This window comes from Schistocerca nitens, chromosome 2 (genome assembly GCF_023898315.1).
Source record: "Schistocerca nitens isolate TAMUIC-IGC-003100 chromosome 2, iqSchNite1.1, whole genome shotgun sequence".
Lineage (NCBI taxonomy): Eukaryota > Metazoa > Arthropoda > Insecta > Orthoptera > Acrididae > Schistocerca > Schistocerca nitens.
In genome coordinates, this window is record NC_064615.1 from 934,046,079 (window position 1) to 935,031,975 (window position 985,897).

The window sequence follows — 985,897 nt, forward strand, 5'->3', positions numbered from 1 at the left end:
TAGATAAAGCTGTCCCATAACTGTAAAATAAAGACTGTAACTGATATTCTGTGAAAAATGAGTTAACTACACTGTTTTTGAACAGTCACCAAGGTATAGAATATTTTTCTGTTATTTTTACCGTATTCAGTTACTCAACTGCTAATGGTGCAGGCTAAAGCCACAGAACAGAGATTGAAATGAAAGTGAATTTCTCGAAGTTGCAAGTGCTAGTAATTTAGAAAAACCTTTATTAGAAAAGCAGTCTCATTGTACTGAAATAAGACTGAGTATCAGATTTTTGGAATAGTGTTTCTAAAGCATACATCATTATTCACTGGTAGATATTTAAGATATATTGATGAACTGATTTTAGTCATGAGATAAGAGCATTGTCACCCTGCGAGCTTCAGCACTCAAGTGCTGTTAAATTATTTATACAGTTCCCATCTTCAATAACAGATTTCCTGTTTGATATATGAATCACTGTTTTAGTGTGTGACTACATTTATCAAAAAATTTCAAACAAGGGAAATTAATCTACACAACAGATACAAACAGTACCATCTGGAAGTGATAGTAATAAAAACTGGCAGGAAACTGATGAATGATATGAGGCATATTTCGATTTACTTCTGTAGATGTATTTTTGTCTACAATATCACTTCTTGTTCCTCTTCTTCTTCTTCTTCTTTTCTCCTTCTTCTTCACACCTTTCTCCTAGATTGCAAAGAAGTTCATTAAAGATTGTTCTTACAAAATTATATTTTCTTTCCAGAGTGAGATTTTAACTCTGCAGCGGAGTGTGCGCTGATATGAAACTTCCTGGCAGATTAAAACTGTGTGCCCGACCGAGACTCGAACTCGGGACCTTGCCCGTGAAAGGCAAAGGTCCAGAGTTCGAGTCTTGGTCGGGCACACAGTTTTAATCTGGCAGGAAGTTTTATATTTTCTTTGTAGCTAAACATCTTTTAAATTAAAGGGGTAATTAAGCTTCAGAATTCCCACAAGTACACATTTCAAGAATAAAACAAATGTTTCTTTAAATACATGTCGTCATTGTGATTAAAGTACTTACAAATAAAAAGAGAAAATCCTTGGTGCAAAACTAAATTGAGCTTCATGATTAATGTCTACTTCAGGCCCCTGCAAGTATTTATGAGATTGAGACCAACCAGTTGTAAACCTGTTTAGCTGCCATCTAGACTGAATACAATAACATGGTTGTTGACATTTTCAATGTTGGAGACAAGCAATTTGTTGTAATTTTTATATTTAGAGTGAAAAGCCTCAAAATCAAGTTCACAAATAAATTTTTAGTTTGATTACTAGTTTCAGCTACATGCAAGCCGTCATCATATCATAAAAACATTCTTGCTTAGTGCATTCTGCCACAGTGGCTCAACACATCAATAAAAATAAAAAAAAATAATAAAAAAAAAAAAAAAAAAAACCCTGACAAGATCCATACAGAGCAAACAGGTAAAATATCCTTACATCATTCATAACCAGTCAAGAAGAACAAAGGCTATAAAAATAATATGTTATGGCTTTAAAACTTATTAACTGACACAATCTGATCAACATTAGTATTATCTCATAGCAGAGATCATCATGATTATGTTATTACAATGTAGCACAAATACTGATCAAACAGTGTCAGTTACTAAGTTTTAACAGTGTAATGCCCAAGTTTTATAGTTTTGCATCATCAGCAAACATTACAGTTTTTGAACTACCCTTTAAAGTCGTTGAAAGATCATTTATACAAGCTGTGAAGAACAGTGGATCTAGTGCAAATCCTGGTGTGACACTTCACAATATGTTCCCCAATTCCCAGGTAAGATATGTCCCAATAACACAGTCTTTCAATGTCATGCTCTATTTACCATTCTGAAAGTAATAATCCATTTATGTAAGAGGAATGTCAACACCAACAAAACATTTTAATTTTATCAAAGGAAAATTTAGTCAAGGAAACCGATAAGTTATGAGACTCAATTGCTGGCCAGTATGAATCTTCAGGAGGTGAACTAACTTGACTATTGCCCATTCATAGTTTGTCTTACTGGATACATAAATATTTTATTATGTTATTGATGAGCTACATGGTGTAATGATGCCCTTTTCATGTTTTATGTTCATCTACAATTTCATTAACCATGGTGTCAAACCATTCTCATTTTTGTTGTGCACTACAAGCTAACTTTTTCATTGAGCTTGCTCATTATGCAAGTGCAAGTTACTGCTGGTTATTATGGGTACATCTAGTTTTTGTTCAGTTTGTGCCTCATATGAACATCATTTGAGGATGTTTGTATTGACAACTGAAACCAGTCTAGTCATTATCTTTTAATCCCTATAATGCCTATATGCACATGTGATCTACGTAATTCAAGGATTTTTGTAAAAATATTTTTAAATTTTAAGAAAACACACTTCCGCCATTGGTAATCAACCTATCTTTGGACACACATATTTTACAGACTACTAGATGCTCTTTTTTCTTCAAAAAATTGAGTCCAAAATTCAGGTGTGTCCTATTCTCGAAATTAATATAAAAATGTTTAAAATGCCTTCCATGGGAAACTTATCTCTACCTGGAAACATTAGATTCAACTGGAAGCAACAGTGCACTGATGCAACAAACATGAGCTGTGGGGATTCACTAGGTTGCTAACACTTTCTCCCTCCTGCCCTGCCATCACAAACCCAGAATACTGTCTAGCCTATAATGTGTCATTGCAATCTACGATGCCAGTGAAATTGAATTGAAACTGATTTGAGTTATCAGTAACAGTACAATATTTTTCTTAGAAGCTAGTTTTGTAATGGAAAAAATAAAAGGTATTCGTATGATGTGTGCTATAAATTGAAAGTAATAGCATATGCAGAAGAATATGGAAACAGAGCAGCTGAATGGCATTTCAGCCCTCTGCCAACAGAAAAACCATTTGGAGTTGATGGGTTAGTAAACAAGAACTGCAAAAAATGAGGAAGATTAAATGCGCAAATAGAGGACTAAATGCAAAAGGGCCAAAACTAGAAGATGATGTATTGAAATGGAATCAAGGACACTATTAAAATGGCATTGGAGTTGATGCGAAAATGATTCAAATACATGCCCATGAGCTAGCATCACAGTGGAACTTAACAGACTTTAAGGGTGGATTTGGTTGATGTTACAAGTTTATGAAGCATAATGGAATTAGCATGCAAACCAGAGCCAAAATATCTCAGAAAATCCCATAAGAGTATGTAGAGAAAATATTATCTTTCCATTGCTTTATCATCCATCATCGAAAGAAAACCAGTGTGGAACTAAGCCAAATAACAAATACAAACTAAACACTTCTGACATTTGTTGTGCTGAGTAACAGAACTATTGCCATAAAAGGTGCTAAAACTGTGACTATAAAAACAAGTGGACTGAAAAAAATGCACTACATTGTTGTCCTTTCATGTTGTGCTGATGATACTAAACTTACTTTAATGATCATTTCCAAGTGCAAAACAATGCAAAAACCTTCTGAAGTACTGCCAGGTGTTGTTGTTTATGTTCATGACAAAGGTTGGATGGACAAGGCTTATATGAAATTATGGATTAACAGAGTGTGGGAGAGAAGGAAAGGTGATTTATTGAAGAAGAGTTCCCTTCTTGTGGTAGATCAGTTTAGTAGTCATTTTAAAAACTCTGTGAAAGAGAGATTCAGACAAGGAAATACAGTGCTCACTGTTATTTTGGGAGGATTTACTTCACAACTTCAACCTCTTGATGTCTCAATAAATAAATTATTTAAAAACAAAGATGATGTGACTTACCAAATGAAAGCGCTGGCAGGTCGATAGACACACAAACAAACACAAACATACACACAAAATTCTAGCTTTCGCAACCAACGGTTGCCTCGTCAGGAAAGAGGGAAGGAGAGGGAAAGACGAAAGGATGTGGGTTTTAAGGGAGAGGGTAAGGAGTCATTCCAATCCCGGGAGTGGAAAGACTTACCTTAGGGGGAAAAAGGACGGGTATACACTCGCACACACACACACACATATCCATCCACACATATACAGATACAAGCAGAATGGAACAAACAGATGATGGATGAAACCCAACATGGATTCACTCCAAAGGGAGCTTTAAAACAACCTACAATCAAACAAGTTTGTCAGTGTGTAAAACAGTCATGGTCTAGAGTGAGAGAAGACATTATTGTTAAATCTTTAAGAAGTACATGGTCCAGCACTGATCATTTATTGAGTATTTCCATAACACAAAAATTTGTCAAGTATGATTTATCGATCCACACAGTCAAAGACTTGATCAGGGTTAAAAAAACATAACAACAGAATAATTTTTCATGTTTAGTTCTGCTAGAACTTCACATATATCTGATTGCTTTCTCCATGTAGAATCCTTTCCAAAAGCTAAACTGCAGGAGGTTAACAAGCTTTTCTTTGTCAGTTAAACACTTCAATATTTTATCATAGGCCACAATCTCAAACACTTTTTAAAAGACTGAAAAGAGTGAAATATGTCTGCAGTTGGAGATGATTTGCTTACCTTCAGTTTCATAGTATGTTGTACTGTAGCATATCTAAGTCTGTCTGGAAATAAGTCCTTATTCACTGATTGATTATGAAGCGAACTTAGGTGTAATTATATCAAATAAATTTTGTAATCTCCTCAAGCATTGTACTTTCGGAACTAATGTCTGCTGTTTGTACATGCAGTGTCTGCACAAGTAAATAGAATGCATCTGTGTCATTTAGCAGTGTGTGCAATGTTTGTTACCATTGTGAGGAAGTAATAACTGAATTTGGAAGTATCACCACTTCTGCTATTTTTGGAAGACTCCTTTTCATTTGGATGACTATTTTTGTTTCCTCTTTAACAATCTTCTATATAGTTTTTGCCTTATTTTTTGGTCACAGTATATGAGTCTGTCTTTTTAATGACATACTGGAGGATTTTACAGAACTGGTAGTAAAGGTATATCAACTCTTGACTATGGTTTGTCCTCTAAGAAAGACAGAGTTCCATCTCCCTAGCATAAGATAATTTGATTCCCAGGAATTATTGATCCCTTATTCTTGCTTCTGTTCCATTTTAGTCTTGCTTAATCACAGGAAAACGAGATTTAGAGTGCTATAGGAATATGTCTAAGAAATAGTTGAATTTTCAATCAACACTGTCACCATCATTGCCTTCATTTCCTTGCATCCAGCACCAGACTGTGCTGGGACATTTATGGTACGTCTCCATTTTCCATCATCTTTCCATCATTCTTCTTTTATAACTATTGTGTTCCAGTCCACATTTCTACTTCCTATGCTGGTCTTCATCAAATTGATCCACATTGCACTGGGTTTCTATCTTGCCCTCTTGCCCTCAGTCTTGGCCTCCATTTAATTTTGACATTTTACCAGCTCGTATTTTCCTTACATGTTCAGACCATTTTCACCTACCCCTTCAATTCTGTCATTCTGCTTTTCTATTCCAGTTTCCTTACTCAAATTTCTCAGTCTGTTGTGGCATTTCTCCTATGTATGATGTCATTAAGACCGTATTTTAAAGTCTATCTGTTCGCACTCCTGATCCTGGAAACTCAAAGAATATGAGATACCAGTCAATCTGAAAACACCTGCAATAGGGATCCAACATTAAATCCACAGTATACTGAAATGTTGATACTTAGGCCCTGTGTTTGGATCTGGTGCTCTTCTCTACAAGTAATCTAAAGTTCAGTTTCTCTTACAGTATTTATAAATTCTAAAGAACAATTGGTTTTATTGTTTTACTTCTCGTAATTATTTTTCCTCATCAAAATAAGCCTGTACAGTAAATTAAACTTCAGTTCAGTATTTACACTGCAATACTTTCACTAAAACATTTTCTAGCTACCATGAGGGGGAGGGGGGAACCTACTGTAATGAAATTTATTTTACAGGTAAATACAAACATCAAAAAAGTTTTGCATCTCCTCAGTTCCAAGAGTTCCGGAACCTGTGCAGAAAATTGGAATAGAGATCAACATAAACATCATTTCCACCCTTGTTATTGCTCATGAAAACCACACATTGCATTGTGTACCACCATTCAGGGAGACCTTCAGAGGTGGTGGTCCAGATTGCTGTACACACTGGTACCTCTAATACCAAGTTGCACGTCCTCTTGCATTGATGCATCCCTATATACATTGTGGCACTGTTGGTCCAGATTGTCCCACTCCTCAACTGCGATTCAGCGTAGATCCCTCAGAATGGTTGGTGGGTCATGTTGTCCATAAACAGCCCTTTTCTATCTATCCCAGGAATGTTTGATAGGGTTCATGCCTGGAGAACATGCTGGCCACTCTAGCCAAGCGATGTCTTTATCCTGAAGGAAGTCATTCACAAGATGTGCGTGCCTGGGATGCGAATTGTCATCCATGAAGACAAATGCCTCGCCAATATGCTGCCGATACGGTTGCACTATCGATCAGAGGATGGCATTCATGTATTGTACAGCCGTTACGGCACCTTCCATGACCACCAGCAGCGTACGTCAGCCCCACATAATGCCACCCCAAACACAATTTTCTGGTTGAAGACATATGCGACACTCATTGGTGAAGAGAAAATGGTGCCAATCCTGAGCAGACCATTCAGCATGTTGCTGGGCCCATCTGTATCACACTACATGGTGATGCGGATCCAAAGATGGACCTCGCAGCATGCACCCAATTGTGCACATTTTAATTCATAACATGTTGTCCTGTGGCTGCATGAAAAGCATTGTTCAACATGGTGGCGTTGCTGTCAGGGTTCCTCTGAGCCATAATCTGTATGTAGCAGTCATCCACTGCAGTAGTAGCCTTTGGGCGGCCCGAGCTAGACATGTCATCGACAGTGCCTGTCTCTCTGTATCTCCTCCATGTCCGGACAACATCGCTTTGGTTCACTCTGAGGCACTTGGACACTTCCCTCATTGAAAGCCCTTTCTGGCACAATGTAATAATGCGGACATGATCAAACCATGGTACTGACCATCTAGGCATGGTTGAACTACAGAAAAAAACGAGCCGTCTATCTCCTACCTGGTGGAATGACTGGAACTGATTGGTTGTCGGACCCCCTCCGTCTAATAGGCACTGCTCACGCATAGTTGTTTACATCTTTGGGTGGGTTTAGTGACATCTCTGAACAGTCAAAGAGACTGTGTATGTGATACAATATCCACAGTCAATGTCTATCTTCAGGAGTTCTGGGAACGGGTGTGATGCAAAACTTTTTTTGATGTGTGTATTACATGCTATGTACTGTATGTTCCCTGTCTATATTTCCATGCAATTAAAATTCAACACTAGTCATGATGTGAGTCTTGGCCTGGTACAACATAAAGTATTATGTCAGTCAATCAATTATACAGATGCATGACTGGCTATACGAAAATTAATTTCATATTGTCTTCACAGCAGTGGTGTCACGATGCTCCGTGGTTGCCACAGCAGTCTCTCTACTGTCCCTGTACATACAGACCTGGCCAAGTATTATACCTCCCCCAGCACAGCATCATTATAAATTTTCTTTCTATAATAATTTTATACCAAACTAGCACAAGATAAATCTCCATACTTGTGACATTATCTGGCTACTCACCAGTATACTTCATACACTCTACTATCATTATCTATACATATAATAAAATTGTAACTGGCCAATATATGTACATAGCAGATATTTAAGAAATCTATACCTATAATAAAACTGCAACTGGCTGATGTCTGTATGTAGAAGATATTTAAGAAAACTTAATACGAGGGGTCTTTAAAACAGCAATAGAAGCCAAAATGATTATTTTTATGTTTTTGTTTATTTGTTTGTCCATTGTTTGTATGCACATTACACAAAAACTATTGGATGAAATTGGATATGGTTTTCAAAGTTGTATTTTTGTGGGTCTAACTTAAAATCTGGTACATGTTTCATCTCGATACACTGCCTAGAAACTGATTTATCTATACACACAGAGTGTCTTCTTCAACTGGGGGTCAGTACAGGGAAATCAGAGCCCATATGAGATACAAGGAAACTGTCTTAGAAACCTTTAGATGCTTTTTTGTGAAAACAATTTTACCATAATCAAATTTTTGCTCTAGTATGAGTTGTCCTTGCAAATGAGTAAAATTGGCAATTTTTATTATGCAGATTGACTCAGTTTCATGCATGGATCATTTCATTATATTGGAAGTAGAAAACTGGGACAGTGCAAGCTTTACAAAGCTAAACTAAATAAACAAGGATAGAAATGATTGAATATGTAAAAATTAGTATTTTAGAATTTTTAATCATCATAATAGCAATGTTAACAGTTTAATCCTCTTATCCATAAACATTTTTGAATCCAGTCTTGACTAGATGCAACTGTTATCTTTGATAAGTTTGTCAAGCAGTCGCTACTCTTATCATTGGTAAGTTTGTTGAGTTGATGCTACTATTATTCTTGATAAGTTTGTTGAGTTGATACAAAAATCACTTTCATATATTTCAGAGGAGGAAGTTCGGGTCAGTACACCAAACAACACCTTATTAACAGGAGTTCATTTATTCACCTCTTTACACAAGCAAGGCTTACAAAGAACTGCTCAGGCGGAAATGCACAAAGATAATGTTTAGCTTAGTTCAAAGACGATACTCAGATCGATGCTGGTGTCGACCTGATCGATGCCACATAGCCCCCCCCCCTCGCCCCCCTCCCCCCCAGGCCCCCCCGCAGTACAGAGTACTCTTGAGAGGCAGGAGGGGGGGTGACTATGGCGTCGGCAGGGGTGGTCCGCGGGAGCCGGACCACGGTCAGCTCGACAGTGTCGTCAGGGAGCTGTGTGGGTAGATGTTGTGAAGGAAGGTTTGGTCATCGAACCTGGAAGTCGTTGAAGCGAGCCATCATACTGGGCATGCTGGTCATGTGGCGACAGGCAGGCCGGCGGTTTGTGAGAGAAATGGAGTGATGACTACGATGTCTCCGGTGGTCGTGGCGAACACACGAAGCATGTCCAGGTCGACGTCGGGAGGTGTAAGGGAATGGTGGAGGTTGTGTCATGAGCACTGGATGAAGGGAAACAGATGACGAACAGTGTATCGTCACGTAGTATTATAGAGATGTTGTGGATTATGTCCGGGGGGACAGGCACAAACACCCTGAGCGAGGGCACGTTAAAGATTGGGGGGGGGGGGGGGGCGTGAGAAGCCTTGACAAGGCGAGGCAGGTGATGGGGGAGAGGTTGTAGGGACCAGTGAAGGACCCAGCAGCGAGGGCGTGATAGTAGGTAAGCTCGACGTGGGGAGCATGTGATCACTCGATGGAGTACGTGAGACCGGAGTAGGGGGCGAGGTCAGAGGACAGCTTGACGATTGGAGCTGGAAGTCACTCGACTGAGTGTGTAAGTCTGACCTGGAGGGAGTGGCCGGAGCGTCATCAGCCACAACAGTGAGTGGTGTGGTTGTGGCCTGAAGGGGTGTAGAAGAAGGCTCGACATGAGCAGGCTTAAGTCTGTTGATAGAGACTGTGACAGCTGAATCTTTCATCTGGATGTCATAGGTGTTGGCTGAGCGCCGGAGAACTCAGTACGGGCCGGTATAAGGAGGTTGGAGGGGAGCACGGACAGTGTCATCGCGGAGCATGATGTACTCGCAATTGTCCAGAGATTTCGGGACGTGAACCTTAGGGTGGGAATGGCTGGTGGGCGGAGTGATGTGGAGGTTGATGAAGTGGCGTCTGATGCGGTCCACGAAGGAAGGTAAGTCAGACTGAGGGAGAGAAGCAGAAGGCCTCACGAGTTCACCAGGGAGAACAATGTTCTGGCCGTATATTGAAACGTCCCTTTGAACAATTATATATGACTGTGCTTAAACTGACACATAATATTTTTTAGCGCAATGCAATCTGACTTTCAATAATCCCTACATAAGAATGGCCCTGACTAACATTAACCTATACCTTTCACAAATCACTTACCTCACAAAAATCTTTGTTACTCGAACTACTGCAATACAGCGAGCGCCACTACTGCCAGCTAAATAAAAGATTCAAACTACAGAAGGCACTAACTACTGATAGGCATAGTTAGCAAATGAAAGATTTTAATAGAGAACAAACAATGTATTTACCTTAATAGTGTTGAAAAATCATAATATACATAGCAGTTCATGACATCCAGTCTTACAAATTTCAAAACTCCGCCATTTCTCTCCCCACATCCACCACTGCTGGCGGCTCACCTCCAACTGCGCAATGCTGTTAACAGCCAACTGCCCAACACTACAATGGCGAATATTACAACAATGCTACCCAGCCACAGATTGCACACAGCACAGCCAGTGATTTTCATATAGAGCGCTACATGGCGTTACCAATAAAAAAAACCATAACAGCCTACTTACATAGCCCCCATGGTCCCCAAAAAAAATTTTACAAATTGTTTTGGGCACTGGCCAATACAGATTTGAAAAAATTTTTCATAATTACAATAACAAAGAAATCAAATGCACACACTTATTGATACAATGTTGGTCAAAAGCTAAAATTTTCTCACAGTGCATAAAGACAGTCCTGATCGTTCATCACAGTAAAATAGCAGTGGTTTTCTCAAAGTCTGAGCAGCAAAAGAAAATGCACACGGAAGTAGTGGATTTCCATGCAGTCTTGAAGAAGTAGTGTTGTCCTTCCAACAGAAAGACATTGCTGACTCTTGACATGCAGATAGGTAGTGGGCCACAACAGAGCAAAACCACAGCAGAGTCAGTCGAAGTTGAAGAATATTGGTACGTAGGTCATCACAGAGCAGACCCACAGTAGTCCTGGTAGAGATTATGGTATTGGTGGGCCATCAAAGATGCAGACCCACTGTAGTCCTTGTATAGATGGCCAGCAACCATCTGTTGTGACTGTGCAGGTGCACAATCACCATCGAAGAGTCTTGCGGACAATATAGCAAGTCCATAAACCCCCACTTGTGTACTCACAAAACTTTTTGGAATGTCCTTAGAACCAGCAATGCTGTTATCCAGTCCCTTGCTGAATTATCAACACACCTGCAAACACTAACAGTCCCTACTTCCCACATATTGTCCATATACTATGACCAACAGAAACGTGTGCAGTGAAATGTAACTTACAAGTTACTTAATTTGATGAAAATTTGATGTTATAAGAATACAATAACAAAGGTGCAAAATACATCATTGAAGAACATAACAATACAGATAACATTTGTGGTATTGCAGGCTTTACAAAAGAATAGAAATAAACATGTACACCAGTGTTACAAATTTCAAAACTCCGCCATTTCTCTCCCCACATCCACCACTGCTGGCGGCTCACCTCCAACTGCGCAACGCTACACGCTGTTAACAGCCAACTGCCCAACACTACAATGGCGAATATTACAACAATGCCACCCAGCCACAGACTGCACACAGCACAGCCAGTGATTTTCATATAGAGCGCTACATGGCGTTACCAATAAAAAAACCTAAACAGCCTACTTACAATACGAACTCGGCTATTGTGCTTTTGAGGTCTTCCTTATAGATCACACGAATGTTGAGTAGCACCAGGGGAAGGGCCTCCGTCCAAAGAGAGTTGTGATATCGAAGCCTTGAAAGTGCGGTGCCAGCACTCAACTAGCCCATTACTTTGCGGGTGATATGATGTGGTATGAATGCACCGGATGCCGCAAATGTTACAAATATCATTGAACAGGACCTACTCAATTTGTCTGCCCTGGTCAGTTGTGATGATAGCTGGACATCCAAAACGCGATACCCATGACTCGACAAAAGCTCGAGCAACAGTTTCTGCCGTGATATTGTGGAGGGGGACAGCCTTGACCCAGCAAGTTGTTTGGTTGATATATGAGAGAACATAGCGAGAGCCATTAGAGGGGGGTAGAGGGCCGACAATGTCAATATGAATGAGCTGGAATGCCAAGGAGGGATCGAAAAGGCGCCGAGGGTGGGTGAAATGTGCTTGTGTACTTTGCATCATCGGCAAGCCATGCAGGAGCGTGCCCATTGCTGGCAATCCTTGTTGACATTTCTCCACACAAAGCACTCCACTACGAGGTGGGTGGACGCACGAACACCAGGGTGGGCTAAATTATGCAATGTGTTGAAGACAGCTCGACAGAGTGTGGTTGGGATGAGGGGGTGTAACGTGGCTGTACTGTCGTCGCACCAGATCTCGCCAGAAACGCCAGGGAAGGTGGTGCAGACAAAGTGTAGGGAAGAGGTAGAGTCAGCGGGTTGGAGGCTAGGCAGTTCAGAGAGGTCTAACAGTGATTGGACGGCGTCAACTCGTGAAAGGAAATCAGCAACTAAGGATAGGGCCAATGTTAGTAACGCTCGCATCTGTGGTGATGAAAAGCTACACATTGGGATGATGATGTGTGATGGTGCAGGCCTCGGCAAGAAGATTCTTGAGGGCAGTGAAAGAGGCAGTCATAGCAGGGGTCCATGAAACGGCCCGAGATCCAGAAGTGTGGTTGCCTGCCAAGGCGTCTGTCAGTGGAGCCTGAATCTCCACAGCCTGAGCTAGATGTCGGCAATAGTAATTAACCGTCCCCAGAATGCGCCGGAGCTCTTTGAATGTTGAAGGTCCGGGTAGGTTTAGTATTGTTCGTACTTTCTCAGGGGGCGGTAAAATGCCGTCAGCAGAGACCTGAAAACCAAGAAAAGTGACAGCGGGTTGATGTAGCTGCAATTTGTCCTGGTTGGTCTCAATTCCTGCTGCCGCGAGATTGTTCATCACAGTTTGCACATGTCGAATGTTGTCCTCGACGGAGGAGCTGAACACCAAAATGTCATCAAAATACGCAAAGCAGAATTTTAGTTCGAATAGCACTTCGTTGATGAAGCGTTGCCAGGTCTGGGTTGCGTTTTTCAGACTGAAGGGCATGAATCGAAACTGAAATAATCCGATTGGGGTGGTGATTGCTGTCTTCTCAATGTCTTCAGGTGCCACGGGTATCTGGTGGTAGGCCCGTTTGCAATCAATGACAGAGAACGTGGTCGCACCTGCGAGGAAACTGGTAAAGTCGGCAATGTTGGGTATGGGGTAGGTGTCCATAATTGTTCGTGCGTTTAGTCGACGGTAGTCACAGCACAAGCGCCAAGGCCCGTCTTCGTTGGGTGTCATATGAATGTGCGTAGAAAAGCTAATAGCACAGGGTTCAATGATGCCGGAGCTTAGAAGTTCAGATATCTGCTTTTTAAGGTCGGAGAGACACTCGTGACAAAGTCGACGAGGTTTACTGGAGATCGGGGTACCTGGCATGAGGCGAAGTTTGTGAACCATGGGGTAGGTGTCCATAATTGTTCGACGGGAGCAAAGTGTCCCAGGAGTCAATGCGACAAGATGGCCGCCGGCCCGAAGCAGTGGCACCAAAGTGAGGTGAGCTCGGTAGAGCTCGTGAGCCGTTAGTGAGTCCATTGTCCGAGGGCGCGGCCTGTGGCAGCACGGTCGCGGGTGAAATGCTAGCCTGAGTGCACTGTCTGTGTTGTCAGTGGCGGTCACACAGCAGCGCGCAGGAGCCGAAGTTGCATAGTTTGAGGTGCTGTCTGTGAGGGGAGGGGTAGGAGCTGTCAGTTCAGGAACACATGACGCTCGTTGCTCATGTGCTTTCGTGTCCGGCCGAGTGTCAAATGCTGCCGTGTTGTGGTGGTGTGGCCCAGTGGAACTGTCAGTACACGTTATGGCAGACATTATGAGGGGTAGTGGGAGGTAAGCACACGGAGGCTCGATTGCTGGGACTACAAGCAGATTCAGCGCCCTCACTGACCTTGCTTTGTCCTTGCTGCAGAGTCTGTAATTGCTTTGTTGTGTCAGAGAGCTGGAGCTGAGTTTCGTGGAGCCGGAGGGAGAGCTTGAAGTTTTCCTTGCGTAGGTGAGCGATTTTTTTCAAGCTTGATGAGGCATTTGTGCATTGTTTCTTGTAACGTCATCAACAGAGACGAGCATGTACGGATGAGATGAGCCCGGACCGATGTGTCACGGGCAGGAGGGGGGGGGGGGGGGGGGCTTGACAGAGCACAGGGGAAGTGAGTCTTGGATGGGTGATGAATCACGGTGTTTCACACAAGGTCCAGTGAAAGTTTGTTGTGTTGCAAGAAGTCAATGCCTAGTATAGGTTCCTCAATATCGCACACCAATAAAGTCCACTCGAGTTTGCAGTTTGCGGAGAGTGAGACGACGTGGGAGGTTGAACCCGAGCATTGCAGTTTAGTTGACTTCACAGCTTGCAGTGAAGTATGATGAAGGCGGATGTTCAACGACACTAAGAACTTAGGCAGCAGTGAAACATCGGCGCCTGTGTCCACTAGGAAAAAGTATCCCGACGAAATGTCTATAATATAAAGTTGTCCGTAATTATCTGGTTGTTCCCGGACAGAATGGAGCACTGGGGGGTGCCTGTCATGTTGTACACAGGAGGCGGCACCCGGACCTACCTGAAATTGGCGTTTGGGAAGTAGCAGGGTGGTCTGCAGTTCCATGCCACCTCACCAAACCGTGTGTGGAAGTAACAGTATGGGTAGTGCGGTTGCATTTCCTGCAGAAAGTTCGTTGCCAGAGGCAGTGGCCGAGGTTCAGTGGCCACAGCAGGTTCAGTTACAGGAGGGGGCGTGACTGAGGGCAGAGCCGGTGATGTCGCAGGTGCTTGTTTACTGCTTCCCAGAGCGAGCGGAACAGTCGGTAGAGTACAGCCCCCACTGCGTCCGGCTGCGGGACGAAGAGCCTGAACTTGAGACTTGCCAGGTAGGCAGTGGATGGCAAAATAGAGCAGTGATGCATCTTGTAGTTTCACAGCAATTGTATTTCGTTGCTCGACAGGTTTCGGGAGACCTCTGAGCCAGAGCAAAGCGGATGTGAGGAGATAATTTATCTGACCAGATGGCGAGGAGAGCTGTGTCAGAAAGTAGATCGGCGCTGACCAGGGCACGTAGCCGTCTCCAGAGTTGGGAAGGTTTGTCTTTGCCTAGTTGCTTGATGTGGAGCACTTGCCGTATTGCTGTCTCAGTCGAGCAGTACCGGGTAGCTCAGTCCGGAGCATCGACCAGGTCAGAAATCAAGTCCTCCTGGTCGTGCAGGTGGGTGATAAGGCACAGAAATCTGGTTGACTCATCGAGTTTGTAATGGTCGAACACTTTGTCCACAATGTTGAACCAGGATGTTGCCCTGTCGGGATTAAATGGCGGCAAAGTCAGTAAGCATTGTAGAATGTTCAGAAGAACAGGTTGAGTTGAATTCGTCGGGGCACTGCCTGACACGAGCTCTTGCTGCTGCAGTATTCCAGGAGAGTGTGCCTCCAGGGGATGTGGCGATGAGGAATGGTCGGGTGGCAGCGTGAAGGTGACGCGTTGTGGTTGAGTGCGATCCGTCGCGACGCGGAAGGCCGACACGGGAGAGGCACCGTAATGTGTTGATTGCGGTTGCTGCAGCTCAACACGTTGCGGGTGTGTTCAGATTGACGTGTCACAGAAGACCGACGCAGATGAGACACCAAGATGGGCTGAGAACGGTGGCAGAAGCTCGACTGGAGCTGATGCGGGGGCGACAGGTGAGATGAAGTTCAAAGTTTGAAAACGCGTGCTAGTCAGCGGAAAGCTCAACGTACGATCAGAGCTGGAGCCACCTGTGTTGCAGGAAGGCTGCGGAGGTGCGGACTGTCCAGAAGCGCAGTGCGGAAAATGATTTTGAATGTCGGATGGAATATGTGAATGTTCATTGTTCATAGTCACTCCACTCAAAACGGTGTGCGGGTAAGGTGACTGTCGTGGCACAAAACACTAAGGCACAGCAGTGGGACGGAGATGGAGGTCAGGCACAGATAGCAAGCTATTGTTCCTGTGGCAGGCCCAGGTATCGAAGCAGGAAGGCATGTGCTGATGCTGAACCGAGGCAGGCGTGGGCGTGGTCAGATGCTGAGGAGGTTGACCGGTGAACAAAGCAGTTCTGGCCACGTGGCAGGAATCCGCATGGTACTGCATCGATTGTGGTGTGGCAAATCATTGTCCTGGCAGTGGTAGGTTGTCCAACGAAGCATTTGCAGAAATCGGCATTGGTCCCGAACTGCACGGAGATCCATAACAGGTAATGGCACTGTCGATGAGGGAGGGCACATGTGGTGGGAACAAAGGAGTCTGATAGCCAGAGTCATGCACACTCCTAACCTCACTTATAGTTGCAGGCTTGAAAACGTCCGGCGAAATTTTTGTAATCGTTGAGTGAGAGGCATCATGTTGCAGTACTGGCAGGTGTACATCGCCCGCAACATGATGCGTGTCGATCACAAAATCTGGACTTAGGTGTTGGGCCAAAGCCATTGTTCAAATGTTGTGTTGATGTAATACATGCGAAAATAACTGACGCGGAGGCTGCAGACATAGTAAAACGGCGAAAACGGAAGACGTTACAACTCGGGGTCACCAGTGAGGAGGAAGTTCGGGTCAGTTACATCAAAAAACACCTTATTAACAGGAGTTCATTATTTCACCTCTTTACACAAGCAAGGCTTACAGAGGACTGCTCAGGCAGAAGCGCACAAAGATAATGTCTAGCTTAATTCAAAGACGCTACTCAGATTGATGCTGGTGTCGACGTCATCGGCGCCCCACCCTCATGTCTTATTCACATAAATGAAGTGATACAATTGTTGTGATTTCTTATTAGGGTCTTTGTTCATTTAACTTCTTTCATTCTTGAATTTATACTTCAGTCTGTGTAACTATTATTGTTGATAAGTTTGTTGAGTAGTAATAATGCCTTGCCTATGACTTTGTCCACATGGATCTCGAACTGGCATGAGTTTTGAAAAGTCCTGAAGCTTATTACCAGTGAGAAAAATGAGTATGAAAAACTGAGGGGTGCAGTTGTCAATAGGACACAACGGTAAAGAACTGGTGTGCTTGTAAGCACGCTCTTTATTCTTTGTAATTTCTTTAATAATGATGCTAGGCTGTACCCCTATCCAGGTCTGCTGGAATTTCATAATGCAGATATTTGTATCTGTGCTTACAAACAAATCAATTCTTTACTGTTGCATCTTTTTGAAAGCTTCATCTTTAATTTTTTATATTCATTTTTCTCACTGTGAATAAGCCTCAGGATTTTTCAAAATTGATGCTGGGTTGAGATCCACATGGATGAAGTTGAGAGCAAAAGCTAGTCATTTGTAAGGGGAGCAAATTTACCATACTAACAGTCATCACAGACCAACCATTACACTGTCTCTCCTGGTTTACTCTAACATACTTTTTTTTACAGCCAAGATGGTGGCTAGTGTTGATATACATAGTGTTCATGTGAAAAAAAGCGAAAATAATACCGATAAAAACAGCATATGCATGAATTGTAGTGTTGAAATTGGAAAGTTAACTGATCATGGAAGCAGTATGCAAGTCATCATTATCGTCCTGATGAGCAAACTAAAAAAACTTACATCCAAAAAGTGTGAACTGACAGCAAACTTGCCACACAGTAACCTTGAAATTCCAGGCAAAGTGAAAAACAAAGTGCCACATTCTCAAAGAAGCTTACTAAATGAACCTAATATCATGTTCACAAGCAGATTCAGTGAGCAATCAACTGTGCAGGATAAGAAACATTGTGCATGTGATAAAACTCATTTGCAAGCTGAATGTGAAATTACAAATACAGGGAGTAATACATCCTAAATAATGCTTAACAACTCAATTACTATTATGAAAGAAAAAGAACCTGAAAGACCTGAACACTTGTGTGACTTAAATGTCAAGCGTTTGTCAGCGCTGATGCTAAATATTGTGGCAATAATGCTGGTGGCCCTTCTAAACATAGTACCGAGCGAGGTGGCGCAGTGGTTAGCACACTGGACTCGCATTCGGGAGGACGAGGGTTCAATCCCGCGTCTGGCCATCCTGATTTAGGTTTTCTGTGATTTTCCTAAATCACTCCAGGCAAATGCCGGGATGGTTCCTTTGAAAGGGCACGGCTGACTTCCTTCCCCATCCTTCCCTAATCCGGTGAGACCGATGACCTCGCAGTTTGGTCTCTTCCCCCAAAACAACCAACCCCTTCTAAACATACTAAGATACCTGAACGAAAAAAAGTAGTTGTTATGGCAGACAGTCATGGTTGTGGATTTACTAACCTTCTGAACAGTCAATCCAGTGTACAAACAATAGCTTATATAAAGCCTGGTGCTTCTATGTCAGAAGTTTGCAAGTGTGTACAATCGACAGACTGTGATGAAGCAAGTTGGGATATTTTTAGTTCCCCTCTTGTTTTGCCATCTACCTCCTTAAATTCATTTTTTCATATTTGACTAATTACTATTAACATATGTTAGTATAATCTGCATTTTCATATAAGAGAAAGGTAGGCCCTGAGTTTTAAAGAATATAACATCAGGTCTAATTTTATACTAAGTTTTATGTATGTAATTGATTTTCTAATTTATTTTGACTATTACTAGTTATTATTTTTTGTTATGGAGTGAAATCAGTAATCGCTTCATAACTTAAATTCTTTTGTTGACTAATAAACAAATATAAATTCTGTACTACTAATTGTAAACATTTGGAGGAACAATTAATAGTATTCTTAAAGGATCTATTTGGCTCTATTCGAAAACATGTTAGCAAAGTAGTTTCCAGGTTTGTCAAAATTATTGTTTGCGTAACTATATTTGATAATTTCATGATTTAAACAAATAATATGGCTTAACCCTTGTAGTAGAAGAAACTGTCAAAAAGATGCAAATTTTTCAATGTATTCAGTTAATTTAATGAGTTAAGTTTTAATTGTGATTTCTGTAAATTAAACATCAAATAATGCATAGTTTCAGTGCCTATTATTGTGATAATACATAAGAGCCTGATTTTTGGTCCCAACACAGTCAGTCCATGGCCGAGTTTCAGATGTGGGACCCACATTAGTTAGATCAACAACAATTTATCAACTGTGAAATAAGTGTTACACCAATAGGCCATGTGTTAAAGCAATGACAGTGTCTGTTCAATTTATTTGAAAGGATGTGAAATGTGTGGTTAGGTTTTTACTGCTTGCAGATGTTCAACAGTAAACTATTGTAGCAGTATGTGGATGCAACCTATTAATGAGGCTTGTCGAAAGGTAAACAATAGTGAACTGGCCGTATTAAATGTGTATATTGAGGGGGGGGGGGGGGGGGGGGTGTGAACAGTGAAAGTAAAGAACTGTGAAATACAAATGTGCACCTGTTGGCTTCATCATTTAAAGTAGTCAGTGTTGAACTGTCTGCCCCCAGTAGCTGAGTGGTCAGTGCGACAGAATGTCAGTCCCAGGCCCTGGGTTTGATTCCTGGCTGGGTCAGAGATTTTCTCCACTCAGGGTCTGGGTGTTGTGTTGCCCTAATTGTGATCATTCATCCCCATCGTCATGCAAGTCGCCGAAGTGGCGCCAAATCGAAAGATTTGCACCCAGCGAATGGTCTACCCGATGGGAGGCCCTAGTCACATGACATTTTTTACGGTGTTCAACTTCACCCCCATTTTTCAGCCAGTATAGCAATGCAGTATGTTGATGCTGAGGATAATCAATGAGGAAATAATGCAGGCAAACGTCACAAGATGTTGCGGACTTATTGCGGACTTATCCTCTGAAGACTTTTTTGTGCTATTTGGTGGGTAAAATAACGTGTACAAAAACGAACTAAAAAGATGCTTAGGTCAGTTGACACACATAAATGTTTTAGTACTGAACATCCCACATTGGCATGACTTACCGTAAATAAAGAAATAATCAATGCCAACCAATAAATTTCATTCCTTTACAAACATTTCAGGAATGTACAACTCGTAAATGTTAACAATATTGGATGCAGATTTCACACATTATATGGATTGCATATCAACAGCATGGGGAAAAAACTGCTCGTCAAAAAAATTAAAGAAATTATCAACAAGAGGCATCAAACACTTAAAAGCAATATTCAAAGGAAACAATGCCAGCCAGACCTCAGTCACCAACATCAACAAATGAAGAAACAAGGTGCCTTCAATTTTCAATCACAGCAACAACAATGAATGCAGTGACAGCTCCACCGACTGCAGACCCAGCTCTAACACCAGCAGCAAAATCATCAACAGTTACACACTAGTCACCAAAGTGGCATCAAATTTAGTTAAAATCGCTTCTGCAATGTGTATAACTGAACACTGGCTGCCTAAAGCTGCTATGTCAGTCACAAAACTTGCAGACTTCAATATTTGATCATCATTCTCTAGAAATACTTTCAAGAATTTTATTCACCATAGATCATTTTACAATGATATTGGCTTCGTCATACAAGATGTACTAGTACATACAGAATAACAAAATAAACTTCTGTCAATACATTATAAATACATTTGAAGCATGGCAGTGTACCAAATTACAAAGGATAGCTTTTAAAAGCTAACGCAACAAGCTATCTTATAATCTAATATAATAAGGTATTTTATTGTTTATAGTATAAACTTTGTAATTACACACGATTAACCACAGCACAAAATAATATGTTTAACTACAGACAACTTTTAAATGTTTATATTCTCCTCAGACATCTCAAAGAAATCTTTAATGTCATAGAATGGATGATCTGACAGCCAGCTGTTAAACTATTATTGATTATTGTAACATAAAACCTATTAAACTGTTAGCTGAAGAGAAAGTTTTTGAAGTATCTGCAGTTGAACTCTCTGCATTAAAATTAATAATCATCTGTGTGTATAGGAGCCCTGATGGGAACTTAAATGATTTCTGTCTTCAAATAGAAGCAGCTTTAAACACTATAAAAAAACTTCAACAAAACAGTGATCATATGTGGAGATTTTAATATTGATTTTCAAAAAAATCTCAAATGACCACCAAAGCTTAATGGACCTACTGGAAACATATAACATAAAAGCCACCATAGATTCTCCTACAAGAGTTACACCAACAACAAGCTCAACAATTGATCAGTTATTAATAAACACAAATGTAAATCACAAATTCTGTGCCAGAAATCTTAATATTGGCTTCAGTGATCACTATGCACAATTTATCATTTTCCACACCTCAAGTGAAACAAATGAGAAAGAGGAACTTGTAAAAGAAACAAGAAAATTCAGCAACAAACTAACAAATGTTTTTATGAGACTAAGTGAAGAAACCTGGTATGAAGTGTATACTTGTGAAAATAGCAACATAAAGCTTGAAAAATTCATGGAAATCTTTGCCATACTTAAAAGCTGCATTCCATTAAAAAAACAAAAATGTCAACTTAACTTCAAAAAGAACAAATGGATTACAATAGGTATTAGAATCTCTTATGCAGAGAAGATAAGATTACACAATATAGCTAAGACACAGAACACGCCTCATGAATTTCATTTATACCTGAAGAATTCCAAGAGGATCCTGAAAAATGTCGTAAGGAAAGCTAAACAATGGCAAATGACAAATACATTGAAAATTCAAAAAACAAATCTAAAGCTACAGGGGAAGTTATTAAAAATCAAACAGCTAGTGAAACCAAACAATATAAAAATATAAACTTATGTTACGAAGGACAAATGATTTCTTGCCCAACAAAAATTGCAGAGACTTTCAACAAATATTTTGTAAACGTAAGTGAACAGTTGATGAGTGGACTGGAAGAACACAATAAGATATCACCTCCATAATCCAACAGCATAATAAATTTGTCTACATCATTGTTCCTTTCACCCACAAATACAGAAGAAATTTTATCAGCTATAAAAACCTTGAAAACAGGACACTCGTTGAATTGATGGAACACCAGATGCGATTATTAAAAAATGCTGTCTTGCCCTAGCTGAACCCTTGACACACTTGTGCAACAGCTCATTGGCATCAGGAACCTTCCCTTCATGCTTAAAACAGCAAAACTGAAACCACTACTCAAAAAAGGAATTCCAGAAGATGTTTCAAATTATAGACCAATAACCCTACTGCCTGTATTTTCAAAAAATTTAGATTTTTTTTTTTATATAAGAGATTGTCTAATTTCCTAATGTTGTTGTTGTTGTCTTCAGTCCTGAGGCTGGTTTGATGCAGCCATCCATGCTACCCTATCCTGTGCAAGCTTCTTCATCTCCCAGTACTTACTGCAACCTACATCCTTCTGAATCTGCTTAGTGTATTCATCTCTTGGTCTCCCTCTACAATTTTTACCCTCCACCCTGCCCTCCAATGTTTGTGATCCCTTGATGGCTCAGAACATGTCCTACCAACCGGTCCCTTCTTCTTGTCAAGTTGTGCCAAAAACTCCTCTTCTCCCCAATTCTATTCCATACCTCCTCATTAGTTATGTGATCTACCCATCTAATCTTCAGCATTCTTCTGTAGCACCACATTTCGAAAGCTTCTATTCTCTTCTTGTCCAAACTATTTATCATCCATGTTTCACTTCCATACATGGCTACACTCCATACAAATACTTTCAGAAACGACTTCCTGACACTTAAATCTATACTCGATGTTAACAAATTTCTCTTCTTCAGAAACGCTTTCCTTGCTATTGCCAGTCTACATTTTATATCCTCTCTACTTCGACCATCATCAGTTATTTTGCTCCCCAAATAGCAAAACTCCTTTACTACTTTAAGTGTCTCATTTCCTAGTATAATTCCTTCAGCATCACCTGACTTAATTCGACTACATTCCATTATCCTCGTTTTGCTTTTGTTGATGTTCATCTTATATCCTCCTTTCAAGACACTGTCAATTCCATTCAACTGCTCTTCCAAGTCCTTTACTGTCTCTGACAGAATTACAATGTCATCGGTGAACCTCAATGTTTTTATTTCTTCTCCATGGATTTTAATACCTACTCCGAATTTTTCCTTTGTTTCCTTTACTGCTTGCTCAATATACAGATTGAATAACATTGGGGACAGACTACAACCCTGTCTCACTCCCTTCCCAACCGCTGTTTCCCTTTCATGCCCCTAGACTCTTATAACTGCCATCTGGTTTCTGTACAAATTGTAAATAGCCTTTCGCTCCCTGTATTTTACCCCTGCCACCTTTAGAATTTGAAAGAGAGTATGCCAGTCAACATTGTCAAAAGCTTTCTCTAAGTCTACAAATGTTAGAAATGTAGGTTTGCCTTTCCTTAATCTAGCGTCTAAGATAAGTTGTAGGGTCAGTATTGCCTCACGTGATCGAACATTTCTGCAGAATCCAAACTGATCTTCCCTGAGGTCGGCTTCTACTAGTTTTTCCATTCGTCTGTAAACAATTCACGTTAGTATTTTGCAGCTGTGACTTATTAAGCTGATAGTTCGGTAATTTTCACATCTGTCAACACCTGCTTTCTTTGGGATTGGAATTATATTCTTCTTGAAGTCTCAGGGTATTTCGCCTGTCTCATACATCTTGCTCACCAGATGGTAGAGTTTTGACAGGACTGGCTCTCCCAAGGCCGTCAGTAGTTCCAATGGAACGTTGTCTACTCCCGGGGCCTTGTGTCGACTCAGGTCTTTCAGTGCTCTGTCAAACTCTTCACGCAGTATCGTATCTCCCATTTCATCTTCATCTACATCCTCTTCCATTTCCATAATATTGTCCTCAAGTACATCGCCCTTGTATAGACCCTCTATATACTCCTTCCACCTTTCTGCTTTCCCTTCTTTGCTTAGAACTGGGTTACCATCTGAGCTCTTGATATTCATACAAGTGGCTCTCTTTTCTCCAAAGGTCTCTTTCATTTTTCAGTAGGCAGTATCTATCTTACCCCTAGTGAGATAAGCCTCTACATCCTTACATTTGTCCTCTAGCCATCCCTGCTTAGCCACTTTGCACTTCCTGTCGATTACATTTTTGAGACGTTTGTATTCCTTTTTGCCTGCTTCATTTACAGCATTTTTATATTTTCTCCTTTCATCAATTAAATTCAATATTTCTTCTGTTACCCAAGGATTTCTAATAGCACTCTCCTTTTTACCTACTTGATCCTCTGCTGCCTTCAGTACTTCATCCCTCAGAGCTACCCATTCTTCTTCTACTGTATTTCTTTCCCCCATTCCTGTCAATTGTTCCCTTATGCTCTCCCTGAAACTCTGTACAACCTCTGGTTCTTTCAGTTTATCCAGGTCCCATCTCCTTAAATTCCCACCTTTTTGCAGTTTCTTCAGTTTTAATCTACAGGTCATAACCAATAGATTGTGGTCAGAGTCCACATCTGCCCCTGGAAATGTCTTACAATTTAAAACCTGGTTCCTAAATCTCTGTCTTACCATTACATAATCTATCTGAAACCTGTCAGTATCTCCAGGCTTCTTCCATGTGTACAGCCTTCTTTTATGATTCTTGAACCAAGTGTTCGCTATGATTAAGTTATGCTCTGTGCAAAATTCTACCAGGCGGCTTCCTCTTTCATTTCTTAGGCCCAATCCATATTCACCTACTACGTTCCCTTTTCTCCCTTTCCCTACTACCAAATTCCAGTCACCCATGAATATTAAATTTGCGTCACCCTTCACTATCTGAATATTTCTTTTATTTCATCATACATTTCTTCAATTTCTTCGTCATCTGCAGAGCTAGTTGGCATATAAACTTGTACTACTGTAGTAGGCGTGGGCTTCATTTCTATCTTGGCCACAATAATGCGTTCACTATGCTGTTTGTAGTAGCTTACCCGCATTCCTGTTTTCCTATTCATTATTAAACCTACTCCTGCATTACCTCTATTTGATTTTGTGTTTATAACCCTGTAGTCACCTGACCAGAAGTCTTGTTCCTCCTGCCACCGAACTTCACTAATTCCTACTATATCTAACTTTAACCTATCCATTTCCCTTTTTAAATTTTCTAACCTACCTGCCCGATTAAGGGATCTGACATTACACGCTCCGATCCGTAGAACGCCAGTTTTCTTTCTCCTGATAACGACATCCTCTTGAGTAGTCCCCGCCCGGAGGTCTGAATGGAGGACTATTTTACCTCTGGAATATTTTACCCAAGAGGACGCCATCATCATTTAACCATACAGTAAAGCTGCATGTCCTCGGGAAAAATTACGGCCGTAGTTTCCCCTTGCTTTCAGCCATTCGCAGTACCAGCACAGCAAGGCCGCCGTTTTGGTTAGTGTTACAAGGCCAGATCAGTTAATCATCCAGACTGTTGCCCTTGCAACTACTGAAAAGGCTGCTGCCCCTCTTCAGGAACCACACGTTTGTTTGGCCTCTCAACAGATGCCCCTCCGTTGTGGTTGCACCTACGGTATGGCCATCTGTATTGCTGAGGCACGCAAGCCTCCCCACCAACAGCACGGTCCATGGTTCATGAGGGTAGGCTGATTTCCTAAATAAACATAAAATTCTCTCTCCCTCACAGCATGGTTTCAGGAAAGGCTGTTCAACTGAGAGTGCAATATTTGAAATTCTGAATGAAATCTATGCTAAACTGGATGTGAGTGAGTTTGTGACAGACATATGTCTTCATCTATCCGAAGCTTTCGACATCATTGACTGTAATACCATACTGCAGAAGCTTGATCAATTAGGAGTTAGAGGTATATCCAATGAGTGGCTCAGGACATATCTGTGTGGTCGCAAACAGGTGGTTGAGGTGCAATATACTATTCAGGATATGGAAATGTTGAATACGGCATCCCTCAAGGATCAGTATTAGGACCCATTCTGTTTTTCCCCAGTATTTCCAAGCTACCCTCCAATTTGTAGCTGATACAAGCTGCCTTATTAGTGGGAAAACAGAAGAAAACCTAAAATACTCTGCTATCCAAACAATGAACAGTGTAGAACAGTGGTTCAGCTATAACAAGTTAATTATAAACAAAGAAAAGACAGGAGCACTGAACTTCTACAATCTAAAAGGAAGGCACCACCCAAACATTAAGGGACAGAGTTCTTGAAAGTGTTGACAGCACAAAATTTCTGGGATTCTGGCTCCAGAACAACACAAAATGGGACGTACACCCTGAATATCTCCAAAGAAAACTGATTAAAACCTGCTACATGATAAGAATCTTAAGAAGTTGTTAAATGTATAGGCCCTACTACTCCTATGTGAATTCTGTAATTAAATAAGGCATAATATTCTGGGACAATGCAACAACAAATATTAAACTTTTCAGGATGCAAAAGAGAATATTAAGAACTATTGAAGGGGTAAACAATAGGAAATCATGCAGACCCATATTCAAAAAAATGTCAAATATTCCTCTTCTTAGCATTTTTATCCATGAAACATCAGTTTTCATAAAACAGTATACTGATTAGACACTCAGATATCTTATTAAAAATGAAGATACACATGCATACAATGAAAATTAAAAATCTGATCATATGAAACAGGTGAGAATATCATTGTGCCAAAAAGGCACTCTACATATTGAGATAAAAATTTACGGTAATCTGCCTAACTATATTAAATCAGTAAGTAAACTCAGTAGTTTTAAGCCTGTACTAAAGACATATTTAATTGATCATAGCTTTTACAGTCTGACAGAGTACCTAGAAACCAAACAACAAAAATAAATATGCATTATGAATATTGTTGTGACTCGCTGATCTTTTAAAGTGCCGCCGCGCAGTTACGCACATCCTCTACATGTGGCGCTGTCTGCGAGCCATGCAGCAGCAGCGCCACCTAAGCGGCCAGCCAGCCAGTGGCCACTAGACTTGGACTCAGTTATGATTTGACTGTTAAAGTGTACACACGTCTTACTCTGTTTACTTGATCTGTGACTTTCATGTATTGTGTCTTCCTTGAAATATATTTGTTCAACTTGAAGTTATTACAATTGGTGACGAGGTAGTGATTTTTCTTTTCGATCGTTGACCCACATGTTTCCATGGCTACTTTAGAGCAAATATTGCAAGGTCTCAGAGAACAGCAAACACTTCTCACAAATGCGATTAGTGATTTCCTCGCAGCATCAAATGCGGGGCATCTCTTGTCATTGTCTCTACCTACTTTTCCTCCTTACGATGAGACGGCGGAACACTGGTCTGATTACAAAAAACGTCTTTGACAGCGCTTCTTGGCATTTCATGTCGCGGATGAACAAACATGTAAGTCTCTGTTCCTTTCATGGATTTCACCTCAAATGTATTGGTTGTTGTCGCAATTGGCTCCTTTGGAAGATCCTGCGTCTTTGTCCTTTGCTGAAATGTGCTCACTTCTGTCTGTCTACTTTCAAAAGCAAACGCATGTGGTAGCCTCTCGTGTTGCCTTTTATCATTGTCAAAAACAACCGAATCAATCCTATCGTGCTTGGGCTGCTGAACTTCACGGCCTCAGTAGAAAGTGTCAATTTGTTACTGAAGTTCACAAAGAATTGTACGCCGATTCCATGGTACGGGATGCTATTATCCAATCAGCGCCTGACAAAGAAGTTAGGCAATGTGTCCTTCAGTTGGCAAATGTGACTCTTGATGAAGTCCTACCCATCGCTCAGTCTTTTGAAATTTCTCTCACTGCTGGAGCGCAAATAGAGGCGTGGGGTGATGTTGGGAAAATACAACCTCTATGCGATGTTGCCGAAGTGTGTGGTGTGTCCTCTCCGGCTGATGTGGCCGCAGTATGCTCCCAAGCACAGCCTCGGCCTAACCGTAAACAAACCTCTAAGAAACTGCAGCAAAACCCACGGCAACTTCCTTCACATCCGCGGTGTTTTACAAAACATTCACGAGAAGATTGTCCACAACGTTGGGCCGTGTGTCACAAATGCAAAAAAAATGGTCATGTGTCATCCGTTTGCAAATCCGACTGCATACATGTTGTTCATGAACATGACGCTGATTCTGATTTTGTGTTGTCTGTCAATTGTACTTCTGCCCTTTCAGGGAAGTTATTCCTCGCTGTCCAAATACTTGGTCGAGATGTTCGCATGCAGGTGGATACTGGTTCTGCTGCCACTGTCATCAATTCTCAGACATATCTTCAGTTGGGTTCTCCAATCCTGTCAACTGTCACTAGGCAATTACGGACTTACAATAAACAGAAGATTTCTCTCTTGGGACAATTTGATGCTGAGGTATCTTACAAATCTGTCATTCACACTGTTCCCATATTTGTGGTTGACCATAGTAACGTGGAGAATCTTTTTGGTTTCGATGCCTTTCACGTTTTTGGGTTCTCCATAGATGACTCTGTCAATATCGTCTCTGATGCTATTCCTTATGCTCAATTGGATTCCTTGTCAATGACATTTTTGTCCCTTTTTTCTCCTGGGTTAGGCCATGCAAACGACTTTGAAGCTCATATCACGCTCAAACAGACTGCTCAGCCTAAGTTTTTTCGGGCTTGGCCCATTCCTGTGGCCCTTTGTGATCAGGTCAAATGGGAGCTGGATCGTCTCACTGCTTCAGGGGTCTTGCTTCCTGTCACTTCCAGTGAGTGGTCCTCTCCTGTCGTTGTCATTGCTAAGCCAAATGGTGTTATTCATCTCTGTGGCGATTTCAAAGCCACTGTAAATGCTCACTGCCTTATCGACACTTACCCTATGCCTCGATTTGAAGAATTGTTCACTAAACTTGCTGGAGGCCAGTATTTTTCTAAACTTGACCTGTCAGAAGCTTATCATCAACTTCCTCTCGATGCTGCTTCCCGGCAGTTTCTAGTCCTTAATACGCCTTTTGGCCTCTATCAATACCAACGATTGCCATTCGGGGATGCCAGCGTTCCTGCTCTCTTTCAGCGATACTTGGAACAATTATTGCTCACTGTTCCTGGGTGTATAAATTACCAGGACAACATTGTTGTCACTGGCTCCACCACTGATGAACATTTCAAAATCTCTGCACACTGTTTCATGTCTTACAGACTGCTGGTCTTAAGTGTAATCTTCAGAAATCAAAATTTTTTCAGGCATCTATCACGTACCTGGGGTTTCAACTCTCTCAGGATGGTATTCGTCCGCTTCAGCAAACTGTTGCTGCGATCGATGCCCTTCCTTGCCCTACATCTGTTATATCTGTTAAGGAACTGCAGGCCTTCTTGGGGAAAATAGCATACTATCACAAGTTTTTACTGTCTGCGGCTTCAGTGGCTCAGCCGTTGCATCGCCTGTTGCATAAAAACATGCCTTTTCACTGGTCCGCGTCATGTGATGCGGCTTTCCAGAAATTGAAGACTATGCTAAATCAGGCCCCGTGCCTGGCTATTTATCGACCTGGCCATCATCTTGCTCTTGCCACAGACGCCTCTCAATACGGGGTCGGTGCAGTCCTTGCGCACCGTTTTTATGACGGTTCTGAACAACCCATTGCTTATGCCTCCAAAACGCTCACGGGTGCCCAACAAAAGTATTCTCAAACTGAAAAAGAAGCTTTGGCCATTATTTATGCTCTTCATAAGTTTGATGTTTTTCTCTATGGATCCAAATTTCATCTTGTTACGGATCACTGTCACTTGTTTCCTTGTTTCATCCATCAATGTCACTTCCCGACAAGGCTGCACACCGCCTCCAGTGTTGGGCTCTTTACTTGTCTCGTTTCAATTATGAGATTCATTTTTGGCTGACGGCTCAACATGCAAATGCTGGTGCACTGTCCCGCCTTCCCATGGGTCCTGATCTGGCATTCGATAGGAACAAACTTTTGTGTTTCCTCCTGGATGTTGCCGAGCAGCAGGTTGTGGACGGGTTCCCTATCACCGGGGTCCGGCTGGCGGCTGTTACGGGTTCTGACCCTACCCTCTCCCGGGTTTTACACTGTATTCAGAAGGGTTGGCCAGATCGTCCGTCGGCTAAGACTTCTGATCCGTTGCGGAACTACTATGCTTTGCGTTACCACCTCACAGCTAGGGATGGTGTTATCCTCCTTTCCACCGAAAATGCTTCGCCGCCTGTTGTAGTACCTGCATCTTTGCATGCTTCAGTCTTGCACCTCCTTCACCAAGGGCACTGGGGTGTCTCTCGCACAATATCTCTGGTGAGCTGACATGTGTACTGGCCCGGCATCGACTCTGAAATCGCACACATGGTCGCTGCCTGCGGCCCTTGTGTGTCACAGGCCGCCGCCCTTAAGTCATCTTTGTCACCGTGGCCTTCACCTGAGAATCCCTGGGAGCATATTCATGCTGACTTCGCGGGACCTTTTTTAGGTACTTATTGGCTTCTCGTTATTGACGCCTACTCTAACTTTCCTTTCATTGTCCGTTGCACATCAGCTACCACCGCGGCAACCGCCAATGCTCTAGCTCGCATTTTCTCTTTGGAAGGCCTTCCCTCTACTATTGTTACTGATAATGGTCCGCAATTTGCCTCTTCCAGTTTTGCGGATTTTTGTGCCCATCATGGCTTCATGCATGTCACAGCCCCTCCGTTCCATCCACTGTCAAACAGTGAGGATGAACGACTGGTCCGCACATTTAAGGCTCAGATGAGGAAAGTTCTGACTTCTTCTGCTGCTGATGATGCGCTTCTCCAGTTTCTGGCTTCTTACCGTTTCACCCCCATGGGCGACCACAGCCTGGCTGAGCTCTTGCATGGCCGACAGCCCTGCATGCTACTTCATCTTCTGCGGCCTTCCACTTCACAGCTGTGGGTGCCTTCGCTTCGCCAGTTCACTGCCGACGACCTTGTATGGGTACAGGGATATGGCAGGCGGCCAAAATGGAGTCCTGGCCGCATCTTACGACACTGTGGCCAACGCCTGTATGAAATCCAGACGGACACGGGTGTTGCACTGCGTCATTCAGACCAGCTTCGGCCTCGTGTGCCGGCAACGCCTGTTCTGGATGCCGCTACACCACCTTTGGCTCTGCCTGACGCTCGGGATTACTCACAACGCAGTCCTCTCACCATCATATCGGTGCCAGCACAAGAACTGATGCCACCAGGGGACGTGCCCATGCAGGAACCAGATGACCATCATCTGTCGGAGCAACTCTACTCGCCTTCTTCTCCTACAGATGCGGACACATCGCCCATGTCTCCTGTTATAACAACCGGACTTGCCGCAATGGGCAGATTGGTGCACGGGGCCCTAGCAGATTCGACGCCCACTTCTCCTGTCATCTCGACCCGTTATCATTGGGGACACTTCCGTTCATACAGGAAGCCTCCTCCTCGAGACTTTACGGCCAGTCAAACAACACCTATGGATGTTAGCAATCTACAGGCCACCTCCATCAAGACCTGTGCAAAAAATTCAAAGGGGGGAAAAGTGTTGTGACTTGCCGATCTTTCAAAGTGCCGCCGCGCAGTTACATGCGTCCTCTACATGCGGTGCTGTCTGCCAGCCATGCAGCAGCAGCGTCACCTAAGTGGCCAGCCAGCCAGCGGCCGCTAGACTTGGACTCAGTTATGATTTGACTGTTAAAGTGTACACACGTCTTACTCTGTTTACTTGATCTGTGACTTTCATGTATTGTGTCTTCCTTGAAATATATTTGTTCAACTTGAAGTTATTACAAATATTCTACTTTGTATGTTGTCTCTAATGTTTGTTGTATATATGATTCCTTGCTAAATTACTTAAATATCTAGTCCCTAGGAACGCAATACAAACTGTATTTTATGTTGTAAAACTTAATCATGTCCAATATCCTTGTATATATTCTATACTTGTAGGATTAGAAGGACTAAATAAATAAATAGCATGTTCTTAGGAATTTCATTACCCTAGCATAGGTTCTATTCTCTTTTCTTATTGTCATTGTCCAGGTCTCTGATACATAATATCAATAAGGGTGTAAAGTATGTCTTGTACAGCACTTACTTGCACTTCATTGGCATCCTACTTCTCCATACAAAGCCACTTTTGCTAAGGGAACCTCCCCATCGCACCCCACTCAGATTTAGTTATAAGTTGGCACAGTGGATAGGCCTTGAAAAACCGAACACAGATCAATCGAGAAAACCGGAAGAAGATGTGTGTAACTATGAAAAAAATTAGCAAAATATACAAACTGAGTAGTCAATGTGCAAGATGGGCAACATCAAGGAGAGTGTGAGCTCAGGAGTGCCGTGGTCCTGTGGTTAGCGTGAGAAACTGCGGAATGAGAGGTCCTTAGTTCAAGTCTTCCCTCGAGTGAAATGTTTACTTTCTTTATTTTCGCAAAGTTATGATCTGTCCGTTCGCTCATTGACGTCTCTGTTCACTATAATAAGTTTGGTGTCTGTATTTTGCGACTGCACCGTAAAAAACCGTGCGATTAGTAGACGAAAGGACGTGCCTCTCCAATGGGAACCGAACACATTTGATCGCAAGGTCATAGGTCAACCGATTCCTCCACAGGAAAACACGTCTGATATATTCTATACGACACTGGTGACGGCATGTGCGTCACATGACAGGAAAATGTTGTCGACCCACCTAACTTGTACTGTAGTCGACTGACATCATGTGTTTCGATGTTTGTTTAGGTGTAGTGTCCCCATACTACAGCGCAGTTACCTCGCATCGGATGGACTGACGGACAGATAATAATTGTCTGAAAATAAAAAATTAAACTTTTCACTCGAGGGAGACTTGAACCAAGCACCTCTCGTGCTGCAGTTGCTCACGCTAACCACGGGACCACAGCGCTCCAGAACTCATGCTCTCCTTGATGTTGCCTATCTTGCACATGGACTACTCAGTTTGTATATTTTGCTTATTTTTTTCATAGTTCCACACAACTTCTTCCTGTTTTCTCGACTGGTCTGTGTTCAGTTTTTCAAGGCATATCCACTGTGCCAACTTATAACTAAATCTGAGGGGGGTGCGATGGGGAGGTTCTCTTGTAAGTATTTGAAGTAATCCACAATTTCAATTTCCTGCCCTTTGATTTTTATTTATTTATTTTCTTAGCATCCTTGTATCTCATCATTATAAAAATGATATAGGATTTGTCATACATCGCCTTATATAGAAAATAGGATATTAAAATATTTACAATTATATGTCCATAAATAAAATATTATTACATATAACATGAAACCATATGCGTAACAACATTCATAATATGCTAAATTAGAATAATAGATAAATACAATTTAGTTTTCAATGAGCATTTTGGGTCATTACGCTGAAGGAAATAAGCTACTGTATAATGAATACTGGTGATTTTGGTATTCCTTGACACTATAAAAACTCTTGGTAATTAAAATTTTTTAAATTGTTTTTTGAATATATGGAATTTTGGTATACTTTTAATTTTCTTTGGTAGTGCACTAAATAAGAGTTTTGTCTGATAAAGAACACTTTTTTGATACATAGCTTTTGTGTGACTTTCTCTATGAAAGTCATCTCTATTTATCATTTTGTATTTATGAACTTGACTGTTTAACAAAGAATGTTCCTGGTGTGCCTTCATAAAACATGTACTTTCATAAATATAGATACATGGTAGAGTCATGATTTGTAGTTTCTTGAAAACTTTTTTACATGATTCTCTGTGTGTCATACCTCTGATTATCCTTATTGCCCTCTTTTGAAGCACAAACGAGTGTTTGGCCAAACTGGTATTCCCCCAAAATATGATACCATATCTTAGTGTGCTATGTATGAGTGCAAAGTATGAACATAACACTGCATCAACACTACAGGAATTTTAATTTGTCCTTCTCTATCTACTCTAGTTAGCACCATAGCCTTATTTTTCTCCACACTGCATTTCATGCCATTCAATTTTCTTATACCATCATACTTTAGTTCTCCACAACACAATATCATTCACAGAAAGCTGTAACTTCATCTCCCTACTTCTACAAGCTTCTTTTGCCTCTTCCAAGATTTCATCCATCATCGTTATAAATAATATACTTCCTTTCCTCAGCCCAGTAGCATTCCTAAATCAACCAGTTCTTCCATCTTGGGTCTGGGCACAGCTGAAATTTTTGTCATACATCGCTTGAAGAATTTCAATTTTTTGTTTTCCAACTCTTTTTCCCTCCAAGGTTTCCCACATTTTTTTCTGGGGATATTATTATATGCCTTCACCATGCCAAGAAATGTCATCAGGAGATGTTAAAAAAAAAAAAAAAACTGGTCTTCTTCTAACTGGCCTTTTACTTCTCCCTGCAATTGTCTTTCCAGTATCTTCTCCATTATTTTTTGCTGCTTGTGATATGTGTGTGATTCCTCAATATTTTCACGTACTTTTCTGTCTCCCTCCTGGAACAACGGGATTTTTATTCTGCCCCCCCCCCCCCCCTCCCATTGTTCAGGCACATTTCAGTTTCCATATGTATGTCAGCAATATAACCATTGTAGCCAGTAGGTCCAGCTGCTTTTAACATCTCCACACTTATTTCATCTAACCCAGCTACCTTTCCTGTTTTCATTCTACCATATGCTAGTTCTACTTGCAACATATCTTTGTTTTCACGCAGGTCCAAGTCCACCCACAATACTCCTAATCTCTTTTCATCACTACCTTTCATGTTAAGTAAATTGTCACAGTACTGTTTCCATGTTTTTCATATCTCCTCTGGATGCATTATTAGCTCTCCATTCTCCATGTTCACCAGCTTTTTGAAAGTACACTCACTCCTCTCATATCTTGTTATGACATACAGTATCCTTCTGTACCCATTAATATCCATTTCCAATTCTCCTGTGAATTCCTCCCAACTATTCCTCTTTTCTTCTTCTATAGCTCCTTACATATCTTTTTGCACCACTGGTACTGTCATTTGTTCCTTCCTTTTTGTTATTGCTCCATTTTTGCCATGTTTTCTTCTTTCCTTTAACTATTTTTTTCACCTGCTCATTCCATCTGATAACTCCTTTCACATTTTGTGCTAGGGATTTTAAGCTTAAGTAACTCACTGAACTTTGCCTGTAAATTCCTGTCTTTTAGCTTCCAAACTTTTATTTTTTTCTCCCTTACTGCCTTTATTCATTCTGTTTTACCATTCTCATCTTTTCCATCAGTAGTTAATGGTCTCCATCAAAAGCTTCTTCTGGGAGTGCAATTACGTCCTTTAATTTTCCACAATTTTCTTTTTCCAACAGAATTTAGTTAATGACCATCTTTCTTCTTCTCTCCCCCAAACCATATCTTGTTATATTTTGGCTATTTTTCTTTGTGAACCACATATAGCCTACAATCAGACCATTTCTTTCACAAAACTCATCCAGTTTCTCTCCTTCATCATTTTCTCCCATATACATTTGGACCAGTTAACACTTTCTTTCCTAGTCTTTCATTTCTCACCTGTGCATGTAAATCATGCATCGCAACTGCACCAAGTGGGCAGTGGCATCAGAGCTGGGTGTTAAAAGGCAGATGGACACTTATAAAACATTTATTAAAATAAAATATCAATTACACTTCCCTAAATTTGTATGCCCAAGCAGATGAATTACAAAAAAATTAAAAAAACCTGAAATTAAAATCTTTCACAAGAACCATTACTTCCTATCAGTCAAACTGAAAAACATTAAGTTAAAAATTGTTCACAACAAATTTATGTGAAAATAACATCTTGTAAAATGTCTAAATTCTTATGACATTCTGGTAAAGGTTCTGTTTTGAACCACAGGATAATAATTTAAACAAACTCCATTAGCAATCTATTAGTATGAAATAATAAAATTTAAGAGACAATTTACTCACCTCAAAAGCAAGTAAATATTCAGAACTTATGATACAATCCAATGACAATGGTTTAAACTATTCTAAAATAAGGCTACACCCAAGTAAGGTAGTTTCCTAAGGCCAAACCTCAGTCAACACAATCAAATGGCCTCAGTCCTTGTGGGGCCATATGCTAACAGGTGTGCCTTCCCAGTCAGTGCCAACTGATGTAGGATAATTTCAAAGCCAAACATTTACTGGACCTCCAATGCCCATCCAACACCTAATAAATCATACAGTTCCTTATACAATACAAAAAGAACAATAATTAACACTTGTGAAGCAAAAGGCTTACAACATAGCCATGGTGAGTCCAAAGTGAGAAAATAATTACAATGAAGGCATTAACAAGAATTTGCTCATTCTCAGTTTCACTCATCATAGTAATCACATGATGGTGTTCAAGGTTGGTTAAACACTCACACAATATCTGTACCTTTAAGTAAGCCAGTACATACATAAAATACAGTGTTAAATCAACCTCTCATGTGCTGATCGCAATCCCTTACAAATTTCTGTGTCCTTATACCAACAAGTAGTACAAGCTTTCAGACTCACAATACTTTTTCCCACACATAATAGATTGAAGTGCCAGAGAAACTGATATAGGCATATGTATTCAAATACAGAGACATGTAAAAGGGCAGAATACAGCACTGCAGTCAGCAATGCCTGTAGAAGATAACAATTGTCTGGTGCAGTCGTTAGATCGGTTACTGCTGCTACAATGGCAGGTTATCAAGATTTAACTGAGTTTGAATGTTGTGTTACAGTTGGCACAGGAGTGATGGGACACAGCATCTCCGAAGTAGCGATGAAGTGGGGATTTTCCCATAAGACCATTTTGCTAGTGTACCATGAATATCAGGAATCTGGTAAAACATCAAATCCCTGACATTGATGTGGCTGGAAAAAGCTCATGCAAGAATGGGCCCAATGATGACTGAAGAGAATTGTACAGTGTGACAGAAGTGCAACCCATCTGCAAATTGATGCAGGTTTCAATGCTGGGCAATCAACAAATGTAAGCATGTGAACCATTCAATGAACATCATCATATGAGCTTTAGGAGCTGAAGGTCCATTCATGTGCTCTTGATGACTGCACAACACAAAGCTTAATGCCTTGCCTGGGCCCATTAACACCAACATTGGACTGTTGATGAATGGTAACATGTTTCCTGGTCAGACTGGTGTGCAGTCGGAGTGATACGGGACCCCTGATACACCTTGATATGACTCTGACAGGTGACATGTACAGGAGCATCCTGTCTGATCACCTGCATCCACTCATGACCATTGTGCATTCCAATAGGCTTAGACAATTCCTGCAGGGCAATGTGACATCCCATCTGTCCAGAATTGCTATAGAGTGGTCCAGGAACACTCTTCCGAGTTTAAACACTTCTGCTGGTCACCAAATTCCCCAGACATGAACATTATTGAGAATATCTGGGACGCCTTGCAACTTGCTGGTCAGAAGAGATCTCCACCCCTTGTACTCTCACGGATTTATGGACAACCCTGCAGGATTCATGGTGTCAGTTCCCTTCAGCACTACTTCAGACATTAGTCAAGTCCATGCTACATCATGTTTTTGCACTTCTGCATGGTCATGGGGCCCTACACGATATTAGGCAGGTGTACCAGTTTCTTTGGCTCTCCAGTGTAGCATATTTCATATCAGACCAACAAATCTAGATAATAATGTGACATTCAGAAAAACTATGGCGAGGTGACAATAATATTAAGGGACACAGAATAACAACACATACTGTCAGTTATAATTGGTGTTAAGATTCAGTGAGTGAATAATTTGTGCACGTTTAATACACCAGTAACTTAAGTAACCCAATGCCAGATGTATATCAAAACAGCAGAAGTACTGGATGTAGGAGTGTTCATGTTAATGTGCCAAATGAATCCTTTGCTGGCTATGAATACAGTATCATATTACTTCTATAAGTATGTTCAATAATCTTCAATCTACTCCATCTCAGTCCATGATATTTCCACATGCAGTCACCAGTCCAGTTAAGAACTGACGTAATTCCAAACACAAACCATTGCTATTCACCAGACAATTACTTTAACAAGCCAGCAACCACTCACATGCCAGGGGGTCACCGTGTTGTTGCACTGCCCTCCACCACTCAACTTCACACTCCCTGCATGCTCCATCCCTTTATGACTCCCAATGGCACCACCCACTTGAGTCATGGTAGGGATAATTCACAGATATGTCACTCATCAGCACATATAGTGTAGAAGTATGCTCTGAATCAGCTAAGTGAAAAATCCATGAAGTACACACGTTCATTTATATATAAAAGCTGACTTAGGAGTTTTCCTTTGTGTGAGGCTGCACAAGATTGTGTGCCAATTTAAAGTTATAGATTCGTATATTTTATTGTTCACATCATTTCTGCATAATCTTTCATTGATTGAAAAAATACGTTTGTATTGTGATACATTGTGAAATTTCGAACATTTGCATGTGCCACAACAATCTCATACTGATATTGTCAATTGTAGGCCTAAACTTAATTGCTCTCTTTTAAAACTTTTGAGAAATATAGGTCTATCCTCATTCAAAACAACCATTCTCCAATGTCATTGTACAATTAGATGAGAAATAAGTTATTTTGAGAATTTTTGGATGCTTATGAAACTACATTTCACAAGTTGCTGGTACGTATGTTTTGGATACATAATTTATTTCATAGCAAATCAGCATTTGTGGTTCATGGTTGTGCCAAAGAATACATCACCCCTGAACTACACTGTACATCAACACAAATAAATTTATATTTTCGAAAATTTTCAGAAGCTACCATTGTCCTTTGCATAATCTATGGCTAATTTATGGCAAATCAGCATTTCTGATTTAGTAGCAGATTTTCTGAGTAACATATTGTGTTACATTTAGTCTTTCCTTAAAGAGGAGGAGCACTATATATTAAATGCATTTATCATAAATGAAGTCTGTTTTTGAGTTGGCTAACAACCATAATTAACCTAAAAATGTTTTTAAAAAATTAATAGTTTTTACCTCAGGTTTTTTTTGAGTTGCCTTAATAGAAAATCTTTTGTGTATTTTCTTCAATTCTTGTAGCAAATTAGCAACTTTTTAGCTCAACATATTAAAAGATAACCAGTGGGCTTAATTAAAAGTTATCTGTTCACTGCCTTATAATACACTGCACCAGCCAAAATGAAACCCCACTTGAATGCTGTTCTCAGACATGGGCTGAATTGGTTGATGTTCATAAGCAGCTGGAAATTGTCCTGAATACTGTCAATTGATTGACAGTTGCTGCAAATCAATGTATTGGAAAAGGTCCCAAGAATCACGTACTTGTGATACCTGTACGAGAGGTACCAGAAAATAGAGGATCTGTCATTACTCACCCACTAACTGTGAGTGGCATGTCAGGGGTAGATCTAGGTGTCCTGTACAGGGTGGACAGGAACCAGAGAGGACACAAGGTGTTGTACTGGTCCCTCTAACCAACAAGTCTGAGGTGCTGTCTTTCACTGAAACTGAAACTGAGCCAATGGGACTCACTTTATCTGTTACACCCAGTGTCAGGAGGAGCTCAACACAAAAGGATAGGGGTCTATTAATCATTGGCGAATGGTGGTTCCTCTTAGGGAAATGGCAGCAAGGGGCAGGAAAGGAAACCAGGTACACTCAGTGTGTACACCTGAGGGCCTTATTCAACATGGGAAAAGGCTATTCCAGCAGGCATTGAGGGAACAGGGTGCAACCAACTGCAGATTGTGGTGCACATTGGAACAGATGGTGCCTGTCATCTGGGCTCTGACATCATTCTTGGGTCATTCCAGCAGCTGGCAGAGAAGACTGAGAAGACCAGCCTTGTGTACAGAATTTCAACAAAGCTCACAATTTGCAGTGTTGTCTCCAAAACAGACTGTGGCCCTTTGATTCTGAGTTGAGTGGAACGACTGAACCAGAAACTTTCAAAGTTCTGTGACAAGCTAGGCTGAGACTTCCTGGACTTGTGCTATAGGGTTGAGAACTGTAAGTTCTCCCTAAATGGGTCAGGTGAACACAACACATCAGAGACTGTTACTCAGGTAGCTGACTGTGTGTGTGGTGCATACAATGTTTTTTTTTTTAGATTGGGTGACTCCATCCAATCCAGATAATGACAACTGTAGGAGATCCAGAAGTATTGGTGTAAGATCGAAAGAAATACCTCCCACAGGTGAGGGTATTAAAATCCCAATGGTAAACTGCTGAAGTATCTGCAGCAAAGTGCTAGAGTCTGAAGTGCTCATGAAAAGCAGTGTAGTTCACATAATAGTAGGTACAGAAAGCTGGTCAAAATCTGAAAATGATAGCAGTGAGATTTTTGGGGAAAATTTAAGTGTATATTGAAAGGATAGGCAAATGCGAAATGAAGTAGTGTATTTGTCATAGTAGACAAGAAACTCAAATCCACCAAGGTAGAAATTGAAGCTGCATGTGAGATAGTTTGGACAAGACTCAGTATCAGCGGTAGGGATAAAATGATAATTGGATCCCTCTACACCCACCAGACTCAATTTCTGATGTAACCAAAAACTTAAGAGTAAACCTCAGTCCACTTGTATGTAAGTTCCTCAGTCATTCGATAATCATTGATGGAAACTTTAATCATCCAACAATTAAGTGGGTAAATGACAGTGAGAAGACATCCTGTGAAACTTTACTAAATGCCTTCTCTGAAAACTACCTAGAACAGATAGTTGAGAACCCTATTCATGATGGAAATATATTGGATCTAATGGCAACAAATAGACCTGGCCTCTTTGAGGATATCCACAACAAAACTGGTATCAGTAACCATGATATGGTTGTGGCGATAATGTTACCAAAATACAAAGATCAACTAGCAGAACCCAAGTAAATTCTGGTCATATGTAAATGCTGTTATAGCAACAAAGTTAGTGTCCAGTCCCTAGTGAATGAGACAGGAACTGAAATTGAGGGTACAAAGCAAAAGCTGAAATCTTACCTCCATTTTCAAATGTTCCTTTAGAAAGGAAACTGCCTGAATTTAATCCTCATACCACTGAAAAGATAAATGAAATAAGTATTAGTGGTGTTGAGAAACAGCTGAAATCATGAAAACTGAACAAAGCTCCAGTACCCGATGGGTTCCCTGTCAGTTTCTATACTGAATTTGGGGCTGAGATTGCCCATCTTCTAATTATAATCTATTGTAGATTCCCCAGTCAAAAAACTGTGCCCATTTCCTAGGAAAAGGCACAGGTCACACCTGTCTACAAGAAGGCTAGTAGAAGTAATCCACAAAACTACTGTCCAATATCCTTGACATAAATTTGTTGTAGAATCTTAGAACATATTCTGAGCTCAAACATAATGAGGTATCTCGAAAAGAACGACCTCCTCAATGCCAACCAGCATGGATTTTGAAAACATCAACCATGTGCAACCCAACTCACACTTTTCTCACTTTGACATACTGAAAGCTTTGGATCAAGACAGTCAGGTAGATGGTGTATTTCTTGTTTTCTGAAAAGCATTTGACTCAGCACCACACCTATGCTTATTGTCAAAAGCACAATCATATGGGATACCAAGTGAAATTTGTGAATGGATTGAGGACTTTTTGGTAGGGAGGTTACAACATGTTATCTTGTATGGAGAGTCATCATCAGATGTCCAAGTAATTTTGGGTGTGCCCCAGGGAAGTGTGCTGGAATCCTTGCTGTTCATGTTGTATATTAATGACTTTGTAGACAATATTAATAGTAGCATTAGGCTTTATGTGGATGATGCAGTTATTTATGATGAAGTGTTATCCAAAAGAAGCTGCATAAATATTCAGTCAGATCTTGACAATATTTCAAAGTGGTGCAGAGATTTGCAACTTGTTTTAAATGTTCAACAATGTAAAATTTTGCAGTTCACAAAATGAAAGAAACATAGTATCCCATGGCTGTAATAATATCAGTGAGTTGTTCTTGGAATCAGCCAATTAATGCAAATACCTGGATGTAATTCTTTGTAGGGATATGAAATGGAATGGTTACATAGGTTCAGGGTCATGGGTAAAGCAGATGCTAGATAAACCTCAGTTTAGTAGTAGAATAATATGGAAGTGCCACTAGTCTACAAAGGAAATTGCTTACAAATCACTTGTGCAACTGGTTCTAGAATATTACTCAAATGTGTGGGATCTGTACCAGATAGGACTAACAGGGGATACTGATTGTATACAGGAAAGAGCAGCATGAATGGTTGCATGTTTGTTTAATCGATGGGAAAGTGTCACAGAGATACTGAAGGAACTGAACTGGAAGACTTGAAGACAGACATAAACTATCCCAAGAAAGTCATAGGGATCGTGAAGATAAGATTAAAACACAGAGGCATTCATTCAGTTTCTCTCCTTCATCAGTCTTTTTCCCATATCTGTATGGACCAATTATTTCCTCCTTTCCTAATATTGTTAATGGCCACCTTCTCCCTTCTCTTCCCCAACTAGCCTGTATCTTGTTATCTTTTGGCTACTTTTTCTTTATGAACCTCGTATAGCCTACACTCAGACCATTTCTTTCACAAAAATCATCAATTTTATCTCCTTCATCACTCTTTTTCCCATATCGACATGGACCAGTTATCTCTTCCACTCCTAGTCTTTCATTTCCCATGTTCCGCAACATACTGGGGGAGCAGCATGTACTCTCTATCAAATTACTGTCATGCTTACCAGAGAAAACAACTAACACTAATTTCCATTGAAGAACATATAAAGAATCTAAATGTTCATGGATGGCTCATGTGCTGAGGGCAGTTGTATTTACATCCTCATGTACAAAGAACTGACCAATGAAATTCAGTCAGTAAATAAAAGAAAAGACATAAAATACAAGGAGCATTCAATAAGTAGTGCAACACACCCTTTTTATCAGCAAATTTCAGTTTTAAAAAATGTAGAATTTGCTGTGGGATATCGTGGAATATTCATGCTTATAGTTTCATGAACTTCCAGTAGGTGGCAGCACTAAATATAGGCTTCAAAATCACTTCTGTAATAGAGGTGCATTCCAAGCAGAGAGCTGTCATCGAGTTTCTTTCGGCAGAAAACCAGAGTATCACAGATATTTACAGGTCTATGGTGACGTAGCAGAGAACAAAGACACAGTGAGTCGTTGGGCATGGTAACTGTCATCACTACAACGAGGTTGCAAAAACCTGTCTGATCTCCCATGTGCTCGCTGGCTGCACAAGGCTGTGACTGAAACATGTGGATAAACTCATTCAAGGTGATCAATGGATCACAATAAAACACCTCACTGCTCATATGGGTGTTTCTGTTGGTAGTGCTGACACGCTCGTCCACCAACTAGATAGTCAAAACTGTGGGCCCGCTGGGTTTCTCACTGCCTAAAAGAAGACCATAAACAGCAACAAATAGACATCTGTGCAGAATGGTTCTCACATTACAAGTCGGCTCATGACAATTTTTTGTAAAACATTGTTACAGGCAATGGAACACGATTTCATCTCTTTGAACCAGAAACAAAACAGCAATCCATGGAGTGGTAGCACCTATCATCTGAAGAAAAACTTCAAAGATGCACCCACAGCCAGCAAAGGCATGGTCATGGTCTTCTGTGACTCTAAAGGGGTTACTCTTCTTGATGTCCTCCCTCTTGGTGTAATGATCAACTACAAAGTTTATTGTGCTACCCTCAGAAATTTGAAGAAACGGCTTCAGCCTGTTCATTGCCACAAAAATGAAAATGAACTTTTTCTTCTCCATGGCGATGCAATGCCTCACACAAGTCTGCTCACCCAAGAGGAACTCAAGGAACCGTTCTTCCTCATCCACTCAAAGCCCAGATCTCCCACTTTCCAACTTCCATCTGTTTGACCCATTGGAGGCTGCACTCTATGGGAAGCAGCAGGTGGATGATGGGAAGATTATTGATGCAGCGAGATGTTGGCTCTAACATTGACCAATAGAGTGGTATTACACGGGCACACAGGCCATCCCAGTAAGGTGACGTAAGAGTGTTGCATTGAGTGGAGATTATGTTGAAAAATAGGGTTTTGTAGCCAAAAGAGTGGGCAATAATATGGCTATTGGAATCCTGAATAAAACCAACCTGCTTTCAGAAAAAATTGTGTTGCATTGCTTATTGAATGCCCCATGTATATTAAGTGATTATATAACAAATGTAAAACTACAGTTTTGAAATGCAGTTGATTTGTTCACAATAGATGAGATTATTTTGAGCACTGGCTCAACAGAGAATACACTGATAGAAAGATATAAAATAAAATAGATGATATCTTACAATATTAAGAGACAACTGGAATCAGTTTGATATCATACCAAGAACAAGTTAAATTGGTCATGTATCTCGCAATGCATGTACAACAGTTTGCAGGCAAATCATGTACATGAATCTGAAATGCTATGTTGTGCAAAGAAAAAGGAAACCAGCCACTTATATCTGAACCACTGAACAAAATCACTCAATCATCTACACAAACACACACACTCTCACTCTCTCTCTCTCTCTCTCTCTCTCTCTCTCTCTCTCTGGTTGCCACAATGAGCAACCAGTAACTCAGATTCTGGGGCCTCTGGACTTACACAATGACAGATGACAGACAATGTTAGAGTTTCGTGGCAAACTTCTGCACAAAACTCCTACATTTCTTGGAACCTTCAACATAAACATACTGATACAACCAGGAACACTGCACAGCCTAATATTAGAGATCAATAAACATAAGACAATGATACTTGCCCTGCAGAAAACATGCAGAACAGATGAATACACAATGATTTATGGAAATTGCCATATTTTCAAGAGCAAGACAGAAAAATGAGTCACCAGGGGTGATCCACTTCTGGGCATGGCCTTCATGGTACACAAGGAGATAATTGATTAAATCAGAGACATCTTCCTTGTAAACAATGGACTAATGACAATGCACCACAGTGCACAATAAAAAAATATTCCATGATCAACATACATGTCCCCAAAATGGAGATAACAAAAAAGACCCCACATAACCAGAGAAATTCTGGACAACATTAGAGACAGTGTTGAGCAAGATCACCAAAGATGACATAAAAATTTTGTTAGATGATTCCAAAGCACAAATCAGCTGAGATAAAAGTTGTTGTGTCGATTCCCTAAGGTCTCGACACAATGAGTGGCTAGAAGCACGCGAAACTAACGCAGACGGGCGTAAATTCTGAAACAGGAGACTGGATGAAAACTATAAAGAAAAGAAGAGAGATTTTAATATACTTAACTTTAATGTAGTCTTGTTCTTGTTGAAATACATCTCTTGCATAGTAGTAAGCAATTAGCAATGATACACATGGCGCCTTGCTAGGTAGTAGCGATGGACTAGCTGAAGGCTATTTAATCTGTCTCTCGGCAAATGAGAGGAATACTTGGTAGGTCTAGTCGCAAGCTATGTCGTCCGTACAACTGGGGCGAGGTCATGTCCGTGTCTTGTGACCTGCCATGTGGTGGCGCTAGGATTGCGAGTACACAGTGGCGACACGCGGGTCCGACATGTACTACAGGACCGCGGCCGATTTAAGTTACCACCTAGCAAGTGTGGTGTCTAGCGGTGACACCACAAAAGTCACCAGAGAACAGAGGGAAAGTTTCCTGCACATAAATATACAAGCAAAAATGGCAAGACACTCATTGAACTATGCCAGCATAACCTGAAGATAATGGCAACATCCCTCAGTAAATCCCTGTAAAAACAGAAAGGATGGAGGTCACCTATACAACAGATGGGAGGATTCCAAATAGAAGCTCAAAAAAAAATTTAAAAAAAGAAAAAAGAAAAAACTGTTTACCAGTAACAAACGCTCTCTCTCTGATCACGATGCACAGTTAGTTAGGATAAATAACACAGTGCCCTGCAGTATGGTCACCCCTCACTGGAAATCAGCTAGAATAGTTAATGACTCCAGGACAAATGTTTTTAAGAACAGTTTACAGAAGATTACCTGAAATGAAATTTATAACGAACCAAATGCTATCATAAAATTTAATATATTCCACGATGAATTCATATCATTATTTGAAAACAGTTTTCTGCATAAGCTAATCAGAGATGAACTAAACAACCACGTCAAAAACCACACATCAGTAGAGGGATTAATGTATCTTGTGAAAGGAAAAGGGAAGTGTATCTTTTGGCAAGAACAAGCAGGGATCCTACAGTAGTTGCACACTACAAAACCTCATCAAAATTACTTAGAAAGGTTATTAAGAAATGAAGGAACATGCACATAATGTCAGAAATCAGTAATTCTGACAACTATGTTAGGCTATACGGGATGTAGTGAAATGACAACAAAGACAACAAGCTATAGAACAAGATAACATCACTATTGAACTGAATGGAAGAGCTATAAATGGCGAGTCATAGGTAGCAAATATATTTAATAATCATTTCTTAAACATAGTAGAAACTATAAAGACAAACAGTCAACAGCAGTGAAAAAGTAACTCCCATAAAATTCAATCACATCAATGAATCACCAACATCTCCTTCTGAATTTAAGAAAATTAACCCTTTAACTGCTCTGGATATGTTAACGTGCGCACCTTTGTACCTGTCCCTGTGTGCTCTGAACGTGTTTATGTGCACCACCAGTCCTTCTACCTAGTACTCTGAATGTGTCTACAGACACATTCAGAGTACCAGGTAGAAGGACTGGTGGCATTCATAAACACATTCAGAGCACACAGGGACAGGTACAAAGGCATGCGCGTTAACACGTCCAGAGCAGTTAAAGGGTTAAACATTCTCTCAAAAGAAAAAGCTCATCTGGTTTTGGTGGTTTTTCCAACAGAGTACCAAAGATTTTTTCCCACACAATAAGCCAGGTCTTACATGAAATATGTAATGCATCACTAACTCAAGGCATTTTTCTAGAAAGACTGAAATATGTCACTGTTAAATCCCTCTTTAAGAAAGGTCATAAGAACAACCTCAATAACTGCCAACCTGTTTCTTTGCTGACATCATTTTACAAAATTTTTAAGAAGGTACAGTAGAGTGTCAATTATCCGAAGTAATTGGGGGACATGGATGTTCGGAAAACTGGTTTGTTTGGATAATCGAACTGTACATGTTTATTTGCCAAACAGAAGTACTGTACAGTAAATTTATTCATAAAAACAGGCATCTCTTTTAGTATTACAAAGTAACATACAAAGGCAACTTCAGTAGGAATAAATAGTACGTGGCACAGTTTATTAAACAAAAATATATACATATTACATACGCATTTTGCATCAACAATACACACAGTATACAAAATTAACGTTTAAAAAATCCTTTATTTTGGTCTGTCTAAGCAAGCCTACATGCTTACGAGCAGCTAAGTCATGTACTTTTTCATTACAGATATCAGAAACTGGTCACTGTCATCTTGGGCTTCAAACCATCGCAAGGCAGTATCTAAACAAGTGAATGCCTCAGAAGCTGTTGGTATACTTTCGTCTTCACTTTCTGGAGCACTGATTGATGAGATGTTGGCGGTGTCATCTTTATCAGTGATGACGTTTGCAATCTCACTATCCTGCATGATTTGGTGTCCTGGATCTGCATCATCGATATTCATCCATTCATGAAAGTCTTCTTCATCACATTTGTGGCAATCTACTTCTTTTAGCATACCGAGAATTTCGGACATATCATTCTGTTCGTCATTTTCAATCATACCTTGTGAATTTTCTTCTGTGTCTAAAATTGTATTCCAGGCTTTCTTCAAATTCTCTTCCTTTACACTATTCCATGCTGCACTGATCATGTAAGACACGTCTTTCAAGTCAATATTCTTATGATTTCTTAAGAGACTTTCTTCTCCATCCTCTTCTCTTTCTAACAATAACTTATGCAACAATTCTTTCCTGTAATATCGTTTGAAAGTCTCAATAATGCCTTGATCCATGAGCTGTAATAAGGAGGTTATGTTAGGTGGAAGAAATATTACCTTTATGAACTCGTCTTTTTCGTTTAAAATATCGCATGATGGATGAGTTGGTGCACTGTCAAGGAGAAGTAGTGTTTTCCCCCTCTTCCCATTCTTTAGCTGATGAGCTTTTACAGAGGGTACGAAAACATCCAGAAACCACTTCATAAAAATCGTACTATCCATCCAGGCACTCTTTTGTGAGATGTACACAACAGGCAAGGCAGACATATTAACATGCTTTTACTTTTACCAATGACGAACATAGGCAGTCAGTGACTTCCAGTAGCATTAGCACAAGCCAAAGCTGCTTGTTTTAGGACCAGGTGCTGCTAATTCATGACGTGAAACAAGAGTTTTTCTCAGTAAAGCTTTCCAGTTAAGTCCAGTTTCGTCAGCATTGTAAATGTTTTCGAGAGCATAATCTTCTTCCCTTAATACATCCCTTAGTTTGACTTTGAAAGAATCAGCTGCTGAAGAATCAGCCGACAGTTTTTCTCCCTGTGTTGTAAGCTCACGAATGCCGTGTCTTGACTTGAAGTGTTTTAACCAGCCCATGCTCACTTTAAAGTTTGAAGGCCCTCCAAGTTTTTCGTTGAACTGCATTGCCTTCTCACACAGAATGGGACCTGAGATAGGTTCTCCTTCTGATCTCTTTTATGTAAACCACTTGTAAACAGCATCATCTAGATCTGTGTTAGTGGCGAGGTTCATAGTTTTATGGCTTGTTGATCCATCAGTAGAATCAAGCATAGCTATAAAATTTGCTATGCTCGTTTTTTGTTTTTTTATATCCGTAATTGTCGACTTCCCCACCTTGTACTCATTGGATAAAGTGGCTGCAGATTCACCTTCTTCTAACCTTTTAATAATCTTGTACTTGTCCCTCATAGAAAGGACAACACGTTTATGTTTAAGCATTTTGTATCGTCAAGTTCACTTCTTCACGCATCAGCACACAAGTGGTCGTAACAGAGAACAGAAGGTGACTGTTTGCACCGTGAGAAGCTCTTCTTGGGGGCGTGCAATCCTTCAAACTGTGCGGAGTGGCACGCCTCAACTCTAAGCTGGCGCAGCTGTTGCTGTGAACAGCTTTGATACTGCCACTACTTCTACTGCCAGTGCCAAGCCGACAGAAGTGTGCTGATTGTTGAAACACAGCAACTGGCGGCTTGGCTGGTCAGCAGCACCTTGTGAAGGCCCCATTAGAAGCAATATTACACCAGTGGTGGCCCAGTGTGGCGACTACTGTGGGAAACTTGGTTTGGGAGTGAGGAGGATGATGGACGGTAGGTTGGGAGAGTAACAGGTGCGAGCGAGTACACAGTTTGGTTAAGCGGTCGTTCAGTTGACCGACTTTTGGATAATTGACGCTCTACTGTAATGTATTCTAGAATAGTACCTCATCTTAGCAATAACAATATCCTCAGCACATCACAGTTGGGGCTTGAGAAGGATTGCTCTACTGAGAATGCCATTTACACATTCACTCACCTGATTTTAAAAGCTTTAAATAATAAAATAGCAATGGTTGGTATTTACCGTGACTTATCTAAGACATTCGACTGTGTGAATTGCGGTGTTCTCCTAGATAAACTGAAGTTTTATGGTGCTGTTGGTATAGCCAACCAATGGATAATGCCATATCTAACCAAAAGAATGCAGAAAGTTGTGCTTACCATATAGCGGAGATACTGAGTCATGATAAGCACAATAAAAAGATTCACACAATCATATCTTTCGGCCATTAGGGCCTTTGTCAGCAGTAGACACACATACACACACGTACACACACACTCATGCAAGCACAACTTGCACACACGTCTGCAGTCTCAGAGAGCTGAAACTACACTGTGAGCAGCAGCACCAGTACATGATGGGAGTGGCAACTGGGTGGGGGCAAGGAGGAGGCTAGGGTGGGGAGGGGGAGCCATCCTGAATTTTCCATTGTTTGAAAGTTGTGCTTAATAATTCAACCAGTATAATCCAGGAACATAATTCTGAATGGGTATTTATCACATATGGGGTTCCTCAAGACTCAGTCTTAGATCCACTGTCATTCCTCATATATGTAAATGATCTTCCATCTAATTTACAATGAGCATAATTAGTTCTTTTTGCAAAGTTGTGCTTAATAATTCAACCAGTATAGTCCAGGAACATAATTCTGAATGGGGATTTATCACATATGGGGTTCCTCAAGACTCAGCTTTAGATCCACTGTCATTTCTCATATATGTAAATGATCTTCCATCTAATTTACAATGAGCATAATTAGTTCTTTTTGCAGATGACTCTGGTATTGTAACCCATCCAAGCATACATACGGAAATGGAAGAAATGGTAAACAAAGTTCTTAAAAGTATCATTGACTGGTTTTCTGTGAATGGTCTTGTCCTCAGCTTGAAAACAACATAACATATTCAGTTCTGCACATCTAGAAGTATTACATTAATGATAAGTGTAACAAATGGCAAGGAAATAACAAATTAGTTGGAAATTTCAAAATTCTTACATGTTCACACTAATGAGAATTTAAATTGGAAAAAGCACCATTTGGATCTCCAAAAACACCTATGCTCAGCCACATTTGCACTTAGAATCATTGCAAATCCTGGAGAGCAACTAATCAAAAGTTGACACATTTTGGATGTTTTCACTCAATAATATCACATGGAAAAATGTTCTGGGGTAATTCATCTTTAAGAAAGAAAGTCTTCATTGTACAAAAATGTGCAGTAAGAATAATATGTGGTGCTCACCCATGATCATCTTGTAGATGTCTGTTTAAGGAATTGGGCATTCTGACTACTGCTTCACAATATATTTATGTGCTCACACAGTTTGTCGTAAATAATCCACTACAGTTCAACAGGAACAATGATGAACACAATTACAATACCAGAAGGAAAGATGACATACATTACTCCACATTAAGGTTGTCTTTAGCACAAAAATGAGTGCACAATGCTGCAACAAAACCTTTTGATCACTTACCCAGTGATATAAAATGTCTGACATCCAACAAAGTAAAATTTGAAAACAAACTGAGAAAGTTTCTCCTTGGCAACTCCTTCTGTTCCATAGAATAATTTCTATTGCTATAATGTGTAAAAGGTGGTGATCAGGAATTACTAACTCACATCTATATATCTTTTTTCTCTTTGTAAAAATAAATAAGTAAAAATAAATGTTCATAATGTAACCACAGATACAAACTAATTTGCAATGTGAATGTAAAATGACTCATTCAATGTCATTATGACATATCATGCAAAATGATCCATGGAACATGTAACTAACTAAGTAACATATCCTGTCTAGTCCAGAAAGAGATCCATGACAATCAAGTTCACAAAGGTGAAAATGTTGATTAAAACTACTGCCTAACTTGAATCAAAATCATTTTATACCAAAGAAAATCTATCAGAAATGAACGTGCATGGGAAGTTTGGCATGAAAAAGACAATAGAATCCAATATAAAGCAAACACATGGTAAGAATTCCATAGAGAGATCACGCAAACAGTGAAAGAACTGTTACCACACAAAAAGAACATTAAACACCCATGGTTGGACTCACAGTGTGAAAATGCACTACAAATACACAGTTAAGCTTTCCAGGAGTATAACAGTAAAAAATCCCTGTAAAACCTATATTGTTTTAACAGTTCCAGAAAACAGGCTGCCAAACCCATTAGATGAACCAAGAGAAAATACATGAAGGAGCAAATGGACATTATAGAGGAAAATCATGGGAGGATTCGACAGGACTTTTGTAAGGAAGCTCTGTGGGTACATATGGTTCACAAAAAAGAATGGAAAACTCACATTACCTAATCAAGAGAACTGTCAGGGACTAGCATGCTATTTCTCTGATCCGAACTGGAAACAAGACACCATGGATCACATATGTCAAACCTGACCTAGAAAAAGCAAAAACTGGTCCAATAGAAACTGAAGACAGAAACATATATAGAGGAAGGATATACAACTGGAATCTTAGGTCAGAAAGTGAAGTCCCAAAGAAACTAGGACATGTTGGACCGAGGAAAGAAAGATTCTCCATGGAGAAAAAAATGAAAGAATCATGGAACACCAGAGAGAATCATTGTATGAGACAGAATGCTTTTCACAATCATATAGGGTCTCAATGCAAATAATGATGTTGATAATGATAAAAATAACAATAACAATAATAATAATGATAATAATAATATGTAAACAAATTTGAATTCAGAAAGAACTGTGCCAACACATGTACAGGAACATGTTATGGTAACAACCCTGCATGGAAATAAGAGATATTTACATATTTATATATAGGTGATGTTTACATTTTAAACATTTTCATACATTTTAATAATAGTATCTCTCTGAGCATCAACAGATCAGTTTAAACTGAATTAATTGCCCATTTCCAATTCTCCAACACATCACTGCACATCACTTCACTTCATTGGTTATACTCTCACTGCAATCTTCCCATTGCTACCACAGTATGGACTCCCTTATTGAGTCCCAGCTCCATATGTGCATCAGGAGACCACCTCCCTTGCTTCAAAGTACAACTGTTAGTACATTGTTCTCTTTGTCAGCCAAGCCATGTCCTAAGAAATGTCAGACAAATGACCGAAATCAATAGTTGCCTGTAACTATGACCCCTTGCCTTCCCGGTGATCAGGCTACTGTAACCCTGTGTCCACTGTATGATCTCACAACTGGTGCCACCCCCACTTACCTGCCTCAAGCTCTGGGTGTCTTGTAACCAAATTCTGACACAACTCGGAGACGTCAGCCAACTGGCTGAGGGCATCAACGATAAGTTGCCAAAACCATAGCAAGACAACAACAAGGATGACAACAGCAGCTATGGACAACAATGACAGAACAGAAAGTCTGAAGAGTGAGCCAAGTTGAGAGCCTAGATGTAGAAAGATCAAGAACTGAACAACGATGGGTACAACCTAAGAGACCAGAGTGCAGTCGGAACATGACTGACTTACGAGCGCCTGTGCTGCCGGCTTTATAGGGTTCCCGTGAGTGCCGACAGGCTGGTGTGGCAGGTGTGGCCTGCGCACATTGTTGTGGCAATGACAGCAGTGCTTGCAGGCTGTCGTCTATGTCCATACCTTGTGGCAGGCACTCCAAATCGTCAGACTGGGGTACCAATTCCCTCCCCCACAAAATGGATGCATAGGGCCTGAAGTGCCCTGGCCAATGTTTTAGGAGGTGAACAGGTGGTGTCCTGTCTGTGGAGACTGTGAGCTGGGAGAAGGAACATGGGATGTCGGGATCTGCACTGGGGAACTCCAGTGTGGGGGATTATCATGGGGCTGACAGTGGCTGTGGTGATGTCTCGACCTTCATACCTGTGCCTATAGGATGCCCTACAGCATAAATTGTACTTGTGAGGCAGAGGGACATGTGAGGGCAGGGACACCAGTGATCCACCACTGCAGGGTAGGCTGGAGGTGGGACAGAGTTGGTTCATGTTTAGACAGTCCAAACCTCCCAGGGTATCAACCATCATAAGGCACTGCCCATAAGTGGCCATGACTGTAGCTGGCATCTATGAGGGTTTTGGTCCATGGGAATATGCCCAAACAGCCGGACCAGGAAGGTATCATGCAGCATGTTGGGTCTGGTGTTCCTTGGCCTGGGGAAACATATAATGTAGGAGCGTATGCGGCTGTCGACCATGGAGGAGTTCTGCTGGGCCATGGTCATGGACAGGAGTGGACCTGTACGTGTTCATGGACATCATGAGTGCCACTGTCATGGTAGATGTGCCCATGGCCTTCAACATTTATTGCTTAAATGTGCGCACCATGCTCTCCACATCGTCGTTGGAGGAGAGGTGAAATGAAGGGCTGCATGTGTGTTTGATGTCATGAGCAGTGCAGAACTGTTTGAAAGCCATAGCCATGAAGTGGAGCCAATTGTCAGTTATGATGGTGTGGGGAAGCCCTTCAATGGTGATAATCTGCAGAAGAGCATTGAGGTTGGCGGCAGTGGTGGTGGATGCCATGCTGATCACATAGGGGTAGTTTGAATAAGCACCCATGACAACAAGCCACATTGAGCCAAGGAAGGGGCCAGCAAAATCTAGATGAATGCAATCCCAAGGATGATGGGGAGTAGGCCATGGGGCAAAAGATTGAGTTGGAGCAGCCTGATAGTGAGCACAGGCAGAACAGCGGCACACCGTAGCCTCCATGTCCTTGTTGAGTCCTGGCCACTAGGCATGTCCCCTGGCAAAGGCTTTCATCTGCAACATACCGCAGTGTCCGCGATGGAGGAGTCCCAAGATGTGAGTGCTTAAGGTAGTTGGGATGACAACAAGGTGGTTGCCTGCCTCCATATCCATCAGGAACACAACAGAGACAATGGGCAAATGGTGAGAGAGGGAAGCTCAACCCCAGAGCTCAGAAGCGGCTAACTTTGAAATATAAGTGGGCCAACCATGAAGTACATAGTGTATGGCACGCCACACAACAGGGTTGTGGCATGTGTCTGCCACAACATGAGCAGCAATAATGGGAATCCTATCCAAGGTGTGTTGTCGTTCTGTTATAATTTGAAAACATGAGAGCTCCAGTTGGACAAATACCGGGTCTGGTCCTGAGGGTAAAAGTGAGAGGGCATCTGTGTTTGCATGTTGTGCGGTAGGCTTGTACTTGACAGAGTAATTGTAGGAGCTAAGGAAAACAGCCCAATGCTGGAGCCTTTGGGCTGTCCACTCTGGAAGCCAACTGTGTGGCCCAAAGAGTGCTACTAACAGTTTATGATCTGTAACGATTACATTCGTCCCAAATAGGTACACATGGAATTTCTTTACAGCAAAGATAATCGCCAATGCCTCTTCCTTGATTTGGGAGCAATTGAATTGGGCAGATGTAAAATTTTTTAGACGTAAGCAATGATTTTCTCCAAATCATCATCGTAATGATAAGCCAGTGCTGAACCAGTGCCATAGGGAGAAACATCTGCAGCCAAAACAAGGGGGAATGATGGGGAAAAGGGGATAAGGCAGGGTACAGAAATAACATGTGCTTCAGCTGTGTGAAGGTCTGCTCTCGGGCTGGTGACCACTGAAACAGAACACCTTTCTCCCACAACTGTTTGATGGAATGCATAGTGTGTGCTGCCTGCACAAGGAACTTAGAATAATAATTCACTTTCCTCGAAAAAGCCTGCAACTCCTGGAGGTTTCAGGAATGCAGGGGAGAGTCAATAGCAGAAATACTATGGTCAGTGGGGCGAATCCCGTATTTGGTGAGCAAGTGGCCAAGGAAGTACACTTGTTCCTGGAAAAACTGTCATTACTGCAGATGGCACTTGAGCCCTGCATCACACAGTACAGTAAAGAGGGTATGTAGGTTACACTTGTGGTCTTGGCGCGTAGTAGCTATAACACTTAAGTCATCAAGGTAACTGGTACAAACTAGATGCTCCAGGTATCTCCGGAATGTCACTGGAGCAGAAGAGATCACAAAAGGTAAACACTTGTATTTGTAAAAGCCAAAAGGCACATTGATAACAACAATGTGTTATGAGTCCTCATCTAGCCGAATCTGTAAGCAAGCATCAGCAAGGTCTGAAACTTCCTGGCAGATTAAGGTCTATTACAGAAAAACATTCACCTCCAACAACCTATGAGATGAGGTCCTCTTGACGGGGTATGGGAAGGTTTCCACAAGAGCTTGGGCATTGATCATAGACTTAAAATCTCCACAATGGACCATAACCAGGGGTGTGATCCAAGCACTAGTTTTGATCAGTTCTATGACCCCAGCATCAAGAAGACTATCAAGCTTGAGCTTAATGACCATCTGTAAGGAAACTGGAAGGAGACATCCTCATCAGAAATGGGGCACCGCATTGGGACGTAAAGAAGTATGTGCCTCAAAATTAGTGGCTCAGTCCAGGCCAGGCTCAAACACAGATGCAAAAGATGCACAAAGCTCACCAAGTTCATGGGAGGTGACTGTGTCCAAGACAACCTAAACTTCATTAGTGATGGAGAACCCAAGCAGCGAGAATGCATCCAGGCCGAAAATGTTGCCAGCTGAATGACTGTTGACAACATACAGTGTTAGTGGCCGTGTAACCATCTTGTATGTTGCCATAGTGGTGAATTGGCCTCTGAGGGGAAAAGAGATGTCACCATATGCAACCAGTTTGTGAGAGCAGGGTCAACACTGGGTAACCCAGATGAGTGTATGTCGGGAGATTGACCAGGAAAACTTTCACTCCTGTATTGATTGGGAAATGAACGTCCTGATGGGCAATTGTGAGATCAATATGCAACTTGGAGTGCCAGAATTGCCCTGGGGAATGAGGGCCTGAATTTCACCCACCATCCTGTGATGCAAGTTAGGAGCAGGGTTAGACTGACCAGACAGCTGACAGCAAACAGTTCGGAGATGTCCATCCTTGCCACAATAGGTGCAGTGTGCCCAACGATCAGGGCACTCTGCCCATTGGTGCATCACAAAACAGTCAGGACAAGAAGGCAGACCCCACTGTTTGTGCCAGCGTGGTGGGACTGGCTGCTCAGAGGTCATTGACACATCTGAAAATGATGAATCACTAAGCCACCATTGGGAAGGTGGCTTGCTAGAATTGCTTCCCTGTGGTGGCAGTTGAACTGCAGTGGTCTGGGGGCAGGCCATAAGACATTCATTTGCTGCCTGCAAAATCTTGAAAGACTATGCAATTTTCAATATGTAGCCCGAGGAAGGATTATCAAGCAAGAGGGCTGCAGTGCAAACTTCTGGATCGGGAGCAAATTGAACCACTACATCATGGTTCAGGGAATTGGCATATGAGGTTTTGCTAGACAGGTGGGCACAGATAAAATCACAATGATGACTCAGACCTTGCAAATCTGTCACAAGCGATAAGACTGGCCCACTTTCTTGTGGTACTGATGGAACTCGAGGCATGATGCGACCACATGGAGCCATTGTGAACAATACATCGACAGTAATGAATAAAATTCCTTGAAAGTGAGTGCAACTGAGTTTGAGACAGGCCCACTTCTTAAGTAAGAAAAAAGTCTTTTGAGAAGCCAAGAAAGGAAGAGCTTCCATTGGAGAGCATCATCAGAAACCCAAAAAGTGGTGAAGTGCTGTTTCAGCTGCTGCAGATATGTGCCCCAATCCTCCTTCAAATTGTTAAACAGCAGAAATGTGGGTGAGCAGGACTCTGTCTGAGAGATGACCACAATAGGAACAGTTTGTGAACCTGGTACCTGTAATCGGTCTGACAGCAGATTAATTTCCTGATGCAAAAGGTCCGTTTGCTGCTGGATCTGCTAATGGAACTGCTATTGCAACTGCTGACACAGGAGCAGCTGTTGCTGTTGCTGTTCCATGAGCTGTACAGATTTCGCATCCATAATGCTCTGTGAACCTTTGACCTCATCACCAGTTCTTGTAACTGGAATCAGACACAACTCGTAGATGCCAGCGGACCGACCGAGGGTGTCAACAGTGAGTCTCCAAAACTACGGCAAGACAACAATGAAGATGACAACAACAGCTATGGACAACAACAATATAGCAAACAGGTCTGAAGAGTGAGCCAAATCGAGAGGCTAGATGGAACAAGATCAAGAACCGAACAATGATGGGTATGACGTAAGAGACCAGAGCACATTTGGAACACAATTGACTTATGAGACCCTGTGCTGCCGGCTTTATAGGGCCCCCATTAGCGCCAATATGCTGGCATGGCAGACATGGCCCATGCATAGTGATGTGGCAGCAACAGCAGCACTTGCAGGTTATATGGGCGCATCATAGTGGCTGTCATCTGTGTCTACACCTTCTGGCGGGCTGCCCAAATTGTCATACTGGAATACCAGAGGGTGCAACTTTCCTTGCCACACTAACAAACAACATTTTCTGCCCCCCCCCCCCCCACCCCCCAACAAGATTTCTTCATACACCCAGTGTAATTCCTCATACAAATACAATCACCATAATCCTCTTTTGTAGCAACTAATCTGATGTTATTCAACATATGCAACCCTTCTTCACTGAATGAACCCCCAAAATAACAATTATATTTATGTACAATAACAAATCCCTCCAAAATTACTTACAGCTATATGTAATACATACATCTGTGACACAGGGCAATTTCACACTTCCTATTCATTTATTCCTTCACCATGTATGTTCTCAAGTCAGTTATGTTCTTCAGTCCAAATTATTTTTTAGACACTGGGTACTTCAGTGGCAGATACATATGGGGGGCGTGTGCCCTTCCCTTGCGGGGCTGCTCGCATTGCCACCCACACCGCCCCCGCCAGTCAGCCCACACACTTTTCATTTGTTTCTTTCGTCAGTCAACCCAACTGAATCGAGTTATCGAATATTTTTACTTTCCTATGTAGCATGCATGTCCATGTCATCATATTTTATATGTTTCTGTCTGGCACAAAGATAGCTGACACATACCTATGAGAAAAATTGTGGTCATTCTAATGATCTCAATACATTATTCTGTCTGGCATTTACTCTAGAAAAGTGGTGAATATTCTACTGTTTTCTTGTACAGAGTACCTTAGATATGTAGTGTTATAAATACAGACTATTCACCAAATAGGAAGTTAGTTTACATTCAGAAGCAGAAATATTAAGACTGAAGAATAAATAAGTAAAATGTCCTAGTTGTAGCAAGTGCAAGTGTGAAGATTAGTCAAGAGTGAGAGTGAAGTATTAATAATAGTAATTCATTGTAATTCCTCAGCAAAAATATTGTTACAAGACTCATAACAATATTTTTACTAATAACATAACAATAGTTTCCCATACCTAACTGGTAACATGAGTTAGGTATGGGAAACTATCGATGAGTAAGGTAGCTCAAGATATCTTTAGTGCCCCTTCCTTGAGGTTTTTCTGTATGATGCACTGGAATACTCTAACCTAGAAGCATTAGGTTGATGGCAACCAGTTGTCACAAAGGACCCATGATACAATTCATATAACTTTTTGATTTCGCCTTCAATGTCACTGGATTTTTCTTGGTCCTTATAATATCTTTTCACCCTGTTTGAAAATGGTTGGTTTACACTTTTATCCATTCATCTTCTTTCTCTCATGTTCTTTCTGTAACATCTGCTGTCTGGATAGCTGTATCCTCTCCTGACTTTTCAAACATTAAGGTTGAGGAAGATCTATCTGTTCTGATATCAGATGATCTGGCCTGATATCTTTACTTAGCTCATAGAGTAAGAATCCTGTTACATAACTATTCATTGTGGTCATTAAATCCTCAAACACAGCTATATACTTAGCAAATGTGCTTGTGCTATGTTTCTTACTGCAGTATGTCCAACATAGCTAACTCAGCTTCATTTTTAGGAAGGTTGTTCTCAGGGTGATGCACAGAAAAACTTATATGCTTAATCCCAGTTCTCTGTATAAATTTGTCCCATACATCAGATACAAATTGTGCTCCATTGTCTGAAAGAACATTCTCTCATTTTATAATACTTGCTAAATAATCTCTCACTAGATTATTAATTATACTCTGGCTGATAGCCTTTTTCAGTGAATACAGCTTCACGAACTTGGAGAACACTTCAACAACTAAAAGCACATGCTTCACACACCCTTGACCTGCTGGTAGTCAGCCAGACAGTAGACAGTAGTTCAACATTTTTTTTAGGAATGAAATTATGCATCTCCCTTGAAATGCAACAATATCATGATTTACATTTTGGCACTTGTCACAAGGAGCCAACTGCATGACCTGTCCTGGCCATATTGTCAAAAAAAGTCTTGCAGTATTTCTAAACACTTCTGAGCCCTGTGACGCCCATAGCTGTGGTGAATGTGGTTTATTGATGTTTACACATGCTCTTTTGGAAAACGTGCTTTCAACTCCTCTTTGTCTAAACTTCTGTGCCTAAATAAAATCCCCTTATAAATTTTATAATACTGAGCAATTTTCTCATGACCTTTACTTCCAAAGTTGAATTGATGAACTTCAAGGTCTGGTTCCAATTCTGAAGTCTCCTCATATCCTTAAAGAGGGATATGATCTCCTTCTCCTTTCATGTACAGTATCTGTAACTCCTTCTCTTCTACATTTCCATCATTTTCATCCCCAACCAGTGATAACCTCCATAAGGCATCGGCCACAATGGTGTCTACCACTTTAATGTATCTTATTTCATAGTTAAACTTCTGTAGAAGCATGGCCCATCCCATGAGTCTGCTATTCAATAGCTTACAGCCCTGCAAATAACTCCGTGTCATGGTCAGTATAGACAATCACTTTCTTATCTTCCAAATATATCCTGAACTTCAGGAATCAAAAACCTATTTGTGACAGTTCTTTCTCTGAGATACCATATATTAATGTTTGGACAGCATTCTTCTCATAAAAGCAATTGTCCTGTGCCCTCTCCTGGAATAACACTGATCCCACCCCATAATTGGAACTGTCTGCCCCAACACAGAAAGGCAAAGACATACTAGGTAGTACAAAATCTTGCTATTACTGGAGCTATTCTTTATAGTTTTGAGTTCCCTATCATAATCAGATGTCCAGCACGAGGTTATAATTTTCTTTTGCGCTCTATGTAAGTCAGTTGAATTCAGGCAACAAACACCTATATACTTCCTATAAAATGAACATAATCCTATAAATAATTTCAATTATTTCCTATTTGTTGCCACTTTGCAGTAATAAAATCCTTGTTTTTCTCCTTATTGGGTAAAATTCCGTCAAATAATCAGCTAACCACCTAGAAATAGTAGCTCTGAACAAATTCACATTTACTCAAGTGTCTTTCACTGTTTCTATATAGCTTTGAATACATCCACCAACAGCAGACAGTGCTCTTGCCAAGTGCTACTAGTGATCAAAATGTCATCTACATACACTGTCAACCTCCTCATTAGTTCATCACCACGCACATGACTTAAGGCTATCACAAAAACTGCTACAGATATTAACAGTCCAAATGGTACAACCTTAAACATTTAAGTCTTTCCTTCAAATAAGAAAGCCATGTATTTTCTGCTCTTCTCAGCCAGCTGCACTTATCAAAACCCTGAAGTCAAATCCACACTGGACATAATCTCAACATTACGAATCTTCTGTGTTCATATTCTCTGGCTGATTATTTTCTTTAACCATAATTTTATTTAGCTCTCTTGCATCCAATACTATTCTTATAGAACAATCTCTCTTATTCACAACTAATGTTTGACAGCAATTCTCACTTCTCCCCACCTCTATGATTCCCCAGGTCTGTCTGAGAATACACTACTGGCCATTAAAATTGCTACACCAAGAAGAAATGCAGATGATAAACGGGTATTCATTGGACAAATATATTATACTAGAACTGACATGTGATTACATTTTCACACAATCTGGGTGCATAGATCCTGAGAAATCAGTACCCAGAACAACCACCTCTGGCTGTAATAACGGCCTTGATACGCTTGGCCGGCGTGTACAGGTACAGCTGCCCGTGCAGCTTCAACATGATACCACAGTTCATCAAGAGTAGTGACTGGCATATTGTGACAAGCCAGTTGTTTAGCCATCATTGACCAGACGTTTTCAATTGGTGAGAGATCTGGAGAAAGTACTGGCCAGGGCAGCAGTCAAACAATTTCTGTATCCAGAAAGGCCAGTACAGGACATGCAACATGCGGTCGTGCATTATCCTGCTGAAATGTAGGGTTTCGCAGGGATCGAATGAAGGGTAGAGTCACGGGTTGTAACACATCTGAAATGTAACGTCCACTGTTCAAAGTGCCAACAATGTGAACAAGAGGTGAGCGAGATGTGTAACCAATGGCACCCCATACCATCACACCGTGTGATACGCCAGTATGGCGATGATGAATACACGCTTCCAATGCGCATGTCGGCAAACACATATGTGACCATCATGATGCTGTAAGCAGAACCTGGATTCATCTGAAAAAATGATGTTTTGCCATTCACGCACCTGGGTTCATCATTGAGTAGACCATCGCAGGTGTTCCTGTCTGTGATGCAGCGTCAAGGGTAACCACAGCCATGGTCTCCGAGTTGATAGTCCATGCTGCTGCAAACGTAGTCGAACTATTTGTGTAGATGGTTGTCATCTTGCAAACGTCCCCATCTGTTGACTCAGGGATCGAGACGTGGCTGCACGATCCATTACAGCCATGCAGATAAGATGCCTGTCATCTCGACTGCTAGTGATACGATGCCATTGGGATCCAGCATGGTGTTCCTGAACCCACCGATTCCATATTCTGCTAACAGTAATTGGATCTCGACCAATGCTAGCAGCAATGTCACGATACGATAAACCACAATCATGATAGGCTACAATCCAACCTTTATCAAAGTCGGAAACATGATGTTACGCATTTATCCTCCTTACACGAGGCATCACAACAACGTTTCACCAGGCAATGCCAGTCAACTGCTGTTTGTGTATGAGAAATCGGTTGGAAACTTTCCTCATGTCAGCATGTTGTAGGTTTTGCCAAGGCGCCAACCTTGTGTGAATGCTCTGAAAAGCTATTCATTTGCATATCACAGCATCTTCTTCCTGTCAGTTAAATTTCATGTTTGTAGCATGTCATCTTCGTGGTGTAGCATTCTTATATTTACATGATGAATTTCCTCATTTGAATGACCGATTTCATTTACTTTGTCTTATATTTATTGTTCAGTAAACATTTTATAACTTATTTCATCGAACCTATATAAATGAATCATTTTCTCATCTCCTTTTGGTTCTCCTTTAAATTTTATCCTCTTTCTGTTTCTATCAGCATCAAATTCTACCACTCCATTCTTTATAAATCTGCTGCAGCCATATTTGTAGGGTAAAGGCACCATAATTCATCCCTGCCCCTATTTTTGTCCCCTGGTTTTTCTCACCAATGAACTGCTGCAACCTGCTGGTGACTGAAGGAAATGCTAATGCAGATAGTATTGGTCAGTTGGCAGCAGTATCACTGACATCTAGTGACATCTTTCTCAAAGATGTGATTTTGCTTTAAAATATGCAGTGTGATGCAGCATCATAAGTCTGAAATAATTATATTTCAGTATCAGCGTATGTAATTTGCTGTGCATTATTATCTATGTATAGTCTGTTTTCTCTTTTTTAACATTGTCTAGAGGCTTTATTGCCTTCCTTTTGGTTTTGTTGGAATTGGCAATAATGTTTAAAAGAAACATTCAATCTAATCTCAACCCCTTTGATTGTCCTAATTTCATCATGGGAATGAAATTTGGCACAGCTTTCATTTTATAAATCTGTTAGAGCCTAATTATAATCGATCTAATTTATTCATTTCTTGTGCATATTTCAGATGGGAAAACACAAAGACTGGATACATGAAGCAACGGTGGAGGCAGTAAATGATATAAGAGTAAAAAAGATGGGCTACAAAACTACATCAAAAACCTTCAATGTGCCAAGAGGGACAGTGAAAGACTGTGTCACATCTTCTTATTCTCCTAAGGAAATGGTGAAAAAAAGGATTGTATGGCCACCATTACTGACACATCCAGTTGAGGAGTTGGTTGCAGAATACTGTTTACAAATGGAAAAATGTTTTATGGGCTTACTTCTTGATATATGACAAGAGTGGCTTTTCAGTTATCTATGGCACACAATTTGCCAAATGCATTTTGTAAGGCAACATAAAAAGCTGGCCAAAAGTAGAAAAAATTGTTCCTAAAAAGGCATCCCAATCTTCTTCTGACAAGGCCGGAAGACCTGTCTATGGTTCAAATTCAAGAGTTTACAAAGGGGAATGTGGATGCATTTTTCTCCATACTACTAGTAGAACTTGATACACATAATTATGATGTAATGAGAATATTCAACGTAAATGAGACTAGAATTTTTGTTGTTCAGCACAAGTCTAGAAGAGTAATTGGAAAAAAAAGCTTGGCTTCTGGAGAACTTGGAGCAACAAGCACTTAATCACTTGTGTATGGTCAACCAAGCCTAATCTACCCCCAAGAAAGCAAGAAAGGTGGCAGCCTGAGCTGCTCGATTGTGCACCTCCTGGCTCAGTTGGATCCTGCACAAAGTTTGAATAGGTCAATGGTCCTCTTTTTACCATATTGTTTGAGGACTTTATTAACATCATAAAGGCTAAAAAAGACAAGCCAATTGTTTTGATTCTGGATGACCACTATTCATTTACTCGTAATACAAATGTCATCAACAGATTTCCTGCAAATGGAATTTCAACAGTTTGTCTTCCACCCTACTCCACCAACAAATTACAGCCATTGGATGCTTCCTTTATGTTCCACTTAAACTTATTATGTAGTTGCAGTTGAAAACTGGCTTGCTAATCATCCAAATCAAGTGGTTAAGAAGCTTACAGCGGCTTTTCTTTTTACAGAAGCCTACAGCTATGCAGCAGTGGTACAAATTGCCATCAGTGGTTTTTGCAAGACTGGAATTGCTCCATTCAATGCAGACATATTCAGCAATGCAGATTACTTGAGTCATTAGCAGGAAACTCAAAACCAAATAGTGGGGAAGAGTCATCAAAAGAGAGGGAAGTCTCCGCCCAAATGAATAGGCCTAATGACAATTCTAGGTCAGAAACCCCTGGTCCCAGCAAATCCTCTGAGCCATCTGTTGTTAGTCCAAATGATAGGCCTAGGCCTATCAAAGTTTTTTAGTCCCAAAAATATCAGGGATATTCCAGTAATTACACCAGCAACCAGCACAAGACAAGGTTCACCAGTTATTGTTACTGGTTCTGCACACAAAATTAAGGGTTGGGAGGCAGATGGAAAACTTAATGGGCCTAATCCTTCCACATATGGTATGCAAATGATGCAAAGAAAGGAACAAATTGGGAAATTTCACTGTCAGATGGGAAAAACTGCAGCTGGAAATAAAAGAAGCACTTCTCAACCTGAAACATCAAGATCTCATAAAAGAGCATCTTTAAAGAAGAAGGACCTGGAAGCAGATTCAGCAAGTGAATCAGATGTCCCCTATGTGTCAACAGATGATGAGTATTCTGATGAGGATGTAGACTGCCATACATGTGGTAAAATATTCTCAAGTGATACCAAAGGAGGGCTATGGCTTCAATGTTCTTGCCGTTTTAACTGGTGTCATCAGGTCTGTCTATCAATACTTTTAAAAGTGGAAAATCTCATGTGATTTTCATATGGATCAGTGACTTAAGCTATAATTCTTCCAGTGTTTTCCTCTGTCTTAGAAATTACTAAGATGTATTTTGTGAACCTCTGTTTCTAGGTGCCAGGCAGTTATTACAGTTCTTTTTTTTTTCTAAAAATTAAATTGGTACTGTGCTCAGTTTTTATTAATAATTGTTTTGTATTATGACCTCATGATTATAGAATCTGTTTATTAATATTTTGAGGCTATTTTATGAATTTTCCCACATCATTACCTCTTGTCAGTTTTTAGGCAAAAGACAAAACACCTTAAGGGTTCGAAATTTGGGCAGTCTATCCTACAAGGAACCCATGCCCAAAATTATACTCAGGCCAAACCCTGTATCACAAAGGAACCATACTTAAACAATAACCAGCAATTTTAAATTTCAGTGATAACTATTTGCTGGTTGGTCTACCACATATCCCAGTTACTGTCTTAATTTGACTCTTGTGACCAGTAGTTCTACTAATCCTTAGCATCTAATTTGTTGCCAGAAAGATTCAGAAGTTGCAGACAAACTTGAGCCAGAATATAATAATGCCACATCTGTAATTCCTTGCATATTGATATCAACTATTGGCTGTATCACCACTTCAGCTCTTCCAATTATGATTCCTCTAATAAATCACCCTCTATTTCTTGTCTGCTTTCTTCCTGCAAAATACTAATCTTTTTACACTTATCTCCATAATCATCATCAATATCCACTTCAAACAGATCCTTAATAGCATTTCCAATGTTCTCTTTTCTATTTAACTTTTCCAGTTTCCTAGCAAATTTAAATTTTAATTCACTCAATCCTTCAGGCAACAAAGCTCTGAGTAATTTTGCATAAGATGCACAATCACTCAAATCATAGTCAGCCTCCTCTTTTCCCTAACTACATTGGATGTTGTTCAGACTTCCATGCTTGCCATTTAAGAAAACATAAGTTTCAGTTTTATCCTCAGGGCAACCTTCTGTAGCAACATCTCCACATTGTTACACATTCCCATATCCATATTTGACTCATTAACCCTACAAAAATAATCATCACTACATCCATAGGCACATCAACATTATCAATAATTAACATACCAGAATTTGCAACAATATTACAGACATGACTCACACGACTCTCTTCATCACACTGAACAACTTTCTCCTCACTTTCTACACTATTCTCCCTGTTATTCATTAGTAACATTACCTCTTTCTTATCACATCTGTAGCAACACGGACTGACTAACAAAAGAGTAACTAAAAGACAGGGTGAAATAGTTGTCAAATGAAATAATTTGGATCACTCTAGTTCGGCACAATTCTGGAGGTGTTGATGTATTATTATATTCTGAGATACAGTATTGTTATTAACGGTTGTAGTGTGCCAAAATTGTGTCTTTCAGTGGATTACCAATATTACAAATGACATCCCTATATTACTGATTTCACGTAAAACACATCATGATGAACACAGGGAATGGAGATGGAATTAAAATGAAGGATGGAGTCAACACTTCACAACCATGGAGCAGCAATGCAACAGGTACTCCACAGGAGCAACAGCTTCAACAAGTGGCTCCACAAGGTAGGAATGGAAAAAACACTTAAGTGCCAGCTTTCTGGACTTCAAGACCAGAACTCTGGTTCCTGCATGAAAGTGTTTTCTGCCAACATAGCATGCAGGACAACATGTTACAATTTTATTATGTTGCTGCACACTTAAGTGAAGCTCAGACAATAATTGTAGAGGACACTTTATGAGCACATAGCTATGAGCACTTAAAGCCTGTCAAATCAGACACTTCACACAGTCTCCAGAATACAGGCCCACAAGTTAATGACTGATGATGGATTTGGAAACATGTCCACTACCCAGCTCCTGTGTAGCCTGCACTCACTAATGGGACCTGACATACTTTCTTAACAGACATTCCACATAATGTAGCTCTGCAGGCTTCCAGAGAACATGAGACTTATCCTCACAGTGGCTAAAAATGCTTCACTACAAGTGCTGGCAGACAAAGCTGAAAACATGGCAGCTAGCATAAAAGCATAGCATAGTAGTGTTCAGTCCATCTATGGCCCCAGTCTGAGTATTTTGGTAGTGGCTGTGAACACCAGCCGCAACACAAGTGTGCTGGGGAAGCACCAGCCTCCACATCTGATTAACTGGCCCTAGAAGTTAAATTGTTTGCATTGCAGCAGCACTACATAGAGTGCAGTGCTTGGGAGAGCAGGGCCAAATCAGACAGCGGGATAACGATGAACTACCAAGCAAATGGCAATGGAACAGGGTGAGAAGTTGGTGCTGGTACTACTTCAGGTTTAGTAACAAAGCTCACACTTGCCCACCCCATGTCAGTACCCAAATACTGCTGATGGACACTAAAGTGTGTGGCTGGCCATCAGAATATTCAAGTTGCCCTCCCTCTGCTGCAACTCTCACATCAGAATTTATGGAGGTGTCCACTCCTGTTTTGTTCACAGCATGTCCCCAGGCATATGACATGAGATCATGTCTGCGTTGACCTCTGCATCACCCATTAAGCCCGCTGGCATGGGATTCCAGGCTCATAATGGGCTGGAACAGCAGGGTGACACACTAGCATACAAGAAAGATATCATGTTTCACCTGTTTAGAGGTAAGGAGGTGATTCACACTACATTACCACCTTGCCAGGCTGTGAAATCTGCAGCTTTAAAGAACTTAGATTTTATGGCAGTTGCTACCCAAGAAGTGGTGCCACACGTGCAGAGCATTACCATGTTGGTTTCACCTATTCACAGGAAATATCAAAAACATTCTTTGTTAAGACAAAATATCAGAGACAAAGTTTTTAGTGGACACCATGTCCAACATTAGTGTTGTAGTAATGGCATTGTTTCAAATGGAGCGTATGGGACCTACCCTCCATATCACAGTAGCCAATTACTCACTCATCTTGGCATATGGCTAGAAGAGATTGCGCGTCAACTTAGGCCTATAAGAGCCAATCACATGGAATTTCCTAATTAGTGATGTTGGAGAACCTATAATTGGGACAGATATGCTACACCATTTCCAATTACTCGTGGATGTTTGAAGAGGTCTGGCATCTCAGGCCACTATCACAAGCACCCGACATGAGAATGTGTTTTGACAGATCCTACATGAATTTCCTAGCCTTATTTCATCATCTGGAGATATACATAGAAGAAGACCAAAGACACAGCAATTTATCTGCACAACTCTGGGACAAGTGGCAGCAAAACCTTGCTGCCTCATGCCTGAGAAGACGACCACAGCTAATGCAGACACAGACAGACAAATTAGGGATGGAATTATGCACCCCTCAGAGAGCCAATGGGCTTCCCCCCTTCATATGCAGTCCAAATGGAATGGTTCATGGAGACTATGTAGGCATTATCTGATACTGAATGAGTGAACCACCCCTGACAGGAACCCAATTACCCACATAATGGATATGAACAATGAACTGGCTGGACCAACAATGTTCAGTGTAATCAACTGTGCACAGGCATGCACACAAACCCCATGGCCCTGGGGGATGTGGCAAAGACTGTAAAACGACACCTTATAGTTTATATGAGTGCTTGTATATGCTATATGCATTACAAAATGTTATCCAGATGTGATAACATTTCATACATAAAGTCCTCCAAGTCTAGAGGAGTTACATGGACGATATCCTTGTGCTCTCCCATTCACCGGTGCAGGATGCTAAGAGCCTACAACTGCTTTTCAAATGACTACAACTGGCATGGGTCGTGGTGAACATAGCCAAGTGTGTTTTTGGCCAGGAAAGTGTCAAGTTCCTAGGATTTGAAGTGTTGACAGCAGACATCTTGCTCTCTCTGTATGTCACATGACTGAGAACATTCAAAGACAAGAGATGGTTTTTAGGTATGTTCAACTACTATAGATGCCACCTATGCCATACAGCATTGTTGCCAGCACCTTGAAATCAAAGCATTCTATTGGTTATGATAACATATCAACAAAGTTAATAAAAGAGTGTTCATGTGAGCTAAGTCATATCTTAAGTTATTTGTGTAATCAATCACTTATCACAAGAATATTCCCGGACTGGCTTAAATATGCTGAAGTTATACCTCTCCACAAGAAAGGGGACAAAGAAATGCCATCAAATTACTGACTGATCTCACTTTTGCCAGCTTTTTCAAAAATCTTTGAAAAGGTTATGTTCAGATGTCTACTTAAGCACCTTAGTGAAAATAACACACTGTCAAAGTCACAGTTTGGGTTTCTTAAGGGTTCTGATACTGAGGAGGCTATTTCCACTTACAGTGAAAATGTCCTTAATACATTACACAACAAATTAGAGGCAATTGGCATATTCTGTGACCTGTCAAAGGCTTTTGATTGTGTGAATCACAGCATTCTTTTAAGTAAATTAAAATATTATGGCATCACTGGTAATGCTGTAAAGTGGTTTCAGTCATATCTGACTAATAGAAAACAAAGGGTGTCATTACGTAACACTTCAGCAGTAGGCAATCAGACATCATCTGACTGGGAAGAAATTACATGTGGTGTTCCCCAAGGTTCCATACTAGGTCCACTACTTTTTCTTGCGTATATTGATGACCTGTCATCTGTTACATTATGAGATGCCAAGTTTGTCTTATTTGCAGATGATACAAACGTTGCAATAAATAGTAAATCAAATATAAATTTAGAAAGGGCAGCTAATCAAATTTTTACTGACATTAATAAGTAGTTTATAGCCAATTCACTGCCATTAAACTTTGAAAAGACCCACTATATGCAGTTCAGAACTTCCAAGAGATTTCCTTCTAGTGTGTGTATAAAATATGATGACATGGAAATAGCAGAAGTTGAGAGTAAAAACTTCTTGGGATTGCAACTTGATAATAAATTCAGTTGGCAGCGACATACTAACGAACTGCTAAAGCACCTAAACAAGTCTGTGTTAGCAATGTGAATGACGTCAGACATAGGAGATAGAAATATAAAAAAACTGACATATTTTGCTTATTTTCACTCCATTATGTCATATGGTATCATATTTTGGGGTAACTCCACAAACCGAGAAAAGATTTTTAGAGTACAGAAGTGTATAATAAGAGTAATGTGTAGTGTAAATACAAGAACAGTGTAAATCCAAGAACAGCAGCAGAGGCATATGTAACTCTGTGGTGCAATGGGGCATATGGCAGCATATCCACCTTCATCCTGTGCAACATCTGGAGAGCCATTTTTTTGGCCTCCCATAGCTTTGCACACTGAGGTCTATGGACTATGGTGAAACTGGTAATGAGTATAGTAGTGTTGCTTGGGACTGACAGAGATCACCGCACATGGGCAAAGCAATGGAACAGGTGTCATATCAGGTACAACATCCTTAGTCCACAGGGGTCATTCATCACCTCTTTGGCCAGATTCAGGCATGTCCATCTAGACCTCACAAACACCTTCCTTACTCCTATGGCTTCTGCTACCTGGTCGCCTTAGTGGATCACTTTACCCAGTGGCTAGAGGCCATTCCTGTGACAAACATCACAGTAGCTACAGCAGGTAAGACTATCTTATGGAATTGGATTGCGAGGTTCAGCATGCTATACAGCATCACAACCAACAATGGTCACCAGCTCATGGTGTCCTTACTTCAGGAAACCCTAGGACTATGTGGCTGTTCCAACTTACACATCACCAGCTACCACCTGACCAGCAGTGGTATGGTGGAGATGTTGCACTGTACCTTAAAGGTGTACCAACACTACATAGTTGGATGCATTGCCACTTATCCTGCAGGGTCTGTGACCCGCAATCAAAGAGGATCTGCAACATTCACTGGCATAACTCATGTATGGCAAAGAGCTACACCTACCAGTGGAAATAATAAGCAAAAAGCCTTTCTACCTCCCCTCTCCTGCCTTTATCACAGAATTCAGTTGACACCTTTGAGGAATGATGGCCCAAATATGCTCATCCACACTGCAGTTACACAGTCACAGGAACATCTTTATACACAAAGACCTTGATAGTGTACCTTTCATCTGGCTGTGGGACAACTCAGATCACCCACCTCTCATACTGTCATACAGTGGCCCATATAAGGTCCTATAATGTGAACAACAAACCTTTAAAATTTGATGTGGTGGACAAGACAAAATAGTTTCCATTGAGTGGTTGAAGCCAGTACACTTGAACATGGAGGTGACTGTGGACACTGCTCCAGGACCACCCAAAACATTGCTAATCAGACAGTACAACTCAGAGGAAGACACCCAGACTGGCTGCCACCAGTGGTACCACCTACTTATTCTGAAGAGTACATGATCTTGCTGTACTGTAAAACACCAATTCCCCAACATACTTGGAGCTCTGGTTTTAAAAGAAAAAGGGGGAAGGGGGAGGCTGACTTAGTGACACAAACTGACTAACAAAGGACTAACTAAAAGACAGTGCAAAACAGTTGTAACTGAAGGATTTTGGATTACTATAGTTTGGTGGAATTCTTGAGGTATTGTATTACTATGTTCTGAGGTATAGTGTTGTTACTAAAAGTTATAGTGTGCAAAAATAGAGCATTCCATTGGATCACCAATACCAATAATGACATCCTTATACCTCCATTGCTATTTTCATTATTGCCCCTTGGTTCCATATACACTTTATACACTTCTGTTTCTTCCCTTGATGAAGCTATAACTTTCGTAGTTTGGCTTCACACAAACCAATATTGTTCTTATTTTCATTTGCCTCTGACCTCTCTTCTCTGTTAAACATTTATCAGTGTTAAAATCACACTGATCATTAGATGACATGAGTTTTGTCTCATTTTCCCCTGTTATATGTTTTATTTCCACTCCTGTAATTATTATATCCTCTCAAAATGTTTTTTATTACCTAAGACAGCATCCATATGACAATTCCAATTTCTCTATTTTTCTTGCTATTTTTATTCCTTCATCCCTTCATGTCCTTGTCTTGCCCTGATCATATTATGATCACCAGTCCCTCCCAGCCCCCCCCCCCCCCCCCCCATGTGCCTTAGTAAGGCATCCATGTACGGTTGGCAATTCTTCTAGTCTCACACCCTGCCTATCATTCCTTCTTTGATCAAAATTGTCCCTCCTCCCCCCCCAACCCCCCCCCCCCCCACCACCCAAATTTCTGTTATCTTCTTGTCCAAAGAAATTCCTCCACAGAATCTGTTTTACTATGAAACAAATCCCATTGCAATTGATCTGGTAACCTCCTATTTAGTGTTGAAATTTCTGTCAACACACCTAATAGCCTGTCCAAGTGATTGAATTTATTTAATTCTCTAACACGAAACTCTCTCTTGCTCCTTTCCACTCTTGTAATTAGGTCTATTGAAAAAAGTCATTTTGCAAACTTAGTTGTTTTGTCTGACCTCAGTGCTTATTCAAGGACAGTTTTAAGGGTTTTAAAATCACAAAATATATCCACATTTCGGTTTGCCCACATTTGAGCTGCCCCTTCTAACTGTGTCTTAATAAATTTTATTTTAGTCACATCACTCATCCCTACAATCCTTGCATGCAGCCAAAAAATCAACTGCATAGTATTTATTTTCCCCACTAAATAGTTTTGACTGATATCAAAATCTCAGGGTACTTATTTTCCCCACTTAATAGGTTTGACCGACATTCATATCTCATAGGACACCCCAACAATGCACTTCCATTCCCTGCTGCTACACTATTAATTGTGTGCCTCAATACATTCATTTGCCCTTCTAGTTCTCTCTTATTATTGCTGAACCTCTTATGACACTTAGAAGTTCCTACTTTGACTGATTTAATTTGTACCTCTACCTATCTTTCAAATAATGTGCACTTTTGTTCCTATGACCGCATTTTCCCCACAAGGCCATTTTGCACACTTCCATTTTCTCAGACAATGTCTTTTCTACTCCCTCTACTCTATTAGATGCTTCTTCAACCCTTTAAACTTTATTTCCACACTTATTTTCTACTTCTGCAAATTTATTTTCCAGCTGATCAGTCTTATTACACACCATACTGATTTTATTTCCCAACATCTCAATATTCTTGCCAATTTCAGATTTTCTCTCTTCACATTTATCATCAAAACCAGATTTTACTACCCCAACTAATTTCTCACTCAGTGTCTTTAAGAATGAATTAAATTCACTTAATGGAACCCCTCCTGCTTGTTCCTTTTGTGTGCTAGGGTTGTTTGCATCACTTGCAACATCTGATCCACACCCAGTCACAGTTTCTACAATTTCATCAGACATGGCTGATGACTAGCAACATAATATATAATGCAACTGATGCCTATATCTAGGTTTGCATTTGTTGTGATGCTGATGCTGTAATGCTAAGTGCTACTGCAACACATGGAGTGAGCAACAACATAGATGCTGCATCAGTAGGGATGCTTCAGTGATGGAAATGGCAGCATGGAAACGACATTAGATGGATGGCTACAATGGTGGTGTCAGTTGGGATGCTGCAGTGACTGTTTGGAGATGCTCAGGTGACAGCATGGAGATGCTCAGGCAATGGCATGGAGATGCTCAGGCAATGGCATGGAGATGCTCAGGCAATGGCATGGAAGAGGCTTAGGTGTGGAGATGCTCAAGTGATGGTGTGGCTTGGCCACAGCAAGTGTGCATTTGTTGGCACAGCAAATGAGAGCAGCAATACTGGCCAGCATCAATGTTGTCAGCAGGTGGTCATTACTATTGCAGCATAGACAAGCAGCTGAAGAAACTCGTACAGACCCGCGACATCCTGATTTCATAAAACAGACTGTGGTACAAAATTTGGCTGTGTGAACTTAACATACACTGCAGAGTCTCTTGTGTTGTAGCTTACCATTATATAAAATGTTTACATAAGCACAATGATTGTGCTGGTAGAACCACTACTGCTATGCACTGCCAATAGCTCAGAGTCCCCATACTGACTGTTCACAGGCCTTTACATTTCCTGGGACACCCAATCCCAAAATAATTACTGACTGCAAAGAAGATAATAGTACAATCCAGGATGAGCCTATACTTTCCAAAGACTGGAAAGTTGCACAGGTCACACCAATATTCAAGAAAGGTAGTAGGAGTAATCCACTAAATTAGAGCCCCATATCATTAACATTGATATGCAGCAGGATTTTGGAACATATATTTTGTTTGAACATTATGAATTACCTCAAAGAAAATGGTCTATTGACACACAGTCAACATGGGTTTAGAAAATATTGTTCCTGTGAAACACAACTAGCTGTTTATTCACATGAAATATTGAGTGCTATTGATAAGGGATTTCAGATCGATTCAATATTTCTGGATTTCCAGAAGGCTTTTGACACTGTACCACACAAGCAGCTCATAGTGAAATTGCGTGCTTAAGGAATAACACCTCAGTTATGTGACTGGCTTTGTGATTTCCTGTCAGATAGAGCACAGTTCGTAGTAACTGATGGAAAGTCATTCAGTAAAATGGAAGTGATTTCTGGCATTCCCCAAGGTAGTGTTATAGGCCCTTTGCTGTTCCTCATCTATATAAACGATTTGGGAGACAATCTGAGCAGCCGTCTTCAGTTGTTTGCAGATGACACTGTTGTTTATCAACTAATAAAGTCATCACAAGATCAAAACAAACTGCAAAATGATTTATAAAAGATATCTGCATAGTGCAAAAAGTGGCAGTTGATCCTAAATAATGAAAAGTGCGAGGTCATCCACATAAGTGCTAAAAGGAACTCATTACACTTCGGTTACACGATAAATCAGTCTAATCTAAAAGCCATAAATTCAACTAAATACCAAGGTATTACAATTACGAACAACTTAAATTGTAAGTAACACATAGAAAATGTGTTGGGGAATGCTAACCAAGGACTGCGTTTTATTGGCAGGACGCTTAGAAAATGTAACAGACCTAGTAAGGAGACTGCCTACATTACGCTTGTCTGTCCTCTTTTAGAATACTGCTGCGCAGTGTGGGATCCTTACCAGATAGGACTGATGGAGTACATTGAAAAAGTTCAAAGAAGGTCAGCATGTTTTGTATTATCGTGAAATATGGGAGAGAGTGTCACAGAAATGATACAGGATTTGGGCTGGACATCATTAAAAGAAAGACGGTTTTCATTGCGATGGAATCTTCTCACGAAATTCCAATCACCAACTTTCTCCTCCAAATCTGAAAATATTTTGTTGACACCAGCCTACATAGGGAGGAATGATCACCATGATAAAATAAGAGAACTCAGAGCTCGTATGGAAAGATATAGGTATTCATTCTTTCTGCACGCTATACGAGATTGGAATAATACAGAATTGTGAAGGTGGTTTGATGAACCCTCTGCCAGGCACTTAAATGTGATTTGCAGAGTATCCAAGTAGATGTAGATGTAGAACTGCAATGTACCAGAGTAGTAGCATGCACTCTCTATCAAATCACTGTCATGCCTATCAGAATGAAATGAGACAGAGGGAACAACTTCCTAATGCTATTTCCCACCAAAGGGCAAATGAACAACCAAAACATTATTAGATGGTATGTACACTGAGGCTAGCAGTTGTTTACCATTGCATTTACACCCTTATGTGTACATTTTAATTCTAAACAACCAGCCAATGAAATTCCACCAGTGAATAAAAAAAAAGACAACATATATGAAGTGATTATAAATACAGCTGGAATCAAGGTGATTCTGATGAATGTAAAACAACACTTTTGGAACACACTCAATTTATTCACAACAGGTGAGATTATTTTTAGCACTGGTTCAACACACAGTACACTGATACATACACATAAAATGAAGTAGATGAGATCTTACAATATCAAGAAACAACTGAAATCAGTTCAATATCATACCAAGAACAAGTTAAATTGGCCACGTATCCAGTAGTGCACATACTGCATTTTGCAGGTAAAATATGTGCTAAGATCTAAAACATTAGGCTGTGCACAAAAAATGTAAATCAGCTACTGATATTTCATCCACTGAGTAAAAGCACTCAAACCTCTAACTCCCAGTTTAAAAGATAAAACATTAACTCCTGAAAACACCTTACTAGGCACGTATACACATGCGGCACTTTGCCACCTAAATGATCTCACCAGGTTGGTGTCTACCAGCAAAAGTCCTCGAAAAAACCTCGCCATGCTCTCAGCTCAGTGAGTCACATGACCAACTGCTTCAGTCAAAAATCCACCTACAACCAACCACATTTGATGACAAACAGTTATTTACATCCAGCATTTTAAATATAGCCCTAAAAAATCATTTAAATGCCTTATTTTCTAATACTAGTATCCAACTGCTCATACATAAAAATGCAATGAAATCTTGTCACAATCACTAATGCCGAACCTTAACTGTTTCTTGTTGAGTGATTTTTCTTGGCTTATAGCATTAATATTTAAGTTTTTTGTTTGTAACAAACTAGCTTCACTTATTGTGTTGTCAAATATACTTTTTATTTCCCCAGTCTCATGCATTCACAGTTGTAATTTTAAGAGCACTGGCATATTGTTGTAATCCTATATAGTGAGTGTGCATAAATAAACAGTGCATGTCTCCACAGCAGACCAAAGAGGCCACTGCATATCGGTACAGATAGCGCAGCAAGTGCTGCGTCAAACTGTGCGCTCATGTACTCCTTGGATAAGTGTGTTGGTCCTGATTACTATTTCATCCAGTGTCTCAAGTTTATCTGTTCATGGGGAAGTGGAATAAAAGTTGGTTACAGGGGATTCTGTATTGTTTTTGTGCAGTGTTACACAGTTTTTGGCAATGTGGATGAGATTCTATGCAGTGTGTTTTGTTTCACAAATTCACTATGGCCAAATTGCCAGTGGAAGAAATACTTCAGTCTGTTGTTGAACAGCAGTGAGCTCTTGCCAACCAGAAGCAGGCTCTCTCTGTGGTACTAAACAATTTGACAGCATCATTCACATGACAGGGTTCACCGCCATAGACACAATCCCCACCATTTCCTCTGAATGATGATACTACGGAAGATTGGGATGCTTATGAAAAACACCTATGGTATCCCCAACCTCAACATGTGTAAGGCTCGCTTTCTGTCACTGATTTCTCCTCATGTTTATCACCTTTTGTATTAGCTTGCTCGTCTTCAGGAATCTGCCAATTTCTCTTTTGATGAAATGTGTCAGTTGCTGCTGATTTGACTGTTCGTGATGTTATAACAGAGGAGTTCATGAACACACTGTACAAAATGAATATCCTTCTCTCACAGAGGTTCTGAACATTGCCCAATCTTTTGAAGTATCTAGGAAACCAGGAAATCAGATAAAAGTTTGGTGTTAAGTAGCCTTTGTTGCTTCTCATTCTCAGGCACCATCAATTAGCTCCAGGAGGGAGGGGGGGCGGGGGGGGGGGCGGGGGGGGGGAGATGATATTATGGTCATGTAGTCATCATCTTCCAAGATGCATGGAGCAGGGCCATGCTAAAAAGCAACAGCAGTCAGTGTCACAACAGCAGGGGGACTTATTGTGTCTGTGTAAAATTGGATTTCCTATTTCTGATGCAATGCATCTGATGTCAGGTCAAGTTCCATACCAACTACTGGACGCACTCTGCTGAAAATTTTCCTCACTGATTTCGGAAGGTTTAGAATGTGTCAGCTCAATCCCAATAGCTTTATGGGAGCAAGTCAGATTAGAACCAGATCAACTTATTGGGTGTTATCATGCCTGTCTCCTCTAGTTAATGGTCTACTTCATTGGTAACTCTTGCAAAACCAAATGGCAACCTTCATTTTTGTGGTGATTTTAAAAAGTCTGTAAATTCACAGTCTGTTATTGAAACCTATCCCTTACACTATCAGGATGTACTCTGAACATGGCATTATGGGGGCCAATATTTTTTCCAAAATAGACTTATGAGAAGACTACTTACAACTGCCTCTGGATGATGATACCAAATGTATCCTCATAGTAATTAGCCCCTTTGGGTTATACCAATACTAGCACCTTGCAGTCACCAAAACTACTGCCTCTGCTATTTTCCAGTGATTTTTGAGCAATTCACAGCCTTCATACCAGGATGCATTAAGTACCTAGATGATACTGTGGTCTCTGGTTCCTCAACAGACTAAAACATGCAGAACCTTCATGTCTCGTTCATGGTTTGCTGGCTGCTGGGTTGAAATGCAACTTGGACAAACTACAATTTTTTCAACCATCTATTGTCTGTCTCAGTCTTGAAGTCTCATACGCTGGCATCAAGCCTTTATGCCAGCATGCTGATGCCATTACAGCTTTTCTGCATCCAACCAGTGTCAAGGAGCTGCAGGTCTTTCTCAGAAAGATTGCATACTACCATAAAATTCAGCCCCCTCGTGCTCCCTTATGTAAAGGTGTTCCTTTTCACTGGTTGCCCACTGTGAGCATAGTTTTACCCCTTTCAATTCAATTATCATCCATTTTATCATATACATGATACAGGAATTGTCATAGAGAGAGAGAGAGAGAGAGAGAGAGAGAGAGAGAGAGAGAGCAAGATTTATGTTTTTAACGATTAAGAGAATTAACATTTTCTTAGTTATACTTCACATATTTTGTCTTCTTTTTACAATAAGATGAAAAAAATTTATAAGGTTTATACAAAAAAAATCTATTAAGGGAAGTAACATTTTCTTAATTACACTGTATTATTTTCTTAGTTACACTTCACATATTTTGTCTTCTGTTTACATGCAAGTTGGAAAAAAACAAAGATTTATGCAGAAAAATCAAATGATGAGCACTATCTGTTTAGATAGCAAATAAATTCATCAGCATTATAGAAACTTTGACCTAGTAGTAGCCTCTTTAATTCTTTTTTAAACATATGTAAGTTTTGTATGATTTTTATTTCTTTTGGAAACGCATTGAACATTATTTTGGTTAAATACATCACACTATTTTGGTACAGGGATTTTGAATGTATGTTTCTATGGAAATCATGTCTGTTTCTAGTTTGATAGTCGTGTACTTCACTGTTTAGAGAACAGAATTCTTGATTTGGCTTTAGGAATCATACTGATTTGTAGATGAATAAACTAGGGAGGATCAAAATTTTCAACTCCTTAAAGTGTCCTCTACATGGATCTCTGTAGGCAACACCCTTCAGAATATGAACAGCTATCTTTTGGAGCTTAAAACAACTTTTTGTGAAACCTGCAATCCCCCAAAATGTAATACCATATCTTAGATTACTATGTATGTAAGAGTAGTAGGGACATAGTACTGCTTCAAAATTGCAGTTTTCTTTAAGTTTTCTTAATATATAACAGTATATACTAAGTTTCCTATTCAATAGTTCAACATGCTTTTCCCATCTCAAGTTATTGTCCAGCCATACATCTAAAAATTTTATAAAAGAAGTTTGTTCTATCAGACATTTCCCAATCTCTAACCTTATGTAATTTTTTACTTTGTTCCTTATGTGCCTAAAGTTCATCCAAGTGTTTTTTTTTTGTCATTTATAATTAAGTAATTGTCCTTGAACCATTCAGCTGCCTCATTCATTGTTGAAGCTATTTTTTCTTGTAGGTCAGCTTCACTAGCTTCCTTAATAAAAAGGCTCGTACCATCTGCAAAAAGTACTGATTCTTTTCTTGTTAGATTGTTAGGAAAATCGTTAATAAAAAACTAACAAGATCAGAGGGCCTAGAACAGAACCCTGGGGTACACTACAGTTGACTTTCAGATATGTTGAGTAATATTTTGTGCCATTATGTATTATTTCAACACTTTGAAATCTGTTGCACAGGTACGTTTGAAACCAGCTGTATGCTTTTCCACGTACTCCATAGCAATACAGTTTCTCTAACAAAATATCATGGCTGATGAGGTCAAATGCCTTGGATAGATCTAAAAATTCAAAGTTACACTCATAGCCTTGCTTGGTTACCTTCCAAAGAGGCCAACATCTGGTTTTGGCCACAGATACCTCATAGAATGGCCTTTGGCCCGTTCTCACACACAAATATATGGACAGCTCCAAATGATCTATTGCATATGCTTCCAAAATCTTCAATTAGGTATAAGAATAGTACTCACAGATAGTAAAAGAAGCCCTTGTTATTGTGTATCACTCAACAAATTTCATGTTTTCTACTATGGTTCTAAATTTCATTTGACCACTGATTGTAAACCTCTGACTTCACTTTTACATACTTTGGCATCTCTACCAGACAAAGCAGTCAGTTGCCTGCAATGCTGGGCTCTTTTTTTGTCATGCTATAACTATGAGACCCATTTCCACCACACAGCACAACACACTAATGCAGATGCTCTTTTTCGATTGTCGATTAGCCCCAATCCAGTATTTGATCAGGATGAACTGTTGTGTTTCCATTTAGACATTGAAGCCTAAAACACCATGGACAGTTTTCCCATCAGCAGTTCTGTGATTGCAGTGGCTGTCACAGCCATTCCTGTCTTATTTCAGTATGTTCAATCTGTCCACCTCATCTGGCTAAATAAATCACTAGGCTGGGCATTGTATCCCTTGCGTAATTATTACGCTCTCCACCACTGCCTCTCAGTTCTTGATGATGTGTTACTGCTGGTTACTGGAGAGTTGGCACTCAAGACTGTTATCCCATCTATAATGCAGCATGATGTCATGCACCTTCTCTACCTGCACTATTGGGGCATTTTTTGTACAAAACTACTGGTCCGCCATCATGTGTTTTGGACAAGTATTGACAATGAGATCATGCATGTTGTGTCAGCCTGCCTTCAACTCAACAAGTGGCACCACCAAACCTCTCTTTCCCCATTCCTCCCCCCCCCCCCCCCACACACAAAAAAAATAAAATAAAATAAAAAAATAAAAAAATAAATTAAAAAAAAATTTCCCTAGGAGCACATTCGTGCTGATTCTGTGGGTTCTTTCCTTAACTCCTATCAGGTTGGATTAGTTGACACTTTCTCATAATTTCCTTATGTGGTTCATATCCGTGGCAGCTATGGTCATGGCCTTTGCAAAGATTTTTTTCCTTGCAAGGATTGCTGTAACGAATGAAGGCCCGCATTTTGTGTCTCAGGATTTTTCTACAAACAGTGCCATCTGGCATGTTATGGCCCTTCCATTTCATCCTCTGTCCAGTGATGAAGTGGAGGAGCTGGTCTGTGCTTATAAAACTCAAATGAAAAAATATATTTTGCAATCTTCTCCCAAGGAAGCCCTCAATAGGTACTTGAGCTTACATAGGTTCACTCCAGTTGGCAACCATAGCCTGATGGAGCTGCTTCATGACCACCAACCCCAAGTGAGTGCTGCTTCATCTGCTCCAGCCAACATCCAGCCACCTGCTGGCACCTACCTTTCAGCAGTTCTGTCTGGGCTCTGCCATCAGGGCCTGTGCATTTGGCTGGCACCAGCACCTGTTGCCACCACTACTGTCACCACCTTTGTCTTCTCTGCTGCCTCTGGCATTGAGTGCCTGTCCAGATATGGAGATGGATATTGTGTTTCTATCACCAGTGCTCCCTTATGGTCCCTCACAGGGGAGTGGGTGCTGTGCCTGTCCACACCTGCATCATTTCAGACTGTATTTTCCTGTGACAGCATGACACCCACTCTAGTAGTTGTCCCCTTCTGATGGAGACATGGACATCTCCACAGAGAACATTTTGCCCCAAGGGGGAAGGAGTGCTGTAACCCTGTACACCAGGCATGCATAATTAAGCAGCACACACCTCCACAGTCAGCCTAAAGAGGCCACTGTGCATCGGTACAAACAGCATGACAAGTGCTGGAAGTTGTCAAAACAGCCATATATAAGCCAGTGCATTGCGCCCTCAAGCAGACTAATGTTTACTTTTGAATACATTGTGGGAGTGAACACTACTAGTGATTTACCACCAGAAGGAGGTTCTTACTCATAGGTCTGAAGATGACCACAGTAGTGGTCGAAACCGGTCACTGGAATAAATAAATTGTGATCAAGACTGTTTTTGATTGTAAAGACTAATGTTTATATGATTAATGTATGCTTCACTGTTAAATTGTGCCTTAATGTACTCCTCGGTTAAGTGTATTTGTCCTGATTTACTGTTTCATTCAGTCTCTCAGTACATCCCTTCATGTGTAAGTGGAATAAAACCTGGTTGGTGGGAATTCTGATATTATGTCTGAGCAGTGATACAATACATATTGTACTGGCACTTACTATTATATTTCCAAATCAGTGTCCTCTCCTCTTGGAAATTCTTGGCAAAATTCCTCACAGTACAGATGTTCAGCAGATGACACAGTGCCGTAGCTGTTATGTCTCTGTAATTATGCAGTACTGTCACCTGATACATTACTGTGCCACTATTACTTTCACATCCAAATACTTACATGAACTCCTTCAACCCATTACTTGTCCTCACCCAAAGTTTTTCCATGTTAGAAGCATCCTATATTTTTGCTGGTACTAGCTCTAAAATGCCTCTGGAAGTGGCAACCTCACTGTATAGCCTATGTATGGAATGGTGCTCCATCAACACTGCCTGCTTTACAAATTTCTCCCCAGCATTCTTCACATATCTTTGTGAACACTGTGATTGAGTCATTGTTTATAATTCTGTGACACAATACTCAGTTCTTTATGTGACACATATTTATCATGCAACTGATGAAACACTGACTGAAGACATATCATCAAACTGGAAAGTTTACACAGTTTGCTGTCCAGGGTCACTGATTTATGATATCACTTGCCCTGTTTCCCTTAAACAATGGAATACTCTTGAAAATATAAGTTGGTAGATGTCTCCTATGCTTGTACCTGATCAGATACAACCTGTCATCTTACCTACAATTTCCACTTGCATGTTCATAAATAATTCTGCTAACTGTATAACCAGGTACAACCTTATTTCACTATAGCTAATCAATTGTACTCCTGGAGAAGGAAGAAAGATTGGGGTTTTATGTACACTCCTGGAAATGGAAAAAAGAACACATTGACACCGGTGTGTCAGACCCACCATACTTGCTCCAGACACTGCGAGAGGGCTGTACAAGCAATGATCACACGCACGGCACAGCGGACACACCAGGAACCGCGGTGTTGGCCGTCGAATGGCGCTAGCTGCGCAGCATTTGTGCACCGCCGCCGTCAGTGTCAGCCAGTTTGCCGTGGCATACGGAGCTCCATCGCAGTCTTTAACACTGGTAGCATGCAGCGACAGCGTGGACGTGAACCGGATGTGCAGTTGACGGACTTTGAACGAGGGCGTATAGTGGGCATGCGGGAGGCCGGGTGGACGTACCGCCGAATTGCTCAACACGTGGGGCGTGAGGTCTCCACAGTACATCGATGTTGTCGCCAGTGGTTGGCGGAATGTGCACGTGCCCGTCGACCTGGGACCGGACCGCAGCGACGCACGGATGCATGCCAAGACCGTAGGATCCTACGCAGTGCCATAGGGGACCGCACCGCCACTTCCCAGCAAATTAGGGACACTGTTGCTCCTGGGGTATCGGCGAGGACCATTCGCAACCGTCTCCATGAAGCTGGGCTACGGTCCCGCACACCGTTAGGCCATCTTCCGCTCACGCCCCAACATCGTGCAGCCCGCCTCCAGTGGTGTCGCGACAGGCGTGAATGGAGGGACGAATGGAGACATGTCGTCTTCAGCGATGAGAGTCGCTTCTGCCTTGGTGCCAATGATGGTCATACGCGTGTTTGGCGCCGTGCAGGTGAGCGCCACAATCAGGACTGCATACGACCGAGGCACACAGGGCCAACACCCGGCATCATGGTGTGGGGAGCGATCTCCTACACTGGCCGTACACCACTGGTGATTGTCGAGGGGACACTGAATAGTGCACGGTACATCCAAACCGTCATCGAACCCATCGTTCTACCATTCCTAGACCGGCAAGGGAACTTGCTGTTCCAACAGGACAATGCACGTCCGCATGTATCCCGTGCCACCCAACGTGCTCTAGAAGGTGTAAGTCAACTACCCTAGCCAGCAAGATCTCCGGATCTGTCCCCCATTGAGCATGTTTGGGACTGGATGAAGCGTTGTCTCACGCGGTCTGCACGTCCAGCACGAACGCCGGTCCAACTGAGGCGCCAGGTGGAAATGGCATGGCAAGCCGTTCCACAGGACTACATCCAGCATCTCTACGATCATCTCCATGGGAGAATAGCAGCCTGCATTGCTGCGAAAGGTGGATATACACTGTACTAGTGCTGACATTGTTCATGCTCTGTTGCCTGTGTCTATGTGCCTGTGGTTCTGTCAGTGTGATCATGTGATGTATCTGACCCCAGGAATGTGTCAATAAAGTTTCCCCTTCCTGGGACAATGAATTCACGGTGTTCTTATTTCAATTTCCAGGAGTGTATCTATATCTACATCTACACAATTACTCCGCAGTTCTTAATTAAGTACCCGGGAAAGACCGCAGGAAAAATGAACTCTTAAATGTTTCTGTGCAAGCTCAGATTTCTCTTCTTTTATTATGATTATCATTCTTCCCTATGCATGTGGGCACCAACAAAATATTTTCACACTCTGAGGAGCAAAATGGGGATGGGAATTTTGTGAGAAGAGCCTGCCACAAAGAAAAATGACTTTGTTTTAATGAATGATACCCCAGTTCTCATATCATATCTGTGGCACTCTCTTGCCCCATTTAATGATAGTGCAAAATGAACTGCCAGTTTTTAAACTTTTTCAGTGTCCTCCATAGAACCCATTTGATGTGGATCCCATGCTGCACAGCTATACTCCAGAAGAGAACGTACAAGCATTATAGAGGCAGTCCCTTTAGTAGACCTGTTGCATTTTTCAGTGTTCTGCCAATAAAGTGTAATTTATGGTTTGCATTACCCAAACATTATCTATTATTTATAATTGTAATCCCTAAGTATTTAGTTGAATTTACAGCCTTTGGATTTGTGTGATTTATCATGTAACTGAAATTTAGTAGATTCCTTTTGGTACTGATGTGGGTGACTTCACACTTTTCATTATTTGCAGTCAATTTCCACAGTTTGCACCATACAGATATCTTGTCTAAATCATTCTGTGATTTTTTTTGATAATCTGATGACTTTTTAAGATGGAAAATGACATCATCATCTGCAAACAATCTAAGAGTGTTACTCAGATGGTCTCCTAAATTGTTTATCTAACTCAGAAACAGCAGGGGGACTATAACACTTCCTTGGGGAATGGTAGACTTCTGTTTTACTTGCTGACTTTCCATCATTTACTACAAACTGTGACCTTTCTGACAGGAAATCATGAGTACAGTAGCACAATTGAGACTATATTCCAAAGGCATGCCATTTGATCAGAAGTTTCTTGTGAGGTTCTGTCAAAAGCCTTCTGGAAATCTTAGAATATGGAATCAATTTGACACCCCTTGTTGATAGCCCTCATTACTTTATGAGAATAAAGAACAAGTTGTGTTCCATAAGAGCATTATTTTCTGAATCTGTGTTGACTGTTTGTCAATAAATCACTTTCTGTAAGGTAACTCATAATTTTCGAACACAGTACATGTTCCAAAACCCTACAGCAAATCAGTGTTAGTGATATGAGCCTGTAATTTAGCAGATTACTCCTATTTCCTTTCTTACTGGTGTGACTTGTGCAACTTTCCAGTCTCTAGGTAAGGTCTTTCAATGATCAATTGGTTGTATATGATTGATAAGTATGGAGCTGTTGTATCAACATATTCGGACAGGAACCTGACTAGTATGCAATCAGGACTGGAGGCCTTGCCTTTATTAAGTAATTTCTAAGTTACTTATGCTGGCAGTTGATCTTGATTTGAATTCTGGAATACTTACTTCATATTATTTGGCAAAGGAATTTCAGAAAACCATGTTTAGTAACTCTGTTTTAGTAACACTGTCATCAGTAACATCACCATTATTATGATGCAGTGAAGATATTGATTGTGCCTTTCTGCTGGTGTACTTTATATATGACAAGAATCTTCTTTGAATTTTCCGCCATATTTCAAGACAGAGTTTTGCTGTGGAAAGTATTAAAAGCATATCACCTTTAAGGCCACTCTACATTTTGAGCTTCTGTAAAACTTTTCCAATCTTGAGGGTTTTGCGTCCTTTTAAATTTGGCCTGCTTTTCTCATTGCTTCTGCAACAGTCTTCTGATCTGTTTAGTTTACCATGGGTGACCAGTACCATCTCTTTATTAATTTATTTGGTATATGTCTCTCTGTAGCTGTCAATACTATTTCCGTGATTTTAAACAACATGTGGTCTATGCTTACACAATCAAATCTGAAGGAGTGGAGGCTCTCTCTTGGGAAGTCCTTATGTGAATTTTTATCTGATTTTTTAAAGAGATGTATTTTGCATTTATTTTTGGAGGATTTGTATGTTACAGTATTCAGTCTCGCTATGCCAAGCTTGTGATTATTAATCATATATCCAACATGATGCTCCCAATTTCCTCAGGATTACTTGTTGCTAAGGGGTCAAGAATGTTTTTGCAACCATTCACACTTTGTGTGGGCTTCTGAATGAATTGCTCAAAATAATTCTCTGAGAATGCATTCAGAACAATATCAGATGATGTTTTATGCCTACCTCTGACTTTAAACATGTATTTCCGCCAAGATATCGAGGGCAGATTTAAGTCACCCCCAACTGTAACTGTATGACTGGAGTACCTATTTGAAGTGAGACGCACCTTTTCTTTGAACTGTTCAGCAACTGTATCATCTGAGTCACAGGGTCAGTAAAAAGAACCAATTATTAATTTATTACAGGTGTCAAATATAAATGTCAATAATTACATCATTTTCAATCGAGTTGACCTCCTCTTTGGTCAAGGTTAGGGAAGAAAATGGGCCATATCCATTTCAAAGGGCCATCCCAACAGTAATTGACAAATTTATTTAATTGGATAGATAACAAATCTCCTCACCAAGCAGTGGTGGAACACTCACATAAAAGAATGTTGTAATTGGCAACCTTTCAGGGCCAGTGGTTCCTTCTTCAGGTAGAAGGGTTGAAGGGAAAGGAAGAAGGGTGAAGGAAAATGACTGTAGAGGTCTTAGAAAAGGGGTGATTCCGGGAAAATCACCCAGAACTACAGGTCAGGGGAGACTTACTGTATGGGATGAGAAGGAAATAGTTTGATCAATGTAGTGAAACCATCCAAACTCAAAATCTGGATGGTCAGCTGCAGTTTTGTATAGCTATCCTCTTGAATATGAGTACAGTACATTAAACACTGCATCACCTCACTCACTGTGTACATTTCAGTGTAGCAGTAAGTAAAGACTGCTATCTTGTAGATATTTACATCAGGACTGGCTGTGCCAGTGTACATATCATAACAATTGCAGTATATTAGTAGGTTGCCTGTCCCCATACTTCATGATGCATGCCAACAAGGTCAAGTTTGCCTACAGTACAATGTTAGCCATTATGTACATGATGATGATGAGATCCCATACTCCGAGGAGCATAGGGGACGATGTGGGAGACCTGCACCGCTGACTAGGCAAGGTCCCAGTGAAGGTGGTTTGCCATTGCCTTCATCCAACCATAAAGGGGATGAATGATGATGATGAAGATGACACAATGCCCAGTCATCTCGAGGCAGCGAAAATCCCTGACCCCACCGGGAATCAAACCTGGGACCCCCTGCGTGGGAAGTGAGAATGCTACCACAAGACCACGAGCTGCAGACCATTATGTACATACAGAGTTGTAAAATTGTTTAGCATGTAATCAAAAAGCAAAGACTTTACAGTGTGCACAAAAAAATTATTAAGCATGAAAAACAACCAGGTGACCTTACATTACGAACATGGGTGCACTCAGTGACTGTGATCTGATTTATAAATGATAGAGCACAGCAATCTTTCATCCTTTTTTGCAGGTTTTATTTAGCATATCCAGATTTCAGCTAGTGCCTAGTCATTACCAATGTACTATCTCTAAGTCTCAATGCATATTGGTTCCCTGTTGCTCAGGTGTCTGTCACAGTTCTCTTAATACTACTGTACTGTAGTATACTACAATACTGTATTGTAGCATACTACAGTACAGCAGTATTGAAAGAACTGTGATAGATGCCCAAAAAACAGGGAACCGACATGCATTGAGAGTATGAAATAGTGCATTTATAATGGCTAGGCACTATCCAAAATCTGAATTTGCAAACAAAAGCTGCAAAAAAGGACAACTGATTGCTGTGCTCTATCATTTATAAAACATGAAATATAAACTTTCCAAGACAAATGATATTGAGCTATCAGATGACAACAGCTGTGACACAGACAATATGAAATTAAAATCATTAGGAATTAAATTCATTGAATTTTACAACAGTAGCTGAAAAACAGGGACAAAGATCATCCTTCAAAAGCAGATCCAATAAACTTGCTTACTAAACCACTAGAAACAGTTTTGCAAACTCATCTGTTTGACAGATCAGAAAAATAATTAGATCAGTCTGGTTACAATGGTATCAAAGGAAACTACTAAAATATTGTACTGACTTAGTGGTGCCACCTCGCAGTTACCTTTGTAATCAGTTATCAGCTAATGAGTCAAGGTAGTAAAACAAATAGAGAAATATTTAGATAAAGAATTCCCAAAAACTTTTGAGAAAGTAGCTTACATTAGAATACTGAACCTCTGCCAACAGCTCTGTCTGGCTTCCATAAAGATTTCTCTACTGAGAAAGCAATATGATCTCACAAACTCAATTCCAGTATGTCTAAACAACAAAAATTACCTTGGTGACATTTTATTTGGTCTTGTCAAGGTCTTTGAACATGTAGGTCATAAAATTTTGCTAACAAAATTAAAATGATGCAGTATTAAATGTCTTCCAGTCATATCTTAATGACAGAAAACAGAGGGTCACATTAGCAAATGGTACAACAGGAATATTATTAAATTCAGAGTAGGGAAACACTGGACATGGCATGCTGTGCAGTTTGAAGCTGGACCCACTCTTGTTCTTAGTCTAGTCTATATAAATTCTTTATCAAGGACATTAGAGGACTCTTCAAAAAGTGTAAACTTTGCTGATGACACAAGTATATTGGTAAAATGAATAAACACATCCATACCAGGCACAGCCAGGACAATACTAGAAGAGGCTTACAACAGTTTCACAGCCAACACCTTAACCCTTAATCTGGAAAAAATTCATATCATACAACTTCAAACAAATAAAAATGACTTGTAGGTATGAGAAATAAAGGTCAATGGGCTTATATTGAATGAGGTTCCATGTGTGAATTTCCTGGGTCTCCAGAAGAAAAATAAATTGAGTTGGCACCAGCATGTGAATAAGTTAACTGAAATCTCGGTTCTGTCTGCTTTGCACTCTGGGATGTCTATCACTATGTCGATTTGTAGACAAGATTGATAGCATACTTTCACTCAATTCTGTCCTATGTGGCAATCTTCAGAGGGCATTGCAAGTAAGATGAAAAAAATTTGTACTCTAGAGAAGCATGCAATAAGAATATTGTATAAAGCTGATAATAAAACATCTTGCAGAAGCCTCATTAGAGACCTATGATTTCTAAAACATACATGCCAACACATTTACTCCCTAATGACATTTGTAGTTAATAAAAAGATGAATTTAAGATGAACTCAGGAATATGCAACCACAGAACTAGAAGTAGAAATAATTTCCATCCACCAAGATAGCTAAGTGCATTAAAGCACCTGCATCCAGGACACAGAGGGTGCATGGGACTTGTATTGAAACTGCCTTGGAGATTTACAATGGCAGCTGCTGTGCCAACCAGCCTGCATGTGTTTTTCAGGCAATTTTCCACATCCACCTAGGTATCCCAGCTCAACTACACAACATGCAAACATGAAACTTCCTGGCAGATTAAAACTGTGTGCCCGACCGAGACTCGAACTCGGGACCTTTGCCTTTCGCGGGCAAGTGCTCTACCAACTGAGCTACCGAAGCACGACTCACGCCCGGTACTCACAGCTTTACTTCTGCCAGTACCTCGTCTCCTACCTTCCAAACTTTACAGAAGCTCTCCTGCGAACCTTGCAGAACTAGCACTCCTGAAAGAAAGGATATTGCGGAGACATGGCTTAGCCACAGCCTGAGGGATGTTTCCAGAATGAGATTTTCACTCTGCAGCGGAGTGTGCGCTATATGAAACTTCCTGGCAGATTAAAACTGTGTGCCCGACCGAGACTCGAACTCGGGACCTTTGCCTTTCGCGGGCAAGTGCTCTACCAACTGAGCTACCGAAGCACGACTCATGCCCGGTACTCACAGCTTTACTTCTGCCAGTACCTCGTCTCCTACCTTCCAAACTTTACAGAAGCTCTCCTGCGAACCTTGCAGAACTAGCACTCCTGAAAGAAAGGATATTGCGGAGACATGGCTTAGCCACAGCCTGGGGGATGTTTCCAGAATGAGATTTTCACTCTGCAGCAGAGTGTGCGCTGATATGAAACTTCAGTTTCATATCAACGCACACTCCGCTGCAGAGTGAAAATCTCATTCTGGAAACATCCCCCAGGCTGTGGCTAAGCCATGTCTCCGCAATATCCTTTCTTTCAGGAGTGCTAGTTCTGCAAGGTTCGCAGGAGAGCTTCTGTAAAGTTTGGAAGGTAGGAGACGAGGTACTGGCAGAAGTAAAGCTGTGAGTACCGGGCGTGAGTCGTGCTTCGGTAGCTCAGTTGGTAGAGCACTTGCCCGCGAAAGGCAAAGGTCCCGAGTTCGAGTCTCGGTCGGGCACACAGTTTTAATCTGCCAGGAAGTTTCATATCAGCGCACACTCTGCTGCAGAGTGAAAATCTCATTCTGGAAACATGCAAACAATTTGAAAAATCATGTCATTGCAATAATAGCCCATGTACAGGTCTCTGGCAGGTATGTCTATAACAGGTTGTCAGTGGACATCAAGCAGGAAACTGAAATTTACCAATCATTTATACATAAAGTAAAAGAATACCTCATCAGCCGCTCCTGCTCCAACTTATATGAATACTTGGATGCAGGATCATGAATTCTACCTACTGTCCATGATTTTGGGGTTGTAAATACCTCTTATTAACATTTATTACCATCATTTACATCATCAAAGTTACAAGATTACTAAATTACAATAAAAGCAATATATGAAATTATAAAAAATTTAAACAAATTTAACATTCTAATGTAGAATACTTTTCAATAGCATGTATTTGATTACTAGATTTAATAATTTTGGAGGAAGTTCAGTAGATCTTTTCACTGTCATCAGAGTAAAAACAATACCTGTGTTGAGAATACCATGCGTGGTTTTACGTCCTTTTATTGTCTCATTGTTTTGAGTGGTTTGGTTGTGTATCTCACACATCTTGGTAAATCTATCTAGCTTCTCTTTGACATGGATGAGGCAAAAATAATACATACCTCCTGTAAATAGTCCAATTTTATGAATAATTATCAGTTTATTAGTGTATCCTTGCAGCTTGATTAATGACCCCACAGTTGTAGTCCATATGCAATATGGCTGTGGAATAGAGTGTGACATACAGTTACTAGATACTGGCCTGTAATTACACTTTTGGGTATCTTGAAGAGGTATACTAAATATAAGAGTTTCTTACATACAGACTCAGTGCATCTGTACCAAGAAAGTTAGTGACTAATTAAAATACACAGCGATTTCAAAGTTTTCACATGGTCCAGGTATGTGTTTTAGCTGAGGCTGCTTATTATATGCTGAGTTTTTCTTCATTTATTTTCATTTTATTGGAGATGAACCACTTTTTGGCCTTCCCCAATAGCACACCTGATTTCAAGGCTGCTTGCATAGAATCATTTCCTTAGGCAATAATAGTAATGTCATTGGCACATCATATTGTGGCCATTTTGGCTTAATCATTTACAAAAATATGAAGAAGGAGAGAAGCTATGACAGAACCTTGTGGCACGTCATATTCAGACTTGTGCACCTGAAATGTTGCTCCTTGAAGGTAAACAATCTGCCATCTGTTTTCTCAGGAGCACTGAATGGTAGCTACTACAGCATCACCCACACCACAGGTTTTTAACTTTCTGAGTAAGGTCTTGTGGGTGGTGCAGTCAAATTCTTTGCTAAGAGCACACAGTGTGAGTGCCACAAACACTCTCTCCTCAAATGCTAGCTTTATTTTTGTTAGTAAGTTCACTACAGCAGTAGTTGTGGACTTTCCCTTCCAAAAACTGTGTTCTGTCTCATGGAAGTGATTATCTTTCTCAAAATGATTCAAAATCTGATTATTTGTTACAAAGTCAATTACTTTAACTAGGACTATAGGAAAAAAATCCTCTGAATGATATAAACAATAATTTTATGGAACAGAAACAAATGTTTATGTTCTTATAAAATAATTGCATAATAATTAAACTGTAGGTAAATCGTTTATCTGGAATCCATCAAATTTCTTTCAAAATAATGGTTTTCTACATATCCACATACAGCCATTTCATAGATAAATGGAGCAAAGATGTATCCCTTGATATTCTTTATTCAAATTGCATCTTCTGCACTAGCTATTCCAACCCAACTCATACACACACACACACTCTCTCTCTCTCTCTCTCTCTCTCTCTCTCTCTCTCTGTGTGTGTGTGTGTGTGTGTGTGTGTGTGTCTGTAGACTTTCATTTGAAACATATTTTGCAATTTAATATATGTATAATGCCATCATTCACCTGAAAGCAAAATCTTTAAGCATTATTATATCAGAAAATAACAACTGCTTCTTAGGTATTCAGTACTGTAACTACATAAAAGATGGTGGTGGAAGAAAGGAAAAGATTATCACGTGAACAGTAGGCATCAGGTGCTCAAAATCTATGTTCAATCACGAATTTTCAGTTGCTATAAAGGATTGTTTCAATGAATGGTAAAGAATGATAAAACTGGCCATCAAACATGCTAAAAAATAAATTTGGTATCTTTCATAAACATTGTTACATTATGGATGTAATCGTACCTTCTTCCTTCTTTACATAGTTTAAACTATATTTCAATGCCATGTATTTTTTCTTTATATTGTTAATAACGTGGCTTGGGATTGGGAAACTGGGGCGATACTACTCTACTGTCAATTTCATTGTAATCGCCGTTAGTTCGAAACTTTCATTTCCCTTGCCTGATCTTATCTATACAGCGATTTAAGACTGCTACGCAAGTGATACTTTTCTCATTTCTAAAAAGGAATGTTTATATTGCTTACAGCGTTTGTTTTAAACCTATCTTAATAACATGTAAGCATACGTTTAAATTCTTTTTTCGCGAAAATATTAATTTTGTATCAGAATTTACTTCTCCTCGAGTGCACTTACAGTCTCTTGACGTAAGTTCGTGTGCAAATAAGTACTAAGGCAAATTCGGCTACATGTCTGTGAGTTAATTACGTATTGTGTTCAGTTCAGACGTGCGTTAATTTTTCTTTTCACTTTTCTCTACAGTTCACTTCTCTCCACCGCTTATAGTTGCCCTTGTTTATAGTTAATTACTGTAATTTGGCATAATTTAATATTCGAGCAAAAGTATTTCAGATGTATCAGTTAGCAAAAGAGACGTTTTTTGTGTCATATTTCAGTTAGTTATACAACTCAATTTTCGCTATTTAGTAACGCAAAAGATATAGATTGATGCACAAGTTGCTATGCCTGCACAGGTGCGCCGCTCCTGGGTGTTTGCGGCATTCGAGGACAGCAATGGTTTCCTGCGCAGAAGGATGCGCAGTAAACAGTGCAGTGGAGGTTTCAGTCAGCGACATCTTGTGGTATAGTAGAATTTAGCTAGTGGAATCTGTGGCTATCACGAACATCCGATGTTTATTGTGTAGTATATCCAACAGATAACTGAAAATGTCGTCCAACAACCAGAAGTTGTCCACTACAGAGCGAGTTATCAAAAGTAAGTATATAGTTTAACGAAAAGGCGCGTTTTTGCGATCTTAGTCGGTGGAATTGATTTTCTCTGTCGCCATTTATATCGATTGCATGGTGAATTTTAGCGGAATTCTGCTTTGAAGTATGAGTTACTGAGCCCAAAAGTCATCAGGAAAAGCAGAATTTACCTGTTAATTCATCTGCAACATGCATATGCTGTCGTTATGGGGCAGATCCTATGTTTTCAATGCGTTGCTGATGGGTCGTCTGCTTCTAGGTTGGGTTGTATCGGCTTGACATTTTGACAGAAGGATGTATTTGCGCTGACAGCCTAATTTTGGTGACATAAGGAAAAGAAATTTCAGAAACTAATGTTCATTTGATATACAGCACGGGTTTTATTTTTGTATTTGAAGGACAGTGCATAATACTTTTGTGTGTTTACACACTGCTCGAGGTAAACACTGAAAGTAGCAGTGATTACAGCATTTTCTACTTGACTATTACAGCTTAAATATTTTACATGTGCGATATATGAATATAAAACATTTGCGCTAGGCGGTAAAACACTAGTAACGGACGCATCTTGTCGTTCTAATAGATTTTCCGTGACGTGTGTGTCAGCGCTTCCTTGTAATGGAGCCGATATTTTTAAGAATATTAAGTTTTATGGGTCGGATTCGAGCAAGAGCTTTATTCTTCCGTTAATTTCGTACATGTATCTGCCTTTCTGTTAGACTTATGGTACTGACCATCAAGAGCCCTATCGATGGCATTTCTAAATTACGCACGGACGCTTAGGAAGTCACAGGGATTGTAGAACAGTAAAATTTGAATAGAAAGGAAGATAGAAATTATGAAAAACCAGAAGTTATGTTTAGATCTTTAACTTTTCCGTATCCGTTATAGCTACTTGTCGCGTCTATCTGTAATTTAAATTTTTATGTCAGTATGTCATAAATGTTTTAGTGCGTAAAATTTTTCTGTGGAGAACTGCTGTGCTCATGCTCTATTTTAATATCTTGAACATGCAAAATTTACGTCCGATATTTCAGTCATAAGACAAAGTTTATTTAATAATTATCACTTTCACGATATGCCAGTATAATTATTACAGTTTGTTGTGTAGTAACTGCCCTATGACATCACATTTAGATAAAATTTCTGTTTTACACTTAACTAGGAAAATGTTGTTATAGTAGTAACTAAAATTTATCCGTTCAACATTATTAATACTAGACTGTATTGCACAGAAAAGCCGCTACTAATTCATGCTTTGATGATACTTAAATTTGTTGTGGTTGTATTTTTACTTTTGAGTGTGTAAAATAGATATTGTTAATGTTTATAGTGTGTTGCTTCAGTGTGGTTTGTGTGTTCTACTAGTGCAAACATTTAGGGCTTTAACAGGCTTGCATAAATCGATCTTACCACGAAAGTGTGAAGTGGTTTTTTATTCATCTCTGAAGGTTCATATATTAACTGTCATTCAGTTGTATATTTTATCATGTAATGTTTATGGCGTGTACAGTTACACCTCTGGGTTTATGTGAAGTCCAACCTCATTTCTTTTATTTCAGTTACTCCAATTTTATGGTAAAATTATTCAAACTCACAGGCTTGTTACTTTTATTACCTGTTACTTCATTATTTGAGCCTTGTGACTAATTCTGATATAATTATACATTATTAAAGTTGTTCCATGTTTCTGAGGAATATCTGTTCGCAGATATTCTCTGGGGTATGTCACTTGGGGATTGCAAATATTTCTGAATATCAAGGGACCGTTTCATTGAACAGGTTAGTTTCCTGGTGTAGTAGCGTGTAGGTTTTTTGTACGAGTGGTTTCCAGTGTCAGTATGACCTTTGTAGTGTTTTGTGCAGCGGGGTCTATCATCTGACAAGATGTTATCCTGATGATTGTTGAAAAGGTAACTGGGGAGAACATATCAATTACCACAGAATTAGGCCTACTAACTTGTAGTGGGAAATTTTGAGTGCTGGTATCCATCTGTTCAAATGATTTTTTTTTTTTTCCTTCTCGTTTCGATAGGACAGATACTATGTGTGAAATTAATGCATTTTGTTCTTAACAGTAATGATTTCCATTTAAATGATCATTTACTGTGTAGTAGTGCTTCATGACCCATGCCTCACACAAGAAATGCAAAATTTACTCTTAATTGTTTTGGTTTGTACTTATTTTCATTTGCATGATTGCTTTCTTATTAGTAAGTACACATTATTGATGTCAGTTTTGTCCATGTACAGGTCAGCTGTTCAGCATCAGTACTTGTCAGAATAATCTGTACAACTATTCTGCACATAGTAACTTATCAGTTTGTCAAGCAACATGGGTATTCTGCAAAATACTTTGAAACACTAAAGTTTACTAGAATTTTACAACTCTTTGCAAACATTCCTGTTTACATTTTTGTTTTTCAGTGAAACTATAGATGGAACTAGGCCTATCAGGCATACTGAGTTAATGTCCTGACGTTCTCCTGGCAACAGTTTCTCATGTTGTAGTCATAACTTCTTTTTCTTGTTATGTTATAATTGAATAATAAAAATATATCAATGCAAAGTAGCTAAACTCTGCACAAAGAGTAACTTAACAACATGGTTGTTTGTTTTGTGCCTGCCATTGTTTGTTGCATATTTGCACCCTACCGTACACAGAAATTGTTAAAGAAGTGACGTATAACAACATATAAGGTAATTTGAAGGGGTAGCATTTACTTTCTATTTGCTGAACATGATGCCAGATCTCCCACATGTCATTGGCTCTCATAGCACACACCCTTTAACATTAATTCTCTGAACAGGGTGCTATATAAAGTTATAGTATCCCTACCCCATGGCAGTTAAAAGTTGTCAAAGGTGTTCCAAGTAACTAGTCTTGTTGCATGAGATTTTTATTTCCCTGTAACCATTGCTTTGAATTCAGTTGCACGTACACTGATTGGTTGTGGAGGAGAGAATGGTCAGTGTTGTCTGCAGCCCTCATTTTGGTTGTTTAGCAATCAGACTGAAAAGTTTTTGCTCATTGTTTGTGCCATATCTGCTCACATTATTCTCAGACAAGGCACATTACATTAATGTACGTCATGGAATTTGATATTGTATAAAAAAGTTTGATAAAGTTTGTTTGTACAATACTGTGGTAAAAGTGCATTGTCAGCCATATAATTTTGTCACCAAATTTACCATGAAGCTTCTTTTGGAGTGATTACTGTTTACTGTTCTCAGAATTAATAATTACTGAAGATATCATTATTACTGCAAAAATCAACAAACCAAAGTGGACACAGTAGGAGAAATATGGGCCTGCATTTAAGAGAACCCAATTTATGTTTTCCTTTGTTTCCCTAGATAGCTTAAGGTAAATTCGCGGACTGTTCATTTCACAAAGATCAGTTTCCTTAGTCAATCCAAGTTTGAGCTCGTCATTGAAGGACTGTTAAAACCCCAGTTGGTCAACAGATAGCGTAGTTATATGAAACTAAAATATGAGTGGACATCACAGCTCAGTAGCTGGTGAAGCTGCATGACAGTTAGTCTGGATATTATTAGTGATGAGCTTTTGTTCTGTGCACTTGTGTTACAAATAGCAAAATAACAACTTGAAAAGTTACAGGAGATTTTTTGTTACCCTGTAAAGCAATGAAATTAGCATGGAAGTTGGAGTACATTAATAAGAGTGGAATATTTGTGTAATTCGTTTCACAGCACACCAGTGACTGGCTTAACGTGATTAAATCTACAGGTAGTCATAAGTGTCCATAGTAGACATATCTAACAAACAGATATTGCAAAAAAATTGTTTCTACATCATTTTGGTATGTAGAATACACACGGTGAGTCGAAACCGTATTGTAACAAAATAGTACCTGGTTTTCTGAGGCACCAGTTAATAGATTAGTTCCAACTGACAAAGGAAATGCACCTACTAAGGCATCATGGGAGAGCACAAGCCCAGTGCGATCATTTTCATATAGATTTACTGTTGTTTGCATTGACACTCTTGGTCTGTGGTGGAACAGTACCACCACAAAGACCAAGTATGGATCTGTTGATAAGATGTGATGATATGCTTCTATATTCATGCAGACTATATGCTGCAGTAAATGTTTGTGAAAAATTAAAACTGTGTTTACCTTGGGTGGAAAGTGTTGAGAGGCAACTAGTGGCAACTTGAATTTTGTGATGATTTGTGTGGGTGTACTCAGTGTAATTTGTAGTTCACTGTTCACAAAACCGGGTGACTTGTTAGTCCCAGTTTGTTGTATAAAGTAGTATTTAGTCATTAATATGGTCCCTGACACTTCTGGCGTATGGTACATCTCAAGACATTTTAATGATTTAGGTACAATCATTTTCATCACATACTCTAAAATGGGCGACTGTTTGATTAGTTCTTGTGGACAGTGTTTCTATTCCTTGAATTATGGAGCTATGATTCTGTCCCAGATAATACTACTCAAATCAACAGATAGCAGTTTTCCTATTCTGTCCCTCTCTGTGAATACTGCTGGGCAAGTGCGGCTAAGTGCAGAACACTGAGGCAATATTTTGGCTATGTGGCAGTAACTATTGGTTTCAGAATGAAGATAAATGTTTCTGTGATTCTAATGTAGTTCCTAGTCCATATTCCTTAAAGTTTTCTGCATGAAATGCCAAAAATATTTGTTTTGCTCTTCTAATTACCTGCCGCTATTATTGAGGCACTTCGTGATGTGGCAGTAGTATTTTCTTCATCTCTTTGAGCTTTCTGGAATGGGGTGATATATCCGTAGACAGTTAAGAGACAAAATGTATGTTTTCATGGGGTTGCTATTTATAGAATATATCAGTTATTCCCAACTGCATAAAGTTGCCTATCTTTATTACAACCAATGTTTCTTTCAGCTTGATATTAACGTCGAAATATATGTATCGTAAGAAGTCTTCCATTTGTTTAAAATTTTCCCTTACTCCGCTCCCTGTCTGTTGACCCCCCCCCCCCCCTCCTCTTCGTGGTTCAAATTTTAGTAATTCAAGGAATGTCGATAATTCTGACACTGATAATGTGCCATATTTTCATTTTAAAAGAATTTAACTCGTTACTTATTCTACCTTTCTGTTGTCAACCTGTTTCCGTCGCGCCATTCTTTTCCCACGACTGCTTGTTCATCGAAAGCAGTTGTGTTGACAGTAGGCTAAAGGACCTGTCATTGGGCAGAATCACGACGCCAAGTGACGCGATCGAGAAGAATGTCCAAGTACGGTTGGGGAGGGGCGGCAGTATTATGCTTGGTTATTACGACCCGTTTGGTAGTATTAGACGGTACCAAGGCAGCTGTTTGCCTGCGTGAACACTGGAGGACCACATGCATCCCTTCATACTCGATGTCTTTACCCGGCTGCTATGTCATCTTCCAGCCAGATAACTCTCCGTGTCACAAGCCACAGTCATGCAGTAGTGGTTTTAGGAGCATGGCTATGCACTCAGGTTGATGTCTTGTCCACCAAATTCGCCTGATTTGAATTGAACCCGATGGCGGACATCTGGGACGCTACTGGGCTGCAGCTTCGCGCCCCGCAAACCACGGCGCGTAATTTACGGGAATTATTAGAAGAAGAAATACGCCGGGAAAATTTCAGAAGTCACAGAATGTTTTGTGTTTACAAAGGAACTTTAATAATAATGCTTAAGGGAGCCTGATTTCTATCCAGTGGTCACTACTAATAAGCATGCCTATTTTCTATATGCTCAGTGACACAGTCAGCATCATGCTATATCTCACCTAATATCTTTTTCTCTGTTTCGGTCATATTAGTATTACAAAGCCTCGTTGTCTTGTTAATTTAATTCGTAACTGCATGAAACAGAAATCCTTTGACATGGAATAATTTTCTCAGTATGTAGATAAAATTGTTGAGCCCAAGTATATGCTTTGCAGTTGCATCACTGCGTCTGGTAAGAACCAGAGGAACCTCTTTGAGTTTGCAAGTACATTCACTGAAGTTAACTGACTAAAAAGCTGCTTCGTGCGTTCCCCAGAAGAGTGCATATGATACACAAGCAGCTATTAAGCACACAGCGAAACAGTAACTAGCAACAGCGAACGGCCTTACATAGACATTCTGACCGCCGCAAAACATTTACTAACGCGTTACAAACCAGAGTTAATGGTGTCAAACACGATAGAAAATCACACACATGTATTCATTCTTGTATTCTCAAGCTATATGTCGCTATTAATAGATATATGTCGCTGGAAACAGCTTGTGTGTTTCATTGACTCGAATAATAAAATTCTTTCTCCTATCACAGAAGACCAGAATTAGGAAAAAAAGTGAACCAAGGGTTGTTATCAGACTGTTGTGCTTATCAAGAATACATAGTTTACATAGTTTGTACATACGTGTCAGGCAGAGATGCATTCTTAAGATAGTGCAGATTGTTTTCAAATAAATGTTGCGTCAAACCAGAAATTCTCGCGAAGGTACTCCGACGTCCAAACTGATTTCATGATACTTGTTTTGTGCCAGTTTAATTACAGAGCAAATTAGCGAGAGAAAGACGGGGGCTGACGTAGCACTGTAGCAAAAGAGGTAAACAAGCATAGTATACAAGTAAAAAGTAATGGAAGGAAATTTTTATACTGAATTCTTTGATGTAGGGAAACAACGTTACGATGAGACCCTAATTTGCTTAGATAACGACTGTCCTGTTCTTTGCGTGCCATGGCTCGAAGCTTGGAAACAACTTACATCATTGGTTATGAGTTACCTTTGACCTATTGATGATCGGGCAAACTCGTACGTGGGGAGGGGGGGAAGGGGGAGGATGAAAATTATTCGGAAACCAGAGCTGTGGTATGCACCACAGGGAATTTGGTTACATGTAACCACAAGTGAAATTGCATTAATGACAATGACTAACGATATGCGGTCTAGTGGCTGTAGGTTAGTTTCACGTAATAGCACCGAGAAAGCGTGCTTAGACTTGGCTTGTTTTCTTTGCTGAACAAAGTCTCATTAAAATAGTTCATGGAATGCGTAAACGCTGTTCGTTAACTATAGAGTGAGCCAACAAAAGTGAATTAGTATTTGAATATTTCACAAAATATTTGCATTAGAAGTTGGGTGTAGGTGAGAGGGAGACTGATACGTCGGCCGGAGGTAAACAGCATGCTGTGATTTTATGGTGCCTGTCAAATCACTGTTAAGTGATTGCCTCACTGTAACGCCACTTAGTGATTAATTTCTTTTCTTCTGCACACGAAGATATGCATTCAATGTTTCACCAAAAAAACCTTTCGTAGCTGTGAGAGTTCATTGGGAAGAATTTCAACTTCCATTTTACTAAGTCATTTAAAAGAACACTCGCAAAGAAAACGCCAATTAGGCGTCCAGTTGAGGCACATAAATTTGTTTAACCCTATTCTTGCGCTAGCAGAGTAGTTAAGATTCTCATAACTGCAGGTTTTATTTATCTATTTATTTTTATCTTCTGGTAGGATATATATGTTCTTGTTTAAATAAAATCATATCCTTGTGCAGCGATTCAAGCGCCGTATGATTCATTATGCTCTACGATGCCATAATGCAACTAACTATAGGGTAGTAGGTACTTCAGGGCCGATGACTGGACGCAGGTGCTTAATGTAATAGTGGTACAGGGGTGGTCAAAAATATGGAAACACCAGAAACACAAAACTTTACCATGCCTAAAACGGTGTAAGACACCCTTTGGCGTCCATAACACATTCTAGTCGTCTCGGAACTGATAAACACAAGTCCTGTATGGTTTTCAAGAAAATCATATATCATTCTTCCTGCAAAATAGTGGCAAGTTCAGGTAACAACGATGGAGCTAGATAGCAATTATGCCTCCGTCTCTCCAGAGTAGACCACAAAAGCTTAATAATGTTGAGATCTGGTGACTGGAGACAATCTTAGTGCTCAGAAAACCAGTCCTGAGCGATGCGAGCTGTACAAACTGGGCCGTGTCGTCTTGGAACACAGCATCGCCATTGTAGAACAAATGTTCTATCCTAGGATGTATCTTCTCAGGCAAAATGGTCACATAATCCTTCGCAATAATGAGACCTTGCAATGAAAACATGGTCGCCCAATTCGCCACAGAACCCCTGCCAAGTTTCACTCTTATGATGTAAACTCGACCAGAAGTTGGAAACAGTGTAAAGTAAAATTTATCCGACCAAATTAACATTCTTCCATTGCTCCGTAGTCGAGGCTTTATCGTTTAGGCACAACGTTTTCCTGTTACAAGCATTTGAAAAACTGATGGTTTTGGAATTCCAGCTCGCCTTGCAGTTAGCTAGTCATGGAGCTCCCTTTGTGTTGTTTCGATGCTGACAGGGTTCGCGAGTGCGACATTCAGTTCTGCAGTGACTTCTGCAGCTATCATCTTATTTTCCCTCACAGTCCTCTTCAGTGACCTTCCGCACAGTCACTCAACACACACTTTCGTGCGCGTTATCACTTATTTGATGATACTTTCCCGCTTTCCCTTTATGCGGTATTAATCTTCGATATGGTACCTCTTGAAACATCAAAAGTCACCCAAGATCGAATGCACTGAGCTCCAACACAATGCACTAACTGCTAAACAGACTGCTGTTCTGACCGCGACTGGCACTTGCAACGTGTTGATGACATACCACAGGTGCCGTTCGTGATTAGATGCATCAGTGCAACCAGCAGGGTTAGCTGGCAGCTGCATTTATGCTCAAGTACGTATTTCTCGTGGTGTTACCATAATTTTGCCCACCTCCTCTATACACTAGATCAGTGGTCCCCCCCATCTTACCCTTGAGCATAATCTAGTACGCATATCACCATACCTCACAATCACCGAGGTCGTCGCTTATCTGTTCTTTAGAATGCAAAAAAATTCCTTCGAATATTTTTATTTTTAAAATGACGAAAGGTAAATGATATTGAGTTGTGTAGTTGTTTTATTAAACTACGAACTGGTAAGTTAGACAACAACCTTTTTTATAGTATAATCAAGTAATTCACAGTACACACCTAATGCTACCTACAACTCCTACTCCGTAAAAAAAGCAAACTATCCACATTTTTACAAAACGTGGTTCCCTCCCTTGATTGCTTGACTTCTTACCTCTGAACTGGCAGAAAGTAGAAGACTTCAGGCTGCCAGTGCGTTGTGCCTAACAGCTGCTATTAGGATTATTATACTGTGCTGGCTCTACAGCATTAGTTTCATAGTTATTACTGTATTGTGCTGTCAGTTCATTTACGTATTGCGAAGTGAATGATGGTAGTAATTTGTGATCCATTGCGAGGACTACCTAAAAGTTGAAGACTTTCCATAAAATATTTAAGCATATGTGATACGTGTTTCACAAGTAATGTCATAGATGCAGGGTGCAAAGTACTAAATATGTGTGTCGGAGAGGAATATTTGCTGTAACCTCCGCCATATTATGCCGTATTTCAGTGCTAGTATTTGGAACAAAATGTAATTGTTTGTAACTTACGTAATCAGCATCATTGCCTTACGAATAAGGATAATAATAATGCTTTTTTTAAAAAAATATGTAGTCTCGTAATCAAAACATAATTAACCCCATTTGTTTTTACCCCTCAGAATATTTCATTTTATCCCTTAGGGGTAATTGCTCCCATATTGCGGACCACTGTCGTAGATGTTTCGCCAGTTTGGCAGAACTTTACCTATTAAGCGCGGACTTCAGGTTCCTCGTAGTTGTGCCATTTCATTGTAAGCTAAAAGATCGCGCAAAATAGTTAGAGAAAAGATTCGGTCGCCAATGGTACTTTCAACTGTCAGGGATGGGAATCGGATGACTGGGTCATGGCAAGAAACTGCCGAGGTCCTCCTCCGGTCCCTGCTCCCGGACGACAAGGAAGAGGAAGACACCGAAGAACAAGGCCTAATTAGGCGGACTCTTCGAGAAGATTATCAAAATAACAATGCAGTGTACCCATTCTCAGAGAACGAGGTGACGACGTACATTAAATCACTTAAGAGGTAAAGCCCCAGGACCAGACGGCATCATAGCGGAGGTGGTGCAGTACCTCGCTCCTCAACTAGTAACACCTCTAGCAAGAATTTACAACGAGGCCCTGAGCCTCAGAACGTTTCCCACCATGTGGAAACAGGCCAACGTAGTAATTATCAAAAAAAGGACAGGATAAAGATCCTAAAGAAGTCAAGTCCTACAGACCAATATGTCTGTTGGATCTGCTTTGGAAATTGCTGGAGCGGTTGCTGGCTGGCAGGCTGATGGCACACAGAGTGCTCTGTGGGATGAGCAGCAGGCAATTCGGCTTCCGGCCAGGGCGTTCTGCGTCTGACGCAATCGCCATGGCGGCTGATGTCTGCGGGTCGTCCACACATAAGTACGTAGTTGGCATCATGGTAGACATCAGTATCGCCTTCGACAACCTGTGGTGGCCTTCGCTCTTCTCCCGCTTGCGGGAGAAAGTGTGTCCAGGGCCGCTATATGGATGTCTTAGGAGCTATTGTATGGATAGGGAGGTCTGGCTGTCATGCCCTAGCGGGAGATTGGGCAACAGGGCTCTGTCCTGGGGCCACTCTTTTGGGGCATTAATATGGAGCCTCTCCTTGACACCTTGGAGAACAGTGCAGATGTGCTAGAGGTGATAGCCTAGGCTGACGACCTCCCCCTTCTGGTTGGCGGCCGTAGCCGAGAGGAACTTGAACCATGACCATATTGTCGCATTGGTGCTACAGGACCAAACTTAAAGTTGCACAAAATAAGTCAACCTATTTGCTCTTAAAAGGCCAACTGGCCAGAAACCCAACCGTTAGGACTGAGGGCACACCAGTAATACACCGTCGAGAGGCACGATACGTGGGAGTTATACTAGATGAGAAACGGAGCTTCGCCCGGCACATTGAAGTAACAATACACAGGTCGTTAGAGGTCCTAAATAATCTCATCATGATTGGGCATAGGCAATTCCATCTTCCCCCACACCTCATCAAATTGTATCATAACACAACCCTCGCCTCCATCGTGGGCTACTGATCCAGAGTCTGGGCTCAGGCTCACGAGGTTCGTTCCTGCTATTGCCGTGAGGAGAGTATTGCGCATGCTATCGCGTACGATCGGAGCCTACCGTACATCCCCAGGGGGAGCACTGCTGATTCTCATGGGGCTGTGCCCCTAGATGTAAAAATCAGGGAGCAGGCTGCATGGTATTGGGCAAAATGGGGACAGATTGAAAAGAAACTGAGGACATCATGGAGGTTCGAGTAGGGAATAAACCATCAATTAGAAGAAGGGGAGAGGAATTATGGCAAGAGCTCTGGGATAGGGATGAGACAGGCAGAAGAACATACCAGTTACTACCAAACATCCAGGAACGTCTATGAATGAAACACTTTCAACCTAGTAAGGGACTGCTGCACTTCCTCACGGGGCATGGTCCGTATCCGGCATATCTTTGCCGTTTCGGGAAAAGGGCGACTCCCTCGTGTGACTGTGGTGCCGGTATAGGTACACCGAACCACGTGGTCTACGAGTGCCCCATTTTTGCTCATGTTGCCGCGGATTTAAGGAGCCTGCTGCCAGACACCTTTCATCTGATCAGGAATCCGGTTACCTTTAATATCATCGACAGGCTTGCCAGCGAGGTATACGCCAAAGTCCTGCGAGAATACCGTAGGGAGATAGGATGATTGATGAGCAATAAAATGACATCACACACCTATCCCATTCCGCCGGAGCGCGTATTGGCCGACCGCCGTGACGATCGGGATCCGTCGCGTCCAGGATTAGGGGGAGGGTGTGAACTTACTGATCATAGACACCGCACACTAATTATGACCCAGTAGTTAGAATTTATTAGTAGAAAATAGCTTTTAGGATACTCTTGAAAGACCTGCAGCGATTTTCAATTAAGACCATCCCAGTGCCAGGGGCACGCCCACTGCGATTAGCTCGGTGGCACGGCCAAGAGATAGTAGGTTTGTATTCTGCTGTCACACTTGTAACGCTGCAGGATGTGCTTAGTAGGGTAGGGTAGGGTAGAGTAGAGTAGTAGGTCAAATAGTAGGCATGCCCATAGAGTAGCTAACCTTCCATCCTGTAGTCAATACTAACTACATAAAGATATGGTAAATGCTGCTTGGTAATTAGTACTTTTGTATGTTACTTCGACCCACTAATGTTTTAGGTATAATATTGGTTTTGATGAATAAAGATTTTTTAAAAAATCAATATAATTTTTCTTTAAAAAAAAAACAGCGCGCGGAACTGACCTAGCCATGTACACTAACAGAAATAGTGCGATTGATAGCGTGATGTAATAAAATTATTGGATGTAAGCAGTCGCTATGGCTTTGTCATTGGGTCGATTCTGAATTTGGCTCTTAAAAGTTCTCGGATATATATTCGATTTCGGGTATTATCGACTGCTTGAAATTATCGATTCTGCCCGTCGCTACATTCGAATATTGGGTGCTCCAAAACTCAGCAGAATCACGCGGTTCCTTCTCTTAAGAGGCCTCAATTTAAACCACGAGAACACATCATAACACGCTGCCAGCACCCTATCCTTTACTGGATGTCACGTACATGGTTTTTATGGCATATGGGCTAGCACCGTACTGGCACATGGCACATGGCATATGGACTAGCATCGTACTGGCACATGTTGCGTAGGAAGCTAGACATCGCACAACTCCTTTTCCTGAGGATATATGCTGATACGAGATGAAATTAAAAGGTTTGATTATTAATTTTTGAGGTTCGTTGTCAAATCAGAAATTCAAATAACTGTATTGTGAATCCTGCGTATCGGAAAGCTTCCAGCGTCTCACTTTTAAGAAAGTAATTTGGTTACCGCAGTTGAAATATGCAACAGAAAATCAATCTACCTACTCTAAACTAACAACTGGGGAAATGCTTATGTAATGGATTTATTAAAAGAACAATACCTTAAGAAATCATATAGAAAGGTCGATGTACGGTATAAGGTTTCTAGTTCATTCGTTAGATCTTAGCATGTTCAGTGTATTTTACGTGAAATGTTTATTATTTCAGAAGCGTTTGGTACGGACAGTTCTGAGCTAAACACTACATGTAAACATGTCTACTTTTTACTTGGTGTAGCGTACAGCTGTTTAAATCGTATGTACAGGGCTATTACAAATGATTGAAGCGATTTCATAAATTCACTGTAGCTCCATTCATTGACATATGGTCACGACACACTACAGATACGTAGAAAACTCAAAAAGTTTTGTTCGGCTGAAGCTGCACTTCAGGTTTCTGCTGCCAGAGCGCTCGAGAGCGCAGTGAGACAAAATGGCGACAGGAGCCGAGAAAGCGTATGTCGTGCTTTAAATGCACTCACATCAGTCAGTCATAACAGTGCAACGACACTTCAGGACGAAGTTCAACAAAGATCCACCAACTGCTAACTCCATTCGGCGATGGTATGCGCAGTTTAAAGCTTCTGGATGCCTCTGTAAGGGGGAAATCAACGGGTCGGCCTGCAGTGAGCGAAGAAACTGTTGAACGCGTGCGGGCAAGTTTCACGCGTAGCCCGCGGAAGTCGACGAATAAAGCAAGCAGGGAGCTAAACGTACCACAGCCGACGGTTTGGAAAATCTTACGGAAAAGGCTAAAGCAGAAGCCTTACCGTTTACAATTGCAACAAGCCCTGACACCCGATGACAAAATCAAACGCTTTGAATTTTCGGCGCGGTTGCAACAGTTCATGGAAGAGGATACGTTCAGTGCGAAACTTGTTTCAGTGATGAAGCAACATTTTTTCTTAATGGTGAAGTGAACAGATACAATGTGCGAATCTGGGCGGTAGAGAATTCTCACGCATTCGTGCAGCAAATTCGCAATTCACCAAAAGTTAACGTGTTTTGTGCAATCCCACGGTTTAAAGATTACTGCCCCTTTTTCTTCTGCGAAAAAAACGTTACAGGACACGTTATCTGGACATGCTGGAAAATTGGCTCATGCCACAACTGGAGACCGACAGCGCCGACTTCATCTTTCAACAGGATGGTGCTCCACCGCACTTCCATCATGATGTTCGGCATTTCTTAAACAGGAGATTGGAAAACCGATGGATCGGTCGTGGTGGAGATCACGATCAGCAATTCATGTCACGGCCTCCACGCTCTCCCGACTTAACCCCATGCGATTTCTTTCTGTGGGGTTATGTGGAAGACTCATTGTTTAAACCTCCTCTACCAAGAAACGTGCCAGAACTGCGAGCTCGCATCAACGATGCTTTCGAACTCATTGATGGGGACATGCTGCGCCGAGTGTGGGAGCAACTTGATTATCGGCTTGATGTCTGCCGAATCACTAAAGGGGCACATATCGAACCTTTGTGAATGCCTAAAAAAACTTTTTGAGTTTTTGTATGTGTGTGCAAAGCATTGTGAAAATATCTCAAATAATAAAGTTATTGTAGAGCTGTGAAATCGCTTCAATCATTTGTAATAACCCTGTATAACGGTATTGAACAAACGCGATGGCTAAGGGAAGTAAATTATTATTTTTCAGCAGTCTACAGGCATGGTTACTCATTGCTTCTACAGATTGCCTCTTTTCACAATCGTCTGAAAAATATAGGTGATTTTGACACTGAATAACACTCATTACGATGTGTTTCAAAGCATTTTTTTTTTCAACCAAATATAATCTGGACAATGGGTTGAATAACGAATTAATACGAAGCCCGAGTTATATGAGTTTTTGTCATTGTCACTCCTGTCGTATGTGACGATACCGTATCCTGTAGAAATACCGCCTTCTTGAAAAACAATCGTTGTTGATTTTCGATTGACTCATGTTTAAAATGATCCATCAGTGACGCATTATAGAGCACAGCTACAGTTCTCAGTCTGCCAAGTAATCAGTGAGGGCTATACCCTAAGAAGCCCCAAGATCGGCGGCAACGGTTGTACCAGGTAAAGCTGTCTTGATCTTAGGCACACTCACCTGCCTTTTTCCAGTTCTTTAATTCTTTTAATTCTGGTGTGCAATCCTTCCTCCGGATTGCGATTAAATATTACCAGACGCTGCGTTGAAACATCTTGTAGGTGCATTTTTGGTCGACAGTATTCGCGATACTGTTCGAAAGTGTACATTTTCAGGTTAATTTTTTTAAGTATGACTTTTTGTACTCCATAAGTTGAAATGCTTAACATCTCAGCTATATTGCGCACTTTCAATTCGTAATATTTAGTGAAATTATCCTTACTCCTCAGTAAACTCCATTTTGGTGATCTTACGTGACCGGCAGGATCGTTTTTCGTCGTCTTTGCTTACATAATCATGTGTAAACTCGTTGATGCAACAGTAATTGGGTTTCAGTGCTGCCGAAATCCCCCACTCGGTTTCGACATGCCCAGTAGTCCAAGTCTGCCGCTTCTGCAATTACCGCTCATCATGGTTCTCCAGAAACGACTGCCGGTACATGTTCTTTGAAACTACGTTTACCAACTCTGCAAGACTTAGCAAACTAAGCTTGCAATGATAATTTGTTGAACTGTAAGTGGAAGTTTCAAAATGCTCATTACCAATTGTAATATACTCTATTGATCAGAAGTAGCTGGACACTCCTGTGTAATGAGGAATCGACCTAGATGTCACGAGTGGCGAATAAGCATAACAGCAGAACGGGTTGGTCATGACAGCGTTGTGACTTCGAACGTGGGCAAGTCGCCGGATGTCTCCTGAGTAACAAATTTATCAGGGGCATATCGACCCTACCAAAGTTGCCCAAGTCGACTATTGATGTGATTGTGGAGTGGATACGCGAAGGAACAACCACAGTTAGACAAAAGACCAGGCAGGCTTTGTGTACCGACGGTCAGGGCCCTCTAGGCATTGCGGAGGGTGGTTATAAAAAATCGCATGAAATCAGCGGTGGGAATCGCTCGTGATTTCCGAAGTGCTACCATCAGTCCAGCTAGATCAGTGAAGATGCGTAGGTAAGTAAAAGAATGCGGTATAATGGTCAAGCAGCTCATCATTAGCCATACATTTCACCAGTCAGTGCAAAGCGACGCTTGAGGTAGTACAAACAGCGATGCCACTGGACAGTGGACGACTGTAAATGAGGGATTTGAAGTGGTAAAATCACGCCCTATCCTGTGGAAATCCGATGGAAAGATTTAGATTTGGCGAATGCCAGGAGAGCATTACCTGCCATCATGTTTAGTGTCAACAGTGAAGTGCGAAAGAGGTGGTGTTATGGTATTGTGAGTGATTTTGTTGGTTAGTGTATGGTCCCCTTATTGAGCCAAGGAAAAAGCTAAATACGGAAGGATATGAGCGCGTTTTACAGCGTTGTGTGCCGTTTACAGTAGAGGATCAGTCAGGTGAAGATAATTCTGTCAGCATGAAGCCTAGTTTACGCGACGACATTGGGTTGCGCCACTCGTTGCGATGAATGAGTTGCACGCTACTGGTTTCATATATGACCGTAGACACGGCGACCAGTATACACTTCAGTTTCGTCTTTTTGTCGGTCCCTGAGTCGTGTCTGAAATGGAAGTTTTGGCAGCTGCACGTCGCACTAGTTGTGATGGAGTTAAAGCTTGTTGCGTGGAATCGCTGCTTAAGAAAAAATAAGAAACGTGTTTCGTTTCTTGACTCTGTGAAGAAAAGACGTCAGCTCGGTTGTTCAGCGTCACTGCTGAAATAACTTATAACGGAGGATCCAAGAAGCTCTTTTAATTATCTTAGAATGTCACCAGAACTGTTCATGTTAGTTCTAAATAGAGTTAATTATGCAATAAGGAATAAAGGTACTGTAATGCATGAAGTACTGTCGCCAGAACTGAAATTACATATCATATTGCGTGCATTACAATCGACAACACTCGGCATGCTATAAAATACGGTTTTAGTTGGTGATGACGCTATTTCATTAACACCAATAATTGTTAACATTAGCAACAATAATTATTCGAAGCAGGCCGCTTTAAGAAGATAGATCTGTACAGTGGCAATATTTCAAAATTCTAACATATGTGAATGGAGAGCACTGTAGCGACGTTTTAAGTAGATGAATATTGAATAAAGAATGCAGCTTCTTGAATTTGTATAGCCTTCCCTCCTGTCAACAATATTCCTTAACATTCGTCTTGTAGACGAGAGCATTGCAACAGCTAGAATTACATTTACTTGTATTTTTCTTAATTCAGATGTATGTGTGCTCCTAACTCGATAAATTTTGCCCTGCGGCTAAGATATTGTCAAACCATCTATGTTATGATAGCACATGACGGTCTCAGCGGCAGCAGTATATTGCTTATTTTGGTAATCAGCATCACTGAAATCCCACAAACACTTATCAAAGCATAGATACCCAAAAAGCGAATATTATTCTCAGTTCCCCGCTTCATATTTCAGTTTGTCTACACGCTCTATCACACATAACCTCAAAACTCTGGCAACTAGTGTCGCCAAAGTTGGAACACTCCGAAACTGTTTAGTTTCACCAACGAGTTGCGCAAACGCGCGGGGCGCATGCGCAGTTGCGGGTAGCGCAGTTGCCTGCAACCTAGTGTCGTCGTGTAAACGAGGCTTAACAATGCACCCTGTCATAAAGAGGCATCAGTGAGGCAGTGGTTCGCGAACAAGTAACATTTCTGAAATGGACTGGCGTGCCCAATGTCCCGACCTGAACCCAATGGAACACCTTTGTGAAGAGTTAGATCATCGACTTCGCTCTAGACCCTAGCGTCCAACCTTCTCTGGTTTCGCCTCTGTAGGAAGAAGGGCTGCCATTCCACCTCAGATATTCGGGCGCCTCATTGCTAATGTACCAAGCAGAGTTCAAGTCGTCGTAAAGGCAAAGGGTGGACACACTCCATATTAGAGTCCACTAATAGATGTCCGGATACTTTCATTCAGGTAGTGTACATTTCATGTCTTCCCACCAATGCGACTAGCATTTCTGATAACGTTAATAATGCTAGGAAATAATTATCCCCTCCCCTCCCTTTTCTTTAAGGACTCTTCCCTTGTTTACTACTTCGCCTCGGTGAGCAATAAGTCTGACTTGTGCGGCGAATCAGTCAGTCGGAGATCGATGTGTCAGGGGCGATCAAAAAGTTTCCGGTTCAAGGGCGTACAGTCAAGAATCGTTATGCATATCGGGCAGAATCGCCGTGACTATTGGGGCAATCGTCCCACCGACGCACTAGTTTGAAGATATCTGTTTGAGGAAACACCGTCTCCTGCTGCTCGAAGAGTCCGTAACTGCTTGCTGCACATCCTCGTCCGACAGAAATCGTCGACCCTTCAAGACCTTTAAGGGACCGAAGGCGTGATAATCGCGTGGGGAGAGATCAGGCCTATATGGAGGGTTATCGAGTGTCTCCCACTTCAGTTGGTGTAACTACTGCGTTACGTGGGGACATGTGTTATCGTGAAGCGGCAGCACCCCTTGTCGCAGTTTTCCCGGACGTTTTGGACAGACATTCTGCTCCACACACATTCGTCATTTGGTTGCATTTAGCAACAATGTGCGCGCTCGAATCTCTCTAATTTTACATTCGTGATCTCCTCGGGAGGTATAAGTAGGGGGAAGCAATATATTCGATACCTCATCCAGAAACGCACCCTGTCGAAACCTGGAGAGCAAGCTACACCGCGATGCAGAGCGCCTCTCTTGCAGAGTCTGCCACTTGAGTTTGCTAAACATCTCCGTAACGCTATTACGCTTACCAAATAACCCTGTGACGAAACGCGCCGCTCTTCCCCGGATCTTCTCTATCTCCTCCGTCAACCCGACCTGGCACGGATCCCACACTGATTAGCAATACTCAAGTATAGGTCGAACGAGTGTTTTGTAAGCCACCTCCTTTGTTGATGGACTACATTTTCTGAGGACTCTCCCAATGAATCTCAAACTGGCACCCGCCTTACCAACAATTTTATATGATCATTCCACTTCAAATCGTTCCGCACGCATACTCCCAGATATTTTACAAAAGTAACTGCTACCAGTGTTTGTTCCGCTATCATATAATCATACAATAAAGGATCCTTCTTTCTATGTATTCGCAATACATTACATTTGTCTATGTTAAGGGTCAGTTGCCACTCCCTGCACCAAGTGCCTATCCGCTGCAGATCTTCCTGCATTTCGCTGCAATTTTCTAATGCTGCAACTTCTCTGTATACTACAGCATCTTCCGCGAAAAGCCGCATGGAACCACCGACACTATCTACTAGGTCATTTATATATATTGTCGAATGTCCCGTGTCTCCAGTACTATTGATTGCTGCTGACGTGAAGGTCCCGAGTGAGGTATATCTTGGCTGCACAGAATTTTTCTGTGGTAGCAAGGTTTGTAACGGGATCAAAGCAGCCTTCCGAAACCATCTGAGAAGCTGCTTGGATAAAGAAATGACAACACCGGTATACAATCCGCCTAAGTAATATCAAGTCAAAAGACGCTTCTGGTTGTAAGATGTGCGACATTTAATTCCGCAGAGTAGCCGTCAAATTTATGAAGACTGGCACAGAAACTCCGACATTTCTCCTCACCCTGGTTTTTTATAGGAAAAACTCAAAAGTTTAAAGATACCAGAAAGGTCGTGTTATCGGTAGATTAATCGTTGGTATTAGGGTTGTAGAAGTTAGTCTTGGTTTGAAGTAGTTGAGTCAAAGTAGGGAGAACTTAAGATAGCCAAGTGGTGTGAATAAATTATTTCTCTCTATTGACATTGTTACGATCAAGCATAGTCGCTACCAGGTGACTGATATGCAAGACTCGTGTTCGCAGTTTCCTGAGATCAGTTCCTATATTTGTCTAGGTTTTTCCCCGATCTTAGATACCACAGCGTTATGTTATTGTGTAAAGATGGGTTCTTTGATAAAGTTTGGCAGCAGGAGCACACCTCGAAAATGTTGTTTCTGATTTTCTCGGCCAGACAATCTGGAGCGTGTAGGTTACTACAGCTACAGTAAAGACGGTGCTACTTCAAGCTGATTGAGAACAGCCAAAGTATCTCTATACCAGAATGACTGCACTCAGTAGTATAAAGGTTCAGGATGTTAGGGCTACAATAGCTTGTCACTCTTGTAGGGTTTGCTTCATATTACAAATCCTTCGTTCTTTTTAGGTACTACTGGGAAGGTCATTGTAAAATTATATGAGAATGATTACTGTAACACTTACTTCGCCAATGAAATTACTTCCATTTATATGGAAAAATCCGATTCCTTGCGAAAAATTACTGTTTTTACGATTTAAGCTGCACTCCATATGGCGGCTTAGGATGGTCAGCAGCTCGAGCATGCTAGTGAAGCGCCGCTACAGAGGATTCTTCTGGAGGAAGAAAGTGGGTCTAATGACTGTTGTGCTGTTTTCGTTTTAGTTGCGGGTGATCAATCTGATTCGCTGAGTCAGGCACTGCATACGTTATTCCTGACATTATCAGGCAACCGTAATCTACAATAGCCATTTCCTTCTCTAACCTTTATCAGTCTCGTCAGTTCCTACTTCCTGTCTTAGGCAGGTTAACTGTTCCGTGACAGACTTCGCTGTAGATTGGCATCATATTTATGGAAGCCCTTGACGAAATTAGTGTTTTTAGTTCCTCGCAACATATAGTTTATAGTGTTCAATTATAGGCAAAATAAAAGCAATGTCTGTAGAAAATTAACACGAGGCTGCATCTGCCACCCACAGTGCGGTAAAGAAAGTACTGTTAATGTAAGTGTAGAAAATTCGCGCATCAATCTCCAATGTATTACAGAACCAGTAGTGAGGAGTCACAGACGTTTGAGGTCTGGGGGTGGGGTTGTTTGGGGAAGGAGACCAGACAGCGAGGTCATCGGTCTCATCGGATTAGGGAAGGATGGGGAAGGAAGTCGGCCGTGTCCTTTTCAAAGGAACCATCCCGGCATTTGCCTCGAGAGATTTAGGGAAATCACGGAAGACCTAAATCAGGATGGTCGGACGCGGGATTGAGGTCTGGACTAACAGCGTATCGCAGGTATTGGACTAACAGGACAGTTGTTCCTCCTGGTCTCTCGCAATAGCTGGCAAACAAGTGGCTAGAGAAATGGGAGCAGTGCTGACAGAATCTTTTGTCACAGGCTTAAAATCACTACAGCTAGGAAATTTCACACATAATTGCAAGGATTGCGTAAAGTAGTAAGTGGTATGAAATATATGCTGTAAATACCTCTTGAGCGTAATTTATTTCTTGTTACCTGTTAGGCACAGACTTGGTTCTGTAGCAGCCTGTACGTCTCTTACTGTTACGGCGTAGTTAATGAGCCACGATATCGGACCTAACATACTTCCAACAATCGGCCGGTAAATAGTAGACAGTCATTGTAAATCTAGTAGAGGCATATAGAGATACTTTAACTAGAGTTCCGGCGGCAACGTTGTTCATGGGGAAACATCTGCCAAATTTAGAATTGGAATAATAACTAAATTTCGTTATAGACGTAGGATGGCGTTAAAGGATGTTGTGGCCCAGATGGCTCGAAAGTGACGGCTAAGATTAATATGCTTGTAAAGAACGGTGTCAACGGAAACAAAGGGACGCCAGCTACAGAAAGCATATATTCGTGGCAGTGCTGTTACTGCCAGACCTCCTGTATTTGAGGTGAAATAAAACGAGAATACTTCATTAGCGCAAGAAGCACAAAACTTAGCGAACCGATCAGTGAAAACGTTTAATGTTGTCCAGCGACTGGTACCTAGACAGTACGTGTTTAGCTGGCATTTTGGGCGACTTGATTCACTGCCATAATATTTGTCCCCACAATGGTATTAAATATTCCAAATTAATTCCTCGCCAAAACTGCTGAAAATGTGAAACTGGTATGATGATCGTGAGGTTGGAACAGTTAGTCTTCTCTGACTTGAAGAATGATCACATTTGAATATGAACAAGTCATTGTGGTGTGTAACGTAATGGTAATGACTTGTCTGATTCTTGGCCCAGTTATCTTTCAAGTAATCGAGATAGTTTCTTTGTGGGGAATGGTAAAGAATCACCCTGACATACATTGTGTGTTTAAAAAAGTGAAGCACCCAAAGACATGGTCGGATTCCAATGTAACTTCGCACACGTAGACCTTGTCGGCAGGTGAGTAAATGATGGTTGCAGTTAATCTCTGCGACAGATAGAACGGCCACTACAGTGCATTACTGTTGTTAGTGTTCAGTGTTAAAAGGCCAGGTAGGTCACGTAAGGGCGTGAATAGCGACAGATATCACCGTGAAGGATACTCGTTTGAGACAGCCATATCAGCACCTGACAGAGTTTGAAAGGGGCCCCATTGTGTGCTTCCATTTTACCAGCTTATCAAATCGAAAACCATCCACATTTGTGGGGCATTCGTATGTGACAGTGACCCGGTGTTGAACTGAATGGGAAAGTGAGGGCAGGAATATTCGTCGTCAAGGTTCAGTGATCACATCTGCGGCTGCCATCCAAGAGCAACTAATGGACTCCGTGAAACATTGTCTATCATCCCACAACGTTTGTCGGGGACTAGCAGCAACCGGACTATGTAATTATCGTCTCATGCGTAGGTTATTGGTAACACCACAACAGAAACGGCTGCGTTTGGAGTCGTACCGTGACTGGGAAGCATCGACTGTTGACGAAGGGCGTGGCATTACGTTCAGCGATAACTCACAGTTCTGTACTACTGCGAATGAACCTCGACGGCGATTAAGGCGGTGACATGGGAAGAGGCCCGATTCATTCAATGCTTTGGAGAGGCACAACAGTGTTATTCCTGGCGTCAGTGTATGGGAGCCATTGGTATGGTTTCAGGCGCGGCTGTGGCGTCAGTGTGTGGGAGTCATTGCTATGGTTTCAGGCGCGGCTGTGGCGTCAGTGTGTGGGAGCCATTGGTATGGTTTCAGGCGCGACTGTGGCGTCAATGTGTGGGAGTCATTGGTATGGTTTCAGGCGCGGCTGATAGTGGTTGAGGGAAGCCTTGGAGGACAGCAGTCCATCACAGACACCCTACGTACGTTACATCTCATGCGACTGTATCGTGGTGTTATTTTTCAGCAAGACAATGGTCGTCCACACATCGGCCGTGTCTCTGTGGACTGTCTGTCTGATGCTGAACACGAAATCGAATAAATCATAATTACATTATTCCACTGTTTACGAGCCACCAATGGGCACTGGTCCCCTATACCAAAATACCCAGGAAATATCCCTGGACATCTTCAGAATATGGTTACTGTTCGGGTTAAGCCTGTGTAGTGATTAGCGACCTGTTGAAAATGATCAGCTGCTCGAGAATCGAAAAGATTAACTTGTTGGTGGTACCATACTTACATTCTATAAGAAGCCTACAGAAAAGTTGTATCAGGATGGCCAAGCAAAGATTTTCAGTCCACTTCTAACGTAGCTCTCTGGGCACTTACAACGTAATAGCTCTCTGGGCCCAGAAAGGCACGTCAGTTAAGTCTTAGATTCTGTATTATTGTCTCTCAGAACAACAGATGTTTTCCTCCGCGTTCGTTAATTAGTCAGAGATTCATCCACCCAGTACGACATCTGGGAGGAAACCCATTTCCTTACACAAAGAAATGCAGACACCTGCTTGGTATGTAGCACTGGAAAAGATCAACTGCTTAAGCGCTTGAACCATATCTTGTCAGTCCATACAATGCGCTTTGCTTCTGTCTGAAGTCCCTCGTTGGATGCAAATATTACGGTATGGAACACCAGAGCAGGAAGTGGACATTTCGCACGATATTGTAAAAATTCGGTATTGTGTATCTATGTTTTAATTTTTGCCGCGGGAATATAGGTGTTTTGTACAGAAGAGCCATTTGTTGACATTTTCTTAATGTCGGGCTCCACAGTTGCTCAGAAGATATTAAAGATTAAGTTTACAGCTTAGTGGAATTAAGATTTTATGCAGCATGTTTTCACATTTTCGTCTCTCGATTCATTTTGTCGAGGAGCAACTCGTTTCGAACCTCCGAGCTGCTACGAGTGTAACTGAAGTCTATATATTGTATACATTTAATGTGATGGAACAACGAACGATGTCAATAACTCCGTCTGCAAAGTCGGAGATTTTATTTCGGCAAACCTGCAGAGTTGTTATATATCCTGTGAGAATGTGTATATGGAATTTTACAGCTATTCACCACAGGAAGCAAACGACTTCCTGCATTAGTCTTGCTCCACTAATGTCGTAATAGGCGTGTAAAGCAGCGGCACGTCTTCCTTTATGTTAGCGTGGCACACGCGATGAAAGTACGTTCCTGTTGTTTTTCTTTGTCTTTAGCCACGTATGTGCCAGGGTCCGCCAATGACAGCCTATCGACAATCCATGATTCGTTATTATTTATTTTAACCTCTTCATGCAATAGTTATTTTGAGCGTTGCGACGGCTTTGTCCAATATCTATCTTGCGCTGCCATCTAGCGAATGCCATTCGGAATTTGGGGAAAAATGCTACCAACCATTGGCTGTATGCATAGAAGGCTGCGAGTGAACAAGTGGGCTGATTATCCTTATAGCAGGCACAGCGCCTCTTTTTCATGTTCTTCGCCCCAAGAATGTTTGAAGTGAATAATTGTTTATCCGTGCACATTAAAGACGTTGTTTGAAACATTACTTCAATTATCAGGAATCCTGCTAGTTTGTACTTTTGTAGTTAGTGGGAAGTATATGCCCCAACAAATTTATAAATGTATTAAAAAAACTGTGACATGTCAAAGGCACCTTCAGTTTTTGGTTAAAAATTGTGTTAGATACTTCATGCTTTTGTTGTCTGAAGAAAATACACGTTTGTTGGCACTGATTTCTTATACTTTTCCTTTTTTACTGTCCTGATAAAATCCCTCTAAAACAAAAATTTTTTTCCGAAAATCCTAGGGTCAAATGGAAACCTGGAGCTAATCAGGTTCATGGGATACCTATGTTCCATCACACCCATTTTCAAAATCGGCAAACTTAAATTTTAGTGTCAGTGAAAGTGTAATATTGGTTATGATGGAACAAAGATTTTTACTTTTATTTTTGAGATGTGTGTAAAATGAGTTTTAACAACGAAAGGGTTAATTCAGTTTGTGGATGACCTTTCTGACGTAGCTACGCTCGCGCGCGCGCGCGCGCGCGCGTGTGTGTGTGCGTGTGTGTGTGTGCGTGTGTGTGCGTGTGTGTGTGTGTTTGGAGAAGGGTAGTGGTGTTGGTGGGAATAACAGTATAAAACCACACGTTAGCCGAAAGCAAATTCAAATTTACGCAAGCGCCATACTTGAGTTTCACTAGCACAGGGCGTTCCCCTTTTCCTGCCAACCATCAGTGTTCTGCGTTGACGTCTGAAGTTTTCGCTTGTAACAGATCCTGCTGTTGTGCCATTTGCAATGGCAATCGTAAATGCGTTGTTCTTAGTATTTGCGATAAACTTAATGTAGTAGAACAGTTGTTGAAAGATGCTAGTGGATAAACATGGCATTGGAAATGCAACAGTATCGGACGTTAAAAAGAATAGTGATGCCATTGCAAAATTAGCTAGTGTACGTGACGGTGAAGATGAAATCTGGCACAGGAAAACGACGAACATAGCAGAAAACCAGGATTTAGACTGCGCATAGCTTACAATAAACTCCTATTTGCATTATTTCATTTCATCTAAGGAGACACCAGGATTTGGAGAATGCTATCAGGAAAATATTCGGGAATTAATCGAATGTGAAGTTGATGGCTCTGGCTATCAGATATTGATGAACAATGAAATAATTCTTAGTGTCATCGACCAGGGCTCTAGCAACAATCGACCACGCTGAAAAAGGAGCATCCAGCGAGGAAGCTTTTCACTGCATTGCGACGACTGTGAAGTGGTTAGGAGGTGGAGGAGGAGGAGGAGGAGGAGAAGAAGAAGAAGAAGAAGAAGAAGAAGGTGATGCTGTCCAGTTATTGTCTTCAAAACATATACAAGATGTAGGGGAAAATAAGTGCCTCAGTTCGGCAGCAAAAACTAATTTTGATCTTATTTTCCTAAACTGTAGGTCTACTGTAATAATCATTTAGATTTTTGGAAACTAGGCTATTTAGTCAGTTTTTTATGATTGTAAGACACGATATAAAGTATATGCGAACAGGTAATTGCTCATTTCAGTGTTATGTTTCGTAATTCTATGTACATTGGTATAGAATGATTTCGTAAACACTGCCTTCCCCAATTTTTTCCTATAATTGGTGCTGTGCTGTAATCTGACCCTGTCATGTACATCATTAATGTGAGTGCAATATAAAAGTACAAAGAGTAAGTAAATGTAACTTGGCAAATGTCATAGTTTTGTTGAAAACGTTTGGCACCCTTTAAATGTTTTCCCTTACTATAGAGATGCTTATAATACGTATCGCATCGTGAATGCTCGACCTCGAATTTGTAAAAAATTTGAGCCAGTGAAGGGGGTTGCTTGAGAAATTCTGTTTGGTTGGCAAGAACAATTTTCAAGCAGACTGGAGGTAGTAATTAGAACCTTTTTATGATATCAAAACTGTCTCATATGTACCCCAATACGGACATCTGTATTCAACGGGCAGGCCTATTGAGCTTAACGATATAGCTTCAGCATGTTACTAAAGTTCATTTAGCGCTGCTTCTCTGCATTGAGAAATTCCACGTTAGAAAAGAGAGGGGCGTTGAAATTCAGTGTCTTAAAATCATTAGAGATGAAAGGACCAGCTCGTATTGGACTAGGGCGCGCTGAGGAATCGACCGTAGCCTTGTCGAAGGAATCATCCGAGTGTTTGCTTGGTTTTTTTATGGAAACACATTGATACCACATATCTCGACGGCCTTTCGTGGATTTAAACATCCCTCTTCGAGAATGCTGGAAACTTGAACAGTTCGCTCGGTTGAAACTGACCAATGGGTTACTAATAACTCCTTAGTCTGGTTTCGACTTTTCAAGTTCCTGTAACTTCGAGTTGGTCTGTTATTGTCAGGCGACATTATGCACACATCTGGAGGTCAACTTTATTCTCCATTTTGTCTTACAGTCGTGTAGTTACAAGACTAACGCTTTTGGGTATCTCGACACTTCACATCAACATACGAAGACAGCATCTAAATTTCATCACTGTAGATTAGATTAATCTCTGCCGAGTGTCCTCGTCGTTGATAGAAATTTAAGCGCGGTACAGAACATCTACATCTACAGATCTGCGGAATGAACGAGCTTAAGACTCTTTTTAGTAGGTCGATGATTCTATAGAATTAATGACCTGTCAGATGGTTTTTGGGAACGAATGTTCACGTTGTCTAGAATTTTAGTACAGGTACCTGTTTATCTCCGCTCAGATTGAACAGTTTATAATCCAAAATACTGTTTTGACATCACTGAGATAAGGGATCTTAAACTGATACTGTTAGTCATGACAGATGTGAACATTGCTAGGTTGTTATCGCAAAACTTACGATAATATTCTCAATTTAGCTACCTTCTTGACCTTATCTCTTTGCTGTACAGGATCATGTTTTGTCCGTTCAGAAAATATCCCGTAATAAAGCAGTGAGTTACATCTACAGCCTCTGATATTGCTATCAACTGACATGCACCACTGTTGGGTGGCAAAAAACACACACACACACACACACACACACAGGGAACACCTATCGTCCACCGAAGCCTACCAAATGCCGGTTCGAGTATAATAGTTGTTCACCTCAAAATTTTGGTTACGTGCGACATGAGTAGTGTAGCCTGAGGCTTAGGTTAGGTTGGAAGGTGACAGTTCGTACTTCGATGAAGCCAATGAATGTTAATGTAAAACAAGGGTTGTTGTATGAGATCAACTAGTAGCGCAGTCTGAGGCCTGCGTTCGTCCTTGACAACATCTGCTACGTATTTAATAAGTCGTCGTGATGATGTGAGAAAGCTGTTTTGTAAGTGGCTCAGCCATTTCTAGTTTCGTTATAAATCGGGCTTAGCCAACATTCGATCCATATTTAATGTATTTTTCTTCATAAATAACCGAAACTTACGATACATTTAGAGCCGCTGTAATACCTATATAGCAAATCTCCGATAATTATTTTGGTGCCTATCATGGACATATATAGTACATCAATTATGAAAAATGCAACTGGGCACCACGTAAGTCTTTACCCAAATAAAGTGCCAATGGAGAAATGTAAATGATCAGAGGGACATGACAGTGACGTTGCATTAACTCTAGGCTGAAGGCGCAGAAAACTAGTTTAGGAGTTATCTCTCGTCCCTCCTCGCTTTAACTATATACGTCGCCGTAACAGGCTATTAGCTAGCGCTAATGGGATACAGAGCACGGTGAGGTAATGGTTAAAGTCGCTCACGCAAGGAACCTGAACGTCAGAGTCAACATGGTAGGCGACAATTTTATGAAGCCGTAACGTGGAATATAATGCTGCTGAGTATTTACGAACGTGAACACCAAAACGGAGAACGTCGGAATTTATATCAGCGGTGCCAAACATGAAAAGTGCCATTCGGTATCGTTTCCTACTTCATACGCGGAAACCAGCAGACGCCATGTTGGAGCACAGCTTTCGGGAATTAAGAAAACGTCTCAGGTGATTTTTATATTTCACTTGCGTGCTGAAAAAATGGTGTTTCGAGGCACCGGCACGGTAAATAACTATCAAACACTCGTCTTTTTCGTGTTATTTATGATAATGTTGAGAAGTAGTAAATCGGTGGTTAAGTGTATCGCAGTACGTCTCAGTGCAAACATATGGATGGGAAAAAGACCTCTACAGTCGTTTGGGTGGAGCAATGGCGTGTGCATCTCCACTGAATGTAAAGGAGGGAAAACTTCTTTCGAGGTGAACTACGAATCCGGCCGGGGTGCCCGAGCGGTTCTAGGTGCTTCAGTCTGGAACCACGCGACCGCTACGGTCACAGGTTCGAATCCTGCCTCGGGCATGGATGTGTGTGATGTCCTTAGGTTAGTTAGGTTTAAGTAGTTCTAAGGGGCTGATGACCTCAGAAGTTAAGTCCCATACTGATCAGAGCCATTTGAACCATTTGAACTAAGAACGTATGGGACCAAAACAGTTAGAAATTACAAACTTTGAGGAAGATGATGAGGCATCCAGGAATGAGGTATTTGGTAGCGTACTGCTTATGAAATTAAGGGATCTGTGTTCGATTCGTCGCCTGGTAATAGTTTTACGAATATTGGAAAAATTCCGCTGTTGCTCAAATATATTGTTAGGAACGATTTATATGGGAGAAAATGTGGTACTTTAAAGTTCTCGTTTCAGAATGTCGATAGCCCTTTAATGCTCAGATTTCACAAAATTCGGGGGAATTTTCTGCGCCAATATTAAACAGTCTCGAAAAAGTTACGCTTCTGTTTCGCTTGTGCAGGTTTTTCCTAACGAAAATCTTTGTGGCTGCGCTGCCATATGTTTCGGACAACTGCCACTCGAGAGCTCTGCGGACTCATATCGAGTTGGTGATCACGTACCGTGTGATCGTTTCCTAGTGCCCATCTCCTTCGGAGGAAACCATTTCTACTTCGACATTCGCCTTCACGTTTCAGAATGTGAACTGTAAAAGCACTGAACTAACATTGTGGAAGAGCAGGATTGAGATACCCGTCCGGACATCCGAACATAGATTTTTTTTCCTGTATCGATTATTTCGAATTCCAGGATGATAACGTAGAGAACAACACGATCGACTTTCTTCCTCATCCATTTCTAATATAGGCTAGTGGCTCGTCTCTTTAAGACTGGAACGTAAAGCCTGACGTTCCTTCACTCCTTATAGATTTTTATTCCAGAAAAACTACGTAAAGAAAAGTAGAGCACCAGACTTAAGAAGTCATAGGCCTACTAACAAAGTGGATAGAATTTTCGTTATTAGTTAACGGTGCCCATAAACATTTATTCTGGTAAATGCAGAGAGGAATAAATTATACTCCTTAAATTCTCTTTTAGTTTTGTGTAACTACTAAAGTAGAAATCAACGATAGTTTCTCTAACTAAGATCATCCGTATAGAAAAGGATACCCTTGTCGTTTTAAGTTAGACAGTTCCTAATATTAATTCATAATTTTATAAGCATTAGTAAACTTTTGATTCGTTGAAACTCTAGTTTTCTTTCTCTGTAATTGGAGTACCTGCTTTACGAGGCTCTACTGCAATTAATTTACTACAAAAATTTTGGACTTGATGATTTCATAATTTTGCTTGCTTAGCGGCACACGAAGAAACCACCCCCCTGCATTACACTTAGCGTGCTGTTTTAGTGTATTTACTACCGACAATAATATCAGTGTCTCGAGCTATCATTGAGGTTCTTTTGGCGAAGAACTAGAGCATCGGCAGATATTCATAGGCACTCGCAGAATGTCTGCGGAGACCTGACAGTGAACAAAAGCTCACATGGAGTAAGCTCATTAAGTAGTTTCCAGTCGCAGTAAGCTTTTAGAGGGGCTGATTTTGAGTCGATGTGAAACTTTAGTCACTGAATAATTATGCTTGTTACAGCTGCACGAATTTGGAATATCAAGAACTTGTAGTTGTACTGCATACGACTCAGCATAGCTGCGTGAAATGAAGGTAAATTCCAGCTGGTGTAACGAGGTAGGCTCAACCAATGTATAATTGCTGACCGGAATGTCGTTTTAATATACTGTTTGTCAGTAATCTATCGACAGTCAGTTTATTACAGTTTCAACCATTGCAGCAAGGAACGATCTTTTTTAGTTCATGCACTTGACGTATGTTATACACATTTTCTTACGCCATCCATCACTTGATGCACAACCACAGTTATGGAATGTGGCGCTATTACCTGTATCGCTAATCATCAGCAGCTAGGATAGTAAAATACCACAGACTCTGACTCTTCTCTGCCCCGCCTTATCAGGCCGCACCCGGGCTGTTACGGAAGTAAAATAAATTTGAGTGGGTTCTGTGTTGAAACTTGAGAGCTCGAAAATTTAGTTGGCGATAAGCAGGGCTGAGGCTCCTTCCGAGTCTATGGATGATGCAGAGGTCGTTAAGAAAGCATGGCGCACTGAATATTTTAGTATAATTAAAACTCTTTTTCCAGCTATAGCAATGATAGGGACAGACGTGAGGTTAAGGAATTAGCGAGATCGTTGAAAATACCAGCTCTTGTAAATAATGTTGCGTTAGAAAAGGCTGGCAACATTTTATCACAGTATGCGAGTAAAATTTGTAGAAATGTGGAAACTTTCTGTGTATGTGGAAACCTAATGAGGATGATTTAGGCTGAAATCTCCACACGGTCGTTACGACAGAGTTTCTCTATGGCTCTTCCAAACTGTCACACATGATTGGTAGGATAGTTCTGCCGAGGCCACGGACGATCCAATCACCATTCTTCTCCAGGTGAGATTGTCTGCTACCTTGACGACCTACGTGACAACGAGACACTGTTAAGTTAATCCAGTTTTGTGGACAGTATTAACTGTTTAATCTACATTAAACATTGCATGTGGATAGCGCAGCCCTGCAGTTGCTAACAAAATGTGTAGGTGTGAGCAAGGGACTTCCCCTCCCCCTTCTTCAGTTGCAGCTGAAATCCGGAGAACGTTTAGATCGTGGTGAACCGGGTGATTTCGTAGGCCCGTTTTTGCAAAAGGGGGCTATTATGGAAAACGCTTCCTTACGTAGTTCACTCTCTTGTGTAATGCGGCTGCTCTTTTTCACACTGTGGAGCTTGTTTCCGTACTATTTGTGATTACTCCTTGGAATGTTTTTCGGTCGTGCATTTGGACAGTAGAAGTGAATCTTGTGCTGTTAACGAAGCAGCTGCTGAGTTGACGTCCATGTCTATGCGTGTCCATCGGCCACTTCAAAATCGAGCTGATACTGCGACAGAGCACTGGTCGTCAAATACTGTTATTTATAGGTTCGTAGAGGGCCCAATCCGCTTAAAATAACAGAATAATATACAGAAACAACCTCGTCGTCAGGCATCAGCTAGTTAGCTGTTACAGAGGGGGAGGGGCTAATGGACCACAGGCAACTTTAACACAGGCGAGGCACTGCCCTTGCACAGTGGCATTAACGGACGCTGAGGCTTTTCTTCGTTCATGTGTTCCGTGGAAGCTAACGGGACACCTCGCCGCTTGTCGTAAAAAAGTCTGTTTGCTCCAGTATTAAATCCTGACGCCACGTTTGGTAGTGTGGCATGTTCGAAGTTACGGATCATTCTTGCCAGAACGCTCGGCACGATAGTAAAGCGCGATAATGGATATACCAGATAGTCTTCTAACATTCGAGTCCACACATTTTTCAGCCGCTAGTGTTCATACAGCATGAATTTTACGAGGAGCGTTCAATAAGTAATGCATCACATTTTTTCTCTGCCAGTTTCAATTGAAAAAATGTGAAATCTTTTGTGGGACATCGTGGAGTATTCCCGCTTCACCCGCTGTAGTTTCATGAAAGTCCGACAGGTGGCGGCGCTATACATAGCATTTAAAATAGCGTCTGTAACGAAGGTGCGTTCCAAGCAGAGAGCTATCATTGAGGTTCTTTTGTCGAAGAACTAGAGCATCGGCAAATATTCATAGGCACTCGCAGAATGCCTGCGGAGACCTGGCAGTGAACAAAAGCGCGGCGAGTCATTGGGCGAGGCGGCTGTCATCGCAACATGGTCGCGCAAACATGTCCGATGTCCTGCGTGCCGACTGGCGGCACACAACTGTGACTCATACGGTGTTGGAACATGTGGGCATTATCATTCGAGATGATCGACGGATCACAATGAAATACCTCGCTGGACAACTGGACACCTCCGTTGGTAGTGCTGACACTCTCGTCCATCAGTTGATGTGCTCAAATGTGTGCCTATTGAACCCAACAGGAGACAATAAGAGAGCAACGCTTGCGCGTTACGATGCTGATAGTGACAATTTTATGTCGAGCTTCGTCAGAAGCGATGAAACATGGGTTCATCACTTCGAACCGGAAACTAACCGGCAATCCAAGGAGTGGCGCCACGCCATCTCTCCTCCGAAAAACGTTCAGAAGTCGCACTCTCAGCTGGTAAGGTCATGGCTACCGTCTCCTGGAACTCCAGAGAGGTCATTCTGTTTGATGTCCTCCCTCATAGTGCAACGATCAACTCTGAAGTGTGTTGTGCTACCCTCAGGAAACTCAAACGGCTTCAGTGTGCTCGTCACCACAAAAATGCAAAGACTTTCTCGTGCGCCACCCGACAGGAGCTCACAAAACTTCATTGAACTGTTCCTTCTCTTCCACCCTACAGTACGGATCTCACACCGTCTGACTTCCAACCGTTTTTGGACCAGTGAAGAACGCACTCCGCGGGAATCAGTACGTGGATGACGGTGAGCTTATTGATGCAGCTCGACGTTGCCTCCGACGTCGACCAGTAGAGTGGTACCATGCTGGCATACAGGTCCTGCCAGAAAGGTGGCGTGAGGCCATCACATTGAACGGAGATTGTGTTAAAAAATAAGATTTTGTAGCCAGAAGTGCGAGGAATAAGATGGTGTATTGGAATCCTGATTAAAACCAAAATGCTTTCAGAGAAAGTGTTGCGTTACTTATTGAACGCCCCTCGAACGATGAAAATTTTTACTCTGCCAAAACTTTTGCTGACATGCAGGCGTTTGTAGCAACAGAGGACATATTTAACATTTCTTATAAGTTTCCGACTTAAAACTTCATAAAATACTCTTCCATTAACAATTCAAAAACGAATTTTTTCGTTGTGTTACGGAAGTAGTCCGCCCCAAAAGGTAGAAAATGTATTTCAGAAGCACCGTATAATTCCAGAACACGCACTCCACCCCCATACGCGGCATGTACGGGCCATTCCTGGTATCAACATTCTTGGCGTTCATAAGTGCATGGAGTATACTGGTGTTTTTAGATCGCGGGAGTGTTCGATGGGATGCTACCATAAAACGTTTTTCAGTAGTTAATTAATTCCAGGTATGATTAGTTTTCAGTACAGTGTTTGATAATGAAAGGCGGTTAATGAGCTGCAAAGTTAATAAATTTAACCAGCAATAATTAAAATAATGTTCGATTACGGTATTGAGGAACCAGTAAAAACAGTAGCAGCCGTTGAATGACCAGGAGGAAGCGTCCAGAATGACTTAAAATGGAATGATGAAGTAAAGCTAACTGTAGGGAAAGCTTATGACAATAGTGGATTCATTGAAAGAATCAAAGGGCAATATAATTCATCTACGAAAGAAGTGAATTACAAAACACTAGTAAGACCGATTCTTGAATACTAGTCATCAGTCTGGGACGAACGTCTGGCTGAACTAAGAGAGGTAGTATCCGACGAAGAGGGGTGCGTTTCGTCACAGGCTTGTTTAGTACGGGAGTACTCGACGACTCCAGTCGTAGAGAAACATGCATCACGGAGAGGTGCATTGCTCAAATTGCGAGAGCATTCGTTTCAAGAATTTTTAGACAAGATATTATTTCCTACCACATACATCTCGGGTAATGACCAAGACAAGAAAATCAGAGCAATTAAAGATCTTGCGAAGGTTTGACAGTCCGCTTTTCCCATGCGCTAATTGCAAATAGAATAGGGAAGATTGGTCATTAAATTTGTATTGCAAGTTGCTGCGAGCTGAGTCGTGTGGTTAGTAGTCGGTGACTATATTTCCAATGTTGTGTTTGCGTGAATTCTTGATTTTTCACGACTGGCTTGAAAGAGCAGCTTGCCAGTATGAAGTGTTGTTTTAAATTTCAGAAAACCCAAAAAACCACCAATCGTTGAAGCAAGCTTTTACAGACAATACTTACAGGCCAGACAGTCTTATGACATAAGCGTTTCGACAGCTGACAAACATCGACTGATCACAACGACCGTTCCGGTCGGCCGTCAACTGGTGTCACGCCACGTAATTTCAGAAAAAGACTGATATGATTCTCTAAGATCGCGGATAGACTATCCATCACATCTGTAACACGTAGGGAATAAGTTATCAATGATCCATGTGAACATATTTTGTCCGAAGAATTGGCCGCGATGATTATGACGAAGTTGGTGCCGGGACTGCTTCAAGACTATCAAAAAAACATCGCGTGGGATTGCATAAATATTTTAAAAGGATCCGAGCTTCCTTCGAGAAGTTGGCCTTGTTGACGAAAGTTGGTGCCATGAAACTAAGCAGCAATCGTCGGAATGGAAGAGCAAAGCAAACTCGAAAAGTCAAAAGTAACATTAAGCCAGTATTGATTTTTTTAATTGAATAGATTGTTCTTCCTTCCTGACGAGTCAATCGATAAAGAGGGAGAGTGTGGTAATGCTGAGATAAACGCTATCGTCTTTTTTCTATTGGTTCTCGGCGTATTTCACACCCCATTTAAAGCATCCCTGAACAACTTCCGAAATTTTGGCGGTGGAGTTCGTGTTTACCCTGTATACCGAACGGTAGCGCCCCTACAACAGTCACTTGAAGTACACGCCAAGTTACGAAGGGCGTTCAATAAGTAATGCAACATACATTTTTCTAGAAGCAGGTTGGTTTTGCTCAGGATTCCAGTACACCATATTGTTCCCCACTCTTTGGGTACAAAACCCTATTTTTCAAGACAGTCTCCGTTCATTGCGACGGTGTCACCCCACCTTACGTCGATCCAACGTCATCTTGCATCAATAACCTCCCATCATCCACATACTGCTTCCCGCGGAGGTCATCCTTCATTGGGCCAAGCAGATGGAAGGTGCGAGATCCGGACCGTTGAGTGGCTGAGGAATAACAGTCGAATGAAGCATTGTGAGCTGCTGTCGGGTGCACAGACTTGCGTGTGACCTTGCGTTGTCATGGAGAAGTAGTCAGTTTGCATTTTTGTTTTCGACGAACACGCTGAAGTTCATTTCATGAGCGTAGCACATCTGAAGTGATGTGATCTTTGCAACTGATGGCGAGTGTGTCAGCACTACCAACACACACATCCAATTCAGCAGCGAGGTGTTTGATAGCGATCCGTCGATCTCCTCGAATGAGTGTGTCCGCGCGTTCCATCGTTATAGGAGTCACAGCTGTGTGCTGTCGGCCGGCACGCCTGAGGTCGGACAGATTTGCGCGACCTTGATGCGATGATGACTCAACGTGCTTTTGTTCACTGTGAGGTATCTGTGGGCATTCTGAAAACGCCTATGAAGATCTGCGATGATCTGGTTTTCCGCCAAAATAAATTCAATACTATCTCTCTGCGTGGAATGCATTCTTTATTTTGAAGGCTACATCGGAACTTCATAAAACTATAGGGGCTGACGCGGGAGTAGTCCACATTGTTCCACAACAAATTCCTCATTTTTTCGACTGAAACCGGCCGAAAAAAAGATGTGTTAGATTACTAACTGAACACTTATCGTGGTTTAACATCCAACGATGTGTTTTGTCCGCTAGTAAGTCTTGAAACCAATCCAGTGACAAATCCGGTTGTTCCGCAACATGATCCAGAATAAGAAAAACAGAATGTCGTGGCTGTCAAAGCCATTTGTAGTACTGACTCAATACATCACGGTCCGACGAGTCGCGGCTGTTCCTCTGTTCAAATGATGCAAGCCGTGGAGTACAGAGCCTTTTACCTGCAGTGTGTGGAAGCAGAGTTCAGACGGCTGGAGGTTTTCCTGGGATTTCTTCGTGACTAGGGCTCACCCATTCGGGTTCCTGTGTACATGAACCAGTATGTTTTAGATATTCTCGGTGACCTAGTGGTGCAGACTCTGCTGTTGCATTGATGCATAAATTCTTAGCGTTTTCCCGTAAGTTTAATAAACGCAACAGATATGCGTAACAGAGACTTTAGTGATTAAGTATATATTCTTTCACTATTTACAACTGTATACCAACGCCGAGGTAACTTCTCGATTCCACGACTGTGGAAAACACATGGTTTTCAGGCGCACAACTCCCAGACTCATGTTCGGAGCGTATTTTGATCCGGAAAGGAAGTTTCTTGAAGGTTATCCGATAGAGAGCGGAAAAGGTCAAAATCTGTGGGCACAACATCAGGTGAATAATGAGGCTGCGGAATGACTTCCTAGCGATGTTCCTGTATAGTATTTTTTGTCAGTATAGCAGAATGCGGGCCAGCTATATCGTGGATTAGCATCTTTTCACGCAGTCTTCCTAGTCATTGTCCTCGGGTTGCGTCTACTGACAGTAAATGTCAGCAGTGATGGTTACACTTCGGGGAAGCAATTCGTCTTTTGTGGCTGTGCGCAGATCTTTGTACGGGGAGTTCCTGCTTTGTTAGGCTCAGCCATTCCTTACTTGACCTTATGTTAGCATAAAGACGCCATTTCTGGTTACTAGTAACGATACAAGATAGGAATGGTCGGTGTCGTTCACGAGCCAATTGAAGACGAGCAAGGAGAGATGCACATATGGCCACTAGCTGATTTTTGTGATTTTGGCTTAGAGCATGCGGTACCCATATACCCGAGTTTTGAACCTACTGCATTTCATGCAAATGTCGTACGATGGTGGAATGATCACAGTTCATCACATTTTTTTCAATAATAATTATACATCATAACCCACTTCCTTATGTGGTTAGTGGGTCTTACTTTCTAAATGTTAGTTACAATTAGCAGCTAATTACAATATATTAGATCGTGAGCTACAGCTATACTCTAATTACAATGGGCAGCTATATACACTTATTAGTTTTTTTAACTTCTAAGATTTTAACTATCCCTACTTCTACTTCCTGCAGCGTCACAGATGTGTCAGAAATATATAAACCTACTTTATTGCCTTGCCCATCGAGCTAATCCCGATGGGCGTGCCCCCGACACTGGGCAGGCCAGGATGTTAATCGCTGCAGGTTCCTAATTCTAGATTCCTATATAATTTCTACAAACTAGTTCTAACCTAAGTCAATTCTGGTGCATTGCCCAGTCCTTGTTGTTTTTATTCCCCACTCCCCCTAATCCCGTACGTGGCGGATTCCAGACTGTAAGGTCGGCCTATCCACGCGCAGGCGGTATGGGAGTAGGGCGCGTGTTTGTTGTAATCTGTGCTATTTAGTTTAGCTCCCTCATGTATTCTCTTAGCACTTTTCGTGATACCTCGTCAGCAAGTTTATTGAATGTTCGGAAGGTGTCTTGTTGTCTTATCAGGTGGTATGTGTCATGGTCGGGTAGTTGGTCACGTAGTGTGGAAGCAACATCATTGAAGAGGGGGCACTCGTAAATCACATGATCGGGAGTGCCCTCCGGTTCACCACATTCACACGGGGGTGTGGCCCTTTTCCCGAACCGACATAAGTATGTCGGGTAAGGCCCATGTCCAGTGAGAAAATGGATTAGTCCTCTGGTGGGTTCAAAGTATTTCATTTTTAGTCGTTCCCTAATACTTGGCCCCCCAGGGGGTCCACAACTCTTTTGTGGATACGTGCGTGGCGAGCACGGGGCCCCGAGCCATTGCAGCCTTCTTTCTCTCCCGGGCTGCATTTCCTTTCCCTTCCCCTCCTTTCCCCTCCATGCTCCTTTCCCCTCGCCCTCTCCTCTCCCTCTATTGGTGTCCTTGCTTATGTTGGCCCCCGCTATCCTCCTGGTTCTGTTGGTTTTACACTCCGGCTTTGTTGCGTAATTATCTCCTCCTTTTGGCATTCCTTGGTCCCCCTCTGGGGTTTGACCTCCATTCCAAAATTTCTCTTCCGTAGTGTGAGCCATTTGGGGAAGAGCACCTTACCTAGTGTCTCCGACGTGCGCCCTCCTAGTACATTCCACCTTTTCTTTCACGTCGTTGTCTGATGCTAGGGTGCATAGCCAGCACGGTAGCCAGCCCGTGTGGTGGGGTCGCTATGTACCCTTTTGGTTGAGCCCCCTGAACACACAGGGATCACACTTCTGATACCTGAGCTGTGACCTCCTCATGCATGCCTTGGAGTGGTTGCTCGTCATCCTGGAGCATCGGAACTCCCAGCAATGGCCGCCGTGCCAGACGGCCCTTGCTGTGGCTGGGTGGCGCCCGTGAGGAGAGCCCCTGATCGGAGTGGGTGGTATCAGGGCGGACGCTATGCAGATGAAACGCATACGGGTCCAAAACTCGGGCCGTTCTTCTGCGGCCGTCTCTCTGCGTGGTACTGATTCCTCAAGTGCTGCTTCTCTTGCCCCTTCGGCCTTCCCTTCCATGGCTACCCCCTGGGAAGAGGGTCAGGCCCGTCGTCTCGGGGCAAAACCTTTCCCCCGTTATCTAGTTTGCACTAGGACTGATGGCGATACTTTCACCAGTGTCAAACCTTTATTCTTTGTGGAACACATTGAAGACAAGTTCGGCGAAGTGGACTCCCTGAGCAAGATGCGGTCGGGTTCGTTGCTGATTAAAACTACTTCAGCTGCCCAATCTGCGGCCCTTCGTGCCTGTACCCATCTTGGCACAATTCCTGTGTCTATTACCCCTCACCAGTCTCTAAATATGGTACAAGGTGTGATTTTCCACAGGGACCTCATCCTTCAAACTGATGAGGAACTTCGGGACAATCTCGCACGGCGGGGTGTTCACTTTGTTCGGCGTGTTCAGAAGGGTCCTAAAGATAACCGTATTGATACTGGTGCCTTTATCCTGGCCTTTGAAGGGGATACCCATCCTGAGAAAGTTAAGATTATGGTCTATCGCTGTGATGTGAAGCCGTACATCCCACCTCCTATGCGGTGTTTTAAGTGCTTGCGTTTTGGCCACATGTCTTCTCGCTGTTCCCAGGACCCTCTCTGTGGTGACTGTGGACGTCCACTCCATGAGGGGAGTCCCTGTGTTCCCCCTCCCGTATGTGTAAATTGTCATGGTAGTCATTCTCCACGTTCACCAGATTGCCCAGTATATAAGAAAGAAAAAAAGATACAAGAGTATAAGTCCCTCGATCGTTTAAGCTACACAGAGGCCCGTAAGAAATATGCACGACTGCACCCTGTGTCCATGACATCTAGTTACGCCTTGGTTACATCTTCACCCCTTCCCCCCCTTCCTTACCCCCATCCCGGACCCCACTCCTCCCTCCCACCCCTGCAGCTCCCACACCTTCTCCTCTGGGTGCTGCTCCCCCTCCCCAGCCGGAGAAGTGTCCCACTCCTTCGGCGTCTGCCGGTCAAGGGCGCCTCTCCCGGGATGCCCCTTCCCGGCACCTTCCAGGTCAAAGGTCTGCTGCCGCGCGGCGACCGCGAGAGCCGCGGTCTGTCGGCCCCCAGGTCGCCCGGTCTCTTTCTGTTCCTGATCTTGCTGCAGCTGGCTCCTTTATGCCACACAGCCCTCCTCGATCTCAGCCTGAAAAGAAGAAGAAACATAAGTCCCGGGACAAAGAGCCTCTGGTGTCACCGGAGGTCCCTTCCCCGACTTCACAACCGGATTCTGACCTGTCGTTCATGGATGTCGCCCCCTCCTTGTCTGTGACTGGTGGGGACCCGGCAGTATGACTGGATTTAGCGTGTTCAGCCCTCATTTAAACCATCGTTCTGTGGTTCTCCAATGGAATTGTAATGGCTACTATCGTCACCTTCCGGAATTGAAATCCCTTCTTTCGTCCTACTCTGCAGCTTGTGTGGTTCTCCAGGAATCTCATTTTACTGATGCTCACTCCCCGACTCTCCGTGGGTTCCGTGTTTTCTGTCGAAATCGGGTCGGACCCTTGCGGGCTTCTGGTGGCGTTTGTACGTTGGTCCGTACCGACATTGCTAGCACGTGGATTCCTCTCCAAACTACATTGGAAGCGGTTGCTGTTAGGGTCCACTTAGACTCTGCAGTCACCGTTTGCAATCTTTTATCTCCCTCCTGACAGGGCTCTTATACCTGCTGCCTTAACCACCCTTCTTCAGCAACTTCCTCCTCCCTTCCTCCTCCTTGGGGATTTTAATGCTCATCATCCTTTGTGGGGCAGTGCCTTTCCATCTAGGCGAGGTCTTCTTATAGACCAATTTATTGCAGACCACGACCTGTGCCTTCTTAATGATGGCTCCCCTACTCATTTCAGTGCTGGTCATGGTACCTTTTCTGCCATTGATCTTTCTCTTTCTTCTCCCTCTCTCCTCCCTTCATTACACTGGTCGCCACACGACGACCTTTGTGATAGTGACCATTTCCCGTTAATTATCACGCTCCCTTCCCGCTCCCCGATGGACAGGTTACCTCGTTGGTCTTTCCACCGCGCCGATTGGCCTCTATACACTGCACAGGTCGAGTTTTCTCCCTCTTTGTCGGGTTGTATTGATGACGTCCTACGTGACGTGTCTGACGCGATTGTTCGCGCTGCTAACCTTGCTGTCCCGCGCTCATCTGGACTATTTCGTCACCGGCAAGTCCCGTGGTGGAGTACGGCCATTGCCATTGTCATCCGTGATCGCCGTCGAGCTTTGCAACACTTCAAGAGGCACCCATCCGTAGCCACCCTTACTACTTTTAAACGCCTTCGCGCTAAAGCCCGTTATTTAACCAAACAGAGCAAGCGGATATGTTGGGAACGATTCGTTTCTTCCCTTGGTTCCACTGTCCCTCTGTCACGGGTATGGGCTACACTTCGCTCTCTCCAAGGTTGCCATCGGCAGTCCACCCTCCCAGGCCTTCACCTCCCAGATGGCATTTGTACGGACCCATTAGTTCTCGCAGAACATCTTGCGACCCATTTTGCAGTGGCATCAGCGTCAGCCTCCTATCCAGCTGCTTTCCTTCATCAAAAACAGCAGGCTGAAGCTCTCACCTTATCTTTCACCACTTGTGAGTCAGAATCATACAACGAACCTTTTACTGAATGGGAATTTCTTTCTGCTCTATCTTCTTCTCATGATACGGCCCCTGGCCCAGATTCCATTCATAATCAACTGCTTCAACATCTCAGTGCTCCACAACGGCAACATCTTCTTCGGGTGTTTAACCGTATCTGGCTCCAGGGTGACTTCCCTTCTCAGTGGAGGGATAGCATTGTGGTTCCTGTCCTTAAGCCTGGTAAGAACCCCCTATCTGTTGACAGCTATCGGCCAATTAGTTTGACCAATGTTGTTTGTAAGTTACTTGAACGGATGGTAGCCCGTCGGCTCACTTGGGTCCTCGAATCTCGGGATCTATTGTCCCCTTACCAGTGTGGCTTTCGAGAGGGACGATCTCCAATCGATCATTTACTTCGCTTGGAATCCGCAGTTCGGCAGGCTTTTTCCCAGCGCCGCCATTTGGTTGCAGTGTTTTTTGACCTTCACAAGGCCTATGACACGGCCTGGCGCCATCACATCTTACTAACCCTTCATCAGTGGGGTCTTCGGGGCCCACTCCCGATTTTTATCCGCCAGTTCCTGATCCATCGGTCATTCAGAGTTCGAGTTGGTACTGCTTTTAGTTCTCCACGGACCCAGGAGACGGGCATCCCACAGGGTTCTGTCTTGAGTGTCCTTCTTTTCCTCATTGCTATTGATGGACTTGTGGCCTCTGTCGGTCCCTTGGTCGCCCCTGCCCTGTATGTGGATGATTTCTGCATTTGGGTTAGTTCCTCCTCGATGGTATCTGCAGAACGGCAGCTCCAGGTGGCTATACGGCGTGCCTCTGCATGGACCCTCTCACACGGGTTTCAATTCTCTCCTTTAAAATCGCGGGTGGTCCACTTCTGTCGCCGTACTACGGTCCACCCTGATCCAGAGCTCTATCTCGCTGCACAACGATTGCCTGTGGTTCCACAGTTTCGTTTCCTGGGTCTTCTTTTCGACAACAAGCTCACTTGGCTGCCCCATATCAGACTCCTGAAGGTAGGATGTTTCCGTAAACTCAATGTCCTTCGCTTCCTTGCCCACTCCTCTTGGGGTGCGGACCGTTCCCTCCTCCTCCGTCTTTATCGTGCTCTAGTTCTGTCTCGTTTGGACTATGGTTGTCAAGTTTATGGTTCAGCTGCTCCTTCCACACTGCACGTGCTGGATCCAGTCCACCTTCGTGGTATCCGTTTGGCCACTGGTGCCTTCCCTACTAGCCCTGTTGATAGTCTCCTGGTTGAAGCTGGGATCCCCCCCCCCCCCCCCCTTTCTGTTCGGCGGTCCCAGCTTCTGGTGTCTTATGCCCTCACTATCCGTTCTTCTCCCACTCATCCTTCCTATTCTATCCTGTTCCCAGACCAAGGACGTCGCCCACCCGACTCCCGCCCTCGGGCGGGTTTACCGGTTGGGCTGCGCCTTGCGTCTCTTTCCCGTGATTTTCAGCTTCCTTCTTTGTCCTGTCTTCCTCGCTCCCTCCCCTCCACCCCTCCTTGGTTAGTTCCTCGGCCTCGAATTCGGATGGATCTCCGCCGCGGTCCGAAAGATTCCATCCCCCCGGTGGTGTTCCGTTCCTTTTTCCGCCAACTTTAAGGGAGTTTCGGGATGCTGTTGTTTTTTACACTGATGGCTCTAAATCTGCTGATCATGTTGGGTATGCCTTCACGTCCTCTGTTGGAACGGAAAATCATCTGCTGCCACCTACATGTGGGGTGTTTACTGCGGAATTGATGGCAATTTCCCGGGCCCTCACCTTTATTAAACAATCACAACACAACCGCGTTTTGTTATGTACGGACTCGATGAGTGGCCTTCTTGCTATTGACCGGTGTTTTTCGCGCCATCCCTTGGTCTCTGCCATCCATGACCATCTCGCTGATATTCACCGTGCTGCTTGTTCCATTGACTTCCTATGGGTCCCTGGCCATGTGGGTATCCCGGGTAATGAGCTCGCTGATCGTTTGGCTGGGGGAGCAGTTACTTACCCCTCCCTTTTCTGTAACCCCTCCTGCAGCGGATTTACGGCTTCACATCAAATCCCACTTCGCACAGTCATGGGCCAATTCTTGGGAGGCTACTCCACTGTCTAATAAACTTCGTGCAATTAAGGTGACACCAGGCCCATGGCGTTCTTCCTTTCGCCTTTCCCGAAAGGACTCGACCACACTGTGTCGTCTCCGCATTGGCCATACCAGGCTGACCCATGGTTTTCTTTTGCGTGATGAGCCACCCCCGCTATGTGGTTGTGGAGCCTTCCAGTCAGTGGCCCACATTTTGGTTGAATGCCCCCTTCTTTTGGCTCTGCGTGCTAAGTACAGACTCCCCCACACTTTACCTTTGATGTTGTCTGACGATTCCCGGATGGTCTCTCTGGTTCTTGGTTTCCTCCGGGAGAGTGGTTTTTATTACCAGTTTTAAGGTTTTTAATCTCTCTCTGGTGTTGGGGCAGGGCGGTGAGTGTTTTGGCGTCTCCCACTGTAGGCAGTGTTCAGAGATTCCCGATTCACCTCCCTGACCGGAATCCTCTTTTCTTCCTCTTTTACTCTGTTTTTAACCTTTTTTTTTAAGGCTTGGTTAGTCTTTCTATTCCCATACGTACTTTCTGCATTATAGCAGTTGTACCTTTTAAGTCACAGGTGGTCTTGCCTATGCTGCTTCAGCATAGTGTTGGGTTCGTTCTCTTGCCGACTTCCCTCATTTGTTTTTTACCAATGACAACGTGACTGCCCTTTTACGTTTTTCCCTTTTTCCGTTTTATTGTTCTGACTTTTCTGAGATGTCCCGTTAGCAGAATGGAGTATATTTGAAACAAGGGACTGATGACCTTGCTGTTTGGTCCCTTAAACCTCAAACAACCAACCAACCTAATACTTGGAATCAATTCATATGTCCTACGCCCTGTTTCATCCGTGTCCCACAGTTCTTGCCATAGTTGTTCTCCCCTTTGCCGAATCTCACCCTTGTCCCTTGCCCCAATGCCTAAGATCTCTATTTTTGTTGCATTACCTTCTTAATCCAGAACCACGCAGCCTGCTCTCTGATTTTGATGTCCAGGGGGCAAAGCCCCATTATGACCAGTAGTGTTCCTCCTGGTGATGTTCTGTAAGCCCCTACCGATCTAAGTATCATGTTCCTTTGAACCCTTCTCACTGTCATGGCGGGCACAACCCTTGCGAGCCTGTGTGCCCAGACTCCCGAGCCGTAACCCACTATTTGCCAGTTCTCGACTACAATGATGTGGATCATTGTGGATTAATGCGTTTAAACAATCTTCATCAAACCCCGAATGTCTTCCTGAACGCCGATAGTCACCAATGTCAAAACTATCCTCGTTAAAACGAGAAACCATTTTCTTGTCGTGCTTTGTCCAATGGCATTATCACCACACACGGCGCATGTATTTCTGGCTGTCTCCGCTGCTGTCACTTCTCTAATGAATTCAGACGGAAATGTTCCGATTTCTCCATAGCACTCCATTTTCTTGCGTTCACAGCTTCACTCACTATCTCCAAATGACAAAATGTAGACTTAAATAGCAACAGTGAACTGCAAATAAAACAATGGTAATCTATAAATAAACTCATAACAACTGGAATACTAACATGCAGAACAAAAACTTATGCACCAACCTAATACCTCTTCACTCCGGTCGCCCAAGGTAACAACCATGTTCACTGGGCCGGCTGCACTCATACTTTCCTGCTTCGACGAACACTCACCCACCCTGTCGCATCACGACTGGCCCTTTGAATCACCCGACCTTAATCCCGTACAGAAAGTCTGCGAACACGTGAAGCAGCGGATGCAGCGTAACAATCGACATCCCCGTAATTTGGTACATCTGTGGGATCTAATGCTTTTAGCTGGAAATGACATTCCTGAAGAACTAGTGAACTATTTTCCCTTGCTGAATTGATGCCGTTATCAATGCTAGACGTCTTTAGGGATGGTTAATTTTTTTTTATCCGGCGTTCTTATTTTGTCCCCTGCCTATACGAGGTAGCACTCCTCCGGCGCAGCAAGTGCTGGCGGCGGAGCCAGCGCGGGAGCCCATCTCTGGTAAGAGGCGTCCGCGATGATGGACGAGCCCCTGGGGTGGCCGGGCGCTTCCTGGGGCGGCGCCGGGTCTCGGGGGGCGCGCCTTCAATACTTGATGATCCCGGCGCGAGCGCCGCCCGCCATGAATATTTCAGCAGCGCCGGCACGCGCGCTCGTCCGCCTTGCCTCTTTTGCACGGCCTCGGCGTTGCGACGCTTTATTTCGCTATCCTTGTATTGCCCGCGGTCGGCCTTCTTTGCCAGAATCCGTGATGCACCCCGCAGTTGACCTAGTAAGGGCCGGAGCGCATCGGATGGATCCTCTGATGATGCCGCTGTCAGCCCTTGTCGCTCGTCTAGTGAAGAGCACTCGCTCCCGAGACATTTTACCTTCCATTTGATAAGATTTAAGAACTGTTTGAATGCAAGGTCGGTACACAACGTCTAACAGGCCTCTTATTTGCTCTAAGTTCGTAGCGTTTTTGTTTTGCACGTTGGTATTCCGGTTGCTATGGATTTATTTATCGAAAGTCATTTTTTATTTGTTGCTATTTGAGTTGAAATTTTGTCATTTGCAAATACTCAGTGAAGCTGTCGACGCTAGAAAATCGGAGTGCCAGTCGGAGAAATCGGAGCATTTCCGACGTATTCTTCCGTTTGAGTTCAGTAGAGGGGTGACAGCAGCAGAGAGCTAGAAATACTGTGTGTGTAAGAATTTCAGTGAATGGTGTCATATCTGAACAGCAACTTGTCGCATGTGCATGGGTCTTCAGAGACTTGAGGAGAATCGATACGTGGCATGCACGCATATGACTGGCTGTGACAACAACTGAGGCGTCTTGCAGACACAATTCAAAAACAATGATCAAGAACACTATATGAAGTGATGCTATACCACGACAACGCCCGCACGCATTCTGCCAGACTGACAAAAAACAATATACGTGGGTTGGGTAGGAAATCATTGCGCACCCACCTTATTCACCTGATATTGCGTCCTCAGATTTTCACGTTTTCCGCTCTCTATCGAACAACCGTCCAGTAACTTCCTTTGCGACTGAAAATGCGCTCCGCTTCCCGCGCTCTGGTTCCCGGGTTTGATTCCCGGCGGGGTCAGGGATTTTCTCTGCCTCGTGATGACTGGGTGTTGTGTGATGTCCTCAGGTTAGTTAGGTTTAGGTAGTTCTAAGTTCTAGGGGACTGATGACCGTAGATGTTAAGTCCCATAGTGCTCAGAGCCAAAATGCGCTCCGAACATTGCTCGACGAGTTCTGCACCTCATATCCACGTGATTTCTACAGTCCAGGGATCGAAAAGTTAACCAAGCATTGGCAGACTGTTGTAAATAGTGAAGGAGAATACGTTATGGATGACTAAAGTCTCTGTTACGTGTGTGTGAAACTTCGGGAAAAATGCTACGACCTTATGCACCAACCCAGTAATAGTAGTAACGTAAAGGCATAACGTAAATTTAAAGGTACGCATTTCACGCCACCCATAAGGCGACGTGAATAAACTATTTACTTTGTACTCCATTTAACGTAAGAGGGAGCACTTAAAATGGAACTGGGCAGGCGGACGCCTGGACTTTACGTGTGGAAGGCGATGAGTTGCAAAGAGCGCGAAGTGGCGACGGTAACGAAGCCGCAAGTCATATGCATATGGCACTCGCGGGGGAATGCAGAAAAGTTTCGAATGTTCTAGAACAGTTTTCGCGTAGGTAGACATTTCCGTCAGCTTTTAAGCGCACAGAACGGCTGTGTTAAAATGGGAATCCCTGTACTTGGTCTATTATACAGTAGATCGAGATGTATCAAAAGCAATAAGTGTCACGGAAGTTTTTAAGCATTGGGGTTAAGAACTGTTTATTTTAATAGCAATCCAAAGAAGGTAAGACAGGACAGTGCCTAATTCAGAATCCTCTGTCACATTTGGTAAGTTTTCACTCACTTTCAAAAGCGGTTACATTTAATATGGCTCACGAGCGCTGAAGCGTATGTTCGGTGCAGGTGATGCCAGGTAAGGTGCTGGCGCGCCTACAACAGTGACTCGCTAGGCGGCTTCTTGAGAGGCAGGTCACACAGAAGAGCGCTCCGTAAAAATGTTCATGTCCGATTTAGTATAGTACTTCCGGAGTACTATCGCTGTTTGGACCTGCTCACTGTGTCCAAAATAGCATAGGAGTATCGACAGGTTATTCCGCGAATATTCACGTAGTATTGTGTACGACTAGGCAGTGACTTTGAATGTGTTCACAATTACCATTTCCAACTATGGCGGTTATTAGAACGACAGTAGTACCGCGTTCTTGTGTCAATATTCTGACTCAAAACGACGGTTAAATGATTTCGGATCATGGGTTGCCGCTCGTGAGATTTCTGATGTCTTGAACGCAGACGACCGACTGGTCGTGTGATGGTAGTGTTGAATCCCAATCTTTCATCCAGTTTATAAAGCGCAGACGAGCCAAAAGTATATTCTAAAACCATAATTGAAAGACCCGCATAGCAGTGCAAAATTAATGCAAGTGAAAGTTCCAGTTCGTATTATTTTTCCTTCTTGTACTTCTTTAAAAATAAAAAGTACTTGGGATAGATTCCTGGAATCCTAGAAATGGCTAACGTGAATGAAGTTTCTCTTCACAGTGAGTACTTGATTTGTGAGAAGAATCATATTTGTGAATGAAGTATCATCAAAGGCCGCATAAGGGAAGGCATTAGCCTGATACCGCTGTCTTTTGTGTGCTCTCGTCCAATACAATAGGTGCCAGACACATCTGTAACTACCACTTCCTTGCTAGTGTAACTGATGTTTGAGGGCAGTGCGCGTCTCAGTTTCAACTGAAGGTTTGTTGCAGTTCTGTTTATTCGTGGCTAACCAATACAACATTCCACGCCACCTCCATTTACTTATGATTTGAATAATTACAGTGTGTACTTACAAAAGCGGATAAACAGCGCTATCTTTGAGTGCCTTTTCGACGAGACGGTGAAATATCGGGGTTTTGTGACGCTCGCGGCATGTTACAAACTTTAATGGCCGTTGGCATGCTGCCCGCCCGGGTTGATAGAGAAACAGCACCAGTGCACTCAAGTATCTGGTCACTGGCATCCAAATGATATAATTCAAACATATTTATGGTTCAGGTTGTGAAAAAGTATATGTCACTTCCTCCTAAGTTAGGCCACACCCAACAATAAGTTTCGGACTGTCGCAGATGTTTTCACGTGTGTCGTGTGAGTTTTTGGTACCACAAATCCTAATGATGTGGTGATTCACATGTCCAGAAACGTGGAACGTTGCTTCATCTGAAAACAGGCTCTTTTTCAAGTAGTCATTGTCAGCATCTCTGTAGTTCAGCAGAGAACACAAATGCATATCGCAGAGGACAATCTTTTGGCAGCAGTGCTTAGACCATTTGCACAGTGTACGCAAAAGGCATAAGTACTTCTCTAACACTTAACGGACAGATGAGCTTACTTCCTGCAGTTTGCATGACACGTGACGAAGTGGCTTCTGGGTGCTGCGTCGAAATGCAGCTTGCATTTCATCAACTTGTTTGACCGAGCGAGGTGGCGCAATGATTAGCACAACGGACTCGTATCCGGGAGGACGAAGGTTTAATCCTGCGTCCGGCCATCCTGATTTAGGTTTTCCGTGATTTCTGTAAATCGTTTCAGGCAAATGCTGGGATGGTTCCTTTGAAAGGGGACGGCCGGCTTCCTTCCCTGCCCTTTCCTGACCCAGTGGGACCGATGACCTCGCTGTTTGGTCCCCTGCATCGAATCAACCAACCAACCTGTGTTTTGAGACAAAGGGGGACGAGCACTTCGGTTCAAATGGCTCTGAGCACTATGGGACTTAACTTCTGAGGTCATCAGTCCCCTAGGACATCACACACATCCATGCCCGAGGCAGGATTCGAACCTGCGACCGAAGCGGTCGCGCTGTTCCAGACTGTAGCGGCTAGTACCGCTCGGCCACTCCGGCCGGCTGAGCACTTCGAGCAAGGTCTTTGACACTGCTTCTCTCTCAAAAGTTTTTGAACCACTTCGTTATGATTGTCCTTTTTTTTCTTCTTTTTCACGGTAGTGCCTCCATACCGGCGTCGAACATTGCGCAGTACCGTTGTCACAGTTTTGGATTCTGCGTACCAGATGACACTTCGTGTCTTCGCCAGGTCTGCCGTCATTTTTATGCTCGCAAAGTCTAATCTGCAACAAATAACGAAGGAAAAAACGTGCTAAACGTTTCACAACAACCCACGATTTTCTGTCTTTAATAGTTTCCGAGATACAAGTGTTTGAAATCATAGTGGGTTTTTATAAACTCCGTTTCGTGATCATAGCATTATCCTGACAGTAAGAACCACATAAATGAGTTACATAGAATTTTTTAAAAATATTATGTATCCGTACTGTATAATGTAATAGTTGTTAACCCTGTCTCTGGTAAATGAGTCGAATGTCGTTCCAGGTGGAACGGAAAGTGTTGTGCAAGGAGTGAGGAATGAGTTGCTTAGCTACGTATACACAAGATGTGGGCATTTCGTGACCAACTGGCATGTACTGAGTAGCGAGTTGGCCGCACATGTTCGAAAACTTTCAACACTGTTTAGGAGAAAGTTTTATTTCAACTGTTAATCGAATTTGTTACTGCATAATGGCTGCCCAAGTGTGTGCACTTAGTCGATAGTCCAATCATCAATACTTGGCAACAGATAGTAGTCGGGGTAAACGATTGTTCTAATGCAGAAACTTGTTTGGTTGTATAATTTGGTGGGGTTGTATCGGCTTGACATTTTAACAGGAGGATGTACTTGCGGTGACAGCCTAATTTTGGTGACATAAGGAAAAGAAATTTCAGAAACTAATGTTCATATGATATACAGCATAGGTTTTATTTTTGTGTTTGAAGGACAGTGCTTAATGCTTTTGTGTGTTTACACACTACCGGGGGTAAACACAGAAAGTAGCAGTAGTTACAGTATTTTCTTCTTGACTGCTACTGGTTACATATTTTACATGTGCGGTATGTGAATGTAAAATATGTGCGCTAAGCGGTAAAAAACTCGTAGCGGAAGCATTTTGTCTTTCTAATTGATTTTTCGTGACCTGTGTGTCAGCTCTTCCTTGCAATGTAATGTATCATTTTGTAGCTGTGACCGCCTGTAACCATTCTACTTGTTTCGGTACCACATACCGATACAACCCCATGGCGTGTCAAATTTGGTAACAGAATGGCAAGTGTCCGCCTGACGCAGATAGCGGTCACGTGGGATCTGGCGGGCTCAGTGGTGCGCACCTGCTGAGCCACACCTCAAGCAACTCTGTACTACGAGCACCCTCTGTCGCCACAGTATAGGACGGCCGGCGGCAGCCACTCAGCCCACTCGCTCTTGAAGCGCCATTATGCTACGACACCTTCAGTCGTGCTTCGTCTTTGTTGACATTGCGATACTTGACTCTGTTTCTTGCTGCATTGTTTCTAATGAGTCTTCATAACCGTGGAGAAATAGAAATGAATCTTTTGTTTGTTGCTTTAATTTGTCCGCTTATCACTTCTGCTCCTGTCCAGCTTTCCTATGATAATTGACACACCACTCTGTTTGCCCACCTTTTCTCACTGTTGTGTAGGAAGCCATACACAACACCACAACATCTGTATTATGCTGGACAGACTTTCAGAGGTTGTTCAGAGACTTACCTTCAGAGGTCTCAGATGGCTTGTTACAGACTAATGATGTAAAGATGACTTTTATTCGGTTCGTTCACTGCAATCTCCATTGTTTCTGTGAAAATAACTTCAAAACAATGACGAAGTTTTAATATGAAATAACCAAAACGTCAACACACAGTAATGCCACAACAATAAAACGAAACACAGTACCTTGTGATGTGGTTGTTGTCTCTGTGGGAACAGCTAGCACCTCCTAAAAGAGATGCTGGAACAGCTCAGCATAGCGTCGATATGCTGCTATTTCATTGCATTCAGTGAACCCATCCATGAGGTGCAAATCGGCAACTCTTCATCGTAAACCTATCCATCTTCCTCCATATTGACACAAAATACCACCACCGCCAACCTCGCCACTGTCAGAAATCATAATAAACTTGACTAGAAGACATACACGTATTTCTCCACACGGAGTCTAGTAACAAACTATTACATCGTATTTGCACTTGGCGTGAGCCTAAAAGTGGCACTCTTCAACATTTGAGTGTTTTTACAACAAAATCTTTTACGATAAGAAGTACCTTCGTAAAGTGTGTGCTTATTTAGGTAATTTTAATGTAAATGTAATTTGAAGCACATTTTGCCGTTTTGACTTTGATGGGACTCAATGCCAACATTTTTAGCCGGAAATAATATTAAGCTATTAATATTTTAAGAACAATAGATGATCTTAAGTTTCCAAAATACACCAAAATAATAATTGTAACTGTATTATACATCAAATGGCCGAAATGTGAGCTTTTTAAGAATGTGGGGGGAACGGACAGTGACGAACAAATTTTTGGATAATGCAAATTTTTACACAAGAGTTAGTAAACGAATGTAGGCAGAAAAGGTGGTCATTATTGCATTGTGGCTGTAATGGCCGTAAAATCTGCGGACATGTTGTTCTCCAACATATTAAAAGTTGTAAACATAGTAATACACAGAATAATTAATGTTGTAAAATTCAAAGAAAAAAGTTACAGTGGTATATAATTGGTTCTAGAATAGTAATCTGAGTCCAAATACACGGAAGTAGACGGAGTGAGAAATGTCAACAGAATGATGCAACACTTGGAAATTGTAGAACTAAGACTTCAGTACAAATGAGATTGTCAACATTCAGGAGTTGCCAAAACTTTTCGTCAAAACAAAGATGTAGAATGCCCAGTTCAGTTGGAAACGTACACCACCTCAATTTGGCGAGTTTTTGTTCGTTACGTTTTTTGAAACACCTTCACATTTACTAAATAACTCCAAGCCACGACGAACCGTATGCACCTCTGCTGAGCTCTTTACAATGGCTTTAGGTTATTTACGTAAGTGCAAAACCGTCTCAAACAACCTCATAGCCAAAAAGTTTGCCATATTAGACGGATACTGTTGCTGACTCTCTGTGCCAGGTTTGTAGCTCTGAAGGGCTACCGAAAGTAAAATGCATTTTACTAAACAAATTTTATGTTTCTTTTACAGTATATTTTTTCAGAGCTTGATTAATAATTTGTATCTTACTGGACTAAAAGAATGAAGCCTTTGCCAGATGCCTCTGCAATTTAAAGGGGTAAGAGATTTTTCTTTCACACGACAGAATATTTGAAATGGTTCGTATCGGGCAAATGTGGAGGCCAAGCTGAGGTTTAAATTTCTGCGCGATGCTCATCAAACGAGATTGCATACTGAGACAGGAATAACTTTGTGTGGGTATGTGTACTGAATGAAAGGATGCAGTTGGCGTACTAATACAGTTTCAAAGAAACCTCGTCCATCTCTCAAAAACGATCAGAGTGTATACTACGAGAAAGCAACTCACTATTTTCTAGAATTGATGACGACAAACGTGGACGATATTCCTTAACCCAGCCATCAGCTGGACACAGCTACTACATTCATTCAAGTAATGATCAGCGTTTTTACTTCTCTGTTGCTCAGAGAGCGTCTACATAAAGTCAAAAAGCTGTCATGAAAACGGCTTAACATGAATGTAACGGATAGTAGTAGTAGTAGTAGTAGTAAAAGTAAATAAATATAAGTTTAGTTACCTGTTGCTATAGTCTCATGGAATAAACTAAAATTTCAAGAAAATGATCATTTTTATAGTCCAGCTACACCATCGCATGATTCCTACGTCTAACAACGTCTGTCGAAGAGGAAAAAACTTGAAATCATTTTACCATGTATTAGCCATTTTTCCGTAACTCATGCCAAGTCTTCACTAAACCACAATGTACTGTACACTGAGCACTGGCTGTCATACTTTGTTCATTAACGTAGCGCTGACTCGTGCATTTTTTTCACTTTATGCAAAAAGGCTGCCGATGTAACTTAATTTGAATTCGATGTAGCTACGAGGGTTGTTTTTTAAGTAAGGGCCGTTAGCACGTATAGTCCCGTAGTTCGCGCGGACGCCGCAACAAGCCACCGCGCCACTTGCCGGCATCCTTCTCGTTCACACTGATGCAGCTCTATAGCTGACGTGTACGCATCGCTGTGCTACTTTATAATGTTTACGATTATTGAATCTCCCGCCACGTGTGAGATACGGTCAGTGATACGTTTTTTGACCGCGAGAAGCCTATCAGCTGCAGAAATTCATCGTCAGTTTAACAGAAGTTTATGGCTTGAATGCAATGAGTGAAGGTAAAGTGCGTCAATGGGTTAGAGAGTTTAAAAATGGCCGTCAAAACGTCCATGACGAAGAACGCTCAGGCCGGCCCTCTGTGAGCACTGATGATTTGGTGGCTGCAGTCGAAACAAAGATTCGTGAGGACAGAAGATTCACAATTTCCACTCTTTCTTTGGAATTTCCACAAGTTTCAAGATCGGTTTTGTACAAAATTGTGTCTGAAAACTTAAACTTTAAGAAACTGTGTTCTCGGTGGGTACCCAGACCCCTCACAGAGGACCACAACGGGGAGAGATTTGCCACTTCATTGGACTTTTTGATTCGTTACGAGGAAGAGGGGGATGACATGTTGAGTCAAATTGTCGCTGGAGATGAAACATGGGTATCCCATATCACTCCCGAAAGCAAGCGACAATCGATGAAATGGCGACACACAAACTCACCCGTCAAGGTCAAAGCCAAACAGACGCTGTCAAAGCGCAAGATTATGGCAACTGTGTTCTGGGACCGGCGCGGTGTTTTGCTAGTGGACTTCATGCCACGAGGAACGACAATCAACTCAGATGCCTACTGTGCAACTCTAAAGAAGCTCCGCAGAGCAATTCAAAACAAAAGGCGCGGCATGCTGAGAAAAGGAGTTTTGCTCCTGCACGATAACGCTAGGACTCACACCTCTCAAAAGACTCGGGTTTTTATTAATTCTTTTGGCTGGGAAGTTTCGGACCATGCACCATAGAGCCCCAACCTTGCTCCTAGCGATTTTCACCTTTTCCGGTACCTGAAACACCATCTTGGCGGGCAGTGCTTCAATGACGACGATGAAGTAGTGAAAGCGGCCGTGAACTCTTGGCTGTCGGAGCAGGCGGCCGAATTCTTTGAAGAGGGAATTAAAACTTAGTTGTACGGTATGACAAGTGCTTAAATAAACAAGGCAACTATGTAGAAAAATAGGTAAAAGTGTGTAGAATCAGAAAATAAAAGTTTTTTTAGAAAAGTATTTGTATCTTTTTTAAAAATAAAAACGGCCCTTACTTCAAAAAAAAAAAAAAACCCTCGTATGTTCGAAGTTGACATCAGAACGCGCTGTTTAACTGTATTCTTCATTTCACGATTACTTTCTATTGCTCAGATGAAGACTAAGTAACTTCTTTGCTGTAATTGTAATTGATATGGGGTAACGATTTACTTCGTCGACGCCATTGATAAGATAATGTTCTTAAATCAAGCAATACAAAAATATCACAGATAGATTCCTAAACAAAGTAATTTTCTTAAGGGCAATTTGATTGTGTATGCCTTGGAGATATCCGATGTCACGTCAAAAAAATCGGCGATGGTATTGTAGTCTTCTGTTCAGCGCACTGATTCTCTTTAACTCGCACGTAACTTAAAACATGTACTCAACATATCTGTATTATTACACAACGAATCATAATGAATTAGAATGACTTACACCTGGCAGTTTCTCTCTCTCTCTCTCACACACACACACACACACACACACACCATTTCTGTACCACCCTGCGTTAAATGTTTGGAGGTAGAGTATTCCAGAATAAATATATTTAGCTTTGGTACATATGTTCCCCGACGGCAATTTGTGATACTAGGGACGAATTAAACAGAAGATGGTTTAGCACGCTAATTCCAGCAGTGGCATTCACAGGAACTGCTCGGATGCGCGACCATTGGCACGCATTACATCGACGGACCATTGATTGTCGTGTCTATTCAAAGATTGCTGGCTTGTCCGCAATAGTACCAACAGCGACGGCGCTTCTAGCGACGAGGTCTTCTTCTGCTTCCACAACGATGCCCTACACCAGCATACTTCATATGCTCCCCACTGAGCGAGGCGGCGCAGTGGTTAGCACACTGGACTCTGGTTCGGGAGGACGACGGTTCAAACGCGCATGCGGCCATAGAGATTTAGGTTTTCCCTAAATCACTACACGCAAATGCCGGGATGGTTCCTTTGAAAGCGCACGGACGATTTCTTCCCCATCCTGGAGTAAGTCTGAGCTTGTACTCCGTCTCTAATGACCTCGATGTCCACAGGACGTTAAACCCAATTTTCCTTCCTTCTTCATTTGCTCCCAGAGAAAGAAATCTGACTCATGAGGTTAGGTTACTTGGGTGGCCAGGCCACACGGCCTCTCCGACCAATCCATCGTTTACTGAAGGCCAACGTTCAGAGGTACATCCTTCAGCAGTTGTGGCAACACGTTCCACCGAGATGCGGTATCTCCGCCCGTTGAAGGGGAATGTAAGCAGAATGTATGGCCCAATCAATTTATCACCGAGAATGCTGGCCCACATATTAACACCGAATCACTGTTGATAAGCACGAGGTCGAATACCTTCGTGGATTGATGTGTTTCCAAAGATTCAAATTATGGATTTGAAACAGGTATACAAGATCTCGGTCGGAAATAATTGTAGAAACTATTGTGCTAACTGCACACGTTGGGGAAAATCTTCAGGTGTACTGCTCTCATGCGCTGAAAATAGAAATGATTAAGTTGGTGGTAATGTATCACATTCCACAAAAGGCTATGTTTGACACCAAAGATGTGTGCAGTACGTCGTGCACTTGTAGATGGAATGTCTTCGACGTATCGCAGAATCTAGTCTTCCATTTTGGGAGTTCACGCTGTTGGATCCCGACTTGCATCACACATACGTGCACGGAAAGTGCCTGTTTCAGGCAGCAGGCAATTCAGACGTCCCAACATTACGAACTGACTTCAAGAGACCGTACGTTCCTTATCGAAATATATTTTGATGTTCTCTACCTCATCTATTAATTTGAACGAATAGTCTCGGAACACCTTGTATAAGGGTAGCGCCGTTAGTTTCAGCTGTATCTTTCGTGAGGCACGAAATAATGCTAGAATAAGTACTACTCGCGAACAGTAACTTGCTTGGCACCTGGTGAGCGGGGATTGTAGTGAAAGCGGACATGGTATACTGCGAGGCTTTGGGGAATTGTATGTGTGTGTAGGGGGGGGGGGGGGGCTCAGTGTACTGCACAGTGCAGGCAACATAAACCTGTCTTTTGAGTTTCCACAGGCTCTCGAACTGGAGTACAGAAGGTAAACCCGCGATGAGCTCGCTTTACAGAGCAATCAGATATAGTGCTTGGAACTTCAGTACAGATATAATAATGTAAACAAGAAGTACGCAGGACTCTGGCAGAAAACAGAAGAAACAGTATTCTGTTACGTATTGCAAATTTCATGTTACAGTTTGTGCGACATTTCTTCGTATGGTGAAAATTTTTGTATAAGTAGGATAAAATGAGAGATTGATATTGCCTGACACGAAATTGCTCAAAATCCATGCTGTTTAAGCTCCTTAGAAATGTAGACACTGTATGCGCCATTTGTTGTATTTTTTCCGTTTTCCAATTTTCTGCGTCATTTCGTGACAAAACTTGTACGATTTTGTTCAAAATTGTAACTTGATTTTTATATAACACTGTTATTTTGTGTAAAGATGCAACCAGACTGGAAACATATCGGCTATAAGCAGAGACAATTGTACATCAATTTAAGCATACACGCTCGATGTCAGTTATCTTAAAATCCTATTTGAAATTATTCCATATTTACTGCTGCTTTAATAAAATAACCAGTTTTTCGGCTGTGTTTAATTTGCTGCAGTACATCCATAAGGAATTACATGGAAGTTTCGGTTTTATATCTAATCACTTCGTTACGTTTTTTTTAACTGTCGCATTTTACTTCCCTGGGAAACAGTTGATGAGGTCGCTTTACAGAGTCATCAGATATAGTCTTTGTGATTAAGCTGCGATAGAATGAATGTCACAATTTTTGTGCAGTAAGCATATTTTGATATGTGGGTGGAACCTCACACGTTGGTGTTAATAACGTTTTATAACCGCTTGTGAATAAAGCGAAGAGACTATCGAATAGTTTCCTTTCCACGTTTCATCTCTCAACAAATTGTTAAAGGTCACACAGTTTTTGGCGAAGTCATCGATTTATACTCAGATTTTTCGCGATGCATACACTCACTGTAAAGTACAGTAAGTTTTGAAAGTAAAATATCAGTATCAAATGTTTCAGCATGTTAAACTATTGTTGCATGTAGTATTTTTCCCTTCGGCAGGCTGTGTCGAAATATAGTAAACATTTAACAGATTAAAACTGCTAAATAATCACAGATATTTACAAATTATTCATATTTATTAGTTTTTTTGACCGTGTGGTAACTGGTGTTATTTTTTCTTATTACTGCGACGACTGAAGTTTTGTGTGGAAGTTGTTGTGCAGCAGGGCTGTAGTTTCACCGATTAACATGAAATAGCCGCATCCCCCCCCCCCCCCCCCCTCTGTACTCCCCTGCAACACTGCCCCAATGCACAAGCACGCACTGCATCATTGGCCATTAACCAGACGCAGAGTGCCGTTGCAGGTAGAACATTTCCGCGTTTCATCGTCATTAATTATGCGCTATCTCATCAGGGAGTATTGTTCCGCATACCCCGCTGTGAATCGAGAGCTGAGTCCGGCATTCACGTGGCGTTCGCCCGACACTATTACAGCCGTCCGGGGACCGTTAACGTTGTTTCAGGCCGGCGTGTTGGGCAAGTGGGTAGCCAGAGGCCTGTTGTGTTTATCAAAATATCGAGTCCGTTCATTGTTCCACGACACCGACGAGCTTTATTGCAAAACCAATGGGGCTCATAGTCCCCTTTGTCCGTCGAATATGTTGCTTACACGAGACGCGCTAGTTAACGGACAGAGAAAATAAACAGTTGCGTTTCTACACAAAAAATTGTTTCAGAGTTGGCCCTCTCTTCCCTTCTACCATTGAACGGTGTTGTTTTAGCTCTATTTGTTAGCCCAGATACTGTTGCGCGAAGCAGAAGCTTGCAATTCTCCTAACCGCGTACTCTATTTGAAGCTGTTTTCATTGTCTTAGTTCAGATCTAGTAACACTCATGGCCTCTAGTTTCAAACCGTAATGGCAGATTCTCTCTCTCTCTCTCTCTCTCTCTCTCTCTCTCTCTCTCTCTCGATTAATTCACCAGTGAGGCGATTTTAGTACAAGCTACTAACTTGGTAGTTTCCAATATTTATTTTAATACTTGCAGTTAATCTTAGCAGCTAAAATGTTGACATTGTGTTTCTTTCGGTGTATTCTTCCTGTACAAAAATTTCCGGGCAGGTCTCGACATGTCGGATCGCACCGTTCCTTTGTTGGGCCCGCTTGAGGATTTTTCGTAGGACCAGATACGGAGCAGTCCGAACGGTTCTTGCTAACTTAGAGCTTCGTAGAAATAATACGTAAATAGTATTTCATTACTGAATGAATTTTCTCTGTATTCTTTTTAAATCCGTATAGAAATTTTCTGTATCATGACTATTGTGTTTCTTATTTGTTACAGGTAAGTTTCGCACCTGCCGTACAGTTTGGTGATGGTGAGTACGATGCGCTTAGCAGAATGTCCCGTGGAACACACGCATTTTCTCCAAAAGCTTTTTGCTGGAGATTTCGTTGACGTACTATTTAAATATCTCTTTTTGCTTTGCGATTGTCATTCCTTGATCGCCATTACAATTTCGTAACAGACATTTCGTCTCCCTCTGCGGAGTACGTCATATAATAAAATAATGAAATAGATGATAATAAAATGTTGAAATGCGTGGCTTTTTAAAAATGTATTGAATTAATGAGATTAATTTTTCGGCATGAATGACAAGCACAATAAGCTGAGCTATGTCTGGAAATAAGTTCGTATTAGTTCATATTATTTTGCAGGGCGAAGTAGTTTCTTTCTCCGTTGTAGATTTGTGCTGACCATTCATGATAATGCTACGTTTGGTCGCCGTGTTCACCTTTGAAGTCTTGACCGTGTCCCCATTAAGCTTATCGGATCTTAGTAATTTTCCAAAGTACACAGGTGGGCTTCAGTTCTTGTAATTATTGTACTATTTGAAATAACAACTCACACGACCTTTCTGTTAATAAAACAATACTGTATTTTTCTAAACGGTGCACATATGAAATATATACTCTTCGCTTATTCATAGCGACCCCAAAATGGCGGTCTATAATTACTCGCTAAAAATGGCGTGCTTCTCACTCGTTCACTAGCTGAGCGCCAATCCTTCCTTCCTCCTACTGGTACCAGAAAAAATCCTCTTTTTAACAACTGAAAGTCAAAAAATACATGACGGTAGGCATAGGCTCTGATGGGCTACCGCTTCATCTTCTCTCTTTGCCTTTAAAGAAGACGAAAACATAAAGGAAATGCAAAAGGTTTATCACAGTCACCAGGCGATCTTTTTTGACAGCTACAGATGTCTGCGTACCTATCGGCGCTGGTCAGTCGTATTGGAAGAAAACAGCACTCGTGAAATTCGCATTAAATGAGATGGCACGGTGGCGCAGCACTCGGAGTTCGTGTCTTTTTTTCTGCTAATGAAATTACGCTTTGCGGACCTTCCCGGTATCTCGAGACTAGGTGACCACGATTATCAACTTAGAGTGAAGAGGGAAAAATGTATTGAACGTATTTGTAGTCATCAAGAAGATGCCGATCATAACATAAATTTGTGGCACCGCTCGGCATTCCAGGTCTTACACTCGGTTTTTCTTTGCAGTGTCGCTATACTAGCTTTAATAATGCACGCTGGGCTGAGCTTTCAGCAGAAATCGGAAAAACTCCAAGAAACGACTGCTCATTTTCCCGCAGATCGAAAGTACAACTATACGAAATTTGTCGTAACAGAGCCCTGTGATCAGAATGAGATTTTCACTCTGCAGCGGAGTGTGCGCTGATGTGAAACTTCCTGGCAGATTAAAACTGTGTGCCAGACCGAGACTCGAACTCGGGACCTTTGCCTTTCGCGGGCTGGTGCTCATACCATCACTAGCCCGCGAAAGGCAAAGGTCCCGAGTTCGAGTCTCGGTCGGGCGCACAGTTTTAATCTCCCAGGGAGTTTCAAAGCCCTGTGAGATTTACAGTTGGTAGCTGAATTTCAAATTTTCTGTTCAGGGATAACCGCACCACTTATTAGTTCGAAACAAATGCGCATTCAGATAAAGTAATTGTATGGATAGAACGTTTTCATAAATATCAAGCGGAATTACAGAGTAGATACGACATGGAATCCGTTTTGGGAAGAGCGACTTTCGAAATGTTCGTATAACATAACGCCGTTTAGTTATTGTGGGATCTGCTTAAGTAACTGCAGAAAATTGCCGGGTTTTAACAAGGCCATGGTCGAATGCATTCTTACGCCCTGCTGAATTGGGCTAACGTTCCGCTACCAAGGATTCCCACGTCTGTGGACATAAACTTTTATTTGATTTGAGTTTTTTGCTGGAAGTGCACTAGAATATCAGATCGTCGCTGATTTGCAGAATATAAAGTGACCTAATTATCAACAAGAATCACAGGAGCAGTTGGTAAATATTCTATGAAAGGGAAAGCGGATTGTGGCCAGTAAAATTATGGTGAAACTTCTCGTCCCTCGAAAGACATCAGCCTTTAGGACAGAAAATGAGCTGACTTTTGTTCAAATAAAGCTCTCAGCATCAGAATAGTTCATATCTAGTCTTATCAGTTTTTGTTGTATGTAAAGCATGGAATATGAGTTAATCAGAAAAGCTTTTGAATTACTTCGTATATATTCTGTAGTGTTGAAACTAAGAATGAACAAGATTTTGGCGCGTATAAAAACAGTTAACGTCTCGAAGTTTTGGGAGGAGCTGTTCACAAGAAACACATTCGTGAACCCTAATATTGAAATAAGCACCGCAGTGATCTTTTACACATACTCCTGTGTCAGGTGGTATATCCTTTACTAATGATAGCTTATTAGTCGGCTCATGAGGTTGTAGGAGGTTTTAACCTCAACATGAGATTATTGCTACAGTTTACATTAAAGTGTTTCGTATACAATAAGAAAGAGGAGTGAACATTGTACTCACATTCGGAAACTAAAGCCTAGATAAGTCTGGCATCGAATCACAAATCATTGGTCTCGTGATGTGTTGTATATGTGTGACTGCGTATTTGTTATTTGATTATCATCTCATCATCAGCCGTCAGATAAACGCTTCCTCCAAATTTCTCCATGCTTTGCAATTTTCAGCTACACGCAACCATCTTGCACTTGCATGTTTTCTAATGCCATATTCCAGCATCTAATTTGGTCGTCACTCGGAAATCATCTATCATCGTCCCTTGTCCGTTTCCGGCTTACGAGCACCAACAGTTTATTTTCTTTGCAGTCATAATTACATCTTCCACTCAAACCTATAGAGGTAGCGCAGGAGTTAAGTACACTGGACTTAACAATCGAGAGGGTGGCGGTTCAAATGTACGTTTGCTTGTTCAGATATATGATTTTGTCTGTGATAGATACGAGGTCGTCGTCGTTAAAATGTAGGCTGAACTATCTTTAGTAATGAAAAAGCACAGAACACTGAACTTGAGGCGACTCGAAGGAGTAATCCTTTATCAGAGCTATTCTACAAGAATATTACAAAAGCGACAGAGGTAACAATATGAACAAGAATGTTAAAATATGTTATCATTCGTCTTACACTCGTGTCTTCTTAAAATGTTAAGACACATCATTCGTCCAGTCGATAAAAGAAACTAAAATGAATCGGCGCCTGGAGTCCGTGATACTCAGAGTTGAGTTTTACTGTGCTTCTCTTATTCGCTTAATGCAGATACCGAGCTGTTTCCTTTCTTCATATGTCGAATGGCTTGACACACCTCATTCGGCGTTATTTTCATTATTGAATACCTGCTGTGGGGTCATCTCTTAAACTATTCAGTCAGCTAAAGACTTCTTGGAATACTTCCACAATTTACTTTCGTTATTATGCCAGCGTAATTGGTCGAATGTTATGTCTACCAGTTTCTCAATGTGCCTATTTAACGTCTTGTCGAAGACATTTGTTTAGTTTGAATATATTCCTTCATTCTTATTGTTTGATCAAAACACTCACCTTCTCATTAGCTGATTACTTTTGAGACATTCTTTTCCTTCTTAATACCAGCAACACGTTTCGTTATTTGTCTAAACACTTTCGTTAAATAATAAGTCTTTTCATTTATGTATGATTTTAGTTTTCTAAGATGTAAAAGTTGTTGCTTAATTTAATCTGGTACACATCACTATTCTTAAATAAAATCTCATAATCTGCATTTGACTTCCTGCATGATGAGGTGGTTTTCTTACGAACTCTCTCTCAATATTTGTTCTGCATCGTAATAGTTCATGACGACTTGAAATTTTAAAGGGATTTAGTGTCCTCTCATTTCGTGCAATTACTTTTCATTTATCGTAAGGTATAAATAGCTGAATCTAATAATATTTGATATCATTACAAGTCAAAATGTAGAGTGGCCGAGCGGTTCTAGGCGCTTCAGGCTGGAACCGCGCCACCGTTACGGTCGCAGGGTCGAATCCTGCCTCTGGCATGGATGTGTATGATGTCCTTAGGTTAGTTAGGTTCAGTAGTTCTAAGTTCTAGGGGACTGATGACCTCGGACGTTTAGTCCCATAGTGCTCAGTGCCATTTGAACCATTTTTCAAAATCTAGAAAGAGCGTTTTGTAGTCATTACCTGCACCCGACCGAGCAACGTGGCGCAGTGGTTTGCACACTGGATCGGATTCGGGAGGACTACGGTTCAGACCCGTGTCCAACAATCCTGATTTAGGTTTTCCGTTATTTCCCGAAATCGCTTCAGGTAAATGCCGGGATGGTTCCTTTGAAAAGGTAAGGCCGATTTCTTTCTCTAATCCGATGGGACCGATGACTTCGCTGATTGGTCCCATCCCTCAAAGCAACCAACCAAACTGTTTGCCTGAATTTTACTGCTTCGGAAGTATCTAAATGTTAAATATCAGCAGCCTACAGAACGCGATAAAAATAATTAATCATCGACATATCTGGCAGGTTGTTGTCATTTCAATCGAAGATGACAACCTGTCGCGTGAAGAGATAAGTTACGGCTTGTATCTCTCGTAGCTTAAGAATTTATCAGGTGAAGAGTTGTTTTGTGCCGAGATGAAGTCAATAAGTGAAGACGTTACGAAAGATATCCGGAGTTTCGTTGTTAGGTCGGACCAAAATACGACCACCGTAAAGTTCAAACACGGATGTGGTCCGCTTGCAGCGCAATCACAAGTGAATAGAAAGTAACGTATATAGAGTGGTTGTCTTCGATAACACACGAAATCAGGTACGCCTTCATTGTGTACGCCTCGGCCGCAGCTTCTTCTGGACCCTTCACATGGCCCAAAGGACTCCGTTAACCCTGCGGCTCTCCGCTGTCACCTCCTCTCGATTCTTGAAGTGAAGTGTTCCGGGGCTCTGAAGTGGTTTATACCGACGGCTCGATGGGTGACAGTCGCGTTGGTTTGCATACGTGCACGGTGACCATATTGAACAGCATTCCTTACCCGTGGGCTGCAATGTATTCACTGCGGAGCTGGCATCCATTTCTCGTGCACCTCTGTATCTCCGTTCATGCCCTGGGGAGTCTTTTCTTTTATGTACTGACTCCTTGAGCAGCCTGAAAACAATCGACGAGTGCTACCCTCGTCATCCTTTGGTAGCGTCCATCCAGGAGACCATCTATGCCCTGGAACGGTCCAGTCGTTCAGTGGTGTTCGTCTGGACCCTTGGTCTCGTCGGAATCCCAGGAAATGAACTTGCTGACAGGCTGGCCAAACACGCTACACGGAAACCCCTTCTGGAGATGGACACCGCGCAACTGACCTGCGTTCGTTATTACGCCGCAAGGTTTTTCAGCTTTGGTAGACGGAATGGCAACATCTCAGTACGCACAACAAACTAGGAGCCATTAAGGGGGCCACGAATGTGTGGAATTCCTCGACTAGGGTCCCTTGCAGGGGACGGGGTCTCTGCCGGCTCCGAATTGGCCATGCCTGAGCGTCCATGGGCTACCTCCTGCGCCGTGAAGACCTACCTCAGTGTCGGTGCGGCGCCCGGTTGACGGTGGCCCATATTCTTCTGTTTTGCTCTTCTTTGGTTGCCCTGCGACTTCATCTTCGGTTGCCAGACTCGTTATCATTGATTTTAGCAGACAACGCCTCATCGGCTGATTTAGTATTACGTTTCATCCGTGAGGGTGAGTTTTATCATTCGATCTGAGTTTTAGCGCATGTCCTTTGTCCCTCTGTGTCCTCCACCCTAGTGCTTTTAGGGTGGAGGTTTTAATGTGTTGCAGGGTGGCTGGCTTTTCGTTTTTATTTTCGTGGTCGGCCAGCCACTGCAATCTGCTTCCCTGTTTTACTCTCTTCTGTTTCTTTCATCTCTCTGTTGTTCTCTTGTCCTCTTCTGTTCCTGTTAGTGTTCGTTGTTTCCTTCGTTCTTGTGGTCCTTTCTTTTCTTTCCGTTTTGTGTTAAATGTCTCGTCTGTGTTTGATTTTCACACTTGTGGCGTTGTTTTATTAGGAACAAGGGACCGATGACCTCATAGTTTGGTTCCTTTCCCCCCTCTTTTAAACCAACCAACCAACACACCAAAGATGAAGAGTAATTAAAGTAAAAGGACTGGGAAAACTAACGTGTATTTTGCAGTGAAACTAACTATATTCATATTTCAAGGAGAATTAAAGCGCTCCCATAAAGTTACATGCAATGGAAAGCCGTGAAAAACTTCACAAAGGACTCAGTATCCTTTTGACTGCTGGACATGACAGTTAAGTCACTCATCTGCATAAGACCTCCATGCTGACGTCTTCAGAATATGTTCTGTATCACAAACTGGTTTGATCATGAACAAAGAACGATTGAAAGGATGTTCAGAATTTATAGTAATCCAGACTTAACATTGTATTGGGAAGCAGAAGGCGAATGACGATAATTCTCAGAATGTTGCAATAGTAATACCATGCTCCCAAAGGAAACAGATTCTTTTTCGAACCGCCCAGAGTAACTAGGTGAGAATGCATGGAAAATAAGCACTAAGAAAGAAAAATGCTCTACTTTGTGCCGATAGTGCGAACCAACGAATAGGAGAGGAGGAAGGTATCTAATTCTGATAGTCAATTTCTGCACAAAAAATTTCTACACACGGCTTTTATTTAAACGGTGGTTTACACATTTTGAGACAATTACTCCCATTTTCAGTTGCGTTTTGTTATACCATAACATCTCAATCGTGGTTTTGCGATTTGTGAGATGTACCGTGTGCATTGCCGTTTCGTGTCACGAGATATGTGAATGACATAAAATTTATATTATTTCACGAAATTTAGAATGACCGATTTGGTATCACCTTATACATTAACCACGACGTCCATAATGCTGTCTCTGTTACCTCGCACATAATAAAAACACACACTATATTGACTGAGAGTGTCATGTGTACTATGTTCAGGAGAAGGTTACGTGCGTGTGTGGTGATATCCCTAGTATTTCATGAACTTGACAGATGTGAGGAACGATGTGTTCCCCAGCTGTCAAACAAGCAACGGGGCCATCGTTGATTTTTGCCGTGTCATAAAACTTACGAGCCATCAATTAACCGTGAAAATTTCGTTACCCCGGGAAATGCGTATGAGCAGATTTATTTAAGGCAGCTGAATTGCAGTTTTGGAAAGCTATTGCGGAATTAGAAAAGCTGAATTGCTTTACAGACGAGAACATCTGAAATTAGCTACATGTGCAATCATTAAATAAGGCTTGAAATGATTGTAGACATAAGCAATCCTCTTCCATCAAACTCGCGAATTATCTGATGAGCACCAGAGTAGACGTAGTCCGGGCAAGAAAACTATGGAAGCAGAAATAGGAAATCTGTCACAATCCGATAATGAAAGTTGAAAATTAAGAAAAAGAAAGTCTGAAGAAAAGGACGATGAGCTAATTTTCGTGAACAAACCGCCTATTCTGGGAAGGGAAGGAATGAAGACACAAGAGCTGGGAAAAGAACGAGAAAAACAAGTAATGTTCCCGAAGTGCTTCGTTCTTGGCCTTCGCTGCGTCAGCGCGACACTGATGAAGCGCATGATTGAGCGTGACATTTACGACGCATTAAACGTGACAGCTGGGAAGGCGTTCTTGCTCCTCAGCCCGTTGGCTACGGTTTTTGTTGTGCATCGTGCAGCGGCGAACTGGGTCGCTACAGCCGATTTTGGATACAAATGACGACGATTAGTGAGGCTACGTCCTCTAGCTCAGGACTTTATAGCGGGTGAGTTACTGTTTGATGAAACACTGCAGTTCGTCAGTGTCTTCGGTTGTCCATTGAGTGTCTCTCGATGACTCTACAGAAAGAAATTGTGCTTTATATCTGCGAACTTCATAAACATTCATCCTGCTCTTATGTCGCTGCTCAGAATCTACTAACGTTTGTCATTCTACTACCGCAAGCGAACGCTGTAAAGTGATGACGCTGCAGTCATTACAGGTGGTACGCGTTGCTAAACAAAGAGAAACTGATAATACAGTGCAGGCTGTCACGGTAGGCGTCTTCTTCGGTTAAAGCTTCCGATAGAGACACCCTCATGCCGTTGCGGCAGTAGCTGTTTCATCTCGTAAGATGTCTCCCACAGTCGGAAACAAAACGTTAGGAAGCACTTTTATACATCGGCCACGGCCTCTCAGTCAGAAAGAAAAATTGATCAACAGATAGTCTCCAGTAACTACACATTGTTTATACGCGTCTTTAATGATCCTGTCCACAGAACATTATACCCCTTTCATTACTTTCACGTTAAAATCAGCTTTTTAAGCGAATTTTCCGTACAGTAAGAACTAGCTGCTCCACAAACGTTCTATTATAGGAACTGCCCATTTTTTCAAATCTGTATTTTATTTTAGTGCTTATATCGATACACGGTCAAGTATAATAGCGAACGATAATTTTTCGCGTATGAAATTGATACGATAATCTGAGTGGAAAAGGAAAGGAAACAAATGTTACACTTCAACGTCTTGTCGATAACGAGGTGGTAGGAGGTGCATGCAGGCTCATTTGACGGGGGAGCGAACTGATCATAGCCATATCACAGAAATTATCCTGCTATTAGCCAGAAGTGCATTTTGGAACCACGGAAATTCTACATTAGAATGGGTTTGTGGGGATTTGATCACCGACCGTTCCGTACACAAGTCCATTGTCACACGTCGCAGTATGTCTCTAAATTGACATAACTTTTCATTCTTTTCAGTCCTATTTGCACTATAATACAGGTTATAACTAGTTTCGGCCATTGTGGACCACATTCACTTCTTTTCAGCTTAGTGTTCCCGCGTCCGGCCATCCTGATTCAGGTTTTCCGTGATTTACCTAAATCGCTCTAGGCAAATCCCGGGATGGTTCCTTTGAAAGGGCACGGCCGACTTTCTTCCCCGTCCTTTCCTAATCCGATGAGACCGATAACCTCGCTGTGTGGTCTCTTCCCGTAAACAATCCAATCCAATCCTTTGTAGGTTACATGTCGCTTAGGGTGTAACGGGGGCTCAGCATAAAAATACTGTATTTTAATTTTGAGACATCCATATACACGGCGACGAAGTTCACACGTTACACACACTCTGAGCTGAGAAGATCTGAGGACTGACCATTAATTGTCATTGCTATACCATAGCAATAACCAGCCAGGGAACGAGCTTGTCGCGCATTCTGTTGTGTTCGCTGTTGTCGTATCGCTCTGAGTGATAATTACTGCCGTTAAAATAACTTGTTATTCGTTTTCAGTTTGTGATTAGTTTCTGTCTCATAATTTTTTTATAATACGGAAAAGGATGCCTGCAGCTAGCAGTGACAGCGAGCAGCCAGGTGATGAAGTTACTACAATCCTGCAACGCGAACTCTGCACCATGTGTTAATGGAAAACCTAAGAAATAACGCAGCACTGAATTACACAGCTGACACTACAGCGACTATATTGGGCGTGCGGGTAACTATGACCATATAACATCGCGCCATTTCGTGTCTTGTCAGTCACTTTGTTTTTCTGATCGAAGTACATCAACGAATGTACAATTTGCCTAATGTTAGAAGATACACACTACTGGCCATTAAAATTGCTACGCCACGGAGACGACGTGCTACAGACGCGAAATTTAACCGAAAGGAAGAAGATGCTGTGATATGCAAATGATTAGCTTTTCAGAGCATTCACACAAGGTTGGCGCCGGTGGCGACACCTACAACGTGCTGACAAGAGAAAACTTTCCAACCGATTTCTCATACACAAACAGCAGTTGACCGGCGTTGCCTGGTGAAACGTTGTTGTGATGCCTCGTGTAAGGAGGAGAAATGCGTAGCATCATGTTTCCGACTTTGATAAAGGTCGGATTGTAACCTATCGTGATTGCAGTTTATCGTATCGCGACATTTCTCCTCGCGTTGGTCGAGATCCAATGACTGTTAGCAGAATATGAAATCGGTGGGGTCAGGAGAGTAATACAGAACGCCGTGCTGGATCCCAACGGCCTCGTATCACTAGGCATCTTATACGCACGGCTGTAACGGATCGTAGAGCCACGTCCCAGTCAACAGATGCGGATGTTTGCAAGACAACAACCATCTGTACGAACAGTTCGACCACGTTTGCAGCAGCATGGACTATCAACTCGGAGACCATGGCTGTGGTTACCCTTGACGCTGCATCATAGACAGGAGCACCTGCGGAGGTGTACTCATCGACGAACCTGGGTGCACGAATGGCAAAACGTCATTTTTTCGGAGGAATCCAGGTTCTGTTTGCAGCATAATGATGGTCGCATCCGTGTTTGGCGACATCGCGGTGAACGCACCTTGGAAGCGTGTATTCGTCATCACCACACTGGCGTATCACCCGGCGTGATAGTATGGCGTGCCATTGGTTACACGTCTCGGTCACCTCTTGTTCGCATTGCCGGCACTTTGAACAGTGGACGTTACATTTCAGATGTGTTACGACCCGTGGCTCTGCCTTTCATTTGATCCCTGCGAAGTCCTACATTTCAGCAGGATAATGCACGACCCCGTGTTGCAGGTCCTATACGGGCCTTTCTGGATACAGAAAATGTTCGACTGCTGCCCTGGCCAACACATTCTCAGGATCTCTCACCAACTGAAAACGTCTCGTCACTGGTGGCCGAGGAACTGGCTCGTCACAATACGCCAGTCACTACTCTTGATGAACTGTGGTATCGTGTTGAAGCTGCATGGGCAGCTGTAGCTGTACACGCCATCCAAGCTCTGTTTGACTCAATACCCAGGGGTATCAAGGTCGTTATTAGGGCCAGAGGTGGTTGTTCTGGGTACTGATTTCTCAGGATCTATGGACCCAAATTGCGTGAAAATGTAATCACATGTCAGTTCTAGTATTGTATATTTGTCCAATGAATACCCGTTTATCATCTACATTTCTTCTTGGTGTAGCAATTTTAATGGCCAGTAGTGTACTTGACGTCCCTTGTTATGTGCCTAAGGGTGAAAACGTGAGACTTCTAAATCAATTGCAGTTAAGGCGGAGAGCAATAAGCAAAGCGATTCAGATGTAAAAATAAAAATGATTTAACAGCATCTATTTTACGCTTTCAGATACACTGAGGTGACAAAACTCATGGAGTGCCTACCGGTATCGTGTTGTACATACTTTCGCCCAGCGTACTCTATCAGCTCGATGTGGCGTGGAATCGAGTCCTTCGAAGTCCCCTGCAGAAATACCGTGCCATGCTGCCTCTCTAGCCGTCCATAATTGCGATAGTGTTGTCGGTGAAGAATTTGTACACGAAGTGACCTCTCGACTATGTCCCGCAAATTACCAATAGGATTCATGTCGGGCGATCTCTTTGGCCAAATCATTCCCTCCAATGCTCCAGAATGTTCTTCAAATTAATTACGAGCAATTGTGTCCTGATGACATAGCGCATTGTCATCCATAAAATTTCCTTTTTTGTTTGGGAACATCAAGTACATGAATGGCTGCAAGTGGTCTACACCTAGTCGAACATAACCATTTCTAGTTAGTGAGCGATTCAGTTGGACCAGAGGGCTCAGTCCATTCAATGTAAACACGGCCCACACGATTATGGAGCCATCATCAGCTTTCACATTGCCTTGTTAGTAACTTGGATCTGTGGCTTGGTGTGGTCTACACCACACTCGAACCATACTATCAGTTCCTACCAATTGAAATCGGGACTCATCTGACCCGGCCATGGCTTTTTAGTCGTCTAGGGTCCAACCGACATGGTCACCAGCCCAGTAGAGGCGCTGGAAGCGATGTCCTGCCGTGAGCAAAGGCACTCGCGTCGGTCGTCTGCTGCCATAGTCCATTAAGGCGGAATTTCGCTACATTGTCCCAACGGATACGTTTTTGTACGTCCCATATTGATTTCTGCGATTATTTCACGCAGTGTTGCTTGTCTGTTAGCTCTGGCAACTCTACGCAAAAGTTGCTGCTTTCGGTCGTTACGTGAGGTGGTCGGCCACTGTTTTTTCCATGGTGAGAGGTTGTTATTGTTGTGGTCTTCAGTCCAGAGACTGGTTTGATGCAGCTCTCCATGCCACTCTATCCTGTGCAAGGTTCTTCATCTCCCAGTAACTACTGCAACCTACATCCTTCTGAATCTGCTTAGTGTATTCATCTCTTGGTCTCCCTCTACGATTTTTACCGTCCACGCTACCCTCCAATACTAAAGTGGTGATCCCTTGATGCCTCAGAACATGTCCTACCAATCGATCCCTTCTTCTAGTCAAGTTGTGCCACAAGCTCCTCTTCTCCCCAATTCTATTAAATACCTCATTAGTTATGTGATCTACCCATCTAATCTTCAGCATTCTTCTGTAGCACCACATTTCGAAAGCTTCTATTCTCGTCTTGTCCAAACTATTTATTGTCCATGTTTCACTTCCATACATGGCTACACTCCATACAAATACTTTGAGAAACGACTTCCTGACACTTAAATCAATACTCGATGTTAACAAATTTCTCTTCTTAACAAACGCCATTGCCAGTCTACATTTTATATCCTCTCTACTTCGACCATCATCAGTTATTTTACTCCCTAAATAGCAAAACTCCTTTACTACTTTAAGTGTCTCATTTCCTAATCTAATTCCCTCAGCATCACCCGATTTAATTCGACTACATTCTATTATCCTCGTTTTGCTTTTGTTGATGTTCATCGTATACCCTCCTTTCAAGACACTGTCCATTCCGGTCAACTGCTCTTCCAAGTCCTTTGCTGTCTCTGACAGAATTACGATGTCATCGGCAAACCTCAAAGTTTTTACTTCTTCTCCATGGATTTTAATACCTACTCCGAATTTTTCTTTTGTTTCCTTTACTGCGTGCTCAATATACAGATTGAATAGCATAGGGGAGAGGCTACAACCCTGTCTCACTCCCTTCCCAACCACTGCTTCCCTTTCATGCCCCTCGACTCTTATAACTGCCATCTGGTTTCTGTACAATTTGTAAATAGCCTTTCGCTCCCTGTATTTTACCCCTGCCACCTTCAGAATTTGAAAGAGAGTATTCCAGTCAACATTGTGAAAAGCTTTCTCTAAGGCTACAAATGCTAGAATGAGAGGTAATGCCTGAAATTTGGTATTCTCGGCACATACTTGACACTGTGGATCTCGGAATATAGAATTCCCAAACGATTTCCGAAATGGAATACCCCATGCGTCTAGCTCTACCTACCATTCGGCGTTCAGAATCTGTTAATTCCCGTCGTGTGCCCATAATCTCCTAGGAATCCTATTCACATGAATGACCAGAGTTCAAATGACAGCTGCGCCAGTGCACCGCCATTTTATACCTTGTGTCGCGTTACTGTCGTCGTGTGTGTGTGTGTGTGTGTGGGCGCGCGCGTGTGAGTGTGCGTGCACTGCTATATCATAATTTTTGTCTCATATCTAACGGAGTGAATTTCACTGTTTTCGATCCAGAATGATTTCGAATAAGAGTGCTCATTTTCTAAACAGATAGCAAAATTCCATATTACTGGAAACGTGCCGTTTCCTAACTGTTTTCTCAGTAACTGTAGGATTCTGATGTAGAGAATTTGTATAAACTTTCACAGTGCCTTTAACAGGTCAATAGGCGATGGCCCCTGCATACCACATCTATGAAACAGCGGTGCCGGAATCGCATTCGAATGCCCCTTGTTTAAACTCGAATACGCTGCAGGTAGTGACCCCATTGTGCTACCGCTGGTGCGCGGCAGCAGAAGCAGCAGTCAGTCAGTGGGGGATGGGGTGGCGTTGGGGGTGAGGTGTTCATTAGCGGCGATTGCGCACGCAGATCCCACGGCGGACACTTGTGAGGCCGTGAGGCGGGGATCAGCCGCTCGGGCCGCCGCTCCTGCTGGCGGCTAATGGCGCGCGCGTTTGTCCGACCAAAGCCGCGACCTTCGACCTTTCCTTTGCGCCGAATACTGCCACAGCAACTGATAGCAGCAAGTGTACGTAGCCCGCTGTTCGCCGAAACTTCCTTCTCCTCCAACGGCGGTTCCCTTTCTTAAAAAGCTGGATGCTTTTTTAATATCATTACACTACTGGCCATTAAAATTGCTACACCAATAAGAAATGCAGATGATAAACGGGTATTCATTGGACAAATACATTATACTAGAACCGACATGTGATTACTTTTTCACGCAGTTTGGGTGCATAGATCCTGAGAAATCCGTACCCAGAACAACCACCTCTGGCCTTAATAACGGCCTTGATACGCCTGGGCATTGAGTCAAACAGAGCTTGGATGGCGTGTACAGGTACAGCTGCCATGCAGCTTCAACGCGACACCACAGTTCATCAAGAGTAATGACTGGCGTATTGTGACGAGCCAGTTGCTCGGCCACCATTGACTAGACGTTTTCAGTTGGTGAGAGATCTGGAGAATGTGCTGGCTAGGGCAGCAGTCGAACATTTTCTGTATCCAGAAAGGCCCGAACAGGACCTGCAACATGGGGTCGTGCATTATCCTGGTGAAATGTAGGGTTTCACAGCAGTCGAATGAAGGGTAGATCCACGGGTCGTAACACATCTAAAGTGTAACGTCCACTGATCAAAGTGCTGTCAATGCGAACAACAGGTGACCGAGACGTGTAACCAATGGCACCCCATACCATCACGCCGGGTGTTACGCCGGTATGGCGATGACGAATACACGCTTCCAATGTGTGTTCAACGCAATGTCGCCAAACGCGGATGCGACCATCATGATGCTGTAAACAGAACCTGGATTCATCCGAAAAAATGACGTTTTGCCATTCGTGCACCCGGGTTTGTCGTTGGGTACACCATCACAGGCGCTCCTGTCTGTGATGCAGCGTCAAGGGTAACCGCAGCTATGGTCTCCGAGCTGATAGTCCATGCTGCTGCAAACGTGGTCGAACTGCTCGTACAGATGGTTGTTGTCTTGCAAACGTCCGCATCTGCTGACTCAGTGATCGAGACGTGGCTGCACGATCCGTTACAGCAATGCGGATAAGATGCCTGTCATCTCGACTGCTAGTGATACGAGGCCGTTGGGATCCAGCACGGCGTTCCGTATTACCCTCCTAAATCCACAGATTCCATATTCTGCTAACAGTCATTGGATCTCGACCAACGCGAGGAGAAATGTCGCGATACGATAAACCGAAATCGCGATAGGCTACCATCCGACCTTTATCAATGTCGGAAACGTGATGGTACGCATTTCCCCTCCTTACACGAGGCATCACAACAACGTTTCACCAGGCAACGCCGGTCAACTGCTGTTTGTGTATGAGAAATCGGTTGGAAACTTTCCTCATGTCTGCACATTGTAGGTGTCGCCAACGGTGCCAACCTTGAGTGAATGCTCTGAAAAGCTAATCATTTGCGTATCACTGCATCTTCTTCCTGTCGGTTAAATTTCGCGTATGTAGCACGTCATCTTCGTGGTGTAGCAATTTTAATGGCCAGCAGTGTACTTTCGATCCCAAGTTTCGAAGTTAGGCGAAAATATTAGTTCTTGCCTTGTCATGCACCACCGAATTGTTCTCTAACATAAGGTGACAAAGTCATGGGATTGCGATATGTATATTTACGTTGTTGTTGTTGTGGTCTTCAGTCCTGAGACTGGTTTGATGCAGCTCTCCATGCTACTCTATCCTGTGCAAGCTTCTTCATCTCCCAGTACTTACTGCAACCTACATCCTTCTGAATCTGCTTAGTGTATGCGTCTCTTGGTCTCCCCCTACAAGTTTTACCCTCCACGCTCCCTCCAATACTAAATTGGCGATCCCTTGATGCCTCAGAACATGTCCTACCAACCGATCCCTTCTTCTGGTCAAGTTGTGCCACAAACTCCTCTTCTCCCCAATCCTATTCAGTACCTCCTCTTTAGTTATGTGATCTACCCATCTAATCTTCAGCATTCTTCTGTAGCACCACATTTCGAAAGCTTCTATTCTCTTCTTGTCCAAACTATTTATCGTCCATGTTTCACTTCCATACATGGCTACACTCCATACAAATACTTTCAGAAAAGACTTCCTGACACTTAAATCTATACTCGATGGTAACAAATTTCTCTTCTTCAGAAACGCCTTCCTTGCCATTGCCAGTCTACATTTTATATCCTCTCTACTTCGACCATCATCAGTTATTTTGCTCCCCAAATAGCAAAACTCCTTTACTACTTTAAGTGTCTCATTTCCTAATCTAATACCCTCAACATCACCCGACTTAATTCGACTACATTCCATTATCCTCGTTTTGCTTTTGTTGATGTTCATCTTATATCCTCCTTTCAAGACACTGTCCATTCCGTTCAACTGCTCTTCCAAGTCCTTTGCTGTCTCTGACAGAATTACAATGTCATCGGCGAACCTCAAAGTTTTTATTTCTTCTCCATGGATTTTAATACCTACTCCGAATTTTTCTTTTGTTTCCTTTACTGTTTGCTCAATATACAGATTGAATAACATCGGGGAGAGGCTGCAACCCTGTCTCACTCCCTTCCCAACTACTGCTTCCCTTTCATACCCCTCGACTCTTATAACTGCCATCTGGTTTCTGTACAAATTGTAAATAGCCTGTCGCTCCCTGTATTTTACCCCTGCCACCTTTAGAATTTGAAAGAGAGTATTCCAGTCAACATTGTCAAAAGCTCTCTCTAAGTCTACAAATGCTAGAAACGTAGGTTTGCCTTTTCTTAATCTTTCTTCTAAGATAAGTCGTAAGGTCAGTATTGCCTCACGTGTTCCAGTATTTCTACGGAATCCAAACTGATTTTCCCCGAGGTCGGCTTCTACTAGTTTTTCCATTCGTCTGTAAAGAATTCGCGTTAGTATTTTGCAGCTGTGGCTTATTAAACTGATTGTTCGGTAATTCTCACATCTGTCAACACCTGCTTTCTTTGGGATTGGAATTATTATATTCTTCTTGAAGTCTGAGGGTATTTCGCCTGCTTCATACATCTTGCTCACCAGATGGTAGAGTTTTGTCAGGACTGGCTCTCGCAAGGCCGTCAGTAGTTCCAATGGAATGTTGTCTACTCCGGGGGCCTTGTTTCGACTCAGGTCTTTCAGTGCTCTGTCAAACTCTTCACGCAGTATCGTATCTCCCATTTCATCTTCATCTACATCCTCTTCCATTTCCATAATATTGTCCTCAAGTACATCGCCCTTGTATAGACCCTCTATATACTCCTTCCACCTTTCTGCTTTCCCTTCTTTGCTTAGAACTGGGTTTCCATCTGAGCTCTTGATGTTCATACAAGTGGTTCTCTTATCTCCAAATGTCTCTTTAATTTTCCTGTAGGCAGTATCTATCTTACCCCTAGTGAGATATGCCTCTACATCCTTACATTTGTCATCTAGCCATCCCTGCTTAGCCATTTTGCACTTCCTGTCGATCTCATTTTTGAGACGTTTGTATTCCTTTTTGCCTGCTTCATTTACTGCATTTTTATATTTTCTCCTTTCATAAATTAAATTCAATGTGTCTTCTGTTACCCAAGGATTTCTACTAGCCCTCGTCTTTTTACCTACTTGATCCTCTGCTGCCTTCACTACTTCATCCCTTAAAGCTACCCATTCTTCTTCTACTGTATTTCTTTCCCCCATTCCTGTCAATTGTTCCCTTATGCTCTCCCTGAAACTCTGTACAACCTCTGGTTCTTTCAGTTTATCCAGGTCCCATCTCATTAAATTCCCACCTTTTTGCAGTTTCTTCAGTTTTAATCTACAGGTCATAACCAATAGATTGTGGTCAGAGTCCACATCTGCCCCTGGATAGCGGTAATATCGCGTGCACAAGGTATAAACTGGCAGTGCATTGTCGGAGCTGTTATTTGTACTCGGATGATACATATGAAGACGTGTCCGATATTATTATGTCCACATGACGCGAATTAAGAGTTTGAACACGGAATGTAAGTTGGAACTTGTCGCATGGGACATTCCATTTCGGAAAATGTTTGGGAATTCAATATTCCGAGATTCACTGTTTTAAGAGAGTGTGCCGAGAATACCAAATTTCAGGCATTGTCGTTCACCACGGACAACGCAGTGGCCGACGGCCTTCACTTAACGACCGAGAGCTTCGGCGTTTGCATGAAGTCGTCAGTGCTAAAAGACAAACTCTGCGTGAAGTAAACGCGAAACCAATGTGGGACGTACAACGAACGTATCTGATAGGACAGTGCAGCAAAATTTGCCGTTAAGGTGCTATGGCACCACGACATCGCCCTCAACGCCTCTTCTGGACTCGCCACCATACCTGTTGCACCCTAGACGAATGGAGAACCGCGGCCTGGTCAGGTAAGTCCTGATTTCAGTTGGTAAGAGCTGGTAGTAGGGTTAGTGTGTGGCGCAGACCCCACCAAGCCATGGACCCAAGTTGTCAGCAAGACACTGTGCAAGCTGTTGGTGGCTCCTCAACAGTGTGGGCTGTGTTCATATGGAATGGACGGGGTCTTCTGGTCCAACCGACCCATTCATTGACAGGAAATGGTTATCTTCGTCACACGTGAAGATAATCTGCAGCAATTCATGTACCTCACGCTCCCAAACAAGTATGGAGTTATTATGGATGAGAATATGCCATGTCATCAGACAAAAATTGATTTGAAGAACAATACGAGCGAATGATTTGGGCAGCCATATCTCCCGACATGAATCCCATCGAAAATATATGGGACGTAATAAAGACGTCAGGTCGTGCCCACAATCCTGGACTGGCAACACTTTCGCAGTTCTGGACGGCTACAGAGCCAGCATGGTTAAATATTTCTGCAGCGGACCTCCGACGACTTGAGCCTATTCCACGTCGAGGTGCTGCGCTAAGACGTTCAAAATGGTGGTCGGACGTATTATTAGGAGGTATTCCATGACTTTTGTCACCTCAGTGTAATGTACCCATAGGACATCGTTGAGAAATATTCAACTGGAAAAACTGAGTTTGTGTGTTGGAAAGAGAGTATCCTCTATTAAGATTTGCGATCTATACGGTGTTAGTAACAGCAAGTGAAAGCACTGCAAAAAAAGTTAAAAGAACAGAAAGAGACATGTGGAGAATATGGTATGAAGATCAAAAAGAGAACAACAGAGTGCTTAGTAATTAGCGTAGCAGGCAAAATAGCTGATACTAAGATAGAACAAATTTAAATTAGCTAGCTGACAACTCCCTAGTACCTTGGAAGCAAAATAATAGATAGACTAAATGTTTTGTCTGTGGTGTTGCACTATGTGGAGCTGAAACATGAACATTGAGAAGAGAGGACGAAAGGAGTTCGAAGCATTTGAGATGTGGGTATGGATGAGAATGAAATGAGTTAGTTGGGTACAGAGAGTGTGAATAACGGAGAGGTATTGGAAAGGATAGGGAGAGAAGACTATGGGTACTTCGCGTTTTGCGACGATACTGTTTGATGGTGAATTTATTTATTGGAAGAATTAGTGTGTGGGAGAAGAAACGCAGGGCTAGAGAAGACACAAGATGGGGGTTGACAAAAAAGCAAGTTGAAGCCAGTTAGAAATGAAGAGAGCACCAGAAGACAGGACGACATGGAGAGCAATTATGTGAAGAAGTGCGTAGGATAGAATACGTAATAATAATAGCATTCACCGTAAGGGATGTAAATAAAAATCCTATTTGGAAAAAATTAAGTTACCAGTATAAAAGTCATAACATGGGCCCTAAATTTAGCTAACAAAAGGTTTACACTCAACACGTTTATCCAAGGAATATACATATAATCGTAGCTCGGGACAAGATTCAAAAGCTGTAGACAATGCAAAATTCTTGGGAAATCTATAGAGTACACTTTCATGTTACTTAATTTTGTAAAATAAACTGTCGATCAGTGGCTTAAGAACATAATGTTTTCTCCCAATAGAATTACAAACACTGGGCCTTGTAGTATTAAACTTCCTAACACCTTTTAAAAATATCAGTGTTACCGCCGTGGCGTGGCGCAAATCTGAACAAGTCAGCCCATAGTAAGTATTATGCAACGACATATTACAATCTCATGTTTGTCTTGATTCTTAACAAAACAATAGCTGGTTGCGGTTGTCGTGCCCCTTGTTCTCCCAAGTTAGATCATTTTTGCGCGCCTTCAGCGCAGTCGCGCTTCTCCAGTGTATTCCGTTCTTCGGAACGCGAAGCTGTGTCGCGGCTACTGGTTTTCACAAAATAATCAGTTTAAGGATCGGATCCCATTTGATGCTTTTTTCTGTGCACTCCGCAACCTTTTAAGAATCATTATCTTCGTTTACAAATTTCAGTTTAATTTCAGTTTCAGGAATTTATCACTGATGTGCCCGTATTGGGTATGTTACGTCTAGAAGGGCTTTATCGAGGTCAGTGCGCATGGTAAGCCGAAAGTAAGTTTAATGGTTGTTTCATCAAAACACGACAAAGGAAACTTGACCTACTTACGCAGACATACTTCGGAAAATTTACGGAGTCGCTGTGTAAGCCATGGTTCCAGCGGTGCACGTTCTTCTTACATTTGTTAGCTCTTTTCACGTAGAGACCGATTACTGCTACGACGGAAGAGCTTAAGATGACGTGCATATCGACCAACCTATCTGGCTCTGAATTGCCATGCAACAGCTGGTCGATAAAGCGAATAAAGCACACACACTAGAAGGTGTGCCGAGTCTCTGCACAAGAGGAAGAAAATAACTTCCACAAGTATTGACTGTTGAGCTGAAAGGCAAATTGCTCACCATATTGAATGTCATCGAAGAGCTTTCTCTGGCAGTCCAACGTAGTTTCTTGTAATGACGGAGGGATCAATAGAAGACATTCGTGGCGTGGATATTGAGATATTTGAGACAATAGCAGATATTAATTTTTAGTGATGTAGCAATAACTAATTAAATAAAAGCCTTAAGATCGCACTGCCAGATGTTTGGCTAAGAGATGTAACGTTGCAGCATTTTAGTGAGGAGTTCCTTATTATGTAAAGGAGTTGGCAGCCTAACGCGGTGTAGAACTAGCGAATGCGAGATGTTGCTCGTTCGTGTGAAATGCGCTGCCGGATTGAGTTAGTGCGTCACGTGAGAGCATCCTGTCCCTGAAATGAAATGCAGCGCCAGTGGAACATGAACTTTGTTTCCCCCTCCCCCCCCCCCCCCCCCAAGTGTAGCTGCCCGCGTCAGAGTGCGTGTGTTTGTTTGTTATGGGGCAAGTCGCGACGTCGCTTGATTCTGACGTAGAGTAGGAATATCTGTTGAGTGGGCATTCAGATGCACTGAACGGAATTCGGTAGCCAATAGACGACAACTCCGGTTTTATGTTACTACGGTGTGGCATAAGGTTGCCCGTAAGCACCCTGCAGATTTTGCATGTTTGTACTTCACTATCACAGGCAGATCCCGCTCAGAAGTATCACCTACACACATCCAAAAAAGTTTTGCGTCACCCCTTTATTTCGAAATGCATGGCACAGAAAATAAAAACTGACTTGGGGTCATGCGTATATGTTCATTCGTAATGTCAGGTCACCGAAAAAAAAAGGTTTAAATTTTGTAACGACGAAATTTTCTGTGTCCCATGTGGGGTTTTTGAAACACATCTGAGCAATGTCAGTATGTGGTGGACCAACTCCGTACTCAGAAGGCGGCTTGAATCTGTCGTGGCGTATCATCGATGAGATCATCAAGCCAGCCACAAATCGTTCCACCCATCAGTGGCGATTCTGCGTTAATCACGCGGAACACGTCGTCGTTGACGACGTCAAAAAACAGCTCCTTGCAGTCGATCGCCCACGTTCTTTGGGTTCACGTGCGGGTAACAGGCAGGCGACTCCGTTCTGATGATCCTAGCATGCTGAAGGAATGAGTTAAAGAAAACAACACAGTGAGCTCGCGAGTTGTTATCCATCAAGATGAAATTGTCAGCTAAGTGATGGCGAAATAGTCCCACCGTCGGTTGCAGAGTCTCGTCCCTGTACCTTAGAGCGATGAGACTGTCCTCTACAACCATGAGAGGTGTATGATGGTCCATTGTAATGCCACCCCAGAACATCACGCCGCCACCACTTTGTTGCGCATGTGGGATACAGTGTTGGAGACTTTCTGTTTTACCGGATTGTCTTCAAACATGTCTGCGATTGTCAAGTTACAAACAGATCCAAATTTTGTCTCTGGACAACACCCAGCACCATTCGTTGGTGTCCATCCTGCATAATTTCTTGCCCATCTGTAATGGAGTCTATGATGATGGTTCGGTGTGCTCGCCATCATAGTCGGGAAAGGAGATGCGCATCATGCAGTTTGATGCGAAACGTGCCGTCTGTAGCCTCTTCGAACGCCGAATTCAGTTCTGGAACATTCAGCCCACGGATCCTGAATACAGAACTCGTAGATAACGATCATCCTGTGCGCCTGTCCAACGTAGACGACCTGTGCGATGTACGTCCTCAGTATTACCTGTCTAGTGGAACCGATTCCATATCCACACCACACCACTTTGACTCCGGCGCACGCGTCGGCCAGTGTCTGTGGCTTAGTTAGGTAGCTACGAGGGGCGTTTGAAAAGTCCGTGCAAAGTCCGAGAGATGGCAGTACTGCCGCGTATCGAGGTTATGTTTAGCTAGTAGCATCTTTGGAAAGAACGCACACCAAGTTTCAGCCATATTGGTGTATTTATTTGTGTTTGGCATTCGTCTGAACCAAGGAAGTCGAATGATGGTCAAAAAATGGACGAAAAAGAAGATGGCGAAATAGTCCCACCGTCGGTTGCAGAGTCTCGTCCCTGTACCTTAGAGCGATGAGACTGTCCTCTACAACCATGAGAGGTGTATGATGGTCCATTGTAATGCCACCCCAGAACATCACGCCGCCACCACTTTGTTGCGCATGTGGGATACAGTGTTGGAGACTTTCTGTTTTACCGGATTGTCTTCAAACATGTCTGCGATTGTCAAGTTACAAACAGATCCAAATTTTGTCTCTGGACAACACCCAGCACCATTCGTTGGTGTCCATCCTGCATAATTTCTTGCCCATCTGTAATGGAGTCTATGATGATGGTTCGGTGTGCTCGCCATCATAGTCGGGAAAGGAGATGCGCATCATGCAGTTTGATGCGAAACGTGCCGTCTGTAGCCTCTTCGAACGCCGAATTCAGTTCTGGAACATTCAGCCCACGGATCCTGAATACAGAACTCGTAGATAACGATCATCCTGTGCGCCTGTCCAACGTAGACGACCTGTGCGATGTACGTCCTCAGTATTACCTGTCTAGTGGAACCGATTCCATATCCACACCACACCACTTTGACTCCGGCGCACGCGTCGGCCAGTGTCTGTGGCTTAGTTAGGTAGCTACGAGGGGCGTTTGAAAAGTCCGTGCAAAGTCCGAGAGATGGCAGTACTGCCGCGTATCGAGGTTATGTTTAGCTAGTAGCATCTTTGGAAAGAACGCACACCAAGTTTCAGCCATATTGGTGTATTTATTTGTGTTTGGCATTCGTCTGAACCAAGGAAGTCGAATGATGGTCAAAAAATGGACGAAAAAGAATTTCGTGTGGTGATTAAACATTACTTTAGAAAAGGCAAAACGCCTCAGGAGACTAAAGAGAAGCTTGATTAACATTACGGTGACTGCACTTTCGATTAGAACAGTTTATAAGGGGTTTCAAATTTTTCGGAGTGGCCGTATGGGCACAAGTGATACTGAACGTTCTGGACGCCCTGTGGAGGTTACGACTCCAGAAATATTTGATAAAATCAATGATATGGTGATGAAAGACAGAAGAGTTAAGGTGCGTGAGATTGCTAGTGCTGTGGGCATTTCGAATGAATGGGTACATAATATTTTGCATAAACATTTGTACATGGGTTCCGCGATTGCTCACACGCTTGACCAAACACGGAATCATGAGGTGTTGCAAGGATGGTTTGCAGCTGTTCAGTAAGAACCCGCAGGACTTTAAGCGTCGTTACGTTACTGTGGATGAAACATGGATACATTACTATACTCCTGAGACCAAACAACAATTTAAACAATGGGTTACCAAGGGAGAATCTGCACCAAAAAAGGCGAAGACCATTCCTTCGGCCGGAAAGGTTATGGCGACTGTCTTTTGGGATTCGCAAGGGATTATCCTCATCATCTATCTGGAAAAGGGTAAAACAAATAGAGGTGCATTTTATTCATCGTTATTGGACCGTTTGAGAACCGAGCTGCAAGAAAAACGCCGGCGATTGGACCGCAAAAAAGTCCTTTTCCACCACGACAATGCACCAGCACACACCTCAGCAGTTGTGGTCGCAAAATTAATGGAAATAGGATTCCAACTCGTTTCAGATCCCATCTATTCTCCAGACTTAGCTCCCTAGGACTACTGTTTGTTCCCCAATTTGAAGAAATGGCTGGCAGGACAAAGATTTTATTCAAACGAGGGGGTGATTGCAGCAACTAATAGCTATTTGGAAGACTTGGACAATTCCTCTGATTCGGAAGGGCTCAACAAATTAGAACAGCATTGGACGAAGTGTATAAGTCTAAAAGGAGACAGTCGAAAAATAAAAATAAGGTTTACCCCAAACACGTAAGTAGTTTTTATTTTTGCGCGGACTTTTCAAACGCCCCTCGTATTTAGATGTCCCGTAGATCATTCGGACGATTCTTTCATCGAAATGATACACGAATGGCGGTAATGCAACAATTTTGTTGACATTTGCATTTTGTACGGGCGTTTTTCGTAGGCATACCAATAAATTGCATCCAGTACCTTGAAATGCACTTTGCTTAAAGCTTTGAAGGGAGAAATGCAAGGGCATTTCGCTTCTTTGCGACAGCTGTTACAGCTTATATATTGCTGTTTTCACGTTGTAGAGAAAGAAGGGGTATCCCCCGGTGGTGTGAGTTTTATAATGAATTTTAGCGTATTGGTGCTTCTGTGTTTCTTCCAAATTACGCTGCTGCATCTTTGCTACGTGGCTTCCTATTACACCAAAGTGAAATTGCCCAGAAATTTGAATTTGGAGGTATAACTTGCAGCAAAATCGTCCATTTTTGCCTTTTTAATGTTTTTGTATGTTTAATCCCACATCCTTATTACTCATGACTATACTACTATTACCACAGTTTCTATTGTGACTATACAAATCACAGTTGTTGGAGATCTGTATAATCCCGAAATAATGACGTTCAGTGTCGTGTACAGGGAGTAAAAACGTACATATACAAAATTTTAGTGTGTTTAGAAGAAGCAAAAAGTAACACTCCATGTGACAAAAATTTCGCCGATGCAACGTTTCTGCAGTAAGAGTGTCACGAAAGTTTTGACGCTGGTACTCAGAGACGGTGTTCAAACGACCATGTGATTAATTTTCAGAGATGCTGCCGAAAATGTCATCCGTTTACATCAATCCACATCTGGCATTTCCGCGCAAATGACTAACACGCTCAGTGTTAATGAATAATGGCTGCAGCTTAAGCCAACCAGGCAACGAGATTTTCTGGAGTAGTGTCTGTCGGTGTGTCTTACACGAAACGCTTCATCTCACCTCCAAGGAAAAAAAAAAATCCTGTAGATCAGCAACATTTCTGAAACAGTATTCATCACACGTTCTCTGAATATCACAAGAGTCAAAACCTTCATGGACTTCGAGCGAGGAAATGGTACCCGTGTGACTTATGTTACATAAAAAGATGTTTCTTTTTATCTCTTCTAAACACGCTAAATTTTTGTATACGTAATTTTTTACACACTGTATGAATTTTATCTGGAGGTGAAAAGTACTCAGAATGTTTTTACGTTCAGCAGATTAACTGATAGTACTCCCCCACACTACAGAATTTATGTAGCACTTATCTCCTAACCGTCTAACCTTACAGTCACGTAAATTAGCCCTAAGATTTTATGCCTTTATTACAATGCGTGTCTGTATTAATTAGCACATAAAGCGTCACATACTAGTATGGTAAATGAATTAGACCTTCGTGGAACTTACCTGTGAAAAGTAACTTACCCTTCTCTGATAAATTTCCAATTACATTCCTAGCAGCGACAGTTTAGCATCATTGCTGTTACTGATAAATAAATATACGAAAACAAAGTAAATGTGCAATATTACAGTTTGTGTGTGCATGTAAACAAATGTCATACCAGCTCGTGATTTTCCGTTTTTTGTTTTTTTCTGCGCCTTACGCTGTTTTCACTTCTGAGCAGAGTGGTGCCAAACCCACCAAATGTGGGTTATAATTTGTTTTAAAATGTGTTTGTTTATTCACTGGAAACACTAACGGTTTTTGAACGACTCCCCAGCACCTCAGAGGTCAGTTTGAAACTCCTTAAATTAAGGAAATACCCAAGTCTCGTAGCATCCCGTGTTGTCACTTGAGTCTCTTACTACTGTACTAGTCGTTATCCACTATGACAGTTGAGAACGTACGGTTGAAACATGGCGCCCGCTGTAATGTCGCATTATACGTATGTGTTGGTCGTCGTGGGCGGAGTTAAATTGGGACTTGGCGTAAACACGACGTTGTGCCAGTCCGCGTGCCGCTTTCTCTGTTCATGCTCCCGATGAGTTGGTGATTCATGATTAGGGAAACCTCCTACACCTAAGTACCTGCACCTACATATCTGTGCAGTAAGTCTTAAAACCGCTAAAGGAGATGAAAATCCAGTTGTTATAAACAATACGGCATTACTCTCTTAATTAGCAGCATTATCATCTGTAAATGTCCTTGGGTCAGACTGGACATCTTAGGTTGGGCTCCGTAACTTGCTTACAGATCGTATTTCAGTATTGGCGATGCCTAAGCACTTCTGTCACAGAATTTGTAGCGCTCTGTACAAACTCTGCATCCCTCGTGGCCGTTGCAGTGAGAGCTATTCTATTGAGTCCACATTTATTATTCCGTGAACATACCCTCCAGTGAGTTTGCCGCGGCCGTTACTTGAGTCTGATGACCAGTTTGTGATGTTGCAATTTTACTGTACGAGTGTATAGTAAAAGATCCCGTGCCCAAAAAAATGAGTGATTCAATTACTTTTAGGCGTTTGTACATCTCATTGATCACCCTTACGCCTCTTAAAACCGCATTTTGTCACTTGAGAGAGAGATACGCCAACTTCCGTAAACATCCTGGTAACATGTAGTATGTTTACCGCAGAGCTGACAGCCAGTAGCAGACCTCTCTATGTTATTAAACGGGCCTCCACTGACCTAGTTTTAATATGTACTGACTTAATGAGCAGTCTGCAGGCTATTGACCGATGCTGTTTGTGCCACCCTTTGGTCTCCGTTATTCATGACCTTCTCGCTTACCTTCGTCGTGCTCCTGCTCAGTTGTCTTTCTTTAGGTCTCAAGTCGTGATGCTATCCAGAGGAATGAACTGGCCGATCATTTGGCTCTAGCACTTACTCGCTCCTCGTTCGCTTTGCCGATCCTAGGGGCGCATTTACGAGTGCACACATCGTGGACTGCTGCCTCATATAATAACCTCCGCACAATCAAGGAGACTACAACATCATGGCGCTCTTCCTGTTGCTTCTCCCGGAAAGAATCCACAGTCCTATGGACTGTCCGCATCGGTCATGCCAGGCTAACCCATAGTTTTCTTTTGTATAACTAGCCACCCCCACATTGTGGTGGCGTAGCCATAAAGACAGCTTACATCTTGGTGGAATGCCCCCTCTTTTTGACCGTCCGTGATAAGTATGGGCTTTAGGTTTCAATGACTCTAATATTGGCGGAAGATTCAGGGATACTTGAACTGATTCTCAGTTTTCTCTCTAAAAGCCGTTTTTATTCTCAGTTATAAGGTTTTAATCTACCTCCAGAGCCAGGGGTAGGGTGGTTGTGTATAGGAAGTCTCCCGCCGTATGCTAGTTGTGGGGTTCGCTGACCTCACCTACTTGATCAGGCTACACTCTTACTCTGTTTTAACCGCTTTTAGATTTGGTTTGCATCATTTCTGCCGCACCCAATTTTCTATTGTAGGCATCGTACTTTGACGGATCAGGGATGGGACAGCTGTGGATGGGAAGTTTCCTGTTGCATGCAGAGCTCCGGGGACGACCACCTGGTAACTTCTCTATTTCATTCATTCCTTCATCTTGCTTTTGTTGTTGATGGTACCAAAGATGTCCATTCTGTTTTTAGTCTTCTCGTTTTTACTCTTATGTGTCTCCCAACTAGATAAGAAAACATTCTCGTTGGACGTTTGGACGTTTCTGCTTCTGGATGCATCAGTCTTGGATTGAGGGACTGATGAGCTTGTTGTCTGGTCCCTTACCCTCCCCCCTCCCAAAAAAAAAAAAAAAAATCATTAAACATCCTAAACTGTAGAGTTGTCCCGCCAAAGGCTTGTAAAAACATTAAATACGCTATTGTTGCAGTCGCTTTAAGGATTTTACATTCAAAGCGTTGGATAACAATTTAAACATTACATCTGTGCATCTACTGTTTACTGGAGTAACTGGTTTCTGTCACGACAGACGGATGAATTTCAGCCAAGACGACAGTTAACTCAAGGAGTTAGAACGGTTGGTTTCACAGAGTCCTTTCCCATCCAAACTACACATGTGAGATACGCAGTATGTGGAATGTTTATTCCGGGCATGGATAGCGCATTAGTATCGTTAGTGGGCGTTGAGCGCGTTACGAAATGTTGTATCCGAAAACTTCGTATCTGGCAGCGATTCCGAGAAGAGGCTTCCTCGCTGCTCTGGGATTGTCACTTTGCCAACATTGTTTCCCACGAGTCGTGCTGAGCTTCTATTTTCCGCATATATTTACGCCTGAGGGGGGGAATTCCTCAGAGAATGCTAAGCCCATTTCCACTGCAAGTTATCCGTGAGGCATATTTGGGTAGAACAGATCTTTATCTTGCGAGTGTTTTATGAGTGTGCTGGCTTCTCCGTAACTGTTCTTTCTTAATAAACCTCCTGGAAATTGGAACTGACAAGCTAAAACTTCCGCATGTAAAATAACGCCAATGCATTTTCGTCCTCCGAAGGGGGTGTAAATCGGGCAGAAGCCTTGCTCAGTACAAGAGAGATAAGCTTCTATGACACATTCTTCTCTGATCTGCACTCCTTCACTTTGCGTACACTTGGCACTAGTCTAGCAATGTCAATATTTTATCTTCAGGTGCAATGTGAAACTGGCAGTTTGTCTCAAACTACGTTCCATTTCTGGTCAAGAGGTGATGATGCACCAGTACAAACTTTTACATAAATACCTTTGCAACAGGAAACGAAAAGTTTTTAAATTCAGTATTAATTGAGGAATTATCACGAAGAGCGTAAAAGCATAACTATGTGTTCCTTTTGTTAGTCTTGCTTTTTATTTATACATAATTTACTGTCCTGTCTTCGTTCTGCACAGTGTGAAGATTACGTCACTGACGGGATACAGTTGCCTTCCGACGCCTAAGGTCGTTTGGTATTTTCAAGTGGCAAGTAGTAGTTATGAAAACAACAGGGAAAAGAAAATATGAAAATATTGACAGTAGCGCAATACGAGTTTTACGGAAGCACGTGGAACGTTTTTCTAGAGTGAAAAATATTTTTTTGAGAGTTCTTGGCTTTGTCACATGAAATGAATACTCCCAGCTGCATACAGGCGTTGGTACAAGTCAACGAGGACAGTTGAAAATGTGTGCCCCGACCGGGACTCGAACCCGGGATCTCCTGCTTACATGGCAGACGTTCTATCTATCTTTTTTTCATTTTGTTCGTTATGGTTCGTTGTATTTCGTCGTAGCGGACGTCACATGACATCCGTTGAAGTTAGTTGTTGATGTTTTCACTCAGTTTTTTTACTACAGAGGCCAGCCAGCGCTCTGGCTAAACACGCTGAGCTACCATGCCGGCTGAGCCACCGAGGACATATAGTGCGACTGCAGGGACTTACCTCTGGCACGCCTTCCGTGGGATCCACATTCCCAACTTATTTTCCCGCACTGCCGACCTCCTTTTGAGGACTTGCCTCTGCATGGTGGACCGCTGATCTTTATGTAGGATTACGCATCACTCATAAGTCAAGAAACACCCACACCTGATTTGGTGAAGTTTTCAAGGTACATACGAGGAATTCCCTTGCCACAGTCTCCGCTTGGATTCACCCAGTAGAGCTCTTACTGGATGCTATGAGGGATAAATCCATATGGAAGTCGTTTCCTAACGCCATGCAACTGTGATCAGACACTGAGAGACAATGGCTCAGTATTTCAGCAGAACACTGCACTTCAGCTGAAAACAGCGAGATCGGAAACAAATAACATTAGACTATAGATAATGTATCTATCCGTCATCAAACTTAGTAAGGTAATAAACTGCCTGTGAGATTCTGCGCTCATTGTGAATAATTTTGTGCCTAAAATCTTCTAGATAACTTAAATTTCTTTATTACACAGTTTCGGCTATAGTTACCAGCTAACAAAAATTAAAATTTGCTCAAAACAAGGTTCACTGTGAAGATTAAAAGGGTGTGCCTACATGGGGCGTTACTAATTCCTTCCTAAGTTGTTAGTTGACGCCACGAGTGGGTATAGCTTTTAATCTCGCAACTGGAACTTCTTTTGCAAGTTCTAAGCTTTTGATATTCGATGACAGTAGCCGAAACGGTTTGGTAAAGAAATTTATTTAGTGATACAGACTGTTTTATTCGCAGAATTACGTTAATATATTTATTTCACAATTCATTTACTGTCATGGTGATGATCTTTTTCAATCAGTATCTCCCACTTCCAAATAACAGCAGCATTCATTTTCAAACAAATCACCATTGCATGTTGCTCTATTTCGCCGTAACCGAATAAGGCTGCTGACTTCAGGAAACATCGAAATTTGCTATACTTACATAGCAGTCTATGACCAATCTTTTCCTCAGGTTTCTGTTCAACTACCTGTTTGTGGTGAACGCTTGCTTGGTTATCGCTATTCTCGATCTTATTTCCGAGTCACGTTTTAGCTCCTCTTTTGTAATATTTCCCAAGTATTTCAGTTTCGCAACTTGCTCTTGTTGGCATTCTTTTCCTACCAGTACCATGCTTTTGGTTTTTTCCTTATTTATTTTCATTCCAAATCCTTCGGATTTGCTATTGAGAACGTCCAGCATTTCACTAAGCACCTTCTTGGATTCAGATTGCTTTCCATTCGGTGCCCTATTAGGTTAAATATTAGTCTACCCACATCACCTAATCAAAAGATCTTCTCATATAAACGAACCAACATAAATCTTCCCACTCTTTCTAATGTACTTTTCTTCTAGGACTTGTAAGCCAATAGCAGTTCTGGTGCCTACCGTCCTAAAACCCTCCTGCTCTTTTCCCATGTGTCCTTTCCAGAATATGCTGTGACTACTTCGTCGTCAGCAAATCGAATACTCTGTTTCCTTTGGTGCTGATTTTCACTGTTTGTATTGCACTTTCCGCTGGATTGATGCATAAGTTCGTAACGTTTTTCGGTAAGTTTAAAGCACAACGTATACTCATAACAGAGACTGTTATCAATAATGTATTCTCCTCCACTATTTACAACAGTGTTTTTTGTCAGTCCAGCAGAGCGGGAGGGCGTTACCGTGGAGTAGCATCGCTTCACGCAGTCTTCCCTGTCGTTGTTCTTGGACTGCGTCTGCAGGACGTCTGAGTTGTTAACAAATGCCATCAGTGATGCTTACACCTCGGGGAAGCAGTTCGTAGTACATCACATCGTCCCTGTTCCACCAGATGCGTAACATTATCTTTTGGGGATGCGCGCAGGTCTTTGCTGCTTTGTTTGGACCCAGCCATTCCTTACTTTTCCTTATTTTTAGCATAAATGCAACATTTCTTGTCACCAGTCACGATATAGGATAGGAATGGTCCGTGTTGTTTACGAGCCAATTGATGATAGCAAGCAGAGATGCTCATATGGCCACCCGCTAATTTTTGTGTTTTGGCTTTGACCATGCGGTACCATTACACTCGACTTGGGAACCTTCCCCATTGTATGCAAATGTCGCACAATGGTGGAATGATAACAGTTCATCACATTATCCGGTTCTTGGATACACTGATTTGGATCATTGTGGATTAATGGTTTCAAAACGATCTTCATCAAATCCCGAAGGATTTCCTGAACGTGGAAAGTCACTAATGTTAAAACGAGAAAACCATTTTCCTGCCGTGGTCTGCCCAATAGCATTATCTCCATATACGGCGATAGTGTTTCTGGCTGTCTCCGCTGCTGTCTCCCCTCTAGTCAGCTCGGGCTAACGAAATGTTCCGATTTCTCCGTTTTGCACTTAGTTTTCTAGCGTCGACAGTTGCACTCACTATCTCCGAATGACAGTATGTAAATTCAAATAGCAGCAGTGAATACAAATAAAAAATGACAGTTGATAAATAAACTCATAACAAGCACAGTGCAAACATGCAGAATAAAAAAAAGTTACGAAGTTACACACGAATTTAATGTAAATATGTAAAAGGGTATGGATAGAGAAAACAACCTTGTCTGCCACCTATTTTAACTGTTGCCTGTTTCTCAATGGCGTATATACACAATGAGGTGACAGAAATCATGGGATGGTTTCTAATATCGTGTCGGACCTCCTTTTGCCCGGCATTGCGTAGAAACACGACGAGGCATGGAACAAATCGTTGGAAGTCCCCTGCAGAAATGTTGAGCCATGTTGCCTCCGTAGCCGTCCATAATTGCGAAAATGTTGCCGGTGCAAGATTTTGTGCACGAACTGACCCCTCGATTACGTAAAAAAAAAAGTGCGATGGGATTCGGGCGCTCGAATTGTTCAGAATGTACAAAAAACGAATCGCGAACAATTGTGACATGTCGCATTGTCATCCATAGAAATTCTGCAGTTGTTGGGAATATGAAATCCATGAATGGCTGCAAATGGTCTCCTAGTAGACAAACGTAACCATTTTCCGGTCAGTGATTGTTTCAGTTGGACCTGAGGACGCAGTTCATTTATGTAAACAGAGCCCACACCATTATGGAGCTACCACAAGCTTGCACACCGCCTTGTTGAGAACTTAGGTTCATGGGTTGGTGGGGTCTGCGGCATACTCCAAGCCTAGCAACTGAAATCGGGGCTCATCTCACCAGGCCACGGTTTTCCAGTCGTGTAGGGTCCAATCGATATGGTCGCTGACAACTCTAAGCAAACGCAGCTGCTCTCGGTCGTTAACTGAAGGCCGTCGGTCACTGCGTTGTCCGCGTTGAGAGGTGACGTATAAAATTTGTTATTCTCGACACACTTTTGACACCGTGGATCTCGGAATATTGAACTCCCCAAGGAATTCTGGAATAAAATGTGCCATGTTTCTCGTTCCAACTACCATTCCGCATTCAGAGTGTGTTAATTGCCGTCGTGCGACCATAATCATGTCCGAAAACTTTTTTACGTGAATCACCTGAGTACGAATGACAGCTCCGCCAGTGCACTGCCCCTTTTTATACCTTGTGGTCGCGATACTACCGACATCTGTATGTGTTATCGTTGATCACCTCAGTGTATATTTCTGTACCCCGATTTTCGTTCGGTCGAGAATCAGTTTTTGCTCTCTGTCTTGCGTATTCCAGTTCTATTCAGTTCTCCAGACAGTATCTTCATGTCCACTCTGTCAAAGGCCTTTACGAGCTTAGTGAATGTCGCATGCGTTTTCTTGTTCATCTCAATTCTTCTTTCTAAAACCACCGGTAGTGCCATTGTGACGAAATTAAAGTGAAAGAACTTTTCAAAAATTGAATAGTGAATGCTTAATGTAAAACCCTGTGGACGGTAAGTAGTGTTGAAGAAGACAAGCAGAGGCCAGACCGGGGGCGACTGAGCAGAGTGCCAGGGGCGCTGCAGTATGCGCGTCGCGTGCGTCCCGGCTGGCCCGCGGCCATGAGCCGCAGCCACACGGTAGCTGCAGCTCGGCTTCCAGCTCGCGTCCGCTCTGCGACACCACCGCTGCATACGGATGGCCCCACATACCTGGCTTCTCAAACGGCATTCCGGCTGCGACACCGCTGTCCACTGTGCCATCCCTAATTATAATGTGCCGCCAGTCGTGACATATAAAACCCGCTGAGCAGATCGAGTCACTACAGTAGTGTAAATCGGTATTCAGGCAGGGTTCGTCTGAAAGTAATAGTAACAGGTCTGACGCATAAATGTTTGGAATGTTTTACGAAAGTAATAGACGCACACTAAGGAGCCAAGACATTACTATAACCTGCTTAATAGCTTGTCGGTCCATCTTTGGAACGCAATATCGCACCGACTCTGCGTACTGTAGATGCTACAATTTGTTGGTGGGTTTGTGGAGGTATGTGGGATCAGATGGGTACAACCAAGTCATGTAGTTCCCGTAAACAACGGATCGCTGATTTGTGTACGTGGTGGTTGCTCTAGATAGCAACTCGGAAGGGTTCCATCGGATTCACATCAAGCGAATTTGGTCGCCATGACATCAACGTGATTTCACTATCATGCTCTTCAGATCACTGTAGCACGATTGTGGCTTCGAGACAGGGACAGTTACACTGCTGAAAGATGACTTCACCTCAGGGGAGGCGCCAAGCATGTAGGGGTGCAGATGGTCCTTAGTTTTCAGCGTGTCGTCGATTACTACGATGGTCACTCCAAAAGAAATGCACACTACTTTTTTTAATCCACCTTTTATTCTACATGTTTGAAAGTTTTACAGTGTGTAGATACATCCTTTAGGAACAATATTTTCATTTCTCCACATAATTTCCATCCCTCTCAACTGCCTTACGCCATCTTGGAACCAGCGCCTTTATACACGCACGTTAAAATTCTGGACCAACCTGTTGGTGGAGCCACTGGCATGCACAAGGGAGTCATCATCTTCAAACCTTGTTCCACGAAGAGTGTCTTTCAGTTTCCCAGAGAGATGATAGTCACATGGAGCCAGGTCAGGACTGTAAGGCGGGTGTTTCAGTGTTGTCCATTCGAGTTTTGTGATCGCTTCCATGGTTTTTTGACTGACATGTGGCCGTGCATCGTCGTGCAACAGCAAAACATCCTGCTTTGCCGATGTGGTCGAACACGACTCAGTCGAGCTTGAAGTTTCTTCAGTGTCGTCACATATGCATTAGAATTTATGGTGGTTCCACTTAGCAAGATGTCCACAAGGAAGAGCCCTCCGGTATCGAAAAATACCGTAGCCATAACTTTTCCAGCAGAAGGTGTGGTTTTGAATTTTTTTTCCTTGGGTGAATTTGCATGATGCCACTCCATTGATTGCCTCTTCGTCTCTGGTGAAAAATGATGGAGCCATGTTTCATCACCTGTCACAATTCTTCCAAGAAATTCATCTCCACCATTCTCGTACTGTTCCAAAAGTTCGCTGCATACCGTTTTTCTTGTTTGTTTGTGAGCTGGGATCCCACCTGGCACAAACCTTTTTTAACGCCAACACTTCCAGTATTCTGCAAGCCATCTTGAAGACATGCTGTGACGGTGCCACTCACGGGAACAGGTTGAACTAAGTTTGAAAACAAGCGGGAAGGATGTATCTACACACTGTAAAACTTTCACACATGCAGAATGAAAACTTTATTTTTACAAAAATGGTGTGCATTTCTTTTGGAGTGACCCTCGTACTACTGATCCCATTCAAGCTCAGGAACATAGCATACTGCTGCTACCGTGGCGTGGTGCATGTTTCGACCAGCCGTTCGCGTCGATGACGGCATTTGTTGAGACGACCATCGACTTGGTGTAGCAAGAAACATGATTCATCCGGATCGCCGACACTTTTCTAGTGATCCACGGTCGAATCCCGATGGTTCCGTGCCCACTGCAGTCGTAATTGTCGATGTCGTTCGGTCAACATGGGAACACGTAGGAATTGTCTGCTGCAGAGTTTCATGTTCAACAATGTACGATGAACAGTGGGCTCCGAAACACTTTGCGGGCTCCAGCATTGTGCTCTTTCGGCAGAGATACCACGGATCACCATCTATCTTACTTTACACAGCAGTCAAGTCTCCGAACCCCACGTTCTGTGAAGAGTCTTGGACGTCTAATCACTTAGCGTCTAATGATAATTCCACTGTTGTACCACTTTACGTAGATGCTCAAGACAGTAGCCCTTGAACATACAACCAGCTTGGCCGTTATCGATGTACTTGTTCACAGACTCTGCGTAATCTGCCGTTTGTCTGAGTCGCTTATCGCAATGGATTCTCCATTTGCAGCCCATATCTTCGCTAGGGTGATCCCTCGTCCGTCTCTGCTCCGCTTACATACTCCCCGTACCGCGTCACGTGCCCGCATCATCACCAGGCGACATTGAACGTCGCGTTGAGCTGTGGTCATAATGCTTTGTCCCTTCATTATTTGAGACATAAACAATCATAACGGAACTACGTAGTTTCTTTCATAATACTGTTAACAAAATAAGTCGTTTTAATTTCCTGGGTGGAAGTTGGACTAAAATCACACATTGTACTGTTGTGTTATTGCGTTGTTAGTACTTAGTCCAACCTCCGTTCTTCCAAACTGTCAGAAATTCTCTTGGGCATTGATTTCGTTAGGGCTTGTAGTTCTTGCAGTGAAATAGTCACCCATTCTTCTCGTATCACTATCTTCATATCCTCTGCGACCTCAGATTGCCTTCAGTTGCGATAAACACGTCTTGCAAGTATTCCCCAAACATTTTCCACGGGGTTCAGATTCGGGCTACGTGCAGGACAGGACATCGATGTCTGTGTTCAAACCACATTTTGGTCGTAGCAGTAACATGCACAAATACATTGCCTTCCCTCCCTTAGGTCCTCATACTTCGTAATCAATTCTGTCTCTAACATCTCAGTGCACATGTTAACGTTCATTGTAGTGTGTAGCTAAACAATGCGTGATTTACCTTTAGCGCAGGAGGCTGTCCAAATCATAACACTTCCAACACCAAAATTTCTTCTAATTCTAACCTGCTACTCTGTTCTCCCATCGCGCCAGTAATACTGAAATCTATCCGGCCCATCTGAATTAAACTTCTTCTCATCTCTGAAGATCACTGTATCCCATTCTGAAGTCCATGACATACGTATCTCAATAAACTCCAATTTAGCCTGTTCATGTTGGGGTGTTAGAGTAGGTTTCAGCAGTCGTTTCTTGAATGCAAGATATTTGTCATTTAACAAAATCTATCGTGCACGTCTGGCAGTTATTGGCAACTGTTAATCAGGAACGGGTTGAGAAGAATAACGGTTTGTGGCCCTTGCTTTGCGCAAAAGTACCCAATTCGATTAGGATAATTTTCTACTTCACCTATATGTTTCATTCTGTCAATATTGTGGGCCCAATCTAACGAAATTGTCAACCAGTGTGCTTAAGAGGTTCAGATTCTTGCCAATTTGACGATCAGAGATTCCCATTTCCTTGCAAGCACCGGTATTTGGTTTTTCACCACATGACAGCTATTTTCCACAAGGCATTGTTACACTCCTGCTCTATGTACACAACACTCTGTGTCACTAGTGTCTGTTGTCTGCCTGCAGAAAAAGCACGGAGCCGACTGGCTTCTATCCTCAACCACCTGAATCATTTATTTCTTCTTACATGCTGTACAACTAACATAGGCGATCCCATTTGTCGATATACTGGATCTCTCACTATTGCGTAAACACTGTGCTCAACTATTCCAATTGACGGTGTTAATTTTTCTACAGATATCCATGCCTCTATACTGATTGCCAGTGTTGTAGACGTGATGAGGGAATTAGCAACGACATGAATGCGGTTACTGAAATCAGTAACTATTCCATTTTAGAGCTACAATTTTTTCTTCGGTATGCAAACCCATGGCGTTGAATCGAACGTCCAATTTCTAGAATGAAATTTTACTCTGCACCGTATAGTACGCTGATTTGAAAATTCAGGGAGGAATTTGTGGAGTTTGGAAAGTAGGCGGCAGCTACTGGCGGTCGTAAAGCTGTGAGGGCGGGTCGTGAGTCGTGGCTGGATAGCTATTGATAGAGCTTTTGTCTACGAAAGGAAAAGTTTCAAGTCACAGTCTAGCACACAGTTAGTCTGTCACGCAGTTTCAGTTAATAATTGGCAACCAATGCTGTATAATCGCAATAAAGTAATGAGATGTTCAATTGACTCTTGTATTAGAACATGTTGCGCGTTTCGGGTTTACACCCATCTTCAGATATCACGAACTTCAACTCCTTCATAACCAACTAGGCGTACAGCCTTGACAACTCAGTGTCCAATAACATATGACTCTAACTGCGACACAAGCAGTCTTAAAGCAGTTCTCTGCTACCACCTGCTTAATACCTTGTTGGTCCATCTTCGGAACGCAATACAGCACCGACTTTGCATATAATCGATTCTACGATTTGTTGGTGGGTTTGTGGAGGTATGTGCCTGCAGAACAGGCAACACAGCGGTCGCTTGGGGGACAAGAAACACCCACGATTGGTTGACGCCTGGTCCGTACCACTCGACTCACTGAAGCGTCAACCATAGTTATTTTAACTGAAGTATAACTAAACGTGAGCCAGATACAAAATCAGCCGATTTGAATTTAAGGAAATACGTGTACCTATTCGATTGTTACCATAATTTCTGGTCTGTCAGTGATAGTCACATCAAAGAAATATGGTGACATCCCATTCAAGAAAAATATTTAAACTCTGTGAACGTGTCAAAACAAATCAAAATTTGTGCCGCAACGGATCTTGCATTCCGTGTTTCATTCGCGAGCACTTTCCTTAACCATTAGGCTATTTCAGCATCCTTAACCATTAGGCTATTTCAGCATCCCATTCAAGAAAAATATTTAAACTCTGTGAACGTGTCAAAACAAATCAAAATTTGTACCGCAACGGATCTTGCATTCCGTGTTTCATTCGCGAGCACTTTCCTTAACCATTAGGCTATTTCAGCATCCCACCACGACTAAGTCTTTCGTCGCATGTTTCCTCCTGTTATTTTTAGAGTGCTACACTCAGAGGTTTTTCCACAGGGTATGTGGGAATGGCATCTCCGGGGAAACATTTAGTATTTAATTGCTATCATAGTTAACCGCAAAATCGTCACTAACATCTTTGGTTGATAGTTGACAAAAATTTCTAGTGGTGATGTAGTTTCCTGCGGACGGGCTTACCCTACCATGTATTCAAATTTTTTTATTTGCAAAAGACCTTCCAATGTTTCAAGAAATTATTTGTGCAGCCAGTGAGAGGAAATTTTCTTTGACTGCCGAATGTAGTAAACTCCTAGTTGATAGTGGTATGCAGTTCTATTTACAGCCTCATATGCGGTTATATGCTCAGTGATTCTTCACCAGGTGACTCTCAACGTTGTTAAACCACGCAATATGAATTTTGTGGGCACAGTTTTCTCTATTTATGTGCCGAAGATCCAAATTGTGTCAGTTTTACGTGCGAACTTCCCGTATGAAATCAGCATTATCTGACTTTCAGAGTCGAGGATAAAAAATAAATAAAAACTGCTTTGCGAATTTCATAGATGCAATCAAGTCTCGACATTTCTTGGAGGCACTGCATATTGTTAGAAAATATAACAAAGATTGACCGGCGTGACAACGTTAGCCATAACTGTGCTAAGGACACATGCTCTTGTTCACAACAGCTAACAGTTTAAATGCTAAACTCCACATGGTTCAAAATGCACTTAATACTTTCGGAATAAAAGTGCAGGAAACACTAACGGACGATGTGTTGTGCGTATCGAATTACCGAAACTGTGTGTCGTTGGGCTACGGCACCTTTCCTTACTCTTGAAGTTTCTTGTGAAGTGCGGACGTACATTGGAGTAGAGAATACTGTCGCGTGGCGGTCTTTGATGTGAGAGCCAGCGAGCATTTGGCCCTTTCAGCCAGCGCTGTTATGGCAGCTATAAAAGTCGGCAGGCGCTCCGGTAGGTCATTCCGTCAGGCCACAGGTCGCAGGTGACTGCCTCGAGGGTACCAGGCGCCTCGCAGAGTAGGCCTCTGGGGGGGGGGGGGGGGGGCTCCTCTGCCGCTATAGCTGCCTCCTGTATTGATCCGTGGTCTCCCTGGCCCTGGACGCTCTCGTTCTTAAATACATCGTCCACAACTGGCCCTCTTCCTGACGTTATCACAATGGTACGTCAACAGTCACAGATAATACAATAATTTTCCTGAAATGTTTTTGCCGGAATCCCAAAAATTTGTTTCAAACAGTCAGTTCTTCCTAGGTTTCAAGATTTTTTTTTTAGTTATAAATTTAGAATGTGTATTCTACTCGATTTTTGTAGTATGGCTTAGATGTACAGTAAGTAGTAACACTTTTGCTGACAGCATACATTATTTGGCCTGTAATAAATGCCACTACCCAAATAAACCACCTACAGAATTAAAAAAAAAAATGGTTCAAAAGGCTCTGAGCACTATGGGACTTAACATCTGAGGTCATCAGTCCCCTGGAACTTAGAACTAATTAAACCTAACTAACCTAATGACATCACACACATCCATGCCCGAGGCAGGATTCTAACCTGCGACCGTAGCGGTCGCGCGGTTCCAGACTGAAGCGCCTAGAACCGCTCGGCCACAGAAGCTGGCACCTACAAAATTTAATTCTTTACTGCAAGGAGTTGTAAGCAATATTCTTCAGTTTTGTCTATATCCCCAATAACGTAGCCCGTTGGGCTAACAAACGCGTTCTATAGGATATATAGGGTATTAAGGGTATAGGTGCAGATATTTTTATTGGTGGCTAAGGACTGTGTACGGAATAACATTACATCAGTATGTACTTGATTTTGCGGACTAATAATTATATGTATTAGGAATAATATGTTTTTATGTTGGTTACTACTTCGTAGAGCAAGCCATTAATGCCAATTTTCGCCTGGGCTGCGGGTCAGGTGTTGAAGTGAGGTCACAAAACGTTTAGTCTATACGGACAGGCTTAGTCCACTTCCTGGTGCGGTTACGACCGAGCAGAGAACAGGAGGTAGTAAATTATGTGAAGGTAATGTTACGGGCCCTCTGCTGTTCCTTATCTATATAAACGATATAGGAGACAATCTCAGCAGCCGTCTAAGGTTGTTTGCTGATGATGCTCTCGTTTATTGACTGGTAAAGTAATCAGAAGATCAAAACAAATAGCAAAGCGATTTAGAAAAGATACCTGTATGGTGCACAAAAATTGGAAATAGACCCTAAATAACCTTAAGTGTGAAGTCGTACACATGAGCGCTAAAAGGAATCCGTTAAACTTCGGTTACACGATAAATCAGTCAAACGTAAAGGCCTTAAATTCAACTAAATACCTAGGAATTACAATTAAGAACAACTTAAATTGCAAACAACACACAAAAAATGTTGTGGGGAAGGCTAAACAAAGACTGCGTTTTATTGGCAGAAAATGTAACAGAGCTATTAAAGAGACTGCCTACACTACACTTGCCCGTCCTCTTTTAGAATACTGCTGCGTGGTTTGGGATCCTTACCAGATAGGATTGACGGAGTACATCGAGAAAGTTCAAAGAAGGGCAGCAGTTTTGTATTACCGCGAAACAGGGGAGAAAGTGTTACTGACATGATACAGGATTTGGGGAGGACATCATTAAAAGAAAGGCGTTTTTCGTTGCGGCGGAAACTTCTCACGAAATTTCAATCACCAGATATTTTGTTAACGTCGATCTACATAGGGAGAACGATCATCATAATAAAATATGAGAATCAGAGCTCACCCGGAAATATATATGTGCTTGTTTTTTTTTTTCCCTGCGCTGTACGAGTTTGGAATAATAGAGAATTATTGTGAAGGTGGTTCGATGAACTCTCTGTCGGGCACATGAATGTGAATTGCAGAGTATCCATGTAGGTTTACATGTAGATGAAGACTCTTATAGGCAGAGAAAAAACAACTGGTACATTGAAGTGGGTACGTGTTAAAGTTCGAATTATCACATCATCTGCTCTTACACCACTAAAACTCTTTATAATACGGCCAACCCATGTCTGATGAAGACATCTACATCTACATGGATACTTCGCAAATCACACTTAAGTGTCTGGCAGAAGGTTCATCGAACCACTTTCACAATAATTCTCTCTTGTTCCAGTCTCCAACAGCGCGGGGAAAAACGAAAACCTGTATCTTTCTGTGCGAGCTCTGGTTTCCCTTATTTTATTATGGTGATCCTTTCTCCCTGTGTACGTCGGCGTCAACAGAATATTTTCACTTTCGCAGGAGAAAGGTGGTGATAGTAATTTCGCGAGAAGATTCTGCCACAACGAAGACTCCTTCGTTTTAATGATTCCACTCCAAATTCTGTATTATGTCCGTGATTCTGTCTCCTCTACTTCGCGAAAATACAAAAGGGTTGCTCTTCCTTGAACTTTCTCGATGTACTCCGCGATTCATATTTGGTAAGGATACCAGACGGCGCGGCAGTAATAACTTCTATGTGCACTGGCAACAAAACGCAGTCTTTGGTTTCCTTTCCCGCAACATTTTCTGTGTGTTCTTTCCAAATTAAGTTGTTGGTAATTGTACACTACTGGCCATTAAAATTGCTACACCAATAAGAAATGCAGATGATAAACGGGTATTCTTCGGACAAATATATTATACTAGAATTGACATGTGATTATATTTACACGCAATTAGGTGCATAGATCCTGAGAAATCAGTACCCAGAACAACCACATCTGGCCGTAATAACGGCATTGATACGCCAGGGCATTAAGTAAAACAGAGCTGGGATGGCGTGTACAGGTACAGCTGTCCATGCAGCTTCAACACGATACCACAGTTCATCAAGAGTAGTGATTGGCGTATTGTGACGCGCCAGTTGCTCGGCCACCATCGACCAGACGTTTTCAATTGGTGAGAGATCTAGAGAATGTGCTGGCCAGGGCAGCAGTCGAACATTTTCGGTATCCAGAAAGGCCCGTACAGGACCTGCAACATGCGGTCGTGCATTATCCTGCTGAAATGTAGGGTATCGCAGGGATCGAATGTAGGGAAGAGTCACGGATCGTAACACATCTGAAATGTAACGTCCACTGTTCAAAGTGCCGTCAATGCGAACAAGAGGTGACCGAGACGTGTAACCAATGGCACCCCATACCATCACGCCGGGTGATACGCCAGTATGGCGATGACGAATACACGCTTCCAATATGCGTTCACCGCGATGTCGCCAAACACAAATGCGACCATCATGATGCTGTAAATAGAACCTGGATTCACCCAAAAAAAGGTTTTGCCATTCGTGCACCCGAGTTCGTCGTTGAGTACACCATCGCAGATGCTCCTGTCTGTGATGCAGTGTCAAGGGTAACCGCAGCCATGATTTCCCAGCTGATAGTCCATGCTGCTGCAAACGTTGTCGAATTGTTCATGCAGAAGGTTGTTGTCTTGCAAACGTCCCGATCTGTTGACTCAGGGATCGAGACGTGGCTGCACGATTCGTTACAGCCATGCGGATAAGATGCCTGTCATCTCGACTGCTAGTGATACGAGGCCGTTGGGATCCAGCACGGTGTTCCGTATTACCCTCCTGAACCCACCGATTCCATATTCTGCTAACAGTCGTTGGATCTCGACCAACGCGAGCAGCAATGTCCCGATACCATAAACCGCAATCGCGATAGGCAACAATCCGACCTTTATCAAAGTCGGAAACGTGATGGTTTCCTTCCACGAGGCATCACAACAACGTTTCACGAGGCAACGCCGGTCAACTGCTGTTTGTGTATGAGAAATCGGTTGGAAACTTTCCTCATGTCAGCACGTTGTGTCGCCATCGGCGCCATCCTTGTGTGAATGCTCCGAAAAGCTAATCATTTGCATATCACAGCATCTTCTTCCTGACGGTTAAATTTCGCCTCTGTAGCACGTCATCTTCGTGGTCTATCAATTTTAATGGCCAGTAGTGTAATTCATAGATATTTAGTTGAATTTACGGCCTTTAGACTTGAGTAATTTATGGTAGAGGGAGAGCAAGAGATGAATACAGTAAGCAGATTCAGAAGGATGTAGGTTGCAGTAGGTACTGGGAGATGAAGAAACTTGCACAGGATAGGGTAGCATGGAGAGCTGCATCAAACGAGTCTCAGGACTGAAGACCACAACACAATTTATCGTGTAATCGAAGACACAGACTTCTAAATACTTTGAGCTCGCCATGTAGGCTTCTAAATGCGTTGAGCTCACCGTGTGTGGCTAAAGTCGGGCTTCTTGCTCCAAAACGTCCCACAACAAGGTTTTGAATTACTTAGGGCCATCTATATGTCAGTGGCGTGGCCATCGAAGCGCATAGTGAATGTTATGAAATTAGCGACTGGCGCTGAAAATTTTCCTTCAGGAGCTGAGAATGATTTCAACAAATAATGTAAAACGAATGGAGTAAGCTGTGTGCTGGGCGGCGAGGATACAGCGCGTGACGAAACCGGATGCCACTCGGAGCGCTGTAGGCGGGCTGCCTCCGCGGGAATCTTCACCCCGCCAAGCGTCTGTCGCCCGGACTGTGCGCGCCGAAGAACTACTTCCGTCCTCGCGGTGGAATTGCAGCCAACTGGCCGGGCAGTGGGTAGCGGGCGGCGAGTAGCGAGTAACCCGTCACATAGCCTGCGAGTTATCGGCACCCCACACCCACTACCGGCCACGCGCCCAAACGCGGTGCCTTTCGACAGCCAGGCGGCCGGCTGTGCTGCGCCCACGCTCGCTGCGCAGCGGTGAAAGGAATTGCTGACCGGCAACGTGCCTGAGTTTCACGGTCGGCGGCCAGCAGCCGCCTCTAACGTATTAATAGCCTTTACGCAACTCCTGCAACTACCTTCAGTAGCCAGTGAATGAAACTGCCAGTGGGAGGTCAATCAGTGGAAGCGAACGTTTCAACTGGTAGCTGTTAGACACCCCGATAATGTATCCTAATGGTTCCATCCAGTGTTTCTAGAAGTTCCCATTGAACATCAGATGAATGCTGGTATCATCTTGCATAGTTCCTCTTTACTGGATACCCACTTGGGCGATATGGTAAATAGCAGTGTACATCGAAAAGTCCGGTATAGATCTATCACAGAATACACCACGCTATTGGTTGAAAAATCTAAACTGGCAGGCAGCTGAAGAAAGACGCTGTATATCTACCAAGAGCTCGTTTAGTATGTATAAACTGTTTTTGATGCACTTCTCGCTTTAATTCTCAATGTAAATCCTATATTTCGACAATGACCATCATTGTCTACGTCAGAATAGCAACTGAGTGTCGAAGAAGTAACGGAATCTCAGAGATGTAGTATACGGTGTTTAAAAAATGAATGACCTTTGTGAATACTCACAAAATCTTAGTTTTAGCTATGCTATACAAATGCTCTGTGTGTCCAGTAGCAGCACGAACGTCATTTAAACGATAGCTGAATAAAAAGTTTGTTTGTGTGGCCGTCCTCCGCAACAAGCATATAAATGCTTGTTTTGTAAATAAAACTGCCTTTTCCTGTTGCTAGTTACTTTATGTATCCCATACGCGTTTCGCCTTCTCTCGTTCTGTGGCATCATCAGTGGGATCTATAACGATACAGTTTTGTTAGTTATAGATTATCAAACTGTTCACTTCGCGATTTTTTGTAAAAAAGTAATTACTTACGATTTGCTGATCTGCGTTTCCTCACATCTGGTCTGGAGGTCGCACTTTCATCAAATCAAATGGCTCTGAGCTCTATGGGACTTAACTTCTGAGGTCATCAGTCCCCTAGAACTTAGAACTACTTAAACCTAACTAACGTAAGGACATCACACACATCCATGGCCGAGGCAGGATTCGAACCTGCGACCGTAGCGGTCGCTCGGCTCCAGACTGTAGCGCCTAGAACCGCTCGGCCACTCCGGCCGACGCACTTTTATCACTGCCATATAATCATATCTTTGTGTTCTCGCCTTCCACACATTTTTTACCATGTTTCTCACTCTTTTTTTGTGGTGGAGTATTGTTCTTTTGTCACTCGATACAACTATTTCATCGTACACTGCTTTTCACAGCGTAAATATTGCGACTCCATTACGTGTTTCACCTTCTTTGCTATGTTTACCCATTTGTTGCCAACCTAACGAAGTATATATTCGATACTAACTTCTGTTTATGATGTTTATTCCGTGTGTGTGTGTGTGTGTGTGTGTGAGAGAGAGAGAGAGAGAGAGAGAGAGAGAGAGAGAGACGATTTTTTTTAAGGGGAGATGAAGACATTTCCTTCACATACACCCCCCCCCCCCCCACGAGAAAAAATAGCATGGTGTCATGTTTGGCGATCTTGGAGGCCAAGAATGCAGGACAATGTCTCGAGGCCCCGTCCACCCTATCCAGCGTTCAGGTAGTGTGACATTCAGAGACTGACGTACATTGTTGCGCCAGTGTGGTGGAGCTCTATCTTGCTGGAAAATGAAGCCATGGGAGTCCTACCGAAGTTGTGGAAAAAGGCAGGTCTGCAGCCTTTGAAGATAGCTCATTCCAGGCACTGTTTTCCTAAAGAAGAAGGGACCATACACTTTTTCACGGGGAATGGTCCAAAAAAACATTAACTTCAGTTGGGTCTCTTTCATACTTAGCAGTGTTATGGGAGTTCTAGAGTCTCCATATGCGCACGTTATGTCGGTTTCCTTTACCGCTTACATGAAATGTTGCTTAGTCACTGAAAATTAACCGTGGTAGAAATGTATCGTCTTCTATGTCCTCTAGGAGGGCATTGCTGAAGTCAGCCCGTTTCCTGTGTAATTACCAACTCGAAGAGCTCCAGTTGTGGTCTGTATGGTTCGTAGACAAAACGGCGTCTTAACGCTCGCCAGACAGTCGTACAAGGCATTGCCAGTTCTCTGCTTGGGTGGCGAGTAGACTTTCGTGGACTCCACTCGAAGGCTTGGCGAATTCTTTCCACCATGTCATCAGAAGGGCGAGGTCGACCAGGACTCTTACCTTTGCACGGGCATCCTGTCTCTTCAGGTTGACTATACTAACGACGAATGTTTTTGGGTGCAGGCGGATCAGTGCCAAAACACCGACGAAAAGTACACTGCACCGAAATCGCTGACTCACTCTTTGCAGCCGGCCGGTGTTGCCATTCGGTTCTAGGCGCTACAGTCTGGAACCGTGCTGCCGCTACGGTCGCAGGTTCGAATCCTGCCTCGGGCCTGGATGTGTGTGATGTCCTTAGGTTAGTTAGGTTTAAGTAGTTCTACGTTCTAGGGGACTGATGACCTCAGCAGTTAAGTCCCATAGTGCTCAGAGCCACTTGAACCATTTTTCTCTCTTTGCAAACTGCAGCACACGAAACGCCTTCTGTTGAGCGTACGCCATCTTACTCCTGACTGACTACAAACTGTGAAGATGCATTGACTGACATCTAACGGCGATTTTCTGTAACTCTGCGCCGCCCTCATACAAACAACACACATTTCCTTACTGACACGTCCCATGTTTAGTAATTAGTACCGACCAAAATCAGGTTATTCTTTCTGAAAAATCCTGTACTTCGCGCTGCAACGAGAGATGACTTTGGCGCCAACGATGAAATGTCAATGGCAACTTCTTTATTTCCACCACAATGTTTAACAAGCGACAGAATCTCTCGGTGTCAAGTACGCACTTTCACGCACTGTATGTCTAATAAAGTTGATATATCAGAGCCTCTGTGATGATGGGATAATACCTGTGTCATTTCAAACAAGATTTTGTGCCTGTTCGTAAGGCAGTCTTCGGCAACAGTTAGTTGCTCCAGATATCTGTACTTCATGTGACGCTGACTTTCATACAACACTGGTAAACGGTTCTAACTGACGGTCCGACGTAATTATCGCCTCGTTTAGGTGCAATATTACAAATGCGTGGGACTCATAATCCATGACTATTTCTCTCTGGGAACATTAAGGCGGCCGAAAGACGGTGTTAATTCCATGTCTGATGAAATTTAAGTAGGTGTGTTGTTGCACCGAACGGAAGAAACATCGTGTTCTGGTCTTACTGTATTGCTTGGTTTCCCAGAGATAGCCATTTTGACTGAACACAAGGTTGTATGATTTGTTTTTCGTCGAGATAGTTTTCGTCCGATATGCTTCTAACTCTATACATCAGTGTATTCAACCGAAAAAATTTTGGGACAGAATGATGGAAACGGTGCCTGTTGAGATAACTGTTTGTGTTCGTTAGTTTATGTTCAAAGTGTCTCCAAACCGACCGTCTAACTTCCGCCGAACTAGAACGTCTAAGATGGACAGTCTTTCTTCTTTTTCTATATGTGCAGTGAAGTATATCTTGTGATGTATGCTGTTCATATAACCGATGCATTTCTGCGACGTTTTCTGTGCATGAGGCCAAATCAAAACGGTGTGAACAACACTAGGACAGAAGAACGGGCGAAGAAGAATACTATTTAAGGGATGGTCTTGTGAATCCAATAGTGGCCACAGTTGGTGACAAAGATGAACCCTTCGACATTCCGTCCCGTTCGGTCTATTTTAAACACCATCTTTCAAGACAGAAAAGTCCTGTACGTATCTACCTCAAAACATCGTGTAGATAAAATTTGGTCAACAACAGTCCGTGGAGAATAAAGACAGTCATTCTCCCCAGTTTCCATCCGTGAATGGTTGGGAAAGAAACATTGAAATATGGTGCAGCGAGATTCGTAGACTACTGATGTATATGCCCCAAAATGGCCTGCCGAGGTTCTTGAAGCATTGAGATGAAAACGTATACAGGACATGAAAAAATGTATCAACAAACTTCATTGGGTTGTAGAGGTGTGTCGAGGAACAGTAGACAATAGCAACCTATGTCCGGTGTGTGTTGAGTGCCGAAGTTCCAGATGGGGAACCTACTGTATGAAGCACAAAAATAATTTAGGCCTAAAATAATTACGACGACAAAGGCTGCGCCTCGGCACATGTTCTGCCTTATTACCATCTCTTTATACGCTAATAAAACTGCCGTGTGCTTAGCAGCCTGAGCATCCATAAAAATTTATGAACATTCAGGCTGCAGAAAAATACTCTGTTGCTCTGTGGATAGTACATGAACGTTACAAGCAATAAGGTCACTTATCTTCACAATTTACATTTGGAGTAATCTGCACGCGAATGCCATTTAACCGGACCAGTGTTCCAGTTTGGCACAAACTTTTAACTTGTCGCAAGTTTTCTTAACAAGCATTAATTGTAGTCCATATAGTCACGCCTCGTGGACAACGTAAACATTGCAGAGACAAGAGCAGTCAACTCGACTGGAATGTATAGTTGTAGGTCGCTATATGTTATATGGATGTCAGTGTACTCAAGCACTGCGAATATTGACTCTGTTTGAAATTCCGTTTGCTGTTTGTTGGATTTCCTACTGTTCAGACTTTCCACTATTTGCGATAAGATGTATAATTCTTTTCTGAAGCCATCAGTTCCCCTATTAGTGTCCTGTCGACCTCCAGTGTAGCTGACGAAATCTTCTCGGGCTTCCATCCGGGTAGCTTGCGTCGACAATCCGCGACGTTCCGATGAGTGTCATTCTCGTCATCTTCTGGCCAGAAGATGATGAGAATGACACTCATCGGAACGTCGCGGATTGTCGACGCAGCTAGCCGGATGGAAGCCCGAGAAGATTTCGTCAGCAGTATACACTGGGAAACCCTACATTCTCCAGTGTAGTTGATAACTAATTCTTTCTTTTTTTCCTTATCTGCTGCGCCAAACACACTCAGTAATTCATTTTACACATCTTGATGTTTCTTTGCTGTTGCTCTTACAGGTAAAGTTTTTGCATGGACTAATCCCCGTGATGAATCTACCGGGTGATCAAAAAGTCAGTATAAATTTGAGAACTTAATAAACCACAGAATAATGTAGATAGAGAGGTAAAAATTGACACCCGTGCTTGGAATGACATGGGGTTTTATTAGAACCACCCCATATTGCTAGACGCGTGAAAGATCTCTTGCGCGCGTCCTTTGGTGATGATCGTGTGCTCAGCCGCCACTTTCGTCATGCTTGGCCTCCCAGGTCCCCAGACCTCAGTTCGTGCGGTTATTGGCTTTGGGGTTACCTGAAGTCGCAAGTGTATCGTGATCGACCGACATCTCTAGGGATGCTGAAAGACAATACCCGACGCAAATGCCTCACCATAACTCCGGACACGCTTTACAGTGCTGTTCACAACATTATTCCTCGACTAGAGCTATTGTTGAGGAATGATGGTGGACATATTGAGCATTTCCTGTAAAGAACATCATCTTTGCTTTGTCTTACTTTGTTCTGCTAATTATTGCTGTTCTGATCAGACGAAGCGCCATCTGTCGGACATTTTTGAACTTTTGTATTTATTTTTTTTTTTGTTCTAATAAAACCCCAAGTCATTCCAAGCATGTGTGTCAATTTGTACCTCTCTATATACATTATTCCGTGATTTATTCAGTTTTCAAATTTATACTGACTTTTTGATCACCCGGTATTATCTCTCACATATGGTACCTCTCTTTTCGCACTCATCTACACATTAATTTTTAAGGTTCTTTATTAGTACCATACTTCATGTTTCCAATTTCTTCTCCAGTTTTCCTGCAGTCTATGTTCCAACTTCATAACAATGTCCCACAAAAGTACAGTTCGATGAACTTGTACCCCACTTGCATGTTACGTTTTTAATACTGGTAAGCTTGTGTTTTTCAAGATAACTATTTTCTACTATTCCTCTGATTTAAGAGTACGTATTACAAAGTATAAGGTGCTGAAAATCAAACAGTGCGTTGCCCTATTGCTTCCAGTGAACGATAGAAATAAAATAAAGCATGTACAGAAATGCGATAAAGTCTAATTGTGTGTGATACAATCTTAGTTGTCGTTCAGACTTGTGATGTTAGTGGAGTAGAGTTTATTTTAGTTTCAAACAAGCTCATCGATATGAAGCATAAATTCAGCGCCAATGTTGTTACCATTTCACTGGTTCGCAAAATCCAGTTGCGCATGAGTTCTGTGCCCGGTGCAAGCAGTTAGTGTACCACAACTGCGAAACGCCTTTCTCAGGCTGTTTGAACTGACTGCAGCTTTAGAGCCTGTTGTGTTAACTAACTCCAGCTGTGGAGAACCAGGTTGCTGGAATGATAGTTGAGAAAATGTCAGCCCATTCAACCTAGTAATATTTGCCATGGAGAATCGTACTGGCAGAAGAGGCTGCGTCGGAGAGAAGATAATAGTTGGCCAAGGACGACAGGCGGACGTGTGGCGTCGTGTGTGGTGGGGTGCAGTGTGGCCGTCTATTTAGCGACGATGCGTCACTCTGTAATTGTGATTAACGAGCGCCCCGCTGGCCTGGGCCGTGCTAATTGGTACAGATTCTGCCAGTGCGAGAGCCCTGCTCATCTCGATTAATTGAACCCTACAAGAACAATGCCTACATAAATATCGTCTCTTGACTGTTTACATGGAGCGTCCGTATGTGTAAGGCAGTGGATCGATGTCTGATTATGTCTAACGAGTTTAATAAAGTCACGCCCGCACAGTACTGCCCTGGCCCTTACTAGTAAACCAGCAACTGACAAAATCATACTCTGTGAAAGTGTATTGCTATGTCTTACACATGCAGGGGAGTCTGGTAAGGGATATACGAGGCGCGTCGAAGGAAAAAGGAAACAATTTGAACAAAGTTGTTACGGGCAAAGTACTGTACACTGACAGTAGGTAGTTCAACCTTTCTTACCTTTCTTTAGATTTCACTCCCATGATAATCCATACTTACTCCATCCACATCGGAGCTAACAGGACATCGAAATTCTCGGCGTGAAGCAGAGCATATACAGAAAACTTGCATATCATGTTAAATCATAGTTATAAATCATAAGGTGTAATGTCGTGTGACCCTGGTAAGTACAAACTGTCAAAGAACCAGTCTTCTTTTTCTGTCGAGCCAGCGTCAAAGGGCTGAACATTTATATAGCATCGGAGTGGATGGGAATACTCTGAGGTGCAGTTGTGTACCATAATTTGAACCTTGTTGTGTTTGGTGAAATGGCGAGATAATTACCATTTTTCGCGTATGTAGATACGAATTTCCAGCCACAGTGTGGTCCACAGCAAAGGAAAGTGCGCAAATGTTCCCAGCACTGGTTTCATTTGAAAATCTAAATACAAAAACTTTGTTCCCAATAGACTTTCTTCACTAAAGTCTTCAAGTTTCTTATTGCCTCCTGGAAGCAATGCTTGCAGCAGCAGTAGTTGCAGCAACAGTCACTAAGACTTCGTATTGGGCGACCAGGTGAAATATGTACAGTATTGTACATAAAACCTGACCGCTGGCCAGACGCTGCAGAGGTGGCGAATAAAAGTGGCCGCCCCTCAGAATTATATGTCCGACTGTATGCATGATTTGGCAACACCTTAGGCTGCAACAGTGTCTGGAGAAAGTGTTGTCTTCTTATAGAGCGGTTACAGTGGTGTATCAGTTCGTGGTATAATGGTAATTGTCACGCAATGTAGACACAAAGTCGCGAGTTCGAGTCCACTCCGCCCTCTGTTTTTTAAACCACATTTCGACACTCTGTTAAAGTTAGCAGTGTGGTGGAACTTCAAAGATAATTTGCTTTTCCTTCAAAGCCACCAATAATAGCAAAAACACAGAAATAACTCCACAAAACAGCTCGTGGCTACATTGAAATCACAACAGTCCACGCGAGGTTCCTCGCCCTATAGGGCCTCCCGGCACGTCAGGTGTCGTCTGATCAGGTGACCGCGGTACGACGCTGTAGTTCATTTATGAGCTGCAATTTTCTTGCTGCTACACGGTAACACACACTACTGATTCCATAAACAAAATATCCAGGAGATTGTCGGGGAAGTCATCCCTCACACAAATATTATTCTGATCTTATGTCCTGAAGTGTTAACCTATCCCACTTCTTATCGAACAACCATCAAGAAAATAAGTTTCCCGACGAAAATGTACTACGAACCTGGTTTCACGACATTTCAGCTCCCAACTAATATGATCCTACTACGTGGAATCGGTAAATTACCTGAGGATTGTCATACTGTTCAGACAGTGTGACAGACTATATTGTTGATGATTAATTCCTTTCTGAAGTTTACTGTTGTGTTCAGTAAATCAATGGAGCTCATGTCGAATTGTGCACTGTATTAATAAAAGTGAAGTAAAACTTACCACAGTGAAATCCTACCTTTTTAAAGTGATCGTGATCTTTAGTATGGGAAAGATAAATGGTTTGAATTAGTTTCTGAGGTCTCAAGTTGCGAGTTCAGATCTGTCAGCAAAGAGAGAATCTTCCTGTGTACAATATTCCGTTGCGTGCCTCGATAGCGCAAAACCACAACACGCGGTAGGTACCCAGGAAAAAGAGTGCTTTCTCAACAGACAAATATCTGATGTAATTCATAGCTTTACTTCCATAAATATGTGTGAATTGTAGCGATAACTTAGTGTATCAAGGGAAAGACGTCAAAAAGACTAGGTAGTAAGCAGCTGACTTTTGAAGACAGTTTTCGTGGTATGTAAGGAAAGAGATACTTCAGGCCAAATCGTCAGTTCGCAGTGGTGACGGGGAATCACATAAAGGCAGTCATGTAATCCACATCCGTGTACTAAACTTGGGCTACCGCTTCGGTAATTTGAGTTTTTGTATCGCTTGTATTAACTGATGCAGCATTTCGTTTGGTATCATGCAGCTGAATGCGGACTGATCCAGGGTTACTAGGAAAGATAAATTGGAGGTTGTCATCGTGCGACATCCGTTTCACTCCTACCCCTACCATTGTTAATAAGCAGCAGGCGCTTTGCCTGTGAGCAGTGAGCTCCGTACCTATGTGATAAAACGGACAGAACCATAATACTGGGGGATGCAAAGTGAGGTAACGCTGTCCTTGAGTTAACCTCTTGAATAAGCATTTAGTCTCCTACCTGGTCATTGACCTTCTGACGGCGCCCCTTGCAATCGGTAGCGCTGTCGTGCTCTAAACAGAGTTGCTTCTGGTAGGATTGCGGGTAGCTATCATTAGTAAATGAAAAACAAGGTAAGTAAACAGCGTCATTTTTAAGGAAATAAGCGTCTCATACTACCAAACATGGTTAACTCGAAAATGGAAAATATTAAGACCGTAGCCTGCACTGACGCAGTTGATGCGCCACAAGATCTGCTTCACCTCATCGTACTGTTTCGTACTTCTTCGTATACCCTCGCGTGACTGTCCCCGTCGTTTATTTAGCAAAACTTGAAGTTCACTGCACTGTAATAGTGCCATAATTACAACCAATAAATTGTAGGTTTCTCCTGTCGTTTTCTGTGTCAAACATGAGTTGTTTCGTTAGTTTTTAGAATTAAGCCTGTTTGGCGCTCATTCTCGGGAACATCGCAATGTAAATGTCAGGTTGTTAAGCTTCCTTCTCAAGCAATGAGCCACCCCGACTCCAGCGACCTGCTGTAAATATTTATGGCGCGACAAAGTTACTGCAAAAGCTATCTCCGGCCGCGAGTGAAACCTTCTTTCACGATCATGCTGCTTTACAAGCTATTTTCAAGAAAATAGCATAATGTGTGAATCACCGTTATATTAAAAAAAACTAATTAAAGAAATATGAAGGGCCCGCTTATAACAAAGTACGTCACAACCGTAATCAAATCCGATAGTCCGCGTCAGTGATGAGCGACGCAAAGCGTTATATCACCCATATGTATTACAAAAATTGATGTATGTATGTGTGTATAAATGAACGTTCCGCATCCCCCCCCCCCTCCCTCCAACCACTGGACCGATTTCAACCTAACTCGGTACACACATCCCTTGCTGTCAGGCAGTAATCACTGTGAGGGTTAAGAACCACCTCCCTAACATAGTTCAGGAGGTATGACGTCATAAACAATGACGCGTGAAAAACTGCCGAATCATGCACGACTACTTCGTCGCTACTCACTCTACTGGCAACATATTTCGCAGACAGCATCCACACACGCCGCTGAATATACCTACACAAATATATCATTGTACGACTCAGTTCAAGAGATACGACGTCGCCAACACTGAGATACGTGAAAAAAATGCCGCACCAGGCATGAAGTTTTCATACATTTTTTTTTTCCTTTACCGCTAGTACACCCCTACAGTCGAATCAACTTAAGAAAACCCCCGACACGTGGCAGCGCCTTTGACAGCTAGCAACTGCGAGGCGCCGACGGCTGTAAGCGAAAACAAGAGCCATTTACAGAGCTATGAATAGGTGTTACCATAGTGATGTTTACAAAATCGCGTTGTAGGCACGCTATGCATTTCTGCCCATCGTACAGGAACTGTGCGGGATCATCTCACACCGCGTCCACTGCAGGAGTACATAAATCATGTTTAGTTTCCAACAGAAAAATGCCGGCTGGGGTGGCCGAGAAGTTCTAGGCGCTTCAGCCTGGAACTGCGCGACCGCTACGGTCGCAGGTTCGAATCCTGCCTCGGGTATGGATGTGTGTGATGTCTTTAGGTTAGTTAGGTTTAAGTAGTTCTAAGTTCTAGGGGACTGATGACCTCAGATGTTAAGTCCCATAGTGCTCAGAGCCATTTTTAGTATTCCAACAGAAAAATGGCGAATTGAGAGTACCTGGGCAATGCCATGTTTGTCAGCTAGTCAAAGATAACGATGAAGTCAGTAAAGACAGGCCGTGATTTATGATAAATACAAACCTGAGCGCACGTCTGTGTGACGTATTCGTGGTCAGCGATATTTATCAAAGCTCTTTGGTCGAATCTTTGACAGTGTAGCTGGGACGCTTTTAGCAAAGATCTTCGATAAAAGTTAGAGCGAAGGCCGTTGTTTACATGTCACCTCGCTTGCTGTAGCGATGTAAAATGAGAAAAGCTATTCTAGCTTGTAATTTAGGTCTCGAATCCCCCAGTGTACCGTTTTACGTAGTATATAGAAACATGTGAACCAGTATATAAATCACTCGAGGAGGAAGTTTTGGTCAAGTAAGTTATTTAGAATACAAATAAATACATTTACTTCAATTTGAACACACTAGGCGTATCATATCCTTTCTTTTTATATGTAAGCTTAACGTCATTCACTTCGAATGCAGCTGATTGCTGCAACTATATCTTTGTAAGATTCCAACTCCTTTTTGTAGTGAGCGTGCTTTGAGTTACGAAGAATTTCGTGTTATTCATATTTTGCAATGATCGCTGTGGTAGTAGCGACGCACCAAAATATGATTAGTCGTTTTGTAGCTTAAATGCGCGAAAGCAAGCGAGGCGACATACAAATACCGGCCCTTCCTCAAACTTTTATCAGTGATCTTTGCTACAAGCTTCCCTGCTACACTGTCAAAGATTTGGCCAAAGAACTTTAATAAGTATCATTGACCACGAACGCCACATTGGCGACGCCACAGAGACGTGCGCTCAGGCCTTTATTTATCGTATGCTACGAGACAGGCTCAAAGCCAGAACGTCGAGAGGGCAGACAGCGACGCCTGCCGCAGGGCTAGCAGCTCTCCCACCACCGCGCGGACCCCGGGCCCGGACGCCTGCTAACGACGGGCGCGTCCTCGACTCCGCACTCCAATTAATCACAGGCGCCTCGCCTCTTAAAACAATTTGTTTCGTTTAGTGCGCCTGCTGGCCGATGAGCGGACTAGGGCGCGCAGGGACCAGGGTTACTCGTGGCAATTAACATCCCATGGCGCTACGGGGCGTCACCCAGAGCACTGCCCAGCCCGGCTAAGAAGAGAGGAGATTCACAGTTCACTGACGGGCTGTCAAGATTAAAAGGGGGTAGCCTCACGGATAAGTATACATATGTAGAGTTCATACAAGAACCGGGGTCTAATTCTTTCACTCTTCTCGGGGTGTACGCTGCGTTTGATTACACTAGGCAACAAATCTTTAATTTTGTAGTTTACTCATTTTGAGTCACAAGGATCGATCTGTGATGATACATTAGAGAAGAGGTGAGGGTATCATCTGGAGTGCCGCAGGGAAGTGTGGTAGGTCCGCTGTTGTTTTGTATCTACATAAATGATCTTTTGGATAGGGTGGATAGCAATGTGCGGCTGTTTGCTGATGATGCTGTGGTGTACGGGAACGTGTCGTCGTTGAGTGACTGTAGGAGGATGCGACTTGGACAAGATTTGTGGTTGGTGTGAAGAATGGCAGCTAACTCTAAATATAGATAAATGTAAATTAATTCAGATGAATAGGAAAAAGAATCCTGTAATGTTTGAATACTCCATTAGTAGTGTAGCGCTTGACACAGTCACGTCGATTAAATATTTGGGCGTAACATTGCAGAGCGATATGAAGTGGGACAAGCATGTAATGGCAGTTGTGGGGAAGGCGGATAGTCGTGTTCGGTTCATTGGTAGAATTTTGGGAAGATGTGGTTCATCTGTAAAGGAGACCGCTTATAAAACACTAATACGACCTATTCTTGAGTACTGCTCGAGCGTTTGGGATCCCTATCAGGTCGGATTGAGAGAGGACATAGAAGCAATTCAGAGGCGGGCTGCTAGATTTGTTACTGGTAGGTTTGATCATCACGCGAGTGTTACGGAAATGCTTCAGGAACTCGGGTGGGAGTCTCTAGAGGAAAGGAGGCGTTCTTTTCGTGAATCGCTACTGAGGAAATTTAGAGAACCAGCATTTGAGGCTGACTGCAATACAATTTTACTAACTCCAACTTATATTTCGCGGAAAGGCCACAAAGGTAAGAGATCAGGGCTCATACAGAGGCATATAGGCAGTCATTTTTCCCTCGTTCTGGTTGGGAGTGGAACAGGGAGAGAAGATGCTAGTTGTGGTACGAGGTACCCTCCGCCACGCACCGTATGGTGGATTGCGGAGTATGTATGTAGATGTAGATACGACTTCTTTGCCAAGATCACTAATAATAACCACCATTCCCGATAGCCGGTTTCGGCTATCGGTGTTACCATCTTCAGATCTCGACGGACAGATTTTAAAACAGCAGTAAAAGTACTTTCTCATGAATTGGCAGGTACGTAACAGAGTAGAAGACTGCTGCATCAGCATGCCAGAACTTCTATATAAACAGTTGTTCACAACATAATTTGTCTTACGTCACTCACTACAGAGCACATCACAGCCGTCGAGATCTGAAGATGGTAAAATTAATTACCAAAACCGGTTATCGAGAATAAAGATTGTTTTTACCAGCGATCTTGGCAAAGAAGTTGTCTTCTGTAATGTTCTTTATTTTTCTCTGTTTTTCCGATGAGTTTACATACAGAAATGTGAATAACAGCAACCTTCGATACTGCGATAACTGACAGCTAAACTGGTACCTTTCCACTTCGTAGCATCGACCAAGCTACAGATCAGTATTTCGCTACCGTTAATATATCGTGTTCACATTTGTTGGCTTCGTCATCTCACCACCAGAATGTCACCCTTCAAGCAAACATAGGTATCAGCTACGCTGTAGATCAGTCTGTCACCACCACGTACATTACAATGAGTAATAAAGATGCAGAAAACAATTGTCGGTGTTCTGTTCTTTTCCTGTCACGCGTCACATCGTTGCGCCACGTGACGAAGCTGACATCTGGGAACGGCAGGTACAGTCCGCAGTAGAAATGTTTTGGTCTTTTCTAGAACCTTTACAGAGTTAATACCCTTAATTCCCATGTGGAGCGTGTAATTGATTTCACTAGAGTTGTTCGATAATTACGTTGTGTTTCAGGTTGAAGTGGCAGACACATAGACAGAAAAATCACATTTCAGTGCTAATAAACTCAGCTGCCACCTGCCAGACGCTATGTCCATTCTCAACCTCCCCAGTTGTTGCGCAGTCAGGCTAAAAATGGACTAAAGCGGCACTAATCCACCCACAAAGTTTCTCCGAGGAGGCAGCGCGTAGTTTATTATGCACACGTTTTCAAAAGTATTTGTTGGTGCGTAAGTTCGTAGCGTTTTTCCATAAGTTAATAACACAACATATACACACAACAAAGACTTCAGTCATCAATAATACCTATTCTCCTTCACTGTTTACAAAAGTCTGTCATCGCTAGGGTACCTTTTCGATTCCACGACTGTAGAAATCACGTGGTTTTGAGGGAAGAACCCGTCGAGCTATGTTCGGAGCGCATTTTCTTCCGTAAAGGAAGTTCCTTGAAAAATTTAGAAATTTGTGGTAAGGTCTTACGGCACCAAATTGCTGAGGTCATAGATCCCTAAGCTTACACACTACTTAATGTAACTTAAACTAACTTACTCTAAGGACGACACACACACAGACACACACACACACACACACACACACACACACACACACACACACACACACACACACACACACATATGACCGAGGGAGGGCTCGAACCTCCGACGGGGGCAGCCGCGCGGACCGTGACAAGACGCCTGAGACCGTGCGGCTACCCCGCGCGGCGAGGAAGTTCCTTGAAAGTTGCTCGGTAGTGAGAGAGGGAGAGATGAAAATCTGAGGGCGCAAGATCAGGTGAATAAGGTTGCAAGGAATGATCGTGTTCTGTTGTAGGGGACAGCTGGTTTTGTTTAAAGCATGTGTAAAGGCTTGGTGTTACCTGTAACAAGATAAAACTAAATTCTAGTCTGAACCTCTTTCTTTGGCGGCAGTGCCCATCATGTAAAAGCGATCGACTCTGACATACAGCTTGCTAAGAGTTGAATTCCAACTCGGCACACAGCTGAGTCGCATAACTTTCCTCAACGATTATTTAAAAAATATACGATATTTTCTAAGACTGAAATCTGCAGTAACAGTAGTCAGATTGCAATGAGACCGGAGACACGTTCTACGCTTGTTTGCTCTAACCCCAAGTTATGTACTCATTAATAGTGATGAGGAGGAATACTGTAAGGCATGACTATACAGCTTTTCTGGTTGAAGACAAGCGTCCGCTACAGAGGTATCCAATATACTTCACAGCGGTGGAGTATAACTTGAAGATACCCAACGCTAATCCTCACAGCGGAATAAAATTTCAGCGTTAGTACCTATTTAGCCAACAATGGCTGTCTCGATGGCGACGTACACATTTTGATATCCTTAGACTGAGCCAATGTCGTAGGTTGAATTCCAAACGGATTAGTCTTACTGGTTATTTTTCGACCGCCATATGTGTTTAAATTAGTAAATGTTTACGTTACAGCTACCAGTCGTAGCTTTTTATTCTTTAAATTTTGTTCATGTGACAGATTTCGAGGAGTGAGTTTCCTCATCGTGCATGTACAAGAATTAAAAAATTATTAAACAATAATATACACGTATTTGTGATTGAGTTGCCTCGACGTGTGCTAATTAACGAGTGGAGCATCGATACGCGGAGAAAAAGTACATAAAGTTTCTGAGAGAATCTTACTTCGTGCACAGGGTCTGTTGTTTGTAAATTAATTTGTATGAATGTTGTCGTTGTGGTCTTCAGTCCTGAGACTGGTTTGATGCAGCTCTCCATGCTACTCTAGCCTGTGTAAGCTTCATCTCCCAATACCTACTGCAACCTACATCCTTCTGAACCTGCTTAGTGTATTCATCTCTTGGTCTCCCTCTACGATTTTTACCCTCCACGCTGCCCTCCAGTACTAAATTGGTGATCCCTTGATGCCTCAGAACATGTCCTACCAGCCGATCCCTTCTTCTAGTCAAGTTGTGCCACAAACCCCTCTTCTCCCCAATTCTATTCAATACCTCCTCATTAGTTATGTGAGCTACCCATCTAATCTTCAGCATTCTTCTGTAGCACCACATTTCGAAAGCTTCTATTCTCTTCTTGTCTAAAGTCGATGTTAACAAATTTCTCTTCTTCAGAAACGCTTTCCTTGCCATTGCCAGTCTACATTTTATGTCCTCTCTACTTCGACCATCATCAGTTTATTTTGCTCCCCAAATAGCAAAACTCCTTTACTATAAGTGTCGACTACATTCCATTATCCTCGTTTTGCTTATGTTCATCGTGTACCCTCCTTTCAAGACACTGTCCATTCCGTTCAACTGCTCTTCCAAGTCCTTTGCTGTCTGTGACAGAATTACAATGTCATCGGCGAACTTCAAAGTTTTTATTTCTTCTCCAAGGATTTTAATACCTACTCCGAATTTTTCTTTTGTTTCCTTTACTGCGTGCTCAATATACAGATTGAATAGCATAGGGGAGAGGCTACAACCCTGTCTCACTTCCTTCCCAACCACTGCTTCCCTTTCATGCCACTCGACTCTTATAACTAGTTTCTGAACAAATTGTAAATAGCCTTTCGCTTCCCGTATTTTACCCCTGCCACCTTCAGAATTTGAAAGAGAGTATTCCAGTCAACATTGTCAAAAGCTTTCTCTAAGTCCACAATTGCTAGAAACGTAGGTTTGCATTTCCTTAATCTTTCTTCTAAGATAAGTCGTAGGGTCAGTATTGCCTCACGTGTTCCAACATTTCTACGGAATGCAAACTGATCTTCCCCGAGGTCGGCTTCTACCAGTTTTTCCATTCGTCTGTAAAGAATTAGTGTTAGTATTTTGCAGCTGTGACTTATTAAACAGACAGTTCGGTAATTTTCACACCTGCTTTCTTTGGGATTGGAATTATTATATTCTTCTCGAAGTCTGAGGGAATTTCGCCTGTCTCGCACGTCTTGCTCACCAGATGGTAGAGTTTTGTCAGGACTGGCTCGCCCAAGGCCATCAGTAGTTCTAATGGAATGTTGTCTACTCCAGGGGCCTTGTTTCGACTCAGGTCTTTCAGTGCTCTGTTAAACTCTTCACGTAGTATCATATCTCCCATTTCATCTTCATCTACCTCCTCTTCCATTTCCATAATATTGTCCTCAAGAACATCGACCCTGTATGAATGTGTGGTGTCTATTATTGGGGTCACGTCGGAAAGAACAGACACCACGCATTAATATAATTGATTCGCCTGGATGGGCAGTGAATCCACAACCTTAATTGCGGATGCACGTTTACGTTCGATCTCATGCGGGAATCTAAAATTGGCGGGCATGGACGACATGGGCGTGGATGAGGACTGCGGATAGGTGGCGCTGGTTGGGAATGAGTGTCGGCCGGGGAGAGTGCCTTGACGGTCCGCGCACTTGAGATAAACTGTGTCCGGATGTCGCAGTGGCTAACGCAGCTGCCTAGTAAGCGGGAGATCACGGCCACGAATGCTGGTCTGGCACACATTTGCGTTCGTCGCCGCTGATTCCGCATAAAGGCAGGATGCAGCTGATATCATTGGTTCCTTTCCTTTCTCCACCTTCAATTTACACAATAAATACATTTCTTTGCAACATCCTCACTCTGTTGTTCTGGCTTGGAGACATTCCAATGGCGCACTATTTCTCCTCCATCCATTGTTTCGACTAACACGCTTTGCCATCTCTCTCTCTCTCTCTCTCTCTGTCTGTCTGTGTGTGTGTGTGTGTGTGTGTGTGTGTACACAAATGTTATTTTCTTAGGCCCGTGCGAGTGATTTAATATAAAAATGCATGAGAAAAATGAACTACGCATACAGTAGAAGTAACTGAATACTTACTTGAAATGCGATGGTCATGTGCAGCAGTAACACATACAAGAGCAGATTTCTATGTATGGTAGTATCGTGCAGAAAGGAAAAGGCAACTACGAGGTCACTCCAAAAGAAATGCACACTATTTTTTTTAATCCATGTTTTATTCTACATGTTTGAAAGTTTTACAAAGTGTAGGTACAACCTTTAGGAACAATATTTTCATTTCTCCACATAACTTTCGTCCCTCTCAACTGCCTTACGCCATCTGGGAACCAGCGCCTGTATACACGCACGGTAAAATTCTGGACCAACCTGTTGGAGCCACTGTTTCGCATGCAGAAGGGAGTATATGCAGTATATACAGTTCCACACAGTAAATGGAATGACACCATTGATAAATATAGACTTGGATCAGAAATCGGTAGCTAAGGTAAAATATTCCAAATTTCTAGGTGTATGCATTGATGAACGGTTGAACTGGAAAAAACACACTGAGGATCTGCTGAAACGTTTCAGTTCAGCTACTTATGCTGTTAGGGTCATTGCAAATTTTGGTGATATACATCTGAGTAAATTAGCTTACCATGCCTATTTTCATTCTCTGTTTTCCTATGGCATCATATTCTGGGGTAACTCATCATTGAGTAAAGTGTTCATTGCACAAAAGCGCGTAAACAGAATAATGCTGGAGCTCATCCAAGATCATCCTGCAGACACTTATTTAAAGAGCTAGAGATCTTCACTGTAGCCTCACAATACATACGAGGGCAGTTCAATAAGTAATGCAACACATTTTTTTTCTGAAACAGGGGTTGTTTTATTCAGCATTGAAATACACCAGGTTATTCCCCAATCTTTTAGCTACACAACTCTATTTTTCAACGTAATCTCCATTCAATGCTGCGGCCTTACGCCACCTTGAAATGAGGGCCTGTATGCCTGCACGGTACCATTCCACTGGTCGATGTCGGAGCCAACGTCGTACTGCATCAATAACTTCATCATCCGCGTAGTGCGTCCCACGGATTGCGTCCTTCATTGGGCCAAACATGTGGAAATCCGACGGTGCGAGATCGGGGCTGTAGGGTGCATGAGGAAGAACAGTCCACTGAAGTTTTGTGAGCTCCTCTCGGGTGCGAAGACTTGTGTGAGGCTTGCGTTGTCATGAAGAAGGAGAAGTTCGTTCAGATTTTTGTGCCTACGAACACGCTGAAGTCGTTTCTTCAATTTCTGAAGAGTAGCACAATACACTTCAGAGTTGATCGTTTGACCATGGGGAAGGACATCGAACAGAATAACCCCTTCAGCGTCCCAGAAGACTGTAACCATGACTTTACCGGCTGAGGGTTAATGGCTTTAAACTTTTTCTTGGTAGGGGAGTGGGTGTGGCGCCACTCCATTGATTGCCGTTTTGTTTCAGGTTCGAAGTGATAAACCCATGTTTCATCGCCTGTAACAATCTTTGACAAGAAATTGTCACCCTCGGCCACATGACGAGCAAGCAATTCCGCACAGATGGTTCTCCTTTGCTCTTTATGGTGTTCGGTTAGACAACGAGGGACCCAGCGGGAACAAACCTTTGAATATCCCAACTGGTGAACAATTGTGACAGCACTACCAACAGAGATGTCAAGTTGAGCACTGAGTTGTTTGATGGTGATCCGTCGATCATCTCGAACGAGTGTGTTCGCACGGTCCGCCATTGCAGGAGTCACAGCTGTGCACGGCCGGCCCGCACGCGGGAGATCAGACAGTCTTCCTTGACCTTGCGGCGATGATGACACACGCTTTGCCCAACGACTCACCGTGCTTTTGTCCACTGCCAGATCACCGTAGACATTCTGCAAGCGCCTATGAATATCTGAGATGCCCTGGTTTTCCGCCCAAAGAAACTCGATCACTGCCCGTTGTTTGCAACGCACATCCGTTACAGACGCCATTTTAACAGCTCCGTACAGCGCTGCCACCTGTCGGAAGTCAATGAAACTATACGAGACGAAGCGGGAATGTTTGAAAATATTCCACAAGAAATTTCCGGTTTTTTCAACCAAAATTGGCCGAGAAAAAAAATGTGTTGCATTACTTATTGAACTGCCCTCATATTCACTTACGAAATTTGTTAACAACAATCCGAACGATTTCAAAAGTAATAGCAGTATACATGGCTACAACACTAGGAGAAAGAATGATCTTCACTACTCAAAGTTAAATCTAACTTTGGCTCAGAAGGGGGTAAATTAGGCTGCCACGAAAGTCTTTGGTCACTTACCTAATAGCATCAAAAGTCTGACATAGCCATATAGCATTTAAAAGGAAATTAAAGAATTTCTTAATGGCAACTCCTTCTACACATTAGATGAAATTTTGGAAATAATAAGTGGGTAATTTCCCCAACACCCACAAAAAAATTAAAATATTAAGTGTCACGTAATATTTTGTGTAATGTAATATATTGTATAGACACATTTTATTAACCTGATACCTTCCACATCATTACGAAGTGTCGTATTCATGATGTATGGAAGAAGTACTAATCTAATCTAATCATCTTCAAACCTTGTTCCACGAAGAGTCTTTTTCAGTTTCCCAAAGAGATGATAGTCACATGGAGCCAGGTCAGGACTGTAAAGCGGGTGTTTCAGTGTTGTCCATTTGAGTTTTGTGATCGCTTCCATGGTTTTTTGACTGACATGTGTCTGTGCATCGTCGTGCAACAGCAAAACATCCTGCTTTGCCGATGTGGTCGAACACGACTCAGTCGTGCTAGAAGTTTCTTCAGTGTCGTCACATATGCATTAGAATTTATGGTGGTTCCACTTGGCATGATGTCCACAAGAAAGAGTCCTTCGGTATCGAAAAACACCGTAGCCATAACTTTTCCAGCAGAAGGTGTGGTTTTGAATTTTTTTTCCTTGGGTGAATTTGCATGATGCCACTCCATTGATTGCCTCTTCGTCTCTGGTGAAAAATGATGGAGCCATGTTTCATCACCTGTCATAATTCTTCCAAGAAATTCATCTCCACCATTCTAGTACTGTTCCAAACGTTCGCTGCATACCGTTTTTCTTGTTTGTTTGTGAGCCATTGTCAACATCCTGGGAACCCACTTGGCACAAACCTTTTTTTAACGCCAACACTTTCAGTATTCTGCAAACACTTCCTTCTCCTATACCAACGTAGCGTGACAATTTGTTCACTGTGGTGCGTTTGTCAGCAGTCACCAATTCGTTAACTTTCTGCACAGTATCTGCAGTGAGTGCAGTACGAGGCCTGCCGCTGCGAGGACAATCCTCAATATTGCCGTGCCCGCTTTCATCACGTAACCTGCTTGCCCACCGACTAACTGTACTGCGATTGACAGCAGCATCTCCATACACCTTTTTCAACTTCTTGTGGATGTTTCCCACTGTCTCGTTTCACAGCACAGGAATTCTATGACAGCACGTTGCTTCTGACGAACGTCAAGTGTAGCAGCCATCGTGAAGACATGCTGTGACGGCGCCACTCACGGGAACAGGTTGAACTAAGTTTGAAAACAAGCAGGAGGGATGTATCTACACACTATAAAACTTTCACACATGCAGACTGAAAACAGTATTTTTACAAAAATAGTGTGCATTTCTTTTGGAGTGACCCTCGTACAGGGAGAAGACTTAAAAATAGGAGCGTAGAAAAAAAATTCTATGGGGTGAGGATCGCTTTCTAGGTATGATACCGTCCGAAAAGATACAGTAGCGTTACTCGTTGCGGAAAATGGTGTGTGTGTGTGTGTGTGTGTGTGTGTGTGTGTGTGTGTGTGTAGTAAGCAAAACCAAACGTTACAGAGGTTGTTGGTACAAACCTTGGGTGATTTTGAAGTGACTGCGTCTGATAAGCATCGATGTCTTCCAAATAGTGTATATGGTCTGGTTACCATAAGCTGTCATTTTGTTAGGCTGCTTTCGAGCGTAGCTCAGCACCTGACCACGTCGATACAGCTTCTTTATTCGCAGATAATAATTGTAACATCGATTATCCAGATAACGAGAGCACGAGAGAGGCGAGAATGAATGGAGCAAACAGAGGCGCGTGTCTCTCGGGAGAGTTGCCGCCTTTTGTGGTGTCAGCAGTGCTGCCTCGGAGTCGTCGCGGATCGAGTTATTGTTCCATAAACTTGGGCGAAATGTATTCTGCGCGTAATCTCGACTCTTGAGGCGACAGACGCTATTCTGCGCCGCGTCGCATTATGTCAGACGCTTGTGGTTGCAGGACGGGCTCGGCTCAGCCGTCTTTGTAAGCAGGCCGTGACGCAGCGCGCTCGCGTAATTGCAGCGTCACCCTTGTGACTCGAGTACAGCGCGAAATGGCTGTAGCGCTGCTGCGCTTGACGTGGTTTGTGTCGTTTTTGTTGTTGGTTCTTGGTGTCGCGACTGTGGCTTACCGCAATTACGAAAAAGATTCCTGTTTTAGTTCTGAAATTTGGTTCTGTTCTCGGATTTTCTTCACAAATCTAAACTTTTGAAGACGGTAGTAACACAACGAGGTGCAGTACGTTCGAACGGAGCTGTAGCTGTGTAAGCTCTTAGACATTATCTGTATATTATCTTCTCCACATTGGCTGAGAGGAGAGAGAATGTTGAACAGGACGCCCGGGTTGATACCGTGTTCCTTGACTCCCGGAAGGCATTCGATGCAGTTTCGCACTGTCGTTTAGTGAACAAAATAATAGATTAGCGGTTATTGGAGAAGAAAAAAATCAACATGTGGTAAAGTAATTTCGAGGGTACCACAGTGGAGTGTTACGAGGCCGTTACTGTTTACGATGAGTGCATAAATGACCTTGTATTTATCTTCGGAAACTCCGTGCTGCTTTCCATGGACGAGGCTGTTACCTGTAGAAAGGTTTGCAACTCCTGAAAGCGGTAGCGAAATGCGGGAAACGTATTGTTGCATTGACTGGTAGTTATGTCTGAACATACGTAAATGTAATGTATAGCCCATAAGTAGGCGGGGAGCTGCATTATTGTCTGATTACACTATTGTCACTATATTACTGGTAACAGAAACAACCGTGAAATACACTTTTAATAAAAAAACGACGCACCAAGGAGGAGTTACTAGAATGGGACGGAAATCATTAGATGTGACGTACATGTACCGGCAACAAATGACTACAGTTTTAGGAAAAATGGATGATTATCTCGAGAGATAGAACTTCACAAATTAAGCAAGTCAGTAAGTCATTGGTCCACCTATGCTCTGTATGCAAGCAGTCATCTTGCTCGACATGGATCGATCGTTTTTGGATGTCGTCCTGACGGATATCGTGCCAAATTCTGGCTTGTCGGCTCGTTACATCGTCAAAATTCCGAGCTGGTTCGAGGGTCGTGCCCCTACTGCTCCAAACGTTATCATTTGGGGAGCGATCCGGCGACTTTGCTATTGAAGGCGGAGTTTGACAAGCACGAAGACAAGTAGTAGAAACTCTAGCACTGTTGGGCAGGCATTATATTGCTGAAATATAAGCCCAGGATGGCTTACCATGATGGGCAACAAATCGGGGGGGGGGGGGGGGGTTAGAATATCGTCGATGTACCGCTATACTGTAAGAGTGCTACGGTTGACAACCAGATGGTCCTGTTATGAAAGGAAATGATAGCCAAGACTATCTCTTATGATTGTCGAGCCATACGGCAGGTGACAGTCCGGTATGTATTCTACGGCTTTCCGGGGCGCCTCTAGACACGTATTCGCTGGTCTTCGGGGCGTGGAATCTCGGTGGCTGGAGTCCAGTTGCCTTCAGTGGCTTCGAACTGAGCCCCAGTGGCCAACAAAAACGTGTCTGTCTGTAACCCGCCATACAGCTCGGTAACCACAAATCTTGGCGTTGGGTGCCATTTCATTTCATAGCAGGACCCCTTTGGTTGTCATCTGCGGCACCTTAGAGCACAGCCGAACGTCGACGATATTCTACGTCCTGTTTTGTTGCCCTTCATGGCAAGCCGCCCTGGGCTTACATTTCAGCAAGATAATGGCCGCCAGTACACAGCGAGAGTTTCTTCTGCTTGTCTTCGTGCGTGTCAAAACCAGCCTTGGCCAGCAAGGTCGCCGGATCTCTCCCAAAAAGAGAACGTTTGCAGCATTATGGGCAAGTGGGCAAGGCCCTGTAACCAGCTCGGTATTTTTAAGATCTAACGGGCCAGTTGGACAGTTTGGCACGATTCCCTCAGGACAACCAACAACTCCATCAATCAATGTTGAACCGAATAATTGGTTGCATACGGGCCACAGATGGGCCAACGAGTTAGTGACTTGCTCAGTTTGTGAAGCTCTTTCTCTCGAAAGAAACGCTCATTTTTTTCTGAAGTTATAATAATTTGTTCGTCTGTACATGCGAGTCATATCTACCGATTTCCACACCTATGAGATAATGCCTTCATGGTGCGTCGGGTTTTTCCCGCTCTTGGAGTATACGTAGGAGTAACTTTCTAGACCGATATAAAATAGAATGACCATACAAAACTAATTGAAGAAAAATCTTATGCCAGGCTGAGATTCACTGACAGAATCCTAAGGAAATGTAATTCGTCTATGAAAGAAGTGTCGTAGACAAAACATACGTGTCAGACTCATGAGCGTTGCTCGTTAGTGTGAGATCTTGACGAAGTAACACAATAATAGAAAAGAGAGATTATTCAACGATGAGCGGCGCCTTCCGTGGTGGTTCCTTTGGTAAGCGCGATAGCATAATGTAGATGTTTATCATCCTTCCGTATCAGACGCTCTAGGAGAGAAGTTTAACATCACGGAGAAATTTTCGGTTAAAATTTCTAGAGCGTACCATCCACTAGAAGTCGAGTAATATTTCTTGCTGCCACGTAAATCACGCGAAATGACCACCGCCAGAAAATCATAGAAATGGCAGATCATAGCGAGATTTACCAACAGTGTTTCTTCCCAAGCGCTATTCGCGAATGGAATGGGAGAGGGGAGGGGGCGGAATAATAGTGTTGCCGTAATTCCTCCGCACCACACATGTGGCTTTCGGACTATAGATCGAGACAAAGATCCGAGCTCAATTCACAGACCGGCTGAGAGAAAGTTCCAATACGTGGAGCGTTGCTCACGATAGAACACATTCAGTTTAGACAAATTGTCGGGCGCGCGGTTTTGGTCTTCGACACTCAAGTTCTGCTGCCCACAACATTCATCTCTTCTGTACCTGTCGTCACTATTCCCATACCGACGAACGTGGGTCACCGTAGATCAAAGTATTCAGTTGGGTCACCATCAAAGCTCGACTTTGTTCGTGAGGTGACGAACTGATGACGCTAGTATATTTCTCATCGAAACGCAGAAACTTAACTTTTTCCATGATTTCGTCAATGACATGCGTCCTGTAAATGTTATGAGATAATCCTGCTACTTCTTGCGTTTCATATTAAAGTCTACTCAGGTTCATTCAGCTCACAGATATCACAAATTGCTTCGAATCAAAATTCTGGGTACGTTTAAAATAATATATATATATAATGTTATAATATCGAATTACAGGTGACTAATAATATACATGAAGTGAAAATGTCTCTGTGAAATTCTGAAACTATCATCCCTTCAAATAACTGATCACTTTGTAGTCCATCTTACCAACTTAGTTTTTAAACTTTTCTGTTGCTGTGTTATTTTAATCGCTCTTCGAAAAGAATAGTTACACATATTCAAAGGATGTTTTGTGCGGCAGTGTCCTATATTACAGCAAGCTCGCCGATTTCACAGAGAAACAGCTGACTGTATTCCTCTGTATTAACTATTCAGTTCTTCAGTAATAACAGTCGTATACGCCCGATTCCTTTTGTAAAGATTTTTCTCCTCCATCCACGTGACAATGTTTCTGGTAATTGTTCATCTAAAGGATTTCTTAGACTACCCCATGCGATGTCGCAATCTCCTATAAAGGAAGCGCAAGACAACTTTCAGCCAGAAAGTTCCCATATCCTGTGAATACAGCTCCAGCTGCTGTGATTGCAACGGGTTGCTTTGAAACGCCTTCTAGAAAAGTGTTGAGGCATCGCATCCAGGGAGCCCAAACTAAACCGATGAGTGCCCATGCGCTTGTGTGTAGTACATCATTCGCGTGATTAATCAACAAAGAATAATTAACAGCTGCAACGTTACCCGAGAAAAAATGCGCTAGGTGACCTGTCTCAGTGGTTTCGCCATTGTGTTAAACGTAAAATCTTGAAATCTTTCTGTGGCTATTCCTTCGCTTTTACGAAATGCTGTCTACATAGGGATGAACGTAATATTGAGAACAAGGCGAAGCCGAAATGATGTGCCATTGGGTTATCATTTCTCTCTAACTGTGAAGGCCTGTGACTCTGATTGTCTCCTCTGAAACTTTTACTTAGTAACAAAAAGTTTTCTGAATACGGAGTGGCCGTGCGGTTCTAGGCGCTACAGTCTGGAGCCGAGCGACCGCTACGGTCGCACGTTCGAATCCTGCCTCGGGCATGGATGTGTGTGATGTCCTTAGGTTAGTTAGGTTTCAGTAATTCTAAGTTCTAGGCGACTGATGACCACAGAAGTTAAGTCGCATAGTGCTCAGAGCCTTTTCTGAATACGTATATGCGTCTGGCCATGCCTAAAACTAAAAGGACACACTTAAAACGCGCTTACTTTTAATTCATTGCTCTTCCTTATAATTGCTCTTGCTTAGAGGACGCGATTTAAATACAGGATGAGTTCTAAAGCAGCTTGGAATGTTGCAACTATTTGATATCGGCTTCGCAAAACGTCAACAGTAGTGAAACAGAAAAAAATATGCAATCGCTTTGTAGAGCAGGTTGCAACAAACGGCCTGCTACTGCTTGTGATGCATACCAAGAAATAACCACGCGTTTCCATACAGAGTTCTGCCATTTTTAAATAATTAAAAAGTCTGTGTGGTTGTTAAGCTGTTTTGTTTGCCCGAGAATTCTCAATGGATCACTGTATCTTCGCCACTCAACCCGTTCCTTCTCAACAATTATTTGTCTACTGAATGCAAGCTTAGTGCTTTGGATACTGAAAGTAGAAGCAAATTGTGTTTTTAAAATTGAATTAAGATGTAATTAAGCCCTTCGTGGTTCCCGAACATCGAATGAAGACTATTGTCGCCAACACTGACCTGGGCACATTGTAAGCATGTGTAGTCTGTAAAAAGAGCATCTTTGTTTCTTCACGCAGATTTTGTTCATACCAGCTTCTGAAAAATAACTGCTTTTCCAGTGGATTCAACTGACTCTCGAATAAGAAACGACGAGACTACGCCAGCAGGTTAATTTAGAGAGATAGTTCCAGTAGTGTGTAATGCAGATTACACTGCGTGGTAGGTGGTAATCTAACAAAATTAGTTTTGCCAGCTCAGTGTTTCAGAAAGGCTTGTGCGTCCCATAAGCAGCGCGTCAATAATGGACGAAGTGTGTATACTGATTTCTGCAAATTTCTGAGTAAAAGTTAGTTCCGTTCAAAGGTTACAGAGCAAAATGATGTAATGCTGAAAAAAAGATAATAAACCGGCATTCACAGGATCCCCGAATAGGAAGCCTGTTGAAAGTTTTCAGTCGACTGTCCGAATCACTTCATACGAATACTGATACAGCGTCTTCGACAAGGCTACGGCCGATTCCTTTTTCCGTATTTGTCCACCTGTACTAGCGGTCAGTCTAATGGTTTTTCCGCAGCAGGTGTGTTAAACTCTAGCCTACCTTAATTTGTCACGCCGCTGTGTATTCTGTTTTATGATATTGCTGATGTATCAAAGGCACAGTTAAACTTGTAGCATTATTGATGTAAATTCAGAATTCTAAGAGAAACTTGCCTCGTTAATTCATCTACGACCAGTATTTTAAACACTATTCTTTTAACTCCATTTTAAGGAGGATCATTCTACTGCCATAAGAAATATCACGTAATAGAAATCGTTCTGTAATTATTACAACATGTGTAGTTCATTTTGTAGTTTCTACTGAAGTGGCTAATGATTTCTGGAGGTAACTGTTGTGGTACGACCTTCACAGCATCCAGGTCAAAACATTTGCGAGTCTACAAGAGTGTGCGTGATTCACCGTCACCCTGTTTTCGGAATGGCACATTTGCTGGCTGCAGGACATGCACATGGCAACAGGTATCCCACCGAGCCATCAATCTGAATGCCCATCCACCCACGCATGGCACAGACGGCAACTCGGTATGCGCCAGAGATATCAGCCGACCCGGCAACAGGTGCAGCTCTGCTGGCAGCTACCTGGCCTGGCCGCCGAGGCCTCGTATCGATTCCGCTGCCGGTCGATACGCGCCCTCGGGCGAGAGGTTTTTTATGCAGCTCACTGGCTGCTGCAGCCACGCAGGACTGCGCTGCTGAGAGGTCACGCTTCGATCCTTGCCATCTCAGCTTCCGTTCGTCTACCTTGCGTTTCTTGGGGGAAGTAGGGGGCGAGAGACAGTCGATTGTACCAATAAATTTACGTGCGCAGTTGCTGCTGATAAAACAGAGGTATATGTATTGCTACTTGATGCCCGTTTCCTCGCTGTAGAGTTAAAACAGATGCCAACGAAGTCCTTCGCAGTGTGACGATCGGTTTACCACTTCCTATGGGCAAGCAGCAATAGAGAAAAATCGCGCACCATCCTAAGAAAGCAGTTAATGTATGAACGACACGCTTTCAAGACATTAAAATTGTACTGCGCACAGTTGCTGGATTCGGTTTATAAGATTTGTTCTTAAAAATCGCCGAATGAGGGGACACAGTGGTTACGGACACCGGAATCGTTTGCAAGAAAAGCAGGGTTTTTATGGCTGCCGTGAATCTCCCCAGGCGAATGCTGTGATGGTTCATTGGAATAAGTAGAGTATAATTTCCTCTGTCTGCTTGCCCAACTGAATAACACCTCGACACCCATTTGCCACTCTGTAGATTAGACATTAAGCTAAAATATTCCTTTTTTCACATGGTTGTTATATATCAGCGCGACACGAACAGACTTAGTTCCTCCAGTGCTAGGTAGCATATCCGGCAACCAGTTTCATCCAGCGAACTCCATCATCTTCGAGGTTTTCAGCTTCATTCCAGTTTATGTCCATGCACTGAAAATCTTTCGCAAAGTTGATTTCCAGGTGTTAAGAGTTCTTGCTCTACTCCTATATTCATCCGTTAGTTTCTTCAACAGTGCTGTTTGAGCATTAGTCTTTCATGCGTAAAACATGCCCCACAAGTTCCAGTCCTCTTTCAGTGGCGAATTTGTGCAGGCTGCGTAAACAACTTCTTCGCTGCATTTTATCATGTTAAATGTGGTCGTGATAATTGATCAACATTCGTCTCAAGCATGACTGATGGAAAAAAAAAACATTTAGCTTGTGTGCTGATATTGCTGATACTTTACAGGTCTCACATGCGTATATGGCCATCGGTATGAGGATAGAGTAGTACAGTCGAAGCTTTGTCGACATACTTGCAGTCTAGTTACCATTTGGAATGCACTCGTTGGAAGACAGCAGAAACTTTCCGAAGTTTGCTGCTGACGTCTGCATCTGAGTCCCTTTTAGTACACATAAGGATGCGGAGACAAGAAAATCGATCCACATCTTGTAGTACCTTCCGTTGCCTTACAGTTTGAATAAATATATTTCCAGTTTTTATGAAAGTTTTTATGTGATCGTTTACTTTAAGCGCTGTAGAACTGGCCATTACATCCAGCTTGGTAGTCATTCAAATTTTGTGTTTTGCCAAAAGAACGTCGTCAGAAAAATCCAGATCCTTAAGCCTAGATTGCCTTGTCCAACGTAGGCACATGTTGGATTGTCCATAGTTTTTCTCGTTATGAAATATACGACTAATTCGACAAGGAATGGAGACAAAATGCATGAAGCATGTGCGATTGCTAAAAGAAAGTATTCCATCTTCAGTCCTTGTACAACAGCTCAAGTCTAGCACAGATTTTTTTATCAATGAATTTTAGGTGCAGTGGACATTTATATTCTATGGATTGTTCCGTTTCGTTTCGGAGAAAAAAATACTTGTTCGGAGCTGGATCTCTCGCTTCGAAAGCCGGCCTGTTCTTTCGTAGTCTACTGTCTGCTGCTTCTTGTATCATTTCTAGAAGAATGAGGCAAAAGACTCTGCCTAGCACTCGAGAAGCTTGATAGCTCTCCAGTTTGTACATTCGGCTGGATTGCCTTTCCTCTGTAATTTTACAGTGACGCCACGCCTCCAGTTTTCTGAAACGTGCCTTTTTTTGCCAACAAGTGTAGCTGAGATTTCATACAAACCAGCTGCTTGACTGTGATGTGGAGGTTTCATTCTCCATCTTTCTGTACAATATACGCATCTTTCTTCATTGATGATGTGGAACTACACCTTTCCTCTCTTTTCTGGCGTAGCTTGATTGCTTGCCTTCGTTTCATACCGTAATTTATGCAAGCTGTGGTGACACCAGGGGAAGCTCTAGCCTCTTATCAAAGCCGCTCATAAAGTCGTATACGCATTAAAAATGCAGTAACGAGATGAAGCACAATAATAATAAATCTATGCGAGACGGCTTTCTATATGGAAACTAATGCAGGGATAGGAGTTCATATTGAACTGTACAACGTGAGCATTCACATACGTATTAAACTCACGGAGAAGTCTACTGTTACACCACTGAAGTAAGCTATAACTATTTGAAGCAGCAGTAGTTTTAGAAGCTCAACTATGTAGTTTTGCCTTAAAACCTCTGTTCAGCTGTGTTGTTACTTTTAAACAAATTACATCTTTTCGACTAAGAACTATAAATTATTGGCGTTGTGCTATTGCTTTCTGCATGCGTTGTACATGGACTGAAGCCTGCAGTAGTTGCGTACAAGTTCTTGGAATGTTACTAGTGATAACATCTTTTGCGGCAATACTGATTGCAGTGGCCGCCTTTGAAGTACAATTGTGTTCGACAACGTGCTGTTATCCACAGGAATCATCACGTAAAAAGATGTTCGTCTTTGTGGCATTATCACGCATGGCTATCGCTTTATTTTATCAAACACTGATAACTTAACTAATTTTGAGGGCACAATCAGGATGTCTCGCAAGCATTCCGCATAATCTCCGTGAACTTCGTCCATGCAAGTCACGCTGTGTAGCGTCGTGCGAACGTACTCCCCACCGTCCGTGTCGGCCACTTCTGATGCTTTATTTGTTCACTGAAAGTGGGAGGGGGTAGGCAGGATACTTCAGCTCTCAAAGCATACAGTACAGATCATCATCATCATCCATTTGACACCCACTGCTGGAAAAGACATTCAATAGACTTGTATGTGCATTAATCTCTTCACCAGCAAGCGCCCATATTACTATTGCATGATACCTATTTTTATCCTCCTACCTTCTATCAGGCCATCGTCTCGGTCATTTCCAGTCTCTAGGCATCCCGCAAATAAGTACCTTTGTTCATCGACCGTCGCTCGCTTGCCTCCATGTCATCACCATATCCATTTCTTTTTGATTACTCATAAACATTTCCTTATAAATTCGTTCTCTAACACTTTAGTTTGTTTTTTGTGTCTCATGTGTTAGTAATTCTCAACAAGCATTTCTTCGGTTGCTCGCTGGGAAGCCATCAGTTTTCGAAAGGTTTACACATCGTAATTCCTTATCTTACTACCGTAATTTTAAACTGGTGAGACACACTGATAATAAACGCACAAATCGGAAGCTTAGTCCTAAGACACCGTTTAGTATATTAGAATCGCTCGTGGCTGCATTCTCTCTTCCAGTTATTTCTTTTGATGTCCGTTCACCCGCCGGCTTCGACTATCCTAAACGCGAAAACACATCAGCTGGCTCGATTATTAATATTCATTATTAATATGTGCTATTTTCTTTTCGATATTCAGTTCTTATTATAACTGATTTTTGAGGCTTTTGTTCAAACTTGCTGTATGTACTTCTTCCATTATTTGGTGTAGTTATATGTGCAACAAGCTGTCATTAAAATATTGTTTAACTGAAGGTGGCTCAGATGTGTCTCGTTAACAAGAGCTGCTTCATTTTCCGTGTTAAGGATAGAACAACTCTATCTAGTTCTGCTGCAAAGAACTTCGGTGATACGATCTCCTTGCCTCCATCCTCTTACAATTTTGGGTTGCGCACTATCCTGAAGAACAGTAGTGGAATGTTTCCAGAATGAGATTTTCACTCTGCAGCGGAGTGTGCGCTGTGGAAGCTGAAACAGTGCCGTTTGTACTTTTGAAGCCGAGTCAAAAACATACTCAGAAATCATGACTCCCAGACAAAGTGATAGAAATTCGTGGGCGTTATCGGACGTCCGCACCCATCTGCTACGTTTGAAAATGATGACAAAAAAAGGCACTAATGTGTGTCTGAACGATTCTGCACTGGAAGGAGTTCTGTTGGTAGTCTCAAAGCGAAAGACTCCGTGCCTCTGACGTATAAAGTGCGACCAAATCACTGTGGTAGCGGGTCTGTTACAGTAGAAACTAGAGACGTGCAGCACGGGAAGTTAAGACACATTTATGTTTTTGAATTCACCCAAGTTCAGTGTATGTCATGACAAGATACGTACAGATTGAAAATTTCGCTCTTTGGCTAGTCAGAAGGCCACTTTCTCACTGTGCCGGTTTTTGTTACATAATCTGAAAATTTTGTTCGCTTGTGATGCGGTTTTTGTGCAGGAAAAGACACAGCTTGAGTGTACTAGGTTCTCGTATTGCATGAAGTCAGTGAAGGCGAAGTGAAAAAAAATTACAGTATATAAATCTTTATAGAACAGTTAGAACAGGAAATTAATAAAATTATTGTATTTGTACCTCAGTACGGCGCGCATACCGCTAGTCGTGAAAACTGCGGAAATGTTACTGCCGCAAAATTCATAAGAACAGCTGAAATAGTGTTCAGTCTTTTGTGAATCGTTTGTCATTGACCTGTCGCGCCGCAAGGCCAGAAATAAATTAGTACATAGGCGTTAACAGCTTGTCCTGGTACTTATACTGCTGGGGCTAGACGTAAATTGTTGCAGTTGAGCTATATTTTCCCAGTACCTAAAACTCGATACTAAATCCACCGTGAAGATCCAACGAGATGGGAAGAACTTTATCTGTAAAAGTCCAGGACCCTGTGATACCGTAGTGAAACAGAGAAGGTAAGTCTATTTGCCCGATTTACGTCTGGAGGAAATTGCTGTTTTTCCCCTCGGAATTGGAATCAGCGTCTTCATTGTAAAAATGGTTGGTTCAAATGGCTCTGAGCACTATGCGACTTAACTTCTGAGGTCATCAGTCGCCTAGAACTTGGAACTACTTAAACCTAACTAACCTAAAGACATCACACACATCCATGCCCGAGGGAGGATTCGAACCTGCGACCGTAGCAGTCGCGCGGTTCCAGACTGTAGCGCCTAGAACCGCTCGGCCACTCTGGCCGGCTCTTCATTGTATGTAGGTTTGGTATCCTCTTTGAGAGTGGGATGTTTCAGAATTGAGTAAGATCATGATAGCTACTACTGCTTTAGTACAAAATACTGCTGCAGTATAGTTATGCTCATTGCCGAATGACCTTGTTAGATATTTCAATAGCATCCATCGTTTGGCCTCAGGTACGGAGGAACCGATGACCACTATGGTGTTTTTCCCTTAAAAGCCCGTAATCAGTCAGTCAATCAATCCATCTATCATACAGTCGGGTGGACACGGGTTAGTGGTTTTTAACTCAATTTTTTATTTATTCAGCATTTTACACACACAAAATGAATGTTAACACACAGCTAAGGATTTCGAAAGTCAAGTTCCCATCATTAGGCGGATTGTGTTTAAATTATCTGACATTTGTGTGTGCCATGTAAGATGGATATAAGACAGACGAAAGTTTTAAAAAACTTTATCTGCTAAAAGCAGTTACTCGAAAGGACTTAGTGATAGTACGCAGCAAGCCTATCAGAGCAATCTCTTCGCTCTCAAAAAATCACAGAGCTCTTCGAGAATTAAATTCCTCGCGTTCAGTTGAGCGTTTTTAGTTTTTAGAATTAGTTGGTTTGCGAAACGTAATTTAACAGCAATTTGCGAGAGAAACAGTTGCTTTGTTGTGTTTGTAAAGCTTTGACCTTGTCGGAGCCATCCTGTGCACTGACAGTGCTCGTTGGCGCTGTCAGTCAGCTGAGAATAGAAAGCTTGGCTCGACACCTGTGTTTGTCACCTGTGACGCCTTTCACGCTGTAGGTATGCAGCGCTGGCAATCGAGGCGGAAGTGCGCCTACATACATCATTTCGACGGCAACGATCGATGCTGTGTTGTCCTTTCGCTACGTCCAGTGTTCCATCTCCTTAGTAGCTCACTATACACGCGTAGTGGCTGAGGTGTTCCCGACGCTGGTTAGCAATTATGACATTATGGATGCGATTCCCGGTTCATCCGAAGATTGTTTTATTCCACGTAGCATAGCAACGCCGCTTACGCGACAGATAGATTTTCGTTCAGTGGCGCGCAGGTGTAGATCAGATCGCAGGTTAGAGGAAATCAGAGTTGCAGTTCCAAATATTTACATTAGTGACTGTTTTATTACGCTTAGCTCATAGTTGTCGGAAACGTTTCTGCCTGCCATCGAATTCTGATTGCATGCAGAGGGTCCAAGGTCTGAGGACTACTCCAGAGTCGGTACAAGGTTTTATTTCTATCATTTTCGATCTTTTTCACCTCTCAAAATGATACAGCAATATGAGCCAAATTGCGCGGGGGTCCGGAGTCTACATTGAACTGTAGGTCGCCCTGCAATTGACTGCGTAGTTCAGGCCGGAGTAAATTAAGGACATACCTGCCCCAACAGGACCACAGTCAAGCGTTACAGTGTTCGAAAATAGCCTCCAGGTTGAAAATAGCTTCACCACTAAGTACATAGGGAGTATGGTGTAGTGTGCGACTAACACGAGTCACGTTTCACGACACGTAACCCGTGACCCTTTTATTTATGATAGATACGACGACGCCTTTGGCCTTGTGAAAGGGATTGCTTACATGTTTGTTTTATTGGGGATAGAACGCAACTAGGTCTACATTCTTTTAGGAAACCCAGGTTTCCTGTACGTCGCAGCCAAATATTAATATAATCATTTTGTATTTCAGGCAACGTGACAAGGAAACGCTGAAAACTATGACACAGTCGTTTCGTATTTGCCGCGTTTCCCTTCAGGGTGACTAAACTGTCGCCCACGCACTTAAACTGATATTTTCTCAACTGGAGTGGCATTTTATTTTGCATATTGTAGTCGTTTTGGTTGAATGCTCCGGAATGCTGGTCTGTAACACTTGTTATTGGCCATGAAAGTGTTTGTGTGTTGTGAGGAAGGGGGAGGAGAGAATTTCACCCGCCAATGTATGCTATGTTCAGCACATATGTCTGATCGTAATCATTTTGTTTCTTTCATTACAGCACTGCTAAGTGTGTGATTGATACTGGCATGTGTATGATCCTAAAGCATGCTGCTGCTGATGATATTAAAAGTGTATGTTTACACTCTATACACAGTTGCTATGCTCTTCTTTCTCGATCGACGGCGACGGTGTCCATTGACGAATCGGTACCAGATTCACTGGGACATTTGCAAGCGCTTAATTTGTATTGTTGCAAGTGTTGTGCCCCGTGCTGTCGCGATTTCGTGTCGACGTACGGTAGCTATAGATTGTTAACAACAGCTGATAGAAAACAATGTTTAGGGGAGATACGTTTTCGCACTGAAGCCATTGTTTTGAAATTTACTTGCAAATACAATTCCGGCCATATTTTGATCGTACCTCATTACTGGAGCAGTAGTGCAATATATGTTACGCAGTTTGTAAGAAGTGAAATCACCTACAGCTAATATCCGAATGGAACATTTGCAGCCGAGTTCAAGCGATATTGGGCAATAACTGGTGGTAAAAAAATATTATGTTGCTGGCGACAATATACAGCACTCCTGACAGCTTCTGCAGAGCACCGACTGTAGTAAGAAATAATGACAAATTGAGATGCTGTTTTTTCCCCTGCGTATTCCTCGAAGTAATAGTAGGATGAAGTTTAACAATTTTCTATCATAAATTGATTTTTCAAGTTATGTATCGATCCCTATTAAACCTCGTCAGATTTTGTTTGCAGTATTAGCAGCAACTTTAGGTGGGTGTTTTCGTATTTTTTCTTGCCTATTAACGCAGTAACTTGTGGCAAATTTCATATCGATGTCGCCGTCGGTTTAGTGACTACTTTCGGAAACACCAACACACACACACACACACACACACACACACACACACACACACACACACAGTTCTATAGCGAGCTTGTAACGGCAGCTTAATTCCACCCATGAAGTCACTGTGGGCTCTCTTCAGGTTGCCAGCAGCTACCACCAACAAACCTCACACGTTATAAACTCGACTGGATTTGCTAATCACTGCAATAATAGCACATACCCTCTGAATGTTTGTTAGAAGTTACATTGTGTTCCAGCCTCGCTGCAAGTTACATTAATTTTAAAGAATAAAGCGTGCTTGTTTAGTTAAATATCTGCATAAGTTGCTATAATCGAACAGTTCTTCTGTCTGTTCCGAAATCGTTGTGTGCTTGCTACACCAAGACCCACTAACTTATAATAGTTGTGACTAGACTCAAGAGGATCCGTTCTGTTAAGTGGGGCCACTACTCCAATAAATATGTACGAGTGTATCTGGTTTGTCATATTCTGCAATGTTGCCTTCAGTATTTCACAGTAAGTAAAACTATGGAGTGTGTTGCACTATAATTTTTAGATATCTTGCAGAAACGTGTGTTTTGACTACGAAGTCTAATTTTTAGACTTAATTCTCTTCCAAGAGAATAACGGAACTGTTTTAATGCGGCACGCATTTTGTGTGAATTAAAGAAGTGAAAATATCTTCAGAAGTACTGTTGTGCTACAGCTGTTGTGGATTTCGTCCTATATTTTTTCCCTTTTTTTTCAGTACTGAAGCGATATATTTCCTGCAGTGCGCATCGCGTTTGGATCAATTGGATTTTTTAGACACATAAGTATAATCCCTTCCCGTGTGGTACTTAAAACAGTGCGTTTGCCGGAACATGAGAAACACTGGTATTAGTCGTTCAGCAGCATATGAAATTTATACTTTTTGGCAACCAGAGGATACACCTGGTGTCTAACTTGGGAGTCGCCTCGTTAATAGCGTGTCACATGCTATCTTCGCGAGTGCAGTAGTGATGTAGAATGCACTGCGGGGCCGGCCTGCAGCCTTCCCATCCGTTGCTCGGCTGCAGGTGGGCGGGCTGTGGCGCTGGCGACCATCCAGTCGCCCGCTTGTGTCGCTAGCCAACTAGTGTTTACTTTGACGCCGATATCACCGCCCGACACAGCCATTTACGCAACACCTCGTCCACGGAATAATAGAGCGCAACGCGGCCACAATCTCAATTCTACCGAGCCAAACGAGTTTCTCGCCACGGCAGTGAATTTTTCGGCGCCCATGTTACGGCCCAGTTTCCGTAGGTCGCAGGCGTGCGAATCTGCCGCCGCGAAAAGGTTTATAGGACTATTTCCATTCCGGTGCGATACTTTCCGTCGTCTCCATCTACATGCCTGTTTCGCAATCTATCCTAAAGTGTATGTGGAGTAGAGACCCACGAGAAAGACAGGGCGTGGCGTTTACCTCACAGTAAGTGATACCGCAGGTATTATGAGTGGCAGCAACCCTCTACGGCAGGGATAAAGTAAATGTTTCAGACGAATTTAAGTTCTCGATAGCACACGACGAAATCAAGATCTTTTTTGGGTATCTTTTCAAATACTGATTGCCTGTGGGCCCTGCACAGAGCCAAGCGTTCGCGAAATGTAGCGGATAGGACTACTAGTGTGACGTCATAAATTCTTTGCAGGACCTGTCTATCTCGTTTGCCCTGGTCGGAGTGTAAACACCCCCCACCCCATTCTCTTGTTACTTTTATAGATTGTCTGTGAGCGAATGGCAGTCTGTAGGTTGCCGGATAAATAAAATATTTTACAGTTTTAACTCCAGGCTCATTGTGCGAGATATACACTTCCTGACGATAAAAAGGAAGCACCCAGAAGAGAAGAAGGTAACGAAATAAAACGTCACAGGTTCAGAGGGTATGTGCTGTTATTGCAGTGATTAGCAAATCCAGTCGAGTTTACAACGTGGCATTACAAGCCCACTTACCGGTATGTTGTTGCTGCCTCTCTTGCCAGGATGGATGCTCTAATTCTGTGGCGAAGCATGTCATAGACCGCTGCCACCTCTCCAGAGGCAAACAGTCGCATAACTGTGTAACTGGTTTATAATATCATAGAAACTGGAACGAGGATAGAGTTGACGTCCGAGTTGGTTCCACATATTCTCTATCGGGCACAGATCTGGTGATCTTGTTGGCCACGGGGCTACCTCGACATAACTCAAGGCAGTTCATACAGACATGTGTGGGCGACCACTGGCTAGTTGAATAATAGCTCCACAATACTGTTACATGAGAGGTAACAGACGAGCACGCGGGTTCACCTCCGAAACATTGGAAAAATGAGACCTCACCAAAGGTCGCCGACATTCGCCGGCGATGGTCATCCCGGATTCTGCAGAACCAGGATTCCTCGCTTAACACAGTGCGACGCCATTAATCAACCGTCCATGCTTCCCAGTCAGGGAACAACTCCAAACGCAGCCGTTTGTGTTGTTAATGGCAGCGTACGCATGAGACTAATGCAATAGTCCGGCTGCCGTTGGTTTCCGGCTAATCCTGGGAGATGAGGCAGGTATGTTCCAAAGAGACCATTACTTGTTCTCCGATGGTAGCAGCAGATGTGAAGGGGTTACGACTGTGGCGATTCTCCCATACAGTGATCAGCCGTCGTCCACCGGAACCTAGAGGATGAGTATGCGAGCCCTCAACTTCCGTGTGACCCAACATCGGGGCATTCCAACGTCCAAGTGCCCCAGAAATGTGGATATTGCACCATTCGAGCAGCTGGTCCAATGGAAACCGACAGTGAGACCCCTCTCAAACTCTGTCAGGTGCTGATAATGTTGTCTCTCATAAGAATGCGGGATGTCTGTCTCCTTCAGTTGATCGTTCAACATCTGGCACTATGTACGCACCTTATATACTCCACCAGGCCTGGTAACAACACTAAACACTCTGGTGGCTCTTCTAACTGTTGCAGAGAATTGTAATTGTAATCGTTTACAGACCCGACGATGGTATCAACGTACATGAAGTTCCAAAGAAATGTGACCATGTCTTCTAGGCGCTTCACTTTTTTTGTCGGCGTATTTGAGAGTAACAGGCCGGGCAGAGCAAGTTCGTTAGCTGAAGTGAAAGCAACTGCTCTAGGGGTAGGCATCCCCGAAATCAAGACCCTGGTCCTCCAGGTTGGGGGTTGTGCTTAGGGCCAGCGACCCTATCACAGGATCCTGTAGGAGAAAATGGATTGCTACGAATCAGAATGACAAGAATGCTGGGCCACCAAACTTGATGACGAACTTGCAAAATTTAAAGGTTATGAATATGGGAACATGGAATGTATTAAGTCTCTATAGATCAGGATCACTGACAAATGTCATACAGGAACTTGAAAGGTATAAAATGGATCTAGTTGCAGTACAAGAAACCAGATGTACGGGTAATGGAAGTATAAACAAAAATAAGTATACAATAATGTATGGGGGAAATGATACACAAATACATGCACTAGGGACAGGATTTATAATAAACAACAAATTGTTACCTTTTATTAGGAAATTTGAGGCAGTGAATGAAAGGATATCTCACATTACGATTCAATGCAAATATAAGACTTTAAATGTTATAAATTGCCATGCTCCAACAGAGGATAAAGAGGACAATATTAAAGAAGAATTTTACAACAAATTGGAACAGTTATATGATACATTCTCGAAAAATTCAATTAAAATAATTCTAGGAGATTTCAATGCCAAGTTAGGACATGAAACTCATTATAGACCTACAATTGGACCTCATAGTCTACATCAGCAGAGTAATGAAAACGGAACAAAACTTATTAGCTTTGCCACTTCCAAAAACATGTTGATCAAAAGTACATATTTTGCACATAAAGATATACATAAACAAACATGGGCTTCAAGAGATGGCATCACAAAAAATCAAATTGATCATGTATTAATCGAAAAACAACATCATAAATGCATATATGATATCAGAAGTCAAAGGGGAGCAGACTGTGATTCGGATCACTTTCTTGTAAAAGCCAAGTTCAAGATCTCACTCTCAAGACATAAATGGTCTAAATTAAATGGTATTCCTAGGTTTAATACAATGAAACTGAAAAACCCAAACATTCTCAACCAGTACATTAGAGAATTAGAAACACACAAACCTGAAGTGGAAAGTAAAATTAACAATGATGATACTAATCACGCTTGGAACGCTCTGAAAGAAAATATCATACAAGCAACTACCTCAGTTTTGGGACATTTTACTACAACTAAGAACCCCTGGTTTGATGCCGAGTGCTCGAACGCTATCGAAGATAGAAAATTAGCAAGGGAAAAATTCCTACAAAAACCAATAACACAAAACAAACTTATTTTTGAAGAGAAACAGAAACTTGCCAGGAAACTCATTAGGAAAAAGAAAAGGGATTTTATGAATTACAAATTAAAAAGAGCTGAGAATGACCGTACCACAGACTCCAGAGGATTTTTCAATAGCATAAATATGTTTAAAAGTGGGAATATAAAAAATTATGGACAGTTCATAACAGACCCAGATGGCTCCTTGCTAACAGAAAGAAGTGACATTGCTAACAGATGGAAGGAATATTTTAATGAGTTACTAAATGCTCCAACTATAAACGTCTCTCAGGAAGATGACAATGAATATCTTACTGCTGACCCATCGGACGAAGAGCCCAGCTTAGCAGAAATTAAAGAAAGCATCAAGAAGCTGAAGAGACATAAAGCTCCTGGAAGTGATGGTATAGACACAGATATATGGAAGCTCAGTAAATTTCCTTTTGTAAACTGCTTACACAAAATCATCACCAACATCTGGAAGCAGGAACAGGTCCCACATGATTGGAAAGAAGTAGTTGTGTGCCCTATATACAAGAAGGGGGACCCAACAAATTGTTCAAACTACAGAGGAATTGCATTACTAAACACAACATATAAAATTCTGACAAATATACTGTTAGCAAGGATAAGCCCTTACGTTGAAGACTCCCTAGATGATGCCCAATGTGGGTTTAGACCTAACAGATCGACTATTGACAATATATATGTCCTAAGGATGTTGGGTGAAAAGAAATATGAATTCAATCAAAATGTACATATGCTTTTCATTGATTTTAAAAAAGCTTTTGACAGTATCAACAGGGAATATTTATGGAAGTGCATGAGGCAGATTGGCTTCCCTAACAAATTGATAAATTTAATAAAATCTTGCACTTTAAACTCAAAATACAAAATAAAAGTAGCCAGCAAACTTTCTGAAGACTTTGAGGTTAAAACTGGAGTCAAACAAGGGGATTCACTCTCACCAGTTCTTTTTAACATAGTAATCAATAGAATAATTCAAAAAGTAAAGCTACTACAAATTGGAGCACAACTGGAAAGCAAAATTAATATTGTAGCATACGCTGATGACATTGCATTATTATCTGACAGTGAGAATGATTTGAAGCTTCTTACAGCACAATTAATTAAAGCCACAAATGGCACAGGCCTCCAGCTGAATACAGACAAAACAATGTACTTTATCTTATCCCGCTATCCATCAAATAATAATGTACTGCAAATTAATAACACAGCTTTCACAAAGACAAATGAATTTAATTACCTTGGTACAATAGTAACCTCTGACAACTCCATAAAAATTGAAATAGAATCACGAATTCAGAAGGCTAACAAATGCTACTATAGTCTCTTGACAGTTTTCAAAAGCAAGTTAATTTCTAGGAACACCAAACTACAAGTATACAAATCATTGATTATACCAGTACTCACCTATGGATCTGAAACCTGGACTCTCACAAAAAAAGAGGAAAACAGATTAAGAGTATTTGAACGAAAAATTTTGAGAAAAATATTTGGACCCATAAGAGATAGGATCAGTGATGAATGGAGATTGCTAAATAACAATGAAATTTACAAATTATATAAAGACTCCGATATAGTGGCCAAAATTAAAGCCAAAAGACTGAAATGGATAGGGCATGTCATCAGAGCACCACCAAACAGGACCATCAAGAAAGTGACTGAAGAGATTCCCACCGGAAGACGACCTCTTGGACGCCCACGCATGAGATACTTGAACAATATTCAAGACGATCTCAGAAAACTAGGACATGACAGACAGTGGCAAATTACTTGTAAAGACAGAGCAAAGTGGTTCAACATTGTCCATTCTGCAGCAAAAAGCCTTCATGGATTGTAATGCTTAATAATAATAATAATAATAATAATATTTGAGAGTAACAAATACGAATAATCTGTCGATTATAATTGAGACACTATTACTATAATGTTGAAGCTAACGAAATAATCAACGGTGTGTCACATTTCTTACCACATTATTTGGTGCTTAATAACATCATGCTGGTTACGAGCTCACTTAATTCATCTTCAGGTGCGGTACTGTAAGCTATTTGTATCTTTGTTTCATATTTACGTATTCGTGTCGACAATCACACGTTTCAGCTGTGGTCGTTGTAATGATATCATAGGTGAAATTTGCGATGGTACGCAGAACTATGCAAGTGTACGAACAGCGCTATAAACCTCTGTATGAACGCTGAAAATGAGCTGAACACATGTGATTTTATTGACTACCTACAAAAACTGTAAAATATTGTCTGGTTTACGTCTTTGGTTTTAGGAAATAATGTCTTACTTGAAACATCTTGGTATAGCCATTTTCAAATTTTTACAGTGAAACATTTTGTGACGAGCTGAGTTTTGTAGCATCAGCCAGTGGAGTACGTGAAGCTTTCACACCGGATAAACAAATTTCACCTATAATACTCCAGCTATCACAGCTGAAATGTGTGATTAGCAACTAAACTTTCTCAGGATTTCTTATGTGAATTTTACTGTAGATCTTGACTTTCCTACGACAATATTAATTTGGCTGCTCCACTTCAAATCGCCATGCGCACGTGGTCAAGCACCTCTACATATCGACGCTTGTGATTGATTGCAGTGATTCCTCGATGATGGTGCAAAAAACGTCGGTTGTATTCATGCATCTGCACACATTTAATTTGATCTACTTAAGTTGAAGGCAAGTCATCTACCATTCCACAACGTCTGAGTGATTTACAACACGTAAAAAAATATTTTTTTGTTAATAACAACACGCATTGTACCACTATGGAAAAGATTTTGTCACCAGAATTTGGCTGGCGGGGAGGGAATAAGCGAGGTGTTAATATGTAGCTTATTTACATGACATTATGCATACCTAATGTGGACAAAATCTCATATCCCTCCGCGACTGCATTAGACGATGTTGTTTACGATCACTGCGTCCATTGTGCACTCTCATCGAATTTCTCGATTGTCATTTCAGAATGCTGAGCGTCAGTATCATGGCAATAAGGTCGCGCAGCCCTGCCCGAAATCGCGCGTGCCGACCGATCTCACACAGTTATGATCCGTCAAATGTTGGAATGTGTGGACACCCTCATTCGAGGGTATCGAACGAACTTCTACTTCGTGGCAGCGCAAGGCCCCACCCAAGTCTGCGCTTCCGAGAGCTGCTCAGAAAACTTCATTGAATTGTTCTTCCTCATCCACTGCACATTCCGGATTTCGCATCTTCCGACTTCCGGATGCACTCCGCAGTAAGCCTACGTGGATAGTGGGGAGGTTATTGATGCAGGAAGACGTTGGCGCCGACGTCGACCGCATTAAGCCACGATGCAGCTGGCGTAGCTCTTTTCTTTTCCATTCTTCACCCTCCACCTTCAGTTTACATAATACGTATCACAGTTGCGGATTCCGGTTGGTTTCTGTTCTTTCCCACGCATTCGTCGACCAGTAGAGTGGCATCATGCGGGCATACAGGCCCTCCTGCTAAGGTGGCGTAAGACTGTCACATTTAACGTAGAGGTTTTTGTAGCGAAAAGTGGGCAATAATACGATGTATTGGAATCCCGAATAAAAATAACCTGCTTTCAAAAAAAAAGTGTGTGGCATTACTTATTGATTGAAACTCATATAACTTAAGTACGCCGGCCGCTGGTGGCCGAGCGGTTCTAGGCGCTTCAGTCTGGAACCGCGCGACCGCTACGGTCGCAGGTTCGAATCCTGCCTCAGGCATGGTTGTGTGTGATGTCCTTAGGTTAGTTAGGTTTAAGTAGTTCTAAGTTCTAGGGGACTGATGACCGCAGATGTTAAGTCCCATAGTGCTCAGAGCCATTTGAACCATTTTAAACTTGAGTACGTGAGCCGTGTTCTAGAAAATGGACTGTTGGATACCGCATTTTCGTTTTTAAAACCCATGTGCTGACACGTTTGTGACTTTCAAAAGTCCGTATGGTACGAACAGAAATAGTTCCCGAAATCTGTTCATAGCTGACTCTGGCCTTGTCACTGCTTTAGGTTGCTACTAATAAGAGTTCTCTTGCTGAAACCTTTTCATTAACGAGTTCAGGCTCGGCCCATCGTAACACTGTTGGAGGAAAACCTGAACCGGAGTATCGTGTTAAGTAATATTTAACTTAACAGTGCTTGTAAACTGTCTTACACCATTTACAGTTCATAGGGAACCTCTCTCGGCGAGACAGGTGAAGCTGAATGTGTGCAGCTTGCGCCGTTGACGTGTGTTGCGCCTGCGTCGGCGGTTGCTTTGCTACCTGGCGGCCAGCGCTGAGTTCAGCAGCGCCGGAGTGGCATGGTTGGCGGCGGGTGGAGGGGGGACGGACTCGTCGGCAGCTAAGTGGCCCACCGTTGTTCCAGTCCCTCCTGCTGCTATCCGGCGCGTTTAGTGCCCCTAATACATCAGCTGCCGCCCACTCAGCGCGCCTCATCGCGTCGCGCGACCGCCGCAGCGCTCCAACATTTTCACGTACGGTAGTTCAACAATTACAGAGGTATTCTGGTCCGAAGGCCACTACAGACGAAACTGTTGTGCTCATTTGTCAGATAGCTGTCTCGCGCCTGCTCGCGCGCACACGCACACACAACTAGTTCCAGACTGCTCGCTGCAGGAAAGATTACTCGAGTTTTACGTATAGTAGTTCACTCCTGGACTGACACATCTATCTCTTGATTAAACACAATTAACTTCAATTATTTTTGTAGGGTGAACCCAATTTCCCAGCATCGCTTTTTCAACTGTTTTATTATGAAGCTTGTGCAGTTAGTATAGCTATAAAAATTACGAGTAAATTTTCCCTGTTTAAGTGCTAGACTACAGACTCGAAGTTCTAGAGCTCTATCCTCGGTTAATCATAGACAAAGATATCGTCAAGTGTGCCCCAGGGAAATGTTATAGGACCACTCTTATTCTCTATATACAAAATGATCTTGCGAACAGGGTGGGCAGCAAACTACGATTGTTCACTGATGATGCTATGGTGTGCGGGAAGGTGCCGTCGTCGAGTGTCTATAGGAGGACACAAGATGACTTAGACAAAATTTATAGTTTGTGTGATGAATGGCATGTAGTTCGAAATGTAGAAAAATGAAGGTTAATGCAGACGAGTAAGAAAAGCAAACCTGTAATGTTCGAGAGTACAGGTTTTGCAGTGTCCTGCTTGACAGTGTCAGGTCTTTTAAGTATCATTTCATAACGTGGCATAGCGATATGAAATGAAACGAGAATGTGAGGATGGTCGAGTTCGGTTTGTTTTAACAGTTTTGTGAAAGTGCGGGGCCGGCTGAAGTGGCCGTGCGGTTAAAGGCGCTGCAGTCTGGAACCGCAAGACCGCTACGGTCGCAGGTTCGAATCCTGCCTCGGGCATGGATGTTTGTGATGTCCTTAGGTTAGTTAGGTTTAACTAGTTCTAAGTTCTAGGGGACTAATGACCTCAGAAGTTGAGTCCCATAGTGCTCAGAGCCATTTGAACCATTTTTGAAAGTGCGGGTCATATGTAAAGGAAACTACATATAGGACGCTATTGCGATCTAGTCTTGAGCACTGGGATCTGCACCAGGTTGGCTTAAAGGAAGAGGCGAGCCGCTAAATCTGTTACAGGCAAGTTCGAACAAGGAGCAAGTGTTATGGAGATGCTTCGCGAACTGAAATGGGAATCCTTGGGGGGAAGGCGACGTTCTTTTCGAGGAACACTGTGGAGAAAATTTAGAGAACCGTTATTTGAAGCTAACTGCAGAACGATACTGCTGCTGTCAACATACATTTTGCGTAAGGACGACGAAGGTAAGAGAGATTAGGGCTCAAACGGTAGCAAGTAGACATTCGTTTTTCCATCGCTCTATATGCGAGAAGAACTGGAAAGGAAACGATTAGTAGTGGTACCCTCCGCCACGCACCGTATTATCGCTTGCGGAGTATACAGGGTGTTACAAAAAGGTACGGCCAAACTTTCAGGAAACATTCCTCACACACAAATAAAGAAAAGATGTTATGTGGACATGTATCCAGAAACGCTTAATTTCCATGTTAGAGTGTAGAGAGGAATTGTGCTCGTGTTTGGTGATAATAAGGCGTTCGGTGTTTGGGCGATAATGTAATGTAGTGTTATATGAATGGGTATTAAAGAAGCAGATGCCTCTTGGAGAGGGAGGAATCTGTTTATAACGTGTTAAATTCTTGTTGCTAGACCCTCCATCTCTATCAGGCATGTGAATCTTAAAATGACGTGTATTCCTACATCTTGTTCGATGCGGTCCACCCGTATGCTCACTGAAACCGAAGTGTGAATGTTGCTCGCGTCGCCGACTGTTTACTGTTCCTCATTCGCTATCAAACAAAAGTTCGCGTACTGTTCGGTCGAAATTTGTTTTTCATCTAACTGCCTCGTACATAATCACCGATTGCGAACATGAAAAATTCATGTCACAGTACTCATTGAGACTGCAAATGGAGTCAGCTTTCCGCAATGAAATAGCAGAACGTCCATGTTCCATCCACAATTAATAAAACGCAGTAATTAGGACGTTTTCTATTTTTTAAATGTTTTTCTCTGTATAAAGTATATCAAATTCTTAAAATAAAGTCACATAAATTGACTACTGAAAACGACACTGTGCGCAAATACGAGGGTGGATTGGAAAACGTTTACCTCTTTTTTTCTGTAACCAAAGTACGCTTGTAAATGCGAACTCAACATATCCATTCCCAGCTCTGGACCTTCTTTGGACCGACAGTGCTTTATCCGACGATAGAGACGCGGTACGGCGCTGCTGTGAGTTGTTGAAGATGGCGATAATGTTCCACACGTCCACGGCGACAGAGCAACGAAGTGTGATAGATTTTCTATGGAGCAAGGGATGAACGCTCATCGAAATCCACAGGTAAATGCAGCCCACATATGGGGAAAGATGTCTCGCATTGAGAAGGGTGAAGCGCTGGTGTTGCGAGTATGCAAAAGGCCCTGAAGACTTGCATGACAGCGTTCGAGGCGGCAGCATTAGTCGCTGTCTGACAGTTTCCGGCGTGGATGTAGTGGTGAAAGCGGATCGGCGTGTGCCCCTCAAGGAGATTTGCTGGGAGCTTGGCATTTCGTATGGAATTGTTCACAACTTCGTTCACGGGTCTGTAGGGTATCTGAAGATACCATGGCGGTGGTGCCTAAGTAGTTGGATAACATAATGAAGACAACGAATGACTGCTTCATTGAATCATCTGCAGCGGTATACCTAGAAGGGCGACAGTTTCCTGAACCGCACTGTTACTGGCGATGAAACATGGATGCAATGTTTCACGCCGAAATGGAAGTAGCAGAGCATAGTGTGGAAACATTTGCGTGTGCCTGTTACGAAAAAGAAAGGGGGAAAAAATCCATTCAGTGCCCTCTTATTAGGAAAGTAATGTTAACGATCTTTCGCGATTGCCGTGGACCGCTCTAGCTGGATTTCATGCCGTTAGGTGCAACCATGGATGGCGACATATATAGTTCCACGTTGTCACGTTTGCGATCTGCCATGAGGAAGAAGCGTTGAGGGATCCTCGATGTGGGCAACGTGGTTATCCTGCAGTACAATGGAAGGCTACATTTGGCAGTCAGAACCGCGTACAAGCTTCGGTCACTTCGTTGGGAGAGTCTGTACCACCCATCATACAGTCCGGACCTCGCGCCTAGCGATTTCCACGTTTTCGATCGACTGAAGTACAATTGAAAGAAAACAGCCCTCGGTCACTATTTTTAACGAATTAACCGGGTTTCAACACTGCTAGGAGTGTGACCATGTTATAGCGCATTCTTTGATTTAAATTCTGAGGAAGACACTCCTAGCAGTGTTGAAACCCGGTTAATTCGTTAAAAATAGTGACCGAGGGCAGTTTTCTTTCAATTGCAACTATTTACGGTCTCTGAACATGCAGCCATGTACAAAATTTTGTGACTGAAGAAGTTCCTGGCGGGACAGTGAAGATAGCAGTCCGACGGTGAACCAGACGAATTCTACCACAGGGGCACCTCAAACTTAGCGCTGCGATGGGATAGATGTCTGAACCGGTGTGGGGAGTGTATGAAAAATAGTGTAAGGTACGAATAATTTACGTATAATTGTGGTTACCTGTATATATCTTATTTCAGCCAATAAAAAATAGCGGCAAAGACTTTCTGATCCGCCGTCGTATTTCTGTACCAGATGACAGAACAGGGGACAAGATACTGTTTGTTTCTTGTGACACGGCTATGTGGCGCCCCCCTTTACGGTTTCAGAACAACACTGCACGGTACCAAACAGCGAGCCTTCAATTCGATCGCCACTGGGCGACATTCATTCTCGTTGGTTTCAAACGTTCGCGCGCGTTGCTCTTCAATTCTAAATTACTGTGTCCTTCTAAAGAGTTGAGATAATTCATTGTTCATGGGAAATCCAGTTCATTTCAGTAATTCGGGTCTTGAATAGGGGAGTGTCCCGTAACCATCTTCTCAAATATAGTCACGTAAATTCAGTGTATCATTCTACTTTCCTCGTATCAGTAGCAGTAAAGGCCTTACGAATGACATTCCGTTCAACCGTATAAAATACCCTCGGTGTTCGACCTGCGTGGTGCCTGGTTCAGAAGATATTCACTATACACTGACGAAAAAGATAGTGATTATCTTCAAAAGTTCGAGATTTAATGCGCTCTTCACGCAGATTGAACAACAAGCGAATGCTACACATGGCTTCGGTAGCGAAATATTTTTGCTGAGAGTTATTTGTTCGTACTCAAGGAGAAAAGACCGTCTTATTATTCGTAAAAACTGCGGCTCTAATCTTCAATACGAAACAGTTAATATTGGTACCGTGTTGATTAAAAACTCCATGGAATGGTATGTAAATATCACAGTATCCTGGAGTTGAAGTTTAGTATATATTTGGGTTTGACATGTAGTCGTCCAGAAGACACAACTAAATTAAAAGAGAAGACAGAGCCGGAAGGCGGAAAATTGAGAAGGAAAGGCCATAAATGGATTTCTGACGGTGTATGAATCAGTGCAGAATAACACTGTTGTCGGAGTATTGGGTTGACTTCGCTCAAGGTGCATCCCGAAGTAAAGTGGTGCCGAGCACTTCATTTCAATTCACCTGCAGGGGGTTCGATGGGTGGGAAGGATGGTATGCTAAGTGAAGATTTAATTTCCTCCATCAATGATGTACTTAATCAAATCCTTTCAGTGCAAGGAAAGAGAGAAAGTTAAGGATTCTGACTCGTCTAGAATTTAAAGTTGATCTAGTCTGCTGACAGGTTCCCCATTTAAATATTTTAATGGTTAGCGGCTACGCTTAAAGTATAGCAGCCAACGTAGGCTTATAATGTGTATTTTCAGTGCCGTAAATGCGTTTGATATGCTTGGACATGGAGACGCTTTGAAGCCTATTTGTGAAGTGTGACACAACCGACGTCAAATTAGCTCTGTACGATCGGCAAGTAGCAGCGCCGGCAAGCAGCCACTTCAGAGTTGCTGTAGGGAAGACGGTCAGACAGCGTGGCGGGATGTTTCGCAAGTGGGGCGGTCAGTGCTCGCGATAAGGCCGACTCTGCGCTAGTGGCCAGCGCCGGCTAACAGCTGGCAGGCTCCTTCTCATTCATGTTGGCCGCGCCCGCGCTCACAGATCGTGAAGTGGGTCTCGGCGCGCCAGTGAGGAAACCCCCAAAGTTGAAACCGGTCCTGCGGCTCCGCGTGTTTCGCTCGACGCAGCAAGCTGCGCTAGTTGCTCTGCAGCGATCTGCATTCACGCAGTAGCGACCTAGTAGCTTCATACATTTTCTCAAACGTCCATCCAGTTAAGTAAATTTCACCCGTGAAAGGAAATTCTGCTGCTGCCTCTCACAATTTTCACTTATCAAATTAAAGTATGTCGTACCACGCACACTTCAAGTCTCAACAATCCAAAGTGGTCTTAAGCATAAATGGGAATTTGATTTGAGGGGTGAGGCGTGCTAGGATAGTCAGTGTAGTTGTACAAAGCCACTGTGTCAGGGTGACGTGTAGTGGTTAGCGCATCTGCCTAGTGAGCAGGAGACCCGGGTTCAAATCCTGGCCTTGGTACAAATGTTCATTCATCGCTTCAATATGCGTATATACATTTTCACTTACGTTGAACCATTTTTTGGGGAAATTTTTTTGCGAAAGTGAGAATTGAAGTTTGTGTTCCGGATCTGAAGTAGATGGTCCACCAAGCCTTATTTAACATACGATCAGCAGTACATGTCCACTGCCGCTGTAAATTTCTCGAAGGAAGTTATTTGCCTTTAATTTTGGCATTAACCCTTTGTATCATTATTTAGCAATTAGCTAATCACCCTCTTGGGCACCGTCAACCTACACCACAGAACAAATCGTTGCATTGTGGCGTGATAATCTGCTCCCAATGTATATATTCGTGCATTATCAAAAGTCTTCAGCTCTGTGAGATGAGATATAAGTTATGGGAAATTTAAGGACAGTATGACTCCTACCCACCGAGATGTACAATCTCTCTCACTACTTTTTGCTGACTACTGGGTTATACTGGCAAGTACGAAAGACAATCTAAAAGGATATTTCTAGCATGATGCAGCAGAGTCAGCAACTGTAAAATATAATTATATTAAAATTCAGCCCCCAGTTGTATAAGCAAATAAACTTTACCTAGGTTTCGCCTATAATAACGCAGAAGGAGGCTACATTATTGCAGCCGAAACCTAGGTAATGTTTATTTGCTTATCCAACTGGAGGCTGAAATTTAATCTACAAGGAGTTCTATGGTCTGTTATTTCATTCATGGCTGCTAGCACAGCAGATACATAGGTGTGATTCAGTTACTGTAAATTGTCAATTAGTGTTTAAAATAATCACGTACTATATGTACAGTTTTGGACTTATCACGGCATTATGCTTCTTTGAAGAAGGTGTTGTGATCTGCTAAACAGATGTTCCAACATAAATGTATAGCCAAGGTCTAAAGATTTGTAATATCCCTAATTCTGTAGGCTCCTGAAGATGACAAATTAATTTTTGTAAATCTGTAGAGAATAACATTTATTTGCAAGTGATGACTGAGACTTACCATGAGAAAAAGTTGTATAGTACTTACATACAATGGCAATCAATATATTATAACGATATTCACAAAGAAAACTAAGTGTATGACATTTGTGGAAAAAAATATCTTAGAGCTAAAATCATAATCGCGAATAACTTACTGGTATATGTTCATGTAGTCACTACGTGGTGTGTGACATCTCTTATGGTTATGATGATGTTTCTGAAAAGAAACTACAGAGATAGTTACAAATGTTACGTGCGGTTAAGAGATTGCTCCTGAACAAATCCACGAAAAACATTACTTAAATTCTATCGTACTATAACTGTACCTTTACTGCTCTTTGAATCCGAAGTATGGACTTCCTGACAATTACAGGGAATTAACGCGGCAGAAAAGAGACTTCTGAGACTTATGGCAGGATTCAAAGTAGATCATAAGAGGAACCTGAGGTATGAGAGGAACTCCTTGTTTTAGGAACAGTAAAAAAGATATCAGTATAGGAAGCAATGGTATGACCATCTAATACGAATGGATCAAAGCCGGATGGATACCAAGGAACACACATGATTGTATGCCCAAGGGCAGGAGGAGGATAGGATGATCACGAAGAAGAATGTATGAACAGCTTTAAATTGCTAGGTTTCGAAAGTGGCAAAGATACCTAACCCCAGAATATACATGTGGTGGTGGTGGTGGTGGTGGTGGTGGTGGTGGTGGTGGTGGTGGTGGTGGTGGTGATCTGTATGGGGGAAGCAACTGTGATGGCGTCCCTAATAAGTTTTTCGCACAACCCCGGGCGCAACATATCCCAGATATGTAATCCATATTTAAAACAGAAAAAGCGCAATCCTTAGGCTGGTTTATCCTTGCAGGCGTCTTGCCGAGAGGGAAGATAATGAAGGCCTACGGCATTTCTAAATTTAAGTTGCAGATCCACAACTCATCAACAGTTACAAATAGGTGCACAAAATCAGTTTCTTTCATCCGTTTCCAAAAGAAAAACATTTTCACAATTATTTTACTCGAGGCACAAATCTTTACCACCGTTATCTCTTCTGTGAACATTACTGTACCGGTTCGTTTGTCCATGGCATAAAGTTATTCCTTCAACTTCTCATTCCGTGACGCTGTGGGCATAGCGCAAATTCTCATGATCTGGATGAATTTAAAATGGGAAACAACTATATTTAATAAATTATAAAAACATTTTGGAGACTGTATTTCCGTCCCTCCTGTTCGTCGGACAGCCTCTTGCAACCCTTGGGTCCGTATCGGTCATCTGAGAAACTAACGCAGCACCTGTTAAGAAGACTGGAAATTTCTGTCTGGAAGAAAAGCGCACAGAACAAGAGAGAAGACAGAGGTTTCTTCAGAATATACCATTTCTCCAGAGACTATCTATCGACAACCTCCGTATTCATAAAATGTAATTACAGTCCATATGCCTTGCGTCAGACAGCTTCTCAGCTAAACCCACGGAAGTCCTGTGACGCTTTTTGTTAGCAACGCATGGATCGTGTTGCCCTCCAGCACTAGTGTGCTAGTTTACGCGTGATCTATCACATTCTCTAGTTCATTTCATGATACATGAATGAAATGAGTGCACACTCAGCGTGGCGTGTTATAACCAACTTAAAATGTTGTTTTGAAAGTGACATTTGGGAGAGTGTGTGTGCTCATGACACCGGTTGTATTCATGCTCCACGTTGCGTGTAGCAGTTACATTTAACTTTTATGATGCCCCGCTTCTCGTGCGTAAACGCTTGGGAATATACACGTGCGTCAAAATTGGTGTAACGCATGCATACGAACTCTAATGTCTGCAAGTTGCCTCTGTGTCCTTCCAGTGTTCATGTACCTGCTTGTTCGAACATCAGACCGTTCTTTGTTGATTATAGTACAAATAAAAAACAGTCGGCTGTGGTTAAAACAATATCTAAAAAATTGTTACTATTAAAATTTCACTAGTTGGTACATGCAGATTTCGGCAGTATGTTTGGGACTATGAGGAAGTGTGTTTAACATAGTTACAAGTGATACAGGTTGTTCCGAAAAGACTCGTTCGATTTCACAATACCACATCTTCTACATGACTGAAGACACCAAACTTAAAGTAAATTTTAAGGTACGCATCGAAACTAAAGTTGGTACTGGCACCAGTTGTAAGTTGACGGTTCTTATGGTTCCTGGTAGGGGTATTACCTGGTGTAGGTAATTCGCGCACTCGTTCGTTATCCAGTGTTCGCCGATTTACGACGACGGTAAAACAGTAACAAAAGACGTTTTGCATTTTCCGTTTCAACAAGTGTGATCCAGTTGCCACTGTGGCGCGTGATTTCCGTGGGAAAAGCGGGACAGCATCTCCTACAGCGTAAGGGGCGTATGGATTTCACATAACACGTTTATCCTCCTAGGTCATTCAGACTAACGATGTGTGATTTTGTTCTTCTTCTTTGCTTTTGCTGTGTTTGTGAAAAACTGTTGTGTGTCTCCCTTCCAACAACTGTGGGTGAAGTGCTATGCCGCTTAGCAACAGCAGAGAATGCGGTAGTCCCAGATATGTTAGAAGAATGTAGGGGACGAGTACGACTATCGTCTGGGTCTTGCCATGCTTCCGGTGGATGGTGTATTGAACATGCGTGAGATACTAAAGAAAGCTTCCATCATAAACGTAGTGTGTAAATGAAACTCACCCTAAGTTCTTGTAGTTGATGTACTCCAGTAAAATCAGGTTGATGTTTTTGAATCACCTTGTACAATGTTTAAATAGATAAGGTAGTAGTAACGCTGCATACCTGGCACCCGCTGATTCGTATACAAGTTTACGCTATTTGTTTCGTATTTCAGAACAAGCATTTCTGCCATTGCTCCAGCAACTGCGAAATACAAGAAGGGTCGTACTTGCGACAGTGTGACGGTTACTAGGATTTTATTACATTTGTAGCATAATGTTTTATTGAATATTAATATTAGTTTTTGTTTTTAGTTGTCACCACGTAGTCTTTCAGACGGCCAGCTCGTTATTGAAATAACATTTCGCGTCGAACTTTCGCATGGCTTCCCGACGCCTGTAGTACTTAATAATAAGTTCATGCTGTGCTTTCTTTTTTTATCGAAAGACATCACTACTAGTCAAAAATAAGCCCCAAAATACGTGACCGGAATATTCTGCGACCTACGTGTGCCCTATAGGTGATGTAGAGTGGCCGTTGTCTGCCAAGAATAACACACATGCAATGAGTACAGGCGTGTACTTCGCAATGTTAAAAAAGTGCACTGCGCTGCGCGAAGTCCATCACGTAAGGCAGCTTGTGGTTACACCTTATCTCTCATTATGTCACAGTTGCAGAGAATATTGAAAATAACTCGAAGGGTGTTGGGGATGGAAATAGAGCCAATATGATGATAGGTCCTAGTCCGAAACTAATTACGGCAGGACGATGAACACCCCTACTTTTGTACGCAAAGGATACATCAATTTCAATTGCATAACAGTCGAGAGAGAGTTCCGCCATGGGACAATGAATAAAAATAAGCTCAGGGGACGCAGTATTTTCAACCTTCTTGGAAGAGCAAACGGGTTGCTCTGGAGCGCTATAGGTGGTGTAGACGTAGTTCCAGGCCATCATGTCATCCTCCATTGCTGATGTAAGTTGCGGCAGTGAGGTAAGATGTGTCTCCCAGTCAGTAGTATGGGCTCAGCACAGTGAGGTGGGAGAAGACGTAAAGACGCTAGAGACTGACAGGAAGGAGATGTAGAAAACACCGTGATTGAAGCTGGTTGATCTTGTATTAACGCGGACTGTTCAACGTTTCTGCAACGAATTGTGTATTACTTTCAGGTGTTTAACACGGCGTAAGATCTGTGGTGGTATATAGTTCCTGACCAACAGGGGCCGAAGATGGGCGTCACCCTTTTTCAGTGACGGTCGGTTTCAAAACCGACAGGAATTGTTGGCAGGACAGTAGCTGACTGGAGACATGTAGAGTGGTGCGAAGAGTTGCTATTCTGCGTATTTGCTAATTGTGCTTGCACCGATTGCGCAATGAGGCGCTTAAGGTGCAGCGTGTGTGGATGGTGTAGTCCAAACTAGAAGTTGTTCTATGATGTTTTGGAGTGCTTCTCATACCATGACGTAATGTCACTCATTCAGGTTACCCTGGGCATGTAGGAGGATGTTGAAATAAGCATTCTCGCGGATCAAGTGTTGCTCTTTCTCCTACATCTTCATGATGAGTGTGCTGTGGACACTCTCCTTCCAAGATGACAACAGTCGTATTCACGATGCAGCATGCACACGTTCGTAGAATACGTCTGGGAACATTTGGAACAGCGGGTGAAACGTAGCAATCGGCCGACATTCCTGCAGGTTAGCAACAGCACAGGATCTGTATATGAATGAGTGGCTTCAGCTGCATATGGCATACATGAAGAACTTATTTTAGACGACCAACGTCTGAACTGCAACAGACAACGCGTTTTATAGCCCTGAATTTAAACTCGTGTCGTAAGCTAAGCGCAGCCTCGTGATAATGCAGGGCATCCGGTCAACATTCTGCGGCAGAACTACAATCACGATCGCTCTGTTCATAGTGATTAAAGCTAATCTCTACGAGCAAACTCAAAGACAGGAAAAAAGGTCCGTTTCAGCAAACTGTAACTCCTCGCTATTATTGGTTATCTGAAACTACCTTTTCACGTCGAATAAATATTTGGGTGTAACATTGTAGAGCGATATGAAGTGGGACAAGCATGTAATGGCAGTTGTGGGGAAGGCGGATAGTCGTGTTCGGTTCATTGGTAGAATTTCGGGAAGATGTGGTTCATCTGTAAAGGAGACCGCTTATAAAACACTAATGCGACCTATTCTTGAGTACTGCTCGAGTGTTTGGGATCCCTATCAGGTCGGATTGAGAGAGGACATAGAAGCAATTCAGAGGCGGGCTGCTAGATTTGTTACTGGTAGGTTTGATAATCACGCGAGTGTTACGGAAATGCTTCAGGAACTCGGGTGGGAGTCTCTAGAGGAAAAGTGGCGTTCTTTTCGTGAATCGCTACTGAGGAAATTTAGAGAACCAGCATTTGAGGCTGACTGCAATACAACTTTACTGCCGCCAACTTATATTTCGCGGAAAGACGACAAAGGTAAGAGAGATCAGGGCTCGTACAGAGGCATATAGGCAGTCATTTTTCCCTCGTTCTGTTTGGGAGTGGAACAGGGAGAGAAGATGCTAGTTGTGGTACGAGGTACAGTCCGCCACGCACCGTGTGGTGGATTGCGGAGTATGGATGTAGATGTAGATGAAATAAGTGCCAGGCCCATGATTCGGTATCCAAACACAAGAAAGAATGCCAGACGAGGAATTGAAAGGGAACCGACCAGTTGTTGTTGCAATACGGCATCAGCGAACGGTTCGAGCATGGTGTTGAGCGCTCTGACTGGAGGAAACAAACTCCAACACGTGAAGAGTCAGCTGTCAAGTAATTTTAATCAGACTGTAGATGGTTCTTCTCTTCGCCGAATCGAAGCCAGTACCAAGGCTAGAGACAGTATTTACGATATTAGCTGGAGTCTCCTCGGTGTGCCAAATTCATCGTATGGCGTCTTTATTTGCAAGGCGCACCTGTTGAACATGTGAAGCACGTTTTGCTGCCGATGTAAGATGTTGCAGTAGTGAAGCAGGTTGCAGGGCTGATTGCACGGGCGACTGCCAGGAGGTGTTTTCAAGAGCGGGAGCGAGCGACACGTGCCGTGGCGCGGCGCGGAGGCGGCAGTGTGGGACACTTGACGGGAGCTGGCGGCTGTGGCGGCCTTAGCGGGCCGGGCTGTATTGATCGCGCTGCTCCCTGCTCCCGCCACACCAGCCGCGGCCGACCCGAGCCGAGCCAGAGCCGGGTCGCCAGCTGAGCACCTCTGGGGGCAGGTGGCGCACGTGCAGCCCGCAGTCGCCCCGACCACCCTAGGCAAAGGCGCGCGGACTTTGGGACTTCACCGAGGGCGCTGCAGTCTGTTGATCGAAGCACTTTCACCAGCCTACCGTAGCTACGTTTTTAACATAATATGGCGAAACTTTTCATCGTAGATACACACTTTGATAAAAGTGTTGGATGCATTTAGACTGGATGATTCTGCGGCCTACAAATTCATCCCGCAATCATCGTAACGTGTTCGCTCATATACAGGCTGTACGAGGGGCGTTCAATAAGCGCAACACATTTTTCTTTCCTTGCTCAGTTTTGGTTGAAAAATGCGGAATTTTTTGTGGAACATCGTGAAATACTGCCACTTCAGTTTCGATAGATGGCGGCGCTATACGTTGCCTTCTAAATGGCGTGCCAGCAGACCGCACACAGCTGTAACTCCTGCAATGCTGTAACGGGCGGAGACACGAGGTGATCGACGGATCGCAAACAAACACCTCGCTGTACAACTGGACGTCTCTGTACGCAGTGCTGACACACTCGTCCACCAGACGGATTATCAAAGGTGTGTCCCCGCGGGATTCGTCGCCAACTAACAGAAGACCATAAAGAGCAATGAAGGTCGATCTTTGCGGAACTCCTTGCTCGTAGCGAGGCTGATCGTGACAGTGTTCTGTAGAATATCGTCATAGGCGATGAAACATGGCTTCATCACAAAACCTACAAACGATGGAGTGGCACCACTCCCTCTCCTCCGAAGAGAAAGTTCAAAGCCACATCCTTGGCTGGTGAAGTTATGGTTACGGTTTTCTGGGACTGTGAAGGTTGAAACAATCAACTCGGACGTGTATTGTGTGACCCTTAGCCAACTCAAGAAACTATTTTAGCGTGTTTGCCGCCACAAAAATGCAAACGACCTTCTTCTTGTCCATGACAACGTAAGGCCTCGCACAAGTCTGCGCACCCGAGACGAACCTATCCACCCCCAGTCACCTTACAGCCCGGATCTCGCACCTCCTGCCTTCCATCTCTTTGGTCCAGTGAAGGATGCACTCCGCGAGAAGCAGAATGTGGAGGATGCGGAGGTTGCTGTTGCGGTAAGACGTTGGCTCCGACCTCGACTAGAGGAGTCGATTTGTGCGAGTATACAGACCTTCCCAGTACGGTGGCGTAAGATTGTTGAAAAATAGGGTTATGTAACTAAAAGAGTGGGAAATAATATTGTCTATTGAAATCCTGAAGAAAACGAATGTGCTTTCAGAATAAAATGTGTTGACTTTAATTAATTAACGTCCCTCGTATCATAATTCGTTGTGAAAATTAACACGGGTGAAAGTACATGACAATAGGTGCAAAGCGTTTCAGTAACCATGGGTCCACAAGAGCCTATTGCGAGATATTTGCTGATACAGTTGCCTTCGTCGTTTTTTTTAGGCATCTCGTCCGCAGTCGCTTTTTTGTATGTTATATTTTATTCCGTCTTCTGCAACTGTAGTGAAAGTCTTACACAGACTGCATGCGTTTCGCTTCATTTTAAAGCATCTGCAAAGGTTTATTGTAACAATTGTGGAGAGATCATAAACAGTTGTCATGCTTTAAAGTACTATTATTACTCAAGTTTTATTAGGACACTAGACCTGTGTTAACATTAGGAATTTAAAACATGACGACTGTTTATGATCTCGCAAAACAGCTACGTAAGAAAACCCGCTATCGGTACAGTGCTCGCAGAAGATTCTTAGAAACAAAGCGAAACACAGTTAATCTAAATAATACTTACATTACAGTCGCTAAAGACGGATACAGTGTGTCCCAGGAATAATGGCCAATATTCAAGGAGTTTTCAGGAACGACTCTTGCAGACAAAAATGTCTATTAAACACGAGCTCTAAAATTATTGCCGTAAGGTCTGTGAGCACTTCTTCAGTAGAAGAGTTCTATTTCACTGTCGCGAAGATGAAAAGTGCCCAAGCTCTTAACATACGCGATTTAGAGCCCGTGTTTACTAGATTGTTTCGCTTCGAATGATCGTTCCTGTCATTTATCTTATTATTGACCATTCGTCCTGGAACACCCGGTATATTCCATATTACTTACAGATGCTAATGTATGATTACGAGCCGCCACGGAGTTCAGCAAGAAATGTTGTCTGATAATACAAACGTATTTTAAATGTAAAACCTTCTATTAAGACCCATCTAATTGGACTCAGATTTCGCTCATGGTTGGGAATGTGATCATGCGTGACGGAACACCAGCACATTTTGCTCCTGGTGTGAGACGATATCCAACACGCCAATATGGTCCAAGATGGATAGGTGTATTAGGCCATGTACCTTCGGATTTTTCTATCTGGGTTCGCCTTATAAGTGAAATGTACCCCACTCCCGTTTATGCAGTTGAACTGTGGCAGGGATCTGTGTAATACTGTCAAGTTCTACTAGATGGCGTGGAGGTTTTGAAGGAATTCGTAAATCACTGCGAAGACGAGTGTATTATTGCATCCAAATGCAAGGACGACGCGTGGAACGCCAGCTTTATCAGATATGAGTGTAGAGGAAACTGTAAAATGTAACTTGCTGAAGTAGTATACTACTTACATATTTCTTTTTAAGGTAGGCGGTGAGTGGAATTTGAACTTGCTTAGATGGGGACTCAGTCGAAAAGTTCTACGTTTCAGATACTTTTGTACCAAGTAGGACAATATATTTCTTACTGGAGTCGTGGACGGTTCGCAATCACACGTTCACAATCGTCAAGCAAACAACTCATTTGCAGAATCGTGTTTTCTGGAACTTTTTTGTTTACGTCATCGTATAGCTTTGTCCGTGACAGTTTCCGCTATTAATTATGACACACCGTGTATAACTGTTCGAGGACATGGTAGATGAGGGGCCGTTATCCCGGACGTTATGCTGGTAACGTTGCACGATCAAGCCGGATGAATGTAATAATTTCTGAGCAGTTTCCCCACCCTAACCTATCGATCTGTTTCGTGCAGTCACTTTTCGCGTTCATGGAAAGAGATATGCAAGTAGGTGTCGTCCTCTCTGCTTCTTTGGCAGAGCTATAAGCATGTCTGTCAAGCGGAGGATCAGAGTTCAATTTCCGGTTCTGCTATTGACTTTTCTTTGGTGGGAGTACTTTGAAATGGGGGCGGCCTGGGGTTTGCACTGAACCTCCTGAAGCCAATCGATGCGCTACTTGAATGAGAACTAGCGTCTCTAAAGGTTGGAAAAACCATCAGCAGCTTGGTGAACATAGTGCTGACCACATTCGCATCAGTACCGCATCAAATGATGAGCACGTGGTTGGTAATGGCCTATTCCGCGAAAAAAAAATCTTACGTTAGCACTCAGAAGTAGCAGAGAATACACAAATGATAGGTAAGTGGCGAAAGTATTGCACGATAATAGGAGGAATTTATGTTCTTGTTTCGGTCGTCAACGCAAAGGTTGGTGTGATGCAGTTTGCAATCCTTTCACTTCGTTCTATTCTCTTATCAGCATAACTTGTGCAACATACGTTATCGCATGCCTGTCTTCCGTATTCATACCTGGGGCTGCCCATATATTTCTTTATTTCATCGACGAGCTAAGCTGAAGTTTTTAACGACGAATCCTAGTATAATACGTGCCCAACCACTGTCTCTTCTTACATTCTCGATCAGACATAATTCTCGTTTATTCCTTCAGAGCTTTGTTCCATATGTAGCGCGACTGGATTATTTTTTTCCTTCACGGTTTATATTTTTGGATGCTAGCCTCTCTTTCTGTTTATGGAAAGTCTTTTTGTGTCGTGCAATCGTTGCTGCGATGTCTTCATTGCGTTTTTCTTCTTTACGTATTCTACTTCTGAAATAGCGAAATTCATCAACCTCTTAAAGTATCTTACCTAACTGTTCACAGTAATATTCACGAGATGTATTACTTCATCTCAGGAGACTGTATGTTACGGCTATTATATGCTGCAGCATTCGCGTAGCAAACTCAAAGCGAATTATTTTGTACTGGCGTCATAGCTTTTGACAGTTACAAGCTGTGAGGTTAGTATTTTACTTGTCTCCGTAAGACTTCTCTCCCTTTTTGCAGTAACGAAGTTCAGACGTCAGTTCGGCGCCGACGAAGTGACCACTTCAGGGCTGTTACTCAGAACTTCGTCCAGCCAGTTGGAGCGAGTGAAAACTTCGACGTCGGTGTGCCGTGTCCTTCACAGGCCAAGTGCAGCGAGATCTTTTTGTGGCAACCTCTACTTCTATCCGACGGCGTGTCTCAGGATGTCCCGTTGCCAACGATGGGCGCAGACTGGCCTTGGTAGATTTATCTTGCCTGTCGAATAAGGACAAGAAAGGGGTACTCTGATCTTCAAATGAGAGCTACGCACCATTATGTCGAAAACGCAGTTCCGCCACATTAGTTCTGGTAAAGATATAAATACTAAAAAGGACATTTACAAAGGTACCCAGCTTAAAATACTAAAAGGTAATCCAAGCAGTCTTACTCCTTCTGTGAATCCCGGAACGTAAATTTTGAAAGCTAGAAATCATATTTTTTATCATTACTCGTAAATAAATGATTTAAATTTTTTGATAACTGCTCCTAAAGACCATAGTAATAATCAAATTGTGTTAGTATGAAGACCAGAGAGGACGTATTACTTCATGAGTATGCTAATCAAACCAATCGTGGGACAAGAGATTATCATTTTAAAAGATAACCTCCTCCCTGCCTCCAGTAGAATAACTATCTGCTACATGAACTGAACAGGGTCACAGGAAATGAATTCCTCAACTTTTCCAATAAACGCAACTTTTTCAAACAGCGCTCCTGTCTGTGAAACACCGACTGAACACTTGTATATGATCTCTTCTCTCATCACAGAATCGCTATCTTGCTTCCTATGATCTCCCAATGCAAGATGGTTCTGCGTTAGGGAACAGTAAAAGTAGACGCGTAAGAAAGCTTCGCGTGTTTGCATTTCTCGTATGTCCCTGATTTGTGCTGGTTTTGACGCTGAAGCTCCTTAAAAGGTTTGCCTGAAACTGGTCTACCATGAACTTTTTTTCACACAACTCGCGTCGTACGGTTGTTCTTAAAACAAAGTTTTGTGAGATAGAAAACGATCAATAATCATTTTCGTGGCAGTGTTCCTTCTGGAAATAACAAATAACATTATTCAGTGCATTCAAGTCTGTAAAGTAATAAACCAACCATCGTTGGGTTTAGTCCAAGAAGTGACTCCGCGACGTAAGCTCACTGTCATCAAACTATATACGCTAGTAGATCTGCGGTGGTTGCTATGAATGCATTAAACAAGCTAGCACCGACTAAGTCTGACAGGACTTCAGAAACATTGCAACGCTTACAGTCGCACTGATGAACGAAGACTTAAAATGGTCCTGGGACAGGGACGCGTAGAAAGGCAAGACATCACTCGATTACAATTAATCACATGTAGCGCGCCATATTTTGCTTTGTTTATTGGATTATCTGTTCTGAAGACAGAATAGCGTAATTATAGTACATGGACTAAGAACTGCGCGTTGGATTAGCGTTACTCTAGACCACTAGGGTATTGTCGCTCATAACTCGGCGTACGTTGTAGCTCTTCGTGGTAACTCTTCTTTAATGATATGATTCTGATTTTACCTTTTCCTTTTTTTTTTTTTTTTCAATCCTCGCTAGTAATTACAATTTTTGGTTGCCTATGGCTCGAAATTCAAAATTAAATTAGACCGAAGATTGTTATTGCAGAGAACAGGTTCCTCAAGAACAGAGTTTAAATTTACGGAAGCGGCTCCTGCACTGATTCATATACAAAATCACCCTCTTATGTCTCGACTTTAGACCGCGGCGGAAAGTAAATGGGCACATCTAAAAAAAAAAGCTTCTTTGTATAATGTCACTTATGAAGAGTCGTACAGGTGAATTGGATAACTGGAATGGGTATATGTTGAGAAGGAAAGTATACGACATTGAAAGGAAACTGTGACTACACTGAGTAGAAAGAGTTAGTTTACTGGATGGTTTAAGACGAAGAAGACAGAAGAAAAGATGTGCTGCCTGTATACGTATGAAGTTGTACTACTGCCATATTCCTCAAGCGAGTTTCAGGGTATGTTTGTGCTGCTCATAGTGCACGAATGCTCCAGCTGTGATTAAAATTGGCAGAAAGAGGGTTCAAATCCCCGTCCACCCAGCCCACACTGATTGGGGGGAACAAGGTTTGTCGCTCCACACAGCGATTGAATGGATCGGTTCGGGCCGCGGCGTTGGTGGTTCAGGACATGATGGCTGTTGTCAGAGATCGACATATCCGTACTGCCTGTGTAGGTGACTGTTTCCCGCTCCAAGGGGAGTTTACGGCATCGGCTAGGTCGTCTATATGTTCGGTAGCGATAGCAGCGGAATATCAATGCACCTTCTGGAGCGAGCCTTTGCGTCTTACGAGGTTCGAAACGAACGGTTAAAGCGTGTTTTATTTGATTGATGGCGTCGTTATTGCAGTACGTACAGTGTAGCGAGCAAGTTTCCAAAGACGTCTCAGTTCAGGAACAAGGAGGAACCGTATAAAGGGTATTAAGGCTATGTATTTGCTGCAGCGAGATCGATCACGCTATGGAATCCAGCACAAGCTCGGTGGGTGCGCAGATGTGCGGTCTAAATTTTACAGTCGGGAAAAGTGTTGGAAGTTACAGGAAAGGAAAGGAAAGAAAATATATAACCGTTATTTCCTGATCCCGCAGTCCTCTTAGAATGGACACTATCCAGTCACATTAACGTGACCACCTGTCAAAAGCCTGAATAACCACCTTTTGCAACGCGGACCGCTGCGAGACGTGCAGAAAGTCAGTGAGGTTCTGGAAGGTATCGACAGGGATGTGAGGCCATGCCGACTCAACTGTCGTGGCCAGCTGCATCAGGTTTCTTGGTTGAGCATCCATGGCACGCGCCATTGCTCAACCAATCAACAGATCATTCGATGTAGTCCTAGTCCCACGGATTCTCAGTTGGGATTAAATCCGGCAAGGTTACTGGCCAGTGGAGGACTGTAAACTTACCCTGGTGCTCCTGATACCACGCATGTACACTGCGAGCCGTATGACACGTTGCATTGTCCTGGTATTAGATACTATCGTACCGAGGTGAAAAATCAAACTGCATGTAGGAAGTGGACATGGTACTCAAGGATAGATGCATATTGGAGTTGTTCTAGAACGACGAGCTCACCCAGGGAATGCCACGATAACATTCGCCAGACCATAACACTCGCGATCTGGAGCCTTGTGATGATTGTTGCAGCGTGTCTGTTTTCAGACGTTTCACGCCTTACACAACATAAAACGTGAGTCATTAGAAAAGTCTAGATGTCGCCTCTCAGTGGACTTCAAATTGCTTCGCTGACGTGCAAATTCCAACCTTCATCGCCTATGAACAGCAGTCAGCATTGATGCATAAACCAGGTGCCCGCTACGGAGGCAGAGTCCCAGTAATGTTCGCTAAACGGTCGTTCAGGAGACACTCTTAGTAGTCCCTTCATTCATCTGGACGGTCAGTTGCTCAACAGTTGCACCTCTGTTGGCCCGTAAACGTCTCGGCGGCCGTCATTCAGACCTATCATCTATAGTCCGTGGTGCAGCATAGTTGACACGGTGCCGGTTTTGGGTCGCGCCAATTTGCCATGCGCGGTGTACAGGGTGTCCGAAAAGTGTTTCCCTGATTATATAAATTGATAACTCAGGCTAGAAGTAAGATACAAAAATGAAACTGGTGTCTAATTGTTTACAAACACCAGTAAACTTCCACATGAGCACCCTTGGTAGCACGCAGCACATCTAGGCGATATTCAATTTCCGTCCACACATTAGCCAACATCACTGGAGGGATCGATTCAACGACTGTGGTTATCCGTTGCCGCAGGGTTTCAAGATCTGGTACACGTGTTAGGTAGACCTCGTCGTTGACATAACCCCATAAAAAGAAGTGTAATGGGGTTATGTCAGGAGAGCGTGGAGTCCAAACCGTTGACCCATCACGACCAATCCATCGCCCAGAAAAGGTCATATCGAGATAGGCACGGACGTCCAAACCTCAATGAGGCGGTGCACCGTCTTGCTGAAACAAGACATCGGGGTGATACTGAAGCAGCTGAGGAACAGCATACAGTTACATGTCCAGATACACTGCAGATGTGTTGGTAGCCTCAGCGAAGAGGAATGGCCCGATAATTAGATCGTGCAATAGCGCGCACCAAACATTCACCTTTGGACTGCCTCTTGTGCACTCCATGACCTCGCCAGGGGGTTGTGAACCCCAAATGCGCACATTATGGCGATTCACTACTCCACTGACAAAAAAGGTCGCTTCGTCGGAAAAGGCAATTCGTCTGAGATAACCACCATCGTCCTCAATACGTGGTAGCATTTCGACCGCAAAGTCATATCGACGTGTACTCTCATTGGGCAACAAGGCCTGAACGATTTGCACTTTATATGCACGAAACAATAAACGTTTGTGTAAAATGTCATGGAGAGAGCTTCTTGGCATCTGTAATTCACGTGAGGCCCTGCGCACAGATTTCTTCGGACTTCGCAGAAAAAACTGCCTTACAGCTTCCACCCTGTCTGCTGAGGTTCTTGGTCGACCAGACCTCAGGAGGCCAGCAACCGATCCTGTGTTCTTGAACTTCTCATACCAGGCTTTAATGCTCTTGACATCAGGTGGATTCCTTCCAAATGTTGTCTGGAAGTGTGTCTGCACTGTGGTTGGTGATCGTGTCTCATGGTACCACAGGACACACTGTGCCTTCTCCTGATCGGTTAACATGGCTTCTTGGGCCCTGCACCTCATCCACTACTTACGTACTGCGAACCTAAAACAGAAAAAAACTTTGATAGTTGTAAACAATTCGACACAAGTTTCATATTTGTATCTTACTTCTAGCCTGAGTTATCAATTTATGTAATCAGGGGAAGTCTTTTCGGACACCCTGTACTTTAACCACAGCGACACGGCGCGAACAGTTCACAAACTTAGCAGTTTCGGAAATGCTTCCACTCTTGGCCCGAAAGCCAGTGATCATGCCCTTTTGGACGTCACGTAAATCGCTCCGTTACGACAACGACTACATCATTTTCCGCGTCCTCCCCCCCCCCTCTCCTCCCCCGGCCACCAACAAGTTTTGTGTGCCCTCCACTGCTACGTATTAGTCTGAGTGGACCGTTTATTGCACAATTACCATAAAAATATTCTGGTTTTGGTTTCATGCGACCGCGCCAATGCCTAAAATAGTTTATGTTCTATCCTTTAGAGTCCAAAAGAAAATCAATCTTCGAACTAGAACTCCGGTTAAATCTTCGAAAATAGAATATTTTTGCAATAAATATCTCTTGTACTACTTCTGTAAATAATCAGTTTTGTTTCCGACGCAAAGTAGACAAAACGTGATCAAATTCACCCTTTCCCCACTCTCTTCATCAGGCCCTTCCGTCAGTGCCAGCAACACAAATGAACGTCTAAGAACAACTAGATTATGAGAAAAGTAAATTTAAGTTGCAATTATAATAAGTTTTATATGTCTGAGGCTGGATTGTTTGTTGCTTCGCCGCCTCCTTGGGGCGGAGACAAATTTTTGTAGTGTCTGACCTTCCACGGAATACATACACTCATGATGTGTTTGCCGCTCCTCTTACTCTTTGCAAGAACCTGAAAAAGGGCAACCGTAAAGAATATACACGAAACAACTAAAAACCTGTGGCTTGCTCATTTATGCTAATCGCGATTATTTCTGTCCTCAGATTTCTCCACTTTGCTAACGACATTGTTGGGGGTGCACTCCCTGAAAATTTCGAACTTGTTGGCGTTATATTGTCATAAACCGTGCGTTAGCTGAGGGCGGTTCTTCCCGAAATAAGACAGTGATCTAGTTGAGTAGTGTTAAGTAATGTTTATAAGATAGACCGCAAGAAAGCAGATGCAGTTTTACAGTAATGATAATGTCACCGTAACATAAACAACAGAACACATTTAAGAAGGGAAATACGGTAAATCACGAAGCCCTTTACTGAACAAAGCGTTTTCGCTCAGATGTAAATACAACAAATTAGACAAAATACTACAGTTAAACGATAAAATTAGTCGAGACAAGACCTATGGATTTTTTTATTGGTTATGCTTTCATTCCCAAGACTCAATTCTTGTGCTATATTAGTTACTGTTGTTTAATACCGTGAAATCGTAATTGTAGATAAAACATCGTCAAATTAACCTATTCACCTTTTTAATCGTCTCTCCATAAAACTCTTCCACCAATGCCAGCTGTCTTGTGGTTAAGAGTAGCAATATTCCCACGTACATTCCTAGTATTACATATGGATTATTTACGAAAGATGTAATAGAAATTGTAGATATCCACCAAGAAGCAGCTTCAGTCCTAAGTCATTTATACAGCTGCAGCTAGAAGAGCGTTATTTCCTTATATATTAATAATATTAAAGAGCAAGGTGGCAGTATATGTAATAGTTTTTGACATCACTTTAGCTAATCAGAGATAAATTACCAAAGTGAAGAAACTCCGTCAAAAGTGATTTCGTATTCTTAAGGCGAGTGGATAGTCGGAAGACGACATGAAGGACGTAAAAGATTTTGTTTCGTTGGTTTTATGCCTTGTCTGATTGAAGGTAATAAGACATTTTTTTAATTCACAGCACTACGCAGATGTTACGGTGGAAGCTATATTGTGCTAGTCAAGGTAGCAGTGATCATAGTAATCCAATGTCACAGCATTAAGAACGTACATACGGTGTCACTTGATTAAAAAAAAAGATAAACATTTCGAAACTGCAGTAGGATGCTCTTGGTTTATTAGTTCAGATTTTAGTTTCCACATTTCTTGACCTGGCGAGCAAAAACATTAAATTTTGTAATCGAATGTGTTGTTACGCTGTTTGTTTTGTTCGCATAACCCTCTAGCTACCTACGTTTCAGACAGCAGTAAGACAACAGAATATGGTCGAATTTGCACAGTGTTTCAGCTGTTGCTCGTGCGTCACTCTGAGTTTTCTTACGCTGTTTACTATTGTCCGTTTTGAAATGTATTTGTTTTTCTCCCGTTCGCTGTGGAAGTCTTCAATGATACGTGTTGCCGTAACGGCATCCACTCGTAATGTCAGTGATGAATAAGTATGTGATAAACAAAAAAACTTTTTTTATAAGCAGTTGTAAGCTAAGGGAAGGAGGTAGTTCCTTAAAGTAAGGGCCCTAGCTTATTTCGAAACGGGATACTGGAGCATGTTGGGCGATGTGGAAGTTCCTTGTAACCAGCAAGTGGCACTCTGCATCATTACGCTTAGACATGCTATAACACATTTCATGTGGGCGGCGCGTGTCTGTAAAGTGTGTCGCGTGTAATGGTAGCAATTATACTACTGCCCAGAACAGGCTCAGAATGCGTTACATGAATCACAAGCGCTCGGCTTTTATAATTGCGGGTTGATAGAGAAGCGGAACTGGTTTTTTAAGTCGAGGTGACCGCCGCAGCTGGTATAGTAAAGCTGCTGTAGTATGTAATTGATGGGGACCAGCCGGCGACACACATTTTGATTATGGCCGCTTCGTAGTTAATATGTAGGCATCTTTTAGAAACTGGTATTTAAAGTGATGATACGTGACAGGTGTTAGCGCTGCTCTTAGCTACGAACCTATTAGCTTTTATTAGCGCGAAAAGTTTTACTTTAGGCGCGAATTATCTCTGTTCTGGATGTTGTTAGTAGGTAGGTAATATTTGTGGCCGGGTGTGTGTATGGGGCAGTCAAATGGAAACAAGACAGAAGGAAAAAATCGTTTATTATTTCAAACGTAATCACCATAATTATTAGTACATTCATCCCAAAGCGATACAGGACGGTCAGTGCCTTCATGGAGTATTGTTTGCGGTTACCTACGGAAATGCGATTGTACCCAGGCGTTCACCTCTTCGTTCAAAAGTCCGCAGCACGTGGTCTCGCGGTCGCGTTCTTGCTTCCCGAGCACGGGGTCCCGGGTTCGATTCCCGACGGGGTCAGGTATTTTCACCTGCCTCGAGATGACTGGATGTTTGTGTTGTCCTCATCATTTCATCATCATTCATGTAATTGGCGAGTTTGGACTGAGCAAAGGTTGGGAATTTGTACGCGCACTGATAACCGCGCAGTTGAGCGCCCCACAAACCAATCACACCATCATCATCTTCGTTCAAAGCAAACTGACGGCCACGAAAGTATTTCTTCAGAGCTTCAAAAAATATGGAAATCGCATGGGGAGAGATCGTAACACTCTACAGGATGTATAAGATCTTCTCAGAGTAGTCCAAACAACCTTCCCAACATGTTGACGGGCATTTTGTTGTCAGAAGATTTCTTTGGATTCGGCCGTAGACTACGCCGCATAAACTGACAGCCAACGATGTTCATCTTTGGTTCCCATTACATTAGTAAATTCGACAATATGGCTTTAGATGATGGTGCTTACACATGTAATGACTGGTTTTGGTGGTTATTTTACGGCACATTTACTAAGTGGATGCCATACATGTTTGTTCAGTTTCTGCCGGACACTTTGTGAACATAATGTCATCTGTGTGCTGTGACAGTTGCTTTATATAACCAAGTTTAATATACAGTATTTCGGTGTTTACAGAAGTCTGATAGTGCTCAACATTGTGATAATTAAAATGGCCAATGTCCGAAATCGTCGTTGCACAATAAAATAAACAATCGATACAGTCAATTGGCGGAACTTTCGTTTAAACAGTATTACATGACTATGACCCAAGCTACGAAAAGATTGTTAGTTACAAACGTATTTCTACTGGAACACAGGTTCGTATATATGGTTAACTGTTAGGTATTTTCTATTTGAACAAAATTGGATTGAAGTTGAGGTTGTTGAAATTTGTAATTGTTTTACGATCTCGTTGTTCTTGTTTTTTGTCGATGGATGAATATCTCCATTTCCATCAACATGTTCATGTGCCAGCTCTTCTCTAAAGTATGCAGGATTTAAAGGTCGTTGTCTGTTACAGCAGTGTGTCCTGTTCAGTCTGTATGCTTCGCTACAGCTGACTTAACATCTTCATCAAGTCTGAAAGAGTCTATATGTTCTACAACACGGGTTTTTAATTTTCTGGTCGTTTGGCCAGTGTTGTATTCGTTGCAATGACTGCAGTCATTTCATAAATTCTTGATTTGCAAGGTTCACAGTTGGTTGTGAGATGCTGTGCATTATTTTCTTCCTAAGTTGTTGTTGTTGTTGTTGTTGTTGTTGTTGTTGTTGGCGGTGGCGGTGGCGGTGGCGGTAAAAGTGATAATGATATCCGTGTTTCTAAGTAAAGACGAAAAAATGTGATTTGAAGGTAAAGTAAAATAACTGTAAAAGAAGAAAAATCACTTAAATATGTTAGCTTGTAAATTACACTTAGAATTGTTACTCTTCGCCCATTCTCCTCAAGTATTTTTACGTCCAGGACGTCCTACATGAAGTTCTAAAAGACATATAGCAAGATGTGAACCACAGACCTGAAAAGATTAGATCTTAGACACTAGAGTGCTAATCATGTTGCTAGCATGAGAAGTGGGAGCTTTCACAGGTTTTCCCTCAAGAGTATTCAACTCCACAGGCAGTCAATGTTCTTCTAAAAAAGCCTTTAAATGTAATTTAAAACCAGAGTGCTTATCGCTTCTACACTCCACACACACTGCCGGCCGACTCCTCGAGTCGAACTTCAGGCAGTTCCATGAAACTAGTTAACATTCAGACCTTTCGACCATTCAGGATAAGGAGCAGAATGTAGGTGTTCTCATTGATAAAAACTTTCTAAGGCGAAGATCGTGTACACATTTCTTTATTTACAAACAACCGGTTTCGACACACTTTGCTGTCGTCTTCAGGTCTTCAAAAATTTGTGTTATAAAATGTATTCATTTCTAATTGGACCTCACGCCAAGTGGTCAAGTACATGAAATGTAGCACGTAATATAAAGGTTCGTTATAAATAAAACATTTAAAACCAAGAAGCGCCTTGTGTACATGGCCACGTCTATATACGTAGCGTTCACAGATGATTTTTCACTTCATAAAAACACAGTATACCATAAAATGCACAGTAGCGCCTCTTTTAACGATAGCTGTGTTCTGATAACTGAATTATTATGTTTTAGAACATATCGAGCTTATGTTAACAGATGTGCTACTGTGCATTTTATTGTATACTGTGTTTTTATGACGTAACAATCGTCTGTGAGCGCTACTTATATGGACATGGCCATGAGCACAAGATGCTTTTTGATTTCAAATGTTTTGTTTGACAGGCCTTTGTACTATGTGCGGCTTTTTACGTACATGGCAATTCGGCGTGATGTCTAAAGCGAAATGAAAACATACGTGAATTTTTGAAGGCCTGAAGATAAAAGCAAAGTCTGTCGAAACCGGTTGTTTGCAAATAAAGAAATTTTTGATGCGATCTTGGCTTTGGAAGGTTCGAAGTAAAACAGATCGCGCCCTCTACTTTCTCAGCATGAGAAAATTCAATCAGTTTTCATTGGCCATTTAACTTTCAGCGTTTCCTCTAGGTGCTGCTTCCTGTGAGAACTGCTGCAGCAACGGGTGTTGTCCGTGGGGAATCATTCGACCTTGAGCCAGACTCCTATACACAGGAGGACTGGAGCAAGCTGGCCCATCAACTACAGGCTGAAGAAACATCCTACTCGTAGAAATCGACCCTGCCGTAGACAATAGCCCCAGGAAGAGCACACAGGCGCGGCCTGAAAAAGTGATGTTACAATTTCCGAGTAGCCGAAGTGTCACTGGCGGCTCCTTTCCCGGAGACTAGTCAGTCGTCGCCCGCCGTTTCTCGTGCCGCCCACGGATCTGATGGCGCGAGGTACGGGGTGCCGCTGCGAACGCGTCCGCCTGACCGCGGGTGCAGAGCGGTTGTCGGCCCCCGCAGGTGCTGGACCGGCTGCTCTCAGCCCGGGCTGGCTGCGCTCTGGCCTGCCGGCTATTTCCAGCCCGCGCGCCAAAATAGGCCCGCGCGGCTGCCCGCGGCTTCGGCGGCAGCGTCGGCGGCAGCGCTAACCTTCGCGCCGGCCGTATTGTCAGCCCCTCTGCTCTTCCGCCCGCCTCGTCACTGTCGCCGTCCCCGCCCACCTACCACCGGTTGAGCCTCGCCGCCGACAAGAGGCGCGCGTTGACGAGCAGCTCGGCCGCTTACAAAAACGTGCCGCGTTCACACCGTCCCCCTCTCCTCACTTCTAACAAGTCAGCAGACCCCCAGGAATGTTGTTGGCGGCGAAATGGAAAATAGTTCCTTTTTCGCGTACACGCTTTCTCCTAGTTCGAGTGTGACTATCGAGCCGTTGGAGGACAGTACTGCGTTGAGCTCGTATACATTACTTGGGTGCGGCTATTCTCACGAATAACAAAAAATGGTTCAAATGGTTCTGAGCAATATGGGACTTAACATCTGAGGTCATCAGTCCCCTAGAACGTAGAACTACTTAAACCTAACTAACCTAAGGACATCACACACATCCATGCCCGAGGCAGGATTCGAACCTGCGACCGTAGCGGTCACGCGGTTCCAGACTGAAGCGCCTAGAACCGCACGGCCACACCGGCCGGCTCACGAATAACAGATCTGCGGATTAAAAGCCTACGACAGTTCGGATATCCGCGGCTGTATCTGCTAGTATCCGACATAACTACTGTTCAGATAAATTATATATTTTAGAGACATGTTAAGTCTCAACTTTACTATAATGGAAAAAGGCCGATTCGATGAATTAAAATTTGTGTCAGTGCGTTTTTTGAACCCGGGTTTCCTCCTCATTAAGCAAATACGCTAACCACTACACCACGCTGGCTCTGCGGCTACCACATCTGCACGGAATACACTAGTATGTCTCCCTCCCTGACACAAACTCCACTATACGCCTCACCCCGTCTTTTTTCGGTCATCAGTCTTCTGACTGGTTTGACGCGGCCTACCACGAATTCTTCTCCTGTGCCATCCACTTCATCTCAATGTAGCAATTGCAACCTATCATCCTCATTTACTTGTTGGCTGTATTCCAGTCTGTCTTCATCTACAGTTTTTACGCTCTACAGCTTCCTCCAGCACTGTGGAAGTCATTCTCTGATGTCTTAACAGATATCCTATCATTCTGTCCCTCCTTCTCAGTGTTTTCCATACATTCCTTACTTCACGTATTCTCCAGAGAACCACCTCATTCCTTACCCTATCAGTTCACCTAATTTTCAACGTTCTTCTGTAGCACCACATCTCACATGCTTCTATTCTCTTCTGTTCCAGTTTTTCAATAGTCTGTGTCCTGCCATACTACACAATGCTCCAAACGTACGTTCTCAGAAATTCCTTCTTCAAACTAAGACCTATGTTTGGTACCGGTAGACTTCTCTTCGTCAGGAATGCCTTTTTTTGACATTGCTAGCCTGGTTTTTGCGTCGTCCTTGCTATGTCCGCCAAGAGTTGTTTTTCTGCCTAGGTAGCAGAATTCTTTAACGTCATCTACTTCGCGATCTCTGGTTATAAGTTTCTCGCTGTACTCATTTCTCCTACTTCCAGTTACTTTCGTCTTTCTTCGGTTTACTCTTACTCCAAATTCTGTACTCATTAGATTGTTCAGTTCATGCAACAGACCTGTAATTCCTCATTTTCACCGAGAATATAAATGTCATCAGCGAATCTTAAAGTTAGTATTCTTTCATCTTGAATTTTAATCGCATCCTTCAACCATTCTTTTATGTCCGTCAGTACTTTTTCGACGTATAAATTGAACAGAAGGGTGTAAAAGACTACATCCCTGTCTTACACTCTATTTTGATCCGTGCACTTCGATCCGTCTACGACAGGGCCGGCCAAAAATTCTGCACGCGTGCGGTGCTCCTGCACATGTGCAACTTCCGGGTCACAGCGTGCACGCCGCAGCCGTCAGCGTTCATGTAGTGCATGTTTCTACGCACAGATGTCGCTTTATCCACTTGCTGGGATACTCTGTACCGGCGCATTCTAGTGCTCTTTCCACAGCTTGCTAGCCAACCATGGGAAGGTATTTCGCGTATTAAACATTTAAAATACTGTCATAGTCTACTCATTGAGACATCTACTTTTATGTTCACAGTTTAACCCAGTAATACAAGTAATACAGTTAACAACCGTGGGTTTTTATTAAGGCAGCTCGACTGACGGCACGTAAATACGCGTAATTTTTTTTTGATGTATTTAAGAAAGAGAGCACTTAGCGACTTCCAACGAACCTTATTCATGATTTCAAATAACATTAAACTAATGCAAGGTTTCCTATAGCTAATTCTCGGTGCCCTCAGTTGCACCCACATAATTTCTGTCTCACTGACCTCTGAACAGAATGATAACCGCAGACCTCTCGATGATCACCTGTTATTTCAATACCATTATTGCTATATCTTTCATCAGTTCCGTCTGAAATCTGCATAATAACCGACAATTAGATGAATGTTATGTTTCATCGACTTCAGCTGAGCGTAGCCCTTCACACATAAAAAAAAAAAACCTAAATGTAAATATACATTGGAACAATCGGTTTAATGACCAACTTTCCTGATAATAATGTAACATAGAGCAGAATGAGGCAATAATGCACAGTTAGTAAATAATAATTTTTAATTATGAAAGCAATGAATCCAAACACGTTTATCACTGGTCATGAAAAATGATAATAGAGTTGATGTGTTTCATCCATTTTCTTAAGGACATTTAATTTTGCTTGCCGTTCTTCACTGTTAAGTACACTACACTCGTCCTTGCGATATGTATGTAGTGTCTTTCAATTGAAAACTTACGCTGGCCGCCTATTATTCGGCGGCACAGCAAACACTGAGTTTTCCCCAACGGCTACAAAAAAGAATTGCAGTTCCCAGTCATTTTTAAACGACTGAGAACATAGATCTCCCGTCCTTTTCTTTTTCACAGTACCTGCCATTTCTCAGTACTTCTCTGTTAAGGTTTCGGTTACCAGGAGTAAACGAGACTGGGTATGTTGCGTTCTTGCTTGTACCACATAAACAGGGAAGTGGAGCCGCCGCCATTAATTTAGGACACAGGTCTAATAACAGATGTCGCTGTCGCTCACGTGCGCACATGTGCAGCACGTCCGCACGTCTCCAAGTCCGCGTTTGGCCGACCCTGGTCTGGGACATACGATGTATCTGAATAGTATATCACCGACGCCTGAGGTACAGACAGGATTATACCCATTTCGTTCAATGCAATATTGCAGAGCCTGTGCAGTACTGATACGAGTAAAGAATAACATCAAGATGGGCAGAGGCGTGAATTGGAGTTCGTATTAGGCAGGGTGACGTACTGGGATTATCAGTGCATCTGTGTTTGGCGCACCGGTCAGGGAACGTGCCTTAAGAACAGGAGATTTGGATTTGAATCCCAGCCTTGAAAAAATGTCAATTCATTGCTTCGGCTTACATTCATTATCGTAACTACCAATCAATTTCATACCATAACATTTTACACCTATTGTGACCATTTTCAAGATATGAGTACAAACAATTTTTTATTCAAACGAGCCAACATATTGAATAACGGTACAGTTAGGCAAATAAGCTTTGTCGTTTTTATGTAAAGAGTGTAAGTTCCGCTTGCACTACTCGAACGTCTGATCGAATAGTGTATGCTTATTTGGCTTACTAGTTTCTGACTGTACCGTGTTTACAAATGTCGATTGGATGTGACTTGAGAATTATTTGTACTCAGATCTTGAAGATCTGCCTGGTGTAAAATATTGTGGTTCCTAACTGGAATAAATGTAAGAACGATAATAACAATTGTTTTTGCTCTGTCACTATTTTTACCTGATGATAAACGGGTATTCATTGGACAAGTATATTATACTAGAACTGACATGTGATTACATTTTCACGCAATTTGGTTGCATAGATCCTGAGAAATCAGTAGCCAGAACAACCACCTCTGGCCGTAATAACGGCCTTGATACACTTGGGCATTGGATGGTGTGTACAGGTACAGCTGCCCATGCAGCTTCAACACGATACCACAGTTTATCAAGAGTAGTGACTGGCGTATTGTTACAAGCCAGTTGCTCGGCCACCATTGACCAGACGTTTTCAATTAGTGGAGATCTGGAGAATGTGCTGGCCAGGGCAGCAGTCGAACATTTTCTGTATCCATAAAGGCCCGTACAGGACCTGCAACATGCGGTCGTGCATTATCCTGCTGAAATGTAGTGTTCCGTAGGGATCGAATGAAGAGTAGAGCCACGGGTGGTAACACATCTGAAATGTAACGTCCACTGTTCAAAGTGCCGTCAATGCGAACAAGAGGTGACCGAGACGTGTAACCATTGGCACCCCATACCATCACGCCGGGTGATATGCCAGTATGGCGATGACGAATACACGCTTCCACTGTGCGTTCACCGCGATGTCGCCAAACACTGATGCGACCATCATGATGCTGTAAACATAAACTATATTCATCCGAAAAAATGGCTTTTGCCATTCGTGCACCCAGGTTCGTCGTTGAGTACACCATCGCAGGCGCCCCTGTGTGTGATGCAGCATCAAGGGTAACCGCAGCCATGGTCTCCGAGCTGATAGTCCATGCTGCTGGAAACGTCGTCGAACTGTTCGTGCAGATGGTTGTTGTTTTGCAAACGTCCCCATCTGTTGACTCAGGGATCGAGACGTGGCTGCACGATCCGTTACAGCCATGCGGATAAGATGCCTGTCATCTCGACTGCTAGTGATACGAGGCCGTTGGGATTCAGCACGACGTTCCGTATTACCCTCCTGAGTCCGGCCCCGGTAGCTCAGTGGTCAGCGTGACGGAATGTCAATCCTTAGGTCCCGGATTCGATTCCCGGCTGGGTCGGAGATTTTCTCCGCTCAGGGACTGGGTGTTGTGTTGTGCTAATCATCATCGTCAGGTCGCCGAAGTGGCGTCAAATCGAAAGACCTGCACCAGGCAAACGGTCTACCCGACGGGAGGCCCTAGCCACACGACATTTCATTTCATACCCTCCTGAACCTACCGATTCCATATTCTGCTAACAGTCATTGGATCTCGACCAACGCGAGCAGCAATATCGCGATACGATAAACCACATTCGCGATAGGCTATAATCCGACCTTTATCAAAGTCGGAAACGCGATGGTTTCCTTGCACGAGGCATCACAACGTTTCACCAGGCAACGCTGGTCAACTGCTGTTCGTGTATGAGAAATCGGTTGGAAACTTTCCTCATGTCAGCACGTTGTAGGAGTCGCCACCGGCGCCAACCTTGTGTGAATGCTCTTAAAAGCTAATCATTTGCATATTACAGCATCTTCTTCCTGTCGATTAAATTGCACGTCTGTAGCACGTCATCTTCGTGGTGTAGCAATTTTAATGGCTATTAGTGTACATTTTCAATACCAAATAGTGTTGTGTGCATCTGGGAATGTGACTGCCGACACGGAACTTGGTACCCAACAGTAAACCGCTCTTAGATTCTGTGGTTTGTCATTTCATTTGTGTGGAATACGGTTTTTTGATGACTGATATATACGCTCATTGTTTGTCGACAGCGTTGTCTTCCATACCCGTTGTTCGAAGGAAGTTAGGACATAACAACTAGTAAGAACGCTGACGGAAGCGTTTGCTAAAAAAACAAGAAACTAAATTGATAATTTGGTAAATAGTTGAGAGTTTTATTTTACATCTTGCTTTCTGTGTCGGATGCTAAATCCACTATAATCGTTCTTGTTAATCGCCTCTGAAACTTGAAGACACGATACTCTTCTTCAGATTCGAATGAAAAGTACTATAAATCGTTATCCGACCAAGAAATTACTTTCGGCTTTAACGCCTACAACACTTGTGTAATAATCATTACGTTACTGTTTTTCGCATATGATGTTATTTTTACTGAAAACTGCTGGGAGCTGAAGTCTTAAGTTTTCCCATTAAGGTGAGAAATGAGTAGGAGAAACAAGCGCTAAAATATCGTACACAAATCAGAAATTCTTACTGCAAAGTTTGTGACATAGTGGCATTGAGCTGTATTGTATCATAAGCTTCATAAAGCTGTCAATTGTAGTGATCACCATGGAAATTATTTAACTGATATCAATGCATACGGCCGATAGTCTAGCTCGGAAGTTAGTTTTTCTCTCACTGATAGGGGCACTAAAGTTACTAAACCGTTGCGAATGTGTGAGGTAGAGAAGGAAGAAACTTCTTTCTACTGGAGGAAAATAACAACTTGCAGATTTCTTAGCGCATTCGTTTCTTTACTTATTCGTAAAACACTGAAAATTTCTTTTTAAGTATTCAGACTGTACAATTGGTTCGCAGCAAATACTTTAATTTCTGCGGGCTTGCGTGACATTTTGTAGAACGGGAACGAATCGATTGGCGAGGTCTCCATCGTTAATTCAAAGAAGCAGACCCGTGTAGTTCGTATCTGCAGCAGTAATGGGGTCGATTAACTTAATATTACACCAAATCATGCACACAAACTTTCGGTTGATTTATTAAACTATGAATGTTATTTTGTGGGCAGGAAGTAATCTGAATAACCATTCGTATAATGCTCGTCGTGGTGGATGTGAGAGTGATTTCAGTAGTAGGCTTACATATTGAATTTGCAGTTGTACTTGTCAGTACTGGGAAAGAACCGTCGAGGATCTAAGACGCATTAAGGAAGCTTGACAAAAGCAAATAACGCGGATAGATTGTAAAATCTAGGCGGTCTTAATATCCTTAATGCATATCTTGGAAAGGTAAACGTTTTATAACGAATTATACGAGATTTCAGGATTAATCAGGATTAAATCTCTCTTGATAAAGACGAATATAACATTGTTGCTGCTTGTTTCCTCGAAGACTTTCGCAGTATTGTGCACCTCTTTTAAATTTCCCCGACAATTTTAAGGTGATAGGATCAGGATGACCGGACGAGGATTTGAACCGCTGTCCTCCCGAATACTAGTCTAGTGTCGTATCACTGCACTACCTCGCTTGATGACACTAAAATAATGCAACCAAATGCCAACCTAATTAAACATCACGACAAACGTAGAAAGACAATTTTTAGGTCAGATTACATGTAGTGCTGTTGCTAATTGGCTCACTCTACCAATCATCCCACGTAGGCTTTCACGGCCGGCGTCTTCATCAGTAGACACTTCCGGGCTAAATTGCCGTGGTCGATCTGTAGAACTATTTCTCCTTGACGTTTCGTTCTCAACTACGGAGAACATCTCCGAGGTGAGTCGACGACTGGCTGCTAGGAGCTGGGGCCGCTGTAGTTGAGAACGAAACGTCAGGGAGAAGTAGTTCTACAGATCGACCACGGCTATTTAGCCCGGAAGTGTTTACTGATGTCACTCTACCAAGTTCATAACATCAAGTTATTGGTTATGCTTGCATCAACGGAAACCCACACCTTTGACATTACCTAACACTGATAAATCTCCTTATTAATCGCCAGCAACAAATAATGATTATTTTTTACTGAGTGCAGGATTTTACTGTTTCTTTACTTCATCACACGGCGCATTTGCATAATGGCGAAAATCTATATTCATATTGCCAAGCTTATTGGTGACGTCCTTTAAAGACAAACGAGATATATAGCCAGCAAAGTTAGTATACATACGACACTTTGGGCGGCAAAGTAACTGATAACGGCCGAAGTAGAGAGGATATAACATGTAGACTGCCAATGGGAAGAAAAGCTTTTCTGAAGAGGAAAAATTTGTGGATAGAAATTTAAGCGTTAGGAATTATTTTTCTGAAAGTATTTGTCTGGAGTGTAGTCATGTGTGGAAGAGACACATGGATGATAAGAGACAAGAAGAGAATAGTGTCTCTTGAAATGTGGTGCTAAAGGAGAATGCGGAAGATTGGGGAGAAAAGAAATGTGTGGCACTGCTTGACTAAAACAAGGGATCGATTGACACGACACATTCTGAGACATCAAGGGGGTCACCAGTTTCGTACTGGAGTGTGTGTGTGTGTGTGTGTGTGTGTGTGTGTGTGTGTGTGTGTGTGTGTGTGTGCGTAGCATGGGGGCAGGGAGGGGGGGGGCGGGTAAAAATTGTAGAGGGAGACGAAGAGATAAATACAATAAGCGTGTTCAGAAGGATGTACGTTGCAGTAGTTGTTAGGAGAGGTGGTCTGCTCATGATAGAGTAGCATGGAGAGCTGCATCAAACAAGTCTTCGGACTGAAGACCACTATACAAACACATTATTGCTTCATTCATCTTACTCCATGGGAACCACGTGCGCATTCTTTCGGAGGTTCTACAACCCCGTTCTCTTCACGCTGTTAAGGTGGCACATGCGCGTGATCTCATTGAAGTTGATTTTACTGGCCGGATACAGATATGCCCAACTGTGGGCAACAGAAATCACAAATTTGGTTTGGATACAGTTTTACACATACAGATTTCGGAAACGTTGGTTTGAGATCGCCACTGATATTTCAAGTTTCTCTAGACGAGATCTTTCCTGCTTCTGTGGGTTACTGAATCTGTTATAACAAATAATTTAAATTATGTTCATAATAAAGATAACTTTCCCGTCTTTTGCAACTGCATTTTTATTTTGTTCTCAAATTAAAGTTTCCACCCACTCGTATTATCTTCGTTTACAAGCCGACGTCTTTCACCTTTTCATATTAGGCATTTCTGCAAGCAAACATGCGCTTTTTTCTTTTCTTTCCAAGCATTCAGTGGCAAAAGACGGATAATACTTGCTCTTGTCGACATCATAAAAGTTTTGAAGCAGTAACTGAGGAAGAATGGTTGTAAATATTAATAATATGTAAATTATTAATATTATGATACTTTGTGGCTCAACTACATGAAATTTAAATAATTTGCATTCAGTTCCATTTTATGACGCGTAAATGAATTTTAATTGTTAGTATGTTACGATTATTTATGTTGTAATCAGTATTCTAAGAAAAAGTATTGGCGACTTTTGTTAAACGTATTTACCATTGGAAAACACACTGCGGGTCTCCTTTGTTTTTCGTTGACATGAATGAAATCGTCTGCCTAGCAGCAACGAAAGGATCAGTTAACATGGTAAACAATATTGTATTAGAGAAACTAAAATGTTTGCTTCCGGTGTCTTTCTGATCATGTCTTTGAACTGTTATCCAGAGACTTTTTTGCCGAGGTTGTTGAGGAAGGTGCGGAGAGCTAGACAGAGGTGGTTAGTGTTTCTGTTCAGTAGTCGAATCCTGGAATTTATCTGAATGCAGTGGGATGCTTCAGACCTGTGATAAGCTAAGAGTTGTGACTTTATAACCTCTTTTCGCGGATTAAACAAAGGTGACGCACTTCGCAAAAATTAATATTTCATTGATACGGTAGTGCACTGTGTTGATCTGGGTCCATGGCTGTACTGTCCCTTCACTTAATTTGATGCAGTTACGTCCCGTAGCGGGATCTTGTGATCGCAAATGCCTGTAGAGCGTGAACTGCAGCACGGACGCTCTTTCACGACACCATAGTGTTGAGAAGAGGTGGAGCAGAGTGTTACAAAGTGAACGATGCAGACGGGTGATAAAAATTTCGTTAAAAGAAATTTCAGCTTGCTATAACAATTAGATGTTTCCGCTACAGTCAGATTTCTGTAAATGATTTGGTTCTGAACCACCAAAAATTTTAGTGTTTATTAGAAACATCAAACATGTTCCTTGCGACCTCTTAATTGAAAAGATGGGTACCGTTTACCCAATTTACATAGCTATTAAACAAAAAAGCATCATAAGTTTTGACTCTGTATTCTAAAATGTTGCAAGATCTACTCCTTGCGCAGTTGACTGTGAAAGTCTGATGCATAGTGACTGTGGCTTCGGTTGACATTGGCAGTGTGGCACGACGCTCGATGTTGGTGCTGCTAGGGCAGCTAGGGAAAAAAATATAGTAAGTGTTGTACGTATGTAAGTGCGTCGGTGTACTGATACAGCTCTGTTAATTTTCTTTTGATAATACGCATGTGTGCAACGCTCGACATGAGTTTCATTCAGATGCATCGGACGTAAAAATAGGATACTGAAAAGAAGCAATTCCTGTGCCAGCCTGAAATATTTTGTTACATAAATGAATGCTATCTGTCTTGTTGGAAAATCATGGAGGCAGTCAGAAGTTTCTGCAGTAGTCAGTGTGTCAGTGTCTACAGAGATCAGTCTAAGCTTCTTTCTTAGTCATAGTAACGATGTTTCGTAAGCGGTGGGGTGCTTCGGTAATGTGCAGATTGACAGAACGCTTTTTAATAGGTCGTATTGCTGTAATTGCCGGAGAAAGGCAACACACAACATATTAGGTAAGTTGTTCCAATACTTTAATTAAATTACAACCTCCAGGAAGTTCAATGAGTGTTTCTATATTGCGAGTGATTTTTGGTTTACCTGAAATGGCAATTAATGTACTTCGATGGTAATGCGCTTCTGGAAACGGCTGTATAAGTTCGGGAAATTGCTGGCGCAGTCGTCTTTACGGACAGCCTGCAGTTGGGTAGTAACATTACGTTGGGTGTCCGGAAACCTCTAATCCTCCAGGACTTGTCAATTTCTGGAACAAGAAAAAGTCCGAGGGAGACGAGACTGGGGAGAAGGGTAAAGTGACACAGTTTCCCTGTTAGCCAGAAACTGCTGCAGTGTGTGGACAGGCATTGTAGTGGAGAGACTTCCAGTCAGTCACCTCGTTCGGCGGCAAATGCCCACTTGCTCTGCTGTTACTCGCACTGCCACACGACCATCCTGGAATAAAAGTTCATTCACTTCATGTACGTCTTCCGGAGTGCATGCGGTTGAGGCCGGCCAATTCGGAGGTGTCCCACCATCTCGGAAGCGTTTAAACCACCCATTAACACAACTGATGGTTACAGCAAGTTCTGCGTAAATTGTTGTCAGCATTTCCTGAGTCTCCTTCGCTGATTTTCCAAGTATTCAACAGAACAGCACATTCGTTCGTTGATCTGTTTTGGGTTTCGACCGCATGCGCCACACCTTCACTGTACAGTGCGCTGTTTACACACGAGAAGTATACTTGCCGCTTTTCGGATATGTCTGGCAGTTTTTGTGTGTAAATCAACGAGCATTGATTTGACTCTTGACTTCCGAACTTTGTTGACCAAGGTGGAGGAGGACTCTACCTTTGTGATGATAGTTGCGTAATTTCAGGATCGTAGCCATAACCCAACTCTCGTTACCAGTGACAGCCTTCAAAATAAAATGTGGATTAGTTGAAGCAGTTGTTTAAGTTCTTTGCAGACGTCAGTGCGATGTTGCTTATGATCGTCTTGAAGCAGTCACAGCACAAACTTCTCCGCACTACTTCCAATATTTAATTCATAAGACTTATTTTGTCGGTGTTGCAGATATCTTGGTCTGTGCACGATCTTTCAGAATCAGATCCTCTACTTTCTTAAAGTTTTCTTGTGTGAAGTCAGTTGACAGCTGGCCGGAACGATCGTCATTAGTCGATGTTCGCCTCGTTCTTGAAACGCTTATACAGGTACAGTCGTCTGAGGCTCTCTGACCTAAAGCGTTGTCTCTAAAAGTATGCTTCAACGTTTGTTGCTTTTCTGCAGCAGTTGTCCATAGTTTACAATTCTTCATACAGACACGGCTCTCTTTCAAGCCAATTATCCCAAAACTGCAAACTCACAAAACAGTACAATGAAACTGTCTTCAGTAACAAAGAACTAAATTATTCTGCACGCAGCCAGTTGTCACAGTGACAAAAGGTTGTATGGGAATGCACGGAGCGCTATTTTAGTTTACTCGCAAGCGTTTACGTGCAAAACTTCTAATTTCGGGAACTTTAGGATACCACCTTGCAGACAGTCACGAATGTTATGCACATGGGCATGGCAGGAAATCTCTTTCCGCCACGAACCAATGACGGTACTCCACTAGACAGCACTTACCAGGAAAAGCTCGTGAATTCTGCTGTCAGTAGTGCCTCACGTCGACGCAGAAGTGGCGCAGTGTGTAAATAATTGATCTTGGGGCTTCGAATCCCCCTCCAGCCATCGTGAATTGAGCTTTCCGTATTTTTACCTTTACGAACTAGGGTGATGACAGAGACTGCGAGGTACGGAGCAATCCCGATCCCTTTCCGGTGCTTCATATCAGCAAATGGCTCGGTATTTAAGGGCCTTTGTGCAGCTGGAGCGTTTTTGCACCCTCGGCCTATCGGAAGAGCAGGAGCAGCGCGGAGTTAGTGGGTGTTGTGACACGGTGCAGGTAGTGCACCTGCCGAGCTTGGAGCGTGGGGCGGGCCGCGAGGGCGATAAGCCGCGCGTAATCGCTGTCGCTGGCTCGCTGTATGGCATAATGCCGCCGCTATTGACGTTTTCCGCGGCGCTCAAGCACCGTTTAGTATTCATGAGGCCCGCGTTGCTGTCTGCTGGCCTCCATTTTCATCCCCACGCCCACTCCCCTGCATTACCGGTCAACTGCTGCTTTACGCTCGGATCTCGCCGTTCCGCCGATACGACAACTGGTGGCTGTATGTGGAACTAGCCATCGTCGGAGAATTGCACGTGAGATGACAGGACCCTTGGCAGCAATTTCTCCTTTCTTGTTCCTGGTCTTGGTAGTTCGCATATTTAACGTGTTTAAGTGCCAATTTAACATCCTTTAACTGAAACTTCCTGGGAGATTAAAACTGTGTGCCGGACCGAGACTCGAACTCGGGACCTTAGCCTTTCGCGGGCAAGTGCTCTACCAACTGAGCTATCCAACCACGGCTTACGCCCCGTCCTCACAGCTTTACTTTTACCAGTACCTCGTCTCCTACCTTTAAAACTTTACAGAAGTTCTCCTGCGAACCTTGCAGAACTAGCACTCCTGAAAGAAAGGATATTGCGGAGACATGGCTTAGCCACAGCCTGGGGGATATTTCCAAAATGAGATTTTCACTCTGCAGCGGGGTGTGCGCTGATATGAAACTGAGGTCTCGAATTCGAGTCACGGTCCGGCACACAGTTTTAATCTGCCAGGAAGTTTCATATCAGCGCACACCCCGCTGCAGAGTGAAAATCTCATTCTGGATCCTTTAAATGGTAAAAATGAGGTTCTCCGCAGAATCGGGGAGGAAACGAATGTATGGCAAAGCACTAACAACGAGAAGGGAGAGGATGATACATCAGGGAATAACTTCCTTGGCCTAAAGAGAGCTGTAGAGGGTAAAAACTGTAGAGGAAGACAGAGATTGGAATACATCTAGCAAATAATTCAGGACATACGTTGCAAGTGCTACTCTGAGATGAAGAGGTTGGCATAGGACAGGAATTCGTGGCGGGCCGCATCATACCAGTCAGAAGTGTGATGACTCAAAGAAGTCAAAATCTTTGTCTTTACTTGTGAACGTCTGCATATTGAGGCGGCGGCAACTGAAAATATGTAAAATTCACGTAACAAGCAGCGTTAGTCGGGTAACACACCAAGATAGGAACATAGGTTTTGAGAAGAAATGATCACTAAATGCTTGAGCACTTAATGCAGCGCGAGAACAGGCTACGTGCAAAGTATCTTCCCCACCAGAAGAAGTGTCACTCAGTTTGTGCAGAGAAGTAGGATCCGTACGAACTGACTTGTGTATATCGACGGTACGGACGAGGTACTGTGCTGGGCGCTCCAGGGATGTAGGCGGCGAACAACGGCGTATGCTGCAGCGGTAACAGAGTTTCACTCCTCCCGGGAGCCATCAAATTGTTACGCACCGTACCGTAATCGATTCCCGGCGAAACGGGCTAGGAGGGCGGAGCGAACAGAGGCGCTGCTAATAAAGTCCGGGCCAGGCGAAGAGCAGAGTAGAGCAGAGCGGGGGCACGATAACGGCACGGCGCGGAGTACAGCACGCACAGCCCTACCTGTCCTCGCACGCCTCCGTTCTGCACACTTGCCAAACGGTCAGTTTTTACCGCCTCGCTATCGGCTGACACTTTAACTGCGTTATTGCACTAAACTGTCACACGTACCACTTGAAATTTCTACTGTAGGTATTATCTGGCAAACCAACTGAAGACCTGACCAGTGTGACAGTCCCAGAAGGAGGGTGGGGAGGTGGTAACACACAGGAGCAACGTCGCTTACTACACACCTTCAAGGCACAGATCTGTTGAACTTAGACCGTGACGTTGATAATAGTTCTCGCACACTGTCACTATGATAACATTTATTCAGAAGGTAATTGGAATGAGTACATGTTTCCCCTGAATAAACCGACCGTAGCGACAACTATGTCTCGTGACTAGGCACGTCAACATAACACTTTAGAGCCGAGCGTGGTGATACCTCGTAGTGAAAGCACGGAATGTGATTACGGAATAGACCCTTGCCGGCAGCCACTATAGCCTGCTGATAACATGAATAAATTTATTGACAATAAGGGGGAGATAAGAATCACTGTGCTTACGTGGAACATGCCAGATCATGCAATCAAAACGTTAAAGTTAAGTATGTGGTAAGCAAACTACGGCAGGAGAGATAATACTGAGCGAATTTGAATTCAAGTATCTACTCCGAAGGAGGCGGCAAACTGCACAATATATATATATATATATATATATATATATATATATATATATATATATATATATGTGTGTGTGTGTGTGTGTGTGTGTGTGTGTGTGTGTGTGTGCGCACACACACACACAATAGGCTCCATAGATGAATGAGATATTAGGCATCAGTTGCTGCAATATTCGTCTGTAGTTGATTGCCATGTGGAGGGCACGGTTTAGATTCCCGGTACTGCTACGGTTTGTTCCGTGGTGGGTGTACTCGAACAGGGTGCACTCACAAGGGTACCGTGCGAGCTTACCCTCTCCCACTTGATTCATATTGGCAGATTGTATATGGCCTAATTAGAACTACAGCGTATGTAGACAGGAAGACGCAACTCTCAACCACTTAAGAGAAAATTGAGTTTTAAAATTTTAGGCGTGCTGATGTACTTTGCAGGGTCACTAATATTCAAGGAGTCCGTAGCCGGGGGGAATAGACGCTTAGTTTCGTAAGCACAAGGTCGCTGGATCGAATGTCTTTGCAGGTAATTATTTTTTTGTGAGCCATGTGCACCAGTATTCGGTGATATGCGTCGATATGCGCGGTACGCGCAAAATGGTTTGGCGACCCAGAACCGTTTATGAGTGTAAACAGAATTTGTTTTGCAATAGACACATTGAGGGAAAAAAATGCACTTGCAAAACTTGACAGCTCATTACACATGTTGTATATCGAAATTATCATTATTTTCCATGTTTATACTGTTAGTATAATCCTGATTCGTGCAGTGCTTCATATGTCATATTCTCGTCACAAATGTATATACAATAGCATACATAAAATGACTATACTGATTTGAAAGTACTCATATATCCTTTTTTTTCCAACTTCCACTCCCTTTCAGATGTTTTCGCGTCTTCTTTCAGGGTAAAGATAGGGAAATATGTGAATTATTGAATATTGATAATTTGCACAGCGTGGTGAAACTGTTGTTAGAATTATGTGGGAATAAAAAACAAGCTACGGGCAGCGAGATTCGATCCAGAGATCTCATGCTTGTGAAACTTAAGCGCTTACTAAGGATCGCACGTTAGAAAAAGTAGCAGAAACCTCAATAGATGAAATATTTAAATGGTAGTGCAAAAAAAAAAAAAACCATGCACTGTAGGAGGAGTGGGTAGTGGGAGTGGGAGGGAGGGTGAGATGTCGTGGTTCTCGTATACTTTTATGCTCGTAATAGTAAACAGCTATAGATGCCTTACATAGAAACTGCCTATTCAAATTACCATCAGCAATTTAATTGCCTCCCAGTTCTCTCCCACTTACGGAATTAGAGCAAAAATGCCAAAGCTGCCATTGGCACTGATGAGATATGAAATGCCAGTATCAACAGCAACCGCATCGCAGCCACGCGTGGGTATTAACTTGCAGCTAATTTGAATATATGCAGTCCATCCGCAGATTTCATTACGCATTTGATTTAAAGTTCAAAGGTATTTGCATGCGTAATGATTTTTATGAAAATCTTCTTCGTGCAGTTCAATCTCTCTCTCTCTCATTTCGTTACTCGTAAAGTGAAATGTTTGTAATACGAGTATCTGCAGAAAAATTAAGAATAAATCTGACCTATTTTGAATTTTATTTTTTTTTAAATACTGAATACGCCGTAGTAGTACTGCTACATTACGGCTTGTGCAAGCTGGCAAAGCTTTTAAATTTCATTCAGCTATTCATAAAGGTTTGGTATTGCAGTTTTCTTTCATCTAAGTGCTACATAAGATTTTCCATTGCCCTGTGTACTGAGGGTACCCTTTTGTAGGACACAGTTTGTAGCATGAACTCCTCGGTATTCTTGGCGTATTGTTCACGGTGACATGATCGGCATGCAGCCGAGTTCAGTTAATTTTATGGGAATGTCGCAGCATACATTACAGGGTTGACTAAACTGTTCACAAAAACTCAGCGAGCGCAGTAGATAACGTTTTCCATTCTAGTTTCCTCCTAATCCGAAGAGCTGAACACAGTTTCACGGAAATATGTCAGAGATTATAACCGCTTTATGCCACCCACGATCCCTTTTGTCAGAAGCTATATTCATTTAGTAATGTATCCCTTGGTCGTAGTAAATAGATAAAGAAATGCGATGCACGCTGTAGGTTCCATGTTTTCCACTCGCATTCTGTTGTCTCAAAATGTTACTGCGGTCAGCCCTAATTTGCAAAGATAAATATCCTCTTTCGAGACGTTGGTTCACTCTTTTCTGTCCGTTTCTTAATTTCTGGAGCTGACGGTGATACTTCGACAGACGTGGCTTACAGTTAAAACTGAAATAACATTTCCGATGTGATATACAGGGTGATCAAAAAGTCAGTATAAATTTGAAAACTGAATAAATCGCGGAATAATGTAGATAGAGAGGTACAAATTAACACACGTTCTTGGAATGACATGGGGTTTTATTAGAACAAAAAAAATACAAAAGTTCAAAAAATGTCCGACAGGTGCCGCTTCATCTGATCAGAATAGCAATAATTAGCAGAACAAAGTAAGACAAAGCAAAGATGATGTTCTTTACAGGATATGCTCAATATGTCCACCATCATTCCTCAACAATAGCTGTAGTCGACGAATAATGTTGTGAACAACACTGTAAAGCATGTCCGGCTTACGGTGAGGCATTGGCGTCGGATGTTGTCTTTCAGCATCCCTAGAGATGTCGGTCGATCACGATACACTCGGCGACTTCAGGTAACCCCAAAGCCAATAATCGCACGAACTGAGGTCTGGGGACCTGGGAGGCCAAGCATGACGAAAGTGGCGGCTGAGCACACGATCGTCACCAAACGACGCGCTCAAGAGATCTTTCACGCATCTAGCAATGTGGGGTAGTTCTAATAAAACCCCATGTCATTCCAAGCATGTGTGTCAATTTTTACCTCTCTGTCTACATTATTCTGTGGTTTATTAAGTTTTCAAATTTATACTGACTTTTTGATCACCTGGTACTTCTACAGACTTGGGGGACAAGTTCCTTATAGTAACGCACAGAGAGACATAAATACCCTATATCCTTGCGCACGGTCGGCGGTCACTCATTGTAATCCCAGAGGTCATGCATCCACCATCATTTTTTCGGAGCAATTTAAGGTGAGACAACCACATAAGTCTAGCCATAGGGAAAGCTAATGCGAATTTGATATTTCTCGGAGGAAGTTTAATTCGTTCACAAAATAGATAAATTACAAAACTTTATTTTGCTAAGTACCTTAGTATTTTCGTTTGCAACGTTCTTATAGCAAGTTGGGTTAACAGAAAAGACGGAACAGATTTAAAGAAGAGGTTTGCGATTCGTAACTTTCTCTGCGCTAAGTCGTTCGAAACGCCCAACGAATTCCATTGGGGGCAATTCGCGTAATGATTAATAGGGCAAAATTAAATTGGGGCTTATGCAAAAGGGAGTCGACGACACTTTGTGAGCGCGGACCATCCGCAAATAGAGCGACACAGGAGAAATTGTTGTTTGTACACAAAAGTACCCTCCGCCATACATTTTACAATGGCTTGTGCAGCACCGACGGGAAGGTGGGTATTTTCAATGCTTAAATATTCAACTCAGGTTTCAGTGAGAACTTGTATTTCCAATGTTTCTTGAAACCAATTAGGAAATGACTTAAACCTAAGCTGTGAGTTCATTTTCGGGTAACTCATCCCTTCTGATCAGGTGGTGTTTTCTAGTTAAATACGAACAATATTCGAGCAACCAGTGACATCCAACGAACTAATCAACCAACAATATTCCAGCATGAATCATGCTACACCTGATTGTGAGCCGTTGTGAAACTTCCGGACAGATTAAAACTGTATTTGAAAAGTGGGTTTGACGGTTTGCGAGTCGTGTCTGGATAGTTCACTCGGTAGGAGCATTTCCTGCGAGTGACAGAGTTCTAGGTTTGTGCACCGATCTGATACAAGTTTTCAGTCTGCCACAAAGCTTTAACCAGCGGTACTTTTTTTTTTTTTAGCTCCGTTCTTTAAATTTCCGACGTTAAAATACAGTGCCTAATGCTATTGTAGTCAGGTGTAGTGCCGTAATACTGTTACTCCTATAAATTTTTTATCTCCTTCACATGTCAACTGTGGTCTGTTACTGCTCTCTTCGTTCTCTGTGTTTAACACTAATATCCAGTTGCGTATTTTCTTCAGTTGGAAAAACAATGTATGAACGCTTCAGTTTAAGGAACCTAATATGCTGATTAAGCTCGGTAGTCTTTTCCGCCGGCCGCGGTGGCCGAGCGGTTCTTGGCGCTTCAGTCCGGAACCGCGCGACTGCTACGGTCGCAGGTTCGAATCCTGCCTCGGGCATGGATGTGTGTGATGTCCTTAGGTTAGTTAGGTTTAAGTAGTTCTAAGTTCTAGGGGACTGATGACCTCAGATGTTAAATCCCATAGTGCTCAGAGCCATTTGAACCATTTTTTTAGTCTTTTCCAATTGAATCTGAAAATAGTTGCTTTTGCGCAATTAGAAACAAAGCGAACGATATTCTGTAGCCGGCCGCTGGTGGCCGAGCGGTTCTGGCGCTACAGTCTGGAACCGCGCGACCGCTACGGTCGCAGGTTCGAATCCTGCCTCGGGCATGGATGTGTGTGTTGTCCTTAGGTTAGTTACGTTTAATTAAGTCTAAGTTCGAAGTTCTAGGGGACTTATGACCTCGGCGGTTGAGTCCCATAGTGCTCAGAGCCATTTGAACCATTTTTTTGATCTTCTGTAGTGCAAATAAAAGTTGTTCTTTCATCAGAAATTTATGTGAAGCATTTTTGAAAGTTGTAGACTCCCGATGACGTACTCCGTAAATCACTCGGAAATTGGCTGATAAATGCAAAGATTGGAATGATACGAAGGTGCTTGCTGTGGAAATGAGAATTTTTACGCTACGTAGAACTAAGTATTGCCGTGGGAAATTACCTCATTATTGAATTATTAGCGGTGAGCAGCTGCACACGCTTTATTTCTCGTTATAACACACAGACCGCCTGTATAAATGATTTGAACCGCAAATCAACATTTCATCTCTCAGGCATACGAGAAACGTGCAGACATAATGGCTAGCCCATTAGAAACGGCGCAGTGACTGGGAAGAGTCGCCGAGCGCGGCTGCTAGCGCCCTAGACGGACGGCCCTATAGCGGATGAGCTTTAATCAGGAGAGTATCGACTTCCTTTCATATCGAGTTAGACTTTCAATTTGTTGCTCCGTTCCAAGTATTAGGTGCCATGCCGTCCTATGTTACATTTAAAAGCGTCATTCAGATCTGAAATATCGGCAACGGTTAAACCAAACAAGGGTAGTGTCGCTTTCCAAACCCATCCCTCTCATTTGAGATGTATCGTGAAGTATCTTGACTCTGTCCCTATCTTCTTTACTTCTGTTTCATAGGTGCTATATTTACGTGTGGGAGTTCGTCAATTTCCAGTAAAAGCGGAACTCCCAGTGTGAATTAGAAATGAAATTGTCATGATTGAAACGTGAAAGACGTCATCGTGTTTAATGGAATGTACCTTCTTCTCACCATGTACGTAAAGAACAAGACGGGCCTTAACCGTTTGCAGAATGTGACCAGTGCCAATGATGGATTGTGTAACAGCTGTGTAGATCTGTGATTTGTCTTTATAATGATGTCTGGTATTTTGTTGACATTACGATCGATCAAAATAGTATTTCGATCACTGATTACCAAGTTCTCAATTTTTCTTTCTGTGCTGATAATAAGCCGGCCGGTGTGGCCGATTGGTTCTAGGCGCTTCAGTCCGGAACCGTGCTGCTGCTATGGTCGCAGGCTCGAATCCTGCCTCGGGCATGGATGTGTGTGATGTCAAATAAATGGTTCAAATGGCTCTGAGCACTATGGGACTTAACATCTATGGTCATCAGTCCCCTAGAACTTAGAACTACTTAAACCTAACTAACCTAAGGACAGCACACAACACCCAGTTGTTTATTTGAAGCAATCGGTATGTGTTTTAAAGTCTTCGAACACCACCAAATATCCATATTTTGCGTATGGAAGAGTTCGCAAAATAGGATTGGTACAGTTGTACGGCTACATCCATCCACCGACAGAATTTTTTTTTACTTATCCCCCTAACATACTTTCACAAATCGACAAAAAGTAATTACCGAGAATCGCTTTTCAGGAGGCAGTTCTCGTTCACCACCTGGCCATACAAGTAATAATTTCTTGGTAGCTGTAACTTTCCTACCTCTCTGGCACAGAGTAGTTTTTTGGTAATAACTTCCGGTCGTCTAATCCATTTACTTAACTCTGATGTAAAATAAGCATCACAAATAAAACTTAGCACCTTGTTATCTCAGAAGTGGAACCGTAATACTGCACTACCAAGGGAAGTCTGTCTACGTTCCCTGTGGAGTAATAGGCACGAATTATTTACCGAATCATGCGGCGCTTAATGTGTGATGTGTCACAGCATTATTGAAGACTGGTCAAGATAATGTAATGCAAGGGTAACATCGTCCATCAGTACACAAAATGAAACAGCTGAAGTGATTTTAGTGCTGGTGATAATAGTGTAAGATATTGTAAATTTGTGTTGTTATTGTTGAAAATATCGAACAATGTATTTGAAGTTCGTACTTGCCAGGTGTGTTCCAGTGAAGCGTAATAAGACCTATAATCTTCTCAGTATATATAATAGAACTAGCAGTACTATAAGATGACGCTGTTGTCTGTAGGAAAGTATCGGCGTTGGATTATTATACGGAAGTGCAGAGAGACTGCTGTAATGACTGGTAGACCCCTTTAAATGTGAATAAATACGGAATACTGCTTATAATGAACAGAAAGGTCCCAAAAGTATATTACAGGATCCGTGGTAAAAATCTTCAACACGTCACATTGTATGAGTATTTAAGGATAATTCTAAGAAGGGATATGAAAAGTAACGAACATTAGGAAAGGCATGTTGAAGTCTAAGATTTGTTGTGAGATTCTGGAAACGTGCAGCTCATCTGTAAAGAAAAATGGCTAGAGAGCGCTAGTGCGGCCAATTTCACAGTATTGTTGGAGCATTCAGAGTTCGTAAAAAGTAGGCGTGGCAACAGACATCGAACGAAGTCAGAAATACACTGCTAGGGTCAAAACAAGTCGGTCAGCTCATATGAAAGTGTAAAAGAAATGCTTAGGTAACTGGAATGGGGAATCCCTGGAACAAATACGACATAGTTCTCTTGAAACCCTATTGGGGAAATTTAGAGAACCTGTATTTAGCGGAAGATACTGCGACCGTTATGCTGCGTGGTGCCAGTATATCTCTGTTAGGGATCATGAAGACAAGATAAAGAGATCAGGGCTTCTACAGAGGCTAAGAACATAACTTTTCCTTTGCTCATTACGCAAATTTAATCGGACGGAAAATCGATCACATAGGTGCGAAGTACCCTGAGTTACACACTGTACAGTGGCTTTCGTAGTATATCATAATGTTGAAGCGCTTCACTCATGTTAAATTTCAAAAGTGGTGCTTTCAATGACCACATTTTGTAATTTACGCTTGGATAATACGGTTCATACGCGGATTGCAACAAAAGAAAAAGATTTCTTAAAAGATAATCAAGGCGTCCGAAAACTGGGCATACACAACATACTGCACCAGCGTGAAGCACCGTAGGCCGAAATAACACTGTTTCACACGTCACAAGCAGTCATGTAAGTAAATTCTCGTCGAAGGTTGCCTTCGCTGTGAATACGAAATGAAATACGAAAACTCTGGCATCTTCGTGCAGTTAGCGACATTTAAGGCCAGTTTAATAAAAGAACAGTTTAAATAAAACGTGGATCTAGTGCTCAGTTTTTACTTTGGGTACTTGATTGAACTCTGTCTGTTGGACAGAAAACAAATGTTTGTCTTCATAGGATGGTGAAAGCTAATTGACTGGAAGTAGTGTCCCTTGACAGCTACAACCATTTCCCACTTTTCGGTTAACAAACGGATCCCGCGATAAAACGTGCAGGTTATTTTGAAGTGACCCACTCACGGAGACAGTTTTCGAGGTCGTTAAAAGATGGGAAGTGTTGTTCAAAAAGGTTATGTTGGATGGACCGAAATAAGTGGTAGGCCTAATCGGAAGGGGGCGATGTATAGAGTATATGGCGGGTGGGAAAAGATATCCCATCGAAGTCCGTTCAAGGTTTGCTTCACTCAGTTTGCAACATGTGGTGTGACATTTTCATGAAGCAGAATGACCTTGTCATGCCTGTGGACATATTGCGGGCGATTATCTTGTGAGTGCGCGATTCAGATTTAGTAATTGTGCTTTGTAGCGTTCAGCAATCACCATCTGTCCCCGTTGCAGCAGCTCATGGTACACCACACCGACCAGGGCTCATTTTGTCACTGAGAATATTTCTCTCTGAATCGTCGAAACCAATCCCTCCACACTGTTTCAGACAGCGTGTGTTCTCCATACGCTTCCACTAGTAAAGGACGACATCCGCAGCAGATTTCTTGAGATGAAAGGAGAAAAGTAACACCTCCAGCAAATGCTTTTTTGTAAATGAAAAACCGACACGTTCGGGTACTAAATAGGTATGTTCTTTTCACTCCACTCGAAAGTTACACACAGATCTGAGAGCCTGATATTTCTGCTATCAAATAGCTCTCGCGTCGCTGTCCGCTAAGCTGCGCTAATACAACTTCTGCCCTCTCTTCGTCATCAGCGAGAATTAGTTCAAACTACCAGTAAAAAAACTACACAACCTAAAATTGGCGTCTTTGTTTGGAGCGCAGACATCGATCTACGTAGATTTGCGCTCGACTGCCCCGTGAGGACAGCGAGGAAAGCTGTCGACATATGCAAAAGGGCAATACATGTTATTTTAAAATAAGCATATTATTAGTGTCGACAGGAAAGGTTGAAAGATCGTTGGGATGTTTTGAGTGACATTATTTACAGTCGATAGTAGAACAGTCCCTTGATCTGTGGGCGTCGTTTTTAAATTTGTCCCTACGAAAAATATTACTTCTTGTTGTTAACAGAGAATCCCTGTTGTCTTTGATTCTAACAAGGCTTTAACATAAGGCATAATCGTTATTTTGTACTGTTTTACTTGAGAGCGTTAAAACTTCGGATCAGAGATTCGCTCACTTTTTAATCTTTTAAAGCCCGTGGGGGCGGGTGGTATGTTGAAGCAGTTTTCAGTGTCACATTTAGAAAGAGAATCTTAGTAGAGAATGTGTTTTTAATTCGGCACCTCGCTTTCCTATACGCTAGCCCAATAAATTATGCTTTAAAATACACCTTTACGAGAGTATGTTCACATTATCATACATAGAAACTCTAACCGCTTCAGCACCTGCGACAATATTGGTTCCAAGCTCGATTTACAGTTGAAAATGTCTATAGTGAAGTTACGCTAATGAGAGAACATATCCTCTGTAATTTTATCCTGTATTCGTGGATGAACGGAAATGTCCATGATCGCTGATGATATACTAATGTTGGTAACGTTGTTTATAGATGAAAAGACGTAACCTAATAACATACAAATATGTCGGTGCGAGAGGCGAGAAAACAAGGATGAATTCATCTCCGCAGAATGTTGCGGACACTTCGAACTGTTGCATGATACGGGGACTTGATACCGTGACCCGACGTCCGACGACTGTCGCTGCCACGTAGACGGTCAGGCTCGCACCTGCTAAAACTACACTGCAGCTGCTGTATGCTGGAGAATTGCAGTAGGAAAGAAACCTCCTCATGTATGATACGAAGACGGCAACGTTTATTTGTTCATTACATAGCATTAGGACATCGAACGATCACAGATGTTTGATTCCAACATACACTACCGGAAAAAACTTAGTATACTTGGAAAGATAACGTCGATTTTGATCCGATGACTGCATATGCCACCTGGAGGTTAGTAAAAGTACTGATAATCGTTTCAACGTCATCCGCCAACAGGTAGCGTACTGGCATAGCTACCAGAGCGCCATCTGTGTCTACCCTTTGATAGGGAATGTTCACAGCCAGAAGGCTCAGCGTAGTGTTGTGAACGCGTGACTCATGCAGTCAACCATGCCACAGACACACTCGTGCTTCCTACAACTACTGAGCAAGTCTGAAAGGGGTCAAATTGTGGACTCCCTTTGACCATCAAAATTCTTGTTTATCAAACTTGCTTCCTCAGCATCCTTTAGTATACATCGGAAACATGGACTACCTGTGTCAAAGAAGAACGTCGCCTGAATGCTTTCCACATGCGGTGCCTGAGATCCATCCTCGGAGTAACATGGAAGGACCGAGTGACCAACGAAGCATTGCTATCTAAAACTAACTGCAACATTATTTCAGCTATCTTGAAGCAGAGACGACTCCGCTGGCTGGGACATGTCCACCGTATGGATCCTGACAGATTACCACGTGAGGTGATGCTTGGAGAGATCTCTATAGCCAAAAGACCTGTAGGACGTCCTGTATTGAGGTTCAAGGACTCCTGTAAACGAGATATGGAGAGCTTTGGAATCGACACAGAGGGGACGCACGGGCTAGCATGAGACCAGGGTGGCGTGATGATATATCATCATGTCGAAGCCTGGTGAAGGCTTGTTAGACAGATTAAGGCAGAAAAAGCTTCACAATGCTACCACTGCTCCTGCCTCAGCAGACAGATACACTTGAGACAATTGCGGCAAGAGATGCCGTGCTGCCATTGGCTTGACAAGTCATATGAAAACACACAGACACTTAAACAATCATCTACCAAGATGTCGTGGCCAATATATATAGTGGCGGGATGGTCCTTTCGGAGAATCGCCACACAAGTTGGACGTGCTGCATCAGTTGTGTAATGATGCTGGTATCAATGGTCATGTGAACATTATCGTATCCACAGATGAAGTTCTGGATATCCACTAAGTACAGACGCCTGCCAGGATCGTCATATTGTTAGTGCAACAGTGGTAAATCTTACAGCTACCTAAGCGCAGGTAAGAAAGCTTGTAAGCTTAGACTTGTCAACATGAACTGTTGGGAACCGGTTCTTAGCAGTGCAACTACGGGCATGCCTTCCACTCACGACACAACATCGACGACGTGCGCTGCTCGATTGGTGCCGTCAGAGGATCACTTGGAAGATGGAATGGCACGCCGTAGTCTTCGCCGATCAAAGCAAATTCTACCCGCAAACGAGTGATGGTCGTTTGCGTCTTCTCGTAGAGTGCATTCGTTGAAGTCACTGGCCCCATCGCAGGCATAATGGTCAGATTGTGCAATAAGTTATTACTGTCGCTCACCTTTGTTGTTTCTGGGCGGTACGCCTACCAGTGATAGGTACGTGCAGAAAGTTGTTAGACCCGTTCTTTTGCCTTTCTGGCAACTGGAAGGTGAAGTGTTGTTCCAACATAACGTTCACCTACACACTGCGAGTGAAACTCAGCGTGCACTGCGAGACGTGCAACAGCTTCCCTGGCCAGCGTGATCCCCGGACTTGTCTATAACCGAGCACGTGTGTGATTTGATGGGACAAGAAATGACTCGGGTGACTCGTTAATGACTCTTACAGAGCTACGTGAACGGGTCGAGCAAGCATGGAAGAGCGTACCCCCGAATAGGATTCGACACCTGTACGACCAACTTCACGCCAGAGTCAGCGCCTGCATTGCCGTTCGTGCAGGTTACACCAGTTTTCAAGAAGGGTCATCGAGCAGATGCGAAAAACTATAGGCCTATATCTGCGTCATCGATCTGTTGTAGGATTCTGGAACATGCTTTTTGCTCGCGTATCATGTCGTTTCTGGAAACCCAGAATCTACTCTGTAGGAATCAACATGGATTTCGGAAACAGCGATCGTGTGAGACCCAACTCGCTTTATTTGTTAATGAGACCCAGAAAATATTAGATACAGGCTCCCAGGTAGATGCCATTTTCCTTGACTTCCGGAAGGCGTTCGATACAGTTCCGCACTGTCGCCTACGGAATATCAGACCAGCTGTGTGGCTGGATTGAAGAGTTTTTAGCAAACAGAACACAGCATGTTGTTCTCAATGGAGAGGCGTCTACAGACGAAGTGACCTCTGGCTTACCACAGGGGAGTGTTATGGGACCATTGCTTTTCACAATATATATAAATGACCTAGTAGATAGTGTCGGAAGTTCCATGCGGCTTTTCGCGGATGATGCTTTAGTGTACAGAGAAGTTGCAACATTAGAAAATTGCAGCGAAATGCAGGAAGATCTGCAGCGGATAGGCACTTGGTGCAGGGAGTGGCAACTGACCCTTAACCTAGACAAATGTAATGTATTGCGAATATATAGAAAGAAGGATCCTTTATTGTACGATTATATGATAGCGGAACACACTGGCAGCAGTTACTTCCGTAAAATATCTGGGAGTATGCGTACGGAACGATTTGAAGTGGAATGATCATATAAAATTATTGATAAGGCAGGTGCCAGGTTGAGATTCATTGGGAGAGTCCTTAGAAAATGTAGTCCATCGACAAAGGAGGTGGCTTACAAAACACTCGTTCGGCCTATACTTGAGTATTGCTCATCAGTGTGGGATCCGTACCAGGTCGGGCTGACAGAGGAGATAGAGAAGATCCAAAGAAGAGCGGCGCGTTTCGTCACAGGGTTATTTAATAAGCGTGATAGCGTTACGGAGATGTTTAGTAAACTCAAGTGGCAGACTGTGCGAGAGAGGCGCTCTGCATCGCGGTGTAGCTTGCTGTCCAGGTTTCGAGAGAGTGCGCTTCTGGATGAGGTGTCGAATATATTGCTTTCCCCTACGTATACCTCCCGAGGAGATCACGAATGTAAAATTAGAGGGATTCTAGCGCGCACGGAGGCTTTCCGGCAGTCGTTCTTCCCGCGAACCATACGCGACTGGAACGGAAAAGGGAGGTAATGACAGTGATACGTAAAGTGCCCTCCGCCACACACCGTTGGGTGTCTTGCGGAGTATAAATGTAGATGTACTAATACTGGTGTTTCAGCATGTGTCGATACGTGGTATCTCAGAACCGCTTGTGCTGTTGAATAAATGTGGTCGTTTATTGTACTCCGTATGCACTGTTGCAACAAATCTTGAGTGAATTGAAGCCTCTACAAGGGTGTACTAATTTTATTCCGTCTGTGTTTTGATGAGGGTTTGTTAGTTATAACAAACTAAAAGATTCGAAGAAAAGGGGAAAATGAGCGCACAGTTATCGTGAGTTGTGCAACAATGAAACTGTATCGTGCACTGCCCTGCGGGCGACTCGAGATTCGAGTAAAGAGAAGATAAGCGGCGTGGCGTCGCCGGGCAGACTAGGCCGGCAGCAAGCAGCGGCAGCTGCAGCTCTATTGACCTGCCGCCGCACGCCACCACGGGCGGTCGCCCGCTGCCCGCAGAGGCGCCAGTGGCAGCTACCTGCGCCACCGCCTCTACCGCCTGCATCGATATATATATGTATATATATAGGGCTCCTTCTGTTCCCATTATTCGCCTAACAACTGGAAGTAATTCTCTACCTCGTCCCCCCCCCCCTTCCCCGACTGAACTCTGCTATTTATCTGTCTAGGAGTTTCCAAAGGCATTCAGGATTAGGACAAATTATGCCCCTGCACCTAGTACGGTGTAGGAGTGACTTTGAAATGCGGAAGAGCATGACTTAACCTAGAGATTAATGTATGTTAATCTTATAAGTTTGTCAGGGGGATTTTGTACTACTTCTTGCGAATAACCAGTTCAAATTCGTTGAGAGTTACCGGAGGTTGGCAAGGAGCTTTAATCGCTACTCGATTGTACACTTCGGTGAGAAAAAGTGATGGGATAGTGATACATACATATACAGTTTGCCGTAGTATCGTGTAGTCCATATATAAAAAGGCAGTGCATTGGCGGAGCTGTCGCCTCTACTCAGATGATACATGTGAAAAGATTTCCCACCAGATTATGGCCGCACGATGGGAATTACGAGACTCTGAACGCGGAATAGTGCACTACTGGCCATTGAAATTGCTACACCACGAAGATGACGTGCTACAGACGCGAAATTTAACCGACAGGAAGAAGATGCTGTGATATGCAAATGATTAGCTTTTCAGAGCATTCACACAAGGTTGGCGCCGGTGGCGACACCTACAACGTGCTGACAAGAGAAAACTTTCCAACCGATTTCTCATACACAAACAGCAGTTGACCGGCGTTGCCTGGTGAAACGTTGTTGTGATGCCTCGTGTAAGGAAACCATCACGTTCCCGACTTTGATAAAGGTCGGATTGTAGCCTATGGCGATTGCGGTTTATCGTATCGGGCCATTGCTGCTCGCGTTGGTGGAGATCCAATGACTGTTAGCAGAATATGGAATCGGTGTGTTCAGGAGGATAATACGGAACGTCGTGCTGGATCCCAACGGCCTCGTATCACTAGCAGTCGAGATGACAGGCATCTTATCCGCATGGCTGTAACGGATCGTGGAGCCACGTCTCGATGCCTGAGTCAACAGATGGGGATGTTTGCAAGACAACAACCATCTGCACGAACAGTTCGACGACGTTTCCAGCAGCATGGACTATCAGCTCGGAGACCATGGCTGCGGTTACCCTTGATGCTGCATCACACACAGGGGCGCCTGCGATGGTGTACTCAACGACGAACCTGGGTGCACGAATGGCAAAACGTCATTTTTTTCGGATGAATACAGTTTATGTTTACAGCATCATGATGGTCGCATCCGTGTTTGGCGACATCGCGGTGAACGCACAGTGGAAGCGTGTATTCGTCATCGCCATACTGGCATATCACCCGGCGTGATGGTATGGGGTGCCAATGGTTACACGTCTCGTTCACCTCTTGTTCGCATTGACGGCACTTTGAACAGTGGACGTTACATTTCAGATGTGTTACACCCGTGGCTCTACCCTTCATTCGATCCCTGCGAAACCCCACATTTCAGCAGGATAATGCACTACCGCATGTTGCAGGTCCTGTACGGGCCTTTCTGGATACAGAAAATGTTCGACTGCTACCCTGGCCAGCACATTCTCCAGATCTCTCACCAACTGAAAACGTCTGGCGAATGGTGGCCGAGCAACTGGCTCGTCACAATTCGCCATTCACTACTCTTGATGAACTGTGGTATCGTGTTGAAGCTGCATGGGCAGCTGTACCTGTACACGCCATCCAAGCTCTGTTTGACTCAATGGCCAGGCGTACCAAGGCCGTTATTACGGCCAGAGTTGGTTGTTTTGGGTACTTATTTCTCAGGGTCTATGCACCCAAATTGCGTGAAAATGTAAGCATTTGTCCAATGAATACCCGTTTATCATCTGCATTTCTTCTTGGTGTAGCAATTTTAATGGCCAGTAGCGTAGTTGGTGCTACATGCAGTCGTTAGGGAATTCAATAATCCGAGATACACAGTGTCAATAGTGTGCCGAGAAATCGAATTTCAGGAATTACTTTACACCGCGGACAATGCAGTGGCTGACGATTTTCGCTTAACGACCAAGAACAGCGGCCTTTGCGTAGAGATGCCAGTGCTAATAGACAAGGAGTAATGCCTCAGATAACTGCAGAAATCGATGTGGGTCGTACGCGAACGTATCCGTTAACACAGTGCGGCGAAATTTGGTGTTAATGGGCTGCGGCACCAGACGACCGATAAGAGTGCCTATACTAACAGCACATCTCCTTCAACGCCTCTCCTGGACTCATGACAATATCTGTTGAAACATAGACGACTGGAAAGCAGTGACCTGGTCAGGGGACGCCCGATTTCAGTTGATAAGAACTGATGGCGAGATTAGTGTGTGGCGCAGACCTCACGAAGCCATGGATCCAAGTTGTCAACAAATCACCGTGCAAGCAGGTGGTGGCTGCGTGTCGGTGTTGGCAGTGTTCACATGAAATGGACTGCGTCCTATGGTTCATCTTAACTGATCATTGACTGTAAATGGTTATGTTCGGATACTTGGAGACGATTTGCAGCCATTCACGGACTTCATGTTCCCAAAGAATGATGGAATTTTTACGGATGACAATGCGCCATGTTACTGCGCCACAGGTGTTTGCGATTGGTTTGAAAATCGTTCTGGACGATTCGAGCGAATGATTTCGCCACGCAGATCACCCGACATAAATTCCATTGATCATTCTGGAGAAGTAATCGAGGACTCACTTAGTGCACAAAATCCTGCGCCGGCAACACATTCCCAATCATGGACGGCTATAGAGGCAGTATGACTCAATATATCTGCAGGGGACTTCCAACTACTTGAGGAGTCCGTGTCAAGTCGAGCTGCTGCACTGCACCCTGCAGGAGATGCTGCGACATTATATTAGGAGGTATTCCATGACTTTTGTCAAATGGTTTAAATGGCTCTGAGCACTATGGGACTTAACATCTATGGTCATCAGTCCCCTAGAACTACTTAAACCTAACTAACCTAAGGACATCACACAACACCCAGTCACCACGAGGCAGAGAAAATCCCTGACCCCACCGGGAATCGAACCCGGGAACCCGGGTGCGGGAAGCGAGAACGCTACCGCAGTGTAGATTACAGTTGCTCGGAGATACTGCAGTGTGGGCAGTCTGGTCACCAGGTAAAACATTTTATTTTGTGTTTTATCAAACCGATCTTGCATTTTTGACCGTGTGTTTGGGGACATTATCAACATTCAAATAGCAATTCCTTGCTGAGAAACAAATCTGTTGTGTCGACTGAACATGATGATGCTTCCATAGACCTTACAAACATTTTCTGTTTTAGCGGAAACTTATATCACCACTGAAAATCGGTGTTATCACACCCCTTACCATGCATAACCGCCACCTTATTTCACTGTTGGACGAAGTGCGTTATATGTTACTACACAGCGACAGTCCAGCTTCTGTATTCCTTCTACCACTGAAGCCCCTTCATTACATTCATTGTGTTAGCACGATACTGGGCAATACATAAACTAATCTCTGTTTGTTTATGCCGTCCTCGTCGCCTTTTTACCCGTTGGCACTACCACTGAGAAGCGTATTCAGCTTAGGAATCACTTTAATGATAGTGGTCTCCTTACTACGAGAGACAAAAATCCTCTGTATTGCGCTCCTGTGTATATCAGTGTGTATAATCTACTTCCCTCTTCCATTACAGTTTTTAGCAAACGCCTTCCGGTATAGCTTGAACTATGTAAGGTACCGTAGGTACACTAATTGTACATAACCTTATATACCGGGTGGTCCATTGATCGTGACCGGGCCAAATATCTCACGAAATAAGCATCAAACGAAAAAACTACAAAGACGAAACTTGTGTAGCTTGAAGGGGGAAACCAGATGGTTCTATGGTTGGCCCGCTAGATGGCGCTGCCATAGGTCAAACGGATACCAACTGCGTTTTTTAAAAATAGGAACCACCATTTTTTATTACATATTCGTGTAGTACGTAAAGAAATATGAATTTTTTAGTTGGACCACTTTTTTCGCTTTGTGATAGATGGCTCTGTAATAGTCACAAACGTATAAGTACGTAGTATCACGTAATATTCCGCCAGTGCGGACGGTATTTGCTTCGTGATACATTACCCGTGTTAAAATGGACCGTTTACCAAATTGCGGAAATGGTCGATATCGTGTTGATGTATGGCTTTTGTGCTGCTCGGTATCCTGGACGACATCATCCAAGTGTCCGGACCGTTCGCCGGATAGTTACGTTATTTAAGGAAACAGGAAGTGAAACTTCCTGGCAGATTAAAACTGTGTGCCCGACCGAGACTCGAACTCGGGACCTTTGCCTTTCGCGGGCAAGTGCTCTACCAACTGAGCTACCGAAGCACGACTCACGCCCGGTCTCACAGCTTTACTTCTGCCAGTATCTCGTGTCCTACCTTCCACACTTTACAGAAGCTCTCCTGCGAACCTTGCAGAACTAGCACTCCTGAAAGAAAGGATACTGCGGAGACATGGCTTAGCCACAGCCTGGGGGATGTTTCCAGAATGAGATTTTCACTCTGCAGCGGAGTGTGCGCTGATATGAAACTTCCTGGCAGATTAAAACAGTTTTAATCTGCCAGGAAGTTTCATATCAGCGCACACTCCGCTGCAGAGTGAAAATCTCATTCTGGAAACATCCCCCAGGCTGTGGCTAAGCCATGTCTCCGCAGTATCCTTTCTTTCAGGAGTGCTAGTTCTGCAAGGTTCGCAGGAGAGCTTCTGTAAAGTTTGGAAGGTAGGAGACGAGATACTGGCAGAAGAAAAGCTGTGAGACCGGGCGTGAGTCGTGCTTCGGTAGCTCAGTTGGTAGAGCCTGCAATCAAATCTAAGCGACGTGGATTGCTGTCAGCATGTGTCCTTTTGCAAGATGACAATGCAAGGCTCCACACTGCCCATACAACATTTGCAACAATCACAGACCTGCATTTGAGTGTCTTCCTCATCCACCATACTCACCAGATCTTGCCCCAAGTGATTTTCATATGTTTGGACCACTCAGAAGCGCAATAGGAGGAAAGATGTTCCGTTCTGATGAAGAGGCACGCCACGCGGTGCATGAGTGAGTGGTTGCACGGACTACCAAAAGAATTTTTTTCTAAAGGAATTTATGCACTTTGCAAGCGCTGGAGGACTTGGATTGAGCGTTGGGGAGATTATGTTGAAAAGTGATACAGCTTTGTACCACTTCTGCACAATCAAGCTCCGGTAAGACAACCCACACCACACATTTACTCCTGGCAAATTCACTGCTTTGTCTACATGGACGTTCGGATTTTCGGCGGCCAAGTAGAAGCAGTTGTGGCGATTTACTGTACCATTGAGTTTGAACTCTGCCTCATCAGACAACACAATCATCTCTGCAAACTCTTCATCGTTGCGCACCATTTTATTTAACCACTCGCAGTACTCCATTCTACGATCTGGGTCGTCCTAGTTCATTGCGGGTAGCAATCGTGGGATGTACCACTTCCACTTTGCTATCTTCAAAATTCACCGAACATTTGAGCGACTCACTCCAGTATCACGGGCACACTGTCTCACAGACTTCTGTGGTGAGCGAGTGAATTGTTGTAATAGACAACGGGAGTTAGCTGGACTTGTTACTGTTCCAGGTCGTCCAGATCGTTGTTTGTGTACATCTTCAACACAGCCTTCGGCTTCAAATTTGTCTCGAATGCGACGAATCGTTAAACGTGTCGGTGGCTCTGTTTGATTCTCATTTCGCCATTGCCGTTGAACCTCATGAATATTTTCGTACTTAAAATACCACTTCAAAACTGACTTCCTTTCATCGAATGTAAGCCTTGCGCCAGCCATGTTTACTCGAGTAGCTAGGTGCAACTAAGAACAAAACAGTATCTGGCGACTGTCATCTGACAAAACAAAACAGCGCAATACAACGCTTGTGTGGCGATTGCCGGAACTACAAACTATTACACTACCAAAGATGAGACAACTCCGTCAGTTAGTTTGCCAATTATTAACTTTTTAACAGTGGATACATTTTTTGGACCCTTCTGTATGTATAACAGCTGCGGATTCCGTGTCGTGTCTGTTCTTTCGGACATGTCTGAGAGAACAGGCACCACGCATTCGTACTGAAGATACTCTGATGCCGTATTAACATCGTAGGAAAAAAATACCTAACTATTTGCGGAACACATTTATGGAAGGATGTTCATGTTTTACACAGTCTAAAGTTTGATCTGCCCTACACCATTCCTATATAAATTGAAGAAAACGGCATTAAGGACTCAAATTAATGAATGTAATTGTGTCTTTCGTCAACAGTGCAGTACGAAAAACTCACAGTAAGAAAATGAGACTACCCCGAAACTTCGTTAAACATAGCAAAAAAGATATTCACGGAGACTGCACTGCCGCTTAAAATTTGATTTGTATAATAACGGATGGCGATTGTAAGTACTGTTAACTAACACATTCTAATAAAATTCGATTTCCAAGTAAGCAATATTTTTAGCATGTCTGTTCCTTAGTAAACATAACTGAATTTCATCCTGTCTAAAATGTCAATATACTCAGGGCAAACATAAAGAAATTCAAAGTTAAACTATTTACGTTATATACTCTCTCCTCTGCAGCCATTTGCTATATAAATGTTTTTGTCCCGCGTCATAGTGCAGTGGCTGATATTTCAATTATTTTTTACATTATTAAATCCTTTTTGTAACTTTCGAAATAAACTTTGTGATTTTAAATATTTCTGAGGAACTCTGATTCATTGAATTGCGCGAGAAAACGGAGTTTTTGAGATTCTGTGATAGCATATTTTTTCCATATTAAAAAAATTCCATTAACAGCTAAGTAGCCTCAACCTTACTGAAATTAAGTATAGCAGACCTGTTAATGAGCTAAACCTACTGAGTCACCAATGATGAAATTAGACTCGATTCCTTTTTGGGTCTGCAGAACAGTATGAAAATATTTGAATTCTTTTATCCAAGGACGCCTTTTAACAATGCGTAAGTCAATAAAACAGTCGAAGTAGCACCTTTTACCATACCTTGCAGACTGTATTCTCATCAGTCAGTTATTGTTACTGACGGTCAGTGAAAACTGCTTCATTTTTCGCGCAGTGTTTGTCGGTGCAGTTTAACCCGAAGTAGAATGAAGAAGGCAGAATGTCAACAGCAGCATAGAAATACAAAGATCCGTTTATGTGTAACTGGTAGTGCTTTGGAGCTCCGCCTGCGGAAAGTGCGTGCGTTATCAAGCTCGCTGTTAGTTGCCGTCGCTCGCACTGTTGGCCACTGCCGTGAAGAGGAAATGGAGAGGCCACGAGACGCTCAGCGCAGCGGTCCCAAGTTGCTTCCAAAAGGTTATAGCTGGTTGAACGATCTAGACAACAGTGGAAAAATTTTCCATTAGCTATGCACAATTTCTTCCTTGAGCTCCATCTCAAGATACTGTCATCCAGCTCGTGAGATCAGTCACATGGCACTTTTCATACTCCCGCTTCCGAAGTTTTGTGATTCAGTCTGTCCAGTTAGGGTCTCATTTTATTATTTTAGTTAAATATTTATGTTTTGCAGAAAAACGAGTACTCCGACACTGAGCAGTATCTGTTTAGTTGTAGCCAGTTTAGACCGATTTCTGTCGGGATGCCGTTGGTAGTTAATAGGTTTCTTATTTTAATAGTAAATTGATCACCGTGTCTTCTAAAACGTAAGTTTAATCTTTGACGGAACTATTAAGGTAGCAGTCAGTTACTATAACGACAGCATTGAAAGGACATTCAGGTGTCCCTGCACTTCGATGAATATCACAGCAAATTACTTATTAGGGTAAGGTGGGGTAAATCCGACCTGGTAATTTCTTGTGGCTATAAAACGCTTATCCGAGGTCGGATCTTAACGTTATATACGTTAAATTATAGGTAATATAAAGGAGCATCTGTTTGCAAAATATTTTTGTTATACCATCAATAGTTTTTGAAACACCTATTTTTGCCATTTGCAAAATTGGTGGGGTAAATACGACCCCCTATTTCTTTGGCTGATTTTGCACAAAAATAGTTCTAAATGAACGTTTTTTTTTTTGGAAATAATTATAAGCAGTTGTGTTTTTTACTTAACTGAAGAAAGTTTATTAAAAAATAACAACGTTTAGAGTACTAAATGTACTGGAAGTTAAATGAATGTAAATTTTAATTGAAAAAGATGATTTCACTGCATGGCGGTGCAACAGCAATGTCGATCTCGGAATGTTAAAATCACGTAAAGACATTCCCATTTGCATTGCAGCAACTGTTCGGCGAACATCGTTTTGATTGTGTTTTGTCGTTTTTCGTTTGTAATTTCGCACCATTTTCCTAAAAATAAACAAATTCACTTTGTTTGCATAAATAAATAATCCCATACACATAAACGATAAAAAATATGTGGTCGGATTTACCCCACTATTTAGCGGTCGGGTTTACGCCACCATGCCATTTTTCGTTTAACACGCATAGAAACAATTCACACGAAATTTCCAACAGAAACGATACGTACACTGAATAGGTCACTAAATGCACTACAAAACACTTACCGTTTGTTTTGCGATCGTTTTATTTAATAAGGTAAATCTAGTGATGCAATTTGCACAAAAATTAAATTGAAACAACCGAAAAAACACTCGTTTTTTTAGTGTCTAAATGTCAAATGCAACAAAACTGTCAAGGTGACATTTTCGTTATTTCGAATGCTCTGTATGGTAACACTAATGCGAAATCGCTTCACTTTGCCGTTTCTCACGAGTAGAGGGCGGTCGGCTTTACCCATCCGTTCGGATTTACCCCACCTTACCCTACCTCCTGCAAACTCCCTATAGAGTTGGCTTCTCGTCAGATCTCTTCGCCATGATTTGAGTACCACGTATGAACAATTGGCGGATTTGTGAGAAATGAAAAATTTCGAGTGAAATTTATTTCGTGTTACGCAACTATTTTCCAGAGTCCAGCACCGTACCTTAGTGTGTAAATGACATGTCTAGAAAGATCGCTTTATTTTTTATCATCTCAATGACGATTCGAGGTGAAGAAACACTGACTACCTTGCGAAAGATGGCTTTCAGTAAAACAAGAAAAAATGTATTTTACGTGTAAGAGACGCACGGTACACTTTTTGTTGCATAACTGTAAAATACAGCGTGAGTCAAAACGGACTTCACAACTTTGGACTGATGTAATAAGTGAGATAACTTACAGAATTGGTAGATGTTGGTTTGTAGCATATAACCTGAGGTTCAACATAAGCTTCATTTTGGTTCCATGTGACTGTCTTTTGTGATACGGCAAACATCCCACCGACAATCAGTTTCTTCTCATAATCGATGTGGCAAATTGGGCGTAACTCGTGCAATGGCATCGTAGATTCGATTTTTCAGGTAGGCTAAATTGTTTTTAGCGGAGGATCGTACCCACGGTCTCTAGTGGAACCCAGGGAAAAAAGTCTAGTGTTTTCAAGTGTGCGGAGCAGGGTGGCCATGCGACTGGCCTTTCACGGCCAATCCATCGACCTGGTAAGCGATTGTCGAGGAAGCCTCGAACTTCGTATTGATGACTACGTGAATCAAACTTGATGTTCTCTGCTACAAAATGACATATCTATCGATTCTGTAAGTTACCTCAGTAAATGTTTGTATCACTCAGACCGTGTAAAGACCTTTCTGACTTACGTTGTATATAGTTTCGTACCATGCACTTATGTACAGTGGAATGTTAAGCTGCTCGCCTCGGTGAAGCGTACTATCACAGCGAATTAATAGTGCAAACTAAGAGATGCGAGATGATTTAGTCTCTGCGCCGGAGCCAGATTTCACGCTCTGGCTTTTCTGTCAAGCACACCGACACAACCATACTATATGCGTAGTCAGATATTCAAAAGTGTTTCGTATTTATATCTGGGACGTTTCTCCCAAATTCAAAATGAAATACTTTCAGTCCATTGGTCCAGACTTCGGTTTGCAGGAGGTTTCGCCTGGTTTTAAAACAATTGCCGGAACTGGTAATCCCCTCCTAAATATTCGCAGCTGGGAATTACAGAGCCCTACTGCCGCCTGTCTAGAATTTGGTTGAAAAAGATCGAACTATAATGGGAACAGGAACTCGGACAGTTTGCTCTACCCTTCTGAATACAGAATGAAAGTGTTAAGTAATAAATCCTTCCCAGTTTTCCTTTTTTCCATCTTCCAAACGACATTGCTGTAAGCTTCTTCTACACGAGAGGAACGCTAAGCGTGAAAAAAATTAGCATATATTAAGAAAACTAGTTATACGTAATTCGAATTGATACATGAATGTCTCCGAATTACTTTTCGTATGTAGAGCAATCGTTGGTCTTTGTTTTTGTACTGGCAAAAACTTTTGTGCAATAAGTACAAGATTATTTTAAGCGATTCTCGGAGTTTCGTGACTTTAGCCATGTACAAACAAAATCTCAGTGTCTTGTTCTTCGTCGATTGTGTAGGAGCAATCAAAAAGTTTCTATTCGAAGGGCGCGTAGTGCAGGATCGGTATGTAAATGAGGAAAAATCGGCGTGAGCGTTGAGGTAATCATCCCACGGACGCATCAGGTTTATCCTGCTGCGTGAAAAATTCGTACCTGCCTGCTGCATACTCAGACAGGAATCGTTAATCACTGAAGGCCTTCTTTAATGGATGGAAGGCGTGATAGTCACATGGGTAACCACTCCCCAGTAATTGAAACACCAGGTTCCTTGAAATCAATAAGCTTTGGAGTCTAGGAAACAAAGAAGAGGGTGAGTATCACCTTTACAGTAGATGGCTGGCTGTTGAACTTTTATGGACGAGGGGACGATGGATGACACCACTGCCCGTACATATTCTACGTTGTACGATGCATGTGTAACGATTTTTGTCCTTCGGCCTCTAAGAAAAGAATGACAGCACATTGGTCCTGTTTAAACGCGTTTGGTAACTAACTCGCAATAGCTCACATTTCCGTATTTACCACACGCACGCCGGGAAGACATGAATACCACACTAATCCCTCGCCTACATTTCGGTGCTTATTTATCCACTTCGGGGTCGCACTACTTTGCATATACGCTGCAGCATTGTCTTCAAACAGAAACTTTTCATAGCTCCTTATAGTTGCTTCAGTTACAGTCGGATGTCAGTTAAAACATTAACATGTGTTAACAAAACTGTGCCCATCGATAAAGAAAAAGCGTTTTTTACTCTAATATCATCAGTTCATTATCGTAGTGCAGTGTCACTTTTGAACGAAATGCTGCAAAGACCTTCCTTCTACCAACTCTGATCACAGATGACGATCTACATTTGTGAAGACGGCTTGTTTATGTAAAGGGCGAAGCGGTGGGCGTCCCGCTGTGTCAGAATCGTCGGTAAATGGGATAATGGTGGCTTATGTTAGTAGACCTAAGAATCCGATCTCAAGAGGCAGCAGGGAAGTGAATGTAACACGTACCACATTTTGGCGTGTGTTGGGAAGGCGCTTGAAGTTAACCAATTTCGTTTCCAAGTGAGCCAAGCTTAAACAGGTACAGATGTCTACGTTCAGAATTCAGCATCGCATTGCAATATCTGGCAGAAGAAGGTTTTCGTTAAAGACTTCTTTTGAGCGACGAAGCAACGTGGAAAAGTGGATAAACGAAGTGTTCGCATCATTTGGAGAGCAGAAAACTCCATCGTTCCAAGGAACATGGGTGGCATGTGTGGGACGAACTAGACTATCGCATGGAAGAGAGTCGAGTGACAGAAGGCGTATGTATCTGACATTTGCAATGTACGTAAAATAATCGGTGCTAAACGATTTACAAAAATTCTGTTACAGTTCCCGATAAAACATGAGTCGCGTTCCGAAGCTGGTAGGCAGTAGGCAAAATAAATTAATTGCGATTTTAGACTAAAACATACAGTTTTTCGGTATAGTATTCGCCGCTGTTTCACCGACTGTACGACAGAAATGTTTCTTTTAGAAGCGGAAAGAGGGCGCGCGAAGTTTGTCCCACACACGTTGACTCCCCAACAAAAAAGAACGAAGCATGTACGCCTACCGTGACTTGATTGAAATGCAAAACACGGAAAATTATTTTCTGGAAAAAATCATCACGGGTGACGAGACATGGTGTTCTCAATACAAACCTGTCACGAAACGACGAAGTACAGAACAGGTCTCCGACTATTCATCCAGACCGAGGAGGGTGCGAATGTTACACGTGAGTTGAACATCATCCCAAAGAAGGGGTTCTTTGACAGTTTCACATGGTTGTATGAGCGTTCTGTGCGTTGTGTTAAAGTGTGGGGTGTGCGGAAGACTATGTAGAACATCTGGAGCCTGAAAATCAATATGTAAGCCTATATCCATTTTTTTTATTAATCTAGTCTAGAAACTTTTCGGGCTGACGAGGTATTCGATTGGTGGATGCTAGTCGCGTATGTCTTACGACTGGCCCAAACTTGGTAGGAGCGAACGGGGCCTGTTTCGGCGCTGTCTCGATGCGGTTTCGTGGCCGACATTGCGAAACTGTTGCGGCGCGTGCCGCGGGCGACTTCGTAGCTCACGCCAGTTGGTACGGCAGTGACTCACACGGCCCGTGTGTCACGCTACCAGAGCCACGCCTCGCCCAGGGCACACGCACCCTGCATTGCGGATGCATCCATTGCGATCCCACAGCCGCGTGTGTGCCTCGAGAGCCGCATCACCGTTGCCGCCGTCCGCTTTTACCGCTCGCTCGCAGCGACTCTCGGTCACTGCCATTGATTTCGCTGGAACTCGTTATGTAAATTTTCGTGCTTGTAAAGCGTTAAGTCAGGTCGGTCTCTCTCTCTCTCTCTCTCTCTCTCTCTCTCTCTCTCTCTCTCTCTCTGTGTGTGTGTGTGTGTGTGTGTGCGTGTGCGTGCGTGCATGCGTGGGGGGAGGGGGGGGGGCGGGTGGTACCGAACAGGCCTTTACGCCCCCGAAGGCAAGACGCCTCTCGTACACAAACACCTACATCTGCTAGTTCATGTTTTACTTACATAAATGGTTCCGCTTACTGGTTTTACCCTTAATGATAATTTTGATGCGTTTTCGTTAAATATGAACACTGAATAGACTTTTCATCTACCAAGATAGCTAAAATCATGTATTCATATAGGTTACTGGTTTCGGCAATTCTGTTGCCATCGTCGGATCTGCAAAAGATGGAAGCGATAACGCTAGCCTACGGCAGCTGAAATAACAGTATTCACAATTATATCAAGGATTTGCAATGCGTGGAATAACAATATTTCTATGTTTACATCATTACACTATCTTCACCTTCAGTAATCATGTAAACATAGGTGTGTTGTTATTCCATGTAGCCGGCCGGAGTGGCCGAGCGTTTCTAGGCGCTTCAGTCTGGAACCGCGAGGCCGCTACGGTCGCAGGTTCGAATCCTGCCTCGGGCATGGATGTGTGTGATGTCCTTAGGTTAGTTAGGTTTAAGTAGTTCTAAGTTGTAGGGGACTGATGGCCTCAGAAGTTAAGTCCCATAGTGCTCAGAGCCATTTGAACCATTTTATTCCATGTATTCCAAATTTTGGATATAATTTATGAATGCTGTTACGTTAGTTGTTGTATCCTAGCATTTTAGGTTCCATCTCGTGCAGGTCCAAAGAGACAACAGAGAATTGCTGGAACCCATGGACTATATGAGTAAATTATTTTAGTGGTCTTAGCAGTTGAAAATTTATTCTGCGTTCATAATATTACACGCTGACGTCAGAATGATATTCTCAAGTACCATGCTGGCATCTGCCCTCAAGGCAGCATGTAAGCGCCAGCAAACGAGTGCGTCAAACTGCATGGATAAGAGTGTGCTGTTCGTGCTATACCACGTGTTGGAAGAAAGGTTTTTCTTTCTTTGAATGGCAGAATAGTTTTTGTCATGTTCAGGAATTTATTGAAGCTGAAACGTTCTTTTGCTACTACTGGCAAAGATTAACTGCAACAGAGAACTGTGGTTAACAGGATAGGCTGATAAATATTCACATTCTGGCGGGTAGGCGCTTTCACAGAAGTTGTTCGTAGAACAATAATTAGTGACAATATTAAGTCGGTAGTGAAGGAAGGAGTTGCGTGATTGTAGTGAAATCCAGAAAGTGTTATTTTAATTTGTCCCACAAATCATGTATGTTGAGTGAAGATGATCCTTAGCCATACCAGGTCTCGGGCATTTTCTGTTCGTCCTTTGATGGTTTCCATTCTCGTTTAATGCGGATGATAGACAATGCGGTTGCAATATGTTCTGGATTAGCCTGTTAAGCAAGAATTTGTCAGGTTACATCGTGTTTTAACAGTGAGTAAAAGCCATTTGGCATTTCCTTTTTCATTTAATATGAGAATTATCCTCACCTAAGAGGATAAATGAGGAGGCCGAACATTGCAATAAAAAGCGAACTGGACTGCAGTATCTGTACGTACCGACTTCTAACTAACGTAATATCTCAACTACATTTAATATGGTGCAGGTCTTCTTTTCCTCTACCTTCTGAGAGTAGAACGGGGCGCACGCTGGCCCTGGGACAGGCGAGACAATGTCCGACGTAATGAAAAAGTCAGCCATAACAGGCAGCATAAGGTGTTGTGTCCGTGGAAGTTGCATCAACTGGCCGAGATCTGGAGGACCAGCGCTGTTGTTCATTTGGGACTCGTCTCCAGCCTAGCGGCTGAGCTGCGTCGCGGAAGGGGGGTGGGGGAGGTGTAACTTTTATCAGTGGAAGCCATTGATGTGTGTCTTCAGCAGATAAGTCTAGCGCTTTCTTAAAGAAACACGGCATGTTGCAAAATAAGGGCCTAACCTTGATTGCAGTTTTTACTTTCTGAGGACCTCTGATGTGAGTCTAGCTTTTAGGCGTAAATACGCGCGATTGGTAAAAATGTTTATTACGTTAGGAAGAAGGACCATAGGGAGAAATTTTTTTGGAAATGAAGAGTGGATCGAAAAGTGATTGGAGTTTTAACCCAATGCTTTTTTCTTGGCGGGATCTTTTCTGAAGAAAAAATGACGCCATCGGCTGGATGTGTATTATTCAGTGATTCGCGGGTATGCCCTGTTTTTCGGGAAGGAGACAGCAAAGCTGTGAGATTCAGCTAGGAAAAGAAGAATTCTCTCGCGGACAGAGCCGAGTATGCATGAGAGAGTTCTTCCGGATACAGTGACGAGGATGGATCTAGGAATTCATCTAAGGTCCAGAGTTCGTGTCGGTGGAATCACGACCATCGCCCCGTACTTCAGAAAGACAATCATGACGGCAACGCTCAGCACGATTCGTACTGAAAATTCATCGTGAGCATTATTAGCAGCACTGGCACATTAGTACAACACTTGGTCAGAATGTAGTCAGATCGTTGCAGGTATGTGTCTCAAGCCCAGCAGTGCTTTGGTAGATGCTTACTTTCTCGGTCCAATGGTCAGGTCAACAGTCACTGTCATCGTTTATTTAGAAGCGCCTGGGTCATTTTTAGGACATCAGTTGCATCTAAAGGGTACGTTCTCAAGACTTTCAAATAACTCTGAGAACCAGCAGGTTCTCGTGATGAAAACTGTGCAGTGTAGCTTTGTAATATTAACGGAGGTTGTTGCATAGTCAAATGCGTTTCATGTTTGTGTTTTAACTGAATAAATAATGTTTATTTTTATGTTAACACCTTAAATTAATCTAATTTTAATATTATGGAATTCTCCCCATTAAGGTCCACAGTTAGGGCCATAAATCAATCGCGTTAGTTAATCCGTTTGTGCCCAGCAGGTCAATTCATCTTGGGTCTTGAAGGTGTGTCCGGCTCCTTGATTTTCTGGGCTAAGGTAAGCATTTGAAACACACGTGGGGTTGTGCAAGTGGTCCGCTTTAATATCAGTCGCACATCACACTAAAATGCTGCAGCTCCTGCTTATATAAAGGGTAGTCAACTGAAAACGAGGCTGGTTGAAGGACGGTACGTTAACGCTATTATTTCAAAAGTAAGCGCCGTAAGCGTTTATACTTTTATGTCGCTTTGAGACAAGACGGTCACTGCCTTCATGGAAAAATGTTGGCAGGCTTCTGGTTAAGAGTTGCATGCCTGGGTACAATTATGGTTCCGTAGGCAGCGGTAAACATTTTTCCATGAAGGGACATTGATTATATTGCCTCACAGTGGGATAAATATATTAACAATTACGACGATTACTTTTGAAATAATAAATAATTTACTTACTTTTTCCGTCTGTCTCATTTTCATATGAGTGCCTATTATACGAGCTACGTATTTTGGAAACCAGCAATTGACTAAGTAAGTTTCAAAAATATTTTCGAACGATATTCTTAGTATTGCCTATCCCGTTTGTATTCCAATCTTACCTCACAAGGTTATGTAAGAGTAAATCAGTTGAAGGTTTAGCGCAAGCAAAGTGTGCACCATCCACGTTGAGACATCCACACTGAAGGAAAAGTAGCGGCTGGTGTGATGAAAATGCTCGAAAGTGGTCTGAAATAATTATATGTGTTAGTAGCCGTCATTTCAATATGATCTGTAATTATTATTAGCGTTATTGACGCGTTATTTATTATATTGGCTCATGCTTAAGAAACATAACTGAACTGGGAAAATACGACGGGATCACGATTGATACATATCATTTGAAATTATTTTTGTCACACAAAAGTGATAACTGAATTGAGAAATTAAAAAAATGTAAGAATAGTCAGGAACTGCGAAATACCTCTGACAAAAAATTACGGTACTGGAACGAATCGAGGCTTGCCTCTTCAGGTGGTACTGCGATTACAAACGCTACTTTAGGATCAGCGGGGATGTTCTACGACGGTACATTGTATTCTAACGCTATTTGAATACAATAGAGAAGGGTGAGCGTCGAAACAAAAGTAACGGTGCCGAGTTAGATTCAACATGCACAAACAGCATTGGACAACATTTGTGTACGGTGTTTGGTGCTGATGTGTGTGCTAGTGAAGCTTGCACTGGCTTGTAGTTCTGTTGGCCAGCATCTGAATTCATTCTGCGTCTCGAGGCGCGCACACACACACACACACACACACACACACACACACACACGGCGCCGCCTTCCTCTGGCCCCGGAGCCAATTGGCACGGTTGGGGTGAAAGTTGGCAGCACGGCTGCAGGCCCAACGTCGCAGACGGTCCGACCTCCTCTTCCAGGCCACTGCGTAGCTCCGTTGAGATCACACGGTGCAGGCAGGCAGCGTGCCCAGGCTGAGTTATGGTGCTTTCTCTGTAACCTGCATTAGCAATTCTGATTGTTTTCAGTGTAGGGATACGCTGTTTTTAGTGCTGACGTTTTCAGTAATTTACACCAGTTCCCAAAATGCTCAGGAAAAGTTCGCATCCATGGCCAAAATATTTTACTTTCGTAAAGTAACGCATGTAGAAGGATTCACGACAGGGTGTTCCATAAAGAAACCATATTTTCTGCAAACATCATTTGTGTTAAAAAACACTGATTATTACGTATCAGTGGTACACATTATGACCATCTGTGTAAATGGTTGGTTCTGCGGAGGTTCAGAAACAGTGAAGTAGGTTGCCGGTTCGTTATCATGGGTCTGTGCCGCGCACAATTGTTACATACCAACAGCATGTTTGAGCAACAGTGCTGCTGGCAGTAAATTGCAGCAAGCTGTTACGAATAATAGATTGCATTTCCCAAACCAGTTTCTGACGTGGTGCCATCGTCAGTGACTTTCTTTTTACAGTCTCTAGTGGTGTACTCGCTGTGTTCTACCATTAAATCAAAGTAAAAAATCGTCACACAATTCGTATTTCATTCAGTAGTGCCTCTTGTTTACGATTTATTACCAGTGATAGGATTTCATTCTTAGGCCATTGTTACTAGCGACCATCTAAAACTTAAAGCAGCCAGAACTACTAAAGATAGGTTTCATTGCTGACATCGGATTGACGCTATGAGAGATCAATAATTGTCTGTTGTCATTATGACTTTACCTAAGCCAGAGGAAGTTATGAAATACTCTTTGTCCTTTGCGGAAATAATAAGTCGTTTAACTGCCAACTGTGTTATTGTTTTGCGCACACACACACACACACACACACACACACACACACACACACACGCGCGCGCGCGCGCGCCATCGCGGGGTGTGTAAATCATTGGAGTTAGATTTCTCTCTGAGAGGTACGACGACAACCAGAGACCATTATTGTCGTTCGTGTTTAGTGTTGTTAGCAGGCCTGGTAGCGTGTATAAGGGGCTAGAACTGTGACTGGCAGCATACTCAAGTGAAACAGCTTCTGGGGGACTTTGAAAGGAACTCACTGTATGTCTCCATTTGGCTGGCTGGTCGGATCGTTCAATATCCAGATTTGTGAGATTTGTGGACTGCATGGGAACGTGATGGCAGGCGTACTCGTCGTCGAGGTGCCGGTCACCGATGTCTGACCCCATGTGTATAGTACTGTCCAATCCATAAAATCTGAAGGACTCGGATCCAACGGAGACCTGTCAAAGCACTGGGCAGTAACGTGCACAAGTCTGCAATGTGTTTTGGAGATAAGAAATGTCCATCAGTATACTCGATGCGCAAGATATCCAGTGTCAGCGATGTTGCTTCATCATTTTATTTATTTAATGGACACGTAGATTTCCTTCTATTACTGATGTGTTGCACAAACTGTAAGGATTGCCAAAGGCCACTGTTAATATCGGTATGGTGACATGCGTGGATAAACTTCTGAAGTGGTCAGGTGGCTAACACTGGTCGACCAATTTGTGGACTATGCGTTTCTAAGAGCTTATTTTCATTCTAAATCATTAAAGGACAATGGAAAAAACCATGTAGGCACTCCTAGTATCTTAGTTTTTCGGTTGCATAACAATCTAAATGTGTAGTTACTTCTGTTTCGTGGATCATTCTCCTCGCAGCGACAAAATCGACACACACACACACACACACACACACACACACACACACACACACACACAATCAACAGAGCGTAAATGACAGTATCACGATATAGCCCAAGCAGCTAAGTCACTGTGTCCCAATCCCGCCCTCATAACGTCACGGCCTCATATGGGATAATAAACGATGAAGGCTTCGACATTGGCACTGTGTAATAAACTGTCCTGCCAATAGCATGGGACCATAAAGGTTGCAAGAGCGTCGAACAGCAGAAAAACAAAGCAAGTGGGTCTCGGCCGAGATTCGAATCACCGTTAACGAATCCAATCTTTTCACCGTCACGCTGCCTCGCTTAGTCCATCAGCAACACTAATGACTACAATCTCTTCCCTGTGCGTGTAGATCGAATGATCATTGTGGCGTGGTTTGAGAGCTTACCACCAGTTCTGTTGTATGGGGAAGTTGCAGGTGGCACATCGCAAAGGAAGGGGGCAACAGTGCATTCTGGAAACAGTGCTATCATCTGTCCACCTGCCTGAACAGTAGGAAAGAGACCTAGAAAATAGAACTATAATGACTTTGACTTTGTTTAGTGGTGTCGAATGCCAAAAATTGTGATCTGTTAGCAGCCATTGTTAGTAAACGTTTTTCGCTATGGGGCCTTTAATAAATTTGTCAGGTCTTACGGAAACCTAACTTCACTGTAGAGGACAATCGTGATAAGTTTCTTTGCACTTCTGGTTAGCTGCAGAAGCAGTGTTATAAACTTGTAAAAATTTACTTCTCTTTGCGGAAAAAGAGTTTATACTGCAGTATTTCCTAATGTTAAATTAAGTTTAACCGACCACCGTTAAGTTTTATAAATTTCTTTTTCCAGGTGTCGTAGGAAGCAGCTTTTAAACGAACATTTTCGGAGATGAATTTGCTACTAAAACAGCCATTGATCTCATCTGAGTAGAATTTGTGAAATTGGCCACAGGAGGCTGGCATAATTTGATAAGTCTTTAAACACCCGATAAAATGCCATGCAGTTCTACGGTTAGTTACTCATTGTTATCGTCTGGGTCATTACCTGTTTGTAGCCTACCAGTTTCACTTTTAGCCTTACACCACACGAAGCCACTGTGAACGTGTTAACACCGTTTTATAGTTATTTAAGTTCCGTCGTCACGTTCTTAACTTGTAGAAATAGCTCACATTAGTCTCTTTCCTTTGATAGGAAAAACAACGTGAATGTTGCAGTGCTTGTGAGTGAAAAATGAAGGGAAGCCAGTTTCTCCAAAGTTAAGTCGAAATGGCCGTTAAACCACAAACAAAAGATGACCTGTTGACGTTTTGCATTTTGTGTGCAAGCACTGCAATGCCTCGGAAAGCTTAAATTTCCCCGACTTCGCGCTACTGAATGTTCCTGGGCAATAATTGTTTTCTTGTTTGGTGTGTTTTATGTAGTGCATCTCGAATTCTCGTGTACACCATGTCATAGTGGATCATACAAAATAGCTTCTTCCTATTAAATTTCAGAGAAGGGGAAACTTTAGCTGCGTTTTTGTTGAAATATTTTTTGTTACAAGGACTAGCGCCGCATATTCTGCATCTCGCAGTTTTTTTCGTCCAAGTGGATCGACTATAGAAATCAAGGGAAGAAATAGTTGTTTAGCAAAATAACGGTCAAATATTGAGCTCGGCAGAAACTAGCGAAAACAGTTGATTCGTGGAAACAAATAACGCTCCATGAAGATATCCAGTTGTCAGTGAACATTTTTCATAAGAAGAGCTCTACGAGAGCTTCGTAAACTAAGCGTTTTTGCTGGGTCTGTAGTCAAACTTCTTATTAATGAACATGCCGTTGTAAATCATGAAGCATCAGAGAGCCGGAATTCTTAAAAGAAATAATTTTAACTGATTTTTAAGTTCCCGCTATGCCACCGATAACAGCACGGCGTCACATACAAGGACCGTACAAGGAATTTTGTGTTACTGGCTGCTTGATACCCACTGCGAAACCTGTATGCTGGCCGAGTGGTTCTAGGCGCTACAGTCTGGAACCGCGCGACGGCTACGGTCGCAGGTTCGAATCCTGCCTCGGGCATGCATGTGTGTGATGTCCTTAGGTTAGTTAAGTTTAAGTAGTTCTGTCCAGGGGACTGATGACCTCAGATGTTAAGTCCCACAGTGCTCAGAGCCATTTGAACCATTTGAAACGTGTAGGCGCATCTTGAGTGTGTTTTAGAGACCAAGGAACGGTATTGTACTTTCCTTCATCCTGTTATCACCGTTACGAAATGAATTATTGCTAAAGACGACGTGAAAATATCAGAGGATAACGTACATGGGCTGGTACAAAATTTTGTTTACTATTACGGATGCTGGATTTAAAAATGAGTTTGTGCAAACATTTTTCACCGGAGCTGTTAAGTCATGATTCGAATTACAGTGAACTTGCGCACGTCTTGTGATTCGGGTGAGTAGTCCACATCAGTAGTGTTCAAAATCTTAGGAACCAGGGAACTAGTATGGTTATCTCCGCCCTGTTCGCTGAATTTACGTGATAAGCATTTGAAGAAGAACCGTAAAATACACTGTCAGAAAAAAAAATTGCAGCACCGAGAAAGAGTTGTCAGACATAAACGAAAGTTGGAAGACATGTCTGTACACACAAAGGATGATTCCTATTCACATTTCACGCCGGTCGCATAAAAGTGGCGCTAGCAACGCCGCTATGAGGATACGAACCATTTAGCTTCAAATACATGCTGTAACAGTTGTCAGCATTAGTTACCTTTCAGACAGGCGTTGTGAGTTGATGTTATTTACGAATGCCATTAAGGGGGTTAGGACGTCAAACGGGCCGACTTGGAGCAGGAGAGGCACCACAGCACATTTCAGTTTCCACTGTCTATACTTTTACAAATTCATAAAACTTTGTCAGCATGACCAGGAAGGATTCAGAATTTACACTCATAGCAGTAGAATTTTCCAAATATATTAAAAACTGTGGTAAAAATTGAGGTAATTAACTATAAAATTTGTGTTTTTTCTAAACATGAAGTTTAAAATATAACAGTTCATTCGTTTTCTCATAAATTATATAAATTCCAGAGTTTCATACACCTGTGAGTATGGTATGTATGCTGTGCAAAATTCATCGAAGAATCTCTCTAACTTATGAAGAAAAGTGTACGTATAGCAACAAATGCAGCCATTACTAAGTGAGAAAAATGATAAAATTTCACACGTAAAAAATTTATTTTGTTGTGTTTTCGAACTTCCACTGCAATGAGTGTCAATCCTGAATCCTTCCTGGTGATTCTGACAAAGTTTTATGAATTTGTTTGTAAAAGTATAGACACTGGAAATTAAAATGTCCTGAGATGCCTCGCCTGCTCCAAGTCGGCCCGTTTGACGTCCTACCCCCCTTAACGCGACAAAGACGCCGTTATCGACATCTCACTCAGTTTGAACGAGTTCATCTAATAGGGATACGAGAAGCTGGATAGTCCTCCTGTGATACTGCTAGCCATTGGATAGAGCGCTGGCAGCGGTGGTCACGAGAATGTACGGTCGTAAGAAGGCCGGGCTCCGGACGGCCACATGGCACTAACGAGAGGGAAGGATATCGTGTCCGGCCTATGGCTCTGGCACATCGTACTGCATGTGCAGCAGCAACTTGAGCAACAGTTGGCGTCACAGTGACACAACGAACTGTTACAAATGGGATATTGCAAGGACAGCTCCCCCAGAAGCTCTATAGGGTACATTCTGCTGACCCCAAACCACCGCCATTTGCGACTTCATTTGCGTCAAGCGATAGCTCATTGGAGGGCAGGGTGTAGACCTGTTGTATTTTCTTATGAAATCGAGTTCTGACTCGGTGTCTCGATGGTCGTGTGCTAGATGACGATGATATCTGATGATGATATTATCAGCGCCCGTACAAATTCCCAATCCTTCCTCTGTCCAGTCTTGCCACTTTCCCGAATGAAGATGAAATAGCGGTGACAACACAGACACCCAGTTCCCGGACGGAGAAAATTCCCGAGCCAGCCGGACGTCAAACACGGGATCCTGTGATCCAGAGGCAGCAACGGTAGCCACTAGACCACGGGCTGCTGCCAGTTAGGAGGAGCCGCGCGGGATTAGCCGAGCGGTCAAGGTGCTCCAGTCGTGGACTGTGCGGCTGGTCCCGGCGGAGGTTCGAGTCCTCGCTCGGGCATGGGTGTGTGTGTTTGTCCTCAGGATAATTTAGGTTAAGTAGTGTGTAGGCTTAGGGACTGATGACCTTAGCAGTTAAGTCCCATAAGATTTCACGCACATTTGAACATTTGATTTTGTTAAGAGGAGGCCAGACGAGTCCCTGCAGCCAACCTGTTTGCGTGCTAGACGCAGTAGAGTTAAGGTCTGCGGTGCGGTTTCTCATGACAGCAGGAGAACTCTCATGGTTATCCCACGCATCCTGACTGCAAATTTGTACATCAAAAATGGTTCAAATGGCTCTGAGCACTATGGGACTCAACATCTTAGGTCATAAGTCCCCTAGAACTTAGAACTACTTAAACCTAACTAACCTAAGGACATCACACACACCCATGCCCGAGGCAGGATTCGAACCTGCGACCGTAGCAGTCCCGCGGTTCCGGACTGCAGCGCCAGAACCGCGAGACCACCGCGGCCGGCATTTGTACATCAGTCTGGTGATTAGACCTGTTGTTCTGCCATTCATGAACAGCATTCCAGGTGGTGTTTTCCAACACATCACTGTTCGAACTCAACATGCTCAACAGTGTGTTGACATGTTGCCTCGACCTGCTCGATCACAAGATCTGTCTCCAATCGAGCACTTCTCGGACGTCATCGGAGGACAACTCCCGCGTCATCCACATCCACAACCACTGCCATTAACTGTTCCGGTACTGACAGATCAAGTGCAGCACACACGGAATTCCATCCCACAAACTGACATACGGCATCTGTACAACACAATTCATAGACGTTTGCATGCTTCCATCCAATATTCTAGTTGTTACTCTGGTTATTACTGTACCGACAATTTCACATTTGCCGTGGGTTATCTCGCTCTTAACCTGTGAGCTTTCAGTTGTAATCACTTAAATATGTTACCTAGTCAAATGTATTCCGGTAATTTCGTTACTGTAGATTAATTTTTTTTATTGTTGCGTCATTTTCCGTCAGTGTATTCCAGCTGTCTCTCCCAGCCGTTTGTACCTGTCTTTTGCTTAGATGAATGGAAACTTGTCGACGAACAAGTGCGTGATACTGGACTGTTCCCATTATTCTGTAGCGAGGCGTATTGAACAGGCAAAAGCTGCAGGCGACGGCCAGCAGCGAGTTCGCGCCGGACACTTAGCGATGAACAGCGGTCGAGACGGGAGTATGTGCGGCGGTCGCGCACATCCGTCATAGGGGTTAATCAATAGGCGGCGTCGTTATTCACGTTATTCGCGCGCGGCACGGCGCACCACGCCCAAACATGCTGCCAGCCTGCAGTCGCAAATCCATCGGCCTCGCTGATTTAATGGCGCGCCGCTGCAATCCTCGCAGTAACTCTCGCGCCGCCCTGTCGAACGGAAAATGCTCTTACGTTGCCCATTAAGCCTATTTACGTATTTATGGAATGCCAATCCAGCCATGTGTATTTCGCAGCAACGAATCACTGCCCATAACTATGTCCCAATATAGAAGCTTTCAGCTGTGCCTTCATGCTTCCGACGTCGCCTGCCAGATTACGTAATGTCACGTGTTGAATGTACAGTTTTAGGGACTGATGTTAACAGAATGGTATAACTCAGTGGTTCGGAAGTTAAGTGCCAGATTACAGATCCAGATATCTGGGTTTCGTTCCCGGGCCAGATCTAGGATCTTGATGGGCACTTGTCATTGATTACATCCCTAGCAGTGTTTGTTAGCGTGGAAAATTCCGAACTGCACCGTGCTTCGGAGCCCGGATTAAACTTTAGGTCTCCATATAATTGACTGGGTAAATCAGTTGAGAAGGAAGGTAAGGGCCTACAACCTACAGTAGGAACGTACCGGATGGTTCTACACTACTGGCCATTAAAATTGCTACACCATGAAGATGACGTGCTACTGACGTGAAATTTAACCGACAGGAAGAAGATGCTGTGATACGCAAATGAGTAGCTTTTCAGAGCATTCACACAAGGTTGGCGCCGGTGGCGACACCTACAACGTGCTGACTTGAGGAAAGTTTCCAACCGATTTCTGATACACAAACAGCAGTTGACCGGCTTTGCCTGGTGAAACGTTGTTGTGATGCCTCGCGTAAGGAGGAGAAATGCGTACCATCACGTTTCCGACTTTGATAAAGGTCGGATGGTAGCCTATCGCGATTGCGGTTTATCGTATAACGACATTGCTGCTCGCGTTGGTCGAGATCCAATGACTGTTAGCAGAATATGGATTCGGTGGGTTCAGGAGGGTAATACGGAACGCCGTTCTGGATGCCAACGGCCTCGTATCACTAGCAGTCGAGATGGCAGGCATGTTATCCGCGCGGCTGTAACGGATCGTGCAGCCACGTCTCGATCTCTGAGTCAACAGATGGGGGCGTTTGCAAGACAATAACCATCTGCATGAACAGTTCGACGACGTTTGCAGCAGCACGGACTATCAGCTCGGAGACCGTGGCTGCGGTTACCCTTGACGCTGCATCACAGACAGGAGCGCCTCCGATGGTGTACTCGACGACGAACCTGGGTGCACGAATGGCAAAACGTCATTTTTTCGGATGATTCCAGGTTCTGTTTACAGCATCACGATGGTCACATTCGTGTTCGGCAACATCGCGGTGAACGCACATTGGAAGCGTGTATTCGTCATCGCCATACTGGCGTATACCCGGCGTGACGGTATGGAGTGCCATTAGTTACACGTCTCGGTCACCTATTGTTCGCATTGGCGGCATTTTGAACAGTGGACGTTACATTTCAGATGTGTTACGACCCGTGGCTCTACCCTTCGTTCGATCCCTGCGAAACCCCACATTTCAGCAGGATAATGCACGACCGCATGTTGCAGGTACTGTACAGGCCTTTCTGGATACAGAAAATGTTCGACTGCTGCCATGGCCGGCAAATTTTCCAGGTCTCTCACCAATTCAAAACGTCTGGTCAATGGTGGCCGAGCAACTGGCTCGTGAAAATACGCCAGTCACTACTCTTGATGAACTGTGGTATCGTGTTGAAGCTGCATGGGCAGCTGTACCTGTACACGCCATACACGCTCTGTTTGACTCAATTCCCAAGCGCATCAAGGCCGTTATTACGGCCAGAGGTGGTTGTTCTGGGTACTGATTTCTCAGGATCTATGCACCCAAATTGCGTGAAAATGTAATCACATGTCGGTTCTAGTATAATATATTTGTCCAGTGAATACCCGTTTATCATCTGCATTTCTTCTTGGTGTAGCAGTTTTAATGGCCAGTAGTGTAATTAAACGGCAGCTACTCACAGAGGTTGTCCTTTTTGGCTTCAGTACTAAATGGTTCAAATTGCTCTGAGCACTATGAGACTTAACTTCTGAGGTCATGAGTCCCCTAGAACTTAGAACTACTTAAACCTAAGGGCATCACAACATCCATGCCCGAGTAAGGATTCGAACCTGCGACCGCAGCGGTCGCGTGGTTCCAGACTAGCGCCTAGAACCGCTCGGTCACTCCGGCCGACGCTTCAGTACTAAGACAGGTTTGTTGCACATCTCTACGCTATTCTACCATGTGCAAGCGCTTCATTCTCGGAATAACTATTGCAACATACGATTTTAACCTGCTTGCTGAATTCATGTCTTCTTCCCCCTCTACAGTTAACACCCCCCCCCCCTCTTCATTCCATCATTATCAAATTGACAATTCCATTATGTCTCAGGATTTGTCTTACCAACCGATCTCTTCTTTGAATCAAGTTGTGGCACAAATTTCTTTTTCCCAAATTCTATTCTGTACTTCATTAGTTACTCGATCTATCCATGTAATCTTTAGCATTCTTCTGCAGTACAACATTTCAAAAGCATCTATTCTCCTGTTGTCTAAATTAATCATTTTTCACTTTTTACCTTCAAACAAGGCTGCATATCGGACAGATACCTTCAGAAAAGACTTCATGATCCATAGATATTAGATGTTAACAAATTCCTGTTTTTCATCAGTGCCTTTTTTGCTATTCCGACTATTGCCAGTATGCATTTTAAATCCTTTCTACTTCGGGCTCGTCAGTTATTTTGCTGCCCTAATAGTAAAACTCATCTTACGCTTTAGTGCCTTATTCCCTAATAAGCATCGCCTGATTTAATTCGATTGTATTTCCATTACCCTTCTTTTACTTTAGTACTTGTTTATCTTACTCTCTCATTTCGAAACACTATCCATTACGTTTAACTTTTTTTTCAAGCCCTTAGTCGCCTCTGACAGAATCACAGTTTTATCCACAAAACTCTAAGTTTAGTTCAGTTATCAAATTTTTTCTTGATTTCCTTTAGATTGCTCAGTGCATAGACTGAACAGTATCAGGGACTACATCCGTTCTCACTTCCTACTCAACTATGGCATCTCTTTGATGTCCTTCGATCCTTATACCTGCAGTCTGTTTTCTGCAGGACATGTACATAACATTTCCTTTCCTGTATTTTATCCCTGCTACCTTTTGCATTTAAATAGTTGTTAAAATTAAAGTCAACAGGGGCCTACTTCGCAACGTCTCCCATCCGATACCATCGAAAGCGCGCTTTCCGGATGAAGGCCTTGGGGTAGTCCCGGATTTAATAACCACCAAATTGACTTACAGGTATAGTGTGCTCACGTAGTTACTGTTTTACTGAATCAAGATTCCCAACATTTTGTTTTATGTATTTCGTGATGTTTAAATGGATTATTACAAGTATCTTTGCGATTATTATAAGTGTGGAAATTTTGTATCACATTGTATTCTTAGCTATAGTTTCAGCCAATCTTAAAATCATTTGAAAGAATGGCGCTAAATGTCGTTATTATTATACACTAATAAATTTGTGGCGTGGGACATTTGTGCGGTAATTCACTGATATCGCCCTCAACTGAATGATACAATGGGTTGGGGCTAAAATGGGTAATAATGTGACCTACACACGACACAGTGCGAGCGAGACGGAAAATGACAAAATACTATAGTCACAATTTCAATTCGCTGTTCAGAGACTGAAAAATTATCTAAGAACTAAACGGTACAATTATGAGTGTAGAATAAGAAATTATTCGCTTTCGTTATTCGCGCTTGAAGTACTGGTGATGAGTGCGCTGATAGGATTTACTCTAGGGCGTTGGACGTCGGAATTCTGCAAGAAGTGGAATAAAATTAAAAATCGGCAGTAAATGAAATGTCAAACCGTGAATGTAGATACAGGATGATTTTGAACAGTGCGGCTAAACAGCTGGAGACTATTCCTGAAATAAAAAATATAAAAAAGAAAGGCCTAATGAACCATCCACCCGGAAACTGTTACCTCTGCCTTTGTAGATATTTCACGCCCCGAGATCAGTGCAAGCTGTAACGCAGAGAGCCGGTTTGTTCGTAATGGTTTCTTAGAATGCTCAGATGCATCAGTTCAGCAGTGACACCATCCACCTATTCACACCGATGACTAATCACTCACCTACAGGGACGTGTTTACTGCTTCGGTGCGGCGAAAGGAACAAGAACTACAGCAAGAAATACAGTTGCAATTCCCCTCTTACAACGAGGAATCAGAAAAATTTTATTCCTACTACTCAAGTATGTAGGAAATGCAACATCGACGTGGCTGTAGATAATAGTACTCGGGAAATGTCCAGAAGAAGCTGGTACGACATTCTGTTAATGAATACAAGCCAAGGAAGTTACTGTCAGAATACAGTTTTCAATATAATAAACTGAAACGCGGACGAGTAAAGCAACGAACACAAAACTTTAGATTCTTGACATGTTTCGTAGCTTCTTTACAGGAACTGATGCATGGTGAATAAGTATTCATTACTCAATATTCACGAACGCTTTTATTTGTATTCTTACCTTATTTACCAGAAATTAAGTTTCTTGCTGTATTTAGCTGATATTGTCTGCTCTTCACATGCGCTGGAATTCCATTATTTACCAGTGAATTAAGCTATAGAGAACCAAAGAGATAGAACTAGCTGCAAATGAAGCTCATTAACATACAGCTCTTAACATGCAGCTGTATGGTACTGTTATACCTCAGATTTGATTCACAGATTAACTTTTTCCTGAAGTAGCGTTATCATTCCGTCGATATACACTGAGGTGGCAAAAGTCACGGGATACCTCCTAACATCGTGTCGGACCTCCTTTTGCCCGGCGTAGTGCAGTAGCTTGACGTGGCGTGGACTCTACACAACTCGTTGGAAGGCCCCTGCAGAAAAGCCGTGTTGCCACTATAGCCGTCCATAATTCAAAAAATGGTTCAAATAGCTGTAACCACTATGGGACTTAACTGAGGTCATCAGTCCCCTAGACTTAGAACTACTTAAACCTAACTAACCTAAGGACATGACACACATCCATGCCCGAGGCAGGATTCGAACCTGCGACCGTAGCGCCGTCCATAATTGCGAAAATGTTGCCGATGAAGGTTTTTGTGCACGAACTGACTTCTCGATAGTGTCCCAAAAAAATTCGACGGGGTTCATGCTGGGCAATCTGGATTTCCAAATCATAAATTCGAATTGTCCAGAATGTTCTTCAAAACCAGTCGCAGACAACTGTGGCCCGGTGACATGACACATTGTCGTCCACAAAAATTCCAGCGTTGTTTTGGAACATGGAGTCCAAGAATGGCTGTAAATCTTCTCCAGGTAGCCAAACATAACCATTTCCAGTCAATGATCGGTTCAGTTGGACCAGTGGACCCAGTCCATTCCATGTAAATCCAGCCCACATGATTATGGAGCCACCACCAACTTGCCCAGGGCCTTGTTGACAACTTGTATCTATGGCTTTGTGGGCTTTGCGGCTTATTCGATCCCTACAATCAGCTGTTACCAACGGAAATGGGTACTTGACCAGGCTAGGTGTTCCAGTCGTGAGCGATCCAACCAATATGGTGGTCACGAGGTCATGACAGGCGCTGCAGGCGAAGTCGTGCTGTCAGCAAAGGCACTCGCGTCGGTCGTCCGCGGCCATAACCCATTAATACCAAATTGGCCGTACTGTCATAACGGATACGTTCGTCGTACGCCCCACATTCATATCTGCGGTTACTTCACGCAGTGGTGCTTGTGTATTAGCACTGACACCTCTACACAAACGCCGCTGCTCTCGGTCGGGCCACTACTTTACCCGCTGTGAGAGGTAATGCCCGAAATTTGGTTTCCTCTGCTGTCTTGACACTGTGGCTCTCGGAATATTGACTTCGTTAACGATTTCCTGAATCTAGCGCCATCTACTATTCCGCGTTGAAAGTCTGTTAATTCCCGTCGTGCGGCCATAATTAAGTCGTAAACCTTTTCACGTGAATCACGTGAGGGTAGATGATAGCTCCGCTACTGCACTGCCTTCTTATACCTTGTTTAAACGATGCTACCACTGCATGTGCATATTGCTGTTCAGTGATTTTTGTCACCTCAGTGTAAAGCTTATGTAAATGAAACGTGTGAATTCTATGTGCGTTGTAATAGAAGATAAATCAGTATCGTTTTTGAATTTCTAGTGGTAGCACCGCAGAAAAATAAGACCTGTCAATAACCTCTGGTTTCTGTCGGATACTACATGTTACTGTGATGTAACTTCTCGTAGATGGATCATAAAAGTGCATTGTTTCAACATTACGTTAACCACGCATGTGAGACAAAAGGTGAAGGTCCGATTATTTTTTATGTAGTGAAACTAAATGTCCACCTACCGTAGATGTCCCTGAAAATATCTGAAACCGGCAAAGGGTAATAAAATAAATTCGAGCGGTTGCTGCACATAAATCTCAGTACTGCGCTTTACAGTCTCGGGATTGCTTAATTCATTATATGTCAAAGTAAAACATCCGTCCCAACGCACTCTCCTGCAGTTTTTCATTTTTTTAAATTGTCGTCTTCAGTTACAACGAAATGTTCCTTACTCATGCAGTGGTCAGAGTATGAGCTTAACAATAAAAAATGGACATTACTATCAAATAACTGCATTAAGTGCCTTAGCTTCTCAACTGAAACACTCGCAATTAAAGAGAACGGGAGTTACTACATTTATCTTCAGTCTGCTCTAAAGCAACGGTATGTACTTCCAACGATAACTTGACACGAAATTCTTAGCTCAGTCGGTGGATTCCCATATGGCGTGAAAGCGTTGAAAATGAACAGAATCACAGAAACATGAAATGCTATAGTCAAATTCATCTTCTTACCAAGCGTGCTGCCACGAAGATGCTGTCTATGGGCTCGTCCACTTCCCAGTACTGAAAGTGCTCTCTTATTTATACACAGAATAATGAATTCCTCCAAAGAGTGTACTTCTAGCTTTTTTTATTTACTCGAAATTCAAGTTTTCTCATGATACTTTTATTCTTTTTGACTATCATACCTCGTCATTACCGCTTTTGATATCCACGTCTTGTATCAACCTGTCTGCAGCCCGTAGTCTCGCGGTCGCGTTCTCGCTTCCCTAGCACGGGGTCCCGCGTTCGATTCTCGGCGGGGTCAGGGATTTTCACCTGCTTCGAGATGACTGGGTGTTTGTGTTGTCCTCATCATTTCATCATCATTCATGAAAGTGGTGAGTTTGGACTGAGAAAAGGTTGGAAATTTGTACGGGCGCTGAAAACCGCGCAGTTGAGCGCCCCACAATCCAAAAATCATCATGATCCTCTATCAACCTAATTAAAGCCAGTCTACTAGAATGTGCTGTTTTTGTTTGCGTTGAATTTCATTTACGAAGATTGCTCTCCGCCAGTCTCGAAATGTGAATTTCTTGAAGCTATGCTGAAGGAAAAATCGCCTTTGCAACAGCTATTGGGTGTTGCGGCATAAGGCGTTGACCTAAATCTCTCGTGGCACACGGCAACTCGCGTGTAGTTCTAGTCTTTAACGGTAACGTCACGCTCGGTTCGTTGTACCGCTGTTGTAAATCTAATTTGCTGCCTGTGTCCGAAAGTAAAATAGAATTCCTCCAAGACAGGTTTAGGAAACACTGATCTTTTGTATAGTTCGCATTCGTTTTGGTGAACGAACTGTGCATGAATCCTGTTAAGAGACTAGCCCTGCTTAGTAGTATTGCCACTAAGTTAATCACAAGCTCTCCGTACTGTTGGTCATAATTAGACAGTAGCGCCCAAGCCTGTCCAGTCAGCGCTATGGCCTAGTCACGTAAGAGGGGAAAACAGAAACTAATGATCTGTTACGCTTCAATGGAGTACACAGGCCTCCCTGAAGATATGAAAGCTTAAATCCATCGAAGGTAGTACGCACCCTCGACTGATTGTCGTTTGCGTGAGATCTTAGTCCGCATAAGGTGCAAAAAATTTATTTAAAAAAAAATGATACATTTCAGTTGAATAAAAAACGTCTTCGACTGAAGAGAGATTTATTTTTATGGGACGGGGACGGCAATAGACATGAAATCAGCATTTCCGTACGGGAATTTGTCTGCCACTACTGAATAAATTTGGTATTGGTTCATTGCACCACATGAAATAGCTACGATTACGCGTACGTAGCGATTTAAAGTGGAAGGACCACATAAAAATAATGGCAGATAGGGCATATGCCAGACTAAGATTCATTAGCAGAATCCTCAGGAAATGCAGCCCACCCACAAAGTAGGTGGCTTTTAAAACCCTCGTTTGACCGATGTTTGAATATTGCCCGTCACTCTAGGATCCATTCCAAATAAAATTGGTGGATGAAATAGAGAAGATCCAAAGAAGAGCAGTGTGTTTCCTTACAGGTTCACTTGGTAAGCGTGAAAGTGTCACAGAGATGCTAAGACAACTGTAGTGGCAGACGCAAGGGAGGCGTAGTGCTTCGCAGTGTGGTTTACCGTTAAAGTCCCGAAGCCCTATGTTCCTAGAAGAGTAGTCGATCAGTAACTTACTTCCTCCTGCGTATATCTCGCGAGAAGACCACGAAGCTAAAATTAAATAGATTCAAACGCACCCGGAGGCTTAACAGGAATCATACCTCCCGCAAACCATTCGAGACTGCAACGAGCAAGGGGGAAGTGACAGTGGTGCACAAAATATGCTTCGCCACACATTATAGGGTGGATTGCGGAGTACAAATGTAGATGTTGACTGGTGTTTCAGTTCCTCAATCTTCAAAGGGATTGGAGCATTGGCAGAGGAAACAGGGCTCCTGGTGGGCTGTTTATCTGTAGAGATTGAAGCGGGGTAAATAGACGGGCCAAAGCGGTCTGCTAGTGCATGTTCAACGCCATTTCCAATTTATTCCGTGTGTTTTAGGAGGGGGGGGGGGACGTATGTATTCCCACCCAGCTTTTTTCCCCGAGGTCCTTTCGATGGACATGGGGTGGGGGGGGGGGGGGGCTGTTTAGAAACTTTACAGTACTCTCTTCCAGATTATACACTGAGTAACGGGAGGAGAAGTTTGAAGCAGCGCAATGGAAGCAGCAGATAGCTGAAATAAACTATCAGAAGGTGCGGTGCTTGGCTTGATCAGCTCGTTCGGAAACCGCAGCTACACTGACATTCCGAGTACACTGGGATCCGCCTATTGCTCTATCAGTACACACGAATTCTACAAGAAACTAACTGGAAAGCTGTTAGAAAAGCAAATTACTGGTCATCACTAACAGTTGCTCTCGTCCTCGTCAGTGGGAGCGTCAACACTTGATGTTTTCGTAAGGTAATATCTACAGAGTTCTGACCTTAATACTGTGTCCAGATTTGTGTGTAAGTAGACCACAACGTCTCTAAAACATGTTACAAAAATCCTATATTCAGATCCATAAACTTGTAAAATATTTAGTCAGTCGGATGGAATATCCTCTCACCAAATTTTTTATTGTGCTGATAGTTTAGTCATTATTTGAGGTTACCTTTCCATGGCTGTTGTTCCTGCTATGAACACTTCCTAGCTACCTTACGACTACTGCAAAAGATAGTCGAATTGATGATTAGCAACTTTTGTGGATGACTATCCCGTGGAGCAGAATAAAAGCATGTCGAGAAACGGGAACCGGGCCATCTGAGACACACAACATACCCAGTGACCGTCGTTCACCGACAAGGACGTGTAGACAGGAAACCAGGAGAAAGCGGGCAGCGGTACTGTCAACTCCCTATTCGATCTTGCCTCTTTCCCCCCTACCCCTTCTTTTTACCACGGTTCCGCTCCGTCCCATCTAGTTTCCACTCACCCCCCCCCTCCCCGCCGCACCTCCTCCTCTCTCTCTCTCTCTCTCTCTCTCTCTCTCTCTCACACACACACACACACACACACACACACACACACACACGACGTGTCTTTGTAGCTGGCAACCAGCGGTAGCAGACGCTTTGCGCAACGCGAACGCCCACAAACGAAGGCAATTACCCAGGCGCGCAGTACGCGACGAGACAAGATGGGCGCGGAGCCACCTGCGCGAGATGGACTTCATTACACGGTCGTGCAGCGAGCTGCTCACTCTGTGAATGGGAGACGGCTGCGAGTTACAGCAACCGGTATTCATCTGCGCTGCGCGCTTTGCCGCCGTACGAAATCGTTGGCCGTTCGCCAGCCTGCTCACTGCTCCACGATGCCTATGCAACTTGTTCCCCAAGATGTCACACTTTCAAGAATACAGTGTGGCCGAGAAGTCCCCTTATCACTAGGGCAAAACAGTGTATTGTTTGTTGAAGTGCTTGCATACAAGAACTAACTGAGGTGACAAAAGTCGTGGGATAGCGATATGCACATTGATTGATGGTGGTAGTACCGCGTACACAAGGTACAAAAGGTCAGTGCATTGGTGGAGCCGTCACTTGTACTCAGGTGAGTCATATGAAAAGCTTTCTGAGGCGATATCGGGGCACTACGAGAATTAAGACTTCCAACGCGGAATAGTAGTTGGAGCTACATGCATGGTACACACATCAAAAAAAGTTTTGCATCACACCGATTCCCAAAACTCTTGAAGATAGACGTTGACTGTGGATATTGTATCACAAACACAATCTCTTTGACAGTTCAGAGATGTCACTAAACCCGCCAAAAGATCTAAACAGCCATGCATGAGCAGCGCCTTTTAGACGGATGGGGTCTGACAACCGATCAGTTCCAGTCATTCCACCAGGAAAGAGGTACACGGCTCGTGTTCTCTGTAGTTCAATCATGCCTAGTCGCGGTACCGCGGTTAGGTCGCGTCCGCATTGTTACTTTGTGCCAGGAAAGGCTCTCAACAAAGAAAGTGTCCAGGTGTCTCGCAGTGAACCAAAGTGATGTTGTTCGAACATGGAGGAGATACAGAGAGACAGAGACAGTCGATGACATGCCTCGCTCAGGCCGCCCAAGGGCTACTACTGCAAGTGGATGACCTAAGGATGATATGACTCGGAGTAACCCTGACAGCAACGCCACCATGTTGAATAATCCCTTTCTTGTTACGACTCAAACTGTGCGCAATAGGCTGCATGATGTGCAACTTCACTCCCCACGTCCATGGCGAGGCCTATCTTTGCAACCACGACTCCGTGCAGCGCGGTACAGATGGGCCCTACAACATGCCGAATTGACCTCTGAGGATTGGCATCACGTACTCTTCACCGACGAGTGTTGCATATGCCTTCAACCAGACAATCGTCGGAGACGTGCTTGGAGGCAATCCGGTCTGGCTGAACGTCTTAGTCACACTTTCCAGCGAGTGCAGCAAGGTGGAGGTTCCCTGCTGTTTTGAGGTGCCATTATGTTGGGCGGACGTACGCCGCTGGTGGTCATGGAAGGCGCCGTAATGGTTGTACGATACGTGAATGCCATCCTCCTACCGATAGTGCAACCATATCGGCAGCATATTGGCGAGGCATTCGTCTTTATAGACGACAATCCGCGTCCCCATCGTGCACATCTTGTGAATGACTTCCTTCAGGATAACGACATCGCTCGACTAGTGGCCAGCATGTTCTCCAGACATTCAACCCAATCGAACGTGTCTGGTATAGATTGAAAAGGGCTGTTTATGGACGACGTGACCCACCAACCACTCTGAGGGATCTACGCCGAATCACCGTTGAGGACTGGGACAATCTGGACCAACAGTGCCTTGATGAACTTGTGGATAGTATGCCATGACGAATACAGGCATGCATCAATGCAAGAGGACGTGATACTGGATATTAGAGGTTCCTGTGTGTCCAGCAATCTGGACCACCACCTCTAAAGGTCTCGCTGTATGGTAGTACAACACGCAATGTGTAGTTTTCATGAGCAATGAAAAGGGCGGAAATGATACGTTTCTCTCTATTCCCCTCCCCCCGAGAAGTGCCAAGTTATAATGCGCATGTCATAGTAGCCCTATTTGTTACGCTTCTTCCGGCAATGTACAAACAAAATGGTTCAAATGGCTCTGAGCACTATGGGACTCAACATCTGAGGTCATCAGTCCCCTAGAACTCAGAACTACTTAAACCTAACCAACCTAAGGACATCACACGGTAGAGGTCGTGCGGTCCCAGACTGAAGCGCCTAGAACCGCTCGGCCACACCGGCCGGCAATGTACAAACACTGTCACGCTGTAGAGCCGTTCTTTCCTTGTACACTTCGGGAAACGGAGTAATCGCAAGCATCTGAATTCTTACTTAAAATTTTTCAGCTCGACAAGGGATTTATGCTAGAAAGATGAAAATAGAAACTGACATGGTATCGAAATCGTTACTGGCTTGAGAACGGAACTATATTTGCTTTTAGAAAAATTCTCTGCAGGAGTCTGCGTAAACAAATTCAAACTATTCAGTAACAGATGGAGGTGGCGTGGAAAATGCTCCGTCTGCCACATACGAACAGAGCTAATATGAGAACGTGTCTCCACAGTACTCTGTGGATCAGCGTGTTGCTGCGGATGTCGTACAGATGGTTAAACAAATAAGTATATTGAATGTCAAGACTGTAGACAGTTATCAGGAATGTTTAATTCAGTAAATGACAGAAACGACGTGAAAAGTTCCACGAGGAACTTCGGGCATCTCTAGCTTTAAAGACATTTATTGGCGTGGAGCTGTTGATTCGGTTTGGAGTCTTCTCAATGCAAGTGCAAGTAACGAGTGTTCTGCGTTTTTTGTATTCATTCCTTTGCACATTATCACCATCTCTGAATTCACCAGTTCTCCCGTCATTAAAGAAAGCTTTTCATTGTGAACGTGTGGAGCAAAGAGGGCCATCAAATGGTAAAGTTAATTAATCGTGTCAGGTAGATAAAACATTGATAACGATCAAGGAGCCGAATAATGAAAATGTAAGTATTACTGTTAGTAAGTGGAACTTGTTACTGTTTATCTATTGAAATCGGATATGATTGTGTTAAGGTAGTTCATTCACAGTAATCGTAATTCATTCCTTTTCTATGTTGGCTGCTAGCAATCACTAAAGCTCGTCCGGGCGGCGGCCTTCGCGCTTCGGGCACTTGGCAACACACGCTATCCCGCAATGCGTCGAAATGGAACTATTGTCGGGGAAGGAACTGTGGATCGGCGGACGCGGATCAACTGTCTGCGCTGCTGTGTTACTGAAATAGGTTTGATAAGAGTTTCCAGCCCCTCTTCAATCTGTGAGACCAAGTGAAACTAGAACACAAATAATAAATGCCCGCTATCAATCTGTTTGGTCCCACATAAATTCCAAACCCGACTACTGGACTTAAAAAAAATACACCACCAGCACTCCCGTTTAACCTCTGACTGGCTGTGAAATGGCACCAAAGCATTTCAGCACGTCTTCTCTGATTTGCTATAGCGACAACGTTGGCAAATGCTGTTTACCAGACATCAACCCTATGTTGACATGCCCACATGAGTGCGAGATCGCGTACCGTAACTATTCATTTCACAAAACTTAGCTTGTTCCACATACCAATAATGGCAACAGTTGCTACATTGTGAAGTAACACCTTACTATCAGTGGCTTCTGGGCAGTAAGACGGCCATGAACACACACTCTCACTTCCGTGCGGTTGTAGGCGCTACAGTCTGGAGCCGAGCGACCGCTACGGTCGCAGGTTCGAATCCTGCCTCGGGCATGGATGTGTGTGATGTCCTTAGGTTAGTTAGGTTTAATTAGTTATAAGTTCCAGGCGACTGATGACCTCAGAAGTTAAGTCGCATAGTGCTCAGAGCAATTTTTTAATACGTTTACTTCATACACTTGCAATAGTGTAATTACACCTCAGAAACGCTATTCTGATGAAAAGGAAAGCTGCATTCCTAAACCTGATGCTGAGAACTTATAGATGCACAAGAATAATTATTCAAATATTATTATTACAATATTTTCAGTTCATCAAAAATATTAACACCAGCAACACCATGAATTACATTGATAGTAATATTTAAAAGTGAATAAAATAAGTTGTATTTCATTGTTATGGACCTGAGCATAAGGAAAACAAAATATTTGTTTTTTTTTTTTTTGTGTGAAATCTTATGGGACTTAACTGCTAAGGTCATCAGTCCCTAAGCTTATACGCTACTCAGCCCTAAAATAATAAACTGATGTTTTTGATTTAATTGTGAACATGTCTGTATCGTTTGAGTCTTTGGTTGCTTCTAAGTCTGAAATGATTGCCGTCAAAATATGGTTCAAGAATTTTCCACATCGGTTTTCATTATCTTTTCTGGACATTTTCAGTAACTAATTCTTATTGAAATTCAGCCGTTTCTGTGTAAATATGCATTGTCGTTCAATGACTGAATAGCAATGATTCGTTTAGAAGTGTATCAGCTATTTAAAAAAAAGATACAGCAGTGTAAAGATTAGTGCAATAACCTTTTTATCACTGGTTACAAATGAAGAAACAGCAAAAACATACGAAATTTTTCTCTAACTTAGATAATTTTGGTGTTTACATTGCGGAATTTATTCTTTGCGGTACTAATTTGAACTGCTGCTAGAAGTGGCGATCTCGGAAACCGCGTAGGTACGATTGTTACTGAAAATTGTAGGAGCTGGAGTTAATTGGACGACTGTTGCATTGGCGTACGCGCCCGCTCGTAGTTGGTTCGAACGGCTGAAGGTGCAAGTGTAGCGGCAAGCGGGTCGATCCTCACTCCTGTAGCGTGCCCTGCACAGGGGAAGGGGAGAGGGGAGGCGAGGATGCGCGAGTGTGCCAGCCGTGACCTTTATACGCCGCGAATAAACACCCGAAGCTGCCTCGCGCCTCTGCCGCTCTCGTCATTCCTCGTGTACTGTTCACGCCGAAGTGACGTAACAAATACGTCGCTATACCCGTCAAATTTACTCGAATGCGTGTGATTACAACACAACGATAAAATATTTCGCCGTGAGGTAAGCCGAAAATTTGTTGGCCTGGCACAAAATTCGCCTTGATATCAATGACTGTTTTTCATACAGTGATACGCGTGGCACAATTACGTCAGTGGTCAAATCGCTCTAAGCACTATGGGACTTAACATCTGAAGTCATTAGTCCCGTAGACTTAGAACTACTGAAACCTAGCTAACCTAAGGAAATCACAAACATCCATGCCCGAGGCAGGATTCGAACCTGCGACCGTAGCAGCTACACGGTTCCGCACTGAAGCGCCTAGAACCGCTCGGACACAGCGACCGGCGTCAGTGCTCAACTATATCTATGGAATAGCATTGTTTATGCGGCTTTCTTAACACTTACGAAAGTTTCGTGGTAAAGTAAGATCTAAAATACAGGGCCGTCCTAAAAGTTTTTGTTTTGGAAAGGTCCGTCGCCAGCGGAAGCGCGCAATTTCAAAGTTGCTGAATGTGTCTAAGGAGTGTACTTCAGTTTTTACGGCTGACGAAATAGGCGGCTGATTTAGAGGTAGTCATACTTCACTTGAAGATCATCCATCTGACGAATGTCCCTAAGCTGCAACAAAACTTGGAAACATCCATTAAATCCACAATACATTTTAGAAAATTGGAGCTTGAGCGAACATGAAATAGCTGACGCCAGAGACATACCAGAAGAAAGAGTAGTCCCTACGGTACATTTTAGTTTGACAGCTACATTGTTATGAGGAATCTTATCTGCCAAGGTGAATGCCATATTTGTTGAATGCTGACCAAAAGCAAACACTGAATGGGATTTCTGAGTAATATTGGGACTGATTGTGAAAAAGATCAAACTGATAGTGCCCCGAATTATTAAGGTGGAATAGATGTGGGTGCACATCTTCCCGCTACGAACAAAACAGCTTTCACATCACCGAGAGCAAGCTGTTGGCTCTGCGCCAGAAGAGGCGACCATTATTGAATCCGCCCGAAATCGTTACGGCTAGTGTTTTCTGGGGTGCTAAACGGAGTGCTGTCATAAATTCCATAGCAAAGAGAGAGAAAATTGTTGGAGTGTGTCTCGAAAATCTTTTCGGCTAATTGGATGAAAGAAAAAAAGAAGAGATGCCTGCATCAGGGAAAAAACCTATTTCTTCAGAGAAATGCCCCTGCTTGTGAAGGTGCTTACGTAAGAGGGAAAACATATGAAACACACTCATTGGAAAAAGGAAACCACGTCGAAAATTATAGACAGGGTGTTCATAATTAAAATTCCAATTACAAAACGCTGTAGAAAGAGAATCACTGCTCAGAATGACCCCACAGCCAGAAGTCACACGGATTAAGATCAGGTGATATGGACGGCCAGGATGATGACGGCTGATAATTCTAGCACCTCCGAAATGTCTCTGCAGCAGCCGCTTCACTAGCTGTGCAATGTACGAGAATCGTCATCTTGCATTAAAGTGATCCTACTCATACAGCCAAAGCTGTTGAGGGGTTGGAATTTTGGAGTAATTGCTGAGGTCATCGGTCCCTAGACTTACAAACTACTTAATCTAACTTACGCTAAGGACAAACACACACACAAAATATACACATATATATATATATATATATATATATATATATATATATATATATATATATATATATATATATATATATGCCCGAGGGAGGACTCGAACCTCCGACGAGGAGAACCGCTCGAACCGTGGCAAAGCGGCCCAGAACGACGTTCTTAAACACTAATAGCATATACCAGGTAACAGGACCCGCAGAACTTATCTTCTCAAAAAAATACGCCCCTACTATGCACGATGCCGTCAACCCGCACCACACATTCACCTTTGCGAAATAAAGTGGTACCGGTTGATGTGCATGTGGATTTTCCGTTGTCCATATTTGGCATTCTAGGCGCTGGCACCTCCTTGGAAATTAAAATGGGTGGGTTTTTCTGCCCACAGAACGTTGCATGGCCAATCATTGTCCACTTCCGTGCGAGCAAGAAATTCCAGAGTGGACGTTTGTCTTGCTGGCAGGTCAGCAGGAAGCAACTCTTGAACATGGGTGATTTTGTTAGGATAGCAGTGCCGGAAGTTATGTAGAATTTTATGCACTGTGCTCAGGCATGTCCACAGGTCGGGCAGTTCATCGTGCACTACATATCTGCACTCGACCCCTCCTGCAGTGCTGTGGCCACATCTTCGACAGACATCGGATTAACTGCTTTCCTTCCTCTGCCGCATTGCACTTCAAAAGTGCCTGTCCTTTCGAATTTTGTGATCATTTTCTCCAGATCCTTAGCTGACATTGGACCAACGGCTATTTTCATACCCTTGAGTGTCCCGAACTTCTGTGGTGCTACCGTTCTTGTAATAGAGCTTTACCAGCAGCGCGCGATCCTTCATGAAAACAGTCATGTTGGGCGTCCCGGAGGTAAATTGAGGAACAACAGTGTGCCACGCGTCTGTTTATGTGCTTACAGCGCCATCCATTGGTAAAATTCTCGTGGTATTTTTTCGTTTCTCACTGCGTCAGTAATACACTGTTCAAATTTGGCGTCATTATGAACATTCTCTTTCTAAAGCGTTTTGAAACTGGAAGTTTAATTATGGACACCTTGTTTACTTATCGCCTCCCTGTCAGAAACGTTCTCCTTGTCACCATATAAGCGAAGTTAAATAGCGTGAGTAGTGTCGATGGTACTGTAAAGACAAAGATCTGGTAGAGTTTTAGTAAGAGCTCTCAACGGAGAAGACGTTTCGCTTTCCGTAGCTCAGGGAGAGTAATGCCTTACATTGGCTGGTTAAGTGGTGACGGATAGATTAATAATTCCAGGGAACTTCCTCAGCCATGTACGGATGTAATGTCGGCAAAGACCTCACAAACCTCGCGTTGATTTTTAATGAGCGTTTACTTACAGGGGAATATTGGTTTAAAACGAATATTTGTTACTGGCATTTCTTCCGTTTCCTCAGTGTCATGTTTAAACTGTTTCGTCCACGCCGGCCGCGATGGTCGTGCGGTTCTAGGCGCTCCAGTCCGGAGCCGCGCTGCTGCTACCGTCGCTGGTTCGAATCCTGCCTCGGGCATGGGTGTGTGTGATGTCCTTAGGTTAGTTAGGTTTAAGTAGTTGTAAGTTCTAGGGGACTGATGACCTCAGAAGTTGAGTCCCATAGTGCTCAGAGCCATTTTATTTTTTTTTGTTTCGTGCACCATCCACTCCTTCAGTGTAATGGGTGGTATGCCGCGTATTTCGCATATGTACTTCCTCTAGCCAACCTTTCGAACCATGTTTGAGGACGCATCGGTGCACAGTTTCAGTAATCATTAACTTTGTCGCTGTGGTCCTGCTTTGCGGCTATCAGATATGACCCGGTACACTACCTACATCGGCGTATTTTTTAGGAAACCACATGAGTGCTGTTTCTAGTGCCACCGCACGCGCTGAAAACTTTTGATCTTCTGAGATCATTGATAATGGTGTAACTGTACACTGTATTAGAACATCAGATTCCAAATAGCTGCGTGAAGCTACGTACCTAACTAAATATATTCTTTTCCACATCAGTCCTTAGCAGTCTACGGCCTAGTTGCATTCTCAGTATGATCATGCGTATTTACGTATTCATTGATTGTGGTGTTCGGTCATTCTGAACTTACCGCTGTTCGTGGAAAGTTATAATTTTTCCTGCCAATAGAAACAGCTGAAAAGTTCCCTTGTTGACGTCCATCTGGTAACTGTCAAACGTAATAAAATCGCGTTTGGAATCTCAATCGAAAGCCCCTGAGTAGTCTTTAGAAATTCTCATATTAGTAACGGTAAAATAGTTGCTAATGTTTTATGCTTTGCTTTGACTATTAAACACGAAGTTTAGGTAATTCGACTTGACACCTCACCATTTTGCGGCACATTGCATAGACAGTTTGAGAATAACACGTAACCGCGCAATATTTTTCACTACACAACTGTTAGAAAAAAAGCTGCTTCATACTAGCTAGAGCAGGTCCAGAACGGTTAACAGAAGAGTTCAAACGTTCCAGATAAGGTGATCCTCTTTCATTCCATCCACCTTATTCCTAACCTTTGACAGCACTTGATACGTCTTAATCTCAAGGGAGTTTTAAGCAAATTAATGCATTGAAAGTAGACAGAGAGAGAGAGAGAGAGAGAGAGAGAGAGAGAGAGAGAGAGACCATTAGTACTTAACTTACTTTGCCGTGTACCCTTCCCGTTAGTCACAAGGACAGGAACAGGTATGGCACGGGATCTTCGACTTAACGAAAATCTGATCGTAGATGAAGAACATGTGTGCCACGAATGGCAATGCATCTCTTTGTAGTAGTAAAACAGTTGTATGCATATAATACTTACCACTACGAAGCTACGCATAAACAAAGTGTGAGATACCTGGGTTCCAGCGAGTGACGTTGACCTAGAAACAACGTAACTGGCAGCCCGGTGAGCAAAATCCCTGCCCGCGTGTTGAATCTGTTGCATAACTACTTGTCCATAGTCGGGCGCCTAGCCGTCTGACCCACTGCCGCCTTATTTACAGCGGAATAGTTCACACGAATCCAAATCATTTACTTGCGGCACGCCATGAGAGGTGCAACTATGTGCCCGAAGAAACCACATCTAATTTTTCGTCAATACGTGTTGTTTAATTTATTTGGGAAATATTGGTAATGGCCGTTTCTCATAATTATTGGTTCATCTGTGCTCTGTAAGGTCAGTTCGTCGGTTGGTGACGCACTTGGCTAGATTTGCGTTGCACTTGCTCGAAAAATTCACGCGTTATACTGCATGTGCTGGCTGAGTCATATTTGAGCGTCTCGTTCTCGTTTCCTTGTACGATCGACATCAGTGGTCTTTTTAACAATGTAGAACGTTAGGGGAGTTCAGAAGTGCTGTATTTAATCGTGGTTACGACCTTTGATTCAGAAGGCAGCAAAAATTGATGTTGAGCATATTGGAATTCGGATAGCCTGTAGAACAACGTAAAGTGTATCTATTCGACTTAGGGTGAACAAACAACCTAAGGCATAACTGGACTTGACAATACGTTACGTAGTTCGACGCAAGTTCAAATAGCTATTCCATTTTAAGTAGTTATTTCAGTATAGTTGTTACTTGTTCAGTTACAAACCACGTATTCAGTATTCTGTGTTCTTTCTTGTAACCAATTTTCCTTCTCTCCAGTTGATATTTTTCACGAAATATTGTCCTAGCTCAACGTCGAACACTGTCACTTGTGACTCGTCGTGGACGAGTTTCCATCGGTAATTCAGTTAAGTTTTCTTTTTGCCATACTGTAAAGCTCTGAAGCACTAGCGTCTGTGTGGCTTCTTAATTTAAGTGTTGAATTAATTGCGAAACAAAAGGCTCTCATGACAGATACTAGTAGCAACAATTAAATGCGTCAAGAATGCTGTCAGTATGACCCGAAAGTTCACCACCTCATAATTTGCTGGCGATAAGGACACGTCGAACGAAGTGACGAAGCTTGTAAATAACAGCGCTCGTATTGGAGAAGAGCCGAGTTCAATCCTAGTTCGATCTTCTTGATTAGATTCCCGTGTTTCCCCTAAAGAGGTGCAAGCTATTCCAAGTTTGCTTCTGCGTCATACACGCATGTAATTTCTGCTCAATTAGTGCTGCATTTCTGACACCCTCGAAGTCGATATGAAACACTAATCTGTTCTCTTGTGAAAATACGAAATCGTCTTCCAACAATATATTCGAAATGGTTACACGAATTCCGAAATCATCAAAGTAGGGTGTTTCTAGTATATCTTGAAGAGAATATGCACGATGGCTACTGGCTCTCTGCTTCATGCATATCGTCTTCAATTGCAGAAATAGCAACCAGCAACAGCAACCAGTCGACCATAAGAAGTAGATAGGTACATTTCGCCACAGGGTGAACGTCGTAGTATGTGGTAATTATGTGTTTGATTACCGTATAAAGCAACACGAAGTTTCTTCATGTCAAGTTGGTTTGCGTGACGTGTCAGAGCTGTTTTGGAATCTGAGCGGCATCATAGTGTCGCCATTGGTGGAGTGGTCCAGTCCTTTGATACGTCCGGTGACGCAGGCGGTATGCCTTGATCTGTCGATATCTGATGAGATCTGCCGAGCACGCGGCTCTGTCATAGCGCAACTCGTTGTGCCGCTGCCCTTCGGATGTTCAAAGCGATCGGTTCTTTGATGTTCTCTAATCGGCTGCCCGTTGCACAGTTATTGCTGCAAAAAGAGGGCGGGGCGATAAATATCGTTCCCAAACGGGGAAGAACGAACATTAAAATCTGTTCCACGTCCTTTTAGATATCGGGTACACGATGGAAACACACTTTTTTTCTTTTTGCGGGAAGTGTTCGGTCGGCCCTAGGTAGTAATAGTGCGGTTGCACATGGAGGCATTCAACGACTCATACTATAGGAAAACTCTGCAACTTGTTTGTAGCTAAATAAGTAAATGTACATTTGCGTTGCCTCTTGATGACCTTATGTGTAACTAGTTGGTTTCTTTTGTGGAAGTCGTGCCTTACAGCTGACAGATTTTGAAAGTTTTTTTTCCTTAAAATTGGGATAATTTCCTTCAAGAACGGATAGGGTTTGGTGATTAATTCGAAGTGATACTAAAACTGTGTCTCGGTCCGGCACACAGTTTTAATCTGCCAGGAAGTTTCATATCAGCGCACACTCCGCTGCAGAGTAAAAATCTCATTCTCGAAGTGGTACTTTTTATATTCTCAGGGTTTACTTTCTAAGTCTTTCGGTTCCCAAGATACTGCGTGTTCTTTTTTTTCTTTTTAAAAAATAGTGGATGATAGTCTAAAATTGGATGTATTTCTAAAACACGTCCTTGAACTTCACAATGAATATTCTGTTCTCAAGGAGTATTTTGATACTGCAAATTCAAAGAAATAGATTTTAGTAGTGATGTAGACCTCGTATTGGAAATGACAATTATTTACAGTATCATAAGCTGTTGTAAGCTATGTGAAAGTAGCTACTGTAAACTCGTTTTTTCCTACCCTGTTCAAATGCGGAGAAGGGCAAACCATGGATCACCACCTCATCTGCAAACTTCGTCCAACTACATGCTCCCTGAAAGAAATGATGGCAGCTACTCATGAAGCCTGGGGGGTGGCAAAAGATTGTTACACAGCGTTGAAAATGCGTACTATTAAGAAACGTATTTTTGTAGGAAGCTGGTAATGCTTGTAGTACTAGTCTCAAATTATCTGTGTATTGTTTTGATTATATGATTATTGTTTGCTGACACGATTGAATGTGATATATTGTGTTAAACTGAGATGTGCATCTCTTCACTGCCGTAAACCCTGGTTATTCCCAGGTCAAGAATAGTTCAAACCTTCCCATCGGCGTTTGCAAGATTAGTCTCTCAAACAACTTTGAAGTTTGCATAACAACGAAATCTACTGATAACGTCATGGTTTTTTTCAGTTTTTCTCGTCTTATAATAATGTGGCTCTGATCGTAGCTCCAAATTTTTGTGTCTCGAAGAACTGGACATTTTAACTTAGCATGTGTAATAGGTTGGAGATCAAAATATTTTATCTGCTCCATTCGTAAATTATTCAAGCCGACTTTCTTGCTTTAACGCCTTTACATTTCTCCAAAGCCAGTTTCAGTTCGTCTAATGTAAAAGATTTGGAAAAATATTTATTGTTTCGAGTAAGTCGTCATTCGATCGTTCTCTTGTCAGCTGTGGTAGGATTTGTTGGTTTTCCGTTAAGCAAAATTTGATGAAAAATCTTATTTACTTGAACCTGGTGGCTAAGGTCGCTCCTTTTTCTTCTTCGTAGCCTCTGAGCCCGCTGGCTATTCCTCCAGGTGTCAATCAACTTTCTTGATTAGTCAACTTTGATTACTTTCAATCAACTTTGATTACTAGCTTAGCGCCCGCTACTTCGCCCGCGCAGAATGTAAGGTCTGTACAGATCTTCGTTGTTGGTTTTTCCTATAATTCAATTTTTATGTTGTACACAAATTGCAATAGTTTCTAAACATTATAAGCTAATTAAGGCCGTAGCAGCATGGTCTTTTCCGAATGCGCTTCTGACCAAAAAGCGATTCTGGCAGCTGGAATCAAAGGTTTTTATTAATCATGCCTTTTGCGTTATTGTGGTGATATTTCTGTAGAAATATTCGCCACTTAACACAAATTCCATTGTATTTAACCTAGAAGTTTTAACTTGAAAACTTTTCTAACATAACGAAATATTTTCATCCACTATTTAATTCGGTTAGGGCGCTGAATTTCCGAAAAACTGTGAAACAGGTATTTTTTGTTTCTAACAGAGAAGCCAAATACAAATTTTTAAAGAATTAGCTTTGAAAATCCTTTCACAATGAAATATTTCAAAAAATTGTAATAGACTATTTCACTCCCATAGGGGGCTGAAATTCCAAAAACGCAGAAACACATTTGTTTTATTTCTTATCAAGAAGTCATACCAGTTTTCATAGGCGCAGCTTTAAAAATGGTTTAGTCATTCTTTAATAATGATTAAGTTTTTTAAAAAAGTTCTCCAACTATTACACCCGCTAGCACTTAAATTTCAAAAATAAATCACGTGATTTTGTTTTTTCTTTTTTTTTCTCTCCATTCTGACCGAGAAACCAAATACCAGTTTTCCTAATTCTAGCTTCATAATTGCCATAATAGCGACATATTTTCAAAAGGGTTTTATCCCCTGTTTCACTCCCTTCGGAGTGGAATTTCGAACAATCGCTTCTTAAACGACGACTACAGTATAAGATTTCTGCAAATTTCAAGTTTCTGTTGTTAGTGGTTTGGGCTGGGCGATGATGAGTCAGTGAGTCAGTCAGTCGGAATATTGTACACTCCTGGAAATTGAAATAAGAACACCGTGAATTCATTGTCCCAGGAAGGGGAAACTTTATTGACACATTCCTGGGGTCAGATACATCACATGATCACACTGACAGAACCACAGGCACATAGACACAGGCAACAGAGCATGCACAATGTCGGCACTAGTACAGTGTATATCCACCTTTCGCAGCAATGCAGGCTGCTATTCTCCCATGGAGACGATCGTAGAGATGCTGGATGTAGTCCTGTGGAACGGCTTGCCATGCCATTTCCACCTGGCGCCTCAGTTGGACCAGCGTTCGTGCTGGACGTGCAGACCGCGTGAGACGACGCTTCATCCAGTCCCAAACATGCTCAATGGGGGACAGATCCGGAGATCTTGCTGGCCAGGGTAGTTGACTTACACCTTCTAGAGCACGTTGGGTGGCACGGGATACATGCGGACGTGCATTGTCCTGTTGGAACAGCAAGTTCCCTTGCCGGTCTAGGAATGGTAGAACGATGGGTTCGATGACGGTTTGGATGTACCGTGCACTATTCAGTGTCCCCTCGACGATCACCAGTGGTGTACGGCCAGTGTAGGAGATCGCTCCCCACACCATGATGCCGGGTGTTGGCCCTGTGTGCCTCGGTCGTATGCAGTCCTGATTGTGGCGCTCACCTGCACGGCGCCAAACACGCATACGACCATCATTGGCACCAAGGCAGAAGCGACTCTCATCGCTGAAGACGACACGTCTCCATTCGTCCCTCCATTCACGCCTGTCGCGACACCACTGGAGGCGGGCTGCACGATGTTGGGGCGTGAGCGGAAGACGGCCTAACGGTGTGCGGGACCGTAGCCCAGCTTCATGGAGACGGTTGCGAATGGTCCTCGCCGATACCCCAGGAGCAAGTGTCCCTAATTTGCTGGGAAGTGGCGGTGCGGTCCCCTACGGCACTGCGTAGGATCCTACGGTCTTGGCGTGCATCCGTGCGTCGCTGCGGCCCGGTCCCAGGTCGACGGGCACGTGCACCTTCCGCCGACCACTGGCGACAACATCGATGTACTGTGGAGACCTCACGCCCCACGTGTTGAGCAATTCGGCGGTACGTCCACCCGGCCTCCCGCATGCCCACTATACGCCCTCGCTCAAAGTCCGTCAACTGCACATACGGTTCACGTCCACGCTGTCGCGGCATGCTACCAGTGTTAAAGACTGCGATGGAGCTCCGTATGCCACGGCAAACTGGCTGACACTGACGGCGGCGGTGCACAAATGCTGCGCAGCTAGCGCCATTCGACGGCCAATACCGCGGTTCCTGGTGTGTCCGCTGTGCCGTGCGTGTGATCATTGCTTGTACAGCCCTCTCGCAGTGTCCGGAGCAAGTATGGTGGGTCTGACACACCGGTGTCAATGTGTTCTTTTTTCCATTTCCAGGAGTGTATTTTATATAGAGAGAAGATTTTTAAGCCTGAGATCAATAAGAGTGTATCACATACTGTTGAAGAGTTCGCTTGGTGATGATGGCATCTTGATTGTAAATTCTCAAGTACTCCTAGTAACATGTGTTTTTTTCCAGATGTTGTCCTGCGTTGGCAGCTTGTACTATAGCGTCTAGGAACAGCTGAAGCAATCGGATTGGTAACATGTTGAACACAAGATTGCCCTTGCCCCTGAATAGTTGTTTCGGAATGTGTATATGGATCAAACTTATCATTAGAATGTTGGTGTTCATATTAGCCTCTGCGGTATTCTTTTAAACGTCAGGGTACCATAAAATTTGAGCTACTTTATTGTTTATCATAAAACGAGAGAAAGGCGCATATTGTAAGTTAGCATCCGCGCAGCTCCATCGCGGCAGTGTAGGGCTTCCTCTGACGTCAGAAGACGAGAGTTGATGAGGTGGCAGGCGGGTCATGATTCGCGCCGGCAGCACCAACTTTACCTGCCCGTTCCTCCTGCCAGCCGGCCGTAACATTCCTCACCAATTTGCATTTTCGCTACTTCAAGATTTCATTTCGCGAGCTATCTCGCCGGCAGGCTTACTCCTGACACTCCGGTAGAAAACATGCTTCCGCCCGACGTAATTAAAAACAAGGCCGGGTCAGCCAAGAGAGATCTGTTTCCCCAACAATCTAGATCGCAGACCAGAGCCGCGTGCTGGCTTATCTCCGCCGCGCCCTTCTAGTCTGCCCTCGTAGCGTCCCGGCAAGTTTTGCTGAACGCTCATTAAACCCGGCGGTATCGTGCGATGTATGCACTGTAGTGCTACGCCTAACAGACGCCACGATGTGTCGGATTTATTGTCACGCAGGAGCGAGCGCGGGTGCGATGTTCAGACAAGGTTCATATTGTGAGGGATGGCTGAGGTAATTATTTCCTATATCTAACAGGGAGAACACGACAAGTGCAATCACCCGATTTTCCAAGAACTTCTCTCAGCGGAAGACGAGTCAAAATAAGCGAATACGTTTCTCTGCTTATCCGTAGATACTCGACCGTTTCTGGAAAAAAAGGGTCATAGTTTACGATGTATTTTCTTAGATACTTTAGTGACTTTTGCCGCGCGATATCATCAGACGAAATGGTGGCTCAGTGGTTAACGTCGCGGCTTCCTAAATTTTGTTTTTATTTATTTTATGTTATTTCATTTCTGTAGTTTTCATTTATGTATCCATGTCAGTAGAAGGTTATTAGGCGAATGTTTGTTACCAAACTAGAGGACTAAATGGCATTATACTAGTTGAAAAATAACGGGATTTCACAATAAGTGTCACATACTTATTGTATAATACGTGTTTGAATGGTATGTTGTAGATTTGGGCATAAAAAGCCATTTTAATATGACGGGTAAGGATTTATTATTTTGTATTTAATTTATTAGCTAAGAGCCCAAGTATGTTGTTTCAGACGGGTTTCATGAGCGAATGACGTGACTACAATAATATCACGTAAAGTAAATTTCATCAGTTCAGGGCACATATTGGTTGCAATCACCAATGATGGCTGTTAATCTGTTGAAATCGATTTGCAAAAGTGAATAAATAAAACATGATTTTGCGACTGGTTGCTGCATATTTGGTAATTTTAAGTTCAGTAAGTGTCCGAAAGTGATTTGTAAATTCATTTATAGAGCGAGAGTGTACTCAGTGGGTATTCTGGAAGCTAGTTCCCCCAGGAGTGAGCAGAAACTCTGTATTATATCGGATCCAAAGATAGATGATGTCGCTTCGAATATTGTAGAGCTGTAGGAGATGAATGCCAGCACGAATAACCGAGCGTGTTAAGGCACCCGCTACCGGGACATGGGGAAGTGCGGAGGCCCCGGATAGAATCCGTCTCGTACATTAACAGTGGAGACCAGTGTGACGGCAGTGTGGTTGTGGCTTTAGGCGGTTTTCCACACGCACCGAGGCAAAGACCGGGCTAGTTCCCATACCTCGTGTCAGATATACGATTCGCAAACGCACCGAAAAACATTATCATATTTGACCACGCGATATATACTACTCTCTGTCAAAAGGGTTCCTTGGAAGGAGGTAGTTTGTTCTCCGCGTAGTTGGAGGCGTACCAAACCAATCCTGACGCGGGATTGTTTGGACAAAAGGGGTGGGAGGGTGGGTGGGTGGGTGGATGCATGGATACAGGCAGTAGCAAATAACAGGAATAACTACAGAACTGTCGAAGAATCGGGGAACCACTGCCAGTAACGAATACATAAGTTAAATACGGAATCGGGAAACAATAGGAAAACAGCAGAACACAGGTGTGATGTAACTATTACATAATAAAAGCGATAGCACGTGATAATTTCGTCACTCTGCTAGAAGTAACCTAAAATGTTATACCTGGTGTCGTCTGTAGCAGTGCGGAGGAGATCGTAGGAAAATGTCTGTGTAGGTTGTAACCTAAGCGGTCAAAAATAGATAACGATATTGGGACAGAAATTCATGATCATTTTATGGACGTCAAGCAAGCATTTGACAGGTTTTGTTGAGAACAAAAGCTATGCGATATGCTGCTGCGTGTTGTAGATCGAAATCATTCAGACGGGCTAGGGTGGTTGCGCACTTGCTGCGAGAAGGAATTTAGACTTATCAGTTTCTACTAGAAAGGGAGGCTGGCTACAGAGGAGCCCTGAGCTGAAGGCAGCTACATAACTTGAAAAAATCTCCTATTTATCGCGAGCAGTCGCTTCAACCGGGAAACTGACTGAGCTCGCCTACAGGCCCGACTCAAACCTTCATTGTTACAATTTGTTCATACATTTTACTTCTGAAGAACGTAGATGGAGAGCCAGAGGAACGGATGTAGTGGAAGATCCCTGCTATTGCTGCTACAAAAGATGAATACCAATCCAACTGATGTTCTACGAGTGTAATGAGAATGAAATATGTGATGCAATGACATGAAATGAATCAATGACTAGCAGGACACAGTTCGACGAAACAGCGGTGGCTATAAAAGTTGGAAACAAGTCTAGAGGCGTGCTCTGATAGTCTAAAGGTTGAGACGTTTGCCTTCGCCAAAGACATACCGGTGTGGCTCCCTGTCTGATACAAATTTTCTTTTGTCACCACATATTCCTTGCACATCAAGTCCATTATTTACGAACATTTTCACTTACGTTTCATGTTATTGCTCCTTCACTGATTTCGTCACCACGACTCCATTTAATTCCAGTGCATTTAAATCATTGACGAACATGCTGTTATCCAAAGGAATGAGAATGAAGTGTACGACGAGCTACGAATCCACAAAGTGACACTGGTACGTTAATTAGAATGAGTTCACACTCAGGAGTATTAGAGCACATGAAGGGAGAGAGGAAAACAATAGAAGTGATAACGGTCACTTATTTACGGTGGAGGCGTTACTTGTTGTTGCTGCCATCAAATTTACGTCACTGCGGTGCTGCGTTTCTGCTTGCGAGCTGCATGCGCGACTGTACACTCCGCTATTGGACTCGGCAGGTTCCTGGATTTAGGCGCAGACAGCAGTGTGGTAGCCTTATCCTTGTTACTGTCTCAGGACAGGCGACCAGCGCCCTTTGTCGTCGTAGTGCGCAATAAATCAGCGCTCCCTCCTCAGGGTTTCCGCCTTCCTCGTGATGGATGGCCGTCTATTCGTCCGGTGGCTATCTTGCTGGTGCTGGTGCTGGTGCTGCTGCTGTCGCTCGGACCAGATAGAATCGCACGACGCTGGCGGCGTATTCCATTCCCTCGTCACCGCACTGTTGCGCTGCGTAATCGAGTGCGTTCTCCGGGCTCCCTTTGCCAGTACGACGTCATAGGGCAGAAGTATGGTAGATTATAAATGATATTGATCCTACAATTATACCTGTATCTTAAAACACACAACTATTAGAGTTGCACATTCCAAAGAACCTGCATCACTATCTAAATCCCAGAACATTAAAAGGAGGAGGGATCTTACATTGCTGCTAAACCATCTTAAAGTTTAATTCTTCGCTTTCTATTCAAAGGAGGTCATATTTTTAGTTACGCATTTGTTAATTACAGTTATTAAATCTCCAATGCTATGTTGCACACCAAACTACACTACTGGCCATTACAATTGCTACACCACGAAGATGACGTGCTACAGACGCGAAATTTGACAGCAAGAAGATGCTGTGATATGCCAATGATTAGCTTTTCAGAGCATTCACATAAGGTTGGCGCCGGTGACGACACCTACAACGTGCTGACATGAGGAAAGTTTCCAACCGATTCCTCATACACAAACAGCAGTTGACTGGCGTTGCCTTGTGAAACGTTGTTCTGATGCCTTGTGTAAGGATGAGAAATGCGCACCATTAAGTTTCCGACTTTGATAAAGGTCGGATTGTAGCCTATCGCGATTTCGGTTTATCGTATCGCGACATCGCTGCTCGCTTTGGTCGAAATCCAATTACTGTTAGCAGAATATGGAATCGGTGGGTTCAGGAGGGTAATACGGAACGCCGTGCTGGATCCCAACGTCCTCGTATCACTAGCAGTCGAGATGACAGGCATCTTATCCACATGGCTGTAACGGATCGTACAGCCACGTCTCGATCCCTGAGTCAACAGATGGGGACGTTTGCAAGACAACAACCATCTGCACGAACAGTTCGACGTTTGCAGCAGCATTGATTATCAACTCGGAGACCATGGCTACGGTTACCCTTGACGCTGCATCACAGACAGGAGCGCCTGCGATGGTGTACTCAACGACGAACCTGGGTGCACGAATGGCAAAACGTCATTTTTTCGGATGAATCCAGGTTTTGTTTACAGCATCATGATGGTCGCATCCGTGTTTGGCGTCATCGCGATGAACTCACATTGGAAGCGTGAATTCGTCATCGCCTCACTGGCGTATCACCCTGCGTGATAGTATGGGGTGCCATTGGTTACACGTCTCGGTCACCTCTTGTTCGCATTGACGGCACTTTGAACAGTGGACGTTACATTTCAGATGTGTTACGACCCGTGGCTCTACCCTTCATTCGATCCCTGCGAAACCCCACATTTCAGAAGGATAATGCATGTTGCAGGTCCTGTTCGGGCCTTTCTGGATACAGAAAGTGTTCGACTGCTGCCCTAGCCAGCACATTCTCCAGATCTTTCACCAACTGAAAACGTGTAGTTAATGGTGGCCGAGCAACTGGCTCGTGACAATACGCCAGTCACTACTCTTGATGAACTGTGGTATCGTGTTGAAGCTGCATGGGCAGCTGTACCTGTACACGCCATCCAAGCTCTGTTTGACTCAATGCCCAGGCGTATCAAGGCCGTTATTACGGCCAGAGGTGGTTGTTCTGGGTACTGATTTCTCAGGATCTATGCAACCAAATTGCGTGAAAATGTAATCACATGTCAGTTCTAGTATAATATACTTGTCCAATGAATACCAGTTTATCGTCTGCATTTCTTCTTGGTGTAGCAATTTTAATGGCCAGTAGTGTAAGTACAAAATGCCCTGTTTTATACGCTACTGCAATCGTAAATTTTGCGCATCTTTATTAATCTAGGTTTAACGTGGGCGCACATAGGCTGCACGACTTAATCTCACTAAGCTATGCCAGAGGTTTAAATATTGCTTTAGCTTTCAGATAAAATCTAAAATTTGTTAGGTCCCAACTAAATCCTTCCTACTTAATCATCAATCAGTCGTTGCTGAAAATTGTAGTTTAGGTAACGTTGAAATGGAAGAATAGCTGGAGAAGGCCTAGAAATGAGGGAGCTCGTAGATAATCTAGGGGGGCAGTAGTCTCGATGAAATACTTAGCTGGCCACCGACCGCAGTGAAGAACTGTATCAAGCCACCCTTTGGGCTGTTGATAGAAATCACCACCATCGCCGCCAGAATCCTCTCATTAACGTAAGATTCTCTTACTTTCAGTTCCATAAACATGGTGCTTTATTTTCTTTGTATTGATTAGTTTTTCCTTGTTTTGTTTGTATCCGAGACAACACTAATGGAATGGTCTTCTCACATAAGTAACCTGACGTTAAACTCATTCCGTACGGGAACATATTGAAGTCCTGACGAAGAAAACATTCAAATAAAACGGGCGGTAAAGAATGGTTGAGTACCATATTACGTAGGAAGTACAGTTCTAGAAGACTGCACTTCAGTTACCCAATAGCAGTGTAGTTTCACGCGTGGAAGTCCTATCTTAAAGGCAAGGAGGGTAAGGTGGAAGCAGACATTGCCTTACGCACACTGTTAGTCAGCAGTTGTATTCCTTCTCAGATAATTTTGAATAAACCCAGCGTTTCAAGTATATATGATGGACATTAAAACAGCAGTTTACAGCGAACTCGTTTATATAACTTCTAATGTGTCCCTGAATTCTTACGAAATTTACCGTTAAAGTTGCATTTTATTCAGGTATCGCTGCTGATGGTTTTATTTAACCCTCTATACTCTGTAAACAGCACGTTTGGGTTTCTTTCGATGGTGCAAGAGTTAGCCGAAATTTCCATTCTGTTGTGTCTAGCACGTCACGAGCTAGATAAATTCTTGGCGACCATCACCAGTCTGTGCAAAACTAATTTCATAGAAAATTCTAGATTTTAGGGTTATCGAATCTTTCAGATGTATGAATTCACTGATTGAAGAAGAAACAGATTTTTCAGTAATATAACCTGTATTAGAAATAAATTAAGAACTGTTACCGACAAACATTAGCGCTCGAAGCCTAGGGCCAGTGAAAGTTTTAAATATTACTTGTTTATGGTTCATTGGCGCTGTTCGAAGAAAGACGTGATAGCGCCATCAAATTCCAAATAAAGATCACACATTACTGGTGACTTAGATGCTTTCACAGTGATACTCGTTCATTGAAATTAACTGGACACATCGCTACTAACGAAACTTAAAGGAAGGACATTTATTTATTTATCGTATTATGACAGGAGAAATATTGGACAACTAAGGAAGGAAGTTAAACGTTGATAAGTAATTAGGAACATAGGTTGCAAAATTGTGTAAAATAATCCAAGATTCTTACCTACTAAAACGGTTTCCTAAACACAAGTATTCCGTAATAATTTCGGAATGTTCGCATTTCCACTACACTAGAGTTTACATCGAACGAGAAACAAAAAACCTTCGGGTATAGTTTATAGTTCTCAGAAGCCTCTTACAAAGAATAATTGAATAACTTTATCAAGTATGCAGTAAACGGGTCTACTCAAAATGGTGTGTTAGGCGGCAGTGGCGATTGCAAGTAGGAGTGCGGGGAGAGTTTGAGTGATACAAGAATTGTCATTGTTTTCTCAAGGTGTTCAGGACGATCTTCATACGTGTGTTACGTCTGTCAACATTAATTACGTCTGTTAGGTAACGAATGAGAATAAAGCTACTCTCAGCCCAAAGCATGGTTTGAGGACAGCAATACTGTACTACTTTCGATCCTATTGGAGATGGTAGTCTGTGCATTCAAGCGACCCTTGAACTAACGTACCCAGCCTACAGAGAGACCCATAATTAAGAGTATTTCGAACCGGGGTGAAACTTGAAAATCTCACACACTGAAATCATTATCAGAGGTGAAAAAAGCGACACACGAAAAATGTCCCAGGAATGACTAATTGTTCGGGACCGGAGCCCACCCCCCCTTTTTTTCCCTTTTCTTTTCTTTTCAGTCAGACGTTTACTCACTTCGACTTCGAGCCACACAACAGCCAATGGTGTACACATTCACGTGGAGTATCTTTGTTCTCCCAGTATTTACCGATCTATAGTACAGCGACGAGTTTCGAAACGTTTGCTCTTTATTTCTAAAACAACGACTTTCGATTTACAACGCAACTACTTCTTCTTCAGAAAATATACAAAAGAATCGATGTGCTGTTCTAGTAAACATGGCGGAAACATTATTGGAATAGTATCAGGTAACTTTTGTCGTACGCGCGACTTGAAGTACAAGAAATGTCCTGCCGTAGAAGTCAATGAGAGCATAGCCGTGCTGTTGTCGCGATTGTACCTGCCCTCCCGTGGCGTATTTCACGGTATCCGTCGTCTTGCCCACATTCGTCGCCAGGCGGTTTTCCGCCTGTCGTCTTGTTCTGCCCCCATCCCGCAACACGCTTCGTCCTCTCGAGACCACCGCGGTCCAGTGTTTTTGCTTCATTACGCTTTAATAATGCGGCACTGCGCTGAATGTTTCATCGCCCGCCCCGTGTTTGTGTTGGTTGCGTTTGGCGTTTGACTTTCATCCGAAAAGAGTACGTCCGCGCCGCGCAGCACATTAATCGAGAAATGAGTCACATTGCGCGCCAGAGTCGACCAGTAGGCAACTATTTGCAGCAACCTCTGCAGTAACTTCTGCGCGTCGTGAATCCTTTATGAACACGACCAGAGTTTTCCAGCATTATTGTTGTTCACTGCTCTAAAAATTGTTTCAGCTATCCGATTCGGCCACACCTATAGTTTCATCAAGTGGATGTTTTGTAACAGCAGATTTAATTTGTTTTATGTAGTTTCAAATGTTGACGTTGTTTCTCGCAGCCATTCATATCGGTATTCACTCAAAGTTTACCGCATTGTTTTACGCCTAGAGCCCAATCACGTTCTTTCGTCTGGGATGCTATTGTCACACAAATATGCATTCTGGAAGCTTTGTTTTTGTGAAATTACAGAAAAAAGTGATTGCCTTAATAGGTAATTTTAAGACACTTTGTGATACTTAATATTGTACTGCGGGGGACCTATCAAGGCCATGCCGTTGGTGGGATGTGGAGGACTCGGGGTTTTGTTTTCATCTGGCTTTACCATTTGGAGTTTTCCATAGCTTTGCGATTTCCCTAAATCTTTTTACACGAATCCCAGGAACAGTCTTTCGTCAAGGACATGATCAATCGTTTCTCCATCCTCGTTGAACTCAGCTTCGCCCTTACTTACAACTACCATAGCGCCCGCTGCTTCGCTCGCGTAGACTCTATGGTATGCATAGATTATTTTTTATTTTTGTTTTTCCTTTAATCCCATTTTGTGTAGTTAACAAATTGCAACACCTTATGAACTTCTCGCACTAAATATGGCCATAGAGGTATGGTGTTCTCAGAATGCCATTCTGTTAGCTAGATTCCGAGGGGTTTGTTAATCATACCTAATGCGTTCTTGTGGTGATACTTCCATAGCAACTTTCATCCCCTAATACATATTTCTGTATATCTAACCGAGAAGTGAAATACAAATTTTCATGAACATGGCGTTAAATTTTTTTAGTACAACAAATATCTTCTTAAAAATTTTGATCTTCTATTTCACACTATTTAGGCGCTGAATTCCAAAAATAGTGAAACACGTACTTTTTATTTCTAACCGAGAAGCCAAATTTAAATTGTCATGGACTTCGATTTAAAAATACTTTGATAATGAAATACAACATAAAGCATATCATCTCGTATTTCACTCTTTTAGGGGGTTGAATTTTCAAAAACACCGAGACACGTATTTTTTAAAAAATTTGTAACTGAGAAGTCAAATAGCAATTTTCATAGATGCAGCTTTAAAATATTTTAGTAGTTCTTTGATAATGATTTATTTTCATAAAAATCTTTCACCCACTATTTCACCAACAGGTTAAATTTTCAAAAATGAACCCATATTTCTTTATTTCTGACATAGAAATCAAATACCAATTTTTTTAGCTCTAGCTTCAAAATTGCCTTAGTACCCACATATTTTCAAAAAATCTTTCATCCCCTACTTCACCGTCTTAGAGGTGGAATTTCAAAAAATCCCTTCTTAAACGACGCCTACAGTATAAGATAAACACACTGTCCAAATTTCAAGTGTCTTTTCCCAGCGATTTGGGCTGGGCAATGACGAATGAACTAGTAGTGGAGAAGCAAATGTTGAAATCCTTACATCATAAATAATCACCAAGCGAAATAATTTCCTTGCTTTCCTGCATTGAACGTTAATACGAGAAAATGGTTCTCGATAGAATGCTTCGAATAGGTACATTTCCTTGTCTCAGTTTTACCTCTTTGGAAACCGTCCTTGTTTAGCAGGCTTTCTGTTCTCGTTGCAGGGTTTTGCCCGCAAGGTGGATGCTTAAATTCTGAGCCCCCCCCTCCCCCCCCCCCCCCACTTGCCACTCATTTGTGAGTTTGTGCTTGCGTACACTGGGCCCCAACCTTTGTAGCTGCATGTCTATCCTTCTGATATTTTTTTTTCACCTCCTTTGGGGAACATTTCTTGTATATTTTTGGGAACGCGTGTTGCAGTTTTGATAGCCCAGCATCAGAACAGTCCATCTGTTTTTCTTTCTTTCTTTCTTCTTTCACCATCTTCTCCCATTCCTCCGCTTTGGCGTTTGAGTTTTCTTTTTGTTTCTTCCTCCTTCCTGTGTGCTTCTGAAGGCTGGCCCACGCGTTAGACGCGTAACAGGTGACTGGGTAACGCGCAGTCCTCAGCCCCGTGTCGTCAGTCATGGTTCGCACAGGCCAGGCCCAGGGAAGGGTGACTGCCTGAGCTGTTACTTTCCCAATTGCCAGTTGGTCTCTGTCAGGAGTTCGGGAGGTGTGACCTTAGATGCGAACAACCACCTAATTCGGATGAACCCCGCTCTGAGGGGCGCCGTCAGTTGAAAAGAGCGCACAATCGGAGACGCTGACAATCATGGGTGATTCTTTTGCAATGAGCCGGTCACCATGTCAGTCTATATCTACTAAACATAAACGGAATGAGGCTAAAGATTCAAAGATTCTCCCAGATGCACCTCGGGTCCTTGTGGTATGTGAGGGAACTAGACCATGGTCTCACTTCATCCCAATTTTCCGACCCATGGCCGGTCGATGTTCACGTTCAGAGGTTGTGGAGCACCTCTCTCTTCATCATTCGTATATACGAGGTGCGACAATAAAGTAATGAGACTGATTTTCTTTGCAATATGTGGCAACCCTGCAGGTTTGCGTAGGCACAATATCTTTGACCTTGGTCTATAAGCTGCTTCTAGTCCAAGCGACACATCAATGCAACTGCTCAGTCGTGAGTTGTGCTGTAGTAAGTTAACATGTGTTTGTGTCTCTCGTCACGGAAATGGAATCGCATAATATTAATAGTAATAGAATCAAACTGCAGTTACTAGTACATAATCAGTTCTCTTCTCCAGAGCTTACCAATATACTGAAATGTGTGTGATACAAATAAGGATATTTATAGGACCACCAATGACAATTTGAAATCTTGATGGATTTTGTTTTATATTGTGTTCTCTGTCCTGTACGTTATATGAAGAAATTGCGTTCATTATACAGATCATTTTTGCAATGATTTTGTATCATAGTAATAATGCACCTTGTTATTTTCAGTTAACACCACCTTGTGAAACGTTAAAATAAAAAATAACGTGTTGAAAAATAAAACAAAACAAATGGAAGTAACATAGCTTGACAATTAATAAAAACATGCAGGTGTGTGGCGGAGGGTACCTTGAGTACCTCTATCGGTTCTCCCTTCTGTTCCAGTCTCGTATTGTTCGTAGAGAGAAGGATTGTGGGTATGCCTCTGTGTGGGCTCTAATCTCTGATTTTATCCTCATGGTCCCTTCGCGGGATATATGTAGGAGGGAGCAATATATTGCTTGACTCCTCGGTGAAAGTGTGTTCTCGAAACTTTAACAGAAGCCCGTACCGAGCTACTGAGCGTCTCTCTTGCAGAGTGTAACAAATGTTTTCATTTTTCAAAATTAATTAATGGTGGAGGAGTACTTTGCAAAATTTCAAATTATTACAACATCGGTTACACAGTTTTCAAGAATGTTTATTACGTATCACCTTTAATATGAGAAACATCTTTTGGTATTTCATCGTTTCGAAGAAATTTCCTCTAATAGTAATATGCCATATTACCTTTCAGGGTGTGGTTTTACTCGTTGAAAGTGAAATTAGGCACAAACAAAAAATACACGGTTTTGCATTATTTTGCCTCTTCTACACATCCGCCAACTTTCATCAAGCTCTTTTATTGACAAGTAGGTATGTCCCCGTTAGTGATTTTTTTGTATCACTTTATGTAATCCTGCTACAGCCTCAGGAAGTTTCCAACGTTGTTCGCCATTTAATTTATATAAATCGTGAAGAGCGACAACTCCCTTCAAGACTCCTAAAGCTACTTTCTTTCCCAACGATCCCCCCCCCCCAGTAAGAACGGCGTGTTGAGTTCGTACATTGTTATGTGCTACACTATAACCAGACGCTTCACTGAAGTCAAAATCCGCGGCATCAACGTGGACTCAGATTTCTGGTGCATTCTGGATCTCGTGGATGAACAGTGTGTGCTGAGTTGCGCAAGCCAACTTTTTAAGATCCACATCTTACTCGTCCAGGACTCTAGGCCACTATTAGTGACGGCCATCGGTGTTGCATGAAGTATTTCGGTCGTCAGTGTTGTATGAAAACTCGCGAACTGATGAAGCGTTCCCCTCTTACCAGGAAACTGAGTTTGTCTGGCGTTCCGGTGGACTCGCCGCCTTTGTCGGGCTCCGAGAGAGAACCGACGCCTTGCGTATTCAAGACGCTCGCCAGCCAGGCCCTCATTAGTGCGGGCGGTGTGCGGGGCGGTCTACTCCTTCGCGGCCGCGACTGTCCGTCTGACGCCGGCGGCCCTTGTGAGGCTTCACCCACGCCCTTTCGCCTTTCGCGCACAGCCGGCCGCAGGGCGCGCCTTCATTTCTTTTCTCCGTTTCGCCGTGCTGCCCTCTCCGACCCCAGTTAGGTGGGCGCGTGATTACTGAAGGCGCTTTATTTGCGAGGAATATTACCTCCTGGTTCTCGCATAATTACGCTGCTCTTACGTACAGGTCCGTGATTAAAGACGGCAGAAACCATCCCACAAACTGACTCACTATTACATCAAATTATGTGTTTTACTGTTTTAATAGGGCAAACCAAGTCGGAAAAATTATATTTGTGTACGTAGAGCTGCGGAAGCAAAATTTCACTATTCTGTACACGACTGGTATGGGAAATGTTTCATCTACCATTTTGCTTTAGAGTGGACGACAGTGGCGGTGGAACATAGTTGACAGTGTCGGAACAGTTTCAGGAAAACAGTGAACCAGACAGTGCCAGAGGGGAGAAATAAAAAGAAAGTGGAAGTACGTGAGAACCAGTGATAACTAGATACGGAGTATATGACAATGACAGAGGGAAAAGAGATACAGTGATAGTGAGAAAACACACCACAGTGAAAAGAGAGAACAGCAGTACGAAGGAAAGAATGAGATAGTATCAGAGAGAGAGAGAGAGAGAGAGAGAGAGAGAGAGAGAGAGAGAGAGAGAAGACTTCAGTACCAGGACACAACGAAGGGGACTTTGACTGTTAGCCAGGAGGCAGTGATAGTGACAGTAAAAGAGAGACAAAGAAATGGTGACAATGAGTTGGGCGGAGTGAGTGAGTAAGTGAGAAAGGGCAACTGGGAGCGGTCGGATGTGAGCGACTTGCAGCGATTTGACCAGTGGATGTGAGAGTTACAGTCAGGGGAGGTTATGGGAGTCAAAGGTGAGATGCATGTTAAAGAAAAGCGCGAGTATGTTCACATCCCAAAATTTTTGGGAAGATTTTTGAGGGTGCTGAAGAAGGTAGAATAAGGCAGCGGGTACTCACTTTTCAGCTACCGCATTTTAAATAAACAGCAACATATTCGCATTTTTATGCTCCGATGGAAGCATTTTTCCACTGGTTCTTATTACGATCGTTTTCGAAGCTCTGCTGGGTCACCTCCACTAGCTACATCGACCAAAATGACAAAAGTCTAACGCTGATTATCAAGGATAGTAATATACGAAATATACCCACATGCATGTGTAGCTCCAACTCAGCTGGACAACATTACTCTAATGTGAAAGTGGTTTTCGTCAGATAAGACGTTTTCAGCTACATTGGGGGCGGGGCTGCTTGATTGTGGTTGGGGCTGCTTGATTGTGGTTGGGGCGTTTTCTGCCGCCTGCTGGAGCTGGAGGAGACCCTCGACCCGACCTTCTTCACCAGCTACCTTGGTCATACGGCTTTTACTCTGTTTCAATTGCATTTAAGTGCGGTTAGGTTCTGTTGTCCATTTTAGATGGGGCACTCAAATGGCACTGGTCTCCACTAGACTATAACAGGTTGGGAGTGGGACGACTGTGGAAGGGACGAATCCCATCGCATGCAGAGCTCCTTGGGACACTCGTCTGGTCCCACCGACCTACTGAGTTGATAATTTCCCACACATTATTTTTTATTTCCGGTCCAACTGATGTCCATAACGTTTTCACTCTTAAAACGCTCGCTATTACAAACCTTCCTGGTAGAAAACATTCTTCACGCTGTAACTGTCTTTTTCCTTAATTGGGTTGGCGGGAGCCAGATGTGGGTGGGCTTCTTTCGTCACATATGAGCCTTTGGAGACACTTCTATTGTTATCTGCTTACCGGACCTACCCATACGCTTTTACTTCGATTTAAACCAATTCTCAGCTCTGGCATTAATATTGCAGTAAGTTTCTAGATTTCAACACTCCTACATACTTCCATAATTCTGTGAAATTTCTGACCGGCGTCACTAACCCCGTACGAAGTATCTATTAATCGTGGGGCTGATAACGTCGCTGTTCAGTCTCTAAACCCCCAAACAACAAATGACATTATTTTTCTCCCTACACTGCTTTACCCTCCAAGCCGAACATTTATGTGCCATTATGAGTACCCTGAAAATACTACTACCACTTTTATCGAAAATAAATTGTCTTTCGGGATTGTGGAAGTTGAAAAATAACGACGAGAATGTTAGTTGGTTGGTTTGGGGGAGGGGACCAAACAGCGAGGTCATTGGTCTTATCGTATTAGGGAAGGATGGGGAAGGAAATTGGCCGTGCCCCTTCAAATGAGCCATCTCGGCATTTGCCTGAAGCGATTTACGAAAATCACGGAAAACTTAAATAAGGATGGCCGGAAGCGGGTTTGAACCGTCATCCTACCGAATGCGAGTCCATTGTGCTAACCACTGCGCCACCTCGCTCGGTCGACGAGAATGTCTGGTAAGGCTTGCGTTAGGGAGCGCTCTAGCAACAGGAAATTCTCTCTTGATGTATGGACCTTAGTCGACACAACTTCATCGGAGCTCATGGCAAAAACAAACCATAAATAAAGTTAAAGATCTGAAGCTATTATTGTGTGTTTGCTCATCTTTCACTACAGGTTGCCCACAAAAAATACGGCAGTGTAAGCGAGGGCACTATCTTCGTCGAGTAGCAAGTTGTCACGCAACACCAAAACCTAAGGCTTCCCTGCACTGTATTGAATAATGTTTGTTGTTAAGTGTATTTTGCCCGTACTCTAGTCACGGCATATGACACATCGATATCGTGCAGTAACATCTCCATGCTGTGGGCAACTAGAACTTCATGTATTCCGATGCGTAGCACCGACCTCTGTTTCTCACGATCTCGTTATTATTGTAGATGCGTATCTCGTGTATATCAAATTTTCAGTTTACAAGAATGGATTATATATGTGTTAAATCTGACATGTGGCGGTACCATGTAGGGTTGGCTCAAGAAACGAAAGGTTTCCGGCATTTCGCAGTTATTAAAATAATTGTTTATACTGATTGGAACGCGTGTCTTTAAAGAAATTTCATAAGTCTTAAAAGAACAACTACAGAGATACATTGTTGTCAACGTTGGAGCGACACCAATCTCACAACTAAGGAGCGTTGTACAAAACGGAGGATCAAAGCAGGGAGCAAGACATAACTTCACCTCCACTTCCGTGTAAACATTGATTAAAGGTCTGAAAATACTCTTTGTCAACGGACATCAGACTCACACATAGCAAAATGTCAGCAATTTTTGTCCAGCAGGTTTGACTTCTTTGTTTTAGCGATAGTTACTTCACTTCCTCGGCAAATGAAAACAAGTAGAAAATATTACTGGTTACTCCCCCCGTCTCCTGTCACTTCCCTTCAGTGATGTCATTTGTTTTGGTATCTTGCACCGATACGGGAGGCACTTCGTATAAACTTCGTCTAAGGCATATAATGAAAAGAAACTGCTACACTGAGTTCACATATTACGTTAACCTTGTTTCTATTACCAGTCCACGACATTCTGCCCACACAAATTTCCCAAGTGTATTTGACGAGGACGCGACCTTACCCGGTAGCCGTCGGACATTGGATTTGGACGCGTCATCCGCTGGAGCGTGGTTGTCAGTACGTGTCCTTCTTTGAAGTGCACCGAACAGTACTGTGGCCGATTATGCGGGCAACATTGCGCAGCGTGTCCAGGCCAGCGAGCATGTTAGCGCCTCGCTCTACGCGCTGCACGACCAGCGGTTGCGGTGTGCGGGTCACCTCATCGTTGCTGGCTGCGTGAAGATGAACTCGCATGTCGCTAATGTTGCGCCTCTCTCTGCAGCACATCGCCTCTCTGAATACTGTCATGAAATGAAAGGACCTTTGTTGCACACCAATACCAGCAATATTCTTTCCAGCAGAAGAGATATTGAATTTAATTGATGAAAGGAGAAAATATAAAAACGCAGTAAATGGAGCATGCGAAAAGGAATACAAACTTCTCAGAAATGAAATGGATAGGAAGTGGTAAACGCCTAAGCAAGGATGGTTAGAGGACAAACGTAAGGATGTAGAGGCATTTGAGAAAAGAGAACCACCTGTATGAGTATCAGGAGCTCAGATGCAAAACCAGTTCTAAGCAAAGAAGGGGAAGTAGTATATAAAGCGTCTATACAAGGCAATGTACTTGAGGGCAATATTATGGTTTCGGAAGACGACGTACATGAACATGAAAAAGAATTTGACAGAGCACTAAAAGACCCAAGTCGAAACAAGGCCCCGGGAATAGGCAACATTTCACTAGAATTGCTGATAGCCGTGGGAGAGCCAGCCCTGACAGACAAAACTCTACCATTTGGCGAGCGAGATGTATGAGACAGTTGAAATACCCTCAGACTTTAAGAAGAATTTAATAATTCCAATCCCAAAGAAAGCACGTGTTAACAGGTGTGAAAATTACCGAAATATCAGTTTAATAAGTCACGGCTGCAAAATACTAACGCGAATACTTTACAGACGAATGGAAACACTGGTAGAAGCCGACCTCGGGGAAGATCACTGACCCTACGACTTACCTTAGAAGATAGATTAAGGAAAGGCAAACCTACGTTACTAGCATTTATAGACTCAGAGAAGCCTTTAAAATGTTGACTGTCATACTCTTTCAAATTCTGAAGGGGACAGGGGTCAAAAACAGATAGCGAAAGGCTATTTACAATTTGTATTGACACCAGATGGCAGTTACAAGAGTCGAGGGGCATGAAAGGGAAGCAGGGGTTGAGAAGGGAGTGAGACAGGGTTGTAACCTATCCCCGATGTTGTTCAATCTGTATACTGAGCAATCACTAAAGGAAACAAAAGAAAAATTTGGAGTAGGAATTAAAATCCATGGTGAAGAAATAAAAACTTCGGGGTTTGCCGATGACATTGTAATTCTGACAGAGACAGCAAAGGACTTGGAAGAGCACTTGAATGGAATGGACAACCTCTTGAAAGGAGGGTATAAGATGAACATCAAAAAAGCAAAAAGAGGTTAATGGAATTTAGTCGAATTAAATGAGGTGATGCTGAGGGAATTAGATTACGAAATGACACTTAAAGTAGTACATAAGTTCTGCTGTTTGGACAGGAAAATAACTGATGATGGCCGAAGTAGAGAGGATATAAAATGTAGACTGGCAGTGGCAAGGAAAGCGTTTCTGAAGAATAGAAATTTGTTAACATCGAGTATAGATTTGTCAGGAAGTCTTTTCTCAAAGTATTTGTATGGAGTATACCACCGTATGTAAGTGGAAAAATGATAAATAGTTTAGACAAGAAGAGAATAGAAGCTTTCGAAATGTGGTGCTACAGAAAAATGCTGAAGATTATATGGGTAGATGAAATAACTAATGAAGAGGTACTGAATAAAATTGGGAAGAAGAGGAGTTTGTGGCACAACTTGACTAGAAGAAGGAATCGGTTGGTAGGACACGTTTTGAGGCATCAGGAGATCACCAATTTAGTATTGGAGGGAAGCATGGAGGGTAAAAGTCGTAGAGGGAGACTTAGGGATAAATACACTAAACAGTTTCAGAAGGATGTGGGTTGCAGTAGGTATTCAGAGATGAGGAGGCTTGCACAGGATAGAGTAGCGTGGAGAGCTGCACCAAACCAGTCTCTGGACTGAACACCACAACAACAACATTTTTTACAAATCACTTCCTTAACGTGGGTTGATGTTGCTCAGTGCGTGTACTAGAAGATATGTGGTGGATAGAAGCCAACCCAGGGGCCAAAGATCACATTTCGGCGACTGTTTTCGTCTTCGGTCGCATGGCGCAACATGTGATTAGATCATATCGTGCTACTTTGCCAGTTGAACTGGTTCTCTCAATAACTCTCGTCATTCTGGCAGGGCTGGATTAAGTTACGAATGACCCAAGCGTCATTTGGGGTGCCATTGGTGACTAAGTGCAAAATTGGTAAGCAGTGTGTATCATAATTAGAAGTGACAAGTGGGAGTACACGATAATACAAGCAGAATCGTTCCAGAAAACGGATAGTTTGCCAGATAACTGTGAGTGTTTGGTTACAAGCTGTTGCTATTTACTGTACCAAGTATTTTCGTAGTTCGTATAAATGTATTTGAAACGTAAACTATTCGATAAAAGCCCGAGGTAACTCGGCTCATATTTCACCCAAGACCTATAATAACAAGAAATAAAATACTACTTCCGCTCGTTACATGCGGTGAAAGGAGTTTCTAAAAACTTTTATTGATAAATATTTAAGCTCAACAGTTTCTCAAAACAATTGTGTGGACTATCAACTTCCACCATTGAATGTGATACCTTGAAATCTATAGATTTAGAGTCCATGTTGAAAGATTTTGCTAATTTAAAGACTAGAAAAAAAAAATCAGTATCCTATATTGTTTTATCCAAGAAAAACACTATCGACGTGTATGTTAAACAACAGTAGGAATTAAACATGACTTTAAAAAAATGTCTCGTGTCAAACAAAAATTTGTGTTCTCCTTTTCAGTTGCACACATAAAAACTTCGAACATGTTTATCAATTTTTAAAATTTAGGTACTTATTGGTCAGTTTTCTTCGCATATTACATATGACTCACACAGTTAAAAAATTTATTACGTTTAACAGATCAGTATAAAATTAGTTTGTTTCTGAATTTCTGTCCCACATTTTTTTATGGAAAGTGAAATAATTTGTGAATTATTGAATTAAAATGTTTCGTATAGAAACGTTGTATTTACGTTATTCCCACTCAGTTTGAGGGAGAACTCATTGTTATTGTAGTTAGAATGAAACAATAGCCACACTCTTTCTGCGTTCAAAAGCTTTTGAAGAATTCAGGAATATCCTTTAATGAAAATGAGTCGAATTGTTTCTTCTTTCAATGATTGTCACTGAAATAAGATTAGCAGTTGTATTTCTGTGAATAGGAGTGTCTATGCAGCTTTTACTTTGAAAGGAGAAAACCATGTACACGTTCACTAGATTCATATTTATTTTTAATGGTCTTAACAGGATCGTAAGGAAAGACAGCTAAATGTATAAGGGGGGGGGGGGGGGGAAAGAGGGGGGGGGGGGTGCGCCGAATGACATGTAGCTTATGTGAAAGTGCGCTCTAAGACAAAAAGACACGCACGAAGGAATTACCCAAATGGGACGGAAATCGGTAGATGTGATGTAGATATACAGGCAAAAAAAAATGACGCCAGTTTCAGCAAAACTGGATGATTTATTTAAAAATCTCCACAAAAAGAGCAAACAATAATGCGTTGGTCCACCTCTGGTCATTATGCAAGCAGCTATACGGCTTGGCATTGATTGATTCAGTTGCTGGATGTCCTCTTGAATGATATCGTGCCAGATTCTCTCTAATTTGCAGGGTAGGTCGTCAAAATCCCGACATGGGTAAAGGACGCTGCCAATAATGTTGCAAACGTGCTCAATTGCGGAGAGATCCTGAGACCTTCCTGGCCAATATAGGCTTTGGCAAGCATTAAAAATGGCAATAGAAACTACCGCCATGTGTGGGGTAGCATTATCTTGCTGAATAGTAAGCTAAGGATGGCGTGCCATGAAGGGCAACATAACGGGGCGTAGATAATCGTTGACGTACCGTAGTACTGCAACGGTGCCGCGAATGGCCACGAAAGGGGTCCTGCTATGAAAAGAAGTGATACCCCAGACTATCACTCTTGGTTGTCGGGCCGTATGGCGGGCGACGGCAAGGTTGGTATTCCATCACTATCCCTGCCGCCTCAGGACACGTCTTCGCTGGTAATCGGAGGTCAGTTCGAAGCGGGGCTTAACAGTCAAGGCAGTTCTACTCCAATCAATGAGATTATGGGCAGAAGACATATTCGGAGAAGCCCTGGACAATGGTGGGATACTAAGCTGACTCACCCACCATACGGCCTTACAACCAGGATTGATGGTGTGTGGTGCCATTTCTTTTCACAGCAGGACCCCTTCGGTTGTCGTCCGCAACACCCTTACAGACAGCGGTACGTAGACGATATTCGACGCCCCGTTCTGTTGCTCTTCACGAAAAGGCATCTGGGGCTCCAATTTCAGCAAGGTAATGCCCATCCACACATGGCTACTGCTTGTGTTAACGCTTGCCAAACCATACCTTGACCAGCAGGGCCGCCGGATCTCTCCCCAATTGGGAACATTTGGAGCATTATGGGCAGGGCTCTCCAACTACTTCGGGATTTTGACGATCTAACGCGTAAGTTGGACAGTGCAACAGCACTTCTTCTCAAAATTGGTTGAAATATGTCAGGCAAGCTAACATCTTTTTAAGTAGATGAGAAGTAGAAGACAACTGCCAAGAAAATCTCGCGTTATCAGTAATCAAGAGCAGCTGAACAAATGCGTACACGTCCTGCCGCCCCCTCTCCCTTCGTTATATATTTATTCGCTTGAAGGTCTGACTATTACTTCCACAAAATGAAAATTTGATAGCAGGAGAGGACTGTTGTTATGAATAGCAACTAACCTAGTTGTGAAAGCTGCTTCATTTGTAGACCTAATTTGACACCATTGGATTCGATGATACTGATTACTGGGACACACTGAAAACGTTGAATAGCTACTGAATGGATTCGTCCTTGTGGAAACTACTCTATTTTCACTCACCTTCCTTACGGCAGGGCCACCTCGTGGATCAGTTGGGGTCCATGTAGCTATGCGTTGCGGCATTTCTGGATAAAGTTACTCATTGTTTATGTTACTGTGTAACTGGTCTCGCCAGCGTTGTCTTGGTGCTGTCCTCATCATTTTCCATTGCATTGTATATCTTTGCCCTCGTTTCTTCTGCACTCAATATATTCCCAAATAGGGCATTGAAGTTGCGTTTGGGATGTGTAAGGTGCAAAATCCTGTGCTGTCATACGCATTTAGGACCTCCGTTGCGTCTATGAATTGTTTAAATGGATTTCATTACACTGCAGATACACTTAATCCAGTCCTGCCCTGTCAGAGCCTCCGCTACGTCTGTAAGGATGTCGTTGTCAGTGGGACGATAAACTTCGTTCGTCCTTTCTTTCTTCCCTCCCTCTGTTCATTGTGTTGCGACTCTTCGAATGTTCATAACATGGCTCACTATATATATATAAGCGCAGCAGAAACTAAACGAAATATGTTTAGATGCAACCTAGCCACCAAAACTTAACCTATAATACTTCAAAATCGTGGTAAATCAGTTTTCCACAGTCAAAATCTATGAGATGCTTTACTCAGAACCATCGAACTGCAAACCGAAAGTACAATGACAAAAACTTGAATTTGAAATTCGAAGCTTGTTTGAATGATTCATCTGTTTTCTTTATTAGGTTGCTCAACACATGGTCACGAACAAATGGGTTGGATGTTGGAATAAATGATTGAGTTGTCACAAGGTATTTATAAAATAACAGAAATAAAAGATTATGCACATTGATGGTGTGTTGGGGTTTAAAAATGTGGAAGTTTGCCCTTACTCAAACACAAAACACGCGGAAATGAGGGCGTTGGTAAATCTGACATCTTTCCATCAGAACATCGACGAACTGAGGAAAGCTAAAAGGCAAATGACTTGCAGTAGATAAAAGAGCATCTCCTAGAGAGATCACAACACTCGGAAATCCGGAGTTGAACTATAGCAGTTATCGTACAAGTAAAGCTAAATGCTTGAGACGAGAAATACTCTCAAAAAGTTGCTTATCAAGTAGCTGCTGATCTACCGAAGATAAGTTCAGTACACCGTGGCACTCTTTCAGACAAAAATACCGCGAAATGAACGTCATTCTAAAATAATGATACGTGACGCAAAAGAGATTGGAAGGTCGGAAAGATTAAAAGCAAACGTAAGCAGCTGACACGCATTAATCGCGTATCGATTATAGCTATCACTGTTTCCCCATTCACAACTTGTATCTGAAGTAAGCATTACGCAAACCGTTTCGTAATAAGTAAAACGTTCGATGTGGCGCCCGTTGCGTCGTTCGCAGACAACCTGGTTTTTTTTATTCCTGTGTCGACTAACAAGCGAACGAATGAAGGGAAAGCTGCGCACTCTCCACACACAGATACACGTTCATTCGTAGGTAGGAGGTGAGAGAGCAAAATGAGGTGGGGGAGGGGCCTTATGATGCACATCAGCCAAAAGGCGCTTCCAGCCTGACGGGTTGAAAAAGTTTGCAGAGTGTACTTTTTTGCGCTGGGCCATTTATGGGCAGCTTTTTTACTACTACGTGTTCCATTGACTTCCTTGGATTACCGTCTACACAAGGAGCCTAGAAAAATGTTTTCGTTCCCGTTCTCAAATTTGTCGCAATAGAGAACTGTGTAGAGTAGGGAGTGAAATTTATGAATCCTTAAAATCATCAGAAACACTGACACTGTGTGTACCGACTTCGTGAAAGACTTCGTATTCTTTTTTTTCTACAATACTCAGGGCCTATTGTCCTGCTTGCGCTATGAATTAGGAAACAGAGTACGGAAGGCTGATCCTTAGTCTACAACACAATAATTAATCACTTTATATCTTGGCTGAATGTCTGTAACAAAAATAAAATCACACCGGGATAGATACAACTCCAATGATGTAACAAAATTAAAAGGACTGAGACTGATATGTTTTGTTTTTCTTTTTTGACAGTACATCTGCAGCCCCAGTTCAAATTGGTATCATTTTGGAAAATTGTACTGAAATGCAGAAGGATCTGCAGCGAATTGACGCATGGTGCAGGGAATGGTAATTGAATCTCAATGTAGACAAGTGTAATGTGCTGCGAATACATAGAAACAAAGATCCCTTATCATTTTGCTACAAAATAGCAGGTCAGCAACTGGAAGCAGTTCATTCCATAAATTATCTGGGAGTACGCATTAGGAGTGATTTAAAATGGAATGATCATATAAAGTTGATCGTCGGTAAAGCAGATGCCAGACTGAGATTCATTGGAAGAATCCTAAGGAAATGCAATCCGAAAACAAAGGAAGTAGGTTACAGTACACTTGTTCGCCCACTGCTTGAATACTGCTCAGCAGTGTGGGATCCGTACCAGATAGGGTTGATAGAAGAGATAGAGAAGATGCAACGGAGAGCAGTGCGCTTCGTTACAGGATCATTTAGTAATCGCGAAAGCGTTACGGAGATGATAGATAAACTCCAGTGGAAGACTCTGCAGGAGAGACGCTCAGTGGTTCGGTACGGGCTTTTGTTAAAGTTTCGAGAACAAACCTTCACCGAAGAGTCAAGCATATATTGCTCCCTCCTACGTATATCTCGCGAAAAGACCATGAGGATAAAATCAGAGAGATTAGAGCCCACACAGAAGCATACCGACAATCCTTTCCACGAACAATACGAGACTGGAATAGAAGGGCGAACCGATAGAGGTACTCAAGGTACCCTCCGCCACACACCGTCAGGTGGCTTGCGGAGTATGGATGTAGATGTAGATTATTCTATAACTGGTGTTGAAACTGCAGTAAATCTTTATTTCAGTCAACCACATTTCGCTTTATCACAAGACGCCACCATAACAAATACAATTGTGTTTACGATTTGGTTGAACGTGAATAGAGGCAGATGTTACGCTAATTTTGTCGTTACATAATTTTCAGTTATCGTTTACATTCGTCTTCCAGGTGTTACGTCACCGAGCGAGGTGGCGAAGTGGTTATCACACTGGACTCGCATTCCAGAGGACGACGGTTCCATCCCGCGTCCGGCCATCCTGATTTAGGTTTTCCGTGATTTCCCTAAATCGCTTCAGGCAAATGCCGGGATGGTTCCTTTGACTGGGCACGGCCGACTTCCTTCCCTGATCCGATGAGACCGATGTCCTCGCTGTTTGGTCTCTTCCCCCAAATCATCCCAACCCAATACAGGTGTTTTCTCCCAGACACCGTAGCTAGTTTTTCAATAAACTCAGGTTTGCGCGACACAGTGTTTAAAGTTACGATCGCGACGTTTAGACGTGGGAAGTTTCTTAGACATAAAATGCATGTGTGTGTACGTGTTCACCTCTTTCTGTTGCGTGAGGCGTAAGTTTGCTTCATCATGTTTATTCCTGTACATCTATAACTGTTATCTGGAGAGCACCGTAATGTGCACTGCCCACTCACATTAATGTGACCACCTGTTAAAAATCTGGATAATCACCTTCTGCAGCGCGGACCGCTGCGAGACATGCAGGAAGCATGTCGATAAGGTTTTGGAAGGTACTGACTGGTATAGGGAGTCACGGTGAATTCAGTGCCGTGGCCAGATACACTAGGTTTCTGGGTTGAGGATCCATGGCGCAAGCCCGATCGAACTGCTCTCAGAGGTTCGCGATTGGGTTTTAATCTGGGGAGTTTGATGGACAGGGACGTGTTGTAAACTCATTCTGATGCTCTTCGAACCACGCACGGAAACTGCGACTAGTCTGACACGTTATATTTTCCTGCTGGTAGATACCGTCGGACCAAGGAAAAACCAACTGCATGTACAGGTGGAAATGGCCCGTAAGGATAGATGCATATTTGTGTTGATCTATTGTACCTTCCAGAATGACGAGATCACTCAGGGAATGCAACGAAAACGTTCCCCCGACCATAAAGCTCTCTCCTCCGGCCGGGATCCATCCGAAGATCGTTGCAGCGTATTTGCTTCCATACATTCAAGCCGTACACAGCGTAAAACATTATTAATGTCACAGGGCCACCTTTAGCCACTCAGTGGACGTCCAGTTGAGGTATTGGCGTGCAATTTCCATCCTTTGTCGTCAATGAACAGCAGTCAGCGTGGGTGCATGAACCAGACACCTATTGCGGACGCCCTGTGCATCAGAGTTCCCTGAACTATCGCTGAGGAGGCACCATTGGTAACCAGTTGGTTCATCGGAATCGCCCGTACACATCTCCAAAGCTGTCGTTTACCTGTGTCATCTACGGCCCGTGGTGCATCACTGTTGCGTCGGCACCGGTTTTGAACAGCGCCATTTTGCCATGCACGGTATCTCTTAACCACGGCGGTAGCTGGACAGTTTACAAACTTAGCCATTTCTGAAATACTTCCGACCGCCCCTGTCCCGAAAGCCTACGATTATGCCGTTTGGACGTTAGATAAATCACTCACTTTTCGTTAAGACTACGTCGTTTTGCGCGTTCCCCTGATACGTCTTATATACCCTTCATTACTTGTGCTGCCACCTGCCGTCTCAGAGTGGTTATTGCACGTTGGCGTCGAACATGAGCGGTGGTAACATAAATCATATTTTCTTTGATCGAAGCACAATGTAATGGCAGTTTTGCTTTCTTTAGAGTTGGTTCAAATGGCTCTGAGCACTATGGGACTTAACATATCAGGTCGTCAGTCCCCTAGAACTGAGAACTACTTAAACCTAACTAACCTAAGGACGTCACACACATCCATGCCCGAGGCAGGATTCGAACCTGCGACCGTAGCGGTCGCGCGGTTCTAGACTGAAGCGCCTATAACCGCTCGGCCACCAGCGCCCGGCGCTTTCGTTCGAGTTCTGCGATCATAAAATGTGCGAAATTTCTGTTTGACACGCGGCAGTTTCGTGGACCACGATCATTAAATGCTGTTGAAACCTAGTTAGTAGCACTTTTCACAGGCGAGTAACACGTCCCGTTGCGACCGCAAGAACTTCAGGGCGTAGCAGCGCGGCTTTGGGGAAGGCGGCAGCGCTGGTCTGTTTGTTACCACCGACATTGACGTCACAGCGGGCAGTCAACTCCGGCAAACTGCTGGTTCTGTGGTAGCGTGCGCGAGATAAGCGGTCGCAGCGATACTGCTGTGTGCGTGCTAAAACTCAAAGAAACGCAGCGCGGCGCCGCGTCCCTTTCTCTCCACACCGCTCACGGCTAGCCGGCGAACCAGCAGCATCTGTTAGCAGCCTTAACTCGTCTGTGGACAGCAGCACTGCTGGGGAAGTACCGAGCGCTGGTTAAAAATGCAAATGGGAGTGATATACGACGCAGTTTGATTTCCTCTTACAGAATGCATAGCTAGGGGCGTTGCTCATAAACGCTGAATCTGTCCGTGTCGTCGTTTGTGCTTGTTAGGTTGGTACAGAAGTTCGTAGAACTTTCCCACAAATTTCTGAACACCACTTATACGCATACCCGAGACTTCAGACATGAGTATTATATCCTCCTTCACTATTTACAACAGTCTACCAATGCTGGGATGACTTCCTGATTCCGCTATAGTAGATATCACGTTGTTTGGGGACGAAGATCTGGTCGAGCCTTCTTCGGAAAGTATTTTCACCTGGAAAAAAAGTTCCGAGAAGATGAAAATCTGAAGGCACAAGATCAGGTAGATAAGGAGTGTGCGGAATGACTTCCCAACCAAACTCCAGTATAATTTGTCAGTCTGTCAGAATGCGGACGTCCGCAACTCGTAGTCTAGTGGCTCGTGTTGCTACCTCTGGATCACGGGGTCCCGGGTTCGATTCCCGGCCGGGTTGGGGATTTTCTCTGCCCGGGGACTGGGTGTTTGTGTTGTCGTCATCATTTGATCATCATCCTCATCAATCGTGACAGTGGCTAGATTGGGCTCTGAAAAAAATTGGACATTGAAAAAACTTACGACTTTGAACGGGCGCCTGATGACAGCGCAGTTGACCACCCCACAAACCGAACATCACAATGCGGGCGGTAGTTCTTGGGGAGTAGCATCACTTCACACAGTCTTCCTGGTCGTTGTTGTTGGATTGCATCTGCAAGATGCCTCAGTTGTTGACAATAAATGGCAGCAGTGATGGTTAAATCTCGGTGAAGCAATTCGTAGCACACCACACCGTCGCTGTTCCACCAGATGGATAACATTATCTTCGGTGGATGCGCTCCTTTGCTTGGGCTTAACAGTTCATTTATTCTCCTTATGTTATGATTAGAGCACCATTCCTTGTTACCATTAAGGTACAGGATAGGAACTGTCGGTGTTGTTCAGGAACCAATTGATGCCTAGCAAGCAGACTTGCACATATGGCCATCCGATGATTTCTTTTGTTTTGTCGTAGAGCGTACGGTATCCATACACCCAATGCTTGAGTCTTGCCCATTGCATGAAAAAGTCGCACGATAGTAGAATATTCACAGTTCATCGCATTTGCCAACTCTAGAGTACACTGACGTGGATATTTGTGGATTAATGTGTTTAAACGATCTTCGTCTAACCCCGGTCTTCCTGGACATCGAGAGTTACTAGTGAAAACGATCCTTCTTAAAACGAGAAAGCCTTTTTCTTGCCGTGCTCTGTCCATAAACTGTGCAAATGTTTCTGGTTGTCTCCTCTACTGTCACCTCTCAATTGAATTCAAACAGAAGAGTATGTCGGGAGTGTTCCGATTTCTGCATTTGGAACCTCATTTGCCACCATCCACAGCTCCACTCACTGTCTCGAAAAGACAAAATGATACTATTTAAACCCAAATAGCAGTAGGCATACCAATACGCGAAACAAAAACGCCACGAACTTAGGACCAACTAAGTATTTTCTGGAGGCGAATTTCCCATGTTTTATTAAATTGCAGTAGACACAGGTAACTGAGTCACAAGTAGGAAACAAGAGGAGATTTATCGTTGCTCTAGCCAAAACAGATTTGATGACAGCAGTCTGTAGGCGGGTATAGAACAGCTCGCCACCCCAGTTTGTCCCGTAAGGCCTTTTTCTTCCCTAAACAGTTCGGTGCTTTTTGTTGGTTATTCGATATACCCATTCAATCTTCAGCAGTCTTCCATAGGGCATTATTTCAAAAGCTTCTGTTGCCTGCTTGTCTATACTGATTGTCGTCTACATTTCACCCCTGTTTGGCTACATTACCTTACAGACATACACGTCCAGACAGAAATTCCTACCACTTAAACTTATATGTTAAGAAATTTCTCTCGTTTCAGGAACAGTTCTTGCTATTTAGTGTCTGTATGTTGTATAATCCACACTTCTGCCATCGTCAGTTAATTTACTACCCTAATAAAAAAACTCGTCTGTTACTTTCACTTCGTAATTTCCTACTAAAATTTCTTTTACATTGCCAGATTTAATTCGATTGCACTCTGTTATCCTTATTTTAGTTTTATTTCTGTACGGCTTCTAACATCTTTACAAGACACTATTTGTTCCTCTCATCTGACCTTGCAAGTCCTTTGCCGTTCCTGATAGAATTACAATATAATCGGTAAAACCTCGAAGTTTTTATTTCTTTTCACTAAAATATAATTCTCTTTGGAAATTTCACTTCGGCCTCCTTCATTCCTCACTCTATGTACAATTTGAATGACTTAAGGGTTAGACTGCAATACTGTGTCTGCCTTCACAGCTACTGCCGGCTTAGGTGCGTGGAGTCCTACAGTTGCAATCTGGTTTCTGCACAGCCTAAACGCGCGAGTAGTGTTGGACCCGAATGGTAACATGTATCTGTAATAGGCAACACAGGCTTAAGCGATGAAGCTATTGAAGCGAGTTTCTAAGTTGCAGCGAGCATCTGTTCTTTACTAATTCCTAGTAAGCAGTGAAGTGTGCTTTTCTTAGAGGCATCTATACTAAACGATATTCTGAAATATCCGATACTTGTCAAAATGCTGCTAACACCAGGCGAACCCGGTGACGTTACAAGATTCGTCGTCTGAGGATGAGCCAAGAGCAAAGTCACCCTGAGGATGGGTCGCTGGCGCGGCTGTAGGCGTGAATCAGCTGGTGTTGACGGCCTGTCCCAGGCCACGGCCACTTGGAATGCTTCCACATCTCGGCTATTACTGTTGTGCAAGCTGTTGGCCCGACAGGCGGCATATAAATACCACGCTTAAACACGATCTGGAGAAAGTACAAGGCAGCTTTCTTGCTCATATGCTAGAAAAGAAGAGAGCTGTTAACAATTAAGTTTAGTTGCGGATATCGTTGGAGAAAGAGCTCATGACAGAAACTGATTCTCTGTGCAAAAATATTTCGATGACTCCATCCAGTCATTGTCTTAAGAATCTGGTATCTCAACTTTAGGCTGAGTTTGGTTCTCGTAGTCCTTGGTTCCTCTGAGATAGCTACTTCTTGATATGGGCTCTTGAGTGGTCGGTCGAAAGCTGTGTAATGTGAGTTGTTCGGGCGTTCAGGACTTCATTCTGATTTAGTCATGTGTAATTCCATGATTACTACAGGAATTCATATCTGCAAATGTACGTTACTGAGATGGGGATCCACACTGAAGTGGTTGTTTCGAAACTTGATGCTGGCCGTCATTTCCATCACCGCTTTGGTAGTAGCAAGAGGAGAAGCTGTGATTGCTCATCACAAGACACGGGGCCCGAGTAAAATCCCCAACTCGTCACCTGTGTCAGAGTGTTGACAGATGATGCTGACAAGCGACGGCGACGAAAGCCTGAACAATTGTGTGACAGATTGTCGCTAGGTAGCTTGTTTGCTGCTGTTACAACTACGAGACGGCTGACACCGGCTTATACTATTCTCTTGTTTTCTTCTAATTTCTGTGATCAACCATAACAAAAACGCACCACCGTATTACAGTAGTGCACGAAAAGTCATATACGTGACATGGATCCATACTTCTCAAACAACTTCTCTCTACATACCACCGCTCCTTAGTATTTGTTTCACATACATTTATGAAAATAGGCTTCCAATGTTCGGATTCGATCTGATAATTACACAAAACTTCCGATTTTGACTCGTTTTCATAACGAATTATCTTGGGAGGCAATAAACTGTTCCAGTTGGTTTCAGTATGCTGATGTGAGGAACTTTTATTGATACATCGTGTGGGTCGGAATCCAGATGTAACGTGCAGTATTTGTGAGTTTGAAGAATTTAAGGAGTGTTCTTCCACAGGCTGCTATTGATGATTTTACTAGTAGATCATGCATTTTTCTCAAGAATCCCACATAATTGCACTGATATTTGGGTGTCACCAGGAACTAAAAGTGCGAGTGAAATTTCCAGTTAACCTTGTACAAGTAGTTTTCTACTAGTCCTTTTAAAATTCTTCTAGGTTCTGGAAGTTAAAAAATATTTAATGTTTCACTACAACGTTAATAAAAATTAAAAATGAGATGGTTTGTTGTACGGCTGTCTATATCTAGGTTGTCTAACGTTTAGGACAGTCCGCCTCAGAGGTCGTACACGCAGTGGGCTCTTCGTGCTGCAGTGTCAAACGTGTACCATGAGCAGCCTATCTCGATTCAGGAAAAGTAACAGCCAGGAACATTTTGATTATGCGGGATGCCCTCAGTTACTGCATACTGAAACAGCGTAAAGAGGAACTACAGTGCAGCGAGTAACTCTTGAATTCGTTGCCGAGCCTTATAAAACAGTGCACAGCTATGCCATCCAGAACCACCACGTCACTGTCAGGTGCAGTATCCACCGCCGAACACGTGTTCCTCTCAGTACCACATATAACAACATGGACGCAAGCACGTGGAGGTAATGTCAGTTCGATAAACTGCGGTGAGTGTTAACACGCAATACCACTATGACTCTGTTCGGGAATTTGGTGCAAGTATTCTCGTGTGGAGAATGTTCACAAGGAATAGAATGCATCATTTCTCTCCCGATAGCGTACAGACACCTGCTGTTCGGTCATGTGCATTCGTTTGTTTGCCTAAAGAGCTCGGCAGCGACTTGTATCACGTCCGATACGATACAGCACCCCTTGTTTCTAAACCGTATAAGAATGATTTGAAGAGCTATTTACCGTCACCCAAATCTCAATGCGTTTGAGTTCATCTGGAACACCATCTAGTGAGTTTAATAGTGTGCTTTCGGATGCACAGCTGAGACTTAAGAGATCGCGTCGAGTGAGTTGTTTGCGCCACCAACCAAGCTCCTTGAGTTGTGATCAGCTGTTGAGTGGCAATAGATCAGGTTCTTTCGCTAGCAGTATCGGTGTATCGTCGAGTGTATACGGCGATGAAAATGCCGTCGTTGTGAAAGCAAAAAAAGTTGCTTCGCGCTATTATAGGTATGTCTCTCTCATTCGGTTGTTCCTGAGAGTATTATTGCGAGCAAAGTCGTGGTCAGATGGTACTTCACAAGGAGTATAAGCAAATCATGCTGCACTATGATTTGATCCTCGCAGTACTGTTCCGGGGGGGGGGGGGGGGGAGAATGCTTTTCATTAGTACTGAGCTTCTAGGTGGATATAAGATGTAACGTGATTTGTTACTTGTAAATCGTAGACTCGACTTAAGCCCACTTTCTAGCCAATTCATATCTTATCCCAGACATGTAATTGAGCATATGGTTAAATGCGATACTTTCGTAAAAGCGTAAGTGAGCGAGTGTGCACTTGCTCTACAGATCTAAGAAATATTTTTGTTTTGTTTTTTCCTTGTTATCTGTTCCTTTCCGGCCCATAAGAAAGATAATTATAGAATTTTAGTACCGACAGATTTTAAATTTGCTATGTTTAATCTCGATATTCACCATAGTTCGTTAAAAAAATGTTATACTTCAGAACTCGTAAAATCATTTAATTTAGCCTCTTCCTCTGATAGCCTTAGATACTTAGGAACGATTTCCCATCGCGTTATAGTAAGCTCTGTAGTGCTGCATAGCTCACATACATCTTAAATATTTGAAAGCCCTACAAATTAGAGATGAAAATTGATTCGCGAAAAATTAAAGAATGTAGCTTAATGTTTAATTTTGATTTTGGGCGTTTGAAACTTGTCGTAAACGACCTTGCCGGTTTCATTCAGTAAAACGTGTAGTAGCTGAATGGCGTCTTGTATTTTTTCCTGCTCTGCACAAGTTGGCGGAATTGGAAGACAAGGAATTTCTGCCTAGTATCAAAACTTGAAACGCGTAATTAGGTGAACGTAGGAGTATTGTGGACTATGAAATTAAGTTGTATGATAACAGAACGAATGTATTGTTTCAACATCGTCGTTCAAAATAGAAAGAATTTTTAATGGTTCTGTATCCCTTTCCATCTCATTATAAAAGTAGAGGATTGTCCTATAGCGTTACTGGATGAAAATAATCGGTAGAATACGTTTTCGGTTTTTCAAAGACACCTCTTTAGTACCGAGCCGTACTTGGAAAATAAACATAAAGTATTTCGCTTATCTGCCGCCAACGGTTTGTCAGTACTTGAATCTCAAATATGCATTGGCCAGTTCGACGCACTTTCCTGAAAAACCAGCTCAGGAAAATCACCTCACCGAAGGGTTGGGCCCTTCGAAGAGGAGTATATGTAAATAGTCAGCAGGAATAAAACCGCCTAGTAGTGCCAACGGGGAACCACGCCGAGGAGAGATCGCCGAAGCGTCAGTAGAGGGAGTGTGGACACAGAATCTGAGTTCAGCAGACCTACCACTGAAAAGCACGAGCCTAGGTTACCTCATGTTCGCGTTGGTTCTCGTGTTAGGTTAGAGCAACTGGTATTTGTGAGTTTTCTTTCACGACTTTCCACGAGTGTCTGCCACCAAACGTTTCGGGTGCCAGTATACACCAGTTACTGCCGTTGGAGGGACGCGAGAAGCTATTGTCACTCGAAGCTTGCTGGGAAGTGGCGTCAAAATGGCGTGTCTTCCATATTTCGTGGGTAACACTCATTTCAGAAGCCTTCCTGCCACACGCAATATCGGCAGCCGCAGGAACTGTTATCGACTTTCGTTGTCGTACGATGCTGGCCTCTGTCGCATGAGTAAAACTCTCACATGTCGTTAGCGGCAGAAATATACCAAACGGAAGTGTCGTTCGTTTTCAGGAAGAGTAGAGAAATGAGTGTTACTTACGAAATATTTGTGACAAGGAAGACTGAACGTTATTGCTGATCGTTTCTGTCACTGAAATTACGTAAGTCTGTCCTTTTAGGTTCCTGCCGAACCACACACACACACACACACACACACACACACACACACACACACACACACACACACACAGAAAAATCGCTACGTCCTCGGAATCGGAAATAAACAGCTAGATATTTATTTCATCCTTCGATCTCTAATCAGACGGAAATGTTAAATAACATCGAATATTGCAGAATTTACTTGTATTAATTTATGAGAAAGTCCCAGAATGTGTTAACAGCGCTAAGATGATACATAAATTAGCATGTAGCAGGACACGAACCTACATCTATTATACTACGGCTAAGTGTCTTGATTATCATAACAAGTCTCTCTTCAAGGCTAAATCGTTGATGCGTTATTAAGTGACATTTCTGCCTTGGAATGGCATACTGCAGAACAAAACTACTACATATGCCAAGAATGAATACGGCACCTGGCGGCCGCGGTGGTCTAGCGGTTCTAGGCGCTCAGTCCGGAACCGCGCAACCGTTACGGTCGCAGGTTCGAATCCTGCCTCGGGCATGGATGTGTGTGATGTCCTTAGGTTAGTTAGGTTTAAGTAGTTCTAAGTTCTAGGGGACTTACGACCACAGATGTTGAGTCCCATAGTGCTCAGAGCCATTTGAACCATTTGAATACGGCACCTGGTGCATCGATTGTCGATATGTTGGGTATGACAGCATGTCTTGTGGGATGAGAGTTCCCCGCGAAAGTCCACAAATGAATAGCTTTGGAGAAGCCATATTGGATTTTATCGCTTTTACTTACGCTCTATTAATTCACTATCACAAATATGTCGCTCCTGGTACAGTTGTAATTGTCAGTTAATGACTTATCAATGCTAAAAAGGCTTCATGAGGTACCAAGATGAAAGGAAGAAGTTAAAAGAATTCACCATAGTGTAGAGGCTTGCAGTTACAAAGTCGAAAGCAGTGAATTCGCATTCTGTTATATGCAAATATTTTTTGGTACATCTTCGCATTTGTAAAAGACTCCGGGACTTGTTTTCTTACTTGTATTGAATTGTGTTCCCTAATATTCGACATTACATACCTGTAAGTCAGGTCTCTCTGGATTGAGTTAGTTCGATTTTGTGAAAATGCCAAGGAAATTGAGAAACAAGTTGCAAGAATGGTCGTCTAAACGACATCCACATTAACTTCGAAAATTGAGAATGCAACATGGTAATGAATGTAAGTAGTGTAATACAGTCACTAGCAAATATGTAAAAGTACTAGAGTTGTGTACAACTTTCGTTTGTTAATCTGACTCTAGTGTATATTTGGCAACAAATTGCCTTTTTTTTTTCTTTTTCTGCCGGAGCAGTTACACGCGGTTTTGGATTCTACATGCAGTGTTCATTTATTTATTTGCTTATTTATGGTATCGCTGAAAAAATAATTCACAATGTGTTGAGCATAATTCTTAAAATGTAAAATGTTTCAAACATACATCTAGAGCATTTATTAAATTACAGACTTTGGGACTCCCTAGTAGGAAATACTCTGGTCTACCACTGTATGACCTTTTTTAAGCGGGAAGCAGGAAACTGCATTTCATTATTCAGGTGTGGAAGGGCACGTAATAATCCACAAATGTAATTGGAAGATACTGATATTGTATGGTGAATGAATTAACAGACACAGCCTAATTAATTGGAATAGGAAGATAGAAGACTTTTTGATTTATCTATGGTTTAACTAAAAGTTTTTCTTTCTGAACTGACGTCAAAATGAAACATGTGAACTCGTACAAATTCTTATAGTCTTCTTTCACCTCAGGATCTCGGAACGTTTTTTCCGCCGATATGTCAATAAATGACATTTAATTATAAACTCCAAGTGACTGTAGCTCGCCGGCCGCGGTGGCCGTGCGGTTCTAGGCGCTCCAGTCCGGAGCCGCGCTGCTGCTACGGTCGCAGGTTCGAATCCTGCCTCGGGCATGGGTGTGTGTGATGTCCTTAGGTTAGTTAGGTTTAACTAGTTCTAAGTTCTAGGGGACTAATGACCTCAGCAGTTGAGTCCCATAGTGCTCAGAGCCATTTGAACCATTTTGACTGTAGCTCCTCACTAGCAGAAAAGTTCCCCACGTGATGGCGTTACATCAACACGATCACAGTGCCTTTATTGTTAGTGGAGACCATAGCACTACCGAGTCAGCTTTGAATGAAACCCTCCCACCACTCAACGAAATTTGCTTCCCTGCTTCACACACGTTACTTCCGTAAAACTCGATGCGACCACGAAATTCGACAACAGTGGATAAATTCGCTTGCCAAACACACGCATTTTGACATCACTTGACAGTAAGCTTAGAGTGAAACTAGCGTCTCCATTTCGGGGACATGCTAGGGTGAACGACTTCTGGGTGAACGCTACGTAGTCTGTACAGAGGTTTCATCGTGGGCTCTTTGTTATCGGATACTAGCAAATGCAAAAACTTGCGGTACCCGACACCACCTAACTACTGCCCCATTGTACATCATAAAAGTGGAACATTAATTTATTTATTCCTTTGTAGTCCGTTGCCTATAATTTCAACACAGGTTGTGTTCGGTGGTAGTCTTTTAAGTTATTTTTTTCCTGCGCATCGGCATTTAACAGAACACTCAAAAATGAAAAGCAAGTCCTCACGTACCAGGTCAGTAAACAAACAGTTTCCGAGAAATGTAAGGCTACGTGATTTCGATCCGCCGTCGTTTTTACACTTACTTACGCCGTCGTTAATCGTAACACTAGCTTAGTGTTGGGCGCGCACACACATATGTGTGTGTGTGTGTGTGTGTGTGTGTGTGTGTGTGTGTGTGTGTGTGTGTGTGTGTGTGTGTGTGTGAGGGGAGGGGGGCGCCTCCAAAACAACATAACTTCGATTCTGGCTAATTATGTGCGGGCTGACGGTTCAGAATCACAGAGTCTTCCATTGTTCAGGAACTGTCAGATTATCGACCCTGCATGTGAAACTTAATTTCTAGTTAAATCCTGCGCTCTTTTTTACTTCAGTTGACTCGAATATGGATACGTAATGACCTAACTTTTAACTATACTTGCGAGAGCCTTTTGGCTACTATGTATAAACTAATCGGAACCAGTACTACTCACTGTTCGGGTTCCCCTTGTAACATTTCGCACGGGATGCTGACTTCGGGGATAATGAATGTTGCTAGACTTCGAATGCAGATTCTGTTCAGTCTTACTTCTTACCAGTAGATTAGATATAAAATATTCAGTAGAACGCCCACAGGAATCACGGATCTCGCCGCGGTGGGGTCTTGCGTACCTCGACGATACAGACAGCTATATGGTAAATACAACCTCATCAGAGGCCAGCCTACCATGTGATTCATGAAGAGGGGCAGGAGCGTTTGCATTAGCTGCAGGGGCAACATTATTGCTCATTGAATGATTGCCTGACTGACTTGCGACAGTGAACAATGTGTGTTCACAATGCTGGTACTGAGAACAGCTGCTGCTGAAAGTAAGGTGAAACAAGTGCCGTTATATTTCCAGAGGACATTCACCTCTACTGTATGCGCGAAAGTGAAACGCGGTCGGTGAGCATTTCGGACGAGGAGAATATAAGCTTTTGAAATGTGGTGCCATATAAGAATGCCGAAGATAAGAAGGGTAGTTCGTACAACTAATGATTTTATTAAATCAATCTGGGGAAACATGAAATTAAATGGATATGTTGATAGGGCACATCCTGAGGGTTCAATGAATTGTCAGTTTGGTAATGGAGGGTCACTATAAGGGGTAACAACTATAGGGGGAGAAGAAGGCTTCACTACAATAAGCAGGTTCAACTGGATTTATATTGCACTAGTTGCGCAGAGAAGCTTACACAGGGTAAACAAGCGTCATCGGAGTGAATACGATGACAAGAAATCCCAACAACTACTGCGGAAGGTATGTTCAGTTTTCATATCGGTTGTTAATTTTAAAGTTTCTTTTGGGTAAGCGGGAAGCTTTACCTTAAGCTAATACTCCGGTAATAAAGCCATCCGTGTTTGCCCAAAGTCTTTATCGCAAAAGATGTTGTGACGTAATCGTGAGAAGTGTTTCTCATGCAGTGATGGGTTGATTACAGCCCAGTCGTTTGATGTAATGACCTGTAGCTGGTCTTAAATTATTCAGATTTAAAGTGCAGGCGCACGTAAGGACAACTTAAGGACGCTTTAGTTACGACGACAGCTGAGGAGGTACGGCGCCGGTTGCTCTACCATCCGCTGTCACCTTAATCGTAAAACGCTCTCGGCACCGCTTCCCGCTCCGGCGCGCCGGCGGCCGATCTAAAAAGTGGTCTGGCGTCCGCAGTGTGCGCCGGTCGCTTTTTGCAAGTGTGCACGTCAGCCATTCTGAGATCAAAGGCTGTGTGGGGCTATGAAGACATTGCGGCCGGCGGACGCTGCGTGGCGCTGCATAGCTCGCCGCGCTGTCAGGGGTGAGTGACGGATGGACGGTGGGCGCTAAGCGCCGTTGCCCTGCCCTGCCATGCCCTGAGCTGCGCTCTGGCCTTCATTACCGGCCGTGATAGCCTGCCGGCGTCGTCCTGCTCTCCCGGTTTAATACCGACCTCATTCCGGGAGCGTTGTTCACAGCCCTGTCTGCTGCTGCCACTGCCGCCCGCACAGGTTAACGGCTGTGTTAATGAAACGCTCTTCGCCTTGTGACCAGCAAATGTCTGCAACCGAAAACTGTTTTTGATGAACCAGATTGTGAACAGTTCTGACACTAAGATCATTCAGAATCTGATCTGGCTCTGACCTGTTACTTTCTCCTCCTCCTCCTCCTCCTACTACTACTACTACTACTACTACTACTACTTTCACAACAACTACTACTACTTTCACAACAACAACAACAACAACTACTACTACTACTACTACTACTACTACTAATAATAATAATAATAATAAAGAATAGGCCTCCGGTATGTTCTGCCAGTCGTAAAAGGCGACGAAAAGAACAAACCACTAATAGGGCTAACCCCCCTTTTAGTGTGATTAGTTGGTTCCGGACAGAACTAAAGAAGCCTCGGACAAGCGCCGTCATGGTCGGGGACGACGCTTGAACCCTATGCCCGCCCACAATGGTAACGACACTGCTAGCCAACTGGAAACTGATTTAAATCCAAATAGAGGTGTTTTGCAGGATATGCTTCCTGAAACCACCCTAGAAGGAAAACAGACAGAGGATGAGATGGTCAGATGAAGGTAATCGACACCTCATGTTCTGTTATTACCAAGCAACAAACCTAGGAACCAACACAACTGGATACAGATCACAACTATACACAACATTTATTACCAGATACCCAGAATTAAAATTTTTAACAGAACAACGACTAGCTGATCAGATCCGTGTAATAATCAAAAATAACAGGATACCCCAGTCAGAATTAGAAAACATCAAACAACAAGTACAACAAATACTGGAACAAAATAATGTGCAATCAGAAGAAGAAGAAAATACAGTAATGGACTCAAACATCCCAGAGCAAACAAACAAAGAACAACACGCATCAATTAAACAATCAGAGGAAAACGAAATCTTAAGACAGCCACCAGAACAAGTACAAATAGAACACGAAGTGACACACATGTTAGATATCGAAGAAAAATTTCAGCTGACATATATAGAATACAAAGACACAAATACAGACATTAGACCATTCTTGCATAGACCGCCAAATAACCCAAAAGTCGAAACAACAATAAAAACTATCAACACAGTCATACACAACAAAAGGAACGAAAACACAACTATGGAAGAGTTACAACTACTGGTTTATATAGGAGCACTCACTACACTAAATATACACACTAGGCAGAGATCAGAACCAACCAACATACAGAAGAAACCCACAAAACCAGCATGGCAACACAGGCTACAGATCAGAGTAGAAAAACTGAGAAAAGACATCGGACAGCTAACACAATTTATAAGAAATGAAATGTCAGAAAAAAAACGAAAAAGGTTAGGTAAAATCTCACAACAAGAAGCGATAGAGCAATTAGATGAAAAGAAGCAGAAATTACAAGCATTGGCCAAACGACTTAGAAGATACAAAAAAGTGAAAATAGAAGGAAACAAAACCAAACATTCAACACAAACCAAAAGAAATTTTACCAGACAATAGATAACACACACATTAAAATAGACAATCCACCAAACATAACAGACATGGAACACTTCTGGAGCAACATATGGTCAAACCCGGTACAACATAACAGGCATGCACGGTGGATACAAGCAGAAACAGACACATACAAGATGGTACCACAAATGCCTGAAGTGATAATTTTGCAACATGAAGTCACCCAAGCAATTAATTCTACTCACAATTGGAAAGCCGCTGGAAATGATAAAATAGCAAATTTCTGGCTAAAGAAGTTCGCTTCAACACATTCACATCTAACTAAATTATTTAACAGTTACATTGCAGACCCATACACATTCCCTGATACACTTACACAAGGAATAACTTATCTGAAACCTAAAGATCAAGCAGACACAGCAAACCCAGCTAAATATCGCCCCATAACATGCCTACCAACAATATACAAAATATTAACTTCAGTCATTACACAGAAATTAATGACACACACACAACACAGAACAAAATTATAAATGAAGAACAAAAAGGCTGTTGCAAAGGAGCACAAGGATGTAAAGAGCAACTGATAATAGATGCAGAGGTGACATATCAAGGTAAAACCAAAGGTTGCTGCACTACGCATACATTGATTACCGAGAAGCTTTTGATAGTGTACCCCACTCATGGTTACTACAAATATTGGAAATATACAAAGTAGATCCTAAATTGATACAGTTCCTAAACATAGTAATGAAAAACTGGAAAACCACACTTAATATCCAAACAAATTCAAATAATATCACATCACAGCCAATACAGATTAAGCGTGGAATATACCAAGGAGACTTATTAAGTCCTTTCTGGTTCTGCCGTGCTCTGAACCGACTATCCAACATGCTAAACAATACAAATTATGGATACAATACTACTGGAATATACTAACACAAAATCACACATTTGCTATACATGGATGATCTAAAACTACTGGCAGCAACAAATCAACAACTCAACCAATTACTAAAGATAACAGAAGTATTCAGCGATGATATAAATATGGCTTTTGGAACAGACAAATGTAAGAAAAATAGCATAGTGAAGGGAAAACACACTAAACAAGAAAATTACATATTGGGTAACCACAGTGACTGCATAGAAGCGATGGAAAAACAGATGCCTATAAATATCTAGGATACAGACAAAAAATAGGAATAGATAATACAAAAAATTTTAAAGAAGAACTAAAAGAAAAATATAGACAAAGACTAACAAAAATACTGAAAACAGAATTGACAGCAAGAAACAAGACAAAAGCTATAAATACTTATGCTATACCAATATTGACCTACTCATTTGGAGTAGTGAAATGGAGTAACACAGACCTAGAAGCACTCAATACACTTACACGATCACAATGCCATAAATATAGAATACATCACATACATTCAGCAACAGAAAGATTCACATTAAGCAGAAAGGAAGGAGGAAGGGGATTTATCGACATAAAAAACCTACATTATGAACAGGTAGACAATTTAAGAAAATTCTTTCTAGAACGCGCAAAAACTAGCAAAATTCACAAAGCAATCACTCATATAAATACATAGGCTACACCACTGCAATTTCATAACAACCTCTACAACCCTTTAGATCACACAACATCAACAGATACGAAGAAAGTAAATTGGAAAAAGAAAACACTACATGGCAAGCACCCGTATCATCTAACACAGCCACACATCGATCAAGACGCATCCAACACATGGCTAAGAAAAGGCAATATATACAGTGAGACGGAAGGATTCATGATTGCAATACAGGATCAAACAATAAACACCAGGTATTACAGCAAGCATATTATTAAAGATCCCAATACCACAACAGATAAATGCAGACTTTGCAAACAACAAATAGAAACAGTAGATCACATCACAAGCGGATGTACAATACTAGCAAATACAGAATACCCCAGAAGACATGACAATGTTGCAAAAATAATTCATCAACAGCTTGCCTTACAACATAAACTTATAAAACAACAAGTTCCTACATACAAGTATGTACCACAAAATGTACAGGAGAATGATGAATACAAATTATACTGGAACAGAACCATTATAACAGATAAAACAACGCCACATAACAATCCTGACATCATACTCACCAATAAAAAGAAGAAATTAACACAACTAATCGAAATATACATACCCAATACAACAGATATACAAAAGAAAACAGGAGAAAAAATTGAAAAATACATCCAACTGGCTGAAGAAGTCAAGGACATGTGGCATCAGGATAAAGTTGACATTATACCAATTATACTTTCAACTACAGGAGTCATACCACGCAATATCCACCAGTACATCAATGCAATACAGCTACATCCAAACTTATATATACAACTACAGAAATCCGTAATTATTGATACATGTTCAATTACCCGAAAGTTCCTAAATGCAATATAACATATACCGTACAGTTAAAAGGAAGTCACGCTTGATCAAGGTGCGCGTCACTTTCCATTTTTGACCAGACATAACGTCTAAGAAAAGGAAGAAATAATAATAATAATAATAATAATAATAATAATAATAATAATAATAATACGTTGGGAGTGAAAAGACAATGGGCCTTCGAGGACAGCTACTTAAGCAACGGTGCAACTAACACAGTGCAGATATAGTGTTCGTCTTTTTCCTTTCTCTTTTAATTTGTGTCACATGTTACCAAAAGATACCTTCTATGACTTTGGTCAAAAGTCTTTCTTTCTTTTATGTTGGTGTATTAACGTTTTGTTGTCTTCGTGACGTCTTTTTTACTGTTCAGTTATGTATGGATAATAAGTGTTAATCAAATAGTTCAAATGGCTCTGAGCACTGTGCGACTTAACTTCTGAGGTCATCAGTCGCCTAGAACTTAGAACTAATTAAACCTAACCAACCTAAGGACATTACACACATCCATGCCCGAGGCACACATCCAGACTGTAGCGCCCAGAACCGCACGGCCACTCCGGCCGGCAAGTGGTGTCAACACCAGTTAGATTCCAAGTTCCCTTTCGCTGTACTACAGTCAATAAAATTTTACGTTGTGCTACCTGAGAACGCTCGGCAATTTCTTCTTCATATTCGACAGCTCTTAGGATCCGTCTGACTGCGTTAAAGCTTGAGCGCTACTTTCGTTGAAAAAAACACTCGAGATGGTTTATCATTTTCTCGTTAGAAATTTCCGTTGTCCATCATAAGGCTATTTCATTACAACAGGTACTATGGAGAGCGAGCGTAGACTAAAATGGACATAGAAAATGCTTAGTGGTATCGGCTTCTGGCAGATTTTCTTATACGTCACAACCGAGAGAGGTGTTCAGACAATGAAACATCACCAACTTCACCTCAAATTTTAAGGAGAATAAAGCACACTTCCAAGATATCATCTCCAGCGATCGATTCCACGCGAAAATAGTACGCAGTTACGACCTTCTGAGTGTAAAGTCAAGTAGAAGTGCCTGGTTGTTAAACATCTGGACAGAATCCTTGAATAGGCGGAAGCCGAAAACATCCAGCGGTTGATAGTATCTTAAGCCACCTGGTGGTACCGGCAATACAGAAAATGGAGTGTCTTCGATTCGTTCCTTTAATAATTTAAAGTTCGTCTTTACAGATTCTTTACACTTTTCCACAGGGAACTCGTTTCATATACTCCTGTGTTGCGGACAGGGGCTAAGTGGTACCAGACGGTAATACATCTTCGCATCAAGCTTGATGATTACTTGCTTCCTCGTTTATATAAGGAGTGTTCAAATCAAAAGGTACGCAACGTCGTAACAATCGAACCATTTGAAATTTGCATATGCCGCTTTGGGATAACGTAGTGAGACATATAGGGACGCGAAGCATCTGTCACCACTTGCCCCTAAGAAATTCAAAGCTGTGCCCTCAGCGGTCAAGGTGATCCTCACCGTCTTTGTCGTTGTTAGAGGTCCGATGCCCATCGAATTACTCGAGCACGATAAAACCATTGTCAGTGACGTGTGCTGAGAGACTCTCCGTAACGTACGCAAGTCCACCAAGAGCAAACGGCGTGCACTGCTCACAGATGGACTGATTGTGTTCCACGATATCGCGCGTCCACACGTCTCCAGGGTCACACAGAGTGCAATTGGCCAAGTTCAAGTGGAGGCAGCTCAAGCACTCGCCCTGCGACTTCCATTGTTTGGTCCCCGGAAGAAACGTCTCAAAGGCAAGCGCTTCGATTCGGAAGATGAACTGAAGGACACAGTGGAGGACTTGATCGCGTCACAGCCACAAGAACTTTGGTTATTACTTTTGAATAAGGGCTTCAGTTACACTCGCAGTATTGTTTCGTACCTTTTCTTTTGAACAAAACTCACACATCCGTATCCCTTTGTACCAATGAATCAGTTGGACGAATGTGACGGGTGAAAAGGCATCATCGTCATCATCATCATCCATCATCATCGTCACCCTCACATAATGAAGCATCGAATGTCAGTACATTATTTTGCTCTGTATCTAGCAGGTCTTCATTCGTGAAGTTGTCTATGATAGATACAACGAAACAAAGATATAAATAATAGTACAAAAGAAGCGCCGTTCGCGTTCGTTTGTCTTCTATAGTCGGTTGAATAGCGCATACGAGTATGATGAAACTTACCAGTCACTACTTTCAAGAGCTCTCTTCTTTGACGCTTAAACGCTGTAATTTGCCCCCCTCATTGTGTATCGCTTGTTGGTTCACAGACATTATGAACATAAAACCTCTTACTCACTCCACTGTTCAGTAATTCGCTCTCTGGCGTTAAGCGGCTACAGTGAGGCGGAGCGAATGACAACCATTGCGCGCCAGGTTCCAAATATGTGTATTCAGAAAGGTTATCGTGCAAGTGTGCTTTTTGTTCGTTAAAATGAGAGGTCAAGTTTGTAATGTTTCCTTGTAAGTAGCGTTGCGACGCCTGGTACCAAAATTGGCCTGTACGCGAGGCCGTAGAAAGCTGTGTGTGATCGTAAGAACACACAACTCTGTTAGATGCCCGATAAATTAATGTTTCCTCTAGCACCACTATCTCCCCCAATGTTAATCTTTATTTCAACACACCATTACTAAGAAAATATATGTTAACTTCAGCACTCCGGAATGTCACTTTGAAAGCCAACCAAGTAGGGATCTGTTTGGTTATTGCGTATTTGCTAAGTATTACCGTGAAGGGAGTAAGTATGGTTCCAGACGAACGGTTAGTCAGATATCGGCGTTACTGATAAAGGTATGTTCTCTTCGAACAGACACACAAGGCTGGAGACTCAAACGGATAAACGGTTTCAGATTCTCAGTCCGTCCATCATGATATAACTTTCCTACTCTCATCGATGGTTACATCTAGTGAATGGTTGGAGTGGATCGGCTCAGTCTTTTCAACGAGTGTTCTTTTGTAATGTCGTTTGGGTGGAAAATTCGTAGTCAACTTTTTTTCCAGGTGGTCATTACTGATTCCGTCTTGTTCCAGAATTAATCAACTACCAGAAGGTCACAGTACGTGGATAGTTTTGATGTTTCACTGTGAGTTTAAAAAAGATTCGAGTTCGTTTGTTTTGGATCGCCATCTTACACAGCAGCTGTTACGAAAAAGTATTCTTTTGCTCTTCCCCGTCCTAAACATACTGCAAATTAAAAAAAGTCAATACTTGAGTTTTGATGTATTTGTAGAGTAGAGTAGTAAATTATACCAAGTTTTAAGATCCAACCGCTATTGACTACAGAAGGAAAAATCATTTATAACAAAACGTGAAAAGAGGCAATGGACACCATCACCGCTAATAATGCTTCAACAATAAAGCGAAACGATGTAGTGAAACAATTCTCTACTAATCTGTGCACTTACGACGGAAAAAGCAAACAAAGACTTCAGTTATTATCAGATCTCTGGCATACATCGCAGCTCAAGAGATATATTGTAAATTATAGTTTTTACTTAACGCTCTTTTTGTTTTAAAATAAATTCTACCAGCTCATAGAGTGGCACACACCTTACGTATTTAGTTTGTACCGTACTTGTTTAGGGGGTACAGTTAGTGTGGTGGATGCGTAAAGAAAACATATCGTTCTAATTGAATAGAATCATTTCAATTCGTGTTGGCATTTACTTGATTGTTAATGATTTTAAAATCCCTTCTCCCGGTTAGTGAGTTATAAGTTTCGAAATAACAGCAAACCGACAATTTCAAATGTTTTGTTCAAAAAATGGTTAAATTCTGTTAAGGCAGTTATCAGATCATTCTCAGAGCGTTTTCCAGTGAATTTACGAATATACTTTCGAAACTTTTGTTTCACAATAAGTTCCTCGATACTGTTCATATACGCATTTGAATTACCCGATGCTCATCGTTTGTGTACTCTTCGCTTAGGAACGTGTGGTTCCAAAAGCATCATCAGTAATGTCCTTGAATTTGGCCAGAATTTCTTTCGAGGTACAAAACGTGATCGGAAGAATAACAGCACGGTTGAAAATATGTCGAACGTGTGTTCTGTATCACTGTTCAGCTCTTAGACCACAAAAGGTTCACTGCATTCGAAGAGCGCCCGCACAATCGTCGATGTAATTTATTCTGGCGATCGGAAGAAAACAAAATTAACCCAACAAAACTTGAAAGTTTATATTTGAAAATGAAGAGTGAGCTCAGTTGTTTATCACCGCTTACTTGTATGTTCAGTTGATCTCATTCTGCACTACAGATTCATATAAACTTCAGTGTCAGTGTCGGTCCTTTGTTTACACAAGTTATATATTCGATACTCTATGATAATTACGTAGAAACTAGTTGCATGCGCACGCGGACATTAGAGTAGATGGATTCGTGCCACTATGTCATGGTTTCCGTTGTATACAGCAGAATGGCAATAGTTTGACTGCATGACTTCGCGGTACGTGCACTTCGGTACATCAGTACATGTAGAAGAAAACTCTCTCGTGGTAAAGCAAAATGTAGCTAAAGATTAGTATCGCTTATACTTCTGTCTCCATGGTGCTGGAGAGAGGAAGAATATTTACACTTGCTTGATTCGACGGAATTCAATGGCGAGGATATAACGTATTTCCCTATCTTTAAGTTACTGGAGTGTAAGCATTATACCTAAGACTCAAAAGAAAGCAGTTTATTTAGCACTACCAGTTACCCGAAATTTTAGTCTACAATTGTATGTTACGTGAAAACAAAAAGAATATCAAGGAAGTAATAATTTTCTGGAAATGGTTCGAATTTCTATTTTTGTGACTGTCCAGGAATTCGACTTAATATCATATCTGGTAAGTGATGACGTGGTCTGGACTGTACGCTTGCCTAGCACTTCCAGTCTTAGCGAACACAGCAACGCGCAGACATCGGGAGAACTTGCGGCGGAGTAACTTGGGAGTACAACTTGGAGTCGAGTGGTAAACTGTAACTAACTAAGGCAGCCCCTGTGAACCAGCAGCTTTTAGTATTACGGGAGAAGGTTTTCCCTATCTATGGTGTACATAGCAGCGGAACAGCGGCAGGCAGATACATATTGAATAGCAGGGGCTAATGTTTACATTAACATGAACTTCGTAAAAACGGACACAGGCGTGCGTGGCACTCCGCCAGTAGTGTTGTCCGTCCACTGGCTGTTAAAAAGTGGCGCAATTCTTAGGTGGGATAACCACAGGCAGCAGCGTTATCTGTTTGTCCCTTCCGCTTCCCGTTTATGTGGTTAGCTGAAACTGCCTTGTTTTTAATTCTGACCTAGTCTGTCTTGGAAAGTAAGGCATTTCCAGCGATGAAGTTTGTTGGCCTCAAAATAACCAAAGAATAGATTTGTGCAATCTGCAACTCTCTTTCTACCTTGGTTATAAGCTGTCTGTGCCACCCAGCTAATGGTAGCTTTGTAATTTATTAGACGGCTGTGTGTACTGAACCCCGCGTGGCACGCCCTTCACGAGTTCACTGCAATTACTTCCTGTCACCTTGTGCCCTATCATTTAATTTACATTTTTGCGACGTGCATTAAGTTGTTGTGCCGTTATTAAAGGTACAATACGAGCTCTGTAACAAAGATCAGAAATTATTCAATTTTTGTGTTGGATGGGCCTCTTCTAAGAATTGAAAGTTTGATAATAAGTTCACGTATGTCACACTAAATTTAACACAGTTTTAGTACAGTGTACGTAATTCACAGTTCCTTCAGCTTCATACAGTAAATCAGTTTATTGGTTCGCTTTTTAGGTCCAGAATCAAGACTACCCTATCAACTGTTGCTGTCCAACCCATTTTATTCTCCAATGTTTCAAGATTAAAAAAAAAAAAAAACTGTTTAGAGCTCTAGCACAACTTTACCATTGGCTACTTAGACTCCGTGGATCTGTAACTATAGTTTTTGCGTGGCTTTTCCGCAGCACAGCTTCTTGTTCATATTGCAGTCGCCATTGACACGACACTTAATCCTGAAGCGTTCCTTGAACTTCGGCTTCCAGGTCCTTCACAACCGTGGCGCACGTGCGAAATTGACGGGCATCTCCGTATTCTGACACAGTGAGGTGGCGCTGTGGTTAAGGCACTGGACTTAAATTTGGAAGAGAGAGGCGATCAAATATCCGTCTAATCATCCAGATTTAGTTTTCCTGTCGTTTCCCTAACTGGATTAAGGTGAATACCGGAATGTCTCCTTCCACAAAGTCTGGCTCAAATCTGAAGCGCCGGCCGGAGTGGCCGAGCGGTTCTAGGCCCTTCAGTCTGGAACCGCGCGACCGCTACGGTCGCAAGTTCGAATCCTGCCTCGGGCATGGGTGTGTGTGATGTCCTTAGGTTAGTTAGGTTTAACTAGTTCTAAGTTCTAGGGGACTGGTGACCTTAGAAGTCAAGTCCCATAGTGCTCAGAGCCAAATCTGAAGCAAATCAATAAACAATATTTTGTGCAGGCTGCGCGTCCGGTGTGGACAGCAAACCGCGCCGCTCTGCGCAACAGCGAACAAGTTCCGCGCGGCTCTCTTTGGACATCGTTGCGCTGCCAAGAACACTCCGGTGCATTCGGCGTCGCTCTGCGCCTCACGTTCGCGTCGCGTTCAGTGTGTCGCGGCTTAATGCATTCTTATTTGTGAAAACTGATGTATCTTAAGTTTCCACTTACAGTATTCCTAATTACAGTATTCAAAAGACGAAAACACGTGAGCTGCCTTAGTGTTCGCACTTGTTTTCAAGTTGCAGTATGTATTGGCAGAATGTAATAGCGAAAGCACTGTAGTGTTCGAGTTGCATTCTGACGCACTAGGCGAACGTGAGTGGTACGGAAGTTGTCAGCGTCGTGCAAATAGCCATCTTGTCTGGAAATTAAGAACAAGCTGGGGACCTCACCCGAAACAGCTAAGGGAACTTACAAAAAAAAAAGTCTTTTTTTGGGAAGTTAAAAATCTGTGAAGAAATATAGCAGCCAACATGTAATTTATACATTTATAAATAGCTTTATCTACATCTACACGTATTTCGGGCTTGCATCCTCCTTCATTTACCGAGTGATTAAAAAATCAGTATAAATTTGAAAACTTAATAAACCACGGAATAATGTCGATAGAGAGGTAAAAATTGACACACATGCTTGGAATAACATGGGGTTTTAGTAGAATGAAAAAAGTTCACAAAATGTCGACATATGGCGCTGGACAGCAAAACGTCCGTGACTGACTGCGCATGACAATCGTGTATAAAAGAAGCTGTAATGAGAATCAGATACGCCAGCAGTCGGAGCATGTTGACGTTATCTGAAAAGGCGCTTTTAGTGAAGCTGTATAATGAGAATGGGGAATGTGCTAGTTCAGCGTTACGATCCTATCGCCATAGGAAGGGGATTCGAACGGGTAAAGGTCCGTTCACAAATGCGGCTGTGGCGAGAATGATTTCGAAGTTCGAAGCCACGAGTTGTTTAGACGATAGAACCAGTAGTGGCCGACCGAGCACAAGACGTAATGCTGCTGAGACAGTTCAGGAAGAAATGGAGACGGTAGCGGGTTCGTCTATGCACGGGGAAGTCAGCGCTCGTGCAGTCGCAAGTCGCACCGGCATTCCATACACTACTGTTTGGTTGGCACTTAGGCGTACCCTCCGATGCTATCCGTACAAAATCCATCGGCATCATGAACTGTTACCTGGCGATTTAGTGAAGCGGAGGGCATTTGCGGTGTGGGGTTTTCAAAAGATGGCGGAAGATGACGATTGGTTGAGTAACGTGTTGTGGACCGACGAAGCTCATTTCACGCTCCGAGGGTCGGTCAACGCCCACAACTGCAGAATTTGGGCTACCGAAAATCCTAGAACAGTCGTGGAAACTCCATTGCACGACGAGAAAGTCACGGTATGGATTGGATTTACCACATCTACCGTTATCGGGCCTTTTTTCTTCGAGGAAATGCGTGATTCTGGTTTTGTAACTGCTACCGTGACTGGTGAGAGGTACGCCGATATGTTAAGAATAGCATCATCCCCAGCATGCAGGCTGACAAACACCTGCTGGAACGTACGATGTTTATGCAGGATGGCGCTCCACCCCATATTGCTAGACGCGTGAAAGATCTCTTGCGGGCGTCGTTTGGTGATGATCGTGTGCTCAGCCGCCACTTTCGCAATGCTTGGCCTCCAGGTCCCCAGACCACAGTCCGAGCGATTATTGGCTTTGGGGTTACCTGAAGTCGCAAGTGCATCGTGATCGACAGACATCTCCAGGGATGCTGAAAGACAACATCCGACGCCAATGCCTCACCATAACTCCGGACATGCTTTACAGTGCTGTTCACAACATTATTCCTCGACTAGAGCTATTGTTGAGGAATGATGGTGGACATATTGAGCATTTCCTGTAAAGAACATCATCTTTAATTTGTCTTACTTTGTTATGCTAATTATTGCTATTCTGATCAGATGAAGCGCCATCTGTCGGACGTTTTTTGAACGTTTTTATTTTTTTTGTTCTAATAAAACCCCATGTCATTCCAAGCATGTCTGTCAATGTGTACGTACCCCTCTATCTACATTATTCCATGATTTATTCAGTTTTCAAATTTATACTGACTTCTTGATCACCCGGTAGATCTTCATCGGTACCGCATTTTTTATCTATTTTGAACGTTGCAGCTGCCTTCTATTCTGTATTCTTATTCTGTTGCAGTATAAAAGGTAGCCGTTAACGACCAAAATTCAATCGATACAAATGTAGCGTTGACGTGTTACGCCAATTCAAGATGGGTGAAAACCCGCAACACTCTTGTCATGTATAAAAAGTAAATGGTTGTGTATTTTTTCAAGTAATTTAACCCACAGTTAGGGAACTTAGCCACCATTATAATGGATAAATGATTGTTAGGATGTAATATATCATCATTTGGTGTTCAACTAAGTTGCAGAAGGCCCAGGACACTTGGTCTTAGAGAAACGCGGTGCTGAGCTGATCGCGCTCTCTGTCAGTGCCAAAAGTGACGGGATGTTGGCTGGTGGTGTTTTAGGTGTGCCGTTCCCGCCCAGCCGCAAGCTGACAACGGCGGAGGTGTTCGACACGAGGACGGGCAAGCCGCGGCCCGACGTTCTGAAGCAGCACTTCATCCTCGAGGGCCGGATAGACGAGGCGGCCGCGCTACGCATCATCAACGATGGCGCCACGCTACTGCGCTCCGAGAAAACCATGATCGACATCGAGGCGCCAGTCACAGGTCAGTCTCTTCACGTCACCACACTCCATTTCCTCTGCCACTCGTGTCACCCGGGAGTGCACGTATCATCACGTTTCACAGTCGTTGTTGCACCTTAAAAAATCTGAGTACCAGACGAAAAAAAACACATTTTTAAGCAGAGCAAGACGATTTTTAAACAGAGAAACACGAGTGGGAGTAACTGTTTTCAAAATACTTCGGTAACGTGTAAACTTGCCGATATACCCACATCGTCTCCTTTCTCGAAATTCTGTGTCTATAGGAGAAGTTCAAATTATGTGGAAGTAAATACGAGGGAATGAAATCCGTTAAGTCTTCGATCTAGATATATAAAGCCCGAGTATCTTTACTATACCAACATGGTTTGATGTTCGTTTATCTTAATTGCGAACTGTCGGGTATTCAGTAGAGTTGTTGACTCCATTGTTTTGCACGAAGCTTCGACGGCACATACAGAGATTTCTGAATTATGTATCGCTAGCTTCCTGGATACCAACGAGATTGTGAAGTACTGTTGATGTCGTGGCGGTTTTGAGTGCGACTCAAGGCGCCCACTACACCGTTAGATGCTTGTATCACTAAAACCGCCTAGATCGCTAAATAAAACTTCCGTGTTCATAACAACGTTTCGGCTAATGTCATCACAAGATACCAATCGTCCCGATTATTTATTTAACCTGATGTGATTAGGAGCCTCAGGCTTCCTCTTACATCGGAGCAGAGTTTCGCGCATAAAGTACATTTTTTACATCATAGTTACGTAAGTGATAACACTTCTAATGTGAAAGTAGTCTTAAAATGATTTGAGTGTATGTACTGACAGTGTAATACTATGAATCAAAAAAGTTCCTATTGTCAGCTCTTCTTCTTCTTCTTCTTCTTCTTCTGCTGCTGCCGCCGCCAATAATAATAATAATAATAATAATAATAATAATACCCGTGGAGGCCCGGGAAAAGAATAGGCCTCCGGTATGTTCTGCCAGTCGTAAAAGGCGACGAAAAGAACAAACCACTAATAGGGCTAACCCCCCTTTAGTGTGATTAGTTGGTTCAGGACAGAACTAAAGAAGCCTCGGACAAGCGCCGTCATGGTCGGGGACGACGCTTGAACCCTATGCCCGCCCACAATGGTAACGACACCGCTAGCCAACTGGAAAATGATTTAAATCCAAATAGAGGTGTTTTGCAGGATATGCTTCCTGCAACCACCCTAGAAGGAAAACAAAGACAGAGGATGAGATGGTCAGATGAAGTTAATCGACACCTCATGTTCTGTTATTACCAAGCAACAAACCTAGGAACCAACACAACTGGATACAGATCACAACTATACACAACATTTATTACCAGATACCCAGAATTAAAATTTTTAACAGAACAACGACTAGCTGATCAGATCCGTGTAATAATCAAAAATAACAGGATACCCCAGTCAGAATTAGAAAACATCAAACAACAAGTACAACAAATACTGGAACAAAATAATGTGCAATCAGAAGAAGAAGAAAATACAGTAATGGACTCAAACATCCCAGAGCAAACAAACAAAGAACAACACGCATCAATTAAACAATCAGAGGAAAACGAAATCTTAAGACAGCCACCAGAACAAGCACAAATAGAACACGAAGTGACACACATGTTAGATATAGAAGAAAAATTTCAGCTGACATATATAGAATACAAAGACACAAATACAGACATAAGACCATTCTTGCATAGACCACCAAATAACCCAAAAGTCGAAACAACAATAAAAACTATCAACACAATCATACACAGCAAAATAAATGAAAACACAACTATGGAAGAGTTACAACTACTGGTTTATATAGGAGCACTCATTACACTAAATATACACACTAGACAGAGATCAGAACCAACCAACACACAGAAGAAACCCACAAAACCAGCATGGCAACACAGGCTACAGATCAGAATAGAAAAACTGAGAAAAGACATCGGACAGCTAACACAATTTATAAGAAATGAAATCTCGGAAAAAAAACGAAAAAGGTTAGGTAAAATCTCACAACAAGAAGCGACAGAGCAATTAGATGAAAAGAAGCAGAAATTACAAGCATTGGCCAAACGACTTAGAAGATACAAAAAAGTGAAAATAGAAGGAAACAAAACCAAACATTCAACACAAACCAAAAGAAATTTTACCAGACAATAGATAACACACACATTAAAATAGACAATCCACCAAACATAACAGACATGGAACACTTCTGGAGCAACATATGGTCTAACCCGGTACAACATAACAGGCATGCACGGTGGATACAAGCAGAAACACACACGTACAAGATGATACCACAAATGCCTGAAGTGATAATTTTGCAACATGAAGTCACCCAAGCAATTAATTCTACTCACAATTGGAAAGCCGCTGGAAATGATAAAATAGCAAATTTCTGGCTAAAGAAGTTCACCTCAACACATTCACATCTAACTAAATTATTTAACAGTTACATTGCAGACCCATACACATTCCCTGATACACTTACACAAGGAATAACTTATCTGAAACCTAAAGATCAAGCAGACACAGCGAACCCAGCTAAATATCGCCCCATAACATGCCTACCAACAATATACAAAATATTAACTTCAATCATTAAACAGAAATTAATGACACATACAACACAGAACAAAATTATAAATGAAGAACAAAAAGGCTGTTGCAAAGGAGCACGAGGATGTAAAGAGCAACTGATAATAGATGCAGAGGTGACATATCAAGCTAAAACTAAACAAAGGTCGCTACACTACGCATACATTGATTACCAAAAAGCTTTTGATAGTGTAACCCACTCATGGTTACTACAAATATTGGAAATATACAAAATAGATCCTAAATTGATACAGTTCCTAAACATAGTAATGAAAAATTGGAAAACCACACTTAATATCCAAACAAATTCAAATAATATCACATCACAGCCAATACAGATTAAGCGTGGAATATACCAAGGAGACTCATTAAGTCCTTTCTGGTTCTGCCTTGCTCTGAACCCACTATCCAACATGCTAAATAATACAAATTATGGATACAATATTACTGGAACATACCCACACAAAATCACACATTTGCTATACATGGATGATCTAAAACTACTGGCAGCAACAAATCAACAACTCAACCAATTACTAAAGATAACAGAAGTATTCACAATGCCATAAATATAGAATACATCACATACATTCAGCAACAGAAAGATTCACATTAAGCAGAAAGGAAGGAGGAAGGGGATTTATCGATATAAAAAACCTACATTATGGACAGGTAGACAATTTAAGAAAATTCTTTATAGAACGAGCAGAAACTAGCAAAATACACAAAGCAATCACTCATATAAATACATCGGCTACACCACTACAATTTCATAACCACCTCTACAACCCTTTAGACGACATAACATCAACAGATACGAAGAAAGTAAATTGGAAAAAGAAAACACTTCATGGCAAGCACCCGTATCATCTAACACAGCCACACATCGATCAAGACGCATCCAACACATGGCTAAGAAAAGGCAATATATACAGTGAGACAGAAGGATTCATGATTGCAATACAGGATCAAACAATAAACACCAGGTATTACAGCAAGCATATTATTAAAGATCCCAATACCACAACAGATAAATGCAGACTTTGTAAACAACAAATAGAAACAGTAGATCACATCACAAGCGGATGTACAATACTAGCAAATACAGAATACCCCAGAAGACATGACAATGTCGCAAAAATAATACATCAACAGCTTGCCTTACAACATAAACTTTTAAAACAACAAGTTCCTACATACAAGTATGCACCACAAAATGTACTGGAGAATGATGAATACAAATTATACTGGAACAGAACCATTATAACAGATAAAACAACGCCACGTAACAAACCTGACATCATCCTCACCAATAAAAAGAAGAAATTAACACAACTAATCGAAATATCCATACCCAATACAAAAGAAAACAGGAGAAAAAATTGAAAAATACAACCAACTGGCTGAGGAAGTCAAAGACATGTGGCATCAGGATAAAGTTGACATCATACCAATTATATTATCAACTACAGGAGTCATACCACACAATATCCACCAGTACATCAATGTAATACAGCTACATCCAAACTGATATATACAACTACAGAAATCCGTAATTATTGATACATGTTCAATTACCCGAAAGTTCCTAAATGCAATATAACATATATCGTACAGTTAAAAGGAAGTGACGCTTGATAAAGGTCCGCGTCGTCACTTTCCATTTTTAACCAGACTCAACGTCTGCGAAAGTAAAGAAATAATAATAATAATCGTGGTGGTGTTGGTGGTGGGAGATATAAAAAGAATTTATAAGTGTACGAGATAGATGTTTTCTGATATAGCGAGTTCTGGGGAAAGGAAATTTGAGGAGACTGCACTAGCTGAGAATGCTGAGAAATGCGGTAGACCTCGTTGGGAAGAAGGATGTCCAAGGGCAACGAGTGCGTACAGGGACAATGGTAATCCTTATTTTTTCTTCACTAGATATGTCATTACGTGTCTTCTGAACCTGTGGCCGACCGGTTCTAGGCGCTACAGTCTGGAACCGGCGCGACCGCTACGGTCGCAGGTTCGAATCCTGCCTCGGGCATGGATGCGTGTGATGTCCTTAGGTTAGTTAGATTTAAGTAGTTCTATGTTCTAGGGGACTGATGACTTCAGATGTTAACTCCCATAGTGCTCAGAGCCATTTTTTTCTTCTGAACCTGTAGATGTTACTCAGTTCTCTGATATAAAACCTAGGTTATTGCAGGGTCGAATTTCTGCTCTTAATAAGTACTTCGAGCAAGTCGCTGAATGATGGAGATTGTGCTCTGATGGGCACCGGTGTCTCTGCCGCCTTGTTCAGACAAGAGGACTGTGTTAAAGGAAAGAGATGAGGCACAGTGTACGTTGATAAGACAGACGATATTTGAAATATCTGCATTTGTCTGCATGCAGAGGATAGCTCTGAATGTGATGGTGAATTATGTTCAAAAAGTCGAACACCACAAATCTAACGAACACAGGCCTTCATAACCAGTTCCAGGCGCTGTGAACTTTCCTTGGAAAGGCTTTGCAGGTTAATATCATTGTAATCAATAATCAATAATTCGAAGTATATGTGTTAAAGTTTTTTGTTAGGCCAAGAGAGAAGATCTTTTCATATTTTTGTAGGGCTTGGAGATTCGCTGATGCCTTGTTTCACATTGCAGTTACTTGCTCACTTCAATTTAGATTCTCATTTATTACTACTTCAAGATTCTTCGCTGAGGCAGACCAACATTTGTCCCATTTGGGGTTAAAATCGGTAGAGATTCCCGGGCTAATAAGCCTAGAATAACCAACCAGTACTGCTTGGATTTGGGATGGGTTGAGCTCCAATCCTATATCCTGCGCCCATTTTTGGTAGTGCTCACAGGTCGGTGTTAAGATTCTCGATAAGCTTTCTTCAGGTTTATTGGTTTTGCACTTAGATGCAACTGGAAATCATCAGCATACATAGGGTATTTGCAGTGGGACGAAAGTGATGATACATCATAGGCATACATTGAAAAGAATATAGGACCTATTGCCGAACCCTGAGTGACGTCTGATTCTACCTACCACCATTGTGACTTTGTGCTTTAGGACACGACGCATTGGTGTCTTCACATCAGCCAAGAGCGAAAACATTACAGTGTACTTGGGGAGAAATTTAAGCTGCTAAGTTCTACAGAGTTTCGAAGTCGACGATGTCAAAGGCATTCCTGAACTCAAAGAAGCACACTATAGTCGCCTCTTGTGCATCCTTGGCAAGCTGCAGGTCCTCTGTTACCTTTATTAAGGTTGGTGACGCGCTGCGATGTTGACGGGTACGTGATTCGTATTCGTGCAGTAGATTGTTTGTAGTTAAATAATTTGTTAGCTGGTCGTGTACTATATTTTCTGAGGGCTTGGACAGGACAAATGCAAATAGGTCGGTAATCAGAGGGTGCTGCGACAACTTCCTTTATAGGTAGTGGCTTAACTAGTCTGTGTATCCAGGCCTCAGGTAAAGCACTGGTTGTTAATAGTGCTTGAAGATAGGTTATAGTGGGCAATACTGTGTAAGTAATAAGCATCATTTGGACTGTGATACAATCGTGTCCAATTGATGCTGATTTGATACGCATGACGGCTGGTTTGACTGTTTCGCAAGTAACATGCTTTAGATGGACTTTTTCGTGGCTACAGTCATTCACCACCATGAAGTAATCAATGAGTCTCCGTTCCGTTTGCGGTTCTGTTCTGGTTGCAGGAAATGTGAAGTAGTGGTTCAGTTCTTCATCTGGGATAATGGGATCAACTGAAGCTTTTTCTTCGCCGATCCAAGACGACGCAGGTTTTTCCATAGGACAGAGGATCTGTTTGAGTTGTTGGTTAATGTATGGGCATGCTTGATGTACTTGTCACGGCTTGACTGACCCTGTTCTGCCTCTGCTTGGAAGCACTATGATTTTCAGGCATGGGGCGCAGTTCGTATGCCTGGTGTGCAGCGTCTCTAAGAGTCATGAACTGCTTTAGTTCTTCATTTAGCCAAGGTACAGGTTTCTTTCATACTCTTCCCGTCGTTAGGGGAGTGTATATTTTCACGTAGTTGGAGTAAGTTTGTTAGTAAATCCATGAAGTTTTACTCAAGAAGGTAGTAGAAGCCGGCCCCCAAACTGTTTCTTGCGCCTCAGTTTTGAAAGTTCAGAGAAATTAATGGTTTTGAAGTCTCGGTACCTAGTCAGCTGTGGTTTCTTTCTAGACATTCTAGCAAGTAATTAATGAAAAACATGTCATTAGATATAGGTTTTAATATTCGCAATGGGCCTTGTTTCGCATTTTCATACATTTTTAGTAACTGATGATAATAGCCGGAATGTCGTTATAAAGAAAGAAATGTTACTTAGAGATGTAGACGGTTGCATTCATAGAATATTCATGATCGCAATTAAATGAGCGTAGGACCCGGATCCTTGTTTGTGTATTAATCTTTTTTTCGGTTTATTAGGCGTACCAACATCTTTATTTCGATAGGCTCCTTAATTATGCTATTCCAGAAGCTTGTCGTTGGCAGCGCACCACTGTTTCAGTCCTATTTTGTTTCATGATTATGTTGGAGCCGTGGCTACAGCTGGTAGTTTTAGTGGGAAAAGGGGGAGGGGGGGGGGAGATACGGCCGCGTCCGTGGTTTTTCATTGCAACTTTCCTCAACAGTTCTGATATTGTGCCGTCACGTAAGACATGCCCACATTCATACGGAAAGATATGTATACCTGTCATTCGGAGACCTAGATCGTCTTCGTAATGTTAAAGACGACGTCTTGTATTTGGTGGCGGGAGCGATATACACTGGATGTTATGATTCCGTAGGAATCTTTCGATCTTCGCGGAGATAGATAAAAGGTCCATCACTTTTCTTTTACCTTCTCTTCCAACCTCTCCCGGAGGCATTGTAACTTCTTACTCCAACGCATAATAACTGAATCACTCGCATACATACCTTTGATTCTGTTATGGTCTCCAGCGCTGAAAAAAAAAAAGTTGTGTTCTTCGAAGCGTGTTGCAGTCTCACAAGGAGACCACACAGTAATCGAACTACTGTAATTAATTTTATTATTTATTGTATGTGGGTTCGATTCTCAGGCGTTGCAAATTTCTGAATAAAGTTGCATGTTCTGTGAGAACTTTCGCGAATTGATCTTGCTGTAGGATATTAAAGATACTCGTAAAATTTCAAAGTTTATTGTGTCGAGTATTTACGAGAGTGCATCGACCTGCTACGGAATTATGAACTTCATGTAATTTACGTATATTTGCACAGAGATGAATCGTATTATCGATAGTTGCTACAATATTCACACTACTACTCAGTATTTTTATATTTGACAAGTAACGTGAAGATCGTATCAGCGGTTGATAACAGGTTACGTCTTTGTGCAGCTCTCATTCATTTGGCTTCGTTCTGTGCAGTTACCGTCGATGAAACAAAATGTATTTGTTGCAGTACAGTGTCTGTAGTCATCCCTCTTCGCTGAACATAAACAGTGTAGTGGAAAAACGTAATGTCAAAAGGAAAAGGAACAGCTAGATTAGATCGTTTCCAGTCTTGCATTCAGTGGACGCCGCATTTAAGTGGCGCGAATGTTAACTGTGGTAGTATACTGAAAGTTAATGGGCGTCTTCCGCTAAAGCGTTACGTGGAAAAACTAGATTGGGGCAAGTCGCGCTGCATTAGTGATTCAGCTGTCAGCTCGTGATACCATCGATAGCGATGGAAACACACAATCAACGAATTGCCGTAACATGTAATATTCATTACCCCTCCCTCCCGTCTCAAGTTTCTGTTACTTATTTTTTTGTTTGGTGTGGAATAGGCCGTGTAATGACAGGCCGGATTCCATACTTGGCTTCATATTGCTAGTGGTAAGAACTAGAGCAGTAACGGGTAGTTTGTCATCGCTGGAACGTGATTCCCATTACAAACAGCTGTCGTCTGTTTCATGAAAGCAATACAACTGTGTTCAGAGCCACGGAATAGTTACAAAATGTACTTTGAAATTTATGTATGGTAGAGATGCTCCTTTTTACGTTACGGAACTTTCTCATCCCTTACTAATATGGTCTTATCCTGCAGAAAGTTTCTGTTGTTAAGTGTGAAGCCGCACATTGGCTCAAATGGCTCTAAACACTATGGGGCTTAACATCTGAGGTCATCAGTCCGCTAGACTTAGAACTACCTAAGCCTAACTAACCTAAGGACATCACACACACATCCATGTTGGATGGAGTTTCACACTAAAATTAATGTGCGTCTGTAACTGGCTGCGAGAATCAGAATGTGATCGAGTGAATAGAGGGAAAGAATCAGCTACACACCTCTATTCAATCCGTATCGTGAATCTTGGGTGTCATTACAACAAGTACAGCTCCAGCAAAAGCTGTGTTCGTCATATCTTTGCTAAACACTAAAGGTTTTCGTGATTTCCTTATTTAATGTATTGATAATAGCGTGTAAATTGCAGAATGTTGATAATGGCAATTCGTAATTGTGCTAGGTGAAGCATCTACGTCTACAGATTGTGTATGACGGTAGAGCAGTGAAAAGAGCTCTGATACAATGAGATTTATTGCCGAAATTAGATCCAATTGTATTCTTTTAATTTCCTCTGCTAGTATGAATACTACAAACAAATCCAATGCTAAATTATTTGCTTTAGTTAGAATTTGTTATTCAACTGCGTAACATGTGTTGTTTCTGGTGAACGAATGTTGATCATGACACTGCACTGTACCTGCTCCATTGACGCTTCACGTCGCTCGGAGAGGCATTCATCAACAGTGGTAACACTACCTGCAAGATGCTTACGTCTTGGTTGGAGACCCAGTCCGGCGTACAGTACTGCACCTGACGAACATAGCACACACCACGCGAAGAGTAATGAATTAACCATGCTCGTATATTGTTGAATGTGGATCATATATTTTATGTGTTGTATACTAAACTATTTCCTTGAAAACTACGTAAACAATTCAAATGTCCACTCACGATATGGATACATTGGATATAATGGCAAAAACAAAACCTGGTGTCAGTGTGCGTGTGCCAGTTCATTACCAAAATACACATGTACAGTAAAGTAGGTAAAGTGGAGAATTATTATACCTCAAGAAGGAACCTGAAACACCTCTCTCTGGACAGGAAGGTGTAGAGGAACAGTGGCTCACGTTTACAAAAATAGTTGACGAAGGACTGGATGTGTAATACCTAATAGAGCAGTTCGTGATGGGAAGGACCTTCCATGGTATATTGTCGCGATAAAGAAACGCCTACCTTTACATATTACGTGTGAAACAAAGCATGGGGATATAGAGTCTCTGAATGAAACGCGCTTGGCTGTTCAAAGGACATTGCGTGCAACCTTAAACAACTACCGCCGCAAAGTGTTATCGAAGGGTCGCTGACAAAACCCAAAGAAGTTTGCCATAGGTAAACTGCTGTCAGTGAACGCGAAGTTAATATACAGACACACACAAAAGAATATCAGCCGAAATTGAGGGTAGCAAAGCAAGTGACACACAACTGCGAGGGTGAGTGATAGAGGCATTAGTGTCAGTGACGTTCAGAAACAAATGAAATCGCTAAAACTGAAAGAGGATCGATGGAATGTGTCACATGCTATACAAAGATAGCAGCTGCGTTAGCCCCTCAGTTAACTATAAAATGGCGTGGATTCCTTGAACAAACAAGTCGTACCAGTCTGCAAGAAGGGTAGCAAAATTGATTCAAAAAACTATCATCGAATATCATTGACATACATCTGTAGTAGAATCTTACAGGATATTTTAAGCTCAAACGTAATGAAGTATGTCCAATAGATTGGCCTCCACAGTGCCAATATTGATCGCGCGAAACCCATCTCTAGTTTTCTCACACGATTTTCTGTATGCCACGAATCAAGCAGTCGGACGGGTGCAGTGTTTCTTGACTTAAATCTGAATCCAATGATTTTTTTTTATTATCGAAAATACAGTCATATTGGGTATCAAACGAAATACGACTGGATTAAGGATTTCTTGGTAGGGACGAAGTACATTAACCTTGGGCGGAGGCTCCTAGACGGATCTAGAAGTAACTTGCAGCATGCTCCAGGGAAGTGTGTTGGCGCGTTTTCTGTCCATATTGTACATTACTGACCTTTCAGACGATGTAAACGGTAACCTCGTACGTTTTGCAGATTATGCAGTTATGTACAGTGAATTACTATCAGAAAAATACTGCACAATTATCCACTCAAGTTTTGGTAAGATTGAAAACTGTTGCAAATGTTAGCTGCTTGCTTTATATTTTCAGAAGTGTAAAATTATGGACGTCACATAAATGCAAAAACTGCTGTAACTGCAATATCTAGGAGTCGCAGTTGAGGTTAGTCAATTCATACAAATAGCGTAACGTAATAATTTGTATGAATATGAAACGGAATGACCAGGTGCGCCCAATAGCAAATGGCAGACTTCGGTTGTCTTGTAAGGTACTGGGAAAATGCAGCGTACAAAGCGGACTTACCACAAAACGCTTTACGATTGCAAAACGCTTTACGATTGCAAAACGCTTTACGATTGCAAAACGCTTTACGATTGCAAAACGCTTTACGATTGCAAAACGCTTTACGATTGCAAAACGCTTTACGATTGCAAAACGCTTTACGATTGCAAAACGCTTTACGATTGCAAAACGCTTTACGATTGCAAAACGCTTTACGATTGCAAAACGCTTTACGATTACAAAACGCTTTAAGACCCATCCCAGAATATTTTGAAGTGTAATGGCTCAAACTGGACAAACGGAGGTTATTCAGCGTATAGAGTTAGGAAGAGTGCCAAGGACATTTTGAAAAAACCTGAGCTCTCAGGTTCTTGAAGATAATTTGAGGAAGCCTATTACCAAAATTTCGGGAATCATCATTTAAGTCAGGACCGTGAAGACAAGAAGAGACTAATTATGAGGCAGCCCGCTCGGCTAGCCCCGCAGGCTAACGCGCTGCTTCCCGGTCCCCGGCACGAATCCGCCCGGCAGATCAGTGTCGAGGTCCGGTATGCCGGCCAGCCTGTGGATGGTTTTTTGGTTTTTATGGCGGTTTTCCATCTGCCTCGGCGAATGTGGGCTGGTTCCCTTATTCCGCCTCAGTTACACTGTCGGCTACTGCTGTGCAAACACTGTCTCCCCGTACGCGTCCACCATAATTACTCTACCACATTGACATTGGGGGCTACACTCGACTGGTATGAGACGTTCCGTTGGGGGGGGGGGGGGGGAGAGGGGGGTCCAGTGGGGGCCGAACCGCACACTAACCCTGGGTTCGGTGTGGGGCGGGTGGACTGCTGTGGCCGGTTGTGGGGCTGTGAACCACTGAAGGCTACGGCGGGATGAAGCCTCTCCGTCGTTTCTAGGTCCCCGGTTCAATACAATGATACAATACAGTTACGGGGCGCATATGGGTATTTATGCAGAAATTTTTGCCGCACTCCATATGTGTAATGGAGTGGAAAGAAACCCTGTATGTGGTGTAGTTGGAAGTATACTCGTACTCCGCTGTGGGGTTCTCAGTGATACACGGAGTGTGTGTCTAAGTATGAGACGAACTCAAAATCACTTCGCTCCATTGATTGGGTATGTAGTTCATGATACGAGTGTCTACTACTGTTCATGTTTACGTATCGCTTTTGAAGGTAGCACCACCAGCTTCGGTGCCTAAGAAATTGCTCGTTATGGAACATAATCAATTGACGAACGCGGACCTATCGCGCATCGCTCATGAATGTCTCGTAAGAACTGAAATATTTATCTGTAGCCCTTGGTTCCCATAATTCTCAGTTACCAATCCTTCAACGCCTGTAATGTACACCTCGTACACTGACAGGGGGGAAAAATAGCAACAGCAGGGAGGAGACCAGTGACATCAACGAAAGGTAGTAGGAGTGTTTCTCCATCTGATAGATAATATCTATTCAAATTTCACTCCAGTCGCACGAGAGTGGAGCTAGCAGCGTCAATGTGAGGATGCAAATCAGGTTTGCTGTAAATACACGCAATAACAATCGTGGGTGTTAGTTACCTGAGAGATTCGACGTGGTTAGTTGATGTTACTGAATGCGATTAAGGCAAGAAAAAAGCCACATCATCACCTCACTGAGCTTGAACGATGTCGCGTAATACGGCTACGAGGAGCTGGATGTTTCTTCTGTGATATGGCCGGAAGCTTTGGCAGGAATGTAGCCACCGAACATCATTCCTGGCAGCGGTGGTCACTAGAAGTGCGGTTGCAAGAAGACCGGGCTGCGGACGGCCAGCCGGCCGGAGTGGCCGTGCGGTTGTAGGCGCTGCAGTCTGGAGCCGCGCGACCGCTACGGTCGCAGGTTCGAATCCTGCCTCGGGCATGGGTGTGTGTGACGTCCTTAGGTTAGTTTGGTTTAAGTAATTGTTAGTTCTAGGGGACTGATGACCTCAGAAGTTAAGTCCCATAGTGCTCACAGCCATTTGAACCATTTTTTTCCGGACGGCCACATGGCCCTACAGAGATAAAAGACCATCATGTTTGGCGTAGGGCTCTGGTATATCGTATTGCATCTGCATCAGGAGTGAGCAGCGCTTGGCACCACAGTGACACGAGGAACTTCTGCAAATCACTTACTTAAAGAATGGTGCAGAGACAGACGCACTGTAGCATGCGTTCAACTGACCCCAAACAAGTGCCATTTGAGACTACAGTGGTGTCAGACGAGAGGTCATTGGAAGGCAAATTGGAGGTCTATTGTGCTTTGTGAAGAAAGCTGGTTCTGCCTCGCTGCCACTGATGGCCATGTGTTGATTAGGAGGAGGCCGGATGAGGACTGTATCCAAGCTGTTTGCGTGCTTGAACTGTGGTCTGCTGGAGCGATTTCGAATGACAGCAGGAGCACTATTGTAGTCATCCAATGCACCCTGACTGCAAAATTGTACGTCAATCAAGTGATTCGAACTGTTGTGCTGCCATTCATGAACAGCGTTCTAGGAGGTGTTTTCAAACAGGTTAACGGGCACCCACATAGTGCTGTTGTAACCCAACATCCCCTATAAGGTGTCGACATGTTGCCTTGGCCTGCTCGATCACGAGATCCGTCCCCAATCGAACGACATCACCAGACGACAATTACAGCGTCAACCACAACCAGCGTTAACTGTCTCTTTATTGACAGACCAAGTGCAACAAACATGGAACTTCATGCCAAAAACTGACCTGTACAGATCAATGCAAGCACGTTTGCATGCTTGCATTCAATATTGTGTCGGTTACACCGGTTATTAATGTACCAGTATTTCACATTTGCAATGGTTTATCTCGTGCTTACTTTACCCTTTGATCTTGCAATGTTAATCATTTAAATATGTTACCTAGACAAATACGAGGGTCGGTCAAAAAGTAATGCCTCCCATTTTTTTTCTACTTAAAGAAATTAAGTTAAGTGAAAAATTTGAATTTGGCGCCATTCCTCAAACCTTCTTCTGCAATCCACTGCAGTAGTAACTTTCTGTGTCAACAGGTGGCAGCACAGCAGAAGTTTGTAAGATGGCCGACATCGATGTTCGTTTGAGACAGCGTTGTGTGATTGAATTCTTGAATGCAGAAGGTGAAACGCCCATACGCATTCATGAAAGACTGAAGAAGGTGTATGGTGTTGTGACAGTGGATGTCAGCACTGTTAGACGATGGGTTCGTCGTTGTAAGGAAGCTGAAGGGCAAACACCGTTGACTGACGAAAAGCGGAGCGGCAGGCCGGTGAGTGCAGTGACTCCACACAACATTCAGCAAGTTGATGACATCATTCGTGGTGACTGTCGGGTGACTGCAGATGAAGTGTGTCGCATTATTTCTCTTAGTAAAGGCAGTGTGATCACGATTATTAAACAATTGGGGTACTCAAAAGTTTGTGCACGGTGGGTTCCAAGAATGTTAACCGATCAGAATAAAGAGGCAAGGAAAACAATAGCCTCCCAACACTTGCAGCGCTTCCGTTTGGAGGGAGATGAGTTTCTGAAAAAAATTGTGACCGGGGACGAAACATGGGTGCATTTTTTTGAACCCGAATCAAAGAGGCAGTCAATGGAGTGGCGTCACACAAGCTCGCCGAGGAAGAAAAAATTCAAAACTGTGCGATCGGCAGGGAAAGTTATGGGAACAGTTTTCTGGGATACAGAGGGTGTGATTCTGGTTGATTTTTTGGAGCAGGGATGCACAATAAATTCTGTTCAATACGTCACAACCCTCAAAAAACTTAAAGCACGTCTTCAGCGAGTTCGCCCAACAAAATCAATGGCAGATGTTCTTCTTTTGCATGACAATGCAAGACCACACACCAGTCGTCACACCTCTGACGAGATTGTCAAAATTGGATGGGAAGTTTTGCCTCATTCCCCATACAGCCCTGACCTGGCACCATCAGACTTCCATCTGTTCGGGCCACTAAAAGAAGCTCATCGTGGGATTCATTTTGAAGATGAGGAGGCCGTCAAAACATCCGTGCGTCAATGGCTTAGGAAGCAGAGCTGTGATTTTTACCGTGCTGGGATACATGCCCTTGTTCAAAGATGGACCAAAACTGTAGAGATGGGCGGAGATTACATTGAAAAATGACAAAATGATCCTCAATGTTGTGGTTTTCAACCTATGTAATTGCATTTAAATTTCCTGACAATTAAACATAGAAAAAAAAAATAGGAGGCATTACTTTTTGACTGACCCTCGTATATTCCCGAATTTTCGTGATTCTATATTAATTTCTTTTTGGTGTTGCGATTGTTTTCCATCAGTGTATAATACGCAAAGTGCAAGTGGTACTGGGAGTTGAGGCTCTGAATATATTCATCTGTTAGCTCCTGGGTGGCCACTTCACATCCTAATTGAGCTGTCCGCCCGTGGGCGAGGACCTCAACTAAATAGCTTAAGAGCTCCTCTCCCTCAGATAACACTGTATACTTATTACAGGCCTTTAAGTCCTACTGCGGTTCTGTTAATATTTCCCGTATACAGGGTGTCCATAATGTCCCGCTGTGGTTTCAGAAAATCATAATTTGGCAACCATTAGAGATAGAGAATTGTGGTTTGTTGTAAAAAGTTTGACAGCTCTCTATATATAATAGTTGTTAATTCACGATATTTAAAAAAAAAAAACAACGGGACTTCGTGGCCACCATATACTGAGGTAACAAAAACCATGGGATACCTCCAAATATCGTGTCGGACTACCTTCTGTCCGGCATAGTGCAGCAACTGAACGTGGCATGGACTCCACAAGTCGCTGAAATATTGAGAAATTTGGAGCCATGCTGCCTTTACAGCCGTCGAAATTTGGAAATTTGTGGTAAGGTGTTATGGGATCAAACTGCAGAGGTCATCGGTCCCTAAGCCTACACACTACTTAGTCTAACTTATTCTAACTTACGCTATGCGTTTATATCCCATAAATGTTCGATGGGATTCATATCGGCAATCTGGGTGGCCGAATTATTCCCTGTAATTGTGAAGTATCTTCTGTCATGGCACATTCTCATCCGTAAACGTTCCATGGTTGGGGACAGGAAGTCCATGAATGGCTGCAACGTAACCATTTTCAGTCAATGATCGGTTCATTTGTGTAAACAAACTCCACACCATTATGGAGCCACCACCAGCTAGCACCGAGCCTTGTTGAAGACGTGGGTCCATTGCTCCGCGCAGTCTGCTCCACACTCGAACCCTATAATCAGCTCTTACCGACTGAAATCGGGACTCATCAGACCAGGCCATGGTCTCCAGTCGTTTAGGGTCCAACCGATATGGTCACAAACCCAGGAGAGGAGCTGCAGACGAAATCGTGCTGTTATCAAAGGCACTCGCGTCGGTCGTCTGCTGCCATAGCCCATTAACATCAAATTTTGCCACACTGTCCAAACGCATTTGTTCGTCGTACGTCCCACATTGATGTCTGCGGCTATTTCACGCAGTGTTGCTTGCCTATTAGCACTGACGACTCTGCGTAAAGGTCGCTGTTCTCGCTCGTTAAATGAAGGCCGTCAGCCACTATGTTGTCCGTGGTAAAAGGTAATGCCTGAAATTTTGTTTCTCGCACATTCTTGACACCGTGGACCCCGGAATACTGAATTCCCTAACGATTTTCGAAAAGGAATGCTTCATGCTTCTTGCTCCAACTACCATTCCGCGTTCAAAGTCTGTTAATTCTCGTTGTGCGTACAAAAACTTTCGGAACATTGGTAATTTCGCGTCAGTGGTGTATTGGAACGAAATGCGGTTGAATACCTGCACACGTCTGTATTTAATGTATAACTGCCGGAAGTTTGATTGTTGCCTGTTTATTAGTTATTGTTCAGTGTTGTACTGCTAGAACGTTGTGTCGCGCAGTTTCCTTCTTTCGAGATAGCAGAGTAACAACACGTCTGCATTAAATTTTATGTAAAACTAAAGAAAACCATTGCAGAGACACACCAAATGAAGCAGGAATTCTACTGTGATCATTGCTCAAGCTGTAATGGATATTGCGAATGATTCACACGGCCTAAAAATGGCCGGACAGAAGTTAAGTCATCTTCGTTCAGGACGCCCTTCGACGTCTATCGACGACGCTCATGTCGGGAACGTCAACGAAACTGGGCTTGCCAGTCGATGACTGACTACCCGAGACATTGCAAAAAAAAAGTAACATTTCAGTTGGATCATGTCATGAGGTCGTGACACAGCATCTTGGAATGCATCGTGTTGCCGCAAAGTTCGTCCCACGGCTGATGAGTGAAGACCAGAAAGACCTTCGCCTCGCAACCTGTGAAGAGTTTTTGTTTCGCTCAAATGAGGAAAAGATCTTCCGTAAGAGAATCTTAACTGGTGATGAGACGTGGGTCTACCGTTATGATGATCAGACGAAGGTTCACTCTTCGCAGTGGGTCGGTAAAGGTTCTCCAAGACCAAAAAAAGCTCGTCTGGTCAGGTCAAATGTCAAAGCCATGCTATTAGGTTTCTTTGACTTTGAAGGATTACTTCATCATGAGTTCGTGCCACAGGGACAAACTGTTAATCGATGGTGCTTTCGGGACGTGTTGCGACGCCTGAGGGGAAAATGTGAGAAGGTAACGGCGAGACAATTTATGGTTCCTGCGTCACGATAAACGCACCCGCACATTCATCCTGTTACTGCGTGACAGTTTCAGAAAAAAGACGAAATCACTATGCTGCCTCATCCTCCTCTCTCTCCAGACCTGGCTCCTGCGGACTTTTTTTTTTTAATTTCCAAAAGTTGAAAACTCCGTTGGAAGGCGAATGTTTGCAACGACAGACGAGATAAAAGAAAATTCGCAGACAGCGCTTCGCGCGATCCAGCAAGGAGCGTACCAAGCAAGATTGCTTCCAGAAGTGGAAACGGCGTTTGGAGCCGTGTATCATTGTGGAGGAGTGTATTTCGAAGGAGACCATGCACCATAAGTAAAAGGTAAAAACTACTTCGCCTACAGGCCACAAGTTACCCATCGGGACCTTCCGACCGCCGTGTCATCCTCAGAGGAGGATGCGGATTGGAAAGGCGTGGGGTCAGCACACCGCTCTCCCGGTCGTTATGACGGTATTCTTGACCGAACCCGCTACTATTCGGTCGAGTAGCTCCTCAGTTGGCATCACGATGCTGAGTGCACCCCGAAAAATGGCAACAGCGCATGGCGGCCTGGATGGGCACCCATCTAAGTGCCGACTACGCCCGACAGCGCTTAACTTAGGTGATCTCACGGGAACCGGTGTATCCTCTGCGGCAAGGCCACATAAGTAAAAGCTAAGCGTAGAAAAATTTTGTGGATGAAGTTCTCGAATTTTTTGAACAGACCTCGTACATTGTATCATCACACCATGCGCTATTCTCTTGACGGAACCGCGCGGGGTAGCAGCGCGGTCTGTGTGCCTTGCCACGGTTCGCGCGGCTCTCCTCGGCGGAGGTTCGAGTCCGCCAAATTTACAGTTTCTCTTGAGGAACCCGTGACAAGGTAGATAGCCGTATTTTTCGTTAGTGGAAGCTGTGATCTGCGCCTGAAGCCATAAAGTGCATCGTACACGCTCGGAGCTAGTTCAACTTCGGAGCCCTACGTGTACATTATTTTCTGCAGTCCAATTCTACAGTTGGTGACTGTCCCATCACTAGAGAAAGCCCGTCACCAGCGGGTATTTGGTGTTGTGATGGGAGATCACTTCCTTTTACACTCCTACGTTTCAGGCTGTTTGGCGTCTGTGTTGTTCGTCGTCGCAGCAGCGGCGGGCGTGATGCCGACAACAAAAAGGCATGGGAGCTCCAGCTGGCGCTGACAATGCGCTCCCTATGGGGAGAGATGCGCCCAGGCTCGGCTGGCAGAGCCGCGCCTTCCTTGACTCGGGCGCCTCTCCTGCTCCCTCACCCCACCCCCTCCCCCCTCCCTACGCCACTCCTTCCCCGTCGGCTGCTGGGGTAACCTTTTGTTCTGCCCTCAGCCGCGCCACTCAACACTCATTGCCGGAAGGACGGAGCGCCCCTGATGAAACCCGACCCGAGTTCTGCACTGCGCGTCGATACACTGCGAAACAGATGAGCCGAGATGTGCTTCCAGCCGCCACCCCCGCTTTCCTTTACGGTGTCACTGCATGCGTCTTACTGGCCACGTGTCCGCATTGAAGTGCGTCAGCTGACGTTTCTATCGACGTCTTCATTTTGAATCAATTATGTCCTTGGAAATACATGGCGATCCATACAAACCTGAACTATTTCAATTGGTCACAGTCTTCCTTCCGAAATCTCATGAGAAACAAGAAAACTACTGTAATGATCAGTAGCTGTGGGAAAATCAGAAGTGCCGCCCGTTGCTGGCAAGTTGATGGTTGTTTCTGGGCATGAGGTCCTTTATCCGGCCTAACGCCGCGCTTGCTCGCCTCGTGTTAGATCGTTCGTAGCCTCGTCGGTCGCGGTTTGCGAAGTCTGTGAGTGTGTAGTTCGAGCCGCGTGACAATAACGAGCGAATCAGTGATTCGATCGCAGTCTTTAGTTGGCGGAAACATGCATACACACTTTTAGAGCGAGGTTTTTTTTTTGTGAAAATATATTGGAAGACAGTCATTGGTTAAAACACAACGGGCTTTCCGGAGGGAATTCAGTGTGCGGCATGTTCAAACGAAGGCAACAATTTCATCGATTCTAAGAAAGCAGGCGACAACTGGTGGACTAACCAGTGACAGTGGTAAACATAGACCATCAGTGTGTGCAGAGGTTATTGATAGTGTTCGAAGACTCTTGGAGAAATCGTTGCGTCGATTGAGCCAGGAGACGCACATTCGAGAGAGCTGCGAGATGGGTTTCTTATTCAACGTTCAGACATTCTCTCCATAAATTGGTCTACAGATCAGGTATGATTCAGTCTGTCAGGTTACGTCAACACGCAAAACAGCAGATACTGGGCTGGGGTAAACCACCAATCAAACTACGAAACACGACTGCCTGATAAGGTTGGGGTGTGGTGCACGGTGTCTGCTTCCAGTATTGTGGGCCCCACTTTCTTCGATGCGACCGTAGACACTGCAGTTTATGCGGGTATCTTATATCTTCGATACATCTATGAAGCAGCTGGATGACGTCGAAGATAGTGCAACGTGTCACACGCCTTAACGCTTCCATGCCTTTTTTAACTACTTTCTTTGGTGATCGAAAAACGTCAAAAAATTACACCTGATCTACCCCACCCCCCTTCCGGGATTTTTTCTTCAAAATCGAATGTACAAGAATAGACCACGGAGAACTGGGAAATACGCATCATTGCGAGGATACATTTCACAGAACGTCGCGGAATATGGTGAAATCAATTCAGTTTTGCATTGATGCTCGTGGAGGGCGCTTCCATCATTTGCTATAGGGACTATGTTCTGGGTGAAAATTATTGAACTATATGTAAAAAATAGTAAATCAGTTACAAACTACGGCATGCACACACATCATTCAATATGCAAACGTCACTACAGATATTCGGATTTAGGTTATGAGCTGTTTGATACGTCTGCCATCATTGGCGATGATGTGGCGCAGACGAATAGGGAAATTCTGCATGACCCGCTGAAGTGTTGGAACGTCGTTTCCTTTGGATGACCTCCTGAATGGCTGTTTTGAGCTCAGCGATGGTCTTAGGGTTATTGCTGTACACTCTGTCTTTAATTTAGCTGCACAAAAAGGAGTCGCATGTGTACAGATCTGGAGAATATAGCGGCCAATCGAGGCCCATGCCAGTGGCCTCTGGGTACCCCAGAGCATGAACACGGTCCCCAAAGTGCTCCTCTAGGACATCAAACGCTCTCCTGCTTCGATGGGGTCGAGCTCCGTCTTCGATGAACCACATATTATCGAAGTCAGGGCCACTTTGGATAATGGGGATGAAATCATCTTCCAAAACCTTCACTTACCGCTCGGTAGTCACCATGCCATCAAGGAATATCACCGATTATCCCGTGGTTGGATATTGTATACCACACTGTCACCGGTTGAGGGTGAAGAGACTTCTCGATCACGAAATGCGGCTTCTAAGTTCCCCAAACGCGCCATTGTTGCTTATTGACGAATCTTTCCAAATGGAAATGGCCGACAACATATGCATGCGCATACCAATTCCCATCATGCCGCGCGATCAACCGTGCGGTTTGAACGTCGTAAAGCAAACAGTTCAGAAGTTGCGACGATTTTATTTGATATACTTCTGCAACTGTCACCATGTGTGTGTGTGTGTGTGTGTGTGTGTGTGTGTGTGTGTGTGTGTGTATGTATGTAATCTCTCAATTACGTACTATTCTCTCCCAAAATTGCAAGTGTGTCCCACTATTGGGTAAAATGTTACGACAAGTAAATTAGTTCAGGTTTACTTGGATCGCATTGTATATTCCACCGTTTTTTCCAGTGCATGGAATGAATTATTTCTTGTTTTAAATAGTATGTTTGTTAGTGTTCGAGAAAGCTAAGGTAAATGTCAAGGCTATTCAATTTAGACTATTGAAAGAATTGTAAAAGCAACCACATTGCAATTCCGAGGCTCGAAAGACGTGAAAGGGAAGCAGTGGTTGAGAAGGGAGTGAGGGCTGAGGCAACCTCCGTTCTTTTCCGTCTTTACACTGGGCATGCACCGAAGGAAACCTAGGACAAGTTTGGAAAGGGAGAAGAAATTTAAATTTTGCGGTTTGCTGATGACATAGTAATTCTGTCAGAGACGGCAAAGAACTTACAAGAGCAGTTGAAAAGAATGGATACGGTAATGCCTTGATACTAAGTTGAGAGATGAGTGTCAACATAAGTAAAACATGCGTAATGGAATGTAGTCTGATTAAAATAGGCGACGCTGAGGGAATTAGATCACGGAATGACACTGAAAGTAGTAAATGTGTTTTGATATTTGCGCAAAAAAAAAGTTTAATGCTGGCCGAAGTACAGAAGATATAAAATGCAGACTCCCTATAGTTGTCACGAGACCATTGGACGTGCATTCCGGACGACCATGGATAGCAATGCGTCGTACGACCAACACCGTGGACCCCGTTATAGAATGGCAGAAATGATGCAGTATTGTCACCTCTGCAGGATTGACATCGGGAGCTTTTACGGACGAAAATAGTCAGTTTGTACTCTGGTATTCACAACCAGCGTGTTTGGAGACAAGCCGGTAATATCAAACAGTTCCAACACTGTGCCCCACATGAGCAACAAGACTGTGGCGTTGTGATGTTACAAGGTGGTGGGTATTACATGGGGTCGCCATAAGACACTCTCATTGCTCTGCGATACGGGAACAGGATTGTGCAACCAACAGTGCCACTGTATCGCCAACGTTTGGTGACAGTTTCATCTTGGTGGATGATAACCCTGGTGCCCATCGTGCTGTTTCCGTCAGTATGCTAGCGTCACCAGAATTGAATGACCTGCTTGTTCCCCGCACATAACGTATCGAATATGTGTGGGATGGATTGAAAAGAACTGTCACTGGACGTCGACAACGAGCACTTCCTATGCCCGATGAGTCGCCCAGCTGGGCCAGGCCTAGCGTGATGGTCTCATCGATGGTGTGCCACGACGGATTCAGGTGTGCCTGCGAACTAGAGGACGTTCCACCACATTCCTCGGGAACTCTGTGGACCCACCTCCCCTTCCCCTTACCCCCTTTCCCCCCACCCGCCCCGCCCTTGGGGAAACAGTCGATTCTGTCGTTACACAAGTGTTCTTTTACTTTTTTTATATGGTGATCTGGACACAGTGTAGATGAAGACAAATGCTTGCCTCAGAGCCAGTTTTTATTTTCTGTGCCATGTATTTCGAAATAAAGGGGTGATGCTAAACTTTTATTCATGTATTAAGTCCGAAGTGCCATACAGTCCACCCTTTGTATAAGTCATGGATTCGTTGTGGAAACATGTTTGGGAAACGAAACCAATTTACTCACCCGATTAGTCGACGGTGTTTCCTAAAATTTGTAACTCTACAGAGAAGCAGACAGACCGTACCCGTGGTTGTACAACCAGTTCAGTGAATCCTCCAGTGTATTTGTACTGAACACACTATCCTGTAAGCTACCACAACAGTGGTTAGTAAAAATTACTTTTAGGAGAAACATTTTATTAAATGAGAATTAAAGTACAGTAATGGTAATAAGATCAAAGTAAGTGTCCAGGGAACCAATATCACAACGACGAAATTAAACATGCAATAAAATCAATTCTGTATCCCTTGCTTTTGATGGTTAAGTATGAGCAGATACATTAAAACATGTGTAAATGGTCTGATGACATTCATCTGGTCAGGAAAACATGCGGTTTTTTAGCTTCAAAGTACTTATTGTGATCGGAGATCGTGGACGAAAAAAGAGCGAGAAAGAATGTTGGATGCAGACATTCTTGTAATAAATGATCTTAAACAAGTGAATGAAAACACAGCATTTTTTTACGTGAAATTGTGTGGTTTATTTAGGACTGAAAGTTGTGTGTGTGTGTGTGTGTGTGTGTGTGTGTGTGTGTGTGTAGGGGGGGGGGGGCAAATTGACACGATCCACGAACAAGTGAACAGTAAACTGGATTGGAGATGTAGCTGACGTATAAATTAGTTTAATAATCAGGTAGTATCTCCTTAGACTCTACTGTAGATCGCTCAGTTCACTAATGAGCTTCGATAGATAGTCGCAGATACTCTGGACTCACATTAGGGAGGACGGCGGTTCAGATCCTTGTCCGACAACTTAGGTTTACTCCCACCCTTGTCATAGGTTTTCTCTCGTTTCTGCGTCGTGTAATGTGCTAGTTACACCGCAAATACGTGACGGACGGTTGTGTAAACAAGGGAGCTACTGTGTGCTAAACCTGTCTTACAAATTTTCTTGAAGTTAAGCAGTGACTTACCTGATGGCTCGGTAACTCCTTCTTTCGTCATGTATTTCGTTCTTATCAAGTATTAAAGTAGGCTTCTAAGTCGTTGTTGATGTTGTAGCGTGGTAACCCCGGTAACTGTTGGGACTGGAGCGAAGAGTGATTGATGATTACTTCGGCCAAAAGTGTAGCATGCCTCTCTCTCTCTCTCTCTCTCTCTCTCTCTCTCACACACACACACACACACACACACACACACACTTTATGGAATAAAGATCTGCTTCAATTGCCAGTAATTTCTTGATTTATTCCATGAGTTTCGAAACCTAAACCTTCATATTTGATGGCAGTTGAAGTTTAAGCTTTATGTTTCGAAATGGTTGGAATAAATTAAGAAATTACTGGCAACTGAAGTGGATTTTTATTCTATAAATACGAGGATTTGAACTTAAATAGTGGCAACTATTTATTCACAATCGATGCAAAAGAGTTGCATGTTTGCTCCTGTTACTGTCCGTCAAAGTAGTCACCGGCGTTGTGTAGAACCCGCTGCCAGCGATATGGAAGGCGTAGTGTACCGTTAGGAGAGCCTGTTCTGTTGATGGTGCGAATGGAGCGGTTTACTGCCTATCGAATCTCTGGAACAGTTCTGTAGCGAATGCCACGGAGTGTTTCCTTCATCTTCGGAATCAAATCAAAGTCATAAGGACTTAAGTCCGGGGAGTATGGTGGGTGGTACAGCAGTTCACAGTCCCATCGACCGAACAGAGCAGCCACAGCTTGGGCTGTATGCGCTCGCGCATTGTCGTGCAAAATGGTGGGTGGGTTGCGTGGAAAGTGTCGCCGCTTCTTTTGCAAAGCTGGTCGCAGGTGATGCTCCAAAAACGAACAATAATACTTTGCATTGACGGTCTTTGCGAAAGAAGCGGCGACACTTTCTGCGCAACCCACCCATCATTTTGCACGTCAATGCGCAGGCCTATACAGCGCAAGCTCTGGCTGCTGTGTTCGGTCGATGGGACTGCGAAGTACTGTACTATCCACCATATTCCCCGGACTTAAGTCTTCGTGACATTGATTTGATTCAGAAGATGAAGGAACCACTTCCTGGCATTCACTTCAGAACTGTTCCAGAAATGCGACGGGCTGTAGACCGCTCCAATCGCACCATCAACGGAACAGGCTCTCCTAACGGTGTACTACGCCTTCCACATCGCTAGCAAAGGATTCTACACAACGCCGTCGTCGCGTGCTCAAATTCAAGCAGCCTGTCAGAGACAGTGTCGCCAAACCTATTCTTCGTTTGGTTTCATCACATCGAAGAAACTTAGCTTTTGCTCAACTAGCTTAAATTTTCTCTCTTCCGAAAAGCGCACATTTTGACTGATGAGCATTTTAACAATTGGTAATTCAGGGATTCACGGACTCACTTAGGTCTGTTCGTAAACACATTTTAGCGCGTGCATGTGCTTAAATTTGCGCGCGAAATGACCTGATTAGCTGACTTCAGTACTAAAGTACTCTGAAACGGCGCAACGTATATAATTTTTTTGTTAACAATTGTTTCTCAGCACAACTTCCCTTGCAACACTCCTACAAGTTTTTCAAACTGTTCGTGACTATCCTGTATGTATATGAAATGTATTGGCAGCTGCGAATACAACCAACCATCAGCTGTATAATGGAATGACGACAGTGAAAATTTGTGCTGAATCGGCACTCGAACCCGGATTTCTCGCTTTATGCGAGTGGTCGCCTTAAACGCTTTGGCTAATAGAGCACGACTCACTGTCGGTCGTACCTGCGTCACAACCTGTACTCGTACACACATAATGTAATTCCCGTACAGGGGAGAACATATTGATTCCGAATAAAGACGATGTTGCAGTGCTTGTGTTGTTAAGAAGAATGGTAGAATGTTCGTTCGGACATGCATGCATGTTCAGGAACGACGACATACGGACATTTCAAATTTCCAGATTTATTTTATTTGTGCAACCAGTTTCAGTTACATTACGCCATCTTCAGGCCCCTTGACCGCCGTGTAAGAAGAATCGCCCAGTCAAAATAGGGTCAGCATTCAGTAATCGATATCCATAGATTTCTTCTTAACACAGCGATCCTTTCAGTCGGCAGGGACGGTCGAACGGATCGCTGTGTTAAGAAGAAATCTACAACTACCAGTCAGTGAATGTTGGCTCCTATTTTGACTGGATCAGAGATGGGATTCTTCCTACACGTCGGTCAGGGCGCCTAACGACGACGAAACTGGTTGCACCAACAGAATAAAACTGGAAATGCAGACGACCGAATGTGTTGTACATTCTGTGTTGAACAGCCGAGGTCTCACAACCGTCTTATTATAATGTGGCAGAGACTATGGTAGTTTGTGTCTGGCTGTCAGTCGTGCACGGATAGCCAAAGTGGTTACGGCGACCGCTCGCGCAAAGCGGGAAATCCGGGTACAAGTCCCGGTCCGCCACAAATTTTCACTGTCGTCATTCCATTGTGCAGCTGATGGTTGTTGGTATTCGCCACGGTAAATACATTTCATTTGTTTCATAACGGCTGTAGTCGCGGCAGTGTCTGTTCCTTCGGACATGCACGCACGCCTGCCCGATAGAGCATCGCGTTGTTCTTCGTAACAAAACAGGCACCAAAATATCGTGCTCTGTATATATCCTTGTGCGTAAAATGTTACAAAAGTATGCCGTAAATTGTTTAATCTAATTTTTTGACTTTCAGAATATTTAGAGAGATTTTCGAGAAAGGTTTTGTCTGCAGTGTACGCAGTAGCTGGTGATGCTTGCCGAGTACGAAAAAGCCAGCCGCGCTTACGAACGTGATTAGCCAACATAAGATACAAACGTCACGGTTTGTATCATACGTGGGGGGACTGCGCGAGGTCTTTCAGAGCTGTGAGCGGCCGGTGGCAGGGCGGTCGATACGCATAACTATTATTAAGCGGCAGTCGCGTGCGGCTTGACGCGGCGCGGCGTAGCGGCCGGCAGCCGGCGGCCTGCCTTTGTAGCCGGGCGGTGACAGCACCTCGCGTCGGCACAGCACAGCGACAGGCCGGGCGCGTCGCTGACAGCGACACGCGCCACACAGCGCCGCATTGCGGCTGCTGCTGCTGCTGCCGCCGCCGCTGCAGCCACGGACGGACCCGCTGGAACCGCGTCTCGCGCTTCCCCCACTGACCGCGGCCCGCTCCCGCGCCTCACAAGGCGCCGCCGCGCGAACTGTCACCACCCACCTGGCGACGGAAGACTAACTGGACGCGGTTATGCAGTATGAAACCAACTCCAAAATCTACATTTTTAGCTAGAGGTGTTTCAGCACATCTTTACAAACAAAATTCAAATTTGACATTATCCCAAAAGCGATTGTCGCATTATAAACAATTTCTAATGTTTTATCAGATTAATATTGTAGGTCTCAACATTTGTAGATCCACTGAGCGTAGGAGGCCGAAATTAGACACGATTCCTCATTGCTATTGTTAAAATTTAACTCTGGGAATTGGTTCTTGTTGTTCGTTATTGGAAAGAAGGAAAATCAGGCAACAATTACATAACTGAAATAACTACACTTCGGTATACATACCGGGTGATAAAAAAGTCAGTATAAATTTGAAAACTGAATAAATCACGGAATAATGTAGATACAGAGGTACAAATTGACACACATCCTTGGAATGACATGAGGTTTTATTAGAACCAAAAAAATAAAAACGTTCAAAAAATGTCCGACAGATGGCGCTTCATCTGATCAGAATACCAATAATTAGCATAACAAAGTAAGACAAATTAAAGATGATGTTCTTTACAGGAAATGCTCAATATGTCCACCATCATTCCTCAACAATAGCTGTAGTCGAGGAATAATGTTGTGAACAGCACTGTAAAGAATGTACGGAGTTATGGTGGGGCATTGGCGTCGGATGTTGTCTTGCAGCATCCCTAGAGATGTCGGTCGATCACGACACACATGCGACTTCAGGTAACCCCAAAGCCTATAATCGCACGGACTGAGGTCTGGGGACCTGGGAGGCCAAGCATGACGAAAGTGGCGGCTGAGCACACGATCATCACCAAACGACGCGCGCAAGAGATCGTTCACGCGTCTAGCAATGTGGGGTATTTTTTTCTTTCTAATAAAACCCCATGTCATTCCAAGCATGTGTGTCTATTTTTACCTCTCTATCTACATTATTCCGTGGTTTATTAAGTTTTCACATTTATACTGACTTTTTGATCACCCGGTATTTGAACAATTTTTTATTCACATTGTAAATGTGAAGAGTAGTACAGTAAGGAAGTAAATGCAAAAATAGTTGAAACATTATACCAAATTCACTACTAATCTTTCGTTTTTTTTATACAGTTTTATGAAAGTCAATACTTCAACACTTGAGGTAACATTACTGTTACTATGGTTGATTATATAAATATGTTATGCCCACATGATTCTTTTACACGCTGACATACTTGGAAACTACTCCAAGGTGAAATCAAGTACTCAGTCAATGCTATCTTGATCACACACAATGTCAGGGTCTGAAGTTAAGTTTTTATAGAAGTGTGTGGCATCCCCCGGAATGAGATGCAATATCGATTTTCTCCTCTAGAGTTTTTTCAGTAATACTAGTTTACCATCTGGCCAAAAAGGTATAAAGAATGCTGTTAGATGTGGCGAAGATTTTGGGCGGCTTGCAGTACTTCTGTGAATATTTACGCCAACGAAATTCTCATCGATGTTCAGCAAGGTTTCTCTTGGTTATTTTTATTTCACGAAGTTCAAGCCAATTAACTTTGTTGTTGTGTACGTCATGCTTTCTGTCACTGTTTTTTTTCCTAATCGTGAAGTACTCCAAAAGTTTTCCTTTGCTGTACTAAGGATTTAAAGAGGGCGTTCGTTTTTGCTGGTTTGTTGCATGATAGTGATGTACAGCCTTTGTTGCATTTTTAGTGCTTTTTCTATATCACCAAAGTCTCTATTATTCGGTAGGAATGAATGATCGGAAGTAAATTTTAGAATAATCGATGTAAAGGGTGGCACTTTGGTGTAGAGCAGTCTTCAACAATCTTGCGTGAGTTCGGTTCCATATTCCAAATCACTGCCACATCGATATAGCAACTGTTAGTTGGTTCAGACCTCTTTACAGAGCAGTACTTTATGGAATGGAGTGGGTACTGTTTGTATGACATACTATATATATTTTCCTTCACAGTCTGCAACAAAGAACCAGAAATCTGAAAAATGTTAGTTGGTTCCCAATTGCATTACTGCGTCCAATTGATATCCTGTGTCTCAAGTAGTGTTTCTTTGTTTTGCATGTTACCATGATCCCAAAATATAGATGGTTTGGTTTTAACCTTAATCGGTGGTATTGAGTCTACAAAAAAAGGCGTCTCAAACGTTTTGCGTCAAATTGAAACGGGTGATAGTGGGTTCACAACCTATTATATTGATGTGGGGAACCAGTGGTCGGAAATGCATATTTATTGTTTTGCGGATGTATGTAAATGGTGATCATAATTAAAGTTAAACTTTCAAACAACTGTAGAAATAACACTACTGGTGAGAATGACGTCAAATTGTAACGGAATATTATCAGATAACGGGGAAAAAGCATGGCAGAAGAAAAATAAATAGTTACAAAATGTAGCAACAGATGGCGCTGTAAGCATCGTAATTTAATAGTGTTCGACTACAAATGACAAATCAATCATACAACAATGCTTAAGGTGTACGTTTGACATTAAACGAACTACACTACGCAGTGTGCATGGGTGTGCAGGTGTGGTACTATTAGTTGGCCCACCCACCAAGGCAAGGTCATCTCACATCGGATGGGAAAAATCGGTTTTTAATTGTCCTGAGGCAAAAACCGCGTAAAAAGCATCAGTCAAAATGAAATCGGATTATTAATTTCCGCGTGACTGGCAAAACATGTTCAATATGCTGTCCACCGTTTTCTACAACAAATTGAAAGCGAGAAACAGCATGTTCCACAACTGATCGAAGTGTTTCCGGGGTCACGTTCAGAATGTGTTGCGCAATGCGTACCTTGAGTGCAGCTAAGTTTGCAATCGGAACACTGATCACAACATTTTTCAGATAGCCCCACAGCCAGAAGTAACACGGATTAAGACCAGGTGACCGGAACGGCCAGGCTGTAGGGAAATGGCGGCCGATAGTTCAAGAATTTCCGAAAAGCCGCTTCAGCAGCTGGTTAACTGGATTTGCAATATGTGGAGGTGCACCATCTTGCATAAAAATGATCCCATCCACACATCCACGCTGTTGGAGAGCTGGAATGACGTTGTTGTGCAAAAGACACAATGCGGAAGCACCTGTTTCTTCGAAAAAATATGGCCCTATGATAAATGATGCCATAAACACGCACCACACAGTGACCTTTTCAGGATTAAGTGGTACTGGTCGATTTCCGTGTGTATTCTCCGTTGCCCATATTCGACAATTCTGTGTACTGACCTATCCTGTCAGATGGAAGTGGGCTTCGTCTGCCCACAAAATCTTCCACGGCCAATCATTGTCCACTTCCATGCGAGCAAGAAATTCTAAAGCAAAGGTCTATCTTGCTGACAGGTCAACAGGAAGCAGCTCGTGAAACTGGGTAATTTCGAATGGATATCAAAGAAAGATGTTTCGTAGGATTTTGCGCACCCTGCTCACGGTTATGTCCAGTGTTCGGGAAATTCTCCGTGCACTACACGTTTGCACACCACCACTCGTCTCCTGCAGTGCTGTGGCCACTGCTTCCACTGACGTCGAATCAATTCGTTTCCTCCACCACACTGCTGAAGTGCCGAATTTGGTACCGTTTGTCTTATTCGCAGATGAGGCCTCATTCACCCTCGGTGGTGATTTCAACAGCCGTGTCTGAAGTGAAAATCCCCACGCCACCGACATCGGTGGCCACCAGCAACGATTGTCAACGTATGCCCGGGCATTGTCTAGGATCGCCTGAATAGGACCTTACTTCGTGCCTTCCCGTTCGACTGGTCCATGTTACGATGCAGAAAGCGAAACTCCACGTTTTTAACTGACTGCACTATTTTGTTTTGACTCCTCTAGCAACATGCAACGTCATTGTGGCGCGTGGATTTCAGTGTGTACCATTGGTGCAGACATGTACCTGTAAACAAACAACAATTAATTACGTAACTTTACTTTATCGAGGTGATGACTAAAACTTCGACTAACTGTCGAAAAATACCGTGTTTTTGAACCAGCTTACTGCGTTCACTTTTTGGTCTCTCCTTACAGTTTTTACCCCCTACAGTTACCCTCTATTACTAAATTGACTATTCACTGGTGCCTCAGGATGTGCCCTATCAACGGATAACTTAAGTGTATGTTTTCTACAATACGATTCAGTACCTCATTAATTATTCAGTCTACCCATATCATCAGCATTCTTCTCTAGCATCAAATTTCCAAAGTTACTGTTCTCTTCTTGTCAGTCCACGTTTCACCTTCACAAGATACTTTCTAACACTTAAATTTGTATTAGATGTTTACAAATTTGTCTTCCCCAAACAGCTTTCCTCCTATTGCCTGTTTGTATTTTATATCCTTTTTACTTCACTTTATATCCTCTCTGCTTCGGCTATCATCAGTTACTTGACCCCTCAAATAGCAAAACTCATAGACTTCTTTTAGTGGCTTATTTCCTAACCTGATTCCTTCAACCTAACCTGATCGTCGTCTTAGAGTCTATTCCCAAGACTCCATGCATTCCGATAACTTCATGCTCAAAGTCCTTTGTCGTCTCTGAAAATTTCATCGGGAAACATCAAATTTTTTAATTGGTTCTCTCTGAATTTTATTCCTTTTCAAAATTTCTACTTAGTTTCCTTCGCAGTTAGATTACGTCGGGGATAGTTCATTCCCTTGTCAATTACTGCTTCCTTTCAGACCTTTTATTCTTACAGCTCTAGGGACTGATGACCTTAGCAGTTAAGTCCCATAAGATTTCACACACATGCACACACACACACACACACACACACACACACACACACACACAGCTTTCGTCTGGTTTCTGTACGAGTAGTAAGTAGCCTTTCGCTCTCTGTACTGTTCTCCTGCTACCTTCAGAATTACAAGGATTGTGTGGTAGTCAACATTGTCGAAGGCTTTCTGTACATCAACAAATGCTATTAACGAAAGTTTACCTTTCTGCAATCTGTCTTCTACTATGCGTCGCAGGGTCACTAGTCCGTCACGTATTGCTGTACAGGGTGTCCCAGGAGGAATGTTCAGTACTGAGGGTTGTGATAGAACACATTTAATGTACAAGAGGTTTTGGGCTAGTGAAGCCCACGCCTTCGAGAAAAATAGTATTATAGTTTCCCCTTCCTTTCAACCGTTCTCAGTACCAGTATACCCAGACCATGTTGGATGATATCACTATGGCAGATCAGTCATCCAGAGTGCTGCTCCTGTAGCTATTGGAAACGCTACTTCCACTCCTCGGGAACCACTGGTTTTTCTAATCCATCCTGCTGTGTTACACCTACGGTTAGGATATGTGTGTCTTTGAGGCACACAAGCCATTGCACATCGGAAATATCCAAGGTTCATTGCTAAAGATATCAAATAGAAGCAGACATAAACTGGATGCATTTTGTGAATGATCTCCAACAAAAGGCGCCGTTCTCCCAAGCAGGAAATGAGTGTTCACTAACTGATTCAGCGGAGGCTGCTGAATAGCATGGCAGGAAACCTCGCGTTTCAACAAGAAATAGTATGGAGATGGAGACTGGTGTAGTCCAGTGTCGGTCATTATTCGTCATCTGCGGTACGTTTGCTGTGGCCTTGTTGACATTGCGTATTACTGTCACCTCACGTTATGCGTAACTGAATACGAGACAGCTGCAAACCGTGTGGTCCAAGTGGGTGAGAGCTTACGGTATAATTTATCAGTTTGTTTAATTTTAATTCGTTTGAAGACTGGCGTACCGACTGTTCCCAGAAAAGCTGCAAAATTTCCTGTGGGATTTCATTTTACCCCCTCTTACTAATACGTTGACGATATAAATTGTAGGTATACGATATTAATTCCGATAAATTTTATCGTTAATGGAAGACGGAAAGAACGAGATGTGAGTTCTCATTGAGAAGGCGTAAAACCATCCTGTCAGACTCTCTTTCCGCTCTTATCTCATGGACCAGAAAATGGAATATGTGTTACTTCTGTAATACGATGCTGGTGGACTCCTGCAACACACCAATACATTCTATTCCACTAACCCAGTTCAGAAAGATAACACTGCCGCAGACACAATACTTCAGTGAACGGTAGTAATATTACTTCTGTGTGATTCAGGTTAAGCGGAATTACGACATGGTCGCAATTTAGTTCTGAAGAGATAGGAATCAGAATTTTTACTGTATATGTATGAGCCAGTTTATTACTGAGTAATTTATGTATATTCTTGTGTACGATTCGTTGGGGTTAGGCTCTTATTTAGCATATACGAAAATAAGTTCAGATGTTTTAAAGTTTATTGAAGATGCAGGCGTCTGGGTAATTCTATTCAGGGAAAAAGTGTAGAATTTATCAATAGCAGGGGGTAAGATGACTTACAACGGGACCACACGTAATTGAATTTTTGAAATTTTATTTATGTTAGGTGAAGTTTAGGACTCAAGTATTAATTTCCCAAAACAGTTCGGTGCAACTCTCAAAAATTCTCTAGAAAATCGACTTTGACCTTTCCCGACCGTTTTAAATACGATAAACCACGGTCGATTTTTCTCGATATGCTATGTGGTAGAATGGTTGCCTGCCACCTAGGGGTTTCAGGTCGTTTGCCGGCGGATGCAAATTCGTAAGCAGAGTTGCATGTTCTACTTCTAATTTCGTTGAAATTTAAAATACATGAAGACAAAAAAAATCAGTAGCGCTGGAGACTGATCCTTTTGATCATTACTTTTTCCTTTTTCTTCGCGTTTTGTTCGAATCCCTGCGCCATTTAAATATAAAATTCATCAAATAGCTGCTAATTGACAGATACCTAATTGCTATTGTTATTAAAATGCACTTATTCTTATTTCTAATTACTTACTGCACATAAAAATCCATTTTGATAGCAAATATAAATTCGTAAAAAAAGAGAAATTTACCTGGATTTAGCATATTGGAGACTCTCGAAAAACTTCAAAATCGAACTATTTTAGGTGATTAATATTTGAGTTGCGAACTTCACGTACCATAAATATATAGCATTTCAAAAATCCGATTGCCGCGTAGCTGCTTTTAGATCGTCACATCGTTCGCGTATCTCATGAAACATCAGAGCGCCTGTTATATATCCTGCACGCATAGATATTATTCCTCGTTGACGGAAGTGAATTAAATGTAGGTGGATGTAGTTGGCGAAAGTTCTGGTTTCATTCCCTTGATCTCGACTTGCTTCTATTAAAATATACAAATCGTTGCAGGTGAATGCATCAGTGATTACTTTTGTTGTATTCGTTAAGATATGCCTTGCATCGTCTGTCTTCACTGTCACAACACATGCTCCTAAGAATGGGGGAAAGAAAGTAGAAGCTGAAGAATGAGATACTCGTGAAACAAACAAAATTATCACAACTGGTGGGTGCGGTAGATGGCGAACAGAACAGCTCTTCTTCTCCCTGCCTATTCTCGTCTTCTCTCTCCTCTTACGATCGTTGTATCCTTGCTATTGGAAAATAAGATGGCTTTACTTAATACGACAATAGGGCAACAGAAATAGGATTTGCGCCTTTATGTTGCGCGCCACAATGCTTCCTATCAACGCATTGATGGCGAGGCATATTAGAACCAGTCACGGCTATTTTAGATGAATTGCTCTTCTGCGTAAGATTACTTTTCTCGGCCTGTGCCTCAGTGCGTGAACCAGAAAAGCACAATGGGTGATGTGTAGAGTACTACTATACCTTCTCCGCCATGTGGTGGCAGATGAGCTGCGTCAGGATTAAGTTCAGTCTGTTGTTGAGTGAAACACCCAGATTGGACGAAATAGACATCGCATGCGCCATTGGTTTCCTGTGCTGTCGTATTTGGTGACTATTATGACGAGGAACGACTGACTAATTTTCAAATAGATCTTTAACGTCACCGTGCGGGTATTGTACGGCGGTTCTCGATTCCCAACTTACAGTTTCTGCTCTCTTGTTAATCATCTTCGTGTAATTCTCTGGCAGTCATAGCAACACGAACGTCTTCGTACTATCTTCTAGGTGGGCGTTCACCCGTCAGTCTCTCAGTAGGATCCCATTTCCATACTCCTTTCGGCCGTCTACCTAAATCTTACCACTGGTCGTAACATAAGTCGACGATTCGTTTCGATACTCTCTTATTGTCCCCTTTACTCCTACACACACTTTGTGACGTCCCGCAAATGATACATCCTAAAAGTGCTTCTCCAAAACTCCATTTACAGAGTGAGCATTCCGTGACATTGCCTTTTGTTCAGCTCTGTAAGTACGAATTCTCCAAATGTATTATCTGCAACGCAGTAGAGTCTAGTAGTGTGTCCCTCGTTACGTGTGTGCTGCCTGGTAGTGTGTTCATTGGCACTTTTCCCGTGTACTAATTTTTCACTTTTCCCGTGTACTAATTTTTATAGCTTATATCTTCAGCACTATTACTGTTCGATGGGGAGGTGACGCCGCTATGCAGCCCCAAATCCACTCTCTTCCTCATTGCGTCCTACCAGCAGATATTCAGTTTTCTTCTTTTTTGATAACTAAGCCACCATTTATCATTCTCTTACACTGCGGAGTTTGATAAATGGGGCTCTGTTATTTATTCAGAAACAAAAAATAGGCACGAGATAAATCTATACAACTATTTTAAGAAGAAAAGTTGCTATCATGTTTCAGCTTTTTAAACGATCATTAAATTCTCTGAAATGCTGTTAACAGTATCTACTTATCACATTCATATTGAGCGGCTTGTGTTTTCCTTGCTACTACTTCTTACATATTATCTCTTTGTTCTGTGAGGAGCTGCTACTAACTACTTTCGATGACTCCTAATGAAGCGCTCCGAAACACTTAGGTTGAACATAATGTGGATTAGTTCCATAAACCTATGACCTCATAATCTCTATTTTTTTTTTTAAATCTTTCACCTTCCCGACTTCAGTAGAAGTACCGTCTGTTCGCATAGTTTATAGCAACGGATATTTTGCTTTGAAATTGGTAGTTCTAGCTTAGTTTACTTGGGAACTGAATGCGAGCACAGCTCTTGTTATTTTGGAGATTTACGTATGGTTTCTACCTGTAGTAATCAACGTAATTTTTAAGCGTGGCCAACCACAGCTGAAATAGTTATACATGACTGATTGATAATTCAAACAGAAAACTCAGTTAAAGAGGGCTGAGAACTTCGCTTAGCCACGCAGTTACTCTGCAGCATTCTGTAACTACTCCCTACACCGTATGACATAGCATTTATATACACCAGAAGATGCAACTTAAAAGTTGCGAAACCGGTTGTATGGGTCTATAGTTGGCTTGAATAAATATAACTACAGCGGACTATTAGAATTCTCGTTCAGTTTCATATATAATTATTTTGACACTTGTACTAAAGAACTGCTTACTGTATGAATTGTCAATGAGTCATGTGTAATCGATTGGGGGCTGTGGTTTCTGTGTCTCCTCGCCTCCTCCGTGCTGGCGATTTGCTAATAGGTTCTGCAGTAAGAACTGAAAAACACCCTCTCTTCGTGTTCAACACAATGCTTGATTGCTGAAGAAAGCACGCCATTTCATATTTATCCAGATTTAGTTATAACATTTGCGGAAGCTACTGTTTTATCTTTGCATTTTGTTTATCCTTGGGAAACGTGCATGTACGCAGGCGAAGTGACACCATAGTTCGGATGCAAGAAGTTCACAGTATATTCCAGCTAGGCTGTCGTTACAAGGTTTTCGTGTAACAGTTTTAACAGTTCAGCAGAACGCCAACTTGATTTCTACAAGAAATATACTTTAATTCATTTTCCCGTCTTGCTGGTGGATAATCTGTAATCATCTTGACGTCGAGGCAACGCTAACATGATCTACCTTATTTGCTTCAGTGCTTTCACTTTACATAACTGTACAAAGTATATCGCTTCAGTTCCATTAGTCATTTCGAGCGCACAGGAGATATAACATTGGAACCGCTCTACCTGGCGTCGTAATTATTTGGCATTTAATTCGTGCTTGATTGAAGAATGCGCGTATTTTAAATAAAATGTTTTCAGAACCAAATTCATTGCTATTGGACAAAAATACAATCAACCATTAAAACATGTGGGAATCTTCTAAATAATGAAACTTGTGCAGATATTAATTTCAGATCAATATATTTTCCAAAGAAAGACGGTTTGAACATGCTTTATTGGCGTAGGACAATGCGTGATGGCATTAGCATAGCTTCTCGACGCTATAATGAAGTTAGTAACAGATAAAATTCATGTGTTGTATCTCATGGTTCTAACCAGGTCCTTAGACTTTCCAAGGCAGAACTGTTACTATTCCAGCTTCACGAGATGTCTTACACCAGGTCCAAAGTTGCTGTAAAAAGGAAAGACGCTATGTCTAACACCCATTTGCACGTTTGTCGCAGTCGTAAGTTCCCGGATGTACCCAAAGAGAGCGCTTAAGCTGCTACTTTCAAGTATTTTCAGATCAGATTTAGATACACAATACTGTGATTAAAAATATAAATTTAGATACACAATACTCTTATTAAAAAGTTATTCCGATGTTCCACGCTGTATAGACTATTAGAGCGGGCTTGCTAAACACGCTTTGCTCCCCCAGGTGGTAAACTCTTGAACACCTCTCATACATCCGCAGAGGGCCAACCGAAACCCGGTAAAAGGGTTCCCGCATAAAGTGCACGGGAATAATTTACCATTCATCGAGTTGCTACCGGCAGGCTGTTAGAGGTAACCTCGTTAGGAAGCACCTGGAGTGCACTCGCATTTATCTGGATCCGGCGTCTGCGATAAGTGGGCTCGTTGATATACTGTAGCAATATTGGCGGCACACTTGGCCCTATCCCCAGCTGCTGTTGCTGCTGCTCGTGCCGTCGTAAGGGAAGCGTAACGGTCACAAGCCCCGCGGCGGCCATTGTCCGCGACCAGGCAGCGAGCCGAGTAAACAATGCATAATGTATAGCGGGCCGTAGGCGGTCATTAGGCGCCGGGCCTGCGGCACGCTGCGTCTCCCTATGTGCACAGTCTGCATCTTACATTTCTTTGTTAGTGACAAGTTGCACGGCGGCCAAGACGCAAGGAAAGATTACGAAAGCTATAGATAGAGAATTGTGAAATACCATATTCCCCCCCCCCCCCCCCACCACCACCACCACACACACACACACACACACACACACACACACACACACACACACACATTTTTTCTGCAGTAATATTAATTAGTTAAGATTATGCCCGTCCATGAACCATGGACCTTGGCGTCGGTGGTGTGGCTTGCGTGCCCCAGTAGTAGAAATAACCGACCGTAGGTGCAACCATAACTCTGAGGATTTTCTGTTGAAAGGCCAGACAAACGTGTTGTTCCTGAAAAGAGCAGCAGCTTTTTCAGTAGTTGCAGGGGCAACAGCCTGGATGATTGACTGATCTGGCATCGTAACAGACCAAAACGGCCTTCCTAAGCTGGTACGGCTGAAAGCAAGGGGAAACTACAGTTGTAATTTTTCCCGAGGGCATGCAGCTCTACTGTATCGTTACAAAACATGGATAATGGAATGCAGTCGAATTAGATCAGCTGACGCTAAGGGAATTAGATTAGGAAACGAGACACTTAAATGTAGTAGATGAATTTTGTTATTTGCACAGCAAAATAACTGATGCTCGAAGTGGAGAGGGTGTAAAATGTAGACTGGCAATGGCAAGAAAAGCATTTCTGAAGAAGAGAAATTTGGTAACATCGAATATAGATATAAATGTTAAGAAATGTTTTCTGAAGGTATTTGTCTGGAGTGTAACTATGTATGGAAGTGAAACATGGACGATACACGGTTTAGACAAAAAGAGCATAGAAGCTTTCAGGATGTGGTGCTACAGATGAATGTTGAAGATTAAATGGGTAGATCGCATAACTTATGAGGAGGTGCTGAATAGAATGGTGGAGACAAGAAATGTGTAGCACGACTTGACCAACAGAAGGGATCGGTTGATACGAAACGGTCTGAGACGTCAAGGAATCATCAGTTTAGAATTGGGGGTAAGTGTGGAGGGTGAAAATTGTAGAGGGGGGGGGGACAAGAGATGAATACAGTAAGCAGATTCAGAAGGATGTAGATTGCTGTGGTTACTTTGAGATGAAGAGGTTCGGACATGACAAAGTACAATGGAGAGCTGCATCAAATCAGTCACTGGACTTAAGACGACAACAACAACAACAACAACGATTCATCAAATTCCACACGATTTGGAATTGTGCCATATTTCCGCTAAAGGTTTACCCCCTGCATTGGAAAAAAAGTGATGCAAATATATCGATAATGGTGGTGTCTTTTTTGTTTTAGTGATCCCACTTCCATACTCGCAGTTCGGCGATTAATATTGGAGTTATTCCTCCTTTTGCGGCCGCAATAATATCTTATTTCGACAATATGCGTTTCGTTTTTTTTATAAAGGTTCTTCAGTGCTATCTACAAAGAACGTGATTTTGCTTACAGGTCGGTTGAATGACATGATAATCTGTTTACGATTTCGTTAAACCGATTCATAAGCAAAACCACAATTTTTACAGCGACCACTAAAGGTATTTTCAAGAAAGTCGAAAGTTTATGGTCTAAATAAACCTTTTCACAGTCGCAATACACGGAATAACTCTCATATTACTTTCATGATAGGCATTCAATAAGTAATGCAACACTTTTTTTCTGAAAGCAGGTTAGTTTCCTTCAAGATTCCAAGACACTATATTATTCCCCACTCTTTTGGCTACAAAGTGCAGTCTTTCAAAATAATCTCCGTTCAGTGCGACGGCCTTACGTCACCTTACTAAGAGGGTCCTATGCCCGCATAGTCTGGTCAGTGTCGGAACTAATGTCTTGTTGCATCAATTACCTTTTCCATCTTTCACGCACCGCGGAGTGCATCCTCCTTTGGACCAAACAGATGGATATCGGAAGGTGCGAGATTCAGGTTGTAGTGTGGATGAGAAAGAACAGTCCGATGAAATTTTATGAGCTACTCTAGGGTGCACAGGCCTGTGTGGGGCCTTACGTTGTCACGGAGACAATGGCACTGTTGTGTGCGAAATGGCATTCATTGATTTTTACCTTGTTTTGTAAATATTTTGCTTAATATTTTTCTCCAAGCACGTTTTGTACTGCGGAACAAGGTTTTCTAAACCCTCCACATAGAATTCTGTGGCATTAGATTTCAGCCAGTGGAGAACTGAAGTCTTCGGTATGTTAATGTTTAAAGCTAGCAGCACCAAGGGAGAGGTGTGAAAGTCAATGAGTCAACATTAAAGGTTGTTGGAGAAGCTGCTGAAAAGGTTCCATCCAAATTCCAAATCGTTTGAATAAAATTGGCACGAGTCTTCGGACTTACAACAAGCACCACCACTGTCGCCGCCGCCACGACGACGACGACGGTAATCCGAAACGGGCCATCTGCATCGTAAATTGTAGGTTCTCACCTTAGCTTCGTGATGCTATGTAAATTCCGTGCCCTACAGAATGTACTATAGTCACATACTTAATTCTTCTTCGTCTCATTCTTTTTCTTTTCCCCATAACACACTTGCTTTCCGTACCATGTATATATTTCCGGCACTGATGAATTGACTGATGCTCTGCACACTCAAGACTTGAGACGGCGAAGTCATTACCATTCTTTGTGTGTCTGTCCAGAAATTCGTATACAGATGATATTCTTTGTATTTCACGAGTATGCATCGATTTCTTTTATGCCCAGGTTGTATACAATTTTCAAGTATTCAGTTTGTAGGTAAAAGCGGTGCCGCCGAAACGTTCTAAAATTTCGTAACAAGTGGAGTAATTTGGAGAACACGGTTACTGGAAACTTTCATTAATTACTTATTCATTCAATAGCCTAAATAACTCTGCTAGGTACCTTAATTCCTGTTCATTCGCGTTGTATGACTGAGAAGTATAAATAATCAAGTATTCGATACTCTGGAGGCAATAGCAGCAGCGACAACAATCATTAAATTAAAATTCAGTCAGCCACCATGCACCGATCTTGACAAGGCGTCGGTGAAAAATTTAAAGTTGATTTGTACAGTAGTCGAGGGTGTAAAACTTATCAGAAAAAAAGAAAAATGTGGCAGTGTTCATCGACAAAAAGTTTGATGTAGTGCGTGGGATGGAAAAACATTGTAGTTAAGTTATCGCCTATTGTTCATCTGCAGACAACGACGATACTAATCGAGTAGCTAACGAAATTGGCGGTCAATCTGAAGAAGTTTACATACAAAGCAGCGACACAAAATAGTAGTTCGTTTGGAATGCTAGGTGGAAACTTCGGCCGAACAGATGCTGCAAAATCATGCTGCACGTAAATGACCTAAGGATCTGGCTCGAAAGAATCTTATTGATTATTTCAGGGCACAAAACAGTTTTTTTTTTCAATATCTAATAAAAATTAATATGAAAATAACATAAAAGCAATAAGTTTAAAAATAAATATGAGATGGGTACCTCTCACATTAAATCCATGTCATTGTAATTTTTCTGAAATTTCGAGTTGTCCGGGCTTTGGATACTACGAATGATGTACCGTCTTACGAGGTTCCACAGCATTTATAGGAACAGTTCGTCTTGGATAACAATTTAAACATCTTGTAAAGCCGCCTCAGAGTCCATTCAGTCCTGCAGTCGTGCATAGAAACGATCACTGAGGCGTCGGCTGTAATCATATGAAATATTTCTCCCACTACCTGCATCCGTCATCTTCTGACATCTCACGTACAGCAAGTAGCCTCTCGCCTGCTCGTGTTATGATATCGTTTAAATTCAGTTCATTGCATATTGCATGAACTGTACTTTCCGATGTCAGCCGGTCGGAGTGGCCGAGCGGTTCTAGGCGCTTCAGTCTGGAACCGCGCGACCGCTACGGTCGCAGGTTCGAATCCTGCCTCGAGAACGGATGTGTGATTTCCTTAGGTTAGTTAGGTTTAATTAGTTCTAAGTTCTAGCGGACTGATGACCTCAGGTGTTAAGTCCCATAGTGCTCAGAGCCATTTGAACCTTTCCGATGTCATCCTGGCATGTCCGCAGTACCTCCTAACACAGTAAAACGATCGAAACAACACACGAATTTTTCAGTAATTCAGATACAGTTATCAACTTGTTCTCATGTTGTTATTTAGTATCATGTCAAGTGTCAGACGCCGCTAACTTGATTTGGAACTATGTATTGGATATGTCCCATAGTTTCCTCCGTGGTCGTAACGATAGTCACAAAAATGGTCTCTCGTCTCTAGCCAGTGAACCCTTCTGTGTATTAAGCATGCATTCGCTGGCTTCACCCGTCGTCTCAATAAAAGTCGTAGCATCGCTTTTTGCTGTTAGCTGTGATGACAGAAACAAGGTATTTACGTTGGTTTTTGGTGCTGCGTTAAGGTTCGCTTGTCTCATTTGTGCTTGTCGCGTCACAGTCGTCTATACTTAAAAGGGGGCAGACCTCCCAGCTGTCACCTTACATGGAAACGCTTCAGTGAAGTTCATGTGGCTGCGTAAGCCGGTACACCTGGCCTCAGACCTGCAAGATACGTAAGCAGATACATGCAGGGGCTGTAGTAGCGAAAATGTTCGTTTGCTGCTCAGCTGTTTTAGGCGACAAGTTCAGTAGGCTGTGGTACTTGGGGATATTTTGGTTTCAGTTAGTAACGCATTTTATAGCCTTCTCCTGCTAAGGAAGTCACACAAACTGTCGGAGAAGCAACCAGTATTTTTTGCTAAGTAAGTTTATCGTATTAAGACTCGCTATCGAATTAATCCATGACGTGTTTTAACTACCTCTGTTTTCCTCTTACAAATGTAATACTTTGCGTTTCTGTAATTGCACGTGTGCGTTCTTCTCCTGCCATCCAACGTAGGGTATGTGGTACATCGTTTATCTAATCGTCTTTCCACCAAACCACTCCCTCTCCTGTTGCAGTAGTGAATGGTGCACCAGCAGAAAGGCAGGAAGACTGTTGGTGTTGATCTGTAAGCAGTAGCTTTTCTCTTACTGTTACTGTCATGGTTAATTCATGTCACGCACGTGAGGAGAAGCAGTATGTTGGTTCACGGGAATTTGCCAGCAGTTCTTATCGCCATACACTGAACCTATCTTGTACCACCTGCGAATGGAGTTCACTGAACACCTCCGTGAAACTCTGCCACTAAGTGAATAGGTGACGAAACCCGCGAACCTCTTTGTATCATTTTTAAAACTCTTGCATTCATCATCTGTGGCAAGGGTTCAAGATCGACGACCAATAATCAAGAATCGTTGGAACATGATTTTGCAAGATAACATTTTCTTGGGAGATTTAGATTTCCTTACGCTCTCACCAATGACTGTCTGACAGCTCTCTCTGCAACAAATAGTATGATTCGGTCTTCACATAATAAATCGCTCCGGTTACAGAATCCTAGACACATTGTTGTTGCGGCTGTTTCTAGTTACTTGATCCTTTGGTACCATATGCCAAAAATGTGTATTTCCATTTATAAAATCCCAGAACGGTTTAGTTGTTTGAGTGGAGTGTTAGTTGCCTGTCCTCGCACCAAGCGTCATTCATGTGATTATCTGTAAAATGTTCTGGCGTTTTCCTAACGACACCACCACCTTACATCCAGAACAGCGTCACCGAGCTTCAAATGTTAACAACCAGGCCGTTTACTTATAGACATATTGTGAACAATAACGGTCCGCAACTTTATCGGAGCACTTACGAAATGTTCTCTTTTGACGTTTTATCGTGTTCAGAACACGATGGTCCATTTTCTAAGACGTTTTCAGTAGATTTAAGAAAAGATAAATTTGTCGCCAATTAGAATTATTTCCAATAAATGTTGACACTGCGGTTTTGCGTTAGAGATAATTTGCAGTTAGTACCTTGGAGGTTTATAGAAAGTGCAAATAGGTAGTCCCGGTGACTTCATTATAAGCAAACTTAAACCGACATACAATAATTTATAAAATGCCCGTGATGTATATGTTACTGGAAGCTTTTTCGATAAAATTAAGTCATTGTATTTATCGCTTGATTTACCAGCATTGTTCTGCAACTGGCTTAATGGGTTGCTGACTAGTACCAGACTTCATATTTCCAACAGCAGACTCTGCGTTTCAATTTGTGCTCATTTGTATCTGATTAATGTGTATGTGAATAACCCATATGATTACTCAACCATAAGGCATTAATGAGGAATTGTTACCTTTATTGTGAAAATGTACGCGTAATCTGATAGTGTCATGGTTCAGTTTTTAGCAGACATTCTTTACACAACAAATGCTGCTCTCGCTTTATTCACTCAATTTTAGGGGTATTCACTCAATTTAAGGGAGAAAGCAGTAAATTTCCACTTGTTGCGATCATTATACCTCTGATGCTCCCAGTGCCGAAAGCATTTTGAATTCATTCACGCACAGAAAGTAACAGACTGGAACGTTTGCGTTGCGGCAACACCGGAAGTTGTCACAAGGCTGAAAGGAAAATTACGCAGTGTGAGGCTCCCCGTGGATAAGTGACAACCTGCCGCCTGCATGTTTACGTCGGTTCATACATACTTCCTAGCCGAAACTCTGGCTTCTCCTGCTGATTTTGCCATAGCTATTAATAATAAAGTGCCAAGAGACTAGGTATTGGATGAAAGAAATGGCGAACAGTTCAGTAGCACATACTTCTATGGCTTTCTCAAATACACCCCGAACTAATTTCTAACATGTTATCTGAATAGCATGCAAAATCTTAATTCGCGGGACGCCACAGCTGCAGGTGAAGACTTCGCGAAAGATGGTTCCACAAGTTAGTCACTGCATTACCAGTGCACTGTAATACTGCAGCAGTTTAACCACCCATCTCATACCATTATGAAATCGATATTTTCTGACTGTCGCTCCGCTCCTACGGCCTGCTTGTGTAAACGTTGGCAACGAAAGTAGTCAGAAGTGACTTTAAAGTTCATTGCAACAGAATACTATAATTCGAAAATACTTCTCTTGCATGTCTGGTGCTCTAATTAAAAATCAGAAATGTTCGCTGGCCCTCAAGAAAGTTAGAAAACTTTGTTTACAAATAGAGATTAAGTTGGTGCTTAATGAAACTAAGACGGTCGAGGAAAACCGTTAATATAAAATAAGTAGTACTTCCGAACTAAGAAAGATACTCACGTTGTCCTTCGAAAATATTTGCGAAAGTAAAATTGCAACAGTTTATTGTCTAGCTTTTATAGAATTGTATAAGACAGTACTATAAAGTGTGCTGGGGAAATAAAGCTGTTATATTTCACACGGGGACCAATGAGCAGTTACTCATAAAAAAACAGATACAGCACTGTTCTTCCGCATAACAGTCATTACGTTCCAAGATTTAGGCCTGTCATGCTATTAACTTTGGTATTCTTGAAAAGAAACTCTTGCATAACTTTACTGAAAGTGGGGGTCGGATACAGAAATAACAATGTCCTGCTTCACGCAGTCATGTCAATTAAATATCTGGGCGTAACGTTGCAAAGCGATAGGAAATGAAACGAGCATGTGAGGATTGTGGTGGGGAAGGCGAATGGCTGGCTTGGAAACTTTTGGGAAAGTGCGGTGCAATTGTAAAGGAGTCAGCATATAGGATGCTAGTGCGACCGGTTCTTGAGTACTGCTAGAGTATTTGGAACCCTCGCCAGGCCGGATTAAAGGAAGACATCGAAACAATACAAAGGTGAGCTACTAGACGTGTTACCGGTAGGTTAGAGCAACACACAAGTATTGCGAAGGAGGTTCGGGAACTGAAATGGGAGTCCCTCGAGGGAAGGCTGCGTTCTTTTCGAGGAACACTATTGAGAAAATTCAGAGAACCGGCATTTGAAGCTGACTGCGGAACGATTCTACCCACGCCAGCATCCGTTTCACGTAAGGTACAGGAAGAGAAGAAGTGAGTAAACACGGCTCATACAGAGGCATATAGATAGTAGTTTCTCCCTCGCTCTCTCTGCGAGTGGAACAGGAAACGACTAGTAATCGTACAGGGTACCCTCCGCCATTACCCTACGGTGGCTTCAGGACAATTTATGTACATGTAGATCGATAGATAGGACTCACTGTGAGGCATCAAGAAACAGTCAGATTACGATAGGTAGGTTCAAATGAGTGTAGGTGTGCAGAAGTTATGCAGAGATGAAGAAGCTTGTACAGGATAGACAAGCGTGGAGAGCTGCATCAAACCACTGAACTCTTCTTCGGATTGCAGACAACAACAACAGCAGCAGCAGCAGCAGCAGCAGCAGCAGCAGCAAAAGACCATTTTTCCAACACATGCCTCTGCCGACAACAATTTTGACCATTTGTACGGCAAATCCTTAATCTTAAGCTCTGTCGAAAAACATTACTGCCGCCCGGTGTGGCCGAGCGGTTCTAGGCGCTTCAATCTGGAACCGCGCGACCGCTACGGTAGCAGGTTCGAATCCTGCCTCGGGCATGGATGTGTGTGATGTCCTTAGGTTAGTTAGGTTTAAGAAGTTCTAAGTTCTTGGGGACTGATGACCTCAGATGTTAAGTCCCATAGTGCTCAGAGCCATTTGAACCATTTGAAAAACGGTGCCACCATGTGAATTTCTTTAAGAGGGTGAAATGAGAAACTTGGTAAAAGTTCAGGATATGGACAGGATGACCTAAGTTTTCCATCAAAGCTGTTTCAAGATTTGGACCGTACAGTGCGCGGGATAAGAATTATCATGAAACAAATTCTCCTAGGAAGCAGTATGTGTCGAAATTAGTGGATATTGACACGTAGTGTGAAAAATTGTCAGGGAAGTCCCTTGTAGGCTCCAGAAGAACTTACTTCACTATTCAGTCTGTTCGCGTTTTGAATTCATTTGGCTACTTCGATCCAGTGTGCCCACATTGCATCGATTACCTGCTAAGAATCTGATGTGTAAAGGGCCACCTAGTTTACCCCCTCCTTGCCAGTATAGTCCAGAAATACTTCACCTTCCCGCTCATAACGATCGAGAAAATCCCTTTTCCAAATTAAAGCCATTTTTTTCATTGCCCGTCGTTCAGCGTTTTTGGCATTAGACAAACTCAGAGTTTACGGGAATTCGGTTGGTCGAATTGTGCAGTATAAAACGATAACCAATAAACTTCTGAACGTATCCCATGCAGTTCGTCCGCAGTCGAACGATTATCTTCGCGAATCTTATGTTGAGTTGATCTTCGAAGCCTGTAAGTCAAAATCGGTGGCCTCCCACCCCTCTGTTCACCGTATGCGTTTGTGCGACTTGCAACTCCGTACAACAAATCACCATGTGATACCACTTCTTGGTTAATAGCTAGAGTTTTGCAGTAGATGCTACAAGCTTCTCAGCTAGCGTGACAAGAAGACAGTGCGGCGAGCGCAGTGAAGCGGGATCAAGAATGTGTGGTTCATGATAAGACTCAATTTACGCTCAACTGCTGAAGTTCTTGACTTCCGCCTTCACCCTCTCAGGGAAACGAAACCTGCTGGAGCATAATCAATGTGGAGGAGTGATATGTATTTGCGAGTACATTCCTTGAGCCGCAGTATTGATCTGATAACGTGAACTTAGGGAAACGCTTTTGCGCTTTCTCTTCGAGGTGCGCTTTCTTTTCGAATATCACATTCAGAAGAGTTCATCGGAAACAAAGGTAGGTTGTTATCGTGGTCTTCAGTCCTGAGGCTGGTTTGATGCAGCTCTCTGTAAAGCTACATGCTGTAGTTTCCCCTTGCTTTCAGCCGTTCGCAGTACCACAACAGCAAGGCCGTTTTGGTTAGCGTTACAAGGCCAGATCAGTCAATCATCCAGACTGTTGCCCCTGCAACTACTGAAAAGGCTGCTGCCCCTCTTCAGGAACCACACGTAAGATTTTACTCACAAAATTACTTCGACAGTACTTGCTTCCCATGCTATCAGTCTTCGAAACAAGATCCATTGATGTTGTTCCACCCCCACCAGTGATAGACAATTATACTGGGGCATGACCTATCCTCCTGGCTCCTTCACGCGTAACCAGGACGTGATCCAATGGAAGTGCAATGGATATTAATGTTACGTGGCAGAACTACAACAAATAATTGCGTATTGTTCTGTTCCTGTTGCTGCATGAAAGGCACTTCACAGATGAGAATTTTTCCACTTTTCGAGGTTACCCAGTATTCTGTCAGAACCGCACTGATTCCAACAGAACATCTGGAGAAGTCTGTACAGTGGTTTACACATGTCAAGAGTGACTAGAACCCCTCCATACTATGTTGTAAGCAATTGCAGTACAAGGGCAAACTACCCCAGCATTCATGATTTCTAACGTTTATCTATCTCCAGATAGGGCAGTTACTTTGAAGGGAGCGACTTAATCCAACAAATCTCCTCCCTTTCCCCTACTTGGGGCTTTCAGTGCGTGTCTCGTAGGGGCCTCATGACTGATCAGCTCCTTTCCGATCGTGACCTATATCTTCTCTGTGACGGTGCTCCTACCCACGTTAGTGCCACCTTTTTTCACTCTTTCCCCCATGTCCCCTCCCCCTCCCAGTCTAGTGCCTTAGATACCGTTTTTGTGAAAGACAGACCACGTACGCCGTTGGGATCGTCAAAGGGCCAACTGGCAGTTACACACCTCTGCTGTCATATTCACCCCTTCTGTCTAAGTGCATCGACGAAGTTGTGGATAACTTCTCCAGTGCGATCACCAGCGTAGTGGGAACTGCTGACCCTCTTTTTGTGGACCCACTGTGCCACTACGCTGTGCCATGGTAGACCAAAGACATTGCAAGAACTATTTAGGATCGTCGAACCAAAGATAAACGTTAGTTCCCGTAGTATACATAGCTATCAATCAGTTCTTGCTGAACACCTTACTACCCACTTTGCAACTGCATCAGTGTCCCTTTCTTACTCGGCTATCTTTCGAACGCATAAAAAACAAGTTGAAGATACCCCCTATCCTTTATCCACCTCCTGTCAAGCCGAATTATGTAATGCGCCTTTCATTGACTGGAAACGGCTTCAGGCTCCTTACTCGCCATACGGAACATCCCAAGGCCTGATGCGGTTCATAATCAGATAATGTAACATCTGAAAGTTACTCAGAGACTCCATCTATTCAGAGTCTTGAACCGTAGTGGCTAGAAGATGTTTTCCCTTTGGAGCGGCGAAATTATATCATTGTTCCAATTCTGAAACCAGGCAACGTCCCAGCTTTCGATCTCAGCTGCAGACTGATTAATCTCACTAACATGCTCTGCTACCTGCTTCAGAGGACAGTCGCCCATCGATTATACTGGATTCTTGAATCTCGGGGCCTTTTGATCTCGATGTACAAGGGTACGATGAAAAGCAATGTCTTCAAATTTTTAATATGAGAACTCTTAAAGCTTTTGAATACAACAACCGTTAACAACATTCTACACCTATATTCTGCATGTCTCTATCATTGCAGCGTCTGCCGTTAGAGGGCTCCCAATAACAGCGTTTAACAAGGCGGTGTGTAGCGTAAACTGTGTCGTTGCGTGAAAAACAGCGTGCTGTAATCGAATTTCGAATTCGGCGAGTTCGTCCTCGCATAAAGTTCCTCCTCCTTCTTCATGACAGTGTCAGACGACACAAAATGGCTGCGACACCTGCAACAGTCCGACGCCTTGGGTTCACTGCCGTTAATGATCCTCCATACAGTCCCGACTTGCCCCATGCGATTTGCATTTGTTTCGAAAATTTAAAGAACACCTTTGAGGACTACACACTGATGGCGATGAAGCAGTGCAAGTAGAAGTGAGGTTTTGTATCTGTCAACGAAGTCAGACATTCTACACTGACAGCATCAACAAACTGGTCTCTCGTTGGCAGAGATGTTTTCGTCGCCAGGTGTTCAGAAATAAATATGTAGACATGAAGACTAAAGACGTAGAATGTTAATAACGTTTGTTTTATTTAAAAAAGCTTTGAGTTGTCACGCAAAAGATTTCTGAGGCATTGCTTTTCAACACGCCCTTGTACAACTGACAATCTGGTTAGGTTTGGAAGAAGCAATCCGACAAGCTTTCTTAACTGCTTGGCGTTATCACAGTGTGCTTATCGTCCATGACTGGGGCTTTCGGACCTCCACGTCAAATTTTATTACACAATTTTCAGTACACCAATTGTTTTGGGCTAGAATTTGTTACATCACTCAGCTCCCCATAGGTCTAAGAGATCGGCGCCCATCAGGGCTTCCTGTCGAATGTGACCTCTTCATCGCTATCAGTGACCTCGGTCGGATCAGCTGCCATCTGCGCAGTGTATGTTTATGGCTATTGCTTTTGAAAAAAAATTGAAATTTGTGGTAAGTTGTATGGGACCAAACTGCTGAGGTCATCGGTCCCTAGTCTTACACACTACTTAATCTACCTTAAACTAGCTTACGCTAAGGACGACGCACACACACAACACACACACACACACACACACGAGGAGGGGGGACTCGAACCTCCGACGGGGGGGGGGGGGGGGAGCGAGCCGCTCGAGTCGTGATGACAAGACGACCTCTCTTACGCTGCTGGATCTAGGGGCCTCTCGACTTTTGCCAACAGAGTTGGTCATTCTTCATTTACATTATTCTAATTGCTTTTAGGTGCAATTAGCCCACTTTTGTGCCGCCCCGTATTTTCCGTTTTCGGGGTAGTACTCCAATGAATAGTGAGTGCTGTTCCCCTCTTTAACACGAAGACTGTAACTGATCGGGAGTGGAACAACCGTGGGAGGGACGGACCCCACCTTATGCAGAACGTCGCGGAACACTCACCTCGGCCCACCAACGTACTGACCTGATTATTTCCCTCGACATACTTTATTATTGTGTGTCCAACTCATATTCACTACGGTTTTAGCATTCTCATAATCGGGTTGACGGGATCAAATGGGACCCTGGTTTCTTTCGCCACAGATGAGCCCTGGGAGATTCCTCGTTTGCTACCACCTACATTCTGTCCCTACCCATTTAGTTCACTTCTCTTTGAATTATATCTTAACGTTGCCCTCAATACTGCTTTCGAGACCTCGATTTTCCCACTCGTACCTCAATAATTTGATTAGATTTCTTGCTGACGTCATTAACTCCAGGCGAATTATCTCTTGGCCGAGGTACTGATAACCTCAATGCTTAGTCCCTTAACCTACCAACCAATAAAAAAGTTATAAATTCGCCACCTTCCTGTCGTGTGCTAAAGATAAAACTGTCGAGCTCGAAAGTTCGTTTCAAGATCACAGTGCTTCAAGAATCATAGTCGTATTTGAGAGGGTTCGCTTATGGTTCCTCAAACCTTTCAGCTGTATTTAAACAGTTCTCAGAGATTAAAGAAAATATAGCCACGTCACGCACTGTCATTTTGTGCGCAAGACACTCCACATCATGGTAGAGTACAACTATGCACCCACAAATGACCTAGTTACATGTTTCCCCAACATACTTCGTAGAACAAGCTGTCATCAACTTTGGTGTTCTATCAAATGGTTCAAATGGCTCTGAACACTATGGGACTCAACTTCTGAGGTCATTAGTCCCCTAGAACTTAGAACTAGTTAAACCTAACCTAAGGACACCACACACATCCATGCCCGAGGCAGGATTCGAACCTGCGACCGTAGCGGTCTCGTTCCAGACTGCAGCGCCTAGAACCGCACAGCCACTTCGGCCGGCGGTGTTCTATCCGTCTAGTATTACATAGTAAGACTTTAAAAAGATTTAAGCTGCAACCTTCGCTTTATGTTCGATGGGAGTGCAAACAAAGTACTTCAAAATAGCTGCAGTGAGCAGCAGCAGATACAGTAATGGAAATACGTATTCATACACTGCAGCGTGGAAAAGTAAACTGCCTTTATTGACAATACGAAACCAAAAAAACTAATTGGATATGCACTACACACATTGGCCAGTCGCTAATGCAGCTGTGCTGATATATAGAACGAGAATGAACAAGCCTTTACAAAACAAAATACAAAAACGTCTGCCAAGTTTTCTATTGCGCTGGGAATTAAGTATTCATACACAACATAAAATGACACTTTTAACAAAGCCAGAACATGTTTAATACTTCTCGCAACCTCCGTGGCATGGAATGGACCAATTTTCTTGTAGTTTCTGACGTGATACCTTCCCATTGTCGAAGGAGAGCTTGTTTTAAAGAGGCCTTACTACGGATGTCGTGTTTTCTCGCTCGTGTTTCCAGCTCACTCCACAAGTGTTGGATGGGATTCAGGTCCGGACTCTGAGCTGGTGTTTTAAGAGTGTGTGGAGTGTTGTTGAGCAGCCACAGCCGGACTATTTGCTCCGTATGTTTGGGATCATTGTCCTGTTGGAAGTAATAATTTCTAGGGAGACCCAAGGCTTCAACACACTGTTGTAAGTTCTGTTTGAGAATGTTCATATACACAAATCTGTCCATGGAACCTTCCACAAACACTAATTTTCCGACACCGGAGGCTGACATACAGCCTCATACCATCACTCCACCACCTCCGTGCTTCACCGTGGGTTGAATGTTATTTCGGTCGAGGTCTGTATTCGGTCTTCCCCAGACCAAGATCCTACCATCGTTGTGCACGATATTAAATTTGCTTTCATCACTAAACAATACAGTATCCCAGAAGTCTGCTGTCTTCGATACATGCTGTTTTCGCGAATTCCATCTGCCACTTCCTGTTCTTTTTGCTGATGTAGGGCTTTCGTCTCGGGACCCTGGCTCTGTAGCCCGAACGATTGAGAGTGGTACGAACTGCCCTTTGAGTGATGTCCTTTCGGAAGTGGTCATGTACATATGCGGATAGTGCCGTGTCGTTCACTGTTTATTACTACATGTCTGTCCTTATATCGCTTAATGACGGATTGCACAGTCGCTCGGCTTCGTCCTGTGATGTTCGCAGTTTCGGCGTACGACTTGTGTTGAAGATGTTTCGTTCCTCAGTGGTCGTTTCCTTCCCCTTGCGGTCCATTCTGCTGTTCCACGGTACCCACGACCGACGTGCTGTTGCTTCATGGCCGCCACACGACTACACAAGTGTGGCATGCACTCCGGGGCTGCGTCAGCCGTTTGTTTGGTTGAAAGTAGTCCGCTGTATGAATACGTTTTGCCCTGTCGTAGACCGTGCGGAGTGTAACATATTTTAATTTTCCAGAACAGATTCATGGCATACGGGAAGCTTCATTACCAAGAACATGGTTATCTGACGCTGCGTCATCGTACTTATTCGTATCGGCGCTGTGGGTGATTTACTATCCCAACACACCACCGTAGTTTGTCACCAGCTATTGTATGAATACTTATTTCCATGACTGTATGTGTCGGACATTGTCGGAGGACCATCACAATGAGCTAATTAGCCTTCCGCAAAGCTTCCTCGAAAGAAAGTCAGCATCGCCGGCGGCGTAAGGAGTAATTTTTTTCCTCGCGAGGACACGCACTGCTCCTTGTCTCGATATAGTGCGCCCGCGAGCTTATTTCAGCGTTCTTGCACCAACACTCGTCGCGGATAATTGGAACCCCTGCACGTGAAGGCTGGCTGCCGCTAACAAGGGGCCGATACGACGGTACTTGGTGCGCATCGGTATTCCGCCGCTTCTGCCCCGACCCCACAGCGAGCGCGGCTAACTGTGGCGTTCCCTTCACGGTGACTAGGAGCTGACGTGACTCCGTGTCGCTCGCTACCTGTTAACATTCCGCCGTTGACAGAAAGCGCGCTAGCTGCCGGTGTATCCATCACTGCTGACCCGTTGACATATTGAGCGCCGTTGCGGTTGAAACAGGGACAAATATGGCAAAATTGCGGATGTTGACGGTCATGTGCAGTGTGAGCAAGCGCTGCTCACTGTCGAGCTTACCTGGCGAACTGACTGTTCTTCCTATCTTGATGCCCTGCTGTCTCCACACGACGAACTCCCGCACTCCTGGGAAGTAACCGAGCGATTTATTTATTTATTTATTTAGCGTATGGCTCATAACATCACAGTAAAAATTACAGAAACAACACGATTTAAAAAACAAATCACATATGTATAAACAGAGCAATAAATAAAAGTTTGTGTATAAGGACACCACCAATTCTAAATTTACACTCACAGAAGAGCAATCACAAGCAGACGTCCAGCTTTGATAATATATACTCGATTGCTTCTTGGGTCGCCATTAGGAAATCCTATCTAGACGGGAAATAACTAAATCACAACAAACACCCAAAGTACCTTGGGGTTACCCTAGATAGGACACTAACATTCAAAGAACACCTGACGAAAACTGTAGCGAAACTTAAAACACGCAACAACATATTGCAGAAGCTCTGTGGCACCACTTGGGGCTCCACAGCATCTACCTTAAGAACATACGCACTTGGCTTGGTGTATCCAGTGGCAGAATACTGTGCCCCTGTGTGGCTCAACAGCACACACACACACACACACACACACACACACACACACCGTAGATAGCCAACTTAATGCAACAATGCGTATTATATCAGGCACAATCACGCCAACTCCTACAGTGTGGCTACCCGTTCTCAGTAAGAGAACACGCTCTTGTTAGAGAATTTTCAAAAAATCATGACCAACCCTCAATTACAAATCCATGAAGATACTCACGACATCCAAGGAAACCGACTCCGGTCTAGGCATCCTCCACTAAAGACCGTACGGGCTCTGCACCAAACCAACTTTAAAATAAATGACCGATGGAAAGAGGAATGGGAGAGCAGAACAGCAGTAAACTTCCACAGTATGCCATGCAGCTTTGGTAAACCAAAAGGATTTGATTGCCCTCGCAAAGTTGGTCAACTCTTAATCGCATCAGAACCAACTGTGGGCGATGCGCCGACTCCTTACACAGATGGGGTAAACTTCCTTCGGCCGCTTGCGACTGTGGCGCTGAGAGACAGACGGTCAAACCGAGCGATATGACGCAGTGGAAAGACATTGGGCTGTTACTCGGTAGGACAACGGTCAAATCCCAGACCGGCCATCTACATTTACGTTTCTTTGAAAGTGCAGAACCGATTTCCTTCCCCACCCTTCCCACAGTCCATCATGTAATGAGTACGTCATTACTGGGCCGTTAAACCATCATCTCCTTTTCTTCTTTCATGGAAACTAAATACGAGGGATGTTCAATAAGTAGTGAAACTCAATTTTTTTCTGAAAGCACATTGGTAGTATACAGAATTCCAACGCACGATAGTATTCCCTAGTCTTCTGGCTGCAAAACCCTATTTTTTCGACATAATTACCGTTCAATGCGACGGCCTTACTGGGAGGGCGTGGTACCACTCTACTGGTCGACGCCAGAGCCAACGTCTCGTTGTATAGAGAACCTCCCCATCTACGTACAGCTTCCCGCGCTGTAAATTCTTCATTGGGGCAAACAGATTGGAGCTCTTCATGGCCTCCTGCTAGGCGGCGATAACCCCAGCGGACACATACCTGGTGGACAAGTGTGTCAGCACTACCAACATAGACAGACGTCCAGTTACGTAGTGCGGAGATTGTGGTATGTCGATCACCTAGCATGAGTGTGTCCCCACGTTCCTACATTGCAGAGTCACAGCGTTGTACGGCTGGCTGGCACGCCAGAGATCGGACAGGTTTGCGCGATCTTGTTGCGATGATGGCAAGCACAAAAATCTCAGAGCTTTTTTTCACTGCCGGGTCTCCAAAGACCTGTGTTCTCCTCCAAAAGAAAATTACTGACAGCTAATTCCGCATTTTTTCAAGCGAAATTGGCCGAGATAGGAAGCGTTACATTATTTATTGAACGCCCCTCGTACATCCTCGAGTATAACGCGTCGCAACGATGTCCGACGCTAAAAGTATTATCGTTAGCGTAACAGGTTGAATGATAGCCGTTTTAAATGAAAGCATTCTGTTTATCGGCACCACTTCCCAGAATCTAACATACACTTGCTCAGTACGGGTGGAAGTCTTAACTCTTTACAACACACAATTCAATTAAAAATAACATTTTGATTACAGACAATGGGCAGATTATTAGTGAGTCTGAACAGTCCCAATTCCTAGTGTTCAGATAGATGGTAAGCTGTCGTGGAAAGCCCTTTTTCAGGATCTGAAAACTGAATGCTCCTGTATTTATCATTAGAACAGTATGTGCAATAAGTGACAGCCCCACGTGAAAATTAATCTTAGCCCCAAACGAAAATTAATTTGCGGTCCTTATTTTAATTCACTTACAGCATAATACATTATATTCACGGGTAACTCTACCCGCGTAGTTCGAGCTTAAGTTAATGAAAGTATTATCGACCTTTGTTCAGGAGTCTATGAATTGTGGTATTGGCCTTTCAGTGTATTTTTTTAACGTCGTTTGTCGTTAAAAATCTGAACTTATTCCTAAGAATTAGCAGCTTTCGCGCAGTGAATATCACGCAGATATCCAGTCTGCATTTGGATCACACATCCTTGCCTCTTGCACAGAAAGGTTGCATACATTTTCAATAAGCTACACAACAATTACAGAAAAATCTTAGCAGTAATCCTCGCACTTAAAAGTCCAAACTGAAATGTTTCCTCATGGCTCAAGCCTATTCTGTCGGAGCTTGCTGGAGGGGGAGGGGGGGAGGGGACTAATTCCTATGTTATATTGTGAAAGTATGCTAATATGCGAGTATTCTCAGCTGCTTGTCGTCTGCATAAGAGTCTTGTAAATATTTTATGTTTTATTAACTTTTCTGATAGCTTCATGTACTGACTCGTTTCATGACTATTCATATCTGCTCCTCAGTTAGATCCTACGGAATTAGACGTGTTAAACAAACAAACAAATAAATAAATGAAACTTGGGGAACGGAGTAGTTGAGAAGTGCACATGGCACTTGAGGCAAGGCGGTAGTTTTTAGATTATCTGATGAACGTTCACCAGTCGATACGCACAGTGCGCAATTACATCGCGTGCAAAATAAAGACACTTCGAATTCAAAATTTTTAATTTTGAATTTCCGAATAATTCCGTAACAAAGTCTCTGAATTTACAACCCTCCAGAAACACTGTCGCGATAAAATTAACCTCTGAACCGAGAGCCGGATGGAGGTCGAAGTAGGAACCTCCGAAATATTTAGCGGGGCATGAAGCGTTTATTGAAAACACATTCTAGACTCATAGTAAGGCGTGTGGTCATTCCAATTGCCGAAAATATTGGGTTCATCGAAGTTGAAATTGAGTCGGATTGCAAAGTTACATGGACGCGACCAACTGACATAGGTGAAAAGTTATGATCCGATTTTTTATATGCCACCCGATTCCGCCGTAACAATGGCAGAATCGTTCGAAGGACGTCAACGCTCGGTAGCGCGGAAGTACCCCGATCATGAAATATTATTTGGAGGCGTCTTTAACCTACAGAGTATAGATTCAGAGGCATATGGATTCAATGCAGGTTGTAAGGACAGCCAGTGTTGTGAAGTAATTGTGAACACTTTTCCAAAAACGGTCTTAAGCAGTTAGTTTCTCAGCCCACACGCAGTGGAACTATTTTAGACCTTGTAGCTGCAAACAGTCCTGAACTTACTAATAGTTCCAGTGTACAGACAGGGATTACTGACCATATAGCGACGATGGTTTATATAGAAAATAAATCCATCGAGAAGGGTAGGAGAACTTTCATGTTGGAAAAAGCGGATAAGCCGTTCTTTGCGTCATACTTAAACAATTCATAGACATCATTTAGTTCCAATATGATGGACATAGAGGAAAAGTTTAAACTAGTGGCAACCTGCGCTACGGAGAGGTATGTGTGGAGTAAGTGGACTAAGGACGAAAAAGATCCACAGTGATTCAGTAATAAAATTCTGAAAATGTTAGGGAATCAGTGACTGTTCCACTCTAGATCCAAAAAGGAACGTGCAGATGATGATAAATGAAAGTTAGTTAGAAATTTGTGCGCCTGTAAAAAGATGAATGCGTGAAGCGGACAATAATTTCCACCGTTATACATTAGCAAAAGATTTTGGTTAGAAGACCAGGAAATCCTGGTCTACATGAAATCGCTGAGCGGGTCTAACGCTTCTATCCAGTCAACCGACGACGAGTCTGGTGTGGCAGTAGAAGATAGCAAAAGGAAAGTTGCGTTTAAGAAATAACCCAGGACGATCATACGAAGATGCTCTCTTTTGACCGTCGCGCTGACTTCCGTATGGAGGACATAGTTATAGACTTCCCTGGCAAAGAGTAGGAACTGAAAGAACTGAGAAGAAATAAGTCGCAGATCTGGACGGAACCCAAATATGGTTATACGGAAAGTATAGTACGGCACTGGCCCCTTACTTGGTTTCCGTTACCGCGTGTCTCGTACGCAGCACGACGTCCCAAGGGAATGTAAAAAAGCGGATGTGGATCCCGGGTGTAAGAAGGGTAAAAGAACGGACCCGCAAAATTGCAGAACAATATAATTAACATGAGTTTGCTGCAGAATTCGAATATAGTAAATTTCTTTGAGACAGAAAAGCTTCCATCTACAAATCGGTACGGATTTAGAAACTAGTTATTGCATTGTCTGTATTTTGCAGTGTCCGTGTAGTTCGATGCAAATGACACTGCTGACGATTGCTGCAAATTGCGAATACGATTATACATCAGCGGTATACGATTATACATTGTCTGTAGCATGTAGTAAGAAAAACTTGAAAATTTGTGTCGGACCGGGACTCGAACCCAGATTTCCCACTTACCGCGAGCTGTCGTCGCCTTAACCACTTCGCTACCCGAGCACGCCTCCAGGACCGATCCAAACCTCTATATATCCTAGTATCTGCGTCCCATATTGCTTGCACAATACGTGATTCCCGCAGACTCAAGCACATACGGCGGTTTGATCCGTAATGGGGGCGTGCTCGGATAGCCCAAGTTGTTAAGGCGACCGCTCGTGGGAAATATGGGTTCGAGTCCCAGTCAGACACAAATTTTCATGTGTTTCAAGTAAACCGTGCAGCGCATCTATAGTCATATTCGCAATTTCCGAATACATTTCATGGGTTTAGGAAGCATCACTCGAGCGAAACTGAGGTGCCCCTTTACTCTCATGGTACCGTGTGAACCATGGACGAAGAGCAAAAAATGGTTCAAATGGCTCTAAGCACTATGGGACTTAAAACTTGAGGTCATCAGTCCCCTAAAACCTAACATCTTAAGGACACCGCACACATCCATGCCCGAGGCAGGATTCGAACCTGCGACCGTAGCAGCAGCAGCAGCGCGGTTCCGGACTGAAGCGCCTAGAACCGCTCGGCCACAGCGGCGGGAGACGAAGCGCAATAGGCAGGTTACATATTACTAGATTTCCAAAATGCGTTTGACACAGTGCCCCGCTGCAGACTGTTAACGGGAGTCCGATCGTACGTAATAGATTGTCACATAAGAGGGTTCTTAACCAGCTGAACCCAGTATATTGTACTGTACGGAGAATGTTTATTACAGACAAGAAAATGGCCAGGAATACCCCCAAGGAACTGTGACAGGACTGCACTTGTTCGCTGTGTACTCGAAATACCTGACGGATAGGATCAGCAGCAACTGTTTGCTAACGACGCTGTAGTATACGAGAAACTGTCATCGCTGGGTGATTTGTAGGAGAGTACAGGAGACAGACTTTCTCTTTCGTGTGATGATGGGCAGCTTGCTGTAAATGTTGATAAATGTAGTTAACGTAGTTAAGTAGGAATGACAATCCTGTAATGTTGGTATGCTGCTTGAGATCGGTTAAATATCACATCGATTAAATATCTGGACGTAATGTTGCGAAGCGATATTCAGTGGGACGAGCACGTAAGGACGGTAGTAGGGAAGACGAATGGTCGACTTCGGTTTATTGAGAGAATTTTAGGAAAGTGTAGTTTATCTGCGAAGGAGTCGCGTGTAAATCACTGTTTCCTCTGTACTGCTCGAATGTCTGACAAGGGGAGGCCGCCAATTGTGAAATTCAGATTCGATTCATACTGCGCATAATAAAAGCTCATGGCCAGAGGTGTAATGTGGCAAAGCACCAAGATGCACTTCTCAGCCGTTGTCAAGAAAATCGACAGTTAAAAGAAACCGTTGCGGTGAAATACTCTCTACGATTAATAATTTTCTACAGCGTGGTGGCGCAGCGGTAAGCGCTCGGGTGGTGGCGCAGCGGTAAGCGCTCGGGTTCGTAATCCGAAGGTCGCCGGATCGAATCTCGCGCCATGCAACCTTTTTTTTAATATTTGTTTTTTCCCGGCAATCAGTTGCAACAATTATGCATATAATAAGTTGTTGAAAGTCGTTTGGCGTGGAAAAACTGGCGACTTCGAACATCATTATGTTTTCCGCAAACAAAGTTGTACTTCACAAATGTTATTAATTGTCTTCATAATGTTAACCACGTATGGTTAACGGAAGACGTAGAGACGATATTTCGAAACAAATACGTATAGCGTAAGTCAAACGTTCGAATTAGAATAGAGACCCCACGAACACAAATTTGCTGTGGCGGGTATGAAATATAAACTCCGTTACTCGCTCGTTACACTTGAAGGACAGATGTTGAATGGGCCGAAACGAGCCGCCGCATAACAGCGTAGTTGCCTGCTAACTTCGAAAGAAGGTAGATGCGGTCCCTAGCGCAACTTATAACATCGTCGAAAATCAGTGCGGACGGGAGAGCTTTGGTACACCCTGTTAAAAAACGGAAAAATGAAGAAAGCGGTACAATTGGAGAGCGATCCTGGCCATGAGCTTTTATTATGCGCAGTATGAATCGAATCTGAATTTCACAATTGGCGGCCTTCCCTTGTGAGAGTTCCACCGGCAGCGCCGGCCCTAGGCGTCCGCGTAAACGATCAAACATTTTGTCAAATGTAACTCTGCTTGCCATATATTTGACCGTGTACGGCGCTGTTTGACGTGTTTGTCAAGCATACTTCCTTTTTTCGAGAAATTTTGATTGACGAAAAGTTTGACAAACGGCGGGCGTTGTTTGTATCGGTGTGTCGCTACATATGATTAGTGAAAATGCCTTTTATTACAATTTATCTCACTGTATTGTGAGCTTCCACGACTGTGGAAACTATTCTAAAGTATAAAAACAAAATAGCAATGAGAGTTACTGAAATGGTACAGGTATCACATCTTTCCCAGCCATGTGTTACGCATGAAGAGGTCATGAACAAAATCAATAAATAACACGTACAGTAACATACAAGCGGAGTGGAACGAAATAAAAGAAATCTAAGTTCTCCCGTTCTCGCACGGGCAATGTGGGCTCTATGTTTCCACGTTGTGGTATTTTAATGAACTGTCATTAGAGTACCAAGCAGACGAGAATAAATTTTCGTGTACTTCTGTCTTCTTTTTCAATGTGAGGGCGAAGTAATCCTGAGCAGGTTATTAAACGTTTCACTATCCATCCGCAGGAAGTTAGTATTCATCAGGTTCTGAATGTAACATTTATATTAACGGGTTTTCACTTGTTTATTACTCATTATAACCCATTCTCTGGGCCAGCAACTTGATCCTCTTTTTTTTGTGTGCCAGTGGCAGTGTTAGAAATGCTTCATCTCCATTTCTAGCCGTTGCCACTTGTGCCAAAATACAGCATACACGAAAAACGTCTGCTTAAGGGTAAACTGAAAAGCTTTCTTAATACTTGTATGGTCTTGTTTGACACATCCGTGGGTACATAAGAGCGAATTTGACAGGCAAGTTTGCTCTTATAGATGGCTTAACAAATTTTAAAATGGTTCATTATCCATTCGCAGGAAGTTCTTGTAATCATCTGGTTCTGAGAGTAATATTTCCTTTGGCATATTTCTCAGGATAAATCTTACATTTTAAGCCATTCACTGGACCAGAGTCGTGTGTGTTTTTTTTCGTCGTCTTCTTTTTTAAAGACCGAGCCAAAGTTAATGGCAGGACTGCTTTGTCTGCAATTGTGGCCGTTCTCATTAGTGTCAAAATACATACAAACAGCGTGTGCTTCAAAGTGAGGCTAAACTGACAAACATTTTTTGAACGTGTAGGGGCTTGCTTGGCAAATCCGTGGCTACATAAGAGCGACTTCGTCAAACACCTTTGATCGTTTACGGGGGCCTTTAGGCATGCGCAAACGATGCAGTCGCACAGGGCCCCGCGCTTGTTGGGGCCCCACGTAAAACATTATAGGGTAATTTGAAAGCTGTCACCTGTAATTTTGTTGTTACAAATAAATTGAAAAAGTTAAGTAAGGTGTTTCTGAAACTACTTTTAGTATAATGTAATTGAATTATATACCCATTGTGTCATGACTGTGGCCACTGGAGTACGTCTCAGAAAATTGTCCCTTCATCGGAGTCTATGGAACCGGTGGCTATGATACTGATGGGCTATAGTAATATCTGTTGTCAACACATGACTATTACTCCTGCGTAAATTAAGAGACAAACGATTAATTGTTTCGCAACGCCTATCGTCCTCTCTTCTACTTAGTGTTGTGGCTGACAATCAAGCGTTACATTCTTCCGTCAGCAGGTGTTTCCCACAAGTTGATTTGTTCATTGTCGTTAGTTTGGACGTACGGTACTTTTGCAATTCATGCCGTTTCATGTGTTGCCTGTGCACTCTGTGCAGAGTATTTATGCCTGTCCTGTAAAGTTCAAAGTTCCAACAGAGAAATGTCTCGTGAAAGGGACAGATTTAGAAAATACGATTCGGTTGCTCTAAAGATCAACAAATAGTTAAAACAAAGAACAATCTTTGAACTCACAAACAGGCGCTTTCGAAATATTTCTTCGACCAACTACTTCAGACAGACACTAAAGTGTGCTTGAAGGACAATGACATTAACACTAGCGTCTCATCACATGGTGCTTCAGATACAAGTGGACATGAAACTTTGGAAAGTGAACCTCCTGTTGTCCAACTTTCAGGTAGGTCTAATAGTAGCAGTTGTGTAGTAACTACAAATTAGAACCCAGGCGCTTCGCGTAATCCTTTAAAATTCTCCTTGCAAAGAAATTGTATAGAAAAGCCCTACCGATATTCTAAATTTTGAGTAGCCCTGAAATGAGAATAGAAGAAAATTATCAACCCATTTTTGCGTAAGAATTTTACCAAAGGAAGAAAAAAGGAAGCGTAAATGGCTTGTGTGTTCGACGTCTACTGACAATAAACTGTCAAATGATGAACTCTGTGACTAGGTCATTTAGGAAATAGGCTTCAAGAGCATGAAAAATAATTTAATCACATAAACTGTACAAAAAATGGATAGACTTAGAGATATGTTTGAAACAAAAACGTGGTATTGAACTATTGGAAAAAGGAAAGGAACATTGGTGCCAGGTTCTAAAAGGAATTATACTTACCATCGGGTACCTAGCACAACGTAATATGACGTTAAGGGGAACCAGCAGCGAGTTCTATCAAGAAAATAATGGAAATTTTCTTGGTTTGATCGAAATGATAGCAGAATTTGACCCTGTTTTGCAGATGCATTTAAGGGGGGTAAAAACTCAAATTCATCACCGTTATCTTACGAAAAAACATTCAAAACGAACTCATAATTCCTCTTACCAACAAAGTAAAAAACAGCATTGTTAATTTTATAAAAGAAAGTAAATATTTTTGTCATACATGATTGTACTCCTGATCCAAGCCACAATGAATAAAATACATTGATTATTAGGTTTGTAAATTTATCAGAAGATGCAGTGACTGTAGAACAACACTTTTTAGAGTTTCTGAACGTCACTTCAACAACAGGAGAAAGTTTGACTGAAACCCTTTTGACGAAACTAGATCAATTACGACTAGATTCATTACTGCAGAGGCCAAACTTACGATAACGGCGCAAATATGAAAGGCTGTCGATGTGGTGGTCAAGTCAGAATACTAAAGTGCAATCCAAGAGCAATTTTATATGCCGTGTGCCAACCACAGGCGTAGGCTTGTGTTACCAGAAGCAAAAGCATTCAAATTTTTTGGTGTGATTCAGAGATCATACAATGTTGTCAGTGCATGCACTTAGAGATGGGAAATCTTACTGAACAGGATACCAACTTTAACAGTGAAGAATCTTTGCGATACTCGATGGGAAAATAGGGTGGAGAGTATCAAAGCTGTAAGACCCCAGACAAGAGACGTCATATACAGGGTCTTACAAAAAGGTATGGCCAAATTTTCAGGAAACATTCCTCATACACAAATAAAGAAAAGATGTTATGTGGACATGTGTCCAGAAACGCTTAATTTCCATGTTAGAGCTCATTTTAGTTTCGTCAGTATGTACTGTACTTCCTCGGTTCACCGCCAATTGGCCCAATTGAAGGAAGGTAATGTTGACTTCGGTGCTTGTGTTGACATGCGACTCCTTGCTCTACAGTACTAGCATCAAGCACATCAGTACGTAGCATCAACAGGTTAGTGTTCATCACGAACGTGGTTTTGCAGTCAGTGCAATGTTTACAAATGCGGAGTTGGCAGATGCCCATTTGATGTATGGATTAGCACAGGGCAATAGCCGTGGCGCGGTACGTTTGTATCGAGACAGCTTTCCAGAACGAAGGTGTCCCGACAGGAAGACGTTCGAAGCAATTGATCGGCGTCTTAGGGAGCACGGAACATTCCAGCCTATGACTCGCGACTGGGGAAGACCTAGAACGACGAGGACACCTGCAATGGACGAGGCAATTCTTCGTGCAGTTGACGATAACCCTAATGTCAGCGTCAGAGAAGTTGCTGCTGTACAAGGTAACGTTGAGCACGTCACTGTATGGAGAGTGCTACAGGAGAACCAGTTGTTTCCGTACCATGTACAGCGTGTGCAGGCACTATCAGCAGCTGATTGGCCTCCACGGGTACACTTCTGCGAATGGTTCATCCAACAATGTGTCAGTCCTCATTTCAGTGCAAATGTTCTCTTTACGGATGAGGCTTCATTCCAACGTGATCAAATTGTAAATTTTAACAGTCAACATATGTGGGCTGACGAGAATCCGCACGCAATTGTGCGGTCACCAAGACGGTGTGGTAGTTACCTGAACCCAGATCTACATTAGTTCAGTCAATCGCAGTGGACTTCGTGATTATTTTTTTCGCGCAAGAAAAGTATTTAGAAAAGATGTTCCAGAATGTTACAGATCATTCCATCGCGTGCAGCACTTTTACTTTCCATGTTTTGTATGCAAAGAAATCCACTTTAATGTCGACATGGGTAAGAGCCATTTACAGCCTCATTGCTTGTGTGAAACAGTGATTTGCTTGTAGCACTACTAGAAGATGGATTGATCCATTTGTCCAAAGTGTGTTGATTTTAAACTTTCTTCTACCCCGACTCTGCTCACGACTTTCTAAGATGTAGCGAACAGAGCGTCAACGACATTCTGTTTGTATTTACTTACATAAGTGTGCTGATCAGACATTTGTATCACATGGAAAAATTTCCCTGGAGTCTGAAGAAAACAGCTGCACAGAAATAACACAAAATTTCCATCTGTTGGAAAAAATGGCTCTGAGCACTATGCGACTTAACTTCTGAGGTCATCAGTCGCCTAGAACTTAGAACTACTTAAACCTAACTAACCTAAGGACATCACACTCATCCATGCCCGAGGCAGGATTCGAACCTGCGACCGTAGCGGTCGCTCGGTTCCAGACCGCACGGCCACTCCGGCCGGCCATCTATTGGAACATATCGAACACACTAACGTCAGGGATTATGGGTTTTTGTCGCTTCGTCTATTTTGTTAAAGATTATTTACGAAAAGGATGTGTATAGCTATTAGCATTTTTTTCTGATTTTCATGATGGTGAAGGACAAAATTTTCATGATTACACCACTAATAACCTTCTTTATCATTTCAACTAACGAATGCATGGATATGTAAATTCAGTGGCAATGTATATATGTTTCCCCTCAGGATGAACCAGGGATACGATTTGGAAAAGTTGGACCAGGACCTGCGTTCTGGGGAGCAACAGGTTTATGTATTCCGAAAGAGAGATTTCGCAGGAATTACACGCGCTTTGCGAAATAACGATAATGGGTGGTGGGCTGGCACCAAGCCAGAAATTTTCTCTGCTATGCCTTTGAAATGAACTGATACTAGACCACTAGATTCTACAGCAAACTGTCATTTAGACGTCAGACGACATTCTTAGGGACTGTAGGGAATTTTCATTGCTGCTTACATATAGAGATCAGTGATTAAACGATCCGTTGAGAGGTGACTGAACTCCAGTTTCACGGTCGTGCTGTTGTCAGGAAGCCAGTCACCACAATAAACAATGAGAGTCTGGGAGAGTGATGAAAACACCGTCACTGTTGTGTGCAGATGTTGATGGCGGCCTTAAGAAGCGACGAGTCACGGTAAATAATAAGCTCTCAGGTGGTCGTCTGTCGATTTCCCTTATACTTAGACTGTTTTACTTCCGTGAACTGGTTGTAGCAGTAGTGAAGTTCGGTGGAGGTCGAATGAAAGTAGCGTGTTTTATTTCAGGTTTTGGTTTCCGACCAATGATTCTCGTCAGAGTAACTTGGAAGCAGGTTTTATGAAAATAGTTTAGACTTCACCTTTCCTCCTTCCTTGTGGAACTAGTTCAGAATCGCGTCTTTTTCTCTACCAGCCATGGTAACCCTATCCTCAAATCTTTGTTCGAAGACAATCCATGTGAAAATATTGAACCGACCTGCATGTAAAGCTTATCACAAACCCCATCGAACAGTTTCACTATGAACAGAAGAATCTTCTGCATGACGGGTCAGTTCATCGAAAGAACTATCCAGTTTGACTGAGGAAGAATGTATACATTGAGTCAGACATAAGAGAAAAGCCAACCCAACGATTAAACGCCGTGACAGTACCTCGTCTGCGCTGGGCTTTGACCCGACAGTCCATATTCAGCTAACTTGAATCATCCTCGACGAATTAGCCTATGCTTCCACGCAATACAGAGTGAATTGCATTGTGAAACTTTGAAAGCTGATTCTCGATTGTAGACATCCTTCCAAAATGCTGTTAGAATAAAGAATATTAATTACGTCGAATATAACACAATGGTTTAATATTTTGTGATAATCGCTAAATATTCTAGGTCATAACCTTATTGAGCGTATAGATTCGTTATATTTTAGCACTCAAAAGACCAACATGGCGCAGATGTTCTTTTTATGGAGCACTGATTTTGAATTGGGAAAGCGTTACTGCAGGTGTTTCCTGGTCCATCTTCGTTACCGTACTTACGAATTAGTCACCAAGTGAGTAATTTTTAGCAACAAATTAATTACATTTTTGTGTCACTTAAATTATTGCAAACGTTTGTTCATTTCAACATAGTATGTATCGCATCATGACTCCCAAACTTCACATTAAGTCTCCCAGTGCGCACTGTGCAGTTAAAAGATGCCATGGCTTTTAAGGTGTGGTATGTTAATTATGTTTAAGCTTCCAAATAAAATTGACAGTTTCTGAACAATATATGAAAATGCCGCCGTGTCATCAATACCTTGTTGTTAGGGACTTTATAGTGACAGCAAAATATGTCTTTATTAAAATCATTGGGAACTGGGAATGGACCATGGTGTCGTTAAACGTATTTTTATTTTTGATGTTAGTCTGTATCTTACACATTGTAGTACCGAGCATTCTTCACGTACCTGTTTAACATCTAAACGTTGATATTCCATTACGTTAAAACAGGGAGCATTCATAGTCTCGTGGAAGAACTACTTTGAATTGCCCTTTTTCAGACACTCAGGACTAGTTAAAGGCAGCGTGTCTCAATGCTACGTAATGCTTAGTAAAAAGAAGTTAGTGTATGTCCTATACCTGCTTGAAAATTTTTGGAATGTCTTCCACATGACAAGAGTGTCGGGCATATATACTGGCCTCTGCCTACAGCAAACACGTGCCACTCAGTAAGACTTACGTAGGCAAATTCATGAGACAACATATTCGTTTTCAAACACTAAATAGCATATTAGCTTATGACCACAACAAGCTCTGCAGTCTGAGCGTCGGGGCGGTGTATTAGGACAACGGCCAATGATTTACGTTCTCAGAAACTAATTTGAGCCAGCGAGAGTTATACTGAATTTTCGGAATTATCTGAGATCTCCCGCAATTTTGTTCTCGAGGGGCTATCCATCATATATGGTACATGGCGAAAGCTGTTCATGTGAGGACATATCTGGATTTTACCGTCTGATAAAGTGTCTCAGAGCGCGTGGCTGCACCCTTTTGCGTTTTTGGTAACTTCAATACTCACAGCCTTTGTGGGATGGATCGAACACCACTGACCACGATACAACAATCGAAACTTTGCTCACAGTGCTCGATCTTTGTATCCTGGCTATCGGTGCCCCCCCAACACTACAGTGTGGATCATGGATATTACTTGGCGATTGATCTTTCCATTTGCAGCCCTGGACTTCGGCCCTCCATCCACTGGAGAGTCCATGATGACGGGTGTGACGGTGATCGTTTTCCGATTGTCGTGTCTCCCCCTGCCGGCCGCGGTGGCCGTGCGGTTCTAAGCGCTACAGTCCAGAACCGCGGGACTGCTACTGTCGCAGGTTCGAATCCTGCCTCGGGCATGGATGTTTGTGATGTCCTTAGGTTAGTTAGGTTTAAGTAGTTCTAAGTTCTAGGGGACTGATGACCTAAGATGTTAAGTCCCATAGTGCTCAGAGCCATTTGAACCATTTTTTGTCTCTCCTCAGCATCAGTTGTCTGGGCTTCCTCCCAGATGGGCCCTCAACAGTGCTGACTGGGAAGCCTTTGCCTATGTGTTCGCTCTTAGCGCACCATTACACGGAAGTATTGATGTGGCTGTCCAGAGATGTCCAGCCATTCTGTCAGCATTGGACTTACTGACCCCTTATTCCGTGGGAAGAGAGCATCGTGACTGACTTCAGAAATCGCTGTAGCCATTAGAGATTGTGGATGGTCTTTCCAGTACCATATAGGACACCAGTCAATGAAACATCTCATTGCCTTTAAATGGCTCTGTGCCCAGGCCTGTCACCTAATGCAATGAAAGATCAAGAATTCTGGGAATGGTCTGTTACTACAATAAGATCACATATCCCTCCTTCACAGGTTTGCGCAAAAGTTCGATGCCTCTGCAGACACCAGCCCCACACAAGTGTAACTGGTGTCTCCATGAATGTGTTGTCTACACTGACCCAGGTACTGTCGCCAAACACTCTGCTCTGCATTATGCTCGAGCCTCTGCTACTGAGAATCATCAGCTCACGTTTCATTGTCTTGTCAAATAGCAGGTGGAGCGAATAAACTTACTTTCCACCTCACATCACTTAACAGCTGTATGATGCTCTGTTGAGTGAGTGGGAATTCCTCAATGCCCTATCCCTTGGCTCTGCCATGGCTCCAGGGCCATACTCCATACACAGCGAAATGTTCAGACCCTTATTGATGTATTGCCAATGTTACATCCGTGCTATTTTCAACCGTTTCTGGAGTGAGGAGTTCCCATCTCAATGCTAGAAAGCATGATCGTTCAGGTACTGAAACTGGGTAAGCACACCTTTGAGATAGACAGTTGTTGCCCAGATAGTCACACTAATGTTCTCTCCAAGTTGCTTGAACGCTTCGTAAGCCCACAACTGTGTTGGTTCCTCGAATGTTCTCTCTGTCCCAGAGCAGTTTTTGCCAATGTTGTTCTACAATTGATATTTGGTATGCCTGGAGTCAGCCATCCAGTCAGCATTTGCCTGGCATCAACATTTTTTCACGATCTTCTTCGACTACAAAAGGCTTTGACACCAGATGACGTCACCACACCGTCATTACCCTACATGAGTGGGGTCCCCAGGGCCTGCTCCCGAATTTTATCCAGAACGTTTTGTCACACCGTACTTCCTCAGTTCAAGTGGGTGCTTCTTGAAGTACTCCCCCCTCTCCCCCCCCCCCACCATATACAAGAGAATGGGGTCTTGTAGGGCTGTGTGTTGAGTACCACTTTTTCTAGTGACTATCCGTGCGGTAGCTGTAGCTATAGGGACTACTGTCACCCATTCTCTATGCTGATGAGTATTGTATTTACCATTGCTCCTCCACTGTGGGTTTTCCTGAACGACGACTGCAGGGGCAATATGAAAGACGCAGTCCTGGGTTCTCATCCATGGCTTCCAGTTTGCAGCCATCAAGACATCCGTAATGCACTTGTGTCGCCGTCGTACTGTCCATTCACAACCAGAAATCTACCTCAACGACTGATTGCTGAGTTTGGTAAAGTCATCGCTTTCTGGGACTGGTCTTTAGCGCGTAGAAGACGTGGTTTCCCCATCTTCGCCAACTTAAGTGAACGTGGTCACACCTTAATACTCCTCGCTGCCTCAGTAACATCAGCTGGGACACAGACTGCTCTACACCTTTGTATCTTTACGAAGCAGTGGTCCTATCCAGTCTTGATTGCGGGGTTTGGCATATGGCTCGCCGCTGCCTTCAGCATTGCAGTTGCTGCATCTGATACACCATTGTGGGATCCAGTTTGCGTCACGTGCCTATCAGATGAGCTCTGTGAACAGCATATTTGCTGATCCTTGGTTTGCTCCATTATAGAACAGATGCCGACAAGTGCTGCTCACCTATTTGATACATGTTCACTGCTGCCCTGGGCATCCTAACTTCCATGTCCTGTCTCGAGGTAGCGACATCGACCTGCCACAACAGAGGCCAAGAATTGGAGTCATGATCACAGTTCGCATACAGTGTCTCTTCTCTGAAATCCCACTGTCGCTTCTTGTCAGGGAACAACTGCATATGCTTTTTGGTGTGTACCCCGTTCTAGCTCTGTCTTGACGTATCCTTTGGACTGAAAGACTGTTTTGACTCCGTAGTTTTTCTGGCTGTCCATGATGCATTTCCAGATTCATGAGAGTTATACACTGACTGCTCCGTGGTTGACAAACGAACCAGTTTGGCTACACACGCACGCACAAGGTGCTGTGTAGTATGTTCCATGCCTAATGGATGCAGTGTATTCACTGCAGATATTTTGGTCATCGCTCGAGCCCTCAGTCACTTTCATTCTTAACTGGTGAGACGCTGTTAATTGGCACTGATTCCCCAAGTAGTCTTCAGCCTATTAGCCAGTTCTGTCTTCGACACCTGTTCGTTGTGACTCTCTAGAATCTCTTTTCTGACCTCCATGAAGCTGCATTGTCTGTCGTCTTTGTCTGGACCCTAGGTCACGTTAGGATCCCAGGGAACGAACATGATGACTGGCTGCGCAAGTTGTCTACCAGAATGCCGACTTTGGAGATGACTGTATCGGAATGGAACCTTCAGTCGACTCTGTGCCGTCAATTGTTGGAGGCTTGGGTTGGTGTACTTTGGTTTCTCAGAATAAACTGAGAACAATAAAAGCGTCCACGACCATGTGGTAGTCCTCCCTTCATGCTTTCTCCAGGGAATCTGCTGTTCCTTCAGTTTCACATTGGCCACACTTGGCTGACCCATGGCCAGATACTACGATGTATAGATCCATCCCACTACTGGTGTGGGCCTGTCGACGGTGGCCGACATATTACTGAACTTAACCAGTTTGGACAACTTACAGGAGAACCTTAAACTTGCTGACACGCTGCCTCTGATGCTTGTGGACAACACCGAAGTGGCTGACTTGGTTTTCTATGAAGGTGACTTCTACTCCTCTTTGTGACATGGGACACATGGTCCTCGTTGGCCGCTTCTAGGATTAGAGGACTGCCCCTTCGCCTGCTCCAACCCAGGAGCCCTATGGCCGCCCTTCCTACTTTATTAATTATTTTTACATTTCTTGGTGATATCCCATCGTCATTGTTTTCTTTCCTTAGGTTTTGTGAACTTGTTCACATTGCAAGTTTTGTTATGGTAATGGAGGTTTAGGACATACCTGTCAGTTCCGCAGGGTGCGTCTCCTATCATATAACAAGTCCTGGGGCCTCCAGCTGCTTCCTGGGTGGAGCAACTCAACCATCTTCATGCTGGTACCCCTGTTTCACTTCTGCTTGCTTCTCTCGTGATTCTGTTGACTGTCGGTTACAGTCAGATTCTTCATGAATTATTTCGTGTGTCCTTCATCTCTGAGGGCTCTTTCTGGCTTGACGCTTATAGGGTGGAAGGACTGATGACCTCGTAGTTTGGTCCCTTTAACCCAGTCAGTACAATCCAATCCACAGCTCGTCCCAGGAAAATGATAACTGCACTTTCTGCTGGCAACTGTCTCCCCTGTTGAACATGCCTTTTGTGCTGCAAAAGGTAAGTTGTTGCTCTATGGTGGTTATGCAACTCGCTGCCCTCTGAAGTTTGGAACTTAAACACTATTACAGACAAAACATTCCCACTTGCCTGGTGTGTTCTCATGTGTGCTTTCAACGATTGAAACCGACATTGTCAAAGATTTTTTATATCGAGCTACGAGTAGGTGTACGTCCCTTGAAACGCATTACCGGTCGTATTTCTGTATCGGCCTTTTTGCTCTTTATCGTCCTTTTTGCTCTTTATTGTCTCAGGGATCGTCTCGTGCACTTTGTTCCCATTTAGTAAGGTCATTCATTATGTATTATCGCATAAAGTATTGCTGTTTAAATAAGTAACTATGTTTCAGATAGGAATGCAAAAGGAGGAAAAGACAGTTGAGGGTCTTTCAGAGTTGCAGGTTTCGAAGCTCTGCAATTGAGTTTATAGTGACAGACGCTCTTTGAGAGGAAACGTGATGCCGCGGTTGATCTTCCTGAACATGTACCCTCTCTGTGTGGAGCGCGGCTACTTGGTCTGGTGTCACTTAAGGAACCGCAAGCGGCCAGAGGGAGGGAGGGTGAGAGAGAGAGAGAGAGAGAGAGAGAGAGAGAGAGAGCACTTGAGCTACGTGACGGCAAAGAAAGCACCGGGGGCGCAGTGGCGCGCCTAGCCTGCGGGCCGGGCGGGGGCGTGTCGTATCGACTCGCGGCGTCGCGGGGTGCAAGGCAGGCGGCTGCAGAGCGCGCTCTGGTCGCTGCTGCTGCTGCTGCTGCCAGACGCGGCCTCCCGGGGCGCGCCAGTTGCTGCCGCACGTAACCAACCACGTGCAGTCACGCCTCATCCCGACGTCACGTGTCAACAAGTCATTAAACACGATAACGTTAAGCGTATGAATGTATTGTCTGGTAGTGCTTTAGAGTGCTGTAAATGTTGTAGTACTGCTAGCACGCGGTCATACGACCCTCCATCGCTTACTTCTGTCATGAAATCGGAGTCTATGAGACAGTCAATTGCATGGAATAAGCGCAGTAAGGTGGGTCGACGGGTGTGAACATGAAATGGCAGAAATGAACTATCGTGTTTCTATGTGCCCATGACCACACTGAAATTGGCAGTTTTGTCGATTAATCATTGCGGATCTTCCAGTGTGTGTACAAGAAATGGTGTGCCACTCACAAGCGGGTGATCGACCCGATAAGTAACAGGAGACGCGTGTCGTGCCTTGCCAGCGACAGTCGGTATTTTAGGGAAGCTACAAATCTCTCATTATTGTGTGGGGTTGTAGAGATCCACTGGCCGACGTCGTCTACTATTTTCCTAAACTTGTCCCAATCTGCACTTTTATCGATGTTTGCGGGAGTTTTATACCATACAAGATTATGACTGCATGTGTTGGCTTTATTGGGAATAATTTGGCGACATTAATTTTTGTCTTACTTTCGTCGTTCAGCGTTGGTGAGGACACTATGCAGAAGGTTCAAATGGCTCTGAGCACTATGGGACATAGCATCTGTGGTCATCAGTCCCCTAGAACGTAGAACTAGTTAAACCTAACTAACCTAAGGACATCACACACATCCATGCCCGAGGCAGGATTCGAACCTGCGGCCGTAGCGGTCACGCGGTTCAAGACTGAAGCGCCTAGAACCGCACAATGCAGACGGCAGGAGAACAATCTTATCTTCTACCAGACCTCAACTTGACTGCCGCGCGGTTTGAGGCGCCATGTCACGGATTGCACGGCCCTTCCCAGCGGAGGTTAGAGTCCTCCCTCGTGTGTGTGTGTGTGTGTGTGTGTGTGTGTGTGTGTGTGTGTGTGTGTGTGTGTGTTGTTGTTGTTGTTGTTAGCACAAATTAGTTTAAGTAGTGTGTAAGTCTAGGAACCGATGCTCAGCAGTTTGGTCCCTTAGGAATTCACACATTTGAACACACACATTTTCAACTTGTGGGAGCTTGCTGTAATAGACGAAAAGGAGAACCATTACTTGCTTGTATGACAAAAAAAAAAAAATTACTGACTGTCCACAGATGTACTAAATATTTCGAAATTTATTCGCTAACTGTGAATTCCTTGACGTCAACTACGTTAGCTACAGATAAACTACCTATCAGTGATACATGAACATAGTGCTGGGCTGGGACTCAACCCGAATTTCACTCTTATCGCGAGCGAACACCCCATCTGTGCACGCTCCTCGGACCGACCCAGACTTCCACATGCCACATCATCTACACCCTTGTCATAGTTCAACACTCGCAACGTTACTTGGATTCTCACACGGATAGAAAGAGACTACGAGAAATAGAGACTAATGTTGTTGTTATCGTCGTATGCCCGTCTACTCTTTTAATACATTAGTTACATGTCCCAAAGAACAGACGTTACTGACGTTCCACAGCTGTACGAAATATTTCGAAATTTCTTCGTTAAATGCTAATTCCTTGACATTAGCTGTATTAGGTACTCGAACCCCAGTTTCACGCTTATCGCGAGCGGTCGCCGTAATGACTTCAGCTATCGATGCACGTTCTCCGGATTCACCCAAACTTCCATGTGGCACACTGTCTGTATCCTTACGTCGTAGTGGACGGTCTCAAGTTCTCGTACTCGCATTCTCTCTGTGTGGGAATCAAAGTAATGTTGCGAGCATAGGTGACGAGTATAGTGGACTATGACGTAAGGATGTAGACAGTGTGACATGTGGTAGTTTTGGTCGGTCCAAGGAGCGTGCATGGATAACCGAAGCGGTTAATATGACTACTCGTGAGAAGCAGGAAATTTGGGTTCGAACCCTGGTCCAGCACAAATTTTCATGTGTCACTAATGGGTAGTATATCGTACTTCATACAGCTAATGTCTAGGAATTCGCAGTTACGGAATAAATTTGAAATTGAGATTGTCCAGTCTCAGAGAGCCGCTCTATTTCCGTGCTCTACTCTTACTTCGTACCCCAACTGATAGCTGACTGAAAGTCATTATTTGGCGGACTGGGCCAGTAGACTATCGGTGGTTGCTAGATATTAACCACGGTTACGTTGGCGACCTTAACTGCTAAGACAAATGTATCTGCTGATCTGCCCTCTGTACGTTATGACTTGACGTATGTCGTCATTAGTTGTTCCAGCAATGGACAGCCATATATCTTTCTCTCCTATAGAGATCTTCATCGTCCTTAGCATGGGTCTCCTGAATTGGTATTACATCAACAACATTCTCCTACGTTAGACGTGAGCGGTATTTACATTTTGGTGGTAAGATGGACATGGTGGTTAAGGGACAGTTTTGTAAGATGTAACAGAAGTTAGTAGAGTTGTATCCTGTGTCTTATTGGTTATGAGAAAGATTACATGCACCTGTGTTTCACTGCATATTCTCTGCTTCTGTGTAGCAGCACCTATGAGAAACCACCATTGAATGCCCCGCTAATTCAGAACCCAACGACGAAGGTTACAGAATTTGATTTCCCCGTTGCGAAAGATACACACAACCACATCCACGCGGGAGAAGGGAGAGATGAGCCACACTTGGAAGTAGTGGGTTTCTTGTGAACGGGCAGCGTTGTGACTGTGAGGCGGAGGAAAAGATAATAAGAACTGCCCGCATCACGCTTTTAAAGGTGGTCTGAAAGAGTTGCATAAAGCGACACAGAGTGCTGCGGTCTCATAGTGACATTTAAACTTCAACTTGTAAACTCATTGTTTGTGTACATGTAAAAGTTCAGCTGCTTTCTGTTAATGCAGGGCCATTCCTATCAGTTTCGGCGTGAACATCGCGAAGAAGACTATATGCATGTCAATTAGGATTCGAGTATTGTGCAGAAGGCGATTTCTCGCTGCGACACACAAATATGGCCTTATTCAGTGGGCAGAACAACACAACAACTGGGGTGAAGTTGAATGGATATGCAGTGTGGTCTGACTAGTTGCGATTTTGCCCGTTTTCAAACGACACAAGACGCCGAGTGCACAGACGGTCGGCCAAGTGGCGGTTTAAACCTCCGAAGCGTGGAGGGTGTAGTTCCGGCAACGTGAAACTGAATTTTTATTTTAACATTCTCGGTGATCAACTGTTGCCCTTTCTTCTTTATCACCATGATGAGCACCCTGCGCACGCTGCCGTTTTCCAGGATAACAGCCATATTCACAGTGCCGCACAGATACGTTTCTGGTTTTACGAACGCACCGACACCTTGTCGCACCTCGACTTCCCCCTGAATCCTCCCCAACGTAATGCCACAGGATATATCTGGGTCTATTCCAAACAGCAGATGAAACGTAACAATATACGGTTGCCAAGTAAAGTACCTTTACATCAAACCATCAATGGTTGGCGTCGGCTGGATATGACATACCTGAATAACTTGGTGATTCTCTTACTCTACAAAAGGGACCATTATGAAGGATAGAGGTGGAGTTACCCGTTATTTGCATGATGTCTCCTGGGGGATTTTAGAGATAGGGCAGACTTTATACTGTGTGAATTACAGTCCCCAGCCATGGTCTAACAAACAACAAATAATAAATAGTAAACTCCGCTGCAGTATATTGAGATGACAACAGTTATCGTTATCGCAGCATTGCGCACTATGTGCGCGCTGTGGAAGTCTGTGACATGAGCTGTGAAGGGAGATTACGAATAGTGTGTGTCTGCAGCTCAGAACAATTCTCAAAGGTGTCGAAGGCCAAACGCAAGACCGCGCTGATGCATTGCAGGTAACTAACGAATCATGTTTCGGAAATGGTTTTACTGTCAGATCTCTTTACGAGCACATCTGCTAACTTCTCTGCACTGGCCAGAGAAACTGGTTTGGTCGCAAGAACATTACTTTTGAACGCCTGAAAAAAATGCGAATTTTCAGTATTTTAAGCAGATTACAGGATATTAGTAATTATTCTTCTCCTTAATTGAAAACACGCCTTCCAATAATAGCAGAACGGAACCGACGACTCACACAGAAGCATTTTGCCTTCGTTCGTTGCGCCCAATTGTAGGGTGGCCCGCGGTACACTTTGTGCAGCGACTTGAGAGTGCTGCTGTGAATTAATGTCAAGTATTTATGTGGAAACCTGAGTCTCAGACCACTGCGTATGACATCTAAACAATAAACAAATCCTCGTAGACCATCCTGATTTATATTTTCCGTGGTTTCCCTAAAATGACTCGGGCAGATGCCGGGATGGTTCCTTTGAAAGGGCACGGCCGACTTCCTTCCCCACCCTTCTCCAATCCGATGGGGACCGATGATCTCGCTGTTTGGTCCCCTCCCCCGAATAAACCAACCAACCGATAAATAAAAAGGAAATGGCTGTGAAAATTTTAGTAAATAATTTTTCGAATTCTTATTAAGTTGAATGAAACTTGGATAACGCGACGTGTTTTATTCTCAGGTTACTGCACAAATTTTACTTCTTAACTGATTGCTTATAAAATTGTGACTTAGTCATTGGTAGCATTCTTGTGATCTCGATATAAACCGTACCTGTCGAATTTTTAGAAGCCATCCAAATTAACAACTCTTAGGCTGTGGACGTGTCAAGTTACGTAAAGTTCAGTAAATGGCGACTATAATGAGCACATCTAGTGAGTACTGTCATGTGTGAGGTTGATGAAGGAGAATGGAGACGAGGATACCCGATGCTAACACGTTGCCTACGTTTCTCAAATTGATTGATAGCGTCCCATGGACAGATAGCTGTCAGTAGTGTCATATACTCTCACATTTTCAGTCACTGCAGATAGCTTTGGAATTCAGTCTAGGAGGTTGAATCACTTCGGGCCACCACTAAAGAAGGGATCGGACGCCTTTCTCTCTAGTCACTGCGGAGCCTGGTTATTATAAGTGTTAAATGACACATTCGTAATTGTGAAAATGTTACCTCACTTTATAATATACTCGCAATCTACAATTAATTCAGGGCATTTTTCTTGATCGTACTACATCAGACAGTTAAAAATGATAACGCAGCCTAATTTCAACTCATACACCTTCCAGTGACAAGACTGCTAATGCGTGGAACGACTAGATTCGAAGGTGGTAGTTTTAACCACCAAATTATAATTTCCTCAAGGAGAAGGCAGACATATCGCACAGCTCTCGTCACCAGCAGATAGTGTGGGTATCAGTGTTAGTAGTTCGAAATTAAACACCCTGTAGGGGTCTCACCGAGCGAGGGCATGTGACATTGCCTACCCCATCTCCACTAGAACAACAATGTTTACATTAAAGTGTTTCGAGAAGTTATTACTTTACGCAAGTTGTGTATTTTTTTAATTGTCTTTTCACGCATCTTTCATTAAATTTACATCTCCTGCAGCTGTGACCTACCACATCTGTACACAGGTATCTAAATAAAATTAATCGCTTTCGACTGTGTTTAATACCAGCCCTCCCAACGCCGTAAATGTAAAAAATTGAGTCGCCAGACTCAGTATAAAATGTTAACCCAGTGAGAAATGGGTAATTCACTGTGCCTCATCACGCCCTCTTCACGGCTCATTTTCTGAAAAATCCAGCATCCCTTAATTTTTTAGTTTTATTTTATATATTTTTTGCGACCTATTGGGATATCAACACCTGAAAATGAAAAACTCTTCCGTTCACTCACACCTATCTCATACAAAACTTACAGAACGCTCTGGAATGCAGCGACAACACAGAATATCGTAGAACACTTCGAAGAAAGGAAAGACTAACTACTAATAAGGATACATCAGTATGAATTGAGGGCGTTGCTCTTTCATTAAATTTACATCTAAAGTTACACTATTAGACTAATCTTCAGCAATTTCTGGCTTCGTATCTTAGAGAAGTTTTAACAGCTACCTGAGTTACGTATCAATAACACCCTTAGTAGCTCACAGGTTCTCCTGGAAACTAGTGATAGTGTAGGAAAACCACCGATCCTCCGGTCCTTTACCGAAGAGAGTTCGTTCTTTCGGCGTGTGAACCAATTAAGATTTTCCTTCAGCACTGTACAGCGAATTACGCAGAAGGCGTGACTATACTTTCCGCCACTTAGAACTCCTAGCCTCTTCCTTCGTGCACTCTGTTGTCTTAATATCTCCCGTAGTGCTCCTCACTTTCCGATCCCCATTTGGCCAGACAACACCGACTGACTCCGCCCCCTTCTAGCTCCGGTACTCTATCTTGATCTTTCCTTCTTTTGTTTGGTTGTCCCATAATTTTTCACAGAGACGTGCTCATGTTGACCACTCGGCTCCCTTCTACCTTATCACCTTGCTCCCTTCTCCCAGGTGAATTTCCTCATATATTACCTTTAACAGGTAAAACGAAAAAACACTTTGCAGCTGCCGACTCATATCTGTTCGGAGTTTGCAAATAGTCTCCAAGTTACTGGAGCCGATATGGTTCCATAAAATCAATAGGTGTCACATTGGAAAATTGCCATGTTTTTGAACGTGTTAACTTTGATGTGTGCGGCGCTGCCCGGACGCTTGTACCTGAGCGCTGTGATAGGCGTGCCTCCAGACTTCACAGGGACGCAGCAGAAACCCCAACGTTGCCACTCTTTCGCCGGAGGCTATTATCCAGGAAAATACTGTCCTGGCGACGGAGGTAGCAGATTTGCGACATTCCACATTCAACCAAAGAATGGCGGGTATGGAGGTTAGCGATATCTTCAAATTATAGCCTCACTAAATGAGCCATAAAACAGTACATTTTGCTTTAAGTAATTATAGCGTGTCAGAAATTGCTGGATGAAAGTAAACGATATTACGATATGCATCGTGGTAGGGTAGTCCTGCAATCGCGTGGAGGAACCGCTCTGACAAGAGCTCCACGCGACTTTCACACGGTTTGCACATGTTCTGTTTTGTTTAGGATATCGATGGCTGGATATTTTAAAATGGAATTCACAGTGATGGAAGGTTGGTTAATTTTTTAAAGGGATACTATTCAAAACTCAAAACCTGCGTTCGTTTGTAATTAGGGCTTAGTTTTTTCAGTTAGTATACATGGAGCATCACAATGATTCAGGAAAAACCGGTTGCATCGTTCTGTCGTTCGGAATTTCGTATATCGTAAATGAAATGAGATATGAAGCTAGAGATTTTACCCATGTTTGAGAAAGAATTCCGTATTTATGAGGATTTAGTCTCTATCACTCGCCTCGTGTGGCGCGCGCCTGTGTGTGTGTGTGTGTGTGTGTGTGTGTGTGTGTGTGTGTGTGTGTGTGTGTGTGTCGGTTGAAAAAATGTGGAATTGGTTGTGTGACATCGTGGAATATTCCTGCTTCGGCCCCTTTAGTTTCATGAAGTGTGGATAGGGGCGGCAGTGAACGTAACCTTCAAGACGGCGTCTGTAACGGAGGTACGTTACAAACACAGCGCTGTCATTGTGTTCCTTTAGGTGGAAAACCAGAGCATCGCAGATATGCACAGGAGCTTGCAGAATTTCTATGGGTATCTAACAGTGAACAAAAGCACGGTGAATCGTTGAGCGAACCGTCTTTCGCCATGGTAACAGGGTCGTGTAAACCGGTCGATTTCCCTCATGCCGGCCTGCCGCGCACAGCTGTGAATCCTACGGTGTTGGAATGTGCGAACACACTCAGTTGAGGTGATCGACGTATCAAAATCGGACACCCCGTTGCGCAACTGTACGACTCTGTTGGCAGTGTTGACACACTCGTCCACGAGTCGAAGTAATCGAGCGTGTGCGCTCGCCGTACAACCCGCATCTCGCAGTTTCCGATTCCCGTCTGTTTGGCCCAATGAAAGATGCACTCCGTGGGAAACAGTACGCAGACGATGTGGAGGTTTCCAGAATGAGATTTTCACCCTGCAGCGGAGTGTGCGCTGATATGAAACTTCTTGGTAGATTAAAACTGTATGCCGGACCGACACTCGAACTGGTGACCTTTACGTTTCGCGGGCAAGTGCCCCACCATCTGAGCTACCCAAGCACAACTTACGCCACGTCCTCACAGCCTTACATCTGACAGTACCTCGTTTCCTACTTTCCAAACTTCACAGTAGTTCTCCTGCGAACCAGAACTAGCACTCCTGGAATAAAGGATATTGCGGATACATGGCTTAGCCACAGTTTGGGGGATGTTTTCAGAACGAGATTTTCTTTCTGCGGCGGAGTGTGCGCTTTTGGTAGAGCAGTTGCCCGCGGAAGGCAAAGGTCCCGAGTTCGAGTCTCGGTCCGGCACACAGTTTTAATCTGCGAGGAAGTTTCGATGTGGAGGTTACTGATGCAGCGAGGCGTTGGCTCGGACGTCGACCAGTACAGTGGTACCATACAAGCGTACAGGTCCTCCTAGTTGGTTTCTGTAAGAGTGTCGCATTAGACGGAGAGTAATGTTGAAAAATAGATTTTTTTAGCCATAAGAGTGGGGAACAATACGATGTGTTGGAATCCTGAATAAAACGAACCTACTTTCAGAAAAAAAATGTTGCATCGTACAAGCAAATGTGTGCCCGCAGCTGGCAAAGATTAAAGTTTTAAATTTCAGAGTCGATATAATAGTACGGCGAAAATTAGCGAATCGAATTGTCCGGTTTGGTGCAGTGTGAGCTCGAATTAGCCGGCGGAGCGGTGCGGCGCGCAGCCGAAAACTGCAGGCGGACAATTGTGCCAAACTGGCAGCGAGAGAAAGCGCGCGGCGTGGCGCGGCGCGGGTCGTCGGACGAGCATTGATCCGGCCGCCGCCCTGGCCCAGCGCGGCCCGCTACATCTCTGGCTGGCGGCGCGCCCGGCCCACATACTGCACGCGCGTGCCGCAGCGCGCCCAATGGCACCTGCGGCCTGCTACACCGGTCCGTCTGCAGCACGGCGCGGGAATGTTCCCGCACTGCTTCTGTTAATACTGACGTTAACTAACAAGAGGAACGAACGCGCACAGACTCTGCATAGATCACCGCACGGCGCGCTGCACTACACCGTTAGTTTGCGTTTACAGTGACGCCGACAACGGTCGTCAGATGGTGTCGTCAGAGGTCGCCCGATAACATAGACCGGCAGCTTGGTCACAGTGCGTTTGATCGTCACTTTTTGGCGGGATCAGGAAGGTTAGGTTAAAATGTATTCTACATACGAAGTAGGTTTGGTTTTGATCTCAAAGGATGGAGTAGATACCATAACACCCCTGTGCTTGGAAATAAGTGCTCCAATATGCGTTTTGCTGTTAGAAAGATGCCGAATCCATGTGAATGAGCTATATCTGCCTCGAAAAGAACTTGGCGGATACTGTATACTCCGTCCTCACTTATTGGAATTATCAGACAAGTTTTACACGGTAAATGATAACAGCCAAAACAGTTACAGGTTAAAGATTTATTAAAATTCTTGACCACGGTTTCGGTATATCTAAATACACCTTCATGAGAAGAAAAACCGTTCGCATCGACCCTCTGTCCACAATTATGTCCTATAAATTGGAAATGTTTTAACTACTGACGACGCCTTTGGCACAATTGTTTTATGAATCTCCATTGCAGGAGTGATTTTAGTGTATTTTACTTCTGATGAAGGTATATTTAGATGTACCGAAACCGTGGTCAAGAATTTTCATAAATCTTTATCCTGCAACTGTTTTAGCTGTCATCATTTACCGTGAAGAATTTCAACAGTTGCTGTTTCAGCCATGTTTAAAATCTGGAGACAAGTTCTACTAATACATGAGATAAATGGAGAAACGTTCTGTTACATACTCCAAATGATTCGTAGCGATCTTGAAAAGCAAGTTTACAAACATTGTTTTGCTGAATTTATGTGAAATTGGGCGGACATATGTCAGTTAAGCTTCAGTGACTTATCATTCAGGTGAGAAAGACAAACACGAAGTTCGGAATAAATTACTGTGAACACCTAAAGCACTAAAAAGTTGAAGCAAGTATACTTAACTGGGAAACCATTTATTGTGATACAATCACCACCCTACCGGCATAAAACCGCAAGTAAACAGTAATAATAATTGTTGGCAGCTAAAATCTACGTATCAGAAACCAATAAAGATCGACTACAGTAGTTTTGGGCGTAAGAAACACTGTCCTTCTCACTTGAACAAAGTTTTCGAGGTTATAATTTACATCTAAAATAACCGACACAGATTTTGGGTGCTTGTGGTTTGCAACAAATCAGCGATTTCAGCCCATAGATTCCGAACTATATCCCGCTTGTATTTTTCATCCTCAGGACGCAACAAACACCTTCTTTGACTAAACTTGGGTTGTTTTGGGGGGAGGAGACCAGACAGCGAGGTCATCGGTCTCATTGGGGAAGGAAGTGGGCCGTGCCCTTTGAAAGGAACCATCCCGGCATTTCCCTGGAGCGATTTAGGGAAATCACGGAAAACCTAAATCAGAACGACCGGACGCGGGATTGAACCGTCGTCCTCCAGAATGCGAGTCCAGAGTGCTGACCACTGCGCCACCTCGCTCGGTTGACTAAACTAATCAGTTTCTCACAGCCCATGTCTCGTGTTGTGTCGGCCAATATGACCGAAGAAAACAAACTGATTCGAATTGCGCCGATTGTCGCTCATAATCTGTACGCTCGTGCGAGGAGTCCGGCTCCGCTGTGACCGCGCACGTAGTGGCGTACTGATTTGGAAAGATCGGACGTCTTCGGCCAATGTCGGTAGCCGGCGGAAGTCACAGATATTGGTGCCACTGTGTGCGCAGCCTTGGACGGGAGATTGATTGTTAACCATCCAGTACGGTAGTTGTTGCCTTCTTCTGGGCAGTACTTCGTCTCCCATCACAAGCGTTGCTCACTTTTCTACACAGACGAACACTTTTGTGAGGATGGGAGTGGTGGTATTGTCGGATTGAAAGGTATGTTGCTGAAATTCCAGTTTACGTTCTCACTCTTCAAATCGAAACCACGTCTACGTTGGCAACACCTTCGGTTGTAGTGAAAACTTTGTTGCTGTACAATACTTGATAGTTGCAAACGTTTGGCCACCGTTAAGGTAAGACTGCACTGAGTGGAACTGCGCTCTAGCAGAGTGGCACAGCACGACGCAGTTCCCTTTAGTACACCACATTTCAACTGCAGCGGCGCGACTACAGGTTGCAAATTTTGTACGTCGTTCGGCATCGTCCGAGCAAAATCGTAGAAAGTGGCATGGATGTGATGTTAATTTCCTTGTTTATGTGAGGAAGAAAAGTATAAATTTATGTATTTGAACGTTTGTTACCTCGGAAAGAATAGCGATGCAGGGATCTTTTTCACGGTCGATTTAGTAAGAAAATGGGAAACAAATACCTTGAATATAGCTGGCGCAAAAGAATTACCAGGCACGAGAGTTCCACTGCCTCACATTATTGTTGGGGTCGAAGCATTTCCTCTAAAAAACTTTTTGACGAGACCTTATCCTGGTACACAGTTAGACAGTAAATCGGAAAAGGATTTGGTTAGAGATATAAAAGAGCCCGAAGAGCTTCAGAAAACGCTTTGGGAATACTGTACCAAAATTTACAATTTACTATCGCAAGAACTGTCCCAGTCCGGAAAACATGTAAAGAACGTGTTTCTTACCACTACTGCCTCGCACAATTTTTTGAACACGATACAGTCTAGTTTTGACAATGAAGAGTCTGAAGAGATACGAGGTCTTCCTCATACAGGAGGAATTTTCGTAAATAATGCTGTCCAGACGCGGGATGGATTCAGAGATTATTTCAGTTCTCCGCTAGGTAGTTCGGGGTGGCAAAGCGACATCGTAACAGGGGATGTCGCGGAACAGAAAATAAGCAGTAAAAAAACTGTAATAGTAAACATGTAGTCATAAAAAAATAAAGACCTAATCGTCCGTTTTAAAAAATAAACAAAATGTAATTTGTAGGCATTGGTACGTTATGTTTACTCCCATTTGCTTGCCAGTTTCATTCCAAAGGTTGCATTTTCTGATAGTACACATATAATGTTCATTTTGAAGGGCATACAGCCTTGTATGTCCACTTATAAACACAATTAACTTTCATCTGACGCCAGTTTGGTAAAGAAACTTTCGTTTCGCACGTTAAGAGAGCTACGAAATGAATGACGTCCAGTGTCGCGAGAGCGTTCTGTCTCATACGATTTCATATAAACAATGTGTGGTCGTACGGTGGTGCACTGCGCTTCGATTCAGTGCGGTCTTACCATCGAAGTTGACCCGCAGTTTTATTTCACGATACTCCTCACAACCTGTCACAACGTTTAATCATAGTTTAATCCACTATTCGTCCGGACAAAACACTGGCCATTTGGATTTACATTCGTAATTGTTTCCCCAAAAAAAAGAAAAAAAAAGTTGATGAAGCGCTTTATTTTGCCGCCCACTTAGTTATTTCTGGTAGTCCTTATAGCTTCGCAGAAATAACTTCCATACAGCTCACTTAGGCGTATCGTCAATGGAGTACTTACTGTAAGCACGATGCTACCGCTGTTTGTGATAGAAACTCGAAATCTACTTCCGTCGACATTGTGCCAACCTGTTATTCAACATCAACCGTTTTTCAAACACGTTATGTCATCATCTCCGTCGCAGCTGTCGCTCATTTCTCTTCCTCAACAGCAGTAAATTTAACGACTGTCACGCCAAGCTGCGCTTGTCCGCGAAGACAGGATTCGCCATCACCTTCCTTCTTGTACTACCCTATAACAATATGAACTGCCTTCAGTTGAATTTAGAATGTACCTAGTCAATTAATTAAGTAGCTTTCTGCTATGGTTTGCAGTGCAGTTTGTTTCATGGAGTAACACACATGTCGCTAGCACCGATAAATTATTTTTCATTAATTATTCTGATTGAACACACACGCAGTTTCAGCGGTAAACAGTGATTCTGTTATGAGCTAGTAATTCTGGTTCACTTTCCCGTACACACTGATTATAACAACCACACAGAGTACATGATGAGCGGCCTCCCGCAATCTTGCTGACCACATTCCCATCCCCTTGTCCACTTTTCGTACGCAACTCGTGGGACTAGTTCACTGATGCTAATGACTCGCCAAACAAATTATCATCAGTGTATAGGTGATGGCGCCACGCTTCATTGTTGCGCTATGTGTGGTTAGGCTCTGCTTCTATCGCAGATCGGAGAAGGGGGAAATATTCTTCACCGCTATTAGACGTCACTGTGCACCACTGAAACGGTGTTCTAAAACGTTTTGCGTGTTCGCTCTGTTAGAGACACGGGCAAGGGACGAACAAAGTAGGCTAATCATCGTCACCGAGATACAGCACTGAGCTCAGTGTTTTCATATGCCATACACAGCCGTTAAAAATGCAGTAGCGCCGGTGTTTTTCTTCCTTTATGGAACACCTGATGTATTTAAAAATGTATGAAACTCAGTTGTGCGAATAAACAAGCGAACTGTCACGTATAATTGTTTCAGCAGTTGATCCATAGGAGTTAGACTCTCGTCATTCCTGAAACAGTTTCGTAAGAAATTTGGGATGCATCACTGGGAAACAGTCTGATAAACGCAGATAGCAGTAATCTGAAAAGAATGTGTGTTATTAGATTAAGCTTATCTATTACGGATATTTTAGAACCCATGACTGTTAATTGAACGTATGTACATAAAACTGTAACCAGTCACTTAGTTGAATTGCCATTTATTTTTCCACGAACCGGATTTCGAACCTTTTCAGGTTCATCTTCACATGATTTTCTGGAAGTTACATCACTATTTCTAGTATAATGCTTGGTGCTGGCTTCGTGACGAGAAGATGGAACACGCTTTAATGTATCGTCATGAGTATTCTTTATCTGTAGGTATGGATGCAAAATTTTAGTTTTGTACTTACTGCGACAGTATGGGTGGCTTTTTTTTCTGTTACTGTCCATCTGTCTGCTTCCATTTTGATGGCCAGTTGGTACATCACTTCACGCACTTCTACACAATCTGTAAGCATTTACAGTGTGGTACCGAAACTTTGCCAGCTTCCACTATGTGCTATACAACTGTCGCTTGTAACAAAGATCTTGAGAAAAAGATACGGCATAGATCTACTTCGCGAAGAGATGTGAGATATAATTTTTCTTGTTTACATATATTGAAGTCGATGTATGGGCAAACATTTTAATCAGGTGGCGCTAACATGAGGGCACAAAATAAAGTAAGTAAATTAATTACTACAAGAACAAACTTAAAATGATCTGATGTCTCATTTCTATTCGTATATGAACCGATAATATAGTCAGTTTGTGAGCGAATACTTTAATCGTGATTGGCATTAACTTGAATGCCCAGGAATAAAATAATTCAGAGTTGTAGTATTGCCTGGGTGCCAGTGATGGCCGCGTGTTAATTAGGAGGAGGCCAGTTGAGGGCCTGCAACCAACCAGTCTGCTTACTGGACACACTGCACCTACCCCTGGAGTTATGGTCTGGGGTGCGATTTCGTTTGACGGCAGGAGCACTCCGGTGGTCTCCCATGCACCCTGACTGCAAATTTTTACGTCAGTCGGGTGACTCGACCTGTTGTACTGTCATTCATGAACAGCATTCCAGGGGGTGATTTTCATCACGATAACGCTCTCTGTTGTAACCCAACATGCTCTACTGTGTGTCGACATGTTATCATGGCCAGCTCGATCACAGATCTGTCGCCAATCAAACACATATGGGACATCATCGGACGACAACTCCAGTTTCATCCAGAAACAGCATTTTCCGTCCCTGTATTGACCGATAAAGTGCAACAGGCGTGGAACTCTATCCCACAAATTGACCTCCGGCACGTGTACAACACAACGTTCACAACGCTTATTAATGTAGCAGAATTTCACATTTTCAGTAACTTGCCTCCAGCCGGCCCTTGGTGGCCGAGCGGTTCTAGGCGCTTCAGTTCTGGAACCGCGCGAACGCTACGGTCGCAGGTTCGAATCCTGGCTCGGGCATGGATGTGTGTGATGTTCTTAGGTTAGTTAGGTTTAAGTAGTTCTAAGTTATAGGGGACTGATGACCTGAGATGTTAAGTCCCATAGTGCTCAGAGCCATTTGAACCATTTAACTTGCTTCGCACGTACATTCACCTTCAATCTTGCAATGTTAATCACTTATATATGTCACTTAAACACGTGTATCCGAAATCTCATTACTGCATATTAAGTATTTTTTGGTGTTATGATATTTTTCCATCAGTGTATGTTGCTTAGTTCGCAGTTGAAACAAATAACTTGTAGATTTAAATTACAATATACTGTTTCAAAAACTCAGGCTTACATATTGGCAGAGTATATTTCACATTCAGAAATGAACTTAATGTCCCTGGATCGTGAGAATTTGTTTCACACAATTTTGACAACGATAACATAAGCAGAAGGAATGGAAACAAAGGTTTCTATTGTGAAAGTCTACTGATTTGTATATAGCGCTCATGTGGAAGCTCTTGCTTCTCAAACAGTGAGTGCTTGATAATTGTGGTTGCGTGCAGCTAGGTGATATAGAAAGTAATTATGCATTACCTGCCCGCCATTATATGACATTAACTTCCGGTTCATCAAACCTTTCTGTTCAACCGCTGTGTGAGCTCTTACCAGTCTTGCTGCAAGGAGACTCTGTGTAGAAATACTTATATAACCAAGAATTGACAGATATGTGAAGAGAATTCACAAATACTTTTTAGAAATTTCAATTTTTCCTCCTTCATGAATGCGTAATTAAAAAAATAGAGACCAATTTGCGTTACATTAAGCAAACTAAAATGGAAAATTACCACGCTGCTTCTCTGAAGGACAGTGCAAGTACAACATTGTATCGCAAATGAAGCTCCGGCAAACGGCGTCATTAAACGAAGCTAGTGAATTGCTAGGCAAGTGGTGTGATGTAGTCATTTTGTCTATATTTTCGCCATAGTCCTCCTATGCAGTAGCTCTCCTGCTGTAGCTAGATGCTGAGTTTGTTGCAGCATCAGGAAAATAGATTTAATCGTTGGTCGGTTGCTTTGGGGGAGGAGACCAAACAGCGAGGTAATCGCTCCCATCGGATTAGTGAAGGACAGGGAAAGAAGTCTGCCGTGCCCTTTCAAACAAACCATCCCGGCGTTTGCCTGATGCGATCCACAGGAATCACGTAAAACCGAAAAGAGGATGTCCTCCCGAATGAGAGTCCAGTGTGCCAACCACTGCGTCACCTCACTCGGTAAATTAATCGTAATTTTACAAACAATGTAAGCTAAGTGGTAGAGTCTGAAGTAGTGTAATTTTACTCTATTTTACCACACGTTAGAAACACTAATTACAACGTCTGAAATTACCAGTATGTGTGTTCGTAGATACAGTTACCCCTTTGGGGACAAAGCGATTCTGTCACTAGAGTTACTTGTCAATGAATTCGTCCACAGTTATTCTTATAGTTAGGCATATTTTTGCCGGAGTTTTGATTCTATTGTAAGTGTACTGTCATAACGCTGATTTAGTTGTGGAGTATCTTTGCGGGCAGCCGCGCCTAGAGAGTCGAGCATGGGACACGGAACTGTTGTGTAGTGTATAGCTCTGCATGTGAGAGGCATTGTTAGCATGGAAGTTGAAGTGTTGCTACAAGTGTTATTACAGTCAGGTGATAAAATAAGTAAATGATTCAGAGGAAAGTGCGTCAAGAAGTAATATAAAAATGAGCAGTGCATCCTCTCGATGCGTGTCGTACCGTACTGTATCAATCATCCGCGCCGTGTTCGGTCTCCCAGAATGAACTAATGTGAATCAGTAATATTATTTTTTACAAAAGAGAGCATTTAAGTGCCAGTGTCTTCTAGCGAGCGTGAGAACGTGCGTTCGATCATCGCGTTCTGCATCATCAACAATCAGCCGCGCCGCGACGGTTACGCGCACGCTCGTACAACTGAAGAACTGTGAACTGTAAATTTAACATTGTGAACAGTGATAAAATTTATTACTAGTGTCAAGGATGACTGGTACCAAATATCTGTGTATGAGTGACGAGCGTAAGAACTTTCGTGCGACCATTCGGCTTCCGCATCAACAACAATCATCCGCGCCGTGTTCGGTACGCGTACGCTCGTCCAAGTGGACAGATAATCATCAAGACTGTCAGTTGGGATAAACATTTACGACTTACAGTGTAACCAGTGCAACCTGTGATTCCATATCGTCTTAGAATATAGATGTTCATACTAAACGTAGAACAGTGTTGTGCTTAACGTTGAGTGGCTCCCCGTATTCGCTTGCATATTTCGATAAATAATTTCAGGCAAGCCAGCAGCAGTTTGGAGCGGAACAGTACGACCGCCGCGGGATTACCAGGTACGTGGTGTGGACAGGGCGCACGGTCAAGAAAAACATGAAACTACAAACAGTTTAAGGGTCCCCCACCCCCATTAGTACTCACGGGCGTGTTACACTATGAGTGAATGGCAAGTGCCAACAGTAGAATATAATGTGGATTTTGGATTGGTGCAGTAACTACTAAAAGAGAAAAAACATTGACATTTTGCAGTAACCGTAAACTGCACCGTGAACTAAACTCTGGTCTCGCGTAAGCGTGGCCTCCTGATCCCGCTTCTTCTGCTGGGCGTCAAAGCGCCTGTGTTCCCCCACTACGGATTACCGAATGCCCGCCTTCCACAGCGCGGTCGTGTTTTATTCTCGCTGAAATCCCTCCCCCACAGCTTCTGCAATGCTGCTTCAGTGCTTGCGCTGGCAAGCTCAACTACTGGCAGCTTGCCTGCCATTAGTCTGTTTGCACAGCAGTAAGTCTTTAGTTATCCTAGCACTCCCGAGCCGCTACAAACGCTCTAATGTTGGGACACGGTATTTGCAAAATGGCATCTGCAGCACATTCGTAAATTATTTAACTGTAATCTAACGAGCATGCGCCACTTCACATAAAATGCGGCTAAGTGTACGTGACATACTAAAAAAAGGAAATTACGTTGTTCTTCGACTGAGTGAATTAATTTAGCAAAGGGCAATAAATATCTATTAAATGATGGTATTAGTTTGAATTGCGCATATCTACAACGTATTTAGCTGGCTCATGCAACAAATGACGCTACAAAATTTGGAATTTTCGTTTACAGTTCAACCTGCAGACCAATACTGCAGCTAGCTGAGGGTATTACTTTAACTATTTAGATGGTATGCTATACTAGTCCAATTGATTGTCCATTAATATTAATTGTTGTTGCTAGGAAAGTTAATTAGCGCTTTATCTTCGCATTTGTGTGATCCCACATTCATGCAATGTCCAAAATCCTCGTTGCATATCTGTTGAACGTAGTTCCCAAGTAGCGGGAGGGACACAACGAGTTCTAATGGCTCAGTGGGAGAGAGAGCTTCGATTGATGAGCCATGTGCAAGGAAAACTTTTCGAGGACCCATACCTTCATTCGCCTCAGATGTTTGATGGAAATCATGGAAAGACAGAGCAAATATGACCGTACCGACATTCGAACCATACCCCTCTCGAATGAGCGTACAGGATAGAACCACTGCTCCACCACAGCCGTACTCGTAATACTCATTAAGTGGAAGTTTAGCTCGTTTTTTCATATAGTTCAAATGGCTTTGAGCACTATGGGACTTAACTTCTATGGTCATCAGTCCCCTAGAAATTAGAACTACTTAAACCTAACTAACCTAAGAACATAACATACATCCATGCCCGAGGCAGGATTCGAACCTGCGACCGTAGCAGTCGCGCCCTCGTTTTTTAATCTGCCTGAAAGTGAGTGGTGATGGTTCACTAACACACATGACTTCCATCCATTCTGGCTACCGAAGGGAACGTGAATTAGTTACCATTAGCAGTTTAAATGTATGAACGACTGTATTGTTTGGGTGTTTTGTGGTACTGCGGTCGGCCCAATCACGGAATGGACGCTTACTCTTCCCACATGCAATACCAAAGGAAAATGGTGGTCCCAAGTTAATTGTGGGATGTTTTTATAGGCCACCCGATTCCGTTGTGACAGTTCTAGAGTCATTCAAAGAAAGTCTACGATCAGTAGCGCGTAAATACCCAGATAATGAGATTCTAGTTGGAGGCGACTTTTACAAAACGCGTATAGACTGGGACTCTATGGAGTCATTTCAGGGGGTACAGACAGACAGTCTTTGCGAAGCTCTTTCGAACAAGTTTTCCGAAAACCGTCTAGAGCAGCTGGTTCGGCAGCCCACACACACAGATCAGAAGAATGTTGGACCTGGTGGCTACAAACAGGCGAAACCTTACCGATGGCGCAGTAGAGAGACAGGGATTAGTGATCGTGTCGTCATAGCGAGTATGGTTACTAAAGTTAATAAATCAGACAAGAAGGCAGCTGCACGGTTTCTGCTAGATAGGGTAGATAAGCAGTTGTTAGCATCCCATTTAGTTATTGCGTGGAGATCATTTAGTTCGATTATGATGGAAAAATAGAGAAATTATGAGTAGAGTTTAAAAGGATTGTAAATCTCGCTGTGCAGAATTATTTGCGAAGTAAGTGAATTAAAGATGGAAAAGACCTAATGTCATTTAATGACAAAATTCGGAAAATGCTGAGAAAGCAAAGGCTGTTGCACTTTCGGTTGAAAAGAGAATGCGCAAATGCCGACAGGCAAAAGTGAATGGAAATTCGTGCGTCTCGGAAAAGATCGATGCGCGAAGCATGCAACTACCTCGATCATACATTAGGAAAGGGTCTATCCGAGCCCCCGAAAAAATTTTGGTCCTACGTAAAATCGCTAAGTGGGCACACACACTATAGACGACATAGTAAGAGGCATCCCTGGCGTAGAGGAACAATTGAAAGAGCGAAAAACAAATAAGGCACCCAGGCCAATTGGAATCCCAATTTCTACAGCGTTCGCCCATTTCTTATCTTGCGTTTATCGCGAATCTCGCCCAGCGCAAAGTCCCAAGCGACTGAAAAAAAGTGCGTGTAATACCCGTATATAAGAAGAGTAAAAGAACGGCCTCGCAAAATTATAGACCAATGTCCTTGACATCGGATTGCTACAGAATTGTTGAACATATTCTGAGTATAATAAATTTCCTAGTATAATAAATTTCCAAGAGACCGAAAAGCTTATTTCCACGAATCAACACAGTTTTAGAAATCATCTCAAATGGGAAACTCGAACTGTCCTTTTCTCACATGATACACTTCGAACCATGGATGGAGGACAACAGGCACACTGCATATTCCTAGACTACCTGAAACCGTTTGACATGTTGCCCATTGTAGATTGTTAACGAAGGTATGATCATATGTAATAGGTTTCCAGATACAGACTTAGAACCCAGTATATTGTCCTCGGCGGCGAGTTTAATCAGAGGCAAGATTATCTTCAGGAGTGCCCCAGGGGAGTGTGATAGGGCCGCCGTAATTATCCACGTACATAAATGATTTGGCGGACAGTAATCTGCGGTTGTCTGCTGATGGTGCTGTGGTATACGCTGAGGTGTCAACGTTAATATTGACTGTAGAAAGATAGAAGATGACGTAGACAAAATTTCTATTTGGTGTGGTGAGTTGCAGTTAGCTCTAAATATAGAAAAGTGTAAGTTAATGCAGATGAGTAGGAAAAACGAACCCGTAGTGTCCTGATATAGCATTTAGTAGTGTCCCGTTTGACGCAGTCACGTCGTTTAAATATATGGGCGTAACATTGCAAAGTAATTCGAAATGTAAGTAGCATGTGAGAATTGTGTTAGGAAAGGCGAATGGTCACTTTCGATTCATTGGGAGAGTATTAAGAAAGTGTGGTTCATCTGTAAAGGAGACTACATCTAGGGCGCTAGTGCGACCTATTGTTGAGTACTGCTAGAGTGTTTGAGATCCGTTCCAGGTCGGATTAAAGGAGGACAATGAAGCATTTCAGAGGCGGGCCGCTAGATTTGTTACTGATAGGTTGGAACAACTCGCAAGTATTTTGGAAATGCTCCGGGAACTCCAATGGGAATACCTGAAGGGACGGCGTCGTTCTTTTCGAGGAACATTATCGAGAAAATTTAGAGAACCAGCATTTGAATGTATGACTGCTGAACGATTCTACGGCAGACAACATACATTTCGCGTAATTACTGCGAGAAATTAGGGCTCGTACACGTGTATACACGATAGTTTTCCCCAAGCTCTGTTTGTGAGTGGAAGAGGAGAGGAAATGAATAGTAGCAGTCGAGGGTACAAAGGTGTTGATACATGCGGGAAAAAGGGCAGAGCTCAGAAGTTCATGTGAGGTGTAAGATGGTTAATGATGCCACATTCGCAACCCCTTTAAGGGGCTCCGGAAATGCTCAAAATCATGAAAAGTTCAATTTTTACTTTTTTGCGTTTTCTCAATCTGCAGACTATTACCTTTTAATAGATATATAATTTATTCAATTCCGAATACTACAACTATTTTTAAATTTTTTTTGAAATGTGTTCTACATGGGCGTGACGCACTGTGGCGCTGTTAAACTGCTGTCAAATGGTGTTATTATTAACGTCCGTGTTCATCAGATACATTTTAGTGATGTGAGATAAAGTATGTGTTGTGGCTAACCTGTGATGGTTCAATATATATCGCTGGTGTGATTGTCGATTGTTTCATGTTTATTTACTCTGTCGTTATCTCGAAAATATTCGTACTTAATTCTGTTTCTTGAGTCTCTGTTTTGTTGAAGTATAATAATGAGTAAAAGTAAAGTTATTAGAAATCCTCTGAAGGCTTTTAAGAAAAGGAGAAATGTTGGAAAGCCAAAGGTATGTGTTATTACTGTAAACAATAAAGACGATGAAAATCCCCAACATAGCTTGTGTCCCAAAGAAGAAGACAGTTGGTGTAAATATAACAAAGGATTGCTGACTGGTGAAGTGTACACTCATAAGCATAGTCTGCCTCATGCAATAATGGAGGTGATAAAACCTATTTTCAGAGACTTAGCAGCACCTGAACTGTTGAAAAAGTGTATTCACGGAAAAACTCAAAACCCCAATGAAAGTGTAAATAGTGTTATATGGTCGAGAATCCCCAAGACTGTATTCGTTGGAATAGAAACACTTCACTTTGGTGTGTATGATGCTGTTGCGACTTTCAATGATGGCAACATTGTAAGGTGCAAGGTATTTAGAAATATGGGAATGAAGATAGGTTCTAACATGGTACGAGCGATGCTTGCTTTAGACAAGGAACGCCTTCGGGCTTCAGACAGGGCTGTAAAGAGTCTAGAAATACAAGCAAGAGTAAACAGGAGGAGGAACAAGAGGAAGCTGGAGGAGGAGTTTGCAGAGGATGAACATAATCCATCCTATGGACCTGGAATGCACTAAAAAGTTAATCCAATCTTTGTCGCTCGATTCCCAAAACTTTTATTTTCTCATACTAATTACATGTTTTCTAAGGATCTTCCAAACATATTTGTTTCAAACTTTCAGTAAATGTTAACAGTACCTTCTGCATAATTTAACACAGCCTTTTTCCAAAAAACTGTATATTTTTGAATATATAAATAAAAAATTGCAAAAAATGTTGTGAATTTTCATTACAATTGAAAAAAATCATCTTTAATAACTGAACTAAAATTTTGTAAAATCCCTGTGTTAAGTTGTAGCCCATATTCCAATAAATAATCTGTAAAAAGTTCAACTTCCTACCTCAAATACTTTGTGAGGAAAGATGTAATTTATAAGCGTTATTTTAACATTGCAAGTATAGGGCGTTCCGGAGCCCCTTAACGTCTCTTAGGTGGGTTGCCTGTCCTCTGGCGCTTGATCTGCCGCGAGGCATCGCTCAGCTGAGTGGGTGTCGTAGTCTCTGACAGGAACATTTTTAACGTGCTCAACAAAGGTGCGTGTGTGGCACTGAGGGTGTCGACGAAGTGAGGGTGGGGGGTGGGGGCTTAAAGGGATCCTTCGTCGCTTTATTCACTCACGCGTCAGTGTTGCAGTGTTGTATCCCTTCTTGATCCCGCCACAGGACGGCTGGAAAAGCATAAACATACTTTACTGCTTCAGATGACGTTCGGATTTCGCCAGGTTGTTTTCAACGGTCCCTAGTCGTTCCACCCTGTAAACCAGAGCAAAAATAGCAGTCGTACTACACCCCATAGCGGTCATAACACGTTCAGTGGGATTGTAGCCACACGATAATCTCAGAGAAGAATTGAAACCCCCCGGTAGTGGGAGCAGTGTCGAACGTTGTCAAGAACGGCCTCCTGTTGCTTATCTCAGCGCATACTGTCGTTTTCGATAGCGAAATGTGTGGAAAGCAACACCCCAGGGGAAGGGGTAGTTTCATTGACCTTTTTGTGTCAACTCTGAGTGGCGGTGTGTCTGAACGTTTTCCTCAGCCACCCGTAATAAGAGCGTGCGATTCCAACGCTGGGTGTCACGAGTCTGACCTCCGTCGCAGAGACATCAAAGGAAGTGGCGAAATGTGCGTAAAGAGGAGCTGTCACGACCTTCTTCCCATCGTGTGACACGTCTACGGTGGCATTGGGCAGAATTGTGGTGAAATTTTGTGACATCGCTAACCCCACCTTAGGCCTCACATGAATTTCGAAGCCGGCCGAAGTGGCCGTGCGGTTCAAGGCGCTGCAGTCTGGAACCGCAAGACCGCTACGATCGCAGGTTCGAATCCTGCCTCGGGCATGGATGTTTGTAATGTCCTTAGGTTAGTTAGGTTTAACTAGTTCTAAGTTCTAGGGGACTAATGACCTCAGAAGTTGAGTCCCATAGTGCTCAGAGCCGTTTTGAATTTCGAAGCTCTGGTCTGTTTTCCGCGCGTGTCGGGACATTGGTGTTTAACGCGACGACGAGCCCGAGGGTGAGGGAGCAGTGCGCCGTGGTTCGACGTCATTACAGAGAAAGGTTGCAAGCACCTTCGAGCTAAATTTCAAACGTATGCGTCGCAGTGAGAGACAATTACGGCAGACTAATATACGAGGAAGCTTTGTGTATAAGTTTCCGTTAGAGAACGTTGCTCCAGCGTTTATGCAACGTAGCCAGCGTACATAAGCGCCTACATGTAAGCAAGGGATTAATGTCGCATTCGTGTCTTTTTGACGTGCGTACGGTAAATGCGGAAACGTGAACTATGGCGATGTTGATACCAACGCTTCGAAACAGGACCAATGTGCTGTTACTCCTTTCTTGAATGCCGAATGGGTAAGCAGCTGTCTGAGAATGAAGACGTGCTTGGGGGCAACAAGTCTTTTAAAAACCGCGATTGGATTGGTGCGCCAAGCACCGTGCTGGCCGCGATTCTACACAAGACGCCGGTCGATCTAGGAGGCTAGCCAGCTCAAGTGGCGGATATTCGAGAACCCACACTATAGTCCCGATCTCTCCCCATGCGATTCACCGATTCTGGACTCTGGATTGTACGGCCTTCGAACGGAAACTTGCGATCGATCCTTATATATAATTTATTATCTCTACACTAGAAAATCCAATAAATCTGTCATAATAACTTGGCACAAAACGAAAGAGACTGCTCTTCTTGTAAGGTCCAATCTGTCATTTCGTATTAGTGTTTTTATTTTTTTCCGTCATCGATGGAACAACTTAGCGGCACCGTCGAGGAGCAGTTGACTACAGATTTGTACCGTCGGTTCTCCGAAAGGCAAATAATGCGGATCTCCTGCAAGGACAGCCTCGTTGAAAAACTACAAGCGAGTGTGTTTTAAGCACGGGACGAAACGAACGAGCACGAGCGCATTCAAAAGTTGTGCTTTCTTCGATGTCACTCGTTACTAATTGTTCGTATTCGATAATGGTAAAAAATGTGTTGCATCTGTTCTGTTTTTCCCCTTTCCTTTTTGAGTAGTCTAAGTAATTAAAGTCCTCGACCATTGCTGTGGTCTTACAGATTTTTACTTTTAGCACAGCATAATCGCACAGTTCAAGTTTGAGAAACAGTCAGGCACTAACACGCCACAGCAAATAGTCCGATCTATTTTTGTGTGTTGAGGTAGTAGTCTGTCACTATATCCATATTATGCAGGATGTTCCACAATTCATGTTATGCACTTCTAGAGGTCTTGAGGGGACCGTAGTAGATAAAGTTTCATATAGAAACCCATGTCCGGAAGTGTCATCCGACAACGCTACAGAGCGTCAAAGTCATAGGCACTGGTGCATATATATGCACTCCGTGAAGAATGGGCTACTATTCTCCAAGAAACCTTCAAAATTATATATATATATATATATATATATATATATATATATATATATATATATATATATATATATATATATATATATATATATATATATAGTGTGTGTGTGTGTGTGTGTGTGTGTGGTTTGACGGGGAATGGCAGCCCATTCTTCACGGAGTGCTGCACTGAGGAGACTTATCGATGTCGGTCGGTGAGGCCTGGCGCGAAGTCGGCGTTCCAAAGGGTTCTGTAGTATTCAGGTCAGGACTCCGTGCAGGCCACTTCATTACAGGGATGTTATTGTCGTGTAACCACTCCGCAACAATCCGTGCATTATGAACAGGTGCTCGATCGTGTTGAAAGATGCAGTCGCCATTACCGGATTGCTCTTCAACAGTGGGAAGCAAGAAGGTGCTTAAAACATCAGTGTAGGCCTATGCTGTGATAGTGCCACGTAAACCAACAAGGGGTGCAAGCCCCCTCCACGCACACCTTGACACCACCGCCTCCGAATTATACTGTTCGCACTACACACACTGGCAGATGTTCACTGGGCATTCGCCATACCCACACCCTGCCATTGGATCGCCACATTGTGTACCGTCATTCGTTACTTCACACAACGTTTTTCCACTGTTCAATCGTCCAATGATTACGCTCTTTACACCAAGAGGAGGAGGATATTAGTGTTTAACGTCCCGTCGACAACGAGGTCATTAGAGACGGAGCGCAAGCTCGGGTGAGGGAAGGATGGGGAAGGAAATCGGCCGTGCCCTTTTAAAGGAACCATCCCGGCATTTGCCTGAAGCGATTAAGGGAAATCACGGAAAACCTAAATCAGGACGGCCGGAGACGGGATTGAACCGTCGTCCTCCCGAATGCGAGTCCAGTGTGCTAACCACTGCGCCACCTCGCTCGGTTACACCAAGCGAGGCGTCGTTTGGCATTTACTGGCGTGATGTGTGGCTTATGAGCAGCCGCTCGACCATTAAATCCAAGTTTTCTCACCTCCCGCCTAACTGTCATAATACTTGCAGTGGATCCTGATGCATTTTGGAATTCCTGTGTGATGGGCTGGATAGATGTGTGCCTATTACACATTACGACCCTCTTCCACTGCCGTCGGTCTCTGTCAGTCAACAGACGATGTCGGCCTGTACGCTTTCGTGCTGTACGTTTCCCTTCACGTTCCCACTTCACTATCACATCGGAAACAGTGGACCTAGGGACGTTTAGGAGTGTGGAAATCTCGCGTAGAGACGTATGACACAAGTGTCACCCAATCACCTGACCACGTTCGAAGTCCGTGAGTTCAGCGGAGCGCCCCATTCTGCTCTCTCACGATGTCTGACTACTGAGTTCGCTGATACGGAGTACCTGGCAGTAGGTGGCAGCACTACGCACCTAATATGAAAAACGTATGTGTTTGGGGTTGTCCTGATACTTTTGATCACATGGTGTATATACACAAGATGCTACTCGAGGCTGGTGTAAAATCAATAATGAACGTGAAAATGATGATTTGGCCCTCCCTGTCTGACTACCCCGTAAAGCAGATCTCAAGATCTCTTAACGGTGATATCATCTTGCTCTTTAGCATACAAATTACTACATAAAAATACATGAGTGATTAAGGGAATTAGTAACTACAAAATGATAAATGTGGTTTCTGCTTATACATTTATTGTAGATTAAAACTCCCTTATATATTACAAATGTTTATATATCAATGTCCAATGGACATAAAAAGATAAAAATGAATATCCTAATTAAAACGATTGATCAGTTGCCCAAATCTGCCCCTTTTTATGGCTACGCGATCTAATATAAACAACTCATGACTGCCCATCATCTATGTACCTAACACTAGAAGACCCTACTTTCAAAAACGATCTACAGTGGTCTGCAACCTCTGTGGAAATAAATTTTACGTGATCACAGCTGTTTAGCTTTATAGCCCTAATAAGCCGAAGCAATTAGGAATATCACCGTATGTACTGCGTCCGGTGCGTCAGAGTGATGGGTCTCGTACACTTCTGCGACGACGGAAGAACTCCAGTCACAAAATATAAAAAAAACTCATTCAAACACTACGGCAGCAGAATCTGACCTCTAATACTGTCTTCTTCTCTCTGTGTTCTACACACGAGAAATGCGAACTCCCAGTCACAAGGACGGAGTTCAGATAACGTCTCAACATATGTATAGGCAGAATTAGTGCTCTCAATCACTAAACGCTATGTACTCAACGACGACTCCCTAGCCGTGGGCGACGTCCATGATCGTGTAAGTTCGTAACAGTACAGTGCCTGACCGTTCTAACCATAAAATCTCCTGAGAGCAAAGAGAGCAAGTCCGTCTGAACAAACAAAAGTTGTTACGGGCACTCAAAACGGGAGACACCTTTCTCTCCAACGCTGGCTTCCCAGCAAAGCTCGGCTCCTCTCCCTCGTAGCTGCAGAAGGCGAATCATATCCTCGAAACCACGAAATATTCTTCCTCTCTACAGACTCTTCCGAACGCCGACCAACCATGTTTTAGTCTTTTGTCGTCTAGCACGGAAAGTTTGCTAGTGGTACCTATCCCCGTTAATTAGGAATTCATACAATGGCACCCTTCTCAGAGTAAAAGGTCCTCGGAAATAATCCAGCCTGCGTGTTTTCCGAGATAACGCTTCCTCATTCGTCTCTGCTGCGCCCAAGATTTTCAGAGTTTCCGAAGTATTATCCGGTTATCTTTCCGGCCCCGCTACAAAACCGGCCGGCCGCCGCTGTATTGTGCTTCAGCGCTCAGGTGCCCGACAGTCCGTCTTTGCTACTTCCTGTGTCAAGCAGGACCAACACACCTGTGCAGGCTTTTTCACCCAGGGCTTGAGTTACGCCTGTCGTTTAATTTCCACTGGCGTTCCAACCTCTGCTAGTATAGGTAATCATTCATTACGCCGTTTTGATAATAAAGACACTCCGTCACCTTTCATGCAATAAGCGTTAACAATTATTTGCAAGGCGTACTAGACAATGTCAGTCTCCTTTAAATATTCGTATATACGATGTACAACCTATCAAATGATACCTAATTCCGGTTTTAAATTACGGGCAAGTATGTAGATGAATGCTTGTAAGGTGCGAAATCATACCCACCTTGCAATATATATATATATATATATATATATATATATATATATATATATGACGATTTTACAAACTTTCTAGGGCGATGGAGGAGGATATCAATTTGAGGTAAGAGTCCCTGTACCGGAAACGAAGGCGTCGAAAGTTATTAGCTAAAACCGCTCTCTTAACTCTGACAGTTGAATACATGTTCTGGTACTGTTGTTGCTGAGTTTGTAGGGTAGGCAGTTTTCAGAGGTTGCAGTGTGGATCAAAACAAGGGAAAAGTCTAACAAGCAAGGGCCAAGGCCTCTAAAATGCATACCTCAGGAGCTATGAACACTTGTTCATCTTCGCTACAATGAGACAAATCTTATCTATCAAACAAGTCCGCATAGCTCTTAAGGTATCCATTTTAGCGCCATTGTTTGTTGGACATTTTATCTTGTTTTGGCCCATACTACAACCTCTGAATGTTGCCCTCAGTGCAGTGCTAGCAACAATAATACCAGTACATGTATTCCACTGTCTGAGGTATCAGAACGGTTTTCGCTTATAACTCTTCATTCGTTCCTTTCGGGTCCAAGGGTCGTTATCTCAAACTAATACATTTATCCTTCTCTATCATCCTTGAAAGTCTGTAACGGCATCACGGAATGTTCCTTCATATAGAAACATACAAGCGCCGGCGCCCGTAACTTCGACGCTCTGTAGCGTCGTTGGATGATATTTCGGGACATGGGTCCTTAGGTGAAATTTCAACTGCTAAGTTCCCCCTACGAGGTGCATTCAAGTTCTAAGGCCTCCGATTTTTTTTTCTCCAGACTGGAAAGAGATAGAAACATACGCATGGTTTTAAAATGAGGCCGCGTTCATTGTCAATACGTCCCAAAAATGGCAGCACCGTATGGCAGATGGAATTTTACCGCCAGCGGCGAGAATGAGAACTGTTTTAAATACTTAAAATGGCGACGTTTTCCTTACTTGAACAGCGTGCAATCATTCGCTTTCTGAATTTGCATGGTGTGAAACCATCAACAGTTGAAGGAGACATGTGATGGAGTTATGGATGTGTCGAAAGTGCGTTCGTGGGTGCGACAGTTTAATGAAAGCAGAACATCGTGTGACAACAAACTGAAACAACCCCGGGCTCGCACAAGCCGGTCTGACGACATGATTGAGAAAGTTGAGAGAATTGCTTTGGGGGATCGCCGAATGACTGTTGAACAGATCGCCTCCAGAGTTGGCATTTCTGTGGGTTCTGTGCACACAATCCTGCATGAGACCTGAAAATGCGAAAAGTGTCCTCCAGGTGGGTGCCACGAATGCTGACGGACGACCACATGGCTGCCCGTGTGGCATGTTGCCAAGAAATGTTGACGCGCAACGACAGCATGAATGGGACTTTCTTTTCGTCGGTTGTGACAATGGATGAGACGTGGATGCCATTTTTCAATCCAGAAACAAAGCGCCAGTCAGCTCAATGGAAGCACACAGATTCACCGCCACCAAAAAAATTTCGGGTAACCGCCAGTGCTGAAAAAATGGTGGCCGCTGCCATGGAATCATGGCGTCAGCGTTGTGAAAAATGTGTACGTCTGCAGGGCGATTACGTCGAGAAGTAACGCCAGTTTCATCGATTTCGGGTGAGTAGTTAATTAGAAAAAAAATCGGAGGCCTTAGAACTTGAATGCACCTCGTAGAACCTCCAGAAGTTTGTGACATGAATTGTGAAACACCTCGTAAATTTTTTGTGTCAAACCGCGTACGCCAGGAATTTTCGTACCTGCCTAATGAAATCGTGCAGTAGGATCTAAGTTCAAATACAGTATTAATTTTACTATTTCGTGATGATAGTCACAAAGGAGTTTCTCTGTAATACTGCTACTTACTCAAGGATTTGGTAAAACTTCGTGACGCATTATAACTTCGTACCAGACTAAGGCCAGAACCCTGTCCTTTGTCTTTCGTGAACTACGCTGTTACGAACTGAGCTATCAAATTACGGCTACACTCGCCTCACAGCTTCAATTCTGCCAGTACCTTTCTTGTACATCTTAAAAAGCAAGGCATAGTCTACGAAGAGCAAGAGTCGGGGTCGGGTTCCGATCTGTTATATAATTTTAATCGGACAGGATGCTTCATAGCTGCGCACTTTCTGCCGGAATATTGATGTATGAGAATTGCACTTCCGTAAAGGTTCATCTTTGACACTCTCTCATACTAGAGAAGCATATCGAAATTGTGAAGGTCTTACTACTTACGCTTCCTATTGACACAACGCAGTCTTTTGATTATTTGCGATATTTTGTATACGTTATTTGGTAACCCGAAAGTATTGCACTGGTTGGTGGTTGCGTTATTTTGAATGTTAACATGACGTTTCATGCACAGTGGTCATTAAAATAGGTACCGTCAGTGCTATAATGACAGAGAAGTTTCTTCACTGCCTTTGTGAAGGGACCTCAGAAGCCGCTTCACTAACAAAATCTGGTCGTCGAGCCAAGAGTTGACAAGCGCTTTGTTGTAATATATAAGCGGAACCGTTACACATCGCCGTTGTGGCACGTTGCAAGGAACCACTTTTAAAAGCTTCATTTATCTTCATCCTAACTCCCTTTGTTCTGTGTGCGCTCGGGAAACCGAGCCCGCGAACTAAAATCGCAGCCATTGTTAGGAACGCTGCACATTACTGGCAAACTAACTTCAGTCTTCAGGAAGTTTTCGTTGACAGCGACTTCCATTCAGATTAGAACGATAAATATTAAGCGCAAGAGACACTATTAGTCGCTTGTTCGTGTTCCACTGCAATAAGCATTATGCATGCAACGTAGGCACTATTAAGCAAGTATTGTATGGCCCGTGCTAGGGAGAAACTAGGAAGTCGCATCGATTTGCTCTCCAGTGTGGTTTACCAGTTACAGCGCCAGCTTGGAATGCACTCACTCCACAGGGCATATATATGGCTGAAATGCAGTTCACTCCATCTACCGGCCTTCATACAGGTGTTCCATAGTTTCGATAAATCGCTTACGACAAATAACTGGGCGAGTCCTTCACAACGCAACAGCGTATTTCTTTCCTAACGTTAAAGAATCCTAGGTTAATAATCCAACTCTAATGACAAATCGATTGAAAAGGAAATGTAATTTACACCTCGAATGAATCGCTCATTACGCAGCGGAGTGTGTTTGATGGCTTAAAACATGGATTGCTTTTAAAAAGGACGGCGCTGTTACCGAAAGGCTGGTATCCCAGTTTCGATCTCGCCACGGCAAGCAGTTTTTAAATGCCAGTGAAGTACTAAACAAAACAGGTCCGTAGGCTGTGCCAAAGTCAATTGTCTGAGATGTTCTTTCTTACAGACTGCTAGTCGAGAAAGGTATTCAGGAGATACGCAGTGTTGGAAATTAAGCTGTGAAGACTTGTCTTACAACCTACGTAGCTGTTTCTAAGGGCATCGCTTGTGCAAGGCAGGAGTCTGTGTTCGAGCTCCGATTCGGCACATAGTTTTCATCTCATTCCTCCATCGTTCGTTTCATTCCCAAATGACACCAACTAGTTTAAAACTAATGGTTCCTTAGGCACAGGAAACCTCATTTCTTGTCCACGTGCTTATGTAAACAGAGTACTTGGTCAGCTATACTGCTACATACAGTCTCAGACCATCAAGATACCAGACGGAATTAGCCTAACGCTTTTTTGTTTTCTGTTTGTGGGCGCATTGTTCCTTACGTCACTTAACTATTTTTAAATTACTCTAATATTTTACTATAATCAAGTTACTCTTATTGCGTCGCTATTTATAAGTTATGTAGGTTTAATTCTGTATCTTTCTTTTATAATTTGTCATTGTTTGGTGAACTATTCAGTATTAATCAGGTTCTTTGTGTTATGGAATAACAAGCTGTCAGGCATGTTTGTAGTGTTTTTTTCGTATGTACTAATTTTGGCTGGTGCATAAACTTCTGTGTGTTCTTAATCTCTCTCTCTCTCGTGTTGTGGACCCTGTAATTTTCTATTTCGCGTTAATAGCCAGTGTAAAATAGAGGCACACACAAGCTTGAGAAGTTGATTTCCATGGATTATGCAGGATGATAATGCGATGGAAACTTCCTAACATTAAGCTGCGCCAGTTGTTAATACTTGCTGATACCTTGACAGTTACGTAATTTTGTTATGTAGCCTACAGCAATGATCAGCAGTGTAGAAACGAAAAGGAAGAAAAAGCTAAATAAGTTGAACATTTTTCTAATGCCTTGCTATCTATGGAAATTTAAGCCTCATTCCCACGGGTTCATTACTACATTACATGTCTGGCGGGTTACTTTTCGTCTGCTGAGTTGTAAGATACGTGTCATATCTGACGTGATGGAGCTGTGTGATCATTCGTGATAGGAAAGGACTGAGACCAAGAGAAGATTCTAGGATGATTGTCGCCAGCCCAGAGCCTTCTACCCGAATTCAGTATTTCCCTGGATACAATTTTTTTAATCTGCAGGTTAGAGAGCACAGTCTTTTCAGCGACAGTGTATTTGGCAGTCAGTGCCGCCCGGTCTTAGGCGCCTTGCCACGGTTCGCGCGTCTCCCCCCGTCGGAGGTTCGAGTCCTCCCTCGGGCGTGTGTGTGTGTGTGTGTGTGTGTGTGTGTGTGTGTGTGTGTGTGTGTGTGTGTGTTGTTCAAATGGCTCTGGGCACTATGGGACTTAACATCTGAGGCCATCAGTCCCCTAGAACTTAGAACTACTGAAACCTAATTAACCTAAGGACATCACACACATCCATGCCCAAGGCAGGATCCGAACCTGCGACCGTAGCGGTCGCGCGGTTCCAGACTGAAGCGCCTAGAAATGAGGCTTTCCTCTTTGTAGTCGGTGCGTATACCTCAGCTTTATGTTACTAGGATCTTTCTCCGATTGACAGCAGTGCTGTTGCAGACAGAATGTTTACACTATTCTATCAAGGACGGAAAAAGAAATCTACCATAGATCTGTTCACTCCTTGTGGCATTTGCACCCACGTTGTCTCACTATTTTCTGGACTAGTCCAGCAATGTATGCGCAGAATTATATGTATGCCTTTCGTTAGAAATATCATTTCGGCAACATAAGGCCTTAATATTCCACGTAACTCACTATGATGTCTCCATCTCACAGAGATAAATAGGCAACTGCCGTATGATGTGAAGAATCACAACTGCTTACCTTTTAGACTGAGTATAAATAAGTCTTAACTTGGTTTATTTACTTTTTCAACGGATATCAATGTAGGGCTAGCTAAAAATTACAATCGATTGAACATTTTAGAACTAAGAGGAAATCTTCACGAAACACCTTCCATAATACATGGAAGATATAAATGGCTTAAATGTTAGTAAAATCACGTCATTAAGTGTATGAAGAAAGTATTAGTAAAATATATAAACAGTGGCCGAAATAAGTACGCACAGCCAGTGATGTCGAATAAGTCAGTATAAGTACACAGTTTACATTTGTAGCACAATCACTTTCCTTTCACGGGCAGTGCCGTGTCGTTTGTTACCAAAGCACTCCGCACGGACCAGTTCAGTGACTCGGACGTGCTCGTCAAAATCTCCGCTTTGTACCCGAATTGTCAGCCGTGTATTAAAATTGGTGTGTGTGTTATATATTCAAAATCATACCAGACGCACAATGTGGCAACGCTGTACGATGCGGAATTCTGTGTTGTCTTCTTCTCGAGCTGTATGGGCTTGTGGTCTAGTTGTAAACGTCGCGCAATGTAGATGGAAAGCCGCGACTTCGAGTCCCCTCCTTCCTCTGTTTTTTTCAGTCGCATTTCAGCCGTCTGATAACCCACCAGTAATAGCAAAAACTTAAAGAAACAATTCCGTAAAAACAGGTCGTGAGATTTCCCTCGTTCTACAACGGCTACCGGCTACTGGCCACACGCCGCCTGAGGACGTCTGGCGCCGTTCGACCAGGTGACAGCGGAGCGGCTCTATGAGTATATTTATCAACTGTTATTTTCGGTTCGTATTTGAAGCTGTAGTATTTATCTTGGAGTTACATATAGCAGTTTGCATACTTGAAACTCGTGAAAGTTGCTTAAAAGTTGGAAAATAATCGCTAGAGGAAAAAGGTCTAACAAAACAAATTTTCGTGGCTACTGTGCTAGAAGGAGCGGGAAAGCTAAACATTTGGGAGCATAAGGTACGAATAAGTCCATGAGAGATGAATCTGTCAAAAAAGTGGATAGTTTCGTTTGTGAAAGAAGCAGAGTGCATTATCGTGCAGTAGAAACACGTGGTGGAGATGTCTCAGTTTGCAATAAATGTCGCTTGCTATGGATCTGGGGAGAAGTTCGTAGTGCAAAATATCCTTTTGGAACTACCAGATGCAAAATATTACTGTGAACACTGCTCTTTGGTCGGGTATATTTCTACCGTTAGGATTCAGCAGTTGATTTCTTCTGACGAAGTTAATATAGAGGCACCGTCACACGTCAGCAGCAGTGACACTTCGTAGGTGTGCTCTGTGACCGAGCTGATAACTTTCAAGCAAAAATGCTGTAATAGTCACCCCTTTTGAGTTTCGTTGCTTTGAATTACAGCATGCAGTACTCCTACAACCATCTTCAAAACCTAGCCTATTTAATGCAAACGTTCCGCGACGGATAAATGGTTGCAATTCGTCACATATGAGTTATCGGGCCTTTTTGAACCTAGAAGATCGATAATTCCAGAACAATCTTTCTTCAGATAAGAAAAGACATATCTGTGTTACACAAAAGCATTCGCAGCACACACAGGACAAAGGTTCCGTGATGCCTCCACTGCCTCCATCCCTCTATTAAACCCAAAGAGAACAATATGTCTCTAATGTTAGACTTTGTTCCTTTTGATACTCCATTTTGCAACTGTTAAACAACATGCATGAGTTTTAAGTCCGAAAACTTCAGTACATAACTACAAGATAAATACTGTCACTCGCTCGGATGGCGCTAGACGTCAAGCGGCGTGTAGCCGGTAGTTGCTGCAGAACAAGGAAACTGTTGTGTGTGAACCGTTTTGATCTTTATGCAGCCACGAGCTGTTTTTGCGAAATTTTTTGTGTAAGTTTTCTGTTACTGGTTGGTTAGAAAGTGAAACGAATTGTCTTTGAGGTTCTATCAGACTGACAACTTAAGCAGTCAACCGAAATGCGATTGAAGAATGTAGGGAATGTACTTGAACTCGAGACTTAATATCTACAATGCGTGACGCTTATCACGGGATCACGAGCAGATACAGCACTGTACTAGCTCGTGAAGGATGTCAGCACTTCCTCCATACACTTCCGTATCCTACAGTGTTGTCACATTGTGCATATGGCCTGACTTAGAATTCAGAGGGGCGGCCGGCCAGCGGCCATGTTGCATGTCTAAGACTGTATGTTCTCGTCGTCAGTTGCAGCGGCAGTGGCGTACCTAAGGGCACCTAGCCAGTCGCGTAAGGCGCGCTGGTCACATGGAAGCCACAGCACATACTGAGACAAATGTTTCATACAGTGTGACAGCTAGAAACATAAGGTATTCTGCTGAAAGCTGGTGTGAGAAGAAGACTAGCTGGGCTACCTGTGGTACCGTATCAGCGTAAAATCTGCCTGCGATGTTACAGCGAAATAGAAGAGTGGACGAATGAATGATACGAAGCTGCACTAGTGATGACTGCGGATTCTGCCTTGACATTAGTGGTGGACGTTTTCAACCCAGTATTGATGGTTGTATCAGTCAGATACGAATAACCAGCTCTGGGCATAATGGGTGCAGTCATATCTTACCGTTGCGGTGTATCTCCAGAGGGTTTCTTGGGAATCTTCAATAATGTAGGATATGTAAAGTCCATCATACATACAGCAGTGACCCTCTTTCTTACAACGTCGTTGATGCGTGCCCAGCCGGCCGTTGTGGCCGAGCGGTTCTAGGCGCTTCAGTCTGGAACCGCGAGACCGCTACGGTCACAGGTTCGAATCCTGCCTTGGGCATGGATGTATGGGATGTCGTTAGGTTAGTTAGGTTTAAGTAGTTCTAAGTTCTAGGGGACTGATGACCTCAGATGTTAAGTCCCCTAGTGCTCAGAGCCATTTGAACTTTTTTTTTAAATGCGTGCCCATCCAGTAGCACAGTGTGTCTGTCCACACTCTCGCTGTGCCGATACTATATACAAGAATTTTGTCAGCTGGCTAGCAGGGCCACTAAACCTATACATCACTCAGATTGTATTAGGTCTATTACCAATAACGTATTTTTAGCAGGAATTTACAATAGGTCATGCAGCTTGGAACGGTAGTTCCAGACATAATCATGTACTCGATACTTCGTGTTCTACACATCTCTGCTACTGAACAAGGACTCGTAGCTTTAAGGTGTGCATTTTGGAGCTCATGTTTACTGGCCTGTCTTGGTTAGTGTGATCGTTCCAGTCATGTCCCTGAATATTGGCCATTCCTTCTGGGACTTCCGCTACAAGATACTGATATTCTCCATTACAATGTGTTTCTCCTTGGATCATGTAGTAATGTAGAAAACATCATTCATGCGAGGCCATTGCTTAAGACGCTAATATCTAATTTCCCATAAGTATTTACATAATAATAATAATAATAATAATAATAATAATAAGTATATGCACAATGTGACAACACTATAGGATACGGAAGTGTATGGAGGAAGTGCTGACATCCTTCACGAGCTATTACAGTGCTGTATCTGCTCGTGATCTCGTGATAAGCGTCACGCATTGTAGATATTAAGTATATTAATATAGGAGCTCTCACTAGGCAGAGATCAGAACCAACCAACACACAGACGAAACCCACAAAACCAGCATGGCAACACAGGCTACAGATCAGAATAGAAAAACTGAGAAAGGACATCGGACAGCTAACACAATTTATAAGAAATGAAATGTCAGAAAAAAAACTAAAAAGGTTAGGTAAAATCTCACAACAAGAAGCGATAGAGCAATTAGATGAAAAGAAGCAGAAATTACAAGCATTGGCCAAACGACTTAGAAGATACAAAAAAAGTGAAAATAGAAGGAAACAAAACCAAACATTCAACACAAACCAAAAGAAATTTTACCAGACAATAGATAACACACACATTAAAATAGACAATCCACCAAACATAACAGACATGGAACACTTCTGGAGCAACATATGGTCAAACCCGGTACAACATAACAGGCATGCACGGTGGATACAAGCAGAAACAGACACATACAAGATAGTACCACAAATGCCTGAAGTGATAATTTTGCAACATGAAGTCACCCAAGCTATTAATTCTACTCACAATTGGAAAGCCCCTGGAAAAGATAAAATAGCAAATTTCTGGCTAAAGAAGTTCACCTCAACACATTCACATCTAACTAAATTATTCAACAGTTACATTGCAGACCCATACACATTCCCTGATACACTTACACAAGGAATAACTTATCTGAAACCTAAAGATCAAGCAGACACAGCAAACCCAGCTAAATATCGCCCCATAACATGCCTACCAACAATATACAAAATATTAACTTCAGTCATTACACAGAAATTCATGACACACACAACACAGAACAAAATTATAAATGAAGAACATGAAGGCTGTTGCAAAGGAGCACAAGGATGTAAAGAGCAACTGATAATAGATGCAGAGGTGACATATCAAGGTAAAACCAAAGGTTGCTGCACTACGCATACATTGATTACCGAGAAGCTTTTGATAGTGTACCCCACTCATGGTTACTACAAATATTGGAAATATACAAAGTAGATCCTAAATTGATACAGTTCCTAAACATAGTAATGAAAAATTGGAAAACCACACTTAATATCCAAACAAATTCAAATAATATCACATCACAGCCAATACAGATTAAGCGTGGAATATACCAAGGAGATTCATTAAGTCCTTTCTGGTTCTGCCTTGCTCTGAACCCACTATCCAACATGGTAAATAATACAAATTATGGATACAATATTACGGGAACGTACCCACACAAAATCACACATTTGCTATACATGGATGATCTAAAATTACTGGCAGCAACAAATCAACAAATCAACCAATTACTAAAGATAACAGAAGTATTCAGCAATGATATAAATATGGCTTTTGGAACAGACAAATGTAAGAAAAATAGCATAGTCAAGGGAAAACACACTAAACAGGAAGATTACATATTGGATAACCACAGTGACTGCATAGAAGCGATGGAAAAACAGATGCCTATAAATATCTAGGATACAGACGAAAAATAGGAATAGATAATACAAATATTAAAGAAGAACTAAAAGAAAAATATAGACAAAGACTAACAAAAATACTGAAAACAGAATTGACAGCAAGAAACAAGACAAAAGCTATAAATATCTATGCTATACCAATATTGACCTACTCATTTGGAGTAGTGAAATGGAGTAACACAGACCTAGAAGCACTTAATACACTTACACGATCACAATGCCACAAATATAGAATACATCACATACATTCAGCAACAGAAAGATTCACATTAAGCAGAAAGGAAGGAGGAAGGGGATTTATCGACATAAAAAACCTACATTATGGACAGGTAGACAATTTAAGAAAATTCTTTCTAGAACGAGCAGAAATCAGAAAAATACACAAAGCAATCACTCATATAAATACATCTGCTACACCACTGCAATTTCATAACCACTTCTACAACGCTTTAGATCATATAACATCAACAGATACGAAGAAAGTAAATTGGAAAAAGAAATCACTACATGGCAAGCACCCGTATCATCTAACAGAGCCACACATCGATCAAGACGCATCCAACACATGGCTAAGAAAAGGCAATATATACAGTGAGACGGAAGGATTCATGATTGCAATACAGGATCAAACAATAAACACCAGATATTACAGCAAGCATATTATTAAAGATCCCAATACCACAACAGATAAATGCAGACTTTGCAAACAACAAATAGAAACAGTAGATCACATCACAAGCGGATGTACAATACTAGCAAATACAGAATACCCCAGAAGACATGACAATGTAGCAAAAATAATTCAACAGCTTGCCTTACAACATAAACTTATAAAACAACACGTTCCCACATACAAGTATGCACCACAAAATGTACTGGAGAATGATGAATACAAATTATACTGGAACAGAACGATTATAACAGATAATAACAACGCCACATAACAAACCTGACATCTTACGCACCAATAAAAAGAAGAAATTAACACAACTAATCGAAATATCCATACCCAATACAACAAATATACAAAAGAAAACAGGAGAATAAATTGAAAAATACATCCAACTGGCTGAGGAAGTCAAGGACATGTGGCATCAGGATAAAGTTGACATTATACCAATTATACTATCAACTACAGGAGTCATACCACACAATATCCACCAGTACATCAACGCAATACAGCTACATCCAAACATATATATACAACTACAGAAATCCGTAATTATTGATACATGTTCAATTACCCGAATGTTCCTAAACGCAATGTAACATATACCGTACAGTTAAAAGGAAGTCACGCTTGATCAAGGTCCGCGTCACTTTCATTTCGAACCAGACCTAAGGTCTGAGAAAGGAAAGAAATAATAATAATAATAATAATAATAATAATAATAACGAAAAAAGGTTTGGTATTTGATCTAAATTTGAACTTCAAAAAAATCTTAGACGGCTTACAAGTAGAGGACGCCTACTCGTCATCGCCGAATTCGTCCAGACTCATGGTACAAGTACATGTCGGGCGTGGTGAGACATGAAAGTGCCCCAAGTGGGAAATTCAGATGGCCAAGCGTTTAGGAAGTAAAGGGAATTTTGATACGGATGTATCACCATGTGCACATTATCAGTTGCCCGAGTGACAATATGTTTAGGAAGCGGTATTTGGCACAGTGATAAGATAACGGATTCGTATTGGAAGGGTCGCGGGTTCGACTCCACCCACCGGCAAATGTCTTTGTGTTCCTTGGCAAATATACGATGAACTGTTCCAAGATGAAGACGGATTGGCAACGTGCAGTATCAAAGTAATTCCCCCCAAATATACGGTATTAGTGCAACCTTGCGATGTATTTTTTTTATCGTCAGGTAAAAAACCTAACAAAAAAAGGTGAAAACTGCACTTATCGAAAAAGAAGAAGAAATCACTTCCCGAGAAACTTGCATCAAACTACATTCCATTATACTCCTCCAGCTATCGTCGCACGTATTCAGCGACATTCTGCAATATGCGTGGTTCGCTGCTGGGCTGTGCGATGAAAGATGATGATTTCAGAAGGTTGATTAAGTTTGTTTTTATATGGAGACAATAAAAAACCATGTCACTGCAAAAAGGCGGCATTTATAACGTGCGTGGTCAAAATTATTGCTTTCCGTGTTGCTTTGATGAATATCACCCCAGTACATGTAACTGATCAATTAAAAAGAATGGAAGCATCGATTTACATACACGACTGTTCCACGTACACGTTAACTACAATCCCTACTTAAATGTTTGCAGTCCCGCATTTCATCCTATGTCTATACTTGCTGTGCTTATATAAATTAATAAAATAACCTGTATGATGTTGTGGCTGATTTTGATGTCAGTATTGTACGGATTGCCAAGGAGCACAAAAATATTTACCACCTGGTGGAGTCAAACCTGCGATCCTTTCAATGCGAATCCGATCTCTCTTTTTTTTTTTTTTTTACTGATTTTGTTCGAGACTGCTCGTTGGATATGTTCGGGGCGGACGTCCCATTACACCCATTCAAGTTCACTGTCGATCTATTCACTCAGTTTCTTTATTGCTGATCGAACACGCTGACCTACGGTCCCGGCACCGCTGAGCCAAACACCGCTTCCTAAACACAGTGTCACAGGGACAATTGATAAGATGCACGTGGTGATAGATCCGCATGAAAATTCCTTTTATTTCCTAAACGCTTGGACCTCTGGAGTTTCCACTTGGGGCACTTTCTTGTCTCCCCACGCCCTACATGTACCATAAATTTGGACGAATTCGGCGATGACGAGTAGCTGTCCTCTCCTTGTTAGACAAAAATGTGAAACGACTTGCTCAAAAGCCGCATCGTAAGAGCTTAGTGATTCCACCAAGCGTACTGATTAGCTCTCCTGTGTACGCTACGGACTTCGGGATGTGACATTTTGCCGCTGTTGGGGGGCGGGACGTCAGCGCAGCAGTTAGCATCCCAAGCCCATGTAGGCCACCAGTGGCACATAGCGTCCGCGTCCGGGCGACCCACTTGCGTAATTCCGGCTGCCGCCTGACGCCTGCCGAGTTGAGTTTCGTTCCGGCTCGTTGCGCCTCCGCCGCCGCTGTTTTGGAGCCCGCAGGCGTTTCCTGGGGCCGACTTGGCAGTCGTCGCAGTCCCAACGCGGAAGTCTCCTCGCCGCAAACTCACTGCTCACAGAACTGCTGCTGTTTTAGACCGGCGTTGCAGTATGTGTTTCCTGGTTCGTGAACCAGCGTTGCTGGCGAAGGACGCATCTAAAGGCGCTCTACCCACTCTGATAATCAAGCATTGCACTGTACTGGTTTCCCAAGTTATCTTCCGTTACACGACTAAGGATTCTTTTATCTGTTTTCTGCCATCTGTTGAGACCCTTTAAGTCAAAGCTAATCTGTCATTGAACGAGTCGAAATTCACAGAATGCTGACAAGAACAGAACCACTGACCAATTCGTGTGCAGAACGAAAGTAGTATGCCATAAGAAAACCGTTAACTTCGATTTTAAAATTTGGCTTTAGTAACTGAAGTTCTTCAGTCGTTCCAATAGTTACTGAGGTAACAGGCACAGTGGCTAAGAAAGATTTCTACATTTGAAAATATATTACAGGGTATAATATTGTGAAAGAAACTAAACTTCACAAATTTCGCTGCTTCAGTGACAAAATATTAAAGAAACCATCATTCAGTTTCTGATGAATGTTCAAAATGCGGCATCTTCAAAGAAGCTTTCGTTCTTCTTCAGTGCAGAGAATTTGGTGTTTCCGACTTCATTGATTACATTATAATCCTGTGAAAATTTAGTGTAGTTTACTCAAGAGTTCTGTGTTAAAATGGGCGTTTATTTTGCTCTACTCGTACTACATTTAAGAGAGAATGGTGGGATTCATTAGTTGATGTTACCTAGTAAGCTGCTTGCTAAATCATTTACTTCACTTCCAGTGTCTTTCACAATGACAAGTTGTCACATTACCCATGTCATTGATTGGTAACTATCGGGGGAATCAATGTATTAAAAACAGACTCCTGCAGTTATCTCTACTTATCAAGCATTAAGTCAGATCCACAGGCATGTTCATCTGATCGACGTGTGCAGTGCGTATGTTGCTTCCCGTTTTAGTTCTTTATTATCCGGAGTTGCAAGCCACAACGTTCAGTTAGGATCTGATCACAAATAACACATGCGATACGTGCATCGGTATCATCGCCTTAACTCATTGTTAATTTGTATGAAAAACATACCGCATCAAAGCCAGCATTCCTTAAAGAGGCAGATTTGTACAGGACGTAGAGTCCATAACAAGCTCATTAGACACCAAGCTCGGTGCGGGACGGGCTGGAGAAGGAACTTTCTTCGCATTCGCTTTAAAGATGTTAAAGTAGTGTACGGCAACCACGGAACACGTAAACCTGTAGAACGAGGATTTTAACCTTCTGAATGCATATCCAATTTCATACAAGTGGTTCACCTTCATCGGTCTAGACATCTCTGGTACACAATGTTCAAAATGTCGGAAGTCAAGTTTTCGATAGTTGATAGTGATGCTGTCTATTCGTGCTGAGTCAGTTCTCGTGAATTTAGTATTTATTCGAATATTGAAACAAATATTTAATTTTTTTGGTTTGCTAGTTGATCAAATCTAGGTAAGTAGATAGATAAATGAAGAGCACTAACTACGCTGAAAATCTCCCTTGCTTTTATGTACTGTGACTTCTTCAAAGCTGTATTTCGGTGTCCACCACCGTTTTCGAAATACTGTGGGATACCGGTGATATATAGCGTGACTGCAAAGGGCAATTTGAAATTACTGACACCTTGCCGGGCGGTTGCGTGTGATGTGTAGTTGGCATTCTGAACAGGGGCCACGTTGTGATCAATTCCATTTCACTGCTGTATTATGTAATAAGGGGTTCTCGCGTCCGTCGGCCGTCGTAATTTAATATATATATATATATTGTTATTCTTATTATTTGATTGTTGCCGACTTACGTGGTGGGCCTTAATAAAAATGATATTCCATTTAATTTTGATTTTACGATTAAATGCTTTCCTGAAGTTCTCCTTTTTAACAATATTAATTTCAAATTATTTGTTACGTTAATGAATGTTAGACTCGCTGAATCTTAAAACATGAGCATATAAGTTGTACAATGTAATAAACTTTTCATATTAATTTCCTCGGCTAGTCAGTTCACTTTAAAGCATAAGATCTTTAGTTATTAATTAAAATTGCGGCCTACACACGCGCGAGAGTATTCTTCTTACCTCCGTTAACCATTGTATTGTAGTCAGAGTCCTGGCTCTGGGTCTCGGCTATGGTACTGAAAATAAGAATCTTAAAGCTAAGTATTTTCTGCAACGTCGGGCGGCTGTGGAGAAAAATTAATATTATGTTAATAGCTGGCGAGTTTTCCGCTTCCGCTAATTTTTCATAAGTTAATATCGCCACGTAATGGCGTCGGTTGGCTGCATCGGCCGCTGCGATTGTTGAACTGTAAATTACCTGAATGCAGGTTAATTCAAGGAAAGCGGACATGAAATCGGGAAAACCTCTTACAAATTAAAAGTGCACAATAATATTAAATCATTATATTATATGCTTAACTCATACAAATATGCTTACATTTTCCAGCACTCGCAAGATGTCCCTCTATACACATTCAAGACAAAAGAGGAAGAGAAGACGACTAAAAAATTAACAAAAGAGCGTATCTTGTCGTCTCTTTAGATCACTTTGTTATATTTCTTTGCATTGCATTTCTTTGCATTTCTCGACAGAGAAATTGTTTTACGGCTACATGAAAAAAAATCTTACAAATTATGAATGTCTACTTTATAAATATAGTTTTTAAGTCTTTTTGTAATATGGCACTGGGGACGCTATAGGGTGTAAATCATCTGCTGATTAAAAAGTAAAGGAAAGTAAAAAAAACTAGCGGAGTGAATCTCAGTTCCAAAAAATGCTGATACTTTGTTAGAAGTCACGTTTCTTCAGTCATTGCATATGATAGAATATCGCCATCGGTTTTCTGTAGTTGTTCTTTATTACACGTTACTTGTGTGTCTTATTTATTGTATTTACTCTCAATTTATTATAATTTCACAGTGGTGGTGTCGTTTTCACAGATGGCATCATTTGGCTGAAAAAAGGACGGGCGATATTTAAAGTTATTTTAATTATGACACCAAAGCGAATTGAATTTTTCTGAAAGTAGTTTAGCATTCGTAAAATCCTCCCTGTGCTCACTAAAAGCCCTTGAAGTATTTATTTGGAATTTCCGATTATATACATCGAAGTGACGAAAGTCACGGAATAGCGGCATGCACATATATAGATAGCGGTGGTATCGCGCACACAAGGTATAAAAGGACAGTGCATTGGCGGAGCTGTCATTTCTACTCAATTCATTCACGTGAAAAGGTTTCACGGGAATTAACAGACTTCGAACGGGGAATAGTAGCTGGAGCTAGACGCATGGGCCATTCCGTTCCGGAAATCGTTAGGAATTTTAATATTTCGAGATCCACTGGGTCAAGAATGTGCCGAGAATACCCACTTTCAGGCATTACCTCTCACAACGGACAACCCAGTGGATGGCCTTCACTTAACGCCCGAGAACAGCGGCGTTTGCGTAGAGTTGTCAGTGCTAACAGAGAAGCAACACTGCGTGAAATAACAGCAGAAATCAATGTGTGACGTACGGCGAACGTATTCGTTACGACAGTGCGGCAAAATTTGACGTTGAAGGGGTATGGCAGCAGACGACCGACGCAAGTGCCTTTGCTAATGTCACGACATCGCCTGCAGCGACTCCCTGGGCTCGTGACCATATCGGTTGGACCCCAGACTACTGGAAAACCTTGGCGTGGTCAGATGCGTTCCAATTTCAGCTGGTACGGGCTGATAGTAGGGTTCGAGTGTGACGCAGAACCCATGAAGTCGTGGACCCAAGTTGTCAACAAGGCATGACGCAAGCTGGTGGTGGCTCCATAATGTTGTGGTCTGTGTTTACATGGACTGGAGTGAGTCCTCTTGTCCAGCCGAACCGATCACTGACTGGAAATGGTTATGTTTGACTACTTAGAGACTATTTGCAGCCATTCATGGACTTCATTTTCAGAAACAACGATCGAATTTTTGTACATGACAGTGCGCTATGTCACTAGGCCACAGTTGTTCGCGATTGATTTGAAGAACATTCTCGATGATTCGAGAAAAAGATTTGCCCGCCCAGAGAGCCCGACATCAATTCCATCGAACGTTTATGGGGCATAATAGAGAGGTCAATTCGTGCAGAAACACCTGCATCGGCAACACTTTCGCAGTTATGGACGGCTATAGAAGCAGCATGACTCAATATTTTTGTAGGGGACTCCAGTCGACTTGCTGAGCCCATGCCACGTCGAGTTGCTGCATTACGGCGGGCAAAAGAAGTTCCGCCATGATATTAGGAGTTATCCATACACCTCAGTGTTGAACGATGTGTAGTGGATTTAATTCATACTAGCAAGTGGAGGAGCAGCCCAGCAGATACATGCAAGACCCTGCGAAATGTTCACCGTGGCTGCGTCTTGCAGATTAACTGCGATGCTTACGTTCGTCAGACTGGGGGTAAGTGCCTTAGGCCGTTGTTGAGTGGAACACGCGTCTGGGACTGGCTGGCGCCGTTACACTTTCTTCCCTGTTACGAGGCATTTCTTCTTTTGAATTTACACAAAACACAAACATTCACGAATCTACAGAAACTTACTTCAAAATGACAAAGCTCTCCCACTAATGAACATACGCGATGCGATACAACGTGAGCTTAACTCATCGGCCTCCACCGTATCCTGGCGATGAAATTCGGAACTGAGCGCCATGTTCAAATGGTTCAAATGGCTCTGAGCTCTAGGGGACTCAACTGCTGTGGTCATCAGTCCCCTAGAACTTAGAACTACTTAAACCTAACTAACCTAAGGACATCACACGCATCCATGCCCGAGGCAGGATTCGAACCTGCGACCGTAGCAGTCGCACGGTTCCGGACTGCGCGCCTAGAACCGCGAGACCTGAGCGCCATGTACGGAATTCCTTGTATACGAGTATATTTAGATCGTTTACCAACAGTTACACTCGCAAAAAATAATTAAAAGCAAATTAATCGAGCAATACCAAAGTAACCAGTTTGCAGCATTTTCAAGTTAGTTTGTAGATTGAGGGTAGCGAATCACAACAGTTGAACCCTGTATGCAAAACCGGAATTCATTTTCCTATTAAGTAACCACGACTTAGCTAAGAACATCATTCGCATACTTCGTGACAAAAATGCTGTTGACCATTGTTACATTAGGTCGTAGCGAAATTCAGCTGCCAGTTTTTATATTGAGCATTTCTCCAATGAGACAATATCTCTATAAGCGGCTACGCCCTCTATCGTAGAAAACTACAAAACTTAAGTAAATCGTGAATAATTGAGTAATGGCCCTTTCCATTCTTCTTGAAGTACTGTTTTTGCTTCTGAAGATATCTTTCCAAGTAAGAACAGTGGATCAAATTCCATTTGTTAAATAACAGTTGACAGTGTGATGGCGTAAGTAGTTTGGTGCTTTTGAAGTACATATGTTACTAACCAGACGACAGCACAAAAGTGTTTCGCAGTCATTTTGGAAGCCATGACATACCAACTTAGGCTCCGATAACTGCTTCTTTCTGGTTGTCGTGAACGAAAAGAGCACGCTGGGGCTCACAGCGGATTACTTGTCACAGAGGAGCTGGCCGCGTTGACAAAATGTTACCCGAGCTAAAAAGTACCTACAGTGTGTTAACTGTAAGACGGCCGAGTTGCGAGGAGAGTGCGGGGAGAGGAGGATGCAAGCATTGGCTGCCGAGGGGTGAGGAGTCGTTGGGGGGGGGGGGACAAGGCACGCCTACCAGTTGCAGTGCTGGCACTACAAATTGCGCGTCATGCTTACACGAAAGCAGACGAAAGGCTTGGAAGTAAAACTCGCTTTAAATGTTGTTCGTAAACGAAACAAATCGTCATGTACATTAAAATTGAATGTATGTATGTTTGTCTACTATGCGCTCACAAACTATTCATCCGATTGCAATGAAACTTTGGTGAGTTGTTCTCCGAACGCCCGAAAAGAGTAATGGACAATGTTTCAACATTTAGGTCACTGTAGCATGCTTAGCGCAATTGATTAGGTAAAGGCTTGTAATGTAGCGGACCCGGGTCAGATTCCCACTGCTCGCAATGTTTTTTCATTTTATTTCATTCCCCGCAATATTAAACTATTAATTACAATATTTAAATATACTTAAACAGGTCATACAGTATAGCGTAACTGTCAATGTCTATATATAAAAATGAATGTATGTATGTCTGCCCTCTGTGCGTTCCCAAACCTTTTTTTTTTTGTTGTTGTTGCGGACGTCACATGACATCGGTTCAGGTTCGTTGTTGATCCTTGCACTCAGTTTTTTTATTTCAGAGGCCAACCAGTTCTCTGACCGAACACGCTGAGCTACCGCGCCGGCGAAACTATTCATCCGATTGCGATGAAATTTTGGTGATATGTTCTCCGTACGGCCACGAAGGTTCCTAGCCGAAAAAAAAAAGAAATAAGACATATTCTTGAGGAAGATATGACGTCATAAACAATGAGATGCCACCGCGGGAAAATACCCAGATTTATGCATCCGCTATTTGAGAATGAGAGCACTTAGAGACTGGCAACAAATGTTACATACAATTTCAAACCGTTACGAAAATTTTTCTCGCTGACACCCCCCCCCCCCCCCCCCACAAAATAATGAAAGGGAAAAAGGTTGTCGCTTACTACATTTTTTCAGTACATACCGTAAATATGCCGCAGTAGGCATGACGTTTTAATGTATTATTTCGTTACTATTAACTCTAATCGCAACATATTTCGCATACAGTATCCACATATATCAGTAAATGCGCCGGCAAATGTATGTCTCTTTACGACATATAATTCAGGAGATATGACGTGATAAACATCGAGATGCGTGAAAAAGTGCCACGTCAGGCATGACGTTTTGTTCTATTGTTTCTTCACTACTAACACTATTCGCAACACGTTTCGCAAACGTGTTAAAAAAAGTATATAAAACCACGGGCGTATTCCTAAAAAACGTTGTGCCAAAATTTTAAATCAATCGGTCAACAACTTACCGAGATTTCTTCCGTTGCGAAGCACGGGCGTACAGCTAGTGTTCAATAAATATGTTAACTGCAGCAATGAAGTACGCTTATCGCAAGGAAAGGAAACAGTCTGAAATAGAAATAAAATTTACGACGCAATGAATGGCAGATTGTTTTTCGTATTTATTCGAGATGTCATACTTTTGTAAAAACATTTAAAGCCATGTGGTCCATCGCTTTCACAGTCACTATGTTCCGTTTCAGTGTTTGATTAAAATAGAACAGAAATACAATTTACAACAAACTAATAGGAGATTGTAGCAGCTCTCACTGAAGATTTTAAATGGGGTGAAGCAATTTTTTCTGCTCCCTTTCCCTTTCGCAGCATTGAATCACACGCAATATAATTTTGCGAGCATCGCTACGTAATACTGGTTTCCTTCTAACCGTAGGCCTACCGGTAGGGGTTGTTGGCGACTCCCGAGATGGGCCAGCAACTACCTCTTCACTCATTTTGATAATGTTTAGCACAACTGCACAATAAAAACACGCAGAACAGTACAGCGCAGAAGCAGACGACAATGGCTACCTTGTACAACACAGTCAGCTACGTAATGTTGGCAGCAGTCGAAACTGCGTGCGTACCGAAGCCTCTCAACTTTTACCGACTTCTACCGATTCAGGACTAGGGAGAGGTCTGCCATCTAAAAGTTTACACACTGTATGTGTTATTTAGTTCTCCTGCCGCAAGAGTCGACCCATTGTTTCATAAAGTGATAATGATCTGATTGTAGAACCGACATTAATGACATCCATGCGACCAGTGGTGGTTGTTACTGAATATCCGAATATCTGTTACTGAATATCCGAACGCAATGGTTTAAAAAATGTTTCAGACAAAACTTCATTACATTTTTATGGAGAATCCGAATCTGCAATAAAAAAGGGTGTTTCCATTTAAGATTTAAAAGTTGGCCCCGCGCCCCACCCAAGAGGACGGGGGCTGGAGGTCACGTGTAGTATCATTTGATGCCTCCCTGTGAGCTTACGAACTTGTCTTACCCAGTATTTTTACCCGATGTGTAGTTTTTGAGATAATCGCATCCGAAACTTATGTACCATACTCCTCCGGCAGCCGTAGCGTGTAGGTGGGGACTTGGGTTAGACGACAGGCTGTTGGTTTGGGGGAAGGGGAGGATGCTCGGCTCGAGCGTGCCATCACGCTCCGCCGCAGAGGGCGGAATTCGCACCGCAGTCTGCTACTGCTGTTGGCAGTGGAGTCGCCGCAGGCTAGGAATGTCGCAACTTCTAACCGCCACCCCATCTTCCTGTTTGCATTAACTTCCCCTGCGGCAAGAATTCCAAAGCTGTTCCTCGTCACTGAACAACTTCGTTGTTCCTGGTTCCCTTCGCTTTTTTCCTTAAGGTTGATCTTACGATGGGTTCGCCCAAGCTTATTACTGTTTGCACTCTGTGAAGAAACGAGTTGCATTTGTTATATAAGTCGTGTTTATTTCGTCACGATCGCAAAAATTTTTAATTTATGTTTAGTGACTTAGTTATTAGTCATTAGTTCAGAGTGTTCATAATTAAAGTTCCAGTTCCAAAACGTTTTAGAAAGAGAACCACTGCTCTGAATGACGTTCAAATTTCAACAGATATTATTGACGCACGTACTTTGAATTCAGTTGCGTTCGTGATCGGAGCACTGAACACAACACCTTTCAGATAAACCCAAAGCCAGCAATAACACAGATTAAAATCAGGTGATCTGGATGACCAGGCTGTAGGGAAATGACGGCTGATAATTCCAGCATTCCGAAATGCCGCTGCAGCAGGCGTTTCACAGGCCGTCCAATGTGCGGAGGTTCGCAGTCTTGCATTAAAATGATCCTACCCACACGTTAACGCCGTTGAACGCATGGAATGACGTTGGTGCGCAAAAGACTCCCGTAGCGTTTACCAGTGACGGTGCAGGTAACAGAACCCATCACCATTGCAGAAAGAAGTGGCACCGGTTGATGTGCGCTCGGATATTGCCCATATTCTGCAATTCTGCATATTGGCATGTCCTTGGATATGGAAATGGTGTTCGTCTGTCTGCAGAAGATTCCATGGCCATCTATTGTCCACTTCCATGTGAGCAAGAAATTACAGAGGAAACGTTTGTCAACTGCTGAACATGGGTGATTTTGTGTGGACAGCAGTGCAGGATGTTTCGTAGAATTTTATACATCCTGGTCATGGGCATTTCCACCGTTCGGGCAATTCCCCGTGCACTAAATGTTGCACACCACCGCTGGACACCCCTCGCAATGCTGTGGCCACATCTTCGACAGACGTCGGATCATCTGCTTTCCTCTCTCTGCCACACTTCACTTCTAAAGAACCTATCTTTCCAACTTTGGGACACATTATCTTTAGGCTCTTAGCAGATACCGCACCAGTGCCTATTCCTATGCTTTTGAGTGTCCAGAACGTCTGCAGGGCTACTAGCACACAGCCACCGTTCTTGTAAAAGTGCTTTACCATCAGCGTGCGATCCTTCATGGAAAAAGTGTTGGAAACCTCGGACGTAAACTCAGTAAGAGCCGTATGCCGCGCGTCCGTCGGTGTGTATATTCTGGCGCTTAAAACGACGTCTATTGGTCAATTTTTGTTTATTCCACGACGTTTCCCTCTGTGTCAATAATGTGCTGTTCAAATTTGACGTCATTATGAAGAGTGGTTCTCTTTCTACAACGTTTTGAAACTGAATCTGCAGTTATGGACGCCCTGTATGCTAACATTTTTGAAAATGGCAGTATCAAAAAAATGGGTTCAGTGTCGGAGGATGTGTTGAACATAGTACGTGATTAAGAATGCAGAGATATGAAGAACAACGTTGGAATTGGCGAAACTGGCATTCCGTTATGCTAAAATTTGTGGATGAAAATCCTTCATCAAGATCGCAAACATTCCTTTATTGTTAACTAGTTTTTGCTTATTGACGAGTCTTTCTCAGACTTTCAGCAGTTTTCTGCAATCTCCCTCCGCTTGACTTGGCATATTTACATTTTTATTTGACATAGTTCATGAAGAGTAAGTTGATCTGCAGCATAATCACCGACAACCAAGATTGTTGTACCGTGATTTTATGACTCCAACAGGGCATGCTATTGCGAATGTCAAGCATGTGTGAAACCAGTGAAGAGAGTCGTACGCAGCGACGTCTCGAAACTGGACTACCCGATATGAGTGTCGTACATGGATCTTTGTTTTATGGCTACAACAGACCGTAAAGTTTCATCCTAGACGCTCAATGACTGCAGTAGGCAGATAGTTCCACGCAGTCTCCTCGGATTTGACTGTTGACACATACGTCAGAACGCAAAAGCTCCTAAACTGTAACCGACGCGTTAAGTCCCTCCATGGCGTGCCACTGCGAAAACTTAATGTTTTTGAACGATCCCCATTTCAACTTTCCTGCAATGATGGCCGATTACGTGTTAGATGCTACCGTGGCCGCCGAAGTCTTGTAGACAGCATTGTTGAGAATGAGTACTCAGGAGCATAAGGAAGTCTTTCCTTTATCTCATTTCATGACGTTTTAAATTCCCAGATTTTCAGCAAAGAGGGACTTCAAACACACTCAATTTTCGTAATCAGCAATCGTGAGAAGACTTTTAATCCTAAATATTTGTAGAACGGCGCGTATTTAGTATTCAATATAAAATCATCTCAGTCTCACATAATCAGATGTGTGTTTCAAGTGTTCCAAAAGGTTCGTTTATATTCTCGTTCATTATCTTTCATCCTTTACTTTCTCTCAACAATAACACAATTTGCAGACTGACATGCCAGAATAAACTGCTCGTTTGGTATTAGCAAAGTCTCAAAGACAAGCTACAAAAGCAGTTTCGTTATTGGAGGACTTGTAGAGAAAAGGGGAGAAAGTGTGAGGACCCAAAATCAACGGACTAAGGAGTATACAACCTCAATTTATGGATGTGAATTTCGTCATAATCATCATCATCCATGCCTTATACCTGAAGAGGTATTCAACAAATAACCCTGTCAAAACTGATTAAACTCTGGTTTCATATTCGGAAGTTACTCAGATTCACCATGCCGCTGCAAAGAAAATCTGAGCTTGTTTGTTCACCACGGCAATGTCTGGGTTCCCTTCCCATCCTAGTCGATCTTTACTGGCACTTTGACACTAATCGCAAAGATCAGGTGGGAGGTTGAAATCTAATCGTGTTTTCACTTAAATACAAACTTTGATTGGTAGTAATCACTTGGCAGTATTCATAATACAGTTTAGTCAGCTGCACCAAAGAAGTCCAATGGGAAACTTCGAAATGCCCTTTGTTGTACAATACACGGCCCAGCGAAGCCCAACAACAACAACAACAATAATAATAATAATAATAATAGGCCTCCGGTATGTTCTGCCAGTCGTAAAAGGCGACGAAAAGAACAAACCACTAATAGGGCTAACCCCCCTTTAAGTGTGATTAGTTGGTTCAGGACAGAACTAATGAAGCCTCGGGCAAGCGCTGTCATGGTCGGGGACGACGCTTGAACCCTATGCCCGCCCACAATGGTAACGACACTGCTAGCCAACTGGAAAATGATTTAAATCCAAATAGAGGTGTTTTGCAGGATATGCTTCCTGCAACCACCCTAGAAGGAAAACAAAGACAGAGGATGAGATGGTCAGATGAAGTTAATCGACACCTCATGTTCTGTTATTACCAAGCAACAAACCTAGGAACCAACACAACTGGATACAGATCACAAGTATACACAACATTTATTACCAGATACCCAGAATTAAATTTTTTAACAGAACAACGACTAGCTGATCAGATCCGTGTAATAATCAAAAATAATAGGATACCCCAGTCAGAATTAGAAAACATCAAACAACAAGTACAACAAATACTGGAACAAAATAATGTGCAATCATAAGAAGAAGAAAATACAGTAATGGACTCAAAAATCCCAGAGTAAACAAACAAAGAACAAGACGCATAAATTAAACAATCAGAGGAAAACGAAATCTTAAGACAGCCACCAGAACAAGTACAAATAGAACACGAAGTGACACACATGTTAGATATCGAAGAAAAATTTCAGCTGACATATATAGAATACAAAGACAGAAATACAGACATTAGACCATTCTTGCATAGACCGCCAAATAACCCAAAAGTCGAAACAACAATAAAAACTATCAACACACTCATACACAACAAAAGGAACGAAAACACAACTATGGAAGAGTTACAACTACTGGTTTATATAGGAGCACTCACTACACTAAATATACACACTAGGCAGAGATCAGAACCAACCAACATACAGAAGAAATCCACAAAACCAGCATGGCAACACAGGCTACAGATCAGAATAGAAAAGCTGAGAAAAGACATCGGACAGCTAACACAATTTATAAGAAATGAAATGTCAGAAAAAAACGAAAAAGTTTAGGTAAAATCTCACAACAAGAAGCGATAGAGCAATTAGATGAAAAGAAGCAGAAATTACAAGCATTGGCCAAACGACTTAGAAGATACAAAAAAAAGTGAAAATAGAAGGAAACAAAACCAAACATTCAACACAAACCAAAAGAAATTTTACCAGACAATAGATAACACACACATTAAAATAGACAATCCACCAAACATAACAGACATGGAACACTTCTGGAGCAACATATGGTGAAACCCGGTACAACATAACAGGCATGCACGGTGGATACAAGCAGAAACAGACACATACAAGATGATACCACAAATGCCTAAAGTGATAATTTTGCAACATGAAGTCACCCAAGCTATTAATTCTACTCACAATTGGAAAGCCTCTGGAAAAGATAAAATAGCAAATTTCTGGCTAAAGTAGTTCACCTCAACACATTCACATCTAACTAAATTATTCAACAGTTACATTGTAGACCCATACACATTCCCTGATACACTTACACAAGAAATAACTTATCTGAAACCTAACGATCAAGCAGACACAGCAAACCCAGCTAAATATCGCCCCATAACATGCCTACCAACAATATACAAAATATTAACTTCAGTCATTACACAGAAATTCATGACACACACAACACAGAACAAAATTATAAATGAAGAACAAGAAGGCTGTGGCAAAGGAACACGAGGATGTAAAGAGCAACTGATAATAGATGCAGAGATGACATATCAAGCTAAAACTAAACAAAGGTCGCTACACTATGCATACATTGATTACCAAAAAGCTTTTGATAGTGTACCCCACTCATGGTTACTACAAACATTGGAAATATACAAAATAGATCCTAAATTGATACAGTTCCTAAACATAGTAATGAAAAATTGGAAAACCACACTTAATATCCAAACAAATTCAAATAATATCACATCACAGCCAATACAGATTAAGCGTGGAATATACCAAGGAGATTCATTAAGTCCTTTCTGGTTCTGCCTTGCTCTGAACCCACTATCCAACATGGTAAATAATACAAATTATGGATACAATATTACGGGAACGTACCCACACAAAATCACACATTTGCTATACATGGATGATCTAAAATTACTGGCAGCAACAAATCAACAAATCAACCAATTACTAAAGATAACAGAAGTATTCAGCAATGATATAAATATGGCTTTTGGAACAGACAAATGTAAGAAAAATAGCATAGTCAAGGGAAAACACTAAACAAGAAAATTACATATTGGGTAACCACAGCGACTGCATAGAAGCGATGGAAAAAAGAGATGCCTATAAATATCTAGGATACAGACAAAAAATAGGAATAGATAATACAAATATTAAAGCAGAACTAAAAGAAAAATATAGACAAAGACTAACAAAAATACTGAAAACAGAATTGACAGCAAGAAACAAGACAAAAGCTATAAATACTTATGCTATACCAATATTGACCTACTCATTTGGAGTAGTGAAATGGAGTAACACAGACCTAGAAGCACTCAATACACTTACACGATCACAATGCCACAAATATAGAATACATCACATACATTCAGCAACAGAAAGATTCACATTAAGCAGAAAGGAAGGAGGAAGGGGATTTATCGACATAAAAAACCTACATTATGAACAGGTAGACTATTCAAGAAAATTCTTTCTAGAACGCGCAGAAACTAGCAAACTTCACAAAGCAATCACTCATATAAATACATCTGCTACACCACTGCAATTTTATAACCACTTCTACAACCCTTTAGATCACATAACATCAACAGATACGAAGAAAGTAAATTGGATAAAGAAAACCACTACATGGCAAGCACCCGTATCATCTAACACAGCCACACATCGATCAAGACGCATCCAACACATGGCTAAGAAAAGGCAATATATACAGTGAGACGGAAGGATTCATGATTGCAATACAGGATCAAACAATAAACACCAGATATTACAGCAAGCATATTATTAAAGATCCCAATACCACAACAGATAAATGCAGACTTTGCAAACAACAAATAGAAACAGTAGATCACATCACAAGCGGATGTACAATACTAGCAAATACAGAGTACCCCAGAAGACATGACAATGTAGCAAAAATAATACATCAACAGCTTGCCTTACAACATAAACTTATAAAACAACAAGTTCCCACATACAAGTATGCACCACAAAATGTACAGGAGAATGATGAATACAAATTATACTGGAACAGAACCATTATAACAGATAAAACAACGCCACATAACAAACCTGACATCTTACTCACCAATAAAAAGAAGAAATTAACACAACTAATCGAAATATCCATACCCAATACAACAAATATACAAAAGAAAACAGGAGAATAAATTGAAAAATACATCCAACTGGCTGAGGAAGTCAAGGACATGTGGCATCAGGATAAAGTTGACATTATACCAATTATACTATCAACTACAGGAGTCATACCACACAATATCCACCAGTACATCAACGCAATACAGCTACATCCAAACATATATATACAACTACAGAAATCCGTAATTATTGATACATGTTCAATTACCCGAAAGTTCCTAAACGCAATGTAACATATACAGTACAGTTAAAAGGAAGTCACGCTTGATCAAGGTCCGCGTCACTTTCCATTTTTAACCAGACATAATGTCTGAGACAGGAAAGAATAACAATAATTGTTATTGTTATCACATGCTCATACTGTTAGTTTTTTGCGATCAGTTTTTCTCCTCTCTTGAGGTCTTCTTCGAGGCGTTGTAATTTCTTTATGTGATAACCAGTGTTTCGTCTTCTTACAATCACACCATGTGTCAGTTGTTCTGCTCAATCTGCGACTACTATTAAAGCTGGTATTCCCGTAACTTCAATGGCATTAAAAAGTGGGGAGAGTTATTGTTCAACCTTCAGTACAAACAGCGAAATAAAGGAATTGATTGTTGCTACATTTTCGTAATTTTTGTTAGTGAGGCACTCTCATAATGTTGACTGTACAGAACATTTGTTTATGAATTTGCGATCTATTTAGTTTGTTCCTATGAAGAATTAAAAATTGTTAGCGCTTTCAGAAATGTACTCACGGCTGGAGGAAAATACCGTTACCTACATAACTGAAGATGACCTGTACCAAGTAAACATCTCATTCTTGATTCACCTGCCTATAGCATACTTTGCGTTTTTCTTTTTGTTCGTGATAATCTGCAATAGATGCCGCTTGATTCTAGGAATCAGCAATTACGTGAAAGCCGAGCGCTTTTATCTGCCGCTCAACACCACCTTACTCCCCTCACTTTGCTGTAACAACGCACTTTCTCCTAGCTGAGGCGGTGATTTAGAGGCTTAATTACACTGAATTACAGTTTGGTAATCCATCACCTAGCAGGTAGTAAGATCCGAGCTGGAAGATAATGAAGAGTTTGGGGTCAGGCGATAACGTTCTATTAAACTGATGAACGGAGGAAGGGAATCATAAATCGCTTAGCAACTTTCTATGTTAGGTATATGACTCAGTGGTAGAGTTCGTTGTGTAACATGGAAAGTTTGATGCCTGGAATTATAGTGTAATATCGTTTTTGTGTTTACATTATGAAGATGAAAATTTTTACAGAATTATAAAAATACGAAACGAAACATAAGAGAACAGAGATATTTTTCACATGAGTCGACAGTGCTAACTTCTTTACGATGAAGACGCGATTCAAGAATTTCATTGCTACTTGTAGTTTCCGATAATCTTCCAACTACTGCAGTCCAAAGCGCTCCGCGAACTTAATGGATTTTTGCTGTTGAAGACGTCGAGGAACGAGAATTAATGCCGACTGATGTCGAGCGGAGAAAGCTTAAGCGAAGAGGAGATGATGTAATTAAGCCAAGCGGACTGCTTATTGATCAAAATTGATTAAAACCCCGAAAGAGGATAACGAGTTGAGCGAGAAGAGCGTTCTCGAGTTAGAAAGAAATTAAGATTTCAATAACGCCATTAGTCGTCGCTTTAAGAACTACTTTCCCGTATATCGTTGGCGCGGCAGAATTTCGAATTGTAGAAATGCCGGAGATACCTCACCGTAGAAGCGAGATGTCATTTCCTTGTTTGCGTAACAGCAGGTGACATTGTGATACTGACTACATCATGTTATGCGTTTGTTGCTTATGGATAATAAGTTTTTGTTACGTTGCTTTCTAGTATGGAGAATCTTTGCTTTAGAATCCGAACTACACAAATTATCTTTCCACCCCTCAATTTTTCAAAACTGTTGTTAAAATATTTCTTCTGCATACATAGTTACTCTCTGTAGTTGTGGCTAGTTTTTTTGTGATTACAGTGAGTACCAGTAGCCAGTATCACATCAAAATAACGTTAGCATGCTAAATTAATTCACAATTTAACGTAAAAGTTATCTTGCATCTCTTCGGCGCAAGTTTGCGAATGTACGAACACTCAGGTATTCGTTGTTATATTACTTCAGTAAAGTGTGTAAATAATGGTTCGTTGGACATCTTTTTTAAATAAACGCTACAAGCGTCATAATTTTATTGCTTCAGTTCTGAGCTGACTTATTTGGAGTTGTATAGGAGCTACAGTGATGATTGTTTTAGCGATAAACTAGAGCGACGATTTATGTTGAGAGGACACGGAGAACGTAGCGTGATCTTCTTGTGAAACAATTTGGAAAATTTTACCATTAGCAGGTGAAAAGCCAGAGTGCTTCTTGCTGCTGAAGTAGATAATGACGAAAACTATTTTTTGAAGTGATATTGGACAAGAATGAAGTTTCATATCGAGACTTGTGATCGCGTAGTACGTTCCGACGGGCTAGGTAGTCTCATCGGTGACGCCAGTTACAGTTTCCGAAAAATGGTGTTTAATATCATATTCGAGATGTCTTAGCTAGATAGGGAATCTCCTCACATGCCTAGCTGTAGATCTTAAGAAATTTGTAAAAGCATCCATCAAAGTCGTGCAGTAGATTAGGCAATGGGTTGTTCTTGAGAAGAAAAGTAGCTCAAATAGAGAAGTCTTTCCTGACTTATACTTTACCGAAACCACAGAAAAGTTAACCTCTACAATTGAATATCTATGTTTTACCGTTAGCAAGATAGCCACTGAAACTGAGTCCATGAAAGTTTCTCTCGAAATGAGCTGTTACTCAATCTGTAACGAACTTGATGTTACTAGTAAGATGGTCACCTTACTCCGCTGCCTACAGCCTGTTTCCAGCCTCCGAGGGGATGGAAGTTTTGATCTGCTCGTGTATTTATCTCTTGCTATGTTCCCCGACTTGGAAAGTATTATACATTTCCTTGAAAATGGCATACCACTCCGGCCTGCCAATGTGCTTTCGAATAGCTTCACGACAAGTACAAGCATCGAATAAAACTTGGAAAAAACGGTATAATTCTTTAATATCGGCAAAGTTTCTTAAAATGCGTAATTCACTTCACAGAAACATGTGCGCTCTAATGACTGTTCCAGAAATACGTCTAGGTACAGCACCAGTTCGGAGTCCCTGTCTGACATACAGGTTTAGTTAACCAGGAGGTACATGTAGTTCTTAAATAATAAAAAGCATTACTGAGAAGTCATGACAAGTCACGATAGATGGTGAAAGGGATTAAATTGTAAATATGACAGCTCATGGCTTTATATTATTTATTAAAAAATACACGAAAACACTAGAAGAATGAAGAATGGCTGAATATCAAGTTAATTGAAAAGTTTTCAAGTGTCAGAGAAGCAATTCTGACATAGCAGAGCAAGGAAGAATTAAGGAATTGGAGGATACCTCCACAGCAGTTGTCAGTCTAGAGAAATTCAACTGGTTGGAATACGATGTTCGAAATTCTGAGATAAAGAGGTTGAATTACGCATATACATTTGAGAAAGAAACTAAGACAGGGGTGCAAGTTAGTGCCATTGTTGTTTGACTTGTATTCAGAAGAAACCGTTACAGTGATAAAGGAAAGTGAAAAGTATAAGGAACAGATAGAAGTGTAACGTTTTGCAGATAACGTAACCCCTTCGGCCGAAATTAAAGTGGTATTTAAAAGATCTGTTCATTGGTATAGGCAACTTACTTAGAAGAAATAGTGAAGATATCCTGACTTAATAGGAGTGCGATGAGAAGTTACAGAAAACAGACTATCGGTATGTTAGACGTCGCCTTTTCAGAAGATATGGTAATAGAAGTGTAAGAATTCAACTATCAGAAAATTAACACTACTTTAAGCTGGTCAAAGTAAGAAAGATGTCAGAAATAGAATGGCGTTGATAAAGAGAGCTTCCATCATCAGAAGCGGTCTATTGAAATCAAATACTGATGTAGAATTCAGCAAGTAGTTCCGAAAATGTAAGTCGGGAGCTCAGTAATGTGTGGAAGGAAAACGTCCGCTACGGGAGATATGATTAGAAGATTCTGAAACTATTTGATGTTTGGTGCTACAGAAGAGTATTAAAAATGAAGTAGACTGATAAAGTTCGGAGTGAAGTGCTATTAGGAATAATAGACAAGGAAAGAAGTGAAAATCTCTAAGGAATGGACACATTAACGATTATTGCTGCGGTATCGGGAAGTAGTTAGCTTACATGGGAAGCGTACATCCAACGGGTCGCACATTTTGCTTCTCTTTCGCAGGTATACATGTTTAGACGTATCAAATGCTACTCGACTGCGATACACTGCTTAAACGTTTTCAATAAATCTGCATACAAAGTTTCACGAGCTTGTTGAGCACCATACGACTACACGAGCCATCGAGCTTTGGCGTTAGTGCAACCAGTCTAAAATTTCCCGAAGTGCGCTTACGGGTAGCTTTTACATCATTGCAAGGCCAGAGATTGCATCGTGCGTGAAAACTATATTTCAGATACTGTTGCAGTACTCGTTTCTACTTTGAAACACGCATGGTTTGTGTCAAAAGCGAGATATTGAACGGCATTATTTTTTTAATTTTAATATGGCGTGTTTTCCGGTGTCATTTCTAAAAATAAAATTATCAAAATATGGCATTCATAAAAATGTGGTTACCATAAGTCTGTGCTACAGTTTTTAATGTTTTTGTGATAGATAGCACTCCAAATACCGTTGGCCTACCAGTGACGATGAATTATTGCAAGCATAATAATTTCACTAAGATAGATTTTTGAGTAGTAGTAGTAGTAGTAGTAGTAGTAGTAGTTGTTGTTGTAGTAATTGTTGTTATCCTATTCCAAAAAAGAAATGGTTCTTATTAATAGCTGGTTGAATATTAGAAAGCAAGACCATAGTAGATTTCTGGTCTCCCACGCTTTAACTGGTTGCGCTGATACCACTGCTCGAAGGCTGGTGCAGTCGTACGATATTCAACAGTCTCGTAAAAATGAATCTACAGCAGTACTTGTTACGTCTAAGATGTACTACAGTCTTGCGAAAGCTAAGTAAAATCGGTGACTCGTTGGTCGTATATATCGGTAGGAACAGCAAGTATATTGGGGAAGGTATCAACCCGATTTATATACTGAGAGAGAGAGAGAGAGAGAGAGAGAGAGAGAGAGAGAGAGAGAGAGAACATTAATTGGGGGCACCGTGTATTTTTCCAATGCAGATTCATTTGTTGTGTTAAGAGTCTTGTGAATACGATGGTAAATACTTGAACTAATATAGTCTAGACTGTTGACCCAATAACAATACAATTAAGATGATAGCTCTGATTTGGCCCGGAAAGTCCAAATGGTATCACAATTCGTACTAGATAACGTCCGTATTTCCGCCAATCTGTACTGATTTTTAGGTAAATGTTTGTTTCGAATCAGTGCTTTGGAACACGTTTGGGTACTCATGTTATTCACATGATCAGGAATGTAGAGAAGTAGTTGTTACCAAGACTTACGGACATTATAGAAATGATGCGGAGTACTCGGTATTCGCTACTACACTCTAAATTGCCACCCACCTACGCTTCCCGTGGCCACCCTGGATACCAGCGCTGCTCTTAGTGTAGCAAGGGCTGGGCGCAAACTTTGGTTATTACTCAACTGCAGCGAATCCCATAAATTTTGTAGCGGGTCCCTGCGTCGGCGGCGTGTTGGCACTGCTTCAAAGTTGGCCGGCTCTGCGGGGGTTGTTAAGACGGGTATCAGCACTCCGTGGCTGCCCTCCACGGCAGAGTGCGTTACAGGAAGTGCGCGTCTCTCGTTTCTCGTCGCCTACACTGTTGGTAACTAGCACATGTGTGTCTTCATAGAGTTGCTTTTTTCCCCAGATGCGCTCTGGTTTACAGGCAGGCTTCCGTTGTTTCATGTGGTTCCATCCTCCTCGTTCCACGGTCTGTTACGTCAACAAATGCTAACAGAACTAATGCACCATTAACGACAAATTTGTCATTATGAGCGAGGCACTGCAAGTGAAGGCAAATCTGAAGGTAAACCTGCAACCGGATTTTGTGTGCCAATTACAGACTTTCTTCAGCCTATACACATTGTTTATATTGTAATTATAATGTATCCCATTAGTAAAAAAAGTTGTTTAGATTTATAAAAAGTAGAGAAAAATTGTGTTTTCAGTTCTTAAATTGTTCCATATAGTCTCCTTATTCTTCAGCAAAACGCACAGGAAGTCCTCAAGTCCTCCTTTGGGATTTTGATCAACTCGCGCGTCTCATTCGCGTGAAAGTCGGTTACGTCGTCAAAGCGTTGATCCTTCATGTGAATCTCTGAACTTCGTCGTTTTTGTGGTAGATTGTTCTTGATAGCAGAAAGACTCGTCAGCTCTTAAGTTCTTTTTCCAGAAAAAGAGTTGCCCGCGTTTTGGATTTCAATGAAGTTGCGGCAGGTGTCCACGCGGCTTTGTTTATATGTTCGAGAGTCAAGGTGTGCGGGACAAACTTTGCACACACTTCTCCGCTCTTAAAATCATTCTGGAGAATTTTTTGAAAACTTTTTTTTTTGAAATGCTGCTCCATTGGGATTTGTGACATAAGAAAGTCGACACATTAGGCCGAACGTCCACTGCTTCAAACCGCCTTCTGACAACTGACTTAGAATGCATACTGTTTTTTACTTGCCGCGTTGACGTCGCTTATACGCCAGGACTAAAATCAGTCTCGGGAGTAGTTTGAACGGACGGCATATATTTATACTGACTTCATGATGTTTTGAAGGAAGATAGAGGAGGATCGAGTCACCATGTAATATTCCGTTGGCATTCGACCTGAGAAGAGAACCACGGTAGATTTCCTCATACTTAACGTTTCATCTTGTAATAATGCTTCGTGTTTGCGTATTTCACTATTACCGATTGGAAATTTTCCACAGCTGCTCTTTTACTGCTGAGTTGTACGAGGTTCTCCGCAAAATTATATATTTTATTTACTCGTTTGGCTCTCGATCTGGTGTAAGCTTATTAAGTTGACACCGCTAGCGTTTCTTGCTTCTCAGGTGTATTAACTGTGACCGTTTCGGGAACGTAGTTGGTACTTGAAAAGAAGTGTACACGTGTAAGTTTCAGGAAGCTGCATGAGGAAGTAGTGAAGTATCGAAGGTGTAATGTCAGTCACTTAGTGTTGTCAAGTAAGTCAGCATCAGCCTAGCAAATAGGACGTTTCCTTCTATTCGCGAAGGACGTACGGTTAACAAACCGCATCCTACAATTTCGATACGTCGTTAGAAAATTGCATGCAATAAATCCAGAAGAATTAAACGAGAATAGGCTGGAAAAGTATTTCCATTTGTAATAAAGATCGTTCGAATATTCCAGAGCTGAAGAAACCACAAAACGTAAAAAGTACAAATGTCAATTACATGCATTATTCATAGAGTGCTACACAGATACGGCTACGACAGACGGATTGACCGCAACATGATATAGGCCAGCAAAGAGAATAGGTCCCAGTGGTTGCAATATGCAAAAGAACTCAAGGTTAATTCGGGGAAATACGGTCCGATGGACCTGTTTTTTACCTAAGCATTTATTTTGAAAGGAGAAAGGCCAAGTTGTACCAAAAATGTGCCAAGTGCACTCCCTGCAGTGAAACACGAAAGGGTGTCGCAAATGGTTCGATACGTCGCACCCTGATATTCTCGAACGCATCGACTATGGTCATTGCTACCACATTTGAACCAGGTGCTAAGAAACAATAAAATGGTACTCTGAAAAACTCGGTAAGCAAACCGTTTATGCATTCCGGCATGACAGTGACACATAATATACCAATCTAACTCGCACTAAATCATCGATGTTTGACTTTCACAAACAGCTGAAAGCGCCTCTGCAATAATAGTGCTTACCATACAAGGTAGACAAGAAAGCAGCATCGTTGGAAACGTGGGGAAACACGTTGCGTGGTACTACCCGTACCTTACACCCTCTTACAGGTTCTTCCATTGTTTAATGTGGTGTGTCCAGTTTGAACAAAAAGCTAGAATGCTTATTGCTACTGAACGTTTTATATTCCGTTTGAGACACTGTCACACATGTTGCTAGCGCTTTCCATGTGTGAGCAACAATAGCCATAGATTCGGTTGTATATTTGCCTTCCCGTAGCTGAAAGCATCTCATTTAGTTCCATCTTTCTGCAGAAAACGCAAGGTAAGAAACTACAGACATTTAAGTGCTCGTATCCGGTCTGGTTCCGTGGGTAACCTCATGAAGACGCTTGACCGTCTTTTCTCACAATGTGATCAAGGTATTCACAGTTACGGCAATTACTTTCGAAATAATAAACAGCTAACTTTTTTCCATCTGTCTGCCTCTTATACATTATAGAATTTCATTATTATTTTTTTGTTAGATTGAAACAACTTTTATAGCTTAAGTTTCGTGATGACGTAAAATTACTACTTGTTTCTTCTTAAAATTTGTGATCTTATTAGTGCATATGTGCCCTCCTGAAGTGGTATTTACTCGGTATGCGTACCCACTAAGTCCGATTTCCGGCCTTTTATGAACACGTTTCGACGCAGCACCTCACTTCCACTGAGCACTTTGTATTGATTTGGTTTGCTTGCTGTACGTGGTGTTGTTAACTGTGGCTTTGTTTTTCGTTCGTCTTTTGTTTACGTTGTGGTGTCTGTATATAGCTTAATATTCTTTCCTGTTTTAGTGCGGGTATGTACTACATCTCTTTCTTATCGTTTTAGTGGGTTAAATCATTAATTCGTTGCTACTTCTTAGTTGCATTGGACGAGCTGCATCCGAAGAATATGGAAGTAACTAAGGAACGACGGAAAACAAAAAAACGATGAACTGGAGATACATTTGAAAGTCGGAGAGTGCAACCCATTTTTTAAAATTTTTCAGTAGTTTGCATATAACCAAGTAGGCTGTGGCTAGACGTGAGGGCGAGAGAGCTGGAACTAGGAGGTAAATGAGAAACGGCTGTGGCGTGCCGATCTGCAACAGGTCGTGCTTTCTGGAAAGTCCCGTGTTACCTGTGGCTGAGCAGGTGCTGTGTGCGGGGAGGTGACTAGTTCTAACCAGACTTCCTTTTTTCCGTTATTACTACTTATTATTTTGCGGTTATCTTCGTGTGTAACTTAATTCCATATTCTTTTCTTCCCTATTTCATAAGTAAGTTCTACGATACTGCTTTATTGTTATCTGAGGTATCTCTCTCGGCTGATTCTTAGAAAACTGCAAGTTGTCAGAATTACGTTCTATATCGCAAGGAACAGAGGAACGAAAAGGAAATGTATGCGCAAAGAAGGAAGAATTATTGCATGCTGTTAGGCCAACATACTTAGTGTCCATATCTATGCCATAGTGACGTTCTAAAGTGTGCTGTTATTTCGATGTAATCCACAACGTAAGATTTTGTCGGTAGTAACTGTTTAATACGTCCAGTGTTCGAAAAGTACACTGTTCGAAACTTTAGATGCCATTATCTTTTGCTGTTAAATGAATTCTGTGTCCTTAGAAGCTAGCGAGATCTATAAAACCCGAAACGTTTGTGTTTCGGAAGTTGAAATGTGCTGGTAGAGGATGGCTATAACTGACCTTTTGCTATTTAAAAGGCCTCCATGAAAAATGAGTGATAGTAAGACAGTGGAACTTCGTGGAAGTGTTTGTAAGTACACGCGGATGAGAAATAGCGAAAAACCGTGGAAGGAAGACATTTTAATTTCAACATAAGAGGGTAACGTTTGTTAAATGCGTACCATGTTTACGTTCTAGCTTACAAACGTTGCTCAGTGTGATTATCTGTATCCACGACAGCCTGGAACCGCACTAGAGATAGCTCCACTGCTGCTTGAAACATCTCATGTGGGATGTCGGCTATCTCCCTCGCTATATTCATCTTCGATTTCCAGCGTGTGTTAGTGTCCTGTTAATAAACCCTACCCATCAGGTAACGCCACAGACAGAAATCACACGGATTCAAATCTGATGATCTTGGTGACCATGCAGTTTGGAGGGATCGGCCAATGGTTCGCTGGTTCTACACAGATGTGTTACGGAGTAACCGGGTGACCTCACGAGCAATGTGAAGTGGAGCTCCATCGTATATCAAGACAGATGTACCCAGAGCGCCTTTCTCCCATAGAGCAGGAATCACATGTTGCGAAGCAGATTACAATAACGTGTGCCGTTCACGCTACATGTCCTGGCTACTTGGGGCCCGAGTTCCTCAAAGTAAAATGGACTAATCATGAACTGTGCCGTGAAGCCACACCACACAGTGACGCGTTCACTATGCAGGGGAACTTTCCGTCTACACTGGCCCAAGTAGCGAAAGTTTAATGATAACCTCCCTGTTCTGCCACTTGAACTATTACACCATTCACGGAAGGTCCTAGGTTTTACAAGGTGTCCACAATGAGACTCCAACATTTGAACTCATAAAATCAGAGAGGAAACACAATTTATTGACGAACAAATACAAGGAAATCATACAGCAGCTCATCAAGTTTTCATACACAGGTAGACGGTTCAGTACACTTGAACATGGGCGCCACGAGTAGCGCGAAGAATATAATCGATTTCGTGCCATGTGTTGCGGTGCATCTGTTCTGTGACAGAATTGATGACAATTCTTATGCGCTGTTTAAAGTCTTGCAGGTCCTTTACTGGTGTAGCGTATACCCGGTCTCACACATAACCCCACAAGAAAAAATCGAGGGGGGTTATGTCGGGCGAACGTGGCGGCCAAGGAATTGGACCTTCACGGCCAATCCATCGTTGCGGGAATATGTCATTTACAAATTTTACGGACATCAAGGCTCCAATGGGGTGGTGCACCGTCCTGTTGAAGCATCACATTTGGCTGCGGGTCTGTTATCTGTGTCACGGCAAATTGTTCCAACATGTCCAAGTAGATGGCTCCATCCACAGTCGGCTCCTCAAAGAAAAACGGCCCAACAATGCGATTTATCATAAAACCACACCACACATTAACTTTCGGACTGTTGCGCATGTGATTCCTAGGCGCATGTGGATTTACGGACCCCCATATGCGCACATTGTGACGATTGACAGCCCCTGACACGTGAAAGGTTGCCTCGTCAGTAAACATCACGCGTGATACAAATGTCTCGTCCGCGGCAATGCGACCTAACATGACACATGCAAATTCTTCTCGCTTTGGTCGATCATCAGGCTTGATTTCTTGCACAACCTGCGCTTTATATGCGTACAAACGTAATCGCTGATGGAGCACTTTCTCGTGCTGCCTGGTGGACTTTGTTCGAATGACCGCTGCACTTGTTCCATATGATGATCGATGATCCCAGGCTTAACACCACCACGTCCTTTCGCAACACTCCCAGTAGCCAAAAACTGATTACACCACTTCTTTATAGTCTTCAACGACGGGGGCGCTTTCCTATAAACTCGACGAAAGTTTCTTTGCACTTGGGTCGCCGATTTTGTCTGTGCATACCACCAGACCACTTGTGCACGCTCCTTCATGTCCTCCATTTTGCTAAAATATTTCATTGCAGCTCCACTACGGCCACTTTGTGTATCAAATTTGCACACCACAAACTTGATTAGTTGCTCTGTCTGTCCCTTCAGGATTCACAGGTCCACCATCTGAAATGAGAAAGATATAGGATATTAAAATATTGGAGTCTCATTGTGGACACCCTGTAGTTTTGTTATTCTCAGCCTGTCTGCGGACGCTTTCTGTGTCACACTTAGGGACCGATCTTATCGAAAGCTTTTGCCAGGGATGAATATTCAATTTCTACAATTAACCGGAAAGTTATATCGCTGGCGCTATCGGTACTCCCATATCAAGTAGAAGGCTGTATTAGAATGCCGAAAGCACGCAATGTGACAAAAATATTTGGGAGAATAAGTTTTATGAAAGTGAGTCCCTTCTAACCTCCATATTGCGACATAAATTCAAACTGTACGACAAACTATCGGGAAGTTGTATATAAGACTAGAAACAAGCAATCACTGAGTAGCGTCATTTTTCAGGGATAATTAACTGGTCGATGTGCCTGTTGATATTTAGGAGAATAGCACCTCGTTTTGCTTGGTTCGTAAAGTAAGTAAGTACGGACGCTCAGTGTACTGTGCGGCTTTCGAAGGAGGACGATGATGCTTGCCAACATGGTCTTAAGGGACGGGTGGAATACTTACCTGCGCACCTAGCTTGAACAGCTTGCGTGCTATGTTTACGTCCGGGCGCCATGTGACGCGTAGAATGGGTGTCGCGCTAAGTAGCGGGCTGCCGGTATCGCATTAGCGACCGCAGCACGATCGCCACTACGCCTGATGGGAGCGCAACCTCACTAACAACTTGCTAACACGCTTCCCCTCAGGGACATTCAAAGCCAACACGGCCACTACTGCTGGCAACATTGCCGTCTTGCCAAACCTCTCCTGTGGAAAACGATCTGAAGAAGACAGAGACGACTGCGGGATTGAACTTGGTGCTGAAAAAGAATGTAGTTAAAATTTTAACGCTCCTATCATTTATATTCATTTCAAGTTTTCAGTATAATAATGCCGGAAGCGTGTAATTCAGCTACGAATCTTAAACTGCCAAGACTGAGTTATGCATTTGAAAATCTTACTTTTTGACATAGTACTCAATAGACGTGCTGCTCCCTCATTGTCCCTCTTCACCGAGCCGCGCGGGATTAGCAGAGCTGTCTTATGCGCTGCAGTCATGGACTGTACGGCTGGTCCCGGCGGATGTTCGAGTCCTCAAAAATGGTTCAAATGGCTCTGAGCACTATGGGACTCAACTTCTGAGGTCATTAGTCCCCTAGAACTTTTTTTTTTAAAAAAAATTTCTTTATTTCAACATTATTATTTTGATACAAAATAACCTACTACCTTAATACATTAGTAGGTCCTATTATTTACTAATTCTAAGTTTCTTTTGCAGCTATTATTATGTTTAACACTACAGGATTTACTACAGTTTATCACCACTATGGGAATGTTTTGCTACTATCCTATACTATGTTATTTATTTTTTCTAGTAATACCTTGATTTTGGCTTCTAATGTTAAGGTGCTACTTTCAGATGGTTAATTACTATGTCTACTCTACCTGCAGCGTTACAAGTGTGCCAGAGTACAATACAAACCTAATTTTTTGGCCATTCCCACTGAGCTAATCCCAGTGGGAGTGCCCCTGGCACTGGGCTGGCCGGTAACTTGGTCGCTGCAGTTTTATACTATTTCTCTTATCCTAATTGATCTTATGACTACCTATTACTAACCTAAATCTAAAGTCATGATCGGTGCTTGTCAAATCCGGTAGTTATGTACTGCCCCCCAACCTATTCCGAAGACCTGGCGGATTCCAGCCTATTCCACGTTCCGGCGGAACAGGGGGGCGTACGTGACAAATCTGGTGTTTAATTAGTGATTGTTTCGTAGATACTCTTTGAGGACTTTACTTGATATTTCATTGGTTAATTGATTCAGAACGTTGAAGGTGTTTTCATGCCTTAGCAGGTGGTACGTGTCGTTGTTCGGCAGTTGTTCCCTAAATTGGTGTGCAACATCGTCGAAGAGGGGACACTCATACACCACATGGTCTGGAGTGCCCTGCACTGCTCCACAGTCACACGCTGATGCCGCCCTTTTCCCGAACCGACAGAGATATGTCGGGTAGGGTCCGTGCCCAGTAAGAAAGTGCAGCAGTCCCCTTGATGGTTTGATGTAGGAAAGTTCAAGACGTTCCTTTATGCTTGGAAACAGCTCATGCGTTCTTCGGCCAGTTTCATCATTATCCCAGTGTTCTTGCCACAGTTCCATTCCCCTTCTTTTGATGCTTGGTTTATCCCCTAGGTATACCCCCATAATTTCTTCTATCTTATCCCTTCTATTTTTCTTGACCCAGTACCAGGTGGCCTGTTCCCTGATTTTTATGTCCAATGGACATACCCCCATCAATACTGAAAGTGCCCCCCCCCCCCTGGAGTTGTTCTGTATGCGCCTACTGACCGCAGGAGCATATTTCGCTGCACTCTTCTTACGGCCACGGCAGGCATGACCCTCGTGAGCCTGTGTGCCCAGACCGGTGATCCGTAGCCTACTATGGATGTGAGGATGCTGTTGTGGTACAGTTTAATGAGATCAGGTGGGAGGTGAAATCTTTTGTGCCCTATTCCAATTAGGTTGTGTAATACTGTGAGTGATCGTTGTGTCACTGTGTCTATATGCGATGCATAGTTCCATCTTTCGTTGATGATGACACCAAGGTACCGAGCTTCTCTGCGCCTGAGGATTGGTAGGCCATTTATTCTGACAGTAGGGTTTCTTATGAGTTGACCCTTGAGTAGCAAGTAGGTTGACTTGTTAGGTGCTATTGACATTTTTGTTTTATGACACCATGTGGTCAGTATTGTGATTGCCCTTTCTACCTTTGGCTCCAATTCTTCGCGGCTATGGCCGCCGACCAGCAGGAGGAGGTCATCTGCGTAGGCTATGACCTCTAGCACATCTTCACTTCTCTTGAGTTCTTCCAAGAGTGGTTCCATATTTAAGTCCCAAAAGAGTGGCCCCAGGACAGATCCCTGAGGACACCCCTTGGTGATTTTCTTATAACTTTTCCACTAGGGGCCGATAGCCAGACCTCCCTGTCTTCACAATAGCTCCTCAGACAGCCGTATAGCGGCCCTGGGCATTCTTTCTCCCGCAAGCAGGAGAAGAGCGAAGGCCACCACAGGTTGTCGAAGGCGCCACTGATGTCCACCATGATGCCAACTATGTACTTGTGCGGGGCAGAGTCACAGACATCCGCGGCCAGGGCGATTGCGTCAGACGCGGACCGCCCCGCCCGAAAACCGAACTGTCTGTCACTCATCCCGCACAGAACCCGGTGTGCAGCCAGCCTGTCTGCGAGCAACCTCTCAAAGAGCTTGCCCAACAAGTCCAGTAGACATATCGGTCTGTATGATTTGGCTTCTTTGACTTCTATGGGACTCAACTTCTGAGGTCATTAGTCCCCTAGAACTTAGAACTAGTTAAACCTAACTAACCTAAGGACATTACACACATCCATGCCCGAGGCAGGATTCGAACCTGCGACCGTAGCGGTCTCGCGGTTCCAGACTGCAGCGCCAAGAACCGCAAGGCCACTTCGGCCGGCTTAGAGTCCTCCCTCGGGCATGGGTGTGTGTGTTTGTCCTTAGGATAATTTAGGTTAAGTAGTGTGTCCGCTTAGGGACTGATGACCTTAGCAGTTAAGTCCCATAAGATTTCACACACATTTGAACATTTTCTCTTCACCGAATTCTCCCCATTAGTGAGAGGCTGTAAAGTCTACACGCATCGGAGGCTGCAAGAGCATCATTATGTACTTCTACGAAGCGTGTTTTTTAAGTAACTACCGTTTTGAAATTAAAAAAAAAGACTTGCTAAGATATCTCAATTTTATTTTTACATGAAAGCCTGTACCTTAATCAACGCACTGACGCCATTGTAGTCTGATTATTTCTTGTTTAGGTTGTGTACTGGGTGTTTAAGATGTCTCCGATAATCGTGAGTCCCGCAGATTGTGAAGTACGGGCTGTTATAAGATTTCTTAGTGCTAAAGGTCTAAAAGCGATCGATATTCATCGTGAGATCTGTGCAGTTTACGGAGAAAACATTAGGAGTGATGGAATGGTAAGAAAGTGGGTGAGAGCATTTAAAGGTGGCCGCACAAATGTGCATGATAAACAACGGAGTGGGCGTCCTTCGTTCGTCACACTCAACTCGCATTCGGGAGGACGACCGTTCAATCCCGCGTCCGGTCATCCTGATTTAGGTTTTCCGTGATTTCCCTAAATCGCTCTAGGCAAATGCTGGGATGGTTCCTTTGAAAGAGCACGGCCGACTTCCTTCCCTAATCCAATGAGACCGATGACCTCGCTGTCTGGTATTTTCCCCGAAACAACCCAACCCTTCGTTCGTTAATGAATGTTTGGTGCAGGAAGTGGACAATAAGGTGAGACAAAACAGACGGTTTACGATTTCCTTCTTGCGGGATGACTTTCCTAATGTTTCTTGTAGTGTTTTGTATGGCATTGTGACCGAGCACTTGAATTACCGAAAATTTTGCGCACGTTGGGTACCGAAAATGTTGACGGATGTGCAAAGTGTTGACGGATGTGCACAAAACCAAACGCTTAGACAGTGCATTGACTTTCCTTGAGCGGTACCACAACGACGGTGATGATTTCTTAAGCCAAATTGTTACGGACGATGAAACATGGGTGGCCTACGTCACACCAGAATCAAAGCAACAGTCCATGGAAGTTGAGCAAGGGCATCGTTTTGCTGCAAGACAATGCCCGTCCGCATTGTGGCGAATCAGACCAAAGATCTCATCACATCTTTTCGTTGGGAAACTCTAGATCATCCTCCGTACAGCCCCGATCTTGCGCCCAGTGACTACCATCTGTTCCTGCACGTGAAGAAACAACTGGGTGGTCAGCGCCTTCAAGACGATGACGAAGTCAAAACAGTGGTGATGCAGTGGTTAACAAGTCAGGCGGCAGACTTCTATGAGGAGCGTATTCAAAAACTGGTACAACGTTATGACAAGTTCCTCAATATTGATCGAAATTATGTAGAAAAGTACATCAAGGTACAGGCTTTCATGTAAAAATAAAATTAATGAGATATCTTAGCACGTCTTTTTTTAAATTTCAAAACGGTACTTACCTAAAAAACACGTCTCGTATTTATGTGCTACAAATACGCACCAGAAAACTGCTGGTGTTAGGTTGGTTTGCTCGCAGGAAAGCGCATACTACACTGGGAAATCCATTCAAGTATTGTTAGTTATTCTATGAGGAACGGAGAAATGAAAATCGTTAATTAGTAGGAGAGGTTGGGGACCTAGTAGGTGGATCAGTGATCACAGTGGAATGGAAGATGATGATGAAATTGAGGTGGATGCTACCAGAGTCTTAGTTGGTTTTCAAGAGCTAAAAATTCGAAGTGACGGCCTGACAAATGACTGTTTCTTGACACTAGGAAGCGTCACAGAAAAACGTGGAAGCTTTTAGCTGAAGAAAAGTGGACGGAAAAGTCTAGAGGAGGCCTTCATTCAACAATAGTTGTCGACTGACATTACCTATCACAGTGTTGTTTTTTTATTGTTATAGGTTTGTCAGTCAGACTCAGGTCCATGAGCAGCAGCTCACAGTAAACCTTGCAATCAACACGTTGTAATTTCTTAGAAGTCCTATCAAAAGCAAATTTGGTTTTGGAAACTAACGCCAGAATGTGGTTAACTCATTCATCCAGATATTCTTCCTCTCAACAGATATTCTTCCTCTCAAGAGTACTGGTTCAGCAATCTGTACTTAAGTGTTTCTGTGCAGTTCGAAAACTAAGAAAAAGATGGCAGAAAATTTGTGTGTGAGCGCGTGCCATGCACCGTTCCTAGATAACTTCATTACTAAGAGCTCTGATTTAGAATTTCAACAGTGGCTGTTGTAGTCACGAATCTCGACGCAGTTCTAGCCTGGCAAGCAGTTCAGTGGTAGGGCACAATTCCATAAATTACTTACTGACAATGTGATTTACTCCTAAATGTACATCTCGACATACAGCAATACCCATTAATGTACGTGACGAAAGAGAAATCCATGCGACAAAGAACAACTTCGTTTCCGGAAGTGTTTTATCAGTACTGGACTTGCGTAAATGAGCTGAAGAGCTACGCTTCCAGAGGGTAACTGGCTTCAGCATTCGTTGCATTTTGGTTCTTACTTGGAGCCACTTGTCCTACCTGTACCTCAACAGTTAGATTACTGTACTTGAGTGGGTACATCCTGTTTCAGTAGATATTTTGGAGCCGTCCTTGGCTGTAGCACGCAAAAATTCCTTGTTGGTGATATGGGCCGCTTCATCGCAGTCCCTTCGCACTAAAAATCTGGGATGTTATTTTTTTTCCAGTTGATAAATAATATATGCTTTAGACTATAGTCGCAATTTTTTATTTTGCTTTCTAGCTATCGGTTTCGGAGCACAGTACCATCCTGAGGCATGCACTAGTAACGCTCACTTGCCAAGTAGGCCGCACTCAAGAGTGCTGACTGATGAGGGCTGCTGGTAAGTGCTACGATCAACAGTGAAACATAATTTGGAGAGAATGATCGTATTTTGCATCGTGGTTGCCCTGTGAAGTTTGTGTTGTCGATTACGTGCTGCAGCTTCTTCCGTTGCGATTTGTTGTTAGAAGTAATTTTCATTTATTCTGGGTAGTAACTACGTCACAAATATCTGGGCATTATATTTATTCGCGTGGTGTTGATTTCGGCATACATCATTAGCCTGAAAAACTTCATCGATCCGGCACAACGGTCAGCTTGGGTTTGCTGTTTAGGCATCATCTTCCCTTCCCCCATTCACTCACACCTATTAATTTGGCGAATGGCGAGCTGTTCAGTCCATTTTCGCCCTAGAACACCCAACACAGGAACTCGCACAGAAAAGAGCTAACTTTCCCAAGGAGATATTGCTCTTTACTTTCTGCCTTAAGATAAGCTAACGTCTGCAACCTCAAGAAAGGCAGTAGAAATAGTTACAGGTCTAAAGTGAGGCGTCATCATAGATGCAGACCATAAAGCATAACAACACCAGAGAGAAAAATTTTCTGATGCTCGAAAAAACATGTTTCTTTCTGCTCGTAGTTTATTTCTTCTAGTAATACTACGTGGTTTCTGAAGAAACACAGATGTTTCAGCATCGGACTACTGGAGACCAACAAAGTGTGCTGGCCATGAGAACTTTGTGGACCACATAGCAGAAATTAGTTCTCAGATTGAACGCACAGACGGCGAATGGAAGCTTGACATTAATTTAAGCGATTAAGCGTTTAACGGCACCTGATGCTAACAATATCCGAAAGAAGCTTATGGACATTTATTGTGACGTTTTAGGGGTTTATTTCATAATCCGATTATAGCCGGCATGTTGTATTGGATACACATGTTGTGTTTACTGACTCTGAATTCGTTTGGCTCCATTTTTCGGAATTTGGACCTGTAGTGGCCTGAATAAACAGCAAAATCCCAAAGAAAATTGTTTTATTTCATTGAGATACCCAAAGAGATATTGTGCTTAAAACAAAGAAACATATTTCTGAATAATATATTAGCAAACACACTGAATTTATCCGCAGGGACTCTGTCTACGTCCACAAATGTCAAACATGAAATTCGTCTACGTGCTCTTCTGAGGAAAAGACGATTCCTAGGCTCATCTACTACACTGAGGAAAATTGCAGAGTACTTATATTGAGCGCATATATTATTGGTTTGCTAACGTCTTTGTGATGGCGGAGTATACCTCATATTTTTCGTCTTCCTTAAGTTGTCGTTTGCCCGATGTCAGATTTACAGCGGATGAAGCATGTCAAAGGTCTCGAGGCTCTCCTTAGAGCATTTTCAAGAAGGGATGATTAATGACAAGACACAATTTCTTTATGAAAGAACATCTTTGATTTACCTTTAAGTGCAAGTTTCTCTATAATAATATGCGAAAAGTCGTGGATCCAAGCAGCGATTCGATCGGATGTCTCATTGGCACTTACGCTGCAGTAGATAATGTTCTGATTGGGAACTCGTGTCCGAAAATGTGCCGTTTGGATATAGAAGTGGTGTTACTAACAGATTTGCCGCTGTCACTCAGTCAGCAAATGTGGTTCAACCACAATGCCGCTCCCGCGCGTTTTGCAACATACGATGACATGTGGATTGATAGAGGTGGAATAACTCCGTGGCCACCACGATCGCCAGATTTAACGCCTCTCGACCTCTCTCCCCTTATTTTAATGAAGAATCTTGCGTATGAGAGACCCATTCAGTTGGAGGATGATATTGCTCGAGCTCGAATGTACATGCGCGACCTGTGGCGGCATCAGAAATTATTCAGCGGCACCAGGGTTTGTGGGCCGTATTTATGGAAGCATGTACTGCTACACCTTGTGCAACTACGCAGTCGTCACGTGGAGCAGCTCCTATGAAGCACACAGGTCAGGGCCCGGTTTCTTCGCCGTGTGCCTGTGGTAAACGGGAGAGTTGCAAGTATACCGCTGAACTTGTTTACGTCCAAACGGTATATTTCCGGAGATAGCTTTCTCATTAAAAATTCGTCTACTCTCTCTCTTTTACAACCCTTAGCAGCCTGTAACAGGAATTACGAAACCCCACTGCCGACTCTTGGAATTAATTAATATCAGGTCATCCGCTTCAAATTTTTACAAAAACCAAACATCATCTGCACGAGTTAGCTGTTAAAGCGTCTTGTCGGGCTGCTTTTTGGTCTTCTGACGTCCTGAGTGTTTGATTGAATATCTTTTTAAATCATTTACCTGAGCTCGTGTTACGTGTAGCGCGCTCATTTTTCACAGAAAGGATGTGCGTTGCTTGTTACGGTCGCTTGTGGCCCCAGTCCAGCCATATCACTCTCTCAGCTCATAGCCATTGAAGCATACCTTGTCCGTAGACATACTAAAAATAACTAGACCGCTCATTGCGCTAGTGCGGCGTACCCATTCTGAAGAGGAAAAGACGTGCCAAAATAGACGCGTGGGTGTATAACGATTCATAAAAACTGTAACTGAACTTTTCGTCGGTGCTTCGCAGAACATTACATCAATAATAAACAGGAAACACTTCCTAATGTTTGGAAAAATTATGATTTTGCAGAACGTTAGGAATTGTTTCGTGTTTAATATTACAAAAACTTTACATTTTAATTTTACCCATATTTTCTTCGATCGTGACTGTACTTAATACACCCGAGGTATGGATTAAAAAACGCTTTGTCACAACTTTTCGCGTTTATTCAGTACACGATGCATTTCGGCCCTGTAGGTCCATCTTCTGGTGTAATTCGTCTTAATACACGATTTATTTTATTCTCGTGAATGAGATGAAATGCATATTCCTGTCACCAAAAGGTTTGATGTCAGGTTACGGATTGACAGTGGATGGTGTTGTGACAAGGCGAAAATACTTTCGTAAGGCCATAATTGAATGTTCCTCGATTGCTCTGGGAGAAGGATCATCAAACTAGATCACTTGAAATATTATTTCACTTTGTTACATAAATGAATAAAACATTTACTCAACTTTGACAGACTACTTTGTCACAGGACATAGTTACAACTGTTATTGACATTAAAACACCACTTCATGCACAGATTAACAAAATGTTCTCTTGCACTACAATATTCCACATTTAAATGAACGAGTTCTTCAACTAACACGTTAGCCTTATACTATGATGATGCTTGCTGTAGCCAAGGTCTCGAACGGGGCGGGAGGGGGGGGGGGAGACTGTTGCTAGCTCGACACTATATTGAGCCCAGGTGACGGCGCCACTATGCTGAGGGAGGGGAACCGTGTCTTCAGGGGCGCCTCCCATATGTCGTTGCATATTGCAGCGAGTCCTCCCTAATGTGTACGGTATCGATTCGCTTTGCCATCTTTGGTGTGGCAAGGCGAATTCCGTACGGTACCGTAGGTAACCTGTATTGGTGAGTCAGGAATTCCAGCTCCACAGAATCCTGCCAGCTCTGCTGGAAATGTGCGAGGGGGAAAGGAAACGCACGCCGCATTACTATGCGTGGAATAATTTTCAGGGCATTCTGGTAATCAATCCATATTGAATGCTCTGTTCTGTTATGTAGTTACATACAACAGCTCATGATAATAATTTCCTAATCCTTGAGCAAGATAATGTATTTTAACACACATCTGGAAGCGTCCGAAATGTTATCTCTAGGTGCTCATAGATACGTATCAGAAAGTAAGTCAGCCAGCTTCCAGTCCGTTTGACTATTAAGCTCCATACTCTGGATGCGACGTGGTAGCAGCGATAAAGAGATTGCCTTCCGAAGTGGCCGCGCGGTTCTGGCGCTGCAGTCTGGAGCCGCGAGACCGCTACGGTCGCAGGTTCGAATCCTGCCTCGGGCATGGATGTGTGTGATGTCCTAAGGTTAGTTAAGTTTAAGTAGTTCTAAGTTCTAGGGGACTAATGACCTCAGCAGTTGAGTCCCATAGTGCTCAGAGCCATTTGAACCATTTGATAAAGAGATTGGCATGAATATTAGCTATTAATCAAAGTAATGAGACTCTGACTTGTAGAAAAGTGCACTAAACTTTCTGAGGTATTGAAAGTGAAGAAGTTTGTGTGGTCCTGTGACGAGGTTGATGTTGTGCACTTGGGTTCGTGCTGACGTTTTCCAAACAGATGTCTTGCGGTCAGCTTGAGTTTTCTCGTGCACTTAGATGTGAGGACGTCAGACGATGGGAAGCTGAGACGAGCGGTTCTCTCGCCAGCAGAGGAGAGGACTGCACGCCGGTGTTCCGGCCGCGGCTCATTACATGCTCGCCGGCTCGCCACCGCCGCTTTATTGTACTGGTTGGTCGGCTCTTTCTTCCAGCCCGTACCACCCGTTCTCTGACCGGACTTCTTGCCTAGTAGATAATTTACGACGTTGACGTTTCCTTTCCGTGCAGTTATCTTATTGAGATCGTCGCCGCGAGGTAACACTCAACATTCCCCCTCGTCTTTTCTTCTTCTCGCTGACAGCGCGGTCGCAGAATTCTTAAACTGTGAACCAACTCTGTACTGCTAACCGAGCTGTGCCGGGCTGCACCGAACCGGCGTCCGAATAAACAGCACGGAATTTACGGGCTGCGGTGGCGGTTAATCATGGGATTACAGTGTTCGTCGTGTTAAGAGTGTCGGCGTTTTGGTAAAGATATTTCTTTAGCTCGCTACTGCCCTGAATGGCATTACGATTTTTAAGTTATTTATTGGGTTTGGCACATGAGACCGACCTGCAACTCTGCGACTTCTTCATATCGCGATAAATGTTTTTGATTATCACTTCCATTTCCTGCTTTTGAGAACTGTTGCGTGTATAAACTACATCCACTGTTAATCAATAATAAGGAAGGAATGTTTGTGTTGTTGGCTAAGGGAAAGAAATTATTCTTAATGACCTATATTATAAAATTGAAAACTCCCGTAAGATGCAAGCAATACAAGTACTGCAACCACTAATAACATTCTTCAGCAATACTGTTTTCAAGTGTAACGAAATCAGCCAAGTACAGTTACCTTGCGAATATAGACTTACAAGGCGACTGCGCTTACTCGTTATTACAGGTTTCGTACAAATTTATTGTGTGCATACAGGGCTTGGCTAGAAATGAAAGTGACAGAAGTGGGATCTCCAGATGGCCAAGCGTTCAGAAAGAACGGCATGTTTGGCACGGGTTCGGGCGAGGAAAGAACCATTCATGTCAGCCTACTGTCCATGCAGCTGTTGACGCAGGGAAAAAAAAAAGAGTACAGATCTGTATTGTAAGGGAAGTCGAGTCGAGTCCCTTTGAGGAAACATTATTTTTCATTTTCGGTCTTTACGTTACTTACAGTGGAAATAAACCAAAATAATGTTCAATATAGTATATTTATCATTATTTTCGTGAAAGGCATGAAAAGGAAAGGCAAAAGGAAAGTGTGGGATTGGTAATAAATTTCCAAGAAAGGATAGTACGTACAGGGTTCACGAGGACTCTGCAAATAACTTTCCATCAAGGAATTTTAATTAAAGCGTTCTATCAGAAAGGAAACTTGAGAATTCTCATTCGTCGATCTCAGTCGAAATACTCGTTTTAACGTCGCGTATACTAAAGTGTTTACATTCGTATTTTGGCCAGCCGCTGTGGCCGAGCGGTTCTAGGCGCTTCACTCTGGAACCGCACGACAGCTGCGATTGCAGGTTCGAATTCTGCCTCGGACATGGATGTGTGTGATGTTCTTAGGTTAGTTATGTTTAAGTAGTTCTAAGTCTAGGGTACTGATGACGTCAGATGTTAAGTCCCATAGTGCTAACAGCCATTTTGAATCATTCGTATTTTGTCTTTCCAGGTTGCAGGTACCAATCGACTTACAATCCAAATCTGAATCGTCGTGGGGCAAAAGTAGTTCTCGTGAAACGGCGGTATATGACCAAAGTAACCCACTCGTATACAGCGCAGTTTGCTATTACATCTGTGGAGAAACATTGCCTGTAGTCTACGTATTCCTAAAAGAGAACATTGGGTCTTTTGGACCGAGGATTCAAAACACTGTGGATGAGTACGCGGCAAAATATAGGAATATTGTCATTACTTCAACATCATTTGAGAAACTTAAAACGGCCGTATATAAAATTTTTTTGACTGATGCTATGAACCTCTACGTGCAAGAGAACAATTTTTTCTATTAATTGAGTCGTGGGGAGGACAAACAAATGTACAGTTATACGACGGAATTTTTCAGGATATAGATTGCCGTTGTGTAGTATTAGAGTGATTCCTTCCTAAATTCAGTCAGATAGCTGTTTTTCTGGTTACGTAAAGAATTTGATCAAAAAGCTTCAAAACAGCTCTTATTTCATTGAGATGGAATAAGAAATAACATCCAGAGAAGACTGTATCAAGATATATTCCATTATAAATCACGAGCTATCCTCGTCCAATATTTGGCGACATAATGCTCTACGCGTGGTTTGCTGCCGAACTGTGCCATGAAAGGGGTCCACTGAGTGTAAATCGTTGGTTTTCCAATAAAAACTTTAAAACAAGAATGTAGTTGTAAAACTGCGACTTTTGTAACATATGCAAGACTGAGTTTTGGTGATACGAATGTATGCCCACGAGGTTTGGTTCCTGAGAGTCAACATCGACTTCCTGAAGGGCCTGAACGTTCCTGGAAACGAAGTAGAAGCAATAAACCTTTTTGGAAAGCGTTTAAACTTGGACATAGGTAGCGAATAGTGCATTTTACCCATTCATTAAACATAGAACGACTGGAAAAACACTCTGAATTGTAATGTGAAATGCTTTCTTTATAAGCGCGAAACATGGAAGATACGTGGACAGATAACCCACAATTGTGTGTGTTTAGAAGCCGTTGTTTAGGAAAATAACTATCAAATGGTGAGAACTGATTTCAAATAAAGACGTACACTTAAAAAAAAAAACTGGCAAAATGAAGATCGTTAGAACATAAATTAAGGAAACCAGGTTATGCTTCTACTAAAAGGTGCCCGACTGGAGTGTAACGAGTAGCAGAATGCGAGGGAAAAGAGGAAACGCCGTTTAAGATTGAAGAAGGGAAGATAAATGTATAGACCTGGGAAATGGCTGTAAATAAAGCGGACTAGAGAGCTAAGAGCAATACGAATTGGTTTTACTGATCATATTTGAACTATTGACGTAACATCTTAATGTTTTCACTGTACTTGGACGATAATACTTTGTTCGCTTCTTGTGTGACTGGTTGATTTCCCCAACTAACACATCTATCTTGAAATCGATATATACTGTTACAGCCTTGTTTCTATCCCTATTTAAGCTGTACGCACTCTAACTTTGTTATATAAGTCGTCATTCTTCCCTAATACAGTATACTGATGACACTGTTGAATCCTACCCATGTTCGAGCTTGTGTAATTGGTTGTGACGAGTTTACAGTGTGTTGTTTTATTTTGCGCCATTAGATAAGTAGCGTTATTGTAGTACCAATGATGACTAGCGAACGGGTATACGCTTTCAGTGTCACAAAAAATGCAACAAAATTATAAACGAATTTAGTGTTGGAATGGTTCGTACAATGTTTCGCAGCTATAATCAAGAATTATTGAAAATTTCCATAATGTTTTAGAGCTCACTGCTGTATGGACGAAGGAAAGCCTGGTTGCAGATAAAGATACAACCGTGTCAAAAGTCTTGGGTGATGGTCAGCAGGCAAGTGACAAATTGTGAACCGATCATCTGCTTAATAAGTTCCAAAAAAAGTTCTTTCTTTTAATGACGTATTCTCGTTACTCTTAGTTGAGAAAGCGTGCCTGGCCTATCACTTATCGTACCGTGTAGGAAGCTAAAACTACTCAATAGAGTATTAATAGTAATCGTAGTGTGAACCAGATAGCATGCGAGTATGTTTTCACGCAGTTTTTGTCCAATAATTAGAACAGCCGCTGTCAGTGTCACTAACAGTTGGCAAGTTTGTCACGTATCATGCATACTTGTCATTATCTCAGTATTTTTTTAGTCTCTGTTTTTAGAATTTAAATGCTTCTGAACTGTTCTCTAAGCTTGCTTATTGCACAAGCGGCCTATCTTTTCATGACTGCAAACGCGAGTCTTATCTTGGGTACCTTTTGGGCTTTAGATAATATCGCTAGTTCTTATTTATTTCTTTTATTGCCACCCACAGAGCTTTGGTGCTACTTAGGGTAATAACGTTATAAACTGTAAGGTAACCGCAAACAGCGGCACTTATGTTCAGATGTTTAAAGAAGGTACAGAGGTAAAAATAGAATTTATTTTGTTTTCTGTTGGAATCTCAACGATTAAACAATCTCGGTGGGGACAGTATAAAGTGCTACATTGCAAAAAGTCTTTTTCGTAGTCCTACACTTCTCACTGTTTTCTTCAGAAATATCAGGAAACTTAGAAAAACCTGTTTGATACAAAGATTATCTCGAATAATTTATAATTTTTAACTAATTTCGTTCCAGTTGGTGCACTTGTACCAACGAAAACTGATTGTCTCAAGCACTTCCATTTTAACATGCTTTTCCCTTATGCGGTTCATCTTGTATAAACTGCCAGACCCGAACTAAAAATCAAGATTCAAGTGACGAAGTATTTTATAGCTGGTGATAAAAGCGTATTTTATTGGTATTCGTCAAACACGTCATGGCTTTGAAGTTTATTCAGAGGTTCGCAGGAAAGCTTCAGTGAAGTTAGGAAAGAAGGAGACGTAGGAAAGTAGGAGACGAGGTACTGGCGGAAGTAAAGCTGTGAGAATGGGGCGTGAGTCGTGCTTGGGTAGCTCAGATGGTAGAGCACTTGCCCGCGGAAGACAAAGGTCCCGAGTTCGAGACTCGGTCCAGCACACAGTTTTAATCTGCTAGGAAATTTAATACCAGCGCACACTCCGCTGCAGAGTGAAAATCTCATTCTAATGTTAAGTAATATGCATGAACAACACTGTTTATGATACAGCAATTCGTACATCATCTTGCTCATTCTACCTATAGCACTTCCAAAAATGTGAACTGTTCAGGTAAAGGATTTTATTTCTGTGTCACTTGTTTTTTCTGTTCTTTGTGAGTATTGTGTTCAGACGTTTATCCTTAGTCAAAATATGACTTTGACTTCATCTGTTTTTTGGCATCTTACATTCATCAAGTGGAGATATGGAACTGTGTTCATGACATTTCCAGCTTATGAAAAGGATGTAATTTTCTGTGCAGCACACTTTTTACATTTAAAAAATCGATTGCTTTAACTGTGTATTGCTGCCATGTTTATAACGCACCTAGATGTTAAATGAGTAGCACTTTATTCATTTACAATATAGTTTAATTTCCCGATTTATTTAATCATTTACTATGTATTAACGTTTAAGAGCGGATGGTGTGCCACATGCAGACTTAAAAGTAAATGCAGAGGCAAGTAAAACCCACACTGACAGAGTTGGTGCATGGGAGAGCCGGCTGCAAAATGTTTCATCTCCGACTGTGGCCACCTGGCTGCGGTCTGTCTGCAAACAGGGCGCGCAGCTGCCCAGATTGCTTCTTAATGAGTGCCGCTCCAAATGGTGCTCCAGTTTAATGGAAACGCTAATTGGAGCTCGTTGATAATTTTGCACTAACGGTGCGGCACACCATTCGATTGCTGAGTGCTACTCTTTTTTTATCTTCATTTTCCTCCTCCTAAATCGTTGTTTAAAGCGTTGGCTCTTTACGTAGTTGCGAATACTGTGCCAAGGGACGCGTCGGAAAAAGAGTAAAGCTTGGCATACGTGGAAAGAGTGGATCGTAGTTGAAAGGAAATGTTTTTGTACCGAGATCGGGTTAAGGGTGATTCAGTTGGAACTGTATGAGCGTCTCTTGTAGTCATTTTCCATTTCGAGGAAATTTGCAGAGCTATTATATGACCGCTAAAATATTTATGCCTGTTGGTGGTCGCGGATTGTACAGTCAACTTGTTAAAAATCGTCATAGTGCCTTCTCCCAGACAATTTTACTACCAAGCAATAAAGAAATCTCACTTATTGTCTTTTTGTTCATAAAATTATAGTGCGCCTAAAAAGTGCATCTTGTCTTACTGAGATCTTGTCATCTCATTGTTTTGCCACTTACCGTTGACACCGTTTACTGTTGCAGGCCGCACCAAAATGTTCCGGTATACTATTTTTTGTGGTTCTCATTCTCTACTGCAAAGCATAGAGCACGTCGTCCGAGATAGTGCACGCTATAGAGCATAATGATGGAGAGAGGTTCTCAGTTATAGGTAAACAGAATGATTACGAGTTCCGACATTTTCGGTAGAACCAAAGGACGCATCCTAAAGAAGTTCGTCGATATCTTATGATAGGAAATAATTCTAATTTATTTCCATTGTTCCGGTCAAAAATCGAAACTTGTGCCTTTCAATAATTTTTCGTGAACCATGCTATACGCAGCCTAGGTGGTGACAAGAAGACACACAAGTGATTGCTCCACTTTCAAAATCCTCTTCTACTTTTGTTATGAGACCAAGTAGAAGGGGCGTTCAGTAAGTAATGCAACAATTTCTTTTGGCCAATATCTGTTGAAAAAATGCGGAATTTGGTGTGGAATATCATGGTTAGGTGGTGGACTGTACGTAGCCTTCAAAGTGGTTTCTGTAACGGAGATGCGCTCGAGGAAGAGTTTATTTTGGTGGAAAACTAAGAGTATCGCAGATGTTCATGGGCGCTTGCAGAATGTTTACGGAGACCAGGCAATGAACAAAAGGTCTGTTAGTCGTTGGGAGAGGCATCTGTGATAATCACAAGATCGCGCAAGCCTCTCCGATCTGCCGCGTGCCAATCGGCCCCACACTGCTACGACTCTTGCAATGTTGAAACGTGCGGACATACTCATTCTAGGTGATCGACGGATCATAGTGAAACACTTCGCTCCATAACTGGACGTCTCTGTAGGTATGATGACACGTTCGTCCACCAGTTGAGGTACTCAGAAGTGTGTGCTCTCTGGGATTCTCGTCACTTAACTGAAGAACGTTAGGCTCTGGCTCTGTAACGTGCAGGATCTCGAACGACGTGCTCTATGCTTTGCGGTAGAGAATGAGAACCACAAAAAATAGTACACCGGAACATTTTGGTGCGGCGTACAACAGTAAACGGTATCAACGATACGTCGCAAAACACTGAGATGACAACATCTAAAGGCAAGAAGCACTTTTTAGGCGCACAATACTTTTATGAAAAAAAGAAAATAAGTGAGGTTTCTTTATTGCTTGATGGTAAAATTGTCTGAGAGAAGGCACTACGATGATTTTAACAGAATAAAAATCCACGTTGTTGACTGTAAAATCCGCGACCACTAACCATGCGGAACTACGTTCGCGGCACGGGGCAAATGGTGAAAATTTTTTGTCGAACATGGTCACAGGCGATGAAACATGGGTTAAACACTTCGAACCGAAAAAAAGGCAACCTATAGAGTGGCGCGATACCACGTCTCCTCCGAAGGTAAAGTTCAAAGCTGCATCCTCAAACGGTAAAGTCATGGCGACAGTCTTCTGGGACTGTCTGATGTACACCTTCATGGTGCAACGATCAGTTCTGAAGTTTATTGTGCCAACCTCAGGAAATTGAAGAAACGCCTTCAGCATGTCTGTAGCCAAAAAAAAAAAATGCTAACAAACTTCACCTTGTCAATGTCAGTGCCTCACCCAAGTCTGCACACCCGAGAGGAGCTCACAAAACTTAATTGGACTGTTCTTCCTGATCCACCCTAGATCCCGGATCTCGCAACGTCAGACTTCAATCTGTTTGGCAATGAACGATACGCGCTGTGGGAAGCAGTACGTTCGTGATGGGGAGGCTATTTATGCAGCAAGACATTGGCTCCGATGTCTACCAGCAGACGGCATGCGGGCATACAGACCCACCCAGTAGGGTGGGGTACGGCCGTCAAATTGAAGGGAGATTATGTTGAAAAATAAGGTATTGTAGTCAAAAGAGTAGAGAATAGTATGGTGTATTTGAATCGTAAATAAAACCATCCTGCTTTCAACAAAAATATTACAATACTTACTGAACGCCCCTCTTATTTCAACGCAGGTTGCTGAGTAGACAATTGCCTGTACGTTTTTTGGTGTCTTAGGCTTTAATGTGTCTTCGTGTCTTCGATGAGTATAAGATACAGGGAGGTGTCCATTGAGCTATTCTCCTACTCCTGTAGCACAGCCACGCATGTTCCAGGGTTTGAATACCAGTGAAATGAGTTTGTATATAATTACTGAAGTTAAGATAATCCCAATTGTTTACTGAAGTACTAGCCGTTACTCGCGGCTATGCTCGCCTTGTGAGCAGTCTCGTGTTGAGTGATGTTGTGCGTCTTTTCCGGTAAGCTTAGGTAGCGATGTGAGACCTCCTATTCGTTTTCCTAGACCTGAAGGTGTTCTCTTTCACAACGTGCTCGACTGTCTCCGTACAAGTAGATAGTACACTAACATGAAAGCAGAGTAAATGATGCTGTACTCAGATGTACAACGAATATAGCATATTTATTTAGACAGTGGTAAGAGTCGCTCGTTTACAAACACTATCATAATTGGCGGAATGAGTTATTTGTGGTATTAGAGCTCATTCGCCCTCCGCGATTATAGTGGTCGCTATGAAGCGTGAAATATTTCTGCTTTCGTAATTAACTGCAAAAACTTACAAATTTTTGCTCTTACGCTTCTGTATCTTCTAGTACAGGATCCCACAACTACATCATCGCGCGGCATGTGCATTCTGATCATAGGCCTGCGATGTTATGTACGAAAATTACTCTGTCTGACACTTTGAATGAGAACGAAAAATGTGCTAATAAATGATTACGCACCGACCATTTCGTGTGAAATATATGAACGGGCCTTAGAGCAGTTTTTGTTTCACTGCGTCATGTATTGCGCGGGATTGATTGATTGTAAATCCTATGAACGTGCTGACGCAAAGTATTGTCAGAGTGAGCGAATGTTTTGTTTTACGTGAATAATCCGCTATTCTAAAAATTTTGGAATTTGCTCTGCTCTTTCCGTTGTGTGAGTGTAACTGCTCTGCTGTATTTACAGTCATTGAGCTCCACTGGCTTTTATGTGTGCAATGTCATATTTTGATAGGTGGATTTTTCATGACTGATTCACGCAGTTGGCGTTTCTCTGGTTAAAGGGCATGTCTTACTGTATCCAGAGGCAGTAGTCCACACTGATTTGCCACGAGCGTTCTTCAACTGCAGCCTTATAAAAGCTCTGTCTTTGCTGGCCACGAGAAGTGAACCCAACCGTATTTAACATTCGTTTAGTACAATCACAAAATTAATGTAATACACCATCTAGCCGTAGTGCGGAGGTGAATGTTCGCATCAGCCAATCGATCCTGGCAGTTGGAATGCCGCAGTCCATGTAACTCTACATCATTCAAGTGAAGCAGTACCGCCTCGCAACCCTCCTCCTCCGCATCGAGTTTGCAGTCTTCCGCGCCACGCACACTAATTTCACCCACACTTTGTATATTACCGGCGCTGTGACGGCGCCTGACGTTGCATATTATTTACGGACTCGCAGAATTTTTCTTAAAAAGAAAAAAAGCAAAAAGAATAGAAATAAACAACGCTTGAACAGTAAATTAAAGTGCTGTGGGAATCACTCTTTCTTGTGAAGAACCCTCCTCTTCTCCGGGTGTCGCAAACCTTGTTCAAGTTTATGCTGCTCATTACATCCTTGAGCAGTCTGCGTCACGATCGGAAAACGGCGAGCTTTGTTTACTCCATCTAGTCGTCGTCCCAGACGTCCTCTGTCCCTGATACGGTTAAGATGATACATATTGAACGAAAATAATAAAGGTAGCAACGTTCTTCAACTTCTTTTGTGCTACGTGTTCGTGTGGTTCTGGAAATGTCATAACTTTAGTACATCAAATGCAGGAATTCCTTGTGTTCGCTATGTCTATTAAACTGTACAGTGTTACATACACATCATTACAAGCAGACAGTAGACGTGGGCATAATCGCACGCTCGCTTAAATATGTTGTGAGAGCAGTTGTAAGCACATCCTGTTTCGGCCTTCTGTCATTTGACCACGTGTTTCACACGACTTGGCGGCACGATATTTGGACACTGAAGCAAACAAGATACGCCAACCAACAAACGACTGTGGACGCTGGAGTCTGGACAGCTTGTAGACAGGAAGAAGAAAATGGTTCAAATGGCTCTGAGCACTATGGGACTTAACATCTATGGTCATCAGTCCCATAGAACTTAGAACTACTTAAACCTAACTAACCTAAGGACAGCACACAACACCCAATCATCACGAGGCAGAGAAAATCCCTGACCCCGCCGGGAATCGAACCCGGGAACCCGGGCGTGGGAAGCGAGAACGCTACCGCACAACCACGAGCTGCGGACATAGACAGGAAGAACTTATAACAGTTTCAGAGAATCGAAACAGCTACGAAAGTGGTTAAAAAGCATTAGTCTCCATAATTATATATTGTGTGTGTGGGAAGAATCACTGCGTACGCTATTGTGTAAGGTGCTGCAGAATGGCCTACACAAACATTACTTGAAAGTAAAACTAGTTGCCCATGTGATCTTATCTCCGGGCAGTGGTTTATTGCAGGACAGCGTTCAAGCGGAATTCACTGTATTCTGCCCTTCTGCTCCTCTCTCTCTTGTCGAGATTAAAGACTTGAGCAAAGAGAAAGTGGCATACTGTCCAGAGTTAGTCATTATTTTTGCTATAAGTTTTCTTGTAAATTTGGCATGCGTACTTACAAGGAACTCCTTTAGTGCGAGGTCACAAAAGGCCAATGATGTTTACGACGTTCGACACCACACATATTGTCCACCGTGCAACCGAAACATTGGCTGCTAATGGAGGTATCCAGTGGAGAGCACAACATTAGGCTATGGAGCGTTGTTCAACTGTTAGTCGGCAAGTAACTCAAAACAGTGCTACAGTGCTAGTGGTGTTGATACAAAGCAGAGCAAGGGCAACGATAAACAAAGCAAGTATTGCATTGTATCTACGACAATAGTTATCGAAATTGACATTTCATCAGAAAGGAACCCAAGAAATTTCGCAGAGTGAGAAAGAAGTGGCAGACGAAATATTAAAGTTCCTGCAAGATGAGTCTGTGGCTCGTGTGGTGTCGCACGCGCTGACGGTGCGGGCAGTGTACACCAGGAGTATCGCGATGAGGATACGTGCTTAACAAGTCAAAGTGATATTGAAACAGGTGTCGAGCCATGAAGTTAATCATCCCTGTCTGATAGGGATCTACAAATCCCATTTCCAGTGAAACGTAGTAAAGGACAACCGTTGTCCAAGGAGCAGGTACTAAACACAATTACGAGGGTTGGAACTTAAATAGTGGCAACTATTTATTCACAACCTATAGAAAAGAGTTACATGTTTACACCTGTTACTGTCCATCAAAGTCGTCACCAACGTTGTGTAGAACCCGTTGCCAGCGATGTGGAAGGCGTAGTATACCGTTAACAGAGCCTGTTCTGTTGATGATGCGAATGGAGTGGTCTGAAGTTATCGTGATTGTGGTGTACGACTGTGATGGTGTTATCCTAACGCATTACGTTCCTCCACGGCACAACGTCAATACACAGTATTACTGTTCGTTTTTGGAACATCGCCTGCGACCAGCTTTGCGAAAGAAGCGGCGACACTTTCCGCGCAACCCACCCATCATTTTGCACGACAATGCGCGGGCGCATACAGTGCGAGCTGTGGCTGCTCTGTTCGGTCGATGGGACTGGGACGTACTGTACTCCCCGGACTTAAGACCATGTAATTTTGATTTGATTCTGAAGATGAAGGAACCACTTCGTGGCATTCGCTTCAGAACTGTTCCAGAGATTCGACAGGCAGTAGACGGCTCCATTCGCACCATCAACAGGCTCTGCTAACGGTATACTACCCCTTCTACATCGCTGGCAACGGGTTCTACACAACGCTGGTACTTATTTGGAGGGCAGTAACAGGTGCAAACATGTAGCTCTTTTGTATCGGTTGTGAATAAATAGTTGCCACTATTTAAGTTCCAACCCTCGTATGTACAAGGAACATCATCCGCAGCGTAGTAAAAAGGCCGTGCAGTGCATAAGAAAAACTACGGATATTCAAGGGAGGACAAGGCACACTTGTTACAAAATCAGGTGTTTGCTCATTTGAAGGATGCTGGATACTATTTACAGGATGTGCATGATGGTGAACTATTGCGTCATGCACATCAAATTGCGAGCGACATAGACTATAGTGATTCCAAGGAAAATAGTGGATAGTTGCGTAACTTCAAACAGTGCTACAGATTCGGAAGAATTAAGATAGCGAAATATCAACGAAAGCATCAACGCGGCGATGTACTTCAAACTGCGGAATCGGCCCAGAATTGGGTTTGGCCAGTTGCAGGTCGGAATAACTTGATTTCGCTTGATTACTGGTTCACGCATAAAAACTATACTCCTTTAGAGCAAACTATCCCTCCCTGAAAAGTGTGTAAGGTTACAGTTCGTAGCATCTGGAACTACTGGACAAATTCAGCCTCTGGATGTTTGTGTTTTACGTGCCTATAAAACACAGTACCGCATAGTCTGCAGCTACGCCCTAAAATGATAGCCAGATTCGCGGTAAGTACCACGACAGATTGTTTCGCATTAGGTTGCATGCCATCGCCTTCCACGAGTTCTCGTCTCCCCTTTATACCAGTATGATTATACATGCATTCTGTAAGAGTGAATAACTAGCTGAACGCCCTGCACGGTTTGTAACTCCCAAGGAGTTCACCATAGACCTTAATGGTGCGGACCTTCGTGATCACTGTGGCGCGTAATTTTTCATTTGGTATTCGTGGTCCGAGTTAGTGTCGACGATGTCCATTTTGTGAAGTGTAATACAAACATCCCGTAGGAATTTGATCCATGCACCTCCCAGATACTCATCTTCTGTCGTCCTCGTGATACATACGGTGAGTCATTGGCAGATATAATTTTTGTCATGTCATAATTGTTAACAAAACACTTTCAAATGAGCTTTACTAAAGACTGAACTTGCGACCTCTCACTCAAGAGATTACTTTTTAGTTGGCTTGCCTAAATACAGGGAGCACGGAATGTTCGTGCGAGTTCTAATATACATCTCACACGCGCGGCTGCAGTAATTATGCGGTACATGTTTTGTCAAATCTGGGGAAACGTTGTCAGCGCCACGTTTACGAATAATGTTTTCTTGCACTCTTTGCGAAGGTGGACCGAGTTTTGCACTTCACTCCACTGAACGATGGGTATAGTTTTCTTCTCTTTCTTTTAAGTTTAACTGAATACAAGCTCATGTTATTGTTCGTTGTTGTGGTCGTCAGTCCTAAGACTGGTTTGATGCAGCTCTCCATATTGCTGTATCCCTTGCAAACCTCATCATCTCCGAATAACTGCCGCAACCTGCATCCTTTTGCAACCGATTACCTTATTCATCTCTTGGTCTGCCTGTACAAGTTTTCTCCCCTACACTTGCTCATTATATATCCTTTCTACTTAGGCCATCATCAGTTATTTTACTGCCCAAATGGTAAAATTCATCTACTACTTTTAGTGTCTCGTTTCCTAATCTAATTCACTCAGCACCCCTGAATTTAATTGGACTACATTCCATTATTTTTGTTTTGTTGAAGCTTATCTCATATTCTCCTTTCAAGGCTTTCTTCGGTATGTTCAACTGCTGTTCCAAATCCTTTGCTGTGTCTGACAGAATTACAATCTCTCGGCAAACCCCGAAGTTTTTATTTCTTCTCCTTCTCCTTCAACTTTAATTCTGTCTCCAAATTGTTCTTTAACTTGCTTTACTGCTCGCACAATGTTCTAATTGAATAACATTGGGGATAGGGTACAACCCTGTGTCACTCCCTTCTCAGCCCTCAACGCTTACATCCGCCATCTGGTTTCTTTAAAAGTTTAAACAGCATTGCGCTCCCTTTATTTTACCTTGTTACCTTCAGGAGAGAATTTCAGTGAACGTTTTCAAAAGGTTTCTTCGTTTCTTCAAGTCCACAGAAGCAGTAAACGCATTTTTCCTTTCGTGAACCCGTCTTCGAAGGTAAGTCGTAGAGTCAATATTGCCTCGCGTCTTTCTACATTTCTCCATAATCCTCGGTTTATACAGTGTTTCTCAGCCAAGACGTATGAAACTTTTCTTTCGATAATATTCACACCTGTCAGCACGTGATTTCTTTGGAACTGGAATTATTACATCATTTTCAAAGCCTGATGCTGTGTCGTCCGTCTCATATATCTTGCACACCAGCTGGTCCCATTTTGTAATAGCGGAGACAGTACCCGTCTGGTAGTAAATAGGAATAAAGATGAACTGCTTATGATCTGGTGTGAAAGCTAGCATTAAAAGCTCAATGCTATAGTAGATAGGAAATTGTTGCAGAGCAATAGAGCGTTTGAACATTAGTATGCAACATAATTTATGACTGGCTTCACTACACCCCTTTTTTTTTTTTGTTCCGTTTACTGCATGGTTTATTCCATGGATGCGTGTCATTGATTTCCGAACACGTCATTGTTTACACCCTGGCAGCAAACTGCAGGCAAGACAATGCCTTTCCGTACTAAATCTTTACTCCAAGTACTTCACAGAGCTGTTATTATTTCCTCGGCTAGCTTACTGTTAGTCATCGTTATATGCGCTCACAATATTTCTAAAATTAAATACAGATCGTTATATTTTCAAAACAAGAATGTCGACACGTTTATGTGAATTACAGCAAACATTTATTTAATGAGGAAGTAAATGGTTTCTGAACGATAACGGGTATTACTGATGATAAATCAAATGATAAACTGGACATGAAAAATTCATTTTCCGGAGTTTACCGACCAGTTACAAAATATTAATATTTAAATGCTGTCATACGACGTAATCAATTTTGTCACTGCATATTTTACCTGTCGCCTAGCGAGCGTTTAATATTTGCTAATGTTATGCAGATCTGTGCGTTACTGCTTCTGTCAACCTTCGCCACCTGTGATGAGAGTATTTCTCATAAATAGTTTCACCAGCGCTTTTACTAGAATTTAATTACACCCAATTTCAACTTAAAATGCCGGTATTTCAAGGGTGTTGTAATATAAGGGTTCGAATTGAAGATGTTATTGTTGATAATCCGTCAGTTCACCACCAACGCAGGCTTTCGTTCACTTTCACGAATTTGTCGTCTCCATTTACAACTTGATCATATAGAATCCAGCCGTCTGTTCTGTAATGTTTCTTTATCAAGTCGATAAGAAGGGCCTATTGGACGGTTAATAACCATTCGACTCGGTTGTCAATCTCGAGAATACTTTTACCTGACTTAAACGCGGGTATTAGACGGCCTTAGTCGTTGCTACGAAAGCGAGTATCCATTGGGATTTTCGGAAGATGTTATAGACGAGGAGAATCTTGCGTACTTCCCTTTTCGGCAGCCGTGATCTGATGCAATTACTAGAATTCCGAGGGCAATGTGACATTCAGGAAAGCTTTCAACACACGAATATCTAGCTTGATACGATCACTATTCAGTATGTTTCTCGTGGGAATATTTAGTCAAGAGTAGTTCTGTCACAACAGAGGGTAGATATTAGCTATTGAGGCTGCTGGACCAATGATGATGGCCGAGGATGGGGAACAGGCCCTTCATTCTGCTGCGCTGGTGCTGAAGCAGCACTCTAACGTGTTATGAAATGAGCATACATATACCATTCACAGTAAAAAAAAGTACAGGCAAATTTTTTGTCGTCAGTAGAACACCTGCCCTTCCAGATTATTTAATAAATAAATGACAAATGGAAGTGGGAAGAAACTGTTAAAACAAATTTGTTCGTCACTCATGCTCACGTGTTCTTGTCTTTCGTCAGGGAACTTTGTATAGACAGCAGATGGTAGCAGAGTGGCATATGATAACCAAGTTGTGATATTATTATTGGAAAAAGGTTATATTTGTAGATTGACACAAAACGGGGGAGGGACAGGAAAAAGAAATGAATATACATCCTGCTCGTATAACTTTCCTGCATTTTGTCTCTTACCCACACCCATTTTAAACGAAGTAAAATAGATTGAATGTTATTTCACTGTACAACTTTGATATTTTATGTTAGTATCATGATTTCGGCCTTAAGTCATTTCCAGTTAAAACAATGTTGTCTATAATGAGACCCTGTGAAGTGAAGTCATTGTCAAAATGTATTGAAGTGCGTGTCTCAGCGTGTAGATAAGTACAAAATCAACGAAATATATGGCAGACAGTTAGCAGACATCTTTTCCAGCCATAAAACAGTTCAGCCACAGAACGAACGCCACTGACTACTGTATTGGTGTTTTCAGTGGCTCACCTGTTTTATAGCTGGAAAAGATATTTGCTACGTTTCTGTCATATATTTCGTTGAATTTGTACTTACATTCACGCTAGGACACCCAGTTCAGTGCTTCTTGACATAGACAACATTGAACACACACACACACACACACACACACACACACACACACACACACGTCTCGGCCGTGTTTACGTAAATTTTTCCGAAATTCCTAATATTAATGCGATGCTTATCGTTATTGCACGTGGCCATTGGAGAAGTATTTACAGCTACTTTCACAGACGACAGAATTACAGTTATTTGGTAAATGCCTGTTTTTGTTACACTGTTAATCTTAATTCGACGCTTCCACGGGAGTAGAAGACGAACTATCGGTTTTGCACGCAGCATTGGTTTTCTGACGGTTCTTCAACAACATGTTATGAAATATTTTATTACGCTTATATAAAAAATGAAATCCGTTTATATTCATAACGTACGTTTTCCCCATAATAAGCGTTCCCATGTTATGACTTTTGCTTAATCCAGTACAGATACCAAAACAGTGGACGTAATATATTAGAAAGTATTGTAAAGAATTCGTGTAGTGAGTTAGCTATTAACGTTCTGTCATTTTAAAGCGTCAGTTTTTATCTAGTTTTACTTCTAAGGTTCGATACAGATCTAATTTTCAGTTCATGAAAATAACTGTGTAAATATTTTAAAATAGTTCACTTTCACTGCTGAGATTTTCGTCAGGTTACCTAATCTGCAGAATGCAAAACATGACTTACCTGAGCATATGTGAAGCTCTTTACTTCCACTTCTAGTGGAAAGCACAACATTCGATCTGTAACAAAAATGTCATAAATTATGCACTATGAACGTGCAATGACGTAGTGGGCTTCGTGCCCCCGAGTCACGTGATTCACATGTTGGTTTCAGTAAAATGACGTCTCGCGCAATCTGTTACCTATGGCCCGTGGTTATCGGCCATGACCTCACTTAACGAAGTCTAATTATACCCATATTGTTATACTTGATAATGGCTGAAAGCCGCAATCAAGGTAGTAATATAAAATAAAAAAGTTCTACAGTCAAGTGGCAAAAATATCATTAAATATTATTACACGACTATGACCCAAAAATATAAAAAGATCATAAAAATAGATTAGGTTATGTGTAATGGTGTGTAGCCTTGAGATAGCCCTCTTGACTGACAGTTTAAAAACATTTTATTTTTCAATTTGTGAGTGCAACACGAAATATTTCTAGTTAAAAAAAATGAGCCAATTTTGCTAATTAGGAGAATATGTAGTTGCTGAAGTTCACGTTAGTGTATTAATTACGAAGTGATGTTATACACATTTTGGACTCGTGATCAAAGCGAGATAACCAATCCATATTTCGGAGTTAATCGCTTTTCGGATATCTCTCGCGGAAGCTGTACTTCATCGAATACTCAGGCTGTATTTAAAATCTGGTTTGCAATCGGCTGCAATCAAAGCCTCGGAAGTTTGAACGCACAAAAAAGCGTTTCGTCGTATAAACCAATACAGGGAGCGTTCATCATCAATAAATACAATCTTTCGCTTGTGCAGTTTATAAACAATAATATCAGATTCCGGTCGGGTAAACGATCTATTCATCAGGGACGAGAATCGTTTACAACAGTATACAGTATATCCAGAGAGATTTAAGACGAAACAAGCACGTTAATCGTGTTAGGAAAGCAGAGGCCAAACTCGGATTTATTCGAAGGAAGGTTGTAATTCGTTATCGACGTAGCTTCCTTCCAAAACCTTCCTGCCTCGATTCTTGAAAACTTAATGGTCCGGCACCCTTACTAAGATTAACGGTAGGAAGAACAAGAAGGTAGGAGTGGGTGAAATGTGGAGGGAGGGGAGAGAGAGAGAGAGAGAGAGAGAGAGAGAGAGAGAGAGAGAGAGAGAGAGAGAGAAGGGGTTTGAAAAGAAGGTTTAACGCAGACCTATAAGTTTCTTCATAAATTATTTGTATCGGTGAATGGGTGCGACATAAATCCTCAACCAACTCGTCATATACCCCACAGTAACGCCGTTTTTGAGATCGCTATGGTACTTAGAGCCTCTATTTCGAAGGGTATTAATATTCATTTATCCTATCTGTCTTCCGCGATTGGATTAAAAAATGTGGTTTAGTGAAGGCTTGTGGAACGCAGATGTAGGCGAGTGGTAGGCAGTATTTTTATTGCAGAATAGACTGCACTGGGTAGATGGTGCTAAAAGCGACCGCAAAAATCGCAGATCAGTATGTGTTCTGGAGTTTGTTGTTCCTTAATCAATCACTGTCCATTGCAATAGGAAAAAAATTTCTCTTCCTGAGCATTTAACTTCGCCCTGCAATAGTGTGGAGTCTCAGCTTCAGTGCCTGTAAACTCGTTGATAGTCGCTTCCGCTTGTTTCAGCTTAGGAATGAATCTCACGCTATAATCCACCTTCTGGCCAAAAACTTCAGAGGCTGATTTTATTTTGGAGTAGGCTGTAAGGTACATCGCCAGCAGCGTTTTTCCTGGATTCGCGGCCATACACCGACATGGTGCGTGACTGAGCACCAGTAACATCACTGACGACAGCGCGACTATATAAGCACGGCAGCGGGATCTCAACGACAGTCAACTTGACAACGGCAGTGGCGGCCTCTGCCGAAAGCTGTTGGGTAGTTAACCACTTGACGCGGCTTGAAAGCCGAGATTATTTTATTAACTATTAAACTATGCTCTCCATTCATATGTTACGAACTGTCCGCCTTAATTGACTGTGATCTGTACCGTCCTTTCAGAGACTAGCAATCCTTAACTTTCTTACGAAACAATGATTCGTAATGTATTGTGTCCTCATAGTTACTTGACGTTGTAAGTCCATATTCAGTTGAAAGAAACCAAACCCGTGCTGTACTGTATGTTATCACAACTATCAAGTAGTAGAAGGATGAGTAAATCGCATGTGAAGCTTGTTTCCTGTAACGTTCGTGAAGTTTGGCAAGACTTCACTGTGTGTGTGTGTGTGTGTGTGTGTGTGTGTGTGTGTGTGTGTGTGTGTGTGTGTGTGTGCGTGCGTGCGTGGAGATTGTAAGACGATTCCACTTTTCTCACATAATCTGCTTAGGAAATACTTTTTCGTAGAGTACGCATACCAGTACGACAGACTTGAGTTACAAATGCCCAGTGTAGCTTTGAGGACTATTTTTCGTAATTGTCGTCCAAGGGAAGTAGTGCATTGGTTAACACACACTTGGCTCGCTTTCGGCATGAGCGGGTCTCAAATCCCCACCCGGCCATCCAGATTTGTTTCCCATCGTTTCTTAAATGTATTAAGGCGAACGCCAGGGTTGATTTGCAAAGGTCATGGCCAATTTTCCTTCCCCATAGTTGTTCTGTCTGAGCTTGTGCTAGTCGACCGAACGTTAAATCCTTCCTTGTCTTAACTCATTATGCGTGTGTTTGGATAGTATAGTGTAATCTCAAGAAAATAATCAGAGACGAGAAACCGAGGGGCACCAACAGCGCTAAGTATCCACACTCGATGAGAGGCTAAGGTGACAAAGAATATTCACCACTTCTACTGTATAATATTTCCCACCACTAGTAAACGGTGAGCTGCCTCATGGCGGGCGGTATCACTTTGTTGTTGTAGACGACTTAAGTTCGTGGTTCACCACACTAATCTGTCCGGAACAAGCATTTTCATCTTTCGATAACTACTGTAACCTACACTGAGGTGACAAAAGTCACGGGATGCCTTTTAATATCGTGTAGGACCACCTCCTACCCAGCGTAGTGCAGCTACTCGACTTGGTATAGACTTACCAAGTCGTTGGAAGTCCCTTAGAGAAAAACTGAACCATGCTGCCTCTATAGCCGTCCGTAATGGCGAAAATGTTGCCGGTGCAGGATTTTGAGCACGAACTAACCTCTCGATTGTGTCCCATTAATGCTCAGTGGGATTCATGTCGGGCGATCTGGGTGGCCAAATCACTCGCTCGAATTGTCCAGAACGTTAAAAAAATGGCTCTGAGCACTATGGGACTTAATATCTATGGTCATCAGTCCCCTAGAACTTAGAACTACTTAAATCTAACTAACCTAAGGACATCACACAACACCCAGTCATCACGAGGCAGAGAAAAGCCCTGACCAGAACGTTAAACAAATAGCGAACAATTGTGGCATGGTGCATGGTCACCCATAAAAATTCCATCGTGGTTTGTAACATGAAGTCCATGAAAGGCTGCTGGTGGTCTCAAAGTGGCCGAACATAACTATTTCCAGTCAATGATCGGTTCAGTTGGATGAGAGGACACTGTGCATTGCATGCAAACACAGCCCACACCATTATAGAATGACCACCAACTTGCACAGTGCCTTATTGACGACTTGGGTCCACGGCTTCATGGCGTCTGAGTGCAACGGATATGGTCACCAGCCCAGGAGAGGCACTGCAGGCGATATCGTTCTGGTAGCAAAGACACTCGCGTCGGTCGTCTGCTGCCATAGCCCATTAATCCTAGATTTGATCGCATTGTCCTAACGTATACGTTGTCGTACGCCCCACATTGATTTCTGCGGTTATTTCACGCTGTGTTTCTTGTCTGTTAGCACTGACAACTCGATGCAAATGCTGCTGCTCTCGGTCGTTAAGTGAAGGCCGTCGCCCATTGTGTTGTCGGTGATGAGAGGTAATGCCTGAAATTTGTTATTTTCGGCACGTTCTTCACAGTGTGGATATCGGAATATTGAATTCCGTAGCGATTTTAGAAATGGATTGTCGCATGTGTCCAGCTCCAACTGCTACTTCATGTTCTGTTAATTCCCGTCGTGCGGAAATAATCACGTCGGAAAGGTTTTCATATGAATCACCCGTGTACAAATGATAGCTCTTCAAATTCACTGCCTTTTTAACTCTGTACGCGATGCTACCGCCATCTGTATTTGCGCAAATCGGTGTCCAGTGACTTTTGTCACTTCAGTGTGTGTCCATTTGCTCCCGCATACTGCCATCGAGCCGTCGTTGCACTCTGCAGTATTAGTTTCTCCCCTCAGCCTCACACACTTCCCTCCATTACCAAATTTACGATTCCCTGCTGCCCCAAAATGTGATTTCATTCAACTGCTGTTGCAAATCTTTTGCCATCTATGAGAAAATTAGTGCCATCAGCACATCTCAAAAATTTTAATAATTTTCTTTGAATCGTAATTCCCTTTCCAATTTTCTCTTTGATTTCCGTTACTGTTCGCTCAAGATACAGATTAAATGTCGTTGGACAGGCTACAACCCTGTCACACTCCCTTCTCATGAAATTTGTGTCAAATTGTTAAGGCTTCAGAGGCACTTCATGACGAGTTACTTGTAGACGTGCGTGTCGGGATCTTATCCAGACCATTGTTTAGGTGTTTTTTTACGTTTTTCCGTACGAATAGCTAGAATTGTCGAAGAATCGCCCAAAATTAATATTGCCGGAGTAGAGGTTGAATCTGACAGCGCTAGGCACTAGTGCTGGCGAAACGTTAGAAAAACTGCTAAATGACGACCTTGAAGAGGTAATGCCACAAAGCAACAAAGGTTTTTAAAAAGACGCTATTACGGTACTACGTTCCGTTGATGAAGTGCTCGTTACAGATGGAGCTTAAGCTCATGATGTTGGGGGGAAAAAATCTCCAGCGTTCTTCCCATTGAAATCGTTGCGGCATTTGGCTGAGGCGGTTTGGGGAAAACATGATTAATGTAAATTTACATTGATTTCTGCGGTTACTTCACGCAGTGTTGCTTGTATGTTACCACAAGTGAAGACCATCGGCCAGTGCGTTGACCGTGGTGGGAGGTAATGCCTGAAATTTGGTATTCTCGGCATACCCTTGTAATTGTGTATCTCAGACTACTGAATTCCCTAACGATCACCGAAATGGACTGTCCCATGGGCGTAGCTCCAACTACCATTCCGCGTTCAAAGTCTGTTAATTTCCGTCATGTGGCCATAATCACGTCGGAAACCTTTTCACCTGAATCACCTGAGTACAAATGACAGCTGCACCAATTTTATACCTTCTGTAAGCGATACTATTGCCTTCTATACACGTGCACATCGCTGTCGCGTGGCTTTTGTCGCCCCGGCGTATATTCACAAATAAGAAATTATTAGTGGCAACTTGTAGTTTTTCTTTAGGAGTAAGTGACTAAATTTTTCATAACAATGGTGAGACCGAGGTGGAAACTCCAAGGAGTGGACTAATATTCCTCAGATTGTAGTTGTTTTAGGTCTCTGGAGGCCGTGCTTTGCGACAACTGCTGTAATGGGTTTTAATACAATCTGCTGCAAGTTTATCCCATTGTAATGAGCAAATTAAATTGAGTACAATGGCTATAATGAGAAGATCGAAAGTTGTTAACATTTTGTTCCTTTTTAGAGAAGGGCTACACTACGCGAAACAAATAGATTGAATGTTACGTCGTCCGTGCAGACACTGTTTGTAGTGTCAGCGATCTTGTTGCGCCCTCGCTGCCCAGTGCCACGCTCCGTCAGCCCGTCGGCTGTGAGGCTGTCCCCGGCGCGGCTGCCGCGCTTCGCCTGTCAAGCAAGCCGCCTACCCAGCTAATTACAATTGATTTAGCAGCGGCACGCTTCGGCGCCGCAAACTGCGCAGGCAAAAACGAAAAACAAGCGTGGCTCGGCTGACGCGCTCGCTCGTGCGGCAACGGGCGTCACTTAGCCGCGCCGTCACGGCTGCGTGCGGCCCCAGGCGGCTGTTGTTCAGCGTCCACAGCTAAATACGCTCGAATCCCCGTCCACCTACGAAGGCAAGAAAGCGTGGCCGGTCTTCCTCTGTACCAGAACACACAGTGCCCGAGTTTTCATGTGTTCGTGGTTCAGCTGTCACCGTGCCTACCTGCTTGCTACGCGGAGCTGTGGTCGATCTCTTGTACTTACAAGGGATACAACACTCGTCGAGTCACCGGTTTTGCTCAGCTTCCGTACCATCATAGCACATACTCAGATGTAAAGAAAGGTGGTATGTTACGCTACGCTTCTCTATTGTTTCCGAAATATCAAATTTCAGAGTTTTACGACCAGATGAATACTACCAAGAGCTTCGGCCGCCAAGCTGCGTCGTAACCGCAGCCGGGCAAGGCGTTCAGTACGTGCCCCTCCATTCCTTCGGTCCACTGACGTTAATTGCTGAGACTGAACCAAGAGTTGGTAGTTGAGCACTGGTGTGACATAGACAGTCTGCCAAGGAATTAAATTCGTCGTATACTGTGTTTTTCATATGGATTCCCTTAACCAGAACCCACCTGTATAAGTCAGAAGCTTTATCACGCCGCTTCGGGGACTCAAGGAGGATCGCCGGCTCCGTGTCGAATCCACTCTGCGGATTAACGACTAGGCCGATGTAATTATTATGGGGTTTCCCACATCTGACTAGGTGAACACCGGCCTAGTGCCCCCGTTCCGACTCAGTTAAACGATTTGTAAACATTTCGAAAACGTTGTCATACTTTCACATGTATGCCATTATAGGCAAAGAAATGGGGTCCACAGCTCTCGTCCCGTGGAGAGGGGTAGGAAATTAATTTTTGTTTGTGTATTTATTTATTGCAAAGTTAAAGTCGTTATACCTGATAGTTTAAAACGGGTCATACATATTACATCTTTTTTATCTTTAAAATTTAACTCTGAATATATACTTAAAATACAAATAATTTAAGGTTGAAATATAAATAAAATTTGGTTGTTTTAAGTAGAATGTAAAAGGATGATAGGTTAGAGATAAGATTTGTTAGTACCAACATCGGCTGTCGCTGACGATCAATTTCTCGGATTGATTTCTTAGAGCTGTTGACCGCCAGCCACAACACAATAGTTTGTAGTTAGCAGTAGAAAAATGGTATTGCTAATCCTGTGCACTAACGTTAGATATCCATCCATGTAAAACATTGGATGCTTTCTTTGCTAGACTGCCAGCACCTTCAACTACATTTACTCCAATATTCGGTATCCCTAAGTATCATTTCACTGTGCATACTGTTTGCCACTAAATTTTAGCATGTTATGTCTGCTTCATAACTGTTACATCTCCTCGTCGTCTTCGTCCTCGCCACTGTCACTGTTGTTGCTGTCACTGTGGGTGTCTCCGTCCACCATCTGGAGAGTGTTGTTACGTTGCCCTATGGGCATGGCTGTTACGTTGTGTCCACAGTACTCTTCATACGCTGTTTTTGGAATGCTGTCTGTTAATGCATTTAGTTGCTGAGGTAGCGGCAGGAATAGCTGCCGTCCGCCCTGTACAAGTAACATTGACAAATCCGATGAATATGCCGAGCCCGTGAAGATACGGTATAAGGCCAGCCGAGTAATGATTCAGTATGTTGGCAAATGAAGTTGTAGTCTTTGGCTGTTATTGCGGGCGATTCGCTTCTACTCTATATAGGAATACCTTTGTCGGGTAATGTGTTGCATCCATGGTGACACCCTTCAGCAAAGAACTTTACGGAACAGTGCTTCCCTCAGACCAGCGTACTTAAAAGTTGATCTTAACGGAGGGCTTTGCTTTTCTATATTTTGTTATAATAAATGCAGTGTGGCAATAAATTCCTGAAATAGGTAGTGCGCCTTTCATTTCGTCGTTGCCGTCATTCACAACGTTGCGGAAAGTTTTTCCGCCACTCTTTTATCTATGGTGTAGAATTTAACTCAGCAAATTCATTCATCTAATCTTGAATTTAGTATTGTCCTTTTTCCCCTCATGGGCGGAAAGTAAACATTCTGCTTCGACGCTTTACTTTATCACGAGCATGGTTGCTGCATTTAAGTGCTTTCGAGAGCCACATGCAGACCATAAGCGATATAACTTGGGATAATATTTGTGATATGATGCCACATTTAAATAGTCAAATCTGTCTCATCTCATGCGAATGTTGGTACAGTCTATGATGAAGACGGTGTCCAGCTGGTACAAAGAAGTAGCGGTGGATTGCACCTAAAAGAGGAAAGAATAACAAGAATTGACACAGCAGTAACATGCTGCAACCGGGATGTGGAAAGACTCCCGTTACAATGCCGACGTGTCACGCTATTTCATATCAGACTTAGTCCTACAATCAGATATAAGAGCGCTTGCGTGTTTAAGGATTTCTGTATCGTTCACATACGTGAAAATTAACACACACACACACACACACACACACACACACACACACACACACACACTTATTATTTCGTTATCTATACGTGTTACGAATTAAACTCCTCCGCCACATTTTACTGTCCGTATGTGAAGGCTAATCTCAGGCACTACTATAGGGATTTTGTTAGGATTTTCACTAATAGGCCGCTTCACGAGGAACGTTTGTCTACATTAGTTATTACCACTTCGCCAGACAAGTCGTCCGTTCGTAGGTGGTTACTTGTTAGCAGAGGACCGTTTGAACTTCCCTCACCGACTTAATTTTTATTGACAAGATACGCAGGACAGGACTAAGACTTCAATGTATGTAAACAGGAAGACGCAATCCTCAACCGTTTTCAAAGAAATGGAGTTTGAAAATTTCACTCGTACTTACGTAATGCCTATGGCCATTAGTATTCAAGGAATCTGGAGCCGAGCGAGAAAGCACATAGTTTGAAAAGTGCGAGGTCTTTTGATTTGATCTTCCAGTCGGCACCACCTTGTTTTTCTCTCATTTACAATTCTAACAAAAGATTTATTATGACTGTCCAGATTATTATTATTTAATTATTCATTTATTATTTTCATCATTCTAGTCCTGAAAAAAGAAAAAAAATGGTAAACAAATTAGAAATCAAAAAATAACACAAAGTTTCAGCCAAGTCAGTATAGTCATTCTGTTTATTTTATTGTAGCTACATTTGTGAGAAGTATAATATATAACTTACGAAGCACTTCACGAATCAGGATGACGCCGATCATTTAAACATGGAAATCAATAATTACTGCAACATACAGCACTTGTAATGAATGTCAAAATTTTTCATATGCTTGGTTTTTTTCAGCGTGTGTATTGCAAAAAAAAACTTGGTTTACATTCGTATACGGTTCTCGGTTATCGTTCAATTTCATGTCCTACTGCGCATATCTGTTAGTTGAACTAGGTGGGGGGGGGAGGGGGGGGGGGTGGAGTACCGGCAGTGAGGTTCGATTCACAGAACTCGCGCTTACGAAACTGGTGACTATATGGAATATACGAGGTATACATAGAGTCCGGGAACACTTTCAGTTATTTATTGCACAAGAACCTAACATTGTACAGATATCATACATATGTCATTTTGAAGAGAAATCCTGAAAGGGTATTTTTTTTCTCCATTCCATGTGTACCGCCACAGCATAGCTTGGTAATCTGCCGATAGTCAGCGCTAGTCGCAAACACGGCGAGTTCAGGTACGAGCTTTCTGTGTGTTGGGAGTTTGCAAAAACAAGTGTGCTACGGCTGTTCAACGGAGCCGGCCGGCCGGCCGGCCGGCTGGTGTGACCGTGCGGTTCTGGGCGCTTCAGTCTGGAACCGCGCTACCGCTACAGTCGCAGGTTCAAATCCTGCCCCGAACATGGATGTGTGTGATGTCCTTAGGTTAGCTAGGTTTAAGTAGTTCTAAGTTCTAGGGGACTGATGACCTCAGATGTTGAGTCCCATAGTGCTGAGAGCCATTTGAACCATATTTTGTTTCTTGTGCCGGGCAAAAACACTCCCAGTGTGAGTGAAGTGAATGTGGAGCGCTTACGAAAGAAATTCATAAGGAGTCCAAAGAAATCGGTGCGTCGTGCATCCCGTGAACTCGAAATGGCTCCAGTGACAGTGTGGAAAGTCGTGCGACAGGAGCTGTCTTTGAAACCATTGAAATTGGAGCTAGTGCAGAAGCTCAATGACGACGACAAAGAAAAGCGTTTTGAATTTTGTTCCCAGTTGCAACAGCTGAATGAAGATAGGGATGGCGTTGTTGATAGCTTAATTTTCAGCGACTGAGCCACTTTTCAGACTAATGGGAAAGTGGACTGGCATAACTGTCGAATCTAGGGTACAAAGCTTCCACAAGAGTGCAATGAATTTAAGCGTGATTCCCCAAAGGTTCAAATGGCTCTGAGCACTATGGGACTTAACTTCTGAGGTCATCAGTCCCCTGGAACTTAGAACTACTTAAACCTAACTAACCTAAGGACATCACACACATCCATGGCCGAGGCAGGATTCGAACCTGCGACCGCTCGGCCACACCGGCCGGCGATTCCCCAAAGGTAAATGTTTTTTGTGCCTTGTCACGTCGAAAACTGTACGAGTCATTCTTCTTCACCGAGAGTACTGTCGCTGGATATTTCTATTTGGTCATATTGCAGCAATGGCTGATGCCTCAAATGCAGACTCTCCGTTCATCTTCCAGCAGTATGGGGCTCCATTGCATTTTCATCGTGAAGTTTGTGGGTACCTGAACACAGAGCTGCCGCACAGATGGATCGGCCGTGTTACAGAAGAGGCAGCTGTTTCATGAAATGGCCTCCCCGATCACCAGATCTCACTCCGTGTGACATTTTTCTGTGGGGACACATTCAAGAACTGGTGTGTGTACCGCCTCTATCGCGTGATGTTGCAGAGCTCCGGTAGAGAATACGGGAAGCGACTTCCACAGTCGACGTTGCCATGCTGGGACAGGTATGGAAAGAATTCGACTGCCGTATTGACATCTGCCGGGTCACTCATAGTTCGCATATCGAATGTTTGTAAAAAAAATAAAAAAATAAAATAAAAACTTTCAGAGTTACTCGTCAAAATGAAATATGTGTGACATCTGTACAATGTTTAGTTCTTGTGCAATAAATAATTGAAAGTGTTCCTGGACGTTATGTACACCCTGTATAAGCACGCCAAAGATTTTCTTGAAAACCGTTCAGAGGTGCGTCTCCCTGTTTACTTACAAATCCTAGTCGTGCCCTAAGCACCCTGTCAGCATTAATCTAATCGCTTAGGGGAAGCTCTTACAGCTCCCTTGTTAGTGCTACCTGAGCGAAGCAGAGGCGACTCACTAGTATAATATCAACTAATGTCTTGTTCGTAAGAACTATTTTAGAATCTATGTTGACACAATACCTGTAAATCTGAAAATATGAACACAACTTGTACCGAATCGTTCATTATTACAAGTGACATAACACCCTCAGATAGTGCAGGAAATACAATATGTCATATTAGTACGAAAAAAATCGTTAGTATAAAAAAATTTTAAACGGTTTGTTATGGCTTTGCAGTCACACGTCACTAAAATTATAATTTAAACAGTAAAACACAAGTAAGCGTTGAATTTTCCTAAACATCAAGAAAATGGATAGCTTTTCGCCTTTTTTATTTTTGCTTCTACCATTCCACAGATCGTTAATGTTTATAGCCGAATTGTTTTCACATGTTATTGCGTTGCAGTCTTGTTTATAGAAGACAGGAATTACTGACGTTCGTATTAAAATGTTGTTCCGATTCCGTTGACGAGGTTCTGTACTTCGTGCGAGGCTAGAGTAAGATTATTATTATTATTATTATTATTATTATTATTATTATTATTTTGTGTGGCTCAACGGTGGCGTGATGCATATATTTCAATTTTACACCACTTCGGCGACTAGTGTGGCTCCAACCTAACCCAATTATCCAATCGGGGAAAGGGCACCTACAGTTTAACGTGGACTACGAATACAGACCACGTGTAATTTGTGGCTACTAATCGCATCGTTCACAGAAGAAAGTTAGGTTGAAGCCCACAGTGAAAAATACGTGGTCAGTCCGCGATTAGATCCCGCGTCTCGGTATCCAGGCACGCGATTTACCGCTAGATCACTAAGTACTGGTTTATGTTTACGGTCAGCCGTAGTGTGTTGTTTATTTGGTGCCAAATTTTTCCAGTATCGGCTATTGTATTTTTATACTTAGCCGTTTCGCCAATCTCTGTAGTAGGGGGCTTGCAAGAACTTTTTAATCTTTTCAGATCCTAATAATCAAATGGTTCAAATGGCTCTGAGCACTATGGGACTCAACTGCTGAGGTCATTAGTCCCCTAGAACTTAGAACTAGTTAAACCTAACTAACCTAAGGACATCACAAACATCCATGCCCGAGGCAGGATTCGAACCTGTGACCGTAGCGGTCTTGCGGTTCCAGACTGCAGCGCCTTTAACCGCACGGCCACTTCGGCCGGCTCCTAATAATCATTTTCTTTGTAACTGTAACTTTCGTGAAGCACGTTTTTGCCTTTATGGAACGTTATTTACTGTAAATTCTTGCATCGGCTAATACAGTTTCGTGGAATGTGCTTTATGAAAATGGGGTATCGTTCTTAACCCCTCTACAACTAAGACTTTCCCTGTTTTACTTAATTTTGCCTTTTGAATTGTTAAAGCCTTCCACTCCTATCTAGAACTAAAGCGGTGTTTTTAGCTTGGCCAGGAAAGGTGCTCCTTGTAGCGTATTATTCTCACTTTAGTTATGTTAGTTACGCACGTGATTATAATTGTGAATTTTTCTTTCTTTACAGTCTGCGGAGATATCCACGGACAGTTCTACGACCTGATGAAACTTTTCGAGGTGGGCGGCCCACCTGCCTCAACAAAATACCTCTTCCTAGGCGACTACGTAGATCGAGGATATTTTAGTATAGAGGTGAGTAGTATGTTCTTATTCAAATGGGTACATGTGCATCCAACACAGTTTCATGTGAAAAGAAACTGGCGAGCGCTAATGCCACTGCGCGTCCGGTCGTTCGCCGCCCTGGCGAAGCCTTATCTGAATGCACAGCAGAGGCTCATTTGGTGAACCGTGGAAACAAGTGGAATCGCGAATGGTCGGGTCGCCGCATTAACATACAATGCGGCGCCCGAGTGCGTGAATTACCTCGTCACTGGTCGGCGACCTCTAGGCTGGGCTGGGATCTAGCTGGCGTCTTGGGCACGTCCTGCGCACATACGAGAGGGGATATCCTCCTGGAGGGTGCTCGCGATGTGATTGTCTGCTGCATCTTCGCACTATGTATGAATTTAGGAGGATGAGTCAGATCGCAAATTTTTATTATCGCGTACCTGTCGAACCACAGTTGTTTGAACTGTAATATAATCATCATTTTGAGGTGGATTCCATGAGCAAATTGATGATGAATAAAACGTAGTACTGTATAGTGCTCGGCGAATGGTGTGTGTGTGTGTGTGTGTGTGTGTGTGTGTGAGAGAGAGAGAGAGAGAGAGAGAGAGAGAGAGAGAGAGAATTCACCGCAATCTTGAGCACACGCCGTAGTACAAGTACACTGACGAAAAAAGTCGCAGCACCAAAAGAATAATTAGAGTAATGGAATTTCGGGAATAGATTTGCCTAGTTAACATATTAAAGTGAAAACATTGCAAGATCACAGGTTAATGTAAACGCGAGGTAAGCCATTGCAAATGTGAAATGCTGGTACATTAATAATCCTTGTAGCCGCCAGAATGTTTAGTGCAAGTATGCAAACGTGATGCATGCATTTTGCTGTATAGGTGCCGGATGTCAATCTCTGGGATGGAGTTCCACGCCTGTTGCTCTTGGTCGGTCGATACAGGAACAGTTAATGCTGCTTTTAGATGGCGCTTATGTCGTCGTAATATGATGTCCCATATGTCCTCGATTGGAGACAGATCTGTTGATCGAGCAGGCCAAGGCAACATGTCGACACTCTGCAGAACATGTTGGATTACAACAGAGCTATGTGCCCGAGGATTTCCTGTTGGAAAAAAAAAAACCCTAGAATTCTGTTCACGAATGGCAGCACAACAGATCGAATCGCCAGACTGACGTACAGATTTGAAATCAGGGTGCGTGAAATAACTACGAGAGTGCTCCTCTTGTCATACGAAATTGCATCCCAGACTCAAGTGTACGTCCAGTGCGTCTATCATACAGACAAAAAATGGCTCAAATGGCTCTGAGGTCATCTGTCCCCTAGAACTTAGAACTACTTAAACCTAACTAACCTAAGGACATCACACGCATCCATGCCCGAGGCAGGATTCAAACCTGCGACCGTAGCGGTCGCGCGGTTCCAGACTGTAGCGCCTAGAACCGCTCGGTTACTCCGACCAGCTATCATACAGACAGATTGGTTGCAGGCCGACGAGTGGCGTCCTCCTAACCAACATAAGGCCATCACTGGCACCGAGGGAGAATCAAATTTCACAAGAAATCATAACAGACCTTCACCCTACCCTCCAGTGAGGTCTCACTTGCACCACTGAAGTCCCAAATGGCGGTGGTTTGGGGTCAGTGGAGTGCTCGCTAAAAGTGTCTGGCTCGGAGCTATTCTTGATGTAACCGATTTTTAACAGTTCGTTGTGTCACTGTGGTGCCAATTGCTGCTCACTGTTGCAGATGCAACACAATACGCCAGAAGCATACGCCGAACACGATGGTCTTACCTCTCGGTAACGCCATGTAGCCGTCCGTATCACTGTCATGTTTTCCACCGTACATTCGCGTCACCACCGCTGCCAGCAGTCATGTACAGTGGCTACATTCCTACCATCCAACTTCTCGTAGCCCTATTACACGACTTCGTTCAAATTCAGTGACGTGTTGATAATGTCGTCTTTGTCGTCTTAAATGCATTCTTGACCGACAACAACTCACCACATCCAGTCTCAAAGGTAACTAGTGCTCACTACCGTTACAGCGTGTATTTGAAGCAAACATGACTAGCTTCCTAATAGTGGCGAGAAATTAGAATAGACATCTTTCAGATGCGGAAACATGCCTATCAACTTCGGTTCAAGTCGGACAACTCCTTCTTCTTTCTGTTGTGGTTTTTTTCGTCAGTGTATCTGACGATGAATTAAGCGATTTTCAACGTTTTTAATGACCAGTATTTGTGAAAGGAAATGGAAAAATTGGTTTGTTGTCAGGGTTCTGGGAAAATAGTGTATCTGTAAGGAACATCGCATACAGAACTGTAATGCGACCGATTCTAGAAGCAGTCCTTTATCAAGTAGGTATGACAACAGACGTCGAAAGAATTCAGAGATACTCTGTTGGGATCGTAACAGGCCTATATAGCCCAAATGAATGTGGAACAGAAATATTCATGGTATATTAATGGGAATCCTTGGAAAATGGAGTTCTGTTTGCTGTGTAGGTATCATTCAGAATGAGAAGAGAGAGATTAGGCAACATACAAAGGCAACATGCTGAAGGCGTGAATGGAATAGGAAAGAAAATAAATAATATTAGTGTGAAGTACTCCCCACCATGCTCTTTACATTAGCTTCCAGTGTACACAAGTAAATAGATATGTAACGGACTAAATGCCATTTATGGTCTCCACACTCGTTAGGCTTCAGTTTATTATTAGGCACTTTCATTTTTGAGGAATATTATAGGAACTTAAGTGCGTGAGGTCCATTTACAAATTTTTGACAGTGAGCAAATAGTTTTGTCTCTCACTACCTTAATACGCATTTTTATGAATTGCAATGAGTTATGCTATTGCATCAGATGCATGTTTGATGCAAGAGAAACACAGTTGGTGGATGATAAAAGTATAAGCTCAGTTAGTGGGCGCTCTAACGTTTAAATCTAAAACAACAGTGTCTGGCTTTCTAAATAAAATTTGCTCTATGGAAATGCGCATATATTGCAGGCTAGAAGAATATAACTCACACTTGCTGAGCTTGCCCAACGCCGTATTCTCAAAGTCACCAATACACCACCTAATCCTCAACTATCTCCATATGTTATTTAGCTTGCAGTACGAGCAAGTGTGCCATACATTACTTCCAGAATTATTGCTTTTAATTGCAATCTGTTATGAGCTATTAATACCTAGAACTTTCATTTTCCGAATACGTCAACATTACGATTTTTTTTTTCAGTAGGGGAATGTCATACATACGTCCAGCGAAGATAAGGAAAAGGGCTCCTCCATACATATAATATACTTGACCAACTGTGAATTCCGGAAGAAACTTCAAGCTATCGAGAAAAATCGGAATCTATAGTCGACAACGAGGGGCGTATTTAGTGCCATTGTAAGTGCCTTGAGTTATGTCTAACGCAGTAAAATAAAGCTAACGGCACCCGGCAACGATGCTCACTGCGAAAACAAGAGGATTTTTCACAACTGAATTGAAACGAAACGGTGGAAGCAGAGGAGCAAAGCATCCTCCAAGACAGCACTGGCTGCTATACGGGCGTGTAAAACTAGTGGCTGTAAGACATGAAAAAGAGAAAGAAAAAATACGTGTGTGTTTATGTCGTTGAGTATAAGCGGAGAAGTTCAACATCGAAAGAATAATGAAGTCCACGCAAGCACAGTTTTAGGCTACAACCTTGTTAGCAACATGTATGTAGAGTGATAGTACGAGAAACAACAGGATATTTACTTGGCGCTGTGAATAAAAGTTCAGTGTAAGAGGAACTACGGAAACAGTGTGAGGATGAGAGAGACAAAGGAGATAGCCATTCAAAAAGGTATTTGTCTCAGAAGAATTTACGTAAATGTCAGACAACTTTGTCAAATACATTAGACACCGTGTAGTTTTTCTTGATAGTGCAATGCTGATAAATGGGTAAAGGAAAATGAGATAACGAAAATAGTTTCTGAAGTGCGATGGCTGTGGAGAAAGGAAAGCTTTCAGACAAGTTGCGGTAATAGCTTGCTAACAGAACGGAAATGATGAACTGATGTGCAAACCGCTTAACTTCTAAATAATTGGAATGCTAAGAGCTAGAGAATCAACGAATTTCAGCCCTTAATTTCGTTCATCATATTAGATTGTCCGATTTTGCGATTGCAGTCTAACTTAAAAAACAAACGCAAGAGAGGCAGAAAATCACACATGCAACCGTCATATTCATGTAAGGAACTGCACAAATACACTTGCAAACGAGAATAAATTCTCGAAATGCATTGTGCGAAGCATCAAAAAATAAGTAACTGGTGCAGTTTTCATTATTTAAATTGTGAGCTTCAACTCACTACACTATCAGGCGCACCCACGAGAGGTAAAATATGTTTTGTTGACAGATGGTGTAATTCCGTATTTCGCAAACAGAGAGTAGCACAATTTCGTCGAGAATGCATACATCAGTGGCCGTCGAACATTATTAACATTCAGGACAGTAAAACTTGTGGGGCAACGTGTATCGTCGTGCAGAAGAGAGCGAAAGAGAAGAGCCAACGACAACGATTTTCAGTTGCTAACTGTTGTATCATCCGCATCAGCCCAATATACCTGTCTCCATCGGCAGCACTGGACGAGGACTGATGTTACACCGTCCCATAGATTCGATTGAGCCATCTACAAATTGCCGTATCTGCTAACCAATCAGTAAGAGACGCTTGGGAATGACTAAACCTTCATGTACGTATCTACTGTTTTTCGTTATAAATGGATACAAATAAGAATTTTATACCTTCGATTGATGAGCATTACTGGGAATAAGTGTTACACCTTAGAAAACCGAGGTTGTTGGTAAGGAGGACGCACATGTTTGCAGAAAATGTTTGGAGTGAAGCCGAAGAAATTGTTTTGGGATCATGTGATGCATACATGCTGAGCATATTACGAAGGTGAGGTTCATACGTAACGTGGCGTTTCAAAATAAATCTTACAAACTCTCAGGACGCAGAGGGCGCCGGATGGATAATAATTGGAATACGAACGCGGCTCTGGAATCTAACCATTTACGGGCTGTAGGAACAGACATATAAAACAACGTGTTCCAGTTTCTTTCATCTGCTGCTGGGTAACAGGTTGAGAGTAAGCTACTGTGTAATGTGCTATCGTGCTCAGCACCAAAGTACAATGGAATGTTCACAGTTCAAGTATAACGGCGAATTATATGCCTTTTATGGTCACATTAAATGAGTACCCGGCGTTGCCGGATTATATTTATTCCAGTCTTCTCTCTCTCTCCCTCCCCTCCTTCCCCCTCACTCTGTCGATCTCCCCCTCTGTCTGTCTGTCTGTCTCTTCCTTCCATTTCTTTCTCCACGTTACCAACCCTAGCCTCACTCCATTAGGAGGGCAGTGTGTCTTTCCAGATAGTAACTGATATGTATACCAAATTCGGTTGAAATCGATCCAGATGTTTACGAGGAACATTTTACCCGCGGCTTTGCACGAGTACGCGCATAAACCTATCATATATATTTGACATACGACACACGGATTTGTAAACATATTTCACCGAATTTCGCCGTGGAGTTCCATTTTCGCGTAGCTCGGTGCTTAAGACGTAATTTAGGACAGAGCAGAAACTACTGAAATAAATACACTCCTGAACTATATGTGGTACAATGATATAATTTTGAAAGTAAATCCAGTGCTAAATGTGGGTAGTGTACTGAAATGTGTCGGGAATAGAGTTAGTAGTAAAGAAGTAGTAAATTAAAACGTTGTGCCTCATGAAACAGTCCACTGCATGAACAGCGAAAATATAGTACAGAGACAAATTTTTCTCCTTTCGTCATTTTGTGGGGTTTGTTAGCGAGAAAAGTTCTTAAATCTCTCAAATTGTGTGTAAAGTTCGTTGCAGATCGCAAAGTGCTCTAATTCTCAAATACTGGATGAATAAATTCTGGGAATTCGCACGTCGTGGTCCAAACTTATTTTTCACCCCCACCCCATCACCTTTGATTGGTAGGTGGTTATTAGCTCCACAGAGATTCTTTTCCAGACGGCAGGTGATACGTGAACCAAGTTTGGTTGGAATCGATCCAGTCGATTAGGAGGAGACGTGAAAAACACACGCACCCACCCACACCCAGACACGCACCCACACCCAGACACGCACCCACACCCAGACACGCACCCACACCCAGACACGCACCCACACCCAGACACGCACCCACACCCAGACACGCACCCACACCCAGACACACAGGCACCCACACCCAGACACACAGGCACCCACGCACACCCACACAGGCACCCACGCACACCCACACAGGCACCCACGCACACCCACACAGGCACCCACGCACACCCACACAGGCACCCACGCACACCCACACAGGCACCCACGCACACCCACACAGGCACCCACGCACACCCACACAGGCACCCACGCACACCCACACAGGCACCCACGCCCGCGCACGCACGCGCGAGTGCACGCACACTCACTCACTCGCACGCACGCACACACGCACACACACACACACACACACACGCACCCGCACGCACACTCACACTCACGCACCCACGCACGCACGCACCCACGCACTAATTATATATTCCTATTTCACCATCAGTCATCATTAACTATTGATATTCGTTCGTTAATTGGTTCCACAAATCACTGTACATTATTGTCATTTTACGCAGGGGACGTAGAGTTCTTGTTTTTAGTACGGGATCTAACTTGAACCAGATCTTTATAAACGCAGCTGACCGCAAAACCGCTAGAGATTCAGTATAACTGTAGAAACACCATGTTTCAAAATGAGCATGATATCTTCAGTCTTTGTCACGTCTGAGCACGAGAAAGGTGTTGAAGGAAAAGTCTTCACCAGTACGTAGTAAAACAGAAGTTCGTATACTCGTGTATCGTCATGATCATAAGTTGGTTGCGTGTGAGTATTTAATTCCTGTGAAATTCAAAAAAATGTTGTTCGTAGTATTTGAAAAGACTTTGTACGACGGCATGGATGAGAGATCTCATTTAAACAATACTCGTCGAAGCGCATCAATTACGTGTCCTTTGTTTTTAATAAATATTAATGTAGCAGGAATATTTCCTTGTTTTGTACCTATCGTGCAATGGTACAGCCTGCCTCTTCTATTGTGGGTGAGGTTGGGGGATGGGGGAGAACTAAAGCAAAAACAGCAACATTTCATGATGTTATTTAGCGTTCGTACGTCATCACATACTTCTATTGCACAAAAAACCTCCATCAGTGAAAGCAAAAATAGTGAATGAAGTTGGTAAAAACGCGTGGAATTCACTAATTCTTCTACGGTTTTATAAGATACGGGACAAGATGTGCTAACCATATTTTATTGCTGTTTGTTTTCAGTTCCTGTCTTAACTATCATTGTGCAGTATTTTTCGTCTACTAAATTACTTTTTGTAGAACAGTAGTATACATCAAAAGTGTGTGCAATAAATGAAAAAATATTGTAGAGTACAGTTTTTGGATACGTTATTGGCTGCTATTGAAGCAGATAAAATTACGATGGATGAAATTAGAGTTTTACTTGCTAAGACAAGTTTTCATTCAGTAAAGAGCAGTTAGCGTGTTATGGTTAAATGCGAAATTTAACCAATAATAAGGGTTCCACGAATAGTTTGACTCCAGACTAAAAACCCTACGGAGTTCGAATAAACACTGGGCGGGACAAAGGGAACCATGACGTAGAGCAGCTTACAAGTAGGCGGCTGACAAAGTAACATGGCACTTAGGATGCGACAACTGCCTGTAGAGATACGAATTGGTCGCCGGATGGAGAGACGGAAAGCCAAATGCGGTTGAACGAGTGTTGGATTTCTTGGAAATACTCTCAGTAAGCCTACTGATCCTGCACGGTCGTGATGGCGTTATCCTATTAGCTTAGGAATTGAGGGTAGTAAGAGCGAGAGTAAATTTTAATATTTTCCTGGGAACCGCTATAAAACGATAAGCGCCGCGGGCGCCTCGCTAGGGCGCCGGATAATGCAATATGCGAACATTTATACCGGGGCGCGGGGAGTGCGCTCCGCGCAGATATAATTAAGCCGAGAGCAGGCAATTTTAAAAGCGCTTTGGCGGTCGTTACGGGCGCAACGGCGCCGAGCCGCGCCCGGGTTGGACGAACGCAGCCAAACCTCGCTCCTTCGTGCAGCTCTTACCACGTAGTCGGAGCTCGCAGCGAAATTAGTTTACGTTTGTAGTAATTTATATTGCCGGGAAGACGGGGACGGCGAGGGGGGGGGGAGAGGGGGGGGGGGGGGAGCGCCATCCGGGGTCCCGCTCTCAATCTGCTTACCGCCGAGCAGGGTGGCAAGTTCCAACTGCGCCGCCGAACCACTCGCACATGCACTGCAGCTTCCCTGGAGGACATGAACTCGTCTTCGCAACGTTCTTGTGCCTCCTTCAATTTGTCTGACGACGATAGATCCTTCTGCAGCTCGCTCCCCTTCAGTCCTTCCAGAACTCCAGCTACATTCTATAGCTCGACTTACCCTTATTCCATTGCAGATTTCAGAGTGGCAGAACATACGGAATCCTGCATCTGCGGTTATTCATAAGACTACTGAAGTCGTTAAATGACATCGTCTTCCTACACTATGAGCTGCGCTAGAAATATTTATCTGCCAAAACCGGTTTTCGGGTTTATAACTCAACAGCAGTTGCATATTATGTACCTCTATAGCAGTGAGATCATGTCACTTATTATGATAGGATTTAGAATCTGTCACATACTATACAGGTTGTCTTGTATGTTGCTACTGTCAAATCTTAGTTAGTGGCAGTTCTTGATTACATTTGACATCAGTTCCATGTCTACACAATATGACAGTTGTGTAAAACGTAATCAAGAATTTTCACTGCCTAAGATGCGAATAGAATTGGGGAGGATTTTGTGGCACATCCTGACAAGAAGAATGGACCGGTTGGTAGGACATGTTCTGAGGCATCAAGGCATCACAAATTTAGCATTGGAGGGCAGCGTGGAGGGTAAAAATCGTAGAGGAAGACCAAGAGATGAATACACTAAGCAGATTCAGAAGGATGTATGTTGCAGTAAGTACTGCGAGATGAAGCAGCTTGCACCGGATAGAGTAGCATGGAGAGCTGCATCAAACCAGTCTGAGGCCTGAAGACAACAACAAGATGTGACAGCAATAACAAACATGACAACTGGTATAGTATGTGATGGGCAGATTCCATATACTATCGTATTAACAGATAAGGTATCACTGCTGTAGAAGGACATAATGTGCCACTCCTGATGAGTTAAAAACCCGAAAACCGGGTTTGGCAGATAAAAATTTCTAGTGTAGCTCATTGTATATATATGATGTTTAATATCTTAAAGCTGCAGAGCACCAAGCATTCAACATTTTTACTGCTGCGTGTGGTTCGTCGTTACAACGCTCAAAAGTACCCAAGTATGTAATCATAAAAGCTGTTAATAGTGTTACGTACTGCGTGCTAACAGGGTATTTTATGTTCTAGAGTTTTGCTATCTTCTCATGTGCAGACAACAGTTTTCATATCATTGTCCAGGTTCAAACCTGCCTCGAAGATGCAGGAAAGCAATTAGCTGTGTTCTAAATGCCAGAATCATGGATAGGTAAGAACATTTTCTTCACCCGCATGTCTTACGGTCCATATCACAAGTGTTCTACATTGTCCAGTAGGTATTCGCTATACGGTATAGTCACATAGAAAGCAAACTGATTGTGTCACTTTTAAGAGCCACTGGAGACCATGATTTCTTTGTAACTACACGCTATGCGAGTAATACCGCCTTTGGACGTTTGCTCGTCAATTCTGGACTCCTGGACTCGTCCTCATATGGCGCCAGGACGTTTTTGTACAACAACTGGCGATTGAGGAAACAGATTGAACGTTTCGCCAAGGAATGGTATACTTTGCGAGTAATGTTACACACCGCATTGTACTATCATTTAGGATTTGTGTGTATCGATAACCTGGGGCGTCGAAGCCATTCTAAATGAGAAATATGCCCTTGCATAGGAGAGCTCTCCGAAAAAAGTCTCAGGCCAAAAGCAAACCCCACACCTTTTTATTGCTTCTCCTTACATTAATCAGCATTTATAGTATCTCTTAACAAGTTGTCATTTTCTCACAAAATAAAGTTCTACTGCATTGAGAAGTTTAGTGCCCTAGCGATATCGTGCAGAACACCCTGAAAAATCTGCAGAATATTGTCAGCCAGTTCAGATATTGTGAAACGCTGGTCTCACGTAATTCATCAGTTTCCTGTTCATTGCTGGTTACAAATGGACGCTCATCTTAATGAACATTTGGCCTTCCATCCATCAACAAACGACACCATCGATACAGCACATCCCCACATCGTATTCGGTCCATATACAGTACATATTGAGTGATGAATGTCAACAGGTTTGAGATTGGTTGTCACTAAGAGAGATATCACAGAACAGATTTAATATTTGACAGGATTTTCAATTGGCACACTAGAACGATAAACAATGAACTTTTGCGCTATCGCAGCTCTAAGTACACTGATACACACTGTTAGTCAATATAGGGACCGTTCCGTTCACATCACTATTTCCTAAGATACATGCCGGCCGCGGTGGTTTCGCGGTTCTAGGCGTGCAGTCCGGAACCGCGCGACTACTACGGTCGCAGGTTCGAATCCTGCCTCGGGCATGGATGTGTGTGATGTCCTTAGGTTAGTTAGGTTTAAGTAGTTCTAAGTTCTAGGGGACTGATGACCACAGCTGTTAAGTCCCATAGTGCTCAGAGCCATTTGACCCAACCTAAGATACATGAAGACATCACTTTCTCCTAGCCGCGTACTACTTATAGATTTTTTCCCCTTCAGTATTCTCCGTACTAAAAACTGTTACGGAGCTTTGGAGTGTCTGTTCCTTCATGTGTTGAATTTTGCGTTGAATTTGAAATTGTCAGAAGTTTTGGCAATTTTAATTGAGATACTTTACTGAATTGTGGTAATACATAATGTAGCGCTTGGCAGTACCGTTCAGGTATTATTAATTTTTTCTATTTGCCTTGGACGCTAATATTTTTGTTGTTTTTCTTTTGCCTTCAGCTATTGTGTGTTGATCGTCTTATGTGAGATTTCAAAGTTTGTCACAGATGAACCTTATTTTTGGAATATTAACACTCAGCTATTCAGACGAAATAATATATACCAAAAAAATTTAAGGTTGGAAAATAAAACTTATTGTGCACGTTACTCAAGAGTATACGCAGAATGGCACTGTATTTTTCGCCTGAAAAAATTTGTAAAGCTTCCGCGTGATGCGTTGTGGACTGTGACATATGGGGCATGGGCCAACAAGAAATTTCGCTGTGATTCCACATTTGGCTGGACAGATGACTAGCCTTCGAGCAAGCTACTCCCGGGGACGTATAGCAAGAACGTGGCGGCTGAAGAAACAGTAATACTCGTTGTTAATGCAATAACTTTGGTTAGGATGTCATTTAGTAGGTGCCGCGTGACTATCAAGGTGGTAGGCTCCCAGCGCTACGAAAGGTGACTGGTTTATTTTCATAGGTGTTTCTGAAACGTGCGGAATACTACGGTAGCGCTCATCTTCTTCCCTTAGCGTCTGTGTATGTATTGCAAATAGTTACGAGTGGCTATGCAGTTTTGACAGATGGAAATTTTATTGCTGGGAGACGGCCGAACGCGGTTATTTCACACGTCACCGCTAACAGTGCAGCAAAACTTTACTGTGTGAGTCACAGCGCCGAAATTCGGAACTTAACCGAGGCTTTTGTCACTGTCCAATGACTAGGAAAATAACATCGTAATCTTTCACCCCTCGGGTTATAAGCAACTACTTCTGTGACGAGCATATTATCAGTAGCGGACCGTTATTAATGACCTCGCTTACTGCTTTGGGACAGCATGACGTGGCCGAATGACACCTATTCAGTTGTTCACAGCGAAGTCCTGGCACATGTATACCATCTCCGCGATTTGAAATGCTGTTTCCTGACTTTTTTGTGGCATTACCGTTGTCTGTGTAGGAAACCGAGCGATCAGTGGCGATCTCTGTAGAAATACGTACGTTCATTCAGCTACGACATCCTGTGCCACGTTTGTGCAACATGCTGCTGAATACTGATTTCGCATTAGCATCGCAATGCTGCCGGCTCGTCGCTTGGCATTCTGGTCCTAGAAGGAAGCAATAGACTGACTACGAACAATCGTGTGGTATTTGAAGTCTGCCAAGTGTTACTAATGCACTCCGTGTCTGCGATGTCGCTCGTTGTAACTGAAATACCCTAGGAATCAGTGTGTTCGCCATTCATTGTCTAGAGTAACACTACTGAGCCTGTATCTATTCTTGAGCAAGTAACGTTTCGTCATACAGCTGGAGACTGACAAGAACGCCTCTTACAAGTATGCATACGCCGTATCACAAATATAACGTATACATTTCGCATATGAAATAATCCTCAAAAATTTTGCAGTTTTCACAAATTATTCCTTTGGTTTGACCTGTACAATTTATACCTTTGATTCGACGTGTACTGCATTGCGGAGACTTCGTTGTTGAGGCGTCTTGTCACGGTCCGGGCGGCTCCCCCCATAGGAGTTTCGAGTCCTTCCTCGGGCAAAGGTGTGTATGTAGTCCTTAGCGTAAATTAGTTTAAGTTAGATTAAGTAATGTGTAAGCTTAGGGACCGATGCCGACAGCACTTTGATCCCATAAGACCTTATCAGAAATTACTTCGTTGTTGCAGCTGTTAACTACGAGAGTGGTACTCATTCCGTGAACGCGCAGGTACTAAGAATGTGCGATTCGTCAAACTAATTAGATATTCCAGTGTCTGTGTTGTTCAGAAGTAAAATGCAAAGTTCCTTCACACATGCATGTAAAACAGGCCCTCGAATATTGTATTTATCCACCGACGCCGGACAAGCAACTTTCAATTAAAATGTCTCATTTGTACGGGAATATGCAGGGCGAAAATTATTGAACTATATGAAATAAAATCTTCATAACTTCTGAACGGTTTGCGTTAGGACGTTAAAACTGCACGGTTGGCCGTGGGTCATGATGGGAAATAGTATGCGCTGTGTGGTTTGGTTTAGCGACGAAACCCTCTTTCATTTGCATGGGTTCGTCAGTGAGCAAAAGTGGCGTATTTGGGGCTTTCACACTCAACGGGTGAATGTTTGGTGTGCAGTGTGCCGTCACGTAGTAATCTGTGCGATATTCCTTGGTTTGTACTGTGACTACCGAACGGTATGTGAAGGTTTTGGAAGATGATTTCATCCCCATTTTTCAAAGTGACCCTGATTTCGACAAGATGGGGTTCATACAAGCCGGAGAGTGTGTGATAATGTCCTGGAGGAGCACTTTGGGGACCGCATTCTGGCTGGCTCTGGGGTACCCAGAGGCCACTGGCGTGGGCCTCGATACGTCGCCATTTCCCCCGGATCTGAACACCCGCGACTGCTTTTTGTAATGCTGTATTAAAAACAGCCTACAGCAATAATCCCAAAACTATTGCTGAGATGAAAATACCCATTCAGGAGGTTATCTGCAGCTTTGATGTTCTGGCACTTCTGTGGGTCGTGCGGAATTTCGCTGTTCGTCTGCGCGACATATATCGCCAAGGATGGCAGGCATATCGAACATGTCATAACCAAAATCCGAATATCTGTAGTGACGTCTACATGTTGAATAAAGTGTGTGCACGCCATAGTTTGTAACTAATTTGCGTTTTTTTCATATAGTTCAGTAATTGTCACCCTGTACATAACGAGCGTACGAATGCAGATCTTAGACACTTCTTTCACAACGTATGAAAGTTTGTGAGCTTGACCGTGAGTCGTGCTCGTGTCTTCTAATTGTAAGGCGACCGCGCGTCAGTTATACAGCTGATGGTTGTCCATATTCGCAGGTGCCAGTATATTTCATGTTGTTGTTGTTGTTGTTGTTGTTGTTGTGGTCTTCAGTCCTGAGACTGGTTTGATGCAGCTCTCTATGCTACTCTATCCTGTGCAAGTTTCTTCATATCCCAGTACCTACTGCAGCCTACATCCTTCCGAATCTGCTTAGTGTATTCATCTCTTGGTCCCCCTCTACTTTTTTTACCCTCCACGCTGCCCTCCAGTACCAAATTGGTGATCCCTTGATGCCTCAGAACATGTCCTACCAACCGATCCCTTCTTCAAGTCAAGTTGTGCCACAAACTCCTCTTCTCCCCAATTCTGTTCAATACCTCCTCATTAGTTATGTGATCTACCCATGTAATCTTCAGCATTCTTCTGTAGCACCACATTTCGAAAGCTTCTATTCTCTTCTTGTCTAAACTATTTATCGTCCATGCTTCACTTCCATACATGGCTACACTCCATACAAATACTTTCAGAAACGACTTCCTGACACTTAAATCTATACTCGATGTAAACAAATTTCTCTGCTTCAAAAACACTTTCCTTCCCATTGCCAGTCTACATTTTATATCCTCTCTACTTCGACCATCATCAGTTATTTTGCTTCCCAAATAGCAAAACTCCTTTACTACTTTAAGTGTCTCATTTCCTAATTTAATTCCCGCAGCATCACCCGACTTAATTCGACTGCATTCCATTATCCTCGTTTTGCTTTTGTTGATGTTCTTCTTATATCCTCCCTTCAAGACACCATCCATTCGGTTCAACTGCTCTTTCAAGTCCTTTGCTGTCTCTGACAGAATTACAATGTCATCGGCGAACCTCAAAGTTTTTATTTCTTCTCTATGGATTTTAATAACTACTCCGAACTTTTCTTTTGTTTCCTTTATTGCTTGCTCAATATAAAGATTGAATATCATCGGGGAGAGGCTACAACCCTCTCTCACTCCCTTCCCAACCACTGCTCCCCTTTCATGCCCCTCGACTCTTATAATTGCCATCTGGTTACTGTACAAATTGTAAATAGCCTTTCGCTCCCTGTATTTTACCCCTGCCACCTCCAGAATTTGAAAGAGAGTATTCCAGTCAACATTATCAAACGCTTTCTCTAAGTCTACAAATGCTAGAAATGTAGGTTTGCCTTTCCTTAATCTAGCTTTTTAGATAAGTCGTAGGGTCAGTATTGCCTCACGTGTTCCAACATTCCAAGGAATCCAAACTGATCTTCCCCGAGGCCAACTTCTACCAGTTTTTCCATTCGTCTGTAAAGAATTCGTGTTAGTATTTTGCGGCTGTGACTTATTAAACTGATAGTTCGGTAATTTTCACATCTGTCAACACCTGCTTTATTTGGGATTGGAATTATTATATTCTTCTTGAAGTCTGAGGGTATTTCGCCTGTCTCATACATCTTGCTCACCAGATGGTAGAGTTTTGTCAGGACTGGCTCGCCCAAGGCCGTCAGTAGTTCCAATGGAATGTTGTCTACTCCGGGGGCCTTGTTTCGACTCAGGTCTTTCAGTGCTCTGTCAAACTCTTCACGCAGTATCGTATCTCCCATTTCGTCGTCATCTACATCCTCTTCCATTTCCATAATATTTTCCTCAAGTATATCGCCCTTGTGTAAACCCTCTATATACTCCTTCCACCTTTCTGCCTTCCCTTCTTTGCTTAGAACTGGGTTGCCATCTGAGCTCTTGATATTCATACAAGTGGTTCTCTTCTCTCCAAAGGTCTCTTTAATTTTCCTGTAGGCAGTATCTATCTTACCCCTAGTGAGATAAGCCTCTACATCCTTACATTTGTCCTCTAGCCATCCCTGCTTAGCCATTTTGCACTTCCTGTCGATCTCATTTTTGAGACGTTTGTATTCCTTTTTGCCTGCTTCATTTACTGGGTTTTTATATTTTCTCCTTTCCTCAATTAAATTCAATATTTCTTCTGTTACCCAAGGATTTCTACTAGCCCTCGTCTTTTTACCTACTTGATCCTCTGCTGCCTTCACTACTTCATCCCTTAGAGCTTCCCATTCTTCTTCTTCTACTGTATTTCTTTCCCCCATTTGTGACAATTGTTCCCTTATGCTCTCCCTGAAACTCTGTACAACCTCTGGTTCTTTCAGTTTATCCAGGTCCCATCTCCTTAAATTCCCACCTTTTTGCAGTTTCTTCAGTTTCAATCTGCAGTTCATAACCAATAGATTGTGGTCAGAATCCACATCTGCCCCTGGAAATGTCTTACAATTTAAAACCTGGTTCCTAAATCTCTGTCTTACCATTCTATAATCTATCTGATACCTTTTAGTATCTCCAGGATTCTTCCAGGTATACAACCTTCTTTTATGATTCTTGAACAAAGTGTTAGCTATGATTAAGTTGTGCTCTGTGCAAAATTCTATCAGGCGGCTTCCTCTTTCATTTCATAGCCCCAGTCCATATTCACCTACTATGTTTCCTTCTCTCCCTTTTCCTACTACCGAATTCCAGTCACACATGACTATTAAATTTTCGTCTCCCTTCACTATCTGAATAATTTCTTTCATCTCATCATACATTTCTTCAATTTCTTAGTCATCTGCAGAGCTAGTTGGCATATAAACTTGTACTACTGTAGTAGGAGTGGGCTTCGTGTCTATCTTGGCCACAACAATGCGTTCACTATGCTGTTTGTAGTAGCTTACCCGCACTCCTATTTTTTTATTCATTATTAAAGCTACTCCTGCATTACCCCTATTTGATTTTGTATTTATGATCCTGTATTCGCCTGACCAAAAGTCTTGTTCCTCCTGCCACCGAACTTCACTAATTCCCACTATATCTAACTTTAACCTATCCATTTCCCTTTTTAAATTTTCTAACCTACCTGCCCGATTAAGGGATCTGACATTCCACGCTCCGATCCGTAGAACGCCAGTTTTCTTTCTCTTGATAACGACGTCCTCTTGAGTAGTCCCCGCCCGGAGATCCGAATGGGGGACTATTTTACCTCCGGAATATTTTACCCAAGAGGACGCCATCATCATTTAATCATACAGTAAAGCTGCATGCCCTCGGGAAAAATTACTGCTGTAGTTTCCCCTTACTTTCAGCCGTTCGCAGTACCAAAACAGCAAGGCCGTTTTGGTTAGTGTTACAGGGCCAGATCAGTCAATCATCCAGACTGTTGCCCCTGCAACTACTGAAAAGGCTGCTGCCCCTCTTCAGGAACCACACGTTTGTCTGGCCTCTCAACAGATACCTCTCCGTTGTGGTTGCACCTACGGTACGGCTATCTGTATCGTTGAGGCACGCAAGCCTCCCCACCAACGGCAAGGTCCATCGTTCATGGGGGGGGGTATATTTCATATATTAGACAAATTAAGATCGTGTAATACTTCAGATACTGATGTTATTGAATGTCGCCTTGTATGATCTCTGCTTGTCCATCGGCAGCCTAACCAGAACTGTAGTATTTCGCAACTGACAGTGTCATACGGGCCTTTATCTGATGTGTTGACATCCGTCTTTCAGACTCTTCTGCGGTCCTATAAATTAGCAGGAAACAATCATCTGTGTTTATAACGCATGCCAATTATGTGTACAAACAGGGTTTATCGGCACAGTTGTGTTGCTACAAATAGACATGGTCACAAAATTTGTCACATTTTTAGGCTGATTACGTTGGTAAAGAACAATATCCTTTCAACAGAAGTGCATGTTCTAACGGAATGTGTTGCATGTATTTTCTTTACTTCCGCGGTTTTATTTTATAATTTATTATATTACATTGTTAGAGGCTTTACTATCTGTAGTATTAAGCGCTGACTGGTGATTCAGGCGCCACAAAAATGAACGAAGTTAAACCGAGAGAAGCGACGGTGGACAGGATTTCTGGAGGAATATAGTTGTTGAGATAATGATATTGCTCATCCGCTATAAAGAAAAGATTACTACAGAAAACATGACCATAGCTGTTGAGTCCCATAGTGCTCAGAGCCATTTGAACTACAGAAAACGCCGTGGTGATTTCTTCAAAAAGATTACCCGTAGGAACATTTACGTTGCCTGGAAATAAGAGATAATTCCAGATATGAGAAACACAGAGTAGCCCAGTTTATAAACAAGAGAGAGAATTCTGCAGTGGGCATGCCAGATGACATTTGTGGCAAAGTTCTGCAGTCTGCCGCATCCTTTCAATACTCAAGGGTATTTCTACGTTTGAACGTGCGCGTGGAGTTAGTAATATAGGAGGTAAATTGAGACTTTTTCGGCAGATTTTGGTTTGGTGGAATGAAGCTGTTAGAGAAACAGCATTCATTACTATAGGCTGCATTAGTGTGGTGTAGCATCAGTATTTTAGAGTAATTAAAAGTAAGCCTAACAGAAGACGCCGGAGGAATGCTGAGTCGCAGTGATAAGTTTGTAAGAAATGTGTGCAGCAGTACGAAAGTCTAACAAGATGCACGTGAATCTTAATTAAAAATCGTCGTTCTCACGAAATCGGATTGTTGAATCTAGAGAACTGATATTCGATTTAGAGCCTTTGATAGTCTTACAAAAACTGTGTATCTGGTGTATAGGCGATGAGAATTAGAGGAGAGATTAATGCTCGTAACGAGACATTATCAGTCATTTTTCCCGATCCAGATACGGATGGTGTAGGCAACGGAGTTATTACAGATTAGAAGGAACCCCTGCACGCTCTGTACTGCTGCGTGTTGAATACGAGGGTCACTCCATAAGAAATGTACACTATTTTTTTAAATCCATCTTTTATTCTACATGTTTGAAAGTTTTACAGTGTGTAGATACATCCTTTAGGAACAATATTTTCATTTCTCCACATAATTTCCATCCCTCTCAGCTGCGTTACGCTATCTTGGAACCAGCGCCTGTATACCCGCACGGTAAAATTCTGGACCAACCTGTTGGAATCACTGTTTGGCAGCGTGCACAAGGGAGTCATCATCTTCAAACCTTGTTCCACGAAGATAGTCTTTCAGTATCCCAAAGAGACGATAGTCACATGGAGCCAGGTGAGGACTGTAAGGCGAGTGTTTCAGTGTTGTCCATCCGCGTTTTGTGATCGCTTCCATGGTTTTTGACTGACATGTGGCCGTGCATCGTCGTGCAACAGCAAAACATCCTGCTTTGCCGATGTGGTCGAACACGACTCAGTCGAGCTTGAAGTTTCTTCAGTGTCGTCACATATGCATCAGAATTTATGGTGGTTCCACTTAGCATGATGTCCACAAGGAAGAGTCCTTCGGAATCGAAAAACACCGTAGCCATAACTTTTCCAGCAGAAGGTGTTGTTTTGAATTTTTTTTCCTTGGGTGAATTTGCATGATGCCACTCCATTGATTTCCTCTTCGTCTCTGGTGAAAAATGATGGAGCCATGTTTCATCACCTGTCACAATTATTCCAAGAAATTCATCTCCGCCATTCTCGTACTGTTCCAAAAGTTTGCTGCATGCAGTTTTTCTTGTTTCTTTGTAAGCCACTGTGAACATACTGGGAACCCATCTGTTACAAAACTTTTTTTACGCCAACACTTCCAGTATTCTGCAAACACTTCCTTCCCCTATCCCAACGTAGCGTGACAATTCGTTCACTGTGATGAGCCTGTCAGCAGTCACCAGTTCGTTAACTCTCTGCACATTGGAGTGTGTGCAGTACGAGGCCTGACACTGCGAGGACAATCCTCAGTATTGCCGTGCCCGCTTTCATCACGTAACCTGCTTGCCCACCGACTAACTGTACTGCGATCGACAGCAGCATGTCCATACGCCTTTTTCAACCTCCTGTGGATGTTTCCCACTGTCTCGTGTTCACAGCACAGGAATTCTATGACAGCACGTTGCTTCTGACGAACGTCAAGTGTAGCAGCCATCTTGAAGACACGCTGTGACGGCGCCACTCACGGGAACAGGTTGAACTAAGTTTGAAAACAAGCAGGAAGGATGTATCTACACAGTGTAAAACTTTCACACATGCTGAATGGGAACTATATTTTTACAAAAATAGTGTGCATTTCTTTTGGATTGACCCTCGTATTTATGCCGATGTTGATAATTTTGCGAGTAGACAGTACTGAACGTCGTACAACGGTCATAAAGGTGATACTTGCCACCGACCGACTATGCGAGTCGCAAACTGCAGGACCTGCGCGAGTCGCAGACAGCAGTGCTGCTGAAGTTGTGGCAGTCTTTTTCATAAGCTCACGGCGTCGAGAGGGCGGTGGCGGGCAGTGAAAAGGCTAGATGGCGAGGGGAGGCGGCCCCTTTGAGGCCGCAGCGTGTAAACAGGGAGTGCTTGCTTAGCGCGGCTTTCTGCGGGGATGAATTTGTATTGACGCCCCAGGCGTTGCCCTACGTGGCTCGCCCAGAGCGACCGCGCTCCTCGCCGACCACCAGACGACCACACCTGCCGCCTGCCTCCCCATCCGCGCTGCGCACAATCTACTGTAAGACACAAGTTACCGTATCGCGTCAGTAGTAACCGCCGTATGCGGCACACGCGGAAACTAGGTGACAGACAGGTGTGATGCCTTTCGACGGTTATCTGCTTTCGTATTATGTTGCCTGCTTTACTCGTCACTGCAGTTAGGCATTACGGAGCGGACAAGTCGTCCAACGAATTCTACGATGGAGGTATACGTTTCGGAGAATTTGGAGAGTATGGAAATAATTTGGCGGCTTTATAAACTAAAACTTAACTCCGTCCGAACAGGCCACGAAGATCCAACAGCACCGACCGGCCGCCGTGTCACCCTCAGTCCACGGGCGTCACTGGATGCGGATATGGGGTGGCATGAGGTCAGCACATTGCTCTCCGGCCGTATGTCAGTTTACGAGACCGGAGTCGCTACTTCTCAATCAAGTAGCTCTTCAGTTTGCCTCACGAAGGCTGAGTGCACCTCGCTCACCAGCAGCCCTCGGCAGACCAGATGGTCACCTATCCAACTGCTAGCCCAGCCCGACAGCGCTTAACTTGGGTGATTTGACGGTAACCGGTGTTACCACTGCGGCAAGGCCGTTTGCAATCTTTGTAAACTAAACGAAATAAATCCAAACATCAAGAAAGAGTTGTGCAACATAAGCTAAAGTTGGCAGGCGTGTTTCTACATTTGAAAGATGATGTGATGGCCTTTTGTTGGTTATTAGGAGGTGGACAGTTGAGAGCCTGCAACTAACCTGTCTGCCAGCTAGACACATTGGACCTTCTAACAATACCACCACTTGCAAAGTAGATTAGAAATCAGATTAATAATGTTGCTCACGCAGCATATGTTCGCTTTATCGGGCAACAACAAAGTTATTGACTGTGGATGGTATTGTCAGAATGGAAATAATGAATTCACTGAAAAAAGTCATTAGTTTTGGCACTTACCTTGAATGGATTCCCACGTAGATTTCGTCGAAGTTGTTATGGCTCATCTTATTGATTCTAGGGTGATTACACTTTGACTTCTAGAAGGTCCAGATCTGTATTTTAGCAATATTTGAAGACCTAACAAATGCGTTTTTCAGGAAATTCTTAATGATCAAACAATCCCAGATCAGAACAATGGTAGGGTAAGAATAATTTTTGACTTGGTGTTCACGATCCACATTTTTATTAAACTTCTTGTAAATTCACATATACTACTTCTTAATTGTCAGATCATCAAGAAAACAGCTTTGTATCATTCTTCGTATATTTAATTTCCTCGTTAACCAAACACAAGACTTGATTGTTCTTTTACAAAGCGAAAAAACAACTTAACTTCTGCAAAGTGAAACAAAGGCTGCTCTGTGCGCATTCGCACCAAAACGGTTACAAGTAAGTCAAAGATTATGACAGTCTCACAGAAATGAATACACACAAGAACCATATCACTGTAATATACCGATACATCGGAGTACCAATACATTAATGAAACCAAATGTGAATATTGTCACAAAAATGTGTCTGTTACTTCGCAGAAAAGTAGTAGGATATTACTGGTATCGAGAACTGGGGTTGGAGTGCCGTAATGGTCACGTAAATAAAGAACCATTACAACCTGCACCTGGAGTTACTGCCTGGGGTGCAATTTAGTATGACAGCAGGAGAACTCTCGTATTATCCCACGCACCCTGACTGCTGATCAGTCTGCTGATTCGACCTGTTGTGGTTCCATTCATGATCACCTTACCGTGTTGTGTTTTCCAAAAGGATACCGCTTGCCCACATATCTCTGTTGTACCCCAACGTGCTCCACCGTGCGTCCACGTGTTGCCTAGGCCTGCTCGATCACCAGATCAGTCTCCAATCGAACACACATGGGACATCATCGGACGACATCTCCAGCGTCATCCACAAATAGCATTAACCGCCCTGTATTGACCGACCAAGTGCATGGAACTCCATCCCACAAACGCCGGGAGCTTTACAACACAATGCATACTAGTTGGCATGTTTGCGTTCAGCGTTCTAGCAGTTACACCGGTTATTAATATACCAGCATTTCACATTAGCAACGGCATATCTCGCGCTTACATTAATCTGGGATCTTGCAATATTAATCACTTATATATGTTACCTAGACAAATGTATTCTCAAAATTTCATTACTCCACATTAGTTATTTTTTGGTGTTGCGATTTTTTCCGTCATTGCAGTTCTCTTCTACTCATTTGCGGACACTTTGAACTGGACAGTAAAAAAGAGTTTTTTTTACTCCCTGAGGAAAATTGTGTCGGTATGTCGCTAGCTGTATTAACATAAGAGCACAAATTTGCAACCAGATCGATAAGTTATATCCACATGGGTTAATTAATCCTAGATACTGCTGCAAAAGCATTGGCTGAGCCATAAGGATGCCCCTAACATTTTATATTATTACGTTAGTTAACTGTAGCCTTCAGTTCCAATAATCAAAGCATAGATAAGTTTACGTTGTCAGTGCCTCTTTGGGCAACTTCAGTTACTACGTAAGATATTCAATTACGCATAGTTAGGTGTAGATGATGTTCTGATTTTTTAATCTAATTTCTTAGTATATTAATATTCTGCTGTGTCCGTCTTAAAACAGTTCACGCGATGTTAACTCCGTAAGTCGAAACCACGAGTTGTACGCCCGGAGGATGCAATAAATAATGGAAGTTTATAAGACTGACACCATGTTTCAAAGGCAGTACGCCTAGACAGTGTAAATTACACGTCTATCCTAAAGGAAAGAAAGGCGTTCCACTTTGTTTAAACTGATTTCACAATTCCACAACGATGAGTTTCATGTGTTTGTTCCCGTACGGAAAAAAATTGCAGGATAAGATAGTAAGGAGGTAAGATGCACTTTTGTCCACCTGTACCAGTGCACCTTCTTAGAGTTGGAGAAACTTCGTTGTATTCTTATCTGAAATGCCAACTAAAGTTCGCTCGGAAATAAATTACTATGCCAAACACCTGTATTTTGCGATCCTCTTCGAAGTTTCTCTGTTGCATAAAGAAAGTTACTTCCAATAAAATTTATTTACGGAAGGCTGATTCGTGCAGAAAAAAGTGGTCCTCTTCCACATCATGTAAAACTGTAAACGCGAATTGGAATACTTTTTTTATAGTCGCTAGCAGTAACTGCACCCTGAAAAAGTCATTCTTACAGTGTTCTCTCTTCACACTCCTTTCCCATTGTTTTGATTTTCACGGAACGCTTTCTGAACTTTTTTTTTTTAGTTTACTGGCTTTGGAAGGTGCTTTCCCAGTGGCATTTCTCCGAATGTTTTGCTTCTCACCATAGGCAAAATCCACCAGTTACAACAGTCGTCCAGTTCCCTCAGATTTTAGCACACAAGGAGTTATTAACGACGAGAATCTGCGCTAGGCAATTAACTCCATTTTCTAAGTAGACTCAAGCGCACATACAGAATGCTTTGTGAGTCACTAGTGATTTTTAAATTGTTGTCACTTTCTTGTTAGATGACTGTCAATATCGAAACTTAGTTGCATCACTGGAAAATGTTTAGATTGTCGTTGTCTAAATTTCCACAAAAGAACCCATATCGGCTTTACGTTCACAAATTTAACACACCTTCAAAAATCGCAACGTTTATCGTAAATAATTAGTTATCAACGTGGTGACTGGGTTTTCCAGTTCATCAAAGGTTACTGAACATTTCCTCTTCTGCCCATAGCCAAAGCTCATCGTAGCGGGGAAAAAGGGGGGGGGGGGGGGCGGCAAGAACTGAGCCGGCCATTCACATGGACAACGCATGCTAATTCATGAGCTTGGGGGACAATTATGCAACCCAACACGAACGTCATTTGCAAAATGGAGTGTTACACCTTCCTGCATACGTTACAGGTTTTGGCCACATACTAGCTTGAGTATTTATAGGTATATTTCATCTGCCACTGTCGTGCATAAAAGGAAAGGATGAGAATGTAGCACAGTCACTTACGGACGTCCGGCACCGTTCAGCGGAAATGTCCGTATTCTAACTCGGCCTTCGTGTTTGTGAATAAAATTGCAAATATGAAACACAGCCTCGTCCAACAACAGACTGCTGGTACTAGCCATTCAGTCGTACCAACCCAAAACTGAATGTTATTTGAACTGCAAAAAATAGTCACTGGTCATGATATGGTTCCGTTTCCATAAAGAGGTATTATTTCTTCGGAATATTTATAATTACATAACCTGTTTGACCACTTCCACGAGACCATTCAGGCAATGGTAAATTTCTCAGTAATGGTAGCAAAATTTGCGTCCATTCTGAATTCTTTACGCCGACGACATTGTCCGTTAGTAGTAGCTTCAGATCACGATTTTTAACTGTTCGACACCTTTGATCTCCTCAACATCGCGTTCAGTCGTCCTCCAGCTTCACACGCTAACCGCAGATGCTCAAACGCTCCGGCATGTTGGCTGCCTGTTCCATACTTCATTTACCCGCTGTAATTTACATGCAATAAAGAAAAGAGATGCTAGAGAACACCTCGAGTCCAGTGTTGTACTGATAAATTTCTACACAGTTTCTGTTAGTTCTGTTAGGCTGGTACATAAGTAAGTAGCGTTTTTTCATGTTATTTGTAGCCCACTGTTGCCATTTGAGTTCGCATATTGTCGTTTTGTCATTTGGAGATAATGAGTGAAGCTGTGGACGCTAGAAAATGGAACGTCAGGGGGACAAATCTTTTGTCTGATTTCAGTTGACGGGTGACAGCGGGGGCAGCAAGATACATTTGCGCGTATATGGTGATATTGCCAGTCGACAGAGCAAGGCAAGAAAATGGTCTTCTCGTTTTAAGGAGGATACGTTTGACATCAGTGACTTTCCACGTTGAGGAAGACTTTTGGAGTTCGGTGAACATAATTGAAAAAGCAGTAATCCACAGTGATCCATGACATTCGACAACTGCCAAATGTGATGAAATGTGATTATTTCAGCATCGTGCGACATTTCCGTGCAGTGGGGAAGATTCAGAACTCGGGTGCATAGGTACCGCATGCTCTTAGCCACAACCACAGAAATCAGCGGGTAGTCATATATGCGTTTTTGCTTGCACGGCATCAATTGGCTCGTGAACAACACCGACCATTACTATCCTGTATCGTTACTGGTAAGAGAAATATTGTCTTCGTGCAAAAATAAGGAAAAGAAGGGATAGGTTGAACCCAAATAAAGCTGCAACTCCTCGTACAAAGCACTGCGCACACCCACAGAAGAAAGTGTTACGCGTGTGATGGAACAGCGACGGCGTCGTGTACAACGAGTTGCTTCCCCGAGGTCTAAACATCACTGCTGACATTTATTGTCAACGACTGAGACTCTCGCTGACGAAATCCAACAACGACCAGGAAGACCGCGTGAAGTTATGCTACTGCATGATAACGGCCGGTCGAATTCTGCTAGACAGACAAAATAGCACTGTTTAGGAATTGCTTTGGGAAGCTATTCCGCACCCACCTGATTCACCTGATCATGCACCTTCAGATTGTCACCCTTTCCGCTTCCGAACAACGTTCAATGAGCCTCCTTTCCGAACATGGCACGAAGCATTCTTCGCCCGAAAAGCACACGATTTCTACGCTCGCGGAATCGAAAGGTTATCCAAAATTTGGGAGCCTGTTGTAAATAGAATATATTATTGATGGCTAAAGTCGCTGTTACGTGTATTTGTTGTGTTCACTAAACTTTCGGAAAAACGCTACAGACGTGTGGCATCAACTCAAAAATACACTACAGACCATTAAAATTGCTACACCACGAAGATGACGTGCTACAGACGCGAAATTTAACCGACAGGAAGAAGATGCTGTGATATGCAAATGATTAGGTTTTCAGATCATTCACACAAGCTTGGCGCCGGTGGCGACACCTACAACGTGCTGACATGAGGAAAGTTTCCAACCGATTTCTCATACACAAACAACAGTTGACCGGCATTGCCAGGTGAAACGTTGTTGTGGTGCCTCGTGTAAGGAGGAGAAATGCGTACCATCACGTTTCCGACTTTGATAAAGGTCGAATTGTAGCCTATGGCGATTGCGGTTTATCGTATCGCGACATTGCTGCTCGCATTGGTCGAGATCCAAAGACTGTTAGCAGAATATGGAATCGGTGGGTTCAGGAGGGTAAAACGGAACACCGTGCTGGATCCCAACGGCCTCGGATTACTAGCAGTCGAGAAGACAGCCACGTCTCGATGCCTGAGTCAACAGATGGGGACGTTTCGAAGACAACAACCGTCTGCACGAGCAGTTCGACGACGTTTTGCAGCAGCATGGACTATCAGCTCGGAGACCATGGCTGCGGTTACCTTTGACGCTGCATAACAGACAGGAGCGCCTGCGATGGTGTACTCAACGACGAAGCTGGGCACACGAATGGCAAAACGTCATTTTTTCGGATGAATCCAGGTTCTGTTTACAGCATCATGTTGGTCGCATCCGTGTTTGGCGACAACGCGGTGAACGCACATTTGAAGCGAGTATTCGTCACCCCCATACTGGCGTATGACCCGGCGTGATGGTATGGGGTGCCATTGGTTACACGTCTCGGTCACCTCTTGTTCACATTGACGTCACTTTGAAAAGTGGACGTTACATTTCAGATGTGTTACGACCCGTGCCTCTATCCTTCATTCGATCCCTGCGAAACCCTACATTTCAGCAGAATAATGCACGACCGCATGTTCCAGGTCCTGTACGGGCCTTTCTGGATACAGAAAATGTTCGACTGCTGCCCTGGCCAACACATTCTCCAGATCTCTCACCAACTGAAAACGTGTGGTGAATGGTGACCGAGCAACTGGCTTGTCACAATACGCCAGTCACTAGTCTTGATGAACTGTGGTATCGTGTTGAAGCTGCATGGGCAGCTGTACCTGTACACGCCATCCAAGCTCTGTTTGACTCAATGCCCAGGCGTATCAATGCCGTTATTACGGTCAGAGGTGGTTGTTCTGGGCGCTGATTTCCCAGGACCTATGCACCCAAATTGCGTGAAAATGTAATCACATGTCAGTTCAAGTATAATATATTTGTCCAATGAATACCCGTTTACGCACTTCCTCTTGGTGTATCAATTTTAATGACCAGTAGTGCAATAAAGCTGTAGTAAACCGGATGTATGTAGTAACTTACAAATACACATCACTGATGTTATTTGTAGCAGCGTTAGAAGGTGAAACAGTTGTTCCAACTGTAGCGGTGACGCAACCTCTTGCTTTGAAATTGTAGTAGCCACCTCTTTTGTGCCGCAAAGGCAATGACACGGGATTTTTTTGTGGTTGAGTTGCAAACAGCGCCAAGCGAGAATTTCTGTGTGCTCGTTCACGGAGCACGCTCTGGCGAGCGTCGCACGAGGGGGGAGCAGAAGTTGCGGCGCGACGCCGGCGCAGCTGTGTTTGCCGAACTCCCCGGCCGTGTTGACACGCCGGATGCTATCTGCTGGCGCCGCGCCGCGCCTACTTCTACTCGCGTCCTACGCTGTCCCCTGTTCGGCTGCAACAAATACTGTCTGCTGGTAGAGAAACATCAGACCCGTGTCGTCAGGGGCACAGTATGAAATTCAGATTCTGTTGCTATGACTGGTGATCACAACGTTTTAACTATCACTTTGAAGCAATCGGGAAACTTGAGAGTTTGTTAGTCGTTGCTTACATACACTACTGGCTATTAAAATTGCTACACAAAAAAGAAATGCAGATGATAAACGGGTATTCATTGGACAAATATATTATACTAGAACTGATATGTGATTACATTTTCACGCAATTTGGATGCATAGATCCTGAGAAATCAGTCCCCAGAACAACCACCTCTGGACGTAATAACGGCCTTGATACGCCTGGGCATTGAGTCAAACAGAGCTTGGATGGCGTGTACAGATACAGCTGCCCATTCGGCTTCAACACGATTGGCGTATTGTGACGAGCCAGTTGCTCGGCGACCATTGACCAGACGTTTTCAATTGGTGAGTGATCTGGAGAATGTGCTGGCCAGGGCAGCAGTCGAACATTTCCTGTATCCAGAAAGGCCCGTACAGGACCTGCAACATACGGTTCGTGCAGTATCTTGCTGAAATGTAGGGTTTCACAGGGATCGGATGAATGGTAGAGCCACGGGTCGTAACACATCTGAAGTGTAACGTCCACTGTTCAAAGTGCCATCGCTGCGAACAAGAGGTGACAGAGACGTGTAACCAATGGCATCCCATACCATCACGCCGGGTGATATGCCAGTGTGGCGATGACGAATACACGCTTCCAATGTGCGTTCACCGCGATGTCGACAAACACGGATGCGGCCATCGTGATGCTGTAAACAGAACCTGGATTAATCCGAAAAAATGACGTTTTTGCCATTCGTGCACCCAGGTTCGTCGTTGAGTACACCATCGCAGGCGCTCCTGTCAGTGATACAGCATCAAGGGTAACCGCAGCCATGGTCTCCGAGCTGATAGTCGATGATGATGCAAACGACGTCGAACTATTCGTGCAGATGGTTGTTGTCTTGCAAACGACCCCATCTGTTGACTCAGGGTTCGAGACGTGGCTTCACGATCCGTTACAGCCATCTCGACTGCTAGTGATACGAGGCCGTTGGGGTCCAGCACGGCGCTCCGTATTCCCCTTTTAAACCCACCGATTCCATATTCTGCTAACACTCATTGGATCTCGACCAACGCGAGCAGCGGTGTCGCGATACGATATACCGCAATCGCGATAGGCTACAATTCGACCTTTATCAAAGTCGGAAACGTGATGGTACACATTTCTCCTCCTTAGACGAGGCATCACAACATTGTTTCAACAGGCAACGTGGGGCAACTGTTGTTTGTGTATGAGAAATCGGTTGGAAACTTTCCTTATGTCAGCACGTTGTAGGTGTCGCCACCGGCGCCAAGCTTGTGTGAATGCTCTGAAAAGCTACTCATTTGCATATCACAGTATCTTCTTCCTGTCGGTTAAATTTCGCGTCTGTAGCACGCCATCTTCGTGGTGTAGCAATTTTAATGGCTAGTAGTGTACTACCCCCCGGTGCGACACATGTTCTCCAACGATGTGTGATCTGGGGAAAAGTTTGGTTGTGTAATTCTGCATATTGGCCGTTCAGGAAATATCGCTCTTCCGAAATAACGTCGTCGTAATTCTGGAGTTGCATGCGTCGCAGTGGTTTCTCCGTATGAGGAAAGAGGAAGAAGGCACTGATTGCCAGGACAGTACGGTGTGGGGAGGGGAGACGCGAAATCTGAGCTTCATGTGCGACTGATCCTGAGCAGAATGAGCTTGGGCTTTGTCATGGACCTAAGACACATCCTTGAACAGATTCCCACGAAGCGTCCTCTGACGCTCCATTGGCGAGCTTTTTCCTGCTCTGCATGTTGAACATTGTAAGCATAAATATGCTGTTCCTGCGGGGAAGAAAGGAAAAAAAAGCTTACATATATGAATCGGCCTGTGGTGGTAATTTTTTGTGTCTACTGCGAGAAAGTAATTATTCCCGCAGCAGATCTAGTCAACGCGTGGTTGGCCCGCGGTGTCGTTGATGGCCCAGTTCACGGGCGACCCGGCTGCGTTATTGTCCCGTCTTCTAGTCGAAGGATCTCACGGTAACCCAGAATGCCGGCCAGGGTGGCCGAGCGGTTCTAGGCGCTACAGGTTGGAACCGCGCAACCGCTACGGTCGCAGGTTCGAATCCTGGCTCGGGCATGGATGTGTCTGATGTCCTTGGGTTAGTTAGATTTAAGTAGTTCTACGTTCTAGGGGACTGATGACCACAGATGTTAAGTCCCATAGTGCTCAGAGCTGTTTGAACCATTTTCTCGATTCACAACCCGTCCTACAATAGGGTGGATGCCAGTGTCCTCGTGCAGCAGATCAGTGGAGTAGTCTCCCGGAAGACGCAGAGCGGTCTTCAGGGCTCGGTTCTGGGCCCTTTTGCAGCGTTGCGATGAGTGAATCTGCGGCCTTTCCCCACACCACGGCTGCGTAATCCAACACTGGCCGGACCAGCTTTAGGTAAAGTGTGACTCCGTGGCGCAGGGGCAGCGTAGGCTGCAGGTTGAGCAGCGGATATAGAGCGCGAGGGCGCACGATAACTCTCCCTCTGACGTCACGAATGTGAGCGTAGGAGGCGAGTCTTTGGTCTAGGGGTGACCCCTACGTACTTGGCCGTCCTGCTCCATGAGTTGGGTGCTCTCAAGGTATCGACTGGCGGAAGTTTTGGTGGCAACATTATTCGGATGAAGGTTACTGCCTGGCCCTTCGTTGCTTTGAATTTCAGTCGCTACGTCGTCGACCACGAATCCAAAGTGTGACAACCGAGCTGGAGGCGACGTCTTCGTATGTATGTTCACGCTGTGGGTAAACATCGCTGTAGCATCGACATAGTTCTCCAGTTCAACGCGCGTCACCCTTCAAGCGTCCGTAACTTCGTCGTGAGATTTCGGTAGTACGCCTATGCGAGTATTTGCCCCCTTACGAGCACAATCTGTTTGCACTACACCGTGGCAGTCCCAAAAAAAACACCTAGTATCGTCATGCCTGACGGTGGTACGTCTTAGCATTTTTCAGCAGTCGTGAATCCACACTTTTAACACTGTTTCTCTTGCGCGTAGGTCTCGGAGTGAAAGTTACACACTCAGCACTCGTCCGCGGTGATCAGATGGCTGAAGAAGGCACAGTGATTAGCCTGACACAGCTGCAACAAATTTCGCCGCTGCTTCCTTTCGGCGTTTTTCAATGAATATGAAGCCGCGGAACCCAGCGGGTGGTGACTGTTTCTCATGTCCAAAATGTGTCGTAAGAAATTGAAAAGTGTTTCGGGTTAATTTTCACTTTTTGCTGTCACTTCGATTGCGATAAGCCGGTTTTCGAGTTCCAGGGGCTCCACTTCTCTTGCTATTCTCGGTTCTTCGCAGAGAGATTGTCTGCCCCATCGTTCTTCGTTACTCAGACTAATTTGGTCGCAATGGCAGCGTCAACGCCATCTAACCACAATGCCATACGATGGTGCATTGCTGCAGTGCACTTCCACCGAATGAACATGTGTTGTTGCAGCATTCATAAATTTGGACAACGTGGTGCAAACGAGTAACAGCGATCTTGTGACACAACTGTGTTAAAAGAAGAACAGTTGCCTGATTGGTTCATTTTGGTGAGAGGACCAAACAGCGAGGTCGGTCGGTTCTATCGGATTAGAGAAGAACGAGGAAGTAAGTCAGCTATGCCCTTTCAAAGGAACAACCTCGGGCATTTGCCGGAAGCTATTTAGGAAAATCACGGAAAACCTGAATCAGGATGACCGGACACTGGTTTTGAACCGTCGTCTCCCGAGCTCGAGTCCAATGTGGTAACCAGTGCGCCAACTCGCTCGGTTACACAACCGTGTGTGTGTGTGTGTGTGTGTGTGTGTGTGTGTGTGTGTGTGTGTGTGTGTGTATATTTTATAACTACATACATTATATGGCGATATCTATATATTGTAATATTTTTACAATTTAGTGTAATTATTTTCAAGTTGTATGTCACACTGTGCCAGCACCTACGTAAAAAGTAAGGTTTTTGTTTCGTCATTGTGCTTGTCGGCTGGAAATAATTAAGAACGACATCTTTGTAATTCGTGCCAGTACCACTAGGCAATTTTAATACAAAAAAGGCTATTTGTCTGTAACTAATTACCTGTTCATATTCGTGCCTAGTTTAGCTATCTACACTGATGTTTTAATCCCGTTGCAGCATTGTTTCCCTTCGAAAGCAGAAACTAAATTACCGCACGGTACTGCACTTTATTAGTCGGTTGCACAATTTTGTTAGGCTCCAATCCTGGCAGGGCATGATTAAGTGATTATATCTGATGGTAGAATGACGCCCGAATCGAAGCTAGTATGATTAACAGATCACTGGGAAGTGTGTAATGCCAGTTTAATCTATGTCTTAAATGATACGATATAGTGCAGCCTACTAAGTGCTTCATTGTACATTATTTTGCAGTCACAGTTAAGAATGGGGTACGACTCAAATGTAAGCATCATTATGCGCAGTTAAGACACACAAAATTGTTTGATTTTGAAACAAGAACTCAGGGCTCTACTTTGATAGTACCACAAGCAACGGGCTAAGTAACCTCAGTGAGGCCTCCTTGACTCTGGCTCTCGTTGCTGCCTTGCGTTGAATTCTGCAGTAAATTGAAGTTATCGGATGTAATTTTAATGCACTGTTCGTGTTGTTGTCAGTACTTGCAAAGTGAGGGAAGTAGAGAGTTATGGAGTGCTTAGTCACAACTGCTTTTATCGCTTTATGTAGATTTCTCTGCAGAAGAACGATGAAGAGGAAGGAACACCTGAATTCCCAGAATGTACTGCTCTTGGAAAAACATCCTGTTTATAGAAGTCATAGCGACACGTTGTACCAATATACGATGTGTAAAAGACGTCCAGTTCCATTGGAATATGAAGCGAGAGTAAACTGACTATCTGTATACCTTGATCCCGCCTTACTCTTATCTTTTTCGCATGATCCTTGTCAAAGAGATACGACGAGAGCAGCAGAAATGTGGTAGTGTTTCCTTCGAATACCAGTTCTCTAACTTCACCCAGCAGGAATTCTCTAGAACATCGTTGGCTTCATTCCAAAAATTATCATTAAATCCCTTCGCATGTCAGTTACTGTTTCATATGTTCGCTAATGAAGTGATGAAACACTATCGACCCGCTTCTGGAGGACATCAAATACTGGAGCAGTATTCCGCGGCTGGTAGCACTTGCATCGTGTTTGCGATTTGCCTTACAGGCGTATCACACTTTGCCATAACCTTCCCAGCACGTCTTACGTCTTTCATTTACTTCCGGGGTTACGCCCACTCCTGCGCATCTTGATGGCATGATAGGCTCCAGAAGTTTGTCACTAAGGTTATCAGTCGTCGCATACAATCCGGTTCTTTCTCTTCACTCTCGGCAATTAGAGACACAAGCGGATATATTGTACTGGCTGTAAAAAGACGTAGAAATGTTCAGTCAGATCTTGAAAAGATTTCAGTGTTGCAGTGTTTGGCAGATTACTTTAAATAGACAGAAATGTGAAATTGCGAACAAAAAAAAGTATGCTAAGTCTACAATATCAGTGATGCAAAATTACTACAGTCAGTTCTTAATACAAGAAACTGGAAATAACAATTCGTAGGGATATGAAATGGAGTGATAGGATGGTTCAGTCCTAGCGAAAGCAGGTGGGTGGCAGACTTCGTCCCACTGACAGGATACAGGGGAAATTGCAGCTAGTATAAAAAGAATAACGTGTATGGGATCCATATCAAATAGGACAAATAGGAGTACTGAAAAAATACAAAAAAAGGTCTGCACGTATGGTCAGAGGTTTGTTTGACTCTCTAAACTGTTACGGAAATGTTGAAAAACATAAACTGAACACACATGAGTTATTCCGCGAAAGCTTACTTTCAAAAAATCTTCCCTCAAAACTGCTTTTCCGCGAATTCGTGCTGATTCATTCAGATATGGTTCTTTTCCGCGTATCTTAACAGGAATGATCTCCGCTCTACTTCAGTTTTTGCGAGACAATATAGGAATAAGGAAGAGGAATTATCGCACAACTATTTAATGTAAGATGAAATATGGACTCCGTTAAAATCTGATGCCTGATTCGCCTTAATTGGAGATAATCGTTTTTTCACTACCAGACGTGTTTATTTCGATACCTCCGATATGTCGGAATGCGGAAACACATTTTAAATGAGTAATTAAACAGCGCCAGACTGCTCTACCGATGACTGAATCCGGGTTTTAGATTAGTTGATGGTCATTGTGTAGGGTCGGTATGCACTATGATCTATTGATAAATCTCACTATGAACTAACAGTGGAAATTAATGTGGATTTGTTGAAAAGAGCTTTCCTTTACCATTGCACAACTTGCCATAAGTTTCCTGTCTGTATTCTCTTCTGTAGCGAGAGGATAAAAAAAATCCCTGTTTTCTCCAAACGATGCCATTGAACCAAGGTGATTCTTGGCCGTCTTTGTTTCTTATTAGCAGACAGAAAACACAACATGCCATTAGAATGCATCGACAGCAGAGTAATATCAGGAAACAACCTGCTCTGTGCTATCATACGGAGTGAAAATGTTTTGTAAATAGTCTTCACGGGTTCGCCGCCGGATCGCGTTGTGCAAATTCCACAATATTTCCTCGGACCAATGTCCGACATCTTCAGTTGGTTCAACCTTGCTCGTGGCTAGGTACGAGTGACGGTATCCGCACACCTATGCCCCGTTTTTAGAACACGCGCGCGAAGAATGCGCAGCCGCCGAAATCACGCATGCGCAGTGATTTGCCCTATTCCAACTCCCTGCTGGTGAGCAAGATGTATGAAACAGGCGAAATACCCTCAGACTTCAAGAAGAATATAATAATTCCAATCCCAAAGAAAGCAGGTGTTGACAGATTTGAAAATTACCGAACAATCAGTTTAATAAGTCACAGCTACAAAATACTAACACGAATTCTTTACAGACGAATGGAAAAACTAGCACAAGCCAACCTCGGGGAAGATCAGTTTGGATTCCGTAGAAACACTGGAACACGTGAGGCAATACTGACCTTACGACTTATCTTAGAAGGAAGATTAAGGAAAGGCAAACCTACGTTTCTAGCATTTGTAGACTTAGAGAAAGCTTTTGACAATGTTGACTGGAATACTCTCTTTCAAATTGTAAAGGTGGCAGGGGTAAAATACAGGGAGCGAAAGGCTATTTACAATTTGTACAGAAACCAGATGGCAGTTATAAGAGTCGAGGGACATGAAAGGGAAGCAGTGGTTGGGAAGGGAGTGAGACAGGGTTGTAGCCTCTCCCCGATGTTATTCAATCTGTATATTGAGCAAGCAGTAAAGGAAACAAAAGAAAAATTCGGAGTAGGTATTAAAATTCATGGAGAAGAAGTAAAAACTTTGAGGTTCGCCGATGACATTGTAATTCTGTCAGAGACAGCAAAGGACTTGGAAGAGCAGTTGAACGGAATGGATGGTGTCTTGAAGGGAGGATATAAGATGAACATCAACAAAAGTAAAACGAGGATAATGGAATGTAGTCGAATTAAGTCGGGTGATGTTGAGGGTATTAGATTAGGAAATGAGACACTTAAAGTAGTAAAGGAGTTTTGCTATTTAGGGAGTAAAATAACTGGTGATGGTCGAAGTAGAGAGGATATAAAATGTAGACTGGCAATGGCAAGGAAAGCGTTTCTGAAGAAGAGAAATTTGTTAACATCGAGTATAGATTTAAGTGTCAGGAAGTCATTTCTGAAAGTATTTGTATGGAGTGTAGCCATGTATGGAAGTGAAACATGGACGATAACTAGTTTGGACAAGAAGAGAATAGAAGCTTTCGAAATGTGGTGCTACAGAAGAATGCTGAAGATTAGATGGGTAGATCACATAACTAATGAGGAAGTACTGAATAGGATTGGGGAGAAGAGAAGTTTGTGGCACAACTTGACCAGAAGGTAGGACATGTTCTGAGGCATCAAGGGATCACCAATTTAGTATTGGAGGGCAGCGTGGAGGGTAAAAATCGTAGAGGGAGACCAAGAGATGAATACACTAAGCAGATTCAGAAGGATGTAGGTTGCAATAGGTACTGGGAGATGAAGAAGCTTGCACAGGATAGAGTAGCATGGAGAGCTGCATCAAACCAGTCTCAGGACTGAAGACCACAACAACAACAACATGCCGAAAATCGCAGAGCGGCTCTCCCGCACGTGCTCTGTACGCTGCGTTTGTCAACAGTGTGGCCAGACGTTACTCACCAACGGCCGTACTAGACCAGTGTTACGACGGGCCTGTTATCGAAGAATCTTGATTTTCGCGTCGTGGTTTAATAGCAGCCAATGTAGGGTTCCAGGCTGTGCTCAGTTGAGATCCCGTATCCTTGTTGATGAGATTATCGGCTTTGCGGGTATGTATTGGTACCTTAATGACGCAGTCCCAGAAAGATGATGCCGGAGATAATACTTGCGTCTTTTCATAAATCATACGATGTCATGTATTCAGGCAGTGTTCCGCAATTGGCGACTTTTCCGGTTGACGAAGGCGTGTATGAAGCTGATGTTCGTCGCAGCGTTCTTGTACTGTGCGGCTTGTCTGGCCTATTTACACTGCCCCACACAGACAAGGAATCTTGTACACACCTCATTTCCTCAGTCCCGGGTCATCCTTAACCGAACCCAACAGGTTTCTCAGTTTTGCAGATAGATGAAAAACACCCTTAATTCCGTATCTTCCGAGGAAAATGTTTTTCTCGCCAAGACCCGGAATCCGAAGCATCCTGGAACATACTACGTGATTACCAGGAAAGTGTTCACCAGTGATACGAAAGTCATAATTTGGGACATCCTACTGAAGGAAAATGAGCCCACAACTGCTTGCTTGCGCAATATGTTCAAGAAGAAAAGACCTAGGTTCAAGGAATTTACTTCTTCACTGCATTTCACTGTCTCCTCCTTCCTTAAAGAGAAACTAATGCGAAAATGAGAAGGAATTGATGCAGCAGTGCAGATAGTTCTCTGTGCTAAGTTCCCATTTTTATTTGTACATACACTGTGCATTCATATATTGCACCCGTTCAAAATAAATTACCACAGCTACTCTTCTCATAATGTATTTCTGAGTGTAACGTATTTCATGACCTATCGTTAGGGAAGTTCCTTCACGTTTCCTGAATAAGATATTACTTTATAGCGGAGCGGAAATGAAATGAAAAAGAAGCTGGTGAAATTGTGATGTCATGATTGTATGAGCGTTAGCAGTGTTTTGACAAGCATCTTAGGATACCCCTAGTTTCAAGGACGTACCAAGCGAAGGGCAGGTTAGGGTAGCTGCCAACACCTCTCCTCCTCCTCCCCCCTCTCCCCCCTCCCAACCCTCTATACACACACACACACACACACACACACACACACACACACACACACACACACACACACACACGAGAACGCGCGCGTGCTCAGGTCGTGGGTGTCTTTTTGCCTTGTCTTTTGGGAAGGCTATTTTGACGTACACGCATGCGAATCGACATGTCCATCACTACAAAAAATGGTTCAAATGGCTCTGAGCACTATGGGACTTAACATCTGAAGTCATCAGTCGCCTAGAACTTAGAACTACTTAAACCTAGCCAACCTAAGGACATCACACACATCCATGCCCGAGGCAGGATTCGAACCTGCAACCGTACCGGTCGCGCGGTTCCAGACTGACCATCACTACACTAAACCCCGTAGTATACAATCCTCAGCCAAACAAGCGATAAAAAGATTACTTGCGGGTAGCATAACTTGCGTGTGAAATGTCCCGTTTTGATCCGTCCACTCGTTAGGTGTAGTGTCATACTGCAATTCAGTCCATGTTTGCTCGTCGTGTTTCATGTGATAACAGTTTCATGGAAGTACACTAAAGGTGGCTGACTGGGCTTGGGAACACTTCCAAATAAATTTCTCTGTCATTTTGCAAGAGAATTGGCGTCATCACCGAAAATATCTGACTAGATTTCCTCCATGTTCGATTACGACGTACACGTACTTCTGTGCAACGAATCTGTGAATTTAAATTTATATCGGCTGAAAAGTTTTGTTGTTTCGTACATAACATCCATTGTACGCATAAGGTGGATGAATTGTACTGCTTGAGAGAATCTCGGCGAAACATAAAACGTTGCTTGGCGACCGTCGAAATATCGTGAGAACCATCTCCTGATCTTTCTCGACAGCTGAAATAAGTTTCTTATTAAAATGTTGGTGAATAGTGCAGAATACTTTTGACCTATTGTACTTCATTTTTTAGTGATTTTCAGCTTTCACAAGGCCCACTTTTGTGTTGTTATTCATTTTAGTTCCGTGTTGCCCTGAGGTGAAGTGTGTTGAAAGACAGTCTCAAAATCTGATTACTGGGCACGCCTCCTTTAGCCCAGCTGATTTGATAGTGCGTTTCTTTTCAGTACGAGAAATATCATGTCTGCCTGACGGATCAAAAATGACAATGACACCACTTTAGGTTTTGACTCGCACGCTCTTTGTAGTCGAAAACTCAGTGCTGCGAGCAACACTTCGACGTTCTTGAGAACCTTTGCGACACCACTGAATGTGATCGCACCCCTTAATCGACGAAATCTGAACGCGAACCGAAGCAGCAAAGGGTGCTTACGCTTTTTCAGCCCTCCTGTTTTGCGCCTTCCGATGGCATGCTCACGGAGGGATGCGATATTGACACTTGTATGAACAAGACGATAAAGGATCCCTTTAACACCCCATTTTGGCAACACTCATGGTTCCACCCACCCACGTTGGTTCGACACTTTAAATATGCATATGCACATGTAAAAGCCGTGATACAGTCCTGACCGTCTGCTAGTAGCTATGCCACAACGGACAGGTGTCAAGTGGTTGTCTATCTGCAGGCACACCTCAAATGGTCTTCCGAGCTCTGGCCCCTTTTTTGCGTGTGTCACCATCTCCCTGTTCGAAGCGTCGCCGCGCCCGAGAGTGATTTCGTAGGTTACCACGCTATTGCATCATTACATAGGAAGGCACTTTCACGCCAAATTTAAAAACTTAACGGTTCAGTGGGAAGTAATTACGGGATTTCGAAAAAGTGATCCTTTCACTGTGTTGCGCAGTGTACATAAAGAGTGTTCCAGAAATGTTGCGACATACTTCAAGCGGCTCTAGAGGGTGTCTTCAACGAAGCAGGTAGCTCCATCTTCTCCATTGGTGATACTGGCAATCAGTCGCTACCACTGATTACCAAACAACATTGCGAGACGTTCCACCTACGGTCCGGCGACGTACAAAAGCAAAGCACGTTCGCAGCCGAAGGGGGTGGCGTGGTGGCAGGATCCGGCGCCCCTAACTACGACACTCTGTAGCATCGTTCGATGGCGTTTCTGGACAGGGTTTCGTATCCTCGATTTGTTGCTCAAGGCACTCCTCTACTACACTTCGAAGTTTGTCCCCCAACATTTGTGGGACACTTGGCAGCAACCGTCCTTACTTTCCATTTCCCTTCTTTTATATTGCATGTACTGTTTTATAAAAACTACAATGAATACTGTGTAACTTAAGAACAAGATTGTCCTCCAATTCACCATAGATAATGCTCCTCGAGAATGTCATAGACTGAGCAATGTACTGTAGTCGTCGCTTTCATGAAATTCTGGTTCCTACGTATAGTTACTTCTCAGGTAAGATTAAAAACTAATTTTGTGTAAAGGAGCCTACAATTTAGCGCACTCAGTATCTATTGAAATCACACTAACGTAAAACACTATATCGACCATTACAAGCGAATACGCGCTCATTTTCAGAATCTAGTATGCTGGTACTTTATATGACTGTTCAAGATAGTAACTGAAAATAGACGGGTATATGACATTAATATTTGTCCCGCTAATATGCTCAGTGCCTAAATATCGGCGCACCATGAAGATCAAACATCTGAAATTTTCTGTAGCTACGTTCAGGGTAATAGCAGTAAAAAATCACTCAGTGCGTTGGATGAAATTGTGATTTGGGAATTTCAGACTTAAACGTCGCGGTGGGAAATAATTAGGCGGTTTCATAAAAATGATTCTTGAATTGTGTTGCGTAGTGTATGTACGGACTGCGATGACTACAGCACTCCGTAAGAGGCTGATAACTCCGCTGCTGCGAGAGGCGTGACATGGGAAACTGCCCTTAAAAGGCGGAAGAATCAGCTATGATCAACGAGATGAAGACGCAGAAGGCAGTGGAAACCACTGCATCAAAGACACACAATGTGTATCGACAGATCACGTGGCCTGTAATTGAAAAAGTTACGTGATGGTCTCTCCATTGGCAAAAGATTCCGGAATCGTCCTCCATTTGGGTCTCGGGGAACAAACTGTCAATGGAGAGGTGACTACGAGGTAAAGGACTGAATAACGAAAGAAAGGGTAACAGCAGCGGAATACGATATAACTGTGAAAAGTTCAGTGATAGGGATGTTCATCAGAATCTACAGCAAACCAACACCGACAGCGATAGTTTAGGTATACATGCCGACGCTACAAGCTGAAGATAAGTTATATAGAAAGTATACGAGAATATTGAACGTGTAATTCATTACGTAAAGGGAGATGACAATCTAATAGTCGTGGTGGACTGGAATGTGGTTGTAGGGGAAGGAGTAGAAGAAAGGGTTACGGGAGAATATGGGCTTGGTGCCAGGAATGAAAAAGGAGAAAGACTAATTGAGTTCTGTAATAAATTTCAGATAACAATAGTGAATACTCTTCCCAAGAATCACAAGAGGAGGGGGTATACTTCAAAAAGGCAGGGAGATACAGGAAGATTATAGTTAGAATACATCATGGTTAAACAGAGATTATAACACCAGGTACTGTATTGCAAGGCCTACCCAGGGGCAAATATAGACTCACACCACAATATAGTAGTGATGAAGAGTAGCCTGAAGTTTAAGATACTAGTTAGGAAGAATCAGTGCACAAAGAAGTGAGATGCGGAAGTATTAAGGTTTGAAGAGATACACTTGAAGTTCCCTGAGGCTGTAGATACTGCGCAAGGAATAGCTCAGTAGGCAGTACAGTAGAAGAGGAATCTACATCTCTAGAAAGGGCAATTGTGTAAGCTGGAAAGAAAATCATAGGTACAAAGAGGGTAACTACGAAGAAACCGTGGGTATCAGAAGAAAAACTTCAGTTGATCGATGAAAGAAGGAAGTACAAAAATGTTTTGGGAATTTCAGGAATACAAAAATACAAGTCACGTCGGAATGACATAAATAAGTGCAGGGAAGCTAAGGTGAAATGGCTGCGTGAAAAATGCGAAGAAATCGTAAAAGATATGACTGTCGAAACGACTGAAGTCAAAAGAACCCTAGGTGAAATTAAAAGCAAGGGTGGTAGCATTAAGAGTGCGACGGGAATTCCACTGTTAAATGTAGAGGGGAGAGTGGATACGTGGAAAGAGTACATTGAAGGCCTCCATGAAGGAGGAAGACTTGTCTGATGACGTGATAAAAGAAGAAACAAAAGTCGATATTGAAGAAATACGGGATCCGGTATTAGAATCAGAATTCAAAAGAACTTTGGAAGACTTAAAATCAAATGAGACAGAAGGGATAGATAACATTCCATCAGAATATCTAAAATCATTGGGGGAAGTGGCAACAACACGATTACTCACGTTGCCACGTAGAATATATGAGTTTGGCGTTATACCGTTTGACTTTCGGAAAAATATCGTCCACACAATTCTGAGGACTGTAAGAGCTGACAAGTTCGAGAATTATCACACAGTCAGCTGAACAGCTCATGGATCTAAGTTTCTGGCAAAAATAATATACAGAAGAATAGAAAGAAAACTGAGGATATGTTAGACACGATCAGTTTGGCTTTAGGAAAGGTAAAGGCACCACAGAAGCAATTTTGACGTTGCGGTTGACTACAGAAAAATCAAGACAGTTGCGTATAGGATTTGTCGACCTGGAAAAAGCGTTCGACAATATCAAATGGTGCAAGATGTTTGAAATTACGAAGAAAATAGGGATAAGCTGTAGTGAAAGACGGCTAATATACAACATGTGCAAGAGCCAAGAGGGAATAATAAGAGTAGAAGACCAAGAACAGAGTATACGGGTTAAAAAGGGTGAGAGACAGACATATAATCGTTCGCCTCGCCTACTGTTCAAGTTATACATTGAAGAAGCGATGATGGAAATAAAAGAAAGGTTCAGGAGCGTAATTAAAATTCAAACTGAAAGGATATTAGTGATACAGTTCTGATGACAATGTATTATTCAGTGAAACCGAGCGAGATGGTGCAGTGGTTAGCACACTACTCGCATTCGGGAGGACGACGCTTCAATCCCGCGTCCGGCCATCCTGATTTAGGTTTTCCGTGATTTCCCTAAATCACTCCAGGCAAATGCCGGGATGGTTCCTTTGAAAGGACACGGCTGACTTCCTTCCCCGCCCTTCCCTAATCCGGTGAGACCGATGACCTCGCTTTTTGGTCTCTTCCCCCAAACCATCCAATCCATCCATCCATTCAGTGAAAGTGAAGAAGAATTGAATGATCTGCTTGATGTAATAAAGAGTCTAATGAGTGTTCCTATAGAGTATGGATTGAGAGTAAATCGAAGAAAGACTAAAGTGATGAGAAGTGGCAGAAAGCGATAAATTTAACATCAGGATGATCAAGTTAAGGAATTCTGCTACCTAGGCTGTAAAATAACCAATAAGGGGCGGAGCAAGAAGGACTTCAAAAGCAGACTAGCACTGGCATATAGGGCATTCCTGGCCAAGAGAAGTCTGCTAATATCAAAGTAGGCCTTAATTTGAAGAAGAAATTTCTGAGAACGTACGTTTTGAGTGCAGCATTGTTTGGTAGTGAAACGTCGTATGTGGGGAAAACCGGAAAAGACGAGAATCGAAGCATTTGAGATGTGGTATTACAGACGAAATTTGAAAATTAAGCGGACTGATCAGGGAAGGAATGAGGTTCTGTGCAGAATCGGAGAGGAAAGGAATGTGTGGAAAACACTGACAAGGAGAAGGGACAGGATGATAGGATATCTGTTACGACAACAGGGAATGGTCTCCATGGATCTAGAAGGAAGCTGTAGAGGGCAAAAACTGTTGAGGAAGACGGAGATTGGAATACATCCAGCAAATAATTGAGTACGTAGGTTGCAAGTGCTACTCTGAGATGAAGAAGTTGGCACGGGAGAGAGATTCGTGGCGCACCGCATCAAACCAGTCATAAGACCGATGACTCCGAGAAGGAGAGGTGAAAAGAGGGGGAAAGAAGCGCTTCGCACCCGGTCACAGTTTCGTTGAATAGCTTAGGCGGATATTTTTGTTGCCAGTTGCATTTGTTTCTCTTGTATTATGAACAAAAGGTTAACAGTGCAGACAGAAGCAGGTTGAAATCAATAACCGAGTAGGTATAATGTGAGTTTCGTGTGTTTTAATAAACCCTTTCTTCCCACAATATGAAACAAATAACAGATTTTCGGCTAAATTATTCGTTTAAAAGATGTACAAAAAATTACTAATGAGTTACAGATTATAATTTATACGGCAGAAGCTTCGTTTTCACGCATGTACTGCATTGTGTTGTGTGGATGTCTACTGTGATACATTTTAAGATCGCGTCGTATTTTGTGTGATCCTGCATTATTAAAGGAGCCGTCACAAAGGTTGGCAGAGAATTACCAAGCTTCCCTTCTTTACAGATATACTGTAAGTTAATTGTTCAAGCCAGCTTCGTTGCTAAAGGTCGCTGGCACGTTGTTGTATCTCCTTTGTGCTGTTGTACACCGGAATGGATCTTGTCACAGCACAAAGCGTTTAGATTTATGGCAGTAAGTATTAGCAGGCAGCATTTGGTTACTCTTGCAGTTCGAGGAATCGAGGACTGCACTGTTCTTTTCGTTAATTCGCAGCTTGTCTTACTCAGGGCAAACAAGGAGGTCCAATTTATTTTGCACCCCTTTAGTCTGGCGCGTAATTATCCGCTGCCGAACAAAGCGTCTGTGTGGGGCGTACAAAAGAAAGAGGGAAATTAGTGGGACAGCGTGTCACGCATACAAACAGCTGATGAAAACTGGGACGTGAGTAAGGGCCGCGACAGAAAGGAAAAGCACGGGAGAGGTAATTGTACATGTAGCCACCAGAAATGACCGTGGTCTGTGGCTGGTGCTTAGTACATACTTTCTTAATGAAGGAAGCGGATTGACAGCGTCGAGCATATACCAGCAAACCAGCGATTCTTTAAGGAAGCGGCGTCCCATATATGAAACAGCTTTAAATCTGATTATTTTAAAGATGAAGTAATATGTTAAATATTTAAACTGCAAGAGTAACGAAATGCTGCCTGCTAATACTTACTGCCATACATCTAGCTTCAGATATTTAACATATTACTTCATTTTTAAAATAATCAGATTTAAGCGTGAAAAAGTTCAGAAAAGATTAGGAATGATGATTAAAGTAAATTGGAAGTCACTTAATACTCTCATAATCAGACATTGGATGAATATAGTCTGGATATTTGCGTGCGCTGAGTTACACTGCCTTAAGACATAGACACAGTTCCTAACCATAATACTTGCCTGTTATATAAAACATTCTCGGATTTCTTGCCGCATCAATTCAGTAAGTCCGGGAATGTTTTATAAAACAGTGCCGTCGCGAAAGACTTCGTTCTCTGTAATACTAGCCTTATTGTGTTAAATTTTTAACTTAAGATTATATCTCTTAATGGGTTTATTATACAACCAGTTCAGATTTTTAGTTTCAGTCAGCAATTACATGAAACATTGAAACATTGAAAATAAAATTTTTGTTGCTCCTGGAAACCGTTGAAAAGGCAGTCTGCAAATTGGACCGTTCATCATGAACCTTGAACTGGGTAATACAGATTGGAGCAACGCAAAATTTTTTCTTCCGTATCAGGAGCAAAATTTTGTAAAATAAGCATAACGCGATTGCTTGGCCTATTACACCTGTAATTAATCATGCACAAAGTGCTCTCAGTGGGAATATTTGGGGAACTATATATCATTTTACCTTGGTACTGAGATTCTAGTGATTGCAGTAACTTTGGTTTTTGTGGCGTAATAACTTAGACAAAATAAAACTTGATATCCGTAGTAGTTTTGGATATATTGTTTTCGAAGGAAGTCAGTAGCATGTGTTCAGTTCAGGTAGATGAAACGGCGTTCACTGCCGTGTCCCAATAATCGCCGACGTTGGTGAACTTCTATAAGAAGTCTACTAGTTTATTTTTAAAAGTTAAAAGGTATGCACCACGGGGAACGTGGAGACAGTGCGCAGTGTGGTAATGGAAGATCGGTAGTTAGGATTTAACGGAACCGCTGGCACCGTAGGTATATCAGAAGAAATTGTACTGCTCAGTTTATGCGAAGAATTAAGTACAGGAAAACTTTGTGTAATATGGGTGCCACATTTATTGAGTAGCGTCAAGAGCAAATTCAGAAACGTATTTCTTGGCAAAGTTCGGATCGTTGTAAGAAGAATCAAGTTGATTTTGTTAGTAAGTATGAGGTGCCAGTCCACCATTTTACGTTACGTTACGAACAATATCGTAGTAAAGGCAATACACGAACACATCGATTACAAAGCAAACCTTTGACAGAGGAATCTGTTAATGCCCATCAGAACGAGTATTAAGTAACTAGAATCCAAATCAAATTAGGGTCACATAATAATTCGTGTATATATTTGCAGCTCTTGTTTGAGAAGGACGTGACAGATAGTAGGCCGTGGCTTTGTTGTGGAAACCATTCCGGTGTTTGCCTGAAGTGGTTAGGGAAACCACGGAAAACCCACGTCAGTATGTACAAGTATGGAGTTGGATTAGAGCCTCCATCTGTCCGGATACAAATTTAGTTCTTATGAATCTCTGTCCAACGTACTTCCCTTCGAAAAGATTTGATTCTGTATATTGGCGCAATGTCAGCTGGAGTAACTGCATCAGTGTCATGCAAAATCTTTTGTTTCTCAGTACTTGCCGATAACAACCTTGTAGTATCAGTAGGACCAACAGAATACTCTGATCCTACCACCACCACCACCTATTTAGTCTTACGCCCCCGCCCCATCTGGGGAACCAGTGGAAATTCGTTAAGGTCATTCAGGGGAACCCCCGCCCCTCCCCCCCTCTCATCTTCCACTGCTACCCACCCTCTGAACCAATGAGGCTCAAGAAACCCTTCCCTGCCGTCATCTTTCTAACTAGGGCACTGATTGGGTGGGTTTCACCCTGGAGCTGTAAAACATAGGAAGAGGAACTTCTACGACTCACGCCTTGTCCTCACAGCTTTAATTCCGCCAGTACGTCGTCTCCTGCCTTCCAAAGTTTGCAGAAGGTCTCCTGAGAACCTTGCAGGACTAGCATGCCTGAAAGAAAGGGACATGGCTTAGCCACAGCCTGGGGGATGTTGGGAAGGTAGGAGACGAGGTACTGGCGGAAGTAAAGCTGTGAGGACGGGGCTTGAGTCGTGCTTGGGTAGCTCAGATGGTAGAGCACTTGCCCGCGAAAGGCAAAGTTCCCGAGTTCGAGTGTCGGTCCGGCACACAGTTTTAATCTGCCAGGAAGTTTCTTATCAGCGCACACTCCGTTGCAGAGTGAAAATCTCATTCTTATTGGGAGAGGATCGGGCTGTGTGTGTAGTTGCTAATAATGAATTAATCTTATTACGTTCAATCACGTCACACTAGGTCTTTAAGTTAATGACGATTTAATATTACGTGATTTTCATCATCACCAGAGACTACTCAGAAATGGATGTAAGTACTCATATTTTCCACAATTTTACGGATTTTTTACCTGTTATTTCGTATTTTTCCATATTTTTCTGCTTTGCTAAGTCGCATTTCAGTTTTTATCGTACACATGTACAAATTTGAAGGCAGACTGACGTTTGGTCTAAACCAACATATGTCGGAGAGTTAAAGTAAATACTGTACATATATTGCAGGTAATCGAGACCGACAATTGTTTATAAAACTATGCTCTATGTATCTATAGTTTTAATTATTTAACCTTGAAATCGATTACATGAACTACCAAACAGCTATTCTGTCAGTTCTAGATCGTTCTTCAGTTTTGTCTTCTGAGATGTAATAAAAACTTATATGTTGTTGATCAAATGATCATGACAGCTTTTCACTTTTTTGTCACCTAAAGTTAAAATAAATAAGCGTTATGTTTTTGACTGCACGTGTACATGTTGTGGAAGACTTCAGTTTTAAAGGACTATTTGTTAACGGCAGGATGAAATACTATACCTCGATACTCTTCAAAAAAGACAATTTGGACCAAAATGGATCATAAAACTATGCACTGTATATCTATAATTGCAGTTACTTATACAAGGAAATTGATTTCACAAACGGTGATACTTTCTCTGCAATAACCTTACAAACTTTTTGTGCTGTTTCTGACCATCCTGTGTGTACGCTGTATCAATTTATGAGCGTTACAGTGAGGGCTCACACGTACATTGTGAGAGTTTATTTCGTGTTTTTTATTCTACCTATTATACCTGGGAGCACCGGCAGATACCTCCCATCATCATTGTGCTTACAAGTTTTTATGTTTCCAGAATGAGATTTTCACTCTGCAGCGGAGGGTGCGCTGATATGAAACTTCCTGGCAGATTAAAACTGTGTGCCCGACCGAGACCGAAGCACGACTCACACCCGGTACTCACAGCTTTACTTCTGCCAGTACCTCGTCTCCTACCTTCCAAAGTTTGGAAGGTAGGAGACGAGGTACTGGCAGAAGTAAAGCTGTGAGTACCGGGCGTGAGTCGTGCTTCGGTAGCTCAGTTGGTAGAGCACTTGCCCGCGAAAGGCAAAGGTCCCGAGTTCGAGTCTCGGTCGGGCACACAGTTTTAATCTGCCAGGAAGTTTCAAGTTTCTATGTTGTCGCTAAATTTTTACCGATTGCACAGTGTAGGAGGGAACATACCTTGCCAGTATCATGGACACAGGAGGATTGTTAGCTCTCGTACTCCATTTTTACGTGTGTTCTAGTAATGTTACAATCTCTCCAGTAGTAATAATAATAATAATAATAATAATAATAATAATATCAGTACAGTAGCTTATACTGTGTTAAGTGTCTTCATTACACCTGAATCCCTGTTGTTGCAAGTGTTTCGTGATGATCCACTCCTTGTGGTGAGCAGAACAAAAAAGATTCCACCCACGCATATGCTCTAATATTAAAAACGGGATGGTCAGGGGAGGAGGGGGAACTTGTTTCTTTTTAGGCCAGAGGGGAGAGAAAGGAGAGTGCTTCGCGCTTAAATTGATGGCAAGTTTATCTGCAAAGTCGCCAACGGATTTCCGCTGGTGAGCTTGTAGGCGTCGGCGAGTTACGACTGGTTCGCTGTGGCGGGGTGCCCCCTTCCCTGAATGCCTGATTTCGTGGCGGTACATTTCGCGCCAGCCACCAGATTAGTCGCCTCGGAGGCGATTACTCATACATATCGTTTAAACAGTGTTAATTTCTCAACCATTTCTGGGGGAGGGGCTGAAGGTCTGGTGCAGTGTTGACCGCTCAGGTTGGAGTTCTAACGTTTGTGGTCAGGGACACGGTGGCGTTCGCGGCTTCTCGAAAAGTTCCGTACCCTTGCCGGCATCTCACTTGCCTCGTTATCTGGCGAATGCAGCGGAGAATTTCTAGTGATTTAGTTGTATATTTTTAGCAGCATATTGTCATACACACCTTATTAATACATGACTTTTGCCGGCCGGTGTGGCCGAGCGGTTCTAGGCGCTTCATTCTGGAACCGCGCGACTGCTACGGCCGGAGGTTCGAATCCTGCCTCGGGCATTGCTGTGTGTGATGTCCTTAGGTTAGTTGGGTTTAAGTAGTTCTACGTTTTAGGGGACTGATGACCTCAGAAGTTAAGTCCCATAGTGCTCAGAGCCATTTGAACCATTTGAACATGTCTTTTGCTGACAGTCCTGGAAATCGGCAAAACTGTGGTGCTTACAGGATTTTGCTATGACATCACTCATTAGTATCTTACGTTCTATTAGCATTTACCGGAATATGCCATGACATAATTATTTCTACCAATATGAGAACAAGCTCATTGTAACACAGAGACTAATAATATACGGATGAGTTAGCTTGATTTTATATACAGAGCTCCGGTATTTCTGCTAGGTGTTCCTAACCGAGATGATGGTGTTAACAATTCCCAGGAATCTAATTTAGAGGCGACGTTGTGCTTTGTAAATGAACGGTTTTGGCTCTCACACCTTGCTTGACGAATTTTTTCCGCAGTTTTTTCGTAAAACATCGTGACGTCATTAACCTAGCCACACATTGCGTTGTCGTAGTGTCTTGCGCTATAAATTATATTAATATTTGCGGCCACTTTGGCATGAAATGCCATGATGCGATAATTTTTACCTGTAGGGGAACGTGTTCGTTCCTAACATATACTCTATGACGACACACACACACACACACACACACACACACACACACACACACACACACAGGTAATGTAGTGGTGACTCAGCAATGATAAATTATTCGGATACTTCTGGACACCTGCTGCATTGTGGATGGTTGAGAACATCGTGACATCGATCCAACCTTGACGCTACGTTGGGAGCAGTGAGGTAGAACTCGTGTAATTGGATAAAATACGTAATCTTTTGGAAAATATATAAAATTTTGTAAAATACGGGAAAATGCAAAAAAATGGCGAAAAATACGCAAACTTATGAAAAGTACGAAAAATGGGCGTACTGGATATCGCCTCTACTATTACCTGGAGGGACGCGACTTTACGTAATAACATCATTTTATTATTAACAGATAAACACAGCCTGATCATCTCCATATGCTATACATCTCCAGGGCGAACAACAGCTACTAAAATGCCCAAGTTATCAAACATGAAGACGGGAATAGGTTTTTGAATCTCATTGGTCTAGGGGGAAAGCGAGAAACAGGAGCGAAGGGTAGGCGGGGGTCATTGCCTGGATGACCTTGATCAATACCCAGTTATTCCCCAGGGGGGAAAGGGTTCAGTGGCGGGGTGGCCATTAATGTAAGTCGCCTAATTGTGTAACGTGACATAGACAGTCGCTATAATTTACATACCTCTCCTCAAACTATTGTGTGGAAACAAATGAACATTTCTGCTGAGATTATAACACCACGTTACTTCATGTTACGAACTGGGTTTGTCGTTATATCCGTCATAGGACTCGAGTTGAAACGAGCAACTGGGCGATGGAATAAGTCTTGGAGATTATCCAATAGTCACAACGTTCCAGTCAATTCCTGAAGCTAAAATATGACAGTTGTGCACTTCGAGACTGCTTTGTACACTACTGGCCATTAAAATTGCTACACCACGAAGATGACGTGCTACAGACGCGAAATTTAACAGCCAGGAAGAAGATGCTGTGACATGCAAATGATTAGCTGTTCAGAGCATACACACAAGGTGGCGACACCTACAACGTGCTGACATGAGGAAAGTTTCCAATCGATTTCTCATACACAAACGGCAGTTGACCGGCGTTGCCTGGTGAAACGTTGCTGTGATGCCTCGTCTAAGGAGGAGAAATGTGTACCATCACGTTTCCGACTTTGATAAAGGTTGGATTGTAGCCTATGGCGATTGCGGTTCATCGTATCGTGACATTGCTGCTCGCGTTGGTCGAGATCCAATGACTGTTAGCAGATTATGGAATCAGTGTATTCACAAGTGTAATACGGAACGCCATGCTGGATCCCAACGGCCTCGTATCACTAGCAGTCGAGATGACAGGCATCTTATCCGCATGGCTGTAACGGGTCGTGCAGGCACGTCTCGATCCCAGAGTCAACATATGGAGACGTTTGCAAGACAACAACCATCTGCACGGACAGTTCTACGACGTTTGCAGCAGCATGAACTATCAGCTCGGAGACCGTGGCTGCGGTTACCCTTGACACTGCATCATAGACAGGAGCCCCTGCGATGGTGTACTCAACGACAAACCTGGGTGCACGAATGGCAAAACGTCATTTTTCGGGTGAATCTAGGTTCTGTTTACAGCATCATGACGGTCGCATCCGTGTTTGGCGACATCGCGGTGAACGCACATTGGAAGCGTGTATTCGTCATCGCCATACTGGCGTATCACCCGGCGTTATGGTATGGGATACCATTGGTTACACGTATCGGTCACCTCTTGCTCGCATTGACGGCACTTTGAACAGTGGACGTTACATTTCAGATGTGTTACAACCCGTGGCTCTACCCTTCATTCGATCCCTGCGAAACCCTACATATCAGCAGGATAATGCACGACCGTACGTTGCAGGTCCTGTACGGGCTTTTCTGGATACAGAAAATGTTCGACTGCTGCCCTGGCCACCACATTCTCCAGATCTCGCACCAGTTTAAAACGTGTGGTCAATGGTAGCCGAGCAACTGGCTCGGCACAATACGCCAGTCACTACTCTTGATGAACTGTGGTATCGTGTTGAAGCTTCATGGGCAGCTGTACCTGTACATGCCATACAAGCTCTGACTCAATGGGCAGGTGTATCAAGGCCGTTATTACGGCCAGAGTTGGTTGTTTTGGGTACTTATTTCTCAGGGTGTATGCACCCAAATTGCGTGATAATGCAAGCATTTGTCCAATGAATACCCGTTTATCATCTGCATTTCTTCTTGGTGTGGCAATTTTAATGGCCAGTAGTGTAATAGAAAGCGATCCGTTGTACTGCAGGCTATAAATCTCCAATTCTTAGAGATGAATTTGACAACCACCTGGAGTACGAGTGTGACCTAACTTGGGTAACAGTTATTCCACTCTCGCATGAAATTAAGACTTCTGCGAACCGGATAACTTACCCAGTAGTTTTTGAACCTTTCAGTCGAGTTGAGTCGGACACAAAATGAGCTCACGAGCCGATCACAGCAGATTCGGTCCGCCTTGTCGCCCGGGAAACCTTTCGTCCGCTCTGAAGCACCACATCCTGGCCGGCAGAATTGGTCTCTCCTAAGAATAGCTGGCGGGGTTTACCCAAGCGGTCTCGTGCATTTGCGCGGCTTTCTGGCGCCTGTCGCAAGAGTGTCGCCAGAGGAGGCCGCGTGTCGTCCCGCTGCGCCGATCGCGTGACTATTTTCAGGAAGCTTGCATCGCTCTCATCGCAGGCGGCGCGGCGTTCCTGTACGTCCGAAATTACCAGCGTCTCGCATTCAGCTGTCGCCCTGTTGCAGAGTCCTAGAGCATACATTAGGCTCAAACATTAGGACGTTCCCAGAGGACAACGAGCTTCCCTCCCCTCAGAGAATCACTATGGGTTCAGAAAAAACAGATCTTGGAAACACACGACAGCTTGCGAACAGCAGATGCAGTTCTACAGGTAGATTCCGTTTCCCTAGATTACCAATAGACTTTGGGCACTGCACCACATCGTTGGTTACTAATCGAGATACGATCTTCGCAAATATGTGGCTCGTTCAAGCAATATTTGGTTTAAGGAGCAGCATCAGGGAAACCACTAAAACATGCTGTAATGTGTATTTATTCGACGGAGTATTAGTTTCGGTCAAGCAAACGTCGAGTCACGGATGAACTTCGTCAGTTTAAAGGAAGGTTCCTTGACGTCAGATACTTAACTATCAGTTGTAACATCCATTATCTTACATATTCTTCCATCAGTCACTAAATGCACATATCGAGAGTCCATTGCAATGTTCAGCATACCGTGTGACCAAAGTCGACAATTTTATTTCGATTTGGTTTTTCGGTACTATCTGAACAACGTGTAACTCATGAAGACAATTCGTGTACCTTATTTAAGCTACTAAAGAATCGGTGCTTATTAGAAGTGAGTTGCATAAGATTATCCGACGATCAAAATGTTCCTGCAGTTTCGGATTATTTATGTTGTTCCTGTGTTTCGTATTGACATGCTGTTGAGAATTACTCGCCGCTCCACTTTCAAAATCCGTAAACGTCGCCCACTGCTCGTCTTTGCACACGTCCGCCATAGAATCGTGCGAGGAGGAGCCGTTACACAGAGAGAAACTGAGCTAATAAACTACAGAAATGTATAGTGCAAGAACTTAATACATCTGCGTATGTAATTACAGTTATTCCTTCATGCAGCAAAAGTTCAGGGTTAGTCTGTTCCTTCTTTGTTACACGAGTGTCTTCGGACCGAACTGTTCAAGCATCTCACAAAGTACAGCTGTGAGGGATCTATGCAGTAAACAAGGTGTTACAGGTTTTAGTTAGACTGTCACGTCATGTCTACTAGCGTTCCTTTATTAAGTGAAGTAGCGGTTACGGCAGTTGGTAATGCAACCTACTAATCAAAATTGCTGTGAAACACTGACGTAAAATGCCTTCTGGATTCCCATCTGATGGTCCGCCAGTGATACGGTTCGTAGACCCTACTTACATTGAAGAGTTGACGATACCAGTCTGGCATACTCATTCTCTTGCGACGTAGGCCTAATATAGTGTTTACATCTAGAGTGGTAACATGTTATATGCTGGTTGCGTCGAAGAATAATATTGATCTACTAAACGGTATATGACGCCTCTTTAGCAGAGTTTGCTGATACCCACGTAGTGCTGTGACGTCAACTCTGAAGTAAGTATTCGCATGGCCCTCGCGAACATATTTTTAGTTCGTAGTAATGACACATACTTGTCACGTAGTGCAAAAAATGAAGAGCCAGTTTAGTGTTATTTAGCGTAGTTGCTATTCTTTCCCTGTCACTGTTTACAACTGGGTCTGTCATTGCATTTCGAAAAACTCATGTCGTCTCTCTGTCTCTTCCTGCCGCTTAACTCAGATATTTTGTATTGAGCATTGAGGTAATGTACATCTGCCGTATATTGTTTTAGTCTCACGAAAGCTGATCATTAGCAGTTGTTTTGTTGCAGTATACTGTTCAGAACTTTGTGGGTTTCTGTGTTGTTTTGATCCCTTAGACGTCCGTCAGTGTAATCCAAGCTCAATATAAATAAATGACTTGCACATTTAGAGCGGACTCCCGCTCCTCCCACATATCTGTGGGTGATTCACGAGAAATGGGGAAATAAACTTGGCCATTATTGCGAATTTCTTTTGGCTCAGAATGTGGGACGTTTGCCATAGCTATTGCTGTGCTTTCGCGCAGCTGGGGTAACTGGCTGATGTATCGCAGGAGGCAACAGCCACCGCACGCTCGATGGAACACCTCGGTGCTTTTGATCAAGAGCGAGAGAGGTGAGGATACATGGCCTAGCTTCCCCCTCATTTATATTGCATCTATGTCTACTTTGTAGACACTTGAAGTGACGTCCTTTATACATTTTGCGCGGAAGTTTTGAGACAGAAATGAGTGAGTGTGAAGCTTAGAATGGCATTTAGGTTAGAGTGAAAGGCACAGACTTAAAGAACGACTGAAGAACATGAATGGCTGATAACTTCAAAGAGAAAAATAAAAGTACACTTGTGCTTCAAAAAGGTTTTAGTTTGGGAAAGACTACTCGAAAAATATCTTCAAACGAATATGTACACATGTATAGGCAGAAAATGCAGTACCAACGGATTTGAGAGCCAATGCAGCTGTCTAGCTGTCTTGATAAACGAATTGGTATTGTCAGAGAAGCAATAGTGGGAAGAGTGTTGGGGAGGGAGGGGGGCGGCGGCGACGGCGGCGGCGACTTACATCAACAGTGGACACAATGCTATTTCAGTAGGAGAGAAGTAGCGACTGCGCTGCTCGTAACAGACATGAGAAAGCCTCGAGTATTGAGACTAACGTTTGCCTTAATCTCCGGCACTCTGCGGAGCCTTCCAGCATTCTCCAGTCTTTCTCCCTCCCTCTGCGAGATACCCTTAGCGTGTCCCTTCCACGCTGCTCAGCAGTTATCCTTGCTCCCATTTCAACTCTGGGGAGTAATCACCAAAGTTTGTCGCATTCTCCCAACTATGTTTCGCGTTAACCAGACGACTTTCGTGCTTCGTCGAGGCAGTTTTCCTCAGAAATTAGAATAGCCTCCTGTATCTCTATTTTCCTCCGCCGTCTGTCTTGTCAAGAAACGGCGTCGTCTTTTTTCGCAATTATTCCGGAGTGTTTGCAAGTTTACTCTGTAGATTCTCAAGAACGTCGGATTGTAGTGTACGATGAATGTTAGACAGCTTTGTTGGTAATACAGATGGATGAAAGAACCGTCAGTACAACGAATTTCAACTTACAGTGAACCCGTCTCTACAGATTTCTGAACAACAGAGAGTAATAGCAGTGACTGATGGACCTATTTATGCCTTCATTGTGAAGTGTAAAGCGGTTCTCAGAAATAAGGAAATACCCCAGTAATAAATAAGGCGTCGCGGCCACAACATAAACAACTGAGGAGGTGAGCTGGCGTATAATCCAACTACCCTGGGGACCAGGAAAATACTTCATTTCACTCTTTCAGCTATTTGCCAACACTTCCAGCAGATTTTCAAAGTACATAATACTGGCGAAAGACCGCGTACATCTCATACAAGGTAAGCATATACTTATGACATTTAACTGTGAGGAATGATTCCTCATAGTCCATATAGAGTACATTTCATGTGCGTTAGCGATCCAAGAACATGTCACCAGAACTTAACCCTGGCTGGAATTTCTCTCCCCGCTCCTTCCGCAGTCTTCTCATCTTGTGAGACGTTCCACTGTGGCATATGGTTTTGGCCGTCCTCTTAAGTGTAGACGTCTCATCTACATGATGTTGATAGTAACGTGACCTGATAATGTAGTTCATTTACCGCTAAGGATGGATGGATGGATGGATGGATAGATAGAGAGAGAGAGAGAGAGAGAGAGAGAGAGAGAGAGAGAGAGAGACTGTCCTATATAGTGCTCTGGAACCGTTCACAGATGCTCTAAACATTCAAGCAGAGTCAGTCTGAATTCAATCTCTTTATTTTTCAAATCATATCGGAGCACAGCTGACGCTGTGAAATGAATTCGACGTATTCCACAAAACAGTAGAATTCTTACGGAATTGTACATGTTCGCCGGTCGGAGTGGCCGATCGGTTCTAGGCGCTACAGTCTGGAACCGCGCGACCGCTACGGTCGCAGGTTCGAATCCTGCCTCGGGCATGGATGTGTGTGCTGTCTTTAGGTTAGTTAGGTTTAAGTAGTTTTAAGTTCTAGGTGACTGATGACCTCAGCAGTTAAGTCCCATAGTGCTCAGAGCCATTTGAACCAATTTTTTGCATGTTCAATCCTAAAATTGATTTTCACGTTACCTTCACATCTCTGTACTTCATCGTTTGACTCATTATCTAGTTTGCTTACACACTGTCGAAGGATATGGCCAGTCCTTGGAAGCTATATCTGTCGCTCTTGATGCCTTACATACGCAGTTGACATACCCTCACACGTAATTCGCAGTTACTGTAACAAACGACAGTTTCGGCGCAGAATAGTACCATCTCGCAATAATAGTGTCTTGCGGAACATACCCGTCCATCATTTTGATGTTACCAGAGGTTCATTGTAGATGCGAAGATGGAACTGTTGAGCCACAAAGGACATACACTCTATGGAAAATTGCGTGGCATCATGACCGTGATTAGCTTTTCTGTACTCATTATTCTTATTTTTGTTGTACGTTGCGCCATCTTAGTCAGTGTGCAAAATGTGATCTCCAGATTGCACCATAAAGTGTAGTATCTCTTCTAGTTGATGGTAAGTTGGTTCATTATTTCATTGCACAGCATTCGAGACCTTTTTAATGGGTAATAAATTACGTTAACCCACGTAATTTTCTGTCCTCTTTCAGAAGCAGTTGATCCACCCTGTGTATCTGTAACCGCGATTCAGGGTAGTACGTCTGTTACTCCGGAATCAGACAAAAATGTGGCACTGGAAGTTACAGTATGAATTATTGTTGGTTTAGAGCGTCTTAATAGATGATACTTTATTTTATGGAGAAACGACGTTTTACCAGACTTTGAGAAAGCAAACGTCGGAAGTGAGCAATTTTATGGAGTCCAAACGAAACTTATTTCTTAAGGATACTATATGTCGAGCTCAGTGTGATGATACTGTATTAGCTAATGAGGTTTTATAAGTCAGGTCCATAAGCAGGAACAGTCAAGTGCATGCATGATGAAGGCAGCTGAAAGTGCATTTAAGGCCACAGTGGTATTTGATGTACGAGATATGCGCATCGGCTCGAACGTCGTTACTGCAGCAAACACGAACTACGACCTCATTTACAAACGTAATTAAACGGCCCAGCATTCCTAAGCGTTTAGACTTCGTGGCGCGTCGCAGTTTCTGCAAAATGTTTTCATAGCACTGAGCATTGATTGTGACTGCGCGCTCGAGTCGACTAGTGGAGGACCCTTGCAATCGAACAATATCATCATCATCATCATCATCTTACCAGAACTTGTGTGAACAGCTTCGGATTTCTTCGGCGGGAGAGATGGGGATGTTTCCTCTGTTGGCTTTGCCATTTGCCCTCGGGATGTCGGAATACTATGGGACGGAATCATCCTTTTGCACGATAGCGCCCATCCCCAAACTACCAATCGGCAATTTGGTTGGTAAACTCCGCAACAGCTAACGTACACTCCGGGCCTTTCGCCGTGTGATTTTCATATCTTTGGTGTGTTGGACAGACATTGGTTTAAGTCTGACGAGGAAGTGAAAGAGCGGTTGTGGATCCACCGGCGCCGGCCGGTGTGGCCGAGCGGTTCTCGGCGCTTCAGTCTGGAACCGCGCGACTGCTACGGTCGCAGGTTCGAATCCTGCCTCGGGCATGGATGTGTGTGATATCCTTAGGTTAGTTACGTTTAAGTAGTTCTAAGTTTTAGGGGACTGATGACCTCAGATGTAAAGTCCCATAGTGCTCAGAGCCGTTTGAACCATTTTGATCCACCGGCGCCCGACCGCGTTCTACGATACATGAATTGATCGTCTTGTCTCTCTGTGGGATACATGTCTTAACGCGTGTGATGATTGCTTTCGAAGGAACCATTCCACGGTTCCACTATGACGGGTGTTCGGTTTTCTTTTGACTGCCCCTTATAAAATAGAAACCAGAATACTCGAACATTTTCACAGCGTCCTTTCGTGAGCAATAGTTCTCATTTTAATATGTGAAGGTCGTGCGTGTTGGATAGACCCTTATGGTTCTGACATCATCTGCTATGCAGTTTTATCACTATTAAATTCCATTTTTCTCTCTTAATACTGTCACCGCATACAATTCTGATTCTAAGTTTTCCCGTCTTTCCAGTCCTCTGTGTAGGATTAAGTGCCCTTTCTTATACTGCAACAAACACGAACTACGACATTTATTTACAAATGTAATTAAACTGTTTAGGTTACATCAGGAAAGTGGACATCACCAATGATCCACGTACGTGTGAGTCTATTTTTACTTGTAAACGGTCCGGTAGAGCATACTATGAAAGGCAGTCAAATGAAAACCAAACACCCGCCACGATGGGACCATAGAATGGTTCCATTCGAAAGTAATCAGCTCACGAGTTAAGACAGTTATCGCACTGGGCGACCAGACGATCAGTTTCTGTTACCTAGAACAAGGTCGACGGATCCACAATCGCTCCCACTCTTGCACTCCTCATCCGACTGATGCCTATTTCCACGCATGTCTTTCTCCAAGTTGCCAAAGAGCAAGCAAGGTGCACTCATTGGTCCAGTTGTATCATCATTCACTGTTCTATTTTACAGATTGGCTGGTTATAAATAGGAGAAAATTCAAATAAAAACGTGGCATTTGAAACTCGGTGGACTTTTAAATAAGGTAAAAGATCTGTCTGTCTCACACAGAGCTAAATTAGTATCCTTTGATGTCTACAGTTCGTTTTCCAACATACCAGTAGGGGAATGCGTTGGTATTCTGACAGCCGATGTGCATGTTTAATGACAACCGTGTGGCCACTTAAACATTGTTAACCCAAAACTGTTTCCAGTTCCAAGGGACACCGTGCAAACAGTTAGATGGCTTAGCTGTAGTTACTCTCTTAGCCTACTTTTGGCCGAAATATTTATGAACTTTCTTGAACAACAGTTTTTGAAAGAAACGCAAAGTCTTACATGAATCAGGTGTTTACAAACTTATGTGTGCCACGTGTAATGCAGGTTACATAGGGCAAACAGGACGAAAATTAGAAACAAGGTTCCGTGAGCACGTGGCACTTGAGAGGAAAGATATTGCTGAAAAATCGAATTTCGCGGCCCATCTGGTAGCAACTGGTCATGCAACTCGAGATTTGACATCGCAATTGAAATTGTTGCACAAGGGTAAAAAAGGTCGCCTTCTCGACCTTATGGAAGAGATGGAGATCTTTTGTCACAATAAAGCTCCAGATATCACGCTGCTTAACGAGCAAACGATATCGAGAAGCACACATTTTTGGGGATGCTTCTCCGATTTACTATGAAATAAAGTCAACTTGTGGTCATTTATCACAATTTGCAATTCATAGTCAGCTGCTTGTTATCCCTTATATACAACGCCTCAGTCATAGTCGCTACGAGAACACGTATAATGGCCGCTATTTCAACTATCTCAACACATTGACACACCTGTTTTCAGTTTGTTTTAATAACATTACTAATTTCGGTTTTTTAAAGATGCTTCTTTCTTTTTTGTTCTGTAATTTACAGAACTTATGGACGCCTACTGAACATAATTTTACGACAGTCGACATCTCGTAGGCGTTGACACAAAGTAATACAAATCCGGTTATCACTTTACGTGATTATTTTTAATGTATGTTAACAATTCTTTTACTATTTGAATAAGTGCTGGATATCGTGCATAGTTTATGTTTTATTTCTCTAAAGTACGATGTACATTTTGGTATAAGTGACACTATTACTTGTCCTTCCTCATGATGGTTTCTCGATGATTGATGTATACTACTTGTTCGCACCTTACATTTGTACGGCATTTTAATTATTAAGTAACGGCAGTTTCGTACTGTGATAATTTTTTTTATATATTTGACTCCTTGGTATTAACGTTATTATTTTTTTATATATTGACTCCTTGGTATTAAAGTTTGTTACATAAATCACGAACGTTGTACTTTTGACTTCCCACGCCAGATGGTGGGTGTTACGTTTTTAAGAAAGACCTGTGTTGCGCCTCTTTTTATGTTGTTCATTTATTTATTATTCTTTGGCATTATCTTTTGCTTTTTATATGTTCTGCACTCTAACAACTTATCATCGATCTATTTTATGTTTTATAGTTTATAAAAAACAATATGCCAATGTATTTTAGATATTCTCCTGCGTCTGCTTTGTGTTGTACGTACATTTTAAATTTGAATTACTACACCATTCACAAAAGTACAAGAGTTATTTAGTGTTAATAATTCGCAAAACCAGTAATACTATGTCTTCACGTGACACATGTCACATAGAGGGCGTGTCAAGCCCCGTCACACCGAGGTCTGCTGAACAAGTGCAGGTAAACAGCGGCCTCAGTCTATGTGATTGTCGTAAGCTTAGTGACAACAGTGCATCCCAATTTAAGTTATACAATATAGGTTTGTTTCTAACAAAGTGTTATGTTCATATGCAGATGTAATTGTGATTTTCTATGTTGTACTCTCTGATCGTAATGTGAAAATTTTAACTTCTAGCACTGAAGATGGTCACTCAGTGACAGAAAATCGATTTTGCAATAGTAAAAAATATACGACCAATGCTGTCTCTTTTTTTTTTTTAAAAAAAAAAACTAGCTTTGAGTGCGAATTTTACATTCTGAATCAGATACGTAGATGATCTGTGTGCATGGACAGGCACTACCATACAGCACAACACATTTTTTGTTAACTTAAACAGTCAACTTAAATATCTTCAATTCACAGTGGACATTGGAAACAAATCCTTAAACTTCCTAGATCGAATCATTGACATCGGTACATAAATACATAGTTTCAAAAATTATAGGAAAGCTACAACTACAGACGCAAGAATACCAACTTGCTCACAACATGCGGTAATACAAAGACACGCAGCTTTCCATTCAGTGGTGCTCCGTCTCGTTTCTTTTCCCACGTACAAAGATGATTTCCAATGACTACGGGAAGTGGTGTACAATATATCTAGGACAGGTATCATAGAGTGTAGCAAAAACACAGAAATCCTGCAACTGTAGGATTTCCTACTATTTGAGGAAAACCACACCTCAGTGTGTTTTTCATAGCAAAGATAAAACTCAGTTACTAACCAACGGTGAGAGATACAGAATTCCTTGTCGTTATTGTGATAAGTTTTGTATTGGTCAGTCAGGCAGCGATTTAGCAACTAGGCTGGCTGAACATGAACGCAGCTGGAGGTAGTAGAATTATGACTCCGCATTTACTGAGCATGTGCTGAATGAGGGCCACAGCTACCAGCCAAAGTCCCATCCCGTGTCCTCCATTTCGCAAACAGAGGCGAAAAATTCTATCAGTTGGAAGCCCTGGAAATCAACAAACATGTGGCCCACAGTCATAATTTAATATTAACTGACCGAACACAAATCAGTACTTCCCGTCTTCTAAACTTCACTTAATCTTCACAGTTTTCCAATACCTCCCATACTGTCTTTTCTATTCCTACATTTTCCTGTATTTTTTAAATTAATTTTATCAAGTTGGCGTATGTACTGTATAAATTGTGTCGTTACAATTGTCAGTTCTGTCCTTTACACGGTTTCTGTATCATTTTCCTTGTGTAATACCTCTTAAAGTTATTCTTTAGTACTCTTGTCAAGTGCTGATTTTGTTTTATGGAGATTGTGACTGTACTTTAAATTATTATATAGGCACTGTTTTTTCGAGTTTCCTGTTAATGTTTTTTCTGCTCAACTTTTTACCTTTTCAATTGCATTTCACTGCTCTGTCAGGGATGCCATTCACTGTGTGTTCGTGCCTCAGTCCAGATGAGTAACATCTTTCCCTAACTGTTTAAAAATATGCTAGCTTCTTCGACGACGGTAGTCAGTCTGATGGTGACCTTGTAAACCTAAAACCGGTTAACTGAATAAATTAATACTGTACAGCATAGGCAACTTTGTGCTTTTCAATTACAATGTTCTACGTAGACGCGACAAAAAGTCAGTGAACATAGTGGTTTATACTATTATAGAACCCAATATTACAACACTACTTCAGCTTAAGGAAAACAGAACTATTTCTTCTTCACTCTTTATTTGAATGCATTTTAAAAGCCGAAAAGGTTTTAGCTGTGTTAATTTGTTTATTAAATATAGCTATTCAGCGTTTCATTAGCTCTGGATCGTGGCCTGGACGTAGCAGAGTCACTGCGGCACGTACGGATGTGCGTATATACATAAGAAGCAACAGTACAATGCATGTTGCGGGATACTACGTCATACCGTTATCAGAACTTACATTTTCTCTTACTTTTAAGAAAAGAGCGGTGAAAAATGGACGAATGCATTTTCACGCACACTAAATACTCCCACTCCCATTTCCCCGTTCTTCAGGTCCTGTTATTTTAGTTAGCGCACGTAAAGTTACTGATGGAGGTAATAGAATCACTTCATGGTTTGCGCCAAATGCTGTTCGTCTCAATTTATCAAACAGCTTCCCGCGCGAAGATCCAATATACGATCACTGATCGTTTCCGTAACGCACTTTAATTGAACTAGTTTAAAACTCCAGCAAAATTCCAGCATGTTTCCGCCAACGTGCTGGAAATTGCAAATACACGGCAACCCTCAAATACTGCGTGTTGTGTTTGGTCTGCTTGACAACTTCGCTGTTCGTTCATGGAGTTCTGCTAATATTTCAGCCTTCTTTTCGCTCCCATCCATCACCCAACCGTACAGATTGTGTGTATTCATTACACTTGCGATGGATTCGTTCAGATGTGCTTAAATATTTAATCTACGTGATTCAATAAAAGCCTTGCGTATTACGCTGTTCACAGATGCAGTCAGATGTGTTCTGCTATCTAGCGATTACAGAAATATTCCAGGGGAGAATGTAAAATGACACAAGAACTGACAGTTTCGATTCTGGTGCTCGTTATTCAGACGGCTCTAGGCCGCTTGTTACGCTCACAAATCCAAGAGCAAACCTCAGGATTAATAGGTCCTGTGGGTATATTTGCAGCCATGAGCCGCGACAGACCAGCGCCGTAACGCGTACAAATTGCTTTATATGTGGGCTGTCAAATATTTGCCTTGCACATACAGAATTGGTCCGGGGCCTCCGTCTGCTTTTCGGATTCTCTGCGGTGTCCACTTCCACACTGTGGCGAAGCTACGGTCGAATGCTAACCGCATTATCGAACCAGCCAGTGGTCTGTCAAAGTGGGCACATACCTTCAGTTTTCAGACACAAGTTTTCCTATTTCATTTACAAATCAAACATCACGGTGTACCAAGATGATTAACGAGTGAAGAGATCGTTATTTCCTATGTACTCATTATAAGTACCATAATCGTCCGTTGGAGATTGCGAGCCAAAGTAGCTAACACATTGCTAAGAAATTTACCTGCCGAAGAGTTTCTGTCTCTCTCTCTCTCTCTCTCTCTCTCTCTCTCTCTCTCTCTCTGTGTGTGTGTGTGTGTGTGTGTGTGTGTGTGTGTGTGTGTGTGCGCGCGCGCGCGTGCGTGCAACTTTTGTCCGATTCATTTTCATCTGTTTCACTTTTCGGTGAGAATGAAATGCTAGTACTACTTCGACTTTGGTCGATATCGTCGTTTCCTACATAGTGCTTTTATTGGCTTTTGATGTTAATAAGTCATGGTGTGGAGTCTTCTGGGAACTTCCTATTACCGAAAATGTCATTCCTAAGTTCTAGCAAGTAAACTGCCAATGACTTCCTCACTTTACTTTAAAAATCAATTCTAACAGCAGAACTGTGCTTTTGGGCACTCATTAGATATGGTTCCGTGAGGTGTGATTCCACGTCATGAATCTGTCAATTATAGGGCTTGAAAGCGTATTCAGATCTTCACGCTATTTCGGTCCACGATGAAGCTCTCCACCTATCACTGAATTCCTTCCCCAAGATACCTGGCGCGTCATGTTCGTTCGCAAATCTGCGACAATCGTTATCAGTAATACAATCAAACATTGCTACAAAAGCCTTCCTCGCGACCACTGAATAAGGTGGACCCAAGGAAAGTTTCAGTGTTCGATTTGCGACGCGTGTCCGTGATTTTAGTTCCAAATATTGATTTCCATAAATTCGCAATTTATGTATAAAGTCGCCTAAAACTGCATTTTTTTTTATCATCTAGAAGCGTCTCAACGATGTCTTCTGTTTCCTAGCCTCGAGGACTGGCGTTCGACGAGATTCTCTTGCAGTAAGAATTGTACCGACTGAATATTTTATTTTGAAAGGAAAACAGCTAAGATCTGTCCAGTTTGAGCATTTGCGAATCTTTCTACGACTAAAACAAACTGGATTCGTTCGACCTGCCCCTCAGAGCGGCTCATTAAAAAGTACCGCTGTTGGGAGGTAAGCATCCACGTTCAAAACGTGTTTGTATTTTGTTTGTAGGACATTTAAAATTGCTTCGCTGTGAATCGCACATGCTAGAAGAGTACTGATAAAAGGAGTTGAGATCTGAAGGACACGGAACACGGTAAATACCGGACTACAAAGACGGTAATCAAAACTAAGTACTGCCTGTGGTTTATACAGTCATCAGTGGCGCAGATTCGATTCATTTATCTCGGAATGGTTTTGCGTTGGTTTTTCGTAGTTGTTATAGACTATAGGCAAGTATCGATGGAAAAAGTCTGAAAAAAATCTTCCTGTGCAACAGGGTTCGTCCATTAGCAGAGGCGCCATTAAGTACCCAGAAAAAAAGAGATTTACTTCCATCATCACAGACCTGCATTAAATATTCATGGAAATATTTTTGCTGCAATATTAATGAAAAGGGTTTGCCGATTAGCTCTCGAGCCTCGATTGATGTAGGAACAAAAAATACACTCGAGAACTTTACAAATATAGACATAACATTATGACCAGGATGCGTGTTTCAGACTTACGAAAATGTATTGTAATCGACTTAAAACATTTTTTGCTGTTTAAGGCGTTTTGATGATTGTCCAGATGACTTAATCTTAAAAAAATAACCTAATTTAGTTTACTGTTAACATTTTTGTCTTTAATGTGCAGCTGACAATAACCAAATAGTATGAATGTAAGGTCTTACGCACCAGTTGTCAATAAAATGAAAAATAAAATACTTATGCAGAACGTGGCCAGTGGATGAGATAAGCCTAAAAAAATGAGTAAAATTAATGTAAAAAGGAATCTGGTGTGCTGTTTGAAAATTGTGTGTCCACTGGTTAAATCACAGTACTGAATTCAGCTGCAATCTCAAGGACGACTTCATGTAGTCAGGAACTGGACGTGGATCATCTTCGGTAGATTTTTCAGTTGTTTCTGTTTACAATCAATTTCTTTTGTCGTCTATACATTTGGCGTCCCTTGTCCATTTTTTGTGATATATGATCAAGCGCAGTATCCTAGAATGGGTAGCCTATGTTGTTTATGTTGGTGGCTATTGCTTATTTATTATGATTGTTTTTGTGGTAGGCATTTAAATGTTCGTTGTATCTCTTTTTTGAAAACCCGCCCGGCTTGGCCTACATAGAAGGGTTCCCAGATAATACATACTATTCCATAAATGCCTGATTTGTGTGTTTGTTTAACTGTTGTGTGTTAATATTGTCTCAGAGTGTGTTGCAGTTTATATTAAAGAATATGGACAAGGGACAGAAGATGGAGTTAGATGAAGAACTGGAAATACTCATACATGGCACAGTACATGGACACACATTACTAGATGATAAACTTGAAAATAATATTAACGTCTTTAAAAATTTCTTAATGTTGAATGCCTATTTAATTAACAAAAAAAGTCTTTACAAACTACTCGCCTAATATTTGCCACGGCATAAATACATCTAGATATAAATGTCTCAGCTTCATTGTTTTAGCTTTTAAGACAGTTTGGATTGATGTAAACAAGTGATGTGAAAGTGTTCAGTTGTTATGTACTAGTTACTGTGCTCCGTGTGCCGGACAACAAAATTACTAACACAAAATTAAATTCACTAAAAAATGACCAATCATGCCTATCCTACAATGTACACACTATAACACATGTATCTTTCTGAAAAGGCGCCTTTCTCGACACTTAACCTCACTGGCTCACACAGCTTAGGAAACTAACCTCACTTCATGTTATTTACAATGTAAAGGTAGCTGTAAATACACCTGATGACGGCAGTACGCTGCAGAAACGCATCGTGCTAATAAAATGTTAGTAACAAGTGACTTATGCAGTAAATAATATTTCGTAAAAAAGGTTAATAGCTCGTTTATTATTACATCTAAGTACTGAAGCTTATTTTGCTACTATCCGTCATCAGAACAGAGAAAGACTTAATGTAGGGCGGAGTTTAGTTGATTTTTTTATTTTATTGTATTTTTTTTGGCCCCGTTTTAGTCAGCCTTTTATCATAAGACAAGTAGTTCCGCGAGAATGAGTAAAAATGGCAGTTTTGTATTCTGGGACTGCAAATGCAAATTAGTGAAGAGCAGGCGGCTATTAGGAAAGCAGCGCCCTCTGCTCCGTAGCGGCCGATCAACTTGTCTAATTAGCAGGTCGTGCCGTGCATATGATAGGGCGCTTCCCCGTTACGCTAATTACGACATGATCCTACGGCTGGGCCGCGCCCGTCTCGCCGGCATTTAACACAGGTAGCCCGCCCCTTGTATGTTAATGTCAGACCGCCGCGCCATGCGAGCCCATCGCGTCTCCCCAGCAAGCCTCCAAAACGTTCGCGTCTACTCGCAAAGTGTCAGCGCGCAGGCATTTAGGTATGTACAGCAGCTTAAATTAACTGCTGTTCATTACGCTCCTTCGCATACAAAAAGGTGACGAAAGTCATGGTTTAGCGACATGCACATACACAGGTGGCGGTAGTATCGCGTACACCAGGTATAAAAGGGCAGTGCGTTAGCGGAGCTGTCATTTGTACTCCGGTGATTCACGTGAAAAGATTTCCAACGAGATTACGGCCACACGAAGGGAATTCACAGACTTAGAACGTAGAATGGTCGTTGGTGCTAGACGCGTAGGACATTCCATTTAGGAAATCATTAGGTAATTATTCCGAGATGCACAGTGTCAAGTGTGTCCCATGAATACCAAATTTCAGGCATTGCCTCTCACCACGGAGAACACAGTGACCGACAGCCTTCACTTTGCGACCGAGTGCAGCAGTGTTTGCATATAGTTTGCTAACAGACAAGCAACACTTCGTGAAATAACGGCAGAGATCAATGTGGGATGTTGAAAATGGTTCAAATGGCTCTGAGCACTATGGGACTTAACATCTGAGGTCATCAGTCCCCTATAACTTAAACCTAACTAACCTAAGGGCATCACACACATCCATGCCCGAGACGGGATTCGAACCTGCGACCGTAGCGGTCGCGCGGTTCCAGACTGTAGCGCCTAGAACCGCTCGGCCACCCCGGCCGGCAATGTGGGACGTACACGAACGTTAGGTCACTGCAGTGCAGTGAAATTTGGCGTTAATGTGCTATGGTAACTGGCAGTGGATGCGAGTGCCTTTGCTAACAGCAAGGCATCGCCTGCGGAACCTCTCCTGGTCTCGTGACCTTATCGGTTGGACCCTAGACGACTGGAAAACCGTGGCCTGCTCAAATGAGTCCCGACTTCAGTTGAAAAGAACTGATTCTAGGGTGCGGATGTGGCGCAGATCCTACTAAGCCTAGGTGGTCAACAAGGCGCTGTGCAATTAGAAATCGGAAATTTGTGGTACGTTCTTATGGGAGCAAACTGCTGAGGTCACCGGTCCCTAAGCGTACACACTACTTAATCTAACTTACACTAACGACAAAACACACACACACACACACACACACACACACACACACACACACGAGGGAGGGCTCGAACCTTCCCCGAGGTGAGCCGCGCGAACTGTGAAAGGACGCAAAAAAAAAAAAAATAATAATCATAATAATAATAGTTCAAATGTGTGTGAAATCTTATAAATCTTATGGGACTTAACTGCTAAGGTCATCAGTCCCTAAGCTTACACACTACTTAACCTAAATTATCCTAAGGACAAACACACACACACACCCATGCCCGAGGGAGGACTCGAACCTCCGCCGGGACCAGCCGCACAGCCCATGCCTGCAGCGCCCGAGACCGCTCGGCTAATCCCGCGCGGAATGAAAGGATGCCTGACAAGGGGAGGCCGCCAATTGTGAAATTCAGATTCGATTCATACTGCGCATAATAAAAGCTCATGGCCAGAGGTGTAATGTGGCAAAGCACCAAGATGCACTTCTCAGCCGTTGTCGAGAAAATTGACAGTTAAAAGAAACCGTTGCGGTGAAATACTCTCTACGATTAATAATGTTGTACAGCGTCGTGGCGCAGCGGTAAGCGCTCGGGTTCGTAATCCTAAGGTTGCGGGATCGAATCTCGCGCCATGAAACATTATTTTTGTTAGTTTTTGTATTGTTAGTTTTTTAGTTTTTAATGAATTGCTTACGCATGTTGGTGAAGGCGGATCGCTCTCCAATTGTACCGCCTCCATTTTTCCGTTTGTTTAACAAGGTGTACCAAAGCTCTCACGTCCGCACTGATTTTCGACGATGATGTAAGTTGAGCTAGGGAGCGCATCTACCTTCTTTCGAAGTTAGCAGGCAACTACGCTGTTATGCGGCGGCTCATTTCGGCCCATTCAACGTCTGTTCTTAAAGTGTAACGAGCGAGTAACGGAGTTTATATTTCATACCTGCCACAGCAAATTTGTGTTCGTGGGGTCTCTATTCTAATTCGAACGTTTGACTTACGCTATACGTATTCGTTTCGGAATATAGTTTCTACGTCTTCCGTTAACTATACGTGGTTAACATTATGAAGACAATAACATTTGTGAAATACAACTTTGTTTACGGAAAACATAATGATGTTCGAAGTCGCCAGTTTTTCCACGCCAAACGACTTTCAACAACTTATTATATGCATAATTGTTGCAACTGATTGGCGGGAATTATATATATACATTTGAATTACAAAAAACAAATACTGAAAAAAAAGGTTGCATGGCGCGAGATTCGCGACCTTAGGATTAGGAACCCGAGCGCTTACCGCTGCGCCACGACGCTGGAGAAAGTTATTAATCGTAGAGAGTATTTCACCGCAACGGTTTCTTTTAACTGTCGATTTTCTCGACAACGGCTGAGAAGTGCATCTTGGTGCTTCGCCACATTACACCTCTGGCCATGAGCTTTTATTATGCGCGGTATGAATCGAATCTGAATTTCACAATTGGCGGCCTCCCCTTGTGAGAATGCGCGACTACCCCGCGCGGCGCGCTGTGCAAGCTGTTAGTGTCTGCATAAAGGTGTGGGCTGCGTTTACGTGGTATGGACTGGGTCCTCTTGTTAAACTCAACCGATCGTTTCCTGGAAATGGTTATGTTCGGCTACTTGGAGACCAGTTGCAGCCGTTTATGGACTTCTTTTCAAATAGTGATGGAATTTTTGCTGATGACGATGTGCCATATTACCGGGCTAAAATTGTTCGTAATTGGTTTGAAGAACATTCTGGACAACTCGAGGGAATGATTTGGACATTCATGGGGCGTAATCGAGAGGTCAGTTCGAGCACAAAATCCTGGACTGGCAACACTTTCTCAATTATGGACGGCTGTAGAGGCAGGAATTTAAGGAGATAGGACTTGGATGAATTTCAAGAACCACAGGGTCTACTGCGTTGTAGAGGGAGCATTAGGGAACGATTGACAAGAACAAGGGAAACATGTGGGTTAGTAGAAGTCCTTCGTTAACGCGAGAGATATTGAATTTGATCCATGAAAGGAGAAAATATAAAAATGTAATAAGTGAAGCTAGCGAAAGGGAATACAAACGTCCAAAAAATGAGGACAGGAAGTGCAAAATGGCTAAGTAGGAATGTCTAGAAGTCAAACATAAGGAATTACACTCCTGGAAATTGAAATAAGAACACCGTGAATTCATTGTCCCAGGAAGGGGAAACTTTATTGACACATTCCTGGGGTCAGATACATCACATGATCACACTGACAGAACCACAGGCACATAGACACAGGCAACAGAGAATGCACAATGTCGGCACTAGTACAGTGTATATCCACCTTTCGCAGCAATGCAGGCTGCTATTCTCCCATGGAGACGATCGTAGAGATGCTGGATGTAGTCCTGTGGAACGGCTTGCCATGCCATTTCCACCTGGCGCCTCAGTTGGACCAGCGTTCGTGCTGGACGTGCAGACCGCGTGAGACGACGCTTCATCCAGTCCCAAACATGCTCAATGGGGGACAGATCCGGAGATCTTGCTGGCCAGGGTAGTTGACTTACACCTTCTAGAGCACGTTGGGTGGCACGGGATACATGCGGACGTGCATTGTCCTGTTGGAACAGCAAGTTCCCTTGCCGGTCTAGGAATGGTAGAACGATGAGTTCGATGACGGTTTGGATGTACCGTGCACTATTCAGTGTCCCCTCGACGATCACCAGTGGTGTACGGCCAGTGTAGGAGATCGCTCCCCACACCATGATGCCGGGTGTTGGCCCTGTGTGCCTCGGTCGTATGCAGTCCTGATTGTGGCGCTCACCTGCACGGCGCCAAACACGCATACGACCATCATTGGCACCAAGGCAGAAGCGACTCTCATCGCTGAAGACGACACGTCTCCATTCGTCCCTCCATTCACGCCTGTCGCGACACCACTGGAGGCGGGCTGCACGATGTTGGGGCTTGAGCGGAAGACGGCCTAACGGTGTGCGGGACCTAGCCCAGCTTCATGGAGACGGTTGCGAATGGTCCTCGCCGATACCCCAGGAGCAACAGTGTCCCTAATTTGCTGGGAAGTGGCGGTGCGGTCCCCTACGGCACTGCGTAGGATCCTACGGTCTTGGCGTGCATCCGTGCGTCGCTGCGGTCCGGTCCCAGGTCGACGGGCACGTGCACCTTCCGCCGACCACTGGCGACAACATCGATGTACTGTGGAGACCTCACGCCCCACGTGTTGAGCAATTCGGCGGTACGTCCACCCGGCCTCCCGCATGCCCACTATACGCCCTCGCTCAAAGTCCGTCAACTGCACATACGGTTCACGTCCACGCTGTCGCGGCATGCTACCAGTGTTAAAGACTGCGATGGAGCTCCGTATGCCACGGCAAACTGGCTGACACTGACGGCGGCGGTGCACAAATGCTGCGCAGCTAGCGCCATTCGACGGCCAACACCGCGGTTCCTGGTGTGTCCGCTGTGCCGTGCGTGTGATCATTGCTTGTACAGCCCTCTCGCAGTGTCCGGAGCAAGTATGGTGGGTCTGACACACCGGTGTCAATGTGTTCTTTTTTCCATTTCCAGGAGTGTAGATGCATACATCAGTAGGTGTAAAATAGATGCTGCCTTCAGGAAAATTAGAGAGACTTTCGAAGAAAAAGAACCACCCGTATGAATTTCGAGAGCTCAGATGTTAAACCCGTCCTAAGCAAAGAAGGAAAAGCAGGAAGGTGGAAGGAGTACATAGAGGATCTATACAAGTGCGATGTGCTGGGGGTCAATATCATGGAAATGGAAGAGGACGTAGATGAAGGTGAGAAGGAAGATATACGAGTAATATTGTGTGAGGAATTTAACACACCAGTGAAAGACTTACGTCAGAACAAGGCCACGGGATTAGACAACATTCCGTTAGATCTAATGATAGCCTTGGGAGACCCAGCCATGATAAAACTCTTCCATGGTGAGCAAGATGTATGAAACAGGCGAAATACCTTCAGACTTAGAGAAGAATATGATAATCCCAATTCCAAAGGAAGCAGGTGCTAATAGGCGTGGGAATTCCCGAACTACCAGTTTAATGAGTCACGGCTGCAAAAACTACCACGAATCCTTTACAACAGAAAGATGGAAAAACTGGTAGAAGCCGATCACGGGGAAGATCAGTAGGAATATGCGAGCCAATACTGACCCTATGACTTCTCATAGAATATAGAATGAGGAAAGGCAAACCTACGTTTGTAGCATTTGTAGACTACGAGAAAGCTTTTTAAAATGTTGACTGGAATACTCTTTCAAATTCTGAAGGTGGCAGGGGTAAAATACAGGGAGCTATAGGCTATTTACAATTCGTACAGAAACCAGATGGCTGTTATAAGAGTCGAGGGACATGAAAGGGAAGCAGTGGTTGGGAAGGGAGTGAGACAGGGTTGTAGCCTCTCCCCGATGCTATTCAATCTGTATATTGAGCAAGAAGTAAAGAAAACAACAGAAAAATTTGGAGTAGGAATTGAAGTTCAGGGAGAGCAAATGAAAACTTTTGAGGTTTGCCGATGACATTGTAATTCTGTCAGAGGTAGCAAAGGTCTTGGAAGAGCAGTTGAACAGAATGGACAGTGTCTCGAAAGGAGGATATAAGATGAACATCGACAAAAGCAGAACGAGAATGACGGAATGGGGTCTGATTAATCACATTTGGTGTGATTCATTTCAAGTTCTGAAAAACGACAAGACAGACCATTCCGTCTTAAACATTTAATGACTTAACCACGAAGACAACACACAAGTTTTGAAAGCGACTAGCACACGTGATGCATTGACAAGTATAGATCGAGACGTACACAGACCTCTTATTCTGAAGAAGCCGAGATTTAATACACGCTAAACTCTTCCGATAGTTAGGTGAAATCGTCTGGTAAGGGGACCACCCAGCAATCGGATTTTTGGAATTTTTTATAGTTATGCTGCGTGAAGTTCAGAACTCCATCTTCCATATCAGTTTGATGCAACACTAAAAAATTCTCGAGAAAATCAAGTTTGAAGTTTTTCGAGGAATTTGATTCCCTGAAGCTAATGTAAATATCAGTACAGGTCGTGTGACTCCCTCAGTAGCGTTGAAGAATAATAAACGGGTAATCAGTGGATCGGTGGTTCGAATCTCGCATTGTCTTTTTAATTTTTTCGCTTAAGTCGAATAAATATTTCATTTAGAGATAAAATTCATGGTATGTACGCTAGTTAACATACTATATAGTCATCTGTTTTCTAATTATAAATCTCAGGCAAAATTAGTTTACATTCCTAATATAAGTTCTCAATAATCAGTGTTTTATGAGATAATGTTAATAACTCTGTAATTTTTTAATGTAAAAATCTTCATTAAAAATATTTTCTGAAATAACGCAATGAAGAATTTGTATCGGGAACGAAAAAAGGAATTTTGTGTGCAGTATATAATTGGAAACATTAACATGTGCATTTTTAATACATAATTATGACGTGTTAATTAGCGTATATTGCATGTATTTTATCTTTAGATGCTGCAGATATTCAAATTAAACGAAAAAACAAAACTAAAAAAGCTAGATTTGAACCAGCAAGCCCTTGATTACCTGTTGACACTTTGGAGATAGACTACAACCCTGTGTCACTCATTTCACAACAATTGCTTCTATCTACATCGTACGATTCTCATAACCGAGTAAACGCTCTTCGCGTTTTAGTCTTTCTAGCTTCAGTTTTTGAAAGAGTTTCCCAGTCAACATTATGAAAAGCTTACTGAAAAAGTACAATGTTTAAAAAATTCATAATCATCTCACTATCGCTGATGATTCTGTCAGCTATAAACGTTCATATCTTTGGCGTGGAGCACCCAAATACACTCATTCGCACTGTCGTCGATGAGACAATATCATAAATGAAAATTCGTAATTCAGTGCTGTCACGAAGGGTAACAGATTATAGCCCAGACCTAACCGTAGTCGCCACGAGGATTACATGCAGAACTGACAGGGCAGGTGTTTAAAGTGTACGATCGTATTTCGGTGAAAACCGAATAACAGGCTCAGTTAGTCTGTAAACGCAATGGTCAGGATCCCCTGTTACGGAAACGTCTTGTTTTCGAGCACTAATGCCATACATTTGAGTCATATGTCTGTTCTGCAGGCAAATGACGGTGTTACACCCTAACGAAAATAAAGATAAACTCCGAGGTATAGTATATACGAGGGTAAGTCAATTATTATCCGCAAAGTAGTTATAAAATTTTATTGTAATCAAATAGGAAACTTACAAGAACATCATTTTTTGACACAGTATCCTAGCGTTTCAACGCACTCGGTCCATCGTTGTTCAAGCTTCCTGATGTCCTCATAAAAGAAGGTTCTCGGTTGAGCAGCGAGCCAGGAATGCACCGCATCTTTCACTGCTTCGTCCGAGGCAAATCGACGGCCTCTTAATGCCTGTTTGAGTGGACCAAATAAGTGATAATTAGAAGGAGCAAGATCGGAACTATAAGGAGGATGATCCAGTATTTCAAATTTGAGTTTCTGGAGCGTTTCAGCAGTGTGGGCAGCAGTATGCGGACGTGCATTGTCGTGCAACAAGACAACACCTTTTGACAGCAATCCTCGGCGTTTGCTTCGAATTGCAGGTATTAGCCTTGTGCGTCCCAAAAAACCGTTAGCATCAGCTTACCTGCGGACGGTTGGGTCTTGAACTTTTTCTTGTACGGCGAATTTGGATGTTTCCATTCCATACTCTGCCGTTTACTCTCCGGCCCGCAATTATGGATCCTTGTTTCGTCACCAGTAATGATCCTGTCTAAGAAGTTGGCCCCTTCGTTACCATAGCGATCCAAATGTTTTTTGCAGATGTCCAAGCGCGTTTGTTTTGGGACCCATCTTGCACAAACTTTATGAAACCCATGTCTGTTGTGGATGATTTCGTAGACAGAACCGTAACTAATTTGCAGACGGTGTGCCGCTTCGTCAATAGTTCATCGTCTAAGAGAATCATTTCACGTGAACGCTCAATAGTTTCTTCCTTTGTGACGGTAAACGGCCGCCCGGCTCCTTCATCGTGCGTAACACTTGTACGACCATTTCGGAATTTTTCAATCCATTCTTAGGCACTCCGTTGTGGCAAAACACTGTTCTCGTACTGTACCGAATGTCTTCGATGAATTTCGGCCCCTGCTGCCTTCTGACCACAAAAAAACGGATCACTGAACGTTGCTTTTCTTTGGTGTAAGTAAGAAGCGGAGCAGCCATGATTAACAGCGCGGCAGCGATAACTAAACTAACCAAGCAGCTTGAAAATTGCAAAGATATAACAAGAAATAAACAAAGCATGCGCCATCAACGTAAAACGACAGTACTACCAAAATAAAAAATATATAACTAAATTTCGAATCAGAACGCGCGCGCGCGCCCACACACACACACACACACACACACACACACACACACACACACACACGCGCGCGCGCGCGCGACACACACAGGAGCGCTTTATTATACGTTTAAAGATTATTTTCATTCACAGTTAGTACGAGATATCTAAGTACAACGTTTTTAGAGATACGGACTTGTACTCTTTTATTACAAAATAGTATTACTGTACTGGTGTATTTTTCTGCATCATTTGATAGTGTTCAAGTGTGGTAATGAGGTCTTATTGCAAGATGTTCCGCACAGAACTTTTGAGAACAGTACAAACAATTAATAATAGTACCGTCTTCACAATCATACTTCCTGTTTGTAACATTGATTTTAGTATGCTATTGAAATTCATTACTGTTACTTTGTCACATAGGTTTACTAGTTTTTGAAAACCGGCACAGACATCTGGTAATAAACAACTTTTAAGTTCCATTATTAGTTCTCGGTAATGTAATTTATCTTGCGATGCCTCCCAAATAAATGTGTTTGTAAAGGAATCTGAAAGCCTGTGAACAGCAAGTTTATATTGCCTGAAAAAGTAGAGATCGAATGGCTGGTGGATGTATTTAGTATTCCGTGGGGCAAGGGGGGAACGTGGTGATTTCTGTGCGAATACGTTTACCATTTAAGGATGTCTGAATTTCGCATTCTTGAAATATAGCATCATCAGTTTGACTTCTGCTAGAGTCAAGCAACAATAATCTAGAATGAAAACATTTGTAACCAACGGATAACATGGTTTCGTTTGAGTTTACCAGAGGTGCTAGCATCGACAACTATCTTAAAAGTAATTTCTCATATTGTTAGATGTCACACTCTTGGTCAGAACTGCCCATTTTGTTCTTAAAACAATGCTCATTTTTGTAACAAGAAATTCAGGAGGTGACACATGTAGTGGGACAGTATAAGAATATGTTACACATGGAATAGATTTCACCACAGCATGTGTGTGCTTTTTTTTCCACATTCGATAAAATTCGTCCACTTGAATTTCACTTTCAGATCGTGGTTGGTCTGTATTGAAAATACTGTTTCCACTATACACTTCACCTGCGATTAAGGCGTCGACTTTGTGTACAAATTCTGCAGCAGACTTTCGTCCTTAAATTCTTTCATAGAAAAAAACAATCTTGTTATTTTGTGGATAATGAATGAGGTTTTCTCTTATAAACCTGTCTCAAAAGTTTTCGACGCAAGGCATTTGTAAGTGTTTTTTGGCAGAAATAATAGCCCAGTTTCGAAATTTTTATCATGTACAATCCACTATGTCTCCTTTAAATTTTTCAAACATTTCCTTTTTTATTAAAGATTATTGATATGATTTTAGAAGGGATTTTGCAAAACTTTGCCGTTTTATTAACTATAGTCGTTGTACAATTAACTTCTGTGCGGTCTTCGATACATATTTTCTATTATGTGCATACATTTTCTTATGTACCTCTATAGTGGTTTCGTGCCGGCCGCGGTGGCCGTGCGGTTCTAGGCGCTGCAGTCTGGAACCGCGGGACTGATACGGTCGCAGGTTCGAATCCTGCCTCGGGCATGGATGTGTGTGATGTCCTTAGGTTAATTAGGTTTAATTAGTTCTAAGTTCTAGGACTGATGACCTAAGATGTTAAGTCCCATAGTGCTCAGAGCCATTTGAACCAAGTGGTTTCGTTTAGATTTTTTGGTGATGATGGTTCGTACTCGCTTCTAGGATAATCTCCTTCATTCTCACTTCCAATTGCTGCGGCCCCATTAACAATTCTTCCTCAATAGTATTCTCACCATCAACATCTAATGTATAATTTACAGTCAGGAATATTTCTCCAAAGAAATTACCGTTAATGAGTTGGAATAGAGCATTCGCAAAAGAAAAGTCTTCAATTCCAGCTTCCATCACATTACGAAACACTGTTGACATAACTTCGTAAAACGTGCACGTCAAGAACTGGATTGATGTGATGCATGCTGGCTGAAAAAAAAACAAAATGTTAAAATACTAATGTGAAAACTTCGAACTAGAAATATAAATATAGTAAGAGCCGATGGTAAATACATCGCTATTATACTTCAAACATACATGATACTTATGTGCATGAAGCCAGAATAATCCAGGACGTGTAAATACCACTAAATCACTGCGCCGCGTAGTTCCTTGTGCTTGACAACAGGAGTGGGAACTACCTGAATGAAGGTATCGTAAATGCCCCTTCTCAGAATGCCACGTTCCACGAAATGTCGTGGTGGTGTTACGCACACCAAGGACGTATGTTCACAGGTCATACATCTCTATAATTCGATAACTAGGGATTCCTCAATAAGGGACTACCACCACTGCAATTGGTGACACACAACGAACCCAGTACGTATGTTTCACCCAAATACGACTCACACCTTGTGAGACAGGATAAATTCTATAACAAGTACCGTAAAAAGATGTCAAATAGAAAGTAACTGCATTGATTTCTGTAAATTAAGTTTTAGGATAATGTAGTGTCCTTCGATTCTGCTACTATTTTGATGCTGGTGTTGAGTTAATGAAATTTGACGGAAACTTTGCATCATATTGTAGTCAGTACGCAGTGCCAGAGGCTAACCGCCTGGTAGATGTTGTGTATGCTGCCCGCACATAAGCAATGATGCGCGGGTTCTCTGCCTGCTGAGAGCGCGCAGTTCGATAGCTTTACGCTTCTCAGCTCAACCCAGTGATTCATTTGATCAGTAGTGCTTTACTAGTTATAGTCCTCTTGGGGGTGATACACCTATGCCTTCCTTTGACCCTTGAAATGATGCACACAGCGATTTTTAGGTGGAGCTACAGGTCCACGTTGACAGCAAACCACGGTACTTCTTACCATTTTTCACAGGAAGAAGTCATTGCCTGAGATGAAATAAGTATTAAATGACATAACAGTTCTGTGAATAACTGAGAATTGAACTCTGGGCCTATGAATTCATAGTCCAACACTCAATCGCTTAGCCACTGAGTTACACTGCAATTAACGTACAGGCTCTGATTTTACTACTAGAGACACAAGAATGTAGTTAACGTTAACCGTAGTAGTGGCCCTCGCCGATGTTCGGCATACTTACAATATTTGAAAGTCAGTACGCGGACGTCAATTTCCTAAAGCAGACGACACAGTTCTCTATAGTACCAACTGCTTTCGTGTCATTGCCAGGTTAAAGAAATTCGTAAGTGACGTGTAATGTGAACTATGATTTTTCTTTTGTATAAAACGCCTGATTAGTGTATTATTCACAAGAAAACTTCAGAAACTCCATGATCTAGTTACTGTATTGTTCGTGAAACAGAAATGCAGCTTTCCGGAAGGATATATACACTCCTGGAAATTGAAATAAGAACACCGTGATTTCATTGTCCCAGGAAGGGGAAACTTTATTGACACATTCCTGGGGTCAGATACATCACATGACCACACTGACAGAACCACAGGCACATAGACACAGGCAACAGAGCATGCACAATGTCGGCACTAGTACAGTGTATATCCACCTTTCGCAGCAATGCAGGCTGCTATTCTCCCATGGAGACGATCGTAGAGATGCTGGATGTAGTCCTGTGGAACGGCTTGCCATGCCATTTCCACCTGGCGCCTCAGTTGGACCAGCGTTCGTGCTGGACGTGCAGACCGCGTGAGACGACGCTTCATCCAGTCCCAAACATGCTCAATGGGGGACAGATCCGGAGATCTTGCTGGCCAGGGTAGTTGACTTACACCTTCTAGAGCACGTTGGGTGGCACGGGATACATGCGGACGTGCATTGTCCTGTTGGAACAGCAAGTTCCCTTGCCGGTCTAGGAATGGTAGAACGATGGGTTCGATGACGGTTTGGATGTACCGTGCACTATTCAGTGTCCCCTCGACGATCACCAGTGGTGTACGGCCAGTGTAGGAGATCGCTCCCCACACCATGATGCCGGGTGTTGGCCCTGTGTGCCTCGGTCGTATGCAGTCCTGATTGTGGCGCTCACCTGCACGGCGCCAAACACGCATACGACCATCATTGGCACCAAGGCAGAAGCGACTCTCATCGCTGAAGACGACACGTCTCCATTCGTCCCTCCATTCACGCCTGTCGCGACACCACTGGAGGCGGGCTGCACGATGTTGGGGCGTGAGCGGAAGACGGCCTAACGGTGTGCGGGACCGTAGCCCAGCTTCATGGAGACGGTTGCGAATGGTCCTCGCCGATACCCCAGGAGCAACAGTGTCCCTAATTTGCTGGGAAGTGGCGGTGCGGTCCCCTACGGCACTGCGTAGGATCCTACGGTCTCGGCGTGCATCCGTGCGTCGCTGCGGTCCGGTCCCAGGTCGACGGGCACGTGCACCTTCCGCCGACCACTGGCGACAACATCGATGTACTGTGGAGACCTCACGCCCCACGTGTTGAGCAATTCGGCGGTACGTCCACCCGGCCTCCCGCATGCCCACTATACGCCCTCGCTCAAAGTCCGTCAGCTGCACATACGGTTCACGTCCACGCTGTCGCGGCATGCTACCAGTGTTAAAGACTGCGATGGAGCTCCGTATGCCACGGCAAACTGGCAGACACTGACGGCGGCGGTGCACAAATGCTGCGCAGCTAGCGCCATTCGACGGCCAACACCGCGGTTCCTGGTGTGTCCGCTGTGCCGTGCGTGTGATCATTGCTTGTACAGCCCTCTCGCAGTGTCCGGAGTAAGTATGGTGGGTCTGACACACCGGTGTCAATGTGTTCTTTTTCCCATTTCCAGGAGTGTAGTTACCATGCTGTGGGTTAAGTTCTCGTTCGTGGTATCAGCCTTCTCAGCCTCTTTGTCAGTGTAAACTATTTTCTGAACCTGCACCAGCTCATCTACCGTGATGGGAGACTTACAGCGACTTAAATCCGCTAAGCGCCTCAGGGCATGGCAAGAAAACATAAATAAGCCAGGTAAGTGACAGTAAGAGTCCACATTAGACGATACGTGGCCTAATCACGACTAAAGTGCCTTTAATTTTGCATTATCTTGTTAAGATACCAACATTTGGCTAATATCGGGTGATTTTGGGCTAATATCGGGTGATTTTGTCGAAATGTGTGATTAATGTGACTTCAGTATCTCTCTTTAGGTGCAGCAGCACGATTTCGCGCTACCGATAAAGTTACCTGTTTTTAAAGCATTCAGAATTCATGAACAACTGTATTTACGTCAGCATTGTGCGAAGAGTATTCGCAGCTGGTGACGTGAAAGTAGACGCTCATGTACTTAAGTTTGTGGGAGATTCTATGACCAAGAATGCCCTTCTTGCCTTGCTGTGAATATGTAATCGATGTACGGCCAACTCCCGATTTTCCGGATGCGGGTAATCGACTTGACTTTTTATTAGAGTATGTTTCACCGATTTTCGAAAAAAAGAAACCTGAAATATTCTTCTATAATTAGAATATTTTCATTAGAATCCATATTTCTTGTTTTGAAGATGTAGATGACGGCAATATCTGTGAGTGATGAAACGGTGATGCGTATGCACCAACACTTGAGTAGTTAAGTGACGTGGGTATAATTCAGAGTGAGTTCGGAAGAGGAAGATAGCGTGGCGACGTGATCGAGGAACCTGTTGTTACGTACATCGAGTCACGGAAGTGCATTGATCTGTTAATAGAGTAGGCAGGTCATAGTTCGTTTGGCAGTACCAGTCTCTGCGTAAAATGAGACCCATCATTAGGGAACACATGCAAAAGAAGTTGGACTGTTGCTTTCAGAAAGGGAAGTGAAAGCAAATATTGCGAAGTAAAGCGTGTTGCGAAATAAAGTACGTTTTAAGTGCAATTTTTTAATTTTCAGTTACTGGCAAGTAGTGGACTTTCAAATGGAACATGTAACATGTTTCCATTGAAACATGACAGTTTACATTATCCATGTTGTTCAGTTATTCGTGCGGTCTCGGGTTCTCATTAACTCGGGTAATCCGCTGCTTCGTACTCCTTCAATGTATGCGTTGACAGTGTCTTTTCATTGTACGTCATTACTTGGCTCTCGGTACTGTAGTTGTTAAATTAGGTCCATTACTCTCTAACTTTTTTTTACTTCTATGACAACAAACCCATGACGGGTATTCACATCGAGGTGCTTTCTACATCTTGTTTAACCTATGGCTTCTCGAATATACATTAAAACTGCATGCTCCGGATATCATTATCCGCTGTAATTGACAATTTAGCTTGTGATAAGATCTGTTTTTTTATATTTTTTCGAAATAATAGAGATCTGAAGCATGTCCGGTCCAAAAATTTGTTCCAGTAGTGGGTATTAGGAGTTAGTTCAATGGTAGCACTGTTAGTTATTCGTACAGCTGTTACACTACGAATCTCTCTGAGGACTCATCATTCTAGCTACTTCACGTTTTGTCTCTTATTAAATGGTTTTAAACGCGAAACTTCCATCCTTGAAGAAAAAGTAGACATCCTGTGTGCCTCCGCGTGAGGTGCAAAGCAGATCGCGACTACGGTTTCACCTTTAACGTACGGAGTTACTCATCATCATCAAATCTTGCACAAATATGTATATGGCTATACTGGTTTCGGTTGCTATTTTCAATATCCCTACACAGAAATTTTATATAAAAAAAACTGTGTTTCAAGCAAGCATAAAAAGGTACTTCATTGATGTACTCATCCACGTCGCTAAAGATCACAGGATGATTCACGGTGTAAGGTTGCGTCATAATATTTCGCGCATCATCATGCAAGCGAGACACCTACCAGCAGACAGACTCAACATAGCCTTTCTAAGTTTTTATACAAGCATACATCGTTTTAGGAGCGCTTGTCTTTTTGCCTTACTTGGCTGATTTAAAATTAGGACCAATAAATAAAGCCATCTAAAATTATGTAGTAAATGAAATATAAAGAATAAAACATGTTTTAGAACGAATATATAGCGTCGCAACATGGGTAATTAGCTCTTACTCTTATGCAATTGTAAGTAGCGTATAGAATCATAAATTGCACGACGAGCCCATTCTCACATACACATATGCTGAAAGTTTCGAAAATATCGACATATTAATAGATACAACACAATAGGTGGAAAGGTGCAAAGTGGTGCAATTCATAGGGTTTTCTAAAGTGTACTACTAGTATCGTAAATTATACCACTAAAGCAGCAAGCAGTGAAGAAAATCAAAGAAAAATTTGGAGAAGGAATTAAAGTTCAGGGAGAAGAAATAAAAACTTTGAGATTTGCCGATGACATCGTAATTCTCTTACACAAAGACTTCGAAGAGCACTTGAAGGGAGTGTACAAAGTCTTGAAAGCTGGGTATAGTTTTGAACATCAACAGAAGCAAAACAATTATAATGCATTGTTGTTGAATTAAATGATGTGATGCAGAGGGAATTAGATTAGGATACGAGACATCTAAAGTAGTACATGAGTTTTGCTATTTGGACAGGAAAAAAAACTGATAATGGCCGAAGTAGACAGGATGTAAAACGTAGACAGGCAATGGCAAGAAACGAATTTCTGAAGAAGAGAAATTTGTTAACATCAAATATAGATTTAAGTGTTAGGAAGTCTTTTCTGAAGGTATTTGTGTGGAATTCAGTCATGTGTGGAAGTGAAACGTGGACGATAAACAGTTTAGAAAAGAAGAAAAATAGAAGCTTTTTAAATATGGTGCTTCAGAAGAATGCTGAAGATTAGCTGTGTAGATCGCGTTACTAATGAGGTCTGAATAGAATTGGGCAGAAAAGAAATTTGTAGCACAACCTGAGTAGAAGTAGAGATCGGTTGATAACATTCCGAGCAGTCAAAGGGACATCCATCTAGTATTGGAGGGATGTTAAAACCATAGAGGGAGACCAAGTGATGAATACAGAAAGCAGATTGGGAAGGAAGTAGTAGTTGCTGGGAGATGAAGAGACTTGCTCTGTAAAGAGTAACACAGAGAGCTGCATCGAACTAGTCTTCGGACTGAAGACACCACCACCGTCACTAAAGCTTTTCTTAACTGTAGCAGGAAATAAAGAAATTTGGTGACCATGATCAATATTTATTTTAATTTGTAATAAATGCAGTAGAAGAAGAATGGGTAGCTTTAAGGGATGAAATAGTGAAGGCAGCAGAGGACCAAATAGGTAAAAAGAGGAGGGCTAGTAGCAACCCTTGGGTAACAGAAGAAATATTGAATTTAATTGATGAAAGGAGAAAATATAAAAATGCAGTAAATGAAGCAGGCAAAAAGGAATACAGACGTCTCAAAAATGAGATCGACAGGAAGTGCAAAATTGCTAAGCAGGGATGGCTAGAGGACAAATGTAAGGATGTAGAAGCTTATCTCAATAGGGGTAAGATAGATACTGCCTACAGGAAAATTAACGATACCTTTGGAGAAAAGAGAACCACTTGCATGAATATCAAGAGCTCAGATGGAAAACCAGTTCCAAGCACAGAAGGAAAAGCAGAAAGGTGGAAGGAGTATATAGAGGGTCTTTACAAGGGCGATGTACTTGAGGACAACATTATGGAAATGGAAGAGGATGAAGATGAAATGGGAGATATGATACTGCGTGAAGAGTTTGACAGAGCACTGAAAGACCTGAGTCGAAACGAAGGCCCCCGGAGTAGACAACATTCCATTGGAACTACTGACGGCCTTGCGAGAGCCAGTCCTGACAAAACTCTACCATCTGGTGAGCAAGATGTATGAAGCAGGCGAAATACCCTCAGACTTCAAGAAGAATATAATAATTCCAATCCCAAAGAAAGCAGGTGTTGACAGATGTGAGAATTACCGAACAATCAGTTTAATAAGCCACAGCTGCAAAATACTAAAGCGAATTCTTTACAGACGAATGGAAAAAATGGTAGAAGCCAACCTCGGGGAAGATCAGTTTTGATTCCGTAGAAATACTGGAACACGTGAGGCAATACTGACTCTACGACTTACCTTAGAAGAAAGATTAAGGAAAGGCAAACCTACATTTCTAGCATTTGTAGACTTAGAGAAAGCTTTTGACAATGTTGATTGGAATACTCTCTTTCAAATTCTAAAGGTGGCAGTGGTAAAATACAGGGAGCGAAAGGCTATTTACAATTTGTACAGAAACCAGATGGCAGTTATAAGAGTCGAGGGCCATGAAAGGAAAGCAGTGGTTGGGAAGGGAGTGAGACAGGGTTGTAGCCTATCCCCGATGCTATTCAATCTGTATATTGAGCAAGCAATAAAGGAAACAAAAGAAAAGTTCGGAGTAGGTATTAAAATCCATGGAGAAGAAATAAAAACTTTGAGGTTCGCCGATGACATTGTAATTCTGTCAGAGACAGCAAAGGACTTGGAAGAGCAGTTGAACGGAATGGACAGTGTCTTGAAAGGAGGGTATAAGATGAACATCAACAAAAGCAAAACGAGGATAATGGAATGTAGTCAAATTAAGTCGGGTGATGCTGAGGGAATTAGATTAGGAAATGAGACACTTAAGTAGTAAAGGAGTTTTGCTATTTGGGAAGCAAAATAACTGATGATGGTCGAAATAGAGAGGATATAAAATGTAGACCGGCAATGACAAGGAAAGCGTTTCTTAAGAAGAGAAATTTGTTAACATCGAGTATAGATTTAAGTGTCAGGAAGTCGTTTCTCAAAGTATTTGTATGGAGTGTAGCCGTGTGTGGAAGTGAAACGTAGACGATAAATAGTTTAGACAAGAAGAGAATAGAAGCTTTCGAAATGTGGTGCTACAGAAGAATGCTGAAGATTAGATGGGTAGATCACATAACTAATGAGGAGGTATTGAATAGAATTGGGGAGAAGAGGAGATTGTGGCACAACTTGACAAGAAGAAGGGACCGGTTGGTAGGACATGTTCTGAGGCATCAAGGGATCACAAATTTAGCATTGGAGGGCAGCGTGGAGGGTAAAAATCGTAGAGGGAGACCAAGAGATGAATACACTAAGCAGATTCAGAAGGATGTAGGTTGCAGTAAGTACTGGGAGATGAAGCTTGCACAGGATAGAGTAGCATGGAGAGCTGCATCAAACCAGTCTCAGGACTGAAGACCACAACAACAACAACAACATTGTAAGAAATTAACAAAAAAACTTGAACCCCTAAGATATATTCGTAATCTAAGTTATTAGGCTACTTTAGGATTTTCACAGTGCAATTTTAACGTTAGGTACTCATTGAGGAGGAATTTAATAATTTAATCCCTGTGGTCAACTTTTTAGATTACGCTGAACCAACTTGAAAACTTTGTGGCACATTTGGTTTGGTCAGTTTTCATTTTGTTTGGTCATCTCTATCAAGGAGCAGCCCGTTGTAAGGACTACAGGTGATCTCAATTGCAGATGATATTTCTGTGCTTTTTTGTCCTCTCGTTTACCGAGCGAGGTGCGCAGTTATCACACCTGGACTCTTATTGGGGAGGATAACGATTCAAACCCCGTCTGGCCATCCAGATTTAGGTTTTCCGTGATTTTCCTAAAGCGCTGCAGGCAAATGCCGAAATAGTTCTTTTGGAAGAGTACGGTCTATTTCCTTTCGCATCCTTTCCTAATCCTAACTTATTCTCAATGTCTGATGCTCTCGTCGTAGACGGGACGTTAAACTCCAATCTTACTTCCTTCCTTCCTTTCCACTCACTGCTTCTGCAGTGTTTTGCTCCTAAAAGAATGTATTCCAGTTTTAGCATTTTTACGGTCGCACCCTGGCGTTCGACTTCCAACAACTGAGCAATCATTCTCTACTACTATATCTGTCAGCCGGCCGGTGTGGCCATGCGGTTCTAGGCGTTTGTCTGGAACCGCGTGACCGCTACGGTCGCAGGTTCGAATCCTGCCTCGGGCATGGATGTGTGTGATGTTCTTAGGTTAGTTAGGTTTCAGTAATTCTAAGTTCTAGGGGACTGATGACCACAGATGTTAAGTCCCATAGTGCTCAGAGCCAATATTGCTGTCAGAGGTTGTTGAAAGCCATTTGTCTAAAAAAAAATGCTACGTGTAGTGGTTGTAGCCTATGAGTGGTGCGTGTGGTGGCGGCGAAGCGTGAATACAGCGTTAACTCTTGCTAAATTTCAGCTTGAAGATTTTTTTGTATTTGGTGCCTGTACGTCTAATATTACAAGTCATCCAAACACCGCCTTAAATATCAAATTGATGTCAGGTGAAGCTCCAGATTATAAATAAACAGGAAATAATTTCCTTTTACATACTAGCATTGAAGGCGTGGTATTTGTCACCCCGTCTGCACCAGTTACAGCTCCCATTTGGTACTTCCCCTTATTGCAATGAGCTATTGAGGTTCCTGTACTGTGAATCGTCTAGTCTCGTCCGTACTGAACATCTGCGTGGTCTGAAAATCATGTTTCCGCACTAAATCAAAAATAAGTTGTAAAAAATTCGTGACAGCTTATTTGTTGAAATCAAATTCCGTAACGAACGTTCTATATCTCGCACTTCATCTTTACCGCACTGTGTACGGGTGCCTTGGTGGACTGAGGCGTGCCGCGACGCGATTTGCGCGAGCAGACCTGCTCTCCGCCTTTTTAACCATCATCCTACGATGGCGGACTGTTTTCCTTATTAAAAGGTGTGTGCGCAGTGTTGTCGCACTCTTCAGGATAGCAGGAAAGCTAGCTGGGTTTCACTTTCTAGTTCTTTTAACAGTTTTATTCCATCTTCCGTGGTGTGGGGCAACCTTCGTCGGCTCCCCGATTTCCGGCCTGACCATAGCAGATGATGACATTATGGATCCTATTGCTATCTGCATTACCTTGGGCCGCTATTTTGGGGAGATTTCGAGCTATCACCGCAACTTCGGAAACGAGTGAAGACTCGGGTGATAGTCGTCTCCTCTCATAATCGTGAGTGCTACAATGTCACTTTTACTTTGAGGGAGCTACACCATGCACTCACTTCATCCCAGTCTTCCTCCCCAGGGCCGTACGATGTTCACATTCAGATGTTAAAGCACCTTTCTCTTGTGGGAAAGTATTTTCTCATTCTCACGTAAAATTGCCTTTGGGCAGATCGCACTTTTCCCAGACGCTGACGTGAAGCTACTGTCGCACCCATACCAAGCCCGGTAAGGACAAACACCTTCGTCTTAGCTGCCGCACCATTTCTCTCACATCTGTGTTTGCAAGGTGATGGAACGTACGATTCATGACCAGCTGATATGGTGGCTCGAGTCTCGCGTTCTGCTAACCACTGCACATAGTGGATTTCGAGCCACTGCACAAAGTATATTTCGAGCTCGCCGTTCTGCAGTTGATCATCTCGTCGCTATGTCAACACATGTCATGAACGTTTTCTGCGGAAGTACCCGACTGCGGCCGTTTTTTGATTGGGAGAAAGCCTGCGACGCCTGCTGGAGGACTCTATACATGTGGGGCTTCAGAGCCCGCCTGCCCAATTTCCTTCAGGAATTATTAAAGGTCAGAGTTTTCAAGGTACTTGTGATTCGACCTTGTCGGACACTTCTGTCCTGGAGAATGCAGTGCCTCAAGGTTTCGTCCTGAGCGTCGCCCTCTTTCCTATAGCAATTAACTCATAATAGAGGCATCTCCGGCTCCCCTTTCGTCGACAACGTGGCGATCTTTGCAGTTCTTCACGGATTTGTCTCCTTGAGCAGCGCTTTCAGCTGTCTCTCGATCGTCTTTACTCGTGGAGCATCGACAATGGCTTTCGCTTTTCCTGTGACATAACAGTTTGTATGAATTTCTGGCGGCGCAGTGGGTTTCTTCCACCGTCTTTACATTTTGGGTCTGTTGCTCTTCCGTCCGCTGAAATTACGAAATTCCTGGGGCTCATGATTGATAGAAAACTTTCTTGGTTTTCCCACGTGTCGTACCTGGCCGTCCGCTTCACCCGGTTTCTCAGTGTCGTGTGTGCCCTAAACGGTACTTCCTGGGGAGCGGATCGGACCACCCTCGTTCGTTTGAATCGTTCGAAACTGGATTTTGAGTATCTCATCATCTACACGTCCATCTTACGCATCTTAACACAGTCTACCATCGTGGAATATGTTTTGCCACTGGCGCCATTTACACTAGCGTCTCTGGACAGAAGCTGCCGAACTGTCACTGTCATACCAGTGTGATGATGTTTCGGTGGATACGCATGTCATTAGTCTGCCCTGCCCTGCCCGGCCACCCATCCGACGCCCGCTTTTTCGATGACTCTCTTGACCGCCAGTATGGGGCGCGCCCTTCTTTCTTCCGGATTTCGCTTTTGTAAACTACTCCGGCAGTTCACTCTACTTGCCACGTTCCCATTGGTTGTGAACCTTTCACCACCTTGACTTCGTGCGGCGGCATGGGTTTATCCTACAATTTATTCGCTTCCAAGGAAACTACTCGTGTGACCGAGCGGTTCTAGGCCGCGGTTCTGGAGCCGCGCGACCGCTACGGTCGCGGGTTCGAATCCTGCCTCGGGCATGGATGTGTGTGATGTCCTTAGGTTCGTGTACCGACAGAGTACGCTATGGATGCTCTGGTATTGCAAGCTGACAACAGCCGTGTTCACAGGGCTGCAGGCATATGGGGTCTGACGAATACTCCGGCACAACGCACATCGACGCGCCCGCTCAGTCACTCGATCTTCATTCCATAGAGGCACAGTCAATAACTGGGGCTACTTGGAACAGCGTGTGACAAGTAGCAGTCAGAATCATCGCAGCCTGGTAGCTCTACGGGTTCAGATCACCTGTGAATGGCTGAATGTGGCAGAGCTGGAGAAATTTGTGGAGTGTTTTCCTCGCATACTTGAACCTGTTGTCAAGGTTAGAGGCAGTGTGACACGTCATTAGCGTGATGTCTAACTTGAGTTGACTAATTTTTTTGTCCTTCCTGCTTGTTCGTTCCAGCATTTATCACCAGTATAAAAACCACTGTGCGTTTTATTCCATGCTGAAATCTACATTTTATATCACGAATGTTTGCGGGAAGACTTACGGCTGTCGTTTCTGAATGAACCTCTACGGGGCACCATTTGCGTAAAATATGATGTATAGAAGTATTTTTGTCTGTGTACCTTTCCTACCAGATCACTGAATGCTGTGGCACTAGGTTAAACTGAACTTCCGTTAGTAGCTACTTTTGTGAAAATGTAAAACAGATGTTACAGTTCTCGCGATGGGTTGCCAAGTATACTAACTACTGTTGAGACACCTGTTAATAAACGACGACGGCTCGATAAGTAATAAATTAGAGGTGACTGCGGCAGAAGTGTGTTGCGTGCGTCTTGTTACGTAGTGTTTGTTGAGAAAACAATGTGAGCAGCCAGTACCGGCGCCCGGGAGACGGAGCGCTTGCCAGAGTGAACGGTGGGCAGTGTCAACTGGCGCAGCCCAGCTTGCCGGCTCTCGGCCGCAGTCCGAAGGGAGCGTGCCTTCCAGCCTGTTTGTTGTACAGGGAGAACTGTGGACGTCTCACCCGGTTCGCCATCGCCAACATATTTTTCAACATCGCTCTAAAATACGTCGTTATCGAAATAAAACTACAGTTCGAGTGCCACCAGATGCTTCGGATACCAAATAAGCTCGATCAAAGGGCTGACTGTCAGATAACATCTGCCTATCTCTCGCTCCCCAAGAGTACTAAGCAATTCTTTTGTAAAGAACTGCATACGGTAGTTGCATTGTCGATTCATATTATTTTGCATGCATGCTAGATGTTAATCGATCAGTATCCCCTAAGATACATCACGCTGTATGGACTAATGAAGTGTGTACGCAAATGAAATGACAGATTGTCTCTTCAGCTGTTGCGATATTGGAGTGGAACAGAACGAGATGGTGAACCAGCACTGTGCCAGTGTGGCGAAGGTGTTTCGTTATTCACAGTGTTAGACGGTTATAAATTAGCTGTAATGATTGAAACAGAACAATACCCCAATTCTGGAAATTTGTGGTAAGTTCCTATGGGACCAAACTGCTGGGGTCTTCGGTCCCTAGGCTTACACACTACTTAATGTGACTTAAACTGACTTACGCTAAGGACAACGCGGACACACCCGTGCCCTAGGGAGGGTTCGAACCTCCAACGGGGAGAGCCGTGCGAACTGTGGCAAGGCGCCCCAGACCGCGTGGCTAACAATACCGCCAAGGACGACTTGCCCCGGTTGAGCATCTGTAGGACCACCTGCATCGCGGTATTTGCTGTAAATTGTTAGAGACATACACTGGGGGACCCAAAAGAAACCGGATTGCTGTCATAAAAAATTTATTGATGAACCTTTTTACAAAATTACTTCAGTCACCTTCAAAATACATGCGATGCACTTGCCAAGTCTCTTTTCCCAGTGTTGGCAGCATGTTTGGAACTGTTCAAGTTTGATATTGTCCAGTGCCCTTTGCGAAGCTGTTTTTACCGCCTCCACATCGTCATAACGCTCCCCTTTTAGTGTTTTTTTTTTCATTCGTGGAAACAGGAAAAAGTACCACGGGGCTAGGTCCGGCGAATACGGAGCGTGGGGAATGACAGACAGACAACCTCTGAGATGCCAAATAGTGGGTCACTCATAAGGCCGTGTGTGCTGGAGCGTTGTCGTGATGCAGAAACCAGTCACCTGATCGCCGAAGTTCCGGGCGTTTCCTCCTCACATCCTCTCGCAGACGCCTTAAGACATCCAAGTAAAAGTGCTGGTTAACAGTCTGGCCAGGGGGTACGAATTCCCGATGCACAGTTCCACGAACATCAAAAAAGACAATGATCATCGTCTTCACATTTGACCTCAGATGCCTTGCTTTTTTTGGTCTGGGAGAGTTGGGAGTCCTCCACTGGTTTGACGCTTGCTTGGTTTATGGGTCATACCCGTACCACCAACTCTCATCCCCTGTAATGACTTTGTTCAAGAAATTTGGATCACGTGCAGTCTCTGTTTTCAAGTCCTGACACACATTCATGTGGATGGTTTTTTGCTCCTGTGCGAGAAGGCGCGAAACAAATTTAGCAGCAACACGTCTCATGTGCAAATCCTCACTCAAAATCCGCTGGCACGAGCTCCAACTGATGCCTATCTCTGCTGAAATTTGGTCGATCGTTTGGCGACGATCCTCGTTGATCTTTTGGCGAACCTTTTCAATGTTCTCCTCATTTCGCGATGTTGAAGGGCGTCCAGAACGAGCTTGGTCTTCAACACACATCTCACCACGTTTAAAGTGCCCAAACTAGTCGAAAACCTGTGCGTGGCTCATAGCGTCCTCATGGAAAGCTTCCTGAAGCATTTGGTGTGTCTCCGTTGCAGTTTTTTTAAGCAGGAAACAAAATTTCACAAACGCTCTTTGTGCTTTTAAAGTTGCCATAACGACTTCGCAGAGGTAACCCACCAACAGTAAGAGAAACACAATACCACATTTGCACGTTCAGCTCTACACTGACGCCGTATGCACAGCTGTTTCACGAATGTCTGTAGTAACACCATCTAGCGTGAGAACCCTGCAGTACGTCTACGAGTGGCAGCGCCCTCGGAGTCCGGTTTCTTTTGGGTCCCCCCCTTGTACACTTCAGTACCTGTGGGCAAGCACTGCATACAGCACGCTTAACTACACTTGCGGCCTTTTATCGTCACTTAATTGAGCCAGCTTTAGCTCGCATAGGCGCTTTGTTTCTTCAGATGCTATGAGGGGTTCACAATAAAGTGTCGTATACGGGCTGTATTCATACCTAATCGACCTGTAAATTATATATAATAAATATATCCAGACTGATACGACGAATGAAAATTGTGCCAACCCGCGTCTTCTGCTCACCTAGGCAGATACGTTAGCCACTACCCCTCTGCAATGCTGGTAGAGTTCAGGCGGAATACAGTGTGGGCTGGGGCGTGAATGGGAATTGGGACTGGGAGGGAGACGTGCTGGAGTAGTCCTCGCAGTTGTGCAAAGCCATTGTGGCGTAGTGGTTAGCGCATCTGCCTAGTGAACTGGAAACCCAGGTTCGGAATTCGATTCGCGTCCTTGTTACAAATTTTTGTTCGTTGCTTTAATGTTCACACATGCATCATAGATGTTTGAGACGTGGAGAGGTCGAGAGAGGAAACCCTGCGAGAAGGCCCTGGAGACGACGAGGTAGTCGATCGACTGCCGTGTTATCCTCAGTCATTCATCTTCGGAGTTTGAATCTAAAAGTAATCAAGCAAGTATGTATCTCGGAACACGAACACTCTGTCTCCACGTATGAAAGGGGATCGAACCATACACTTTTTCCATGATAAATATCAATCACAAAAAGTTTCCTCACCGATAATCTTGAATTTTGACTAATAATACACTAATTTTCGGCAGATATAACTTGGTTGCTCGCACTTTGGAAGGACGTTTACTACTGCAGTGCAAATTTTTTAGTCGAGTTTCGATATTACTCCGCATTACCCATTCTGTTATTCACGACTGAATACAGCTCAAGCTCATTTTACCCGTTGGATCAAGTGCCAAATGAATCTTACGTCTCTGTAGAAAGGTAACTGCTCGTGGGAGAAACCTTTCCTGCTTTCTGACAGCTGCAGTTCAATATTCACAATTCCTTCAACGGTCTCAGTGCAAGAAGCCACCGTTGGTGCTGTTACAGACGATCAACGGAATAAAATCACTGTTTCGCAGAACTGTCCTTGATTCACATTGTGCAATGCCCCACGAGAGTAAAATTGAACACACACACCTGGAACGTTATTGTAAATTTCTGGCACGACTTCGCAGCTCCTGTTCTCGGATTGTCTCGTTTCTCCGAAGAAGTGGCTCTTTGTTAGATGGCATTGAAACATTTCATTTACTTACGTCTCACACAGTTTAGTTTTCTTTAGCACATTTGATGGAGAGAACGATCCATAAAAACCGATAAGTAATAATTTTCCAACTTTTCTCAGCCCTCCTACCAATTGCAATAAATTGCATAGGAACAAAGAATATTAGATGGCAGTGTGTAATCAGACAATTGCAGTTCGTTTAATGGACTAACTAATGGTGAAATGCTCGGCCTGTTTTGTGCATTATTCATGTAATTTACATCGTGTATCTGAGCCTTTAGTTGGCGGAAAACGATATCGGTATTTTCAGAGAGACCGGTCTATGATAAGCAAATACTTATCTCTTCAATCAGATGTTGCTGCACTTGACTAACATCTCTCTACAGCGGTAGAGATTGTTAAATGGTCCGTTATGTGATATTAGATGTTATCACACATCACAAGACTCAGCGCCGCTAATCTTAAAATCGCGTGCTGTCGTAGAGGACTGGAACATCACTGAATAAAAGACAAGGCTGCGCCTTTTTATATTTCATGATTCGCTGTGTTGGTATCGAGCACACGCTCGCTGTCAGCAGTTGTATATTGTTTGTAAAATAGCATAGAAGATTTTGTAGATAAGTATTTTATATGGTTTTTAGCTCACTCTCCTATTGCTAGAAATGAGGTTAATCATTCACGATTAGCATGCAAACGATCAACCTCATTTATACTAATAACACTGGTCTTACTAAGCACGACTAGCCCCATTCATAGTAAGAGAAGAATGTGCTAAAAACCAAATAAAACTATTAGAAACACCAAAAACTTCTACGAAAGCTTAAAAATAAAATAGATTACCGCTGAGGACGTGTGTGCGCTTGATACTGGTACGATAAATTAAAATATATTTAAAAAAAAGGTCCAAATGGCTCTGAGCACTATGGGACTTAACTTCTGAGGACATCAGTCCTCTAGAACTTGGAACTATTTAAACCTAACCAACCTAAGGACATCACACACATCCATGCCCGAAGCAGGATTCAAACCTGCGACCGTAGCGGTCGCGCGGTTCGAGACTGTAGCGCCTAGAACCGCTCGGCCACCCCGGCTGGCAAAATATAAAATATAAAAAGCAGGTAGCCTCATCTTAATATACAATTTTTTTTAAAAAAAATGCTATTTTTCATTTACATCAGTATATTCGTGTATATAACACTGCGTCTGACAGTTTCTCCTCTTATTTGTATCGGAGCGAATTAATGTTTAACTTTACATATACTGCCTAATGTACTGCCTGAGAACTTAATTAAACGTTTCCAGAAGTAAGCTAATGAAGTTTATATGACGTCCTGCGTATGCGTGGTTTCTGAGGCTTCTGATACACGATAGCTGAAAAACTGTAGTACAACCATTTCAAGTTTCAGTCGGTATGGCAGTGAATCTCTTGATTGTTCGCTAGTAATGCTCATGCTTGAAATCGGGCCGAAATTGCGGTACTAACATTCTCTGTAACTCATCACCACCAGATAAGTTACAACAATACTTGTAAAATATAAACTTTCAGGACGGGAAATGTCTCAATTAATAAAATGTTCCGGGGTATTATGCTGTGGTCGAATGGACTTCACCTTAAAACCCAACGTTCCGTCCCCATCTGGAGATGACATTTTTAAAGGGGATTGTAGCTTCTTTGAAGGTCCGATTTACACCCTGGATCGCTACTGATTACAACAAAATTCCACTTCCACCTCCTTCCGCGCAGTGGCTTGACGTCACATGTTTTGAATACACGAGCACAGTTGGCCATTGTCGACGGCCTCGTCTGCTGTTGCTATCACCCCACAGTGGAAGACTGGTACACATCTACAGCACCGGAATTCAGATATAATTTATTTTACGCCGTGCTTCTTCCTGTAGAAATTCCTCGGGTGTTTTACAATCTCTATGACCTCTCCGTGTAGCCTTTCGTGGTATCCGCTTGTGGCTGCCATACTTGAGTCCTATGAAAATGAATGTTGTGATCTCCTGGTTGCAAAGCATGTTCCGCAACAGCTGATCCGTAGTCGTTTTCTGTCCGTTCATTTTGTAGTACCCACGTGCACATCCCCACAACTACACGGAAATTCTGGCTTTTTCCAGCACCACCCACAACAAAAGCGAGGCATCACGAAAAACTTTGGCGAGTAGAGCAAGGACGTAAGACCACCCCGTAGAAATCATAGCGATGCTCAAGCGCCGGTGAAATCGGAAGTTTCTTGCCAATCATTAGGTACATTACTGACCCCACAGGAAAAAATTTGAAAAAGCGTAACATCGCGGTAATCTATACATCCACACGCAAGATGAAAGATCACCTAAAATCGGCCAAGGATGCTCGCCAACAACTGGAAAAAACTGGAATTATAGGTTTCCGTGTAGTTGTAGGGAGGTGTTCTGGGATACTACAAAAAGAATAGTAAAAAAAAGACTAGAAGAGAACAAGGGCAATTGCAGATGAGGGGAATTGGCGGATCAGCTGTTTCGGAACATGCTTTGCAGCCAGGAGACACCACATTAATTTTGATAAGACTCAAGTACTGGCAGTCACAAGCGGATACCATGAAAGACTATACGGAGAGGTCATAGAGATTGTAAAACACCCCAGGAATTTCAGTAGGAAGGAGCAGGGCGTAAAATTAATGATATATGGATTCCGGTGCTGTAGATGTGTACCATTCTTCCACTGTGGGGTGATAGCAACAGCGGACAACGGCCAATTGTGCTCGTGTATTCAAAACATGTGACGTCAAGCCACTGCGCCCCCCCCCCCCCAGGGGATCCACAACTCTTTTCTGGATACGTGCGTAGCGAGCACGGGACCCCGAGCTGATGTGGCCTTCCTTCCTTTCCGGGCTGCATACCTTCCCTTTCCGCATCCTTCCCCATCCCCCATCTTCGCCCCTCACCTCTGGCTCTTTCTTTCCCTTTCTCCCCCTCTGGGGGTATGGTTTGTGCCTATGTCCGGAGACGGACGCTTGTAAATGTACCACATTCTTCGCCTTCCTTGCTTGTAAGTCTTCATCCTTCCTTTGTCCTTCTCTTTTCCTTACCTCTTCTCTCTACCCTTTTCTCCGCTGCGGCGTTTGAGACCTCTCTTCTTTCCTTTCCCTTTCTCTTTCTTCCTCCCTGTGCGTGTCTGAAGGCCGACCCACGCACTTCCGTGCGTAGCCGGTGACGGGGTAACGCGTAATTCCCCGCCCCGGGTAGACAGGTAGGACACGTACGTACCCCCTGATAACGGCCAGGCCCAGGGAGGGGTGATTACCCGAGCTGATACCTTCCGAAAGTGCCGATTGGTCCCTCCGTCCGTTTGTCGGGAGGTGTGACCCGAGGTGTGAACAATCACCTAAGGCGGGAGTGCCCTCAGAGAGGGCCCCCACAAGGGAGGAGCGCGCCATCGGAGACGCCGGTAATCATGGGGGATTCTTCCGCAATGGTTTCCTCACCTTCCACTATGTCTGCTCACAAACGTAAGTTCACTGAGTCTCAGCCACAGTCAGTTCTTCCATCGTTGCCACAGTTCCTTGTTGTTTCTCGGTCTGACGAAGGTCACGACTTCTCCACAGTCAACCCTTTCATTATTCAGAAAGGTGTCGACGCAATTGCAGGTCCTGTAAAGTCTTGTGCCAGATTACGGAATGGCACCCTGTTGTTAGAAACAGTCAGTGCCCTCCAGGCACAGAAATTGCTGCGTACCTCACTACTACACACTTTCCCTGTCCGGGTGGAACCGCACCGTACCTTAAATTCCTCGCGTGGAGTCGTTTATACACGCTCCCTCGATGGACTGTCTGACGAAGAAATTCAGCACTACCTGTCTGACCAGGGCGTAACGGCTGTTCATAGAGTTATAAAAAGGGTTGACACGAACATCATTCCAACCCGCACTGTCTTCTTGACATTTGACAAAGTTCAACTCCCATCGAAAATCAAAGCAGGCTATGAGATAATTTCCGTTCGCCCTTACGTCCCAAACCCTACGCGTTGCTATCGGTGTCAGCGGTTCAATCACACCAGCCAGTCCTGTTCCAATCCGGCCAAATGTGTTACGTGTGGCAGGGATGCCCATGAGGGTGCTTGTCCACCTCCATCCCCTCGCTGCATCAACTGTATGGGTGACCACGCTGCTTCCTCTCGAGATTGTCCCGTTTTTAAGGACGAAAAGCTCATCCAGGAAATTAGAGTAAAGGAAAAGGTGTCGACCTTTGCTGCTCGAAAATTATTCGCCAGTCGGCAGCCCACCGTGCCTCAGAAAGGAAAATACAGCACTGTCCTTGCTTCTCCTCGGCCAACAAAGGAGGCGGCCACGCAGACTTGCGACCTCACCTTTAGTGCCACGGTCGTCAGATCGGCCAGCGCAAAGATCGCCCGTTCAACCTCACCACTTTCGCCTGCCCACTCTCTGGCTCACCCTTCGTCGAGTTCTGCTAAATCTCGAGCCCAAAAGTCAGACACCAAGACTTCGAAAAAAGAGCATACTCGTGAAGAGTTTTTACGTACGGCAACTTCCCAACCATCGGTTCCTCCTTCCTCTAAACATCATACTTCCAAGAAGGCTATAAAGAAACCCAGTTCCTCTCCTTCTCCGCCAAGGCGTGTCCCATCTACAGCACCACCTGGCGGAAATCGCCCTCGGCCGTCTTCTGTGTCGCCGAGGCGCACTGCTGGCGGCCGATCAACCGGCCGGTCTCTGGTGGCAGGAGCTGCTCCTGACCAACCTATGGATTAGGATCTTCTGCCTTCGGCTGAATGCCATTCCATGCTGTCGGTCGCAAGCTCAGAGCAGTCGTTGAGTTGACAGCGACCTTGGTCACATTCCTCCATTTTCTGTTCACCCTATGTCCATTATCCACTGGAATATCCGCGGTATTCGAGCCAATCGGGATGAATTGTCGATCCTCTTACGATCCTACTCGCCGGTCATCTTCTGTCTTCAGGAAACAAAGCTGCGTCCCCATGACCGCTTTGTTCTCCCTCATTTTCAGCCCGTCCGATATGATCTCCCCTCTGTTGAAGGCACTCCAGCACATGGAGGACTCATGATTCTTCTCCGTGAAACTCTCCATTATCACCCAATCCATTTAAACACTTCCTTCCAAGCTGTCGCCGTCCGTCTTTCCCTTTCCGGATACACGTTCTCTCTTTGTACTGTATACATTCCATCGTCCACACCAATGGCACGAGCTGATCTCCTTCATCTTCTTGGTCAGCTTCCACCCCCATATTTGCTGGTTTGGGACTTCAGTGCCCACCACCCGCTTCGGGGATCTCCACATCCTTGTCCACGTGGCTCACTATTGCTAGACGTCTTCCACCAAGCAGATCTAGTTTGCCTCAACACTGGGGTCCCTACATTTTTGTCTGCCTCCACGACAAATTTATCTCATTTGGACCTTTCGGTCGGTACTGTTCCGCTAGCTCGGCGCTTCGAATGGTTCGCCCTTGATGATACACACTCGAGTGACCACTTTCCATGTGTCCTTAGACTGCAGCCTCAACTGCCCTACATGCGCCCGCGACGCTGGAGGTTTGCCCAAGCCGATTGGACACTTTTTTCGTCTCTAGCGACATTCGATGACCGTCACTTTCCCAGCGTCGACGATGAGGTCACACATATTACCGACGTTATTCTTACAGCTGCGGAACATTCAATACCACGCACCTCCGAATTGCCCCGGCGCCCCCCAGTTCCTTGGTGGAACGAGGCATGCCGTGATGCACTACGTGAGCGGCGACGTGCTCTCTGCGTTTTCCGCCACCATCCTACTTTGGCCAACTGTATCCGCTATAAGCAGCTCCGAGCGCGATGCCGTCGTGTCATCCGCGATAGCAAGAAGGCAAGCTGGAAATTCTTTATTAGCTCATTTAACACCTTCACTCCCTCGGAAGTTTGGAGTCGGCTTCGACAGTTCTCAGGCGCGCCTAGTTTCTCCCCGGTCTCTGGGCTCACTGTCGCGCATGACACATTAGTGGACCCCGTCGCAATTTCTAACTCGTTGGGTCAGCACTTTGCTGAGATTTCGAGCTCTTCAAATTACCCGCCAGCGTTTCTCCCGAAGAAACGTGCAGCGGAAGTGCGACCTCTTGCTTTCTCCTCTCAAAATCGCGAAAGCTACAATACTGTTTTCTCCTTGCGGGAACTCCAACATGCACTCTCTTCTTCTCGCTCCACCGCCCCAGGACCGGATGGTATTCACGTCCAAATGTTGCTGCATTTATCAACCCATAGTCTGCGTTACCTCCTTCGCCTTTATAATCCAATTTGGACCGACAGTACTTCTCCCAGACGATGGCGGGAAGCTATCGTCGTTCCTGTTCCGAAACCTGGAAAGGACAAACATCTCCCCTCTAGCTATCGCCCCATTTCTCTCAGGAGTAGTGTCTGTAAGGTTTTGGAGCGTATGGTGAATTACCGTTTAGCGTGGTGGCTGGAATCCCGCAGTCTTTTAACACCTGCCCAATGCGGATTCCGAAAGCATCGTTCTGCAGTTGACCATGTTGTTGCTCTCTCCACTTATATCATGAACAATTTTCTCCGGAAACGCCAAACAGTAGCAATATTTTTTGATCTGGTGAGAGCATACGATTCCTGTTGGAGGACAGGCATCCTCCGCACACTGTTCTCTTGGGGCTTTCGAGGTCGGCTGCCCCTTTTTCTTCGCGAATTTATGGCAGAGCGCACATTTAGGGTGCGGGTGAACACTACTCTCTCCCGTACTTTCTCCCAAGAAAACGGGGTACCCCAGGGCTCCGTGCTGAGTGTTGTACTGTTTGCCATTGCCATCAATCCAATTATGGATTGTCTCCTTCCTGATGTCTCGGGCTCCCTCTTTGTGGACGATTTTGCGATCTACTACAGCTCTCAACGGACCAGCCTTCTTGAACGACGTCTCCAAGGATGTCTCGATCGCCTCCACTCTTGGAGCATCGAAACCGGCTTCCGTTTTTCTCCCAGTAAGACCGTTTGTGTTAATTTTTGGCGACGTAAGGAGTTTCTTCCGCCCTCCTTACATCTAGGTCCTGTCAACCTTCCGTTTTCCAACGTCGCTAAATTCTTGGGTCTTACGTTTGACAGAAAACTGTGCTGGTCCTCCCACGTTTCCTATCTTTCGGCTCGCTGTCTGCGATCCCTTAACACCCTCCGTGTCCTGAATGGTACCTCCTAGGGAGCGGACCGAGTGGTCCTTCTCCGCCACTATCGCGCTTTAGTGCGCTCGAAATTGGACTATGGAAGCATAGTCTACTCCTCTGCACGGCCGTCTATTCTTCGGCGTCTCGACTCTATCCACCACCGTGGATTACGTTTAGTGTCTGGAGCTTTTTACACCAGCCCTGTGGAAAGCCTTTATGCTGAGACTGCTGAACCTCCGCTGTCCAATCGGCGAGCAGTCCTTCTGAGTCGTTATGCTAGCCATCTGTCTTCCATGCCTACTAATCCAGCCCATGACCTTTTTTTCGACGCCTCCTTTGATGTAGGGTATGCAGGTCGCCCCTCCTCCCTACTACCACCGGGAGTCCGCTTCCGTCAACTACTCCATTCTCTTTCCTTCCGCTTTCCTAAAACCTTCTTGACAACTTGGGGTACAGCACCGCCTTGGCTCCGTCCCCGGATCTGCCTGCTCCGTGACCTTTGTCGATTTCCCAAGGATGGTACCCCTTCACTTGTTTATCGTCGGGCATTTGCTGCTCTATGTGCACAAATGACGGACGCCACATTTATTTACACCGACGGCTCGAAAACATCGTTAGGTGTAGGGAGTGCCTATATTGTTGGCGACACCCCAAATCAATTTCGGCTTCCCGACCAGTGTTCGGTGTATACTGCGGAGCTTTACGCTGTTCTCCAGGCTGTCCACTACATCCGCCGCCATCGGCGGATACAGTAAATTATCTGCTCAGATTCTCTCAGCTCTCTCCTCAGTCTCCAAGCTCTTTACCCTGTGCACCCTCTGGTCCACCGGATTCAGGACTGTCTGCGCTTGCTCCACCTGGGGGGCGTCTCGGTGGCGTTCCTCTGGCTCCCGGGACACGTTGGTATCTGTGGAAATGAGGCGGCCGATATTGCAGCCAAGGCTGCAGTCTCACTTCCTCGGCCAGCTATTCAATCGCTTCCCTTCGCCGATCTACGGAGCGTTCTATGTCGACATGTTGTCCATTTATGGCACACGCATTGGTCGACACTTACCCGTAATAAATTGCGGGACATGAAAGCTCTTCCTTGTGCTTGGACCTCTTTCTCCCGACCGCGTCGTCGGGAGGAGGTAATTTTAACTAGACCCCGGATAGGGCACTGTCTTTTTAGCCATCGACATCTTTTAAGCGGCGATCCTCCCCCACTCTGTCCCCACTGCTCTCAGCTGTGGACGGTAAGACACCTTTTAATTGAGTGCCCCTATTTTAATCCGTTACGCTCCCGTCTACAGCTATCACCTGATATATCGTCGATTTTAGCAGATGACACGCGCTCCGCCGACCGCGTTCTCAAGTTTATTAGTGCCAGTGAAATGACGTCAGTCATTTGAAGCTTTTTTTGGGGACAGTCTGGAACCGCAAGAGCGCTACGGTCGCAGGTTCGAATCCTGCCTCGGGCATGGATGTTTGTGATGTCCTTAGGTTAGTTAGGTTTAACTAGTTCTCAGTTCTAGGGGACTAATGACCTCAGCAGTTGAGTCCCATAGTGCTCAGAGCCATTTGAACCATTTTTGTAAATGAATTTACGTGTCTTTCTCTTGCCGCATTTAGGTAATCCGATTTTCCCCAGTAACAAAACTGGAATTTTTCTGATAAAGGTACGTCGTTAGTCAAGACAGAATATGGCGCGGAAAGAGTTTCATAGTAACGTTAACATTGTTCTTCAACGCTTACTAGGGTTAAAGTCTTTAAGCATCGATGGCATATTGCCTGCCGTTTGTTTGTAAGCTAATCAGACTGCGTTTGGCGCTGATTTTTTTGAATGTTGCTTATAGTCTGAAGAGTTTGAAATGAGGATTGTGGGACCCGAGTCGTCGGGAGGATAGCAGGATTTACACACATACGAGATAAATGCGTTATCCTCGCAGTGAACAACCTCCAATGTACCAGATGGGTCACGCGCCGCTATGTGGGATGCCCGGTTTTCCGTATCTTGCACCTGCTGCTAGTGTCTTCGCGCACCGCTTGTTCACACCCACCCGATAACACGGTGGGCCGACACGTCGCTGCTCGCTCAGCACTCTGTTATCACCAGGTTAGTAGATGTATCTGCCGGCGTCACTTTGGCAGCAGTGCTTAGCTCCTCTCTATCGGAGCGTCTGAAATGACGAGTATCTTCCATTACCCTAGACTGATTGAGGAGGAATTTTTGACTGTGAATTAACCTGACTATAAAGTGGGATATATGAAAATTGCGCCCAGGGGAAACATCTGCGCCCAATATTCCCGAAAAACACGTACTCAAGACCTCGGCCTACCTGCACTCGCAGCGTCCTTGTCCACCGAAAGCACAGTGAGTCTCGGTGTACCGAGACCCCAGAAGTTCTCGTCCTGTCCTGTGAATAACGGCGTGGAAAGCCGCTCTCACTATGACTCAAACTTTCGCAGTCTTCAGTTCGTGCGCCTCGTGTGGTTGTGTGCGTGTAGGATAGATAGGGAAGCGTCAGCGACCATTAGCGGTTAGCCAAGGTTACTCGTTCATCGTAAAGAGAATCAAAGTAGATGACAGTACTGCGCTTTGGCGCTATTCAAAACAGAAATCGATCTGTTGCCGAGAAATGCTTAATAAGAAAGGTTGTAAGGTGGTTAATTAAAACGAGCATCAGTGTGGTTTTCCTCTCGCTAAGAAGTACAAAAGTGAATCAGACGAAGAAGAGACCACGAGAGGAAGAGATTTCGATTTCTAAAATATATACCGAAGAGTTAGATGACCAATGTAATCAAGCGTATGATTGTGTTGCTAAAATGTCAGAACGGCAAGCAACGAAGAGGAAGCTATTCAACAACTGGCCCAAATCACACAGAAATAATAAAGAAGCAGAAACACTACAAGAAGCTGTTCTTCAAGCTTGGATACTAACTTTCAAGTGGCGGCAGCTTGGGCCATGCGATCACAGTTTTTAATGGAAAAGCGGTAAGGGAAGCTCTAAAGACAAGACCGTTTTCCATCACCCCCCAGCTCCCAGAACTCCTGAAGATAGACGTTGACAGTGGATATTGTATCACAGACACAGTCCCTTTGACTGTTCAGAGATGTCACTAAACCCGCCCAAAGACGTAAACAACTATGCATGGGCAGCGCCTGTTAGACGAAGGGGATCCGACAGCAGTTCAGTTCCAGTCGTTCCACCAGGAAAGAGGTACACGATTCGTGTTGTCTGTAGTTCAACCATGCCTAGATGGTCAATACCGCGGTTCGATTGTGTCCGCATTGTTACTTTGTGCCAGGAAGAGATCTCAACATGGGAAGTGTCCAGGGGTCTCTGAGTGAACCAAAGCGATGTCGATGGACATGGAGGAGATGCAAATAGAGAAGAACTGTCGATGACATGCCTCGCTTAGGCAGCCCAAGCGCTGCTACTGCAGTGGATGACCGCTACCTACGGATTATGGCTCGAAGGAACCCTGACAGCAATGCCACCATGTTCAATAATGCTTTTCATGGAGTCACAGGACGTCGTGTTAAGACTCAAACTGTGCGCAATAGGCTGCATGATGCGCAGCTTCACTTCCGACGTCCATGACGAGGTCCATCTTTGCAACCACGACACCGTGCAGCGCGGTACAGATGGGCCCAACAACATGCCGAATGGATCTCTCAGCATTGGCATCAAGTTCTCTTCACCGATGAGTGTCGCATATGCCTTCAACCAGACAGTCGTCGGAGGCAACCCGGTCAGGCTCAATGCCTTAGACACACTATCCAGCGAGTGCGTCAAGGTGGAGGTTCCCCGATGTTTTGGGGTTGCATCATGTCGGGCCAACGTACGCCGCTGGTGGTCTTGGAAGACGCCGTAACGGCTGAACGATACGTGAATGCCATCCTCCGACCGATAGTGCAACCATATCGGCGAGGCATTCGTCTTCATGGGCGGCATTTCGCTCTCCTATCGTGCACATCTTGTGAATGACTGCCTTCGGGATAACTACATCGCTCGACTAGAGTGGCCAGCATGTTCTCCAGACATGAACCCTATCGAACACGCCTGGTATAGATTGAAAAGGGCTGTTTATGGACGATGTGACCTACCAACCACTCTGATGTACCTACGCCGAATCGCCGTTTAAGAGTGGGACAATCTGGACTACTTGATGAACTTGTGGATAGTATGCCACGACGAATACAGGCATGCATCAATGCAAGAGGACGTGCTACTGGGTATTAGAGGTACCGGTGTATACAGCAATCTGGAATACCACCTCTTAAGGTCTCGCTGTATGGTGGTACAACATGCAATGTGTTTACAGGTTCTGGAACTCTGGGAACCCGAAGTGAAGCAAAACTTTTTTTGGTGTGTGTAGATGGCAGTTTCAGATGCTGTAGCAAGTAGTTTTCTTAGATATACACCATTCATGCAGATTTTAGAAGTACAAATAATGTAACAAACATCTATCCAGGTACCTCTGCATTCTTAATAAATTGAAGAAAAGAGGCTTATATCCGTCTGTCCCACAAGGTGATCGACGATGCACCAGAACGTAATCCTAAAAGTCTAAGTTATTTTTGAATCAGCAGCGATATCTGTGATAAAAATTGCGCTCTGATTGGATAAAGTGCATGGATGCCGTTTCCACATGAAAGGAAGTGCAAGATTGGGGACTCCCTTGCGAATAGAGAGAAAATGAGGAAGTAAGGCTGCAAATTGGCCTGTGTCAAGCTCCGGCCATCCTTCGACCCGAAAAGGTCTGTGATCGCTCAGGACACATTCACAAGCATCGGATGTCACCTAGCTTTCTCAGTTTTTTGACTGTTTTGTAGATGGACGGTTGGAAAACCACCAAACCACCAACGCTGCAGAGGATGACACAACAAAATTTGCTCGGTAAACCGAACTCTAAAATTACACACTTGGTCGAGTGTATGAAGACAAAAACTGAGTGTAGCGACAGCATTAAAGAAATCATAATTAAACATGTAAGGAAAATGGAAAAGAAATAGAATGATAGTATGTGGGATTATTGTCCGTCTGGGATAATTCGGCCACCTGGCGCAGTTCTTTATATTTGGCGCCACCTAGGCTACTTTGGCGTCGGTGAAGATGAGATGCGCGCCCGGGTTCCCGGCGGGGTCAGGGATTTTCTCTGCCTCATGATGACTGGGTGTTGTGTGATGTCCTTAGGTTAGTTAGGTTTAAGTAGTTCCAAGTTCTAGGGGACTGATGACCATAGATGTCAAGTCCCATAGTGCTCAGAGCCATTTGAACTATTTGAAGATGAGATGAAATTACAACAGCACAAACACCCAGTCTTTGTGCGAAGAAAATGTCTCACACGGCCGGGAATCGAATCTGGGACTCCGGGAACTGCATGCAGCGACGTTAACCACTAGACCACGAGCTGCGGACTGGCAGATGAAAGAATACAGCGTATTTCAAAATTGATGAAAGGCTAGAAAAAGTGGCAGAAAAGTACGGTAAGGATGGTGACGTCAGAGCTTGTTTGAAAGCAGTCTCGTAAATTTGAATAAACGCAAGGGCTTAGGGTTAGATTATGTACACAAATTAAAAATGTACGGCAGGTAAATATTAACTTACAAATCCTACTTCTAAATTTACATCTACATGATTATTCTGCAGTTCACAATTAAGGCAGAGGGTCCATCGAACCACCTTCAAACTATTTCTCTACCGTTCCCTTCTCGAATAGGCGCGGGAAGAATGAACATTTACATCTATTCGTGCGACGTCTGGTTTATCATAATTTATTACGATGATTATTCGCCTCTATTTTAGTGGGAGCCGACAAAATATTTTCACGCTCTGAGGAGATAGTTGGTGATTGAAATTTCATGAAAAGCTCCTGCCACAACGAGAAATGACTTTTCAGTTTTTGCCTCCGGAACTCGCGTATCATATTCGTGATACTCACCCGCCCCCCTCCCCCCATCAATATTTCGTGAAGATCGCACTCCGGACAGCAATACCGTAGAAGAGGGCGGACAAGCATAGTGTAAGGAGTCTCTTTAAAAGACCTGTTGAATTTTTCAAGTGTTCTGCTGATAAATCACAGTCTTTGGATTGCTTTGCCCGCAAAATTATCTATGTGATCATTCGAATTTAAGTTACTCGTAATTGTAGTCCTAAAGCATTTAGTTGCATTTACAGCCTTCAGATTCGTCTGTTTTATCCTGTAATCGAAACTTAATGGATTCCTTTTGGTACACGTGTGGATGGTGTCGCACTTCTCATTGTCAGAGTCAATTTCCACATTTCACACTCTGTTTAAATCGCCTTGCAGTTTGTTTTGATTGTCTTATAGCTTTAGAAGACATTAAACGACAGCACCATCTGAAAATAATCTAAGAGGGCTGGTCAGATTGTCTCCTAAATCGTTTATGTAGATCAGGAACAGCAGAGGGCCTGTAACACTTCCTTGGAGAACGCTGTATATCACTTCTCTTTTAATCGATGATTTTTCGTCGACCTTTCTGACAGGAAATAACGATTCCTGTTGCGCAACTGAGACAATATCCATAGGCACGCAATTTGATGAGGAGTGGCTTGTGAGGAACGGTGTCCAAAGCCGTCTGTAAGTTTAAAAATATGGAATCAAATTGCCACCCGTTGTTGCCAGTACTCATTACTTCGTGGAAAGAAAGAGCTAGTTGTGTTTCACAAGAACGATATTTTCTGAATCCGTGTTGGCTGTTCGTCAATAAAGCTTAGAGGTAATTCATAATATTCGAACACAGTATATATTCCAAAATCCTACTACAAATCGATGATAGTGATATGGGTCTGTAATTTAGTGGGTTACTCCTATTTCCTTTCGTGGATATTGGTGTGAGTTGTGTAACTTTCCAGTCTTTAGGTACGTATCTTTATACGAGCGAGCGGTTGTGTGTGATTGCTACGTAAAGTACTATTGTATCAGCATACTCTGAAAGTAACCGGAATGTTTCTACAATCAAAATAAAAGAGTGACTTTGGTTAAAAGCTGATTTTAAACATGCTTAAATGACAGAAATTTACTTTTGCCGTTTAGCCAGTCCAACTCCTGCACAGAATGTGATGGAAGTCGGTTTATTACAAAAAATGCGTAGGTGGAACATGATCATTTCCCGGGAAAAAAAGAAAGAGGAAAAAAAAAGACTCGCTCTTGGAGCGCCGTGATCGATTGTTCGATAGTGTATTTTCTGTCTGACGCAATTACAAAATTTTTGCTTATTACTGGTTGTGGCCAACATCAACCATATCCAGAAGCTGCAGTGAAAAACAAAAAAGCCGAATTACATAACATGGAATTTAAAAACGCTATTTCTTCTACTTAACAAAAGCATACTTTATAACATAAACATGAAATAAAGTATGACTCATATCTGTGAATAGTATGTAAGAGACATGTCGTAGAACTTTATGTGAGGCCCTTCTTCCCAGCAGCAGAATGTTTGGTTTACGTTGCTGGTCATTTGCATTTGCGGGCACCAGTCAGCTTCAGCAGACGTGAACCGCAGCACTTCGTTCAGCCGAGCAGATCACCATAAACCTTGAAGTAGGTGTTCGTAGCAAATTAATTTTGCTTCTGTCTTTTTGCAGCGTAGATCCCCGACGTAGAGTCGCCTGTCTTTTTCGTTTGTCTGCATCACTTGCATTCGCTCATCATTGTTATCTGTCTAAATTTCTCTTAGTCACAATGCAAACCTTAACATAGTTTTGTCGCAACAGAAACTATATCCTTTAAGTCGTGTGCTGAAGTACGTTCTTACCCGGACATTGCAGTCGTTGTCACAATCTCGACAGGATATTTTACAAACCCCAAGATTTACGTATTTATCTTCCTTACGTTGTAGATGGTGGTGCAGTAGAACTTTTAAGATTATGTTTCTTTTAAACGCAATTATTCTAAAATAAAGGTTCTGATTTTTCCGATGGCTTGCAAGTTGTTATCCTGTTTTGAAATCACAAACAGAGGACGCACGCATGTAGTGCTAGGAGTGGGACGAGACACTACGTACAGCTTATTTCTCCCGTATACATGCGTACCCTTGGACTTTCAATAGCTATGATAATGCAGCTTATGTACATCACATGTAAAATATGCTGATTCATGGGCGTGGACCGTATTTTGTTTCTTTTTTTTTTCTAAGTATCTTCATTAAGTGGAAGGTATACGTTTTTTTTAAATTCCGTGTTTGTAATTTATTTTTTGTGTTTCCATTGTATTTTCTGAAGATACGGATGAAATCTTAAGATTGTAATAATTTTGCGTTACAATTATTGTTAGAACATCTGCAGTCGTCATCAGCAGTACATTACATCAGAACACTCGGCTCTTGTACCTGTTGTGCAAGTAGAGGAATTCGGACGGGGGATTAGTGGACGCTGCTTCGTCCTTTTCTGGACATAATTTACAGGACCCTGTATAATAAAGCCCTTCAAAATTTTGTTTTCAGTACATTTAATGCATTCTATGGTGACGTTATGCTGTATCTAATCATTTGGCAATTGGCCATGTACAAAGATGGATTTGAAACGTTGAGAAAATGTCGTAAATTTATCAGGTCAGCAACGTTTCTAACGGTAAGCATGACATGATACTGAAATTTCGCTGGTTTACTATTTATTGCTTAGGTAACAAAGTGTCGAATCTGTACTTAGTCAGGTTTGTCGATTACATCTGTGCAGACGAAATTTTTCCCTGAAAAGCCATTGCTACTAGTCACCACCGGAGCCTATAAGTATTCCTAAGCAACATTTGAACTTTTGTCGATGGTGTTAGGATTCACGCTATAGGTGGTCTAGGGAATGTAGTCCATGAAGTACGTCTCTCTAAGGGCTGCTCTAAAGAATGGTTAGTAGGGTGTTTTAGAGCCTGTCGTATGCCGACAAACTGCCAGTGACGGGAGCCGTGGTTCACAGGCTCGTAGCTTGTAATTATCTCCTTGGGTGCGGTCCAGAACTGCTGCCGTGCCAGCCAGCTCCACCAGAATTGGTCGCACCACCGCAGAATGCCGACCCCACCGGGACACTCCCTACCTCCCCCCACCCCTCCTCTTCGTATCCTGACCATTCCGCCATCGCTGCCACGCAATCAGGCCGCCTCCTTCAATTAGCTACCGCGTGAAATGCAGATGGCTTGGGGGAATTTCCTGCCACCAGTAGTGTCTAATTACGAGCGTAACGAGTTCTATCGAAATGGCTTCTCCGTCCGTCCACCAGATTCCTTTGTGGCACTCGGAAGCCTTTCGAATGTAGTAACTTCGGCGACTACTGATTGGGGCCGGTTGTGCTGAACAGTATGGCCCAAGTCTCACAGTGCGAGTTTTCTGCTCTTGACAGCTACTGTGTTGGCACAGTAGGCATCTTGTTCAGTGACTGTTCGTCGCCGTTACTGAAGTTGGTGATGCTGTCCGTATAATTGAAAAGAGGCGTAGTACATGACGGGGTGGAGGGGCGAACTTAGTGCTGTTTGAGGGTTTGGTTATGGATCCACCAACTGGGAGCAATTTGGACCTCACCCTGACCGAAATATTTGGTCTCGTCTCCGATTTCAACAGGTTTTGTATTACAGCATTGGAAAACTAAAAGTTACCATCTTGAAGCAAAGGTTATTCACTGGGTCTGCTCATTATCACCCTGTCATTCGCTCACGTCGGCGTGTCCCACTGGTGGCTCAGTCTAGATCCTCCCATCGGGCGATGTTTGCCACAGGTGGCTCATGATAGACTCTCTCAGTTATGGTACCAGAAATACACTAACGTATGATACATTACCTATCAGCCAGGTGCAACGATCTTCTATGTACACAATTTTTGTAACCGTACAACGAGGGAACTTTCTGCACAAATGACCTGTCACACAATTTGTCATTAATTTAGTGTACAATTATTTTAGGCTATCTCTTGCTTTAAAAGGAAGGGGGTTTACTAATAAAAGATCAGTATATTAAAATAACGCTGTAGGGAACATGAAAAGCAGTGCCGCAAGATGCGGGAAAGCATTGAATACACGCGCCACCCAACAGCGAGAAGCAGTTCTCAGCATCACACACTGGCCAACTCGCTTCAGCCATCACACACTGGGCCAACTCGCTTCAGGACCTGGACAGAATAGAGAGAGAGAGAGAGAGAGAGAGAGAGAGAGAGAGAGAGAGGGGGGGGGGGGGGAGGGGAAGGGAAGGGAAGGGAAGGTGCGCGTTCCGACTTTAGCACCGCGAAATCTTGAGTAGGTTTTAACTGTGCATAGGGGCCTAATGCTGCGGAGTCATTGCTTCTCAATTCGATATGATAAGTGTCGTGACAGTCGACGGTAAACAGGCGAATCGCACAGCGCCAAATTTTTTAAGATGTCGTCTTTGTGGCCTGTTTAATATATGAAAGTGATCCTTCCTAGTTGTTGGCGTAAAATAAGATCGGTAGCACTCAAGAAGGTGTTAATGACGTTTTTAATCGATGTAATGACGTATATCGACTTACAACTGAACTACCGACATTATTCGAAATGGCTCGATACGGTATTTCCTCTGCATGGCTCCACTTTTGTAAATGGCTCATCTATTACGTTGATAGTGTTAACTATTTCAAATGTGTTTGCATGCTCATATTTGCACGTTTTTAGTGGACAGTCATATTTCTGTCGTGTGGCACATCTCTCATTATTGCAGTTATCTCAAACTATTGTGTGCAGAGAAAGTGTCATTAGGATTTTCTGCAGAATTCTTGGGGAACTATTAGAAATAGTGTTCATATTTTTTTTCGGAGTTTTTCCGAGTAATTTATTTTCTTCGCGAAAATATTTTACTCGGAAAAATCCTGCAGAACTATTCAAATGTTGTATAGAGTAGTAATCTAGTCTAGCGTAGTAGTAGTCTAGCAGTATAGAACTAAAACTTATTTATCAAGAACTGTGAAAAAACTGTGCATTTTTCGGACGTCGGCTGTCATATCCACCGGACTAATATTCTACTATAATGCCCGATTCCGACATCAGTCCACATAATTTTGATGCACGGATATGCCACAATCGAAGATGCTTTGTTGTCGAAAGGTCGGCTACCTGAAGGTGCGCACGAATCTCTGATTAAGGATGCCCGGCGTTAGCGTGAAGATTTTACACTCAAATATTCCAGTGGGAGAACGCTGCATGTCATGTTCCGTCGATTTCTGATACACTCGGATCAATTCATCTGAAGAGTGCAGAAAATTACAATTGAAGTTCATAAACAGATGCTACCTGAGGTAAACGATTTGGTTTTCGAACCATCTCCTTGTGGACAATCCGACAGCGACCCTTCTGAAAGCAATGACAGAAGCGACGAATGTGACTATGATTTCGATTGAAAAATGTAAAATATTGAATAAAACTTTCCAGTATGCCAATTTCAGCTTCTTATTCTTTATCAGCATCCTCACAGTGCTTTATCCTCGAAGTTTTTCTCGAATCTGCGAAATTTATAATTTTTAATCCGCCGAATCGGATCCACTATTTTGAATTTTGTAATTCCTACATCCGATTCCTAACCACCAACCCACAGAATCTAAGAAGATCACAGTTTTGTAGGATTTTATATCCATCGCTCTATTTTCCCAGGTTTTAAATCGAGGTTGCCCACTGTGCGGCGGCGTTAATGCGTTAAGTCGTAATCGCCTTACGCTGCAATTCAGTCCTACAGTCGGACTTGTAAGACGATGATTGAGGTTTCGGATGCCAGCTGTGGTGATAATGTTCCTTCCTCCGTCCGATGTAGTTATTGATTAAGGGGCGTTTCTAATAGCTGCGCGTTTTTACGCGACAGCTTCTTTCTTTTTTTCTTTTAATTCCACAAAAACAGTAACAAAAACGGCTAACTTCTGGGTAGGGGAGGTATGCGGCCCCGGTTCGAATCCTTCCGACGGGTTAACGACGAGGGGTCCATGTGCCGGCCAGCATGGATGTGGTTTTAGGCGGTTTCCCACGTCCCACTACGTGACTATCGGGCTGGTTCCCATGTTCCGCCTCAGATACATGTTTGCACACAGAATTTACTCCATGCGCAGAGAGATCGAATGCATTGCTTTTGTCTTGGAAGGGGGTGTGGTGTGAATAGGAGACTGATCTGTTTGATCTTAAACACTTAGTCAACATCAGTAGCAGCAGTAATAAACTGTATCAGGTGTCATCGCACCCATCCGCAATGGAACACACCTATGGCGATCACGTTGCTGGTGCAGGTTACTAACGCGAGAAGTTGAAAGGCAGTGTCTTGCTGGGAGAACACACATTTCTCGCATTGTAGGAACGACTGAAGAATGGACTGAATGTCGGTGTTGGTGCGTCCTACTCGGTTTCGAGGTTTGCCAGAAGGCCTGTCAGTAGGCGTCTCTGGCAGTAGCTCAACTTCTAGCTTTCCTTGTGACCCCAGCTGACACGTAGCATGCAAAAATTGTTACTGCCGACGCCTAGAGATTAAAAGTGATTTAAATGTGTAATTCTGTGGCAATAGCTTCCAGAACCAGTATTATTATCATGTGCTATTATCTTAAATGATCGGCACTAACATCGATACACAACAGACATTTTATGTCCAACGCGTTATTCGAAAGGACCATCCCGCTTCCCACTAGCCCACAGTACGGCCTCTCTGAAATGCAGTTAATTGGACTAAGCGTACTCCAAGATGTAGTCGTCGCATGTCTACGATTTTACTAATACAGTAGGTTGTAAGAAATAACCAAAGACTCTTCCAGCACATCAAATAATAGTGGTATGGACTCAGTGTGTTGTTCTTGCTTTGTAGTGAAAGGATGACGGTTTGTATCGTTGGCAATACTGATCTACATCTTTGCCGTAGATGGATGTAGAGTTTTCACGTCCCAACTTTCATTTTGCGTTAGGTAGAGGCGTAGTAATTACCAAATAGTGTAACATTTTACCGTCCGTAATACTTACATATCTGAAAAAAATATAAAGGAGAAAAAATGAAATATGCCCTGGGTATGCTGCACTTAACATATGAGGAGTCACATAATGAGTAACGAACAGTTTGGATATGATGACGCAGCAGCCGTGAAAAGTTTTTAGGTTGCATTTGAAACCTGGGGAAAGAAGTAGGTGCTCCATTTCATTCACTGTGTACTCCGTTTGAAATCACGTGATACTGAAATTAAAACTGACGATAGTCGTTTTCCCCTCGTTCCATTCGCATGAGAAATAGGAAAGGAAATGACTAACATCGGTACATGGTACACTCTGCCATACACTAGACGGTGGGTTGCAGAGTGTATCTGTAGATGTAGAAGCATATTGTAATCGCTTCACGTCTGCGCTTTCCATCTGAGAGCGAGTAATGGACTTCCTACAACATTCTTTGTCATACTACAGCATTGGTCGGAAATTACCTTCCCGGGGCATAGCCTGAAGTTAACACCACAACACCGCTTGGTGTGGTGCTGTGATCGGGAAGCATGATTGTTGATGAAAGCGTCGGATTGTGTTCAGCGCTGAATCGCGGTTCTGCGGCCGATGGTGTGGAGATGCATGCGGTATGTGATCAGGTCACAGCTGGTACTGGTTAGATGAACTCTGACGGTACAGCGGGTACGTCGTGGACTGCCTGCGCCCTAGCCTATTTCGTCTGTTGCGACTGTGTCGTGGTGCCATCTGTTAAACTGGGGAGTGCTCGCCCACACGTGGCACGTGGCACTATCAACTGTCTGCTTGATGTTGAGGTACTCCCATATCTAGGAAGAGCCACAGATGTGTCCCCGTTAGAACATGTGTTGGACCAGCTCGGACATAAACACTCAGCGCCAGTATCTGAGATATCAAGGACTATTTACAACTGTTGTGGGTCAGCTTGCCTCAGAAGAGGATACAACGGCTTTGTAATATCCTTCCCAATCGAATCGGTGGTTGCATCCAGCTTAGAGGAAGTGCAAAGTCATACTGAAAAGTGGGCTCGCACTTGTCAGTTCGTTGTAAATTTCACTCTATCTTGAAATCCAATAACACCACATACTTTGTCAACCCAAGAAGTATCCTTTCGTTTCCTCATGCATTTCCAGGCGCTTCCCTTTTTTGAGAGGCAGTATAGTTCGGATTTTTCCATTGCAATGTGAACATTTCCACACGAGTGCAAAACAGGAAATATTAAAATTATCAGCTGGGTTCGCAGCTTTTTTTAGGAGAAATGAAAAAACGGTCGTAGTGGCAATAGTGATTACGTAATGATCGTACAAAAACATCTGTACAATCGTAAGAATACCAGTGCTAATCCATTCAAAGGTGATTGTGGTTTTTAATAGTTTTGGCACGCAGTTAATTGATTACAGTAGCACCGCTAGTGTGCCAGGAAACTGATGTGGTATTTCCTGTCATTATAGAGTAAGAGAAATCAAATTGGTGCACAGCTCTGAACGTGTTTGTAGTCAGCAGATAATGGCTGTTCATTGTATAAACGAATTTATTGAGCTGAGCTCTTTGCTGGACTGATCAGCTGTGTGCATACGTACGGAGGGAGCTTACTATATATTACTTGAGCACCCTTCGCAACAGGCCTTCAAATTAACAAAAGGCGTGCTACTCGCAAGACGGCAGACCCTGATTGCGCTTACGTCGACCGGGACAGCATGCTGCAGAGCTGTGCTGGTTCATACGATCCGTGCCCAGGGTGCAGTCCCGCCGCTCTGGCCCCGTGGCCCTACTGCATATCGTGCTCGCACGTCGGCTGTCTCCCGTGGCCCAACTAGCATAACGTTTCCCCGGTGGGAGGTGCCCATGGCTAAAAGCTCACCGTCCCTCCCAAGAGAGCCACCGACGTAACGACACAGCCCCAAGCAACACGATCTCGATTTGAGTATAAGCGTTAATTACTCTGTAGGCTGACTATTACTGGCAGGATAATATCTACTTCAGTCGAGCTTATATCGTATGGAAACACCTTTTCTCTTTCTGTTGCAATCGCCTTATATTCAAGACACCTAATTAAATTTTTAAAAAAATTATTTAATATGTCCCCAGTTGAGAACGCGAATGTATTTAATTATAATCTTGATTTATTCACGTCCCAGAACCATTTTTTATTCTCGTTTTTCTACGATCTTCAGGCTTTGTTTTATTGGGTCTAGTTTCTGGATTGCTACAAAGCGGTAATAATCCGTTAAAATTTAGGCAATAATTGTACACAGTATCTTCCGTAACGTCTGCTTTCCGAAGCTCTTTCTTCAGCTCCAAGCAGCCATTGGTTCTTCATTTTTCAGTAAAAGGTAGGGTAGAGAATTTTCTTGATAAGTCTAGGAAGGTTGACCGCGATATGGCCTTAATATTTCGGCCGTCGCTTGTTGAAAGTATCGAAACTGTTGTTTAAAACGGTTACTTTACTGGTGGGACTATGTCACCATCCACATACTCTCTGCGCTAAGAAACTCCCGTGAAAAAATTTAGCGTTATTTTTTAATTAATTGTATTGAGCGCTTAATATTCTGTCGAATATAATGCTTCTGATTTGATTACTATTGTATGGTCTTAGTTTTTCATTCCGGAGTGTAAGGCGCTCCCCTATTTTATTGCTGTGTATGGATAATTGATAGGTGACTAGTACTTGCTGTAGTGAAGCTCGTTGCAAAAAAATTTGGCATCTGACATTAATAAGGAGCCAGTTGTAGAAGGTAAATGCGCCGATAACTGAAGTTCTGACCATGAGCCTACGTTGCATGCTCTATCGATTCTCCCACAGTCCGGCCGATGTGGCCTAGCGGTTCTAGACACTTCAGTCTGGAACCGCGCGACTGCTTCGGTCGCAGATTCGAATCCTGCCGCGGGGATGGATATGTGTGATGTCAATAGGTTGGTTAGGTTTAAGTAGTTCTAAGTTCTAGGGGACTCATGACCTCAGATGTTAAGCCCCTTTGTGCTCGGAGCCATTTTAACCATTTTCCCACAATGTTCTTTGATTCTGTTCCTCCCAAACTACTCTATTAATAACGAATAAGTTTCAATATGTGATTACTTTTGTGCGATACGGTTATTTTATTGTACCTTGAATTCAAGTAGTACATCCCTACTGGTTCAAATAGTATCCACAGAAGAATTGCAGTGACTGATTTATCACGCACTTGTATGAGTTATCATTGACAGTTCATTGCTAGTTCATTGCTGTACGATCGCCTTTTGTACTGTATATCAAATATAATTATGAGCTTCAAAGCCGTCACACACATACGCATTCTAATCGTGTGTTAACACGGATTCGACGACCAGTACAACTTGCCACTTTTATACGCGATCGTGAGAAACGCATGCACTCGGCATCTCCCCTGTAAGCAGGCTCCGATTCTACTAACAATACGTATTCCACAATATCATAAAACTAATTAACATTTTTACGCGCAATGCGCGGAGCACGAACTCCCGGAACCTGCCCAACAGCCTTTCTCAGGCTCGGCCCATTCACTGCTTCGTGCCAAAAGATCTCCAGGTGCCAATCCCTCCCTTCTAGAACGACGTGGCAGCACGGTCAGCGATGCCGCCGCGCTGCAGCAAAGGAGTGTAAGGGTAAATTCGATCCTTCCAGTGTAGGATCGACAAGGTGATTGACACTACAGAGGGGAAGGGAAGGGAAGGGAAGGGAATAGGGGGGTGGGGGCGACGTCGTCGATTCGCCGTTCCGCACAAGCGCAATATGGCTCCAATAGCAGCAGCTGTTTGTCACCGTACTGAGCGCGCTCATAGGTTCCCCGTTAATCTGCAGTATTCACTTAGCTTTGCCGGATCGTAATAGTCTGAACCCTTATCAAAGCAATTTCACAATTAGCTTCACACATTCCAAAAAGGAAATGTACTGCTCCTAGAAACACGGCATGTAATATCAAACCGCAACAATTACGTTACAGACCACAGGTGACTGGTAGCCGGCAGCTGAGGTAGAAGAGCAATATGAGAAATCTGCGCAGGACAGAACTTCTGCCCAGGCTAGTGCTCTGGTTGTTGCTATGGGCCGTTGCTATGGGCCGTGCGGGATTAGCCGAGCGGTGTCAGGCGCTGCAGTCGTGGACTGTGCGGCTGGTCCCGGCGGGCATGGGTGTGTGTGTGTGTGTTTGTCCTTAGGATAATTTAGGTTAAGTAGTGTGTAAGCTTAGGGACTAATGAACTTAGGAGTTAAGTCCCATAAGATTTCACACACATTTTTTTGTTGCTGTGGGAGCTGATCTGTAAACAATTAGCTTTGTCAGATTGTTATTCTGTTCCAAATATAGTAGCGGTTTGAGAGCGGCCGTTAAAAAAATGAGATGGCTTCTGGGTGGCCACGCCTTTGTCGTCAGTTCAGGACGTGTAGCCCAGAGCTTCATCCACTGCAGTAGTGCTACATTAACGAGTCTAGACCGGGGTCCAATTCCAGAATAATAATTGCCGTGTTGTCTTTTGCCTGAGTATAGCGTGCTTCTGTCTTAGTTAAATTTAATGTAAATATAATGTCTATTTATTGGCTGCACAGCCTAATGACAGATACTCGACGAAGTCTCCTACGGATTTGAATGTGGACATGTCAACTATATTATCGTAACTGAGTTACAGTAGCAGTTCAGATTTCATGCAGTTTTTCAGTGGAATAGATTCCTGCTTCATTGTTTTTGAACAGAGCTAGGTGCTGTACTTGCCAAATAAAGCTAGATCTGCATTTTCACGTTACAGGATTGAAATCTGCGACCCGCCACTTAGACCAGGTTCTCCACAAATAACTACAACGAATACTGAGATGTTCCTTTGAAAAGAATGGGCCGATTCCCTTCCCTGTTGTTGTCCAATGCATCCTTGTGCTCGGTTTCTAAAGTTTCATTTATTTTTCATTTTAATTACCATCTAAAACGGACTATCATTTTTAATATATTTAAGTTTCCATTGTTTGTTGCTTACTCGGAGAAAGCTTTGGAACTGTGCTGTAGTGTTGTACCATTCTTGCACCCAAGCTTCGTGGAGATTGAAGTTATAGTCCACCAGATTGCTAGCTGTACGGAGTGGGGGTTTTCTGGAACGGAGTCTGTTCTTTCAGATAGCAGGTATATTCCCATCAATTGGCAGCTGTTGATTGTTTCAGATTTCGTTATATTCGCTCAGAACGATATTGATTTATCTCAGGTTAGGTGGGAAAATGCAGCTCAGCGCAGGTAGGAAGAATGCTAGAGCAGACTTAATCATGCCACTAAAATCCGCATTGTTTGATTTAGTTGCGCATTTACTAGCTTTGTGCGGCTCCTGCTTATCCAGAAAGGGCCGCAGTATTCTGCCGCTGAGCAGACAAAACCAAGGGCAGATAATAGTAAGATAGAACTTGCAGAAACTAATGATCCACCATATAACTTTTTCAGAATATTGTTTCGTGACACCAGCTTAGCCGCAGTCTTTGTTAGATACAGTTTAAATGACAGCGTTCCGTCAAGTATAACTCCAAGTGGGTATTTGTTACGGGCCAGGCTATTGCCCTGAAGTCAAGTCCAGTTCATGGTTGGCTAAGATATTACTCAGATGAAAGCGTGTGGATTCACTTTTTTTAAGGTTCAGTTAAAGTTGCCATTTACGAAAGTGTTTGCACATTATACTTTGATCTTTTTTATTATATCTCCTGTGACGTCGATATTTTTGTGCTGTGTTGCTATCACCCAGTCATTAGCACCGCCAAACCTTCAGGTTAGTGTATCACGCATGTCTGTATATAAGCTGAAAATAGTAGCGGAGGTAGGACTGAGTCTAAAGGTAGGCCATAGTCAAGGGTCATCTGGTCACTAGCGGCATTGTCTATGATTGCCTCAAATGACCCGTCAGTTAAGTGTGTTTTCAGGAGTTGTGCTATTCCTGTGCGGGGTATTACACAGAGCAACTAATAGACAACACCCTGCCTCCAGACAGTATCACAAACAGCAGGCAGATCAGTAAATACAGCAGAGGTCTGTAGTTACTTCTGGAAGCCAGCTTCTGTGTAAGCTTCAGTTTGGTCGAAATACAGCCTGTTTTGCAGAAACCTTCCCTAGTGTCGCCATACATTTTCTGCTAGACAGTAGCAGCTCACGTAATTCGTACATCATACTCAGAAGGGTCAAAGGACAGTACGTTGAAGGTTATTGTTGGGTTTACCTGGTTTTAAGATACTACTGTGAATAATCGAAAGTAAAAATGAGCATCATAATACTACCAGTGTTTGTTTCCATAAATTAGGATAACACTCCACAGTAACTGGAACTGTGGCAGCTCCAGATCGCCGATCCAATTCACAGATATTAAGAACTTCTAAAGCTCTAATAAATTTAGTATGTACAAATTCTGACTTCCAGCTCAGTGTACTTAAAACGCATTGCTGATCAATAGAACATAAGAAAAACGTCGTTTTATCTGGTAGCCATTGTTTGACACTTCCGTTTTCCACACTTGCACCAGCAAACACAACCAGTACGATTTATCTCGAATTTATTTTATAATGTCCATATGTGATTGTTACAGTCCTTCAGTAAAGAAGATGTTTTGAGTTCGTTGAGGCACAAGTGGACACTCGACCTACAGGAACTGGAAAGCATTCAGAAGAAGTCGTCACATTAATGCTATATCGATATAGCTGTCACGGAGTGATGGTACCATCAGAACACATATAGGCTAAAGCTATTTGCAATCACCCTGCAATTTAATAGTATATGTAGCTTCATAAATATCAGCACATGGGATTTATAAACTTCTAGCTACGTAGCAGTAGAGATATGGGCAAAAACATGTTTTCTCAGCCCCTGCTATATAAGCTGCCCAGAACACCAACTATGTTGTGTGGAAATCGTATCGGCGTGCCTTAACGACCTGCTCTGCATGGCAGCCTATATATAGGGGCCAAAAGAACTGTTTTCAAGCTCAAACGTGTATGCTGAGTGACAGGCCTGATGTCGCAATAGTATAGACCTGCTTTATCAACCTGTTTTGCAATGGGCACAGCTGAGAGAAGGCAGAGGTCGATAGAGGAGAGAAGGGACAAGAGCAGGGCTAGATTGGGAGTGAGTGGTGCAGGAGGGGATGGGCAGATAGAGGGGATGCAGGAGTGGATGGATAGGCAAAGGGAAGAAGAAGAGAGGAGGAGTTGTTGAAAGAGGGGGGGGGAGAGTTTGATGGGCAGAGACGGGGAGAAGATGAGATGGACAGAGAGGGCAAGGAGGTGGTGGGGAGGAGGAGGAGGAGGAGGAGGAGGAGGTTGAGAAGAGGAGTTGGTAATACAGCAGATGAGGAGGAGATGGTAAGAGAGGAGATAAGGAATAGACCTGTGCATTATATTTGACAAAAACATTTGTGGAGGCCCCGTCTGTGGAATGACACAGCTGGGCGAAGGTAGAGATGGGTGGAAGAGGAGACAGAAGGAGAAGTGGGGCAGGAAGAGATGAATAGGGAGAGAGGGGTGGGGGAGATGGGCAGAGAGAGGTGAGGAGAGTAGGGACAGAGAGGTGAGCAGGAGAAGATGTAAGAGATAGGGGGCAGGAAGAGGAGGTTAAGCAGAGACAGGGAAGAGGTGGAGGAGAGGTGGTAGAACAGGGAGATGTGGTAGGAGGGGATGGACAGAGAGAAGAGGTGCTAGGACGGGATAGCAAAGTGTGGGAGGAGGAGTTGATGGAGAGAGAGGGAGAAGAGGATTTGATGGACAGAAGGGCAGGAGGAGGAGGAGTAGGATGGATATTGAGGGTAAAGAAGAGGAGATAGACAGAAGAAAGTCAGAAGATGAGATGGGCAGAGAGAAGAAGGGTGTAGAAGGGGACAGACAAAGGAAGGGGGACAGGAGGATATGGTCAGAGAGAGAGAGATATCGAAGTTCGAGAAGATGGAGGGACAGAGAGAGTAGAGTGAAATAGGTGCACCCTGACAGTGGTGAGGAGGTGTATACGTGTTGTATGCAGAGCAAAGCCCCAGGTAAAAGGCTTCTAAGTAAATAAAATATGACATGGTATAAAAATCTTTTAAGTTTCGCCATAAAATGTTAATAACTTCGGACATCTTCTTCAGCAATTAATTTTTCGTTGTTTTTATTTTATAAATTTTCAATTCGTCCGTCTTTTCGAGTCTGTAATTAATTCGATTGAAGGTGCATATTTGAAACCTAAAATGTAGGCTCAGCCTAACGCACTGGAAGAGCTCTAATTAAACGAGTTTTGAAGGTACCTTTCTTCTTCTTTGGAAAAACCTATACGAAAGAAAGCTCATTCACAGAATATATTTATAAAAGTATTCACTGTCACTAATTAGTGTATAAATGGTAAAAGCAGATAAAAATTAATAAAATACTCGTCACTTTTCCTGTAAGCATGTCCTCTTATAAAAATGTAGGCCATCAGGATTTGTACTTCGGCAAATATAAGCTGCCGTATGTTTAGTGGGAACGTTGGTAGCTACCCAGTGTTAGAAATTCAAATTCTGCCGTGATGACGGGCCGTAATGTACCTAATTTTAGTTGAGATAGAATAGTATTTGTTGGATTTTCGTGTTAAGAAGATGAGATTTTAGTAGAAGCTTAATCCGACGTGCCTGATGTAAAGCTCGTTCTGTATAAGACACTGTTGTGAAAACTTAAGGACGAGATAGATAAAGTAACTAACATATTAATTACTCTGTGGAAACGAAAGATTGTTGCCAGAGCTGTCCCAGTCGTGCACGGAAAGATGGACGTCACCTGCCTTGAAGTCAGCGTGACTACAGCGCCAAATGCGGCTGGCCCCGCAACACGCGCCAATTCAGGGAACGGGAGAAGCCAGTGTATGTTAAAATCGTTCAAATGGCTCTGAGCACTATGGGACTTTACTTCTGAGGTCATCAGTCCTCTAGAACTTAGAACTACTTAAACCTAACTAACCTAAGGACATCACAAACATCCAAGCCCGAGGCAGGATTCGAACCTGCGACCGTAGTGGTCGCGCGGTTCCAGACTGTAGCGCCTAGAACCGCTCGGCCACCCCGGCCGGCCCAGTGTGTGTCAGTCAGCGAGCAGTTACGGCGCACAGTGGTGGTGTTCTTCATAACAACATGGCCCGGAGACGACATTTGCATGACTTCACACGGAGTACAGTCATCAGGAAACTGGAAGGAGGACGAATTGTGACTAATGAAACGCAGGAGTTTGGTATTGCTTACAGCATTGTGTCACGTGTATGGGGAGCGTTCCGAGCTACAAGCATTGCTGTCCGAAGGAGAGAAGGTGGTCTACCGCCTTCAACTACAGCTTGACCGCTACGTTGTGCAGCAATAAAGAAGGAACTCACGTCAAACAAGTGCTGCTACAACCACTTTTATCAGGATGCACGGAATCTCACGCTCTACAGTGGCACGGAAACGAGTAGGTTATGTTTCGTTGACAACCGCGCGTCGGCAGCAACGTTGGCGGTGATGCAAGAGCATAGGGACTGCACCAACGAAGAGTGGGATGGCGTGCTCTTCTCGGATGAGAGCACATTGTCTGAGTAGTGGTTCTGGACGGAGCCTCATCTGGCGAGAGGAGAGAACACGTAATCCACGCGGGGAAATAATCATTTTGGTGGGCCAGTAATAATGGTATGAGGAGGCATAATTTTGCATGGGCGTATAAACCTCCAGATACGTGAATACGGTACACTCATCGGCCAACGTAATTGCGACACAGTATTCCTTCCACATGCGATTCTTCTCAGGGGAACGTCCAGCCCTGACTTCATTTTTATGGAAGAGCGAGAATGACCGTTTCGAACAGCGCAGGTGGAGGATCTTTTGGAATGAAAGGATATTCGGTGAATCGATTGGCCCGCCCGTTCCCCCCACTTAAATCCCATCGAACACAGTTGGGATGCGGGGGCTAGACGTATTGCATACGTCCACATGCACCAACGACTGTCTTGCAGCTTCAACCGCGCCGATGGAGGAATGGAGTGCCTTGCCACAACAACTCCTTACCAACCTTGTGACCAGCTTGGGAGATCGTTGCAGAGCATGCGAGCACACACCCTATTAGGAACCACGCCTCGCCTTTTGTAATGTTCAGAGGATCACCATAAATCGCGGCGACTTCAGTGTAATTATCGTCTTTGAATAAAAGTGTCGTTTCTGTCCGTCTCATTGCTCATTTCTTTCAGTTACCTTCTGTACTGTACTGTAGCATTTCTTCCATTGTATGGTCCAGGTTTCATCGAGCTGTGTTACTGGACAGTGACAAATCATGCGAAAGTTAGTTTCGTCCTTACGTTTAACACACCACTATATTTTTGTGGGCATTTTCGTCATTTGGACGCCCTTTTCAGTGATCGTTGTAAGCCTGTATTGTATAGGCAGTTACAGTTTTCTGTCATTTCCACCCAGATTTCGTTCAAATACATGGCATACGGGGGGCTTGGATAGAAATAAAAAAGAAAAACGAACGTTGGCGCTCCACGTGGCCAAGCGTTTGGAAAAATTGCACTTTCGGCGCAGTTCGGATGAGGCGTGAGCCATTTATGTTAGCGTAGTTTCCGGAGAGCTTTTGGCTCGGGGAATAGTTTGTATAACGGTAATCTGAAGGTCGTGGCGTTGATTCCCCTATGCGTTTACTTTTTATTTTAATTTTTTTTACGTTACTTACACTGAAAATAAGCCGAAATATTGCTCAGTGTATTTTATTTATTAATATCTTCATAAAAGGCATGGAAAGGAAAAGCAAAATAAGATTTATGATTGAAAAAAATTCCAAGAAAGTTTTGTACTTACAGTGTCTATGAGGACTTTGCAATTAACTTTCCAAGAAGAGATTGTAATTAAAACGTACGGAACTTCGTATTATGTTACGTAGTTTAATTTTGATCTTTGAGCAGCCCTCGGCAGCTGCACGCAAACAATAGGTTTCCTGTTTTTACGATGAATATCACCTCAGCACGTGTAATTCAATTGTAAAACAATAAAAGAATTCAATTTTACGTACGAAGCTCTCGTATACACCTTACAATATCGTCCTCGAAATGCATTTGCAATTCCAATTTTCCTTGTCTTTGCTTTTCCTGCTTTTAATGAATATATTAATAATACAATATATAGATCGTTATTTCGGTTTATTTGCGGTATAAGTATCGCAAAAATTGGAAATACATAAATGTTTCCACATACGGATTCGACCTCACGACCCTTGATTTACTGGTCTGAAGTGTTTCCGCTCTGTCAATAACTGTCTGGAAACTACGCTAACGTAAGTGGCTGCTTTGTCGCCCGGCCCTCGCTAAAAGTGCTATTCAAAATTATCGGCAATAGGGAGCTCCCACTTTCGTAACCTTCATTTATGTCCATATACCGTGAATTTGGACGACATGTGTGATGACGAGTAGGTGCGGTCCCCTTGTAAATCAGTAAGTAGGACGAGAACTATTGAAATTGATATACCCACTTCCTACATCAGTATGACAGGTAAGTACGAAAGCCTGATAAATGTAGTTCTCGAATTCTGGAAAGAATACTGCACCGAGAATTACCCACCTAATACAGTTTATGTGGGACGATTTGCTTAAAAGAATAATATGGTTTGTAAGCCTTACTTTTTTTAAGGTGCTGCCATTCATTAAGGGCATGGATATAGCTTAACATGGCTTGCTTCTGTTAGTCTGTCTGTCTTTCGTATTCTGAGTGATTGCTTTTCATGTAGTCCTAGAGCAGAGAAGTTTTCGTGAGTGGTGTGTGTGTGTGTGTTTTCAGTGTTTTTGTAAGCTTTTATTGCCTTTATTTGTTCAGTTTAACAGGTGTGTGATGTCTGTTTTTTCTTTTGTTTGCAGTGTGTTTTGTACCTCTGGGCGCTGAAACTGTGTTACCCAGCCACATTATTCCTATTGCGTGGGAATCACGAATGTAGGCATCTTACAGAATACTTCACATTTAAACAAGAATGTAAGTATCCTATAATTTTGCTATGTAGATCCTTGTAGTTTATCACTTGATTTATATTATTTGCTTTAATTTTATTCTTTGTAAATCCTGTCTGTACGTTTCTCTGATTGTGGCCGCATAATGTGTCTGTCTACAAGGGCTTCTCAGGAGAATGTCAATTTTGCAGTGAAAGTTAACATGTCTGTTACGGTGGCGACCAGTTTTGTGTATTCCATGTTCTTCACCTTGTGCAGAGAAAAAAGATAAATATTCAGCTTTGAAGGTGCTATGCTCTCTCTCTCTCTCTCTCTCTCTCTCTCTCTCTCTCTCTCTCTCTGCTCTCCATAATTCTTAAGCGTGAGAAGTCTGTAGAACAGCCTAGCAGCACCTTAAAATCAATACAGCTGTTGTGTACATACCAGAGTTCGACACATAGAAATACACAGAGGAATAGTAGACACTGCCACCGCCACAAAAAGAAAATCTTCGTTGATCCATTATGGACCGTGGGACAACAGCTGGCATGTATTTCTTGATGAAATAATTTGCCAACAACCGTATGTATTGTAGAAGTATATTTTATGAACTTCTTATTTACTACCAGTTTCGGCATTACATTGATGCCATCTTCAGATCCCACACGTCATAGTCGTGTGTCTGTGTCGCCTGGCCACCAAGAGCTGTTGCATAACGGCATAACGGTTTGATTCACGGATCCAGTTATATGGCTCCTTCCGTGTATAGCGGTTTTACGACTATGACGTGTGGGGCTTGAAGATGGCATCAATTCTGGTAGCACATAAGAAGTTCATACAATAAATTTCTACAGTACATACGGCCGTTGGTAAATTATTGCATCAAGAAATACGAAAAGAAAAGGCGATCGTATTCCGCATGATCAAAACAAAATATGAGGTGAACGTAAATTTGTGAAAACATAACCTAACCGCAAACATAAAATGAGGTGTATCAGTGCAGTGTTAAGAATCAAACGCATGTGTTTATAAGAACTCATGGAAATACGGTAAATCCTCGTTAAATCGAGCCACTGGGTGTGAGTAGAGCTCTTATTTGGTAAGACTCAGTTAACAATAAGAGTGACGGTTTTAAAGACCGTTTATTTAAAAATAGATTCAGAAGTTCATGTCCACAGGATCGTTACAGCAAAGAAAGGTGTTGCACCAGTTAGCATGTTATTTAGTTTGTTTCAGAAATAATGCTCTAGTACAAAATACCGTTTGCATTAAACATATACGGATTACATAAACTACTGTACAACTGTTACTACTGTACATATTTTATTTTCGGAAAAAATCAATAGTTACGTGTTTTTGAGAAAGACGTCTGTTTTTAGCAGCGTATTCCCGCCATCTTCATAGAAGCATAACATCAGCTGGAGTCCCCACATTTTGTTGCTCCACGTGGCACGTTGCTAATTCTAATTCAGGTGTTCTGTTACTATGACCTATATCGGCCTCGTCTTTATCACTAGAATCTTTTATTCCTTTATTTACTATTCCCAAAAGAGCACAGTCGGTCATTTCCTACTAATCGTCTTGGTTCAGCCAGATTTGCGCTTCATTGTCACCTTCATTTTTATATCCAGAAAGCTGTCGTATGAGGTCTGTCAATTGTTCATTTTCTTTTTGTTTTGATAGCGCCATTATTTCTTTCATTATTTTTTCGTTTTCCCAGGACTGTTTCGGTGTTTCTGACTTGATATTGTCCCTAGCTTCTGCAGCCCAGCACCTGTCCGATTTTATCCGTGATATTCTTTTGATATTTTTTAAAGACCTTATAGTCATCCGTCATTCACCTGGGATTAAACGGAGGTTCCGATATCCAGAGGTCGGATTACCGCGGTTTTACTGTAATGTATGAGCCATAAAACGTGAGTTATAAAAGTAATTTAAAACTTGAGAACACAAAATGATCTTGCCAAACAGATTAGTAAGGAAACTCATAGCTGTTGCAGTGACTCGTGAAACTGCTTTAAAATGAAAGGCGTCTGGTCCAAATAAGACATGTATCACAGTCGCTAAGACGAAATAAATTTCATATTACTTGTAAAAATTGGACTAGGAAGAGAGGCCTCATGAAAAGGTAACATCTAAAGCAAGGTCGTTGAACAAAGTACACTGCGATACATCGACAGGCATTACTGTTGTTCACATATTTATAGAAATGGGGCTCGTCGACTCCATGTACAATCACGCGACGTGCTAATATTCAGTTCTTTCGTTGCTTTTAAAGCGTAAAACCTTCCTATAGAATTGCAGCGTTTGGCCGTTGGTACGTAACGTAATTCGTCGATAAATACAACTGTCACTATCAGTTAATCTAATGATAGATTAATGGACTTACTGATATGTACTTTAATTTCCAGTGCGCGCACAGAAAACACACAGCAGCCGGTAATAATGCTGTATTAAGCGGGAGCATTATTCCCAGTAGTGGAAATCTTTTCTCCCAAATACAGAATTGATTACAATGATTATATCAATTTAATTAGTTCTTTATCCGGTTGATTATTATATTCTAAACAATAGCGCAACTTTTCAAAACCGTGCACTCCCGACCAGAAATTCCAGCATGTTGATTCTTCCAAAACATAAAGATAAATTTTGTTTAGACATATCCTTGACAAAAACCCTTTTTGTGCAGGAATGCCGTTTCTAACATTCATGAACCTTATTACAGCTTACTTATTTGTCTCCATCCAGTAGTATGTCCTACTGTCTGAATAAAAGAAAACGGCAAATTCGTTAATTCACTTAAATATCTAAATCATCATGGTAAAAATCGATTAAGAATTCATTGTGTAATGTAACTGGTACAGTGAGTAGCTGTAGTGTCAATGAAATGATTTTCGTTTGTTCCTATTTTGTCCAGGAGTAGACACCATTTTTCGTTTACTTTCCAATCATATCATAATGTCAAGTTTGCAAAGTATACAGGCTGTTCGGAAATTCCCGTTACAATCTTCTGGAACTTGTAGAGGAGAGTGGGTAGGTAATATTTTGAGTAAGAACCCATGTCTGGAAACAACGTTTTACAATCCAGATGTGTATCGCCTCCACGTCTGCTACGGGAAAGAGAAAAGTACCAGAGCTGCTTGTCCTGGTATGCAATAGGGTAGACAGGATCACGTGACTGCGCCAGGCGGATGTTCCGTTGTGTTCTCTTTCGAATTGTTACCTAACCGTTCTACTGCAACACGCCTAATTCAGTTTCTCAAGCAGAAGCGGGTGAGTGAAACTTTCGAATTGAAACTGTCGTACAACGGAAACGGTACATTTACGGACATGGGTTCCTACTCAAAATATTACGTACTCGTTCCCCTCTAAAAGTCCTAGAAGCCTGTAATGGGAATTTCCAAAAACCCTGTATAAAGTTTTCGTGGTGTCACCCTCCGTGGTTGGACTGATCAAATGCCAAGGGAATCTTGATGTCGAGGTGAAGAATAATTGTAGCTGCCAGAAAAGTGATTCCGTAGAAAAACAGAGAAAAGAACGGAACTCAACAATAATTACAACTCTGGTCATCAAAACTGCAATGCCAGTAAGGTTACAAACATCGAAATTTTACATATTGTGCTTATTTAGTATACCAGGGAGAATATGTTATTTACATTATTATATGATTTCGGAGTATACATAGTAGAAAATATAATAAGACAGCGCTACCAACTGTGGTAGCAACAATGAATCTAACCAAACAGGACATGGACTGAACTAAGCTTGGACGACAGCTAAGGGTACGTCATTCCATGGTGCTTCTGCTCTGTGCCAGGGTTCATCAGTCGCAGTGTCTGGCGAGTGGGGGCAGGCCCGTCTCTCGGCAATCCAAGGCCAGATGTCTTTTCCAGGGGTGTGTCTGGAGTGCCTGCTGACCAGTCCAACATTCGAACAGCCTCTGTGTCGAGGTAGGTCAGGAGAACACGGTCAAATTGCGGTCTTGCGTTATCGTAATGGAAGATAACGTCACGGAGACCTGAAGAATACGGAATAGCCCTTGACAGTAAGGGTTACCCGAGCGAGGGGTGGCGGTGTTGTGTATCCAGTGAGATCCCTCACCATCTCGCTCATATGACAATGGCGAATCCAGTTAGTAACGTTCGTTCTCCTTGGAGCCTCTACACACGGATACGTCCACCGTGATACTGTATGCAGAACTGGGGCTCATTTGAAGAGACGACTTGATTTCACTCCTGTCCAGTGTGGCTGCAGCACCACTCGCGGTGCGCCTCTTTCAGTTCTCACTTAAAGGAAAAGCACAATAGGGGTCCCCGTACTAACTGTCCGAAGCGGTCCTCACGTCGTCGCACTATGCGCGTGGATTGTGGATGCACTTCTTGCTACAAGCAATCCCGTTTCACTACTGAAGGCACGTGACGTGCTTGTAAGATTCTGCACCGTGGATCAAACAGTCTTCCCTCTCGGCTGCTTGTCGCTTGACTCCGCTGATACCTTCTATGGTCCTCCTGAACCTGTCGATTCCATATTCGCATTGCACTCAATGGCGAACGTGGTCAGTATCGCGAAACGGTGAACCGTAGTGTCGGTAGGACACGATCCTGTCGCTATTGAATTCCCGCGCGTGCTGATAGATTTTCACCTTTTCTCGCGACTCATAACACGGTCTTCTTTCAAATAACCTATATTCAGATGCATAATCTTTCATTATGTACGGAATGTATGTGGCGTTACTCCTAGTTACTTCCTGCGGCTGTATTGGAATTCAAGTCATTCTCATCCGCGTGTGTGTAGCGCACGTCGGACCAGTTTCACGTGCTTTGCATTCCTCTTCCATTATGTCTTAGGTTTAGTGGCCAGCAGTGTATTACAGGGAATTACAAAAGCTAATTGCCCAGCCCAAGGAATACCGAAAGACGCAAAGCGCATATACAAGTGGCTTTCAATCAGTAAGGTAACAATTTTTTTTTTTTTTTTTTTTTTAAGCAGCTGGGTTTTGTTCAAGACTGCAATTACCGTATTATTCCCCACACTTTCGCTACAATGATCTCCGTTCAGTGCGACGATCTTGGAGCGCCTTATTGGGAGGACCTGTATGCCCGAATGGTATCACTCTTCTTATCGATGTCGGATCCAACGTTTTGCTGCACCAACAACCTCCCTATCATCCACGTACTGCTTCCCGCGGGCAGCATCCGTCGTTGTACCAGAGATGGAAGTCGGGAGGTGAGAGATTCGGAGTACAGGCTGTATGAGGAATAGCAAGTCCAATAAAATTTCGTAAGCTCCTCTTCGGTGTGCAGATCTGTGCGAGGCCTTGCGTTGTCGTGGGTAAGTTCGTTAGCTTGCAGACGCTATTTTGAGGCCTACATGTTGCGCCGCCACCTATCGGAACTTCATGAAACTGCAGGGGCGAAGCGGGAATGTTCCACGATGCCCCTCAAGAAGTTCCTCATTTTTTAACCGAAATTCGCCGAGAGACCAAGGTGTTGCCTTAACTTATTGAACGCCCCTGCTGGTACAAGAAAGGCCTTCGCATCAGAAACACGTGCGCTAATTGTCATGTTGTTCTACAAAAAGTATAACACAAGTATCGAGTATTAATAACTGAACACTTCTAAACTTGTCAATAGAAGGACAAATGTGTGACGTCGTCGGATCTCTGTTACCCGCGCAACGACTGTTTCTGAAGAAGAAACAGCTTTACGATTCAGTACTCAATCCGTTAGCAACCTTCTCGTTAACGTGCGATACTCACAAGGGGAGGCCTCGACGTTTGGAATCGGATTTACCGCAAACTTCGTACACAAAATGTGTAAGCAGTAGTGCGTACTTCTCAAGCGTTATTGAGAAAATCACAAGATAATTTCGGTCGTCAAATATATATCTGAGCATGGCCATTTTTACCATGAAGCTGCGGCAGCCGAGTGGTTAGCGTTCAAGCACCGAAATCGCTGTATGGAGTCCCGATTGTCAGATTTTATTTTTCAACAGCGTCATTTTCTTTACTATTTATATTAGAATTCATATAATGGGAAAAATACGTGTAATCGGATGAACTTTTATTAAATTTACAATGTTATTTGGCAGTCTACAAATTTATACTATCACAAATAATATAATATTCATAACTTTATGTCCCCCCCCCCCCCCCCCCCATGAACCATGGACCTTGCCGTTGGTGGGGAGGCTTGCGTGCTTCAGCGATACAGATAGCCGTACCGTAGGTACAACCACAACGGAGGGGTATCTGTTGAGAGGCCAGACAAACGTGTGGTTCCTGAAGAGGGGCAGCAGCCTTTTCAGTAGTTGCAAGGACAACAGTCTGGATGATTGACTGATCTGGCCCTGTAACACTAACCAAAACGGCCTTGCTGTCTTGGTACTGCGAACGGCTGAAGGCAAGGGGAAACTATAGCAGTAATTTTTCCCGAGGGCATGCAGCTTTACTGTATGATTAAATGATGGCGTCCTCTTGGGTAAAATATTCCGGAGGTAAGATAGTCCCTCATTCGGATCTCCGGGCGGGGACTACTCAAGAGGATGTCGTTATCAGGAGAAAGAAAACTGGCGTTCTACGGATCGGAGCGTGGAATGTCAGGTCCCTTAATCGGGCAGGTAGGTTAGAAAATTTGAAAAGGGAAATGGATAGGTTTAAGTTAGATATAGTGGGAATTAGTGAAGTTCGGTGGCAGGAGGAACAAGACTTCTGGTCAGGTGACTACAGGGTTATAAACACAAAATCAAATAGGGGTAATGCACGAGTAGGTTTAATAATGAATAGGAAAATAGGAACGCGGCTAAGCTACTACAAACAGCTTAGTGAACGCATTATTGTGGCCAATATAGATACGAAGCCCACACCTACTACAGTAGTACAAGTTTATATGCCAACTAGCTCTGCAGATGACGAAGAAATTGAAGAAATGTATGATGAAATAAAAGAAATTATTCAGATAGTGAAGGGAGACGAAAATTTAATAGTCTTGGGTGACTGGAATTCGAGTGTAGGAAAAGGGAGAGAAGGAAACGTAGTAGGTGAATATGGATTGGGGCTAAGAAATGAAAGAGGAAGCCGCCTGGTAGGATTTTGCACAGAGCACAACTTAATCATAGCTAACACTTGGTTTAATAATCATGATAGAAGGTTGTATACATGGAAGAACCCTGGAGATACTAAAAGGTATCAGATAGATTATATAATGGTAAGACAGAGATTTAGGAACCAGGTTTTAAATTGTAAGTCATTTCTAGGGGCAGATGTGAACTCTGACCACAATCTGTAGATTAAAACTGAAGAAACTGCAAAAAGGTGGGAATTTAAGGAGATGGGACCTGGATAAACTGAAAGAACCAGAGGTTGTAGAGAGTTTCAGGGAGAGCATAAGGGAACAATTGACAGCAATGGGGGAAAGAAATACAGTAGAAGAAGAAGAATGGGTAGCTTTGAGGGATGAAGTAGTGAAGGCAGCAGAGGATCAAGTAGGTAAAAAGACGAGGGCTAGTAGAAACCCTTGGTAACAGAAGAAATATTGAATTTAATTGATGAAAGGAGAAAATATAAAAATGCAGTAAATGAAGCAGGCAAAAAGGAATACAAACGTCTCAAAAATGAGATCGACAGGAAGTGCAAAATGGCTAAGCAGGGATGGCTAGAGGACAAATGTAAGGATGTAGAGGCTTATCTCACTAGGGGTAAGATAGATACTGCCTACAGGAAAATTAAAGAGACTTTTGGAGAGAAGATAACCACTTGTATGAACATAAAGAGCTCAGATGGAAACCCAGTTCTAAGCAAAGAAGGGAAAGGAGAAAGGTGGAAGGAGTATATAGAGGGTCTATACAAGGGCTATGTACTTGAGGACAATATTATGGAAATGGAAGAGGATGTAGATGAAGATGAAATGGGAGATACGATACTGCTTGAAGAGTTTGACAGAGCACTGAAAGACCTGAGTTGAAACAAGGCCCCCGGAGTAGACAACATTCCATTGGAACTACTGATGGCCTTGGGAGAGCCAGTCCTGACAAAACTCTACCATCTGGTGAGCAAGATGTATGAAACAGGCGAAATACCCTCAGACTTCAAGAAGAATATAATAATTCCAATCCCAAAGAAAGCAGGTGTTGACAGATGTGAGAATTACCGAACAATCAGTTTAATAAGCCACAGCTGCAAAATACTAACACGAATTCTTTACAGACGAATGGAAAAACTAGCACAAGCCGACCTCGGGGAAGATCCGTTTGGATTCCGTAGAAATGTTGGAACACGTGAGGCAATACTGACCTTACGACTTATCTTAGAAGAAAGATTAAGGAAAGGCAAACCTACGTTTCTAGCATTTGTAGACTTAGAGAAAGCTTTTGACAATGCTGACTGGAATACTCTCTTTAAAATTCTAAAGGTGGCAGGGGTAAAATACAGGGAGCCGAAGGGCTATTTACAATTCGTACAGAAACCAGATGGCAGTTATAAGAGTCGAGGGCCATGAAAGGAAAGCAGTGGTTGGGAAGGGAGTAAGACAGGGTTGTAGCCTCTCCCCGATGTTATTCAATCTGTATATTGAGCAAGCAGTAAAGGAAACAAAAGAAAAATTCGGAATAGGTATTAAAATCCATGGAGAAGAAATAAAAACTTCGAGGTTCGCCGATGACATTGTAATTCTGTCAGAGACAGCAAAGGACTTGAAAGAGTAGTTGAACGGAATGGATGGTGTCTTGAAAGGAGGATATAAGATGAACATCAACAAAAGCAAAACGAGGATAATGGAATGTAGTCGAATTAAGTCGGGTGATGTTGAGGGTATTAGATTAGGAAATGAGACACTTAAAGTAGTAAAGGAGTTTTGCTATTTGGGGGGCAAAATAACTGATGATGGTCGAAGTAGAGAGGATATAAAATGTAGACTGGCAATGGCAAGGAAAGCGTTTCTGAAGAAGAGAAATTTGTTAACATCGAATATAGATTTAAGTGTCAGGAAGTCATTTCTGAAAGTATTTGTATGGAGTGTAGCCATGTATGGAAGTGAAACATGGACGGTAAATAGTGTGGACAAGAAGAGAATAGAAGCTTTCGAAATGTGGTGTTACAGAAGAATGCTGAAGATTAGATGGGTAGATCACATAACTAATGAGGAGGTATTGAATAGAATTGGGGAGAAGAGGAGATTGTGGCACAACTTGACAAGAAGAAGGGATCGGTTGGTAGGCCATGTTCTGAGACATCGAGGGATCACCAATTTAGTATTGGAGGGCAGCATGGAGGGTAAAAATCGTAGGGGGAGACCAAGAGATGCATACACTAAGCAGATTCAGAAGGATGTAGGTTGCAGTAGGTACTGGGAGATGAAGCAGCCTGCACAGGATAGAGTAGCATGGAGAGCTGCATCAAACCAGTCTCAGGACTGAAGACCACAACAACAACAAACTTTGTTTTCCATGTTTTGACGAAAAATACCATCCTGCAACTTGTACTCGTAATGTCGACAGCGACGATTAATTGTACATCTTTCGAAAGCCATGTGAGCCGCTCAAAACTTACAGGTAACAGGTAGTTTCGGGCTCCTTCCAGGTATAAGGGATTTCTCAAAACACGGACAAGCATACATTTTCGATATCACTTTATGCGTTTGTTCGTTTACTAGTCGATAGATATGAATATACAACGCGCAGGTACATATTTGACGACCGAAATTATCTTGCGATTTTCTCAATAACGCTTGAGAAGTACGCGCTACTGCTTACACATTTTGTTGTCCTCTTGGAGTGCTACGAGCGTACGAAGTTTGCAGTAAATCCGCGTTCCAAACGTCGAGGCCTCCCCTTGTCAGTTCGCCTTGTAGAAACTAATAGCCTAATCACTTTCCTCCACACTTCCGCTGCCTGCATCAGACATTGCATAACGTAAAATAAAGTTATTTCCACAGAGAAATAAAACCCAACTGAGGACACATCAGAAGGCACGACGTAACTTATCCTCTGTTGTTGAAAGTAGCCAGCCTATAGGTAGATAGCTGTCAGTTACTTTGTTTTCCTGAACCGGGTATGTAAGCTGATACATAGGTACCCGTTCACACCACTACCATCTGCTTATCGTAATATTGGTAATCTTAAAAGTATCAAAGGGTAATACTCTGAAATCATTGCATGAAATCGGCTACACGTGCATCAGGGGAAACGAATGGAAGACTTCGAGGAGTATGGACGATTTCGGGAAGCTTCAGAGTGATCATTAACGACACTATTGCGACTAATGGAGGCGCTGGGATCCATAGGATCCTAAAGCAAACTACCGTCGTCTTTGAGCTTGTATCATGTATGCGTGCTACTGGCATCTGTTGATCTTAAGGCGAATGAGCGTTATCACTCCTGTACCCCTACGTTGTATATGTGAATATTTGCGAAAAGCTTTCTCACCGAGTTCGCTGATATTCACCTCCATACTGGCCCAAAGCTGTAGAAATGCTCAACGGCTACATTGACGCCTATTGCTTCAAAAAAGCTGGAAGCTCTTCAAGGAAATCCCCACCTTACGTTCCATGGTTTCAGCATTCCATTCTGTAAAATAGACGTTGAGGGTATAAGAACCTATACGGATATTTATCGACTCAATACCAAACCAAAAGATGATGATCTTGGTAACAGTGTGCATTGCAGAAATTTTACGTTGATGCTGTTTCCAGCATCTTGTCATGAACTGTTGTTTAAAGTAACATATTCTTCATTGGAGTAGTGTACTCCAACCACCCTCTTCAAGTCATATTGAGGGAAACAACAATTCATTATTTCGCCACTGTCTATAGATGCCTTGCTAAACCCAGTGCCCAAATACGTAGGTGTAAGGTAAATATCTACCTTGAAACCCGAAGACTTAACGGTACTACCAGATTAAACTTGAAACACATAGACTTAACAAAACTACTAGATTTCTTGCCTAAAGTGAACAGACAGTGTTATCTGAACCTCAAGCCAAAGAGTGTGCTTAATGAAAGTGGTGATAACGAGGACAATAAAGTGTTGGGGTAGGTCACAATTGTGTGTGTGTGTGTGTGTGTGTGTGTGTGTGTGTGTGTTGCATTTAGTATCTGTTCCTTATATTCCAATTGTAGTTTCGCGTTAATTACAAACTATGGAACAGTCAGAAAGACCTATATATGTTAAATTTTTGGATTAACGTTAATAATAATTTTAAATATTAATTAATATTTAATAACATAAATTGGGCACAGTATTTTTTATGAGGATAATGCGATGTTCAAACTTTGTAAAAAAAAAAGTCAAGCCTATGAGACTTACGGTTTGCCAACGATTTCGATATTCACAAACATCTGTTTTTCTCTTAGTTTTGTGTATATGCTTTAGGCCCTTACGATCCTCAGTGTCTCAATTTTACAGTAGTTCTCCAGTATTTGGAATCACTATCAAATGGGAAAGACATCGAACAAATTTAGGAACACATTGCTAGGGACTGTAACTGTTCAGATAGTCCACGCAGAAACTTAATATGAGAAGCGTAACAGAAGTTAAATCTGTATTTTCAGTGTCCGTCCAACCAAACTGTTTCCAAAAAATCTCTGCCCAAAAGCCGTTGTTATTTACTGGACAAATGTCTTCCAGTGTGAGAGGTTCATCTGGCAAGCTGCAATGCAGTAGGTGGCTCTACCTCCCATTCCTCTACACCTACTTCATTCGGCAGGAGGGCCACTTCTGTATATTTGTTTTTCAGCTTGACAGCCCCACCGTCACGCTATTCGAACTTAGCAACAAGGTGCTGGGGAGTCCACTGCCAGAGGCAGTCTCTTCCCGTAGGAAGATGTCCGGGATCGCCAGTTCTGCCCTTCATGTTTCCAGCCGCGAGGACCTGCGTTCTTTGGATGACACTTTCCGTGGATCGCAGGCGTCTGTCAGCGGCCCTTAGCATTGCTCTCCAAGCCTCAGGGTGCGACCAGTGTCAGCCTTGATATTACGGCTATGAATAGCGCTGGTGTCGCTCGCCTCTCCACATCGCACTGAGTTGTCGTAGAGCTTCTCTGTTACTTAAATGGAAAGCGCAGACTTGCTTCTTGACTTGGTTTGCTGAAGGTATGAATTGAAGCTTGTGTTGGGAAGGGCACTCGACTTGGGCTGTTCGTTCAGCAATGTTGACCTGAGTGTTAGGGTGGTGTAATAGTTAGCATTTCTGTCCAGTAAGCAAGAAGACCCGGATTCCAGTCCCGGCCGTGGCACAAATTTTAATTCATTTCTTCTGCTTACATCATGCCTCGAGGAAAATTTAATTATAACATCTATGAAATTTCGTTGTTAAAAGTAGCATTGAAAATGGCCTTTTTTGGTCATTCCGTTTATTTACATTCTTCATTCGTACTTGTTTGCCGGTTATAGAAAGATAAGCCGCAGACATAAGCCACCCCTCCCGGGGAGCGCACGATCATGGAAATCCATCTTTGTGAAGGTTTCTTGTTTGCGCCCCACGGAGGTTATATTCATCAGATCTGTCTAAGAGAGGCGACGGTGTTCTCGTGAAACCATGATGGATAAATGTAGAGAATGAATTTTCGAATTAGACTGTGCAACAGTTCTGCTGCCTCCGCCGTATATCTCGGTTAGTGACCACAACAGTAAGATACCTGTTTTCCCCTCTTCGTACACAAATTGAGTAGGGCAAGGAGTAGCCAGTGTTTTTGTGAAAGGCCTCCTCCTATGCGCTGTACGGTGATTCGCGTATTGTGTAATGTGTTTGTATAACGTAGAAGTGAAACCGCAACTGAATTCCTAGGGAAACATCTCAAACAGACATTACGCTTGCAGACCGGTGTGATGGGTGCTGGGAATATAGGCATGTGTCGTTTCTGTTCTCGTGGATTTCTTTTAACCATTTAAGAGGTGGTGTGCGTTGTTGGGCAGGTACACGGAGGGAGGGAGTGAGGTGCTGTACCTGTCCGTGACGGAAGAGCAGGTGGGGCGCTCCATTTGCAATGCAAACGCCAACGGCGCGCCTCCGCCGGCCGCCTTGACACGCAGCGCCCTGGCCTTCTCATCTCATCTCATCCCATCCCATCCCGTCCCGTCCCATCCCGGCCCATCACGCTTATCTGCCGGCGTTAATGAGTTGCGGTTAATTTTTACGGGTAATGGCCCGCGGAGGTAAACTCGGTGCAGCACCCTTCCGCACGCCCTTCCAGCAGCTGTCTCCCCGGGGGCGCCAACTGCGGCACCACAGCGGCAAACTCATTAGCGGTTGCAGATTAGTGCGGCCTCTCAGAAGCGTCATCGTGCTGGCGCTGCCTTTAAAGCGCTGGCGTGGTCCCCCCCCCCTTCCCCGCCTCCTCCTCCTCCTCCTCCTCCTCCTCCTCCTCCCCCCCTCCCCCCTACTTACTTCTATTATTCGCAGTGTTATGTTTTTCTTATAACTCGAAAAAATTCGATGGAAGTCAGTAATGATAGCTTGATTCATAAACGGTGCGAAAAGTTCTCAAGAGGGCCACTGAAGAGACAGAAACCTCTCCCGTCTGCCACTTAAGCTTTGAACCTTAAAATTTTGCGGAGCAGTCGGAAGTATCAAAACAAGTATTACTACGCGAAGAAAAGGGTGGTTTTCTGTGTGGTCAGTGCTCGTAACTTAATTGGCAGAAGTATTGAAACATAAAATGGTTCTTTAATAGAACTGTGTAGTTTTTGGTGGCTTTTGAGAGTATTTGAAAACAGGCATATAATGCCAAGACGTCTGGTGTAATTTATAGTGAAACATTTCGGGAAAAAGTATAATATTCGTTAACTTCACAAGAAAGAAGACAGAGAAGACATAGAAAAGCTGTAAACTGGCCAGATTCCTCTCCATAATGTAAAGACTATTCACTCAGATTATCTCAAACGACATAGAAAAAAAACAATAGAGTTTAGTGGAACAAACTAAAAAGCTGGCTTTATTCGTAGCAGCAGTTGCAGCATTATTTACCGTTGGCAAGACGTTAACGAGATTACAGATCGTAGCAGTGAATATGAATTGTCACTTTGTCCGGGATACACAAGTTTTGAGGAAACTGCTGCTGCTGCTGCTGCTGCTGCTGCTGCTGCTGCTGCTGATGATGATGATGATGATGGCTATGATTAAGATGATGATTCCAATTTTTTTTTTTAATTATGAAGGCCGAGACGGCCGACACATGACAAACTGCCCCTGTTCTTAGCATACCAAAACGAAACGACTGATACACGTGACTTAAGCATTTAGCACATTCTGCACATCTTTCATGCAAAAGGCATTATTACAACGTGCAATAGTCGTTGTAAAAAAATGTAAATGTACAATTAAATGCAGATATTTAAAAATTGTAATAAAATTTTGTTCAAATCGTATGCTGCACGTGATGATAATCACGTGTTCATACACACCTGGACAGACTGTCTTGAGTGAGTTCAAATGGTTCAAATGGCTCTGAGCACTATGGGACTTACCTTCTAAGGTCATCAGTCCCCTAGAACTTAGAACTACTTAAACCTAACTAACCTAAGGACATCACACACATCCATGCCCGAGGCAGGATTCGAACCTGCGACCGTAGCGGATACGCGGTTCCAGACTGTAGCGCCTAGAACCGCTCGGCCACCCCGGCCGGCTCTTGAGTGGGAATTTGAGTATCTCTCATAGCCTCTTCAGCTGCGGTGCAGTCTTCCAGTGATTGTATAGCAACGATCGTGGAGGTGCCACAAGTAAGGTAGAGCAGAAATGCCCTACGTCTCTTACACTTGTTACCCCGTTTGGTCGCACCGTGTTTCTGCAAGTGAAGATTGGACTAGGCACCACCCTCATCTTGGTCCATACATGCTGAGTGGGGGACATGTCTCGTGATCCTCCTGATTAGTGTTGTTAAACTCCTTGGAGAGTATTGGCTAGTGTGTGTGCGAAGGAGAGTGAGTCCAAAAGTTGTAGGATCGGCAACAGAATAAGCTGTATGATGATCTGGCCATATCTTGAACCAGACTTCTAGTTATTTTAGGCTATGATTCTTTGCGATATGTTGAAAACAGTTAGTCCTGTATGCTATGCTAGATACACACCGGTAATTTATAGACCGGTAATTCTCAGACTCCTCGTCAACACCGCACTTTCAAACTACTATCATTGACTCCACTATAAAAACTGCTCTCGTCGTCGAATTTGAATTGGCGCCATTCTTCGCAGTTGCGTCATTGCCTGTTCGATCGGTATCGATTTTGTCAGTGATAGACAAGAGAGAAACATCCTTAACTGCAGATCAACTTCCAGACTATCGTCCCTCGTAGTTAAGCTGATGCGGCACTGGTTCTAATTTGTGTTGCAGTAGCCGTAAAATAGGCAAAGGATGTTTCTCTGAGACTTGAAACTGTATGCAACTGCCGTCTGTATACTAACAATAAAACCATCGTGTATGGCTGTTCGTCTGTCTGAACAACTAATCTCCAAAAACTACTTGACCAATTGTCATGGCGGTTTCACAGGTAACTTGGGTGTAGCTTGGGGCAACATATAGCCTAAGATTTCATTAAAATCGGAACGCTAAAATAAATTTATCGTAATGTAAAGTTTCATCTAAAATCGTCTGCTCAGCTTAGTAGTTCGGATGTTTAATCGTCAAGGCGTAGTAACTAAAGAGGTAATAAATGGCGCTGTTAGTTTTTTAACTCTGTGCCAGATATACATTCGTAATTTTATGTGAGTGGCAGAATTAAGCGCCGCGACGTTATCTCCACGAATATAAACTTACAGCGAATTTACTTGTCTAGGATATAAGGGTATAATGACTTTGCTTTGTGTTTAAAACTAAATGACATTCCTTTGCTTCTTTACTAGGAAAAACGAATATATTAAGTATGCTTTGTGACTTTGGTGCCTGCTCATTACGTACTGATTTCGTTTTGTTTACGAATAAAAATGCCTTGGAAATGGTGGAGCCTTTCTGAATACACCAGAATGGATCAAAGATTGAGGACTATGCGGTCTCAAAATCCAATGAAGATCGTGAGGCGAGACTCGCTGCGGCTCAAGGCTTGAACTCCGTCTTTGAAAGCTTCTCCTTCAAGCGAGAGCATCATGAGTAATCTCGCTCCTCAGGACCCCTTCACTCAGAGAGGCTTACAGTTAATTACATCCAACGTAACATCATGGAAACGGAAATTTTGACGGGAAATGCCGGAGAACCGCGAGATTCTATATTCTGAATCTTGCGTATTCCTAACAACTTACCATTTCGCTTTAAAGATATAAAATTCCCGATGACATAATGTTATGACATGGCCATAAACAAACGTTGCGTGTTCCTGGCGTGAACATTAGTGTCAGTTGCTTTCCACACGGCCAACCCTATATGGCTCTCTCCCTCGTTAATCAAGCAGACAAGCATTTTGTTCATGTCCTCAATCATTCTTCTTCAAACGTTGTCTACGAAAAAGCTTTATAAGTAATAAAAAATTTCTCGCATACGAAGCCCAGCTATAAATAAATCTGCAATCAATGTTGTGTTTCTGAGCTAGTTGAGAATATGAGTATATTCGCGAAGATAATCTGCATTGCTGCTGGACACAGCACACACATCACGTCTAAAACAATGGGAAATTCTTCAGAATTATCATTCAGACCCTCTCAAGGCCACAACGTGTTCTTGGATAATTTAATGCGAACATGAATTTTGCTCGTGGGTGTCGTCCTGGGATGTCTAAAATATGTACTAACTTGTTTGACTCCTGAGAAGACTTTCAGCCAGCGAATTATATTTCTTGTAGGCTCAGCGTATTAATGTCCAGTGCTTGGTCTTTACTCTGTCTATTCATATCATATCGTTTCCGAGCATGTAGAGATAGGGTGTTGGATTTTGATTGTAACGGCGTCAGGGATTTTACGTTCTTCCGAGTACGACATAATATACGATCACTCTCCGATTAGTCCGTCAAAATTCCTGCGAGCATTGTGGGCTAAGAGGTTCATTGCAGTCTGCATGTTGGACATGTTAATTCACCGCAAACCGCGTTAAATTTCGTCATTTCCTCTAAAATGAGCAGTTACGGTGACTCACAGTGCGTGTTGAATATTTTAGTTTGTCGGTGCTTGAGTGTTAGAGACTTTCCAATGACTTGAGAAATCCTTTCAGGAGACAGCATTGGTTAGAGACCTGCTGTTAGCAGGCGATCAGGGACGACCTCTAAGAATGCCCATATTTGAAGCCAAAATTTCTGAATCTGAAAGCTAATTGCTGAATGGACCAAGTGTATAAAATATTCCAAGAGTATGGTGTAACTCGCAAAACCTACGACTCAGTTGGCAGCACTTCTTGGGCTGTCTTCGGCGGATATACTGCTGGGTACTGTTAATTTTTATATGTGAGAAGTTGATGATCGACAGTGATACAGGAAAAGCTTGAAGGAGTTAGCACAGACTTTCCCTTGCACGGGCATTAAATTCCGCTGTTCTTCTGATTTCGTAGGCGAGTGTCGTCGTCTATTGCCTCGAGAGAAAAAAGACAAGTTTCTTGAATAAATAAGAAGTACAAATGACACACAAGTTGTGATTCTTGAAGTTTCCCCGGGGTACTGAGATTTCGGGATGGAGCCGGTTCATGTTGACACCTTGCCACAATATGTCGGCTGGCAACCGTCCAGCCTTCTTCAGGTGAGTTTCCGCCACTGGAGACTGCTAGTTCACGATGTCGGTTTTGTAGCAAAATTTGGCGCGGGAACGCATGCGCTATGGCGGCCGTTACAGGAGCATCCTCTATCGAAACGCGTGCCCTCTGCAAATAATGTTTCACACGTGGTGAAATTATATGTCCGCCCCCTGTCGGAATGCGCGCTTGCCTCGCTAAAAATAAACGTCAGATGTCGTCAGACGTGTCATTATGAGTAAAATATTTTCTCTCAGAAGATATTAGAGTGATCACCGGGTCCCAAGCCTTGTCCTGTTGAAAGTCGCTCTGCCGATTTATAAGATTTTGTGCTAGATGTATTCCCGCAGGTGACTGAATCCCAAACGGATTTTTGTGGCAGAATAATCCATAGTGTCCTGTGGTCATGGCGCTCATCAAGGTGCGTTGAACATGAACGCCACACTTGTCTTCGCAGCCCAGTAAGTCAGCCGGACCTGAGCATTGACACTGTGGATCTCGGAGAATACATACATTACAAAAAGTTTTGCATCACCACGGTTCCCAAAATCCTGAAGATAGACGTTCATTGTGGCTATTGTATCACAGACACAGTCCCTTTGACTGTTCAGAGATGTCACTAAATCCGCCCAAAGATGTAAACGACCAAGCAAGAGCAGCGCCTATTATACGGACGGGTCCGACAGCCCATCAGTTCCAGTCATTCCACTAGGAAGGAGGTACACGGCTCGTGTTCTCTGTAGTTCAATCATGCCTAGACGGTCAATACTGCGATTCTATCGCGTCCGCATTGATACTTTGTGCCAGGAACGGCTGTCAACAAGGGAAGTGTCCAGGCGTCTCGAAGTGAACCAAAGCGATGTTATTCGGACATGGGGGAGATACAGAGAGACAGTAACTGTCGATGACATGCCTCGCTCAGGCCGCCCAAGGGCTACTACTGCAGTGGATAACTGCTACCTACGGTTTATTGCTCGGAGGAATCCTGATAGCTACGCCACCATGTTGAATAATGCTGGTCGTGCAGCCACAGGACGTCGTGATACGACTCAAACTGTGCGCAGTAGGCTGCGTGATGCGCAGCTTCACTCCCGACGTCCGTGGTGAGATCCATCTTTGCAACCAAGACACCATGCAGCGCGGTACAGATGGGCCCAACAACATGCCGAACGGGCCTGTCAGGATTGGCATCACGTTCTCTTCAGCGATGAGTGTCGCCTATGCCTTCAACCAGACAATGTTTGGAGGCAACCCGTTCAGGTTGAACGTCTTAGACACACTGTCCACCGAGGGCAGCAAGGTGAAGGGTCCCTGATGTTTTGGGGTGGCATTATGTGGGGACGACGCCGTTGATGGTCATGGAAGGCGCCGTAACGCCTTAACGATACGTGAATGCCATCCTTCGACCGATAGTGCAACCATATCGGCAGCATGTTAGCGAGGCATTCGTCTTCATGGGCGACAATTCGCGCCCCCATCGTACACATTTTGTGAATCACTTCCTTCAGGATAACGACATCGCTCGACTAGAGTGGCCAGAATGTTCTCCAGACAGGAACCTTATCAAAATGCCTGGGATAGATGGAGTGCAACAGTCTGGACCAACAGTGCCTTGATGAACTTGTGGATAGTATGCCACGACGAATACAGGCATGCATCAGTGCAGTAGGACGTGCTAGTGGGTATTAGAGGTACTGGTGTGTACAGCAATTTGGACCACCACATCTGCCACATCTGAAGGTCTCGCTGAATGGTGGTACAACATGCAATGTGTGGTTTTCATGACCAATAAAAAGGGCGAAAATGATGTTTATGTTGATTTGTATTGCAATTTTCTGTACAAGTTCCGGAACTCTCGGAACGGAGGTGATGCAAACTTTTTTTTTTTTTGGGTGTAAAATTCCCAATCCATTTCTGAAATGGAATGTCCCATGCGTCTAGCTCCAACTACCATTCCGTGTTCAAAGACTATTAACTCCCGTCGTGCGGCCGGCCGTTGTGACCGAGCGGTTCTAGGCTCTTCAGTCTGGAACTGCTGTGGTCGCAGGTTCGAATCCTGCCTCTGGCATGGATGTGTGTGATGTCCTTAGGTTAGTTAGGTTTAAGTAGTTCTAGGGGACTGATGACCTCAGATGTTAAGTCGCATAGTGCTCAGAACCATTTGAACCAGTCGTGAGGCCACAATCACATCGGAAATCTTTTCACATGAATTACCTGAGTATAAATGACAGCTCCGCCAATGCATTGCCCTCTTATACCTTGTGTATGCGGTACTGTAGCCACCTGTATATGTGGGTGATGCTATCTCATGAATTTGTGCCTCAGTGTATGTGGAGATATGTTCCACATTAACAGTAAGCAATGTGGTGGTTTTCAACTGGGAGAGAGTACATAGCGTGATATGGCAGAGAGCACTTACGTTTACGCGATATCCAAAAAAAGGCGGCACCTTTTTTTCGCCTGCATGCTGATGCAGATCTCAGCAAATTTCCTAGTAGCATGTACTTTGGTTTTGCTGGTAAGGTTGTGTGTCGAGTGTGTTTCGTATGTCATGGTGAACGGTTTTTGAGTCTTTCAAATGGTGATTTCGTGTTATCCTCTTCTTGAAAGTCTGTGAAAGGGGAAATGAGGAGCTTTTGGTCATAGCGGTGGGAAAATGGGGTGTCGTTGGTGAAGGAGACAAAGGGAAGTTGTCGGGGTGAGGAGGAGAGAACAGTAGGGAGAGAGGGGGGATAACGAATACGCTGCTGTATTAGCCAAGTGTGTAAGGCATAAATGTGAGAGAAACTTTTTGAAAGGAACACTCCATGCACCATCTATGACGCGTCGACGTGCCCTTTGTGTGCTCGACTATTCGATAAAGGAGGTGACTAGGCCAAGGGCGGCGCGACGAAGGGAGCTGCCATGTCGTAGGTATGTAAGCTGAACGCGAGTGCCAGAGCTGGCGCGGCCGTAAGTCGTGGCGGGGCACGAGGCGCGACTGTATCGACCGCTGGCGGGCACACTGCTCTGCCAGCCTGCCCACACTCCGTCTGCCGTTCCGCTCGCACTCGCTAATTTGCTTATGACTCGACCTTTGTTCCTCGAGGCTTTCTCCCCTCCCCTCGCCACACTGACAAGCGTAGTGTTGTGTCCTATTATTAATAAAAACTACTACCACCCGGAGTAACAGGCATTTGCAGCACACCCCTCACGTAGCCGCAACTAGTACTCTGAGATCTTCACCGACAACTGAAGCCACGTTCTTTGCAGCGCTCCCTATGAATATTGAACATTGCGTGGCGAAATATTCTAGGAGCAAACACAACAGTCGTCTGGGTCAGACATATGTTCATTTGGTTTAGTATCCGACGAACGTCAAACACAGGGTGTCTCGGCATGTTGTTCCGTCGATTCGCTGGCACTTGCATCCATACGGGAAAGCGCTTTATCGAAAAATCACATCGTTCCTGAAGTCAGCAATCTTCATCTTGGAGCTAAAATGCTATATTTCGAATTATTCTCGGTTGCATCAGATAATCAACGCTTTCACATTCAGCACTGGTCCTATTGAACACCCCGAAGACTGTATACAGCTCAGCCTTTGCTTCCAGAAATAGTTGGCATCTGGATGTTCTACTCGTTCGACCGTCGGACCACTGTTAAGTGAAGAACATTGTAAGCACGACGCCCGTCGTGTGAAAGACCAATGAAAGCGTGCCCACGATATGAAATGAAACAAAATTTGTAAGGCTTTCTCTATTAATGCCATAGTTTTAAAATGTAATGCAGCCAGTCACTGTCTCAATCCTTTTCTTCTTTTATTTCTTCCGTCACTGATGTGTATTGAGTGCAGTGATAAACACGTCTTAATTGTCTGATTAGTTCTGGTCAAACTATAACTTTCTTTTTTTTTATAGCCAGCGGTTCATGTGAGCAAAGAGAAAAAAATCAGAGGGAGCCAGATTCGGGCTGCATGGTGGGAAAATGCTGCTGGACCGTCCTCGTTGTAGCTGCCTAATCGCGAATAAGGACAGTACTTGATGGCAACATTCCTCTTCGCTTCTTTTTAATTGCCCTTCGTAGGCGATTTTCTCGAATCATTTCCTTCCCTGAACCCTTGCATCATAAAGGTCTGTACGTCCTACTATAGCCGGCCGGAGTAGCCGAGCGGTTCTAGGCGCTACAGTCTGGAACCGCGCGACCGCTACGGTCGCGGGTTCGAACCCTGCCTCGGGCATGGATGTGTGTGATGTCCTTAGGTTAGTTAGGTTTAAGTAGTTCTAGGGGACTGATGACCTCAGAAGTTAAGTCCCATAGTGCTCAGAGCCATTTGAACCTACTACAAAGTAGTGTCGGCTCCATTGCCGTACTTTGCTGTCACGCATGACAGTTACGTTATGTCGGCTCCATGAAATCAGGCAGAACTCCTCAACATGAAGTAATCGACTGGCAACACGCATTTCACAATCTGAGGAAGACACTGTCTTTTACGTGTCTTTACGTGCTTAATGTGCCCACAGAATTCAAAATTGTGACGTGACGTGATCGACGGGCGTACTAGACATACTGCGCAACATATTTGCACAAAGCTTCACCAGATATTCGCTGTGATTTTAACTGGGCCCTCGTATTTCTGTTAGGTTTCCTTCTGTTTCCAGGCTGTCCATTGATGATGATTACTTGAATTAATAAAATGATAGCTACAGTAGGTAGCATTTTAACGTAATCAAAAAAAATGTTCAAATGTGTGTGAAATCTTATGGGACTTAACTGCTAAGGTCATCAGTCCCTAAGCTTACACACTACTTAACCTAAACTATCCTAAGGACGATCACACACGCCCATGCCCGAGGGAGGACTCGAACCTCCGCCGGGACCAGCCGCACAGTCCGTGACTGCAGCGCCTCAGACCGCTCGGCTAATCCCGCGCGGCTTAACGTAATCACTTGTAACTGAAATGCAAGAGTAAATAGTGGCTCAGCCAACCATAGATACAATGGAAAAGCTTTTTATTTATTTATTTTTTAATTGCTGAGCATAGACACATGTTTCTTTACAGAACTGACTTACAGTAACATCTACTTCATATATAGTGAGTGCTTCCGTAACGAAGGTGCTTGATATATCAAGAGGTACAATATGGAAGATTTACACCGCATGCAGGGAAAGCTGAAAATCATGATCCGTTAATTCACTATGTGTGTGCTGAGTGATTGTGACGGACGGCTATTGAAGAGGATTGTGACGAAATATAAAATGACGATAGGTGCAGAAGTCGCTGCAGAACTCGCGAAGTCCATCAGCACCAAATCAACACGAAGGGACCTCCATACGCAGAGAATTGCAGGGCGAGCTGGAATTTCAAAACGACCCCTTAGTGTTGTAATTGCCCTTGACAGGAAGACGTCGTGCCGAAGCCTTAAAACTTTGCCTATCGAGTAATGTTCATTTGATCGGATGAGTCTTATTTCACAGTATTTCCAACCTGTGACAGAGTTTATGTTCCAAGAGCGAAACACGGCTGGGGTTGGGTGGTGATTCGGGCAACTACATCGTGGTTTCAGGGACCACATGGAATCTCAGCTAGGTCCCATTACCCCAAGTATCTACATCCACATTTATACTCCACAAGGCACCCAACGGTGTTTGGCGGAGGGGACTATACGTGCCACTATCATTACCTCCCTTTTCTGTTCCAGTCGCGTATGGTTCGCGGGAAGAACGACTGCCGGAAAGCCTCTGTGCGCGCTCGAATGTCTCTAATTTTACATTCGTGATCTCCTCGGGAGGTATAAATAGGGGGAAGCAATATATTCGATACCTCATCCAGAAACGCACCCTCTCGAAACCTGGACAGCAAGCTACACCGCGATGCAGAGCGCCTCTCTTGCAGAGTCTGCCACTTGAGTTTGCTAAACATCTCCGTAACGCTATCACGCTTACCAAATAACCCTGTGACGAAACGCGCCGCTTTTCTTTGGGGCTTCTCTATCTCCTCTGTCAACCCGACCTGGTACGGATCCCACACTGATGAGCAATACTCAAGTATAGGCCGAACGAGTGTTTTGTAAACCACCACCTCTGTTGATGGACTACATTTTCCAGGGACTCTCCCAATGAATCTCAACCTAGCACCCGCATTACCAACAATTAATTTTATATGATCATTCCACTTCAAATCGTTCCGTACGCATACTCCCAGATATTTTACAGAAGTAACTGCTACCAGTGTTTGTTCCGCTATCATATAATCATACAATAAAGGATCCTTCTCTCTATGTATTCGCAATACATTACATTTGTCTATGTTACGGGTCAGTTGCCACTCCCTGCACCAAGTGCGTATCCGCTGCAGATCTTCCTGCATTTCGCTACAATTTTCTAATGCTGCAACTTCTCTGTATACTACAGCATCATCCGCGAAAAGCCGCATGGAACTTCCGACACTATCTACTAGGTCATTTATATATATATTGTGTAAAGCGATGGTCCCATAACACTCCCCTGTGGCACGCCAGAGGTTACTTTAACGTCTGTAGACGTCTCTCCATTGAGAACAACATGCTGTGTTCTGTTTGCGAAAAACTCTTCAATCCAGCCACACAGCTGGTCTTATATTCCGTAGGCTCTTACTTTTTTTATCAGGCGAGAGTGCGGAACTGTATCGAACGCCTTCCGGAAGTCAAGGAAAATGGCATCTACCTGGGAGCCTGTATCTAATATTTTCTGGGTCTCATGAACAAATAAAGCGAGTTGGGTCTCACACGATCGCTGTTTCCAGAATCCATGTTGATTCCTACAGAGTAGATTCGGGGTTTCCAGAAATGACATGATACGCGAGCAAAAAACATGTTCTAAATTTCTACAACAGATCGATGTCAGAGATATAGGCCTATAGTTTTAAGCATTTGCTTGACGACCCTTCTTGAAAACTGGAACTACCTGTGCTCTTTTCCAATCATTTGGAACCTTCCGTTTTTCTAGGGCCTTGCGGTACACGGCTGTTAGAGGGGGTGGGGGGGGGGGGGGGGGGAGGCAAGTTCTTTCGCGTACTCTGTGTAGAATCGAATTGGTTATCCCGTCAGGTACAGTGGACATTCCTCTGTTGAGTGATTTCAGTTGCTTTTCTATTCCTTGGCTAATCAGGTGCATCCCGTGGTACAAAGTTTGTTCCCCAATGGTGATGCTGTGTTCAAAGACGACAGGGCGCCTGTACACACTACTCGCATCGTCCAGGACTGGTTGTGCGTGCTCGAGGATACATTGTCGCATCACCGCTGGTCGCCGCTCACCACATCTCACTATTATTGAGCCTTCGTAATCTGTTTTGGAAAGAAGGGTGCGCGACCGTACCATTTTACAGGAAGAATGGTATAAGATTCACTTGAAAATCGTAGAGGATCTATATTTGCCCGTGTCGAGGCGAATGGGAGCTACATTCATATTATAAAATGTGAACTAAGTTTTTATAAGTTTTTATATAATTGAGTGTAAGGAACACGTAAATTGACGTGCTGGGGTGACACCTAACGGTTTTAGATGGAGGAACGCTTCTTGCCGCTGCACGACAGTGTAACTGAGATGTTCTTAGTGTGCAGTATGTGTGCTTTAGTGGCGCTTTTTACATACCATAATTTTGTTTTGACGAAATCGAAATGGCCATTGGTTTTGACTGCATCATCACATGTAATAGCGTGCTACGTGTAATACAACACGTTTTTACTTGGGTATGGATATGTTGTACAGTTCTTCTATAATTGTTTTCTATTTTACATTCCTATAGTTACGAGTGTTTTGCAGATTATGCTGCCTCTCTGTGCTTATATTCTCTGGGTCTGAAGATGGTGATTACTGACTGAAATTAATAACCTGATTACAAATAAATATTGCGATACAAGACTGGAATTATAATAGAACAAAAATAATTTTATTATGTTCGGATGCAGTGTTAGTTCCGCGCTGCTTGACACACCAGTGTCGATTAAATACCGAGGCGTAACGTTGCAAAGCGATATGAAGTGGAACGAGCACATGTCGGTAGTAGAGAGGGCAAATGGTCGACTTTGGTTTATTGGGGAGTTTTGGGATAGAGTAGCTCGTCTATAAAGGAGCGCGCGTAAAGAACACGAGCGCGACCCATCATTGAGAACTGCTAATGTGTTCAGGATCCTCACCAGGAAGACATCGAAGCAATTCAGAGGCTGGCCACTAGATTTGTTGCTGGTATTACGGGACGCTTCGTAAACCCAAATGGGAATCCCAGGAGGGAAGACGACGTTCTTTTCGCGAAACACTACTGAGAAAGATTTTAAACATGGCTGAAACAGCAACTGTTGATATTATTCACGATAAATGATGACAGCCAAAACAGTTGCAGGATAAAGATTTATAAAATTCTTGACCAAGGTTTCGGTATATATAAATATACCTTCATCAGAAGTAAAATATCCTGAACAAGAAGACACTTTCATTAGCAAAAACTTAGCATCGGAAATGAGAAAGAAAAAACATTATAGTTTAAGTCACCGTAAAATTACCGGAGTATTACAGGCACAAAACCTTTAGTCACTTACTAAAATTACATACTGCAATGGGGATTAATAAAACAATAATCCCAAAGGCGTCGTCAGTAGTTAAAGGCATCGTCTCCATTTATACAACATGATTGTGGACACAGGGGCGATGCGAACACAGTTTAGCTTCAGTACTTCGCCTATGAACTATCGTGACGAGAGTGTGAAAGCCCTAGGGCAGATGGTTTCGCCGGAAGAGGGTACTTGTGGTATGTGCCAGACACTCGCGCACATTAAAATCCATGGACACATACACATGTGCAACAAAATTATTAAAAGTTGTGCTAATTCAATCCTTCTGTGATTAATAAATAAAACATATCAAAACCATATTGAAACATCTATGTAATATAGAAAATGTGCAACCAATTTACCTGTGTCCTAGTGTTAAGTAGATGAAACTTGCGCTATGGAACACATTTAACAAAAGAGGGCACTAGTGAATTAGCACAACTTATAATAATTTTGTTGCTCATGTGTATGTATCCATGTATTTAAATGTGCGCGAGTGTCTGGCACATACCACAAGTGCACTCTTTCGGCGAAACTATCTGCCCTAGGGCTTTCACACTCTCGTCACGATAGTTTATAGGCGAAGTACTGATGCTAAACTGTGTTTGCATCGACCCTGTGTCCACAATCATGTTGTATAAATGGAGACGATGTCTTAACTACTGACGACGCCTTTGGCATTACTGTTTTATTAATCTCCATTGCAGTATGTAATTTTAGTGAGTGACTTAAAGTTTTGTGCCTGCAATACTCTGGTAATTTTACGGTTACTTAAACTATTGTGTTTCTTCTTTCTCATTTCCGATGCTAAGTTTTTGCTAATGAAAGTGTCTTCTTGTTCAGGATATTTTACTTCTGATGAAGGTATATTTATATATACCGAAATCTTGGTCAAGAATTTTAATAAATCTTTATCCTGCAACTGTTTTGGCTGTCATCATTTATCGTGAACTACTGAGAAAATTTAGAAACCCGGCGTTTGGAGCTAACAGCAGTACGATTCTATTGCCGCGAACGTACATTTCACATAAGGTCGCCAAGACATTTATAACTAGGGCTCTCATGGAGGCATATACAGGTAGGTTGTCGTTTTTCCCTCATACAGACAGTCGTTTTTCCCGCGCTCCATCTGCGAGTGGAACGGGAAAGGGAATGACTTCCAGTGGTTCAAGGTACCTTCCACCATGCACCGTATGGTGGCGTGTGGTTTCTAGACGTTGTTGTATAGGGTATTGCAATAAGAAGTGATTCTTTTGTAATCTTGTGAGTTGTTCGCATTAGTCTGCGAATAAAATAAGCAAACACACGTTGTATTATGCTGTTGCTACTCTAGGCCTAGAACCGAGAGCGTTCTCTACAATTAATTTTCTATAGGCATACAACTCAAACGCCACCACTGGTTTCTGGAGCAGTGCTACGGCTTTCTCAGGCTAATGACAAAGACCTGTTTCAAATCGCACAACTCCGCGACTTGGCCCAGTCATAGATATGAGAGGCCGGAGGCGGTGGTTCCTGATATTGTGGAATATAAGTGCTCTTTTCACAATTTCTGCTCGGGGTCATTGGGGCACCGTCACAACGGACGGATTTCTTTCATGCTCTGGAAGCGAAAAGCCTTTCTCTCGTTTAGAAGAGTCATATTTACAGCGTCCTCTCGCGGCGGAAAGCGACAGTATAGCACAGTCTGCGGAAGAGTTTTCAGCTGCGTCGGCACGAAATTTAGCGTAATTAAAAGCGTGATTTATGGCCACTATTATCTAAAATGTTACATAGTCTTCAGTAAAAACTGTATTATTGGGACGCTTCTCTAAGAGAGTTGGGTTCAAATGGCTCTGAGCACTATGGGACTTAACTTCTGAGGTCATCAGTCCCCTAGAACTTAGAACTACTTAAACCTAACTAACGTAATTACATCACACACATCCATGCCCGAGGCCGGATTCGAACCTGCGACCATAGCGCTCGCGCGGTTCCAGACTGTAGCCCCTAGAAACGCTCGGCCACCTCAGCCGGCAGAGTGTTGGGGCGTTCCTATTTTACAGTAATGTGATACGATTACATAGCATACCTTCGTCTCTCATGTGCTGTGTTTCGGTATTGCCATTCGTGTGGTATAAACTGCAAACGCCGAATTGCGCTTCTGAGGTAATTTTGGAAGCACCACTGCTGAGGCATCCCTCGAGAACGGCGGGTACCAACGCGTTTGGCACCATTGTTGTTTGCCACACTCGTATAACGTACGCTGTCTTGAGTTCGTTGCGTTTACGACTGGTTCGTTTGAAAATAGCAGGCAGACTTGGCAAGGGTCGAGAGGGATGTGGAATTGGACAGTGCCGGATTTAGACACGACCAATAAAGCGCGTCCAGTTGTACACAACGGCCAGGCGGACCTACAGCGGCGTTGAGGCACTAACTGCTTCAGCGGACGCAGCCCACCTGCCATCTCAGTACGCCGTCCGTCTGCTTAGGCCCTGTGAGCCGGCGGGTAAGCTGCAGGCTGTCACCCTGCACTGTGATACCGGGGATCATGGTGTTAACCCGCGCTGTACCATTGTTTGTTCCAGCTTCAAAGTCTATTCTCAGAATATCTAGCGCGAGAGAAACGTTACGGTGGATTTTATGAGGTTTCTCGAAGCTGTGCCAGCTGTAATCTATAGTTCAAGGCTAGGACTGCACTTCAGAGCGAAAATTAACGTATTATGAGAAACCATTATCCTGCTTGCCTGACTCCGTGACCTTGAAGCTTGGAGTGTTGTAGGAGATATGAACATTATTAAAATATAAGAACGTAGGCTTCCGCGGCCGGTGTCATAGTGATTAAAATTCTTCTGGGTATTATGCCGCATCATTGCTAAAAACTAACAACAATAATAAACTAAAACCGACGTTTCGGCCGAATTGCAACGGCCTTCCTCAGGGCAAAACTCGTGCCCTGAGGAAGGCCGTTGCAGTTCGGCCGAAACGTCGGTATTAGTTTATTATTGTTGCTAGTTTTTAGCGATGACGCGGCATAATACCCAGAAGAATTTTAATCTCTATTTTTAAAATAGATCGACCGCGCGGCGTTGCCGTTCGGTCTCAGGCGCTTTGCCACGGTTCGTGTCGCTCCCCCCGTCAGAGGTTCGAGTCCCCTCGCGTGCGTGCGTGCGTGCGTGCGTGCGTGCGTGTGTGTGTGTGTGTGTGTGTGTGTGTGTGTGTGTGTGTGTGTGTGTTCTTAGCGTAAGTTCAAGTAGTGTGTAAGCCTAGTGACCAATGACCTCAGCAGTCTGGTCCCATAGGAACTTACCACAAATTTCCAAAGTAGATAGACAGAAAAACAGTATCCTCCGCCTGATTCTGGATTTATCGCGTTTCACTTCCATGGCAGAGATCATTACACAGTTAGCCCATCCATCCATGCATTCACACATCCAAAAATGATGGATGGTCCTCTCACGCTTCACCGGTTCTACTTATCATCGCACAATTCAATACGCCCAAAACTGTCACCACAAATCATTTTAGAAAACGTTACAGCAGCAGGGAAACCCGCAGGAGTGAATCCTAAAAGATAAATTCAATCAATGACAACAGAACTATCAAATCGTTCATTGCGGAAGGGCCCCATCTCCTTCAGCGGAAGCACTATCACAACATCGGCGTACCGTACGTTAAAATATGGCTTTGTAAAATCATTCATGGAGATAAATTTACGCGTAATTGTGATTGGCCAACTTGAAGATGATGAAAGCCAATGAAAACTCTGAAGTTGAGTACCATGTCGTCTCAACCGCGAAGTTTGGAACGACACTAGCAGATATGACTGACATGCATGTAACTATTCAAGGTTCTTATACACTAGCACAGTAAAACAAAAGAAAACGTCTCCTCACACAGGTATGATTACTACACTTCAGTAGTGCAAAAGTCAAATATCAGAGTGTGGGTTCGTATTAATGATACACAAGTAAATTTCTTCTGTAAGACATTCTTCGATGGCGAAATCGTGTTGCTCACCTACAAATACTCGAATTTTTTTTTTGAAAAACGTGCATTTTATTTGTAGCTAAAATTTTTACGATTCTTGATAAGTTACTGGAGATAAATGTTCATGGACACTGGAGGTCTTTTGTAACAAAATGTAGATACAGGATATCTCTGCTAGGAGTCGTCAGGCATATTTTCTCTGGTGTTTCGGTGTACGTTTGAAATTTCGTTTCCGCAATTTGTAGCTGGAGTGTTGCGTACATAGCTCCGCGTAGTCAGCGCGTACACAACTTCACCACTAAAGCGCGCCCCGATGAGCACAACAGCGCAGGCGCAGCGCTCGTCCGTCTCCGCACTACGAGATGGCGCTGCCATAGAGACGGACCAAATTCTGCTTCCGCCGATCCGCGTATTAATATGTAACGCAGCCAATGAGATTGCTGCTAACGTAGAACCTTTTCTCCTCGCGGATTACACTCGCGCAGTGATACATGAACGCGCGAGGTATTATAACGAGTGTACAGACCTCCGATTACCAGTCTGCATTTGTCTGTACCAGTCTATAGTCAAGTTTCAGTCTGCGCCTAATAAGATTACCATATTCCTGTACATAGCCATGAAGATAAATGTATAGACACTTTTGTCAAGTATCAGAGATATATGTGAGAATAAGATTAACGTACCAATACCAAAGGAACTTCAGATTGTCAATTCTAAATAGCATCCAGAACCAAGTTAAGTAATTTTTATGCTTGTTATTTTTTAATAAATGTGTGTAAAAATTAATGAAGTTCTGTTTAAAGTTGGACACCGTCAGTCTGCTATCTAAGCGTGCAAGTGGCATTTCTGTCCTCTGACCTAACGGCAGAAGATAAACACGCAACGATAAGACCACGAGACATATTGCCGACACTCGCGTACTTCGTTAGAGCGACAAGTCAAATAATCTGATGGTGTGTGTACTGAACGCACACCACATGGAGTCAGCCCAAATACTTCTCACCACGTCTTTTCTGTGTCGCCCTGTGTCGGCGGGAAACGTCGGTTCGTTTTCCATTACAAGAAAATTATTTTCAGTGTGGTATTTTCGTTCCCTTTTAATAGAGCGGTGCGAGATTAGTCTGTTGCAATATTCATTTTGTTGACATACAATAAAAGGAACAGTAAAACACAAAGGAGAACCGGCAATCCAGTAGCGGCAGCACTGCCCTGGACCGCGCTGGCCGCTACCGCCTTGTGACAGCGCTGTCCAATCACTGCTGCAGTACTGATTTCATTATTCCTGATATCACATATCGATACGACAGATTTGGCATTAGGCGAATACGGAACCGTTGTATCTAATGGGCACGTAAAATTCTGCTTTAAAAATACTTCTGTTTCTAACGGGAAACGAGCCGATGCTTTCGGTCGTCGCTGGGGATTGCACGAAAGACGTTATGAGCAGTATTTCTATGGACTGACTCCAGCTGCGCACTAAAAACAAAAACGAAATTGCAAATATCTACCGAACCGTCAGAGAAAATACGCCTAACATGGCCTTAAGAGGCCTTGCTTGGCTGATGCCACGAAGTAATAAATGCACAGAAAACAAATACATTCTAAGAAAAGGTTTCTGCAACGTTCTTGAATTCATACTGCAAATAATTTGTATTAACCGCTGATGGACTAGAATAGGCAGTGCATTTTCCGGCTTTTTAATTTTTGTCACCGACGACTGTGGTTTGATAAGTCTGGTTTTATTTCCATGAAATTTTGTTGCGCCTTCATGATCGGTAAGTTTGATTATTTCCGGGCTCGTATAAATAATTACAACAGTGTACAGCTTAAGGTTCATTGTTGACAACCATCTCAGTTGGTCAGTTTGTCGATTGCAATTAAAAATCTGGAAAACCGTATTTTGTGCTGTTGTTAAACATTTGCATCTGAAGGGTTGGAGTGCCCCACAAATCAAAACAGAATTGGATGAAGTTCGCGGGGGCTTTGCACCGTCACTAAAGAGCGTTTACTTTTGGATTAATGAATTTAGATGTGGTCGGACAAAAATCGAAGAAACAGCGCGCTACAGCCTTTCGATTGATGTCGCCACAAGGGAAACCATTGACAAAATCCATGATACGGTAATATAAGACGACCGAATAAAAATTAGCGAAATTTCTGAGACTGTAGGCATCTCAACTGAGCGAGTGCGTAATATCCTCTACGGAGAAATGGCTGTGAAGAAGCTGTGTGCGAGGTCGGTGCCGCGATGGCTCACAGGCGAACAAAACCGCATCCGGCACAACATTTCAATACAATGTCTGGCGATGTTTAATCGCAATCAGCAAGATTTTTTGCACTGTTGATGAAACCTCGATTCGTCATTACACACCGGATCAAAACGGCTTTCCAAGCACTGGACTAAAGCTGGTGAAAATACATTGAAGAAGGCAAAGATCGTTTGTCAGCTGGTAAAAGATGGCCACTATTTTTTAAAATTCTCAGCGAATAATTATCATAGATGGATCCTATTAAGGTTCATTGTTGGATAGTTTGATACGTGGGTTGGCTGGTGAGACTAAGGTTGGCACGGAAAAATGTGCTCTTTCACCAACATAATGCTTCATCCCACACATAAGCGATAACAGTGGAGAACGTGTATGAATTTGGCTTCGAATTGCTTTCTTATCCACCCTACTCACCAAACTTAGACCCTCAAAGTGACTGTTTCCTGTTCCCTTTGAAACTTTCGCTCGCTGAGAAGAAATTTTCAACAAATGAGGAAGTCATGGTTGGGTCAAAGAGTATTTTGCAGAGTGTGACAGATGGGATGGAAAAGCTGGAGTTGTTCACGACATAAACATTTTTTCTTTCTTTTTTGCCCGAATTATCAAACCACCCTCGTAAGTCTTACATTAGCATTGCAATAAATATTTTCTGTCGCATTTCGTGGTATGACCCACCCATAGAAATTTATCATGAAGTTTTAATCCCAATAACTGAAAGCTGGAAGCCACTTCTGTCTACAGGTCCTCGTATTTTACGCGTATGTTGGTTGGAAACATGTTAAAAATTCAGAACTGCATATATTAAGGTACACTGATGAGCCAGAACATTATGACCACCCACCTAATAGCCGTATGTCCAAGAATGGCAGGGATGACAGCGGCGAAGATTCGTGGCATGGAAGCATTGAGGCCTTCGTAGGTCGCTGGTTGGCACCACACCTGCAAACACAAGTCACTTAGTTCCAGTAAATTCTGGGGTGGCGTGCGATTACCTCTGACGCCATCTTCAGTCATATCCCGGATGTGTTGGGTCGGGTTCAGATCTGGCAAGGTGTGAGGCCAGCGCATTAATTGGAAAACGACACTGTGTTCCTCGACTCACTCCATCACATTCCTGGACTTGTGAGACGGCGAATTATCTTGTTGAAAAATGTCACTGCCGTCGGGAAACATGACCGTGATGAAAGGGTGTACGTGGTCTGCAGCCAGAGTACAATACTCCCTGGCCACCAAGGTACCTTGCACGAGCCCCACTGGACCCATGGATAGCCATGTGAAAGTTCCCCAGAGGATAATCGAGCCGCCGCCAGCTTGTATTCGTCCCATATTAACTGGTGTCATGGAGCTGTTCCCGTGAGAGACGAAGCATTCGCTCCCTCTCATCGCATCAGCATGAAGAAGAAGGTATTAGGATGCATCAGATCTTGAAATGCTCTGCCACTGCTCCCACGTCCAGTACCAATGGTCTCCTGCCCATTTCAGTCGTAGTTGCTGTTGTCTTGGTATTAACATTGGCACATGCATGGGTCACCGGCTGCGGAGGCCCATCGTTAGGAGTCTTCGATGCACTGTGTGTTCAGGCACACTTGTACTCTGCCCAGCATTAAAATCTGATGTTAGTTCCGCCACAGTTCGCCGCCTGCCCTGTTTTACCTGTCTGCCCAGTCTACGACGTGCGACTTCCGTAATGAGGGGTGGCCGCCCAACCCCACGGTTTCTGGACGTAGTTTCACCTTGGTTCCGCTACGTGTTGAAGACACCACAGCCCTCCTCGAACGCCCGACAAGTCGAGTAGTTTCCGAAATGCTCGTACCGAGCTTCCGGGCCATCACAATCTATCCTCGGTCAAACTTGGATAGATTGCGCACCTTCCCCATTCAACACACGACAGCACGCTCACTGATACTGCAAGCCACTGCTCAACCTAATGTGAATGCCAGGTTGTATCCCTTGAAAAGAAAATGGCCGATTTCCTTTCCCGATGCGCGGTTGTGCTCCGTCTCTAATGACGACCCTATTGTCCTTATTGACCAAAAATTGTAGATGCGGGATTCGTCGGGAAGAAGTGAAACGTTTTTTGCCATACAGAGCTCTCTCGATATCTTGCCGCTCCGCTCGCCAGGCTGCTTTAAGAGCGAGCCCTTCGGTGTGATCGGGTGGTTGCGCACAAGTCGGGTGGAAGCCGTGACACGGCGTGTCGCGACGGACGCATCTCGTTATTCCGCTCCACCTCGCCACGGTGACGGTTCCGACCTGTTGCGCAGCTGTGTTGACCGAAACCGCGCGTCCTGACACTGTTCCCAGTGACGTGCGAGGATGTGATGTGTGTGCCAGTGCACGGAGACTGACAAGCCTCAGCGCCTGCTGACGTCTCTGTAGCTGATCACAACCGTGGCAGCATCCGGTGATCAAAAGGCCGTTAAATCCTGCAAAGTTGAGCAAGAGCTGGAACTGGCCGAATTCGCTAATCTTGTAAACGACGATAAAAAAAAGGCTTTTGTTGTTAACTCCTTAGTTTTATTATATCACTTACTGGTCCTTAATTTGTGTCGTCCCGCCTGTTAAGTCTTCCAGGTACAGTGCTAAGCCACAGCATTATGATCACTGCCCATGCAGAGATGGAATGCCATTGCCGACCGGTGGCTTTGCGGTCATGTGACGCGGCAAGGAAAGTATACAGGGTGAATCACGTAAAACTTGCACCGCAAATATTGCAAAAATGGAAAGTGCTGTTGATATGCTGTTTCCAAAGAATGGATTAGTAGTCTGGGGCTCGTAGTGTTAGCCAATAAACGGATTGCAATAATACTTGGAAAGTGTATTTTTTGTGCAAACATACTTTTTTAAATAGAACAATACCTGTTGACATAAACTAAAAAATAGAGTAAATTAGAATGTCAGCGGTATTTGTTTGCTGGAGTCACGTGCGAGTCGTTTACGAGATACTGTATTGTGCAAGGTTTCCACACAGACACTTATTTGTCCCGTTCAACCTGCGTAGTTGCTAGCGTTGCGACTGGCTGGTTAGTTAGCGTGGGACAGTCGAAGCATTAGGGCGTGGGTGGAGTATGGACTTTACCAGTGCAGAAAAAGCCGACATGCTCATGGTGTTCGGAGAGTGTAGGAAAAATCCAGTTAGTTCTTGCACGATGTATGTGACAAGATATCCCAGTAGACGTCAACGTTGCGTGAAAGTGGTGGTGTAACACCAAGACAACGGAACAGAAGGAAAGAAGGGACGACGGAAGAGGGGGATATTAATGTTCTTGCTGCAGCTGCAGTTGACTCGCGCGGCAGCGTAACTAGTGTGTACCTTCAGACATACACTGGCAGCCACGTTAAGATTTCTGGTCACTGGGGAAACATTCCAGTCCTCGGCCTTTCAACAAGAATTGGACCAAATTAATTATAATAAATAACATAGATATTTGAGATAATACGTGTATTAAATGACTAATAAAGATGCAGAATCCTGAAGAAAACAGCGTTAAAAATGTTATGGAAGGGAGTGCAGGCGAACCTGCAAACGTTTTAGTCAGAATTCATGAGCTCTCCTACGACACAACAACCTACTTTCCGTGTATGGAAAGGCTGTGCCAAAAACACGCGCTTTTGATAGATCATCATTGTGCCGTAACATTGAAACGGTATACTTTCGTAGCACGTAAGTTGTAACACTAAAACAATATTTACGCGAAGCCGTAACCTACCGATTTGTATTTTTCTGTCGTTTTATTATATCAAAACGTAGCTAAAACGACGCGTTTTAGAGTGAGCCTGAATTTACTGATGCTTTCAAACAGCTTATATTTGTACCTCAGTGAGAAAGAAAACCCATCAAATACGGTGTTTAACACATACAATACGGCGGTTGCTATGTTCTGCCTGCGACGTACGACGATGTCGCGTATCATTGGCCATGTTCTACATCTACATCCATACTCCGCAAGCCACTTGACGGTGTGTGGCTGAGGTTACCTTGAGTACCTCTATCGGTTCTCCCTTCTATTCCAGTCTCGTATTGTTCGTGGAAAGAAAGATTGTCGGTATGCCTCTGTGTGGGCTCTAATCTCTTTGATTTTATCCTCATGGTCTCTTCGCGAGATATACGAAGGAGGAAGCAATATACTGCTTGACTCCTCGGTGAAGGTATGTTCTCGAAACTTCAACAAAAGCCCGTACCGAGCTACTGAGCGTCTCTCCTGCAGAGTCTTCCACTGGAGTTTATCTATCATCTCCGTAACGCTTTCGCGATTACTAAATGGCCTGTAACGAAGCGCGCTGCTCTTTGTTGGATCTTCTCTATCTTTTCTATCAACCCTATCTGGTACAGATCCCACACTGGTGAGCAGTATTCAAGCAGTGGGCGAACAAGTGTACTGTAACATACTTCCTTTGTTTTCGGATTGCATTTCCTTAGGATTCTTCCAATGAATCTCAGTCTGGCATCTGCTTTACCGACGATCAACTTTATATGATCATTCCATTTCAAATAACTCCTAATGCCTACTCCCAGATAATTTATGGAATTAACTGCTTCCAGTTGCTGACCTGCTATATTGTAGCTAAATGATACGGGATCTTTCTTTCTATGTATTCGCAGTACATTACACTTGTCTACATTGAGATTCAATTGACATTCCCTGCACCATGCGTCAATTCGCTGCAGATCCTCCTGCATTTCAGTACAATTTTCCATTGACATGTTGCTCTCCATGAGGCAAAGAATCTGACTTGACGCTCCGCAGTGTACTGGATCTTGGAATTCTACTCTGTGACGTCACCAGCTCGTAGTCCACGTGAGTTTTCACGTTCCGTGAGAGAACGGCTTCACATAAGAAAAGGAAATGGGGAAAAAAGTGTAGTTGGTTGGCGTGTAACGTTTCTACCAGATGCGATAAGAGACTTGGCGACCTGAAGAAGACTGAGCAGGGGGTGCGCAGACCTCTTGGAGGGTGCCTCAAGGGCGAATGCTTAATTTTTCCTCCGCTGCATCGATAACGACGGACGTTTGCGGTGACGTCCGCAAGGTGGTTTCGTGCGCAGCTGCAGAAGTCTGATGGAGTCGGAGCACGGCGGAGGGAGCCGTAAGAAAACGAAAACACAATTACTACGCGGTTCGCGTGAGAGATAACACGTGTTTCGTGCAGACCTCCGCGATCAGGCCCGCAGATACACTGGGCTAATGTGCTCAGGAGGCAGTTAAGTGACCCGTGCGCCGCGGCTGCGGGGGCACTCTCCCCCCCCCCCACCCCCCCCCCCCCACCCAACCACTATTCTTCTGCGGCCTACAGCATTCGCCCGCAACGCTGTTGTTTGTTATTGGACACCTTGCAAGTACGCTCTTCTTGGGCACGCTAATACTGCTAAAAAAATCTATGTAATGTATCATCCAGCGACACCGCCTTGTACAGAGTGAAATTTGCACTGTGCAGCGAAGTGTGCGTTGGTATCAAATTTCCTGGCAGATTAAAACTGTTGCCGGACAGAGACTCTTAAGTCGAGACCTTTGCCTTTAGCGCGCAGATGCTCTACCAACTGGGCTATCCAAGCACGACTCACGGCCCGTACCCAATCCACAACTTTACTTTGGCCAGTATCTCATCTCCTACCTTCCAGAAATGCCGCAGCCGGAGGGATGTTGCCATTATGAAATTTTCACTTTGCAGGAGAGCATGTGCTGATATAAAACTTCCTGCACTCCACTGCGAAGTGAAAATTTCATTCTGGAAAGATACCCGAGGCTGTGGCAAATTTGGAAGGTAGGAGATGAGGTATTGGCGGAAGTAAAGCTGTGAGGACGGGTCTTCAGTCGTGTTCGGGTAGCTCAGTCGGTGGAGCACATACCCGCGAAAGGCAAAGGTCCCGAGTTAGAGTCTCGGTTTGGCACATAGTCTTAATGTGGAGCGGGTTTCTCATTGATGCTGGGAAAGGAAACGTAATTGATTTCTATCAGGTCTGAATTTTAGAAGTAGTAATAAGTAACATGTGTGGGCGTATGCTTTAAATTTTCTATCGTCACAGTGACGTGGAATATGTGAAACAACATCTTTACTGTACGACTTTAAGAAATAATGAGTTCCAACATGCATCATTATCTGCAGTGAAATATTGCGTATAAAGACATTCGCAGGAACTAACTTCGATTCTCTCTCAGCTATAAGAGCGCCTGGCGGGTTCTTTAAGTGAAGTCTTGTCTCATACTTATTAAATATACATCCTGCTTTGTGAGCAAATTGTTCTCTTCCATTGAGTTGGAAAGTAACCAAAATATTCTTTAATTTCGTTATGTCTCATTCCGTAGACTCCGGCATGAGATACACCTTCACATTTCCGCCCATATAGATCAGGATGTTTAGACAAGAAGAACTGTAAGTAGTCGTTGCCTGTTTTTTCTTTTGCCGGCTGATATGGGCGAGCGGTTCTAGGCGCTTCTGTCAGGAACCGCGCTGCTGCTACGGTCGCAGGTTCGAATCCTGCCTCGGGCATGAATGTGTGTGATGTTCTTAGGTTGGTTAGGTTTTAAATAGTTCTAAGTCTAGGAGACTGATGACCTCAGATGTTAAATCCCATTGTGCTTTGAACCATTTGTTGTCTTTTTTTTTCTTTTTCAACATTAAATTTATATTTTAGGTGAAGTCGCATTGTAAAGTTATTAGATAAACTCCGTAGGCTATCCCTTGTGAAAAGAAACGCGTGGGTTTGAATTTGTTTTTGAATAACTGACAAATCGGTCCTCAGCGGCTAAAAACAAACGGGTACCTGGATTATTGCAGTTTTTGAATCACAACCTGTTTTTAGTTTTCGCTCTAGGGTTTTCCTTGAAATTTTAAACTCTGTAGAAACTTTTCTCAATGAATAAACATATTTTTGCTTTATTAATAGCAATTTGAAGGTCTTATTCTCTCCATCTGGCTCTAATACACTCCTGGAAATGGAAAAAAGAACACATTGACACCGGTGTGTCAGACCCACCATACTTGCTCCGGACACTGTGAGAGGGCTGTACAAGCAATGATCACACGCACGGCACAGCGGACACACCAGGAACCGCGGTGTTGGCCGTCGAATGGCGTTAGCTGCGCAGCATTTGTGCACCGCCGCCGTCAGTGTCAGCCAGTTTGCCGTGGCATACGGAGCTCCATCGCAGTCTTTAACACTGGTAGCATGCCGCGACAGCGTGGACGTGAACCGTATGTGCAGTTGACGGACTTTGAGCGAGGGCGTATAGTGGGCATGCGGGAGGCCGGGTGGACGTACCGCCGAATTGCTCAACACGTGGGGCGTGGGGTCTCCACAGTACATCGATGTTGTCGCCAGTGGTCGGCGGAAGGTGCACGTGCCCGTCGACCTGGGACCGGACCGCAGCGACGCACGGATGCACGCCAAGACCGTAGGATCCTACGCAGTGCCGTAGGGGACCGCACCGCCACTTCCCAGCAAATTAGGGACACTGTTACTCCTGGGGTATCGGCGAGGACCATTCGCAACCGTCTCCATGAAGCTGGGCTACGGTCCCGCACACCGTTAGGCCGTCTTCCGCTCACGCCCCAACATCGTGCAACCCGCCTCCAGTGGTGTCGCGACAGGCGTGAATGGAGGGACGAATGGAGACGTGTCGTCTTCAGCGATGAGAGTCGCTTCTGCCTTGGTGCCAATGATGGTCGTATGCGTGTTTGGCGCCGTGCAGGTGAGCGCCACAATCAGGACTGCATACGACCGAGGCACACAGGGCCAACACCCGGCATCATGGTGTGGGGAGCGATCTCCTACACTGGCCGTACACCACTGGTGATCGTCGAGGGGACACAGAATAGTGCACGGTACATCCAAACCGTCATCGAACCCATCGTTCTACCATTCCTAGACCGGCAAGGGAACTTGCTGTTCCAACAGGACAATGCACGTCCGCATGTATCCCGTGCCACCCAACGTGCTCTAGAAGGTGTAAGTCAACTACCCTGGCCAGCAAGATCTCCGGATCTGTCCCCCATTGAGCATGTTTGGGACTGGATGAAGCGTCGTCTCACGCGGTCTGCACGTCCAGCACGAACGCTGGTCCAACTGAGGCGCCAGGTGGAAATGGCATGGCAAGCCGTTCCACAGGACTACATCCAGCATCTCTACGATCGTCTCCATGGGAGAATAGCAGCCTGCATTGCTGCGAAAGGTGTATATACACTGTACTAGTGCCGACATTGTGCATGCTCTGTTGCCTGTGTCTATGTGCCTGTGGTTCTGTCAGTGTGATCATGTGATGTATCTGACCCCAGGAATGTGTCAATAAAGTTTCCCCTTCCTGGGACAATGAATTCACGGTGTTCTTATTTCAATTTCCAGGAGTGTATAATCAGTCTTCGGAACGTACTTAGTTGGCATCTGTTAAAACATGAGTTCTTATCAAAACTAAAACAGAAACAAAGTTGTAGGAGGTTGTTAACTGTCCCAAAGATGGTGTGGGCATCTCTCCAAATCGCAACGAAGAGATGGGCATAGCGCGGGATAAAACATGGTGGGCGAGAACGCTAAAAGAGAGAACATTCCGTAACTGCTCACAGTCTCACGTAGGGAAAAATGGAATAAATACTTATATGATGTATAATATGAAGGTGAATGAAAAACTAAAATTGTGAACAGTAGTTACTTTTTGTTGAAATAAAGAGCCCAAGGGAACACCAACTTGTTCCTCGCGACAGCGATTCACTACCAACTGGCCTGTGGCGCTGTAAAGCTGGTTTTTGAGAACCGCAGGCGTTGGCCACCTGGCCATCTCTGCCTTACAGCCTTTCCCTGTTGTACCCAATAAAAATATGCTGCACAGGGGTTCGAAAACTGTTGCTCTGCCGGTCGTAGACAGTACCGTATTAGTTACGTTAAATCGCATAAAGAAGATGGTTGCCATGGAAAGGACAGTTCTGCCCACCTCCCCCTTTTATCTTTCTGTCGTATGAGAGCTTGTGCTCTGTCTCTGATGATCTAGTCATCGACGGGTCATTAAACCGTAATTTTCATTGCATGATTTTCGCTAAAGTCAATGGTATATCCATCTTGTGCTGTGGTCTTCATTCAGAAGACTTGTTGTTTCATGCAGCTCTTCACATTGGGCTGTCCGGTGTAAGTATCTTCGTCTATGTTTATGTACGAATAGACACAAAGTTTCAGTTCTTACCTGGAAAACATCAAGGTGTGACCATAGGATTTGCTGATGATTTTAGTCCTCCTCTAAATATTCGCTCTACAGTGAGACACATTTTTCCCAAACGCAAAAAGAAGGAAGACGTGGTGGAGACAGACTGGGTGGAGACCTATCTTGTAAAAGTCTGCATTTTGTCTGCTCAGAAAATGTTCCACCCCGGAAAACCACCTCGTAGTCATTTTGGAAATGCTTGCTGTGGTATGATTGCTTTAGCTGAGGAAAGAGGAAGAAAACACAGCGTGGCGTGACAGGAGTTACTAGAATGGAGACAAAATACGAATTATAACCGAAAGGAGCAAGATGGGTGACGGTGTCCTGTGTAGAGCAGCTGTGGTGTTGTCATAGAGCAAAAAATACCTCATTCGACAGCTTCTTGCGACGTTTAGTCTTGATAATCTGCCGTAACCTCGGGTAGAGATTTCGATAGTAATAGCCGCTTACGACATACTCTGTTTGCACCACACCATGACAGTTCCGAAACGCTTAATATCGCCTTGCTCGATGAGTGTTAGATCTTCGCCTTTTCGGTGGCGGTGATTCCACGTATTTCTACTGCTTGCTTTGCTCCTTTGCTCGTGGTTATAGCAATACACCCAGCTCTCCTCTATGGTGATCAGGCGACCAAAGAACACTGTGGCTTGTCCTCACAAAGCTGCAAACTTCCCACGTCCGTCGCTCTCTGTGTCTGTGTCTGTGTCTGTGTGTGTGTGTGTGTGTGTGTGTGTGTGTGTGAGAGAGAGAGAGAGAGAGAGAGAGAGAGAGAGAGAGAGAGAGAGAATGCGGAACAGAGAAAGCAGCGACCTTTGTCCTGTCACCAAAGATACTGAAAACTGATACACGGTTGATTTTCATTTTCTTCAGTATCTCGTCGCATGTGAAACGCCGAACTTCGAGCACAAGAGCCTCCCCATCTCTTGGAATTATAGGTTCGTCACACAGAGATGGTCTTCCACTTTGTTCGTCGTTCAGACTAGTTGGACCACTATGGAAGCGTCGGTGGAACTTAACCACTGTGTTCTATGGTGGTGCATTGTGGCCTTACACTTAAAAGTAAGGGGGGAAAGACGGGAGATCACTTCGGTGAACGATGATGGAAGGGACGAGTTCCGTGCTGTAGTTTCATACACGCGAGTAAGTTACAGGTGCGCTCATTTTAGAGATGATGGTAAATGAGAGCACACGTTTGATTTTTTCCTCTAAATTTCACTTTTATTGGGTTGGTGCTCAAGTTCGTAGCGTTTTTCCATAAGTTTAATAAACTCAACAGACGCACATAACAGAGACTTTACTCATCAATAATATAGACCTCCTTTAATATTTATAACAGTCTGCCGACGCTGGAGTAAATTCCCGATTCCGCGATAGTAGAAATCACGTGATTCTGAGGCGAAGAACTCGTCGAGCCACGTTCGGAGCAAATTTTCATCCGGAAAGGAAGTTACTGAAAGATTGTTCACTGGAGAGCGGAAAAAGTGATAATTACCAGGTGTACCGGTATGAAATGAGCGTTTTTTTTGTGAAAATGAAACACTAATTTTGAATTGAAAAGTAAAAACATTTTTTCAAAGTACTGACCATTGCTTTCTATACATTTTGACCACCTTTCTGGCAATTTGTGGACACCACGCCAATAGAAATGTTCGTCTTTTGAAGCAAACCAATCAGACACCCAATTTTTCGACTTCTTCGTAGGAATCGAGGTGTTACTCAGGCAATGCGTGTCACATTGATGAAAACAAATGGTAGTCGGAAGGGGCCAAGTCTGGTGAATACGGCGAGTGGGGTGGCGGCTCCCAGCCAAGTGTTTTGATTGTATCCTGAACCAGTTTTGCTTTGTGTGCAGGTGCATTGCTGTGTAAAAAAAAATTACTTTGTCACGTCTTCTGGCCCATTTTGGTCTTTCTTTGATCAATGCATAGTTCAAATTGATCATTTGTTGTCTGTAGCGATTAGTATTCAAAGTTTCATCGGGTTTTAGAAGCTCATGATACACCACACCTTTCTGATCCCATCAAACACAGAGCATTGTCTTCTTGCCGAATCGATCTGGTTTTGCAGTCGATGTTGATGGTTGTCCCGGATTAACCCATGATTTTTCCCGTTTAGGATTCTTAAAATAAATCCATTTTTCATCGCCAGTAACAATTCGATGCAAAACTGATTTTCTTTGATGTCTTTGAAGCAAAATTTGACAAATGGTTTTTCGGTTTTCCATCGGTCTTTCGTTCAATTCATGTGGCATCCATTTCCCACACTTTTGGATCTTTCCAAAATCTTTCAAACGGTCAGAAATTGTTTGTTGTGCAACATTTAGCATTGCTGCCATTTGCTTCTGACTCAAAAGTATCATCTTCATCCAATATTGCTTGCAATTTGACGTCTTCGAACTTTTTTGGCGGTCTTCTACGTTCTTCATTTCTTACATCAAAATCATTTTTTCTGAACCGTTGAAACAATCTTTTGCATGTTACTTCTGATAGAGCATGATCACCATATGCCTCGACAAGCATTTGATGCGACTCTGCAGCACTTTTTTTCACATGAAAACAAAAAAATTAATGCTTTCAGCAAATCATCACTTTCTGGTACAAAATTCGACATTGTTAACAAGATGAAAACATATGATTTTGTTTGTTCCATGATTTGATGTATAGTAAATATCTTTGATGTCATACCAACCAAACAAAAAAAAATTAAGGCTCGTTCACAACAAATGTTCCCTATCGACACATTTGTATCTTAACGCTCATTTCATACCGGTACTCCTGGTAAAGGCCGTGAGATGAGGTGAATAAGATGTGTACGGAATGACTTTCCAACCCATCATCTATATAGTATTTTCTGTCAGTCTAGCAGAGTGTGGCTGGGCGTTATCGTGGCGTAGTATCGCTTCACAGTCTTCCTTCTGGGATTGCGTCTGCAAGACGTCTCCGTTACTGACAATAAATGTCAGCAGTGGTGGTTACACCTCAGGGAAGCAGGTAATAGATCACTACACCGTCGCTGTTCCTCGAGATGCATAAAATTATCGTTTGTGGATGCGCGCAGGTCTTTGTACGGAGAGTTACTGCTTTGTTTGGACTCTGCCATTCCTTTCTTTTCCTTATGTTAGCATAAACACACCATTTCTCGTCACAAGTAATAATACAGGATAAGAATGGTCGGTTAATGTTGAGCAAGCAGAGATGCACACATGGTCACCCGCTGATATTTGTGATTTTTTGGCGTAGAGCATGCGGTACACATACACTCTATTTTGGAGCGTTCCCCACTGCATGCAAATGTCTCACGATAGTGGAATGATAACACATCATCATATTTGCCACTTCTCGAGTACACTGACATGCATCATTGTGGATTAATGCGTTTTAACGATCTTCGTATAACCCCGAAAGTCTTTCAGAACGTGGAGAGTCACTAATGTCAGTCACAACGACCATCCTTGAAATGAGAAAACCGTGTTTATTCCATGCTCTTATACACGGCCCAAATGTTTCTGGCTGTCTCCGCTGCTGTCACCTCTCTAATGAACTCAAAACAGTAGAATATGTCGGAATAGTTCGATTCTTCAGGTGGCCTTCTGTTTTTCTAGCGCCCAAAACTTCACTCACTATCTCCAAATGGCAGAACGACAATATATAAACTCAAAAAGCAACAGCTAACTACACATAAAAAGTGACGGCCGATAAATAAACCCATAGCAACCGAATATGAACATGCAAATAACAAAAAAAAACGGAAGCTACGAACTTACACTACTGGCCATTAAAATTGCTACACCACGAAGATGACGTGCTACAGATGTGACATTTAACAGACAGGAAGAAGATGCTGTGACATGCAAATGATTACCTTTTCAGTGCATTCACACAAGGCTGCCGCCGGTTGCGACACATACAACGTGCTGACATGAGGAAAGTTTCCAACCGATTTCTAATACACAAACAGCAGTTGACCGGTGTTGCCAGGTGAAACGTTGTTGTGGTGCCTCGTGTAAGGAGGAGAAATGCGGACCATCACGTTTCCGACTTTGATAAAGGTCGGATTGTAGCCTATCGCGATTGCGGTTTATCGTATCGCGACATTGCTGCTCGCATTGGTCGAGATCCAAAGACTGTTAGCAGAATATGGAATCGGTGGGTTCAGGAGGGTAATACGGAACGCCGTGCTGGGTCTCAACGGCCTCGTATCACTGGCAGTCGAGATGACAGGCATCTTATCCACATGGCTGTAACGGATCGTGCAGCCACTTCTCGATCCCTGACTCAACAGATGGGGACGTTTGCAAGACAAAAACCATCTGCACGAACAGTTCGACGACGTTTGCAGCAGCATGGACTATCAGCCCGGAGACCATGGCTGCGGTTACCCTTGACGCTGCATCACAGACAGGAGCGTCTGCGATGGTGTACTCAACGAGTAACCTCGGTGCACGAATGGCAAAACGTCATTTTTTCGGATGAATCCAGGTTCTGTTTACAGCATCATGATGGTCGCATCCGTGTTTGGCGACATCGCGTTGAATGCACATTGGTAGCGTGTATTCGTCATCGCCATACTGGCGTATCATCAGGCGTGATGGTTTGGGGTGTCATTGGTTACACGTCTCGATCACCTCTTGTTCGCATTGACGGCACTTTGAACAGTGAACGTTACATTTCAGATGTGTTACGACCCGTGGCTCTACCCTTCATTCGATCCCTGCGAAACCCTACATTTCAGCAGTATAATGCAGGTCCTTTACGGGCCCTTCTGGATACAGAAAATGTTCGACTGCTGCCCTGGCCAGCACATTCTCCAGATCTCTCACCAATTGAAAACGTCTGGTCAATGGTGGCCGAGCAAGTGGGTCGTCACAATACGCCAGTCACTACTCTTGATGAACTGTGGTATCGTGTTGAAGCTGCGTGGGCAGCTGTACCTGTACACGCTAGCCAAGCTCTGTTTGACTCAATGCCCACGCGTTTCAAGGCCGTTATTACGGCCAGAGGAGGTTGTTCTGGGTACTGATTTCTCAGGATCTATGCACCCAAAATGCGTGAAAATGTAATCACATGTCAGTTCTAGTATAATATATTTGTCCAATGAATACCCGTTTATCATCTGCATTTCTTCTTGGTGTAGCAGTTTTAATGGCCAGTAGTGTGTGTACCAGCATAACACTATGCGACTGATTAACTTCACCATCACCAAAGTGTGATGAAAACCTCCGTTTGTGTAATGTGGTTGACTTTCGATCTTTGGTTCTTGACTTTTTATTTCATACTTACTGATTACTAGTTGAAAATACGTTGCTGAACATCTATTAATGTTCCCAGCACTCTTGGGTATTATCGCAATAGCGGCGCTCCTGGGATTCCGTGGCGCTCTCTCGAAGCCTTAATCTTTTAGAAGCTCGCTGTGAGAGAGCTGTTTTTCATGTGAGGGACAGGAATCCGATTGGCGCTGTCTCCAGTTTCACGCCGCTGGCTGCATTTAGTGGGGGGAAAGACTTTCTTCGCGTTACTAGATTCCACTGAGCTGTCGCGATTCTATTGAAGCCGAACGCTGGGCAGGGGGCAGCCGACGGATCAGTGAACAGCTGGAGCACAAATAAGGGACGCTGCCGTTGAAGGCAAGAGTGTACGTCGATTTGTCATGCAAATTACAGGACCTTCCATTTTTAATGAAGAATTACGATCTCCTCTTCCTCTTTGGGAGGTCGGTTATGTTTCGTTGCTGAAAAACTTACAGAAAGTGAAAGAAGTAATGCAGGAAAAAATTCCCAATGTTAAATTTCAAGTAATTCGCTGTGTGTTAAAGAAATACTATTTGAACACTATTTGTAGTAAAGGAATCCTGAACGATACTTCCGCTTCAGCCGTAAACAGAAGGGAAACGTAGACCCCTGCAAATTTACCAGAACAGATATGCCAGTCGAGCTACTTTTCAAATTAATCTTGACCGAGGTTCAGATATTTGATTTAGCTTTCTGTGGGGTCAGCGTACGAAGCTGTGCCTCACTGTGAAAGGTTTGACTGGGCTGGAGTTTTTTCGTGTGCAAGACAAGATGAGTAATAAGCGGGAAAGAGGTCCGTCTCACAGGATGAATGGCGAGACACACAGAGTAACGCCTGCCAAAAATGTGTTAAGCCTCTGAATACCCAAACACACTCGGCACACAACACCTGCACTAAACTTCACGCGCCTTTTGCTGTGAGTAGTCCGTCTTAATTTTGATTGTCAGACTATCTGCTGCTAGTGGATGCTGAGTACCATAGTCGTAGAATCGACTGTTTTCTATAATGCGCCGCCTCACCATCTCCACATATGCGTCGTTGACGATGGGCATTACGACGGGTCCAGAAAACTGCCTTGAAAATCATATAGAAAAACCCCCGATTCCTTAAAGAATCGAACTCACACTGTAAAACACTAGCACACAGAGATACAACAATATTTCCAAATTATATTATTATTTACTAATGTAGAAATAATATGTATACTAATAATATTACGACTGTCTAGAGACTGGGGTTCCACAGTAGGCCTATTTACATTCAAATTACAAAGCTTCTTTCTCGACGTGCTTGATGGAGAGGCAAGATCACGTGGATCTGCTTCTGCCGGCCGAAGTGGCCGTGCGGTTAAAGGCGCTGCAGTCTGGAACCGCAAGACCGCTACGGTCGCAGGTTCGAATCCTGCCTCGGGCATGGATGTTTGTGATGTCCTTAGGTTAGTTAGGTTTAACTAGTTCTAAGTTCTAGGGGACTAATGACCTCAGCAGTTGAGTCCCATAGTGCTCAGAGCCATTTGAACCATTTGATCTGCTTCTTGTAACACACTAGTATTTTTATTTTCAGTATCTTGACTGTTTGTTGCGTATTATTTTGCTCTCATGTACATATTACCTCGAAATTTTCCCTTAGGAAACGCTTTCGTAGCCCGTGGCATTATTAAAGTCAAAATATATTCGCACAGAAAACACAGGCCACAACACGATTTCAAATACAGCAAACTTCTGTTTACAAGCTAAATTAGAACGCACAGACCTCAAATTGAAACAGATGAACTTGAATTCTCTTAAAAATTGGCGGAGGTATTCCGTTTTTTAAAAAGGCGGGTGGCAAATGTGCGTATTTCAATTTTTTTTTTCGTTGCTACTTACGCAGGTAGATACGAAGCACAGAAAAGAATGGAGAATTTTTTGACGTTGAAGTTTGAAAAACGCCATGTTTCAATGTGTATCCTACAACTATCAATAAATATTGGGCGTTAAGCATGTAAGCGAGAAAAAGTATAGGAAAGGTTAGCTAAGTGCTCTCATTATGAAATATGACCTCGGCAATTTGCGCTCCATTTTAAGCAGAAGCAGTTTTCCACGCATCTCAGTGCTTATGACATCAATCTCGTGAACTGTGTGTTGTACAGTGATCTGCAAACTGCGTTGCGGTTACAGTCAATAGTAAAGAAGTGATAAATCAAAACGTCTCATCTGATGTCGAAGTTTTACAGCACCAACAGCGAAATTGTAGTTAGCGATATTTTCATTTCATCATTTTGTTATTCTCAAATTCTGGATGAATGAAGTCCGGGTATTTGCGCGCCGTCAGTTGCACTGTCTCAAGACAGTTTTTAACCGTAATATTCTTCTTGTGTTTAACGTCTAACGTCAGACCCTACCTCGTTATGAGTGGTCTGTGACAGCATTTCAGTTTTTTAAATTCGGTCAGAAATTCTGCGAGATACTGAAAATCACATTATTGTCTCCCTCTGGAAGCCCTTAAATAGGCAATCTGCAACTGGTTTTTGGTTCTGGTTTCCCTGATACTTGCGTAGTAATATAGATGCACTCAGTGCTCCGTCATGACGTTTGGGTTGTGCATAACAGAGAACTACCCTCTGAATTTAGATCGGGCTATAAGCTCTGTGCACGCGAAAACTTCGTTGCAGGTGTAGCGCCATGGTTGGAAGCAGAGATAATCGAAGCGGCAATTTGCAGTCGCCACGACAGCGATAATTTGGTCGACGGAGAAGTGCCAACTGTCACGTACCGTAATCACATCTCACACCTCCCATAATTACGCACATTTCCTTTCTTTAATCTGGAGAACTTAATTTCTGGCTCTTTTTTGTAATAATCAACTGCCACAACTTCGGATACCCTCTACCGAAAACTCTTATAATTCGAGACAAAAGCATTCCATCCTTTTCCTCATTATGAATATCTCCTGGGGATTCTCGCACCGGGTCGTTAAAAAAGCTCCCAGGAAAGTTTCTTCTTGAGATTTTGACGTAATCGCGCGTAATTTAGAGTTCGAGGTGAGAGAGTCCATTAACCTAAAACACTTCAAAGTCATTTCTGTGCTATTCGCTTGGGCTAGTTTCTAGTGGAAGAACGGGTTTTAATGCCCCATCTCAAAGATGTGTTCAGAAACCAATGTAGAGACAAACCTCCGCATGTTGCGTACCATTTGGTTTTTTACTGTTGAGTGTGTCAGCGAAAGGATCTTTCGATGTTCATCGCCTGGTGGCAACACGTGCACCATCAGACGATTAATATCTGGAGTACTTCTCATTGGAAGAGTGAAACCAGTTATAAAAAAAGCAAATGATAGGCAACATGTAGTGGATTATCTTTACGTTAATTTCTGACACTCTGTGTTGCCTGCAGTTGTTCATTGACTGAGACAAGCTTGGATAAGGCAAGGATGGGATAGCTCATTTTCAAAAGCACCGTCCCGGAATTTAGGACGACAAAGAAGAAACTGTGATCAGTCGGACGAGTATTTGAATGTCTCCTCCGGAAAGCGAGCTCACTATCTGTGACTTCTTGCTTGGTAGCAATTTCACGGCGGTGACTTTGTCGTTGTCTTCCTTCGACCTGCCATTTCTGCGTTTCTGGTCCAGAGTTACACATAGTCCTACACTGTCCGTCCAAAAACCTCCAGACGCTTATATTATTCTATCTATAAGCTACTTCACTGCAGTAACTACAGCGACAGCTTCAACTAACAACCGTAAACAACAGGTGTGCGCATTCACCAGTCAGTTGAGCAGGCAGTGTTAAGTAGTGGATATGCGAGCTTAGTTTGTCAACGTTTTTAAGTCACAAATCGCAGTGGAGCAACATCTGTAAATAAAGTGTTAAAGACATTTTCCATAATGTTTTGAGGTTTGTCCCTCACATCTCGACTTCCGAATAGAAACAACGCGCGACTTGATAGAAATAAAAAACGCTGAAAATTCTATTCAGTAAGACTTGGTGTCATCAATAAGAACCTACAACAAAACGAAAAAGTGGAGATATTCACATGAAGGGTGAACGAATGTCTTGACATAACATACGTTCAATCAATATGACGCGCGAGCTTAACAACATCCCAGAGGAGGACTTCCCTTTCAGTTTGGCATGATTGTATCAACTTTCTGTACGTTATACCCAAGTGATGGGAGACCATGCAGAACACCTAAAGCATTAGAATCAACATCTTGGCTTTTACCAGTTTTTTTTATTAATCCAGTCTCGAAAATTATTGTTATGACTTGATTTGACTTCAGAGTACAGTATAATGTCGTGTGGGTGATATTTTGGACTAGTACGAAATGGACGAACAGAAAGGGTGTGTCCGGTGCCAGGTCATATCACACTTACCTCGATAACAAAAATCGAAAACTGTGGTAAACGGTCTAATCTAAAGGATCAGTCACAACTTGAATGGTAGATCGGTGTTTAGGGGCTACTCAATATGGGCTACAGAGACTTAAGTGCTGCATATGAAGTCTCGTAATAGAGTCAGTGGGGAAATGTAGCGTTTACATGTATCTCCTTGTCATTGTTCCACAAACTGCATAACTTTTTTCAGTTCGGGTGGGGGCTGGAGAAAGCATCGCATTCATGTGGTGTGTGTTTTTAGATATGTTTCGATAAGTACGTACATTTATGCGTTAAGCTAATGCACTCAGCAATGACGACATGCGTAATTATAAAGAATATGTACTAGCTGTAGAGTGTTTTATTTTTCATCGTTGCATCTATGAAACCGTGTGTTCTGCATCTAATTAATAATAATAATAATAATAATAATAATAACGAAAAAGGTTAGGTAAAATCTCACAACAAGAAGCGATAGACCAATTAGATGAAAAGAAGCAGAAATTACAATCATTGGCCAAACGACTTAGAAGATACAAAAAAAAAAGTGAAAATAGAAGGAAACAAATCCAAACATTCAACACAAACCAAAAGAAATTTTACCAGACAATAGATAACACACTCATTAAAATAGACAACCCACCAAACATAACAGACATGGAACACTTCTGGAGCAACATATGGTCAAACCCGGTACAACATAACAGGCATGCACGGTGGATACAAGCAGAAACAGACACATACAAGATGATACCACAAATGCCTGAAGTGATAATTTTGCAACATGAAGTCACCCAAGCAATTAATTCTACTCACAATTGGAAAGCCCCTGGAAAAGATAAAATAGCAAATTTCTGGCTAAAGAAGTTCACCTCAACACATTCACATCTAACTAAATTATTTAACAGTTACATTGCAGACACATACACATTCCCTGATACACTTACACATGGAATAACTTATCTGAAACCTAAAGATCAAGCAGACACAGCAAACCCAGCTAAATATCGCCCCATAACATGCCTACCAACAATATACAAAATATTAACTTCAGTCATTACACAGAAATTAATGACACACACAACACAGAACAAAATTATAAACGAAGAACAAAAAGGCTGTTGCAAAGGAGCACGAGGATGTAAAGAGCAACTGATAATAGATGCAGAGATGACATATCAAGCTAAAACTAAACAAAGGTCGCTACACTATGCATACATTGATTACCAAAAAGCTTTTGATAGTGTACCCCACTCATGGTTACTACAAATATTGGAAATATACAAAGTAGATCCTAATTTGATACAGTTCCTAAACATAGTAATGAAAAATAGGAAAACCACACTTAATATCCAAACAAATTCAAATAATATCACATCACAGCCAATACAGATTAAGTGTGGAATATACCAAGGAGATTCATTAAGTCCTTTCTGGTTCTGCCTTGCTCTGAACCCACTATCCAACATGCTAAATAATACAAATTATGGATACAATATTACTGGAACATACCCACACAAAATCACACATTTGCTATACATGGATGATCTAAAACTTACGGCAGCAACAAATCAACAAATCAACAACTCAACCAATTACTAAAGATAACAGAAGTATTCAGCAATGATATAAATATGGCTTTTGGAACAGACAAATGTAAGAAAAATAGCATAGTCAAGGGAAAACACACTAAACAAGAAAATTACATATTGGGTAACCACAGCGACTGCATAGAAGCGATGGAAAAAACAGATGCCTATAAATATCTAGGATACAGACAAAAAATAGGAATAGATAATACAAATATTAAAGAACAACTAAAAGAAAAATATAGACAAAGACTAACAAAAATACTGAAAACAGAATTGACAGCAAGAAACAAGACAAAAGCTATAAATATCTATGCTATACCAATATTGACGTACTCATTTGGAGTAGTGAAATGGAGTAACACAGACCTAGAAGCACTTAATACACTTACACGATCACAACGCCACAAATATAGAACACATCACATACATTCAACAACAGAAAGATTCACATTAAGCAGAAAGGAAGGAGGAAGGGGATTTATCGACATAAAAAACCTACATTATGGACAGGTAGACAACTTAAGAAAATTCTTTCTAGAACGAGCAGAAATCAGAAAAATACACAAAGCAATCACTCATATAAATACATCTGTTACACCACTGCAATTTCATAACCACTTCTACAACCCTTTAGATCACATAACATCAACAGATACGAAGAAAGTAAATTGGAAAAAGAAAACACTACATGGCAAGCACCCGTATCATCTAACACAGCCACACATCGATCAAGACGCATCCAACACATGGCTAAGAAAAGGCAATACATACAGTGAGACGGAAGGATTCATGATTGCAATACAGGAACAATAAACACCAGATATTACAGCAAGCATATTATTAAAGATCCCAATACCACAACAGATAAATGCAGACTTTGCAAACAACAAATAGAAACAGTAGATCACATCACAAACGGATGTACAATACTAGCAAATACAGAATACCCCAGAAGACATGACAGTGTAGCAAAAATAATACATCAACTACTTGCCGTACAACATAAACTAATACATAGTGCTCAGAGACAACATAAACTAATAAAACAACACGTTACCACATACAAGTATGCACCACAAAATGTACTGCAGAATGATGAATACAAATTATACTGGAACAGAACCATTATAACAGATAAAACAACACCACATAACAAACCTGACATCATGCTCACCAATAAAAAGAAGAAATTAACACAACTAATCTAAATATCCATACCCAGTACAACAAATATACAGAAGAAAACAGGAGAAAAAAATTGAAAAATACATCCAACTGGCTGAGGAAGTCAGGACATGTGGCATCAGGATAATGTTGACATCATACCAATTATACTATCAACTACAGGAGTCGTACCACACAATATCCACCAGTACATCAACGCTATACAGCTACATCCAAACGTATATATACAATTACAGAAATCTGTAATTATTGATACATGTTCAATTACCCGAAAGTTCCTAAATGATATGTAATATATACCGTACAGTTGAAAGGAAGTCACGCTTGATCAAGGTCCGCGTCACTTTCCATTTTTAACCAGACATAACGTCTGAGAAAGGAAAGAAATAATAATAATAATAATAATAATAATAATAATAATAATAATGTTAGCTTATGGCTCCACACACAGAGGAAGGTGCCTTAAAAAACGAGGCAGCGGCTATTTTAGTTCTACAGGATGAGGCAGCTATGGCTACACATCCGAAATACATCCAGAAGGAGAAAAGATTTTGATACCCGTTTTCCGTGTATCTGTAGCGCACCATATAACTAGAGTACAGCTTCTGTGTTTGCATGTGCGCCTGAAAACCATCAGTCTGTGCTCTGTAGCTGTTGGACAACTTATCCGTGAAGGTTTCCAGACTTTCACTGTGTCTACGACAGTCGAAAAAGTGGATATGATTTTCGTTTATGGCAAATGATGGCAAACTATTATGAGATGCGCTTCTGTTGAAATGCTGTGGGTCGCGCCAGCCCTGACGATATGTCTTCGCAAACATCATAAAATAACGTCCAGAAAGTAGAAATTGAAAATTTAAAGCACGGCAACGAAAAAAAAACAGCTGATTAGAGAAATGCAGCTAACATTTTAACAGCGGTAGTATCTAATAAGCTCGTCACTACGAAGCAGCTTCAAGTGTTCTCCCAATGCTAAATTCCGACCTATTTCATCTTTTCTACATTTCATTCAATTCGCTGCTTTATGACAATGACTTACAGATTAGGTTACAGCTCCCCGATTGCTGTTTATTGGTGAAGCAACGCTTACAGAGCGTGGGCAAACCAATGTTCGCAGAACGCACTTCTGGTCATCTGCAAATCCACGCTGGCTGAGAGAAATGGTTGAACGACCACCTTGGTCTGTCAACGTGCGGTATAGACTTCATAAGGATGGCACCGAGACACCATTGGTTCCTGCTTTATTGAGAGCGCACCGGACGTAAAGCAACCCACGTTGTACAAAGATGATGGTTGTCTCATCCACTCCGCACAAATAATTACAGATCCTCCCAACAGAATCTGTGGAGGTCGTTGGGTCGGTCGTTCGGTAAGCACTGCTGCCAGCACGCTCACCATGCTTACCACCTATGGACTGTTTGTTGAGAAAATTAAACCACCGATGACTGCCGAAGACCGAAAATGCCATGTAACACTGGCCCGTGTTGCGTTAGGTCCAGATGAATTTCAACGTCCCTTCATTGTTCGGAATTGCATGACTCAGTATACAAGGAAAGCCTTTTCAGCACTTAATATGACAGATACAATAATAAGCACACACGAACCGTGCCTGAGTTACGTGTTTGCTTACTTTTGCTACAGTACGGCAGATGTTTGCGGGACCTCTTTTGACGACGGGACCGTGACTTGTGGCGCTGTTATTTTGTTACTATTCGAACAAGTTCCACACATGTTATATCATTGAAACTCTCTTCGAAGGCCCTGTCTAGTGCCACAGTTAAAGTATATATCCGATTAAGAAATTGGTGTCATCATTCGGCACCTATAACTGTTAAAACTTACTTTCTGTAGGTCAGAAAGTTCGTCACGTAGTCCACTACAGCTTAGCGAAAATCGCACCTCGAAATATCCACTCGTCGTTGGTATATTTTGGTCGTCCGTCTGACGTACCTCAAACGTGTATGAGCGGTACAAGGGTTTTATCTGTAAAACTACTTTGCTTGCTCTCCTTCTGTGTTCTTATTTTCTATTACATTTTGCCATTAAACAAGCTATTCCTTCAACATTTTCATGTCAGCTGCATTTTCGTTGAAAACGCAGGTTATTTGGAATTTTACGTTATTCCAGGAAAACAATTATTTTCATATGTGGCAAGACCGAAAATGGTTCGGTTGATTACGATGCTTTCCTTCTTCGAAGCGAATCCAGTAATGCGAGGCATACCCTACGGAACTCTAGTTGACATGCCTAAAGGTTGAGGCATAGCATATGCGTTTCATCCTTTTGCAACGTACAACTCCAAAGATATTGTGGAGTTTTATATTCCACTACTGACGCATCTCGAATCCAGTGAAATTGAAAAGTCTCCAGCGTTCCGCTGTTTGCCTAGAGTCGAAGAACATCTTTTTCCACGACGTAATATCGCTTCTCTCTAGGAGAAAATGAATGTTTGTCCCCCACTGTGAATTTTCGCAAACTCATAAGTTGCAGTCGGAAACGATGTTATATTCACGTCGGAAGTGACACATGACGTCCCGATAGAAGCCTGCTGTGGAATCGCTAACTTCTACTCCAACGTCACATTTATTCGTGTGTTTAATCCTAGATGTATTTTGTTTATTCATTACGCCACTTGATCTGTTAACGTGACGAATATGCTATTTACTGTAGAATAGATTATACAGAGGGTAACGGGTATAAGACCTTTTATGAACAACATTACGTCAGTATTTACGTAATCAGCAGTCTAATAATTATAGCTACTACAAGTCGTATGTTCTTAGGTTGGGTTGTGCCTCCAAGAACGTGGGGCCAGAGCAAGCCACTAATGTTTATTTTCTCCTGGGCAGTGCGTCAGGTGTTGATATGTGGACGCAAAATGCTTAGTAGTCGTAGCGGTGCAGATACAACCATGCAGAAAACATCAGGTAGTAAATTATGTGACGTGTTTGTGGGAAGCGGCGGGGTCAGGGATTTTCTCTGCCTCATGGTGACTGGGTGTTGTGTGACGTCCTTAGGTTAGTTAGGTTTAAGTAGTTCTAAGTTCAAGGGGACTGATGACCATAGAAGTTAAGTCCCATAGTGCTCAGAGCCATTTTTGTTTGTGGGAAGACTTCGATACGTGGAAAAAATAACCAACTAACGTGCGCACGTATTAAGGTACCACATACAAAAATATCTGCAGTTATGCCCGTTACATATAGTATAATCTCGTACACACTTGAAATTTGCGCCACTTACGTTCATGGCTTTGTAGCTTGAAAAGCAATTCTTCAGTTCTCTTCAGAACTGTTGGTTACACTTAGAAGCAATCGAAAATGTTCGATTCTACTTTCAGTTGCCTTTATGTTAACCAGTTTTTATTTCTGTAACTGGTGACTCTTCCAAAACTTTTTCACATTGGCTGTTAGCTTGTATGTAGTGCTGGAAAGCAGTCACTTAGGGATGAAGCATCTAAAAGGGCACAGTGCGTTTTATGTTTGTGATTCAGAGTGGGATATTTAATACTGTTGCATCACAACATTTAATGGGGCAGTGGTCAGACGCTCGTGAATTAAAATGAATTTATTAAGAAAATTTGATTACATAAGATATCATCCAGCTCAGTTTCTATTTCCTGCCCAGCCTTTCTCGGCGCTGCAATATGTCTAGAAACTAATGTTCTAATGGTCCATGAGGCCAAAATACGTAAATGTTATGAAAATGGCTGGTTAGTTGCTGGTGTAACCTTCAGTCCGAAGAGTTGTTCGTTGCAGTTCTACACGCTGGTATATTCTGTGCAAATCTCGTAATCTCTGCATAACTTCTGCAACCTACATTCTTGTGAACCTACTCTGAGTGTACGTGCCTTGGTCTGTGTCTAAATATTCACTCTCTCAAATTTCCCTCTATTACCAACCTGACGTTCCCTTGATGCCTAAGGATGTGTCCTGTCAAACCTACCCCTTCTTTTAGTCAACTTGTACTGTACATTTCTTTTTTCCCAGCTCCATACAATGAGTCGTCATTAGTTACTCGGTATACCAATCTGATCTTCAGCATTATTTCTATAGCATCACATTTCGAAAGCTTCTGATCTCTGTTTATCTAAGGTGCTTATCAAAAAAATGGCTATGAGCACTATGGGACTTAACTTCTGAGGTCATTAGTCCCCTAGAACTTTGAACTACATAAACCAAACTAACCTAAGAACATCACACACATCCATGCCCGAGGCAGGATTTGAACCTGCGACCGTAGCGGTCACGCGATTCCAGACTGTAGCGCCTAGAACCGCTCGGCCACCCCGGCCGGCAGCTGCTTATCGTCCACGTTTTACTTCCATATATTGACACTCCAGACAAATCCCTTCAGAAGAGGCTTCCTATTAGATATTAGAAAATTCCTGTTTCACTGAAATGATTCCCTTGTTAATGCCAGTCTGAGTTTTATATCCTCTATGTTTTGGCCATCGTCGGTTATTTTGCTGCCCACATAACAGAAATCGTCTACTACTTTTAGTCGTGCATTGCCTAATCTATTTGTCAGCACTACCTGATGTAATACGGCTACATTCCATTACCCTTGTTTCACTATTGTGACTCTCAACCTTATAACCTCTTTTCAGGACTCTATACATTGCATTCAGCTGATCTTCCAAGTCCATTCCCGTCTTTGACAAAATTACTAAGTCATCGACAAACCCCATAGTTTGTGTTTCTTCTCTATGAATTTTAATTTTCTTTCAAAAATTCTCCTTGTTTCCATTCACTGCTTGCTGAATGTCAAAATCTTTGGTATTAGGTGTATAACTTTGCTTCCGTTGTTTTTTCTCGAAGTTCGATGCTTTATTGTAAAAATTAATAAAAAGTTCATCATTCAAAGTACTGGCTATCACTGGCCACTACTTTCTCCCATCTTTCGGGCTGCATATGAATCCCGCGGCGAAAGACCTGGGCGTCTTTTGAAGAGATCCATGAATCGATCCAATTTTGCACTTGTTCATATCACCGAAAGTGCTGGTCAGCCACGCCATGTGCCATTCATCGAAAAAGGTAGTAGTCAGAGGAACAAGGTCTGGAAAATACGGCGAATGGGGCGGGATTTCCCATTTAAAAGTTTCATTTGACGGGTTTTGCGACATCGATCATTGCAACGCTGCAAAATCACCACCTTATGTCCGTTTGTGTATCAGTGCTCTTCTCAAACGCATCAATTGCTTTCAAATAAAGATCTCCTGTAATTGTTTCCGTCAGTTTCATTAGCTTCGAAAACCTTCTCGCTTCCACTGCCATGTCGATCCTGATGCGCTGAAACCATTCTGTTCGTGTACTTTCACTAACAGGAGACTCAGCATAGGTCTTGCCCAATATTTTACGAGCCTCAGCTAAAGATTTCTTTATGTTAAAGCAGAAAATTAAAACTTCCCGCAAATGACGAGAACTAGGCTCGTAAATTGACACACTCAGGTGAGAATAACGGTACGATGAAATCACAGATCGACTAATATTTTGATTACTTTTTGCCTACGCTTATTGTATGATACTTACGACTTATCTACCACCTGCACCTATTGCCATCTATTGCAAAACGGCGGAAGCAAAGTTGTAGACCCAATAGTAAGCTCTTGACCATCCTTCTGTATGAACAGCACCTTGTGTTCGACGAGGAGTAAAGTAGTACACGTCTTACACAACACTTCGAGGGGTGTGTAATCACTCCATCTGCTAATTCAGAAAGTGTCCATAGAGAAGGAAATTGACTGAGCAGTTTGTCCTACAACATTGCCTACAAAGGCTCTTTTATATGTAGATCGGGGGACTGAATTTCACCATCGTCTTCATTTAACCGGTCTTGGTCAGTTTTAAAAGAGAGAGTCTTGGTACACAGGCCCTTTACCAGGGAACACAGTTTGTAGCATTGGGTGAAGGTGATGTAGAACACTACATTAATTGTACGAATGGTACATAGCAGTTATTACCGATATGTACTTGTAAATATCGCACTTCTTGAAATTTAACTCAATCGTAAACAAGAATATGCAGTAAGAAGCAGATAGACTTAGTTTCCGTAAATGCATCTTTCTTGCTGTTGATTGACTCACTGTACTGCTTAGAGACGCTAAACACAATTCGTTATCTCGGATACGTTCCGATGTTCGTCGAAGAAAGCATTTCAAGGTTGATACTGTATGCCAGCCAGTGTGCCTTATTTTACAAAATTTTTCGGTTTGCATATTTCTTAAATGCAGTATTAGAGTCTGCAGTAAAATGCTACTAATGGTACATCGTTCTAAAACACTAATGCGGAAGTGGTAAATATTTCCCTCAATTCCGTCGCATATTATTACGAAACATGATTTTCGGTTGGTACCTACACATGAAGTTCCAATTGGTTTTCGTTCTAAATTTTCGTGTAATTTAACCTTTTTTCATACATTTACCGGAAACCATTTTACCTGTCATTTGTTACAAGCTAAGACACCTCGTTCGTTCGTTCGTTCGTTCGTTTGTGTGTGTGTGTGTGTGTGTGTGTGTGTGTGTGTGTGTGTGTGTGTGTGTGTAATAGAGAGGAGGCGAAATGAATAAACATCTATTCTTTCAGAAAGAAACAGCTCAAACTTCCGTAAACTAGTTGGCACTTTTGCGTTTAGTTAATCCCAGTAAAAATCTTGTGCCACAGGCAACAAAGACTGCAAAGATAGTAGAAAGTTAACGACAGCGATTCTCGCTTGGAAGTCGCTAGCGCATGAAATTGAGCTGACTCTCAACTTTGCGCAGCAGAAATTCTGCTAGCAAAAGTTCAGAGGATCCCTTCGGTAATTAACCTAATGGCCCTTATAAATCTTAACTCGCGTCATTTCTCCTTGATTCAGTAGCGATTTTCAAACCGAAGGAATAGTGCTCATCTGCAGTCTGCTATGAGGACACTTTGTAGCTTAGCTAAAGCCTTACTGTCGTGAGCATTATTATAGAAATTGCAGTGGCAAGAGTAGACATTCATTGTGAAAATATTATCTTGAAAAAGGAATTTTTTGTTGCTATTCGTTTTTAATGACCACAAAGTCTGTAATAGGTGGCTGTTAGGTGGGGAAGCGAAATAACATTGCACCCATAGTGAGGGTGCATTGTATAATGAGAAACTGAAATGTTGCACGGTAAGAATGAGGCAAACCATATAGGGGAAGGGTGGGGGAAGATGATAGAACCGAGTATACAAAGTGGAGCAGCTCGAAAGCTTTGGCGATCCTAATATTCATAGTTCGTCAAACGTGAATACTCTAGATTGCTTTTTGGGGTCTCTAAATGGTAATTGTGTTTTTTGTGGTTTATACGTTCTTCAACCCTGGTGCGAAAGAGAACCTCTCCGTACTCCTTCAATACGTCGGTACTCACTAAGAGCAGCAGCACTTGCTGTTGTTTTGATAAAACAGCTTTACGAGTAGCCCTGCTCACCTCGTCCTGACCCATGTTGATTGTCTGCATCTGTAATGCACATTGCTGCTTGTGTTTCAACGTTACGTCGCCGTAACAGTACAGGTGCCTAACGCTATGTTATGACACTAACACTGTTGACAACGCAAATCTTGCAGCGCATAGTCTGAATATGATTCCCTTAAGGTTGGGTATCCACACGGTAAACAGTTTCCCGTCTACACTGGCTCAAGTAACGAAAGTTCAATTATAATCAACCTGTATAAGCCTGCCTGTGTATTGCGACAAACTGCTTTTGTAAAGCGTTACCATAGACGGAGGAAGCAGATTTTTTCAAACAGATCCCGTGCCTAAATCAACAGAATTATACTCAACAAAAAAAAAAAAAATAGTACTGTATAAGCACACTTATATAAAGCAGGAAAATAGGTAATGAAGGTTTTCTGGCAGATTTCTTGTACATTCCTGAATTAAGATCTGAACTTGCGAATTGATGTATTTTTCCATTACCTGAGCTGCGTTGTAACTTCGGTGTCTCTTTCTTCGAAAAGTGCGGAGGGAGAAACCCATTTCGGAGGTTTTTTTTAGGTATGTACTACGACCCCGGGTAACACTTTCTAGAGGAGCGGGCTTCACATCCCCGCCCGGGCATCCGGATTTGGTTTCCCGTGCTTCTTTTTTTTTTTTTTTTGTTTTTTTTTTTTAAGCAGAAGTCGGGACGGTTGCAGTCGGATGAACAGAGCTAATCTCCTTCATTGTCCTTGCACCTCGGTCCTGGCATTAAACTGTGACCTATCTTTCTCGCTGAGGCCTTTTTTAAGTGCAGGTGAATAAAGTTAAGTTCAGTTGTACTACCTTTTCAACGTAACGCGCATGCGTTTATGATATCTGTGTGGTGCGAAAATTGGAAGTTGACCCTAAAAGTGGGAAGTGTGTGATCACCCACATGAAACCAGTTAAACTTCGGTTACACGATAAATTAGTCAAATCTAAAGCCATAAATTCAGTTAAGTACCTAGGAATTACAATTAAGAACAACTTGAATTGGAAAGAACGCGTAGAAAATGATGTGGGGAAGGCGAACCAAAGACTGCGGTTTACTGGCAGGATACCTAGAAAATGCATCAGATGTAGGGCCTACTAAAGAGACTGACTACACTACCCATGTCCGTCCTCTTTTGGAGTACTGAAAGGTGGTGTAGAATTCTTAACGGATAGGATTAACGGAGTACATCAAGAAAGTTCAAAGAAGGGCAGCTCTTTTTGTGTTATCGAGAAATATGGGAGTGTGTGTCATGAACATGATAGAGATTTGGGATGGAAATCAGTAAATCAAAGACGTTTTTTATTGCGGCGGGATGTCCTCACGAAATTTTAAGTTACAACTTTCTCCTCCGAATACGAAAATATTGTTGACCCGTCCTACATAGGGGAAGCGATCATAATAATAAAATAAGAAAAATCAGAGCTCGCACGGAATATATATATATGTTGTGCAATGAAAGTATATTAACAGTCGAGATTAATCATTTTTGAAACCTTTAATTTCTTCCTCTTTGCTGGAATTTTATTGCGCTATCCACAGAATTAAAGAGACTGCCTCCGTGTATGTACATAAACCTGAATTCACTCTTGGTACCTTTACCAGTACTGACATAATTTTAATTCTGACAGATAATTCATTACTGACGTAGAATTTTCGATTGCCCTGTAGCTGATGCTGCATGTGTGTCAGTGTGCAACGAAATTGCGGCGATTTCAATCTGCATGTAATAAAATACGTCTTATTTGCTGTTGCAGGTAAAATAAAATATTCGGAGCGTGTGTACGACGCGTGTATGGAAGCTTTCGACTGCTTACCGTTGGCGGCGCTTATGAATCAGCAGTTCCTCTGCGTCCACGGGGGGTTGTCGCCAGAGATACACAACCTGGACGACATACGGAAGGTGAGTACTCAGCGACACAGCAACTTACATAATAGGACGTACAATCTCTACCAAACGCGTGCATTGAAACAGAATTCATTTAAAAAGTCCAGCGCACGGGTTGCGAAGAAACAGTGGGAACAGCCTCTAACTGGAAGAAAGAGGGAAGTAAGTACGGAGACCACAAGGAGTGATAACTTGTCTTCCATCTTTTTTTTTTCATTTGTGCCGTCTTAAACATTTTAAAAAAGTCACTGTGACTATTATTCTAAGCGTAAAGGATCTTAATCAGAAGGAAAAAAGAAACCTCCCGTGTCCAGTATTCTTGCTGAGCGCATCAAAAAAATGTTCAAATGTGTGTGAAATCTTATGGGACTTAACTGCTAAGGTCATCAGTCCCTAAGCTTACACACTACTTAAACTAAATTATCCTAAGGACAAACACACAAACACCCATGCCCGAGGGATGACTTGGACCTCCGACGGAGGGAGCCACGCGAACCGGGGCAAGGCGCCAGAGACCGCGCGGCGTTAAGTTTAAACAGTAACTGGTAAATGGCAGTTACATAATTAGTCATGGAATTTCTAGTGGAGAATGTTTACTGTCATTTACTATTTACTGTTATTTACGTAACTTCGTGTGTCAGTGGTAAACTCTGCGACTAATTATAATTTTTTCGATAGTTTTCTGAAATAATGTTTTATATGCTCTCTTCCGTCAGCATGAAAGTTAAATGATTGCAGTCTTATAGCTACTAAGATGTGGATCACGCTCCAAGCGAATATAGAGTGTAAAGTGTCTAGTGTTCCAAGTGGATCACAGTCAAATACCTATTGTTGTTACCTTTACTAACTCGTTATGACAAACTTCAGGATACCATGGTTACGATTGAGCAGCGACAACGGCGACAGCTAAAAGCTTTTTAACTGTGACAACGCAGATGTGTGTATATAGTTAAATGCCACATGCGAAAGTTGACAAATTGTAACGCTAGAGCTAATTTCGCAGCCTCAATGTTTCCAAAGAGGACGACTGAATGTCTGGTTGTCTCTCTGTTACAGGTGTGCGAATATTTTTTTTTTCCACTTTCAAACATTGCCATATGAGATACTAACTTACAATAAGAACCCTTTGTGCCATTCTTTGACGAGCCCTCCCGCCGGAGGTTGGAGTCCTCCCTCGGGCATGGGTGTGCGTGTTGTTCTTAGCATAAGTTAGTTTAAGGTAGTTTAAGTAGTGTGTAAGTCTAGGGACCGATGAGCTAATCAATTTGGTCCCTTAGGAATTCACACACAATTGATTTTTTTTTTTTTTAACAAGATAGGATGTTCCTTGAAGGTAACGCTGGAATAAGAAAGGGAGGGAGGACAACGAATAGTCTGTGGCAAGCAACAGTGGTGGGTGGGTAGTCGGGTGGACGTGTTGGTGCCACCGCCGTAGTCTTCGTCAGAACAGGTGCATCACTTAAAATAATTTAGCATATGTTACAGTTTGCCAGTGCATACTAAAATTAATATGATATGTGATGCAATAAAGCCAGCACGCGGAACTGTCATCAGGCAATGTAGACAGGATGGTTTCAGGTATGTTTTATTGCCAGAACCAGTAAAGAAAAACTAATTTCAAAATCTTTTCCATAACTGTGTCCACTGCAACCAACGGGTCTCAGGAGAGATGAAGTAGGACAGAACAATTTCTTACAGCCAACAACAGAAATTGAAAGCTGATAGAATTCGCAGCTTAAAAAGACCATAATTTCACAAGATTCTATAAGCGTGAAGAGCTGTTGTGGAGTGCCTTAAAGTGCAGCCGTTGGTGAGGAGGGGTGTATTTCATTGTAAAATACAACGTGTACCCTGTATCATGTCGGAACAACAATTCAGCTAAACGTTCATGTACAACAAATTGGTTCTAATGGCTCTGAGCACTACGGGACTTAACTTCTGAGGTCATGAGTCCCCTAGACTTAGAACTACTTAAACCTAACTAACCTAAGGACATCACACACATCCATGCCCGAGGCAGGATACGAACCTGCGTCCGTGGCGGTCGCACGGTTCCAGACTGTAGCGCCTAGAACCGCTCGGCCACCCCGGCCGGCTCATGTACAACAGATGGGAGAACAGAGCATTAATATTTTCACAAGACAGAAAAGTTAGTCAATGTTCGCAACAAGTACACTCTTTCCTTATTGTCAGGCAACAATCGCTGTGGGGGTAAGAACCACCCACTTATCATAGATCAGAAGGTACGACGTCATAACACTGAGATGCGTGAGAAACGACCGCGTTGTGCATGACGTTTAAATTTATTACTTCTTCGCTACCAAGTCTGGTCGCAACCGATTTTGCAAACAGTACCTACATATGTCGCTGAATGTACCTACACAGATACATCATTGTAGGATACATAAAGAGATATGACGTCATGAACAGTGAGATGCGTGAAAAAATGCCGCATCATGTGTCAAGTTGGAGCACATTTAATGTTTACTACGAAGACACTCCTACAATCCATTCAGCTGAACGAAATCCCTGACATCTGGCAGCGCTTTTGAAAGCTGTTAACTGCGAAGCGCAAACGACTGTAGGCGAGAACAATAGTCGTTTATAGACCTATGAAGAGATATTGCCATGGAGACGTGAAGCAGCTGCGCCCAGAATACAGAAACAGTCGGGATCATCTCACGTAGCGTCTACCGCAGGAGTACGAACTAGGTTTCGTTTCTCTTAGAAAATTGGCAGAATGAATACTCGGGCAGTGCGGAGTTTGTCAGCTAGTATTTGATAATAGAAAATACTTTCATGTAATGAAGATACCCAGTTACAAAAAACTGGATTGAAACTATAAATTTATTTCCCGACTCCACAGTTAAAATGGTTCAAATGGCTCTGAGTACTATGGGACTTAACAGCTATGGTCATCAGTCCCCTAGAACTTAGAACTACTTAAAGCTAACTAACCTAAGGACATCACACAACACCCAGCCATCACGAGGCAGAGAAAATCCCCGACCCCGCCGGGAATCGAACCCGGGAACCCGGGCGTGGGAAGCGAGAACGCTACCGCACGACCACGAGATGCGGGCGACTCCACAGTGATAGGGCACTTACAATCCTGTAAACGGTTAAACACTTTGTCAAAGGCATGGTCATACACATCGACATCATACCGTTTGAATCTGCCTTAGAACTAACTGGACAAATAAGGAATTGGTAATAGGCACCCAAGTTTTTCAGACGAAAAGAAGTTAAGATAACGATGGCAAATGTTAAACTTGTTGAACAGAACATAAACTTGCTACAGATTAATATTTTTTGTAATACATAACTGATGATTGAAGTCTGAAATTAATTCTTTGGAAGTAATATTAAAGTTCTGCAATCATATAGAGAATATCTCAAACTTCTTGGTAAAGTGCTAATTGTTTTTCGTGTAGCTTGTTTGGACTGAAACTATTGTGAAATTTCTCCTAACACTTGACGTGGCACTCTGTTGTTCGGAGGTACTGTCGATGCAAGTACTCAGGGATGTGTGTGTGTGGGGGGGGGGGGGGGGGGCGTCTCACGTTAGAGGTAATGCAGGCGCTGAATCATTCATATAAACTAGCGTAAAGAAATCTTGTTGCATTGAGCAAGTGGACGTGGGGGGTCATGATAGGAATTCGTGGTCACTATCGCCATGACGACAGAAGCAGCAGTTTCTCAGTGTCATGTTTAACCACTCTACAGCGTCGATAAAGAAGAGGATAGGAGCATGATTCTATTCGTCCATAAACGACACATTCATGGACTTCCGCGACAACAGGAACTACACTGAAGAGTCAAAGAAACTGGTACTGCCTAATATCGCATAGGGCCCCCACGAGCACGTAGAAGTGCCGCAACAGACGTAGCGTGGGCTCGACTAATGTCTGAAGGAGCGTTGGAGGGAACTGATAACCATGAATCCTGCGGGGCTATCCATAAATCCGTAAGAGTTCGAGGGGGATGGCGATTTATGAACAGCACATTGCAAGGCATTCCAGATATGCTCATTAATGTTATGTCAGGGGAGTTTGGTGATCAGCGGAAGTGTTTAACCTCTGTAGAGTGTTCCTGGAGCCACTCTGTAGCAATTGTGGGCTGCGGGATGTCGCATTGTCGTGCTGGAATCGCCCAAGTCCGTCGGAATGCACAATGGACATGAATGGATGCAGGTGATAAGACAGGATGCTGACGTACATTTCACCTGTCAGAGTCGCATCTAGACGTATCAGGGGACGCATATCACTCAAACTGCACACTGCCCACACCATTACAGAGCCTCCACCAGCTTGAAGAGTCCTCTGCTGACATGTCGGGTCCATGGATTCATGAGGTTGTCTCCATACCCGTACTCGTCCATCCGCTCGATATAATTTGAAACAAGACTCGTCCGACCAGGCAACATGTTTCCAGCCATCAGCAGTCCAATGTCGATGTTGACGGGCCCAGGCGAGCTTTGTGTTGTGTAGTCTTCAAGGGTACACGAGTGGCCTTCTGCTCCGAAAGCTCATATCGATGATGTTTCGTTGAATGGTTCGCACGCTGACACTTGTTGATGGCCCAGCACTGAAATTTGCAGCAGTTTGCAGAAGGGTTATACTTCTGTCAAGTTGAACTCTCGCTTCAAGTCGTCGTTGGTCCCGTTCTTGAAGGATCTTCTTCCGGTCGCAGCGTTGTCGACTTCGCTACCTTGGCGATGATATGTCCCATCGCTCGTGCGCCGACTATAACACTACGTTCAAACTTACTTAAATCTTAATAACCTGCCATTGTAGCAGCAGTAACAGATATAACAACTGCGCCAAACATTTGCTGTCTGATATAGGCGTTGCCGACCGCAGCGCCGTATTCTGCCTGTTTACATATCTCTGTATTTGAATACGCGTGCCTATACCAGTTTCTTTGGCGCTCCAGTGAAGTTTTGTACTGTTACCCTCAGCGGAACGATGCCAATAAAGAGGTATTCTCTGGATATTCCAGACTGTTAGTTGTGGACGGGTAAGGTGTCCATGCAGGTGGGAGGGGGGGGGGGGGTCATACCACTAAAAGCTTTTATTCGTCTACGTATATCAGTTTCTTGAATTATTTTCGGACAATAAATTAGCACAAAAAGAACGGGAACTTCTCACGTGTTCGCTTGATGACTAGCCGATTGTAGAGAGCATTCCACGCCATTCACATGCAGTACAACGACAGGAAGTTCAGGAAGGCAAGGGAACAATGAAAAGAAAAAGGGAACAGGTACACTGGCTTTCCTGACCGTAGTTGGAAACCAACTTAAAGGCGCAGAATTCCTCCCATTTACGCGCTCTATTGGCTATAGTCCGCAGATTTTTGTCCACAGCCGTAGTTCTAAATACTGATAATGGTTGTTTGTGTGTGTGTGTGTGTGTGTGTGTGTGTGTGTGTGTGTGTGTTTCTTTGTTTTGGGTAGATTACCTACGGAACACATACACGATTGCTCAACTGTTTCTCTGAATCATGTCAGCCAACGCGTTGCTTTCTCATTGGAAGCAATTTTTGACCATCAAAAGCTAAAATTACCTCTGAATAGCATTGGCACATGGTTCGCGTTGGTGAAACTTCGCTCTGAGGTGTCATTACGCTGTTGTAACACTGATGTGAATGGAATGCGATTAAACTTTCTCAGCGACTGTTGTCTTTACTGGCTTGCTAACTGTTGCTCTCGGGCGGAGAAAGCGGAAACTTTTGCCACAAAACGAACGTTTTTGCGCGACTGTAGTTCTCTGCTGCTAACTTAGATTAACGTTGGCGTGTTGATCAGCATGGTTGTCAGACGCGTATTTATGCCGTTTTTTTTGCATCTCTTCCCCGGTGACACCTTACAAAGTATGCTTGTAGTATGAAACTTCCTGGCAGATTAAAACTGTGTGCCGGACTGAGACTCTAACTCGGGGCCTTTGCCTTTCGCGGGCAAGTGCTCTACCAACTGACCTACCCAAGCACGACTCACGCCCCGTCCTCACAGCTTTACTTCTGCCTGTATCTCGTCTCGTACCTTCCAAACTTTACAGAAGCTCTCCTGCGAACCTTGTGTTGGCGGCCGAGTTTAGGTTCGTTCTGCGCGTCTGACGTCACAAAATACAGTCAGCCAATGAACGGAGAACGACGTTGCCAGATCTCGACCACAGAGCAGAGCACGGACGAGTGTCTTCAGTTTTAGAAACGTTCAGTCATAAATAAAGTAATAGAACAAAAGCAATGTCTTGATAGCAGACTTTGTTTTATAGAAAGTTTGGAAAAACCATTCTTCATGCTTTTGCTTCATATTCTATTAATTAATTAAACCAAACAAGCAATAAGACTCCTAATTCAGGCGATAGCAAGGAAAGGTGTTTGTATCAATTTCACGGACCGCTTTTTCGCAATAAAGAACAGCGGTAATTGTTTATTTCCTATTGTACTTCGACGAAGTGCGAGTAATTCATAGGCATACCAACAGTGTTTGTCAGAATTTTGCGTGACATGTTAGAGTCCTTATGGAGGTACATTGCAAGACGAGCTGCGCTAGCGTAAGGGTTAAGGCGCTGGGTTAGTAAGCAAAAGGTTCAAACCTTGTACGATACTAAATTTTTTCTTTATTTAAAAACAATATCGAAGTGTCTTACTTCACGAATTTTATTAGTTTGAATGCAATTTTTTGAAATTTCTAGTGCTTTGTCTCTTCGTTAATCCTTTCGCTGCTGCAGTCACGTGCTCCCCGCATTCCGCGCTGTGCGCGATTTTGTCATCACTGCACTGCTCGCCTGTGCAGACACATGGTGTTCCCACTGCTTTGACACACTTATCATTCGATTTCGCAAAAACTATTTGGCCCAAAAATTAGATTTTTACACATCTTCTTGACTGATACCTTCCCCCCATAAATGACTTAATTTTGTTTCGATGTTCAACTCAGTTATTGTGCAGCATTAAATGTAGTAAACCATTGCACGAAATTTTGAAGAGTTTGCAGAGGTAAAAGTCCATAGCGTATACTTTGCGTATGGTCGATTTTAGTTGACACAATGTTGAGATTGAAATGTGGACAAGATACCTAAATTTCATATAAAATTTACTGTATAACAATATCTCATTTAAGTACCACATAGGTGTCGTATGTAATACTGAGAAATATTCCGTCTTTCGCGACTGTAACAAAAGTTTTATTTACACCGGGCACGTTTGGTTTACTTTATTCTAATTTTTGGGCCAAATAGTTTTTGTGGAATCGAATGATAAGAGTATCAAAGCAGTCGGAACACCATGTGTCAGCACAGGCGAGCAGTGCAGTGACAAAATCGCGCGCAGCGCGGAATGCGGGGAGCACGTTTCTGTAGTAGCGAAAGGGTTAATGCGGCCGTGGTGGCTTTACTTCATGAACTGCGCGCTCCTCCCTAAACGTAAGCTTGCGAACTATGCTATACTATGGCGCTGCTTCTCGAGGCGCGTGCGTCGTGTGCAACTGGCAACACAGCAATCTCCCGCGTCTGGGCGGGCATGCGCGAGCCGCCAAGATAAAAGAATTGAACTATAGCAGTCCTCAGTTGGTAGAGCACTTGCCGGCGAAAGGCAAAGGTCTCGAGTTCGAGTCTCAGTCCGGCACACAGGCCGGCCGTGGTGGCCAAGCGGTTAAAGGCGCTACAGTCTGGAACCGCGCGACCGCTACGGTCGCAGGTTCGAATCCTGCCTCGGGCATGGCTGTGTGTGATGTCCTTAGGTTGGTTAGGTTTAAGTAGTTCTAAGTTCTAGGGGACTGATGACCATTGAAGTTAAGTCCCATAGTGCTCAGAGCCATTTGAACCGGCACACAGTTTTAATCTGCCAGGAAGTTTCATATCAGCGCACACTCCGCTGCAGTGTGAAAATCTCAATCTATGCTTGCAGTATTTTTCTGTGAAATCATTTGAACGTTTTGGCAGTAAGTATAAATTTTTAATGCAAAAACTGATTTAACTTCTATTCGTACGTAGTACGTTATATAATAGATTTTAGATTTAATGTCTATTGCTAGCGTCGAAAATGAGTGCTTCGTTAAATAAAATTGGTAATAATTTTGTACTTCTGCAGACTGTCTTAGTCAGCTGTGTCAAGTTGTTCTTGTCTCAGAGATGAATTCGAAAGTTCTGTGTGGGGATGGCCACCGACCAGCAAACGAAGTTACCATTCACGGAACAAGGCTGTTACCTGTTGTGGATCAATACAGTTGGTGGTGCGGGCGGATCTCTCCGGCTGAGTTATCTTCGCCGCTCCCCAGTGGAGCTTTGCCGTCCTTCGATCCGGTGAGAAATGACCGTTCGGCTGCCGTAGGTTGCTGCCTGAAAGAAATGTCAATGGAGGAGAAAGCACCGGAGACCTGGGCGGCCCGGTCGGCCGAGTCCGGCACTCCATCTCCACCGGAGGCTTGCTTGTCGGACGTCAGCGCTGCGAGTCCCCCCCCCCCCCCCCCCCCTCACGACGTGGCCCGGTCCACACTCGTTCAGCGGGCAACATCGTGTGACTCTTTTCGCCATTGCGACCCAAATGGCGTATCAGGTTTCGGGAACCTTCCTAGCGGAGTGTTCTGTATTGCTTTTTGTACAGTGGCTGTTGCCCGGGTTTCTGGAAAGGGCTTTAGTCGGCTGATTCGCCGGCGTATTAATAGCCGCGGCGGACGGCCATGCAACAGCTCTTTAAACACGTCATCGCACGATGCTCGTTTAGATGGCGGCTAGTGCTTATCGCCTCGCATGTCCCACGCTCGTAACTTCGGAGACGTGGCTGGCGGCAGCGGGCGGCGTTCTTTACCTGCTCTGCCGTGCTCCCTACATGTCGCATGTGGGCTGCCGTGAAACTGCTCTATTTGCTCTTCTGCGGTGGTCCCAAAAGATACCTCGAGGAGGACGTTATCATAGGAATGGGCACGTACCACTACATGGTGTTCCTGGAAAGTTGGGTTAATTGGACCATACAACGAATAAAACAGAAGATACGCAAGCAAAACATCTTTATGCACAAATAACTTACGGGTTTGCTGCCGGGTGACGTCGTCGAACACCGCCGATATTTCAACAGGAGCGCACCCTGCCATTCTCAAGGCACAAATGCAAGGAAGAAAAAATGTGCAAGCAAATTTATTACCTCGGTTCATGGAGGAGAAACAAGGAAGACACCACACATAGAACAAGTGTCAACACAACCAAAGATAACCAAAATTAGAAATATCGATGGTTACTAGTAATAAAAAGGTGATGTCTGTCTCTCATCAAAAATCAGAGGGAAAGAATTAGTGCTACCTCACCTGTTTGTTACTAGTAACCATAGATATTTCTGATGTTGGTTATCTTTGGTTGTGTTGACACTTGTTCTATGTGTGGTGTCTTCCTTGTTTCTCCTCTGTGAACCGAGGTATTAAATTTGCTTGCACATTTTTTTCTTCCTTGCATTTGTGCCTTGAGAATGGCAGGGTGTGCTCGTGTCGAAATATCGGCGGTGTTCGTCACCTGGCAGCAAAGCCGTAAGTTATTTGAACATTCGATTCGCCGGGAAAAGTTAAGGTCTCATCTTTATGCACGTTCAGAGGAACTATACCAGGTGAACCGGTATGAAATGAGCGTTTTTTTTGTGAAAATGAAACACTAATTTTGAATTGAAAAGTAAAAACATTTTTTCAAAGTACTGACCATTGCTTTCTATACATTTTGACCACCTTTCTGGCAATTTGTGGACACCACGCCAATAGAAATGTTCGTCTTTTGAAGCAAACCAATCAGACACCCAATTTTTCGACTTCTTCGTAGGAATCGAAGTGTTACTCAGGCAATGCGTGTCACATTGATGAAAACAAATGGTAGTCGGAAGGGGCCAAGTCTGGTGAATACGGCGAGTGGGGTGGCGGCTCCCAGCCAAGTGTTTTGATTGTATCCTGAACCAGTTTTGCTTTGTGTGCAGGTGCATTGCTGTGTAAAAAAAAATTACTTTGTCACGTCTTCTGGCCCATTTTGGTCTTTCTTTGATCAATGCATAGTTCAAATTGATCATTTGTTGTCTGTAGCGATTAGTATTCAAAGTTTCATCGGGTTTTAGAAGCTCATGATACACCACACCTTTCTGATCCCATCAAACACAGAGCATTGTCTTCTTGCCGAATCGATCTGGTTTTGCAGTCGATGTTGATGGTTGTCCCGGATTAACCCATGATTTTTCCCGTTTAGGATTCTTAAAATAAATCCATTTTTCATCGCCAGTAACAATTCGATGCAAAACTGATTTTCTTTGATGTCTTTGAAGCAAAATTTGACAAATGGTTTTTCGGTTTTCCATCGGTCTTTCGTTCAATTCATGTGGCACCCATTTCCCACACTTTTGGATCTTTGCAAAACCTTTCAAACGGTCAGAAATTGTTTGTTGTGCAACATTTAGCATTGCTGCCATTTACTTCTGACTCAAAAGTATCATCTTCATCCAATATTGCATGCAATTCGGAGTCTTCGAACTTTTTTGGTGGTCTTCCACGTTCTTCAATTCTTACATCAAAATCATTTTTTCTGAACCGTTGAAACAATCTTTTGCATGTTACTTCTGATAGAGCATGATCACCATATGCCTCGACAAGCATTTGATGCGACTCTGCAGCACTTTTTTTCAAATGAAGTCAAAAAATTAATGCTTTTCGCAAATCATCACTTTTTGTTACAAAATTCGACATTGTTAAAACGATGAAAACATATGATGATGTTTGTTCCATGACTTGATGTATAGTAAATATGTTTGATGTCATACCAACCAAACAAAAAAACATTAAGGCTCGTTCACAACGAATGTTCCCTATCGACACATTTGTATCTTAACACTCATTTCGTACTGGTACACCTGGTATTCATCCCATTATATTTTTGGGAACATCTATAAAGCTGGTGACGTCTTTTGCAATTGATCGAATCGTTGACACCACATGACTTAAGGTTTTTTTTCCCATCAGTCTTCTGTCTGGTTTGGTGCCGCCCACCACGACTCCATTTGCTGTACGACACCCTTCATTCCAGAGTAGCACTTGCACCCTACATCCTCACTTATTTGGTTATGTATTTAGATCACTGTCTCCGGTGAATTTTTACTGTACACAACTCACTCTGTTAGGATGGAAGTTACTCCCTGATGTCTTAACGGATGTCCTGTCATCCTGTCCCTACTACGAGGTCCATTCAAGTTCTAAGGCCTCCGATTTTTTTTCTCCGTAGTGGAAAGAGATAGAAACATGCGCATTGTTTTAAAATGAGGCCGCGTTCATTGTCAATACGTCCCAGACATGGCAGCACCGTACGGCAGATGGAATTTTAGCGCCAGCGGCGAGAATGAGAACTGTTTTAAGGGGATACGGAATCACCTATCCCCGCAATGTTAATATATGCCTACTATAGGGAACATTTTCTCACAAACTACTGGAGACAGAGAGGTAAAAATTTTACTGTATGTGCATTCATATGTTACAACAATACTGAAACAACAGTTTATTGTCAAAGTATTTTCTTACAGAGATATTGTACATTTATTTTTAAGTAAATTTTTTCCATCGCTTTTTACTAGACTATCACCCCTAAGTCTTTTGTAAATCAAGTAATTAAAAAATCGTTGTTTCAGTATGTAATAGGGACCTATGTCACTACGTCATAAAAATTTCAGACTTCTAGGTTGACCAGTATCTGAGATAATGTTCCTAGATGAAGTAAAAAGTAAACTTACGGGAAACGGAGAAAGAAGATTAAAACATTCCTGATCCGTAGCTAATACCCCCTTCACAGTCTTCATAATCATCTTCAAGTCTTCTTTTGGCACCCCTCTGCACCTGTCTTGCTTTTTTCACTAATGTCTTGATTATATTATCAGCATGCCTTAGTCTGTGCTGATCTAAAAAGAACATAGCACGTACCGTACGGGAACCAACACACATACCCAACTTTTGAAGGACCTGGCATTTAGTTATATTTCCAAGATTGAAGGTTGCCACAGCATCATACACACCAAAATGTAGTGTATTAATTCCGACAAACACTGTTTTTGGGAGACGATGCCATATCACACTATTCAAGCACTCGTTGGGGTTCTGCGTTTTTCCGTGAAGACATTTCATCAGAAGACTTCTGTCAGCCAGATCTCTGAAAATGGGCTTTATTTCTGCCATGATGGCTGATGGTAGACTGTGGTGGTGAATGTATTTCTCTCCTGTTGTTAGTCCCCTATTGTATTTACACCAGGTGTTTTCACCTTTGGGGCACAAACCATGTTGTGGATGCTCATCCGTGGATGCGGTGTGGAAATATAAAGCCCATATAGCTCTCCTCATTTCTTCAAGATTGCCTGTATTTTGCCTGATTGCAAGGCCATAGCAGTTCTGAATGTGGTCTATTATGGAATCAGTCAATCTTCCTCTGCCATCCAAGGTTTTCCCATCATCTAGTTTTTTCCCTTTCATAACTGATTTTAACCTTCTCAGCCTGGCACCCATTCTCTTCTGCACATGTCCTATACATTCAAGTTTGCTTATATTTACACTGTTCCCATATGGTTTGCTTTCCAAAACTTCTTTGAATGCTTTAGAGTCACCATCTCCCAGATATTTGACATAGCGAACATTATACCACTGTGAAGAGCGATGAAAAATTTTCTTCACCCCAGCAACCTCCATGCCACCACTACTACCATAATAATTAGCAATACAGTCATCACTGTGTTCATTTTTCAGCCTGCCTGTGCACCTACAGTATTTAGACATTATTGCAACATCAATAACCTTGCCAGTATCAACACTAGTTGCTGTTACAACACCATTGTTGGAGGTGTGGCCCCTTTTCTGCCACGTGCCATCAAACGCCACTGTGAGGTCACGACTGCCGTCATTTTCTTCCACTGCTTCTTCCACAGCAACCTGCATTGACTTCTGTGCTACATCTTCAACTGCAGATCCTAGTACATAATTGTAAGCTTCAAACTTTGAAGGTGCACTTGGAAGATTTAGAACACCACATAGCATATCACCAGCTGCTTTGCCCTTACCAATTGCTCGCAATCCATAAACTAACCTAATATTTACACTATAAAGTTCAGTTTTCTTGTATCCATTATTTACAGTTACTGAAACCGAACTTGGAAACTTACAGCTGTATTTACAAACACTGCATATTAAATTAAACTGGGCAGCCAGGCCAACATGGGATTCTACTTTCAGAGAAACGTTTCCATGACATTTTTTTGCAGCACAAACTGTTTTCAAGAGCTTCACACAATATATTCGTATCAATGAGTTCAAAAACTTCATTCCCTCTATCAAGTAAATTATATTTCTCTTCCAAATCTCTTAGTTTTTTATGAGAAGCACTGTTTTCATTTGGTGTAAGTTCGTTCGGCAAATCAGTAATAAGTGGATTCACATTTTCCAACAGTGATGATGATGAACTGCTTTGCTTTGCTAATGAATCATTATTTCTTTTTTTTGCCAGTTCACACGCTTTTTAAATACTTTTGCTTTAGCTCTAGGCATTTTCACTGCGAAAAATGAAGCACTAAATACGAAATAACTCAACAACAACTACTTTCTTATATCACACTGTTTACAAAACAGTCCCGCCACAAAGTCAAAGAGTAACTTGAGGAAACCAGAGAGAAACATTTTCGGGCAACTAGTGTATAAATAGTCGCTGGAAACCGGGATATTTGAATTCATGTCACTTTAAAGGTACTGCCAAAAAGTTCATGGTCAGCCACGAGAGACGTGTATAACTAAAGCGCAATACCCGATCTCACAAATATATAAAAATAAAATAGTTATAATTGTAGTAGAGCTATGTATGATACGTCATTTTAAAGAGGAAACATGGCAGAATATAATACGCCAATAAAAAAAAATTCGATTTTTTAACCCAAAATCCGATTCCGTATCCCCTTAAATACTTAAAATGGCGACGTTTTCCTTACTTGAATAGCGTGCAATCATTCGTTTTCTGAATTTGCGTGGTGTGAAACCAATTGAAATTCATCGACAGTTGAAGGAGACATGTGGTGATGGAGTTATGGATGTGTCGAAAGTGCGTTCGTGGGTGTGCGACAGTTTAATGAAGGCAGAACATCGTGTGACAACAAACCGAAACAACCTCAGGCTCGCACAAGCCGGTCTGACGACATGATCGAGAAAGTGGAGAGAATTGTTTTGGTGGATCGCCGAATGATTGTTGAACAGATTGCCTCCAGAGTTGGCATTTCTGTGGGTTCTGTGCACACAATCCTGCATGACTACCTGAAAATGCGAAAAGTGTCATCCAGGTGGGTGCCACGAATGCTGACAGATGACCACATGGCTGCCCGTGTGGCATGTTGCCAAGCAGTGTTGACGCACAACGACAGCATGAATGGGACTTCCTTTTCGTCGGTTGTTACAATGGATGAGACGTGGATGCCATTTTTCAATCCAGAAACAAAGCGCCAGTCAGCTCAATGGAAGCAGACAGATTCACCGCCACCAAAAAAATTTCGGGTAACCGCCAGTGCTGAAAAAATGGTGGTGTCCATCTTCTGAGACAGCGAGGGCGTAATCCTTACCCATTGCGTTCCAAAGGGCACTACGGTAACAGGTGCATCCTACGAAAGTGTTTTGAAGAACAAATTCCTTCCTGCACTGCAACAAAAACGTCCGGGAAGGGCTGCGCGTGTGCTGTTTCACCAAGACAACGCACCCGCACATCGAGCTAACGTTACGCAACAGTTTCTTCGTGATAACAACTTTGAAGTGATTCCTCATGCTCCCTACTCACCTGACCTGGCTCCTAGTGACTTTTGGCTTTTTCCAACAAAGAAAGACACTCTCCGTGGCCGCACATTCACCAGCCGTGCTGCTATTGCCACAGCGATTTTCCAGTGGTCAAAACAGACTCCTAAAGAAGCCTTCGCCGCTGCCATGGAATCATGACGTCAGCGTTGTGAAAAATATGTACGTCTGCAGGGCGATTACGTCGAGAAGTAACGCCAGTTTCATCGATTTCGGGTGAGTAGTTAATTAGAAAAAAAATCGGAGGCCTTAGAACTGGAATGCACCTCGTATTTGTCAACGTTTTCCACAAACTTCTTTTCTCGCCGATTCTGCGAAGAACCTCCGCGTTTTTTACTTTATCAGTGCAGCTAATTTTCAATGGCCCCACATCTCGAACGCTTTTATTCTCTTCATTCACTGTATTCCCACAGTCCGTGTTTCACTACCATGCAATGATGTGTTCCAAACATACATCCTCAGAAATTTATTCTTCAAATTGAGGCCGATGTGTGATACTGGTAGACCATTTTTGCCGGGACTGCCGCTTGGGCTGTGCTCTACTACTTTTGTTCTCCCTGCCTCGTCCGTCATGAATTATGTTGTAACCAAGGTAACAGAATTTCTTAACTTTGTCTGCTTCGTGACCACCAACTTTCAAGTTAAGTTCGCAGCTAGTCTCGTTTCTGCTACTCCTCATTACTTTACTCTTTCTTCGTTTATTCTCAGTCCATAGTGTGTGTTCATTAAATTGTTCATTCCATTGTAAAGGTCCTGCAATTCTTCCTCACTTTCGCCGAGGGTTGCATTATCATCAGCGAATCTTACCACTGGTATCCTTTCACCTTCAATTTTGAAGTCCTTTCTTCAGTGTATAGATTGGACAGAAGGGGTAAAACACTGCATCCCCGTATTACGCCCTTTTTACTCCGAGAACTTCTCTCTTGGTCCTACATCCTTTTTATTCTCTCTTGGTTCTTGTACATGTTGTATGTTACCTGTCGTTCCCTGTAGCTTAGTCATATTTTCCAGATAATTTCGGACGCTTGCAACATGTTACATTATCGAATCTGTTTGCGGATCAACAAACTCAATCAACTTGTCTTGATTGTTCAAATGTCTTGCTTCCATTATCAAGTGTAGCACAGAACTGACTCTGTAGTGTCTTTAGTTTTCCTACAGCCAAACTGATCTTCGGCTAACAGTTCCTCTGTTTTCTTTTTCGTTCTTCCATATATTGTTCTTGTCAACAACTTGGATGCATGAGATGTTAAGCTGATCGTGCGATGATTTTCACAATTATCTTGTCTTGAAAATTTGTGTAGGTAACTAGCTACACCTACGAGATATTCATAGAAGTTTTTAATTGTCATGAGCTGCATATACACTCCTGGAAATTGAAATAAGAACACCGTGAATTCATTGTCCTAGGAAGGGGAAACTTTATTGACACATTCCTGGGGTCAGATACATCACATGATCACACTGACAGAACCACAGGCACATAGACACAGGCAACAGAGCATGCACAATGTCGGCACTAGTACAGTGTATATCCACCTTTCGCAGCAATGCAGGCTGCTATTCTCCCATGGAGACGATCGTAGAGATGCTGGATGTAGTCCTGTGGAACGGCTTGCCATGCCATTTCCACCTGGCGCCTCAGTTGGACCAGAGTTCGTGCTGGACGTGCAGACCGCGTGAGACGACGCTTCATCCAGTCCCAAACATGCTCAATGGGGGACAGATCCGGAGATCTTGCTGGCCAGGGTAGTTGACTTACACCTTCTAGAGCACGTTGGGTGGCACGGGATACATGCGGACGTGCATTGTCCTGTTGGAACAGCAAGTTCCCTTGCCGGTCTAGGAATGGTAGAACGATGGGTTCGATGACGGTTTGGATGTACCGTGCACTATTCAGTGTCCCCTCGACGATCACCAGTGGTGTACGGCCAGTGTAGGAGATCGCTCCCCACACCATGATGCCGGGTGTTGGCCCTGTGTGCCTCGGTCGTATGCAGTCCTGATTGTGGCGCTCACCTGCACGGCGCCAAACACGCATACGACCATCATTGGCACCAAGGCAGAAGCGACTCTCATCGCTGAAGACGACACGTCTCCATTCGTCCCTCCATTCACGCCTGTCGCGACACCACTGGAGGCGGGCTGCACGATGTTGGGGCGTGAGCGGAAGACGGCCTAACGGTGTGCGGGACCGTAGCCCAGCTTCATGGAGACGGTTGCGAATGGTCCTCGCCGATACCCCAGGAGCAACAGTGTCCCTAATTTGCTGGGAAGTGGCGGTGCGGTCCCCTACGGCACTGCGTAGGATCCTACGGTCTTGACGTGCATCCGTGCGTCGCTGCGGTCCGGTCCCAGGTCGACGGGCACGTGCACCTTCCGCCGACCACTGGCGACCACTGGCGACAACATCGATGTACTGTGGAGACCTCACGCCCCACGTGTTGAGCAATTCGGCGGTACGTCCACCCGGCCTCCCGCATGCCCACTATACGCCCTCGCTCAAAGTCCGTCAACTGCACATACGGTTCACGTCCACGCTGTCGCGGCATGCTACCAGTGTTAAAGACTGCGATGGAGCTCCGTATGCCACGGCAAACTGGCTGACACTGACGGCGGCGGTGCACAAATGCTGCGCAGCTAGCGCCATTCGACGGCCAACACCGCGGTTCCTGGTGTGTCCGCTGTGCCGTGCGTGTGATCATTGCTTGTACAGCCCTCTCGCAGTGTCCGGAGCAAGTATGGTGGGTCTGACACACCGGTGTCAATGTGTTCTTTTTTCCATTTCCAGGAGTGTATTAAATTTATTCTTGACTGGTTTCGGCTATTTCAACCATTATCGACTGCAAAGAAAAGTGACAGTATCTGTTGGTTTAAAAACGCATACTTATTATAGAAGACACTTTAGTATACAAAAGTAACAATAATAAAACTTGGGCCGCCCGGTGTGGCCGAGCAGTTCTAGGCGCTTCAGTCTGGAACCGCGCGACGGCTACGGTCGTAGGTTCGAATCCTGCCTCGGGCATGGATGTGTGTGATGTCCTTAGGCTAGTTAGGTTTAAGTAGTTCTAAGTTCTAGGGGACTGATGATCTCAGATGTTAAATCCCATAGTGCTCAGAGCCCATTTGAGTAAAACTTGGAATGCGACATAACCAAATTTTGACATCTTGAAAACTCTGGTAAGTAGCACATATATAAAGAAAAGTGTTACCATCTGTTGGCTGAAGGCAAAATTGTACTAAAAATACACAAAATTCTAGAGAAACCAGCAACAAATCCGTTAGCAATAAAGTATTTAATATTTACAGAATGGTAGCAGAGGTCGAATTCCTCAGACAAATTTCTCTCTGATATAATTTAAATGCCTCGTATAACCTATTTTGAGCCAAGATGTGGACTCGTCTACTACCTCTACGGACGTAGGTCATATCCTATATACCTAATGTCTGAACAGAATTGGTAACAGGGTAATGACAAGCTGTTACTGTGGCGACATGGGCAAACCAGATCATGTCCTACAGGAAAGTGTACAAGTTGAAGATAAAGCAGTGAGTGCTAGATAGGCTTTGAGAGTTTAAACTGTTTACAGCTAGAGTAAAAGCTGACTTTGGTGCTCTGAATCGTCTAGCTAATTCTGTCTCAGAAAAAGAGAATAAGAAAGAAGCAAATTTTGTCAAGACACCACAGCTCAGGCGAGAACGCAGTCCGATAGCTCTACGATCGCTTGGCCCGGGAAAGGTAGAATGGAGTGAAATCACCAATGCGGACAGGAAAAAAGTGAAAAGAATCAATGAAAAATAAAGGATGCGCTCCTACCTGTCGCCTTGCAAGTTGTGGCAGCAAGATGTTCGTGGATTTGACAGCGTGGCGGAGCTGGCGCTGATGGTGCAGACAAACCAGATACATTCCAGTAGTACTAGAGTGAGTTAGTCCATCTCATAATGGAGGGAAGAAAAACAGTGAAGCTGCACAATGTAATACAGAGCATAACTTCTCTAATGACCAGGAACCCTAACATTATCATAAGTAATCGTAGTAGAAGTACTAGAGTTAGTAACATAAGACTGTACTTGCTGTCGAAGAATAAAGGTGGTCGTATTACTAGTAAGGCCTTTTTACTCTTGTAATAGTTTTGTTGTTCGTTATTGTAGTGTATGCTGTTGTTATAGCATGAATAGTAGTATCTGATGAAGATAGGAGCCGAAATAGGCTGCAATAAAGAAAGCATATAGCTGTTTTTCCATCACGCTAAGGGAACACTCGACTGAATGTGGATAAAGATGCTCAGAATTACTACATTTACAGGATACGTGTAGGTAGCGGTCAAGCATCGAGGCTCCATAGCGCAGCTAGACTGTACTAATTTCGACGTAAAAACTAGTGCGCTATCAGATTTTGGAGACTCTTGAAACTGATTCCGGTGAAGACACTGTGCGAGACAGTTTGCATACAAAACGTTCAGCACCCAAGGAGATCTCCTTGAGACACTGACGAAGGGGATAAACAGAACAAACGTGCCCACCCGAAAGCTTTAGAACCTCGGAGCCGTACATCAGACTGAAACATTCTGGTCTGTCATGAAATACAGTTCTGTAATTTATGCAGATATTTGCAATGTGTTGCATCAGATGGGCGAAGCTTGGAAATCTCTAAATACCAAAACACATGTAGCTAATTTTCGATTCTTATTAGTGATTACCTGTTTTACGCAATCTCAGAAAGCCATTGGCATTATTTGCTAACGTAAACGTTGTTTCCAAAACTAGTGCTACAACGTCGGTAGAGTTAGGGTTACAGTATATTCTGCATTGTCTCTTACCTCATGAGTCGCAGTATAATTGTTTCTTGCGCTTCCATGCTGACAGAAAAGAAGAGTGGTTGCGGTTCACCAGCCACACTGAGTTTGAGACCCTCCGGTTTTAGCCAATATTGTCGTGTGAGGAGCAAATTGAAGGCCAGACGAATGTATCTCACTTACAGTTGTAAGACTCTATAATTTAAAGCGGCTGATTCGTCCTTCATTTGAAATGGCGTAGTACATATTTCTAACACTATTATGTTACTGTAACAGTATTTGCATTTTCGGAGCACAGATACGTAGCGATTTTGGGCATACACCAGTACTTCGTAGAAAAAAAATCCACGGGTAAATGGTTAGAAGTAATCAACGCAGATTCAGTATAAAAGTATAGGTCACATCTCACGCCAATCAGGCTAAGAGGAACGATGTAACTCGTTTTTCTCAGTAATGATAGTTCCATATTGGGTTCGTCAGATTATGTGTCTGCAAAACAGTGGAGCTCCAGCTCATTTTGATCTAAATATACAGCACCATCTGGACCCCACATATTTAAATCTATGGACTGATAGAGAGGTGGCGTGTATAGTGCTGCTATTAACGTCAGAGGAGATCCTGATCGCACTAATCCACGTTGTGATTGGAATATAGAACGCACAGCTGCACCTACGTCAGTAAATGCTCCTTTGTCGACACGCATATAGGCGTTTGCTACTCTGGGCTTGAATGATTTTGTAACCTATGGAATGGATCATGTCTCTCCCCCCTTCTTCACTCTGCGCTCGACGCGACACATTACCCCCACCCTCCTCCTCCTCCTCCCTTTTACTTGATTACGATAGAGAGTGAGGCTTGTGGAACTGGACAGCAGGATTGATACGATGAGAAAAAAGTTAAATAATTTCTTGAAACTTCCTGACAGATTAAAACTGTATGCCGGACCGAGACTCGGAACTCGGCACACAGTTTTAATCTGCCAGGAAGTTTCGTATCAGCGCACACTCCGCTGCAGAGTGGAAATCTCATGCTGGAAATAATTTCTTCCTTGTTACTGTCGTTGTGGTATAAAATCGTCCGAATAAATACTAAACACAGCACAGTGACAAATTCAATGAAGCGATAGAAGCAAAAACAGGTTTTACTCAGTTTTATTAAACATGCATCGTTTAGAAAAGCACTCAATAGTCTCGCATCCATAGTAGCTCAATGATTCATGAGAAATGGCAATAGTCGTAATACACTTCGTAACTTTCACTATTTGTCGTTGTTTATTTTGCTATCAAGGTCGTCCAACGGTGTAGCCTTTACGACGTCTAATAATAAGCGCGAAATGTAAACCTTTCATCAGCGTAGTTTTTTATAAGCTCTCTCCGTGTATTACTGCGTCATGATGTAACGTAGCCCACTATTGTAGGTTGAGTTGTATACTCGCTTTAAGTAGGGTCTGGACATCTTGAGTAGACATACCCTCTGGAAATCCCACGTACTCCTCATCTCTATTTTGGCGTAGTGGTCAATGAACTGGATTTGTGGGTAGAGACACGCAAGCAAGTCTTCCCCTTATGCAATATACAGCCTAATCTCTAAAACATGAAGTGAAAAGAGGAATTGAAAAGAGAGAATTTCCTAGACCATAATACAGAAGTGTCAAGTTTGGGCCGGTTCATGCATGTATCGAACCAGATCCTCAAACAGCTGGAACCCAAGGGATAAAATTACGTCCCTAGTAGGCTCGAAACAGTCCTACTCGACCCTCATTACAGGCGTGAGTGAAGTAGTTACCTGTAACACTGTATACGAGTATAATTATAAGAAGGTAATTCAAGAGAAGGGGCACTACCACAATCATCGGACTTATAAGAGCCCAGATTCAACTCGATAAATTAAATAATGTGCCAAAGATTAAGAGACGAATATTTTCTGATACTTGCAAATGAATATTAGGTTGAGGCGGGCGACCAGACGGGGTGGGGGGGGGGGGGGGGGAGAGAGAGAGAGAGAGAGAGAGAGAGAGAGAGAGAGAGAGAGAGAGAGAGAGACGTTGGGGGGGGGGGGGGGCAGAAAGCTCTGCTAAACCGGAGAGACCTGTCTCCATGAGGACAATCTGGGACAAACATTGTCGCAGCCTCCATTATAGCTCGGGGTAAATTGGCAAATTATTCTGATACATAGGACAATAGAAATTACTGTTCACTGATACTACTTGACACCGTCAAGGTTTAGTTTGTAACTCACTGTACGAATCAGTCTAAAGTCGCAAGCACAAGAACTACTAACAAGCCATAAGGAACGTCGCGGTTTTGTATGCATAGAAGCCCTCCAGTAGACTCTCCAGTTCAATGTCTGCGAGAAGTGAGTAGCGCCAGTTGATTATTAATGAAGGTAACTTACTCCTTACGATCGGTGACCGTCATGATTTAAATTAACGCTCCTACTACTCCTCTGAACGCGCTCACCTGAGTGACCCTACAAGATGCTGTCTGAAGACACATTCCAAATCAACAGAACAAAGATTAAACCAGTGGTCGTCAAACTTTTTCGTTGAAGAGCCAATAGTAGCACTGTGTTGCATAAATTAGGATGTTTTGAATCCCCAATAGACTACCTATAGAAAAGGCGTGATATGTTGGCCGCCGGCCATCAAGTGCTCACTGTTAAAAGTGGACACCATTCGGAGCACTTCGCGTCTATCTTTCTGTTGCAGATGCTTGCCAACCTCAGCGACTGCAAAGTTGTGACACTGTGAAGGACTGAGGAAGTGTCGTCTGTGTGAGCGGATGATTAATTGATAAATAACAGTAATTATATTTAAACGCACTTTTCGATGTGAGACAGGATCACAAATGTTTACGATGTCTATCTACATCTATGTGATTACTCTGCTGTTCACATTTGAAAGTTATGTTTCTCTTACTTATTACTTTATATTAAGACAAACTTAATTTTGTATTCCTTGCTGCAAATACAAGGTGATCCCATGAAGATATTAAAAACTTTCAAAAATGATGGAGAAGGGTAAGTGTATCAATTGGAGATAAGGACCACGGTCCGGAAACGACCGAGTCGAAAATTACAAAAGAAAATCGTTCTGATATCGCTGTCAGTGGAGTACCTGTACCGTAACTCTTTGTGCTAAGGTTATAGCGTAGGCAACTTTCAGAGGTTGTAGTATGGACCAAAATAAGAAAAAAAGTCAAGTAAACATGGTATCTAAAATGCGTAACTTACGAGCTATGGGCACTTCCTCGTTACTGTGAAACCCATTTCTTTTGCTGAAGAAGTGCCCATAGTTCTTCAGGTAACCAATTTAGAGCCCATGTTTACTAGACATTTTTTTCTCGTTTTGGTCCGTACCTGTGAAAGGTGATTAACCTTCAATCTTAGCAACAACAGTACCGGTACAGGTGTTCCACTGTCAGAGATATCACAACGATTTTCGCTTATAACTTTCGACATGGTCGTTTCCGGACCAGGGTGCCTTACCTCAAATTGATACATTTACCATTATCCATAATCACTGAAAATTTATAAGTTCATTACTGGATCAAACTGTATGTACCGCATTTGAAAACAACCTACTCCATAATGTACATTCACGAATCCATGTCACTTCCGTTAGAAATTTTTAACATAGCAAGTGACGGGCACAAGTGGCCAACGCCTGTTAGTTTCCAATACTGGAAGACGAACAATGAAACACTCCACCACCCCTCTTACATCCTCTAAACCGCAGTCGCCGCGTTACTTAGCCGACACCCCGAGATCGCGGCAGAATTCACCACGATCAATTACAAATAAGCACATCGTAAAATATTACCGCCTCTGAAAGTAATTTTGTTTGTTACTGAGCAGGAAAATTAAACAGCTCTTAACGTTAGTTGGCGTTTTTAAATTTGGCTATCGGTTGCTGAGAATAGTGGGCCGCAGTTTGACGATAACTGGATTAGACTGTTAAGTGAATGGAGGAATGCCACCAACTTCTACTTCGAAATATGTGCTCCACATGTCACTTCTAGTGCGTGGCGGACATCGTACCAACAGAACTGTCGTAGTCTTCCTTGAATACTGGTTATGGAAACTGAGGCTAAAGGATTTCACCAAACATCGCAGTCTCTTTTTCCAGATATTCCCATTTTAGCGTACCAGTCATCTATGTCACACATTAGTAGTACCTCTACCGACCTGTTCAGATCCTAGTAGCGCGTCTCTGAATTAGATTTCTGCTGTCATACGTTCTCGAAACGTGCATTAAACGCTGGAGCTGTACTCTAAGGGTTGGTCGAAATTTGCTTTACGGGTACACCGATAGTTACCCTTAACCCTTCCAACAAATATGTCTTCCTTCTGCTTTCCCAACGACTGATTTCACGTGCTCGCCCCCATTTCTTATCTGTTCTTGCTATTACACTAAGCACTTAAGTGACGGGACAGGATCCATAAGTTTATAAGTACTCTTTAAATCGGATAAGGTCGAGTTCGATCCCTTGGTTATGGGTAATATATTGCATTTAGACACATATGTAGACAGCTTCCATCCATTACACAATTTGAAAGTCTGTCAGTCTTTCTACATTTACTTCATCGCCCATCGACGACAGTTTTCTGTATGTGCTGGGTGGACTTTGGACTTACAGAGCGTCACATCTTCATTCATGATTGGAGAAATACTGTTAAACCTCAGAGAGACGAGGTACCAATACTACAATTACTACTTTGCAGAGGTCCAGTTAGACCAGAATTCCTTTTTATGGATAATTCCGTCTTTTCTCTAAGATGTTGTCCGTTCAGTATGTGATGGATTAACATATGCAGTAGCACATGGATAAGCCAGCAGGGTCTCCAAATGAGAGTACTGGGAAAAGCTGTAACCCGTGAGTCGTCTCCTTGAACGGATAAGCCAGCAGGGTCTCCAAATGAGAGTACTGGGAAAAGCTGTAACCCGTGAGTCGTCTCCTTGAACTTTTCGTGAACTCCGCGCTGGACACTCAGGAATGTTGGCGACGGGCAGTCGGTTGTAGCATCTGATATATACTGCTGGCCATTAAAATTGTAGCAGTGAGAAGGATAGCAAATAACAATATTGTACATATTGTGCGAATGCAATTTAGTAGGAAGAAAACGTGATTAAATTTGTTGGTGATGCCGGCGTAGACAGGATGGAAAAATTAGAACTCACAGCTGCCACCTCTGGCAGCAACGGTGGCTCTAACCAGGCAAAACATAGTCGAACTGAGCGTGTATGATAGATACGTCCACGTCGTTCCGTGGAGCTTCTACTCTATGCCAGAGTTCATAAATACGTAGTGGATAGTCAATAGTGCTTGCCAGTCTTTCCGTACCTCATAACCAGCTGTCTTAAATGGATAAGAGGGAACGTACTGGCTAGGGCAACAGTTGAACATTTTGTGAATACCTGCATGTCAGGAGGGCACTGGCAGCATGTGGTCCTGCGTTATCTTGTTTAAAGGCAACTTTGCAGAGACCTCGAAGTTAGGGCACATCCACCGGCCTTTAGATGTTAATAAGACGGCTGTGAGAACTAGAGAGGGCCGTGTTGTGTACGGAAAGATACCGAATACCATTGCGCCAGGTGCTAAACCTATACGTCGATGACGAGTGCATTCTTGGCGCCTTCGTATGCGGATATGTCGATCATGATGTTGTACGTAGAACTGGGATACATCGGAAAAGAAGACGTGATGCCACTATTGTGCCTAGTGTCGTATTTGGGGGCACAACTCTTTGCGCGTCTCTTTCTGCTGCCCCGTCGAGGGAATCTCCAACAACGGCCGCCCTACTGACAGCCTGTGGTGCTCCAGACGACATCGTCGTCGTGTCCGTGTGGATACTTGTCTAGCCGGCCAGAGTGGCCGAGCTCTTCTAGGCGCTACAGTTTGGAACCGCTGTGGTCGCAGGTTCGAAACCTGCCTCGGGCATGGGCGTGTGTGATGTCCTTAGGTTAGGTTTAAGTAGTTCTAAGTTCTAGGGGACTGATGACCTCAGAAGTTAAGTCCCATGGTGATCAGAGCCATTTGAGCCATTTTGATACTTCTCTTGCTACAAACAGACCCATATCGTGACTCAAGGCAAGTAACGTGGCTGTACGTTCCTGCACGGCCGAATGGACAGTATGTCTGTCCACTCGGATGCTAGTCGAATCGTGCCGTTGAGATACTACATGCCGTTGAGTAATGCCATCCAGAACCGATATACAGGTTGTTACAGAAATATAGCAGCTGACTACGAGGGGTAGTAGAGGGTGTCGTGAGGAACAAATCAAGGATAGAAACCAGTGTCCGGAAAGCCTTCCAACGACGTTGCAGAGTGTCGAAGTTACAGACGCTGGTGCCTGCCACTTGGACACCCATTCGGCAATAAGCATGACTTTTTACGTTGACGGACTGTAGACGGAGCGTAGCGCAAAGCTGTTTGTTATTAGTGATCGCGGCTGTTTGCCACGATCGCGAAAGGAGAAGCTGGAGCTAGCTGCTGCGTAGACAGGCCTTGTCTATGAATGCGATGCTCTATTGCCTCGGTGGATGACTGTTTCGGACACGAGTTTTCATACACACTTTATTTTCCTCCTCTAACATTCTAAATTTTCCGATGTTTTTCGGTATACAGGAGAAAAATACACTATGTGATCAAAAGTATCCGGACACCTGGTTGAAATGACTTAAAAGTTCGTGGCGCCCTCCATCGGTAATGCTGGAATGCAGTATGGTGTTGGCCCACCCTTAGGCATGATGAGTTTCCACTCTCGCAGGCTTACGTTTAATCACGTGCTGGAAGGTTTCTTGGGGAATGGCAGCCCATTCTTCACGGAGTGCTGCACACTGAGGAGAGGTATCGATGTCGATCGGTGAGACCTGGCACAAAGCAGGCGTTCCAAAACATCCCAAATGTGTTCTATAGAATTCAGGTCAGGACTCTGTGTAGGCCAGTCCATTACAGGGATGTTATTGTCGCGTAACCACTCCGCCACAGGCCGTGCCTTATGAACAGGCGCTCGATCGTATTGAAAGATTCAATCGCCATCCCCGAATTGCTCTTCAAAAGTGAAGGAAGAAGGTGCTTAAAAAATTAATGTAAGCCTGTGCTGTGGTAGTGCCACTTAAAACAACAAAGGGTGCAAGCGCCCTGCATGAATTGGACAACCACACCATAACACCACCGCCTCCGAATTTTACTGTTGGCACTACACACGCTGGCGGATGACGTTCACCGGGAATTCGCCATACCCACACCCTGCCATCGTACCGTGATTCATCACTCTACACAACGTTATTCAACTGTTCAGTCGTCCAATGATTACCCTCCTTAGGTCAAGCGAGGCGTCCTTTGGCATTTACCGGCGTGATGTGTGGCTTATGAGCAGCCGCTCGACCATGAAATCCAAGTTCCCTCACCTCCCGCTTAACTGTCGTAGTACTTGCAGTGGCTCCTGATGCGGTTTGGAATTCCTGTGTGATGGTGAGGATAGATGTCTGCCTATTACACAAAAAAAAATGGCTCTGAGCACTATGGGACTCAACTTCTGAGGTCATTAGTCCCCTAGAACTTAGAACTAGTTAAACCTAACTAACCTAAGGACATCACAAACATCCATGCCCGAGGCAGGATTCGAACCTGCCTATTACACATTACAACCATCTTCAACTGTTGGCGGTCTCTGTCAGTCAATAGACGAGGTTGGACTGTATGCTTTTGTGCTGTACGTGTCCCTTCACGTTTCTACTTCATTATCATATCGGAAACAGCGGACCTAGGTATGTTTAGGAGTGTGGAAATCTCGCGTACAGACGTATGCCACAAGTGACACCCAATCACCTGACCACGTTCGAAGTCCGTGAGTTCAGCGGAGCGCCCCATTCTGCTCTCTCACCATGTCTAATGACTACTGAGGTCGCTGATATGGAGTAGACTGCAGCACAATGCACGTAATACGAGAAATGTATGTTTTTGGGAGTGTCCGGACACTTCTGACCACACAGTGTTGAAACGAGTATCTGAAACCGCAATCAACCAAGGCGACAGAGCCTTGCATTCATAGAAGGGCTATCTGCACAGCGGGTAGCTCCTTATCCACCTACAATAGTGGCAATCGGTGGCGATTACTGAAAAAAAAAATGACTTTTGCGGGTCGTTCCAGCTACGGTCCGTAAGCGTGGCGTAAAAATCACGTTCGCTGTCGAAGGGGTGGCCTAATGGCAGGCGCCGGCGTCTATAACGTCTCCGCTCTGTAGCGTCGTTAAATGACGTTTCCAGACTCTGGTTCCTATCGTCGATTTGTTCCTCAAAACATCCTCTATAACCCTTCGAAATTTTTCGTCCGGCCGTTATGGACGAGCGGTTCTAAGAGCTTCAGTCTGGAACCGCAGGACTGCTACGGTCGCAGGTTCGATTCCTGCCTCGGGCATAGATGTGTGTGATGTCCGTAGGTTAGTTAGGTTTAAGTAGTTCTAAGTTCTAGGGGACTGATGACCTTAGATGTTAAGTCCCATAATGCTCAGAGCCATATTTTTTTAAGTTTTTCGCAGCACTTCTGGGAGACCCTATATTCCACATTCAGATGACAGTCTTGGGGTCCAGACCGACGCGGCCAGCAGTATTGCGAAACGATAAACCAGTCTCGATTGACGACGGCCCCGCCGTGTCGAATTCCGACACATGCAGGTGGACGTTTCTCTTTCTTGTTGAAGGCATATCATAATGATGCTATTTCTGAATGAGAAATGGTTTATTTTATTGTCCTTCATGCGCAAAATGTAGCTGTTATTACTCCAAACGGCTTTGTAAGGCTGCGCTGAAATGTTGATCGGTTGCAGAATCAAACCTGTAGTACACTTCGTGGTGATATGTCGTTTGTTGCTTTTCCGCTTTGATTGTGCTGTAAATTTAATTACCATCAGTGTAGTCAAAGGCTAATCAGGTGTACTACACAAAGGCTATCATTCTTGCGGTAACTTTTATGTTGCTGGAAGTCTTTTTAGAAATTTGATTCAAGGTTCGAGTTTATGGTTTTAGCGTTTTCCTAATTATATGTTACATTTCAGTCTATTGATTAAACAACTACACTACTGGCCATTAAATTGCTACACCAAGAAGAAATACAGATGATAAACGGGTATTCATTGGACAAATATATTATACTAGAACTGACGTGATTACATTTTCACGCAATTTGGATGCATAGATCCTGGGAAATCAGTAGCCAGAACAACCACCTCTGGCCGTAATAACGGCCTTGATAGGCCTCGGCATTGAATCAAACAGAGCTTGGATGGCGTGTACAGGTACAGCTGCCCATGCAGCTTCAACACGATACCACAGTTCATCAAGAGTAGTGACTGGCGTAGTGTGACGAGCCAGTTGCTTGGCCACCATTGACCAGACGTTTTCAGTTGGTGAGAGATCTGTAGAACGTGCTGGCCAGGGTAGCAGTCGAACATTTTCTGTATCCAGAAAGGCCAGTACAGGACCTGCAACATGCGGTAGTGCATTATCCTGCTGAAATGTGGGGTTTCGCAGGGATCGAATGAAGGGTAGAGCCACGGGTCGTAACACACTGAAATGTAACGTCCACTGTTCAAAGTATCGTCAATGCGAACAAGAAGTGATCGAGACGTGTAACAAATGGCACGTCATACCATCACGCCGGGTGATATGCCAGTGTGGCGATGACGAATACATGCTTCCAGTGTGCGTTCACCGCGATGTCGCCAAACACGGATGTGACCATAATGATGCTGTAAACAGAACCTGGATTCATCCGAAAAAGTGACGTTTTGCCATTCGTACACCCAGGTTCGTCGTTGAGTACACCATCGCAGGAGCTCCTGTCTGTGATGCAGCGTCAAGGGTAGCCGCAGCCATGGTCTCCGAGCTGATAGTGCATGCTGCTGCAAACCTCGTCGAACTGTTCATGCAAATGATTGTTGTCTTTCAAACGTCCCCATGTGTTGATTCAGGGATCGAGACGTGGCTGCGCGATCCGTTACAGCCAGGCGGATAAGCTACCTGTCATCTCGACTGCTAGTGATACGAGGCCGTTGGGATCCTGAACCCACCGATTCCATATTCTGCTAACAGTCATTGGAACTCGGCCAACGCGAGCAGCAATGTCGCGATAGGCTACAATCCGACCTTTATCAAAGTCGGAAACGTGATGGTACGGATTTCTCTTCCTTACTCGAGGCATCACAACGTTTCACCAGGCAACGCCGCTCAACTGCTGTTTGTGTATGAGAAATCGATTGGAAACTTTGCTCATGTTAGGACGTTGTATGTGTCGCTACCGGCGCCAACCGTGTGTGATTGCTCTGAGAAGATAATCATTTGCATATCACAGCATCTTCTTGCTGTCGGTTAAATTTAGCGTCTGTGGTACGTCATCTTCGTGGTGGAGCAATTTTAATGGCCAGTACTGTAGTTCTCTAATCTTTCCGGCGTTCTGTTAAAGATAAACGCTCCCACTGTTTAATTTTTTGGTCGTAGTTCGTCTTCATTCGGAAAAACCCACATAACCAAAAGAATTATATCGGAACTGTGAAAGGTCGCGGAAACCTATGTCGGCAGCAGTGGTGATTGCATGTCGTGTCACTGCTGTTCTCTGTATCTGACAGTAACTAGGCTCGCGTCGGAAATACAGATAATGTGTCCGATGTGAGTTTGGGGGGGGGGGGGGCGAGACGGCGCGTGTGTGTCGGTGGAGAAGCGTCGGAGCAAGCAGAAAGGCCGGGATGAGCCGCGGCGGGCGCCGATGAGCGGCGCTGCTCAGCTGCGATCAATACAGGTGGGCGACAGGCGAGCCGAGGTGGCGGTCGGCGCCTGCTGCGCCGCGCCAGATAACGAGCCGCGCGCAGCCGCCACCTGTCGTGCCGCGCCGCGCATCTCGCATTGCCTGGCCGACAGCCGCCCCTCTCCTGTCCGTCAGCGGTCGCTCCTGTTACGTTCTGCTCCTCAAAAGTCTCTTCGTGGTGCTAATAAGAGGGGCAGTCAGTCAGTAAAGCAGCACATTTTCTCTCGGCCAGTTTCGGTTGAGAAAAATGCGGAATTTCTTGTGGGACACCGCGGAATATCTCCACTTCAGCCCCGATGGTTTCGTGAAGTTCGGATAGCCGACGGTGCTATACTTCACAGAGATGCGTTCCAAGCAGAGAGCTGTCATTGGCGGGAAACGAGAGCATCGCAGTTATTCGTAGGCGCTTGCAGAATGTCTTCGAAGACATGGCAGTGCCTCAAAAGCACGTTGAGTCTTTACGCGAGCCGTCTGCCATCATCGCAACAAGGTTACAAAAACCTGTCCGACCTCCCGCGTCTCGACAGGCCGTTCACAACTAAGACTCCTGCAATGTTGGAACGGGCGGACACACTCATTCGTTGTGATCGACGGGTCACAAACAAACACCTTGCTGCACAACTGGACGTCTCTGTCTGTAGTGTTGACACACTCGTTCACCGCTTGGGATACTCATTGCATCCACTGGGTTGGCTCTGAGCGCTATGGGACTTAACTTCTGAGGTCATCAGTCCCCTAGAACTTAGAACTACTTAAACCTAACTAACCTAGTGTGTCGCGCAGGATTAGCCGATCGGTCTGAGGCGCTGCAGTCATGGACTGTGCGGCTGATCCCGGCGAAGATTCGAGTCCTCCTTCGGGCATGGATGTGTGTGTTTCTCCTTAGGATAATTTAGGTTAAGTAGTGTGTAAACTTAGGGACTGATGACCTAAGCAGTTAAGTCCCATAAGATTTCACACACATTTGAACTAACCTAGTGACATCACACACATCCATGCCCGAGGCAGGATTCGAACCTGCGACCGTAGTGGTCGCGCGGTTCCAGACTGCAGCGCCTACAACAGGCCATCCACTGGGTTCCTCGCCGCCTAGTAGAAGAGCATAAAGAGCAATGAAGGAACATTGCTTTGCGGAACTGCTGGCTCGTTACGACGCTGATGGTGGCAATTTTTTATCGAACATCTTCACAGACGATGAAACATAGTTCGAACCAGAAATGAAATGACAATCCCTTCAGTGGCACCACAGCACCTGTCCTTTGAAGAAAAAGTTCAAAGCCGTACCCTCAGCCCGTAAAGTCATGGCGACTGCCTGCTGGGACTCTGGAGCAGTTATTCTATTTCATGTCCTTCCTCATGGTACAACGATTAACTCAGATGATGTCTATTGTACTACCTTCAGGAAATTCAAGAAACGATTGCAGCGTGTTCGTCGCCACAAAGTCCAAACGAACTTCTCCTTCTTCATGATAATGCAAGGCCTTACACAAGCCTGCACTCCCGAGGGGAGCTGATTTACCTTCATTGGACTGTTCTTCCTCATACATCCTACAGCAACTTCTGACTTCCACCTGTTTGGCTCAGTGAAGGAAGCAGTACGTGGATGAATGGGAGGTTATTCATGCAGCAAGACGTGGGCTCCGTCATCGACCAGTAGAGTGGTACCATGCGGGCATTTAGGCCCTTACAGCGAGGTGGCATCGCAGTTAACGAAGATTGTGTTGGAAAAATAAGGTTTTGTACACAAAAGAATTGAGAATAATATGGTGTATTGGAATCCCGAATAAAACCAACCTGCTATCAGAAAAAAAAAAATATGTAGCATTATTTGTTGAATGCCATTCGTATGTCGGATATTGAAGCTTTTAGATTTTCTTTCGTTGAATCTACTGTCTTAAAATTAAATTGGATGGGCACCAGCATTACGCGTCCTTCTACTCTCTTAGTAAATACGCGATACAGTAAATTAGTCACTCCAAGGAGAGATCGCGCTAATATACCGCAACAATGCCTTTAACCTTGATAATGGCTTCCATTCGATGGCAGTGTGTCTACAACATATTTAAATTATTCCATATCCAGATCAAGCCACTCATTGATGAGTAGATCCTGTAGAGCAACTCAATTGTTCAAATTGTTCATATCTGCTGTGTTGTTTGATGGAGAGAGAGAGAGAGAGTGTTCCGGGCGCTCAGGAGTGAGGTTATTAGTACCCCTGTTGGCGTAGAGCATCGTGAGTGCACATAATTCGCCTACCGACGTTACCAATCAATGATGACTCCTTTAGAAATGTGGAAACCGGTTTTATCAATCAACAATGTGTGTGAGCATTGACTGACAATCTCTATCGTTACCAAACTGTCGTGATGTGTGATGCTACGTTTCACATACTGTTCCAAATAGCACCAGATATTTTCTAAGCAATTAATGTCAGGTGATTTAGTGGACCAATGGAGGTGAATTAGTGCCTGAATGTTTGTCAAACCACGAACATAAGCGTGCAGGCCTGTGAACACGATGTTGTCATCTTGGAAGACAGGAGTGTGTGCATCATACTCGAGATGAAAATGTAGAACAAACAGAAACATATGGTCACCAAGAAAGCTGCTATAAACATAGGAGTTAATGTAATGGTAATGTGAACGAGTTGGCCCTCGTCATGGTACTAAAAGCATACCCAAACGTTCACAGAAGCACCTTCTACCTGAACTACGGGTGATAGTCCACTGATTGTAAACATAGTTTAGTGTCCACATTGATAATCAACAAACTGGGCAACTGCATTTATGGTGTTATTATGGCCATATCCAAACACAATAGATTCTTTCTGTGACTCAGTCATGTCCCCACGTCGATCCGTGTAAGATTGCGTGGAAACAACAATCGATGGGACATTCACACCATTTCACTGCCATGACTTAGGTCAGCGGTGGAGGTCACATGGCGGCTGCCTACGTGTTCTACACCATCCACAACGTTTCAAAGCGACTGGTGTGGTCTTTTAAGGGACGAATAATATTTTGTCCGGTGAGCTTAGATATGTAAACAAAGCCACACACATACTGTGAGTGTTGCTAACTCATGGGTCAAGTGTATGCGAAACAGTTTTAGAATTGTTACAGTTACAAAGTGTGAATCTAAAATTTATAATCGTTTACACTTCATTCCTTTAATATATTATGAAACTGATACAGTATAACGGAAATGTCATTAAATACAAAGAACATGTCCATTTCGATTACCATCCGACCAGCTTCTGTTGTACTCCATAAGGCTTTAGGCTTTTATCAGGGAACACTTCGCGGATTATTTTTAAACTTGTAGTGAATTTGCTTTTGGTGTTGTTAAGACAGCTACTGCCCGGAAAAACATTGTAGAGGAATAGCTGCAGGAGGAGAATTTTATATAAGTGGTGGTCGTGATGGTGATGTGGTAAAGTCTTTGAATATTGTTGGTTTTCTTCGGAAATAGCAACTTTTAGTCACTCTGCGACTTTTGACAACGGTTAACCATATTTTTGCGGTGTGGTGTACATTTGTTCTCACACGATGACGACGAAACCTAGAGCGACCAATATGGCAGGTGATTTATATGCTTTGACTCCTTAAAGCGGTATGCTCCAGACGATTCAAACTTTGTAGAAGACACTGTAAGAACTGGTGATACATTCTGGACAAACCACGACTCTCGTAAAACAATGCGGGTCTGAAAGGACTGGCAACTATTTACCACGTATAGGATAAATACCATTATCGTTGTTGATTTGGTACTTCATTGTTTATAACATTGGGCCCTTTATGTGAAATCTGTTCGTCTGTAAATATTGTAAATTACTTATTCGATCTGTTAGATCGCGCAACGGTAATTTTTTATTTAATGGTTAATTCATGCTCTTCCTAATTCTTTGGTGACGCTACGGAGACAGGATTCGAAAAATCTTATTGACGTATCGAGCTTGGACCGACTGGACTACTCGGAACAATTTCAGGTTCTATAAGTTGTGAACAATTATAATGGTCTATCCGACCGATCTGTGAACGAAGGCGGCTGTCTAGAAAAGATGAGTCATAGAGTGACTATCAAAACATCCGTATTGCGGTATGAAGTGCTAAAAATGAGCACGTTCTGTCTCGCTCGCAGAGCCTAAAGACCTTCATCATATATCGACGATGTCGTTATGGTTCCTGCAAGGGAACATACTGCATTTGTTATAAGTGTGAGAGGAAATACAGTTTTAAGTCACGACGTCATATCGCTTTGGTACCTCAGCGAAACTAAAATATAAAAAAGTTAGTGCAGACACAGAGATAGTCATGCAGCAGAAGCTGAGCATTGGTGTAGTCGGTAGTGCTTATAACAGTATGGTAATATTTTGACACTTCAGTGAACTGTGTTACTATTCAGTAGTGTATCTATTGATACACGACATCGTACATACTTATTTTCTTTCATTCTGTTTGTCATCTCCTTCCTTTGGTTTTATTCGAGGAATGACAATTAGTATAATGAACGTTTGTTAATTTTTTTCAATTTATCACCAAGATAATAGGTGAAATTTCTGCATCTACATGGTTATTCTGCAATTCACACTTAAGTGCCTGGCAGAGAGGGTTCATAGAACCATTTTCATATTACTCCTCTACCATTCCACTCTCAAATGCCGCGTGGGAAAAAGGAACACCTAAATCTTTCCATTCGATCTCTGATTTCTCCTATTTTATTATGATAATGATTTCTCCCTACGTAGGTGGGTGTCAACAAAATATTTTCGCATTCGGAAGAGAAAGTTGGTGATTGAAATTTAGTAAGTAGATCTCGTCGCAAAGAATAGCCTTCCTCACAATATTATCTATGTGGTGTTTCCAATTTAAGTTGATCGTCTCTGACACTTGAGAATTAGACGTAGGAGAGAGACGGGCGGGAAAAAGAGGCCACTTGGTTTTAAACTCACACATAAGGGATAAAAACAGTTTTAACAAAGAACTAAATATATTTTATTGTAAAAAATGATTAGAATTGCATTATAAACACCTTTTACAAATCTAAATCAAACAGTGTTCCTCAACAGCTATACAGAGTTCGTAGGTCTAGGGGGAGCCCATTTGGCACAAAATCCACTGCTCTTAATGCCTTGAATTTTAATTTTTTTTTTCTTCGCAGTACATGCATTCTCTGTCTCCATCCTTGACGCCAAAAAGAACTGTTCTAGAATCAGGTTTCATGCTCTTCGAACTCTCTTTTGCTGATTTCTTTTCGGCTCTTTTCCGTTTTTCCATCTTTTTATTTTTTTCTCGTTCTTTATTTTCCTCTTCTAGAATCCTCTTATGAGGACTTACCGCCGCACAGCCCTTCTTTCAGAAGATGCTTTTACGGTTTACCCCTAAACAAAGTGGCCTGAAGTCACCGTCGAGGTACCCACTTAGCTCGCAATAGCCATTACGCAAGAGCTGTATACCTTCTCGTAGCATGACCGAACTTCCAAGAGCTGAAGTAGGATTATGGAGTCAAGATGTGACACTTTCAAGCCCTCTCCACAATAAATACACAAACTGACCACTTAGTTTACACCACGGTTACTAAAATGCGCCGGCCGTTGTGGCCTAGCGGTTCTAGGTGCTTCAGTTTGGAACCGCGCGACCGCTACGGTCGCAGGTTCGAATCCTGCCTCGGGCATGGATGTGTGTGATGTCCTTAGGTTGGTTAGGTTTAAGTAGTTCTGAGTCCTAGGGGACTGATAACCTCAGATGTTAAGTCCCATAGTGCTCAGAGCCATTTGAACCATTCTTGAACTATAATGCACAAAGGTTATTGTAACTTTTGAGAAGCGGCTCAGCAAACTGGCTAGACTTCATGACTGGCTCATCCTAGGAGAATAAGTTACGACATTTTCCACACCATCTGATAGCTGGTTCAAAAAGCATCCTCGTGCAACACTAAACTTATCTTTCCCGAGTGGGATTCTGTGCCCATACTAGGTTATTCAGTATTCGATAAACGTTTCAAGAATATGCACACCGTCCTTCCAAAAGGTTCACAGGCTGATTTTATTCGTGACGTAAACTACGGTGCCAGTTTGAACTAACAGCTGTGAACAACAGTGAACGACCAGTCAGTCGTGAGCAGGCGTGCGGCATTAGCATGCAATGTTCTTTTGTCACAAATCGCAATGGAGCAACATCTTGAAGTATTCAACTTACTCTACGAAGGGAGAAGTGTGTGCAAAGTTTGTGACGCGAACCTTGACTCCCGACCAATAACAACTACACATGGACGCCTGTCGCGACTTGAAATGCAAAATACTGAAATTATTTCCTGGAAAAAATCTCCGAGGTTGACGAGAATTCGTGTTATCAGTATGATCCAACCATAAAACGTCACAGTATAGAAATTCACGGTAATCTGACCGACATTCAGGAGGACTTTTCTGACAGTTTCACATACTTGTAGGAACGTTCTGTGCGTCATACTCAATTGGACGGTAGACTAGAACACCTGGAGCATTAAACCCAGTATATTAACTTTTTCCAGTTTTTTGTTAATCTAATCTCCAAACTTTTTGGACTGACGGGCGGTTGCTTTAGAGATTTGGAGTCTGTAATTAATTAATTAAGTCTACAAATTTTAGTAGAACTATTCTTAACCATTATTTTCCGAACTTGCCGCTTTTCTAGCAAGCGTATTACTCGTATTATCCAGGAAATTGGTACGGCTTCATTGCTTCGTAAGGGAACACGAGGTTGGAATATCGATTTTCTATTTCACCTTAAGGCATAGATAACTACTACACTTTTGCTTATTTTGAAAAATTTACGGTGTCATGAAAAATTAAAAAAACTAATAAGTAGCGGAACAAAGACTTACAGTGATGATTTTATGGTGTAATAAATCTTCTGACTAAACTTTAAGTTTGTAATTTCAGTATCCCCGCGCCTCTACAAATTACGAAAACTGTTGTGCTAATCACTGCCGTACTTAGGATTTCGTAATTTGATTTACCACGGCGTACTTGAAGCGACAGTCTGTATTGAATTAACTAATAAGACTTTTAGAACATGTTTTTCAGCAATCTCTAGCCGTATGCGCGGTTCTTCCCAACGCAGTCGTAGGTACCTGAAGCGCTGATAGTGCCCATGGAAGAATCGTCAAAAAATTTCTTACTTTAAGGCAAAAATGTATAATCGTTAGAAATCAAAGTTTTACCCGTGAATCATTTATTTCTTTAATTGTATTTGGTTCTTAGTTATAGCCCTCATGATGTCGTCGTTTCCGGACGAAATACGTAGAGCGTTGAATAAGTCGCACTATTCATTAACAACATGTCTGGCTACTGTGGTATTGTGGCGAACCTTACGCACAGCTGTCACCGGAGACAACAGAAGGTATCTTTTATCCGAATGACTTGATGATTAAAGTCCATCTTTGCGAGCGGAGTAGTGCGCAAACGTTTGGCTACTGGCAGCTGTCTTATGGAACACGGATATTCGGGTCACCCACGTAGTTATTACAAAATACAAAATGTTTGCTATTTGCATGCACTTGTCTTGTTCTAAGAGGCAACGGTAAAGGGTAAGAAACACTACATTTTAGCAGAGGCTAGATTTTCAGTTTCATTCGTAAGTATGTCTCTAAGATTTTTATCACAGCCAAACTCGTTTAACATTTTCATCCACAGTGCTTGAACACCATTTGTGGAGACTGCTAAAGAGGTGTTAGTGATCGAGGACGTAATTCTTCAGGAAACGCTACAAATAGCCTTCATATTTTCCATACAGAAGCTTTCAGTTGGCATTAATATTCAGTTCAAAATGCGCAGAAGCCGAAAACTGCAGTTCAGTGTTATAAAAGTTCGCCTCGCTGTAAATGCTATTTTATCTCTCTCTCTCTCTCTCTCTCTCTCTCTCTCTCTCTCTCTCTCTCTCTCTTTGGAGCAAATAAATCTGACAGGACTGTTGTAATCCCTAGAAGACCGTACACACTTGGTAGGTTTTACGACCTATAAAGCTATGAGGATTACGATGCAGCAATGAAACACAGCGTCGGATAGAGGTCTCACGTTTGATCTATCAGGCTGTGGCCACTTCGGCTTCTTTTATTGCATTTTGTACACAGTGAACTATATCTGTTGCAGCAGAAGACGAGAGAGAATTCCTTCATTCTTTGCGACCAGGGATGTTTAATATTGGCTACACTTTGGTGGTGCGTGGCATATGCTCACTAATTTTAGTACTCCCACTCCCACTTAACGTAGGAGTCTAAGTTTGGGGGGGGGGGGGATTAAACTGTAATAAGGCCCATAAAATTTTGTTGTTAAATAAGCAATAAAATACTTCAGGCTTTTTTTTTTCGGCCCTGTTGTCAGACTGAGTAAAGCGAACTATTTCTCAGCATTTACTCATTAAAATTGGAAAATTTGGGGCTCATAATAAACTGCAACGTAGGGTATTATGAAGTTTAGGAAGCTTCCGGCTAATTGTTCACCTATAATACATGTAGGCAGCGTTATCACAATATTAGCCATCTGTTGTTAAGAGTATCGTAGATGAATTGTGAACGAACTTGTAGGTTGGAGGGAAGTGTAGGAACTAGGCAATCGGCTTCATAGCAGATGAAGAAACTGGAAATTAGTCGTTCTGCACTGAGAGCATAGTTTTGTTCCCAAACAGATGCTTTGATAAAGTGGTCCATTAGTGATGTTGGAACTTAGAGTAGCAGGTATAAGCATGTAGTAATGAAATAACTGTCTTACTTTTCCGTGTCAATTTGTTCACATTTACGAATTTCACATTACAAAAACGTGCGAATTTACTATAAGGGAAGATCGCCTGAATTGGCGATGTATAAGCTTAAATATGTGACACTGTTCCCTCCCATGTGCACATGAAGTAAAACGCCGATGGTACATGTGGTTCCATTTAACAGTGCAGCTTTATTTTCAAGTAATGTTCCTTAGAAGCCGTTGGTGACTATGACTGAGTTTTCCACGCGGTGTGGATTGTTTCTGTCTTTCTAAAGCTTGATATTGGTAGCGAACCTGTGTCGCATCCATCGCAGTGTGCCACAGCGAGGTTTGATACGTATCTAGTAGAATAACCTAAACATTACCTGTTACTTTCAGGAATGCTCAGTCACTGTTCCGTTTTAGCCTAATCAGAATCCTCCTTAGTATATAGAAGCAGATGGCCAAGGTCTCGTTTTCGTACCACAGTTTTCAAAAAGAATGCATTATTTTTACGACAATGGTATCTGGTGTGAAAGAACTCTGTGTGTGACGTATGCGACTTGATTGTTTCTCATTGGTGGGTAACACTCTCACAGATCCTCCAAATTTACGAGGATACGCAGCTTGAAACTTCGCGTAAATAATAGATTACCAGCCATTAGCGATTCGTCTGACCTGTATTACTAAATGTTTAACACGGACAGCCGATCCCAGTAGCAAGTTGTCTAGCTAACTGCTTCCAGGTGCAACAAAAATTTGATTTTTAGTACTTCATTTAGTTACTGACATAATTTAAAATAATAAAATGCCGTCGTAATGTGCTCATTAAGAGGCGTAATCTTACGTTAAAGCTTAAGACAATAATTCAAGTATTAAAGTTAAAAGCATTGTATATGCCTTGAGGCAACATAAAACACTACGCGAAAATTGCCCATGCTTCATTCTTAGCGACTTCCAACAAACTTTCCAAATAATTTCAAACATTTACGAAACATTTTCTCGCTGGCACCCATCACAAAATACTAAAGAAAATATTTATCGATCAGTACAAGATCGATGTTCATACAGTAAAGCTTCTGCACCATGCACGACATTTTAATTCATTACTTTTTTAACCACTAACTGTATTGCAACACATTTTGTTGACGGAGTCCATATATACCACTGCATGTAACTGCAAGATTATTTCATTGTACGCAACTCAGTTCAGGAGATATGACGTCATAAACATTGAGGCGTGTGAAAGACTAGATTTTCATAAAACTGAACGCAAATCGCCCAGACTATACTCCGTAAGTGTTCGCAAATAAAAGAATAATTCTTTTGTGCACGTAATTTTATGCTGCCGATAGAAACTTTACGTGAAATATATTAACGACGATTGTAGTTTTCGAACACACACTTTGTTGTTTTCAACCTTTGTGTAAGTTTACTTTATTCTACTAAAAGCAAAATTAAAGGTATTTCTATTTTTAACAAACGCCTCATGTAAATTACAAAATTGATACTGTAGTATATGGGCGACATCGTACTGTTCAATTACCGTTGAAAGACTGCTTTTATAACTTACTTCTGCTATGATGAATACTAAAGTAAACAGTTTGACGCTGGGCTGTATTTGACAAAAATGGTTTGCGTGAACATATAAAGGGGCTATCACTTTCTTGCTTTAGAACTTTTGTTTTCGACTTTTTCATTAGTATTCCGGTAAACAATCCGAAACTAATAAAACCAACATAATAAGGCCATTTGAAACTCAGCCATAAAGGTTACACATGCTTAATGTCAAATACTCAAGACATTGACTCATTTGTGAAGTCATCAGACGTTCGAATCAGTTTAATACATGGTAGTTGGATTGTTTAAAAAATTGACGTGGTGTTACTGGTAGTCAGGATACACACTGTTAGAGCAGACAACTAAATATTTGCATTGGTGTGCGGCTGTCGAGCGAACTGCTAATGACGAGAGAAGTCTAACAATACTTAGGTCGCTCAGACACGGAGTGTTTCAAAAGGGACGGAACGGGCCGCTGATTTCAGTTGATGACTGGTTGCTCTCTGGTTGGCAACTCAGTTTCCCGCAAGGCGCTGCTCGGAAATGACAGACTGCGGTAGCTGTGTGCAAGCATGGGGGGAGAGAGTATTGTTTGTTGATTCCGAGCATCTTATTGTTACAATCGGCATATCGAGTTCAGATTCAGGCTCAAAGAAAGATTTAGTGCTGTTGTTTTGTTATTGTTGTTGCACACGAATGGAAAAACGAAGTAAATTTTGGTTATATTCGTACATCCAGAGGAATATAAGCTGCAGGCTGTTTGTAGCAGCCAAGACGCTGTAACATAATCATTCGAAATTCATGGCTTTTTATAGAATCATTTGTATGTGAACAACATTGGTTTAATTTTATCGTAGATTTGTTGCTTCTCTGTCATAAGCCCTCCCCCCTTTCTACTACACCCTCTCCCGCCGTTTTCACTGCCTGTTCGCCCACGATACTGTAATTTTAGAGAACGAGATGTTCGCTACTACTCACCCAAGAGAATACCGACGGCACGATGTACTTTATCTTGTGTGTTTGCTCCCATTGACGTAGTTATTTTTTCAAATCAAAGATATACAACAGACTACATAGCTAATATTTGGACGTATTTTCCCACTTCAGACCAAGATCTGTCTCTCAAATTGCTCCTGCAGCAACGTGGGATGTTTTTCCACATCCCCTCTGAATTCAGTGTTGAAAACCTGCTCGATCATTTTCAAAAAACAGATGTACGCTCGAGAAGCAAAGCAGTTCAGATCACTTGGCAACGCCGACGCCAAGCTGCTGGCAATTGGTTATCGACACATAGCTAACAACTTATTGGTGAGCCAATGCACAGTCGCTCCGTCTGCGGAGTCCTATGCAGCTACGCAGAAAATGATTCGCAAGCGACCACATACGTACCAACTCGTGTCGTCAAAGAGATCCTTTTCATTTGCTCCGCGTGCGAAGGACATATACGACACACAGACTTCGTTGGTCGCCAGACGCCCAGCTTCACCTTCATGCATTATGTTCGGCTTCGTTTGTCAGTTGTTATTGATAGAAATGGTCCAGCACTTACGTGTTTAGAGATGAGTGCCTCATTCGTAAAAATGGTCCTAATTCGTATAAACAAATTATGTTAATTCGAGAAGAGGCAGGTGAATACTACACACTTTTTCCATTTTGCTTCCTGATAAACTTCATTCGTTTATGAGAATGAGACAAATGTTCTCTTGTGTACTTGAACTGATAGGTCATACGAAGATCCAACCGCAGACATTATATTCGTTCAACTAGATTTTTGTGCCAAATAGAAGGTAAATCGTTTTATACCTACGTATTTTCAAATCGTCTCCAATCTTTATCTAATAAGCAGTTTATTTTGCGTGTTGAACAGTTTTTATGTATAATTGATTCAGGGTCATTTTACAGGTAACAAATGTTCCAAAGGTCAGGATTGTGATTTATAGTAACAATTCTGCACCAAATAAGTGATTCATCAGAAAAGTAGAAGTGTGGATTTTTTTTTTTTTTTAGTTAAGCCATCTAAGCTAGTATTTTGAATTTTATGGTGCCAAATACTGCGCTAGAAAAGTTTCTGTGGTCGAACAATTGTCAACGTGAGGAGCTTTGTGAATATTTATGGCACCACTTAATGATGTTACGACCTTTGTAGGAACGTCTAGTCTTTGGTCTATTAATTTCTGTATTTGAACACGGTACATATGTCTAGTGTGGTGGTACGTCTAGTGAATGTGACAATGAACCCAAATTGAGCTATGAATTTCCTACTACCACAGACGGACGTCGGTTGTACATGGCTAATTCATCAATTGCATTGAGATCAGTGCCACGTAACGTCTGTGAAGAGGCCGACATGAGGCCGATTTCAGGCGTCGGTTGAATCAAATGTCGTTCACACAGTGACCGCAGCGTAGCCGTCGATTTACCGCTACGTAAACTGTCGTCATGCCGTACTGGGTTTATCTGGTTCGTAACAATATATTAAACACTGTTAATCTCGAGTGAATTCGAGCCTCGAGCCATTTCGAGCCAAAATGTGTAATTACGGAGTGGTAGAAAAATCTAGCGCGCCTTAGTCCTTCGGCGTACCACCTCTTCTGCAGCCAGTGAAAATTGCACAGTGGAAACAGTTTAAATTCCCAGAGGTGACTGAATTAAGATGCGTCCCAAAAATCTGTGCTCATCGTCACCAGGGGGATGTCACTGTGACCTCCTTAGCTCTTACACGTAGTATTCAGTCATTTATTTTATATTGTATGTAGGTGATTCATAACTGAGAGATGGGTGAGGTTGTCCCTTTGGTGAAACTAGGATTTACACTAACACTTTCATGTCAAAAGTGTATTAACGTATAGTTTCTAGAAATAACGAAGAAAAAATAAGCTTGATTTGAATACAAGCGGAAGCGACCGACTGACCAACCAACCAACTAACCAAGCCACTATCCTGCCTTCCTACGTACCTCAACACACGTGGAGCTACGCTAACATCAGAGATGGTCGGTTGGACATTCAACAAACAGTAAACAAAACCACTGAGAAATTTAAAAAAGAAATTAAAATTTCAGGAAGAAAAATAAGGACTTAGTCTTCCGGTGCTGTCACAGACGACAAAGTACGTGCACAATAATGTGAAACGGGTAATATCTTGAAAAGAGGCTATAGAATTAACATATAGTGAAAGAACAACAATGAAGCGTAGTAAATTTCAGACAGGTGATGCGTGGTATTAGATTGGGATATACGGCACTAAAAGTAGTAGACGAGTTCAGCTTTTTGGGCCGAAAGACTCCTAATGATGGCTGGAGTAGAGAGGATATAAAATGCAGAATGCCGATGGGAAAGGATTTGTTCGTGAAAAAAATAAATATTTTAACATCCTAGTATAAATTTGTTAGGCAGTCTTTTCTATAAGTATTTGTCTACCGTGTAGGAGCCATACGAGAAACGGAAACGTAAACTATTCTATATTGCTACGCTATATTGATACGCGACCGTTAAATTCAGTACACTATTCTTACAACATTCGACTGTTTCCTCCAATCGACTGTTAGCGACCCTCCACACTTGTAGACTCCGCTTTAAAGACAGTCTGCGCGTGCTCCCAAAACAAGCAACCCAGAGATGTTTCACCACACTTCGTCGCACTTCACAAGGGATGCCCTTTTAGATAGTGATGCAGCAACGGTGGCCACACAGAGAAAGTCATGACGAAAGTTAAGTAGGTTGAACTCGTAGTAAGTATCAGTAGTTACGTAGAGATGAACAAACTTGTACTGGTCAGACTAACGTGGAAGGAGAAGAAAACTTCTCACTGTTGTTTCAGGTGTTCTTATGCGGAGTACGTGCAGCAGTGTGGTGCACGCTTATTTATAAGGCGTAGACCTTCTGAAATTTCGTGGCAGATTAAAACTATGTGCCGGACCGAGACTCGAACTCGTGACCCTCGCATTTCGCGGGCAAGTGCTCTACCAACTGAGCTACCCAAGTACGACTAATGACCCGTCTCCGCAGCTTTACTTCCGCCAGTACCTCATCTCCAACCTCCCAAACTTTATGAAAGTCCTCCCGCAAAACTTGCGGGACCAGTACTCCTAAAAGAAAGGCTATTGTAGAGATATGACTTAGCCACAGCCTGGGGGATGTGTCCAGAGTCAAAGATACTGAGGTAAAGTCTCGGCCCGGCACACAGTTTTAATCCGTCAGGAAGTTTTATATCAGTGCACATTCCTCTGCAGAGTGAAAAATTCATGCTGCGTAGAACCTCTGGTTCATACATCTGTAAATATCAATTTCATGGTTGAGAGGGAAAGAATTACCCTGACAAAAGCATGGTGTCACTGTCATTAGCAGGAAGCGGAATAGTCAGTTGAATATGCAACCTTACAGCCATCACTGTAATACGAGATGTGTGGGAATGCGCACAAGTCACATTTCTGCAGCTGCGACCTAGCTCCCAGTGATCTACCAGAACTTAGAAGGGAAGCACCTACCAGTGGGTGATTCTCAATGAATATGTAATTTCAGCAGATGGTCATTCCTACATTTAATTTTCAATACTTCCAGGCAGCGCCCTCCATAAATATGCATAAACTGAATGTAAGGCCCTTAAAAATTGAAGAAACGCATACAGCATTAGTAATAAATTTCTGGAATCTGCCACCTCTGTACCTAAAAGGAATATTATGATATGGTAATAAATTGAGCTAGTACATAGCCAGTAGTGTGTAACGCTTATTCGGAGACTTGAATTTGTTGGAGGGATTGTGGGAATGTGCAACGCGTCTATTACGAAGACATCCTACAAAACGATAGTGCTGCGTGTTCTAGAGTACTGCTCCAGTATTTGGAGTCGTTCTCGTACGCATTGAGGTGATAAGCCGTAAGAACCCATATGCACATACTTTGCATATGACGGTAGTATCGCGTATAAAAGGTCACTGCATTGGCGGCGCTGTCATTTGTACTCAGGCGAGTCATGTGCAAAGGTCTCCGACGTGATTACGGTCACACGAGGGAAATTAAGACTTCGAACGCGGAATGTAGTTGGAGCTAAACACACAGGACATTCAATTTCGGAAATGTTTAGGGAATTCAATATTCCGAGGTTCACAGTGTCAAAAGTGTGCCGCGAATACCAAATTAAATAATAACAGACAAGCAATACTGCGAGAAATAACCGCTAAAATCAGTGCGGGAATTAAGACTTAAGACTGACGTATCCGTTACGATAGTGCGGTGAAATTTTACGTTAATGGACTATGGCAGCAGAAGACCTAGGCCAGTGCCTTTGCTAATAGCACGGCATCGCCTGTAGCTCCTATTGATTCGAACGTAGACGACTGGAAAACCGTGGTCTGCGCAATTGAGTCCCGATTTCAGTTTCAGCATCAGTGCTGATGGTATGGTTCGAGTGTGGCCCCCACGAAGCCATAGACCCAAGTTCTTAACAAGACACTGTGTAAACTGACGGTGGTTGTGTAAGGTGTGGACTGTGTATGGGATCGACTGCGTTCTCTGATCCAACTGAACCGATCATTGACCGGAAATTGCTATGTTCGGCTACTTGGAGACCATTTGCAGTCATCCATGGACTTCACGTTCACAAACAACGATGGAATTTATAGGCATGATAATACGCCATGTCACCAGGCCACAGTTGTTAGCGATTGCTTTGAAGAACATTCCGGACAGTTCCAGCGAATGATTTGGCCCCTCCACATCGACCCCACATGAATCCCGTTGAACATTTATGGGATATCATTGAGAGGTCAGTTCGTGCACAAAAGTTTGCACCGGCAACACTTTCGCAATTATGGACGGCTGTAGAGGAAGCGTGGCTCAATATTTCTGCAGGGGACTTCCGATTTCTTGAGTCCGTGCCACATCGAGTTACTGCACTACAGTGGGCAAAGGAGGTTCGACACGATTTGACGAGGTATCCATGACTTCTGTAGCCCCATTGTAATCTCACTGAAGACTTGGAAGTAAATCAGAGGCGCTTTGGTAAGAAATGGGAATCGTTCGAAAGCGACGGTGTTATGCTTGCGAAAGTCTACAAAATAAATTTAGAGAATCAGTAGTGTAATGACGTCCCGATGACAGATGATAACAGCTCATACATCAAAGTTGCCGACAGTAATATTTAGATCAGTGGGAAAAGGAAACTGAGGAGCGGTTAGACGACGATCAGTTTTGCTGAAGGAAATGTGACGGTACCAGAGAGGTAGTTGCGCTTGATAGTGAAAGGAAAACTGAAGAAAAAGTCAAGGCGAGTTGATAGGATTTGTCAATCTGGAAAAACGTTCGACAGTGTAATTATCAAAGATATTCGGAATTCTTAAAAAAATATGGGAGTAAGCTATAGTGGACGACGGATAATGTTCAATAAGTACAAGAAACAAAGAGGGAACAGTAACACTGGAAGACGAAGAGCGAAGTGCTCGGATTAAAATGGGTTTAAGACAGAGATACAGTCTTTCGCCACTGCAGTTCAATCTATACATCGAAGAAGGAATGACGGAAATAAAATAAAGGTTCAAGAGTGGGGTTAAAATTCAGGGTGAAAGGATATTAATGATAAGATTAGCCAGTGACATTGCTATCCTCAGTTAAGTTCAAGTAGTAGTATATAATATGTTGGAGGGAGGAAACAGTCTAAGGATCACAAAATATGGATTGAGAGTAAGTTAAAGAAATACAGAGGCAATAAACAGTAGCTTAAATGAGATCAGCGGTGAACTTACCAAAGTGGGACCAAGCAGTAGATGAAGTGGAGCAGAAGTGAAATAACCAATGACGGGCGATGCAGGGAGGAGATAAGAAGCAGATTAGCGCAGGCAATGAGAGCATTCCTCGCCTAAATACGTCTGGAAGTCAAACATACGCCTTAAGTTGAGAGTTTCAGATGATGAAAATTAAGTGAGCTTGTAGCGACCTAGTTTCAGTTGTATATAAAAATTTAACGTATCTGCTTTTTGTGTATCCTTTATCTTATATGTTACTTCCCGAGTGGCAAATGGCGTCTGTTAACTTGCGTGATCTTGCCACGTCACGTAGTAGCTACTGACACGTAAGCTGTGAGCTCGAAAAGGCTAGAAAAGTTAAGTTTTGCTAATATTGATTACATTTTCTGAAAATGTAACTAATTTGAAATGAACTTCACTGACTCGGTCACTTTTCACTAAAACTTCGCTTTTTACCTTAATTTCCTTGCAGAGATAGCTTTGAGTCATCCACTAAACGACAGTACCACTATTCACCAGTGAGACAGAAACCAGTTCAGTCTTACAATACGCGTTTTCTTTCTGAAAATGAATACTATTAACTAATGTTATCGGCCCCCAGTTCTGAGTAGACACAGTCTGAAAACTTTGTTTTTATTCTTTTTTTCATTTGAACTTAAAATAATTACCATTTTATTAACGTGGATGCGTGAAACAAGCCAGCAAAATTTTGTTACTTTACTTTTGCAGCCAAATTTATGAAATTATACAAAGCGAAACGATATTGCTCATTAATCTTGTTAATTTAGGTTAAGCTTGCACAAAACTCAAAGTCAAGTTAACCGTGAAACATGGCAAAACAACTTTTCCAAGAAAGTAACGACTTTTTCGTTTGAGAAGTAAAGTAATTACTTCTTCTGAAAACAGCCACTTCAGGAGAAAGTAAAGGAGATGCTGCCAGATGGGAGCCACACAAGTTGTTACAAATTATGCCACTATCTCACTTCAGAACGTATCACAATACTTCTCCTAACATAGCTGTCTCTCCTGTCACAATTTTAAAGGCAGAAGAAAAACATCCTACTTGCCTTTAAACAGAAGCACAATCGTATGGGTAGTGTGTAGTTAATATTTCACATTATCTTCAGTCATTTTTAATGGATAGATACTGCTCGCAATATTGCCTTCCTTAGCCACAATACTTGTAATTGTGGTGCGAGCAATCACACCACAGATTTTGTCCGGAAATATTGTACATGCGATGCAGTTATTTGACCGAGACGCCTGTATGGAACCAAAACGACACTACCATTCCTTATTTTGCATCACTTTGCTGCACATAATTAAACTTCTTACAAAAATCCATAACACTGCTTGAGAGTGACTGACTGATACTAAGGAGCTTCACCCCAAGGCAATAAAAAGGCACCAAAATAAAAGGCGTTGTACATCCTTCACTTTTGTGATTAAAAGCCAAGGTCCTAACTTCATGTTCATCCTTGGTTTGGCAGTAAGGTAAACATATTACAATCTAAGTTAAATTATCACGAACGGACTAAAAATGTTTCATTGCTGTTACGTTACAAACTGATAAACACTGAGAAGGTTATGTTACATAGGAGTCGCAGTAACTTTTCGGGTAATGTAACAATGGTAACACGAACATATGGTATCAAAGGAACTTCGAAATCAGCCATACTTCCTTCCAGTAACTCCTAAACGTTTTACTGCCGTTATATCATTACTTGTCTAAATCCGTCTCGCTCGCCTTATTGTATAATTGTTATTCTGTTGTTACAGCAATGTCTACCGGATTTGCTTCAATTTTCTTGTTTGATTATCCAGTAGATGTGCTCTAATGTATGTGTTCTTGAAGACAGTAATACCTCTGTTGTATTGGGGTCTAAATACTACTACTTTTACTAGTGTTGGTGAATCTCTTTATCCCTTTCCGCTCTTACAACTTAATATTTATACAGAAGTTTGATGACGCTTTAGTCCACAGCCTTCGAGAAATTTTTAAACGAAATCATTTCGCTTTAGGCTGTTGAAACAATTACTACTACTATTATTATTATTATTATTATTATTATTATTATTATTTTGCGATGGCAATTTCTTCACGTGGTAATTTTCAGGTATTGTGAAAGCAAAGAGTTGTCAAATATAATATACGTAATTATGAAATAGACAAACTTTTGTCAGTTTCATAATTATATGTATTATTTTTGACGACTGATTGCTTTAAGAATGCTTGAAACTGACCTCATACCGATGTTGCAGTTGCAATAAATAATGTTTTAACAACCTAAAGCGGAAAGATTTCATTTAAGATTTATATGCCTCTTTCATCATCTCAAATGTAGTTAACCAGAAAGATGTACGAACATGGCAAAACAGGAAGAAATTCCTCATCGGCAAGAACAAAAAATTGTTCAAATGCCTCTGGGCACTATGGGACTTAACATATGAGGTCATCAGCCCCCTAGAACTTAGAACTACTTAAACCTAACTAACCTAAGGACATCACACACATCCAAGCAACCTGCGACTGTAGCGGTCACGCGGTTCCAGACTGAAGCGCCTAGAACCGCTCGGCCACAATGGCCGGCGCAGAAAGATTGGACGTAATTTCACCCTACTGGTAGGAAATATTATTGAAACTTCCTGGCAGATTAAAACTGTGTGCCCGACCGAGACTCGAACTCGGGACCTTTGCCTTTCGCGGGCAAGTGCTCTACCATCTGAGCTGCCGAAGCACGACTCACGCCCGGTACTCACAGCTTTACTTCTGCCAGTATCTCGTCTCCTACCTTCCAAACTTTACAGAAGCTCTCCTGCGAACCATGCAGAACTAGCACCCCTGAAAGAAAGGATATTGCGGAGACATGGCTTAGCCACAGCCTGGGGGAGGTTTCCAGAATGAGATTTTCACTCTGCAGCGGAGTGTGCGCTGATACGAAACTTTCTGGCAGATTAAAACTGTGTGCCCGACCGAGACTCGAACTCGGGACCTTTGCCTTTCAGGTGGTAAAGCACTTGCCCGCGAAAGGCAAAGGTCCCGAGTTCGAGTCTCGGTTGGGCACACAGTTTTAATCTGCCAGGAACTTTCATATCAGCGCACACTCCGCTGCAGAGTGAAAATTTCATTCAGGAGATATTATTCTTTGGCATAAAGATCAGAAAAGGAAGTTTACAGACAAGTTTCCACTTTCAGGAGAACTATGGACTGAATTCCCCCAGGAGCAGAGAGAGACCTTCCGCAAAGACAGAAGTTGGAGTGTATCTAACAAATCATTGAGAACATTGAGTATAAGTGTTACTCTGAAATGAAGAGGTTGGCACAGGAGAGGAATTCAGTGAAGAATGCAAAAATTGTGCTTAGTTCGTGGTACATATGGCTAAAGAGACAAAGCTTGGGAGATTATAACACATACTCACTGGTTTGTCGATCCGTAAGTTAGTCAAATAGAACAGCTGCCTGGTACACTGCCGGCAGATTCTGGTTATTGTTATTTCGGGCAATATCTGCTATGAATTCTTAAATTTGTGAATACTTTTGAGGGAGAGGTGGAAGTCCATCTCTTTTACGACCCTTATGATTCTTCCTTGTTACGTTAGCTGCAGTTTCTCTTATAGGAAGCCGAGGGGCAGAACCCTTCGCAGCACACGGTCACGGTTTTGTGAGCCGCCTGCGAGGCGCGGCTTGTTCTGGAACGGCCGGCAGTAGGGCGTGGGCGCGTGGTGGCGTGCGCCCCAGCGGCAGTATTGTTATGTATATCGCCTCCAAGCGGGCCGCGTCCCTAGGGGCTCCAGGCGGCGCCGCATATCCCCGGCGGCGAATTCGCCGACCTCCTTTTCTCGCTTCCCCCAGAGTGTCCCAGCGTAACAGTATCACGGTCCGGCGATTCGTTCCTTGCGAGGGCTTGGGAAGGGAACGTAAAACAGCAGCCTGTGCAAACGCTATGCTGGTCTGCCTACACGCAAGGCGCGCGGCTGTAATTGTCATTTGCCTTAGGGGGAGTCACGTTTGCAAGACGAGGCTTCGTCTGCCGAACACACCAAGGATTTATAGAGTTTATTGTGCCGTGATGAAAATTTGGGACGGCAGAAACGAGAGAATTCTCTCGCACCAAATGTTCGGTGCAGCTAGTAAGTAGTACCACATGGTGACGTGTCAGGCAGAATGGCGTAGCCCCTGCCACTTGATATGACAACGTCTCTGCGACATAAGGAACATAGCCCACTATGTTTTCCGGCATTGGGAAGTTCGTAACTGGACCGTGTGGACCAGATAGCTTTTTCTGGTCAATGGGAGTTGTTGCAGACACCGAATTTCATGATTTATGACTTTTTCAGTTTTTCCGAAGTGCTAACGCGTATTTAAACATTCCCACTTATTAGTGAGCATAGAAAAATGCTTCCTCAATAATTCAGTAATTCTAAACGTACACGGGATACACGAACACGAGTTTGGTAAAGTTGGCACTACTTAATGGAGCTTGGAGACTACAATACTTCGCTAAAAACAATCAGTCCTAACCCTCCATTTAAAACTGCAGAATATTTTTAAACAATAAAACATCCGAAATACGACAGTAACAAAATCTCATACAGTAAATTCGATGAATGTTGCTGTTTCGTGAATGTCTATATTTTCACATGCAATTTAGATAAGTGTGGTGTTTCCTCGACACTGACTGAATTCAGCACTTTTCCCAACGGTCACGGTATCATGCGAATCTCTAACCGAAGTTCGCAAATTCATGATCGCGAGCTGTTCAGGTAGGTGGTATATGGCTCTCATCAGTGTAAATAGTAAAGTGTTCATCACACTCAGTGCCTGTCACACTGACCCTCAGATTATTGTGCTCGTCAGTTTACAAAAATATTTTTTATGTTGATTTTTAGTTCTCTTCTGGCGTGTAAGACTTGAAATTTCTGTGGTTACCGTAAACCGTTTAAGGCAAGTGGTTCGGCTGAAAATGGTAATTTCACTTTCCTTCCCCTATCTTTTGTCTATCGACACAGGGAGGTGGCGCAGCGTCTATGAAAGTTCAGGACCATCTTCCTTGCCCATGCTGTATGCACTTGAAGCCGCTGTACTAGAAAAGACTGTAGAGGGAATGGGCAATGATGTGTAGGATGATACATCCGGCAGGTACATAGGCATGAAAGGGATGGAGTAAGACATCAAACCAGTGGAACGACTGGCGACTTACTACACAGCCTTCTTTTCTTTTTTACTACTCACTAGTGATAGACCAAGTTCGTGAGACTCCTGAGGTGGGGTGAAAATTAATGGGGAGAAGATAGACATGTTACGTTACGCAGATGATATTGCTGTGATCAGGGAGACTAAAAAAGATCGATAGAAGGTCCTCAGCAAAAAGGAAAGGATTTTCTGTAGTCCGTATGGTATAAGAATAAACATGCGAGAGACAACAGTAATGGTATGCAGTGCTGAAGAAGAGTATGAACCTTCAAGAATAAGAGTTGGAAGAGAGGAGCTAGAAGTGATAGAGGAATTTACCTACTCGGGAAGCAGGATCACAAGGGATGGTAGAACGTAGAAAGAAATTGTAAGCGGAATACAGCATACAAACATTGCATTTAATTTCAGGAAGAAATTCCTCATCGGCAAGAACATCAGCCTGGAAATAAGGAAACTTGTCATGAGAGCAGTTGTTTGAAGTGTAGCCCTATACGGGCGTGAAACTTGGATAGAAAGAAGAAAAAGAGAGAAGACGGCTATAAGCCCTTGAGAGGTGGTGCTACAGAAGGATGGAGATGATCAGCTGGAAAGACAGTTACCACTGAACAGGTGCTGAGAAGAGGACAGGAAACCACCTCTCTGTGGAGCCATAACGAAATAAGAAGAGACAAACTCGTAGGACACATTTTGAGACGCAATAACGTCATAGAAACTGTAGTAGGAGGAGCTATTTAGAGAAACAGTCGCCGGGACGACTAAGGACGTCGTACATGCAGCAGATTATGATAGATGTGGGATGCACTTCATACGCGAAAATGAGGGTGGAAGGCAGACAGAAGAGGGAAATGGCGTACTGCTGCAAACCAACCTCAGGGTTGAGCACTAAAGATAGAATAATGCCGAAAGTTTGTTGTTATTATTTCCTGTAGCTCAGTGTCCTGGAGCAAGTCTTTCAGTTGGACAGCAATTAGGTGACTTGTGTGTTCCTAACTGAAGCACTGTTATCTAACTTTGGAAAGGGGACCTACTGTTTAACGTGGAGTCAGAACCACACGTCGTTTCCGGTGAGTCTTCACGTCATTGAGAGGTGAACGCTAAGCCAAATGCAGACTGGAAAAGGAAAAAAAAATCCTTGATTCGACGGAAATCTTTCCTGGGATCTTTCGGTTTCCAGGAACGTGCTTCACCTATAGATAACTAGGCTGAAACCGCACGGTGATGGAAATAGTTGTTTTCATTTATGATACCAGCATCCACGTGAGCACGCAGAATTACGTATGGCTTGGAATGCTTCTACACAGCCACTGCGCGAAACGAGAAAGCACGGCTCAAACAGGCGGCGGATCGCAGCGACGGCGACGCTGTGTGTAGGGCGGATCGAGTCGATAACTGGATTGTCTGCAGGGGGGCTACTGATGGCGGGTAGTCATGCCACGGTGGCATAAGTCCTCATAAGCCCGGTCGCGCCACGCCGCCCAGGCACTTGCGACACGGCGGCCGCCGCCGCCACACCTAATTAATGAAATGGCTCCCATTGCCGGCACCGGGGCCTCCTAATGTAAAGTTCTGCCACCGTGACGGTTTTTTTCAGGAGCTGCCTCCCTCGATGAAATCTCGTAATCGCCCGCTGTCGGAGAAATGCCGAAATTCTGCCGCACTTTCAACATTTATGACCGGGAAAGGCTGAAACTGTTGATCCTGTCCAGTTGAGGTGTTGTTGAACAGTTTGTTAAAAGATGAATACACGACGAAAGAGCGGTCAGCCATCGTTATTGCTGAGTAGCGTATAAGCGAGAGCAAGGTGAAATATAAACGCTAAAATGTCGGCTCAGCCACCTATTTTTAATGTAAAAATCGTTAGAATTAGAGCGATTAGTTGTTTACGCCTTCATCATCAGAATATTCGTGCACGAATCTATAAAAGTGAGCAGTGTAAAACGTAAACAAGACCAATAAAAGTAATGATAACGTGTCTACATCCCTTGAAGCCACGTCCTCAAAGATTTACATCACAGCAGCACACTGGACTCGCATTTAGGAGGATGACAGTTCAAACACGCGTCCGGCCATCCTGATTTAGGTTTTCCGTGATTTCCCTAAACCGCTTCAGGCAAATGCTGGGATGATTCCTGTGAAAGGGCACGGCCCACTTCCTTCCCCATCCTTTCCTAATCCCATGGGATCGATGACCTCGCTGTCTGGTCCTCCTCCCCCCCCCCCCAAAAAAAAAAAAAAAATAAACCAACCAACCAAGCACATAATCGTCGACCGGTAAAGCAGATTAAAATGGATTTTTACCACCGCGACCTCATATTCATTATGGATAAAATCAAAGGTGAACTATTCTCGGTGTGGCACCGAGACTGTTGTTTTATATTTAAAAAATATCTTAACTTTCGTTATGTCCCGCTTAAATCAATGCATTTTGACCAATGTTTCTCCAGTGTGTGAAGTACGATTCTTGAAGATCAGCGAAGTATCCATCTGTGGGTGCCATCTTTACAGAACTGTAATATTGCCCAGCAACGACTTTTCTAACATTTAGAAGTAGCCGGCTGGAGTGGCCGAGCGGTTCTAGGCGCTACAGTCTGGAACCGCGCAACCGTTACGGTCGCAGGTTCGAATCCTGCCTCGGGCATGCATGTGTGTGATGTCCTTAGGCTAGTTAGGTTTAAGTAGTTCTAAGTTCTAGGGGACTGATGAGCTCAGATGTTAAGTCCCATAGTGTTCAGAGCTATTTGAACCATTTAGAAGTAGGTGGAAGTCGAAGGTTGCCTCTGGAGAATAGGGATAATACACTGAGGTCACACAAGCCATGGGATAGCAATATGCACATTTTTACAGATGGCGGGTTGTATCACACACACAATTTATAAAAGCGCAGTCCATCAGCGGAGCTGTCATTTGTACTACGGTGATTCATGTCAAAAGGTTTCCGACGTGGTTATTGCCGCGCGACGTTATTTAACAGACTTTGAACGCGGAATAGTAGTCGGAGCTAGACGCAGGGGACATTCCATTCCGGAGTTCTTAAGGGAATTCAATATTCCGATATCCACAATGTCAAAACTGTGCCGAGAATGCCAACTGAATCATTATCCCTCACCACGGACAGAAGTTTGGAAGGTTCTGTGAAGTTTGGAAGGTAGGAGACAAGGTACTGGCGGAAGTAAAACTGAGGTCGGGTCGTGAGTCGTGCTTGGGTAGCTCAGTTGGTAGAGCACCGGACCGCGAAAGGCAAAGGTCCCGAGTTCGAGTCTCGGTCCGGCAAACAGTTTTAATCTGCCAGGAAGTTTCAAAACCAGCGTACACTCCGCTGCAGAGTGAAAATTTCATTCTGGAAGGATGTGAAGTGTTAACAAAGGAAAGGCGCATCACATAGACTACAATTAGAGAACGGTAATGCACAAATGAATGCAGACTTCAGGTTTGATGCGTTGAATGACTATTAAATTCTCCTTCTGTGTGATACATTTTAGTCCCATAAGATTCCTTTTTTTGTTATCTTGTTAAAGCATCAGACTCGGAAGTCCTCGTTAATAAGCTTATGGCGCTCGATCGTCACGTCACCAAGCCAACCACATTTGACTATTCAATGGGCTAAAAAACAGAGAAAATCGAATCATTCGTGTTGAACAGGAATAGGCTAAATACTACTATATGAGAACATATTTAAGTTAAATTATCATTTGACAATCATTTACATAACAGATATAGTACCTGACGTAGTAGCGTGGCCCAAGCAAGTAGCCTTTCCAATATGTTAACAGAGGACAGTCAAAATTCATACAGCGGGTAATTATGACATCGAAAAAAAGTTCGTATGATGTACTATAATTTTCATCGGTAATCTCTTTCGAATATGAAGATTTATTTCAGTGAGCAAGTGCGTTACTCAGATGAAGTGCTTTTTATCCATTTTCGCACCTTTTTCCTTTATACACTTGATCTGGACACCTTTGACACTTTTCCATAGTCACAATTTCAATCTTTCTCATATGTCATTGCAGTTTTGAGGCATCTTTAAAGTCGTCAATTGTCAAAAGAACTTCATCACACAAGAGTGGTGAATTACTGGTTTATCCCTGTGAAAGGACATCCAGATAATGTCTTCCGAGCACAAAATCATTTTTCCACGTATTTTTTTTTTAAATCTTTGTATCTTAACTGTTACAATCCGATCTCAGGTTTAAAACTGATGCTGTCTGTTTGTTCGTTCAAAAGAGCGGTTTTGTGTGCAATTGCCTCAGGCACAAGTGGTCAAACACAACGTTTCTGTTCAACAATGAAGTGATTCGAGGGAATTATTGTTCGACTTTGTACTGTATTCGTTCTAATATACGGTGTGTGCAAAACCTAAGGACAAAAGTAACTTTAGATTGATGAGTCACTGCTAAGTTACGGGGCTCGATGAACCTAGGACCATACATGGAAAGGACTGTTACAGTATACTACGGAAAGTAACTGAAACAAATATACAGTAAGATGAACGGAAATGACACTTGTACTCAAAGACAATAATTACACTGAAGTCGAGGGAACAAGCATCCCAGTCCATTCGCTGAATATGTTCTCGTACCAATACCATCTCAGCCTGTGCATATCGATGGGATTGTCATCCATAAAATTGAAGTCAAGGCCGAATGCATCCCCGAAAAGTCGCATATGGTGAGGGAGTACAGTGTCACAATAACAATGACTGGTGAGTGTACAGTGTTCAAATACTTAGAGGGACACACAGTAACACGTGGACCACCAAAACGATAATGTTCGACATAGTTGCTGGGACCTTTACATGTTACCATCGCCTCTTACCATATGGAAGTACTTTCCCAACGCATTCACTGCGAGACTGCATCGAACAATCCGGGTGAAAGAGTTCTTTGAATGGGAAGATACTCGGCTGTGGGAGTGGCCTGCTCGTTTCTCCGCCTTAACTAGCACGTGTGGGATCCGACATACACCAGGGGCCATTCAGCACTTGTCAACCGCGCTGCTGGCGTAATGGAACGACGTACAACAAGAACTGCTTACCAACTTTGTGACGACCATGTATTGCCGTCCATTGTGATCACGCACCCAAGTCAGAACCATATCCCGCCTATTGTAATGTTTAAGGGACCATCATAAATCGGTGATGTCAATGTAAATATTGCGTTTGAATAAAAGTGTCATTTCGGTTCGTCTCACTGTGTACTATAGCGCAGCAGGTTTTTTTATTTTTTTTCCGATCTCTGGTGCAAGTTTGATTGAGCTGTGTTACTTGGTAGTGACACATCATGGAACGTAATATTCGTCTTTGTTTTGCCCGCTAATATATTTTGAAAAAAAAATGTTTAAATGTGTGTGAAATCTTATGGGACTTAACTGCTAAGGTCATCAGTCCCTAAGATTACACACTACTTAACCTAAATTATCCTAAGGACAAGTACACACACCCATGCCCGAGGGAGGACTCGAACCTCCGCCGGCACCAACCGCACAGTCCATGATTGCAGTGCCTGAGACCGCTCGGCTACTCCCGCGCGGCTATATTTTGAAAAAACAACTAGTCTTGCGTTATGTTGAGAGTTACAGAAAGAGAATAATAGTCATAAATGCCGGATGATTCGTTTGACTACGACACGGCCGATTTCTTTGCCAATTCTTGTCCAATTACAGCTAACTATCGGCCTTCGAAGATTTCACCTTCGTCGGCATGTTACATTCTTGTCATTCTTTGGTTACAGCCCAGGGGGCTCAAAACTCCTCTGTGAGTACGTCCTTGGCTACTACGGAGTCCCCAGCCTTTGGAGCATTATTTGCTTTACGTGCTGCAGGCTTATACACTGAAGCGCGAAGAAATAGGTATAGGTATAGGTATACATATTCAAATACAGAGATACTTAAACAGGCAGAATACGGCGCTGCGGTCGGCAACACCTATATAAGACGACAAGTGTCTTTGCGCAGTTGTTAGATCGGTTATTGCTGCTACAGTGGCAGATTATCAAGATTTAACATGGCGTTACAATCGGGGCATGAGCGATGGGACACAGCATCTCCGAGGTAGCGATGAAGTGGGGATTTCCCCTTACGACCATTTCACGATTATACTGAAATATCAGGAATCCAGTAAAACATCTAATATCCGACATCGCTGTGGCCGGAAAAAGATCCTGCAAGAACGGGACCAGCGACGACTGAAGTGAATCGTTCAGCGTGACAGAATTGCTGCAGGAAAGGTGGGCCATCAACAAGTGTCAGAGTGCGAACGATTCAACGACACATCATCGATATCCACTCGTGTACCCTTGATGACTGCACGACACATAGCTTTACACCTCGCTTCGCCCGGTCAACAACAACATCGGACTGTTGATGACTGGAAACAAGTTGCCTGGTTGGGCGAGTCTCGTTTAAAATTGTCTAGTGCAGATGGACATGTACGGGTATGGAGACAACCTCATGAATCCATGGACCCTGCATGTCAGCAGGGGGCTGTTCAAGCTGGTGGAGGCTCTGTAATTGTTGTGTGGGGCGTGTGCAGTTGGAGAGATATGGGACCCTGATACGTCTAGATACTACTCTGGCAGGTGACATGTACGTAAGCATCGTGTCTGATCACTTGCATCCATTCATGTCCATTGTGCATTCCGATGGACTTGGGCAATTCCAGCAGGAAAATGAGACACCCCACACATCCAGAATTGCTACAGAGTGGCTCGAGGAACACACTTCTGAGTTTAAACACTTCCGCTGGCCACCAAACTCCCCAGACATGAACATTATTTAGCTTACCTGGGAGGCCTTGCAACTTGCTATTCAGAAGAGATCTCCAGCCCCTCGTAATCTTGCGGATTTATGGACAGCTGTGCAGAATTCATGGTGTCATTTCGCTCCAACACTACTTCAGACATTAGTCGAGTCCATGCCACGTCGTGTTGCGGCACTTCTGCGTGCTCGCCGGGGCCCTACACGATATTAGGCAGGCGTACCAGTTTACCAGTTTGTTTGGCTCTTCAGTGTATTTCCAATATCCCTTTTCCTCTCTGCCTCTCCATTGTATGTTTTTCTTGGTGCAGACCCTTCATAGACTTGGTGAATGATTGGAACTAATTTCCACTGGTTCCCGTTGTTGGGTTTGACTTGCCATCAGTTTTCAAAATCCCCCAGAAGTGCGAATCGTGCAGGGAAGGTCACCCATGCAGTTTATGTTCTACCTTTGTGCGTTTCCATCTTTGCTTCCTTCTCTTAATAAGGTAATATATCCAAAACCCAGCATTGTTAGCCATCCCACTGTGCGGTGTGGGGGGGGGGGGGGTGTAGAGATCTGCTGACCGCAGGGCTTTGCGATCATCATCTTTACCTGAAACTGATTCAGTCAAATCCTCACCACCATCGAAACCTCTAAGAAGAGGAAGGAAAAGAAAGTCCTCCAAAAAGGAGGACATTCCTGTGGGTCCCCACGTCACCAGATCCAGCGTTTTCCACTTCTTTGGCCAAGGTGAAGATTCCGGCATCTCCTAAGGATCTGGTTCGTACCACCCAACAGAACCGAGAACCTATTTGTATTGATGCTATAACCCCCCAACCAGTGGCAGCAGGTGACCCCATGGCATAACCTCCGTCCTCTGTCCCTTCATAGCCCGACAGTACATCGACAACATTATTCTCCAGTGGAGCTGTAGAGGCTTTTTCACCACCTGACTGCGTTATGACATCTTAAAGACACTTCCCCTGCCTTAGGCATTGCCCTTCAGCACACTTGGTTTCCAAAAATGAGGACCCTGGCCCTTTGTGAATACCACGGATATTATAAGAATTGTGCTACCCATGACAAGGTGCACGTATGTTCTGAACATTCTATGTCCCGAACTTTGGCTTCTTAATGCATTCAGGTGAAGGCATTTCAGGATATTGCCATGTGCGATGTTTACCTGCCTTCCAATGGTGAAGTGTCTCAGAACATACTGTTTGCATTGGTTTGTCAGTTCCCCCACCTTTGCTACTCTTGGATAATTTCAACGTCTATAACCTTTAGTGTGATCGAACGATGATCACTAGCTGCAGTAAAGTCCTCGAAAACTTACTGGCACAACTTGACCTTTGCCTCTTGACTACTGGTACTCCCACACTCTTCGTTGCTTCACATGGAGCTTTCTCTGCCATTGATCTTTCCATTTTCAACCCTTGTCTTCTCCAATGCATCCATTGGAGAGTTCACAATGACCTGTGGGTTAGTGACAACTTTCCGATCTTCCTGTCCCTCCCTCTGTATAACTCCCCTGGACACATGGCCTAACGGGTTCTCAACAGTGCTGACTGAAGTGCTCTCACTTCTGCTGTCCCTTAGCTCCCTGTCACATGGAGATATGGATGAGGCAGTCCTGGGCACAACTACAGCCATTCATTTGGCAACTGAGTTTGTGGTCCCCTGCTCCTTCAGAAATTGCAGGCTCTCCAATGCCATAAGTGACACCCATCGATGGAGGACCTCATTGCCTTTAAGTGGCTCTGTGCACATCTCTACAGATACCAGACACATGCATGTGTACCTCGTATTACCCTGAATGGCACTGTGTACACTGACCGAAACAACTTTGCCAAACATTTTGCTCTGCATTATACTCGAGCCTCATCGTTCGAGAAGTATCAACCTGCCTTTCATGTTCTAAAACGGCAGTTGGAGCGAAAGCAATTATCTTTTGCTACACGCCACCTGGAGCCATACAATGCTTCATTCAGCGAGTGGGAATTCATCAGAGCCCTAGCCCACTGCCCTGGTACAGCCCCATGGACAGACTGCATCCACACCAAATGATCAAGCACATACTGATGGATTGTCAGAATCAGGCCCTTGCTATTTTTAACAACATCTGGAGCAGGGGCGAGTTCCCATTGCAGCGGCGAGAAAGCTTCATTGTACCAGTGTTGAAACTGGGTAAGTACCCTCTAGAGGCTGACAGTTATCACCCAGTAAGTCTCGCCAGTGTTCTCCGTAAGTTGCTTGAACAAATGGTGAGCTGGGGGCTGTGTTGGCTTCTTGAGTGTCAGGATCTTCTGGCTCTGTCCGAGGGTGATCGTCGCCAAGGCAGTTCAAAAAAATGGTTCAAATGGCTCTGAGCACTATGGGACTCAACTGCTGAGGTCATTAGTCCCCTAGAACTGAGAACTAGTTAAACCTAACTAACCTAAGGACATCACAAACATCCATGCCCGAGGCAGGATTAGAACCTGCGACCGTAGCGGTCTTGCGGTTCCAGACTGCAGCGCCAAGGCAGTTCCACTACTGATATTGTGGTTTACCCGGAGTCAGCCATCCTCGGTTGATGCGGATGCCCCATCTTCACTAGCTTAAGCGAAAGTACTTGCTGCACCTTAATACACTTCGCTTCCTGAGCAACAACAGTTGGGGTGCAGATCACAGTAACCTGTTGCAGCTTTACAAAGCCCTGATACAATCTCGTCTTGATTATGAGAGTGTGGCATACAGTTCGCCATCGTCCTCAGCATTGTGGATACTCGATCCGTTAAACCACTGCAGGGTTAAACTTGAGACACGAGCCTTTCGAGCTAGCCCTGTGGACAGCTTGCTCGTGGAGGCTGGGGTCTTTCCATTGTGGATCAGGTGCCAACAACAGGCTGCCAGTTATGCTACTCTCGTTTGTATCTCCCCTAAGCATCGGAACTACTGCCTTCTCTTTCCAAAAACGGAAATCCAAGAATAGTGGCCCAAATCAGGGATTTTCATCGCAATCCACGTCCGATCCATCCTCTATGAACTCCAGTTCTTTCCTCTTACACATGCATGGTGCATCCCTCGGCCACAGCTTTGTCTTGACCTATCACAATGTCTGAAAGACTCGGTCCCTCATGAGGCCCTCATCCTTGGCACATCCCAGGTTTCGGTAGTAGTCTATCCTGATGACTGAATGGTTGCTGGTTACTTGGGCATCACTTATACTCAGAAGGGACACATTGAACTGGGTTCCTTGCAGATGGTTGTAGTGTTTTCACTGCATAGTTGGTAGCCATCTTTTGTGCTATTGAGCATGTCCATTCCAGCACTGATGAGTCCGTTCTCATCTGAAGCGACCCCTTGAACAGTTTGTAAGCTGTCAACCAGTGTTACCTTCGCCATCGCTTGATCATTGCTATCCAGGTTTCCCTGTATGTGCTTGGACAATGTGGAAGCTAAGTGACCTTCGTGTGGACCCTGGACCACGTTGGGGTCCGGGGAATGAACTCGTTCGTAGCCTGTCCAAACTGGCTACCAGGAAACCACCTCTTGAGATCGGTATTCGGGAAACAGACGTCCGATCTGTATTACGCAGTCAAGTTTTAGGAATCTGGAATGGCTCACTCTGACTTCACCAAACACACTAAGGGTGATAAAGGAGAATACAGATATGTGGAGGTTCTCCATGCAGGCCTCTCCCAAGGACTCTGTCTTTTGCTTGCTCCACATTGGCCATACTTCACTGACGCACGGTCATCCCCTCCGTAGCGAGGACCCACCCCACTGTCATTTTGGCTCCCAGTTGACGATCGTCCACGTTTTGGTAGACTCCCAACCTAACAGCCCAGCCCAGACTCTGAATCTCTCTGACTTGCTACCCCTGGTGTTAGGAGACGATGCCTTTGCGGCCGACTTAGTTTTACATTGTATTCATGAAGGGGACTTTGACCTCTCTCTTTAAGGGAGGACCACTTAATCTCATCAACCCATTGAGGAGTTGACAACACACACTGTTGCGTCCTCTGCCCAGGCCGAGTTAACGGCTGTCTGAATTTGGTGGTCCAGCCTGGCCCTCACCCTGCCTGCTCTTTTATTCTTCTTCCCCTCGCTCGTGTGATCTGTTAGACTTGTTCATCTTTTGTCTTTCTGTGCTTCTCTTGTGCTGTCCGTGTTACGAGCCTGCCCTAAGCAATTTCTATGCGGAGTATCTCTGGTAAGTGCGGGGATGGGGAATGTATGTCCCCTCGCTGCACTCTGCTTTCAGGGGCTTCCGGCTGCTCGCTAGATGGGGCACTTTGCCTGCCTGCCTTCCTTCCTTCCTCTTTCTCTTTCTCTCTCTCTCTCTCTCTCTCTCTCTCTCTCTCTCTCTCTCTCTCTCCCCCCCTCCTTCGTTGATCTTCCGTAAACCCTAGGTTTTGCACCGTAGGCTATCTCTGATGTACAGTCGTTTAGACGTGCCTGTTAGAGGAAAAAGGCACTGATGACCTAGTAGTTTGGTCCTTTTAATCATCCAACCAATCAGCCATTCTGTGGTTACTCTTTGGGGAAACGGTTTTTCATTTGCTATTCCGGAACACCGTTGCAAGGTGAAGCTTGACAGTATCTCACAAATTATGTATGTATTAAGTTATTTTGCTGTATCTTCAGTGCCAGCATTTGATAGTCGCTGTCTAGACTGTAAATGACACTGTTAGATTATTTATGGCGTACTGTAAGCACCGGCAATTTCGCGTATGTGGCAGTTCTTACAGACAAGGCCTGTGCGATTAGCTGAATAGCTATCTCTCTGAACGTGCGCTTCTGGGACTTACTACATGTCTTAGCAGCGTATTGGTAATCATGAATATGCCATCATTTTGAAGTAACAGAAGCCTAATGTCAGCTCACCTACTTTCACAGCTTAGCACGCGCTGTTCACTTAATGATCAGTATCATAGCTTGTAATCAGATATTACAAGGTTAATTATGTTTGTATCGTCTATTTATCTACATTTAAAGTATACTAAAGTGTTTGTGTTGGGAGTCTTGTGCTTCACACATGTGGCGGTTCCTGAATTCGTGCTTGTCCTTGTACAGAAATTTATTTGATCATGGGAATGTCTTCATCTTGGAGCATAATGCGCCCTCTAGAATGTTGCAGCAGACAGACCAGTCAGACATTGCTCTCAAATATCGTGTGTACATTCTGTTACCCTTCTTATGAGTGACCAGTCCATTATTCCAGCCACACAAGACTATTCGATCACTAGAGATTATCACTAAATGTGAGGTTTATTTATTTAAAAAACTAATTATTCCACGATCACTGAAAATCATTGCAACTAGATGGAGGAATTGTTCCTTAAAATGTCACCTCTCCCCAGTCCTAAGCAAACGACCCTAATGACTTTTCTCCATTCTAGAATCTATAAGCGTAATATGGGCAGCAGCGGGAGACGATAACATTAAGCTTCAGATGGCGATTCTTATGGAGAGAGATATTTCTCGCTTAAACACCGACATTACTGCTCTCCCTTTTATTTATCGTTTAATAATAATCATGAAATTCGTAGATTACTACGCCTCTTCCCAGCCAAAAAAGAGTGAGATGGTAACTCAGCCAAATTTATTTTTTGTTTTGTGAAACACAGTTTCAAATATTATTATTATTATTATTATTATTAAGCCATAGGTGATGCAGGTTTTGAAGCACTCGGAAGAGAGGGCCAAAATTCCTGCTCGATCACATACCTTGGGTTTCTTACATTTTGTCTGAGCGACTTCTCCCAGTATTCTCAAGTAGGAAGAATGTGTCATGTTACGTGCATGGCGTTTTGACACATCCAACAGTAAACTAATAAAACATAGATGCAAATCGAGCAAGAGAACAAGAAATCCAGTCTTGTGGTGAAGTAACATTACTTGCACATAACTCTTTTGCCATGTGTTTCGAAGATAACATTCGCAAAATACAGAGAAATCGATTACCCACTGAACTAGTGCACCTTCGAATACAGAGTTAATAAAGTAGTTAAAAAACATACATTGAAAGATAAGGAGTACGAAATATATAAAGCAGACTGTATGTATATGTGGGATTTCCTCCCAAATCCCTGTACTGATTTCAACCAGATTTGACACACAAGCAGCGAACTCCGTGTCAGTGCTGTTGGGTTTATAAACTCCTAGCTTCAGTAGGTGTAGATATACCGGCAAACACTTCTTTTTCATCCCTTGCCATACGAACAGCGCTGCGTGTCATGTGTATTATGTAGGAATAGTTTCGGTCTGTCTTACCGACCTGCTTTATAGGGCAGCCTGCTACTCAGATCAAGAAACGGTTTCCAAGCCCCTCACATGTATTCTGCCCAGCACAACAGGCATTTTGTGGCAGTATTATCGACTTACTTTATCGACCTGTTTTGCGGGGGCTATATGGCAGATTGACATCTGGGAGAAGTTTGAGTCGGATAGACGAGGGAGTGGATAGTGAGAAAGGGGCAGGATGGGATGGATAGTGAGAGAAAGAGTCAGGAGGGGATGGGCAGAAAGAGGCATGTTACATACCGTGAAATTTCATGTAGAATTAAGACATTATTTGCCAGGTACATTCTTTGTGGGCGCTGTATTACAGCAGTTGGCCAGATAAGATGATCGGACAGATCTTAAGCTGACTCCTAAGCCCTGCGGAGTAATAGTTATTAGACATGGCATGTATCACACGTATCGTGTGTTGCGGTCATAATGTTTTCATTACAACGGAGTAGTACTCAAAGCTCATTCTGGAACATGTTTCTGTCCCACTTTTGTAGGCGTCTCGTTTTTCATTTGCCATGTCATAACTCTGTAATAATGTATTTTACTGCGTTCTTAAGTGATAGTAGATCTTGACCTGAGGCTTCCTACACTTCTCTTCTCCTCCACTGTAGTTTGCGGCTTCGTCGGGCTTCACCAAACGATTTTACTATTAAAACAGCAGAGAGGTATCTTCAGTAATAGTAGTCAGACATCAGTATTAATGCCGTCGCTGCCGATTAATAATATGAGCACGTCTTTCTCCATGATTGTCTCCTCATTTCCGCTCAGAGCCCTCCGTTAACTGTGCGGAATGGCGGACACGAAACGGTAGTCTTACTCTATGAGCAAAGGCTTTGCATTTAAATGGCCCATAATGCACATTAGCTTCGACGACAGTGAGATTTCCCGTAATATACGCTGCTCACCATATCGGAGGGGGAGAAAAGGGGGGCGGGTGGACGAAGAGGAGAAGTAGGGATAGTTGTACGACTGGCCAGCAAATTCTCCTCAGTACCCTTTCAGAATTTCATAAGTCCAGTAAAAAAAAAAAGGCAGTTACATAGCGTTTGCACTTATTACTTCCTGCATCGTGCATTAAGGGCTTTTGTAAAATAATGAATAACATGTTGGTAAAACATCATGCAGTCTATACCAAGTTGCGCTATGTGACCGTTCTTCGTCCGTTTCCAGCGTGTATAGTGTGCATGCTTTTATTAAATATTTATGATTATAATTCTTATGCGCTTTGGCAAGGCCTTCTTTTTGTCTGTTACTCCCCTGACGTTACGCAGTCAATCAAGAGATATACTGCTCATTCTATATTGATATCGATGTTAACTGTAATCTTTTTTCCTTCTGATAAATACCGAGGGGCATAATGATCGCAAGAGCCACTTGATGATAGCAGTGTCACTACATAAAGATGGAGGGGAAATACAGTTGGTTTATAGCTGCGAACCAAGGCTATTGACTATACCGACGTATAAACTCTCCAGTTATTTGAGCGCAATTAGTTGTTTCCCCGGTTAAGAACATACCTTATGATGCGACTGGCTGGTGTTCATTCTGCCATTGTTGCATACAGTATCCCATCTTGGTAAATCTTTCTGGCTTGAGACACAAAACACAATGTGCGGTAAATGGTTGTTGACGAAACGAGAGTGATTTCTCGACAATAGTGGCTAGTACACGAAATATGGCTCTTTGTAGTCATCCACTGGCGTAACTACAGAACTAGAGTTCAGAGTAGTAATTTGGAAATTTGTGGTAAGGTTTTATGGGACCAAACTGCAGAGGTCATCGGTCCCTAAGCTTACAAAATACTTAACCTAACTTAAACTAACGACGAAACACACACCCATGCCCGAGGGAGGAGTCGGAACCTCCGACGGGGGAAGCCGTTCAGAGTAGTATTGAGCTGATCTCTCTATACAGCAAACGAAGGGGGCGGCAAGAAGAGTTGCTGGAATCGTTAAATGCCACGATGCGTGCATCTGACAATAGCGATAAAACCTCCCATAATTGCTTCCACATTTCATATGTAGAAATCCGAGGTCGAATTACTTCAGATCCACTAGGATCTTCCTTGGTGCCTTACGTGTTCTGACCACTCGTCATATGAGAGTACGTCCAACATTGTCGAACGTTATCGCTTACTTGCCCAGGTGTTATGGTGTGGGAAGACTTTATATTTCGTGGACATTTTGATCTACAGTTCTTTGAGCACGGTAGCTTCACGGGCAACGTTGGTGTGACCATGTGCTACGTCCCCATGTGCCTCTTTCCAGCGGAGAATTCGGCCCTGACTTCAGTTACGGTTAACAACTCGCACCGCATTAAACAACGCCGGTTGCGGAGCTCTTGGAACGAGAGGATATTTGGTGGATGGACTGGCCTCCCTGCTTCACCGTCTAAAATCCCATCGAGCGCACGTAGGTAGCGTTGGAGAGGTGAATTGCAACGCGTCCACTGGTGTTCACGACTAGCCAGCACTTGTGAACCGTGCTGGTGGGCGAATGGAACGCCATAACACAAGAACTCCGTCTGTCTGTCTTGTGGTGAACGTGGGATCACGTGGGAGAGCGTTATTACGACTGTTTCTTTAATTAGGTAACGAGCATCTGCAATGTGTGAGTTGTAGCAAACGATCAGTTCAGTCAGCAGGTCACGTGAGTTAGCGGTAAACATGATGTTGAACATCTACATTAATCAAGGTCAAAGTAGTTGGTTGATCTTCAGTCTGACACCGACGCTAATTGGCAATTTACAGTTTCTATTCATATAATCAGGGGTAAAAGTAGTTGATGTTTGCAACATAAGTAAACAAAATAGGTGACACAATTTCAGTGTCATTTCCCCATTCTTGATATAAATATTTTACTTTTTCGTTTCTACATGTCAGTTGTGACGGAGTGGTGTTACTGGAACTAAATCGGGTAAAGTGTTTTGCATCAAAGTGGGCTTACAAATTTTGCTGTGAGGGTCCGCTCAGAAGAGAGGAAGTGTGCAGCGGTATACCAAAAGCTACTGAGCGAGGTGGTAACTTCGGCGCACGGGGAAATTGTTGTGTCGTGAAACTTTTAAGTAATAAACAATGTGCAGATTTCATTTAAATTAAACTATTGTCTTTATTTTACGGAATTAGTATTTTATTTATTTATTTTATTGCATTTACGGCATTAGTATTTTACGGTATTAGTTACACTTCTTCTTTAAACTACAATGTGTGTATCTAACTTTAAATTTTTATTCATTCTTGTTTTAATTGATTTATTTCGTTTTAAGTGGGGTCGCTTTTTTTTACATTAGTTCCTTTACTTCACACCGCTTTGTTGAAAGTCGTTGAGTGACAGAGCTACTTCATTCAATTAGTTTCTCACTTGCTTATCAACTTAGTACACAAATTATGTAAGTACTGCCCTTAATTTTTTTTTATCCTTTCACTTGTTCTGAATGACATCTTGTGCTATCTGTGTCAGTTTACAGCACTCGCACTAACCAGAATCTTTCTATAAAGACACGATCTGTGCAAATGTCAGAATTGTAGAATTAATTCGTTCATTAAAACGAAATATGACTTCGTAGGTAAGAGGTAATCAAATCTGGTTTTTAATTCTTGCAGTCGCACAGTTACTGTTAACGGGATGCTTTTTACCACTGCAATTAGCCATGTCAGTCGTGGAGTGCGGAGCTGGGGATAAGAGTCTAGACTACCTAACAGAAAAAAAAATCATTCACCAATTTAATTAGTAGATAGATAACTTTATCTGCAAGATTTGATGTTAGTTTATTCCTCTGCTCATCATAAAATTGGCTGTGATGTGTAACTGTCCCTTTCTCGGCAACTGAGCTGATGTTGAATCAGAGTGAGTTCATACCACACATTTAAGTGACTTGCTTGGGGCGCTTTATCCAGCGAATGTACAACTTCTCTTGTTATTTCAAAAGTTTGCATTAAATTTTCCAGGCACAAATTACTTCCGACGTGTTTCATGTACCGATACGAAAATCCAGCAGTTCCCGATGATATAGGTAGAGATCATTGCTGTGATAGCACCACAACTACATTCCTGCCTATTTGCTGCTATTATTGAAAAGACTGTGTGTGTATGATCTGAATGTATTTAAGATTCTCCTGTACAGGTAAGTTGCCTCGCCTGTGGTAGTGCCTTCATTCAGGGGTTTTAAAGACATTTGACCTCTAACAACACTAGAAACCGTGTTTCACTCTTTCTGTAGCCGTATAAAAGGTTATCATTTCGTTCGCGTCATCTGTAACAATGTGAAACGTTCCTTTCTTTCGTCATCGGAGAGACTGCAGCATCGAGCGATGTCTTATTCGCGGCCGCGGTTGGAATGCACACGCTTTTGACGCACGAGACAAATTTCACCATTTATTGCTCCGAAGATTAACCGGAAAACCTTTATTAGTGGATCAGGAGAAGTTACCTGCACTGCTACACTATTGCAACCAGTGTTAAGGGTTGCCAGCCCCGCGTAGTCCGAATTAACTTGTCACCATTCCGAAATCGGTAATTAATACCCTATAGGAATATAAGTGCGTTCAGCAAGATTCCAAGATCCGGCCACTGCCGCTTTCAGCTGGTTTCCAGCTACTAGTACCAGTGACAAATGGGGCAATAGTTGAAAACCAGTAAGTAAAAGTCACACAGAAAAGACATTTTAAATTGCTACAGACGCAAAAGTAATTTATTGCGTCAGTTAGATTGTGCGAAGTGTGTCGCTTTTATTAAACACCGACTTCTGATAGATAATGATAGTGCGAGCACTCTCATAAAACTGCAACATCCTCCTGGAAAACTGGAAAATGACACATTATTCCACACTCACGCGTGAGAAACACTTTCCTTGTAGGTTTTCCATATTAGCAAAGTACCTTCGTCAGTGACTAAGGATTTCTAACTACAGACTTCGAAAGTGTTAAACACTTGGAAACACCACTTCTGCCCCAGAGAGCACATGGCTTGCCTCCTATACTGACAGGGCTTGCCAGCCATCCCTTCAATTTCAACAGTTACAAGCACTTCCCCAACATTGAACACCGGCATTTTCAGATGTTTACTGTCCTCCCCATTGATAACAACACTCTGCAAAGTGCTATTTCCTGCCAGGACTTATCACTGGTTATTTCCAATAAGATTTGGAAAACAGCTGCATAGATGGGAATGTAACTAGCTCTTCAGCCATCATAATCAGGTCCAACCATGAACAACTTTAGGTGAGTATTGAAAGAACTGACACTTATGTCTAGGTTAGACAAAACTCCTTTCTACCAGGTGCCAGAAACTAGCTGTGGTTTCCCTAACAGCCAAGAGGAAGACTGCTTGCTGTATCTAGACTGCTGCAAAACTGCCTCATGCCACTGTTAGAGGCAGAAAGTGTATGCTGTATCTACTGACATCGTGTTGTTCCAAATCACTCCCATCTAGATGCTTTTGAGTTCTTAAACATGGCTCTGATAAGCTTGTGGATGAGTAGTGATGTGGACAATGATCAAAAATTCCTATCATAGCTCCCCACTCGCCCAGCTTGATTGTGTCATCATTACCAGCAGAATTACCAAACATACATGATGACAGTTGCCATGTCTTTGAACAGAGTGATTTCAGTGCTGGATTGATTTTGTTTCAGAGTGAATATCTTCAGAATGAATACTCGGGAACATACTGAGTCCTCATAGCAAAAACCTTCTAGCTTCTCTGTATGTTTGCAAAACTCTACACTTTTTGTCAGAAAACTCATTTAAGGGACATCAGAGAAAGAGCTTCAGTCATTTTAAGAGGATAAGTAAAAAATTATCCACAGTGTAGGTACAATTTTCATTGCAATACAAATAGAGCCTGTACATTAACATGAATTTTTCAAGCTAGTCCCATAGCTTTTCAGAGCAATTAGTCCATTTTTGCACAAGTTTCCTGATGGCCCCAGAAAAGGTGGTTTTCAAATGAGCAGCGAACCACACATGCACCACGTCCTTTACTTCTTGGTACAAGGTGAACTGATGACCCCTAATTACTTCTTTGTGTGGAGCAAACAAGAAATAGTCAAAATGGACAAGATCAGTGGTACACAGATGGTTTTGATGATGACGGGTTTGTGGGGCACTCAACTGCGGGGTCATGAGTGCCCGTACAAAGTCCCAATTATTACACAGTCCAATTTTTCTACACAGTCCAATCTAGCCATTACCATGAGGGATGATGGTGGTGATGAAATGATGAGGCAGTACAAACACACAGCCCCTATACAGATGGTGAGCCGTTACTTCAAACGTGAGTTTTCGAGGCGTTTCAGCCATGCGAGCAGTGGTATGTGGAGGGGCACTGTCATGTGACAACACAGCACCTGTAGACATTAGTCTTCGGCATTTCCTTACAATTGCAGATATTAGCCTGTTAGTAAGCATCTCACTAACATGCACTGTTTATTGTTGTGCTATTCTCCTAGTGGGAAAGGAGTGAGACAGGGTTGTAGCCTCTCCCCGATGTTATTCAATCTGTATATCGAGCAAGCAGTAAAGGAAACAAAAGAAAAATTCGGAGTAGGTATTAAAATTCATGGAGAAGAAGTAAAAACTTTGAGGTTCGCCGATGACATTGTAATTCTGTCAGAGACAGCAAAGGACTTGGAAGAGCAGTTGAACGGAATGGACAGTGTCTTGAAAGGAGGATATAAGATGAACATCAACAAAAGCAAAACGAGGATAATGGAATGTAGTCAAATTAAATCGGGTGATGCTGAGGGAATTAGATTAGGAAATGAGACACTTAGTAGTAAAGGAGTTTTGCTATTTAGGGAGTAAAATAACTGATGATGGCCGAAGTAGAGAGGATATAAAATGTAGACTGGCAATGGCAAGGAAAGCGTTTCTGAAGAAGAGAAATTTGTTAACATCGAGTATAGATTTAAGTGTCAGGAAGTCGTTTCTGAAAGTATTTGTATGGAGTGTAGCCATGTATGGAAGTGAAACATGGACGATAACTAGTTTGGACAAGAAGAGAATAGAAGCTTTTGAAATGTGGTGCTACAGAAGAATGCTGAAGATTAGATGGGTAGATCACATAACTAATGAGGAGGTACTGAATAGGATTGGGGAGAAGAGAAGTTCGTGGCACAACTTGACTAGAAGAAGGGATCGGTTGGTAGGACATGTTTTGAGGCATCAAGGGATCACAAATTTAGCATTGGAGGGCAGTGTGGAGGGTAAAAATCATAGAGGGAGACCAAGAGATGAATACAATACGCAGATTCAGAAGGATGTAGGTTGCAGTAGGTACTGGGAGATGAAGAAGCTTGCACATGATAGAGTAGCATGGAGAGCTGCATCAAACCAGTCTCAGGACTGAAGACCACAACAACAACAATTCTCCTAGTAGTGACCCAGTTCTTGGCCTTGTGCGCTCCAATAAATGGTAAGCATAAGTTTTCCTGTAGATGATGTTGTTTTGAACTTTTTCGTGCTGGGCAATTGCACATGTTTACATTCCATACTCTGCCATTCACTATCTGGCTCGTAATGGTACATTCATGTTTTGTCATCAGGGATGATTCTGCCTACATTCATTGCCATAGCAATCCAGATATTTTTAGCAGATGTCCAAGTCTGCATTTTTTTATGCAGCACTGTGAATTGTTTTGGGACCTGTGTTGCACAGACATTATGAAACCCAAGTCCATCGTGAATGATTTTGTAGACAGAACCAAGACTAATTTGCAGATGATGTGCCACTTTATCAATAGTCACTGGCCTGTCTACCAGAACCATGTCACATGCATGCTCAACATTGCAATCATTTTTGGCTGTGGATGGTTATCTGGCTCATTCCTCACGTGCAACACTTGCGCGAACATGTTTGAATTTTGCAATCCATTCATAGGCTCTCTGTTGGGACAACAGTCTTTGTGCCAAAAGTCTTTGATGGACTGCAGCCTCAGATACACCTTCTGACCGCGAAAAATAGATCACTACTCATTGTTCCTGTTTGGTGCAAACTTCTAATGGAATGGCTGTGATCCGTCAGCAGCAGAAGGAAGACAAGGGGAGGCATTAGGATCAAACTTCAATACAAGGACCACAATAGTGTAACAATAAAATAAATGGGAACAGAGGTCAGTAGGAACAGTGTAAGAGACTTATGTCAGCATAGTGAATAATTGTTGACATACCCTTGTCATCACCATGTACCTTACAAAGTAAACATAACTATGTGTACTTTTTTAATGTGTGCTGTAAAAGTAATTGAAGTTCATATGCAACTTTAGAGAATTGCATTGTGGTTTGAGTTTTGAGAAAGTAGCTTGCATATATCATGTTTGATTTGTAACTGAGGTGATTATCACGTAAGGAGTCACACTGCAGGGTCTGCCATGGTAGAATTGGTTGAAGATAGGGACTGCATCATAGCAGATTGTGTCAGCATTAACAACCAGGAGCCAGCACTGGACCATATGCGATGGCTTCTTTGTGGGTTGACCTCCTACCCAAGCAGTAAAGACTGCTGTTTCTGGGGAAAGTGGTGTCCTTCCTAGCGTAAAATGGCAACTAGGGGACTGGAACAATGAATTACAACCATCATATGAAAACAAGACATCAAGCTTTACAAAAATTTCTACGATACAGCAGAACCAGTGTGAAAATTTTAAATACACCAGAAATTCCTTTGCCAATCCCTGTTGTTGGACACAGTGTTCAGCCAAAACAGAGAAATTACGGAAGGTGACTACACTAATTAAGCATCCAGTGAGCTGATTATTCAAAGATGTTGCATTAGAAGAAATAATGGAATTTCTTGTCATAATACTTTGAAGGCTGAATGTTAAAAAATCTCTCCTTGTAGTCCACTAACCATTTTTTGTACTCGAAAGAAATATCTTCTGAGGAGGGAGGGAGGATACTTGGACAAACAGGCAGAAAAGAGTAGAAAAAGTTTGTATGTGAAGAAACTCCATTTGTGCCGAGATTAGTACTCCAGTGTTGAAAGCATATATAATCATTTGTATTTGTCAGACAGTGTTGTACACACATGATTTTTAATCTGTTCTTATTCTGTTACAGTTGGATCGATTCAAGGAGCCTCCAGCATTTGGCCCTATGTGTGATCTTCTGTGGTCAGATCCGCTAGAAGACTTCGGTAGCGAAAAAAATGCTGAGCATTTCAGTCACAACAGTGTCAGAGGCTGCTCATATTTCTACAGGTAAAATAAATATTTTTCTTCTCAGTTTGAAGAAACTTCAAAGATCATGCGTCTGTGATGTGTTTTACAATTATTGATGTATTCTTATTATTAGTTTTATTATGAAATGATTGCAAAAGCATTTAAAATACGTTCAGTTAAAAAGAAGATCAGTATTGTTAGAACAAGCAGAAATGTAAAATGCCATGTCCAGTTAATAACCCACCGCGCGACTGCTACGGTCGCAGGTTCGAATCCTGCCTCGGGCATGGATGTGTGTGATGTCCTTAGGTTAGTTAGGTTTAACTAGTTCTAAGTTCTAGGGGACTGATGACCTAAGATGTTAAGTCCTATAGTGCTCAGAGCCATTTGAACCATTTTAACAACCCAGCTATGCTCCATGCGTACATTGCATCCACTTACCTAATTCCAAACATATTACTGGTGGAAACCAGAGTAACTCCGACCAGATGACGCATCATATTAATGGACAATACAGATGTTGTTGTGGACTTCAGTCCTGAAACTGGTTTGATGCAGCTCTCCATGCTAATCTATCCTGTGTAAGCTTCTTCATCTCGCAGTACCTACTGCAGCCTACATCCTTCTGAATCTGCTTAGTGTATTCATCTCTTGGTCTCGCTCTACGATTTTTACCCTCCATGCTGCCCTCCAGTACTAAATTGGTGATCCCTCGATGTCTCAGAACATGGCCTGCCAACCGATACCTTCTTCTAGTCAAGTTGTGCCACAAACCCCTCTTCTCCCCAATTCTATTCAATACCTCCTCATTAGTTATGTGATCTACCCATCTAATCTTCAGCATTCTTCTGTAGCACCACATTTTGAAAGTTTCTATTCTCTTCTTGTCTAAACTATTTATCGTCCACATTTCACTTCCATACATGGCTACACTCCATACAAATACTTTCAGCAACGACTTCCTGACATTTAAATCTATACTCGATGTTAACAAATTTCTCTTCTTCAGAAACAATTTCCTTGCCATTGCCAGTCTACATTTTATATCCTCTCTACTTCGGCCATCATCAGTTATTTTGCTCCCCACATAGCAAAACTCCTTTACTACTTTAAGTGTCTCATTTCCTAATCTAATTCCCTCAACATCATCAGACTTAATTAGACTACATTCCATCATCCTCGTTTTGCTTTTGTTGTTGTTCATCTTATACCCTCCTTTCAAGACACTGTCCATTCCATTCAACTGCTTTTCCACATCCCTTGCTGCCTCTGACAGAATTACAATGTCATCGGCGAACCTCAAAGTTTTTATCTCTTCTCCATGGATTTTAATACCTACTCCAAACTTTTCTTTTGTTTCCTTTACTGCTTGCTCAATATACAGATAGAATAACATCAGGGACAGGCTACAACCCTGTCTCACTCCCTTCCCAACCACTGCTTCCCTTACATGCCCCTCGACTCTTATAACTGCCATCTGCTTTCTGTACAAATTGTAAATAGCCTTTTGCTCCCTGTATTTTACCCCTGCCACCTTCAGAATTTGAAAGAGAGTATTCCAGTGAACATTGTCAAAAGCATTTCTCTAAGTCTACAAATGCTAGAAATGTAGGTTTGCCTTTCCTTAATCTTTCTTCTAAGATAAGTCGTAGAGTCAGTATTGCCTCATGTGTTCCAGTATTTCTACAGAATCCAAACTGATCTTCCCCGAGGTTGGCTTCTACCAGTTTTTCCATTCGTCTGTAAAGAATTCGCTTTAGTATTTTGCATCTGTGACTTATTAAACTGATAGTTCGGTAATTTTCACATCTGTCAGCACCTGCTTTCTTTGGGATTGGAATTATTATATTCTTCTTGAAGTCTGAGGGTATTTCGCCTGTCTCATACATCTTGCTCACCAGATGGTAGAGTTTTGTCAGGACTGGCTCTCCGAACACTGTTAGTAGTTCTAATGGAATGTTGTCTACTCCCAGGGCCTTGTTTCGACTCTGGTCTTTTAGTGCTCTGTCAAACTCCTCACATAGTATCATATCTCCCATTTCATCTTCATCTACATCCTCTTCCATTTCCATAATATTGTCCTCATTAAAACTCTCAATTCTGGAGTGTCATCCTGATGAAAGTTTAAGAAGAAATATATGCATGCAGACAGACAGTTAGAAAATACAGAAAAGGCATAAATGTCGATATTCTGAACAGTTTCTTAAAATTAATTTTGAAGTATCCTAGTGAATCTTGAATAAGAATATGTTAGACACACAAAAGCTTCCAGGCATCTATTGAAGCAGTTATTCTGGGCAGATAGATGGAAGAATAGTCAGCATGACAGATTGTTAATCCTCTGGGCCTGGGTTTGATTCCCAACTGGGCTGGGAAATTTTCTTCACCCAGGGACTGGGTGTTGTGCTGTTCTCATCATCATGCTATCATCTTCATCGACTACCGGTCGCCAAAGTGGCATGAAATTGAAAGACCGGCACCTGTCAAACGATCTGCCCGCCGGGGGCCCCTAACCATACAAATAAATAAACTACATAGAGTTGCTTCCTCCTCTTCCTTTCCCCTCAAGATCCTGGGTTTTATCTTGCGTATTTCTGATAGTACAACAACCAATAAAAAAGTGCCATTTTAAAGAGATCCTCACAACCAACAATATTAAAACATAATCATTTTTCTGCACACTTTGCACTTAATATTCTCTTAGTAACACCATCCTTCTTCTTCTTCTTCTTTTTCTTCTTCATCATCATCTTCGTCTTCATTTGTAACCTCAACAAGATGGTGATTTACACAGTTACTGAGACAGGGCCGGCATATTCCTGATGAAAATTTGGGTTCAGTTCTCAGGCTGGCTTAAATTTTCATTGTGTCACAGTGTATGCATTACATTGGAGCTCAGCATTTCTGAGTTACTTCACTGATGATGTATGATATTGTTTGTCTTGATTGATTTTGTACCTACCTTTATTTCCGATTACAAGTAAATTTAAATTACAAAAACCATCTAAATTGCATGCAAGAGGGTCAGAAACAAAAAAATGTTATGAACTCGGCAGAAGTTAAGACAAATGTTTTAGGTGAATTGTGATATTTGTTGGAGCTTATGGACTGTAGCAGATCCAAACACCTCCACACAGTGGAAGTGATTTGTTTGGGATAATTGACAGCTCTTCAGGAGTGTAAAAGGCAAACATTCCTGATGCTTTCATGATATGGTCTTTCACATAATGTGGAACAAGAAGCAGTATGTGGCTGCATTTCTTCAGGAAATGGGACAACCATGTTAACACCACAAAAACTTCAAGTAGTTAACTTTAAAGGAAGGAAAGATTTAAAAATAAAACTAATGTTCTGTGCTTCACAATTTTCTGTTCTTCATTCACAGAATCTAAGAAATAGAATTTCTAAGATACCTTGGTTTGTTTCTGCTAACATTTAACAGTTTCCATCCTATAAGACTAAAATTATAAAAATATTTGATGCTAAACAAATTGCTGTTGCTTCAGAGCAATACCAGTATTTATAAATACCATAAAGACCATAAAAGTAAAAAAAAAAAAGGTGTTTAAAGGTACCTTTGACTTTACACTCCCCCCTGTCCACCTCGCCGCCTGCCTCTCTCCCCGCCCCCCCTCTCCCCTCCACTGTGTGTGTGTGTGTGTGTGTGTGTGTGTGTGTGTGTGTGTGGGGCCGCATTACCAGTAAGCCTAATCGAAAATAAATGAATTTGTTCTGCAAAAGTTTGAAAAGTCTCTCTACAACTACAACTTTTTATTTTACTGAACATGCAGTATTGGTTCAGTTACAGATAATTCTTTTGAAATGATAGAAATTAAACCTTAAGTATAAGGCTTCTTATTGATTATTGTTTATTTTTTCAGCTATGCTGCATGCTGTGATTTCCTCCAGAACAATAATCTACTGTCTATTATAAGAGCACACGAAGCTCAGGATGCCGGGTTGGTAACTTCTTTTTTGTTTTCATTGTAGAAATTTAGTATGATTACGGTCTGAAGATAAAAATGATAATTTACCTGACAAAATTAGCAATTAGGTCATTCCACACTAAGCACAACAATGGTCCCGATCTCATCATCTCCAATCTGAATAAAATTTTGCACAGTTTCCCTTGTAGATAAAATTTAATTTGTGCAAGATTTTAACTAGAGATAAAAAAATTCAGTGTGAAGTGATGCTTTTGTAGTTTGGGGCTGCAACATGCTGTGTGAGCTCAGACAGTTTCATCCAAATTTAAGATGGTTCAAAATTGAAACTATTAGTAATCCAAAGGGGATGTTAGGATCACATGCACAACTTTTGAGCTCAACACTTTTCCAGATTTGAAGACGGTGCCAGTCACCATTTTTATGCTGCATGAGCTCAAAAGTTTCAGAAATGTTAGTTTCAACCATTTTGTGACTGGGCAAACGTAGCTTATTGAGTGCCATTTAGTAGTTACACAGAGAGGATACTTGTCACCTACCTAGCTGCTGCAGTTATTTGTAACCGTTCTAAAATTATTAAAAAGTAAGTATTCCAACAAAATGTTGCATCAAATTTGAATGTACTTTTTTTCACATTGTTATACGTGGTAGAGAAAAAAGCATGATGTGACGTGATGTATACTTAACTTACACAAATATTTTATCGTGTGACTCCTGTTATAATTCCATTTTGGCACGAGCTTCTACCAGTGGGCATTCATTCTGAAGTACGCTAAATGTAATTCGACTGTTATCTATAGCCATGGCTTGGGATAATTGTTGTTTTGCCAATTTTGTATATGATGAGACCTGCTTGGCTTCAGCTAATCTAATGTACTATCATGTGAAGTAACAAGGCCCACTCCTCCTGAAGAGATATCAAAACCAAGGTCAAGGGCTAATAAACCTTTGTTTTGCAACTGGTTGGCAGATTTTTTCCAACCTCCTCATATTTACACAGTTGCTGATTTGCAGCCATTATCAGAAGGAGTGTTTCCTCAAGGATTGAAAAATTCAAAAGTAAAACCACTCTATGTAAAGTGGGGAACTATAGACCAATAGCTGTGTTTTCAGTATTTTCAAAAGTACTATAGACATTGATAAAACTTAAGAGTAACATTTTATTTGAAGAGTTCAATCTCTTGTCTGTAAATCAACATTGTTTTTGCAGAAGCATCAGCTATTACCAAGCTCATAGAAAGTATTGTAATGAAACTAGACAGAAACAACATCACAAAAGGATTAAACTTGGAACTCTCAGAGGCATTCAGTATTGGTCAATATGACATCTCGTTAGGTAAATTACATGCTGTTGGTACACGAGGAATATCAAAGAAATCATTTGATTCAACTCTCCAAAATAGGAGACAGATGTTAGAAACTATTTAGCAAACAGTAAAAACCAAAGCACTGTTTATAAATCTGACATTCAGACTGTACCAATAGGATTTCCATAAGGCAGTTCCAAGGATCTCCCTCATACATCTTACTTATGTAATAGGATACCGAGATTCCGACCAGTTGTACTCATAATAACTTGGTTTGACAATGATGCAAATCATGTGTAACTGATACAGACCAGGTATTGCCAACATTTACATTCAGAGTTTTGGAATATAAACAAATTTTGATTGAAATGAACAAGTTAGCCTTTAATATATCAAAAACTTACAGAACAATGAAGTCTCATCATAACCTAGACCTCAGAATCCATATATATTTTAAAAATGGATGTATGTATTTGTGTATGTTCCACTTCTCTTAAACCACTGGACCGATATCACCCAAACTTTGTACACATATCCCTTACTGTCAGGCAACAATTGCTGTGAGGGTAAGAACCACTTACCTATCATAGTTTCGGAAATATGTCATCGTAAACAATTAGTTGCATGAAAAACTGCCACATCATGCAAGGTGTTTAGATTTATTACTTCTGTGTTACTAACTCTATTTGCAACATATTTTGCTGATAACATCCACATATGCCTCTGGGTGTACCTACAAAATATGTTATTGTATGACATATAGATCAAGAGATACGATGTATTAAACACTGACATGCATGAAAAAATGCTGCTTCACACATGAAGCTCTAATACATTTTTAGTTTTGTACTAGGGCACTCGTACAGTCAAGTGAACTTGAAGAAATCCCTGACACCTGGCAGAACTTCTGGCAGCCTTTTAACTGTGTAGCAGGAATGGCTGTAGGTGAAACGGTAGCCATCTGTTGAGCTTTGAAGAGGTGTAGCCATAGAGACGTTCACAAAATCATGTTGTAGACATGTGAAGCAGCTGTGGCCATCATATAGTAAATGTTTAATAATTTCAAAGATGTTTTCATGAATACATGTAAATGAAATTTGTAGATCAGAATAAAGGAATTGAAAGGGTAACTGTCACCAAATTTTTAGACCTGGAAATTGATGAAAATTCAAACTGAAAAGCCCTCACCTTCTGTCTCACTAGCAAGTTAAGCTCCACTCGCTTTGCATTTATGTAATTAGTACTGCATGCAGTAAACAGAGTATTACAATTGTCTGCTTTGCATACATCCATTCTAGAATTACTTACAACCTCACATCCAGGTTCGTAATAAGACAAACCTAAAAACCATTTTCACTGTGCAGCAACAAGCTGTTAGCCTAGAACCGCTGGTAATTATTTGAACACCTTCTGAACACTTATTACAATAGCTCAGTATTCTACCCTTGGCATGCCACTGCGAGGGGGGGGGGGGGGGGTGATAGAAGAAAAGTACATTGACAGTTTTGAAACCAACTCAGTTCTTCCCTCTTACAGCTCAGGTTTCATTTTTGTGTAAGTGTCAACTATGTATTTGACATAAAATAAAGCTCCAAAATAGTCAGGAAGTTACACATGCCAGAAAGACAGATTCGGCAGCATAGGAGGAGTGGTGTTTAGCGCAGTTTACAAAATTATTGTCTTTTTGAGGTTGAAACAAAGTGTGACAGTGAAATTATCTGGAAGCATATAATAGTTCTGGGTGAAATCAGTTTAATTGGTGACAATATTATGAAAATGATAGATTGGTATGTGGAGATGATGAGTTGCGGACAGGCACAAAAAGAGACTGTTTTCAGCCAAAAGGCCTTCTTATAAAGTGGACAAAATGCATGTGTGCCCCCCCCCCACACACACACACACAATTCACATTCACAAGCACATAACCACTGTCTGTGGCCACAGAGGCCAGGCTGTGAGCAGATGCTTATGACGCGAGAAGCGGTCTGGGTGGTGGGGTAAGGAAGAGGCTGCGTTGGTGAGGGGAAGGGGATAGCAGGGTAGGGGTGGAGAACGGTAAAGTGAAGTGCTGTTTGTGGGAGAGCACACTTAGTGGGGACAGGGTAGGGCAGCTAAGTATAGTTAGGAGGTCAGAAGGTGGTAATACCCGGGTGGGGGGGATAGCAGAAAAGGAAGACTGCAAGTCTGTGTGGTGCTGGAGTGTGGATTGGAAGGAGGGAAGGGGTAGGTGGGTGAAGCCGAGAGCCTAAGAAAGGTTGAGGACGGGCTTGTGGGAATTAAGAAAAGCTGGAGTTGGTAGGAATGATCCAGATGGTGCAGGTTGTGAAGCAGTCATTGAAGTGAAGAACATGGTGTTGGGCAGTGTGGTCAGCAGCTGAGAGGTCCAGCTCTCTCTTGGCCAAAGTTTGTCAGTGGCCATTCATGCAGACAGACAGTGTGTTGGTTGTCATGTGTGCACAGAAAATAGCACAGTGGTTCGCAGCTTTCCTTGTAGATCATGTAACTGATTTTACAGGTAGCCCTGCATTTGATGGGATAAGTGATTATTGTTACTGGACTGGAGTCTGTGATTGTGGGAGGATGTCAGGTCAGGTCTTGCATCTATGTCTGTAACAGGGATGTGAGCCATAAGGTAAGGGATTGGGAGAAGGGATGGAGTAGGATGGATGAGGGTATTCTACGGGTTTTATGAGCAATGCTGCCGTGGGAGGGGTGGGAAGGGTGGGAAGGATAGTGGGTGGGATATTCCTCATTTCAGGGCATGACGAGAGTTCGCCACAACCCTGATGGAGAATGTGATTCAGTTGCTCCAGGCCTGGGTGGTGCTGTGTCAGGAGCAAAATGCTCCTTTTTGGGCAGATGGTGGCACTTTTGGAGGCGCTGGATCACTGGAGAGATAAGGCACAGGAGATTTTTTTTTTTTTTTTTTTAGATGACTGGGAGGGTAATTCCAGTCTGTGAAGGCCTCATGAGACCCTTCCTGTCACCATGACCAACTATATCCTCACCCACAATTGCTTCACCTTTGAAGGCATCACGTAAAAACAAACCATGGTACAGCAGTGGGCACCTGCATGGTAGAGGAGTTCTTCCTAAGTACCCAGAATCCCAAACACCTCACCTGGTTCAGATTCATTGATGATATCTTCATGATCTGGATCAAGGGTGAGAACATGCCAACATAACCTGAACCCCTTCTCGCTATTCACTTCACCTGCCTTCCTCAACCCAACAAGCCACCTTCCTCGATATTGACTTCCACCTCAAAGATGGCTATATCAGTACTTCCGTTCATATCAGACCTACCAACCACCAGCAATACCTCCAGTTTGACAGCTGCCACCCATTCCATACCAAAAAGTCCCTTCCATACAACCTAGCCACCTGTTGCCACTGCATCTGTAGTGCAATCAGTCCCCCTCCAAATATACCAAGGGCTTCACTGAGTTTTTCACAGATCAGAATTACCCTTCCAGTCTTGTACTGAAACAGATTTTCTGTGCCTTATCTCTTCCGTCAACCACCACCCACCAGAGTTCCACCATCTGGTTACAAAGGAGCATTTCCCTCTTCACTCAATGCCACCCAGGACTGAAGCAACTGAATCATATTCTCTGCCAGGACGTAGAATACCCCTCGTAGTGCCCTGAAATGAGGTACATCCTACCCACTATCTTTCCCACCCCTCTGACAGTGGTATTCCACTGCCCACTGAACCTACACAATATCCTCATCCATCTGTACTCCACTGATGCTCCCAGACTCTTGCTTCAAGGCTCATATGCCTGTAATACACCTAGGTGCTTTAGCTGTCCCATACATCATCCTAACACCACCTACTCCAGTCCGGTCACAAGCATATGCAAAGGTAGGGATACCTGTGAAAGCAGTTATGTGATCTACAAGCTACGTTACAACCACTGTGTTGAATTCTACAAGGGCAAGATGACCAACAAGTCGTCTATCCACATAGTCACTGACAAATTTTGCCCAAGAAACAGCTGGGGCACCCAGTTGCTGAGCATGCTGCCCGACACAACATTCTTCACCTCAGTGACAGCTTCACAGCCTGCACCATCTGCAGCCTTCCTATCAGAACCATATTTTCTGAATTGCATAGGTGGGTACTCTCTTTGCGATATATCCTGTGTTCCCATCAACCCCCTGGCCCCAACCTTCATCAGTCACTGTCCTTCATCCACCTGTCCTGTTCTCTGTTCCCATCCAGCGCTACACGGCCTTCTGTTCCACCATCACACCCACAGTCTTTTTACTTCTCCCCTTTATTGCTTCCTTTCCCCCCACCCCGTTTCTAACATACTGTCTACATATAGCTGCCCTACCTTGTCCCCACCATGCCCCTTTGTACTCCCACAAACAGCACTTTACTGTCCCCCCGCCCCCGTCCTTACTCTGCTACTCTCTCCCCTTTCCCACCCCAGCCTCCTCCTCCCCCCATCATGAGCAGTAGCTTGCTGTGTGTGGCCTCAGCAGCTAGAAACAGTGACTGTGCATGTGCGCGCGTGGGCATTTGGACGTGCATGTGTTTTGTCTACTTTAGCAGGAGGCCTCGTGTAGCAGTCTTTCTGTTTTGCCTGTCTGCATCTCAGCATCTCCACTTTATGCTGAGTAGCAGTCTATCCTTTACATAAAACTATCATTATTCCATCCTGGATTTTCGATTGTTCAGTGTAATTACTTGATGTTTTTACCAGCCATCCAGTTCTGCTGTAACAGATGCAGAATCATTCAAAGTCTCTGTAGTATGGGAAATATGAAGATTGTGCTGTGTTGGTTGGAGGCAGCTTTAATCTACTGAGCATGGAAAGACAATCTTGTGAAGTATTTCTGAAGACTTTTCAATGGAAATATTTTAGACCTTTTAGCTACAAACAGGCCTTTCCTTATTGACAGAGACGCTATAGACTCCGAGATTAGTGATCACAATGTCATCATAGTGACATTGATTATTGAAGTTAATAAATCTATTAAGAAGGCCAGAAGAGAGTTTATGTTAGAAAAAGCAGATAAATGGTTGTTTGCTTCACACTTAGCGAATGAATGGACATCATTTAACTTCAATATGATGGACATAGATGGATTATGGGCAAAGTTTAAACTGATTGTAAATCCCATTCTGAAGATGTATGTGCTAAGTAAGTGGATTAAGCATGTAAAGGATGCTCCATGGTTTAATAATCAAATTTGGAAAAGCTGAGGAAAGAGATATTGCTGCACTTGCGGTTCAAAAAAGAGCCCACAAACATTGAAACAAAAGTTAGTAGAAATTTGTAGATCTGTAGGGAGATAAATGCGCCAAAAATACAACAACCACCACCATCATGCATTAGCAAAAGATCTTGCTGAGAACATGAGAAAGTTCTGGTTACACATAAAATCACTAAATGGGTCAAAGGCTTCTATTCACTCACTCATCAGCCACGTGAGAGTGGTAATAATATTTAAGAAATCATTCATAAAGTGAAATTGCATAAACATTCCATTGTTTGACAGTCACCCAGCCTCTTGCATTTAGGACATAAAAATTGGCATCCATGGTATAGAGAAGCAACTCAGAGTTGAAAACAAACAGAAGTAATGCACAGTAATGGACCAATATTCATAAGATCGGTTTGATACAGAATTCTTCAGTACATTCAGAGTTTGAATGTAATAAATTTCCTTGATATAGAAAAGCTTCTGCCCACAAATAAGCATGGATTTAGAAAGCTTTGATTGTGCAAAACGCAGCCTGTCGTTCTCTCACATGATATCCCACAAACCATGGATGGGAGGCAACAGGCAGATTCGATATACGTAGATTCCTGAAAAACGTTTAACATGGTGTCCCATTGCAGAATGGTGACAAAGGTATGAGCATACAGAATAAATTTCCAGATTTGCGATTAGGTTGGAGATTTTTTAAGCAATAGAGCCCAGTATGTTGACCTTGACAGTGAGTGTTCATCAGAGACAAGGGTATAGTCACATGCACCCCAGGGAAGAGGACTTAGTCAAAATTCCTAGTAGGTGTGATGAATGGCAGCTTGCTCTAAATGTAGGGAAATGTGGGGTTAATGTGGATGAGAAGGAAAAACAACCCTGTACTGTTTGAAAACAGCATTAGTAGGGTGCAGCTTGACTGTCACATTAGATAAATATGTAAGCATAACATTGCAAGGAATGAGCATGTTAGTTTGGTAGTAGGAATGAGCATGTTAGTTTGGTAGTAGGGAAAGTGAATGCTCGACTATGTCTTCTTGGGAGAATTGTGAAAAAGTGTAGAATATTCATAAAAGAGACAGCATATAGAATGCTAGTGTGGCCCATGTTCTAGTCCTGTTAGTGTTTTTTTGGATCATCAGCAGGTCAGATTAAAGGAAGACATAGAAGCAATTGAGCGGTGTGTTGCTAGATTTGTTACTGTTAGGGTCGATCAGCACACAAGTATTACAGAGATGCTTCATGAATTCAGATGGGAATCCCTGGAGGAAATATGGGACTCTTTTTGCAAGGCATTATTGTGGAAATTTAGAGAACTGACATTTGAGGCCAACTGCCGAACCACTTTACTTCTGCAAATGCACATTTCACATATGAACCATAAAGATTAGCTGTGAGAAGGGCTCACACAGAGACAGTTGTTTTTACATTGCTCTATTTGAATGTAGAACCGGACAGGAAATGATAACTAATGTTAATAGATACCCTCTATCATGTACTATGTGGTAGTTCGTGGAGTATATATGCATGTAGGTACATTTTTATAATTAATCAGAGTTGTGGATGCAGTTTTGAATGTGATATTGGTTAGATTACCATGTACCTTGTACTGTGTGTTATCTGTGCTGTGGATATTGTCTCTGGATGAATAAACTACTAGTACTATCTGTATTCAGTGGTACCCAGATATCAGTTTCAAATTACTTTCAGTGTTATAATAATTTCTCAATTATGATTAAATATACACTACTGGCCATTAAAATTGCTACACCACGAAGATGACATGCTACAGATGTGAAATTTAACTGACAGGAAGAAGGTGTGATACACAAGTGATTAGTTTTTTAGAGCATTCACACAAGGTTGGCACTGGTGGCGACACCTACAACGTGCTGACATGAGGAAAGTTCCCAAATGATTTCTCATACACAAACAGCAGTTGACGGGCCTTGCTTGGTGAAACGTTGTGATGCCTCGTGTAAGGAGGAGAAATGCGTACCATCACATTTCCGACTTTGATAAAGGTCGGAATGTAGCCTATCGCGAATGCGGTTTATCGTATCGCGACATTGCTGCTCGCGTTGAGCGAGATCCAATGACTGTTACCAGAATATGGAATCGGTGGGTTCAGGAGGGTAACACGAAACGCCGTGCTGGATCACAAAGGCCTCGTATCCCTGGTAGTCGAGATGACAGGTATCTTATCCGCATGGCTGTAACGGATAGTGCAGCCATATCTCAATCCCTGAGTCAACAGATGGGGATCCCCCTGCGGGTTCGGGGGTTAGAATAGGCCCGCGGTATTCCTGCCTGTCGTAAGAGGCAACTAAAAGGAGTCTCAAATGTTTCGGCCTTATGTGCAGGTCCCCTCTCGGGTTTGACCTCCATCTTTCTAAATTATTCCGAAGAGCGAGCCAATTGGGGAAGGGCGCCTTACATGGTGCACTGTATCCGTCGTGCAATTAGACCTTTAGCCGGCTTTCTCGTCGTTGCAATGGTGTCCCGCTCGTTTTCGATCTCTTGGGCGATTACCACGCTGCACTCTGCAGTGTTTCTTTTAACTGCGACGATGACCTTGGACAGTTTTGCACCTAAGATCCAGCACGGTAGCCAGCCCGTTGTGGTGGGGCCGCCATGTACCCTCTTGGTTGTAGCCCCCTGACAACACAGGGATCGCTCTACTGATGCCTGCGCCGTTAACTCCCCACGTATGCCAAGGAGTAGATGCCCATCTCCTTGGGGCATCAGGACTCCCGGCAATGGCCGTCCTGCCAGGTGGCTATTGCTGCGGCTGGGTGGCGCCCGTGGGGAGGGCCCTTGGTCGGAGTAGGTGGCATCAGGGCGGATGACCCGCAATGAAGCGTGGTACATCATCTCTCGCTGGTGGGCCTCCACCAGCAGTCTCTAAGCGATCGAGGTCTAACCTCAACGGCAGGAAATACAAACCACGATCATTTCCCTCCCTGGCCACTCCATGGGAGGAACGTGTGTACGCGAGTTGATGGGGAATCGTTTATGTCAACCAAGCCCCAGTTTTTTGTGGAGCATTTAGAGGACAAGTTAGGGGAGGTGGAGGGCTTGTCCAAGATGCGCTCTGGTTCTGTGCTCATCCAAACGGCATCCTCTGCCCAGTCACGGAGGTTGCTCAATTGTGACAAGTTGGGGGATGTTTCAGTTAGCATCACACCGCATAAGAGTCTCAACATGGTCCAGGGTATTATATTCCACAGAGATCTTCTTCTGCAGTCCGACGATGAATTACGCGCCAACCTTGAACGACGAGGTGTTCACTTCGTCCGGCGCGTCCATCGGGGTCCGAGGGATAATCAGGTAGCCACCGGTGCCTTCATCTTGGCCTTTGAGGGTGATGTATTACCCGAAAAGGTTAAGGTGATGGTTTACCGTTGTGATGTGAAGCCATATATCCCTCCTCCGATGCAGTGTTTTAAGTGCTGGAAGTTCGGGCACATGTCATCTCGCTGTACTTCCAGCATCACGTGTCGGGATTGTGGACGTCCTTCGCATCCTGATACTCCATGTGCCCCGCCTCCTATCTGTGTTAACTGCGGAGAACACCATTCCCCCTGCTCGCCGGACTGCAGGATCTTCCAGAAAGAAAGGAAGATAATGGAATATAAGACTCTGGACCGCCTGAGCTACACCGAGGCAAGGCGGAAATATGAGCGGCTACATCCCGTGCCCATGACATCCTCCTATGCCGCTGCTGCAACAGCGATCCGATCCTCTCCGGTATCGTCACGTACTGTTGCCTCTCAGCTATGTCACAATGAACCGGCCCCCTTGGTTGTGGGGGGCACTTCCCCCTCTGTTGCTCCATCTACTCCAGGAGCAACACCAGCCCAACCATCGGGGACATTCGTCCCCCCTTCCCAGCCGGAGAAGCGTGGGGCTTCTTCGGCTATTCTAGCCAGAAAGGGGTCCCTTGGGGCCCTCCCTTCCCAGGCTTCGCCCAGTGTCAAAGCGGAAACCCGCAAAGGTTTGAAACAACAACCGGTCGCTGGTCATAGGGCTTCACGGTCGTCATCCGTCCCTGAGACTGACCCAGTGGGGCCCTCCCAGCCAGACCCTCCGAAGGCACAGCGTGCGAAGCAGTTGAAGAAAAAGGCTCCCAAGCATCCTGACATTGCGGTGGCACCTGTCCCACCGCAACCTTCAAACTCTGCGTCTGAGGACGAGGTGGAGATCCTGGCGTCTGCTGAGGACCTCGATCTCGCCAGTCCCTCCGACGCCATGGAAAGCACTGGCACAGGTGCTCACTTGGAGGCAGCAGGTGACCCAGCGGCGTAATCTGCCTTCCCAGTCACGTCACGCCTTTCCCAGCCATGGCCAATACCATCCTCCAGTGGAACTGCAGCGGTTTCTTCCACCATCTAGCTGAGCTCCGCCAACTTATCAGCCTTCACCCTTTCTTCTGCATTGCTCTCCAGGAAACTTGGTTTCCAGCAATGCGAACCCCCGCCCTCCGTGGCTATCGGGGTTATTATAAGAACCGAGCAGCTTATGAAAGGGTGTCTGGTGGCGTCTGCATATATGTCCTTCACACTCTGCACAGCGAGTCTGTCCCTCTCCAGACGCCTTTAGAGGCTGTCGCTGTACGCGTGTGGACGCCACAGGCTGTTACCGTCTGCAGTCTTTACATTCCACCGGATGGTGATGTCTCGCAGCATGTCCTGGCTGCACTAGTCGCCCAATTGCCGCCACCTTTCTTGCTATTGGGCGACTTCAACGCCCATAACCCTCTGTGGGGTGGGTCAGTGGCAACAGGTCGAGGCGCCATCATTGAGCATTTAATGTTGCAGCTCGATCTCTCGCTGTTAAATGATGGTGCCTTCACACACTTCAGTGTGGCGCATGGCACCTACTCCGCCATTGACCTTTCAATCTGTAGCCCTGGCCTCTTACCGTCTGTACAATGGAGTGTGCAAGATGACCTCTGTGGTAGTGACCACTTTCCGATCTTTCTGTCACTACCACAGCGTCACTCTTCTGGGCGCCCTAGCAGATGGGCTATGAATAAGGCTGACTGGGACTTGTTCTCCTCCACTGCCGCTATTGAGCCACTCTCTCATGCTGACATTGATGCGGTGGTTCAATCGTTCACCACCGGCATCGTTACTGCCGCCGAATCTGCCATTCCCCGTTCTTCTGGGTCCCCTCGGCGGAGGACTGTGCCTTGGTGGTCGCCTGAAATCGCTGAAGCGATTAAAGATCGCCGGCGGGCGCTCCAGCGTCACAAGCGACATCCCTCCATAGACCACCTTATCGCCTTCAAACGGCTGCGTGCTCGGGCCCGCCTCCTTATCCGCCAAGGCAAGAAGGAGTGCTGGGAGCGGTATGTGTCCACCATTGGCCTCCATGTCACTCCATCGCAGGTCTGGGCCAAGATTCGACGCGTCTACGGCTATCGGCCACCTGTCAGCGTCCCTGCGCTGTCACTGAATGGAGCAGTTTGTACTGACTCCGACGTCATTGCAACTCGCTTAGCAGAGCATTTTGCTACGAGTTCCGCTTCTGCGAATTACCCCCAGGCCTTCCGCTCCATTAAAGAGCGGATGGAACGTCGGAGCCTTTCGTTTCGCACCAACCACCTAGAATCTTACAATGCTCCATTTAGTGAGTGGGAATTTCGCAGTGCCCTAGCTGCTTGCCCTGATACCGCTCCTGGGCCAGATGGCATCCACTGTCAGATGCTGAAACACCTTTCAGTGGACTGCCAGCGGCGCCTTCTCGATCTTTACAACCGTCTTTGGGTCGAGAGGGAGTTTCCGTCGCAATGGCGGGAAGGCATTGTCATCCCCGTTTTGAAACCTGGAAAGAACCCTCTGGAGGTGGACAGCTACCGTCCCATTAGCCTCACCAACGTTCTTTGCAAGTTGCTTGAACGGTTGGTGAGCCGGCGCTTGAATTGGGTACTGGAGTCTCGGGGCCTTCTGGCTCCGTCTCAGGGTGGGTTCCGTAAAGGCCGCTCCGCCACCGACAATCTGGTGAGCCTGGAGTCGGCCATCCGTGCTGCCTTTGCCCGCCGTCAGCACCTGGTCGCTGTCTTTTTCGACATGCGGAAGGCGTACGATACGACATGGGGTCATCACATCCTTTCTACGCTTCATGGATGGGGTCTTCGGGGTCCTCTGCCGATTTTTATCCGCAATTTTCTGTCGTGTCGTACCTTCCGCGTGCAAGTCGCGGCCTCGTATAGTTCCTCCCACGTCCAGGAGAACGGTGTGCCACAGGGTTCTGTTTTAAGTGTCTGTCTGTTTTTAATAGCCATTAACGGGCTTGCTGCGGCCGTGGGAACTTCTGTCTCCGCTTCCCTGTATGCTGACGACTTTTGCCTTTACTACAGCTCTACTGGCATTGCAGCTGTTGAACGTCAGCTACAGGGCGCTATCCGCAAGGCGCAGTCTTGGGCTGTAGCGCATGGGTTTCAGTTTTCAGCAGCCAAGACCCGCGTTATGCATTTCTGCTGGCGCCGAACAGTCCATCCTGAGCCGCGGCTTTATCTTGCCGACGAACTGCTTGCTGTGGTGGAGACCCACAGGTTTTTGGGGGTGGTTTTCGATGCCCGGTTGACTTGGCTGCCTCATATCCGGCAGCTCAAACAGGCGTGTTGGCGGCATCTCAATGCTCTGCGATGTTTGAGCCACACCCGCTGGGGCGCCGACCGCTCTACCCTGTTACGGCTCTACCAGGCGTTCATCCAGTCCCTCCTGGATTATGGGAGCCTGGCTTATGGCTCAGCATCCCCATCTGCGTTACGGGTGCTGGACCCAATTCTCCACAGCGGGATACGCCTTGCCACTGGTGCTTTCCGCACCAGCCCTGTGGACAGCTTACTAGTGGAGGCAGGTGTCCCTCCACTGCGGTTCCGACGCCAACAATTACTGGCTGCTTATGCTGCCCATGTTTTTCGCTTGCCCGGGCATCCAAATTACCGTGTGCTGTTCCCACAGTCGGTCGTCCATCTGCCAGAGCGTCGGCCCCGGTCGGGTTGTCCGATCGCCGTACGCGTTAAGGAGCTTCTCTCCGGGCTTGGATTTTTCCCTGTTCCACTTCCTTTCCGGGCCACTTTGCGTACACCCCCATGGTGTTGTCCTCGCCCTTGCCTTCGCCTCGACTTGGCACAGGGCTCGAAGGACTCGGTCCCTCCAGAGGCCTTCCGCCGCCGCTTTTCTTCCATCCTGGCCACGTATGAGGGCTCTGGAATTGTTTACACCGACGGTTCGATGGTTGCTGGTCGTGTCGGGTATGCGCTAACTCTTGGGGACCATTCCGAACAACGTTCCTTGCCGGATGGCTGCAGCGTTTACACTGCTGAGCTGGTCGCCATCTTTCGTGCCCTAGAGTATATCCGCTCCTGCTCAGGTGAGTCCTTCGTTATCTGTAGCGATTCCCTGAGCAGTTTACGAGCTCTCGACCAGTGTTTTCCTCGTTCCCGTCTGGTGGTGGCTATCCAGGAGTCCCTGTCTACTCTTGACCGTTGCGGCCGCTCTGTGGTCTTTGTTTGGACCCCAGGCCATGTTGGGATCCCTGGGAATGAGAACGTTGACCGTCTGGCGAAAGAGGCCACAAATACATCATCTCTTGATGTTGGCCTCCCAGAGACTGATTTGCGGGCAGTCTTCCGCCGCAAAATTTTGGCGCTTTGGGCCGATGAATGGCGCGACCTGACGACGCGCAACAAACTTCGGGCCATCAAAGGGGCTACCGGTGTGTGGCGCTCCTCCTTGCGGGTCTCTCGCAAGGAGTCTGTTGTCCTCTGCCGGCTGCGCATTGGGCACACGTGGCTGACACACGGCCACTTATTGCGCTGTGAGGACGCACCTCTCTGTCGCTGCGGCTCCGTTTTATCTGTGGTCCATATTTTATTGGAGTGTCCGCTTTTAGCTGTGCTCAGGCAGTCGTTCGCACTGCCTGACACGCTCCCTGCCCTTTTATCAGATGACTCTGTTATGGCTGGCTTAGTTTTACGTTTTATTCGGGCAGGGGTTTTTTATCATTTAATCTAAGTGTTTCTGTTTTATCTTGTTGTTTTGTGTTGATTCTGGCCTTTGGCCTCCGGTTTTAAACTGATTTTTTTTTTAATGTGTTTTAAGTGGTTGGCTTTTCCTTTTTTATTTCTATGGTTGGCCAACCACCGTCACACTCTGTATGATTTTAGTTTGTTTTGTCTGGTCTTTGTCCCAGTTTCTCTTGTTCTGTGTTGTCTTTGCTCTATTCTGTTTCTCGTTTTTATTCTCTGTGGGTGTTTTTAGTACTTGGAAAAAGGGACCGATGACCGTAGCAGTCTGGTCCCTTTAATCCCACAAACGAACCAACCAACAGATGGGGATGTTTGCAAGACAACACCCATCTGCACGAACAGTTCGACGATGTTTGCAGCAGCATGGACTATCAGCTCGGAGATCATGGCTGCGGTTACCCTTGACACTGCATCACAGACAGGAGTGCCTGCGATGGTGTACTCAACGACGAACCTGGGTGCACGAATGGCAAAACGTCATTTTTTCGGATGAATCCAAGTTCTGTTTACAGCATCATGATGGTCGCATCCATGTTTGGCGACATCGCGGTGAACGCACATTGGAAGCATGTATTCGTCATCGCCATACTGGCGTATCACCCGGTATGATGGTATGGGGTGCCATTGGTTACACGTCTTGGTCCCCTTTTGTTTGCATTGACGGCACTTTGAATAGTGGACATTACATTTCAGATGTGTTATGACCCGTGGCTCTAACCTTCATTCGATCCTTGCGAAACCCTACATTTCAGCAGGATAATGCACGACCGCATGTTGCAAGTCCTGTACGGGCTTTTCTGGATACAGAAAATGTTTGACTACTGCCGTGGCCAGCACATTCTCCAGATCTCTCACCAGTTGAAAACATCTGGCCAATGGTGGCCGAGCAACTGGCTCATCACAATACTCCAGTCAGTACTCTTGAAGAACTGTGGTATCGTGTTGAAGCTGCATGGGCAGCTATACCTGTACACGCCATCCAAGCTCTGTTTGACTCAATGCCCAGGCATATCAAGGCCATTATTACGGCCAGAGGTGGTTGTTCTGGGTACTGATTTCTCAGGATCTATGCACCCAAATTGTGTGAAAATGTAATCACATGTCAGTTCTAGTATAATATATTTGTCCAGTGAATACCTGTCTATCATCTGCATTTCTTCTTGGTTAGCAATTTTAATGGCCAGTAGTGTAGATAATAAGTAAAAAATTGGCAAATATATAAAATTAAGCACCTAAAAATTACAAAAGTCTGGCAAATATGAAGTATAACAGTTTGCAAATATTTCATGGTAGTATTTTGAACCTCATTTTTTTATACCTAATCCAAAGAATTTCAAAATAAACAGAAACCTTTCTTAGCGCATCACTACCTGCCCTTTCGAATGGAACAAAACTAAAGAAAACAGATGGTGATAGTATTTAACAGTGCAACATCAAATTATGCACAAACTGAATGCAATATTATTTTGATTGCTTGTTTATGTATTAAGAATTTTTATAATACTAATGCATAACTGTTGAAGTTTGGTAGAGATGATAACCATTTTTTTTTTCACATGTACTAAATGACACTCATTATATTTTGTTCGTACCAAAATACAAAGTTAGAAATGGGTGAAGTGGTTTCACATATTTCCAGTGGCTATATTGTTTGCATATTGTCACAGGACTTTGCACCCTTATAGTTAAACTCAAAAAATTATATGCATAACAAGTGCTCCATATGTGCCCCTTCAGTGATTCTGCAGATATTGAGTCGATAATAATGTTCTTCCCACGTTTGGCACAGAAGGTCCCTATCAATCTCTTTAAAAGCCCTGTAGATGCACCACACAGTTGTGGCAGGTATATTGGTAGAGGAGGTTCAAACACTGAACTCTCACTTAACTCCACACAACAAAAATCGCATTAGCTTATATTAGGAGAGTACGGAGGCCATGACGTGAATAGCTGATCATCAACCCCAACTTGACTGATCCATCAGTTTCTCAATATCCTGTTTAAGAACTCGTGAACGTTGCAATGGAAGTGGGATGGAGCACCATCCTATTGGCAGATGTAGTCCACACTGCCAATTGCCAGTAGTTCCATATGCTAATGTCCAGATACACGTATCATGTAATGGCCTTTTCGCAAAAGAGTAAGTGAACAGAAGTATGAAATTGTGAGACTGCACAGAATACATTAATATTTGGTGAATCTCAATTGTGCTTCATGATAACATAAGGATTCTCTGTCCTCCAGATTCACACATTGTGCCTGTTCACTGTGCCATTCGCAAAAAATCACTGAAAATGAGTTTCTCATGAAACGCACCCTTTTTTATTAACTGCTGCTACTATGCTGAAAATTTAAGGCACATGACTCTGCCATCAGAAGTCAGGGCTTGTAGTAATTGCAGGTGGTTAGGCTTTAGCTTCAGTCATTTCTTTAAGTTCTTCCAAATGGTCGGTTGTAGGATCTTCAGCTTTCTGGTTGCTGTATTTGTAGACTTTTCTGGGCTATGTGCAAAACTCGCCCACATGCAGTCAATCGTTTCTTCACTCACTGCAGCTGATTCTTTGATTTCGCCTCACAGAGGTCTCCTGACGCTTCAAACTGTGCATACTATCACCGAATGGGGTTGGCAGTTGGTGGATCGTTGTTGAACTTTGTTCTGAAGTGTCATTGGACAGCTACGCAGGCTGATGTGAATGCGTATCAAGCACTACACAAGCTTTCATTGTGCCTGTTGCCATCCATCTTGCCTAACTGTTTATTGCTGTGCTCTTGTGGCAGAAATGTGAAAGTGGCTGCAACAGTACAAAACTTCTTGAGTTTTTGTATACGAGTGTTGAGTTTTATGACAATATGTCAGTTAATGTAGCTACAGTGAATTTATGAAATTGCATCAGTAACGGGAAAAATGGCTGAAAAATTATTGCAATTTATTCTAGTCAAGACTGCAAAATTATTGCAACTGATTTTTGCCAAACTTTGACCTCATGTAATATAAAATGTGTGAATGAAAATACTTTGAAATTTCAAAAATGTGAAGAGCACAATATCCTGATATCTCTCATTCATTGCTACCAGATTCAGTTTTAAGCCATATTAAATTTGACCAGAATTGAATATTTGTGCAAAATTTAATTCACACTGGGTATGGCCAGGATGGGACAATTCCTGTAATTGGTCAAGTTAAAGTGAAATGACACAATGTGGTTATCCCTTTTTTTTATTGTCTGTCTGTTAAAGTTATTTTAGCTTCTCTAAGTAATTACTGTTTTTTAGTTAATGATACATCATTTGTCATTGTACATAAACTGTCTTGTTGTAAGCAAACTCTTAATGATTTTCCTTGTGCTGTGTTTTGTACGTTTAGCATTTGTGTTCAAGGAGATACAAACATTAAAAAAGTTTCTGTTCTTATTTTTTGCAGATATAGAATGTACAGGAAAAGTCAAACAACAGGATTTCCATCGCTTATCACTATCTTCTCAGCACCAAACTATCTGGATGTATATAACAATAAGGTAAATATTCAGTGTTGGCATATTTATTTCTTGGTTAGTAATAGAACGTGATTCTCAATTGTAAGTGTTAAAAATGATAAGAATACTTGAAACTATATTAATTACATGGTTTAAAGACAAAAGCTTTGATTTAACAGTTTTACTTAAAAAGTTAAATTTTCTCTCATTGTGTCATTGTAACTGTACTGCCACAATATTAACATAACAGTTAATGGACTGTGAAAGATATTTGCAGAATTTTAATGCAGTGAAGTACAAAAATTTTCAGGGTAGTTCAGGAATACAGAAAAAAAAGTTGCTGAGGAATGAAATAAATAGGAGGTGCAGGGAAGCTAAGACGGAAAGATTGCATGAAAAATGTGAAGAAATCAGGAAAATAATGATAGTCAGAAGGATTGACTCAGCACATAGGAAGGTCAAATTAAAAGCAAGGGTGGTAACATCAAGAGTGTAAAGGGTATTCCACTGTTAAATACAGGGAATTGAGTGGATAGGTGAAAAAAGTGCATTGAAGGCCTCTGTGATGGGGGAAGATTTGTGTGATGTGATTTTTTTTGGGGGGGGGGGGAGAGGAGATTGGTGTGTAGAATGTATGAGTCTGGCAATATACCGTTAGACTTTCGGAAAAATATCGTCTACACAATTCCGAAGGCTGCAAGAGCTGACAAGGGCAAGAATTCACACACAATCAACTTAACAGCTCATGCATCCAAATTTCTGACAAGATTAATATACAGAAGAATGGAAAGAAAATTGAGGATGAGTTAGATGATGATAAGTTTGGCTTTAGGAAAGTCAAAGGCACCGTAGAGGCAATTCTGGTGTTGCAGTTGAAAATGGAGGCAAGACTAAAGAAAAATCAAGACACATTCATAGGATTTGTCGACCTAGAAAGCATTTGACTGTGTAACATAGTGCAAGATGTTCGAAATTCTGAGAAAAGTAGGGGTAAGCTATGGGGAGAGACAGATAATATGCAATATGTACAAGTACTAAGAGTGAACAATGAAAAATGAAATGCTTGGATTAAAAAGGGTGTAAGACATTGATGTAGTCTCTTTCCCCTAATATTCAATCTGTACATCAAAGAAGCAATGATGGAAATAAAAGAAAGGCTCAGGAGTGGAATTAAAACTCAAGGTGAGAGGGTATCAATGATAAGATTCGCTAATGACATTGCTATTCCGAGTGAAAATGAAGAAGAATTACATGATCTGCTGAATCGAATGAACAGTCTAATTAGTTCAGAATATGGGCTGAGAATAAGTCAAAGAAAGACAAAAGCAATGAGAAATAGCAGGAACGAAAACAACAAAAAACTTAACATCAGGATTGATGGTCTCAAAGTAGATGAAGTTAAGGGATTCTGCTACTTAGTCAGCAAAATAACCAATGACAGATGGAACAAGGAGGACATCAAAAGCAGACTAGAACTGGCACAAAGGGCAATCCTGCCAATAGAAGTCTACTAGTATCAAACATAGGCCTTAACTTGAGAAAGAAATTTGTGAGAACATACATTTGGAGCACAGAATTGTATGGTAGTGAAACATGGACTATGGGAAAACCAAAACAGAAGAGAATCAAGGCATTTGAGATGTGGTGCTACAGACAAATGTTGAAAATTAGGTGGGCTGATAAGGTAAAGAATCAGGAGGTTCTGCGCAGAATTGGAGAGTAAAGGAATATGTGGAAAACACTGACCAGGAGAAGGGACATGATGATAGGACACCTGTTTAGACATCAGGGACTGACTTCCATGGTACTAGAGGGAGCTGCAAAGGGCAAAAACTGCAGAGGAAGAGACAGATTGAAATACATCCAGCAAATAATTGAAGATGTAGGTTGCAACTGCTACTCTGATATTAAGAGGTTGGCACAGGAGAAAAATTCATGAGGGGCCGCATCAAACCAGTTAGGAGACCGATCAACAAATTTGTTTGCATGTAGACAGCAGTGGTATGTGACCGTTTTCTGATTGAAACAGTGCCCTGTGCAGATAGCCATATGTGGGAGGGGAAAGATCCATCAACAGTTTTGTTATGGGGTAGGATTTAGTGACTTAATATGTAATGCAATTAGAAAGTTCACAGGAAATCTCTCCAAATTGCTTCATGAAGTCATCTGGTCACTATGGTACTTCTGTTAGTGCACTATAACTAGTTCTAAACTGAACTGTTAGCTTTAGAAATTATTTCATCCAAACTTCAAAATATCATTATAGTTTGACAGCAGTGCAGATGGTACTAATTCATGAGCAAAAACTTTTGCAGTGAAGATATGGGGGGGGGGGGGGGAGGGGGGGACATACAAAATTAAGTTTTATGATGATCTTAAGGAATAGTACTGCATGTAAGAAATGAGTTGGGGGTCATTTAGATTGTAATATTGGTCTGAGTGGAAATCCTCTCTGGAATTTTCAAAAACAGTTAGGAATGAGAAGATTATACATACTCATGTAGGAATTTAACAGTTGAGGTACATACGAACAAGACAATGACCTCGCATATGAACTTAGATTCTCACTTAAGTGAATCTAAGCTCTCTCTCTCTCTCTCTCTCTCTCTCTCTCTCTCTCTCTCTCTCTCTCTCCCCCCCCCCCTTCTTTCTTTCCTCCCCCCCCTCCTACCCTTTCCTCCCTCTCTCTACAGTACTAAAGGTACCACAACCTGAGTGGGGCGGGGCTTGGTGGGGTGAAAGGAAGATTGGGGACATGGACATGGACAGGGACAGCTGTGCACCCAATGAGGGGGACATGGGATTGATGACCCCACCTACCCAAGAGACTGGGAACAAGAAGACTGTATGATAAAGCATTGCTTAAACAGCCTCCTTCCAGGTACACAGTTTAGAGAAGCTGGTGATGTGGAGGCAAATCTAGGTGGTTTGATTTGTAAAGCAGCCATTGAAGTCAATCTTGATGTATTCAGCATTGTGTTCTGCAACTGGGTGATTCAAATTGCCCTTGACTGAACATCTTACGTTTCGGAATGTTTCTGCCCAACCATAAGTTTACATGGATTTTAGCTTACTCTTTAATAGCACACCACATATTTCCCTTTACTGGTCAGTAAGTGCCCAAGTTTTGAGGCTGTTTTATTGTGTATAGGCATGGCACTCAGTAATCAGAAAGTTAGTGTCTTACAGCATCCATCTGGTAATTGCTATTAATGTGACTTATTGTTACATGGAAATAATACGAGGGCATACTGAAAAGCAATGCCTCCAAATTTTTTATGTGAAAACCTTCACAGATTTTTAAATAAAACTAAATGTTATTAACGTTCTACATCTTTATTCTTCATGTCTTCATATATATTTCTCAACGTAGTCATCACAGTGTTGAACACATTTCTCCCAATAATAAACCATTTTGTTGATACTGTCGCTGTACAATGTTTGACTTTGTTGGAAGAGCCACAACCTCACCTCTGCTTTCTCCACTTCATCACTATCAAAGTGAATACCTCAGAGGTGTTCTTCAAGTTTTGGAAATAAATCAAAATTGGGTGGGCCAAATCGTGACTGTATACATAATAGATGACAGTTAATGCAAGGCATCGGATTGTTGCAGATGTCGCAGTGCTTGGTTGTAGTCTGGGATTATCATGCTGAAGGGGAGTGTGCTCCATGTGTGGATGACCTCTTGGAATTCATGCTTTTGATTACAGTATGCTGTTTCTTGTGCACTAAGATAGTTCTGTTAAACATCACCATGCTACACACTACAATTTGGAGCCTTCTAGTAGTGTGTTGTTGTAAGTGAAGTGGGAAAGCGGACTGATTAAAATGCATGATATGTAATACATCAACTGATATTAAGAACAGGATAAAGAATTCGGAGGCACTACTTTTCAGCATAGCCTTGTGAAACAAGTAGCACATTATGTGGTTAATAGCCATAAAACAGGTAAATATGAATTAATTGTGAACCATAATTACTACATGTTCCAGCATTGCCCCCATTTTCTTTCTTTTTTTCCCTTTCTCTTTTTTTTTTCCTTGCCTTTTTTCCCCACTGGATTGGCATTTTAAGATCAGTGTGATATCTGTCGTTTTAAATTTAAAGTAACTTTAAAATTTTTACCTGTCACAAAGAAACCTTGCAAACTTTTAAACTTTTTGGGAACTGTAACTTGTTGAGACAATGAACACAATCACTTTGCATCTTATTTTGATGCTTTTTTTTCCATAGTAGATTCAACAGTTCTGAAACTGTAGTTAAAAATACTCTCCTCTACATGGTCTTTCTATCCTCCATGGTACTACATATTATTGTCTCAAGATGCCTTGTGAAGCTAGTCTTCGATACAAAATTGTTAAGACTTTCATGGCCACTTGACAAACCCTAGGTAGTCTTCCATCTTCCTCAATAATCAGTAAGTATTGCAGTGAGCGATAATCTTGCAAGAAATTTTAGTTTTTTCTCTTAATGGCTAATACTAATAACTATGGCTAAAGATTATTGACATACAATTCTGTCACCCTCCCCAATAACAATTTACATCTTTGAGCAGTAAATCTTTTTGTACTTCCTGGTGGGTATCTGCTTGGACATCTGAAGATATTATTTTCAGTAGTCAGCATAAAATCATCAAAAAATCTTTTCAATATTTGAGGACAATTAAGTATGTAACCAGATTATAAATAAATAAAACTTGATATTATGTCACTAAAATTTAATATTAATTAATTATTATGTGCTTCTGAAGGAATTTCCCCATAATGAATTGACAGGTCGTAGTTCAGCAGCATTGGTTCTGGAAATTAAAACTAACTGTAATTGAATAATACAAATAAAATTATGTTTTTAATAAGAGTACCTCCATGTTTTTCTTCCATGGTTGTGGAAACAACCAATCACTGAACATACAAAAGTTGTAGTCATCAGATTCTGTATTGTGGGAAAAAGACAGGAAAAGCAGAGCAACATTACTGCATCAAATTTGGTTTAAAGTTTGTGGCCACAATCCGCTTGGCTCGGTGCTAGGCCAGCGCACCAGCAGACACGCGCTGTTAGTACAACCACAACGCGCGTCCGCTATTTTGCTCTCTCGCTGGGGCGCGCAGATTCTAAGTCCGCTATCAGCATGTTACGTAACGAAGGTCACGCGTTCTCTATATAAGCGGGCAGTGCATGCCAGCGGAATCATTCCACTGTGAGCTCTATCTGCAACAGCATTGAAGCACTATGCCTCGTCGATGTGTGTATCGTCATCGTCGCCACCGCGTGCCAGATGTACATCCACAAATATCGAAAAGTGTTTGGGAATGAAGCAGTGGGCACCACATAAATAAGAGAGTGACCCAACTGCTTCAAAGATGGCCACTCGTCAGTGAACAGTTAAGGGTCTTCAGGTTGGCCCTTAACATCCACAAATGGTGTTTTTGTTGATACTGTAAGGGTCCTGTTGGTTGCACACAAGGTTAAAATTAGTATTGGATCCACTCACTCCATTTTAACAGAACTTTTGGACCTCAGGAGGATCTCAGCAGAATTTGTACCAAAGTTGCTAACAACTGAATAGAAGCAACTTCATTAAGATATCACACAGGACATGCTGGATACTGTCAGTGGTACTTCCAACTTAATTAACACAATGGCCACTGGTGATGAGTCCTGGGTTTATGGGTATGACCGGAAACAAAGTTACAGTTTTTGCAGAGGAAACATTCATCATCATTGAGACCCAACAAAGTGAGGCATGTCTGCAGCACCATGAAACTCATGTTCTCTCTCTCAATGAAATGTTCCATCACAAGCATGCCCCAGAAGGAACTAATGTCAATATGGAATACTACCAAGATGTTCCACTTTACCTTCATGAAGCAGTGAGATGCAAACAGCTGGATTTCAGGGTAGCAGGCAGTTGGCCTCTTCATCACTATAATGCATCTTTCATTGTTTTCAATTAATTCAGAGTTTTGTGGCCAAACAACAAAGCTGTGGTTTGTCAGCCTCCTTGTTCCCTTGACCTGGTACCAAGTTACTTCCGGCTTTTCCCTAAACTGAGCAATTCTCTTAAAGGGATGAGGTTTCATAACACGCAAAATTGGATGGGGCAGCCATGATCCATACCAAAAGAGGCTTTCCATCACTGCTTCCAGAAGTGGCAGCAGTGTTGGGAGAGGTGTGTAGAAGCTGAAGGGGACTCCTTTGAAGGTGACTTCTGTAATCAGTCTTCTGATTGTTCTGATGCAGCTCACCACGAAGTTGTCTGCTGGGCCATCCTCATCTGAGAGTAGCACTTGCAGCCTTCATCCTCAGTTATTCAGTGGATGTATTCTACTCTCTATCTTCCTCTACAGTTTTGACCCTCTACAGCTCCCTTGAGTATCATGGAAGTTATTCCTTGATGTCCTACCATCCTGTCCCTTCTTCTTTTTAGTTTTTCCACATACTGCTTTCCTTGCCAATTCTGCGGAGAACTTCCTCATAGCATACCTTACCAGTCCACATAATTTTCAACATTCTTCTGTAGCACTATATCTCAAATGCTTTGATTCTGTTTCAGTTTTCCCGCAATCCATGTTTCACTAACATTCAATGCTGTGCTCCAAAACATAAACACTCTGAAATTTCTTCCTCAAATTAAGACCTAAATTTGTTACTATTAGACTCCTTTTGGCCAGGAACACCAATTTCTCCAGTGCTAGTCTACTTTTTATGTTCTCCTTGCTCTGTCCATCAAGAATTATTTTGCTGTGTAGGTAACAGAATTCCTTAACTTCATCTACTTCATGATCACCAATGATGATGTTACATTTTTGCTGACCTCATTTCTGCTACTCCTCATTACTTTTGTCCTCCTTAGACTTACTGTGTCCATATTCTGTACTCACTAGTGTGTCCAATCCATTCCGCAGGTCTTATAATTCTTCTTCACATTCACTGAGGATAGCAATGTCATCAGTGAATCATATCATTGATGTCCTTTCATCTTGAATTTTAATTCCACACTTGAAACTCCTTTTATTTCCGGCATTGCTTCTGCAATGTAGGGATTGAACAGTAGTGGCAAAAGACTGGATCCCTTTCTTACACCCTTTTTAATCTGAGACTTCATCCTCTGTCTTTCACATTTACTGTTTCCTCTTGGGTATTGTACATACTGTACATTACCTGTTTTTCCCTATAGCTTACCCTATTTTTCTCAGAATTTTGAACATATTGCACCATTTTACATTGTCAAATGTTTTTTCCAGGTTGACAAATCGTAGGAATGTGTCTTGATTTTTCTTTAATCTTGTTTCCATTATCAACTGCAATGTCAAAATGGGCTCTCTGGTGCCCTTACCTTTCCTAAAGCCAAACTGATCATCGTGTAACACACCCTCAATTTTCTTTTCCATTCGTCTGCATATTTTTCTTGTGAGCAACTTGGATACATGAGCTGTTAAGCTGATTGAGCAATAATTCTCACTCTTGTCAGTTCCTACAGTCTTCGGAAATTTGTGGATGGTGTTTTTCAAAAAGTCAAATGGTATATCTCCACACTCATACATTTGACACACCAACTTGAACAGTCATTTTGTTGCCACTTGCGCCAATGATTTTAGAAATTTTGATGGAATTTTATCTATTCCTTCTGCCTGATTTGATTTTAAGTCTTCCACAGCTCTTTTAAATTCCAATTTCAATACTGAATACCCTATCTTTTCAATATTGACTCCTGTTTCTTCTTCCATCACATTATAAAGCTCTCTCTCTTCTGCATTTAACAGTGGAATTCTCATTGCTGTCTTAACCTTACTACCATTGCTTTTAATTTCACCGAAGGTTGTTTTGACTTTCCTGTATGCCAAGTCAGTCCTTCCCCAGAATCTTTTTTTTTTTTTTCGATTTCTCCATTTTTGATTTCTTCTTTTTCATGTAGCCATTTTGCCTCGGCTTCCCTGAACTAATTTGTTTAATTCCTAAGTGACTTGTATTTCTGCATTCCTGAATTTCTCTGAACATTTTTGAACCTCTTTCTTTCAATAAGCAGCTGAAATCTTTCTTCTTTTATCCATGGTGTCTTTGCAGTTACTTACTTTGTACCCACGTTTTTCTTTATAACTTCTGTGATTTTCCTTTCAGAGGTATCCACATCTCCTCAACTGAACTGTGTATTGAGCTATTCCTTATACAGTATCTATAGCCTCGGAGAACTTCAAGCATGTCTCTTCAATCCTTAGTCTTCCATATCCCACCTCTTTGTGCATTGATTCTTCCTTACTAATCTTTTAAACTGCAGCCTACCCTTTACCACAACAAAGTTATGATAAGAGACTATATCAGCTCTTGGGTATGTCTTACAATCCAGTAAATGATTTCAAAATATTTACCTGACCATGATGTAATCCAACTGAAATCTTCTCGTCTCCCGTTCTTTTCCGGGTATACTTTCTCCTCTTGTGATTCTTAAACAGAGTATTTGCCATTACTTGCTGCAGTTTATTGTAGAACTCTGTTAGTCTTCCTCCTCTGCCATTTCTTGTACCAAGCCCATATTCCCCCGTAATTCTTTCTTCTACTTTCTCCCTGAAACTGCATTCCAGTTCCCCATGACTATTAAATTTTCATCTCCATTTACATACTGAATTACTTGCTCAGTATCCTCCTATACTTTTCTGATCTCTTCATCTTCTGCTTGCAATGTCACCCTGTATACCTGAAGTATTTTTGTTGGTGTTAGTTTGCTGTCAGTTCTGATGGGAACAAATCTATCACTGACCTATTCACAGTAACTCACTCTCTGGCCTACCTTCCTACTCATTACAAATCCTACTCCTGTTACACCATTTTATGTTACTACTGTTGATATTTCCCTATACCTGTCTGACCAGATATCCTTGTCTTCTTTCCATTTCACTTGACGAACACTCACAATATCTAAATTGAGCCTTTACATTTCCATTTTTTGATTTTATAGCTTTCCTATGATGTTCAAATTTCTGACATTCCATGCCCCAGTTCATAGAACTTTATTCTTTCATTTGTTGTGCTATCTTTTTCTCATGACCGCCTCCCTCTTGGCACTTCTCTCCCTTAGATCATAATGAGGGTTAGTGTGGGATCTTTTTCCAAAGGAACACTTTCTCATTTATAGGTCAAATGTCTTATGGATACATGTTATGTGTCTTTAATGCTGTAGTTTCAATTACATTCTGCATCATCATGCCATTAATCATTGCTAATTCTTCCACCTTTAGGAGCAGTTTCCCAGCTTAAGGTTGAGAGAGTGCCTTGAACCTCTGGCCACTCCTCTGCCCTCTTTGACATGCCTGTTGGTTGAATAAGGATGACTTCTTATGCCAGAAGTCTTTCGCTGCTGTTGCTGATGATTTTTATTCAAAATTTAAGCAGTGTTGGGGTTTGAACGTGAGACCAAGGAAATTTTGTTTACTAATTGAAGATGCTATCCGTAGGCAACAAGTGCATGCATTCATGCATTATAATGTTGGGCTAGGTCTCCTTGTTCTTTACAGATATAATGTGTCAGAGGTCTCGCCATATCACATGGTTCTGAATGTCCTTGAAGATTGCATTGATGTTACATCATCAGTCATATGCTTCCAGTTTCTCTGTGGTGATTGCTGCATAATATTTCATCTGTCCTTGACTGTGAATGAAGACTGTTTGTTCATTTCTCTGCTCTCCTACAATTTAGCAGCATGGCATTTATTTTCCTGATGTACCTCTCCTAGTGCAATTCCTTTTGTGATATCCTCCTCTCTTATGTTTGAAACTGACCTTTTAGGTGGGTGGATTCATGAACTTTTCCTTACAAGAGTCTGTTGGGACTTCTTCTGTTAATGTTAGAGCTATTACTTGAGCTATTAAAAAATCCTCCCCTCTTACTGTCACAACTGTTTTAATCTTCTCATCTTGAACTCCCTGTGTGATTATTGGTGGTGCTTGCTTCCCAATTAGAGACTAGCTTTCTGGAATGCCTGCTCCCCTCGTTACTCCCCACCCCCCCACCCCCACCCATCCCTCCTCCCTCCCCCCTCCTTCCCCGCTCCTTCCCCCCTCCAGAATGGTTTTTTGGAATCACGGTTGTGTAGTGTCAATGCCACTTGTCCATTGGGTCATGCTTAAGCTCTGCTGTGTCTGCTAGAGAATAATGGTCATGCATGGTAATCCAAAGTCCATTTCGACTCGTAGTTCTCCAATTCAATTCCCTTCACACCTGCTCAAGTTGCAGTGAAATCGTGTATGAGTAGATTACTTTGTGGTTTCCTACAATCTTACTTTTAAGAAATTTTAATAATGTGCTATAATTATGGCTTGGTGTTAGTTCAAAAGCTAAATCAAAATTCCATGTGAACACTCTTCAGTTCACCTTTATTCCCATCAAAAGCTCTGGGAATTAGCTGATATGCATCAGATATGATTATGTTCTGGGTGGGGGCATCACTTCCTTCTAGATTCATATTAGGGATTTTTCATTCTTTCTCAGAACCATGCACCTCATTTGTATGCTGTATTATGATTCACTTACCATGTTTTTTAATCAAGTTGGCAGTGCTGTGTTGCGTCTTGTGAAGGCATAACATTGGAACTTAGTTCTTTCTACATGCATATGCTGCTGACAAGTTGTCTCTCCGAGAAAATCCTATCTTTTGTACTCTGACACATTAGTTCTTAGTTAAGGTACTCACCTAGCTATCAAAGCCTGGACCTCACATATGATACCAGTTCATATGTTGGAACCCCATGTGATTTGCACTCTACTTGCTTTGAATCTTGTAATCAGGTGGGAGGAGACATGGGATTTTAGGTCATCTGTCTCTTGCATGTGAGCTGCTACGTGTGGGGGTGAAATGTGACAGGTGTCAAGCTGAAATTTTCTGGTTCTCTGTGGTTAGAGACAGCACAAAATGACTCTGATGTCGGAGGAAGGAGGTACATTTGGTGCCCATAATGAGATTCTGGCTTGGCTTTTGGTCTGTGTTTGTCATTTTTGTGCATTCACATGAACGTGCCTAAAAGCGCAGGCACCGGATTATAAGTTGAGTCCTGAGACCCACTTAAGAAGTGTAAAACATAGATGAGGCTTGTAACTTCAAGCTGTTACTGGATGCTCCAACTAGTTACCAGTACAAGTGGCCACACCAGCGTAACATCCTATTAGAAATAGGGTAAAAATTTTATTGAATGGTACTTCATACCATGAATCAGGAAGGAGTCAGTTGCCAGTGCTCTAATTGAACCCTTAGGTTAAGTACACGTCATAATGGAAGTGACAAGCAGATATTAAGTACTTGCAGGCAAAGGTATGAAGGAAACCACTAACCACATTCCACAGGTACCCACAGGCAAGTTTTGTAGTCCCTTTTAGTGTACAAGTGTAACTGAGTATAATTATTCTTACTCACACAGTCCCTGCTGTTGCCTGGTAATCACCCAAAATGCTAGTTTCAGTGTATGATGGGGCTGAATTTTACTGCTTGCCGATTGGTGGTGTCTGTATACTGCATTTGGGCCTGTTTCCTTAAAGTAGCGCATGACTGCATCATCTTTGGAATCCAATTTGCAGTAAGTGAACATGATCTCAGCAGTTTCTTAATGTGCATGAGCGCATACGGAACTGGAAAAAGGGACTAGCATTGCCTATCTCATTCTGATTGACTAGGCTCACTGCTAATATTCGTATCTGGATGATTTTTTTTTATTTTTTGGCATCCCCTTCTTGATTCAGTCATTACAATGCATGTAAATCTCTAGATTAAATAATTTCAAAGCTGCCTACTGAGTAGAAATAACAGATGAATGATAAGAGAAACCCTCTCTCAATTTTGTGTTATGTAGCTACCATCTCATTACAATTTTTTTTTTTTTTTAATTCTGAAGCATTCAGGAATTCGTGTATTCATCAATCTAGGATATCTAAAGTAAAATATCACTGTTCTTTAATTTTTAATGTAAGGGAATAAAAGTATTATGAAATGCTCTCCTCTGTTTAACTGTACAAAACCAGTGTTGTTACTGAAAACAAATAATGGCTTATTTTTAATGGTTTTTATGAACATATGTTGTAGGCTGCTGTCTTGAAATATGAAAACAATGTGATGAACATCAGGCAGTTCAATTGTTCACCACATCCATACTGGTTGCCAAACTTCATGGATGTTTTCACATGGTCACTGCCATTTGTAGGAGAAAAAGGTAATTCATTTCTTTTATATGTACCAATTCACCTTTGGATACCTTTTGCTTTTTTTTTTTTTTTTTTTTTTTTTTCCTCAGATGGGCCAGCTAAGGACCATGTGCCCATTTCCATTTCTTATTTGTTGTTGTTGTTGTTGTTGTTGTTCCCCCCCCCCCCTCCCACACACACACACACACACACACACACACACACACACACACACACACACACACACACACTATTTTTTCATCTGTTCACTGTGTGTTCTCTTTCCGTCTTCTAACCACCTTCTCCTTTAACCATAATTCATTTTTATTATTTATTAGTCTGCAAGCTGTATTTGTTATTTTACAGCATCTGTTCTTATTTCAAATTAAAAGTTATTTTAGCATTCTCATAAACTTAAATCAGGTTTAATCGGCATCATAAGTTGTTAATATCAGCTAACAGTTACAAAGTTACAAATATTTATGGTATTAAATACATATAGTGTTTCTCTCGTTTAAACCACAGCTGTTCTTGTTATCTTGACGAAGTTTAAATTTCACATGAAACTTGTTATAATAACTGACTTTCTCTTATTTCATTAGTACCTTACACTCACAGTAAAGAAACTTCCTGGCAGATCAAAACTGTGTGCCAGACCGAGACTTGAACTAGTGACATTTGCCTTTACCAGGCAAATGTTCTACCAATTGAATTCCCCAAGGTTGATTCAAGACCCATCCTCACAGCTTTACTTCTGACAGTACCTTGTTTCTTACCTTCCAACTTTACGGAAGCTCTCCTGTGAACCTTGTAAGACTAGCACTCCTCTAAGAAAGATATTGCAGAGACAGAGCTTAGCCCCAGCCTAAGGGATGTTTCCAGAATGAAATTTTCACTCAGCAATATCCTTTCTTCCAGGAATGCTAGCCCCGCAAGGTTTTGCAGGAGAGTTTCTGTGGAGTTTGGAAGGTAGGACATGAGCTAATGCCTGAAGTAAAACAGTGAGGATGGGTCATGAATCATGCTTCGATAGCTCAGTTAGTAGAGCACATTCAAGCAAAAGGCGAAGGTCTAAAGTTTGTGTCTCGGTCCAATACACAATTTTAATCTGCAACAGTTTAATATCAATGCACATTTGAATATAGAGTGAAAATTTCATTCTGGAAATAAAAAAAAATCAATGATGGCTAGGCTGGTTTGGTTATCTATTTTGCAGATGAATGTTTTCTTGTCTATTGGTTGATAATGATTTGTAAGCTTATTAGATCTTAATATTGTGGTTGCTACCAGGAAAAGTAAGTGTGAGGTTACAGCTTCAGTCACTTACTATGTGTCCATCATATTTGTTGCAGTCACAGAGATGCTTGTGAATGTGCTGAATATTTGTTCAGATGATGAACTCATGTCTGATGGAGATGAAGGGCTTGAAGAAGGTATGTATTTGTGCTGTGTGTTCTCTGTAATTACCATTACAACACTAGTTGATACGAATTCTAAAGTATTTAAAGTAGTAGTATATTTTCTTTTTTATCTGTGTTAAGAGTGTTGACATGTATTAATGTTAATTACATTCTCTGTTTACATTTAAGTGAAAATTATTAGTATATTTTGTATTAAAGCTGTATTAATGCAATGGCGTGCAGATAATCTTCAGTTCTGTGGATTCTCTTTGGTTTTCTGATTCTATGTTTCTATAAAATATGTATGATGGAAAAGTCCATTCAACTCAATAATAAGAGGGAATAGCATATCCAGACTTTTTAATAACTTTAGATTTTGTGTTCATTGAATTCAAAACCTTGTAATTCTTCATTTTTAATTCAAAGCATTCAAAGTAAAAGTGGGAGCAAAATATGTGTGAATGCAGATTAAATTTTGCAGTATCAAGGAAGTTAACTGAAGTAAGATTTTCTTTGATCTGAAGCCCTTATAAATCTATAACTGGACTGGCACTGAGATATCCATTGTATATCACTGCCATTTTAATAGTGTGGCAGACATAATGACTGATAGTTTTGTATAGCAAATTTTCAGCTGGGTAATTACAGAAAAAGGAAAGAAAAGTATTTCCTGCTACACATTAAATGCAGCAGAAATTTGTTCAAAGTGGTCAGTATGATAAATAAATAAATAAATTGGAATGACGCTTGTCTTAATGCAGGAAAGAGTTTGTAACAGTTTAAGTGAATGGGTTATCATCCCTGGTGGAGTAATTTGTGCTTTTAAAGCAACATTTTTTCTTACCTCTCAGTGAAGTATTTAGGCCATTACACAGTAAAATAACTCTTTAACAGCCAAAATGCATCAATTGTGATGGTAAATAGAGCTATCTGAGCTGAGTTGAAATACAGGGCAACTAGTTTGCAGCAGTTCAGAAATTTGGAGCTGAAAGGCGGAGATTTGAAAACCTGAATTATGAAACATTATAAGAACTTAATTCTCGAAAAGAATCTGGAATGAACACAAGTAGACAATTGCAAGAATGTATCCAGGCAGATATGTGTGTGTGTGTGTGTGTGTGTGTGTGTGAGAGAGAGAGAGAGAGAGAGAGAGAGAGCGCAAATTTTAAGTATCACTCCTAACTGATAAATATAATATGTGTATTATGTATTTACCACACTTTTATCATTTTTGATAGTTTAAGTAAAGTAGTTGGATTACTTCATTCTCTATAAATCTTTCATTCAGTGTCCAGTTCAGAAAGAACTTACCTTCACTTTTGTGTGCCAGATAAAAGGACCACCATACATTTCTTTTCCTACTTTTTCACTCTTTCGATTTATTGGATGGGTTTCAGGATAAGGAGGAAATGTCATGACAAATACACAGAAACATTCTATGTATTTATCATATGGAATTATAACACAAAAATTATGTATTAGTGATATTTTAAGTTAGGCTACTGGGTATTTTTTTCCTCCAGTAATTCATATTAAAGGGGGTTTATACTTGTATTTTATTGTTTTATCTGGCAGCACGTACAGCATGTGATTCATTTCAGTGAAGCTATGAAAATGAAGTTTTGTACAGATGATGATGTGTCCTTTTAGGAAGTGATGACCTGAGGATTTGTTATGAGAGTTTTAATTAGAGCAATAGTTTTAAATACGCACATAGTGTGTAGTGACTTCCATAGTCTTTGAACCTTGGTATACTGCTTAAATATATGAAACTTTTAATGTGAGGCCTTATCTTCTCATTAGTTTGGATTTTTAAAGTGTCATTCATTTATATGATTTTGCATAGATCAAAAGAAATTTGTTGGTGCTTACTTTGTTGCTCTCATAACTATCCACGAGCGTGCAGACATGAGCATATTTTAAAGGGTTTGGTAACAAAAATGTTCATGTAGTTCATTCCGTTGATTGTCATAAATATTTATTCTCTTTATGATTCTAGCTTTTGAATTGGTTAGCTTTGAAAATAACTGACAAAGAGACAAACATTCCGATTTCATATTTTAATTATATTTAGAGCATTTGAGTAATACTCATTTTCATTTAATTTTTCTTTACATTCAGTGTTCTTTTTCCATATACGCTAAATGAAAAAAAAATTCCAAGGGAACAGTGCTGTTAATTATAATTTTAAGTACTGTATTGCAAAATCAGTTACATTGACATTATCTTTGTTATTTTTATATAATAAATGTTATTTAACATGCTCAGTATAAAATATTTACCCACATATTTTCCTTCATTCTTTGTGATTGTTCATTTTGGAATTCTGACAGATGGTAAGAATCAAGACTTCATTTGTAATATGTTTGTAGATGTGTGTTTGGTAGTTGGCCTGCACAGGTTAAATGAGTTCCAGTTATTTTTGTCTTATTACAATTGTTCTTTTTAGATATTTTGTTTGTAGTTTTTATATATACATCTCAATTGGTTTCATGGCACCAGACTAAAGGGTGAAATCTATTATTTCTCCTACACATTTATATTAAATAGATTCTGTCAGTCTTCTTAATTTTTCATTAATGCTTAGACAGTCATTTTCATGCCCTTACACTTGCGTAATTTAAAAAATCGGAAGTTACAGATAATAGTGATTTTATCTAATATGCTAACTTGTATTTAAAATGGTACTCAAATATATGGAAATGGTGTTGGCTGGCTTAGTTATATAGTCATAATCCCATTTAGAGATATTAAATCATCTTTTTGCATATGGTATACATTTATTGTAATTTTTCAGAATTTTGTATTGTTCATTCTATTAACAGAAAATTGGGGAAAATGACTGTTTACAGTGAAATGACTGTCACATTCTTGAAAATAAGAGTAATAATGAAATAGTAATAGTGATAAATATCTTTAAATATAATTTTCCAGACTATTAATGCAACTCCCAAATACCACTTGACCCCTTGAGAAAAACTGTTCTTTAAGCAAAATTTTATCAAGTTACAAATAATTTGCTCTATTACTTTGATTTCTGTCATTCATTCGTGTATTTTGAACTTGTTTTCTTTATCTTGTGGTACATTACTGCTTATAAGTGTCATTTGATCAGTCTTTTGTAATAAGAGCTTGCTGTTATGTTTTTTAAATTCACAAGTTATTATATCTTGCTGCATATCTACCCCTTAGTAGAGTTTACTGAGAAATGCACATGAGAGAATTTAAATATTGGTGTTGGTCCCTAATCCTTCTTTACTCTTACCATTGAATTTTATATACCTTTAAAATTGAATTGTCAGAGTTGACTGGTAGTATTTTCAATTTGTCTCTATTACTCTTTCCGGAAGTGACTTTTTCATCTTCTCACACCCTCCTGTGCCCTCTCTCTTTAATTACTTTAATTTTCTAAACAATTGCACCTTCTGACTGCACTGTACCTTCTCTATATGCATTGGGACTCTGAATTGCCGGGTGCACAGGGAAACTTTTTATACAAAAGAATGGTAAGTTTCTTGTGCAATTTTGGGTTTTTCTCATTGAGTTTTTCTTATTAAAATTATAGAATCACCAGATACACCTAATACTTTCACCTAGTTGTGTGCTTTTTTTTACTGCTATAATTTTGTCTCCACTGGAAAAAATAGTTTGTTACTTATTTGGTTATAAGTATGTATTACCATTGGAGAGTGTTGGTTTCTGTGCAGTGAGCAGAAGAGAAACTAATGGCATGTCAGTGTGCTTCTGGTGTGGAAGTTCAACCACACTTAACCGTTCTCATACAATCAGCTCCAAATTTGAAAATACAGACTTTTCCCACTAATGTTGTCACTGATCTTATAAGAGGTAAACATCAGTTCATTATCACCTTCAAAATTCTTGCTTACAGACATTTTAGAAACACAGTAATATGTCATAAGTTTATTAAAGACCAGGAGGCTTATTCTTACATTTCTCAGAACTTTAAACAATGGGTATGAAAACTGAACATGTTTCTATGCTGGAGGTCATCTTGTGGCTTCGTTATTGTGAACTTGTTTTGATTTTCTTCACTCTGTTCAGTGGGAAACAAAGGTTAATGCACACTCCTGCCTGGTCTTGTCTCAGTAGCCACAGTTGTTAACAAAACCCTACTTGTGTACATATCTAACACCTGCATCTTTGTGTTTGTTTCCTTTTTTTCCACAGTATTTTTGATAAGTGTCTAGGAATCTTGAAGTGAATTTATTTCAGAATGAATGGTTTAGTTATAGTGGAGTAGCTTTGTGTTCCGTAAATTTTGCTTAGAAAGCATGAACATTGCCTTTAGTTTCTGTGTTTTATAATTTTACTTTTGTGAGTGTGTGTGCGTGTTGGTATTTTTACCACTAATACATTCTCATGAATATTTATTCGTTTACTAGTTCATTTATTTTGTGTTTAAAATGAACAATTTTGAGTTATTTATGTGGTTATATAATCACTCAGGCGATATCACATTTATAGTTAAATTTGCTGTAGGGTTCTGGTAGAGTACTGGACATTTTTGTTATTGATGTTTGTATAATCTCATAAATGTATTTAGTATAAGTAAGTTAAATTCTTTTATTAACCATTGATTGTTAATAACATTTATTAATATGCTGAAGCTCAATATCAGTTAAATTTAAGGCTAGGTGACATGTTTAGTTGTTAAAAGTCAAATTTTACTTGTTTAATTTTGCATTTTCATTACACAGTTACATAAAATTACTTTCATCATTAATTATTAATTTCTTTTTGTGCTGATATGAAATGCTTTTGTTTTTCTGGTTGACAACAGTGCAAGATATTGATGTTTTTTCTTATTTTTGCACTGAAAATTCTGTAATACAAGCTCAGCTAAATTTAAAAAAAAAAGTGCAGTAATATGTGCTTGGTGCACTGATAAGGTAAGGAATGAGGAGATTCTTCACAGAATCAGAGAGGAAAGGAGTATGTGGAATACACTGATAAGAAGAAGGGACAGGAGGATAGGACATCCGTTAAGACATCAAGGAATAACTTCTGTGCTGCTAGAGGGAGCTACAGAGGGTAAAACTGTAGAGGAAGGCTAGGACAGGAATACATCAAATAAATAACTGAGGGCATAGGTTGCAAGTGCTACTCTGAGATGAAGTGGTTGTTAAGGAATTTGTGAGGGGCCACATCAAACCAGTCATAAGACTGATGACCACCCCCCACCCAAAAAAAAGTGAACAAGAAACCAGGATACATATTACATCCCACACTGCTACTGGCAGTCTGTAGTTAGCCAATTGAGTTGTACAAGAATTATTATGCTCTGAATTTTCACTGTAGTGCATGTAAAAGTAAAACATGATTTACTGAAAACTGTTGGGACTAAAATGGAACTTTAGATTTATTTGAAATTTGAAAAGAAATGAGGAATTACTAAAGTTTTTGAAATTTTGTACCTACTAAAATGATGTCAATGATTATATCTAGTGATTCCAGTGATAAGTTTTGACTGCAGTTTCTATTAACTGTGTGTCACTGTGTGTACATTTCTTTTAGAGCTGTAACCATTGACATTAGTACACATGCAAAGTAAAAAAGAAGTTACATGAAAAGTGTATATGTATGAAATGTCACTCAATAAAAGCTTATGGAGACACTTAAATTGTTTTAAAAGCATACAAAAAGAAATGCAGAATCTGTACACAGTGTTAAGTGTGAGGAAATGTTTAAAAGAGGGCAGACGTCATTTGAACAAGACTTCTGTCATTGTTGACTTTCTACATCAGTGGATGATCACCACTTGAAGTCTATTAGTGTAGAGATCTGTAGACAGCATTGACTAATGGTCTCAGATTGCTAGGATGTCAATATTATTTGGCGTTGTACAGTTTAGATGAACTGAGCTTAAATGAATCACATCATTACAAAATCTGTCACTTAGTTGCTGATAAAAGAAAAGATCAGTCATCATCCATGAGAAGATTGAGAATGAAAACACTGATGAAAACTTCTAGAAAAAACATAATTATAGCTTTTGTTTCATGTTTGAATATCTGCAATTTGGACTGAAGTTGAGGTTATCACAAAGGGTTGGAATGGTCTCTGTGCCCAAAGAAAGCACACGTACTCCTGCAATACCTACAAAAAAAATCATTGCACGCCTTTTTTGTACACTGTGGACATATGGTAAATGAATAAATAATACTTCATATTTTTAATTTCTTCATGAGAAGCTGTGTGCAGGAAAAACACAGTGCTGTGCAAAAAACTTTGAGGGAATATTATTGTGGTGTCACACCAACACAGCAACATACTCACTCATATTGGTACGCAGTTATATACGAAAACATTGTATTGTTGTTGGGTCATACATATTATGTTCACTCACTGTGATGGCCAAAACATAATTTATTACTCTTTCCAAAAAATACATGGAATAAGCAAAGCAAAGATAAAAAAAAATTCTAATGAGAGAACTTCATGATGTCCAAAATAATGCATTTTTGTAACATTGCAAAAATGGAAGAAATGCTAGAAGTGATATGTCATCAAAGGGGGATGTGAATTGGGGGGGGGGGGGGGGTAAGAGAGAGAGAGAGAGAGAGAGAGAGAGAGAGAGAGAGAGAGAGACTAATTTGAAAATGAAGGTGTCTAGTATGCAGTAAGATGAGCAGTAAAATGTTTATTGTAGAAAATTGTCAATTTTTGGAGATTCAGCATGTGTCTTTGATCTGTCTTGGATCTATGTTGTATTGTGGAGCACCCAGTTATGTCCTCCACCGATGCCCAGGCTTTTCTTTATTTTTTTTATTCTGTATAGTGAGCAAACAGAAAATATAAATTGGATTAAAACAGTGTTTGCCTTCATTTAGAAACCAGTGAATTTGCAATTTGCAGTACTGTCTTTCTTTGACGGTATCACTCATAAAAATTCTACATTGGATTTAAGAGAAGTACCATAACCACTTACCTGTACTGGTATTAACAGAGATGTGTCAGTACTTCCCAAAAAATTATTGTACTGTATTTTTCATCAGTTCATGAACTGTAAAGAGCTGAGCATTGCGAGCCTATAAACAACTATGTTCCTTACAGGTTAGTTGACATGTCCCTTTGTTGAATTAATGTTGACAACTGGAAATTGATGTATCTGTGTAATAATGCATAGATGTACGGTTTTGGCAATTGTCTATGCTACTTTTAAAGAATGAATAACTTCATGTTTCTCTCGTTGTGGTAACTGTATGAGATGTCAGGAGGCACTGCAAAATAAAATATGCTTATAAACGATTTAAGTGTATTTTCTTGAATACAAATTCTTCTGAAAAATAAAAATTGTCATTGGTAGGCACTCTGTCACCAGAACAACAATAAAGCAATAATCTTAATTTTTTAAGAAACATATGTAAATTGAAGAATCCATTCTCATAGCAAAATGAGATTTCTTTTCATTGGAATTTTTTAAACATGGGCCACAGCATTACAGTAGACATAAGTGAATTATTTATTTCAGTACCAGTGGAGATATTAATGTGTTTCATGCTTTGCATATTCCCCTTTCTCTATTCTAATGCAGTTGAGATATGTGCTATTAGCTTATACTCAATTTGCGTAATAATAAAAGTTGCTAAGGTGCTTCTTCCATTACAAACTGGGATTATTTTAAAAGTTCCAATATATGCAGATAATCATAATAACCATACTTTAGATGAACCTTTTTTATACTGGGCTTAAAGGCAAGTTCATCTGTACATATGTATATGCCCTTGTAAGAAGTTAGAATGTATGTTGGCACATGCTTATATTCAATTCACAAGCTGACTGTAAATAGAACATGGAGAGATGATTAGTTTTTTTATCTTGCATTGCTATTTTTAATTTAATTTAAATGAAATCTTTTAATTAATTATGAAATGACAATTCATAAATAAGTAGCACACAAAGGTTGTAAATTTTGTTTTGTTCAAGCTGAAGTGCATGGTAATTTAATGTAGTAGCTTTCATTGTTTGGAAAGCATTAATTGATAAATAAATGCTCCCTTCTGGATGCTTTTCAATTGACATCAAGACTGAAAGCAAAATGTCTTTGTCTATTGTGTGAGATGATAAAAATGCATTTATCAGTATTGGCTGTTGTTGCATTATTGTGAAAACTGTGCACGAGTGATTTTTGCAATACATGCAGGAAAAATAGAATGCAAATGTGACATACATAATAATAAACTATTGTTATGTACTGATGATGAACTTTTCTTGATATAGTGTCTGTATCTTCACATTACAATGTCTTTTAGACATAAATGTATGTCTGAAGGAACATAGAAGGTTCTAACAATTACAACTGTCACAAATATTATGAAATGAATTCACATTTTGTGAATCTTGATCAACGTCAGTTGTTTGTTACACCTGAAAATTTGTGCTGGACCGGGACTCGAACTCAGAACCTGTGCCTTTTTGCGGGCAAGTGCCTTACCAACCAAACTACACAAGCATGACTGAAGACCTGTCCTTACAGCTTTATTTCCACCAGTACATCATCTCTTACCTTCCAAACTTCACAGATGCTCTCCTGTGAAACTTGCGGCACTAGCATTCCATATGTTGTGAAGACATGGCTTAGCTACAGCAGGGGTGGGAGGGGGGGGGGAGTGTTTCCAAAATGAAATTTTCCTTCACAGAAGCCCTCTTGTACACCTTCTGGATAAACATTTATGACAGAAAACATATTGTGTAGAAACGGCGTAGTTTGCAGAATAAATTTTTACTCAACTGCAGTATAAAACAGTCATTTGGAAATCTCTTGTTATTAGTGGAAACATATGTATTACAGAAATAGACAAAAATATTCAGATGTTTGAGTAAGGCTTAAGTTTGGAAAAAATGCAGTCATTGTAGAGGACATGAATGAGAATCCAGATGTTACACAATGCCTAGCATACAGTGGAGTGTTAAAAGTTTGGTAGCTGAACTGCTGTGTTCGACATTCATTTTGGACAAATACTAGGTAAGATTGTTAGTAAAAGGAGGGCACACATTGTTGTGGTAGGCATATCAAACAGATGGGTGTAGGTCATTTAGTTTTCATTGGATATGTTTTTAGTTAGAATTTTCAAAACTGTGTTCCCATAAGTATTGTTGCAGAAAGTGTTTTTTCTATAACTCATTGTGTTGAAGTGGAAGGAGGATAGTACCCTCCCCTGACTTGCTGACCAAGTGATCTTTGCGCTGTTTGGTATCAGGAAACACATTCATTTGATGAGAAAAAGCATCTCTCTTGAGACACAGGGTAGGCAGCTGCCATACACTACTCCTCTCACTCATCCACCTAATTACCACCCAGCCAGGTGTTGCCAATTCAGTCTCAGTTTTAAGAAAACTGGAACAAGTAATGTATATTGTGTAGTAATTGGTATACCCAGAGCCTTTTGTTGTGAAATTTCATAACTATTTTTTGGCTCTCTGCTGTTCTCTTTGCAACTGAAAATGCCAGATGAGTGTGGGTTAAAAAAGTTCCCAATAGCATTTTACTTTCAATCCATTCTGTTATTTTGCTAATGGTAAAAACTAATAAAAATGTAAATGCAGCAAGTATTCACAATTATCTGAATCCTGCCTATCTGACAGCAAAATGTTAGGCACAACTCTCATACGGTCTACACCCTTAGTTTACTCTGTAGGGTGTAGGTACATTTTATAAGGTGGTAGCATAAGTATTTTTGCTTGCAGAAAGGATTGTCACTTGGCACTGGAGTGTGAGCTGATACAAAATTTTACGGCATATTAAAAGCATGTATCAGACTGGGATTCAGACCCACAACTTTTCCATTTTTGAAGCAAATGCTGTATGTATTAAGCTGTCCATGTACAACTCATGAGAGCTTTACTTACACCAGCATTTCTCTTCTAGTTTTTAAACTTGACAGAAATTATTGTATGTACTTTACACAAATTTGCATTAGTGGGGGGAAAGAGGATATTGTGAAGAAATCACTTATCCGCATGCTTGCTATGTTTGAGATATCAGATCTAGGGTATTATACTTTTTTAACTAGAAAAAAAAAACATTGCATTGTATGGTCTTCTTTTTTCTTCAGTTGTAACACAGAAAAACTGAGTGTGATTTCTATGTGATGCATCCCAATCCATAAATTAAGCATTGGAGGACATACCTATTGTACAGCATAGCTTTTTATTCCACCACTAGCACTTCATTGTAAAATTAAGAATAGTCTCAGTACACTGCCACGGATCTAGACTGTGTTAGGGCTGAAGATATACTACTGTGGTGATTAAGTTTTGCAGGAGGTAATGTGGGACCCTTCTGGGAAGTGGAGATATCTCTAGGCCAGGTGTACCATAGGTACGTTTAAGTTGTGTTGACAAGGGAGAAGAAGGGTGTCCAGAAAATAGGCAATGAACACAGCAGGCAAGAGTGTTATACTGGTGTTGTTCTGTGACAGAGATGTGAACAAAGAAGTGGAATAAAACAGTTTGAGGGCTCTATTTTAGCACTATTCTGCAAGTTTCACTACTATTTTCATGGCAGATCTACTTGAAAACCTTGGATGAGCGGAAAGAAATGCCTTATTTTACTGTGAACAGCATGGCAACCAAAGAGATGTTAGTTATCTACTGATTGCTAGAACCACAGTATTTTTGATCACATCCAGCAAGGTATTGGCAGAATGCACTAAACTTCTGCAGCAGAATCATAGACAAATGTTTGTAAAATGCACGAGTGTTCTGCAGTGTGTGAAAAGTGTGTAGTTTAGATTCCAAATGGAGTGGGTTTGGGGAGCTACTGCAAGTCTTCCCTCTTCTTCCACTCCTCCATGCGGATGGCTATGCCACCAAACTTACTAGGCATCCAGCTATAAAGTGAATGACGCGTGATAAACAGTTGACAGTACAAGAAAAGAAACTTTTGAAGTTTGATGCTGTAGAAGAGTGCTGAAGAATAAACAGACATCTCACAAATGAAGGTCGGACTAAATCAGAATTAGGAGAAATGAGACATCAGTTCATAGTTAATTTGGTAATGGAGGGAAATCTTGGGGTGGGGTGTTAAAATTGCGGAGGGAGTTAAAGCCTCAAATGGAGTAAGCAGTTTCATATTATTGTAAGGTTAAGTAGAGAAGCAGTTCTGAAAAGACTTACACAAGACAGACAGACTGTGGTCATCTGCATCAAACCAGTCTTCAGAATGGTGGCTGCAATAGCAACTGCAACCCCCACCCCCTGTACTTTTCATCCACACCTAGTGTGCACCATTATAATTATTAAGAATGATTTGATGATTAATGATGAGTGATGGCATTGCTAATGTCTGTTAGCTTATTCTTTTGTGTTAAAACAGCAAAGACTTTTACCAGTGCATGAATGATTCATTGGCATTGCATGTGATCATTTTTGTGTGCTGAAGTTGTAATCAGCCACTGACAGGTAGGCTTATTTTTAACTGATCAGAAGCAATGTGCACCATACATCAGAAACACCTTTGTGGTTTCATAATGTTGTTGCACAAGAATTATTGGCGGAAGACCAAAGAGACATTTATTAATCAGTCTGTTCAATCTGTGAAGAACTCACATTACGGATGAAAAATGTGGCTGCTATTTGTAATTCATCAAATGTCAAAACAGTGTTGTAATTTTGTCATACTAATCTCAACATGCTGAGGGAATTAGATTAAGAAATGAGACACTTAGTAGTAAAGGAGTTTTGCTATTTAGGGAGCAAAATAACTGATGATGGTCGAAGTAGAGAGGATATAAAATGTAGACTGGCAATGGCAAGGAAAGCGTTTCTGAAGAAGAGAAATTTGTTAACATTGAGTATAGATTTAAGTGTCAGGAAGCCGTTTCTGAAAGTATTTGTATGGAGTGTAGCCATGTATGGAAGTGAAACATGGACAATAAATAGTTTGGACAAGAAGAGAATAGAAGCTTTCGAAATGTGGTGCTACAGAAGAATGTTGAAGATTAGGTGGGTAGATCACATAACTAATGAGGAGGTATTGAATAGGATTGGGGAGAAGAGGAGTTTGTGGCACAATTTGACGAAAAGAAGGGACCGGTTGGTAGGACATGTTCTGAGGCATCAAGGGATCACAAATTTAGCATTGGAGGGCAGCGTGGAGGGTAAAAATCATAGAGGGAGACCGAGAGATGAATATGCTAAGCAGATTCAGAAGGATGTAAGTTGCAGTAGGTACTGGGAGATGAAGGAGCTTGCACAAGATAGATTAGCATGGAGAGCTGTATGGAGTGTAGCCATGTATGGAAGTGAAACATGGACAATAAATAGTTTGGACAAGAAGAGAATAGAAGCTTTTGAAATGTGGTGCTACAGAAGAATGTTGAAGATTAGGTGGATAGATCACATAGCTAATGAGGAGGTATTGAATAGGATTGGGGAGAAGAGGAGTTTGTGGCACAATTTGACGAAAAGAAGGGACCGGTTGGTAGGACATGTTCTGAGGCATCAAGGGATCACAAATTTAGCATTGGAGGGCAGCGTGGAGGGTAAAAATCATAGAGGGAGACCAAGAGATGAATACGCTAAGCAGATTCAGAAGGATGTAAGTTGCAGTAGGTACTGGGAGATGAAGGAGCTTGCACAAGATAGATTAGCATGGAGAGCTGCATCAAACCAGTCTCAGGACTGAAGACCACAACAACAACAACAACAACAACAATCTCAACATGGTGCCCTTGATGGTTTCATGTGTATGATGGTTTAGATTCACCAAAATGTGATGATTGGCATTTGCCATTCACATCTTGTGCATTAATTTGATAAATTTTGACTGCTGGTAATTTTTCTCAAATATACTGAAGCATTACTGCTGGCCGTCCCCTTCTTCATCCCCCTTTGAAGTTCAAGCACCCAGTCTCATTGGTTTTGTATTATATAACATGTTGAATGAAATCTTTGATGAAATATTACTACTGAATGTCACTAACTGAAAACAAGGATGCAAGATACACATATAGCTACCGTGCACACTGCTGATGCCACTGTGCTGTAGGATGCAAGATACACATATAGCTACCGTGCACACTGCTGATGCCACTGTGCTGTAGTGCTGGACTCAGAAATTGCCATGGCAGGAAACCTGAATGAAATCTAAGTGTCCTAACTGGCTGATATCTCCTTATTGACCTGTGTAGATAGGATAGTGGAGCTGTAAGAAGGGTTAAACAAGGTGAAATTTGACACAACATGGTTATCAGTAGTGGGGCAACCAAAGATCAAATTGATTTTCTGTATAGCTAGATGCTTCATTGCTGAGGTTCAGACCAATGAAGACACTAGAGTGTAGTGTTCTTTAGGTAAATAGAATATAATCCATGGAAATAATTCAGATCTATGCATCAGTGTACTTGTATTCCCATGATGAAGTGAAGAGTTACAGGCTCTGATAAATGACAGAAATTCCCATTGCACATTTATAATAAGGAATTGCAATGAAAAGGAGAAAAAAATTAAAGAAGGGTTAAGAAACATTTAAAAAAATGTTACAGTGCCATAAATATCACAAATTTTATATTAGTATAATTTTCCAAGAAGAAAAACATGTTTATTATGAAAAATAATTTTAAAATATATATAAAAAAATTAAAAAAGACTTGCCATGGAGGGTATAAAAATGCAATTATTTATTTAAAAATGGGAGATACACCAAATTAAACTGAGCAATAAGTTTACCATTTCAGAAAAGGAGAATGACACTGACATTGATACTCCATCCAAACAGGCCTCAGAAGGTCCAGTGGTGCCAACCAACTGCCATGTCATCCTCAGCTGATAGGTATTGCTCAATGTGGATATGGTCAGCACACCACTCTCCCGGCCATTGTCAGTTTTCATGATCGGAGCCACTACTCCTCAAGCTAGTAGCTCCTTAATCGGCCTCACAAAGGCTAAGTGCACCCTACTTGTCAATATTGCTCGGCAGACCCAGACAGTCACCCATCCGAGTGCTAGCCAAGCCTGACAGTGCAGAACTTTGATGATATGATGGGAACTGGTTTTACCACTGCAGCAAGGCTGTTGACATACTGACATTGATGGAAGGGGAATAACAAGAGCCATTTTTAAAGTAAGAACCAATAGTGCATCATATCTGCTCATCCTGTCACATGACGTCCATTCAGTCAGCCACTCTTGGTCAGTCTCTCACTACACCGCCATTACATTTCATGTCCCTGCCAGTGTTGGTTGTATGATTATACTGCTCAATTCGTCACCATGTGAATCGGTAATCCCACCAACTGTGAAGTGCACTCACTCATTTGGTTCTTAAATGCAAAACAAGTTTGTCCTGCTGAAATTGACTGGCAGCTTGTTAAAGTTTATGGTGCATGTGTAATGAATTATGGAAATGTGCATAAATAGTAGATGTTGTTTAAAGAGGGAAGGACAAATATTAATGAAGAAGAAAGACCTGGATGGCCTACTGTCATGAGTGAAGACATGACCAAAAGTTGATGAGGCATTTCGCCAAATCAGGTGCTTTGCTGTTGATGAGCTGCATCAGAAATACCCACAAGTTTCAAGATCGCTACCTTTTCACATTGTTACTAACGAACTCTACAACAAAAAATGTGTATAATATGGGTGCTGAAAACATTGAGAATGGAAAACAAAACAAAGTAATGGCACATTCTTTGTCCATTTTGTAGCAGAGTGAGATCTTGAGTCACATTGTGAATGGTGATGAAACGTGGATTGCGCACTACACTCCACAGCATAAACATAAATCCAGTGAGTGACATCTTTCAAGCTCCCTGACAAAACCAGAAAAATGCAAACAAGAACCTTTAACATGGAAAACCATGGCCACTGGTTTTTGGAGCTGGAAAGGCATTCTTCTGTTAGACTTTTTGCCTAGAGAAATGACAATAAATGCTGAGAGGTACCGTGAAACATTATTGATGTTTAGGCACACTATTCAAAATTGTGAGCAGGGCTGCTCACTGGTGGAAACATTCTGATTCATGACAGTGCTCAGCTTCATGTTGTGGCAAGAACAAAGGTGCAGCTGGACAAGCGTAATTGAGAATTACTGAATTATCCACCACACACCTCTGACTTAGCACCATCAGACTTTCATCTGTTTCCAAAAGTGAAGCAATTTCTTGGTTGAAAGAGCTTGGAAGATGATGACATGTTGAAAGAAACTGTTACTAACTGGTTTTGGAATAAAGGAGATACTCACCAAAAGGCAGAAGTGCCGTGACATCAATAGGTACAGAGCCTTGCTAGCTTTTAGATTGAACTTCCTTTTTCAAGCTTTTTGGAGAAATAAACACGTACACGCATGCATGCGTACACACACACACACACACACACACACACACACACACACACACACACTGTTGGGTGGAAGGGGTGGGGTGGGGGAGACAGTGAATTACCTTAGGTTTAGGTCGGGGAGGTTAAATGTAATTTAACTAGCTGTCTCCGACACTCCCCCCCCCCCCTCCCAAATACTGTGTGTGTATGTGTGTGGGGAGGAGAGGGGTGGCATGTATGTGCACTGGTATACGCCATCCCCTGCTCCAGTACCACTGCCCAGTTCGTGTCGGCTAGTTGTGTGCTGCAATCTCAGGCCCTAGTTGGTGAAATCGCATGCCCACCTGTCTGCCACCTACCTCCTCTACCTGCACCCCTAGCTAGCACACAGACAGTTCCCTACTCTACCACAAACTGCTAGACACTTCCCCCCCAACTCTCTCCCTGTCTCCCGGCTCTCTTCTCCATCCCTTACCCCACCTCAATCTGCACCCTCACCTCACCCCAGTACACTCTCCATAGGCCAGGAAATAGTAGGCAGTCAACTGAGCACTATGCAGGCAGACAGGTGTGTGTGTGTGTGTGTGGGGGGGGGGGGTCCTACAAGCTTGAGAAAGGAAGTTCATTCTAAAAGCTAGCAAAGCTCTCCACCTTTTGTTTGTGTACCTGTTGACAATGTGGTGCTCTTGCCTTTCAGTGAGTCACCTTTATTCTTAAATAATTTGTGATTCTTACCAAACAAAAGTGCTGGCAGGTTGATAGACACACAGACAAACACAAACATACACACAAAATTCTGGCTTTCGCAACCAACGGTTGCCTCGTCAGGAAAGAGGGAAGGAGAGGGAAAGACGAAAGGATGTGGGTTTTAAGGGAGAGGGTAAGGAGTCATTCCAATCCCGGGAGCGGAAAGACTTACCTTAGGGGGGAAAAAGGACGGGTATACACTCTCTCTCTCGCGCGCGCACACACACACACACACACACACACACACACACACACACACACACACACACACACACACAAAAGCAGACATATTCAAAGACAAAGAGTTTGGGCAGAGATGTCAGTCGAGGCGGAAGTGCAGAGGCAAAGATGTTGTTGAATGACAGGTGAGGTATGAGTGGCGGCAACTTGAAATTAGCGGAGATTGAGGCCTGGTGGGTAATGGGAAGAGAGGATATATTGAAGAGCAAGTTCCCATCTCCGGAGTTCGGATAGGTTGGTGTTAGTGGGAAGTATCCAGATAACCCGGACGGTGTAACACTGTGCCAAGATGTGCTGGCCGTGCACCAAGGCATGTTTAGCCACAGGGTGATCCTCATTACCAACAAACACTGTCTGCCTGTGTCCATTCATGCGAATGGACATTTTGTTGCTGGTCATTCCCACATAGAATGCATCACAGTGTAGGCAGGTCAGTTGGTAAATCATGTGGGTGCTTTCACACGTGGCTCTGCCTTTGATCGTGTACACCTTCTGTGTTATGGGACGGGAGTAGGTGGTGGTGGGAGGGTGCATGGAACAGGTTTTACACCGGGGGCGGTTACAAGGGTAGGAGCCAGAGGGTAGGTAAGGTGGTTTGGGGATTTCATAGGGATGAACTAACAGGTTACGAAGGTTAGGTGGACAGCGGAAAGACACTCTTGGTGGAGTGGGGACGATTTCATGAAGGATGGATCTCATTTCAGGGCACGATTTGAGGAAGTCGTGATATATTTTTCCCAAGTGGAATGTTTCCCTCTATTATAATTTGTAATTCTCAACTATAACTTTCAGTACATTATTACTATTGGGTTTAATGGCCAGGTGGCAGAGTTCCTTGGTGCTGGTATCCAATAGCTGGTGCTACAACTGTAGAAATGTTTAAATTTTCGTGGTGACTACGTTGAAAACTGAAAAAAAGTGCACATTGTAGTTCATGATACAATTTACCTTCATAAATGAAGTTCCTCTTACTACATTACTGATCAGTTTTTACTTTCAAAATGACTCTTGTATTTAACAAAGATACTTATGCTACAGTTACAATGTTGCAGACATCAAGAAAGCAAAAGAAAAGAAAAGAAAATCTCAAATTTGAAAAGTAAAAACACACACACACACACACACACACACACACACACACACACACACACACACTCTGAATTAAACAAAACTATACAGAAATAGGGGAAGGTACGAAGAAAATTTGATATGAGAACCACATTAAACAGTATGAACAAAACAAAATGGGGACTTAGATTGGTTAGACATAACTTTTCATCATTCAAGAAAGAAAGAAAGAGAGAGAGAGAGAGAGAGAGAGAGAGAGAGAGAGAGAGAGGATTTTACTAGCTTTCCAAGATTTCTGTGAATGCTTGTTAATTCATCAATATACTCAGAAACACAATGCATAATGTAAATAATGAAATTGGGGAAGTAATGCCTGATAAAGTATGTGAAGCCATTCAATGTATGAAGAAAGTTTGAAATAAAAAGAGCAAAATTTTATGTTATTGTGTGTTATAAGTTGGTTATATTCAAAGATACAAACATAAATAGAGTAAGACAAAATAAAACTTCCTGGCAGATTAAAACTGTGTGCCCGACCGAGACTCGAACTCGGGACCTTTGCCTTTCGCAGGCAAGTGCTCTACCATCTGAGCTACCGAAGCACGACTCACGCTCGGTACTCACAGCTTTACTTCTGCCAGTAAGACAAAATAGTTTATATATTAAAAGTTCCTTTTAGTGTTAAAAATGGAATTTTTGCTACAAACTTGTGGAGCATTTGGAAATACAACTGATGGCATGACTGAAACTAATCCTTGCTAAACTTACTTCCACTGACCCTTTCATTTTACGTTAAAATTGTTAAAATAATACAAAGGTAGCTAGCAAATTGCTTACAGATTGCCTGTGAAAGGAGAATTCGCCCTGGTGGAACAGTGCAGTAATCATTCTGCTTCACAAAAAGACTTTAGGCCTCTCAGCCCCATCCTCGTAATGTTAAAAAATATAGACCAACATTACCACCATCCATGGTGCAAAAATGGAACAAACTAGGTTTAGAAAAAGAAAGTGGGTGCAACTTAATGGGTTGTTTATTTAATTGGAAATCTACTCCCCAAGCGGCAGCAGAACACACAAATAAAAGACTCTTGTGATTGGCAAGCTTTTGGAGCCAGTGGCTGCTCCTTCAGGCAGAAGGGTTGAAGGGGAAGTAAGAAGGGTGAAGGAAAAGGACTGGAGAGGTCTAGGAAAAGGGGTATATTTTGGAAAAGTCACTCAGAACCGCAGGTCAGGAGAGACATTCCATACAGGATGAGAAGGAATGAGTTGGAGGTAACCTAATACAAAGGTAGCTAGCAAAATCGCTTACAGATTGCCTGTGGAAGAAGAATTTACCCCAGTGGAACAATCCAGTAATTAGTCTTTTCTTCTCATCCTGTACGGTAAGTCTCCCCTGACCCGCAGTTGTGTGTGACTTTCCCAAAATCTACCCCTTTTTCCTAGACCATTCCAGTCCTTTTCCTTCATCCTTCTTCCTTCCCCTTGAACCCTCCTGCCTGAAGACGGAGCCACTGGCTCCGAAAGCTTGCTAATCACAACAGTCTTTTATGTGTGTGTTCTGCTGCCGCTTGATGAGTAGATTTTTTATCTATCCAGTTAAATAATTTATCTCTAAAAACAAAGATGATATAACTTACCAAACGAAAGTGCTGGCATGTCAATAGACACACAAACAAACACAAACAAACACAAACATACACGCAAAATTCAAGCTTTCGCAACCAACGGTTGCTTCATCAGGAAAGAGGGAAGGAGAGGGAAAGACGAGAGGATGTGGGTTTTAAGGGAGAGGGTAAGGAGTCATTCCAGTCCCGGGAGCGGAAAGACTTACCTTAGGGGGGGAAAAAGGACAGGTATACACTCGCGCGTGCGTGCGCGCGCGCACACACACACACACACACACACACACACACACACACACACACAAAATTAAATAATTTTATCAAAAACTGATTGTTTTCATTGTTATAATGGGTTGTTTGAAAGTCATGAATGATGATGTAGATCTGTACAGTGAACCAGAATTACTGATATACATGGGATTCACACAATTAAAAAAAGATTATTGAATCAGCAGTAACTAAAGCTTCTCTTACAGCCATTGATAAACAAAATGTTGATTCAGTCTGTGTTATTAAAGTGAAAATATGTATGCAATGCTACAGCTTTCTTTAAACTACGGGACAGTAGAAAATTCAGAATGCTAAGAAGAGTCTTGCAAGGACATTTCATCATCAACACTATTCTCAGTAGCTACAGAGGAAGGTTCCAGCTCCTTAAAATAGAAAAATAGCTAAGGTTTTTGTGTTACTGGAACATACATGAGAGAGAAACAAAATGAGCAGCAATAGACTCCGTCATACTAATGCATAATGTAAGTGCTGAAGAACTACCAGACACTGTAGAAAGAGGCAACATTGATGATGCACTGTGGAACTTAACTGAATCCCCAGTGTAGTCAGTGTAGCCTCAACCAACAAAGACTTGCAGCTTAAGAAGACACATAGCCCTGGAAAAAGTGAAAGAGCAAAAAAGACAAACATAAACAAAGAAAATCTGAGATACAGCTATATGTATACAAGAACTAGGTAAAACTCACTTCTGAAAGAAAAGAAACAACAGATCAAGGAACAAGAGTTACTGTAGGAAGCAGAAGCAAAGTGCTACAAAGCCCTGGAATTGCAGAGAACAAAGAACACCAAGCATCTCCATGACAGTATGGGAAAAACACATCCTAAATGTACTAAAGAAGAAGAGCTTGCATTGTGACTTCAAGGGAAGCACCCACTTATCTGGGAGTGAAGGAATATCAGAAGATGAAGCTTGGCAAGCAACTGAAAGAAGCAAGTCCCATGAGACAATCAGCTTGCACAATATATCATATGAGCTTATGAAAGGAGCAGTTCTACATACTTTGAAACTCTGAACAGGCCTATGCAACAAGTGACTAGACATTGTTAACATCCCCAAAATATGGAGAGAATTGACAGTTGAAATGATCTACAAAGGAAAAGAACCACAGAACTCTATAGAAGGATCCCTTTGGAAGGTGCAGTACTCAAGGTAATGAAAATCTAGTGTAAAAAGATTCATGACAACATAATCATTCTGTTATCATGGGAATAACAAGGCTTCATTTCTTGAAGTTCAACCACCCAAGCAGTGGGACAAGTTCTTCAGTCATGCTGTTCGTTATAAAAGGCCTGAGACTAAAGGTCAAGTTTGGTGATATTGTCAACCAGGAGATAAATCAACTCCTTGTAGTTGCCTGCAGATAGCGAAAAAAATTTCTCTTAATCAACTGTGTATTTTTCCATTTGCACTCAGTGTGTTACTATTAAAAATAATGAGAGTGACAAAATGACAATTTTCAGAAAACGACATCTCCTCGCGTTTCACATACTGCAGTACATACTGAGTTCATACACGGGGGCTCCATTCTTGGAGATGATATCTATCTTATACCAAAATCTTATTCCTTATAGGGACAGACCAGGAAACCTTAATTAATTTTGAGCTCTTTGCAACAATAATTTATTTTTGCATTGCTTTGTACTGTGGGTCATGCAAATGCTTATTTGTGCTTATTTGCACACTTTAACATTTTTTGAGTGATTTGTGTAGGTAGGTAAAAAAATTTTAATTGGTTTCTGCTGCTGCACTCATTATCTGATGTCTTTTGTACAGATGGATTCGGTCTCCCTTCAGTTCATTTTGATGGTTGAGTATCCTAATTCAAATTTGTGTCATGGATTTTTTTTTTTAATTGGGTCATAGTAGATGTTCTTTCAAGACACGCTTTAATGCAAAGGCTGCTGCTATATTATACAGATTATTTAAAGAAATTTGTTTGCATAACCTTGTTTGTTTGTCTAACAAGCTCTAGGGCCTCATAAGGTTTAGCTTTGTTAATGATTTCACTTTGCTTTTGACACAGGCATCAGATTTAAAAATTACTCTTTTTTTCAGTTAGTTGCAGGATTTTACAAATGTACATATTGTTTCAAGATTTTACTTTTGTTTTAAAAACAGAAAATGCAGTGGTTTTTTTAGCTGTTTTATATCACTTGCACAGCAGACACATTGTGTGCTACTTATGAGTAAAATTTTCATTTGTTAATTTTATTTTGTATGTTATCCTTACACGATTTTATCTCTTTCTCTCTTTCTTTCTTTCCTTTTTTTTTTTACTACGTATGTGTCTGACCCATTCAACTTGGGGACATCGTCTGTGCCCTTCTCTGGGATTTTAACATGATGGTAAGTGAACATGCTCAATTATAAGTTTGATGTATAGTTTGTGCAACACTCCTCTCATAGTTTCCATCTTTAACCCTGTATGAAGTGGTGTTTCTTTCTTCCTCATCAGTATGGGTGACTAATCATTTCTGATTCCAATCTTTTTCAGTTGCTAGAGATGTTAGCACCCTGTGCTTTGTGGATTAGTTAGAAATTTAAAATGTTTGTTACTAACAGTTTTCAGATGTTGTTGTAAGTGTGTGTGCAATTTTAGATTGTAGTTAGTGTAATATATGTGTCACAATGAAACTGTTTGTGTTGGCGTTACTTTTATGTACCCTCAGTTAATTTTTATTATTAAATAGATAGGCTTTCAATCTATGTCTTGACATCCCTCTGTGCTTTGTATGTACATTTTCACTAGTATTCTAACACCAAAAGAACTTCTAGTAACTCTGGAAGTAATTTCAAAATAATTTAAAAGTGACAGTGGTAAACTTTACTTGCACTCTTCAATGAATCCAGTTTCTGTCTATCATTGTATTAATGGTGTTTCTTGGTGTCCTTTTTCTTGATCTTCCTTAGACTGTCTAGAAGCATGTTATAGTAACGCTAATGTTAAACCTGATTCTAATCTCCATTACATGGAAGATTAAAGAGAGATACTATTGTACATGACATAGTTATAGCAATGTAGAGCAGTTGAAACAAAAACGTTTCTTGAAAAATTTAAAGGATGTCTTCTTAAAGAAGAATAAAAATTATGACTTAAACATTTGTTTTTCAATGCAGCTGTAAAGGATAAATATTCTAATATTAACTGAATTTAAAAAATTTTCTTCACGAGAGACAACAGAATTGGCAGATTTCATTATGTTTGACAATGCACTCAGAGTATCGGCTGCTTACAGGAATAATTAAATCATTCAGTCATGAAGTACAGGATATTTTGTTTCTTAGTACACATTAAGTTGTTGGATATTATGATTTGTACTAATCCAAATTATAAGTCATAAGTAGTATTTGGGGGAATTTCTGGTATTTTTATGATGTAAATCGTAAGTTCTGCAGTAGTACATAAATTTCATGGAATCATATTTACCGTTTAAACTTAATGTTAGTCATGAATTTAATTTTTTTTTTTTAGGCACCCTCTGGTCTGCGTCACAGCACTTTTTTTCTCTTGTTATGAAAATGTGCTGCATTTCTTCCATAGTGTTACTTTATTTGGCCATTGACACTATGTGTGTGAACCAGCTGTCCACTTGTTACCTTTCACTAATGACCTTTGCTAACATTCAACCCAATAAATAGGAGTTACACAACGTAACATCTGCAAATCTTGTTTACAACCAGACAAGAAGAATTTGTTTCAGATACTGATCATTTTTATTTCCTTTGTTTATTCATCCAGGAATAATCTCACAGCAATATAGGGATAGTAGTCATAAAACAAAGAAAAATAGGTAGTGCAAATACATCTACCCATAGACTATAAGTTACACAAGAATATGACTTTGCTGAAGGAACCATCTCTGTATTTGTTTGAAATAATTCAGAAAAACCTAAATCTGAGTGTTTTTACAAGGCATTCTCCATCCTCCCAAATATGAAATCATTGTATCAACAATTGCACTGCCTCATTTAGTTGGTTCTTATTGTACAGTGGTCTTTTGATCATACACAGATGTATTCAAATTCACAACATTGTTATTGTTCCTTGATGGTGTAGTTGCCAAGAACTCAACATTCGTAAGATCAACTTGAAAATTCTGTTGGTGATATTTCATGAGTTAGTGGTTTTGCCAGAAGCTGTATTTTGTCCTGTGCAGAAAATTTCCTGTGAATTCATTTTAATGGAATTAGTTTCTTGAGTAAGTTATATTACATTATTTTGAGTAAAACTTTGTTGTGTGTTCCTCTCTTATTACATTATTTAATTGGACAGATAAAAAATCCACTCACCAAGCGATGGAAAAACACACACATAAAAAGACTGTTGTGATTGGCAAGCTTTTGGAGCCAGTGGCTCCTACTTCAGGCTTAAGGGTTGAAGGGGAAGGAAGAAGGATAAAGGGAAAGGACTGGAGAGGTCTAGGAAAAGAGATAAATTTTGGGAAAGTCGTCCAGAACTGCGGGTCAGTGGAGACTTACCATACGGGATGAGAAGGTCTTTCTTTCTTATCCCGCATGGTAAGCCTCCCCTAACCCATGCTTCTGGATGACTTTCCCAAAATCTACCCCTTTTTCCTAGACCTCTCCAGTGCTTTTCCGTCACCCTTCTTCCTTCTCCTTCAACCCTTCTGCCTGAAGAAGGAGCCACTGACTCCGAAAGCTTGCCTATCACAACAGTCTTTTATGTGTGTGTTCTGCTGCCACTTGGTGAGTAGATTTTTTTGTCTATCCAATTAAATAATTTTATTAATAACTGATTGTCCTCTTATTATGTTGTTATTTCACTTAATTTCATACAGTAAATGATCTGAAAATCACAAGTGCATATCCCCCACAAAAGAAGCAAAATTAAGTCATGAACTATCTGATAACATACATGGACAAACATAGAAACACCTGTAACCTCTTACATATAAGAGTTACTGATCTCAACACTAAGACTTTGTGTGCTTGTACTTACCACAAAATTGTGACCCACTTCTCTTAGATTTCCTTAAGAGTCTGAACTTGTTATGAGTTGGTGTACTTACCACCATTCAGTATTAACAATCCCATTTCTTATTCACTGTGAAAACTACGGAAGTTGTCCATATTTTTGCTTGAGATTATGTTGGGGATAGTTGAAAATGTGTTCTGTCTCCGTGTGACAGTACTGCAAGAGAGGTGGGAAGCACAATGGATTCAAAAAACATTTATAAAAATTAAGTGAACCATCAGTATTGTAGACTGTATTGCACATCAAATCACTGACAGTAATCTCCAGCTGAATTTGACTCGCTCATATAAAAATGATGAATGAACAGATTATCTGCATCTTACCAGAAAAGCAAACTAAATAACTGGCCAGGGTGCAGCACATTATGTTTATGCTTGAAAAACATGGAGAGGGGGCATTAACAGTGTACGTGCTAGTACTTGTACAAGTGGACTGCTGCAGTGTGCTGCATCTACATCTACATTTACATCTACTTACATACTCCACAAGCCATCGTATGGTGCATGGCGGAGTGTACCACCCACCACTAATAGTAATTTTCTTTCCTGTACCAGTCGCAAATATAGCAAGGCAGAAATGACACTGTCCAAAAGCTTTCATACAAGCCCTAGTTTCTCACATCTTATGTGTACGGTCCTTAGGCAAAAAGTATGTTGGTGGCAGTAGAATCATTCTGCAGTTGACCTGATATGCCGGTTCCTCAAATTTCTACAGTGATGCCTCATGAGCAGGGCATTGTCTCCCCTCCAGGGATTCCTAATTGAATTCACGAAGCATCTCCTTTATACTTGTGTGTTGGTCAAACCTAATGGTAACAAATCTAGCAGTTGCCTCTGAATTCCTCTGATGTCTTCCTTCAATCTGATGTGTTGGGGATCCTAAACACTTGAACAGTTGTTGTGAATGAGTCACACTAGTGTTCTTTAGGCCGTCTTTTTTATGGATGGGTAACTGTCCCAAAATTCTGCCACGAAATTCTGGTCATACTTAAATAACTTAAAGGATCAAAGGCTTCTATCCAGTCATTTGCTGACCAGTCTGATGTGGCAATAGAACACAGAAAAAGAAAGCTGAAATTTTAAATTTCAAGTTTAAGAAATCGTCCATGCCCAAGCAACATACAAACATACTGCTGTTGAACAATACCGCTGTTTGAACAGTGCACTGATACCTATATGGAGGACACAGTAACAGGCATGCCCCTGATACAAAGAAACAACTGAAAAAGTTGAAAGCAAGGGAGTTGCCAGGAGTGGATGGAATCCAAATCTGGGTTTATAGAGCGTACTCCATGGAATGGGCTCATTACTTATCTTGCGTTTGTCACAAATCTCTCACACAGCAAAGTCCCAAGCAACTAGAAGAAAGCACAGTATATAAGAATGGTAAAAGAACAGACCTGCAAAGTTACAGACCGGTATTCTTAACATCAGTGAACTGCAGAATTCTTGAATATATTCTGAGTCTGTTGTGCTAAGGTGGAAATTGTTGTACTCCAGGTCAGTGTCCAACATAGGACAGTAATTAAACATGGGCTGGCACTTCTCTTTGACAATATTTCTTGGATATTATCCCTTGCCAACATTGGTTCAAAGTATAATATATAGTATGCATCCATGTTTAGTCTAAATAAATGATGTGCTGCTGCTGTTACCTGTGCTGAAGTTGGACATACTGGCTATTAGCTAGGTGGTCGTAATGTTATGGGTGACCAGTGCAGAAAGCACACATTGGGTTTCTTTATGGCCATGGACATTGGTTCCCTAAGGAACTGCATAACGCACCTAACATTTGAGCTTCGGTCAACTAGCAGACTCCTCTCCCCGTGTGCCTGTTCAGACTCTGCTGAAGGAAGGGCCACCTATCCACTCAATGGGTGAATTGATAAAGACAATTGGCCAGCCTCCACATCGACTCTCCACCTCAAGTGACGCGAATGCATTACCTTTCGCTGCTCAACCTGAGGTGAGGGCGGATCCACCGCATCGGGTACACTGTGGACTACACTTTATCTTTTGTACTATGTTATCTTAAATTTGGAAAGGAACTTGACTTCATGAATGATCTTTGACTTTCAGTAATTTACCAATCATGTTACATATTTGGTTGAACAAACTTTTTTTAGTAATGTTCTTTTTGTCTTTAGCATTTAGTAGGACTTTTTAATATATTCTGAACATGTAGCTTATTTTAGAGAGATGAATTTAAAAAGATGACTGTGTCCAAATGTGAGTTTCAATTGAATGAAAATTTGTATCCATTTTAATGTTGTCTGAAGATCTAATCATTTGTGATAGATGCAGCTGTAAAATGGGTTGAAACATTGACATGCTAAGTTGTTATTTCAAAAGGTCCCAGACTGGTTCTCGAATTGTTCTGGTTTTATGAACTTCAATGATGGTTAAAATCAGTATTAATGTATACACTGAATTGAAATGGCGCTACTCTGTGATTACTGTGTTACAAAACTTTTACCAATAGATACACTTTTGGTTTGAATTCCATAGCAGTTCCTTTTCAGGGAAAGTGAACTTTGCACCATCGAATACTTTGCTGTATTTGAAAGCTGCAGTATTGTTTCCATAAATATCAATAATACCTAAGTTCACTCCTCACGAGCTGATGTTTCACATATTTTGCTTGTTTGCTTTTAGAGGGTGACAAGTTGTTACTAGGCTGCTAAGAGAATCCTTATTTTTAAAACTAGGTAACTTGCATGTATTGGAGTGATTAGTAACATTATCAGTTGCATTGTTTGCAAAAGCAATAGTTACTGTTGGCAACATGTCATTTTATTTACCTAAAAAAAAAAAAAGGGATATAGGTAAGACAGTAACTGATAAATGATTCCATCTCAGTGACTGATCTGCAGGAGCATTATTTAATTTGTTTGTGAATGAATAGATTGTGTTGATCTTTTATAATATGCAGTTTTAGAATATACATTTATTATCTTGTTTTAGAGTGATGTTTCTACTATTAATTTTGATTGAAAATATGATGTATACAAGTATTAATTACTAGTTTCATTTGTTTCAGGTGCAGCTGCAAACCTGAGGAAAGAAGTCATCAGGAACAAAATCCGTGCCATTGGGAAAATGGCGCGTGTATTCTCTGTTTTGAGGTTTGTGCAGTATAACTAAACTTTCTCTACCAATTTTTGTTTTCCTTCCCCATACTCATTCTTAAATATTTCCTTTTCTGTGTTGCATCTTCATAGTTACATTTGTCCGTACATTGTGCGGGAGGAAATATAATGATATATGAAGCAATTACACCAAAATAAATATGGAGGACGTACAGACTAACATTGTTGAGGAACATAAGGGTGCCCATTAATGGTCAAAGGGTGCTAACTTTTCAGATTAACAAATATCGCCAATAAAAACTGTGAAGGCATAGAGCTTTAAAGCATTAAATCCTTTGCTTAATGCTATCCTCATCTTCCTCACAGTCATCTAATAGAAAATGATCCTGTCTCGTCATGTTGGCATTAACATATTATTTCCATACTATTTAATTTCTTAAGGAAATGGTAGAATGCCTTCAGTCTGACTGCGTAAATACGTCAACAGTCACTTGTGCTTAGTTGTGAAAATGACTACCTTTTAGATAACAAAAGACAGTGTTGTTATGACTTGTATGCACTATCAAGCCAGCAGGTGAGTGGGATTCATAGTCCCAAATTGTCAGAAGCATTTGTCATAATGTGTTTGTCAAGTTTGAAAGTCAGTATTGCATAACTCAAACTGAACAGTCTACTGCTTAATAGAGAGAAGCAACCCTGTTGTATTTCAGCCACTTGTTGGACAGTATGTACCTTTCCTGTATTGCATCTTAAAATACTTGCACCTTCTCCCTGTGAAGATGGTCCAATGATGTGTACTGTCATTTCGTGAAGACGACTGAGAATGCCTTGTCATTTGTGTAGTAAAAAAAAAAAAAAAAAAAAACAGAGAGAGAGAGAAACTGGCAGGCATGCATATATCTTTCCAGGAAATCAATTGCTGAAACATTTATATCTGCAGTGGAACAAGTTGTAAATAAGATTATTGAAAGAAATTGTTTAATTTTTCAGGGAGGAGAGTGAAAGTGTTCTTCAGCTAAAGGGATTGACACCAACAGGCTCTTTGCCACTTGGTGCCCTCTCAGGTGGAAAAACTTCGCTTAAGAATGGTGAGTTGTAATGGCTCCCTTAAAAATATTTCTGTTTGATCAATTTACCAAATCAGATTCGTTTGTTGTGAAAATTTTTAAGAAAGTGTTCTATGTTATCACGTTATCTTTGGAATTACGTAACATGGGATACTATAATTTCCGAAGTGACAGTATTGAATCTAGATGACAGAGAATGAAACATGAAACAGTAAAGATTATAGCATGCAACATATAAGATTTCAATTCATGAAACTGTCAAAATTTTTTAAAAGGGAAAAACTGTGTGTGCTCAGAAGTTAACTTGCTTGGAGATTTAAATGTGTTGCCCTTGTGGCTGGTGTCTTACCTTAAGAACTGACAGGTTATTTACACATTTTGTTGTTCCACTTCATATCAGGGGAGGCAGATTCTGTTTCCAATTGCACACCCCCCCTCCTCCTCTCCCTTTACACATGCATACCTCCCCCTCCCTCTTTCCCCCTCCCTCTTTCCCCCTCCCACTCCCTCCCCCTCCCACTCCCTCCCCCTCCCACTCCCTCCCACTCCCTCCCCCTCCCTCCCTCCCACTCCCTCCCCCTCCCTCCCCCTCCCTCCCACTCTCACCCTCCCACTCTCACCCTCACCCTCCCACTCCCTCCCTCCCTCTCCCTCCCTCACCCCCTCTCCCTCCCTCACCCCTCTATCCCCCTCCCACTCCCTCCCTCACCCCTCCACTCCCTTCCTCACCCCTCTCACTCCCTCCCTCACCACTCTCACTCCCTCCCTCGCCCCTCTATCCCCCTCCCACTCCCTCCCTCGCCCCTCTATCCCCCTCCCACTCCCTCCCTCGCCCCTCCCACTCCCTCTCCTCACCTCCCCCCCCTCCCAAGCACAACAATTAGTTCCACTGATTGATGATAGCAGCCACTATTTTTATATGCAGAGCTGTTTTGTACTATTCTGGTAATTTTTCTGTTGTTGGACTGTTTTAGCCTTAGGAATATTATGAATTGTGTCGCGTAACATGCTCAGTGTCTAACCTGAACTTGATCTGATTTTGGTGCTTCTACAGCCTTACAAGGTTTCTCACCAAATCACAAGATAACATCGTTTGCTGAAGCGAAGGGTCTGGATGCTATAAATGAAAGGATGCCACCAAGGAAGGATGCTCCACCAACACCAGCATCTGAAGACAAAAAGCCACTGCAACAAGGAAACCAAACAAATAATTCGCATACAAACACCAATGCTCACTCGTGAGCTTATATGGTGAAAAGAATGATGCAAGGTGTGTGTAGTTTTGTGGATGTTTTAAACTAGTCTTTCGTAGTGACAATTTGTGTTTGTACAGCAGACTGAATTATGATGTGTCGTTGAAGTAATTTCAGATGTGAAGTGCATCCAGAGAGAAAAGTAATGGTTTCCTTAGACTAGGCAGAAAGTTATCAAGGGCCACTGAAAACATAACCATTCTCCTCTACTCCAGTGCGAAATTAACTGTACTTATAAACTAGATTTCCCACTAAATGGACCCTTCTTCTAGTGTGTTCCACAGGCGTCTTTTCTGATCTATTACTAGTTCTTTTTCATTTTTCTTGTAACTGTTCATGTGATATTTAACATCATTCTGTTGTATCACATTTTAGCATTAATATGTATTCCACCTGCACTTACATTACTCAGGATATTCTAAATTACTTGTCTATTCATGTATTATACCCTCACCTTTGTCAGGATTTTAAATATCATATTATTCGTTAAATATGTGAATGCTGCTGTGACCAAGCGAGGCGGCGCAGTGGTTAGCACACTGGACTCTCATTCGGGAGGACAACGATTCAATTCCGCGTCCGACCATCCTGATTTAGGTTTTCTGTGATTCCCTTAAATCACTCCAGGCAAATGCCGGGATGGTTCCTTTGAAAGGGCATGGCCGACTTCATTCCCCGTCCTTCCCTAATCCATGACCTTGCTACTTGGTCTACTGTTGTGAAATTCACACACACTATGGAAATATCTTGATTTTTCTTAAATTTTGATTCTTTTAACAAATGCAAAATCAGAACAGCCTCTATATTGCCATTATCCTTTCTGAAACCAAATCCATTGAGTGAGGTGCCACAGTAGTAAGACACTGGACTTCTGTTCATGAAGAGAGTGGTTCAAATACCTGTCCATCCATCTATATGTAGGCAGCTAAATTGCTTAAAGAGAATGCCAGGATGATTCCTTTCAGAGGGCATGGCCGATTTATTTCCCCATTCTAGCTTGTGCTGAGTCTGTAATGACCCCATTGCCAGGATGTTAACCCCTAATCTTCCTTTCTCCTCCTTTTTTTGAAACAAAGTTGGTACTCATCCCCCTTAAAATTTGTGTTCTATTCTTTTGTGGATTAGTTTAATTGACACTTGGTAAATATATGTCAAGCTGATTGCTTACAATTCAAAGATTAATTAGTGGTCATGATCACATCAGATTGGAAATCTAGAGGAATATTTTCAATTTTATAGTTTTTTGATTGTGTCGTACAATGTTCAAATTCCAATACCTCTTATTGCATATATTAAATTCTGAGGTATGCTTTCAACCTCTTCTGACTTGATTATTAGTCCATGTTCTGTGAAACACGGACAAACATTAGTGGTTATTCCTTCATCAACCTCCTCTTCATCTTTGATAACACTTTGGAGACAGTTCTTCTCCACTCAACATATTTTTAAATTTAATACTCCTCTACGTCATGCCAGTTAATTCTCCTTTTAATATTATTTCTTAATAATTTATACTCTGTTCCCTTAATATCATACATTTTGCAATCTTTATTCATGATTTTTTTGTGTATGTTCTGCCTGTACTATTTTATTGTTTACTACATTCCATTTCTCTTTTGCTGAATTATCCTCAACACAGTTATGTAGGTTGTGACTGACTGCCTCAGAGAATTTTCAGCATTGTCACACACTGTTTTTCTTCTTTATTATTATTATTATTATTATTGTTGTTATTGTTGTTATTATTTTTGTTGTTGTTATTTAATTCTAGCCTACTGCCCATTACTGTTAAGTTCCAGTATTTATCTATGTGTGTTATGTGTGTTCAAAAGTATGCTTTGAAATTATAAATGTTAGTTTAATCATCATATATTCCAACTGAGGATACCTCATACCCCAGTCTTTGTGTAGACATTCTGTTGTGAGTTTGGGAAAGATGTTAGCTACCACTTGCTGCAAAACCCTAGTCTCCTTCTTCTCATTTCTTTCCTCCAGCACCTATTATTCATTCTTCTTGATGTTGTTTTCTTCTTTTATGCTGATGGTTCCTAATTGTCAGCTTGTTGTGTGGACTTGCAAAACTGTACATTGTTCGTTGGTATTGATTTAGTTTGTCTGTGGGAGAATAAACCTGTTGTAAGATTGTAAGAACTCACCATTTTACTTTTATTTGCTTCTTTACTTTGACAACTCTTGTTTCACAAATCAGTGATGCTGTTGTGAATTTTAAAATTTTCCTGGCGAATTGACTGTTCAAACAAATTTCGGGCTCGCAGCCGGTCGTCGTTCAATACTTTGCACGATATTTCAACTGGGCACCTGCCAGTCATCTTCAGGTGAGCCGTCGCAGACTGGCGATAAAGTTCTCTGCTCCGCAATATATAGCGTACTGTAACTATTCTGTGCATGCGTCGAAAACTTGATAGTTGAACACACTGCCCGCCGGCAGCGCCCTCGCTGGTGGAATAGCGGAACTCAGTCGCCCTCTGCGTTGCTGTTTGCCACAGCCGTCGACGCACTCTGTCGTCTTCGATTTGAGCGAATCGTGGAGATGATGGGATTCCATGCACTATCCAGCTGGTAGCCACTGTCACGGTTTAACAGATTTTCCGCCAGTCGTATTTCTACGGATTCTTTAATAATGGAAACCCAGAAAGACGTTGCTGTAGACAAAATCATTGTTTTCTCATACTCCATTGAATGTCCAGTAGAAATACAATGTTCAGCAATAGCGGACTTGCTTGGCTGCAAAAGGCGGGTGTAACGTTGATGTTCAGTGCAGCGTTCTTTCACGGTGTGTGTGGTTTGACCTATGTAAGCCATACCACATTGGCACGGTATCTTGTAAATTCCGGCCTTTCGTAGTAACAGATTGTCCTTAACTGATCCCACAAGGTCCGCAATCTTCGATGGTGGGCGGAAAACCACTTTTACCTGAAATTTTTGGAGGATTCTTGCTATTTTAAACGAAGTGTTGCCAACGAAAGGAAGAAAAGCAAAAGATTGTTCCGGCATGTTCTCCTCTTTATTCACTTCCTGCTTCTTAGTTTTAACTGTTAGTGCCCTGTTAATCTGACGGATGGAATACCCATTTTCGCTGAATACTGTCTTTAGATGGGCGAGTTCTTTAGATAAGCTATCTAGATCTGAACAGTATGAGCTCTATGAACAAGCGTTTTAAGCAAACTCATGGTTTGCGATGGGTGGTGGCAACTCGATGCTTTCAGGTACAAATCAGTATGAGTGGGTTTCCGGTAAACTGAATGCCCTAGAGAAGCATCATTCTTCCTTCGAACCAGGACATCCAAGAAAGGCAAACAACCATCTTTCTCTATTTCCATGGTGAACAGGATGTTGCTATGAATGGAGTTGAGGTGATGTAGAAATTCCAGTAATTTATCTTCTCCATGAGGCCACACTATGAAAGTGTCATCCACATACCGCCAAAAAACTTTTGGCTTCAGGGCAGCTGATTCAAGCGCTCTCTCTTCAAAGTCCTCCATAAAAAGGTTGGCGACCAAAGGAGAGAGGGGGCTACCCATGGCGACACCGTCAGTCTGTTCAAAATATTCTTGATTAAACATACGAAACTCAGCTGATTTTATCAATAGACTGGGGGCTCTTCGTCTTAGCAGTGTAGACCTTCTAGTAAGTTTTGATGTGGTCTCACTTTTTACAAAAGTTCATCTTGCAGATTCTTTGACACTGATTGGTAACATGTTTCCTGTTGATATCACTGCTTTGTTCAGGCACGCGCTTTCCTCAACTTATTTTATGTTTAATCAAGAATATTTTGAACAGACTGACGGTGTACTTCCGTAAGGTGATACAAACAATAAAATTAGGTTCTCAGAATGTTTCATAGTAGACATTTATCACGTTGTGATGCTGATGATGCTGATGGTGATCTGCACATATGAAAACTTTAACCAAGTGTTTGTGGTTTTCAGGTGGCAGTCTTCGGCTGGTCTACTCTTCTGTGAGCGGATGTGCCTGCTCTTTGACACCCTGCTCCCTGCCCTCCCCTTTATCAGTAGGTTATATACCATACCGACAATGTGAGCGCTACAGAAAAAGCAGGTGTAAAGCAACACGTTGGCAATGGGAACACTAGCATCTCTGTATGCATCTCTTGCAGTGATACCTTCTTCTATTTTTAAAGTAAATGGCAAGGTGATAAGTTCCAGTTTGTATGAGAGAAAGAGAGATGGATCATAGTTTTCTCAAGAGTTAGCCTCTTTTTCTAATTGTATTCATTTGTGTATTTGAAGAGTCATTACATCCATATATAAAACAGTACTTTTTGACATTTTTTGTATATATTACAGTAATAAGGAAAAATATAAAGTATCCCTGTGTGTTATTTAAATAATATCACACACACATTTTCAGTCATTTATTTTATGGTTTTGCTAGTGTTTTAGACTTGTCTTTTGTATATATATTGATAAACAGAATTCAGTAAGAAACTCTTTTTAGATTTAGTAGATATATTCATTTTAATATTAAAATGTTTCATGCCTGCAGCATGAGAGTATTAAAAAATGCTAACTCTTACAGGACCCTAATCCCTCTCTGTCTCTCACTTGTGTAACAAGGGTAAAGCACCCTTGTGGATTATATTGACAGTCAATTATGGTTCATCATTTGGTGTAGTAATTAGAAACAATTCTGTATATGCCCGTGTATTTGAGTTGTTGCGTATATATATACAGAATAAAGGCATCATTATTACATCATGTTATGATGGTAACAAGTTGCCAAATATACAGAATTGTGTTCTGGTGAAAATGTTAGCAGTCTTTTGTCAGGTTCTATGTTTCAAATCAAATTATCATTACCACAGGTACAGATATTAGGGAAATTAAGCAATTCCTGCATTGTGTAGATCAAATGTATGGTGCAAACCATTCTTATATATGTATTACTGTTTCCATTGCCTTAACAAAAGTTGTAAAAAGTTCAAGGTAATGAAGAAATATTAATGAATCATACCATTTCCTTCATTACATACCTTACATTTTTTGTGTGTATTCCTTGCTAGAAAAATGGAAAGAAACAAAAAAAAGTTGCTGTTTACTACCATGTTGTACTTATTCGTTTTCTTGTACAAACCATGTTACATAATTTTGTTAGGGCTTATGCGGTCCTGACTACACAGTTTTATTCTAAGTGGTGTGTGTGTGTGTGTGTGTGTGTGTGTGTGTGTGTGTGTGTGTGTGTGTGTATACTAATGTCCCTCGGAAGAATGGTGGTGCATAGCATTATGCTACATTTCATTTGAATGGATGATAGAGTAACTAGACTTCTAGGAGGATGTTATTAATGTTTTGTTTCCTATGTATTTTCTCCATGTTCTATGAACTTGTTCCCATAAAATTAATTGAATTGTTATACTGAAGAGTTATTTACATTTTTATACCTGTGTATGTTAACTGTATATACAAATATATATATATAAATACATATACACAAACTGTTTTTAAGTGATGTTTGTGCTCTTTGTAGAACTCTTGTTAGAAATGTTGTTTTCAATCTTGGAGCAAACCATCTGTAATGTGCAATTGTGGCTCTTCATTGTTGCATATTATGAATGAAGCATGCATGTGAGTGAGTGCTTGTGGTACATATAATTAAAGACAACTGTAAATATGAATTCAGATTCTTTAAATGCGTCTCAATATAGTGATAAAAAATAAATATAATGTATGTTTGCAGAGTACCGAGGGACAACATTTCTTTGTAAAATAAGGAGAAATGAAAATTAGTAGGAAAATTTTTTCCCCATTCATAATTGAGTAGAATAATTCTTCCTGTCTGTTCTAATGCCAGTCTGTTTTTACTTGGCAGGAACAATATCTAAAAGAAAGTAGCTTATGCGTTGTTTTTTTTTTTTTTTCCTTTGCCAAAAGGCAGAATGCCGTACATTCTGAGAATAACCAACATTCATTAAGAAGACTTTACTGTTCTCTATTAAAGCCTTCAATATACATATTCTTGGAATACATTTAAAGAAATTATTGCTTGAATGTAAATAAAACACGCCATAATTTTATTTTTAGAGCTCCAGTTTGATGTGAAATTGGAGTTGTTATTTTCTACATAACTATCTGTGTAAAGAAAGGAATCTACTAAGACATTTTATAGAGGAAAATATTTTCAGTGACTATGATACTTCTGATTTGTAAACACTAATTCCACTACATTCACTTTACTTCATGTTATAATTCATAAGTAATCAGATACATCTTGAAGTCGGAGTACCATAAATATCTTCCTGTGATTTTTTTAGTGAAGCCAGTTCAGCACGCATGTTTATTGTACCTTGTAGACCAGACTGAAGTGCAAAAGAAATGGATGCTGGTAATCAGATTGCATTTCATGTCTGTCATTAACTCACAGAATGAAAGGAATTTCAGAAATAAATCAAATACATTAAATGCTTTTACAATCCACAATAAAATGGTACCTTTATTATCATGATGTAATTATGTTTGCTAACAGTAATGCATTCATTCAAGGGACTGTTTTCATGGGTGTGTGATCATCTTGCCGACATTGTTGATTATATAAGTGTTATTATTGCTATATAAATATATATATTTATTGCAAGATATTGGAAAAAGAGACATTATCAAAGATCTTGAAAGCTCCTTCCTCACCTTTAATTTTCTTTTACTTGTTTTGTTCAGAGTGTATAAAATGACTTTAAAAGCAATTGCCATACATGTATTTAAATCTGAATAATGATAGTGTTCTGTTGAGTCAGTATATGAATAAACTAATAAACCACTTTAAAATAATAATTCAGTATCTACACTTTCATAATAAGTTTTATTTATAATTGAGCCTGACCTGTATTTATTTAATTTATTCGAAAACAAGTATCAGATAATATTTACTTTTCTGTTGACTGCATATGCATAACCAGAAAAAAAAATAGTATCTGTTTCATGAAGTTGCTGTTCACATCCTTCCATTAAAGGATCAGATTTGTGTTTGTGAAAATTTTTATTTTATACACAGATTATTGTTTGAAAAATCTTTATTAACAATGAGATGGGGTTTTATGATTGATTTAAAATTAAGAAACTCATATTTAGTACACTTTGTTATATATCACTTTGATTGACTGTACTTTTTTTACCTTTTTAAATTCAATTGTGTGTTTCATCCCTTTTACTTTTGATTATAACATTTGTGTAAGAATAAATCAAAGGAAGGATTCCAGAAACAAGATTTTATGATGAAATGAAACAATACATATGAAAGAAAATTCTGATCATTTTTTACGGTACTCTTAAATGCTTATGAGTAGATGTAACAATTGATTGAGAGCTACATGATAACTTTTTCTGAACTTTTCATCACTAATGGGAACTTTAATTACAGTATATAATTACGTGGTGAATATCTCTCTCTCTCTCTCTCTCTCTCTCTCTCTCTCTCTCTCCCTCCCTTTCTTTTCTGCCCTAGACTCCGTCTCCAGATTCTCCTTCCTCCTAAAACTGGAAGTTAACAGTTAATCAATTCAGTCACTCACTTCTAATTTTTGTAACTGCATTTGAAATTGTGTTTTCACCTCATTTAGTTGCATGGAGTGCCCTCTCTAATGCAGAGAGAGAAATTGTTAACAGTAAATAGCTTCGAACTTAAATGGGAGCAAATATGTATCCTTATTTTTAGTATCACTCATTTGAAACTTACATTCAAGTATCTTATAATGATTTGCTATGTAACATCTTCAGTATTTATTGATGAATTATCATGTAATATTTTATCAATTTAAAGGCATAAAAGCACATAATTTTCCTAATTAAAATCGGTTTGTGCCGTGTACGGGAAAGTGTTGAATATGAAGGAGAGGGGATTGGAGACATGCTACTCCATTATATTGTATGTTAACATCATCAGAATTATTTTGCCCAGATGGGTATAAACAATTAAAGAATAACATTTTTGAAAGTAGTCTTATCTTCATTCCTTTATCTAGTACTCCAGCTGTTTTGTTTCCCTTGGCTTCTTCTTTGTCTTTACTTCCCGGTACACCTTCTGTCATCTCTCTTGAAATCAACTTAACTCTAACACATGCACCATTGTATTGTTCTTCCAGAAGAACTTATCTTTTATTATTCCTTTGGCTGTTGTAATCTTACCTATTATGTTTTTCATTTTCTTGTGGCTCCTTATTATTTAATTTATTCTTAACTTCATTATGCTTCTATTTCTGTATAGTTCACATCTATCACTGGCAATTCTGTGTATAAGCAGGCATCCTATGATTATTAAGACAATTAACTAATTTGTTACCTAGTGCTAGCAGGAGGCAACAACATGCTATGTCTTTTTTTATATGGCACTGATATCATATCTGTTGTAATACAAAAATAATTAATATATTGTGATGTTTTAGTTATTGTATTAAAAGGTGAAAAAAGGGTTATGGGGATGGGTGGACTGTGCGAAAGAAAAGGAAGGGGACGGAAATGAAGAAAAAGGTAGGTAGACTGGGGGAAATACAACTGGAGGTAAGAGAAGTTGCAGTAGGATGTATGTCCTTTGCCTAGATGATGTCTAATGAACTTATTTTTCTACTTTATTGCCAGTGTTTTAGTTCATTGTCTCTCCTAATATCACACTTAATTATTTCTAATGTTCTTTCATATTTGTTGGCAGATCACATAGTTAATAAACAACCCAACTCCATTTCATCAAACTATGATTTCTGTGTCAAATTGTTCAGACTGTGAGGCTTTTATGCTACTGGTTGAAGTAGAATTTTGTATCACTCTGGTTTCTTAATGTTTAAAAGTTTCAAATTGTGTTATTTATTGGTTAATGTGTTCAAATGGATGTAAAATAGAAAACACAGTGATAACCAAACTAACTAGTCTGTTTGTCAAAAATGTTTTGTACTATACACACACATTACAGTATAAATTACATGTATCTATTAAATATTACTATTCATATAAAGATATGAATATTCATACATATATATTATACACAAACACAAAAAATAAAGCTACATACATGTGTCCTCAAATTTCTTTGAGTTTCTCATGTATGTGAAAATAGCTATATGATTAATACCAGTAACATAATAACAAAATATATGCTGTAAATAATTAATAATATTATGGTGCAATTTCTAACAAATCCATAAACCCATTCCACATTTTCAACACTCATTGTTAGCATATTCATGTCCCATGTTTCCTCATAAATTATGAATGTTTGCATTGTCTCAAAGCAATTTCTCAGATTCTAAAATAAAGCCTCTTTTTACCAAATGAATTTTTAGCTAGTTTCTTTTGTGTAAAACAAGAATCTAGTAACATAATGTAACTGCAACAAGAGCACCATTGATTCAAGTCTTATTCCTACCCCACCCATTTGTGAAATTTTTTTTTAAGATTTGTTTGTGGGGTATTCTTAAGTAGTCAAAGATGTATAAGGAATTTCTCTATAGATGCAATTCTAAACCAGCGACAAGGAGAAAAATCAGAACTCCAAATAGCGATACACCAAAACTATGCTAAAATAAATAAATACCGGATGATTTTTTTAAAAACTTTGTCTGGTAATGTTGAAATTCATAATTTATTAAGCAGTTACTAGTACTTAATGTGAGTAAACTCATTTTGAGGCTGTTTTGCAGCAAAGTCTGAAATGACCAGCAAAAAGTGTACACAGATATGTGTTACTAACTTACAGTATCACACATAGGCAATCAGTAAATATAAGCTTAAGAGGTAAAAACAGTACTTCCAATAGGAAATTTCATCCTACAGTGAATCCAAGATTAATTATGGATCAACGTCTTTATTTAGTAACTCACCATTCTTTGCCTGACACCTTTCAGCTGTTTTCTTCTCTTCCAATGTTCCCTTCAATCGAAACTTGTTTTAGTGTTTTTTTATTTGATTTTTATTTAGGCTTCAAGAAAATAGCTTTCGGATTACCTCCACATTTTTAGGTTGCCATTGGATCTGCTAATATCCACATATTTGATAAGGGTTTTTCTTTTTTTTAAAAAAAAAAAAAAAAAAAAAAAAAAGCAGCAAAGAGGCTGGCGCATAAGTTCATAGTGTAGTTTTGATGTTGGTATTCTGGTTGTTATTTTTCAATTGTCATTTTTTATTTGTAGTTCACTATTGCTATTTGAGTTTACGTATTGTATTTTGTCATTTGGAAATAGTACATGGAGCTACGGACACTAGAAATGAAGTGCCAAGTGGAGAAATTGGAACATTCCCCATATTGTTCTGTCTGTGTTCATTAGGGGGGTGACAGTAGTGGAGGCAGCCAGAAACATTTGTGCTGTGTACAGCGATAATATTATTGGACAGAGCACTGCAAGAAAATGGTTTTCTAATTTTGAGGAGGATTGTTTTGACATTAGTAGCTCTTCCAAGGTATGGTGAAGATAATTGGAATGCATTAATCCACATCATTGTACTCAAAATATGGCAGATATGATGACCTGTGATCATTCCACCATCGTTCAACATTTACATGCAATGGGGAAGGTTCAAAAACTGGGTGTATGGGTGCCGCATTCTGTAAGCAAAAATCACAAAAATCAGCAGGTGGCCGTATATGAATCTCTGCTTGCTCATCATCAATTGGCTCGTGAACACCACCAACTACTCCTACGCTGTATCATTACTGGGGATGATAAATGCTGTCTTTATGCTAACATGGGGAAAAGAAAGGAATGGCTGAGCCCAAACATAGCAGGAACTCCCTGTATAAAGACCTGCACGCATCCACAAAAGGTAATGTTAAGCATCTGCTGGAAGAGCAATGGAGCAACGGTGTGATGTAATATGAATTGCGTTACCCAAGTGCAACCTTCTTCACTGACATTTGTTTTTGACAGCTGAAATGACTTGCAGGCGCAGTGCAAGAACAGCGACCAGGAAGACTGCGTGAAGTGATGCTACTCCATGAAATGCCCATGCGCATTCTGCTGGACTGACAAAAAACACTGTACAGGAGTTGGGTTGGGAAGTGATTCCACACCCACCTTATTCAGCTGATCTTGTGCCCTCAGACTTTCAACTTTTCCACACTCTATCGAACAACCTTCAAGGAGCTTCCTTTCCAGATGAAAATGTGCTCCGAACCTGACTCGACGACTTCTTCACCCCAAAATCATGATTTCTACAGTTGCAGAATCAAAACATTACCCCATTATTGGCAAACTCTTGTAAATAGCGAAATAGAATAATATTATGGCTGATGACTAAAGTCTGTTATGTGTGTCTGTTGTGTTTATTAAACTTATGGAAAAATCCTATGAACTGATGCACCAACCCAATAAATATGCAAAATATATGTTATTCTATGATAATTCTCCAGTTTCCTGGGTAATAATACTCATTCGTCAAGAAATGGCCATTGAAATTATAATGTCATGATGGCAGCATGCAACAAACATAAAATTGGTATGGATTGTACTACATGTGTGAATATGCAGACAGTGAGCATTTCAGCATAATGAAAGATTATGCAGTAGATTTCTCATTAATAAATCACATTTTAATGTTGGTTGTCTCTGAGTAGATCATGTTATTCCCTGTGTAGAGAGGAAGAACATATAAGAGCAAATCAGAATTTGACAGCGGCGGGATGTGGCCTACTGCGACTGCAGTTTTTCATTTCACTATATTGCTGCTTACATTTGTTTGGGTTCCTCCATTGTGATGTGAATATGGAATTAATGGATTCAGAAGGACCTAGCTTAATGCTATGCAGAATCTTAACGGTCCCATCTGAATAGTGCCCGATCATACAGCCACACCAGTACCTTGAGTCAGGAAACATGCTTCTTTACAGCAAGATAAGTGATCACACAGACACTGCGACACTGTATGGCATATCAAGAATGGTTAGGACAGCGACCATTGTTGTGGCTTCCCTTGACGAGACAGCAGAAGTAGGTGAACTTACAGTGATGCACCCAATGAGAACATGGGTCACAGCAGTGTCACCATGTTACATTTTGAGATGAGGCTCTTTTCTGTGTATAGCATCACAATAGACGTAAGTATAAGTGGTTTCTCTGTAGTAGAACTAATGTTGACATGCTGTATTCATTTTTGTCATGCAGCTCCAGCACGTTTAATGATTGTGCAGGATGCCACTGGACATACAACACAGTAACCTCTAGTTTGAACAGTGGCTCATTATGACAGTTGGATTCATTTGTGACATGCTAAGGCCTGTGACTGTGACTGTGACTGTGGTCTGCGTTAGAGGTGTCCACGACATTATCTGTCAACGAGGTTACATGTTGAATATGATACCTGACTCATGTTAGTTATTGAGGGTGTTTGATTGCCACCCTTGCCAACATATTCTCTAGACTCCTCTCCCATTAAATACATTTGGTTGTGGGTTCCTGAGAAACAGTTAGGCCACCACTCATCAACCACTACAGTAATGGAATCAGCATAAAGGAATGGATTTTTGTAGGAAAATTAACATTGTGTGTTGGAATAGTAGTGCACACTGTATATGCAGTAGTATGAGACCCAGTATACTGACAAATGGAATCCAGTGGTATTGCATCTGATGTCAGTAGTACAGTATATAGTAAGACAGCAATGGTCCAGGTGGTAGAGGATGGAACTTGGTATAAAGGCAGTTGGCCCTGTGCAGTGTAAATGTGTGCTTGTGTGCCTTTTCTGCAGACAGAGAACAGAAACCATTGGTGAAAGTGTGTGTTATGTACACAAACGACTATTTTGACAATGCCAGTGGAAACAGTTATTGTGTGATGAAAAAGCAAAATTTGTTGCATGCAAGGTAATATAATTGTTAAAACACTAAGAAGCTGAACCATTCAGTTACAGTGATTGATTATTTCATTAGATTGGGCATACAATATGGACACTATGGAAAATACGGTCAAAATAGAAGACCGTCCGAGGCATCAAAATGGTTATTTTTGCACAAAGTGAGGGCTGCAAACTTATTCTTCTCAACTTGGTGCTGATTTACAGTTACCAGTAACTGTCAGACATGTGTGACAAATTTTTCAAAGGATAAACATCTCATATTCGAGAAACAACTGCAGAAGCATGCTGTAACAACCAAATATGAACAGGCTAGAGTATATGATAAAGTAATCTTCAGTGATGAGAAGAGGTTCCAGATTTCAAAATGACTGGCATGATCAAAGAACAGGGCAGCAGGTAAGAATGAGCAGAAATTTTGATGGTGGAAGTGTTGTGATTAGGGCAACCTTCTGCACTATAGTTAGATCATGCATTGCTTGGCTGGCCACTGGAATGAACTCTACGATGTACACTGTGATTCTAGAGACAGAAATGACTAGAATCTGTGAGGCTCTAGTAAATAAAAGTCTAATATTTAAAAATATAATTCATTTGTGCATGTTTTTGCTACAATCAAAAAGTGGTTTGAAGATAAAGATATCGATGTCTTGCCCTGGCCTGCACATAGTGTGGATTTTAACCGCGTGGAAAAACTTTGGGGAATACTAGCAAGGTGTATTTATTAAAATGGAAGGCAGTTTGAGGCCATATGTAAGCTAAAAAGAGCAATACAAGATGATTGGATGACAATTTCACTGCAAAAACTGTGAACCCTAACAAAATCAGTGCCGCAGATAATTTATCAGGTAATTAGATAGAACAGAGGGTGGACAAAGTACTAGCAATGGAATAATACAACAGGGCAGCGAGTGCCTTTATACCAATTTCCACCCAGGAAATTTATTTTAGTACTGATGTTATAAAAGAAATTATGTAATTATATAATGAGTGTTTATGTCTTCTAGGCATATACTACTATAATGATAAACTTGATATATAGACACCGTACAATTACTTATGTAAGACCCCTGCCTTTATACTGGTTTCCACTGTTGTATGACTGATGCACTGAAGCAGCATGGAATGATGTATGTGCGTCGCTTAAGCTCAGTTCAACATGATGCCCAGCTATGCTAGCTCTGTTGCTGCTGCCAGAGGTAGCAGCTCTGTGTACTACATTTAAGACCCTGTTTACGTCAAATCACAGTTTTAATTCTATATTGTTCCTGCTATATTCTGCATGCACAATAAGTAAAAGTCTTGATTTCCCATCATTCCTGGTGTTGCAGTTTTACTGGAAAGCAGTGTAAAAGTTTAATTTTTTTTTTTTTTTTTTCCGCAGGTTGTAATGTCTTGAACAATATTCACAGTATGCCAGATATTTTGCGTTACTGTTGAATCTGTTCAAAGAAGTTGTATCATAGTTTTGTTTCAAACAATTAACATCACAACATGAAATATGACTAATGCATAGTACTTTGTGGTAATTTAATCATGTCCTGTCTCTGGCTTCGATAAAAAAAAAATTTAAAATGATGATAACTGGTTAATGAAACAATTGTGTAATGAGTAGAATAATTTTTTTTTTTGGCTTATGGATAAAATTAAATGATGTCATTTAGGTTTTGCCATATACAGTAAAATAGAATAGCTTCAACAAGCTTCACAGTATTCCTTCTTTGATTGTAGAACAATGATCACTACCAGTCACAAGAGAAAGTGGTTTTATTTAACAGGTGACCAGCTTCGGGCTTGTGCCCATCCTCAGGTAGTTTACATTCATTTACATGTTTCCACACTCAAAATATGGAAACATGTAAATGAGTGTTAACCTGCTGAAGATGGGCACAAGCTCAAAACCAGCTGTGTGTTAAAGACAATCACCTTGTATTGTAGTGGTAGTGATTATTAGTCTACACCCTATAAAGGACAGTCACACAGTCAAGTGCAGCCATTAGGGACAAAATTCTGATTTCTTATTGTTTCTTAAGAATAAGTCTAGACAGTTTCAAGCTTCTAGAAATGGTGGTGTTTTTACAAGAAGTAAAAAACAACGAAACTAATGCTTTAAAAAATCAGCAGTGTGTAATGTCAAAAGCAATGAAGCTACTGTCTGTGTTTTGGGGATTCACTTCACTAGAACTTTACAGAACTTTAATTCAGATAATGGACTGATCTTAACAATAAATTAAACAGGTGGCCAATAATTAAGAACTTCAGCTTTGATATTTTGCTTCAGCTTTCTGTGATATCTGTCATTATTGTAGCTACATCAGTCATCTTAATGCTGAATTTATGATAATGTCATAATCCACTGTCATTTATCATAGATTACAACCATAGATAGCTAGCACTTTAATTGAACAGCTGAGTACTACATCATTCACCTGATGGGCACAATGATTCATTATAAAATTTATCTCTTATTCAGTGTAAATATTTTACAATAATTACCATTAACATACAAACAAAATGTAATTTAACATAATTCAATCGAACCACGACTGTTTTAAAGCAGTGAGTGGCCACCATTTTTGACAGTGTATCAGTTGATGCATCTTCAACAGAAGTGTGCTTGCTTGATCGGTCATTGTATCACAGATCAAAAAATACAATCACAAAATAAACACAAAACAAGAAAGACCTCACAACATCAAAGAACAACCAAAATAAGTTTTCCATCTACAGAAAATTCCATCAGCAGCAGATTCATTCCCAACACATATGAATACGTAACAACACACATACTATATATGTTAGCTTCACATGTTAACCAGAACATCCCTTAAACCTCAGAATTATACATATTAATTCAAGAGTATTACAAATATTACATTTGGGCTTAAATACAAAGTACAATTGAGTTTAAATACAAAGTGGATACTATAAACAAACTCTACCACAAACTTAAAAAAAATGAAGGATTCCGAAAAGGCCATAAAAATTCACTCACACAAATACAGAAGAGGGTCTCGCAGGAGTTCCACGTAAGGCACGATAAAACACGTGACAAACGAAAAAAGGCAAACTGTACCCATGTATGCATAATAATAAACCAATGTAGAATTGGTAGCATTTTAAGATACGGGAAATATCAATAGTATATAAAACAGACAACACAGGGAGTGCTAAAGACAAATAATAGAACCCCAAATAAATTTAGTAGTGTAGGGATACACCACAGATAAGTTCAAAGAAGTTTTATCATAGTTTTTTCCACTGTTGTTCATATTATTTATGGATCATATGTTGAAAACAATAGACTGGCTGGGTGAGATTAAGATATGTGAACACAAAATAAGCAGTCTCGCATATGCGGATGACTCAGTTGTGATTGCAGATTCGATTGAAAGTTTGCAAAATAATATTTCAGAGATAGATCATAAATGTAAGGACTATGGTATGAATATTAGCATCTCCAAAAACGAAAGTAATGTCAGTGGGAAAGAGAGAGAAACAGTTGAGTGCCAAATAGGAGGAACAAAGTCAGGACAGGTGGATGGTTTCACGTACGTAGGACACATATTCTCACAGGATGGCAACATAGTGAAAGAACTGGAAGCGAGGTGTAGCAAAGCTAATGCAGTGAGCGCTCAGCTACGATCTACTCTCTTCTGCAAGAAGGAAGTCAGTACCAAGACTAAGTTATCTGTGCACCAGTCAAAATCTTTCGACCAACTTTGTTGTATGGGAGGGAAAGTTGGGTGGATTCAGTTTACCTTATCAATAAGGTTTAGGTTGCGGATATGAAAAAAGCTAGGATGATTGCAGGTACTAGAAGATGGGAACAATGGCAGGAGGGTGTCCACAATGAGGAAATCAAAGAAAAACTGGGAATGAACTCTATAGATGTAGCAGTCAGGGTGAACAGGCTTAGATGGTGGGTTCATGTTACACGCATCGGAAAAGCAAGGTTACCCAAGAGACTCATGGGTTAGAGTAGGAGGAGTCAGGGTAGACCAAGGAGAAGGTACCTGGATTCGGTTAAGAATGATTCTGAAGTAATAGGCTTAACATCAGAAGAGGCACCAACATTAGCACTGAATAGGGGATCATGGAGGAATTTTATAAGGGGGACTATGCTCCAGACTGAACACTGAAAGGCATAATCAGTCTTAAATGATGATGATGAGGGATATACCAAGTAATCTGCAATATCTGCCAATTCCAGTGTAAAGGACTTGCAGTTTCTCAGAACCAGGTATATGGACCATGAGAGACTTCTAAAGAGAGAGAGAGAGAGAGCTTGCACACTATCTTCACAGAACATTTAATGAATGTGAATCATCAGTCAACAAGTACTGAAACAGATGTACATATTCTGAAATAAAGCAACAGCTTACACTGGAAATAAACATCCAACAGCTGTTGTTGTTGGTGGTGGTGGTGGTGGTGGTGCTGCTGCTGTTGGTGGTGTCATGACCTCCAGTCCAAAGACTGATTTGGTGCAACTCTCCATGTAGTCTGTTGTGCAAGTGTCTTCGTATCTGTATAACTGCTACAACTGACAGCCAGAGGTAAGTTCAGCCAGAGGTAAGTTCAGCCAAATTTTTGCAAAGGACCTAACACTGTTCAGAAAGAACTGATTAAATACAAATTGTGGCTGCATTTTTCTTGCTCTTGTAAGTAGTTTATCTAGTAGAAACATTGAAGTGGATAGTTTCTGTGAGTTAATGTGGGCAGAGGTTATACTTCACAGCCAACATAAATTAATAATTGATTCCTTTTATGAACTCACGAACTCAGATGATTCAGTTACTAAGTTGTTCAAAGAACACTTGAGTACTTTATGAAATAGGTAGCACACTCACATAACTATAGTTGGTGATGGGGTTCTATCTTTGATAAGTTTGTAGAAATATGTGTTCAAAGCTGATGATACATATAAAACACAGTCAGGAATTGTAATTAATGCTTTCTCTGAAAATTATTTTGAGCAGTTAGTTGAGAATCCCACTCAATGTGTAAATGGTTGTGAAAAAACTTGATGTCTCCAATAACACTGATGAAATAGGGAGCACCATGCTGGATGTAGTGGTCAGTGACCACAAGGTTGTCACAGTGAGACTGACTAATTCTGTAGTGGAGTGTAGACCAGACCAGATGTGGCTTGAATTCAAAGAAATAGTACTGATCTCTTGTGGTGCCAAAAACAGGTCAGAACACTGTTGCAGAAGCCATGGAAAAAGCATGTTAAATTTAAAAGAATACAAAATTGCCAAGATTGGCGGTGTTTTACTGAAGCTCAAAACTTAGCGCAGGCTTCAATGTGAGGTGCCTTTAGTAGCTTCCACAACAAAACTCTGTCTCCAAAGGTGACAGAGAACCCAAAGAGATTCTAGTCATATGTAAAGTCACCAGTGGCAAGACATACACAATCAGTACATTCACCACATGATACCTATGGTAATGTTACTGATGGCAGAACCATTCAAGTGGAGTTATTAAATAGGATCCTCCAAAATTCCTTCACCAAAGAAGAGGAAGTAAATATTTCAGAATTTGTATCAGGAATATCTGCCAACATGAATCAGTTAGGTTCTCTTTGGAGTACAGTAGCCCCATATTTAGCAGTCATATATAACCACTCGCTTGATGAAATATCTGTACCAAAGAACTGTAAAGTTGCACAGATCTCATCAGTACATAAGAAAGAAAATAAGTATAATCCACTGAATTATATACTCATATCATTGCATCAATTTGCAGTAGGATTTTCTAACATTACTGTGTTCAAACATTATGAAATACCTTGAAGGTAAAGATGTATTGACAAGTAATCAACATGGATTCAGACAGTACTATTTCTGTTACATGCAAGCCTGTTAAATGCAACTAGCTCTTTATTAACATGAAGTGCTACTAATGGGGGATCTCAAACTGAATTCACACTTCTACCTTTCCAGAAAGCTTTTGACTCCATAACACATAAGAGACTTCTAATCAAAATGCTTGCCTGTGGAATACCACTTCAGCTTACTAACTGGATTCATGATTTCCTGTCAGAAAGGTGACAGTACAAAGTAACTGATGGAAAACCAAGTAAATAGAAATTGATATCTGGCGTTTCCAAAGGAAGTGTTACACAGCCTTTGCTGTTCCTTTAGGAGACAATCTGAGCAGCCCTCTTAACTAGTCTGCATGTGATACTGTCATTTACCATGTAGTCAAGTTGTGAGGGGAATGAAATTAATTACAAAATGATTTAGGCATGATTGTGTGGTGTGGCGTGAAAAGTGGAAATTGTCTCTGAACAATGAAAAGTGAGAGGTTATCCACATGAGCATGATAGGAAATCTGTTAACCCTCTATTGCCCAAATTATTATTTCCTGTAGAAAAAAATATTTATATGCACAGAATGTTAGAGAATAATGTATTTAACACATATCAGGTGAATTTTTGTGTTTGAAAAAAATTATTTTTTAAAAATAGTTCTGTGACTCTGAGGTCACAGTGGGCAGTTACATTGTTTGTGTATAAAGCAGCCATATTGTAACACTCAAGTCACACTGGTCAAGAAAGAAATAACGATCCTAATGCGAAATATAACGATAAAATTTGACGTGACTTCAGAGTCACGGTGGGCAGTAGAGGGTTAAATTTCAGTTACACGTTAAATCACATAAATTCAAAGGCTTTAAATTCAACTAAATACTAAGGAATTACGATTACAAGCAACATAAATAATGTCATAGGGAAGACAAACCAAAGACTGCATTTTGTTGGCAGAACACTTAGAAGACGCAACTGGTCTACTAAAGAGACCGCCTACAATATGTTTGTCAGTCTTCTGCTAGACTATTGCTGTGCAATATGGCATTGATGGCGGACATCAAAAAATCTCTAAAGAAAGGCCGCTTATTTTGTGTTGCAAAATAATGGACAGGGCCTCACAGATACGAATGTGATGGGGTGGCAATTTTTTTAAAGGCATTTTTCATTGCACTAAGATCTTTTCATGGAATTTCCATCACCAACATTCTCCTCTAATGCAAAAATATTTTACTGTTGCCAACCTACATAGGGAGCAATGATAATCATAATAAAATAAGAGGAATCATAGTTCATATAGAAAGTATTAAGTGTTCATTTTTCCACACTTTTAGAGAGTGGAACAGTAGGGAAATAATCTGAAAGTGGTTTGAAGAAACCTCTGCCAGGCACTTAAGTGCGAATTGCAGAATAATCATGCAGGTGTCATATAGAAAAAATCAGGTAGAGGCTACAACATGTCTGACTTCCTTGTCAACTGCCGCTTCCCTATCATGTCCTTCAATTCTTATAACTGCAGTCTGATTTCCTCTGAGGTTGTAAATAGCCCTTCATTCACTGTATGTTACCCCTATTGATTTCATAATTTCAAAGAGATTGTTCCAGTTGAAACTGTCAAAAGCTTTCTCCATATCTACAAATGATAACAGTAATAATATTGGTTTGCCTTTCTTTCACCTATCATCTGAGACAAAACAGTTTCAATATTGCTTCACATGTGCCTACATTTCTCCAAAACCCAATCATATACCTCAAGGTCTGCTTCCACCAGTTTTTCCACTGCTCTGTATGTCAGTGTTTTGCCACCACACTTTACCAAATGGCTGGTTTGGTAATATTCACATCTGTCAGCACCTCCTTTCTTTGGAATGGGACCTATTACATACGTTTTGAAGTCTCAGAGTGTTTTGCCTATTTTGTATATCTTGGATACCAGATAGAATAGTTTTTCGCTGGTTGACTCTCTCAAAGATATCAATAATTATGAGGGAATGTTGTCCACTCCAGATGCTTTGTTCATACTTTGGTCATTTTGTGCTGTGTCAAATTCATCTTGCAGTATCGTACCTCCCATTTCATCTTCAGCAACTTCCTCTTCCCTTTCTGTAATATTGTCTTCAAGTTTATTTACCTTGCATAGGCCTTCTATATACTCCATTCACCGTCCCCCTTTTGCTTAGTACTGTTTTGGCATCTGAGCTCTTATCTGTTTACCTGGTTCTCGTTTTCTCTGAAGGTATATTCAGTTTTCCTATATGCAGCATCTATCTTTCCCGTGGTTACACATGCCTATACAGCCTTGCACTTGGTCTCTAGTCATTCCTTGTTAGCTGTTTTGTGCACTCTGTCAATCTCATTTTGGAGCTGTATTATGTCTTACCTTGTTAATTTACTGCATTTTTGTATTATCTCCTTTCATTAATTAGGTTCAGTATCTCCTGTGTTACACAAGAATTTCTACAAGCCATTATCATTTTACCTATTTCAGTCTCTGCTGCCCTCACTATATCATCTCTCAAAGCTACCCATTCATCTTGTATTGTATTCCTTTCTCCTGTTTCAACCAATCGCTGCCTAATGTTCATTCAGACCTTCTCCACAACCTCCGGTTCTTTCAGCATAGTCAGATCCCATATTCTTAGTTTTCTGCCATTTTACAGGTTCTTCAGTTTTAATCGGCAGTACATAATAAATTAAGGTCCACATTTCCTTCTGAAAGTGCATTACATTTTAGATGTGGTTTTGAAATCCATTATTTGCAGAGTTAGTTGCACATAAACTTGTACTATTGTGGTGATGCTGGCTTTGGGTCTGCCTTGGCTATGATAATGTTTTCACTATGTTGGCCATAGTAGATTACCAACATTCCTTTTTTCTTATACATTATCTGTTGTAGCACACACCACAAACGAAAACATTTTTTTTTTTTTTTTTTTAATTGCAACACATGATGGCATACCCTGCAATAACATGAAACTGTCCAGAGCAGATACAAGGCCAGTAGTGTAACGATGTCCAAATCTTGAGAGCTGCACGAATAGTTACAGTTGACAGTGTAGCATAGATGGAGGCCAGGAGGCTTAATTTGGCCTACTTATAGACAAGTATAGATGTTGGTGGTGCTAGTACACCAGTGCATGCAACTGGGCTTGTAGACTCACACTGGAGGCTGACAGTGGAGCCTCTGGTGTCAATCCCTGCATCTGCAGCTACTGAACTTTAGCTCTGTGTAGCGAGCAATGTGTGGTGTGCAGGTCCAGTCAGTTGTTCGTGTGGCCAATGCAGTTTATGGATCTGGAGTGAGATGGATGACAAAAGGTAGTGGTTTCCCCCATTATCTGTATTGCTGAGTCCTTGGGGGAAGCACAAAAGCCTGTGACAAGGTTGTTGGCCTGACTGCAGGTAGAATAAAGCCCTTCTATCCACCACAGCATCGGAAGGGGCAGGAGTGGTGATTCCTTCACCATGACCACTCTTTACCCCTGTTGGAGATCCCCAGTACTCACTTCAGCAGCAGACTGAGTGGACTGGGGTTGTCCTGGAGGGTTTGGAGATGAGGAAGAATCTCTGCTCCTGTCTGGGATTGAAACTGGACCTCCTGGGCTAGATTCACGTGCTTTACCCAGTAGACCACCCTGTCTACCTCTTACATTACTAAGTGACCAAAATAACTGGTGAACAGTTGCAGGTTGCCTATCTTATGGCATCCAGGAGGAACAAAAAGTCTATTTTTCAATATTTCATATATTTATTACAAGAATTTAAAAATTTAAAATGCTGTTATAACCTACTTTTTAGGAGGTAAAATCTTATGTTAAAGGTTTAACATGATAAACAAAGTATTAAGGTTAAAAAATGTGGGTGTTTCTTCCTGTACAAATTACTCTGAGTATATTCATCCTATAATTACCTACACGGATAGCTGTGCATGTTAAAGCACTGCTTTCAGGATGAGATGGTGTGCTGATCATAGGCTGAATCCTCCCAACAGATAACAAGGGTTGAGGTGCCAGCCAGGCTGACTGTATTTTTTAGGGAGTTTCCTCACATTCCACAAGGTGAATACTGGGCTGTCCCCAAGTCCACAATTCGCAAACAATTAGGAAAATATCACCCACTTTCACATGCATAACACTACACACAAACAATTGTGGAACATGTATTCTGTCCCAGGAAGTAATAGAGTGGTGACAGAAAGGGCATCCAGCCACCCCTGAAACAAACAATCTCAAATCCATTCATAAGTATGCTGCCGTGTGAAAAAAAAGAAAGAAATAAAAAAAAAGAAAGAAAGCAAGAAAGAAATATTCCTTCAGAATTTGAGGATGAAAGCACCTGCCACCTTCCAACAAACTTTATACATAACTGCGAATCTTTTCAAAACATTTTCGTAAATAAGTTATACACAACATTTTCTTCCTGATACCCTCAATAAAATAATGAAAAAAGTAAGTTTTTGCTTACTACATTTTAGTTGTTCAGGCAGTAAAACTTCAGCATCAGACATGACATTTTAATTTGTTGCTTTTTATTACTAACACTATTTGCAACACACATCATGGAGAATATACACATATACAACTGAGACTTCGGAGAAGAGTTGATGTGGTATCACACCAAGGATTGCCATTTTCTTTCTTTCTTTTTCTGATTTGAAGCAATGAACCTATGGTTCATCACCTATGATGATATTAGACAAAAAATTGGCATGTTCAGTCTTGTAATGTACAAGAAAGTCCACACAGATGGTCCTTTGTTTCTCTTTACGATCTTCTGTCAGGTGGCAAGGATACCAGGAGGCACACAACTTTGCGTACCCCACCTGCTGGACGACTGTGTCAGCACTACGAACAGAGGCATCCAGTTGAGCAGTGAGGTGTTTGATAGTGAATTGTTGATCACGTTGAATGAGAGTATTCACACATTCTGACAGTGAAGGAATCACAGGTGTGTGTGGCCGGCTGGCATGCCTATCGGATAGGTTGTACAACCTTGCTGCAGTGATGATAGACATCTCGCCCAATGAATTACTGTGATTTTGTTCACTGCCAGGTCTCCATAGACTTTCTACAAAAGCCTTTGAATGTCTGCAGTGCTCTTGTTTTCTGCCAGAAGAAATTCAGTGACAACTCTCTACTTGGAATGCATGTCCATTATAGACGTCATTTTGAAGGCTTTCTGTAGTGCTGCCATTTACCAGAAATTCATGAAACTGTTTGGGCTGAAGCAGGAATATTCCACAATGTATCACAAGAAATTCCACTTTTTTTCAACCAAAACTAGCTGAGAAAAAAACTTTGTGCTTTACATAATCAATATCCCTCATATTATTGTACTGAAAAGTGCTTAAGAAGACATGACATCATAAATGTTGATATATGTGAAAAATTACTTTTTCTTAAGATGGAGTGCAAATTGCCCAAACTATACTCATCCCATATTTGATAATAAGAGCATTCATTTGTTTGTAGCTATTTTATATGCAGGATTTAAATTTCTTAATGAACTGGGTGTGAGTAGATTACTAATGTTGTTTTACCCTTATATGATTTTGTGTTTTTAACCATGTACTCAATCCTATGATCATGCTTCACTAATTCCAGCCATTTCTAACTACACCTTATCCATTTCAATTTTTAAATTGTCTAACATGTCTGCCCAATTAAGGGACATATAGAACGCAGTTTTGTTTCTCCTGATGATGATTTCTTCCTGAATAGTCTCTTCCTGTGGGTATAACTGGGAGATTATATTCTTTCTGGAATATTTGATACAAGAGGATGTCATTATAGAAAAAATAATGACATTTTCCCCTAGCTTTCAGTGACACACACACTCTCTCTCTCATGTAATGGTCTTCCCACAGATTCTACTTACTCTAGCACCCCCAACCACTTTTCCAGTCACTGTCAAGAGAAAAGAAATCACTAGAGTCCTAGTTCAGTAATCAAATTTTGGGAGTGACAAAATAGAAATTAGGACATATATTGACTGCAGCAGCTACATGTGCTTGGTGATAAATGATGGGTGTGCTCTGTGTGCAGTGACTCAAGAACACTGTCAATGAATCACAGTAAGCAGTGTGCGGAGCCTGGAGAAAATTTAGCAGCGGTTAATGGAACACACTTTATCTCTCCAATGTTATCCACAAGATTCACTTCTAGAGATATTTCTGGTCAGTTCAATCTGTAGCTGTTCTCTCCTGTGAGAAATCCATTCACCAGTGGGTGTTGCCATCTGCTCAGTTGAAATCTCAGTAAGGTGCATATCTCTGACATGTTTTGATTACAGTATTTAATCCCTTTACCTCTGGGTACAAACAGCATTCCTTTGACTACAAGGAAAATGAAAAACACTGTAGGCCAACAGAACAGGTTTTCTTGTAAAGCACCAACCAAATTTTCTGAAGTCTCTGGCACCTCCTCAGTAGCATCTCCATTTATTTTAATCAAGTTACCCAGTAATTGATGAAGTTTACTCAAGAAAAATGTGTATAATACCACATTTTAGGTTGCACTTTATTCACATTTTATTAGCTTCAAATTTATATTGTTTTGACAAGGACAGTTTTCCTCCTTTGTGAAATTATCAGTGTTTAATGTCAGGTCAGCACTCACAAATAACGAAAACTGCAGTGGCCGAATTACTAATATGAACTGTAAAGTTGTGAAACTAACATTACTGAAGCACTGTCCAGTAATCAAAATCAATGGTAGTTCTCACCAGTCACTAAACCAAGTAATCAAATGGGGCACAAAACACTGTCTATGTTCATGTAGTTGGGAACGCTACACATGACAGAAATATATCGGATCTAATGACAACAAATAATCCTGACCTCTTTGAGAATGTCAACATCAAAACTGGTATCAGTGACCATGACATGGTTGTGGCAAGCAGAAATATATATATATGTTCAGTAAATGAGATAAAATGATCAGTATTGTCACATGTCAATGAGGAACTTGAAACTTTCAGCACAGAGCAGAAGCATGTAAAGGAACTCTGGCTCAAGTTTAGAAGAACCATGCACTGGACAGATATCAGGGTTGCCACAAACTTCTCCAAGTGAAATTTCCTGATATTTCCCTGATTTCCCAACAAGTTTTAGCATTTTACCCTGACAAATTTTGGGATCTCAAGGGTAGGTAAAGACATAAGTTGAAAAAAAATTTAAGGGCCATCCCCCCCTCCCACCCAATATGAGCAAAAAATCTTAAGTACTAATATCGTCTTTCGTATTGAACTATTTGTAGATGAAGAAAGCAAGCCAAATGGTATGTGTGTTTCGTTAAGATCACTGTTGTTATTTTATTTCAATAAAACAAAACGCATCTGCTGACAAAATTTGCATTTCCTTGGAGTCACAAGACAGATTTAAAATATCTTCACTGCTTTCAGAAATAACCTCAGAAAAAAGTAGCCTATAAGGCAGGGAAGAGTTTTGTAAATGAACACTATAAGTGACTGCCAATAAAATGTTGGTTTTAATATGTTCACTATTGTTGGTTATTACCCACTGTGTTATGTCTATTCTTTTACAGCTTTTTCTTTCAAGAAATATATGAGTACATAGTGTACGAATTGCCAGCAACTTCAACAGTTTTTTTCTTCTTATCATCTACACTTTTTTTAATATATAAACTACTTTTGAAGTGCCAAAATGTACTACAGTAGATAAAATGTCTACAAAATGCCGCACTGTGCAATGTACTTGTGGTGAGACAGGCCCTATTCCTGAAATCCATCGCCTGTGACCTCTGGCCTGCAAAGGAGCACCTCAGTCCTGCGTCCATGGATAAACGACAAATATCCACTGCATTATGCCACACAGAAACGGACCTGACCTGCAGGTAGATTGGTGACACTAAACTCGACCAGCAGGGTCTGCACATTAGTGGGAAATGATGGGCTTCAGATTGGCGGGCCTGATCTGTTAGGGATACCCGCAGAAATGGCCTGCGGTTTTGGCCCATTGCAAAAATCCACTCGTATGGCCAGCTATTCATGTGTCACAGACATCATGTTGGTGAAATGAGACCACAGTGATCAATGCATGCAACAGATAACTTGCACAAATACTCTGAGAATCAATACTAATGAGGATAGGTAGCAACTCACCGTAAAGATGATTGCTGAGCTGCAGACAGGCATGTAGAAAAGACACTCACACTCTCATAACTAAATTTTTGGCCATAGCCTATGTTGGAAAATGAGAGCACATACACATTCACACAATCACTCGGAAACAGCTTATGCACACACATGGCCACTGTTGTCGGCCACTGCATCAACAATATCTGAGAATCAGTTCTAAGCAAACCACTCCTCACACCTTCCTGCCTCTCACTGACATCTGCTAGGCTAGCAGCAAGAAGTAGTGGCAGCGCTGACTGCAAGCTAAGGGGAGTAGTAGGAACAAGAGAAGCTGTAACAATGAGAGAGTAGGGAAGTGGTGCACATTTTCAGGTCCATCCAGCCAGTGACAATGCGTAACACTCAGTAAACAAACAATTTCATCTACTAAGACAAAAACGACATTTTTCCCATGTTTTTTTTTTCCCACATTTCCCTATTATCACCCTGATTTCTTTGACACATTTGAAATTCTCTGATATTCCCTGATTTCCAGAACTTGTTGCAACCCTGGATATGTACCCAGTAGAACAGTTCATTATGGGAGGGAACATTCATGAATCCTGCATAATGGGTTTAACACAAAACATGGGGCTGTAGACAGAGAGATGCTGAATGAGATTCCATGGTCACCCTCACCACAAGGTATGAGCACCCTCAGTGCATAGTCATAATATGATCAAATATCGGGAATATACATGTTGCATGCTCGTTAGCTTAAGTGGGGCAGGGCACAAACTCACTGACTTCTGACTATTTGAAAACTGATGTTTAAACAATTTGTTATCTCGAAATTATATAATCATTAAAAAAAAAACAGCCAGGTAAATTTCGCTGTCATCCACTTCAAAAACAACTTCCTTACAAATACAGGCACCATATTTAAAACTGTTTTACATAATAGTAAATTGTTCAAAATTTTAATTAGTAGTTTAGTTAATTAGTGAGGGCTATCATCATATTGGGGAAAAAATAAAGCAACAAAAGTCGAAAGGCAGTAGAAACTATGAGGGTATGGAACTTCCAGTGTCAGTCATCTCCTTAGTTAACTAGTTCATGAAAATGTGTACGAAACACATAACAATATGATAACTAGCATAATTACAGGGGAGGAAAATGATTAATCTTAAGAGGCAGAAGTCATAAAAGATGGAAAGGTTCCAACTCGCTATGGCACAGTCTCTCTTTGCAGTGGCTATATCATGATCATATCAGCTGCCACTTTTGCCCTAAATAATGTCCAATGTCAGTCATTCGGCAGTTTGAAGGAAGAGCAGGTGTCTCCATTCACACATGGTTGCATCATTATGCTGCCGTCTCCACAATTAATGGAACTCTCTCTGCACTGCCAAGAGTGAGATACAAACTACTTAACCCCCAGTACACATACCCACTGCTCTATTTCTCTGGTACACAGTTGATGGGAAATTGCAGTCCTTACTACAGCTATAAACTTTGCAGTCACCATTGAATGTGAGGTGAGATATCGGTTCTGTAGCAGGTTGGGCACTTTGCAGTGATCTTGTACTGACATACAGCAGAAAATCTTGTCTCTTGAAGCTGCTGCTAAAGCCTTTGTAACCACACACTGTGTGTGTGTGTGTGTGTGTGTGTGTGTGTGTGTTTTTCTGTTTCAGAAGGAGGCCTGTTTTGTCCAAAAGCTTAAACGTTTAAAACTATTTTCATTGCTCTTGTCTGCAACTCGATACCTCTTCTATATAGTGCATGGCAATCTAGCCTTTTCATACAGTTTTTATTGTAATTTACAGTGACTGCTCATGCTCATTAACATATCGTGAATATCTGTGGATACTAGTGGTGCGTTACTAAATCTGTTCTGTGGATCACTTTGAACTACATTTTTAAAATTTGGACTAGTCAGAAACTGAGTCATCAAAAAAAATTAAGTATTGCATCTATTGTGCCAAAATTACAAACTATTAAAATATTCATTATAGTATCTACATCTACATGATTACACTGCAATTCACATTTAAGTGCTTGGCAGAGGGTTCATCGAACCACAATCATACTATCTCCCTACCATTCCACTCCCGAACAGCGCGCGGGAAAAACGAACACCTAAACCTTTCTGTTCGAGCTCTGATTATCTTATTTTATTTTATTTTGATAATCATTCCTACCTATGTAGGTTGGGCTCAACAAAATATTTTCGCATTCAGAAGAGAAAGTTGGTGACTGAAATATGTATTGTAGATGGAGTGGTGTGGTAGCTTCTTGATTAGTCTTGATTTTGTGTAGAAAACAGAGGTCTGAGTAACTTTTTGATGTGAATTTAATATTATTAACAAAAAACAGTTTTGCAGTGGGAAACATATAACTGCAAAACAAAAAAATAGAGGAAAACTTGATTTCACATCCCAAAATAAGCTTACTTAGTATAAGGTTGAACTTCTGACAGTACTATCATGAAAACACAGCTGGAACTTTTGGATATTTCTATGTTCACAGAACACTGTCACACATAGCTGTAAGTAGTGACTTACAATGCTATCAATATGATTGTTGTCATTGGTCAAGCAGGTTAATAATTAAATAGAGAAATCCAAAAATTTTTTCAGTGTTTCTGCTCCATAAACATGCTTTTCACACACCGTTGGTAGATGAATCTGTCAAACTTTCATATAACGTGAATTGTATACCCTCACATAACCACAATATCAACATTAAGCCTGAGCACTCAATAGTAAAATCCACTACTAGTTTAGTGCCTTAATAAATATTTGCACAGTAACAAATCATAATAAATTTATGATGTACTTAGCTCATCTAGGAGATGATTTTCAGTTGTGGGATCATCTTGCATTGAATATACAAAAATAAAAATATTTCTGTATCACTTCAAACCTACTATTTATTACGCAAACCATCAAAAACACTGAAAATGGATTTCCTTGTGGCAACATTAAGTCAGTAACTAAAACAATAATGAGAGTGAATGAATGACAACTAAGTCTACAATAATAATGAGCCATCCAGTCACAGCTGGCATTATATTTATAATGTTTTAACAAACAGTATGTGTTATTCTTTGTAAATTTTCTGTTCTAGAATTAAATTTATTATATGTAAATGATTTTAGTATGTAATATGAGGAAATGAGTCCTCAAGTTTTTTATAAATTCATTGTCAACAAATTCTTTTACAAATTCTTTTACAAATTGTGCTTTTCTTATACAATCATTTGGTTTTTTGCATACAATTCGTCATCTGTTCTTTCACAGATTTTTGTACTTATCTTAAAGTTTGTTAAATAATTACATGTATACAGTGATTATTAGCCACATACTATCATTTAGCTCTGTTGTCTTTAACAAGACAAAGAAAGTCTACAGATGATGTAAAAAAGTACCTGTTACCCACATATTATCAATCATAAATTACTCATGAACTGACATTTTAAGCCGGAACCATAAAAAAAATAATCAAATTACTAATCAATAATATTATTACTTGTTCAGAATCATTAATTGTTGCCAAAACTCTAAAATGACAAGTCATAGGAACAAACTACAATGGCTATCCAAAAAGTGACATTTTGAAATAAAAAATTAACAATGTGGAAAAACCAAATTTTATTATGGCCATTCAAACTGAGGCATTTATCATACTGTGGCACAAGTTTTTCAATACCATCTCTGCGGAAACTGTCACCTGCAATTGTAACCACTGGCTTATACTGGCATGCAGTTCACTGTTAGTATTAAAGCATTGTGTAGTGAACATTGTCTTCATAGCTGGAAAGAAATGTTAGTAACTCAGTGTCAAACCTGGGCTGGAAGGTGGATGGTCAAACAGCTTCCACACATTACTCTACAGGAGCTCTCAGGTACAATTGCCTGTATGTGGATGTGCATTGGCATGAAAAAACAAACCTTTTGTACTAACCTTTCCCCAAAGCATGTTTTGTATAGCCTGCCTTAACTTTGCCAGTGTTTGACAATATCTCTTTGAATTAACCTGTTGTGTTGTGTTCAAGGAAATCAATGAGAAGCATTCCCTTAGAGGCCCGAAACACAGTAGCCATGATCTTTCTTGCTGGCAGTGTTTGCAATCACTTCATTGGTTTCTTGGTGGAATCTGTTTGACCCAATTCTGTTGACTGCCTTTTTGTTTCACACAAGTCTTGTCCCCAGTTATGATACAATCAATAACTTTGTTACCAATTTTCTCAAAATCTTCAAGCAAGGTCAATTCTGCAACCAATCTCTGTTTTTTGTGGTCTGCCATTAGAATTTTGGAAACCCACCAAGCACAAAATTTGTGGTAACCAAGCTCCTCTACCATAATTTCCTGCATCTAATTCTGTGAAACTTGGGGAAAATATTGTGAAAGTCCTGTAATTGTGAAATGACATTTTTGCAAATTTTGTCATTGGTTTTCTTCACCAGTTCATCAGTCACAAGGCTAGGCCTACCACTGCAGTCCTCATTGTGAGCACTGGTAGGACCATTTTTAAAATCAATGCACCACTGCCTCACACAGCTTTCTCTTCTTATTCTTTTCTGCATATATCACAAAGGTATCGATAAATTTCAATTGGTTTGCAGTTTTTGCCAACAAACCCAATCACAAAACACACCTCACAAATTGTGGGATTTTCTATTGCGGTGTGAATTTATCACATCCCAGAAAGCAAAGAAGCAGACACAGATCATGTGCTACCACCACCAGGTGAGTACGGAGTTAAGGAAAGTTATGGCACTGAGACTGCAGCTGTAGCCCAACCCACTGCTGCGACAGACCAAAATGTCTGTTACTTTCTGAACAGCCCTTATATATGGGTCAGTCAGGCTCTTCACTAAACAGCTAAACCAGAAGATACATAAAGAAATGTAATTCTATTGCATTACAACACAACTCTCCCTCCCCCCACCAATTCCCCAAGAATTTGGTGCGCAACATTTATGCATGATATATCCTGTCTTCATTGAAATGTAACAGCGTATGACTAAAGGAAAGAAATAAAAAAGTGCATGTAGACAATAGCTAGTCCGAATCTACGAGGGCGGTTCAGAAAGTAACCTCCAATTGGTCACAGTGCGGGTTGCGGGGGGAGTAGCGACGCCATCTGTGCGTTCACGCACTCAACAGGTCAGTCGGCATCAAGCCGTGGTCGAGTGAACGTCGTACCTGCGCTAGTTTAGTTTTTGTGGCAGTTTGAAATGTGTGCTGCAATAGAAAACCCCGCCAAATGTGAAGTGCATGCTGTCATAAGGTTTTTTACAGCCCAAGGATATTCTGCAGCAGCTATTCATCGTGAGCTTTGTGCCGTGTACGGACCAAGAGTTATGAGTGAAGGAGTTGTCCGTGAATGGGTACGTTTATTTAAAAGTGGACGAGAAAACGTTCATGATGAAGAGAGGAGTGGTAGACCATCATTGGTGACTGACGAACTCGTTCAGACAGTTGATGCAAAAGTTCGTGAAAATCGACGTTTCTCAATGTCGGAGTTGTCTACTGGTTTTCCACAGATTTCTAAGACTCTCTTGTAAGAGATAGTGACAGCAAGATTGGGTTACCGTAAGTTCTGTGCACGATGGGTGCCCAAAATTCTTACCGACCACCACAAAACTCAAAGAATGGCCTCTGCATTAGACTTTCTGTCACGTTATGAGGACGAAGGAGAACCATTGTTAAACAGAATCGTGACCGGTGACGAAACCTGGATTAAGTGCGTGAACCCTGAGACAAAAGAACAATCGAAGATGTGGGCACATTCAAATTCGCCTACCAAACCAAGAAAAGCCTCGCAAGATTTTTCTGCCAGAAAACTGATGGCAACGGTGTTTTGGGATGCCAAAGGGGTGTTGTTGGTTGAATTCATGGAACGTGGTACGACCATTAATCAAGACGTGTACTGTGAAACAATAAAAAAATTACGACGGGCTATACAGAACAAACGCCGTGGTATGCTGACTTCCGGTATCGTTTTTTTGCACGATAACGCCTGTCCTCACTCTGCTCGCAGAACAACGGCCCTTCTTGAGTCCTTCAAGTGGGACATTATCAATCATCCACCTTACAGCCCAGACCTGGCGCCAAGTGATTATCACCTCTTCATGCATTTGAAGAAATGGCTCGGGTCACAGCGGTTTGATGACGACGAAGAGCTCAAAGATGCGGTCACAGGCTGGCTCCAGGCACAAGCGGGTGATTTTTATGCAGAAGGAATTTCAAAGCTTGTGAAGAGATACGATAAGTGCCTCAATCGCTATGGAGACTATGTAGAAAAATAGTGCAAAGATGTAGTTGTAAGATGTATATATTAAAATATTTTTATTTAACTTGGTGTATTTTTTTAAATCAACCGGAGGTTACTTTCTGAACAGCCCTCATACATGGGCTTTATTTGTTATAGGTACCCCTGAAAAGGGTTTTTGTCTGTGTTTTTACCAAAACATTATTATGACAGTCAAACAATGGAAAATCCAAGATGGAATGTAACAATAACAGAAAAGGAAAGTTGCTACTCACCATATAGCGGAGATGCTGAGTCGCAATAGGCACAATAAAAAGATTCACACACTCATAGCTTTCGGCCATTAATGCCTTTGTCAGTAGTTGACACACACACACACACACACACACACACACACACACACACACACGCGCGCAAGCAAGCGCAACTTGCACACACATCTGCAGTCTCAGACAGCTGAAACTACACTGCGAGCAGCAGCACCAGTGCATGATGGGAGTGGCGACTGGGTGGAGGTACGGAGGAGGCTGGGGTGGGGAGGGGGAGGGATAGTATGGTGGGAATGGCGGACATTGAAGTGTTGCAGTTTAGACGGAGGGCAGGAGAGAAGGTGCGCAGGGGGAAGGGGGTAAGTAGTAGAAAGGAGAGAAATAAAAATAAAAATAAAATCCCTTACCTCATGGCTCATACCCTGTAATAGGCCTAGATGCAAGATCTGTCCCATACAAACTCCTACCACCACCTACTCCAATCCGGTCACTAACATCACCTATCCCATCAAAGGCAGGGCTACCTGTGAAACCAGTCATGTGATTTACAAGCTAAGCTGCAACCACTGTACTACATTCTATGTAGGCATGACAACAAACAAGCCGTCTGTCCACATGTACGGCCACTGAAAAACTGTGGCCAAAAAACAAGTGGATTACCCTGTTGCTGAACATGCTGCCGAACATGATACCCCTCATCTGAATGACTGCTTGACAGTCTGTGCCATATGGATCCTTCCCACCAACACCAGCTTTTCTGAATTGTGCAGGTAGGAACTTTCCCTGCAATACATCCTACGTTCCTGTAACCCTCCTGGCCTCAACCTTCGTTAGTCACTGACCTCACCCATCCAGCCCCCTCCCTGTTTCCATTCCAGCACTACACAGCCATCATTTCACCGCCACACCCAGTCTTTTAATTTATTTTTATTTCTCTCCTTTCCGCTACTTACCCCCTCCCCCCTCCGCACCTTCTCTCCTGCCCTCCATCTACATCTACATCTACATCCATACTCTGCAAGCCACCTGACAGTGTGTGGCGGAGGGTACCTTGAGTACCTCTATCGGTTCTCTCTTCTATTCCAGTCTCGTATTGTTCATGGAAAGAAGGATTGTCGGTATGCCTCTGTGTGGGCTCTAATCTCTCTGATTTTATCCTAATGGTCTCTTTGTGAGATATACGTAGGAGGGAGCAATATACTGCTTGACTCCTCAGTGAAGGTATGTTCTTGAAACTTCAATAAAAGCCCGTACCGAGCTACTGAGCGTCTCTCCTGCAGAGTCTTCCACTGGAGTTTATCTATCATCCCCGTAACGCTTCAGTTACTAAATGATCCTGTAACGAAGCGCACTGCTCTCCGTTGGATCTCCTCTATCTCTTCTATCAACCCTATCTGGTACGGATCCCACACTGCTGAGCAGTATTCAAGCAGTGGGTGAACAAGTGTACTGTAACTTACTTCCTTTGTTTTCGGATTACATTTCGTTAGGATTCTTCCAATGAATCTCAGTCTGGCATCTGCTTTACCGACAATCAACTTTATATGATCATTCCATTTTAAATCACTCCTAATGCATACTCCCAGACAATTTATGGAATTAACTGCTTCCAGTTGCTGACCTGCTATATTGTAGCTAAATGATAAGGGATCTTTCTTTCTATGTATTCGCAGCACATTACACTTGTTTACATTGAGATTCAATTGTCATTCCCTGCACCAGGTGTCAATTCGCTGCAGATCCTCCTGCATTTCAGTACAATTTTCCATTGTTACAACCTCTCGATATACCACAGAATCATCCGCAAAAAGCCTCAGTGAACTTCCAATGTCATCCACAAGGTCATTTATGTATATAGTGAATAGCAACGGTCCTACAACACTCCCCTGCGGCACACCTGAAATCACTCTTACTTCGGAAGACTTCTCTCCATTGAGAATGACATGCTGTGTTCTGTTATCTAGGAACTCTTCAATCCAATCACACAATTGGTCTGATAGTCCATATGCTCTTACTTTGTTCATTAAACGACTGTGGGGAACTGTATCGAACACCTTGCGGAAGTCAAGAAACATGGCATCTACCTGGGAACCCGTGTCTATGGCCCTCTGAGTCTCGTGGACGAATAGCGCAAGCTGGGTTTCACACAATCATCTTTTTCGAAACCCATGCTGATTCCTACAGAGCAGATTTCTAGTCTCCAGAAAAGTCATTATACTCAAACATAATACGTGTTCCAAAATTCTACAACTGATAGATGTTAGAGATATAGGTCTATAGTTCTGCACATCTGTTCGACGTCCCTTCTTGAAAATGGGGATGACCTGTGCCCTTTTCCAATCCTTTGGAATGCTACACTCTTCTAGAGACCCACGGTACACCACTGCAAGAAGGGGGGGCAAGTTCCTTCGCGTACTCTGTGTAAAATCGAACTGGTATTCCATCAGGTCCAGCGGCCTTTCCTCTTTTGAGTGATTTTAATTGTCTCTCTATCCCTCTGCCATCTATTTCGATATTGCCCATTTTGTCATCTGTGTGACAATCTAGAGAAGGAACTACAGTGCACCCTTCCTCTGTGAAACAGCTTTGGAAAAAAAGACATTTAGTATTTCGGCCTTCAGTCTGTCATCCTCTGTTTCAGTACCATTTTAGTCACAGAGTGTCTGGACATTGTTTTGATCCACCTACTGCTTTGACATAAGACCAAAATTTCTTAGGATTTTCTGCCAAGTCAGTACATAGAACTTTACTTTCGAATTCATTGAACGCCTCTCGCATAGCCCTCCTCACACTCCATTTTGCTTCGTGTAATTTTTGTTTGTCTGCAAGGCTTTGGCTATGTTTATGTTTGCTGTGAAGTTCCATTTGCTTCCGCAGCAGTTTTCTAACTCTGTTGTTTTACCACAGTGGCTCTTTTCCATCTCTTACGATCTTGCTTGGCACATACTCATCTAACACATATCGTACGATGGTTTTGAACTTTGTCCACTGTTCCTCAACACTATCTGTACTTGAGACAAAACTTTTGTGTTGGACCATCAAGTACTCTGAAATCTGCTTTTTGTCACTTTTGCTAAACAGAAAAATCTTCCTACCTTTTTTAATATTTCTATTTACTGCTGAAATCATCGATGCAGTACCCGCTTAATGATCGCTGATTCCCTGTTCTCCGTGAACTGTTTCAAATAGTTCGGGTCTGTTTGTCACCAGAAGGTCTAATATGTTATCGCCATGAGTCGGTTCTCTGTTTAACTGCTCAAGGTAGTTTTCAGATAAAGCACTTAAAAAAATTTCACTGGATTCTTTGTCCCTGCCACCCGTTATGAACGTTTGAGTCTCCCAGTCTATATCCGGCAAATTAAAATCTCCACTCAGAACTATAACATGGTGGGGAAATCTACTCTAAATATTTTCCAAATTATCCTTCAGGTGCTCAGCCACAACAGCTGCTGAGCCAGGGGGCCTATAGAGACATCCAATTACCATCTATGAGCCTGCTTTAACCGTGACCTACACTCAAATTATTTCACATTTCGGATCTTCGTCAATTTCCTTCGATACTATTGTGCTTCTTATTGCTATAAGCACGCCTCCCCCTTCACTGTCCAGCCTGTCTGCAGTATACTAAACTGCAACACTTCACTGGCCGCCATTCCCACCATACTATCCTTCCCCCTCCCCGCTCCAGCCTCCTCCTTACCCCCACCCAGTCGCCACTCCCATCATGCACTGGTGCTGCTGCTCGCAGTGTAGTTCCAGCTCCCTGGGACTGCAGACATGTGTGCAAGTTGTGTTTGCGTAAGTATGTGTGTGCATGTATGTATGTGTGTCTACTACTGACAAAGGCATTAATGGCCGAAAGCTATGAGTGTGTGAATCTTTTTATTGTGCCTATTGTCACTCAGCACCTCCGCTATATGGTGAGTAGGAACTTTCCTTCTCTGGTATTATTATGACAGTCACAATTACATGTATTAAACATGAATAAAATTCAGAAGTATGATTTGTAAAGTCATTAGTCATATCTTAATTCTTCTTTTTTGTATGTTTTCCACTAGAACTTGTCTTCCATCTTCACATCATTGTCCTGAATCGTGTACATTGTATAACTGAGGAATTCTTTTTCCTACAAACTGCACAATAGAATTAGAGTAAAATAAACTCAGTGTTTATAAGATACAATATGCATGACAACAGTGAATTTTGAGTGAATAGATACATTTCTTAAATACAACACTATGTCAACATATGCAAGTACAAGGCTAGCAGGAAGAGTTCAAAGCTCGTTACAACTAGTGTGAATGATTTTGAAAGAGTTCTTCGTTAAAACAACCCCAAATCAATTAGTTGATGTGGAAGCCACACATAGAACTATTTCAATTGTAAGTGGCATATGTGTCAAATGGATTGTGCAGACAAACTAAAAAAAATATTTTTTTCAAGGAAGGTGATCCTTCTCCTGACAAAATTATTTGCAACTAGCCATATTTTTTAACGCATTTAATTTTATTATTTGTATTTGAAAATGCTGTGACTTACCAAATGAGAAAGCGCTGGTAGATAGACACAATAAAAAATTCACAAACACACACAAATTTCAAGCTTTCTCAACCCACGGTTGCTTCATCAGGAAAGAGGGAAGGAGAGGGAAAGATGAAAGGATGTGGGTTTTAAGGGAGAGGTTAAGGAGTCATTCCAATCCCGGTAGCGGAAAGACTTACCTTAGGGGGAAAAAGGGACAGGTATACGCATGCGCACGCGCACACGCACATGCACATATACAGACACAAGAAGACATATGTAAAGGCACTCTTTGCCTTTACATATGTCTGCTTGTGTCTGTATATCTGCGGATGGATATGTGTGAGTGTGCGCGCGCGAGCGCGCGCGAGTGTATACCTGTCCCTTTTTCCCCCTAAGGTAAGTCTTTCCGCTCCCGGGATTGGAATGACTCCTTAACCTCTCCCTTAAAACCCACATCCTTTCATCTTTCCCTCTCCTTCCCTCTTTCCTGATGAAGCAACCGTGGGTTGTGAAAGCTTAAAATTTGTGTGTGTTTGTGTTTTTTATTGTGTCTATCTACCAGCACTTTCTCGTTTGGTAATTCACAGCATTTTTTAATATAATTTTCCCATTTGGAATGTTTCTTTCTATTATATTCGTAATTTTATTATTTTTTAGATGTGTAAGTATTTTTAATAAATTACTTTCAAAAAGTCTTTAGCCTCTTCAAGATGATATGGCAGTTGTAATGATTTTGAAAGGTAGCCTCACCACAACTCTTAGAACATAAAGAGGGTCCCAGGAGGAATGGTCAGTATTCTGGGATTTGACAGGAATGGTAATCTGAAGCAAAAGAAATGTAGTAAATATGGGCCGTACACTGAGTACTTTAAGCACTTTGAGCATTTCTTTGTGGCAGTAAAGATGAAAAAATACTCATAGCTCTTAAGGTATGCATTTTAACGCCCTCCTTCAAATGATGGTTCCTTTCATATCCCCAAATACTAAGCATTTCTCATGGGCCACTATAAAGGTGCACTGCCTTTATAATTCTGACATAAATTCATGTTTACTACAAAAGTTAAAGATATTTATATATGTGCAGGCTACCACACTGGAATAAAACAAGTGGTTAGCATGTTTGTTGATAATGAAGAAACAAATATTCATAATCAGTGTACACATTAGCAAATGTGTTTATACTCCTTTCTACCCCACATGTTGTTGTTGTGGTCTTCAGTCTAGAGACTGGTTTGATGCAGCTCTCCATGCTACTCTATCCTGTGCAAGCTTCTTCATCTCCCAGCACCTACTGCAGCCTACATCCTTCTGAATCTGCTTACAAGGGAACGTCCCCATCGCACCCCCCTCAGATTTAGTTATAAGTTGGCACAGTGGATAGGCCTTGAAAAACTGAACACAGATCAATCGAGAAAACAGGAAGAAGTTGTGTGGAACTATGAAAAAAATTTGTAAAATATACAAACTGAGTAGTCCATCCGAAGATAGGCAACATCAAGGACAATGGCAGTCAAGGAGCGCCGTGGGCCCGTGGTTAATGAGATCAGCTATGGAACGAGAGGTTCTAGGTTCAAGTCTTCCCTCGAGTGAAAATTTTAATTTTTTATTTCCAGTTTATGTGACAAACTCTTATGTTTTCATCACTTTTTTGGGAGTGATTATCACATCCACAATAAAACCTAAATCGGGCAAGGTAGAAGAATCTTTTTACCCATTCGCTAAGTGTACAAGTTAGGTGGGCCGAAAACATATTCCTGTCATGTGACGCACATGCCGTCACCAGTGTCGTATAGAATATATCAGACGTGTTTTCCTGTGGAGGAATCGGTTGACCTATGACCTTGCGATCAAATGTTTTCGGTTCCCATTGGAGAGGCACGTCCTTTCGTCTACTAATCGCACGGTTTTGCGGTGCGGTCGCAAAACACAGACACTAAACTTATTACAGTGAACAGAGACCTCAATGAACGGACAGATCATAACTTTGCGAAAATAAAGAAACTAAAATTTTCAGTCGAGGGAGGACTTGAACCAAGGACTTCTCGTTCCGCAGCTACTCACGCTAACCACGGGACCACGACACTCCTGAGCTGACTTTTTCCTTGTTGTTGCCTATGTTCGCATGGACTACTCAGTTTGTATATTTTATTAATTTTTTTCATAGTTCCATACAACTTCTTCCTGTTTTCTCGATTGATCTGTGTTCAGTTTTTCAAGGCCTATCCACTGTGCCAACTTATAACTAAATCTGAGGGGGTGCGATGGGGAGGTTCCCTTGTTAGTGTTTTCATCTCTTGGTCTCCCTCTACGATTTTTACCCTCCACGCTGCCCTCCAATACTAAATTGGTGATCCCTCGATGTCTCAGAACATGTCCTACCAACCGATCCCTTCTTCTAGTCAAGTTGTGCCACAAGCTCCTCTTCTCCCCAATCCTATTCAATACCTCCTCATTAGTTATGTGATCTACCCATCTAATCTTCAGCATTCTTCTGTAGCACCACATTTCGAAAGCTTCTATTCTCCTCCTGTCTAAGCTATTTATCGCCCACGTTTCACTTCCATACATGGCTACAAAAAATGGTTCAAATGGCTCTGAGCACTATGGGACTTAACATCTATGGTCATTAGTCACTTAGAACTACTTAAATCTAACTAACCTAAGGACAGCACACAACACCCAGTCATCACGAGGCAGAGAAAATCCCTGACCCCGCCGGGAATCGAACCCGGGAACCCAGGCGCGGGAAGCGAGAACGCTACCGCACGACCACGAGCTGCGGACTACATGGCTACACTCCATACAAATACTACCCAATATATCATTCTCAAAACCACTTCCATATCCATCACTATATATTCAAGTTAGTCTTTCACAAAGCAACTGAACATTAATAATTTCAACAACAAACTCAAAGAAAATATTAAATTAACTATGTGCTTATTCTGTAAACATGTTATATTATATTAATTAACTAACTAAAATATGCTTCAAAATGAATGTTGTTAAAATTAAACCATGGACGTCCAGAATGGACTATCAACAATATTATGAGAAGGATAGATTGCGACTCACCATATAGAGGAGACATTTAGTCACAGACAGGCACAATGAAACGTCTGCTACACATTTAAGCTTTTGGCCAGAAGGCCTCATTCTTTAATAGATAACACACAGATTCACATAAGCAGAACTCACAAATATGTGGCCATTGTCTCTGGCCACTGTGGCTGGACTCGTGGGAATTGTGCTTAAGTGAAGCTGTGTGTCTTTCCTACTTCAGAAGATGACGTTCTGGGTAAAAGCTTAAATGTGAAGCAATCTTTTTGTTATTCCTGTCTGTGACTCAACATCCCCTCTATATGGTGAGCAGCAGTCTATCCTTTTCATAATATTAATGATGTAAAATTACTGCATATAAAATCTTAAAGCTACAGAATGGCATTTTGTCATGGAAGAAGAATGAGATATGAAGAGAATCGGCAAGCTGTCTCTTGGAAAAGTGGGCACTGAAGTTTAATACTTCATTTGGAAAGTGGAAAGACAGACAGAGCTAGTACTGCCTGGAGCTGAACAAGGAGGTGAAGGATAGCATAAGGAACTGATTGATAGGATAAAAGGAAAGACCACAGAAAAAGTAATAAACTGGCATGTGGGTTGTGACCACCTACTCATTAGCTCAGCTGGGATTAGTATGTACCATCACAGCTGGTGTGAGTTAAGCACTACCAACTCAGTTACTTTGCAGCCCCAGTACATATCTTAGTTCTCAATGTACTTGACAAAGTTGGACTGTGAAATTAATACCTTCAGGCTCTCAGTCTTGGCAATGCAAAGGCAGGCATAATGGATGAAACTTGCCACAAATAAAAAGATGGCCATTAGCTTCAGTAATGTTTGTAAATTATTCTAGTTTCTTGCTCCACATATTTCACACCATTATGAGAAAGTTATGACATAAGTGCTACAGTTGCCCAATACTAATGTATGATACATTTACAAACATTGATTTTAGCACATCATATCAGTATGTTCTGTTCCTGACTTTTAGTGCTAAGCATAATGCATACCCTCCAAGGTCCATACAGCTGTTACATTTTAATCACTTTTGGCAGGCCACCAATGAATCTTTAGATTTATGTGAATATAAAACATATATAGATAATTTTCACATAATATTTCTACTTCTTTGTAATGACCGAAGATGGAAACTTCAGGTAGGAATTTCAACAATGTAGGAAAGGACAGATTGCTGCTTACCGTAAAGAAGGCATGTCAAGTTGCAGAGAGGCATAATTAAAAGACACTCACATATAGCTTTCAGCCACAGCCTTGGTCACTAAAACACACACACACACACACACACACACACACACACACACACACACACACACACACACACACACAAGCAAGCATGCACACCTCATGCCCGAATGACTGCCAACTCCAGCAACATCATGTGGGATGCAAGCAGCAATCTGCAGGGGTTGGGGAAGCGGAAGTTATGAGAGAGATGAATTCTGTCTGGTGGACTGTGCGGGGACTAGACTGCCAACAGGTGCAGTGTCAGGAGGTTGTGGGGCAGGGAGGTGCAGAAAAAAAGGAGCAAAAAAGGAGAGGAGTGGAGAAAGATGGGTGGATCCATTGCCAGAGGGCTGCAAATTAATAGGATGGGAGATGAGAATGGGGAGATGTTAAAACGGAGGGAGTGGAGACTGTTGTTGCATGGGGGCTCAGTATGTTACCATAGGTTGAGGCTGAGATAATTACAAGAGCAGAGAATGTGTTGTAAGGATAACTGCCATCTATGCAGTTCACAGAAGCTGGTGGTGGACAGAAGGATCCAGATGGCTTGGGTAATGAAGATACCATTGAAATAAAGGATGTTATGTTCATCTTCATGTTCTGCTGCAGGGTGGTCTATTTTACTGTTGGCCACAGTTTGGCAGTGGTCATTCATTCTGGCAGACAGCTGGTTGGTAGTCAAACCAACCTAAGAAACTATGCAATGATTGCAGCAGAGCTGGTAAATGACATGGCTGTTTTCAAAGGTGGCCCAGCTCGTGATGGGCTAGGATAAACTTGCGACAGGACTAGAATATGATCCTTGTGGCAAGGGGTTGGGATTGGAAGTGGTGTAGGGATGGACTAGGATGTTGTGGAGGTTGGGTGGGTGACAGAACAGTACTTAAGGAGCGTGGGAAGTATCTTGGGTAGGATGTAAGCCCTGGCGAGGGACTTTGTTCAGTTGTTCCAGTCTGGGATGGTACTTGGTGATAAAGGTGACACCCCTTGTGTGCTTGCTTTTTTTTTTTGTGTGTGTGTGTGTGTGTGTGTGTGTGTGTACACGTCTTTGTAATGATAAATATCTATAAAATATAATTAGTATTCCTGTTTTTAAAAGGAGTTGTTGTTTTAATACTTATAAAAACAACAATACACTTTAATGTTTACTGTTCTCTGAAACTGATTTTCCAAGTGTTATATGTTATTTCATTGTTACAAATATCCAAACTGGAAGACAGTATTAAGATTTGCAAAAATGAAGTGTGTATTAGAATTTCAATTTCAGATGTAGTTTATGTATTTTATACTTAAGATTATAACCCGACAAAACAATTTTGTTATGATTGAAAGTGCATTGTGTGTACTGTGCTCTCTAAACTTTCAAATGAGCTGTAAATTATCTGAAGTTGTTAACTTTTTATAAATATGTAACTTTCACAGGTAGGTGTTTCATCAGACTGCTTCAGTTTGCATTCTGTAATGGTTTGGATAGTTTTTTCATTTCTTACACAATGATGTGATTATTATCAAAGTAAATGAAGTATGGTCCACAGTCTAACTGCTTCTCAAAATGTTGGTTTTAGATATTGTTTTTAGACATTTACAAGTTGCAAACAAGGCTGTAATTACAGTTTGTCAGAAACTTCTTTTCCTTTATTATGTCACAAGAACTTTGAACTGAACATTATAAAATTAAATGTGTGTTGAAGATGGTATCAGAGTGTAGCATCGGAGTGTGCACATTCTAGTGAAGAGTGCAGTGCACAGTAAGAAGGCATGTTGTATCATACCTGATTCAGTATTTAAGTATCCATTATATGTTCTAAAACATTGAAGGAGTCATAGCAACATGATCAGTGACAAAAGCACCATGATCTCCAGGAGACATATCCCAAACAGCAACAGTAATGTGAAACCTCAGTCCCCACTAACAAACCGCAACGTCCACAAGAAAGTTAAGCAATGGCTAACTTGAACAACAATATAATGAATGAAATCTGCAACATAAGTTACTTCATAAGCATACACAAGGAAAAAGCAATATGAAATTCAGCATATGTACAAGGGCCTGATGAAAAGTAATGCTTCTGAATTTTTTGTGCAAAATCTCTTAAAGATTTTTAAACAAAATGAACCTGCAACTCAATTACAGCATGCAGTTTCTCATACACTGACAGTTACATTAGATACCACCATGTTACAAATGTTTAAAATCCCTATTTCTTTTTTAATTCCTTTTAGATACATAATTCTGAACTCATTTTCACAATGCCAACTGCTATTTTCTAACTCACTCCCCATGATATGATTTGTAATATTGTAAGTAGTCAGAGAATATGATTACTTTATGACCTAGTAAATAACTTTTGAGTTTACTGAAAGTCCAATGTATTGTTAGAAGTTCTTTCTCTCTGGCTGCATACAGCTTTTCATCTTTTCATGTTTCTGCAATGTTCTATTGGCAAATGATATAGATTTGTTTTTCACATTCCTTTCTATCTCTTTTCCCTAAAACAAATCGACTCCCACACCTGTATCACTGCTGCCCATTATTAAGCAAAAAGCAACTGATAAATCAGATCTAAATAGGGTCATACTCTGACAAAGCCGGGTCTTGAGTTTATGGAATGTCTCAAAAATTGCCATCCCATACCACAATAATGTTTTCCTTTGTACATTATTTAAACATGGATCACTTAAGGCCTGAGTATTAATGGATTTTCTGTAAAATCCACAAAGACTAAAGAGTAGTATTAGTTGAATTTATTTTGAGGAGTGGGAAATTTTGCACTGGCCTTCCTTCTTTTTGTCGGACAAAATCTAATTTTCACACACACTGTGTAGACATAATACCTTTCCCCAGTTTGTTACAAACTTCTGTTAAAGGCCAAAATGTTCCTGCCAATATAAGAAAATCACAATAATCGTAAGTTAATCTAGAAACCAGATCTTTCCCCAGATTGAAGTCTAAAGCGTGAGCAAATTCAGCAACAGATACATTTAGTCTGATTAATTCCACACAGTACTGATAACATTTTCCTCTCAAACAAAAAAAGGAGCTTCTTTGAATTATGTTCAAGAGGAATATGATGAGACCCAGAAGTAAGACCTAAACTAGTCACAAATTTAACATGTTCAGATTTGTGTAACAATTCATGAATATTCCCAGGATAATCATTTTCAGTAAGTGAAAATTTATTAAGGCACATGTAATCAAGTACAAGTTATACACCCCATCAATCAGAGAGACAGCAAAAAGAAGATTGTTGTACTCACTACTAAATCTTTCTGTTATGTCCCAGATTTCCATTTTCTGCAATAGCCTCTCTATTGCTTCTCTTTGTGGAAAAGGGACACCTTATACTTTTGTAAAAACAGTTTATGTGCTTTTATTTCTAACTTACACTAGTAATTTATAACTTTCCAAGGTTTTTCATGTTGCAATATTCTCAAACAATTTCCCTCAGTTTTATTTTCTGCTCCGAGTTTATGCTTTATGCTTATTTTATATTATCTTCAACTATATTATTTTATTATTCAGTGACTGATGCGCCTCCAGTAGGATCAATATCATCAGAATACCCTCTTTCATTTGCATACGTCACTTCCCTGATTTGCTTGCTACTGTTTGCACAATTCTCAGTAATCAATTTTGTTTTTGAAGATACTTTGCTTATAGAATCAGTAAATATTAATTCATTTCAGGACAATCAAAGACTATCTCAGCTTTAACAATCCAGTCCACTCCCATTATAATATTTTCACTTGAATCTGGTGCTACTAAACAAGCAAGTGAAAATATAGCTGCAATTTTAAACAGTCTTGCTATACCACATAGTGGCCCCTCTTGCTTAAGTTCCTATTAGCATCATTTAAAAAATCTTTATTGTGTTTAATTTTATTTTTTAATTTTCAAGGCATTCCTGAATTTGCACTTCTGGTATCAACCAAGCACTTACTTTCCCCTCCTTGAATTTGAACATTAATATAGAGACTTCTCAATTCTTCACATTCTTTCTCCACACCATCTTCATGTAAAACGCAAGTTTTAGTTCCTTTAAAATCTATGCTTTTAGCATTTTCTTTTTCTGCAAAATTCTCCTTTTCATCTCTCTTTCATTTTTCAGCAAGTTTTCTTACTTTTTTCCATTGATATGGATACATCTTCTCATAAATTTCCTCAAGTTTTATCCAGAATTTATTGTCTTCATTAGTACTGTTATAACTGCACCTTAATGGTTCTAATTTTTTTTACCTTTTCTTTCCCAATTTGGTGACAGGTCTGAGGCTGGCCCATCTGACTGGTTAGCCTGCCTGTTTGATTAGAATGAATAATGCACAACTGCTGCAGATTAGAGAGATTTAAAAGGAATTTTACTCTCCCAGCCAACAACCTACCACAGTACATCATTAAACATAGTGAAAGTATAATGCTCCAGAGAGAGAGAGAGAGAGAGAGAGAGAGAGAGAGAGAGAGAGAGAGAGAGAGAGAGAGAGAGAGAGAGAGAGAGAATAACCTTCACTGTTTATCTGTAAATAAGCTATACAATGAGAAAATGTGAACAACAGTTCTCTGACAAAAAAGATGAGGGAAAATATAACAAATACATTGCAAAACACAAAGAATAAACAAGGGTAGCAATGATGGCAAAACACAGTGCTCCTGGTGGCCAGTGTGGGAACTGAATTGATGGTGTGGAATTACACACTTGCTGAATGACACGTGTCAAACTCTGATGAGCTGTAATGTACAGAACTGCACAGTTCCTTGCATGGATGGCAGTACGGGTCAGATCTTCTTGTCATGATCTCTAAGGCAACTGATGAAGGTCTGTTAGGCTGCACAGCCACATCTACAAATTCACCAGGCAGTCTTAGTGACTCCCTGTACACCAGTTCTGCAAAGGAACTGTTCAGATTAGGTTTACACATATGCTATAAGCCAAGCAGAACCATCAGCAGAGGTTTTGTCCACCCAGCGGTGACACGTCAGAGCTGCTCTTGATGTTCAGTGTCCATGTGCTATCACTCTGTTGCTGGCCGGGTGGTAGCTGATTGTTTTGTGATGATTCCTGCCACAGAATGCTGCCAGCTGGAAGAACCATTCCAATTCAAACTGCTTGCCATGGTCTGATGTAATGTGCAGAGAACATCCAGAATATGAAACCCAGTTTAACATGCTGACATATGCCAAAATATCTGTGGAAATGTTGTCCACAGGTGTGGCCAGTGAATGAATCTATCAAACATTGTCAGCAAGTACCATTGACTGTTTGAAGGTATTAGGGGTACCACAATGTCCCTGTGCACTTGAGAGAAACACATGGTCTTCCTTCATTCCTGGCCACATGAGCCGATCTGTGATAAGGCATAATGTACACTACTGGCCATTAAAATTGCTATACCAAGAATAAATGCAGATGATAAACGGGTATTCATTGGAGAAATATATTATACTAGAACTGGCATGTGATTACATTTTCACGCAATTTGGGTGCTTAGATCCTGAGAAATCAGTACACAGAACAACCAGCACTGGCCGTAATAACGGCCTTGATACGCCTGGGCATTGAGTCAAACAGAGCTTGAATGGCATGTACAGGTACAGCTGTCCATGCAGCTTCAACATGATACCACAGTTCATCAGGGGTAGTGACTGGCATATTGTAATGAGCCAGTTGCTCAGCCACTATTGACCAGATGTTTTCAATTGGTGAGAGATCTGGAGAATGTGCTGGACAGGGTAGCAGTTGAACATTTTCTGTGTCCATAAAGGCCTGTACAGGACCTGCAACATGCGGTCGTGCATTATTCTGCTGAAATGTAAGGTTTTGCAGGGACTGAATGAAGGGAAGAGCCACGGGTCATGACACATCTGAAATGTAACGTCCACTGTTCAAAGTGCCGTCAATGTGAACAAGAGTTGACCGAGATGTGTAACCAATGGACCCCATACCATCATGCCAGGTGATATGCCAGTATGGCGAAGATGAATACATGCTTCCAATGTGCGTTCACCGCAATGTCATCAAACATGGATGCGACCATCATGATGCTGTAAACAGAACTTGGATTCATCCAAAAAAATGACGTTTTGCCATTCATGCACCCAGGTTCGTCGTTGAGTACACCATCACAGGCACTCCTGTCTGTGAGGCAGCGTCAAGGATAACTGCAGCCATGGTCTCTGAGCTGATAGTCCATCCTGCTGCAAACACCGTTGAACTGCTCATGCAGATGGTTGTTATCTTGCAATGGTCCCCATCTGTTGACTCATGGATCGAGATGTGGCTGCACGATCCATTACATCCATGCAGATAAGATGCCTGTCAACTTGACTGCTAGTGATACGAGGCCATAGGGATCCAGCACGGCATTCCGCATTACCCTCCTGAACCCACCGATTCCATATTCTGCTAACAGTCATTGGATCTTGACCAACACGAGCAGCAATGTCGCAATTCAATAAACCGCAATCACGATAAGCTACAATCTGCCCTTTATCAAAGTTGGAAATGTGATGGTACACATTTCTCCTCCTTACACGAGGCATCACAACAACATTTCACCAGGCAACGCCGGTCAACTGCTGTTTGTGTATGAGAAATCAGTTGGAAACTTTCCTCATGTCAGCACGTAGTAGGTGTTGTCACCAGCGCCAACCTTGTGTGAACGCTCTGAAAAGCTAATCATTTGCATATCACAGCATCTTCTTCCTGTCAGTTAAATTTTGCGTCTGTAGCACGTCATCTTCGTGGTGTAGCAATTTTAATGGCCAGTAGTGTAGATCACACACCAGACTGACACAGGCTGTGTAAAGTTTCTAAGGCATTCTTCCAAAATCTTACTGGTAAAAACAGCTGTCATTTGCCTGTTGATATATAGCAGTGTAACTTGATGTCAGTGCCAAGAACATTGACTAAGTGGAAGTCTAATTATGAAGTTGTTTCCTGCAATATCTCTTGCAGTTTGTGGTCAATATGTTATGGTTCTGTGAGCTCTGTATAGTCAATAGTGGAAAAACTACTGACTCGGGAGAGAGAGTCTGCTATCACATGTTTGATCCTGAATACGTGTTAGATGTACATGCTGAACTGTGTCATAAACATAAGCTGGTTATAATGCTGTGGCAAACAGCTGACATTGTTCTGCTGAAATTCATACACGAGAAGCTTGTGTTCAGTGAAGATTGTAAACTCACGGGCTTCCAGATGAGGTCTAAAGTTCTTGATTGCCTTGTGTACCACTAACAGTTTGCAGTCATAAGCAGTTCACTTTTGTGGAGATGTTGCCAGTTTCCACAAGATAAAGGCTAGAGGTTGCCATGCTTCATTGTTACACTGCTGACCACCATCAGGCTTACATCTAGCACCAACATCAACGCCGTACTGGGCTCAGGGTGTTCCAACAATGCAGTGTCCACTATTGCTTGTTTGAATGCAGCAGTCATATGATCTGTCCAAGTTATTGTTATGTTTACTTTGCATTTTGAACCTGTGAGCACAGCCATTAATGATTCTTGAATTTATGCTGCCCATGGTAGATGCCGACGAAAATAATTTAGCATCCCTAGAAATCATCACAGCTCCTTAACTGTGGAAGGCTGGGGGAGGGAGGGAGGCAGAATATGCAGAATGGCTTCCACTTTTTCAAGTAGTGTTATGGAGCTTGTTGAGGTAATGTGGTGGCCAAGAAAACTGACTTCTGCCATGGTCAGCTGGCTTCTGGGCTGCCTGCACTTGTAACTTCCATGTTGTGCTGTCCAGGTGATCACTGTGCTTGCTGGTACCACACTCCCATGCATTTATTTGATATGGATGTGACCCTCCATTACTGACTGGCCTGACCATAACACACTTATGTTCCCATAATTATTTGGTGGCATGTGAAGATGAAGCTTTATGCTTCAAAACCGGTTGTGGACTAAATTATGAAATTACTGGCAACTGAAGTGGATATTTATTCTACAAATATTTTCCTCAGTTGAAGATGTTCACTTGATCAAATATTTGTAATATCGATGAAATTAAGTTGTACAAAATGGCATGCTTTATACTGCAAGCATGCAGCATGGCACAGCACTGCAACATTGTTTCGACAAATTAATATTGTCTTGCTGAGAATTTCATGTTCAGCCTTACCATTATTCGTGTGTTTTATGAAGATAAAATATGTAAGTTTTCTCAGGTAATTTTAGCCATCTTTGTGTTATGGTAAAGACTGGAATGCCTGTTACTATGGAATTTGAAACACATGCTGTAATAACATGGTTCACATTTACATTGCACTTCACTTGGCTTAGACCGGGACTGTGCCCTAGGCATGCTCGATGTTAACTGACTGGGCACGGCCCGTGCTGCCTGAGTTGTTGTTGTTGATGTTGTTGTTGTTGTTATGCTGGCAGAGGTCGTGTCCGAATTCTCGCGTGCCCTCTGGTGGACGGGACTCTACTTGCGGCAACTACCGTCCGTGACGCGCCGTGCTGATGTGCGCCTCCCGCGATCTTTCTGGTGGCTACTGCACTCCTCGTCCTTCGGGGGGTGAAGCCACTGTTATCCACTGCATCGGAAGGTGGAGCGTCGGGCAGGAGCGATGACCTCCACATCGCTTGGAAGGCCGGAGTCGAGGGGATCTGCCAATCCTCGAGCCGGAACCTTTGAATACGGCTGGAAGTGACCCATACGAAGAGGCCCCCGTCGTCCCACCACCGGAGCCCGGGACAGAACGGGTGACAAGCTGTCGAACTCCGGATCCTGTGCCACCTCGGGAGGGGCAAGACCCAGTGGCGGGGACGATGGGGAAGGGACGACCACAGGTGAACCAGCCTCCTGAGAAACAGGGCCTGCGAGGGGGGCCGGCTCTCGCTGGGGCATCTCTAACGATGGCGATGCCGGTGCTGGAGCTACTGGAGGCTGCCAAGGCTGAGAACCATCGCAGTGCGGCAGAGTCACAGCGGGGAGAGACGGTAACGTCCCCTGAGAAACCAACACAGGTGCCGGCAATGGGGAAGCCGGTGTCCGAGAGGTCGGAGGGTGGGTTCCCAAACGTGGACGTAGCTGATTTTGGTGACGATGTACCACCTGGTCCCCTGCCTGCAAGGTATAGAGCCGGTGGCCGTTGAGAAACGGGCCCGCAAAATCGATGTGAACACGTTCCCATGCTTGGGTTGCCGGCGGCCAGGAAGAGAACGCTGCCCTGGGAGATGCCTGTTGGCTCGCACACTGGGAACAGGCGGCCACCAAGTGCTCAATTTCTCTGTCAATACCGGGCCAGTACACATGTCTGCGAGCCAAGGTTTTAGTACGGGAAACACCCCAGTGCCCCACATGTAATAACGTGAGGACCTCCCTTCGTAAACTGGCAGGAACAACCACGAGAGGAGCTGCATCATCAGTAGCCAGAAGGAGAACTCCTTCCAAGACCGAGAGGCGGTCTCGTAGAATAAAATAATCACAAAGAGGGTCCGAGGCCCGGCCTGGAGGGCGGGATGACCACCCCTGCTGAATGAGGCGAACTACTTGCCGGAGAACCGGGTCAGCTGCCGTTTCCCTGGCGACTCTAGAACTAGTGATCGGGAAGCCATCAACCGCTTGGCGGGACGCCACATCCAAATGAAAACACATAATCTCTTCTCAATCGAACTTAGGATCTGGGCCCACCGGAAGACGGGAAAGAGCGTCGGCATTGGCATGCTGTCCGGTAGGGCGAAAATGGATGCCATAATGGTACTTAGAGAGGAACAAGGCCCAGCGCTGGAGTCTGTGGGCCGCCCTATCCGGAATCTGAGAGGCGGGGCCAAATAACGATATTAACGGCTTATGGTCAGTGATTAACTGAAACTTCGTGCCATATAAGAAAGGGTGAAACTTGGTAACAGTGTAGACAATGGCCAAAGCCTCTTTCTCCACCTGGGAGTAATGGGCCTGCACGGGACTAAGAGTTTTGGACGCAAACGCCAGTGGTTGCTCGGAACCATCTGCATTGCGATGGGCCAGGACTGCCCCCACCCCATACTGCGAAGCATCTGTAGCCAGGACCAACGGCTTTTGGGGGTCAAAAGTAGCCAAACAAGGCGCTGACGTGAGGAGGCCCTTCAACAAGTTGAACGCTCGCTTGCATGCAGGCGACCAATCAAAAGGAACACCCTTGCACAGAAGGCAGTACAGGGGGCGGGCTATGGTGGAAGCCATGGGAATGAACCAGTGGTAATAGGCTATCTTGCCTAAAAAAGCTTGTAACTCTTTCAGCAAAGCGGGCCGAGGAAGGTCGACGATACCTTGGACCAAACTTCCTAGTGGCTGGATGCCGTGCTGAGAGATGGTGTAGCCCACATACTCAATGGAGGGTTGGAAGAAGTTTGACTTATGCAGGTTGCAACACAAGCCCACAGACCTGAATTTGAGAAAGAGGGTGCGAAGGTTGTGCAAGTGTTCCTTCGTGCTGCGGCCTGCGACAATTATGTCAGCCAGGTAATTAATAAAATGAGGGATTGTCGACGTGACGTGCTCAAGATAACGCTGGAATATCGCAGGGGCACTGGATATTCCGAAGGCCAACCGCTGATATTGGTAAAGGCCAAAAGGGGTGTTGACGACCGCCAGCCGTTTGGAGTCCTCATCAAGTGGTATCTGATGATAAGCCTCCGAAAGATCGATTTTCGAAAAATATTGGCCTCCCGCCACGGCGGAGAACAACTTATCAGCACGAGGCAAAGGATAGGTGTCCACCACCAATTGGGAATTAATGGTGGCCTTGAAATCGCCACAAAGACGTAATTTTCCCGAGGGCTTCCTTACAATAACGAGGGGCGAAGCCCACTCACTAGAAGAAATGGGAAGAACAACCCCTAGGGCTGTCAGCCGGTCTAGCTCTTCCTTTACCTGATGGCAGAGAGCCAAGGGGATCTGCCTCGCGCGTAGGAAACGCGGGCGAGCCGACGCTTTCAACGTTAAGAGTGCTTCAAATTCTGAAACACGCCCCAGGCCCTCCTCAAAGAGATCTGAAAAGTCTGAGATCAAAGATTCCAATGATTCCAATGATTCCAATGATTGATAGGGAACGTCTTCGGAGACCAACTGTATGGTGTCAGCGATAGAAAAACCGAAAGCTTGAAAGGCATCCAGGCCAAAAAGGTTAGCGGAGCTCGCGTCACTGACAACAATAAAAGTAATAGACCGAGTGACCGATTTGTAAGTCACGTCGGTAGTGAATTGACCCAGTAGAGGAATGAACTGTTTACCATAACCGCGTAGACGCCGGTAAACTGGCACCAAAGGGGGCGATACAAGGTCGGAATAAGTTTGCGCATTCAACAACGAAACTGCCGCGCCCGTATCTACTTGCAGTTGTAACCGGCGCGACATAACCGACACCTCGATAAAGAGTTTGCGTGCCGATGCGTCGGGAGTCTGGCCCGATGAAACTTCCTGAATGTCAACGTCCATGTCCTCTGTACCTGCTTCCTTAGATTCTTTTGAGGCTGAGCGGCAGACTTTACCAATGTGACCTTTTTTATTACATTTGCGACAAACGGCCCAACGCTGGGGGCACTCTGACCGATCATGATGTATGTAGCACGACGCACAGGACGGCAACAGGGGCCGGCGGCCGGAATTCTGTTTACGCGCCGTGCGGGAGCGGCCGTAACGGCCGGATTGTACCGCTCGCACGTCGTCCACCCCGGACGCAATGGACGCGGCCGTGCCGCCCTGAACCGCCGCGACGTCGCACCACGCTTCCAGCTGTTGACCTGCGGCGTGAGAGACTTCATACGATTGAGCAATGGACAGGACTTCCTCGAGGGAAGGGTCTTCTAACTGCAGGGCCCGTTGCCGGACCTCCCTATCAGGGGCCGAAGGAACAATGACGTCGCGGACCATAACGTGGGCATACGACTCTCGCGACTGCTCCGTGACAAAATGACACTTGCGACTAAGACCGTGCAGGGTACCGGCCCACGCCCGGTACGACTGATGGGGCTGTTTCTTGCATTGATAGAACTCGATCCTAGCCGCCACAACATGCGTGCGGCGGCGATAATAGGAAGACAGCAATGAACACAGTGTGTCAAAAGACATGGACGAGGGTTCCTGCAACGGCGCTAGCTGCCGCAAAACTTGATACAGCGAGGGAGATATCCAAGACAAGAAGAGAGCACGACATACCTCCGCATCGGCAACATGAAACGCCTGGAAATGCTGCCGAAGGCGATGTTCATATGCGTCCCAATCCTCCGCCGTCTCTTCATACGGGGGAAAGGGAGGAGGGAACGGCGCTGGAGCAGACTGCGTGGAGAGCAACGCCGGAAGCACTTGTTTCATGGTGGTCATGAGCTCCGTCTGCTGCTCAACCAAAACCCGCACTAAATCCTCCATGCCGTGTAGAAGCTGCGAAACCGGAATAACGACGCAACACGCGAAAGAACGACCCCACTCGTCGCCAATTGTGTAATAACACGGTTCACGTTTACGTCGCACTTCACTTCGCGTAGACCGGGACTGTGCCCTAGGCATGCTCGATGTTAACTGACTGGGCACGGCCCGTGCTGCCTGAGTTGTTGTTGTTGTTGTTACGCCGGCAGAGGTCGCGTCCGAATCCTCGCGTGCCCTCTGGTGGACGGGACTCTAATTGCGGCAACTACCGTCCGTGACGCGCCGTGCTGATGTGCGCCTCCCGCGATCTTTCTGGTGGCTACTGCACATGCTAAAGTAGAATCACATGCCGAAGCTAGCAAATTCATTGACATTTCAGCATGTGATATGGAGCTGCAGGCTGAGAGCAAAGAAGTTATTCCATCAACAAGTCCTTCTCAAGACCCATTTAAGCATTATATTGAACTAAAAGGCATGATAAAAATGAATTTTGATCACTTATCAATTGCAGTAAAATGAAATATCATCTAAACTAAATGAAATATCATCTAGACTGATAAATTCATCATCACAACAGCATGCCACATTAAGCAAAACTTCGGAATTGAAAACTTCATACCATGGCATTTCTGACACCATACGAAAATTAACTGACAAACTCAGATAAAAGAATCAGTTCATAAGATAAGCGCCAAAGTAGGCAGTTTTCCTGCTAAGCAAGAGGTTAAGACAAGGGAAAATCTGACACACAGAGGGAAAGATTTTCAAAGGATTTTTCAAAGTATGTTCTGCATAAAGATGTCCAGATCAATGAAAAATTAGATTTGGAATTACCATGTGTTGTACTGCAGTCTGTTAGTGAAGTGTTACCTGAGAGAAGCACTTCAGAAGAACCAGGCAAAATAGAATTAAATCTAATCAAAGCTACTTTAAGTAAAGATTTTCCAGACTTGCGAGGTAATGTCACATTTCAGGTTGGAGTATGCAGCAGGAGTTGTCTGCTGTTAAACAGGTAATACATGACATACTGTCCTATCTTACTAGGGCAAGTGGTGACTATAATAGTTCCACACCATATGACAGAATTTGTAGACACCAAAGAGATGATGCTGGTATGTCACCTAACTATACATTGTACAGTGCTTGAACAATCCCTTCCTTACCACAGTTTTGTTACAGAAAGGTTTATTGAAGCATTGAGAGTTTCAGGTGTTCACACCTGGTAAGGAAAACATTCATCCTGTGTGTTGATCAAATCTTTCAAAGGAGTGTTACCTAGTTCTTGGTCAGATCAACAAAAGATATATTTCACTAAAAGGTTTATCCAAGGAGAAGCAGCCCTCTGCGCAGCTAAAATGGCTGAAGACTTTCAAACATAAGAACAATGCAAGAAGGCATTCATGTCAAAATACTGGTCAAATTGTGTACAGTAAACACTCCACAAGGAATTGTTTAATTCAGAGGCACTCTAGTGTAGATATGGCAGTCTTTGGAAATATTTCAAAAAGCATACAAATAAAATCACATACTGTTGCAAATAATAAAAGTGAAATTGCCTCTGGATGCAAGAGAAAAATTAGTTAATATTCCAGAGACCAAATTAGAACACTTCATATCCAAATTAGATTCTACCAATTTAATACATGAAGATTCTAAGGTGGATAATGATGGCACAGGACAGTCCACTCCGCTATACACATGGTTCTACAGTCCTGCCAGACCAAAAGAGTCACTTTGTGACATAGCTGATGGCACCATCACTGCATAATGCATAGCCTATTGACCAGGATTCACCAAATTCTAACAAAAGAAGAAGAACCAATAATAGGTACTACACTTGATACCATAAAAAAGGGGTAGGTCAAGGAAAATACAACAGTAAAAATAATCAGTGGAATTCCATTTGGGAAGCTGCAGTCAGGTAAATATCAATAGCATCACCAGCAATGTGGTCCACTACAAAATCGTGCTATTGACATGAGATGATGAGTTTGAAAGTTCAACAGTAAGTCTTAATGAAGTTATGGAAGAAACTTGCCAAGCTATGACCAATTCAGTAAACTAGATCTGCCTGCATTGTGCCCTCCAATGGAGGTCATGAGAGGGAGTGGGGCATAGAACATAATTCACTGAACATGTTGATGTATAATGAAGACTTGGGCATTAGAGATCAGTTAAGTGCTGACCACTATAAATGCCATGATCAATGTAGTGATATAGCACAGTCCACTCAATGTTATTGTAGGAAAAATTCTGACTACAGCTGTTATTGTTTATAAGGAAAATCGTAGATGAAAATAGCAAGATTACTCCAAAAAACCAAAATATCCATTTATACAGCATAAGGAATACATATGCAGTTTTCATATACAACACTAAAACAAAAACGACCCTTGCTAGCAGGAAAAAAACTGTATAACAAACTACCTAAAAAATTTAAGGCAAAAACTGGCTTGCATAAATTCAAAACTGCAGTGACTGACTACTTGCTACAGAATTGCTAATGTAGTGTTGAATTTTTATCTACAATGTAAATATGTGAAAAATTTAAATAGTGTATATAATTAAGGCCAAAATAAGAAATGTGTACATGTAGATTTATTTGTATATTATATGTAGTCTATTACATATATATGTGTATCTGATAATCAAGGCTGAAAGTAAGAAATGTGTATGTGTAAAAGTTATTTGTGTATTTGTGAAATGTTATTCCCATATGTTAGACTTATACTGCTCTGTACTGGAAACCATACAACAGTTTTCTGTTGAACTTTATTGCAATTATTTGACTTGTACTATATCATTATGTACTCCTGTACAATGTATGATTCACAGGATCAATAAATATACAATACAAGACAATATGTTACAAGTGTTGCTCTGAGTATGATGTCAGTGAGTTTATTTAGTAAGACTGATGAGGTTCCGGAAGTTTCAACTTTCCCTGTACTACACTGCAAGATTATTGGAGCAGTCAGTTATAGGTCACAATATGTCAAAGAGCAAACACATGTTGAGGTAGTGATAGCAAATGGAGCCATAGTTTGCCCTTTCCTATTTGTAAGTGGACTGATTGTAGAATGCAATTTTGGCATGGAATTTCTGAGGGAGAGAGATGCAAAAATAGACTTCTCCTTGGACAAGTGCTGTCTGTGTATCAATCATGAAAATATTGTTGTAGATTTGATACAAACAAAAGCCAAACATGGTGAATACTACCAAGGCATAAGAATTAGGTTTATTAAAACAACAGCATAAATCAGTAGTCAGCTTTTTGTAGAGAAGATCACAGAAATGATATGGTTATAGAATCTTCAACTATTAACTCCCAACAGCAGGCTGAACTAAGAGATTTTTATTGAAGTACATACATGTCTTTAATAAGAAGCCAGGTATCATATGTACTTATCAATATCACATGGAAATACTGGCACACAATATTTACTGCCAAACCCTTTACTCCGCTCCATGGACAAAAAGAGAGACAGTTACCAAAGAAATATAAAAGCACAAATATGACAGACGTCAGAGTGGAGATTTATGGAACACTCACTGTCACCTTATTGCAGCCCTTTGTTAACAGTAGCTAAACCTGGTGGCAGTACTATGCTTCGTACTAGGTGTACTAGCTGTTAATGAAATCATTGTTCCACATAGCAAACAGGTACTAAAAATATGTGATATGTCAGAAAACAAAGCCACCAAAGCAATGTTGTCACACACAACTCCACCTATACTACCAGCTAAGTGATTGCAAATCTCTTATATTGTTACTGTCAGACCTCTGCCGTCAGCTACAGGTGGAATCAAATGTTTAGTAACACTCTATGGTATCTCTTCCAAATATGTTACATTATATGACTAAATCTAGTAGCAGCTCTCATTATCAAAGTAATTCTAAGTGACTGTATATCAATAATTCCAAGTGAATATATATGAACAAATGGCAAGCCAGCTGCTTTCTTTCTGATGATTTGTCAGATTTTACTAATGGAAGATGGAAAGCACTTTTACAAGAACACCAAATCAAACAAACTATAAAATCAAAAAACAAAGATTCAGTAACTTACCAAACGAAAGCGTTGGTATGTTGATAGAAACAATAACAAACACAAACACACACACAAAGTTCAAGCTTTCGCAACCCACGGTTGCTTCATCAGGAAAGAGCGAAGGAGAGGGAAAGACGAAAGGATGTGTGTTTTAAGGGAGAGGGTAAGGAGTCGTTCCAATCCTGGGAGCGGAAAGACTTACCTTGGGGGGGGGGGGGGGGGGGGAGGGACAGGTATACATTCACACACACACATATCTATCCGCACATAACAGACACAAGCAGACATATCACATCCAGAAAGTAACCACATAGGTAGTATTTTCCATGAGTTTAAGAAACTGATAAGCACTTTTGCAGATAACCAATAAATATGTCAAGTAGAATTTCTGGAATTATTCAAGCAAATAGTAAACAATATACCACTCTATTCTATGCTCTATGTACCAGCTGAACTTATACACAAAGTAAAGTAAAGGAACAAATGGATAGATCCTCTTTCATGGCTTCCAAGAGAAGAAGATTCTTGGGAAGGTAGAGTAAGACAAACTTTATTCACACTTACAGAACAAGCACACTTGAGGAAAACTTCTTATGATAAGAAATTTGATCTTTGCAAAGATTTATGGTGGGACAGTGAGTACTTTTGAGAATTCACCCAAAATCTTCTCTTCTTTAACATAATATAGGTAAGTGGCAACTACTTAGGACAGATTCCTAAAAAATAATCAGGATTCCACATGAAGGAAGCTACTTCTTTGACTACCCTAGAAGCAACAAAATAAAGGAATCATATTCCCATGTTCAGAAGTACCTACACTGCTGATTAATCTTGTTTGTGTTTTACTGACATTTGTAAAACATGAATAATTGGTTGTATATTAGTAATTCACTTAATTTGTGATTCTTGAAGAAAATCTTAGAATTATAGTTACACATGACATCCACATAGACTGAGAGAAATCTTTGTCAGCAGTGTTGTTTATATTTGGATACTTATTGCTTATGGATGACTTAAATGACAAGTGCATAGATTAAGCAGTCTTTTCCACAATATTTGCAGTCATCAGATGGTCTAAATACCGAATATTACCCTTGCTGTCTCACAATGGCTAAGTGAAATGTACATAAATACTAGCTAGCAGAGACACAAAGCAAAGAGACATTTTTAGTTTTTATTTGACGTTGTCAAATCGAAAGATAGGTGATCTGTTATGTTACAATTTGTGGATAAAAGTCCTAGGTAAAGATCGATAAAATTCCGTTACTGATTACTAGCCTCAGCCATCATCAGTTCAATAAAAATCATTACTCAACTACCGAGCGAGGTGGCACAGTGGTTAGACTTGCTTGCATTCGGGAGGATGACGGTTCAATCCCGTGCCCGGCCATCCTGATTTAGGTTTTCCTTGATTTCCCTAAATCACTCCAGGCAAATGCCAGGATGGTTCCTCTGAAAGGGCTGGGCGACTTCCTTCCCAATCCTTCCCTAATCCGATGAGTCCGATGACCTCGCTGTCTGGTCTCCTTCCCCAAACAACCCAACCCATTACTCAATTCTGTGTGTGTATCTGCCACCAGGGATAACACATTGTTATAATCTGAGAGCTGAATCACACTTGTTGTCATGTATATGCTGCAGTGAGTCAATATGTCTCCACATATTTTTACATCCTTAGAACGACTGTAACATTCAACGAGGAAAATATAAAGAGTCATGATTTGTAAAGGAATTTTCATTACCTGTGGCAGTTCACCAGAGTTGCTGTGATGCAATCTTATTTGAAGTTACTGTAGTTGCATCTTAAAAATGGAAAGGACATGTGGGAAAGAAGATTTTTGTGTATAAAAATGGATCTTTTGCTATGCACATAATATATTCTAACTCTTTTCATGGCCTTCAATATTTAGCTGTAAGAAATATCTGTTTGTCTTTCCTAGTGTCTTTGTAATAAATGAAATCAGAGCATGCTTTAACTACTAGTCATTTGTACATACACAGGCTCTAATATAGTTCTCACCATGATATGTAGATAAAGTTTATAGTCTGTACAAATAGCATTCAAAGTCATGTGAATAATAGATTTACTAAAAGTACATGGGATTTGAATGATTACATTTTACTTGACACTTCAGTAGTTCTAAGAAAATATTCCACTATTATTCTGAGACTGTTTTTGTTTTTCCTGTGTTCTGGATTTGATTTTAATGAAAATATGCAAAGGCTAATTTTGTGCTTCAAATAAATAAATAAATAATATTATCCTTACCTACCTCAGTAGTAAGATACAGAAGGATATCAATGGTTAATACCCCAGACCAAGGTTGGCAACAAAGTATGCCACTGTATGGAATCTATTGTTTATTATGAATTGTGGGTATGATTAGCACTGAAAGATGTATATATTTATCCAGTAAACAAATTCTTGTTTTCTGTTTGACAGAAATATTGAGATCGGTGTAGGTGACTGTTCGTAAAATGTACTGACAGACTGTGGTATGGTGAACTGAATTTTAAAAAAGTTTTTGCATTAGTAAGTGCATGGTGAAACTGGTACCCAAGTGTGGTACTTTTTTTTGTCGATGCACAGTACTGTGCGCCATATTATGGTGTGAATGGAATCCCATCTTTTCAGCTTTCTTTCACGTTTCCTTGCAAGTGACACGCTACAATACTCCCACTCCATTCACCAACAATTGTTTTAAAACATCTGCTTGCCAATATTGAGCAACAATAAAGAATAATCTGAGATACAAGGAAGCCGTTTATTACAGACTATCACAACAGCTGGCTGGTGTTTCCCCCCCATAACAGCGGTGTGGTTTAAGATTTCAGTGAAACTGTGTCAATGTAATCTTGATTATCATTTTGTTTGTTGAGCGAATGGCTTTGAAGGACGCGCGAGCTTGTACTGTAGACTGAATGGGTGTTAGCGCATTAATAGCTAGCACAAAGAAGAGGGTTTACTGACATCCCGTCACAAGGAACAAAAGCTCTTCGCTGGTCAAAAATTTTCGCAGTTATCAAACGTTGCGCGATTACTGGATGCGTGTGGGAAGCTGAAACACAACACTGAGTATTGCTTCAATACATACTTTCGAATTCTAACAGTTACCTAGTCGCTATGGTTAAATTTGTCATATGTGTTTTGTCATCATTGCAGATAGATATTCTTAACACCGACTACAGTGAAAAAGATGTTCAGCCAAAAAATAAAGAACCTAAGAATGTTTCCTCTGCCAGTACCTTGGTAAATCAGCAAGAAGTGTCAAGAAACCGTCAGGCAGGTCGTACTATGATGGATGAAAAAACGCATTTCTTTGGATATATTACCTACGACAAAGTGTTCGGTAGTGTGTGTAATACTGCTTTTGATTCCAGTATAGTGCTTTCGTCGACGACTGCTAGTTCTGCAGACAGGGATTCATGTAATGCATTTGTTCGAAATGGATTTTCTCAGTGGGAAATGCCAAAACAAATTGGCCTACTATTTGTAAACGAAACAAAACACATACGTTGGGAAATAGACATGAAATCCTTATTCTAGCAGACAGCCATGGAAGAGGTGTAGCCGAAATTATGAGTTCTAAGAAAACAGGATTCAAGGTAACTGGCGAAATCAAACCAGGAGCGCCACTATGTGAAGTTTTAAATAGCTGTAATCAATCTATGACGAATGGCAGCACATGTGTGATAATTGGAGGCGCCAACGATGTATACCACAATGAAACTAGACGTGCTACAACAGTTTTAAAGCAAGTAATTTGTAAAATGCCTGAAGTGAAATTTTTTGTTGTCAGTATCCCTCATAGGTATGATCTCATGGAAAACTCTTGCGTGAATACTGAGATTATTACCGCCAACAGACTTTTCGCTAAGATATGTCGAGGTTATCCTAATGCTACATATGTTAGGATAAATAGTGATTGCAGAGAGCATTTTACAGAGCATGGACTTCACAGAAACATGAAAGGGAAAGAAGCCATGAGTGCTGAAATATCGAATGCTATTAAAAACTCTAAAGTAGAACGAAACACTATTACACTGTCTGAAAACGGCCTTATTAAAGTACCAACATTAGTGGAAATAGGAAGAGCTGATGTCCCACAATCATTGGTAGCAACAGAAGATTCTTTGACGTTAGAAGAAGTAAAAAAATCTGAAGTGCCGTCCAGTACAGCAGCCACATCAGCCAAATTGTCAGTAGTGTCGAAATCATCAAATACAGCTGAACCATTATCATCAGCAGTAGATCTACCACCTTCCCCAGCAGGTTCAAAATCAAGTCCAGAATCTGTGACTAGTCCATCAATCAGAAGAACAGAGGCAAGACCAGTGGTACAAGATGCCACTCAGATATCATCAACAGAAGAAAAATCAACACCATCGAAGCATCATTTATCAGCTTCATACGCAGCTTCATCGTCCACAGTAACGTCAGTGCCAACTGTAGCTCAAGATTTAAACGAAAATACAGTTTCAGCAAAAGTTCCAGTATCAATTGGAACATCAGTTACAAAAACGGACTCAGCATCAAAACTGGCAGCACCTCCAGCATCCACTGAAACAGCAGCTACAACTACAGATACAACAAGTATGGTGGCACGTCCAGGGGTAAGAAATACAAGGAGCAGGAAACGTGTAATTCTTAAGGATTTTTGGTACCCAGCCTCAGCAAGGAACAGCCGGTAACATTGGGAAACAGCATTCAAGAACATTGGTGCATGAGTTACGAACTAGAAAATATTTGCATTTCCCCATACAAATTAGTAAGTCATTATTGCAGGAAGGAAACAAGATATGGTGGTGTTTGCATTTATGTAAAACCTGGAGTAAAGGTTAAAAATATGACTGTAACTGAATCATTGAGTGAAGAAAAACATTTTGAGGCTGCAGCAATACAGTTGAATATGCAAAAGAGTAAATTAATAATAATGTCAGTGTACAGATCACCATGTGGTGATCCTGAAATTGTTAGAAATAAGTTAGAGGTGCTCAAAATATTACATCATAAAAAATAAACAATAATTATAAGTGGAGATTTTAATGTCAACTTATTGACTGAAGGTGCATCCAAAGATCAGTTCCTGAATGTTTTACAGAGCTTCAATTTGTATCCACATATAACTAACCCTACAAGAATAACAAACTCTTCAAAAAGTCTCATAGATAATATCTTCACAAATATAGATGCCATAGATATAGATGTAATAAATGTTGACCTAGGAATATCTGATCACGATGCACTCATCCTTAAATTTCCCATAGCCCCTGTGACCAAAAATAGTTCATACCAAATGTACAAAAGAACCTTCTCCACAAATAGTTGCAGTCACCTCATAAATACACTGACTAACCAATCATGGGCAGAAGTACTGTTACAAACTAGCACAAACACTGCATATAATGTTTTTTCTTCCCTGTTTGTGTTGAATTTTGAAATGTGCTTTCCTAAGAAACTTGTCAAAACAAACACATATGGGCATACACATGCTAACTCGTGGATCACAACAGGTATTAGAAATTCCTCCAGGACCATGAAAATGCTTAACTGTAGACTGAGAAGTTGGACTGACCCCAAGTTTAAAGAACATGTAACAAATTACAAAAAATATATAGAAAAGTAATTACAAAAGCAAAATTACTAAGTAATGATAAATTAATAAGAAAATCAGGCAATAAATCAAAAACTATTTGGGAAATTGTGAAAAGGGAAACAGGTAAGGGCCTCAAGGATCAGGAAATAGTACTCAAAAATAGTGAAAATATGGAATTAAAAGATGAAACTCTGGCAAATTACATTAATAATAACTTTTTAAGTGTGCCAGTGACATTAAGTAAAAACTTTACTAAACGTGAGAAATTAACAGCCCCAAAAGTAGACAGTAGTATGTTGTTAACTCCCACAAATGATAATGACATATTAAAGGTGATAAAGAGTCTAAAATCAAAAATGTCTGCAGGTGTGGATGAAGTGCCTGTGTCAATAATAAAAAAAAGTTGCCCAACAAATTATAAAGCCCCTGGTACATATTGCCAATTTGTCTTTCAGCGAAGATGTGTTTTCTGAGAGGTTGAAAATCTCGAAGGTCAGACCTCCGTTTAAAAAAGGAGATCCATACAAGGTAGAAAATTATAGACCAACATCCCTTCTCCAATCATTTTCAAAAATTCTAGAGAAATTAATGAAAACCAGACTCATAAATTACTTAGATGCTCACAAACTTCTAAACAGCAAACAACATGGCTTTCACTCGGGCCACAGCACAGAATCAGCTTTCCATGCCTATACCAAAGAGATTGTCAGGAGTCTCGACACTAAAAAATGTGTAGTGGGAATTAACTTAGATTTATCTAAAGCTTATGATACAGTAAATCACAAAATTCTGTTAAACAAGATGGAGGCAATAGGTGTAATGGGAGTTGTGAAGCAGTGGTTTGAATCTGACCGTCAAGATAGAACTCAGGTGGTAGAAATCATCGCAGAACATAAAAATCAGAAAATCAAGTGGGTCTCAGATGCAAAGAAATTGGAAATAGGTGTCCCACAGGGCAGTGTAGTTGGTCCCTTATTATTCTTGCTTTATATAAATGACATAAAAAATCCTAATATTTCTACCAAAATAATGTTGTTCGCAGATGACACTAGCATAATTATAAGTGACGATAAAAAAATCATTAACCACCACAACTGATATAGTCCTGAAATGTATTCAACATTGGTTTAATGCTAATGAGTTAACACTTAATCTAAGTAAAACAAATTATATACAGTATGGCAAAGCAACTCAAGATATGGACCTCCAGTTAAAACTAATGGGTAAGAAGACAGAGAATGTACAATCCACAAAGTTTTTGGGCATGCACATTGATCAAAACTTAAGCTGGAAAGACCATCTCAAGTACTTATCCCACAGGCTCAATTCGGCATGTTTTGCGTTGAGGATATTTTCTAGAGTATGCAGCACAGACTGTACTAGACTAGTGTATTTTGCTTACTTTCGTCCATCATGTCTTATGGCGTAGTGTTCTGGTGTAAAACTAAATCAAGCTTAACAGATATCTTCAAATTTCAGAAAAGAGCTATAAAAATCATAACACACAACTCTCCAAGAACTCATTGTAGGCCCCTTTTCAAAGAACTGCAAATACTCACAATACCATCACTGTATATTTTTAAAAGCATTCTGTGTACAAGAGCACATATGAAAAATCTACGTTCAAATGAGGACTGCCGTAATCATAATACTAGAAATCGTAAGAATTTGTATGTAGCAAGGGTAAGGACAACACAAACCCAAAAGCATGTAAGTTATTTTGGAATAAAACTTTACAATGCTCTGCCAGTGTACATGAAGGAAATAACAGATGAAATAAAATTTGAGACTGAGCTTAAAAATTACCTTTTAAGCAAAACTTTCTATGATGTAGATGAGTACTTTGATTGTGTGTAAATTTATTGCCAAAATTTTAATTTATATGTCTAAATTTGTACTTTCAAAAAATGCCTTGAAAGTGATATTCCATTATTATGTTTGTAGTACTTGTAATAAATAGTATGATAACTGTTGTGACAATTCCTACATCATGTAAATGATTTACAGGAAGATAATAAAATGAAATGAAATGAAATGAAATTTTATAGATAATAACGTCCCTCCAGTTTTTAAGTCGTCAAGGAATAGCAGTTCATGATCACTCCGATGGAGCATCAAATACTCATAAGTTACTTAGAACAGAAGATACTCCTGATTTGAAGTCTTGGCTGCAGCGAACTTTATGTAAGTGGGTTTCTCACGATAAATTGGATGAAATTGTCTCGTTATCATCTAGCAATGAACAGCAGTAATCTATTAAGGAGGCACTACGTTTTTCTCTTATTGTAGATGAGACTTCCGACATATCAGTGGTTTGAGATATGTCAATAAAAATCTTCAAGTTGAAGAAGTTTAGCCGGCCGGAGTGGCCGAGCAGTTCTAGGCGCTTCCGTCCGGACCGGCGCGACTGCTACGGTCACAGGTTCGAATCCTGCCTCTGGCATGAATGTGTGTGATGTCCTTAGGTTAGTTAGGTTTAAGTAGTTCTAAGTTCTAGGGGACTCAGATGTTAAGTCCCATAGTGCTCAGAGCCATTTTTTGAAGAAGTTTTAATGCTCTTCTATAAAGTAGCTTCAGTAAGTTCTAGGACAATGTCTGAAATCGTCCAGGATGTCATAAGACGTTTATCCCTCGACATAAAATACCATCATGGCGCGAACAATATCAGTGGACATTTAACAGGATTACTAAGTAGGATTACTCATTGTTCGGCGCATAATTCAAATTTGATAGTACAAGATGTGATGCAAGGTATCAGTCATGGGCGAGACTTTCTGGTCTCCGCCGGAGTGGCTGAGCGGTTCTAGGCTCTTCAGTCTGGAACCGCGCGACCGCTACGGATGTGTGTTATGTCCTTAGGTTAGTTAGGTTTAAGTAGTTCTAAGTTCTAGGCGACTGATGACCTCAGACGTTAAGTCCCATAGTGCTCAGAGCCATTTGAAGACTTTCTGGTGATTCGTGAATAAATATAAATTATAGGACATTCACCAAAGAGGTTAGCGGTGTTTCAATCGCTACAAGAAGTAATGAAGATGGTGTTGTAAAAAACGTTCACAGACTGGCTTTGGGTCCATTCTGTCCTACGAGATGGTGTATCAGGGTACAATTGCTAAAATCGTTGGAAATTATTTATGAAGTTCTCTTGAAATTATTGGAAGATCTGTCAGAAGAAAAAAGTGAAGTCGGTGGGAATGCTAGCGGATATTTTGGATATTTTTCAGACCTGTGTCAATTCAGATTTATTTCCTGAAAATGTTAATTTCAATATTCGGCAAGATTGAGCAACTTCATTCTTCTTTTCAGAAGAAGTCACTGTCATACAGAGAAATCAAAACATTGGTGGAAACTTTGTCTGCAAGTTTAGCTTCACAAAGGGATATATTTCTTGAGTTGTGGAATGAAACCATTATGAAAGTGGAGGAACATAACATTGGTGGGCCACTTTTGCCTAGAAAAAGGAAGACACCAAAAGGCTATGACGAACGTACTGATTATGCCTTTCAGCGTTCAGTCTGGAGCATAGCCCCCTTATAAAATTCCTGCATGATCCCCTATTCAGTGCTAACATTGGTGCCTCTTCTGATGTTAAACCTATTACTTCAAAATCATTCTTAACCGAATCCAGGTACCTTCTCCATGGTCTGCCCCAACTCCTCCTACCCTCTCCTGCTGAACTCATGAGTCTCTTGGGTAACCTTGCTTCTCCCCTGCGTGTAACATGATCCCACCATGTAAGCCTGTTCACCCTGACTGCTACATCTATAGAGTTCATTCCCAGTTTTTCTTTGATTTCCTCATTGTGGACACCCTCCTGCCATTGTTCCCATCTACTAGTACCTGCAATCATCCTAGCTACTTTCATATCCGTAACCTCAACCTTGTTGATAAGGTAACCTGAATCCATCCAGCTTTCGCTCCCATACAACGAAGTTGGTCGAAAGATTGAACGGTGCACAGATAACTTAGTCTTGGTACTGACTTCCTTCTTGCAGAAGAGAGTAGATCGTAGCTGAGCGCTCACTGCATTAGCTTTGCTACACCTCACTTCCAGATCTTTCACTATGTCGCCATCCTGTGAGAATATGCATCCTAAGTACTTGAAACCGTCCACCTATTCTAACTTTGTTCCTCCTATTTGGCACTCAATCCGTTTATATTTCTTTCCCACTGACATTACTTTCGTTTTGGAGATGCTAATCTTTATATTAGGATTTTTTATGTCATTTATATAAAGCAAGAATAATAAGGGACCAACTACACTGCACTGTGGGACACCTATTTCCAATTTCTTTGCATCTGAGACCCACTTGATTTTCTGATTTTTATGTTCTGCGATGATTTCTACCACCTGAGTTCTATCTTGACGGTCAGATTCAAACCACTGCTTCACAACTCCCATTACACCTATTGCCTCCATCTTGTTTAACAGAATTTTGTGATTTACTGTATCAAAAGATTTAGATAAATCTAAGTTAATTCCCACAACACATTTTTTAGTGTCGAGACTCCTGACAATCTCTTTGGTATAGGCATGGATAGCTGATTCTGTGCTGTGGTCCAAGTGAAAGCCATGTTGATTGCAGTTTAGAAGTTTGTGAGCATCTAAGTAATTAATGAGTCTGTTTTTCATTAATTTCTCTAGAATTTTTGAAAATGAATGGAGAAGGGATATTGGTCTATAATTTTCTAAATGAAATCAGAGCATGCTTTAACTACTAGTCATTTGTACATACACAGGCTCTAATATAGCTCTCACCATGATATGTAGATAAAGTTTATAGTCTGTACAAATAGCATTCAAAGTCGTGTGAATAATAGATTTACTAAAAGTACATGGGATTTGAATGATTACATTTTACTTGACACTTCAGTAGTTCTAAGAAAATATTCCACTATTATTCTGAGACTGTTTTTGTTTTTCCTGTGTTCTGGATTTGATTTTAATGAAAATATGCAAAGGCTAATTTTGTGCTTCAAATAAATAAATAAATAATATTATCCTTACCTACCTCAGTAGTAAGATACAGAAGGATATCAATGGTTAATACCCCAGACCAAGGTTGGCAACAAAGTATACCACTGTATGGAATCTATTGTTTATTATGAATTGTGGGTATGATTAGCACTGAAAGATGTATATATTTATCCAGTAAACAATTTCTTGTTTTCTGTTTGACAGAAATATTGAGATCGGTGTAGGTGACTGTTCGTAAAATGTACTGACAGACTGTGGTATGGTGAACTGAATTTTAAAAAAGTTTTTGCATTAGTAAGTGCATGGTGAAACTGGTACCCAAGTGTGGTACTTTTTTTTGTCGATGCACAGTACTGTGCGCCATATTATGGTGTGAATGGAATCCCATCTTTTCAGCTTTCTTTCACGTTTCCTTGCAAGTGACACGCTACAATACTCCCACTCCATTCACCAACAATTGTTTTAAAACATCTGCTTGCCAATATTGAGCAACAATAAAGAATAATCTGAGATACAAGGAAGCCGTTTATTACAGACTATCACAACAGCTGGCTGGTGTTTCCCCCCCATAACAGCGGTGTGGTTTAAGATTTCAGTGAAACTGTGTCAATGTAATCTTGATTATCATTTTGTTTGTTGAGCGAATGGCTTTGAAGGACGCGCGAGCTTGTACTGTAGACTGAATGGGTGTTAGCGCATTAATAGCTAGCACAAAGAAGAGGGTTTACTGACATCCCGTCACAAGGAACAAAAGCTCTTCGCTGGTCAAAAATTTTCGCAGTTATCAAACGTTGCGCGATTACTGGATGCGTGTGGGAAGCTGAAACACAACACTGAGTATTGCTTCAATACATACTTTCGAATTCTAACAGTTACCTAGTCGCTATGGTTAAATTTGTCATATGTGTTTTGTCATCATTGCAGATAGATATTCTTAACACCGACTACAGTGAAAAAGATGTTCAGCCAAAAAATAAAGAACCTAAGAATGTTTCCTCTGCCAGTACCTTGGTAAATCAGCAAGAAGTGTCAAGAAACCGTCAGGCAGGTCGTACTATGATGGATGAAAAAACGCATTTCTTTGGATATATTACCTACGACAAAGTGTTCGGTAGTGTGTGTAATACTGCTTTTGATTCCAGTATAGTGCTTTCGTCGACGACTGCTAGTTCTGCAGACAGGGATTCATGTAATGCATTTGTTCGAAATGGATTTTCTCAGTGGGAAATGCCAAAACAAATTGGCCTACTATTTGTAAACGAAACAAAACACATACGTTGGGAAATAGACATGAAATCCTTATTCTAGCAGACAGCCATGGAAGAGGTGTAGCCGAAATTATGAGTTCTAAGAAAACAGGATTCAAGGTAACTGGCGAAATCAAACCAGGAGCGCCACTATGTGAAGTTTTAAATAGCTGTAATCAATCTATGACGAATGGCAGCACATGTGTGATAATTGGAGGCGCCAACGATGTATACCACAATGAAACTAGACGTGCTACAACAGTTTTAAAGCAAGTAATTTGTAAAATGCCTGAAGTGAAATTTTTTGTTGTCAGTATCCCTCATAGGTATGATCTCATGGAAAACTCTTGCGTGAATACTGAGATTATTACCGCCAACAGACTTTTCGCTAAGATATGTCGAGGTTATCCTAATGCTACATATGTTAGGATAAATAGTGATTGCAGAGAGCATTTTACAGAGCATGGACTTCACAGAAACATGAAAGGGAAAGAAGCCATGAGTGCTGAAATATCGAATGCTATTAAAAACTCTAAAGTAGAACGAAACACTATTACACTGTCTGAAAACGGCCTTATTAAAGTACCAACATTAGTGGAAATAGGAAGAGCTGATGTCCCACAATCATTGGTAGCAACAGAAGATTCTTTGACGTTAGAAGAAGTAAAAAAATCTGAAGTGCCGTCCAGTACAGCAGCCACATCAGCCAAATTGTCAGTAGTGTCGAAATCATCAAATACAGCTGAACCATTATCATCAGCAGTAGATCTACCACCTTCCCCAGCAGGTTCATAATCAAGTCCAGAATCTGTGACTAGTCCATCAATCAGAAGAACAGAGGCAAGACCAGTGGTACAAAATGCCACTCAGATATCATCAACAGAAGAAAAATCAACACCATCGAAGCATCATTTATCAGCTTCATACGCAGCTTCAACGTCCACAGTAACGTCAGCAGTAACTGGCAGCACCTCCAGCATCCACTGAAACAGCAGCTACAACTACAGATACAACAAGTATGGTGGCATGTCCAGGGGTAAGAAATACAAGGAGCAGGAAACGTGTAATTCTTAAGGATTTTTGGTACCCAGCCTCAGCAAGGAACAGCCGGTAACACTGGGAAACAGCATTCAAGAACATTGGTGCATGAGGTACAAACTAGAAAATATTTGCATTTCCCCATACAAATTAGTAAGTCATTATTGCAGGAAGGAAACAAGATATGGTGGTGTTTGCATTTATGTAAAACCTGGAGTAAAGGTTAAAAATATGACTGTAACTGAATCATTGAGTGAAGAAAAACATTTTGAGGCTGCAGCAATACAGTTGAATATGCAAAAGAGTAAATTACTAATAACGTAAGTGTACAGATTACCATGTGGCGATCCTGAAATTGTTAGAAATAAGTTAGAGGTGCTCAAAATATTACATCATAAAAAATAAACAATAATTATAAGTGGAGATTTTAATGTCAACTTATTGACTGAAGGTGCATCCAAAGATCAGTTCCTGAATGTTTTACAGAGCTTCAATTTGTATCCACATATAACTAAGCCTACAGGAATAACAAACTCTTCAAAAAGTCTCATAGATAATATCTTCACAAATATAGATGCCATAGATATAGATGTAATAAATGTTGACCTAGGAATATCTGATCACGATGCACTCATCCTTAAATTTCCCATAGCCCCTGTGACCAAAAATAGTTCATACCAAATGTACAAAAGAACCTTCTCCACAAATAGTTGCAGTCACCTCATAAATACACTGACTAACCAATCATGGGCAGAAGTACTGTTACAAACTAGCACAAACACTGCATATAATGTTTTTTCTTCCCTGTTTGTGTTGAATTTTGAAATGTGCTTTCCTAAGAAACTTGTCAAAACAAACACATACGGGCATACACATGCTAACTCGTGGATCACAACAGGTATTAGAAATTCCTCCAGGACCATGAAAATGCTTAACTGTAGACTGAAAAGTTGGACTGACCCCAAGTTTAATGAACATGTAACAAATTACAAAAAAATATATAAAAAAGTAATTACAAAAGCAAAATTACTAAGTAATGATAAATTAATAAGAAAATCAGGCAATAAATCAAAAACTATTTGGGAAATTGTGAAAAGGGAAACAGGTAAGGGCCTCAAGGGTCAGGAAATAGTACTAAAAAATAGTGAAAATATGGAATTAAAAGATGAAACTCTGGCAAATTACATTAATAATAACTTTTTAAGTGTGCCAGTGACATTAAGTAAAAACTTTACTAAACGTGAGAAATTAACAGCCCCAAAAGTAGACAGTAGTATGTTGTTAACTCCCACAAATGATAATGACATATTAAAGGTGATAAAGAGTCTAAAATCAAAAATGTCTGCAGGTGTGGATGAAGTGCCTGTGTCAATAATAAAAAAAAGTTGCCCAACAAATTATAAAGCCCCTGGTACATATTGCCAATTTGTCTATCAGCGAAGATGTGTTTCCTGAGAGGTTGAAAATCTCAAAGGTCAGACTTCCGTTTAAAAAAGGAGATCCATACAAGGTAGAAAATTATAGACCAATATCCCTTCTCCAATCATTTTCAAAAATTCTAGAGAAATTAATGAAAACCAGACTCATAAATTACTTAGATGCTCACAAACTTCTAAACTGCAATCAACATGGCTTTCACTCGGGCCACAGCACAGAATCAGCTATCCATACCTATACCAAAGGGATTGTCAGGAGTCTCGACACTAAAAAATGTGTAGTGGGAATTAACTTAGATTTATCTAAAGCTTATGATACAGTAAATCACAAAATTCTGTTAAACAAGATGGAGGCGATAGGTATAATGGGAGTTGTGAAGCAGTGGTTTGAATCTGACCGTCAAGATAGAACTCAGGTGGTAGAAATCATCGCAGAACATAAAAATCAGAAAATTAAGTGGGTCTCAGATGCAAAGAAATTGGAAATAGGTGTCCCACAGGGCAGTGTAGTTGGTCCCTTATTATTCTTGCTTTATATAAATGACATAAAAAATCCTAATATTTCTACCAAAATAATGTTGTTCGCAGATGACACTAGCATAATTATAAGTGATGATAAAAAATCATTAACCACCGCAACTGATATAGTCCTGAAATATATTCAACATTGGTTTAATGCTAATGAGTTAACACTTAATCTAAGTAAAACAAATTATATACAGTATGGCAAAGCAACTCAAGATATGGACCTCCAGTTAAAACTAATGGGTAAGAAGACAGAGAATGTACAATCCACAAAGTTTTTGGGCATGCACATTGATCAAAACTTAAGCTGGAAAGACCATCTCAAGTACTTATCCCACAGGCTCAATTCGGCATGTTTTGCGTTGAGGATATTTTCTAGAGTATGCAGCACAGACTGTACTAGACTAGTGTATTTTGCTTACTTTCAGTCCATCGTGTCTTATGGCGTAGTGTTCTGGTGTAAAACTAAATCAAGCTTAACAGATATCTTCAAATTTCAGAAAAGAGCTATACAAATCATAATACACAACTCTCGAAGAAAAAATTGTAGGCCCCTTTTCAAAGAACTGCAAATACTCACAATACCATCACTGTATATTTTTAAAAGCATTCTGTGTACAAGAGCACATATGAAAAATCTACGTACAAATGAGGACTGCCGTAATCATAATACTAGAAATCGTAAGAATTTGTATGTAGCAAGGGTAAGGACAACACAAACCCAAAAGCATGTAAGTTATTTTGGAATAAAACTTTACAATGCTCTGCCAGTGTACATGAAGGAAATAATAGATGAAGTAAAATTTAAGACTGAGCTTAAAAATTACCTTTTAAGCAAAACTTTCTATGACGTAGATGAGTACTTTGATTGTGTGTAAATTTATTGCCAAAATTTTAATTTATATGTCTAAATTTGTACTTTTAAAAAATGCCTTGAAAGTGATATTCCATTATTATTTTTGTAGTACTTGTAATAAATAGTATGATAACTGTTGTGACAATTCCTACATCATGTAAATGATTTACAGGAAGATAATAAAATGAAATGAAATGAAATGAAATTTTATAGATAATAACGTCCCTTCAGTTTTTAAGTCGTCAAGGAATAGCAGTTCATGATCACTCCGATGGAGCATCAAATACTCATAAGTTACTTAGAACAGAAGATACTCCTGATTTGAAGTCTTGGCTGCAGCGAACTTTATGTAAGTGGGTTTCTCACGATAAATTGGATGAAATTGTCTCGTTATCATCTAGCAATGAACAGCAGTAATCTATTAAGGAGGCACTACGTTTTTCTCTTATTGTAGATGAGACTTCCGACATATCAGTGGTTTGAGATATGTCAATAAAAATCTTCAAGTTGAAGAAGTTTAGCCGGCCGGAGTGGCCGAGCAGTTCTAGGCGCTTCCGTCCGGACCGGCGCGACTGCTACGGTCACAGGTTCGAATCCTGCCTCTGGCATGAATGTGTGTGATGTCCTTAGGTTAGTTAGGTTTAAGTAGTTCTAAGTTCTAGGGGACTCAGATGTTAAGTCCCATAGTGCTCAGAGCCATTTTTTGAAGAAGTTTTAATGCTCTTCTATAAAGTAGCTTCAGTAAGTTCTAGGACAATGTCTGAAATCGTCCAGGATGTCATAAGACGTTTATCCCTCGACATAAAATACCATCATGGCGCGAACAATATCAGTGGACATTTAACAGGATTACTAAGTAGGATTACTCATTGTTCGGCGCATAATTCAAATTTGATAGTACAAGATGTGATGCAAGGTATCAGTCATGGGCGAGACTTTCTGGTCTCCGCCGGAGTGGCTGAGCGGTTCTAGGCTCTTCAGTCTGGAACCGCGCGACCGCTACGGATGTGTGTTATGTCCTTAGGTTAGTTAGGTTTAAGTAGTTCTAAGTTCTAGGCGACTGATGACCTCAGACGTTAAGTCCCATAGTGCTCAGAGCCATTTGAAGACTTTCTGGTGATTCGTGAATAAATATAAATTATAGGACATTCACCAAAGAGGTTAGCGGTGTTTCAATCGCTACAAGAAGTAATGAAGATGGTGTTGTAAAAAACGTTCACAGACTGGCTTTGGGTCCATTCTGTCCTACGAGATGGTGTATCAGGGTACAATTGCTAAAATCGTTGGAAATTATTTATGAAGTTCTCTTGAAATTATTGGAAGATCTGTCAGAAGAAAAAAGTGAAGTCGGTGGGAATGCTAGCGGATATTTTGGATATTTTTCAGACCTGTGTCAATTCAGATTTATTTCCTGAAAATGTTAATTTCAATATTCGGCAAGATTGAGCAACTTCATTCTTCTTTTCAGAAGAAGTCACTGTCATACAGAGAAATCAAAACATTGGTGGAAACTTTGTCTGCAAGTTTAGCTTCACAAAGGGATATATTTCTTGAGTTGTGGAATGAAACCATTATGAAAGTGGAGAGTTCATTCCCAGTTCTTCTTTGATTTCCTCATTGTGGACACCCCCCTGCCATCGTTCCCATCTACTAGTATCTGCAATCATCCTAGCTACTTTCATATCCGTAACCTCAACCTTGTTGATAAGGTAACCTGAATCCATCCAGCTGTCGCTCCCATACAACGAAGTTGGTCGAAAGATTGAACGGTGCACAGATAACTTACTCTTGGTACTGACTTCCTTCTTGCAGAAGAGAGTAGATCGTAGCTGAGCGCTCACTGCATTAGCTTTGCTACACCTCACTTCCAGTTCTTTCACTATGTTGCCACCCTGTGAGAATTTGCATCCTAAGTACTTGAAACCGTCCACCTATTCTTTGTTCCTCCTATTTGGCACTCAATCCGTTTATATTTCTTTCCCACTGACATTACTTTCGTTTTGGAGATGCTAATCTTCGTAACATAGTCCTTACATTTCTGATCTAGCTCTGAAATATTACTTTGCAAACTTTCAATCG

General features: G+C 42.5%; 1 protein-coding gene across 3 annotated transcripts; it reads left to right on the forward strand.

Annotated features, from left to right (window-relative positions):
• Positions 1-93,489: 93,489 nt before the first annotated feature.
• LOC126237259 (serine/threonine-protein phosphatase 2B catalytic subunit 2-like) lies at positions 93,490-917,629 on the forward strand. 3 transcript variants are annotated; one of them, XM_049947182.1, is made up of 15 exons: positions 93,491-93,666; positions 399,059-399,262; positions 581,168-581,292; positions 706,199-706,310; positions 769,520-769,665; positions 844,351-844,490; positions 848,333-848,410; positions 866,388-866,481; positions 878,509-878,635; positions 879,959-880,039; positions 883,489-883,512; positions 907,299-907,377; positions 908,332-908,429; positions 909,463-909,678; positions 913,612-917,629. In XM_049947182.1, the coding sequence occupies exons 1-14, from the start codon at positions 93,618-93,620 to the stop codon at positions 909,648-909,650; spliced, it is 1,545 nt and encodes a 514-aa protein (XP_049803139.1). In that variant the 5' UTR covers positions 93,491-93,617; the 3' UTR covers positions 909,651-909,678; positions 913,612-917,629. The 3 variants fall into 3 exon arrangements, with proteins under 3 accessions (XP_049803140.1, XP_049803139.1, XP_049803141.1); XM_049947183.1 differs by lacking the exon at positions 883,489-883,512 and having other exon boundaries at positions 93,490-93,666; positions 907,293-907,377; XM_049947184.1 differs by lacking the exon at positions 883,489-883,512.
• Positions 917,630-985,897: the final 68,268 nt, after the last annotated feature.

Excerpts from the sequence above, each read along its gene's own strand:
- LOC126237259 (XM_049947182.1), top strand. The coding sequence starts at position 93,618 with ATGTCGTCCAACAACCAGAAGTTGTCCACTACAGAGCGAGTTATCAAA. Across the intron at positions 706,311-769,519 it reads CTTCACATTTAAACAAGAAT|GTAAAATAAAATATTCGGAG; the intron begins GTAAGTATCCTA and ends TTGCTGTTGCAG. Across the intron at positions 883,513-907,298 it reads ACTTTTTATACAAAAGAATG|CTGCAAACCTGAGGAAAGAA; the intron begins GTAAGTTTCTTG and ends TTTCAGGTGCAG.